This window comes from Lissotriton vulgaris, chromosome 2_1, assembly GCF_964263255.1.
Source record: "Lissotriton vulgaris chromosome 2_1, aLisVul1.2, whole genome shotgun sequence".
NCBI lineage: Eukaryota > Metazoa > Chordata > Amphibia > Caudata > Salamandridae > Lissotriton > Lissotriton vulgaris.
The window spans coordinates 1,361,206,793-1,362,360,225 of NC_141687.1; the positions used below are offsets into that span (position 1 = coordinate 1,361,206,793).

The 1,153,433-nt window shown below is 43.1% G+C and overlaps 1 protein-coding gene across 1 annotated transcript; it reads left to right on the plus strand.

Moving 5' to 3' along the window:
- Positions 1-6,019: 6,019 nt before the first annotated feature.
- On the plus strand, positions 6,020-870,970 carry LOC147732599 (contactin-associated protein-like 5). The gene is made up of 21 exons (XM_086954286.1): positions 6,020-6,065; positions 6,872-7,075; positions 10,194-10,378; positions 51,139-51,282; positions 146,504-146,768; positions 229,046-229,195; positions 230,735-230,906; positions 287,869-287,975; positions 322,062-322,181; positions 417,763-417,963; positions 512,374-512,530; positions 547,742-547,869; positions 547,957-548,127; positions 672,929-673,147; positions 690,446-690,685; positions 724,271-724,495; positions 742,079-742,209; positions 775,243-775,330; positions 809,763-809,981; positions 840,566-840,637; positions 869,601-870,970. The coding sequence occupies exons 1-21, from the start codon at positions 6,020-6,022 to the stop codon at positions 869,801-869,803; spliced, it is 3,447 nt and encodes a 1,148-aa protein (XP_086810412.1). The 3' UTR covers positions 869,804-870,970.
- The last annotated feature ends 282,463 nt before the right edge of the window (positions 870,971-1,153,433 follow it).

Sequence of the window (1,153,433 nt, forward strand, 5' to 3'; positions counted from 1 at the left end):
TTGATTTTGCCAAATGGTCTCTTTTGAGTTTCTCCATGTGGGGAAGAATACAGGCGGTGAGAATGGTTACTTTGCCCCAATATACTTATGTCTTGGGAATGCTCCCAATTATTATACCTTTAGCCACACTTCGTCGCATAGATTCTCGCATTCGATCCTTTGTCTGGGGAAATATGCGACCTCGTGTGTCTGCTGCTAAACTAATAGCGCGCCGCTCCCATGGTGGTCTAAGTCTACCATCGACAGAGCACTACTCTCTAGCTTTACACCTTTCACAGCTGTCTTACTTGCTCCCAGGTGCAACTGACTCTCCTCAATGGGTTACAATAGAACAATCAATACTTGAACGTGAGGATGGTCTTAATTTTTTGTACAATGTTCGTAAACCTAGGACTACTCCTGCACATCCTGTGCTCAATGCCACATATCAAACATGGCAACATGCACATCGTCTACTGCGCATTGTCCATCGTTTACATTCTAAAGCTCCCATCTGGAAGAATGAAAGCATTCGAATTAATGGACAAGCACTTTCTTGGCCTGAATGGAGCTAAAGAGGAATCTTAATCTTAGCTCAACTTATAGTAGGTGGTGAACTGAAATCTTTCGAGATTCTCTGTGAAGAATTTGATCTTCCTTTACATCAGGCTTCGATATATTTACAACTTCAACATTCTCTGAAGAGATGTCTTGGCCTTCCCCCTTGGACACTGCAAACTTTGCCGATTTTGACTTTTCTTTGCACTTGGGGCCGACATAAAGGTGTCATGTCAGGTTTATATAGATCTCTGATTAACCATTTATATTCGCAGCCACTTCTTGCCACTCTATGTGATAAATGGCAGGAACGGCTTCATATCATCGTAGACGAAGATACCTGGCCAGACATATTGGAAGCCCTGGATAAGGGCACTCGTGAAGCATGAATGAAGTTCTGTGTTTTTAAAACTTTACATGATTGGCATTGGACTCCCTTAAAGTTGCAATGAGCTGGATTATCATCGCATTCTAGGTTTTGGAGATGCTCTGAAGCTAATTGTGACCTCCTGCATATAATTTTTGAAAGTCTTTTTATAAAACAATTTTGGCAGCAAATAGGATTTACACTACTAGAAACTATTCCTCTTTCACTCCCTTTCACACCTGCCACTATTTTGCTACATGACTTTAGAAGTTTTCCTCCTATTTCATGACCTCAAAGTCGACTCCTACACACTGCACTTACTGTTGCTAAACTTTCTGTTTTAAGGCTGTGGCAATCACCTAGCCCTCCCTCCAAAGAGGACTGGATGGTTGCGAAGATACAGACAGCATCCTATGAAAAGGTAATTTATAGGATACAAGACCAAAAACCAATATTCCAGCAGGTGTGGACCCCCTTTCTTTGCGATTCCTGAAATTCAAATTCTCTTTTCTTTCCCTCCCTATATATAGCTTTTTCCCTTCTCCTTTTCTCTTTCCCTCCTTTTTTCCTCTTTCTTAATATATTACAGGTGTATATTATTTGTCACATACTGATTTATATTTATTATATTGTTTTGTAACCTATGAAATTGCCTATTTTTGAACTCCAATAAAAGATTATGACATAAAAAAGAAATGCAGGAGGGTTTGCAGAAGCTAATCTGGGGAAAATGATTAGCAAGACATTTCCAACTGTAGTAAATGAGTGGACATTGTACATATAATCTTACAAAATATCTTAGAAAAACATACAATGAAAAAATGATGAAACAAAATTAAAAGAAATAAAATATTGTCAAAAGAAAAAAAAAGAAATTAGAAATCTGTCGACAAATTCACCAGATTAATTTCTTCCAACTTGTAAGAAAGAAATACTGCTGACATATTCTCCTACAGATGTATCACAGATGTATCACTTCACCCACAAGAAAGAAGATAGTTGGTTACCACCAACTGTTACTCAGGCCCTCAGTATGTTTATAGGTTTGATGGAGCAAACTTTGGGATATAGCAATGTATAGGAAATAGTTGCCTTTTTAAACAAAATCACATTTCAAAATAACATTTCTAGCTAGGAAAGAAATGTGGCTCTCTTATATAAACACTGCAGTCTTGCTCAGTCAGTTTACCCCTGAACATTGGTGCTTTCAGAGTGGTTGCAGCTTATAGGGCTTTCTGATGAATTCACAAATATTGAACCTCTGCTCCACGTTGAATAAATTGAGGTTATCTAACTGAATCACTGTCTAAAGCAGCTAGTGTGATTCTGAGATCAACATGCAGTAATGTATCTGGTAATGCAGATTGTACTCTCCAGGTACTGGTGACCTTGTGGATTAAGGCCTGGGACACCTAAGATACTCTTAGAAACGAGGAATTACCAAATGAATCAACAATTCCCATCCCTATTCTCCTTTTTTTCTTTCTCTGCTTTCATCAGAGGGTCACATGAGAGTACACCTCTTTGATTAAAGATACTTTGGAGCTCATAATTACATTGGGGCTGGTAATTCCTGTTATCAGCCCTATCAGAATTAAAAGGTCACTCGGGATAAAGGCCTTAGACTCCTCCTTTGATGATGCCGCAGGTGGTCTGAGTGGTCAGCAGTGGTAAGAAGATGATTTGCAGATGAAGGGGTGGATTTAGAATTTGTCAGATGTAGGAAGTCTGACAAAAAGATGCGGAGGTCTCATCCGCCTTATTTTGAGTGCATTTTTGTCTATAAATAGGGTGGATTGAATAGCTGTCATTGCTTTACGTCAGATGTCCCATATCAGGTCCTAAGTGTTTTTCTTTATTTAACATACTTATAAAGGGCCAAGCACTGAACCATTTCAGGGTACTTTACAAAGGACAGCCGTGATGCAAATGCCATCCAGATTTCAAAAACTAGATAGTGAGTGCAACAATTATAACATTGTTAATAGTTGCAACATAATTAATTATGGTCGAAGGAGAACTAGAGAAGAGGCAGTGATGTAACACATGATCCTGCAGCCCTTGCACCCGGGGGCCGAAAAGCTTGAGGCCCCCACAACACAGTATTCTGGCTGGAGAGCTCCTGATTGAGATTAGAGGGTGCCCCTCCACGCATCTTGCAGGAGGCCCCCTCAAGTTTTGTTACGCCAGTGAGAAGAGGGTTATGAGAACTGAAAGAGGTTCATAATTGGTGAGAGTGGATGGAGGCAAAAGAAGGTGGAGTGGGAAAGACAAGGAAGAGAAGTCGAAAGGGAGGATTAAGGACCAGGCGAAAGGATTACAGCAAGGGAGCGAGCCGATTGTAGAGAGAGAGAGAAGGGGAAGAAGGCATAGTCGAGGTGAGTTATAACAGAATGAGAAAGACAGGATAGACTAAGGAGAGACAAGAGTAGAAAAAAGAGGAGGAAAAAGGAAGTCCAGAGTTTTGATTATACTGGAATAGTAATTGGAGAAATTTCGGTAACTCCTCATTAAGCTTTGACGCGAAATTACTGATAATTAAGCAATTACTGCTACTCACGGAATGAAGGATCATTTGAGGGGAAAATTCCTACCACAAGAGCACATTTAACAAGCAGCCATTTGCCCTTGTTATTTGTGTATTGTTGCCCGTAGGACTATTTCTTAGCACAAAATACATCTTCACAGCTTATGGGACAAGACGGGGCTAAAAAATAGAACTAAACACAGAATTACTCTTCTTGCATATTTCAAACATAAATGTGTGCAATTCTTATGTAATTCCTCATGATTACGGTAAAAGGTATTACACAAGTTACCCCGCCCTTTGTAAGCAATGGCACTGTGAGCAGGAGGCATAGAGGGAAAGCCAGTATGGAGTAGTGGGAGAGAAGTCGAAGAGAAGGAGGGATGGAGGGGCGTGAGAGCACTGGGGAAAACAGTGTAAGGAAGCAAGAACAAAGGTATGGAAAGAAAACAGAGGTATATAGTTGGAATTAGAGAAAGAGAATGTTGAAGGTCTGGTGGAGATGAAGGGGAAATTGGAGTAGAAGAGAGAGGGTAGGATGGTAGTAGGGGTGACAAAAGTAAAGGAGGAAATGCAAATGTGAAATGAGGGTAAGGACAAGAAATGGGGAAGCTGGAACAAAATAAGTGGTACAGAAAGTAAAATTAGTCAGAGTGAATAAAAATAATGGGAACACAGAGTTAATGTGTAAGAGAAATGTAAGGAGGGAAAAGCCAAGTTGGAGAGGACAGTGGAGAGCATGATTGATTGAAGAAGCAGGATAATGAAATGAAATTGTCAGACAGGTACAATTTAAATAAATGTGCTTTCAGGTACTTGCAGAAAGACATAAGCATGGTTGTTATTCTTTAGTCCTCCAGGAGAGAGTTGCCAAGAAGGGAAGCTGCCTCTGAGGAGGACTGATGTTAAGCATGAGCAGTTCTAAAACAGGGTGGCAGATCATAGATCATGCCTTGCTCTCCCTTAGTTGGGAGGTGGTCTCAGGGGGTGAGTTAGTTATCCCTGAGTGCAGGATTTGTCACTTTCACCAGGTGACAGTGAATGGGGTCCCATCCTCTGCTTTGATGGACACTGGAGCTAGCTGGTTCATGGATGTGGAAAGGCTAGTTTCTCCAGAGCAGTACACATGCCAGGTGTGTAAGGTAACTCCAGCCCATGGGCAGACCTTCTTCACCCTATGGCCCTGGTATCCCTTTAGTGGGATTGCTAAATGCCACAGAGGAGGGTCATAGTTAATCTCCAGATGCCCATAGACTGCATTCTGGGGAATGAGTTGCCCACATTGTGAGGAGAACAGGGAGGGGTGGATGCCACTGGTGTTCTAACAGTTTAGTTTACTGGGGAAGACACTCCAAAGTGTATGTTACAATACCTCAGAGGGAGGACCAGAGTGAGGGAGAGCCCACCACTGTCTCCTGTTCACCCTCAGGGTACAGACTCTGGGCTGAGAGACCAGTCTCAGGATACCACCCCTGAACTGGCCGGAGGTGAAGTGGAAAGGGGGGCAAAGAATCTGGGGTTGCTGTACCCAATCTTGAAAAACCACAGAAGTCAGAGAGCCCTGGATGGTCTGGACCCTGGCTCTTTTGGATTTGTGCATTCCGTCTAGACAGTCATACACAAAGGGCGCTGGGTGTGACATATGCATCCTGAGGGCTTTCCTGAGGAAGATTGGGGAGAGAGGAGCTGACACATGCACCTGAATATGGCTGTGCCTGTCCCCACTCAAAGAGCTGCATACCCCCAGTAGTGAATCTGGAGCCAGACCAGGAAAGGCAGGGGCCCTGCGCTCTTCAAAGGCCTCTTTGACATCTCCCCCACTTCAAAGACACAACTGGGTATAAGTATTAGACCCCTGACACCACCAAATCAGATGTTTGCTGGAACCAAGGACAATCTGCCTGGAACAAGTGCTGCTGTGCTGCATGAGGGAGTGTCACTTTGCTAATTGCTTTCCTGTGTTGGCCTGCTGCCTTCTGAATGCTGTGCTGTAGGAGTGACTGCCACTTTGACACCTGATTTTCTCTGTTGGCCTGCTGCTTCTTGCCTGGCAGTGAGAAGGAATGGACCTGCTCACTATGTCCTTGAACCAAAGTTTCTACTATGGTCTGCTGTCTTTTCCCCTGTTCTGGAATTCTCAGGGCCATCAATGACTTCCTTCAACTCTGCTTCAGCCGCTGGACTCATCTGTGAAGTCTCCCTTGCCTGAGTTGCCCCTCCAGCCCTGTGCCTCAGAACTGGGTTCTACAGTGCTCCAGAGTCAATACAGCTTCACCTCTGTGCTGATTGGAACTGACACAGTGCCCTTTAACGCTGACACAGTGCCTATCCAAAGACATCCCTGAGTGCGGGACCCAACTGCAAGGTTCAACAACAATGCAGCACCAATCTGAGGTCCCAACTGCATGGCTTGACAATGATGCAGCACCTGCATTGTAAGGGGTTAGATGAGGACTCGTGACCGGACTTCGAGGCTTGAAATCGACGCATTGAACTGACTGAGTGAATCAGAACTGAAACATCAAGTATTCGATTCAGGTGCTTGCTCCATCCAAGATACTTTTTCAGCATACTCTGTGATCTCCATCATGGTCAACCTGAACTTGGAATTTATCCAGTCTCGTGTGACCTCCAGTAACCTTTTAGCGCTATTGACTTCTGAGCACTGTTTTCGGATTTAATGTTTAAAAATTCATATCTTGAGTTCTACACATTTAATTTTTGTTATTTTGGTCTTGTTTTACTCAGATACCTATTCTATATTTTACTAAACTGGTGTGGAGTCTTTTTGGTGTGTTTTCACTGTGTTACTTTAAGTAAAGTGTGCGCAAATGCTTTTATATGCCTCTGAAGCCAAGACTGACTGCTCTGTGTCGAGCTACCAGAGAGTGAGCATGTGTTACGTTAGGTTGTGTATCCAACTTACCCTTTCTATGATTACGGTCCCTACTTGGACAGGGTGCATACCTCTGACAACGAGAGACCCAATTTCAAACCTACTCCTATAGTTACATATACATATAACTACACTCCTATGTGTCATATTGTCTATCAGCATAGCAAGATCTGCTTTCATGCATTAATGATTTATAAACTCAAGGTCAAGGAAAATGGGCCAGATAACGTATTGTCTTCTTTGTATTTGATGGTGGAATACAGATTCAATCAATACATTAGAAGTTAAATTAAAATCAGTTTTGGTGGCTGGAAAACAATATAAAACACAACTGAATTTATGAATATTAGAAACATGATATATTATTGGCTTTGAGTAGATAGTAGCTTATTGTACAGTTTATGCATGCACCTCAGAAAATGTACAAGGTCCATTCTGAAACTACTGCAGTTGCAAGCATGTAGTGAAACAAAAATGCATTCAGTGTAAAATAATCTTTACATCCCCAGTGATGTTTTAACATTTTCTCCATCTATACACACAGAATCGGATGTTGCTGATTTTGATGGAAGAAGCTACCTCCTATACAGGTTCAACCAGAAACAGATGAGCACCATACGGGATATATTCTCGCTAAAATTCAAGAGTATGGAGGGCAATGGAGTATTGTTTTCTGGAGAGGGACAGCGCGGGGACTTTATATTGCTGCATCTTCAGAAAGGTCGCCTGACACTGGACATAAACTTAGGTAAGATGTTTCTATAAGTTACAATGATTTGTGTCCAGAGATAAGATAACAATTTTCATTGTAGAATGCAGCAATGTAATATTGTAGGGTTATATATGGTTAATTATCACAAATGAGCTTGTTTTCTACTGCAAAGTTCCTAATGACATCAAATAGACAATGAGATCCAAGGCAAATTGTGTATGACATGCACTTGGAACCATCAAGGACATGATTACATCTTATTGATATTTACCCATTTACAATTGTATGTATGTATCACCCCCACAGAACTCTAATGTAAACTGATCCTATGGACCTTCTGTGAATGAGGAGAAAAGTCATGAATGAGCCATCCACAGTACCCTTCATCACCTCCCTCCTACTGCAACAAGGCCCTTTTTAGGGTCTGGCTTGACAGCACAGCTGTCACCAGTCAAATTATGTGAGCATCACTAGAGAGGGGCAATGGCTCCACCCACATGTCAGAAGCCAGGATTACATGTTTTGTTTGGGCAGAGGTTGTGTGCTTGCACACAAGCGCTTGCCCTCCAGGCAGATCTAATAATTTTGATTATAAATCCAGGTGCCTAAGCTTGAACATTCAGGGGCACACACATGACATTGGAATGCTATCGAAGGTTCTTTGATAACTAGATAATTTATGTTGTTTTCTTCTTGCAATAGCAAAGATTGAAGTGCAACTGCCACTTGACTTTTTAACTTACACCAATATTATTTTAGAGTTCTTTGCTTCAACAAATATATATATCTATTTCGATTATAGCTACATGCAATGCTTCATATTACTATACAACATTAGTTTAAAGTCAGATTTCCTGGGATTGCTAATACTTGTTCACTCTACTTACTACTCACAATAACTCCCGCTCACATATAAAAAAATTGCTTGTGTTCTGCACTCCTCTGTGACTCCAATGACAGCACTTGTCTGGCCCTCACCCAAGTAGTAAAACATGAATACACCGACCCAATACCTGACATGGCATATTACCATAAGCTGTAAAAGCATGTTCATACTTTAGGGGTAAAATAATTCACTGTGGCAATGTGTATATAGTTTGCTTGTCACATATTTGTTTTCTTAGAAAGTGCAATTGTCTCATGGCAAAGCTTTCAAAATGTTCGAACTTAAGAGCTATAATTTCATAAACTAAGAATGACAAAAGGCTCAGTTGTCACTGCCTGACTTGAATCTTTTGACTTGTATGCTCCAAATATCTCTGGTCTGCAGGTGAAGTAGCCCCATGAGCTATTATGGAAAGATTAAAACTCCTGTGATGTAGGTCTTTATCTCTCTCACACATGCACATTTAGAAGCTTATCCTGCTGAGCTACGTTACTGTGGTATTATCCTGTGACCTATATTTCACACATACATCTCTGGAGCTGGTACCTTGAACAACCCAGATAATATACACCACTGGGGAGCAGATTTACGAATATTTCACGCAAGGCAACACAGCAAGGCAACACAAATAGAACAAGGAAGTACTGAGGCGAAATAAAGATACTCTTCCTTGTTGCACATCTCTGTGGTAGGCACACCATTTTAGTTCAATCCGAGATTTACTGACTTTAGTAAATATAAAACTACACCGAATTCCATGGGTAGAGGCATGGGGAAGTCAATGCTGCAACTAAGGTTATCCTACCACAAAGAAATGTAACAGAATGTAGCTCAAGCTGCTGTGTTGCATAACATTTCTTTACAAAATCATGCAAGGTTGCTAAAAAAAAAACCTTGAGTGGATTTGTAAATCCTCTTTAAGGATTTGTGTTGCCTTGTGGTTACTTGAGGAACACAGAAACAATGTTATTCCTTAGAATCTTCCCCTTGGTATCTGTCTCTACAGGTTGCATAGCCGTGCCTCTGAAGAATACACTGAACTGTCATCGGTGAATTAAAGCAAGAGGCTCAATATTAGACATTTTCCTGCATTTATAGCTGTAGCACACAATTGTAACTTATAATGCTCAGACCCTGACACTTGATTGCATTGAGACAGATGTCTGCAGGGAGAACATTAACTCCATTGGTTTGCCCACTGCAGAGCATATCATGCAGAGGTCTCTAAATGCTCATAGAACTTTTGCTCACCCTCTCCTCGAGACTTATTGTTTAGCCGCTCCCCCTCCCATGCAAACTGTCTCTCCCTCCTGGCATTCCTTCTTTACTTATAAACCAGCCGGACTTTCCTAGGAATGCTGAAAAACGTTTCATGGCCATTATTTACAGGATTCGTCCAGCCTTTATTTTTTCAATAATAATTGCAACATTGAATTTGTTCTTTGATCTTGACTTTTCCTGTAATGAACATAATTTCAGTAGTAATTAGATGACAGGTGAGGACCAGGGTATATTGAAAGTAGAATATCGGAGGATCACAAAATTGTACCAGAATATAGAAGGACAACATTTCGGAAGATACATTTATACAGATTTTCTATACCTAATTCCACATATATATATACCTCGGTGGAGAAGCGTGGCTCAATGGTTAGAGCAGCAGGCCCTGATGCAGAGGTCTGGCCCGGGACCAGGGTTCAATTCCTGCCTCGGCAGCTCTTGGACTCAATCTTCCTGGACCTGATAATTCTTGCCTCAGTGCCTAGTCTAATCATGGGTCCCACTATGGGCAATAGCTTGCTTAATCTCCACAGCAGCACTTGGATGCCTGGCTTCACTTTGGGAGTGCCCAGGAGTGGACATCTCACAGGAAAGCCAGGAAGGGTTCCACAGCGGTATGAATACAGCACTACGAGACCTCTGGGTAGAAGGTGCTATTTAAATACAAACACATTTACATTTACATATTGATCTATCTATCTTCAATGTATGTAGATGTGGAGTTAAGAATAGTAAACAACGTAATTCCCTCTCTACACATACCTCTTTGATATTTTATCCTTTGGCATTCTGTTCACGATATTGTGACTCTTCAAAATTCTGCCTTCAATAATCCCTAGCCCAATCAGATGATATTATGACACACATATAAAACATTGAATACGATACATTATCAAGTGATATGCAAAATACTAATTTAGTCCTTTTAAATGTGAGATTTTACTTCTGCCCCATAACAATGTCTATTCTATTTCTATATTTCTGCAGGTGAATCAAAGCCGCACTTCAGTAACAGCCACACCTCAGTAACCATTGGAAGTCTGCTGGATGACCAGCACTGGCATTCAGTTCTGATAGAAAGATTCAACAAGCAGGTGAACTTCACTGTGGACAAACAAACACAGCAGTTTCAAACTAAAGGGGAAGCCAATCATTTGAATATTGCATATGAGGTATGTACACATTATTCACTGTACTTTTCAACATTCGTTTTAAACCAGCCTCCTGAAGCAGTGCGCCAACAAACACTGCATTCTTCTGAGAATAAGCATTTCTAATAAGTTGTTACTTAAGGCTCGGCATTTTGCTGACAAATTAGCAGAGACTTCAGCATTGATTCTGAGCTGGCCCGAGAAGTAGGTGCTATTTATATAACCCAATAAAATCTGAATCCTCAAGTTTTTTTAATTATTTAAGAGAGATAAATAGCACCTAGTCCAGGTTTGTAGGGAATACTATGCAGATTTTGGTGCTTACCACTTCACAATTATGGTAAATACAGAATTGGTTTCCCCTGTTAAATTCGGGACAGATAAGACCTGTCTAAATTTGGTGAAGGGTAAGGTATGTAATGGATCCAGTTATCGGGTTAAAAAAATATCACCCAACTCAGAATACAAACCTTTACACAAACAGGGGTTTGCACTGGGGGTTGGGAAACGTCAACCAATCTAGAATCATGGCTTTAAATGCATGGACCTATTTTGGCAAAGCTGTTGAAATGATGATCTTTCAGTGTAGTGTCTCACATAGATGGTTTTACAAACGTATCAGAGATTCATGTCAGTCAGCAATAATCATATTTAAAATCATCCCTGTACTTCAACATTTTCAAAGTTTTGGAATGATTAAAACTCATTTTAGTTGTGCTGTACACCTTAAGATACCATTGATCCGATTATAATAAGATAAAGATATGGCAGCATTGCCTTCAATTTCACACTCGTCTTCAAAATCAATCTCATCATCAATGCACAGGCAGAAAACTCCTCTCAGCCTGTCACAACCATTTGGTATTTGCCTTCTGCTTTGGAAGTGTGTATTTTAAATAACAAACTGATGCTGAGTGAGACAAACAAAGTGGCACCCGGTAAGCCTACATTGGTGACTCCACAGTTGGCTTAGAGATCCACAACAGCCAAAAGGGGATTTTTAAATAGGGTTGGCTGTCTTGCACTGACTTGGTGGGCTGTCTGGACAACTACCAAGATCTACGTGAGGCACTAGCTCTCTTTATATCTTGGACTGTCTTTCTTGCATTAGGATTGAAAAAAAGAGAAAGATAGAAGAGATGGGAAACAAATGTCCTTACCGTATTTTCAAAGTGAGGTCTCTCCACTAGATATCCATCTCTAGATGATACACATCTCCAGAGTGCTGTGCATGTTGCCCATCAACCAATTAGGGAGCATCTTATAATAAATCTGAGGTGGTGCATAACATTGATTCTAGTGGACTGTTCTTGTGGAATTTTTAAATCAAGTAGGTGTAAAAGTCTCCTGGATTGAAGCTCAGCATGTAGAAGCTGAAAGCTGCACCTTTCAATCCGAAGACAAGTCTGAGGAAAATTTGGTGCAGCTTTTAAATCAAGGACAATAAAATTCAAGATCCTAAAGAATATTGCAAAAGACTAAAAAATGAGGAATGAAAAAACACTATCAAAGTGCAAACAAAAATAAAACAATAAGAGTAGCTGGGGTATGGAAGCAGGACATTCAATAATGCATTGTATGTCAGAAATATTGCAAAATTGCTCAGGCGGATGAAACTGAGGAAAGATCGACTCATACATTTCAAAGAGGCCTTACATGGAAGCCACCAAAAGAAAAGTAACCATGCAGGCAATCACAGAATATCAGTGACCACATTATGAAAGAAAATGTTCAGGAAATTAGAATTCCAAAATATGGATAGACAAAAATGCATAGAGATGGTTGGAATTGAAAATGTTCAGACACACACAAAACACCACTTTCTAAACAAGCCCACTCCAGCACAAGACATCTATTTTCCTTTGCCTTTTCATTATAAAAACAATTGTCATTGCAGTTGTATGCCCCTTCCCCAGTCACACTATGCAGGGCACACATGAAATATTCTAGTACTTTCATGGTCTGGTTTTGAGGGAAAGAAAAACCACACCATTCCACTTAAAATAGTCCACATGTCACTAGATCCCTCCAGCTTGAGACAATGTCGCTCCTTTGATTTTTCACTTTAGCAAACAATTGCTATTGCTATCTGACATCTTCTGGCAAGTAAGACGCTATACTATTCCCTAGAATTGCTCCAAAATACTGGCATTTGTTTGCTGCCCCTTCTTTGGGCCTGGGCATGTACAGATCTAGCAATCTTGCTGCAGTCAGAAATATGAATCTACCTAGTGACAAATTCCGCTGTGAACACCAGCAAATTGAGTATTCATGGAAATGGCTATCTTAGGCTTCAACACACTTCACAAAACATGATGCCACAACCCTAAAATGGACTCTGCTTTGGTCGCATAGGCACTTCCATCAATGACTTTCAGTGGACTAAAACACACCATTGGTATAGATGCAAATGAAGGTTCTCCAATGTTAGAGTGGACAGTATTAGTATAGGGTACTCTGCTGATGGGTCTAAGTGGTCATCCTGTTATACCTGTCAGCCGTAGGGTAGCCTACTCCTCCATTTTGTGCTGTTCTCATTTTTGTGAGCATTTTTGTGCACCTTACCACTGATAACCAGGGCTAAGGCGCTCATGCTCTCTCCTTTAAACAGGGTAACATTAGCTTACATAAAATTGGCACATTTAACTTATCTGCAAGTCCTCAGTAAAGTGGTACTACCCAGGGCCTGTAATTTCAATCCTATCAGTGGGCTTTAAGCACTGTTTGTGCCACACGCTTAAGTAGTCCTTTAACTATGTCTCAGGCCTAGCATTGCAGAGTCTGTGTGTACAGTTTACACTTCCTCCAAACTGTGGGGCTGCCATACAGACTTTGGAAAATAAACCCTTTGCTAGGTCCAATCCTTCCCCTTTTCAACATATAAGGCATCCCTAAGGTAGGCACTGGACAACCCAGAGGGCACAGTGCAATGTATTTCAAAGGCAGGCCATAGACATTTAAGTTTTACATGTCCTGGTCGTGAAAAACTCTCCATTTTTTTCCACAACTGGAATTCATATCTATCCCAAAGGAAAACATTGATATGACCTTTTTGCATTTTATAAGTGTAATTTCAAGTTGAGAAGAAATAAACCCTTCAATTCTGGTGTCTCTGGAATCACAATTTAAAATCCAAACATTTTGTGAATTTAGATTTTAAATTGCAATTCTGAAATTAGCACATTTAGGAAAGTGGCATGTTTGTTTGCTTTAGCCATCTGTGGGCTGTAGACTGTCTCTGATCACAAGACATGGGGGTAATTGGTAGTTGGACTTTGTGTATTCCTCCTACACAGCCACACACAATGGTAGCTTAGGTGTGTCTCAATAAACCATCTCTGGCAAGACAGGAGGGAGGAGCTGGTCACAGCCTCACTTACACCTAATAGATGTTCCTTGTCCACAAGCAAAGTATTGAAGACCCCCCTAAAGTGAGTATGGAGCCAGGGCAGGAACGGTGGACATCCGTGCACTTCAAAGGCATGTCTTTGAAGTTTCCCCACTTCAAAGTCACCACTGTTTATAAGTACTGAACCTCGGACACCACCACTTTAGTACTCTTCTTGACCTGTAGATACGCTCCCAGGAAGAAGGACTGCAACTCTGCTGGACTGCTTCTTTGCTGTGCTGACGTGCTGCCTGCTGCCCTCTTGCCTGGGTGAGAAGGACTGGATCTGCATCTTTTGAACTCAGAACCCAGAGTGACTCCAAGGGCTAGTTGGCTGGCCTCCTGATCTGAAGCTCCAGGGACATAACTGGCGTCCAACCTACTTGCATCTGCACCTGGACTCTGCCGTCCTTGAGTCTACTCTGTCAAGTAGTGCCACCCCAATCCTGGACCCTTGGAAGCTGACATAAAGTTCTTGTCAGTTGAACTGATGCATCCTCTCTGCTGAACGGCGCATCTCAAAGTAGGACAGATACATTTCCTTGGCTGAGCAGCGCATCCCCAAGCAGAAGCGACCCATCGCCACTGCAGCATGGATTGAATATGTCACAAAAGACTTGCATCGCCCCTGCAACCCACATCCTAGGGCTGATGAATTGCCTTCAGACCTGCCACTGGGTGATGCTTCCTGACTCTCTCATCAAATGCAACCTCGACAACGACTGCAAAACTAACATCATTATCAGCTTCATCATTATCAAACAACCTTTTTTCGGTTCAGAGAACCATAAACGTACACAATAGCAAAGCATAATAGTAAAAATACAGACAATATGCATGTTGACTAAAAAGGGCACAGTAAAAGTGGGATAAAAATGGGTTAAAGTCGTATTGCAGCTGGATACAATAAAGGACTGGGCAGCTTCATACTAAGACAATTTCAACCAGGACAAATACACAATTAATTGCAAACAACCAATTTAAAATATGTTAAAAACATGTTGCATCTGTTTACTATAGGGCACATTAGAATGTGTAATTGCTATAAGAAATTCCAGAAAGAAACCATTCATCAGAACTGACATATCGCCTCGACTGCGCATCGTATCCCCAACACTAGACTTTGCATCGCAAGTACCATCAACGGAATCGTCGATGCAACAGAACCTTGCTCTGCAACCTCTCGACATCTCAGAAGCAAAGCATCACCTCGGCTGAGTCTTACATCTGCAATGCTGATCCATGCAGTGCTCCGCAACCAGGATTAAAGATCTCCTTAGCTGGTGAGGACACTATCAAGGGAAGAGACTACATCTCCAACGCTGCACTCTTGCTGTTGCCAGGAGAAGGGCCTGCCTGAGCGCATGCAGCATGACTATCCTTAGTACAACATGGGATGTCTTTGCTGGAGAGGACACCTTAGAGGAGGAAGACTACATCTCCCATGCTGCCCTGTTGCTTTTGCCAGGGTGAGGTCCTGCCTGAGGACTCCTGTGCTAGTGAGGACACCTTTGAGGGGGAGACTACATCTCCTATGCTACCCTGTTGCTGTTGGCAGGAGGAGGGGCTGTCTAAGAGCATATAGCATGACTGTCCTTCCTGCAGCACGATATGCATCCGGGTGGTGCCCAGACAAAGACCAGGCCATGATGGGCTCATTTTAGCCCGTCTTAAACAGGAAGAGGCAAGGCAGGGCCACCCCACTAATTCCCCAGGTCTCAAACTCCTCTGGCCGACGGGAAGTGTAGATTAAAGGTAAAACTGAATTAATTAAGAATTGGAGTGCTTTACTGCTATAATGAGGATAAGAAAGGCCCTGGTCGCCCTCAAGGGGTGTTAAAGAACTCCAAGGAAGTGGTTCGTCATGTGGTAGAGATTTTTACTATTGATGACATTGAGGAGGTGGAATCAATGCTGTATAAGGGGAAAATGATGGCTTGTGCTGAGACAGGCCCAAGAGTAGCGGAAATATTTAAAAGGAAAAGGCATAAAACTGTTATGGCGAGTAAGATGCCACAAACACACTTTGCAAGTCAGACTCAGGTTACTGATAATCCCACAGCAGGTGTTGAAAATACAACTACACTGCAGGAGAATGAGACTACGGCTAAGCGTTACATTTACCCCAGCCCTAAGGTGGGGGGAAGCCACTAGGAGAGACTTCCCCAAATATTGTCTGTACGAACCACTGTAGTCCTCTTACTACTTTAGAGGGAATGCTGTTGATGGTCATAGTGATTCTATCAGAAACCACACTGAGAGTGTGTGTCTAAAATCCCTTGCCCCGAGGGTACCAGTATAGAGATGTCAGGAAACGAGGGCACTGCTTCCAACCAATGAATATATATGCTTGAGAAACAGTAGCTCTATATCCACCCGACAAACCATAACTTTTCAGAATAGGCCAGGGAGTCAAGCATCTGGACTTCCTATACCATCTAATCTGAATTATTTTCCCAGATGGAAATCTAGGACATACTCCGAGGTAAGGACCCAGGATCATATTAGAGAACATTGAATGACTCCGCCTGTATGTACACCACAAGTACTACAGGACAAGAGTAGAGGATGACAATGGGATTAAAGGTGTGCTGCCACTGGGAAGACGGCAAGTGACACATTGACACACGTACAAGGGGAGAGGAGCTCTCATGACTAATTGCGGGCCATAAGGGTCATCATATCAAGTTGTACAAGATCACTTTTCCTAGGTTGCTGGACAGAGTAAGTGAGAGTAACAATCCATTAGTAAACAAAGTAATACACTGAATTAGACATTAAAGACACTGCTATTCCTTGATAAGATCTGACCTACTTGCTGTAAATGCTGCCAATACAATGATGAATGTGAATATATAGTTCTGGGACTAGCTAAAGAAGAACTTGGAAGAGGTCTGGAGAATCTAGACCAGCATACTTCCCCCCTAAAGACTTTAAGATTGAGTTTAAGTATAATCCTCCCTGGAGGGAGAGGATTTACAGCAAGTCATTTGTCAGTCACCAACAGAGCAGGAAGGAATTGGAGGAGGAATTGCTGTTATTGTTAGGCCAACAGGGTTGGATTGACAAACAGAGGGATCATCAACCCCAAACCTGAAGCTTAGCCCAGGAAAGACTGACTCTAGTACTACTCCATCAGAATTCTTGGGGGCACAGTCAGACAATGCTCAGTTTTAGGGAGAAGGGAGACCATCTCAATTATTACAAGTGTCTAGAGTTATAGAGGCTCCTTTAAAGTTGAAATCTCTCTCAGTTAATGTAGCGGACTTGAAGAATGTAGCGACATGGAATGGGGAACTTTTATAGATGGTTACCACATCTGTGTCTTTCAGGAAATCTGGGTGTCCCAGTAAGTCCATAGAGTGGGTTTTGTGAATTACAGTATAGAGGCTATCTTCAATAATAAAATCTAGTTTTGGGGTTTTGTTTTTGAAAATAAAAACAACTTAAAAGTTTGATATACGAATTCATCTTGTAGACGAAGACATTCGTCAAACTTTCAATGTATTTCCAGGAACAGCCATAAAAGCGGTTTCTGGAAATGCTAGATATGACCGCTGACCCAACGGACATAACTAAATATGTGCCGAGGAGTACTAAAGAACGATGCCATACCGATGGATAATCTTCAGTCCATCTATATATAAATGTACAGTATATAGAATATTTGCTCATTTCCTGGGCACATAGTTTGGAATTGGTGCCGTAATTTTGCTTGTTCTAAAGCTCAAAATTCCAGGACTATTAGAAAAATCTACCACTTAGAAATATTTTTACAATATTAGAACAGGTGCATTTCTCTATGATACAAAATGTACTATTTATAATAAAACAAATATTTACCAATTTCGAACTCTAACCATGAGCAATAGGCAATCCTATTGAATTTCGCACTGACCGTATCCGGCCTTGTTTATGTATCTCATCTTATTTCTATTGCTGAGTTTCTCTTTCGTTTACCTTCCCTTTAGCACTCTTCCTTCCCTCTGTGCTCTGGCAAGAGCTGCCCCTTGTAGGGCAATATTAAATACCTTTAATTTCTCTACTGGCTTACAAGGAACACCAGACCCTGTAGGCTTGGAAAAGGTGAGCATTCTGCCACTGGAAGTTCCCATATGGGCTGCTTTCACGTCAAGAAGGGCAGCCAAGACCCTATCATACCCATGTGGCCCCAATTTATTTGCTCTCTGCCAACTGTGGAGAAGGTTTGATTATTTTTATCATGGCTCATTTTGTTTTTCATCAGTCCTACCTGCCAAGTAGTTTTCAGTTTGTTTTAATTGCCTATAGCATTGGCCATCCTCTTTAGCGCAGGTGTTTAAAAATTAGAGTTTATGTTTTGACAGATATTACATGCTATAGACATCTCAGATAACTAATATGATCATTTAAATGATAAAAATAGTTACTGCCTTTTTTGCTGTATATGCTGACAGTATTTATGACATGTGCATTACATACCTTCGTGTTTACCTATGTGCCCTGATATTTTTCCTATATCTTCACTCCTCCGCGCTGTTAGTACCCTTTTTCACTGTACACCTATTTGCAAATTGTGTGCTTTCCCTTTGACGTGCTTCATGGCACTCCTTCTAGATTTCCCTTGTCAAGCTGCCCCATTTCTGTTGCATTGCCTACATCTGAGACTTAAATTAATGGAAGTAATTCTGAAGTAGTCCTGCAGAAATACTTATTGAAAAATGTTTTACCAACTGAACCGCAGCTTGAAGTAACACTGATTAGAGCTTTGATATTTTTAAACATAGTTTTTCCAAATGATGTTGTTTAATAATGCTATTTCCAACCGAGATTTTACGTGAAATAATCAAGTGTGACCGAAAGGAAAAGTGCTTTCAGTCTTCCACTGCTAAAACCCAGCTGTGAAAGATAAAACATCAATCTCAGCACGCCCAGTGGAGCAGATTGATAAGGCAATTGTGATATGCAGTTCTTATATAACTAAAATGATTGCATACTATTAAAACTCCATTTTTTCAGGTTACAGGAGGACATTATTTATATGAGACTTTGATTTACTTTTATGGCATCCCATTGCTAGACTTGAAAAACAACAAGAAATGAAAAGCAACAAAATAGTGGGAAAAGTCAGAAACACTTATCCAAAAAAAATGTATAGAAAGTTATAGAGCTATTCTTCACAGATGAATTCTGGAACAAGTAATGAGTCTGAACAAAAAAATATGTTACTCAAGAAGAAAAAATGCAGGATAATTTAAAAACTGGGACGAGTGCTAGCCTGGCAAGTTCTCTCAAACAGGAGAGAGAAAGATGTAAGTATATATAAATAAATAAGGCCATTATCAAGTGAAAAGAATGAAACAATAATATTAAAATGTTGTTATGATGATTAGAAGTTGCAGAGTAAATGGGCAACATGACAGTAAAAATGGGATCATAAGAGCCAGACCTGGTATCCTTGACATGGTTTTACTAACTATTTTTTTGCCTTCAATCCTCCTGTTTGCTGACTTTGTTTTTGCTGGTTTTAGGACTCTGCAATTTTACTACTGCTAAAGGGTTTGTGCTATCTCTTTAAAACATGGTAGAATTGGCTTATACCCAATTGGCATATGCGATCTACTTGTAGGTCCCTAGTAAAGTGGCACTACATATGCCCATGGCCTGTAAATTAAATTCTACTAGTAGGCATGCAGCACTGATTGTGCCACCCACTTAAGTTGCCCTTTAAACATGTCTCAGGTCGGCCATTGCAGCCTGTGTGTGCAGTTTTTAAACTACCATGTCAAAACAAAACAAGGGAGCCAGAGAATATTTTGAGACCTGTAGGAGATGACTCCCATTATATGACTATATTAACCACAACAAGAAACCCCTGGGTCTATAACAAACTGGACAGCAAAGACCTAGTAATGGTGGAGTATCCCTTTTAAAAGATGTTTTTCTCACCCACCAAAGGTGGCATGCTTCATCATATTTTTCATGTTTTGAGAAGAGGTGTAGTATATACCTTAGATGAGCTACGTGTGATGAGCGCTACAGAGCATAATCAAATAGAGAATGTGATAGTTAAAACAAGCTGCAATATCTTTTTTGGTGCGTTCCTGGGACAGGAATAAAACCAAGACACCACAAGAGGGGGTTCAACCTGGCTCTGGGTAAAAATAGTAGGTTACTGATAGGTCGACATGTTTCAGCCTTTTACCTTCAACAGAAGTGTGGTGGCTTTCTTTAGGATCTATAGTTAAAGCTTCTGCATGATATTGTGCTCATATACAAAAACAGTTGAGTAAACTAGGGTGTATACAGAAACAGAGGTCTTGTGGTAGTCCATGTAATCAAGGATACACTGGTAGTTAACCTGAAAAAGAGAAAGTGTAACTTCTTCATGAAAACCACCAATTTTGTGAACAAAACAATACTAGGTCAAACATGCGTGTTCTCATTTAAAATCATATCAGTGAAAATGGATCTCTAATGAGACCTCACATTACGGCAATAGCCCCTTAGCACAAGTAAAATGCCGACCCCATTTACAGTTAGGCATCATCATAGACATGTCTCTGTCCTTTTACTACTACATAGAATAGAGAATATATTTAATACAACACCAGTGTAGAGTTGAGGCATGATGTCCGACATTAGGGTGTAAAGCGTGATGTTTTTGATGCTTATAAATAAATCTCTATGACGATGCCTAGCTCTAAATTTGAAATGAGCACACAAATGTTTGAGCTATATTGTTTTGTTCACTGTGTTTAAAATATGTGCAAACTTGGGAGGAAATATAAGTTGCTTAACACATTAGCGAAGAAGGAAGCATTGGCATATGGCTCTACACACTAATCTAAACTAATCATGCAGGAAAAAGGAACTTCTTTAATTCACCCCTATATGCTATCTCTTACTGCCTTGAGCCTAATTCTGTACTACGCATGATTGGAAATTTTAAAGCAGGAGTGCCCAAATTCGGTCTGTTAGGGATGGAAACATGGCAGATTTTCAGAATATTCGTATAAAATACATTTATGTGCATAGATTGCTGGCATTATGAAGCTATTAATAAATCTTTCCTATGAACGTTGGTCCACTGCTTTCATTTTTTCATCTTCTATCATGTTGTTTTTACCTGCCAGAATTCCCTTCTGGAAAGTATTGAGGATTATTTAAGAGAGAAAAAAAAAGATTGGCCCCGGAGACTACTACTAGTTGTTATTTTTCTATTCTCCAATAAAAAGATAAGAAGTCTATATTGCACTCTAGACAAACAAGCATTGGCATAGCCAATAGGTCTCGCCTTTGGGACCTTATAAGTGTTTAGTTATCCAGCACAATATCCTTGGTGCAATAACATCAAGTGTTGTATGACTAAACACTTCTAAGGTCCCAAAGACGGGACCTATTGGCTATGCCAATGCTTGTTTAATTTTGCTACTGTTTTGCCTTTCCTATATTTTCATTGTTATTTGTCCAATGTATTTTTTATTGTATCTAACTGTCCCATGGCTCTTTGTAAAACACCTCAATGAATGATATAAGTATTCATACAATGTGGGACAGAGCATTACATAATCACTGTTGAACGGTTCACTGAAGGATCACTTGTGACATAGTGTGATCTAGCATTATATGGTTGTTGCTGACATTGCAGAACACTATTATATATCACTGATGAAGGGTTGTTGACAGTGCAGTACACCGTTATGAGATCACTGATGACACTTGGGGAGGGATGTTGTTGACATTGCAGCACATAATTGTATGACCACTGATGGCACTTGGGGAGGGGTACCGACATTTCAGCACACCATTATATGACCACTAATGACACTTGGGGAGGGGTGTTGTCATTGAAGCACACCATTACATGACCAGGGATGACATTTAGGGAGGGGTATTTACATTGCAAAACACAATTATATGATCACTGATGACACTTTAGGAGGGAGTTGACATTGCAGCAGGCCATCATATGTTCAAAGATGGCATTTGGGGAGGGTTGTTGACAGTGCAGTACACCATTATATTATCACTGATGAAACTTGGGGAGGGATGTTGATGACATTGCAGCACATCATTGTATGACCACTGATGGCACTTGGGGAGAGGTGCCGACATTGCCACACCATTGTATGACCACTGATAAAACTTGGGGAGGGGTGTTTACATTGCAGCACACCATCAAATGATCAAAGATGACACTTGGGCAAGGGTGTTGACATTGTAGCATACCATTATATGATCAGTGATGATAAGTGGTGGGCGGGGGTACCGTATCTTCAGCTGCCACACGTCATTATATAAACTAAAGAGGGGCACAACATTACAAAATTAGTATGTACGCTGTGGGACACTGCATGATGTGACATAAGTGTAAGATCCCAAATTGCAGCTGAAATGATCATGCAGCAGCAGGTTCATGAAATAACTTCAGGTTTATTTCAAGGCAGTTAACCCATCCAGGCCCCAGTATCCAGCTCATCCAACAGCTCCAGCTCCTTTGAACAAACACAATCCTATCACCTGGGAGATCAGGACTAAGCTTAGAATCTCTGGTAGCCAGATGCAGCTTAAGATGCCACACACCTTGCCCCATTAACAAAAATAAAACAATAAAAAGAAAAGTAAAGAAACAAGGGAAATTAAAAAGAAAGAAAGATAAAGGAAAGACACAAGAGAATAATTCGTACTCAAAACTGAGAAGAAGCCTTCAAGACACAAGATCCTTAAGATAGATTGGCCTCTTAACCATCCTAGAGGACAAACGTGGAGATGCCACACAAGTATTATTAGCATTCTCACTAACCCACAAACTTTCACCACATCCAGCCTCTTTACAAACTGAGACCCTATTTAAATTCCAAATTCTGTTATCCTGAGTTTCAACAGAATTTTTAAAAACTTTTATAACCCGTATGGGTTTGGAAAATCTAACCTTGGTACCAGGTTGCCTAATAACAACAAAGTCACCTAGCTTGGCCACAGTCTCTTTAGACGATTTCTTAGAGTCAAAATGTATTTCCTAGATAAGCACTTGGCTTCCTCTCTCTTACGCCAGTCAGTTAGAAACAGCCTCTTCTAGATGTCTGACCCAAGGTGACTCAACTAAAGCACAAGGAGACCTACGCATAAAGAGCACAAAAGGTGATCTCCCAGTTGTGCAGTGGGTTGTAAGACTATAATTCTCAACCTTTCTGAGAACCTCTTCTTTCCAGTTGAGACTAGTGCTGTTCGCCAATGAGATGTTCTCCTTCAACACCCTATTAAACCTTTCATCCATTCCATTGGTTTCTGGGTGGTAAAGGGAACACCTCTTGTACTTTATACCTTGATTTTTATGAAAAGCCTCCATTTCTCGTGAAACCAACTGCACCCAATTGTCAGTGAGAATAACTTCAGGGCTACCCTCTTTGGCCATGAGAGTTTCTAAAAATCTGATGACAGAGACAGTCTCAATGCTAGACTTAAAACAAACCTCAGGCCACCTTGAAAACAGATCCATAAGCACCAAAATAAAAATCTGCTGGCCATTAGTATGCACTGGACCCAAAATGTCTAATGCCACTTCTTCCCAGGGACCACAAGGAAGCTCCCAGATGACCATTGGTTGGACACTAGTGAGTTTAGACTTATCACTAAAGGCACAGACCATGCAGTCCCTCACAACTCTCTCCACGTGAAGATCCATACCTGGCCACCAATAAGACGCTTGCAGCCTCTCCTTAGTCTTTGACATGCCTGAATGCAACTTGTGAGCCAGCTCAATCAAAAGTTGATGAGGTTTAAGAGGTGGAACAAGTCTCATTCCACTTAATAGCACACCATCATAAGCAGCTAACACATCCTTAAGGCTCCAAAATGTGCCAGCTTCTTTGGATACCTGCTTTTTTGAATGCCATCCCTTGTGAATGAGAGACAACACTTCTGAGAGAACAGGATCAGCAGATAGCTCAAGGCGCCATTGTTGCTCATCGATGATCCCTTCACCAACCACACAAACACAAAGACCAATGTCCTCATAATCCTCTTCAAACCATCACCATCACCCTCACTTTCTCCAACCAATCTAGAAAGAGTATCAGCAATACCGTTGTCTACTCCTGGAATATACTTGATATCAAAGTCATAATCTTGGAGTGCTATGACCCATTTTGATAGCCTCCCAGAAATTAGCTCAATCCCTTTTTTAGAGAACGTCTCACAGAGAGGCTTGTGGTCAGTTTTTACCAAGAACTTAGTTCCCCACAAACATTTCTTAAACCTTTTAATGGCCCAATACACAGCCAATGCCTCTCGTGCGATAAGGAGACTCTGTGTCTTTGAGTCCCCGAGAAAGAAACTTAATAGTTTCCAAACCCCCTTCACCTTCCTGTTGGTGAAAGGCTGCCAAACCTTTAAGACTTGCATTCGTTGTGACAATGGATGTCCTGGAGGGGTAAAAACATTTAAGCTTTGGGGCATCACTAAGTTTTTTCTTGAGAAAGTCAAATTCCAGATCACATTCTTTAGACCAAATGAAATCTGCACCTTTCCTCAATAGAGCCCTCATGTGATTACTGCTCTCTGCAAAGTTTTTAATAAATGTGTTATAATACTCAATCCTCCCTAATATTTTAAGGAGTTCCTCTCTACAGGAAGGGGCAGACATGTGGGTAATGGTGTCAACTGAATTGGACTTTGGTGCAATCCCCTCACCTGAGATCGTGTGTCCCAAGTAATGAATGGAGGACGTGCCAAACTGAAACTTCTCAGATTTGATGGTGAGATTAGCATCATTCAATCTTCCCAAAACAACATTTAGGCGGTCATTGTGTTCTTTGTGATTTTTCCCAAACACTAAAATGTCATATTGGTAGACACAGACTCCTTTACAACCTTTGAGTACCTTCTCCATGATATGCTGAAAAACGGATGCCGCAGACACAAGGCCAAACGGCATGCCTACAAATCTAAAAGTTCCAAAGGGCATTATGAAAGCTGAGCAGTATGACATCAGAAGAACACTGGCTTCAGATGCAGCTTAAGATGCCACAGTAAGCTCAAAGTGATAGTACTGACATCCATATACCCACCTCTATAAAAATTAAAACATTTATTGCCCCACCGTGACTTTCCAAATTATTTCTCCAGCAAATTAATTTCAATTGCAACTTCAAGCTTGTCGCTGCCAGAGGACCACAGTGTTAAGTATGACGATCAACAAATGTAGTTAAATTATTTATTAATGCTGGAAGCACCAAATACAAAAGGAGACAGACAACTTGAAAGTGTAACCTGTATACCGACGCCACAGCATGCATGTCTCCATGTAATTCTCACTGTGAGAGGTACTATATCCTACCAATGAAGTACGGCCACACTGTACATTCAGCAACCTAATGACTGCCAAATGGAGGTCGACAGAAGGTGGCGCTGCCAGAGCAGAGATGGAAGATACTTCATTGCACACTTCTCCAAAGTATGAAGAAAAACTGTATTGCTGCGGCTGCCATTGAAACCCCATTATCCATGAAAATAAAACATTACAGAAGTAAGGAAAAAGACAGAGATAGCAGTGTTTGGGGAGGCGCATTCTGACGAGAGAGAGGAAGAGAGGGATAGAAAAGAAAGAGTGTAAGAATAGGTGCGCAATAGAGGTGAGAAAGTATGAAGAGTAGGGGTATGAGTGAAGGAGGTACAGAGAAGGGAAGAGAGGGAGGGTGAGAGAAAGAGGAGAAGAAAGAAATGTGAACGTGGGGCAGAGCGCAAGAGAAAATAAAAAGTAGTGGATCGAGAGGGAAGGGTGATGAAGGGAAAGACAGAGAAATGAGCGGTTAGAGAGTTTAAAGCAAGCAGAAACAAGATGCGCGTCCGCAAGACGCGTTCTGTGGTGCATGAGGGGCAGGAGCGTTGAAGCGCACACTTGGGAGAGCAAGCAAGAGGAAATCCAGATGCCGCCTGATCACGCGCTGTAAGGATGCCCTCGAGCAATGCGAAGAATGCACATTACTGTGCGCGTAACTGTGCGCTCTAGGCCACACAAAAAGCTGTGGTCGGCTTTTTAAAGCCCAATCACTAAATGTTTTGCCAGAGGAGCGCATGCGCTGGCTCGGGCGAGATGTAAAAAACATACATGCTTTTCACCTGGAAGGAACACATTCAATAAAAACAACAACAAATTCTATAGCATTAATTTGATTTAACTGAATCAGATTGAGTGTAGTAAACAATTTTAATGGTAATATATTATTAACCCATTGGGTGCTCATGATGTAATGGTTCCGTCATGAGCACCAGTTCTCCTGTGCTCATGACAGAACCATTCTGCTGTGAGTACAGGCAAGGAAAATCCCTCTGCTGCAGACAGCAGAGGGATTTCTGATTTTTGTATACGTAGGGGTGAGGGCAGCCCAGAATGAGCATACCAATGACCCCACCCAAAGTAAAATGGTTCCGTCTTCCTGCCCCCCCACCGGAGGCAGATGGGGCAGTAGCTCCTTTTCTGCCCCCTGGTGGGCAGAAAACCCCTACACACCAGGGATTTTTCTTTTTCCAAAGTACAGGGTGGAGGCTGCCTAGAATGGGCATGCCAATGCCCCGACTCCCACCAAAAAATGCCTCTGTCTTTTTGTCCCCAGAAAGCAGATGAGGGAAGTAGCCCCTGATTTGCCCTCGGGGTGCAGAAAGCCCACAAGGCACCAGGGATTTTTTTTTATATACTTAGAGGTGGGGGCTGCCCAGAATGACTGTGCCAATGACCTCACCCCCAAAAAATCCCCACAGGCTTTCTGCCCCCCTGGGAGGGGTAGAAGTCCCATATCTGCCTCCCGGGGGGGAAAAAGGCCAATGGACATAAGGGAATATATTTCTTTTTTAATTCAGGGTTGTGGGATGCCCAGAATGGGCATGCCAATGCCCCCTCCATGCTCCAAAAAATGCCTAAGTCTTTCTGCCCCCCAGGAGACAGATAGGGGCAGTAGCCCATGATCTGCCCCCCAGGGGGTGTCGGAGAGCCCACTAGGCACCTGCGATTATGCTGACATTTTTATGCGTGGGGTTGGGAGCTGCCCAGAATGGGCAATGCCAATGCTCCACCCCCAAACAAATTGTCACAGTCTTTCTGCCCCCCTTGGGGGCATATCGGGGCAAACCCCCCCAATTCACCCCAGGGCGGCAGTCATCTAGGGAAACCTACGAAACCCACACATTTCTGAGAACTAGAGACCCGGGGGAGTCCAGGGAGGTATGGCTTGCGTGGATCCCCCAACGTTTCCATACCCAGAATCCACTGCAAACCTCTAATTTTGATTAAAAAATTACATGTTACTCAAATTTCTGTGTGGGAAAGTTGTAGGATCACTGGTCTGACACAAATTTCCTACCACCCAGCATTCCCCCAGGTCTCCCGATAAAAAGGGTACCCCACTCATGTGGGTGGGTCAAGCACCTGTGACAGGCACGGGCCCAAAACACATTGTGGAGACATCAAAATTACCTATCACAAAATGATCTGCTTTTGCAAGGGGTCACCTGGGATTTTGGCCCCAGGCTCAGCAGCCATCTTAGGAAACCTGTCAAACCCACACATTCCTGAAAACTAGAGACCCGGGGGAGTCCAGCGAGGTATGGTGTGTCCACGTTGCGTTTTGGGCTGTTTCCTGTCATGGGCACTAGTCCTATCCACACAAGTGAGGTACCAAATTTGAGGAATGCAGGTTGTGTGGAATTTTGGGAATCCACGCAGATTCCAGAAATTTCCACCACAGAAATGTGAGGAAAATGTGTTTCTTTACAAAGTTTGAGGTTTGCAAGGGATTCTAGGTAACAGAACCTGGTGAAAGCCAGACAAGTCACCCCATCCTGGATTTCCCTGGATGTCTAGTTTTCAAAAACGTATAGGTTTGCTAGGTTTCTCTAGGTGCCGGCAGAGCTAGGGTTTAAAATCTACAGTTAGGCACTTTGCAAAAAACGGTCAGTTTCCACTGTAAAAATGAAGTGTGTCCACGTTGCATTTTGAGCAGTTTCCTGTCGCGGGCACTAGGCCTACTCACCCGATTTTTCTCTGGAGACTTAGGGTAACACAGAATTCTAGAGTAACTGCTATTACCTATTGACGTTCAATGCATTTCTGCCTTCCAAATGAAAGACAATGTGTAAAAAAGAAGTAACTTTGAAAAATGTCCTATAATTCTCATGCTAGTATGGGTACTCACAAATTCTGAAATGTGCAAATAGCTACTATTTCTAAACTCTATATTTTGTTCCAATTTCAGAAATACACAGGTGTCTTTCATCCCGATTTTTCACTATATAACAGGTACATAACAAAAAAACATTGCAAGACGATGTTCAGTTATTGGCTCTGGATTTGTCCGGTTCTTGGTAAACCTACAAGTCCTATATATCCTCACAACCATAAAGGTCCAGCAGATGTAACAGTATATTGTTTTCAAACATGTGTCATAATTAGAAGAAGTTACAGGTGAGCTGAACTTAAATCCTCCCTGTGCATCCTAATAATAAAGATTTCACGTTTACAAAGTTCAATGTCCGGTAATTTATTCTGTTTTCTTCATATTCCAAAGGTTCCTCTGTTGGCACAGCACAGATTATTAAATCCAAGTATTAAACAATCAAAAGTTCCTCTGTCTGTAGAGTGCCCTGTATTAAACCTTAAACTGGTTACCTTAAGTCCAATTGTAAGTTATAGGTGAAAGTTTTGGAACAAATGGCTTTTTTTTCAAATCATTTTCAATTGTTCCTATTTTCACCTGTTAGTTTCTATGAAGACACCTTGAAGGATCTACACAAAAGATCCCTTGCTGGATGCAGAATAGTGTCTACTTTTCTAAACTGTATAGCTTTTCAGGATCCATTATTGCTTTCATACCCATTTCTACAATTAACTGGAAGAAGGTTGAAAGCACAAAAAAAAGCCAACATTGGCTATGTCCCAGTAAAATGTCAAAACTGGGTAACATTTTTTGCTTTTCTGACAAAAGTCTGTCAGTCCCTGAAATCTGGGAAAATTGTGATTCCAGACCCACAAACTCTTTGTTGATACTATTTGCAGGGAAAAATTAGATGCTTTCATTTGCAGCACTTTTTTCCCATTTTTCAAAAAACAAATAATATTTTAGCTGTATTTTGGCTAATTTATGGGTCCTTTCCAAGGGAATCCACAAACATGGGTACCTTTAGACACCCCCGTGATGTTGGAAGAAAAGTACGCAAATTTGGCATGGAGACCATATGTGGTCAAAAGGTCACAGCGCAAACTATCCCAAATAGACAAAAATAGGCTAGCACAGGGGGAGGCCTAGCAGCGAAGAGGTTAAAGGGAATAAAATGTTAGACCAAGTCTTCCGATTCCTAAAATGTATACAAGGATCTCTGCATTTGATGATATTATAAGCTTTACTAGAGTCACGCTGCAAATAGATTTAACTTCCGACTTCCACGTCTCCGAGAGAGAGCACTTAGACCCACTGAAAATGTAGGCCTTGTTATTTTGTCATGAAGCTGAGGCCATCCAAGTATCAGCAGTGTGTACAGAAGGTTCAGATAAGCTCAAGCAATGCGCTTAATTTCAAACATTAAGGGACAGATTTACAAGTCACTTGCGCTGCAAGTGCATCACTTTTTGTGATGCACCAGCAGCGCATTTTTCTGCCCCATATTTACAAGGACAGGAAGAGCCAACCTGCGTGGCTGTTCCTGTTCTTGTAAATACAGCCCCTTAACATGCAGTAGTTTGTGTGGCAGGGGCCTCTAAATAAAAACATTTTACGAGTTCCATGTATGCTAATGCAGCGCGCATAGAAGTTGTAAAATGCCATTTTTCAGTGTCTATGTGCAGAAAGGGAACCCTTCCTGCACATAAAGAATTTCCCCATGACGCAGACACTCTTGCAACAAGGTGCAAGGGTGCCTGCATCAGCGCATGGCAGCAGTTTGTGCGCCAGTGCGGGGGGAGGCAGAGAGATGGAACATCCCTGTGCTTCCAAACTAACATAGTGGGGCGAAGCAAAATGACTTGCTGCACCGCGCTGCGTTCGTTTATTGTAAATGCCCCCACGAGAATAGAGAAATTGTGAAATGTACACATTGGTGACCCATCCAGAAAGACAGTCAAATGCCAATGTTGAACAATTGTGAGAGAATTAAAAAGTTGATACTCCTGTTATGGAAACCATTTATAGACGAAGAAATACCCGTCTGAATGCCACTCCACACTCTGGAAATATGTATCCATATGAACATTCTGTACGAGGTATTTCTATATTTAAATAATACGTTGAGTTGTAAACAGCCATTGGTTCCAGGCAATCAGAGTAAATGTCTATATAGACCGAGCGTCTTACTGAAATTATTTACAGTGCAGAAATACAGCCTCAGAAACTTGGCTGCACCTCCAGAAAAACCAGATTTTTTTTTATTTTTATAATAAAAAAAATATAGATTTCTGGGGTCGGAAAGCTTTCTGGGGGTCTATTGTAATAGGAGGTGAGTAGATAACTAAAGAGGTCAGTGTTTAACAGGTGAAGGAAGAAAAGCAATATAAGCAAGCAAAATTAACAAAGTGAGTATGTAGTTACTAGAAAGTTTAAACATCAGAAACAGTAGATTCATTCTCCAAATCAGTTAAGAGATTAAGGGATGATTTAGGGCAAAAAGAACATGCCAAGGAAGACACACATAAGCAACATAGAATGTCAGTAGCGGCCCGTGGTGGGAGTGCTGCCGGGTGTTGACGTGGGGCAGGGGAGGGGCAGGGTGGGGGTAGTAAATTACGGATTACGCCAGATTAGAAGTAAGTGAACATATAAATAAATAATATGAATTTCGTTGCACATGCTGCATCGTGCGATGCAGCACGCACAACTAAATTAGTTTTATTTATTTATATTTTTACTTACCTCTAATCGGCCATAATCCGTAGTTTACTACCCCACCCTGCCCCTCCCCCGCCCCGTGTCGGCGGGCAGCTACTGTACAGTTGATTTATTGCGGTAGTCGTCCTCCCTCAGGAAGACGCTTTTATTCCAGCGGTTTTTCGAATTGCATCCCAGTGTAAATCTTGCTTCCTCATGCCTAACAGCTTTTGCATCGTGGTGCCTGTCATGCATCATTAGCGCTGACCAGACACACCGTGAGCGCACACCGTGGCAGGACTTCAAAGGAGTCCATGAACAGACGAGAATCTACTTACATGCCCTCAGCATGGGTGCAGCTGTGGAGGGCCGTGCGGCGGTGCTTGGGCAGGCAGTGGAGTGTGGCCAAAGAGCTGGGAGGTGTATCCCTGGATGCCTCTGCTAACATTTGGCTTTGGATTCAGATCACCATTTAGGTCTCAAAGCAAGGTCTCCCTGCGGAAATCTATGCCAGGAATATTCTGGGGGGTAGGGTCTGTATTACAGCTGCACGGCTGCACGTATTGACGTGTGTGCATACAGCCACAAAGAAGTTGCCAATTTTAGGTCTCGCCTACGCAACGCACATGCGTTGCTGTAGGAAGAAACCTATTGGAATTGATGAGCTTTTTTGGGCAAAAACGTGCATGCCTTGCATTGCCTTCAATGGCAAAGCGTGCACATTTGGCGTTTTCCTTCCGGGAGCGCGCAGCGCCATTTGGTCGCACGCTCCAGCAAGGGAAACACTGCCTGCTCTCGGCCGCATCGCCCCCTCGATGCGCGCAATGCTTGTTTTTGTAAGCATTGGCCGAGCGCGCACACAACTCCTGCTTCTCCCCCTCCCCACCTCATGCGTGGCCAATGCTTGTTTGAAAGGGCTCCCAGCGTCGGATGCCAAAGTCTACACCCCATCCATCAGCCGGCCGCTGGCGAAAGGAGAAGTCTCTGGTTTAACGGAGGTAGGCGACATTTGTTTTCTTTAATGTGAAAGCCGTCCCGCAGCTGCCCGGGCCTAATGACTGCAGCCCGTGTCTGTGTTTTCATTTATAGTTCCAGTTTCGGCCATGTGGAAGGAGTTATCTTTCCAGCAACTTAGATTATTACCCATGCAGTGCTCAGTCAGGTGGAAACTACAAATGCCTATTTTGTAGCGCGCACAAGAAAGAACCCTGTGTTTGCATGTGGGGCTGGGAAAGAGACTGAAGTGGATGATTTCTTAGGCAATAATTAAAAGAGCAGCTTGCCTTAGGAATCCTGCGGCGCCATGTTGACACGTTTTATTCTGTGTCATTCTGTTAGGTTAATGCATTATGTCGTAGTTGCTCGAAAGAATGCCGGAATCTGGATTATTTACGACAGCTGTTGTTCTCTTCACATGCAAACTGCCCACAGACAACATCTGCCACCCAGAGCACACTGTGCACATGCCCCGCCCACTCTGCGCACACATGGGCCTTTTCTCGACAGCCATTCAGAGAGCATGTCCTGGCCCAGCAACTGGCAACAGACAGCAGGGGTAAACATTGCAAAAAACACAATCGGACGTACTTTTTCAAGAAGATAATTAAGTGCCGATAAATATATGTATCAAGGCCCTGTCATGAGAATAGGTCGCCAATGTACTCGCCACATACATATATCCATCGATTAACTGAATTTTACAAAAAGATCACGCGTGACTGTGCAAATTACTTCGACAAAACAACAGAAAAATGTTTCCAATGCTAACTCAGATATCAAGAATGACGTATGCTTTCAATAGATCAGTCTATTTTGCCCTACGTACACAACACACCGTATAAAAGAACCGGAAGTAGTGTGTTGACATAATTGCAAGGACCATTCCGTACCTGACTTAACATTTGAAGAATGTTATTTATTCCTCAAGGAACAAAACGAGTACCTGCCCCCTCCCGGGGGCCTGGATTTCTGCGCCCTGTCACACTGTGGGGCATTGTTGTTGGGTTGGCAGGAGCATGCCCGCACTGGGGCTGTAGTCACATTGTTCTCCGTCAGCTGGCGCGCTCTCAGAATACTGCAAGCAATTTGCTCTTTTCTACTTAGACAGCTTTGTTCTCTCGAGAAAATTGGAGGACCACCAAAAAAACGAACGACGCAGAAAAAGCCGGAAAGTGTTAAAGTTAATCATATCCTGTCATGTTGGGTCTCGCCCGTGTGCCACAGCGAAAGATTTCATGCCGTGAAGGCTTCCCATACTCTATTAAGTTAGGATGGAGAAGCTATAACAGGGTAATTAGCATAATTTTCGACCAGATTTAGAGAAAAAGTGTAAAAACAGTCATTCTGAAGTAACTATATGAATGGTAAAACAATCGTCATATCGCTTGAGAGAGATTACGGACTGAATAGGTGTTTGGTTATAAAACTGTAGTATCACACTTGTATTTTAAGCAATTTGTAAAAGCAAGCCATGACTTTTAGTATCATTATTTTAAAAGGGGGTGCGTGGCATCCACTTTGCCACTTCACAATTGCACGCAGCTGGAGTCCCCACATGCTTTTTAAAAGGATAATCTTCATGTTATGTGCTTTTAGGTGATCTCGCTGGCTTTTCAGAAAAACTAAGGGGCATTTTTAGCAAAATGTCATTCAGCGCAGCAAGACACCTTGCTACACTGCGTTAGGTAACAATCCGCCATATCTATCTTTAGATTGCGCATTCCTATCCTCTCCTTGCGCTGGCGCACTATGTGCTGCCTAGCACTAACGGATGCGCAACCATTGTGCAAGGATGATTGCATTAAATGTAGGATTGTTTTTCTGCAGGAAAAGGCACCTTCCTGAACAAAAACACTCCTTTTGAACATTTTCCGCTTGCAGCACACGGAGAAAGAGGAACAAACAAGAAATAAACATAATTCTCCTAGTTGCGCCTCTCCTGGGTACGCTAGCATTTTGATGCATTCCCAGGTCTGCGGCTCAATGGTGTGCCAAATCCATGGTGAATGCATGGGATCACCCACGCTCCACCCACAGAACACCTCCCTGGAGTAGAGGAGTGCAAGGCCCCTGCGCCTCTTTGCGTTACTCCAGACTTACCAATCACCACAGGACCATGCAAGGTGGCCTTGCGGTGCTTGGTAAATCTCATCTAGGTTTTGCATCACCATTGCATCACCTTGCATGGCACAACGGTGAAGGAAAACTTTGATGAATATGGGCCAAAGTTTAACATTTGAGAACCTGCAGACGGTTCCTTTAAAAACAAGCATTGGCATAGCCAATAGGTCTCGCTTTTTGGACCTTATAAGTGTTTAGCCATGCAAAAGTTGATGTTGTTGCACCAAGGATACTGTGCTGCATAACTAAATACTTATAAGGTCCCAAAAGCGAGACCTATTGTCTATGCCAATGCTTGTTTGCTGTCTGCTGTGAGGCCTATTTTTTTTACCCAAAATGGTAAATATTGCGTTCACCGTGCTCCTCAGCTGATTTCACAATTATTTGGATAATGGCGAAATGTTGGAAAGTCTGTCTTACAGTTGCACTCACTCACTGACATTCATTCTCTCTCTGTCATTCGTTCTCACTTTCACTCTCTAACACTGCCCGCACTTTTTTTACTCATTTATTGTTATTCGCCTACACATACTCATTTGCAATCGCTCTCACTCCTTCTCTCTCACCCTGATTCGTTTATACGCTCTAACACTGAGTCACTTATCCTCATTCACTGATTCTCAGACACATACATGCTCCCCCAAACAACGGATATCAACTGTTTAACTCTTTATGAAATGTTTAGAAATTGATTTAAAGTATATATATTTTTGTTTGTAATTACAGATGTCCCTGACGAAGGGAATTTTATTTCCCGAAATGCATTGGGCTAGATAATTAAATTATGACATGAAACCCACCTTACGCTTCTGAGCTTGTGTTGAACAGCAATGGTTTACCTGCATTGAGTAAAATGAATTGAACTTACAAAAAACGAGATGAAAAGGAGAAAAAATGAAAAAGTGAAAAGTTGTTTAAAATGAATGAACTTAATTCATTGGATTCAGGCGGCGACGGGGCAGTGCAGCTTGATGGCACCTAAAGGTGGTTCCTTTGTTGTTGAGTTTTGTAGCGTTTACAGCGCAATGAGACGATGCGCGAAGCAAGCTATGCACGCCCAATAAAGTTTGAAACAGTACATTAAGGGGCAGATTTATGAAGGCCTTGCGCCGCCGGTGCGACATTTTTAACATGGGAAAAAGTGACGCACCGGCGGCGCAAGGCCTTCATAAATCTGCCCCTAAAAGTTGACCTATGGATGAATCAGGAGTGCATCTCACCCCCCAACTTCATGTTTCAGTACGATTTCCCCCATACAGTCACACATACACACGTGCTCTCTCACAACACACTCTTGCCTACTCGCATGCACACATCATACTTTTAACAACATTTTTTTACTTACCTTCGCTGCGAGCAAATGTCTCATTGTACCTGTTGGTGCTTCATTTTTCTCACATTAATAGTGAATAATAAACTAATATTCCTTAACAGAGTCATAATTCTGTGCAGAAAATAAGGAGAACGACCTGCCCTTGTTCCTAAAACTGACTTTGCCACCTCTCAAGCCAGGGTAGCAAAGGACGTGCCAGGGATCGTCAAGGGCAAGCCAGAGACCACAACTGCGAACTCTCACCACCCCTAAATAAAATCCACGGAACACGCTGAATAGGACACATTGTGTGGCGATACAATGCTCCGAAATAGGAAGTAAAAACATGTTTCTCAATCAAACAGATTAACCACTAGACAGATCGATATGAAGCCAGCTGCCAGATTAGACTTATTTGCTGAGGAAATGACCAACTAACTGGCAATAGTTTTAGCAGTCCATCACCAAGGCAGAATAAACGCAACTAATATGAGACTCTCGAGATTTTGTTATGGGCCCTGAGGAAGCAACAATTGATTGGAACAGTTGTGAAACACTTGCTAGCCTGGGATGATCTTCAGATACAATATTACACGGAGGCTCTTCCTGCCTTTTAAACTTTTTCTAAATAAAAAGATGTCCTTTTTTTAATAGACCTGGGGCCTCATTTATGAAAAGTGACGCATCGCTGCGTGAAAACAGCGATGCGTCACTTTTCACTGCGCACTCCTTACGACATTCCTGATGCGTCATATTTAATGTATGACGCATCATGTCGCAAGGAGTTACAGATACGTCAGTATTTCTGATGTATCTGTAAGCGCAAAAGTGACGCATTGCTGGAGTGTGTCACAAAAGTGACGCAACTCCAGCAATGCGTCCTTTCACATGGGGAAAGCCCCATGTGAAAGGGCTTGCGTCAGTCTTACGCCTGCTGTGAGGCAGGCGCAAGATTTTGACGCAACAGCGTCCTAAAAGTGACGCAGTGAAATCTCATAGATTTTACTGCGTCACTATTACGAGGCTTTTTGCGGTGGAACGCACCCTCTGCATACATTATACCTGACGCAGGTATAATGTGGCGCAGGGGTTTAAAAAGTGACGCATCTACCTAGATGCGTCACTTTTTAAATATGGCGCAACGAGGCGCATTTTTTACACCGCTGGTGCGTCACAAAAAGTGACGCACCGGCTGCGCAAAACTGACGCAAGGACTTCATAAATAAGGCCCTTGGACTGTAGATGCCTACTTTAGATATTACTCATGACCTCGACAGCCAGTGTTTTTTAAAACAAAAATGAATTCAGTAGGCACATAAAGATGGCAAGACTGGTCATGAGTTAAGAAAGGTGAAACCTTCTGAAAGAGACGATGATTTTCTGTGATATGTGTAACCGACTTTCGGTTGAATCCCATGGACTCCATGATCTAATAACTTTGCAACTTATGATGACAAACATTGAAGAGTATGGGGGAGATTCCATTGACCACCTCAGTTCTGACCACTCCCTTCCCTCCTTTAGGTGAGTTCCGAGTACCAGCTCTTTTTCGCAGGCCTACCTTTTATTCCAGTATACATAGCTATTCCTACCTGAACACCAAGCTCTTTCATAGTTGCCCATGCCAACATTCCCCCATGTCAATTCGGGCTGGACTGTTCCCATGAGGCACAGGGTCAGACTGATTTGCCTATGGCCATGTCTGAACTGGGGTGGCAGAGTGGGTTAAAGAACAGTGATGGATTAAACCCAGATCTGTTGACTGGGTGTGAGTGTTTGATTGATTCATGTGCTCCGTCCATCACCACCCCCTTATGTACCATTTTGTTCGCCATAAGTTGGCAGGGTATGCTCAGACGTGAGTCCCTTGCTCACTTTACCACTGGATTCAAGCAAGCCGGGCTGAAGACGGCTGAAATGCCAGAAACCGGTCCTCGGAAGCTTGTTTCCGGTCCAGGGAAGGCATGGCTTTGCAGTTCGGGCTGGACTGGTCCCATGAGGCACAGGGTCAGACGGATTTGCAAATGGCCATGTCTGAACTGGGTTGGCAGAGTGGGCTAAAGAACGGTGACGGATTAAACCCAGATCTGTTGACTAGGTGTGAGTGTTTGATTGATTCATATGCTCCGTCGATCACCACCCCCTTATGTACCACTTTGTTTGCCATAAGTTGGCAGGGTGTGCTCAGACGTGAGTCCCTTGCTCACTTTGCCACTGGATTCAAGCAAGCCGGGCCGAAGACGGCTGAAATGCCAGAAACCGGTCCTCGGAAGCTTGTTTCCGGTCCAGGGAAGGCATGGCTTGGCAGTTCGGGCTGGACTGTTCCCATGAGGCACAGGGTCAGACTGATTTGCATATGCCCATGTCTGAACTGGGGTGGCAGAGTGGGCTAAAGAACGGTGATGGGTTAAACCTAGATCTGTTGACTGGGTGTGAGTGTTTGATTGATTCATATGCTCCGTCCATCACCACCCCCTTATGTACCACTTTGTTTGCCATAAGTTGGCAGGGTATGCTCAGACGTGAGTCCCTTGCCCACTTTGCCACTGGATTCAAGCAAGCCGGGCTGAAGACGGCTGAAATGCCAGAAACCGATCAGACAGATCGATATGAAGCCAGCTGCCAGATTAGACTTATTTGCTGAAGAAATGTGGCAGAGTGGGCTAAAGAACAGTGATGGGTTAAACCCAGATCTGTTGACTGGGTGTGAGTGTTTGATTGATTCATATGCTCCGTCCATCACCACCCCCTTATGTGCCACTGAGTTTGAAAGTGGCAACTCTCTTGAAAGATCACAGACACTTCAAAAACAGGCTTGCTCAGTTGTGGTTGAATTTTCAGGGGTTGGAAGCAAAGTAAAATCCTGGGAACAAAACACAGTATCTATACAGACCGAATAATAACCTATCATGTACTTGGCTCTCAGAGGCACAAACAGTAACAAATGTTAACATGATCAACTTAACTCAATGTAATTATATATTATCACTGATATCTAGAATACGGCTGAGCTAGGAAAAGCAAAATTAGACTATTTGAGGGGACACAAAGCAATTGTCATCTGTCTCCCAGAAACCTGGTCTGTTATTAAATCTTCAGTTACATCCTTTTATGCATTTCATAGCCTGGCCATTCAGTCCAATCTTGGTCATGAAAAGGGAGCATTGCTATTCTCCTCTTGATTAATATTGATTAGCAGGCTAACATTATCCCATCCTCGGGACTCCGTGTAGAACGAGCATCCAGGTTTGAATGCGGGTGGCATGGTTTGGAGTAAGTGTAACTAGAGCCAGCGCCCTTTCCTACGGTCTCCATGAGGCACCACTACAGCTAGATTCTAATTGTTCCTTTCACAGAAGGATGGAAGGTTGCCACACTGTAAGTACGCCGTGTGGTTCTTGATTGACCAAGAGTAGGGTGCACCTTAGCGTGTGCCTACCGCTCGGGCCATTGTAATAGGTCCTGATGAAATTCTGATAATATCACGCACTGGTTGAAACATGTAGACCACCACGATCACTATTTTAGACATATACACCACAGGTCAATCTAACCTATCTTGGTGTCCCACTTTGTTTTAACCATTGTCTTTTTGCTCCATATTAAACTTTTAGAGAGTTAAATAAAGACAATTTTTAACCCCACCTTTTCACTCACTTACATCACTGTTGTAAATAATCATGCTCCACTGTAAACAGGTGTTGCAGCACACCCGGGTAGTATTCGGCTACTCAGGTGGGACCCAAATGATGAAGCATGTCACCAACTAGGTTGGTGAGTGAGGGGTTTTTTTTAGAAAAGGAACTATTTCCTTTTCTTCCATGTTTACCTCCTCATCGCTATGATATTCTATATCCGCGGGGTTTACTCCTTTATTTGATTTTGGTTCATATCCCAGGGGGACTGGGAGTATCCCTTATTAAAACCATCACTCTCTATTTGTTAGATAACGTTATCCCATATCACAATAATTGTCTTTAATGTTTAAGGACTGGCTTTCCAATGAGTATGTAATCAATAAGCTACGCCTTGCTTTTTTAAAAACAGTTACTTACTACTCGGGCAGCAGAACAATGGTATGCTTTGTAATATATTTGAGTTCATAAAGTTAACAATTGATAGAAGATAAGCCCACCTGATTTATTATCACTGGTGACCTAAATGTGAGGTTTCCAACAAAACCTACACGTTTTGGGAACTCTAATTTGGAAGATAGCTGGAATATCTCAGAGTCTCAGTTCCCAGGTTACTGTACAGCAGGCAAATGTGGGATTCTTCTCTTGGGGGACTGAAGTCATCAGGCGCTATAATCTTAAATGGAAGAATGGCTCCTGATATACCAGAGAAGGCAAATAGGCTCGGCCCCAAGGGTTTCTCAGTTACTGATTTTATGATAATAACCTATTTGATGTATGATGTTGTTACTTAAAGGTCATAAATTCTCTATATAGTGATCAAGTTTTTCTTCGACTGGTAATTCCCTTGCCTGCCAAAAAAAACCAGACTGATCTCTGGCAACAGCTGGGGGCCTAATTGATATCTCTAAGACAAATGCATGCCTTCTTTGGAGCCCTTGGAAAATTACGCTCTTCAATAACTTTAAGGAACCTTTCGATATTGCGATATTGTATCACTTGATTCCTCTTTTGGAGACCCTGTTACTTCACATCAATCATTTACATCTCTACTGCAAAATATGAAAGACACAGTAAAGTAAAATCTCCAACATGTTATGTCATACGGGGCAATGAGGAAGTCAAATTGTCAAAGGAGATAAACAAACTGACACAAAACAGTTTTCTCGTTTTCCACAGTGGATATGTAAACAATAAGATGAATGTGTGTAGCCCAGAAGACAAGAATGTGGGATTTGAATTGTTAACAATCAATAACATGCCACACATAAAAATAATTCTACATCCTTTTTGAGTATTGTAGCCCTAAGCTGCAGCACAAAAATCAAATCCTCTGTAAATCTGATAATTGTGTAAGTCTGGGTAGTTTATATTACAAGTCTATAAAAGAAGAAAGCGGTTATTCATTCACCTGAGTTAAGCAACTAGTTATGTGACTATATTCCCCCTCCAGATTATGATCAAATAGTTGCCCATATAACTAGAGTGAGATCATCCTCCGCCATGGGTTCAGATGAGATTCGGATTGCTGTGTAAAACAAAGTGCTGTATCATGGGCCAAAATATTGAGCCCATTATTTGTGCATTATTACAACATTGGTGTAATTTTGAAATCATGGAATGGGAGTATCATCATCCTGCTTCACAAAAATGTTTGTAAGAGGTTTCTAGGAAACTATAGACATATTGCTCTAATTTATGTGGTGAGGAAAACCTTTCCTCTGGACTTTTGGAACAGGTAAAATTATGGGCTCAGGCAGCGAACATAAATCCTATGGAGCAGTCAGGCTTCAGAGCTAATCATTCTGCACAGGACAATATTGGAGTGTTACAATTTATTTTAGACACATTTGTCGAGGAAAAGCACCAAGCTGTATGTTAGAAATGGGATTTCTGGTTGGTTAGGGCTTGCGCCTAAGCCATGCAGAAACCACCCCTCTAGTCATGTCAAGGGAGTTACACGCTGTAGATAACTCCTGCTAACCCCCTTGGTAGCTTGGCACGAGCAATCAGACTTATTCCAGAGGCAATGTGTAAAGCATTTGCGCAACACACACACACAGCAGCAACACACTAGGCACATTACAAAAGAAACTTCACACGAGGTTATATCAAAAATAGACTTTGTATTATCATTAACACAAAATTCCATCATAATCACATAATCTACACTGTGCCAACTGGCACTAGGCAATATTCACAGGGAACTATATAAAGGACAGGGCCAATCGGGCCACTGTCAGAACCATCACAAAGCACAAGTAGCGAATGTAAAACACAACCAGTAACTATTGGCACAAAAATGACCTCAGCATTATATCTAGGAACATAAACACATTATGTCTGCATCACAGTAGGCATAAAACACACTAGGCCCCAACCTCAATAGCATAAACACAATACACAATAGAAATCATTCTAAAACATCATAGCATGACATTAGGCATCACAAGCATAAACCCATTGTGCAATAAAACACATTAGATCAGACATGAAGACCATAAGCATAATCATTAGGCATGCACCATATTAGGATTTAACCTGTTATGCCTAAACACAGAACTGACACCAGGCCAACTGGCCTTTCACTGGTGCTCAAATGCCCTATGTCCAAAATGTCAGGGCTTCTAGTGGTGCCTCCCAAATGGCCAACTGGCTGCCTCGGCAGCGTAACCAAAGTGCGCAAATGCGCTGGGGCATGGGGTGCAACTCACCCCTTCTTCATCTAAAAAAGAAATGCCCCCCTCATTGCAGCTGCCTGCACTCTCGTAGGGCCAGTAGTGCCAGTCCTCTAGGAGGACTGGCACCACTGTGCCTCCTGGGTCCCCACTGGGACTATACAATAAAATGGCCCCCAACGTTGCAGCTGCCCACTGTCCGGCGGGGCAGCTGTGAAAATGGGCCCTGGCACCACTGTGCCTCTTGAGTCCCCCCACTGGGACTTCTACAAACAATTGGGTCTCTCGGTGCAGCTGCCCTCCAAGAGGCGGTGCAGCTGGAAAAATAAGCACAGACACCACTGTGCTTTCTGAGCCCCCAGACCGGGACTCCACCAAGATTTCCCACAGAGGAAAATAGCCATTCAAGTCTCACTCACCGGGGTCAAGAAGGACTCCCCCCGTCTTCTCCTCCAGTCAGGGGGGAGGACCAAACAAGTGCCTCAGCCTCCGGTCACCGGCGAAGGAGCAGGGCTCTCTCTCTCCTCATGGGAGCCCAGTGCAGGCAAGCTCCGACTTCCCTGGGCCCGCCTATAACCAGGCAGCTTGCCTGGCTTTTTTTTTGCCCACAAGCGATTGGCAGCCCTAGTAGCTTCTTCTCCCGGCCATCTCTGATTGGTGGGCCGTGTATTAGCCCCACCCACAAACAGGCAAAGCGTCTGCCTGTCTTCCGGGCCGCAGCAGTTCCTTTCTTCTTGTGGCGAAGTGCGGGGTGGGCTACCACCGTAACATAAAACACAACAGCGGGGTGGGCTCCTGCTGTACCACACATGAACCAACATGCGGGGTGGGCTCCCACTGAATTCACATAAGCAGGGTAGGCTCCCGCTGTAGGGTCATCAATGTAGTAGAACCTATACGAATATGGGGTGGGCTCTCGTTGCTAGGAGCACACAATGTGGGGTAGGCTCCCGCTGATCAACAGCACAAATGCGGAGTGGGCTCCTGCTCCTTGCAGCAACTCGGGGGAATTCCTTCACCGGGGATTACCTCTTCATAATGTGCAGTTCAGCCCAGTACTCTCCTCTCGTCCTAGAGCAGAAATATAGCGCTCAGGGGGCGCTAAACCCAAAATGCAGAGGGGCAGAGCTGGGCACAGGTAGGCCAGCAAGTAGGGACCCCCAGGAAGCTGCAGCTGGGTCCCACGGCGGTTCCTCCTTGCCCAGCAGTCCTTCAGCCTCCCAAAACAGGTACAAGTAAGCACACCCTTCATGGGGTCACAGCCCCAATACTTATACTGCAAGGGTCCTTGTTCTCCCATTGCACAGGGCTCTGCGCCCAATTCACACCAGTTCTGGAGGCACTCACACCTTCCTCTCTGTCAGTGTAGGCTATGGCCCCAGACATACCACAAGGGGGCGGAGCCAGCATTGTGAAAGGCAGGCTCTGTCCTATTTAGGCCCAAGTGCTACTCCTTCCACCACTCCTAATGCAGATTGGCCTATTCAGCCTAGTGCCGATTCACCCAGCCCCTGTCACTCCAGAGCCAGACATTCAATACACATCAGGCAGGCACAAAGACTCACAGCACACAGAAATGCCCACTTCTAAAAGTGGCATTTCTAAAAGAGTTATAATAAATCTGCACACACCATTGCTTAGCATTTATTATCACTATTCCAACCATACCAAACTTTTCACTGCTCCTTTCATATAAGGGATTACCACTGAAACACTTATCAGGGAATCCCCAATGCATTCCTATGGGAGGGCAGCCTCACAATAGTGAGAAGCCAAAATGGCTGTTTGTAACTACCAGGACATGTCACACACTTAAGGTACATGTCCTACCTTTTACCTACAATTCACCCGGCCCATAGGGCTAGCTAGGGCCCACCTTAGGGGTTACTGACATGTAGTAAAAGGGGTGTCACAGACATGGAACACACTTTAGTTGTCACATCACAGTGGCAGTAACACTACACGCACAGGCCCTGCAATGGCAGAGGCCTGAGACAGGTTTGAAAGACTACTTTAGGTGGGTGGGGCAAAAGCGCAGCAAGCCCACCTGTAGCATTTAATTTACCAGCCCCAGGTATATGAGATACCACTTTACAAGGGACTGACAGGTAAATTAAATAGGCCAAACAGGTGTAGACCACTCTTACCATGTTTATCACAACGAGCACACACACTTTACACTGGACAGCAGTGCTAAAGTGCCCAGAGTCCCAAAACCGTCAACACCATGTCAGAAAAAAGGCTAGGAGAAAGGGAAACAGTTTAGGGATGACCCTGCAAAAGGGCCAAGTCCAACACTGTATATACCCCTTTTATTGACTGTTCAGTTCAGTTTGGCTTCTTGGACAACCTACTTTATTGCTTAAATTGATGTCTAACTTGCTTAGATTAATGTTCATTATTTCTCTCTCGAATATAATTGGGTAATAGGTCAATAACAACTAGAGGTTCTTGATAAACATGTCTATTTAGGCAGATTTTTTTCCATCAACCTTTCTCAAAAGATGCAATTTGCTAACTTAAGGAAATAAGCCTAGGCCCCAACTGGTGCCCTTCAAAACTTTTATAACTCCATTGAGAAAAGGCACTTTATTTATTATTATTACATATTTATAAAACAAGGATACATCCTACACTTATTTGGCTTTGGAATAAGCCTCCATCTCTATCTGGTCCTTATTAGATTTATACAAAGGAAAGAGCTTATAAAAGGTTTTTGGAGACTGAGCTTATTTATATCAGTGCAGATTCTTAGACTGGAGCATGGACTGTCTAGCACTTACATGCAAGCCCTTGCAAATATATTATTTTGGTGGTAACAAGCTCCTCCATGCACCAGCTTAATCCCTGCTCACAAATCTTGAATCAGGATCAGGTGATCAGTAATTTTAAATGCACATTGAGTAGTAGTCAGGACTGTCAAAATTATTGGACTCCAATACAATGATGTAATTTTCTTAAGGTTCAAGTAAATGAGCGAAGTCCTTCCCGAGACATATATTGTGGTAGTCTGAAAACATATGAAAGATGAATTGGTGCCGCTCGAGCTGCGTGTGGAGTGTTGCTCTGTACTCGTGGACGCTTTGGGGGCAAGTACTGCAGCGGAGCCCTCTAATTTGCCTATCCTGCGACCTGGGAGCACATCAGCTCGGTTACCTCGGCAGGGGGAGAGCCTGAACTGCAATCTGCCTTGGGAGCGGGACTGCGAGGTCCAGAAGTGCTAGCGCCGTCCACCGCGCGCACCTGGTTCCTCTTCCCGCCCCCTTCTCCCTCCGACCTGCCTGAAAACCTTTATAACTCCTTGCGGCCCCCGCTGGCGCGGGTGCCGCTCGAGCTGCGTGTGGAGTGTTGCTCTGTACTCGTGGACGCTTTGGGGGCAAGTACTGCAGCGGAGCCCTCTAATTTGCCTATCCTGCGACCTGGGAGCACATCGGCTCGGGCACCTCGGCAGGGGGAGAGCCTGAACTGCAATCTGCCTTGGGAGCGGGACTGCGAGGTCCAGAAGTGCTAGCGCCGTCCACCGTGCGCACCTGGTTCCTCTTCGCGCCCCCTTCTCTCCTCCTCTATTTTAACCACGCCTGGAACGCGTACGCGGGACGCGCGCGGACGAAGAAGCGGGCGAAGACCGGGCGAAGACCGGGCCAAGAGCGGGCCCGTTTGTGCCCGTTCGTGGCCGGTAGTGACCGGACCGGGCTACCCCCCTAAATCTTCCTGCTGCCTGATTTCCCGTGGATCATGGTCGGACGCGAAACCAGGAGCAAATCCCTGTTGGCTGGAGGATCTCAATCTGCCGCAGGAGGTATGGAGAAGTTTCTTACTAGGGCTAATAACATTATTGACAAAGAAATTGTCACACTGGAGAAACGACTGTCCAAGGAACTAATGTCTCTTAAACGTTCTAGTATGGGCCCTTTTGCTAATGCCAAAACTCCTGAAAGACCTACTGACTGCTTGCCTGTGGTGGATGCCCAACTTTTACTTCCCGATTCTGCCCCCCCGCTAAGTGTAGACTCTGTTGTGATATCTAATCCCTCCATCGTCGTTGCTGATTCTAGCCATGTCTCCGATTGTGCAAATGTTTCCTTTACCTCTGTAAATGATGGAAATTCTACCCTCCTTACAACTCGGGGGGAAAAGAAGGGGCTATTAAGAAACGGAAGAGACAATATAACAGTAAGGGTAAAAATACCGGGAGGGCATCTAAAACAGCTAGAATAGATGGAGCATCTGTATTGTTGAATTCCAACGGTGGAGGGAGCTTACCTAGTAACGATATTTCTATGGATAAAATAGCAACCCTACTAAAATCGATTATTTTTCCACTAGAGGCCAAACTAGATAGGCTTGATTTCAGAATGTCTAATATTGAGAAATCAACTGCTATACTTTTAGCTAACTCCTCCAAGCCTAATTGTTCTGGTCTCCCTCCTAGCATGCCTACTCCCCAAATTATTCCTCCAACTACTGTGCCCCAATTCCTGTTTCAACGACCACAAGCATCCAACCTGTTCCCCAAGTTTCTAACTCGGTTAGCCTAGTTGCCTCACAGAATATCCAAGGCCCCCCCCCCAGGTTTGCATATCCCACCCGCACTTATGTCTATCGATACCCAAGGGCCCCCACCCGAAGATCTCAAAACTCCAAGAATTAGACGGCCTGACCTCCCACCGGAGGCCAACCGGTTTATGGTAATTCTGGCAGGAGCACCTCCATTAGATAGGGGTGAAACTGAAACCTTTAACTCCCTTAAAAACCAAGTTATAAAATGGCTTAATTGGAACCGACCCTTACCGGCACACCTGCACAATGAAGTTATCATGGTGAGGAGGGTACCATGGATTGGTAAAACCCCTAAATCCATCAAGGGAGACTGTATCACTGTCAGTTTTAGAGACCCACGTACAGTGTCTTACATATGTGCGGGTGTTAATAGGTCATTAGATTCCACTATCCAGACTCTCCCTGTCTCCTTTTTCTTCCCACCACCTATTAACCCCATGTACTATGATGGAAGCAATGAATGGACTAGGGTTGAACGTAGGGGAAGGCCTTTTCGCCCAAGATACACCAGATTGCCCCCATTTCAGCCCCCGCAGAACACCTTCTGGGATTATAATCGATATAGTTGTCTCGATGGGCTTGAAGGAGTCGACTGACTACCCAGTGTTTCCACCACTGTTCCCCCTCTACCCATCGAGACTAATTCTGTCGATAGCGGGGCTACTGTGGAGTATTATACCTTACCAGTAACGGTTGGCAAAATAACTTCTGATCTACCCGATCTGATCCCCTTAACTCTCGATAAACCAACTGAAGTCCACCTTTCACCACTCGATGAGGCTATTGCTGATAGGGGATGTACAATGATTTCTCCCTTAGAAGAGACATCTACCCCAAGTGATCAAGGGTATTCCATGGTGAGCTGGAATATAGCTGGCTGGCGCCAGAGAGCTTCGGCTCTAGGGTGGAGGGAACTTATTCTTGGGTTTGATATTTTATGTTTACAGGAAACATGGTCCACTATAGACATTCATTTTGATGGTTTTGTTTCTTATAACTGTGTTGCCCAGGAATCTGTTATGGGGAGGGCAAAAGGGGGCCTGCTTGTTCTTATATCAGTTGATCTCCCGATAACTGTAGGTTCATATTCTACTGTTGGCACACATTCACAAATTCTGGAATTACAAGCAAAAAAGGGTAGGAACACTTTACTGATCAATCATTACAATAACACATTTGATCCTACCAGCACCCTGGTTGTGGACGAACTGGAAGCCTTCTTAAATAAAATCTGTAATAAATCCCACACATCCTACGACATCATATGGGGAGGGGACTTCAACATCAGAACGTGCCCGCACTCTCAAACCCCAGTTTGTGGGTTTGATGGGGATTCGGGGGAGTATTTAGCACATTTTCAACACTCCCCATATGGGACTTCCCTTAATGGTCTTCTGTTAAAATTTGATTTAGTTATTCACCAACCAGCTCTTGATAAATTGGGCAATATTGTTCCAACGTTCAAAGGGAGGGATACTGAGTCGGTTATTGACCATTTGTTGATTTCAACCCTTTTGGTGCCATTCTGTACAGTGCCAATAATTAAGGACTATTGTCTGAGCGATCATAATGCCCTAACTATGTCTATTCTTATCTGGGGCCCCAGAATTACGCCTACAGGCAGGGTTGTTGACAATATTGTTCCAAGTAGGCCTAATGGAACCCGGATAAAGTGGTGTACAGAAAATCAGAAAAACTACATAGTACAGTTGTGGTAGGTGGTTCCAGACAGATATTCCGCTGTCTGGAAGTCAATGCCCTCCCTATGGGTATTATAGCGGATTTTGAGGATCTAGGCACTATTATTAATAGAATTTTTACTAACAATAAGATCAATTCTAGACGGGATAAGGTTGGCTGGTTCGACCAAGCCTGTACAACAGCGCTAAAAACCCTTAAGCAAGCACTGTCCAATCTCCCAAGAGACAGGGAAGTGATTAAAACCTTGCGGTCCAATTATAACATAGAACTTAAACGCAGGAAAAACGAACTCCGGGAACAAGCCTGGGACAATCTGGATTGTGCTGCAGCTCTCCGGGACTGTAAATTGTTTTGGAGTACTATTAATGCCCCATTCCTCCAGAAAGAAGATTTCCCAGTACTTACCGCATTAGTAAGCGAAGATAGCTGGGTCCGATATTTTTCAGGAATTTTTGACCCCCCTGAGGAGTCTTATGATAAAATCTGTATGAATCCCCAGCTGACCCCGCAGCCTTTGGGAATCACCATCCGAGAAGTAGTAACGGCAATTAATTCTAGTAAAGGAGGTAAAGCCCCGGGACCTGACGGGGTCCCGATAGATCTATACAAACATGATCTGGCCCTTTGGAGCCCCCTATTGACCCAGGTCTTTAATGCTGCCACTGATTTCTCCACCCCGGCAACCTGGAGTGAATCCGTTATTATCCCGATTTATAAGAAGGGAGATAGAGGGGAGGCCAAAAACTACCGTCCCATCTCCCTTTTAGACTCCTCCCTTAAAATCATGAGCCGGGTACTACTACTACGCCTGGAGGAGTGGGCGACCGATAACAATATCCTGGCACAATCCCAATATGGCTTTAGAAAGGGTTTGGGGACCATTGACCAGTGCATCAACCTCAACCTTTTAATAGGTAAATATACTAAGGTCAAATCAGGCTCCTTATTTCTTTGTTTTGCGGACCTCTCTAGTGCCTTCGACCTGGTGAATCATTCCCTGCTGTGGACAACCCTTCTTGATATGGGAGCACCCTCAGCTATTATCCATTTCTTAGCTAGGTTATATTCCAACCTTACCACACAGATTCGATATTGACCAGCAGGAGAGTGTACGAGAAAGATTATGGTAAAATCAGGCATTAGGCAGGGGTGCGTATTGGCCCCCTTGCTTTTTTCCCTTTTTATTAATTCTATGGAACAAGAATTAAAACAGGTCCAAGCAGATGCACCACAAGCAGGTGGCCTACCAATTCCAGTGTTGTTATATGCGGACGATACGGTTTTATTATCTAGAACCCCAATCGGCCTCCAGCGGCTAATGAACTGTTTTTATGATTTTATTCAGGGCAAGAAACTCAAAATTAACAATTCTAAAACATTCATAATGGTCTGTGGCAAAAAGGTGAATCACCCTAAGTCTTTCTATTTTAAAGATAACAGAATTGAGGTTGTAGATAACTTCTGTTATCTGGGCATTACTTTTAACCGCATCCGTGCGGCGCAGATTCTTCCCCGGTGCTGGACATTCCAGAACAGGGTGCGGTCGTGACGGAACCATTCCGTCATCAGCACAGCTCAACCGTGACTGATGACGGAATGGTTCCGTCACCAGCATCGAAGGGGTTAACAGTCGGGGCTCATGGACACCTGAACAAACTAACATAAAAGCCAGGATGGGGAAGGCTACACTAGGTGTCTTCCGATTTGCCAATAAACTGGGCAGCCGACGGATTCCAGCAATGTTAAATATTTATAGACACAGATGTTCATCAATAGCACTTTATGGTTCAGGGGTATGGGGGTACGGGTCTAACAAAGACTTGCAAATTCTGGAAAATTTGTTTCTGAAACGGCTACTTTGTTTACCCTCATTGGCATCTAACTACCTGGTCCACGAGGAACTAAGGTTGGACCATATAGCCGATTTAATCGAATTGAGACCTCTCCTGGTATGGAGGTCTATTTGGCTGAAGGACGAAACAAGTTTCACAAAGAGCATTATCAAAGATTGTTTGTTTTTGGATAATTTCAAGAATATACCATGGATAAAGTATGTGACCACTACTTTTAAAGAACTTTTTGATTTGGATGTACGCAAAGATCCCGAGATTGTAACTACTTTATCCAAAAAGGAGGTGAAAGAAGAATTTATGAGGGTAAAATTCGTTAAACGGAAAGCAGATACAAGTAACTACTCAACCCATGCTTTCTATTCCTCCAATGTAAACGAGGGTCCTGGTTTGCCTACCTATCTTAAAATAATCTACAGGCAATCTCACCAATTCGTCCTATCCAGATTTAGACTTGGTATTGTCCACAACCTTGTGGCCTTTCCAAAAATGAAAAATTATCCAACATCTGCTTGTCCATGTGATGGACTAACCAAACAAAGTACCCTTCATTTTATGTTAATCTGCCCCCTTTATAAAGCCCTACGTATTGTCTATCTGAAACCGTTATTTAAAAAATATTCTGTGTCTTCTACTTCAAATGCCATGAAATTGTTATTTTCGCTTGCTAGCCCGGCTCTGTGTTTTTTTATCGCAACCTTTATCCTGAAATCTGTTGCTGCAAGAAAAAGTATGGTTTTTTAGCTATTTTTTTGTTTTTTATTGCTTGACTTCTGTATGCCCTGAAAACAACCTATGATGATATGTACTTTCCCTGTGTAATGTTACATGTACGATTTTATCTGTGTACTTTTATGACGTTTTTTTAAACTGTCGAATAAAGTTTATAAACTGAAACTGAATTGGTAACAATAGTTATGAACAAATCCAATCATACCTCTCTTTTAAAAAATTCACAGGGTGAAATGCTTTCATGAACAGGTAATATTCCTCCTAATTAGTTGTTGCAGAGATGGAGCGGTTATCCCTCGGATTATGTAATCTAAAATGTATGTACATTAGGCTCCCAAAATGTATTCCATTCACCTCATCTTTTTTTCTGCTTTGAGAGCTATCAGAAATCACTTTTATTATACTTTAATTGTGAATGTTAATATCCCAAGACATTATGAATTGATGCAATTGACACATTCTCCTAAGGCACAAATCAATTATATGGTGTTTAAATTATTTAGAGGTTTCTTTTCGATATTTTAAAAATGTTATTTTGTAATAATAAAATCATGGTTTATTGCATCTTAACTGTTTGAATTTGTTTACATTTTACACTGATTCTAAATGATCATTAATGTATCATAGTGTTGATCTATGTTGAGGCCTAGGTCCGATATTTCATAACATGTAATGAAATGAAATTAAATAGATATTGCTTCTATTCCTGGTCTTAATATACTGGTGTTATTAAATCCAACCCTAATTCAAAGGTATATTGACCCATTTCATGTGTATCATATATATTTATTTAACATTACCTGTCATGAACCTGACTTTTGAAATCGGCTGTATTTTAAAATATATTTTTAGGCAGCAGCTTATATTTTTGGTAACTATGTAAAGGTTCAGAAATTATCAAACTATTGATGATTTAATTCTAACTCTTAGAAGTGATGTTGTAATTAAGAATTGTCATTTTTCTTTCCTAAAGCTCAGTTTTGGAGGTATTCCAATGCGAGGAAAACCAGGAGCTGTTCAGAAGAACAACTTCCACGGCTGTATTGAAAATCTGTATTACAATGGAATCAATATAATTGACCTAGCGAAGAGAAGGAAGCCACAGATCTACTCAGAGGTAGGAATAGAAGCAAACTTTCAATGAACACATTTGTAATTCATTAAAATATGTTGAGAAGAATGCATTGATTATATCACTTTGTAATTTTAAATATTTATAAAAGCTAACCACACTTCATGATATTAGGCTTTCCATTGAGCACTGGAGCTCTGAAATCTATGCTAAATGACTTTCTACTGGGCACATATTGAAATAACCATTGTCCCTAATTATGGCCTTATAGACTGAACATTGCATGACAATATTCTGTTAGAGGTGCAACCGGGTTGAGTTTCTAACAGAGCCGCCACTCTGTAAAGAACAAAGAAACCAAGTAGCAAACTACTTCAAACCCCCAAAATCAATACAGCACGTTGGGGAGGTAGAAGCTTTGTTATGGGCACAGTGAAACTATGGAAGTCACTCCCGCTAGACATCAAGAACAGCCCTACGTTACCGTCCTTTAGAAAATCACTAAAAACCTGGCTGTTTTAGGCAGAGACAAAATCGTCTTCTTTGAACTTGTTTGAATTTGTATGTTTCCTAAGGAGTAGCTGCTGGCTTTGAACCTATAAATTAGTTCATAACAAATTTGAATTGTAGTGTACATAGATTATTTTTCTCAAGGTGTGCCACTGGTAAGTTGAGGAACTGGGAGTAAACAACTGATGTGATTTAAAAAAATGAAAATTTATATTTTTTGCAAAAGTTTTGAACAGAGCAGATAAGTATACCGATTGTGTCTCTGCAAAGATAGTAACAGTTAAATACTTCACAGTCTTATATTGAGGACTGAATTCTGTTCAAGCTTCTACAGATAATCTTGGAAATAGTCTGAAAGTATTGGTTCCCTTGCTCAACTTTATTTTAGCTTATAAATACTAGACTTTTCAGAAGTGTTAGGTGTAAAAGGAGAAATGAACACATTTATGCTGTTTTCTTCACAGACAAAAACCTCGACTCAAGTAAATTTTGGATGAGCTGGTGGCCCTAAATCCTCTGAAATTAATCACAGTAAAAAAGTGTGGGGTTTTGAATGCTGTGGTGAATATACAGGGTGCAGGCCATGACACAAAAAGGGCGGGTAATGTGTCTGTCTTAGTATGTCTTAGTATGTTGGTAACAAATGAATTTAGTTTATTATTTATGATGAAAGGCAGTAGGAAGAAGGCTGTTATGGCAATGAATGTACTCTAGTCTCTTTAACAGGAATTTTGATATCCTGTGCCTTTTTGTGTTAGAAAGGGTCTGTTTTGCAAACATATCATTACAGTTCTGTAAATCCCAAACTAGGCTATCTATACCCATGTGGAGATTATATTTAAAGGAGAGAATATCTTTGAACTAAGCCTTTGATGACAAAACATGAACTTCAGTGGGGGTGATCCAATGGCCACTATTAAAAAGATACTGATATTGATATGTGACTTGTTGTGTCTCGGATGGCTCTTCTGTTTTTTCTATGTGAGGAGTTAGCACATTTAGTCACCAGATCTGTGAAAAATGGTTAAAAATGTATTTAAAACATCATTGAAAGTGAAATTACATTATTTGCTTTAAAAAAATGTATGTTCAAAAGCTTAATCTTATTTAATCTCATGAAGTAATTGAGTAGTATTTTGAAGTCAACAGTATTTAAATATGCCTGTTTGAATTAAGGGATTTTTATGAACGCTGCGTATTTAATGAGGATACCACTCTTAATGTGAAAGGCAATTGGTCTGGTATCCCTTAGAGTAATAAGAAGTTATGTTTCTTTGCCTGTTCTCAAGAAATGATTGTACACATGTTAGTTGTGTGCCCTTGATTGAATGAGAAAAAAATGCATACTGCCTCCTCTGGTATCTTTTGTTTTAATGCATTATAATGATATTGTGAATAGCTTTATGAATGCTGTCAAGATGGAGGTGTCTCTTTCTGTGAATGAATGTAGTAAGACATTTTTAGAGGTGTGCTCAAATTAATGTTTTCCGTTAATGAATGCTCAAATGCATTTTTCATGATGGCTTTTATAAACTAGAGAAGATGATCATGTTTGAAATGAAGGGGAAGAAATACTATTCACTATAGTATATGATTTTAGTAATAATTAAAAAAAAGAATATCCAGACTACTTTAAATGGGCAATGAATACACTTAAGAAAGTAAAGAAATATGAGTAAGAGAGATACACTCTTCAGTTACGTGCAGGAATACGTGACACAAATAGTTACACATTTTCTTAAATTTGTCTAAGAATGCTTCCCAAATGAACTGAACAATCCATTCAAAATATTGTATAGAGTTTACGACAAATATCTCTAGGCCGGAAGCATCCAGAACACAATCTGGCAAAAAACTGTTTGCTAAATCGTAGTCAGGCAGTAAGAAAGCATGCATGCCCAATTCAAACTTTCAGTCCCTTCCTCCTAAGAAGTTACACTTCACTTCCAGACCTTTTTCTTACCATCTCTGAACTGCAGTCCTCCCCCTACGCCCACTGTCACCCCCCTCGCCCACCTCACGGCTTCTCATCTTCTCAAGCCCCATCTCCTGACTCTAGGATTGTCCTAGCCTTCCCATATGCCCTCCATACATCCTACAACCCGTGCACTCCTCTTCTACCTCTTCCCGAACTGTCTCTAAAACCTCGCACCAGGTCTTCTCCAACCAACAAAGGAGCCTTCCTTCCCCCACCTCTTCCCTAACTGCGCTCTCCCACACTCCTTTAATACATACTCTGTCCAACATTGAACACAATCTCGCAACCTTGATGACTGAACTCACTCGGCTGAGAGAAGATTTCAACTCCCTGTACTCCAAGTACCTATCTAACCGCTCTAACCCTGTTGACCCTGGCTCTCAATGCTTCTCGAATCCTCAGCTGTGGAACTCCACTCCCCTTGGCTGCTGTTCTCATAGGCCCCACCGCACATCAAATCATCTCAACGCTTCCGACCTTCATACCCTCTGCAACTACTACCCTCCTAATTCCTATTTTAAGGTTCCTCCCCCACCTCAATCCAACATCCCCGTTATTGTGGGGTGCAGCAGAATCCCTCCTCTCCTATCTCCCCCAGGCCACCTCTCCAATGCACCACCATCCATAAACGCTCTCCCCCCACAGACTTCCCTAAACCCCTCTCCTGCATTCTCCCTAGCTCCAACATTCCTGTCATTGTAGGGGCCCCAGATCCCCCCCCTCCCATCTCCCCAGACTCCCACCCCAACGTACCACCATCCATTCACGCCCTCCCCCCAAGACTGTAATGAACCCCTCACCTGCATGCTAGTGAACTGCTGTTCGGCTGTCAGGCACGTGACTGAAATTTCAGAAACCATTCTTAGCGAAGACATTGACAGAGCCTTTCTCACGGAAACCTGGCTCAATGACCACTCTACTTCCAGTCTTGACTTACTTTTCCCCCCGGGTTACTCTACCATCAGAAAAGACGGGACAGAGGGAATAGGGTCTGGATTAGTGATTATTTTAAAAAATGAACTCCAACTTTCCCTTGTCAAAAACCCCGGCCGCAATACCTTCGAATACCTTGAAACTAAACTTAATTCTCAAAGTTCTCCCCCAATTGGACTGCATAATATCTGCCACCCACCTGGAGACCCACTTCCCTTCATCGAGGAACTATCCAAACTTCTTTACTAATCTCTCTCTAACACAAAAAATTTCTTCCTTGGAGATTGATTTTAATCTCCACTGGAACGTGACTGATGACTCCTCAGTCAACCGCCTCACCAATCTTCTTGAGATCAAAACAACTCTGCCACTCTCCCACCCACTCCAAAGGAGCGACTCTTGACGCCATCATTACCCGGAACGACTTGGCTCCCCTCTCCAATTTCATCCCCATCGACTGGTCTGACCATCACCTCATTCTGTTCTCTATCGCAAACATGGACCCACCCTCCCTCATCAACAACATAAAAGCGTCAAAATGGACCAGAAATCTTAATTGCATCCCCCCTGGTGAACTTGAATCTAAACTCCAAACACAACTTCTGCTCACCCCTCTATCCCTAAATGCTAATGAACTCACCGAACATTTTAACAAATCTGTCATCGATGTCCAAGACCAAATTGCCCCGTCCAAACTTAAAACCCTAAGAAACATTCCATCTAAATCATGGTTCAATTCCAACCTCAATGACGAAAGGCGTGCTCTTAGACTCGCAGAAAGAACATGGAGACAACACCCTTCCCCGCCCATCTTGCTCTCCTCAGACTTGCCAGAGCCACATATAAGAAACTCATTTTCACTGAAAAGGTCTTTTTCTTCCGTACTCAACTCAATCACGCAAAATATGGACCCAGAGAGCTGTTCAACATAGTTCCAGACCAAACCTCCTCGGCCCTTCCAACCCTGACTACCACAACTTACAGATGCGAAGAAGTTCTTCACTGAAAAAATAGCCATAATAGACCAATCCTTCCTAGCATCTCCCCCTCATCCCATATCTATTGATGACTCTATTTCTCAACCTCCCTCTCTATTAACTCCCCCTTCCTCCCTCCTGCCACTACCCCTTCGGATACCAGATGTTCTAACCCACAGCCTAAAAACAACACCTCCTGCCTCAATTTCCACTCTGTACCGGAACTCGAAGTCTCTAACATCATCTTCAAACTTAAACCGTCCTCACACCAAAGAGCCTCTTCCCACTAACCTTGTTCAGGAGCTCAAGCACATCATTGCACCTTACTGGACCTCTATCATCAATTCCTCCTTTACCTCGGGATGTGTCCCTCCCTCCCTCCAACTTGGACAAATCACTCTCATTCTTAAAAATCCCAATGCTGACCGCAATGATCTGAACAATCTCCACCCCATCTCCAACATCCCCCTCCTTTCAAAAGCCCATGAAAAATGTGCCCTTCTTCAACTGGACAAACACATTGACTCCTTTGACCTACTCGACTCCTTACAATCCGGCTTCCGTAAAGGCTCCAGTACAAAAATTGCCATACTAAGTATTGTTGACAACATCCATCACTCTCTTGACAACTGCAAGACCTGCCTACTCATTCTCCTTGACTTGTCTGCAGCATTTGATACGGTTAACCACCCTGCCTTACTTAATGTGCTCAAAGTTAGACTTGGCCTTAATGGCCTGGTACTTAAATGGTTCTCCTCCTTCCTGTAACACAGAGCACAACAAAATCTACAATTGCCTCTCTAACCCCACACCCTTCTCCCTCGATGTCCCCCAGGGTTCTATTCTACCCCCCTCACTCGTTAACCTCTTTATGGAACCCCTTACCCTCATTCTAAAACAAACTGGAATCAGCTACCACCTCTACGCCGATGACACCCAACCTTACTATAAGATGAAATCCCACTCAGACGTTCTACACCTTAATAACACCCTGTCTTAAATCCAATCCTGGTTTCACTCCAACCATCTCAAACTTAACCCTAAAAAAACTGAAATTATTCTCTTCTCTCCAAAAAACAACCCTCTTCCTATCCAAACATGGGTCTTTGACCTTAATGCCCTCAACTGTCAGCTCACCTTATCAAGCTCAGTAAAATCACTTGGCATCACCATTGACAACAGCCTAACCCTCCAGGACCACATAAAAAACTCGGCCAAAGGAGCGCTCTTCACCCTATGCCATTTCAAGAAAATCAAACCCTTCATCCCAGCTGACGACTTTCAATCGGTCTTCCAATCACTTGTCCTCTCAGGAATTTATTGTGGTATCGCCTTCCTCTCAGGTACCCCAAAAGTTCCCCTAGCCCAACTCAAATCCGTCCATTACCACCCCCTTTTGTACCGCTTTTGGCCGCCATTAGTGTGGCAGGGTATGTTCAGACGTGAGTCCTTGCTCACTTTGCCACTGGATTCAAGCAAGCCAGGCTGAAGACGCCTGGAATGCCAGAAACCGGTCCTCGGAAGCTTGTTTCCAATCCAGGGAAGGCATGGCTTGGCAGTTTGGGCTGGACTGTTTCCATGAGGCACAGGGTCGGACTGATTTGCATATAGCCATGTCTGAACTGGGGTGGCCGAGTGGGCTAAAGAACGGTGATGGATTAAACCCAGATCTTTTGACTGGGTGTGAGTGTTTGATTGGTTCAGATGCTCCGTCCATTACCACCCCCTTTTGTACCGCTTTTGGCCGCCATAAGTGTGGCAGGGTATGCTCAGACGTGAGTCCCTTGCTCACTTTGCCACTGGATTCAAGCAAGCCGGGCTGAAGATGGCTGGAATGCAAGAAACCGGTCCTCAGAAGCTTGTTTACGGTCCAGGGAAGGCATGGCTTGGCAGTTCGGGCTGGACTGTTCCCATGAGGCACAGGGTCAGACTGATTTGCATATAGCCATGCCTGAACTGGGGTGGCAGAGTGGGCTAAAGAACGGTGATGGATTAAACCCAGATCTTTTGACTGGGTGTGAGTGTTTGATTGGTTCAGATGCTCTGTCCATTACCACCCCCTTTTAAACCTAGCGGCCAGGCTGATCAATGACTGCAAACGCTTTGACCACATCTCCGCAGCCCCTAAGGCCCTTAAATGGCTGGCCATTGCAGGCCGATCCACCTACAAGATGGCATGCATTACGCATAAAGACCTTCACCAAAAAGCCCGCTATATCTCACTGATAAACTCAACAAAGCAGGATGCGCCCGACCGTTGAGAAGCACCAACGCCCTCCTCCTCGTCCCACCCCGACAAAAAAGAAAACCACACAATCTTGCTCTTTCTCTGGATATGCCCCCAGCAGATCGAATGCCCTTCCCAAAGACATGCGCTGGTACCCCTCCTACATGAGCTTCAAAAAATACCTCAAACTGCACTTGCTCAAGAAATATTGGGGTCTATAATCCTTAACTTCCCCTACTTTTCCCTCCCCTCCTCCTTTTCCTCTCCTTTTCCCTCCCCACCTTCCCCTTTTTTTCACCTTCTTCATTCAGTACGTACCCCCTTGCCTTAATTACTACCCCCCTCCTTTGTCTATTCTTCTCTACCCCATTCACGCTCCCAATCCCTCCACCCTACTACCTCCTAGCCCTCCTCCATCTCAGGATACTGTATATTACTTGACCACTTGTACCCTTTTATTTATGTTTCTCATCCCTCTCGCTGCGACATATGTTAATTTGTTTTTTGCAGCTTGTTCTCTTCAATCGAACCCATGTGATCTCCATGATTTGAACAATTATAGTATGCCTGTATTATCTTCACTCATGTACAGTGCTCTGATACCCCCAGGTTCAGCCAGCACTATATAAAAACTTTAAAATAATTAAATAAATGAAAATAACCGTACTAACAGTCCATTATCATTACTCTGATATATTGAAAATGATCAATGCAGAACAGAGCAGTGGAACAGGGTCTATACAAGAATACATAAAACAACACACCTCCTTCATTTACTGAAATATGAAAACACCAAAACACAACACACCACTAACCTTTACATAAACATCCACGAAGACCTACATTAAAATTTGGAAGGCAGATACACTCATATACACCCTCAACAGAGGTAAAATATTCAAATGCAGTCCTATTAGGATTCTAAAAGAACAAATAAGAGAGAGAAACACTAAAATTTCACACTGTGAGAAATTGAGTTACTGGTTGACTAGGGTGTGACCCCTGGTTAAGCAGGAAACGCAATCCCTGTGTTGGTAAGCCACATGCAGATCTCAAATTAGCCTGTGCTCAATCCTCTGGTAATTTGGCATAGAGCAATCAGGATTAATTTAGAAGCAATGTGTAAAGTATTTGTGCAACACTTAAAACAATAAAATAGTGAAAGCACCACACCAAGTTACAAAAAAAGCTGGATTTAAGAGATAAATCAAGACCAAAATAACAAAAATCTAATCAGCAGAAACATTGTTATGCATTTGTAAAGAAAAAAAGTATCAAAAAGTGCCTAAAAACACAAAGCAGCAATCACTGCTATCTGGTCGCGCTGGACCAGGTTAAATTCAAAAGTTCATGATGGCAGCAATATAGCGCAGGTCAGATACACACCCAGGATTGTCCCGCTGAAGGTTTACCTTCTAAGGTTTTGTGCCCAGAGTCCTGTTCACGTTGATCTCGGATGTAAGGAGCAAGGAGAACATACTAGGCGGTGGATAGAGTGGTGAAAAAAGCAGCCAGGTGTCATGGATGGGAGGGCCGATGCTTTGTATTGGCGTTTCCAGGTAGATGATCAACGCTTGCTGTGTGAAGAAACGGGATAGCCACGACGCATGCTGATTACTGTTCCAAGTGAAGTAGGCTCTGTCCGAATGGGCCCGTTTACAGTTGTGAAGAGCCAAAAAGCTTGATATATGAGCCTGTGAGCCAAAACCAAGGGTCCACGGCCTGAGAGGCACAACTTGGAGTGCAGGAACTAGTTGCAGCTGGGACCAGAGCTGGTTGGGCAGCCTTTTCTATCCCGAGGCTCAGATCAGGAGGCCCGCAGACTTGCGTTTGGAATCACTCTGGAGTCCTGAGGTCAAGATGAAGTTGCAGATCAGCACAGCAGAGCATAATTTCCTTTAGAGCAGCAGTGCAGCAGAGTGGCAGTCCTCATAGTAGCACAGCAGTTCTTCTTCCTGGCAGAGTACCCACAGGTTCAGAGGAGTAATCAAGAGTTGGCATCTGAGGCCCTCCTTTTAAATACAGTTGTGCTGTTGAATTGGGGAGAAGCTTCTAAAGGCATGCCTTTGAAGTACACAGATGCCCTGCCTTCTTGGCCCTGGTTCCAGATTAATTCCAGGGGCATGCAGCCCTGTGTGTGGAGACAGGACATAACCTCTTTCAATTATTTCTCTCTCGCCTATATTTGGGTAATGGCTCAATACAAAATAGAGGTTGTTGATAATTCTGTCTATTTAGGAAGGTTTTTTTCCAGCAACCTTTCTCAAAAGATGTAATGTCCTAACTTAAAGCCTAGGCCCATACTGGTGCCCTTCAAAACTTTTATAACTCCATGGGGAAAAGGAACTTTACTCATTTATTACATATTTATAAAACAAGGGTACATCCTACACTTATTTATGTTTTGTAATAAACCCCTATCTCCATCTGGTCCTTATTAGACTCATAAGAAGGAAAGAGTTTACAAATGTTTTTGCAGCCTGGGCTCTTCTATATCAGTGCAAATTCTTAGACTGGAACATGGACTGTCTAGCACTTACAAGCAAGCCCTCACAAATACATTGTTTGGGGTCACAAGCTCCTCCATGCACCAGCTTAATCTCGCCTCACAAATCTTGAATCAGGATCAGGTGATCAGGCTTGGCCCAGCTCCTCCCACCCATCTTGCCAGTGATGGCCCATTCAATCACACCAACGCTCCCCTTTGTGTGTGGCTGTCTAGGGGGAATACACGAAGTCTAACTGTCAGCTACCCCCAGTCATGTGAGAGAAAGATTGCCGGCACCAATGGCTAAGTCAAATCAAATCAGCTTTGTTTGATTTTGTGTTGTAAAATCATGAAAGCACAGTATTAAAAACAGTTTAAAAGGAAACAATTTTCCAAATGCTACTACAAACTACAGAGTAATAAAAATGCTATTCATATAACAACAAAAAATACATGATAAAACTCCATATATATACACAAAGAGATACAAGGGCACCAGATGTTCACAGTAACTTCACATGGTGTTCTGGAACCTAATGACAGCCTTTAAAAAGGAAGAAATGACCATGACAGTATGTTCGTTTTCCAACATTTGTAGTCTTAAAAAGGCTATTCTACATTGTTTTAGATCCCAGCTTCTAAGAATAGGCAATAAAAACTTTTTCCTTGGAACAACATAATATTTACAGAATAAAGTGCAGTGCATCGTGATTAATCTAGAGATATCATCACATGGGCATTTGGGATGATGTTTTGTCCAGTCATTGGTATCAGGAAATGTGACCATCCTAAAGAAAGACTCACTACAAAAACGGGCCAAAAGCATATGGGAATAACTACTCTGTCCCTTTGTCAAGTAGAGTTGTAAGCCTGAACAGGTGGACATCAAGTGGTTTGCCATAACCAATTTCTTTTCTCTCTCGATGAGCCAGCGTTTGTTCTCTAGGTGATTCAAACAGTGTGTCTTGAGGGATTTTCTGGAAACAGATTCCCATCTACAAAGTATTCTGGAAGGCCCATGTCATGTGTCATGCTTTTTATATAACTAATCCATGGCAAATTCGCCACCCCATCCAACTTGAGGCAATCCATAAATCCATCCCTATTGAAGCCCGTCTCTATCGACACCCATACCTTTTGCCATAGAAGGAGCAGGATAATCTTTATAGTATCAGAGATATGTGCAAGAGCAAGTTCCTTGTGGCAGCAATACGTGGCAGTCGAAATAGGAACTGCCAACATATAGCGCATAAAGGTGTTTTCACAACGTTGTATTTGGTCAGTGCATTCAATACCCCATATGCCAGCCCCGTATGTCCCTGTTGAGATACATTTAGATTTATAAATGACCAGCAACTCCGGGACGGGTATTCCACCTAGTTTTTTTGAAAAGTTGGTGACAGCTCCTATGGCTCTCGAGAGGGTCAGCTTTCTACAATTCATGGCTGCTTTCCTAAAACCCTTTCTTTCAAAAATTATACATAGATAAGAGAATTCGTCGGTGCTTTCAATTTTTTTGTTGTCAATAAATATGTCACATGTCTTTCTCATTTTAGTCCCACAGCTCATTGTAAATGTCTTGGCAATATTTACCTTTAAGCCCTGCTCTGTCATATAGGCAACAAAGTTTGAGACAGACCTTTGCAAGCCCAGCTGTGTCCGCGACATTATAACAGCGTCATCTGCGTATAATAGTATAGGAACAGGGGTGCCCTAATGGTTGGATAATCGTTTTGATGCTCACTCAAGTACTGCCCTACACTGTTTATTTATAGCGAAAAAAGTAGGGGGCAAGAATGTACCCCTGCCTTACCCCTCTTTTTATGGGGAACTTGGCTGAGCATTCCCGTCCCACAGCTTGGCGTGTTTGACACAGTCAAAGGCGGAACTTAAGTCCACAAAAGTGAGGAAAAGTTTTCCCTTCTTTGCTTTTGAATATTTATCAATAATCAGAGACAAATTGAGTCCCTGTTCAGTGGTACCTAAAGCTGGGTGAAAGCCATATTGAAAGACTGATAAAACACCTGTCTCTTCAGCCCATGTCTCAAGCTTATTTAAAATGACCCGTCCCACTATTTTCATGAAGGTATCCAATAGAGATATCGGGCGATAACAACTAGAGCATCAGCCCAGGTGGGGATTAACCTGTGGCGGATGCGACTAGTTAGTACATTAGTTAAGAGAGGGGTCCATAACCCTATATTAGATTTATAAGCATCCACCAGGACACCATCTCGCCCTGGTGCTTTCCTTTTTAAAGTGAGTATGGGCCTCCATTCATTCTTTGTTGAACCAGCCTGTGAGGGTTGCTGTCCGTGTCGCTTTTCTCTAGTTAATAACTAAAATCTTAAGGAAGGCATTAAATATTTCTTTGTCCTCCCTATACTGCGAGAGGTATATCTCTATTTCCTCTGAGCTGTTATTAATCAGGCCTTGGAGGAATACCACAGGATCCACTTTTGCCCAGTGTAACATTGGTGCTAGCAAGATGGATGCCAAAATTATATTGTGAGTTCCTATCAGGTCTTTTCTCCAGGCCTCTTAAGCAGAGATCTAGGCAAATAGGGTAATGATCACTTATTAAAAAGTCAAGGGTCTTACAAGAAAGTACATTACAGGAGTATCTCTTAGAAATTGGGCAAAATCAATGATCAAGTTACGTCCCCTGCTGTTAAAGGTTGGTTGAAACGAAGTGGGAGACAAACTCAATTAATTTGCTTAGCCAAGATCAAATTGGAAGGCTATGTTATTCAACAGATCTCCTAGAGATGTATGTGAAAAGTGTGAGGGTGTATCTTCGTTGTCATTACCCAAGCTGCAGATACCCTGTTCACTGAATTGGCACAAAGAGCATTAAAATTACCCACCCAAGTGATAAACATGTCTACCATCGATTTTCCTTTAAGATTTTTTAAGGATGTACCTAGGTTGGATAAGACATTCATTGTCTGGGCTTTGGGGATGTTGTTATATACGTTATCCTTGTGCCTGCCTAAGTTCATGGTCAGGTTCTGGTAGAATTCACTTTTCACATAGGAGACCCCTCCCAAATTGGAAACATAGGTACATAGGCCTAATTGTTAACGGCTAAGTCATGAAAATGCCAACGTTGGCAGCAGGAGAGACACCTGACTTGAATGCGTGGCCATGAGGAAGAAAGACTTGGAGCACACTTCTGATGTAACTACATCTACGATGAACATGCACAGAAGCAGGTGGTCCACCATACAGAAGGTACATTCCCAATCCGAATTATAAACCACAATGCACCACTAGTATAAAGGCACTCTGAATATGCAAAAGAAACATCACGAAGCATGACCATGTCCGAACAAAGCATACACCCAGCCTGAGAAAGACCTTTGTGAAAGCAGTAGGCCCAATGTGAATGTCAACACAAATCAGTGTACTATAAAAGTGGTCAGGGGGCACATATTCCCATGAAAAATAAATTTGTTTATGGGATGTAAGACAGTTGCAATACAAAGCCTTTGACCTAAACCCCGACCGCATAGGGCCACATGATACCTACAGGAAACGTTTTTTGAGGGAGCACAATATATCCCCAATTTCCATTTGGACATTTATGTTTATTCGTATTAAGGGGATATACATATTTATATATTTATATGAATAGATTTCCCAAACTTGAAAAGATCCTCATCTTCTGGAACTCTTCGAAAGGAAAACAGACTCCAGTTATTTATTGTGCAGAATATTGCCATGACGGGTTTTGGGCTCTGCAGGCCTTGATCACATGACATGACTATACTGTTTCCTCCCTTTTAAAGTGGCAGTGCAAACAAATGAACAAGAAGACAGACTAGCATCATATATTGCGGTCATAGCAGCATTAAGAGTAGATACTTTGCATATGGTTCAATTTTGCCATTTTGCAACTACATACACTTTGAAATGCAGATGGAAATAAATAAATCATTAAAACTTGAATAATATCTGTATAAATACATCTTGTTTGTGATATTGTTGTGCTTAGCATATTGCTCAACTTCACCATTATGCAACAGCATTTGTTTTAAAGTGCAATTATGAATGTATAAATAATTAAAACATTGATAATATCAGTATAAATACATATTGTTTGTAATGTTTTAACTATAGAATTTACACAATTACAGTATGTCTAGCTCAACTAACTATAACGGCCAAATTTCACTGGTGTTGTACGAGTGAAACATCCAACTAACTATAACGACCCTGAAACCTGTGGTTTTTAATTGAAGAGAAGCATATGGAGCTTCAAAACGCGTCGGGCAGATCCATTACGGAGCGGCATCTACAAGCGGATCCCCGTCCTCACCTACACATAAATCAAGCTGCTGCTCGTGTGCTATTCAAAGGTGGACAACCTTGGAGCGACAATTTATACGCGGCCGTCCAGCCGCGGAGTATGCACCACCCCGTCATCCTTGGGGGTCACGGAAGTGAAACAGCAGACATACACGGGATCGAGGACGGGCCCACTTGCGGGGTCCATACAGGACTTGATTGTGTGCTTTCTGCACCACACTTCCTGTAATACACAGTCTCATTTGAGCCTCCCATTGGTGGGTGTGTCATATGGAAAATGGAGGAGTGGGTTAGCGGTTGCGCACACCGCTTCCGTTAAAGCCCCTGAAGAGAAGCATATGGAGCTTCGAAACACGTCGGACAGATCCATTACGGAGCGGCATCTACAAGCGGATCCCCGTCCTCACCTACACATAAATCAAGCTGCTGCTTGTGTGCTATTCAAAGGCGGGCAACCTTGGAGCGACAATATATATATATAGATATAGATAGATATATAGATATATAGATAGATAGATAGATAGATAGATAGATAGATAGATAGATAGATAGATAGATATAGATATAGATATAGATATAGATATAGATATAGATATAGATATATGTATGTCACAAATGAACAAAAATTATGTCAGGGACTATACAAATCTGAACAATTCATATGTCAAGTACAGTAAATGTCTTTTAAGCCATACAATTCCAAAAAAGTATAATGAAGGAAATCTTGAAAGGTGTTGTATTCAAATGTTTCTTTTATTCGCAAATAGAGTTCATGAATGCATATATCAGCCCAGCCAACACGTTTCATCCCACATGGATTTCCTCAGGGCTGTAAAAACAATTCAAAAGATCTCCAATCAACCTAATCAAGATAGACATGACACAAAACAAAAAGAACATATTTCATCTTATTTTTTTCATTAACGAATCCCTACAGAGACCTGTTTATATTCAGAACTCCCTACCTATATACAATTTATTGATAATGATGGTATATTTCTCAAGCCAATTACAGTCATATTTGACTTTACATAAGGTTTCCCAGTAGATCCACAATACATAGACATTGCATGAAGTTATTGTCCCAGAACCTATGTGGTCCTTTCTAAATTTGAAACGAGGACTTCTGTATCACATAATATCCTGCATACCATAGTTGATGATGGGTTGCATACAGCAAGCAAACACAGATCCATTATTATCTAAAGAGGTGGCGACTAATGACAAGCAAATTATATCAAGTCCTAAATCTATGGTGGCTAGCAATCTTTCCAGGTAGACTGTACCAAAATAACAAATGTATTAATAATGACCAGAAGACTAAACTCAAAAGGAACTCACTCTGGTTTAAATCTGTGTTCATTCATAAAAACAGTCTTCTTTCAAATCCATTAGCGATAGTAGAGCTGTGATGAATTTTTATTGGACCCCCATATGCAACACTGTTACCTTGATTTTTCTCTTGATGAAGTAAATCGAGCTATCACAGCAAGTCTTGGGGGTAAAGCACCTGGCACCTGGCCGGTTGATTTGCTCAAAGCAAATTTACCCTTATTGAGCCCTATAGTCACCCAAGTAAATAATGCATGTTGTTCTGCCCCCTTTGAATCACTGATTGTACCAATTTTTAAAAAGGGTAATCGTCAGGAACTGGGCTGTTACAGGCCCATCTCACTTTTGGACTCTTTTTTCAAAGTGGTGGGGAGAATTACTCTAGAATGATTACAGGCCTGGCAAGTGGAAAATAAAGTCATCTCCGATATCCAATATGGTTTTTGGGAGAGCCTGGGAACAATCGTGCAGAGCCTAAATTTAGCCGTTCTCATAGGAAAATATACACAGGCAAAAGGGGGCAGGCTGTTTTTAGCCTTTGTGTATCTCACTGCTGCTTTTGATTCTGTACAACAAGAAAAGCTGGGGCAGATTTCGGAGGCATTAGGGGTAAAAGCTCAAACGATCATTTTTCTTTGACGTTTATATAATAATGCCAGGGTCAAATTAGATTTGACCTGAGAGGAGAACTTACGGCCCCATTTCCTATAAAGAGGGGGGTTCACAAAAAGTGGTGCTCTGGCCCCCTTTTTAACCTTTACATCAATGTATTCGAACAAGCACTAATCGTGAATAGTCATGATTTCCCTCAGAAAGCTGGGCATTCCATTCCTGCCCTCCTATATCCAGATGATGCGGTTTTAATGTCCCGAATGCAAGTAGGCTTGCAAAGGGTGCTTGATAATTTCACCAACTTTATGAACGGTCTTGGTCTTAGGGTTAATATTACCAACACCTTCGTAATGAGGTGCAGGCGTGGTAGTCAAAGGTGCAAGGATATGTATGTGGATGGACAAAAGATCGAGCCCACAAATAAATTCTTGTATCTCGGAATACTCTTTGATGAAAAAGATGTTTGGACTCAAACTGTTTCAGCAAAAAAACTTGCTTTTGTAAGAACCACTATGGCCCTTGTACAATTCTCAAGGAAACTGGGTAGGAGACCTCCTGTGGAGCTTATTAAGATATATAAAGCTAAATGCGTCTCCACAGCAATGTATGGAGCAGGGATATAGGGCCTTGCCAATCCCTACCCGCTGCAGATAATAGAAAATATGTTCCTGAGATACATTTTGTCTGTCCCGTGTAGCACATCCTGCTTTGTCTTTCATGCGGAAACGGGCCTGTCCCACATATCAGATCTTATTAAACTAGAGCCCATTCTCATGTGGTACAGTGTGTGGACAAAAAACAGAAGCCCAGCTAAATAGAGACATATTGAAGGATAGCCTGAAGCTGGAAGGGCTATAAAGCTACCCTGGGTAAGATATGTCCGTAACTTCACGGAAGATCTCAGACACCCTGAATATTTTTCTGATCCAAGTAGCTACATAAGGTCAGGAGAAAGGACCTAAAAAAAGAGGGTGTCCATCATCTCAAAGCAATCAAACTGTCATCTGAGAGTGTGAAGCCTAGCATTCAGTTAAACCAACAAATTTTAATTATTTTCAACATCCAGCCTTACCCGAAAGTAGTCCCTGGGGGGTATGACCGTTTTTATTGGCCAGATTTAGACTGGGGATCTTCCATAGAATTGCGAGTCTACCAACAATGAATGACTGGACCTGACAATTGCAATTGTGTTCTTGTGATAACTTGTCAGAGAAATCCACTATACATGTGTTGCTGTTTTGCGTATTTTACAGAGAACTGAGAAAGGCATGGATTGTCCCTATTCAAAAATGTTTTGGGATCAGACAATGCAGGCTAGCTTTCATTGCTTTGCAATTCCTAGACAATGTACATATAATTTGGAAGATAGCAACGTTTTTAAAGCATGTTGTTAACAGCCAGAAAAGGATGGTAACTTATGTCTAAAGGTCATTTGATAGCAAAATGGTAGGGAAGGCACCAATGCTGTGCCGTGACAGTCCCTGCCCGCCTCTCTCCACACATGAGGCCCCCTACAGCGTAGGCGGCACACGCGGGGCTCTCCTCAGCGCATGAGAGTCCCGCCTCCCGCAGCACTCTGCCGGTCTTCACTCGGGCCCCCTCCTGGGACCCGGGGCTTCACTCCACGGGCGGAGGCGGGGTAGGCTCCCGTCCTTCGATGTCGGGATGGCTCCGGACTTCTCTGCGCAGCTGCCTCTTGCTGCTTCCCTCGGGCTACGTGCACGTCAGGGGCTCTGGGCAGGCGCAGGGTAGGCTTCCGCCTGGCTCCCTGGTCCAAACGGGCATCCCTCATTGCCATGGGAGCCCCACAACGCCGCCTCCTCTTTCCGGGGTTCCTTACCGGCCAGCCTCCAATCAACGCGCGGCTGGCTGGGGAGCGGCCGCTAAGGCCAATAGCGATGAGGCAAGGAAGGGAGCGCGGCCAAAGCAACGGCCGGTGCCCCGTCAGGTAACCAAGGCAGTTCTGGCTTCCACGGCCGGCTCGGGCCTAGCTTGGCCTTTCCTGAGATCGCGGCGGCCCTCCTTAGGCTCCGAGGGCCGCCTTGGTGATCCTCGGCAGACTAGCGCTTCCTTCAACACAGCGCGGAGTCCCAGGTACGGGGCTGCAGCGTTGATTGCGGGCACAGCACTGGCTCGGCTCCCACCTTAAATTAAATCTGCATAGAGGCACCAAAACGCAGGGTAGACACAGTTCAGGTTAGATATCCAGCGCTTGGATGGCCAGGATGCAGGGCACAGGACAAAAGTCCTGGACCAAGAAAGCGCTTGGCATGTACACAGAGCTTCTTCTAGGCACAGCGCTTCCAGCAGACCCAGCGCTTCTTCTAGGCACAACGCTTTAAGCACACAGCACAAGGGGGACGGGCTGTCCCAGCAGAAAGCCCCAGGGTAACGCTTCTCACCTCCTAGGGAATCCAGTCCAAAGTGCTCCTTCCCTTCCAGGTGCTTTTAGGCGCAGCGCTTGTGTGGCGCCAAGTCCCAGTGGCCTCAGGGACCGAGGCTGGCCCTCCTTACTTCTCCAGTGGCCAGGGGTCAGAGCAGCAGGCACTACTGGGCAAGGTCAGCAGTTAGTGTGGACTCATCAAAACAGGGCGGTAGGTTTTCACCATCCTCCGCTGTAGCCTGGCCCTCCTCCTACACAGCAGCCTGAACTCTTGAAGCGGCCCTGGGGACAGTAGGGGGTCCTAGATGGGTGCAGGGTCGAGCACACAGGCCCAAGTGGCGGTATCCCCTGTCAGCAGGTCCCCTCATGTTCCTGTCCCTGCTCTGTCTCAGCACATGGTGGCACATCCTCCTTATTTATATGCCCCTCACCCCACCTTCCAGGCAGTGCCAGAGCCTTCTAGAATTCTCAGGCGAACTAGTTCTAACTGGCTCAGGGGGAGGAGTAGAGCACCCTGGGTTCCAGGCTTTCCCTCCAAATGCAGGGATGGCTGGGTACCTAACATCTAGACCGCTAACCTACTGTTGTCAGGTGGCACAACACATAGCCATGGCATCCATTTTAAATGCAGCATTTCACCAGGGTACATTTTCTTGATGGGGGACTGATAACTGCTCACACCATTGAATTACATTGCCATAGTAACCAGGGCATCTCATACCTCACATGGCCTATACAACTTTATTTACCATGGGGGAGACAGCCTAAACAGGGGGGTGAAAAGCAAAATATTTTGGGGAAATGGGATCAAGTCCAACAAATAAATTAAATATGCCAATTGTATGTTTGCCAAGCCTACCATGTTTCAGGGAAAGAGCACAAGCACCTTAGCACTGATTAGCAGTGGTAAAGTGCAGAGTCCTAAGGCCAACAAAAATGAATTCAGCAAAACCAGGAGGAGAAAGGCAAAACATCTGGGGATGACTACGCAGAAAGTGCCAGGCCCAACACACACTAAATCAACAGTGCCTCAAATCGTCAAAACAATTTTTTGAAACAACCCAATCAAATTCTCACAACATATACATCTATAACTTTTATTAGAAGAGTTTGTTATAAATTGTGCCTTTCCTTAGTGCATAATTTATTCTACTCTGACACATAATGTATTCAGCTAATATTAAATACTTTGATAGGCCTTGAGTATAGGTCAGGGTATCCATACACCCTGCTGGAACTTATGTAATGTTTTGTAACTGCAGAGTGTTAAGTAAGAGGTAAATCAAACACTCATCTATATAGACTCATAAATGTAGCATTGATAGCCATTCCTTTCTTGCAACTAATCATAGAGAAACCATTTATTTTCATAGTCATCTTAGAGCAGCGCAAACATGTATAATACACCAAACGTGCTTCGAAGTTGTGTTTAGCCTTGAACTAAATATGAAACTTACATAAACCCCCAGTGGTGGGAATGTGACAATGGGTTGTCTAAGTGCAGCGTTGTCACTCTTCAATATATTAGTCAAAGTAATCAGTTATACATAATGTATTAACCCTTGGAGTTGATCAATGTAACCTTATGGACCAGAAATACTTTATTTTTGCATCCTGAAAGGAAATAATTAAGATTGTGTTGGCAGATGCCAGTGTGATCCTAAGGGGAGTTATTCCTCATTAGCATGGTGGCATGGCCCTATGATAATGAAGGAAGCACACTGTGTCTACGCTCATGCTGTTTTTTTATGCAGGCACAGAGGCAAAGAGGAAGTCAGTTGATGTACTGACTGGGTGCCACAAAGAAGTGGCACACAGTCATTGTGCCCCTGAGGGTGCCCCTGCAAGGTGGGAAAGAGGGACCATAGGACCCCGCCGGACATTCCTCAGCAGGTGGGCGCAATCACTTATGACACCAACCTCTAGGGGGATCGCTGCGCCCCTCTGAGAAAGCAGGCCGGTCTGCTGCCTTCATTAAAAAAGGTGGACCAGCAGCTTCAAACACCCCGTCATCCTTTTACTAATACACTGTCTCCAAGTAAAATTGCTCTGATGGCAGTGCATAAGCTGGCTGCAACAGGGCACATTGTCCCTGTTTGCACCTTGTTTACCTAGTTAAAGATGAACCATAGCAAAAACAGGGACAATGCATCCAATGTATAATACTGCCTCTGGTGTATAGGGGCATTTATTGTAATTACACTCATTTGATGGCTGTAAAGCAGCACATCTGGCTTTAGAGTTTTTATTAGCATGTCCACATTCTATTTGACTCAGAGCTTTCTTCCAAACCTTGGTCTGTTTAATACCTAGGCCCTAATTACAAATGGTAACCTCCTCTTTACAGATGGTAAAGCGAAAATAGAGAACAGCTTAGCTAGGTGGAGAAATGATAAACACATTGGACTCCTTCTTACTGAGGGCTACTGTTGTACTGTCTAAGGAAATTGAGCTGACAGAATGCCGTCTTTCGCTGGAGGAGGCAAAACCTGTTTTGGAGCTAAAAGGAGTGTGTATCCCCCAGTTTTGCTAAAGCATAATGCACTGTTTAGTACTCTGGCCTCACTTGATATTCCTAAAGATCCTGAACCTGACCATGAACCTGAAGGCAGTCCAGTGATGAAACCCTGGGGGAAAAGGAAATGAGGAACAGCAAAAAAACAGCTGCATCCGTAGTCACTCACCTGTTTACTCCTCTGATTGCTCCTGCATTGTCCACTGTTGACGTTCCATCCCAAAAAACTGGAATAAATTCTTACAACATTCTTACAACTCCTTTTAATTAGATTTTCCAAAATAGGGGATACTCGGACTCTGCTTTGCAATAGAACCAAAGCTACTGTCACCAATTTGGGAGGGAGCATTAAGTCTGGAGCTTTACAAACTGTCTTACCATCTCCCAGTTCGGACCGCTTGGACTGCCCGACTGCCCCAACACGGTTGCCTCAGGCCTCCATAATAACAAAGCCTCATGGGAATGTGGCAGATTTCGTGACTGAGAGATCATGCCCCACTTTTACATACGAGAGGGCCCGAACAGGCATTGCTCCAACTGTAAAAAATGGATGGGCAGGTGACAGGGGTATTGCTGACTCTGCGCAAGGACAATGGCACCTAAGCCTCGAAGGGGATATGCAATCTATGCAAGGAGAAAGAATAGATCAGCCCCCGGCTGCTTGACGTTTTGTTATTTTCTTATATATATCCCTATACTTAAAACCTGACCAATCAGGAATCTACCGAGCAGTTATTGCATAAAGCCTTATTTTGGCTTTCTAAATTCTCAATGGGCAGGGTCAACTTATACAAACATCTCATTTTGGTGACTTTCGCATTGAAGGTAATAGGAGGAGATTGTACAGTTGTGAATTTTAACAACCGGCAACTAGTAGGTAACCTATTGAGATTACTTCCTAATTTTCCTTCCTTTGACACCGAGATTTGCTCCCTCCCTCCAGGCTTCTTCTCCAAACCCCCCAGGCCATCTATAACCTCACAGCCCAAGGTGAATGCTCTGTGTCATTCTCGCCCTTTACTGAATACTCACTTCTCCCAAATTAGTGTCCCTGTTCCACACTCTAACAGATTTGCTTTACTAGGAGATATGGATGCATGAGATTGACAAGGCAAATTGCCCTCACTTGCACACAAAGAAAAGGATATGATTCCCCTACCCAACTCCCGAGGTAAACTGGGTGTGGAAATTTTTCTGTATCCCTTATGTCAGGTTTCAGTCAAAGTGGCTACTGACCTAGACTTTGTAAAAGTCATTTTGTGGAACATAGCGGGATTTAAACAGAAAAAGAATACCCTGCTTGGCTGGCTTTTGTGGCCCAATGTGATATATTATGTTTTCAGGAAACATGGGAAATGGATCGGATTAACCTAGAAGGCTATTCTCTTTCCAGATACCCGTAGTACGTTCTAGTGCTGGTCGTCAGAGGGGAGGAATATTAACACTAGTGGCTATTACACTGACATTAATGGTAACATTATTATTAAATACAACACCCTATTATCATATTCTTCTCTGTGAGGCATATAAAGACCGAAATTGGATCCTCATTAACTGTTATAAAAATATTTTTTAAGATAATCAGGCAACGGTTTTGGAACCCCTGGAATCAGACACTGCTGATTACTTGAAAATATCTCCTGAAATCTGTGACAATGTCTTGGTGGTCGATTTTAATGCCCATATTTGTAATAGGGGTGGTTCCACTGCATGTGGGCTGATTGACGTTGATGGGGACCCTCTTCCTTATTTTAGCAACAATGATCATGCAAATATTCTTAATAGGATATTAATGGCGAATAGCATTGAGGTAATTAACCCATTTGATATTATATCTAGCCAGCTGGCCCCTACATTTTCTACTCGTTCCTATTAGTCAACCCTTGAGTATATTTTGGTTTCAGAAACCATCAAAGCACATTTTATTAACATTAAGACACACTTTAACACCTTTATTTACCATGCTGCAATCACTTGTCACACGTCAATTGCACAAAGGCGGAAATCATCTGAGAAACCATTATCAAAACATTTCTATAGCAAGGAGAAATGGGGTTTTACTGAAGTGGTAAAGAGTGGATACTATAGAGTTTACTGGCCGAATTGTTCGTAAAATGGACCAGGAGATTCTAACCTGCTTAGAATCAAACACACCCCATAATGACCATCAGGTGGAATTTGAGCGGATCCTACTGGAGATTAAGGATAATTTGTTTTGCTCGGTCTCCAATGATTGTCACAAGAAGGCTTGTTGCTTTGATAATGCGTGTGGAAAGGCACTTAAAAACCTCCATGCCTTAAGGACAGAACCTAGAGATCAGAATTCAGCAAAATCGTTACGCCTGACATATAAAAAAGGGAGACTAGCTAGATTCATCTGTTGAGGGAGGAGGCATTGGAGAATCTTCAAATTGCTGCAGCATTAAACAGTAGAAGAGATTTCTGGACCATTATCAACACTCTTTTTCTAGGAGAGGAAAAGGAGATTTCTCTAGAGACCCATGTAGATGAGGATGCATGGGTTGAAGGACTCTTTGGGAATTCGGGGGAAGTAAGCGTTCCGCTTGCAGCTTTGCCACCCTGTAATACCGGGAATACCTTATCTTTTAGTGTGGATGAAATAAAACATGCTCTTAACCACTCGAAAAGATCTAAGGCCCCTGGACCCGACTAGTTCCCACTTAACTTCTTTTTGGATTACCAGGACCTGTGGGCCTCATTACTTACAAATCTTTTTAACACCATAGCCTGAACAAACATGTTGGCATCCTGGAAAAAGATGGTCATAATTCCTATTTACAAGAAAGGGGATAAGACCGCTCCAACAAATTATAGGCCTATATCTCTATTAGATACCACAGCAAAACTAATGGGAAGGGTACTTTTGGACACAATGGAGGACTGGAGCCATGAAAGGAACATAATAATTCCCAGACAATATGGCTTCAGAAAAGGAAAGGGGACTGTGCCTCAATTTAAGCCTCATATTTGCGAAGTATACGGCAGCTAAGAAAGGCCATTTATATATGGCCTTCATGGACTTATCGGCCACCTCTGATTGTGTGGTTCATTCTAAGTTGTGGGTAATAATAGAGGTCATGGTAATACAGATCAAGATAAATCATTTTATTCGAGAGATGTACCCCAATGCTATGGCTTGTGTTTGTTATGGAAAAAAGGGAGAGCGTACAAGGTATTTTAGAATTACCCGCGGTGTGAGTCAAGGGTGCGTTTTGGCCCCTTTATAACTCGCTTTATATACTAATGCGATGGAGTCAGCATTGGTAGGTTCTACTTCGGATGTCCCACTTATTAAATCTTCTCCTGTCCCAATACTCATATATGCAGATAATGCAAAGCTCTTGGCACAAACGGGTAATGCACTGCTGAGACTCATAGATGAGTATGTAAAATTCATGACTAATCTGGACATGAAGATAAACAAAACTAAGGGGCTCATTATGATAGAGGGAGAACCGCCACCGCCGGCCCGGCGGTGGCGATCCTCCCGCCATCACAATGAGATGTACCCACCGCCAAATTAGGATGGCGGTGGGTATTGCGGTGAACGCAAAGTCCGTCCACCGCTGGCAATCGCACTGATTGCCTGGCAGGGGGAAAAGGGCCACTAACATGGTGGCGGTGCCTAGCAGGCACCGTCCGCCATATTAGGATGTGCCCTGGTAGAGGCCTTTCCATGGTGGCGATGCCACAGTGGAAAGGCTGGCGGGGATTGGGGTTGGGGGCCTGTTGCGGGCCCCCTCTGTGTGGGGGGAGGGTGTAAGTGCACTGGGGGGTACCCATAGTACCCCCTACATTTCCATGCACAAGGTGGCAGCCACCGCCCGTGCCTGCCACGTTGTGCATGGAAATGCACATCATGGCTTTTTAAGAATGCGAACGGTGCTCCAGGCCAGGATGCACCCAACATTCTAATTAGGCTGGTGGGACCCCCGCACATCTGGCAGGCGGTCCCAGCACCGCTATGATGGTGGGCGGACTGATGTCCGCCCGCCATCATGATGAGCCCCTAATTCTTTTCTACTTGTGGCAAGCATAAGCCCAACAAAGTATCCCAGATTGTCTATCGAAGGGCGAAATCTTGAGATTGTGGATTCATTTAATTACCTATATATTATATTTAATAGGAAAAACACATGGCTATATCTGGTGACTAATAGAGGAATTATAATGGAAAAAAATAGGGCTTTTTAGATTTGAAAAAAAAACTCAGTTCAAAGCCACTAAACGTAATAAAAAAGAGCTATGAGGTAAAACACTACTGCCTGCTTTGGGTCAGCTGTCTGGGGTTTCTCTGATATTTTATATCTGCAGTGCATAAAAGATGGGTTTTTGAAAAGATTGATTTGTGTTTCACAATCCTCTACCTCTTACAACTGCCACTCTGAGCTGAGTGCTCCTTGCATAATGGATACAATTTGTATTGCACCAATCCTTTTGTGGCACTCAGTCTGGAGGAAAGAAAAGGAAAGTCTAACGAGGCATATTTTGGAAATATGCTTGACCTTAGATGGTGTACACAAAATAAAATGGCTAAAATATATTGAGAGTAATCTACAGGCAACTGAATTACGTAATTTATATGAGGACCCAAAGTTATGCTTGACAATATCTAAAAAGAAAATTGAAGCTTTGTTCACTAAACTGTCTTGATAGGAAGAATTATGATCTCAGCTGCAATGTGACAACAGTGAGACAATATCATTTAGCCCCTATCATAGGTAATATTTCAACTTCCTACCAGACATATGTCATGAATCTTCAGCAGAGATATATATTACTGATTTCAAATCAATTCAAAGCATTTTTATTCAAAACATCAAAGCGTTATTAAAATACAAAAAAAAAATGTTTTTTTTAATTCCAAATGATAGCTAATACATTAAACGCGTATTGTTTCTAGTATTGATAGTTATCCCCTGATGAAGGGCAATTGGCCCGAAATGCATTGGGTTTTTATTGAATAAACGCTGCCACAGATGAACTTGTGCTTCAGGCACGCTCTTTCAAGAGATCTGGGTGGACACAGGGGAAACATTAGAAAATATGAAAATGGCATTTTCCACTCCATGTGTGGACTCAGAAAGTGGTGAAAGGAAAATTGAGAAGAACAGTGATGAATAAAAATGATGAATTTTAAGGAATAACATGGATTACTATGAAGAAAAATATAACCATCAAGTGGCGTAGTTTAGCTGTGCATTTGGTTGGGGTGAATGACGCCCCACTCTCGGAAGTTGTAAAATTAAATTTGCCACCTTCTTTCAAAAAGATTTAACAAGAGGGCACACCTCATGTTCCTTAAAGTTTTAGCCCAAACTTGAAGACCAGACTCTACCTGTTTCTTTTTTATCTTTACATTTTGTCCAGGAAGTCAGACGTGGCAGTGCATCTTGCGACAACTGTGTTGTGGAGTGAGCTATAAAACAGATATTTAGGAGCAGATTTACCAGAAACTTGCGCATCTGTAGAGATGCGTAAGTTTCCCTGCACCAGTATGCGATACCCTGGCGCCACCATGGATGCGCTGTATTTACAATACAAAAACAACAGTTGGTGGACAGAATGCAGAACAATATCATACATTCACCCAGGTACAGAGATCTGGGCCTGAATCCATCGTTTTTTTGCACACCACACCACCCCAGTTCAGACGTGGCCATATGCAAATCAGCCTTGACCCTGTGCCTCATGGGAACAGTCCAGCCCAAACTGCCAAGCCATGTCTTCCCTGGACCGGAATCAAGCATCCTAAGACCGATTTCTGGCTATCAGCCGATAGCAGCCAGGATAGCTTAACTCCAGTGATGTTGAGAGCACGGGACTCACGTCTGAGCATACCCGTCCCACTCGGGGTGACAAATACAAAAACAACATCATCTTGTGTGTTTTGCTGTTCACCCTATGTAGAAGGGTATGCCCAGTAGTGGGTCCTGTGCTCACTAAGCCACTGGAGTCAAGCTATCCTGACTGAAGACGGCTGATAGCCAGAAACTGGTCCTAGGATGGCAGTTCAGGCTGGACTGTTCCCAAGAGGCACAGGGCCAAGACTGATTTACATATGGCCATGTCTGAACTGGGGTGGCTTGGTGAGCAAAATAACGATGGATTAAACCCAGATCTGTGACTGGGGGTGAATGTTTTGCCATTGTGCAACATTCCGTCCATCATCTTGTGTGTTTTGCTAATCACCCTATGTGGGAAGGGTATGCCCAGACGTGGGTCCTGTGCTCACTAAGCCACTGGAGTCAAGCTATCCTGGCTGAAGACGTCTGATAGCCAGAAACCGGTCCTAGGATGCTTGATTCCGGTCAAGGGAAGACATGGCTTGGCAGTTCGGGCTGGACTGTTCCTATGAGGCACAGAGTCAAGACTGATTTGCATATGGCCATGTCTGAACTGGGGTGGCTTGGTGAGCAAAATAACAATGGATTAAACCCAGATCTGTGACTGGGGGTGAATGTTTTGCCATTGTGCAACATTCCGTCTATCATCTTGTGGGTTTTGCTGTATTTACAATACAGTGCACCATGGCGCAAGGATTGACAGATGCGTCAGAAATTCTAACGTATCTGTTGGCCGAAAGTCACGCATTGCTGGAGTCATGTCACAAGCATGACGCAACTCCAGCAATGCATGGGGAGGCCTATACCTATTGTACTGAGTAACTCCTTATGCCTGCTCCAAGCAAGCGTAAGGTTTTAACGTAGTGGCGTCCAGAAGCAGCGCAGTGAAATCTTGTAGAGTTCACTGCGTCACTTTTACGAGGCTTTCCTGCGTGGGAACACCCACCCTTACTACGTTATACCTGGTGCAGGTATAATGTGACGCAGGGCTTTACAACCTGACGCATCTCCGTAGATGCTTCACGTTGTAAATTGGCCACATGGTTCACGTCGCTGCTGCATTACTTGTGTTACTTTTACGAGGCTTTCCTGCGTGGGAACACCCACCCTGACAACATTATACCTGATGCAGGTATAATGTGACGCAGGGCTTTACAACCTGACGCCTCTCCCTAGATGCGTCATGTTGTGAATTGGCTGCATTGTTTACGTCGCTGCTGCGTCACAACAGTGACGCAACAGCGTTGTAAACGTGTCTGAAGGGGCTTGTAAATCTGCCCCTTAGTCTTCATTCAGTTATCTCCCTTTGGGGGGCGTGAGCTCTGTGATTTCTTTCTCCAGAGAATCTGAACTCAACCTTAAACTCAACATTAAAAGGATGAAATAGAGAGTCAAACTATACTTTTGAAAAGTCTACCTTTAAGACTATACACAGCTATATTTCTCCTATATATTACAACCGAATGTATGTACTACAATGTTGTATGGCTGGATTGCACGTATGTAATAGTTTGCAAACTAAACTTTCACACACCTGAATTTTGCTTCCAGGACGTAAACATAAATGCCCCTTTCAAGAAAAGATACCCTGCATGATTTCTTATATTAAATAGAATAAACTAAGACTAGTTAGTAAGAGTCTAATCATTCGCACCTCAGGAAGTTGTAGTTAATTGCACAGCTGTGACTTACGTAAATTAATGTTTGGCCTAGTAACACCACTCACTGCAGACACCGAACCACTTATAAAACATCAGCTGGTGGCGTTGAGGCTGAGGTAAGAAAAAGAAACAGAAAGGCAAAGCCCAATTAACGATCCATGTAATCCTTTCAATCTCTGACGTAGATGACGGTTCACCTTATGGAATACACTCCACCACATTAAGCAATTATTTCTGCTTCCAGGGACATGGTATTTATTTATAATCCAAAGGTGAGAGAGCGAAGAGCATGACCCTGCTCCGACGTCGTTCCAGCTGCTCTTAGACGCCATTGTAGCACGGGCAATTATCAAAGCTCTGATTGGCTGACAGTAGTCGTGAGATTCTGTGAACCGGTTCAGATCAGGCATGACTAGCAGAGAGAGGTCTTCGAGCATATTTGTTCAGAGTGCCGAGATGATAAAAAACCTGCTTCCAATTAGTTGATGGTGCACTTCGTGTCTATTTTCTAAAGCCAGACATTGATATTTTACTTGAGCGGTGTGTGTGGTTTGATTAATTGCTCTGCAGGCTGTCTTTACATTTTCATAGATTGAGAACCTTCTATACGTATTTCATTTGTTTATGGAAATGCACTCTATCTGTTGTACTTGCTATAGGGTATTTGGAACAAAAGTGCCTCGCTGCAAAGTTAGTCCTTGAAAGTATAGCTTGTATTCCATGATACTTATAAGTTATTATCCTCCTTTCTGTTGAAAGTATGTCTCTATCTTTGAATGTTCAATAGAATGACAAAGCACACCGCACTTATGCCAAGGTTGGGGAATAAAATGTCCTTTCACTTTTTCAAGGCAGTATGTACACCAGTATAAAAACTATTGAACTCCAGCTGTTCCTTGGCTACCTATGTAGTGACCGCAATGGCTCCTAGAAGTTATTAATGTCCCAACAACTTTGACTGCACATGTATGTATAACTGAAAGATTAAATGGTCCCGTAGGCCATCGAAGGCAGAGGCACTTGTTCCACTAGTGTGTGTATTTGCACACAGTACTCTGGAAGCTGGAGCACTGACACCGCCCTGGTTGTTCTGGTTCTAGCACCATCCTCCAATGCTGTTGTTGTGTGGGGTCAACAGCCTTAGGTCCTGAAGAAGAGTAGTTGCATGGGCACACACCGATAGAGACTGCAATCCCACACACCTGGTACAGAAGAAGAGTGGTTGCATGGGCACACACCAGTAGAGACTGCAATCCGACACACTTGGTACAGAAGAAGAGTGGTTGCATGGGAACACACCGATAGAGACTGCAATCCCACACACTTGGTACAGAAGAAGAGTGGTTGCATGGGCACACACCGGTAGAGACTGCAATCCCACACACTTGGTACAGAAGAAGAGTGGTTGCATGGGCACACACCGGTAGAGACTGCAATCCCACACACTTGGTACAGAAGAAGAGTGGTTGCATGGGCACACACCGGTAGAGACTGCAATCCCACACACTTGGTACAGAAGAAGAGTGGTTGCATGAGCACACACCGGTAGAGACTGCAATCCCACACACTTGGTACAGAAGAAGAGTGGTTGCATGGGCACACACCGGTAGAGACTGCAATCCGACACACTTGGTACAGGACTACTTTATTGCTGGATGTTTCTCTGGAGGTAACTCGAACTCCCACGCAAACAAATAAAGTATTGATCCTTTTGAGAGTCTTTGAAGATCCACTGCTTGTTGTGTCCACAAATTCTTTTAGCGCCAGGCCATAACAGGCGTTACTGTTAGTTTTCTTGAATTTGCACCACTTGGTTGAGATTTTGCTTTAAATCAAGCTATCACAGGTATTTTTTTTTTGAGTCTGGCTTCTGTATTCACTTTTCATCACTGCCTGGCCATCTTTTGATCTTGAGCAGGGAAGGTAATGGCAGCCTAAAAGGACTGCATTGGGACGCTCTACAAAGGGACCATGGTTACAAACCTTCATTACACAGATGAGATCCTTTCCTGGGCTACAGCGTATCAATATTAAGTTCTTCCTGCACAGCGCCATGAGGCCCTGCGCTTCCAAGCAGCATTTCCTTCATGCTGGCATACTTCCAGTACTCCTCTCTAGCAATCAGCCGGCTACTTTGTTCCAGGTGGTTTTAAGGCAGGTCCTTCTGTTAGGATGCCGAACTTCAAGGCTACTGTTCCCGAATATGGTAAGTGGAGATTGCACTCTGCAACACAACCCCGAAGTTTAAGGGTCTTTTTAGGTTCCACTGGTGTAGGAGCCTGACACTGGTCAGTGAGAAATCCTGGCACTATGATAGGGTAGTTTATATGTACAGCCAGTTCAAAGACAACAATTGTATATTCTGTGGACCTTGCTGTGTGACCACTATCACTCAGTTTTTGTCCTTTCTTTGCAAACTCGTCGCGCCGCAGTCTTTGTCCCCTATTGTCTGCTGGAAGGATAGGTGGGGCTCGGAGCTCCCTGTCAAGGAAATCCTAAACAAATGTACAAAAGATGGTGAGGCGTCCTCACTCAGTTATTTTTCAAAGTGTTGGGAGATAACACCTCCAGGGATAAATGGATCAGCAAAGGTCAAGGACTGTCCCTACTCTGAAAAGGGGCCATCTGTCTTCTATAATCCACATTATCCTTTTCAAATGACCTCATGAATACTTTGGAAGAGTCCTGCAAGTCACATTACTTTCTGGCATAGCCTGCCAAACTCCACCCTGTGTGCCACTCATACACATGCAATCCAAAAATTGATATCTGGGCTGCAGCAGTTATGTACTGCTCCCGTTCCCCAAGCTAACCCTAAAACACATAGTTTGGTAAACGTACTTACAACAGACATATCCCACAGGAATGGAGCAAATGATTCATTTACAGTAGAATGGAAGACAACTTTAAAAAGGATCAACTATACATTTCACTACCACCACTGTCAGATCTCTGCAGCAGCATGAGCTGACAGTAGTCATGCTCAGAAAGGTAGGTGCAAATGACAGAGAGTCCAGCTTGGAGTTGCATTCCATGTCACAGTCGGCCTTCAGCATAAATGCCCAATTATTTAATGAATTGAGGCTAAAGGAAATAAAATCTAGTTTTGTTATGGTGCATGTCTCAAATCTGTGGATCTAGCTTGCACCAAGGAGCATATCAGTTCACTCTAATTTTGAATGCACTTCAGATGGATTAAACATAAAGCCATCAAATTGACTGCACTGATCAGATATATTTGTGGGAGAAGATAGAGGTCTCATTCAACCTCCATACTGGCCCCACATGACCTAAACATTCTCTCAAACTTTGCCACCAAGTTTGGTTTCCTCTGCACAGGCAATGGTCTGGCGGCTTTCTGTTCTGAGGAAAACTAAGAATCTTGTTAAGGTCCAACATTATTTATGGTATACCATTTGTCTCCTCTGTTTAGCAGATAAAGTAAACATCTCATGAGAAAAGTTTCACATATAGGAACTTTCGTGCTTGAAACGTTTCTTTAAAAATAAACCTCTGAAACACTTCTTTTATTTTATTGTCCTTCATATTATAACAAAGAATTAGTAAGGGGTGTCTGCCCGGTCACCACCATCTATGACTATGTTAATAACGTAATTATATTGTCAAAAATATATATTTTTGAGTGCCACATATGGTATTATTATTATTATTATATTTTTAGTGCTCCATGTGGTATTATTATTATTATTATACTAGTGGTATATACTTTGCATTGCACAACCCTAGTCATTGTACTATCCCCTAAAGCTACTGCTTCACTTTTTGTCACATCATTGGTTTACTTTTTTTATGTTATGCGCTCAGGTGCACGGAACTTCACTAAAAGTAGGTTGACTGCCCACTCAGTGTGCCCCCTCCTAATGCCAGTCTCTGACATGGAAATGTTGCTGCTCAAGCCATGGTGCTTTAGACCTGACCTTGCTTTGTTCCCTTAGCACCCTGTACTTTTAAGAAATTAGTATGCACTAGCCCGCTGCCTATAATCTGTCCCCTCTTATGTGTCCATTTTGGACACAGCACATTTGTATAAAGGTTTGTTCCCTTCCTGAATTCTGACAGGCAATTGGCTTACTGGTGACCTACAGCTCTGGACCTATAGAAGTACCAGTGCACATTTTTCCTAGCCACAAAATAATTTTATCTGGCCCTAAGGGCTCTTTTACGTCGAACCATTCTGCAGTGATATCAGGTATTTCCCCAAGGCCTGCTCAAACTTACGTTGTGCTTTTGTATGTTAAGGGTAACAATTAACCATCATGGGCCAATTCCTAGGTAGGCTAAAGATTTGATGGCCATATTAAGTTCAAATGCCTGGTTTCAGAGGCTTGTACTGTGTCTTACCTACACCCATATGTTAAGGTCACATTTGTGGGGGGCAGCCTCAAGAGACTTCATACGAGAAATCTTCCTACTGTGCCAATACTTTAGAACCTCCGACAGAGAGAATTGTAATTATCCATAAGCATGACCTGGAGTAAGGGTTATTGTGCGATGGAGCGAGCCAATGTAGGAGCAAAGACAAGCTAAAAAACAATGGAGTGGGGCTCCGAGTAATTACAAGAGAATTAAATTAACTGAAGCATTCCTTTTGTCACTATTTGTACGGGTTATGTGGGTCGCCCTAAGAAGGAGAAGTTTGCCTAAATATGGATACCCAGCATTTAGGCCTCACTGATGAGGCCCATTTAGACTGACGCATGTCTGAGGTTGTGTGTGTTTCTCTTGCAGTAGTAGTAATAAATATAGGTTTATTGAGACAGTCAATAAAACATAACAAGATAACAATACAAAGTATAACAAGATAATGTAAATAACAATAAACACCACAAATCCAGCATTAAAAAAGGTTTAACATACATAGAATTGCAATCAAGCAATATAACTATTTGTATTGTTCTTAAAAAGCAGGTAAGGCATACTACAACATCAAAAATAGTGCATATTCACACAAAAAAATCAATTATGTCTTGAATTCACATAGTAGTTAAGTAATACTGACTTTAAAACTTTTTTACATGCAGGTAAGTACAGGGTACAGTAAAGACAAATGTAACGTATAGCATATCTGATTTTTATAAAACATAAACAAACACTGTTTCTTTCCCAAACTCTTATATGACTTGTCTTGAAAAAACTAGATTATATCCAAGACAAAGTTTAATCATTTCTAAGCGTAGTTTACTAATATAAGGAGAAAGGTTGCTGTAATTTATGTTTTAAGGATAAACATAATTGATTGTTTCTCAGGTAGGTTAATCTTATCTAGGGAGATGGACAATTGCAAAATAGAATCCCTCAAGGAATTAATATTTCAGAACAGATCCCAAGTTACTACACTCAAAAGTTGACTCTGCCTTGCTTTAAGATTATTGATCAGCCTGCTTGCTATCAGTGGCTTGGGTTTCTTTCCAGCAAATTTGTGATCGTAAGATGTATTTCTGAAGGAATAGTTTGAACGATTGTTCAATTTGGTAGGTTAAGTCCATGTTTAATCGAAACACTCTCAATGGGCTTCGAAATATTACAGGAATCTAGAAATAAGAGATCTGACCCAAATACGGCCAAGGAGGGACTTTTTCTTGTATTTGCTTTTAAAAGTGGTGTCCGTGATAACCCCCTGTAAGTATGATTAAACTTCACAACAGGCCCTGCGGGTAATAATATTCTGGTCTTTACAGTCTTCATGTTTTCCCTTATTTCAAACTATTGGTAAAAGTTAGGCTTAGATATGAATGACAATGTACTTCATCAATCCTATTACCATTGAGTGACCACTAAAATTTGGGGATTTATTTTTTACTGAAAATCATGATCTTGGTTTTCTCTATATTTGTGCTTATGAAGTTCTAATTACATTACAGTGACAGGGCATCAAGATTTCTTTGAAGTTCATTTGCTGTATAATTCAAAAGTCTCAGGTCATCTGCATTTAGGAGCCCTTTTTTAAGTGAAAAAGAACTGACTGTTTTCAAAGCAGAAGAAAGGCCTGCCACACATAAACTGAACAAGGAGGACACCAGGACACATCCGTGATACAAAATGTTCAATATTCACATTTTTCTGAATAGACGACCAGTAGAAACAAATTCTACCTGTACCCAATTTAATGTATATAATGACAGAAAGAATGATAACAGACCACTTGGTTTATTCCTTGATCTAATTTTTTGAACAAACTGTCTCTCCACTGTATCAAAGACCATGTTGAAATCTATAAAACAACTTCCCAGCCTTTGATTTAATTCTAACGATTTTTTAATAAGCACCCATAGGGCATAACAATTTTCAGTGGATGAATAGCCTTCACAAAAACCTTCCTGTTCAAATGCAAGGTTATTGGCTTAAGCCTACTCCTTGAAGTAAGTTCAGAATCAGAATCAGAAGTACTTTATTTCCAAGAAACGTATTCTTATAGAAATATTATACACATTTCATAAAAAAGCAAAGACAAGAACAGACAACTTTAGTATAATAAAACAACAATTCTTGATTGTATACTTCCGCCACAACTACGTGTAGATTATACAATTTCAACTATATAAACATTACCATTTTCCTTGCCCAGACAAAATACAATCTATGGCTCAAGGTCTCTTATATATTTAAAACATATATTTAAAACCTTTCTCCTTAAAGTAGTACAATTTATCAGTATAAGAACAGGTAATTCAGCCCCAAAAGCATTTTAAAGTGAGAGGTGTATTTAGCCAATAGCAAGCAGTACATTTCACCCAATCAGGATTCTAAAGCGCTATGCATAGCAGCTTTTCACAACCTTCCTATTAGGGGATCCACTAATTTACTTGAGGTCACCTTACTGAGTACAATTACACCGATACAGACCTGGATCTGAAATCCCATGGGTAAGATAATGCCAGCTTGATATTTATGATTTTACACAAATATTGGCCAACTGTTGTAGCTCCATCTCAAATTCTTAGAGTATAAACCAGCTCTAGCCCCATTTCCCTAGTTTGATTCCCATACAGGCCAAAGTATCCTTTTTCTTGCCTCAATGAAGAATACACAATCCAACAATAAATGGCTCATTGAATATTTCCTACCTCTCTTGCAGCTGCACTGGCTATTTTTCTCAGCAACCAACATTTTTAATCCCTTAATATGCAACCTAGGGCCAATTCCCACCCTCAAGCGCAAGAGTTCATTACGCAAGCACTCATCTGGTATATTATATTGGTATGGGAACAAGTCTGTGCTCTCCTGTAATTAAGAAAGGAATGGCTTAGTTCCTAGTTTTAACATAATACGAATCCTGTATCCAACTAGTTTTTGTGGCACTTTGCCTGAGTGTACTCTTTATCTGATTAGATGAAGCCACTTTCCCTATGTCTATAGACCGCTCAGGAAAGCTCAAGCTTATTTACATTATTACCTGGTTCCTTTTCTATGAGAAAGTTGCCATTATCTCTGGTAAGATTTTCTCGTAGAATTTGTTGCATGGAGGCCCATCTTTAAGAGACAAATAGAAGCACAAGGCTCTGGCATCAGCCAGTACACTCTAGGCTAAAGATCGCAATTCCTACCTTAAAGCTTGGATCATAGCATTTTTAGGAAGATCGAGAAGCAATTTTAGGGAATTACCTGCTAGCCCTTCCCAAATGACTCATCTGTCCAAAGTCAACACCTGTGCTCCATACTTGACCTGTGAAATTAGATTACCCTGAATAATTTTACTTAGTGGCTCAAAGGTGTGGCTCCCAAATTTATTGTCAGACCTTTTCACCTCAATCACTACTGTAGACAGAGCAAGCCTCCGAGTAGGGATTTGTTGGTCCCATTGCAAATCATCTGAAGAGGTTAGCCCAAAATATTTATACTCTCTAATCTACTCTAATCTTACATTACAAAGTAAATTTCCTTTTCCTCCTAGCGAAAAACATTGTTTTTATCGTATTAACATTTATTCTAAATTTATTTTCAAGTCTCCACTGGAAATTTCTTATTTTGAGTCCCAAGCCCGCCAAGATCAATCTGAACCCAATAACCACTATGGAGCTTCATCATCAGGCCCAAAAAGGCCCCCGATACCTTCCACTTCTGTCATTTGTGCCACAGCCTATCTCTATCCATCCTATTCTTTTACAAGCCACTCTGGAGTCAATGAAGCAGCATCAAAGGCCACCTACCAACTCTATTGATGTCCTTGCGACTCCCCACAATGTGAGACAGTGATCCATTCTAGAATGCTTTGGCCTAAAGCCTCCTTGCTCCATTGGAATGAAACCAGTATCCAAAGACCAGACCTCTAAGTGCTTTAACAAAGTTTTGGCATATAATTTGGACGAGATATCTAAGAGCGAATTCCGATGGTAGATAGCCGGCTGCTCCATATTGCCCTTTTTATGAATGGGCTTCACTATAGACCCCTTCCAAGACTCTGGAAGGGAGCCTATGAGCAATACCCATTGGAAAAATAAATCTGGTCAAGATGGACCCCCTTTTTCTTGAACCTTTTTTTAATATCACCGATGGAAGACCACCTGGGCATCCTACCCTAGAGGCTTTCAGATTAGAGAATATCTCTGGCAGTGCATTAGCTATCATTTCAATTCCAACTTCAGAGCTAGCCTGCCTCACTATCCTATTCTCTGTGTTTCCACCTTTGTATAAAGAGGAGATATATGTAACCAGTCTTCTTCACTTATTTGAGCCTCTAATCATTGCCTCCCAGTTTAACCTACAGAACTCCCTCTTTTTAGGAGCACATACATTCTGATAGGCCCATAGGGGTCGAAATCCAGAAGGGGTCAGCTGCAAAGGGTCAGCTACACTGAAGGTCCGCCGTGCTCCTCTGGCGTCCTGGCGCTGCAAGTTCGTTTCCAAACAGGTCCCACAGGCAAAAGGTGAGGTTTGCTTTTACCTCCGTTGGCGGGGGGGCGTGGCCAGCGGGGAGAGCAGCCCAGGTGATGGTGATTGGGCGCGCAGGGGCTCCTGGACACTGGAGTCCCCTGCCTATGCTCACAGCCCCGCTGGTTACTCGCCTGTCCCCGCGCTCCTCCTGATGACTTTGGTACTGCCTCCTGGCAGGCGACGCGCTGCGGGACCCGCGAAGCGGGTCCGGCGAGTCGTGGAGGGGGTCGAAATCCAGAAGGGGTCAGCTGCAAAGGGTCAGCTACACTGAAGGTCCGCCGTGCTCCTCTGGCGTCCTGGCGCTGCAAGTTCGTTTCCAAACAGGTCCCACAGGCAAAAGGTGAGGTTTGCTTTTACCTCCGTTGGCGGGGGGGCGTGGCCAGCGGGGAGAGCAGCCCAGGTGATGGTGATTGGGCACGCAGGGGCTCCTGGACACTGGAGTCCCCTGCCTATGCTCGCAGCCCCGCTGGTTACTCGCCTGTCCCCGCGCACCTCCTGATGACTTTGGTACTGCCTCCTGGCAGGCGACGCGCTGCGGGACCCGCGAAGCGGGTCCGGCGAGTCGTGGAGGGGGTCGAAATCCAGAAGGGGTCAGCTGCAAAGGGTCAGCTACACTGAAGGTCCGCCGTGCTCCTCTGGCGTCCTGGCGCTGCAAGTTCGTTTCCAAACAGGTCCCACAGGCAAAAGGTGAGGTTTGCTTTTACCTCCGTTGGCGGGGGGGAATGGCCAGCGGGGAGAGCAGCCCAGGTGATGGTGATTGGGCGCGCAGGGGCTCCTGGACACTGGAGTCCCCTGCCTATGCTCGCAGCCCCGCTGGTTACTCGCCTGTCCCCGCGCTCCTCCTGATGACTTTGGTACTGCCTCCTGGCAGGCGACGCGCTGCGGGACCCGCGAAGCGGGTCCGGCGAGTCGTGGAGGGGGTCGAAATCCAGAAGGGGTCAGCTGCAAAGGGTCAGCTACACTGAAGGTCCGCCGTGCTCCTCTGGCGTCCTGGCGCTGCAAGTTCGTTTCCAAACAGGTCCCACAGGCAAAAGGTGAGGTTTGCTTTTACCTCCGTTGGCGGGGGGGCGTGGCCAGCGGGGAGAGCAGCCCAGGTGATGGTGATTGGGCGCGCAGGGGCTCCTGGACACTGGAGTCCCCTGCCTATGCTCGCAGCCCCGCTGGTTACTCGCCTGTCCCCGCGCTCCTCCAGATGACTTTGGTACTGCCTCCTGGCAGGCGACGCGCTGCGGGACCCGCGAAGCGGGTCCGGCGAGTCGTGGAGGGGGTCGAAATCCAGAAGGGGTCAGCTGCAAAGGGTCAGCTACACTGAAGGTCCGCCGTGCTCCTCTGGCGTCCTGGCGCTGCAAGTTCGTTTCCAAACAGGTCCCACAGGCAAAAGGTGAGGTTTGCTTTTACCTCCGTTGGCGGGGGGGCGTGGCCAGCGGGGAGAGCAGCCCAGGTGATGGTGGTTGGGCGCGCAGGGGCTCCTGGACACTGGAGTCCCCTGCCTATGCTCGCAGCCCCGCTGGTTACTTGCCTGTCCCCGCGCTCCTCCTGATGACTTTGGTACTGCCTCCTGGCAGGCGACGCGCTGCGGGACCCGCGAAGCGGTTCCGGCGAGTCGTGGAGGGGGTCGAAATCCAGAAGGGGTCAGCTGCAAAGGGTCAGCTACACTGAAGGTCCGCCGTGCTCCTCTGGCGTCCTGGCGCTGCAAGTTCGTTTCCAAACAGGTCCCACAGGCAAAAGGTGAGGTTTGCTTTTACCTCCGTTGGCGGGGGGGCGTGGCCAGCGGGGAGAGCAGCCCAGGTGATGGTGATTGGGCGCGCAGGGGCTCCTGGACACTGGAGTCCCCTGCCTATGCTCGCAGCCCCGCTGGTTACTTGCCTGTCCCCGCGCTCCTCCTGATGACTTTGGTACTGCCTCCTGGCAGGCGACGCGCTGCGGGACCCGCGAAGCGGGTCCGGCGAGTCGTGGAGGGGGTCGAAATCCAGAAGGGGTCAGCTGCAAAGGGTCAGCTACACTGAAGGTCCGCCGTGCTCCTCTGGCGTCCTGGCGCTGCAAGTTCGTTTCCAAACAGGTCCTCCCAGAATAGGCAGCTTTCGAGGCAATCCTTTCTGTTCTTAAATTATCACCATTTGAATTTGAGGTCAAGTGGTGGTGACTCATATTTACCACTCCTCTGCCCTCCTGACATTCATTGTCAAACCAATAATTCCCCTTATCCCTTTGCCTGTTACCTGGCATGAATACCCGTTAACAAGCCTAAATTGAGCTAATAATTTCTTCATTACCCTGCAGTACCACTTCAATGGATCTTGGCCTACTTCTAAGGAAAAAGTTTCGAAATCCACTGTAGAAATGGCTTGCACTGCATCTCCGGTAATCTGGACTTTGATTCTCTTGTTGTAAATTAACCTCAAATGGGTTATAGCATATGGATGTGGTGAAAATACCTCTTTAAACTCCATGCAAAGGGCAAGATGATCGCTGGGCCCCATATCTGCAACTCTAAAGTTTTTCACCCGATGGAACTGGTGGACTGGACCATCACATAGTCAATGGGCCGGTCAATATTACCATACTTAAATGACTTCCAAGCTGGAATATCATCTTGACACCTACCATTTACACTTATCAAATTCAATTCCGCTAAAGAATGCAAAACCTTCACCTCACCTTCCCTGGGGAAGAAAGAATATGCTCTGGAATATTTAATACTAACTGTAGTTCTTTCGTATCCTCATTGAGATCTTTAAAAACTGATTTTTCAATATAATCCCATCTTTACCACTATTAGGGCATCATGATACCCCCCACTTCTATCCATCGCTCTAAAGCTGTCAGGTGAGAAAAGCGAGTAAATGATACCCACTCTAGATGAGGTCTCTTAATTCAGCATTCTGTCCATCTATTTCTCCATCCTTTAACCCTGTCATGCATCCATTCATCTATCCATCTTTTCATGTTTCCACCCATGCATCCATCCTTTCACCATTCTATTAATCCATCCTCTCATCATGATAGTCTTGCATCGTCCTTCTACTTACACTTCTAATTATTCCTCCATACTTTTACCCATTCATTCACCCATTTGTTTTCATCCATCCAACAATTCATCCTCCTTTTATCAATCCATCAATCCATCCTTTTACCATTTGTGTATTCATTCATCCACCCATACATCCATCCTTTCAAAATTACAGACACTTTCTTTCACCTACCCATGCAAATCTTGTTTTCCTCTGCCATCCATCAGTTCTTTTATCCTTGCATTCTTCCACAGTTCCTTCCTTATGTGTGTATGTCCTTCCTTTTGCTCTTCCTTCCAAACCTCTCTCTCACTCTCTCTTTCACCCCCTCTCTTTTTCTCTTAAGTTCTTTGCTGTGATTAACTCCGGATCACTGTGTTGTTTATCGTTTTACTTCACTTAATAGCTTTTGTTTGCAGAGCTGCAGCCAGGATAGGGTCAAAAATACATATAATTGTCAACACCATCACCACTTAAGCTATGAAAGCGGGGGTTCACAACTCCACTGTTTGCTTAAACCCCTTCGTATTAGCATACAGGTCGATTAAACAAGCAAGAACCCATGAGCAAGTAATTTGGAGTTTTGTTACCTTTCACCCACAGCAAAATGAAACCAAGGTGCGTAAGTAATCCACGCAGTGATCTTCCTCTTGACAAGACCCTAGCCTGGAGTAACTTAGTAAAAGTTTAGAAAAAACATTTTCAGAGGCATACAACAAACTGATTATTCTATAATTTGTTGGGATACTTTAATCACCTTTTTTAGGATGGGCTTCACCAAAATCCGTCTATTAATCTGGAATTAAACCTTATTTTAGCTGTCAATTGGATTAACTCCCTAAATTTTTTTGCCCAGCAATCAATATCTGTCTTGAAAATGATTTCTGGGATATTATCTGGGCCTGCTGCTCTACTTAACTTCAAGGCTACAATTGTATTTTTAAATTACTTCAATGAGAATAACGAATTATTTCATCATTAATGAAGTGAGGCTGGAAATCAACGTGCATTGCTGGCGGACGTATAGGTACCTTTAATGGAGAATCCACATATTGTCCTCAATCATGCACTCAATAGCACCTGGATAGCAGTTTAATTCACTATTTACAAATGTCTAGAATGTATTTGGTTGCCTGTCTGCATAAACTCAATCGTTTCCCCACCAAAAGTTGATAAAAAAAACACTGGACTTTTTATGTTTAATATGTTGTTTGTAGTTATTCTTCGACCTAGCAAATACAGCTTTGGTGATATATGGAGATCCTTGCTGTATTTTATTTGCTTTTCGAAATTTACACTTCATTTGTTGACATGTACAATCATACCAGGCCTAAAAAGACACACCTGATTTCAAGTTAGTCTTGTGTGGATAATTTTTCATAGTGAATTGAACGCAGACTAGCACATTGTCCATCAAAAAAGTATGGTATAGAATGTTATTCTCGTAGGTTAGAGAATCCATTACTAAAGAATCTGTGCTTGATACTCTGAAAGCTGTTGGAAATGCAGGGGGTGAAACTGAGTGGTAAATCATGTAAGATAAAAATGTACTGCGTGGAAGAGAACTCTGGCTGGTGTGGAGGACTCTTCGAGGAATAAATTCACCTGGATTGCCCAATGATCATTCTTTTTGAGGGCCACCACCTTAAAGTCTTTAAAATGTCAAACTGTCATGCTAACACGTGAATGCGTTTAAATGCAGAGTATTGGTGGTCTTGCAGTTTGGACTAGTTTGCCCTTTTCAGATGCTGCCAAATCTGATTTGTTTAGGGTAGGTGCCTCCCTGTAGTGGCATGGGCGAGCTAAAATCTGTCAAATTGGATGAATGCAAGAGTGACCAGCAGTGCCTGAGAATAAACCAAACGTTCCACCAATCACTTTGGTGCTATCTAATTGTGTCGCAATTGTGTGGCTGGAGGATGCCCAGATGCTAGCCCTGAGCTTGCTGTGCCATAGGATTCACGCTGTATCTCACTGATGAGGCTCAAAAAGCAAAAACCCATCTGTGTGTCATGCTTTAATGTTTGTGAGGGTGGTGGCCTACCATTGCTTGTTGAAATCTATCTTTTGGGATGCAGCGAAGAATGATTTACATAAACAAGATAAAAACAATAGAATGCAATGCACCCACAGGAAAAGTCAGAGGTTGAGATTAATGAAAAAGTTTCGCCTGTCTTTGTGTGTTGGCAAAGATACCAAGAACTAAAAATCCATCAAATACAATTTAAAATACCTTTCCATAGAGCAAACAACCTGATCTCTACATTGCTTTTCAGCAAAGTTAGCTATTGTTCCTAGATATCAGTACCCCCTTTTACACAAGCTAGGAGTTTCCCTAGAGCCTATGAGATTTCTACTCTAGGCATAGGCATTATGATAGATTAGACACTGGCACATTTCTCTGTGTTTCTACTCATGCAGACTATTGTGTTGTTCAATTCATATGTTCATACTCAAAAGGGATGGCTTAAGTAATAGTCAGTGTTCCTGCTGCAGATCAAGGTTTGAACATCTAGCTCAGTTACTCGTGTGTGAAGCCCCTTAGCTGATCACACTGCTGATGCTGTGTGGCACTGATAGGCGCTCTCTTAGGGGCACTTTCAGTGGTGATGCTACTGACACAACTTCATTCAGCAGCTTCCCTCGGAGCAGGTGAGCAGCACCGCAGGCTTGCTCTGCAGGCTGGGGACGATAGTAACCTCAGGGTTGGGATCACACACGTCTAGCAGGTGCAGCCTCCAAGTTGTGTACAGGCTTCCATTTTGGTAGCCATGTAACAGCTCCTCCACTGGATTTGCTTGGAGTCAGGGAACAGCAGCAACAAGCCTATGGGTGTTAAAGAGGCGCCAGACAGCACATGGTTACATCTCAGACTTAATTACTGTAGTTGATCCACTGAGGGATACACGATCAGAGACTGTGTGACCCCTCATGACATGGTTCCGCTCTGACTTTATTGCTAAGGCAGTCAGCAACTTCTGGGTGCTATGCATGCCAGCAACCTAACTGGCATCTCCTCTTGGATGGCCTCTCCTTCTGCAGAGACAGAAACTCCCCGTTCCTCTCTGAGTAGGCAGACCGGTTTGTGGAGTGAGGCAGACTTTCAGCTTCACCAGCAATTTGTGCAAACTTCAGGTGACGTCCCCTCTTCTCTGGGAGACTGGCATGTAGACACCATTCTTGGTCGCATAGCAGTCCTTCAAGTATTATGCTCTGCACACCATTTCTTGGTCAAGAAGAACTTGGAGCCGGACCAATGTGAGGTGGTAAAGATTCTACTTTTATATACATTTTTCTGAGGATCTAGTAGCTAAGAGTTCAGAACAGGTATGGGTGGTTCTTTTTCAAATTTCATTTATGACTGCTCATCAGACGCAGTTGTTACCCAAGGTGAAGGATCTCACATGAGATAGAAATGGGGGTGAATCCAAACAGAAGCTCCCAAGAACAATGACAGATTGACACAGTGAAGTGTGAAATCTCTGCACCTGGCTGTCATCGGTCTTCCCGAAGCAGTACCTAGGCCAGTAATTATGGCCATACAAAGGCCAAGTCTTAATCACAATGATCAATGGGAACCGTAGCCCGATCCCCCACCCCTATCATCTATCAAAAGGCAGTGCAGTATTTTGCTTAGAGGTTTCTCGTTACATTGTTAAAAGCAGTCCTGTATACATCTTCCCTCACTTCGATGTCTGCACGGAACCTCCTAAAGGCTCATACTATTAAAAAGCACACATTTTCAATGGTTGCCTAGTCCTGTCCCTAGAAGTAACTCTGTGGCTGCTAAATGCCACTGGACCCTCTCTACCCTTGTCATCAAGTTAAGCCAGTACTACTTCTCTCCCTTATCTGAAGTATCACGCTGTAAAATGAAGTGCTGGCCATAGTTAGTAGCATCCAGACAGATGCGGTGCATAGTTCTGCCTTTAGGTCCTTCAAGTCCACCTAAAGCTGTCCAATTAATTTTCATTAGGCTGCATCTAGGATATCATGTGTCCTAAGGGCATAACTATGGTGCCACAGTTGGCCAAAAGGTTACAGTAATTTTCAGTGAGTCCTAAAAAGTCTGAATAGCAGCGTCCAGTGGTGCAAATATATGTGTGTCCCAACTAATGCACAAGATAGACTACAGAGCTCTGTCTCATCTGGCACTTGGTTGCCTTGGTGGCATATTTTGGTTCCTGTATCCAGAACAGCATCAGCTCTAGGTGCCTCATGTGATTGTCTCACAAAATGCTAAAGATGACAATGTCATCAAGAGTAGACCATGCAGAACTCTTCCAGTCCTGGGAGAACATTGTTCATCAGGCACTGAAAAGTGGAGAGGCGTTTTTAAGCCGAAAATTCATAACCCTAAGCTGGTATAAACCTACTAGCATAAAGGATGCCGCCTTCTCCTTGGCACAAGGTACTAATATGATCTTGCAATAGCCGCTGGTTAGATCAAAGGTACTCGAGAAGCAACAGCCTTAGTCTGTGGATCCTTGGTTGGGCACTGCTACCTGTAGACTGGCCCAAACATTAAATGCATGCTCAATCTCCTTCACATGTAACACCTTAGTAACCTCTGCCTTGATTCACTCTTGGATTTGATCTAACACCTTGTACATCTTGCTCTTACCTGGCAAGTTATCTCCTACATCTATGTCATACACACAGACAGGTGCCAACCCTGGAGTCAGTGAAAAGAGAGGGGTAAATTGTCCCGGTGCCTCTTTATACTCTCTGATGCTTTGGAGTTAGTTCTGGGGCAAGTTATACTTATTACACATATGCACATTTCTCATTGCCATGCAATAGATCAGGAAGTGGTATACCCTCCGTAGGTAAGACTTCTGCTGGTTGACATGGAAGTTCCTTTTTGGCTCACATGTGGCACATGTGTCCTCCAAGGTGTTCACATTCAGACATCTCTTGCACTATGGCATGTTCATGAGGAGAGGAAGGTTGGTGAAAAGGTAAAGATTGCTTATGATCTATAAACAGAAACAGTCATTCACCTCCTAATTCATTTTTTTTTAAATTGACCATTTCTAATATGCCTTCTGATGATAAAATGTTTGCTGTGTAGTAACAGACTCCCTTACATATTAACTTATTGTGACATAGCTCCACTACTAGGACACACAGGCCTTCATTTGCGACTATTATCTAACACATTCAAGCTGCACTTGACTGATTGATTTACTTAGTACAGTTATATGACACACAGACACGATATCTAGGCACATATAAAGCACATCTGTATATATATGTGTTGATGTGCCATTGAAAATGGATTTCTATGTACTTTACCATCCATTTGAGTAGGCGTTACCCCACCGTGCGTCTGCTTTAATATTAGTGCTATCACAAAATATTTTCAGCTCAATCTTTATTTTGTTACTGAAAAAGATATTCAGTCATAATATGTTCAGGCTCTAGCCTAATGTAAAACAAAAATATACCTAACCGTTTCAAGGGGCATATAGACTTTAGCATAAAGTGCACATGCATATTCATAATTATTGCTTTCGACAATGTACTATTCTATTCAAGCTATAGTTAATTAGCTACTTTTGATATATGTATCCCTTTCCTACAAACTAGGATAGACACTTGATAGAGGGTTGTTAGTGATTGTATGTCTCAAGGGAAGGCTATTCAAATTACTTCATAATTTAACAGCACCTGACATTATTTGCTGCTTTGTGTTTTAGCAGATTGAAAGGGTGCTAATGGGAGCTTCATTGTTTCCTACTGGTAAGAGGGAGTGCATTAGGATAATCGTTACACGACAAGTGACTTAAAAAAAACAGTAATACTGACTACAGTTCTTTATAATTATCTCACCAGCAGTCTTTTGTATGAAATGACCATTATAAACTGAAGTACCTTTTTCCAAAGCTACCATACTGTGTAATGCCGGCCTACATGACCTGACATCTCTCAGCACTACTTAATTTGCAAAATAATTTGTGACAGGGTCCAAAGTGTTGCTCAGAAGCTCAAAGCCAATGCTATTGAATACCCGCATGCCAAATATCAGTGCTTCATAGTCTTGATTCCACCTCATGAGTCTTTTACCCACCACCAGACGCTGCTTGCCTGATTATCTCACTTTTGCGGGTTCCTGATTTTATCCCTTTGTCATGATTTTTTCATCTTTTCTTCCTCCTTCTTTCCCCCTTGTGTGATTTCTCTCATTTTCTTTGAGTGAAAGACTGATGAGGTAAATTGCCTGTTCCCAAAAATGATTGTTGGCGGGGCCCACCTGCAACCACCATCTCAAATTAAGCACTGGTTTTACACTTGAAAGGTTTTTCCAAGAATTCAGAGCTGGTCTGGCCATTCAGTGCTGCAGGCTAGAGGACAGTTTACCAAGCAGAGTGGGGTAACATGTTCCAATCATGCCCTGTTGGCCCAACTCCAGTCGTGGACTTGTGCAGTGTGGAGCTGGTTTGAACATTTTTTCAAATTTTTAGTGAGTAGGGTATTTGATTTACAGTCTTGCCCTGTTTGATTTTTGTTTCAGAAGCAACTATACTCAACAGAAAATGTCCACCTCAAGTCTCCCTATGCTCAGAAAATGTGGGTCAAATATATCAACGTCCACCTTGCATTACACCAATGTCTTTGCACAGTGTAGGCTATCTATCTGTTTTGCTTGTTTCCTTGGATGTTTTTGGTTTTTGTGGCCATGGATACTTTCTAGTTTGGACTTCTAGGCAGTGAGAAACTGTAAAACAGATCCTCGTTGTATTTGTCTTTCTCAATATTAATAGACAAAGGGCCATATGTATCAAGCCTTTTGTGATTCGCAAAGGCCGAAATTCGCAGAATTCCGGCCTTTGCGAATCGCAACCGGCCTTTTTGCATGTTTTGGGATGTATGAAACATTCCCAAAATAAGTAATTGCAAACTTGTGCGATTCCTTATTTTGCCATAGCATTTAATGAATCGCAATTTTGCGATTCCTTAAATGCTATGTATGTAGCATTTTTGGCTAGCGAATTTTGGTTAAGAAATCGCAAATTACCACCAACTTGTAGTTGGTGGTAATTTGCGATTTCTTGTAAATATGCACAATTGTGCATTTGTGAGGGTGGCATATGACGCACATGCATGCCCATTGGGCATGTATGTGCGCCATATGCACACACATGTAATTTACAGGGGTGCAGCAGGGTGTCCTTGAGACACCCCTGCACCCTTGCAAAAATTCTCAAATTGCGATTAGCATTTTGCGAATTCGCAATTTGAGAATTATTTGGAAATCATTCCTATGGGCCTCCTGGCCCATAGGAATGCATTGGAAAATATTCCTTAATTGCGAATTCGCAAAATGCGAATTCGCACTTAAGGAAGCTTAAGGAATCGCAAATTAAATGCGATTTTGTTCATACATACCATTCCTTAAAATTCGCTATTTAGGAAATGCAAAATAGTTTGATGATACAAATGGCCCTTACTCCATTTTCTTTGCAGCGCTAAGTTCACAAAAGCCTGGCAGGCTGCTTAAAAGTCAGATAAAGTATGTGAGCCACAGAAAGACATTTGCTATTCCAATGCCAAAGTCAAAGTTTTTATTAGGATTTGGAACTCAAAGCGGTCCAAACAGAAAAGACACAAACGTATACAAAACCAAATCTCACAATTAATAATGTACAAAATTAAATACATGCCAAGAACGGACAGTACGCAAATCTCATAGATGATTATATACAAAGTAAAACACATGACAGAAGCAATCAATATACAAACTCACTCCACATATATAAAAACCTAGGACTGATAAAGTACAAATGCGCTATTGGATTGTGGAAAAATACAGAACCTGACCAATCTTATAAATAAGTATATACAAAGTAAAGCACATGGCAAAACAATCAGTGTACAAACATGCTCCACGTATATAAAAAGACCTTAGCACCTGTGCTATTTGATTGTGGAGAAATGCCTGAACCTGACCTACTAAATAGGTTTTTTTATCACGTTTTTCAAAATGGGCTTTGGGAGAGGGCTTGTTTCACTTTTGCAAATTACAAATCAATGTAGATCTTTCACATAATTTCTAAAAACAGCACTTCTCTTCTTCAAACTGAAAAATTTCATGTTTTAAGGCAGCCTGTATGGAGCTCGAATCATTCATCAATAAGCTATTTCCCCGCCTTAAGCTTGCTGCCACGGTGAACACATATGTGGAAAGAAGCCCAAATTCAAGCCGGAGTGTCGAAGGAACAGCTGCACAGTTCAAGTTGCATATCTGGTGCCAAATGTGCCCTTCTACCTTCTACCTTCTCAAAGAAGGCCCAGTACTGCTCATCCATTGATTCACAATGAAGGTGTAATTTAAATTTTATAATCTGACAAAACGTGGGCAAAATGTCTTTGCCTTTAAACTTTATATACCCTACAGTTTGAGGAAGCCTGGGATATTGCCTTACTTCAGCACTGGGTAATGTGATCGCTATTACAGCAGATACGGAGAAAACTATACCTAAATACAGATACAAGGGGGCGTGGCCTGAGGCGTCAAGATGGTGGTCACACTCTAAGAGTGCTCTGGACCCCCCATCCGTCATCCGCCTTCCATCCGTCCCTAACAGCTGTCATCGACGAGCATCCCCGGTGTTCCTGGATTTCCCTGGCTGCCCTGCACTCCCCAGTGGCGTGGGGTGCCTCTCCGAGGTCTGGAATTGCCTCCGTCCACTCGCTCCCTCCTGACCGAGAGGTTCGCAACATGGGGGCCCCATTTGACCCCGGGCGGCGCTTCCCGGTTAGCTGACGAGCTCTCCGCCCCCACCAAGCGAGTGGAGCCGCTGCGGTGCCCTGCTCCCCGCTGAGGCCCACCCCACCAGAGACTAAGCCCTCCCCGGGGCCACTGTATCAGACCGGCCCGGGGCCTGCGGCACTTGCGGCGGCCCCCACGAGCTGCTGAGCCGGCTAGAGACTCCCGGTGGGGCTGACCCAGGGTCTGCTCCGGCTTCGGCCGGCCTGCTCCCCCGGCCCCCCGGACCAGGGGTTGCTGAGGGCCCCACGCAGAGAAGAGACACTTGGCCCGGACTGGAGGGCTCCACTTGGCCTCACCCGGATGCTGGATGAGCGGGCTGGGAGGCCTGGGAGCCCCCGAACGCACCACCTGCAACAGCGGCCCCGCGCGGCTGCCTGGCCCGTTGGTGAGCCGTAGGAGCCAGCGCTGCTGAACCGGCACCCGCCGCGACACTGCCGCATAGGGAGATCCTGCCCTGAGACCCGAGGCGACACGGAGCTGCTGCATCTCCACAGAGGTGAGGAGAGGCCTGGGGCGGGAGCTCCCCGGTGGCCTCGCCCGTGTGTTCCCTGAGCGGGTTGGGAGGCCTGGGAGTCCCGGATGCACTCTGGCGGAGACAGCCCCCCCCGCCCGACTACTGAGCGGCCCTCTCCGACCATCCACTGACCGATCCCTGGCTCCTTTCCCCCACGCCTTAGGACCCTAGGGATATCGGGCTGCCTGGCGCGTTGGACCGGCCAGACGCCTCTCTCCTGGACCTGCCTCCCACGAGCCTGGAGGCGCAGGGGCTCCTCGCCTGGCCACATCACTGTTTCTGGACCTTCTCTGCCCATTCATCGAGGTTTTGGTGGTGTAGGGGTCTGTGGTGGGCGCCGGGGCCCGTGGACCGCATTGCTGAGGCCCTGCTCCACTTCACCGGAGACTGTCCGAGCCTGATCCTAACCGACACCTCGCCCTGTATGGTCGCCGGGGGGTCCTTCGGTCGCTCTTTCCCCCGCTGCAGGAGGAGCGACGTCCCCTCTTCCTTCCCCCTGTCTCTTGGCTCTCTGGACCTTCTTGCCCGTGCCGCCCAAGGGACCCTGGAGGCCTGAGATCTACGACGGGCCTACTACTTCATCACCAGACCCCAGAGACTCCAAATTCTCTGGGAAGCTGGGAAGCCTGGCCCGTTGGAGTGCGCTTTCGAGACTGCATCATCACTTGCACACCGACATCCGGCCCACTGCGACCATGGGTAGGGGAAACACCACACAGCATTCGGTTCCCTCGACCCAGATGCGCATGGATCAATTCACCAATCCAGACTGTGAGTCCACTGCCGGCCCCCACCTCTGCCCGGGGCTGAGGGGGGGGACTTGTCCACAATCCTCCAGGCGATCAGCACATCCCAAGCCTCCGTGGAAAACAAGATTGGAGAGGTGAAGGTGGATGTGGCCCCAATCCGACAGGACCTCCGAAACGCCACGGCGCGAATCACTGAAGCGGAATCACGTATCTCCATGATAGAGGATGATCTGACCATCCTGAAGACTCAAGTGGCCCGTCTTCAGACGTTGACGTCGGAGCTCCATCACATGGCGGAAGATGCCAAAAACCGGGCTTGCAGGAACAACTTGCGCCTCCTGGGATTCCCAGAGGAAGTGGAGAAGGGTGCCACCGCTGTCTTCCTCGAAGCCTGGATCCGCTCCTGGAATCCTGCGGAGAAGCTCTCCCCCTGGTTCGCAATAGAACGGGCCCATCGCTCACTTGCACCCAAACCGCCTCCTGGAGCCCCAGCCCAGCCTTTCATTCTTCGTATCTTCAATTTCCGGGACAGGGAAACCATCCTAGGGGCCACCAGATACCTGGGCCCCCTGCTTTTCCAGAACTCTAAAATTATGATTTTCCCAGACTACTCCAGGGAGGTCCAATCCCAGCGAAGGTCCTACGACGAGGTCAAGCAAAAGTTCAGTTCTCTGGGGCTGCGCTATGGTCTCCTCTTCCCGGCTTGCCTTAAGGTCCTTTTTCAAGACAAGACTTTCTTCTTCGACAGCCCACAAGCGGTATGGACATGGCTCACGGAGGAGCGTCCCCTACTGCCAGGGCGGGCCTTATCCCCTGTCCGAAGGCCCACAACCCACTTAAACCATGAGGTGCCCAACCCTCGGCGGCGCCGGAGGGGGGATCCCGGCGGTCCCCATCTCCGCCCACAGATCAGGGTGCCCCCCCCTCTGCTCTGTCCTCCTCCTTGGCCGTCATCGATGGGTCTTCTGAGTCGCGGGCGAGCCTACGGAAGGCAACATCAGACTCTGACTTGTCCGGCAGCCCTGTGATCCGTAGCACCCCAAATGACGCGGAGGCCTGAACCTGTGCCATTCGAGACCTGGTCTTCGTTGGTTGAATCCGACCTGCCGGGCTTCCCTTGACCAGCCGCCTGGGCCATGCTCATCGCCTGGAGAACTGGCTCCCTGGTAGGTTCCCCTTGAGGGAAGGAACCCGAACTAGCTACGCTCTCTTACTTTGTGCTCTTGCTCTGTCCTCTTCTTTCTCCTTGCATCACATCCTTTCTGTCGTTTGTGAGACTTTTGCTGTCATCCTGAAGCACACTCACCTTTGAAGTTCTAGTGTTTAAAGCTGTTGCCACTTATCCGGACATATGGAGGGGGGTCATCCTTAGCAAGCTCTTGACTGGTGCTACTGCTCCCTACTAAAAGCGGGGGTGTTCTTGGTTGGGTAGACTTTGGGGCGACAGATGCTTCCTGTTTTGAAGTGTAGGGTGGGGTAGTTGGGGGGTACCGGGAGGGGGGGAGTCCGTTGGCTCCTATCGGTTTGTGGTTTTCAGCCGCCTACGGGCCGCTTTTTAGTTCAGCTCTGTTTGGCCACTCCTCGGCTATTGTTGGTGCTACCTGCGGGTGGTTGGTTGCAGCTCTTCTTCTTGACAAAATGTGGTGGGTGGGTCCACTCCTGACGCATGCCTCCTGTTGCCCAATACTTTGTTACTTTTGGCCCCCCTCCCCATGCTCCCTGCTTGGACCTCCAGTGCCCCTGCTCCGCTAATCTCCTCCTGTCTCGGCGTGGCGCTGCTAGCCCTCTCTTCCTGGGTGCGCTCCCCGACGGTCCCATGCTCCCCTACATCGTCCCTTCCCCTAAAGGCGTACACGCTGATTGGACCCCTCCACGTTCTCTCCTGGAACGTGAATGGTCTCCTCGACCGTATTAAGCACACGGCCATTCTCCGCGCGGCCCACCGTCACGCTGCGGACGTCCTCCTACTCCAAGAAGCCCACCTCTTAGGCACGCAATGCAATTTCCTGGCTTGATACGGCTTTACGACGGTCTGGCACTGTGGGTTTCAGCGCAGATCCCGGGGGTAGCATTCCTGATTAGGAGAGGCCTTCCCTCTACCCTGACTAAGGCATACGATGACCCACAGGGGCAATATGTGGCAATATCGGGCATAGTGGAGAGCTGCCCTCTAAATGTCCTGAATCTCTACATCCCACCCGCCCTCCTGTCCCCCACGCTTCGGTGCCTTACACATGTTCTTTCCTCCCTCCAACATGGTCTCCCGGTGGTCGGAGGTGACTTCAATGCGGTCATGCAGCCCCAACGAGACGCGACCGATACTATCCGGATCTCCTCCGCAGCTGCTCTATCCAACTGAGCCTCGGCTTTGGGGCTCTGCGACGTGTGGTGAGTCTGGAATCCCTGCATGACACAATACACCCACACATCAGCCACCCATCATACCCATTCCCGCATTGACCTTCTCTTGCTCCCAGCCACTGACTGCCATCGGGTCTCTGGAGCGCTTATTTTGCCCAGGGGACTGTCCGACCACTCCCCCGTCTCCCTCCGACTTGGCTCCGCCTGATGGGCCCGCGAGCGGTCTGGCGTCTCAACTCTTGGGTCCTGCAGGACCACACACTGGTGGACACGCTAGGACAGGAGCTAACCCACTACTTTTCTACCAATGAAGGCTCCGTCCCCTTGCCGGGAACCCTGTGGGAGGCTGGCAAGGCGGTGATCCGTGGGGTGGCGAGAGGGCTTGTACATGCTAAGCGCACGGACCAACTGACCCGGCTCCTAGAGTTGGAGTCCCGGGCTGCCCGACTGGAGGCAGAGCAAACTTTCGCTGGACCCCACCCGGCAGCTGGCGCTGGTTTGGGAAGAAATCCGGTGGATCTCGCTGGACTTGGCCCAAATGTTGTGGCGATCGTCGGTGGCGCGGGTATATGGCTGGGGAAAAAAAATGGCAAACTCCTCCATAACTTGGTCTCCTATCCCAAAATTCACCGCATTATTCTAGAAGTCCGTGCACAGGACGGCACCCTTCAGGTCACCCAGCGGCCATAGCCGGAACATTTGCAGACTTTTATGCGTGCCTTTATGCGGCGCGGCCGGCAGACGCGCCCCTAGCCACCCTCCTGAGTGGTGCTGGTGCCCGGCTCCCCTCTCTTGCCCCTGAATTCGCAGAGGGCCTGGAGAAGCCCTTCACCTTGGGCGAGGTTCTGGAGGCCATCCCCCTTCTCCACCCAGGTAAGATGCCCAGCCCGGACGGATGTCCGCAGAAGTACTACGCTGCCTTCCGGGACATTCTGACTCCCCGACTTCTGGGCCTCTTCCGGCATGTGGCGGAGACTGGCTCCTTCCCCCCGAATCAGACCTGGCCACGATTGTGGTCATCCCTAAGACCCAGCTGCCCTCCACGAGTAGCCCGCTAGAAGCTCAAGCGATGATGGGGAATCTGGGATAGGGAGGAGTGTCCCCCATCTACCGCTCCCTAGTGATCAATGGCCCTGCATCCTTAGATAACCTGCACGCTCGATGGGAGGGGTGGGTGGGCCCCCTAGAAGAGGCGGACTGGAGAGACGCCCTTATGGCTCCATGAACCCTGACCACGTCCTCCAGGCTACTTCTAGTGCAGATATACTACCTACACGCGGCTTACCTCACCCCAGAGCGACTCTTCTGTGCCCACTTGGGACCCTCCCCAGACTGTCCGAAATGTGGCTCATCTCCTGCTAACTTTTACCACATGGTGTGGATCTGCCCGGTGCTGGTAAGGTTCTGGAAGGGGGTGGAGCGGGAACTCACCAAAGCCCTGGGTTGGGAGGTCCCCCACGACCTGCTACGGATGCTGCTGGGGATCTTTGACAGCCTAGACGGCTCCAGGATGGATAAGCGTCTCTTGGGGACGGCGGTGGCCATGGCCAAGAGGGACATAGCGGTGTGCTGGTCGAAAGCCGCTGCACCTACTGTGGGGGGGTGGAGGAGGAGGGTGGATTGGTGCAGCACCCAGGAGGAGGCCCTGTTTGAATCACATGGCTCTCCAGAACTGTTCCACAAAATATGGGGGAAATGGTTTAACATGATCCCGCCATGAGTCTAGTTATTCTGAATGTTTTAGACTTTGCCATTACTGGCATGCAAGGTGAGACGCTGGACTGGAGTGGACTGACCCTGCCTACATGTTTTGTTGACTCAGATCTGCTGCATATGTTGATTTGTGAGATGCAACCAATGAATTCCTTTTTGATGTTTTATATACCCAATAAAGTTGATTATCAAAAAAAATACAGATACAACCTCACCACTTCTAGCTTGTCTTTCCTCAAAAACAAGCATCTCCTAGACCTAAAAATCAAAACTTTGCTCTTTGAAATGTTTATTTTTAGGACATGTTTGTCAGCATAGTTGCCTAACTCAAAAAGACTCCTCTGTAAACCTCTTGGGGTAAAATCAACATAGAGTAGACTTGGTGGAGGCCTCTTACACTGTCCAACTCTACCAGGCAAGTCGTAGCTATAAAGGTAAAAGAGGAGCGATGCTAATAAGCACCCTTGCTTCAACCCATTATGGGTTTGCACTTTTCCCAACAAGCCCTGGGTCCCTCCCATCAGGACCATTGTCCAAGTAGGAGTGCAAAGCAATAGCTAGCCTTAGCAGGTGTGCTGGGATACCCAATGCAGCCAATTTCCTCCTCAGCATCCCACGATCAACCCTGTCGAATGTTGTCAAGAAATCTATAAAAGCAGCATATAAGGCCATATACCCTTACCTACTGGATACTTTTCAACCAAAGTTTGGAGGGCTGTGATATTGTCTAAAGTACCACAATGCTTACGGAATCCAGCCTACTGTGCAGGGACAAGATTATTAGTAGTAGTAGTAGTAGTAATTATCTTTATTCGGATAAAAAAATCCATGAAAGCACAATTCAATCACAGTCAAACAGAAATTTCCACTGTAAACATTGTATAAAAAGACAGTAAAAAATGCCAAATGTCATAGGGTAACTATTTAAAAACAGTTGGACGGACATTTTAAGACATCATAATATAATAAAAGTTCGAAAGTGTAAACAATGTTGACCACATAGTAGGTATAAGGTTAAATATAAATATTAGTATCAGCAGCAGCATCAGATAGAATAAAGTGCAGTATAATTGTAAACAATAACCGCAACATAGTGCTTGATAGTTATTTTACTTGCGCCTCCACACCTAAACGGGGTGGCCTTAATAATCTCAGATGAGGAAATAATAATTGCTAGCTGCACCCAACCATTATTAAGAATGTTTGGCACATTATAGGTCAACCTTGGAGGAACGTGAACGTACTGCCGCAGCTAAAAAGAAGCTTACTCGAAGGATCAGATCCACACTACCCAGTTGTAAAATTTCAAGATAAGCTGTTTTGTGATCTGTAACACGCACTTCCTTCAAATACGGAATCAGATATTGTTTTGTATATTTACCATAATAATTGCAGATCAGTAAGAAGTGTACCACTGTTTGGTTACTTCCGGTGCCACATGGACAAGGCATCTGCCCAAGATTTTTGTTAAAACCCAGAGGGAAGCAAAGTGAATATTTTATTCAACCATCTCTGAGGCAGAAGAGTAAACCCCTCTTCCAGCGCCCAATGCTACTCAAAAGGTATTTAGGAAGCAATGGGTTTTGAGGGACGATTGCCTCGCTGAGGGCCAGGTACCTAACTATTGAGGGTTTGGGGGACTCAATGGCGTGTCTTTCATTATTATATAGTTTGTATAATGCCCCATGAGGGATCTTTTGGTCATGCCCTCATTTTCTAATGGATGTGAAAAAACACGTTCCAAGTTCACACTGATTAAACTTTTTCTGACCGCAGAGAGCCATGGTATAGAGCCACCCTTGTCACACTTAAGGCAGTCAGTAAGGATTTCTCTAGTCAAGGATGCAGGAGGGTTCTGCAAAATTTTTAACCAGAATATGGCTGGGCGCGACCAAATAAAACCTTCGATATAAAACAAGTTAAGTTCTCTGTGACATACATAGGAAGAATGAAGAGATTTGAGCCTCCAAAATTTTTCTGCAGAATCTATGTTCTTCTCTTTGGATCCCGCTGCAATTTATGAATCCCCAAACTTCCGCGCCATAAGCGGCTGTTGGAATACACTGCGATTTGTATATTTTCATTAAAGGCAAAACCACCTCTGCATGTTTCGCTGCCGAAGGCACAAGATGGAGTTAATCGGTTTTGAAAATTTGCTTCTACTATGGGCAGCATGCGCTTGCGAAGATCCTGTTTCTGAAAACACTAGACCCAGTTAAGGGAAAGTGCGTGTGCATGATAGGGATTCAGTGCCAGATGTTATAGTTGATACAATGTTTTTTTGTACACAACTCATTATATACGATTTTTTTAAATTAGTGCGGAGCTCCAGTTGTGCCAATAAGGCCACAAATCCCTTAACTAAAGTGCGGAGTGCATTAGGGGTACGACCCATAGTGACGGCATTGTCCACGTATAAAAGCGCGGGGAGTATATTACCATTAATTTTTGGGACGTCATTGGTCAGTTTTGACAGGGTATTATGTAAGTCATTTATGTAAAGGATAAAAAGTAGACGGGCAAGTACGCATCCCTGTCTGACCCCTCTACCAATTGCAATCTCCCCAGAGGCCTCACCATCATTGCCAATCCTGACCTGTGCCTTCAAATCCCTATGTAAATATGCCAAGAAATAAACCAAGGACTCGTCCAACCCATAATTTAAAAGGACCGACCACAAGCGGTACCTATTGACAAAATCAAATGCTGATGTGAGGTCCATAAAACCCAAATAAATAGATGAGCTTTGTGCAATCGTGTATTTACTAAGGCTTAAATTTAAATTCAGACACTGTTCAACTGCCTAGTTTACTCCTAAAACCCAACTGACATTGGTTTAAAATTTGATCCTTCTCCGCCCAAGACCTAATTTTATTAAACACGACCCTTCCTAAGATTTTCAAGTTGTTATCTATTAAAGAGATAGGACGGTAACAACTAGGGTCGGATCGGTCGCCTTTTTTAAAAATGGGCACTATAATGCTAGTGGTCCAAGTCCCGGGGATAGTTGTTTTGGACACATTATTAAAAACGTTACATAAAAGAGGTGCCCAAAATTCCGGTTCTAGTTTAATAAGGTCAATAGAGAGCCCGTCTGTACCTGGGGTTTTATTCCCTACAATTTGGTGTATGGCATCCTCTACTTCTATGACTGATATAAGTACCTTGGCGGCTGGGGGGCTAATGCTAATGTCCAGGGTCGTTGATGGTGCTGTATAGATCCTAGCGAAATGTGCCTCCCATGATTCACTTGCTATATTACAGCTTATGGGAGTGATGTTTAAACACATCGATCTCATAGCTTTAACAGCTAACCAAAAGCTGTTACCGTCATTCAGTGTAGCAGCACAGGCAAGATTGTCCCAGTGTTCTTTTAAGATTTCATCAGTTCGCACCCTGGGCGCTTTCTTGTAACAAGATCGTAACGATCTGACAAGGGTTACATCCCTGGGTGAAGTCGCAAATACTGCATGCAGTTCCCTATTTGCCCGCGAACAGGTGCCATGAAACCATTTATGGTTTGTACTAGTTTTTAAGGCTGGTTTTGAAATCCTGTATTTAATGCCTGCGCATAAGCTACTGAACCCCTCAATGATCTCTGCATCAGGAACACAGCATGACAGGCAGGTACTAATAGGCAGTGGATAAGATTTTATCATTTTCACAAATAGGGCTTTATTATCTATTTCCCTCCATATGACTCTTAGCTTATGAGTAGATGCCACTATGCTTCCTTTCCAAGAGGATGGTATAGTCCCAATTGCATAACAGTATTGGAACACTGGTAGGAAAAAAGGGCCCATGCAGAATTTCCTTGTTTAGTAAGAGATATCAGAGGATCGTCCGGACCCATCACCCCCCAAAATACCTAGTACCCTCAACAAAACTTTTTATCTCCTCACCGGAAGGAAGGCCATATACATTCAGTAAGGGAGACTCACCAATCGACTCCAACTGAAACCCGTCAGTAGAATTTCATGCATATATCTGTGAAATATATTGGATCCATTCTGCATCAGATATTAAGATGGCTTCTGCCTTAACTCCACAACCACAGCACTTGGCTATTAAGCCCAGTATTTAGGTGAGTGGCCAGAAAGTACAACCTCTCTTAGCTTTATCCATTTCTGATCCTCCTCTCCCCTATGTTCAGACACCTTCAGTCTCATTCTCACCCACTTCAAAAGACTGATTTCCCTTTGCCTCAGTGGGGAGACCGCAAAAAACCACAGCAGACTTTGGACCCTGTCCCTGGCCCAAACGCACACCGCACTTTCTTCCTGGCCCCTGGAGGGGCTTGAAAACTTCGGACGCGGTCCCGCGACGGTGGGAGACCGCAAAAGGCCACAGCAGACATTGGACCCCGGCCCTGGCCCAAACGCACGCCACACTTTGTTCCCACCCCTGGATGGGCTTGAAAACCTCGGACGCAGTCCCGCAGTGCGGGACGTGCGCAGAACATACCCATGCAAAGACCGGGCCAAGGCGGGCTCGTCTTAACCCGTCATAGACCGACAAGAGACTGGACTGGGCCACAGCTTTAAAATTTTCTGTCTAAGGTACTGTGTTTATGAGTCAAGCTAGTTTACTAGAGTTGGGATAGAGTACGCACATAAAGGTATCTGATGACTGTAGCGTAACTGAATATCACGTTACCCACGGCATTAATTTCAATTACGATAATGAATCTTGGTGACGGGGGCGTGGCTTGGACGCCGATGGCGATGGTCGCCTGAGAGCTCGGCTCCGGGACTGAGCCCGCATTGATCCTGCAGATCGGAGTCCATGAGGCACCCTAGTCCCCGCAAACCGACGATCGGACTGATTGGGACCCACTGGGACACTTGGTGAAACTTGAAAACCGGTTGATCCGACGGAAAATCGAAGTTTGGGGACCCGCGGAGTGCGACCCAAGATGGCGCCCGGACCTTCTCGACTCCTTGGCCGGGACCCTTAATCCGGAGGAGCATCGTTGGGCACGGCGCACCCTCCGCCTCCTATCTCCCTATGGTGTGATGGTCTGGGTGTTGCTTTACTCAGACTCTGAGCACGGTGACCGATCCCGGACGGTCTGAGGTCCGGACTATCGTTGACTTTGGAACACGGACGTCTGGCGACCCTGTGTGTGGAACCGACCCCCTGTGCCGCACCCGGCTGCACCCCGCCGAGTGACTGAACTTCATGGGCAGCACGGCGCCTTGGCGCCACAGAGTCTCCGGCGGCGTTGGTGACTCTCGTTCTAGATCCTCATCGGCCAAGCGGGCCTACCCGTCCTGGCGCCGATTGTCCCCGCCTCCTTCTCGGTGCCCTCCGACGACACGGTGGTGGCGCGGCCCGGGGTTGCGGAAGACCAACAGGCCCTGGAGACAGAGATCGACGACCCTCGGCTCCACGACAATTTGCCGGGAGGGGCATAGTCGACGCCCGCGCTCGGTGGTGCCTCTGGCTGATTTTCCACCGTGGGACTCCAGCGCCATGGGAAAACCGAGAGGACCCAAAGGGACCACTCCAGCTGCCTCGGATTCGGAGGCGCCGGACAAAGATGATCGTGGGGACCCGGAGAACTCTGGAGGCCCTCACTTGCAACAACAATTTGACCGGGTCTTGGAAGCGATAGCGACCACGCGCTCGGCCCTCCAGCAGGACATTGCCCAGGTTGCGACGAGCCTGGGCCTCCTTAGAGCGGACCATGGCAAGCTCTCAGATAGAGTCAAGGAAGTGGAAGGCTCGGTGAAGGGCTTGGAGCCCGCGCAGAAGACCCTGGCCGCGACGATGAAGGATGCCCTATCCCGAATTGAGGCCCTGGAGCAGCGAGCGGAGGATGCGGAGGGACGTAATAGGCGAAACAACATTCGAGTGGTGGGCCTGCCGGAAAAGATTGAAGATGGCGATATGGTGGCCTACTTGGAAGCCTGGCTCCGGGACACGGTGGCTCCGGAAGGCCTGTCCTCCTTCTACACCCTGGAGCGAGCACACAGGGTGCCAGCGAGGCCACCGCAGCAGGGCCACGCCCCACGGCCGGTGGTGGCACGTTTGCTGCATTTTAGGGACAGAGACCTCATCCTTAATGCCGCCAGACATAATGGCCCTTACAAGGTGGAGAATAGCCAGGTGAACATTTTTCCGGACTACACGTATGAGACCCAGCGCAGACGGTCCTCTTTCCTGGCGATCAAGCGCGAGCTCCGGAGCGAGGGCATCCAATACTCGCTCCTGTTTCCCGCAAGGCTCCGCATAATCGTTGATGACAAGACTCAGTTCTTCGATTCCCCGGAGGAAGTCTGCAACTGGCTCGAACTCTATAGGGCTGGTAAAGATGGTTTCAGCTCGTCATCTCAGCTGGCAACAGTACCTGGACAGCGACGGCGGTCCAAAAGGCTTCGGAGTCGCCGCGGCCAGACGGGCAGACCTTCGACCCTGGAGACATCGGCGGAACGGAAGGGAGTGTTGGAGATGTTGTCTACGCTGTCTGGTTCGCGAGAAGGCCCCATTATTGAGGAAACGGACCCTGGAGACGAGGGGGCGCCAACGGACTCGGAGGAATCGGTGACCGACAGTGTCCACATGCCGGTGATCACTCCTAACTCGGTTGAGGACCTTTTGGATGGACAGGGGTGATGGGGTGAGCTACTTCCATTTGGGTGGGGGTCTGCAGTGGGGGTGGTAGGGGTAGGCGATTACCCATGAACTCCGATGTGAATAGGGGAGGGGTGCCCTGCTCGTGACATAGCTTTTGTTTTGGGCTCACTTTGGTCTCGGTAGCCCGAGAGTCGAGGGCCCATTACCGGCGCCCAGCCCGCACCTAGCCCTTAAGGCCTTCCTGCGGTGGCGATCGCAGGATTAGTCGGGGATTGTGGGATTGTTAGGGGTATGGTTTGGATGGGAACTAGATGGTACTATTTGGGTCCTGTTCTGGGGAGGGTGGGCAGGGATTTGTTCCGAACGGGGGTTGTTGTTTTTTTGGTTGGGGAAAATGGCCGCCATCAGTGTTGGGTTGATTGTTGCTCTTTCTTTGTTGGGTCCGGGGTGGAGAGACCCGGAACGAACGATATGGGACAATGGCTGATGTTGCTAATGTGAAATGCATTACTTGGAACGTACGAGGGCTTCACACTATGTCTAGACGCCACAAAGTCCACGCTTATTTAGTGCGTAGAGGGGTTCAGATGGCGCTGCTGCAGGAGACCCATCTCAACAAGGCGGAAGGGGCGGCGCTAAGCATGGGCGGAAAATCCGTTTCGCTCGCGGATTTTGCGGATTTTCGGTAAATTCGCAATCCGCGAGATTCGCGAATCTCCCGCAAAATCCGCAAATCCGCGAGCAGCGGATTTTGCTCGCACTGCTCGCACTGTTCGCGTGAGTTCGCGGCTTCCCAGTACAACTTCGCGCCCCGCGAATAAGTGCAAAATTGCAGAAATACGATTTTAGCAAAACTGAAACTACTTACCAGGTTCAAAAGTTCAGGCTCATCATTAGTAGCCATTTCCTGTAGTGCTTCCTGAGGGGCCCCTCCAGAGTTCAGTTGCCAGTTGCAACTATTATGTGACCCTGCTCTGAACCTCAGAATAGTTACACATATGCCACAAAGGTCCTGAATTACAGCTAAGGGAGACAAGCAGGAGCCAGGCTGGAAGTTCAAATCCATTAATCAGCCCCTAATTCATTATTGTCAGTTGGGGCAGGGCAGGTGTTGTAACTAATTTTGCAACAATGAAAGCACTTAGCAAGTACAAAATATCACTAATCAGGAAGCACTAAGGAAGCAGGTGCCAGCTAAAAAAATATTCTGTGACACATTAATCAGCCCCAAATTAATTCAGGTCACTTGAGGCAGGGAAGGTGTGCTTGCGTTGCCACAATAATGTACACTGACTGGACAACCAGAGGGTGCTGTGATGAAACAGAGGGTGGCATGGGTGGGCCAGAGGGTGGCATGAGTAGTCAGAGAGTGGCAGTGGTGACAGAGAGTGGCAGTGATGAAGAAGAGTGTCCCAAACAGGCTGGACACGTAGAACCAACAAGTTCGCGAAACTTGCGACCCGACAGGTAAGTTCGCAATTTGCGAAAGTGTACAAAACCCTCGCGAACTGGCAGAAACCCGCGCAAACACAAAAAAAAAAAAAATCCGCAAATTCGCGAGAATTCGCGGATTTTGCGGATTGCGAGTTCGCAAATCCGCAAAATTCGCGAACGCGAGATTCGCAAAATTCGCCCATGCTTAGGCGGCGCTACAGCGTAGATGGAGGGGGCAGGTCTTCTGTACTTCGTATTCAGCGTATGCCAGGGGGGCGCTGATTTGGATCAGGGCTGGGGTTCCATTCCAGGTTACGAAATCCGTGGTGGACCCGGAGGGTCGCTACGTAGCCATTTCAGGCACACTGGGGGGGAGGGACCTGAACGTTTGCTGTGTTTATGCGCCTAATGTGGACCAACTCGCCTTCCTCTCCAGGTTATCGGGCTCGTTGGCCCACTTCTTCTCTGGGCCCCTCCTGCTCGGAGGGGATTTCAATTCAATAGTGGACGTGGAGGCCGACCGCTCGCACCCCCCCCTCCCTGACTCTCCGGTTCACCGTGTGGCTAAAGGTAGGAGAGAATGGCAGACGCACTGGGGGCTCACGGACATCTGGAGGGCACAGCACCCCGATACTAGAGACTACTCCTACTTCTCGGGCCTGCACGAATTGCACGTCCGATTGGACGGGTTTCTGGGCTCGGTGGAGTTGACTTCAGCAGCGGTCCGGTCTGAATATTTGACCAGGACTATCTCAGACCATAACCCTCTCTTGCTGGACCTTCGCTGGTTTCCCGGGGTTCCCGCTGTGCCCACCTGGAAAATGCGCTCGGAGATCTTGGAGGACATAGTTTTTAAGGCGGACCTAGAAGATAAAATCTCGGAATATTTCACGTCCAATGGGGGTACTGCGGGATCGAGGGCGTTGGAATGGGACGCCTTTAAGGTGGTGGTCAGGGGCTACTGCATTGCTAAAAAGGTGGGCATGCGGCGAGTCATCCTTGATGACATGGCTGCGGCGGATCGGAAGCTCCGTGAATTGGAACTCCGCCGCCCCGGGCGACCGGAACTTCAGGAGCGCACGGCGGCGGCGAAAGAGGCGGTGGCGGCGGAGGTCGAGCGGTTGCGCTGCTTCGACTATAAGGCCTATACTGCTAGGTCGCTTGCGGAGGGGGACAGATCGGGCGCATTGCTGGCGTGGTTAACTAACCCCACACGCCAAACTTCCCTAACGACGTCCATGCGCACGGCGGAAGGGGCCGAAGTGCACACTCAACCTGAGATCTTGAGTTGTTACCTGCGCTACTATGAACGCTTGTACCGCAGCTGCTCAGCCAGGGACCCCTCCCTGATTGAGGACTACCTGCAACCCCTGGAGCTCCCAGCGGTGGAGCCGGACGTAGCGAAAGCTCTGGGCTCCGATATCGAACTGGGTGAAATCCGCAGCGCCATTAAAAAGATGGCGAGGAATAAGACCCCGGGCCTAGACGGCCTTCCGATTGAATTTTATTCCGCCTACGTTGACCTACTGGCGCCGAGGCTGCTGATAGTTTACAGAGAGGCAAAGCGGCTGGGTCGACTCCCCGGCTCGATGTGTGAGGCCTTAGTGGTTCCCCTTCTCAAACCGGGCAGGGATTCATCCGACCCGGCGTCCTACCGTCCTTTATCCATGTTGACGGTCGATTACAAGATACTGAGCAGCATATTGGCGTCGAGGCTGCTCAGTCACATGCGCACTCTGGTGCACGAGGACCAGGCCGGATTCATTCCCAAGCGAAACACGACTATGAACATCCGCAGGCTGTTCCGTTTGCTGGGAGAACCGCTTGTTGACGCCCCGTGCCCGGTGGTCCTTTCGGTGGATTTGGAAAAGGCCTTTGACAGCCTAGAATGGGACTACCTGCGCAGTGTCCTACTGCGGTTCGGCCTCGGTGAGGGCTTCGTCAGGTGGACTACGGTACTGTATGCCTCGGCATCGGCCAGGGTACGCGCAGGCCCGCTGATTTCCTCACAATACCCGGTAGAGAGAGGCACGAGGCAGGGTTGTTCACTGTCCCCGCTTCTCTTCGCGCTAGCGGTGGAGCCACTGGGGCTGGTGTTCCGATCCGGAGCCCACTTTGGCGGTTTGCGGACACCGTCGGGCCCACATTATGTCTCGCTGTACGCTGATGACCTGTTGCTCTTCCTTGAGGACCCGATTAATGCCTTGAATGGGGCTGCATCGGCGCTCACGGCATTTGGGGAGATCTCGGGCCTTCGGGTGAATTGGGCCAAGACCTGTCTGTTCCCGGTTCGCAGGGGCACGCCCAGCCCCGATATCAGTAGGGAGATTAGATGGGAACCTGACTGCTTCAAGTACCTGGGGGTGTACATCTACCACGACCCGACTGGCCTCCTGGACGGGAACATAGCTCGCAGCATTCGCGCACTGCGGGGTAGCATGGATTTCTGGGCTACCCTGCCGCTCTCGGTGGCGGGGCGAATCGCTCTGCTAAAAATGGTGGCGCTCCCTCGGCTGCTGTACTATTTCCGTGCGCTGCCGGTTTGGATCCCGCCGGCCACCTTTCGTCTGCTACGATCAATGGTGGTGGGATTCCTCTGGGGCTCGGGCCGCCGGAGAGTGGCCCTCAAGACCCTGACAAGGCCGAAAGCTGAGGGTGGTCTAGCGGTACCGGACTTTGAGAAATATTACTTGGCAGCGCAGCTACAGACCTTCACTCAGGAAGTCGCCAGGGAATTCCGAGGCCCAGAGACCGAGAGGGGCACAGGGATGGCTAGACATGTTATCTCCTTCATTGCGCTGCGTCAACGTCAGGCCTTGCAGGACCTGACGCTCGAGGAAAAGACCATTCGACTATGCTGGAACCGCGCCCACGCCCGGGGACGGTTGCGGCTGCCGTACGCACCCGAATTACCTCTGGGTATGTTGACGGCCCTGCCTCACGGCGGTGATTGGTCACGACTAGCGGATTGGGAAGACGCGGGTCTGCAGCTGGTGGGTGACCTTTACGAGGATGGGGCGCTACTGCCCTTTCAGGAGCTCATTGACCGCTTCGATGTTCCTCGTGGCGACTTTCTTCTGCACACAGCCCTGGTCCGAGCGATTCAAGCGCACTGGAAGAACGGAGTGGAAGAACCTCCTACATCCCCGGTATGCCAGTATGTCATGATGTCCGCGGGTACGGTCAAGGCGGTCACATGCCTGTATAACAGACTGGTCAACGAGGGGTTAACCCCCCTCACCACCTTAAGAACCCGCTGGGAGGCGGACGTAGGGAAAGAGATACCGGAGACGACCTGGTCACAACTCATGAGGCGGGCCTGGAAGGGCACGCGCCACGCCCGTTTTCAATTGGTCCACTTCTATGTACTCCACAGAGCATATTTGACCCCGGCGAAGATCCAACAATACTTTGCCACGGACTCTGCGGACTGCCCCAGGTGCCGCGCGCCTGGGGCAGACCTCCTCCACATGCTGTGGTCCTGCCCGGGATTGTCCTCCTATTGGCTCGAGGTGGGCGACACCCTGAAGAGGGTGACGGGGAGGTCCTTATCGGTTGATGCGGCGGTGGGACTCCTGCACTGGTTTCCACATACCCCCAAAAATAAAATTTCTAGTAAATTCATCGATCTAGGGCTTCTCCTTGCTAAGCGGGAGGTGACCAGGAACTGGAAGGCAAGAGTTGGCCCTACGTGGGCCCGGTGGCACAGCGAACTTTTGAAGTGGGCGGCAGGGGAAAGCACGCTGCGATACCAGCTAGCTAGGAGGCAACACAACGAGAAGGCGCAGGAGGCAGCGCTAGAATGGGAGACATTAGTGCAGGCCCTCAGGGATTATTGCGCTTCCAGCGACTCTGAAAGTGAGGATGCAGCTCGTCCCGACTCCCGATAGACAGTTATACTTTCTATGTCTGTAGAGTTCCCGGGAGACTCTCCCATGATCCCTTCTACATCTCTTACCATACACTGATGGCGGGGTTGGGGAGGGTTCTGCTTAGTTCATAGAGTTTTGGGGGGGTTTTCCTTTTGCTTCCCTTTTTTGTAGGATGGTTTAGAAAAGCAGATGACGGATTATAGATCATCCGGACCGGCCTTGCCCCCCTAGCGGGCCCTCACTGGTACTCGCCGCCCGACCCTCGGGTTGTGGGCTGAATGGCCGTGTAACGGGATGTCTTACTGAGAGGGGAGGGAATGTGTTCTATTATTTTCGATTGAACTTATAATGCTGGTCTACTTTGTAACTTTTTACTGATTCCTGCAATAAAAATATATTTAAAAAAAAAAATGAATCTTGGTGACACAGTTCAAGGACAAATAGGAGGGTAATAGGGTCTGTGAACACACAAACTATAGAGAAGAGAAAATTTTTTAGTGCACCTAACAGAAAATCACCCCATAGGGGGGTCCAGCCACGTGAGTCCCTGCTTAGCTACCTAACAGAAGCCATGGGCACTATTGAGAGCCAGATTGTAACAGTTGAAGAGGAATTAAAACCAGGACATGTGGGTACAGGGGAGGGCATTGTAACGGAAGCCACTTCTAGTGAGGGGCCTGCCCAAATCACTATAGCCCCTAGAATCACCCGAGGAGGGAATGGTTGCATAATAAATACTTCGGATAATATATCAGGCAGCGAACAAGAATCGGGCACACAACCTCCGATCAAGCGAGCTAGGAATCCGGACCCTGTATCACATACCCAAGGGGAGAGGGGCTCATTGGCCAGGGAGATATCTCCTAGAGTTAAAAAAAAAGACTATCAAAAAGGGTAATTCTCAAGCCAATCACAATTTAGTAAAATAGGGAAACTAACAGATAGCGTCAACTTACGCACACATACTGAGGTGTTAAAATTAAAAACAAAAATGGAAGCTTTAGACACCTTCATTAGGGAAAGCTTAAGCAGTTTGATGCTCAGAATAGGAACAAAGGAGGAAACACTGACTAAATGCTTACTTTATGTACTCCCCCTGGAAATGGGATATCCATAGCACAGCTGGGTAACCAGGGCAAAAAGGTTTACCATAATAACAATCAGAGCTGTCAGCTCATACAGCCTGCCTGTGGCTGTAGTAACAATACACCACTTGTCCTGTGTAATCCTGTTCACCGTATTCCCAATACTAACTCTGTTGTGCTTCCATGTTCTCCCCCTATAGTCCTGCCGAGTTCTAGGTTTAAGTCCCCTGCAGCTATCAATGGCCCTATTCCCGTTGGTCATTGGAAGGATAATTTGATAGAAATAAATTTAACACGTTTGGATTTACCACTAGCAGTAACACCATATGTGGTGGTTTTAACCAACGTTCATACTTTGAATAAGGGGCCAAATGAATTGTGGCAGATACTAAGAAAAAAGTCACTACATTGGCTGGGGGCTAGGACTGGCCTTATTGAGAGGCTGTTCGAAGAATTCAAGATGGCAAGAATGGTGACTTCGGTGGGCAGAGGCAGGAAGAGCTTGCAAGGTGACTGTTTAGTACTGACTTTCAAAACACCTTTTCTGATACAAACGATCTTGGGTGGAGCGGGCAGTCAGTCCACGATAGGGCAAGGCATTAACTTAGTCCCACTAGGATATTTTGATCCGCCTACAACCAATATCCCCCCTATAAACAGGGACCTAGAAACTAGGCATCAGATGCAATGGCATAACCTCCCAACACAAAATCGCTTTGACGCACCAACAAACCTTGAGTCAGTAGATTGGCAAAAAATGGTAGCCCCCGTGATGTGTGTTTCACGCGATACAGGGAAGATTTTCCCTAAGGCAGGAGCTAGACCAACTTTAGCCAGTAATTATAACATTCATTACTTTAACATCATGATTACAAATGAACTGACTAACAACGACACTGTGTCGATTAATAGGACAGTGCCTAGCTAACCCCCCAATCCACAGCCTGGCCAGATATTAATGGTCACTGACGAAGAAAGAGGGTGTATTCAAAGCATAGGAAGGAAAAATAAATGTCAGTTTCTTTTTTGGAACGTGGTGGGACTAAAATCTAAAACAACAAACTCCCTGTGGCACAGCTTTGTGGGAAAGTTTGAAACTCTTTACGTGCAAGAAACATGGGTGGTAGAGCCTACCCATATTACGGGCTCCAAAACCTTTCACACCCCACTAGTTCCATCAACACACGGTAGAGCCAAAGGAGGCTTATGCACATTTGTCTCTAAGAATTTGAAGATAGAAAAAATTGTATTTAATGTGTCAGATCGATACTATCAAATGGTTAGTCTTCACCTTGATAAGGTCTTTTGTATAGTGTTAGTGAACTTCTAAAATAATGCTGTATCTGAAAAGATTGGGAGAATTTTGAGACATTTATGTGGGGAATTGCATAACCTATTATCATGTTCATCTAAAGAGATCTGTGTCATTTGGGGTGGGGATTTCAATTCTCCCATATGTGAGAATGCTGATAAAAGGGCATGTGGCCTAAAGTATGAAAAGGGCTCCAGCCTCTCTCACTTCCCCCATACACCCCTAGGCGACCTTTTGTACAATATCTTGTTTACCTTTGATATAGGCTTTGCTAACAAATTATGTTTCCCCATGGTCCCTTTTGCCCGACCTTTAATGGCCGAGGTACCTTTTCAACGATAGACTTTATATTGATATCAAGTAGATACTCTACTCGTATAAAGGACAATATTACCCACGAGGTCGCATTAAGCGATCATTTCCCAAACAGCATTGATGTTATGGTTCATAACAGTGTTTTTAATGCTAGTGGTTTTAGCACCCATTCTGTGAATAACATTGGCCTGAACAGACAAAATGATTATGCACTCAAAGGGGTTATCGAATTTTTATTTTACAAAAGGTACACCTATTTGTTTATCATACACAATTGTGTCATTTCTGTGGTTCCAGGAAGGACTCAAGCGCCTTGAGTTGTAAATCGATGACCACCGAAAGAATACTATGATCGCTCAAGTTTGTCCGCATTATCTTAAACTGTGTACAAGCACCAAACATTTGGTAGGATACCACAATATAATCAGTTAGTGATTGCTCTTGAGAGGAATGAAAAGTTAAAAACCTGGGGAATCCTCTGGGAATCTCCTGTTTAAATTAAAAAGCTAATTGGTTCCCATATAATCCAGAAAACGTAAACCTCGACTGTCTGATCTAATATAACCAGGCAAAATTGCCTCTGGGATACTCCATACATCTTTCAGCTCTGTGTTACCAAAGGTCAAAGTGGAACAATTAGAGATTTTAGCGCTGAAATCTCCCACAATAATTATATGTGTGCATTCTTCTAAGGTACTAATATTGTGCACGAAAGAGAACATAGACTCAAGTAGAGAGACAGACAAGCTCTCGCGTGGATTGTATGCCTTTTTCAGAAGAAAGTATGAATACAGTCCTTCTCTAACATTACCCAAAGCCACCTTTAATGATATGCAAAAATTTGAGGGATGGACAAAAACTATTGGATTCCAATTCATACTGATGCTAAGTTAAATAGCTAAACCTCCACTGGCATGGCCTTAAACTGTAGGTTTTGTTGCACAAGTAGAAACAAAGTAGGTCTCATATTTAAATTTGGAATAAATCCAGGTTTCCTGTAAGCAAATTATCGTGGGGTGGGATTGCATTAAAAAGTTTAGCTTGAAAATAGTCTCTCCTAAACCAGCATTATTCTAGGAGAGAAGTTTGCGCAGGGGGCGACCTCTGCAGCATAGAGAGTTTTGTATTTTATGTAGAGGCATTCAGTTAACCTGCTATACAACTCCAGGGGGCCAACTCATCTCCCATTCTGGATTCCCTGACCCTTGGGTCCTCATATCCTGAAATATTTATCACCCTTCTCCCTGTGACACTATCAATTGAGATTCTAATTTTCTTCGGATTTACAGCCTCCCTGCTATTAGGTACTGCTCTAGCGGGGTCCTTCATGTACACCCTACGTTTAACACCCTACGTTTATCTAACAAAACATCTACAATCTCCGCAAATGGCAATACATCAATCCTCTTTCTCCGAAAATAGGCAAAATTAGCTAAATGTTACTCTGGAACTTGGAAGCATGTTTCGAGGATCCAGGAACTCCTGAGCAATATTTCTACTTGATACCAGGTTCAAATATTAAATATCTGACAACAGCTGCAGGATAACGCTTCTATTCAGTGGGCCCAGTTCTCTATTAAACAGAGAAACAAAGTTCATGATGTTATATATATCCTAGCCTTAGTCCTTCGACTAGCTTATTGCTCTGCTTTTGCCCAGCCCCCGATTTAAGGATTTGTGCTAGTGGGGAAAAAAGGAGCAGCGTCCCCTTAAGAATTCTCCTATGATTTAGACCAATCCGTACAGGGAAAGAACCCACTGAAGCGAGGATTGTGGGAGATCTGTCCAAGAACCACCGTACCTCTAGGGGAGCTCCCTTAACTTCCACTTCTGTACTTCCCGATTCTATAAAAGCCTACTCCAGCAACATCCTTCACTGTTCCAGTGCCCAACCCATCACAGTTATTATGGTCTGATAACCCAAATCCATTGGCGCCTTCTCCTGCCAAACTCTACCTGAAATTGGAACTTCTGATATAATAGAATAAGAAGGCAAGTTATTTACTTCTTGGGACTCAGTTTCCTGCCCGATAAGAGATCCAGCTTTCATTGACTCATTTACTTTTTGAAGCTGGGAAATGTGATTGATTCTTCAGGAGCACTTGAAAACCTAAGTTTTTTAGGCTTGCGCTTCATAATGTGCCAGATCCTTTTCTTTTCTCCTTTCAGGATTTAATCCTGTTTCAACTCTATGTAGAGAAACCCTTCATGGGAGAGACATCACCTTGTTGTTTAACACTTGAAAGTTAAGAATCTTCTCTAAAGAGTGCAGGATATCAGAGTATGCCCTCCCCCCACCATTCCCATCGATATCCACATTTGAAAAACCCATTGGGGCTGGTGCCGCTGGGCATTTAGAGACTTCAGGTTTCAGGGATTCCAGTGGGCCTAAAAAAGGAACAATTGAGGAAGATGTACTGCAGTATAAAGCTGGTAACGGAGGATGACTTAAAGGACAGTCCGAAGACGGGCTCAAGTCCATGTCTGAGGCATCTGGCGGTATTAAATTAGCCTCCATAACTTGATTTTTCTCCATAGGAATAACAATGTCTGGCAAAGAAAAGTCCTCCAATACATCAGGATTAATGCAACATACATCACCAAATAATTCACTGTGAGTCACTCGAGAGGCCTCTTTAGGCAAAGACATTCCCAGCAAAAGGCTCAACATTTACGGTGCCAGATAAGGCCACATTACTCCTTGGACCAGTCATGAGCACTGACTCAGGGTCCAACTTAATACCAATGGGATTTGTCTCTAAAGCATCCACCATGTACATTTCTTTCACTACTTCCTCTGTGTGACAAGGCTCAGTGAGGTGAGTTTTGGGAATGGGCTGCAATGAGTTATGCATAAGGAGATTGAGCTGATGCGGGACTGAGCCCTGAGAGAGGACTGTAACTATATCCAGGTGTCTTCTTCAATTGCGCCTGTGGACAACCCCAGTTCCTTGTTTCCTACCCCTTTGCCTCTCTGCCCCAGACAATATGGAGGCATGAGACTTCAAGAGGGACCGATGTGCTTGAGTCTTCTTTCACTGAATAGATTATTTAAAGTTTAGATGAGCTGATGTGATTAGCTATAAGATCAGTTGAACCTAAAGGAGAAATGAATCGATAGGAATGCAAGCACCTAGAAGGTATCTTCAAAAACACCCTGTTAGAATCTTTAACCCCTTCCATGCTCATGTCAAGCTCAGCTCGTCATGCAGCACAGTGCTTCTGTGCTCATGACAAACTGAGCTCGTCATGACCACACCCGTTTTTATTGCTGTCCAGCACAACAGCGGAAAATCTCTAGCAGGGATGTTGTTAAGAGGTTGTCCACCGATGACTATAGGTGTCTACTTGACCACAGATCCCACAGATTCCTGATACCGGCTTTCCCTCTTCCCTCCACACTACGACTCTTCCTTTCCCTGTGACTTCGTGAAAAATGCTACCCTCTTCCTGAAGAGTGGAGCAGGGGCTTACAAGAGACACACGAGGGCACCCGGGAGAGAGGAGATGGGCATACGAGTAGAGAATAAGTGTGCATTCAGTGAGCATACCCCCACGTTGAAGCACAAACTTTACCAGCTTAATACTGGCCGCTTCCACACCCCCAGAGGGGGGGGGCTGTGGCCTAGGCCTCCTCAACACGCAGCGCACCAAGACAGAGCCAGGCCCCCCTTATTGCTGGTTTCTGATTGCTGTTGGCAGGTTGCTTTACTACATATGTGCTGCTTATATACTGCTAGGGAGCTCCTCATATACTACTCCTCCTGCTGTTCCTTCTATGCAGCCCCTTAGTCTTGTTTGCTCCAGTTTTCTTTTCTTGCACCAGCCCCCCCAATACTACCCAACTCCCCTGAGTAGTTAGACCTCAAGGGATAACCAGGGAGGGGGGTGCAGACACACCTCTCCGCAGAAAGACAACAAATGATGAAGTAGCACTCGAGCACCGGACCCCAAACTTAAAAAGAAATTTGATGGGTGTGTATTTGCATTTCAGAGTTAGTGTAATCTCAGGTGGATTCCGTAGGAAGAAGATTTTGGAGATAATAGCCATTTCTCTCTCTAATCTGCTTAAAGCATTATATTGCCATCCTGTTTAAATCTAATAGCCACATTTTTAGTGAGCAGCTCAGTGCTTGAGCTTGATATCCCTGCACAGATGTTCAGCCGATTATTATTAATTGATCTTGCATTCAAAAGGATGCCGAAGAGGTGATGAGTAGGTGGCATGTGGTCACGGTCTGTCTTCAGTGTCCTGAGTAGGTGTTTTGCATGGTTTAGAATAGATAGGGGAGAGGAGGAAGAGGAGTAAGGTGGGAATTGTTAGTGATTGCTTAATTCTGGGGAAGTGAGACAGATTAGATAAAGGCAGTGAAGAGTAAACTGTTGAGTGAGTGTGGAGAGGGGAGCATAAGGATAGTAGAGACATGTGAGGTATGAGGAGAATGGAGGTTGGAAAAAGAAGGGATTTAAGGATGCATTGGCATAGGTTTATGGTGCGAGGAGGAGGAATGTAGCTTTTGCTAGATGGAAGGGATGATTTACAGGCATCAATGGAATCAATGTGGGAGGCCTGTGAAGAGATGAGGAAGCAAAGGTGGAAAAAAGAGAAGACATATAGAACACTAAGAATAGTCAATTTCGAGGGAAAAGGCGGAGGTTGGTGTAAAAGCATTGTGGTGTACGATGAGGATAACAGGTCTAAAAATTAAAATGAGAGAGGTAGATCAGTAGAGATGAGTAGAGGGGATTGGGGAGAGGAAGGAAGAAAGTTGATGGATGCGGAGGATATTGGTGAAGGAAAAGTGATAGACATAGGTGGGGTAAGAAAGTTTAAAGGATAGGTTGGACCAGAAGTAGAGCAGATGGCAAAAGTAAAGATAATGGGGGAGAGATAAAGTTGATGACAAATTACTTCTTACTGTTGCACAATAGTAAGCATAAATATTGAGATTCTGAAGATGTTTTGGTATGGATGATAATGTGATTCTTGAGCTTATTGGGTGTGACTCAAATGAAGTTCACTTTCATGTTTACAGGTGTGTTAAACAGAGAATGACTGGGGTAGAATGGATACTACTAAGGAAATTGACCAACAAAATATGCTATGGTAATTAGTACTTGCGAGTCATAACTGTTCAACTGAAGGAGAATTTAAGAAAGAGGTGATTAAAATGAAGGAATTTGACATTCTAGCAGTATATGCAGAGGGAGTAATTAATTCTGCAAGTGAAAGGGCACAGAAGCATACATGAAATTACCTATTAGATAATATATAAGTGAATAAGAAATGAACATTTTAAAAATATGTTAAAGTGGTGTTGAAAGATTTAAAAAGTTAGAGATATCAGCTCCTCTGGACAGCAGATTTTTACATCCCTGGGTTCAAATCTAAAAAATAGACAAATCTAATTGGAGGAGGGAACTCCTTCTCCAGTTATCGATTTCCAGTCTGCCCAACCAAAGCTGGGTCTGTGCATCTGAAGGTCTCTTACTGACTAAGAGAAAAGTATTGGGGCTGATGATAGAACATGAACATGAAAAAACAGCCATACGAGGGCAGGAGGAGTATTCTCTGATGCCCTGGCTAAGCTGGGTGTCCCGAAAAGAATCCTGTCTATTTCAATTTTTTTTAAATCATGTTGCTTTCTCAGAGGGGATTGTGGGGGCTAGAGTTGGGATAACAGACTCCAAAGTATGTGAATCTTTAACATGGGTCTGTGACCCACCCAGGAAAAGGGCCTTGCAATCTTTGCTGGATCTACCATAAAGTTCTTAGACCTAAAGGTGAATCATCTGGAAGTTCCAAAAAGGATCCATGAATTTGCAAGGGTTTGGAAACCAGGTAGTATGGTCAAGGTATCACTGAAAACATAGCAAAGAAAGGTGTACGGCCTGGTCCAAACCTCAGACCTACAACCTGTCATGTGTCGGATTGTGCAAAGAGCTTGTATGTAGGTCATACCCTGTGGCAAACCATTGCAGCATATTGGCGATGGCCACGGAGTGTGGTGTTTAGCTGTTTGCGACTGACTGAGTGCTTGGTCCAGAACTCAACTATTGGATGTGGTATTTAGTAAAACAACCCAGATATGTATTGGAAAAACAAAGTAAAATTGTGGTCTGATTTTATTATATCAATGTAATGCATGTTTAAAAAAGACAATCAAATTTATTAAAAAAATAATGTTACAGTAAAGTTATGGTTAGGAATTAAAACCAAAACTACACTGACATTTTATAGCTATGGTTCCCTCACAGTCTGTATCTTGCATAGCTGCCATACAAATGATAACTGATCATTCTAAGTACAGGTTGTTGAGGGGCAGGGAATGCTATAGAGCCACTATTTACTCAGGATACTGTTCTCAGGTTGAACAGCTCACAGGAGGCAAGGGGAGCATAGAGATACAGACAGTGTGTTGCAGAGTTTTCAGCTTGTAGAATTCTCAGACCTTAACCCCTTCGATGCTCATGACGAGCTGAGCTCGTCATGAGGCACGGTTGAGCTGTGCTGATGACGAGCTGAGCTCGTCATGAACAATGGGAAAGGATGGAAAGCAGCACAGGAGGGGAAAACCATCAGCAGCGATGGTGTTAAAGGTAGACTGTGGAACCAGTCATTCAGACAAGGTTACTCACGGGAATGGAGTACAAAAAGAAACTTATAAATCATGCTACAGAGTTCTGATTTCAGTTGCTCTATTGGTGTACCGATGCTCAAGGCACAGTTAATAAGGTAGACAGATTTCAGCACAATGGAGTTCATAGAAAGTTCTATCATTTTTGTGACAGTGCGCACGTGCCGTACAGAGACACTGGCTGATCAGATCAAGGCACAGTTCGCTAGTTTCAGGGATCTCTGTGCAATGGTGTTCACAGAGCTACCCATCTTGAAGGCTGCATTTCCTGGAGTGAAGAGAATGCTCATTGATATCCTGTGTCCTGGGATAAGCACCAAACGATCACCTCTATATTACCACCAACAAGTTTTGCTGGCCACCAATCCAAGAAATTAGTCCATTTAAAATCCCATCATAACTGAACTATCAATAAGTCATTAATTTGCAAGGGTTTGGAACCAGGTAGCATGGTCAAGGTATCAGTTAAAATTTTAAAAAGAAAGGTGCAAGGCCTGATCAATGCCTCATCCCTACAACCTGTCCTGTGCCGGATTGTGCAAAGAACTTGTACGTAGGTCATACCCGGTGGCCAACCCACTCAAGGAAAGTTTAAAACCAATTTATCTACTCAAACACTAGGATCTCTGATGTGATTGTGCTCGTGATGCCCTGTTAATTCTCCAGTTTGGATAAAACACTTCCATTAGGAAGTGCCATCACTCTGACTGTCATACACGTGGAGCAATCAAAAATAAATCTCTAAAAACCTACTGTTTTGTAAAGGCTCTCAAATTGAGCTGCAGTTCATTTTCCCAGCTATGTGATCTCCTGATTTTTCATCACACAGCATCATGAATTTTATAATGAACTGTGACTGTGAACCTATCTAATTGGTCAGCAGAATCTTGCTCATTGGCATTAAATGGGGCCAATTATATGAGAATATTGCATTACTGACTCAAGTCTAGGAAAGAACTATTTCGTATAAACGTGAATGCCCCAAAAGATGGTACCATAGAAGTCGTAAACATTCTTAACAGCTTACTGTGGCCATGTAGGGATTGAGGTGAAAAATCAACTCCATGAATAAAGAAAATTACACTTTTACATTCTCCAGGAAAGATTTATTAAATGTAAAGTGTCCACATGTGGTGTATTCTGATGAAAATAGGGTTATAACAACCTACCTTCAATCAGGATGTTAGTGTTGGAAGCAGGCAATTAAACACCATTTGCTAATGCATATATTTAGAGACTTGTGCAATAAATTATGTGATCTAGTTTATTTTTTGTGACCATTGAGTACATCTGCTCATACACATTTGCAATATAACATCTTGAATAACTTTTATAGCCATGCAAGTCCCTTCTTAATACCTGAAAAGTTCTGTGGAAGAGCACTGCGAGGTGAAAGATGTGAAAGATGTGCAGTGGAAATCTTGAATAATTCAAACTTTACTCTTTGGACCCAATAATGAGTGCCACTAAGGCAGCTAAATGTTTACTGGACCCAGTAAATGATGATACAGCTGAGTGAGATATTACATGAAATATCTTCTGTTGTACATTTTAACTAAGAAATGGGGCACACTATGCAGGATTCGGTGCTGCTAAAGCAGAGGGGACATGGGCCCTTTTTGACCCTCTGATTCTGATCTTTTTGGGGAGCTTGAGGAATAAAGGAGTTATATTTCCATTAAATCCCACAAATACAGTGCAACCCATTTGCCCACACAGTAAAGGCCCAAGTCAGGAAGTCGGGTTAGACAAAGATTTATTAAAAATTCAAAGCTAGCGTAATTTAGATCAGTCTAATGTTTTCCAAACATACATCAAAGAAGAAGGAATTATGACTATGTTTTGCTAAATAGAGTATTGTTTGAAGGTGGTCTTTAATTGGGTCCATGACACCCTTGAACGGACTGCATGCTGAGCTTTTCCTGTACAATTCCCTGTACATTTGAACCTTGCCGCACCCGCGGGTGCCGCCGCGCTGTTTGGAACAGTGGGAGTAGCTTTCTGCAGTGGCTGGAGGATTTGTGGACACTGCTTCAGGGCTGCGAGCATTGCTGCAGGGACTCCATCTCCCAGGAGTCCCTGCCTGACCAATAGCCAACACCTGGTCCGATCTCCCTGCATGCTCCGGCCACGGGACGTGACCAGCCCTATTTAGTGGGTCGAGATAGTCGCTGCGCGGGAGCGCGTGGGAGCATCCCGGGAGAAGCCCGGGACAAGGGCAGGGCGGTTTTGTGGCCGTTCGGGGGCTGAAGGAGGCTGGGCTGGGGCACCCCCCTTGGCTTTATGTTAGAACAACTGCATTGAGTAAGGACTACTGTTGGGTATTATTACTTATTTTGCGACTGTGGATAGAAGCAACTGGCTATTGTGGTCTTCATTTAGGGGATTGTTTCAATTATATATTGGCTGTTGAAATGCCTGCCCCACCCATTAAGAAGCAGAAACAATCTAAGTCAACTTTACCCACTTTAACAGCGATAGATCGGATGCTTCAAAAGACTATAGGGGTGGTGGTAAATGCCATTGAGCACACTGAGAGACGTCTCTCACTTCCGGTTGGGTCCCGACCCCCTTTGTCAACAGTGGATACATCGGCAATCAACAACATCTCTCAGGACTCATTCCTTGCCCCATCTTTCATATCTCTCCCAGGTATAATCACTATAGATAACGTTACCCAGGAGTCGCAGCCTTTGCTTACTGCATCAGCTTTGACTTCCCCTATGCACTCTAAACACTCTTCCATGGGAATGATTAAACTCGCCAGTAGTCCATTAAAGCTGAGTAAGCGGAGGAATAATGAAGCGACATCAGTATCCCACTCCAGTTAAGGGAACATGAGAAGTCAACTGATCTTAATAAAGATGTATCAAATGTGGACTTGTTACTAGAAATATCAGCTACTGACGAGAAATCCTCTGCTGACCTAGCAGCGGATAACCCTCCAAACATGAAACAGGCCCCGTCAAACCTGCCAAAAAAGAGGAAACGTAAGGGTTGTACTCGCCAAGGTAGAAGTGCTAAATCCCTAAAATTAGTTCATAATCCACCGAGGGTGGAGGGAATGGCTTGTGCCCCAACGAGTAGGAAGGAGATTGAGCACCAACCTACGGACCCTCCGGTTACAAAGGAACTACTAGGAAATATAGAGCATCTAGTTAAGTATCTAATACTCACATTAATACACAGGGTAAAAATTATATCAGAAAAAATGGGGGAGATAGAAACCATGATACAGAGGAACGCTGAACAGACCAGGGAGCTTATAACAAATACTTATAAAAATCATAACTGTAAATCGGTCTTATCATCGCTCCCAATAGGTAATAATAATAGTAAGGAAGTGCAGCCTCTACTAGCGAAGGGAACCAAGACCATTGGTAATACAGCAATGTAACAAGCAAATGCAGGGGGATAAAAAGGGGAAGGACAGGCCCAAAAACCAAGAAACAACCAAAGTAGCACAACACGGTTACAAGAAAATAAGAGTAAATCTTATCATAACCCATCAAGAGTGCCTAAGAGGAACGTAGATCTTCCATCTCAGGCAGCGCCCTTTGTAGTAATAATGACGGGGGTACCTGAACTAGAAGAAGGTAAAAAAGAAGACTTCCAAACCCTGAAGAACAAGGTGATATATTGGCTGGCAAATAATAGGCCATTGCCACCAAACTTAATTGGGGAAATATTGAATATCAGAAGAGTTGGATGGTTGGGCCGTAGACCCAAGGACCAGACAGGGGATGTGATCATTGTAAACTTCAAAGATCATAGAGTCCCGAAATACATCGGGGAATGGTTTGATGGGAGAGGTAGGGAGGGAATTACAACACGAGACCTGACCTACTTTTATCCCCAGTCCCTGTTGGAGAGACCACCCTGTCCACCACCGACACGTGGTTGTAACTTTTACACCCGTAGCTTCAATGTTCCCACTTTTAATCGCTATTCTATGTTGGCAGGGATAGAAGGAATTGACTGACTGTGTGGTTGGGCTCTGGGGGACACTTCGGTTAATACCTACTGTCTTAACACTAAACCTTATACCAACGTAGTGAGGGGTATTCCACCATACGCCCTGGGGCCAGGGAACACAAGAATAGGCCAAATAACAAAGACAAAATTGGTAGTAGATAGTAATACTCGTGAGGTAACTGAGGGCAGATCCCGTAACTTAATTAAAGATAGGGATCTTCTCATAAAAACCTTTGGGACCATAGAAAGGGATGCAGCAGCAATACTGACGCAGGAGAGTGAAGTTAACGCAGAGGTAATTCCCAGGTATGGCCCTAGACCTGGTGTGCCGGATCCTTATGAAAGTAATGACCCTCAAACATCAGGTAAAGAGGCTAGGGCGGTTAATGACGAGGTAACCCTGTCAACTAGGGAGGGAGGTCTTGGGATAGTACCGATAGTCTATAAGCCCCCATTTCCAAACATAGGAGGGAAAGCACCAGATTTAATTAATAATAAGGTTAATCCAAATATAGGAACAATCAGGCTTATTTCTTGGAACATAGCAGGGCTTCCATTAATCCATGAGGAGGAGCGGCGGAGAACGGAGACCATATCAGAGGTACCGTTTCGTACTAACGCGAATACAACCACTATACACGCCGGTTATCTTCCCGAGCGCGCTGACCCCCCTCCGCCTTGCAGTTCCCTTAAGGGGTCCAGGATCAATATACACCTTGACTCTCCAAAGTTGTACATCTCAGCTAACTCGGGGGACTCGAACCACCATTCCATTTGGAATTGAGTGTCAAGCTTTTTCAGGAATACGCTGTGGTCTACTGTGATCATTCTTCTACACCAGCTTCCTAGGAGCAACCTCATCTAGGACTATCGTACCGATCTGACTATTTAGTATATGCCCTGATGAAATTCCCTAGGCACGAATGGGAATGAAACGCGTTGGCTGTGCCGTTGTATGTGAAAGAAAATAAAGAATATATTTAAGAAAAGAACAGAAGATCTACACATTTACTGGACTCTTTATATTACCGACTTCATTGAGTGCGCCTCTCTACTCTTTTATACTTTTGAAAAATATGTCAAAGCCAGAATGGAGTGAATTTATAGATGGGTTTGACATCTGTATGTTTCATGAAACATGGTGTACATCTCCCCAATATTAATGTGGTTACTCCACCTATTTTATTCCAGCTATTAGCACAGGGTGGGGTCGACCTTCTGGGGGCTTACATATTTGGATTAAAATAGCGCTTAACATGGCTATTACCCTTCGCTGATTGTCATCACAAGATATACTGTATATTTCTGCCAAGGGCCACAAGGTTACAAGCTCGTTCGAGCTCTTTAATGTGTATGCACGTGGGACTACCGGAGGCCAAACGTAACCCACCATAGGTCTACTTGAGGGGGCGCTGGCAGGTATTCACCCACTATCTAGTGTTGTCATCGGGGGAGACTTTAATTGTACATGCAGACCTTTGACCACAGATGACATCATGTGTATGAATGAGGGCGATTGTAAAAAGTCAATACCGCTGCTGACTTTAGCACCAATAAAAAAGTGGACCCCAAGAGTAAATAAATTAGTGCCCTTACAGTAGAATACAATCTACGTGCCCTGAATGGGAGAACGATATCTGACCCAAATGGGGCGATGACCTATAATAAACTCAGTTGCCCCGACCGTATCGATTATATCTTGCTCTATACCAGCTCCTGGAGCAGATTAGTGGATATGGAAGTTGTACAGTCACAGGACAGCGACCATAACCCACTGTGCATGGAAATTAAATGGGGGAGGGAGAGGGAATTAGGGGAGATGCCGCTAATGACTACAAAAGAACTAATCCCGTCTGATGGTAATCTTAAGCTTAAGTGGAACAAGATACTGGGTCAAGGAGATAGTTTGCTTTGTATTAGAGGACTGGTGGAATCACAAACCAGGGAACTTGTTTCTGAAATCATGGTCCCTTACAATGAAAATAACAATTTTAGTCTTGTAGATTCTTATAATACTCTAGTGAGAAAAATTGGTTCCTTCTTCATAGCAAAAGGCAGCGGAGGATTAAAAAGGAAGTGCCTTATAAAAGCTAGCACCCCCTGGTATACGGCGCAATGTAGGGAGAAGAGAAGGGAAATAGGAAGTGCCATTAGGAGAAAGGATAGTGCAGCAGTACGGCTGGCTAGAAGGGAATATAACACCTGTATAAAAAATGCTAAGTGGGACTGGGAGGAGGAGTACTGGCAGGAATTAAAGGTGGCTGCCATCTCAAAAAATTTAATATTGTTCTGGAACTTGAATAATAAGCTAGACAGAAGAGGAGTGGACCCGCTTGCCAACCATATAAGTGAACAACAATGGCACACACACTTTACCAAATTGTATTGTTGTGAGGAAGAGGCGGCTCCATCTTGCTGGGGATTAACCGACCCCTGCAACAATGGGACTATATTCATTGAGCCCTTCACAGCCCAGGAAGTAGTTGCAGCTATACGGAATATAACCCCTGCAAAAGCGGCTGGCCCGGATGGGATACCGGGTGACTTGTATATATATGAACCTAAGTTGTGGTCCAACTTCATTGCCACCCTGATGAACTTAATCCTTGGTGGTCACCCTCTTCCCGACTCTTGGAAGGGAGCAGAAGTGGTCACAATTTACAGGAAAGGCGGCAGGGAGGACCCTGCCAACTACAGGCCGATTAGTTTAATCAATGCTATGCAGAAAGTAGCTGGCAGGGTGATTGTGAACAGAATAGATAGATAGCTAGAGGAGGGGAATATACTCTCCCACTTCCAGGCGGGATTTCGCAAAAATGTGGGCACAATGGATCAGGTCTTCAGGTTTTGGGCAATCTATTGGAAAATAGTAACCGTTATGAAGGGGAAACTCTGCCTGGCCTTTGTAGACCTTAAAAGTGCGTTTGACCTGGTACCCCGTGAAAAACTATGGAGGGTCTTACAGGACATGGGGTTCCCACGCTACCTGCTGGAACTGATAGTTAAGCTCCAAGCGGATAGTTACGCTAGGATTAGGTGGGGAGCCAGGGGCAGCTAACAGGGAGGGTGTCCATGAACTGAGGTGTACGACAGGGCTGTGTGATGGCCCCGACACTGTTCTCCCTCTTTGTTAATGGGGTTGTGGACCATCTGAGGGAGGACAGTGCCGATGCCCCGGTCCTGGTCGGGGAGAAAACACCCACCCTTCTCTTCGCGGATGATACCCTGCTGCTGGCCAAAACCCCAACGGGCCTGCAAAAATTACTGAATAAATTCAGCCTGTTTTGCTATGAACGTGGACTCACCATCAACACGACTAAAACAAAGCTGATGGTGCTACCCCCCTCCCAAAAAGGAAAGGAAACTTCAGATTTCCCTTAATGGATCCCCTCTCGAGGTGGTCGAGGAATTCGACTATCTGGGAATTAGGATCAATATTAAAATGAGGTGGGATTCCCATATAGCAAAAATGTTGCTAAACCTCAAGAGAGTTTCGGGTGCCATCTTAAGAAGCCAGCGATTGTCAGTTAGTAGACCCATTGCCCCGGCTCTTGCTGTGTATGAAGGAAGGGCACTTCCTTCTGCGACACACGGGGCAGAACTATGGGGTGGTGAAAATGTCCAAGACTTGGTCAGAGCTGAGAATAAATTTATAAGGGAGTTAGTTGCCTTACCAACTTCAACCCCGCTGAAACCACTGTATTTAGATATGGGCAAACGCTCTATCTCAGATGTAGTACATCTGCACCCGTTGCTGTTCTGGGTGCGCCTAAGGAGGACCCCAGAGCTAGCAATTTTTACCCTGGTGATGGACGAACTGATTGCTTTGAACACCGGGAGTAAAATACAGTGGGTAAACAAACTTAAACAGATGGTTTTGAAGTTGGGTCTGGCTGAATCCTGGACCCGCCAGTCCCCACCCCCAAAGCAAGTAATAAAGAAAATCTATTGGGAGTGGGTGGAGGCAGAAGAACAGAGGAATCCGAGCTGGGGCCCTTTAACCTTGCAGTTTTTAGAACACAAGTCAACTAGGAAGTTGGAACCATTTCTTACACCTAGAGACAGATTGATCTTTTTAAAGATGAGGTACGGGACATTAGCACTCAATAATTTCACCAAAGGTTGGAAAGGCTCAAGGGCCCCAAATGGTGCTTGCCCTTGTTGCCCTTGTTAAACAGAATCCCTCCCACACTTTCTGTTTGACTGTAAAGCTTATAAGAGGGCAAGACATAGATGGCTGAGACTGGTTTGCAGGGAGCTGGGGTTTAGACACTTCCGGGTTGCCCTCCGCATCATTACAACTAATACATCTTCCCTCTTTATTGTTTGTGGTGTAGCAAAATATTTATCAAGTGCTTGGCTCATTCGCATGAGGATGTTTAATGCCACTAAAGCTTAAAACCTTTGGACATGGTCATCAACTCATGAAGTTTTTAATGCCGCCGTACTTTAGTATTGTCATGTAATTATGTTTGAAATGTTTATAGCATTTTTGCAATTTTTAATATGAAATGCACATTTTTTGCTCCAATGTTTATTTTCTATGAATGTATGTACTTTTATGATATGAAAATATCGAATAAAGTATAAAGAAGAATAATTTAGGAGGATCTTTGAGAGTTTAAATTGGCAATATTCCCAGGCTTTGAACACACACTACACTGAGATTACTTTAGGATAGGAAAGGTTTAGAGCTCTATGACTTTATTTTCATTGTATGGCTTTATGCTATGCAATATTTATTTTAGAAACCTTTGCTGAAGTTTCATGCTGACATCTTTCTCTTTATTTTATAGATCAAATTGAAGCTTAGTTTAGAATTTTTAGTGTAGTTTATTCAGGGAATTACAACACTTAGCCATTCGTCTGGGTCTGACTCATGTTCCGTCATAGTCACATAATTAATTTCATTTTTGACCCCAGTAATCACCCCTTCAAGACCCTCCTAAGGCTGAACGAGTGCTCTCTTGAAATCTTGTGAGTCACCAACAGCTTGACTAACCTGTTCCTGTGGTCATTCGACCACTAATGGCTCTTCTGGGACAGGTGCTGTTACCTCGTCGAGGGGACATGGAACCCGGTAAGTGTGGGGAGCATGCACCCAGTTGAGGAGACCTCAGCACTTTATTGCAGTTGTTGTGACCAAATTCACCAGGTTCAAGCCCCGCCAACAAGGCTCCAAACAGATTTCCTTCACATGCCTCTTGACCAGGATCAAGTCACTAGGAGCCAGGTCATGGCCATGCTGCTGATGAGGCAGGCCATATCAGTTTTGACTTGATGAGACACAGGGCGCACAACATCAGCTAATGCTTTACAGTAGTCAAGCACTAAATTGTTAGTGATGTTAATAAGCACATTTGCAGGCAGCCTCATTGCCCTACCCATGATAATCTCATGGGGGGCAATCATGTCCTTCAATCGAGCATGCTCCAAAGACTCATCAACATAAGCGGCAAAGCATCAATTGACCTGATCCACCAGACCCAAAGTCTTAGGCCTGTAACTACAATGCAATCTCTGTTCAACTTGCAAAGCAAGATACAGCATTCTCAAAATGTTATTGTGGAAGTGTGTCCCTAGGTCAGATTCCAACAAATTTGGGAAGCCAAACTTAGGCATCAACTCCCTCAACAATAATTTTGCAACTGTCAAACTGTCATTCCTGCGTGTGGGATAAGCCTCGACCCACCCTGAAAAAATGCACACCACAACCAACACATATCGTAATCCATTATATGCAGGCCTCTCTAAGAAATCTAGCTGCATTCTATTGAATGGGCCACCAGACCTCCCAATCAATGTGACTCAGTGCAACTGCAGTTCTTTTTCCTACGTTGTTCTGTTGAGGCACAACACACCTGTAAAATAATGTTTCAGCCATCAACCTAAATCTGGGATTATACCATGTTTGTCGAAGCAACCTCGTCATCACCTTCCTTCCTACATGAGAGGGAACATGATAGCGTTGTATCATCACTGGTCTCAAATCTGCTGAAAGCCAACCCATATCCTCATCTCTCTTAACACAACCTTCCTTGACCCAACATTGTTGTTCTTCCTTTGACACTTCCTCCTGTAACCTCTTAATCTACTTCCACGTGTCTGCTGTTGTCAAAAATAGGATGTAGTTGGTTTTATCTGTTCCCTCACTGGTATACTCACCATTAAAAGTACAAGCATTGTAAGCACAATATTTTGCCACCTCGTCTACATAGCTATTTCCAAAAGTTACATATTCATTGCCTTTACAATGAGAAGAGCATTTAGCAACAGCAATCTGAGCTGAAATTTGCAATGCCTATAGGAGTTTTCAAACTGGCTCCCTATTTTGGATGGGTCATCCAAAGAGGTTATGAAAACCCTCTGGGAAGATAACTGTCCAAAATCATAAACCACACCAAAGCCATATTAGCTATCCATGTAACTCCTTGTTGATCTGAGAACCAGCATGCCGTAGTAAAAGCAATCAACTCAGCCACTTGTGCTGAATATACATCTTGTAGCAACCAAGCTTCTACTACTCCTGAACCTTTGCAAACCACATAAGCAACTCACACATTTCCTTAAAGACCTTGCCAGCATGAACCATCCACAAAAAAAGCAAAATCAGATTCAGGAAGTGGCTCATCTTGAATATCAGGTCTCAGCTTGGTGCATAATTCAATGGCATTGAAATAGTCATGCTCTGTTTAATTTTCATCAATATCAGGAATAAGTAACAATGTAGCAGGATTTAGAACAGAACACCTCCTTAATGTGACTTGTTCAGTCGCAGGTATGATTTGCTCATACAAGGTCAAGCGACTGTTTATCAAATACTGAGTGTGGGTACGAGTGAGCAGAATTTCCACAGAGTGAGGCACATATACCCTTAAAGGATGACCCATGACAATGACTTCACAACTCTCTATGCTGACACCTGTGGCCACCACTGCTTTAAGGCACACAGCCACTGCTACTGGATCTAAGTTAGCTGAAATATAGTCCAAAGGCCTATGGGCACTCCCATGTGGTTGTTTTAGTACTGATATAGCGCAGTCCTCCCTCTCACTGCATAAAAGCAAAAATGCTGTATTGTAATAAGGCATTCCTAGCACCGGAGTGCAACAAAGACTTTCTATCAACTCCAGGAATGTAATCAACCAGTTATTCTCCCAAGGTACTGGATCCAACCCATCCTTGTGTGTCAACCTCTTTAAAGGCTCGGCCACTAGGGAAAAGTTGGGTATCCACTGGGGACAGTAGCCCACCATTCCCAAAAACATTCTAACCTCTTTCTTAGTTGTTGGCGGCTTTATTTGCAAAATCACTGAGATTCTCTCTTGTGGCACATTTCTGAGTCCTTTTTTGTCATGATGGCCAAGGTACCGAACATCGGTCAGATAGGACTGCAACTTCCCAGGGTACTCTTAAATCCATTCTCAGCTAAGTGGTTCAGCAATTCAATGGTTATAAACTTTGCATGCTACGTGATTCTATGATACAACCAAATAATCATCAATATATTGGACCAGGACAGAATTAGAAGCCATGACCAGACACTCCAGATTCTTGTTAAGGATCTGTTTGATTGATAGAAGGACTCTCTGTATACAAATATGGAAATTGGCTCCATGCCAAAACACAATTCTCAAGCCAGAAGGCAAAAAGGAACTGGCTGTCCTCATGCAAGGGTAGGAGAAAAATTGCCTACCACAAATTGATGATAGAAAACCACTCAGCCTCATATGGCATCTTGAACAATGTGGTACTGCAGGACAACAAGGGACCAGAACGTTATTTATTTGTATGAAGGTTCTGCACAATGCAGTACTTACCACTATGTTTTTGCAAGCAATAAGGGTGAGTTACACAGACTTTCCATAATTTCTTTCACTATACCCTGCTGAATCATGGACTCAATCATTGGTATTATTCCAGCGACCATTTCAGGAGACATATTTTATTGTGGAGTTCAGGTAAATTCTGCACATGACTTTATCTGTATGCAGACAGGTTCAACTCCTTTAATGAGTCCAATATTCTTTCATGAGAAATCCGACACTTCAGCCTTCACTGACTCTAAAAGGTCTAAAGGCAGATCATCACATGCCCTCATTGCACACATGACAACAACTGGAGTGTGATTTACCATTCTAAAAGTCACATCTTCATGGTGTGTCTGAAACTCCACACCTCTCGGTCTACAGTAAATAGTCCAATTTAATTTATACTAACAAGTCACACCCTAACTGGTTTACTGGACTTGAATCACAGACCATGAACTGGTGATTGTCCTCAGAATTCCCTATTACAACAGGAACTTCCTCTGTAATGGGATTTCTCATCTGTTGATTAACAACTCCAACAAATTATATTTTTCTTCCCAAGAGGGGTTGGTTCGGAACTTCCACTGATCTTACAGTAGAACAGGTAGCATCAGTGTCAAACGAGAAAGATACATTGTGGCCATTTACTTCATCATTAGCATAAGGCCCACTCTGGTCTACCTCTAGGACTGCATCAAGTACGCAATCCTCCTTCCCGCTCCTGCATAGTCGAGTTGACTGATAGGCACCAAAATTGTCAACAGTCTCACACATGGGATATTGCTGATACAGACCAGTTCCCTGTCATGAGTTCTGGTTTACGTTTGGAACATGATTTGAAACAAATCTGGGACCAGATATATTTTAGTGTGGCATTAGAGGTTGTGGGACTCAACAATTATGAGAGAGATACCCTCAAAACAAAAAGGGACAGGGTTCTGAATGCAACAACAGAAAGACGATTTCTTTTGTAGGAATACTCGTTGTTGGTCTTTTAATAGTGAAACACTCCTTTACCTCTCAACCATACCATTATCTATACACTGAATCCTTATTAATGCAAAAATGTCTCCTTTTATTATCAGAAAGCAATAAAAAATAAGTTCATAGAAATATATTTTGTGCAACGATACAGAAAGGTCCAGTTTCATTCCTAAAATCTTTTAAAACATTAAAAATACTTAGTATATTGTCATAGTATATCAAAAACAATAGCCTATCTGGACATGTCTGGCTAAAACAGGTTTCTCAGTCTTTATATGTTAATCATATCGTTGTTCATTTCTCATGCATGTAGGAAACATTAGATAATACTAATTCCTCTCCAGTCTTACTCCATAGAACCAGACGCACCTTAAATAACCAGAACATAATCCATCAGAATGTATATCATACACAAATAACACATTATATATCACACAGAAGAGTTGACACAGCCTTTCGGTGTTTTGTGGACAATTTACCACACATTCTTCAGGACAAAGTGCTAAAATCAATCAGATTCTCCAAAAAAATAATAATAGAAAAACATTTCAGAATATGGACCATAAAAAGCATTCACAGTTACATAAAATGTCTCAGTGTATATGTATTTCTATCTCATTCTCACTTCATTCATTCATACTCCCAAGATGTCCCTTGTGTGCAGTTTTTTTTTACCTTAAATCCTGTAGGTATGGATCAATCAACATATCAACCTCACTTTCCCCTCTGACCATTTTTTTAAGACCTGAATTGATTTATTCATCCATACTTTCTCTGTTTTTCTTTTTTAGTTTAGACCGTATATATAGAAAATATTGATTTAATACCCATTCGGTCATTGGAATGTTCTCTTCTTAGCTTACTCAGTTTGCATCTCTCCTGTCTGCTTCAATTGACTTTTCTTTACTCCATGTTCCAAGAGATATATTTTATGGTTAAAAGCTGTCTTTAGGTACAGAGAATAGTTGTGGTAACAGATGGTTGCTTTCTAGAGAAAAGAAAAAAGAAACCTACTGAAACTCTTGAAGTCTCAGTAACAGAAAAGAGTGAATTCGATGACTGAATAAAAATATATTTTAAACATGTGATGTCTAGTATATATTTTTTCTGTATTATTTGGCTGGATTTATTTTAATGTTTTGAAAGACTTTAGAAATTAAACTCTGCAATTTTCTGTTTCATTGCATAAAATATATTTCTATGACCTGAACTTTTATTGCTTTCTGATAATAAAATGAAACATTTTGCATTTATTGGGATTCTGTGTATAGATAATGGCATGGTTGAGCGGTGTATGACTATTTCCTCATAATAAGAGAAACAACGTGTTGGACTAATTAGAGTGTTCTTACAAAAGAGATCGATTTTCTGTTGCTATATGGAAGGTTGTGGAAACTGCATCATTAGGGTTTGAGGCACATTGAGATTTTGGTGTAGGCACATGCTGCATCTGCAAAGGACTGTTACATTGTTGAGGTACAAACCCTATACTTTGTGCTTGATCTACTGGATTAAAACGACATTCTCACTTCCAGTGCCCAACCTATTACATATGCTGAATGGATTAGACATTTGCAATGTAACCAGTTCTAGGGTCAATAGGAACTTCTCTTCCTCTATCTTGAGATGAAAATCTACTTCCACCATGGGTGGCAGGCAATGCCTGCTGTACACTCCCTGCATAGGAAGTGTATTTGCAACTAATGGTGGACCTTGATTTCCTCTCTTTACTGCTTTAATTTGTGTCATCATAAGCTTTTCTCTCAACATTTTCTGCTTCATCTTAATCTCATCATGTCAGTATTTTGCATCCTGCAAAAGTTAATTGACTGCTTTATTCTGCCAGCGTTTCAAATGCTGCTGTATTATCATGCTAATCGCTATTACAAACCTGGACACAAAATGTTCCATATCCATTGATTCCATTGTATCCATCCCACTATACTGCTTGATTGCCTGTACCAATTTCTCATAGTAAGCATGAATTGTTTCCTTGGGTTCGTGAGTCATATGATTAATTTAAACCCAATCAATATCCTCGGGTGAAACCTTAAACATGAACCATATCATTACTTGATTATACTTCCTCATCACAATATCTGATGGACCATTAGTCAGTAGATCTCTCTGTGGCTCTTTCTCAGGCCACTCGTTCACTATTTTGCATTCTGACCACAAATCACCCCGAACTACAATATCAAGCAAAGTTTTCAGATCGGTCCACATAACCTTTGAAATCTTCACAAAATGCTCAACTTGTTTGTACCAATCTACAGGTTTCTCTCTCAACTTGCGAAAATCATTTGCGAATAATGCAAGATTGCTTGGACTCCATGGAACATGAACATAACCTGCACTAGGCACTTCTCGTAAAGGTAAAATCTTAAAACGTGTTCCTCTATCTCGCGGAGGAGGCTGCTTCTCGTAACAGTCTTCCTGGGCTTTTCTTCTTTGACCATCTAACTTCCCATTTCTCCACCATTCCCCAAATTCTAATACTTTGGATTAGCTCCTTAATTTGCATTTTTTTTAAATAGTTTCTTTTTATTGAACAAATACTTAATACACATTGCATCTTGGTTACAATTTAGATTTCTAAAGGCATCTTGACAACGCAAAGCAATGCACATTATACGATACTGCACATATCTATTCCCTGCCCACCATCCCTTCCTAGTATTCCCTTCCAGCCTAATTTACATTTTCATATTTCCCAAGTCCTTATTAGAAAAATTCAGTAGATGATTTTTCTGTGAAAGCTTTAGTTCGCTCTAAATGTACCTCATATTTCTGTGCCAATTTGGACAATATCTCTTTCGAGTAACAAATACTCATTTGGTTGATAATATCAATCCAATTTAACTCCAAAACTCAACTTATCATTTCATACAATTGAAGTTTTACTTTGCATTCATCTACTACATTCACCTTTACAGCTGACTGAATTGTCTCCAGACTTATTGTAGTACTTTGAGCCTCATTCAACGGAAAATTACATTCCCTTAAAGGAGCGTTACATTCCCTTAACCACTCATCTGTCAGTATACATGTCCTCTCATGTGGATTGGACACTATCTTACTCTTTGGTGCGCTTTTGGGTACATTCAAAGGTGTTTCCCATATAAGGGAACCAAGTTCTTGCAAGTCCACAAATGACCTTTAAGGTCCAAATCCTCTCAGACTCATAGATGGATCTGCATTTACAGCACAAGGAGAATCCTCATTTTTGATAACTAAGGGATCAAACTGTACATTAGATCTAGTTGAAGCCTTTTCTGGGTGCCTTGTCTCATTTGGAACAGAAGTATCACATGTAACACTGTCTGTAGTATTAGGGGTATGTATCCTGACAACCGGTCCAATCATGACTGAAACCGTGATGTAATCTGATATATTTGGGGCGGTAGAATTATTCAGAACTATATAGTGACTAAGTACACAAGTTTCTGATTAGCTTGTGGTATATTCTGGCTCCAGTCGTAACAGTATCTTCCACTGCATTATTGCTTGTATTCATAGGTGCTGGAGCAACCTCTGAATTTCTGTTAATCATTAAACTTCCACCTTCCCTTACTCATGTTTCATTGTACGGAGGTGGATGCTCAGACAAGAAAACATTTAAAAGATCATCACCAGATTCACTTACATTAGCCTCAACTCCGTCATCAACTTCCTTTAATCCATCTCCTTTCACTTTCTTTCTGCTTTCCTTTCCACCTTTCCAAACTCTTCACATGTTAATGCTAGATATAATTTAGCTCCTCCTAGCATATCTGTCCTCCACTTTCTCTGTTCTGCATCCATTCTTGCATTCTTCTAAGTGTGTACTGTCCTTCTAGCCCTTCCTTGAAACCTCTCTTTCTCTCTAACATGTACAGCATGTTCCCACGCATTAAGTGCCTTGAACACAGCAGGTTTGGACTGTAATTTCATTTCATACACAATTAATCTCAAGTTTACAATTAATCATATGTTAAAATAAGGAAACGCTAATGGACCTCCTTTTCTGTGATCGTGTGCCATTGTTTAAGCCAAACACAAGTGTGGAGCTCTATATTTATTTTCATATAATGAACCTGCTATATCCTCAGGTGGTGCCTCTTCTCCCTCTCTTACAGGAATAGCAACATCTCCACTAACTATGTCCTGTATCACTTTAAAACATTTCGTTTTTAGTACAATATATAGAAAAACACAATCAATATTATTCAGTTCAACAGAAAAACAACAATTTTCGCACAATTTATTTTCAGAATCAGCAACCAATATCAACGCAGTATAATGTGACATAATTAACCAATAACAGCACAGCTTCACACCAACCTACCAATCTGAGCACTGCCCAGCGTGATGTGAATCTCACTCCTTGAAATATCCACCCTTGTTTGCAATTTTTTACGATGGCACTCTTTCAGCCTCACACATGCAACCAAATTCAATGCAACAGTTGTCTGCTTTGCTAAAGAGACAGAAAGAATTCTGTGATATAAGGAAATCTCACAGATCACACATTCAAGCAAAACCTCGACCCATGGATAATCATCCTAATCAATATCATATTGCCATGCGCAAAGGATACACTGACTAATCATACTCCTCAATCACACAAAAGATATCTTAATTGGGGTGCTGGTAACATCTCATGACAAATCCCACAAATTCTAGCAGACAATGCAATATGGTGTCTTCTACATCTTCCAATACTAACCTTGGATCTTAGGCCATGTCGGACCTGTTAACACCTTTTCCATATTAAACACCACATTCACACAACATACATAACACCTCCACCAGACATCACACAACCATTGCAAAATGGCATGCTAAGCGTAAGCCATACGCACACAACCCTATTGATACTTACTCCTTCCACTGCTATTATGCCACCACCGGACAATGAAACTACACCGATCCTCCAAATTGAATCCTAAACTTCACGGCTGGAACTGACCTAACCTGGGGTATAACTAACTCCCTATTTCAAGACTCAAACAATCCTACTTTTGCTACCATCTGCTGCAGCAGAGGGTATATGGGCCCTTTTTGTCCCCTCTGAATCTTTCTTTTTAGGGAGCTTGAGAAATAAAGGAGTTCGCTTTCTATTCAAATTCACAAATACAGTGCAAACCATGTGGCTACACAGTAAAACTCCAAATCAAGAAGTCAGGTTACATAGATTTACTACAAATTCAAAGCCAGCATAAAATAAATGAATCTCAGAAACTAATACAGAATTTTCACTTGACTTCCAACTCTGCGAACAAAATTTATTCTCAATAGTAAATAACCAATGAGACCCTCAGTAGCGATGGTACATAGTAAAAGGAACATGGCAGAATGAGTAGACTGGAAAGTCTGATCTTTCTGTCTATGATGCATGAAGATTTCCAATTCGTCATTTAAACTACACTAAAAATGCTAAAAAAAAAATTCAATTAGGTCCATAAAAAATATAGAAAAGTGTCGGCGTGGAACTTCAGTAGAAGTTTTTAAAGTAAGTTTTGCATAGCATGAAGTCATAGAATAAAAACAAAACATTGTAAAACATTCCCATTGAAAGTTAGACGTTGTGAAACTCAAGTGCTTAGGGCCTTTGGTCAAGTTAACACATTTCAATAAACGTTATAACTAAATAAATGCTAATACATGAACAGTCATGTTATAAAAGCAAAAATGCATTTTTCATGTATAGCTATTCCATTACATCGCAAAAAAGCAGAATATCATCTTACAAATGCATATAAGCTGCAACTTGTTATTGCTGAAAATAAAGCATTAGCAAACAACACAAATTTATAAATGATGTAATTACATAGCATGTGCACTTTGTATGTGGCTTTAATTGCACTTTTCTTTTGTGGGTTACTTTATATCTCATGAATACACGAGGCCTCAATATACATATGTGGACTAATCAATAAGAATGAGTGTAGAACCAATTTTATGATGTTCCAGTGCCTACCGGACTCATTTCCCCATGCCCAGCAGAAAAATGTCCTCCATTTCAGTTTGGCAGTTTTGCCCTGCGAAGATTAACTTTGATAAAATTACGTGGGTGAAGTGTATATTTTCCACTTTTTTCCGTGTTTCGTATCTACAGTATAGGGGCAGGAGTGGGCAGGTCGTTAAAATATTCCCCCTTTGACCCTCCACTCATTTGTTTTTTATGAAGTGTATATTGTCCACAGTAATTTCTCGAAGCAAAGGCCAAACCCTACAAATATAGGAAGGAATATAACCCTAGGTTCTGCATCACAACCTTTATCTCCCATCCCCTGACCTGAACCATCTTGATGATTCTGCCCACAACACAAAGACAATAGGTGGTTCCTTTTTAGGTTTCTCCTCGCTCTTATTTCAGAGAAGTGCAAAAGAGTGAGTTTGCAAAGTGTGTCATCGCTGCCACGGTACATATATGCTGGTTTGACATCCACTGTGTCGAGAAGTGGCATTGATAGTGGGAGTGGTGGGAGTCAGTTTGAGGAAGAGTGTATCTTGTATGTCAAGGCAAAGTCAGCCTTCAGAAAAAAAGGTTTTTCACCAGAAGTCAATGACAGCAGTTGTAATCGCAATTCAAATACCAAAAATGCCTCTTGCACAGTGTAGTTGTGCAGTTTTATATGTAGATATTTTCAAATATAGAAGCCCAATTCACAACATCCTTTTCATACATAAGTGCACCTTGAATCCTAGAAAGCTGACAACTTTACACCAAAATCCAAATCTTGAGTAACAAGGTTAGAATTTGCAACTATTTATACAAAACGATGCCATGTGTAACTGCAGGAAATGGGCAAGCTGTTTGGATTTGTCTCCCAACTTAAGCGATACTTAGTGGTTAGAACATGGGACCTTTCAGACATTATCGCCAGGGAGTGGGCAATGCAAATGACATGAGCAACATCGCTTTTGAAATTTGTGGAAATTAGTAAATCTTTTGACATGGTTACATTCATCACTATATATTTGTGTGAATAACAGAATTATGTATGCCTGGGATACTAGTAGGGAAAACACATTTATCAAGAGGTGTGTGGGAGTTTAAGTCCTCACATGGAGAATGCATTCCAATGTGATGAGAAGGTGTGAACACATTAACATTTTAGACTTATCCTAATCCTATGCCTTTTGTTTTTCTACAATATGGACACTTTTCAAGTGAGGATTATGGTTTATGGGGAAATGGCAAGAAATCTAGGAAAGTCTTAAGTTCCCCATGATCTTCCTCAGGATTGTGTGAATCTGGAAAAAGTTGTGGATGTCTGCTGTTCCTAAATGCTAGATAACGAATCATGGCTCTATGAACTCCTTTGAATTAGTCCACTAATTGTGAACTCGTGAAAAATCATGTTCATTTGAAGCTGCCATACACACTTAATTTTGACATACTCTACTTAATAGTTGCCTACTTTATCCTACCACTAATGCCTATATTTTAACTCATTTTACAGGGCAATGTGACATTTACATGCTCCAAACAGCACATTGTTCCCATCACATTTATGAGCACCAGCAGCAGCTTCCTGCTTTTACCCGGCACCCCCAAGATTGATGGCCTATCAGTCAGTTTCCAGTTCCGCACCTGGAATCAAGATGGCCTGCTGCTGTCCACGGAGCTATCTGAAGATAGTGGAGTTCTTCTACTCTATCTTCTTGCTGGGAAACTGGTGCTTGTGATCCAGAAAGAGACAGGAAACTCAGTGAAAATTAGTACAGGTACCACATATTTATTGGATATGCTTGCATTGATATTTTGGTATTTCCCAACCAAGGTTTGTTTGAAGGGCACGTATTAACAGCGGAGAAATGGGATTGATGTGCATGATGACAGATTTGATATTCAGTCGTGTTTCCTTTCACCTGAGATATTTCATGATTACTTTAGCCGCCCATTGCAAAGTTCATACACTTGGAGTTTTTCACCTTCCATGAAAACAAAGATGGTTATTTGCTGATTTCTGGAAGAGGTTTGCCACCCTGTCCTGGAAAACAGAGGCCAGGAAAACATTTTGTATAATCCAACTACATGCTAGATTAAATTTGGTTTTACCAAGGTGTTGTGTTTCGTTAACATTGTTATGTTATATGTTATATTTTAATTTATAGAGCGCACGGCTACTTGGGAGTGTCCCGGCACTAGCTTCTGAAAAACAGAAAGATGCCCACACCCCAGAATTAAAAGAGCAAAGTTTTAAGTTTCTTCCTGAATAGCAATGGGTCTTGAATGCTCCTCATAGCAAAAGGCAGCAGATTCCAAGCCTGACCTGCCCTTCGCACAAAGGAGTTGCCTCCCAGGCGGTGACGATTAAACTTCGGCGTCTGCATCAATAATAGCGCAGATGACCGAAGCTGTCTCCCTGGGGAATAGAAAGAGAGTCTCTTCTGCAGGTAGATGGGTCCCATACCATAAAGGGCTCGCTGTGCTATGGTAAGCATTTTGAATTTCAGGCGGGCTTCCACTGGAAGGCAGTGAAGGGCACGCAAATGTGAACCAACCCTGTCCCTAGGAGACAGGCCTGCCAAGAGTCGAACGGCAGAGTTTTGGACCACTTGAAGTTTTTTTTACCAGGGAGCCTGGACCGCCGACCAAAAGAGAGTTGGCGTAATCCAGCTGTGAGAGGATTAAAGCACGGACTACAGTTTCTCTGGAGGTGCTAGGCAAAAGAGGAAGAAACTTCCTCAGGCTCTTGAGCACGCATGTGGCAGGTTCTTAATACCACTATCCAAAAATCACTTGCAAAGATCCATTTATGATAGGACAAAAAACAAACAACATCAGATATAGTGCTTGAATACTTTTTAGCACTGGTAATTACTCTCTTTGCCATTTATTATTTAGTTTGCTTATATGCCTTGCAGGGCAAGGACCAACCAGCAATATTGGCACTGCCGCGAAAGGGACAGACAGTTCAGCGGAAACTTTTAGATCATTTACCACTCGAAAAGGAACACGCAGAAAGCTTTTCACTTGTATTTGGTCTCACTTGCAAGATATAGTTAGGAGTCTGTCTATAATTTCAATGGCGAGGCTAAAAATAATGGATAGGGATAGCATTTGAGTACTTACCAGTAGCACAGATTTCTTCAAACCTTTCCAACTGGAGCAAAAGACAGACAAGTGATAGACAAAATGAGGAACAAATCAAACATTGACCCCAGTCAAGAGATCTGGGTTAAATCCATTGTTCTTTTGCACACTATGCCACCCCAGTTTAGGCCCAGCCATATGCAAATCAGTCCTGACCCTGCTCCTCATGGGAACAGTCCAGTCGGTAGTGCCAAACCTGGTCCTTCATGGACCAGAAACAAGCATCCGGGGTCCAATATTGGGGTATCGCCCCTCATCCGCCAGGCTAGCTTGAATCCAGTGACACAGTGAGACTTAGACCCATGTCTGGGCGAGACAGCAAAGGTCACACAAATGATGGACGGAATGTGGAACAAATCAAACATTCACCCCCCCAGTCAAGAGAGCTGGGTTAAATCCATTGTTCCTTTGTTTATCATGCCACCTCAATTTAGACCCAGCTATATGCAAACCAGTCTTGACCCAGTTCCTCATAGAAGCAGTCCAACCCGAACTGCCAAGCCAGGTTCTCCCTGGGTCAGAAATTAGCATCCTGGTCCAATTTCAGGTATCACCCCAGGTCAGCCAGGCTAGCTCGAATCCAGTGGCAAAGTGAACCCAGGACCCACGTCTGGGCATACCCGGCACACTTTTAGGTGACAAAGCAAAAGACACACAAATAATGGACGAAATGCAAACTTGCAACTCCGCAGCATAACATTGGCTACACCTTTTTATGTTTTGACTATGACATACACAATATATATGTATATATTTATATGGGTATATATATATATATATATATATATATATTCAGTCCAATCCTGCTTCTGAGATCAAAGAAACAGGCTCTGACTCCGTGGGATATGGATCAAAGAAAAGTATTTATTCCATGCAATACAGCCAGACGCGTTTCAACGGATGAGTCCGCCTTGCTCACTACATCTGAAAACACTGCAGTGAATTGACATTTAAATACTGTTCGACTCTTGACACACAGAGGCATTAGGTCCTCATGGCAACTGGTGACAGACATAGAAAAGTTTGTGTTGCATTTTGCCAGTCATGCAGCACGTGTTCAAAAACATTAAAAAAAAATGTGACTGTTTCTATAGCAGTTCCCCATATTGTTCCAACATCATAGTTCTAAGAATAAGCATGTTAAACTAGGAGTTTTGCTAATAAAATAAAGCAATATCTATATATATATATCTATAACCTATTGTTTTTTCAGTGAATATATATATATATATATATATATATATATATATATATATATATATATATATATATATATATATATATATATATTCACTGAAATGACAATAGGTTATAGACCATATATAGTTAGGAATTCGCATTTACAAAACCTTATTTTACTCACACAAAACCACTGAAATTCCATATATAGTTAGTTGCACTAACTATATATCGCGCACCCGCAATCCACTGCTGATGATGTCACATATTACATCATTCATGACACGGTCAGTGACATCACTGATGACATCACTGATGACATCTCAAATGACATCACTGATGACATCTCAAATGACATCACTGATGACATCTCAAATGACATCACTGATGACATCACTGATGACATCTCATTTGACATTACTGATCACATCACTGATGATATCATTCATGTGATAATACGATGAACCTCTTCAGACTCTAATATAACCTTAGATACAATCAGTGTAAACAGACACTCACAGACTGTCACTCATCCATGGAGTTACTCACACACCTAGTCAGTCATGCAAAGAATCAATCACACCTCCATTTCCTCAACTATACAGTTATACAAACTTTACTTATTCAAACATATACTAACACATATTTACTCTCTTATACAATCCCTGATACAAGTTCACAATGATCCATACAGCCACTCACACATTCACTGGCTCTTATGCACAGTTATTTATATATGTCAACTCTCACATGTACTGTGTTTTACATATGTACTTACTTTGACATGTAGCACTGAGATATCCATTCACTCACCAATACACTCATGCACACAGTCAACCGCCCATACAGCTGTTTCCACATGCACTTTTGAAACCATACATCTAGTAAATCAACTGCTCACACATCTATGCACAGAGTCATACACCTCCCAGCCACCCACACACACACTCAGTCTCCCATACAAATACTTGGGCAACCAATCAATAACCCATATAGTTACTCATATAGCTACTTATCAACACATGCAACAGTTTACAGAACAACAGACATAATGATGCACAAATTAAGACAGTTTAGTCACTAACCCATGCACTCAGTGAGACACATTTAATCACTCACTCATACAGTCAGTCATGCACCTACTAAATCCTTCATCCAGACACTTATACATCCACTCATTCTTCAATATGTAAGACATATTTTAACTTTACAGAAACATACAGTCACTGGATGTTGTCATCAGTGATGTCATCAGTGATGTCATTTGAGATGTCATCAGTGATGTCATCAGTGATGCCACTGACCATGTCATGAATGATGTAATATGTGACATCATCAGCAGTGGATTGCGGGTGCGCGATATATAGTTAGTGCAACTAACTATATATGGAATTTCAATGGTTTTGTGTGAGTAAAATAAGGTTTTGTAAATGCGAATTCCTAACTATATATGGTCTATAACTTATGGTTTTTTCAGTGAATTTTCAAGGTTTTGTAAATGCTAATTCCTAACTATATATGGTCTATAACCTATGGTTTTTTCAGTGAATTTTCAAGGTTTTGTAAATGCTAATTCCTAACTATATATGGTCTATAACCTATGGTTTTTTCAGTGAATATATATATATACATACATATATAAACATATATCATCTGTATATCTATATAAATACAAACATAAATGCATGCATACATATACTTATATGCATACAGATGCATGTTATTTACATGAAAGTTGAAAAAACACTAATAAAAGCAAAGCTAAAAAGCCACCTCATTACAAACAGAATGGCTTTAACTTAAACGAGGGCGAGATCTATTGCATTTTCAATGCTTGTTTACTTTGGTTCCATCAAGAAGGCATTCAGATGTGTCACACATTTGCCATAAATTCTGAATGTTAGCACTCTAGTTGCACATTAGATCACTGTAGTAAAGCTACTGCTCACCAGGGACGTCTGCTGCTGGTATTCAAAGTGCATGTTTCAGTCTGCATGTCAGAATTTTTTTAATGAAATAGAAGAGGATTTGAGAAGTCACTCAAAATGATCCCTAATTTTTCTTTCTGAAGCACTAATCATACTTTCTATGGCAAAATTAACCCCCTCATGTTGTTCCTTTTTAAATTGAGTGTTTTCAGACTTACCACTTCATTCCAATCAAGATGGTTTCTGGTGTGCCATACTTTTGTCATAAGTAAGACTGTTAGCGCTCTAGTTGTTCTTTAGAACACTCTGGGACATTCTGTCATTGGGCTATACTTGGGGTACATCTGGGTGATATTTGGGCTACATTTAGGCTCTTTTGTCTCTGGTGGCCATCTTGGGAGACTGTATGTCAGAATTTTTTAATGAAATTGAAGAGGGTTTGAGAAGTCACTCAAAATGTGCCCTAATTTTTCTTTGTGCAGCACTAATCATAATTCATATGGCAAAATATACCCCCTCATTTTGTTCCTTTTTAAATTAAATGTTTTAAGAGTTACCACTTTATTCCAATCAAGATGGCTTCAGGTGTGCCATACCTTTGTAATAAGTAGGACTGTTAGCGCTCTAGTTGTTCTTTAGAACACTCTGGGACATTCTGTCATTGGGCTATACTTGGGCTACATCTGGGTGATATTTGGGCTACATTTGGGCTCTTTTGTCTCTGGTGGCCATTTTGGGAGACTGCATGTCAGAATTTTTTAATGAAATAGAAGAGGATTTGAAAAGTCACTCAAAATGTGCCCTAATTTTTCTTTCTGCAGCACTAATAATACCTTCAATTGCATAATATACCCCCTCATTTTGTTCCTTTTTAAATTAAATGTTTTAAGAGTTACCACTTTATTCCCATCACGATGGCTCCAGGTGTGCTATATCTTTGTAATACGTAGGACTGTTAGCGCTCTAGTTGTTCTTTAGAACACTTTAGGAGGTTGCAGTAGAGCACAAAGGAATCAACTGACAGTCTCTGTCCTTGTTGGATGTACATGTTTTACTGAGAATGTCAGACTTCATTTTCACATGACTGAGAAAGATAATGTGAATTTACAGAAAATATGCTTTCAGTTTAGCTTATAGATCCCCTTCCAAATCACTGTGGGAAAATCATGAGATATTAGTTTTCTTTCAAACAATATTCATGATATCACAGCAGAAGGTTTTTTCACATGGTAAAATCACCTTAGAACCCACCACAATTCCTAAAACGAGTATGGTACCATCAACAAATGATTTATATTGTAACTAAAGTCCTAAAACCCTCTATTAACTACAATGCTTTTTAATGAGGTGCTATCATGTATATTGGTCCCAAGATGGCTGCCAACACTTCTTGGATGAAGTGCTGACAGCCAATCAGATCAGATGTGTGGTTAGGCTCCGCCCAGATATATATCTTTTTTTGAACCTAAATTACTCAAAATCCACTGGAGCACATATATTGAGACCTAGCAAAGGCACATCGGGCTAACAGTCCCTACAATTTTGCCAAGTTTCGTGCAAATCCATTCAGCCGTTCGAGCTAAAAGTGAGGCCAACCGCCCTATGGAAATTAACATGGGAAAAACGCGTTTTGGGACCCCCCTTTTTTCTCAGCCCCCCCTTGATGAAACCCCCCCAAATTGTCAGGGGCTGCTCAGAAACAAAATTTTCCATTTTCCTGAAAATTTCAGCCAATTCCGTCCACAAACTCCAAAGTTATTAGACATAGAATTTTCAAAAATCCCATAGAGAAAAAATCCTAACTATATATACCTACTGGCGACCGCCAGTAGGTAATATATATATATATAAAAAGATATAAAAAGATGAATGGCTAAAAACAACGGGTTTTGTGAAATGCTATGCATGTAAGGTCTGTCAGATTGCAAAACCGACAAAACAAGTGCAAATGTCCAATAAGAAGAACTGGGAAATAAAGGAATTGATCACCTGTAAAACAACACACGTTGTATATGTCGTCGAATGCCCATGTCCCATGAGGTATGTGGGCAGCACAGTGTGCGAACTAAAAAAACGCATTCTAGAGCACGTTCGAGCGACAATTCACAAGGACAAGGCTAATGCAATAGCCAAACACATGGAACTGTACCATCGAAGTGATTGGAGCCAATTAAAATTCTTTGGTCTCGAAAGTGTCCCCAAGAAAGAAAGAGGGGGAGACAGAGAAAGGCTCCTAAGACAAAAAGAATCACGCCATATCCTAAACCTAAGAACCCTAACGCCCTATGGGCTTAACCAGTCGGAAGAGCTATATATACATTTGTGAGATCTTCGCTTCGATATATTGTTTGTTGCCCAATATAACTTTACAATAACAGAATTGAGTGTGAAACAAAAACTGCAAAATTGAGAAAATGGTATTGTTATCAATGGTTGAACAGAGAGTCAGTAGGCGATATTTGCAACCCGGGTAGTCAAAGGAAGTTGGCAAATTCAGCACTTAAATAATGCTGTGCAGCCACAAGAATGGGGTATTCCCACCAGGGATACAACTGTCTAGTTTAAAATGACTAGTGCTACCTGTGGTTCACAAATTTGAAGTGATACGGTTATATTACATATAACATTGTTAGTAATGTCATCCCACTAGAGGGAAAATATTAGAAGATAATATTGTAACTGCTCCTGAATTACCGAAAAAAACTGTTTATTCATCGAGTTATATATAAATTCATTACAGCAGTTATCTTGTCCCACTAGAGGGAACCTCTAAATCACATGTGTTTTGACAATTCTGATCAAACCATAGTCAAATGTAAAATGTTTAATATTGGGCAAAAGGTTGAAAATTAATTTCTGCATTATTTAAAAACTACATGTCCCATAAAGCAATGAGGCACTGGCAAACCCCAAACAGGAAGTGATGTAATGAACACAAAACAAGTATATCAGGGAGGGGGAGCCAAGTGACCGGTTGATCGTGAACAAGGTATTTGTAATACCGAAACGCGTAGGTCTTAACATCTGCCTGAGTTTGTGGAATATGAAAAAATAAAAAAATTGTAAAATTGGCCCGTGGAGTGCGACCCATTTTGTCCCTTTGAGAGGGAACAGTGGCAAATAGATTAGCAGCGTGGTTCAGCTGCAGGGCGCCGCACCCATTCCGAGCGCTGCATGAGTGGGAAAAAGGAACCAGCAATGGAGAATATCTGAAAATACCACGAGCAGTGACCGCTGACGGAAAACGAGGAAATCTGAGAAGCAAGCCACACTCCACTCGTGAGCAGGAGCCCGAGGTAAGCGTGTGTGTGAAGATTGATAACAAGTTTCTTCTGGCTGAATGAAATCGGCATAGTCAGCTTTGTGGACTCCTATATAAACAACGTGTAAAGTTTAAAAACCGCAATAGACTTTCAATGAAGAAATAAGCGGCAACAAAGTACACATTCAGTTTTTAAAGGGAGTACACGGGTCAACAAGGATAATAATTCACAAGACGTAATTGGTAAACTCACACAGGCAGAAACATGGAAAAAAGAGAAGCGAAGCGCAATGATTTATTACAACAAATGTTTGAAAAGGGCTCAGTGGAAAAGGAAGTCGGCGGAGCAAATGTGCAGGCTAAAACGGACACAAAATCAAAATTAAAAAACTGGGAGAAACTGAGCAGAAAAGAAATAAATAAATCTTGGGAATTAATTACTCTAAAGGAATACCTAGATGCAAAACGAGTCCCTAGAGGACTGAGAATCATGCTGATGCCCAGTCACCAAGACAGCTCTAATGAACTATTGCAAGAATGGGGAGAGTTTATTTTACAATCATCCCTAGGATTAATAACAATCCTGGTGAAACATATCGAAATCAGCTTACAGAAAGTTAAAGAACAACTGCACGAAATGGAAAAGGAGCTTGCTACACTCAAGCTCAATGCAGAAATGACAAAGTTTAAGGAAGAACTTGAATTACAAATTGAAAAACATGAAGACACTGTAAGAGAACGGAAGCACCAAAAATTTATCAGGGATGCAACAGACTATGCAGAAGGACGAATCTTTTCATTTTCAAAAAAATTCGACCAAATGAGACAACAGGTGTTGAGCACAAGCTCCATAAGTCTATCCAGCAGTGCATCTTCCTTAATATCGGAAAACAATGAAGGAGAACCTGGAACATCGTCAAGCATGGGACAGCTACCTTTTTTAGGGGACATGCGTCTGGTCCTGCAGCAAAAACAGTGGGAGCAGTACCAACCCCCTCGCCAACAACAAAGGGGGAGAGGGAGAGGACGCAGATGGTCCCCAAAAAACAACAAAAAAGGAGAGGAAAAAGGAGCAAAAAGTACCGAAGGAACAAAAGTGGGGACAGAAACGCGCAGCATGCGCAGGAAGATGAACCCATAGAAGACGAACTCCAGGTGGTGAATCTATCCAAAAGGGATATATCTAAGACAGAAGAAGGATTACTGAAAAAGGGTATCAACTTCTGCCCAATGAGAAAAATGGACTTAGCACAAGTCCGGATAGATTTCTACTTATACATCAGGAAGATAAAACTAGCCAAATATTTTGCGGAAAAACAGAAACAAGGAAAGACTAATAAAATACCCACACAAGACAGTGGCACAGCATTGTCAGTGAAAGATTCGGAGGCCCTGCTGACCCTGATAAACCTGAATGATGATGAAAATCAAGAAATCCCCTTGGAAGAGGCCTGTAAACAAACAGGTGCGGGTGTGAGTGGCATGAAGCCCAAATCAAAGTTTTACCCTCAACTAGCCCCAGGAAATAAAATTGACCTGTTTCAGGAGGCGGTAACCCAAGACTTATACAAATTGAAAAATGCAAAATACAAAGACAACTTAACGGAAATGGAGAGGCAGGCACTCTTAGAACTTTCAACAAATAATCAAATAGAAATAAAAATGGCTGACAAGGGGGGAAACGTGGTGATAATGGAGAAAACAGCATACATCACCGAAGCGCATCGACAATTAAGGGATACCAAGTATTATGACAAACTGAAAAGGAACCCCACCTGTGAAATAAAGGAAATGGTGGATGCAAGACTGTCAGAATGGACGAGAAATGGCTTAATTGATGAGGATGAAAGAAAATACCTCACTGTTGCGCATCCAGTAACAGCCACTATATATTTCCTCCCAAAGCTGCACAAACATCAAAAACTGCCTCCAGGACGCCCAATCCTATCTGCTAAAGGCTCACTCCTAGAACCTATTGCCAACTACATCGATCACTTTTTGAATCCGTTTGTGTTATGCCTAGACTCATACATACAAGATACAAGTGATCTACTCAGAAAACTTGAGAACACCCCCTGGCAGGACACATACCATTTGGTATCTATGGACGTCATTTCCCTTTATACCAACATAGGGAATGACATGGGACTGACAGCATGCAATTACTTTCTCAATGAAAGAAAAATAGAATTTGCAAACCACAACCAAATGATATTGGATATGATCAAGATCTGTCTGACTAGAAACATCTTCATGTTTGGGGATGAAATATATTGCCAAAACAGCGGGACGGCGATGGGATTTTCCTTCAGTCCCAGCTATGCCTGTTTAGCGATGGGATGGTGGGAAAAGGAAATCGCATGGAGTAACAGCAATGAAACATCACTTAACAAAGTGATAAGCTGGACGCGATATATTGATGATTTACTCATCATTTGGGACGGCAGCAAAGAAGATTTCCAGAAATACTTTGATATCATGAACAACAGTATACCGAACCTCAAGTTTAGCTATGTGATAAGCAATGAGAGAATCGTATTTCTGGATACAGAGATCTACATACGAGAAAATCAAATACATACAACATTGCATCGTAAATGTACTGCCACCAACGCTACACTAGAAGCAACCAGCTTCCACCAGCAATCCCTGATTACCAGTATCCCCTACGGGGAATTTTTGAGAATCCGGAGAATTTGCAGCGAAAAAGATGAATGGGAAAAACATAGTGCTGCAACCTCGGAGAGATTCAAAAAACGCAAATATAACAAGGGCATAATCAAAAGTTGCTGGGAAAGAACAGATCAAAAAAGCAGAGAGGAATGTCTCCAAAGAAAATCCAAAAAATCAACAGAAGAATCGGAACCAATACGTATGATCATGAACTTCTCGAACGAGAGTAAAAGGATTGCCAACATTCTAAGACGCAACTGGAAAATCTTACAATTGGACGAGACAGTGAAAGATATTGTGGGATCACACCCGACAATCACATATAGAAGGGCAAAGAACCTTAAAGATCACCTCATTCACAGCCACTTTAGAAAAACAACAAAAAAAGATGAATGGCTAAAAACAACGGGTTTTGTGAAATGCTATGCATGTAAGGTCTGTCAGATTGCAAAACCGACAAAACAAGTGCAAATGTCCAATAAGAAGAACTGGGAAATAAAGGAATTGATCACCTGTAAAACAACACACGTTGTATATGTCGTCGAATGCCCATGTCCCATGAGGTATGTGGGCAGCACAGTGTGCGAACTAAAAAAACGCATTCTAGAGCACGTTCGAGCGACAATTCACAAGGACAAGGCTAATGCAATAGCCAAACACATGGAACTGTACCATCGAAGTGATTGGAGCCAATTAAAATTCTTTGGTCTCGAAAGTGTCCCCAAGAAAGAAAGAGGGGGAGACAGAGAAAGGCTCCTAAGACAAAAAGAATCACGCCATATCCTAAACCTAAGAACCCTAACGCCCTATGGGCTTAACCAGTCGGAAGAGCTATATATACATTTGTGAGATCTTCGCTTCGATATATTGTTTGTTGCCCAATATAACTTTACAATAACAGAATTGAGTGTGAAACAAAAACTGCAAAATTGAGAAAATGGTATTGTTATCAATGGTTGAACAGAGAGTCAGTAGGCGATATTTGCAACCCGGGTAGTCAAAGGAAGTTGGCAAATTCAGCACTTAAATAATGCTGTGCAGCCACAAGAATGGGGTATTCCCACCAGGGATACAACTGTCTAGTTTAAAATGACTAGTGCTACCTGTGGTTCACAAATTTGAAGTGATACGGTTATATTACATATAACATTGTTAGTAATGTCATCCCACTAGAGGGAAAATATTAGAAGATAATATTGTAACTGCTCCTGAATTACCGAAAAAAACTGTTTATTCATCGAGTTATATATAAATTCATTACAGCAGTTATCTTGTCCCACTAGAGGGAACCTCTAAATCACATGTGTTTTGACAATTCTGATCAAACCATAGTCAAATGTAAAATGTTTAATATTGGGCAAAAGGTTGAAAATTAATTTCTGCATTATTTAAAAACTACATGTCCCATAAAGCAATGAGGCACTGGCAAACCCCAAACAGGAAGTGATGTAATGAACACAAAACAAGTATATCAGGGAGGGGGAGCCAAGTGACCGGTTGATCGTGAACAAGGTATTTGTAATACCGAAACGCGTAGGTCTTAACATCTGCCTGAGTTTGTGGAATATGAAAAAATAAAAAAATTGTAAAATTGGCCCGTGGAGTGCGACCCATTTTGTCCCTTTGAGAGGGAACAGTGGCAAATATATATATATATATATATAAACACATGGTTTCATGTATTTGTTTGATGTAATATCATCAACGTATCTTAGTGCATTTGAACAGATACAGAAAGTACATTTATTGTATAATCCCAACATTTAAATGAGTGTGCATACTAATGGTTTTCTAACTGTGCCATGAGATTGCAGTTCCCATATATATCTGCACCTGTGTTGTCTGAATAATATTGTTAATCTGTACATAATCGCATACTCATTTGAATACTATTTTGCATTTATTTCATAACTGTATATGTCTCTATAACCATGCATTTAAATGTGGACTGAGATGCTTGCCACATTCACTTGACCAGAGTCCTTAGCATTTGAATTTTATGTTTAAGTTTGCTTGGGTTGCAACGTGTTTCTCTCCTCTGCAGGTTCATTTGTATGATATCGTTGTTAGAAAAAGACACATTTTGTATGAGAGATAGTGAGGCTGGGAGGAGTACTTTTGGCGAGGACAAGAGGCACTAACAAACAAAGGGAGGATTCAGGTCAATGCTATATCGGGAGAAAGGAGGAATCCAAGGATGTTCTGATGTGCGGACCAAAAGAAAGGAGTTTCAAGTGTACTCACCAAGTTTTACTGTGTGAAAGTGGAAAGTAATGAGACACGTGAAATGGGATTCTCAAATGTTCTTTTGTGGGTTCAATTGGTGATCACACTTTAGCTTTAGTCAGATTCCCTTTAGACTCAGAGGGGTACAGACCACTTTGCTTTTCTCTGTTGTGTGGCTTTATGCTAAGCAATATCACTGATTTTGGAGAACTTCTACAGAAGTCTCTGAAATGCTGACACCTTCCTGCTTTACTGGATCTAATTATGGTTTCCACAATTAGTGCTACTTAAAGTTGGCATAGTTTAGGTAATTTAAATATACTCATGCCTAGTCAAGAGGAACGTAGCTCATATTCTGATCATCAAATGCTGTTCCTCATTTTCTGCATTGCCATAACTTAATTTCTTGTATGTTTAATTTTGTTGAGACTTGACTTTGTTAGACGATTTGGTCCTCATGTAAAGCGCTCTGATACCTCCGGGTCTAGTCAGAGCTATAAACAACTTTGCAAATAAAATAAATATTTTGGTCTGCCAGTAGTGATTCTGTATTTTTACAATGTATATTTGAGATTAGTGCACATCATCTTGGTTTTAAATTTGTGATAAATCTATACGTAATCCCATTTACTGACTTTTGGTTTCTCACTATGTGACTAAATTGGTTACACTGTTAATTGGACTTGTGGATGGAGTTAACTCCCTTTTATTCCTTAGGCTCCAAACATGATCCATTGGAGGGAAATTTCGACAAAGGGCTCAGTGCGCTAGTAGATGGTAGCAAAACGAGGATGTTTAGGTCCTTGAATAGGGAGGAGTTAGAATGATTGTTAAAGTAGTTCAGACTCAATCCCAATCCTAGAGCCCATGCTTTGGTTTTTAGTTCCAGTGGTTCAAGAAAGAGTTGTAACAGCGGAGCTGAGGGCACTAAAAGGGTTGCACATTCTAATGGTTTGTCCTTAGCCTGCATGTTCATGGAGATTGTGTGATCATTTGCAGAGATGTTTTGAATGTCATGTGAATGTGGTGCTTAACGTGGAAAAGTTGAAGTTGTTATTGAGTCTAAAGTGGCCTAACATCCCAGGATAATATTGAAAAGAGTAAAAGAAACTGTTTTGTTATTATCTACTAACATTTTGTGGTGCCTGTCATGAGATGTTGTCGACAGCACAATTAAGATAGATACACTCATCTTTGTGAGTGAAAGTGAGGTGTGATTAGAGTGGTGGATCTTTTTGGCAGGGGGAAGCTGTAGTAATTGGGGTTAATCCCTGCAGGTCGAGTTCTCATTCAAGCGTGTTTGACTATGTTAAATAGTGTTATCCCGAATCATTTCTTGTGTGATCGAATATTGTTGATTTCTTTAGTGGAGTAGACAAAGGTATTTGTTGCAATTGCTTTGTATTTGTTTGCATGTATATTGTTTAGGAGAGTGCATTTGTGAAAGTTGTAAAGGAGGGTAAACTGCTGCAGTGAATGAGATTGATGTCACAGTATTTCGCATTGAGATTGCTCGTTGGTTTGATGCCGTGCTGTTATTGGTTGTCGATGTCAGAGAGTGCTACACTGGTATTGGTTGTTGATTCTAGAATGAGAATTGTGAGTAAACTATTATTTCCCACTCTCGAACTAAATTGTGACTATTTTTTTGTTGTTAGGTAGTTTTGTCTTAGCACTAAGCAGATCCAGACCGAGAGAAAGGTACCAAAAGTTTAAATAGAGCTCAAACCTGGGCAATCAAGCTGCTTAGGTGGAAACAGCCAAGTCTTAAGCTGCTTTCTAAATAGCTGCAGTGCTGGCTGTGAACATAGAGCCAGAGAAAGGGAGTTCTATAACTTTCCCCCCTCATAGCTAGCGATCTGCCTCCCTCTCTTTACTGTTGATTCTTGCAACCTTGACCATGAAGGCAGAACTGGATCCAAGGCTTCTGCTTGTCTGGTACCATGAGCATCGTTCTTGAAAATAAGACAGGCCTGTCTTGTGAAGAGCCTTGTGCATAAGGCGCATTGCCTTAAAGTAGATCCTCTTCTCCACCGGCAACCAGTGCAATACATGCAGTAAATGAGACACCAGTTTAAAACTTAGGAATTTCTAAAAGTGTGCTGGCTGCCGCGTTCTGAAGAGAATGCAAGTTTTTTTACCAGATATTTGGATGTGCCAAGATAAAGTGCGTTACAATAATCTATTTTGGAAATGATGAGGGCCATCAATACAATAACCCCCCGCGAAGTAATTGCATTGATTTGAGGGGAGAAGCACAATTTAGTGTTGAAAACGACTCCTACGTTTCTTGCCTCCTCCCCAGGCTTTGGAAGGTTGCCCAGTTCTGCCCACCACCAGGATGCATTCCAAAAGGTGGTCTCTTTCCCAAAGAGTAATACCTCCATTTTATCTGAGTTTAACTTAAGGCAGTTATTCTGCATCCAACCTGCCACTGCCATCATATATCTGCAAAAGTTATCAGCATCTTTTTCAACCTGAGGTGAAATGGATACAACAATCTGTGTATTGTTTGCATAGGACAATACAGTCAGACCAAAGCTATGGATTATATTGCACTAAACATGAGGCTACACACTTGTATTTGGCTTAAATAATGCCATAAGATCACATAGAAAGAAGGCGCAGTGTCATTTCCAGCCTGTGGGACATTTAATGTGAGAATTATTGAAAATTTAGGGAGCATATTATATGAGATGAACCCACAGCCTAGACCTACGCAGTTTGAAGCACTCAATGGTTGGGGGAGTGCAGCTCATGTCAGAGAGAAGGAGAAGTATCAGGGAAGAGCTAGAAAGGCAGTGCGTACTTACACTGATGCAAGGTGGGATGCAGAACAGAGGCAGCAGAGAACTGAAATGATAGAGGAAGCTAAGTTCTATCCTGCAATAATGAGTGATGAAATTGAGAAGTGAAGATGGTAGATGGTAGAAAAACAAGTTTATTTAGACAGTTGTCCATAAAACATTCTAAAAACACATTTAGCAATGAAAAGCAATAAATGAGCCCCATCTTGACTACCCAACACCACCCACTACAGTTCGTCATTAAAACTCTGTTTGACAGACCGTAAAAAACAAGCAATTCCAACTGCCACATCTAAATAACGCATTTCTGATAACAGCTCCACAGCTTCCCTCCTATGAACAGTATCATATGTAAAAAACAAGGGGCGAAAAAACGTATTCCGATTGGCGAGACAAAAGACACAGTCCATAAGTATATACAGTAAGGAGCATTTTACAATCATGGGGCAGGGGCAGAGACCATGGTTATCCAGATCTCTGGCCCAAAACAGTCGGGATAAATAAATTGGATTACATTCCACCCTGACCCTTAATATTTCATTTTGCAGCCCTAGATCTGGTAAGTTTAACAGGTAGGGAAAACAGTGTCCCGGCCTAAAGCAGTGTCAGTCAGTCAAAATCACTTTGTTCGGTTAATTAGAACCATAAAAGCATTCTACAGAATGAAAAGGTTTAAAACAGTAATATGAAATAGGCTTACACCAAGAACAGTACTCAAACTTACCAGTGAAAGTGAACAAACGATTCATCATGTACATCTTTAAAATTAAATATAAAAAAATATAATCGCTATATTCTCTCTGTTTTTCCTTATTCTTACTACAGCTGTTAAAAAACTCACAATGTTAAATTTTCCTAGACATTAGTCAGCATCTGTAAATATATAAGCACTGGTTTCACCTGGAAAAATCCTTTACCCTTTAAAATTGGAAAAATAAATTGTTTTCAAAACAAGACAGAGTGCAATGTGTCCTGAATGGAGAAATTGTCACATGTACAAACACCCAAGTCCTCCTCTCTTCTCCATCCCTGAGGTTCATCAGGTAAAACATTTAACTGATTCAGCCTGAATCTTATTAAGAGGAAATGATTATTTGGGTTGGTTACCACATTTAAATAGGGTTCAATTGCAGAGGAGGTTTGTAATAATTGATGGGCATGTACCGTTCTTTTTACCAGTTCCCTGGCCTCTCTTTCCATAGGTGCCATATATTGGTAAGATATCTTGGGTCACAACATATCTCCCTTCATTAGATTCTCTGGGGAGTTAAATAATTCAGTCTGTCCTAATTGCACTGCAAGACTTTTCACATAGCTCAACCAGGGGATACTACTTGCTCGGTCTAAAGTTAAGCAATTGTGCACAATTATGCGATTCATTTCCAGTTCAGGGTTTATCCAAGTTGCTATTCATTTAAGTTGAGGTGCCATTCTAATTAGGACTGCCACAAAACCTACACTAGTCTCCTGATGAAGTATGTATGACATTGTTGATTGTGGCACCGATAGCAAATTTCTTAAGAATTTATTTTCAACTATTTAGATATCCTTAACTTCTTTATATCCCCATATGTCAGAGCCGTAATTCGAGATAGCAATGCATTTAGCTCTGTCTATATATCTAACAGTGCTTGTATTGGTTTTGCCCCTAGCCTACGTGCAAAGCCAAGGGCTGCTGATGTGGATCTGGCCATTACGTTTCTTTTTGCATTTATTTGCCGGGCCACTGTACCCCTATCGTCAAATAGGACGACTAAGTGAGTAAATGTGGTAACCCTGGTGATCTTGTTTCCCTCACAATGAAGTGTTTTAGGCCTTCTGGGCTAGGAGCCAATTATCATTGAATGAGATTTTGAAAAGTTTACACTTAAGTCCAAGGATCTCATAAAAGCGGCAAAGGCGGTTAAAAGACACTGTAAGCCAACCGCAGTTTTAGCTAATAAGGCGGCAGCATCTGCATATAAGAGAGCTGGTATCAGCCATTCCCCCACACGCGGAATATCTTTACTGGCTTCCCCTAAAACTGAGTCCAGGTTGCTGATATATAAGGTAAAAAAAATAGGGGGGCTAAAATGCATCCCTGCCTTACTCCATTTATAATGTGTATTCCCTGGGTACAATTCCCCCTTTGATCAAATCTCACTGTGGCTGTCAGATCCCTATGCAGGTCAGCAAGGAAGTAAACAATGTTCTTGCCCACGCCTAATTCGATTGATATTTCCCATAGCTTGGATCTATTCACACAGTCAAAGGCCGAGGAAAGATCCATGAATGCCAAATACAGTGTCCCCTTCTTGGCGATGGTATACTTCCCAACTGGTAGGTGCAAATTTAAACACTGATCCATGGCCCCCTCCCTTTCCTGAAACCGTATTGCAAATTTGAAAGTGTATTGGTTTAATTGAAATGATCAGTAAGTTTACTGAGAACCACTCAGAGTCAAAAAAACACTTTATTCGATTATTTTAAAATCATAAAAGTATGCTATACAGTCACATTAGATCATAACAAACACAAGTTGTTAAAAAGCAGTTTTAAAAATGATTAAAAACAAACGTTCAATGTATACACATCTTCATTGGTGATCAGGGTAACTATACGTCCAATTAATCACAGTTTACTGAATTTTAAGACCATAGAGTAATGTGCAGATCTTACAAAAAATATAAATTGAGATTTACTACAGTTCTATTTATAAACTTTTTTACAACCATGGAGAAATGTGCAAACCTTGCAAAATTCTTAAATTGATATTTACTGCAGTTCAGGTGTTACAAAACTATTAACCTAAAATTATTTTGGTCATTCATCATTTCCCATGATGTAGAACCAAAGACGGCCGAAGTCTATTTTGCCTGGACTGTATTGAGACTGTCAAGAAGTTAGCTACCCCATACATTACTAGTGGTGATTCCATAAGCTGCAGGTACAATAGAGCCGGTTTTACCTGCTTAAACTCTTTATCCTTTAGTATTGGCTTAATACATTTTTCCCTGCCACTCTTAAAAAAAGGGGCAGAAAAACACAAAATGCAATATGTCCTGATCAGAAAAGTCATCACATTTGCAGGGAACATTCTCGTGAGGTTTACACCACTTAGCATAATCTCTCAGCAGAAAGTGAACTTGGTTAAAGCGGAATTTTGTAAGGAGCCACCGATGAAATGGTTTATTAACTATCGTCAAGTATGATTGTATGGATAACGATGTAATCATCATGTAGTGAGACCTTACAGTCAGCTTCATAATTTCACTAGCCTCTCTTTCTGCTTCCTTTTTCTTTACAAAGTGGATCTTAACCCATTTAATGTCCTCTCTTATCAGGCTCTCAGGGTTTGTATATAGATCACGGCGGCCCAGGTATCCTGCAGTTGTTTTAATATGTGTTAACCTCCCGATCTCAGCCACATTGTCCCGCCCCATACAATCCCTGATGATCTTGTGGTTTAAAGTTAAATCTGGATTGAGCCATGTTCTAATCCATGACAAAAGCGGGGCCAAGGACAGCGTGTCTTCAATATACCCCATCCCCAATTCCATGTGGACTGCAAAGGCTGGAGTAGATTGGGGGAGGCCCATAAGGGTTCGCAGGAATCTGTTTTCCTCTCTCTGTATCTGAGCCAAGTTTTTAAAACCCCATATCGAGGCCCCATACCTAACAATGGCCAGGGTTTTGGCTCTATAGATGGACAATATAGCCTTGGCTGGTTTCCCACCCAGTCGTTTTGCGAAACCCAGGATAGCGGCCGCCGATCTCTTTACTGCCGCTGCTTTGCTAGAAATTTGTGGTGCCCACGACCCTTTCTCATCAAACACCACTCCTAGGTAGGTAAAAACTTTGACTTTGGAGAGCACTGAGCCATTACAGGAGAGGGATTTTATACTATTCTTGCGTTTGCCCACTGCCATTACATGTGATTTCTCTATGTTTACTAATAGATCCAGGTCTCGCATGAAACCCCCAAAAGAATTGAGTAGGTGTTGTAAGCCATTTGGGGTTCTTGACAACAACACCGTGTCGTCGGCATATAATAGAACCAGCATCAAGAAGCCACCCATGCGCGGTACATCAGAAGTTGCCGCTTCCAGAGACTTTCCTAGTGAATTAATATATAGGGAAAAAAGCATGGGGGCCAAAATGCACCCTTGGCGCACCCCCCTTCCAGATTTAAAAAATGCGGTACAGTTTCCCTCTTGAGTCATGCGAATAGTCGCCCTCAGGTCTCTATGGAGTTGCTCCAAAAAGTTCACAAGTGCCCGATCTAGGCCCCTATCCAGGAGTATTGTCCACAGCTTTGACCTATTAACTAGGTCAAAAGCTGTGGACAAGTCCATGAATGCCAGGTACATCATCCCCCTAGACGCTACTGTGTATTTGCTCAGTGTAAGATGTAGATTTAGGCATTGATCCTCTGTACCTCTCCCGGATCGAAAGCCATACTGAGCCTCACACAGAATATCTTTATTAATGGCCCAGGCTGAGATTCTTTCTAGGATGACCTTACCTAGGATTTTAAAAGTGGAATCTAACAGGGATATGGGCCTATAACATCTTGGGTCCCCCCTTTGACCCTTCTTAAATATGGGGATTATAATGGACTGTGACCAGGATGTTGGGGCTCTTGACTTATCTACACTAACTACATTAAAGACATTAGTGAGGACCACTGACCACATGCCTGGGTTTGCTTTAAACATGTCGGCCTGAGAACCACTCTTCCTAGCAGCTTCACTCCTGAATATATAAGTGAGATTGGTCTGTAGCACCTCGGATCCCCTCTGTTACCCTTTTTAAAAACTGGGACAATAATGGACTCAGACCATGATCTAGGCAGGCTAAATTTATAGACCATATTAAAAACATGAGCCAAATGTTTCGACCATAATGTCACGTTATATTTAAAAAGATCGGTCCAGGAGCCATATTGCTTGTCATTTGGTATATAGGCTCTGCAACTTCTGTTAATAAAAAAAACAGGGTATTTACCTCAGCCTCAAACAATGGGCCTGGGGGTCCTTGGTTCTCCTGGTCGCCCTATATATGTTTAAAATGATTAAACCACTCGTGCTCTGGTATATTGCATTATAGAGGGCCACCCTTAGTTTCCTGGAAAAATGGTTTGTTAACAATTTACCAGACATTAGCACTATTTTTAATAACGTCTATGGACAAAACATCATTCCACGCCTCATTTTTAATCTCAGATTTGCGTGTATTTATGGCCAACTTATAGGTTTTCCTAAAGACTGCTATTATACTTTTATCTTGTGGTTTATGTTTTAGGGCCACCAGCAACTTTTGGTGGGCAACTGTACAATTATGGTCAAACCATCTCTCCCCTTTATTCAGAAATTCCTTATACGGGGGTTCAAGGTCACAGGCCACCTGGTTACAGATTTTAGCATAAGCTATAAGGATCTCTTCGTCCCTTATATTATCGTCTAGACAGAGATCAATCTCCAATCCAACAATGTTTAGTAAGTTCTCGTGAAAATCCTCTGGCACTACCTTATGCCACTTAAGTCTACGGGCTTGGTCTTTTGTTTTTAAGTTAGAAATGGGGACACATCTATTTGATTTTAAGTTGTTCTTAATGCCCCCTGCCAGTGTAATATGTATGGTGTTGTGATCTCTAAAATGTGACCATGTAGTGGTATATCCTATCACCAAAGGTGCCAAGGTAGTGTTAACAAAAATATAATCAATAGTGGAATTAATTCCCCTTCCTTTAAAAGTTGGAATGTCATCGCTATCATGCAAGGTATTAGGATCTGATAAACCGAATTTCCACTAAGGTACCCTCTAAGAATCTACCTTGCTGTGAGTGTTCAAAATGTCTCTCCAAATGATTAACTGGGCCTAAACTGTCAATGATGTGACATTTCAATGGGCATCGATGTACATTAAAATCTCCTAAAACAATAACCAATAAGATGTAACTTGTTTTCCATTACAAGACTCAAGGAAATAAATCAGACTGGCCAAATGTTCATTTGCAGCAAGTCTGTCAAATGAGTTATAGAAATTAACAACGAGAATTTTGGGTGCGTTACTGGGCATAATTTGTATAGTTTCATGAACCTGAGTCCAATTTATAGTGGTGCCTATAACCTTTAAAGAGATTAGGGTTATTAATCTGCTCTTTGCACTACCAGCTACAGATGGTCTTGCTGGCTCAAAATAGGTTGTATAATGGCCTATCCAGAAATTATTTTTGTTTCCCAGGACTCTTGAAGCCCAATCAAATCATACTCTTTTAAAAAAACATTACACCTTTTATCGTCAATCTTGTTTTTTAGCCCTGCTATGTTCCAATTTAGTATCTTGGCTTGCTCCCCTGTGTTAACCTCCTGCCCCTGTATGGGTTTGGTAGTAATATCCATATAACTATCTCTAACTTGCCCTTGCATAGGGGGAACGAGGGATCAGTCAATCATTGCTATTCAGCTGGCTCAATGGGGTGAATCTATTTGCTGTTTCAAATCTACTCTCTTTGGCCATTCCTTCTGCTGTAACTGTGGGAGGTGAATAACATTTGAGTCGGTTAATGTGATTTACAAGAAGGGGCTGACCATCATTGTGCTTAATTCTGGCAATACACTTATAGCTCCAATCTTTTGCTCTATGTCTTTGCGGTCCCTTCCGGTCTCTAACCCATTGCGCCATAACTGGAGAATAAAAAACCCTAAGGGCAAGCCTGTAATCCCCCCCGGGCCTCAATTAGAACTCTCCCGATAGAGCCAGCCTGCTACATCTGTCCGATCAAAGTTAATGACTATATAAACACCATCATCTCATTTAGGGCGACATCACACACATCCCACCCGTCTGGCCATTATGACGTGTGAGGAAGCTCTGAACCCCCCTCAGAGATTTTTTTGCACCAGAACTTAACCTTAAGAATAAGTTCCTCTGTTGTCTCTGTGATGTTCTTTTTGAGAGGGGGAACCCCTAATAAAACTGCAACCAGTGGGGTAGCCTCCAGTGGCAAATGCAGCCTTCCTAGTTTAGCCGCCTCTCCTATGGATGTTTTATAAGGCCCTGTCGGACATGGAGTTTTAATCCTCCAATGAATTGCAATCACAGCCCCCTCTCTGGTGCCCTCCCTGATCCCTGAGTTGCCTGGGTTTCATGGATACTGAGAGTGCAGTGTTGAGAGACTTTCCCCCTTCTAATGTGTCTTATGGGTATGTTGGAAATTAGTACCATTATTAGGCATAGTAGATATATTACTCAGTTCATTATTGCCCCGCCTACTGTCCCTGATACTGGTATCCCCCAAATCACCCAATTTGGACTCTATTCTACATAGACTTTCCATCACACAATCTAGCCCAGATCTGATATAATTAAATAAGTCCTCCTTGAGTGACCCAACAAGAGTGTCAATATGCAACAAAATCAGCACACCTGAATGCGTCCCACGCTGCGGAGGTCCTCAGGTGAGTTTATAGCGCCTCAGGCGCTAAAAGATGACCATCGCGGCTATGGCCACATGGGAGGCTGGGACTTGTGGCCCTGTCCCCTCTACCCTCTACCAGCACCACCAGAGAAGCAGACAACAGGGCTTCCCACGCTTGGGGGGCCCGCAGGTGTACTTCTAGTGCCTCCAGGTGCTAGAAGATGACGATCATGGTTGTGGCTGCACAGGACGCTGGGACTTGTGTTCCTGTCCCCTCTACCCTCCAGCAGCACCACAAGAGAACTGGCCAACAGGGATTCCCGGGCTGTGGGGGCCGACAGGTAAGTTCATAGCACCTCCAAGTGCTAGAAGATGACGATTGCTGCTACGGCCTCACGGGAGGCTGGGACTTGTGGTCCTGTCCCCTCTCCCCTCCAGCAGCACCACCAGAGAACCGGTCAACAGTGCTTCCCGCAGGTTAGTTTATAACGCCTCCAGGTGCTAGAAGATATCGATCGTGGCTGCGGCCGCACAGGAGGCTGGGACTTGTGGTCCGGTTTCCTCTCCCCTCCAGCAGCCGGCCAGAGAACCGGTCAACAGGGGCAGTGATTGAGAAACTAATAGATGGTTTCTTGCTCAGTAAGACTATGTCACTAGTATCAGATACCAAAGCTGCAGACTCCTTCAATAAATTCTTGAGTGGGAAGGTGGACCAGGATGTAAGTGTACCACTGCCTAAAGGGAGGTTCTTAAAAACATTAGTCTAGTTCTGATCTCCTTTGCCCACCTTCTTTCACTACCTTCAATCTCTTACCAATACAATTTGGAGACTTTAGACACCTCATCACCCTCTGAGAGAGTATTGAAATATCCTAGGGCCCCAGTAAAGACCAACAAGTTCCAGGAGACCAGATTGAACTCTCTCCTTATCACTTAACCATGGTGCCTTGGGGGAGTGATAAAAGCCTTCTAAGAACGACCCCTCCTAATTGGTCCCATTCATAGGCGGGATCAAGGGACAAAACCTCTCCTCTGTACAAACTCAACGGAGGTATCTTTCCTTCGTAGGCCCTTAGTAGTGGAGTATGGGAAAGACGCCCAAATCTACTATTAAATCTTGATAGACTGCTGGCCTGCAATGCAGCCTTCTGCTTAATGCCATCGCAATGCGTGCCCCAGTTCAGGTTCCTCCTAAAAGTCAAGCCCAGATATTTATATTGGTCGACTTGCTCCACCTCCTGTGTGTCTAAGTACCAGCTAAAATTCTTTACTCTTTTCCACAAAAACCAAAATCATGGTCTTTTCCAAATGAATGTGAAGCTGGTTCTGCTTGCTATAGGTTGCTAGAGCATTTAGTTTCCTCTGCAAACCAATTGGGGTACAATCCTGTAATACCAGATTGTCTGCATAAAGCAGACAATTAATATGCTGGTTCCTGACTTTAAGGGAGAAAGACTTGGATTGTTGAATAAAGGTAGGGAGGTCAGCTAAAAATATGCTAAAAAGCTGGGGTGCTAAGACGCACCCCTGCCGAAGGCCATTCTTGATTGAGATTCTTTGAGATAATCGGCCCGACTTGTCTAACGCCACCTGGGCCCAATTACCAGAATGTAATGTTTGAAGTTTTCTAACGATGTTTGATGGGAGCTCCCAGGCAACAAGTTTTCCCCATGTGGTGTCCCTATCCACAGAATCGAAGGCTGTCCTGAAGTTGACAAAACAACAGCACAGCCCTTATTTTATTTCTAGGGCTTTCCAAATATTGGCCCATAAAGCAAAGCAATGATGTAATGTAATGTAAATATAATTTATAAAGCGCAGCTCATGCCTGGGGGCGTTTTGCTGCTATAAAGTCAGATCTAAGGCAACATAAGCAACCACTACAGGTAAAGCAATGGGGTAAAGGTGCTTTTATCCATCCTGTGTGGAAAGCCAGGTATTTAAGGCCTTTCTTAAAATGAGTAGAGAAGGAGCTGTTTTTAGAGTTATTCCAGAATGTTGCAGTGGTCCTGTAAAAACTCCCACCCCCCCCCCGGTAGACTTTTTTATAGGCGAGACCACCATGTTCCTAGCAGAGCATAAGTGTAGTGCTCTGGCCGGTATGTACTATTTAAGTTTTCTCTTAAACTGGTCTGGCCCGAGTCTGTGAAGAGATTTAAATGCTTTGAACTTGCATCGTTTTTGAGTGGCATCTATCGCTGATTCGTATTTGGAAATTTTAAAGATGAAACAGGCAGCAGCATTCTGCAAAATCTGGAGTCTATTCACAAGGCCTGATGTTAGAGTGAGGTAGAGGCTATTACAGTAGTTAATCCTTGTAAGGACCATAGCTATGGTCACTGTTTTAAAAAGTTCTGAGGTTAGGTATTTTAAAATTTTTCTTATCAACCTTATGGAGCAAAAGGATGCAGATGTAATTTTATTAACTTGCACTTTGAATTTCAGTTCACCGTCTAACATTACTCCTGCATATTTAAGAGAGCAGGAGGAATAGGGCCCGTCTGAGGAACTGGTAGGGGGGGGGTCTTTTTTAGGAGGCAGAGAGCTTGTAGTCCTACCTTAGCGAAGTCCTCCTCTGCCTTAAGCACTAGCTGCACAATACAGGGTGAAATAAAAGAGACTCTAGAAATGTCTCTACCTTGTTCGCCATGTTGAAACCCAACTGAAGTTAGGTCCAATGAGGATATCCCTGAGAGGGAGGGAATTTGATTAAATATATGAAGGATTTTTGAGCGGTTCAAAGATCAAGTTACTTTGTTTTTTCCCCCAACGGGTAATATCCAACAATAGCTCTGAGGACACCAACTCAGAGCTTGGGAAAAATTCAGAGGCAGAAGGGGGTTCTTTATGAAGTTTATTGGGAATGTTAGGCTTAGACACCTTACTGCGAGCTGATGTTAGGCATTTTTTCTTTGAGGTGGGGTAGACATCTATGGGTGAAAGAATGGGATCAGGGCTAATTTTAATACCAGATTTTACTTTTGATTTTACCTTTTCTATTAAGAAACATCTACAAATCTACCACCAGTGGGCCTTGAATATTGGCCTTGGAGACAGGAACAGTTAAAGGCTTTTCGCTTTGTAATCAAGGCCTTTTTTTGCCTGCACGTGGGGCATGAAACCCAAAAAATCTATTACGAGTGCCTGCCCTCTATACACAGTACAATCTTGAGGACAATTGGAAGGATTTAAAAGATGGTGTTTTTTCCTCACAAGCATAAGACATTTAGAAATATAGACAGAGCCTACCGAATTTAATTGACCCTCACTGTTTCCTAAAAGGGCACTATGGCCCCCGAGGCTCTGAGAATACTACTGCAGCAGGTGGCTGGGTGAACATAGTTTCACCAACATTGTTTTCAACATGCTGAAGTTCATGATGAATGTCTTTCAAAAATTCTGATTGTTCCACCTGATTTTACCTTATCAACACCAATACTTCCAAGATGCCATGTAAAGTGGTTTGCATAAGTAGCAGTACATCCAACAGAGATGACAAAGTAGTATACTGCCTTGTTATAGAATTTCCATGGGATCCAAAAGTAGAGTTTGGTTCCCCAACCAAAGGGCAGTCAACAATGATGGCCTACCTCTTATACGCTCTATGGCTACAGGAAATTTTATTTTATTTTATTTAAATCAGACGGGGGTATACGTACACCTTCTGTCTGTGTGAATTGCACTCTGTTACAATCTAGAGCGGCGCTTTGTCGCCTATATATATGAGTGTCTAAGTGGTCCACCACCTATGTACCTATTCCCTCTATCATCCAACTGTGAAAAAAGGGGGAGGGAAGGTTGACAGTGCCTCACAGAAGCAACACCAAGGGGAGGATTCTGACAGGCTGGTACTCGCCTGATTCCTCACTTCTCATCATCAGCTACTGTCAACCCGAAAATAAATTGGGAGAAAAAGATAGTGCAATCAAACCAAACAACCAATATGTGTTACACGTGTTATATAACCCAATGTGATGTTCCCATATCCCTACCAAATGGAATACAAATATATCTCCATTAAAAAGAGCAAAGCAAACTGGCAACCATATCTTTATTCTGTGCTGTTAGCTCACTCTATTAAAAGTCAACCAACATGTTTTATCACTGTATTTTACTTTACCAGTGATTTCTTCAGGGTTTCGGGTCAGCATATGAATTGCACGTTTAGAATTCTTCCCTTATTGTACCTGTGGTCGGACATAGGACAAACAACACACATATATATATCATACATCAGTCATGTCTCAACAGGTAGCACCAATTCTGGTGCAGATTAAAAGTAGTAGGTGTACTTCTGGTTACTTGCGATAGTGAATGATACATTACCAGGTGGCCTCCACTGACGTGCCTACCCGGCCCCCGTGGAAGAATATATCGCTATGGGGAGCCCCTATCTCTGTAGTGGGTCCCGTCGACCACCCGTAGGTCGGTATCTGCGGTAAGACAATAAATGGGTGTGAGTCACATGTTACATTAACCCCCTTTCCTTGCCTTCCCTCATCACAACCATCGATCCTTGCGCAGCAATCGGATTCGATCGTATTTTACCGGTCTCAATCACTGTTTGGCTATTTAGTCATATTACCACTCCTAAATTCCATTGTATTTAGTAGTCTACCGCTTGGGCTCCTTACCGTTAACGTGCACAGGCGTGGTCTCTGCTCACCCCTCGTGTAACATAGCTGCCGCGGTGTACCGTTTACATCCTCATTTTTCCGATCACGTGGTCGGAACGTACTGCGAGGAAGCAAAAGCGGCATGACGCGTCATCACGGCTAAGTGTGTGCGCCATTTTAGATCGGGCGGTTTTTGTTCATACAGTCGGATCCCTGCCGATTTTCCAATGTATTTGATCAATCTGGCACTCGAACTGCCATGGAGTGAATATTACGGCTGGTGATAATTTTATGCTGTTATTCATCAATTATCGGCCGGCATCAGACCCTTACTCATGCAGTTTGTATTTTATGGTACTTATTTGTGTAGTGTTTATAATTTGCTTGTCCAGATAATCACTAGGGCAGACAGAAAATTCTAAGGCTTCAATGTCTAGATCCTGCTCAGAGGGGATTATGAGCTCAATGATTAACCCTCTGGATTGTTGCAAGCAGAGTCAACATTTATTTCCGCGTTGTATTACATCAACATGCAAAGAAGCTCATATGTATAGGTGGAATGCTCTAAGTTGGTATACATATTGGGGGAGGGCCCTACACTGCTGATACTTTATTCCACTCAATAATTTCATTGAGACGAAGCTCGTCCGTGGATTCTTCAAATATCCAGCGGGCCTCCTTCTTGAGCAATCTGTTGCTCATATTGTGCTGATCTCCTTGCACCCTTTCAATGACTACCCAGCCTAGGTCCCTTGGTTTGTGGTTTTGACTGGTAAAATGTTGCACCAGTTTAGTAGAGCGTTTCGCTACTTTGAGTGTACTGAGATGTTCCTGGATTCTGACTTTGATTTTTCTAGTCGTTAATACGATGTAGTACATTCCACAGGGACATGATAACCTATAGATCACATTGCATGTGTTGCAATTGCTGAAACTGTTTAGGTGCCAAGTCTTCCCATTTGCTCTTGTAATTGAACTGGTTTTTGTAGTGAGGGAGCAGATGGTGCACTCTCCACATGGGTAATGGCCCGGTGGGAGATTAGAATGTGGTAACTTCACCTGGGGGGCGTGTGTGGACCAGCCGGTCCTTCAAGCTCGATGATCGCTTGAACGCAAACCGAGGTTGTGGCACTCGCATGGACTTAGTGCTTAAGATGTGCCAATGTTTCCTCAATATTTGGCGGATTTTGGTGGAATGTGGTCCGAAAGTAGTGATTATCGGAACACAATCCTGTTGTTCCTTGTTATGTCGATCAAGCAGAATCTCTCGAGGAGTATTTAGTGCACGTTTTTTGGCTTGTTTCACAGTTTTTTGTGGATAAGCTCTGGCAGCAAGTTTGTCAGCCAGCCCTGCAGTCTGCTCTAAAAAACTGTCAGTTGTGGAGCAGTTCCTCCGGTATCTCATGGATTGCCCCACCGGGAGATTATCTCGCAAGGCCCTGGGGTGAAATGACCTATAATGCAACAGAGAGTTCTTATCTGTTGGTTTCTGGTGGACTGATGTTAATAGCTTCTTGTCTCTGGCGTATATATCTAGGTCTAGGTATGTTGCTTTGTGACGATCCACAGACCATGTGAATCTGAGGCATCTATCGAGACTGTTGAGCCACGATAGGAATTGATCCAGTGTCCCAGGGAAGCCCCTCCAGATGCACAGGATATCATCTATATATCTCTTCCAGAGGACAATGTTCCCCTGGAAGAGATTAGATGCATGGTGGATATAATTTGCCTCAAATTGGCCGACATAGATACATGCCAGGCTGGGGGCAAAAGTTGCCCCCATCGAGGTTCCAGAGGTCTGCAGGTAGAGTTGTTGTTTGTAATCAAAGAAATTACGTGTCAAAGCTAGCTCAATGCACTGCAGTACAAAAGTTTGTGCAGTATCATAGAACCACTCGAGTTCCAGAACTCGAGTGGTTCTATGATATTGGAACTCGAGTGGTCACTTGGAACTTTAGTCAGTGCACACGGTGCCTCTTATAATCTCCTGCCCTCCTGTACTTCTATTTTTATATAACCTGTCTCTGAAGACCTTCCGCACCTCGTGATAGCAGAATGACAGGCCCCCCATTTGCCACTTAGCGAAATTAAATTTTCCATCATTTAAATTGAAATATAAGAGCGACTTATAACATCTTTCATTTAGTGCACACTGTGCCGTTTTTCATCTTTTGCCCTCTTTGCTAGCGGAATTGTATGCCTTCCATCGGCAATCTGGCGAAACTACATCTCCCATTATTCCTTTTTCCATTCCTCCCAGTACGTCATGACGCCCGGGTCGGCCGATCACGTGAGACTTCAGGGAACGCAATGCAGGAAGTGAACAAGCCATTTAAGCTCGAGAACCCTTGCCCGGACGCTTTCTTCACGGTGTTTCGGAAAGTAGGCCGATTTGGCAGGGCAAGCCTACGGAATAGTAAGGAGTGGCAGAGAGAGAGGGGGTAGGGGCATCACAGACAATGAGGCTTGGCACTTAAGGTCATTAATGTGTAGGTCTGTTGCTACCGGCGCGGACTAGACAACCGGTCCGACATTTTGGAAACGGGGGCTCACCGCTATATCCTCCTTCTTTCCTTTTTTCTATCAATGTGATATAGGTTGCGTTCCTGGGATATCCTCCTGCCGGACACCAGTTCAAGTTTATATATCATATAAACTGGGTGAGTACTGATGCGGGCACAGGTGTTTATGCCCGATTTTATAAACGATGCGACTGGGAGATGTGTGGGATTTGGGAGAAACAAGGTGACTTGTGGTGTGTATGGATACATGCAGCGTTTTATGTAAATACTGGCATTACTACTTAACGAGTGTGTTGGACTTCGAGACCCAAGGGATCATTCTCAGACCCGGGATAGAAGGGAAAAAGGGTGCACCTTCACCTCGCTGACCTTATAGGGAACTCAAACAGATGTTTTCAGATGTTTTCTGAAGTATGGGGATGAGAAGAGATTACCTGGGAGTATAGCATGTCTATACTGTCTCTTTTTTGTCTTTACTAGCTAATGTTCTCCCTGACTATTGGGAACATTCTCCACACGTGACAAAAAGAGCTAGGATCTAGGTAGACCGGCTCGTACTATAAGGCACAATAACCGAAATACGGTGGGGCCAGAAGTGGTACCGGAAGCGACATCAGTCCTGAAGAAGACCGGGGTGACCTTTCGAGGCACAGTAAGTCGGTCGAAACATGTTGATCACAGCAGTAACAGGAAGGAAGTGTTGAGAAACCTCATTTTCTCACCAAGACATCACCCATCCTTTTTCTTTTTAATCCTGGTGGGGGAACCTGAGAATAATAAAAAATGTTTTGGTTGGTACCCTTAACCCCTTCGATGCTCATGACGAGCTCAGCTCATCATGCAGTCCACTGGTCGTGTGCTTATGACGAACTGAGCTCGTCATGAACAATGGATTCCAAGGACTTTCAGCACAGAGGGGGAATTGCTGCAGCAGTGATAGTGTTAAACCAGTTTTAAATCACTTCCAATTAACTTCACCCTTTTTTGTCGCACTACTCTTTTGAGCCACTTGGTGATTGGCACTGCTTTTTCACACTACATGTTACGTGTTTTATATTTTGAGTTTCATGGTCGTACGTTGTGTTGTGTGGAATTTATTATTTTTCCCCTCCCTTATGCTCCGCCCTGTGTGTGGCTACGCCAGGGCGTATTGCAAGCAGGCTTTATGATGAAGCATGTCACATACTTCAGTATGTGAGTGAGGGCAGTTTTTTCAAACTGATGATTTTGTCTGCTTTGTTATAGTTGTGTCTTTTGCTCTCCACCCCCTTTTTGTGTCTGTAATTGAAAATCTATGGGGGCTCGGGGTGGTAAAGTGTAATTGTTTGGCCCTCTCCCCTCCTATGTGTTAAGTGAGCGTGGTGCTTTCCCATATGATAGAGTGCTTACTTCAGATTCAACAGTCACTTTCGTCCCTCCTGTTTTCCTTCTTTTACAATCTCTCCCCTGAGATGTACCCTTTAGGGCGCTGAGAAGAGCTCTCTTGCAGCAAAGCACCTGGAGTGAAGTACCAGAGGAGGTATAGATGAAGTCACCGTCAGGGAAAACAAACATTAGACTTAGCTCCTTATTGGGCACGCCTCCAAATTAGATCAACTGCTGCCACCTCATCCACTCATGTGAAAGTCTCTTTGCACTCTTTTGAAGACCTCTTGGACCTCCTTGCTATTCAAGGGGTTGAAGGAGTAGTCATCTTCATCCACAATATAAAAAGATGGACCGAAGTGAGGATGTCTTGGTCTGGAGGAAGAATTATAATTCTGGACCCTGGGCACCTTGGGCTCCTTGAGCCTCCCTGGGCTCTGAATGATAGATTGACATACAATTAGCTGGCTACAACCTAGGAGCTCCCTCTCACCCTGCCACCCCTCCAAACCCCCTGGGGGGATAGGATGCAGCGGGGGAAAGAGCCCCTGGAAGCTGACTAACAACAGCTGCTCCACTGGGAACCACGTTTGACTCTGCAAATGTTTTTAAACAGCACAAGACTGGGACATCACTGTGTTTCCAAGTACACTTGAAGCATCACCAAGCTGGATACAAAAAGTCTTTACTGGCTTGGGTTAACCAAAGGTATGTGTGCGTTGTCCCAACGTTGCATTGCACGGCCGGGTTGAAGAACCCCACGATGTTGGAAGTTGAAGAAGACTGGGCCGGACCAACACTGAAGCAGGAGCAAGAACAGTGGAAGCGGAAACAAGGCTTGGACAGGTGGGGCAGAGCGGCAGCAGTAGGGGTGGGCAAGAAGGAGCGAAGTGAAGGGAAGACAAGAAAAAGAGGGAAAGAGGAGATGAGTTAAAGGAACAAGGGTGAGAGCCAAAAACAGTTACTCTAGTAACAGTCTTCTAAACATTTTATTGTCAGAACACCCACCTCCGTATAATGAGACCCAATCAATGGGAGGTGGGAGCTCTAATTCAAAGGAGAATTTGAGAGTAACTACATCCCCTATAAGTGTGAACCTCAGTACGACGGGAACCACCCCAATAAATGTGAATCAAAACCGGATCGCAGGAAACCTAGGGATTTGTGTCCCTTGTATCTCCACAGCTCCCCGATGCTCTTACCATCCCGGTTACCATTGGTCCTGTGATTCCTATGTATAACCCCAGTTCCAGCCAAACCGATAACCCCAGAGAAGGCAGCTGCAAGCTCAAAGGTGGGAAGATTTGTTCTTTTAGTCCCATTGAATGCGAGATTTAAAGGTACAAATGCACATTCAATGATAAACCAGACAGGGTGTGGACCTTTGAAGTCATTTCCGGGATTGCCAGTTCTGGGTATGTTTATCTGGGAGCCGCCTTTAAAAGCACACAGTAGCACCCCTAGAGAGAGGGCAGTTGCTATAGCCCCTGAAAACATGAAGGGCATGCATCTGTTCCAATTCGTGCAGTTGTGACAATGTGTCGGTTTCGAACAAAACAGCTGCAGAACTGACTTCTGAGGCCCAGAAGACGGAGCGGGCACCTCTGGCAAAGGTAGGACCACAGGAGGTAGAGTCCAGCAGCACCAGCAGAATTGCAGGAAGTCTTTTGTATCCCTGAGAATTAAGTAACCAGGAGGCAAGCCAGTAAGCCCTTGGTGATCACTTGGATGAAAAGCAGTGTCCAACTCTCCTTCAGCAGAATCAAAGAACGGCAAGCAGCAGGGTAACAAACAGAAACACAGTCCTTAAATAAAAGCAGTTCAGTTGAGTCCTTTAAGCAGCACAGCAGTCCTTCTGACAGAGGTACATTTCAAATTCCAAAAGGGTCTGATTTTAGGGGGTCAAAGACCCAGTACTTATACCTATAAGTGCCTTTTATGTAGGGGATGACTGCAAAGCAGGTCTCTGAAGTGCACAAGGATCCCTTTCAACTCTGTCCTGTATGCCAGGCTTTCAGTGGTGGGGTAAATCAGTGATTTGTATGTGAACAGGACACTGCATTGAAATGTATATGTCAGCCCCTCCCAATCCTTCTTCCCAGGAAGATGCATCATAATGCAGATGAATGCAGATGAGTGCTCAGAATGCAGATGAGCCTCACCTTCCTGTGTTTGTGGCTATCTAGAGGGAATACACAAAGTATAGCTGTCATCCAACCCAGACATGTATTTGAGACAAGCTGTAAGGCTCAAAAGCAGTAAGTCCAGAAATGTCCACTTTCTGAAAGTGACATTTCTAAAACAGTGATGTTAAATCCAGCTTCACCAGTAAGGAGGATTTATCAATACCATTCAAAAGATATGAAACATGAAAGAACTGCTCCTCTCTGATCATGAATTACATCTCAAACGTGTACTAAGTCATTCCCAATGCTGACCGAGAGGGGTAGGCCTCACAGTAGTGAAAAACTAAATAGGCAGATTGTAACGACCACGTCATGCTATACATTCATACTAACTAACATGGCACCCTTCCCTTAGGGTTATTTAGGGCCTAACTTATTGGTGACTTTTATGTAATAAAAGGGGAGTTTAAGGATTGGCAAGTAGTTTTAAATGGCAAATCGAAGGGGCTTTAAACTGCACACACACAGGCACTGCAGTGGCAGACTTGAGACAGGTTTAAAAGGCTACGTCTATGGGTGGCACAATCGGTGCTGCTGCCCACTAGTACCATTCGAAGTACAGGCCCTGGGTATATGGTATACCACTTTACAAGAGAGTTACCAGTACAACAAATATGCCAATCAGAAATACACCAATGTCATCATATTTTAGAGGAGAAGCAAATGGACTTTAGCACTGGTTAGCAGTGGGAAAGTGTTCTGAGTCCTCAGGCCAACAAAAAGAAACAGCAAAACGTGGAGCCCAAGAGCAGAAAGTCTTTGGGAAGACCACCCTAAGAATAACAGGTCTAACAAGTATTCATGCATGTTATGAGATATTGTTGCAGGCATTTAAACTGTACAGTGGAATGAAAACATTGGAGCCTAAGAATATGGGACATTTTGTTTCCAGCTTTGTTACAGGATTGAGGCCTAAAATTAGCATGAGGATTCAGCAGCATTTGATCTGTTGGCAGAACAAGTCGGACGATGAGATTTTGAGAAATGCTAAGTACTGTAACTATAAAATAGACATGAGACAGAATAAAATTGAAGGAGAAACTAATGGTGCACAAATTAAGGCTTCTCAGAAGGGAGGTCAAAGTCAGCCTTTTGTAGGTAATATTCCCCCAATGCAGGGAGCTCCTGTGATGCAAGGTGAATGTGGATTTCAGCAACAAGGTAGAGATTGTGACGTTCCTATAGACCCAAGTACAGAGATGGATGTAGCCACTTTGAAAAAGTGCAATCCATGTCATTATTGTAATAGGTTGGAGCATTTGAAGCAGTAATGTTGTCCTAATATCAAAGTCAAGATCAAGGCTTAATACATTCTCAGAATAATAATCCTGTGCAGTCGCAAAATGTGCTGAGACCAAGGTCTCAAAATGTTAATGTGCCACACAACCCCTGTTGCCACAGCAAGCTGCTATTATTTCTAGATTTGTTTTGAATCAGATTCCAAATGTGAACCAGACTTTTTTCTAGAATAGCAGTCCTTTTCAGCAGTAGCACATTTTTTACACAGTTCATAATAATGTCTCCAATCACTCCACCTGATGGTGCCTGAGAGGGGAGGAAGATTCCATGCTTGCCACAGTTTTGGAGGTAGACCAGAGTTGTCCATTTATAGATGGTAAGGTAAATGGCCAACCTGTATCATTCTTGGTTGATACTGGTGCTACCCATTTTATTGTGAGAACCATGGAAGCTCGAAACCTACCCCTCTTGTGATAAAGAATACAAGACATAGGCATTGTAAATAAAGAAATGACAAATTCTATAACTGAGAATGTGCCTATAAAAAAATGGGGGATTTTGACGATATTCACCAATTTGTGGTATGTGATTTGAGTCCTGTAAGTATCAATGGACGCAATTGGTTGGGCAAGCTGAATTGCCCTATTTCCTACACACCAAGGGGTGTAGTGTAGCAATTGAACAGTTCCCTATGATGAGAAGAGTTACCCTTGGATCACAGAAATACAGTGAAGTCCGAAGTGTGGGATTTTTCTGGGAAGGATATTAGACACATCAAAGGAGTTGATACTATCAATATACAGATAAAGCCAAATGCTGTATACCCAGGAACCCAGCAATACAATCTGACCCCTGAAACAGTTGCTGGAATAACTCCGGTAATTGAGGCAATGATGCAACAAGTTATTCTAAAGGTTGTTATGGGGAGTCCATGTAACTGGCGCACTATGGGCTTAAAGAAGCCTAGTAGCAAGTACTACATAGTACAGGATATCTGAAAGATAAATAATATTGTTATTCCTTGTTTTCCCGTGGTACTGAATCCTGCTGTGATTTTAATTCAGATTCCATGTGAGGCTCACTGGTTTTCTGTCTTCAATTTGTGTCAGGCTTTCTTCTTCATACCCTTGCACAATGTTAGCCAGTTACTCTTTGCATTTCAGTTTGGCAGTTGTGTTTTGGCATGGTGCAGAGTCCCGCAAAGGTATACTGAGAGCCTGGCTATTTTTAATCAGATCCTAAAAAGAATCTGGAATCCTTGGTTATACCCTGTTACTCTGTCCTGGTGCAGTATATTGATGAACTGCTGGCTGGATCAAACACTCAGAAAGCTTGCAAGAACGGCACTATTGCAATGCGGAACCACTTGGCTGAGAATGGACATAAGGTGTCCCCCCAAAAAGTTGCAATACTGTTTATAAGAAGTACTGTATCTTGGACATCACATTGAGAAAATAGTCAGGAAGGTATAACATGAAAAAATCTCTGCAATTCTGCAAATGAAATTGGCAAAAACATAGAAAGAAGTCTGAATATTCTCAGGAATGGTGAGCTACTGCTGCCAGTGAATACCCAACTCTAGTGGCCAAGTCTTTACTGAGGCTGACACACAAGGGTATCTTGGATCGGGTACCTTGGGATGATGATTGCTTGGTTAATTAACTAGAGGTGAAAGAAAGTCTTTGTCATGCCCCAGCCCTAGGAATGAGTAATTATAACAAACCGTTTTCCCTTTTCTGCAGTTAGAGGGAGGACTGCGCTCTCTCAGTGCTTACACAAACTCATAGGAGTGTCAGTAGCCCCTTAACTTATTTCTATGCTACCCTTCATCAAGTAGCTGCTGCATTGCCTGGATGTCTTAAATCTGTGGCTGATGCTGGTGTCAGCATAGAAAGATGTGAAGGCATTGTTATAGGTAATCATTTAACTGTGTATGTGACCCACTCTGTAGAGGCACTGCTGACATGTACTCACACTCAACGCTTAATAAACAGTCTCTTGACTTGGTATGAGTATATGGTACTCACAGATGAGAATGTTACCTTGAAAAGATGTGCTGTTTTGAACCCTGCCACATTTTTACCCCTTCCTGAGAATGACAACGATGAGAGTGAAGTGGAACATGACTGTCTCAATGTCACTGTACTGCCCACCAATCCAAGACTAGGTATGCAAAATGAGCCACTGCCTGAATCTAGTTTTGCATTGTTTGTGAATGGCTCATGTTTGCGAGACCATATATGAAATTTTCATGTTGCCTACGCAGTTTGTGCAGTTTCAGGAGTAGTTGAAGCTCTGTGGCTCCAAGGAATGTTTTCTGCACAAGTGGTTGAATTGATTGCTCTTACTAAAGCATGCTGTGTCTCTGGCCAGCCGAGATTGACGATTTTCACTGATAGTCAGTATGGCTTTGGTGTTGTTCATGATTTCGGACCGTTATGGTCCCAAAAGAGGTTTATGACCTTTTCAGGGTCACTTAATTAAAAAGAGGAGCATGTTCAAAAAGCTCCTTTAAGCATTGCAGATGCCTACTCAGATTGCAGTTGTGAAGTGTGCTGCTTATTGTAAGGGTGATAATTATGTGTCCATTGGCAACAGATATGTCAATGAGGTCACGAATAGTCTTTTGCCACAATGGCTAGGTATTATCATGGCCCAACTCATGTAGGGAGGGATGCTATGGTCAGAGTGTTCAGGCAGATCGAAAGTTTAGATTTATTTAAGAAGAGTTGTGATACAGATGTGCTGTGTGTCAACAGAACTATGTAGGGAAAATAACTGCAGTGAATTTACCCCACTTGTGGAGATCTCGCGGTCCCTTTAACAGGATGCACTTGCATTTCATTGAGGTGCCCGTATTCAATGGGCTGAGGTATGTCCTGGTTGTTGTGTGTATCTTCTCACGATGGGTTAAGCATACCAGACTAAGTTCCTTTTGTAGGAGTTAATACCTCAGTTTGGCTTCCTCACTTCTCTGGAATCAGATGGAGGCATGCACTTGAACAATGAAATCTTGAGGATGCTTTGTGCAGCTTCACAATTTGAACAGAGACTGTATTGTAGCTTTAGACCTGAGGTTTCAGGTCTGGTGGAGAAGGTAAATAGGACTTTGAAATCGAGACTTGTCAAAGTGTGTGCTTCAATGTCTTTGAAATGGCCTGATCCTTTGCTGCTTGTGCTGATGAGTCTATGCAGCATACCTGATCTATGCACACAATTGTACCCCCATGAAATCATCTTGGGCAGAGTAATGGGATTGTCAGATATACCAGCAAATGTGCTTGTGAACATTACTGATGATATGATACTTGACTACTGCTGATTTCTGTGTCCCCTTGATGATGTAACAGCACCTCTCCCAGATGTGCCAAAGAGTCTAGTCCTTTGGTTGTGTCTGAACCAGACTTGGACCTTGATGGAGGGCCTAGTGCTGTAGAACCACGATTGGCAGCAGGAGAACATTGGCTGAGAAGTCAGGGGAGAAGATTAGTGGTTCCGCAAGGGAAAGGTGGGCTCCAGGCTATTTCCGAAGATACTCGGGATTCTGATCTGTGTGATGGGGTAGGTGAGGGGACTGTACTCAGAAAATCAAATCAAGCTAATGTGAAGGGACTTACTTTGCTGCAAATGACAAAGAGAGAGAATTCTCGGAATTATGGGATAAGGGTGGGGATTCAACGGAAACTCAAGAAGCATGATCTTCAGTTTGATTTTACTTTTGTACTTCATTTGCTGCTAAGATTAACAGCCTTGAGACATCTTACCTGGGATGTTATCAAATTTCCTTTCCTGAATGCGAGTGAATTCTCTGTGCTAGTAAATGAACTGAGACATTTAATTTTGGAACTGATTGTTAATTAATTTGAACCGTTCCTTCTCAGAGACATTTAAGAGAAATAAGCACTAAGATTTTGTAAATAATCAAGTTACGGCATACTGTGGGGACACTGGTTTTGCCATTTTCACAGGTGAAATAAACAGAGAGGACTTTGCTGCTGCTAAATTAAACCCATTGGACAAGGAACAAGGGAACCCTACTCATATTGAGCCTAGGGTAAGTCAAGAATTAGATTCAGAAACGACAGCTCCTGCGGACACATGACTAATCAATAATAAGAACAGGATGCACAATGGCAATGGTTCAACCCAACAGTTCACTTGTACAGAAGTAATGGAAGCCAAACCTAATGTTAGTAGACATAGACACATAATACAGGCACACTAATAATGGTAGTTTTAGTACAGACATAATGCCGTAGAGACTAAGGGGCCCATTAGGATGTCGGGCGGATTGCCCCCGCCAGGCTGGCAGTGGCTACTGCCAGCCTGGCCGGGGCAATCCGCCCGACATCTGCATTCGAATTCCCCCCCGCCATATTAGTATGGCGGGGGGACCTCGGCGGACGGAAAGACCGTCAGATGAAAATATTAAGAATTACAGAAGTGGATTAAGGAGAAAATAGAGCATTTAGTGGCAAGAAATCAGGCAGCATTGACTGTGGAAACAGAAAGGGAAATTAAGTATGTCTGTGGAGATGTCATAATTTGTGAAGACGTCTTCATGTTTCATTCATTTTGTGGGAAAGTGTGAGTGTGACCACATATTTGAAGTTAGATAGAATGTAAAGGTATTTTTAATGGGTGATGATCCTGTTATTCCTGGAATCTAATATATTTGAGGAGGACACACTTATTTCATGCTGCCTAGAGGCTGATATGGTACTTGCTACCTAGGTGTAGTATTCCCAAAGATTTATCACGTTGAACATCTCAATGATCCTGTGTGGGAACAGAATTCCAGGCCTAAACGCGGTGTTAGTGTTGCGATATTTTTGGTGTGATGATTCTATCTGAGGCTATGATTTTGAACAACATAAAAATTTTAAAGTTATCCACCGTAGTGGATAAGTTGGCTTCTAGTACTGCAGGAGATTTATTTATTATGGATACAGAAACTGTGGCTTTTAGGTCCATCGTTTTGCAAATCTACCTTGTGTTAGACTTCCTGCTCAAAAAAGAGGGCAGAGTCTGTCAGATGTTAAAGGTCCATCAATTCTGCACCCACATTCCTGATAAAAGGATTTGAAGAAGTTTATCAAAATTGTTTCTGACGTGAACAGGGATGTGCAGGAGCTGAAAGGGAAGCCATTTGCAAATTAATTCTCTGCTTTAGGCAAATGTTTTGGAAACCTGGGGAGCTATCTAGAAACCACTTGTGATAATTTCCTTTTTTGTAATCTTGCTAGTTGTGATCTTTAGGGGATATAAGTGCATGAAAGTCAAACGGGGAGTGAAGAGAAAGAGAGCAGATGAAGAGTTAGAGGCGAACCAGAGTATCTACTATGATGACATGAAATGTTTGGAAGAATCTAGAGGAAAAATGTTAAAAACCTCATGGTTTTAGCTGGTCTGTCTGACCAGATCAGATCATAAACTGAGATGGCTTGCTTCACCATCAGAAAGGGTACTGGAGCAGTGTAACTTTGGCTCCACCCTTGAATGTTTTGACAATGCCATATATACACATATATGTACACATAGTCTCAAATATTTATATCATTTAATATAATTAACGTAATGTAGTGCATTTGAACAGATACCGAAAGTACATTTACTGTACAATCACAAATTTATAAGAATGTGCATACCAATGTTTTCTTAAAGTGCCATTATATTACAGTTCCCATATATATCTGCACTTGTGCGATGATTAGTATTGGTAATCATTACAAAATTGCTTACTCTTTTGAATAGTATTCTACATTTATTTTATAACCGTAAATGTATCTATAACCATTCATTTAAACATGTACTGAGATGCTCGCCATGTTAACTTAACCCAAGGCCTTAGCATTTGAAATTTATATTTAACCTCCAGCGTGAAAGTTTGCTCTAGTGCCAATGTTTTCCGCTCCTCTGCAGGTGCATTCATATGATATGATATATGATATAGTTAGGGAAAGGCTCATTGTGAATGAGTGATAGTGAGGCTTGGGAGGAGAACTTCTGGCGAGGACCAGAGGAGCTAATGAACAAAGGGAGGACTCAGGTCCGTACTATATTGGGAGACGGGAGGAATCCAAGGATGTTCTGATGTGCGGTCCAAAAGATAGGCATTTTTAGTGTAGTCACCAAGTTTTACTAAGTGAAGGTGGAAAGTAATGAGTCACTTGAAAAGGGATTCTTGAATGTACATTTGTGGGTTTAATTGGTGATCACACTTTAGCTTTAGTCAGATTCACTTTAGACTCAGAGGAATACAGACCGCTTTGCTTTTCGCTGTTGTGTGGATTTATGCTTTGGGATATTGCTGATTTTGGAGAACGTCTACGGAAGTCTCAGAAATGCTGACACCTTCCTGCTTTACTGGATCTAATTATGGTTTCCCCAATTAGTGGTCCTCAGAGTAGGCTTAGTTTAGACCATTTAACTTTACTCATGCCTAGGCAAGAGGATCATATTCTTATCATCAAATCATGTTCCTCATTTTCTTCATTGCCATTACTGAATTTCTGGTATGTTTCATGTTGTTGAGAAGTATCTTAATTAGAATATTTGGTCTGCCGGTAATGATTATGAATTTTTACAATGTATTGTTGAGATCAGTGTACACCAGCTTGGCTTTGAATTTGTAATAAATCTATACCTTATCTCATTTACTAACTTTTAGATTCTCACTGTATGACCAAAATGGTAACTCTGTAAATTGAACTTGTGGATGATGTTAACTGCCTTTTGTTCCTTAGGCTCCTAAAAAGATCCTTTGCACATGCATTGCTTTTCCTGTGCAGTCAATTGTATATATAATGCCGTTTCCAATCCATATTCACAATTGAACAACATCTTTATCTGAACATTCAGTAAAACAAGATTATATTGAGAACAGCAATGACATATGTTACATCTTTCGGAATATCAAGGCGGGCATTTCAAACAGAATATCAGGAAAAACATACAATGGAGTCTTCATCTAAAAGACAGGGACTGCAAAATAATTGAAATGACTCAGTAAATGATAAGTTCTAAAAAATTAATGTTCCAAAAACATTACCAATAATGCCTCAACGAAGCCAGATTGATACAATCATGGGCATTTCTCCTGACTATTGAAGACGTTTTTAAGCTTTAAGAATAATGTGAAGAAAATGTTCTTTCTAATGTATAGAACTAAAACATACCTTGATGTTTTCGTATAGACTGTGGACTGTAGAAGAACTTAGCTCTTATCGGGAACCTCTCTTAGAATTATGAAAACTTCCCTCGGTCACCTCAATTCCTTGGTTTAGAACTTTTAAGGCGCTACTAGAGAGGCTCGGAATGATGGGTCTCTGGTCAGACCCGGGAAACATGTCCTCTGTACCCAGGTCCACTCTGAAAGCATTTTTCTGGGAAAATTAGATCCGTGCAAGCTACATCCAAGGTGGAGGGCTGTTTGACAACCAATTTCCTCAATTTTAACTGTGCCCTCGCTTTAAGGATACACTGGACAAAGTTGTCCCCCCCCTGGCCCAGAAATTTTTCTTTCAGTTTTGGTATGAAACATTACCCATCAAATCTTGTTGTACAAAATGGACTAAGGGCTTAGCCAACAATGATTTATGTTTGGCCTGCTGTGCAAGCTCAGAATCCATTGTCCATCTGCTATTTTTTTGTCCTAGCTACAAATCACTGAGGTAAAAATAGATTATCCCCCTTTGTAAGATTGTAGGCCCTGGCCGTTATCTGGAGTTGCTTAGAACCTTGAGCACTGATACCATCAGAGTTGTGGTTTTTGGAGTGTCTAGATACTGGCATGCTTTGTGGCTCAAAAGGACCAAATGTATATCTTGATGGACCCTGATTTGTGATGTAATAATTGGTATCTATTGTATTTTTAATGATAATCAACTGTTTTTAACACACCCCTATCTGAAATGTATGTTTATCTCTTTTAAATGGTTACATGTGATATGAATTGTTTCTCTATCCTTGGGTTTTTCTTTGATGATTTTTTTATCTTTTGTTGTGTACTTTTATGAACCCATGGTCGAAATAAAGTATGATGATGATGATGAAAACATACCTTTTGTATTTGAGAACTGCAGACACAAATGTGTTAAACATTTGATTTAACATTATCACGATTAACCAGTAGGCACTCTCCAAAACCTCTTCACTGGGCACTGGCTATGCTTACAATATTCAGAACTTTCTATGCTTTGAGACCTATTTATAAAACTTGAAACAGAATTGAGATAGGGCAAAAATAGAAAAAGATTGATGGACAGAAAGATATATTAGTTCACTAATAGCTCACAGGAAAAGTCAAGTTACAATTTAAGTTTGAAGAGCATAGGTTTTGAAAGCCTTGATGGAGAAATGATTTTGTCATACAGTTTATCCTCATTCCTTTTTTTCAAGCTACTGAAGCATGAATTGCACTGGTGCACTATTATCACAACAAATACATTTTCTCAAAAAGACACGTGTGGCGCTTCCAAGTTGACTTGACCAAGGTCAATGGGAGTATTAATAGGCCCTTTACAACTAATTAATTTTTGTATTGTAACCCACCAAGCCTCATCCAGCACGATACAAACCTAACCACACTGCCAGACTATTGCACCCAATTTTCGTGTCAGCCAGCAACATCACAGTCGAGATAACAGAAACCATGACCTGGGCAGACCAAGTGCTTCTCAGATTTAACATGCCCATCATGCACAGCCACAGACCTACTTCGACCAGAACTGCCTGGAAAAACATCACACAAAAGGGTTGGGATTCTGCCCCCTTTGCACTCTGGTCCGAGCACACCAGTAAAAGTTCTCAAGATCATCAACAGCTGGATCAACTCAGGTTCCAACTCCCTGGCTTCCTTCAAGCACAACCAAACGGCAAGAGCTAGACCTCAGGGCAGTTGGTAGACAGAAGAACTCAGGCTGATGAAACGCCACTGCATGTAACTGGAGCAAGTAACTGGAGCACAAATTGAGAACAAGTCAAGACACCACAGAAAAAGGCACTTTCAAATCAACCCCAAGATGCTAACACCAGCAGATATGTAGCACCAAGCACATCAGTCCTGCAGACTGTATCGATGTCAGCACTAACAACAGGAAGCAAATCTTTGGCAACATCAACGATTTCACTGCACCTTTGCTGACTACAACATCACTCCATCACAAAACATTTGCAAAAAGCTCTCAGAAATCTTCAGTAACAAAATCACCTCCATATATTGCAACTTTAACCCTCAACTGGATCCTGTCAACTCAACCGCAGGACTTCCTCAGAACTGCAACAGGACCAACCGGTGTATGTTACTAACATTTTAACTCCTTCATGATTTCTTGAATACCTCTTTAAATGCACATTTCTTGAAAATATCTGAACAAATTCATACCAAGTAATGAAGACCACGCTTTCTGATTAAAGTTCTAACTTTGCACCACTTTGGTGTAGTTCTGTGTAGCCTTTTCTTCTCTATTGCGTCCCACAATTTCTTAGAAGAATTAACATTGGTTCAATTAACTCATGTTTGAGCCCTACACTCTTTAACATCTACGTGGCCCCCCTGGCAGGAGTGTTGCGCAGATACGGATTTGTCCCCGTATCCTACGCAGATGACACTCAACTCCTGTTTCCCTTCAAATCTCTTTCCGCCGAAGTTAAGAACTCTTTTTCAGCTGGCATGAAAGCAGTGGCACATTGGATGTCCTCCAACTACCTCCAATGCAATGTCAGCAAGACGGAGATCATGCTATTTGGAGAAGCTAAGATACTCTGGACTCCGGATTGGTGGCCTGCTGAGCTGGGGGCTGTCCCTGAACCCAAGAAGATTGTGAAGAACTTGGGCATTCGACTGGACCATGATCTGTCTTTCAAACAGCATACCAGTTACATAGCAGGGATATGCTTCCACACTATCGGCCTGCTTCGCAAAGTCTTCCCTCTTCTACCTAACTCAGTGAGGAAAACCTTGGTGCAAGCACTTGTACTGAGTCGGATAGACTACTGCAACGGTCTGTTAATCTCAGCCAATGAAGGAGTGCTAGACAAACTGCAGGTCATTCAGAACACGGCAGCCCGCCTTGTTCTGAATGCCCCTCCGAGAACTCCCTCCAAACCCCTCCTTGAGCAACTGCACTGGCTCCCAGTCAGACAAAGGGCCAAATTTAAAATTTGTTGCTTAATCCACAAGTGTCTGAACGGACAGGGACCTACTTATCTCGAACGGAGATTTGTTTCTTATGTCCCAGCGCGGTCCCTCAGATCAAGTACCAACCTTTTACTTGTGGTCCCCCATGTCAAAAAGGCCAGGCATGGAGGTAGAGCTCTATCCACTTTAGGCCCAAAGATGTGGAATAAACTGCCTCTGACCTTACGACAATGTAATGAACATTTAACATTTCGTAAGCAATTAAAAACCATTCTATTCAAAAACCAAATCTAAACATCTCTCAGTATATCAATATGTTCGTGGAGTTACCGGTCAAAAGCGCAGAGATACGCCTGATGGAGTGATTCTAGCGCTATACAAAACCACAAATAAAATAAATAAATAAATTGGGAAAACAATGTTTTGGGACAATCACTTTTTTTCTTGGTCGTTGCTTGACAGGTCATGTTATAACTTTCCACAAAGAAGCTAAGGTGGATGAACTTTTTTCTTTAACGTTTTGTGAAGATTCATTGTACAACACTAGAGTTGTTAGAAAAAAAAATTCTAGTTGTTACCTTACTAAAAATTACACAGTGATAAAATATGTTTGTTGGAGTTCTGTAACCATATTAAGAAACACGTCAGACTTACTACTGTCTTTTGTGAATTTGGCCCAGTCTCTTCATCATATGGACTTTACTTGTTTTGCTCAGTCAGTGTGAAGGAAATGATATATCTTTTGAAAAAATATATAAACATGCAGATTATACTAAAAGCACTGCTGCTCTATGGATTCATTCACCCTACATCGAGATGTTTGCAGGATTTCATTGCTCATTCTCCTCATTGCTGGAGAAACGTTCTTTAGATTAGGGTGATCAAAAGTATTACCACTTAAAGCTGGCCAACCAGTTGTTGGTAAATTGTTGAGAGGGAAACCGTGAAATATGAGCGAGCACATCTCATCCATCATGGATTGATGAATACGGCTTAGTTTCTGGGTTTTATTTTTAATAAAATGGATCTAGACCAACCCTGTAACCTCAGAGAGAGCCTGAGCATTTGCAAATAACTAACACAGTGGAGGGTTCAGCATTTAAAAAAACACGTAGCTCCGAGAACAGAAGCCCACAATCATATAAGAACAGAAATCACAATAGACATTACATAAAAAAAAAAACATACAATACAAGACCTCACATAGCCACCCAGTTATGTCCTACTGCACGTCCAATCATGTAATCTGATTTTACAAATTTTAAAATAGGAAAGTCCCCTTGTATGTGGTTTTCAACAATCATCAGGGCAAGATAGTGGTCTCCTGACAAATTAAAAAAATTCAGAATAGAACAATAATTGTTATAAGAGAAAAATAATTAATGTGACACCGCTATTTTCATTCAATTTTTTTTTAACCAATTTATCAATGCTGCTTATACAATCTCAACAAAATGTGTATGCAGGTATTATCATCCATCAATCATGGAGCAAATTGACTTGCAAATCAAAATTCTTTGGGCCTTAGCTTTGCAGCTATCGGTCCACTAACGACATAATATCTCCATTTCAGTCAGTCAATTCCTTTATTTTCGATAAATTAATATCATATAAAGACAAAAACACAGTCATGTAAACATACAAACAGTTACAACAAATTTGAATTAAAAATATACAGTCAATTACAATAAGTATGAATTAGATTAAAAATGTCATAAAAATAGAGCAATGTTTTTCTTAAAATTCATTTCATATCATGTAAAAAAGGAAGGTATACATAAACATGGGGTCTATTTATCACAAATATTCAAGAGCGGTGGAAGTGTGACATTCCTTCTCCTTATTCAATTTGCCGCAATTAAAAAACTGGCAACATGGAACATTATTTTAGGTGAGCCAAGTTGTTTTAAGTACACTAGTGCCGGTCTCACTGGTACGAATCCTGCCTCTCTGAGGATTGGCAATAAGTATTTCCTCCTGCACTCAGTAAAATGTTCACAAAACATCAAGAAATGTAAGGTGTTTTGAGATGAGAAATTGTCGCAAGAGCAAGGGGCTGCTTGTTCTGGGGAGCACCATTTATGATATACACCCAATGTATAGTGAACTAGGTTGAGCCGAAATCTGGTCAAAAGAAACCGATGATAGGGTTTATTTACTGTGACCAGGTATGGTTCCGGTCCTATGCAGGTGACCAATGCATAATTTTCTCTTACCCTGGGTTTTCCCATCTCTATTTCCTCCCGCTCTAAGGAAAAAAGATCCAAGAGGGCTTTCTTTGTTAAGATAATATCTTTATTGGTTATTGTTTCCGGAGAGGTAAATAAACCAATACGCCCTATTTTCTGGAACCCAGCTCTTATGTATGCCAGCCAGGGAATTTTATGTGCATTGTCCAGTATCTGACAATCCTTGATTATTGAATGATTTAGGGGAATCTCATCATTTACCCATATTTTTAGCCAGTAAATCAAGGGTGCAAGTCCCAGTTCTGTATGGGTTGAGAAAGTAGGGGTTGATTGAGGAACTGAGAGTACACTTCTTAAAAACTTGTTCTCTACTAATTGTAGTTTCTCTTCGCTAGTATAACCCCATATTTCGCACCCATAGGTCGCAACCGACAGGCACTTAGATTCATATACTTTCAAGATTGCCTTGATTGGTTTAGCTCCCAGTTTTTTACTAAACCCCATGAGCCCTGAGACTGTTCTCGTGAATGCCACCGAGCGGCTATGATTTTGTGCCCGCCAGGTACCGTTCTGATCGAAAACCACCCCCAGGTAAGGAAATGTGGGGACCCTACAAACCATTTCACTGTTACAGAGGTTTTTGCTTTGTTCTTTGATTTGCTTCTTCCTCTAATGAGTACCTGGGATTCCTTTGCGTTTACTTTTAAGTCCAGGTTCTGCATGAAGGAGCCAAAAGTATTCAGCAGTCTTTGTAGGCCTACCCCGGTTTGCGATAAGAGAACCGCGTCGTCCGCGTATAGTAGAACTGGTAGAACCATTTCCCCCACACGTGGACTGTCTGCGAGTACCTCCCCTAGGGTTTGTTCTAGGGTGTTTATATAGAGTGTAAACAGCAAGGGTGCCATAATGCACCCCTGACTGACGCCCCTGTCTGACCTGAACTGCTTGGTGCATCTTCCATCTGTGTTTACTCTGATTTTAGCCGTAAGGTCTGTATGCAAATCTGCTATGAAGTGCACTAAGGGTGCATCTACCCCCATTTCGAGCAAGATGTTCCAGAGTTTGGATCTGTTTACAAAGTCAAATGCAGAGGAGAGGTCCATGAACCCCATGTACATGGACCCCTCCCTGGCCACAGTATACTTGTTAATTAAAAGGTGTAAATTCAAACATTGATCTATAGTACTATGTTTTGATTTAAAACCATACTGAGTTTTAGACAGGACACCTCTATCCACTAGACTATCGTTCAATCTATGCAGCAGAACCCGACCCAAGATTTTTACAGAGGAGTCGATCAGTGAGATGGGTCTGTAGCATATAGGGTCCTGTCTAGAGCCCTTCTTAAAAATTTGCACAATAATTGATGTGGCCCATGTAGAGGGGATACTATCCTGCCCTATTGAGTTAAAAACATTTGTTAGGACTTTTGCCCACAACTTGGGTGCGGCTCTGAACAGGTCCGCAGGGACCCCATCCGGGCTGGGGGCCTTGTTTTTGGTCATTTCCCCTATAGACCTTTCAATTTCTGCAGTCTCAAACCTTAAGCGATGTACAGCATGATCAGGAGCATGTTTCGTGATGTTATCTCCACTTTGAGGGAGGCTGTATATTTGCTCAAAGTGGGCGATCCAGGCCTCATCAGTGATGTTACAATCTAACACAGTATTAACATTATTTTCAAGCAATGGCTGATTTATTACTTCCCAAAATCTGGAGCTATTTTTCAAGACTTCAGGTGACAACAAATCAGTCCAAGCCTCATCCCGTAATTCCCTTTTTCGGACGAATACAGCTTGTTTGTAGGCAGCTCTATTTTGGGCTAGCAATCCCCTATCCCGTGGGGTTGTCTTCAGGGATTTGAGAAGTGCAGTGTGAGCCAAGGAACACTTTTTGTCAAACCATCTATGCTCCATTTGGGGTTTGCGTTTATCCTTGACTGTCAGCTTTTGGTTTATGTGTGCACAAATAACATCGAATGCGTGTATTATGGTTGGGCCTAGTCCCGTGTCATCTAAACATGTGTTTATCTCAGCCCCTGCATTCGTTAGGATTTCTGATGTAAAAGCCTCAGGAACAACTTTTCCCCATTTTAATTTCCTTCCTTGGTCCGTTGGTATGACCTCTCTTACTAACCTTTTGGGATCAGATCTTAAAGTCAGTGCACCCACTGCTGCTAATTCAATTATCACGGGGTTGTGGTCGCTAAAGGTAGAGACCTCTGTATAATACCTAAAAACTGACCCTAACATAAAAGAAGTAAAAAAAATATAATCAATGACTGTGCCCGTGTCTCCATCCCTCCCTTTAAATGTGGGGATCCTTTGTCCCTCCTCGCTACACCCTGATTCGTATAGGTTCCGGTTTGCTAGAAAATTTTCCAGGTCCTCCCCTTGTTTAGTGTGTTCGAAGTGAGAGTGTGCTGAAAACTGTGGTCCTTCATATGTCTTACTCCCACATTTGTTTTCGCATTCAAGTCATTCTTGTTCAATCTGTTTACCATTGTTCATATGTTTTTTTTGTTTTCTTACCTATTATGTTGGATTGCAGGGTACAGAGCATTTGCTTATTATGCTGTCTTTTCACATGTATATAATGGTCTTTTTGTGTATGTATCAATCAATGAATATGGGTGATGCACCAATAAAGCACAGATGATGCACATTTAGGGGCATATTCACAAGCCCCTATCGCCACCACAACATCACTTTTTCTGAAGTTGTGGTGTGGATAGGTGTTTTGCCTTATTTACAAGTCAATGTTAAGCCACCTAATGTAGCTTAATGTTGCCTTCTAAATAAGTTACCCTTTCCTGAAATACTAAGCGTGAAAGGGGAGGGCTATAGGTGTTGTGGTGGGGGTTCCACCGCAACACCCATTGATATTGATGCTGCCCCATATTTACAAGGATGGTGTAAATATAGTGTAGTGCGAAAATTAAGGCCAGGGAAAACCTCGTCCTCCACTGGCGCAATGAGGAGAAAAGTTTATTTTTTCCTCGTTTTTGCTGTTTTTGCTGTTTTGTGTTTCCATGTGTGCTGCGTTGAGCAGCACACATGGAAACAACAAAAGGCCATTGATTGTTAATTTTCAGGAAGGTATCCCTTCCTGCACATAATCATTTTAAAAAATTACGTTTTGCAACTTTACTACTTCTAAACTGAGAAAATTCTTACTTTAAGACTTTTGGTATTCACAGAAGGCATTTAGGAGTACTAACTTTACTACTCCTAAACTGAGAAAAATCTTAACTTTAAGACTTTCGGTATTCACAGAAGACATTTAGGAGTCCTAAAGTTAGGAGCCCTAACTTCACTACTCCTAAACTAAGAACAATCCTAACTTTAAGACTTACAGTATTCACAGAAAGCATTTAGAAGTCCTAAAGCTAGGACTCCTAACTTCTGTGAATACTGAAATGAGTAAGTGCCTTCTGTTAATACCAAAATGAGTAAGTGCCTTCGGTGAATACCAAAATGGTAGTAAGTTTAGGATTTTGTCTTAAGTTAGTTCTGTGAATCGGGCCCTTTGTTCTAAAATATGATATTTTAGTAAATCTGGTAAACCAAATCCTCCATTGGGTTTAGACAATTTCAATTTTTTGTAACTTATGTGAGGCGATTTATTATTCCAAATACATTTTGACAACAATGTATCTATAAACATTTGAGAGGGAGTTGAATAGGTATCATTGAAGCAGTTTAGGAGCCAAAACCATTTTAACTGCATCCATTCTTCCCCACCAAGATAAACACAAGGAAGACCAGTTTTGAATTTTAACCTTAATATATGCCAAAGTAGAATCAAAATTCAAAGTCAAAGTTTGTTTTACGCTGTTAGCAAATAAAATACCTAAGTATTTAAATTGATATTTTTGCCAAACAATCTCCTTATTAGTTAGCATATTAGGTGAACAGTGAATATTTGACAGAACTAATTCTGTCTTTTTAGTGTTAAGCTTATAACCTGAAAATAGTAGAGTAGACATCAATTAAATTCAACAATGAAGGAAGGGAAGATTCAGGGTTAGCAATATATAAAAGAATATCATAAGCAGAAGTTTTAATAGGAACATTATTCATTTGGAGGCCTTAAATTTCTGTGCAATTTCTAATAACAATTAATTGTGGTTCAATTGCAATACGAAAGAGTAATGGAGATAATGGGCAGCCTTGTCTGGTCCCTATAAAAAGGCAAAACGTTTGTGAATGTCTACCATTGATAAAAAGTTTAGCAGAGGGATTTGAGTAGAGTGCTGAAATCATGCACATAAACAAAGGACCAAAATTGAAAGCATACAGGGTGCGAAAAAGGTATTGGCAATGGACTTTATCAAAAACTTTTTCAGGATCTAATGCTAAAACTCCAGCAGGAAAAGGCAGTATTGCTCCAGTATCAATTGCATGAAATAGTAGTCTAATATTGTTTGACAGATGTCTTTTTTCATAAATCCCAACCGATCCACATGAATAATATCAGACAGTATGCAATCTAACCTGGTCGCAAGAATTTTAGCATACAGTTTATGTCTTGATTTATTAAAGAAATAGGACGGTAATTGGTGACTTGTGAAGGGTCTTTGTCTGGTTTTGGGAGGGAAATATTCAGAGCTTCAGTGAATGATCCTGAAATAGACCCTGTATTGCTAAAGTGTGAAAACAAAGCAAGCAAGTATGGTGAGATATTAGGTGAAAACTCTTTATAAAATTCAGCTGCAATACCATCTGGACCTGGAGCTTTCTTTCATTTTAGTGACGTATGTATGAAAACCCAATTTTGCGATTCCCAAATAGCGATTTATAGCGAATCGCATTTTGAGAATCGCAAATCGGTATGTATACAAAAAATCGCAAATAAATAGCGATTTCTTAAAATTTGCAGATTTACTGCAATTACCCAGTTTGCGATTACTTAACTGCAATTTAGCAGAATTAGCGAACTAGCAATTAAGGAATCACAAAACGGGGAATCTGAAACTCAGGTGCAGCTTGATGACATCACAACCAGGAAGTGTGACTACCCATGCAGCACCTGAGTTACAGAATCAGAGTGAGAGGATGGAAGGTGGGCTGAGGCAGCAGTGCAGTGCAACAGAGAGTGGAGAAATGGCTGCACAGGAGCAGCAGCAGGGTGAAAGCCAGAGAAAGAGGAAACAGAAGTTTTCTGAAAGGGAGCAGGAGGTGCTGGTAAGAAATCCCTCAGAGTGCCAGAGACCCGTAAAAGGAGGATATGGGTGAAGATCCAAGAAAAAGTGAATTCCATAGGCGTCACCCACCGCAGCGTCGAGGAATTGCGAAAACGCTGGTATGATATGCGCCAGCGTTCAAAGGGAAAGGGCTGCTGCCAGGCTGCAGGAGGCAAAACTGACTGGTGGAGGGACATCCACTGCACCCGCTTCCACGCCAATGGAGGAATTGGTGGAGGGTACCTAACAACCGGAGAGTGTGAGCAGCGTGACTGAGCTAGACAGCTCCGACCTACCAGGACCAAGACAAGGTAAGAAGTATGCCATCACACCCCTGATACCAACCTACCCCACCCCCACCCCCATGAGAGACCCAGGCACACATCCCAAATGCCAATCCAGTGCAGGCACCCACACAACCACAGCAATGCAATATGTAAGATGTAGTCACAATCCAGACAACAAGCTGTTCAAAGTCCCACACCTGCCATTTAATCCAGGCGCAGGGCCCGTCCATCCCCAGGTACATCTGCGGCATGAGAGGAGTCAGTGTTTCACGGCCTCGAGGGAAACATGCTTCAGGCACAGCTCCTGCAGGGGAGAGAAATGCGTCAAATCCAAAGACAGCTTAGGGTGGGCTTCAGGGGCATTATGGGTGGCCTGGAGGCACTCTGTCCGGAGATACGGCCGGATGGTGCTGCTAGGCGCCGTAAAACTCAGCTCCTCCACACACGCCTTGAACTCTTCACAAGGGCTGTTAACCGACTGGCCTCAGCCACCTCTATCCAGTCCCAGCGCAGCATTAGCATGCAGCGGGAGGTTGCACACAGCAGTCAGGACATGGCCAGGGGATTACTACAGGTCACATGTGCTGTGGATCAGCTGCGGACAGTTGCCAAAGGTGGGACAGGAGTCCTCAGTTCCCTAGAGGAGGATGCACAGTCAAGGCGCAGCAGCCTCACTCCACCCCCAACAGGACAGACACTGTAGTGAGCGTCATGGCAGGGCTGCAGATGCTACTGATGAGGGAAATGTGCACTCGGGGCGCAGGGCAATGGGACATCAGCACCACCGTTGAAGTGCTAGAACTTACGAATGGCAATGGGTGGATCAACCCAGTGACAATTTATTTTTAATGCACTGTGAATCAAACATGTGCGTGATAATACTATACACATTGTGTGCCACACAGGCTGTGTGATATCATGAATCCTGATTTAAAGGATATTAAACACAGTTTATCCTGAATACATAGCATTGTGTCATCATTTCTCACCTAGAAATAGTTCTGTGTTATGTCATCTCACCTCTGTCGCCCGGCTGCTACTCCAATCACACCTCAGAAAAGGGGGTGGTGATGAACAGAGTGTCTGAATTGAGCAGACCACTCTTACCCAGTCCAAAGATCAGGGCTTGATCCATCACCGTTATTTATCTCACTGCCCCATCCCAGCTCAGAACCTGGCTATATGCAAATCAGTCTGTCCCTGGCCCAGTACATCATGGGAACAGGGCAGACTAAACTACCAAGCCAATTCTTCACCAGAAAGGAGACAAGCTACCGAGGACCGGTTTCTGGCATTTCAGCCGTCTTCGGCCCGGCTTGCTTGAATCCTGATGGAGCAGTGAGAAAGGGACTCATGCCTGAGTATACCCTGCCACACCTGTAGTGGCCAAAAACAATTCAGAAAAGGGGGTGGTGATGAACAGAGTGTCTGAATTGAGCAGACCACTCTTACCCAGTCCAAAGATCAGGGCTTGATCCATCACCGTTATTTATCTCACTGCCCCATCCCAGCTCAGAACCTGGCTATATGCAAATCAGTCTGTCCCTGGCCCAGTACATCATGGGAACAGGGCAGACTAAACTACCAAGCCAATTCTTCACCAGAAAGGAGACAAGCTACCGGGGACCGGTTTCTGGCATTTCAGCCGTCTTCGGACCGGCTTGCTTGAATCCTGATGGAGCAGTGAGAAAGGGACTCATGTCTGAGTATACCCTGCCACACCTGTAGTGGCCAAAAACAATTCAGAAAAGGGGGTGGTGATGAACAGAGTGTCTGAATTGAGCAGACCACTCTTACCCAGTCCAAAGATCAGGGCTTGATCCATCACCGTTATTTATCTCACTGCCCCATCCCAGCTCAGAACCTGGCTATATGCAAATCAGTCTGTCCCTGGCCCAGTGCATCATGGGAACAGGGCAGACTAAACTACCAAGCCAATTCTTCACCAGAAAGGAGACAAGCTACCGGGGACCGGTTTCTGGCATTTCAGCCGTCTTCGGCCCAGCTTGCTTGAATCCTGATGGAGCAGTGAGAAAGGGACTCATGTCTGAGTATACCCTGCCACACCTGTAGTGGCCAAAAACAATTCAGAAAAGGGGGTGGTGATGAACAGAGTGTCTGAATTGAGCAGACCACTCTTACCCAGTCCAAAGATCAGGGCTTGATCCATCACCGTTATTTATCTCACTGCCCCATCCCAGCTCAGAACCTGGCTATATGCAAATCAGTCTGTCCCTGGCTAAGTACATCATGGGAACAGGGCAGACTAAACTACCAAGCCAATTCTTCACCAGAAAGGAGACAAGCTACCGGGGACCGGCTTCTGGCATTTCAGCCGTCTTCGGCCCGGCTTGCTTGAATCCTGATGGAGCAGTGAGAAAGGGACTCATGTCTGAGTATACCCTGCCACACCTGTAGTGGCCAAAAACAATTCAGAAAAGGGGGTGGTGATGAACAGAGTGTCTGAATTGAGCAGACCACTCTTACCCAGTCCAAAGATCAGGGCTTGATCCATCACCGTTATTTATCTCACTGCCCCATCCCAGCTCAGAACCTGGCTATATGCAAATCAGTCTGTCCCTGGCCCAGTACATCATGGGAACAGGGCAGACTAAACTACCAAGCCAATTCTTCACCAGAAAGGAGACAAGCTACCGGGGACTGGTTTCTGGCATTTCAGCCGTCTTCGGCCCGGCTTGCTTGAATCCTGATGGAGCAGTGAGAAAGGGACTCATGTCTGAGTATACCCTGCCACACCTGTAGTGGCCAAAAACAATTCAGAAAAGGGGGTGGTGATGAACAGAGTGTCTGAATTGAGCAGACCACTCTTACCCAGTCCAAAGATCAGGGCTTGATCCATCACCGTTATTTATCTCACTGCCCCATCCCAGCTCAGAACCTGGCTATATGCAAATCAGTCTGTCCCTGGCCCAGTACATCACACCGGCTGGCCTGCGTCCTGGAGCTGGCCCCTCCTCATCTGATGTGTCTGAATCGCTGAGCTCCACTGGGGTGCCTTTCCGGGTGGCAATGTTATGCAGAATGGCACACGCAACCACAATCTTGCAGCAGGTCTCAGGGCTGTATTGCAGTGCTCCTCCACTCTTATGAAGGCATCTGAAATGGCTCTTGAGAATACCAAAGGTCCGGTCAATAGTACTGCGGGTGGCAATGTGGGCACTGTTGTACCTCCGTTCCCTTGCGTTTGCAGGATTCAGGTATGGGGTCAATATGAAGTCCTGGACTGCATACGCACTGACACCTGTGAGGCAAGGGGAAATAGGTTACACACTGTCCTGCCACTGCTGTGCTTTACTGTTGTGTCACTGTTTCCTATGCAATTACCTAGAAGGTAGCCCTCTCCAAACTCCCCATTAGTGAGTTGACGGTGGATCCCACTGTGGCGAAAGATGAACAAGTCGTGGATGCTGCCTGGGTATTTAGCTACAATGTCACTGATAATGTGCTTGGCATCACACAACACTTGTATATTCAGGGAATGGTATGACTTGCGATTCCTGAACACATACTGTTGTAATGTAAGACAACATAGAAAGCAGGAGTTATATTAAAAGGATTTTTTTAGAATAAATCAGGAAAAGTAAACCCACAAGAAAAGGCTATGAAGAGCGATGCTGTCCTGTCCAGGTAACGGAACAGAATGACCACAAATAAATTAAAGGTACAGATACAACACATACTCATTGTGGGATGGGGGGATATGGCAACATGTGTCCCATCTATGCATCCTATGACGTGGGGGAATTGTGCTATTTGATAGAACGCCTGCTTGGTCTGGTCTAGTGCCTGTGGGGTGCAGGGGAAGTGGATGTGGTGGGGCAGCCTCTGTACCATGGCATCGAGGAACGCATGGAAAAAACGTGACAATGCACTCTGTGACACCCCTCCTACTGAGGCTATCACCCCCTAGAAGCTACCTGATGCCAAGAGGTGCAGTGAGCACAGTACCTCAATGTGGGATCGGGATGGTGTGTGTCCTGCATGTGGGGTGTTCACGAATAGGTTTGAGTTCCTCAATTAAGTCTAGGATGCTCTCTTCATCCAGCCTGCAGTGTGTATGGATGTCCTCCTCAGTCCGCTGGAACAGGTTAATGCGTGCACGGAATATCCTCTCCTGGCGTCTCCTCCTCTGTGCAGCAGCTCTGAGTCGCAGACTCCTGGCTATCAAATACAGCCCAGGTGGAAAAATGTGTTGCTTTGTGGGACTCCTTAAACAGTTTTCACCTGGTTATCACCTGCTCATACTTGGTGGTAATTGTGATTCTCTAATTTGCGAATTTCACGAAATCGCTATTTACGATTTTTTCATACATTGCAGAGCGATTTCTTAGTTTGCGATATTCCGTTCGCACAATAAGAAATCGCCAGGGAATTCGCAGAATTCTGGTTCTCGCAACGTAAGGAATCGCTATATTTGCGATTTCTACTTTGGCGATGCGATTATGCCTCATACATAGGAAATTGCGAATTTTTAATCGCAAACGCTGTTTTTTGCAAATCGCAGTGTTTGTGACAAAAAATTTGCTTGATACATATGGCCCTTAGAAGCTGAAAGTATTTCCTCAACTGTAATAGGGCGCTCCAATTTATTTCTATTGGTTTGTGAAATTTTAGGTAACCCACACCCTTTCAGAAAATGTTCAATAAGAGCTGTATCCAAAGAAGTTGGATTATTTTATAAGTCCCAATAATAGTACAAACATTCCTTAATTATATCATCATGAGATAAAGCAATCGAACCATTTGGAGAATGAATAGCATTAATTAGATTTTTATCATTTTTTTAATCCAGAGATAATTCGCTAAAAGCCGACCAAACCTATTGGCACTAAGACTAAATCTAGCTTTATTGTTAGATGTTTGCACTCCAGCTCTATTGCTTAAAATATAATTCAGTTCATAATGAAGTTTCTGTAACTGTTTCTTATATTGAAGGTTGTTAGAAGAGGTAAATAGACATTCATATTTGGCTATTTGTTTACCCAATTTTACAATTTTAGCATTAAATATTTTTTTTTCTTGTGCCACAATGGATATGGCTTCACCTCTAATATATACTTTAAAGGCATCCCATCTGTTAATAATATAAGTGGAGTCTTCAATGTTGAATGAAATAAATTCCTGAATAGCAGATAAAAGTCTGGGTTCATGCTTGTCAATAAGAACAATATTGGTATTCATACGCCAGCAATTATGAATATTCTGACTTGAATCGCTTGAAAAAATGCAAAAGATCAAGGCATAGTCAGAAATATTTATATTCTGAATATCTGGATTGGAGATTTAGGAAATTAGATTACGAGATATTAAAAAATAATCCAGTCTAGAATAAGAGACATGAGGATTAGAACAAAAAAAGTAAACTGTTTATCAGTAGGATTATGTAGACGCCAAATATCTACCAATTTAGTAGAACTCAAAAAAAGATCTGAGAGAGAAAAATGCTTCTGGAGGGCGAAATTTGTGCAGTAGTGGGTCAGATATAAGATTAAAATCTCCACCAATAATTACATGTACATTACCCAATTTTAAAAACTCTGATGTAAATCTTGACCAAAACTCTGGGTCATCTTTAGTAGGCCTATATACATTAATTAGGTGGAAAGCCTTATTGTCAATTTTTTTATATTAGCTATGATAAAATGGCCTTCTGAGTCACAGTGTTTATGCAAAATTTGAACATGTAATTTCTTTGCAAAAATAATTACTACCCCATTTTTCCTATTGAGAGCTGGAGACGAAATACCAGTCCCTACCCATTTTTTATTCATATAGGATAAAACATTGTTATCTACTGAGGTTCCTGAATTAAACAGATATCTGCTTTATATCTAGCTAAATAATCTAAAACCTAAGTGCGCTTAACAGGGCGCCGCAATCCATTAACATTAAACAAATTTAATACAACTTGACATTTTGAAGAAAGAGAAAAGGGAGAATAAAAGATAGATAAAAAAGAAAGAATAGGGAAAGAGTAATAGCTCGAGAGACAAACTATAGAAGACACAAAAGACACCAAGGAACAACAAAAATAATAACTATACAACATAGAAACTTATATAGAACTCCTGAATCACACACATGCATACCAAGAATGACCTACTCAACAGTCCAGCAAAAAATATTGCAAAAAGTACACTAATCAATTAGACATACTGACAATATATCAAGCAACAATGAAATCATGTAGTGTCCTCATTTGTTTCCATAGATGATTGAGACTGCATATCCAGAAATCAGCAAAGAACTTCCTGATGCTAAAACGACTTAGAAGATCCATCTTTCTAAATTTGCATAGTGGATGGACCAAACAAGCCATATTTATAGCCAGCATTTCTCAGACTGGGACGAAGGTTCGCAAGCTCCTTACGAATATTGACTGTGTCTTTAGCAAAGTCTTGATGGATAAAGATTTTATTCCCATTGACCATCAACAAAGGGATATCTCTGGCAGCCTTACATATCAAAATAAGATGGTGATGACATAACACTTTGAAAATCATTTGATGAGGCTTATCCTGTATCGGATTGCGATGAGAGGGAATTCTGTGTGCCATGTCGATCTCAAATTTTTCAGGAAACTGAATACGCAAAAGATCAGGAATTAAATTTTCAAGATAACCCCTACAGTCATGACCTTCCACGTCCTCTGGTAAATTAAAGATACCCAGGTTATATTGTCTATTGCGATTTTCTAAATCCAAAAGTAATTTATTAATTGGTTCAATCTTGGCCGCAATAGGTATAAGACGGTCAATTTTAGTTTTATTGCCTTGAATTTTAAAACCATTGTCAAAAACCTTCATGGAAAGACCAGCGATATCTTTACGTACATTTTTGATCTCTGTTGCAATATTGTCAGTGTTAGACCGTACAGCTTGTAACACATCCAATAAAGTGGATAATAAAGGTTCATTGATAGCCACTGACTTAGATTTGACTGGTGGAGGAGAAATACATATTATGAGACTGCTTGTTTTCCATAAGTAAAAGCAAATAAATAAATGAAAATAACGGTAAAAGAGCAGTCTTAAATAATATTGTGAAAACAATCTTCTATACTAATATAATAAAGAGAGAGCCCAAACCTTTGAGGCGGGTAATCTCAGGAACCACTGCACCAATCACAACACCCAATACAGCGTTGGAAAGGGCAGTTGCAGCAGAAGGACATAGGCTATGCAGACGCCCACCATATACATTTAAAAGGTAAAAGAACCATGCCAGCAAAGTAGTCCCTTGTGGGCGTGTCTGCATTGTGCTGTGGGCGGGTGCTGGGGTTGTGACAAACGCTGGGGGCGTGTGGTACGTTCCCCCCTTCATGCCATGTCTCATATTGTGTGCTAATCCCACCCTGCTCCCTTTAAATACCCCTGCACCCCATAATCATAACCCACCCTTACTCCTTGAAATACCCCAACACCCTTAAACACCAACCAATCTTTACCCTATAAATATACCCTGTACCCCAAAACACAAACCTATCCCTAAACCCTAAAAATACCCCTGTACCCCAAAACCCAAACCTGGCCCTGAACCCTATAAATACCCCTGTACCTCAAAACCCAAAACCTACCCCTGAACCCTAAAATACCCCTGTACCCCAAAACCCAAACCTAGCCCTGAATCCTAAAAAAAACCCTGTATCCCAAAACCCAAACCTTCCCCTGAACCCTAAAATACCCCTGTACCTCAAAACCCAAACCTAGCCCTGAACCCTAAAAATATCCCTTCACCCCAAAACCCAAACCTAGCCCTCAACCCTAAAAATACCCCAAAACCCATATCTATCCCTAAACCCTAAAACTACCCCTGTACCCCATAACTCAAAACTATATCTGAACCCTTAAAATACCCAAACACCCCAAAACATATACCTCAGTACCCCAAAACATATACCCCTATACCCATACTTACCTTATCCAAACATTAAAAAAAACACGCTTTCACCATTTATGCATTTACAATGAATTTCGTTCTAAATGTATGCGTGGTAAAAGCATATAAAATGTAATGCCGTGCGTTATAATGGCATTGCGGAGTCATGGTACTTTCGTAATGAAAGTATGCGGAGTGATGGTATGCGGAAAGAAAGTTGCGGAATATGGGTGTTTACCCTCCCCCGGTAAGTACATTGGTGGCACGGTGGCCCACATCTCCAGCAACATACTCATATTTTTTCGCCACCCATTTGAAAAATGCATAGGTCTCTCTTATTGATGGCCAGCACCGACATACACTTTTAGACACACCTCCCGCCACAAGTTCTAGAATTGCGAACTTTAGAGCTGGCGAGCTACGTTCGAATCTCGGCATCAGCTCATCATCCTGTGATTCCAGGCAAATTGCTTTGTCTCCCCGTGCCTACCACAAATGAATGTGTTCTTCTGTAATGTAAATTGTGCTCATGCCATGTTGTCAAGTTCGTGCTATATAATACTGCAAGGAAAAATAAAGTAGGGAAACTCGAGTTCACACACTACTGAACGCGCACTCTTAAGTGCATCAGCAGTGCACTGTGAATCAGAGTGTTTCACAGGCCTGTCACAGATAAGAAATGCTATCAAAACAAAATCCTACAAAACAATATACTACTGGCCGGCAATAATTCATACCCGGACAACGTCGGGACGGGCTGCTAGTATGCAAATAAAGAAGAAATGCTGCCTGGATAAGCAGGGTGCAGCAGCTATAACTAGCTGTGGGAGCGGCCTAGGCCTCAGTCGGCCCTTTCCTGAGTTTGTTTCCACCCCTCTGACGAGAATTCCAGGATCAGGAGCAGTCTAAACACCGGAGAGCAGCTCACCTCAATTAACTGCTGTCCGACTTGACCAAAGATGCCAAAAAGGTAATATGCATGACCAGTTTCAGTTTCTAAAAGTTGTTGATAAGTTAAAAATGTATATGTTTGTCTTAAAACAACATAAGTATTGTCAAAAGTATGCTAAATCACCGCTGTGATTTAGTGGGAGGCAGCTCGGGCTGGACTGTTCCCATGAGGCACAGGGTCAGACTGATTTGCATATGGCCATGTCTGAACTGGGGTGGCTGAGTGAGCTAAAGAATGGTGATGGATTAAACCCAGATCAGTTGACTGGGGGTGAGTGTTTGATTTGCTCAAACGCTCCGTCCATCATCCCCTTTTGTATCGCTTTGTGATTTAGTGGGAGGCAGCCATCTTGTAAAGCGCACTGGTGCAACTCCCATGGGAATGAAATTCCGAGTCTTCCCAACATAGATTCCAACTTGTGACATGCAGGGTGCGCATAGATATTTCCAGAGCTGTGCAACCCAAATGCTATCCTTTAAGATATTTAAAATAAATTAAAAAATATAATGTATTTGGTAGAGGGTGTGTTATACAAGGACCTGATAAAATTATTCAGAATAGGATTTTTTCAGCTAGTTTCTCTCATTCAAAAATATAGCACTCAGAGGAGTTTTGATAAAAATGTTAGATTCTGCAACATGCTGCACACAATAGCATTTCTTCAGTCATGCTTACTATTCAAATTAATACTCAGAAATCATGAATCTCCTGGCTGGATCCGTAATTTCCACTGCCTTCAATGCATAAATGAAGCCTCTTAAAGGCTGTAGTATGAAATTCAGACATAGTTCAAATGAGTTTCGAAGTGAGAAATAAAGACTTGGAAGGAAATGTTCAGAAAGGAACTAGAATCCCTGCCAGGCATGCTTTGCCCATGCTGCGCTCAGTAATGTTGAGATGGAGAAGGGGGAGCATCATACCTACATTATAGGTAATCACCAACGGAAGCATTAAACAATCTGTCCACATTGCTGTCCTCTGCATATCTTGTACTCATTAGTGAAAGCACTGCCAGACCTGAATCGAGCACCATAATTACACTGTAACAATGTGATTTCTAATGTGTGAGGTGTGAATCGCTGCTGTAGGTAAGGAGCGTCACTAAGCAGATGGCAAGGCTGCAATGTCATTATAAAACTCACAATAAGAAGAGCTGGTTACATTGTAGTGCACAGAAGGGATCGCTGAATTTGATATATATCACTTTAAATCAGGAACCAAAAAAATGCCTAGGTTTAATTGCAGATATGAAGCTGTGTGCCCCTTTTGATCTATAAAGCTACTTGAGAGGTGAACAGTAGTAATTCAGTTTTTATTGTGGGATGCTTTATTGGGCTGTCCAAGTTCTCTTGTGGGGCAGTGGAAGAAGACACTATAATTCTGTGGCCTGTATACTGGGTGTGGGAAGGATATATAAGATTAGAGATGGGTAACAACGAATAACGAGGATGTTTTTTCCCAAGGTTTTTCAGTGACTCCAAATAGAAAACAACAATAAAGCTCAAGTTGCCTCAGATGTCAAAAGGAACACTGTGGTGCAAAACATCCATTATTCACTTTTTAGATTTTTATAATTCTATGTTATATATATCTATCACACGTCATCTTCCACTGCTTTTAATATCTGTACAAGGAAAAAAGGAGCACTAGGAGAGCCATACCAGTGTGGGCTTCTCTACCACTTCACTGAGATAAAAAAAATACCTGGCCTCCTTACACCCATATCCATCATCTTCTATCTCTTCTTGCTGACATTGAAAAAATACTTGGCCTCCTGCAAAGCAAAACCACCCTCTGCATTTACCCTTCCATCTTCGAAACTAGAGGAATAAAATACAACAACATATTTGGCCTGCTGCTTTTCCAATAACCCTCTAAATTTAAGTATGTTAAAAAAATACCTGGTCTCCTGACACTCACCCACATCGCCCACTGTACTATGCCGCAAACTTCCTGCCCTATAACACAATGAAAGCCAGTGTTGTGCTGACAACGGATATGCTGAGAGATGCTGACCAGCACTTCATTTGTTTCTCTTTTTGTGTGGGTCTTCACAGACACTTGCTGATAGGGAAATACAGTGACTGGCAGAAGCAACACACAGGGGCATATTTGTAGCCCTGTTGTGTCATGTTGCACCACACAATGAGATGCAAGGGTGATGCAATTAAAAAATCAGATATGAAGCCCTGTGTGGCTTCTAAAATCTGGCGCTGCGTTGTGCTAATCTGCCCTGGTAAAGCATTCCATGGACATTGCCTGAGTGTCTCCACACAACTCCCATGGTTTTTTATGCATTCCCAGATTTATCAGAACTGGTAAACCTGGGAATGCACCAAAAAGACATACCATCCAGGGGAGAAGCAACTAGAAGATTTTTTTTTTTGTCCTCATTTAGCAATATTTTAGAGTTGGTGGTGTCGGGCCCAGTAACTCTTCTGTTTCATTCATAGGGATATCTCCTGGGTAAGCACATTGTATGCGCAGAGATTTCCTTTTTCCCTTTTACTTTGAGCCCCTTTTTGTCCAATTCTGGCACAAACCGGATCTGGGTGGAGCTAATCATTTTGATTACTCCTGCAAATTTCCACTTAAAGCTTTAATTGCGTTGCCTAATCATTGCACAATACAGTTTTTACCTCTAATTTGTTATAGTCTTCCCAAATATTCCAGAATTTGTACCTTTTACTCTTGATTCCACTCTTATCTAGTTTGTATATTCTGTGTATAGAAGCCAGCCACTCACTATGTGTTGGAGATATATTTTTCACCAATTTAATGCAAATTTCCCATATTGCTAAGAGTATCAGTATAAAGAGAAGGTTTTCTTGATCTTTACTTAACTTTTGTTGACTTATCCCAAAAATAACAAGATCTATACTCAGCTCCACCCATTGTCCCAATACCTTGGCTAAGGTCTTACCCACCTCACTCCAAAACTCCTTGAGTTGGGGGCACTGCCGAAACATGTGGAGATCGTCTGCACCCACTTCTCCGCACTTTGGGCATCTTCTTTCCCTTTGGCCACCGATGTTCGATAGTCTCCTTGCCGTCCAATATGCTCTGTGGGTGGTGAATAGATGATTCTTTCTTAAAGGAACGGATTTTACAGTGCACCAACATGTAGCCTTAGATACTTGCCATTCACGTTGAATATTCAGCTCCGGCAGCACTTTCCCCCAGATCTCGCTTGGTATTTTGTATTCCTCCTCCCCTTCTTGGATTAGGACCCAATTTGTTTTTTGTTTATCTTTTTTGTTTGTATCATTTCCTCTATATTCCCCTCTCCGGCTTGGATATCTTTCTGACTCTTGGCCCAGCTAGTGAGTTTGTAATATTTAAACCTTGCAAGTGAAACCTTTGTTGTCTCATTAGGGTTTCCATTTTATAATTGAATTTTGTTCCATTAACTGACCCCATTTTGTAATGTTGTTTTCTCTCAGGGGACTTGCTAGCTTATCTTTAAATCATTCTGGGGTCCCGGGGAGTCCCAAATTGGAGTGTCTTGACTGTAATACGGAATTTTCAGAATTATTCTCATCTGATACCACAGTTTAGCAGCCGAAGATAGTGTCTTGAGTTTCACCTTCTTGAAATACTTGAGGTGACCACATTTGTACAGGTATTGGCTTCCTTCTTTGTTGACTAACTCCTGCAAATGCTCTGGATACAAATCGAAACTCTTTAGTAGTTTCCGAACCTGCTTAAATTGAAAGGCTCTACAGTACTCCAGAATATCTGGGCTTGAGAGACCTCCTTGTGATTTATTCCTTCTTAACTTCTTCCAAGCAATTCTTAGCCCTCTGGGGACCCAGATAAAACTGCTCAGTTCTCCTTGTAGTTTTTTTATATGGTCAATTTTAAATTCCAGTGGAATAGTACTAAACAGATACGTACATTTTGGGAGAATTACCATTTTAATTATATTGGATCTCCCCATAAAGGTTAGCGGTAACCCCCCCCCCATACTTTCAATAGCTTTCTCACTTCTTTATGGACTCTGTCGAAGTTTAGACTCCCTATTTCCTCTATTTTTCTTGTAAGGTCTAGCCTGAGGTATTTGATTTTACTATTCAATTCCAAGATTTCGGGTTTTTGAATGGTTTACTAAATACCCAGAGACATTTCCATAGTGTTTCACTATCTCTTAAATTTTTGGAAGTGAGGTTTTTAAGTTGTTGGTAAATACCATCAGGTCATCTGCAAATAATGCTACTTTCTTTTCCCATTCCTGGTACTTGAATGGGGTTATTTCCTTCTCCTTCCTTAGCATGCATGCCAAGGGCTCTATGTAAAAATTAAATAGAAGTGGGGATAGAGGGCATCCCTGCCTTGTGACCCGTTTTTATCTTTATTCTTTCCATCAAGAAGTTGTACACTAGAACCATTGCTGAAAACCATTTGTAAATCTGTTTTATTGCGTTCTGAAAGGTGTCTCCAAGATTAAATTTGTCCAGAGTTGCATTTAAAAAGGGCCAGCTCACCCTGTCAAAGGCTTTTGCAGTGTCAAGAGTAATGATTGACAGAGGGGTAGAATAGTGAGTTGCCACATCCATAGCTCTGATAAGCTTGCGCGTAAGTTCGTGGATTCGCCTTCCCGTGATAAAGCCTTTTTGATTTAAGTGAATTAACGCTCCTGCTACTTTTCCTCACCTTTTCGCTAAGATATTCATATAAACCTTGTAGTCCATGTTTTGTAGGATCCTTCCCTGGTTTTAATAAGATGCTAATAATCGCATCATTCCAAGAGGATGGGAGATCTGCAAGGGGTTCGGCCAATACTTCCTGTAAGTTTGTGGACCTGCCGCCTTGCCTTTTTTAAAAATGTTCATTGCTTCTACTACCTCTTCCCTTTAGACTTCCTGATTCAGTTCTCTTCTTTGTTCTTGAGTGGCAGACGGTGTATTTATCACATCCAGTACTGAGTTTATTTGCTCATTTGTAACAATGACATCTTCAGTGAACAGTTTATCAAAGAATTTTACAAACTCCCTTCTTATCTCAGTATCTTCTGTGCTATATTGTTGATCCTCTTTTTGTATTTTATTAACCCTGTTGCGAAGTAAGTCCATTTTCAACTTCCATGCTAGTAATTTTCCGCACCCTTCACCATATTCATGGTGTGAAAGCTTGCTGGCCTCCCATTTATCCCTGACAATTTCTTCAAGGAAATCTGCTAGTTCCTCTTTCTTCAGATACTTGAACTCTCCCGTGTAGTTTCATTTTTTAGTTAACTCTACTTCCAATGATGCAATCTCTTTCTCTATTTCCCTGATGGTATTCTTCCTCTTCTGATTTCTGTATGCTTCAATCCTGATTATTCTTCCTCTAATAAAAGCCTTGTATGCTTCCCAAGTAATCTGTTTTGTGGTCCCATTTTTGTTCAATTGAAAGAAAGCCTCTGTGTCCTTTGCTAGCGAATCTAACTATGCTTTCTCTAAAAAGATACCCCTATCCACTGTCCATCAGCAAGAAACTGTTTGCTTTAAGGTGAGATGTAAGACCACCGCAGAATGGTCAGATAGCTGAGCTGGTATATGCTCTACTTTTTGAGTTTACTTTAAAAGATTTCTATCTATTAAAACATATCTTTACTTCCTCTTTCAATGTGTGCTGCATCCTGCAGCACACATAGAAAGAGGAATATGCCTCTCAGGATTGTTAATATGTAGGAATGTGCCCCTTTCTGCACAAAAACAATCCTTCAACCATGGTGCAAGGGCGCCTGCATAGGCGCTAGGCAGTCAAAATGGCGCCAGTGCAGGGACAAGGACAGGAATGCATTGTATTACACCTAAATATAGCACATTCCTGCCCTTTCCCTGTGACACAGCACTGCTCCACATCCTCATAAATATGCTCCACAGTATTCATTATCTCACCTCCTCCTTGTCTTTGGAGATCCAGGAGAGGCAGTATAAGACCACTTTGATTGGGTCTCCACAATCCTAGGGGAGTTAGTGAAATACAGGAGTGTACGAGCACTTCATCTTGTAATGCCACGACTAGGAGAAATGGCATTTGTTCCCCCCTTTTGATACGTCATAGCAGTAAATAATCTAATTTTGATCCAGTTATTCACAATAATGGCTTTCAGTGAAAGTCTTACATAACCATACCTTTTCCAAGGAAATTATGTGTGGAAGCGATGCACCAAGGAAAAGCTGTAGTTTGGACTTGTAAATGTCCAACTCTATGGGCCTTATTGAGAGCTAACCAGTGCCATCGAGTAGCAAGGCCAGGCTATACTTAAGAAATACCTGGTGTTATAGCAACCACATTACTGGGTCATTTTGAATTTTGGGCCTGCGATAGGATCATGATGGAGAAACCTGGACCCATCAGGATTTTTGCTCCATGTTGTTACAAATATTCAGGGCCGTTTTCTATCACTAATTCCACCTGATTTCAATTCTTTCTGTCAAGTATTAGACTATTTTGTCAATCTAGATAAGGTTGTGTTGGACTCAGGCCACCATCTAAGTTTTACTATCCTGAAATCTTTGTTGGCAGTATAATATCTAACCTCCACATGGGTGGTTGCAGTAGCCACAAACTCCACATGTTTACTTTAGTCAAAGCAGCCTATGATTAACTGGAGCTTTTTTGATGTCATTGAAAATATTATAATTACATTCATACGGGTATTGACTCCAAGTAGATCATTAAGCAACTTTGGATTGTGTTCTTGCTTGGCAGTTGAAGAGACACCAATACATAGGTGTTTTACCACCACTGACCTACATCAGTGAAGTATGTAGTGGTGGCTTTATTTGGCTTATACATATATGACCTGATGAAATCATTCAGGTACATTTGTGGGGTGCAATATTTATCGTATCCACTAATTATCCCATGATTAAAAATTCCAATGCCTGTGCAAACAAGATCTAAGTTTAAGTGCAGTTCAACCTGCTTCTCTATCAATCACTAAAACCGACCAAAGAGACATTCATATTGTTAAAGTAAAGCATTGCGGTCATAGACCTTCAAGCTGCCATTAGTCAGGACGTAGTCTGAGGGGTCAAGGTGATATCCTCCTTTGAACCAGGCTCATGAGACTGTAGACTACTTTAGACTCCCTATTTTAATATATGCGTTCCTGGCAGAGACTGGAAATATGCTATACTTGTACGTTTTAAAGAAAATCCTACACCGATGAGACTGTATAGAGCATTTTCATAGGCCTATCTTGCTGCTCTATTTGTCTACATTTATCTGCACTATTTGAAAATATTTCTCAAGAGTTATAACTCCAACTTGTTTCTAGTGGGAGTATGTGATAAGGCTTTCAAATAGATTTCCTTGTATTTGTTTAATTGTACTCGGGCCATGTTCTTACCACCATACCTGTTCCTCTTCAAATCATTGACCATTGGAGTCCTGCAGGGCTTCTCCATGAGCCTCTCTATTTTTAAGAGGTGTGTCCTCTCAGTGGCACATCTCATTTGCTTCTATGGATATAAGCTCATGTGCTCCACTGAAGATGCCCTTATAATATTAGCATGTTCTTCAAAATTCCTAAATAAATGAAATAATGATACCCAAATTATTATATGCCTGGATATCCTTGGACAAGCATTATAGGGGCACATAGCAGGTTGCTAGTCTGCAGAAATTGGAGTAGGATTACTCCAGAAGCCATGCAGAATGTCCTTTATACAGTGGTATTGCATGTAGTTATCGCCACCAGTCGCTCTGCCGAATATTTTATAAGTTGGGTGGAGGCAGCTTTAGATATAGTAGCCCCCGTAAAAGCAAACAAATCACCAATAGTAATACATTCTCTGCCCCTTGGTTTATGGATAAGCTGAAATATTTCAGGAAGCTGTCCCACAGACAGGAACATAGGTGGTGAATTAATCTGGATCTTGCAGATAGCAATAACCATAAGGCTTTGCTCTTTAATCCATTGCTATGTTGCTTGCCACGTCACCCCAGTTTGGAACCACGCCATAAGCATAGCAGTCTTGACCCTGCTCCCAATGGGAACAGTCCAACCCAAACTGCCAACTGGTCCCAGGATGCCTGTTTCCGGTCCAGGGATGACCTGGACTGACAGTTCAGGCTGGACTGTTTCCATGGGGAATAGGGTCAAAACTGATTTACGTATGGCTAGGTCCAAACTGGAGTGGCATGGTGAGCAAAAAAACAATGGATTAAACCCAGATCTGTGATGGGGGTGAATGTTTTATTCGTTCAGCATTCTGTTTATAATTTGTTCTTGTTGCTTCTGTCACCCTAAGTGGGAAGGGTATGCCCAGACATGGGTCTCATGCTCAGTGTGCCACCGGATTCAAGCAAGCCCTGCTGATAGGGGGTGATATACTGAAACCGGTTCCTGGATGCTTGTTCCCAGTCCAGAGAGGGCCTGGCCTGGCAGTTCGGGCTGGACTGTTCCCATGAGGAGCAGGATGAAGACTGATTTGCATATGGCTGGGTCCATACCGGGGTGCCATGGTGAGCAGAAATCGATTGATTAAACCCAGAGTTTGGACTGGGGTGAATGTTTGATTTGTTCAGCATTCCGTCTATCATTTGTTCTTTTTGCGTCTAGGAGTATGAGCGGATGAATGCCTTTATAACTGGGGCAATACAACAAATGTGCCATTACCACGCATTCCCATACAACGCAACCACCTCCCTCACCCATTTCCCTCCCTGTAAAAACGAATTTTTGTTCTTGGTGTACCATGTGCACAACAGCTACAAATGTGAGATGTTGCAAATACACTAACATACATCGCACATTCTACATTGTACTGTTTACTGGTTACAAAATGCTGATTGCAATTTGCCAGTGTTTACGCAATCAGTAAAGAAATTTAAGAAACAAACTATGCACTGAAAGGTTGAGAGCTAAAATCCGAAGCGTAGTGGGTAGGGATCTGACCTACTTAATGCATAACAATGATGTGGTTTACTCCTCCTACTCACTGTGATTGGGATGGTGGCTGCTGGGTTCAACAACCATCATGTCTGTGATTGCTTTTAATAAAGAAAACTTTATTTTTTAGACACAGCCCGTTCGTGGGACTGCATTTAAAAGATAATTTTGTTTTGAAAGTCTTTTTTTTTACATTCAAAAAGGGAAGGGAAGCCGAGGTGACCCCTTCTATTTTTTAACCAGTTGAAACATCCTATGAAAGGTTGGTAAAAAAACAATGCATTGCCACTGGATTTTGGTGGTATAACATTGATACATTAGATATCGATTTGGTATTTAAAAGTAAATCCTACAACACATCTCTTCCAGACACTGATCAGTAGCCATTCAGAGAGCCATTTTAGGAGTTGGGAAAACGTTTCAATCTCCTAAAATGGGATTAGTAAGTATGAAAAACATTTTAACAGCTGCAAACAATCGAATTGCAGCATTTTGTAAACGTTAAAATACTAGTACATTATGTCCAATGATTCTGGCCCTGTTATACATGTAACTGGAATATTGCAAAGCAGAACATGTGGTTCAGTGGCTCATCTGCAAGTATAACATATTTTGTTTGAATGTTCCCCATTTTCATTGATCATTTTCAAAACACTAGATTGAATAAAGTAATTTAACTTTTACATTTTAGTCAAAGCTACAAAAATAAATATGTATTGAATGCATGCATTCCTTTTAAGACACTAAGGTCTGGGTTTCCTTACAGACCCACAGTAGAAGCTATGCAAGAAGATGGATTGTTGAATTTTTGGAGCTAAGGGAGGTGCTTTGTGCAACACAAGCATAGATGCATCTATTGCCGGCCCATTGACGACTCCAACTGTATCCTAAGAGTTCAACATATACACAGAGCGAAAACATCAAAACCTTTAAGGCTACAGACATCATTGGCATCTGCTCAGAGATATGAGAAGGGGCAGACCCGCCATCAGAGCAAGTAACACTAGAGGGCCATGGAAGTATATCAACACCCCTAGCATTGTGGAGGGTTCTATTTTGACATGTCAGCAGTTCAGACAGTTGAAACATGTGTGGGCCATAGCAAAGCATGCCAAGGGCATAAAACGTGCATTTAAGAAAAGGATTCAAGCAGTTAGAGACTACAAAAGAAATGACCATACACATGGAGACTATGCCGTTTGAATGATGACAATGAAACTTCACCCTCAGTCATCAATGTCTGGATCTATAAGTAGTCCACATCTTGTTGCAATACTATGCCAAATAGCACAACTAGCAGTCATGTTGCATCAGGTCTCAGGTGCCTCCTGCAGAGCTCCACCACAGTTATGAAGGTAATTCTATCTACTCTTCAACAGTATAGATTTACGTTCACCCATGGACCCAGTTTTTGTGATCAGTCTTGTATCTCGACTCCTTTCCTGAAAAGGAACACAGCCATATGGTTAGAATTCATGACCTGATGGCATACACATTGCCTCCTAGGAGGGAAATCATCAAACCTCAACCTCTATGATAAGTTTGGGTGTGGGATATTCACCCGTGTAAAATTGTATAACTTATCTAACAGAAACAAAGCTGTATACTCGCCTCTTGCCAGCCATTCATGCATGGCACACTGTTGGAATCAAAGTAATCATGGTTACTTACAGAATTCTTTTGCCAGCAGGCATGAGATCAGCCACTGAATTATGCCCAAATTGTATGTTAAGTGAGTGGTAAATTTTATGTTAAGTGAGTGGTAAATTTTAAGGTTTGTATACAAGTATTCAGTATCTGATGCTGGACTTCTTACACTGGTACCGTCCACATAACTGATAACTTGTGGGATTTGTAGTGCATGATAACATTTTACCACATTGTCCTACAAATCCTGTTGTGTATTTCAAAATACTACTTGAATGTATTTTCTAAGTAACAGTACATCAATGAATGCTGTAAACACATGTTAAAATGCACTGTGCGGTATTCTACCCTCTGCTGCATCTATGCCTTAGCAACTTCCAGAGGTCAGTAGGTATATGGAACACATGACTGGCATCATGTACAGCAATATTCTGACTACATTTGGTATTTCTAGGCAGATATGGTTTCATTTAGTCAATTAAATTCAACAGCACTTGGCTACATAATGTATACTTCCTCCTCTATTTGTTCAAAGTGGGTTACATGCTGGCTCAATACTCTCTCCTTCCTCCTCATTTTCCTTCATTGTGACACAAAAATTCTCCTTCACCTCTACTTTGCACATGGATCTGCCTTTCTGAAGAAGTGAACTCCAGTCTGGGCTTCCTTGTTTACTCTGCAATTGGTTATTACATGCTCCCACTTGGGGGCCAATTCCGATCTCGCTTGGAAGGTCCCCGAAAGCGATGCGGCGGTAAAAAGTACGAGCTGTACACTGGTTCTCCGCCCGACTTGTAAAGCTGTACGAGTGATCAAGTGTGATGCGACAAACCCTAAATCGCTGACCGAATTGTTTTCGGGTCCGAACCCCTCCGTACGCCTCGTCCGTATGCAAACTGTGCAGTGCAATCGAGGTGAGTTCTGACCGGGCCAGTACGATGCACTTGTCAGACAGCCGGATCGAGCGGAAGTTTCCGGCTCGTGAAATGTCCAGGAAGCTGCCTTTGGGGTCCGCGTCGGACCCCCCATCACCCACAGCCTTACGACTCGGACACTGGGGGAGACCTAAGGGTCTCCCAACACAGGCATGTACCGTGTGGATGCCACCGGCGCCTATCCACTGTAGGGGGCGCCCTTGTGCGAGACATACCCATTCAGTCAATGGGAGCCCATGTACGTGTCGTACGACTGGCTCCCATTGACTTCTATGGGAGTCCGACCGAACCGAGTCCGGCAGCTTGCAGCTGCATAGTACTCGCTCGGTCGGACTGCAGGAGTCCCGCTCGGTGGGAAAACACCCCGGATCCGGCTCGGTCCGAGAGCTTTCCGAACCAGATCGGAATTGGCCCCTTAGTGCTGAATTGCACATGTTCTGTGACTGTTCACTAATTGGAAATCTGTCATATTATTTTTGAATGGCTATTTAAAAACTGCAGCCTGTGATTCGCTAATTTACTTCTGATTCGCCGTGGATTCGGTTCATGGAGTTGAATTACTGAAAGCATGAATGCCTTACTTTTGTACAATGCAAAACACACATTTGGAAATAGCTAATCAGTTTGCAACTGATCAATGAATCACAAAACATTTGTACACTGGACTCCACATTCCTCATTAATTGGATATTTTAATCTACAATTATCAAATAAAACATAATACATAGTTAATGCATTTTTACAAATACATTCTGTGTATGATAATAATAATACATAATAATAATAATACTAATAAAAATAAAAGATGAAATAATTCTATTCCATATATATTACTCTTGTTGTATGATGTTAAATTCTGTTCCTGTGAATCATTTTCCACTGAGGACAGAAAATTGTTGTTGCGTTTTAGGCTTGACCAGCTTGCTCTGATGGATGTGAACAGTGCGTGTACGGGGTACTGAGTAGCTCCAGGCCCTCAAAGTGACAGGAATGTGCAATTTAAAATGTGCATGCTGGATGGACCAAGACATCCATCACAAATGCAGTGTTATGCTTTATTGGGCGCAAGTCTTCTGTTACAGAGCATGGGTTAGTACATTGTCATCAGTCTACTGTTCACCCATGCTTCAAAAAGACAGCCAGGGAATGGCACGGCCCGAACCTCGCAGTTAGTTTGATTTATAGTCTAGGGCCTGAAATACTGTAAATCATCGTGCAGTATTACTTTGTAGTTATTGGCAAAGTTGAAGGCTCTACCTTTTTATGCACATTAGTGTGAGAAAGGAGTCTGTCATGACATGGAGGGAGCGGGAGTGCACAGTCAGCATGCAATGACAATGGTAGAGATCTTAACAAATAAACAGGACCAAGAGCAGTAGTGCCAAGGCCTATGAGAGAGGATGAAACACCCATACAGTGTTGCAGGACTGGGTAGCTGGGGTGTGATATATGAATACATGGGCAACTGTATCTTTGTTTAAGTGCCTATGTTTGTGTACATGCTTAAATATATAATATGTCAGTATGTTTGACATAGGGGCAGCTATGATGTCTTTCGAAAAAGGCTCCGCACAGCGATTCGGAATCTGAGGATCCGAATCAGAACCCATGTTTCTGACCGAATCGGATAGATTTTTGAATGACCGATTACAATGAAAGGAAACCGTTTGGGTTGTCTGGTCCTGTTATGAACGGGATTCGGACATCCCGAGTTGTTCGGAGCCAATTCGTACAGCTCTATAAACACGGTTTCTGACCAAGAGATTATGATGACTCATTCTGAGAGCCAAATCAGTCTGCCTGACACAAAACAGCTGTCAGAATTTGACTTTGGGGATCCCCTCCTACCCAGGGGCCATTGGTTGGGGCCCGTGGGGGTATCCATGGGACCCCTATTTACCACCATGCACAGTGTGGCAGGCACTATAGGGGTGCCCAGCACAGGGTGCATGGTTTTCCCCAACCACCAGTCTCACAAAATTGCCAGGACAGCTTTGGATTCCCAGTCCAGCCCTGCATAATGGCACAGATGTATGGTATAGTGTGGATATTCCACAAATACATAAGTGTAATTATCCTTGGCTTTGAGGTGATTATCTCTGGCTTATTAAGGCATTCTTAGTGTGAATGGATATATTGGCATATAAGACCGAATATCTTCATATTTTAAAATGGTAAATATAGGTTGAAATATGGCACCCCAACATGTATATACTGAAAAGAAAATCTCATATTTAAAGTTACAGTATGTGTTTTTGAGCGGATTTTTTTTTCTCCAAAATAAATATTATATAGCAAAATGTGCACATTTTCAAACATTTTTAAAGCTTTATTTTAGAGCACAAAATTACCCTTTGCAAAATATATTTGAAACTGATATTTGAGTGACAAAAAGAGATTTGGAGTTAGCACATATCAATTATAGATTTTTAGCTCATTAGGTCATAAAATGTCTATAATAGTCAATTGAGATAGCAGGTCCAAAGTTTTCTTTATGGTTGAAAAATGTGTTCTTTATTAATAGAAATGTTCAGTTGTTATGATCCAATGGTCATACAATTCATTTATTATGATATTTGAGTGATAACTGCTATTGACGAGTTTTTGATGCCGCAGTGCAATGACACACTAGTGAGTGTAGCCATGCGCTTTATAAATTTGTTTATTATTATTATCATCATCTTTATCTTATGATTACTTAAAATCCTTACAAACACATTTTGAAATAAAAAAAACACTAAAAACATGCAGGGGCTAAGAAAAAAGCTCCCCATGTAACTCTGGAGCAGTCAAACAGCTGAAGGGCTCAAAGCAATGCCTGCAAAGTTATATTAAAATTAGACCTCACAGAGAGAATAAAAATAAGGAATAAAACTGACAGTTAAAGTGCTTACTACAGTATGACATGCAAAAGCCGGCCCACCTCTTTACACTGGATGCAGATAGCTATGTTCTGTGCGCTAACATAGCTAAGTGCTAACAAACTATTCAGTAAAGTGCTATGTGCTGATGAAAGTACAATAAAGTGTGATGTACTGTTACGTAGGTGCTCTTCCACGTTTTAAAACCAAGTTATGCAACCTATGTATGATAACTTTTGCTGATTTCAGAAAACATATTGGTGAATTTTTCCCCCTTGGTATCATGGAGCACTTGCTGAAGTGGCGGTTAATTCATGACATGTGAGGCAGAATCGTAGAACCAAAACCTTTTGTTTTAGACCACAAAATGTGTTAATGTGATTTTATTTATCCACAAATAATATCATGCTCTACATGGCAAAATGTGTGAATTTATTCGAAACTCATAGGCTGTTGTTTGGAGTCAGAATTATCGTTTTTTCGAAAATATAGGTAAGGGATATATTGGAGCAAATGTAAATGGTATGTAGAAAGCACATTTAAGAGTGCTCATGTGCTTTAAGGATTCGTTATTTACCACCAACTACAAGTTGGTGGCAAATATCAAAAACCTTTACAAAAGCCGATTCTTAAACTTAAATACCGAATCTTACCGATTCTGTAACATTTACCGAATTATTTCCTATATAGCATTTACCAATTCTAAAATACTGAATCAGTAAAATTTGGTATTTTAGAATCAGAAAATGTAGATTACCTACATATGGCCCTTAATCACTTATTCTGCCCGAGGCCTAAAACTGTAGATTTCCTATAACCTTTCTGAATCTGTGAAGTCTTTGTAACCTGGGTGGACTGAACATTGTAAGATCTGCCAAGTCAACATCTAATATCTCTGGCATTAGACAGCAAGCTCTATGTGATTTATCATTTTCCCACGCTGCCACTTCCATGAAGATTTTGACTCGTAATTTTTGACTATGAATCTACATGGAAGAGACTGAATGGGAAACGTTAGTCAAAGTGGTTTGTAGTATTTGAGCAGAGTTTTATTACAGTTTAAAAAATACAATATGTCATACAAGATTGCAGAACAAGATGATTTTTAAATTGTCAGCAATATTAATGCCTTGATTGCTTACCATTAATGTTCGTTACTCCGATTCTTCTTACTCATCCCATTCCTTACTAATGGAGTGAGTGTGCCCATTCACTCCCTTATCTCACCCTTGTAAAGCTGTCTTCTCTTTTTATGAAAAAAAACTTCATCATGTATAAACCCCTCCCCTTCCTCCAATGGCTGCTATAAGGAATGTGGGTGGGAGGGGTGTAAGGAATGGGACTATTAAGGAAGCATCCGAGTAATCAAGGCTATCAGTAAGTAATCTAGGCATTACATCCTCATCTTCCTAACCTCGTCCCATTCCTTACTAATGGAGAAATGCCCAAGCAATACAACTCTCAGGAACAGCTGTAAAATAAAAAAGGCACCAAAACAGCAGAAATAGAAGAAAGAAATTAATTAATATTTTGATCCAGTCTATTTGTAACAATGCTTAGATATAGAAATTGAAAGTATAATTCATGAATAATCATAACTGTAGCACCTTACTTATTCAAAGGAACCTGCAGGATATGAGAGCTGAAAAAAGTACAGACCATTGTGCAATATTGAGGTGCCTATGATGAGAGATAAAGCTTGGAGGGGATGTCCACGTAGCAGCCTTACATATATCTCTAATTGAAATTACAGAACACTTCACCCAAGAAGCCACAATACTTCAGGTACAGTGAGACTTGGTCCACCAGTCATATTTACCCTAGCAGCTGCATGAGCTAACAAATGAACAGACTTGACCCATATTGCCAATATCAGGGAAAACAGTTTCTCACCCCTTTTTGTAGGGCCAAAGTTCAGAAACAGAGATTCAGACTGTTGAAACTCAGCTGAAGAGGTAAGGTAAATCTTAAGGGTCTTCACAACATCAAGGAGAGAGAGCAAAGAATCAGAATCAGAGGCCTCCTGAAGGAGAACTACCAGCAAAACCTCCTGCTTATGATGAAAAGAAGACTTGATTTTGGGGAGAACTTTTGGATCGAGAGATAAAACAACCATATCATCAAAAAGTCTTAAGTATGGAGGACAGCACACCAGAGGGTTTAACTCCCCAAGCTGCCTTTCAGAGATGATGGCCTCCAAAATGAAAACATTGAATGTGATACATTTGAGTTATACCTACTGCAAAGTTTCATTAGGTCCCCCTTGTAGGTGGAAGAGAATCATGGCAAATCCCAGAAAGAAAAAGCTGAATGAACCAAAGGCATCAAAATCTGATTAGTCTTGAACAATTTAGATGCCAGAAGTTCAATAGATGACAAATTTACCCAAAGACATCTAAACATTTTAATGAAGAACTACTGGAGTTTAAGAGTAGAAACACACAGACCCTTGCCACACCTCTCCAGGAGAAACTGAAAAATATCATCAGTGGGAACGTAAATAGGGGGCAAAGACTTCTCCTTACACCCATGGTCAAGACATTTCCAGTAACATTCATTCGCTTTATTGGTGGAAGGTCCCCTAGATAATTGAAGGGAACGAGATACTGATAGAGAGAGACCTTTCTGTAAGAGACGTGCCCTCTCAACTTTCAAACTGAGAGTTTAAACTTGGCCAGGGTCTGTACTGAAAGGATAGTCTGACTGAGAGGAGAAGGGGTCAAAAGGAGAAGCCATTCTCCGGTTAGAGACAGACGTAGAGGGAACCAAGGGTGCCTGACCCAAAGAGGAAGAACCAGAATCACCTCTGCAGGATCTCACAGCAGATGCTCCAAAAACCTGGGAATCGGGGTGACAGGAGGGATGGTATACAGGAAGCCTGGATGCCAAGGACTGGTCAGAGCATTGGTGCCCCCATCCGCTCTTTTCTGAAACCATATAAAATGTAGAGGGACTTTGGTGTTCCGGGAGGAGGCAAAAAGACCCACTACAGAAATGCCCCTGCTTGCTGCAGATCTGGGGAAAAGCTTGAGAATCTAACTTAAAAAAGAAGGAGGGGTCAACCAACACTGGAGTTCCTGATGGACTGAAGTAGACACTGGAATCATGTCATTATGATGCTCTTGTGTGGGATACCAGTTGATCAGAATATGATGAACCACATTGCCTAGATAAAGTAGAGACCATGGAATAATGGCCAAAGTTGCTGCCTGGAAACAGAAAAAAAACACTGCTTATCAAAGGCCACAATCATATCTTTTAACAAACCACAAGAAGACTAAGTGATCACCATATGCCCATGAAGTCGTAGCCAGTCTCTTGATGATGCCTCTGGTTTCTGGACCAAGGTCCGAATGAGAGCTCTCAGTCTGGCACGTCCAGTCTCGGGAAAAAAAATACTTCCATAAGCATGTGTCGAAGAGGGCCCCAATATAATCCACTATTTGGGATTGAACCTGCAGGGATTTCAGGTGCTTGATAAGAAACCTGAATTATTGCAGAGTCTCCACAGTCCTGGTTGTGTCTGAGAGGGCCTTCTGATGAGATGGAGCCTGGAGCAACAAATCATCTAGATATGGGTGTATACTAAAAACCTTGAGAATCACTGGAGCAATGATCTTTGAAAAAACTCCAAGATGATGACTTTAGGCTAAGGGAAGCATTCAAAATTGCAAGTAGTGTAAGCCAAACACAAATCTGCATAATCTCTGTGAAGCACCCGCCACTGGAACAAGCAGGTAAGCATACTGGAGATCTATCTTTGTAGAAAATAAAACTGCGGAGACTACAAGAATCGGCTGCTGCAAAGTATTCATTTTGAAGTGAATGGCTTGATTGTACTTGTTTAGGAAACGGAGATCTATAATCATATAAAAATCACCCATTATTTTCTTGACCAGGAAGACTCGAGAATAACAACCGCACGCACTCTTTAGCTAGGTTCTCAAAACCCTGGAGACACTTGTAGTACATAATGCTGTGACACGACCTGTACTACCAAGAGGTCCTCCATACTTCCTGAAAGGAAAGAAAAGAGGGGGCCGGCCCCTACAGGACTAAGGGAGGGTATAATCTAGTCAGGAGGGCTGCGTAGAACCCCCTTCACAATCGGTTTGTGGGAGGAAACAGAAGCCTGAGACTGCTTGCCTTGAAGCTGAGACCAGCTGTGTTGGAAATCTGTTCTACGTCTCCTGTAGAGATCAGATCTTTTTCTGACAGTATCCCAGTTCTTTTGTTTTGGTCGAAACGGTTGTACATGCTTCTGGCTCATGAAATATGTTTTTGAGAACATATCCTCCAATTCATCACAAAATAGTCTTTTACCATAGAAAGGCATCCTTAATAAGAAGTTTTTTTTAGCCACATCCACCTACCAATTTCCTAAATGCAATTCATCCAGACATGGAAGGTGAATGATGTCTATAACTATCCACTTGAAATCCTTGAAGTAGTCTATCAGAAGAGACATGCTGTGTCTTCTATGAGTTCGTGCCCACGGTGAATCCAGCAAAAATCCCACAAGGAGACAAAGCATGGCACTAACAGGTATCTATACATTCTCCAAGGGCCATGCAAGAAAAAAACTAAATAATTGCCCGAACAAATAAATGTGCCAAAATCAGACAGAGAATAGACTGTTCAGGTAGCGAGAAATAAATTAGAGGAAGGGATTCTGTAATTCCCAGGTCTCCAATTGTGACATACATGAGCAAACAACTGCCCAATATGAGCCTAAAGAACGAGGCAGCCGCGCTCAGGAACATGTGGTTACACAAAAGAAAGTAAGTGTGTGTACTGCATTCCTGCAAACTCCCACATGCATAGCAACAGACACTGGCCCCTGGGGTCCACCTCTGTAGCCAGAGATAGCACTCGCTCCCAAAAATTAAAGCTGATCTCAGTGAGACATGGCAACTCACACGGCATCCAGGGACAACAAAAGACTGCCTCTTGAGCTATGCAGCTCCCAAAATCAATCAGGAGTAGTTACCAATTCAAGTGGCTCCGGGAAAATGGCCAAAATAGTTTTCAGTGCTCCATCACCAAAGGCAAATAAACAATGGTGCCCAGGCAGCCTTAAAACACCCGGTCAAACTGTCCGAACAGAAGTGCTGCCAGCAACTCTCAAGGGTAAGCAAGCAGGCATTATTCAAGCAACCTCTGAAGGAGTACCATGCGTCTGTACAAATAACATGTACAACAAATATGTCTTTCTTTCAGTAGCATGAGTGGCCACCACAAATGCCTCAAGAGCCCTACAAGGGAAAGGTACACAAAAGTAAAAACAGGTAGTTGGAGGAAGAGGAGGGGTTTAAACACAATGAAGCTCTTTTCATAGAGAAGACCGCCTTACAAGGGTGGGATAAAGGAGTGAATGGGCACAGTCACTCCATTATTAAGGAATGGGACGAGTAAGGAGGATGAGGAGGTAATGGCTTTTTAGCTAACCCTTTTAAGGAAGAGTACTTAAAATGGACTGATTTATCATTATTTAGTTAGAGTTCTTTTAGAGAAGGTGATTCCCCCAGTAACATTGGGGAGGTGGGCTTGATTAGGACAGCGTGAAGTAAAGGGCTATTTCTTATTTTATTTATTTATTAAAAGATTTGTGACATGCACAGCTACCCCCAGGGTATTTCAGACCCAAAAGCAGTAAGGTGGAGAATTTAAGAAGTCGCAGATTAAAAAAGCCAGGTCTTCACACCCTTATGAAAAGCAAGCAATGATGTACAAGTTCTCTGGGGTTCTGGAAGGGAACTTGGGGGCATTTAACAAAGCCTGATTCATAGATATTAAAGCTGGAGTTAAGATTTTCACCTTCGTGGATGGAGTCAGCAGGGCCCAAAGAGAGCCCGGCCAATGTTGTGGGCCTCAGAGAGAGGAGCCCTTGCTCAGTATCATTACCTCTGTTTTATCCCCATTGAGAAAGTTTGTGTTCATCCATGAGGAGATGAGACTCAAGCCCATGAGAAGATCAAAGGGTAAATGATTCTGTGCAGAAAACAATGTAAAGATGATCTGCCTGTTAACTGCATAACAAAATAGGGTCAAGTCTCATCTCTCCACTACATCTGCCAGATGGCGGGCGTAGATGTTGAACAGCAGGGGACTCAAAACTGAGCCTTATGGGCTTCTTGCGTCTCATTAAAGCCTATGGCTTCTTTGCAAATCTGTGTTTAGATCTTGGCATAACATGTATAATTTGCTCCAGTTTCTAATATTTCTTGTGTGGAGACAACTCCTATGGGTCCTTATCGAGTACGTCAGGTGTGCACCTTCACTTGTTTGCACTGTGCACGTTTTTGGAGAGTGTTTACACACCATTATTTTCAAAATTCACCAATCCCCATTGAATATTAGGATTCTTTACACCAGTATAATGTATAAGGATAAGCATTTATGCAGAATGGAGTCTAAACAATACTCTTTAACTGTTTTTCATTTTCCATGTGTGCCTGATCATCTGAAAGGTCGCCCCTCTTAGCTAATTGCTCTTAACTATTGTGTTTTCCAGGTGTGGATCTCAATGATGGGTTGTGGCACATGGTTGACATAAATGCCAGAAGACAGCGAATAACCCTTACTCTAGATAATGGAGTCCCATCTCCTGTGGATGCAAACAATCTGCTGCAGATTTACTCGGGAGACAGATACTATTTTGGAGGTGAGTGAACAGACAAACTCCATTTTAGTGTAAAGAGAAGCCTTGCACCAGCCACTGTTTGTAGCCCTCTGCGAGTTATTAGTGAAGTGGCATTTTAAATGTATTCATACACCACGCTATTCAATTAGAAAAGGTGCATGTATAGTTTATGAAGCCACATAATTCATCCCTTCTCTCTTCTCCACTTCATCTCTTCTATCTATAAACCTTTACCATGCTACCTACTCTTTCACTCCAATCTCTTTCTATCACTGTCTCATTTCTTCTTTTGCTCATTCTCTCCTTCCTCTTTACTCTTGAAGGCACTTGAGAAAGGAAAAGTAGAGTTACTTTAGTTGTGTGAATAAGGTTGCAGCTAGAAACCGTGTTTAGTCTGAGTGTACGGAAAAGACTGGAAAGGCTATACTACAAGCCATAAGACGTAGGGTATGAATATTACTGAAAAGGCAAGGTTATGGCCACAGACCACATATGGTTAATAAATAACAATGGGTAGGAAATAGCTAGACTGGATGGGGCTTAGAATCCTCATCTGCTACCATGTTGTTTTTATGGTGCACAATACAGTGCCCCTATAAGATTAGCCTAGCCCTCCACCCCAAACTGATGACCTAAGAGTCAAGGGCCACATTGTCTTTTCCTGTAGGCTCTTCCAAGTCTTGTCTTGCGTGGTCATTTCCTGTGATGTCATGTTCATGTTAAAGTTCATGTGATGTTGTTTCCTGTACCTCTTTTGGTCCTTAAATGTTGGCAAGTAGCATCAAACCGGGCTGTCCATGTTCCACTTCCATGCCAATCCGTGTGCTGTAAGTGGTTCAAGGCTAGGGCAGCTCCAAAACAAAAAAGGATGTTAAAATGTATGGGTGAGTCCTTGCAGATTTTATATTAGTAATTGCATTTCATGTGTCTTCTTTCTTTTACCATTTCTGAAATGAAACGGTCTAATTCAATCAGTAAACAATTGATCACAAATTCGAAGTTACTGGTAAGAGGGGCCCTCTACAACATGTTTGGCCTGGGGCTCCTAAAATCCTTAAGGTGTCCCTGTGTTTTGGTTTTCTGTAACAGCAATAATACTTGTACAGTGCCTTTTGTTCTGTGCGCTTTCGTCAAATTACAGCCTCTGATGCTTTTGTATCAAGTGTGCATTGCATAACAAATGAAAGGTCTCAGCCCGAATACTATAATAGGATACAATTTTGCAAACACATAGAAGCTGACATGTTTGAAGACATTTGTCTCATATTCAATAATACATTGGTGTAAATAGATGCATAGTAAACAATTTCCTCTACTTTACGATTGAAAATGAATGGATTTAGATAATTTTGGTATATTATTAAAGAACTGGCCTGCCTACAGCATCATATTTTGTGTGACATTTCAGACTATCTACTCTTTTGCATCTTGACCTAAAATATAATACAAAAACATTGCAACATTTGAAATGTTAGGCATTTTGAGACCTCTGGGGCTTGGAACAGAAGCTGCTAGAAGATATCATTATCATCAATTTAATGGCCTTCTTTCTTTCCGCAGGGTGTCCGAATAATTCCACTGGTTCTCAATGTTTAAATCCCATCACTGCTTTCCAAGGCTGCATGAGGCTCATCTTTATTGATAACCAGCCCAAGGACCTCATCTTGGTTCAGCAAGGATCCCTGGGGAACTATAGTGATTTACATATCGATCTGTGCGGCATCAGAGATAGGTAATGGCATATTCTTCCATAAAGTATTTTTCCTTTCAATGTTATTTTTCCCTGAGTCTTGTGATGGCAGGAGCCAAACCATGCCTGTGAAATACTGCATAGAAAAAATAAAATAGCTGAGAGATGTTTTAAGTAATATACCTTGACCTCATTATTACAGTCATTATTATTTGGACCGAGGAAAGGGGGCTTTCTCAAAATGCATTTCCCCGTGTTATGTCCTAAAGAGATTTTAGACATGACTACAGCCCGAATCACGGAAAGGAATAACACCAAATTTTGGGAAAAGGTAGCTGTTGGTCTAGAAAGCAACCTTTTTGTGAATTAGTGTAAATCTGTTCAGTAGTTTTGGGAATATTAAGGGAAATTATATAAATATGCTGGTGCAGTCCATGCCGTGCAGGTACTGGTGTGCATGTACACAGGGGGACATGCACATCCATGTGGCATGAGGCACCAGGATTCCTCAATGCCACACTTTTCATGGCGGTTGCACCGCCATGAAAGGTGTGGCAGTGAGAAAACTCGTAATATGCTTGGTGGGCTATAGTAGCCCTGCCAAACATATTGCTGCCTCAGGACAGCTGCGCAATTGCCAGGGAACAGTAATTATTTATTTAAAAATAAGACCCACAGAGGTGGTGGTACCCGGTGCATATTAAGGGAAATTATATAAATATGCTGGTGCAGTCCATGCCGCGCAGGTACTGGTGTGCACTCTTTAACATCGTGAAAGAGCTCTCCAACCCCAGCGCAGGAAACAACGACATCACCCCATCGCAAGACCTCTGCAACTCCCTCGCCTCCTACTTCCACAACAAGATTGTGGACATACACAACAGCTTCAGCAGTCAACCGACGCACGCCACGACCACAGCAACGCCACCCACCACCACCCTCCGCGCCTGGACCCCGGTCAGCACCAAAGACACGGTCCGCATGATGAACTCCGTCCACTCCGGATCTCCGACCGACCCCTGCCCTCACCACGTCTTCAACAAAGCCGACGCTATCATCGCACCCCACCTACGGGACATCATCAACACCTCCTTTGACTCCGCCACCTTCCCTGAGAGCTGGAAGCACGCCGAACTCAGCGCTCTACTCAAGAAACCCACAGCGGACCCCACCGAACTCAAGAACTACCGCCCCATCTCGCTCCTCCCGTTTCCTGCAAAAGTCATCGAGAAGACCGTCAACAAACAGCTGGCCGCCTTCCTCGAGACGAATGGATCCCTCGACCCCTCACAGTCTGGCTTCCGAGCCAACCACAGCACCGAGACCGCCCTCATCGCTGCCACCGACGACATCCGAGCCCTGATGGACAACGGAGACACAGCGGCCCTCATCCTCCTAGACCTCTCCGCGGCATTCGACACGGTCTGCCACCGCACCCTAGTGCATCGCCTCAGCAACGTCGGAATCCAGGAGAAGGCACTGGATTGGATCATCTCCTTCCTCAACGGAAGAACGCAGAGAGTCCGCCTACCACCGTACAAGTCAGAGGCCACCGAAGTCATCTGCGGCGTCCCCCAAGGATCCTCTCTGAGCCCCACCCTCTTCAATGTCTACATGAGCCCCCTCGCGGCCATCGCACGCCAACACAACCTCAACATAATCTCCTACGCCGACGACACCCAGCTGATCCTGTCCCTGACCAACGACCCCGCCGCCGCCAGAGCCAACCTGCACGAAGGGATGAAAGAGGTAGCCGAGTGGATGACGACCAGCCGCCTGAAACTGAACTCAGACAAGACGGAGGTCCTCATCCTGGGCTCCTCGCCCTCCGCCTGGGACGACTCCTGGTGGCCCCCCGCCCTGGGCACCGCACCCAAACCGACAGACCACGCACGCAACCTGGGCTTCATCCTGGACTCCTCGCTCTCCATGACCAGACAAGTCAACGCCGTCTCCTCGTCGTGCTTCAACATCCTGCGCATGCTACGGAAGATCTTCCGGTGGATCCCCACCGAGACCAGGAAGACCGTCACCCAGGCCCTCGTCACCAGCCGTCTGGACTACGGCAACTCCCTCTACGCCGGAACCACCGCCAAGCTCCAGAAGAGACTCCAGCGGATCCAGAACGCCTCAGCCAGACTCATCCTCGACATCCCACGCAACAGCCACATCTCCGGACACCTGAGAGACCTGCACTGGCTCCCCATCAACAAAAGAATCACCTTCCGTCTCCTCACCCACGCACACAAAGCCTTACACGACCAAGGCCCGAGCTACCTCAACAACCGAATCAACTTCTACGCTCCGAAACGCCACCTCCGATCAGCCAGCCACGCCCTCGCCGCCGTCCCCCGCATCCGAAGAGCGACAACAGGAGGAAGGTCCTTCTCCTACCTGGCCGCCAAGACCTGGAACTCCCTCCCGACCGACCTGCGCCTGACCCAAGACCACCTCTCCTTCAGGAAGAAGCTGAAGACCTGGCTATTCGAGCAGTAACGGCACCCCACCCCCCCCCCCCCCCCCAAGCGCCTTGAGACCCTACGGGTAAGTAGTGCGCTCTATAAATGTCTTTGATTGATTGATTGCATGTACACAGGGGGACATGCACATCCATGTGGCATGAGGCACCAGGATTCCTCAATGCCACACTTTTCATGGCGGTTGCACTGCCATGAAAGGTGTGGCAGTGAGAAAACTCGTAATATGCTTGGTGGCCTATAGTGGCCCTGTCAAACATATTGCTGCCTCAGGACAGCTGCGCAATTGCCAGGGAACAGTAATTTATTATTTAAAAATAAGACCCGCAGAGGTGGTGGTACCCGGTGCATTAATGAGCCCTAGAAAGGGGGGTTCCATTCAATGTCCCTGGGACCTGGCCCACCCGGGCTCAATTAGAAATGGAGTGCAGGAGCCCGTTCTTCATTAAAAAAAAACAATTCTGCAGGATCTGCATATCCCGTTGGAAATAAAAACAAATGCCTTTTTGGCACTGCTGGATCCCTCTGGGACACCCCAAGATGCTTAGGAGGTCAGGGCGTTTTTACTCTGCCCCCTTTTCTTTTTTTTTTATAGTTTTTGTACTGTGACTCAGCTTAACTGAGTCACAAGATGGCTGCCAAGACTTCCTGGTTTGAAGTGTTGGCAGCCAATCAGATCTCTGCACAAGATCAGTTGTGGATTCTTCGTTTTCCAATATATATAACTGGAAATCTCTTTATTTAACTTGAAAAGTACTAAACAGATTTGCACCATTTAACAAAAAGGACTCTTTCTGGACCAACAGCTACCTTTCTGTCAAATTTGGTGTAATTCCGTTCAGCAATTCGGGCTGTAGTCATGTCTAAAGTTTCCTGTGGACATTGACATGAGAAAAACGTTTTTTCTGACCCCCCCTATTTCTCAACTCCAGCTTGATGGGTCACCCCAACATTTTCAACACAGCAGCTGAAGTGACTTGCAAATTAGATTAGAACATTTTATGAGGCTCCATCAAACAATGCTAAAATTATTGGAAAATTTAAAAACCGCTCATCCTATGGAAACAAGTTCTTAACTATCTTAGCAGTACACAAAGGAATTTTACAGCACCACAGAGCTATCAGGAATCATAATAACACATATCTGGTAGCCTGACTCTTTGAGGAATATCATAATGGTCTATATACATGTGAGAAGCAGGCATCTGAGATCTACTCATTAATTCAAGATGTGAAAACATTCAATGTGCAAGGGAGCACCATAGCACAACAATAAAAGCAACTGGAATTTTTGGTTCGAAGAGAACTGAATCAACAATTACAGGCGCCAACATTGGTGCAGTACCACAGGGCTAAATGCATTCCACGTTGACTTCGGCTTTCTATAAAACCTATGCTTTTCAGATTTTATCTCAACAAGGAGTTTATAGACAGATTGTATTCCATCTTAAACAAATGTTCACTTGACCTCATCTTACTGTTAGTTGAAGAACTTGCAAAGGCTACCAGTGAAATTTCTAAGGAAATTGAAGAAGTTAAACAGAGTTTCCAGATAAGGATGGAAGATGAAGATTGAAATAAAACCTTTTAGGGAATTAATCTAAGATTGGAAAAATATACTAAAGAACTACAGGAAGGGAAGTTGCGAAAATGCAAAAGTGATACTCTGGACTACAAACTGAATGAAGTTTATACATGGGCAGAAGTCTACACACAACGCAGAGTATAGTAAAAAAAGAACGTCACAACTTCATCTGAGGAAAGTCTTGTAACAGACGGGGATCTCAGTACCAACACGGCTCCGGAGCATACACAAATAAGTAGTGAACAATCACTAAAAGAGCAAAGCAGAGACACGACAGCCCAGATATCAGCTCAAGTATCAGGTTTGAAATCTTTTTTCATCCAAAGGAGTGGAAACTGGCCAACCACGGGACCTCCAAAACCAGGTGAAAACAACCATATACATTTTTTTTTAAAGTTTTATATAACACAAACTAGACCTGAATAAATCAGGTATGGGAGCACTTTACATGAGCACCTGTTTTGTTACAGATGGACACATTAATTTTTGTTAGGCACGGGGAGATTACGTGATTTGCCCAGAATCACAGGATGTACATATATGAACCATCACAAAATACCAACTCCATAAACAGGTCATGGTGTGACCCCGGTACAAGCAAGAGTGGCAGTAGTGACCGTTGAGCAGCAATCCCTGTAACCTGGGCATCAAAATGTTACAAATGATAAGTAGTCACTGACACGTTCTTTTAAACCATATCCATGATATTTACAGTCAACTGCAGCCATGACACATAAGCATTACCCTTTTCAGAGTAAATTGAGCCTTCTTCACACTGCTACTACAGCATGAACATCATTCCCTACTGAGTAGGAGCACTACAAACCCTTGATCCACTTACAGAGTGAGCATTAGGCTCGCCATATACTCTACTTCCTTAATCTATGGTGACTGTGCCATGTTTTGCATTAGACACTCAAAATTGACCTACATTGCTACCCTTAGCCAGCCCTATATATACTCATGTATGTCCGTCAAATTCGTGAGGAGGACACATATTGTGGGGAAATATTTGGTTAAAAATGTCTTGTGAGTGATTTGAGATGGCACAGGACTCAAACTCAAACAAGCACAACAAAGAAATATTATAAAAATTGCATAAACTAGCAGAACTGAGCTATTTTTAGAGTGCTGCATGTGTTCATGCTTTACAATAATATCTTATTTGTTACACTTTTTTTATAGCTGTGTCACTTTTGTACAATTTGCTTAACATTTAGTAGACTTCGTTGTAATTATCATTATATTTCTATAGCCAGATAGTAGCCCGATTTGAGTTGTGTGTATATTTATTGTCTTTAATGCTTTTGCCACACATCACAAAATACAATAATAAAACAGAAATGTCTCCAAAATGTTCTAGATAAAATTAGACCTGGGGTACATTTTAATTCATGAATTCATTAAATAATTATGTGAGAGTAATTTGCACGAATTTAGTGTAAAGCTTATTATGGGAAATACCTGAAATTATGTCATTATGACACTTTACATAATGACATGACATTTATGATACAAAATTTGCAGCAAACTCATCATTTGCATATGAAGACAGGTTGCTTTTGTTCACGGTGCTTTTTTTCCCCAATTTCTGTTAGCTCGAAATGCATTCTTTAGTCCAAAATTTGCTTACGGTCGCATTTTGCACTAAAAGAAAGTTAACTTATGGATTTGCTTTTTTGTGATTACACATAATTGTATGTCATTTTGCCAAAATGACGCAACATAGTCTTTGTCTTTGATCGTAACTGGAATGTCTGTTTGGGGCCAGGGAATAGAATAGTCTTCCGATGTTAAGAATTATGATAATCAAAAAAGAAGAAATGTCTACAAGAGAGTTCAGACTGCCGTAGGGAGGTATATGTAGCTCAGAAGTAACAACATTTTGGAAGGTTTACCCAGCATATCACACAAATTTATAGAAAACAATTGGACATTTTTATTATTTGACCCTTCAAATGATTTCCCAGTGTAATGCGTTGATCTGTACAATGGCGTAATTTGCTGTTTATCAGTCCAGACATCTATCTCAGTGTCTCACAGACAAAATTGTTCTGAATTTGGACAAACAGTAAGTCGAAAGTCTCATCCGAAATGTTCAAGTTTTAAGCCTTTTTGCAGATGCTACAGGAAGAGGTCACTTTTGGATACAGATGGCAACTACACCTGGTACTTCAGACTGAAGCATGAGGACATGGTGTCTGATTTGCCTTCATTTATAAGAAAGTCACCAAGCAGCGGGAGACCAAGCTGTTTCTGGCTAAGGCCAGTTAGAAGTCTAAGGGCTTGATTTAGGTCTCGGCAGATGGGTTATTCCGTCACAATGGTGAAGGATATCCCATCCGCCAAAATATAAATCCCATAGGATTAAATGGGATTGACATTTCGGCAGGTGAGATATCCGTCATCTTTGTGATGGAGCAACCCATCTGCCGAGATGTAACTCAGGCCCTAAAGTGATCTCTTTCTCCCACAGGTTAGTCACTTGTAAGGGAACTTTTCCCACAGGTTAGTCACTTGTCAGGGAACAATCTATATATGGTTCCATAAATAACACAAAATACACCATAGAAAATAACTCCACTCCCGTAAACCATTTGGAATGGTGATGCTGTTCCCCTGTTTCATGCTCTTCCTCATTGTTGGATAAGATCCAAATATTGACAAAAATGAGATTAGTGCACTATGCTGTATCTGTTCAGTACACTTTATGCAGCGCAAAAGACAATCCTTTGCAACCCTAGTGGCTCCAACCATGTTTCCTCCTTTCACCTCCATTATTCCAGCCCTGGTGCCTAAGAATAAGCTAAGCCCTGCCAAGGTGTTTGCTTCCCAGTTTATCATAGCCCTTTTTGGATTCAGCATAGACACCACTGACACAAAAAGTAAGCACCCCTCTTAAAGAGGAAAACATCAGAGGAAGTATCCATGTGGCGAGGGAAACAGTTGAATCAAACTTCAACAATCTTAGTAGAGCACCTCCAAAGGGCTCAGAGATTTGCCTTCATGGAGGAGATTTTCAGGTCCAACTGAGAAGCCCTTATAACGCTTAGTAAAGACTATGGAGTTAGGTAGAATGATAATTTGGAGTAAGATAATCTCCTTTCCTTGTATTATATAGAGATGTATGTTTATATCTGTCTTTTGAAAATGTTACTGGCCTGAACACTTCACCTGAAAGGGGGCATCTCTTATCCATCTCAGCCCGATTGAGAAGAAGTTTCATTAATTCTGAATGTAGTATAAAAAGCTGTTGCAGGCTTGGAATTGACTTTGCCTTCTGTTTTTTTGCAGAATTGTATAGCGCATACTCAACCTAAAGGTATTGGAGCGCTTTGCATGAACACCAGTTACGTTACACAAGGACACGTTCATTTTTTGGTAGCCGCATGGAGACTGAGGGATTTGCTCAGAATCACAGGATGCTGAGCTGACGCCGAGGCTCGAACCAGGTTCCCTAGATCCAAAGAAGGTAGCTCTAGCCGTAAGTGCTAATCACTCGCCTTGAGGCGGAAAGCCGGGGCTCTTAGCGCTCGCTTGCGCTGCTATCTTTCTGTGTTATTTGTAATTGAGAAGAATTGCACAGATACTTTTGCCACTACGAACGCTGCCTTCAGCATCTAAAAATTAGTAAGAACTGATCCATTTTAAAAAATTGTAGATATCTTAAATAGCCCGTTTTTATCTTTGTTCTTACCTGGGGTGAGATTACTTCCCTCCAGGCAGCAGTCAAACAGGACAGCGCAGCTAAGCTGTGAGTGACGCTGGGCACTCCCCCCCACCCACCGGAGCCGCCATCTTGGGAAGGGAAGGGAGACGGTGCAGTCCATCGTCCCTCCCGCCCTCCCATAGTACTTAAGAGACGCCCATCTTACAAAACGGCATTGCTTGTTATTTTGTGCTAATCACTCGCCTTGAGGCGGAAAGCCGGGGCTCTTAGCGCTCGCTTGCGCTGCTATCTTTCTGTGTTATTTGTAATTGAGAAGAATTGCACAGATACTTTTGCCACTACGAACGCTGCCTTCAGCATCTAAAAATTAGTAAGAACTGATCCATTTTAAAAAATTGTAGATATCTTAAATAGCCCGTTTTTATCTTTGTTCTTACCTGGGGTGAGATTACTTCCCTCCAGGCAGCAGTCAAACAGGACAGCGCAGCTCAGCTGTGAGTGACGCTGGGCACTCCCCCCCACCCACCGGAGCCGCCATCTTGGGAAGGGAAGGGAGACGGTGCAGTCCATCGTCCCTCCCACCCACCTCACTTACCAATGGATAAAAACATCCGCTCCGCACGTCCGCGCAGCGGGCGGGCGCAGCGGGCGCGCCGAAGGCGCGCCAAAGGCAAGCCCGTCTGCGCCCGTCCGCGCTGAGGACGCGCTGCAGGACGGGCTGGACCCTCGGTCCCCAGGCATTGACACGCCTTCCTCCCGGGGGGACCTATATGGCACTCTTTTGTCCCTTAGACCCCCTGCACTCTGCTGCCATCATCAGCTCAGACCCGAGGTATTGTGTCGCGCCCACCTGTGTCCCTCGTGTAACGTTCCTTTTGCCGGTCCTACTCAGGCCCGCATTCATTCAATCTCTCCTTTGCCGGCCAGTCATACCTCCCAATCCAAACAGGGATTTTTGATCAATGCGCGCTCATTGATCAAACATGGGATTGAATTTCACGATTTTGTTAGTTCAAGGAATCCTGACTGGATCTTTGTTACAGAAACGTGGGCCACTGAGTCTTCTGGCCATGATCTGCTTCTGGCCATTCCTGAAGGATACACCTTTCTAAGGTTAGACAGAGAACGCTGTAGAGGGGGCGGAATAGCCATTCTTTTTAAATCTACTCTCACATGTACCATAAAACCCTTATCGATCTCTACGGATCCTTTTGAGGCGCTATACTTCTGTATTGTGCATACCCCGGTGAGCTCCTTTTCTGGCATACTACTTTATAGGCCCCCTGGGTCTAGAGCTAATTTTTGCTCAGAACTTTTTAGAATTTTGGAACCTTACTTTGGTAGACCCCATCTCACTATTCTGGGCGACATTAATTTTCACTTAGAGGATTTTACTTCGAAAGAGACCTGCTCTCTACTTAATTCTCTGGAGGCATGTGACTTTGTACAACGAGTTCTCCACCCGACTCATAAGGCGGGGCATATCCTTGACGGGATCTTTTCCAACGACCCCAGATTAGGGGTTGGGACACCGGTCCCGATTACCTGGTCTGACCATTTAGCAGTCCCGCTGTTTCTAGACATTCCCTGCCCCGTTGCCATTGTGGGCTCTGGCAAAAAACAATTCAAAAGGAGTTTCAAAAATTTTACTAAGGAGGCTGTGGCCCCTTTTATTCTCAATGCCCATATTTCAACTCAGCGGAAGGTGGATGAGTCGGCCCAAGAACTCGCTGATGCCATCACCAGAGCCGCTGACGAACTAGCTCCTCCTTCCCTGAAAGCTGCAGCTAGACAGAAGCCAACTGCCCCCTGGTTTTCCGTCGATCTGAGGCTCCTCAGACAAACTTGCAGACAGAAGGAACGTAGGTGGCGTAAATCCTGGGATATCAAGGATAGAGAAGGCTATAAGAGCCTACTACGTGAGTACAAAAAGAGAGTCATTAAGGAAAAACAGGATTATTTTTCCAATTTAACCTGTTCTTTAACATCCTCCAAAGAGCTCTTCAAAATAGTGGACTCTTTGTGCTCTCTCCAGGCCCCCGATCCTGTAGTAGCTTCCCAGGAGCTATGCAATGATATATCAGACTTTTTCTATAAAAAGATAGATGATATCTACATAGCTCTAAAGTCGCAGGGGAACTCGCTTAATGCTGAGGACTTCTCCCAAATTAAACGTCTGGAAGCTTGGACTAAAGAATCCTCTCACTCCCTTGATCACTTCCCTGCCCTCTCGCTAGAGGATCTTAATAGCCTGTTGGATAAAACTAAATCGTCATCTCCACTCGATCCAGTTCCTCTGAAAGTACTAAAGAACTGCAGAGAGATCATTCTTCCTTCAATGATGGAAGTCATGAATGGAGCATTGGAACAGGGCATCTTCCCGTCACTCTGGAAGAAAGCCATCGTGAAGCCGCTGCTGAAAAAGACCACCTTGGACCCTGGAGTACTGAAGAACTTTAGACCCATCTCTCTGCTGCCGGCCCCTGCTAAGATGTTGGAGACCCATTTGAATTTCCATCTTTCAAACTTCCTCGATACCTCTGGTTTCTTGGACGGGTCCCAACATGGCTTTAGAAAGCTGCATAGCACGGAGTCTGCTTTGACGAAAGTCATGGACAACATCCGCAGAAAAGTGGATTTGGGTCTAACCACCGTACTGGTGTTGCTGGATCTTTCAGCAGCATTTGACACCCTGTCTCCCCTTACTTTAACAACTAGGTTAAGGGAGGCAGGGGTAGAAGGACCGGCACTCAGTCTCCTGAGCTCCTTTCTTCAACAACGAGAGCAGCGTGTCATGCTAGGTGAATACCTCTCCCCCGCTAAGTCTTTGCAATGTGGGGTGCCACAGGGGTCGGCATTAAGTCCGACCCTGTTTAACATCTACGTGGCCCCACTTGCAAGACTAGTAAGATCTCAGGGGATGGAGGTAGTGTCGTATGCCGACGACACGCAGATTATGGTATCCCTGACTCACTCTGTGGGTGAAACCGCTTCTAACTTTAGGGCCTGCATGCAACTTGTTGCAGAGTGGATGATTGCCAACTCCCTAAAGTTGAACGGGGACAAGACAGAGGTCCTGGTCTTTGGCAAGGACCAGGGCATATGGTCAGATGATTGGTGGCCTCCTTCTTTAGGTAGCTGCCCAACACCAACACAATCTGCCAGGAACCTAGGCGTCATCTTCGACACCCAGCTCTCCATGGAGCTTCAGGTCAACAGAACGGTGGCTACCTGTTGGGGAGTCATCAAGACCTTGAAAAGAATCGTACACTACTTGTCCCCTCAGGCACGGAAACAGGTGGTGATCGCCCTTGTTGGCTCAAGGCTTGATTACTGCAACTCAGTGTACGCCGGGGCCAACAAGGGCCTGCTTCAGCGTCTGCAGGTCATACAAAACGCGGCAGCGCGGTTTGCTCTCGCTTTGCCCTGGCTGGCCTCGATGACCTTAGCGAGGAAGAACCTCCACTGGCTCCCCATCCCCTCAAGGATCACTTTTAAACTCCTTTGCCTTACATATAAGGCTTTAACTGCAGGCCCAGCTGATGCCCTTGGATCACTTCTCTCTAGATACGTTCCGAGTAGATGTCTCCGATCCAGTGAGCGCAATCAACTGGTAATTCCCAGAGCCAAGAAGGCTAGATGGGGGAGCAAAGCTTTTTCCATACTGGCTCCTCTGATGTGGAATTCACTCCCCCTGGAAATCAAAACACTGCCCTCCCTTGACCTCTTTAGGAAGTCATTGAAAACTTGGCTCTTTATCAATGCTTACCAGTAGGCTCTGTTTCTTTTCGCTCACAGTCGTTATTTGGATTAGGCGCCTTGACGCCCATTGGGCATAGCTGCGCAATATAAATAATGTTTCATTCATTCATTCATTCACATCCTTCTTCTTTGGAGGTGGTCTAACATTTTGACTGAGATCCTCAACCCATCCTCCATACCAGTGGATCTTTTGCTTTCATTCAATTAATTGGTCCTGTCATAGATGCTTGGGAGAACTCCTGTCAACAAATAGATAGCCAGATGCAATAGGCCTGTTCTGGACAATCCCCATATTTTGCTTTTCCATGTGTCACTTGAGAGTGTACTCCAGGAACCAGAAACCAAATATCTTCCTGAAGGAGCTTCCAGAGAATTAAGGAAATGTGACTCTATGGGTTGAAAGGTTTCTGGATCTAACAGCCTGGCCCTCCACACTGCTAATGTCACCTGTCATTTGGGCTGCTTTGCCAATGCCTTGTGGGAAACGGTTAAACTGAACTTCACCAGGTTTCCAGACCACACTAAGAGACCAGACCTGGTCAATTATGGATTGGATTCATCCATACAGATTTTGAGGTGTAGACTGGAATCTGTGGACACTCTAGCTCGATCCATAGGTACAGCTGTCATGCTAGGTTAGCATACTTGGGTGCATTCCACTGTCTTCTCCTGTTGGTGAACTCATAGACATTACAAATCCATCTCCTGCAGGAGCACTTCAAAAACCTCCTTAGCATGACATTTATTCAAACTGTAAAGAAAGATTTGCAGCTACTCCAGAGTGATGCAATCCCATTAAGGACAATCTTCTCAGTCTTTCCAGACACCCCAGCAGTTATATCCCACATTTGGGGCAGGAATGGATCTAGAGGTCAATCATCAAGAGCAGCAGCAGCATTATCTACTGGGTCTGCTGCCTCAAAATCCCTCAGATTCCCCTCTCACATTGTAACCTTTCAGAAGAGGGGGGTCTCCCGTTTTTCACCCGTTAGTAGGTGATCTGCATGAATTACTGGTTCATCTAGCTAACCCTAAAAGGCAATTCCCTACCCATCCTGTCCCTCCCTCAAGACCACCCTTCTTCTACCAGGATGTACTCTCCTTGGCATACCTTAATTTGGGAAATTTAAGTCCTTTGTTTAGTGAATAAGGGGGTCAGAGATTTGATACCCATGGAAGAAAGGCCACATGATTCCATTCCATTTACTTCTTTGTCCCCAAAAAGGACAAAGCAAAGCAACAGGGAATCTTGTCAGTAGTGACTCACCTAACAGCCTCCCTCGATGTTTTCTTGCTTAGGATAGGCAATTCACTTAGGTAGCAGTGACAGGCATCACACAGGTATCAGCTACTGCAGCATAATGTCGATAGGAAAACTGCACCAGACTAGATATTGTGTAATCGGCGAAGGGCCCTTTCGAAACTGTAAAGTCACATGATTGAGAGGTGAACAGATGCAAGACTTGTGCAAACTATGATTTTGTAAAGTCAACTTCCTGTCCAGAGTTAGTTATTTTTGATGACGCATCTGACATCTGGCTGTTGTGTGACCACAAATCAAATACCTCAGCATCACGAGTACTCAGGTGGGTCTTGCAACAGATTTGGATAACACAAAAAACTAAGTGACAACCAACAAAAAGAACCTACCTAGAAGGAATGCATATTCCACGGATGAATAATATTTATAATAGACCTGGAGCTAGCAATTTATTGGGTCGATTTATGTGTCTAAATCTCAGCTAGGAGCAGAGCATAAGAGACCTTGGAGCCAGTCTGAGAAAGTTATTTTGCCATCTGCCACCCCCAACACCATGTGCCCCTGAAACAAAGGTAAACAGTCTAAACAAGAATGGTTAGCAGCCATAACTGCACCTTCAAATATAGGCATATATAGTCCTATCATCACTAGAATACGTGACACTCAGGGCAATTTACTGTAGTGTCATTATGTGAAATTACATCAACATTAGGTCAAATTAGGTGTAATTATGCAAAATGCATCACTATAATTGCCCGACCGGTCTATTCGTGTAAAAATGTAACTCAAAAATGTAATTTTGAGTTGATTTTCGATTGCTCTCATTCAAAACTTGGCTAGCATTTGAATTTGGAGTTTTGTGCCCAAGAATTATCCCACAGATCTGCTCAGGTAAAAAATTCTACTGAAAAGTTTGTTGGAAATGGTCCTCTCATGTAAAAACTCTTCCTGAAATGCCGCTCCCGTTCAAAATCTCTGATTACGAGGTCTACATAAAAATTCCAAGATGTGGCATAATGCCATAGTCTCTGTTGTTTTGCTTACATTTCGTTACACAAAATTGTGAAAATTCTGCCAGTTACTCCGGTATCATGAAAATTCTGTCCAGACCTAGCATCACCTACTTCCTATGAAATAATCTGTTCTTTCATCCAAATGCATCTTTTCCCTGGTGGAGACAGCTGAGCTTCCACCACCCTCTACACTTTCCTGTCGAATTCATTCACAGAGTTTAATGGTATCAAGATGGGTGGCAATGGACATACACCAAAAATTGGTGGAATCCTGGTTCATCCCCCTTTTTTGGATCCCCTGCCTGAATGAGAGGCTGGACAACAACTGAATTTGCAATGTAGGATTCTTAGCCTACTCCACCATAGGAAACTGACTCCCATTGCATCCGCTCCCAGAGGACTATTGGGTCCATAGTTTCAGAAGGCATGCCCTTCATTATGAAGGTTTTTTAAATGTATTTGTACTGCACAAGACTACGGTGCACCTCATCGCGGTTTCTAACAGGAAAAAAACACACTCAGGGAGCCAACTCTGTGCTTCAGGACCCTTTCATTTACATTTTACATAAACAACCCCTCACTGTGTATATTTGCCTTTAAAATATGTAAACAATGTCACTGGTCTATCATTTTGCTTTGGAATTACAGTGTGGTAGCATTGAGAATTTTGGATGTAATCCTCTGGCCATGTAGGGCCAGGCACCTTTGGTATAAATTCCCCTCCTGTTCAACGGGGAAGCTTAGAAGCCTAAATACAGCAGATGGATTGCAGCTAGTAGCAGAAATGGTGCATTAACCACCCAAACCGATTGACAGCTCTCTCTCTAAATGAACCAATAACATATCTTAACTCAGGTTTGATTCACAATGATGTGAAGCTAGAAGCACAAACTACACATATGTTATACTTAATCCTGTAGATAGCATACAACTTTTTAGTTAATCATCAATTTCCCCTGTGTTCACGTCTAAAGTGTGCATGTCATAATTTGTGTATCTATTGTTGATATGTTCATGCTTTTCTGCCCTAGCGATATTAACTTCCACATGTTGGGCTGTTATTTTTGCCTCCTTTACCAAGGGATGTACAGGCTTCAAGTATTATAGGAGGATATGATGGATTACAACTGCAGGGCAGACCTGACCTCTTCAGAAATGCCCACAAATTCATAAAAAACATGATTAGTATTCTGTAGCTGGAAGAGTCAGAAGAGAGGCTGATCACTCTAATATATTGGCAGAGAGTTTACCATTCAGTGAGTGTATGTCTGGCTCTGAATTGTCCAGTTACACACTGATACAATGTGCAACTACACAACTGCTGGTGGAGGCATGCCTATGATAGTGCAGAATGTGCTGTATTGTGTAGTGCATTCAGGGCAGACCTGCTACAGTAATTGGTGGGAGTTCGAGAACTTCCATGGGTGCTCGTTATTTTGGGTGGAATTTCATTTTTTCACATTACCAGGATTATTGCTTTCGTTATGTGAGTGCAAAGTAACAAGTACACAATTTTACGTGCCAACAACTTTGGACACATTTAAAGAAACTGCACACAATTTCTATAACAATTATACATGCTGCTACCTGATCCTAGACATTTTCTTTTAGACGTGCCGGGTAGCACGTGGGGTGGAAATGTTGTATTTCCCAGACATACTCCCACATTCTTATTCAGTGCCTTCCTGAAAATACTCCAGATTTAAACCGGAAGGGAACACTTGGTCGAACGTACCATCTTCTATTAATTTGGTGAACACCCTTGCTTTGGAGAAAAAGTACATATATATATATATATATATATATATATATACATATATATATATATATATATATATATATATTCACTGAAAAAACCATAGGTTTAACACCAGTTATAGTTAGCTGGAAATTTTACTGATATAAAACCATTGAAATTCCCACGTTATAGTTAGATGGACTCACTATAACTTGCGCGTGCAATGCACTGCTGATGACGTCACATATTACATCACTCATGACATGGTCAGTGACATCACTCATGACATCACTGATGACACCATCCAGTGAATGTGTGTCTTTCTGAAAAATAAATATATTTTATATATGTATATGTAAAAGTTGATGGAAGAATAAATGTTTAAATAAGTGTCTAAATGGATGGTTTTAAAAAAAAAATTGATTGGTTAACTGGCTTATTAAGTGTATGTTAGTGAATACATATATTAGTGAGTAATGTTTAAATATTTAAATATATGTATTAGTGTTTCACTTTGTTTATAAGTGGCTGCATGGGTTGGTGAGTAGCTACATGTGTAGGTATATGGGTTATTAGATGTTTTTTTAGTATCAGTATGAGTGTTTGTATGGTTTAGTGGGGGTATTACTTATCACATAGATGCATGAATGGCTGACTCTCTCTTTGTATGTGTTTTGAAGACAGCATATGTGCAGGACTGTATGGGTGGATGAGTGTGTATATGTGTGTGTTACTGCGTGAATGACTGTCTCACTAGTGTCTTTATCAGTAACTACATATGTTTTAATCTAGTATATGTGAATATTGATGTATATAAGTGAGTATATGTGAGAGTAAGAGATTGTAAGAGTTCCTGTTTAAATAAGTATGTGTTTCTATAAGTGATTGTTTAAGAGAGTAAGTATGTGTAAGTTTCCTTAGAAGTAAGGTGGTAGTGTGTGTTTAGATGTATATGCAAATAAATGGATGTTCAATAGTTTACTTGCATGTGTGAGTATGTTTGAGAGTAACTTTTGGATGACTGTTGGTGTGTAACAGGATGTATAGGTGTATCACTACATATGATGAGTGAGTATATGTATGAGTGACTATATAGAACTGTTGGTGAATGAGTGGATGTGTATATAGATGGTGGAATTATTGAATTGGTTGTTGTAACTTTTATGTGTATCTCCATTTTTTTGAAAATGTTAATTTCTATTTTTGAATATGTGTTTCATGGGTTACATTACACTGAAAGGAGGTCTGTCACTCTGTCTCAAGGATGATGTCATCAGTGATGTCATGAGTGATGTCACTGACCATGTCATGAGTGATGTAATATGTGACGTCATCAGCAGTGCATTGCACGCACAAGTTATAGTGAGTCCATCTAACTATAACGTGGGAATTTCAATGGTTTTATATCAGTAAAATTTCCAGCTAACTATAACTGGTGTTAAACCTATGGTTTTTTCAGTGAATTTGATAGGTTTTTTAAATGCTAATTCCTAACTATAACTGGTGTGAAACCTATGGTTTTTTCATTGAATTTCATAGGTTTTTAAAATGCTAATTCCTTTGTATATCGAGTTTCTAACCTTTTTTTTTTTTTTACAATTTGCTGTTTTTTTTAAAGTATTCATTTTTTTTATATAATTTTTTTCTTTTGCGCTCTGGGTGCGCGCTCCGGGAAGCTTTCAGCTAAGCTCTCCAGTAAGCTTTTCCGTGAGCTCATCTGAAAGCGCACCCAGAGCGCTACTGTCGTTCGTGAAAAAAAATATGAATGAAAAGTTAATAATAATGCAAAACATTTCGTACCATACAAATAAAATTAGTTTTTTTTAATAAGGAAAATGATTATGCATTTCTGTAAAAGTTTGATGACGTCACTTCGGCGCGCAACGTAAGTGCCCTCGGAAGCGCCTAGGTTCGCGGCGCGTAAACGCACGCAAAAGCGCCTACGATCGCGCCACGTTTGCGCCCCGGAAGCGCCTACGATCGCGCTGCGTAAACGCACCGGAAGTGCTCCGGAGCGCGCAGCGTAAACGCGTCGGGTCATGTGACCCTAAAATAACACTTTTCATTGGTTGCTAACAGTTTTTTTTTACAATGAATGAAATCCCCACCCATTTCCTTCACTTCTTCTTTCACTTTTGTGACTGAAAGACCTGCCTTTTTGCTCTTGCATATTTCTTGGTTAATCATGGCTGCCAGACCATCCAGCAGTGAAGATGAGCCTGAATTCATCGATGAAGAGCCTCCTCAACCAAAGGTGAAAGAGCATTTCATTTGGAAATTTTTTAAGTTTCCAGCAGACCAGAAAAAGGTGAATGCACCAAAAGTGGAGTGCAGGATCTGCAAACAGGTCCTGTCACGGGGTAACCCCCCAAAAAAGTACTCTTTTGGCAACTTTACCATGATTCAACATGTGGAGGGGAGGCACCCCCAGAATTTTGCCCGGGAAAGTGTCAGGGCTCTGGCACAAGAGGTTCCCAGAGATGGGGCCTCTACATCAACCGGAGGAGCAACTTCTTCTGGGAGAGAGCAATCGCAGGAGCAGGTGCCAAACATACAACCTGCATTTCACCATGGGGTCGTCAAATGCAGATACTGCAATCAACTCCTCACCTATGGGGAGCAAAGTGTCCTGCTCATGGTTCGAGCATTGGAGAACCATCGCTGCCCTTCCCACCCCTAATTTTTTTGTTTTCTTTTTGCTCCTGTTGAGCAGTTTCCATTCCCTGTTTTTGTTCCTGTTCAGTTAAAAGAAGAAAACCAAAAGTTCTTTTCAGAACTACCTCCAATTCTCATCAAAGAGCTATATTCTTAAAAAAATGAAGAGTAAGTGAAATATAGTGCATTGATAATTGAAAGGAGAATGAGTAAGAAAGAACAGAAAGGTATGGGAGGTGAAAGGAAGTGAAGTAGGAGGAATGAAAGAAGGTGAGTGTTAGAAAAGAAAGTTATGACACAGTGAATAAACTGGAGGCCTCATTTCTGAAAAGTGACGCATCGCTACGTGAAAACAGCGATGCGTCACTTTTCTGGACGCACTCCTTATGACATTCCAGATATGTCATATTTAATATATGACTAATCAATTCGCAAGGAGTTACAGATATGTCAGTATTTCTGACGTATCTGTAAACACAAAAGTAACGCATTGCTGGAGTGCGTCACAAAAGTGACGCAACTCCAGTAATGTGTCCTTTCACATGGAAAAAGCACCATGTGAAAGGTTTGCTGTGAAGCAGGCGCAAGATTTTGACGCAACAGCATCCTAAAAGTGACGCACTGCGTCATTATTACCAAGCTTTTTGCAGGGGAACACCCCCTCTGCATGCATTATACCTGACGCTATTTTTAAAAAGTGACGCATCTAGGTACATGGGTCACTTTTTAAAACTCTGCGCCACATTATATCTGCATCAGGTATAATGTATGCAGAGGGGGCAATCCCTCGCAAAAAGCTTGGTAATAACGACGTACTGAAATCTATGAGATTTCTCTGCGTCACTTTTAGGATGCTGTTGCGTCAAAATCTTGCGCCTGCCTCGCGTCACTTTCATGTTTACAGATATGTCAGAAATACTGACGTATCTGTAACTCCTTGCAACATGATTCGTCATACATTAAATATGACACATCTGGAATGTCATAAGGAGTGCGCACAGAAAAGTGACGCATCGCACCAGCAGTGTAATAAAATGTGCCTCGTTGCACTATATTTAAAGGACGCAACAGCATCCTAAAAGTGACGCAGTGAAATCTCAAAGATTTCACTGCGTCGCTATTACAAAGCTTTTTGCGAGGGAACACCCCCTCTGCATGCATTATACCTCACGCAGATATAATGTGGCGCCTGATTTTAAAAAGTGACCCATCTACCTAGATACGTCACTTTTTAAATATAACGCAACGAGGCACATTTTTTTACACCACTGGTGCGATGCGTCACTTTTCTGTGCGCACTCCTTATGACATTCCAAGTAACGCATTGCTGGAGTGCGTCACAAAAGTGACACAACTCCAGTAATGTGTCCTTTCACATGGAAAAAGCACCATGTGAAAGGTCTTGCGTCAGTCTAACACCTGCTGTAAAGCAGGCGCAAGATTTTGATGCAACAGCATCCTAAAAGTGACGCAGTGAAATCTCAAAGATTTCACTGCGTCGCTATTACAAAGCTTTTTGCGGGAGAACACCCCCTCTGCATGCATTATACCTGACGCTATTTTTAAAAAGTGACGCATCTAGGTACATGGGTCACTTTTTAAAACTCTGCGCCACATTATATCTGTGTCAGGTATAATGTATGCAGAGTGGGCATTCCCCCGCAAAAAGCTTGGTAATAACGACGTACTGAAATCTATGAGATTTCTCTGCGTCACTTTTAGGATGCTGTTGCGTCAAAATCTTGCGCCTGCCTCGCGTCACTTTTATGTTTACAGATATGTCAGAAATACTGATGTATCTGTAACTCCTTGCAACATGATTCGTCATACATTAAATATGACACATCTTGAATGTCATAAGGAGTGCGCACAGAAAAGTGACGCATCACACCAGCAGTGTAAAAAAATTTGCCTCGTTGCACTATATTTAAAAAGTGACGCATCTAGATAGATGCGTCACTTTTTAAATATTGCGTAACAATGCGCATTTTTTTACACCGCTGGTGCGTCACAAAAATTGATGCACAGGCGGCGCAAAACTGGCAGCGCAAGGCCTTCATAAATATGGCCCTGGATTTTCCCTGTGCTTCGCCGGTGCGCGTACTATGCGCTTCCCCCGCGCAAAACGAAAAAAAAAATAAAAAATGTAATGCCCCGCAGGACCCTATTTTAGCCCCCACATCAAACCTAGGGGGTCAGAGGGGGTCTACTCTTCCCCCTTATGGTCATTTGCCCCTTTTTTTTTCAAACCCCTTGTGTCTCGATTTTACCGAGACACAAGATGGCGGCCGCTCCAGACTGTTTAGAATGTTTACAGACACCCAAGAGCCAATCAGCTTCCTGCGCGCAAGTCGCGTGTCGCGCCTGGAGCGCACTCCGGTGCGCGCACCGGAGAGCGCCTATAGATATATATATTTTTGGGAACCTAAAATACTCAAAATCCACTGCAGCACATATCTTGAGACATAGCAAAGGCACATCGGGCTACCAGTCCCTTCAATTTTGCCAAGTTTGCTGGAAATCCATTCAGCCGTTCGGGCTAAAAGTGAAATCGACCGCCCTATGGAAATTTACATGGGGAAAACGCGTTTTGGGACCCCCCTTTTATCTCGGCCCCCGCTTGACGTATCCCCCCCAAACTTTCAAGGAAGGACCGGAGCTCGACGAGGCCATTTTCTAGAAATTTTCAGGCAGATTCGTCAACCGGTGCCAAAGTTATTCCAAATAGAATTTTGAGATTTAACATTGAAAAAAATCCTAACTATAACTACCTACTGGCGACCGCCAGTAGGTAATATATATATATATATATATATATGTATATATATATATATATATATATATATATATATATATATATAGATCTATAGCTCTTGAATTTGTGAACAAGTTTGTGAAACAAAATTCAGAATATGATTGGTTGAAAAAAGTGGTTCTTTCTTGACTGTTTGACAGTTTCACAGTTCACTACCCGACCTTTGGTTCACAGATGGAGGCTTCTATTTACAGTTCGGCAGATGGGGTGCTCTGTCCAAACACGGCAGATGTCCCATCCCCTGTATTACAAGTGCAGTATAGCCTGAGGCACTTGTAATATGGTGGATGTGATATCTGTAATGTTTTAATAGAGTAACCTGTCCACCAAACTCTAAATAATGTCCAGAGTATTGGAAACAATTTTCCTATGACAGTTTGTGGGTGGTGGCAAATTACCACACTCGTAGGTGGAATATGGTGGATCCCAAAGTGGTTTTAATTTTGTTTTGCTTGCAAGGATATTCAAATTAATATAATGGTTTGTGAACCTGTCTTCAAGGTCACTTACCACAGTTCCCACCAATATGCACATTTTTTAAAGTACTTTACGCTTTGGATGCCAAAAGTACTATTTGGAGCAATCCAGTCTTTGTATCTATTATCTCCTGGACTGGACTGAAGGCCACACAAAGGGGCATATTAACTAATGTTTTATGAAACCCAGGGCAGAAAGCAAAGTCTACTAAAATATTCTGTTCCCTTCCTGCACAAAAACAATCCTTCCTGTAACACAGGGACACTTACAGCATTGCACAGGGTACCTGCATTGGAGCTAAGAAGCCTCAACTACACCAATTTAAATAGAGAGCTCGGGAGTGCCATACCGTAGTAGATATGGTGTTGTCCAGCCCTCTCCCATTCATGCAATGCAGAGCAGTAACTTTTAGTAAATATGCCCAAAATTTCTCCCTGTTGCACCTCTCTGTTGTAGGCGCACCATTTTGATGCAATTCCAGGTTTGCTACTTTAGTAAACCTGGGATTGTGTCAGTGGATGCACGGGGAGGCCCATGCTTCACCCATGGAATGACTACTCAACAAAATAAAACAAATTTCGTAGCGCGCGCTGCATCGCATTTTGCGATGCACGGCGAGCTACGAAATTCGTAATAATTGATAACATACCTTTTTTTTTTTTTTTTTCTCAAGAAATCATAGTTACATTTACAACACGCATTAGTCTATTAAATGTTTACAATACTGACGTATTTCTTTTCACGCCAAAATTAGAATATAAACATACATACAAATCCAAATAAGGAGTACTAATAATATTTAACTTACAATTCTTTCCAACTATTATCTTTTACTTTATATGCCCTCACAACCTCCTCCCCTTACTATGTTATCGGCCTGTTTTTCCAGTTTTCAACTGGGTTCCAGATCCTCTTACCCAAAGATCTACCTCTTTTCCCTTTTCTATCATAAATTGCTTTTTCTAGGTTGTAAATTGACAATAATCTAGCAATCCACATTTGAAAAGTCGGTGGTGCCCTATCAAGCCATAATGTTGCAACACATATACGATATACCGCGGCTACCATAAACATAAACTCAGTAGAAATATCATCTTCCCCTGTCACCACCCCCAACAATAGTAATTCATCAGTCAGCTTAATTTTATAACCTAGTGAAACATCAATACATTTTTCAATATCATTTTTCAAAGAATACAGTTGCGGGCATTTTGAGAATACGTGAATTATATCTGCGTCAGTAGCATCACACCTGGAACACGTAGTTCCTGTTGTACCCCCCATTGTGCGATCCTTGCTGGGGTGTAATACAACGAATACAAGGTCTTATAGTGCTGCGACTGTAAGGTTGTAGAGCATAGAATTGTTCGACCCAAATTAAGCGATAACTGAAAACCCTCTGGTTGTTAAACAATTTTTTCCGTCCACTTCCTCACATATTTATCCCTATCATCACTTTTGTATTTACCCAATTCTGCATATAGGCATCGAATTGTACAATGAGTGCTATTCTCTATATAATCCATTATACGGCATGAGCCAAAGCCCAGAGATCCACCTTGTTTATTTGAAAGATAGCTTCTAACCTGAAGATATTTAAAAAAGCTATTATTTCCTACCAGAAAAGTATTTTGGATCTCATGAAACTGCATAATTCCACCCTGTTGATCCAATAAGTCCCCAATTCTCTTGATCCCTTTATCATCCCATTCCTTCATCACTGAATCTCTAAATATCTCCCCCGGAAGAGATCTATTAGTATACAACCGTGATAATTGATAACATACCTGATGTTACAATACATATCATGGTACTTTAAGATAAAAGGCTTTACTATCTCTGACAGCAGCCAAATGCCTGCTGAGAGGTTTCCTAGAAAACAGTGGTGCTAGGTTAGCTGACAGGGAAGAAATCTTATCACTCACATGGCATGAAACGTAAGGGCCGCAATGGCCTTGTTCCAGAGAGAACAAAGATTTCATTTCCATTGACAGACAACAGTTTTCCACAAAATAAATTGTCATTGAGGAATAAGATGTCTGTTACGGATGTCCTCACAAAGATTATCTTAGAGGGAAGACTACTGTACTGCAGTTACACTCTGAAATAGCAGATACCCAAGCAAACATTAAATACACCCAAACAGCTGGAGTACCACTGCCAGCAACTAGAAGTAGACTATATATAAAGAATAGAGGCTGAATTTCTTATCTCTGCAGCAGATGTAAACTGGTGAAATCGTGATATTATTGCAATGTCACATGTAATGCCATAAATGATGTAGTTTTGATGTCTTATGTAAACTGCCAAATTTCAATCTGTTTAACGGTTTTACTCCCCAGCATAACTCCAATATACTGTCGCTTTTTCAGGGAATTTCTAACATTTTTTAAAGCATATGCAAATGTGTTTCATTGAATGTATATATAGAAGTGGTTAAGAAACATATAAAAGCAAAGGCATTTTTATATCATTTTCTAGGAATTTAATGTGCTTTGAATGTACCGTCATACCTGTGACGTGGTAAATTACGTGTTCACGGGTCCTTGTGTGGGGCACGAGGTGTGACAATGGCGATAGATTACATTACAAAGTTATATGTTTTTTAACCGGTGTGCGCAGCACCATGGGCACGGTATTGGTTTTAGCTTGATCAGAATATGTGATTGTATGTGTGGTGATCTTCCTTTTGGTCACTTCTCTGTTCAAGTGTCTCTCCGGTCATTAAGCACGTGTGGTGGAAGGGAGGAATTGATCAAAATTAATCATGGGTATCCATTCTGGATCCCCTACGGACGTCGCCCCTCCTAAAATTCTCAGGATTCATTTACACCTCCTGTGGAACCACATAGGTAATTTGGCCACCCTATCTTTTCAAGAAAGCATGGTGCCTGAGGAATGGAAACTTGCCCAGGTCGTTCCTATTAAAAAGAAAGCTAACCAGAGTATTTTCCAACTGGATAACCTCCGCCCCATTGCCCTCTTGCCTTTCTGTGCCAAAGTGGTGGAGAAATTGGTCAATAACCAGTTGGTTAAATTTGTGGAGGATAATCATCTTCTACACTCTTCCCAATCTGGTTTTAGGGCAAAACATTCATCGGAAACTGCCCTTCTCTTCTCCACAGAACTTCTTCGTAAGAAAGTGGATGAAGGACAGACCGATGCTTTGATGTTGCTGGACTTGAGTGCGGCGTTCGATACTGTATCGCACTCTAGACTTCTTGCCCGTCTGAGCGAGATGGGGGTTGCCGGCCCAGCCTATGAATGGATGGGCTCTTTTCTGGCAGATAGGAAATTCCAAATACATTGTCCCCCCTTCAAGTCCACGCCTCGATCTCTTAGACAAGGGATCCCGCAGGGCTCCATATTGAGCCCTATGTTGTTTAATCTGTATATGGAACCCCTGGTTAGGATGGTGGAATCCTATGGGGTGGATATTGTGTCATATGCAGATGACATTCAACTGGTGGTCACTCTATCTCACAACCCAGTTGAGACGGCAGATCATTTTTCTGCTTGTCTTGTGGCACTTGTGGCCTGGATGAAGAGCAATTGCCTCCGCCTTAACAGGAACAAGACTGAACTTCTAGTGATTGGTTCCTCTCCATCAATTTGGACATCGGCCTGGTGGCCCGATGACCTGGGTCCTACACCCACCACCTCTGATATGGTGAAGAACTTGGGTGTTTTCCTGGATACCAATCTTTCATATTCCCAACACATTGGCAATATGGCGGGTAAATGCTATGGCATACTGAAGGTCCTACATAAAATCTTGGATCTCCTACCCATCCCTGTTAGGAAAACATTAGTGCACGCCTTGGTCACTTCCCATCTTGACTATGGGAATTCCCTGCTCTGTGGCCTCAGTAAAAAGGGCCTGAACCAACTTCAATGTGTCCAAAATGTGGCTTCCAGGCTTGTCTTAAACTTGCCGAGGAAGTCGTCTGGGAAACGTGCGCTACAGACCTTACACTGGCTCCCCATGCGGGAACGTATCCAGTTCAAAGCCATGTGCATTACCCACCGTATTGCACAGGACCATGGCCCTGCTTACCTCCAAAAGATGCTGACCATATACCGTCCCAAACGCCTTTTGAGATCTTTGGGCACCATGCAGTTTTTGGTACCCCGTATCTATAAAGCGCCGATGGGTGGGCGTTCTTTTAGGTTTCTAGCCAGCAAACAATGGAACGGAACTCCCCATTGAACTTCGGATGGAACCTTCAGAAACGTGGTTCCGGCTGAAACTTAAGACTTACTTGTTCCCTAAAGACTAGTATTGAGACAGGGCCTTACCTCTCCTGTCCCGTCCCCTCATCGTGGACCGGTTTTTGTTTTACTAGTCTTGTGGAATGCATCCTCAGTGCGGGGACACACTGTTCTTAGTGTAACCAGGCGCTTAATAAATGTTTTTATTATTATTATTATTTTGTCACAATCATCTTAAATTCTATTTTGCTGAACTTGATCTGCCTGGATATATTTATTTCTATTGTTTTTAAGTTTTTGATTGCCACGATTGAGTGGTTTAATTGAAAATTCACGTTTGCCATCTTTGATACTAACACCCATGCTCGCAGTGCCAGGAATGGAATTTGCATGTGCGATAAGGGAGAATAAAATATGTAATGCATCGTGAGCTGCATGGCATTTACTCATGACCATAGTTGCACGGTACCGGCACCAATCAGATGTAAATCCATCACTAGTGAGGCAAGTGAAATTGAACCAGGATGGAGGGAGGCCCGGGTACCACTTTACTTCAGTTATGGCCATGTTTTACTACCCAGCTGGTAGAAGGAGGTATTTTGCCATGCTTGCATTAGGCCCCAGGCACCTTCAATGCACCAATACGAACAGTGGCATAATTGCAATCTAGGCGCAGTTTATCCGTGCTGTGCCAGCCTTTAAATGAGAAGACTATCATTGATATGACACGTTATAAAACATATTAAGACAGGATTTCTGGTAAATGCAGAGGCAGATGTCAATTGCACCCGGATGTATGACGTTACAACGCATGCTTTTACCACGCATGCTGTTACAATGCAGGTTTTACTACGCATACCATTACAACGCATAGCGCTTTGGGGTGCTGGATAGTGAATAGTTTAATTTACTATTCCAACTCCAGTCCCCGTGGACACTAGGGAAGGTGTTGGATAGTAAATTAAATCTATTTCCTGTCCTAGAGCGCCCCCCAGCGCAATGCGTTGTAATGGTTTTTGTTGTAAAACCTGCGTTGTAATAGCACTGCGTGGTAAAAGTTGAGTTGTAAAGGATGTTTCCCATTGCACCCAGTCAGCACCGCATCATTGTAACAATCTCTGTGGGTATTAGATGGTGTCAAAAACAAGAGTAGAAAAAACAGTAGGAAAAGTAAAATACAATAATAACAGCACGAGAACTGCACTTCAATGAAAAGCAAAAAATAATCTGCATCATTCCGAATGGAAATGACAAAAATTAACCCTACAGACCGGATATCACATCCATGATCAGCACTAATCATCTCAGTGTCCCAATATCTAGTATTTCTTTCGGTTGTGCCACTTTCAAAAACACTTGAGCATCACTGTTCTAATGAGTCTTTGCACATGTGTGAAATCCGTGTTCAAAGTCAATAACAAAATAAAGCTTAGTACGGTTGACCTCCTGGCTCATTTAACAGTCTAGGAATTACATTTTCTGGTGTTATTTGTTCTTCGCTCCATAAAATCATCGGCCGTTTACACAAATGTAATAACTGAATAAACAGCTTCGGGGCTTGTTATTTGGTAATCCTGTGTTTGATTGCACATTTGCTGGGTCTGACTGGCGAAGGTTGAAATGGGAAGAGCACTCTGCAATCTTGAATGTAAAGCAGCAGCGCTGGAGGACCCAAGGGTGACTCACCCTGAGCCGCAGACGCTCCAGCCCAGGGGGGGCTCATGCTAGCGGATAGGAAAATGCAGATTGCTGTACTCTGAAAATTCAGAAAAAGACAGAACAGAAAAGAGCGCTTATACAGGGATGGACACAGTGTCATCACGGGATCATTCCAATACAGATCATGTATACAGTAATAGAATCAAACGGACAGGATTGTGTTTCCTATGGTACAACGTCTTCTCATCTTTCATTAATTTAATCTTTCATTTTCTGTCAGGCAAGAAACTGTTCGCAATGGAAATGTAGAATTACAGTATTGTAGTGTCCTGCTGGACACGTTCTAGTGTTTCGGTTTGTATTCCACCCACTCTAATACCCACCCATCACAGGCTTCCCCGGTCAGGTGACCTTGCCAATAAAAGGGCCCGGCGCACGTGCCCAGGGCCAGTTCCAGTACCTTACTGCTCTGTGGCCGTGTCCATTATTATTAGAATGTAGGCCCAGGGCCCACAACACCACAAATATATCTAAAAATGTTGACATCTCTTAGAACTACATAATGACCAGCACCAGCTTTACATGTAGGAGAAGAGATTGGAGGTTTGCTGCTCCAACCGACAAACAGTCCAAAGCAGCCGGCAAACACGTTCTGCCACGAAGCAGGGCCTGACTGGCCGGACTGGTCGTAGCGGGCACCGGCAATCCCCCAGTGCGCCGTACAGTGGGGGGCTTTTTTGAGGCCCCTGGGGGCCGTTTTTGTTACAGGGCCGTAACAAAATCGGCTGAAAACCGGCCCTGGCAAAGAGCTCGGCGGCACCCACAACCCCCGGGGGTTGGGGGAGGGGGTTGGCTGAGCACTTTCCAGGGCCGGTTTTAGTTCCCAGTCCGCTCAGGGTGTCGGCACCAAAAGTTGCAGTGAGTGATGACGGAATTATGCAAACTGAAGGCATTGAGGAAAAGGAGGAACTAAACCTATCTGGAAAACGGAATGGTGCGTGGTCTGGGTTAAAACCGGTCATGAAAGCCCTGAATTGCTTGGCTGTTCGTTTAGGAGTTCTGAGATTTTAATGATTTTGGAGAACGAATTGTACTACAACAAGGTTTACATACATTAGTTACGGATGCTTATTTTGGGGCGGACATATTAATGCCTTGCTGAAATTAGTGCTATATCAGTCTCCATTCCTGTAGTTTATACGTTAAAGTGTAATTAACTAAAATATGTCAACTCCAAAATATTGACTACTGAAATGCAGTGGTTCAAAATATCGGCATTCTATTGGTAAGTACATGATTTTAATTGTCATTAACATTATTTTAATGCAAAATAAAAGTTACATCTTTATTTGATAAACAAATACATTTTAAAAATATAACAAAAAGCAACATATAAATGTGTATTTATTAATGTTAAAAACATTCTTAAAACATATAATTATTTATTTAAGAACAAAAAATAACTTATCAGTTAAATTTAATAAATTTTAACAAAACTATTCCTAAAATTATACTATAATTAATGTATATAAAATAATAAAAAACAGTCTTAACATGTACAGATAAACATTTGTAATTAATTTACATTTATTTAGCAATTCTAATTTTTTTTTTTAAATGTTCAAAATCATTTTTAAAATACTAAAACAGATCAACGAATTGAAAATAATTGTAAAAACAAAACACAAGGGGCCTGATTTCAAGTCTGGCGTTCTCCCGACCGACAGACTCGCGATGGAGGTCTACCGTCCACCGCATTACAACTTTGGAAGTTGTTACAGCAGAAGACGACCAACTGTGCCAGTGAACAGTTGTTCTCTGGCGATGGCGCAGCTGCTCCACAAAGTCAGATGCTCAGTGTGACTGGCGCAGTCCCACTGAGCATATTACAACTTCCGCACTGCCAGCAATTTCATGGCTGGAGCCTCGCCATCAAAAGGTTGGCTGTGGAGGAACAAAGGGGGCTCTACAGGGCCCCTATGGCCCCAATGCCATGGAGAAACATTCGCTGGCACAACATGTGCTCCCCCAGTCTGTATTCCCCCAAAGGTCCAGCACTGCATGGATGTCACCATCCATGCCATGCTGGCACTTTTTTTCTGTTCCCATCTGCAATACAGCTTGCGGTCCTTGCGGAATGTTTGGCGCAGCTGTGCTGATAGAGAGCCTCTGTAACTGCATCAAACTTGTAATCAACCCCAAAGAAACAAGACAACTCAAAAAGTATACATTTATAAACTAAATATGCTCAAAATCATAAAAAAGACTCCTACAATAATGTAACATGTAATAACATAAATCCAAAAGGAAATCATAAAAAAATAAACAAATAAAAGCAATTCAAAAACACTTTTCTAACTACAGACCTACAAGCACTGGGCAACATTCTGACACTATTGGGGCAGGAGGGAGCAGATTTGCTATTCTAACTCCAGTCTAACAAATATTGGAGAAAGGGCCTACATTAGAGGAGTCAGATTTACTTTCTAATTCCAGTAAAACAAACGTTCTGCAAAATCCATACATTTACTACTCCAACTCTGGCCCAACAAATGTTGGAGGAAATTGCATAGATTGGTGGTGAGGTCTGTTTTTACGAGTCTAACTCCAGTAAACAACATTGAGGAAGTACATACACTGTGCGGGGAGGGGTTAGAATTACTATACAAACTCCAATCTAACAAACATGGAGGAAAATGCACACATGGAGGGCAGCTTTCCTAGTGTATCTGCTGTCCAACATGTATTGAAAAAAATTAATATGTTGTGGGTGGTGACAATTTCTATGTTAACTCAAGATCGGCAAGCACTGGGTTAATGAAACATTGAAGAGGCAAATGTACTAAGTTTACTCCAGTCCAACGAATGTTGGCGAGAGGTTTCAGATGTGGTATTGTATTTCTAGTGCAACTAATGGTGGGAAAAGATGAGCATGCATGGGTGGGTGCCAGATTTCCTATTCTATCTTTTGTCTAAAAATTTAGAAAAGTATACAAATTGGGTAGATGGTCACATTCACTATTCTAACTACACTCCAGCAAACATTGGGGTCATTGTATATAAAAGATGCAATATGTGCGAACACACTTTGGGGAATGTACATACATACATTAGGGGACGATCACTTTTACTATTCTAACTCCAGTTCAACAAACACTGGGGAAAGTGCATTCATTGGAGCGGGGGGGGGGGGCAGATTCACTACACACAGCTGATATAAATACCCAAGAAACCTATTTCAGAATTTTCAATAAAGGCTTTATTAAATCTAACATTCCATTAAATGTATTAAGATCAGAAAAAAATAATTAAGATTAGTTTTCAAAATTTACAAATATATCAGAATATATGTTTTTCTAAATAATACATATTTTTTTCTTTCAATAATGATTGTCCCCTAAAAGCATCTTAAAATGCATACAAATATAACAAGAGCAAAAACATATGTTATAATGGAACATTACTTTACAATTCTTAAAGTTTACATATATTTTTTTAAATATGTATTTTCATATTTGATTGTGATTCTATACATTACAACAAGTAACAGGTCAAAACAATGCGCTGTAGACAATCATAATGCTGACACAATGTTCAATTTCCATGGATTTAATATCTCTGACATATTGTTACTAGAACATTGATCTAAACAATACATGACGTCTCAACCTTTAACTAATCACACATGTCTAGTACCTGGGTTGGACATGAGGTTGGAGGTGCAGGAAAGAGTATCCATGCACCGATGCCATGGGGGGAATGGAGGTATCTCCAATTAAGTTTGGTTTGCATGGGCAAACACCTCTTGTCCGACTCTTCCACCCATCTGTTGCCCCAATTCGTTCATGGGTGCGCTCATCCGGAGGGTACTGCACTGCCCTGAGGAGCCCATACCACAGGTCCTGATCTGCAAGCCTGGGTTCCATCTGAACCAACCTCATCCTAGCTTTTTCAGCCATACATCAATCCAATGCGTCCCTCAGCCAGCACTCCATTGTGAGGGCACTATTACTTGACCAGTGAATCACCAGCCTTATTCTGACCAGCCGCAGGGTAAAATCAATAAACCTTTTCTTTGTTTGGTGCCCAGCCAAAGGGACCACAATGGCCAGCAGTAAGAGCTGGGGGTGTCCAGTAGGTCCAAATTGCGCCTGCCTCTATTTACTCATGCTACTTGTCCCCAGTATTGCTGTATTTCTTTACATGCCTACGGCAGATTATGGTTTGTAGCCCCCATCTTGTTCAGACTTTGGGCATTGGTGTGACTTTGTATTGGCCAACTTATGGAGCATAGCTGAGGTTATATTTGTTTTGTGTACAATGTTTAGCTGTATCAGGTGGAATCTGCTGTTGCTATATATCTTTCTAATAAGTGTTAGCACTTCTTGCAATTGTTTATCTTGAAGCTGTCCACCATTGTCCACCTCCTACTTATGTCTGGCATTGGAACTGCATTTTGGGTGTGATTGCTTAGATTGTCTGATAGAGGAGCATTATTACTCCTGTGCCATGATCTTCTTGCAAGATTAATATCATGGAGGGAGATATTTACAATTTTCTCATTGAGGATACATGCAGCCCCCTGCTTGTAGAGTGCTGTTGTGAGCTCCAGCTGCATCTTCGCACCCTGTAATAGAGATCAATCAATGCAGCTCTCCATCTCATACCAGCCTGATGTACATTGTAGTTGAGAGGGCAGATAATATGCGCCCAGGTCTGACAACCAGAGTCCTCACTGTTCAGAGGTACATAGCAGTTTTTCCATTTTTACTGTACATCTCTTCTTCCCCAAACTAAGCTGATCAGTGCCGATTTAAGCTTAATAAGTAGATCTTTAATAATTGGAAACATGCTACACTGCAAACATTTAGCGAACACTTCTATAATTGCTATGGCTGTCCTGCCTGCCATGGACAGTGGCAGGTATGTGCAGTAATCCAACCAGCCCAGTATGTCTGAGTTTAGAAGAGCTCAGTGCTATCCAGAAATTGCAGCAATTGGCTAAAGAATCCTCAGTTATCGAAATCAGTTAACTCCTTGAGTATCTTTACTGGATGAAGCTGTTCTATAGTCATTCCTCTCAGATCACCAATAGGGAATGACGTCGATTTTTACCTGTTGATCTTGATTCCTGACTGCAGCCCGAATGTGTCCAATTCTCTAAGTACGAAGTTCAAGGATATTCTCAAGTTGGTTAGATAATATACTAATTCAAGGTTGGCCTAAAGTGACACTACATGCTGGCCAACCCACGTACTTAGCATCCTGTCACTAAACTCCTCCTGTAACCAGCATTTAAGGGGTTCAATGGCAAGTGCGAACAGCAGAGGTCATAGAGGTGGTAGCCCTGCCGGTTGCCTCTGCCCAGTTCCCACTCCACTGAAAACATTTCATTGGGGCAAACCCGCAGCACTGCATATGTGATCCCATCCACTGGTTCGCGTGGACTGGAATATTCTAGGAATGCATCATTGATTTCCCTTTGTGTATGGACTATGCATCCCACCTTACCTTTCATGGCCGTAAAGGCCGCCACCTTCCTTTCCCTACAGAGGAGCCAGGTCAGCAGTTTGCCTGACGTGTCTCTCTCCCTATTCAGAACCTGTTCATACTGTGTGTGTGTTGCAGCTGTTCTTTCTCCAGTGTATTTCCATGATTAGTGCCCTCAAAGTATATAGCCACTGCAGGGCCTCAAACTATATGGTTGCTGCAGGGCTGCAGTCATTTTGCGTTGGTGCATCTGGCACTCATCTAGTTTTTTTCAGCGTTGGATATTTGCATCTCTAATTCCCTCTTCCTCATGTATGCCCTGGCCAATGCCCTGTCTTGCATCACCACTTTTTATGTCATCCCACTCCACTCCCCTTGTCCCTGCCATATTTGTGTTGTGTTCAAAGTATCCGCTAAACATGTCTCGTACATCTTGCTGGAGCACCATGTCTCGTAATATTGAGAATGATAACCTCCATGTAGGTATTGCTGCTCTACATCTCGAGCACCGATATTTGAAGTACCTGGGTAAGTGGTCTGTGAGTGCCCACTCTTTGTAAGTAATATCTGATGTAAATTGTATGTGAGGGGGAGGTGAAGTAAGACATGGCCAATCTTGGTGTAAGTATTTGTAGTCTGTACATAATAGAAGAATTGAATGTCTGCTGTTGCAGTTGTTTTTCCCATGATCTATTGGTCGTGTCCACTTCCCTCATGGCCTTGTCTAGTGTTTTTCTCATGCTTTGCTAGTAGTTTGGGTTAGGTGGGAGTCCATCTACCTCTCTATCCAACATGTAGTTAAATATCCCCAGCCATAGCATTGAAGCACCCAGATAAGGCAGGGCCAATTGCACTGCCCCCCAGAGAAGGAGTGACTGCTGGGATTGGGGGCTTATCGTCCTACTATAGTCAGGGGGTGGCCATTCAAGCAATGATGTAACAAAACATATCAGCCTTCAGGGTCCATCTGCTCCAGCTGTACGTGGAACTATGTCTTCAGTGTAAGCAAAATCCACACCCCTCTGGCATATGCACTATAATGAATGAATGAATGAAAATGCATTTGTAGAGCGCATGGTTACCCATGGGCATCCCAGCGCTGTCAGTGGCACACTTAAGCTATAAGCAGATCAAGGGAAAAGAAAAGTTTTAAGTTGTTTTCTGAAGTTTAGATAATTAGGTTTGAGCCATATGTGGACTGGCAGGTAATTCCAGAGCTTAGTCGTGTTATATGAAAACAGACGACCTCCAGTTCGGGATCTTCGGGACTAAGATTAAGCCTTTATTGTCAGATCTCAATGCCCTACTTGGTCGGTAGGGCTGAATCATGGAATTGATCATTGCCGAGCCCTTGCCAGTGAGTGCTTCGTGTGCAATGCAGAATGACTTAAATTGAATTCTCTCTTGGATTGGTAGCCAGTGCAGAGTAGCAAGAGCAGGTTTCGATGAGAGGCATCCAGGGATGTTCAATAGAAGGTGAGTTGCACAATTCTGTACAGTTTGCAGTCTTTTGGTTGAGACCTGAGGGGCTCCTAAATAGAGGGCATTGGCATAGTCAAGATGTGATAAAATTAAAGCTTGAACTAGAAGCCGTCTAGCCACAAAAGGGAGCAGGGGAAGGATCCCTCTGATCATTCTTAGGAGGCCATAGCAGCTAGCTGCGAATTTTTGAGCTTGTTGCTTAAACTTAAGATTACAGTCGAGCCAGACACCCAGGCTCTTGATCTTGTTTTTCGGTGAGCCCAGACAGCTTGGCCACAAGAGGTCTATGTTTGATGGGGTTGAGTGGCCCAGGTGCATAAGCTCAGTCTTCGCTCTATTAAGTTTTAAGAATGAGTTATCCATCCATCTGGATACCTTCTCGAGACAAGAAGTCAGGCAGGACCGTAATTGTCCTGCAGATTAAGGGAGACAACTAGCTGGGGGTCATCGGCATACATGACCACCTGTACACCATCTGAACATACGATTCCTGCAAGGAAGCTCATATAGATATTGAACATGGTTGGACTAAGGAAAGATCCTTGGGGGACTCCACATGTCAGGGGCATTTGCTTTGAGGTGACTTCCTCTTCGAAGACTGTGAAAACTCGATTTCTCAGGACTGTAACCATTTCAATGCTATTACGGTTACTCCTGCTTCCCTCAAAATTTGGATCATCAGTTGACGGTTCACTGTATCGAAGGCTGAGCTGAGGTCTAATAAAATCAGGACAGCGCAGCCTCCGTCATTGAGAATTTTTTTCGCTCCTTCTACCACGGCAAGGAGAGTGGTCTCCATGTCCTGTTGGACACTGAACCCTGTCTGCGTGGGATGGAGGCGATTATTGTTTTCCAGGAATATAAAAAGGGCAGAATTCACATGTTTTTCGGCTAATTTACTGATACCAGGTAGCGGAGAGATGGGTCGATAATTTGCCCACTGTTTGGGGTCAAGGTAAATTTTTTTTAGGAGTGCTTTAACCCTGGCTTGTTTCAATAAGGGGGTACGATTCTGAGGCATTTATCACTTCAAGTATGACTGGCGATACGATTTTGGTGATTCGGTTTAAAATGGTGGGGGGAATGGGGTCAGCAGGGGAACCAGATTTTAACTATCTCAGATTTCTTTGGAAGGAAGTTAGGCCCAAAGACAGGAATTCCTCCAGCAAGACTCCTGCGTTTGGGGTTGTGATGTCTGTTGGTGGGCTGGTTTGTGGATCTGTGGGTAGTGGGGGGGGGCTGGAGGGTGTGAGAAGAGATTTGACAATTTTCAAATTTTTATGGGGGGAGTTTGCCGCCAATGTAATTTTTTATTGGTAATAAAAGGCTTGGGCAGCTTTTATTTCAGTTTTGTAAAGTTTTAGCGCTTCTTTGTATTTGGTTTTACTGGTAGTAGAGAAATCCTTCCTCCAACTTCTTTCCTGTCTTTTGCATGTTTGTTTTAACACCCGGGGTTTAGAGGTGTACCAGGGTTTTTTTTGGCTCCTACTTTTTTTTGGGTCACTTTCCTTGGGAGGACCGTGTTAAGAGAAGACTTGAGCCAGTTGTTATAACTATTGTTTGACGTAATGGGGTTGGAATGAGAGATTGGAGTGGTGTTCTTTAAAAAATTCCCCCAAGATTAAGGGGTTACCTGGTGTGATATAATGTGCCTATACACTTTTTATCGAGTTTGTCTGCCTCGCTTTGAATGAGGTGAGTCTCCTGCCTGCAGACTATGTGTATCCCCTCCCTGCACAAATACGCCTTTACCCTTGCCAGCTTAATATCATTTTTTAGCCCGCATGTTCCAAGAAACTATGTCAACAGTGTCAGCCATTCAAGCACTCCCTGAGACCTCCAGACCCACAGCCCCCACACCCCATTCAGTGCCTTGTCCCTCTCTAATGTGCTTGATGAAACAACCTTAACAGTAAACTGTACCTCACCTTGGATCTTCAAATCGAGCCCAAATAGCCTTGATTGATTTGATCCCCCATTGGTACTTTGCAATAAATCACAATTTTGATAGGTAACAATACTTAAACCCTCCAACTATGCACATTGTCCCTTATCTCAGTCAATGCTTGCTTTCGCTGACCCAATGTGTGCAGAGCCCCCTCCCCTCCAGGGTGCTCCCACCAGTGATGTCTGTTTACAGTCTCTCTTTTGGGGTGGGCCGTGCCTTCACTTTTCATATGTTAAGCACCCCACTCCCATCCCACCCTGCCCAGTACCTCTCCCCATCCACTCATCAGTGCGACAGTTCACTCTGGTCATTAGACTTGCCATTCCCTGCATCACTCTCCTCTGTATGCCCCTGCCAGTCATTGCCCTGGTTCTGCCGTACATGTCCTTGGGCCACCAGTGTCTCCAGCCAATTCCATGCCTGTTGTGGCTCCAGGAACAAATATGATTTAGCTCCATGAAGCACTTTGAGCCACTCCAGATAGAACATCATGGATTTCAGATTCAGGTCTCTGGACCTCTTCACTGTCTCAAAGGAACAGCATGGTTTTGGTCCCTGGAGTGTACAGTCAGGGACCCACATTACTTGCTCATCACCAATGTGCAATTCCTTGTGCCTCAGTGCCTCTTGCAGCAAAGCATCTCTCACCCTGTAATTGAGTAGGCAGAATATAATCGTTCAATGTGACAATCCCGGAGGGGTTGGCTGGCCGTCATTCTGTGAGCACTCTAAATAAAAAAGAATTTGGAGAGCCCCGTGGTGGAAAATTCTGTAATCCACTGTTCCAAATACACTTTCAGACATTCTCTTTCCATTCTTTCGGGGAGATCCACTAGATGGACATTGTTCCTGTGGCAGCACCACTGGGCGTCCCCCACCTGAGACCCTAGGACAGCTGTCAATCATAGCAGACTCTCCACATCCCTGTTTCAGCTGCGACCTCTTGAGAGGTGCCCCGTGCCTGTTGCTACACTTGTGTAACCCTCTCTGTGACTTTCCAGAGATCAGCATACACTAGGCCCAGGTCTTTAGCCACCCCATCAACTTTAGCTTTCAGTGAGATCTGCATGTCCTGCATTGCTTTCATGATGTCCTGTCATGGAGCTGTACACCTGGATACTGCTCACCCTCACCCTGAGACACCAGCACCTTAGTGTAGTTTTCCATGTTGGTCTGTGTGGTCATGTGCCTGGGGTGTTACCTTTCACCATGATGGGGGAGGGAAGGTATTTTGCTTAGGCCCTGTCTGTCTCACTGGAGTTCTCACCCCCCGCGAGCTCTGTGGCCCAGGTCCACCCTGTCTTATGCAGGGCATGCAGGTTTGCTTCTCTCACTGTGTCGGGGGCTTATCACCCAGTTGCTGCACTTTGGCTTCCGTGGCCCCCTGCCTCTAATTGACTTCTGCATCATGGCTGTTTCACTTCTGCCAAGCCAAGCATCCCGGTTCACTAGGCCCTCCTATCTCTCAGTCACAGGGGCCAGTTAGCACACCAGTACAAAGGCGGAGCTCCTTTGTATCTGCCACCTGAGATCTCAGGACCTGCAAGGCCTGCCAGCCTCTTTCCACTGCCCCTGCAGCCACTTAACTGCAGATTGTGGCTGGTCCTCCAACTCTGACACATATGCTTCCTGATACCTCCACAGCAACTGGGCCAATCTCCTGCCTGCACCACTTCCCTTCAGGCTCCACTGCACTGACTGCCCACCCTTGCAGGGCCACCCGCCTGCTGTGTGCTCCCATTCTCTCCGTGTCTCCTCCTGTGCCGTATATCCGTCTTGCGTCCACCATTCACCGCACACCAAGGCCCACTCTAGCCGCGTGCTTCGATCAGGCACCATTATGGCCCATCATACTTGCAGGCTGTCTCTAGGCTCAGTTTTGTTTGTCACGCCTCCAACAGGCAGGACCAAGGATTCACTGCTGTTGTGCATCACTGCACCCTGGCTCACTGTGCTACTGGAACCAATCTATAACTGGCTGAAGATCCCTAAGCAGGGCAAAACCAGTAGTAGGTTGCTTGTTTTCCAGTTCAGAAAGGACCTGGCCTGGCAGTTCAGGCTGGAGCAGAGTCTAGGCTGGTTTGCATATGGCTGAATCCAAACTGAGGTGGCATAGTGGGCAAAGAACAATAGATTGTGATGCAGCCCAAATGATTGCGGGTGGCTGAGAAAAATTCAGGCCTTCCATCCATCACCTTGTTATTGCAGTTTGCACTTTTAGAAAGGTGGCATTTTCCTGCCCTAAAATATTTGTTGTCCTTAGCCTATCTTTAGTCTATCCTGGGTCAAATGACTGGCTGTATTTGGCAGTTTGGCTTTTTTATTCATCACAGACAGCCACACAATAGCGGGAATAGGTGTGTCTGAATGGGACGTAAACTGGCAAGTAGGAGAGTGCAGCTGGGCACAGCCCCACTTGCAACTGAATAGGCTGTGCTCTGTCTTCACACAACGGAATTTTCATCCCTTCATTATTTATGCAGCCAGGTCAGAGGTGGTATGAAAATGTAAGCACTTCAAAGGGAATTATCTAATTCTACTTCAAACAGGGCACGTGTATTAAAAGGGGTATCCTCAGACCCACTCTTCAGTTTAGTTTCTGGACCAGAGAAAAGCCTGCTGCTGTGGCCTGCGGCGTGTCCACAAAACAGCTTTGATGCACCTGGAAGGACTACCTTGCTGCCTGGAGACTCCCTTGAAGCCTCAATGGCCTGCCCTGCTGCTTGAAACCTGTTTCTACACTTGAAAACATGACTGAATGATTCCAAGGGTGAGTTGGCTAACATACTGATCAGAGAAGGGACTGAGAAGGCTTCAACCATCTTGAACCTGCACCTAGACCCAGCCTAGTTGAGCCCTAGGCACACGACTGGTGCCTCTCCAGTCCTGGACCAATGGTGGTGTGTCTAAAGATGCCCATATAGACAAAATCCAAAACTTGTGACTATGCAATTTCTGGCTAAAGTCTACTCAAAGAACCAAGACAAGACCAGGACCAACCTCCTCATCTATCTGTCCAAATTACATTGCTAGTCAGCCTAACTTTGTGGCAGCTTCAGCTACATTCTTTTCCAAAGCAGCAAATCGTGTTCAGCTGTCCTTTGGTAAAGGGGTATCCGGGCTCTTGGATCTCTCATTAGCTACAGCCTCCAGCTTCCTCTGGGAGGAGATTTTCAACTTCCAATAAGGAGATCAACAGCTCAATTTATATATTGACGGTATTTCTACTCTGCAACTGTGATGGAGTATACATAGGGCCAATATGAAGGTTCGCCTATCTGATTTAAATGCGGGTGGACCTTCAGTTTGCCCACGGCAGAGACTCCTTTGTCTCTGCCATGGCAAACTTCTCCAATGGCCCCGGGGAGTAAGGGCTGTTGTAGAAATTGCTACATGTTCATCCGCCGAATTTGGAAGGGTGGTCATGTAGTTATTTTTTACTGTTTCTTACCATTAGATTAAACCTGGTAGTAAGGAACAATAAAATCATTTAAATGCTTTCCCCATCATAGATGAAGACTCCCATGGTCTGCGGAGCATTATATTTGTTTGTTTTCAAAAACAAATCCTCTTTTGTGTTTTCTTTTTGAAACTAAAAAAAAGAATGCTGTTTGCTGCAGAGCTGATCCTTCTGCCGCAGCCCTGCAGGAAACAGTAAAATGCATTGTCAAGAACTGCTGTGATTGCAGTTCCTTCCAATCCCTTTATAAATGACCACATGATTGGAAGGCATTTATAAATTAAGTGGGTGGCCTCTCCACCATGGGGACAGAGTCATTTACTCAATTCGCATGGCCACCCAGTTATAAATCTGGGCTTAAGTCTGAATGCAGAAATCTTCACAGTGACTTTGTCCAGTGGCTCCTCAATAACAACACTCTGTCCTTGGACACTGCCTGCAGCCTTGCCTTGCCTCACTGAACTTTACCTTCTCAGGACAGTTTCTTCTAAATTTCTTCTAAGTCCAAAAAATAAGTGCCGACCAGGCCCAATCCACTTTTTGTATCCAACTTACACTCCAACACAGTAGACCAGTTTCTGGACTTTGACCCAGTCTTGCTTGACTAGATTTCTGCAATAGCCACTTTAATCTTTTAGCACTAGTTTCCACCTTAGAGTTTTTAAAAAAACTAGCTATGGTTCTACTGATTGGATTTATGTTGTTTTTCATGACAAATATTTTATTATATTAGATTTTTCTAAATTTGTGTGGGATTTTTCTTGTGTTATGTTTTCCCTTTATAACTGTTTGTGTTCTGCATAAATGCTTCCCACGTTGCCTCTAAGTTAAGCCTGACTGCTTTTGTGCCAAGCTACCAGAGGGTTAAGCATAAGTTAATTTAGTGACTTTTGTGGTTCACTGTGTCAGGGCCTGTGAAGCGCCTTGACCAGGACTAAAACCCAAGTCAACCAATAATCCAATTTCTACCAATATTATTTTATGTATATTAATAAAATCATGCAACTACTCTGTTGGACCTGGCCCTTTTTTCAGGGGTATCCTCAAACTTTTTTTGTGCTTTGTAGTTAAAAGGTCGGACATGTGCTTTCACTGTCTGGCATGTCCTGGTAGTGACAAACCGCCTATTTGGTTTCTCACTGCCATGAGGGCTGCTCCTTTCATAGGCCTGCTTTGGGAATTCCCTGATATGATTTTCAGTGGTCAGTTCTGATCTGAAAGGAGTAGTGTTGCCATGTTTGTTATGTTTGGAACAGAGGTGATAAATCCTGCTTCTTGGTGCAAGTGGAAATTTTATACTATTGTAGAATAACCACTTTTAGCAATGATATATCATATGTGAGTTATAATGAACAACAGGACCAATGCACAATGTACATATTAAAAACACAACGGAAAATATAAGACAAGCTGCCATATATTTCCGAGCACAATATGCCGGAGGATACAAGGAAGCACTGACTGCCCCTTGGAGCAATGTTGTCAAGCAGGCGGTGTCTGCAGTAGAGGAATGACTTTGATTTGCTCCTTACTTCATGTGTCCTTGGTCTAACGAATCCAGGCTCTGAGGTTACCTTGGTTGACCCTGACGGAAAGTGTGCGATCCATTATCAGCATCTCTCCATGAGATATTTTCTCCAACAGGATGCAAAGAAGCACTGACTGCCCCTTGGAGTAATGTTGTCATGCAGGAGGCGTCAGCAGTAGAGGAATGCCTTTGATTGGCTCCTTTCTTGATGTGTCCTTGGTCTAATGAATCCAAGCTCTGAGGTTAGCTTGATTGACTCAGAGAGAGAGTGCGCGATCCATTATCAGTATCTCTCCTTGAGATATTTTCTCCAACGGGCTGTACACCACTGGTTTATATTCCTGACGAAGACCCCATGTTGATGCTGCCTATCTACACACGTATATAGCTGGTCGAAACTTCAACGTTAACTGCACAAGCATTGTTGACCAAAATAGACGCATCTATGTTTGGAATGAAAAATCGCATGTCTACCTAGGGTGATTCAGTGTAAATTAACGCTACAAACAAGTCCTCGTTTCATGTGTTATTTATGTACAATATAATTTTGTTTTTTGTTTTGTTGATATGTGTAATATTTTTCAGTCACTCTTTATGTCATGACCACTATATTTTCTGTTGTTCGGTTTTGAATATGTGAATTGTGTATTAGTCCTCTTCGCTAATATAAATCGCATATGATATATGATTTTCTAATATATCTGACACAATTTTTCAAATTCAATCGAGTTTTTGTCAATGTTTATGGTCAGTTGTGTGTTTCTATGGATCATTAATTGATAGTCCTACCTCAGTGAAGACAAAGTGACACACAAAATGGTCTTCTTCGTGGCAGAACCTCTGTCTATATACCATAACTATCCCTAGGTTCTGCACGTGACTGGGATACCACATTGTTATTATTGAACTTTTAGAAATGGAGCATTTCTATGTGCTTATATTTCTTTACGCTTTGCAGCATAACTCCAATCCACGCCTAGGGTAGAGTAACAGCTGGACTTAATGCATTCTTTCCAGACAGACATGACACAGCAAGGGTTGGGTGTAAAACGGTTGCCTATGCATTCATTTACATACTGAATGGTCTACCTGGGCTGGAAGAGGGGTTGTGCAGAGCATTTACATCTGCAAAGGCTGGGCCCTGCCCTCATACAAAAGGCTTGTTTACCCCTACTGGTGTCCTGAGCCAGAGTTGGGATTGAATGGGGGCTTTGTGCAATTATAAAAGTTCTTTTGAAGTTACCTCCACATGAAACACATTTTGAGTATAAGTACAGGGGCTCGGACCCCATGTTTTTAGACACTGCATTGACTTCTAACCAGACTCCACTGGCTCTACAGAGTGCACCTTCCCTGAAGGAACTATTATGCTGCCAGAAGGAACTGCAATTGGACTCCCTTGTTTGTTGTGCTGACCTGTGGCCTGCTGGGTTAACTGCCAATTTGCTCCAAGGACCCTGCCGTGCTGGCATGCTGCTAGTTCCCTGCTCTTGTGCTCCCCAGTTGTTCTCCACGGAATGGGTGGTGTACCCCCACCCTGTTTTGCATGACTTAACTTAGAAAGGCACCAGCATGTGCGATTTTGGTAAGTGGTGATCACATATCTGCCAAGGAAGGCAGGACGAGTAAAGTAGAGAGGACCCCGTGCCGAGTGTGTCCTTTTTTCCTCGTGTCACCACCCCCTGAGAAACCCTCCAGCGCGGATCTGCCACAAAACTTAAGAGATGCTATCAGGGGGAGAGGACACAACACTGGAGAAAGCGAGCTCCACTTGCCCCGAGGAAGGGGCTGTTCAGGGGACCAGTGGTCCTGTCTAGCTGGGCAGTGCTGATGGTAGCCCGAGCCCAGTGCTCCTCGCTATTGGGGGGGGGGGGCAGAACGGTTGCCTCTTGCTATATGCGGGGGACCCAGGGAAGTCATCCTGCCAAAGGGGACAGTGTGTGTATTTGCCCCTCCCGGACATACCTCAGGGGCACCCGATCTTGCTGTTTTGGTGGCATTTGGGCAACCAAGGGATGATGATATCACAGAAATTACCGTCGTACTGCGAAGAGGTACCCAGGAGCTGCTATGCCCTGCATATGGTGTCTAATTATTGTATATAGCATAGATGGGGCACATGAGTGCTGTGCCCAAGGTTTTAGTCGTAATATGTGGTGATTCCTGTGTTTTCGTTTTTTATCTGTTGCATTACCTGCCCTGAATGTATTGAAAAATGTCGTTTTTGCCTTGTTTTGTCAGGATAATGAATATCAATTTAGGATTTGCATTTGTTTGCGCAGTGTTGATATTTTCATGACGTATAACATGTACATCTTTATCTTATTGCACTAACTGTGATGTTGTGGATAATTGCCTAGTTGGCAAAGTGATTAGTGATTTATGCTATTTTGGTCTATGTGTATAAGCAATACAAAAACATATTTTGATATATTACTGTGTGGAGACTTTTTGTGGTATATTTATTGTGTCACTGGTGTGAATGTGTTGCAAAAACGCTTTACACAGTGCCTCTGGGTTAAGCTTGATGGCTCTGGCCACGCTACCAAGGGGGTGAGCAGGGGTTATCTTATATGTGTGAGTCCCTTACCCTGACTAGAGTATTGGGTTCTGCCTGGCTTAGGTGCAGATCCTAACCAACTAGAAATCCCATTTCTAACCCCCTCAGTACCCAAAATGAACATGTAAACATTTAAATAAAAAAAAAACATATTTACAATATTAATCAAATAACACTGATTAACGATGGAATTTAAAACTACAGTACCCACCCAAATCAAACAAACCCCAACTTGCCACAAATTATACATAACTGCAATATTGTAATTATAATTAAACATATCTTTCACTACAATATAAATTACGCAAAGCCAAATTGTAATACCATACAAACATAATACATTTTTACAGTAAACTATTTGTTAAACTTCAATGTTATTGAGAAAAAACAAAACAAAACATACTTAAGCCTTTTTGTCAACAATATTGTTGTTGTCACCATATTTTAGCCATCATATTATTGTCAGACAATATTTTGAAGTCAATATTTAGCTGGAATTTTCTTCTACAGTACATGATGACCCTCCTGGAGCTGTTGATAGCACTTTCCACAATATCTCAAGATGTCCAGTAAAGCCACACATCCAGTAAAACCTATTGCCACAGTGACCAAAGCATATTTTAGCACACAGACTGTACTTCTGTATGCCTTACAACTATGCTGTACATTTTAAATTGTGATATGCGGTGCTAATCCAGTCAGACTTGGCCTCTGAGGAAAACATTTCTTTTGTTCTGGCCAATTTTAGTGCCACAAATTCATTGCCATGTGTTAGAGATGTACTCAATTGTCACCTGTTCCCTCTCCATCCATGTATGAGTATTGAACTCACTTAACACAACTGGACTTTGATGCTGCAAGTCCGCTGTGAATGCTTTGTTAATAGTTTTGTTCTCATTATCATCTGTTAAAAGAAAACATTTTTTGCTTATTAACACTGAATACTGGGCTCGGTTACAAGTATAGTATAGTATTCTAGGGAGTATAATTCGTTCAATTCCCTATTTGAAATAAACAGAGTTATATGAAAAGAAACAGTGTAGAGAAGGAAGGAGTTTTAAATGATACATTGCAGAGATAGGCTCCAAGGATCGAAGCTGAAAATATTGGCATAGTGTAATAGAGATGTGTTTCTTCAGAAATGCATTGAGAGGAAGCTTACTAAAGACCTCATTTTGAGCGGCCCACTTATTCTGATTGGGTTCAGAATGTTAAGTTTAGCAGGTGCACTGCTCGTTAGTGGTATTAGAGCCACATTTTCACCTGCTGTGAGTAGGAAAATTGTTGCAAATGATGAATCGAAAAAACTCCAGACGTAGCCTTGATGTATAACATAAGTGAGAGGTTTATTTACGCTTAGATGGAAGATGGTAGTTACAAGATGGCAGTCATCAGTTAAGTAGTTAAGGTAGTACAGGCCCCACCAGGAGCAGCATCCTTGCTGCTCAGCCCACAGTCTCCAACTGTCTCTCTGTCCACAAAACCAGACACTCCAACATTCTACTCTTTCATCAGCATTCTAACATTCCACATACCCATCACATTCATACTGGCTCAGCAGCAGGGAAAGGAAATCAAGGTATGCCACATCTCCTTCCCTTGTGAACACAATAAATAAAGATGATTGAACATTGCACAATAAAAGCACAATAAAAGAGAAATATGCAATGTACAAAGGGAGATAACTAATTAAAAATCATACAGATAGAAGTACAGCATGGAGGTGAAGCTAACAAAGGTCAAGTGATAACTGGAAATATAAGAGAACAACGGATAGGAGTAAGAAAGAGAAATATGTAATAAACAAATGAAAAGTACAAATATAAAAGAACAAAGAATAAGAGGATTATCCACGTCCCAACAATATTGACTGAAAATAGAAATTGCACAGTGGTAACAATGTGCAGAACTGGGAGAATGAAGGACACTAGGGAAGTGTAAATCCCTAATCACTCACCCCCTTCTACACACCACAGATTCTAGAAGAAACCATTTGCAGTGGTAATATTGTACAGGGCTGGGAGAATGGGGGACATCAAAGAGATATAAAACCCAAACCACTCACCCCCTTCTACACACATTTTCGTGGTAATGCTGTGAAGGACTTGGAGAGTGGAGGACATCAACAAAAGTGTAAATTCCTCATCACTCAACCTCTTCTGTACACCACACATGCTCAACCATAGGATAATCAAAAGTAAGGGGTGAACGACACCTGAACAAATTCCTAAGTAAGGGGTGAACGACATCTGAACAAATTCCTAGGTGAGACAAAAATATAGAATACACAACCCATTGCACAAAATTCCAGAAAGGCACAAAAGTATAGGGTACATGGCCCATTGCACAATATTCCATAAAGGCACACATGTATAGGGTGCACAACCCATCACACAAAACTCCATAAAGTCACAAAAGTATAGGGTACATGGCCCATTGTACCAAATTCAATAAAGCTCAAAAGTATAGGGTACACAGCCCATCACACATACTTCCATTAAGGCACACATATATGGTGCACAACCCATCGTATAAAATTCCATAAAAGCACAAAAGTATAGGGTACCCGACCATTTGCATACAAAACAAGATGTGCATCATCAAGAAGAAAGAAGAAACAACTTTGTAAAACGCTCTTCCAAACATCACAGAGTGGCTAAGCACAAGATAACACGTAGTATAAGCATCAACACTCAGCCAGGGCAACAAGGCAGTGAGCACGCAGCCAATTAATAATGCTAAGTAACATACTTGGGAAGGCATGAGCATGAAATACACCACTGATGACAGCAGAAAATGTAACAAAGTACAAGCCATAAAGGCAGCAAGTGCGTAAAAAACTGCATGCCACACAGTAATAGTTAGAAGAAAAGCAGGCATTAAAAAAAGAAAATAAGCTGCTCCTAACTGCAAATGCATACATGTGTATAAGCCAAACTCAGCATCAATAGAGACAATATGTCAGGAATAATAAATAAAAAAAATGTTACAAGGTTCCTTGGTTCTAGTCCAGAGATTAACAAATGCTTCACTCCGACACCCACTTGTAATTGACAGCAACAGTGTCCAATTGTTGAAGAAGTAGAAAGGTTGCCCAAAGAATTGGAGCACCAATTCAGCAGGTCCTTAGATTGAGCTGCAGTGCTTAACTTACACATGTCGGGATTAACACCGACTGCCAAATGCTGTCAAATGCGAGGGTGCTGAGATCAAGGATGCCGCCAGGAGAGTACAGCACAAGAGGACAGGAATTCACATCGAAGAGCCACTGATCCTGATAGGGAAACTGACAAAAGCACAGAGCACGCTTGTTTTGTTAGACCTAAGCGCCGCCTTTGACACGGTCTCCCATGATATTCTCCTGCAGCGTCTTGAGGAGATAGGGGTGATCGGCACTGCACACCAGTGGTTTCGTTCGTTTCTCAGGGATCGTTCCTTCTGTGTGGCGTCCCCGCCCTATCAGTCCAAATGTCATCCTCTGTCTCTTGGGGTCCCGCAGGGTTCCTCGCTGAGTCCCACGTTGTTTAACATCTACGTGAGGCCGCTGGCTGAGGTTGTGAAGCTCTGTGGTATGACCATGGTGTCGTACGCAGATGACACCCAGCTAGCGGTCACGATCAGCGGGGACTCTGGGGTGGATGCCCCAAGATTCAGAGAAGGACTTAGGGCGGTGGCTGGTTGGATGACGTCCAACTGTCTCCAACTAAACGCCAAAAAAACGGAGGTGATGGTCTTTGGGAAGCGGACGGACCTATGGGGAGATGCTTGGTGGCCCCCTGAGTTGGGGCCGACCCCCACTCCGGTTGCGGAGATCAAAAATCTTGGTGTTTGGCTGGACCCTTCCCTCAACTTTGTTGGCCACCCCAAAAGGACGGCGGCGTGCTGCTTTGGCATCTTGCGCAATCTGCGACCTGCCCTTAAATATTTTGATGCCGCAACTCGTCAACTGGTGGTACAAGCAACGGTTTTGGCTCGACTGGACTATGCCAGCTCCCTTTTTATAGGGTTAAACCAGGCCGAGCTAACCCGACTTCAAAGAGTGCAGAACGCAGCGGCCAGAGCAATCGTAGGTCTCCCTAGGTTCTGCTCGGCCGGTCCAACTTTGCGTGCCTTGCATTGGTTACCCGTTAGGCAGCGGATCCACTTTAAAGTACTGTGCATTTCTTTCAAGATTCTGAAGGGCCTATCGCCTCCCTTACTGCACCAACTTTTGTGCCCTTATATCCCGGGCCGCACTTTGCGCTCGCTGGACCAAGAATTAGCGGTAGCCCCTCGGTTCAAACTCAGTAGGGCGGGGGGTCGCTCTTTTAGGGTGCGGGCAGCCGCACTTTGGAACGCTCTCCCCTTGAAACTCCGGACCCTTGGCGACTTGCTTTCTTTCCGCAAGGTTGCTAAAACTGATCTATTTTCTGAGCTATGTTAAAACCTCAACTCCCCCATTGTTAATAATATTTTCTGTTTTCCTGTTGTGTTGTGTTCGCCACCTTGTCGGTGCGCCGGGACGCTCCTTCACTGGAGCAGCCGTGCGCAATACAAATAGCACTAACATAACATAACATAACAGAGTACTGTGCTGGAAGTTGCTGGACACGATGGAGTGCACCAAACATAAAATGGCAGCACACACTGGTGACGACTCGCCAGATGGCTCCCGGCACCACTGGGCACAAAATACACCCAACAGCAACAAGCAGGTCTTCCAGACGTGGAAATGTCTTGTAAAGCAGCCGGAGAAAGGTAAGGGTGCGCGAGCTCAGTGCGTGCTCAAGACGTCTTTTGAATCTGTGGAAGCGGTTCAACTGCCAGGAGGGAGGCTCACACAGAGGCATTGCACAAATGCAAAAAATTGAAAAAGTACTCAAAGCAAACGTGTAAAACACCGGTATCCAGGCTACACAAATAAATAAAAGTACCAGATCAAGGGTGTGTTGACTCCTAATGACACTAGGGGGGTGGTGAGTTGAAGCGGCAAACATCCAAGCCCAACAACTCCTTGTGCGTAAATCTTGAATTAGGCTGTAAATGCCATGACAGTCACTGCAGGTCTCTGCTTGAATAAAGGTAAAAGAAATCTCCCAATTTCTGAAGGATGGCAGCAGGCTTCAGGTTGAAACGATTCCAGATTGACCTTAGGCCACACAATCACATTTCTGGAAGCTGTCGAATGTTGAAGCCCTTAGCATAGCACTTTTCTTTTTTATGATTAGAACGTCCATAAATGTAAGGAGTGTAAAATGCCAAGGGCAGGCTGTCCAGATGGTGGAGGACACTGTTGGGGCTAGAGACGGCGTTCTATTCCTTTATTTCCAAGTTCCTTTTGTTCTAGTAGTTTCAAATACAAGTAGTCTTGTTTTCAATTTCAAATATCTTCACCTCAGGTAAACTAGGAGCCAGTACCCGCAGGTTTTTTTTTCCAGATCGTCGCCAATGTTACAAATGATGAATCAAGGAACTCCAGACGTAGCCTTGAGGTATAACATAAGTATGAGGTTTATTTACGCTTAGATGGAAGATGGTAGTTACAAGATGGCAGTTCATCAGTTAAGTAGTTAAGGTAGTACAGGCCCCACCAGGAGCAGCATCCTTGCTGCTCAGCCCACAGTCTCCAACTTTCTCTCTCTGTCTCTCATCAGCATTTTAACATTCCACATACACATCACATTCATACTGGCTGAACAGCAGGGAAAGGAAATCAAGGTATATCAACAATTCTCTAAAAAGTAGGGAACTAAACATGAAGGCATGAACACAGAAAGTCTGATACCCACATATAATTCCCCAAAACTTGTAATTCCAGTAATTATCCCAAAACCAGAATCATCCGACGCCCAAGACTGTAATTATAGGACGGGAGAAAAATAGTAATTACTTATTGGTGACTCAGTCAATCAGTCTGGCTCGTAATAAGGGCCAGAGAAGATAGGGGCTTATTTATGAGAGCCCTGCATCACGTTTGAACTATGCAAAGTGGTACATGCTTACAACAGGGCTCTCATAAAGATGTATGAAGCCACACAAAGCCACCCTGTGTGACTTTGAGTGGACTCACAAATCATGAGTTGCCCCTCTCTGCATCCGGGAGGCTTTTCATGGGTGTAGCAGTGGGTTTTTCCACACAACACACATGGAATTTGACGCTGCCCTAGATTTACAACTTGATCTAAACCTGGGGTAGTGCCAAATCCGTTCACCTCCGGAGGTGAGGCAAAACAAGAGGAAATATGATTATTCCTCATCATTTTAACCTCTTTCCATGTGTGCTGCAGAAAGAAAGAGGGAAATGCCGCGTAGCATTGTTTTTGTGAAGTGCCCCTTCTTGCACAAAAACAATCCTGCCTGCACCAAGTCTGTCTTCTTTGGGGCTAGGCTCCTAAAATGGTGGCAGCGCAGGTAGAAAGGACAGGAATACACCATATTGCCTAAATACAGTGCATTCCTGTCTTCTCACTTTGGTGTAGAGCAGCACAGCTAGGTGTCTTGTTGCGCTACCCTTCGCCAACATGCCATAAATGGGACCCATTGTATTTTGTGTTTTCATGTACTTGTAGGTCTTACACTTCATACTTACAATATTTTACACAATTTTACAATACATGAGAAATATCCAGCGTCAGTATTTCATTATCAGGGTCCAGCAATTCTCTGACTTTGTGGCGTGTATTTGCTGATACTACTAAATAATCCATGTTTACGAACAACTACCACAGTACTGAGCTTTTCGTGAAAAATCTACACATACTACCACCTCAATCTGTCCCAATCTAAAACTGTCATTAAAGAAGTGGATTAAACTTAAATAATTTTGCAACAGGCAAAAGGAAGGCAATTCTCATATGATTATTAAAAAAAAGATGTGCAAACTGGGCATTGCACAATCAAAATATGCTGTCAAAATATGTTGTCAAGTAGCATATGGGAATGTTTTCCTAAATTTACTTTTATTTACTAAATGATTACTTCTACTTGAAGCGATGTTTGACACGTTCAGATTCTATTATTTCACTTTTGGAAAGGCTTCTTTAAACTCACCCTAGAATGCCATCATTAAATCCCTTTTTTACCCTAAGGAAGTGCACTGACATTGCTGTGCCAATAGCTTAAATGCTGGTATGAAACATTTGTCTACAGGGAACAAGCAGACATCTTACTTGTTAAATGCTTATAAGGTATCTTTTGATTTCAGTCTTAATTGAGATATGCAGACTATCAACATTTAGTCAAGACAGAATAATTCCTAAAGGAGAGAAACGAGTACACTCATGCTACAGCCAATGTAATTAATATAGTGCCTTGAAGAAGTAAAGACAGTGGGCCTGATTATGATGTCAGATTGAATGACTGTCCGACTGACGTGGCCATGGTGAGATTCCGACCGACTAATACGCAATGTCTTTACCTGCCCTATTATGATGTATAATACTAAATTCTCCAACTGTGTCAGTTGGAGACAACTCTGACAAAATTGCGTCGATTTGAAATGACTGCGACACACTGTGTTGTTTAGAAAGGCTGTTGTTTAGGGATTCCGATTCAGCAAATGCATCAGTTGTACTACTGATGATGCATCAGATGCTTTGGTGGGTCTAAGGCGGCTTGCAGGCTGCATGGCAAGTGTGAATGTGAGAAATACATTCTCATTATCACAACACCAATCATAATATGCGTTCACAACACTACACAGCTGATGTCAATTGAAAAATAGACACACCTACCAATCCACCTATGAACAAAAATCTTACCAGACCATGATCCTTTGCTATTCCAATGCTGTAGAGTTGGGCTGAGATCATTGCTATTTCCTGTCACACTACAGCCAGTCTTTCACTCACCCATACACTTCAATATCACCATTCACTGCATATATCACAATTTCTTTTATTTCTTGTATAACACTTCATTTTAACACACACTAATTCACTCACACACAAGGCCAAAAAGAAGCAGCCATGATGATGAGTTGACAGTGCTTGTGGATGAAATCATCAGAATTCAGCCACAGTTATTTGGGACACAAATCCAACAAACATCCATCTCCCAGATAAACCTGATGTGTGACAGGATAGTCAACAAGGTGAATGCAGTAGCCAGCACCCTGCGCACAATGGAGGATATCAAATAGGGGTGGTAAGATGTCAAGCGAAGTGTCAAGGCTTGGCCAACAGAAACCACCTGGCCTCAAAATAAGCTGGTAGTGGCTCTCCTGTACCACCAGTACACCTTACTTTTACAACAAAACAAGGGAACCCTGAAGGTATAGCATAGGGACCTTGGGCATTATCATATTCTACAGAACAGTGGTCCCTATATGTGAACGGTAAATACAAAACCAATAATCATACACTTGGTAAGTGATATGTCTTTTGTCCGTCCGGACAAGAATTTTATTTTCCATTAAATTCAATTTCAAGACGTTTGATGAACAATTGGATGTCAAGCGGGCACAGCTGTGACCCTCAACATACAAGACAAAACAGGGGACCAAAAAAGGACAAAGCAAAGAATATGTCTGTGTACTTGTTCTCAGTATAACAGACTTAAATTGTTATAAAACCGCACCATTGCATTTTACTCATTATTACAAAGGTGTTTTGCATATGGGGTTTGTTAAGGTAGACGACGTTTCGATGCCTTTTTACATTAGGGGCATCAACATCAGGACAAGTAATATCAACATTTTTGTCTTGAACAAGAGTTAAATTGTAAGCACTATGCCTCTTTGTTACACTTAGTGCATGGTATCTGTAACTGGATGGATACACGAGGTCCTGAGCTGCGCAATGCTTGGTTGAGCTTGCTGCTGGGCTGAGTACAACAGGAACCGATGGGCAATAACGTGAACTCGATCGTTCAAACAATTAGGTTGTAAGCACAATGGCTTAATTAGATGCAGCAGTACTGTCGCAGGTACAGCCATCCGGTATGCATACCTGTTACATTCTACTGATGATATCGGGGGGAACCAATACAAACAGCATCTGTTGTTGCTGGCCCATGGGTGCTGAGATTGCTGTTTTCGATGCCTGGGGATGCCCTGCTCAGCACCCCAAAATTTGGACTCGGTGGGCGACATATCGAGGAATTGACTTTCCCCATCTGCTGGATATGGATACTTAAATTGTGCCCCTCGATCCCTGCTACTTATTGCCCTCTACTTTCTCTTTATAGAATATTGCTGCCCTGTTTATTTGTGTACGTTGAGACTGGTATGCCGTGTATACTAAAGTGGAGAACGAGAACTGTCTGCATATTGTTTATATTGTTTCACCTGCATGTTTGGCGGGTATTGTTAAATGACCAAAATGTGGTTATTGGAGCAAATAACATCCTCTCCCCCTTACAGGTTTTTGTAGGGCTATTGCCCTTCCTACTACAAAATAACCTAACAAAATGTGTTGTTAAAAAATGTTTTAACAAAACAATGTCATTTACATATATCTACATGTAGGCTGCAAGTGTATACTCATTAAGTCATCATGGCAGTCACAAAAACATCTAAAACATGGCCCATAACTAGAGTAAGTAGTTAACAGATATTTAATGCTAACCACTTCATCAAGTAATCAGATATCCCAAAAGGAAAGGACTACACCAACCATCAGCCACTCGCACTCCCCCGAAGAATAGCCCCCTGTGTCAGCCATCTTTCAACTTAACTTTCTCTCACTGGCAGAGAGCCATTGGTCAAGGGAGGGAAGGAGTGTTTGAAATGACCACAATTACCATCAGGCCTTGTAGTCCTAACCATAGTTACCGGAGTCAGCCATTTTTCTACTTAACATCCACTCACTGGCAGGGACCAATAAAACCAGGTGGGCTGCGGTGCAGGAGGATTCTTTAGGCTGACCACAACCCCCATCAAGCCTTGTACTCTTAACCCATCACCTGTGTCAGCCATGTTTCTACTCAACTTCCACTCACTGGCAGGGACAAATAGGCCCATGTGGGCTGGGTGGGGAGGAGGACTCTTTGCACTGACCACAACTACCATCAGACATTGTACTCCTAACCCCAGTCACCTGTGTCAGCCATGTTTCTACTCAACTTCCAAAAACTGGTAGGGACCAATAGGTCAAGGTGTGCTGAGTTGGAGGAGGAATCTTTGCACTGACTACAACTACCATCAGGCATTGTACCCCTAACCACAGTCACCTGTGTCAGCCAATTTTCTACTCAACTTCCCCTCACTGGCAGCTAGCCATTGGTCGGGGGTTGTTTGAAATGACCACAACTACCATCAGGCCTTCTAACCCAAGCTCACAAAAACAGTTACCTGTAATGTACCTCAAAAAACATTTTTCTCACATCTTACTATGGAGTGTAAGGTTGAATTCACTGAGCTGTGTATACACAATGCCATACACTTACACTTTTGCATACTTAGGCTGATGTACCTCAGACTCTTGAGTAGAAAATAAGAAGCACATCACTGAGACCATGACTAATTTGCACTTAGAAAACCCAAAATTGTTTGGGATAAGGCTGTCACTTCAATGTGCCTGGTGATACATTAATAATACATAGCACACATGAATCACAACAACTAAATTTTACCAATTAATGTTCAATTATGTCCTGCCAAAAATTAAGATTTTGACCTCACTAATCCTAAAGTCACACCTACATAGTGCAAGGTTAAAGTCACTGTCAGTAGCCATGCCACAATAAAATGTGTAACAATGACCATACCAGCACAGAGAGGGATCAAGACCAGAGGAGTTGGCCTAAAGGCTAGGGCGCTCGAACCTGGGGAACCGGGTTTGGGTCTCGGCAATGAGGTGAACATCCTGTGATTCTGGGCAAATCCCTTAATCTCCCTGTCCCTAACAAAAATGAATGTGTCCTCATGTAATGCAACTGGTCCTATGTAAGGCGCTCTGATACCCATACCGGGTCAAGTTTGTGCTTTATAAAACTCCGCAAAAAAAAATCCATATTGTGACAAAGTTACAATGCTTACACCAAATAAATGCTAGCATGATGGTGATAGGTGACAATTCCTCCATCTCAATCTTTCTTTTGTTCCAGCCATTTGATCAATATATGTCTGGTGAGGTACAATGTATAATCACATAATTGTCATATCTGTACCAATGGGGCACTCTGGGAACACCTCCAGGATGAATGACGAAACCAGCCAGCCTCAGACCCCAAATTTGAATGAGCTCCCCGGCGAAGATGACTCTCCTGAACACTTGGACGAAAAGGAGGAATCCGGCTCATCATGTTTGGCTTGGCAGACAGCACCAGTATGCCCAGCAAGGTCCACTGTGACATCTCCCACCTCAGCTACCAACTCACAGCTGACCCCTAGCCCATCAGAAACACAATCTACCTCGGGCCACAACATCAACAGTGCAACACAGTCTCAGACTGCTGGCTATTTTTAACTGCATGGTAGGCAGAGAGTCAGCCAGCAATGCAGCCATTGGACTAAGGTGGAAAATGCGACCGACGTGGACCTGTCCCTTTGACCACCTTTGTAGTCTAGATATAAGTCTTGCGATTGCAATACAAATCAATTGCCTTCAGAAACTGCTTTTTTACAGACCTTCCCATCTCTCTGCTGCTGTTCTTATCCTCTGGGAGCTGCAATGACTTGCTGTACAGGTAGCAGGGCCCCTGCCTACACACCATGGAAAGCCTGGTAGATGCGCTCCTTCCCCTGTACAAGCAGCTGTATGGCATACAAGAGGAGCAGTTGAGTACAATTCTGACAGTAAAATTATTCAAAATGCTAGCTAACCATACACTTAGGGCAGACGGCACATCGTGAATACTTATTGTAATTGGGAAGGCAGGTCCAGGGTCAGGACGTGCTCCAATCGGATCCATTGATCCTTTCCAGTGAGCCGCGCAGTCGTAAGGACTGTGTCAGATGGTGAGCCATGTATTCTAATGCATCATAATCCTGTGGTCAGAGTGACCGCTTTTGATGCTACATTGGGTGGAACAACCAAACCTTGCAAGATCACAGAAGCACTTCCTTGCGACATTTCAATCAGCCCCAATGTATTTAACAAGATACAAAAGCAAGTTAACTGGCACAACCATGAATGAAACAGAACAATATATACCATTTCTGCTATTTAATTTCATAAAGATGCCAAACAACTAATTACAAAACTTCATAAGTAAGTCGTGTTTGTCACTGACATTAAAAAATTGTATTTGAGTTAGAGCCATAGGTGACAGGTGCAATAACCAATTATTCAAGAGCATTTTCAACGTTGTATTCCAGTTCCTAAAATACATGGATTTTCATTTGTTAACGGTATACAAGACATTTCCTTTTCTATAGCTAATTAATTTTTATTTAATTTCATTTATATTCTTTAGAATTCAATTGTGTCGTTTGTGTTCACTCTTCTATGCAACTGCTATCGCGTTTAAATCATAATTTATATGTTTTTGATATGTTTGTTTGCATTTTAATTTTTTTAATTTTAAGATGTTGCATTGACTGGGTGTGCATTTTTCGCACATTTACTGTGTGATTTTTTGTGCAACTAAAAGTGCCTCGATTTGCTGCGGATCCCCACTTTGCATATTCAAAATATGCTTTATTGGCGCACAGTCCTCCACACTACCACTTTATTTTAGTGAGACTAGAATGTTCAATACCACTCAGAATCTGCCACTACTACACAGGTAACAAGAGAGATGAAAGTTTATATGGATGCACTTCAAGTAAGCCTGACACCTTTCAAAATTGATTTTAGCCACAGAGGGTGACGTGGTTTCAAAATGTGTTCCTTCGAATTGGGGGACTTTGGGGAACATTTCATTTTGAACATCTCGTTAAACAGTTTCCTAACTTCACACTACGTTGTTTGCAGGTGAGGTTTTCCACATAAACAATCATTGGGTAACAAAATGTTCTCAAAGACCTTTTCGCTTGGCAATTCTACTGAAAGTGGTCATTTCTGAATAGGCTTTCTGTGGGCAGTTTTATTTTTCAAACACTTCACGAATTCTCAGCTTTCCAGTAAGATTAAGAAGTTTACAAAAATGACAAAAACGTGTAACCTGCTACACTCCTGATTATTTTTTGTCATGAATATGAACAGGTCCTGGTTCCAAGCAGTGATCTTTTGCAAGAAGGGCATGTATGTCTTTGACCCACCTTTTCCTATACACAGACGACGTATGTCTTTCTTTACTTGTCCAATAAAATGCAAAAATAAGTACAAAAATTATATTTTCTCCAAACAGGTGTTTACCAAATTATTGTGAGCATGGTGCTGAATGCTATCAGTCCTGGAGCACCTTTACATGTAACTGCACCGGAACGGGTTACACTGGAGCTACCTGCCATAGTTGTGAGTACACACTAAAAGCTCAATCTGTTACTGTGACACTGAATGGTGCATGTGTTCTAATAAGGAATGATAAGCATAACAAGAAATGACTAAGTAGTTTTCTTGCTTTTAGCCAAATTTTGATCCACATCATAAGAAAAAGGTGAATATTGGTTTCAGCCGCAGGAGATGATTTGTTTATATGATAATACCGTCAGAAGCTCAGGCCTTTACAGGTCAAAGGAAGTTCTTAAGTCAATCATGATTACCCCTTTAAGTTGTTACTTCCACTTGACCACCAGTGCAGAAATAATTGTTCTTCTTGCTACAGTTATGGTATTCAACAAGCTCGTTAAGAGCTCTTATTGAAGAGTGTTTTTCATGATGTTATTCATTTAAGCATATTTACCGTTTTTTTGCTACTCCCTGGTGGCACTTAGAAAATCCTTATTATGAACTTGATGCTTGAAATTGTAACTTTTGGACAGGGAAAACTCCTTTAAAAATGTTCATTAACATTACAAAATGTTCTACTTCAAGAAGGTAGCTATGTTGCCACTATTTGCAATGTGAGTGAATCGTTCAAGACATTTGCTCACCAAAGCTGTCGAGAGAGCAGAAGTGAATATAAGCACATTGCTATTTTTTTTGGTGAACAATGTTAAAATCGTGTCAAAAATGCTGTCAAAAAGAAATATCATCCAAAAAATATCCCAGTGACAAGAATATCGTGATGCAGAATATTGCAGGGAGGTGTATTGTTTTTAAGGTCTTCAAGATCATTTGTTAAAATAACATGTCTATAATATTGATTTTAACATATTTGTTATGTTTTATGATTTTTTGTTTATCAGTTTTTTGATATGTTAATTTTAGTTGTCATTGTTCTGAGTAGTTGATTCATTGTTTGGGTAATATTTTAAAAATAGTACTTTTATTAGTGGAAGGTTTTCTGGGTTAGTAGGTGGGTAGAGTGGGGCAATATTTGAATATATAGTTTCATTTTTTTCTCTTTTTTACAATTTACAATTTGTAAGCTTTTATTGCTTAGTGAGATTATTAATATGCCAATTATTTCTTTGTTACAGTATTTTTCATGTATATTAAAAAAAAATCCGTTGGTTAATTATAATACAATTACAGTTTAAAATAAATTATTTATTTGTTTAAAATATAAACTATTTTGAATAGATAATTGCTTTATTAATTATATAAATTATTTGTGGCGTAGCATTACTGCTCAAAATTGTGGACGCCATAGTGTGCCTGCCAATATATATTTACTGCAGCGACCATGGGTGGAGCTCACCACCTTCGTTTTCCAACATATACGGCCGGTGGAGCTCCCAGTTGGCGAGTTGTTTTTCCTGATAGGGGTACAGCTTCTGAGGAGCAGTCTGGGGTGCCGCTTGGGGCACACAGGCCTGAAGCCCCATGAGGAATGTCTCTGGCAGCTGCATTGACCGCCGCCCATCACACCTCACCTGGGACCGCTGAGTGCCTGGTTGATAATTTGGAATGGGCCACAAGGGCTTCCCTCTGCAGCGGAGAGGTCAAAGGGTTGCTTGTCTAGGTGGGCTGGTGTGCTTCCATCTGAAACTTTGTAATACAGATTGTGACCGCTATAATGGCTTTGAGGTGAGTTTACTTGCTCTGGTCACTCTTCCCTTCTGTCGCCAGTGAGCTGTTTTGCAACCTGATGCTGGCATTCCTCTTGTGAGCAAGCGCTCCAGGGAGAGATGACCTTAAACAGCGTAGATGCCAATGGCATCCACCAGACTTAGTCCAACTTGGCCTGACTCTGTGCTCAGAGCAGTAGCACCCACGTCCTGCTTGTAGCTGCAGCACAATGTAATTATATGAATCAGACATGCAGAATTGAATTACACCTTCTTCTGTTTCTCCTCTCTGTACTTGCTTCTTCGGATATATGTCTGTGGCCTTTTATGCTGATGTGCTTGAGGTTGCAGTACATGATTCACTGAGGGTTGAATTTGGAGGTCACTGTGTGTTCCTTACCCCTCCTTTACCCACATCAAATTCTGATTCCAAGGGAGGTGAGCTCGAGCCAGGGGCCTGCATGATGCTCCTCTGCATCAAGTGCACTGTGAAACCACAAGTGAGACCTCAAGACACCTTCTTCCAGTCATGCAAAGGCAACACACTTTGCCCCTACATCTTGTGAGCACAACATCAATGGATCTTCCCCAGTGTGACTCCTGTTCTTAGACTGCTTTGGCAGTCTAAAACTCCTGGCAGGTCCCTTCTGACCTTGTCAATTGACTGGTAGGGGCACACATCCTCATTATCCCTCCCCTTTGTTGGATACTAAAATTAAGTTGACAGCAACCACCCATTGTTGATGGGTTTTTGGGTCCCCAGCCGGCCCCATTGATTTTTGTGTCACTCAAGTTGAGCAGATCTTTTACGTTTAAGTATCAATCATGAGCTGTATTGTAGTGTGGAAGATGCCAAGGAAAGATCACGGGGAAACAATCCAAGTTTCGTAGGTTTTTTCCAGAATGCACTGAAGGCAGCAACTCAGTGGCATTCCTAGAGAGGTGGCTGAAGACACAACTTTCAGACTACCAACTTTCTTCAATGAGAAGGTCCACTGCACCCTTTCCTCTGTTCCATTCCCCAGTGCTCTACCTTTCACCATGTTTGCCTAATTCGTCAATGTAAGAAAGTCACCATTTTGGCACGCTCACCCCCACTTTTTGTGTGTTGACTGGTACTGATGATCGCTGACTCTGACTGTGCCCTGAGCCCTGCTAGTCAGGCTCAGTGTCAGTGATATCTTAAACAAACACACATGCATTGAGGTGTGCATATACTTGGCATTACCTACCCTATATTAGGGCAAGGGGATGAAAAACTACCTATAAGTCCCTATTATATAATATGGCCTGGCAGTTTAGAGGTCTACAGCCTTTTTTTGCACCTGCATGTGTGCACTGTTGAGAGCCTGAGGTCGTTTAAAAAGCAGCTATGCTTTTAAAAAGTAAATTCACTACAAACTCAACATTGATGGAAGGGGCACTATAAAGGCACTATAAAAGTGATAATCTACATTATGGATGCATATTGGGTACTCCAAGGTCTTTCCTAGGTGTTTCAGGGGAGAGGGGGTCAGGTAACTATAAGCAGGGTCCCTGCAAAATAAGTTTTATATACCCTGGTGATGGAAAACTGCACATTTAATTTTTCCTCAGTGTAGGAAATAACATACAAAGTCAACTTTGGTGCTGTGGGCACTATGAAGTATTAATCTATTTCAATTTTACATATTAAGCAACTCCCAGGTCTCCTCTAGGTGTCCTAATTATGAGCAGGGTCTTTACCAAATATTCGTATAAACCTCGGGAGAGGATTTGCACATTTCATTTTCCCCATTGGAGATACTTGCTCTCATAGGCTAACATGGCAATATTTTATTGCAGCATAACTATTGCTAGGAAAGTATGAAAATATTATTCAAAGACTTAACAGAATGGTACTGATAACTCCAACAGATTGCTCTTGTTGAATTTATCCTAACTTTTACAGAAAATGTCATAACCCTTTCTTATCTGCAAGTCAAACTCCTTCCTACCTACAGACTTCCCTGATTTATCAGTGCTAATAGGCTTAGCAAGCCTGTCTTGATTAGGTGATAAATATCCATCCAGGGGCGAGGCTATCTGCTGGAGAGAGCTCTGCAGCTACGCTGGAATCCAAGGGGAGAGGGGTTGTAAAGCATGAGGCTTCAAAGGAGGATAGAGCAGGCAGGGAATGCCAGGCCTACCAACCCCCAGTCCCCTGTGCCCCAGCCAGCTAGCATGTAATAAGAATACAAGGGAACCCCAATATTTGAATCTGTTGTGATTCCTAATATTGCGGAGAACAATGGATCTTTCAGGGCCAGTTAGGTCCCACAGCGTGAACGATTCATTTTATAGCAGTGTTAATCAATACGGCTGTACCAAAGGTCATTTCAGGTGCAGATGATGCTGGTTGTAAGCATGGGCAAATTTAGCGAATTCGCAGTTCGCGAATTTGCGGATTTGCGAATTCACGATGTGCAAAATTCGCGAATTTGTGGATTTTTTTGGGGCGTGTTCGCGGGGCGATTTGTGTGTTCGCGGGGCGCTTTGCGTGTTTGCGGGGCGCTTTGCCTGTTTGTGGGGGTTTTTTAGCGAGAACGCTCGTTGTTGTGCCCTTCTGCCCTCTGCCCCACTCGTTTTTGTGCCATTCTGCCCTCTGCCCCACGCGTTTTTGTGCCCTTCTGCCCTCTGCCCCACTCGTTTCTGTGCCATTCTGCCCTCTGCCCCACTCGTTTTTGTGCCCTTCTGCCCTCTGCCACACTCGTCTTTGTGCCCTTGTGCCCTCTGCCCCTCTCCTGTTTTATTTTAGAATGGCGCCGGCAAGCTGCCAGCGCCATTCTAAAATAGTTACTAAGTTAGCTTCATCAGGAAGCACTAATAGATAAAATAAAGCAGGTGCTCGAATTCAGTTAACATCGAGCACCTGCTTCTATTAGTGCTTCCTGTTGAAGCTAACTTAGTAACTATTTTAGAATGGCGCTGGCAGCTTGCCGGCGCCATTCTAAAATAGTTACAAGCTTGAAGCTTGAACATTTGCCCCCCGGATCCGTTCCGCTCGCGGATTCGCAGATTTTCGGCAAATTCGTGGGAGTTCGCAGATTGCGAATTTGCCGAAAATCCGCAAAATCCGCGAGCGGAACCGATTTTGCGCCCATGCTTAGCTGGTTGGAGCAAGACAAAGGAAGTTATTCAACTGTACTCAGGGACACAGATGGTTTTATTATACAGTGCAATATTTATTTTATAACCAATAAATAAAATTGCAGCATATTAACTCAGAATATAGTTCAAGTGCTCACAAACAATAAGGGACAGCAAGCGTGATGTTAAGGGTGAATGTGACTTTTAAAATGTATACATTGCATTGAAAACAAAAGATTTAGAGGCCGATTATGATCGCGGACGGACTTGCGTCCGTCCGCGATCATCGAGGAGGAGGGGACGTCGGCATGGGCTGCGGAGTCCCCTCCTGTGCGATTAGGATGTGACCGCCAGGGTGGCGGTCACATCCTCTATTTTTAACATTGCGGCGGGTGCGGCTTCAAGCTGCACCCGCGGCAATATTAAAAATGCACGCATTGCATTTGCATGCAGAAAGAGGCAGGCACTGCGCGGTGCCTGCCGCTTTCTGCATACAAATGCAGGGGGGTACCATAGGTACCCCCATGTGCACCCCCCCCTTCACCTAGGGGGCCCGCAACGGGCCCCCGCAGTGAAGTTACACATGCTTTTCCACGGCGGAAAAGCCGCCGCGGAAAAGCATGTTTGCAGGCACATACTAATCTGGCGGACGGTGTCTGAGAGACACCGTCCCCAGATTAGTGCTTTTCCTCCGCGGTTGTAAGCCAACCATGGAGGAAAAGCTGCGGACGGAAACCAGGACCCACCAGCCATCCTAATGTGGCGGTGGGTCTTTGGTGGGTCCGCTACGGATTTTCCGCATCCTCCGGGTCGGCGGTGGCTTCCGCCGGCCCGGAGGATGCGGAAAATCCGAAATCATGAGCCCCTTAGACTCTTGAGTGTAATTTAAACGTTAAAAGGAGTCTCCTGTTTTATAGGGGTCAATGACGTTTCGATCTCACTCATTTAAGACGATCATCAGGACAATTTAAAACAAGAAAGAGATGCTATATCCAATTATCGGCCGAGGACGAGTTGGTGGAGCAATATCCAAATATCGGGCGAGGGCGTGGAAAAAAGGGGGCCACCGCGTAGTCGGTGTATGCATGAGAAACTTCATGACAGGAAGACCGTGTTTGCTTTTTAAATTTCACGCACTGACTTAAAAGTTCCCACGGCTAGCTACCACTGGTATAGAGGCCATAATTAACACTTGATTCCTTGTTGTATCGGCGGGCAACGGCTTCCTCCGGGTCCTTACCATTCTGCTCCAGGCACCAGCTTCATTCTGGCTGCCTAATTCTTCTTGCTTATCCAGAAGAGCTCTAGAGACCTGACTTCCAGAGTTTGACCGGGTGCTCCCTGAAAATCAAGCTGTTAAATCCTCACAAAATCCGGACTAGTGGAGAGCAGTGAGGGCACTTGGCTGAAAAAGCTTCAGAAAAGTTTCTAAGTGCTAAGATAAAATTTGAACCAGGTCTCCCAAATGGGGTGTCCGAGCAGGGCTGTATTTCAGTCGGCCTCAAGCTTTGACTTTCTCCCAGTCAAGGGTGACCAGATGTCCAGAAATGGTGGTATTGGTTCCCAAGCACTAGAAAGTGTGAGTTCTTTAAAAAATTCATATATCCGATTCCCTAAATTGGATGTTGGTTGTTTGCTGTCATTTTAAAGATACAAATATTTCCTATTTTTCTGAATTGGTGTGGAATTTTCTATAGTGTGGTGTCTTACTTGTTTATTGTATTGGTGTTTTAAATGCTTTACATGCCAGGCTCCTAAGTTTAGCCTTATTGCAAGGGATGAGCAATGGACTAATTTATGGATACCCTATTTAGGACCCAGTACCATGTCAGTGGCCTTGTTTCTAGTGTTTGGGGTCTACCTATCTCTACCAATAAACCACCTTCCAACACTCAACTTCAGGGACAGGGATTCAATCCTGTGAGTAGAAAGAACATTAATAGGAATGCTGTTTGACTAGCAAAATACCTGGTGTTCCCTGGCTACACCATAATAGTCCAACAACAGAAGAGGAATTTTAATCAGGTAAAGCAGAGGATTCGAGCATTGGGACACAGTACATGCATATCTTTCCAGCAAAAGTGAAAGACCTGTTCAACAATAAGACATTTTTCTAGGTTGTGAGTCAGGCATGGTCATGGGTTGAGGAGTGTCTTTCACAGCCTTTTGCTTCATTGGAAGGGAAAGTGGCCTGGGTGCCTCCCGGATGGCCCCAGTGCCCAGGAATCAAAGACCATGCCATCAACTTAGTCAAGTCAAGTCAAAAAAACGTTATTTTGGCTGTGCAGCCATAAAAGCACATAACAATGTAGCAGACATTTTAAAGCACCTTCAAATAGATGATTTAGATAATAAAAACAAAGATAAAACTTTTTTTTAAAAATAATAAAATGCAGTTACATTTACAATGTACTGTGACACATCAACCGGATATATTTCAAAATTAATTGAAATGCATTATTTACTGATTTTTAAGGGCATAAAACATGATTCAATAAATACTAAATAAAAACAATCAAGATATTATTAAAAGTTGAATTTCTACTGTTTGTCCTTTTTTGGGAGAATGTGCAAAATTAGCATAGAAGTTAGTGAATGGAGAAGCAATATACAGTAAGGATTTTCCATCGGGTCAGTAGTCAGATAGAGCTTATTTGTTGACAGGCGCAATTTCCTTTATGATGCTCCTACGTATGCACCACATCATGAATAGAAACCTGGAAGTGGCAAACACAGATAGTGGGTCTGTTTCATACTTTAGTAATCTGAAGGCCTCAGAGTGGTGTCTAATTCCCACATTTCTGCAGAGCTGAACAATCCATTTTGACCTGGGTCTACTATACGCAGGGCAAAAAAGAAGGACGTGGGATTCTGTTTCTTCAGTCACAGGACACCCAGGACATCCTAGTTTGGTGGCTCCCTTCCATTTGTTGGTGAACGCTCTAAGCGGCAGCACGCTATGCCTACATTGTAAGTACAATTTCTTTGCAGTGAAAGGCTGTATACTATCCAGGGCCAGCTCCAGTTTGTACTGCTGCTTGACTTCCAAAAACCTGTGGGTCAAACTGCATGAGTTAGCGCACTGGGATAGTTATGTACATTTGTATTACTTGTAGGCAGAAAACAGGGATTTTTTGGAGATGGAGGGGCAGGTCTCTTCTGGCGTCATTCACATATTCACCCTGCACAATACCTGGCAAGTGTTCTTGATGTGGGACAGCCAGGGTATGTTAACTGCACCCATGATGGTCATAAAGTCCCTAAGTTCCTCCCTGTAATGAACCAACGCGGGTGTACACCAGATGCAACCCCAGATTAAAAGAGGGCGGGAGGCAATTAAATCGGCAACGGGGCCAATACCCAAGTCCATCCGTAGTGGTGTCAACAGAGTACTTTTCGGAAGAGCCAATAGATGCCTTAGAAAGGTATTCTCTGTTACATATAGGATATTAGTTGGGCAGTGTCCCCAGAGTTCTGCTCTGTACAGCGTCGCTCCCCTTGCCTGCACTTTATGAATTTCTGCTGGTGGACCTACCACTTTCTGTGTACATCTTTTATATACTTTCAGGATTTCCCCTATGGACTGAGCAAGCTTCAGGTTAGCTTTCTTTATCTGATTTCCCCAGTCCATCTTGTCATTGAGTGTCAGACCTAGATAGTCAAAAATGGACACCCTCTCTAGGCCCAAGCCTTCCATTTGGGGATGTGGGCAATTGGTGGTGTTTGCATGAAAGACCATATATTTTTTCTTTTGGAGATTTATCTCCAGGTCCCTCTTCCTGCAGAATGAACAAAACTCTTCCAGAACCCGCTGCATACCCATTGGTGACTTGGAGAGTAGCAGGTATCGTCCGCGAACATTAAAGCTGGTATTTTGCGGTTACCTAACCTCAGGGAATGTATATCTTTTACCGCTAGTAATGTTTCAATAAGGCCATTTAGGAACAGGAAGAACAGGGTGGGGGGTAAGACACATCCCTGTCTCACCCCTTTCTCTACCGGGAAGGGGTCCGTAAGTTCCCCTTTTTTGCCATGCCTTATTCTCGCATACGTGTCATGGTGCAGACGCTTGAGCAGGTTACATAAGTATGTCGGTGCTCCCATATCCTGGAGTATGCCCCACGGTTGATCCCGCTGCACCATGTTGAATGCGGATCTAAGGTCCACAAAGGTTAGGTAAAGGTTGCCACCCTCCAGACAGACCGTTTTCAAATAGATCAATTGCAATCTAAAGGTTTGATCTATGGTCGAGGTTTTAGTCCTAAACCCAGCTTGTAAAGGGGTTAATATTTTTTTTCCTCTATCCATGATTTTAATCGATCAAGAACAACCCTAGCAAAGATCTTTTGACCGGCATCTGTAAGACTTATTGGGTGAAAATTTGCCGGGTTGAGCGGGGAACCTTTTTTATAAATGGGAATGATTGCTGCCCCTGCCCAGGTCGGGGGCATGGCCATACCTTGCAAAATAGCGTTGAACAAGGTACATAGATAGGGTGTCCACACTGCTTGCTCATTTTTAAATAGGTCACAAGGGATTCTATCGTGGCCAGGTGCCTTGGCGGGCAGGAGGCTTCCCAAGCCGCAGTAACCTCTTTCAGTGTGCATGGGGTGCATCACTGGTTAGGTTTATTTTGTCTATGCAGCTTCGGTGGGAACCACTTCACCATCAACTATTCACACATATAGGGTTTAAAAATGGGATCCCCACACTTCTTCCTCAAGTTTGGCTCGATTGCAGAGATGCCTTTGGATTTGCCAGTTTTCACTAGATTTCAAAAGCCTCTCATATCCCGGTAATCTAGAGCTTTTTTGATTGCTTCCCATTTATCTAACTCCCAGATTGCTTTTGCTTCGGCTTTGATTTTTTTTGTAGTGTGCCCTGTTCACCTCGGTAGATTGTTTGTCGTTATTTTTGATCCCAAGTACTAGAGCACGCTTAGCATCCTTGCGTGATTTTTTGTACCAGGGGTGTTTAGTTTTGCTATCAACTCTATTACTAGCTTCTTATTTGTAAAAATATTCCGCTGATTTTAAAAACAATTCCTGATGGTTCGTGCTTGGAACAGTCAGGGGTTCTAAACCTTGACTATTGTCAGGTGCTTGAAAAGCTATTTCTATAAAGTGGATGACTTGTTTATAAAGGGTGGCCACTTTCTCTGGAGACTGCACAAACGATCCCCACCGCACTCTTCTAACCCCTTCAGTTGAAATTACATTTGGAACTACTTGTGGGGATATGCTCTGAAGAGCATTAAGCTGGGGGAGAGCTATTTCTAGTGCCAATGAGTTGTGGTCACATTCAAATCTAGGCTTGACTGAAAAGTCGATGGCTTTATGCCATAAATGTGCATCAACCAAGATATAGTCATTTATAGAGGCCTGCCCTATCTTGTTAAAAGTAAAGTCAACTGGGCTGTCAGATTAGTGAGTTCATCTGGAGCACTAACGGAGTCCACCCTCTTACTGGATAGCTATTACAGTCGGGGATTGACCAAGCCGCATCTTCATCACTTGTGATAGCATTATCATGATCATTTGAGGGTTCAAAGTGACAATTGAAGTCCCCTCCAATAATATAACATGTGTAGAAAGGAGTCGAGATAATCAATTGTCAAAGAGGTTTGCCCTGTCCTTACTGGACGTGAGTACGTGTTAATAATTGCTATCTTCAGGAAGTTTGTGAAGGAAAGGAGAATGCACAGGATGTCAGGGGAGGGAGTTTCTACCATTTTAATACTGCATCCTAAGTGTGTGCCAACCCATATGCATAAGCCCCCTGAGGGTCTTCTCCTAAGCCCCTGGACAGCTGGGATGCTATATGTGACATAGCCCACTCTATGCAGGTCTACCCTAGACCAGGTTTCCTGGAAGAGGCATAGTTGGTGGCTATCAATGTACTCTTCCAGTCAGGGAGGTCCATTTTAGCGCTAAGCCCTGCCATATTCCATGATAAAATCTTAGGGTGCCGGGGCTCCTCTGGGCCTGGAATTTCATGATGTAATTGCCTCCCTTCCCTTGGAGTTGGCTGGTGTGGGGGGTTGGCCTGCACAACATCATCTAACTTGGTTGGGATACTTTTGGGGTCTCTGCTTGTCTCAATGGGGCCCCAAGAGTTATTGTCGGTTTTTATGAGTTTATAGGTCTTTCCGGCCAAAACGCCCCTACTCATAATTTTTCCACATTTGTCTAGCTCAGTTACCTGATCAGTAAGCTGTATAGAGCTTTTAGGTGTATTATTTAGTCAATCGACCAAGTTCAGGGTGCTGTATCTATTGCTCACTGGGATATTAAAGGGCATAGTATCCTCGCATCCCTGGCCCATGTTACGGAAGGTGGCACACTGGGCTTTCAATTCCCATTTCCTATAGACCATTCCCATATCATCGACCAGCTGGCTTGGGGGATAGAAATAGTCCAAGGAAAGTGTTTGAATGACTCCCATCTCCTCAGAAGGTCTCCATCCCAAGATGTGCTGTACCACCCTCCTGTCCCTAAAGTTGATCAAAACACCTTGTATTTCCTTACAGCTCTGGCAAAGCCAACTAACCCTACGCACAAATAGAATTTCACTATATGTTGAAGAGGGGAGAGGTCTATATTTGTTTAGCCAAGGTGTAGCTTTATTTTTCAGTTCTGGGTAAGTCTCCCCTCTGCCGTTTTCCAACTCTGGCACTCCAGCTAATATAACAACATAAGGTGCGGATGCAGGGGGCAGGTCTATGCAAGGAAGGGTTGAGCTCTTGTCCCTCGCCCTAGGATTGGATATTTTCCAAATAGCTGCAGTGTTGGTTATTTGTGGCTAGTGTCCTTTTATAAAATCTGAGGTGATTGCCATAGGTCTAAGGTCTTGCCCAGGATCTATTATGTGGGACGGCCTATTTTGGGGGCTAGCTAGGGCCTGATTATTTTGGGCGGCGGGGACAGTCCCTGTACACTCTTGCATATTGACAGTTTTTTCCTGATCCCCTGGGAGGGGAAGTGGCAGAGGGGTGGGTGGATGTTCCATGGTTTGAAGGGGGGCTATGCTAAAGTTTGGTGGATTACTCAGTTCCGTTTTTTGACAGATCGCATCAATTTTGGACCCCCCCAAGACCATCAATGTAGTTAACTTGTCGATGCGTCTCATTGCCACTTCAAACTCAGATTTTATAAGCTGTTGAAGGTGGTCCTTTAGCTCTGTGGCCAGGTGTTGTACCCATGCTGGGGGCTCCAGAGGTTGGGGGCTTCTTTCAACAACATCTTGACCTCCCGTCGCATTGTCTGGGGCCACCACGAGCGTTTTTTTTCACCTGTTTCCCTCTTTTTTGAACAGTTTGCTTACTAAGTCCTCCTCTCTTTCTTTGACCCCCACCCTTGCCCGTCTCATTGTTTGTTTCCCCAACTGGGCGCCCTTGAGCACAAGGTAGTTCTAGCGTAGTGGGAGCCACCAGGGTTTGAAAGGGGTGGGATACCTCTAGGTCCTTGATTGGGGAAGTGGCTAATTTCACCGGAGTCAATGGAAGGCATCTCTCAGTGTGTTTGATTTCACTCGAGACATGCCTGCTGCAACATTTTATTGATGGCAGTTGGTTTGACAATTGGCGTGGGTAGTGCAGCTTTCTGCCTAGTCGTTGGCCTAGAGGGTGGGGAGGTGTTCTTTCCCATGACTGTTCGCTTACTAGACCCCCTGCTGTTAGTTTGTGGCAGTAAAATTAGAGTTCCAATGACACTGGGGACTTCAGCTTTTAACCCAGTGTTAACCCCTGAACAACTTGGGTCTATGTCTTATAGCACATATGTCTTTAAAAGTACCTTTAGTCAGCAGCCAAGGGAGGTGGCCCAGCCCAGCCTCGTACTGTGCCACCCGCACGCGTCCCGCATTGCGGGAGGCTGGTGGCGCTTATGTTGCTGCTCCTCTGGCCCCGGCGGATGACGTCACTACGCTGGCCCAGGATGTAGTTTTTGTGCTGCTAGCCATCCCCCTCACGGCTCTGGCGGTTAGGATACAGCCGTCTCCCACACTGCAAGGCAGGACTGGTGAGGGCGTACCCCTCGCGGCGGAACGGAGCGAGGCAAAGCCATTTCCCTCACAGCAGGTTGGAATGCTTTCTGCGCTGTGGGAGGCTGGCAGCGCTTATGTTGCTGCTCCTTGGGCCCCGGCGGATGGCGTCACTTTAGTAACTGTTCTTAAAGACCTCAAAAGGCTGACACAAAGACAGGCAGGAAGGAACCCGGGCCCACTGGTGGAGACACTTTCAAATCAGACAAGGAAATGGGGAATGTTCCGGGCTGGCCTCAAATCAACACACAATGATGAACTTTGGATTTCACTTTCTGGTTCAGATGTGTAGGCACCAAGATGCCTGTTTATCAACATCTGGTGGGCTGTGCCAAGACTTCTCACAACTTAGTATCTGACTTCTGTTGTAGGCATAATAGTTTTACGGGGTCTGCCCACTCAATGGTTGCTGCTACCCTGATAGGGGAGGGTCTTGGTGGTTTCTTGTGTATGGACTATTTTAGGTGATCTGTTCTTGGAATAGGAAATAGATACAGAATGGTTACAGCTTAGTAGTCACTATCTATGCAAACTTTAGTGGTCATTTATGCCAGTGTTTCATTAGCTTTATGATTTTAAAAGTTGGATTCTTCTTAGTGAGAAGTACAAGGTAGGTGTTGTTTGAGGGTAGGAGTTTTTATTATCTGTTTTGTTTTCCGAGAGTGACATGCAGGAGCATTTCTGATGATATCATACATGCGGTTTTTAATGACAGCCCATAATTCACAAACTGACCCACTAGGGGCTACCGGGTATTATATCGGAATATTAACAGTATTCAACAAAAGAAAAAGTGAGGCAGTCATGACCTATGTCAAACATCACACAAAATCAATTTTAAAGCTCAAGGAAACATATTTGTTGGGCACCAATTGAATATTCCTTCGTCAGCTTGGTGACAGGAGGGTTTATCATTCTTATTTAACTTGGCATTCCTGTGGATTAGCATTCCTTCTGCTTAGGTCCATCCTTAATTTGGTTAGCTGCACTCTCAGTGTAGAATTAATGAAATGGACAATAAGATAGGTGAATTGTTATATTGACTCTCCTGCAGGAAACAAGTATCCAGAAGAGTTTTTGAATAAAAAGGTGAGGGGTGAACATGTACGACAGATATAAGAAATGTATTTTGGGTCTTATTGCTAGTTGTTGAGTTTTGCGGTCCATAGTAATGGTCTGACCACTGCCACACTGTGGGACCACCAACAGTATTTGGATTGTGGCAGTCGGTGTGCAACAAGACCGCTGGCATCACTGGGATCAAGGATCCGGCTGGGTCAGTGGTCCTTCACCGGCAGGAATATGCTGGCAGTGAGCCTGCCAGCACCGCATGCATATTCCGAGTTGCCATTTCATCACCCTTTTCATGGCAGTGAACCCTCCAGGAAAAGTGTGGCAAAATCGCAACAATCATGCTAAAAGGTGCATGATAGGCTCTTCAATGAGCCTAGCAGACCACTGCCATCAGACTGCTGCAGGACCGCCCACCAGACCAGGATTTAACTCCTAATCTGGCAGGTGGTCACGTCACAGCTTTGGCAGTCCTTAATCGGACGGCGCATTGCACCATACACTGTAGGACTTCCATAGCCATAAGAAGGCTCTAAATACTTCAGCAAAACCCCTCCCACAGGAGAACTGCAAAATCCTGTTGCAACAATTTGGTGTCCCATTCCTTAACTTTAAAGGCAGGAAACAAACTAGACATCCTTATTGCGGAAAACGGGAATACAACTGGAAATCACTGCCATGCACTCTGTGAGCTCTCACGGTCCTAATGTTTTCCCATATGAACTATTTAAAAATAGTCATTGTTACTTATTCTACATCTAAGGGAAATGTACAACAAAGCCTACATTATGCATACCCTTACTTATGATGTTTGTGGTGTGGCTATTAAAGTTATAGCTAACCCTAATAAACCCCCAACCTCTGTTACTCTTATCTCCCAACATCACTGAAAATATGGAGTCAAAATGTCTTGCCAACATTTTCACAACCAGATTTGTGGAAAGGCGTGAAGGAGCATTTGATTATTATTTAGAAAATAAAACAGATTATAATAAATGTGCAGAATTAACATGTAGGCTAAATTCAAATAAATATGTTTCAATAAAAAAAATTGTTGTAAGTAACCATATTTACTCTCTATGCATGGAAAGCTGAAACTACATTACTGACATTACCTAAAATGTTTGTTTTTTCGGAACTTTGAATGGACATGTTATTCATATTGAATGTTTTCATATATCTCTGCAAATGTTTTTACTTCAACAAAGATCACTGGTAACAATTGATTAGAAATGAGTCATTTTGTGGGGTAATGAAATAGTTGACATCTGTAGATCTTGCATTAAAAACGTATCTTGACCATTTTAACTGACTTATTTTTTTTCTTTTAAAAGAATGGTGCTGCACAAAATGTTTTCTTTTCATTAGGCAGATGTTTCAACTTCTACATAGACCACTGTTAGCTAATTAATAAGTCTGCCATTTAGAAGGTTAGAAATGTAGTTTAACACATAGGAAAGTAATCTTGAATGGGAGAATGATTCATAGAAATGTTTGGAAATAATAAAACATAGTTGCTGACTTTGAAATTGCTGGCTAAAGACTTGTATTCTTGGTGAGAACATTGGAATTATACTGTTCCCATCAGTGCATCGAAAGCTGATTGGCTGATCAAAGAAGAAGCAGCATCTCTCAAAACCTTCATACTGTGATAACTATAATAGTGTGTGTTCCTAGAGTATTCATTCATTGCTGTTGCTGCTTCTACCACACTTTGTCCATGCTGCTCTGAGAGTCCACGGAGTTTCTTGAACAAACGCTCTCTTTATGGGAAGTTCTGCTATGATTGATAATTGATTATTTGAGCTGATTTTAAATCTGAAGCTTTATGCTTTATGATTTTGCTAGAACCTACAACACTTTATGGGATCCTTACTAACACCTTTTCACTCCATTGCTTAGAATAGAGATTATTTCCTTTATAGAATATGCTTAGTGCATTTTTTTTATGATTTATTGATTACTTATTTCGATTATTGACAAAACTAATGATTGACATTAAGGTCTTTATAGGATGACTATAATAAAGATGACATACTAAAGGATTAGAATAATAAAATCATTTCACTCGCACCAAACTCTAATTATTGCCTAGAATATAGAATATAGAATTGTGTTATCATTTTTGTGATGTGTAGCTTCTGTTTATTCTCAGCCAACAACAAAGATTCATTGGCCTGTTGAGAAGTTAACAGCAGGAATTTACCCTGGTATGAAAACAGTAAAAATGATTCTCATGGTAACCCGATTAATTTAATTGAGATCCCCACTCCGCCAAAGTTGTTGGGAGAGGATGGTTTATTTTTTAAGAAAGAGGAGATGCAATTAATTGCCCTGTTTTAGAGGGATGCCCACATCTCATAGCCCAAAGCCCGAACTTTCAAGATTGACAGAGTGCCGGTTGGAATGTGGTTCCAGAGGTGTAGGTGTGAGTATCAATACGGTTATGTATTGCAATTGTTGTAGCTATTGAGGTTTTTGTTTGCGTATTTGTAATATGTATGTTGAATGAATTGGTGATGTTGATGTGCTCATTGTAAGGAAGTTGAAGAGTTCATTGAGCTTGAGGTAGCCTAACATCCAAGGATTGAAATAGATGAATAAGAATTGATTTGTGGTTTTCTTGTCAAAAAGGTTTCTGGGGCAAGTTGTAAGGTACCGTCGACTGCACAATTGAGATAGGGACTAATTTCGATTTGCTAGGATTTTACTAGTATTGATTGATGTTTATTGGAACGTAATTGCTCAAAGGTGAAGCTGATTTGATTAGTGTGATTTCCCTCTGCTCAAGATTTCATTTGTTTCTATGAAAAATCTTTCTGTATGAATAAGTAGGAGGGTGTAAAAAACTCAATATTTCCTGTTGTTGAATTTTTTTTTTTTTAGAGGAGCAGGCAAAGTTTATTATTTTATGTTCGGTTAAAGTTGTAGAATTGTGTGCATGAGAATAATTTTAAAAAGGAGTTTGAACTGCTGCAATGAGTAAGGAGTTGCTTCATAGTGTGCCGAGCTGTTATTAGTTTGTTGATGTACTGTGACACTGCTATTGGTTAATGAGGAAACCGAGTGTTACACTGGCATTGGTCAATTGTTGTATAAGTGCTGCATTGAGATTAGTTAACAAGTCTTTAAGTATTAAAGCTGTAACTGGACTGGAGAAAGATTTTTGATGTAAACAGAATAGAATCAAAATCTTGAAGATTTTAACTACTTTGTTAATTGTTGAATAATTTGGGATGTGATGTGAAAATTCTGATATGGGAAGGTGAAGAGTCACCTTGACGGAACACCTGCACATTGTATAGCAACCATTCATTTACCAGATCCTCCATAAAATGAAATGTAGGCCTTGGTACATTAAATTTGATGAAACCCTTTACACAGCACCTTCAGCACAAACAAGTCAATGTTGTCCTATAGGCCCTTTTTCATATAGCAAGAGATAAACACCATGGCTGTCCTTTCTTCCAGCTACTTTTTGCCCTTGTGGTATAATCCTTGGCAGAGTGGATCCATGGAGACCCTCTGGGGGACAGCATAACGTAGAGTAATTACTATGAAGATAGAATGTTGCTCTATGTGGAGTACATGCTTTTATATTTTAAACACAAAGTTAAATCCATCGCTTGACTCATTGAGATTTTGTGCATATATGGTGAAGTATCTGGCCTTAATGTAAACAGGAAGAAAGCAGCCTTCTTACCAAATAAGGAAGGCTCCTCACCTGGTAATGCCACCTCTGATCTGCATGTGGCTGGTGATCATTTTCGGTACCTGGGGATGGAAATAGTGCAGTATCCTCACCGTTGCTGGGAACTCAATATAGCTGTTCAAGAGACTAAAGTGCACTTTCAAATCTTGGGCGTCTGAGCCCCTTCTGTAATGAGACGTGGAGCTTTAGTCAAAATGGTCCCCTACCACGCCTTGTATACATCTTGCAAGTTTACCCTTATCTACTACCACCAACTACTTACTTCACAGAACTGCAATCCTTACTCAACAATATACCCAAGGGTGAAATTCCATATGATGGGGGATTAGGAAAGGCATATGTCAAGTTGAAGTTGTAATACTGGCTTCTCAGTCGGCTACCCTTAATGATTGATTGTTCAGAGACAGATTGGACACACCACTTACGGCCCTATTACGATGTCAGATGGACCGGAATCCGTCCAACATCCCTCTCGAAGTGGAATTGAACGACCTCCTGTTGTTAGTCCCAGTCAAGCTATCAGGATGCAACCGAACCCTGTTCAGTTCCAGTCCTATACTTTTCTATGGGAGCATGCTTTCTGAACGGAATGCAAGCTCTCATTGTAAAGAAGAGAGGTGCAGTTCATCCCTACACCCTGTGGCAGGCACCTCAATGGGCCTGCCACAGGGAGCAGGCATCACCATGGGGGCACCTGCCATTCAGCAGCTTTGCACCCATGGGGGCACCCAAAGACAGTTTCCCAATGCCTTTCTGTGTCAGAAAGGCCGGCACAGAAAGGCAGTGGGAAACTACCATTGTCATCCCTCGGCCATAAAGAGCTGGCTGAGGGATTGCTGGAGGCCTTCTAAATGGCAGATGGGCTCTCCAAACCTGTTGTTAGCCATTCAGAACTCCTGTTTGGAATAATTCCAGACCGACTCCATCAAAATGAGTTGGTCATAAATTATTCCAAACAGGAGATTACGATGTGGTAGGAATTCTTATTACATAGTAATCGGGACCTTAGATTGGAATTGGACTTGTTAGGGTTTAATGGACTGCATTCCCAGTTTTATGAGAGAGCAGACCCACATACACTGCCGACAATCACTAGTGTGCCTCTGCCCAGAGACACATCTAATGGCATTCCTCACCAACAGCAGTAAACCCACTGTGGTGTGGTATATGGCTCGAAAGAGGGTTCTGTCAGTGAGATTTGTTTAGTATCTCTTTGGTTGGTGACAACTTCCAATAAAATCATTCTCAATTTTTTTTGATATTTACAACTTAAACACGCTCGAGAAATTTATGGTAAAAAGTTAAGGGCTGTACCCGTGTTTAGAAGGAAAAGTGCCACAGGCGTAATGGGGAAAAAGATATATTGCAACTGTACAAAGAATTGGTAATAAATTCACCAGACTCATTTCTACAGTTCAGATTGGTTTGGGAACTAGACTAAGGAAAACTAAAAGATGAGGACTGGATTGAGTGTGAAAAGGTGCAGTGGGATACAGTCATCTCCCCCAAACTCAACCTCATCTATTTTCAATTTCTTCACAAAAATCACTTTTCCCTTCTAAACTTTGGAAGATGGGGAGGGCTTGCAACCCAAGTTGATCACGCTTTAGGCCCTCTCTAGGTACATACTTCAACATAATGTGGCCTTGACCAGTAGTGATCAGCCGCTGGTGCAAAAAAGGGACATTTGGGTACGGTGGTGGGTAATAAAATGTACTTAACCAGAAGATGATATTATTGAGCATTATAGGACCATTTAACTTTTATCGTTATTGCTTCTTGATCTCCAAGAAAGGCCTGGGTCGGCACTGGCTTGCTGAACCCACACCCTCTCTGAATGAGCGCACTAGAGGTATGAACCTCTCTGCCAAAGTGGAGGAACTGTTGGAGAAAGCAAGAAGGGTGAGAAAGCATTCCAAGACATGTGGTCGATGGTGGGAATACTCACAAACAGTAGCATGATCACAACGATCCCTGGATAAACACTTCCCAGACTGTTCTTCAATTATTATTTCCTGTATATTACTGCATGTTTCTGTGTACCATAATATAATGATGTAACTTGAGGTGCAATGTCTGTATTCATCAGTTCTGAAAAATGTACTAAAAAGAAATATAAACAGATGTAAATTATTTGATTGATTATGTTTATTTATTTTCCTTTTATCATGCTATGTTTATTTTAAAGATGTATTTTTAACTGCTTTTGTTGTGATTCATATACTTTTTCTAGTAGCATTTAATAATTCTTGTGGGATATTGTGATTGCAGGTGAGCATGTGGAAAGTGTTACTGTATTTTTAAGTGTTTTTATTTGTAAATAATGGTTAACTTGGTATTTTTTAATAGGTAACTTTTTACGTTTATTAGGTAATTTAGTTTAATGGTCGGTTGTTTAAATACTGGTTTTTAAAAAAGCTAAAACGTACTTTTTAATTTATTTAGATATGTTACACATATTTTTTATGTGATTTTTAAATATATTTTCTAATAAGTATTCTATATGTTTTCAACACTTATCCCACTGTTGTATTGGTTGCAGTGGGCAGAGTATACCTGACACCCCCTTCACACATTTCAATACTTTCCCTACTTTTCCATAGGTTGGAATTGGAATAGTATATATCACCCCTCCAAATTCTAATGCTTCCCCTACTGTTAATTGGATTGGAGTGGGAATAGTAAATGTAACAACACCAAAGGCCAACATCATCCATACTGTTAATTAGGTTGGTAATAGTAAACCTGAAACTTTAAATGTTCAATACTGTCACTAATTTCAGTTTCCCTTTTTTGGTTAGATTGGAGTGAGAATAGTACATCTGCCTCCCTCAATTACCAAACATTTCCCTACTATTGCTTATCTGGGAGTGGGTTTAGTAAATATGACCCTCTTTCCATACTATTGGTTAGGCTAGAGTGTGAATAGTAAATCTGACACCTTTATATTCCATCACTTTCTCTTCTGTAGCTTAGAATAGAGTGGGAATAGTACATCTTATTGTAAATTGCTATTGTTTCCCTACTGTTTTTTAAGTTGCAGCAGGGATGGTATATTTTATATTTCAAAATGTAACACAGTTTTCTGATGAATTTGGTATGATAATTTTCTATAATTCATGTTTTATATTTAATGTAGGTTTTAATGTGGTACAATTGCATGTTTGATATGTTTAAATGTTTTTGTTTAATTGTTAAAGTGTAGCATTTAAAATGTGTTTTCCCATTTTTGTTCATGAAATATCTATTTTTATTATTTCCCATACATTTTTATATTAGAATTTTCTTTTGTAAATGTTGTGTACATTCCTATTTTAGTTCATTGTTTTTGTTATTTTTCAAATTTATTTTTTGGAGATATTATTTTATAGATTTTCATTTTATTTAGTAATTTTTATTATAAATGTAAATTTTACTGACATGTTTTAAATGGGATTTTAATATTGTGTTAATGATGTAATCTATTTTATTGTGCTTCCAATTTGTATGCTATATGTACATTAAATATCTTTTCCATTTTTGATTTTTGTAGTTATTATTATGAAAATGTTTGTAAAATAAATATGTACTTATATATTATGTATTACATATTTATTTGTTTATTGACATTTCTAGATATTTTTTAATGTATTACTTATATTTTTATATTTCTTACTATTTCAATCGTTTAATTATTTCATTCAAAGGTTTTATATGTCAAAATACTGTTAAATATATGGACTTGCCTGTATAATCTTAATAGTTAATGCTGCAATATTTTGTTGAAGTTTCTTTGTGGTTTACATTGTAAGTATGTAAACCTTATATTTAGTAACACTATATTTTTGCTGCAATATTTGTATGCCACAATATTTTTCTCAATTATTCCATGCCATAGAAGCATTTTTTACATGCTGTAATGATGATGTATCAGATTCTGTTTCTTCTCCCACTTTCTTGTTAATCACCATCAAGTTTCACTTTGTTTTTAGATTTATATAAATGATGAATGAGGAATTATAGAAAGCTTTTTTCACTGACTGTTGAAGGCTCTGGTTGTCCTATGATCGAAACTAGAGTGCATATTAAAATGCAAATTCTGCTATCTCAGGTAGGCACCAGATAAAAAAAGGATTCAGATATTATTGTTAATATTTCTTAAAAGCCCAATTAATTGGTTACGTTGAATTTTAGTAAATATTTATGAAAAGTAACTTTTACAAAGTTACCCCTTGCCTCCTTGAAACTCTTGAAGGCTAATTTGCATTATGTCTCCAGCAGCTTCCCAGCCAGTGCTTGACCTTAATGAGATGTGAAAACTGCTCGTAGAGAAGGGACACTGGCATGCATTTTTCTACCCCTTGGAGGAAGGCCAGTAAGGATTGACCCTAGAACATCATTAATATGCAAAAGGCCTATCTTTTCACAAGTAAATGTAAGATAATACATGGGGAAGGCAACGTTTTATTTCCTCAGCCAGGCTCCCTCCATTGACAATGGAGGACGCTAGCCTCAGAAATGGTTTTCAGTGACTGGTTTTGCTAATTTCTATCGCAACATCTGTGAATGGAAAGGCAGACTCTGCATAAGGAAGGAAGTGTTCTCACATTGTGAGTTATGGGAGTAAGATGCACTATGGGATAGGTTACAGAAGGACAAACAGGAACTGTTTCAAAGTAGGTAGGGTTGTCCCTGGGAACTTTTACCCCACCGGTTAGGGAGGAGCCAGAAGTCACTCCCGCAAACAAGGTAGTGCTAACCATAATCAGGGAGCCTAAAGGCACCCATCTAAGAACTGCACCTGCTATTTGAGACCTTTGAGGAGATCTGATGGGTCGGAAGTGCAAAGAAGTGAATTCCAAGGGTCAGTTGGCAAATTCCATTGTGGCTACATGAGCTCAACAAGCAGCAATAGGCCTTATCCCTCAAGTGCCCACCTGACCAGTTGCTACTGGGCCTGCACTAAACCCTGCTGGTGGCTTTACCTGAGTGAGCCTTTACCCTTAAATCCAGTTGTTAAGATCCTTCCCCCCTTTACTGTGTATATGGACTTCTCCTCCAATCTTTGAAAATCTTTGTGACTTGGAAAAGTTCTCATTTCTTGCCACCAGAGGACCGGGCCAACCACTTGAGCCAATAAAACTAAGGTGTCAAAGAAACTGGATTATCCCACTTAGAGCATCACAACAGCAGCATATTCAGCCTCAATTAATCCATCATTGGATACAGCCTTGCAACCATGCAGCCTTGCCATACTGGTGGTTTCTGAGCTTTGAAAAAGAGACTGACTCTGAATGAAGACATTTTGACAGGAGAAAGCTGCCAAAATACCAGGCCAATGAAAAGACTTCCCTGGGTGAGAAATGTTACTTTTCCCACTTACAGCTTCCTGCGCCCAAACCAGTGGCTTCTGCAGGATCTCTGGGATCTCTTCCAATGGCTATCCAGCTCTGGGAGGACTTCCTTGGATAAAACCTGCAACGTTGCCTTGCTGAAAGTGTTTGTGTTCCATTTCAGAGATTGATGGCATCATTTAGATATTGGCGAACAGGTTACTCCGTTACAAAGAGGATAAATATCCCATCCACCGAAATCTAAATCTCATATTATACTATGTATATGGATATCTGTGACCTTTGTAATGGAGTAACCCAGCTGCTGATATCTAACTCAAGTCCCAAGCAAAACCTTTGGCCCGGATGAGAATGCTCCATTGTAGCTGGCCTAAAATCAAACCTTGGTTCCGGTCTACCACTTCCAAGGACTATAATTGGCACTTAGTGCTTTTTGATGCTATTTTCAAAGACATCTTTTAAAGATAAATATATCTCTGGTTCCTCTAATTGGATTTATTTCATTGTGGTATAATTTTGCCTATTAAGTTTTGCTTCATTTATCTAAATTGGAATGGGATTTTTATTGTGTGATGTGTTGACTTTTTAACTGTTTTGGTAGTTTTAAATTATTTACTCATTTTCTGTAAGTTAAGTCTGTCTACTCTGTGGCATAGCTAACAGGGATTGGGCTCAGGATGACAGGATGGAAACATTTGACTGGGCCTAACAGGCTAGTGGCTTCATTACTTATGGTGGACTCCTATACACCCTGATTAATAATTCACTTACTTACATTCCTCTTTGTTCTATCCAAAACACTCCTCATATGGTTCTTGTCCTCCTTTCTCACTATCTCAAATACATTTCTTTGTGGTTACCTTGTTTCCTCTATTCGTTTATTCTGTGTCTCAATTTTACCCTCTATTATCCTTTATTATCTTTTATTATTGTCTATCTTTCAAAGCAATCCATGCTCTCATCTTTCCCTTTTCCTTTGTTCAGTTATTCGACACCCCTTATTGGATTTGTTTGAGAGTATCAATAACAAAGATATTGTTTGATATAAGCATCACTAACTAAATAGGATTTTCAAAATATTACTTCATTGGATGTGAATTTTTGTTATGAACTCCAATTAGACGATATTTTTGTAAAGCATATTTAGGACATTATATCTTTTAAAGACAATATTTAGGCCACAGTAGGCTGTTACTGTTACCCTTATTTCTTCTTTAATCCTTTCTTTTCCCATCATTTTGGTTTCACCTTTCAATTTCTTCTTGCAGCAGCTAATATTTATGTTTTACCATTTTTAAATGATTTGTGATATGCTGAAAGGAAAGACAGACAAGTACCACCCAGGTGCTCTCAGCAAAGCAGATCACAGTCACACAATTTAAATCAAAAACAGATACTTTACTTAAGCATTTGAACAGACAGCTCTCTCACATGCCATCTTTATAAAATGTTTTGTCTTGTAGTCAAGACTGAAGTATCCGTCAAGGAGACAAGTAGACTGCTCAAGATTTGGTGGTAAGTGAGGATTTATTAAAGAAGCGAGATAGAGACATCAAGAGCCCACGCCAACCGCTGCACTGGAATCACTGGAATACCTAGGCATAGGATTCCACATTCCAGAGCATGCGGCGAGGCGAGCTCAGCAGGAAGCACGAGGATACAACACATCCTCCTTTCTAGAAAAGAAAAGAATTAATCTTAACATTAAATACATACAAGCAAAGTAATAAATGCAATCTCATAACATTGAGGACAATTTGGAAGGAAAAAGGTTATTCACCAACAATGTAATCTTTATGCCAAACAGGAGATTTCCTCTGACGGGAAAAACTTGAATGAGGAGTGTGAACGGGAATGGGCTGAAGAGAACGAGGGAAAACAGGAGGGTGACGTGAATTGGAACTAGAAAGAGAGGTCCCTGAATGGTTGGGAGAAAAGGAACTGCTAAGGAGAGGCGGAACTTTGACAATTTTAGAGAGGCTCCAAACATTGCCGTCTGACAGCTCTACAACCTGCCTACCCACTCTAACAACTAACAACGGGTCAGAAAAACGTGATACACCAGATCTAAGAAAACCAGACTTTCTCACACGTACCCAATCACCAACCTTACAGGGATTGCTGGAATTGGAAGACACCACAGGAGCACGACAACTAGCACGTTTACCATCTACAAGGTCTCGCATCCAGGGTTGGCTCAAATTACATACACCTTTCCTCCCCCGCATTATTTCAAAAGGAGACAGTTCACCATTAGCCTTAGGAGTATTCCGATAACTCCATAAAAGTTTTCTAACAGCCTCGTAACAATTCTCACAGTTGCACACAGCAAGTTGCAGACCCTCCTTGAGCACCCTAATCCACCTTTCAACCATGCCGTTGCCTTGAGGATAATAAACAGAAGAGCGTTTGTGTAGGATGCCATGATTGCAACAAAAAGATTTCATCTCGGAAGAGGTGAACTGTGTGCCGTTATCAGAAAGGATGGAAGAAGGAAAACCTTCTTTTTCAAAAATTGAATTGAGGAAATCGATAACCACTCTAGAAGATACATGAGGGACAAATTTCACCTCAGGCCAACTAGAGAACTGGTCTATCAAGACAATGGCGTACACAGGACACTGACCAAGGGACATCGGACCGGCAATGTCTACAGAAACGCATTCCCATGGTTTTGATGGTCTCGAGATAGAATCGTGGTGATATTTAACAGGCTTTTGCGATTTATCGCTCACACAACATTCGACACAGAACCTTACTTTTTTCTCGATTAATTTGTCGACACCAGGCCACCAAAATTCACTCCTTATTCTTTTTTTCATGCTGGACATGCCTGGGTGGCCCTCATGAGCCATGTCTAATACGGTGTTCCTTAAATTATCCGGAACCACCAACAGTAAACCTCTCAAGAGAGTTTCTCCCTGGATGGAAAGTTCTTGAGCCACTTGAAAATAAGGCAAAACACTAGGGGATAGACTGTTTTTGGAAGGCCAACCATTTTTGACATAAGACACAACATCCAAATAATCACGGTCACTATTACAAGCCAAAATCCAATCATCTTCACGAATGCATCCATTGGACACTTCACAAATTGACACCACTTTGTCAGGGTCATTGTCAGGAGCAACATGATTATCGTCTTCCACGGGAAGTCTGGAAAGGAAGTCAGCAAGGACATTCTTTGCACCGGGAATGTACTCAACAGAGAAATGGAAATCTTGTAACTTGTACTGCCATCTTGCAATTCTAGAAGTGGCTTTTCCACATCCTTTGGTCGTAAACAGATCTACAAGGGGACGTTGGTCCGATCGTACAACAAAGTCTGTACCATATACATACCTGCGAAAGTACTCAATTCCCCACCAGCAAGCCAATGTTTCTTTTTCAAGAGTGGAATATTTTGTTTCAGCACCCCGTAACGGCCTTGATGCAAAAGCAATAGTGACAAAACCGCTGTGTTGCTTTTGCATCAGAACCGCACCAATGCCAACGTTGCTTGCATCTGTGACAATAAATGATTTACAATTAGTGTCAAATGGGGACAAAGCAGGAGCAGAAATTATGCATTTCTTGATGAAACTAAATTGACATTTGCAGTTATCATCCCAAACAAATTCTTGATGGTTTTTCATCAATTTACGTAAGTGAGAAGTTTTATCAGAAAAGGAGGGGATGAACTTGGCATAGTATTCGGCTAAACCGAGAAAGGATCTAAGTTGATCCTTGTTGACAGGTTCAGGTGCATTTTCAATTGCCCTAACTAAGCTTAATTTGGGAGAGATGCCCTGTTTACTGATGGAATGTCCCAAATAATCTACTGAACTTTTTCCAAATTTGCATTTTTCTTTGGTGAGGGTAAGACCGTTGTCTTGTAGGATAGACAGGACTTTAAACAAAACTTCAGAATGTTCACATTCGTCCTTGCCGAAAACCAAAATGTCGTCCTGAAAATATAACACATTAGACACATTCTTAAACATGTTGTGCATTACACGCTGAAACACTGAAGATGCGGACACTAACCCAAAAGGCATCCTTTTATATCTGTATGCACCTTCAGTGGTTATAAATGAAGTCAGATGCTTACTATCATCATGAAGTGCTATCTGATGATATGCGTTAGATAAATCCAGTGTGGTGAAAATAGATGCATCCTTGAGCTTAGCGAACATTTCTCCAATATTGGGTAAAGGATGTCTATCAACCCACACATTTGAATTTAAATCGCGCATATCCACACACAAACGAATTTTCCCATTGGGTTTGTGGGCCACGACTACGGGCGAAAGCCACTCAGAGGATTCAATTTCCTCGATCACGTCTAAGTCGCATAATCTCTGAAGTTCTTTTTTGACAGATTCACGTAAGGCTAAGGGTATGTTGCGTACTTTATGTACTTTGGGAACGGCATTATGTTTGAGAATAATTTTGTGTTTAAAATTTTTGAGTAGACCCAAATTAGGGGAGAAGACTTGTGGAAAAATAGTTTCCCATTTGTTGTCGGAGGACACATCAACAGAATTGATGAAGTCAGAATATCCTAAAACTTGATCAGGGTGATTGGGATCAAGTTTCATCATCAATTCTCTCTGTTGTGGCCAACCCAGTAAGCATGACCCATCCTTAGCAACATAAACTTTAGCATGTATTGACTTGCCCTTAAACGATAAAGTAGAGGGAAAGTATCCAAATACTTCAATGGGTTTTTTACCATATCCCCTTAATTTTATGTCAGAGGGAAATAAAGATATGACATCTGGAAATTCTTTTAACAACACATCATCACCAATTAAAGTGTACTTCGCACCAGAATCCGCCATGACTTTTATAGATTTAGATCCAATTTGGAGCATACAGAAGGGAGAGTCTTTTTTTTCCTCTCCAACTTCATAGACGGTGCAGATATCGTCGTATTCATCGTCATCAATGTCCACCGGTTGAACCTCAGAGAATCTGGGACGTCTAGGATCAGGATTAGAATATTTTGATCTGTTGCGACTTTTGCACATCCTGGCGAATGACCCCTAGATTTACAGTAGTTGCAAAATTGTCCTATAGCGGGACATCTCTTATCCGTTGCTACATGGCCAGAGAAGCCACATTTGAAACAAACTACATCCTTTCTGAAATTTTGATGTGAAGTAGAAGCAAACATAGGTTTGTTGGAAGTAAATTCAGATGGATTTTTTTTGATGTTTTGGACAACAGATATATTGGAATTTTCGGAAGAGGATTCTTTCGGTTTTTTATCGGACAATTCTTTGATGCCAAGCTTCATATCTTCAAATCGGTGTGCGATGTCAAGCGCTTTTGAAAGAGATAAGTCTTTTGCATCAAGCAATTTTTCTTGAAGTTTCACATCAGAAACATTATGCACAAGCTGGTCCCTTAGCATTTGATCCTGGAATTGTTGATAGTTGCACTTGGCAGCCAGGATCCTTAAATCTTTGATAAAAGAATCAATTGGTTCAACGGGAAGTTGTTTTCTGCTAAGAAACTTGTGACGTGCCACCACTTCATTGACTTTTTTAATGAACTGTTTATCGAGCTGCATAATTGCATTTTCATAGACATCAACTTCTTCCTCGGATGAATTATCTAATGTCATTGGAGGTAAATGAGAAAGAATTTGTCTTCCTTCTGCGCCAAGTGAATGCTTAAGTATTGCGAGTTTGCGTTTGTCCGTGTAATTCTCACCACCAATGGCTTCAAGATAAGCCTCAAATCCTTCACGCCATTGTTTCCATTCTAATGGTGGTTCACCGGGACTTGCCAAAAATGGCGGAGGGGCATTGAAACTTTCCATTGAGATGCAGGAGAATGAATGGAAAAGCTGAAAAATGTAATTTTAACAGTGTGCAGAAAATGTCTTAGTAAGGCATTGTGATGTCATAAACAACAGTGGTAAAAAGTTCTTGAGAGGAATTATTCCTTGAAGAATAATACAAGAACTTCCTTGAAGAAGAGCTTTGTGATGTCACAATTGCAGACAGAACGTTGCTTGCGCTTGCTTGTGCTGACGCTGCCTGGTTGCTTGTGCTGACGCTGCCTGGTTGGAATGCAGAGAATGTTGAGCGCATGCGTTTGCTCGCGCTGAAGTTTCCAGGCGCGTGGCAGAGCGCACGCGCCAACTCGCGCAGAGGAAAACAAAGCCGTAAAAAGGAATTAAATGAAGATATTCTCACCGCTTAACGTGGAGAAAGCGGGATTTTCAGCAAAATGACATCGATTCGATCGCGAAGGCTCCGCAGACACAAAAGAGGGAATTCATCATCTCATGATGGCAACGGTAATCTTGGTCCGGAGATACCGGGGCTGCAGGCTCTGAAGTCGCGTAGGTTCGTTCACACCAAGTCGCCAGTGAAGTATCCGTCAAGGAGACAAGTAGACTGCTCAAGATTTGGTGGTAAGTGAGGATTTATTAAAGAAGCGAGATAGAGACATCAAGAGCCCACGCCAACCGCTGCACTGGAATCACTGGAATACCTAGGCATAGGATTCCACATTCCAGAGCATGCGGCGAGGCGAGCTCAGCAGGAAGCACGAGGATACAACAAAGACCCTGCTTTGTTCCAAGTAAAAGACCAGTCCTACAAAATAGTTCAATAGGGATTAAAACATTGGAGTGTTTGGAGTTCCATTGAGAACAATGGAGTGCTCCGGGTTTCTAATGGCTGGTAGAAGTCTGGAGCTCCACCATTCCAATGCTTGACTTTGTTCACAGCTGTTGCTGTTATCAAAAGTCTCTTGTAGCCCATGGAAATTTAAACCCCCTTGGGTTCTGAGAGGCCTTTGTTTTTACTAATCAGTACAATCTGCCCTCCAGGGTGGAATGTTCTAATAGCCTTAGAGACCTCTCTAAATGGTTTTACTGGCTTTAAAGGAATGCTCCCTTGTAAAAAGCCCTCAACTTAGGCTCGGGCTTTAACGCTGGACTGGGCCTTTAATGGCCAGTAGACCATGCTACGGGGGGGTTCTAAGGCTATATTGGTGTTTTCCTAACCCCTGAATAATAAAAAATGCGGGTCCTAGTGCTTTTTAGATGGGGAATACAACACGTACAATCAGAATTAGCATAGTCATTGAAAAAATATATTTTAGTAGACAAGACTAATATTTTCACCATATGCTCTTCTGTCTCTGTTGAAACCTGGAGATAACATTATTTATATTTTCCAATAAGATGGGTATCCTCAGTTGATATCTCGAAAGGCCTTAATCAGTTAAAGTTCATATAGCAACTCGTAGGCCTATTACATCATAAGAATTTAAGAATGTATCAGTTGTTGTAAAGTGGAGTCTGTCATAAAACTGGAAACACTATAGGAAAACAGCAAACATGTACACCTAATTCTTTAGAAAATATTGACCTAAGGATTCCAGTGGTAAACATGCATTTTTACCAACTCAGATTTATTGTGCATACATAGCTTTATGATTCAGATGAAAATGAGGGAGCAGCAAGGTGCAGTAGCTGGAAAGATGAATATAGCCACATTATTGGGAGGTGGAAGAAGAAATTGAGGAGGGCACAGGCCGGGACTAGCAAATACAAAAACATTCCTAGAAAAGGGTAAGTAAGATGAAATTCAGTAAAGTTACAGCCACATCTAACTCTAGTATTACAGCCCAAATCTACTCAATCAAGTCTTGGTGAAAGTCATACACCACCGTGGTCACTCACAGGTACACCAAGGGAATCACATAGACATTATTAGAGGCAGAGAATGGCATTGCCAGCATCAATCAACAATCACAAACCTAAAAAGTAAAGTAAAATTGTCACATACCCTTAGATATTTTACACACCCAAATGCATTCCATTGTACCAGTGCTAACAAATACAATTTAATGAATATTATTGATGTAGGAAATAGTTCTATAAATGTATACATTGCATATATATCAATAAAAACATACTATAACAATAAAAACCTAAACTAAAAAGTAAAATGAATACAGTAAAATATTTACGATTTAACAAATGGTCATATAACATTAGATGCTATGTACAGCTCTATATACCCCATTGTGTAATTATGAAAAAATAAAACAAATTGTACAGAAAATAACATTAATGCAAAATGATCATATTACTGTATAGATTGCAGACTGCTATGCAAATTACATTATAGCAATGCAAACAATAGTGATGCACATACATAGAAAATGACAAATATGTCAATTGTTTATCAGCTTTTCTCACATCTAACACTCCACCTGCACAGATTAATAAACCACAGTCCATGTTCCACACACATACACACACATGAGTACACATGCACACAGTATTTCCCAATACAACTGTTGGTGGTCTCTGTTTCTACAGTGTCTTGCAGTAGAAGTAGTAAAGGACGGAACCCCTAGTTGAACTGTGTTTATGGGTTTCCACTTTTGAAGATTGATAGGTCTGCATTTGTTTTTCTCAGGTGATACCTGACTTCCTATTTCTTTTGGTTTGTAGATCTAAATAGCATGGTGGAGATGTCTAACTAACCTTTGAATATATACTTTTGGCAGTCGTAGTCTTAAAATATGCTTGTAAAATTATTAGTACTAACTTTATTAGGCATATTTTGAGTTTTATGTGTCCTCACACCCCATGTAAACAGGTGGGACACATGCTCCTCACACTTGGTGCAATTCCCCACCCAGAGGTATTGAATTTCATTTGGATGGTGGTAGACCTTGCATCCTTGCTGTGATAGATCTTATATTTTGGTTTCTACTTCCTGTACTTTTGTTGGATTTCGTTTTTGGTGGGTTTTGTACTCTAAGCACTTTACCACTGCTGATAATGTGTAAAAGTGCATGTGCTCCCACTGTAAATTGTGATTGTGATTAGTGATCCAGGATTGGCATATTTTATTTACTAGGAATCATCAGTAACTTGCACTGTGTGTGATATTGCCTGTAAATCAAATGCTATACTGGGCCTGTAGTACTTATTGTGCCACCCACATAAGTAGCCCTACAACCATGTCTCATGCCTGCACTGCAGTGTCTACCAGTGCAGTTTGGAACTGCTATGTTGACCTGGCAAGTGCAACCAGTTGCTAGGCCCAAACTTTCAGTTTTATTACATGTAAAGCACCTCTAAGTTAGGCCCAAGGTAGCCCAGTGGACAGGGTGCAGTGTATCTGAAAGGTAGGACATGTACTGGTTTGTTTTACATCTCCTGATGGGTCTTCATGAGCTACAGTTGTTGGAGGAGTTGTTGTTGACACCTGCCTAGGGCTGTGCCTGGCCTCTCCAATTGCTGTCTCCACCCACCTATAGTGTGTCTGGAGCCAAGTCATGACAAGGCAAGATCTCTTGAACTTCAAAGACTTTCATTTGAAGTATGCCTACTTCAAAGTCTAAAAGGGGTATCAGTATGGGACCTCTGCCCCACATTTGTAGAACTCTGGACTGAGGAGTCTGCCAAGAAGAAGAGCTGAAGAGCTTACAGGAGTAGTACTGCCCCTGTGCTGTGTGTCTTTGCTGTGTTGGCCTGCAGTTGCTGAGTCTGTCTCTGAGCAATGAAAGAACTGCACTTTACATTCTTAAATCCTGCTTTCGGAGTTCTCCAAGTGACTTTGGGTGCTTGCCTCCTGTTGGTAGTCTCAGAGCCATCGAATACTTCATCTGCAGCCCCCTGGAATCCTCTGCTGTGAGTTTTGACCTGCCAAGTGGTTCCAACTCCAGTTCTGGGCCCTTGGAGGCAGATTTGCTGCTTCAAGAGCTGAAAATCCATGCATAGCCCTCCAGCACCTATTGTCCCACAGCAAGCTTGCTGTGCTACGGTTTAAAAAGGAGTGTTTTGCCCTGGTGCGGCCAATAAATAGATGCAGAGCTTGTTTGCGGCTGGTAGTACTGCTGAAGCCCGAGTCCAAAACCCTAGGTCTCTGATTTCTGAGACCCTTGCTCTGACTTCGACACAGGCCATACTGCGTGACTGAAGGAATCAATGCATCACCTGTCCGCAGCTGTGGAAATCAACGCAGTGCCTGGAGCAATGCTGCATAGACCCATTGCGTCTGCATTTGCCTCCATTGCACCTGGGCGCCAAGTTTCCACCTCAGTGCCCCGCAGTATGGAGCCACCTCTGGAAATGTACACATCTCTTCTGCTTGCAGTAAAGTATTGGCGTAACACTCCTAGTGTGTGCAGTAGAATAATGCCCTCATTCCCCTAAGATTCAAGAATGGACGAATTGCGGGTGTTTTCTGATCAACGGATCCATAGAGTTCTATGTATTGACTTACTTGAACCTTTAAAAAGTGATATCTGTTTCATATGTTGTATGTTTGTCATTTTCGTCTTGTTTGGTTTAGAAAACAATTGTTTATTTTTCTAAACTGGTGTGGTGTCCATTTGTAGTGTCTTTGCTGTGTTAATGTTTGTATTTTGTACAAATCATTTACGTCATGCCTCTGAGCTAAGCCTGACTGCTTGTGCAAAACTGGCAAGGGGGTAAGTAGGGGTTTTCTTGGATGTGTAACTCCCTTACCCTGACTAGAAGGAAGGAACCCTCCTTGAATAGGGTGAAGTCTACTGCTAACTAGATACCCCCAGGTGGAGATTTATGCCTAAACGTAAACATAAATTCACAAGTGCAGACATTTCTGCCCATATATTTCTATTTGCGAATTGGGTGATTCATCTCTAAAGGTTGTTGACAGTTGGAAGTATACACAGCCTTTAGTCATGATACGCTGATGCAGTGATACACTTTTTTTGTGGTTCATGAGGGAGGTGACTTTAGATGATTGACAAGGATTGTGCTTGGATTGTCCATGTGTTCCATAAATCTATACCGGGTTTCAAATCACTTGTCCATGTCTACACTTTCTCTTGCATGGTTTTCTGTGTCAAATGCCAGCATGGGGGATCCTTCCCATGTGTTATCACACAAATTTACCAAAAAGACCCTAGATGTTACAGTATCGACAAAATGTTCATAGATGAAACAGGTTTCATCAAATTGCATTGGATTCACAAGCCAAGATGTCAGCAATCATTTATATGAGATGGCTGAGGTATTTCACAAAGTGAATTTTTGACTAGATTAGTGATTTTAAGAGAGCTGCAAGAAATACCCTCTATGGATCACTGGTAGAACAAAATTAGATGGAACACTTGGTGAGCTCTATTATTTAGAATGTAATACACCTTACTATGTAATGACTGGTAATTGCAAGTTCATTCAAGTAACAATGTATATCTGTCAATGTTTCAGCGATTTATGAACAGTCATGCGAAGCTTACAGGCACTTAGGAAACTCTTCAGGTTTCTACTACATCGATACAGATGGAAGTGGACCTTTAGGACCCATGAAGGTTTACTGTAATATCACGGGTAAGTTTTGTGATTTTTCAATTGATACCTCTAGATGACTTTGTATATTTTAAACCAAACACATTTATCTCTTCAAGTCAAATGTATTTCATGCAGTCACTATAAAGTGGATTTTTCAGGCAGCCTCAAAGTTGAAGATTATTGTGATACATGTGAAGTGACAATGTACCTTGATTTTCTGAGAGGTATTTTGTGTACAGTAACGTTTCCAGAGACTAAAGATAAATAGAAAAATAAAAAAGATTAAAGCCATTACAAATTTTCCATACCTTTGTAAAAGAGAAGGATCTGTAGATCCTTTGAAAAATAACAACGGGGAGCTAAAGCCTGGAGCCTTAACTTTCCTGTGAATCATTGTTAGAAATGATTTTCTAGAAATATTTAATGACTAGGTTGTGCCTACAGAATGCTTAAGATGTTTGCACACAGAGCTAGTGTCACCACACAACACACAAAACACAATATACACATATACAGCATGTACATATACATATATACAGATACCGAAGTGAGGTTTTGGACAACCCTTTTCATCTACTGACTACACTGGTTCAGCTTGATTTTGGCATTACATCTACAGATATTTCCCGGTGCTTCCATGCTACCCTCTTAAATTCAGAGTGCTCATTGTTTTCCCTTCTCCTGTCAGACCGCTCATTGTGAATTCGAAGCTCCCACCAAGTTCTTTGACAAGGAGTGGGTACGTTAAGTCCAACTGCTTTGCACAGTGGGAAAGATGTTGAAAAAAGTTCTGTGAAAATGTGCTTACTATGTACTATTTGTGACCCATATCACTCCTTTATGGAGATCCGGAGACTTTCTGACAACATTACAAAGCTGTGAGAGAGTTAACAACTGTGCAACTAGTTGGGTATAATCCGCCATGCCGGCAAGTATGTATGTACTCTTCATTTATGCCCGTGTTAGCCTTGAGCTGTACCCTGCCAAGTTGCCCTCTTCCCGAAACACTTGTCCCATGAGCCATTGCAAGCGTCCAGCACAGCCACAAGGTAGGAAATGTTTGATTTTGTTTTTAGATGAGTGATGCAAATGGAGCAATTTATCAAAATGTATTTTGTTCGCAAATGTAAATTGTGATTCTAGTAATGATGGGCATGTATTTTAAAAATAGAAATGAACGTTACAATATGGCACCCATTGTTGAGATTGGTTTGAGCGACGTTTGCAAGTCTGTTTTCATCAAAGTATTATATACAAGGAAAAGTGAATATCAGCTGGACTAAAGTCCTCGAATGCAGCACCATCCTGTGTGACACTTACATCTAGTCCTGCCTTTTGAGGCAACAAGCGCTTTGCATTCTGTGACTTGTAAGTTTAGGTTTAGAAGGGGAGAAACTGCAATGTCCAGAACACAAAGCAGTGTAAGCTGAAGAACTAGGAGTGAAATGAAGTGCCATATGTTACTTGGCAAATATGCCTTCTGCCCTCTAGAAACTAAGGGTTGTTGTGAAGGAAGATACTTCACTGAGAGGATTAATGTGAATACTCCTTTATTTCAGCCCTGCACAGGAGTATACAGAACCGCCACTGACAACCATTACAGCTGGTATCAACTGTCCCTTGTTCAAACCCCATATTCCAAATTAGATTCCTGACTTGGTCCGTCTCAAGTTTGAACGTTAGACTAGTCGCAAGACAAGAATTTAACAATACAACACATCCCCATCCCTTAAGAATACATAAAATAACATAGAAGTGCTCAAGGGTAACATAACTCCTAAAAAGAAATGCTAATATTCCCATATTTCAGAATATTCTGATAGAAAGGTAAATACCAGAATAATGGTAAAATGAACTACCATCAACACTCACCCCCGCTTGTATGTGAAAAATGCAAACATATACCAATACTAACGCTTAAACATCACTAGACACTTATCCCAGAATATTATGAAAGACAGTTCACTAAAAATCCTAATTATTAATGTAATATACCCATCCAAATATGCAGGTTTCTTTACAATGTGCCCACTTTTGCTCTGTGTTACTTTAGGTTTCCTACCTGCCTCCTCCTGGTCCCTTCCTGGAATTACCTGTCCCCTACTGCATCTCCTCGCCTTGCATCATCACCCTCAGACCCTCCTACCTGGTTTCTTCTTCCTATCTCCTCATCATCCTCTCCTTCTACTTCCCCCAGCCATCCAAACTTCTTTCCCCTCCTTAATTCCTGCATACTTACAGCCCTGTCGCACCTTGCCGTTCTCCTCATGTGCCACACTCTACCATCACTCAAGCGGGTCACTTTATAAAAACTTCTTCAACCTTCCAAGGACCTACACATTTACTGTCTTCCTTCCCCCCTTTACCTGGTTTCTTCACATATACCATAACCCCCACTTGCATACTCACCTCCTTGGCACCTGACTTATTATCATAATACAGATGTGGCACTAGAGGATCTCTAGTGTCATCCCTTAACGGGCACACAAGTATTTGTCTTCCCACACAAAGAAGACTTTCAATCCAATGTTTCAATTGTTCATGAAATTTATTTTATATTTGTAGAAGAATTTATCATCATCATCTTTTATGTTGTTCATTCGATAACATTCTTATATTTGTAAATCAGACATTGTCATAATAAGGCATCCAATGCATTTCGGGCATTATATAGCATGCCCTTCATCAGGGAAATAGACAATGGCTGGGTCTCTAACAATACTTGTAGTTCTTGTTCAAGAATAGGTGCGCGATAGCGTCCTTCTCTCCTCGTACTCCGCGATGGCTCAATGAACAATGTTATCGAATGAACAACATAAAAGATGATGATGATAAATTCTTCTACAAATATAAAATAAATTTCATGAACAATTGAAACATTGGATTGAAAGTCTTCTTTGTGTGGGAAGACAAATACTTGTGTGCCCGTTAAGGGATGACACTAGAGATCCTCTAGTGCCACATCTGTGTTGTGTATCTTGACGTCGCAGGACCCTCGACGCCACCTTACGGTGCACCAAAAAAATGACTAACTGTTGAACTTTGAAAGTTAACAAATCGCTGTGCATTTATCCAATTCTAATATTATTATCATAATACACGTCATACTTATTATGTGCCTCCTTGATATTCTGTCTTACCATCTCGGGTGACCAGTGAACATGTTTAGATTTCTCCATCCTGCCCTGGGTATCCTTGGTAAAAGGTACCCTATCACGCATAATAGTAAAAGCTCTATAACCAGTAACCCCTGCAGTGATGTAATACATCCAAACCTTTTTCTTTACTTTTCCCTTCCAATCTCCCCTTCTGGTACTTGCCATCTGGAGGGCCCCCTTGATAACGCAGTAGAACTTCTCAACTGTGCCATTACCTTCTGGTTGATAAACTGATGTGCACTTATGTTCCACGCCAGTGCATTAAAAAATTATTCCACCACTGCTGCAAGGAATTGTGGACCGTTATCCGTAATCCCCTTTTTGGGAAAACCTTTCCCATGGAACAGTTCTTCTAAACATTCAGGAACCTTTCTGCACTAATCTTGTCCACAAAAGCCACCTCTTGCCATTTAGAGAAATATTCAATAGCCACCGATTCATATCTATAGCTTCCTACTTCATTTACCACAGGGCCCACGATGTTTACACCGATGGTTTCCCAAGCCATCTTGGGACATTCCACCAGAACCAGTGGCGGCCTCAAAGTCATTTTGCACTTATCTGCAGATTTGCACTCCAGACTCTCACTACATGCTCCAGCTCTCTATCCACTTCAGGCCACCAGTATTTCTCCTTCACACCTTTTTGCTTTTAACAATACCTAAATGGCCTTCACGGCACAATTCTACAATTTTATTTCTCAATGCCTGGGGTGGTATAAATTTCTACCCTCTTAATAGATTTTCATTCCACACTGAAAGCTCTTCCAGAATCTCCCAGAATTTGCAGCAATCCTTTTCCAAAAATATCCTCAAATTCCACCCTCCAATCACATATCTCTTTACCTTTTACAATGTGATATCACTGTTCACCTCATCTTCCCATACCTTGGTGGTCAAAGCATATTTTTCATCCTCACCCGTTCAAGCCACTCTCAGTTCTTCCCCACCATCATCACTCCCTTCCACAACTGCTAAGAAAGCATACTGAGACAGTCTGCCACCTTATTCCTTACACCAGGTACAAATTGTACTTTGTAATTGTAATCCATTACCCTTATAGACAACCTGGCAATCCTGATTGTGGCATTCAGCAACCCCTCTGTTGTCAACAATTTTGTGAGAGGCTTATGATCACACCTCAGCAAAACCTTAAGACACCATAATTCATTTCTGAAATGTTCTAAGCCCCACACCACCACCAAAGCCTCAATTTCCAGTACTGAAAAACGTTCTTCAGCAAGATAATGTGCAAGAGAAGTAAAGGCGACAGTGGTTTATTTTCCTTCCTCATCTTTTTGGGAAAACACAGCCCCAATACCTTTGGAGCTTGCGTCTGTAGTATTGATACAAGTCATTTTAGGGTCAAATCCATTCTGGGGGTTTGCTTTCCCTTTATAGAGTCAAATTCCATCTGTAATAGGCGTATACAAGAACAAAATTGACAACCATTGCAGCTGGCATCAAAGGTCCCTTGTTCAAACCCCATCTTCCAATTCAGATTCTGGACTCAGCCCGTCTCAAGCTTCAACACTATACTAGGTTTGAGACAAAAATCTAACAAAACAACAAACGCCTCTCATGTCAGCTGGGAGAAGTTCAGACTATGTGCCAATGTAATACTAAGTCTCCCTGAAGTGGTGGCCATTGCTAGTGCCAGATTATTGTTAATTGTGTTGGTGTGTTAGCCGAAAATGGATAGGAGACGACATTATCAACATTATTTATGGTTGTCTGCCTTATTTTAAGTAAACATCACCCATAGCGTTGTTTTTATAGGTATTTATTGGTGCAAAAGTTGCCTGAGGTGAACTTTGCATGTACAGGAAGATTTTCTAATCAGTTAATGATTCTGAAAGGCAGGTCAGTACTCAGGGAGCAAGATTAGTCACATTTCAGTGGGACGTATCACTGAGCATGCTTGCACCTTCAAAGAATGATTAAAACGCTCAGTGGGAATAATGTCATGCATTCTGGACAATCTCCACTTGCAACAATGAGAGATTCTCTGTACAAATTCAGGATGAGTCCTGGGCCTTGGAGAAAAAGAGAAAAGCAATGAAGACAACGGAGGCTGACCCATGGACAGTGCAACGGGGCCAGGTAAAAAAGCAGGTGTCACAGTTACAGGGGAAGATTAGCCTTCAACAAGTAGACCCATGGGCATATTATCAAGGTCTTATTGCTGAGTTTGATGCACTTTATTGCAACCAAAGTGGTGATAAATGTATCCGCCTATTCACAAGCATGTGCTAACATTCGATATCACCAGTTTTCCTGCCATAGCAGCCGCAAAAAACATCGCCACAGATGACACCGGCAACTAAAGATAATCATATGCAGAGTAGGCGTTCCCGTGAAAAAAGCCGCAACAACACCACTTCGCAACATTCTCAACTACCAGCCAGATCAGCGATAAGATCCAAAAACATGCGATAAGGCATGTTAGCTGCAGGGATTTAACACCTGCTCTTACCTAGTGTAGAGTCAGACGCCAAACTGTACCGTAAAAGGGAGCCCAGCCAAGAGCCACACCCGAAGAACAAAAGATGCCATGGAGCTACTGATCATGCAGCTCAGACACTCAAGAGGGCCACAACACCCACCGCCACCACCTCAGTAACCCCCCCTACATCAACTTTACGAAATCATGAACAAAACAATTCGCCTGATGTTGCACAATTACAACAATCATGAGTGGTCAGAAAAAGGAGAATCATTCATTCATCTTTGAATTTCCAAACAAATCATTTTATTCAAATTAAACACAAAACAACTATTTGGAAGAGTCATGGTGGGTCTTCACTGGACAATTTGTAAGTAACGTCCTTCAAGGCAAAATTCAAGATAAGAAAGTGTGTCATGTGCTCATCAAAGAACAGAGAGAGAGAGAAAGAGAGAGAGGGTGAGAGAGAGCGAAAGAGAGCAAAAGAGAGAGAGAAAGAGAGAGAAAGAGAGAGAGAGAAAGAGGGGCGGAGAAAGAGAGAGAGAGACAACGAGAGAGAAGGAGAGAGAAAGAGAGAGCGAGAAAGAGAGAGAAAGAGAGAGAGAGAGAGAAAATGAAGGAGAGAGAGACAGTGGAAAGAAGAGGGGAAAAGGGAGAGAGAGAGAGAGAGATAGAGAGAGTGAAAGGAAGAGAGGGAGAGGGCGAGAGAGTTCTGACACAGCGGACCCAGGCTTCACTGCTTACCTGCTGGCTCCGATGTGTCTCCAACCATTTGCCGGTAAACACTGCAGTTCACCAGGCCCCTTATCTGAAACAGAGTCCAGAGTTATGAATGGCTGAGTTCATATAATTGCACACCGCATCATCGCTTGCCTGCCCCTGCGCACACAGGCTGCTGCCCCAGCCCCTCCCGCTACCCGGCGGTGATTGCCCGGCCCTGCGCACCCAGGCCTCACTGCTCAACTTCCGCCACTGTCGAGTCTCCAAGAGGGCCCACCATGTGCCAGTGCAAGCTCTGAGCCCGGGGCCCAAAACCTTGGCAGCCTCCACATCATGCGTCCCCGTCGTGGGCCACCAGGTCACACACGTGATTCTGGGTCTTGATTTCGAAATGGTAGAGATCATATCAGTGCACACGGCATCATCACAGGCTGCACACCCGCTCAGCTCTTTAGGTGCCACTAACTCTGTGAACCGCGAGGCAATGCCATGTGGCAGTAGCTGACTCAGGCCTACACTGCGGTCCAGCAGGGCTCACAGAAATCCCTACCAGTCCGGACCGCCAGGATTGCGCATCATCTCAGGCTGCACACCTGCTCAGCACTTAAGGTGCCTCTACTTCAGTGCACCGAAGGTCACCATGCTGTGGCGGTAGGCTCATGCAGGCCGCAGTGTATGCAGTGCCACCAACTCTGTGCAACGCAAGTCATGGATCTTTTATGATTGAATATCATGGTGCGGATGCCATCTTCTCACCTCCAGCAGTGGGAAATGTGATGTGGTAGGGCTCTAGGCCCTCATGCATAAATAATAAGCACACGGATACACCTAGATAGAGAGTGGCAATGGCATTGAGCATGTGCACCCGGCCCATTTTATTGGCCGGGTCACATGTCCTGTGATGCCAGTGCTGAATGGGTGTGGTGTGGGTGTAAACCAACCCTCAGGGAGAGGCTGTGACATGCTGACAACATGTAATTAGCAGATCACTACAGGGAAAACCTGGGACATGTAGCGTTGTCGCCCCCCCCCCCTGTAAGCGTAAGTCGGGTGGGGTGGGGTGGGCTGGCCTGGCGTGTGTCCAGCATAGGGGTGTGAACAATGACCACGAGGTTTTGGGGTGGTACCGTCCTGGGCTGGACAAAGAAGTAACTAATGTGTGTGTCTCTGTTGTAGTGTCGGCGCCACCCGGACCACAATCGGTAATGTTGCACCCTGTGACTCAAGTCCCACAACATTAGCAACATGACACATCTGTGTGAATATGAATGTTTAATGCACATTCAGTGGAGTGTTGTAGCTGGAGCAGTACAGGGCCATGCAAACCCCACTTTTTGTACATTGTTGGCCCATGGAGTCCTTTAGGGAATGACAAGTTCATCAGAAGAGGAAGAGTTCAGTCCACAGTCTGATTGCTGTTTCATTGGTAACCAAACAGAATTTGGCAGTCCATGTCAAGGTCCAAGGTGAGTGTCGCAGAGTGTATCGGGGGACAGTGGAAGGTGATGATGCAGAGGGCAGAACCAAGCAGAAACAGGCCATATAGCGGAGATAAATGCTACTGCTTCCTTCTTACCAGTCAGCACCTGTTAAGCCATCTTCTCCTGGCACCCCAACACACGGCGTTGGAAGGCCATGTGTTGTTCTTGGGGGCCCTGGGAGGCAGCCGTGGTGGTGGGTGCTACCTGCTGTTTGGTATGTGCAGGGGTGGGGTCTCCTTATTGCAGCTGGGCTGCCCTGCTCCAGGAGGTGGGTTGAAGTAGCTGTCAATGAACTCTTGGAGGGAGTCGGTGTCAAAGGTGTGGAGGTCCTTTTCGTCATCAGTGAAGCGGTTCGGTCTGCTCTGCAGGAGGTGTTGGTTTTCCCTCTGCAATGTGAAGGGGAGAGGCAGTTTAACATTGTGTTCACATGTATGTTGACACATTGTACAAGTTTACATACAGAGTGCATGACAATGTACATTGTGACTGGGAGGAGTTGCCCATTTGATGCGGGACAGTGGACATTTCAACAACATCACTGATGTGTATTTGTACTTGTACATTATCAACTCACATTTCCCTGCTATGCCAAATGTGACTGGCCAGTTTCTACACACAAGCAGCATCAGTAGTGTCCTCTGTTCTGTTGTGAACGTGTTGTGGTTTGTACCACATTGTTGTCAATGTTGACGTGCTCTGCATGTTATGTGTGTGTGCTGCATTTTGGGAGTCGCCCCTGCAGCTCTGATTTTGCTGCCCTTATCCCTTTCATGCGGTGTGCCTTTGACATCTGCGCTTATACAGTGCTGAGATGTTGCAGACTTGGGTACATTGGGCTCTTGGTGGGAGTTGGGAGTCTGGGGCATGGTTTGTCTGCAGATGTGTTGTTGACGTCAGGGGTTGTTTGCACACATGGATGTGTCAGAGTGTGACCTGCTCCTTTATGGATGTGGTCCACACTCAGCCACTTCAGTGTTGCGGCGTGCAACATTTCATGAAATGTTGACGCCAGGAATGCTAGTTGTCATGCAGTGTCACTTGCATTGTCAGTGTTGCTCATAGACACGCTGCTTTGCTGGGTTTAACACATGTGCATGGGTTGGTTATGAGATTGGTGGTATGTGCGAAGGGCCCCCTCTGGGCACATACTCGACGGGTGCCTACTTGCTGTTTCTAGGTGTGCTGCAGTTGCCAAGGGGATCAGAGACATGCTCCAGAGTCATTCGGGTGTGCACTGTGCTATACTTAATTGTGCATGTGTGCCATTGTGCCCATCTCCCCCCGTCCACCCAGTCCCTGGTCATTACTCAGCCTGTTGCTGTTGTGTCAGGTCATGTTGAGCAGCATCCGGTCCCCCAACTCCTGCCACCGTCTCTACACTGATGACTGTGGACACCATTTCCTCCATCTCATCTAGCTCCTCCTGTGGCGCTGGGCTCTCACCTCCAGTCTGAATTGCTGCCTTCTGGTTGTTGGTGGGTTTCTGCTTGGTTGTGCACTTCACATCATTCCAGTGCCTCTTGACCTCTTCCATTGTCCTCCTCAGCATTCCGACTGCATTCACCTTGTCCGTGATGGACTGCCATATTCCATTTATTGTTGCGAATGACACAGTGGAGGTGACGAACAGAATTTGATGGTGTTCTATCACCTCCGTTATCAGGATCCTGCTTTCCTTTGGACTGAACCGTGTCTTCCTCGTCTTCTTCTCCTTGCACTTCCCTGACCATGAGGTCCCAGGCTAGTCCTCCGGGGGGCTTTTGGGATTATGGTTTTCCTCTGTACTTGCTCCGGCTACCTATATTGTGCTTTGTAGTTGTTTTCCTTTTGTTTGTATTTTTTTTCAACTTTTATAGTGATTTTTCCCACCTGACTTGTGTGAATTGCAGGCCTGGTGAAGATTATCGCTGACTTTTTTATCGCGGTTGGGCCAATTGCAACTTGTTTCACTTTGGGGTTTACATTTTTATCGCCATACCGGTGACTTTATCGCCGACATTTGCTGCTTTATCGGGAGAATATCGCATGTTATCGCCCTGTTGTGAATAAGACGTTAACACAGAGTTATTTTCCCGCGATAGACGGCGATATGAAACATTGCGTTAACCGATTTTGCAATGACTACCGCACATTCTTGAGAATATCCCCCAAGAAGGCTATTTAATGTGCTGCAAGAGGTTAACAGCATCATCATCTTACAAGAGAACAGCACGGAGGAGCAGCCAGACTCCGAGCACAACAGACCTTTCAGATGCTTGCGCTCAGTGGAATGGAGAAGAAGTAAACAAACACAGTGAACTAGAGACCATGTTGACCTACATCACTCCAAGCAGGGATGCAGAAAAGAGCCGAGGAAGAAATATTGCAATTTATATATTCCTTTATTATTGTTCATGTGTTTCACAGGGTTGGGAGTAACAGACGCCTTGGACTCAGGAGTAGATGTCTTAACACCCATAGGAACAGACACAAAGAACCACATCATATAATTACTGATAACCGGATATAGCAGTACGAAAATGAAATCTCAACATGAAAAAACACTTTATCTGTAGTGACAAAAGTTTAAACACACTGGCAGTACATATGGCTGTATTTGATATCTTATATGATTTGAAGAGAGATTGTGTTTGCTTCAAGAAACACATTCCCATATACGAGTTTGTTTTCACCTAACATCTAGGTGGTTTTCCAGACAATATTTCTCTTTGAACAAAAGAGGGGGTTTAGGAATATTCATTGCCCAGGGCTCCATATGTGAAGTGACAAGGATTATTCCAGATGAAAATGACAGTTCCTTGATTCCACTGCTCAAGATCGCTCATATAAATTTACAGTAACCAAATATTATGCAACACATCCAGGCCAGCAAAGATTCCTTAAAGATGCTGTTGCAGAGGTTTCAGAAGCAGCAGGAAAAATTGTTATAGAATGTAATCCTAATGTTGTTAAGGACTAAGTCAAAGCTAGACCCTCTATGAGATTAGTACATATAATTAGACGTTTAAAAGAATATCAAGAATGGCTAAACAGCATGGATCTGGTGGATGTTTGGTGTCTTAGCACCCCCCGCTCAGTATAAAGTAAACTTTATTTTGCTCAACCAATAGTTCATATTCTAAATTACACTACTTTCTTGTATCCTCAACTGTATTCGCTTATTTACACAATACAAATATCTGCCATATTGCTCGTTCTGACCATGTTGTGGTTACTACAATATTCTCCACCCCAAGTACTCACATAACAATAAAATGTGCAAGGGTGCCTGCATTCGTATTTGGCAACCACTAGTTTGCAAGTTTTAAGAGAGAGCTGAAGGGTGCCTTATCTTAGTAGATATGGCGCTCTTGAGCTCTCTTCTGTTCACACAATGCAGTACAGTAACTATGCTTGCTGCCCCACGTTGGGTGAACGTTTGATAAATATGCCTACAGAGTTTTATGCAATAACTGTGGTCATTGTGGACATTAACATCGTGTCCCCATGTCAGTAATGACTTAAGCTCAGGGCTAGGTACAGTGGAGCAGTGCCTGAACTTGCACCTGACTGTGAGTACATATACTATAGCCATGCGCTCCCCACTGTACCTGGCCTTCATGGATTTATTTTCTGCATTTGATTGTATTAATGCGGCTAAGCTATGGACGATAGTGATTGATTTGGGGGTGGGAGTTTCCCTGGTAAGTTTGTGTACTCCTTACACAGGAAATATTGTCCCAGGGTGAGATATGGTTGGGCAGGATACTCCTCTGATACTTTCTCTTTAGCTAGTGGAATTCCTCTGTGGTGCATTTTGGCACTTCTGCTTAATCTTATATTATTGAAATATTATTGAACTAAGTACCCACTTGTCTATTTCCACCAGAGACATCACAAAAATTGCTCACTTATCCGTCCCAGCATTATACACCGACGATCCAGATTTAATGGCTAGGAGGCCTCGGATCTTGTGTACCCTGGAAGAGTACTTCGTTTCATTTATGGGTTATTTAGATATGTTAACTAACTTTGGGAAATCACACATAATGGCCTGTGGGCCAGGAAGGAAGGTAATTCCCTGAACTCTGTGCAGAATTTCAATTACCTGAGTGTTATCTTCGATTCCTCCAATGCTTGGCAACCCCAGTTTATTGCAGTGCGTATGGAACTAATATTCAGTCTCATTTGGAGGGAATGTAGGAGCCTTATCTCCCCTTACATCAAGATTTTTAATCTGCAGTGCGTTCCCACAGCTACATATGGAGCAGGCAGGGGTATGGTGGTTAATATGCTTCACCCATTCAGGTGAAAGAAAACAGGATCTGCAGGCAGCTTTTGAATCTACCACCAACTAGCTCACACTTTATCTCACACTCTAACCTGAATCTGGACTATGTCTCAGGTGAAGTTAATGTGACCCCGCTTCTGCTGTGGGTTTGTGTACAGTCTAATCCTGAAGCCAGTTGTAATAGAAAAGTTATTATGGTTGAAATATGTCACTGGGCCTTTCATTGATATTGGTCTCTTTGAAATGTTTATCCCCCCAGCCTCTATAGGTAAGTATGATAAGAGGCCGATAAAGTCCCTCCATGAAGAGTTCAGTCTCTCCCAAAGAACGGAGGAGATTTTTAGTAACTCGGTTCGCATCTACTTTATTTCTCTAAATTTTACCTTTCTCTCAAGCTCTCTCAGTGGGAGAGGTCTCTTCTTAGATTTAGGGCAGTTACTGTGTGGTGTCTTTTGTGCTTTTCTGATTGCTCAATGGATTATGACAGTAGCTTACTGACTTGCCTTTTTGATGGGTTGGCTGAGCAATCCTTGTTGCATTTTATGTTTTTTTTTAAATTCTATTGTTGTTTTATTCAATAATGTCTTAAGAATATTTTGAAACTACTAAGGGGCATATTATCAAGGCTTATATCGCTGCTTTTTCGGCACATAGAGCCGAAAAAATTGCGATTTTTTTATCGCTTAATTAACAAGGACACTCTAACAAGCGTTGGCGCGTGTTTTCTTGCTACTTTGCATTTCAGCGATCAATATCGTTAATGACATGCAAAATAGGCTTTCCTCTCCTAATCCTCATTGAATCGCTCACAAACACAACATCCCCCTTTTATCAATGCGGGGCAGGACCCGTGAAGCGATAATAAAAGCTGCGCTAACCGCGGTTATCGCTGGAACTTAACACCTGCTAAAAATGTGACTCAACTATCTCTTCAATGGAAGATGGATTGTTATGTTAAGTCCACACTTGAGTATCGCCAAGCATTACACATATCGCAGGTTTTGTATTGCAGGAATCAACCTGCTATCGCTGGTTTTTCCTGCTATTGCTGGATTTTACTTCGCCTGTGAGCAACACGTTGTTGATATGCCGCTAACAGGGCGAGAAAATCCAGCAATATGCGGCGATAAAAAAAAAATGTGCTAGCCTCGGTTTGCGATAATTATCGCAGTATCTTGATAATATGCCCCCTATTTCAAGAAATTGAGGGATTCCTTAACATATCTCTAGATGTTAGACAGTCCTGATATTTGTTTCAGAGTTTGTTGTTTCCTCAAAACGTATGCAAGAAGTAGTAAATCGATGGAAGGATATGTCAGCTGAAGGAGCTCATCCCTTAGTTAACTCACTTTATTGTAGCAGTTTTTATTGTACTGAAACTATGTTTTTAATCGATCTTGTATTAAGTGTTTTATAGTTTTATGATTTGTTTTATTGTATTTTTGTGATAAAAGCTATCTTGCTCGTTTATGATTTTTATCCAAAGATCGAATAAATATATTGTGACTTGACATGTTCATTCTAATACAATGGCACATGTATAAGCCGAGCGTGATGGGGGCATACCAGCCCCGGGGTCTTCATATGTTACTACAATACACAATTTATTAAACGTTTGGGGGGCCTCAGAGAATTGCAGGGGGGCTTCATTTTACCTTAATAGAAAGACTAACCACAGCTTACTTTCATACGCAATACATCCTGTAAACATTTCCTATAAATATAGTTCAACAGTTCAGCACTTCTGTGCTGTACTAATCTCATAATTGATGGAAACATCAATCATGAAAATAAAATGTTTCCACACAGTGCTTTACATCGTTCATCTGCTTCTAATGGAAATATATTCTTTTGAGCAAGAGTAAACACCCTTTATCATGAGACATCTAAGAAGCGACAACGCTGATGATTGAAACTGAAAGTATGGCTAACATTCCAAAACTCTAACAAAACGGAGGCCCTTACTTAATGCATTTTGTAACTTCAAACCAGTTTTAATAACTCCAAACTTGGAGAATTTTGAAGTATAAGCATTACATCAACTATTTTCATTGTTGACTATCTAGCGTCTAAAGACGTTAGTGAGAAGCACCAATTTACATTATTTACGTTTGTGAAACACATGTTGCCAAACTAACAATATGATAAATATGTTAAATTCGATTCATGTCTTAATGGACTCTTTTCACAAATGCAACATAAAGTTCATCTAAAAATGAAGTTTATATACATGCAATTGATCATTTCAAATTTTTAAAACGCCTCATTTCGTCTTATATAATTAAACTAAGGCACCACCAGGGTAAGTGTAATGCCAACAAATAAAAGGCCTCTTATGCTAGTCTATATATAGATATTCATTGCCAAGCTTGTTAATTCACCTTAGAATCATATTCATCATAGGCTAAGTTTTAAAAAATGTTATGCAATGTACGCCATTTCCTATTACCAGTGGGGTTTAGCCCAAAGATTTGTCCCACAAGTGTCATAAATGTATGCACAGATAATAACAGCTGAGTGAATCAAGATGGCTTTCTTCTAAAATATATAGTTTTGGTTATATATTTGTGATTTTGTTTAGCTTTGAAGGCCTTAGACGTCGATTTAATTCCTACTCTTCTAAATTCTTTGGGTGCCCACTCCTGATTTTCAGCAGGTTCAATGAGTCAGCCTGAGAGTATTATTAATGTGGCAGCGTCCAAAATGCAGAAAGTCCTTGGCCAAAGTCTGAGCTTCGGCCCACTTACTGAAATTGTTACTCATGTCCAAAATGGTGTTTGAGAAGTTACCTAAAGACGGGTTGGTCGAAAGTTTAACCCAGGGCCGGACTGGGAACCAAAACCGGCCCCGGCAAAGTGCTCGGCCGGCCTCGGGGGAGGTTAGGGGTGCGACTGGGCTGTTTGCCGGGGCCGGTTTTCGGATGATTTTGTTACAGGGCCGACTTTGCAGCTATGCTGCATAAACAGCCCTGTAACAAAAACAGCCCCCAGGGGCCCAAAACCGTCCCCCACCCTTGTGGCGCACCGGGGGATTGACCAGTGCCCGCAAGAGCCAGTCCGGCCCTGGTTTAACACTTTTCTGATTCCACTGAGGTTATTTTATAGTGTGCACAGATACTGCAGGGAGTGTTCCGTCGCGAGCCGTGAGGAGTAGGAAGGATTGCACTTAATTAACAAAGACATATAACGTTACATGTGGCTAGAGCTTCAGATAAAACTTGTTTTCTTCTTTATTAACCACCCCAGTTCCAAAATATTACACTCACTTTAAGTATTTGGAACAGGATATACATGGTTTAGCTGAATGGATGGTGCATGCTAATGTGAAAACTATTAATTCTGCATACTAGGACAATTGAGAACTTCTAAATGAGCTGTTAGATGACCATTTTTTTTTGCATTAGTGGTGTTCTAAATAGAATCCTAAGTTGTCTTAATGTGTCACCATTAAATGAACTCTGTGTTAAGACCGCAAGTATTGATCCCCAGCATGGACAGCTATTAAAAGTGGCTTGGTATTCCCATTCGTCGACAGAAATTCCAGTTTGCGGTTGAAATGAGAGTACAATTGGTCCAGTAATGCTGATCACGTATTCACATGCTAAATTCAGATGGAAATATGCCCAAGAAATTGGCTGGCATTTGTGTATTTGTGAAACACAGCCAGAAATTCATGGATTAGTCCAACTTCTGGCATATTTTTACCGCAATCACGATGTAGAAATGTGTAATGATCTTTGTAAAACGGCTTTGAGCTGTGACCTCAAGAGTCCACTTTAAAAAAAAACTGCCATCTGTGGTGGATTATTGAAAGTCTGAACAGTTTGGGTTTCTATGTCAGAATACTGATAGCAGAAAGATTGTCTACATTAATATTATGGCTTAAAGTTCATATTACTATGTTGGGTGTATATTTTCTAGTCTTTAAACTGATGGGAAAAGTTTTCTAAACATTTTTAAGACACAGTATGTTTGTCAGATGATATTAGGGACATCAGTTAGTCAAAAATACTTTTATTTGATCTCGTTAAAAATCATAAAAGAATGGGAAAAGTTTAATTATTCAAAGATGTTAAAAAATGTTATCTTTTGTTTTTAAAAATAAGGATTAAAAAGGTGCAAAAAGATAAAAACACAATGCTGTCATGTCCTGAATCATCATCAATAGATATTACACAAGGTAAACTTTTATAATAACTGCAATTTTGAACAGTGCAAGGTGGTACTGTGAGTATTGACTGAGCCGCTCCAGTTCATTCATGTTTGTTGTCTGCTGTCTAATTCTTTGGCTGCCATTTTCCAAAGCATTATGGCTTTACAAGATAGTTCTATGGAGTGGCCTCCCAGACATTGTATGACTGCGGCCCTGCATGTCCGTAGCTGTTTTTTTATCAGCAGCTCGCGGAGGGCCCTTTTCCGAATTTCTTGAAGTGACGGGCAGATGCATAGGAGATGTAAGAGGCTCTCTTCTCCTTGTACGCATAACCGGCATTCTTTTGTTAACCATACTTTTTCTCATTTTAAAATTAAGTCCTTCGCGGGGAATGACCCCAACCGTAGCATAGTAAGATAATGCTTTTTGTGTTGTGAAAAGTGTTCTAACAAATATGGTTGTGGCTTAAGCCCAAGCGTGATATTTCTTTGAAAATGCAGTTTTTTTGATTAGCTGCGAGATTTGTTTGGTTGCACTGTTTACTGCATTTTTAAAGCCAGAGTAAGAGTTGTTTGTATGCCATGCCCGTTCAAGGTGTAGGTCCTTGAGTGATCCTTTTAGAACCGTGGCGATGGAATTATTTAGCCTTGCTTGCTTTTCGATTTCTTCCCAGCAAGAATGGGCTAGTGTGTTGTCTTCTGCTTGCCTCATCTGCCAATGGAATTTAACAACCCCCCCTTGTCTGGCTGGTTTCTGTTTTTTCAGCCTTTATTCCAGTCGAATCTGGGCTTGAGAGATGTGCTGAGGGATTGAGAACAACTTCTCGAATAAGCTTGATTGAGCTTGGTTTAGGGCGGCTGCGTCTTTTGTGGAAATTAGCTTGGTTTAGGGCGGCTGCGTCTTTTGTGTACATAATTTCCGACCCGTATGATATTGTTGGTATGAATTTTGCTGCGATTACCTTCAGCAAATGCCCTGTTGAGCAGCCTTTTAGTTTCCTGTGTAAAGTTTTGAAGGCGTAAAGAAGTTGTTTTGATTTAATTTTCCCTTGATTCAGCTGTTGTTTAAAGTTGAGGTTTTGATCTAGTTGAAACCCTAGGTATTTATAAGACTCCACCTGGGATATTGGTTTGTCATCTAGGTTCCAGATGAATTTGCCTTTTGACCCTTTTTTATGTTGTTTTGAGAAGCACAGCACCTTAGTTTTCTTGAGATTAATTGTTAATTGGGCTGCGATGGTATAGGATCCTAATTGGTTCATTGATCGATGCAGGCCTATCGGTGTTTGTGACAGAAGGACAATATCATCTGCGTATTGAAGGCTGGTGATTAGTGTTTTGCCCAGTTTTGGGGGGTCAGTTTGGACTTGTTGCAGGTATTTCTCGAGGTCGGCGGTATAGATTATTAGGGACATGATTTTCTGGTACCATACAGCAGTTTTTTGTGAATACATGGCCACACTTGTGTGCAGAAGTATACCATGAGAGGGAATATCTAGTGTCTGAGTCAGCCTGGCATTGATGCATAGGTAGCACCGTGACAGTGGGTGCCCCGATTACATTGTTATGATTTATTTTTCAGACTGGGAGGAATAACACCATTTCTCCATATAAGGTGTAGCAGGTGTACTGTTTTCACTGTACCTTTTATATGCAAAATTGTAATTAAACTCCAGACTTGATATATAATTGAGGGGCAATGCTGCTACCTTTTTTTACTGTTAGGTACACTAGTTAGAGATCAGTTTTGACACATTTGGATTTCTTGACATAATTTTTTATACAGATTATTTTTTTGACCCATCTCTTGATGGCCTTTGTTCTTTGTTTTGATTGGCTGAGTGACTTAATTACAGTACTGCACCAGCTGGCAGATCAGATGCTTCAGAAAACCTTAGTTCTTTTCCAGGTAGATTAAGCATCTTCTTTTGAATGAAGAGAGTAATATTGAAATATAATTAACTATCACCATACCTTTAATTGCTAGTCCAGGAATGTGATGCTCCCAACCATTGGAAATAGGAGGGCTCACACTTCTGTCTCTGCTTCCCTGCAGCGGGTGTCTTTGAGATGCTTTGCTAGGAACAATTAGGGAAGGGTGGAGGGAGATTGGCTCAAAGGAAGATATACCTCAATGTTGCCTATGGTACCATCTGTAACTTTATCAAGAATGCAGAACAAGGGTGGAACAAGCACTGACGTGGCTCTTTAGAGTAACGCTAAGTACAGATAGTGAGCTGATTACTGATAATGACACAAAGAGTTTGAGGAATGATGTTGCACAACAGCATTGGGTGGATGCTCCACGGATCATAGGAAGCACCACCTTTCTTTTTAGGTCCCTGCACAGGCTTGGAAAATTGAGAAGGACCCTGGAAAGTAAAGAAGAAGGGCAACTGTAGATGATGATTGTTTGATCTATAGACCTGTGATGCACCTACTCTGGACTCACAGTCTTGACCAATGAGGGCTCTCTTGAGGGCGGTTCACATAAGTAAATTTTTACCTTCCACTGCCATATAAAGGAAAATTTCGTTGGGACCTAGAGTACTGGCCCTATTTAGGATTGGGCGCTTTAGACTCTTGTTGTTGTTCCCCATTCAAGTGGCAACAAATGCTTTGGAGTACAGACAGGAAGTGCTGAGATGAGCTGCTTGCTGAGAAGGAGTAGCAAGGGTGCAGAAAGTACTCATTAAAATCCCAAAGACAAGAAAGCCCTCAGCTGGTGGCCCTGACAGTTTGGACAGAGTCCATGGAACAATACTCTCCAAATGTTATCTAAATTGGCCTAAAAGGGCACCATAGATTTGAACCTTTTCTGGCAGCACTTGTGCAGTATCTTTCGCTCATCAAATAGTCCCATTAAATGTCACACATACCAGAAACAGGTTACACGTAAGGGGATAGTTGCCCCATGACATTTCTGTAGGCAAGTAATTTGCACCTTGGTTATTCTGATCGGTCCTTTAAAGAGCGGTACCATCTTGTCATTCCATAATCAACCTTGTATTTGTGTTTTCTTGTCTAGCACTTTTTTTTGAGTGCATTAAATTCGTTTTTCTTGCACCTCTTTGTGTCACTATTGGACACAGTCTGTGGTAAGGAGGCCACAAAAAAGTTGAAATAACCCCACTGACTCCATTGGGAACCAGTAACTTCTGATTGCCTTGAAAGGTCTGGAACAGGCTTTTTCACAATGTGGTATTTGACTGTCACATTAAATCTGACACGTCTATGGTGCTCACTAATTTTACTTAACTTCTCACATATCACAATCTATCCGATTCCTGCCTCACTTCTGTAAAAACATGTTTGGGCAGCCGGTGGCAGTGGCTGACTCTATCCGCTAACGCTTGTGTTCATAGCATGCACTGGGAGCGCTGATTCATTAGCGTTTTTTAAATTTGGCGACTACTGCTAATTTTACTTGTCAGTGTATTGCTGTGTTATTTTTAAAACTGCGCCTCACCTGTAGGCTGACATTACTTGTTTGGGTACTTTGACTGTCTAACTCCCGCCCCGGTCCGCCGCGTCCATCTTGGGTGTTTGTTTGCGGAGGGTGGAGGAGGAGCCCAACACATTCGGGCTCAGGGCTGCAAGCTCAGCGCTCTAGTCGCGCTGTACTCTACATTTAATAAATACCCCGCTTTAGCGCACTCGCATTGTGGAGATGAGTCCAGCCGGTGGCAGTGGCTGACTCTATCCGCTAACGCTTGTGTTCATAGCAGGCACTGGGAGCGCTGATTCATTAGCGTTTTTTAAATTTGGCGACTACTGCTAATTTTACTTGTCAGTGTATTGCTGTGTTATTTTTAAAACTGCGCCTCACCTGTAGGCTGACATTACTTGTTTTGGTACTTTGACTATCTAACTCCCGCCCCGGTCCGCCGCGTCCATCTTGGGCGTTTGTTTGCGGAGGGTGGAGGAGGAGCCCAACACATCCGGGCTCAGGGCTGCAAGCTCAGCGCTCTAGTCGCCCCTACCCCTCCCATAAATGTGCAGAGGACCGCGACCGCGCAGCGGACGCGTGCAGCGGGCGCGCCGGAAGCGAGCCGAAGTCGAGCCAAAGTCCAGCCCGTCTGCGCCCGTCCGCGGCCGGACGGGGCGCGGGGCCACGACTCCTGGCCATTTAACATCCCACAAGATACGGTACGATAGACAGGAGCTGTTAGATCTCTGTCCCGTTGTCACCCTATCATGTACTCATACTATGGAGGCGCTGTCTTTGCACAGTTGTCCCATATGCTCTTTCACGCCTGACGAGCCATCCACTAAAGCAGGCTCCAATATGCAGACTAAGGCGGGATTGATAAACTGCCGATCTCTCAGCAAACATAGCATACAAATACATCAGCTACTGGAGGATGAGGGATTTGATATTATGTTTTTTACGGAGACCTGGCTAGGGGAATTCTCAGACCCGGACATCATAGAAGCTATGCCTCCTGGCTACTCCCTGTCCAGATTGGATAGGAAGGATGGCAGGGGAGGAGGAATTGCTATTGCCACTAAAACTCCCATTCAATGCTCCCTATCTCCTCTTACTATTGATCACTGTGAAGCAGGATCTTTTACTATCATCATAAACCCTCAGCTTTCCTTCTCAGGCATTCTTGTGTACAGACCTCCAGGGAGACTGTATGATTTTACATCTAGCCTGTTAGAAACCACTGCTCACCTAGCAGCTTCCTTGTGCTTGGTGATATGAATGTTCATTTTGACGACCCCCTCGACTCCGAGGCTAAGGACATTAGGTCTGTACTCCAGTCCCTTCAGCTGGACCTAATAAATCATGATCCAACTCACAGACTTGGTCACCTCCCTGACCCTATCTTTGGGAACGGTTCCAGAGTGCAAGCTTCTCCTCCAATTCCGGTACCCTGGTCTGATCACTCCATTATTCCATTCTATTTGCAGAGATCTGAGTCTGACCCTAAAAATGACACGGACCACCGGTACCAGCGCCGGAAATGGAAAAGCTTCTCCCATGATACTTTCAACAAACTGCTCGTAACAGGAGGTTCTCTAGAAGGCACTGACTGTGAAACAGCATACTGTCAGCTGCAGAATCGAATTCTAACGGCCCTAGACAAAACTGCTCCTATTCGCAGCATGTACAACTCCAAAAACGCCAGAAAATCCACTCCTTGGTACACTCCCGAACTCCAGGCAATCAAATCCGCTTGCAAAAAATTAGAGCGCGAATGGCGTATCAACTTCTGCCCAGCTATCAAATCACAATACAAAAAAGCGCAAAAGGAATATAATAAAAAAATCCGCACTTCCAAAGCCTTGCATTACAAAACGCGCATTGGGGAGGCAGAGAACTCCTCTAAAGAGCTTTATAAATTTTCATAGAAATTTCAGTGCTCACAAATGATAATGTGTCATGCAACAACTCGGTGGAAACCTGCAATAAAATTGCACATTATTTCTCGGGGAAAATCACCAACATCTATGCCAGCTTCTCTGACAACCTGACATCTGGCCATGATTTTATGGAAAGTGTAGATGTTAGTTCTACTGAGTCCTGCCTACAATGCTACTCGGTTCCCCCTCCTGAAATGCTTATAAACATCTGTAAGAGCGTCAAATCGGGTTCCCCTCGTGACCCGCCCCCCCCGAAAGTACTTAGAGAAAGTTTACAAGTACTAGAACCTTACTTTAGGCACGTTATCCAACTTTCCTTTTCTTCAGCATGCCTACCGCTAGATTGGAAAAAGGCAATTGTACTGCCAATCAAAAGAAACCCAATGTAAGTCAGGATATCTTGGAAAACTTGAGACCGATCTCTCTCCTGCCATACCTTGCAAAAGTGGCTGAAAAAATTGCCAATAAACAACTCATGGCTCACTTAGAAGCTAATAAATCCCTGCACAGCTCCCAGTCTGGTTTCCGGACTAACTTCTCCACTGAGACAGCCCTCCTGAGAGCGACTGAAACTCTACGGGCAGGAGCTGACGAGGGTCATACGATGGCACTCATTATGCTGGACCTCAGTGCTGCGTTTGACACTGTAGCTCACTCCATCTTGCTACAGTGTCTAAACCAGGCTGGGGTCACCAAGGCTGCACTCGGATGGCTCAAAGCCTTCCTCATAGATCGCAGCTTCCAGGTTCAGAGAGGAAATCTCCTCTCAGACAGCATTGCCCTAGAACAGGGGGTGCCTCAGGGCTCTGCCCTGAGGCCCACCCTCTTTATCCTTTATATGGCCCAGCTGGCGGATGTGGTCCAATCGTACGGCATAAAATTAGTATCCTACTCCGACGATACCCAACTCCTCATCTCCCTATCCCAGGCACCCACCTTAGCAGCCGCAAACTTTAAAACTTGCATGCAGGAGCTTGCAGGCTGGATGAACCAACACTGCCTGAAGCTCAATGGCTCTAAAACAGAGGTTCTTGTGATAGGGGGAAACACGGCTAGTTGGACTCAGGACTGGTGGCCTCCTTGTTTAGGCCCTCTACCTTCTCCTTGCAAGGAAGCAAAGAACTTGGGTGTATGGGTCGATCCCAAGCTTTCCTTTGATAGCCACGTCCATAAGCTAGTAGGGAAATGCTTTGGGGTGCTGAAGACCTTAAACCGTACTCTGGACCTTCTTCATTTAGAGGCCAGACGCACGATGACCCAAGCTCTAGTCACCTCCCGTATCGATTACGGTAATGTGCTACTCTTAGGGACTACAGAGAAGAACATCAGAAAGCTGCAGGTTCTCCAGAACACGGCAGCACGGCTAGTCCTCAGACTACCCAAAAGAACTGCCTCTAAGCCCACCTTGGCTGCTCTTCATTGGCTCCCTATAAAAAAGAGGATCCTGTTCAAGCGCTCCTAATATGTTACAGGATAACCTCTCAGAAAGCCCCTGAATACCTGAAGGATCTTGCTATCCCCTACGTACCCAACAGAGCACTTCGCTCCAGGGGAATTGGTCCTCTTAAAGCCCCCCGGATAAACAAGGCCAGAATGGGAGGGCGCTCCTTTCGCGCGCTGGCGGCCAAAAATTGGAACTCTCTCCCACTGAACATCAGACTTGCAGAGACTGAGACAATATTTAGGAAACTCTTAAAAACCCACCTTTATACCCTATAGGTCTCTCACTTTCTCCTGCTGCTCTCTCCACAGCGCGGGGACACGCCGGGATGGCGTCACCAGGCGCTTTATAAATTCCTTTATTATTTATTATTATTATTATTAAAAGAAATTCCTCAACTCAAAACAGTTTCATTCTTCTGTTCAGTCTGGAATCGAAAATCACCACGGAGATGACGAGGGTGCTGCCACTTTGTTGGTTATACCGAACAACTCTATCAGCTATTTATAGTGGACTTTCATATCTTATGAAATTGGCTGGCCAAAATGGCAAGCACATTAGGTAATACTAATGGTTTCTTTGAACCCCTCTTACAGTAATCGACAAGGTTGTCATGAGTAGGTCAATTATATTTTTGATAAATTCAGCCTCAATTACACATTGCCTCAGGACATTTTGTTATTACCCCAATTTTTTAAAATTAATACTTTTTTATGCTCATATGTGACTTTGTCTTTTGCATATATGTTCAACGCACAATGTAATGTCGAGAAGAAAAACTATACCTTTATTCTGTGGTGTATGTCTCATGCAGAGCCATTTTGTTAGCATTAAATATAGGTAGTTGTAAAATGCATTGTCTTAAATGTCAGGATTTGAAATTGGGAGAGAAAAAAGTGTCCAGAGGAAAAGATTGTTCCATTGGCCTTTGTAAAGCTTGCAAAAAAGCTATGCAACGTCTTACAGCTCTTACAAGAGGGATACATTTCTCTATGCAGAGACGATGTATTGAAAATATTTCATTATCGTCTTTTAACACCTTGGCTGCTAGGCGTTTTCCCCCTCCTGTGCTGGGAATTACCATTTTGCTGGTGTCATGACGAGCTCAGCTCGTCATCAGCACACGACACCCGTGGGTGATGACGAGCTGAGCTCGTCATCAGCATCGAAAGGGTTAAGAAATCTCTACAGTCCACTTTAAGCAACTACAGATTTATAAAACCAGCATGCAATGAGTGTTTTACAGGTGTACCTAATCAGTGAGTGAGAGTCAGTCCTTGGAAGTACAAGCTTATTCAAGCCATTGATAATCCATGGACATTCATTGCTCTCTACAAAGAAGAAATCGGGACTTCAAATCAGAATATTATTTTCAGAAGTTACCCCTTTCTAACAGATAATGATGTTTGCACAGCAACATACCTTAACAAAGTTTTCCTTACAACAATCTACAGTCGTTTTCAAACAGTTCACTGACAATGTATCGCAAACCAAAAATATTGTGGTACTTAAATATTGTGTCAAAACTGTTGAGCACAAAAATATCAAATGCTTATAAAGTAAATAACAAAAATATCGAGAAAATAATCATTATGCAGTAATATCGACCACCAAAATATAGTTTCAACATAGTTAAACATAGTAAACATTAAATATATTAACATTAAACGATAATATATTGTAAATTAAATATATTTAAATAATGTAAAATGATACATGAATTTTATACTTATTTAAAACAAACTGATGTGTGTGTTTTTTAAACATATATAGTGAAAAGCTATTATTTAAATAATAATTATAATGTATGTTACAATTTACTGATTTTGTGTAAACTTTAACAAATAAATATATCTATATATATATCTATATATATATATATATGAAGAATTAACAGTACTGGCCCACCTACTGCACAAAGGGGGTCCCTTGCAGGTACGGACCGCAAAACGCCTCCACTCGATCAAGGTTGGTTCGCTATTCTTTTATATTTTAAATATTACTTCCTACTGAAAAAGACAAGTGTTCGCCCTAACACGTTTCGATCCCTCCACAGCGACCGTGATCACATGACACGCCCATGACGAAGCACTACTTAAGTACAAAGTGTGTCCAATCAATTTGAAAAAGACAAGTGTAGCTTTGTGAAAAAGTTAAAAACAGACTATGCAGTATGACTGTTGAACAACAGACTTAAATACATATATCACATTGTAAATTAGCAAAGAAATAAAAATAAATAAATAATGCAGGAATGAATATTGCAAATGGTTTAACACATAAATGAGCTGAACAAGAGAGGAAAAATGGGAAAAATGCTATGAATGAATATCATAAAACAATGGTCAAATCACATAATCTGCAATAAACGTGGTCAACACCACATAAAAGTGAAGTGCTAGTGCAAATAGACGACACAGACATATCTATTATAATCAAACCACCCTCTCTTGAAAATAGCATCAGATAGTCCGTCAATGCAAACATATCTGGATATAAGTTATTGCAAGAAATTTAAATATCACTGTGCAAAACACAAGATTATGATAGGTAATTATATATACTCCATTACAAGTTTGCCTAAAGCAATGGTGTATAAATGTGCAATAAACAACTTAAAACGCCCTGTGTACACTAATATATAAAAAGTGGTGGGGGGTACCTTCTTTCTTCCAGGTAGGATTGCAACCATGATAAGGCCGTACCTGTCACTTCCACCTTTTTGGGACGGTGAACCAAGGTGCGGTGGGTCACTGTGTCAAAGGCTGCACTTAGGTCCAAGAGGATAATGGCCGAAGTTCCTCCGGAATCAAGAATCTTTCTTGATTCCTCCACTACCACAATCAATGCAGTCTCTGTGCCCTGACCAGGGCGAAAGCTAGTCTGTGAGGAGTGGAGCAGTTTAAAAGTTACCAGGTGCGCAGAAAGTATGTGATTGACATATTTTTCTGCGATCTTGCTAATTTAGGGGAGTAACAAAATGGGGCGATAGTTGTCCAGTTCGGCAAGGTCCAAGTGAAGTTTTTTAATAAAGCCTTCACCGTTGCATTTTTCCAATCTCGTGGGACTGTACCCAATGCTAAAGATGCATTGATTAAATTGGTGATGGGAGAGGCGACCATGGGTGCTACCAACTTCAAGATGTTAGGGGGGGCAGAGTGGAGGTGTGACCCGCTTTTTACAGAGTCTAAGATAGGAAAGAGCAATTCCTCGGTAAGTGGAATGTATGATTCTAAGAAGTGAAAGTTATTATGAAGTTCTGGGTTGGAGAGCTTAGGTGTGTGCTCATTATCAGTGTGTGGGAGATGTTGGAGGATATTTAGAATTTTGGTGAAAAAGAATCCTGCTAATTCATCGGCGTCTGGACGGGTCAAGGACTGCAAGAGGGTCTGGGACTTTCAAGAGATTTTTTTGCAATCCAGAAAATTTCTCTGGAGGAATTAAAGGAGGATCAGATTTTCTCCTCGTAGTAAGCGGCCTGGGCTACTTTTATTGCTGTATTTATTATATAATGTGATGGTTGACCTATATTCTGATTTTTTGTCGATTAAAAAATCTTTCCTCCATGCTCTTTCAAATCATTTTCACTGTTGTTTCAATTGGCGAAGTTCAGGAGTGAACCATGGGCATTTATTAGGTCCAATTTTTTTTAATATAGTTTTTCTGGGAAGTACTGTATCGAGCGAGTTCTCAATCAAAGAGGAGAACGTTCTGTTAGCTACCCAAGGATTGGTGTCATGATTGTGTTTGGTTAATTCCAATTTGCGGGTCCAGTCCTCCACGATCAGTTTGGACAAGGGACAAATTTGGGTGTAGATGCTAACGAATGGGAGCCCATGGTGGGTGGATGCCAAGAGAAAGTGACTAAAAAGTGGTCTGACCAAGGAAGGCGGATAGGGTCTTTCCCTTTAAATTCAGCTATACTTAAGAAAATAAGATCAAGGCGATGATCCATAATATGTGTTACTTGCTGTGCCTTTAGGTATAGTTGATAAGCTGCAAGATCATGGGCTAGGTCATTAGCTGGCCTGTCCAAATGGTCGTCAAAATGAAGATTAAAATCTCAGAGAAGGTTAAAATTGGACGAAGCACTAGCAAGGTTTATGACAGTTTCCAGTAAAGAGCAGCAGAATTGTCCTTGTGCTCCTGGGGGGCGGTATACAAGAATGCCAACAAAAGTAAGCGAGGGGGTGAATTCAATAGAGAAATGGGCATTTTCGCAATCTAGAAGAGGGCTGTCCACAATACAACAGGTCAAATGATCTTTATGAATAATTGCGATCCCGCCTCCCTTCCCACTGGTTCTGTCCAAGTGCTGAATGAGGTAACTAGGGGGTAGCGATTGAACAATGTCGGGGCCTGAGCTTGGAGATAACCGGGTCTCTGTGAGAAACAGAACATCCGGTTCTGTGTCCTGAAGTACGACAGAAATTTTGGTGGTGGGTTTTGGCAGAGATCTGCAGTTAAGCAGAGCCATATTGTAGTCAGAGGAGACAATTCATATGAGCAGTGAAGACACCTTCTCTGCAACTCCTCAAGGGAGATAGAATGGATGCATGTTAACTCTGGGGCTTTATTCAGTTCTATTTGTTCTTCCCTTGTATAGCGGAAGAGGGCTGAAGGTGAAGCGGATTGGGTGCAGACGGCCTTGCCTTTGGCGCGCCCTTGGCGTGCCAGCGGCATGGACGCTGCACGCTCGCGTCATCAGGCGTTTTTATGTGCGTCCGAGTTCAGCGAGGTTTGACAACTAGACCTCTGACCTGGCGCACGCGCCATGGCGCCCCCTCCGGTGAGTTTTAACACAGCTCCGCTCGGTGAAAGTATACCATTTTAAAAACGTGTAGCACAGTTAAAACAAATAAAAAAGATTTTAGCAGCAACATAAGTACAATGTTACAACAATAAAGCGATTTCTACACAGGAGACAGGACCCCTCTAGCCATCGTGATGCACTCGCGCCATCAGGCATTTTATGTGTGTCCGAGTTCAGCGAGGTCTGAGAACTAGAACGTTGACCCAGCGCACGCGCACTGGCACCCCCTCCCGTGAGCATTAAATGTGTTGAAACTTATGATGTAAAGGACAATGAAAACACTTGTTCAGAATACAGATGAGAGGAAGAGACAAAGAGACAAAGAGTCAAAACAACAGGCAAGTCGATAAACAATAGTTGAGAACCTACTAGGAACAAATGTTAAAGAAGATTGTGTAGGTCCTCACTCGAATTCAGCCCGTTGGGCATCTTAGTGTCAAGAGTCATGATGAAGTATGACTCAAGTTGTCACAACTCTCTGTTCCCTCATCGTATGTATAAGGGAACTGCCTCATCACTGAACATTTCAATGTATTGACTTTGTTCTGGTGCACTGCTTTGAAGTGCCGGGCTACTAGATAGTTTTGGTCAGAATTAATAATGGCTCGCAAGTGCTGCAAAATTCTATTGAACACAGGGAGCTTTGTACTGCCTATGTACTTGAGCCTGCAAGTACATTCCAACATGTATACCGCGTAATCTGTACAACATTTAAAATGTTCCTTTAAAGGCACAGGAATGGAACTAAAGGCAGTCAAATATTCAGTGATGTTGACCCCAAATTTGCAAACCCGGCAAGACTTGCATTTGAAGAAACCAGATTTTGAAAGCCAAGTTGATTTGGGTGTGAGTTCAGGGCTAGATCTAACTAAAGCATCCCTCATGGGTATATATATACATACATAACCAAACAATTGCAAACTGTAACATATTAATTGGGATTCTTTTTTTAAACCAATTTAATTACACCTAAATTAATAAACAAAATAAAAAACTAAATTTTATTAAAATATATTACATATTACAAACATTAATAAATGAAAAGAATATAATGTTAAATGCACAGAAATATCATAATAGAATACATTTAGACAATATAAACAAAACTACAAAATTGTGGGAATAATGCATATATTATTCCCACTCCAATCTCTGTAACAGTACGGAAATCATTGGACTCAGGTGGGTTAAAATTTACTATTCCTAATCTAGGCTGTGCAAAAGTAGGGAAAGTGTTTGACTCAGGAGGGGAAAATTTACTATTCCCACTCCAGTCTGTGCAACAGTAGAGAAAGTATTGTATTGCCGAGGAATAACATTTACTATTACTTCTCCAGTCTGTGCAAAAGTATCAAACTTGTTGGACTGCGGAAGGGTAGAATTTATTAATTCCACTCCAGTTGGTGCAGCAGTAGGGAAAAGGTTGGACTCAGGAGGGGTAACAATATACTATTCCCAATTCAGTTGGGGCAGCTGTAGGGAAAGTGTTGGATTGCCAACAGGTAACATTTACTATTGCCACCGCAGTCTGTTCAACAGTGGGGAAAGGGTTGGACTCAGGAGGGGAAAAATTGATTATTCCCACTCCAGTCTGCGCAACAGTAGGGAAAGAGATTAACTCAGGGGGAATACAATTTACTGCTTCCTATCTAGTCTGTGCAACAGCTGAAAAGCTGCTGGATGGCAGGGGTGTAAAATTAACCAATCCAGATCCAATTGTTACAATAGTAGGGAGAGCATTAGACCCTGGAGGGGTAACATTTTCTCATGAGGGGTACTGTTTCCACTCGACTATGTGCAACAGTAGGTAAGGTTTCGGATTGCGGAAGTGTAAAATTTACTATGCCCACTCCGGTAAGTGCAACCGTGGGAAAGGGTTGGATAAAGGATGGGTAACACTTTTCTTTTCCCACTTCAGTTGGTGCAACAGTAGGGAAAGTGTTGGATTGTGGAGTGGTAAAATGTACTACTCTCACTCCAGTCTGTGCAACAGTAGAGAAAGTGTTAGATAGTGGAGGGGTAACATTTACTATTCCCACTCCAGTCTGTCCACAACAATAGGGAAAGTGTTGGAGTGAGGAGGGGTAAAATTAATTATTCCCACTCCAATCTTTGCAACGGTAGGGAAAGTGGTGAATTCAGGAGGGGTAAAATTTACTATTCACACTCCAGTCTGTGCAACAGTAGAGAAACTGTTGGATTGCAGAGGTGTAAAATGTACTATTTCAACTCTGGTCGGGCAACAATAGGGATAGGATTGTAATCAGGGGAGTAACATTTACTATTCCCACTCGACTATGTCCAACAGTAGGGAAAGTGCTTGATTCTCCAGTCAGTGCAACAGTGGGAAAGGGTCGGACTCAGGAGGGGTAACATTTACTATTCCTACTCCAGTCTGTGCAACAGTAGAGAAAGCAAATGATATTTTAACACCGATATTAACAACATATATATTTTTAACATTAATGTTACTTACCTTAAAATCGATACTTTTGTCAACGATATCTTTGCACGTGATATTTGTTCATCAAAATGTTTCAAACTCTACATTTCTGCTCCTTGATATTTGTTTTTCAATATCCTGTCTGAATACTATTTTCAAACCATGAAATACTCACACGAATTCTAAATCCCAAGAGGCAGATGATTCTTGTTAATGATAGTGGCTCATATGTTCTTTGTTCAAAATGGAAATTCTACGGATACGTTTCCAAGGCACCCATTAACAATGGATAAAATTATTTAGCACATTCATGAAAGTGATGGTAGTTGTAGGCATCTATCTACCATTCTGCTAACCTCTAAATCGGGCCCGGAATTAACTCGTTATAAACTCCTAAAAAAACAAAACATTTTGAAATTTTTTTTTGCCAGATGTCAGATCTGCGTGTTCTACCAAAAATTACATATACCTTTAAAATCTTATAAAAAGAGCTATAAGGATGAGGAAATATATATTTCTTGGCAATTGCGATAAACATTAATATTTCTAAGAAATGTTACCTACAAAACCAAGACAATGCAATTCTTACTAGAGCTAAGTGAAAGCAAGTTATATTTTTTACACTAATATGAACAAACTCACAAGAAATATTTTTGAAATACAATTTCATATGTATTACCTTCATTCAATTTTTCCTAAAGACTGATTACAACTCTGGGCGTAAAATCCACCATTTACAGAACATAGGCGCAAAATGTTAAATATTGGACTCTTAATTGCAATTGTGCCTTCTTCAGACCCAGATTTTGAAGAAACGATGCAATCTTCATTGTCAGTAGATAATTCAATTTAGATGTGTAACATATGCACAATTTAAATTTTTGACGGCACTTGAGAAGCTCACTGATGCATCTGTGGATGATATTTTCATGGACCTGTCAACGTTCTCCATCACACTCAGGCTATGATGTCATTATAGATCATATTTGCAAGCACCTGCCTAGAATGGCACCACATGGACACTTGCCTCTTTACTCGCAAATGCACTTGCAACTAGTGTTTAAAGCACTTTTCCTACTGAAACTGAACCTGAACCACAAAACACACACCCATGAGTGCCTGCACCCCTGGTTCTTTCCTGTATAGTAACACGCCTGCACCCTATGGCTTTTTGCCTCCTGCATGCAATAGTACCATACTTGCACTCACCTATTTTGCTTGGTGTCTGCAATTGTGTTACACTGACCATCAGCTACAGACAACTCAGCTGCTAGGAACTTAGTTGCTCCTGCTCTATGTGGCACCTATACTGTGCATAAATTCACTGGCACCCATTTTTAGTTGAACCCACTGGCACCTGCTCTAATGTCAACTGGCACAGACATTGAACCTTCTCCTGCTTTCTTATAAACCAGCATGCATTGGCACTTGTTTTATTCCTGCAATCATTGCCACACAGACACTGCAGCTGCACTCCCTAACACCTGCCTCTTACTTTATCCTACCAGCACCTTTTTTATACCAGCCGCTACCTGCATGCACTTTGAGTTGTACTAGCATTCACTCCTACTGCACAGCAAGTTCGCTGTTTGACACTTTCTCCCTGCATGCTCTAAATGGTTCCCTCCTTTTACATGCTCCAACTGGCTAAAACAGACCATTGTCCAAAGCAACAGTCATATCCATGCTGATATCCACATAGGATACCACACTTACACAAGCACTACTACAGGCCAAACTCACATACCAAGGCATTGGGATAAGGACTACAGGCCAAACTCACTTACCAAGGCATTGAGAGAATGACTATAAAGGATCTTTAAAAGCTAGATTATCTGTTCAAATTTCTGGTGCTTTCCCTTCGTTCAGAGAATACCCTGTTGCTTGCCCAAACTCTTCAACAATAGCAACAGCTTTCCTGATTGCATCTGTCGGATTAATGGTTAAAATACCAATATCATTAGCATACGCTAACACCTTGGTCTCAAACCCTTTGCATATAATCAGCTTTATCCCCTGATTTCTTAAGATCTTCTCTATCAGAGGGTTTACATACAAGACAAATAGAATGGGAAAGCAAAGGACATCCCTGTCTATTTCCCCTTGATATTAGTATAGTTCCCGATTCCTTCCCCATCAACTGCAGCCGAGCTTGTGGGTCAGAGTACATGGCTTTAATGGCTGTGATAATTCGGGGGCCATAGCCTTTTACCTCAAGCATTTCCCACAAGAACATCTAGGCCACCTGGTCAAATGCACTCTCGGCATGAAGGAGAATCATAACCATCTGCCCCCGGTTTCTGCTTTTATGTCAAACAGTGTTATAGACCATCTAACATAATCAGTTGTCCCTTTCCCAGGAAATAAAACCATGCTGCCAGGGTGAAACCAGATAACCTATGACCCTCCCTAGCCGACTAGCCAATATTTTAGAATATATCTTAGTATCAGAGTTGATCAGGGATATTGGCCTATATGAAGCTGGGCTATCCAGTGGTTTGTCCTTTCTAGGAAATATAAAAATATCTGTGTCTTTCCAGGACTCTAGTGGAAGACTGCTATGCTGAAATCCCCAAAACAGATCCATTAATATGGGGGCTATCAAAGTTTGTAGTGCCTTGCATAGTTCTATGGGAATCTTGTTGGGGCCGACAGCCTTCCCTGATGGCAAGCCGTGCAGCACTGCTAGACCCTCCCAGAGTGTGAAATCCTCTTCTAGCTCATTCCTAGCCAGATATTCGAGAATAACTGAGAGCTCTGCTTCTGCTACAGCCTGAGGCGCTCCTGGGTCTTCCCTATATAATAGCTGGTAATAATCTTGAAATACCCATAGAATATCAGTGGTCTCTGTATAAGTTTGTCCATCCTTCTTAATTGAGGATATTGAATTCGTAACTGTTTTTTGCCGAGTGCCTAGTGCTAACCTCTTCCCCACTAGTTATCCATACTCATATGACTAATTTAGCTGTGTCTGATATTCTTCAGTCGACTTCTGAGTGAACTAGCTGTTTATTCCAGCTTTAAGATCGATGATCCGGAGCTGAGTTTGTGCCACCTCTCGCCCCTCTGCTATTAATGTTAGATGCTCTTCTTCAGCCTTGGCCAAATCACTTAGTAGTCTCTCATTCTCTATCTGACGCTGCTCCATTGCACAGGTGACAAAGCTAACTGTTTCGCCCCTTAGGCGAGCCTTAAAAGCATCCCAAACTATACCCTTCTGACGCTATATCTGTTAATGTCAAAAAATTCTTCGGCCCAATTCTTAATATATGTTCAATATAAGCATTGTTTGCAAGAAGTTTCCGATCAAAATTCCATTTATTAGGAGGTTGTTGGCCATGAAAACCTTGATTTCCAAAATCAGCAGATTATGATTCGATATCACCTTTGGAAGCTTCCTAATTCGACTGTTGTTAACAAGATCTGTTGTAGCCAAGAAGTGGTCACTCCTAACATGCTTCTTTGGAGGGCTGGAATAGTAGGTATAGCCTGGATTGTTAGGGCTTTTAATACTCCAGATGTCGTCCAAACCGTGGCTACTCATGAGAGAAGTCAGGGTCCTATACACTCTAGGCTTTCTCCCTGGGTATCGCTGACCACAGCAGGTTTTAGCTGATATATTAAAGTCACCACAGATAACCAGCGGGCAAGGCCAAGTTGCTAGCTCCACCTCAAGATCCTCAAAGATCTTCAGATCATCTTGATTCGACCCGTATAGCGCACACACTGTGAGGCCTGCCTCCAACTCCACCAGTGCCCACCGTCCCAGCGTATCTGATAGCTTACATTTAGCAAGCCCCATAGCGAGCTTTGCAAGAATCGCAGCTCCACGGCTATTGGAGCTCTGAGATGTACAAGCCAACATGCTGTTGGCCCCAATACCCATCAACCCCCTTTTCCCCAATTGAATATGTGTCTCTTGCAACGCACAACATCAAGAGCATTCATCCTCACCAACTCAGCCACCCTTAGCCTCTTACCTCTGTCATTCAGCCTGCCCACATTTATAGAGAAAATGTTTATTCTACCAATTTGAACCCGATTTGTACCAGCTTGGTGTGCCTATATAAAATTGTATCCGTACAAGAAGTGGCAGTTTTATTTTATGTTCTGTTTCATCTCTGGGCATGTGTTTCTGTTGGCATTAGCTAAAAGGTAGATACAATAGGTAAGATTCATTTTAATTCCTTGATAAAGACAATATCTACAGACCTCAAACGAATAAATGGATTGCATCTGTCTATTATCGGCCGTGGAAACTTTTTAAAAATGACAATGCTGCCAAAAAATGTATATCTTTTTTGGTCAATTTCGATGGCGTTAGATGTACTAATTTTAAAGACATTAGAATCCATTTTTGCAAACGTTGGTTGGCAATATGGGAAAGTGAGACGATCATTAAAATATTTGACTCTCCCACAAGTACGGGGCGGGCTGTCTATCCTGAATATTACTGTCTATTACTGGGTGGCCCTTCTACATCAGATGTCTATTTTCTTCACCGTAGATACTGATAAAGAGGTTGAGGATGAAAGATGTGACAGAATACCAATGATATATGAGCTTGCCATAGGGAAGGAGGCCGTGGGGTTGCTGCGGCAGGTAGAGCAGAGCTATTATAAGAAAGTTTGATTTAAGATGGTGTATAGTGCTTAGCAAATTTTGAATAAAGTGCGCAAAGCTATGGTGATTCCAAAGCTCTGCCAGTATACCCCTTTGTGCGATCCTCTCTTTTTCCGCCAGTCTTTTATGACACTATTGAAAGGCAGTGGAAACAGCTAGACCTGGTAACTATAGGGGACTTGTTAGATCAGGTATGTCGCTTTACTTTACAGCAGCAAGGTTTTGGAATTCCCAATAAGCAATATTTTAAATATGTGCAAATCCAGGAATTCCTTACTACCCGTAGACAAGCTATATATCTAGATAAAATACCGGTAGTAAAGGTAATCGCTCAGAAGAACAATAGAATAAAGAATATCTATAGCGTGCTGCTCGATAGCTTGCCAGACGATTTAGAGAAAATGTAAACTAATTGGGCTAGGAAGCTGAATAATCCTGATGTTGACATATATATGGCACTGTCATTCACTGCAAAGATACTCATATCAACAAGTTTGAAGGCACAACATTACAAAACTGTATTCAATTTGTATTTTACTCCTGCTAAGCTATTTGAATGGGGCAAGAGAACAGATGATAATTTCCCTAGGTGTGGGGAGGGGCCAGCTACAATAATACATATGTTCTATGACTGTGCCAGACTTCTTCCCCTGCAGACCAGGGTGGTGAGTATTTGGGAAGGCTTGTTTGGTTGCAGGATTAACCTGACCCCCACCCTGATGCTTATGGGATATGATGTATTGTGTATTTGCTGGTACAGCTGTATTCAGGATAATAGTTGCCACTAGATGGAAGGACCCCGAGCCTCCCACCTTTCAGGTATGGCTAGCACGGCTCCTGGGGATATACAACCAAGAGACTGCACTGTATGCTTGCAGGGGCAGGCAGGCTATGAACTTGGGGGTAAAAATCTGTTCCTCAATTGCAAATTGGAGAAAAGATGCCAGATGCCCTGATAGGGCAGGAGGCGGAGGGCTTTGGGAATTATCCTAATACTATAATGTAACTCAGAGGACCAATACAACTAGTCTTTAGCCAGGGAATATATGTATAAGCATCAGCTTTGTGTAAATAATTATGAATTGCTTCCTTCTTTTTAATTGCTTCGTATTTATGGTAATTATGATGGGTTTTTTTTCTAAATACTAATTTATAAGTGGCATGTATTTAAGAAAGTTTTCCATCTCGTTCTAATTGAACTATATGTATGCCTGCTTTATAATAAAGTAATTGGAATTCTCTGGGTTTTTAATTTAAAAAAAGATAAGGACTATACAGGAATATATACACAGAGGCTAGAAGACACAGGCAGAGTAGGGCACTAGGGACACTGAGGCAGAAAAATACAGAGATAAGGAAACACAATCAATCAATCAATCAATCAGGGTTTTTGAAGTACGCTATTCACCCGTGAGGGTCTCAAGGCGCTGGGAGGGTGAGTAGGGGGGGGTACGAGCAGCTCCATATGTCATTCAAAGAGCACAAACAATTTAACAAAGAAATGCAGAACCATAGATGAGGAGAATGAGACAATGGAACAAGGAAATAAAAATACACGGACCGAGTAACACAGATAAACACTTCAGTGAGAAACAGGGACATTTGGAGGCTCAGACTCCAAGGGATATGCAAACTAGGTCTGAGAGACACAGATATTGATGGGAAAAGATAACACCTTGCTAAAAAGACAGAAAATTCAGCCTGCATGAATCCCACAGCAAAGCAGAACCACCGACAGAACGCTACAAGGTAATGTCTATGGTGGACAGGGATGGCTCCTTCCCAAGGACGTCTTGGGCAGGGTCACCCAAACTGGAGGAATGAAGAAGGAAATGGAGGTTGCCAGTCTTCTCCGTTGTCATCGCACTGCCATTGTCTGACAGTGGCATGCCAGCAGAAGTGCAGATACATTTTACACACCGTGCACATAATTAAGGGGCACCTCAAATGTTGTTCATGTACACAATGCTTGTGTTTGAGGGCAGGAGTGAGGCAAGGAGTACTACTAACAATGTTGCCAGTACCTTTGGTGGTAATATAAGTTAATCAAGCATCAACTAGCTCATGCCATCTCCCAGGTCCCTGTCGCTGCTCCCTAATGGCTGACCTAATGGAGGCCCTGGGAAGGAGAGCAAGATGTGGGGAGCAGAGCACAAAATGGCGGCTTTAAAGAGTTATCAGAGCATCTGCTCTTGTCGCTCGTTACTCATGTCCCACTCCAGGTATGTTGCTGCTGTCCCTTCCTTGCTGGTAGGTACCTTGGCATGGCCGTTGCACTGGGAGCTCATTTGCACCTGAGACTGTAAGTTACAGTTAGATGCTCTCAGCCCCCTGTAGTCTGCAGTCAAATTCAGCAATGTGTCGTATGAGTGCTGAGGTCTTCCGCCCTCTCACCCTCCAGCACCACCTGCCTGCTCACCTCTGCACCTGAGCCCTGAACCTCCAGACTTGCTGTGTCAAGTAAGTTGTTAGTCGGCCCAGTAATATATGAGGCTCAGTGCTTTAAAAATATTTCATTTGAAGGCCTTGTGTAAACCAGACATCTGCACCTAACGCAGGAGACCTGTAAACAAATTATGCATTTTGGAAGATGACTATGGTTCTTAAAGCCCATCATACAGGTAAAGAAATATTAGCACTTGCATACTGGGTATAGAAACATGCTGCCTGTAAGAAATGTGCTTGACATGTGTAGACTCCTCCTACCTGCATTGGTGTGATAAGATCTCAATCTAATTTAATTGAAGAAAGCATCTACCTCATGACGTCGGGTGGGTGCTACTAGCATTAATGTGCGACTGAGGCAGGAATTCTGCTACCTCCAATAACATGATGTGTATTGGTGCTCTGTTTTGCCTATGAAAGCTTGTGACTAAGGCCTACTGGTTTATAAATGCAGGGGCAGATTTACTAGCCCCCTGCGCCACCAGTATGGCGCAGGGTGCTACTCCATATTTACAAGGAGAGGAAAAGCCACCCTGCATGACTTTTCTTCTCCTTGTAAATACGACCCCTTCACACTCAGCAATTTGCATTGAAGGATCGTTCCATGGGTGTTGCTGTAGGTGTTCCCACGCAACACCAATGGAACAAGACACATCTCCAGATTTACCAGAAATCGTAAATCTGGAGATGTGTCTGAATGCTACGCCACCCTAGAGGTGGCGTAGCGAGGCGCAACAAGGAGAAATGTTTTCATTTTCCTCGTCTTTTCCTCTTTCAATGCGTGCTGCATTCTACAGCACGTATTGAAAGATGTAAGTGCCTGTAGTGATTGTTTTGTGCAGGAAGGTGCCCCTTCCTGAATAAAAACAATCTCCCCACGATGCAGGCATCCTTGCACCATGGTGCAAGGGTGCCTGCACGAGGCGCATGGCTGAAGTTTGTGAGCCAGCACAGGGGGAATCACAGAGATGCAACATATTCTTGTAAATATGTTGCATCCCTGTGCTTCGGAAGTGCTGCAGCGTGATGCAGCCAAAGGGCTTGTAGTGCCACGCTGCAGCACTTCCTTGTAGATCTGCCCACAAGGTTTGGGGCTGAGATAGATATTTCAGGATAACCCCTAGTAGGCTGCTCTACTTAGCATTATATTATCAGCAGAATGCACCATGTTTTAGTCAGTGGTAAGACATATTTGGTATCATCCAGAAATATTTAAGCAATTCTCATGCAAAATTAGTAGCATCCTCCTGTATGTTACGAACATTTCTGATGGCATGTTATGTCCTGTCCTATACATTTTGAGGGTCGGCTAACTGTCAGGGAAACCATGAATGGCACACTGCATCAGACAGGCAAAGTCACCCAAACTTTTCTATTGTACGGAGGAAATGCATTAAGGCTGTCTGCTAAATCCCTGCCTTTTAAGGTAGATTTTTTAGAAATTCGTGGAATGGACTATTTAGCCCTATTTATCCGACCATTTTCGGTGAGGACAGCCCCCTCGGGGTTATCTTGCTTGGTTCGCTCCTTTGGTGCAATATTGAGTGATATTTTATGCCTCACTTGTTTGAAGGTTCACCCACACCATTGAAAGAGCAGAACTGAAGCATAAGTGTAATACATAAATACAGGAGAAGACAACACAAAAAATAAAGGAAACTCATATCCCAGATGTACAACTCTTTCCAGAGGCACAGCACTGGAAGGCCACATCAGTTGCAGAAGTGCAGCACACAAATACTGGACCCCATGTTAGATTTGAAAAATCCCTTTGCCTTTTCGGCCTGTCCTGTACTATGTTAGGATTAGCATTATAAGTCTAAGTTAGTAGCATCTGCCACATTCACTGTAACCCACTGAACTGTCCCTATAACGTACAGGCTTAAGTTAACATTTGCGTCTCCATTTTGTATTTCGAGAATCTTGTATAGTACGACTGAATAGAGCTTCATTTATCTGTTTTGCTTGCCTCAGCAGAAGACTGTATTCAGCTATTTTTTCTATTGTGTTCAAGGTTGGATTTCGGCTTACTAATGAATACTGTTCTGCCATGCATGCCTATCTTTGTTCATAGCTCTGCTCCCACGATGGAGGAGCCGAGCTCTAGCAAGACAACCTTGAGATAGTGATAGTGTGTACCCATCTCGCAGGTGGTAGCCTATCCTTCTGTGCCTTCTTTGTTCATGTACGGCTCAAGCCGGTAAATTTCCATTGGGGCATGGTTGGGGCTTGAGGAAGAATGATTATGCGCTACCAAGTGTTGGGGATCGGGTCCCCTCGACAGCTATCTCCATGTGCTGGTCAGATTGGGCTCCACTGCAGTCTATTTTACTAATAAATTATTATTTGTATTCTCTACTGTCTGACCGACTCTTCACTTGATTGGAAGGCTATGAGTTGGTCATAAGGTGACCCGGGTGGCCCTAAACGGGTCACTTCCTTCAGTTGGTGCCCGAATAGGGACTCATCCATCTGGTGTCCCATCCTCGCCCGTAAATGGATGTAAGGAGGACAGGGTTAGGTCTGGTTGGATAGGCGGATCAAGGTACCCTGCACGATAAAACTTTGCACTCGCAGCTGCCTGCCTGTCTGATCAGGCGGCTTCTTGTCTAGTGGTCACCCGGGCTTGGGTCCTGAGAAGATGAGACCCTTGGATCTGACCATTTGGCCTGCAGAGTCGTCAGTGGAGAATAACTTTACTTGACTTGTGTGCACCGGGTGAGTTTATCTTGTTTTGTGGATATGGCGCCATTTTGAATTCTTGATGTCTAGTTTGTTCATAAATGGGGGGTCTGCAGATTCTTGAGGTACAGAGTATTTGTGAACGCTCTTCCAGGTCACTTGGAAATTCGGTCTACTTTTGAAAAGGCCTGGGGCGAGAGCCTATCCTCTTGTCTTGGTTCAGTCTTCAGACTGTCTGGTGCAGTCTGCGGACTGCCTGGTATGGTTTTCGGACTGTCTTGATTTGTGTTACTTGGTATGATATCTGTTCAGTGTGGACGGTAAATATGTCTTATATTAAGATGCCTTGTTTGAGGAAATTGGGGTGGTTTGGATGTCAGTGTTGTTCTACCGAGGCTCGATTGGAAGAGAGACAGCCTGCGCCTCCAGAAGATACCCCAAATTTTGACGTGTATGTCAAGTATGCTATTGGCCCAATTATGTTTAGCACGCTGTGGCATAAGTAAACGAGGGACAATGCCGACTTGCAACGGCCATTTACTGGTACATTTGATGAACAAAACTTAAATTTCCTGCAGAACAAATTATGTGCTAAAAGAAGTAGACAGTCGATGTTTGACAATCTTCAGGTGTGGCAGAAGGAAGCAAAACAGTGACTTATGAGGGCAGAGAAGGAGGCCCTGAGGAGCAAGGTGCAGACAGTGATGTAGAAAGCCATGGCTTATGATAAAGAGAAAATAGAGAAGGTTATAGAATGTGCAGATAGGAAGTTTTGTCTACAGAGTGATAAATGTTATGTTGCTCGAGAAGATGGTGATGTTATTGTGGAAGAGCTATTAGATACCCGACCCCCACCTCCTTATGCCCCGCAGAGGGTGTACCCTGTTGTTCCGGCGTCCCAGCCCCCAGACCCTGCTCTTGCTACTGCTGGTCCTCCTGTCTCTGGTTTGACTGCTCTGGCTTAGGTCATCCCTGCTTTCTCTCTGTCTTTGTCAGCTACTGGTGTGGGGGCTGCTAGCTCTCCTATTCGAGCCGAGGCTCATACATCCGTTGTCTCCCCTTCTCTTACCCCTTGCTTGCAATCATTGTTAACATTGATACCCATTTCTCCGTCTGTTAAGTCTCCTTCGAATGTGTTGACTCTGGTGCTGCTGAGTCCTGGAACGTCTGTGCGTGGAGAGGTTGAGGAAAATTGGGCAGCAGCACGAGTCCGAATGGGGAGAGCATTAATGAGATCTGATGTTGGAAATGAGGAGAAAAGAATGGTGGCTGACGAGGCTGCGCAGTGGGCCCGGAACCTGATTTACAGTGTGGAGGATGTGTGGAGTGTGATGAAAGACTATGAGCCGGTTGTGCAGCAGCATGCTCTTAAGCACATGTCGGCTATGCTAATAGGATTGTGGGAACAGTGTTTCAACGGTGTTGTCCTACAGATTATATTTGATATTTGGGATAGCGTGTACGTTACTGATTTGACCCCCGGTGACGTTTTTAGTAATGTTGCGACTTTGGATATCGTGGTAGATTGCATCAGAAGACCCAACTCTGGGTGCACAGTTGCCTATGAGGTAGGTGCATCCTATTTACCATCCTGAGATCCCAGAGCAGCGTAATGCAGCGAATGTTGTAATTCAGCAGGAGATGGAGGCTCATTTTCAGGAATAGTGGGTCTACACTCCTTGGAAGAGTAGTGAGGTACTATCCCTTAAGAGCCAGTTGCCAGACCCTAGGAAAAATCGAACTGTGTACTATAAGGAATTGACAGAGGCGGCTTCCTCCACGTTAATGACGCTAGCTGATATCGAACATTTTTTCGGATGATTGGCACCACTGGTTATCTGGCGACAGATGCATGCGCAAGACCATGCTGTGGAGCATGGGGTGACATGGAATGAGATAGGGGTGTGGTATAAGAGCCAGAAGCCTGTCAATAAGCCGAGGGCAGAAATATTAGATTTGCTGGGTCGTACCATTACTTATATGGATATCCTTATCTGACCGTGACGGGTGGATTGGGATAAATTGACGGCATGTCATCAGAAGAAGGATGAAAGTGTGTCTAATTTTTTCACTAAGTTTGAAGGTGTATTCTTAGATTTTAGTGGCCAAGAATTGTCGATGGAGGGTGGTGTCTGATTGTTTGTTAATAGATTTTTTACGAACCTGCTTCCCAAGATCGTGACTCGGCTACAGGCTTCGGAGAGTACTTGGACTACCTCCTCCCCATCAGTAATATTGAGTATGGCACATGTTAGATCTGGGGATCTCTAGTTGGCAAGGGTATTCACCTTTGGCTTAATAGGGACCCTTACTTCTAAATCAGGATATGGGGATTACACTCCTTAATAACCCCTGCTTACCCCCTTGGTAGCTTGGCACGAGCAGACAGGCTTATCTCAGAGGCAGTGTGTTAAGCATTTGTGAATATACAAAGTAATACAGTGAAAACACTACAGAAGGACACAACACAGGTTTTATAAAAATAGGTATTCTTGATATAGACTTAACACAAGACCACAAATGACAAAAATCCACAATACTATACTTAAGATTGACTTAAAGATAATAAAAGTTGCTTAGTTCAAGTTGATGATAAATGCGACAAAGTTCTCAAAAAAGTACCTGGATGAGTAAACACAAAGTAAACAAAAGGCTTGCAAAAGGGGAGATGCGTTGGTTCCGTGATCTGGGGGAGATGATGCGTCTTGCCTCAATGCTTGCGCAGAGTAGGGGATGCGTCGTGATCCTTACTGGTGCAGTGGTAATGCTTCAATTGTCAGCCTACGGGCCCATTGCGGTGCGCAAGAGGGCACCTTGATGTGATGAGATGATTCGGTTGCGATGCGAGAAGATGGCTCCCTTCATGCGATGATGCGATGATGATGCATAGGCGCCCTGCCAGCCTTGCGACGACTCTGTACTTTGGAGCCGCGACAGGCCCTGCGACACGCTTCTCCGGTGATGCGATGGCGACTCTCTCGATCGCGTCACGCTTCTCCGGTGATGTGACAGCAGGCAACTTCGATGAATACACGCTTCCAGGGAGATGCGGCGAAGGCTCGCTACTCGGGCGATGCAGGGATTTCAGCTGCGGCGGCCACACGCTTCCTCTTGATGCGTTGCGCTTCCAGCTCCGAGCGATACGCAAATGTCTGTAGATAGAATTATCAGCAAGGAAATTCAGAGAGGAGCTGGAGATGAAGTCATACTAAATTCGGATTTCTACCATGTGCCCTGAGTCAGTTAGGATTATAAGAATGTAATAATCGAACTGCCCATTCCAGCCTATGCACAACAGGTAGGCGTGCAATAGTGAAAAACGACAAAGGCTGTAATTCACTATTAGGACATGCTACACACATCAGAGCATGTCCTACCTTATACTTACAATGCACCCTGCCCTTGGGCCTACCTTAGGGGTGTCTAACATGAAGCAAAGGAAAGGTTTAGGGACTGGCAAGTGGGTGCACTTGCCAAGTCGACATGGCAGTACTAGACTGCACACAGGCCTTGCAATGGCAGGCCTGAGACAAACTTTACAAGCTGCTTCTGTGGGTGGCACAACCAGTGCTGCATGCCCACCAGCAGCATTTGATTTACAAGCCCTGGGCGCACATCGTGCACTATACTAGGGGCTGACAGGTAAATCAAGAAACCCAATCATGGAATCACTAATTAATACATTAATTTAACATAGGGAGCACTTGCACTGTGGAACTGATTAGCAGTGGCACAGTGCCCAAAGCATATAACCAGCAAAAACATGTCAAAACAGAGGAGGCATTCTATCAAAAATGGAAGGGAGACTCACGGCAATGATGCCAGGTCTAACACGTGTCCCCCCCATCTGGAATGTGGGGAGAACTACCCTTCCCCTTGGAAGTTCTCTTTACTAAGGCAGAAAAATCTGGACAGACCGTCAGTGTTGGCATGTTCTGTACCAGGGCGGTGTTCCACCATATAGTCCATACCCTGTAGGGAAATGGACCATCTCAACAACTTTGGGTTCTCACCCCTCATCTGCATCAGCCATCTGAGGGGCCTGTTGTCGGTCTGAACCAGCAAGTGAGTCCCTAACAAGTATGGTCTCAACTTCTTCAGTGCCCAGATCATAGCAAATGCCTCACGCTTAATTGCACTCCACCTCTGTTCCAGTGGAAGTAACCTCCTACTGATGAAGGCTAGAGGTTGGTCTAGGCCCTCTTCATTAATCTGTAATAGGACAGCCCCCACACCATGCTCTAAAGCATCTGTCTGAAAAATGAATTCCTTTGAGAAGTTGGGCGCCTGAAGCACAGGTGCTGTGCACATGGCAGTCTTCAGGGCGTATAAAGCCTTCTGACAGGTGTCAGTCCAGTTCACTTGCTTGGGCTGCTTCCTGGAAGTTAGCTCAGTCAAGGGTGCAACAATGTTGCCATACCCCTTGACAAACCTCCTGTAGTACCTCATGAGTCCTAAAAAGGCTCTTACCTGTGTCTGAGTTTTTGGGGGTTCTCATGCCAGGATGGTATCAATCTTGGGTTGTACGGGTGCCAACTGGCCGCTTCCTACTGGGTGACCCAAGTACACCACGGATCCCTGCGTGATCTGGCACTTACTCGCCTTGATCGTGAGGCCTGCCTTGTGCAGTGCCATCAACACTTCCCAAAGGTGGTGCAGGTGTTTTTCCCAACTGGCGCTGAACACTGCAATGTTATCCAGGCAGGCGGCACTGAAATCCTCCAGCCCTGCCAACACCTGGCTGACCAACCTCTGAAAGGTGGCAGGGGCATTCTTCATGTAAGCAAGAAGAGTACGAAGTTCCTTGTGGTGGGTGTGATAGGGGATCACGAGCATGTAGGGGTAGTGTGGTCATAGGCAGGCTGTAATGGTGTGTGGTAAGGATAGGGGATTCTCCTTGTTGGAACTAGTGCTCCCACACACCTAGGAAGCTAGGTGTCATGCTTCATCATTTGAGCCTGCCCCTCGCCAGGTCGGAGCTGCAATACCTGGCAGGCACCCAGAACCGGGGCTCTTTGTCGGGGATCTTTTGTTCCTGCCGGTGGGTGCAGTTGGGGTGAGGGGCCTAGTATGTGTGGATGTAGGGGGAATGAGTGGATTAAAATAGGTCAGTTAGTCCTAACACAAAAATCTTTTATTCAGAGGTAAACTGCCTAGTTAAAAGTTGGAGCGGGCATAGTACTTGTATTACGTGTCTAGTGGTATGTACCCTGCTCTCGAATGATCAACATGTTTCGTGTTGCAATTTGGCTGTTTTCTCAGGATACTTCTTCAGGATCGGTAAACTATTTACACCAAGGTAAGTGAAAACTCCATACCCTGTATGTTCAATGTCAACCTAGAGGATAAAACAAATGGGTAGACGAACATGTTTAAAACCATGTCAGCGTTAGTGTGAATAAATCGTTGATGACCAGTGAACCTAGTCACTACCTTTGCATGCTCAATCACGTCTTGAATCACGGTGTGCAATGCAGATGTAGTGTCCACAACATGCACAACATGCTAAACCAGTGTAACCCTCTATCTAGACGGAGCATACAATGTAAGGTCTCCACTGGAGTGCTCGTGCGCATATCAAATGCTGTGCATGGAGTAAAAAGAGATCAGACTGTATTGGATCCATTATGCTCGCATAAGAAGTAAACTTTATCTTAAAAACAAAATGTTTATATACAAGGACATCATCAGACTCACATAAACTGCCCGCAAAAACTGTTTGCTGCAGTAGTCGTGGTAATTGGACACCATTTGGGTCCTGGTAAGGAAGGAGGAGACAGAAGTGGAGTCGGGGTCGAGCTCCATGTTAGCCTATAGTGTCAACCAATGTCAACAAGTAAATAATGAGGAGGTCAAGGCGCTAATACTAATAGTGATGCCGTCCAAAGTCGGGGCTAGTCCAAAAGCAGGCTAGTACCCGTTGAGGAATTAGTCATGGGCAGCCAACGGAACGACCCCGTGGAAGACCACAGGCCGAGCCACCAACAGGCGCATCTACAGCAAGCTGCAGCACGTCCTATAGGTGGCCCTGACCCAGCACGGCACCGCGTCAACATGACAACTGCCCACCGGCTGGGCCTCAAAGCAGGTAGTCAACAGGAGCCCATCGCTAAGAACACTGACCTAATAGTGGGTTAAAGGATCACGAGTACTCACCGGCATCGCAGCTGCTCGCGTATAGAAGACCTACCCTGCCTCCGACGCCAGGATGGTAAAGGTGTATCGGCGGCGGGTCTCAATGTATTGATACGAAGGGGTCATGTGATGGATCACCTGTAGAATCTGACCCTAGCCATAGAAAAAGTATCAAGGGTGTTCCCCGGGAGGCTTAATGATGGAAGCCATCTTAAGATGTGTTACTGTAGCTCGTCTGTACACCTGATCAAAGGGCAGTGGTGTCTATTTTATATCACGGGACTATGCACTGATATAAAACAAGGTTGAGACAAGGTATTACGGAGAGGTAATAGTAAGGCATCAATGGGTGTGCCGCATGGAGTGTGGTAACACGGTGTTCTCTGATAGATGGGAAACCAAATGAATGAAGTGTAATCATTGTGCCTATTGATCCCATATAGTGAGGATACAAAAGGTAATGGTATGCTGTACCATGGCTGATTGGGGTACGAAATAAAGGGCCCCGAGGTATGTCATCGAATACTGCTAGACCCAGGAGTATGTCGGGATATCAAAGGGATTGCAGGGAAGTATCACAGTGGCGTCCAGCCGCGTGATATGTAGCTGGTCAGTAGTATGCACATCGAATAGTAGGATCTAGGATGTATAATCTATTGCAAGGGGACCATGCTACAGTAATGATCAAGGTAATAATGTTGTGTCAATTATCAGGATATCATTGCGTGGTTAGGTAAATGAAAATCACGACAAGGTAGTGCCAACTAGTAAGTAAAAATAATAAAGGTGCAATACTAGTTATGTCTTAGGTCCCCTCATGTAAAATCTCCAGTGGTCAAAGGTGTTGTGTGCCAGGGCTGTTAAGGGTGCAGTGCAGCGAGCCCCAAGGTATATCATCATAAAGGCCAGTAATGTGTGCTGATAGTCTATGCACCCATCGTTGTTCAACTCTGAACAGTGTTGTTTTACTGATGGTAGGGAAGGATTCCAGTATAGTCCAACCCAGGTTGTCTGAGGTGTGTTGTTGTTGTTTGTAGTGAGTATAGAGTTTAGTCGTAACCCTCTGGCAGCGGATGTTGCTCCGGTGCTCAGCAATCCTCATCTTAATGGGTCGCATAGTCATGCCTATGTACTGCATGCCACACGGGCATGTAAGCATATAGCTGCATTGTTTGCTGTTGCAGATAGTGTGTCTCTTTTGCGTCCATTTGAAATTAGGTTGTAGTGTCAGTTCTTTCGTGGCGGTAGTCAATAGGCAAGCAACACATGAACCACACGGTAATGCCCAGTCACTGCTGGCATATCCAATAGGGTTCTCTGTGTGTCGATATTGGGTTTTATCAGTCTGGTATGCACCAATGAGTCTTTAAGATTGTGAGTCCTTTTGTACGCAAATCTGGGTTTTGAAAGGTTTAAATCCCCTGTGTTAAGGATCTGCCAGTGTTTTAGGATTATTTTCTTGATTCTTGCAGAGTCTGGGGTGAAAGACGTCACACAAGTAAGAGTGTCAGACAGTGGTTTGAAACGGGGTTCCAGTAGTGCTTCCCTGGGGTTGTTCTTAACCCTTTTTAATGAGTTGCTGATTTGTCTCTTAGGGTAACCCCTCGCTAAGAGGTTAGATGCTAGAGTGGTGGCCTCTGTCTTATAGTCAGCGAGTGTGGTGCAATTTTGTCTGATTCTCAAGAACTGACCGAAAGGGAGGTTATCTCGCAGCGCTTTGGGGTGGTGGCTGGAGTACAGGAGTAAGCTATTTAGGTTGGTTGTGTTTTTTGTACAATGATGTGGTTAGACCTCCTTTTGTGCGTGTGATCTTCACATCTAAAAATGGAAGGGGCATTCTTCATCCCAAAGGGCATCATCCGGAATTGGTAGTGGCCATCTGGTGTGGAGAATGCTGACCTCTCCTTAGCCCAATCAGTCAAGGCTATCTGCCAGTACCCACACCACAAATCAAATGTGCTGAGGTACCGTGCAGCCCTTAACTAATCAATGAGCTCATCAGCTCTGGGGATGGGGTGTGCATCAGTCCTGGTGACTGCTTTGAGCCCTCTGTAGTCCACACAGAGCCGGAGTTCAGGTGTGGCAACCGGCGCGGCAGCCTTTGGAACCAATACAACTGGGCTGACCCAAGGACTGTTTGAGGACTCAATTTCCCCTTAATCAACATGTGAGAGATTTCCTCCTTAATTTAAGCCCTGACCTTGTAAGTCACTCTGTAAGCCTTGTGCTTCACAGGAGGACCGTCTCCAGTGTCCATATCAATGATGCACCACTCTGTGACACCAGGAACCAAGGAAAATAGATCAGAGAATTGCCCCAACAGTGGGTGACAATCTTGCTGCTGATCAGGGGTCAGTGTGGCAGAGAGGCTGACACCATCCACTGACCCATCTTGTTCTGTTGAAGACAGGAGGTCAGAAAGAGGTTCTGTCTCCTCCTCCATTCCATCATCTGTCGCTAGGAGCATGCCCACTTCGGACCTATCTAAGTGGGGCTTCTGGCGGTTAACATGCAGGACCCGCAAGGGGTTCCTGGGAGTCTGCAAGTTCACCAGATAGGTGACATCATTCTTGCACTCCACCACCTCATATGGACCGGTCCACCTGTCCTGGAGTGCACAAGGCTCCACAGGGGCCATGACCCAAACTTTCTGTCCAGGCTAAAGCTCAATCAGAGTGGCATTCTGATCGTACCACTGCTTCATTTCCTCCTGGCTGGCTTCCAGATTGGCCTGAGCGAGATCTCTGAATCACAGAGTCTGGTTCCTGAATGCCAGCATGTAACTATATACATCCTGCGGAGGTTTCCTGGGAGATTGCTCCCAACCTTCCTTGACCAGACTCAAAGGTCCTCTTACCGGATGTCCATACAAAACCTCAAAGGGGCTGAACCCTAGGGACTTCTGTGAGACCTCACGGTAGACAAACAGAAGGCATGGCAGGAGGATGTCCCACTTATGCCTCATTGGTTCCTCAAGACCCATGATCATGCCTTTGAGGTTCCGATTGAATCTTTCAACCAGCTCATTACCTTTTGGGTGGTAAGGAATGGTAAACTTGTAGGTAACACCACACTCCTTCCACAGAGACTTCATATAATTAGAAATTAAGTTTGTACCTCATTCAGACACCACCTATCGGAGAACCCCATACAGGAGAAGATCCCCATCAGTGCACGTCCCACCACGGGGACCGTCACTGTCCTGAGCGAAATGGCCTCTGGGTACCGGGTAGCACGGTCCACTATGACCAGGATATACCTGTTGCTCATGGCAGTCTTGGGGTCCAGTGGCCCCACAATATCAATTCCCACCCGTTCAAAGGGGGTACTGAATACAGGGAAAGGTTGGATAGGGGCCTTGTGCCTCCTTCCAATTTTCCCACTTGCCTGGCAAGTTTAACAGGTCCTACAATGAGTATCTGAACTCTTCTGCATCTGGGGCCAATAAAAGTGGGAGACAAACCTTTCAAAGGTCTTGTTCTGCCCCATATGCCCAGCTAAAGGAACATCATGAGCCAAACCCAGTAGGAAGGCTGTGAAGCGCTGGGATACCACCAGCACACAAGTTGACCCAGGCTCAGCAACCTTAGGCTCGCTATACAGGAGACCGTTCTCCGAGTAGATCCAATATGATCCAGACTAATCACCTGCTGCCTGGTTTGTGGCCTGTTGCCTCAAACCCACAAGAGAAGGGCACTTCTGCTGCTCTTCACACAATTCCTCCCTGGAGGGACCCCCTTCTTGCTGCCAATGGGTCAGCTCAGGTAGGTTCCCCAGTTCAGAAACTTGCTCCCCGGTAGGATCCAGGGCATCCCCCTCAAGGTCTGCCTCCTCCTGGACCATGGGAACAATGGGGGCTAGTTTCCCTTGCCCCCTACCTCTCCTCTTTAAGGCAGGTCCCTGGGCCATACTCTCAGGATCCAGGGTCTCTTGGACACCCTTAGCTGCTATAGACCGAGTGGTCACACACGCCCACTCAGGCAGACCCAACATCTCTAAATGCGCCTTCTTATCCACCTTAACCCAAGGGGACCTTTCCAAATCATTGCCTAACAGACAATCAACAGGCATGGCTGGCCTCACAGCTACTTGAAGAGTACCAGAGACACCCCCCCAACTCAAAGGAAACTTGAGCCACTTTACAACAGCTCTCTGTGTTGTCAGCGGCAACAACTGGGAAGAATGCATTGGGGACCATCTGCTCTTCAGACACCAAGTGACACTTGACAGCTGTCACACTGGCTCTGGTCTCTCTCAGAGCCTCCACCACTCTATGGCCATTGATGGTCACCCACTGCCTGTATTTTTTAGTGTTATCAGGCAGCTGAGTTCTAGGGACCATCTCAAAGTCTCCTAATGAGACAAGGGACATTTCTGCGGAACCCCACTCACCTTGGGCACCCATCTCTTCTCCACCCATGGCTACACTGGCAATCTGACGGGGTGGTGCATGGGGTGGCACATACTGACCTTTTTGGGGACACTGGGGATCGTACCAATGGTGTCCCACCTGCTTACACTGAAAGCAGGTAACAGGCCCTCTATGAACAGGTTTACCTGTCGGGGGTCCTGACTTCTTCTCAGGGGGAGGCTGGGAACACATACCTTGGTTCCCTTGGGAATTACTTTGGGGCCCTTTCTGGAACTCCCCCTGTTTACCCTTGTCCCCCCCACTCTTCTGTTGGGGACCCTGCCCACCTTTGGCATAGTATCCCTCAAGACCCTTGTGGACCCTGGTACTGACCGAGAGGTCCGCCTCTTCAGCAAGCTTTCTAGGGTTAGTCAACTTGCTATCAATAAGGTGCTGGCGTAGCTCTGGAAAACAGTTAGCAGACAAGTGCTCCCTAGCAATCAAATCATAGAGCGATTGAAAATTATCAACATTGCTACCCCTCACCCAACCATCCATAGCTCCGCAAAAGAAAGACACATATTCTACCCAAGTGGTTCCCTCCAACTTCTTACAATTCCTAAACCTCTGTCTATAGAGTTCTGGAGTTAAACCATACCTTGTCATCAATGCTTCTTTCATGTGGGCATAAGACATCCTATAATCACGGGGCAGGTCTAACAAAGTATCCCTACCTTCAGTTAAAGGGCCCCACAACCCCCCTCCCCAAACCTTCTCAGGGGCCCGGTAGGCCAACATTGCCATCTCATTGGCTGCAAACCACTGCCCATTATCTTCACTCTTGTGGAAATCTTTGATGTCATCCTTAGGAATATGGACCCTGCCTTCTGAAGGCACAGATGGGTCGCTGCCACAGAGGGATTGATTTCTGAGCCCTTGGCCTTGATTTCTAATTCCCACAACATCCTCTCATGTTCCATTCTCATTCTCTCTCTTTCCAAAGACAACCTGTTATTCTCTGTTTCCCTCTGACTCTCTATCTTAAGCTTAGCCAACTCCAGCTTGAGTGTCATATTTCTCTCCTTGTCTTCCAACTGTCTGGGGACAGGTCTTTGGAATAGATGTTGCTGCCAGGTGGAGAGAGTCCCCCTCCCCTGCCTGAAAACACTGGCCTCTCAATGGGCCCATCTGCATCCCCAACTGGCTCCACCACAAGATCAGGGGCATTTTTTGCTTCTACCTAGGCCCTCAACGCCTTCTGGTAGTCATCCTTTTTAGAAAACCTGGTGTAGCAACTTTCAATTTCCTGCACAGATGTTTGAGCTGTTTCACAGTGTAGGTATCCAACCTCTCTTCCTCAAATTCAAGATCCATAGATGCAACAGATGCTGGTTTACTCATGGTAGTAAGAATTGGGAGTTTTCAGGAAAAACTAACAGTCCAAGGAAAAAGATTCTAAAAAAAAGTATGTGGTCGCGTTTGGTCTGCACTCACTAGTAGTGTACACTAATCACTGTATATGAAACACAAATGCAAAGTCCAAATCCTCACCGCTGACCACCAATGTTAGATCTGGGGTTCTCTAGTTGGCAAGGGTATTCACCTTTGGCCAAACAGGGACCCTTAATTCTAAGTCAGGATAAGGGGATTACACTCCTTAATAACCCCTGCTCATCCCCTTGGTAGCTTGGCACGAGCAGACAGGCTTATCTGAGAGGCAGTGTGTTAAGAATTTGTGAATATACACAGTAATACAGTGAAAACACTACAGATGGACACAGCACAGGTTTTATAAAAACAGGTATTCTTTATATAGACTTAACACAAGACCACAAACGACAAAAATCCACAATACTATACTTAAAATTGACTTAAAGATGATAAAGGTTGCTTAGTTCAAGTTGATGATAAATGCGACAAAGTTCTCAACAAAGTACCTGGATGCATAACGCAAAGTAAACAAAAGGCTTGCAAAAGGGGAGATGCGTCGGTTCCATAATCCGGGGGAGAAAATGCGTCGTGCCTCAATGCTTGCACACAGTAGGGGATGCTTCGGGATCCTTACCGTTGCGGAGGTGATGCGTAGATTCTCGGCCTGTGGGCCTGTTGCGGTGAGCAAGATGGTGCCTTGATGCGATGTGATGATCCGTTGTGATGTGAGAAGATGGCGCCCTTGATAGGACGATGCGATGATGCTGTGAGGATGCATTGGCGCTCTGGCAGCCTTGCGACGACTCTGTACTTTGGAGCCGCGACAGGCCCTGCGACACGCTTCTCTGGTGATGCAATGGTGACTCTCTCGATGGCATCACGCTTCTCCAGTGATGCGACAGCTGGCAGCTTCGATCAACACACGCTTCCAGGGAGATGCGGTGAAGGCTCACTTCTCCGGCGATGCAACAATTTCAGCTGCGGAGTTGACACGCTTCCTCTCGATGTGTCGTGCTTCCAGCTCCCAGCGACATGCAAATGTCTGTAGATTGAATTTCCAGAAAGGAAATTCAGAGGGGAGCTGGAGATGAAGTCTTTTGTCCCTGAGATTTCAGCAGGAGTCAAGCACAGTTCAAGCCCTTGGAGAATATTCTGTAGATGATGAAAGTCCTTAAAAAGTTCCTTCTCCTTTCCTTGACAATAAAGCAACCACTGCAAGCCAACCAAGAAAACAGCACACTGGCAGAGGAGCATTCAAACTCCTGCAGCTTCCTTGCTTCTTCTCCTTGGCAAAATGTTTCTTGTTCCAGAAGTGCTCTAATTTCTTGGGATATTTATACCCCAAAATCCTTTGTTCTCTAAAGGCAGAGAGGCCTCTGCCTAGTCCAAACCAGTTCCTTAGCACTTTGTTTACATGACTCTCTCCTTCCTTTCACTGTGCAGGGCAGAGACATCAGATGCCCCACATGAGGTTGGGCCAGCACAGGGGAGGGAAGGCACAGCTCTGAAGCACTTTGTTGACAAGATTCCTTCTCTCCTTTCACAGTGCAGGGCAGAGACATCGGACAAGCCACAGGAGGTGGAGCCAGCATTGTAGAGGGAAGGCCCAGCCCTATTCAGGTCTCAGGTGCAACTTCTCCCTCCCATCTAGATGCAGATCTCTCTATTCACCACAGGGCTGCCCCAGCCTGTCTCCTGGAATCCCCCAGCCCTGTCACTCACAAACCCAGACAAGGAATAAACAACCTAGCAGAGGCAGGCCTGGACAGTCAGGCAAGAAAATACCTTCTTTCTAAAAGTGTTATTTTCAAACACAGAATATTAAAACCAACTTTCCTAAAAGATGTATTTTATCATTCTGAGTTCAGACATACTAAATTCGGATTTCTATCACGTTCCCTGAGTCAGTTAGGATTATCGGAATGTAATGATCTAACTGCCCATTCTAGCCTATAGAGAACAGCTAGCCTTGCAATAGTGAGAAACGAAAATGGCTGTAATTCACTATTAGGACATTCTATACACATCAGAGCATGTCCTACCTTATACTTACAATGCACCCTGCCCTTGTGCCTACCTTAGGGGTGTCTAACATGAAGCAAAGGGAAGGTTTAGGGACTGGCAAGTGGGTGCACTTGCCAATTCGACATGGCAGTAATAGACTGCATACAGGCCTTGCAATGGCATGCCTGAGATACACTTTACAAGCTGCTTCTGTGGTTGGTACAACCAGTGCTGCAAGCCCACCAGCAGCATTTGATTTACAATCCTTGGGCACACATGGTGCACTGTACTAGGGGCTGACAGGTTAATCAAATAACCCAATCATGGAATCACTAATTAATACATTAATTTAACATAGGGAGCACTTGCACTGTGGCACTGAATAACAGTGGTACAGTGCCCAAACATATAACCAGCAAAAACATGTCAAAACAGAGAAGGCAATCCGTCAAAAATGGAAGGGAGACTCACGCCAATGATGCCATGTCTAACAGCACAGTATTAGGAGCATAGAGAAAATGTGTAGAAGGAGAAGGCAGAGAAAAAGACAAAGGATCTAAAGACGAAGGTGTTGATGCAGCAAGCGACAAGGGGCAATGGCAGGGTGAGAGGTGGTTCGGGTTCGGTCCAGCAGTTGCCTCCAACAAATAGGAATAGCACCGCCTGTACATATGTTGAACCAAATCAATGTGCGTATTGTAGAAAGGAGAGGCATCGGCGGAGTGAGTGTCCGGAGCTGTTACTCAAGGTCGCAGCTCCACGAGGTCGGGGTTATAGAGGACGTGATCATGATGGGGTGGCCGTGATGACACGCAGAGGAGGATTCGACATTTGGTCAACAGAATAAGAACTATTTTGATGATGCTTGAGGAAGACAATATTGCCATGATGATTATGATATGGATGAGGTGGCAGGAATATCTAATTGATACAGGTGCTATGAACAGCTCTGTTTCTCATTCGCTGGTCCCAGGGGCAGCTCTGTCTGGCCAAAATAATGTTTCAGTAGGTTTCTCTGGCGTGCCGGTTTTGAGCCCCATTTCCAAATCCCTTGCTTTGACCATTGGCCCTTTTACATTGATTCCCCATGTTTTATTGACCACAAATTGTGGGGCAAATTTGATGGTATTAGATTTGTGGAAGAAGCTACATGCAACCATATTCTGTTCACCAGATGGTGTTTACATGGCAATTGGCGCAAAGGTAGTTACCACAAAACAGTGTTTTAGTAAAGATACCCCCTCCAGATCGAGTTCAAGGATGTTCCACTTACTTTATGGGCTACAGGGGATACAGATGTGGGTTGTTACGGATCCCACCGGTTTCTATCAAGATGAAAGTGAATGCTGTATTACCTTCTATTCCTCAGTATAAAATACCACCGGCAGGGGAGAAAGCCCTTTTGCAAATAATTAAGGACTTGATACAGACAGGGGTGGTTAAGGAAACAGTAGCAAATGTCCTTAATAGCCCTATTCTTCCCATTCTTAAAAAAGGCACCCTCTTGTGACCCTGAGGCTCACCCTGATGTTTATTGTTTTGTTATTGACCTGCACGCGATAAATAAAATAGTAATACCTCAATATCCTGTGGTTCCCGACATCACCACATTGTTAACGATGATTCCTCCCCCAGCAAAATTCTTTTCTGGGATTGACTTAAAAAATGCTTTCTTTAGCATTCCAATTCACCCTGAGAGTAAACATCTTTATGGGTTTGCAAAAGCCGGCACAAGCTTTCACTTCTGTTGTGCTCCTCAAGGCTATACTGAAAGTCCTAGTATTTATAGTCAAGTTTTGAAAGGACAATTGGATTCATTGATACTCCCCTGTGGCAATCTCTTATTGCAGTATGTCGACGACCTCTCAGTGGACTCTGACACTGAGGACAGCTGCAAGGACGCAACGGTTAAATTATTGCTCCATCTGGCCCATCATGGACATTAAGTGTCTCTTTCTAAATTTCAATATTGTCGACAGGACGTCACCTGTATAGGTCACCTCTTGTCGAAGGAGGGTCGTAGGTTGACACCTAAACGCATTGCTGCTATAACTAATAGGCTGATCCCTAAAACCCAACGTGATGTGCGTGCTTTTCTCGGCATTACTTCGTATTGTTGTCACTGGATCCCTAAATATTCTCTATTAACAAAGACCCTACTCCAGCTAACCACTAAAGATGTGCATAAACCCCTGCCTTGGAAACCTGTATATCAGCAAGCTTTTGATCAATTAAAGGTTGCACTTTGCTCTGCTCCTGTGTTTGGTACGCCTGACTATGAGAAGCCGTTCGTGCTCTATGTACACAAGATGGCTGGCTGTGCGCTATCTGTATTAACAGTGCCCTTTGGTGGTAAGCAGCAGCCTTGCTCTTACTTTTCTGCTATCCTGGATAACATCGCTAGAGCTCTCCCGAGGTGTCTAAGAGTTGCCATGGCGGTGGCAGTTTCTATCCGGCAGTCAGCGGGGCTCGTCCTTGATACTGACCTCACAGTTATGGTACCTCATGCTGTTGATACACTTTTAAACAAAACAAAAACACAGCCCCTTACTAGTGCATGGTTGACTGGTTATGAACTAACATTATTTGCACCGCACATTACTATCAAAAGATGCGCCATTCTGAATCCAGCCATGCTACTACCCCTATCTTCGGCGAGCAGAGAGGTCAATATGCATGATTGTGTGTATCGGACGGGGGAGGAGACAAAGGGATGGGTAGACTTGACTGATGTTCCTCTATCTGACCCACAAGGTTAAATATATTTTGATGGCTCTTGCTTTACTGGATGGCACCACCACTACAGCGTATGTGATAAAAATGCTGCGTACGGTTGTTGAAACTTCATGTGTCCCATATCAGTCGTCCCAGGCTGCAGATCTAATTGCCCCCTTCCGGGCTTGTGAGTTAAGTGAAGGACTGGTTGTCAATATTTATACTGACAGCCAGTACGCTTTCGGGTCACTCATAACTTTGGATGCCTCTGGGCAGAGAGAGGGTTCTTGACTTCACATGGTTTATGAATACAGAATGGCCCACTGATACATAGGGCATCATTAGGATGGGGGTGGACTTTGTGTGCCCTTCCATCCTGATGGAAAATAGGACCGCCCGCCATATATGCGGTGGTCCCGTGGGGGAGATTATGATGTGCCCGCCACACTGGCGGGTGCATCACGCATTTTTAACATTGCAGCGGGCATTGCTTTCAGCAACACCCGCTGCAATGGTAAAAATGCATGTTGTGCATTTGCATGCACAAAGTGGCAGGCACCGTGAGGTGGGTACCATAGGTACCCCCCATGGGCACCCCCACCCCCCAAACTTCCTGGAGGCCTGCAACGGGCCCCCAATTGTGAACTCTGCATGCCTTTCAGTGGCAAAGGCTGCTCTCCGCCTGCATACTAATATGGATGGCAGTGTCTAGCAGACACGGCTACCATACTAAACCCTTTTCCACCCAGTAAACTCGTCGACCAGGCAGAAAATGGGCAGACGGTCTTTCCGTCCATCGGGATCCCCCCACCATACTAATAGGGTGAGGGGGAAATGGGTGGCGGGCGGGGTAGGGTGTAGGGTGGATCACTACCGCTATGCGGGTGGTGGCGATCCGCCCTACATCCTAATGGACCCCCTATACTCTTGTTGACTGTGACACTTCCAAAAAGAGTAGCTATTGTGAAGTATAGTGCACATAAGGTGATTACTGATGATGTTGGGAGAGGAAATACGTTTGCAAACCAGACAGCAAAAGAGACAGCTAGATCAAAGATGAAAAAGATGTTTGTAGCTGGACCGGCTAGATGGGTGCCAGAAAACGGGATGTTCGAGAACATACTAGACAATGTTAAGGAAATACAGTGTGAGGTGACAATGGAGGAATTTGCAATATGGCAGGAGAGTACAGGGTGTCTTGATGAGGATGGGTGATGGACAGATCTCTCAGGAAAACAAAGATGGATGTTGCCAAAGCATATGTGCTACCTGTTGTCACCATGGCTCATGGCCCAGCTCACATTAGTACAAAGGGAATATGTAAGGTGTCAGATCCCGTATGGCAGAACGACAATACTCCCAAGGTAGCCACTCAATTGGTGAACATTCATGGAAAAGGCACCCCTAACCCCAGTGGTAATTTTGCACCACCTTCCTTCCCTTTCAAGGTTCTCCAGATGTATTTCATCAAAATGGAACAAGTGAACAATTTGAAGTATGTATTGATGGGGGTTTGTGCGTTCAGCAAATGGATCGAAGCCTACCCCACTAAAGAGAATGCAGCATTGGCAACAGCAAAGGCACCCTTGAATGTGTTCTTCCAGCAGTTTGATTTGCCTTGTTTGATTTGGAGTGACAACGGAAGTCACTTTAATTCAAAAGTTATCCAACTACTGTGTGATGGTCTACACATTAAACAGAAGTTCCATGCAGCAAATCACCCCCAGTCAGCAGGTTTGGTTGAGAAGTACAATGGTACTCTCAAATTGTAATTAGCAAAAATAAAGGAAAGCACAGGATTGTAGAGGCCAGATGCTCTACCCTTAGCTTTGGTATCCGCTAGAGAGATGGTGCATTCTAGAACAGGGTTGTCCCCATATGAGGTTGTCTAAGGCTGCCCTGCAAATGTATGGGGCGTTCCACGTCCCCGACGTTTCTCTGATATACAATACCCCTTACTTGTAGATTACATTTATGAGTTAACTAAAGACTTACGTTTTATCCATCAATAGGTTCAGGACACACTACGGCCAGTACCAGAGGGGCCTGGGCTTCAGCTGCAGCCTGGCAATTTTGTCCTTGTCCAAAACTTCCTGAGGAAGAGTTTTCTGGAGCCTCGCTGGAAGGGACCCTTCCAGGTCCTCCTCGCAAACACAGAGGGCAGCAAAGGTAGACGGAAGGAGGCACTGGATCCACACCTTGCATACCCGCAGTATCCCCATCCTGCTTCCCTACAACTGTTGGGTGCATGAAAGCATAGGAGACCACGAAACAGAATGCGTTCCCCATTTCGTTCCCTTCTCTGGTGCCCGGGTGAGTCGGGCACAGACGAACGAGGAGAGCAACGCAGTTCTGCAGGAAGCTATACATCCAGAGATCAGACCTTCTCAAGAGCAACCCTCGTCCAGCTCTCCCACTATTAAGTCTCAGTATCCTACTTCCCCTGAGTATCAGGTTCTTTTCCGTGATTACACTGTGCCTGGAGTAGCTTGATATAGTTTGCGTCACTGACAGTGCACCAAAAGGGAAGTCAGAAAAGATGGACTTCATGGATGAAGAATAGGGTGCAGGTACCCTGTCTAAGGTACCGGTGATAGCGATAGGGTCAAAAGAAGAGTGGTGTATTGCCCTAGACGCTGGACAAGATTAGTTGAGGGTGTTTCCCAGGTGGGCATGTGCCCTATCCTGAAAGAAGAGGTCACATTTTTTCAGCAAGTACTGCGATCGCACAGCTCCACTGATGAGTACATATTGTAGATGAACAATAGGAGTCTACCAGTGGGGCTCTAACGGACACTGGGAAACCTTTGGCTTGTTATATTATTGTTGGCTCCAGTATACAGATTTCCTCTGGCAGTTGCGAATTGTTCTTCATTTTAAAATGTGCCCCTTTGGTTGTCTCATCATGGAAGAAGACCAGCCTTAGCGGCCCCTCTGGTGGAGCAAAGTAGTCCTGGTTGGTCTAGTTGGTCTACTAAGAATAGGATAGTAGCAGAAACATTTGTTTTTGTAGTATTAATAACAGTGTTCGGGGTAAGGTGGTACTTGGAAGAAAAATTCTGTGCATGCCTTGCTGGGAACAACTCCTACCCCTCCTGGGCATATCTTTGGTACTTTGGCTCCGCACAAACAGAGGCACAGACAGACATATGTGGATAATGTTTTTCTTCAGATGCTCCATCAAGCACATCAGACGTCCAATGTTACCGATTTCTGGGTGTGTGGGTTACTCCCTTCAGTCATGCATAAAAATGATTTATTGGTGTCCTTACCCATGTCATATTTGAGTAGCTGTGAGTCCTGGTTCCAGTTGCTTTCATTGGTGAATACCCATTATCATGGTGATGCTATGAATATTACCCAATCTGACTATGAGACAGTGTTGGAATATATAGTTGAACACCAAGGATTTACCCAGAGAGAAGGAGGGGAACAAGGTACTCTACACCCTGATGCTTGTATGAACGTTTATGAACATATGAAGAACGCCACTTGGCTCCAAAGCGAGATCTTGGATTGTCAGAGATTCAAAGTCACTGAGTATATCGCATCTTTCCATTCACGTAATATCACTAAAGATAAAGCAATGCCTGTATCAGTGGTAAATATTACAGCTAGTTTCTGTGTTCAGGGTTTTAGAAACCTCCCAGTGGGGAAAAGTAATTGAAATTACACATACCGTTTGAACACAACTAGTAGTCCATCCTTGCTCCTGCCCCATAACATGTATTTTGTCTGTGGGTCTCAAGCATATATATGGCTCCACAGGGCCTGGTCTGGTATATTTTATATCTCCTTCCTGTTGCCACCTGTATATATTGCACCATCCAATTACCACAAAGACCACACGCTACGACGTAGGGATTTACATCTACCCTGGGTGTAAAGAGTCATCAATCCTGATGATATAGATCAAACAGACACTACTCTGCAGAAATTCACTGATGCAATGAAGGGTATTTTGCATTTCAGGGGTCCCATGTATAACAGTCGTAGTATTCGTCGCCTCTACAGAGTAGTGGAAGAGGTTAATAATACCACTGCAGGAATTCTGACCAATATTAGGGCCGAGCTTCAGGCTACCATGCTCGTTGCTCTTCAAAACAGGATGGTGCTTGAAGTCACACTCACTGATAGGGGTGGGGCCTGCCACATCATTGGCAGTAGTTGTTGTGTCTACATCCCAGACCACGCCCTAAATGTTTATGCAGCCATACAGAAATTACACAAGCTAGCTTCTGACATTCACCAAGAAAATGGGACTTGGTCCTTAACAGAGTGGTTCTGCGATTTGACGATTATGTGTGGTTGGAAAATACTTCTTTTCCTAGTAGCTATTGCAGGTGTCATTTTTATGTGCTGCCTATGTATTTTATCAATTGCCTTCCAGTCTGTTGCACCTACTGTGTTAGTAAATGAGCACCTACACCTAAGGTATCAGAACCTGATGCTGAGGCCACTGTCATGATAATGCAAGATGTGCAAGATATCATGAAATCGATCAGGGCATTTTTCAATATTGAGAATGCTTTGCTATAATGTAATGATTCCATTTTCACCTTGAAATGAACATGTTGGTTAATAGTGATTATCCCTTCCATTAGAATTGTAAAGACGCTTACCGGATAGCACCAATAAAGTTAGCTTTATATGCTAAAAGGAGGGTCTGTTAGATTTGAAAAATCCCTTTGCCTTTTCGGCCTGTCCTATGCTATGTTAGGATTAGCATTATAAGGCTAAGTTAGTAGCATCTGCCACATTTACTGTAACCCACTGAGCTGTCCCTATAACGTGCAAGCTTAAGTTAACATTTGTGGCTCCATTTTTTATTTCGAGAGCCATGTTATATTACGACTGAATTGAGCTTCATTTATCTATTTTTCTTGCCTCAGCAGAACTGTATTCAGCTATTTTTTTCTATTGTGTTCAAGGTTGGATTTTGACTTACTAATGAATAGACTGTTCTGCCATGCATGCCTATCTTTGTTCGGATCTCTTCTCCCACGTTGGAGGAGCCGAGCTCTAGCAAGACAACCTTGCGTTAGTGATAGTGTGTACCCATCTCGCAGGTGGTAGCCTATCCTTCTGTGCCTTCTTTGTTTATGTATGGCTCAAGCTGGTAACTTTCCATGGGGGCGCGGTTGGGGCTTGAGAAAGAATGATTATGCCCTACCAAGTGTTGAGTAATCGGCCCCCTCAACAGCCATCTCCGGGTGCTGGTCAGATTGGGCTCCGCTGCAGTGTATTTTACTAATAAATGATTATTTGTAATCTCTACTGTCTGATCAACTCTTCACTTGTTTGGAAGGGTATGAGATGGTCGTAAGGTGATCCGATTGGCCCTAAACGGGTCACTTCATTTACCTACATTCACACAGTGCCACAATTCTGTAGAGATCACAGTAGCACAAAGCCTTGCCCACAGCATTATACAAAGTAACGTAGCATGCACGGCAGAATCTGTTTCAGATTGCTTCAGAGAAACTCAATCATCATAAACCCATCAGCATTTTAACATTCTGTGAAAATACATAATGTCATTGCTACATTTGTTACTGTCGAACCTGAAGCAGGGTGGGCCCCTTCGAATGTTGTGATTAGCTGTGCATCCCTAAACGGAAAAGACTTGAAGACAAAACGCAGAATGCATTGCAAATCTATCCGGAATAAGGAACAAAAGTAATTTGCATCTCACAGCAGACATTTTGTAAATGATAAAACGTCTTACTGCTAGCGAAAAAAGCACACGAGGTTGATGAGAAAGTCGGGTTCCATTTAAGCTACACGTGTTGGAAGAAACATTTCTGTGTAAATCTGTCTCGCAGAATGGAGAGCTCTCACTATCATCCCCCTGAAATTGCTCCATTAAATAAAATGATTCTGTCATAAAGCTGGAGTATTCCCATGAAATTAGGGCATTGTCACCTTAGCTCATGAGAGCAGCTTTACTGCTTCCCAAGAAAAACTGCTTCGTTTCCTCCTTGAAGAGCTGCCTTAACTCTGGGCCAGACAGGGTAATGGATGGGCACTGATAGCACCGCCAGGGCCAGCCCCGTTGAAATCTGCTCAGCTCGGGTAGTAAAATAACCACGCATCTTCCCTTTAATGACGGCAAATGAAATTAAATTGCCAAGGAATACGAGGGGAGAGAGGGGAGCCCAGTTTGCACTGATGAAATATGTGCTATAAATGGTAAGTGACTACTGGAGTGCCATTTCTTCCGCTGCCCGTTAGAGATTACAGACTGAACATGCAGAGCAAGCAAGCAAAAGCCAGAGACGGCCCTGGGATACAGCAAAAACTGCTCCAAACACTGCTTGATCTGGTGCTTGTTTCTTTCTCCACAGCTTCTTTCTCTCATTAGGATGACCAGTCCAAGAGAACATTTGTGGATAATCGGTGTATAGATTACAATAGGGTGCATTGATTTGGTGCTTAAACACTCGCCAATTACATTGGTTGTCATTTTGCTGGGCATGAGTTTAAATCCTGGAAAAGTCATTTCTGTAAGACAAATGCACAATATATGAGTCAGTGTTTCATCTGATTGGCCACAGAGTCAGCAGAGTGATGTCGGCTATGTTTGCTTCAATGCAGGGGTTAGATCTTTTGAAATGAAGGTTCCCAATCAAACTCTTAGGGGCATTTGTTGGACGGGTGCAGTTATGTGGGTGACTAAATAGGGTTGAGGAGAGCATCTCTCATATGAGCCGAGCACCATCCAGCCATGTTTTTTCTTTGCTAGGGCGGCTTTATCTATCATCCAGGATTTTAGTTTTGCTGCACTGTTGGCTACTTTTTTAAATGCCGCAAAGGTGTAATTGGTGTTCCATGCCTCTTGCATGTTTTTGTTGCATTTGTTTGATGGTTTATTATAGTCCAGCAAAAAGCCATCAACGTGTCCTCTTGTGCTGCTCTTAGTTTCCAGCACATTTTCAGTATGGCGGCTCGTCTGACTGTTTGCTGATTTAGTAACCCAAATTCGAGTCGTACTTGCGCTTGGGATGCAAACCTCAGGATCTGAAAGATGTATTTGAACAGCTCTGACTGTTGTAAATTCAGAAAGTTTGCGTCTTTGCCTCTATATAGATCAGAGCCATACGTAGGGGATAGTAGAAACTTTGCCGCAATCACCTTCAGTAGGTGTAAGTTGGGTGGACATTTCAATTTTGTTTTTATTAAGTTTAGAGCGAAACGTAGTTTGTTGGACTGGGCTTTTCTGTGCTGTTGGTGCTCTTTTAGTGACCAGCTTGAATCGACAACTACTCCCAAGTACTTGTAAGAGAGGCTTTGCTTTATGATGTTACCTGCATTATGCCATTTAAATGATTGCCATCCTGGCCGAGATCCGAAGCAGATGATTCTCGCTTTGTTATAATTGAATGACAACCCGTGCACACTGATGTATTCCTGCAGCCTTGTGATGGAACGTTGTAGACCCACGGGGGTCTGGCTGCAAAGTACGATGTCATCTGCGTACTATATACTCCTTATTTTGTGGTGCGCTAGCTTTGGAGGGTCGGTTTGTATCTCCAAAATACACTTGTCAAGGTCCACGGTAAAGATGTTGAAAATGGTTGGGGCCAATACACATCCCTGCTTGAGGTCAACGTGGGTGGGTATTTTTGCTGTTGTTCTAACGCCATTGCCTATTTTTATTTTAACCCAAGTTGATGTATATAGGTTTATGATGGCCCGAAGCAGCTTCGATGGTGTCCCCCAATTGGCCATCGTTTGCCATAGGATCTCCCTTGGTACTGTGTCGAACGCCGCTTTTAGATCGACAAAGCAGGTATACAGTTTTGTTGACTTTACCTTTGCATTGTCAACAAGAAGGTTTAATGCGAGCAGATTGCATGACGTGTTAATTCCGGGCCTGAACCCTGTCTGGTTGATGCTCTTAAAAGATTTGATGCGTATATTTTGGCGTCCACATCAATAAGAGCAATCATCCTGTAGTTGGATGGGTCAGTTCTTGCGCCTGCTTTGAAGATTGGATTCATTCACCTGAGGTTTGTAAATTCGTTATTAATATTAATTAAGATAATACCTGCTGGTGAGAGCGCCTAGAAACAGGAAAAGCACGGATGAAATACGATAAAACAAATTAGTTTTTCTAGTTATACTGTGTTTTACATGACACGTAAGCTAGCACATAGTTTGGTGTTTTGGACATGAAAGCTTGACAGCTAAAGCATCTCTCTGAGTGGTAATATGGTCAAGTGTATGTTGACAGACTTCTATTGTTAATAAATAGATCTCCTACATTGTTGAGGGTGATTATACAAATATCATGTAAAATAAAATTAGATGAATGAGCATGTTTCTCTAGTAGCTTCAAAGCAATTAAAAATCATTCAGTTGTCAAGACAATAAGAAGTGACAAGAAAAAATAAACTTTACAGCCAATCAAGCAAAGGAGGTAAAAGCAAGGTACCACATGACAGTGAATTAAGCTGAAACAAGTAACAAACTGCGCGTTGATGTTATAAAACCACAATCGATAACAGAAGTCAAATCATTTTACTTTTGGATTACAAATGAAATCGCATGAAATTGGACAATATGACTAATTCTCGAATAACATTACTGGGAGACACTTCATGAGAGTGATTACAAGATCCTAAAATAAATATAAATTAGTAGGGTCACAATTAGTTCACAAAGGAAACATTAAAATGATTAGACTCAATTATACTACAGGGGACTTCTTTGTGTGCTTTATGCATCTTCAGAGCAAGGATATTCTGAGCCCCAGCAAAATGAATAGTTGCCATTTTGGGCCTCGGTTTTCCCTCCATCAAAGGCTATTTCGGGTCCATACATGCAATAAAGGGACCCCATGTGGTCCTTTGAGATTAGACCATAAGGCGACTCCCTACAATTGCCTTAATATACATCCAGCACTGCATGGATGATACCACAATGCTGCTGTTTGTATGTGGAAGGGTATCACTCCAAATGTCTGAATGCTGCCTTTAAATGCTTGGGGACTTCTCAAGAAGGCCTCTTGGGTGCTGCATCAGATGGCTGGGATGTTCTCAAAGTGCCTGCGTTCTGCCATTGTGTTACAGGAGTTGTTCAATGTATTTGAATGCTGCCATACCATCCTGGAGGACTTTTCAAGGAATTTGAATGCTGAAATGACATGAATGGTCAACTTTAACAGCAGTCAACCCAGCAGACAAACTGGCCACCAGCTCCGGCCTGACATGTGTGCATGACACTGTACTAAGACAAAAAAAATGAGAATACAGCTTAGAAAACCCTAGCAGGTGGTTTATCAGTTTCCAGCAAGCCAAGAATCACAGCCCAGCTCCTGTTCAACTAATTGGAGATGACAGACTGCAGAATCTTCAACCATCTAATTGGCACTAAAATGAGGAAGTACATCAAAAGAGAAATCTACCTGGCGGGCAGCCTGAGCCCTGCACTCTCCTCTTTACACCACAGTTTAAATAAAAAGGCAATTGTGACACTCTAAATAGAGGTAACATTGTTCATCTAATTGCATTAATCCCAGCTCTAAGGGATATTAAATAATTCAATTTGCTTGCAATAGAATTCGTCAGGCTGGTCTCACACTTAGGAAGAGAAGTCACCAAAGAAACATGGCAGTCCTCTCTCTGAGATAATCAGGTGCTAAGGCAAAGTGAAGCAATCAAGTCTTGGGGATAACTATTTCATCTCATGGTAAAGAAATATACCCCCTTCATCTTCTCAGAAACAGGAACAATAAAAGCAATACAAGCAACATCAGAGGCACCACCAACTCAGTCCTAAGGGGAGCTCGCACTCAGTAGCTGTTGAGGGAACAGAGGAACTCAGCCTATTACATTCATTCCAGGCAACCATGACATCACCAATTGGCATCTCCAATCGACCAACAGATTTACAGAACTTTCAATAGCACTATATATTGACATATAAATTGGCAGAATGGAACAGTCTCCTGTACTGATACCACCTGTCGCCTCTGCTCCTGGAACATCAGCGGCCTTAGTAGCAAAATTATGGACCAGGATTTTTTATCAGTTTATAAGATCTTATGACATAATGCTGTTTCAGGAAACATGGGTATTCAAACCTCACTATCTAGAGGGGTATATAGGGTTTCATACACCAGCAACTAGGAAAGCAAAATATGGGTGGCCCAAAGGTGGGCTAGCAACCTAACCTTCGGCTACAAGATAATTTAATGCCGTGGAAATTCCTTGAACTTCCTCATCAGTCAAGATAATCAAAATCTCACACTGCATTGATGGAAAAAACAAGGAAGCTATTATTTGCAACTCATACATAAACCCAAAATACAAAACCAGAGATACCAAGCACTTGCTGGAACACCTCTTGGCAATGATGAGGGAACAAGATTCTTCCAACTATATTCTCTCAGGGGATTTCAATCTCCACCTTTTGGGCTATCTGGTATCAGAAAAAAACCTTGCTCAGTCATTGGGTTGGAGTATCCCTGACCAAAAGAAGAGCCTACATGGCAGAGCAAGTAAAATCTCCAGGGGATTCTTGGAGGACCTAGAGCACATCAACCTGTGAGTCTTAAATGGCAGGTTTGCAGAAAATTCACCTCCTGCAGCCTCATTTTACACCGAGACTACATCATCTAGTCTTGACTATACACTGGTTTCTCTTCCCTTGTTTCATTACCTGAACTTGTTTACTTTGGGTGATAAGGTCGATAGCGCTCCCCTCTTTTAATCTGTACCAGTGAGATTCAGTTCCGTTTACACAACTAACCTTCAAAGAGTTACCTTTTCATTGGCACATACAGAGGAATTTCTGGAGGTAGCAAAGCTTCTCCTACATGATCAAAAAAATAACCCAGTCCTCAAATGGGAAGACTTCATCACCAAGTTATCAAATGAGTATTCTGCAAAAATTAAGAAGATATCGATAAATTCATTCGATGAGTTCATTAAGGACAACAAAAAAAACAATTAACAAGACCCTCAGATTACTGAGATATAACCCTGAAGGTTCAACTCTAATCCTCTTACTACACCAGCATAGATCAACGCTGAAAAAAAATCAAATGGGACATTAAGAAAGCCTGGGAAGAAGATATTTGGCAAGTGCTTTTGGTCGCTTGCGACCCAAGTAATGCGCCCCTCACGGGGTGGAGTGTCAACATAGATTCCTAAGGAGATAGGGGTACAGTACCTGGAATCTCATTTAAATCTCCCACTAGCCAACCCACGGGTGACCACTCTTCTGGGCCTCACTACAATTAGCAAATAGAAGAATAAAAGACCCCAAAAGACCTCTCATCAGACGGAGGGTGTAAATGCAACCCACTTAGATATAATTAAACAGCAAATATCAAAAGGAAGGAAAGAGGGAGCCCCGGGTCCTAACGAAATTCCACCAGCCCTTTTCAACCAGAATGCAACATTTTGGGCAGATACTTTAGACCTAATCTTTTAATATATCAGGCTAATGAGTCAGCTGCCACCTTTATGGAAGGGCTTCATTATTTCACCAATTTATAAATCAGGTGACAAGGCCAATCGCAAAAATTGCCCTCTTATTGCCTTACTTGATGCAGAAGCTAAATACTTTGCAGGCAGACTACTTGCGGAGCTACAGGAGTGGACTGAAGACCATGGTATTATTCATCATAACCAGACAGGGTTCTGCAAAGTAACCGACACAACCACTAACATCCTTAAAATGTCACTTCTTATTGACCCAGCTAAGACGACAAAACAGGCTTTGCATTTCTGTTTTATAGATTTTAAAACCACTTTTGATAATATTGATTGAGCAAGGCTGTGGAGAAAACAGGCTGGCTGGAACATTTAAACTCTCTCCTCAAAATCATAATACAACTACACCCCGATACCTGGGTGCAGGTTCATTTGGGTAATGATACAGATCTATCGAGGCGTAGCCCTACAGCTAACGGGCTCAAAAAGGGCTGTGTGCTCGCCCAAACTATATATACATTTTGGGCTAGATGTAGGTAGGAAAGATTTACCGATTTTAAATTACCGAATTTTACCGATTCGGTAATTTAAAATCGGTAAATCAATGGGTCCGACATGTAGGTATTCCAGATGTGCTGGAATACCAAATCGGATGAATTCGGTATTTACCGATTCGGTAAATACCGAATCGGTAATGCCCATTCATTCCTATGGGCTTTGAAGTAACCCTGGGCGAAGAACTACGCTCCGTTCGCGGAGTTTGCGGAGTTTCGGCAACTCCGCGCTCCGCGGAGAACGCGAAGTTGTTGAATACTCCGCAAACTGCTGCGTAGCGTAGTTCTCGCGCGCTCAATAGCATTTTCGCGTGCGCGAGGATGCTTGTTGGTAAGATCGAGTTGCCGAACATGCAGAAACTGCAATCTTGCACAGAATAACTCGCGAACACGTTAGTAGTGACCGGAAATAAGGGGACGCGAGCGGGCGGGACAAACCTCATGGGTAACTTCGCGCGCTACACATCCAGAGCATGCAGGCAATCAATCAATCAATCAATCAGGATATTTGTATAGCGCGCTACTCAACCAGAGGGTCTCAAGGCACTTGGGGGAGGGGGGTCCGCTACTGCTCGAACAGCCATGTCTTGAGTTGCTTCCTGAAGCAGAGGTGGTCTTGGGTCAGGCAGAGGTGGATGGGGAGGGAGTTCCAAGTCTTGGCTGCCAGGTAGGAGAAGGATCTTCCTCCCATGGTACATCTTCGGATGCGTGGCACGGCGGCGAGGGCGTGGCTGGTCGGTCGTAGCTGGCGGGTGGGAGTGTAGAAGGTCAGGCGGTTGTTGAGGTACCTGGGGCCCAGGTCGTGGAGGGCCTTGTGTGCGTGGGTGAGGAGTTGGAACGTGATTCTCTTGCTGACAAGGAGCCAGTGAAAGTCTCTCAGGTGTCCGGAGATGTGGCTGTGTCGGGGGATGTCCAAGATGAGTCGTGCGGAGGCGTTCTGGATGTGTTAGAGTCTTTTCTGGAGTTTGGCTGTGGTTCCGGTATAGAGGGTGTTTCCGTAGTCCATTCGGCTGATGAAGAGTGCCGGTGTGACCGTCTTCCTGGTTTCGGTGGCGAGCCATGGGAAGATCTTTCGGAGCATGCGTAGGATGTTGAAGCATGATGATGAGACGGCGTTGACTTGTCTGGTCATCGAGAGGGAGGAGTCCAGGATGAAGCCCAGGTTCAGTGCGTGGTCCGCTGGTTTGGATGCGCTGCCCAGGGCAGGGGGCCACCCGGAGTCGTCCCAGGCGGAGGGTGATGATCCAAGGATGAGGACTTCCGTCTTGTCTGAGTTCAGTTTCAGGCGGCTGTTCCTCATCCACTCGACTACGTCTTTCATCCCTTCGTGTAGGTTGGTTCTGGCAGTTCCTGGGTCGTTGGTGAGGGAGAGGATCAGCTGGGTGTCGTCGGCGTAGGAGATGATGTTGAGGTTGTGTTGGCGTACGATGGCTGCGAGGGGGCTCATGTAGACGTTGAAGAGGGTGGGGCTGAGTGATGATCCTTGTGGTACGCCGCATATGACTTCGGTGGCCTTGGATCTGTACGGGGGGAGGCGGACTCTCTGGGTTCTTCCGGTAAGGAACGAGATGATCCACTCCAGTGCCTTCTCTTGGATTCCGATGTTGCTGAGGCGCTGCACTAGGGTGCGGTGGCAGACCGTATCGAATGCTGCGGAGAGGTCCAGGAGGATGAGGGCCGCTGTTTCCCAGTTGTCGAGCAGGGCTCGGATGTCATCAGTGGCTGCGATGAGGGCGGTCTCGGTGCTGTGGTTGGTGCGGAAGCCGGACTGCGAGTGGTCGAGGCTGGTTGGGCGAGCGCAATTGGTGATCCACTGTGTGAGGTTGTTGGCTGCTTGGTTGGGGTCCGTTGAGCTGGCGGGTGGGTTCTGGCTCAGTGAAGTGGTGAGCTGGTCGGTGGTGATCTTGTTCCAGTTCCTGCGGGGAACCTGTTGCGGGTGGTGGTGAGTCGTGGTCTTTCTGAAGCTGAAGTGGACGAAGCTGTGGTCTGTCCAGTGGAGCCCGGTGGAGTGGCTGAAGGAGATGTACTTGCTGGAGGAGAAGACTGGGTCAAGCGTGTGTCTGGCGTAGTGGGTGGGGGTGTTCACCAGTTGCATGAGTCAGAGGTTGGCGAGGTTGTCCAGGTGGTGGTGTTGGTTGTCGTTGTTGTTCTCCAGGTGGAAGTTGAGGTCCCCTAGGAGGATGTAGTCAACAGAGGCGAGGGCGTGCGGGCTGATGAAGTCTGCGATGTCTTCGCTGAATTGTGCGCGAGGTCCTGGGGGTCTGTAGATGAGGGTGCCTCTGAGTGTGGTCTTGGGGTCGGTGTGTATCTGGAAGTGAAGATGTTAAGCGGCTGTGAGGGTGTCGTCTGAGTTGGTCGTGATGCGGATGGTGTTCTTGTGGACGATGGCGATGCCTCCTCCTGTCTCGTTGACGCGGTCTCTCCGGGTGATCTTGTATCCGTCCGGGATGGTGACGGCGATGTCGGGCGCTGAGGAGGCGTTCATCCATGTTTCCGTGACGAAGGCGACGTCTGGAGATGTGGTGTTGAGCAGGTTCCAGAGTTCCACGGCGCTCCCGAAGACGAAAAATGGCTTGCGAACTGGTCAAGCAAGCTACTACGCATGCTCGCGGAGCTATGCGTAGTTCGCGGAGTGCAAGTGCATCTTCGCGTAGCTCGCGGAGTGCGGCTACGCGAACTACGCCCAGGCTTACTTTGAAGCCCATAGGAATGAATGGGCATTACCGATTCGGTATTTACCGAATCGGTAAATACGGATTTTCTCAAGGGTGCAGGGGGTGTCACTTTGACACCCTCTGGCACCCCCAAAACAGGCACTGGTGCCATGTGGCAGGCATACCTGCCCTAAGGGCAGGTCTGCCTGTCACATGGCATAGGTGTGCATGCACACATGTGCATGCACACCGGAATCGGTATTTTACCATCAAATTGGATTTGATGGTAAAATACCTATTCGTTAACGCTCCTGGGACTCTGAAGAGTCCCAACTACATATGGGTGGCTCCGAATCGGTAAATTTACCGATTTTTATTTTACAGAATCGGCAAAATTACTGAATCGGTAATTTTACCGATTCGGTAAAATAATGCCCCCTACATGCCAAATCTTGTATACCGGTCGGTAACGGCCGAAAATACCAATTTTCGGCCGTTACCGACCGACCTACATCTGGCCCTTTATGTTGCAGATTTGACACAAATTCTAAACTTACCCAATGCTCACATCCCCACGGTGGCAAGACCTTGTCTAGCATTGTATATGCAGATGATGTGGTCCTGATCAGCCACACAATGGTAGGATTGCAGCACCTCCTGAATGCACTAGAGAGCTATGGTATAGAAAACGTATTGGAAGTAAATCTTGACAAAACAAGAACTGTGTCAATAAAATGTTGTGCAAAAGGCTCCCACGTGTGGCACCTGGGCAATGTCGGAATTCAGAATGTTACAAACTATAAATATCTAGGCATAACCATTAAGGATGGTAGGTTATTCTCCAACCAGAAGGAGAGAAGTGGGGCCAGCAATATCGCTGAAACAACTAAAAACTAAGCTGACATGTCCCAGGCTCTCCCCCCTGCTTCAGGTCGCCCAAGCAAACATTCTACCAACCATCTCATGTGGAAGCATTGCTCTGAGAGAGAGGAACTCTTAAGACTCTTGACAGCACTATGATTAGAGCTTATGGGATCCTCTTCAATTTTCCTACTTATACCTCAGCTCAGATCAGACTGGAAGTTGGGCTCACCAATCAACACCTTGGAAGACAAGGGGCTTATCTAACGTGCTGGCACAAAATTAAGGATGCCACTAAGAATACTTTAAATCATCTATTATTTAAGGAGCTGCAGCGCAGCTCACAATGGCTGGCCAGGAATTATTTAAAGAGCAGTCAAGAAACTACAGGGTTTTCCGTGCTTTGGAGACACCAACCTCGCATATACTTTTTATAAAAGCAGTTCAAAAGACAATCATGACCCTTTTGCTAATAGAAGATAAAGCTACCTTTGCAAAACAGAGTCATGCATGGAAGACTATTAATAGCTATAAAACACTCAGCCCACAAACCTACTTCAGCTTGGGGTATGCACGGTGCATAAAAGAAACATTTCTCATACACTGATTAGGGAAGATACCATGTATCCTGCATCTACAACCATGGCAAAGGGGGCAAGGTACAACTAACTGTCGACTATGGATAAAGGGAACAAAGGACATGGCACACTTGATTTACACCTGTGTGCATTTAAAGCAAGAAAGGGTCATATTATTCATACCAGAATATAATGCCTGTGGGATCGGCACATGACAGCAAGCAGTAATAGCGTGCTTTAACTCCAATGATCCGTAACTAAATTGTAAATTAGTGAAGTTTTTAACCATTGTAGATAATAAAATGGAAGAAGCAAAGGTATTGTGACCCTCACTGTCAGCGGGGATGGAGAAACTATGCAACCCAAGGGCAATTTTGAATCACGTATTGACAAAAATGACCGATACCGCGGTTCCCGTGTATTCGGGCCGTGGATGTGCATGAAATAGGTTGAGCAGAGGGTAGTCGCCCGGACGGAAGTAAGTGTGGTGGAAGCGCCTTTCTGTTCTTTCTATTTTCGATTGCTGCATATGTTTGACGTATGCACTTCTAATAAGAATTATGCGTTTAAAGGCAACTAGATATTCAACCCCGGTTTTGATTTTCCAGCTATTCCGGCGTGACGGTTCTCCCCTGGCACGCGTCCATGGGGACTTTTTCCCTATACTGACAAGTAAGCTAATGGCCTCCAGCCTTTTCTTCTGTGACTGAGGGTGTAGTCTAATGAATCAAGCTTTTAACGGGCACTTTTTGACAAACGGCGACACTTCGGGGCTTATATACCATAAGGGGTTATGTTTGCCTGACGAAGGTGTTTATTTGCAGGCTAACGTGCCTTGCGGTACTTTGCAAAAAATTTGACGCATTGTTGACAATTTCAAAATTACAATTGGTATGACATGCCTGAGAGTTAGCGGGTCTGCTTTTTCTCTTGGCATCACTTGGTGGGACAAATTGAATTCAATAATGCCAATGACATTTATTGACTACTGGGTGTGTTTTGCTTCTTTCACATTGTAACAAACCATTCATTCACAGCAACTATATGAGTGGGGATTGTTATATCTGTTCAATTTTCCCTATGTTCATGGCTTTTTTCAGATTCAAAAGCCCTCACGTGCTGGAGGGGTTGCGCGTGGAAGTTCCTGTGCACCGGTTAAATTCAAGTTTGTAATCTTTTCTTTATTTCCCCGCCCCTTTTGTGCTGGTGCCTTAGCGAGCGCTGCCTACGGGCGAGGATTTGTATGGTCCTGATGAATGCTGAGCTGACTATTAGCTCACTCAAAGCAGAAAACATGTCGACCTTTGCACTTTTATGTTTAGGACTCTTTGGTTCAAATTAACCCAATCATCTGTATGTCCGACTTTCACCTTTTTTAATGGAGTTAGAATTTTCCCTTCATTAAATAAACATTTTTCTACTTTGGGGAATAGTCCATACTCCTTTTAATTCACCTCACACTGTTGGGTACTACTTCACGTACTTACAACAAGAACCCAATGAAGACAACTGGCTATCAACTTTCAATTGGTGCCTGAGGGTTCTTTTTCTTCACTGTGTCTGCAAAGCTCACCCTCTGTTCCCTTTCCTTTTTTGATTATACTATTTGGTGGTGGTAAATGAATATCTTTACCCCCCCCCTTTTTTTGTTTTTCGTTTCAGTCACTCTTCTGTTGTTTGATTGTAGTATTTCTAAGGGGTTTAAGAGTGGCTTACCTACCCTTTCTCTCTCGTTGATTATATACACAATTTTGAACAAAACCTTTCTATTAATATCTTACTATTCAAATTCTAATTTTTAACCTTAAAAGTTTTATCTATTTATAAACATTGATCTGTTATGGGCTATTAGGTCGATGGGCTTTGTCGCCGCGGCTGTGGTGCCCTTGCCACTTTTATGCACATTCTTTGGGAATGCCCCGCCATAGCCGCCTACTGGAGACGTGTGCATCTGATTATGGAAGAAGTGACTGGGGTGGTAGCAACTGCGGAAGCTAGGAGATGCCTCCTCAATATTTGGGGACCGACGGACCACAATGTGGCTCAGACGCAGTGGGTGACCCTTGGCAACATGGTGGCCAAACGCGATATCGCACAGAAGTGGGGGGCTTCGGTAGCTCCCATGGTGGTGCAACGGAAAGCCAACATGGATTGGTGTATGTTCAGGGAAAAGACGGTCTATGTTGCCAGGGGTAAGCCCAAAAAGTGGTTGAAGGTGTGGGGGGCCTGGAATGCTTATAGGGGAGATATTCGTGTGCCCCCGGAACCTGTCTCATTGGAGGAGCATCTGTCGCCTTAGCCTGTGACACCAACTGTGACACGCTGTAATATTGTATCCTGTTTTCTTTTCTCCCCCCCCAATCCTGATCTATTCTCCTGTATCCGTGCTTGTGTTCCCACTGTCCCCCTACCCCACTGCCAACGCTTCACTGGTTTCTTCTACCCCATTGCCACTCTTTATGCGCCCTTCTGGCGTCTTTTTCTTTTTCTTTCTCTATGTTCCTTTATGAAACAAAATAATAAAATCAACCTTCATTGTACTGTGGCATTGATTCTTGCACTATTGCTCTCCTGCTTCTATATGCTGCCTTGCCTCCGGGATGTCAGGCTGAATAGCTGTGTGCACTTTTTCAAATAAAGATTTTAAAAATTAAAAAAAAAAAAAACATTGATCTGAGTATGAAATTTGAGCTTTTTATAAAGAATTTGTAAAATGTTTTTAATAATCAAATTCAATTAAAATAACGAACTAAAACGAACATGAAAGGGCACAGGACGTTGCCGTTGGAAAATGGCCCTCCTCTTTTTCTTACCATCTTCTTGTAGGCTTTAGGACTCTGGGCACTTTACCAATGATGACCAGAGCTAAAATACGTGTGCTTTCTCCTCTAAACATGGTATAATTGATTTACAACTGTCTGACATATATGATTTACTCGTAAGACCCTTGTAAACAGGTTTACCATATACCCAGGGCCTGTAAATTAAATTCTACCGGTGGGCCTACAGCACTGAAGTGGCCTTTCAAACCAGTGTCAGACCTGCCACTGCAGGCCTATGTGTGCAGTTTACTGCCAATTCAACTTGGCATTTAAAACTACTTGCAGAGCTTGAAACCCCGCTTTTATTACACATGTCACCCCAAAGGTACGTCTAGGTAGCCCTAAGGTCAGGGTACTGTGTGCATGAAAGGTAGGACATGTACTGGTGTGTTTTGCATGTCCTGGTAGTGAGAACCAGCATATTTTGTTTTTCACTACTGTGAGGCCTACTCATTTCATAGGTAAGGATTGGGAATCCCTTAATACATGTTTAAGCTGTCATTCCTGATCAGAGAAGAGTAGCTTTTTCAGGTTTTCACATGTTTGGAATGGTAATGACAAATCCTCCTTACTGGTAAAGTTGGTTTTGGCATTACTATTTTAGAAATGCCACATTTAGAAAGTGGACATTTCTCTGTGCTTATAACTGTATGTGCTTTGCAGCCTGTCTCCAATACATGTCTGGGCTAGGTGACAGCTACACTTGGTGCATTTCCTCTAGATAGCCACAACACAGGAAGGATAGGTGTGCATGAGTAGCCATCTGCATGCATCTGCATTCTGTTGGCCATGCCTGGGCAGGACTGAAGGGAGGGATAACACTTCACTTGGCTAGGCAGTGTCCTGACCCCACACAAAGGACTGATTATACCCCATGTTTGATTTGGCCCTTTTTGTCTAAAGTTGCCTAAACGTTTTGCTTTACCCCTCGCATTTTTATTCTGACATGCTGTTGCTAACTTAGATGCTTTGGGCACTTTGTCACTGCTGATCAGTGTCAAAGTGCAAGTGCTCCCTGAGTAAAGTTTAATGGTAATTGCTTGTCCATGACTGGTATGTTTGCCTTACTAGTAAAGTCCCTAGTAAAGTGCACTATGTGTGCCAGGGCCGGTAATGCAAATGCAACTAGTGGGCCTGCAGCACTAATTGTGCCACGCACACAAGTGTCTTAAAGAGAGAACTCAGGCCTGCCACTGCAGTGCCTGCACACAGTTTGTTAAACTGCCATGTTGTCCTGAAAAGTGCACCCACTTACCAGGCCTTATCCTTCCCTTTCTATGCACATCAGACACTCCTATGGTAGGTCCAAGGTACCCCCTGGGCAGGGCGCAGTGTATGTGAAAGGTAGGACATGTACTGAGGTGTGTACCATGTCCTGACATTGAAATACTCGTCATTTTTAATGTTTTTCACTGTTGAAAGGCCATCTTGCCCATAGGACAGAATGAGGAGGATGTGTAATATGTTTCCAGCCTGTCTTCCCAAAAGCTTAAGATGGAAAGGTGAAGTTTAGTGTGCCTAAACTCACAATTCAAGAACATCTATTTGTGAAGGTGGTTTTTCCATTGAGTGTTTGGAAACCACTCTTTTGGAAGTGGCTGGGTTTTTGTGCTCTAACATTTCTGTGTGTCTCTGCTAAGTTGTGGCTTGACTATCTGGATCTGAAAATGATAGGATCTGGGGAATGACTTGACCCAGGGGAGGAGGTGAGACAGCAACAGACTGACCTGCATCTGGAGTGTAGAGGCCTGGGTTGCTGTCATAAAATAATGGCTCCATCTCCTGCTGAGTGATTAAGGATCCAGACCCCCACTATCAAAGGACGAAGGTGCCCCTGGCAGGGAGACACCAGAACTGGTATGGAAAGTGGTCAGTGGCTCCTGAACACAAAGACTTCAAAGACTTTGAGGGGCATAACTATGAGAGCTTAAACCCCTGAACATTGGCTTGATCAAGACTGAAAAGGATTGAAACGACTTTGTGGTCTAGAAGAACCTCTGCCAAGGAAGAAACAGCTGAAGAGACTGAAGGAAAGGACTGACCATTGCTGTGTGTTCTGGGGCTGGCCTGCTGTTTGCTGATTTAACCAAGGAAAGGCTATGGGACTTTGCTGTGTGCTGTGTCCCCCTGCTTGAAAGGACTTTGCTGTGTGCTGTGTTCAGAAGTAACTTGTCCCCAAGGGCCAGAGGAGAGCTGACTCCCTGTTGTGGAAACAGAAGTTTCCAGGTGTGTCTCAGCGACACTATGTGAGTTTGCTTTTTGCAGACCCTCGTAAAATTGCCCTGTGATCGTGGGCATCTGGAGTCCAAGCAAGTCTCAGCGACTCTGTGTGCATGTGCTTCGTGCAGCCAGAGCCCTTCATAAGGGTTGTCCTGTGATCGTGTGCACCTGGAGTCCGAGTGAATCTCAGTGACGCTGTGTGATTGTGCTTTGTGCAGCCTGAGACCTTCGTGAGGATTGCCCTGTTATCGTGCACATCCAGAGTTCAAGTGAGTCTTAGTGACGCTGTGTGGTGTGCTTTGTGCAGCCTGAGACCTTCGTAAGGATTGCCCTGTTAGCGTGTGCACCCGGAACTCAAGTGAGTCTCAGCAACGCTGTGTACATGTGCTTTGTGCAGCCTGAGAGCTTTGTGAGAATTGCCCTGTGATCGTGCACACCTGAAGCTCAAGTGAGTCTCAGCAACGCTGTGTACATGTGCCCTGTTGTAGCCTGAGATCTTAGATATCACCAGCGGCCCGGACCGTAATACCCAGAGAAGCTGTGTCACCGACCCGAGCCCGTCGTTGCCAGAGTGGGACTCCGAACCAACCCCATCTGGGTACTGCCCAAGTCCCACTGTCCAGAATCCACAAAGTCGCATCGAAGGTTCAAGTCGTGAGAAGAGGAGAGGAGAGCAAGGTCCCACCCCCCAGGTAACGTGTGTCGCCACCTGGGACGGGGTGCGGGCTCAGAGAGAGATGCTCTCGGCCTCTCCCATTCTTGCAGCGCAAGCCTCTGCTTCAGCTCGTATCGCGGCCCGTACTTGCCAAGGAGTGGCAGTACCAGGGCCGGAGTGAGGAGCTGCACTTTGGTTTACACCATACTCATGTTGGGGGCATCTGTTGGCAGAAGCTGACCACGAGTCAGTACGAGTGGCGGAGAGACTATCTAAAGCATTGTGATCGGTGCTGGAGTGTATTACGCATTGAATTCTTTCTGCAGTACAAACTACCTGATTGTTGCATTACGGATTGCATTAGTTTTGCATTACGAACTACCTGATTGTTGCATTCCGCATTGCATTATTTCTTCATTACCCACTACCTGATTATTGCATTACGCATTGCATTATTTCTGCAGTAAAAACTGCCAGATTGTTGCATTATGCATTGCACTATTTTTGCATAACAAACTACTTGATTGTTGCATATGCTTTGCATTAGTTTGCATAACAAAATGCCAGATTGGTGCGTTACGCATTGTATTATTTTTGCATTATGAACTGCTTGATTGTTGCATAACGTACTGCATTATTTTTACAAGGAGAAGTGCCTGATTCTTACATTACGAACTGCATAGCATTGCATTAGGACTGCAGTGGATCATCTAGAAGTGCTCATTAATATCGCCAGAACCTACAAGGGCTGACTGGCCTAATAATCGGCCAGGAGGAATATTACAAATACGCATATGTTTGATTTATATTGTGTGGTCTCATGGTATATCTTTTTATATAAATACTAGCAGCCCGCCCCAGCGTTGCCTGGGGCAGAAAGGGGCTGGGGGCAGTACACCCGCTCCCGCCCCGACCCCCTCCCGCACCGACTCCCCCCCGCCCCGACGCACTCGCGCCCCCCTCCCGCCCCGACTCACTTGCGTCCCCCTCCCGCCCCGACTCACTCGCGCCCCCCTTCCGGCCAGACTCACTCACGTCCCCCTCCCGCCCCGACATTTTCATTTACTGCTGCCTCCTTCTTTCCTCCCCTTGCATCACAGTCTCACTTTCCCTTTCCTTATCTGTGCCGCCGCTCCTCACTGCACAGCCGCTCGTCACTGCACCACCCTCCTCCTTCGTCATCATGCATGTCGCGTCGAGGCCAGCGCTAGGTCCCGGCCGGCGCTACTTTCAGGGGACTACTTTGTTTACAAACGTAATTTTTTTTATTGACTTTTTTTCAAAAAATTTATATAGCCTATGTCCATCTAAACACCCTGACATTTTCATAGATGTATCGGGTGTGTAGATTGATGCTGTGGTTCCCGAGTTTACCTGGCCAAAAGGTGCAAGTTCTCTCTTTATAATAGTAGTATAGATATGCTTGTTTTTATGAAACTCGTGTGGAGTCCATTTGTGGTGTCATCATTAGGCTACTGAGAGCGTGGTTGCAAATACTTTACACACTTGCCTTGAAGATAAGCCTGGCTGCTCATGCCAAGCTACTGAGGGGTTGGGCAGGGACTATCTGAGAAGGTGTCCTTCTTTTCCCTGACGTGGAAGCAAGGATTCATATTTGGCCTAAGGTACCAATCTCAGCCAACTAGCGACCCCCAGTTCCAAAACCCGACAGATATCATGGCACACAGAATAGGGTTGAAAGTGATACTTGTGCACTTCAGAGAGCTGGTTTGAAGTCACCCGCATATCAAAGGCATTTTGATGTATAAGTACTGAGTCTCTGACCCCATCAAAACATACACTACTGGACTTGTAACTGAAGCTCTGCCAGATGAACTGCTGTGCTACTTAAAGGGCTCAACTGGACTGCTGATCTGAAAGGCAGACCTGCTTTTCTGTTGCCTGCTTGCTTCTGGCTGCTTTCTGACTCTGCTGAAGGAGAGCTGGACTCTGCCTTCACTCCAAGTAATCCTCAAGGGTTTCTTGGCTTGCTGTCTGTTGCTGTTGCTTGAGACTCACAGATATCAAAGTCTCTACCCCTGCTCACTGCAAGTGGACCCAGATACATGCATCAACTGAACTGGCATGAAGCAACCCTATGCCCTGCAAAGCCTCGCCGAACAGGTGACAGATCCTCAGGACTGATACCAAATGACACAAATACTCACGCAGCCTCCCCGCACATCCTCTTGGAACCGACATCTGATGACATGAAGCCTCACAAAGCCTCACCACACAGCTGAAACCTCCTCAGAACTGACACCAGATGACATGAGACCTCGCAAAGCCTTGCCACACAGCCTCTTGCAGGACCGAAAGCCTTGCAAAGTATCATTACGTAGCATCTTGGAATCAACAACAATGACATGAAGCCTTGCTGCACAGATTGTGCCCCAGGATCCAAAGCACTGTGTTCAGCGGGCCCAAGTGGGTCCCTGTAGCTGGTCTGCTCTGCATCGCAGTGGGCCTGAACTTGTGACTTTCTCTGGGTCCGGCAGGACCCCCATTGACGCTTAATAATTTATTTTTCTAAACATGCGTGGAGTCTTTTTGTGGTGTATTCATTGTGTTACGGTGTGTGTGTGTTAAGGGTGGGCGGCCAGCTACGCTCCGTGCACGGAGTGTGCGTAGTGCCGCCTACTCCGCATTTTGCGGAGCGGGCAGAGCCAGGCGGCACTACGCACGCTCCGCAGACGGAGCGTAGCTGGCTGCCACCCGCCTCCCTCCCGCCCTCCCTAAATACTTTCAATGAAAAGAGTAAAATAATTAAAACGCACTTACCTTGCCCGCCGCGTCCCCGGAGCTCGCTATCTGCATTCTTCCGTCTTCTTTACTAATGCGCATGCGCGGGCGGCCGCGCATGCGCATTTCTCACGAGGAAATGCGCATGCGCGGCTGCCCGCGCATGCGCATTAGTAAAGAATACGGAAGAATGAAGATAGCGAGCCCCGGGGACGCGGCGGGCAGCGGCGGGCAAGGTAAGTGCGTTTTAGTTATTTTACTCTTTTCATTTAAAGTATTTAGGGAGGGCGGGAGGGAGGCGGGTGGCGGCCAGTGGTGTTTGCGTAGTGGGGCTACGCGGAGTGCGGAGGTGGGCGTAGTTTCTCGCCCACTTCGCGTAGCTCCGCGAAGCCCCACTACGCCCACTACGCCCAGGGTTAGTGTGTGTATTGCAAAAACTATTTTCACATTGCCTCTTTAGATAGGCCTGACTGCTCTCTGCCAAGCTACCAGAGGGTGAGCACAGGTAATCTTTTAGTATAACCTGGGGTGGCATGGTGAGCAAAAGAAGGATTAATTTAACCCAGATCTCTTGACCGGGGTGAATCTTTGATTTGTTCTGCTTTCTGTCCATCATTTGTGTGTCTTTCACTTTCTAAAGTGGCATTTCTAAAACAGTAATGTTAAATCTAACTTTACCATTAAAGAGGTTTTATCAATACCATTGCAAAGAAATGAAACATGATGCAGCTATTCCTTTCTAATTGGGTATTACAGCTTACAAGTGTGTTAAGAAATTCCCAAAGCTCGTTTATGACACGAGTATGTCTCACAGTAGTGAAAAACTAATTTAGCTGTTTTTTATTACCAGGATATGTAAAACTTTAAAACTTAAAAGTTCATGTCCTACCTTTTAGTTACACAGCACCCTGCTTTTAGTGCTACTAGGGGACTACCTTAGGGGTGAATTATGTGTCATATAAGGCGATTTTAAGGAGTGCTTAATTTGTAGAAAAAATAAGCGACAGGGGTCTCATCAGAAGACCACTACAGCTTGCACCACACATTGCCACAGCCATGATGCCAATGATAGTAACACCGCAACTACTAACCATCACACTCCTATAATGTGAAAATGTGGACTATTCCAGGGCCCCAAAGCTATAAGAATGGCTTGGGCGGCAGGGAATAGTTATTTTAAAAGTATAATGAATTAATAATTGAATATTGTTCTGTCGTCTCTGAATTAGCAAGACAGTGCCACCTTGTGGCAGACTGTCACAAGAGCTGGTGTTGACAACCACCAGATCAAATTAAGCACTGATTTTAACCCCTTGCGTGCTGCCGTCGGCCATTGGCCGACAGGAGCACTACCTTGCGAGTGCTGCCGTCGGCCAACGGTCGACACAGCTCCTCACACCTAATAGAATGCCCACACTGCGGCAGAAAAACCGCCACGGTTAAGGTATTAAGGTTTGGCAAGTGGATTTAAATGCCAAGTTGTAGTGGCATTAAACTGCGCACACTGGCCATGCAAGTTTGAAAGGTGGAGAGTGTGTACTCCATGAGAAATCACGATTGTACTTGTTTGGATTAATATCCGTTCTTTCAAATCTTCATACAAAGGACAGAAGTATTTCAGGTTTCAGTGTGACATCTTTATTATTTTTTAGTGAGACATGGACAGCCGACACGTGTTTCGCCCCCTATTGGCGAGTTGCGCCGGGGCTTTCTCAAGGCTATTTCCACATATACAGCGTATATTATTATTGTTTCCAATTTTGACAAAATCCAAGAGACAAAAGTTTCAATACTCGAGGAGCAAAAGTTCTGTAAGTTTTTAAAGCTGACGGGTGCAGTTTGGTCCCTGCTCCCAGTTCTCAATCTGCGGGTTGGTCTATGGGTTGTATCCCAGGTCCTGGCTGGAAAGCTTTCTCTTGGGACGATCACAACCGTCAAGTTGGGCTCCCATTACTCGATCTCTAGGGAGCTCACTAAGGGGGTCCCTCAGGGCTCATGCCTAAGCCCCACACTTTTTAATGTGTATGTGGCCCCCTTGGCGGATATTGTAAGAGAATATGGGTTCACCCCAGTATCGTATGCTGACGATACCCTGCTTTTGTTTCCCTTCCATACCATGACACCGGCAATTAAACATGCATTTGCCACCGGTATGAGAGCAGTATCTGACTGGATGACCTCCAATTGCTTACAATGTAATGTGAGCAAGACGGAGGCCGTGCTTTTTGGAGAAGCCCCCCTCCTACGGTCGCCTGAGTGGTGGCCCACGGATTTAGAAGCTGCTCCCTGCCCTAAGCAGATAGTGAAAAATCTGGGAGTGCGGCTTGACCAAGCATTATTACTAAAGGAACATGTGAATCTGGTGGCGGGAACCTGCTTCAGGACTATTGGGCTCCTGAGGCGTGTGTTCCCATTCCTGGATGATTGCTATAGGAAAACACTGGTTCAAACATTGGTCGTCAGTAGATTGGACAACTGCAACGGACTGCTCCTCTCAGCCAACGAGGAGCAATTGAGCCGTTTGCAGGTGGTCCAGAATACGGCGGCCAGATTAGTCCTTGACACTCCTAAAAGGTCCCCGTCCAGCCCTCTTCTGTAGAAGCTCCACTGGCTGCCCATCTGCCAGAGAATTGAGTTTAAAGTCTGTTGTGTAATTCACAGATGCCTCTGTGGATCTGGTCCTAAATATTTGGCTGAATTATTTCAGCCTTATATTCCAACCCGCTCCTTACGATCTAGCAATTTATTATTGCTGCAGATTCCACCGATTAAGAAGGCAAAACAAGGAGGTCATGCATTGTCTTATAAGGGCCCCACTCTCTGGAACACTCTGCCCCTAACCTTAAGACAAATCACCAATCTTCATGCCTTCAAGAAATCCTTGAAAACTCATCTGTTTCCGGCTGTGTAAGATCTAGGGCTCCTATGACTATGGTTTGATCTGGCATCTTGGAAGATCTTAAAAGCGCGGAGATACCTCTTGGGGTCGATTCCGACGCTATATAAGAAACAAAATAAATAAATAAATAAGCCTGTTCTTGATGAACAATGGTTTTAAGTACGCTATCTTTGAGATTTTGAAACCAGGACCGAGCTATAATATGTGTATAGGTGTATTTGGTTTATGATGATAACAGTAGCTCTTAGAGATCATGTGTGCTTCGTTAGCTCATGTGTTGACTTTGCTGAACTCCAATCTGAAACAACAGGAGTTCTTCATGTTAAATAGGACTATTGACCATTGTTTTATGTGTCAGGAGAACTCAAACTATCTGAATGAGCTGCCCTCTACAGATTGAGTTTAGGATAGACACTCCCACATATGTATCAAACATCCAAAAGCAAGTTACAGCCAACGGGAATGAAGTAAAGTTGACTACTGTGTATTTGCAACATGCCTTGTCACCAAGCTTCATACATTATGCCAGTATCGTATAGCATGGATTGCTCAACGTGACATACGTGGTGCCACCCCAGTCCTTTGGTTTCTTAGTGTGACTTGCAGTTTGCCATTTTGCGGTTTATTGTCTTGGCACAACTGCCTTAGATGTTGATGGTTAGCTTTAGTCTAGGCACTGTCAAGAATTATTTGGGTTCTTGTAATCATGATACAAAACATTGGATGCTAGTCCTTGTTCGTCATTGTTCAATTGACAACCTCCCACCATTACCTCTTCCTATCCCTATGTATGTCACTGAGATAAACCTTGATTCTTTGAAGGATGAGAAGCTATGGGTGGACTCCCAGGGAGGAGGGGACAGTCAAAGCATTTACTTCCTCGGCTCTGTTTTCTCCTTGCCTCTGAGAAATTTCTTGTGTGGCCAGCAATTATGGCCATGGCTACCAACAGAGCCTCTATTTTGTGACACATTAGCATCTGGAAGAAGAAATTACACCCCTTGTTCAAGCACCTTGGCAGCCAGACAGGGGTTAAGTTGATGGACCTCCAGTGGAGGGAATACAGAGCTGCTAAAAATACCTGGGGGCAGATTTACAATAACTGGCGCATCCCCAGAGATGTACCAGTTATTGTGCGCCATGCCGCCGCCACCATGGATGCACCGCATTTACAATGCGGCGCACCATGGGGCAAAACGGCACAGATGCGTGACGCATCTGTGCTGTAAAGGCGGCGCATTGCTGGAGTTGTGCTGTAAAGGCGACGCAGCTCCAGAAATGCTCTGGGGGGCCCTATTCTCACAATGCTGCGTCAATCCTTACGCCTGCTTCAAGCAGTTGCAGGGTTTTGACGCAGCATGGGACCAAAAGTGACTGGGTGAAATCGTGTAGATTTTACTCAGCCACTTTTAGGAGGCATTCCTGCACCGGAACGCCTCCCGCCCTGCGCAGGAACGCCTCCTTCTGGCGCAGGGCTTTACAACGTGACGCATCTCCCAGATGCGTCACGTTGCAAATACCCTGCACCGTGGCGCATCTTTTGCACCGCCTTTGCGTCACAAAAGTGATGTAACGGCGGCATAAAAGAGGCACAAGGGTGTTGTAAATCTGCCCCCTTGTGTTTTTTGCCACTATCCCTTAGCCTTCCAATATGGATTCCAACCGTTCTTTCTATAACAACTAGTGAAGCTACCCTTTCTATGCTAATCGTTCTTCTGTCATGCAGCTTTCAGTGCCACTATTGATAGCACTCTATTTGCCTCCCTTCCCAGCCCTGTGTTAGAAAACTATTCCTTGTATAGTTTTGCCTCTTTTGTTAGGATTGACTTCAGTCCGCCTTCTACCTCTCCAATCAAACGAGGTATCCCCGATTAAACGACCTAATCTTCTATTCTTTTTAAGTATTGCCATCTAGCTCTCATGTCTCTTCTTCAAAAACATAAAATATCTCATCATTTACCGAAGACACATAAATAGCGCAGCACGAAATTTGTAAAATTTACTTATGCACATTATGTTAAGTTTCTGAAAAATTAAATGATGTGAAACGAAAATGTGTAATTTTGCTTTTTTATTAGCGTGAAATGTGATCTCGTGTTGAACAATTATGTGAGGAGGCAATGCTCGCTAAAAAATATGACAAGAAATCACAGGTTCTGCTTCCAAGAGCCATTTGCGTTCTGTCTATTCATGTTCTGGTGTTCATGCGAGTTCAATTACACCATCTGGCGTAATGACAGTATTTCACACAAGGAGTGTTAAAAGACATTTTGGAAATTAATTAAATTACGCCAGCTTTGTGTCACAGGTCCCATACATGCCCATCAAAATCTTTTTGGAAATCCCTGTCTATTGGACGGTTTGAACTGAATTGCCCACGTTCAAAGTCTTGCTGTTGAACCCCAAACAAAGTCACAGTAACATTCACTGCAAAACACGATGGGACAGCAGTTTTATGTACTGGAAGAGGGTTTATTAGGCATTACTGCAAGTGTGGTCTCTTCCAACCCCTGGATATCACACCATGTCTTGTGGACAGGGTGGCTTCTTCTCTTGACCCCGGGATAGTCAAATGCCTTTCTCTGACCATGTTGCCTTTTCTCTCCTTTTATTTTAGGGTTAAATATGACGAGGCACATGAATCCAGGAAAAACTAATAGGAGAGTTCTGTTCTCCTGACTAACCCTTCTCAGATCACAGTCATTAAGCAGCTCTCCCTTCCTCCTATGTCTCACTTGCCTGAAAAGGACAGGGGAATGCAGCTCTCCCCTGTCTGTCTAGTGTGTTCTTGAGAACTGATAGGATGCAGCAGTATATATATGGAAGTAAGCGAATTAATCTCTCCTTCCTAGCTCTGCTCTTCTATTGCTCATCGCTGAGTAGTGTCCTGCCGTTTTCATAAACGGAATCCCTTACAATCTTCTTCCTGGATAACTAGGGTGTATTAATGATGCCATCACAAGACCCATTGGGATGACTTGATTGAGGAGTGCCGGTAGGAGCTGGTTTGTGACTCGATGTGGAAAAGCAGGCTACAGCCCCTGTCCCTGCTGCTGGGAGATGGGAGTATCTGGACCCATCTTCTCCATTGTCATTTTGTCAGTAAGGAACTGCTTGCCATCATCGTGAATGCTTCTGATGCGTTATTCATTTTCATGGCTGTAGTTTTCACCATACTAGATAATCAGAAATGCATTCACACATTTGAGTCCTGTGTGCTTAATCGAGTAAGCTTCATTTGGAGAAGTAGTACTTTACCAAATGCATGCTAAATCATTGAAAATTCTCCGTTATAACATTTGTCTTCCTAAAGGGTGATCCCCAAGGCTTAAAAAGTCAAGGTAGACTTAACCTCTTCGACGCGTCGGACGGACAGGGGCCATCCGAACCGCGCACACGTCATTTTTTTCAGCACCGCGGCGGAATGTCTGCCGTCGCGAAGAGGTTAAAAGGAACCTCAAGACACATCCTAATCCAGTTCTAAACTGTACCACATCCAGCCAATACCAGTAAATGTTCAACATGATATATAAGTAATAATTTATGACTAATACAGATATATTTTTAACTAGAAACAGCAATAGTTAGTCTGATTTTTTCTTAACATTCAAAGGATTTTTATCATGTAATACATGTTTAAGGCTGGCCTTCGCTAAAACTTTTGATTTAAAAAAATTGCAAATATATATGTGAATTACTGACAAAATATCGACTACCACAATATCAAGGTACAAAAATATCATGGCAAAAATATCGAAGTCAAGAATATCGACATCCAATTTACAACATGGTAAGTACAAAAATATCGAAAAAAAATATTGTCAAAAAATATCGTTGTTAAAAATATTGTGATTTTTAAATGTTAAATAATGTAAAGTAAAGTAAATAATACATATAATTAAAAGAAACATAGTTAAAAATATTTTAAAATGTTTAAAAATCCTAACTAATAAATATAATTTAAAAATAAAATAAACATATAAAATATATATATATATACTTACTTAATAATATTCATAAATAAATATTTTAATAACTTAAAAATGGTTACAAATATTTTATATATTATACATACATATATACACATACAACAATAATATAAATACAAATATAAAATATTTAAAACAAACAAAAAAATTACAAGATTTTTAATCTTTTTAAAATAAATTATACACTACATTAACTAAAACAGTAGTGAACATATTGGATAGCATAGGGAATAAAATTACTATTCCAACTCCAGAGTGCAACAGTAGGGAAAGTGTTGGATAGTGTAGGGGTTAAAATTACTATTCCAACTCCAGAGAGTGCAACAGTAGGGAAAGTGTTGGATAGCGTAGGGGTAAAAATTACTATTCCAACTCCAGAGAGTGCAACAGTAGGGAAAGTGTTGGATAGCGTAAGGGTAAAAATTACTATTCCCACTCCAGAGAGTGCAACAGTAGGGAAAGTGTTGGATAGCGAAAGGGTTACAATTAAGACCCCACTACGGAGAGTGCAACAGTAGGGAAAATGTTGGATAGCGTAAGGGTTAAAATTGCTATTCCAACTCCAGAAGGTGCAAAAGTAGAGAAAGGGTTGGATAGCACAGGGGTAAAAATTACTATTTCAACTCCAGAGAGTGCAACTAGAGGGAAAGGGTTGGAAAGCGTAGGGGTTAAAATTACTATTCTCACTCCAGAGAGTGTAACAGTAGGGAAATTGCTGGATAGCGTAGGGGTAAAAATAACTATTCCCTTTCCACTGACTGAAACAATAGGGAAATTGTTGGATAGTGTAGGGATAAAAATTACTATTCCCACTCCAGAGAGTGCAACAGTAGGGAAAATGCTGGATAGCGTAGGGGTAAAAATTACTATTCCAACTCCAGTGAATGCAACAGTAGGGAAAGTGTTGGATAGTGTAGGGATAAACATTACTAGTCCCACTCCAGAGAGTGCAACTGTAGGGAAAGTATTGGATGGCAAAGAGGTAAAACTTAATAGTCCCACTCCAATCAGTGCACAGTAGGGAAAGTGTTGGATAGCTTTGGGGTTACAATTACTATTCCCACTCCAGAGAGTACAACAGTAGGATAAGTGCTGGATAGCATAGGGGTAATAATTACTATTCCCACTCCAGTGACTGCAACAATAGGGAAAGTGTTGGATAGTGAATTGGTAAAAATTAATATTCCCACTTCAGAGAGTGCAAAAGTAGGGAAATTGTTGGATTGCCTAGGGGTAAAAATTACTTTTCCCACGCCAGAGAGTGCAACAGTAGGGAAACTGTTGGGTACCGTAGGGGTAAACACATACTATACCCAGTCCAGAGAGTATAACTGTAGGGAAAGTGTTGGATAGCAGAGGGTTAAAATTAACATGCTTATCAAATACATATTTTTAAAATTAAATAACGATGTAATAATTAATTAACAATAAAGTAATTATGAATACCAATAAATTGAAATTAATAATTAGTTTAATAACAATAAATTACTTCCCACCCTATTCCCCATAAATCCAAAACCCACTCCTAAAATGATTTATCATAATTAATATAATAAACAATTACTACATTCATAAAATATAATTACCAATTAATAATTAACTATCAGTAAATTAATTATCAATACAAATAATTAAACATTAATTATTACTTAAGTATAATAAATTACTTCCCACCCCATGCCCCTATAAACACACAACGCGCTCCTAAACTAAATTAACACAACTAATATATTTATCAATTAATAATATTAATTATCACTCAATAATTCATAATCAATACATTAATTATCAATACCCAAAAATAAAAATTATTAATTCAATTATTATAAATATTTTACTTCCCACCTTATTACCCTATGAACCCACAAACTGCTCCCCCAAAAAAGTGACACAAGTAATATAATTATCAATTATTCAATTAATAACAATTAATTACAAATTAATAATTAATACACAATACATTAATTATCAATACCAAAAATAAAAATTATTATTTATTTTTTTGTAATGAATTTATTAAGTAATCAATTAATACAAATGTATTGCGAATTGTTTATTGATTAACAATCAATAATTATCAATAGCAATAAGTAACAATAATAATTACTTACTTATAATTAAATTACTACCCACCCTATTCTCCCATAAACCCACAACCAGCTACGGAACTAAAATGCAAATTGTAATTAATAATTTCTAAAAAATATTATTTAATTTACTATAATTAAATTACTTCCCACCATATTACCCTATAAACCCACAACCCGCTACGGTACTAAAACACAAAAATTACTCTAAAAAAATTACTAACTTCTCAACATTTAATACATATGTTTAGAAAAAATACAAAACATAACAAATAATGTTGAACACAAAAATACAAAATACATACTCAAATACATAACACTATTAAAAGCATCGATATTATTAACAACTTTATTTTTGCAAACAATATTACTAACTTTGATATTAACAAGAACGATATTTCTTACCTTCAGGTCGATATTCTGGTCACCGATATTCTTGATGCCGATATTAATCCTTCTAATATTTCAAACTCAATATTTCTGTAGGTTGATAAAAAAACATGATATTATGTGTGTGCGCCCATATATGTAGGAGGTATTAGACCTGCCATCCTTGGTGTAGGTTTTTGCCTCAATCTCCAGTATTGTTGATGTTATGCTGCACATCATTGTTGCTGGTGTATTTACTCTTGGCACTTTAACACTTCTGATCAGTGCTAGAGTGCAAATGCTCCCTGCATATCTTGTAATTCTGATTGGTTTGTCTTGATTGGCATATTTGATTTACTGGTAGGTCCATTGTAAAGCTCACTGTGTGTGCCCATGGCCTGTAAATCAAATGCTACCATTGGGCCGGCAGCACTGATTGTGCCACCCACATGAGTAGCCTTGTAAACTTGTGTCAGACCTGCAACTGCAGTGTCTGTGAGTGCAGTTTTAAACTGCCATGTCGACCTGGCAAGTGCACCCACTTGCTAGGCTCTAACCTTCACTTTTATTACATTTAAGGCACTACTACAGTAGGTAGTTTCACTGTACCCCCATGGGTAGGGTGCAGTGTATGTGAAGCACAGGACATGTACTGGTGTGCTTTACATGCCAAGCTAGTGAAATACTGCCAAGTTTGTTTAGTCACTATTGCAAAGACTAGCTCTCCCATAGGCTATCATTTGAGGTGCATTGTAACATTTTACAAGTGTAACTGTCAATTGGGAACAGCTAAAGATTTGGAGTTTGGGCTCTCTCAGCTCGGGATTTTAGTGAAGATGGTTTTTAAACTATGTGGTTGCAAATGCCATTTTTAGAAAGTGGGTATTATCTTTTTTAAACATTTTGTGCTTCTGCCTGCCTGTGGAATCAATGTCTGTTTCTGACTGACAAGGGCTTGTTTGTGCATTCACTCTATACAGTCACACAAAGGGAGTTGAGGTATGTCCAGCATATCCTGATGACCCATTGCCAGGCAGATGGGCCTTTCTGAGCTACAGTAGTGGAAGGAGCTGTCAACTGCACCTGAATAGGGCTGTGCCTGGCCTTTCACAAAGCTGTCTCCACCCCACTCCCCCACACCCTCCCATAGTGTGTCTGGAGCCAAGATCAGGCGCAACTAGTACTTCTGCACTACAAAGATAACCATTTGAAGAATGACTACTTCAAGGGCCAAAAGGGGTATAAGTATTGGACCTAAAATCCCAGACTGTAAAACACATCTGGATCAAGAGGAACCTCTGCCAAGGAGAACAGCTGAAGAGCTGTGAGGAGGAGTTCTGCCCCACTGCTGTGTGTTGCTATGCTGGGTTGGCTGACAGTTGCTGTTACTGCTTTTGATAGGAAAAAGGACTGGGCTTTGCTTTCTATGCCACTTGTAAAGTTTACCCAAAGGCTTGTGTGTGCTTGCCTCCTGCTAAGAAGTCTCAGGGCCAGCAAAGACTTTACCTGCAGCATTCCTGAACTCCACTGCTGGGTGTTCTGACCTGCCAAGTGGTGCCAATTCCAGTTTGGGCCCTTGGAGTTAGATCCTGCTCCAAAAAAGTGCTTGAAACTATCAAAATTGACATATCTACCGTCCAGCTACCGTTTTTTCGACACAGCACCACCGTGCAGGAGAAATTCCTCTCATCACCACCGCGCGGCCAAAGAAATCGACGCAAAACCTCTCAGCAGCAGAAGAAGCCAGCACAGCCCGAGTTCAGCACACCGTGTCGCCCACGTCCAAAACTCCTGCACTGACTCAGAATCAGGCCCTGCTATGCCGCTGAAAGAATCAATGCATTGTGGGACCGTGGCTGAAGAAATAAACACAGTATCTGTTTGCTGCTGCTGCATCGAGCTCCAGCGCGTCTGGATATCCATGCATCTCACCTGAGTGCCAATTGGAGTACTTCTACTCCTGATAATAAAGGCTTGTAACCTTTTATGCTGACTCGAGTGCAACGCATGTTGGGCTACCTTGTGTTTGAATCTATGGGCGGATTCTCATCTGCCAATTGAAGGTGTGACTGTGGATATAATTTTGGAATTGTTTGCCCACCACTGCACTATCTTTCCCGGCAGCCTCTGAGGAAGAGGAAACTTGAACCGCTTCAGGCTCAAAGGGGAAGCTGTAGTTCTCTTGACCAGTCCCAATCCTTAAGCTCTGGAAAAGCCTGCTCGAGGAGTTTTAGCATGAATAACCTTATGTCCGACCCTTCTGATCCCTCTGGAATTCCCAGGACTCTCAGGTTGTGTCTACGGAGCCTGTTTTCCATCGCCTCGAACTTCCATTGAATGCCAACAACCTGAGAGCTTTGAGCATTAACTTTCGCCACAGGGACCTCGACCTCTGCTTCTGTAGAGACAATCCTGTCCTCCAAATTTGATACTCTATCTCCTGTGCTGGTGCAGGCCTTAGATAGTTTCCTTACAACCACCCTCATTTTTCTCTTAGCTGCCTGCGATTTGTGGCTTTCTTGGCGTGTCTCCTCTCTATGAGCTAGAATCTCTTGATGGATTGTCTCTAATAAAGATATCTGTGTTCTCTCAATGCTCGGGCTGTCCTGTATGATTACAGATGGCGGATGATCCCAGCTAAGTTCACATACGGGGTCTTTCTGGCCCTTAGTTGAGTCTATTAATGTCTTCCTTGCCGTTGCAGGGTGTTCTGATTCGAGATCACTTTCTGAATCCCCCAGGGAGCTGCAATCGCCCTCCTCATCCTCTTCCGACCATTCCAAGCCATCAGAGGCTGAGAAGAAAGCCTTGTTTTGAGCTGCATCGGTACCTGTCACACCAATTTCAAACATCTCTCCCCTATCTGATGACCCCGGCTCCTTATCGCTGACTACCAGGTTGTCTTTATTATTTTGCATCAGTACCTGTAGTTTAGCCTGTTTTATCTCTTGTCTAGGGTGCTCAGATGTAGTCCCGGTGGACACTGCTTGATCCTTGTTGAGGTTGCAGTGATCTTCCCCTTCTTTGAGCCTCTCAGGAGCCACAGCTTCATTAACTAATTTCGATTTAGTGCTCTCACAGCTCATTTTTGGTGGCGTTTCAGAAAGTTCTAAATCAACATCTGTTATTTTTTCGGGTAATTCAGGAGCCCCCCTTGCTGTCTCGAGCCTCTTCTCCTTACCGGCTTTTCTTAGCATTTCAGCTATTGAGACGGCCGCTTGGCGGGTCTGGGTTACTGGTTGCTTCTCCTTTGGGCTCTCCGGTGTTTGGTCTCCATTCACCTTGCCTGTGCCAACTTCCCGGGGGAGATTTTTCTTTTTTTGCGTTCGCTTTTGAACTGGCATTGATTTTAGGAGCCATTCCTGCCTCGTAGACAGCCCTGGACCTCCGTCGTCTAAACAGCCTTTCAGACGCTAACCGCTTCAGGCGTTCCACGCCTCTCTCGGACCTCGGCAGTGTTCTCCGAGTCGGGCTCCGCCCTCCCAGGAAGCCGCGACGTCTAGCATCAAGAGAGCCGAGAGAGAGAGCCAGCAGGGTATCCGCCAGTTCCCGCAGCACATGAATCGACGAGCCGCGACACGACAGCGCGGCTAACATCCCCTCCAAACAACACCTCCAGTTCACCAAATCCATGGGAATCGGCAGGAAAGGTGAGGGGCTGGTCGGGATTTCTCGATTGTCATCTGGGGTCCGTTTCGCTCATTCAGCCGGCAGCTTCATCTAGGCACCACTTCAGCTGCGTCTAGGCAGCCCCCATCTTGAGTCCTGTTTTAATTCCATTGGAGCTGGTAATGGGAATTACTGGTGTCATTGGGATTGCAAGTAATTTAGGAACACCACAACCTATGGTCACTGGGATTGCAAGTATTTTAGGAACACCACAACATATGGTTTGTCACCCAGATACTTCCTATGCTCAAAGCAGGAGAAATGTCTCAGTGATACCTGCAAAAGTAAACAGGAGAAAACGTGGCATAAATCTTTGCAGAAACACTGATTCCAGTTTGTCGTCCTCGTAGTAATTTACCCACCTCCGGAACCCAGGCTATAGCTAACTCTAATGATAGGAAATTATGGACCGAATAAGGGATCACTCTTAGTGCGTCAATAAGTATACCAGCTGCTGGAAAAGTCACTCTTCCAAGAGTCTGTTAAGATGTGATGTGATGTGATAGGGTTCTTGTATAGCGCACTACCACTCCGAGGAGTATCTTGGCGCTGAAACTTCCTGTATCTAGCATATGACCAAACTAGACCGTTCGAGAGGCTGAGAAAGGATCATATTAAGGTTTTACATACTGTGTCTGGCAGTGAGTTCCCATTTCATGAGAAAGCTGAACAGTTTACTGTTCTAGCAGACCTGTATAGAGAGGTCTGTCAGCTCAAATCCTGAGCTGCCCAATAGGGCTTTGGGGGGGTTCTTCCTAATATATGGGGGAAGTGTACGAGATCTGTTTTGGATTATCGAGGGGTAGGTCAAGCGCAATAAAGCATTTAGACAGGTGGAGAGGCAAATTGACGTTTTTGCTAATTGTTTACTGTTTTTGGATTGGGAGAACCAGTTTAGGGGAGGGGGTGGGGGGTTTTGTCAGGAAATTACATATTTAGTGAGGCCTAGTTTTGTACGGGGCAGGCCAAAGGTTTTTCATTGTGTAAGGTGCACCTGCTTCCAATAAAGCGGCCTTTATCACACCAAATTTGGAGTCTCTGGTCGGTGCTGTTGTCTCCCCCCTCCCCCGTTTGGCCCCAACACCTGAATTCCTAACACTGCAGACGAATTTTCACAGGTACTGTGGGTGACTTTCACAAAGAGAATCACTTGCTGGATCAGGGTTTTGTATCAAAAAAGTGTTTGTGTTTACCAAGACTTTAAGATTGCATGTTAAGATAGACATATTTACTTGTGAAGGTAGGACTGTTTTGAAGCACCGCACCCCTTAACTTCAATGATTTTAAACCCGTCTTTCCCTTAGGCAAATACCATTGAAACAGGGCGTGAATATGTCTGCATCTGCACTCCACGGTTCTTACCATCACCTCTCTAATACGAGTACTTTCGCTTTTGCAGAGGATAAAATCTGGACCGTGGTGGGCCACAATAACACAGCGCTCACCAGTGTCCAAGGGTCTACCACCGAGCGCCCGTACTCCACGTCCTTCGACTACGGCAGCAGCAGGCAGCAGCTGGAGGCCATGATCAACAGCGCGGAGTACTGCGAGCAGGAAGTGGCCTATCACTGCCGGAGGTCACGGCTGCTCAACAGCCCCAGTAAGTAAACACTGCCATATTTTCTGGTAAAATTATATTTATTCTTCACCTGGCTTGTTGCCCCACGTGCACCTGGCTTGTAGCTCTAACCAGTGGCATGAAATGAACAGATTAAGTAGATGTCGACTCCCTGAGCTCGGTGGCAAACATACTGTCAGGTGTAATTATGTACTGAATCACATTTCTGACGCATGTTCCATCGTGAATATAAAATACCTGATTGACTTGAATAATACTTGGAAGACGTGCTGTGAAGGGGTAACGATTGGATTCGAGTATATATCAAGTGTCTATTTTCGATGTATTCTTGTGGTTTGTATAAATGCATAGCTAATCAGTGACATCTCTCGATCTGAAATTAAATTGAGGCATAAAGTGGGCCGCCTACACCATTTACACACACACGCACTATTGTGTAAAATGTTTAAATCTGACTTTTTATATGTGCATTTATCTTTCTATGTATATGTAGCTTATATACACCTGCATTCAAAGTCACAGTAAAACGTTTTAAACAAGCAGCACTGTTTTGCTGTGAAGATGCATGCACTAATTGCAATTTAATGTGTGTTGAAAGGTGCTGGCCAAGGTGCTGGCAAGGTGCAGTGTTTTTCTTCGGCTGCCTCCCAGCATTGTGGGTGGCCTTGTCTTGCTTGGTAAATCTGTCTTTAGTATTGCGTTGCTGCTATGAGACGATGCATGACGCAAAGGCAGCGCACTGCTATGCTTAATCTGCATCTAAATGAAATTATATCTAAAGAGGCCTCTGTTGACGCAAATATAAAGGCACAACTTCTTCCGTTCTAACTCAACTGCTCAAGAACAAACAGCCTGATTCATCAACGACCCGTTTTGCGAGTCTTTAATAGCGATTCATAAGGAATCGCTATTACAGGCTCGCAAAATGGGATTCATGTAGTAATCGCAAAAAAAAATGTGATTCCTACATATTCCTTATTTGCGATTAGCAAATTGCTAATCGCAAATAAGGAATAACTCCCCATTCATTCCTATGGGCCAAAATGCCCATAGGAATGAATGGGGAGTATTCCTTCTTTGCGATTAGCAATTTGCTAATCGCAAATAAGATAGCGATTTAAAGGGTGCCAGGGGTGTCCAAAGGACACCCTGTAGCACCCCTTAAATTGAAATTTAAACAGGTGTTGGGCACACACAGGACATGTGTGTGTGCAACATGCAACTTAGAAAAATGCTTTTAAAAGCATTTTTCTAAGTTTTCGCTATTTACCACGAGTTTTGACCTCGCGGTAAATAGCGGGCCGAAATTGCGAATTCGCTATTTAAAAATGGATGATGAATTGCATTTAAGGAATCTCAAGTAGAGATTCCTTAAATGTAATTCCTCGCAAAATAGCGAAATCGCTATTACCGATTTTTGCATTTGGGATGATGAATCCCAAATGCAAAAATCGCACTCGCAAAGGGCCAGATTCTCAGAATCTGGCCCTTTGCGAGCGCAATTCAGCTTGATGTATCAGGCTGAAAGATTCCTCACCTTTTTTTAAAACCTTCCTGTTGAAAAGATGCCAGTAGGTGTTAATTTTATGAAGGAAAACACAATAACAAGTCAGAATGCACACATTTTGAAACAGAAGGGTGTGATACTTGACCGACTCGCCTCACACCTGATACAAATGGAGAGCCAGTAAAAGTTACAAATTGCTGGGTCGCAGTGAAAACTGAGAATTGACATGTAAAATTGAAAAGACTTCAAAACGTTATAGTTTGGAAACCTGCTACATTTAGCTGAGTGAAAAACAACTGCTAAAAATAATTATCGGTCATTAACTCTAAAGTAAATGAGAGGGCACACACTTTGAAAAAGTACGGTGCACTGAATATTAAAACCTTATATTTGGGTTTGGCGTAGTGTGGCTATGACGGTAACAGTAGCAATGAGTGGGTAGGTGAAGAGAAGTATTGGCGAGTGGGAAGGGGAAGTCAGGGAGAAGAGACGAAATAGGGCATTGAGGGTTGGGCAACATAAACGAATGAAATGACTCAAAAGAAGTAGAGAAATACAATTTCACGGCACAGCAGCCAAACATGTCAATAGCTAGCCATTAATCCATTGGATCATTGATAGAGTGATGTACAAATTGAAGTGCTCACTAAGGTTTGGCATGTATGCACATTGACTACTCCATCTGTCTCAAAATTCAACTCAACAGCGAAAGCCTGGAAACATTTGCCTTCAACAATCCATCCTGGTACAGCAACCCTTAGCGTGCCCACTTAGGCTTGCATGATTGTGGCTGGATGGTAAATCCGCATCTGAATATCTTGTTACTGTGTGGAAACACCATGCCATCACTTTGTAATTCTTAGTTAAATTCCATAGAATGGGGAATTACCATTTGGGAGTAGGTTCATAAGTAGTAAATCCACAATGAATTCCCAATTCATGCATTTGCCACCTGGTGTGAGGTGAATCAGACAAGATGCAATGACATGTCAATGTAAGGCAGTGCTTCTTTTTACCAATTCCCTTCTTGTATGGGCATTGGCAGCAACCAACTGGGTAGGACCCGCCATATAGGTTCTTTCAGTCGGATCCTTTGATGGATAGGGGCAATTCAGACTGGCAAGATTTTATACTGCTGTGGATTGAAAGAAACCTAATGAAAGTCTGTTACCACTCTCTCTGTTAATGAGATAGTCCAGGACAAAAGAATTTTGGTGAATCTGTATAGTCCTGTAGCCGAGTTCAGCTGGCTGCTTATCTTGCACGTTTTATAGTGTTTTCAGTAGCACTGCTTCAGAAATACAAGAGTGATTGATGAGGAAATGCCTCAGTTTCCCCTCAATGGAGATCAGGTTTCCGTCCCCCAAACCCCCCAAAAAACTCTTGGAGCAAGGCATGCTTCATCAGAAGGGATGTCTAGCCCCACGTGTTTCATCCAGTAGGGCGACACTCAGTATAATAAAGGTAAATTATTTATATCTGACATATAAAGTATTCAGTAGAAATCCTTATGAAAAGTTTTACCGTTCAAATTTCCAACAGGATGTTGAGGCGAGACGCACAAGGGGGAACTTCGTTCCACTGGGAAAGTTTGGCCCTATACCTTTTCCCTGTAAATCCTAGAAGCATTCTGGAAAATGTGTTCCTATATTTAGATGATGGGCAGGTACGAATGAGCTCCCTGAACGGAAGAATTCATATGTTATAAAAATAGGCTACAACAAATAAAAAACAAGACTCCCAAGGCAACGTTTTTACCACACATTTATGGTGTTGACTCAAAGCAGGTGTGTCAATGTTGAGGAGCAAGCGAAAGAGAGCAAACATGCATTCTTAAACAGTTCCACAGGCTGTGACATACAGTATTAGCAAGTGGAATAGCAGAAAATGACAGTGAATACACAGTGTTTGAAAACAATGTCAAAAATCACCTGCCGGTTTTTCAGGAAGTGGGTATTAAATTAGTTTCATTTATTTTGTTTATTTTGGAACTAGAAGGTACTCCTTAATATTCTGTTTCAATGATAGATGTCAGCCAAAATCCAGCACGAGTTTATTTCGCGTCTTTATAACTTCAGATAGATTAATGTGCATAATCAAATGTTAAAATTACAAGTTTCTCAGAAAAATAACATTATTATTAGATATTCATGCAAATAGCACAACATTCAGATGTGTGCAAACTGCGACACATCTCAAGATATGCCTATTGTAATTTTATCCTACTTACTAACCAGAGCTTTACCGGGGTTTTCCTGCCTTAAACGTGTGAGCAAACAGCAAAGGGTTCGTAATTTGCACTTGTGAAATTCAGGCCAAATGGAATTTCGAATTCGGATGCAAGTGTGGGAAGTAATATCAGAGTCGCATGTTTAAAGTAGGGCGTAATTAAGAAGCATGACCCGCTGCTGAGTAATCAACAAGTAGATGACTAAAGGAGCATTACTGGTACTATAATTAATGAAACAAGTTCGAAATAAATAGGAGTGTCCATGACACACACCTAAAGGAGAGGGTGAGGTGCATGACTTCATAAAGGCAACAGAGGAGAACAAATGCGTACATTTTTCACAAAAATATGCAAGCGAGAAAATATGTATTTTTGCCATTTAGAAATTGAGTGATTGCTAAATTAAAGACAGAATAGGACTTTGAAAAAAACATATAATAATGTAAAAGTAATAGTCTAATATTATTGGCCATGCATATCAAGCATGAGAAAGACATCAACCTCGGTTAGCCTGATGTGACAAAAGTGCAATTGAAGGTTCAAAGGTAAGAGTTAGGGAAGAAAAGAGGAAAGTATAAGGCACGAAAAGTAACAGAAGAAAGTATGTGAACGATTCGTGAGTTGATATATGTTTAGGTAAAACAAAGATTAAATTAAAGATCGATTTTAGAAGACCATCTGGCACAAGGTACTCAATACATATTGGAGAATCACAACATGAAGGAAGTGAAATTGACAACGAATAAAATTATCAGAATAAGAAAGGTAGGGCACCTGTACAGACTAACGAGGATAATTTGCCAGTGTAGGCATGCTACGACCAACCACGGTACCATTAAAATGAGAAGATGGTGGTAAACATGAAAATCCAATCAGTTTATGATTACAGTTAAGCCTCAGAGTCTCTGCCCAAATAAATATTACTAGTGACAAAAAGCAGAATAGAAAATAGGCAATGTTCTCTTCTTTCGATACTTAACGAGCTTGCCCTGCAGATTGGTAAATAATTAAAGTTGCCAACTTAAAAAATATGTTATTGAGAAAGAGAGAGAAGTAAGGTGCAAAACATGGAGCAGGCATGAGCAATATTACTCCAGGAAGGTCTTGGTATTTGGATAACTGCTTATTACGTTAATCCTCTCTATTTAGCAGAATGTAAAAACCCAGAAAATCAGGTGTATGGAGTATCATAATTATATTTATAGCATCCGCATTTTTTATGTATGGAAGGAAAGGCTTTGACTGTACTTTAGAAGACATATAGGAAAAGCCTTGAAGGTGAATCATAAAAATGAAGAGACTACCTGAAAAAAGGGCTAATATTAGTTCATGCATTGGGTTTGATGCTGTGCAAGTGAATAATTTTTTTTGTCTATCTGACAGCTGTGCTCTAACACAATGCTGCATTTTCATTGGCTCTAGCCGATTGAAATCAACCCAGGAGATGTATGGCTTGGACCAGAGACCAGTGCCGTACTGGGAACCACAACCGGCCCCGGCAAAGTGCTCGGCCGGCCCCCCTCCCCACTTGGGGGGGTTGGAGGGGCCGCCGAGCACTTCTCCGGCCGATTTTGGTACAGGGCCGTTTTTGCAGCTATGCTGCAAAAACGGTCCTGTAACAAAAACGGCCCCTAGGGGCCCAAAACCTGCCCCCACCCGTCCGGCGCACCCGGGGATTGCCCGGTGCCCGCATTGGCCAGTCCGGCCCTGCCTGAGACAGCCTTATTACAGTATCAATCCAAATAACACTGTTCCTTCTTCCCCTAACAGCTGCCTGTGAACCTCACAGAGTTCTAAATTAGAACTAGAATGCTCACCTATCCTTCAGGATTTACCTGCGCTTGGAGACATGCTTTTGGAGAAGGCACCTTCAGAAACACTAGCTTTTATCTCTGCAGAAGTCCCAATACATTTCTTATCCCTGCTGCTAACAATTCCTGAATGAAACGAGTCCCCAAAGACATTCCTTTCCACTACTGTGCTATATATGTAGAATGTTTTAAGTCTAAGAAACACTTTGATGCTTATTATATACATTAATTATATATTTAATACACATTTAAGTTAATGTGTTTCAGCATTTTTTTAAATTAATTCTAGGTTTAACATAAATATCTAAAATTATTTTTTCATTAATATTTTATATGAAAACGTGTAATATATTTTTTAAAGAATAATAAACATTACTCATTTGTCCTATTCATTTCCTTTAGGAAATCGACATCACAGTGGGAAAAGTCTTTGCCTACACCTGATAAGTTATGATTAGTAAATTTAGACTTATCCATACTGGTTGAGGATGTGCTACTTTCGGGTGGGAAAATGGGTGGGAAAATGTAATCCTGCATCTAGGCTTAGCTTTATACTCGAAAGGGAGTAGTATAAGAGTGTAAAGTAACTAATAGTTGCAGTAGTAGATTTAACAAGTACACGTAAATATACTTTTGAGAAGAGGGAGCACTCAAGGGCGGATTACGATGTCGGGCGGAAAGCCTGCAACCGTGGTCTGAGGATTTACAACTGACGCGGTTGGTTTGCGGTCCGACAGCCTGATCACGATTTCGGCGGTCGGAACGTAAACCAGCCGGCCATTCTGAATCCATTTTGATCGGTGTTCAGAGTCTTCCGACCAGTCGGAACCGCACCGTAATCCCCTATGGACAGTGTTTCCACCATTGGGATTACGATGTCAGTTTCTCACAGCCATTCTGTGCCAGACTTTCCAACACTGAAAGGCTGTCAGAGTGTGACCTTGGGGTCCCCTAGCAGGGGCCCCTTGTCTCTATGGCCTACAGTTGGTGGACAAGGGGTACCTCGGGAACCCCCCTGTAAAACCCTGCACTGTGTGGTAGGCACCACCCGTCATCAGGTGGTAGAAACTGCCGACCGGAGGTCAGTCGGCCCCAAGAGCTTGACGGGGTCAGTTGGAGGCAACTCTGACTGACAACATAATAATCCCCTCAGTGTCTTTTCACATGCTTAAAGAAGACTCCTTCAGAAAACTTGCTGATATTAAAAACTGACAGCATCATGCTGAACCACTTTGATTACATACAGACTGCCCTACATAGAGATTCTGCTCTTCAAAAGGGTGGTTTTAAAAATGTGACATGTCCTCCCCTTTTACATCACATTGCCTTCAAAATGGTTTTTAAAAATGATATGCAAAGTTTTAAATTTGACCAGTAACTTGCTCCATTGCTTCTTAGAAAAAACCAGCTCCGCAGAAGAATAGTGTGCTTGTGATTATGTAATGGTTTACTGATAGAAATATATTTTTTTCCTCTATCCTAACAATATATCTAAGAAAGTATCACTAAGATTATGAGTGGTACACTAATAAAAGTTAGCAAAGAAAGACTATCAGTGTCAGACATTACCTCCCATCAAACGAAGATCTGGTGATTTTTGTCTAAAGCACGAACTCAGAAAATCCCAATTAAGATTTCCCATAAAACATCAATCATTTTCATTTTATTTCCACACAAAGATATGCTGCAAGGAAACATATTTCAGCAAATCATCTACGATGCTTTCAGTTGCTCATGGTAGTCCAGCATCATGATACTAATATTGTATATCATGAGATAAATATACTGTGTAATCAATATGAACATGAAAACCTACTACCCTAGCAGCCATAATAAAAACATTTTCAGTAGAATTTATACTATGTTTCATGGCTGAAAACAAGATTTTGTGTTTACTGGAATTCCCTGATGCACATCGTGTTTAAATTATCTCTATAAATATACATATGCAGAAGCTGGTGTGTTTGCATTACTGATGTGATTAGTTTATGATGCATATTGATTCAGTACAGCACGTATGTTAAGGCAATCATCTCAATTTCAGGAAATCTTAATCTGTGGGAAAATTAACATTAATTCACATGACTGAAGTGTAGTATTATATGCTTTAAAAAATATTCCACCCGAAAGACATTTACCAATAGTTACATTTACTGACTATCATTTTACCTTCTTTTGCTGAACATTTCCTTGAAAATTACAGTTTCTCTCTCTACTGCAGAAATGCTTCATCTTAAATAGTGTTATATAAATGTTGAACAACCTTCTTTTTTCCTGTAAAGTACTATAGGGCGCTTTCAGTTGAGGTGATTAGGGATATATTATTCTTCCTGTATCATGCATGGCCCATACTCCCCATCCCCCTCATCGATTGAGTCATAAGCGTTTAAGGCCTAGCATCAATGACCACATGCTTTTCTAAGCTACTCTAAAGTTGTTCAAACAATACATTGTGAACGTTCAATCAGTCCTAAGAATATGACAGGGAAAATGTCACAGAAAATGTTAGGAGAATGGACGAAATCATTTTTATTATGTCAGCAAAATCATGCTAAATTCACAAAATTCACAGGTATTAGTTAAGGGGGATGTGTACCCACCACAAACAATAACCACAGTCTTTGTCAGAATAAACCACTAAAGTCATGAAATCAACCTGAGCTCATCCCCCTTTTTAGCTATGGCATAGAGCAGACAGGCTTAACTGAGAGACAGAGTGTAAAGTATGTGTACAGTACTCAAACATCAATCAAAACACAACACAAGAAAATACCAAAGCAATTTAGAAATACAGGAAATATTTCAATTAAAAAAATTACACCAAAATGATAAAAATCTCATAAGTAATCACTGGCGTTATGAAGTTTGGGGTTCAAAATAGCACCCAAAAATATTAAATGCCAAGCACTGTCCTCTTGTTGCACTTCATTGGGGCAAAAGTATGGTTTAATGTTGGCGGCAATGAAACACAGGTCAGATACAAGGACCATGTTTGTCCTAGTGAAAAGTTTTACCTTTGGACTTAGTCTCTGGAATGGCAGAAAAAACTTCTCAGCTAGGCAAGGCAGCAGGCTGTGGATGAAGAGGGCTCCACGTCATTTGTTAGCTGCTGGATGAGCTCTGAACAGGAGTAATTTGAATTTTATTCCCAGAGGAAGTCCCTCACAGGCCGGATACTTTTTGTCCCTCCGTCCAGTAAAGATTTCTACCTTAGGTCACTTTTTTGAAATTCAGATTCTTCCAGCGGGACAAGCTGCCAGACTGTAGCCAAAACGGTCTCCACAGGAAAGAATACCTTCTCCACAATGTCTCACAAATAACGGATTCGCCGCTGCAGAAACAAATCTAGCAGGAGCAACTTGAATGTTTGGTACAGTAGTGATGCAATTCATCAGATTAGCTTGGCAGGTTGCTCCCTGTCATCAGTCGGTTACCAGAGCAAAATGTTTTTGTGACCCAGGTTTCAGAATTTGTTAGTAGGAGTACACTTTAATACCAGCCAGGGGTCCAAAACCTGGGGGTTAATGTTGGCAGACCTGCAGTCATGTTTAAACTGCCACTGTGGCGAATGGCACAATGAGAACTGCAGTCCATTGGTGGCATGTAACTTACAGAAAGTACAACACACAAAAAGATACTTAAGGGTATTAGAGTCAAAGCCTTAGCTATTAATTGATTTATTCTAGAAGTGGGGCATCAAAAGATTTTTGAGAGGTCATCCAACACTCAACTTATCGAGGCATGTTCATCATTTGACGACCTCACACACCTGGGTAAGGATGGTAATGCCCAGGCAGACTCAACCAGGGGAAGCTAGTATATATCTTGGGATTCAGGGCAATTATTTTGGACCAGGACGACCTGGTCTTTATTTTCAGATTTCTATTGCATCCTAAATAACCTGCAGTTCCGTAGCCTAGTGAGTAGAGGAAAGCAACATTCTATAATGTTTCAGATTTCCTCAAAATTGCACATTTTGTGAAATGTTATTCTCATAATCTTGTGTGAAAATTGAATAGGAGGACATACCCGGCTTTCAGAATTCAAGCACAAAGAGGTTAGAAGTCTGGTTCAAAGATTAGATGCCTCTCAACTATTTTTTATTGTTCCCGCAGGGGATGTTTTGCTCAAACTAGTCATCTGTGTTTCAAAGCCATGCAAAGATTTTCACCAGTGACAAACTCCTCAAATTCGCATGACAGAAAATTTGTAAACCACAAATGTATCATTATTTCAACTGTCTGAAAAAAATGTTGTCAGACCTACTAGTTATCATTTTCTCTGACTAGCCCAATGGAAGCAGCTGCCAATAGCACCTTTGAAACATGGAACCATAGGCCCAAATGATTCACTTTAAATATTCTGCTTCGCTCTGTTCTCCAGGGGAGACAAAAATATTGTCAGTGCCTCTTTCAAAATGAGCACCAAAAAGGAGAAATGTCAAACGTAATCAAATTCAAGGCACACTTAGGTCAGCATGCAAGCAATCAAGTTGAGAATGGAAATGAGTATTGCGAACATTATGAAAAGCACAACCTGACTACAAGTTGCTTGTTAAATTCCAAAACCTGCATAAACCCCTTTTTATGTATTGGTCAAAATAACGAGTGTGAAGGAATTTAACACATCCATTGATCATCAGATGCGTTAAGTACCTCAACATTCGTTCAATTTCGGCAGGGGAAACATGCTGAAATGTAACAGGAAAACGCATAGTGCACTTACCGTTCCATGTTTTATTCCCCAGAAACTCACAATAGGTTCTATATATCACACCTGGCAAATAATGAACGCTGTGATATCATTATCACAGCAAAAGGGGCAACACTGGATAAGACTCAGGATTGTTCAAATTAGAGGCTTTGCAATCAAAATCGAATGGAAGACTAGGGTAGGGAAAGGAATTGATGACTTCCTGAGCTACAGAAGGAGTGCACATGGGCAAGTTGTGATCCTTATCGGACAGGGTTCCGCACAGCACATGATGCAACATCTGTGGCACAGACCTGGTCGCAAAATGCTGGTAATTTTATTTCGTAATTACCCACATAAGCAAATCAGGGCTGTTTTCTAGACATTTTCTCAGTTAGAGGAGGATGTGGCTTATTTTTGCTATAATGGCGAATATTGCATATTTACTAGGGTCAGTCATATTTCTGGCTTGTGATTGAGCATACGTATATTTTTGCATTTTACCAGTTTTAAAATTGGACGATTTTTGCTCAGTACTCAATAAAATTCAGGCACCATTTGTTACCCTTCACTATAAAAGCTGAGATTTGTTGCAAATGTGATGGTTGTGCTTGTTTTCTGCGTATTCTAGGTTCCGTCTCAATCCCTTTCTTTATTAGAGCAATACTCCAGCACTTCCATAAAATCAACTTAACGGTTTTAAGACTAATAGGCATTACATGCCTTATATTTGGTCTGGGGAACACCATCTGTGCGGGTGACCTTTTGCTCACTAAAAATAAATGGACCCTTTTTAATAGTATTTGAGGGATGTGACTGTAGTTCACGTAGAATGGGGAAGACGCCAATCTGCAGTTTTCAACATCCACGAATTAGAACATAACCTTTGAAAAAATACAATGGTTTTGGTCCAAGGTGCCTTTGGTGACATATTTCCTTGCATTTTTGAGAACTCGACATTTTCATTACCACATATGAACAAAAGAAAACAATTTATTACCACACAAATGAAAATCCATCACATTTCTACCAGATGGCTGTCAAGTAACATTGCATCACTCTTCTATTAATCAAACATACTTCTCCAATTTTCAGGAGCAAGATAGAAAAATATACTTTCTTAAAGTACTTTACCAAGATTAAAAGTGTAATCTCTATACTGTTTGAGAAATGTGACCCACTGCATGCACACTAGATCAAGTTCATTTTTCCTTCCTATGCATGATAGAATGCTCATGTGGTCACCATAGACATCTTTGGAAAACGTTGGTTCCCTTTCTCAAAGGTCTTTTTACTTTAATTTCTTCTTGTTTTTATTTTAATGAATTGTTGCAAGGTGCATATGCGACCAAAATGAGCTACAGAAAGTAGACTGGAAAAGCAGAGGGGAGGAAGAGATATAAGTCAATTAAATTTATTAGGATGGAAACACTTGGCAGAAGAGGTGGGTCTTCTGATGTTGATTATATAAGACAGAAGCGGTGGCAGTACGTTCTTGAGGAATAATCCTTTTTGCTACCAGGGCCGGACTGGGAACCACAACCAGCCCTGGCAAAGTGCTCGGCCCCCCTCCCCCCTCCCCACTGGGGGAGATGGGGGTGTCGGAGGTGCCGCCGAGCTCTTTGCCGGGGGCGGTTTGCGGACGATTTTGGCACAGGGCCGATTTTGCAGCTATGCTGCAAAAACGGCCCTGTAACAAAAACGGCACCCAGAGGCCCAAAACCGGCCCCCACCCGAGATGCGCAACGGGGGATTGCCCAGTGCCCGCTATGGCCAGTCCGGCCCTGTTTGCTACACAAACCTGCCTGCCATAAAATGTTTTTAATTGTGGCAGGAAGAGATGTTGTTGGGATGCCGAACGTAGGCGTCTGATCGGGGTTTATTTATACTGCCTGCTCTTTCCCTTCACTCATGTACATTCATTATCCGTTTTCTCGGTGCAGCACACCTCATCTCTTGTTTGGTATAAATTTCCGATCGTACCCACACTTTCCTATAGCCCCTGCTGTTTAATGGGCATTGCTGATATGTTCTCTCCTATGGCTTGCAAAGCAGTCATTTTGTTTCTCTTTGTTAGAATATCAATATTATGTTATTGTAAGAAATTGGGTTACTAGTTCAGGGGGAAACCCCCTATTCAAGTTGCAACCACAATCCTTGTCAGGGGGAATCACAACCAAACCCCAAATTAACCAGTGCTCAACCTTCTAGTAGCTTGGCTCAGAGCAGTTTGTTGTTTTGGTCTTGTTTTATTAGTTAAAAACGACTCTATTTTTCTAAACTGGTGTGGAATTATTTTGTGATTTGTTTTCATTGTGCTACTGTTTGCACAAATACTTTACACACTGCCTCTGAATGAAGCCAGACAATGCTGATCAAGCTACCCTAGGGTTGACCACAGCTTAATTTAGGGTTTGCTTGTGATGTCATCCTGAGATGAATTGTGGTTGCTGCTTGGGAAGCCTATTCACCCGCTTAACCAACAACCCACTTTCTTACACTTAGCTAATCTCTAACAGTAGGTCTTCCTACATGCCAAAATACTCTCTTTTGATATGTGATGCTGCTGTGCTTTAGGCTGCATCCTGTCAGGCTACATGTGTAGGCCTAAATACATACTTATACAGTTAACACTTGTAAGCCGAGTAAATGTGCACCTTAGCTCAAATGTGACATGTAATGACAAGCATGCCACTGGCGCATTTCATGAGCCAACACGGTGTGGCCTCAGTTTTTAGTAAAATAAGGACATGGATTTAGACAATTTTCCACTATGTTTAGGGTCATACATATACACTGGGTGCCTGAGCACAGTCTCCAGTGCTCAAAGTGAAAGTTGCCAGCAAATTCAATCAAAATATAATGCAAGAAACCCAGAGAGACTGTACAAAAAGTTTAATATCTTTTATTTCCTATTTCCTAAAAAGAAAGACCGTATGCAACTGTTTATTCTCTGCCCCGTCACTTTGCTCTTTGGGAGTGAAAAGATTTTTGGGAGTGTCCTAAGGATGAGACTTCAAACATACTTGTCAGGCAACAATATATTTAATGACTGGCAAGAAAAGTTTAAAACTTCTGTAGGTACCTTAGAGCAGGAAACAGACTTACAACGTGGACGTTGCCATGCAATACCATTAACCTGCATTCATTACAACGCACATGCCTTTACCACGCATGTCTTTAGCGTGCAAAATTTTGCAACCCAGAACAAAAGAAATCGGGATTCACAATAGGTAATGCCTCACATACTCACATAATGACCAATCTCACAGATGTGTATTATGTGTTTGATGACTAACACCTAATGAGGTTGATCATTGAATATTTTTGTATTAGTCCATTGATGTTGTTTTTCACTAGTGTTATTGGTGGGTGTGGGGGGTACACCCACCTGTTATCAACATTTTCCATTTGGTTGGTTATTTTTGACAGGCTGGCCCACATCCACTGATCAAAGCTTGGTTTTATAATAGAATGCATGTGCCCACTGTGGCTGAACACATCCCTTTGTTGGCTCTTTTGCCTCCCACTTGCTTCCACAGAACAACTGGAAAATCTGAAAACACATACAAATAACTAAATATAAATACCTTGTTTAAAAAAAGGAAAATCACATGTCAATTCATTATAGGAACAACCAATATTTACAAACAGTAGTGAGGATTAAAAAATTAAAAATCATGCAACTCTAATAAAACCTGGTAGTATATTTTCTTATTTTAATGTTTTTTTTTAGATTTTCCATTTGTTCTGTGGAAGCACGCGGGAGGCAAAAGAGCCAAAAATATCTTATATTGCAACAATAAGTCCATCATGTCAATAATATGCATTAAGTACAGTGTGAAAGGCGTTGAATGATCCAATAGATGTTCAGAGCCCACTAGGGCATAATTTGGATTATACAATGATCAAATATTAGAACAAGAAAAGCTTGTCTTAACAGTAAGGATCCACTCAATAGATGTATACGCCCACTGGGGCAGAATTGTATTTTATTTTTTAATTTGGATTTCATTGAAGACCGAATTCTCAATCATTAGAACGAGCGCGCTTGTCTAAACAGTATATACCATCAGTCAAGAGGATCAATTGTACAATTGGCTAACCAGAGCTGATACACACTGCATGAGCTTGAGGTTCTGTTCTTTGACTGCAAAAAGTTTAATTTGATGTTTTAAAACTTTATTGAGACTGAACGGTGATACAATCATAAAATTCACTAAGGTTGTAATTGTATAGTACATGTTGTGACTGAAATAGCAAAATTAAATTTAACAATGTTTCTTTTCTCCCTGCAATTGTTAATAACTTTAAGAACATGCCATAATCCTTACGTTGAAAACGTGTATATGGCTTGCCGAACTTCCTGTGAAAGTCTGTTTTCTAAGTACATTGGATTTGTTGGTCATGTGGTGTGCTATTTAAACAACAGGAAATGTTTTGACAAAATACTCGTGAACAAGGAGCACAGTGCTCCGAAATGCGTAGAGTTGTCCTTGCCACATTAAAACACGCTAGGAATGCAAGATGGGCCGCGGTTGTTTTTGTTCAAAAGAACTTGTTTGCACGTCTTTTATGGATTTATATATACTATATAGTCACTAACAAAAAACGTAGGTTTCAGGGACGTTATAGTTAGTTGGACATTTGACTCATATAACACCAGAGAAATTCGCTAGTTATAGTTAGTTGAGCTAAGTATAACTCGTGCCCCCAATGCACTGCTGATGACATCACATATTACATCACTCATGACATGGTCAGTGACATCTGATGACATCACTGATGACATCTCAAATTACATCACTGATGACATCACTCATGACATCATCCAGTGAATGTGTGTTTCTGTAAAGGTTAAATATGTTTTATATAGTGTGTGGCCCACTGGTTAGAGGCGGCAGACCCGAGATCAGAGGACGGCCCAGGACCAGGGTTCAATTCCCGACGCGGCAGGGTCGTGGACCAGGGTCAGCGGACTTGATAATTCTCATCTCAGTGCCTACTCTAACCAGGGATCACACTCGGCAACTCTGGGCATTAGCTTGCCTCATCTCCACAACGGCCCCCCACATACGCCGGGGATGCCTGGTTTCACCTTGGAGATACCCAGTAGGGACCATCTCACAGGGATAGCCAGGACGGGTTCCCCAGCGGTCTACTGCGCAGAGATACTCCTTCAGGAGTCGATTCTTGCGCATTACAAACCCACAATTAATTAATTAAATTATATATATATATATATATATATATATATATATATATATATATATATATATATATATGCCAAGGTGTATTAAAGAATGAATGCATTTACAAGTGCCTAAAGGAATTATTTCGTATGTGCGTGACTGACTGTCTAAGTGAGTGATTGAACGTGTTTTACTGAATGCATGGGTTAGTGACTAAACTGTGTGAAAGTCTGTATTAGTCTTTCAGTTGGTGTGTAAGCAACTGCATGGGTTGCTGAATAGCTACATAAGGGTCTATGTAGGTTATTGATTTGTTGCGTGAGAATCTGTATGGCTCCCTGAGTGTCTGTGTGGGTAGGTGCATGGGGGGGTATTTGAGTCAGTCCATAGATGTATGAGTGGGTGATTCAGTGGTTGTATGGATTAAAAAGTACATCTGGGAAGGACTGTATGGGTGAGTTAGTGTGTGTATGGGTGTGGTGCTGAGTGAATGAATGTCTCAGTCGTATATCTGTGACTAACTACATATGTTTTAAGGCACTATATGTGAGTGTTGGAGTATATAAATGAGTATACGTGAGACTAAGTTATTTGAAGAGTGCAGGTATAAATACGTGTCTGCTTCTATCAGTGATTGTATAAGACAGTAAATATGTGTTAGTTTCTGTATAAGTAAGTGATGTGGTATGTCTAAAAATAACAACATTGGTGTGTATAACTGTATACATGAGTAAATGGGTATGTGAATGATTCTTTGCTTTACTGACTAGGTGTGTGAATAACTCTATGGATGAGTGGCAGAGTGTGACTGCATGTATAGATGTATGAGTGCATATTATAGTCGTGTATTGATGAGTAACTACAAGTATAAGTGACTGGATGTGTGTGTAGAATGGGTATATCAAAGTTTATATTAGAGCATCAGTATGTGCATCAGATTATCACGTGGATGATGTCATGAGTGATGTTCTTAGTGATGTCATTTGAGATGTCATCAGTGATGTCACTGACCATATCATAAGTGATGTAATATGTGACGTCATCAGCAGTGCATTGCAGGCGCGCGATATATAGTTAGCTCAACTAACTATAACTGGCAAATTTCTCTAGTTTTATATGAGTCAAATGTATAACTAACTATAATGTCCCTGAAACCTAGGTTTTTTTTGTGAATTTCAAAGAATTTTTAAATGCTAATTTCTATCTATAACATTTGTAAAACCTATGCTTTTTACAGTGAATTTCAAAGGTTTTTTAAATGCTAATTTCTAAAAAAAAAATGTTCATTAAGCATATCTTTTTTTCTGTCTTTTTTATTTATCATCCCATTCTCAACCTGGTAAAACTGCAAATATCACCACTCTTCCATCGATACCTTCTGCCAACAAAATCGCCACAAACCAAAGCCAAAACTAACGCTAATGATATACAAACTAGGCTTTCCAGTGCAAAGAAAACATGAAAACACCACTTCCCAATATTTTCAACAACAGGCCAAATCTGCAATATTACCTAAAAACAGGTGAAACCCCACTTACCAGTAACAAATTAACATCAACCTTTAACTAATGTAAGATGGTCAACTATCTACTGCGTGAATTAGACACAACTCACACCCACATCTAAAGCCCAACACGTGATAGAGATTCTAATCAGACAGCTCCGACATCCAACAAAGCCACACCACCCAGCGCCACCACCACCAGAACCTCCCCTCCGGACCATTCCCCCCCACTACCACTGAGTCAGCGCAAAACAGGACAATGGACCTTCCCAAAATACCATACCCCCTCAACCGTACAAGAGCTGAATGTTTGGAGATGAGACAACCAACTATGTGTGAAGGAGGCAACTTGCCCATCAACAATAACTCACACAATCCGAAGTGTACCGGTGATGTGCTGCAGAGAGCTCGCTATACAAACCACAAACCTCTCCATGTGGAGATACAGCATTGATACGTGTAGTGTACTGCACAGTGGACACAACCATATTACCTCAGACATTGGGGAAAATCTCGGTCATGTAGCTGTGTTGCCCCGCCCTTATAGTGGAAGCGGAGTGGACTGGTCCAACGTACAAATACATAGGCCACGCCCTGGACGTGGTTCACTTGTACGAAGACAAAAGAGTCTGCCAGGGCTTCGGCCTTCACCCAGGCACGTGGCTGCCGCCATGACCACGAGCCTCCTCGACACAAGCCCCCTGCAAACCCAGCGCCACAACACCGCAGACTTATGTCTGTATCGACTACTGCCTTCGATCTACACTGTGGACAGCAAGGTTCACAACATGAATTCAGCCTTGATTTATTAATTACACAGAGTACTGCACTCTATGTCCTCAGGTTTTGGGAAGAAGAAGTGACAAAAAGCATTCCTTGATGTCTATGCTAACTACAGCCTTCGATCTGCACTGCGGACAGCAAGGTTTAAAACTTGAATTCAACTTCGGATCTACACTAGATTGCAGATAACGCAGTCCAGTTCCCAAGACTTGTTGCTCCCAGTGCAGCCCGACGGGACCATGCATCATCGCAGGATGCGCACACGCTGTGTGTTTCAGCTGCTACTAACTCACTGCACCATAAATCATCACCACTGGGCCTTATCAAGTCAAGACATTGCTCCCAGTGCGGCCCGCCGGGACCGCGTATCATCCCATGGTGCGCACACGCCAAGTACTCCAGGTGCCACTAACTGTGCAGCTCAACTCAACACCACGTGGCTGTGCACCCATCCTGACCGCTGCCTGTGCCCTACACTGGGGGTTACACAGTTCACAATTCAAGATTAGTAGCGACCCAAATTGTGTAAGAGACTATAATGGGTTAAGAAAACCAAATTATCCCAATCTGTTCCTGGTTCACTTGTGGGAAGACCAACGACTCTGTCAGAGGGGCGGCCCTCAGCCTGCCATGCGCCTGCCTCCATGAACGCGGGCCTCCTGGACACAGGCCCCCTGCGAACCCAGCGGCACAGCACCACAGACTTATGTCTGCATTGACTGCTGCCTTCGATCTACATTGCGTACAGCAGGGTTCACAACTTGAATTTATCCTTGATTTATTAATTACACAGAGAACTGTACTCTATGTTCTCGAATGTTTTGAAGAAGTGACAAAAAGCATTCCTCGATGTCTATGCTAACTACTGCCTTCGATCTGCACTGTGGACAGCAGGGTTCACAACTTGAATTCCGCTTTGGATCTACACTACGGACAGCATTGAATTCAGCCTTGATTTATTAAATGCAGAGAGAAATGTACTCTATGTCCTCATGTTTTGCCAAGAAGAAGTAACAAAAAGCATTGCTTGATGTCTATGCTAACTACTGCCCTCGATCTACACTGCAGACAGTAGGGCTCACAATTCAGATGCAGTGGCAATTGCAGATGACGCAGTCCAGTTCCTAAGAAACGTTGCTCCCAGTGCCGCCCGCCCGTACCATACATCATCGCAGGGTGCCCACACCCTGTGTGCTTCAGGTGCTACTAACTCACTGCACCATAAGTCATCACCACATACCCTTATTAAGGCAGAATTCATTAGACAAAAGACACTGCTCCCAGTGCGACCCATCTGGACAATGCATCATCGCAGACTACACACACACTGTGCGCTTCGGGTGCTACTAACTCACTGCACCATAAGTAATCGCCCGTACCCTTATTAAGGCAGATTTAATTAGACAAAAGACATTGCTCCCAGTGCGGCCCGCTAGGACCATGCATCACTGCAGTGTGTGCACACATTGAATGCTCCAGGTGCTACTAACTGTACAGCTCAACTCAACACCATGTGACTGTGTACCCAGTCGTGGACCAGGGTCAGCGGACTCGATAATTCTCGCCTCGGTGCCTACTCTAACCAGCGATCACACTCGGCAACTCTGGGCATTAGTTTGCCTCATCTCCACAACGGCCCTCCACATACGCCGGGGATGCCTGGTTTTACCTTGGAGATACCCAGTAGGGACCATCTCACAGGGAAAGCCAGGACGGGTTCCCCAGCGGTCTACAGCGCGGAGATACCCCATGTGGGGTGATTCATGCGCTTTACAAGACATCATTACATTACATTTCATTACATTACATCCTGACCGCTGCCTGCGCCCTACATTGGGGTTACACGGTTCACAATTCAAGATTAGTAGTGACGCAAATTGTGTAAGAGACTATAATGGGTTAAGAAGACCAAATGCTCCCAATCTGTGCATCTCAAGTCAGCGTCACCTGCCTGTAGAACTTTGCTGACCGCTGCCTCTGGCCTGCACTGTGGAAGACCGGCGACATGTGGTGCCAACTAACCCTGTTCAACACAAGCCGATCCCATATGTGTAACTGGTGCCTGAGTCCTGAATGACAGTGACCACAACTTCGTGGCAGCAACCACAGCACCAGACTCCCTTCAATCATTGAAGGATATTTCATATGGAAGCCAGCGACACGTGGTGCCACTGAACCTCTACAACACAGGCCGGTGGGGTCACCAACGTATGCACATGCCTATGACCCTTGCTCACCGCTCCCTCTGACCTACACTGTGAAAGACCGTCGACACATAGACCACTAACCGTCTTCAACACAAGACGATCCCACATGTGTAACTGTGTCCTGAATAGCAGTGACCCCAACTCCGTGAGACAACTACAGCAGCGGATTCCCTTCAATCAGTGATGCATATTGCCATATGGAAGGCTGGCGACTGGTGCTGCCACTACCTCTGTTCAAAACAAGCCAATCCCATGTGTAACTGGTTCCTTAATTCTAAATGGCAGCGACCCAAACTTCATGGCACCGATCACACCACCAAACTCTCTTTAATCAGTGAATGATATTTACATTTGGAAAGCCAGCGAAATGTGGTGCCACTAAACCTCTACTACGCAGGCCCGAGGAGCCACCAACGTATGCACGTGGCTGTGGGCCCTTCCTCACCACTACCTCTAACCTACACTGTGGAAGACCGTTGATACATAGACGACTAACCGTTGTCAACACAAGCGTACATGTCCAACTGTGTCCTGAGTACTAAATAGCACCGACCACAACTCCATAAGTCAACTACAGCACCAGACTCCCTTCGATCACTGAGACATATTGCCATATGGAAGGCTGGCAACACGTGCTGCCACTAACTCTAGTCAACACAACCCGACCCCACATGTGTAACTGTGTCCTCTGTCCTGAATGACAGTGACCACAACTTCTTTGCAGCTAGCACAACACCAGACTCCTTTCAATCACAACCAAATTTCCATATGCAAGGCCGGCAATACTTAGTCCCATTAACCCTCTGTAACAGCAGTCGATTCCACATGTGTAAATGAGTCCTAAATAGCAGCAACCCCAACTTCGTGGCAGAGACCACAGCAACTCACTCCCTTCGATTAGTGAGGAGTATTTACAGATTGAAATCTGCCGGCAAGTGGTGCCACTTAATCTGCACTACGCAGGCCGGTGACCTCACTAACGTATGCACAAGGCTGTAGGCCCTTCCTCGTCGCTACGTCTGACCTACACTACGGTCAGCAGTCCTATCAATTCAGATAGAGTCTCAATTACACATGACGCAGTACAGTACACAAGACACATTGCTTCCAGTGCGAGCAGTCCACATCAAACATCATCACAGGCTCCTACACGCTCAATGCTTCTTGTACCACTAACCCTATTGAACACAAATAAATCCCACATGTCTAACTGTGTCCAGAGTCCTGAACAGTAGTGACCCCAACTTTGTGTCAGTGACCACAGCACCTCAGTCCCTACGATTAGTGAGGAGTATTTACAGATTGAAGTCTGCCGACAAGTGGTGCCACTGAACATGCACAACGCAGGACGGTGACCACACTAACGTATGCACAAGGCTGTAGACCCTTCCTCATCGCTACCTCTGACCTACACTACGGCTAGCAGTCCTTACAATTCAGATACAGTCCTGTTTCCACATGACACAGTACAGTATGCAAGATACATTGCTTCCAGTGCGACCAGTCCACATCAAACATCATCACAGGCTCCTACACTCTCAATGCTTCTGGTACCACTAACCCTATTTAACACAAACAAATCCCACATGTAAAACTGTGTCCTGAGTCCTGAACAACAGTGACCCCAACTTTGTGTCAATGACCACAGCACCTCACCCCCTTCGATTAGTGAGGAGTATTTTCAGATTCAAGTCTGCCGACAAGTGGTGCCTTTGAATCTGCACTACGCAGGCTGGTGACGCCACCAACGTATGCACAAGGCTGTAGACCCTTCCTCATTGCTACCTCTGACCTACACTACGGTCAGCAGTCCTCACAATTCAAATACAGTCCCGATTCCACATGACTCACTCCAGTACGCAAGACACATTGCTCCCAGTGCGACCTGTCCACATCAAACATCATCACAACTCCTACACTATCAATGCTTCTGGTACCACTAACCCTATTTAACACAAAAAAATCCCACATATCTAACTGTGTCCTGAGTCCTGAACAGCAGTGACACCAACTTTGTGGCAGTGACCACAGCACAAATAAGACTGAAGGGAGTCTCCCTTCAGTCTTATTTGTTCTTATTTTCTTTAAATATTCAAAACGCTTCCGGGTGCGCTAACGCGGCGCATCATAAGACGCATTACCCGGCAACGCGATACGTTGCGCTTACGCGACGCGTCACGATGTTGTTTTCGAATGCGGCAGTTGCGCTAACGGAACGTTTCCCGGTGCGCGGATCGGGTCGCGGCACAAAATTGAGCTAATGGGAAGCTACCCGGTGCGCGGACCGGTAGCGAAAAAAAAAAAAATTATATACATAAAAAAAATATGTTAAATACATAAAAAATATATTTTTCCTTTAAAAGAAGAATACATTTTACAGCTTTTGATATTTGCAATTAAAAAACCATTGAAATTCACTGAAAAAACCATAGGTTATAGACCATATATAGTTAGGAATTAGCATTTACAAAACCTTATTTTACTCACACAAAACCATTGAAATTCGCATATATAGTTAGTTGCACTAACTATATATCGCGCACCCGCAATCCACTGCTGATTATGTCACATATTACATCATTCATGACATGGTCAGTGACATCACTGATGACATCACTGATGACATCTCAAATGACATCACTGATGACATCACTGATGACATCTCAAATGACATCACTGATAAAATCACTGATAACATCTCATTTGACATTACTCATCACATCACTGATGATATCATTCATGTGATAATACCATGAACCTCTTCAGACTCTAATATAACCTTAGATACAATCAGTGTAAACAGACAGTCACAGACTGTCACTCATCCATGGAGTTACTCACACACCTAGTCAGTCATGCAAACAATCAATCACACTTCCATTTCCTCAACTATACAGTTATACACACCTTACTTATTCAAACATATACTAACACATATTTACTCTCTTATTCAATCCCTGATACAAGTTCACAATGATCCATACAGCCACTCACACATTCACTGGCTCTTATGCACAGTTATTTATATATGCCAACTCTCACATGTACTGTGTTTTACATATGTTCTTACTTTGACATGTAGCACTGAGATAACCATTCACTCACCAATACACTCATGCACACAGTCAACCACCCATACAGCTGATTCCACATGCACTTTTGAACCCATACATCTAGTGAATCAACTGTTCATACATCTATGCACAGAGTCACACACCTCCCAGCCACCCACACACACACACTCAGTCTCCCATACAAATATTGGGCAACCAATCAATAACCCATATAGTTACTCATATAGCTACTGATCAACACATGCAGCAGTTTACAGAACAAAAGACATAATGATGCACAAATTAAGACAGTTCAGTCACTAACCCATGCACTCGGTGAGACACATTTAATCACTCACTCATGCAGTCAGTCATGCACCTAGTAAATCCTTCATCCAGACACTTATACATCCACTCATTCTTCAATATGTAAGACATATTTTAACTTTACAGAAACATACAGTCACTGAATGTTGTCATCAGTGATGTCATTTGAGATGTCATCAGTGATGTCATCAGTGATGTCACTGACCATGTTATGAATGATGTAATATGTGATATCATCAGCAGTGGATTGCGGGTGCGCGATATATAGTTAGTGCAACTAACTATATATGCGAATTTCAATGGTTTTGTGCGAGTAAAATAAGGTTTTGTAAATGCTAATCCCTAACTATATATGGTCTATAACCTATGGTTTTTTTCAGTGAATTTTTAAGGTTTTGTAAATGCTAATTCCTAAATATATATGGTGTATAACCTATGGTTTTTTCATTGAATTCCAATGGTTTTTTAATAGCAAATATCAAAAGCTGTAAAATGTATTCTTCTTTTAATGCAAAAATATATTTTATATGTTTGTAATATTATTTTTTATTTATATATTTTTTTTATTATTTTTTTTTGTTTCGCTACCGGTCCGCGCACCGGATAGCTTCCCGTTAGCTCAATTTGGTTCCGCGAACTGGTCCGCGAACCGGTAAATGTTCTGTTAGCGCAACTACCGCGTTAGAAAACAACATCGTGACGCGTCGCGTAAGCGCGACGTATCCCGTTGCCGCGTAATGCGTCTTATGACGCGCCGCGTTAGCGCACCCGGAAGCGCTCCGGAGCGCGAACCGAGGCGCAGCACCCCGGAAGCGCTCCGGGTGCGTAGCGGGACGCGTAACGTAAACATAACAGGTCATGTGACTTGTTCATAAAACTTTTCATTGGTTCATTTTACTTTTGGTTTCCTAATGATGTAAGACTTGGTCATATGACCTAAAAATAACACTTTTCATTGGTTTAGAACATTTTTATTTCCCAAATGATGAAAGCCCCACCTTTTTTCCTCACTCTGACTTTCATTTTTATGAGAGAAAGACCTACTTTGATTGCTTAGAAATGGCTTCATTGATTGCTGCAGCTGGTGCACCCCCACCACCACCACCACGTCCTAGGAAGAGAGGACCACCTCCTCAGATTATCCTTCAGGAAGAGGAGGAAGAAGAGGAAGAAGAGGAAGAGGAGCAAGTGACCAAAAGGTTTTTACCTGAACAGCCAAGGAGGTCCCATGTCAAAGAAAGTTATATATGGCAATTTTTTACATTTCCCCAGGGACAAAAGAAGGTAAATGCCCGGTATGTTACCTGCCTGATCTGCCAAAATGAACTGTCCAGAGGGACAGAAAAGAAATATAGCTATGGGAATTATACCATGCATAGGCATATGGAAAGGTGGCACCCTATAAACTATAGTGCTGCACAAGTACGTGACCTACAGAATAACCCCCCACCTGTGGCCAGTACATCCAATGAAGAGGCTGTGACGGGACCAGAGGCAAGGGAGACGTCCCAAATATACAGATGAACTTTGGGAACATGAAATTTACATGTATTTTTTGCGGCAAATTAATTACCTATGGAGAGAGGAGTATAACTCTAATCAATACAGCTTTTGAAAATCATCAATGTACAAAACGCCCCAGAAAATAAATTATCTTTTTTTTTGTTGGTCCTGTTGAGCCCTATATAATGAATCATATTCGTTTCCCCCCCAAAAAAAACAAAAAATATATAAAACCGTTCAAAAAATACAAAAAAACTAAAAAAAATTCAGAAAAATAATAAAAAAAATATAAAACAAAAATAATAAAAAAAAAGTTATTTTCAGAACTACCTCCCCTTTATAAGAAATTGCTAGAATGTTTAGCACTCTGGCAACCTCTATTTCTTTTGATTCGCTTCCCGGTTCGCGCGCCGGTACGCGAACCGGGAAGCGAACTAAAAAAATATTTAAAAAAAAAAAGAAGAGTAAGTAAACAGAGAGTAATGTTAAAAGAAAGACAAATAGAGGGAGTAACACAGAGATACTGTTTAAAGAGGGACTGAGAAAAGGAGTGGAAAGAGTAGTGTAAGTAAGTAATAGAAAAAGAAATGAGGGAAGTAGCAAAGGCAGGAAACTGAGGGTTAAAGAAATGAAGCAGTGGAACTAATAAAAGTTAAATGTGATAGAGATGTAACGTAAAGAGTACTAAACACTTACCTTATAATTGTCGTTAACTTAGTCACTTGTTATTTTTATACTTTTAATCTGTGTAAGAAAGAACAAAAAATGTAAAATTAATAGAAGGTAGTAAAAGATGAGTGAGCATGAGACAAGATGAATACATATTAAAAATCCCAATTCAAAGTACAAAATTAATTATACATATTTAATGGTTTATTTTTGCTGTTCTCAGAATATATCATATTTCACTGAAAACAGTGAGTTGAAGGTATTCATCATATACCAGCGGGGAAAAAAAAACACAATCAAAATTTTGTGTTTAAAAAACCCATATAATATAATCAATCAGAAATCAGAACTCCTCAAAAGTAACTAACTTTCTATGACTTCAAAGGATGTCCTATGAACAGCTTATACTCTGTTGTGCTGTTATTATTTTCTGCCCACCACTTTCTGAAAGATAAGCTCCATCATTTTAAGAAAAATGAGACATACAAAGCAATTTAAAACAGCACACTAAATTACAACAACACCTAGAATCATTATAGTCCAGTTACCTACCCTAAATTCTCACTTCTGAAAACAAGTCAAAAGGCAACATTGCTTCATACTCAAATGGTAATCATTGCCAAAAGACCAGCCTTTTTTATATTTCAAATAAGCTGTGTAATATCCTGATGTTGTCAAAGCACCATCATAACATATAATAGCTGCAGTTACAAATGTTCTTCCTGAAATCGATGACTGTGTAGCCAAAACATTTTTAATTAGACTTGACAACTTATTTTCATCCAGTTTATGTAGTTGAAATTGTAAAATGACATTTCACCCATAAGTTTCTATAAAAAATGTGGACAGCATTGCAGACTTACATTTCCTCTACTCCTTGTTTTGATCTGCTGCTTGAATTAGCTTATAAACACAAACAGTTTTCGCTCTGTACTACACTTATCCACAAGGCCATATAGAGTAGGAGCCATTAGAACCTCTTGAAATTCCTCTGAACAAATCCCGAGATTCCTTCCCTAAAATTTTGGTTGTAAGAACACCAGGTAAGAATTTTGAAGGTGGAAAGGCAATCTTTTTTTGAAAGTTAAAACAGAATCATTGCAGAATGACCAGCCGTTTCCAGATTTTAAATAAGCTGTGTAATGTCCTGAAGTTGTTGAAAGACCGTCATGATATATAATTGCTGTAGTTACAAAAGTCCTTCCTGATATTGACAACTGCGAAGCCACAAAATTTTTAATTAAAGTTGGCAATTTAGTTCCATCAGACCTACATCGTTGGAACATTAAAATGACATACTGGCCATAACTTCGTATAATTAACGTGGACAGCATTGCAGACTTACATTGGCTACACTCCATGTTTTGGTCGGCTGCTTTTACTAGCCTTTTAAAGGATACTGATTTACTGTCAGGCAAAGTTAAATATATAAATCTTTCTGAGTCTACACTAGTAGTACTTGATAGCCTACAGTTCTCGCAATCATTCTGCCATTGATAAGAAAGGCCAAACAGATAATCTACATCTACACCTTCATCTTGCAATACATCAAGCATATACATTAAAAACTCCTGACAATCCTGCTGAATATTTTGAGAGAATTGCGTTTGACCTGAACATTTATCTAACAGATTACGAATTTCAGACACACTTTCTACTCTTGTTCTATCAGCGCTACATTTCTCTAACACAGAATTCAACAAACAGCATAAACGTTGTTCCGAAATTGATCACAATCTGTTCTTTTAAAGTTTCTAGTGAAAAGACAACATTAACCACTACATTAGCATAGCAGTTGACACCAGAACTATTTTCAAATTGAAAACCAACAACATCTTCAACAGAATTCATTTTCTTTCTGCTTACAATTTTCGGTTCATCGACTTTTGATCTTTTTGCTACAACCTCCCTACTTTTACTGATATCTCTTCGTTTCCGGCCTACCACACGTTTCTCAAACAAAGGATATTGAGGCAAATGTGGCGCATACTCTCTTCTTAACCTATTGTATTCCTTAACACAATCTAGATCCGCACAAATGTTTGTGACATCACAGTCATCAAGTACAATCCCGATAAAGTTCTGACTCGTGACAATGCTACATAAGCCATACCCTCTTTGAACACAGAACTGCCAATATTCACTAAAGCAGTGTCTACACTTAAACCTTGCGATTTATGGATTGTCACCGCATATGCCAAGCAAACAGGAAACTGCTTACAGTGAACATATAAGTCTTTTACAAGTAAAAACCTAGCTGTGCAACGACCAATTAGCTGTACTTCCTCAATGCCATCAAATTTAATTTTTAAAAATTCAATTCCATCTCTATTTCTGTATTTCTCAAAATCAACAACATTACCCATTGATCCATATACCAGACCTCTTTCAACATGTAAATTCCTTCTCAAAATGATACGGCAATTTAAGCACACATTCAGAGTCTTTTCAAAACCAGCAGTTTTAGATATAGTCTTCTCTAATGAATCCAATTTAGATTTCAAATTCTCAGACAAAATAATTGTTGCTCCCATATGCTCTATTCTGTCAATAGCTTCCAGTTTCACAATCTCTTGGTTTTCTAAATTCAACATTTTGTTGTTGAAGATGGAACATTCTGCAAGAGTTGGCATCAAACATATTCCAGATTTCTTCTCAGTAATTTTCTGAAAAATATCCTCTGGCAGAACGTCTTCTTCTGGATACAAATTTGACAGTAATCCTGCATGTAAAGCTTCTTTCCCACGCTCGGTCACTTTCCCGATTCTAACATCTTGTAGAATATTCTTGTAATCTTCGTCCTTCGCCTGACGCATATTTTCACGCAGCTCAGCATAATTGAAGTTTAACCATATGTTAACGTTGCCAATGCTCCCTAGGCACTTCCTGGTATCTTCATGCATAAGCAGTTTAAACACTGGTTGTCCTTTCACTGGTGTCAGCTGCAGAAGATCACCGAAAACAATGATGTGTTTGCCACCAAATAACACATCATACTCTGTTTTAAGAACTTCCTGCATTCTCAAATGCACAAAGGCAAGCATGACATTGGAAACCATGCTTACTTTGTCAATGATAAGAAGTTTCATATTCTTCAAGACTCTAGATACTTCACAACAAGCATCTCCAGATAACTTGTGGTATTGTGATTTGTTATCATGCTCCACTGGCAGCATCAGTAGCTGATGCAAAGTAATACCTTTAATGTTATGTGCTGCCAGTCCAGTTGGAGCGGTGATAACACAAGACAGCGATGACTCAGTCCTTTTCTGCAGATAACATGAAATTGTTTTAATGAGGAAACTTTTTCCAGTTCCTGCTTCTCCACTCACGTACAGTCTGACAGGCTTCAACGACGTACATGAGCACTCTTTCTTCTCATGACTTAATCTATGATCAATTTGTTTGGTAACTTCGTCATATATTTTCCTCTGCTCAATGTTGAGTTGTCTTTCCAAATCTTCTAAGTTAACCGCATCCTCCTGAGCATGTGCCATGGCTCTTTCCACTTCAATCATGGCAGTGGCAGCTTCATTTTCGATAACTGGTTCTCCTAGTGGATCCTGACTCAATGAAACAGAACTCTGACTGTCCTGCGAACTGTCTCTAGCAATCTCAGCTGCAATTGTTGCTTCCTGCTCAATTTCTGCATTCAACATTTCTAGATATTTTGGAAAAACAGGACATTCTATGGATTCCTTGGCTGCATTGAAAGAGTCTTCGTAACAGAGGAAATCTCCAAGCAGTTCCTCTTCTGCACGCCAAGGCTTGAAAAGTTGCAAAAGAGCTAAATAGAAAAACTCTTTTCTTTCTGGAGATTCGCAATTCAATTTTCGATGATTTACCAATTTACATTTTCTTTGCTTGACCAGACATCCCTCATTTCCAATTACAGCATACACTCCTTTATCAATATCTTCTTTGATGTTCCTCTTGAAAATGTAATTTTGTAGAACCTCATACAGACAAACATTCTCCAGGTGATTCTTCTATTTGGATAATATGTATCCAACATGTTGGTCTTCAAAATATCTGTACTGCTTGGCTCCTTCTCCGCCAAAAACTCAATTTCCCGTACAGGTTTCAGAACTCGATTACGCGTTGCAGCAAGACCAAGACTCGCCCAAATGATACTCCTAGATTTGGCATAGAGACTTGCTGAAGATAACCGGTCAGAACATTCGTAAGCTCCGATTTCTCGATGCGACAACATCTTCAGACTGAAACTGTACAACTTCTTACTGAGGCTCTTTTCATGGGAAATATTCTCCCACATATCCTTCAGTTCTGTCTTTTCTTTTTTTGCGACGTAGGACGTCACATACCGAGCCACAGCCATACAGTTGTCAGCCACAAACTGTATATCCATGTTAGTATTCCACATGGACAAAATCACTGGGTTGTAGTCGTTAATGTACTTGGACTCTTCGTTTCTTTTCAAATTGTATGTGTTTTTGGGTGATTTCCTCGTCACATTTAGTCGCAGCGAAGACATCAAATTGTTCACTCTTCCTTTAGATATCACCAATCGTGGAAATGCAAAACGACATTTGGTGTAGTACTTGTCCTTGTTTCTGAATTTACGATGACAGTACTTTCCACAACGATGGCTTTGAAACCGTAAAACTTGTTCTCTCAGACTTTTATCTTCCTTTGTCTTTGGAACAGCACATGTAGAATACTGTTCTATGAAACTCATCACTAAGTCATCCGGATCTGTTCCAAATTTGGGTGCATCTTTGATCCATAGCAGCATATGTATATGAGGAGCACCTCTTGCTTGATACTCCTTTCCCCAGAAGAAATCCAACACCTCTCCAAGAGGTGGATTTTTCTTGTTCATGATGAAAGACATCATAGCTTCACATCTATGATTGAAGTACCTGCATACATTCACTGGATCCAAAGAGCACAGTTCTCCAGGTGTCTTGAATTCAATATTTTCAATGTTTCCATTTGCCTCTCGTAGAAACTCAAGTAAGTCTTTCCAGCCATACTCAGCACAGCTGAGAGTGAGGAAACAAGTAGGAGTTCCTAAGTTCCTCAGCATACATTTTAAGTCACCACGACGACGATACCAATACTCATTAGTACCACGCTGACATGCCATGAGATTAATCAGGTGAGAATCCAAAATACTGTCTTGCACATTGACTTTATCCATAAAGTCCCTTGCCGAGATATTTCGCAGTTGTACACCACTTTTCAAGATGTGGTTCACTGCATAAGACAGTCCAGACAGATCACTTTCAAACAGTAGATGAAATAAATAGGGAATGCATTGACGAAACCTAGGATCTTCTGCATACAATCGTAAAGTCCGGTATTCTGAAGCAGGATTTTGATCAGGTCGCTCATCATATCGTCCTCCTCGACCTGTGGGAAATAACTGTGGGAAATACCGAGCTTCCAAACTTTCCTCCCAAACACTAATGGGACTCCCTTTGGCTTGTTTCATTTGAAACAACTCAATAGCATTCCCCATGACTTCCTTGGAATGCAAAGAATGAACACTATAATGTTCATATAGTTCTTCATTTTTAGAGGCTTCTACTTTCTCAATTTGTCCAGCATACAATTCGCTGTCCTCTTCTTCACTTACTTCCTCTTCTGCAGCACATACATTCTTGTAGTACTCATTATTTTTTATCAAATACAATGTTGCCTTTTTGACTTTCCTAACATCCACTAAATCTTGCCAGATTTTCTTACTCTTTGTCGGAACCCCATTAACTAGGATAACCAGAGGTTCCTCTTCCACTTTCTCTACTCCAATTGTATTAATGTTTTTCTTGAAATCTAAAGGCAAATAAACAACTCTTCCCTTTAATCCTCTCTGTAAATCTGATGGAGGCTATTTCCCTGTCTTTGGCTCCATTCGTACAATAGCCTGAAAGGGATGGACACTTTGAATCAAAATAGATTCATAAGTATTTAAATCCTTCAATTCAGTAGGAATGTCAACCAATTCCAGATTATTATGAACCGCTCTAGCAGGCATCCGGTTTTGGTTTAATTTGTTAAAACAATAAGTACACATACATTGCTCCGATCCCAAATCAAAACAATTTTCTACCATCAAGTATGTGGCAAAATCCTTCCATTCACTATTGTTTTCCATTTCACTTTTTGCATATAAATCCACTAACTTAGTCTGATTCTTATAATAAGTCCGTCGACAACACACACAAGTGAAATTAGGCCTCTCACTTGATTTCACCTGAAAGTTGAAAATGTCCTCACTTTATTATGATGCACTGCTAGCATCCTGAAATGATAGAAAACACTCTGGCATACTCTCCTGGAAAGACAAGCCAGTGAATGACCATGCAAACCTGTCACTTCTCTCACTCTGCAAGGATCTAATTCTTGCAACAATTTTATTTTCTGTTTTAAACTTTTCTTATTAAATAACCGTACAAAATCACAAAGCAAATTGATGGAATCCTGTCGCATACTGTAAATAGAACTACACTTCCAGGTGTACACTGGTCCCTTAGGACGTCTCCCTAAAACTTCATTACCTAACACCTCTTCTGCCTCTGTTGACACAAGTTTTTCTTTTTCAACCGGACAACCATCTTTCACCTCATAAGCTCGACCACTGGTGTCAACTGCATGCACCAAATCATTGTCCTGGAAATAACTCTCCTCATTAAAAAATGCCTCACAACTTGAACTATGCATCCATTCTCCTGAGAAAACTTCACTAAAATTTCTACGATTAACTACTCTCTTCCACCTACTATGTGATTTGAAATCATAAATTACCTTGTTTAGTTTCCTAATTCTATTGATTACCAAAATAAATAACTTTCGCTTAATTTCAAAAGCCTGATCAATAATTTTCTCTACATTTTTCTTTCTCTTATAAAAAGCCACTTTCTGTTGAACTTTCTTACATTTTTTTAACAAATTGCCAATTATCCTGTTGCGGAACATTCGTCTACGAATGTCTCTAAACAGATTTTTCCTTCTACTACCATGCACAGAGTTATCTCCTGCTCTAGCAGTTACATTTTTGAGGGGCCTTTCCTTCCCGTTTAAATTGGCTCTCTTCTTCTGAACTAAAACATGTTCTCTAGTGATACTTTTTCCTCTGCAAATGTTTCTTAAAAAAGATATTGTTGTCTTATCGGGAATTTTTTTGGTGACTTGACAACTTTTAATTCTAGGGGACTGCTGCAAAGGTCCATTATCTCCATTTTTACCAAGGTGGGGTGTAAGTCGCTTTGCTTCTTTTTTTTTCTTTGCCTTGAGGGCATGTTTGAATTTTTAAGAAAATCTTGAGTTGAATCTGTGGAAAATGGATTAAAAAAATGTTATTAAATACTATTACCAAACAGTAAATCAATAACAGTAAGCAAACAATTGAATGGAAGGATTTTGCAACATACTTGATGGTAGAAAATAGCAATGGAATGGAATGCTTCGACATATGACCTGTGCTCTTTTATATGTTAATCTCAACTAATTTCGAGACTCCATTTCAATTTAGAGATTGTTCCACAACAGACATTGTTGATGTTATTGTTATTGACTTAAAATTGCCAAGCACAAATGAGGGCATATTTACAAGGCCCTTGCACCAGGGGAAAGTGACTTAAAATTGCCAAGCACACATGGGGGCGTATTTACAAGGCCCTTGCACCAGGGGGAAGTGACTTGAAATGGCCAAGCACACATGGGGGTGTATTTACAAGGCTCTTGCACCTGGGGGAAGTGACTTAAAATTGCCAAGCACACATGGGGACGTATTTACAAGGCCCTTGCACCAGGGGGAAGTTACTTGAAATGGCCAAGCACACATGGGGGCGTATTTACAAGGCCCTTGCACCAGGGGAAAGTGACTTGAAATGGTCAAGCACACATGACGGCGTATTTACAAGGAACTTGCACAAGGGGGAAGTAACTTAAAATTGCCAAGCACACATGGAGGCGTATTTAGAAGGCCCTTGCACCACTTATGCATCGCTTTTAACATACACAGTGTGGAGCACCATGGGGCAAAAACAGCAAAGATGCATCATGCATCTATTCCGCAAAAGCGACGCATTGCAGGAGTCACATCGCAAGTAAATACATTCTTATAAATTTAAAAAGCATTCCTTTTCCTTAAAAACGATTTTCTGGTCATAATTTGAAAACACAGCACAGCTCCTATGTACAAGCACACCTTGTCAGTACTAATACTTCACATTATCTACAATTACAATTTGTAAAAGAAGCAAAATCTTCTTGGAAAACATAATGCAAACACTTGACACAAAACAACATTTTAAATGCACAGATAGCTTCCTTATTTTCTCCAAAAAGCATACTAGTCTCTACCAAATTAGTCTCCCAGATTAATGGGAGAAGTGACTTAAAATTGTCTAGCACACATAGGGGCGTATTTACAAGGCACATGCACCAGGGGAAAATGACGGCCAAGCACACATGAGGGCGTATTTACAAGGCCCTTGCAGCAGGGGGAAATGACTTGAAATAGCCAAGCACACATAGGGGCGTATTTACAAGGCCCTTGCACCAGGGGGAAGTGATTTGAAATGCTCAAGCACACATGACGGCGTATTTACAAGGAACTTGCACCAGGGGTAAGTGATTTAAAATTGCCAAGCACACATGAGGGCATATTTAGAAGGCCCTTGCACCAGGGGTAAGTGACTTAAAATGGCCATGCACACATAGGGGTGTATTTACAAGGCCCTTGCACCACTTATACATCGCTTTTAACATTTACAATGTGGAGCACCATGGGGCAAAAACAGCACAGATGCATAATGCATCTATTCCACAAAAGCGACGCATTGCAGGAGTCACATCGCAAGTAAATAAATTCTTATAAATTTAAAAAGCATTCCTTTTCCTTAAAAACGATTTTCTGATCATAATTTGAAAACACAGCACAGCTCCTATGTACACACAGCTGGCTTCCTTATTTTCTCCAAAAAGCATACTAGTCTCTTTCTAAAATAAAGGAACCATATCTCACCTTAGCAAATGCTTTTTGAATTTCAAAACAGTCTCAGAGGCCCTTGCACCAGGGGGAAGTGACTTGAAATGGCCAAGCACACATGGGGGCGTATTTACAAGGCCCTTGCACCAGGGGGAAGTGATTTGAAATGTGCAAGCACACATGACGGCGTATTTACAAGGAACTTGCACCAGGGGTAAGTGATTTAAAATTGCCAAGCACACATGAGGGCATATTTAGAAAGCCCTTGCACCAGGGGTAAGTGACTTAAAATGGCCATGCACACATAGGGGTGTATTTACAAGGCCCTTGCACCACTTATGCATCGCTTTGCATTGCAGGAGTCACATTGCAAGTAAATACATTCTTATTTATTTAAAAAGCATTCCTTTTCCTTAAAAACGATTTTCTGATCATAATTTGAAAACACAGCACAGCTCCTATGTAGAAGCACACCTTGTCAGTACTAATACTTCACATTATCTACAATTACAATTTGTAAAAGAATGCAAAATCTTCTTGGAAAACATAATGCAAACACTTGACACAAAACATCATTTTAAATGCACAGCTGGCTTCCTTATTTTCTCCAAAAAGCATACTAGTCTCTTTCTAAAATAAAGGAACCATATCTCACCTTAGCAAATGCTTTTTGAATTTCAAAACAGTCTCAGAAACACACCAATTTTTCTTTAGCAGAGTAAAAGGTATGCACTCCAGAGGCTGCAACCAAGAAAGGCACAGAAATGCTGATATTCATCACACATATCTCTCATGTCACCCAATCAAAACTCTTCCATCACTTTTTTCAAATCAACACCCTTCCCCCTCTGCACTTTCTGCCCTTTTTCAATAGCAACTACCTCCTGACAGACCTCTCATGTTTACAAGTTCACACAACAATGTTTCAAATGAACTCTGAACTCTCAGTACACCTGCAAATCCACTGCAATCTTTCTTAAAATCATTTTTTCTTAACCATTCAAATTACATCTTTCAAAGAACACATCCATGCACCCTAACATTCTGTTTTCAGCAATGGAAATCCACCAATCACTGCTAATGAATCATTAGCACTCAAACTCCACATTTTTTTTCTTTACAAACTCCTACTGTTTTAACTGCCATTTCATTCCCACACTTCATCTGACTGCAGCAGAACCTCCTCTCACCATGTTTTCTGTCTGGATTCTTGGACATAGCTACATCCACTGGGCTCACAGGTATGCTGATAACAGAAATTTACACAACCTCAATTTACAAAATGTGGAAATTAAATGGATTGGGCAAAGAGGATTGAGATGTCACCAATTGATACCATTGGTGAAAATCTTTTTGCATTTGCCAAACCCTAACCTCATAATAGTGCACTGTGGAGGAAATGATTTGGGCACTTTGACTGGGGTAGGTCTGGAAATGCTCTTAAAGGACACCTTTGAGAAATTAATGGCACTTTTTCCCCAAACTGCCTTGGTATATTCCAATATATGCCAAAGACAAAAATGGAGGTGGTCCAATCAATTTTGTCCACAAATTGAGAAAGCGAGGAAGCATGTAAATAAGTCTGTTTCAGCTTATATGAGAGACCATGGAATTGGCGCCATCTACAACAATAACTTGCGTTACTACATGCAAGATATCTACAGAGGAGATGGTGTGCACTTCTCAGATGAGGGAAACAGAGTTTTCATACAAAATTTAAGACTGTGTATTGGTACCTACTTATAAGTACCTAGAACTTACACAGAACACAAAAGATCTTTTCAGAGCTACCTTATCTATAATTACTCTTTCAAAATTTCGAATGTACCTTTTTTCACTAATTTTCACTTATGTTCGCTTCCCGGTTCGCTACCCGGTTCGTGTACCGGCAGTTAACCGCGCGAAAAATTCAATTTTTTTTTATTCCAACTTATATGAGCCTCCTCAGCCACCCTCAGAAAACCTAGGGGGTCAGGATACATCTCCCGTGCCCCCTTATACCCATTTCCCACATTGTTTTTCCTCCATCTTGTGATTAAATTCGACCGAAACACAAAATGCCGAACTCCCGTTACGCTACCGGTGAGCGACCCGGTTCGCGTACCGGGAAGCGCTTCTACCGCGAAAAATCAAATTTTTTTTATTTGCCCCATGGGACCCTTTAATAACCCCAACATCATTCCTAGGGAGTCAGGAGGAGTCTACCTTGCCCCCTTTCATTAAATTCCCCCTTCGTTTTTCTCCTCCTCTTGTCTCTCGATCCTACCGAGAGACAAGATGGCGGCCGCTCCGGACTGTTTAGAATGTTGACAGACACCGGAGAGCCAATCAGCTTCTCCTCGCGAAGTTCCGTTACGCGTCAGGTACGCGAACCGGGGCGCTAACCGGAGCGCTGTCACAGATATATCTGTTTTTAAAACGTTAATTTCTCAAAATCCACTGAAGCACATATATTGAGACATAGCAAAGGCACGTCGGGCAAACCATATCTACAATTTTGCCAAGTTTCGTGTAAATCCATTCAGCCGTTCGAGCTAAAAGTGAGTCCAACCGCCCTATGGAAAACTCAATGTTAAAAACACGTTTTTGGGACCCCCCTTTTTTCTCAGCCCCCCTTGACGAAACCCCCCAAAATTTCAGAGCTGCTCAGAAACAAAATGTGCCATTTTCCTGAAAATTTCAGCCAATTCCGTCCACAAACGCCAAAGTTATTAGGCAAAAAATAAATCCTAACATATATACCTAGCGCCAGTAGGTAATATATATATATATATATATTATCTATTGGTAAAAAAGGCTATAGAGTTAAATGGAGAGATTGATAATTATTTCCTCTACTGCGCAGTATAAAATTTTGTATTAACAATGCATTTATTGCTGCAGTTATAAAAATGTATGAGGAGTAATCTTATGGAAAACCGTTAATGAGATTTTTTCCTAGGAAAACAATGATTATTTTATACTACAATTATATGAATTTTATATGATTTTACCATATTTATTCATCTTAAATTTATTCAAATGTGGCATTTGTACCGAACATGTAAATTTGCACAACTATTGGATAGTAGTATTTTTTCTATGTTGTCCGGATGACACTCTGTATTCCCTATGCACTGTCACTTTAAATATTGGTCTCTGCCTACCGCAATTTGCCATGTGATCAAGCTTCGTTGGAAGCGAAACGCGTAATGGCGGCTGGCTGGCTGGAAAAATAAAACCACCTTGAATTAGCACAGAATTCGGGTCTGCTTTCGTCATTTGTGCGAAGAACTTCGGCGGCTGCCTGGTTTGAGTGACGAGTTACGTTGATATTGAAATACCGAAAATAACTTCCTAGGTATAAGCAGAACCCCTCCTTGCTTGGGCAACGCGGCAGGAAATACAGCCTTTTCTGTCCACCTGGAAGAGGAAAACTACAAGCTTCGGTGAGGAGCAAGCTGCAAGAGCCCCCGTATACCGTTGGATGGTTTTGTTGGACTGCTGATACCTTAATTGATTGTGTCTGCTGTCAGGCTCTAGGACGGGTAAATCAGCTGCAGTGAAACGTAAAAGCGGAATATCCGGTAAGGAGTGTGCGGGCAGTCTGACGGGGGAGATTTGCTACTTGTCAGAAGCCAATTCAAGGTGTTGAGCAAGTGGTGCTCACAGCCGTAGTGCCGTAATGTCCGCAAACATGTTGCGGGAACGTGAGGAGGCGGCAGAAAATATGTTCTTGGATTCCCCGGCTGGGGGATCCGGTTCGGTGGAACATACAACACAGGCGACAACTGGGAACCCCACCACTAGGCATATGTTCAAGATGCTGGAAAAGCTTATGCGCTCTGAACAATCCAAGTGGTGGGAGCACCGGTCTCTTTCCCGGTATTTACAAGTCGGGAGAGTGCCGCGTGGACTCCGCATCACCTTGGCTCCCAGTTATGACAAACCTGACCCAGAAATGTTGAGGGAAGGGGCGGAACTAAATATGGAGTCATCAAGCAAACTAATAAGGCTTTTGGTCAGATACGCTGAGAGTGATAGAGTAAAATTGCAGGGAGAAATTGAAAAACTAGAAATTGAAATTGCTGCTTTGGGGAATGACGATCAAATAACGAAATTGCGAGATGAGATGTTGGCCAGACTAAAGAAGGAAGAAGAGGTGATAAAGAAAAGAAAAGCTTACAAATTCGAAAGGGACCGGCTGGACTACCTCAACTGGCAGATTTTCACCTTTGCCCACAGATATGATGGGGCCAAAGCAAAAGTTAAAAATTTGCAGAACAAAGGTGCAAGGGATTTAAGAAAAATATTGGTCTCTGCATCAGAGCTCAGTTCAGCTGCGGAAAGCGAACCAGAAGGTGAGCCCACAAGTATGCAGTCTTTGGGGTTTACCAATCTGACACTGGCCGAAGAAGTGGATTGTCTCTGCACAGATCGAACGGACACTCTGCGCTCCCGTGCACCACCTGGAGGCCAAATCAAAGGCGTGATTTCAAGCGTGCTCAACGCCGCAAAAGAATCAAGTGATGGGAGCAACAAAACAAGGGGAACTGCGAGAGGAAGAAGGAAAGCGCAATCAGAGTCGCCCCAAAACTCAGGCAGTAACTCCAACTCTAAAATCAATTTAACCTCAGTTGTTCTTTCCAAAAATGATGAGGACGTGTTGAAATTGGGGTTATCGTATTGTCTACCTTGCAATTTTAATTATGCAGACACACGCATGGACACCTTCAGGTTCATTCGGAAGTTGAAGCTAAGTAAGTTTCACAGTATGACACCCAAGACAAAGAAAACAACAGAAGCAAGCAAAAGTCCCTCTTTACTAACAGTAGGAGACAAGGAGGCCTTTGATGAAATTTGGGCACTGCAACAAGAAATGGATGGGAGCGCTAATTCTGTGTCCAATACAGCACCAGAGGCTATCAGGAAATGCCTAACCCCATTCAAGCCCAAAACCACTTTCCAACCAATCATGGTTCATGACAACATCGATGCTTACCATGATTTGGTGGTCCAGGATCTTAAAAATTTTTATATTGCCACAAACAGCAAACGACATGCCATTAACAACCAAAATCGTTGCTATGCCCAATTAATCAAAAAGTTGGATGCGAATAACATGGTCATTGTAAGGCAAGCCGACAAGGGCGGCAACGTGGTACTGTGGCCTCGAAGTTTGTACATGGTGGAAGCTGAAACACAATTGGGGGATACCTTGTGCTATAAAAAGAGTAATTTACCTATGGTTAAAGCTGCATGCGTTGATCAGTCTAAGAAACTCCAGGCTTGGAGAAGTGGTGGAGTGATCACTGAAGAAGAATTTTGATTCATGAAAAAAGAACACCCGGTGATTACCACCTTTTACCTAATCCCCTAGAGACATAAAAACTGTTAAAATCCCCCAGGACGTCCTATTATTTCAGCGATAAATAGCTCCCTGGAGAATGTTTCAAAATATATTGATTTCTTTTTACAAGATTGGGTTAAGGGACTGAGGTCCTATGTTCAGGATTCATCAGACTTTATCCGTAAAATTGAAGGTGTTCAGTGGTGTCCAGATATGCTTCTAATGACTCTAGATGTGTCCTCCCTTTCTACCTCTATTGGTCAACTTGATTGTTTGAAGGCTGTGGAATATTTTTTGAACAAACGCCCGATGCATTGTGCAGTTCAAAACAGAATGCTGCTTTCTATGATAAAAATGTGTTTGGAGCAAAATTATTTTGTTTTTAACAATCAGATTTATCAACAGACCAGGGGGGTCGCGATGGGGGCCTGTTTCTCCCCCAGTTACGCATGTTTACACATGGGACTTTGGGAGGAACAGGTCCTGCCGGGACAACTCCAAGATATCATGGCACAGAACATTGTGGTGTAACTCCGCTACATTGATGATTTGTTTTTTGTATGGCGGGGTACGGAGGAAGCAGCTAATGAGTTTGTCAACAAATTGAATTCCAACGCCTTCAACGTTAGATTTACATCTCACATTCACGCAATTTCCATCGGCTTTCTGGATATGCAGATTTATGTGCATAATAACACTTTAGCAACTAAGCTTTACAGAAAGCCAACAGCTGGCAACACCATTTTACACGCTACAAGCTATCATCCTATGGGGAAATGCTGCGGATCAAACGCTTATGTAGCAAGGAACAGGAATGTGTGATTGCCCAAGAGGCTAGAAGGCAAAGATTCCTAAAAAGGGGTTATTCGAAGAAGGTTGTTGAGTCAGCAGTAAGAAGAACTCAACAGATGTCCCGTGATGAGGCTTTAATTCCTAAACCACGGGTTGTAGCTAATGCCTCACAAGATGACACAATACATTCACGCATGATTGTGGCGTACAGCAGGCAACACTCTGATAAAAGAAAGATCTTATATCAAAATTGGAACCTCATCAAAGGAGATCCAGTGATAGGTCACAGAGTGTTGAACATGCCTTTGCTTACATTTAGGAGATGTACCTCAATGGCTAAATCTTTGGTCAAAAACACATTGGAACCACAGATGTCAAACACTTGGGGAGCTCTGGGTAAAGGCTTTAGAAGATGTATTCAATGTAAGGCTTGCAAGTATGGTTGCAATAAGAGTAATTACATTAGCCCATTTGCACAACGTCCGCGAGAGATTACAAAACGTCTAACATGCAAAACAGATTTCGCAGTATAAGTGCTGGAGTGTTTGTGTGGGCTGCGGTACGTGGGAAGTACCAAATTGCTGGTCCACAAAAGAATACTCCAGCACGTAAGGGCTATCATCGGGAAAGATCAGGCCTATCCGGTAGCGAGGCACTTTGAAGAAGTACATGAGTCAAATCCATCTGAGCTCCAGTATTATGTCATTGATTCAGTATGGCCTCTGAAAAGAGGGGGTGACAGGGAAGCGAGGCTTCGACTTCTCGAAACCAGATATATTCTGGAGCTGGATAGTAAACAACCAAACGGTTTGAATGCCACAGAAGACCTGCATACCTGTTTACATTAACTAGGCCTTGAGAGAAGGAATACATTTATAGGCCCCGGGCTTCTCAAATTATTGGGTCAGTTTACTGTTATATATATATTTTTATTGTTCTAGGGATCACCTGTGTTATACAAGAATGCTTTCCTGAATCAGAATGTTAATGATAAATAGTGCGCCTCAATTATTTGAGTTTTTAAATGGTGGGGGGTCAAACCGGGATGGTTCCGGAAAATCAAATCTTTTTTGCACTAGCACGAGCACTTGTTCTGATTAATTGCACTGAATATGACTCTTATGACCAAGTAGAACATTCATGTGATTTGGGGGCAGAGTTGGACAACTAAATGGATTAATGCCCACTTGGGCAATATTATCTATTGATACAAAAGGCTATAGAGTTGAATGGAGGGATTGATAAATATTTCCTCTACTGCGCAGAATCACATTTTGTATTAAAAATGCATTCATTGCTGCAGTTATAAAAATGTATGAGGAGTAATCTTATGGAAAACCATTAATGAGATTTTTTCCTAAGAAAACAATAATTATTTTATACTACAATTATATGAATTTTATATGATTTTACCATATTTATTCATCTTAAATTTATTCAAATGTGGCATTTGTACTGAACATGTAAATTTGCACAATTATTGGATAATAGTATTTTTTCTATGTTGTCCGGATGACACTCTGTATTCCCTATGCACTGTCACTTTAAATATTGGTCTCTGCCTACCGCAATTTGCCATGTGGTCAAGCTTCGTTGGAAGTGAAACGCGTAATGGCGGCTGGCTGGCTGGAAAAATAAAACCACCTTGAATTAGCACAGAATTCGGGCCTGCTTTCGTCATTTGTGCGAAGAACTTCGGCGGCTGCCTGGTTTGAGTGACGAATTACGTTGATATATATATATATATATATATATATATATATATATATATATATATATATATATATATATATATGTTTCAAAGTCTGCTCAAGAAACGCTGACGGCGGCCCCTCGGGAAGTGGCACCAATGGCGGCCGAGCACGCCGGTACTGTAAATATTCCAAAGTTCCAAAGTAACAGGTGCTCTCAGTCCGCAAAATAACACAACACCGCTAAAGTCTCCAAGGGTGTTAATTTAAACTAACTTTGGAATATATATATATATATATATATATATATATATATATATATATATATATATATATATATATATATATATATATATATATTACCTACTGGCGGTCGCCAGTAGGTAGTTATAGTTAGGATTTTTTTCAATGTTAAATCTGAAAATTCTATTTGGAATAACTTTGGCGCCGGTTGACGAATCTGCCTGAAAATTTCCTCAAAATGGCCTCGCGGCGTTCCGGTCCTTCCCTGAAAGTTTGGGGGGGATTCGTCAAGCGGGGGCCGAGATAAAAGGGGGGTCCCAAAACGCGTTTTCCCCATGTTAATTTCCATAGGGCGGTCGATTTCACTTTTAGCCCGAACGGCTGAATGGATTTCCACCAAACTTGGCAAAATTGTAGGGACTGGTAGCCCGATGTGCCTTTGCTATGTCTCAAGATATGTGCTCCAGTGGATTTTGAGTAATTAAGGTTCAAAAAAATATATATATCTATAGCCGCGCTCCGGTACGCGCACCGGTACGCGCACCGGGCGCTTACCGCGACTTGCGCGCAGAAAGCTGATTGGCTCTGGGGTGTCTGTAAACATTCTAAACAGTCCGGAGCGGCCGCCATCTTGTGTCTCGGTAGGATCGAGACACGAGAGGTGGCCAAAACAAAGAGGGAAATGACCATAAGGGGGCAGAGTAGACCCCCCTTGACCCCCTAGGTTTGATGTGGGGGCCATAAAAGGGCCCCGCGGAGCAAAAAAAAAATTTAAAAAAATTTTGATTTTCGCGGGGTGAGCGCCCAGTACGCGCACCGGTACGCGCACCGGTAAGCGTACCGGGGAGCGTACCATGGGGAAAAAGAATGACAGTTTTAAAAGTAGCTGTTTAAAAAAAAAATGTTTTGTTGTTTTTTTTTATACATACACATACATATATATATAAATGCATATGCATATATATATATGCATATATGTGTATATGTGTGCGTGTAGAGAGAGGTAGAGAGGTAGAGGTGTAGAGGTAGAGAGGTAGAGAGGTAGCGGTAGAGAGGTAGAGATTAGTAGAGAGAGAAGAAGAGAGAGGTAGAGAGGTAGAGAGTAGAGAGTGAGTAATAGAGAGTAGAGAGTGAGTAGTAGAGAGTAGTAGAGAGCAGTAGAGAGAGTAGCAGAGAGTGAGTAGTAGAGAGTAGTACAGTGAATAGTAGAGTGAGTAGTAGAGAGTAGTAGAGAGTGAGTAGTAGAGAGTGAGTAGTAGACAGTAGTAGAGAGTAAGTAGTAGAGTGAGTAGTAGAGAGCAGTAGAAAGTGAGTAGTAGAGAGTAGTAAAGAGTGAGTAGTAGAGAGTGAGTAGTAGAGAGTGAGTAGTAGAGAGTAGTAGAGAATGAGTAGCAGAGAGAATAGTAGTGAGTAGTAGAGAGTGAGTAGTAGAGTGAGTAGTAGAGACTAGTAGAGAGAGAGTAGTAGAGAGTGAGTAGTAGACAGTAGTAGAGAGTGAGAAGTAGAGAGTGAGTAGTAGAGAGTAGTAGTGAGTAGTAAAGAGTGAGTAGTAGAGAGAGAGTAGTAGAGAGTGAGTAGTAGAGAGTAGTAGATAGTGAGTAGTAGGGAGTAGTGAGTAGCGAGTAGTAGGGAGTGAGTAGTAGAGAGAGAGTAGTAGAGAGTAGTAGAGTAGTAGAGAATGAGTAGTAGACAGTGAGTATTTGAGAGTAGTGGAGTAGGAGAGAGTAAGTAGTAGAGAGTAGTGGAGAATATTCCAAAGTTTGGCACAGCACCACTTTCACAATGAGTCCAATCAAATCATATCACTTAGAGTCCTTATTGAAGCGCTGAATCTTGGTGTATATTCAAATGCTTTTATTTTCCTTAAGTTTATGTACCACAGCCAGCCGAAAGGTTTCGTTCTGTACAACAGAACTTCTTCAGGGCGTTCTTATTTCCTTCAAGTTATGTCGGTATCCAGTTGTCATATAACTAGATATTTCTTCCAAATGTTAGACGAGACATAAGTATATTCTTATTCAAAGTGACTAGTTATCAATTTTACCCACACAATTCGGGCAGACTTGAGTAATTTATAGCATCCTCAAAGTCAGTCTTTCAAAAATTCCAAAGTATAGGACATGATAATCCAAATCCAAATGTTTCTCAAGAAAAGTAATTTACAATCGTTCGGAATATCGGTGTTTGGGCAGATATGATCCAGGGACCCCCAGTATGCAAGGGGAATTAGTCCCCCCTCTACAAACGCGCCAGTGGCCTGCATTGCAGAGAGGTGTAACAAGGGTGTGGCCTCATTACACTTCTCTGCAATGCAGCTCCCTCGCGCATACTGGAGGCTCCTGGTGGACCAGTTGACCCCAGGGACCCCCAGTATGCAAGGGGAATTAGTTCCCCCTCTGCAAAAGCGGCAGTGGGCTGCGTTGCAGAGAGGTGTAACAAGGGGCATAGTCTCATTACACCTCTGCAATGCAGCCCCTGGCGCATACTGGAGGTTCCAGGTGGGCTAATTGGCCCCCAGGGGCCCCCAGTATGCAAGGGGAATTAGTTCCCCCTCTTCAAACATGCACGGGGGCTGCGTTGCAGAGAGGTGTAAAAAGGGTTGTGGCTTCATTACACCTCTCTGCAATGCAGTCCCCTGGCGCATACTGGAGATTCCTGGTGGGCTTTCAGGTCTTATATAGTTAGGAATTAGCATTAAAAAAAACCTTTGAAATTCACTGAAAAAACCATAGGTTTCACACCAGTTATAGTTAGGAATTAGCATTTAAAAAACCTTTGCAAATTCACTGAAAAAACCATAGGTTTCACACCAGTTATAGTTAGGAATTAGCATTTAAAAAACCTATTAAATTCACTGACAAAACCATAGATTTCACTCCATTTATAGTTAGCTGGAAATTTTACTGACATAAAACCATTGAAATTCCCACGTTATAGTTAGTTGGACTCACTATAACTTGCGCGCCTGTAATGCACTGCTGATGACGTCACATATTACATCACTCATGACATGGTCAGTGACATCACTCATGACATCACTGATGACACCATCCTTGTGACAGAGTGACAGACCTAATTTCAGTGTAATGTAACGCTTGAAACACATATTCAAAAATAGAAACACACATTTTCAAAAAAATGGAGATACCCAAACCAGTAACAACAACCAATTCAGTAATTCCACCATCTATATACACATCCACTCATTCACCAACAGTTCTATATAGTCACTCATATATATGCTCACTCATCATATGTAGTGATACACCTATACATCCTGTTACACATCAGCAGTCATCCAAAAGTTACTCACACACATACTCACACATGCAAATAAACTATTGAACATCCATTTATTTGCATATACATTTATACACACACTACCACCTTACTTCTAAGGAAACTTACCCATACTTACTCTCTTAAACAATCACTTATAGAAACACATACTTATTTAAACAGGAACTCCTACAATCTCTCACTATATATACTATACTCACTTATATACATCAATACTCACATATACTAGATTAAAACATATGTCGTTACTAATGAAGACACTAGTGAGACAGTCATTCACTCACTAACACACACATATACACACTCATCCACCCATACAGTCCTGCACATATGCTGTCTTCAAAACACATACAAACAGTGAGTCAGTCACCAACCCCTGCAGCCACTTATACACAAAGAGAAACACTGATACAAACATTTAAATATTTAAACAATACTCGCTAATATATGTATTCACTAAGATACACGTAATAAGCCAGTTACCCAACCAATTTTTTTTTTTAAAAACATCCATTTACACACTTATTTAAACATTTATTCTTCCATCGACCTTTACAAATACATATATAAAACAAATTTATTTTTCAGAAAGACACACATTCACTGGATGGTGTCATCAGTGATGTCATGAGTGATGTCACTGACCATGTCATGAGTGATGTAATATGTGACGTCATCAGCAGTGCATTACAGGCGCGCAAGTTATAGTGAGTCCAACTAACTATAACGTGGGAATTTCAATGGTTTTATGTCAGTAAAATTTCCAGCTAACTATAAATGGAGTGAAATCTATGGTTTTGTCAGTGAATTTAATAGGTTTTTTAAATGCTAATTCCTAACTATAACTGGTGTGAAACCTATGGTTTTTTCAGTGAATATATATATATATATATATTCATTCACTGAAAAAACAAAGGTTGCAGGAATGTGATAGTTAGCCTCCCATTGCACTCGTACAAAACCAGCGAAATTAAGTAGATATATTTACCAGAGCTAACTGTAGCTTACGCCCCACACTGCACTGCATATGAACTTACATATTACATCACATGGTCAAATGACATCACCAATAAAATTACTGATTACATCATCCACAGAACCATTCACATCCCATACAACGTCTTGTAGGCCCACTCAGGCGTCCACACAACCACTCACATACCCAGTCACAGTACTTATACACCCATTCACTCCTACATAGAGCCACTCATACACCCACTCACTCATTCATACAGCCACTCATCCAACCATTCACTCACTCATACAGCTATTGATACAACCAGTCAATTATCCATACAGCCACTCACACAGCCAAACACTCAGCCATAGAGCTACTCACATACCCACTTATTTACCTACATTGTCATTCACACACACACTGACCCATACAACCTCTTAACACAGCCACTCCTTCACCCATACACGCACTCACACACCACACAACCACTTACACACCCATTCACACATCCATACAAACACTCACACATCCACTCACTCACCCATACATCCATTCACATAGACACTTACTCTATAATACATCTACTCACACACCTACTCACTTACCTAAACAGTCACTCAATCAGCCACTCACTCACCCATATAGTCAGTTACACAGCCAGTCACTCACTCATACAGCCATTCAGACACCATCTCACTCAACCACGCAGTCTCGTACACACCCACTCACTCCTATAACATCCAACATAAAAGAAAAGGTTACAGGGATGTTATAGTTAGGAAACAGAATTTCCTATTAAACTTAGAAATTCACTGAAAAAAGCAAAGATTACAGGGACGTTCTAGCTAGGCTGACATTTCACACGTACAAAACCTGAGAAATTCAGCAGTTATAGTTAGCTGAGCTAACTATAACTTGTGCCCACTATGCACTGCTTATGACCTCACATATTATATCACTCATCACATGGTCATTGACATCACTCATGACATTACGGATGACATCTCAATGACATCACTGATGACATCACTGATGACATCATCCAGTCACTGTGATTGTTTTTAACATGCTTATAAGTGTTAAATATATATACCAAGGTGTATTGATGAATCAGTGGGTGTATGAGTGCCTGGATCAATGATTCAGTAGGTGCATGACTGACTGTATAATAAAGTGATTAGGTGTCTCAGTGAATGTATAGATCACTGACTAGGCTGTCTGAATGTATCAGTTTGTCAGATGGTATCCAAGTTGCTGTATGGGTTGGTCAGTGGGTACATGAGTGGATTTATGGTTGATTGATTGGTTGTCTGAGTATCTGTTTGGGTGTATGAGTGTATGTGTGTATGGGTGAGAGAGTGGGTGAGTGCCTGCATGGATGTGTGAGTGAGTAAGCCAGTAGCTGTATGGATTAGTAAGTGCCTAAGTAAAAAGCTATATAGGTGACTGAGTGTGTGTATGGCTGTATCTGTGACTGAATGGATATCAGTGGTATATGAGTGAGTAAATGGGTATGTGAAAAGCAGTATAGCTGAGCATTGACATATATGATTGATTATATGTGTGAGTGACAGATTGTGATAGTGGCTGTATGGGTTAATATGTGCTTGTGCGAGTGACTGTATGGGTGAGTGAGTATGTGTTAATATCTGCATTATTATGTGAGTGTGCTTGTGTATAACTATATAGCTGAGTAAATGGCTGTGTGATTGACTCTATAGGTGAGTGAGTAGGTGTGTGAGTAGCTCTATGAGTGACTGACAGTGGAGGTCAGCAGTAGTTAGTCATCGTTACAACCTAATTCCCATAGACTAATCGCTTTTTGGTTTGCTAATAACTTTCGTGCCAATTAATGAATTACCACAAAATTTTCCTAAAAAAGTGGCCTACTTTATCTAGTTCTGCATGGAAAGTTTTAGGGTGAGCTGTCAACCAGGGGACAAGAAAAAGGGGGGGGGGTCAAAAAATGTGTGTTTCCCATGCAATTTCCCATAGAGATTTTAGACACTACTACAGCCCACACCGCTGAACAGAATTACACTACATTTGGCAAAAAGCCAGCTCAAAGTCCTTTTTGTGATTTTCTGTAAATCCATTGAGTAGTTTTGGATTTAAACTACAAAAAAAAATTATAGATATCTAGTGACATGGATCCTGTGGGAAAAGCAAAGCCCTGATTGGCTGGCCGCAATCTGAAAGGAACCAGTGGATCATTAGCACATTGGGAAAAGAAAACCTCACACACCATACCCCTCACACCACCAAAGGCTGTGTGCAGCATGCATTTAGATGCTTGCAGGGAGTCAGCCGCATATGATAAAAAAATAGAAATCTGCTGACACAATCAAGGATTAAAAATTATGTTAAACTTAGGTTTACATTTTACCCACACAAAACCATAGGAATTCAGCAGTTATAGTTCCACTTAAGTTATCCTTATCTGAAGAAAATAGAACTCGTGCCATTAAGTAACTTTAAGCCAAAGTTCAGTATTCGTAACATAAGTATAAGTATTACTATAACTTAAAGTTGTTAAAACATCCTTGCAGCACCGAGATATCTGACACAGTTAATGTAGCTCCTCAAAATAGTATAAAGACAAGTCAGACACTTGTTGGCTAGTAAAGGCAATGCTGTCAAACTCATACAGGTGCTTTAACAACTCAAGTAATAAAGCCAATATTCCAGATTACCACAAGCAATTTACGCCTGCCACTGTTGCATAGCACTACTCATCAAACATTCACACCAAAAGTATGGATGCCTCTTTTGTAGAGAGCGTTGTACCGATTGGCAAACTTTAACTCATAATACAGATGAGTTTTAATTGTTTATGGTGAAGTCAGACAAAAAGAATCCCCCAGGGGTATTGGACAATCTAGAAAACACCTTACTCAAAAAAATAAAGAGGGATATTCAAATCTCAAGCAAAAATTTGGTGTTCAGGTCACAGGTGTACAGACTCTAGCTTTTAAATATAAGTTGCAAAAAAAATAAGGACTAAAAGAGGCATGAAAGGTGCTGGCATGAGAGAGGATATTAGGAGATGCTCCTGGAAAGGGGAAATAGCTTCAAGCATAATGTTTCAGTTTCTCAATGTCCCACCATAATTGTCTTTGTGTAATCTGACAAACAGTGATTTGAATTCAAGCAGGACTGATTCAGCTTGGCATTGTCCTACTGTTGAGGCAGACGTGGTTGAAATAACTAGTACATTTCAGAACTCTTTTGTGACTTGTTTGTTCACAAAATTATATATTTCTGTCTGATACAGCACCCAGCTACCCGGTCGGTTTTTAGAGCTATACACACTTGTAGTTGATGCTGTTTTATGTGGGTAAAATCAGTTTTAGTGTTCTAAAAAAGCTCATTGAAAGCGGGCACAGAATATATGTTAATGGTTTGAGTAATAAACATAGGTACTAATGATAATGATAGTGAGTAATCATTGAAGGAACATGTCGTGGGATAGAAAGAGTCAGGGGGGGTGCTCATGAGGCGGACTGTTTGAGGAACTGACTAATGGGAAATTACTGGCACTCTCCAAGGAACAAATGAATGAAACTCACCAGACACAGCAGGTTTGCTCAGACAGAGAGTGAAATGTATTTAATTGGTACCAAATGCATGCATAAATGCCAATTATCAAGGAAGAAGTCAGGTCTCCTGCCTTAGGGGCTCTCAGACTGCTTCTTTACAGAGTGACTGGTTTCTTGGTGCTATATATATTTAGTAATGCCATGTCAGCAGAACTAGAATAAGGCACCAAGCCAAATATGGCTAACAGGGATGTGCAGGATCTGCACCATGCCAATTATGAACAGCTAGATATGGGCAGGACCAGAAAGGCTGGCTTGGCACTGAATAAGGAACTTGCACAACCGGATAAGGAACTATCATGAAATCAGGACAAGCATAGTGACCTCTAAGGGGGTTCAGAATAGCTGTTGAAGCTTGTCCAGTCAAGGTCAGATAGGAAGCCCTTTGGAGCTCTAGGCATCATGTTAATGTGATGTATCTAAGCATGATATCTTTGAAGTGCATACACATGAATTTATATGGACATGTATATATTTTTCAACACTGACAGACTTTACAATTAAAGCTGGTATCAGCCTCAGTGATGGCCTAGCCCCTATATTAATATTTTTGTGGATGGCACTGCCATACATTTGAGGTAAGCCTTGCTGCTGTGTGATAAAGGGATCAGTCTTCTCTTCTAGTGCTGTTTATTGACAGTGCTGTTGAGGAGAGTCTCAATAAGTGAGCACTCAAAGTCAAAGACAGCTTTATTCAAATGCTATTTCATATAATCATAAAAGCAGATATATAAAAAGTTACATGTTGATTATAGGGAGTGATTATAAAAGTACATATTATAGATAGATCACCATTCAATTGGTTATTAATACAATGATAAAATCACTAAAAACAGACAGATTATTGTACAAAATAACAATAAAAGCATACTGGATATGAATGATAAATTCAATGTTAATGCAGGTATGCCCTTTGCGTCTATGGGACCTTTAGACTTAAATTACAATACTTTTCCTGTGGTTGAATACTTTCTTTAAAAATATTCTTATTTTCCACATGCTATGTACATTGTTCAAAAATTGTAATGCGATGAGCTCTGGACAGCATTGTTGAATCCCCAGAGATTTTAGGATTGGAACAATCCACACATTCCTCAATTCACAATAACATTTTTTGGACTTGGCCCTTTATGGCTAAAGTTCCCTAAACATTTTGCTTTCCCCCATGACCTTTTTTCTGACTTGCTGTTGCCAACTTAGATGCTTTGGGCACTTTGCCACTGCTGGTCAGTGTAAAGTGCAAGTGCTCCCTGTATAATCAATCAATTAATCAATCAAGACATTTGTAAATTGAGCTTCTCACCCGAGAGGGTCTCAAGGCGCTGGGGGGGGGTGGCAGCTGCTACTGCTCGAACAGTCAGGTCCTGAGTAGCCTCCTGAAGCTAAGTAGGTAAGTAGGTGTTCGGTCTGCCGTAGTGTAATGGTAATTGGTCGTCCATGATTGGTATATTTGCCTTACTAGTAAAGTGCACTATATTTGCCAGGGCTGGTAATGCAAATGGTTTTGGTGGGCCTGCAGCACTAATTGTGCCACCCACACAAGTAACCTTAAAGAGAGAACTCAGGCCTGCCACTGCAGTGCCTGCGTGCAGTTTGTTAAACTGCCATGTTGTCCTGACAATTGCACCCGCTTGCCAAGCCTTACCCTTCCCTTTCTATGTACATGCGACACCCCTATGGTAGGTCCAGGGTATCTCCTGGGCAGGGTGCAGTGCTTGTGAAAGGTAGGACATTTACTAAGGTGTGTACCATGTCCTGACAGGGAAATATTCTCCATTTCATTTTTCACTGTTGAAAGGCCATCTTGCCCATAGGACAGAATGGGGAGGCTGTGTAATATGTTTTCCAGCCTATCTTCCCAAAGGCTTAAGATGGAGAGGTGAAGTTTAGTATGCCTGAACTCACAATGCAATAACATCTTTTTATGAAGGTGGTTTTTGTATTGCATGTTTAGAAACCACTCTTTTAGAAGTGGTTGGGTTTTTGTGCTCTAACATTTCTGTGTGTGTGTCTGCCTGGTTGTGGATTGACTGTCTGTATTTGAAGGTGATAGGATCTGGGGAATGTCTTGACCCAGGGGAGAGGTGAGACAGCAACAGGCTGACCTGCATCTGGAGTTTAGGGGGGAGGAGTAGCCCCTGGAGGTGAAGATGCCTGTGTTGCTGCCATAATACAATGGTCCCATTTCCTGCTGAGTGATTGAGATTCCAGACCCCCACTCATCAAAGGACGAAGGTGTCACTGGCAGGGAGGCACGCAGAACTGGTTTGCACACGAGTCAGTGCCCCACTGAACACAAAGACTTCAAAGACATTTAGGGGTATAACTATAGGAGCTGAAGCCCCTGAATGTTGGAATGGAACTGATCAAGACTGAAAAGGTTTGAAGCTACTTTGTGGTAAAGAGGAACCTCTGCCAAGGAAGAAACAGCTGAAGAGACTGAAGGAAAGGACTGACCGTTGCTGTGTTTTCTGTGGCTGGCCTGCAGTTTGTTGTTTTAATCAAGGAGAGACTAAAGGGACTTTGCTGTATGCTGTGTCCCCCTGCTTGAAAGGACGTTGCTGTGTGCTGTGTCCTGAATTAACTTATCCCCAAGGGCCTGAGGAGAGCTAGCTCCCTGTTGCAGAAACTCATTAACACAAAATTTTCCAGGAGAGTCTCAGCGACGCTGTGTGCGTGTGCTTTTTGCAGCCTGAGACCTTTGTGAGGATTGCCCTGGTATCATGCACCTGGACCTCAAGTGAGTCTCAGCGACACTGTGTGCATGTGCTTTGTACAGCCTGATACCTTCAAGAGGAGTGCCCGGTGATCGTGAACCCCCAAAGCCCAAGTGAATCTCAGTGAAGCTGTGTGTGTGTGTGCCCTGTTGCATCCTGAGATCTTCGTATCGCCGGTGCACAGCACGGCAGCCCCAGAGGAGTTGAGCCACCAGCCCGAACCCGCCGTTGCCAGAGCAGGACCTCGAGCTAACCCCGTCGGGAGAGGACGCGAGTCCCACTGCCCGGAATCCACAAAGTTGCATCGGAAGCCCAAATCGCATGAAGAGGAGAGGAGGGCAAGGTCGCACCCCCCAGGTAATGTGTGTCGCCACCTGGGGCGGGGTGCAGGCTTGGATAGGCACGCTCTCAGCCTCTCCCATTTTTGCAGTCAGAGCCTCTGCTTCGGCTCATATTGCGCCCCGTACTTGCCAAGAAGTGGCAGTACTGAGGCTGGAGAGCAGAGCTGCACCTTGGTTGACATCATACCCGTGTTGGGGGCATCTGTTGGTGGAAGCTGACTGCGAGTCAGTACGAGTGGCGGAGAGACCGCCTATGGCACTGTGATGGGTGCAGGAGTCTATTACGCATTGCATTAGTTCTGCAATACAAAGTACCTGATTGTCGTACTACGCATTGCATTATTTCTGCATTATGAACTGCCTGATTACTGTATTACGCATTGCATTAGTTCTGCATTACGAACTACCCGATTGTCGTACTACACATTGCATTATTTCTGCATTACGAACTACCTGATTAGTTTATAACGCATTGCATTAGTTTTGCATTACAAACTACCTGATTGTTGCATTATGCATTGCATTATCTTGCATTAAGAACTGCTTGATTGTTGCATAATGAACTGCATTATTTTTCTACATTGCAAAGTGCCTGATTCTTGCATTACGAACTGCATAGCATTGCATTAGGACTGCAGTGGATCATTTAGAATTGCTCATTAATATCACCAGAGCGTATTATCCCTATTTGGCCTAAGGTACCTACCTTTGCCAACTAGCAACCCCCAGGTCTAACAAAATGCAAAAAATAAAAACACATGTATGGTGGATTGAACTGAATGATTGTCGCATGGACACAATTGCATTTCTCGAGCCCAGTAGTTCATTTTTGGAAAGCTAACAAGTCTGTGAAAGACCCTTAACCTAAATCTTGTCAATAAAAACCTTTCATGACCACCAGAGACATTAAAATCATGGACATAACTTACCCAGGGAATCTTTGACACCACTTTCAATTTTAAACTGTCAGTTAAGATGTCTCTGTTTAGCTGGGTCTCTATTTTTGTCCAGATTCTATGCCAAAAAAGGATGGACTCTATTTTTATCAGATCAGAAATGTATGGCAAGCCCAACTCAGCATGACAGACATACGAGGTTGTACTGGTCAACACCGACAGAATGTATCTCAAGAATATGTTTTCTACTGTTTGCAACGGATATAAACCATCAAAACCCCAGACTCCTGCTCCAAACATAGCTGTGGAAACACTTTGGGCTTTGTAAATCTTAATTAGTTCCACAGTGCGGTGGTAGTCCTTGAAAACGCTAGTTTTTTTGCTGATACAGCTTGAGCCCATACGTCATTTTGGTCAAAGAGTATTCCAAGATATGAGATTATCTTTGTGGACCCAATCTTTGGTACGTCCACGAACATGTCCCTACATCTTTGGCTTTCATGGCCACACCTCATTATAAAGGTCTTTGAGATATTCACCCTGAGTCCAAGACTACTTATAAAATTAGAGAAACTATCTAATACCCTCTGCAAACCTACTTGTGTATGTGACATTGAAACTGCACCGTCCCCATAAAGGAGAGCGGGTATGGGATGTACAGCTATTTGAGGGTAATTGTATCTATCCTTAACCAGCACTTCTTCCAAACCATTAATATAAAGGTTAAAAAGGAAGAGGGCCAGGACACATCCTTGCCTGACCCCCCTCTTTATAGGGAATGGAATGGTGCAATCACCACTCAGACTAAATCGTACTCACCCATGAGCGTCGCTATATAAGCGCCTAAGAAAGAGGATTATTTGAACTTCTACCCCCATCTCCTCAAGGATCTCCCATAGCTTATCGTGCAGCACAGAATCAAAAGCTGCGGTGAGATCCACAAAAGCTAAAAATAACCGGCCCCCCCTTCACCTATGTATATTTACAGACAGAATGGCTAAGTTTAAGCTCTGTTCTATTGTGCCCAGACCCTCCCAAAAAGCATATTGAATATCAGAGAGGACTTTATGGTCCTCTGCCCAGACGTGTAAACATTCTAAAATTATTCGACCCACTACTCTAGTCAAAGAATCCAATAATTAAATGGGCCTATAACATCTAGGGTCCTGACGGTTCCCCTTTTTAAAAATTGGCACGATAATAGATTCAGTCCAGGTTTTTAGAAAGGGGGCAGAACAGCTATCATTAATTACCTGGGTGATAATTTGCCCCCATTAGGGCATATTTGACTTAAACAGATCCCAGGAGCTCTTCCAGCCCGGGAGCCTTACCACGTAGACTTGCAGAGATAGTCCGGTAAACTTCGTCCAGTGTAAACTGGAGGTCAGAGTATTGGGTTGTATGATCCGAGGAAATTTCCTCGTAATTTACCCTTGCAAAGTGCTCAATCCATTGGTCCTAATTTATAACAATTTACTTTGTCCTACCGCCTCTGGAGGTCAGGAAGGGTACTTTAACAGCTTTCCAAAAAGCCAAGCTATCTCTCATTAAAGAAGCTTTATGCAAGGATTCCCAGGCTTCATTTTGCAGAGCAATTTTTATTTTCTTAAGTGCTAACCTATAGTCCGCTCTTGCCTGCCTCACACCATTTGAATTTCTAGGGGTCTCGTTTAATACATTTTTTAAATTAGTGTAGGCTTCTGTACCATTTGAATCAAACCATCCCTGGTTTTTTCCTTTTTTTGTGTTCTTGACAAATAGTGCCTCCCTTATAGCAGCTGAAATACATTGAAAGGAGGTCAGAATACTATCCGGGACAGCTGTATCACTCAGGCAGGTCTCAAAAGCCAATTTACAGTTCCTTATCACTTTTTTTGTAATCAGTAAAGCAGGGGTCTCCAAACCGGTCCTGGAGGGCCGGATCCATGCCAGATTTTTAAAATTACTACATGTATCTCAATGGGGATATCCCAAAAATCTGGCATGGATCCGGTCCTCCAGGACCGGTTTGGAGACCCCTGCAGTAAAGGGTCCACCAATTACCCGCATAAAGTATATACATTTGTCTTGTCAATTGTAATATTAGCGAAGGCCTGGTCCACTTTATCATGACTGTCAGACTTACTTATTGGCAATGATATAGAGTAGCATAATGGTAAATGGATGCATAGCTATTTTGACAAAAGTACATCATCCATGGTGGTACATAGACCTCTTCCATTGAAAGTGTTACATATGGGAGCAGATAGATCACATACCTCATTCGCAAAGCCTAAATCAAGACTAAAAACCATTTCATTATACAGGTCCCCCAATACAGAATGATGAAAATGGGTGTTACTAGTCCCCTCTTCATGTATAAAACCACACAATTTTCCATCAACGTTTGGGCACAAAGCACAATTAAATTCCCCTCCTACAATTACTGTTGTGTCTTTAGTACTTTTACTACAAACAGTTTTCAGGTCATTACTCAGTTTTGTCACTACAGACCCCACTTTTGCAGGGGGGTGTTATTATAAAAGTTTGCCACTACAATACGTTGTTTGCTATCAACATCGATTATGAGTAGCTGGTAATATATTTCCTCCAAGTACAACTCTATCTTTTTTACGTTCAACATATTTGAAATATAGGCACAAAGCTCTCCCTTTGCCCTTCCGTTTAATCTCTCAAAGTCCGGGGTATGAAATGTTTTGTACCCATTAATGTGAGTTACTTCTTTAGTCAGCGTTTCCTGGAGGCATAATACATCATTAGTTTTTAAAAAAATCACACCAGATGGGATTAGTTAGCTTAGAATGCAAACCTGCGATATTCCATAAAACAAGATTACAAATTGTTTTATCCCTCCTACCAGGTGGAATAAATAGCGCTACTGTACGAGGCCACCATCATTAGAGGATACATGGGCTTAGATTGTATGTTCAATGTCCTTATGAGACACACCCAAAGTAGTATTGCTAAAGCCCCTATAATCTTCCCCTTGCCCAATAAGAGCCTGTGATAATAATTGAATGCCTGTAGTTGGTTGAAACTGGTCAGGGATAGATCCTTATTTATAAGGATTATAATCTCGGTGCCCATTTGACTCAAGCTTCAAAGAAGGGTCTCCTGGATAAGCCAGTCAATCTACACCTTCAAGCAAGTTAAAAATGTAATAACGATTACTAAGTGGAATCACATTGCAAAACTGCCTATTCCCTGGGAATAGTTCGCCCACGTATTATCAATATCCAAGTTACTTGCAGGACCATCAGTCACTTTTCCCATTTTCCTCGTAGGTAATAATATACCAGTGCCCCTACTTGTGCATACATCCAGATGGGATGTGAGAATGTTAATAATAGGCTTCTCTAGCTTAGCAAGTTTAACTTCAATTTGGGATAGTTTCTGAGACAAGGGGTCTAACAGAGCTGAAATCATTGACTCTAACCTTTTCCAAGACTCCTCCTCATTGGGCCCTGAAAAGATCCCATTATTTGCAGTGGTCATTGCCATTGTGCTATGTCCCTGTCTACATGCACAATCAATGGTGTTAGTTTTTCGCTTAATTACCTCTGGTGATTGCTGATTGTGTTTCAGTGGGCCTCCACCCTTCCTTTTCTTAGGCGGTGGTTCATGACTATGACCCTGGCTTATTTTTGCCATCTGACCCCTACATTTGGCCCACTTAGTCTTCTTACTGACTCCGAGGACATAGTTGGTTCCGGGTCCAGACCTATAGACTGTGTCTGATTACTTTGAGTAACGGTATCTTCGACAATATTCTGCTGGAGAAGCACTGCCTGTACATTAGAATTCTGGGAATACTGTTCTAACGGCAGCCTACGCTCTGTGAACTCTATCTCGTGGATAAGTGATGATTATGCCCTCAACAGGAAAGCATCAAGTGTCCCACATCCCAGTGCCCTGCACCAGTCTTACGCTTGCTCATTTTGGTGATTCCAAGTGATGTTAGCAATATTAAACTATCACACATTACCTTCCACGATCAATGTTCATCCAGCTGTGTTCAAGATATCAATAATGTGGCCTAGCCCAGCCTCCTTCGGGCTCGGACGGGCACAGACGAGCCTGCCCTCTGCCCCTGCTTTGGTCCGCACGTCCGTGCGTGTCCCAAGCAGCGAGAGCCCGTTGTTGAATTTAACTTGCCTTCTGGCTCAGAGTACAGGCATCGGTGGTGGCATCAAAGGCCACAAGGGAGTCTGAGGTTTGAAGTCGTGTCTCCACTCCGCTCCCCCTCCTCAATTTGGGCATAGTGGCGGCACAGTGGCAGCAGTAACAGGCGTCCCATGCTTCGGGAGCCCGAGCCTGCTGTTGAATTTGACGAGCCTCCTGTCACAGAGTACAGGCGTCGGTAGTGGCGTCAAAGGCCACAAGGGAGTCTGGGGCTTGAAGTCCTGCCTCCACTCCGCTCCCCCTCCTCAATTTGGGCACAGTGGTGGCACAGTGGCAGCAGTAACGGGTGTCCCGCGCTGCAGGAGCCCGCTGTTGAATTTAACACGCCTCCTGGCGCAGAGTACAGGCATCGGTGGTGGCATCAAAGGCCACGAGGGAGTCTGGGGCTTGAAGTCCTGGCTCTGCCCCCCCCCTCCTCAATTTCGACACAGTGGCGGCACAGTGGCAGCAGTAACGGGCATCCAAACTTGTTGTAGGTTGAAAAAGTTCCTTACCATAAACAGCACATAATTAGAACTGGCCATATTTTTTATTCAGTGAGAGTGGTCTTCAATAGACCCCAATTTCTGTCCTACCAATGGCTCATTTATTTTTCTATTTTTCTTCTGCTTACTGTGTAGATTTCGCTCAAGGGAAATTAGTTCAAGTATAAATGTCTCTCATGGTTTTCAAAACCAGGTGTGCGCCAGTGGCAACCGTAACCATTTGACTTTTTGTAACTGGAAAGCGGACCTTTATAAAAATGCGCACATTTTCCTACCCACTAATAAATTCGCTAACCTTGGAAACACAACTAAATAATGGTAAAATAACCCATGCCTATAACATCCGAGAAGTTAGATTAGTGACAGTAAATTTGAAGATAATATAATTAGAGAATTAACTGGAGCATACCGATTTTTTTTTCTTTTATCAGTTTGGCTTTATGAAACAGTCCAAGTAAACCAGCTAAGCAGTAACCAGTGGAGCTCAGTCAACTTAGTGGCCAGTCAGTGATGCCAAAGACTTGCAGCCAGATTCATCAGGCAAAATTGCGATCGCAATAGCTGCGAATTAGCTATTGCGATCGCAATTTAATGAAAAGCAATTCATGAAAGGAAAATGTTAAAAATTGCAAAATCGCTAAAAAATAATTGCGATTTCGCTGAATAATTCGCAGAATCTAGGAGGAACCCCTATAGCGAATCGGATATAGGGAGAATCCATGGATTCTGCTAAATATTTTGCAAACTCGCAAAATAATCGCAAACGCAATTCATGAAAACTCGCAAAGTGCGAAAATTCAGAAAATCGCATTTTGTGAGGCGCAATTTAAGGAGAACCCAAACCAGGTGGTAACCATGAAGAAGAAAAAATAGAGAAAAAAAATCAACGAGCCACAGGTGCAGGCATCTTCAAACGCACTTAAGGAGACATAGTAGGAGCATGAGGACTCTCATAATGCCTGGACTATACATGGTGGTCAGACTGCGAAGGCTCTAGGCTGCAGCAAGGAACAGACACAGGATCCAGGAGCGAATATTCAACCAGCGGATCACCCTTCTGGGCCAAACTGAGGAGCAAATCTACTCCAAGTACGGCCTGAATGGGGCAATGATCACTAAGCTGATCCGGGACCTAGACTCCCTGCTGCAGCACCCAAAGAGGAGGACCAATGCCGTGCCCACCCATGTCCAGGTCTTGTGCAGCCTGCACCTCCTGGCATCCGGAAGCTTCCAGGGGAAAGTCGCTGTTGCAGGGGGGATCTCCCAGAGCACCATGTCGCGCTGCCTAAGGAGTTTCCTGGAGGCTATGCTGACCCGGCTACACCATTACATCACATTCCCGACCACCCAACAGGACTTGAATCAAACCAAGCTTAAATTCTACAACATTGCACAATTCCCACATGTAATAGGATGCATTGACTGTACCCACATCCACATCTGCCCACCTGCACAAACCCAATACATGTACCGGACCCGCAAGTCCTACCACTCCCTGAATATACAGATGGTGTGCAACGCTAAGACAATCATCACTGACATAGTGGCACAATACCCGGGGAGCACACATGACTCCTTCATATTCCGGCACTGCGGCATGCACACACGACTGGCCAGGGGAGACTTTGGCGAAGGACACCTACTTGGTAAGTACACATGCCACCAAAATCTACACTGTGACCATGTAGCTGCGCATAACAGGCAGTCACCCTCTGCTCCTTACATTCAGGTGACAGCGCCTACGGTCTCCGTGAGTACCTCCTCACCCCATTCCTCAACCCTGCAACACCACAGCAACGGCGTTACAATGCTGCACACATACGCACAAGAAATTGCATTGAGAGGACATTTGGCCTTTTGAAGAGCCGATTCCGCATACTTCACAAGACTGGTGGGGCCCTCAAATACGAGACTGAGGTCTGTTGCCGTATCGTGGCCGTGTGTGCAATACTCCACAACATTGCTACCAAGCGCAGGATACCTGTAGAGATCTCTGGCAGTGAGTCGGAAGGGGACAACCGCCCACCTGCACATGTGCGTCATGCACGCGGGGAGAATCCTGCAGAAGGACACAGGCACCGCAACCAAATCACTATTAAATGTTTCTAGTGCACCCACTCCCCTCACCCAACACTTCACTCATGCATGACAATTCAAATAATGACATGAGTCGGATTAACTGGTGCTGAATATTTGTTATTGCTTTGTTCACAATAAATTTTGAATTTCTCACTCTGTAACATGAGAGCTATATTGAGTCATATGTTCCCATGTATTTGAGGAGGGCATGCTTGTCTCAGCAGCATGGCACTTCATGGTACTTGAGAAATGGTCAATGGCTCCTCCGGGCGGACGCTCCCAGTCGTCTTCCCAGCTCTTCCTCAGGTTTTGCCCGTGAGGCAGCAGTGGGCCTGGTGCTGCGGTGGGGTACTATCACCAGTGGCACAGATTGGCTGCTGTGGCTTGAGTTTGCCTCACTAGTGTCATCCCGCCCACCCGCCTGGCCATGGCCAGTTGCCTGCAGACCCTGCACTGCAGTGGTAACTTGCTCCAGTGCCCTTGCAACATCCTGGCAGCACTGGACCATTTGCACTTGCATGGCCAACGAGCGTCATGAGAGTTGGGAGGTGGCATTCTCTATTAAGTAGTTTGACCCCTTGTACGCAGACAGGCGGGTCAGCAGCTGGTGGTGGCGGTGCCGGTTGATGGCCCGCTGGGTCAACATGGCCTGGGTGTTGGCCTCCACTGCAGCGGTCATCCTCTCCATCCTGTTTGACAGCTGTCCCACATTGCTAGCGGTCTTGTGCAGCTGTAGGTAAATTGCTGCGAGATGACAGGCTTGTTTTTGGTGTATGCGGAGCATACGGCGCTCAATGGAGAGCACAGGTGCCCACACATTCCCCCCCTGTCAGCGCGTGGTGTTGTGGTGCACGCCTCCCTCAACAGTCTGCTGACTGGCTTCTCACAGCGGCAGTGCGCCGGGTTTGTTTACGTGCCGCAGCTGGTGTTGTCAGTCCCACTGGCATGTGTGTCACACGCTGCGGTTGTGGCGCGCCTGTTGGTGCTGAGGTGGCACTGTCCACAGGGGCAGGTGGTGGTACTACTGCTGGTGCTGCAGCTTGGCCTGAGGGTCCTGGTTGAGGGGATGGATGGTCGTCTCCCTCGGTGTCCTCAGGATCATCAGCTATTTGCAGTGCCTCGCTGTCAGTGCTGGGTTCTGCAGCGCCATCTGTGATGTAAAGTGGACGGTAAAAAATGACTTGTATCTTGCACATAGAAGGTTGCTACATGAATGCAGGCAAACATTCCCTGACTGGCTGTAGGGTTGACTCTCACTGGACAGGACTGGCTGTATGGGGCTAGATGGAAAATGTGGTCAGACTACATGTCCCACAATGCAATAGGGCTTTTCTGGTGTGCATGGTCTGCATGACTGGGGTTGCTGATGGGTTGCTCTGGGCCATGGCCATTGTCAGGGGACTGGGTCGCAGTCGCATGGCACTTACCTTGTGAATCTTGGGTGGGTCGGGAGGAGTCCAGCTGGGTTACCCCCACGCATGCCTGGGGGTTCAGGGTGTCTTCCAAGAGATCCTCAAGTGGGGTGTTGGGTGGGACAGTGGCCTCTTCTCCTCCTGTTGCGACACGCTCCCCCAGCCTCTCTGCGATCCTTTTCTTGGCACCCCCCCTGAGGTTGTACCACCTCTTCTGTAAATCTTCTATGGAGCGCTGGGTCACTCCCATGGAATTTACTTTGGTGCGGATGCACATCCATATCCTTCTTTTGTCCGCCTCAGGCACCCTCCTTGAGTCCTTCCCAAAGAGACGGTTGTGGTCTTTGCTCACTCCCTCTTTGAGGTATTCCAGTTCTTGTTCGGAAAACTTTATTTTCCTTTTCCTTTCTGGAGGTACTGCCCCCTGCTGCTTCCTGGGACATTTTCTGCACTGGGGTGTCTCCTGATTTTGAGCTGGAGGTGGTCTGGAGTGGAGCTCTGGACAGTGCTGCTTCCACTTCAGGCTCAGTATGCAGAATGAGGGTGTGAACTGCCTGCTTCCTAGTTGTGATGTCATCACTGTGCTCGAAATGCGACTTCCTGTTTTTGCGATCTCGCAATTAGCGAGATCGCAATTTGCGATTTCGGTAATTGCGAGATCTCAATTTCAACAGGGAAAACGGCCGATTCTGCGATTTTTATGCGATATTGGGAAAATCACAATCAGCAATTGCTGCCGATTGCGATTCGCTTTTTTTATCGCAAATTTTCATGCATATCATTCTGCAATTTCTAAATTGCGAATCAGTATTTCTCGCAATTTAGAAATCGCAGAATTCGGGTTTGATGAATCTGGGGGTTGGTGAATTAAATATCCTGCTGTTCAATTATCCTGAAACTTCACCTCTTCAAGGCCACACATCATTTGTGGTTGTTAGCGGAAAGATAATTAGTGATTTTAGTAGCGCTCTGTTATCGGTTTCCTTTTCCTGAGGCTTTTTGAATCCATTTTACATTGTCATGCTCATCTGATAATAATGACAGGTTCAAAGTTTCAACCAAATAGATAGCAGTACACTCAATCAAGTCAAGTCAAGCAAGCTTTATTCGACAAATGTCATAGAAGCATAAAATACATAGAATTCATCTCAAAAATAAAAATGCATAAAATTCATAATACCTAAGATACAGGTACACTCAATCATTAACGCAGACAAGCCACTATTTGATGAAGCCCTGCATTAGCGCGAGGTTGGTCTGTCTTTCTCACTAGGGCGCCATTCATACACTCCATCTCTGTAAGAATAATCATGAGGTGTTATTAAAAAACATAGATATACTGTCAAAAGCACTAGCAAAATTACAGCTCCACTTGTAAAAGTGAGTGGTCTGTACCTTAGAGTGATTATGGAATACATTAATACTGGGAGGTGCACAGGTAAGTCATTGAATTAATGGGGCTTTTGTTTGCCATTTATTAATAAAACACATTTTTTGCTCCCATGACCCCAAAAAGTTTTTATGTTCGAAAATGAAATTTTCTGTCATCCAATACCGTAAATCAATCTGTTTTGTACGAATTTCTTGAACTCTTTCACTCAACATGAACCTGTTTTCAACACTATGGGGCCGATTAGGATGGAGGATTTTCCGCCTCCTCCGGGCCGGCGGAAGCCACCTCCGGCCCGGAGGAGGCGGAAAATCCATTGCGGGCTCACCAAAGACCCACCGCCACATTACGATGGCTGGTGGGTCTTGGTTTCTGTCCGCTGCTTTTCCGCCGCGGTCGGATTACAACCGCGGCGGAAAAGCTCTCATTTGGCTGGCAGTGTCTATCAGACACTGCCGGCCAAATTAGGAAGCATTTGAAAACATGCTTTTCCGCGGCGGTTTTTCCGCCGTGGAAAAGCATGTGTACTTTTGATTTTGGGGGCCCGTTGCGGGCCCCCAGGGTGTTGGTGGGTGGGGGGTGCACATGGGGGGTACCTATGGTACCCCCCAGCATTTACATGCACAATGCGGCAGGCACCGCGCGGTGCCTGCCGCTTTGTGCATGTAAATGTTACACATGCACTTTTAACATTGCGGCGGGTGCTGCTTCAAGCAGCACCCGCCGCAATGTTAAATATCCAGGATGTGACCGCCAGGGTGGCGGTCACATCCTAATCGCACATGAGGGAACGCCGCAGCCCATGCGGACGTTCCCTCATACTCTGGGGTCGCGGACGGACTCAAGTCCGTCCGCGATCCTAATCGACCCCTATATTTGAATGTTGATTGAGGTGGGGAATTAGGCAGCGGTACGCAGGGAATGTGGGTGGGCTGCTGTTAGGGTCTGGTGACGTCATATGGGGTGGAGTGAGATGGCTTCTTCTGCACAGGAAATTGTTTGGCTTCAGTGGGCATTTTCAAGAAGACGTAATGCTGCACACCATGAATGTCCTCAAGTAGATAATTAATTAAATACATACATAATTACCGGAGTGGGAAATAATGAAGGTTTTTATCTCAGTGAATTTGAGGGGTTTTGTAATGATATACTATGTGAGTATTTAAGAAAAGTTACACATGAAATAGTCTTATGCAGTTGTACTGATTAAGTACACACATCAGTGCCTCCTGCCAAATTCCATCCGGGGTGTGCCGCTCATATAAATATACATATTTTGCAACCTATAACTGTGGAAGTATCTGCTGCCTCTAAATTGTACAAGCAGTGCACAGCCTGCAGCTGTGTGCTCTTTGTACTATACATGGAATTTAAAAATATTGCCTCCAGTCCACAGCATCAGATCATTTCTGGTACATCGTGTGTGTGTGCGGGGGGTGGGGGGGTGTTGTCTGCACTGTTGGTCGAGCTTGATTTTCCACTGCACTCATGGGATCCTTTACTGTGAAAATTCAGCAATTAACAAAACTGTAGCCGCACAGTTCCCTTCATCGGCGCCTCTTCCTTATATTTAGTGTAAACATGTCAGATGATGGCGGTAACCGCCAGGATAAAGGTATCCAACCAATATATTTGCAGAACAGTCGGAATTGTGAAGATGTTTTGGCAATTAACATTTTAAGTATTTTTCTATTTGAAAATGATTACCATTGAACATTATTAGAGCAACATTTCAGTCCAATTTTATGGCATTCATCGAGACATCTACTCGCAATCCATTAACCTGGTGCGCTAATTAGATAGACATTTAATTGACTTGATCCATTGACTGATGTCCTTTGGGGACTGCTTCTGTTAGCAAGGTATAATAATTAGAGACTGGGGACATGTATCTAAAGCGCAGGAGTTTATGCTTTAATCTCCCGTGTTGTATTTACAGCACTGCACATCAACAATAAGGGCAATAATAGAATCCATGAAAGTTCCACAGCAAAATCATAGGTACTGCATTGGAACTTACTATAGCATGAAGACACACTCTGCGTTTATTGTATGCAAATAACAGCCATGGCTCCTGTTTCAGTGTTAGTCATTATTCCTCCTTTAATTATTTTGTACTGTTTTGTAGAAATATACTTAGGTGAATACTATTCAACAATAACGTATAATGATATTGAGGCTCTCTTGTTAGTTCCTGTAAGGAGTTGCGCATTGGTTGAGGGATTAATACTTACCTACCTAAAATATTAATCACAATCATTGTTATGGTGAATCACTAAAGTACTAAATTAACTTGAGACCACAGACCTGCCTTAACTTAGAGGCAATGTTAGAAGTATTTGTGCAGTGTCAAGATACATGATGCATAAAGTCCCAAAACAATTCAGAAAAATAGGATATATTTTAATAAATAAAATTACACCAAAATGACAAAAATCCAATAGGAGAAAGAATAATACATTTTTACAGTTTAAATGTGAAAATACTACTAAAAAGTGTTAAGTGCCAATAAGGGTCATTTGTTGTGCTTGACCAGCACTGAGGTACAAGTTAAGTGTGACCATGAGGGAGCTTGGGTCAGATACAGAAACCAGGTTCAACGCAGTTGGAAATTATACCTTCAGACTTAGGGCCCTATTACGATGTTGTTAGGAAACTGTTTGGAACTAATCGGTCTTGGACTAATTTCTGAACTAATCGGGTCCTGTGAGTTTGGACCACTGATTACAATGCTTCCAACCATTGTTCGGTCAGACTTGGATTGGCTTCAATGGGAGTCTGTTTTCCGAACAAGAACACAGGCTATCATTGAAAAAAGGGGTGGTTTTGGGAAAACGTTGCACCATGTGGCGGGCACCTCATGGTGCCTGCCACATTGTGCATGGCTGGGAAGAGGGGTCCCTTGGGTACCCCCACAGGCCCCAACCGTACTCCTCTGGATTAAGGGGGTCCAGCAACGGGCCCCCAAAACAGATTCTGAACTTGTTCGGGTGTTGGTTTCTTCCTATGTATATAGGAAAGCTGCCAATGGTGATAAAGTGAGCAAATTGGTGAAAACCTGCCAATTACTCCTTGGTGGTTACTTACGTGATACGCTTCCTATTCCACTTTTATGTATGATTTTTCAAATCTTGTATTTGTCTTTGCTTGGTCACTGTCACTGGACCTGTTTCTTTAAAAACCTCACACAGACACTAGGTGTTCCTAGATTAAATAGTAAAACCAGTTTCTCCCTGCATATAGAATAGTAAGACCCCAATTTGTAGAAAGTATATTGTTCATGTGTGTCATACCATGAGCTTTTGTTTTGTTTGATGCTACATTTATGCCTGGAACTCGCTTGTGAGCAGAGGTGACTGCTGTTCCCTCCCTAACCAATGGGGTAAAATATTTTTGCAGTAAACCTACCAACATTTACAACAGCTCCTATCTGCTCTACTGCAAACCACCTCACAGTTCCCCTCTCTCCATAAAACCAAAATGGTGAAACCCTTCTCCCTTGATGCAGTCCCTGTGTGTTGACCTGGAAGTGTGGACATGGTAGTGAGCAACACCTCCTATATGGGTCATGCCAGCACCTCTCCCACTGGGATGGTGCTGGCCCAGGTGTCATCTGATAGTTACTTGTGACAGTTGTAGTTCCTTTGAAGTAAATTAAGTTTTCAATCACAGGCCAAATGGCCATGATACTAGGGGAACAGAACACCTTTTTAACCCATGTTTTTGTCTTAGCTCTGAGCAGTTTTCACACCTCATTCAGGGCTATTTACTATCTGGATGACAGTTGGAAGGCTCATTAGCTTTCAGGAGCTTCAGGCAGTGGCAATGTAACTTTATAAAAGTTTGGTTTCCCTACTATTTATTCAAAACCTGACTTTATCAATGAGTTGTGCTTTTAATAAATATTAACAAAAAGATGTTGAATTATATTTCTAGCTGTTCGCTAACTGAAGATTAGAATAACAATATTTAATATTGGTCCCTGTTGGGTTCAGGATGTATCCAGACAGAAGTCCAATAACTCAGGAGTGACGCTGCTGCCTCAACTTTCCCTAGGAGTACCGCCACCACTGTGTTCTAAGAACTAAGCAGGGTGAACAGGTAACCCCAGAAAAAGAAGAGACCAAGTCAGAGGAGTGGGCGGCTATAGCTGCAGTGAAGACAAAAAAAGAAAACAGCACAAAGCTACTCTACAATGTACCCCCATACAAATGACAAGGTCTGTGTGATGTCCCACACTTACCCGTGATATATACAAATCAGGATCACAACAGCGGTGGCTCAATATATGCAACTTGGTCCCCAAATTAAAGAAAACAGGTTCCAGTAATTCCAAAGGTAATGAAATATCTCCACACTAAATCTTGTGTAAGAGAACAACGAAAATGAACCAATCCAATAAGGTTAATCCGCAGGACCACGAAAGTTGGAAAGGTTTGTAAACAAAGTTTTGGTTTTAAAATGTCAAAATGCTCGAAACTGGCGTCAGATAACGAACACAGAAGAAGTAGCTTCTACCTTGTGCTGCACGAGTAAGTCAGCGTACTGAGAGGGAACAGCGTCTCTCACACGCTGTTCGGGGAGCTGGTTTGTACGAGTCAATAAAGTTGCCAAACTCTTCTCAACCGAGAATGAACACAAACAGGATCGCTTCAACCCGTTGCCGTCACGGGGAAACGAAACAAAGTCACAGGCGGGAGATGCACGAAACGTAACAGATCAGGGATTAACACCCGACTCGCAACAGCCGAGCGGAGTGCATCCATTTAGCAGAAACCCGTAGAAGAATCTGCTATCACAGGGGGCCTTAGCAGGCAAACACGAAGTACTCACGAACAGTGCACGGAAGGCACACCAGTCTTCAATCATGAAAGGTCGGGTAGAGCGGGTTTCTCCCAAACCGAGGGGAAAGGCAGGAACATCCAAAAAGGAGAGCTTGACACGAAAGGAATCCAAGAGGCAAGCGGGAACCGAAGGGAAAGCCAAGCGCCGCCATTACTGCTCTGGGTGGTTAAGTTCCTCCCTCCATGGTCATGTGACCTGTTGCAGGGCAGTATGGGACAACACACCGCTCCTCCCCGTGTAAGGCATTATGGGACTTGAGGTTCAGTCTGTGATTCCCTCCTAGAAGAGCTAACAGTCCCAATTTTTCTCTATGGACCAGTCAGCCTTCTAACAGTAAAAATATCTTTTGTGTCTGCACCACTGTAAGAACATTTTAACAATAAATTCCAACATGTCCTACCTTTAAATACCAAGCACCCTGCTTTCTCAAGTCATAGCTTTTGATTCTTGTTGAATACGGAATTTAAATAAAAACATCATAATGACATAACTTGTTAAATCGATAATTTTGAAAATCGATCAAGGAATTTGATTAAGAAGTGAAGCAAACATCATTATTTACCTGTTAGCCTATAAATATACAAGAAACAAGTCCAATGAAGTTATGTAACTTTAAAAAAAGTTCTGATAAAATCTATCATAAAATATGACACCAATTTCAATGCTTTCTTCAAAAAGCAAAAATTCACATTTTTGAAAAATCTATCCACTTCTAATTCTGGAGGACTGAACTGAAATGACAGTTCATTGTACAGCTTTGAAGACCATCATGGTGTCTCCTGTGGTTTGAGAGACCCCCCAAAACATGTATCACTTTCTTAATGACTTGGATATACTTCACTATAACTTTCTATTGCACTCTTTAATATAGATAAAACACATTTATTGTCCTAAAAGCTTCCAAAGGCTGTTATGAGATATTGTGGATTGCAAGGGGGTGCACTCAAAACCTGGTAATGTCTGCTGAATAATAGATACTGCATTGATTAGACATTACCTAATAATTATTGCTCAGTTCATCAGTCCCAAAAGGAGAAAGCTTTGTTGAATACAGTTCAGTGATGCAATTCCAAAATTTGAATACATTTACATCAGAAACTGTCTACAAACATGCCACATGGTGATGCTGCATAGTCCAGAAGAGAATAGCGAATTGTAAAATATGCTAGAAACATTTAACTCTTTAGAGTTTTATTTGTTATAAATGGGATGAGCACATTCCGAAGAAGGGCACATCTCTAGCACCTGAGGTTATGCAATATGACTAAACAAGCAGATGATTAGAAGGAATTTCAGGAATGTCCTCTGTCCTGAGAACACAGAGGAACTTTGAGGACTTGAGTGGTTACAGACTGGGGAGATAGAAATTAAAACTGTAAGAGAAAAGGAATTTGTTGCTACTTTTGTTTATGAAAGTTGCCTAGAAAAGACAGCACAGTTGCTATAATGTAAAATAGTATGTGAAAGAGCCAGCTGTACTTGAAGTGCACAAGTTTGAATGCAGACATGAATGACTCAGACTTTCTATATCTGTGCAAAAAGTGCTCAAGGTGCCAAATTGTTTCGCAAAAATATTGTGTTTTTTCAATGGCTAGTCAAAGTCAGGTTTTTTCTAAAGAAGTACATTTTATCTCGGTCTGACGGCCAGTTTCAAATCCCATAGCCGCCCTCGTAATAAGGATGTTGGATTTAAAACCAGTGATTACATTGTGATAGGGTCCCTAGTGCTTACATTAGAATTTTCCCCAAGAAAAATTTAGAGAGGATTAAAGGGCAAGGTTTTACTGAAAAAGTTTAGTACGATCACTTTTTTCATTTTGTTGCAAACTTCAGTAAGAAATTTGGGCAAAATCTGAAGGTTGGTTGCAAAAACATCAGCATACAACTGCCAAAGAAGTAATTCCTCTTAGATGGGTGAAAGATCTTTCAGTTTGCATAGCTGATTAAACAAGCTGTTCTTAAGGACATGTTTTATGTCGTGTCAGTAAATGTTGAGTTCAAGGTAGCAGCAACATACCAATGAGTAAAGTAGTTATTCAAGGTTGGCCCAGTGCTCACTAAAAATACTACTAAATATTACCAAAGGGAGGAACAAAGAGCCTGCTGGGATGGTAATACATGAGGTCATGGAATAAACAGATTAGCAGGAGGAAAACCCCTACAATAAATGGAAAATTGGTAGATTTTCTAAAGTTTCGATTTTATTCCTTGACACTTACTATGATTGTCTGCCTAATTCTGATGTACCCCATTAGAATTATGAGTTCTGCCAGAAAACTAAGGTAAAAATCTTGGGCAAAATGACCAACCAGCAGGGAAATCAATACCAGAATTAATGATTCTCTACAATTCATCTTTCCTTAGTGAATTCTAAAGTTCCAATTCGTAATGAGTGATGAAATTACCAGTACCAATCAATCATTCAATCAATCAATCAATCAAAAAGAGCTTTATTCAATTTAAAACATAAATCATAAAAGCACAATTTATTACATAAAATTACATACAGTTACACACAATTAACCATATGCGAAAAACACAGTAAAAAATTGTTACAAACATAGTAAAAAGCCAGGATTCTTCTTCAACATTGTTTTCCTTGCATTATTAACACATTTCAAGTAAGTGACTACTGAGGGTGTAAACATCTAATCTTCTAGGGATGGTAAAACCAGAAATGCTACGCAACATTGTCTTAACCCCAAAGTTTTTAAAATCAGCACTTTCAATGTTTTTCTTAAAAGAGAATAAAACTTGCAGAATAAAACGATATGCATCGTGGATTGTTCTGATACATCATTCCATGGGCAGGGAACCAAATCTGAATCTGCAGACCAATCATTTGGAACTGGTAAACTTATGAGTCCATGAAAAGACCCTAAGCGGAAACGCGTCAAGAAAATCCTATAATAATTACCGGCTACATGCACAAGGTAGCGCTGGATACCATGACAAACCATCAGCTTCTGGTTATCCAGAACCACTGGTTTAACAATTTCTTGTGAGAGTTTTATTGACTGCAGGTGAATTAAACAGTCTACTTTCAATGTTTTCCTCGGGATTAAGACAATACTATCTGGTCTGGCAAAATATTGAGGGTGTCCAATGTCACTCATAACATTTTTAATATAATTTAACCAGGGGGTAGAAGATGCTCCAAGAAGCCTTAGACAGTCGTTGATAATATCCTGATTAAACCAGTATGTGTTGTCACCCATAGCTTATGCCATAACAGAACTGGTTCAATTTTAATCAGGTCCGAAAGATATGAAATCCCCAATTAAGATGGGTAAATAAACTTTCCAGCACTATTGCGAACTGCCAATAAATATCTTGCGAATGCATTCTTGACTGATTGTAACTGCTGTACACCTGAATGTCCCCACATCCCCACTCCGTATATTGCTGTACTAAGGCACTTAGTTTTATAAATTTTATTAATTCCGGGATTGGTCTTCTGCCAAGTCTTATCGCAAAGTTGACCAGCGCACCGGTTGCTCTAGAGAACAAAAACTTCCTGGCCAACAACACTGAAGACCAAGTCACTCTATAATCAAAGTGGATGCCCAAATACAGAAATCTATTGGTTAATTCGACCTTGGTATTGTTGATAAGGATATCACGACTTTTAATGCTGTTCTTAACGCATTTCATTATATAAGTCTTCATGATGTTTACTTCCAAGCCCCTAGATTGCATAAATGTGGCGAAACTGGTTCCAACTCTTTGCAGCCCCATTTGAGTGCGGGCCATCAAAACCCCATCATCTGCATATAGTAATACGGGAATAGAGAGCTTATTGATAAAAGAAGGTCCTGACATTGATCAGTTAAATCTTGTCTGAGTCCATTTATATATAGAGTAAAACGAAAGGGAGCGAGCACACAACCTTGTCTCACTCCCTTTCTGATCGGGAATTTAGCTGTGCATTCACCCCGCTTTCTGAATCGGACCCTAGCACCTGCACCTCTATAAAGCTGCCTCATGAATATTATAAGGGGTAGCTCCACACACATATCCGCAAGTATGCCCCAAAATCTATTATGTCTCACACAGTCAAACGCGGAGCTAAGGTCCACGAAGGCTAAAAGTAGCCTGCCTTGTTTGGCCTGAGGTATTATCCGATCACAAGTCTTACATTTAACCCCTGTTCTATTGTCCCTAGACCTTGATGGTACCCATTTTGTCGATTAGAGATAACTCCTCTATCTTCTGCCCAGGTCTGTAATCTAATAAATATAACACACCCTGTCACTTTCAAAAGGAGTCCAAAAGGGAAATCGGACGGTAACATGTAGGTTTGTTACGGTCACCCTTTTTAAATATCGGTACCAGGATTGAATCAGACCAAGATGAAATAAAACTCTGGTGACAACAAGTGTTTAAAATGAGAGTTACTAAAAGTACTCGTAACTCCAGGAGTGGGACATGGCGATTCATTTGCTGGGCTGCTTGTAATTGCAGCTGTGGCACATTTTTTATCTAATTTTTCTGTCAAAAAGAGAATAAATACATGTGATAGTTCATGTTTTTCTCTCAGAAAACTGATTGATGGCTCAGAGTTGTAAGGTAAACCCTTGAAGTCCTGTGGGGATTTGGTGTATGTGTCTTGTTTACATGATTTGTAAAGTTTAAACAGTGTTTTTCAGGGACTGTTGCAATCAGGATTGGGATTAAAAAGAGACAGCACTGCATAATCCTTGGATTGTAATTCATTTTGATCTTTGAAGTAGGTTTCATGCTGATGTAGGTTTGCTGTAACTACCAAAATGTTAATTCCAATAAAGTACTTTTCTTTAAGAAGGCATTAGCTTCATTTGAAAATTATAACAAAGAAAATGATATGTGTTGAAATTGTTCACTTTCTATGTATTCATTCATTTATTACTTTTGATGTATTATCTATAATTGTTGCTAAGTAGGGTTCAGATCCATTCCTGCTCGAGTATTGTACAATTGTTATATTTAATTCATCATAGCAGTGGTTCCCAAACTTTTTTGACCCGCTTCTCACTAGACCTATTGGCCGCGGCTCCCTATTATATTACTTATTTTGGATGGGGGATGTAAGCCTGGCCTTGAAAGTACTTTTTTCTCCCTGAAAATAATTGGAATGAAGTCAATGCAGGTATTAGAATCATAGATGTAATCTTATCCTTTCCGCTGAAGAATCTCATGCAGTCTCAATGATTGATTGGAGGGACAGAGGGATCTTGGAGATGTGAACCGTTACTACATTGTGAGTTGTGACATTAGATTATTTCCAAGCAGAGTTTGTGAGGCCCTGATAGATACAGGATTGTTGTTTCAGATCCTAGGTGAATTTATGAGAAGGTCTGAGTCAGCCATTTTTATTTTTTTTGTTTGCACATTATTGACTCCAATTTGATGGTACCAGGCCATCCTTGTTTCCTTAGCAGTGTGGTCCTTGAGACTGAGGTTGATGTCGTGTGTGAATCCAAGTAACCTGGTGTTGTATGAAAGGCGGTGTCTAAATTGGTCCTGGTTCATGCCACTGACTCAGATTTGGACTCCTTATGGCTTTTTTTCTTGCCAAATAATAGCCCCTTCTGGGGCTGAGCTTCATATTGATGCTGAAAATCCAGTTCTGAATGAGGGGCAGCCACTGCAAATGCTGTAGTGAGCCTGGCCCAGAGGACATCTTCAAATAATATGACCTTTAACCAGCAGTGCCCTGTGAGTGCTAAGACTGTAGCAATGACATCTCCCTGTGGTGTACCCCAGGAATGTTAACTTCCTCAAGCAGCATGTGTTTGATACAGGACTCTGTTCAGTGACAATGTATCTACACTGAAAATATCGTCCTACAAAAATATTGTGTCAGAAATATCACTGTAAAAAATATCTCCGTCCTATCTTGACAATGTAAATGAGAAAAATATTGGTTTAAAAATATTGGTGTCACTAATATCATTGTCAAAAATATTGCTTTTTAACTAAACATTAAACATATTAAAATAATACAAACTAACTGTATTTAAAAACTTTTCAAATAAATATAACTATTATACTTATTTACAAAAGCAAAAAACACACATATGTATAGATATATTTTTATATATATCTAATTAAGCATATTATTAAACTAATATTTTCAATTTATATTATAATTATATATATATATATATATATATACACACATGAGGTATGTAGAGATCCCAAAGTAAACCAATGCAGCGAATTCAGCCACTCAGGAAAACAGGAACCAGCAAGACCCAAAGATGGTGCAAATTTTCTTTTATTGAATGTTAGCCCAGCACCAGTCCGCCATGACGCGTTTCGGCTAGAGATAGCCTTGATCACATGACATCGTCATGAGGGCTGACCACCCATTTAAAGTGCATATATATATATATGTGTGTACATATATATATATATATATATATATATATATATTCACTGAAAAAACCATAGGTTTCACGCCAGTTATAGTTAGCAGGAAGTTTTACTCGGATAAAACCATTGAAATTCCCACGTTATAGTTAGTTGGACTCACTATAAATTGCGCATGCAATGCACTGCTGATGACGTCACATATTACATCACTCATGACATGGTCAGTGACATCACTCATGACATCACTGATGAAGTAGGAATCTTCTCGCCTCCCAGTTCCCTCCTGGTGGAAGTCACGGCACAACAGCAGGTAGGTTCTTTTTATGAAGGTTTTATTCTATACACACCATGTGTAAAACGTGCAATAATACCCAATAACATCAAACATTTTAAAAACCTGCCAATTTAATTACAAATGGAGAAGTAAACAACATTAAAAAATTACATTTTTCAAAAAATATATTACAAATTAAAAACATTATTAATTGTGTTTATCATTTTAAATACATAAAAACATAATTATATACATTTAGACAATAGAAACTAAAATATAACAGTCTACACGTATTACATATACTATATCCACTCCAATTTATATAACAGTAGAGTGTTGGACTCAAAAAGGGTAACATTTACTATTCCCACTTCATGCAGTGCAACAGGAGGGATATTTTTTAGATTGAGGAGGGGCAACATTTACAATTCCCACTCCAGTCAGTGCAACAGTAGGGAAAGTGTTGGATTGCGGAGAGGTAACATTTACTATTTCCACTCTAGTCAGCGTAACAGTGGGGTAAGTTTTGTATTGAGGAGGGGTAACATTTATATTCCCACTCCAGTCAGGGTAACTGTAGGAAGAGTGTTGGAATGTGGGGAGGTAAAATTTACTATTTCCACTCCAGTCTATGCAATTGTAGGGAAAGTGTTGGATTGTGGCGGGATAAAATGTTATATTACCACTTCAGCAGTAGGCAGAGTGTTGGATTGCGGAGTGGTAACATTTACTATTCCCATTTCAGTCCGTGCAAATGTAGTGAGTGTTGAAATGCAGAGAGGTAAACCTTACTATTCCAACTCCAGTTAATGCATCAGTAGGGAAAGTGTTGGCTTGTGGAGGGGTAACATTTATTACTCCCACTGCACTCTGTGCAACAATAGAAACAGACTAATACACTTCAAGAAAATATAATAGTGTCAACACTATACTAAATATAAAAAATATTGAATATATTACAATGTTTAATACATATCATAAATTAATAAAAATATTATTTAAGTATTTACTATTAAAACACACAACACAATTAACACATACAATAATGAATTACATAATTTAAAAAAAAACAATAACCGCAAGAGATCAAAAGCTACTGTTAGTTCAAATGTAAATAGAATAGCCTTGGCCACAGTTTCTTTTATTTGTACCAGCCCACAATCCTTCCTGCGAAGAGTATCCCATACAGATACAGATGCAATTACACCCAGGCTAGTGTACAGCCAATGACTATTCATTGAGGTTTTATGCTACAGCACATACTCCATAATAGTAAATGCATCAGAGAAGTAGGTACTCAAATACTTGAGTGAGGAACTCTTCCATGCAAAAGAGGGACACCACTTTCATTTTGTGCTCCACTTTCTGCCTTGTCGAAGTGTGTTTCTACAGTGCAATAGCATGAAGAATAGGGGACTTTGGAATTGCATAGACATAGACTCTGTTGATCTGTGACTCATGGTCCAATGGGACTAGCCTCCTCTAGTACAGGGGTGTATTTGTGGATAGACCTTGTAGGAGAGGGTTCTTCTGTAACTTCTGCTTACTGGTCCTCTGGGGACAAATTTCAAAGGGGACACCCATGACACCTGTACTGAAAACACAGTCCCCTTGCAGGTGGCCAGGTGGCCATGTGGGCTTGGGAGTACAAGCAAGGAGGGCAATCTGTCATGAGCTCCACTGGGGTGCTGCTGTTGAAGACCTAAGCCCAGGTGTAGTGCCCTGAACCTAGAAAGAGAAGCAGGTCCTTTGGGGAGCTCATGGACAAGAGGGCATGACTTAATGTTTCCCTCATCAGAGGGAGAGCAATTTAAAATAAAAATTCTGGAAGGGATAACGTTTTAGAGGTTAGAAGGCCAAAAACAAACATTCCTGATGGCTGGAGCAATTGAACTCAGTGGTGTCATGTATCATGTTGTAGGCGGGTCAAAGGGGGCACACATTACGATTCAAGCAGTAATTATAATAGTGATGTAATAAGTGATATGATCAATTCAAATCTATATTTCGGCTAGATATCCATAAAAGCACATGTAAAACATCACATCCATGCATAAGATAAAATAAATATACAATAACTACATAGGGATAAGTACCATAAAATGCATCTATAAGTAATTCAATTTCATTAAAAACAAGTATAAAATTAAACAAGGTTTATGGCAGACCAGTCAGAATCTTAAAATTATGTCCTTGCTTATTAAGGTGTTGGAATTGATGGCAGTAGTATAAATGGGGTACAATATTAATTATGAATCACTACCATATTTTGCTAAAGTGATACTGTCTGACCTTCTACATCCAAATCAGAAACCGAGAAACTACAAAGACAATGAATTGTCTTGTGTCTAATTTCATGATTCTTAGTACCTCTTTATACTCACTAACACCCAATTTGCGACATAATGGTCCTATCTATTTCTTTTTCCTTACAGAAGTTAAAAAAGCCTGTACGATAGCGAGGCTGGTATTTCTAGGCACCATAATATTAGCAGTGCCAACATTAGAATTTGCTGGTAGCATTTAATTAGATGTTTCACATTGGGTTTACTGTCCCCCCTGAGGGAATTAAACTAGGGTCATTCTTGAGCATGGTTGGCAAAAGGTTAATGCTAGAAGTCCCGAGTTTGGTTGATCCTTGGCTGGTAGCAACTTCCCACCCAGTCTGATAACAATTAATAGCGTCCTACCATATTCTTTGGTCACAGTAGACAAAGGTAGTCTGCTGCCCCCTCTCATAACCCCTTTGATGTGATCAATGTTGTCACATGATGTTAGTTTTGGGGGTCTCTAGTTGGCACAGTAGGTACTTGTGACAAATAGGGAACCTTGGCTCTAGTCAGGGTAAGGGGGTACATTCCTAAAACAATATCTGCTCACCCCCTTAGTAGCTTGGCATGAGCAGACAGGCTTATTTCAGAGGCAGTGTGTTAAGCATTTGTGAACACTTACAGTAATCAAGTGACAACACTACAGATGGACACCACACAGTTTTAATATCAAAAATAATTATTCTTTATATAGACTTATCACAAGACCACAAATGACAAAAATCCACAATACTGTACTTAAAATGGTAGTTTTAGCTTAGTTCTCTTTAGTTCTTAAACTGCAACACTTTGAGCCAATGTACCTTAAGATATAACACGCAGGGCAACGAAAGTGATGCAATAGTCCCTTACATGCAAGGACGCTGATGTGTTGACGATCTGGTGCAAAAAAACAAAGATGATGCTTTCTTCTTGATGCAACATGCATCCCAGTGATGCGGCGGCGTCTGCTGCAACGTCGATCCTCTTCTCCGGCGATGCGAGATGCTTTACACGATGCGAGCCATGACAGGCCCTGTGAAACGCTTTCCAGTGATGCGGCGGTGTCTGCTGCAACGTCGATCTTCTCTCTCCTGGCGATGCGAGTTGCTTCCACAACGATGCGAACCGTGACACGCCCCACAACACTCTTCCTGGTGATGCAATGGGGTCTGCTGCGACGTCAATCCTCTTCTCCGGCGATGAGCTGCGACAGACCCTGCAACATGCTTTTCGAGATGCGGCAGCGTCTGATGCGACGTTGATCCTCTTCTCCTGTGACATGCTTCCTGGTGATTCAGCAGCATCTGCTACGACGTTGATCCTCTTCTCCGGCGATACGAGGCAATTTGTGTTGTGAAGCGGCAGTTCGGCGACACTCTTCCTGTTCTTGAGTCGCGCTTCCAGCTACTTGCGACACGCAAGTCTTCAAAAAGTCCAGCACAACTACAGGCCCTTCAGGAAGACCCTTGGTGAGCTGGTGGATGAAATTTGTTGTCCCTGAAACTTCAGCAGGAGGCAACCTCTGTTCCAAGCCCTTGGAGATCCTTACAAGTTGATGAATAGTACACAAAGTTCCTCTTTCCTTTCTTTGGCAGTCAGTCAACCACTGCAGGCCAATCCCCCGAGCAGCACTTCAGCTTAGGGATAGTCTCTCCTCAGTCTCTCTGTTTCCACTCCTCAGCAAAGGTTTCTTCTTGTTGTCCAAAAGTGATCTAACTCTCTGGGGTTTGGGTCCCCTCTTTTATACTATTTTTCTCTTTGTTCTCTGAAGGCAGAGAGGCCTTTGCCTAGTCCAAACTAGCTCTGCTCAGTCCTGGAGCCCTCTGTTGACATGACTCCTTCCTTCCTTTCACAGTGCAAGGCAGAACCATCAGATGCACCACAGGGGGTGGAGCCAGCACTGTGTGGGCAGGCACAGTCCTATTTGGATCCCAGGTGCAACTCCTCCCTCCCATCTAGATGCAGATCTCTCTATTCACCACCTGGCTGACTCACTCTGTCTCTTGGAATCCCCCAGTCCTGTCACCCAAACTCCAGACAAGGAATACACAACTTAGCAGAGACAGGCTTGGATAGTTAGACAAGAAAATACCTACTTTCTTAAAGTGTTATTTTCAAACACAGAATGTTAAAATCAACGTCACTAAAAGATGTATTTTATCATTCTGAGTTCAGGCATACTAAATTCGAATTTCTACCATGTTCCCTGAGTTAGTTAGGATTATAAGAGGTAATAATCGAACTGCCCATTCTGGCCTATGGAGAACAGGTAGCCTTGCAATAGTGTAAAACCAAAAATGGCTATAATTCACTATTAGGACATGCCACACACACCAGGGCATGTCCTACCTTATACTTACAATGCACCCTGCCCTTGGGCCTACCATAGGGGTGTCTGATATGAAGAAAAGGGAAGGTTTAGAAACTGGCAAGTGGGTGCACTTGCCCAGTCAGCATGGCAGTACCAGACTGCACACATGCTCTGGAATGGCAGGCCTTAGACACACTTTTACAGGCTGCTTCTGTGGGCGGCACAATCAGTGCTGCAAGCCCACTAGCAGTATTTGGATTTACAAGCCCTGGGCAAACTCAGTGCACTACGCTAGGGTCTGTCAAGTAAACCAAATCAGCCAATCATGGAGTCACTAATCTATATATCAATGTACAATAGGGAGAGCATATGCACTTTAGCACTGATCAGCAGTAGTATAGTGCCCAGAGAAATAAAACCAACAAAAACAGGTCAGACAAAATACAGGAGGAAGGCAAAAAGTTCAGGGATGACCCTGCAAAAAGGGCCAAGTCCAACACATGGTATCATCAATTCTGTTTTGTGTGTGGCAACATAAGCAACACAAGGTGGATGTGATAGTTATAGTTTGTATAGAAAAAAAATTACTGGTGATTGTTTTTTATTTCTGATAACATACTTTTCAAAATCAACAATAAATTGAATTTTCTTAACTTTCCCCAAACCTAAGGGACCACCCCACTTGAAGAGGTAGGAATCACTCTGGCTGGGCCCAGTTGCAGATTCAATATAGTGAGAGACTGTTATGTCCTTATGGCTCTTAACAGTAGTCATTCTGGTATTCCTGAGTTCAAGTGATAAAACAGGGGTCAAACAGTGAGGCAGACCTCTGAGGGTTCAAAGCATGATCCAGACAGCAAATCATTCCTTTCAGTTGCAGCAAAGGAGTCCTGTGAAGTACACAACAGGACACAGCAGCAGGCTGTCCTTTGACAGTCCTTATTCAGGTCAAGAAAGTGAACTGAAGAGTGGGTCCGAGGGTCCCTTTTAGAAATCTGGTGCCTTCTTTGAAGTAGGAGAAGTTTCTGCAAGTTTTCCTTCGAAGATCTAGGAATTCCGAGACTCCTCTACCTTGACTCCAAGCTGGCTTGCAGGGACAATGCTGTGGTGACCAGTGAAGGCAGAGCACAGCCTATTATGTTGCAAGTGCGGTTGTGCCCAGCCCTATGCCTACCCCCATCATGGCAGTTGATGGCACATTCAGGTACACCTAATCCCTCAATTGTGCGACTGTCTAGGAAAAATTAACAAAGTCCAACTGTCAATTACACCCAGACATGTGACCAAGGACAGCCATTCATTTACGAAATAGCAAATGGCAGGAAAATGCCAACTTTCTAAAGGTATTCTGTTAGAAGCAAAATGCACACCTTTAATTTTGTGTCAATAGATGCGTGCATACAGCAGCCGTGAACTATCCCAGTCACTTTCTAAAAGTAGCATTTTCAAAATTGTAGTTTATAATCCGACTTTACCATCAAAGAGGATTTGTAAGTACAATTTTATAGATGTCAATTCCTCCGGTCCCCACGCTTTTTAAAATTTACTGTTGTGTGCTGCTAATACATTTTTAAACTTGCCTTTTAAACTTTTAATTAATGCTGCTATAGCTTACCTGATTACTATGAAGCCTTAGGTGTGCCGCGCACCCCAGTCCACCGCAGTTTCTACTGTTTGTGTGGAGGGTGCTTTGGTGGCGCCATTTGCTCCTCGGCTGGCTGGTCAAGGGACAGAGTCTGGGGCCGGGGATGCTGCCCCTCTGCAACCAGAGCCTGGATCCAAACTAAGGTACTCAAGGGGAGATCTGCTGGACATTGGGAAGAGAAATATGCCGCTCTGTGCACACATCTTGAAAGCAGAAACGCTGTTCAAGAAAGGACCCTTTTCACGTAGTGGGTGTGGCCTTTGCCTTAAGGGGAGAAGGGACCATCCCCTCCTCTTTGCCTACTAGAGCTTATCATACGCAAAGGCAGAGGCTTCTGCTGGGTTTCCTCCTTAACTCTAGGTCCCTGTTCAAGAACAATATTGCCTTTAAAGATTTTCTTCTCCAACATGCCCCTGAATGGGTTTTCCTCACTGAAACATGGGCTAATGACTCTTCTGGTCCTGAGCTGGTAGAGGCTATTCCGTTGGGGTATTGCCTCACTAGATTGGACAGGGAGGGCCAACGTCCCCCTTAGGTATCCTGGTTAGGGATACTTTCACCTGTCAGTCAGAACCACTGACCTCAGCTCTTGACCCCTATCAGGCATTATATTTTTCTATAAATCCACTCCCACTGAATGTTTCTCTGGGATTCTGTGCTACAGGCAACCTGGCCCAAGGGCCTCGTTTAACCATGATCTAAGCAACCATTTAGAGCCTTATCTCGAGCGTACAAATTTCACGCTCTTCAGGGATTTCAACTTCCATTTAGAAAATATTATGAACTATGACACCCAAACTTTACTAGAATGTATGAATGGTTGCAGCCTTCCAGAATTAGTGAATACCCCCACTCACATTGAGGGCCACACCCTGATGGGATTTTTTCGAATGATTATCGAATCTGGTGGGCGCGCCTCTTCCGCTTTCATGGTCAGACCACTTTGCAGTTCCTTTTGAATTAGGGGCTACTACTTTAGGTAGCTCTCAAAGGGCTGTTCTGAAAGCGGTTGAAAAATGAAATCTCACTCTGATTACAAATAAAGCGGTTGTCACTGCACTCGCTAACTTCCAGCATTCGGACCTTCATAACGTAGATACGGCTGTGGGAAATCTTTCCCAAAAAATTACTGCTATGATGGACTCTCTTGCCCCCAAAAAACTGTGTTATTCGGGCAGGAAAATGCAGTCCGCTCCTTGGTTCTTTGATCGACTACGAAATATGAGACAAGAGTGCAGAAGGAAGGAAAGATACTGGCGGAAAAGATTTGGCTCCCTCTGGCAGGGAGTCACATAAACAATGTCTGAAGGCATATAAAGCAGCTATAATTGAGGAAAAGGAAAGATATTACTCCAAGATCACAGGGGTTATCACCACTCCTAAGGAGCTCTTTAACATCTTTAACTTCCTTGCTGCTCCTACAGTCTCTGATAAAGTGGAGCCTTCACTGGAGCTCTGCGACAGCCTATCTTACTTTTTTTGCTCTAAGATCTCCAATATTTATGATCAGTTGGAGATTCTAAATGCGAGTCACACCTGAGGCCTCCTCTGAAACTCTACCGAACAGCTGTTTTAGTAAAATGACTTCTGCAAGTTTTTGTGCTTTTCTGATGTTATCACCCGAAACTGTAGACCTCTTGCTTGAAGATATGAAATCCAGGTCACCTTTGGATCCCTGTCCCCTTAAAGTCGTGAAAATGGCCAAGGTGGCTTTGACCCCGCATCTTACAACTGTTCTGATTTTAGACATATCTTCGGGCCAATATCCTCTGATCTGGAAGACTGCGGTGGTTAGACCCATCCTTAAAAAGCCTTTCTTAGATCCTCTAAATTTAAAAAACTTCCGTCCCATTTCCCTTATGCCACTCCCTGCTAAAATCCTTGAATCCCATCTGAACTCACACCTGAGTGCTTACCTGAGGGACCACCAGATCCTGGATGGCTCCCAACATGGGTTCAGACGGGCTCATAGTACGGAGACTGCTCTCACCACGGTGTTGGATAATATTCGAGTTCAGGTGGATGCAGGGCACACCACTCTCCTTATCTTACTCAACCATACCTCCGCATGCGACACCCTGGCTCCCTTGAGACTGGTGGAGCGTCTCAAGGAGATTGGGATTGGGGGCCGAGCCCTGGACCTTCTTGCTTCATTCCTTAGTCATCGGTCTCAAACCGTTAAAACTGGCAATTTTTAATATGAGTCCTCCCCCCTTGTCTGCGGAGTGCCTCAGGGCTCCTCCTTGAGCCCCACCCTCTTTAATATCTACGTGGCCCTGCTGGCAAGGGTGGTGAAATCATTTGGGCTGGAGGTGTTATCTTATGCGGACGACACTCATATCATAGTCTCTATTACACAAAAGATCAGGGACTCCGCACAAACCTTTAAAGACTGTATGACAGCTGTCTCATCATGGATGGTTCAAAACTACCTCAAATTAGATGGCGAGAAGACTGATGTCCTGAGTTTTGGGGACAACTCTGACATCTGGTCGAGCGAGTGGTGGCCCAATTCCCTGGATACCTGTCCCACTTCTGTCTCCCATGGGAAAAATCTTGGACTGGTGGTTGATGACTGCCTTTCCATGACTCGTCAGGTCTCCAGAACAGTGGCCACTTGTTTTGGACTTATTAGAGTTTCCCAGTTTTTGTCACTTGAAGCTCATAAAAAGGTGTCCGTGGCCTTAATATTGGCCAGACTGGACTACTGCAACGCCCTTTATCTGGGAATTAACAAGGGTCAGCTGCGCTGCCTTCAGCTGGTGCAAAATGCCGCTGCAAGGCTGGTGCTGAATCTTCCCAAGCGTCATTCGGCCTCATCTTCTCTCTGTTCACTGCACTGGCTCCTGGTGGACCGTAGAGTCTTGTTTAAGACCCTATGTCTCACCCATAATGCATAATATAGGCTTGGCCCGGTGGGCATAAAGAAAATCTTCCATAGGTACGCTCCTTCTAGGAACCTCAGGTCAGCTAATAAAAATCTGCTTGTGGTTCCTAGATTTAAAAAGATGAGATGGGGTGGCAGAGCCTTTTCACTGGCTGCTGCCAAGGCTTGGAACTCTCTCTCTGTTTCCCTCTCGGACAACAAGTTCACTCAATCTTCCTTAAGACCCTTAAGACCTGGTTGTTTCCTGCGAGATGGGGTTGAGTATGAATGCTGGTTTTGTCTGTAGGCTTGTCTGTACACAGCACCTTGATGCCCTTGGGATTAGTCCGCACTTAACATATTGCCCATTCATTCATTCATTCAAATGCCTACCTGTGCCAAATGTTCGTACTAATTACATATAAAAAGGCAACCTGTATGAGACAGGTAAGACTCACAGTAGTGAAAACAGAATTTAAAGTTTTTCACAACCAGGACATGTAAAACTTAAAAGTACATTTCCAACCTTTCTAACCTGTGGTCTACTTAGGGTCTACATTAGGGGTGATATATATGCCACAAAAAGCAGACTTTAAGGCATTGCAAGGGGAGTTATGTTGCTAAGTCGAATTGGCAGTTAAAAGCTGCATTCAGGTTGCAATGGCAGGCCCGGGATATGTTGTAAGTGGGTGGCACAATGAATTATGCATGCCCACTAGTAGCAACTAATTTACAGGCCCTGGGCATATGCTATACATCATTAAAAGGGAACAATCACGTGTAAGCAATTGAGCTATGTTTCTAGGAGGTAGCACCAGCATTTAGCACTGTTTAGCATTGGTAAAGTGCATAGAGTAATAAGACAAACAATAACATTTTTCAGCAACACAAATGGAGTTAAGAAGGTAACACTTTTTGGGAAGACCACCCTAAAGCTGAGAGGTCTAACACATGTCCCCCCAGCTAAAAGGAGGTATAACTACCCAACCTCCTGGGAATTCTTATCACAAAGGCAGAAGAACCTGGATATACCATCAGATTTTTTAAGGTATGACCCAGAACGGTGTTCCTCCATAAAGTCCATTCCATGAGAGAGATGGACCACCTCAACAGTTTGGGATTCTCATCCCTCGTTTGCACGAGCCATCTGAGGTGCCTGTGGTCTCTCCGAACCTGGAAATGAGTTCCAAACAAGTATGGTCTCAGCTTCTCCAGTGCCAAGATGACAAGAAAGGCTTCTCTACCAATAATTTAAATCTGCATTCAGGCTGCAATTGAAGGCCTGAGACATGTTTTAGGGGGTACATAAATGGGTGGCACAATAATTGCTGCAGGGCAGCATTTAATTTACAAGCCCGGGTATATGGCATACCGGGGCATATTATCAAGGGGGTTTATCTCCGCTTTTTTGGCTTTAAAAGCCAAGAAAGCGGAGATAAAATGATCTCCCTATTACCTAGCTGTCGCTAACACCCGTTAGCGACAGCTAGTAGGAGACATCGACCATCTTGGGCCCCACTTTGCATGTCAGTGATATTTATCACTAATGACATGCAAAGTGGGCGTGCCAAGATGTTAGCGACTGGAAACAGTCGCTAACATCGCTATCTCCTATTACCAACTTTTGGAGATATTCGCGCTAAGCGCGAATATCTCCAAAAGCTAACACCTGCCCTGAGCAGTTCTAAGCCATGTTATCCAATGGGAGGTGGATAACATGGCTAAGAGCATTAGCTCGGTAATGCATGAATATCGCTGACTTTTCAGCGATATTCATGCATTGCGGCCGATTTTTATCGCATTTGCGATAAACCTTGGTAATACCAAGGTTTATTTGCGATAAAAATCGCCGCAGCTTAGCGGTAAATTTTTGTCTCTAACAAAGCAATAGCGATAATTATCGCTATTGCTTGGTAATATGCCCCACCATTCCTTATGGGACAAATAAACAAGTAAAGTATGCCAATTAGGTGAAACCAGTTTTACCATGATTAGAGGAGTGAGCTCAAGCACTTTAGCACTGGTTAGCAGTGTTAAAGTGTGCAGAACTCCAAGGCCAACAAAAAAGAAATTTCAGCAACAATGGAGGGAAAAGGGCAAAAGGTTTGGCGAGAACCATCCCAAGGCTGACAGATCTATGAGATATTCCCGCCTCATTCCAGTTATGCTGACACTGGAGCACTTGCCGAACCCCCTCATTGTGACCCTGAGTGCTGATGTGGGCAATTGTGATGGCTGTGTAAACCTGAACCTGTGTTGGACCATCTCCGCTGCACTCTACTTTTGTGGCCATTACAGTGTTCTGCCAAATGGTCAATATTAGCCCTGAATGCTAAGCTGGGCGAGTGAGGGTGTATTAGTATACCTAGAACAGTGCTGTCCCCCCATCTCACTTTTTGCAGCCTTCTTTAAAGTGCTGATTGTGGCCCTATGTGTTTTCAGGCAATCACATTTTATAAAAATATTCAAAATCTGATCCACAGCAAGTTTTAAAGAATTTATACAAAGGTAATAACAATTTAAATCCCAATTAGCATCTTTTTAAATGCAAAGGTCTCAAAAAATACTGTCCAGATACCCCAAATCATAAAAAGCATGCTTTCTAATTAAAACTTTCAGTTTGCGATTAGTTTGCAGTATATTCGTTTAACCGTTTTTTCTCTATCATTCGGCAAACTTTCCTGTAGCAGGTAAAATGGGAAATTATACACTTTTTCATGCCCTTGACTTAGCGTCCCGTGAATGGATCCTAATGAAACTTACTGTGCTGAAACGTACCTGAGTGAATTGATAGAATAGAAGTATAGTGTAAATTCATCCTCAGTGTCCAAAAATTATACACAAATGTAATACTGTTTATTTCAACAAAAGTGCTGCTGAGCCATAACTGCAGATGGTGACTGTCACTGTGTTATATACTGACTACTGTGTAAGGGCTTCAGATGCCATGGTATGTACATCCTCTCTCATGCCAGTCAGAATGGCTTTTATCTCTTTGCTCTTGCTCAGATGGGCCTGTGTGGGGAGAAGACCCCTTTCGCTCTTTCATGTTCATTTCTTGTACCTCTTTCAAAATGCATATTCTCTAATTATATACAGTTCCTTATCTCAGTCTTTTAAAAATGTGATCATCAAATCAGGGTGTGGCTAAAGAAACTTCAAGTACTTCCTCAGTTTAGACAGCATATTCACCCCTGTTGTTTACTGTTGCAGTGTGGTTCACATAGAGGTTGTTAGTGAATCAGCTATGATAGAACACAATACTGTAACTGCAGTAGTAACGTAAACATTCTCAAGTTAAGAGGTCTAAATAGTGAACCATTTTTAATATGAAGGAATGAATGCATGAAATATTTTTATATAGCGCACAATTACCCTAAAGTGTCTTTAGTGCTAAAGGGAGTACAAAAAAACTAGTCGGTGGTTTCAGAACGCTACTAAAATCTAGCAGGAGCTTATTCCACAGCTGTGGTAAACAGCCAAGTCTCAAACACAGATGGCCGGCATGCCTCGCAGGTGGTGGGGTGGGTGCGGGGGATGGCGCAGGGAATGGGGTTGCAAGGGGGATACATTATATATGTATTTTTCTTTAACGTACCGTGCCGCCAGCTGGGTCCCGCGTCTCTGCTCCTGCTCTCCTTGAGCACATCGAGGAACAGGAAGCAGACCCCACTACCCAATTACAATGCTGCAGTGTAGCGGTGTAATTGGTGAGCACCCAGGCTCCCCTGACCAATCACAACACTGCAGCAGCGTTGTGATTGGTTTTGAGCATCCTTGTTTGACGCTCAACCAGGGAATGGGGGCCTGGGCTTGGACTAGTTTGGGTGGCAAGAGAGGGCTGACCAAACAGTCATTGAACACTTAAGTGGGCAAACCACTCTGCCACTGCCCTGCTCAAAGAGCAGGGCAGCCCCGCCCACTCACTCACCCGGGTAGCAGCAGGAAGCAGAATTAAAATGATAATAATGCATGGGTATTATCAATTTAGGTTTCTACTTCCTACTGCCTAAAAAAAAGCAATGGGGCGACGCTCCTCTGCCATAGCGGAAAAGCCGCCCCTGGTCTCAACTGCTTCCTAAATTGCATCAAGGATGGTTGATAATACAGGATAGAATGCAAAGAGTTCCACCATTTTCCACCACAGATGTAAAAAGCTCTGCCTCCCCATCTAGCTTTGATTGATCTCGGAATATTTATGGTTTGTGAGGAGCTAGATCTGAGGTTCCTGCTCAGGCGACCACCAGGAGAACCGGTCCTGAAAATATTTTGGACCGGTCCGCTAAAGGTCCTTATGGACCAGACATATAGCCTTAAAGACAATCCTTCTTCTCACTGGAAGCCAGTAGAGACCCTGCAATGATTGGGATACAGATGTAAAACTGGGGATTTTCAACAGCAGTCTAGCCGCTGCATTTTGCAAAGACTGCAGTTTTTCAACCACATATTTATGAGCGGCTAAATACAGGGCATTACCGTAGTCCAGCTTTGAGAAAATAAAAGCTGATAACACTTTTTTTTGAAGGTCAAAGGGGATAAATGGAAAGATTTTCTTCAAAACCTTCAACACAAAGAAACCTGAAGCTGAGAATGCATTTATTTGCTTAGAAGAAATGCATTTATTTGCTCAGAAAAGGATACATTTGTATCAAAAATGACTCCTAGATTTCTTGCTTTCTGGACCGGGACTGGTAAAGTGCCTAAGGTCGATGGCCACCACGACTCATTCTGGAATTTGGCCTCTTTACCAAAAAACACCAGCACCTTGTTTTTTTCAGAATTAAATTTCTGACAATCATTATGCATCCAAATTGCAACTTGAGTTATACAGTTGCAAGAATTTGTGCCTCCTTATTTACATCAGATTAAATAGACACTACTATCGGAATCTCATTGGCGTAAGAGAATACTGCTAAACCAAAGCTGTGAATGAGGTTAATAAGGGGCTAACATAGATATTAAACAGCATGGGGCTGAGGGAAGACCCCTTTGGGAACACCACAGGGAAGGGAGGAAGATGACGAACTCCTGTCCCCCATCTTTACCTGCGGCTCAAGAATGAGCTCAACAAGGTTAGTGCTGTGTTTCTAAAGCCTAACAGCTAGAGGTGCCTAATCATTAAAGTGAATGGTGAACCGTATCAGAAGCTGCAGATAGATCCAATAAAATCAATGCAGCTTTGCCACCCTTGTTGATTACCATTCTTAGTTCCTCTGAGGCTGCTACAAAGGACGATTCTGTGCAATAATTAGCTCTAAAGCCGTACTGCGATGAATCAAGCAACAAGTTTGCATCCAGAAAAGCTAAAATGTCCTCGTTCATTGCGTTCTCTAATATTTTAGCAGATAGAGGTAGGCAGGATATGGGTCTATAGCTTTCCACCTTCATTGGATCCATTGAGGGTTTTTTCACCAATGGAAGAATGGATACCTCTTTCCATATATTTGGAAATCGCCCTGAGGTCAATATAGCATTCAATAAATCCCCGAGCAGGCCGGCAACAGCACATGCTACTTGATTAAGAACCTGAGGTGGGCAAGGATCCGATGGAGCCCTAGCTTTAATGAGATTGATAAAACAAATTATTTTTTCTTTAGTGAAAGGAGAAAAACTTCCAAATTGTGGCTTAGCTAGGGGACTAGAGGTTTGCTGTAGCTCCAACTCCTTAGCATAGATTGAAGCATCGCCTGTACTTAACATATTTTGAGAAGGTGAAACAGTTTGAAAAATTAAGTTGATTTTGGACTGAAAGAAGTCTAAGTCTGCTAGCTTATTACAAAAAGATTCCTCTTGACTAAAAGCACTATGGTTATTCCATTTTGATAATAATCTAACTATTTTAAAAACGTTCCCTATTTATGTTTTTTGCTGAGCTAATGTTTTAGGTGAACTTTTTTTGTGTTCGCTGATATGATTAGACCTGTATACTGTGCAAGTAATTCTTTATATTTGGCCTGTTCATTTGGACAGTATTCCTTCCTTCACAAATGTTCTTGATGCTTGCATTTAACTTGAGGAGCTTTTATTTCTAGTAAAAACCATGGACCTGATGGATTTTTCCCGTAGCTATTTACTATTCTTTCAGGCACCAGCCTCGGTGTTGCTGAGCTTAACCAGTCAGTGTAATTAATTGCAGCGTTATTAACTTTTTTATCTAGAGCTGGATATGTGTTGGAAAGAATGTCCCTCAGTTCTTCAACATTAAGATTTTTCCAGGGCCGGTATTTAAAAATTCTAGGTTTATAATTATCCATATCATTATTTGAGGGAAATGTGACTGTAAAAGAGATACCCTTATGCTCAGACCATACTGCTGACAACACCTTCTCTACTTTTATCTCTTGCTTATTAGTAAATAATCCATCCAGAGTATGGTTAGCGAGATGGGTCGGTTCTCCCATTAAATGATGTAGGTTGAAAATCCTAAGAGTATCAACCAGGTGGTTTGTATTTGAGTTATTTAAAAGCTCCAGGTGGAAGTTAAAATCGCCTACTAACGTAAAGCTAGAGTGATTTACACATGATTCCATAAAGTCTTGAATTTTATTAATAAAATAGGCCTTTGGGCCTGGTGGGTGATAAACAATAGTCCCTGAAAAATGAACATTATTCAGTTTCAGGCTAAAACCCAGTGCTTCACAGTCCAGATGTAATATGGGCTGAAATGTAGCTTTAATTGGGCTGCAAAATACATTTGCGACCCCCTCCCCCACTCCTTTCTTATCTTTTCTGCCCAGTCTTTCAATGTTATATTTGGTTGGAATAGCAATGTTAATGTCCCGGTCTGATAAACTTTCTGCCCATTTCTCAGTAAGAAAGGCAATATCTGGATTGTGTTGAATTATAAAGTCTGCAAATTCATATTTATTTTTAATAAGGGACCTTCCATTGAGTAGTATACATGATAACTTCCTCCCTAAGGGTTGCCTCTCTGTTGTCCCAGTGGGGGCTTCTAGAAACCTAATGAGGCCCTGCTGATCTGTATACATGTCCTTTAAATCATAGCTGCAGGCTCGACAATTGTACCCCTCTAAATTGGGGGATAGGTTATGGGGTTGACAAAGGCTCAAATTAGCAGCATTCTGAATTACCTGCAATTCTTCTCTTGTATATTTGATCAGTTGGGCAGGGGTCCTGGTGTCATCCAGGCAAGAACGGGCGCAGACGGACTTGCCTTTGGTATGCCAGCTGTGCGCGTCCGCTACGCACCCTGATATCTATTGTAACATATCCCTAATCAACCGGAGGCTCAGAAAAGCTGAACGGCAAACTCCTAAATATGGTGGCCAGCTAAGGGAACAGAGATGAAATGAAATACCACTGTAGAACTTTCTCATACTGGATGAACACTCGCGGTGGACTGGAGAGTCAAGGGACAGCTAGTAGGTAAGATTCCCAATCTTAAAAGAGAAGTGAAAAAAGCCTTTATTTAAAAGAGCAAAGTACAGAATAAAATCAGTAAAAAAGACCAATAATCTCAGCCGTAAGCCTACGAAGTGCTGACCCAATAGCCAGTTTCAACATTAATATCTAAAATGGAGAAAAATATAGCAGCGCCTTTCTGACACAAATGAATAAACGGGAATCAAAAAAAGACAACTACTGGAACATACCTATTTTATTGAAAGTATGGGTTTGTTTTAAAAGTCTTGTTTTTTGACGGTTTACAATTTAGTGCTTTGGAAATTAACCTCCTCTCTAAATTTAGCAGAAACATTCACTAATTTCACTCCGGTATGATTATATGAGTAACTACTAACATTTTCAAGTACCACTTATATTGTATGGGGAAATGAGCACTTGCTGATAGCCTTTTTAAGTGCACTGAAGAGTTGCAGTACTTCAAAGTGTGTGATTTATGAAGTGCTCCTTCAAAATAATAATAACCAAGTGCTCCTTCTCAGATTTTCTTCAGATTCTACTTTTAGTGGCAGATTGTGCTTATTTAAAAAGAAATGCTTGCATGTGTGTTTTCTCAAAGCATTTTTACTCCCATATTATCTTGTCTCTGTGGGATCCATGTTTTATGGAGCACTGTTCTGCAGAGCTACCACATTACAACACAAGCATTTGTTAACAAGCTGTGCTATATTTTTTGTTGTGCTCTGCTTTCAATTGTTTACTGAACAGTAACATGTGTAACGCCAAACTTGTGGCAGCCAGCGCCAGATCTATTAACTTTGTCAATTATTGTTTTTGGTTTGGTACCGGAATATCGTTATCAGAGTATAGACAGATATAGATATCATGTTCAAAATATTGCTAACGAAAATATTGACCATTGGTGTTATTAGAGACTCTACAAAACAATGGGATGATGTGTTTGTTAATGATATTCAGGAGACACTATGGGTCATATTTTCAACAAACTAACACAATGTGGCACCGCAAGCCAGGTTTATGCACCACGCTACGCCATAAGGAAAGAGCAGGGGTGCGTCAGATATATAAAACAATATGGCGCTTCCCTACCCTTTCCTTTGTGCTGTCACATAATTGACTGCCTAGTACCAATGCAGGCACCCTTACACAATGGTGATTGCATTGTAGGAATGATTGTTTTGTGCAGGAACGGACACCTTCCTGCACAAAAAAAATGGAGGCATTTTCCCCTATGTGTGCTGCAGAACGCAGGAAACATGGAAAGCTGAGAAAACTAGAAGAAATAAAGATATTTCTCCTGGGGAGACATAGGATTTTGATGCATTCCCAGGTTTACAAGTCCTTATAAATCTAGGAATGTGTTAAAATCAATGGGGGTTGCGTGGTAACTCCCACCGCAATGCCCATGGAATGCCTCTTTGATGCAGAGTAAGGCAATGCAGTGACTTGGACTGCTTTGCCTTACTCCATATCTACGAGGCTATGAAAGCCATGTAAAGTGGCTTTGTGTGGCCTCGTAAATATGGGTCTGCACTGACGCAGTGGCTATGCAGGCTCCTTGTAAACATGTCCCTATGTATATCTACACATTCTGACATACATTCAGTTTTCTCATCTTGACTTCTTCCTAAAGCATGAATGTGCCAGCTTTAGGTCATACCTAAGTCTAGCCAATTAGTTTCAACCACAGAGTTGCTAGGCAGATGAATCTGCGTAAAGATTTACTTTCGAATATATCAAAGCCCATACTCCCATTTAGAAACAATATTTCGCAAGCATATGAGTGGAGTTACTTTCCCACCGCATATTGCGTCAATCTATGAGATAATCCCCAAAACCTGACAGTTCTGGGGAAATCTCTATAAATTTGCATAACTGCACAACTTCCTTCTTGAAAGCAACTGAAAAAGCTAGCATTTTTCTCCAAAGACCATTTCTCCTATTTTGTTAGTATTTATGGCAATTTATTAGTGTCACAAGAGGTCTGTAGGGAAACTATCATTTGGTTAAGGCCTATTATGGTGTAATCCATCAAGAACATACCGTCTTCATTTACCCTCATTACAAGTTCATGACGACATTCAGATCCCCAGGCAAACACTAGTTTGCACAGGGATTATAATTATATTGTGGGTGGTAATTTTTCACATCCTTGTTGTTTTCCCTTGATAGAGGAGGTCAAACCTAGTGTGGGATGAAAAGGCTTGTAAAAAATGCTAAATATGCAAGATTATGTCTACTACGTACCCATTCTGCATGTTAATCCTCATTTGCAAGTTGAAAACTCATAGCAGGGGGTATTTTCCAGAAAAGGTAGATACCTCACTCCAAGTTAATGGTATTTACCTTGGAAGGTGAATACTGCACCCTATTTTGCCATAGAGTAAACTCCCATAAATGCGACCATAAATGAATTATCAGTGAAGAATAAGCTGAAAACGTCAAAAGTAGTACACAAATGTATGTCTAGTATTTTGAAAATTAAATCACAAATTGACTCATGTCTCCAAATACCAAACATTTCCATTTTCCTATCTTCTTAGGTGCATAAGTATTCAATTTTTCAATATGTTTTGTTCCCCTGCAGGTGGGACTCCGTTTACATGGTGGGTTAGCCGGTCTGGAGAAAAACAAACTTACTGGGGTGGATCACTTCCTGGAATCAAACAATGCTCTTGTGGACTGGAGGAAAGTTGTTTGGACCTGAGGCACTTTTGCAACTGTGATTCAGACAAAAATGAATGGTAATGAAAAGCTATACATTTAAGAAACAACATGTGTGTAATTGCTTACTCTATTAATGTGGGTATATGAATTCAAGTGCTGCTGGAAACATATCAGTTGCTACAAAAAAGAAGAAACTATTCCAAGTGATGAGAGAATACATTCATGATTTATAATCACCCTAATTTTCGACTAGTTTTTAAAAACATTGCTTGGAAATTGAAATGCAACTAAAACTCCATTATGCATGTTACAATTTGGGGCCCAGAGTTGGACAGGATAAAAAGAAGGAAAATGAAAATACAGAAAAAAGACAGAGAAAGGAAAGTGGTAACCTAGGAGAAAAATAAATAGTAGTCGAAAAAGCAGTTGCAGTTCCTGTGCTACGGCGGAGGAGCATTGTCCCCTCTACCAGCCTCAATAATTTAAAAATTAAAAACGAGAATAAAAGTGTTTATTATCGTTAGATTTATCTTTCAATAGCCAAGTCTTGGGGGCGGGGCCTAATTGGGGGCCATCGTGGAGGGGGAGTGGTGAGCATGGCACTGTTGTCAGTGCGCATGTGGGTTTGGCTGGACGTCTCAGGACGGCCAAACTGACTTGCACACTGAAGCTATCTCCAACCCGAGCTGCATTGCTGTATTGGAGACAGCAAGCACAAGCTCCCAGTCTTACTGGGAGCGCACATCATTGACGCTCTGGCCAATCCTGTTTCTGATTTGAAGCTGCCACCAGCATGCCAGTAGCATGAAAGCATCATCAGGATTGGATGCAGGGCATTCTGGCGGCCTGTGCAGGTGAGGACGGGGCAGAAGATCAGAGATGCGGTGATGCAGCCGGTATATTTTATCCTTTTTTGTTTGTCATCCATCGCCCCCCTGCCCTTTTCTATCCCGCCGCTCTGGCAGAACACAAGCCGCAATTGCAAACCAGGTACAGAGGTCAGGTTTTAAGGAACTAAGTTATGTCAGCAATAGAGTCATAATTTTCCCAGGTTTGATGATGTCTTGAAAGACTTTTGATTCTTGAAGTCATACTGTGTTTGAGGGCATTGCATTTAAAAAAAATGCGTCCACCATTTCTGGAAAGACAGGAGACCTCTACGCTGATATTTCTTGTGCATTCATAAGTCTAGTAATACTAAATGCAAGAAATATCAGGTCCTCAGAGAATGAGGGAGAGGAGCCAAGGTTTAGGTTTTGAGGCACAGGAGTAACAACATTTTACCAAGAGTCCTCAACCAAATGGGCATCACAAACATGTACAAATGATTGGCTTCCTGCAGGGCACATCTTCGACAACCTGAAGTCCCATGTAACAATTGTATCCTGGCTGTAATAAAATCTTAAGATTAATTTATATGGCTGAATCACATGCTTTTAAGCTGAGGCGAGGGAATGAAGGTCTGCAATGAACAGACTAATCAGAGGGGTATTCATGAACGAAACCACCATAACAACTTACTTGCCCATTCCTGTGTGTTATCAACAACCTGCCCAAGAAGAAGTATTAGCAAAACTGGAAGGTCTGGCTTTAAAGTGCTAATGCATGCAAACATGGGCATGCACAAATGTGCATTGACTGTGTCATACCTCTGTGCAACATGCAGACCTGTGGCTTTGCCAATGCTTGTTGTCTTTGTGCTTGCAGTATCTTGATTGCTGATGATAAATTATAAAGATAACAGTTGTTTGTATGTTGTGAAATTAGAGTCGTGTATCACTTTCCACTGCAGAAATGTCTGTTAATTTCAGGAAAGTATGACTAAAGCCAGAACCATTATCAAACACATTTGTAGCATAACAGGCACCTTATGATCTTACTAGTGAACACTAGATGCACTATTTCTTACATATAAAGCTGAAACCCAAGTATTTCCTGTACTTTAAAACTTTCAGTAAAAGCGACAGCTGAGATAGGCTTTCGTTTCTTTTCTGATAATTATTTATAGACGTCTGTATGTCTGCATGACATTTGGGCGATATCACTCTGGGTCACTTGTCATGAAGTTCTAAGTTGTTTGTATATTCTCGTTTTCCAAATTGCTAAATTATTTTACTGAATATGGTGTGATATACTTTTTTATTTATTATCTCATTATCTATTTTTAAAAACACTTTGATTAGGGCATTTTCTAGTCATCCCATATAGATACAGGTGCTGTATGTTTAGACCAGGAGGGTGTTGAGTATACATATTGAATAAGTGTAGATAATAAAAGCATGCGTCTCTCATATCTAAGAACTGATAATTGTATATCTCCATTCTACTTGAGACTAAGGGGCTGATCACGATGCCGGTCAGAAAGCCTCCGTGACTTACATTAAACTGATTTTATATGTTTTTGTAACAAAGTGTTGTAGAAAATCCACATTTATGCATGGTCAACACAGATTTTTTAAATCTTCTTCTAGACTAAGCATGGGTGAATTTTGCGAATCTCGCGTTCGCGAATTTTGCGGATTTGCGAACTCGCAATCCGCAAAATCCGCGAATTCTCGCGAATTTGCGGATTTTTTTTTTTTTGTGTTTGCGCGGGTTTCTGCCAGTTCGCGAGGGTTTTTTACAATGTCGCAAATTGCGAACTTACCTGTCGGGTCGCAAGTTTCGCGAACTTGTTGTTTCTACGTGTCCAGCCTGTTTGGGACACTCTTCTTCATCACTGCCACTCTCTGTCACCACTGCCACTCTCTGACTACTCATGCCACCCTCTGGCCCACCCATGCCACCCTCTGTTTCATCACAGCACCCTCTGGTTGTCCAGTCAGTGTACATTATTGTGGCAACGCAAGCACACCTTCCCTGCCTCAAGTGACCTGAATTAATTTGGGGCTGATTAATGTGTCACAGAATATTTTTTTAGCTGGCACCTGCTTCCTTAGTGCTTCTTGATTAGTGATCTTTTGCACTTGCTAAGTGCTTTCATTGTTGCAAAATTAGTTACAACACCTGCCCTGCCCCAACTGACAATAATGCATTAGGGGCTGATTAATGGATTTGAACTTCCAGCCTGGCTCCTGCTTGTCTCCCTTAGCTGTAATTCAGGACCTTTGTGGCATATGTGTAACTATTCTGAGGTTCAGAGCAGGGTCACATAATAGTTTCAACTGGCAACTGAACTCTGGAGGGGCCCCTCAGGAAGCACTACAGGAAATGGCTACTAATGATGAGCCTGAACTTTTGAACCTGGTAAGTAGTTACTTTCAGTTTTGCTAAGATCGTATTTCTGCAATTTTGCACTTATTCGCGGGGCGCGAACTCACGCGAACAGTGCGAACAGTGCGAGCAAAATCTGCTGCTCGCGGATTTGCGGATTTTGCGGGAGATTCGCGAATCTCGCGGATTGCGAATTTACCGAAAATCCGCAAAATCCGCGAGCGAAACGGATTTTCCGCCCATGCTTATTCTAGACCCTACATTGCTGGGTTTCGGACTCTATTATTATACTGCTGCTAAACAGTAATAATTCGGACTCCCTGTTTGATCTATTAAACTTCCTATCCGTCCAATTTAAATCGCGCATAAAGTGCACCTCTGGCACTTAAAGTTAAATGCCTTATGTGGGCTGCAGTGTATATTTACACCAGCCACATATATGACAAAAAATTATGTCTGCTGAGAGCAGCTCTGTGCTCTGAATGAGCTGAAGTTTAAACAGACCACAGTGGCACATGAAATATAAAATTTCTTTGCATGTGGGAAAGGTATTTTTCAATATGTTTACTCCCCCCTAAAGTGTGCCTAGTAAGCCACAGGACAGGGTTCTAATTTATAAAAATAGGGTACACTATATATTGGAATCATTGTGCTCCCACATTGAAAGTAAAGCCAACGGGTATTTCACTTTGTAGGTCTTGCAGGCTTTTCTATACATTTGGAATTTTCAAAATCTGATTTAATGGTCAACTCAGATTTTAGGCAATTTAAGCAGAAAAGTAACTTTAGGCTGCATGAGCAATACCTTATTTAAAGCGATTTCTGCTGCTCATCGCATCTTCGGAATTGCACATCCAATGCTGGGAGAGTTAATGGCCATGCATCGGAGGACAATCATATGCAGCTGAGCCAAGAAAGGGTCAATGGGTGCTTTTAACAGGGATTAGCTGTCCAGTTGATAGAACAAAGGGAATCATTAGCACTAACTCTTTTGACTTGCAAAAGCAAAAGAAATCTACTCCTATTCATTGGTAGGATTCTCCCATGCAGCGAGGCTCCAGCTACAGTAGGAGGGAAAAACCGTTTAACCCCATCAGATGAGAAGAGTTCTCATCTAAATAGTGGAGTAGCTTACGTGCTGAACGCAGGACCGTCTGATTGACGCTTAGTTTCATTATCTTGAAACAGGACCGCAGGGTAATTTTTCAGAAAAGCAAAGAGGAAGTGCTGCAAAAGGAAGAGAAGGCTGCAAGAAAACAGTATTTAGTGGTAGGATTTGTTCAGTCACATACTAGTGCACACAATAAATCTTGAACTTTCACTACCACTGCCTCAGAACATGCCTGGACCTAGGAAGCCTCCACTGAAGAAGAAGGCCCTGCTGGAAGAATACTTCTGCTGGAGGAAGAGGAATAACACAAGGATTCAAGAACTCTTAATTCTTGCTGGCACTTGTGGAAGTGCTCTCCAAGACTCAAGGAGTTGACCTCTTTTTTCCTTCTTCAGGGACACTAAAACACAATTACTCCTGGTCCCAAGGATTATCAGCTGACCACTGAGGACTGGACCGTAAATGAGATCAGGCTAGATGGAGATCTGATGTCTAGAAACCTGCCCTGGGGAGGTGGCAGCTGCATGCAGAAGTGACCATGAGGAACTTTCCTAAACTTTAAAAAATATGGGACATGGAGAATGTGCTAAAGTTCCTACCAAAGCAGTCAAGAAAATCAGATTTAACCCCCTGAAAAGTGGTGCAGCAGGAATTTGGGGTGGAGCCATCCTACTAGTGGAGCCCTGTCTGGTTAAAGTTTCCAGACCTGCTGTTGTTGGAGGATTTTGACTTCCAAAACTTAGTAGCTTATCCATTATAAGAGCCATAGGCTATAATGCACTTCTTACATGGCGGACAGGACAGATTTATATCAGCCAAACTCTAAATAAGGACATAAGTCTGAAGGTAAGAAATGCGGAGAAGGCTTAAGCAGCAAATCTATCCAACCTATGAAGTGATCTCAGGGCTTTGAACTCCAGGTTTACCAAATGTGGAACTTTTGATTCAAAAACCAATTTAGTCAGAGCTCAACAATGAAGTATCTGGTTTCAATGGTCACTTGCTGGCCATAGCATTGGACCTTGCTCTGTTGAAAGATGTTGACTTCTGTATAAAATTCAACATTCAATTGGATGTGGTCTGACTGAAAGTGCACGTGGGTCCTGATCAATTGCCTAAAGTGACTCTTGGTTGGTGCTTCATTTTTTCGAATTGCTTTCTGGCCAAAGGATTTAAAAATTCATATCAAAGGTTTCTCTAATCCTATTTTGTTGATGTTCAAACTGAGCACCGACCTTAACTGCCAAGCCAGGTCTTCACCGAAACACAACACGAGCAACCTAGGACCTGCTTCACCCTGATAAGGGCTCATCAGCCAAGCATAGCTTGATTGCAGTAGCACAGTTAGCAAGGGACCCACATCTAGGCATACCCTTGCTACTTACGGCAGTACACACAGAAATGGTGATGAGATGAAAGCATGCATTTTGTCTATCCTCTACAATTGCTCGGGGTTAAATCCCAGCCCATTTGTTCTTTTGCTTTCTCTGCCACCTCAGTTTTGAACTAGTCATATGCAAATTAGCCTGGCTTGGTAGTTCAGGCTGGACTGCTCCCATGAGGAGCAGGGTCAAGGCTGATTTTCATATGGTTTGATCCAAACAGGGGTAGAATGGTGAGCAAAGGAGCAATGGGTTGTAGTGCTACCTGGAGCTATTGCCAGTGGTTAGACATTTCAAGCAGTCTCCCATCACATTTTATGTGTTTCATTTACCCCCCTAAGTGGAGTGGGTATGCCCAAATGGGTTCCATGCTCTCTGTGTCACTGGAACCATGCTGATGAGCCCATAACTAGAACAAACCCAGTCCTGGTGTGCCTGTGTTCTGATTGAGAGACTACTTGGCTTAATAGTACCAGCTAGACTGTTCCTTTGAGGAGCAAGGTCAAGACTGATTTACATATGGCTGGGTCCAAACTGAGGAGGCCTGGGGAGCAAAAGAATGATGGGTCGGAGTGCTACCCCAAGCTATTGCCAATGGTTAGACTTATTGAAAGTAGTGTCCAGTCACCTTTTCGGTGTTTCATGTGCTGCCGTAGCCTTTTGGGCTGGACTGTTCCTATGAGGACCATGGACAAGGCTGATTTGCACATGGCTGCGTCCAAACTGAGAGGGCATAGTGAACAAAAATAGAATGGGCTGGAGTGCTTCCCATGCTATTGTCAGAGGTTAGATTTATTGCAAGCAGAACACCCATCACCTTTCGTGTGTTTTGACAAATGTGCACAAACATACAATTTTACTGATCAAGCTATATGCTGGACAAACAAACATTTGTGGATATTTATCATTTGTGCATCACACAAGCATCTTGAATTCTACTAAAATCTTTGTTTCCATCACACCTCAGAATTACACAATTTTGACTTTCATAACTGCTGGTGTATGTTGAAATAACTGTGTAGTTTATTTATTTGAAATGTCATTGTGAATTAAAATAAATTACTTACTATAGTCTTTCCTTTCACACTCACCCTACCCCAGCAAGAAAATTCCCATTACAAAATTCTCTTACCATTATGTCAAAGACAGGAAAGTCTGACGGCACCATTTGAAGGTCCGCCCTCACTACAATGGTGGTGGTGCCTGCCAGGCACCGCCATAGGGATTACAATGTCCCTTCCCGCCAGACATTTCATGGTGGTTTACCCCCATGAGAAGGCATGTGGAAAGGTCACATTGGTGGCCTGTAGAAGCCCCCTGTTCCCCTTGGCCCTCCGACATGGGTCCTGGGGGGCACCTATGGTGCCAGAGACTTCCTCAATCAACTGGGTGACAAGGTAGGGATGCTGCTCTATCCAGTGCTTTTCCCAATTGCCCTAAACTACTACCAGCAGCAGTTAAACAATCAGAAATCATTAAAAACAAAGATTGGCACATCCAGAATCCTGCTGTATAATAGTATTATCAACACTGGTTTCTTCTGCATGTTGGCAGGGGCTATCTGAGAGCCACTGGCGGCCGCGGCCTGACTTGTCCCCACAGAGGCAGTGAGGAAACCTTCCTGCTAGCAGTGGGGGCTTATCAAGGTACCTGCTAGCGTAGACGAGAGAGCTGATCATCTGCTATGAGGGCTTTGCATGCTTGCAGGCACTTGGTGGACCCTGGAGAGGCACTGCAGCCGCCATCAGCCAGGAGCTTCCCACAGCCCGGTCCCGAGGAGTGAGCGGGTGGCTCGCAGAAGGTACGCGGGACAGAGTGGTTTAGGGGACTGTGCAGAGACCCCATGACCCCGGACTGAGCCATTTTCAGGATCCATGGACCGGCCTCAGCCTAGAGCCGCGTGACATTGGCTAGGAGTGGCGCTCGGGGGGAACACATAATCGTGGCGGCTGAAAGATTGCGAGCCTCCCGGGAAGACTTAACCTGGTGTTATGGGCAGGGGCTGCCGGGGTGAGACAGTCTTGCTGCCTGGCGGAGACCCTGACACGGGCATGACCCGGGATCAGTAAGGGGCCCACAGACATCAGCCTATGCCAGTCTTTGGAGGGGGCTGCGGGCAGTGGCATTGGCCGCCTAGGACATGATCCCTGAGGGGAGCCCGTGAGTGTGACTGAGGACTTGCTTGGGTGCTGGCTGCCGAGCTGAAAAGGAGTGCCTTAGCGGCAAGGAAGCTGGCGACCACGGCGAAAGCACAAGCATAGCAGCGCCTAGTAGTGACCCACAGCACATGTAGGGTATTACTGGCTTGAGACCTGAAGACACAAGTTCCCATAGTAGGAGGCGCAGATAGCGGCTCGAGTGAAACTCCAGTGCCCTCAGTGGAGACAGTATCTGTGGAGCAGGGCTGGCAGATCTAGTATTGAGCGTACAACTCTCATAGGCGGCCCTGGTGAATGGGGATTTGGGAAGTAAGAGAAGAGCATGGGCATCTCAGTTGTGGACTGGCCTGCACTGAAGACACAGAGCGCCTGAGGCCGGGCCCCTGGAGCACATTGCTGGACTGCATCGCTCCTGAGCAGGGAGCGTGGTCTGAGTAGTAACTGCAGAGCACTTCTCATCGGATAAGAGGCAAAGCGGAGAGGTGCGAGGAAAGTCTCTAACACCATGGGCAAGTCCAGGGGTCACCAGACTGGAGTCCCCCAGGTGCAGGAGGAAGATGCACTGGATCAGACGCGGACTGCCCAGCAAGACCCGCTGCAACAGCAACTACAACAAATACTGGCAGCAATAGCCAGCACGAAGGCGACCCTCCATCAGGATATTAATACTGTTGCAGTAGGGCTTGGCCTGCTACGAGATGATCCCAAGGGCCATTGGCCGTTACATGGTGGAGCTGTCCTATGCAGCTATAGAGGAGTCTGGTCATGGTTCACCATCTCAGCCGTCACCTACCCAGCTGGGCATTGGACATTGTTGTTAACGGTGCTTCACGGTCTTGTCTATCTTTCACTTTGACTGCTTGTTTCCTCTAAAGTCCATTCCCCCATCTGGTCTGCATGATGCTACCTGCATTCCTTTTCCCCTGTTTATCTTTCCTCATCTACCTTACATTCCACATAAGATGTTTCGGTCTTTGCTAAGCAACTAGAAAATAACCTATGTTATTGTGTAATCTCATGTTTTTCTACTGTCTGTTCTCACCGCGGAGTCCGAACAGCCTTGGCTGATGCCCAGTGGAGCTGTCCTATGCAGCTATAGAGGAGTCTGGCTAGGGTCACCCGCTCGGCCGTCACCTACCTAGCCGGACATCGGACACTGTTCTTAAAGGTGCTTCATGGTCTTGTCTATCTTTCACTTTGACTGCTTGTTTCCCCTGGAGTCCCTTCCCCCTCTGGTCTGCCTGACGCTATCTGCATTCCTTTTTCCCCTGTTTAGCGTTCCCCCCTCTAACTTCCATTCCACATAAGACATTTTATCTTTGCTACGTAACACGAAAATAACATATGTTATCGTATAATAGCATGTTTTTCGTCTGTCTGTTCTCACCGCGGAGTCAGAACAACCTTGGCCGATGCCCGGTGGAGCTGTCCTATGCAGCTATAGAGGAGTTTGGCTATGGTTCACCCCCTCGGTCGTCACCTACCCAGCCGGACATCTGACATTGTTTTCCTTGCCTCCCCGTTAGGTTTCCTCCCCTCTATCTTTCTCTTATGTGTATACTTGGAATCTGTAACTGTTGTCATTATGTAATCTTTAACTTGCTGATCCTCATGTAAAGTGCTCTGATACCTACGGGTCTAGCCAGCGCTATATAAAACGTTGCAAATAAACTTTGCAAATATTGACTGCTCATTACTGAATCTTAAGAATATCAGTAATTTGTCATCCACGTCTCATTTTTGGATTAAAGAGGACAAAAGTGAACTTTTTCTAATATCTAAAAGAGTAGACCAGCACATTACACAAACAAATGGCTTCTTAAGGAAACTGTCACACAACTTAAATACCTTAGGGTGTTAGTCACTCACAGTTTAGAACATATATAAAAAGCCAATTTAGAACCACTGACTGACAAGACAGATATTGACTTTGCCAGATGGTCCTGTCTACAATTATCACTGTGGGGGTGTTCAAATTGTTAAAATGGTGGTACCACCACTATACAATTACACACTAGATATGCTACTGGTTGCAATTCCTACTGAATTATGAATAGGCATTACCTCCAAAATATGGAATTTTGTGTGGTCAGATAAGAAAGCCCATCTTCAACATTTAAAGCACTATGCAGCCACAATATTAGGAGGTTTGCGACTTTCAGATGCAGATCAAATGTTATGATTTCAAGACATGGATTTAATTTTTAACACATTTTAGCTTTTTAATTTATTTATTTACATGTATTATATTTTTTTGAATGTTTATTTATGTCTGTCTTTTGTATTTTAACCCAGAATGAATACATTTGCCCCAATTGTTGTTGGAGTTGAGTTACAACATCACACCAGTACCTGCAATATATGAATCAATAGTAAATCAGAGCCCCCTCCTCCAATATGTGTACTCTCTGAAAATGTTTATTGCACATGAGTTTGAATAACAAATCTGATGCTTCCAATGTATAAAATTCATCCTATTTTTGTTAGATTGGAGTTAAAATAGTAAATCTGCCGCCTTTCCCCAATGCGTCTACTTTTCCCAATATTTGTTAGCTAGGTGTTAGAATAGTACACTTTACCTCTTCTTCCCTAAGTATACTTTTTCTAAATTTTGTAGGTATTTAGTATTTTTCATTTGTTTATTTCATTTTTTTAAGATTTTGGATTAGAGTTAGGTATTATATATTACTTTTTGGGGGATTTTGAGAGCATTTTTTAAAAGGTTGAATATATTTAGAATTTTTTTTATATTTTTTAAATGAATACTTACTTTATGTGGTATTTTATTCTTTATTATCTTTTATTATCCTTTACATGTACTATAAATTTAATTTAAGTATTAGCTTCATGTGTCTGATAAATATCAGTCATTTATTTATTTTTAATTTATTATAAATTGTTACTGCTTTAATACATATGTTTTTATTTTTAAGATAATTAATGATTATTTGTTATCTTTAGTTCACATTTGTGTTATTAAAATATATTCATTTTATGAACAATAATTTAAATTCTACATAAAATTATAGTTGTAGGATATTGGGTGTTTGTGATGGTGAATACCCTTCTCAAGCAACAGCCATAATCCTTGTCAGGGTGAACCAACAAGTCACAAACTTAACGTGTGGTTAACCTTCTGGTAGCTTGCCACAAAAGCAGTCAGGCTTAACTTAGAGGCATTAATTTAACAATTTATGCAGAATACAACCTGTAATACAGTGAAAATACAAAACAAGAGAAGTCCCACAGCAATTTGGAAACATATAGTACAGTTCAGTAAATAAAGTGGTACCAGAAAGGCAAAAATCCAATCAGTAGAACCAGAGATGTGCAATTTCATAGTTTTCGGTAAGCATAGCGCCTAAAAGCACAAAGTGCTGCTCGATGTCATCAGGTCATGCTAACCAGGGAAAAGTCACAAGTTCAGGCCGATTATGATGGAAAACAGGCCCGATACATGGACCAGATTAGTCTTACTGAATAAGTTACCTTCTCAAAGTCTGTCGAGAAGAGTCCAGTTTGCGATCAAGGCACCAGCGAGAAATAAGGAGAGTGTTGCAGATGGTCACTGTTGTAGCACGAAGAGCACACCTGGCATTGTGGGTGGTTGCCAGTGTAGCGAAAAGTGCATATCTCGCATTGCAGTTTGTTGGTGGTGATCGATGTAGCACAAGGAGTCAGGTTCATTGGAGCTTTGTGGTAGCGGTTAATTTAAGTGGCAGAGTATCAGCACGAACAAGCCTGTTCAAAGCCAGAAAAAACCCAAAAGTTCGGGATTTCTCCTTTTTGCACTCTTGATGCAGCCAAGTGTCCAGGACTTGGGGAGGCACCTCTTGGGAATCAGTGATTCACTCTGGCAGAAGCCAGCTGGGCTCAGGCAGGTCTAGCTTCAGGTCCAGGCTTATGCAGTTGCAGCAGGTCAGCTTGGCAACTTGTTGTGTCCCTGCACCTCAGAACAGTAGGTCAGCCAACTGACCCTTAGAATCACTCAGGGTATCTTGGGATGAAGGGAGCAGGTCCAGTCTTCCTTCAAAGGGATCCTGGCAGGATTCAAGCAGCAGGGAAGTCCTATGGGGAGCAAGGCAGGACTCAAGCAGTAAGACGGTCCTCCGGGAAATAAGGCTAGCCTTAAGCAGCAGGGCAGCCTTCTCATAGTGGCTGGGCATATCTCTGAGAAACAAGGCAGGCTCAAGCAGCACAGCAGTCCTTTGGAAAACAGGCAGGCCTCAAGCAGCGGGGCAGTCCATTGGGGAACAAGCCAGCCCTTCTTCTGTATGAACCACAGGTCCAGAAGTGTACTGAAGAGTTGGTCTGAGCCTGTACTATTTATACCCAGTACCCTCTTTTGAGTAGGAGAAACTTTAAGGCTATCCCCCCATTAGGCTGGTATCAAATTTATTTGTGAGTATGCTGGAGGCAGCCCTTTAAAATATAAGTGAGAGAGGCAACAGCTCCACCCCACGTATGCTGGTAGGATGGCCCATCCTGTCAACTTCCAATCACCATTAGTCTTATTGTCTAAGAGGAATAGGTAAAGGCAAACTGCCAACTATTCACAATTGTGTGACCCAGGACTTAGGCTGCAGGCACCAAATGGTTAGGACAAGAAAACTGCAACTTTCGATGTGGGGCACAATATGGACGACGATTTCAGGTACCAATGTGGACGACGTTGTCAGAAAATATCCAAGGAGAATCTACCACTCAGGGAATATAATTGAGATGTTACCTAACAAGTCCAATGATTAAGGCATATCTAAACTATGCTGGAGAATGGTCAGGCCGTGTATATCTCCAGCTATATAGTTGAAAAAAGGCCATACGGATCTCTTGGAAGGAGCTTTCTGGTTTGTCTACCCTAGGGAGATTGCGCATAGCTTCAGCTCTTGGGCCAATGTCATATATGAGGACAGAAAAAAAAAGAAAAAAGAAAATCCAACTTTATTATTAAAGAGGATTTATTTACAATTACATTTCTTTTGAGACCAAACATTATATTTCTACATGTAATGCCATAAGGTAACCCAATGTTATCCAATGGGAGAGTTAGGCCTTAAAGTAGTGAAAAACAAGAATTGGGTTTTTCACTGCCGGGACATGTACAATTTAAAATCGCATGTCCTGCCTTTTAAATTCAATGGACCCTACCATGTGGGCTGTTTAGGGCATATCTTATGGGTGTGTTAAAAAGGAAACGAAGGTGTAGGCCTGGCAAAGGGGTTACTTTGCTAGGTCGAATTGGCAATTTAAACTTGCACTGCAGGCTGCACTGAAAGACCTGAGACATGTTTTAAAGGGTTACTTTAGTGTGTGGCACACTGGTTGCAGACCGACTATTAGCATGTAATTTTCAGGTCCTGGGTACCTGTAGTACCACTTTACTAGGGACATATAGTGATTTAAATGTGCCAATTGGCTGTTACCTAATTATACCATGTTTAAAGGAGAGAGCACAAGCACTTTAGCATTGGTTAGCAGTGAGAAGCACTAATGCCAGCAAAAGCAAAATCAGAAAACAGGTAGGGTGAAGGCAAAAAGTTTGACAGTGATCCTGCAGGGAGGGCAAAGTTCAAAAATAGTGAAGTCAATTATGAATAAATATATATACTTACCATTATATTATCAATATCTTGGCCAAAAATATTTTTAACAACAATATTTTAGCGTTTTAAATCATAAATACGTTAAGTTGTTATGTTTGTGTTCATTGGATTCATTATGATAATTGTGTACCTCAATATATTTGTGATTGACATTTTGTCACACAACCCATGTCAATGTGTGCATTCCAAGAGGAGAATGGAAGAGTGAGATTATGGTTCTGGGACCAGCTTCATTAGATGGGTTGGATGGTGGCATGAAAATTTGGGGGCATATTTACAAGCCCCTATTGACACCACAATGTCACTTTTTCTTAGCATGAAAGGGGTGGGCAAAGGGTGTTGCACTCATTGATTTTGATGCTGCCTCCTATTTAGAAGGGTGCTGTAAATAGGAGGCAGCACCAAAATTAGGACAAGGGAAAATCTGGTCTTACACTGGTACAATGAGGAGAAATGTTTAATTTCTCCTTGTTTTTGGTGTTCCTGTGTGTGCTGTGTTGTGCAGCACACATAGAAACAGCAAAACTCCATTGATTGTTTATGTGTAGGAAGGCGTCCCTTCCTGCACGTAAACAATCATTAAAAAATTAACATTTTGCAACTTCTATGTGTGCTGCAGTAAGCAGCAGACACAGAAGTTACAAAACTCCATTTCAGATTGTTTATATGCAGCAAGGGACACCTTCCTTCACAAGAACAATCTTCCCATGCAATGCATGCACCCTTACACTATGGTGCAAGGGTGCCTGCATTGTCATTAGGTGGCTAAATTAGCACCAGCACAGGGGGAATTGCAGGGCTGCACTGTATTCTTGTAAATAAGCCAAGGAGGTTAGCATCACACTTGCCACATAAACATGCTTCGTGTGGGGATTGTGTGCTGTAGAAAATAAGTAAAGGCTCAAAAGAGGTTTGCATTTTTACGGTTTCTTGTTATTCAAAACGGTTGTAGGTTACAGTAGTACACACCATGAACATAAAAATGAATAGGTTAAATAACACTAGGAAAAGTGGAACATCCCAACACTTAAAGATACCCAAACAGAGATAAGAATGTGGCTCAAAACCCATGAAACCAAAGACATGTTGGAATCGTTGAAATAGAAATCAAATATACTGGTGAAAAAAATAATCATTATTTTTGTGTGCAACTACTGCACATAGAGGAACACCAATTTTATTCTACAATTTGAAAGATTGACAGCTAGTGAAATGTGATACTATTGAGAGGGGAAATGGATAATAGTGCATGTGTGTATACAAAGTACACCTATGAGACTTGTTTCATATTACCACTCTATCATGGATGATCCAGAGGCTTTGATACAGCTGAAAACAACACTCACAATATACTTGTTTAACATAATTATTGGAGGAGGTGAATGTAATGTAGTCTTGTCTCTATTGGATTCATGCATTTGAGTGACCCAAAATACCTGTGAGATTGTTTGACAAGCATTTCTTTAAGTTATTGCAATAGTACAATTTAAGAGATAAATGTAGATACTCCCATGGAGTATCTCAAAAATAATAACTCCCTACATCCCACCCAGAATGGATTTAGGTGCAAGCAGGGCACAAAAACTGCCCTCATTGCAGTAATAGAGGAAACTAGGAAGATTGTGGACAGAGGAAGCTGCGCAGCCATATTGCTTTTAGACCTCAGTGCAGCCTTTGATACGGTTAATAACTCCATCTTGATTCAAAGGCTGAGTAATTTGGGCATTACCGGGACCGCACTGAGGTGGCTCCACTCCTTCCTCTCTGATCGCACTTTCGTCATGTTTGAGGATGATGTTTCATCTCCCCAGATGCATCTACAGTGTGGCGTTCCCCAGGGTTCGTCCCTCAGTCCGACCTTATTTAACATATATATGAGGCCATTGGCTGAGGTGGTGCTTCCCTGGGGGGTGCAACTGGTGACCTATGCTGATGACACTCAGCTAGTCATCACCCTGTCCGGGCAGGAGTCGACTTACGACAATCTTTCCTCCTGACTCAGCAGAGTCCGTGAGTGGATGGATGAGTCCTTCCTAAAACTCAATGGAGCGAAAACGGAGGTCATGATGCTGGGACATAACGCACCCTCCTCGGTGGAAGGATGGTGGCCGAGTAGTCTTGGCCAGCCCCCCCCCCCCCCCAAAAGAGCAAATCAAGAGTCTCGGAGTCTGGTTGGACCCCGCTCTTAATTTCATGGTGCAAGCCCGGAAGGTAGCAGCTACTTGCTATGCCCTAATTAGATCACTTAGGAAGATTATTGGGCTCCTTCCTTTTGAGGCGAGGTGGATTTTAGTACAGGCCCTGATTCTATCTCGCCTGGACTACTCAAACACAGTTTACTTAGGGGCCCCACAGGGGACAATCAAGGTCCTACAGACTGCTCAAAATTGTGTGGCCAGGATGTTACCTGACATTCCGCGAAGGACTTCTGCCAAACCCGCGCTGCGACAACTTCACTGGTTGCCAGTGCAAAAAAGAATTGAGTTCAAGGCCATGACCATTGTTCATAAAGCCTTGGCTAAGGTTGGACCAGTTTTAATCCAACCTATGTTCCATCTCTATCAAACCGGTCAGACCCTAAGATCTAGTAATAGGAATCTACTGGCGATTTCAAGGATTAAGAGAATTTGCATGGGTGGCAGGTGTTTTTCCCTACAGGCTGCAAAACTCTGGAACAACCTCCATGACACCATCCGTTTGGAAGAGAACCATCTTAGGTTTAGGAAGATGCTACAAACTTTCCTGTTCCTCTGAGCCATCGGGAATGAATGGGTCTTGAAGTGCTGGGATGCCTCCGGGTAGCCATGCGCTATACAAATGCGTAGTCATTCATTCATTCATTCATTCATGGTGCATTGCCTCTTTACAGTCTCTTTGATTGGCTGACTTCTATGCTTCTACTGCTATCTTTAAGAGAACTACTTTTTTGTTTTTTGTTTAAGCACTCCATGAGAATATATGTGTGTTTTTCGACTGTCACCATTGTGTGCTTTTTTCTCCCTCCTCACTGCTCTCTCATGCCTATGTGCATCTGTCCCACACCACACTTGTGCTGCTCTCTCTTGCCTTTGCACTTCCCCACCACTCTCAACATTGCACTCTTTCACCTTTGTGTTTCTCCTGTTGTCCATGGTCTCTTCCTCATATTGCTTTTCCCCCACATACCAAGATACTTCACCCCACCTGCTTCCTTAACAGCTCGTCTGTTTATTTTTATTTTTTCATTTTTAAACACTTTCACACAATTTTCTTTTACTTACTGATCCATAGCAACTTGGTAAATAAGAAGAGAGGAAACAGGGAGTCATTTTGTAGGCACTTGCATGCACATTAAATGCATGTGCATGCATACCAAAAGACGAGGAGGCCATATCATTGAGCCTTTTTGATTATATCTTTTTTAACCATGCTGCACAGCAGGCACTTTGCTGTACAGCTTGGCTAAAACATTGGCAAATTAAATAGGTCTCATTGATGAGACCTATCATCTTCACCAATGCGTGTTCCACTTACTCCTTTACTCTTATTTGCTGGAATTAAGAGTTCTCCATAAATTAATGGTATAATTGGGCTTTCAGGCCAATTGAAAGGGATTGTATATGTTAATAATATTTTTCCTTAGAGAAGGTCATTTTTGTATGTTTCCTGATATAAAATGTATGATAACCAAGGGGATGACTAGTATAGTCTAGTGAAAACAGTGCTTCCCTTGTTCCAGGTCTATTTGTTCTCTAAATAAAGTATGTTATGGTGCTTATGGAGGGGGTCATCATCCACAACCCCATCAATCAGATCTCAGCATGACATATTATACAATTCTTACAATATCCTAGCACACATAGTCAGATTTCATCATGCAAATCACAAATTATATAATAAAGAAACAATTGTTCTTCTTAATCGTTTCAGTCTTTACTCCAGTTGATCCCACCAACACGTGTTTCATCGCTTATTGGGTTGGTCACCTGCGACTTCATCAGGGCTGTCTCACTTGCGTGAGAAGCATCTAGCCTTCCAGCCGGTTCTACTTCTGTCCCGTCCAATGTAGCGGCCTGGGTGGAGAAAATTCTGATGCCCTATTCTGTCAAAATTCAGTAACCTTGGAGTTTTAAATAGAGTATCCAATGTTTAAATCTTGGCACATATGTCCAAAACCGTTCAACACCGTCTCCTATATGGAGATCCAGCAGCAGTAGCTGCGTCAACTTTCCTAGTATGCGTGCTGATAATACACCTCCGGTTCTTTTTTCGAATCCCGCGGCTGTCAGTATAACCGAATGCTAGGATATTGTAAAAACCCTGATATAAAATGTACCGGTGGAAATGTGAAACACTACCCATATCCTTTATAACCATGTGAGTCAGCTTGGGTAAATATGACAAGAAATGTGTGTCTAGTGGTTTGAAATATCTTGGGGTTGTAGTAAGTTTTGTTTATTTTTTAAATGTGTGCAATATTGTAATTTAGATGTAAACTTAGCTGATGACTTAGCATTTGAAATAATGTTGCTATGAACTGGCAACATGTCTTTCCTTGGCTTATGCTAACTAGGCTTCAGTTAAGCTTTATTGCCAACTTGTTCAAAATGGATGTCTCACCCTGCACATTCACTGTTTATTAGTTCTGTTGCAAGCAGTCAAGAAAAGTTGTGTTTGTTAATTTCCTTATTACATTCTTACAGGAAGAATGTTTTCTAACATGGGCTCTTTATTTAATGTTACTCAAGGTTTCTTACACCTACTTGCTGTATTGCATTCATTCACAATAGTTCACTGTTTTGCAAGTAGTTTGGTCTGACATCTTATTATTGTAGTGGGATGGTGCTTAGGTAATAGATAGTATGGGTCTCTAATTTTCTGTGTGCTGATTTGCTGAAACTGTAGTCTTTTACACTATGATGATTCTGAAAATGTCATTTTATTTTAGCAGATGATTTCCTATATAACTGCACAAATTTGAGGGTGAGCTAGATGACTATCCAGTGCTACTAAGGATGCTGTTCGATATCTTACTAATTTTGCTGCTCATTAGGGACTTTTTTGATTTTTCTTATTATTCTGTATTGTTTCAGTGCTGAATACCTTCATCTCAATGCCTCTATGTATCGTCACTGTGCAATTTCTGTATTGTACCTTTAGAACTATTGTAATATTTGTTTCAAAATGTTCTAATTTGGCCTTAGAATTCATTTACTGAGTCTGTCCTTAATTGATTGTACTTTTGGTATGTTGTGTTATCTTGGGACACATACCTTAAGAAATTGAGCTTTAATACTGTCCATGATCCACCCGCCCATTAGCGTGCAACTGACGTGTCTTTTGGGGGTTAGGAATTTAGGGGTTCCCCACACCCATAGGTCTTTCTTTACTAGAGGTCTTAAGGGTACGGCAAAAGATAAACTACAGCCATTGATAGTTAAATAAAAAATGACATTCCCTTATGATCGTATCTCAACCTCTCTACATTGAGTACAGTTCAGGTAGTAAAGATGGTATTACATCCAGATAAAATTACATTTTTGTATTTTTGGAATAATTTAGTGACAATCTCCAGAGCAATACTTTATAATTTATTGTTAATATCAAACTGTTCATCTAGGGTAGGACATGACCAATAAAACACACCTTTAAATTAGAGGCCAACACCATGGTTGGAGGTATGTTCACAGCACTTTTATACTTTACTCATTATTTCATAGAACAAACTCTTAAAATAAAAGCGGTACACAAAACAATAACAAATATTTTTTTCACTGTACTTATAGTTCACTGTAGTAATATTTGAAAAACAAATAGTCTCATGCTCAGAATTAAACCACAGTCCTGTAACATACGAGATAAGTAAAATAATTGTTTTATGGAGAAATACATTTGCCATTGTTGAATTTAATAAAGAGTATAAGATCCCCAAACTCCCACCCTAAATTAACCTTGACTCTTACTCTATGAAGAGTATTTCTAATTGATGGGTTTGGGAAAAGCACCATATATGTTGTAATGTTTGATGAGCTGAAGTAATCCTTTTTTAATGCTTCAAAAGATTTCTCATTCAAATAAGCTTGGTCAATTCTCAAACTTGTAAAAGCGACTAACCCTTTTTATAAAACATTTGTGGTAGTGTTCTTCACTGGGGAAAATGTAGCTGATCAAAAAGAAGAAATTTTTTAATATGCTCGGTCAAAGTCCCTGTAAAAACCCTGGAGTATGTCCAGTAGACATACAGGTTGTTGCTCATAATCTGGTTTAACAAAGCATACAGTATGCAAGATTCCATTAGGGGAGCTCACTGCACATAAGAGGATTACATACCAGAGGCCAAAAGTGCAAAAATGTTGGATTTGTTATCTATTATACACTATTTTCCTAATAATGTGGAAGAAAAATGGAAAAAAGAAGTCATGCTAGACCCAATGTTCATTTGTTCATTATTCAAGTTCATTTGGACCTGAATTTCAGATGTGATCCCAATTATATTTTTTTGTTACTACCAAACTTCTGTGGATCTTTTCGTGAATTAGTGTGAGCTCTCAGTCTCACCAAACCACCATGAATTGTTTTGAAGTTACCAAGTAATTTCACAGTGTCCTTTGTAGAACATGGTAATTACACTTGTTCAATACCGAACTATTTGCAGGAGGGAATCTTACTAAATCTAAACCAAACTCATTGAGTCGTCCAGTATACTGCCCATAAACACTTCCCAGGATATAGAAAAGGAATGGTTCTAGATTGAATCAATCGCGGACTGTAGCAGAGAGAGGTAGAGGCTTGATTTGATCTTTGACTGAGCTCTCACGTTAGCATAAAAGATTATAACTGTTTCCCTTAAAGTTCCCTTGACTGATTTAGTGTTATTTTAGCCTGAGCAGCAGGAGAAACCTTCAGAGATGTATGCTTGAGATATTTAGTGTAAAAACACAATATACAGTAAACAACAATTTTGTCAAACGAAAAATACCTCATAATAGTATAAAGAATGCAACATTGATAGACCTGTCAGCCTTAGGGTGGTCTTCTCCAAACTCTTTGCCTTTTTTCCAAATTCCATTTTTAATTAACCCCTTCCGTGCTCATGACGAGCTCAGCTCGTCATGAGGTAGCCTGGAGCTGTGCTCATGACGAGCTGAGCTCGTCATGACACCAGCAAAATGGCAATTCCCAGCACAGGAGGGGAATTGCCTTAGCAGCCATAGTGTTAAATTCATTTTTGTTGGTTTTTGGACTCTGTGCACCTTACCACTGCTAACCAGTGCTAAAGGACTTGTACTTACTCCTCTAAAATTGGTTAAGACCCGATTGTCATACTTAATTTACTTATAGCTCCTTGTAGAGTGATGTACCATATATCCAACACTTTTAAAATAAATGCTACTAATGGCCCTGCAGCACTTATTGTGCCACCCACTTAAGTAGCCCCTTAAAACATGTCCCAGACGCGCCATAGCAGCATGTATGCAGTTTTAAACTGCCAATTCAGCTTGGCAATATAACCCTTATGCTAAGCCTTACACTCCCCTTTTATTGCATTTAAGTTACCCCTAAGGTAAGGCCTAAGTAGCCTATTGGGGCATGGCGCAGTGTAACTTAAAGGTTGGACATATAGTTTTAAAGTTTTTTCATCCTCATAGTGAAAAACACATACATTTGTTTTTCGCTATTGTGAGGCCTATCTGTCCAATAGAATAACATTGGGTTGGTTGCTGTATTACATTTAATAAGTATTAACTTTTGATTATGAGCATTTAGGTGTTCTATATTTTGTATCTATAAATTTTTTATTATAAATCCTTTGTAATGGTAATGTCAGATTTTAAATTAGAGATTTGAATTTCCTGCCCTTTGCTATTTTGATCATGCAGCCTCCCCAGGTCACATGAATGGGTGTAGTTGGCAGTTGAGACTTTGTGAATTTCTCTCAGACACCCACACAATAGAGAGATTAGGTGTGCCCGAATGGGCTATCTGCTGGGAGGATGGGGAGAGTAGCTGGGATTAGCCCCACTTGCAACTGAATAGGCAATGTTGTGCCTTTCACACAAAGGGCTTCTCAACATTGAATTGTATCTACATCCAGCTTGGAGCCAGGGCAAAGGAGTCATGAAATTCCAAGCGCTTCAAAGAGAACCCTCTTGAATTGTATCATGTATACAAATAGGGCCCTCAGACCCACTCTTAAGTTCACTTTCTGGAGCTCAGAAAGGACACTCTCAGACGACTGCTGTGGTCTGCTGTGAACTCCACAAGACTGTTTTACTCCGCCTGCTTTGTTTGCTTCCTGGAGCCTGCCTTGAATCCTCAGAGGTCTGCCCTGCTGTTTGAGCCATGCTTCTCTACCTGACCCCAAAGACTAACAGAGTGACTCAAAAGGCTAGTTTGTGGGCCTACTGTGCAGAGCCAAAGGGACATAACAGTCTCCCACTAGCTTGAACCCACACCTGGACCCAGCTTGAGTGATTACTAGCCCTCCAAGTGGAGCCACCTATTCCCGAACCTTTGGCAGCAGTGCTAAATGTGTCCAGATAGCCAAAATTTGAATGTGGCTAAAAACTGCTCTGAGAACTGAGAAAAGAAAGGGAAGAACCAACTTGTCTACTAAGCCAATGTGCTTTAAAAGCCAAAGAAGCGGAGATAAAAATATTGCCCTATCAACAACAGGGTGCTAAGATGCAAAAGCACATGTCAGCACCCTTTTTCACTACGCTTCCCTTTGCATCTCTGATGAGATGCAAAGTGGGCATTCCAGTGCAAAATATTAGGAGAAATGTCGCTAAGCGACATTTCTCCTATTATCAAGCTTCACGCTAACCCTGTTAGAGACAAAAAAAAAAGCAGCGCTAACCATGGTTAATGCTGCTTTATTACATCTGCTAATTTTCAGACTTAGGGCCAGATGTAGGTAGGCAAATACCGGTCGGTAACGGCCGAAATTCGTTAATTTCGGCCGTTACCGACCGGTATTTGGAAAATGAGATGTAGGTGGGCATTTTACTGATTTGGTAATTTACTGAATCGGTATTTTAAGGAATCTGTAAATTACGGATTCCTTAAAATACCGAATCGGTAAATTACCAATTTTGCTATGTAGGGAGCCCTCACATGAGTGCTTTTTCCCTTTTAGGATTTGTTATTACCACCAACTACAAGTTGGTGGTAAATAATGAAAACCTTGGAAAAAGCATTTTTTTTGCTTTTCCAACAGTGCCATAGTGCAGACATACATGCCCTAAGGGCATGTATGTCTGCAACATGTGCACCCATACACAATTGAGGGGTGCACCAGGGGTCTCAAAGTGACACCCTGCCACCCTTCAATGGGCCTCCAGGCCCATAGGAGTGAATGGCAATTACCGAATCGGTATTTACCGATTCGGTAATTACCGAAACTTACCAATTCAGTAATTTTTTCGGTAAAATTACCTACATCCCATTTGCCTGTTATTAAATACTGAATCAGTATGATTCGTTATTTAAGTATCGGTAATCTGGGATTACCTTCATCGGGCCCTTAGCCATGTAATCCAATGAGAGGTGGATTACATAGCTAAATCCACCATGGGCTATCAACAAGGATATCCCTATCCTTGTAGTTTTATCGCTGCATTACCAGCGATAACCTCCCATAATGCCGCTATCGCTGGATTTTTTATCGCCTAGGAGGTTAGCTTTGTTAATAACGCAATAACCAGGCGCTATTATCCAGAGATAGCGGGCGTTAAAAAAATTAACGCTAAGCGCCCTTAGCGTTAATTTTCCCCGTTCCTTATTAATATGCCCCTCAGTTCTTAGTAGTAATGAAAGTATGTATCTGACTCTTTCTTGATGCAACACCAGACAGAGTGAGATCAAATCATTGGAAATCTCAGTGCCAGCACTGCAAAGTCGACCAAAATAGGATTTTGAATCCACAATCAGCCAGCATCATTTGCAATGAAAAAAAGGAGACGTTCATATTTGCTCAACATGTGCATTCACCTCAGGTCCCATTTGCCTTCACAAGGCTAACCAATGAAGCTCCAAGGAAACTAAATAGGTTGTCTTCTTCTCCTTGTATATCCTGTCAGTTAAAAGCAATTGTGGTTTAATTTTCTTTTTTTGCCATGTTTTTGAAACAATTTCTTGGCAAGAAGCATATTCACTCCAACTAGACAAAGGTCATTCCAATATGTAGTGTGAGAGATCGTGCTAATTCTTTGACAATGAATATCATACAGGTCCCAAGAAAAGTAGAAGGTGCATGCAAGATATAGTATAAAAAGATTATTAACAACTGTCGAGTCTTGGCATAAACTAAACACCAATCCTAATCTATTGGCCTACAACTGTAGTGCCGGTCTGAGAAATAATATTTTTCTCAGTAAATGGTTTTCAATGCTATCTTACTCAGTTTATAGGACTTGCCACTAAATTGCCACTGTAACAACCCCCTTCAGGAGCCTATGGTGCAAGCAGTGGTTACTGGTCAAAACGTGGGGGTTGTGGCCTTCTACTCCTGTTGTCCTCTGCCACAAACTACTATTGGTCCTGAGCAATTGAGCAAGTACTACCTTTCAGAACTTGAATCTCCGTGGTAGTAGGGGTGGAGCAGTTCAAGGCTCTTCAGTAGAGGTTGTTATTAGGTGTACACAGATGTTATATTCAAACCACACACAGTGACCACATTAACTGATTTTGACTTAACACAGCAAACGTGATGGCCCTAACTTCACTGGAGTGCTGCTGACATCCTTGGGTCACCGATTCTAGAAATCAAGGGTGATGGCCAGCCCTAAATTTATGGTGGCCCCCACCTAGCATCCAGGGATTACCGACTTTACAAGAGAAGGGTTGCACAGTGCACACTCTCATAATAATCTGACTACACTGGATCGGACATCTCACACTTTGCTTACTGAGATCCGCTTCACAGAATCCATGCTGGGCCTCGCTCTCTCCACGTCCTCTCCTCCTCACAGTGTCTGGTAATCTTAATAGGCAAGCCGATGGCTGGTGCTCCAGGCTAATGTCAAGCGGTCTTGGCTACCTGGTTGATGGCACCTCACCCAGAAGGGAATCTAGCAGACTTTGATCCCTAGTCCTTGTTACAGCAGCTTGAAATATTGGTTCACATCTCTGTTCAGACTCTTGTGGGACTTGTGCTTCCACTTTTGAAGTCCATGCTCAGACACAAATACAGATATGATTTAGTATGTTGCCCTTTGTAATTCATATTGTGTGTATCAACGCCAATTTACCTCTTGCATTCTATGGACACGTTGCAGCTGTCCTATGCACCAATGCTGATCTACTTATGATGGCTCCAGCAGATCGTGGCACTCAAGGCAGGAAATCCCTCTGGTGCAATCATCAGATGAATTTCCATTTGACCAGCATGGGAAGAGCTTACCCAGCACCCAAGGCTCTTATTTTTCTTCTGAAATGATCGGTGCGCATGCTATGCAGACATCATTTCATAGCGAGCGAAAGTGAAATAAGCCGATCAACGCATTTCACTCTCACTGCATCAGTCCTGGGGTGCTTTTCTTCCCTTTTTAATGGTCCCTTTCCCTGATGGATCTCTGTTTGAGGATCATAACAGAAGGGCAATCCCGAAGCAGGAATCCAGAACCTAGACACCAGGACTTTTTTTGAGGGGGGACCTGCCCCTCACAATCAGCTAGTGCTCCCTCGGCCCACAGGTTTTTCTGCTCCCCTGGAGGCATATTGGAGGTTCTTACCTCCACCAGGGAGGCAGAAAGGCCACTAGACACCAAGGATTGGGGGCAGTCTGCCTAAGTATTAGGCCTTACCAACCCCTAATATGACCAGAAACAGTCTTTTCAGTTTTGTTGCACCCGCTGGGGGCAGATAAGAGGTCTTTAATGGCAACCGGACCAGCAACAGTCTTTCCACCCTTCTTGGGATTAATTTAAAGCATCCCTATCTTTTTGGCAAGTGGGGAAATATTTATTTTGGATTTTTTTTTATATATGCATGGGTAGCAGAGTTGGGATAAATCCCACTATTGTCCTACTTCAATGCTGAATGGCTTCACTTTTCAGACTCAGGTCTGCTTTCACCTGAGGAAGCCTACCAAATCCAGGCAAATCTGAAAACTAAACACCAGGGGCAGCCGAAGATGGTGTAGATTCAATGACATTTTCTTACACAATGCCCTGAAAATCTTAAATTGTGACTAAAATTGCACATTTTACTTACATTTATGTGACATAAACCTCCAGAATCCCCAGGGATTGACAACATTCCTACCACACTACTTTCCTCCATTTGGCCCAAAATGTTACCCCTTATGTGTGGCTGGTGCTAACGTCCATGATGCAAAAGGCCTAAAAACACAATGTAGTGAAATCACCAATAGGGGTAGCTCCATTGTTTGGACCCAGGCTCTGCAGCCACACAGGGAAGGCTACCAAACCCAGACATTTCTGAAAACTAGACATCTAGGCAAGTCTTGTGCGATGTGCCTCAGGTAGATCTCACACGATTTTCTCACAACAGTTTCTCACTCACAACGCCCTTTAAACCGCAAACATTACCTAAAATCACATATTTTTCTTTCATTGCTGTGTTGTTCCCCACTTTTCAAAATAAAAATGTTTTCCCGCGTGTGTAACTTGGCCTAGTGCCCCCATAAGCACAAATCAAACCAGCATCAATCAAAAGTCGCTCCATGAGGCTCCCAATGACCTTGGGTTGATTCTTGCCTATCACATGCACTAGGGCCAGCCGCAAAAGTGAGGTAGCATTTTTTTTGGGACAAGTGGGATAATGATGGGTGGTAGGAATTTTGTAGATTCCTGCTGATTCCAGATGTTTACGTCACAGAAATGGAAGGGAAATGTGACATTTTAGGCCAAGTTTGAGATTTGCAGGGACTTATGGGTAAGAATATTTGTGGGATCCAAGCAAGGCATACCACTCTGGGAAACCCTGGGAATCCAGTTTTTATAAATCTATGAGTTTGGTAGTTTCCTAAAGGGAAAACACCTAGCAGTGAAAAGTTTCATTTCCCTCTCCTCTGTCCTTTTCGTTGTCAAAAGGACAGACTGCCACAGCAGGAGCATATGCAGTTCTACTTAACCCATGACACATGCCAAGGGAGTAGCTGCACAAAGAATGCTCTGATCCTCTTCCTCTAGTGTGCGTGTTTCTATCCTAACCCTCTGGAATATTAGCAATCCACATCTGTCGGAGGGTTGCAGTCCTCCTCTCCAACTAGCCTTCCAGTCTTTTAGCTTCCAAAATTAAACCTATTGGCCTCCATATTAAGTACCATGCAAAGGCACACATACATTCCAGTACTCAAATGCAAGCAACACACACAGAATATATTTATCATGTAGACCAAAGGAGGATGACTTGCACATCCTTTTCTTCTGCCCAGCCTATGTGCAGGCAAGAAGAAAATGGATTAAACCACTGTTTAATCTCTTAGGAATAAGATCTTGTATGATTGCATTCCGAATGATCAAAATGGATATAACACAAGACATTGTATTTAGTGTCAGTAGATTCTTATACTCCGTTTATTTTGTTCGCAGGAAAAAAGATTTAAAATTGTAAAGCTAGGAGGGGCGCACTTTTGTATTTACAAATATCATGTTTTAACCTGTATAATAAATTCGACTTGATGGGCATGCAGTCGTGTTTTTTAATATGTTTTTAAATTGCATTCACAATTTAGATGCAAATTTTCTTAATGTATGTCTTGTTATGCAAATCTTTTATGGCAAATTCAATGCCGAAATAAAGAAATAAATGAATGAATATATTTATCATGTAGACCAAAAGTGAGTTAAGTACACAGCTGTGAAAATTTACATGAGTGGACTGGTAGGCATCACTAAGGTGAGGTAGGTGGCAAGACCTGTACACTCTACTGATTACTATACTATAAAAGAAAAAACAGGTATGCTGTCACCTTCTGATCACTCCCCTTAACTACTGGCAAGGGCTGTAGTCCTCTACCACTACAAGGGTGCCCTTCCCAATCTAACAATAACACATTCCCATGAGACAGGCCTAGGTACTGGGATAATCTGTGTGTGTCCATTTTCAAAAATGTGTATCAAGTGTCCAGGTATCAATGCAGCTGGGCCACATCCATCAATATGTAGGGGACTTTTCTGTCCACACAGGTACATGGATTATGATTGAAGGATTGTTTTTCACAGTATATTCCTTGACCAGGTAAAAGAGTGAACAAAGGTCTGTAATACTCGCCGAACCTAAACAATGCCATTCTAGCATTTCTCTGTTTTATCACACTCATCAGTTTCCAGTTTAGGTTTCGATCCTTAAAGAAGATGATTTAAGGATATTTTGTATTACTTTTTTGTATTAATCTTTCAACTACCAGAGCCCAATCAGTAGCTCACTATTTCATTATTTATGTCTTATTTACCCTTTGATGATTTCCATTCCTACATGTTTTCAGCCCTTGTGGCTGCCATGTTCCAATTTTTGTCCACATTTGCCTCTGAAAAGTAAGGGTTGTTGCCACATTCTGCATCACTTACCACAAAGAACTAGACCATCAACCAAAGTCCCTGTCAAGCAAGATTGAACTTTGATAACTACCATCATGTGACAACCTAGTGGGAAGGGAAATAGATGATCCCGTTTCCACTATATGCTTGAGACTCTACCAGTATTTGTCAAGGATGTAGCTAATTCATTTCTGCCACATTCAAGCCAAGACATGTACATTGAAGGCCTCTCTGCCTCCGGACCTGCCCAGGGACACAACCTCCCAGCCTGCACTGTGGCCAATGCTGCCGTATCACTTCCTCGTGCCCGGAGGCGCCAACAAAAGATCCGGAGGGCTCCCGCAGCGCGGGACACGCTCGGGAGGTGCCCGGGAAAGGGCGGACCCTTCTGCACCCGTCCGCGACAGGACTTGGCAAGGATGGGCCACCCCCCTAACATCTTGGCGCTGATCACACCGACTACAAGTGATGTCACTATATCAAGTTTAGGCGGAGAGGTTATTACCCATTCAAAAAGGGCCTCCAGACCTGTTAGCACCACAAATTTCTTAGATAGAATTGAGCCGCCAACAAAGCAAACCAGGGGTGGGGTGTCTCCTAAATTAAAATAAAAACAGAAACAAAAGCCCAGACCAGAGACCCATGTAACTAGGCCCCTTGATACAGCAGGTTTTGTAAATAATGAAATGTCCTATAATGGTGAAGGTGCTTGTGCGGGGCTGGGGGCTGATCTTGAGTGCTGGAAAGAGTGGAAACATTGCTAACTGCTCTTTTTGGGCCCTTACTAGGCAAACTAAGGTCAATAGAGGAAAAAGTGTCATTATTCATGGCCCAGATTAGTGCACCTGTAAGTGAAGCTAGCCGGCGTGTATCTAGCCCTTGTGGGGAATTGGAAGTTCCCAAAGTACCAGTCGCACCTGCCATAGCAGCGGGTAAGGGGGGAGAAAACGGGTTTAATGAACAGCCCACGGGCACACAGGATGGTGGGAGTAGAGTGCCATACCCAGTTTCCTCGGGAGAAAATAGAAATAGCACAAACATCCCCCCAAGGGGACATAGGGACCTGAGGGCAGGGACTGCAGGCAATTTCTCAGTACAACAAACAGCCCCCAGTCAAATAGGGGTTAGAGCCACTACACATCAACACTCTAGGGAGTTGTCAACTCAAAGTGCCCAGGGTACCATAGATCTGCCGGTTTTAGATCTATTCCGCCTCATGTCCATATACAGTGGTCTTGAAGGGCGTCCCGGCCTGTACGAGTGATGGAGAAGAATCCACCTAAAAGTTGAACAACAAGGCAGCACACTGTATGTGTAGGAATGTAGGGTTCAATATCATCGACCATAGGCACATCCTGATGGCTAGAAGGGTGTCTTGGATTGGCAGTTCCAGGAAAGTTTTCCCAGGGGACTGCATGATTTTGTATTTAAAGTACCCTGAGCTTGCGCGCAAGTTGCTCACTCAGAGTAAGGGGCTTTATCAAGATGTGGCAGCTCAAGTATCAAAATGCTCCCGCTGGGCTTCTTTTACAGATACATGATGAACCTGAATAACCAGCATGAACACTGGGGAACTTGGTGGGAGCGTGTGGGGAGGCCTCATAGTCCCGACACATAATTTGTATGCCCCCCTCAGTAATGCTAGAGATTTAAACAATATCTATTGACTGGGTTTGCCTGGGACAGTTAAGGGTGTTCATGCCCATGGAAACAAAGTCACCGCTATAGATTCGGGAGGGTCAGATGTGTCGAGCACAAATGGGGAAGCTGTAAGTCCAACTACCTCAGATTATCTAGTAGCCCGAACACAAGAGCTTAAAGACCCAAATATGGAACACCACGGGCCCCAAAGCCACCTGACATTGGCTAGCTTAGATAGACAAAATGAGAGAGATTTTAAAATAGTTTCCTGGAACATAGCAGGCTTATCTGCCAAATTCAAGAATGAAGATTGGTTATTTTATATAAGAAAATTTCAAATTATCTGTTTACAGGCAACATGGGAAGTAGAGAATAGCACCTTCCATTTAGAGGGTTATAAAACCTACCAGTATGCAAGGCAATATCAGGGAGAGCAAGGGGAGGGTTGGCCATATATGTTGGTCTCAGGATAAAGGGCAGATGGATTGACTAGGATTGGGACTCATATATTATGCAGGGGCTTAGGTTTTATAATAAGGGTCACAAGCTAATGTTTATTAATTTTTATAATGCAACGTCACCAAGTGTGGATGAGCTTGATAGTAGGCTCACTCACATACATGAGCAAGGGGCGTTGGTGCCCCATCTGGTTTTAGCTGGGGACTTTAATTGCCACCCGTGTCCAAATTTGAAAGTTAATTGTGGGGATTGGTCATCGTGTACACTGGAAGAGGACCCTCATATGGAACACACAAATGAGGGAAGGGTACTATGCAAGTTGTTAAATACGCATGCCCTCACACATACCATGGATCTGGTTGAAGTTGGAAAGGATAAAACGATCCACCCCACATTCAAAGGCAGAGGATGGGTTCCATTTATTGATTCCATTTTTGTTTCTGTAGCACTAAAACACTGGGTCTCGGGTTTTAGAATTTGTTTAAGTGTTTTCAGTGACCATAATCCGAATGTCTTGTCCCTTGTGGAGTTAAACCTTTGTAAGAAACCATCTAGTGCGGGGGTGGTATGTGCCACAGATCAAGGTAGGAGGCTGAGATAGTCTCAGGCTAATGGTGAAGCCTTTTACAGAGCAATATTAAAAGACTGTGAACAGGTCTATACGAACTGTTTAGACCCGAATGTGGAGGGGTTGAACTAGATAGGGCCTTTGAGGGTGTCGCTCAACTAATTGACGGTCTGCTAAGAACTACATCACACAGAGCTAGATCGGACGACCCAAGGTGGTTTGACCAACAGTGTTCTCGTGCCTTAAGAGAGCTGAAAGTCGCTCTAAAATCTTCCCTAAGAGATGAGGGTAGGATAACCCTTTGTAGGATAAACTATAATTTGGCCGTTAAAGGCCGTAAAACTAAATTACAACAGCAAGCTTGGGAGGTTCTGAGGGAGGCGATGGAGTTAAAGGATACAACTGCCTTTTGGAAAGTTATAAACAATCCTTGTTTCCAAGAGGCAAATAAACCCTGGCTAGTTAACAAGGTCTTGCCGGAGCAATGGCAAAAGCATTTTTATGGGCTTTATATTCACTGTTAGGTTGAGGCTCAGTCGGAGGAGGATAGGGAGGAACGGAATATCACCCCGATAAGTTTCTCTGTCAGTGAGATTAAGGTAGGGATTGAAGGTTTGACCCAAAACAAGGCCCGGGTCCCGATGGGGTTCCACCCGACCTTTTTTTTTAATAAGGTAGATCACTGGGTGCCCATTCTGACCAGAGTCATTAATGCAGCAGTAGATACAGTTATGCTGCCATCCTGTTCCACAGCCCCTATTATTCCCATTTTTAAAAAGGTAACAAGGGTAGCCCACTTTGTTATCAACCAATTTCCCTAATTGATGTGTCAGCAAATGTTTTAGGGCGGGTTATCCTCAGCCGGCTAATGGACTGGGCTGAGGATCAGCATATCATAACTGACACCTAATTTGGAGCTAGGCCAGGGAAGTCAACCACCGACCAATGTCTTAACATATATATACTTGTAGCCAAGTACACCATTGTCAGCCAAGGGTCTGTGTACCTGGCATTTATGGACTTGACGGCGGCTTTTGACCGAGTTAACCAAGGGAAATTATGGGCAATCCTGGGCGACCTTGGAGTGGACCCTGGACTTATTAATATTCTAAAATCTTTGCACCAGAATACCACCTCCACGGTCAGATATAATCAGGAGGGAAGTACCACAGAACACTTTTTATGCTCAAGTGGGGTCAGACAGGGCTGCATTCTGGCCCCATTTTTGTTTACATTGTACATAAAAAGTCTGGATCAAGCACCTAGCACGTTAAAAGGCTGACACACCAAGAATTGGCTCTCGAGGGGGATCCCTGTCCTGCTTTATGTGGATGACGCGGTTCTCCTTGCCCGCACTTCCAAAGCGCTGCAGATTCTGATAGACAGCTTCCTTTCTTTTCTGAAGAACTTAGATTTGTCCCCCGATTTGTCCAAGTCATATATTATGGAAGTGGGCAAAAACAAAAAAGTAAAAAGTACGATTATATGGTCGGTTCTGATCGCCTGGAAAAGGTGCACTCCTTTTCGTATCTGGAGATTTTATTCAATAGATGTCTACATTTTAAAAATTTACTTGAGGAGAAATGTCGCACTCTAGCTAGTTGCTCTGTGTCGATCATGAATTTTGCACAAAGGCTAGGTCGATGGTCACCTGAGCAAATTTTGAGATTATACAGCTCCATGTGTTGTAGCAAACTCCTCTACGGATCGAGGTATGGGGTTTTATTGACGTGCAGCTTTTACAAATAGAGGAAAATAAGTATCTTTTGCTTGCTCAAAGTGTCTCAGAGTACATCATCCCACATTGCCCACAAAGAACTTGGTGTTTGTTACATTAGGAACAGGTTGGGAGTCAAACCCCTAGTCTGCTGGACTAAAATTTGAGCAAACACGGAGGCCACATTCAGTAGGCAGGTCATAGCAGACTGCCTCACCCGCGACCGGGGTCTTAAAATCCCATTGCTAAAGTATGTGAAGGAGGCCCACGAAGGAATAGGATGTGCAGACCTTTTTACTGACCCTTCTAAACTATCTGTGCAGGATAAGGCCTTGGTTAAGGACTGTTTTTTTAAGCATGTTGCAACACTTAGGGAAGATAGGGAGCTGATTAAATCGTCAGTGAGAGAACATCTTCTAATCAAAACATCAGTCGGCATTGCACCCTATTTGTCTTACTTTCATAATGCCCATGATAGATTTTTAATGACACGGTTCAGGTTAAATCTTCTGCACCACATACGAGCTGACCCAGCAGGGTATACATTGTCTATTGAGATGAAGGGACCGTGTGGCTGCGACCAACAGTCTCCACAGGATAACCTTCACTTTGTTTTACTATGTCCCTTTTATTCACAACATTGGTGCCTCTTTTTAAAGAGAATTTTAAAGAAAGCTAGATTTAAACATGCAAGGGTGACCCTGTTATTTTTCAAATTGTCCTCAGATGCTTTGACTCTGTTTTGCACTGACATTTTTTTAAGGGCAGTGGTCAGGCTTAGAGCAATAAGGGGCATTGGGTGAACATAGGTCGCCCGTGATGTCATTCTTTCTATGGCCTCATGAAGGAACCTGCTGAGGGGAGAGGTTCTTAATTATTGATGAACTGAATATGTATCATGTAGAATTTTAGATTGTTGAATTTTTTGATTTTTTTCACTATGATGTATTTTACTTGTACTTTTATGGTATTTTTTCTATACCAAATAAAGTATTGTGATTGATTGATTGATTGATTTGATTATTAAAAAAAATCATAAAATAGTAGCATAAAACACTAAAAGTAAATAAATAAATAAGGAAAATCACATTAAAAAGCATTGGTTACCCAAGCTGATTGTAGATTTTACGAAGCATTCCACAGGGTAGCAAAGTTCTAATTGTTTAACATTTGGATAAAACAAAGTGCTGGTCTGCATTCACTAAATCAGTAGTTCTCTACAACAGGAAATTGAAAGTGGTGCATGAGGAGTTAATAAAATATGCAGAAAACCACAAAGTGCAGCAATGTCTACAGTAAGGATTTATCACAGGGACAAATAGGAACTGATGTCTAATTGTATTGTTCTGATAAAAAATTGAGAAGACTATGCGTGCTTTCCAGTCTTGGTGATTCAAGAAGCACCAGCTCCTCATCTTTAGCCTCTTGATTCATAGTTCATTATAAAAGTACTGTTTGAAGATGCCTCACAGCAAGTGGTAAGTTATGTTTGTCAGATAATTAAGTAAATGGCCAATGGCAGTGCATGATGTGGTTTCACTGTCGTTTTAGTCCCACTATTTTGAAATGATTTGAATTGTCACGGTTCTGCTAAAGGGCAATCAATATATTGTGTTTGACACCCTTTACAATCCAAAAAAGCAGATTTAAAATATGAACACAACGCTGGGTACACGTACTGAAGTACACGTATGTGAATGAACAGGAAATAGTTTGCTGCATGAAATGTTGAGAAGAAACATTATTGAGTATTTAAATCGTGTCCGATAAATAAACCTACATAAAGTAAATGCGTCTGGTAAATGGTTTGCAGGTTCCAACTGTGTACTTAGGTCATTAACGAAAAGGAAACAGTCTGATTTATGTAGAGATTGAATGTAACTGCAACACACTATTGCAGAACTTACTTAAGATCTAAACAAAGATGAAAGGCATCTTATAATTTACAATGGGATCACTGATCCCATTGTAAAATATAATCTGTAATAGATTTCAGAGCAAGACATGATTACCAACTGCGTGCTACATGAAGCTTGCTGCGATAAAGGTCCTGTGATGAGCGTTCCACAGTAAGGGCTCACCACAGATGAAATCCATGTTCCAATGGTACACCCCAGAAAGGATCTGAGATCTAATCCCCGACAAAACTGATCTCTCCAAGATATCGCAGGGCCAGATGGGGCGGTCGCTCCTTTTTGGTAGCGGACGCCAAACTCTGGAACTCCTTTCATCTTCCATTCCCAACGCAGAATCTCTCTCTGTTTTCAGAAATTTGCTGATAAGATTACTCTTCTCATCATAGATGGCTGATTCGTGCCTCCTTCCTCACCTCCGTCTGCTCAGCGCCTTGACACCCTGGGGTATAAGTGCGCTTTATAAATGTTATCCTGTCCTATCCTTCCACAAACAGTAGTGACTAACCAGGGTAGCCTGCAGTTCCTGCTGTATTTGCTCTGAATATTTTTTTTGTGCATTTTAGTGAGAATTGCTCCAGTCAAATAACATGATGGTCATGGCGATGATAATAATTATGATAATGTCAATAACAGCAACACCAACAAAAGAACAATGATAACAACAACATTATCATTCATAATAAGAATAAGAATGAGAATGAGAATTATTATTATTATAACTAGTACTACTTCTACTTCTAGTAACACTAATAACATTTGTTATTTATTAGTAGCATTAGCAATCGTGGTGTGGTGGTAGTAGTAATATCATTAATGGGAGTAGTAGTATTGGTTCTCCTATTATTAGTAGTGGTTTTGATAATAAAAGCATGAATTACTAATATTTGCATCAGTAATTAGATTAGCACTGGTAGTACTACTAGGAGTACTGCCGCTGCTTCTATCACTAATAATAATAGTTTGTTCTTAAGTATTATTGATACATAACTGCCAAATACATGCCTAATACCGAAGCTGGTTGTTTTCTTCACAGGACCAGTGATACGGGCCTTCTAACCTTCAAGGACCATTTACCAGTTACTGGAATAGTAATCACAGACACAAACAGATCCAACTCAGAGGCAGCCTGGAGAATTGGCCCCTTGCGTTGCTACGGTGACAGTAAGTAGAGCAAACCGTGCACACGTGTTTTCCTTCACGGAGTCACGCTGCGCTCAAGTCGTTGACGAGAATGCCTTTGATTTGCAGGAAGCTTCTGGAACGCGGCCTCCTTTCACATTGAGGCGGCTTACCTGCAATTCCCCACTTTTTCTGCCGAGCTCAGCGCAGACATTTCATTTTTCTTCAAAACTACAGCCGTGCCTGGTATATTCTTGGAAGCGTATGGGGTAACAGATTTCATACGCGTAGGACTGAACTGTAAGTAATTTGTTAATTTTGCTTCAGTCAGTGGTAAAAATAAATATGAATGTTCTGTTGGTTTTCATGTGTTTATATCCGGGCTGTCTAACATGAGCAAAGCAAAACTGTTTGTAAAATGTCTATACTTTAAACAAATTGTTTGAGCATTTAATCTATTTCAATTGAAAAATTGTTTTCTTGTGTCGAGCAGAAGTCGCATGTTAAAGTGGGTCAGCCACGATTTAGAGTATTTGTATTCCCTCAAGTTACGTGTGCACATTGTGTTTGTAATTAAGGTTTACAATAGAGAACGGTCTCCACGAAACTGAAGATACACCCACCCAGTGGCGGCTGGCATGTGGGGGCGGACGTGTGCGCAAATAAAATAAAAAAAATATATACCCTTAACGAACACAACCTCCGCTCCGGACCTCTTTCGTCAAATGCAGGCACCAGACCCTTTACCAATCCTGACGCTGCTCATATGCTGTTAACCAGCATGAGAACAGCCTCCTTGTTGGAGGGAGTGGCCTCTCAGGCCTCTTTCGGCGCTCCCCAGTGCATTGGAGGCCTGGCCCTGCTCTCAACTCAGCTGTCGAAGACAACTGGGTTGAGAGATTTACAGTGCACATTTCTGGCTGGCCGACCCAAGATGGCTAGACAACCCCCGATGGACAGCCAAAGAGACGATGACTTTAAACGGTGCACAGGCAGCCCTCTGCCACCCACTCCTCCTTGCTGCCACTCAGCAGGCGTCGCCCTGTCCTGACACTCGGTTCAGGACGGGATGATGAAAAACAAAATGTCATCTCTGGGGCTTTGGAGGGCATTTATGTGGGGCATTGCTCCTCCCCTCCAAAGGAGGAGCCGCCCTACACCCACCTGCTTTACAGTCGGGCTGAACTCGGGTATCTCAGCGACTACTCTGGCTCCATCACTGACATACTCATCATCGGAGGTTTGGTATTCAACATGCTTCCCAATTTAGAGTGGGCGGTTGAATGGCCAGGTTTTACTATTCATATTATCACAGGGACAACCCCTTCTATGACCATAGGAACCAGGGTCAATGCTCATTTTATGCAGAATCCACTGTGGGACTCTTTTATTTTTTTAGGCAAATAAGAAAACTATTCACATCTGTTCGGGGAAGCTGTCATTCAATGTATTACTCATAAGCACCATGTGGTAAATATGCACTTTGGTAGTATTTCATAAACACATTGGTAAAATAATTGATCATAACTTGTTAACAGTGGTTTCTGTGGTAATTTTCTGTATTATTTTTCAAGAAAGATGCTGACAATAATATAACTACTAACATAAGTGCAGATGAAGCAGTGCTCCAGTATGTGAACAGTTACAAATTATACACAAAAACACATAATGCAAAGGTTCGCTCGTTATCAGTATTTACAAAGATGAACACATGTGTGTTTAACATTGCAACATGTGGAACAATTTTTGATAAAAAACCAAGTGAAACAATGTTGACGTTTTGAACCCTAAAGGATCTTGGGATCTTCCAAGGACAATAGCAGTCCGACTTACTACCTGTAAAGTAGGTGAAAACAGAACCCAAGACCAATTGTGGGTCTATATCCACTTAATGTCCAAGGTTTATGTTCCGGTTATGTTGTCAGGCTGCCATAAGTTACCATGCAAGGAATCAACTGTGCACTGACCAGTCTGCGATTGTCAAGGAAATGAGATGAGTATCTGGCATGAATCCTCTGTGGAAAAATACCACTCGTAGGCAGCAATAACAATATCACCACAAATTCCACATGGCATGTGTAAATCTGCCAATGTGTGGTTCTGAAAGAATTACACAATGTATGTATCACTGTATGTACTATTAAGTCCAGCTTCCACTTGTAACATACAGTCCATGCACAGTGTTTCGTGCCTGTCATGCAACCCTGTGGCCGTTTATAAAGGGTGCATATAATGCGCCAGCCATCTGTATGTTGCTTGCCATGGCTGCTGTCAATCAAAGAAAACATCCTTATCGTATCTATGGGAGGGTCACCCATAGAGCCAATTTCAAAATCCATCATGTTTAAAACATCAAAAGCATATGGAATTGTATCCCATAGTGCCTAGTGTGGGTTATACACTGTGTCCTCTACTCAATCCGACCTTGTTGTAATAGATTAAGCACAAGTCAGATGATATCTACCCAACAGTGCCATCTTTAACATGCTTAACCTGAATGTATCCACTAGTGTCCGTGGATCAAGCCACTCAACAAGCGGTGTCCGACATGAACAACCCTATACGGTGCCTGCCTGTGGATCAAGTAACTAGAAACAAGGCTCCCATCATAAACAAATGTGGATGGGGTGTATTGTATTGGTAACTCCAAACTTGTGCCTTGCCTTACCATCGAAGTTCAGCTACAATGGTCTTTTATTTGCCTACTAAAAGTTGTCGAGGGGAAGAAACACATTAAAATTATACTTACATTGCAGTCATGATGTAAAGACCACAAACTCAGAATTCCATTTATGGATTTTTATTATAAGGCCAAAAATAATTGTACATAGACACACCTCAAAATCAATGAATATAGGTACAGGAAAATGAATAAAGAGCGAAATCTGTGCATATAATCGATTAGGCAAAAAAAACCACAAAACTATAAACTCCAGCATTAATACACAACCCAAGATGGATGCGGAGTCCAAATCCCTTTTCAATAGGAAAAAAAACATGAAATATCTTTCCCTACACAACTCTCATGAAGGATGCTTCTAGTTGGCTCCCCTATCTCTGTTCCCAAAGGTGTCTGCACGTTTAGACTTCCTTAAAAGTACTCACGTCAAATGGGTCAAATAGCTTAAAGCTATTGAGCTCGTTCTCAAGGTGCTCTCTTTTCTCCGAAAATCTAGAAGTCCGCCGTTCTGTCCCTGGACACAATAAAAAAGAATACATTCAGCCCCCTCCTCAACGTATCACATGCCCAATCATTTCACTTCTTTAATACACTGGTAGGTTTCCATGATTTCTTCATTGAAATCTTCTTCGCTTCTTTGACCTTTGAGTGTAGATAGGCCAGGCACAGACAATATCCTCCCTGCTCGCTTCTCAGACTGTTCAAAGGCATTCCAGTTATCTCCTTAAACTAAAATAATGAGGATGCATTCCTTCTACCTTCAATGGGATGAAAATATACTGTTCTAGCACGAACAAAGATACATTTAATTAATTCCACAGTAGCTGATAAGCTAATCTGTAAATACTCTGCAGCTCGAGGCCTAGAGTGCAGGCAACTTTAATGCACAAGTATATGAATATGAATATAATGTCTCCCTACACCTGTAGTTATAAAATAATGGTGTCTTCTAATATATGCAAAGTCTGTGTAAACGGCACATTACATTTCTTGGTTAACATGTAGAGTAAATGCATTTAAAACATACTACAGGATGATACTAAAAATATGCAGGTACGTTTAAATCATGATTATGAGGCACCCCTACAATTAGAGTGCTGTATGCGCTCTATCAGTTACCCCCTCTTATGACTTGTGTCTTAACACCAAAAATTCACATTCTTGTTATTTGTCTTTGCGGGAGAGAGCGATTTACAAAGAAGGTGTAGCTTGCTGTCCTTGTCGGAATCTCTCTAACCCCTTAAGATGCAGATAATGACTGTCCTGCAGTCGTTCTAACTGCTGCTCTCGTTTCCTCGTGCCTTTTGCAATTTGTAAGCCTTAATGATACCCAATAATATAATGATAAAAACAACAGTTATTATGAGTGGTTCCAAGATATTCCCATATGCCTTGTCCCAGGCTTCCAAACCAATGTCCAATCTTCCCAAAACCTTTGCCAATTAGCTCCCATAGGCCATCTGTAGCCAAATCACGCAAATCTTGATGGATTTCTGATATGTTATTGATATATTTACGAATTTCCCCACTATTGTCTGGGACATGCGTGCAGCACTGCTGCACTTTTAATAATTTACAGACTCCTCCAGCCTTTGCTAGAAGAACGTCTAGAGCAAGTTGATTTTGAAGAACCATAGCCGTTATCGAAACCATCTCCCCATCCACAAGTAGTAAGATTTGGGCCGTATTCACAGAGAATTTATCTACTATAGTTGCCAGTTTTCTGAACTTCACATCATTCAAAATCACACCCACACTTGGTATCATGGCTCCAAATATATCACCAACAACTTCTCCAGCACTTACACCACGTTTTCCTCTGTGAATAATTTTTCCCTCTAGAGGCCATAGGTCCTGTACATGAAAGACTTTGGGAAATGCTACTGCTAAATAGCAAGTGCCATACCAGTTCTTGGGCAATTTCATGTAAGAACTTTGTCCATACACAAAATACACATTGGGCACTATGGTCAATTTATCTAATAGTGCCTTCCTTATTGCTTCTTCAATCAGGAACATATGTTCACAATCACTCTCACCTACAAAAATCTTATCATAATAAGTTGATAGGTGTCTAATGCATAATTTTCCCTTTTGCTTAAAGTCTGAAGCTATGGGACCAGAACTTCCCTTTGCCTTATTGTCTAATTCTTCTTGTGTCCATGGATTGACCTTATGCTTTGGATCTGGTTGAAAAAGTGTTTGTCTATGACTATCCTCTATCTGATCTATGAATTTCTTTTCAATATCAGTTCAATATCAGTCGGCATGCAAGTTAAATTATGCCTATGAGCATATGAGGTGTCTAATGTAATAATGGGCACAAAATACGTAGACATCCTCTCTACCTCCTTATAATAACCATATTTATTCATATACTTGAGAAATGGGACTTCTGAGAGTACCACATCATAATTGGAGAAGTAATACTCAAAATGGGCCTTACTATAAAACATGCTCAGCAACACACTACATGTGATGCAATAAGTCAAAGGTAAGTGGTGATATCGAATGCCCTCTTCTACTGATGTGGGTAATTGCATGCACACATAGCAATCTTTCGCTTCCATTGTGTCAACGTACTCATACAGCAATCGAGCACATGCATTTAGGGTGAAATATCCTTTTGATAAATCTACATGTAACATCCGGCTGGTTTCCCTAATTATGTCCTATGATGCACCCTCACCTAAATCTGTAGTAGATGAGGTAGGTGTTACGTAATTCTTTTCCAAATCCTGAGACCCCACCAGTGATGTAACAATCACCACAGCTATGACAATAATCACCACAAAAATAAGGCTAACCAATTAGGCACTTCTTTTTTCATCCTGACTTTTCGGATCCCATCTTGCTTTTTGTCTTGATTAGACTTCGTTTCCTTCAATAAAGTCTTGGATTATTTTGCTTGTTTAATCTGACTGTTTACAATGTCTTTAATGTCTTTTTTCATTTGATTATTTTCTCAATTTTCTGTTCAATAACACTAAACCTACTGAAGAGATGTAGTCAACCTTACTCTCAATTCTTCTCTGTAGTAAGTCTTCTTCCTCTTGGGGCTAGGTTATCTTCATTCTAAGGCTAATAAATGTCTCTTTAAAGTACACTCTTCATCATTTATGATGTTTGATCCAAGCATAGTAAGAACAAGTTGCAATAATTCAGCACACATTTCTCCCAATTCTTGTGCAGTTGGTTGTCGACCAAAAGTAGGTTAATAAACTTGGTTGAGAATCAAAAAGCGCAATCTACTCAGCCTTGTTGGATCAGGAACTTTTAAGGTAAGTATTCCAAATGCGTCGATTCCAGGGACTATTAACTGAAGATTGATTGTCAGGGTGCTCCCTTCGTGACTCACTGTGCCTGTTCCCAGTCTCCCGGTTTCTGCATCTGTAGCCAGGTACGTCCACTCTGGAGATGCGTACTTTCGAGACGGCACTCTTTCCCTTCTGGATCGTCTCACACCGTCCGGTCTTTCTTCGGTTTCACTTTGATCAGATTCAGACGTTTTAGGAATCGGCGCAAGATCTTTCTCAGCTGTTAGTCTTAGATTCAGCCTTTCTTTATTTGTTGGCCACTTTGCTGTTACAGCATCTACTCTCCTCCGTTCTACCTTTTGATCTGATCCTTCTGCACCCAACAGTTCACTCTGCTCGGGCTTAAAGTTCACTTCCATAATATCATCTATGTCAGAGTCTGCATTCGCTTCAGAAGTTGATTGATTTATTCGGACTTGCTCGACTGATTGTTCTGCTTCATTGAGAGTCCTCATAATCTGACTTGTCCTTTCTGTTTCTGTTGCTCTCTCGATTGCACTTCTCGGAACAAGAGGCGTTGTCTCGTCTACAGGTTCTGGGACTCTGCGAGTATGGGAGGCGTGGATACAGTTTTGCAATCCTCTACACATTTCACCGCTGTACTTGTGACTAGAAGCACCTGGTATGGCCCACGTCAATATACATCAAGGCAGCTTTTCCTCACATGCTTTCAGACCACAACCCAATCACCAGGGCTTGGATCATGCAGCAGGTCACTCTAGGTGGATGCAGTCCCAGCCTCGACCTGGTGGGACACAAAATTAACCACATCTGCCAGTCTTTTACAATAATCCTTTATCAAATCATCTGTGATGTTTATCAATGATGTCGCTGGCACCATAGGCAGTCGCATAGCTCTTCCCATCAATATCTCATGGGGAGAGAGCCCTGTTCTCCTATCAGGTGTACTACACAGACTCATTAGCACAAGAGGGAGAGCATCAGGCCATTTCAATGAAGTTGACAAACACACTTTTGACATCCTCATTTTAATTGTGCCATTTACTTGTTCCACTAGACCAGAAGCCTTGGGCCTGTACCTACAATGCAATCTCTGATCAATTTTCAAAGCTGCGCATAAAAATTTCATGAGTTTGTTGTGGAAGTGTGTTCCTCTATCTGTTTCCTCCGAGGTCGAGATTCCGAACCGCTGTATCAGTTCCCTTAAAAACAACTTTTCCACAGTGGGACTGTCACATTGCCTCGTTGGATACGCCTCCACCCATCGTGAAAAGATACAAACCACCACCAGGACATATCTCAACCTATTGCATCTTGGCATCTCAATAAAGTCTAACTATTCTGTTGAAAGGACCTCCTGATCTTCCAATGTGACTCATTGCCATCACAGTTCTCTTTCCCACATTCTTTTGTTGACACGTAACACACCTGTGACAAACTGCTTCAGCTTGCACACAGAATCGGGGGTTAAACCGTGTCTGTCTAAACACTTGCACCATGGCATCTCTTCCAAGATGAACTGCTCTGTGAATCTGCCTTGCCATTGGGCTCAGTAAACAGTTTGGTAACACTGCCCTTCTATCCGTTGATACCCAGTGCCATCATATCCCTTTTAACAGCCTGCTCTAACCCATTACGCTGCTTCCTCCTCTGAAACCTCATCTTGCAGTCGCTTCACCTCATCCCATGAATCGGCTAAAGCTAACATCATGCTGAGCTTGGTCTCTTCTGCACTTTCTCCTACGTATCCTCCATTAAAAATACAAACATGTAATGCACAAAAGCGAGTTACTTCAACAACATAGTTTTTTCCCTTGGTGACAAAATCTTCTCTTCTCCCATGGGCCACATATTTTAGTACTGCAATGGCTTTTGGTTTCTGTAAGGCTTCTAGTAAATGACGATCATATTCACCATTATGAATAGGGAAGCCTGATGACATTAAATATCCCTCTGAGACCATAACTGTCCAAAATCATGAACCACTCCAAACCCATATTGGCTATCGTTATAAATGGTCCCTCGCACTCCATCTGTGACGACACACGCATGGGTTGAGGCAACAATTTTGGCCACCTGAGCAGAATATACTCTTGTTAAACAGGCAGCTTTGACCACTCCCAAAATAGTACAGACTGCAAAAGCATCTCTCAGGTACCCTTCATTGTCTCTTAAACATGAACCATCAACAAAAAGGATCAGATCAGATCATCTACAATGCCTGGTCTGGGTTTGGTAGATAGTTCAGTAACATCCAGACAGTCATGCTCTTCACAATCTTATCCCTCTTCTTGTGGAAGAGGCAACAATGTAGCAGGGTTCAAGGTAGGACAACGCTTTAGAGTAACATTTTCAGCAGGTAATATGACTTGTTCATATTTTGTAAGCCTATTATTGCTGAGGTGCTGCGTTTTCGTCCTTGTCATTAGTAATTCCACTTAATGTGGCACATACACCACATGTGGATGACCCATTACTATGCTTTCACATCTCTCAATGCTGACACCTGTTGCAGCAATGGATTTGAGACATCCAGGCAACGCAGAAGCTACAGGATCTAGCGTAGCTGAAAAGTAAGCCACTGGTCTACAAGCACCTCAATGTGTCTGTACGAGGACCGCTAATGCACATCCTTCTTTCTCACAGCAAAAGAGCAAAAACGCTTTATTGGAATAAGGCATTCCTAGGGCTGGAGCACACATAAGCTCTCTCTCAGCCCGTGGAAGGCACTTAAGCTGTCATCATCCCATGGTACTGGATCACTAATATCTTTTCGAGTCAATCTCAGAAGTGGATTTGCTTGTAAGGAAAAGCTTGGAACCCATTGTCGACAATAGCCAACCATTCCCAAAAACATGCAGACTTCTTTCTGTGTTTCAGAGTTCCCATTTGGGGAATCGTCCTTATGCGATCCGGTGACATCCTTCGTTTTCCTTCCTTTCTCAATTCGATGTCCCAGATACTGCACTTCTGTCTGACAATATTGGATCTTATTTGGGGACACCTTTTGTCCATTCCCTGCTAAATGGTTAAGAAAAGCCACTGTATCAATCCTGCAAATGTCTGATGCGACCAATAGGCCATCAATATATTGAACCAGAACTGAGTTTTGGGGCATTACCAATCCTTCAAGATTCTTTTTCAACCATTAGCTAAAGATAGAGGGGCTTTCTAAGTACTCCTGAGGGATAATACACCATGTTAACACATGATCGTCTATCCTAAATGCAAAAATATATTGGCTATTTTCGTGCAATGGTATAGAGAAGAAGGCATGGCACAAATCGATGACTGAAATATTCGGCTTCACATGGTATCTGAAATAGTATGACAGCTGGATTCGGTCCACAGGACCACACAGAATCACAATTTCATTAACCCTACGTAAGTCCTACACTATTCTGTACTTGGCTCTAGACTTTTGTAGTCCCATTATAGGTGAATTACAGGCACTTCCTCTTATCTCCTTTAGAATGCCTTGCACTATCATGGACTCAATCACAGGTCGTATTCCAGCCATAGTTTCTGAAGTCAATTTATACTGTGGAATTCGTGGAAACTCAGCATTAGGTTTGAACTGAATTTTCACAGGTTCAACACATTTGATCAATCCAATGTCTTTGTCAAGGATCCCCCTCGGTAGAGGAGGCTGTTCGTCCACAGGAGCAAAGATGAATGTCCCCCACACTTCCAGACAACAACTACCCAAGCGAGAAGGTATAACTTCGCTACAAGGCAACTGCTACCAAAAAGTGTGGGGGGAATTTTCCCAGGGAGTATACCACTCTCCCCCAGCAAGGTGAAGTAGCTGCAGTCTTGATGGCAGGAGACTGGAAAATAAATGTACAACAATACTAACCTCACCAGTACTTTACAGGGCTGATATACAAGTGTTCAACATAACATTCCACTTACCTCACAGGTGAGTGTCAGGGCGTTAAGGCTAGAAGTCCAGGCGAGAACCAGGAGGTACAGAAGATAACCTGGGGGACAACTAGCAAGGATATTGCCAAGGTAGAATGCACCCAAATCCAGTCCTACTCATAAACTGAAGACAGAGCAGGACTGGGGCCACAAACGCAGCTGATGACACTAGTATCACTTATAAAGCTAAAGACAAAGTGATACAGAAAGTCCCACTTCCAGCGCATAAACTTAAGACATCGTGGAGTGAGTAACACACATATACCACAGACAATCCCCACTTCCGGCTCATAAGCTAAAGACAAAGCGGAGTGAGGGAACAAACAACATTAAACACGGACAATACACACACCCCGTCTGACTTGTAACAGTAGAGCAGAACGGAGTGGACGTACATATAACAAGACGCGATAGACCAGCCGTGCTCCACTCGTAAACTCAAGACGGAGTGGAGTGCAAACAACAAACATACACAAAACCCCTCCGATCACACGAGTGACCGCGGAGAAAATACACAGAGCGGAATCGCCAGCAAGGAACTGACAACAAAGAGGAGAGAAGGGCAGACGGGGAATAAGGCGGAAGGGGAAGCTAGGTACAGGGGAAGGGCGTGCCGAGAATTGGAAAGGTAGCGGAGCAGGGCGGGAGGAAAAAACAACAGGCTGGACCCAGATCAGGAACAGGAAATACCGTGACCCAAGAGCAGAAATCTCAGGAGCAGGAAAAGAGCACAAACGGGATCGATAGAGCAAAGCAGGATCTCGGAACACTACGGGAACCTCAAGGAGCACAACGCTGAGTAGAGGGGGCGTGGTCACTAACAAAACAGTAAGCCAAGCAATGATTCGCGGGTGAGCTTCCCTTTTCAGCTACTTAGGGAGCGTCTCAAAATATCATGACATTACCCAGTAATAGGTTTCGGGAAAGTCACAAAAGTCTCACAGGGGCACAAGAAGGTTTGCCGAAATGAGCATTTCACGCAGCCCTGAGGAAGCTATATTGAACACTTATGAATGGGGTCAAATCCGACCACCCCTAACAGTCTTCACCTGTAAAGTCCCATACCTTCGGTGAAACGGAATCTCTCAAATCATGAGGTAAATCTTCTATTGTGAGAACCACAAACAACTCTGCACATAGACTCATGTTTGCCATTTTAAAATCAGCACCGTCATTATATGTCTGCAACTCCAAACCTCTTGGAGTGCAAGATACATGCAATTTAATTTACATAAAAGGTCCCATACCAATAGACTTTAAGTGATAATGACTGATGAAAATAATATGTGTCATCATGCACTGTACCTGTTCTATTTGTCCAAGATCTGTCAGATAACATGAAGCACAAGGCGAACAATCTCCTGAACTCAACCATACAGGATTTCAGATGATCCTCGATGAGTTTGTGAAAGCTGCTCCCATTGGTAATTATTGAACTGCTCGGCCACCCTTCCTCATGGAGGGGCTGTATGCTGGCGACTCTACGACCCCCTGGAGATCTCCCTAAGGTCACCAATAATGTTTGTTGTTTTCTCAGTTGAGGTGGGTAGAGGGGTGGGAAATGTACACAACCTGATTGGGGGGTTGGTGTGGGTGGGGGATAGCAGGGTAATTAAATTGTTATGTTAAAATTTTGCAGAAGCACACGAACAGCAATTCTCTTTATGAAATAGAGATTCACACTGCATCGCACACCGTGCAGACACACATCAGAAATTGAAACATGGTATTCATTATACAGGCACTCTTGAAATTCCTCTAACCACTATGGATATTTCTAGATTCACATGTCATCCACTTTTCACATGCTGCTAGTTAACACAAGGGCTCAATATACTTTTTTTTTACTTAGAATGTCTGTGGTCTTAACAATCATAGAAAAGGACGGCTTGTACATACCTACTTAGGCAACAAGTATATATATGTTTCTTACAGGAAATCCATCTTCAAGCAACAGACACGAATACATTCCAAAATAAGCGATGGGGCGAATGCCATTATCCGCGTATTCCAGTTATTCGAGAGGAGTGGCCATCCTTATACATAGCAGCATAGATTCGACACTGACACATTCGCACATCGACACAGAAGGGAGAAATGTCATATTAAAGGGTTCTTTAGGTGGCACACAAGTGATCATGTCCGCAATTTATGGGCCGAACGATGATAATCCAGATTTTTTTTTGCAATGTGTGTGCTCAAATTGTGACTATGGGCTGTGATGCTGTCATGTGGGGACACAATTTCAATGCTATTTTATGTGATGAACTAAACAGACTGGGCTCATCCCAAACACTGCACCCCCGATCAAGTCACACACTTAATTCCATTATCACAGACTGTCATTTAGTGGATATATGGATGCACTTGAATTCCCATAAGCGAGAGGGTATGTATGTTTCAACGCTGTATAACTCCTGGTCTAGACTGGACTAATGGCTGCTCTCTGGGGACGTGGCAACATGGACAATAGTCGCGCAAATCCTACCTAGAACATTATCTGATCACTCCTCTTGTAATTGTAGAATAGCATTCCCTAATTCCATTAAGCATGAATTCACATTGAGGCTACCGCCTCATGCCTTGCTTGACTGGGCGTTTCACACAGAAATCAGAAGCGATATTGTCGAATACTTTTGGTTGAATTTGGGATCCGTCTCTCCATCTGTGCTTTGGAAAGCGTTTAAAGTGGTTATAAGGGGGAAGTGTATAGCTCGCCAATCAGGAGTCTTGAAATCCATTAGAGGTACATTACATAAGCTAGAAAATGACCTCAAAGCTCTCGAAATTCAATATTTTGAAAACAACAATCCCTCATTGTTAGCCCTTATCTGCCAGAAACTCCCCAAATGTAATGAAGAAGCCAATAGTAAGTTAACATTTCTTGGGAAACATGTCACTGCCAGATGTTATGTGGAAGGAGACCACCCTGGGAAAATGTTTGCAGATCTTCTCAAACCTTCCCATAGCTCCCCCTACATCACATGACTCCTAGAGGATGACGGACCATGCAATAAGGTCCCCAGAGAAATTCATGAACACCTAAATCAAATATACTCCTCATTATACACATCCACAATACCACAATTAGATTCTGAACTCACCAAATATTTAGATTCATTAGAACTTTTATAGCTCAGTAATTCCCACAGATAATATTTAGATGTACCTTTCACAGTGTATGACATAGAACACGTCATTATAATTCTCCCCTTGGATAAAGCATCTGGACTTGACTGTCTGACTACGGCATTCTACAAAACATACGTTTCAATATTAGTGCCACATCTTGCAGAAATGTACTCAGAATCCATACAAAATGGTACTCTTCCCCCAACAACCAGGGAGGCTGTCATCTCTACATTACTTAAGCCTGGAAAACCCCCTAACAAATGCGATTCACAGGCCCCTTTCCCTTATAAGTATTGATAATAAAGTGTAAGCAAAACTACTTGCCAATAGATTACAACCCCTATTACCTTTAATCGCTAGGCCGGACCACTCAGGATGCATACCCGGGCGATCCACATCACACAACATAGGGACCTTTTTTTCCATCTTGCATCAAATAGACCCGCATACACCTGCTCTTGCATCTTTTCTCGATGACACTAAGGCCTTTGACTTCCTCGATAGGCCATACCTAGTTACTATCCTGGCTAGGCTTGGCTTAATATCTCTATTCATTAAACATCCAACTATTATACTCTAAACCACTTGCCAGACTACGTACAAATGGCTTGATATCTGCCCCATTTGACATCACGCAAGGCACTAGACAAGGTGCCCTTTATTACCCCTTTTGTTCGCCATTGCAATGGAACCCCTGGCAGCAAGACTCAGACAGCACCACAAGGCACGCGGCCTAGACTTACCCACGAGAAAAGTTCTCACTCAATCAGCAATACTAGGAAGAGATGGCAGCCCTAAGCAAGTACTACTTTTTAACGACGACGGCCAAGGAGAACACACTTAAGGCAACACTGAATTGTATCTTCAGAGAATCGGGGAATCCTTGGTCGGCCACTCTCAAGGCGGCGAAGGACCAACTCAATCTTGCCTTTGAGTCTTGGAATCCCGAACATGTCATTTACAGTGCCATCAAAAACTCCATCAAAAAACAAGTACTGGCACGGTCAATAGAATTGGACCTGGAGTCGCTGGCAAAAAAGAACCTACACGGGTCCTTGGTCCTACCACATATCCTGCATAATCCCAAACATCACCTCAAGCAGGCCGTGGGCCGCGCAGCCCTTCATAAGATCTTAGCCTACAGATTACACCCGCTGCCTCTCAAAGAACTTTATGCCTTCGCCACGGCCTGCTCAGGATTTCGGGAATGCAGGCTCTGCAGGTACAAACGTGAGTCACTGGCCCACTTACTATTTTGTTGCCCGGCCCTGCCCGTGGCCCGCAATCTCTATCTTAGGCCAATTCTAAGACAATCAGGACTCCGCACGGCAAAGGAGGCGACCACCTACCTCTACACCTTGACAACGGTAAAGCACATGGCCTCCTTCGGAAAGTTCATTTATCAGACACAAACTCTGCTAATGGCACGGGAGGGCCTCCCCCCATAGAGACTTAGAAGACCCATGCCTTAATATGACCCTCCCTCATCGCCATCCCGACCCATCGGAGGCACAAACTTGTTTGGTTTTAACTTTTGTAATTTTATACTCTTGTATTTTGTTTTAATGTAATGGTTTTGAGTAACCAAACAATAAAAAGAATTCATTCATTCATTCATAATTTGGCAATAGGCGGATGATATCACTCTGTATATTTGGGGCCCTTAGGATAATTTGAACCCTGTCTTGTGGGAACTTACAAGATTTGGTGGCATCTCGGGTGTACATAGTAATTAGACCAAGTCCACCCTACTACTATTCACTTCTAATCTCACTGCCTTCAAACCTGATTATCCCATCCAGAGGGCGTCTGCTCCCGTCCGCTGCTTGGGGATATGGCTGCGCAATAACATTCCGGAACTTTGGGACTTGCACTTCGGTCGCACATTGACATGGTTGGAGGAGAAAATCACAGTATGGTCTAAACTGCCTATTTCTTTAGCTAGTAGGATTGCTATAGCTAACATGAAAGTGCTTCCCAAGCTTCTCTATTTATTTACTAACATTCCATTGCAACTTACTCAATTGTTCTTTAAAACTTTATGATCCACATTGATATCCTTGGTCTGGGCCGGGAAACAGCCAAGCATGGCATGGGAAATACTCACACTTCCCTTGACACAAGGTGGACTAGGCGCTCCTGATCTAGCGTTATATGCATTCTGCTTGCAGGCGCAATTCCTACATTATTGGATTTTCCCAACTTCCTTCCAATCCCATGGTGCAGTCGAAGCTGACAGCGTTGCAACTCTACGGCTGACAGTAGTCTATACCAGCCTCACAAACGCCGCCATTCCGATATAAATACATCTGATACACTCAGGTGGGCTTGGGATAAACTTCACATTTGAGCTGGACACTCAGTACTATACCTGCCTTCTATTGCACTTGCACATAACTCGCTAATGCCCATACTAGAAGATAAAGGCAACTCTACATGTGTGCACAAGCTGGGATGAGACAATTTCGCTGACCTTTACCCCAACAACACCTTTTTATCCCCCCACATCCCTACTGAATGACCCGTCCAAATTTTCTAATTTATTACTATATTATTCTTTTAGAGCAAGCTACATGACACATTTCCATCCCCGCCACCATTTCACACTGCCCTAGAATCAATGCTTACCAACCCATCCTCAAACAAGCTTATTAAAAGACTGTACAGTAGTATGCAGCAATCTGCCCCGATTACACACCCGAAAGCCTTACCTGGCTGGAATGAAGAACTAGAGAACCCAATATCTGAGACCCAATGGCAATTTTGTTGAGGACAGCTGAAGATGATCTCCCCTAATTATTAAACCACATCTTATACATTTTAAATACTTACACCGCATCTACAGAACACCTTTACAGCTTAAACGCATGGGTCTCTATCCCGGAGCGTACTGCTGTAGATGAGCTTCTCGAGATGTTTCTTTTGTACACATGGCCTGGAACTGTCCAGGCATCAAATGCTTCTGGAACGAGTTGCTCATATCAATCAATGAGATCCTAATGTCTCACCTGATCCCTTCTCCCAAACTGTGCCTGCTAGAATATGTTAAAGAGGCTCCCTTGGGATACCGCAGACTACTTACCATGCTCCTACTGCTGGCTAATCTCCAGATCATGATGCACTGGGGCAAACGCAAACTACCTGCCATTAAAACCTGGATCCTAGACACCACGTTCAGCCAAGAACAGTTAAACATATATTGGGAACTGCTGCCACAGGCATCCAGACCAAAAGATAGTTGGGGTCCTTTTCTGACTTGGCTGGCAGCGCGTAGTTGGGATGCTACACAGGATCCTGAGGCCTCCACAGAATCCCATCCAGAGATGGTTGATGATCATGCATCGACTTCATGAATCACTGTGTGTCCGCTGCACTTGTTGTTTTTCATGCAATCTCATCCTTATGATCTCTGATGTGTGACTCATGTCCGGTGAATGATGCTCTGACTGCGAATTCATGATGATGTATTTTACACATGCCTTTGATCAAATGTGTTGCTTCTCCTTTGGTTGTAATTTTCATTTGTTCTGTTTTGAAAAACACCTCATATCTGTATTATCTAAAACTACATACTTTACTACTGAATGTTTGTTTACGGTAAAATGCCAATAAACATATTTTTAAAAAATGGATAACTTTATGTCATTGGTGTCCAAAGTTTTAGTGTTTGAAGTGAATGCACATGCTACACATCCACCACATCTGTGATGACCAACCAATGCTGGAAGTCCCCATTGTATCCTGATGTAGTCATTTCTTGTGGGTCTCTGTGTGCTCTAACTACATGACCCAGATGTTTCTGTTCTGTTTAAATGCAAAGAGTGGTGATTCTTTACATGTTTGATTCACTAATTGCCAGCTCTTGCAAATCATTTTTTGAATCTAGTTGATGTTTGTTCTTCTATTACTATGTGCTCATTTTCGTCTCTTACCTTCAGAGTGAGGGTTTTTTCTCTAGGGCATAACCAGACCCATTTCATGGCTCTTTTGACAATCCCTTCTCTAGTTGTTTACTCATAAAGGTCAAAGCCTCTATAGAGACATCCTCTTTCAATTTACAAGTTCTCCATAGGTGTAAAAACATTTCTTAGGGAATATTGTCCCTAAATGCCCAGGGGTGATGACTTTTATATCTGAGTAATGTATTGATGTCAGTTGGTTTCTTATACAGGGTTGTATGAGTATGAGTATGAGTATGAAAAAGGCTTTATTTTGATAAAAACATATCTTAAAAGCACAAGCATAAAATCAACATTTAGGAGTAACAGCTCCTTAAATCAAGATTAAAACACAAATGTCAGCTTATTTTATATTCACATTTTTTGTAAAAAATATACACTTCTGCAACAGAGACAGTCGCATTTCAGAAAAATAAGATTAAAAGTATTTGCACCAGTGAGTAAAACATAGAATTAAACAATTTCTCTCAGCTTTTTTGATCTGATGGACCAGGCCCATCTCAGGAATTTTGCAAGTCCAATGCATACAACAAACTAGTATCAGATTTAAGAATACGCAGCACCACAGAGTGATCTCTAGTGCCCAGTTCTCTGCACAATGGCTTGAGCCAGTGGCTCCTAGGTGCTTTGTATGCCGGGCATGCAAACAAAAAGTGCGCCATTGACTCCACTCCTGAATCGCAATTGGGGCAAGAAAGACATGTTTGGAAGGGGACTTTCCAACGGGCAGTGAATTCCCGCATTGGTAATGTACCAATCCTGAACCTGAAATACAGTGCCTGTCGTTGGATTTGGAGATGGTGTCGAGATAAGGCTCAATGTGCATTACGTCCTTGATCCTCAAAAAGTCTTCCGATATTTTCCCCAGTTTGGGATCAGAGTTACGCTTGTTTACTGCCCAGGTCCAGTAAAGTTTCTTTAATACTGCTTTCGATGGGGCGTATTTGTTCTCCCATGCCTCACGAAGACCCAGATCACATAAAAGAGATTTAACATCTTTAAGCCACTTGATTCTATCCAATCCCAACATAGATATCACTTCTGACAAACCTTCCACGTACTTTGCTAGCTCCGATGCTCGCCATAGCCGAGCCCATAATAGAAGTGGTCGGAGCTTTGCCAGATCATTTAATGGATGGTAACCCAGGTCCAGTAACAAAGGAACTAAAGGAGTACTCTGGGGGAGTGCCATTAGATCTTTGAAGAAGCTGTTTTCAGATTTACACAACAGCTCCATGTTGCTGGAACCCCAGAGTTCAGCTTCATATAATGCTGAATTTACAGCTCTGGCCTTGTAAATTTCAATTTCTGGACCAATTGGTCTGGTTGATGCTGAGCGCTGTTCTTTGAAAATTGCCCCCACTACCCTTTTATGTCCTAAGAGCATTTTTTGTATGTGAGGGTTCCATTTCATGGAATCCGAGATACGTATTCCAAGATAGTCAAACTCCATAACTCTTTCCAATATTACAGAGTTCAGAACTGGGGCCCTGCCAGGTTTTTTCGGGGGGTTCAATATCAAATACTTGGTCTTTTCTGTATTTATCACGACCCGCCTCAGGGTACATAAAGACTGGAAACTATCCAAAAGGCTCTGGAGACCCGCTGGGGATTTAGAAATGAGGAGAGTGTCGTCGGCTAACAGGAGAGTTGGAATACGCTCGCCCGCCAGGGATGGAGCATCAGATGGACATTTTAGAAGATGCTCCAGCACACCATTCACATAAAGTGAGAACAGTGTGGGGGCAAGAACAGACCCCTGGTGGACACCCCTGTTCACCGGAATTCTACTAGTCTTCTGGCCCTGAGAGCACCACCTCTCTTGAGCAAAGTTTCCATCATGGAGCCTCACTAGTAATGACACAATGTTTGATGGAATCCCCATTTCAGTCAGTACCCCCCACAAGCGTTCATGAGGCACCAGATCAAAGGCAGTCCTTAGATCAATAAATGCGAGGTAAAGACTGCCTTTGCCTATGAGAACTGTTTTCCAGTAAATCAATAACAGCCTAAAGGCCTGCTCTATTGTCCCTGTTCCAGAACGAAAACCTGCTTGATAGACCGAGAGAATTTTATTTTCCTCTGCCTATTGTAAAATTCTCTCGAGTATCACTTTCCCTACAACCTTCTGGGTGGAGTCGATAAGGCTTATTGGGCGATAATTGGCAGGGTTTCCCCTATCTCCCTTTTTGAAGATCGGGACAACCTCTGCCCCCTTTCCCGACTCAGGGATAGAAGCCCCATTTGCGATGGCATTTAAAAGAGTGGAAATAAATGTTTGCCCATTTTTGCGGGGCAAAGCGAAGGAGGTCACCAGGAATGCCATCAGGCCCTGATGCTTTTTGCGGGACAATACACTTAATTGCGTATTCAACTTCTTTATCTGAAAATGGGAAGCTATCTGTATCTCCCTGGATTTGCAAAAATATATTAGGATTATACTCATTTTGGCCACCCTGTACACAAGAGTAAAGTTTAAAAAAGTGGTCAAACCATGTTTGGCCTGTTATGTTACAGGTTATCAGGTCATCCATAGGTCTATTCTTTGTCCTTCTTATACTCCAAAAACGACCAGCATCTCTCCCGAGGTTAGCCTCTTTAAGAGATTGCCAGTACTGGTCTTCCCACTCTTTCTTTGCCTCTATAACAGCCCGCTTGTAATACTTCCCTGCCATCCGAATAGGCCCTGGACATTTGCTCTTTACTGCCTTTATTAGTGCAGATTTTAAGTGGCGGCATTTGGTTGTATACCACCCTTCTTTCCCCTTATGTGAGTCGGGCACTCTCTGCATAGGACCTCGGCTTTGGACAAGGAATAGGCTACCTAATACTTCAATGGTCTTCTGGAAGATATCCGAGACCCTCAATAGGCCCGATTGGTCTAAGGAGTTTTCCCTCAGCTTAGCCGGTCAGTTTGAAGAATAGTCTCAATATTTTCAACTTTCCTATTGTCCAAAGCAACTTTACACCATTTTAAGCGCCTACCACAATTTGAGGGGCACACCTCTTTAGTCAGCATGGGTGCAGGTAGTGGTGTAATTCCATGGGCCTGCGGCCACAGAGTGCGAATGCGCAGGGAAAGAGGATTGTGATCAAAGTCAGTGGTCGGACGAACTTCCATATCCTCCATAAAACTCCAAAGCTTGAAGTCAAGGAGAATATAGTCGATCCTTGTGGAGTGGTTTACCCTATTATAAGTATGTGCCCCAAGAGGAATAGCACGAGTTCTACCATTTACAGCCCTCATACCAAATTCCATTGTGAGCATGTTCAGCTGTATAGCTTGTTGAGACCATCTCGGTATCGGTTGGATAGCGAGTATGGGTATGCCCCTCCTCGTATCGTCCTCAGCAGTATCCAAAATGTCCTTAGCTGCCAGGGGCTCGAATGTACAATTGAAGTCCCTGGCAACGAGGACATGGGCACTCTGATGGCATCGCCTGAGTTTGACTTCCAGGAGGGCAACAGTGGGGGATGGAGTGCCCCCTTGCTTACCGCGTTTAAACAAGACAGGAGTATAACCCATAGACCAAGTCAGGACTGGGTAGGTAAGGTGCAATTAGATTACAATGTCCTGAAAGGTAAAAGTCAATAGACAATTATTCATAGCATGCACATAGCATTACTTGAGTGGACAAGAAGGAGATAACTCATAATTTTTGACAAAAGGTACTTATTCAGCTTTATGTGGTAACATTCATTTCAAGGTCGGATATACACAGTTAGAAAACAGCACTGCATAGAATGTATTGACAACCACATGGGACTTGGTGCAACAAACGTGAATAAATAGTGCAGGTGGCGACGCAAGTGAAAGAAAACAGCGTAGTCGGCGCACTGTGCATGAAGTGCAAACTATTTACAGTGGGTGGCTAGAACGGCGCATGTGACATTGTGATATCACAGTGGGCACAGTTAATGTTGGTTCAGGTCTAAAGCCACTAAGGAAAAGTGCGCCTATTAGTCAGACTGTTGGGCCGACGGAGTTTCGATTCAGAGAAATTAGGATCATCATCAGGACTGGTTGTCTGAATTAGGAAGTGCTGTGGAGAAAGGGAGCATATGTTAAGGGGGGGAATTGGAGGGAAGGGGTGTGTCCAAATTAAGGAACTGGAGCACTGTTTACCTTCGAAGGATCCCAGAGATTATGAGTCCTTAATCTGGTAGAATAGGGTATTTGGAGGTAACTTTGGTATATGGCAGCTTGGTGAGTCACCGATATATTGGTGTCATCGCTACTGGGCCATGAGGTAATTTGTATCTTTTGCTGGTGGGCCGTGCTGAGAACAAAACGAGGGGAAACAATGAATGGGAAGTCAGGGTAAAGTAAAAACGCTTCGTTGGAGTATTAAATAGGGTCCCATAGGGTGAGGACATTTACATACCTCGCTGCCGCAGAAACAGTGTTTTTGGCCCTGTGGGTTGGCCTTGTTTCGGTGAATGACTGGTGGCAGGGTTAGCGTTGCAGCCGGCCAAGTTAATTGACCGCGCTGTGGGTCGGCGCTGAGGGATGAAAGGGGACAAAGGTGAGTAACCAATAGCCAGAGTATTGGTTTTGGAGGCAGAGTGAAGGGGATTATGTGGGGTCGAGGCCCAAAGTTACCTTAATGAATCAGCGCGACCGTCCGTATACCAGTGGAGACAGGTTTTAGACGAGCACTGCACGGCGTGTAAGATACTTCCGTGCTTGGCGGGGATTGACTCAGGGAACGGGGGCAGGGGAATGACGACATCCATGATGTAGTCACCAGTGATTGGATGTGGAGGTGGGGCGGGGGTGATGACGTTTCAAGTACTATGGAAACGCGTCCTCTCACGGGAGAGTGGGCGTGTTGACCAAACTCGATAGCGATAGGTGGAATGAGTTTGTGAAAGCATGTAAACATTAAGCAGTCTGAATCAAGCAATCATATAGTTGAAACACACGTATTATTGTGAACCTAATCAGAATTAAAGGTCGTCTGTTCATGATTCAAGGCGATCTATGACAAGTAAAATGAACTGACAAAGCAAAAAGAAAAAACTTCGTACAAGGTAACAGTTGATTGCTATACCTTGTTTGGAGGAAATTATCCAAGTGAAAGCACTGTCTGTTCACATATGATGGGAGCCCCCAGTGATTGCATGTGGAGGTGGGGCGGGGATGACAACGTATCCAGTACTATGGAGACGCGTACTGTCACGGGAGAGTGGGCGTATGAGCAAACTCTATAGCCGTCAGAGGAACGAGTTTTTGCCAGCATGTAAACATTGGGTAGTCTGAATCAAGCAACCGTAAAGTTGAAACACACGTATATTTATGAACCAAATCAGAATTAAAGGTCATCCGTTCATGATTCACGGCGATCTATGACAATTAAATTGAACTGGAAAAGCATACAGAAAAAAACTTCGTACGAGGGAACAGCTGATTGCTATACCTCGTTAGGAGGAACATATCCAAGTGAAAATACAGTCTGTTCACATATGATGGGAGGGGGGAAGAGGGGGGGCTTGGGGAAAAGGGGAAGTGCAACAGGGTGTGCTGGACTGAGGTGGAAGATATAAGGCAATGAATGGGTAGGGCTGTGTTGTTGGGTATGAGGATCAGTGGAGGGGGAAGGGATGAATGGAAGGCGCAGCTCTAAGGAAGTTCAGGACACAGAAGTAGACAGATTTAAGTGGTGACTGTGCTATTCCATTTGTCAATGGTGTTTAGTCCTTTGTTGATGGAATCACAAATCGTCATCCATTTGCACTCAGCCTTATTGAGGAGAATTCTGATATCTTCCCCTCGAATGGGCAACGTAGGTTTTTCAATTACTTGCCACTGCATGTCTGTATCGAGATGGTCATGTTGAAGGTAATGTGATACCAATGGAGCTGACACGGTTTTACAGTTGATGCGGCTCTTGTGCTGGATGATGCGTTGTTTGATCATTTGTGTTGTCGGTCCGATGTAGATCAAGTTGCACGGACATTTTATGGCATAGATCACATTTTGTGATCTACAGTTGGTATGTTTTTTCAGTCTGTATGTGCAGCCATTGTTAACAAATTATTTTGTGTTGATGGTGAGCACGCATACGCTACAGTTCTGGCATTTGTAGTCCAAGTTTATTTTATTTGATTCGGAACTCCGAAGAGATCCACAAAAATAAAACAATGAATGCAACATACAAAACCAATTTTTACAGAAAAAAGAACAAAGCACATTACAAAGTTACAATTTCTGTACAAAAGGCCAATACGGGTTACAAGAATCAATAATGCATACTATTCTAAGAGAAGAAGCCCCTCAATAAATATCTAAAAAGCATTTAAAAAAGTTAAAAACATTAAAACAAAACATCTCATTAGGAGGGTTATTTAAAGCATGTACAAAAGCATTAGCTGTAAGAATACTCAATTTCAAGCAAATGTGGCGTAACCATTTGCGACGGAAAGGGAGCAGGGGAGGACATATAAATATAACGTGACTCAGATCTTTTTTGGGTCAGTTGCAAAAGTTGCAAGCTGCGGAAGTACCATACCACTTGGACAGAAGTATATTTAAGGGCAGGAGATCTTGTCTTAACAGAAACCAAAATCGACGGACACCATGGGATAAATTCCAGGATATGTAGGGTTGCCTATATTTGATTACACAAGATGAGATAAATGGAGTGGCTCCCTTCCTAGTTACAATATACTCCCTATCTAATCTGAAACTAAGTGCCCATGAGGCCCGTTTCAAAACTAGTTTTAATTGGCCCTGGGAGAGGGAGAAAAGGGAGGTCTCATCTAATTTCAGAAGTGTCACTGCCCTTCTGAAATTTTTTACAAGAAGGGAGAATTCATTGAAAGACCCCAATAATTCGTCTTTCATTAAGCGTCTTAGTGTCCCCACTTCCCCCTTCGCCAAACAGGCAACCCAGCGCACCAACCCCGCTAGGCCCTGGGCCCAACTACTACGGGCTCCAAACTCCAGTCTAAAAGCTGCAGCTGTACATGAATTATTAGTAGAGGTTAGATTCCGAAAAATCTTTCCCTCTGCCAACTGCAAAAAACCCCATTGCCCCAAATCCACTATTTCAAGTCCATATAGCAAAGTGGACGGAATCTTGGCACGAAATACTTCTAACAGGAAGGAGAAATGGCGCCTCCCTGTGGCTGAATAAAGGGCTTGTAAACTTTTCCCTTGGGCCGCTGCTTTCCGCATGTTATTATCGATATGGGGTTTCTCACTGGAGTTCTAAGTTATTACTTTCCCCAAGAAAACATAGCTATTCACAACTTCCAACTTAAGTCCCCCAACTGTCCATCCAAATTTCACAGATTTAGATTTTTTATTGCCAGCGATACACATTATTTTGCTTTTGGAAATATTTATTTTGAGAAAGTGAGTTTCAGCAAATAAATGAAGGGCATGCAGGCGGTTGTTTAAGCCTTTAGGCGTTAAATCCAACAATAAAATATCATCGGCGTAGAGTAAACTAGAAATCCCGACACCTCCCAGCATGGGCGCTATTCCATCACAGGCAGCCAGAGTCATAGGGAGATTCGAGATATATAAAGAAAAAAGAATAGGGGCTAACAAACAACCCTGCTTGAGGCCATTAACAGAGTAAATGACCTTGGATAGCCCTCTTTCTCCCCCCAAAAGGACCTTACACCAAGTATCTGTGTGAAGTGCGCGCACCAGCTCTAACAAAATAAGAGGCTGTTATGGTGTTCCTATCCTGTTTAGTTTGTGACCAGGTAATAGCGTGTACCAGATGGTTAGCAAGATTATTGCCGCGTTGATAAGAAAAAAGAGGTTCTTCCTTGAATTGTTCATTTGAACGCAAAAGGGGCCAATTTTTCCGGATGATTTTATTTATTTTGTTACTGTGAGGGCTGAATTTTGAAACAAAGTGGATCCTTGACATCGTTTTTTTGGGTTGAGTGGTGCGGAGATGTTCCCTGTGGCAATACCACGCTCTCTTATTTGCTCTGGTGACTAGCCGTTTAGGGTATATCCCGATGTATGAGTTTCTTGGTGAGGACATCTGCTTCCCTGAAGTAATCCTTTTTCCACTTGCAATTACGTCAGATTCTGAGGAATTGCCCATAAGGTAGGCCATCTCGCAGTCCGCGTGGGTGGTAGCTGGAGTAAAGCAAGAGTCTATTTTTTTCGGTTGGCTTACGGTACAGGCTGGTGCCCAGACGTCCTTCTTCAGCGTGGATGGTGACGTCTAGGAATGGCAGATCATTTTGTTTGCAGTCACTGGTGAATTTAAGGTGTTCTTGGCTGTGGTTGAGCCATTCAATAAAGAGTCGCAGTGTATCAGCCGTGCCGGACCACAATAATAGAACGTCGGCTATATATCTGCGCCATAGATTGATATTGTCATAGAATGGATTCATCTGTGTCAGAATTAATGTCTTTTCGAGATGATGGACAAACAGTATGGCAAAATTTGGGGTGAAACATGCGCCCATGGAGACTCCTTTTACTTGTAGAAAGAATGTATCTTGGTAGAGGAAATAATTGTTTCTCAATGCAATCCGCAGGAGATCCATGACGAATTCTGTGGGTATGCGTGTGGGTTGTGGTCTTGAGACGAGTAAGTTATGGATAACTTGTAAGCCTTCATCGTGGGGGATGTTGGTGTAAAGGGATTCAATGTCTTACCCTGCCATCACTTGTAAATCTGTGTTGAAGGGTAGGTCCTCGATGGTATTTATAAGGTCCATTGTGTCCCTGATGTAGGTGTCAGTTTCAGGGACAAAGGGTTTGATGACAGAGTCTATGTATTTCCCAAGTGGTTCCAAAATTGAACCGCACCCAGAAACAATTGGTCTGCCAGGGGGGTTTTGACTGTCTTTATGTATTTTGGGCAGAACGTAAAGTACTGGGGTGCGGGGGTTAGCATTGTTGAGGAACTCAAATTCTTTTTTGGAAATTATATCTTTATCTTTAGCGTCAGTGGTGACGGATGGTATTTTGTTCCGGATATCTTCCAGGGGATCTTTAGGAAGGGGTCGGTAGTGTTCCTGATTTGCCAGTTGTCTTTTGATTTCTAGGTCGTATTTAGTAGTGCTCATGATAACAATCCCTCCGCCCTTGTCGGCCGGTTTTATAATGATGTCGTTGTTTTCTTTCAATGTTTTTAGGGCTAGTTTCTCAGTGATCGGGAGATTGTACGGAATGAATTGTGGCTGGTTTTTTAGATCCATCACATCTTTTAGTACAAGTCACTCAAAAGCCAAGATTTCAGGTGGCATACCATGAGAAGGAGGGTTGAAGGTAGATGGGGGTCTGAAGGGGGAAGGATTTAAGGGTGCAGATTCCATTTTGTCTGCGAAATAGTGTCTTAATCGGATCCGTCTGAAAAATTTCAGGAGACTAGATTGAAGATCTAAGAAATCTTTTCGTTCAGTTGGAACAAATGTTAATCCTTGGGAAAGAAGGTTGGTTTCATCACTGCTGAATACATGATCCGATAAATTGAAGATGGGTATTTGGAGATCAATGGATTCTGGTGGATCTTCATTGTTTATTGTTGTTGTCCCCATTGGTAGAAGCGGTTGCGAGTTTGACGTTCTCCCGGGAGTTGTGGTTGGTATTGGCGATTTCTGTTGGGGCAATTTTGAGGTGGTGGTTGTCCGCGTCCCCGGCCTCTCCCTAAAAAACCATCCGGAATCAGAGGGGGAGGTCTGTTGGTTGTTGTGGAGGTGCCTGGGCGGTTATCTGCGTCCGATTCTTCCACAGAGGTGTTGGATGAGTCCGAGAATGTCACGTGTTGGTTATTTCTGAATCTGCCCCAATTGCGTGTTTTAGGTGGAATGTATTGGGTGTTGTAAAAGGCTTCGTCTAAGTGGAGAAGTGTGGCTCACTGGTTAGAGCAGGCAGACCCTGAAGCAGAGGTCAGACCCGGGACCAGGGTTCAATTCCCGACGCGGCAGGGTCTTGAGCTCAAATGTCCATGGACTCGATAATTCTCGCTTCGGTGCCTAACCTAATCATGGGTTCACACTCTGCAACTCTGGGCATTAAGCTTGCTTAATCTCCACAACGGCCCCCCGCTGCGGGATGCCTGGCTTTCACCTTGGGGATACCCTGTAGGGGCTATCTCACAGGGAAAAGCCAGGACGGGTTCCCAAGGCAAGCACGGAGATACCCTTTCGGGGGTTGATTCTGGCGCTATATAAGAAACATAATAATAATAATAATAGGGGTAGGTATTTTCTACCTTGTAGTTCTTGATATCTTTTTGGATTTTGTTGGTTTTTTTGTTCACTTCAAAAGTGTTGAAAGTGTCGATTGTGGTGTTAATTTTGTCTAAGAGACTTTTCGCATCCGAGAGAGATGAGTCTTCCAAAATTTGTTTCTCAAGTTCTGCTATTTCCAGAAGCTCCAATCGGCTGTGTTCAATCGCTGTGTCTATGCCAAGGACCATCCAGTGTCTGGAGAAGATTGTAGACAAATGGCTGAATTTGGTCCGGAACAGGGGATCGGCTGTGAAGATGGCTGGGGTGTTGCGTATTTGTAAGCCCACAGGAATGGTGCCTGATCTGAGCTAGTCCATGAGCATACGTGCGTGAAGGTCCGTTCGAATTTGTTTTTTCTTAAGTTTTTCTAATTTCTCAAGAAGGGTTTTGGAGGTGGTGGAGAGGTGGAAGATGTGGCAGAGTGGGGGCATGGGTGAGAAGGGAGGGTCCGACCATAAGAGAGTTAATGTAGTCCTCTGTGTAAGAGAGAGACTCCTTCGACATCGTATGTGTCCTGTGAATTGACAGTATGATGAGACTTCAATAAATATAGTCAGGGAATGTGAGTACCCGAGGGTACGGACTCTCGCAGCCAGCTGGCTGCTCACAATCTTTTAAACAAGACAGGAGTATAACCCATAGACCAAGTTAGGACTGGGTAGGTAAGGTGCAATTAGAATACAATGTCCTGAAAGGTAAAAGTCAATAGACAATTATTCATAGCATGCACATAGCATTACTTGAGTGGACAAGAAGGAGATAACTCATCATTTTTGACAAAAGGTACTTATTCAGCTTTATGTGGTAACATTCATTTCAAGGTAGGATATACACAGTTAGAAAACAGCACTGCATAGAATGTATTGACAACCACATGGGACTTGGTGCAACAAACGTGAATAAATAGTGCAGGTGGCGACGAAAGTGAAAGAAAACAGCGTAGTCGGCGCACTGTGCATGAAGTGCAAACTATTTACAGTGGGTGGTTAGAACGGCGCATGTGACATTGTGATATCACAGTGGGCACAGTTAATTTTGGTTCAGGTCTAAAGCCACTAAAGAAAAGTGCGCCTATTAGTCAGGCTTTTGGGACGACGGCGTTTTGATCCAGAGAAATTAGGATCATCAGGACTGGTTGTCTGAATTAGGAAGTGCTGTGGAGAAAGGGAGCATATGTTAAGGGGGGGATTAGAGGGAAGGGGTGTGTCCAAATTAAGGAACTGGAGCACTGTTTGCCTTCAAAGGATCCCAGAGATTATGAGTCCATAAGATCTGGTAGAATAGGGTGGTTGGAGGTAACTTTGGTATATGGCAGCTTGGTGAGTCACCGGTAAATTGGTGTCATCGCTACTGGGCCTTGAGGTAATTTGTATCTTTTGCTGGTGGGCCGTGCTGAGAACAAAACGAGGGGAAACAATGAATGGGAAGTCGGGGTAAAGTAAAAACGCTTAGTTCCTATGGGACCCTATTTAATACTCCAACGAAGCGCTTTTACTGATTCATTAAGGTAACTTTGGGCCTCGACCCCACATAATCCCCTTCACTCTGCCTCCAAAACCAATACTCTGGCTATTGGTTACTCACCTTTGTCCCCTTTCATCCCTCAGCGCCGACCCACAGCGCGGTCAATTAACTCGGCCGGCTGCAACGCTGACCCTGCCACCAGTCATTCACCGGAACAAGGCCAACCCACAGGGCCAAAAACACTGTTTCTGCGGCAGCGAGGTATGTAAATGTCCTCACCCTATGGGACCCTATTTAATACTCCAACTAAGCGTTTTTACTTTACCCCGACTTCCCATTCATTGTTTCCCCTCATTTTTTCTGTATGCTTTGCCAGTTCAATTTAATTGTCATAGATCGCTGTGAATCATGAACGGATGACCTTTAATTCTGATTTGGTTCATAAATATACGTGTGTTTCAACTTTACAGTTGCTTGATTCAGACTACCCAATGTTTACATGCTGGCAAAAACTCGTTCCTCTGACGGCTATCGAGTTTGCTCATACGCCCACTCTCCCGTGACAGTACGCGTCTCCATAGTACTTGATACGTTGTCATCCCCGCCCCACCTCCACATCCAATCACTGGGGGCTCCCATCATATGTGAACAGACAGTGCTTTCACTTGGATATGTTCCTCCAAACAAGGTATAGCAATCAACTGTTACCTCGTACGAAGTTTTTTCTTTTTGCTTTGTCAGTTCATTTTACTTGTCATAGATCGCCTTGAATCATGAACAGACGACCTTTAATTCTGATTAGGTTCACAATAATAGGTGTGTTTCAACTATATGATTGCTTGATTCAGACTGCTTAATGTTTACATGCTTGCACAAACTCATTCCACCTATCGCTATCGAGTTTGGTCAACACGCCCACTCTCCCGTGAGAGGACGTGTTTCCATAGTACTTGAAACGTCGTCACCCCGCCCCACCTCCACATCTAATCACTGGTGACTACATCATGGATGTCGTCATTCCCCCGCCCCCCTTCCCTGATTTAATCCCCGCCCAGCACGAAAGTATCTTACACGCCGTGAAGTGCTCGTCTAGAACCTGTCTCCACTGGTATACGGACGGTCGCGCTGATTCATTAAGGTAACTTTGGGCCTCGACCCCACATAATCCCCTTCACTCTGCCTCCAAAACCAATACTCTGGCTATTGGTTACTCACCTTTGTCCCCTTTCATCCCTCAGCGCCGACCCACAGCGCGGTCAATTAACTCGGCCGGCTGCAACGCTAACCCTGCCACCAGTCATTCACCGGAACAAGGCCAACCCACAGGGCCAAAAACACTGTTTCTGCGGCAGCGAGGTATGTAAATGTCCTCACCCTATGGGACCCTATTTAATACTCCAACGAAGCGTTTTTACTTTACCCCGAGTTCCCATTCATTGTTTCCCCTCGTTTTGCTCTCAGCACGGCCCACCAGCAAAAGATACAAATTACCTCATGGCCCAGTAGCGATGACACCAATTTACCGGTGACTCACCAAGCTGCCATATACCAAAGTTACCTCCAACCACCCTATTCTACCAGATCTTAAGGACTCATAATCTCTGGGATCATTCGAAGGTAAACAGTGCTCCAGTTCCCTAATTTGGACACACCCCTTCCCTCCAATTCCCCCCCCCCTAACATATGCTCCCTTTCTCCACAGCACTTCCTTATTCAGACAACCAGTCCTGATGATGATCCTAATTTCTCTGGATCGAAACTCCGTCGACCCAACAGCCTGACTAATAGGCGCACTTTTCCTTAGTGGCTTTAGACCTGAACCAAAATTAACTGTGCCCACTGTGATATCACAATGTCACATGCGCCGTTCTAGCCACCCACTGTAAATAGTTTGCACTTCATGCACAGTGCGCCGACTACGCTGTTTTCTTTCACTTGCGTCGCCACCTGCACTATTTATTCACGTTTGTTGCACCAAGTCCCATGTGGTTGTCAATACATTCTATGCAGTGCTGTTCTAGCCACCCACTGTAAATAGTTTGCACTTCAGGCACAGTGCGCCAACTACGCTGTTTTCTTTCACTTGCGTCGCCACCTGCACTATTTATTCACGTTTGTTGCACCAAGTCCCATGTGGTTGTCAATACATTCTATGCAGTGCTGTTTTCTAACTGTGTATATCCGACCTTGAAATGAATGTTACCACATAAAGCTGAATAAGTACCTTTTGTCAAAAATGATGAGTTATCTGCTTCTTGTCCACTCAAGTAATGCTATGTGCATGCTATGAATAATTGTCTATTGACTTTTACCTTTCAGGACATTGTATTCTAATTGCCCCTTGCTTACCGCGGGCATATACATTGAATATCTCCATAGCTTTCCCTTTCCGTATACCGCCTGCTGAGATTCTCAGAATGTCTGGCGAATTGCAGTGAATTTGTTTGAAGCTGCATCCCAATGTGATGCTCACCCAGACTAAGAGTCTACCTGAAGTTTGGCCTCTCCCTGTACGGGAGGGGAGCGCTGGTAAGAAGAAAGTAGTATAACCTACTTTATAATGAGGCACAAGGCTCCATGTCTCCTGAAAGATACAAATTGAATGGGACTCAACCAAGGCATTCCAATCTGGGAGATCTAATTTTCTGGCAATACCCGCTACATTCCAGGACAGAATCTTTATAGGAGGGTCAGCCATAACTATGTTCCCAGATATGTTGGGTGGCGCTATAGAAGGCCCGACTCCTGTCCTACTAGGATCAACTGCCTTGTACAACAGGTTGGCTGCCTGTGGGCTTGGAAAGCTCCCCACCCCAATAGATTTGTCTAACGGGATCGCATTCCTTTCATGTTCTTCAACACCTGGGCCGTGGATGCCCCTGGGTTCGATCCTAATAAAAGTCCCCCATGATTTACTCCCTCTCCCGCAACTGCTGCTTGTAGTCCTAAATTCTGTAGATAATCCTAGAATACAAAAATCACTATTCCTGCGAAGAACACTTTTGTTGATGCCTGGAATCCAATGTTTGCCCCCAAGCGACCTAGTGCCAATTGGTGAATCCATAGCAACTTCATTTTGGGACAGAACAAGTGGGCAATTATCCACATGTCAATATCCACGGTCAATCCCATAAGGCAAGAAGCTTCTATTTTGACCTGATGCTGGATATAGGGGATAGTTAGTAAAAGAGAAACCACCATAGCCCCCCCCAGATGGACAATAGGGGTGCTGCTCGGGATGTGGATCGGCAAGTTGCCGATGAAAATGGCTCAAATTATAAGTGCCGATCCCGCTACAGTTATAATAAGCCTGTTGATTGCAAAGAAACCTAGCAACGCGAGCGTCCCTAAAATTTACAATAATGCAATCCCCAGGGGTGTCCTTGATCTTACTACCCACCCAATTCACCCTTCTAACAAGGAGGACCTGGCCGTCAAGCTGATATGGAAGTGGTCTATTCTTGTTCAGCCAGTGGGTGGTTTTGTTTTTTAATTCATGGTAAGATTCGAGTTTCCCAGATTAAGCTGAGGCACTCCAGTTAGCACCACTACATATGGCTGGCACTCAGGTGGTAAGCTAATGTGGTTTAAGTCCTGCCTATCTGGGGGTTGCAACCCAGGCTTTTTGGTTTAACGGATGCTGTTCGCTATGCCGCCCAACTATTTTTTTTGGGCTACTCTCTTTACCCCGGGCATGTCCAGATACAAAGCCAATTTCCCCCCCTTCCAAGATTTCTTGCCTACTAGATTATGTTTTTTTAATTTGAATTTTTTAGAGGTTGGTGGCCACACCCCCTTTCGGCCACTAGCTACTCTTTTCCTTTTATAAGTGGCTGATCCGGTCCCTTCGCTGTGGGCGGGCCCCGGGTGTACTACTATAGCAGGGAATAACTGGATATTAGTGGCAGGTGACATGTGGCACGAATTGGGAGAGACAATCTGCGCGGTGTTTTCTTGTGAGATGGGCATATCTAAGTTTGCCCCTGTGCTCCCTGAACTAGATGATGCAATTCCCAGCTGGGCGCCTTCTATGCGCTCCTGGATGTTCGCCGGAGAGAGAGCCCGTGATAATGGCCCCAGCAAAGAGCGCTTGTGATTTAAAGCTTCAATGGATAGGCGCTGCTCAGTGATTGCAATTTCTTTGTCCAGGACTGAGTATGCACAGGTTATAAACTCATTAAGTGTGCCACACACACATAGCCCCCCCTTGACCCTTCCTGAACGTGTCGACATTGGCATGCGTTACAGAATCAAACAGCGATAATTTCCGAGACACCATCCAACATCAAATAATTACATGACCGTGCGCGTTGTATTGTACCTCATGGAGTTCGGTTCAATGGAGGGAAGTTAGGGGGGTGGCCCTGCCCGGTCTCTATCGGCCTCGGATGTAGACGGCCCGCCCTTTGCCCGGGCTTAGCCCGGCGTGTCCCGTGCGCGTTCCCGCGATGCGGGGAGTGCGCGCTATTTGAAGCGCCTCCGGGCGCGGGAGATGACAAGGGCAGCTTCTGCTGTTGTGCACCCTGGGAGGCGTAGTCCTCCTCTCGGCGGCCTCTGATGTTAGAAATGCGGCGGCGGGAGGACTGAAAGCAGCAGCAGTTCAAATGGCCCAGAAGCACCTTGAAGATGGAACCAGGTAGGATACAGAATGCCCCAAGTGAAAAAGCAGTAACACCTGCCCCACCAGGAGTACGTGCTATTTATAGCGCCTCCGGGCGCGGGAGATGACAAAGGCGGCTTCTGCCGCTGTGGACCCTGAGTGGCGAAGTCCTCCTCTCGCAGCCGCTGATGTTAGAAATGCGGCGGCGGGGGGACTGAAGGCAGCAGCAGTTCAAATGGCCCAGCAGCGTCTTGAAGATGGAACCAGGAAGGATACAGAATACCCCAAGTGAATAAGCAGTAACACCCGCTCCACCGGGAGTACGCGCTATTTGAAGCACCTCCGGGCGCGGGAGATGACAAGGGCGGCTTCTGCCGCTGTGCACGCTGGGAGGCGTAGTCCTCCTCTCTGCGGCCGCTGATGTTAGAAATGCGGCGGTGGGAGGATTTAAAGCAGCAGCAGTTCAAATGGCCCAGCAGCATCTTGAAGATGGAACCAGGTAGGATACAGAATGCCCCAAGTGAAAAAGCAGTAACACCCGCTCCACCTGGAATACGCGCTATTTGAAGCGCCTCCGGGCGCGGGAGATGACCAGGGCGGCTTCTGCCGCTGTGCACCCTGGGAGGCGTAGTCCTCCTCTCGGCGGCCGCTGATTTTAGAAATGCGGCGGCGGGGGTACTGAAAGCAGCAGCAGTTCAAAAGGCCCAGCAGCGTCTTGAAGATGGAACCAGGTAGGATACAGAATGCCCCAAGTGAAAAAGCAGTAACACACGCTCCACCGGGAGTATGCGCTATTTGAAGTGCCTCCGGGCGCGGGAGATGACAAGGGCGGCTTCTGCCGCTGTGCACTCTGGGAGCCGTAGTCCTCCTCTCGGCGGCCGCTGTTGTTAGAAATGCGGCGGCGGGAGGACTAAAAGCAGCTGCAGTTCAAATGGCCCTGCAGCTTCTTGATGGAACTAGGTAGGATACAGAGTGCCCCAAGTGAAAAAGCAGTAACATATATATATATATATATATATATATATATAAGGCACCTCTGTTGCGCCTGACAAGATGGTCTAAGTAGCTCACTTCTATTTGACTATAATTAGCCGTGAATTTCAAATCCTCACTTTGCAAGTTCATTCATTGTATGAATTTATAGAGGTCATCCTCATCGCCATGTACTATCAAAAAAATATCATTGATATATCCCCTCCATTCCCTAATCTTTTCTCTGAATAGATTACTCAGTAGTTTATAGTGTCTTCCTAAAATTTGCCCACAAAGAGATTTGCTACATTCGGCGAAAAGTAAGCACCCATGGCTACTCCCTTCTTTTGGAGAAAGAACACATTTCTGAACATATAATAGTTCTGTTTAAGTGCTACATCCTTGAGTGTGGTAATACGTTTGCATGTGCATTAATCTTTGTCTGTTGAGTCCAGAAGCTGGCTTATCACCTTAACAGCTTTGGTATTTGGACTATTTGTATAAAGTGACTCCACATCTAGAGTCACTAGAATGTCATGATCACTTCCAAAGGGGATGTCCTGAATGTCATTAATAAATTGCATGCTATCCTTTACATATGTTCTGAGTTTGGGATCTTTGTCTTTTCTATTAGTGTCAATGAATCTACACACTGGTTCAAGTATGTACTCACAGCCGGAGACTATGGGTTGTCCAGGAGGCTTCTCAAGCCTGTTGGGTAGGGTATATACCCTTGGGTAGGGTATATACCACAGGATTACATGGATGTGTTTTGTTAGGATATTGATGTTCTTGGACATTCAAAATCCCCTCATCCATCGCAGTCTCTGTGATCTGATGTATCTCTTTCTGAATCCAGTTATTTTCTACCTATGATCTGTGAGCTGTGTCGTGATTTCTTCATTGTAATCAGTGGTATTTTGTTTTACCATCACACAGCCTTTGTTAGCAGGTTTAATAGTAATATCCTTGATTATAGCTAAGGAATCCAGGGACTGTCGCTTGCTAAATGAAATCTTATATGGTATATAACTTCTATGTGAATAAAGTGCCTTGAACTGTCTCAAGACTGTGTTCTCAAAGGCTAGGATTTCTGGGCTCATCATGTGACTAGGGGGTCAGACTGTGAAGCAGTCTGCAGCCTGGCCCGTTCAGTCGGAGGTATTGGAGGTTTATCCATGAAAAAATGTGACAGTCAAATTGTTTGTAAAAACAATACAGTTCACTCTTAATCTTGAAAAAATCAGTTTTTTCAGTGATCACAAACCCAAGTCCTTTACTCAACACACTATACTCATCATGTTAAATGACATATATTACACAGTTTAAGGATTAGGGGATTTAATGTTATCAAGATTAGATGGAGCGTATGTAGCCATAATCGTGTTTACAAACTGTAATATTGGTTCCTTGTTTGTCTGTCTCCAGTCTGGTGGTTGTTGCTTCCTCTCTGTCCTTGGCCTCACCTAATGCCTCTCCCTCTCTGTGTGCCATGTCTCTGATCCTGTTCTAAAAAATGAGGGATGTTGTTAGAGGTACATGTTGCTAGTGCTGGGTCCTGCACTTGCCTGCTCAACCGAACTGACTGACGATTCGAAGAACCACACTTACAATCAATACAGAGTACGCAGGGTCACATTCTCTGAATTATCAGTCAGTTCAGATGAGCAGGCAAGTGCAGGACTCTAGGGGAGGAATTCATGAAAAATCCCCTAATGGAGAAGTTTGATCTGACCCCAAAAGAGCACATAAAAACATAGAGGGATACCCACAAAATAAACAGCAGTCCTGAGTGGACTTTGAAGATGTCTCAGGAAAGGGCAAGGAAGCAAAAACATATGATGGGTTTTACAATTTAATTGTCAAGGTGCAAATTTTCAGAGATTGTTCCTGAATGAAGTTACATCAGCATTCAGTGGATTCAAAGTTGTTTCGCCCCAAAGTGCTTGGTAAAGTAGATGATAAATGGATGCACACCTTTATGTCTATGAAATCCCAGGCGTTGATTCTGAGATAGGGAAGCTGACCTCCCCCCAGGAAAAAGATGGTTGCAACAAGGATAAAAAGGAAGTTCCCTAAATGACCACAAAAGACTATCCAAGAGAAGGAGCCCTGTGACCTGTCCAAGTCCAAGGGAAGAACGTTCCAGGTTTAGCATTTTGACCCCCCTCAAGACTTGTGTGTGCTATGACTGTTATCACCATGGGCATAAAAAAGGGAGATTCCAGAATGTGTTCTAAGAAGACCCCCAATGGTGAGCAGTCTCAAGCGATTGATAGTGTAGGGATTGGGTGGAAGTTTGCAAAGGAGAAATCAAGGGGTACACTTAAGTCTCAGTATACGTGAATGGGGTGGATATTGAAAACCTGGCTGCCTTACCAGCCAGCATGGTGAAGGACAGGTTGTGGCCAAAGATCAGTGATAACACGGTAGAGACTCAGAGAGATACAGGAGCCAGCATGACTACTGTAGTGGAAAAATTAGTTTCCCCAGAGCATATCAACCCAGATTTCCTGCACAAGGCTGTCAATGCAGACAATGAGATAAAGTTCCATACTATGGTAATGGTCACCTTTGAATGGGGAAGGGTCCTTAGACCAAAGAAGGTAGCTGTGTCCTCTGTCATTCCAGTGGGGTATTTCCTGGGAAATTACCTTAAAACCTCTGCGTGGTCTAAGGTAGATAGGAGGTCCCATTCAGAGATGCTGGGTCTACCTGAGCGGGTGTGTTTGGGCACTGGGTCCCAAACAGCACTCCGGTCCCAAAAAGTGTAAGATCAAAAAGTCTGGGAAACCATACTCCTAATTCACAAGACACATAAGAATTTTAACCATGAGGAGAGCACCTGGGACCTCAAGTAAAATTCGACCCCTAAGGAGACCTTCCAGAGCTTGCTAAGCTGTAAGTGAGAGGAGGACCCTCCAAGGAGGTGTTTGGCCATGGGCATGGGACCTGCCCTTCTCTTGAAAGCCTTTAGCATCAGGCTAAAGTCCAGGAAAATGGGGATTCCAAAGGGCAATACGGGGTCTTGTGTGAGGACACTGTCCTGTATATTAAAAAACACAGTTGATGAACAGAATGCAGAACAATGTCTTACATTCACCCCCGTACAAAGATCTGGGCATAAATCCATCGTTTTTTTGCACTCCACACCACCCTAGGTCAGACAATGGCTATATGCAAATCAGCCTTGACCCTGTGCCTCATGGGAACAGTCCAGCCCGAACTACCAAGCCATGTCTTTCCTAGACCGGAATCAAGCATCCAAGGACCGGTTTCTGGCTATCAGCCTTCTTCAGCCTGGATAGCTTGACTCCAGTGATGTGGAGAGCCTGGGACTCACGTCTGAGCATACCCAGCCCACTAGGGGTGAAAATTGCAAAAAACACAGTTGATGGACAGAATGCAGAACAATGTCTTACATTCACCCCAGTACAAAGATATGGGCCTAAATCCATCGTTTTTTTGCACTCCACACCACCCTAGGTCAGACAATGGCTATATGCAAATCAGCCTTGACCCTGTGCCTCATGGGTGTGAGTGTTTGATTGATTCAGATGCTCCGTCCATCACCACCCCCTTTTGTACTGCTTTTGGCCGCCATAAGTATGGCAGGGTATTCTCAGACGTGAGTCCCTTGCTCACTTTGCCACTGGAGCAAGCCGGGCTGAAGACGGCTGGAATGCCAGAAACCGGTCCTCGGGAGCTTGTTTCCGGTCCAGGGAAGAGATGGCTTGGCAGTTCGGGCTGGACTGTTCCCATCAGGCACAGGGTCAGACTGATTTGAATATAGCCATGTCTGAACTGGGGTGGCAGAGTGGGCTAAAGAACGGTGATGGATTAAACCCAGATCTTTTGACTGGGTGTGAGTGTTTGATTGATTCAGATGCTCCGTCGATCACCACCCCCTTTTGTACCGCTTTTGGCCGCCATAAGTGTGGCAGGGTATGCTCAGACGTGAGTCCCTTGCTCACTTTGCCACTGGATTCAAGGAAGCCGGGCTGAAGACGGCTGGAATGCCAGAAACCGGTCCTCGGAAGCTTGTTTCCGGTCCAGGGAAGACATGGCTTGGCAGTTCGGGCTCGACTGTTTCCATGAGGCACAGGGTCAGACTGATTTGCATATAGCCATGTCTGAACTAGGGTGGCAGAGTGGGCTAAAGAACGGTGAGGGATTAAACCCAGATCTTTTGACTGGGTGTGAGTGTTTGATTGATTCAGATGCTCCGTCCATCACCACCCCCTTTTGTACCGCATTTGGCCGCCATAAGTGTGGCAGGGTATGCGCAGACGTGAGTCCCTTGCTCACTTTGCCACTGGATTCAAGCAAGCCGGGCTGAAGATGGCTGCAATGCCAGAAACCGGTCCTCGGAAGCTTGTTTCCGGTCCCGGGAAGACATGGCTTGGCAGTTCAGGCTGGACTGTTCCCATGAGGCACAGGGTCAGACTGATTTGCATATAGCCATGTCTGAACCGGGGTGGCAGAGTGGGCTAAAGAACGGTGATGGATTAAACCCAGATGTTTTGACTGGGTGTGAGTGTTTGATTGATTCAGATGCTCTGTCCATCACCACCCCCTTTTGTACCGCTTTTGGCCACCATAAGTGTGTCAGGGTATGCTCAGACGTGAGTCCCTTGCTCCCTTTGCCACTGGATTCAAGCAAGCCGGGCTGAAGACGGCTGGAATGCCAGAAAACGGTCCTCGGAAGCTTGTTTTCCGGTCCAGGGAAGACATGGCTTGGCAGTTTGGGCTGGACTGTTCCCATGAGGCACAGAGTCAGACTGATTTGCATATAGCCATTTCTGAACTGGGGTGGCAGAGTGGGCTAAAGAACGGTGATGGATTAAACCTAGATCTTTTGACTGGATGTGAGTGTTTGATTGATTCAGATGCTCCGTCCGTCACCACCCCCTTTTGTTTTGGTCCTGTATATTAAGACAAGGGACCCAAACCCTGAAGCATTAAGGATAAATGTGTTCCCCCAACAATACAGGACCTTTCTCTTGAATTTGGACCTTCATATCCCCTTGGCAGGGAATCTTGGGCAGGGTGAGGCATGGGTAGGATGGTCAGCCACATTTACTGGCCCAAGTGTCAGAGAAGGTGAATAGGTTTTGTCACCACCTGTCAAGCCAGTGTGCAAGATTGTAAACCAGAGGCTCCTGTAGTTTTATTGTCTGTAGTTGGGACTTTCTTTGAAAGGGTAGGGATTGACATTGTTGAACTCCTAGACCCTCCAAATACTTTAGGGAATAGATTCATCTAAATGGTGGTGGATCATTCCACAAGGTATCCTGAATCCACACCCCTAAGGACTGTGACTGCACCCTCAGTGGCCAGAGTTCTACTTGGTGTTTTTACCAGATTTCAGTTTTCAAAGGATGTTATATCTGACAGGGGCACAAACATCATATCTGAGCACTTGAAGGCAATGTGATATGAGTGCAGGGTGTCTTATAAGTTCACAACCCTTTATCAACCCCCAAACCAACACTAGTTAAAAGGTTCAATGAGTCCTTGAAAGGCATGATCATGGGTTCCTCTGACAAACTCAGGAGGAAGTGGAATGTCCTACTTCCATGCCTTCTGTTTGTCCACAGGGTGGTACCACAGAAGGAAGTGAGCTTCATCCTCTTTGAGCTTCTGTATGGGCACCCTGTGAGAGGTCCTTTAAACCTGGCCCAAGAGGTGTAGGAGAAATCTCTGAAAGAAACCAGAAGAACATTATGGACTATGTGATAGGCCTAAGTTCTCACATCACAGAGTAAATGAAGCAGGCAAACCAGAATAATTTTCAGGCCAGCCAGAAGCTTGATGTGCCCAAAATTCTATCCTGGCTAATACTGGTAAAGAAGGGTAAGGTCAGCTATATGGTGGACCTAGGGCCCCTAAAAACCCTCACAGGGTGATTGATAGGTAACAGCTAAAAGCATGGCTGACATGACCATGCTCACGGTGACTGATGAGGAGGAGGAAGAGAAAAGTGAACCCCTCCCATTCCTCTTGTCACACAATGCCAAGGATGGTTTACTGGATGGGATAGTGTTCTCAGCTACACCTCCAGAACAACAGCAGAGGGACTGTCACTGATTGATGGTACAGTTTGCTGTCTTTTTTCATTGAAACATGATCAGACTCAGTGATGTCAGTGATGTAGTTATGATATCAATCATACTTCTAATATTTTAGTACTGCATTGTATAGGAGTTGGTGTAACTGTATTAGTACTGCTTGTACTAAAGCAATCTTACTTCTAGTACATCAATGTCTTTTTCTACTATCATTACTACTACTACTAATATTACTAAAGGTAAATCTATTAATATAAGTGTTGAGACTACTAATACTACTACCAATGGAGTAATATAGGATCACAAACCTTTTGTGTGTTAGGTTAGTGTTTGAAGAATTTAACCTGCTTTACCCATGTTTTCTCCACATTTGAGTAGCACAATTCCTAGAGGGAAAGCAGACAGAGATCCTTAAGCACCTGTAGTTCATTGTTTGATATGTTTTGGATGATGCTGAAGGGATAAACTGTGGTAGAAGTAATGTGGGATATAAGACACTCCACAAGACAGTCCAATACAATCAATTCAAGAATGAAAGATAGCAATTGTTGGATGTTGGACATAGCCCTCTCTGCATGGTCACCCTCAGACATTTTGCTTTTACCCTCCACTTTTTTGCTGACTTATTTTTGCTGGCCTTAGGTCTCTGTGGCCTGTACCATTGTTAACCAGTGCTACAGTGCTTGTGATATCATCCTTAAAACACAATAGAATTAACATATTAACATATACTCAACTGGCCTATTTAATTTACGTGTATTTCCCTTTTAAAGTGGTGCTACATGTATCCTGGGCCTATAAATCAAATGCTGCTAGTGGGACTGCAAGCCCTGATTGTGTTACCCACTGAAGTAGCCCTTTAAAAATGTTTCGGTTCTGCCATTGCAGCCTGTGTGTGCAGTTTTATACTGCCATTTGAACCCGGAAAAATAAGCCTTTTGCCAGGCCAAAACCTTTTATTCTAATACATATATACCACCCCTAGGTTAGCCCCTTGACAGTCCAGAGGGCAGGGTGCATTGTATTTAAAATGCTGGACATGAACTTTTTAGTTTAAATACTCTGGTATTGAAAAACTTTAAATTCATTTTTTCACGACTGCAAGGCCTATCTCTCTGATATGATAACATTAATTTCACCTTAAACACTTTAATAAGCTGCATCTTCCAAATGGGAACAGGTAACTAGTTAATGTTTGGGTTTTGTCTGTTAAACCTGTCATCCTTAGGGAGATCTCCCCCTCACATTTTGCCTACTTACCTCCACTTTTTACTGTATCTTTTTATGGGCCTCAGGGCATTTTACACTGCTAACCTGTACTAAAGTGTATTTGTTTCTCTCCTAAACATGGTGACACTGGTGTATATCTGATTGGCATATTTACTTTACTTTAGTTTGTAAAGTGGTATACCATATATCCAGGGCCTGTAATCTTGTAATCAAACGCTACTAGTGGGTCTGCAGCACTAGTTGTCCCACTCACATAAGTAGCATTTTAAGCCTGTCTCAGGCCTGCCATTGCATGGCCTGTGTGTGCAGTTTACTGATCCTTTTACTTGCCATTTAAATCTGCTTGCCAAGCTTTAAACTTCCCTTTTATTACACATAAGTCACTGCTAAGGTAGGCCCTAGGTAGCCAAGGACAAGGTGCTGTATAACTAAAAGGTAGGGCATGTGTGTTGCCGTTTTACATGTCCTGGTAGTGAAAAACAGCTACATTTGATTTGTTACTACTGTGAGACCATAATGTTTCATATCATTGGAATAGTAATGATACATTCTCTTTAGTAGCAAAGATGGATTTAAGTTTACTCTTTTAGAAATACAACTTTTAGAAAGTGTACATATCTCTGCTCTTATTGCTCTGTGTGCCTTGCAACCTGTCTACAATACAAAACTGGGGTGGGTGACAGCTACACTTTATGCATTCCCTCTAGAAGGCCACAAGCACAGGAATAGTGGGGGTGACAGAGAACTCATCTACATTCATCCACATTCTGGTAACTTTTCCTGGGCAGGAAGAGTGAGGGGGAGCTGGGGCTTACACCTGAATAGGCAGTGTCCTGTGTACCACAGACAGGGCTGGGATTAAAAGGGGGACCTGTGCACTTCAAGGGCTTGCTTTGAAGTCACACTTACTTAAAAGGCACATTTCGATTTAATTACAGGGGATCTGATCCTACCATAACAGTACACTACTTGACCTGTGAAGATTCCTGCTAGGAATAAAGACTGCATTGCCACAAGGATTACCACTTTGCCTGACTGCTGCTCTGAATGAACTTCTTTCTGCTTTGCTGAGCTGCGTTACTGCCTACCGATCTCTGCCCTGCTCATGACAAGGTCTGGACCCATTTCACTTGAATCCAGAGTGACTCCTAGGGCGTCCTGGCTTGCCCTGTGTTCTGAAGTCTCCAGGCCATCAACGACTTCCTGTAGCTCTGCAACATCACCTGGACTCTGCCATCTGTGAGTTCTGTCCTGCCAAGTGGTGTCAAACGTGTCCTTGGCCCTTGAAAGGTGATTTTTGCTGTTCAGAACAATCAAAATCAACACAGTGATGTCTTTGTGCTGATTGGACGGACTCCGCATCTCGATGATGACGGACAGCGTTGGTTTGTGATGATGCAGCACCTCTATGATTAAGGGGTTTGACGCTGAAGTCTTCATCGACTGTGGGGATTGGCGCCTATACTTTGTCTCCATCCACGCAATCGGTGTGGCGAATCTTTGAATCTTCACATCGAGTCTTCGACTTAAATGCGTGCTCCATCCAAGGTACTTTCTCAGCAGGACCTGCATGGGTTCTATAGCCAGCCTGCCCTCCATCGTTGTGAACTGGAACTTTGGATTTGCCCCAAAGCAGTGTGACGTCATGTAATCCATTAGCGCTATTGACTTCTAAGCACTGCTTTTTGATTTATTCATTAAAAATAGATCATTCTGGTTCAACCTATTTGATATTTATCATTTTCATCTTGTTTTATTCATAAGATTATTCTCTGATTGTCTAAACCTGTGTGAAGTATGTTTGTGGTATTTTCATTGTGTTACTGAGTGTGTGTGTGTGTTGCACAAATACTTTACACAGTGCCTCTTTAGATAAGCCATTCTGTTGTGTGCCAAGATACCAGAGGGTGAGCACAGGTTATCTTTAAGTGTGTATCTAGTTTTCCCTGTCAAGGATTGTAGTCCCTACTTGGACAGGATGTATATCTTTGCCAACTAGAGACCCAATTTCTAATGTTGGTGTTCAGCGGTGAGAAAAGGACTTGTGTTTGTACAATACCATATAGTAGCTCATTGTTCACTACAACTCTATACTAAGACTGATTCAAGCTGCTTTCAATTCTCCCTAATTGGCTTTTAGATGTTTCTGCTTAAACCATGTCTCACTCTGGAGAAGCGGCACATACAGTAATTGATTTTGAGCTTGCCCGGGTAGAGTCTTATGCTCTGCAGAAGCTGATGAATTTCTGTAAGGACATTCAAGTATGTTCAAGGGGTTTCACCAGGTAGGTTGAGCTAGAAAAGTCTTTGAGAGCCAGGGTGGAGAGCCGAGTAGCAGAGAATGACCATCCAGGGAAGAAGAAGCAGGAAATCCCTGAAGAGGAGGATGACCTGATTCTGTATTCCAATGTGGATATGGGACTGCGTGTAGTTTGCCAGGAACAGTAGTGTTTCCCAGACCAGGGAACAGAGTCTCTTCCAGGAACCTGTCTCCTGAGTTGCTTGTAAACAGGAGCGAGAAAAGAAATCTCAAATTACAGCTTGCCGTGCTGGAGCAGGCAGAGAAACGTGCTTTGGCTGTGAAAAAGCAAGCTCTAGATGAAAGGAGACTAGCCATGGAGGAGAGGGAAATATCCCAGGATCTCTGTCTCAGAGAGCTGGACATAGGAGCCCTACAAGTGGATGCCAGTAACAACAATGGTGGTAGCATACCTGCGGTGTCCACTGGTGAGTCCAGAGTCAGGATACCCAGGATGAGAGTCAAAAAGGGCTGGAGCCTGGAAAAATGGCCCAGCCAGCTGCTAAAGTGGGAAAAGGCAGAGGGGGTGGGGAAACCAGCTCCTGAGGGTCTTCCCAGTAACATGGATTGGGCACCGGTGGTGGCTTCCCCAGAGCCCACTGTGGAGGGCACTGCTTCCTTTGGTGACCTGCCTACACTTGCTGGATGGCATGTAGTAGGAGGGCCCACCAATGAGGAGTTCTGTAAGGTACAAAAGGATTAGCCAACCCTTATGGGCAAACAGGCTGAAGCCCTAGCATCAGGGGTTGTCTCAGAGAATTCTAACATTTACTGGGAGGACAACCTCCTTTACAGTGAGCATATGCTGTACAAGTGATAAGTACCCTACTGATACCCCAATGCTATAGGGCTTTCCTCCTGGAGATGGCTCATGAGATTCCCCTGACACAACAACTGGGCTAAGATAAGAACTTTGCAAGACTTGTCCCACACTTTTATTTGTCTGGGATCAAGAATCCCTCAGATACATTCTGCAGGACTTGTGTAACCTGTGAGGCCAGTGGAAAGGTAGGGCAGAGACTACTTGATCACCTTAACCCATTGCCTGTCACTGCAATACCCTTTCATTGGGTAGGCATCAACAGAGTTGAGCATATGGATCCCGAGATTGCACTAGGCAATGGGTTTATCCTGATTCCGGTGGATGATGCCACTAGATACCCAGAGACAATCCCTCTGAGGACCATGAATGCACCTGCAGTTGCAAAGAACCTGCTGGGGATTTGTTTACCCAAGTGGGTTTCCACAAGGAAGTTGTGTCTGAGCGGGGAACAAATGTCTTGTCTGTTTACGTGCAGTCAGTGTGGAAGAAGTGTTTGTTAACCTACAGGTTCTCCATTCCTTGCCACCCTGATATATCAAGGCTTGTTGAGAGATTCAGCAAGACCGTGAAGGCATGATTAGAGGCCTGCCTGGGGAATTAGTGGGACATCCTCTTGCCATATCTGTTGTTTGCCGACAGGGAGGTACCACAGAAGGGAGTGAGCTTTACCTTCTGTATGGGCACACTGTCAGAGGTCCTCAGAGTTTGGTCAAGGAAGGGTGGGAGCAATATCCCAGGAAGATTCACCAGGATGTAGTGAGCTACATGCCGGCCTTCAGAGGACAATGTAGAAGCTGCCAGGCTGAATGAAAGTGTGGTATGACCAAAGTTCCACCACTGTGGAATTGTAGCTTGGGAAGAAAGTATGGGTTATGAAACCTGTAGAATCCAGGGCCCTTCCGGACTGTGCGCTATGAGGTGTGTGAGAAGAAGGGTAAGGCCACCTATCTAGTGGACTTAAGACCCCTGGCAACCCACAGAGCGCTTCATTTTAATCACTTTGAGAGGTCTGAAGTCATCATGCTGTTGGAAGAGGAGAAGAGTGAACCTCTCCCTGACCTCTTGGACTCCAAGGAGAAAGATGGACCTGTGGAGGGAGTCATCCTTTACCCCACTCTAACTCCTGAACAGCAGTGAGACTCCCACCAAGTGTTGGGACAGTACTCCTCTATGTTCTCCCTTATGTAGATGCAGAGGACAACCTCCCTGTTAAGAATACATCTTACAAGTCATTGGATAAGGTGGGGGCCAGCATTAAGAGTGAAGTCTCTAAAATACCGGAGTTGGGGCTGATAGAGCCCCCCAGAAGCCCCTGGCCCAGTGCTTTGGTTCTGGTACCAAAAGCTGCCCCACCAAGAACCTCACCTGAACTGAGGTTCTGTGTGGACTGTCGAAGGCCAAACTCTGTGACAAAGACAGATGCTCATCCAACCTCCAGGCTGATGAGCTCACAGATAGGTTAGGGACTGCCCAGTACTTAAGTTTCTTACATCAGGGTACTGGCAGATCGCCCTCACAAAAGGTAACAAATAGAGGTCAGCCTTCTCCACTCGATGGCCACTACCAATTTTGTGTGATCTCTTTGGACTCAAAAATGCCCCTGCTTCCTTCCAGGCGTTGGGGAAGCAGGTCCTTGCTGGTATGGATGTCGTCTCAGCTACCAATCTGGATGACATAGTTGTCTTCCTTAGCAGATGGAAGGATCACCTTTTTCACCTTCAGGAAGTGCTTCAGGCTGTGCTACAACAGGCCTGACTATTGAGGCCAGTAAGTGCCAGATAGGGCAGAGGTTCTGTGGTGTACCTGGGACACCTGGTGGACAGGGGTAAGGTGCAGCCTCTCCGGGCCAAGATAGACTAGTATGGCTTGGAGGCCCATCATAACCAAGACTTAAGCCTAGAAATGTGATTTGGACAGAAGCACGCCAAACTGTATTCGAATCCCTGAAGCAGACAATGCACACAACCCCGGTGCTCATGGTCCCTGACTTCTCATAGGTATATATCATTCAAACAGATGCCTCTTAACATGGCATAGTGGCAGTGCTATCACAGGTAAATTAAGAGGGCCTGTACCAATCCGTAGCCTTCATCTCCAGGAGGTTACTCTCCAGGGAACAGAGGTGTGGTACTATAGAGAAAGAAGCTTTGGGCAGTGGGCACTGAAGAAGTTGAGGCGTACCTGTTTGGCACTCACTTCCTGATTCTGGCTGACCATAGGCAATTCTGGTGGCTTATGCAAATGAGGGATGAGAATTGTTGAAATGGTCCTTTCCCTAGAGGGTATGGTATGTTATGTTAATTTATATTTGTAAAGCGCTTAGTCACCAACGGACTCTTGGACTTCAGGGTGGTACACAGACCTAGGGTAGACCACGCCAATGCTTATGGTCTATCTAGGTTCTTCTGCCTTAGTGCCTTAGTGATAAGAGCTCCCTAGAGGTTGGGAAGATCTCCCCACTTTCATCTGGGGGGGCATGTGTCAGTCAAGTTTAGGGTGGTCTCCCTCCAACTTGTTGCCTCCTTGCCTCTTCTTTTTGCTGTATCTTTTTGTTGGCCGCACTTTACCACTGCTAACCAGTGTTAACATACATATGATTCTCCCCTAAATATGTTGACATTGGTGTATACTGGATTGGCATATTTAGTTCACTTATAAGTCCCTTGTAAAGTGGTATAGCATACACCCAGGGCCTATAATCTGAATGCTACTACTGGGCCTGCAACACTGCTTATACCACCCATACAAGTAGCCTTTCAACCCTGTCTCTGAAGTTTACTACCACTACCACTCAAGCCTTAAACTCCCCTTTTATTACAAATAAGTCCCCCCTAAGGTAGACCCTAGGTAGCCCTAAAGACATAGGGCTGTGTAACTAAAAGTTAAGGCATGTACTTTTAAGGTTTACATGTGCTGGTGGTGGGAGACAGCTAAAATTATGTTTCACTACTGTTAGGCCTACTGTTCTCGAAGGGTAGCATTGGAATTTCCTTAAAACAATTTAAAGCTGTAATTCCTGATTAGAAAGGAGTAGCTGCACCATGATTCCTATCTTTGGAATGTTAATGATATATCCTCTCTTGTGGTAAGGATGGGTTTAATATTACCTTTTTTGAAATGCAACTTATAGAAAGTGCAAAAATCACAGTTGATGGACAGAATGCAGAACAATGTCTTACATTCACCCCCGTACAAAGATCTGGGCCTAAATCCATCGTTTTCTTGCACTCCATACCACCCTAGGTCAGACACTGGCTATATGCAGATCAGCCTTGACCCTGTTACTCATGGAAACAGTCCAGCCCGAACTACCAAGCCATGTCTTTCCTAGACCGGAATCAAGCATCCAAGGACGGGTTTCTGGCTATCAGCCTTCTTCAGCCTGGATAGCTTGACTCCATTGATGTGGAGAGCCTGGGATTCACGTCTGAGCATACCCAGCCCACTCGGGGTGAAAATTGCAAAAATCACAGTTGATGGACAGAATGCAGAACAATGTCTTACATTCACCCCAGTACAAAGATCTGGGCCTAAATCCATCAAATTTTTGCACTCCACACCACACTAGGTCAGACACTGGCTATATGCAGATCAGCCTTGACCCTGTGCCTCATGGGAACAGTCCAGCCCGAACTACCAAGCCATGTCTTTCCTAGACCGGAATCAAGCATCCAAGGACCGGTTTCTGGCTATCAGCCTTCTTCAGCCTGGATAGCTTGACTCCAGTGATGTGGAGAGCCTGGGATTCACGTCTGAGCATACCCAGCCCACTCGGGGTGAAAATTGCAAAAATCACAGTTGATGGACAGAATGCAGAACAATGTCTTACATTCACCCCAGTACAAAGATCTGGGCCTAAATCCATCATTTTTTTGCACTCCACACCACCCTAGGTCAGACACTGGCTATATGCAGATCAGCCTTGACCCTGTGCCTCATGGGAACAGTGCAGCCCGAACTACCAAGCCATGTCTTTCCTAGACCGGAATCAAGCATCCAAGGACCGGGTTCTGGCTATCAGCCTTCTTCAGCCAGGATAGCTTGACTCCAGTGATGTGGAGAGCCTGGGACTCACGTCTGAGCATACCCAGCCCACTCGGGGTGAAAATTGCAAAAATCACAGTTGATGGACAGAATGCAGAACATTTTTGTACCGCTTTTGGCCGCCATAAGTGTGGCAAGGTATGCTCAGACGTGAGTCCCTTGCTCACTTTGCCACTGGATTCAAGCAAGCCGGGCTGGAATGCCAGAAACCGGTCCTCTGAAGCTTCTTTCCGGTCCAGGGATGACATGGCTTGGCAGTTCGGGCTGGACTGTTCCCATGAGGCACAGGGTCAGACTGATTTGCATATAGCCATGTCTGAACTGGGGTGGCAGAGTGGGCTAAAGAACGGTGATGGATGAAACCCAGATCTTTTGACTGGTTGTGAGTGTTTGATTGATTCAGATGCTCCGTCCATCACCACCCCCTTTTGTACCGCTTTTGGCCACCATAAGTGTGGCAGGGTATGCTCAGACGTGAGTCCCTTGCTCACTTTGCCACTGGATTCAAGCAAGCCGGGCTGAAGACGGCTGGAATGCCCGAAACCGGTCCTCGGAAGCTAGTTTCCGGTCCAGGGATGACATGGCTTGGCAGTTCGGGCTGGACTGTTTCCATGAGGCACAGAGTCAGACTGATTTGCATATAGCCGTGTCTGAACTGGGGTGGCAGAGTGGGCTAAAGAACGGTGAGGGATTAAACCCAGATCTTTTGACTGGGCGTGAGTGTTTGATGGATTCAGATGCTCCGTCCATCACTACCCCCTTTTGTACTACTCATAGAAAGTGGACATTTCTCAGACTTACTGCTCTGTGTGCCTTGCAGCCTGTATCAAATACATGTTTGGGGTAGGTGCCCGCTGCACTTTTACCTTCCCTCTAGACAGCCACAAACACAGGAATAGTAGGTGTGATAGAGTACTCATCTGCATTCATCTACATTATGAAAGCTGTTCCTGGGAAGGAAGAGTGAGGGGGAGCTGACACTTACGCCTGAATAGGCAGTGTCCTGTGTCCCACACAAAGGACTCATTATCCCCATACATAGTCTGGCAGAAAGGGGTAGGATGAAAGTGGGACCTGTGCACTTCAAGGGCTTGCTTTGAAGTCACCCCCACTTAAAAAAAAACCAGGGTGGGCAACTCTACTCCGCCAGCAGAGTTTGCGGAGATTTGCCTACTCCACGCTCTGTTGCGAATGAGGAGGTAGGCAAAACTCCAACTCCATGGTGGATTGGAGTTAGCCTGCCCCTCCCTGCTCCCAAATTCTTTAAAAATTAAAAAAGAAGGCACTTACCTGTGTGTCTGCTGCCTCCCCTGCATGCGCAAGAGTTTTTTCATTGAAGAAGGACGCAAGGAGCTAGAAGGAGAGGGGACAGTCAGGGGGTGCAGCAGACACGCAGGTAAGAGACTTCTTTTTAAATGTTTAAATCATTTGGGAGGTGGGAGGGTGCTGAGCGGAGCTCCACTGAGGTTTTATCAAACTCCGTTGAGCTCTGCCCACCCTTAATTCAAAGGCACATTTGGATAGAAGTACTAGTGCTCTGACCCTATCAAGACAGCACTATACTGGACCAGTAAAGAAGCCTAGCAGGATTAAAGAATGTTCTTCCACAAGGATTTCCTCTTTGCCTGACTGCTGCTCTAAAGGAACTGCTTTCTGATTACTGAGCTGCCCTGCTGCCTGCTGATCTCAGCCCTTCTGAGGACAAGGACTGGACCCATCTCACTTGAACACAAAGTCATTCCAAGGGCTTTCTGTCTTGCACCATGTTCTGAAATCTCAGGGTCATCAAAGACTTCCTGCAACTCTGCAACATCACCTGAGCGATCTGTGAGTCCTGTCCTGCCAAGTGGAGGGAATTCAGTCCTGGGCCTTTGACAGGTGATATCTGCTGTGCAAAACCATAAAAATCGACACAGTGATGACTTTGCACTGATCAGAACTGATGGATTGCTCTTCGATGCCGGTCAATGACATCACCTCAACGGACTGCGTGGCTCGCCGACAGCAGACAGTGCAGCTCGATAATGACACAGAGCCTGCATCATCTCGAAGCCAAAGCTTTCATCGACTGAGCGGATCGGCATTGACACCCTGGCTCTGTCCACTGGAGTCTTTGAAATCGAAGCTTTCTCCATCCAACGTGCTTTCTCAGTTGGACCTGCATGTGCCTGTAGCAGGCCTGCCCGCCATCGGGGTCAGCCTGAACTTTACATTTGCCCTTGTCCAGGGTGACCTCAAGTAACAATTTAGCGCCAATTACTTCTAAGCACTACTTTTTAATTTAATATTTAAAAAGTCATAACTCTAGTTCTACTTATTGGATTGCCATTGTTTTGATTTGATTTTATTCATTAAAATAATTCTCTATTTTTATAAACCTGTGTGAAGTATTTTTGTGGTGTTTTCATTATGTTACTGTTTGGTGTGTGTTGCACAAATACTTTGCACATTGCCTCTTTAGATAAGCCTGACTGCTCGTGCCAAGCTACCAGAGGGTGAGCATAGGTTATCTTTTAGTGTATATATAGCTTACTGTGACTGGTATTGTGGTGCCTACTTGGACAAAGCAACCAATTTCTACCAATGTCTTTGGAATTGCAATAAATAATCCCGTCTTATGGTACAGTCAGTTTTTAAGTTACAATTTTGAAAATATCACCTTTAGAATGTTGGCATTTTCCTGCCTTAGCCATTGAGGGCTAGATGTAGGTAATACATTTTACCGATTCTAAAATACCAAATTTTACTGATTCTGTATTTCTAAATCGGTAAATGGGATGTAGATATTAATTCGGAAAATGTTACCGAATCGGTAATATTCGGTATCTCCGATTCGCTTTTTACTGATTTGGTATTTACCGAATCAGTATTTACCGATTCGGTAATTCCCGTTCATTCCTATGGTCCTCCAGGCCCATAGGAATGAATGGGAATGATCGAATCATTAAATACTGATTCGGTAAATACCGAATCGGTAAATACCGAATCGGAGATTCAAAATACAAGCATTTGAGGATTCAACCAATCATGTGCATCCACCCCACCCCACAACCAGGAAGTGGCCACACCCATGCAGGTGCATACTATCTGAACATTCTGGAGAGCTGTGAGCAACTGAGCTACTGGCTGTTATGAGCTGAGCAGAATTGCAGGATGGAATCCCAGGAAAGACAGTGGGAAGGAGCAGACTGAAAAAGAAAGTTAAAGTTCAGCACTGGTGAACTGCAGGTGCTCGTGGAGGAGGTGATCAAACACCACACCCAGCTTTTTGGTAAACAGTCTCTGCAGGTAGCAGAGGCTGTGAAAAGGAAGACCTGGCTGGGAATCCAGGCGAAGGTGAACGCCATAGGGGTGAGCCCACGAGAGATCGATGACTTGAAGAAACGCTGGTATGATCTCAGGATCATTACAAAGAAAAAGCTCGCTGCACAGAAGAAAAAGGCCAGTGTCACAGGGGGAGGAAGGAGCAGGGCACCTGCCCTCACTGACCTGGAGCAGCTGGTGGAGTCGACCCTGGAGCCCGAGAGTGTGTTTTGGATCGGGGATGCAGACAGCTCAGCCAGAGCTGCAACATAACAAGGTAAGGAGCATGCCCAGCAATCCTCCCCCCGGCCTTCATTGTCCCCCTACCCCAATGTGGCTGTGTGACTCACACTCCAGTACAGGTTTTGGGATACACCAGCAATGCATCATGGGAGGGGTAGTTATTGATTCACCCATTATGACAGTCGTCACACAAAACAACAAGGCATGCCACACACAACATTCAGAAGCAGTTGAGGACATTGACATAGTGTGATAGGATTGTAATTTAATACTGAAATACAGGGTTGCAGCACCACTGAGCCAATGTCCATATCTGTCCACAGGAGAGTCATAGCGCAGGAGAAGGAGAGAAGGGCACCCCATAAGGGAATTACTGAGGATGCAAGCAGGAGTGCAGGCCACAGCACTGAACCACCACCCGCACCTACACCACAGGCAGCTTCACCTCCACAGCCAGCCACAACAGCAGAGCCAGCATCGCCACTGCTGGATGTATCACCACAGAAGGACCCAAAAGCACAGTCAGCCTCACCAGCTTCAAATTCATCAGAAATGGTAAGGCCCAGGAGGCATGATGTACCCCCTCTCTATGTCATGGAGACGTCCTCTGACAAAGAAAGGGAGGTTGACACGCAAACTGCTCCACTGGAGGCAACCACTGCTGGGCTGCAGTCCACCTCCGAGGGTGTGCACATAGGTGCAAGACGCCGTAGGGTCCGGGAGAGCAGCACCACTTGGCATGGTGATGGGGTCTTCTGCGGGCTGGAGGCCACCATGGTCAAAGAGCAGGGCCTGCAGGGAAAGGCCATACTATCAGTGCAGAGACAGATGCGGCACTTGATTCACAACATGGGCAATATAGACCGGGGCATCAGCTCCATGGCAGAGAGCATGAGGGAAATGGCAGAGGGAATGCGGGACATGTCCCAGTCCATGATGGCACTCTGTGACAAAATTGATGAGGACCGGGCAAGAAGGCGCAGGGAGAGGCAGTACATGCAGCAGCACACCAAGGCGGTGAACGTCTGGCAACTGCCACTTCCCTGCTCTGCAGGCGCTCTGTGGCAGGGGCTTGAACACTGCTGCACAGATGTCTCCAGAAGGATGGGGAGGGTGACATCTGCAATGGAACTGCTGCTGACCAACCAGGCAGCCAACGCTGGTGCTCTAGGTGTGGGGGAGAGTGAAGACACCACCAGCAAGAGCAGCAATAGCACACCCGTACAAGACACACGGAGGAGCAGTAGGTTCCCTTCTGCAGGCCCTGGCTCAACAGCCAGTGTGGAAACCCAGCCTCAAGCATCCTGCACAGTTGTGCGTGGGTGCAGACATTAATGCTGGCCACACTCATAAGAACATTTTAGGGTGAAGTAACCCATGACCACCTAGTAAGGTTGTCACCATTTGGGCTGCCACAGTGTGCCATTTGTCAATTGCCTTAGTGCCCATTAAACTACGTCATGCACATGCAACGCCTAGCTGTGTCTCCTTACTTACTTAAAAATAGCTGCGTGTGATCTCTGCCCATCTCAGTCTTCCATCTATTGCAGGCTCTACTCCTGCTGCGTAGGGCTCTGGCTGTTCAAGTCCATCATCAATGTCCTCATGATAAGTTATTTCAACTTCTGTGCCTTTCTTGGTGGCAAGGTTGTGCAGCAAAGCACAGGTTGCAATGATTTTACAGCACATGATGGGTGTGTACTGACGTGCACCTCCGCTCTTGTGGAGGCAGCGGAACCTGCTGTTCAAGAGTCCAAATGTGCGCTCCACAACATTGCATGTGGATTTATGTGCCACATTGTAACGTCTGTCACTCCGGGTTGATGGGTTCAGGAAGGGAGTGAGGGCAAAGGACCGCAGAGCATAAGCGCTATCGCCTAGAAGGGAAAGAGAGTGCCATTAGTTACATACCATTTAAACATTCAACTGCAGTATCTGTCAGGGTGTGTCACAGTGATTTACCTAGCAGGTATCCTTCGCCAAATTCCCCCGCTGCCAGGCGTGTGTAGATCCCACTGTTCTGAAAGATGTAGGAGTTGTGGGTGCTTCCCGGTAATTTGGCCACAATGTCTGTGATAATGTTGTTAGCATCACAGATTACCTGTGCATTGATGGAGTGGGTTGACTTCCTGTTTCTGTAACTGTACCCTGTGGCAGCATGTGGGCAGATTGGGATGTGGGTGCCATCAATACAGCCGATGATGTGTGGGAACTGCGCCAGTTGATAGAATTCAATCTAGGTTATTAACAGTTACGCATGTGTGTCAAGGAAGCTGATGTAATGATGCATCCTCTGCATCATGGCCTCTAGGAACTTCCGGAAGGAACAGGATAGGCAGATCTGGGTCACCTCACCTACCGCAGCAATCACCCCGTGGTAACTCCCGGATGCAAGCAGGTGTAGGCTACAAAGCACCTGCACATGTGGTGGGATGGCATGTGCCCTTGGTGTTGGGTGCTCCAGGAGTGGGTGCAAGTCCCTAATCAAGTCCAGGATGGTGTGGGGGTGTAGCCTGTACCTCTGCAAGATCTCTGCCTCAGTGATTTGGAAGAGCGTTATCCGCTGTCTGTAGACTTTCTCCTCCCGTCTCCAGATCCTCTCTCCTGCTGCCTGTAGCCGTAGCCGCCTTGCTATCACGTAGAATTCTGCCATTCTGGTCACACTGTTGCATTTTGGGCCCTTTTTTATAGCCTGCACCTGGTTACCATCTGCTTTCAATCCATGGTAATTACTGACTCTTAAATACCGAATTTCATGAAATTCGGTATTTTAGAAGTTAACTCCATCTTGATTCTCATTTTTTACCATTTCTTATTTACCGAATCGGTAAATAAGAATTCGGTAAATTCCAATTCGGTAAATTACCGATTCGTATTTACTGAATCAGTCTTTTTTGGGCTTCTACATCTCAAATGCCCAATACTGGTCGGCTACCTACATCTGACCCTTAGTGATTGCAGTCTGTTTCTGGGTCACAATACTGGGTGTAGCTGATATTGTGGCTTTGAGTATTCCTCCTAGACAACCACACACAATAGAGAGCTTAGGTGTGCCTGCATGAGCCATCACGGGCTAGATGGGAGGGTAGAGCTGGGCACAGCCTTACTCACACTTGAATAGGCTGTGTCCTGCATCCACACACATTTCTGCATCCTCCCTGTAGTTAATCTGTTGCCAGGGCAGCGGAGGCAGAAACTTGTGCACTAGAAGGGCAAAACTCTAGAATGTTCTCCCACTTTAAAGAAGGTACCTGGTATAAATATTGGACCTCATACCCCTGCTCTTAAGTGCACTTCTGGAATTGAGGAGACTCTTATCAGGATGAAGGACTGCTGTGCTGCTGAAAGGACTGCCACTTTTCTGGACTGCTACCATGCTGGACTAGTGCCTTACTTGACAGCTGCAATGCTGACCTGCCCTGCTGACCTGCTGCCATCCTGCCTGTGTGAGAGGGATTGGATCTGCAGCTGAATCCCGGATTCCCAGAGTGACTCCATGGGCTACTCTGCTGTCCTCCTGTTCAGAACCACAGCCACATAATAGGTTCCCAACCTCTTGAAACAGCACCAAGATCCAGCTGGAGCAAACCCCTGGGCCCCCTAAGTGGTGCTCCTCAAGCCCTTGACTCCAGGTATCCTTTTAGTGAAGGTGAATGGAAGTTGTTGGGCTCTTTGAGACCTGCCCTCTGCAAACAGGCTTATTGGTGCCAAAATCTTGTAGCTCCCACTACCCTCCAATGCGAAGTTCTTCCAACCCAACCCTTTGCACTACAGCATCGACTGCTCGCATAAAACATCACTGCGATACTCCAGGCCAACCGGTCTTGATGACAACAGGTTCTTTGCGCAGCCACGACAGCCATCCCTGATGCCAAGCCTGCTCCTCACGGCCCCTCCAACATGGGACACTTTGCCATGGACTTTTAAGGTAACTTTTCAGCAGTACTAACCTGGTACCTGTAGCTGATCCTAGCTCCATTGTGGTCCACCTGAACTTGTGACTTTCTTCCAGTCTCACACAACGAGAAAGCTGCAAATGGCACTTTGGATTTTTGGAGCTAATATAACTTAAATATTTAAAATTGCACTTCTCCAGGTATATTTATTGGGTTTTTGTCATTTTTTGGATTTATCTAATACATTTTGCTCGATTATTCTAACTTGGTGTGTGATCTTTTCTGTGTTGTGTTTTTACTTTATTACTGTTTGAAAAACTGCCTCTAGGTTTTGCCTGACTGCTCTGTGCCAAGGTACCAGGGGGCTGAGCACAGGTTAATTTGGGGTTTGCTTGTGTCTCACCCTAGCAAGGATTTCAGTTGCTGATTTAGTAGGGTTTCAGTAATATACAAGGAAATGAAAATATAAAAATAATAAAATAAATATTTTATCACTGAAAAATACATTATCACAACCACAAACATGTTTAATGATTTAATTGAACCAATAGGAATTCAAGTATAAGCTTTAATTCAATAGTTTAGTCTAAGCATCTGTTCAGGTAATTTTGGTTAGTGGAAAATATGAACAAACACATAAACCAAGGATGTATCCATGTAGTGGGTCGGATATCTGGGATTGAGATGAGTTTGGGAAATGTGAAGGTAGCAGCATAGCTTTCTTTTCTCCAAAATCATGTGTATTTAATTTCTTTTTCTATTGATTCTACCTTAGGAATGTGTTGTCTGCCTCTTTCTCTTCTTAGTGTTTAGATGTGACATTGGTACAAGCCAGTTTAAATTGGTAGAGGATTTGAACAGTGCCTTAATCTCAATCTCATTGTGGCAAAATACAAATACGCCAAGGGAGTCTCCACCCACTTGGCGTTTATGGATCTGTCAAGCGACTTTGATTATGTCTCCCGTTCAAAGCTGTGGGCAATATTAGAGAGCATGGGTGTTGATGTGGGGCTGGTTACATATTTAAGGCACCTTCACCATGACCTCCCAGCTTCAGTCAGGTTTGGGAGCGCTGGCCAATGTTCAGAGCCGTTTAGCATTAAGCGTGGGGTGCGCCAAGGTTGCGTCCTTCCCCAATCCTTTTTCTTCTCTATATGATTGACTTGAAGAAAGTATTGATATCTGTTGGGGTGGCTGTCCAGTCTGTGGAGAAAAAGGCCATGCCCGCACTATTATATGCTTACAACGCGGTCATCTTGCCAAGAACAGCCAATGGCTTTAATGAACTTATCGTTAGTTATGTCAGCTTCATGAAAGACCTGGGCCTGGAGCCACATTTTAAGAAAACTTTTACAATGATATGTGGCCCAAGAAATGCTAAAACCTGTACCCTAAATATTGATGGCAAACCCCTAGATAGGGTTAGTTTATTTTCTTATTTAGGCCTGGAGTTTGTTGAAGGATGTATCTGGCTTATCTGTATTAAAAATAGAATATCCTGATACACTCAAGCTGGAGGCACTACTTCCTCGCTTGCTATGTCTATTGGTAAAAAGCCCATTGCTCCTATACTAGAGATATACAATTGGAAATGCCTGCTGATTTTAACGTATGGGATGGGTATCTGGGGTTGTAGGGATGCACATGCGATGCAGATAGAGGAAAATAGATTCTACCGCTGGTTATTAGTCATTCCTCCCTCATCCCCATATTTCTCCATACACTTGGAGCTAGGTATGGAGTATGTCCAAGATACCATCAATGCTGCCCCCGGTGCTCAATTTGGTCCAACAAAGTAGCCGAATTCAATCAGGTTGTCATTAGAGACTGTCTAACCTGTGCCAGTGCCTTAGTCATTCCATGGTTGCAATATATTAAAAATTGCTTCTCAGGACTTGGCTGTGCCTCTCTGTTTGAGCACCTCGAGTTCATCAAAAAAGGGCAAAAAGTGGGTCCGGGATAGTTTTTCCAAGCACAAACAAATTACTGGGAAACTAATGGAATTGGCCAAACCCTCAGTCAGAGATTTTGTATTATCCAAATGACCTCAACAATTGCCCCGTATTTACTATACGTGACCAACATTTATGAATTAACACTGTTGGCAAAATTTAGGCTGAGTTCCTTTTGCTGGTCGATATATTTTCCCATAGGACTATACTCCTCTTACTCTGTTGCCATTTGTCCATGTGATGAGCGATCTAGTCAAACTATTTTACATTTTGTCTTCTACTGTCAATTGTACCTGCTGTTTACTAGGAAGTTTTCATTTCTATTACTGCGCAGACACAAATTCTCTAAGTGCAAAGCGACCCTCTTCTATTTACTGAAACGAATATGACTCTTAACAATGAATGTGTGAAGAACGCATTCCATTACAACGCGGTTGTTACAACGACCTTGTTGTTACCACACGAACCATTACATGGCAAGTTGTTTCAACGACTTGCTGTAGGGGGCGTGTTGTATTTAGGAAAAGTATTATTTACTATTCCTACTCCAGTTTGTACAACAGCAGGGAAGGTGTTGGATTGTAAAGCCCCCTACAGCAAGTCGTTGAAACGGCTTTCGATGCAATGGTGCACGTGGTAACAACGCGGTCATTGTAACAACCGAGTTGTAAAGGAACTGTGTTGTCGAGACAGCATTGTAAATGCTGTTTCCCACTGCAACTTAAAGATTGTAATGTCAGCCATCCAATTGCTGTTTTTTAAAGTGCACTTTAGCTAAAAGAAGGAGTTTGCTCTTTTGATAAAAAAGGTTTTTCCTTCTCATTTAAAAATAATAATTGACCTTGCATTCCTTTAGGTGTATGTTACTGCTTTCAATTGTTATTCATTAGGCACCCTGTTAATGCGCCTGGAATCAGAACTCTTGCACTGTCAATTTATTCAATGTAAAACAACACAATGAGTTTTTCGTGTAAAAATGTGGTTGTATGTAATCTACATGATATGATACACTTGGAACTCCATTTCTTGGACTGTTATCCTAATATCTATACTTGTGCAAGGAACTGTTTCATTTTTAAATATGTGGTAGTTATTTTTGAACATGGTTTTTTTACTATGTAATTTGTTTTTATCGTGTTTATCTTTTATGATCTACCTTTGGAAGTTCGAATAAAGACAATTTGATTTGATTCTATTTTAGTAGAGGTTTTGAAACTAGAGGAAGAAGTGGTACATCTGGTTTGGAAGTGGACTCGGTGAGGATCTGTCCTTATCCTTGCTAAAGCTTTAACTGTTTTGCTGATGCACATTTTACTAGAGCCTCCATAATGGTATCTTGCTCTCTGTTTTGAAGAGGTTCTATTCCTTGGAGAAAAGCAAAGGGGATTTGTATTCTGCTCAACACGCATATGTTAAAGTCGAGTGACACAAGGATAAGTTGGAAAGACATGATAAGGGCTCCCTGAACTATTTGTATAGTGTGTCAAAAGCCTTAAAATATCTGGGGAGATAAAGTAAACTTATGATGTCATTTAGGGGCCAATAACGTCTCTTCAGTGTGCTGAGAGTGTCAGGGGCGTAGCTAGAGCTTGTGGCGCCCGGGGCTATCCCGCCGAGTGTCGCCCCTTTGGGGGTGTCAGGGGTAGTACTGCCGCTAATAGTTACCTCGATCATTCAAGTTACATGCACATACATGACCAGGGCTGCACTGTTGTGAATACACCGGTGACCGGCAGTACAAAGGAGAACACACAGACTGCCACCCTGCAGGATTTCAGGAAGGGCCTAAAAACATGGTTATTCGATTAAGGTCCCTCATCAGCAGCACCGCCCCCACCCCCCAGATACCCTCACAGGTGATAAGTAGCGCTATGCAAATCCTGTGTGTCAGAGGCATAATAGGGAGTGGGTAGGGTGGCAGGCCCACTGAGAGCAGGCACCGCCCAGCAGGTGTCACTCATGTCTCGATCTGGTGACGTCAGGCCTGGGCATTACTCTGATTGACTGGTGGCCCATTGCGGAGGCCTTTATAATTTATCTGGGGACTGGGGACACTGAATGAAACTACTGTAAAGTGTCAGACAGTGAGTGTCCCCAAATAACTTATAAAGGCCGCTGCAACAGGCCACTAGTGCTGCGAAGCCGCCGCCCACAAAATAGTGCCGCCCCCGTAGCTACGCCACTGCATATAGTGATTGAAATAGAACACGTTCCAGTTGCTCTTTCTAATTTCGGCCGGTGCTAAGACCCGAGCCACTTAAATCCTTGTTTGACACTCTCTCTTTCCCCACTCATCTTTTAATGTCCAGTCAATATTAAACTTACTCTCAGCCTTGCAGTACCACATTCACTCTCTCTCTTGTTCTCTTTCACTCTCTTTGTCTATCTCTCTCTCACTCTCTATCCCCCCTCTTTCTCTCTCTCGCTCTCTCACTCCATCTCCCTCTCTCTTTCTTGCCCCCTCTCTCTCTTTTTTCTCCCTCTCCCTTTCTCTCTCTTTCCATCTCTCTTGCTCTCTTTCTCTCTCTCCCTCTCTCTCTCCTTTGCTCTCCGACCCACTCGTCCCCACTCAGAACTTTAAAATGTAGATGTGGTAGAAGCGCACCTGGTTGTAGGTATGATGTTACTTGTTGTATCACATTTCTGGTTGCAATGACAGAAACAGCAAAATACAAAGGTGGCACACTATGCTAAACACAGATTTTTAGTGTATGTTTTTTAAAGCCACGCCCTTAATTCAATCGGCCACCCCCCTTTGAGAGACCCCCAGTTTTTTCATCCCACTTAAAGCCCTGTTGACAGCAATGCTGCCACTCTCTAAATATCCCTTCTGAAAACTCTCCAGTGACAGTCTTACCTCACTTGTCGTGACTCGCTCCAGGGTCTCTGTGGCAGGCATGGGTGGTTGTTTCAGCAGCCAGACCAATCTCCAGAGAGCAGCACTGCCACTGACTGCCCCAACAGCAACAGGCCAGAATGAGCGCGAGAGAGTGTAGCGGTGACGCGTGTGACGCGACACTGCTATGTCGTTCTCATCGCAGGGGCAGGGCTGGCCCGACCAAAATAAAGCATTTAATGCCGCCCAGCAGCCAGGGCCGTCATTGGTAGCGCTCGTGCGCTACAAGGTTGATTGACGGCCCTGAAGGCTGGGACGGACGAATTGTTGAGCTGGGAATAAAAGCAGCCAGAGGCCATGTGCGTGCAGCGCGCAGCGCGCAGCGCACACTTTCAAACTGCGCGGCTGCCTTCAAAATTGTGCCACCTGGGATCTAATTTTGGAAATGTTTTAATTACAAGTCTTCCTATATCAGTTGGAAGTTCAATGAAGAATGAGCTCACAGGTCAGACTAGAATACTCACTCCTACATTTGGAAAGATATATAAAGGGTTACAATTGTCTTATCGATCTGCTTATCGATCTGCCAGCCAGTAATAAAAAATGAACAACAAAACATTACGAATCACACACATCATTTCGAAATATTTTGGTCAACAACTGCTCCAACTTCTCAATTTCTTTCTCTGCTCTTTAATTTACAAATTATTCTTAATTTAATGTTGGATAAGAAGTGTTTGGCAATTGAGGACTTTAACCAGAAAGCATAGACTGTGACTGGAGACTGTGTACTATACATTTGTGAAAGCACTCTCTTTATGTTATGTGGTGCTTTATTACACAGAGCGGTGCAACACTTAATCAATTTTCTGATATAAAATATGTTTTTTCATTGAAAGGCCCAATCACATAAAACTGCATGACTTGGCTTTGCGTAAGATTCTGCTTCCAGCAAAACTAGGTGAAAACAAACGGCAAGTAGAAATTCGTGGGAAATGTTTCTCCAGAATTACCGTTTTGTTTTTTTACTTACCCATAGATGATTGCCCTAATGAACGTTGTACACTATACGTACTTAGTGCATAAAACAATCTCATGCTAGATAGCACAGAATTCTCATTGCACTGTAGCACAATGCTTAGCCTTTTTCAGAAAAACTGGCATCGCCATAACAAGCATGATTGCGCAAAATGTAAAGCACATGTTACATATTTTGCTGGTTGCATTCAGCAAGTACTTAATTCTAGGAAACAAACGTTTAAAATTGATTCAGATCATCTTGTACCAGCTTGTGCTGCCTCCTAGATTTCTCCATCACAGGATCTCTGTGATAATCTTTTTGAATTCTTGTGCAAAAAAATTACTGTAATGTACTCTACATCTCTAGTCATATCTGTTCCATGGGCTTGGCAGGTGCAAAGTTATGAAGGATTCAATAGTAACATTAACCGAATCTGACTTGGCACTGATTAAACTGCACACCTCTAAACTGTGACTGATTACTTTTTGTACTTGTACTTCTTGTTCTCGTCTACATCCCTGTCCTGCAAAAGTTTAAAACATAAAGCTGATCATTTCAGTGAACATGTTACCCCCATTTGCAATGTGTAGCTGTCACTTGAAAGGGATTATTTATTCTGGGTGAAATCCATTGTAACTCCATTTTGAGGAACCGCTGGGCTATTTCGCTTCTTCCATTAGAATCACAAATGACAGAATTGTCAGCTAATTTTCATAATGCCACTTTTGTTTCTAGCACGTCATATATATTGGACTCACAGTAATCACATTTCCATCAATGTTTTGAATCAATATTTGTCACCAACCTGGATAACCTGCGCGTTTCATTAGATGCTAGCAGCAGTAGCGGTTGGTGGTGGGAGTAGCTGCCGGGCGGTGACGTGGGGAGGGGAAGGGGCAGGGTGGGGGGTAGTAATCTATAGATTACGGAGGATTACAGATAAGTAAACATATAAATGAATAAAACGAATTTCGTTGCCCGCACTGCATTCCCAAATGCGTTGCAGTGCACGCAACGACTGGCTAGCAGGTTGGGGATTTTGATCTTATTTGACTTGTTCGTTGCCTTTGACAGTGTCTTCCAACCCATTCTCCTACAGTGCCTATCTGGGATGGGAGTGAAAAATAATGCCCATGCATGCCTCTCTTCATTCCTCGCACATATAGAGAAAGCAGTACAGATGTCTGCATTTCGTTCAGCTTTTCCCCCTCTAACTAGATGATTTCCACAGGGCACAGTCTAAGTCCCACGTTATTCAAAATATCTTGTTCTCCCATCTAATTAAGGAACATTGTTTTACCTTTTACGCTTGTTGAGAAGATACACAGTAATCAATATTAAACATCCACAAGTAGGCATTCCTCTTATTCACAATACTGGTAAAACCTGCCCGCATGAGTTTGCTTCTTGGATACATTCCAATAACTTAAATCTGAATGACAAGAGGGAGGCCAAGATTTACACACACTTTACATTGGGTTTGTGCTACATTTTAGTGCAAACCCAGGATTAAGTGTTTTGTTGGTATTTACAATTCAACGTAGATCACAATTGGCATTGCATTTTAACAAAAGGTAATTCAAAGCTGTGCAGTGCACTGCTTTGTGTTATTTTGTGTCAAGGGGGCATTTCACAGGTTGTGCATGGGCATTCCCATATGACTTTGTTATCAATAGGAGGGAAGAGGAATGGCTGTCCTATCGGTTCCCCGAAACAAGGTACAGTTTATCAGAAGGAGATAGGACACTTGTGACCACTTATTCCAAGAGATTTGAAAAAGCCCTCATAAACGCTGCGTATCTCGAGAAGCGGTATATCTTATTCTCCGCCCCACGCGAGCGTTATGGCAACAGTCATCGGGCTTATTCAGTCAGTATCTTGCCAGCCTCACCCGAGGCAATCTCTGGTTTTTTCGTGGCAGTATCCAGAGAAACGGGAGTTACCCCACTGAAGCTGAGTGATAGATAAAAAAGTGTGCAGGTGATTATAGAACTCTTGGAATAAGTGGTCACAAGTGTCCTATCTCCTTCTGATAAACCATTCCCATATGACCCCTCATGGGTTTTAACTCAAGTCACTCAAGTTACTCTCAACAAAGAATTGTGGGAAAGGATGAGTGCCAAAATCCTGTGCTTACTTGAGGCAGGCGTAACAAGGAGAAATGTTTTATTTTCCATTTTTTTTCTCGGTGTGCTGCAATGTAAAGCACACATTGAAAGAGGATGGTGTTTTAAAGCATAGTTTTTGTACAGGAAAGTACCCCTTTCTGTAAAAAAAACTATGCTTACCACAACAGAGATACCCTTGCCCTATGGCTTTAGAGTGTCTGCATTGGCTCATGTGTCAGTTCAGCGCCTGATCATAACATATCAAACTCTTAGTAGATATGGCATTCATCCACAGAACTCAGCCCAGAAACTTTACTTGCTGCCCTGGGTTGTGTGAATTCCTAGTAAATATGGGCCTGAGTGTCTAATCTTTTACCATTAGGCCCTAACCCTTATTGGTCCGACTCCTAATTGCCTCCCTCTTTTGGAACTATGCCTCCTCAGTAAAAAAGAACTAAAATATAGGTATAATCCTTGACAGAAATGTATTTGTCTTGTTTCAGTTCAACAAGATGTTCAAATCATGTTTTCTGACATTCGGAAATTTGCACAACATTCGACCGCTTATGCCTATCTGAAAACAAAAGCATAGTGGAGTTTTTATGTAATTGTTCTTTTCCATGAGCATTGGAAGTAGACATTCAAGGGGGTCTTATCCCTTCATAATTCTCTGTTACACTGTGATTGATGGTTAATGATGGATGCCTCAGGGACCTCTATAAAAGTCACAGGTAGTGCAGCCAGGCCTATCAAAGACTTTTCTCTCACTCAACAGAGAAATCTTGCAGTACTAGTTTTTTTTAACCCGATCGGTCCTCGCACCCAAGCAAGAAATCTCTCTGAGGTTATCACCAGAGGTAGTTCCTTTTTTCATTTCAGCCTTGGGCGTTTTGGAAGAGTTTTCCTAGTGGCCCAAGGCATTTTCTTTTTGAAAATGTAATGACGATCGGTGCTGATGGTGCGCTGACCACGTTACATTGAAAGTAAAATTAGTTGATCGGCTTATTTCATATTTCCTGCATTGATACTTGGGTGGCTCAGCTGGGGGAGGTGTCATTTGGAAAGGGGAGAATCTCCCTTTTCCAATGGTACCATTACCCAGTGGATCCTGCTTGGGGATCTCTGCAGGAGGGCGATCTACAAGCAAGAATTTACCCACTAGACCTCAGGGACTATTTTTTGAGGGAGGGGTGGCTGCATCGCAGTGGCCTAAACCTCTCCCCTCCCCCAGGACCAAAGTCTTTCTGCCCCCCACCCCCGGAGCATATTGAAGGTTGCTACCTTCAATTTTCTCCAGCCCACTAGACACCAGGGATTTTGTTTTAGCAGAATGGGTGGATTTGGTCCTTAAAGGTATTTGTGCCTAGCCCCCACCCACCCAAATGACCACCAGCAGTCATTCTGACTGACCCCCATTGGTGGGCAGATAGGAGGGGTTTCCCTTCAATCTGCCCCCCCAGCAGGGGTCTGAAAGCTAAGTAGTCCACCGGGGATTATATTTGGTGGGGAAACAACCCATTGCATTGAGCTAATGCTCCACCCCCACCTGGCACAGAGGCCTTTCTGCCCTCCTGGAGGCAGATTCGAAGTTATTACCTCTAAACTGCCCTCAGAGCGGCAGTAAGGTCACTAGAAACTAGGAATTTTTTTTGTGGAGAAACGGGGGCGGGCAGCCTACCTAGACATTGGGCCTAACCCCACCAATCTAATGACCCGCAAAAGTCTTTCTGCCCCACCCAGGGGGGAGATAAGAGGTCTTTAAATCCATTCCATCCCGGTGGGAGGGGCTAAAAGCCCAGTAGACACCAGAGAATGTTATTATTGCTATAAGGTGTAGGGGTGAGCTGCCCACCCGCCGACATATCGGGCCTAGCATTGACCTCTAATATCATCCCAACATTTGTTCTGTCCCCCTGGGAAGTAAAACATCCCTGTCTTTTTGGAAATAAGGGACATTTTTATTTTGAAATGGGTATCAGAGGTGGTACAAGTCCCAATATCATCCTACTTCTATGCTGAACGGCTGTACTTTTCAGGCTCTGGTTGGCGAAACCTACCTAACCCAGATATTTCTGAAATCTAGACATCCAGGGAGTCAAGGTTGATATTCGTCATGTTGCTCTCACAAAGTTTCTTACCCACAATGCGCTGCAAACCACAAATTTTGCTGAAATTGCTAATTTACCTTGCATTTCGGTGATGTAAACTTCCGGAATCAGCAGCAGTCCACTCTATTCCTACCACCTAGCATTTCCCCACTTATCCTGATAAAAATGCTACCCCACTGTTGGGCCTAGGCCTAGTGCCCTCAAAAGGCACATGTTAAACCAAGGTCCATGAGACTCGATCATTGAGACTCCCCTTGACATTGGTTAGATGCTTTCCTGTCCATGCACCAGTTCCAGGCTCACAAGCGAGGTAGCATTTTTATTGGGACAGTTGTGAGAACCCTGGGTGGTAAGACGTTTGTGGATTCCTGCTGATTCCGGAAATGCAAGGAAAATTTGCAATTTTAGGCAAAGTTTAAGGTTTGCAGGGCATTGTGGGTAAGAAACCTTTGTGGGATTCCAATGGAGGCATATTACCCTGGACTCCCCTGGGTCTCTATTTTTAAGGAAATGTCTGGGTTGTGCAGGTTTCCCTGGGTGGCCGTTGTTACCTGGCCGAGTAAATGCTGGCACCCTAATTCCCAAATCAGATAATTTTCGTGGCAGGAATAGTTGATCTCTCCACATTGTATGTTGGGGCCTTTGCTGTTGTGGGCACTAGGCATACCCACACAAGTGTGGACCACTTTTCTCAGAGGATTTAGGGGAATGCTGGGTGGAAGGAATTTTGTGGCTCCCCTTAGATTTCAGAACTTTTCATCACAGAAATGGGAGAAAAATTGTTTTTTTTAGTCAAAAATTGAGGGTTGCAAGGGATTATGAGTAATAAATCATAGTGAGAGCCACGCAAATAACTCCAAACTGGCTTCCCCTTAGTGACTGGTTTTAAAAAATGTTCAGGTTTGCAAGGTTTTCTAAGGTGCTGGCTGAGCTAGGACCCAAAATCCACAGCTACCCACTGTGCTAAAAAAAGAGTAATTTTTGAGTGGAAAAAAGTGAAGTATCCTTGCTGCTTTTTGGACAATTTCCTGTTGCAGGCACTAGGACTGCCTGCACATGTGTGGTACCATTTTTACCAGAAGACATGTGGGAGCATAGAACAGTAGGATATTTAATATTACCAATTGAATTTTGATGCATTTGTGCCTTCCGAATGTAAGCCCGCGTGTAAGAACTTAGACATTTTGAAGAAAAAACTTTATATCATATAGTTATACAGGTACCCACAAATTCTGAGATGTGCAAATAACCATGGCTCATAAACTCCATATCTTGTGCCCATTTCAGAAACACATAGGTTACCTTGATACCCATTTTTCACTTTAAATATTTCACCATATGAATTGGTCATTACTCAGTACACAATGAAAACCATTATAAGGTGCAGCTCAGTTGTTGGCTCTGGGTACTTCTGATTCTTGGAGAACCTATAAACCCTATACATCCCCACAATAAAAAGGGTCCATTGAACGTAATGATACTTTGCTTTTGTAAATCTGCCCTCGGGACAAAAAGTTAAAGATTAAAACTTTTTCACAAATGGTTGTTTTTTACTACTCGTTACCGAGATTTTTTAATTTCAACAGTTAGATTCTTGGGAAAACCTTGAGGAATCTACACATATGACCCCTTTCTAAATTTGGAATTTTGTCTACATTTTCGAAGGATATATTTTTTTTAAATCTCCTATGGGGTTCCCACTGGTTTGCACCACACTCTGGAAGTAGGTTCAAAGCACAAAAAAATAGGAAAAATAGGCTACTTCCTTGAAAATTGCAAAAGCTCTGCATGTTCCTGAAATCTGGGAAGATCATGACTTTAGCACATCAAACCATTCATTGATGTAATTTTATGAACAAAATAACAGACACTTTAATACAAAGCACTATTTACCTTTTTTCCCAAAACACTGAAGGTTTGGCTCTGTTATCGCCCCCCCCCCCCCTCCCCCACCGGTGAATCCACAAACCGTGGGATTTTTTAGAAACCCCAGAATTTTAGAAAAAAAAGCCTACTTTCTTGAAGATAGCTTATGTGGACAACATGTTATGGATACCTAAACGCAAACTACCCCAAATAGCCAAAAAAAAGGCTTAGCACTTCGGGGAAAAGACCTAGTAGAGAAAGGGTTGAAGAATCCTCAAAGACTTAAGATGACTTAGGGGCATCCACTGATAGTTTTCTTTGGAAAGGAACCACTGGCAATATCAATATGTCTACCTTTTATGTGCTAATGCAAGCAAACACAGACATGCAGAAAATGCTAAGGCACGCAAGCGTAAGCACATACTCATGTTATTTGCACACATTGGCACATTAGAGACAGATTTATTGGTATTTTCAATGTTTATTTTTGTGTGTGAAGTTTGGCTGGTATAATAATCTGAGACTTTTTTTTTGAGTTCATTTTTCTGATATAAAAATGTCACCTGTCAGCTCTGACCGGTCTTGGAAACCTGTAAAGATGATGAAAAACATTCATTACTTCTGACTGAAAGACTTGTGAAATAGATGCCATTATCTTCAAATCCACATGCCAAAGTGAGGAATGATTTCCAAGGCTTTTTGACAAGACATGATAAAAAAGTAAAGATAATGTTTCAGTTTGAAGAGAATTCTCACATGCATTAAAGAATATGGCAGCGCTATTGAATATTTATTCAAAACTATCTATTTTATTCTTCTCTGTTCTGGAGAATTTGTATAGCACATATCTACCCAATGGGCCTCTCAGAGAACAACACATCTGCCACAATACTCAGTGCACGTCCAGAATGCTAAAAAAGGAAGGTGTCCAAATGTTTCCTTAAACTAAGTTTGTTCTAAAATCCACTGGAAGGTCGGGTTAATGATTTCAAAATACAAATGTGCATTTCCTAAGAGGGTGAATTCCTAATATGGCAAATTAGTTAAAACACTTCTGCATAGTGTGAGAAATTGGGTTGTTGTTTGAGGGTGGGGGTAGGCCCTTTCCAAGCAACAACTCAAACCTTATCAGGGTGAACCACCACAGTCAATAAATTAGCCTGCGCTTAACCATCTGGTAGCTTGGCACAAAAGCAGTCAGGCTTAACTTAGTGGCAATGTGCAAAGTATTTATGCAGCACATAAACAGCATTAATTTAAAACACCACAATAGAAACATCCCACACCAATTTAGAAAGAGAGGGTACATTGTTTTGAATTATTTGACACCAAACCAACAAAGATACAATCAGTAGGTCCAGTGATGTGTAATTACAAAGTTTCAAGGTTAGTATAATGCCTAAAAGTACAAAGTGCTAATTGTGCATATCTGGTCACGCCAGACTAGGACAAAGTTCAGGCCAACCATAATGGAGTACGGTCCGGGTAGAGGGACCAGGTTAGATCACCTGAGAATTGTAGCTTATGTCCTTGATGTGGAGTACTGCGCTGCACTCTGTTGGTTTTGTTGAGGAGCGGTGAAGATGGCAATGTGAAATCCTGCATCAGGGTGCATCACTCTGTCTGTTCTGATGAGAAGCTGTGATGTGAAATTCTGCATCACGTTGCATCAATTTGGGTTGCCCTGCGTCGGTTCTGGGGACCCACAGATGGTCCAGGAGTACATTCGGATGACAGCCAAGGGTCTAGGACCTGGGGATGCACCTCCTGGAGAATTAGGACTCACTCCAGCAGTGGCCATCAGCAGGGAACAGGCAGGTCCAGTTGAGTCTGGGCAGCTGGGCAGATGCAGGGCAGGGCTCTGGATCTTGTTATGTACCCATAGCTCAGAACATTGGGTAAAGCAAAGCCATGCATCTGGCTCAAGAGGCATATCTTGTAAAGGCTTGAGAAAAACTGCATCTTTGTAAAACTTCCATCAAACACTTGTTTACTACTCAATTGGGACATTTATTTCAGGTAGTTCAACTTTGACAAAACATCTAGGAAGATGTGCATAGATCAACGTCTCCCCAGTACACCTTGCATTGTTAATTTTACCTTCTTTGCTCATTAGTTAAGCTTCTAGATCTGGTTCCCCCCCATAAACAAGCACTTTTTTGATAAAGGACTAGAACTGATAACTATATAGAGCTAAGGTATTTTATAAGCACCAGGCACTTGTATTGTTAAGTAATGTGATTGTGTCCTCAAATGCTTCTTCCAGAAAATTCAGGAGATACACTCTGAGCCACAATAATGCCTATCACAGTCATAACCTGCCTCCGGCATATTTATTTAGCCCAAAGAAAGCAAGCAAAAATCATTTGTCTAACAAAGTGAAACTGTAATTGTATTTTTTGAAGGTATGCTGTCTCAGTAATCTTTATGTCTGTCTTGCTGACAACAAAAGCATAGTGGAGTTTTTATGACATTGTTCTTTTCCAGGTGCAATGGAAGTAGACTTTCAAGGGGTCTTCGTCCTTCATAAATCTCTGTTACACTGTACTTGAAGGTTAATGGGGGATGCCTCAGTGAACTCTTTAAAAGTCACAGGTAGTGTCGCCAGGCAAATCAAAGACTTATTTCTCCCTCAAAAGAGAAATCTAGTAACAGCTTGCAGTACTAGTCTTTTTTAACCCGATCTGTGTGGAGGACAACTACATGCCGTCCTCCGCACCAGTCCTCGTGTGCTGTCGATAGCTCCGCCCGTCCTCTCACCCAAGGCAAGAAATCCTTCTGGTGTTATCACCAGAGAGATGTTCTTTTTTGTATTTCAGCCTTGGAAGTTGGGGTAGAGTATTCCTAGTGGCCTGAGGCATTTATTTCCAAAATGTACTGACGATTGGTGCTCATGGTGCCCTGACCTCATTACATTGAAGGTGAAAGTGATATTAGCCGATCAGCTCATTTCATATTTCCTGCAATGATATTTGGGGGGCTCAGATGGGGACGTGTCATTGGAAAGGGGAGAATCTTCCTTTTCCCAAAATACTATTCCCCAGTGGATCCTGCTTGGGGATCACCTCAGGAGGGTAATCTACAAGCAAGAATTTACCCACCAGACCTAAGGGACTATTTTTGAGGGAGGGAGCTTCTGTCCTGTAATGGCCTAATCATATCCCTTCCCCCACGAAAGAAGTCTTTCTGTCCCCCTGCCCCCCACCGAGAGCAGATGGGAGGTTGCTACTTCCAGTTTTTCCCAGGGGGGGCAGGAAGCCCACTAGACACTAGGGATTTTTTTTAAGACTAGGTGAAGGTGACCCTCCCAGGCATTGTGTCTAATCCCCACCCACCCTAAATGACCACCAACAGTCATTCCAACCCCCATTGGTGTGCAGATAGGAGGAGTTTCCCTTCAATCTGCCCTGTGTGGTCAGAAAGCTAACTAGTACTCCAGGGATTATAATTCATGGGAAAACAACCCCCTTGCAAAGGGCTAATGCTCCCCTTCCAAGGGCCAAACCCTTTATGCCCACCTGGGGGCAGATTGGAAGTTATTACCTCTAAGCTGCCCCCCTGGGTGACAGTAAGCGCACTAGACACTACCGATTTACTTTAGTGGAGAAATGGGTGGGGGCAGCCTGCCTAGGCATTAGGCCTAACCCCACCCCTCTAATGACCTGCAACTGTCTTTCTGCCCCACCCAGGGGGCAGATAAGAGGTCCTTAACTTCATTCTGCCCCAGTGGGAAGGGCCAAAATCCCACTGGACACCAGGGAGTTTTATTATTGCTACAAGGTGTGGGGGTGGTCTGCCCACCCGCCCACATATTGGGCCTAGCCCCGACCTCCAATATCATCCCATTATTTTTTCTGCCCCCCTGGGAATTAAGGTACCCCCATCTTTTTGCAAAGAAGGTCAATTTTGATTTTGGATGCTTTTTTTCATATAATTGGATATCAGAGTTGGTACAAGTCCCAATATCAACCTACGTCTGTGCTGAATGGCTGCTCTATTCGGGCTCTGGTTGAGGAAACCTACCAAACCCAGATATTTCTGAAAACTAGACATCCCGGGAGTCAAGGTTGGTATTCCTCTTGTTGCTCTCACAAAGTTTTATTACCCACAATGACCTGCAAACCACACATTTTGCCAAAAATAGCAAATGTTCCTTGCATTTCTGGAATCAGTAGGAATCCACAGTATTCCTTCCACTCAGCATTCCCGTCTTTTCCTGAAAAACCTTTTACCCCACTGGTGGGCCTTGACCTAGTGCCCTCAAAAGGTCAATGAGACTTGCTCCTCAAGGCTGCCATGGACTTTGGTTTTAGGCTTGCCTGTCTATGCCCTAGTTCCAGCCCCACAAGCGAGGTAGTATTTTTATTAGGACAGTTGGGAGAACACTGGGTAGTAAGACGTTTGGGGATTCCTGCTGATTCCTGATGTTAAACAGCACAGAAATGCAAAGAAAATAGCAATTTTAGGCAAAGTTTGAGGTCTGACGGGCATTGTGGGTAAGAAACCTTTGTGGGATTCATGGTAGGCATACCACCCTGGACTCTCCTGAGGCTCTAGGTTTCAGAAATGTCTGGTTTATGCAGGTGGCCCGGGGTGGCCGTCGTTACCTGGCCCAAAAAGTGCCAGCACAATAATTGCCAAATCAGATCATTTTTGTGATAGGAAATGTTGATCTCTCCACATTTTTATTTTGGGGCCTTTCCTATTTTGGGCACTAGGCATACCCACACAAGTGTGGTACCACTTTTATCAGAGGACTTAGGGGAATGCTGAGTGGAAGGAATTTCATGGCTCCCCACAGATTCCAGAACTTTTCATGTCAAACGTGAGAAAAATAGTTTTTTTAGTCAAAGGCTGAGGGTTGCAAGGGATTCTGGGTAAAACAACCTAGTGAGAGCCCCGCAAATCTCTCCATCCTGGAGACCCTTAGTGACTGTTTTTTAAAAATGTACAGGTTTGCTAGGTTTTGCAAGCTGCTGGCTGAGCTAGCGCCCAAAATACACAGCTACCCACTTTGCTAAAAAAAGGATAATTTTTAAGTGGAAAAAAGTGATGTATCCATGCTGTGTTTTAGACTGTTTCCTGTCGCAGGCACTAGGACTACCTGCACAAGTGAGGTATCATTTTTACCAAAAGACATGTGGGAGCATAGAACAGTAGAATATTTATTATTACCAATTGAATTTTGCTAAATATGTGCCTTCCAAATGTAAGCCCGCAGGTAAGTTAGAAATTTTGAAAAATACCCTTTAAATCATATGGTCGTACTGGTAGCCACACATTCTGAGATGTACAATAACCATGGCTCATAAACTTCATATTGTGCCCATTTCCGGAATACATCGGTTACCTTAATACCCATTTTTCACTCTACATATTTCACCATATGAATTGGTTGATACTCAGTACACAATGAAAAATCCTGATATGGTGCAGCTCAGTTGTTGGGTATGGGTACTCCAGGTTCTTGCAGAACCTACACACCCTGTACTTCCCCACAACGAAAAGGGTTTAGTGGATGTAATGGTACTTTGCTTTTTTAAATCAGCCCTGGTTGTTTTTTTCCTACTTGTTTTCAATATTTCTTTATTTCAACAGTTAGTTTATTCGGGAAAACCTTGAGGAACCTATACATATGACCCCTTTCTAAATTTAGAATGTGGTTTACATTTTAGAAATATATAGCTTTTGTGAATCTCCTGTGAGTTTCAGACTGGTTTGAAACACAATCTGGAAGTAGGTTCAAAGCCCAAAAAATAGGAAAATGTGCTACCTCTTTGAAAATTGCCATATCTCTGTATGTTCCTGAAATCTGGGAAGATGCTGACTTTAGCACATTACACCGATCATTGATATAATTTTCATGAACACATTAAGAGACACTTTCATAAAGAGCACTTTTAACCTATTTTATCAGCCCCCATCCCCTGGGAATCCACAAACCATGGAAATCTTTAGAATCCCCAGAATGTTGGACAAAAGGACCAACTTTCGAGAGGATAACTTATGTGGATAAAATGTTATACTCCATAATGCAAACTACCCCAAATAGCCAAAAAAAGTCTTAGCAATTGGGGGGGAAAGGTCTAGCAGTGAAAGGGTTAAATAATCATCAAAGACTTGTGACGAGTTAAGAGGGGCATCTAGAGATAGTTTTCTTTGGAAAGGAACCACCAGCAAGATCAATATGTCTGCCTTTTATGAGCTAATGCAAGCAAACACAGACATGCATAATATGCTACAGCATGCAAGAGTAAGTACGCACACATGTTGTTTGCTCACGTTACACGTTAGTGAAAGATTTGTTGGTATGTTCATTGTTGATTTTTGCTGTGAAGTTTTGCTGGTATAATAGTCTGAGATTTTTGTTTTCAGAGTTCATTTTTCTGATATAAATATGTCACCTGTCAGGTCTCACCTGTCTTGGAAACCTGTATAGATGATGAAAACCATTTATTACTTCTGATTGAAAGACTTGTGAAATAGATGATATTATCTTCAAATCCAAATTCCAATGTGAGGAATGATTTCCAAGTCTCATTAACAAGACATGATAAAAAAAGCTGCAGTTTGACGAGAATTCTCACATGCATTAACGATTATGGCAATGCCAGTGAATATTTATTCAATACAATCTATTTTATTCCACTCTATTCTGAAGAATTTGTATAGCACATAGCTACCCAGTGGGCCTCTCATAGAACAACATGTCTGCCACAAGACTCAGTGCATGTCAGGAAAACTAAAAAAGGAAGGTGTTGAAATGTTTCCTTAAACTAAGGTCATTCTAAGATCCACTAAAACGGCAGGTTATTGATTTCAATCTACTAATGTTCATATCCAAAGAGGGAGAATTCCTATCATGGCAAATTAGTCAAATCACTTCTGCATAGTGTGAAAAATTGGGTTTTTGTTTGAGGGTGGTTGTAAGCCCTTTCCAGGCAACAACTCAAACTTTGTCAGGGTGAACCACCAACAGTCAAACAATTAGTATGTGCTTAACCATCGGGTAGCTTGGCACAAAAACAGTCAGGCAATGTGTAAAAGTATTTATGCAGCACACAAACAGCATTACTTTAAAACACCACAAAAGAAAAGATCCCACACCAATTAAAAAAAATAGAGTTAATATTATTGAATTATTTGACACCAAACCAACGAAGATACAATCAGTAGGACCCGTGAAATTTAATTTCAAATTTTTAAGGTTAGTATAGTGCCTAAAAGTACAAAGTGCTAATTGTGCAGATCTGGTAACACCAGACGAGAACAAAGTTACAAGTTCAGGCCAACCACAATGGAGTAATGGCTAGGTAGAGGGACCAGGCTAGTCCAACTGAGCGTTGTCGCTTATTTCCTTGATGCGAAGTGTTGCACGGCACTCCATTGGTTCCAAGGGGAGCAGTGAAGATGGAAAATGAGGTTCTGCATCAAGTTTCATCACTCTATATGTTCTGGTGAGAAGCTACGAAGGCTGAGGTGTGAATTCCTGCATCATGCTGCGTGAATTTGCGTTGTGCAGCGTCGGTTCTGAGGATACCCACAGTTGATTGAGGAGTACTTTTTGATGCCAGCAAAGGGTTTAGGACCTATGGTGGTCCATTTGGGGAATTCGAACTCACTCCAGCAGTGGCCATCAGCAGGGCACAGGCAGGTCTAGTTGAGTCCGGGAAGCTGGGCAGATGCTGGGCAGGTCTCTGGAGCTTGCTATGTACCAATAGCTCAGAACAGGAGGCCAGTCAGTTAGTCCTTGGAGTGACTCAGTTGGTTCTGAGTTCAAGGAGCATGTCTAGCCTTCCTTCTTCTGTGAAAAGGGCATTCCCTCTTGCATCAATTTAGCAGGGTAATCCATCCAGCAGCAGAGCAGTACTTCTGAGTATTCCGCAAGTTCAGAAGTGATCTGAAGAGTGGGTCTGGGGGTCCAACTTTTATACCTGGTACAGGTTTTGAAATGGGAGAAGCTCTCCACAGAGGTGTTTGGAATTTCTTGCTTCACTGTTCTGGCCCCAGTCTGTCACAATCAGGGCCATCTTAAGAATTTTGGGGGCCTTGGGCCAAATGTAATTTGGGGATGCCGCTGTTCGGAGCTGCTTTGAATTTATGATTCAGTTTCAGCTCTTTCATGCCCCCTTTGGCCAGGACTGTGTTTACATCTAATATTCAAGGATAGTGATGTGTGTTTCAATATTGTACCACAGCAGCAGCTCACAGACATCACTGCAAATAACCTCCATGATGCCCTCCCATTTCTCATATATGAGGTCCTACTGTGATATAAAAAAACTTTATGGAAGTTGAGTGAAACATTCGCACAACATTGTTCTACAAAATGTCTGCAATAGTATCTTATATATCACCCACATTAAAAATAAATTGATGGAAAACTGTATTTAAAAAACACTCTTTTTTTAGAATTATTCAAGGTCATTAGGGCAAAACTCTCTGCAGAGAGAGCTGGTACTATCAGGGAAACCCCCTGAAATTCTGGGGCCCGGGCCAGAGCCCACTTTGCCCATGCCTTAAACCTTCCTGGTTACACCAGACTAGTGTGAAGTTATTTTTGTGTGAGATGAGGCAGTGTCTCATCAGGTCTAGATGGCCCATCCTGCTAACACCCTGGCCCTCTATTGTGATGCTGTCTGGGAAGAATACACAATGGTAAACTGTCAACCACCCGAGTCACATGATCTGGGTCCAGATTGCAGGCACCAATTGGTTAGGACAAGAAAGTGCAATTTTTAGAATTGTGACTTAAAATCGGACTTTACCATTAAAGAGGGTTTCACATTATGATTCATTAGAATGTAAATATGCTATTTCGTACAGTTTCCAACCAAAAGGTATCACTTATTAAGGGTACTGAGGACCTAATGTTATCCTATGGGAGAGATAGGTCTCAAAATAGTGAAAAATGAATTTGGGAGTTTTTCTCTACTCTACCAGGACATGTAAAACCTAAAAAAAAACATACGCAGTTATTTTAAATTCACTATGGGCTGTTTAGGACCTGCCCTGGGGGGACAGCTAGGTATTAGAAAGGGAGTTTTAGGCCTGTTTATTTTGATAGGTCGAAGTGACAGTTTAAAAGTACACATTCAAGGCTGCAATGGCAATCCTGAGGCATGTTTTAAAAGGCTACTTAACTGGGTGGCACAAGTAGCAGATAATATACAGACCCTGGGTACATGTGGTACAACTTTACAGGGACTTAACAAGTACATTTAATGTGTCAGTTGGATGCAAGCCAATCTCAGTACGAGGTAGCAGTGGTAAAGTGCACAAAGTCCTAAAAGCCAATAAAAATATGTGCAGAAACCAGCAGGGGTGAAGGCACAACTTTGTGGGACTGCCACCCTATGGTGTCAGGTCTAACACAATGCATTTAATAAAATTAAGACCTTGGGTTTGTTTCTTGAAACGAATAGTGGCACAATTCATGTTGCATTTTCGCAAATTGACAGGATTTATTTAACCTTATTTTACTTTGAGATTCTCTTCAGCCGCGCCTTGCTCTGCTTGCAGTCGATGGAGACTACGGCTGAAAGGTTTGCAGCTACGTAGATCAGGCCAGAGGCTTGGATAACAAGTGACTGTTTTACAGATGCAGTGTCTCAAATCAGATCTTGCCTATACTGCTGAGACCAGTGCACAGCTGCCAGATGTGGTCTGAAGCCTGCACAGTAGAAAATTAATTTGGAATTAGGCACCAAATTCTAATGTAACATAATCTGCTATAGCTGCTCTGAAACATTTGCATTCAAAAGATGTTGTATTTTATGTAAATCATTTCCTAGAAACGTCTTAATGTTGACTCTATTTTCTGCACATACTGCGATGTGCCATATCCAATGGTAAAATTTGTGTCATTTAGCAAAATAGACTGCAGAAATACTTTCAGTACTTTCGTAGTACATCTCAAAACCTATTTATTCACCATATCTCCTTATATCGAGGCAAAATATACTTTTCTTAAAGGCATGGATTTTATATCATATTTGGTGTTTAAAGTTGCACAGACACATGTTTAATCCTTTCTATTCAGAATTGATTTCAATCGAAAAGGTTAACCACGTGAAAGAGAAAGGACTACAATCTAAAATGTGGTCTTTTTGCAGCAGTATTTCAAGCTCAGGTTGCAGGTGGAGCTTTTCATTCGTCCAAATGAACTGAGTTGGCTACCAAAGTCATTCAGAGGACAGTAGCATGTGCCCAGGACCATGATGCCCTTGACTAATTACACAACAGCCCTTGCAATCCTCAAGTTCAGCTGAGCTCTGTTCCCTACGGATTCGCCATCTAACAATAGGTGCTCATGCCTTTTGTGGGGTGCCCCAAAGATTTCAAATGTCCTTCCTAGAAGTTAGGAAAGCCAAGCATGTCTAGTGAATTCACTCTTAATGCAACATTCCACATTTCTCCTTTTATTGTTATTTTCATGGGTTTTAGAAGGGTATTGTGCGTATTTTCGTTATGAAAAATCAAATTTACTGATGGCATTTATGAGACTTAGGGCCATATGTAGGTAGCTAAACACTGGTCGTTAACGGCCGAAATTTGGTAAATTCGCCGTTAACGACTGGTATTTAGGCATTTAAGAAGTAGGAGGCCAAAAATAAAGATTTGGTAATTAGGAATCGGTATTTCCAAATTACCTACATATGGCCCTAAGGGCCTGCTTTAGCGCTCGGCGGACAGAGATAAACCAAACGAATTTCGCTGAATTTGGCCAGGCCGTCCTGGACAGGTGATATTGTGGCTGGTTGTTCTTTTCTCCAATTTTTTTTTGTACACATATTTTATTGGCATTTTGTTCATATACAATTCCGTTACCTTTATGTCAAGACAATTACATACCCATAGGGTTTATGCTATTGTTCTCGTCCTCTCTTCTGCTCGTTGCCAGTTCGTAAGAAAGAAACCATTGCATTATACTCTTCTCTAACTCCCCTCCCTCTTCCTTGCCCCAACAACCCCTCCAACCGACCCCCCCTGCACTGCTGTCTCTCAGGTAGATCCTCCGCATCTCAAGCGCCTTACTCCCTTGCTCCAGCCTGAGCAAATTAGCCTGTCTGTGACTGCCTCCCAACCTGCCTCAACTTCCCAAAAGGCATGAGTGTGGCCTATCCCTCTCTTTGTTCGTAACTCTCTCTTACCCCCTCATTGTCTTACCCGGTTAAGGTGGTCCTGTTGCGATAGTTGCTCGGGTGTGGAAGCACCCATAGCCCTATCATCGCTCTGCATGCCCCCACCATCCCCTCCCAGGCTCTAGCCCTCTCTTCCCTTCCTATTCCTCACTTTGCATTCAGCATCTGGACCCTGCTTTCACACCCGGCCCACACCACCAGCTCCCGTTTCCATCCACTCACGCTGGGACCATTCGCCTTTTTCCAGTTACAAGTTATTTCTAATTTCGAAAGTACAAAGGCGAGGTCCTGAAACCTGTCAGTAGTCTTAGTCTTAGCTGTGTGCATGAACATTCCCAGTAGGGCATGCTCTGGCGTGCAAGGCTTTACCCTCCCAGTGATTCTAGCCGTTACCTGTGTTACCTCCTGCCAGTACTGTGTTAAAGGAGTGCAGCTCCTCAGCATGTGGAGGTAAGTTGCTCCTACTGTTGCACATCTAGGGCATCGGGCTTCCGCTCCCTCAAAGTACCTGTTAATGCGTTCCGGGGTTAGGTATGCATGGTGGAATGTGTAAAAGCTAATCAGGTTGAAGCATGCGTTCCTGGAGACCTTGGCTGCCCGTTCCAGAACATGCTCCCATTCCTTGTCCTCCTCCCACCGGTTTCTCAATTTGTCTAGTGGCTGTATAGAATCTCGCTCCATGGCCCTGTTCAGACATGCCACCGCCTTAATAACACCCCCGCAAGGCTTATATATTCACAGGTTGCATGTCGGGGTCATTCCATCGCACCTGTACCCCAATGTCGCCTCACAGCCCCCGTGACTGCTCTATGGAGTAGGAAGTGCCCTTGTAGGATACCCCAGTCCGTGCTAAAGTCCTCGAAGGAGAGCAACTCCCCGTCGTGGTAGAGATCTCCTATCTTAGTGGCACCTGCCTGTACCCATTCCTCTAACCCATGCCATTGAACCCCATGTGGAAGAGCTCCCAGCAACCTCTTCACCATTTGCATTGTGTATGGGCGTCTTGTTTTGGTCTTCTAGAGGCATTTGCTCCAGCACTTTCGGATCACTCTGTGTTCTGCACTAGTGACCTGGTGTGGCCCAACTGTCCCCAACAGTGTGCGGAACACCGCCATTTTGTTTTTTGTGAAAGGCGGTATATACCTCTCCAGATCTAGACCACCGGCCACCCACTAGAAAATCCCTGCAGCTGTCCTGCCAAATAGTATGTTTCCATATCCAGCATTGCCAGGCCTCCCTCCGCCCAAGGTCGTTTGACTGTACTGAAGGCTACTCATCTCTGGCTCGCTCCCCATATGAAGGACGACCGGCAGGAGTCCAGCTCCGTAAACCATGTCGCCGAGATCCACACCGGTAGTGTTGTGAAATAATATAGTAACTGGGGAAGGGCCACCATCTTAAGTAGAGAAACTCGGACCATCATAGAGAGTGGAAGCTTCCCCCAGAAAGCCATGTTGCCTTTGAGTGACCCCCGCGCTCTCTCAATGTTCCCCCCCTTCACATCCGTCATATCGTGAAATATGCGTACCCCCAGGTAACGGAAGTGCAGAGATTCTCATCTGAGGTCCCCAAGCTCCTCCAGTGGAGGCACATCTGCCATCAAAGGGAACAGGTTGAATTTTTGCCAATTTACTCTAAGGCCAGAAAGGCAACCAAACTCATCCATCATCCTCCGTACCCCCTGCAGCTCCTTACCCGCACGCCACAAGGATAGCAGAATATCGTCCACGTACAATGATATGGTGTGTCTCTACTCAGGGTAAGTCTGCGGTAAGCCTCCTCCGACCTGGCCACACAAGCCAAAGGCTCCACCGCCAAGGCAAAGAGCAGGGGGGCTAATAATTCACTATTCTATATTAGGATTTTAATTTATAATCTACCAGTAACAAAAGGATGTCTCTTAGAAAAGCAGTAACCCACTGACATATTTACATTATATGCACTTTATCTGCATTGTACACGTTCTTTTCAGCACGCCCATTAATTCTCTGTGCTATTTTATGATCAGTCTAAACCGCAACTCGACAACACTCCCATCTCTCTCCAGGAAGAACATTAATCACTGGAGTTATTGTGGCATTTTTATTGTTGCCTGGAAATTGCTGAAGGCAAGAAACACAGCAGCAGGTGCTTTTAAAACAAAAATAAACTTGAAAACACGGCGCCCCTTAAAGTCCGCATCTGGTGCAGTGGCACTGGTCGCACCGCTCTAGAGCTGGCTCAGCTTCACGGTGTTGGGCGATTTTAAAATCCAGATGGACAACATGGATGACCGACTGTCCAATCGCTTTTTAGAAACATTAGCTATCTTTAATCTTTCAGTGTTTCACACGGGCTCAACCCATAGTGCTGGGCATGCTAAAGATTGGATAATGTCCAACATACCAGTTCAGTTAGGCAATCCGAGATGAGTAGTTTGGCCAGGTCATTTTCTACTTCCTTTCTCCTGGCCTCTACCATTACCTAAGGAGAGCAGAGTAGAATCCCAAGGATTGGGAGGGAGATCATGGAAAAAAGCAATAATTTCATCTCTCCATGGCATTTTAAGTTCATTTAAACCAGGGTTCACAGGCAAAGTAGCGGTGGATAATATTGCCATTAATAAATGGCTCACTGAAGCAGCAGATGCAGTGGTGCCTATCATGATTTCTCGGAAAGCTGTACAAGCACACTCTGCTCACCGGTTTTCAGAGGATCTTGTTCTAGAAAGAGCAGCATGCAAAAAACTGGAAAGAGCAAGGCGGCACCACAATAAGGAGGCTGATAAGATGTTACATATTCAGACTTTTAATATTGATCACATGAATATGTAGCTGGTTCATTGTGTTTTTTCCTCTCAGTGCATTAAGGTGGTCGATAGCAACACTAAAGACATTTTCAAGATAGTATTGACTTCACTAATCCAAAGGCTACAGCTCCTCCTTATGAGATCATTCAAGACTTTTACATGAAATTAAGTGATTTTTTTTATTATACAACTCTAGGAAGTGTCAGAAAACACAGTAGGGCCTACAGCTAAGAGGAAGTTGGTACATCTTCAGTCCCCAAGGAAGAGGAGTTGAAGGATCAGCTTATGTTATGTAAGTCTGGGTCTCCCTCAGATCTGTTCCCTCTGCATGTCCTGAAACAAATTGATGAGTCAATTGCTCCAGCATACCTGGGGTAGTTCCAAATTCATCTACGAAGGCAAGTGTTCTTTCCCTTTTAAAGAAAGATAATGCTGACCCTAAACGCGTCTCTAACTTTAGACTGGTCTCTCTGCTACCTACGGTCGCTACTTTTGAAAACACTTTGAACGCCCAGTCCTCAGTTTTTCTGATGGCCAGCAGCCTTTTGCTTCCATCTCAATCTGGGTTCCAGGCTCTGCATAGCACTGGGACTGCACTATAGGAGATTTCAGAATCCATTAAGAGAAGCTTTAGTTTAGGGCTCAATGTGGCCTTAGTTCTGTTAGATCTGTCAGCAGTTTTAAACACAGTGCATTATGAAATCCGTTTACAAAGGTTGGAGATCATGGAGGAGGTTGGAGCAGCATTGAGTTCACTCAGCTCTTTCTTGGAGCACAGAGAGCAAATGGTTTGGCTGAAGCTGTGCTTCCCTTGGGTGAAACCATTAAAATGGGGGGTACCACAGGGTAACTAGACATAATATCGAGTCAAAATATCGATTGGACATAATATCGAGTTTTAAATATAGATTGGACAAAATATCGAATGGACAGAATATAGATATCAAGAATATCGTTTTTAAGGTAAGTAATGTAATATCAAATGTTAAAAATATAGAAAGTTAAAATATCAAAGTATATAATATAGATTGTTAAAAATATCGATCTTTAATAATATCGAATTTTGTATAGTGTTTTTTATGTTATAATATGTGTGAAAAGTGTGTATTTATTTTATAATTATTTTTGTAATGATTTTTGTATTTTTCTTTTTTGCGTAATTTAATTCTGTAGCGGATTGTAGGTTTATAGGGGAGTAGGGTGGGAAGTAATTTAATTATAATTCATTAAATATGTAAATTTATTTATTGGTATTAATTTATATTTGGTAATGAATTATATTTTAATTGGTAATTAATTTCAATAAATTGATTAATTGATAATTATGTTAATTTTACACATTTATTTTCTGTAGCGGGTTGTTGGTTTATAGGGGAATAGGGTGGGAAGTAATTTATTTATAATTAATTAAATAATTAAATTAATTTAATTGTATTTAATTCTAATTGATTGTTAATTAATTTTTAATAATTAAATATTTAATAGTTAATTAGTAATTCATTTGTATTAAAAGGTAAGTAATTGTAATAATTAATGTTAATTAGTAATTTTAATTGAATAATTATTATATTATATTAAATTGGTAATTACTTTTAAATAATTTTTTTATAGATATTAATTTAAATTTTTTACAATAATATATGAAGTATTTGCTTTCCCTAATGTTGCATTCTCTGGAGTGGGAATATTAATTTTTACTCCTACGCTATCCAACGCTTTCCCTACTGTTGCACTCACTGGAGTGGGAATAGTAATTTTTACCCCTACACTATTTAACGCTTTCCCTACTGTTGCACTCTTTGGAGTGGCAATAGTAATTTTGACCCCTACGCTATCCAACGCTTTCCCTACTGTTGCAATCTTTGGAGTGGGAATAGTAATTTTTACCTCTACGCTATACAACGCTTTCCCTACTGTTGCACTCTTTGGAGTGGGAATAGTAATTTTTACCCCTACGCTATCCAACGCTTTCCCTACTGTTGCAGTCACTGGAGTGGGAATAGTAATTTTAACCCCTACGCTATCCAACGATTTCCCTACTGTTGCACCCACTGGAGTGGGAATAGTAATTTTAACCCCTATGCTATCCAACGTTTTTCCTACTGTTGCACCCACTGGAGTGGGAATAGTAAATTTTACCTCTACGCTATCCAACACTTTCCCTACTGTTGCACTCTTTGGAGTGGGAATAGTAAATTTTACCTCTACGCTATCCAATGCTTTCCCTACTGTTGCACCCACTGGAGTGGGAATAGTAATTTTAACCCCTACGCTATCCAACGCTTTCCCTACTGTTGCACCCACTGGAGTGGCAATAGTACATTTTACTTCTACGCTATCCAACGCTTTCCCTACTGTTGCACCCACTGGAGTGGGAATAGTAATTTTAACTTCTACGCTATCCAACGCTTTCCCTACTGTTGCACTCTTTGGAGTGCGAATAGTAATTTTTACCCTTACGTTATCCAACGCTTTCCCTACTGTTGCACTCCTTGGAGTTGGAATAGTAATTTTTACCCCTATGCTATCCAACGCTTTCCCTACAGTTGCACCCACTGGAGTGGGAATAGTAATTTTTACCCCTACGCTATCCAAGGCTTTCCCTACTGTTGCACCCACTGGAGTGGGAATAGTAATTTTAACCCCTACGCTATCCAACACTTTACCTACGATTGCACTCTTTGGAGTGGGAATAGTAATTTTAACACTTCTGCTATTGTACGGTAATAATATTGGATATTATTTAATTATTTTATGTTACTATATATATATATGTTTTAACAAATGTGATTTAATTTTTTTTTAACTTTTATTAATTATTAAATTACAACTTTTATTATTTATGAAATTACTATAAGTTAATTTAAGTATTTTTAAGTATATTTTAGTAATTAATTTTTTTATAATAATTTAATTTAACATTGTTTTTAATAAAGTCGATATTTTTATAAACTATATTTTAGTAAATGATATTTTAAACTCAATATTTTTGTACTTACCTGTTTGTAGATACAAACTCGATATTATGTCTGTCGATATTTTTTACACAATATTTTTGATAGTCGATATTCTGTCCCTCGATTTTATGTCAGTGATCCGTGCCACAGGGCTCATCTCTGAGCCCTCTGGGCCCCACTCTTTTTAATGCCTATATGACCCCGCTAGCAATCTTAGTTGTGTCATTTAGCATTAAGATTATATCATGTGCTGATGAAACGCAGCTACTGCTTACGTATGAAGGGGATTCAGCTTTGGCAAGAGCAAATGTTTACACTCTCTATGGATGGATTGGCTCCCAATGAATCACTTACAATGCAATCCAGACAAAACCGAAATTCTGTAGTTTGGTTCCGACCCCTTGCCTGTTTAGATGGGATCCTGGCATTCCAGGAACACCCTGCCACCCCCTCTGACAGAGGTGGCAAAAAATGTGGGTATATGGCTAGATACTCAGCTCTCCTTCAAAGCCCAGATTGTGGCAGTGGTGAAATCCTGCTTCTGGATTTTAAGAATGCTCAAGAAATGACTGGACTTTCTTCCGGGTGATGCACAAACAACAGTGGTGAGGGGGCTTAATCTTTCTAGGCTGGATTATGTCAGTGTATTGTACCTGGGATTTCCGGACTGTTTAGTACATTGCCTGCAAGTGATACAAAAACGGCTATCCACCTTCTGTTCAAGTTGCCTAAACGTTCTTCGGTGTCCCAAATTTAGGAGCAGCTACATTGGCTGTCAGTCTGTAAGAGAATCATGTTTAATTCCTTGCGTGCGGTGCAGATTTCCGCGGTGCGCTGAATATTGGAAAAACCTGCGGTTCATGACGATCTAAGCTCGTCATGACTGTACGAGAGGTGTACCTCATGACGAGCTGAGCTCATCATGAGCGTCGAAGGGGTTAAGGCGTTAATGATAGCTCACCTAGCCTTTCCCAATACAGGGCCCAGATATTTTAATGAGGACTCTGGAGTACCGTCCTGAAAGGGCGCTCTTTTCGAGTAATGCACAGCTGACATCTATCCCCCATTTTAGAAGAAAACGACGGGGTGCCTCCTTTGTGGTTCTTGCAAAGAAGAGCTGAAGTCAGATGCCACTTCAACTAAGATCTTTACAAATGATGCAGTTTAAAAAAAAAATCAAACCCTATTTATTTAAGCTATAATTCCCCGCTCCCTGTCCGTTCTCTACATCTGATCTCTTATACCCAGCCCTGTGACCCTCATTGAGTAGCAGTGAGATATGTATAACCAACCACTCATTAGTTCATTCATTCAATATTAACACAAAAGTCTAATTTAAAAATGTTAAATTATTTTATAAAAACTAAACCTTTTGCTGCGTTTTAAGTAGAGAACTTAACTAAGTCATATGTTTTATTTTGCAGGAGATAGTGTTCTGGGGTAATTGACTCCCACATTGTTGCAGAAGTTCATGCCAGATGTAAATGCAAGTGTTCTGTATTGGATTTGAAGGGGGGTATAGAAAAGCCACTCATCCTTGCTCGTTGGGTAGCTGCTCAAAGAACGAGAATATTTTCAGTCAATCAATCAATCAGAGTACTTGTAGAGCGCGCTACATACCTGTGAAGGTCTCAAGGCGCTGTACGAACAGACTGAAACAGTTTTGCATTCATTTTCATAAGTGCCATCAGTAATAACATTGAAACCCTTTATGAATGCAAACACGCTGTGGGGTTAACACATTCAACAGCAGCATTTCTGTTTCGGAAATATATCTTTCAATAGAGCTAAATGATGTCGAATGGTGTCCATTTCGTGAATAAATTGATTCGACTAATTAGCAAATTTCTGTCTTTCAGCAAAATTAAGTTAGAGCATATATTTTCTTTTTAACCTTTTGAAGAATCAGCAAATGTTTGATCTATTCGTGGATTTCCTTTTTGATTGCACTACGGAATATGGGTGAATGACCTACATTGCTGTTAAATCAAATCCGCGGACATAATGAATGTATGATTAAAGTCCCTACCTAAGTGGCAATCGGAAATCATAGAAAATCATAGATTCATCATGTAATACTTTGAAAGGCAATCCATGCCAAATGGGCTACTTTTTTACTTGCAAGGAATTGTTTCATAGTCTAATATACTCCAGCTTTTAATATCCTAAAACATATTTGAATGTACTAAAGCAACTGCATGAGTAGTTGCAGCTTGCAGGAAGGATAGGGAAACTAGTGGCACATTTAATGATTAACTTCCACTAACCTCGTTAGGCTACACATCTCCCCAAACCATTTACCCTTGATCTTCTTTGATGATTTTGTCCCCATTTTCCGTTTTTTGTATTATGTCACTGAATATTTCTACCCATAGGTCGTACATTTTTAGGTCTCGCATAGCGTTGCAGTGCAAATCACTGTTCGCTTTGCGAGGCATGCAGTATACCGTATAGTGAGGGAAGCTCCGTCCACTTTCCGTCCAAGTTTTTCATTGGCTTAAATTGGAAATGCTGCATTCTGATTTGTTTTCAGCTTGTTTGTCCCTTCTCCTCACGGCCATGTTGTCATTTTTCTACTTCCATTGCTATTGGCCCCTTTACTTCACAAACTCTTTTGTTCCTCTGCCCCCCTTCCATCCCGCAGTCCTTAACTTCTCTGCTCTCCACCCCTCCTCTCCCCCCCACTCCCAATCACGCCTTCTTGGACGCCCGCAGGTTTGTTTATATATGCAATAGGTCTCTCGTAATATACGTCCTCTTGTATTTATAAATGCTTGTTATTAACGTATTCGTTCACAACAGGCCTTTTGGCCAGAAGTGTAAATTAAAACTGAAAGTCCTTATTCTATAACCTCTGTCACTTCGGGCCCTATATTACCTCGTCTCACTCCTTCCTATGTTAGAGGTGCATTTGCATATTGGAGACAGGAATTTGGCTAGGCTGCGAAACCACAAGCTATATAGTTATTCACAAATCACCCCGTCTTCACCAAGTGCCTTATCACGATTACGGCGGTGGCAGCCCACGCTACTGCTGTCCGCCTGCTGTATTAAGAGTGCAGTGGTTGACCACCACCAGCAGCCCGCTACCACACTGCCAGCCAGGTGTTGGAAATGAGGAGAAATAGAGGTTATGCCTATCCATATTATGACTCGCCCTTCTGCAATCCTTTTCATGGTGGTGTCCTGCCATGAAAATGCTGGCTGAAGGGCAAGGGAGGGCACCAATCATGGCCTCTGGTCAAATCTGCCTATGGGAGTGGGTGTAGAGGGCACATGATATGCCCACCCACATGCTATATAGTTATTCACAAATCACCCCGTCTTCACCAAGTGCCTTATCACGATTACGGCGGTGGCAGCCAACGCTACTGCTGTCCGCCTGCTGTATTAAGAGTGCAGTGGTTGTACCACCACCAGCAGCCCGCTACAACACTGCCAGCCAGGTGTTGGAAATGAGGAGAAATAGAGGTTATGCCTATCCATATTACGACTCGCCCTTCTGCAATCCTTTTCATGGTGGTGTCCTGCCATGAAAATGCTGGCTGAAGGGCAAGGGAGGGCACCAATCATGGCCTCTGGTCAAATCTGCCTATGGGAGTGGGTGTAGAGGGCACATGATATGCCCACCCACATGTGCATGGTTGTGCGTGCTCTATGTGGCATGTGCAATATGGTGCATGCTACACCGTACATGTAAGAGCATTCAGTGCTGTCACCGCAGCCCGCCCACCCACCCAGCGAATATTGTACTCAAAATCTGGCAGGCCGGCTCACCACAGCCTTGATGGTCTTTCTGGGTCCCAGCCGAAGACCACCAAATTTGTAATAAGACCCAAAGTCCCTCCCAAGGACCCTGATAAGACTGCAGTACCCCGCTTACGTTGTTAGTTTGACTACAAATCAGTATGCCAAGATCTCAATGTTAGCTTTGCAGGCAGGTAATATCTGCAAGGATTAAGGCAAAGAAAATTAAGACAATGATTTACGATGATCCTAAATTAATAACCAAGGCATTACCATAGGTCACCAATTTTTGACCCTGAGTTCATAAAAAATTAAAGTAGTATGACTTGCAAGTCCAGATATATATGCATCCCAGTGACTTTAGGTGTGATAAAAAATATTCTTCTGAGACACAGTATGTTGAAAGTAAAAATCAAATGTGGTGTCTCCTGAGAATTTAACAAACAAGCCTATAGCTAGTACTGAATGTAAATCAAGATTCCCCTGTAGCAGCCTGTCAAATGTCTGCCTTTGTTGCTGAGACATCCTTGTGGGCTTTGCTTGGGTGGCCGCATATCACAAGATGGGCAGTTTGTGCCTGTAGCTTAGATTCAGACCTAAAGGCTTCCTTCTTACTAATTTTTTTGTGGCTTTTAGCTCACAAAGAAATGACCCGTTGCTCAAATTGACTTGGGTGTACCTTGCTGAGTGCTCTTACAAGTATGCACATGCTTCATCCTGTGCATGGCTTCAGGCTAACACTGTGATTGAACCTTCCGTACAGTCTTCCGAATGTGTTGGGAATGCTAAGCATTTTCCTTCTGTTTTCACAAATGAGGGTCTGACTCTGAGGGAATTGTGGGATACCCACTTAAAAGGACAGGGCTGCATTAGGAATGAGGTAAAGACTGCACAACACCTCACCTTCTATGGCTGGCTGCTCAGGAGGGGTAAGTAAAGTTTCTCACAGATAGCAAACACATGATCCTAGAAATGAACGCATTGAGAGTGCCAGACAATAATATCAGTAAACAGCAGGATATCTCTAACAAGATAGAGAAAATGTTTTATGGTAGGCTGGGTGTGGCAATGTCGCAAAAAATATTTATTTCTCCCAGTATTTGTTTTGCATGTATCGCTTAGATCAATTCATTGCAATACTGTTTATTATTGTGATTTACTATTGACTCTTTTTGGGTGACTTTTATAATGCATGCTTTTAATTAAATGAAAATATGTAATGTCCCTCAATATCTAATGTGCTGTTGTTTTCCTCTTCATTCAACATCAAAGTGACAATAAAGTGTACATTGTGAAAAGACGTGCAGTAACACTGTAACTGTGCTGCAACATAGATTGGTAAACGAAAACCTAGTCTCAGATTCAAAATATGCATGCTGTGCTTAAATTGAAAACAATTCCTATTACAGAAATGGTTGATTGGTGTTCAGTGCTATCTGCAGTGCTGAAACATGACTTCCTTTAGAGTGGATTGGTAGATAGAGCTCTCAGTGCATCACTGACATGGCCATTTTCAATGGCTATGTCCTCTGTAGTGATGCAGATACATTTACTTGCAGTCACACTCAAAAACTTCACCACACTGACCTGAACTTGAGTTAACGCAAAAGATAATTTGGAGCAACATAAGCTGCAGGGTTTTAATTTACATAAGAAACTTGAGTTAGAGAATATGGTAATGCCAATAGGAGTACACGTGCACAACCGTTGTTGACACTGAACACGATTATTTTGAGTAGATCAATATCACTTACACTGAATTCATTTGCATCTGGGTTAAAGTGTCTGGTTTTCTTCATATAAATGCTTCCAGACCATTTAACACTACCGCACACCTACTGTCATATCCTCATTCTATTTTGATAGTTTGATATACATTCTGACTATATATACACTGCGAATCCTGTGCTTAAAAACTTTGCTGAAAAAACAGAAATTTGATGTGAGCAGATTCAGAGTGTAGTGTAAACTTGGGAACTACCCAAAATACTCTGCTGCCTTTTTTGCATATATATACACACACACACACACACACACACACGCACACACGCACACCCATACACACGTATATTCACTGAAAAAAAAACGAAAGGTTACAGGGACGTCTTAGTTAGGCTCAGTTTTTACATGCACAAAATCATAGAAATGGAGCAGGTACAGTTACCCGAGCTAACTATAGCTAACACCGGCAATGCACTGCTTATGACATCACATATTGCATCACTCTTGACATGGTCAGTGACATCACTGATGACATCTCAAATAACATCACTGATGACATCATCCAGTGACTGTGAGTGTTCAATAATAGTTTGAGTGTTATACATATATATTAAGGTTCAGCAAAAGTGAAAGTATTATACTTTGCGTACTACTAAAGATTAATATTATGTTTAACATATATAATGTGAGTGACTGTGTGTATCCTTGTGTGAGTGGGTATGTGAGTGGCTGTATGGGTATGTGAGTGACTGTATGGGTGAATATGTTTGTCTGTGAGTAGCTGTATCAGTGAATATGTGGGTGTGTTAGTAGTTGTATGGGTGAGTGGCTGTGTTACTGGCTGTATTTGCGAGTGACTGGGTGTGTGAGTGGTTGTATGGGTGACTGAGTGGCTGTGTGCGTGTCTGTATGGGTGAGTGACTGGGTGTGTAAATGGTTGGATGGGTGAGTGGGTCGCTGTTTGAATGGGTGTTTGGTTAACTGAGTGGCTGTGTGAGTGGTTGCACTGGAGAGTTAGTGTGTGAGTGGCTGTATGGGTGGGTGTGTGGACTTGTGAGTGCATGTATGGATGTGTGAAGGTGAATCCAAGTGGTTGTGTTGGGTATGCGAGTGGGTGTGTGTGTGGTGGTAAGGGTGAGTGACTGTCTCTGTGGAGAAGCTGTATGGGTGGGATAGTGGTTGTATGAGTGGCTGTATGGGTGAAAAAGTGGGTTTGTGAGTAGCTGTATGGTTGAATGTGAGAAAGTCATCCTTTTTCATGATCACCCCCATTTTTTGACTGATACTGGTGGTAACTGACTCTGACTGTATCCTGGGCTCTGCTAGCCTGGCTCAGGGACAGTGGCATGATTAAAAATGTATATTGTAGTTAGGTGTAATTGCAATTGGCACTGACAACCTACATGTAAGTTCCTAGTATTTGGTAGGGCTTGTAGGTTTAGAGGCCCAGCAGCTTTGAGGCACTTACATACAAATTTGCCTTTGGATTTAAAGGTACGTCCAAAGTATCCAGCTACCATATGTTTTACATATAAGTCATCCTTAAGGTCTACCCTAGGTGCTCCAATGGTATGGTGCCAATGAAAAAGAAGCAAGGACTTTTTAAAAGATGTTTAATATACCCTGGTGAGGGAAACACTACCAATATTGTTTTCCCCCATTGTAGCCTTTGATCTCCATTGGTTAACCTGGGAATACTGTAATGCAGTGTATCTATTGACAGGAGTTTAAGGACTTAAAAGATTGGTATTGATAAATTCAACAACGTCGCCACTGCTGAATTTATCATAACTAATGCAAAAAAGAAGTTATAGAACTGTCTTTTCTGTGAGCCAATTTCCAGTCTTCTAGCAGCCTCTCCTGATTGGCAACCCTTAACAGGCTGAGCCAAACTGCTTTAATGAGGTGATACATGGCCTGCACACAGACAGAGGTTATATGATGGGGGAGCTCTGCAGCTGCTGTGACCAGATGCGTACAGGGGCTGGGTTAATCAAACTGGGCTATAAATTTAGCAGGACATTAAGGAATGCCAGCCAGGCCTACCCAATTTCCTTGTACTCCCAAGCCAGATGGCAGCTCTGAGAATGGAATTTGCATGAGGATTGTAAAGGGGGTGTTAAGGGAAATGAGTGTAACTAGTAGATTGGCTTAGCCAACTCTTATTCCCAATGAGATGTATTCTCAATCTTGAAATTTAAAGTTCCATGCTTTTTATGGCAAGAATACGCTACACTTTGAAGGATGCTGTCATGCTTTTCAGTGGCACTTTAAACCCCATTAGTTAGGGGTGCCCCCTGCTTTTCACCCCAGAACATTGGATACATTGTGAGAGCTGGAACACTGATCTGCACCCAAAAGGCTTCACTCTGAAGAACTGTACCTGCTGCACACTAGAAACTACAGCCTTGAGGACTTTGCCTTCCTTTAAAAAGGATTAAGGAGTGGACTCCCTGAAAGTAAAAAGTTAACAGAGCTTCGCTGCATCATCTCCCCCAAGTACTCCTGAGGCTGGAGTGCATCAGTGAAGTTTTAAGGATTTGGACAGGGGCCTTGTGGGAACAGCAGTCCCATCTTCCGAGGAACAACTCAGACACTCTGGTACCTTGGATTCAGGAAGAAGTACCAAAGGTACCCTTGGTCCTCCGCTTTTTGGCCCCCTATTCTTGGCCCCCCTCCCACCCCCGTTCCCTCCGTTAAAACGTTGGGCATTAAGGTCAGCCAGGACCTGTCTATGCATGGCCAGGTCAGTGCTGTAGTATCTTCCTGCTTTCTTTCCCTTCGGTTGATCCGAAAAATTTCCCGTTTCTTTTCCCTTGACTCTCTTAAAATGATCATTTCTGCCCTCATCACTTCCCGCCTTGATTATGGAAATAGCTTGTTCGTGGGTATTCCTGCCTACGAAACTCGCCGCCTTCAAGCAATCCAAAATCAGGCTGCCCGTCTCATCTTTCATCTGCCCAAAACTCACCACATCACTCCTGTTCTCAAATCTCTCCACTGGTTACCTATCCTGCAGAGATCCCTGTTCAAACTAGGGTGCCTTGTATATCGGGCTCTCGATCGCTCTGCACCGGCGTTCATCAACTCTCTGATTTCTACGCACACCCCTGTTCGCACTCTCCGATCATCCTCCTCTGCCTTCCTCACTGTTCCCCGTTTCCGCAAAACTCGCACTGGTGGAACCAGATTCTCTGTCCTTGCGCCCCGGTTTTGGAACTCCCTTCCTCTTTCTATGTGTTCTATCCCTATCTTCTCACACTTCCGTAAAGCGCTCAAAACATTCCTGTTTGCCCAGGCCTACCCCCGCTAACCTCCTCGGCCCTGTCTGTTCTGTTCTCTAGAGCTCTCAGCGCCAGGAAGCCGTTTGGCCATCGTGCGCTCTATAAATACTTTCATTCATTCATTCATTCAAAGGTTTGGAGAAATTTAGAGCAACTTTTGGAAAAAGCTCCATTAGGTGACCGACCCAACGTCGAGATTCAAGCCGACAATCGCACACTGCGACCTGGCCTGGATTTCAGGGCTATCCTGCTGAAAGCTCCAGAGGCCAAGACTTCCAGGAGTTGACTGGATGCTGCCACTGAACCAAGCTTATGAAGCTGCTGCAAATATGTCTTGTTGGAGAGGCCCGCTTGAGGTCAAGAGAAAATAGTGCGAAGATAACATTTTGACTGATGCCTTCTGCTTTAGTGTATCTGACCAGGGCTCCATCGCTCTTAGCCTCAAACCTTGACATCCCAAGTTGGCAATATATCTTTTAAGCACTAGAAAGTCTTTATTTGTTTAAAATTCATATCTCCAGTTTCCTATATTTGATTTTTGCTACTTTATCGTCATTTTAATCATAAAAATATTTCCTATTTTTATAAATTGTTTGTGTATTGTTATTGTGTGTGTCCCACTGATTGTATTGCTGTTTTTAAATGCTTCACACATCTGGCTCCTAAGTTAAGCCTGCCTGCTCATTGCCAGCTACCAAGGATTGAGCAAGGGAATAATTTACTGAGACCTTGTCCGGAGCTTTTATGGTGTTGGTGGCCTTATTTCTTATTGATAGGTACCTTACTTAATCCTACTTATAATCCACCTTCCAACAGTGAGTTAGTGGCTCTGTAAGGGACGGTATGGTTGATTGAATGGCTATGTGAGTAGGTCTATGAGTGAGTGGGTGTGTGAGTGGCTATATGGATGAATGTTTGGGTGTGTGAGTGGGTCTCTGGATGATGTCATGAGTGATGTCATTTGAGATATAATCAGTGATGTCACTGACCATGTTATGAGTGATGTAATATGTTAGGTCATAAGCAGTGGATTGCAGGGCGTAAGTTATAGTTAGCTCAGGTAAATATAGCTGATGAATTTCTATGATTTTGTGTGTGTACAATCTGAGCCTAACTATAACATTCACATAACCTTTGCTTTTTTCAATGAATTTCAAAGGTTTTTCAAATTCCATTTCTAAAGTGTTTTCTCCCTCTAATGTTTAGTTTTATTTGTTAATTTTTAGGGTTCATCTTTAATACTAAGTGTATTACAATTTATTTAGATTTTTAGTTTAGGTACCTTTACCAGTAGACTTTTTTTGTATAATTATAGTTTATATAAAAATATACAAATTACATATATACTTATTGTAAAGTTGATGAAGTTATTTTGATGTAATTAAACAATTTTTGTAAAATATTTTTTTAGCTACCATGTTACTTTTCCGGGTCCGTGAATGTAGACGGACTAAAACTCTATGGTTATTAATTCCAATCACGTAATCAGGATGAATCCGCAAGTCTGAATCTGCAGATTCACTGAAATGTAAAAAAAATATTACAGGTATATACACCCCACCATTTTCAATAATGAGTGTTAACATATGTACAGGAATATATAAACCACTTTATGTCTTTTTTTCACAAAATTAACAATTTTTTTACCTTAGCAAATCCGCATTTCTATGCGCCGAATTTGCGTATTCACACAAAATCACACCCCGTCCTTGTGTTTTGATTGGATATATATGGTCCCCATCTATGCACATAAAACACCACACCGAAAAATTCTCCAGTTAAGTCTCTATTAGGAGTATTGAGAGTACTGGTGCTCTGCTTTTACACAATGACTGATGCTACATTTTCCAACCAGGATGAACTTCCATTACCTTTTGAGAATGAGTAGAAAGACACACCACCTCACATAAAAAAGTGATGTCTGGAAGCACTTTACTATACCTTCTGAGGGAATGAAGATAACAGCAAAATATGTGTTCAATATTTGCAGCAAGGAGTTATCCAGAGCCACTGAAAAGAAGTATTCATATGGGACAAGTTCCATGTTGAAGCACCTAAAAACAATCCCTTAAAGGGTAGTAAACACCGGAATATGGATGATTGGAGGTAAGTAAATAAAACAAATTTTGTAGCGCATGCTGCATCGCACTTTTGCGATGCAGGGGGCATAACAAAATTTCTTTTATTTATTTAATTGTTTACTTACCTGCAAACATCCATATTACGGTGTTTACTACCCCCACCCTGTCCCTCCCCGCCCTGCCTTTCCGTCCCACGGAACTCCCTCCACAGGCCACAACTGACCTGACCACTCCTTACCTTAGAGGCAGGCGCCAAGTCTCTGGAAATATGGGCTCTTTCTTTTGCATTGGACACAGTCGTTTTTCTCCTACCATTTTTTCTAGCTGTAACAAATATTTGGACTTCAAGACCACCTCCTTGATAGTCACTTCATGAGCCAACTAGACCCTTTTTCCTCCAAGGCTCTCTTCGCCTCAGCTTTCCTCTCCTCTGCAGCTATCTGGGTCAGCTGCACTCTCAGGTCCCTCTCAGCCTGTCTGAACTTGAGCTCCTCAGGGGACTGTGTTGGGAGGAGACACTTCTTCCTGCATTAAATCCAGTAGAGAACTCACTGTGAGGGGTCCCGCCTCTCCTCTGGAAACGTTGCTCAGTCACTTCTTTACTTCATCACCTCCTTCTCAGAGCCAGTACCATTAGTTGCCCTGATTCTGAGGTCAACTACAATTAGTAGTCTCCCTTCTCAATAGTGCTGAAGTAGTCCTCTTATAACTTTTCCTGTGGTGCAGGTTGCATTCTGTGTTTGTGCTCCCAGACTGTAGGGGCAAACTAGTACTCACACTTGGATGTGGATGTACAGGTGAGTAAATGGGTGTGTGAATGCTTTTCTGGGTGTATGAGGAAGTGTGGCAGTCACTCTCATGCTGTATGAGTGAAGGGTACATAAGATATTTTCTGGGAGAGTAACTGAGTCTACAAGTGTCTGCCTTCATATGCACATTACATACTAGTAGGTTACATACTATAACGATAGAGTCGGCCGTGCGTCTGAGAGATTTCTTGGTGTGAGCTCTGCTACGTGATTGTTTTTACCCTCTGTTTTTAAAAGTAAGCACGATTGCCGCTTTGCACATACCTTAATGTACTGCCTCTTGCATTGTTAGCACTATGATCCCCGGTCCACCACGGTCTTTAGGGCCACTTGTGTGGAGGGACGTAGCTCCTCCTTCTGGTCGCCTCACTTCCGGGGGAGATACTGTTTAACTCTGAAGGGCTGCTGGCCGAACTGAGGGAGCCGGCCGTGCACCTGACAGATTGATTGGTGGGAGCTTTGCTACGTGATTGTTTTTAACCTCAGTTTTTAAAACTAAGCACAATTGCCGCTTTGCCCATACCTTGATGTACTGCTTTTTTCACTGTTAGTGCTATGATCCCCGTTCCACCACGGTCTTTAGGGCCGCTTGTGTGGAGGGACGTAGCTCCTCCTCCTGGTCGCATCAGTTCTGGGGGAGATAGCATTTAACTCTGAAGGGCTGCTGGCCGCACTGAGAAAGTCAGCCGTGCCCCTGAGAGATTGCTTGGTTTGAGCTTTGCTACATGATTATTTATAACCTCTGTTTTTAAAACTAAGCACGATTGCCGCTTTGCACATACCTTAATGCACTGCTTCTTGCACTGTTAGCGCTACGATCCCTGGTCCACCAAGGTCTTTTGGGCGGCTTGTGTGGAGGGACGTAGCTCCTCCTCCTGGTCACCTCCCTTCCGGGGGGACAGCTATGACCCTTTTGGGCTGCCGGCCGCGCAGTGGACGCTTGCAGCAGGCGCGCAGCTCGCTCACCAAAGGCAAGCCCGTCTGCGCCCGTCCGCTCCCCGTCAGCCGCCAGGGACAGTCATGCTGCACGTTGCGCCACAAAAACTAGGATTCGCCAGAGAAGAGCTCCTGTCATTGAATAGTAAGACATGCTCAGGGAGACCGGCCACCAACTGTAGCACAGACACAAACCCCACCCCTTGCACGAATTGCCTATGGAGCCCCGAAACCACGATTGAGTACACGGTCAACAGTAGTAGGGCACATCTCATATTGGAAGGCAGCAAACATGCAGCCACTTTTAAAGCATGCCTTATCAACTGTCGATCGCTGGTCAAGCATGCAACAAACATACGGATTCTACTGGAAGAGGGCACCTGGGATGCCATGTTTTTGACTGACATTACAAGAGAAAGGGTTTTACCCAAGCAGTCACGGGGACCTGGGCGGTATCAAGTACATGTAAAGGGGGTCCCCGTAAGGGAAGTAAGTTGTGTTATAAAACCAACAAGTGATAATTCAAACACTTTAAAAAGGAAAACTAAGAAACATTCCTAACTTTTTAGAAGTGTGTATTGTAATTTATTAACAATACCTTGCAGTAATGCTTCAGAGGAAATGTATACAATTGTTGCAAAATGTGCCCCGACAGAGAAGGGGAGAAGTGAAGAGGAGTGCTCGGGGGAGGGGTTAGTGAGATGAATGAACACAGTTGTGGGTGATAAGTACAAACAATGCCGACAAAATCAAAAACACTAACAAATGCATGAGCCAATTAGTGTATAAAGGCATAAAATAATTAAACATTTATCACAAAAAACTTTCAACGGACACCAAGTCAGTACTCTACTGTAGAGGGCAAGTGCCGGAAGTTAAGTAAAAGACACCGTCGACGTTTCGACCCCTATGTTGTAGGCTCAGTTCAGTCCTTAATTCGGGTCTTCATCAGGACGAAAAAAGTGGGGGGAGTGTGGGGCAGTCCTGTTGGATAAATTGATAACAGTAAATTAATTGGTAATACAGCATAGTCAGTACATCTCAGACTATGATGAGAATAGGAACGCTGATAAGGGAGGGTTACCATGGAATCGTGGCCTACATTGGCTCGCTATGAGGAACAGCAAAGGACTGTGGGTTAGTCACAGGTCGCTCGCCGAGAGAGTGAATCTCAACACAAACTACAGAGGAGAGAAGGAAAGGAAAACCAGTCAATTAGGACTTAGTCCTATACTTCTATCAAGCAATTGTGAAAGGACCCAACTCAAATAGGATCCACTGATAATTTTGGGAAGGGTCATATCTTAGGGAGGCTCCACTGTGGGAGTATTAGAGTGGGAGCCTCATACACACAACGGGTTGGAGATGGGCACAAGCCCTTGAAATTAGACTCAGTTTGTTGGAGCACTGGGGGTGGATAGATCGGTGATAGATCACATGTGGCTGTGAGGGTTGCCAGGCCCAAACGTGAAGTCTCAGAAAAAAACATCAGACACTTTCTAGGGAAATAACAACATACCTGGGCGCCGTGAAAAGGGGCAGATGAGTAATAGCCCACAATTACGAACATTGGTCGTCAGCAGCTCAATACGCTGTGTTTTCGATCGAGGTTCGATAAGTAACCCGGATCATGAGTCTTAAGAGGGAGAAAAATAGAAAATCGTTGTGGGCGCGTCTGGTGCGTTTAGATGGGGCTTACACAGTGAGACAATGTGACCGCTATGAAAACACGTAACATATCGGCTACGTCACATACCTAGTTTGTGGAAGGCGAGACAATTCCGTTTAAGGCACACGGCACACACGTTCTATTTAAGACGCCTGTTATGCTCGTTGGCTGATTTGGCGGACTCGATCAGAGTTCTGCAAAAGATATAAGTTCACGAAACCTGGTCAGGGACTGGAAGGGGCGATTAGATAACGCAATTACATTAAAGGGTTGCCGCGTTGTGGTCACGTACCATTTCGCTGCTGTCAGGTCCAAAACTCCGCACGTACTGCTTCGTGGAGTTTGGGTGGGCGGGGCCTCACTACATAGCGTCAGCCGGATCATGGAAACGGGAGAGTTACTTCAAGACAGGATTTTAGAATAGAGCCGATCAAGATTCGGATATTAAGTTGCAAATGCAATATAGATGGTTAATGAATAAATGCAAAACCATGGGCATCTTAGTAAAAAGGGGTTTAAATTGATGTAAAGAAAGGTGCATAAATCTATTAATACATTCCGCGCAACTCTCCCATACGAGGTTGAAAGCGGATCACTAGGCAAGTGAAATATCAGCATAGGTCCTACAAAATAGGCTTACCGCGCAACTCTCATCCACGAGGTTGAAGGCGGGTCTATTAATGTATTAGACTGATAAACACACATTTGATTTTGGATGAAAAATCACATTACAATTATGCATATATACTGAAAACAGAGGAAGGCTCTTTTGATACAGTCAATAATAGCCCTGCAACTCTCAGGCATGAGGTTGAAGAGGGAGTGGTATTGAAAAGCGCTCTACAAATGCACAATTCGAATAACCCCAAACCATTTCCAAAATGAGACAATAATGTGGTATTAATCAAGTCATTCTCAGTCAGTTAGGTTAACCCAGGGCTGCTAACTGTGCTAGACTACTATCTTGCTCATTTAAGCCATGTTTAATTGAATCTAAGAGGGACATCGATTTGGATTCACGGGTGTTGAGTACTGACAGTAGATTACCTCCTCTTCTTCCCAAGGAGACCTTTTCTATTACAAACCATCTCAGATCGGAGACAGCATGTCCTTTCTTTTGCCAATGTTCAACTAAGGGGGCACCAACCACATTGCAGCGTAGCCTACTGCAATGGGAGGAGATGCGTGACTTGATCTTCGGTTGTGTTTGGCCCACGTATACTTGTCTGCAAGGGCAAAGGATGATGTAAATCACACAACTCGAATTGCAGTTGGTGTGATGTTTTAGTTTGTAGGACCGTTCACCATAGTCAAAGGTTTTCAGCTGGATGGTGGTTTCACATGCGGTACAGTTACCACATCTGTGGTGTCCCAGAAGTGGTGGTAAATTCCAAAGGCTTGTTAGAGTAGGCTGGGTTACTGGTTCCAGGTATGAGTGGACCACCATGTCTCTTAAGTTTTTCGCTCTCTTAAAGGAATGAAGAGGGGGCTGGGTCTGCATGATCTCTTCTGATACAATCGGCCAATTTTTGTTGATAATGCGTTTGATTTCATTGCTCCGTGTGGAGAAGGTGGTGACACAAATGATCCGATCTGCTTTGGATTGATCCATCTCGTCTGGTTGTAATAGAGATTCGCGTGGATTGTACCAGGCCCTCTTCCTGGCCCGTCTGACCATTCTAGATGGGTATCCACGTGAGATGAGACGCTCACTTAGAATTTCAGATTCTTTTTGGTAATTCTCACGTGTGGAACAATTCCTTCTAATCCTGAGGAATTGGCCTACAGGAAGGTTATCTTTGAGACCTCGAGGATGGTGACTCCCATATTGCAACAAGGAGTTACGTTCCGTGGGTTTCCTAAATAGGGTGGTCAAAAGGCGATCCTGCTCCACATAGATAGAGATATCTAAGAATGGAATCTTGTCGTTACTGGAGTCCATCGTAAATTGTATATGAGAATTTTTGGAGTTCAACCATGTGTGGAAGTCAAAAAGGAGTGTCTTACTTCCTTTCCAAATGCAAAGAACATCGTCTATGTATCTGACCCATAGTGTCAGATTGTCATGGAAAGGGTTGGTCATAGAAAAGATGTGTTGCTGTTCAAAATTGTCCATATAAATGATCGCCAGATTCGGAGCAAAAGTTGCCCCCATAGCTACCCCTTTAGTCTGCAGGTAGAACTTGTCTTGGAAAATGAAAAAATTCTGTCTCATGGCAATGCTGAGTAATTCAATTATGAAATCTGTCGGAACCTGAACAGGTGCTGGTCGTTTCTCCAACGCTTGTCTCATCACTTCCAAGGCATCAAGTTGTGGAATGCTAGTATAAAGCGAGACAATGTCGCATGTCACCAAAAGTTCACTTGCTGGATTGAATGGTCTGTTGTCAATAAGGTTTATGGTTTGTGTTGTATCACGAAGGTATGTTTGAGTACTCAAGGCAATTGGTTTGAGAAAGAAATCGACGTATTGACACAGGGGCTCTAACATGGAACCACAGCCGGACACGATGGGGCGGCCAGGGGGACTTGCTAAGTTCTTATGTACCTTAGGTAAGGTGTATATAGTGGCAAGTCTGGGAAATTTTTGATTAAGGAATTTGAATTCTTGCTCGCTGAGAAAGCCCGCGTCTAGTCCTTTCTGGGTGGCTTCCAAGATAGTAATGGCAAGTTCACGTGAAGGGTCGGTGGTTAGTAACTGATAGCTAGCTTCATCCGACAGTTGTCTGTAAATTTCTTCTTCGTATTTGCAAAGATCTTGGATGACGATAGCCCCGCCTTTGTCGGCGGGCTTGATGACAACTTCTTTGTTTTGGCACAAGTTTGTGAGGGCTTTTTTCTCTGTTTTAGGCAAATTTAATCTAACAAATTTGCGTTGGTCCAAAACCTGATCGACTGCAGAAGTCACTATTTCTTCAAAAGCCAGAATCCTGTGGCTCATGGCGTACGTTGGTGGGAAGAAGGTTGAAGGTTCTTTAAGACCTGTGGTGGAACTGCGTGGTCTAGTGATTTGATTCCGGAAGAAATACTTGAGTCTGATTTTCCGAAAGAAACGGTATAGTTCAGTTTTTAGAAGAAATTTATTGGGTGGAGCAGTAGGGACATAAGAGAGGCCTCTGCTCAGAACGTTGACCTCCTCAGCAGATAAAGTATGTTGAGAGATGTTAATCACTGGATTAGGAGGTGGGATGCTCAAGTCAGGTGGCCTAATCTGCTCTTGTGTGAAAGGGTGGTTTACCACCTGTAAGTGTTTCTCCTGGTCGAGATTTCTCCATGAGGTTCGGTGCGGAATGTCACTTGTTTCTGTGGTTTGCCTCTGTTCCCTTGCCAACTGCCCGGTTGTTGTTGCCCTCTTACTTGGCCTCTCGCCCACTGATTGCCACGTCCTCTGGGGGGCCGCCATTGCCCACAGCCTTGGTCTAAAAAAGGCTGCTGGAATTGAGGAGGAAACTGCTGGTATCCGAATTCTTGAGGTGGATAATTGTAAGAGGTACTGGGACCTGCTTCCGCGTCGCTTCCCGAACTATAAGAGGAATCTGAAAAGGTCGTAAAGTTGCGACGTCCTCTGTAGCCTCCGCGAGTGCGGTTAGTGAAACGTCCCTGATTATCTTGCTAGTAGTAATCAGGTTGCAAGTATGGATACACAGTTTTTTTTATCAAAGAGTCTTAGGTCTCTGGCTAGCTTTTCCAACTTTTTGTTTTGGGTTGTGGTGTCAAATTCTTTAATGGTAGCTTCTAAGTTGTCTACAGCTTCCTTGGCTTTGGTGAGTGTGTTGTCACCCAAAATCTCTGCTTTCAAATCGGCGATTTCCTTGCTCAGAGAGACCACTTGTTCCGCGGCAGTCTCAACCCCCAGCACCATCCAGTGCCGGGAGCAATTATTTGCCACGTAACTGAACCCCTCTTTGAACTTGGGCACATCCACAAAAACCGCTGGTTCGATCTTGATTTGTAACCCTACTGGTATTATATTTTCTTGTAGGTATCTTGTAAACAGGTGCCCATGTAGTCGTGTTCTGATTAATTTTTTCTCTAATCTCTCCAGGCGAGATATTTTGTCATTCAATGAAAGGTCGATTAAAGGGACAGATGTGGATAAAAAAGTGCTTGATAAATCTTTGGTTAACTGGTTAATATACTCCTCTGTATAGGACAATAATTCCGATTCCACCATGGTCTATCTAAACTAAATTTGAAAAAGAAAAACCTCGCAGGTCAGCACCTGCTCAGAGGACATTACAAGAGAAAGGGTTTTACCCAAGCAGTCACGGGGACCTGGGCGGTATCTAGTACATGTAAAGGGGGTCCCCGTAAGGGAAGTAAGTTGTGTTATAAAACCAACAAGTGATAATTCAAACACTTTAAAAAGGAAAACTAAGAAACATTCATAACTTTTTAGAAGTGTATATTGTAATTTATTAACAATACCTTGCAGTAATGCTTCAGAGGAAATTTATACAATTGTTGCAAAATGTGCCCCGACAGAGAAGGGGAGAAGTGAAGAGGAGTGCTCGGGGGAGGGGTTAGTGAGATGAATGAACACAGTTGTGGGTGATAAGTACAAACAATGCCGACAAAATCAAAAACACTTACAAATGCATGAGCCAATTAGTGTATAAAGGCATAAAATAATTAAACATTTATCACAAAAAACTTTCAACGGACACCAAGTCAGTACTCTACTGTAGAGGGCAAGTGCCGGAAGTTAAGTAAAAGACACCGTCGACGTTTAGACCCCTATGTTGTAGGCTCAGTTCAGTCCTTAATTGGGGTCTTCATCAGGACGAAAAAAGTGGGGGGAGTGTGGGGCAGTCCTGTTGGATAAATTGATAACAGTAAATTAATTGGTAATACAGCATAGTCAGTACATCTCAGACTATGATGAGAATAGGAACGCTGATAAGGGAGGGTTACCATGGAATCGTGGCCTACATTAGCTCGTGATGAGGAACAGCAAAGGACTGTGGGTTAGTCACAGGTCGCTCGCCGAGAGAGTGAATCTCAACACAAACTACAGAGGAGAGAAGGAAAGGAAAACCAGTCAATTAGGACTTAGTCCTATACTTCTATCAAGCAATTGTGAAAGGACCCAACTCAAATAGGATCCACTGATAATTTTTGGAAGGGTCATATCTTAGGGAGGCTCCACTGTGGTCCAACAAACTGAGTCTAATTTCAAGGGCTTGTGCCCATCTCCAACCCGTTGTGTGTATGAGGCTCCCACTCTAATACTCCCACAGTGGAGCCTCCCTAAGATATGACCCTTCCCAAAATTATCAGTGGATCCTATTTGAGTTGGGTCCTTTCACAATTGCTTGATACAAGTATAGGACTAAGTCCTAATTGACTGGTTTTCCTTTCCTTCTCTCCTCTGTAGTTTGTGTTGAGATTCACTCTCTCGGCGAGCGACCTGTGACTAACCCACAGTCCTTTGCTGTTCCCCATCGCGAGCCAATGTAGGCCACGATTCCTTGGTAACCCTCCCTTATCAGCGTTTCCTATTCTCATCATAGTCTGAGATGTACTGACTATGCTGTATTACCAATTAATTTACTGTTATCAATTTATCCAACAGGACTTCCCCACACATTCCCCCCACTTTTTTCATCCTGATGAAGACCCCAATTAAGGACTGAACTGAGCCTACAACATAGGGGTCGAAACGTCGACGGTGTCTTTTACTTAACTTCCGGCACTTGCCCTCTACAGTAGAGTACTGACTTGGTGTCCGTTGAAAGTTTTTTGTGATAAATGTTTAATTATTTTATGCCTTTATACACTAATTGGCTCATGCATTTGTAAGTGTTTTTGATTTTGTCGGCATTGTTTGTACTTATCACCCACAACTGTGTTCATTCATCTCACTAACCCCTCCCCCGAGCACTCCTCTTCACTTCTCCCCTTCTCTGTCGGGGCACATTTTGCAACAATTGTATAAATTTCCTCTGAAGCATTACTGCAAGGTATTGTTAATAAATTACAATACACACTTCTAAAAAGTTATGAATGTTTCTTAGTTTTCCTTTTTAAAGTGTTTGAATTATCACTTGTTGGTTTTATAACACAACTTACTTCCCTTACGGGGACCCCCTTTACATGTACTATGTTTTTGAATGAGACATGGCTTAAGGAGGATAATATACCAGCTATTGCTTTGGCCATCCGTCCGGGGTTTAAAATTTGCTTTGCACATAGGGACGGTTCAAAAAGAGGTGACGGTAGCGATTATATTCACAGATTCATGGGAAGCTGAGTCTTCAGTAATACCTAAAATAGGCACCCTGGAAGGTCTAAACTTCTGCCTAAAGATAGGCCCTTCCACTTCACTCTCAGGACTCCTGATTTACAGACCCTCCAACTGCTCAGCCGGTGCCATTTTAGATGTTTGTGATTACATAGCACAGAAATCCTCAACCTATGCTAACTACATGGTTCTGGGAGATTTTAACCTCCATAGGAATAATCCTAACTGTACCCAGGCCACTCAGCTAGAAGCCTCTCTTGCTGGAATCAATCTGGTTCAGATGGTAAAGTTACTGACTCACAAGGCAAGGCATACCCTAGACCTTGTGTACACTAATCTTTCATCCATGTCCATAGACGCTCCTAGTCAGTTCGCATGGTCAGATCATTATTCGATCCCTTTTTCGGTCGGTCTGGTCAAAGAAAGACAGCAGGCCGGATCACGTATGGTTGGAAAAAGGAGCTGGAAAAAACTCACAGCTGAAAGTTTGGGACCAGTACTTCAGGGGAACCCTCCTCCTTGCACTTCCGACCCTAATGTGGACGCCTTGGCTTTCCACACGTGGATCTCTACGGCAATAGATACAGTGGCACCGCCTAGACTTACTAAAGTGCGGAGGCATCTGCCATTGGCCCCTCAGTTCTCTGATGCCCTTAAACTGGCTAAGAGCAGATGCAAACACCTTGAACGCCAGTGGAGGGCTGATTATGATGAGAGCACAAAAGCAGCATACAAGAAAGCCCTTAAAGAACTACGCAAAAGCATAAAATCAGCTAGAAGAGAGTTTATAGCTAACTGTATTAAGTCAACAGAGAACTCAAGTAAGGAACTATTTAAGGCTGTGGATGCTTTTCTCAAGCCTCAAGCATTACAAATTGAAGTTCAAGCTTCCCCCTTACTATGTGAGAAAATCTGCACTATTTTTAATACTTTCAGGGAAAATATTGCAACAACTAAATCTGACAGGTCCGAGGGCAATGATCAACAAGCCATGTTTTGCGAATTGAACCCGGTCACTTTGCAAGACTGGTTGTCCCTGATTCTAAGCTGCAGTTCTGGCTCCCCAGAGGACCCTTGCCCCCGAAACTCCGGAATATAGTGGCCCAGTCTATAGCTAAGTGGTTGACACATATTTGGAACACCTCCCTAATTACTAACATCTTCCCTGAGTTGTGGAAACACGCTATGGTGCTACCCCTTAGGAAAAAACTCAATGGAGTGCCTGGGGATCTGAGTAATTATCGCCCTATTTCCCTTCTTCCAGCCCCTGCAAAAATGCTGGAGAAGTGGGTGCAAAGACAGCTGTCCTCATTAGTGGAGGATTTTGGCATCCTGCATGACATCCAATCAGGGTTTAGACCGGGCTTTAGCACCAAAACCGCCCTCCTGGAGTTTTCAGAATCTATAAAAACAACAGTGGACGCAGGGTCATCAGCAATGCTGGTGCTCCTGGATTTGTCCGCCGTGTTTGACACAGTGGACCATGCAATACTGCTGTCAAGACTCATAGATATCGGCGTGGGGGGATCGGTGTTAAAATGGCCGAACTCGGTTCTTTACAACCCGACACAGCAGACCACCTTACAAGCACATAAATCCAAACACAAGCAGATCTGGTGCAGAGTCCCTCAGGGCTCAGCACTCAGCCTGCTCCTCTTAAATATCTACCTGGCCCCACTGTTCACACTTATTGCCAACTGGGGAGTGAAGGCGATATCTTACGCCGACGACACCCAGCTGGTGTTCTCTTTTAAAGAATAAGCGGACAAAGCTCTCAAGAGCTTTAAGGGCTGCCTGACAGATATATCCCTATGGATGAACAACAACATGCTGAAGTTTAATGCCAATAAAATGGAAGTATTATATTTTGGAAACATCTGCCCACCGCCTGCGGAAATCTGGTGGCCGCAGGAAATGGCCTTCCACCTACTCCAGCAGCATCAGCAAAAAACCTAGGGGTTAAATGGGAGACTGGCCTCTCCCTCTCAGCTCAGATTACGCCGGTGTCTTTGGCCTGTTTTGGAAACTGAAATGTCTACGTAAATTCATCCACTTACTACCTGAGGACTGCTGCTGAGTGGTCATACACGCTACAGTGACGGCAAGATTGGACTATGCAAATAGTCTATATGTAGACTTACCTGCTTACTTAATCAAAATGCTGCAAATGGTTCAAAATGCGGTGGCAAGAATGATTAGGAGAGTACCTTACCATCACCATATCACGCCACACATCAGGAAACTCCATTGGCTGCCCGTAGCTAGAAGAATAGAATTTAAGTTCTTGACATTTGCTTTCTGTTCTGTCCACGGTAAATGCCCGAGCTATCTGAAACAGCACTTATGCAGCTACAAACAAAATACTAGCTACTTAGATCAGGCGCCTTGAACCTATTGTGCATCCTGAGGTTCAAGAAAGCACGTATTGGAGGTAGATTCTTTGTGGCCGTGGCTACAAAGCTATGGAACGATTTTCCCTACTTCCTGAGACAGATCAAATCTGAGCCTATCTTTAGGAAAGCCTTGAAAACTCTGGTCTTTTGCCTCGATATATAGGGACAGGATAGCGTTTGTCGATCTAGCGGTTAGCACTTCTGTCGCGCTATTAGCGCAGGGACACCTCTGTTTGAGGTAGCTGTTCGCACTCTTATAAATTTTATGAGCACCCACACCTAATTTCAAACACATTCATTTATACTGCCATAATACAATTATTATTCATTCAGTATACCAATTTCTCCGGTATACTGTCTAGAAGCCACACATTTTCTTTCAGCTTACATGCACTCACAAGTATTTTTCTAAATATACTTTTATATTTTAAAACCTAAGTAACAAACCTGTAAAAGCTCTTTGCTGTTCTCCCAGTTTTATTTCTATTTCTGGTAACATTTGTTTTCATTTAAAATCTCCAGTCTGAACTTCTGAAAACCACCTCCTCTCTCAGTAGAACAGCAGGAAAAACGGGCAACCCTCACCATGTGCTCTTACTTATGCTGCTCTTGTTAAAAAATCTGAGCTTTACTTTAATTTTTTTTGTTGTACCAAAAAGGTCAGTATTCATTTGACCCTTTCCGCGTTTCCTGCAGAGAAGCCCAATTTGGTTATTTTTTTCCACGAATCCTCTGCAGTAGTCAGCATGGCCCGTGTACTTTCTGTTGGAGCAGCAAATCTATGTGGGAGTCCAATAAACCATTGAACATGATACTACTATAGGTTGGCATCTACATTCAACTTTATAAGATAGTACTGATTCAGAACATAACTCCTCCATAATAAGGAATGTGCCTACACCACTCTACTTTTGTGTTTGAAAGTACAATCTCTTCAGAACCCTTCCACCACACTGCTTTAGCTCAGTTTCCATAGCAACTATGAGTGTCACAGTGAGGGTGGGAGTGTCTATCTGTGTGTGTCGGTGGTTATGAGAGAGTTTGTAGAGTTTGTATGGACATCGGAGTGGGTGTGAGAGTGTCTCTCTGGGTGTGTGAGTAGGTGTGAGAGTGTCTGTGAGTGTTTGGTGAGTGGGTGTGGGAGTGTCTGTATGGGTGTCACAATGTGTGTGAGACGGTCTGTGTGTGTGAATGTGAGTTTTTCTGGATGGGCATCAGAATTGCTGGGAGAGTTTTGCTATGGGTGTCAGAGTAGATGTGAGATTGTCTGGGTGTGTGAGTAGGTGTGCGAATGTCAGTATGGATATTAGAGTGGATGCAGGAGTGTCTGCCTGGGTGTCACAGTGGGTGTAAGAGCATCTGTCTGGGTGTATCACTGGGTGTGAGCGTGTCTTTTTGGTCGTCACAGTGGGTATGAAATTGCCTGAATGGGTGTCAGAGTGGGTGTGTGGATATATATATATATATATATATATATATATATATATATATATATATATATATATATATATATTCCACACACCTCCTCGATTGAAGAAATGAGTACGCACTCACAAAGTTCTTTCTTTTCCCAAAGTTTAATTCGCAGTTGTTTCCACCATATAAGCAAGTAAACACTTATAGCATATATATATATCCAAGGAACTCCGGTTTCCTGATGAAAATAATATAACACCAGTTATAGTTAGCTGGAAATTTTACTGACATAAAACCATTGAAATTCCCACATTATAGTTAGTTGGACTCACTATAACTTGCGCGCCTGCAATGCACTGCTGATGACGTCACATATTACATCACTCATGACATGGTCAGTGACATCACTCATGTTATCACTGATGACACCATCCAGTGAATGTGTGTCTTTCTGTAAAATAAATATGTTTTACAAATGTATTTGTAAAGGTCGATGGAAGAATACATTTTTAAATAAGTGTCTAAATGGATGTTTTTTAAAAAAAACAAATTGATTGGTTAACTGGCTTATTAAGTGTATCTTAGTGAATACATATATTAGCGAGTAATTTTTAAATATTTAAATATAAGTATCAGTGTTTCACTTTGTATATAACTGGCTGCATGGGTTGGTGACTGACTCACTGTTTGTATGTGTTTTGAAGACAGCATATGTGCAGGACTGTATGGTGGATGAGTGTGTATATGTGCGTGTTAGTGAGTGAATGCCTGCCTCATTGATTTCTTTATGAGTAACTACATATGTTTTAATCTAGTATATGTGAGTATTGATGTATATAAGTGAGTATATGTGAGAGTGAGAGATTGAAAGAGTTCCTGTTTAAATAAGTATGTGTTTCTATAAGTGATTGTTTAAGAGAGTAAGTGTGTGTAAGTTTCCTTAGAAGTAATGTGCTAGTGTGTGTATAGTTGTATATGCAAATAAATGGATGTTCAATAGTTTATTTGCATGTGTGAGTATGTGTGTGAGTAACTTTTGGATGACTGTCGGTGTGTAACAGGATGTATAGGTGTATCACTACATATGATGATTGAGTATATGTATGAGTGACTATATAGAACTGTTGCTGAATGAGTGGATGTGTATATAGATGGTGGAATTACTGAATTGGTTGTTGTAACTGGTATGGGTATCTCCATTTTTTTGAAAATGTTAGTTTCTATTTTTGAATATGTGTTTCAAGGGTTACATTACACTGAAAGGAGGTCTGTCAGTCTGTCACAAGGATGGTGTCATCAGTGATGTCATGAGTGATGTCACTGACCATGTCATGAGTGATGTAATATGTGATGTCATCAGCAGTGCATTGCACGCGTGCAAGTTATAGTGAGTCCAACTAACTATAACGTGGGAATTTCAATGGTTTTATGTCAGTAAAATTTCCAGCTAACTATAACTGGTGTGAAACCTATGGTTTTTTCAGTGAATTTCATAGGTTTTTTAAATGCTAATTCCTAACTATATATAGGGCCTCAAACCTATGTTTTTTTCAGTGAATTTCAAAGGTTTTTTAATAGCAAATTTCTATAGGTATGAAATGTAATATTTTTTATAATGAATCCTATATTGTATATTTATGTAATACTATTTTTTTTATGTATATTGTTCATGTTTTTTTTTTTTGCCCTGGAGCGCTCCCTGTGCGCGTACCTGTGAGCGTCTCGTTAGCACTATTGCCGCGAACGAAAACATCATTGTGACGCATCGCGTAGCCGCGTCCGCGTGATATGCACAGTGTAAGCACACCCGGAAGCACTTGATCGCGCTACGTAACCATCCGGACGCGCCCCGGGCTATTACTAATTTGTACTCAGAAATGGCTTCAGTAGCAGCAGCAGCAGGAGCATCTCAGCCACCACCACCATCACCACCAAGAGGACCACCACAACACCACAGTGGTGGAGATGAAGAAGAGGAGGAGGAGGAGGAGAGGAGGAGGTTCCTGCCAGAAGATAATACCCCATATAGGCCAAAGCAGCACATTATCTGGGAGTTTTTTTCAATCCCAAAGGACCTCAAAAAAGTAAATGCGCTAAGGGTTACTTGCCTAATCTGTGGCACTGAACTTTCAAGGGGGAACCCTAACAAAAAGTACTCTTTTGGCAACAACTCCATGATTCGCCACATGCAACGCCGGCACCCTAGCAAATATGCTGCGGCAGAGGTCAGATAACTGGCCAGAAACCCTCCCCAATCTTCACCCAGCACCTCCAAAAGTAAGCAACCCACTCCATCGGGTCCAGAGACAAGGAAGATGGTCCCAAACATACAACCCCAGTTTGGACAATACAAAATCAGTTGTATATTATGTGGTAAAACAATTACCTATGGTGAGCAAAGCATAAAAGTCATCAACCGTGCTGGTGACAATTTTTTTTGCTCCAGTTGAGCCGTTTACAATTCCCTGTTTTTTGTTTCTCCCCATAAAAATAACAAAAAATATATAAAATTGTTCATAAAAGCCAAAAAAAGTACAAAATGTTCAAAAAACTATAAAAAAATATAAAACAACAAAAAGAAGAAAAAAAACTGTTCTTTTTAGAACTACCTCCAATTTATAAAAAAAGTCTACATTTTTTAAAAACCCTGTCTTTTTTCCCTATGGTACACTCCCCGGTACGCTCCCTGGTGCGTGTACCGGGCGCTCCCCCCGCGCAAATCGAAAAATGTTTTACATTTTTTTTTTGCCCTGCGGGGCCCTTTTATGGCCCCCACATCAAACCTAGGTGGTCAGGGGGGATCTACTCTGCCCCCTTTTGGTCATTTCCCCCTTTGTTTTTGCCACCTCTTGTGTCTCGATCCTACCGAGACACAAGATGGTGGCCGCTCCGGACTGTTTGGAATGTTGACAGACACCCGAGAGCCAATCAGCTTTCCGCACGCGAACTCGCGTAGCGCGCTGTTACGCGCCCCGGTGCGCGTACCAGGGCGCGCTTATGGCTATATATATTTTTTTTAACCTAAATTACTAAAAATCCACTGGAGCACATATCTTGAGACATAGCAAAGGCACATCGGGCTACCAGTCCCTACAATTTTGCCAAGTTTGGTGGAAATCCATTCAGCCGTTCGGGCTAAAAGTGAGTTCAACCGCCCTGTGGAAATTAACATGGGGAAAACACGTTTTGGGACCCCCCTTTTATCTCGGCCCCCGCTTGACGAATCCCCCCCAAACTTTCAGGGAAGGAGCGGAGCGCCGCGAGGCAAATTTGAGGAAACTTTCAGGCAGATTCCTCAACCGGCGCCAAAGTTATTCCCAATAGAATGTTGCGAATTCCCTATACAAAATATTCCTAACTATAACTACCTACTGGCGACCGCCAGTAGGTAATATATATATATTACACGGCCTCTGAAGAGAAGCAACACCGCTTTGAAACGCGTCAGGCCAGGAACTGAAATGAGGGAAGAGAAATTGTATGCCTCGCAATTAAAAAGGTTTTGTGAACCAACTTGGTGTGGAGTGCGGTCCTAAATCTGGGGGAACTTTTGTGGCAAATACAATCGCGGCGCCACCGGCCGCGGGGACGACGCACCTCCTGTGAGCAACGAAGGTCCCGGGGACGTGTAATGCCACATCCTGAAGGGCGTGCCAGGTTTGAAAATGGGCATACAAGGTTTGTTCCCAAAGCCCACTGGAGGGCGAGAAATAGTGTTCTTAAATGAAGTGCGGCGGACAAACCCATTGGAGGGTGTGATTGACAAAAAGAAAACTACATATCCCAGCGCGCATGAAAAGCAAGGATTACCATTGTGGCAGGCACACCGGAGGCCAATTAACTAATGTGAATGCGCAGGGGATATATGGTGAACTTTGTAAACGGTCCGCCAGACACGGCCTCTGAAGAGAAGCAACACCGCTTTGAAACACGTCAGGCCAGGAACTGAAATGAGGGAAGAGAAATTGTATGCCTCGCAATTAAAAAGGTTTTGTTAACCAACTTGGTGTGGAGTGCGGTCCTAAATCTGGAGGAACTTTTGTGGCAAATACAATCGCGGCGCCACCGGCCGCGGGGACGACGCACCTCCTGTGAGCAACGAAGGTCCCGGGGATGTGTAATGCCACATCCTGAAGGGCGTGCCAGGTTTGAAAATGGGCATACAAGGTTTGTTCCCAAAGCCCACTGGAGGGCGAGAAATAGTGTTCTTAAATGAAGTGCGGCGGACAAACCCATTGGAGGGTGTGATTGACAAAAAGAAAACTACATATCCCAGCGCGCATGAAAAGCAAGGATTACCATTGTGGCAGGCACACCGGAGGCCAATTAACTAATGTGAATGCGCAGGGGATATATGGTGAACTTTGTAAACGGTCCGCCAGACACGGCCTCTGAAGAGAAGCAACACCGCTTTGAAACGCGTCAGGCCAGGAACTGAAATGAGGGAAGAGAAATTGTATGCCTCGCAATTAAAAAGGTTTTGTGAACCAACTTGGTGTGGAGTGCGGTCCTAAATCTGGGGGAAATTTTGTGGCAAATACAATCGCGGCACCACCGGCCGCGGGGACGACGCACCTCCCGTGAGCAACGAAGGTCCCGGGGACGTGTAATGCCACATCCTGAAGGGCGTGCCAGGTTTGAAAATGGGCATACAAGGTTTGTTCCCAAAGCCCACTGGAGGGCGAGAAATAGTGTTCTTAAATGAAGTGCGGCGGACAAACCCATTGGAGGGTGTGATTGACAAAAAGAAAACTACATATCCCAGCGCGCATGAAAAGCAAGGATTACCATTGTGGCAGGCACACCGGAGGCCAATTAACTAATGTGAATGTGCAGGGGATATATGGTGAACTTTGTAAACGGTCCGCCAGACACGGCCTCTGAAGAGAAGCAACACCGCTTTGAAACGCGTCAGGCCAGGAACTGAAATGAGGGAAGAGAAATTGTATGCCTCGCAATTAAAAAGGTTTTGTGAACCAACTTGGTGTGGAGTGCGGTCCTAAATCTGGGGGAACTTTTGTGGCATATATATATATATATATATATATTGTCAGAAGCAGTACCTGAATTGTCCAGATTTCCGTGGGAGCGAGTGGCCAAGTCTTCTACGATGCTAATTTCCAAATTCCCAAACATCCCTGCACCTGGATTGCTCCAAGCCCAGGAATGGAAGGGAAAGGGGAAGTGGATAACAAACAACAAAGAGAGGCTTCCACACTGGTGTCTTCATCACTACCTCTGGATGAGTAGCTGGGGAACACCTGCAACAGTTAACAGAACATTACTAACGTTCTAACCCTTTTGGGAAAACCACTCTCACACACTCACTCTACTCTCTCTTCTCTCATACCTGGTTTGTGTGTGGAAATTGCCGCTTTCTTTCTGAGTCCGATAATGTTCATATGGAAGGTTGAGGACTCTTAGTTGCTTGTGTTGTGTGCCGAAAGTAGTGATGTGAAGAATAGAGGTGGTAGACAACAGTATTACCATATGCATATAATATATACTCTCATTTACTTGTTGAATCACGGGAGCGGACTGAAACTCTCAAAAGTCTTTACTGTAGCTCTGAATATGTCATCGACATTTACAGTTCTTATCGGAAACCAGGCTTCGCTTCAGACAAGGAAACTCTGACGCTGAAGAAAACCAAATGGAACAGGAACAAGGATAAGGCTACCAAGGTCTTAGAGAATTGAATATTCTTACCGCGTAATTCTGAGGAAATGCGGAAGAATTACTTGCCCACTGGGATGGTACTCTGGAATAGACCGCTGACAAGGACAAAGTCGGCACCGCAGAACACTGGCACGCAGCGACTCGGCTTTTGCTCCGAAGTGCAGGAATCCAACAGGAATGGAACGAAAACACGCTCCCAAAGTTCCGAAATAAAGTCTCTGTGGATACTGACTGAGAAAAGGGCAAAACTTGGACAATACGCGGTGATTTGACGGGAGCCAAAATCAGGGCGTCAAACTGCTTGAAAAGAACAGTTGAAGTGCGCCACATAGAACGCGCGGGATAAGGAAATGGCTGACTGATAGGAAAGACTAGAACGCTAACCTTATCAAATGGTGGCACAATCTAGAGGCGTACTAAGCCTCAATCTGACAGTGGTCATGGACTAATTTCTGAATGGAGCCCCAGAGTGGAAATGGTTGCCAAGAAGGAAATCTTCTCTTAGCCGCAGGGACAGACAGAGGTCTCTTAATGGAGCCCGGCATGGTCCTGACAGTACCCCCCACCAAAGCCCCCTCCCTGGGTTTTAGAGGATGAATCTTATGGAATTCAGTGACCAGTCTTGGAGCATGAACGTTACTGCTAGGTTCCCACGACCTTTCCTCTGGGCCATAACCCTTCCAGTCCACTAAGTAAAAGATTTTCCCTCTTTTAAGCTTGGAATCTAAGATTCTTTTGACCTCAAATTCTTCAGAACTCTGAACTTGAATTGGGGCTGGTGGTTGGACACGCCTGAAGTTTGGTGGGCTTCTTTTAATCAGCGAAACATGAAACGTTGGGTGGATCTTCAAGGACTTTGGGAGAACTACCCTGACACTCACCGGATTCACCATTCGAACCACAGGGTAGGGACCCACAAACCTAGGTTGGAACTTCCGATTCCCTCTCAACCGCATGTGTCGAGTGGAAATCCACACCTTTTCTCCAGACTCATACATGGGACTCGCTCTTCTCTTCTTATCTGCCTGCACCTTGTAAGCATCCTTTGCCTTCTTGAGGTTGGAAGAGGCTACCTGATAGGAGTTCTGTAACTCTTGTATCACCTCCCCCGCTGCAGGAACCTCAACATCCACCCGACCCACTAGCATATTGGGATGCCGACCTGAGTTCAAGAAGAATGGAGAAAACCCAGTAGAAGAATGGACTGCATTGTTGTATGTGAACTCTGCTGTGCTCAATAAAGAGGGCCATTCCCCCTCCTGATCCATCAAATATAGCCGGAGATATTGTTCTAAGTCCTGGTTCACTCGTTCCGTCTGTCCATCCGTTTCTGGGTGGAAACTGGTGGACAAACGAGAGTCGACTCCCAGACCCTTAAGAAAGGACTTCCAAAATCGAGAAACAAATTGAGGTCCCCGATCTGAAATAACCACTTTAGTAACCCCATGCAGTTTGACAATGTGTTCTACGAATAGTGTAGCTAACTGAGATGCTGTGGGGAGTGCCTTCAAAGGGACGAAATGACTCATTTTTGTAAACTGATCCACCACCACCCAAATGACTGAATAACCCTGGCTAGTAGGCAGGTCAACAATGAAATCCATGGAGACTGTGTGCCAGGGGGATGGAGCTACTGGTAAAGGCATTAAAAGGCCTTGCGGGGATTGTCTCAAACTCTTGCCCTTAACACACGGCTCACAAGTGGCGATGTACTGCCTCACCTGAGCGTCCATGCCTGGCCAGAGGAAGATTCTCTTGATTAACTCCAAAGTCTTCTTGGCTCCTCTATGACCTGCTAGTGGGTGGTCATGAAAATGCTGAATGACTTCATTTTGCAACTCCTCACTGGGAACAAACATCTTTTCTTGCCAAAATGGTTTCTCATTTCTCACACTGCGATCTGGACCTTCCGATTCCCAATTAGAAAATTCAGTTTTAGCAAATTCTTCCTTAATTCGAGTCTCCATTTTATCTTCAACTGCAATGGCTACAATTTTTTCCTCTGGAATGATAAATCCTTCCACTTTGGTTTTGGCTTCTTCTCCCATGCTCAAACGTGAAAGGGCGTCAGCTTTTCCATTTGAAGATCCGGGCTTGTAAGTTAAAACGAAATCATAGTCTGCAAAAAAGAGTGACCAGCGCAGTTGCCTGTGGGTTAGCGTGCGAGCTGATTTGAGAAATTGCAAATTTTGATGATCAGTGAAGACTGTGACCACATGTTTCGCTCCCAACAAGTAGTGTCTCCATACTTTGAATGCCTCCTTCACTGCCAAAAGCTCTTTATCAGCGATGGAGTAGTTGATCTCTGCAGGAGTAAGTTTTCGAGAATGGTATGCCACCGGGTGAAGTTGACCAGTGTCCTTCTGGCGTTGAGACAGGATTCCTCCTATTGCAAAATTGGATGCGTCAGCTTCGATGAAGAAGGGTTCATTCAAGTTAGGATGTTGCAGCACTGGTGCTGTCACAAATGCTTCCTTTAACTGCTGAAAGGCCTCCTCCGATTCACGTTCCCAGATGAATTTTACATTCTTTTTTAGAAGACGGGTAATTGGGCTCACCTTCTCCGAGAAATTCAGAATGAAACGCCTATAAAAATTGGCGAATCCCAAAAAGCTTTGAATCTCCTTCACTGACTTTGGCGCAAGCCATGACTTGATTGCCTGCAACTTCGAGTCATCCATGGATACTCCTTCCGGGGACAAAACAAAACCCAAGAATTCCTCCCTGGAGGAATGAAAGACACACTTCTCTAGCTTGACGAACAGATGGTTCTCCAGCAGTCGTTCCAAGATAGCTCGTACATGACGAACGTGTTCCTCTAGACTGTTGGAATAAATAAGGATGTCGTCGATGTAAACCACCGCAAAACGGTCCAAACACACTCTCGAAGCACGTCATTCACAAAATGCTGGAAAGCAGCTGGGGCGTTACAAAGCCCAAAGGGCATCACTTGGTATTCATACAAACCAAACCTGGTTCGGAAGGCAGTTTTCCACTCCTCTCCTTCGGCCATGCGCACCAAATAATGATATGCCCCTCGTAAGTCCAATTTAGTATACACACAGGCATCCTTAACCTGATCAAGAAGTTCCGAAATGAGGGGCAATGGATAACGATTCTTTTTGGTGGCCAAGTTCAAAGCTCGATAATCAATGCAGGTTCTCAAGGTCCCATCCTTCTTAGGGATGAAGAAGAGGGGCGAAGACACTGGAGACTGTGAGGGGCGGATAAAACCATTGGCTAAGTTTTGTTCTATATAGTCCTTCAAATGGAGGTTCTCGGGTTCCGACAGAGCATAGATTCGGCTGCAGGGTAAAGAAACCCCAGGCTCCAATTCTATCCGGCAGTCATATTCTCGATGAGGTGGCAATTTCCGAGCTTCTTTCTCATTGAATACCTCTTTCAGATCCTGATATTCTTCTGGAATCTCTGGAGCCTCCAAAGCGCACACCATTTGAACTTGATTGGCCAAATTTTGTGACAACGTGGAGTTGGTATTCACTGGTGTGGACTGGAAACAATGCTCTAGACAAAAGCTTGAGTTCATTTCAACTGAACGTCGAGACCAATCAATCCTGGGGTTATGCTCGGTGAGCCAAGGCAAACCCAGTATTAGTTGGAACTGAGGAGCATCAATGAGATTGAATCGAATGAAACTCCGATGCTCTCCTGGTCCCACTACGGTCATCAGTTCGGTATCATAAGCTATTGGCCCCGAAGACAAATTGGTGCCATCCACTGCTCGCACAGGTTCTGGTCTTAACTTCTTTTCAAATTGTATTCCTAAAGATTTGGCAATCTGGATGTCGCAGAAATTCCCAGTAGCCCCCGAATCTACCATCACGAAAACTTCCTCCATCTGAGTCTTTCCAAACACAATTCTACATGGCAAATTCAGATGCGGGGCTGCTGATTGCAGGGTATTAGCTAAAAGTTGTGGCTTGGGAGTTGGCTCTTCACTCGTTCCCACCAGTGCAACTCCGTCTACTGGTGGAGCCGATCTTTTACCCACATGCTGGCCTTTGATCTCTTCGGACATTCCTTGACAAAATGGCCGGACTGACCACAATACATGCACAACCGACCTTGACGTCTCTTTTCTCTTTCCTCCTGGGTAAGAGGACCTCGAATCGTTCCCACCTGCATAGGTTCTTCCTGACTTTGGCCTTCATGGTTCTTAGCTACCTCCGGCCTAGACCGATCAAATCGTGGTGGGAGAGTACGGACATCCTTTCGACGTTCACTTCGTCTTTCCGCCAGCCGCTGATCTATCTGCAATACTAAATCTATGAGTTCTGATACATCTGTAGGTCTTTTGGGAATTTGGGCCAGACCGTCCTTCAGCTCATCTTTTAAACCTCGGTAGAAAATGGCCGCCCTCTTAGACTCGGGCCAACTAGTTTCAACAATCAATTTATTAAATTGTGCCAAATAGGCCACCAAGTCTCGATTCCCTTGCTTCAACTCTAGTAGTTCATTGTCTGTGGTCTGTGAGACATTTCTTCGGTCAAAGATTCGAAAGAACTCGGCCTTGAATTCTTCAAATTTATACAACACTGGATCGTTGCTAGCCACCAGGGGCAAAGACCACGCTGCAGCATCTCCGCTCAGGTAGGACAGCACAAACGCCACTTTAGACTGATCCTCCTAAAACAAAATGGGCTTACAAAGGAAGTGTAATGAACACTGAGTCAGGAAAATTTGGGCCTTGTGGGGGTCTCCTTGAAATCTCTCGGGAGGGGCCAATGGAATTGTAGGGGACATTGCGTGCACTACCTGTGTGGTAAACTCCGAAGAGGAGGAGGAAGAAGGCGTGGAACCAAAGGCAGATGACTTAATACTCCCAAAGTTGGGGCGCGGACTCTCCGCAAGCTCATCTAATCTCTGACGCAAATAACTAGCCTCCTGATTAGATTTCCTAACTTCCTCCCTGGTCTCACTCAACTGTTTCTGTAATCCCTCTAACACTGAAGCCAAGGCTTTGACATCCAATCCTTCTGCCATCTCGCCCAGACGGAAGATAATAGAGGCACTTCAATCTGTCAGAAGCAGTACCTGAATTGTCCAGATTTCCGTGGGAGCGAGTGGCCAAGTCTTCTACGATGCTAATTTCCAAATTCTCAAACACCCCTGCACCCGAATTGCTCCAAGCCCAGGAATGGAAGGGAAAGGGGAAGTGGATAACAAACAACAAAGAGAGGCTTCCACACTGGTGTCTTCGTCACTACCTCTGGATGAGTAGCTGGGGAACACCTGCAACAGTTAACAGAACATTACTAACGTTCTAACCCTTTTGGGAAAACCACTCTCACTCACTCACTCTACTCTCTCTTCTCTCATACCTGGTTTGTGTGTGGAAATTGCTGCTCTCTTTCTGAGTCCGATAATGTTCATATGGAAGGTTGAGGACTCTTAGTTGCTTGTGTTGTGTGCCGAAAGTAGTGATGTGAAGAATAGAGGTGGTAGACAACAGTATTACCATATGCATATAATATATACTCTCATTTACTTGTTGAATCACGGGAGCGGACTGAAACTCTCAAAAGTCTTTACAGTAGCTCTGAATATGTCATCGACATTTACAGTTCTTATCGGAAACCAGGCTTCGCTTCAGACAAGGAAACTCTGACGCTGAAGAAAACCAAATGGAACAGGAACAAGGATAGCGCCACCAAGGTCTTAGAGAATTGAATATTCTTACCGCGTAATTCTGAGGAAATGCGGAAGAATTACTTGCCCACTGGGATGGTACTCTGGAATAGACCGCTGACAAGGACAAAGTCGGCACCACAGAACACTGGCACGCGGCGACTCGGCTTTTGCTCCGAAGTGCAGGAATCCAACAGGAATGGAACGAAAACACGCTCCCAAAGTTCCGAAATAAAGTCTCTGTGGATACTGACTGAGAAAAGGGCAAAACTTAGACAATACGCGGTGATTTGACGGGAGCCAAAATCAGGGCGTCGAACTTCTTGAAAAGAACAGTTGAAGTGCGCCACATAGAACGCGCGGGATAAGGAAATGGCAGACTGATAGGAAAGACTAGAACGCTAACCTTATCAAATGGTGGCACAATCTAGAGGCGTACTAAGCCTCAATCTGACAGTGGTCATGGACTAATTTCTGAATGGAGCCCCAGAGTGGAAATGGTTGCCAAGCAGGAAATCTTCTCTTAGCCGCAGGGACAGACAGAGGTCTCTTAATGGAGCCCGGCATGGTCCTGACATATATATATATATATATATATATATATATATATATATATATATATATATATATATATATATATATCTCCATTACTGGTTCCATTTGCCGTTGATGTAGCGCTCAGATCGGGTGCGGCGCCCTGCAGCTGAACCACGCTGCTGACACTTCACTCACTATTCCTCCGAACGGAGAAACAAACCGGGTCGCACTCCATAGGTCAATTTTGCAATTTTTTTTATTTTCTTTACATTTCTCAACAAAGGCAGCTGTTTCGATCTACGCGTTTCGGTATTTCAAATACCTTGCTCACGATCAACCAACCACTTAGCTCCCCCTACTTGATATAATTATTCACATGCAACATAATTTCCTGTGTTGGGGTTACCAGCCCCTCAATGCTTTCTGGGAGATGTAGTTTTTATATTACTCATGCAATACAAATCATATCATTTTGCTCATTCTAATGCTTTTTAACTGTGTATTACTGCGCCCTGAGTTATTGTGAAATTAGTGGCCATTGCATTCCATACTGATAGGTTCCCTCAAGTGGGATTACATTGCTTTTTTATACGTTTTAAGACATCATTAGTCAATAGTTATAACTCTGTAAAGACCCCCCAATGGGTTAACCATGTTTAGTCGTATATCATCCTAATATTCACCACTAAGTACTGCCAGCAGATAATCTCCTGGTTTCTCACACAATATCTAAAAAATACTTAAAGTTTGTAACTTAATATCATACCCACTGTGGGTGCTTTAAGCAGTTAAGCATTAATTTTGGCAACAAACATTTCCAAAGCGAAGTCATTATAGGTGTATGTATAACTCTTCTGACTGATTTAACCCATGCGGGGTTAGGGTTCTTAGGTTTAGGATGTGGCGTGACTCTGTCTCAAAAGTCTTTCTCTGTCTCCCCTCTTTCTTTTTTGGGGACACTTTCAATTCCAAAGAATTTCAATTGATTCCAGTCACTGTGGTGATATTGCTCCATGTGCTTGGCTATTGCATTTGCCCTGTCCTTGGGAATGGTCGCTCGAACGTGCTCCAAAATGCGTTTTTTTAGTTCACACACCGTACTACCCACATACCTCATGGGGCACGGGCATTCCACTACATATACAACATGTGTTGTTTTACAGGTGATGAGTTCTCTGATCTCCCATGTTTTTTTATTTGCCATTTGCACTTTCTTGTGGGTTTTGCTATTTGACACGCCTTGCATGCATAACATTTCACAAATCCTGTTTATTTCAACCATTTGTCTTTTTTTGTTATCTTCCTGAAATGGCTATGGATCAAATGATCTTTCAAGTTTTTAGCCCTCCTGTACGTAATTGTGGGTGTTGTCCCACAATGTTCTTAACTGTTTCATCCAGTTGTAAAATTTTCCAATTACGTTTCAAAATGTTTGCAATTTTCTTGCTTTCATTTGAGAAGTTCATTTTCATTTGTATTGGTTCTGATTCACCTGTGGGTTCCTTCTGTTTTTTTATTAGACATTCCTCTCTAGTTTTGTTATCTGTTTTCTCCCAGCACTTTTTGATTACGCCCTTGTCATATCTCCGCCGTTTGAACCTCTCAGTGGTTGCAGCGCTATGTTTCAGCCATTCATCATTTTCACTGCAAATTCGGCGAATTCTCAAAAATTCCCCATAGGGGATGCTTGTGATAAGGGATTGCTGATGGAAACTAGTGGCTTCTAAAGTGGCATTAGTGGCAGTACATTTGTGATGTAGCGTAGTGTGTATTTGATTTTCTCGTATATAAATCTCTGTATCCAGAAATACAATTCGATCATTACTTATTTCATAGCTTAATTTTAAGTTTGGTATACTGCTATTCATGATTTCAAAGTATTTCCGAAATTCCTCTTTGCTCCCATCCCAAATGATTAGTAAATTATCAATATACCGTGTCCAACTAATGACTTTGTTTAGTGATTCCTCATTGCTGTTACTCCACGCCACTTCCTTCTCCCACCATCCCTTCGCTAAACAGGTGTAGCTGGGACTAAAGGAAAATCCCATCGCTGTCCAGCTATTTTGACAGTATATTTCTTCCCCAAACATGAAGACATTTCTGGTCAGACATATCGTGATCATATCCAATAACATCTGATTATGATTTCCAAATTCTATTTTTCCTTCCTTTAAGAAAGAGTTGCATGCATTGAGTCCCATGTCATTCCCTATGTTGGTATAAAGGGATATGACGTCCATCAATACCAAATGGTATGAGTCTTGCCAGGGAGTATTTTCTAGTTTTATTAATAGGTCACTTGTATCCTGTATGTAGGAATCTAGGCACGTTACATTATATATATATATATATTTATCCATGGCACATGCTGCGGATCCATCAAGGATTTACAGGGAAGCCGCGTTGAGCCCCATAACAAATCTTTGGGTCTCAGGCATGGCAAAAAAACATTTTGGGGCATTTTGCTGCAAATTGTACATGCTTTACCTACCTCTATACCACACACATGGGATCAGGAAAGCTATAACCTGAACCCTTTATTTTTTTTACAGCCCCAGGGACCATTTCTCAGTATATAGAATGACAGCCGTAACTTTTTTGTCAAGTTGCAACCAGCCAATCAGGACCTTGCTTTGGTGTGTGAATTCACAGAGCCATCGTGTATGGACCCGTTGAGGGTTCACTTCCTTTGATATAAAATTTTGTTTTCTTTAATATCTCAGAAACGTACTAAACAGATTTACACCAAATAACAAAAAGCACGCTTTCTGAACCAAAAGATAACCTAGTCTTTGACACTCAGTCTCCACTGACAATGTCACATGGATCTATTAATCGCAACTTATGCGTAAGGGTGAATCAATTATATGATTTCCAATGACCATGTGCCTATTCCACGCCTTTAATTAGGTGTAATGCGTCAGACATATCCCCCACAATAGCGTTGAATGCCGGACACCGGTAACCCACAACACAAGGATAAGCTTTAAAGAAAGCTAAGTTTTTCACTACAAAGCCCATAATGCATCATAACAAGCCATATGGAGTCTTTTGTATAAATAGTTGACTCAAAGGATGGACAAATGTTTGTTAACCGTGACCAGGGACCGTGCAGGTCCGAAACGCGTAGGTGGGGAAACCTACAGGAAAATAAAGAACTGAATTAATCATCTTGAAGTGGTGTGCGGCGTCTTCTTCATAAAAGGATTATTGCTAAAACATTATTTGCGAGGCTGTCCCAAACCTCGCCGCCAGCAACAGCTAATTAGCTGCTCCCCCCGCTTGGGACATTTGTTTGTGTGTATGTATATATATATATATATATATATATACATATATATATATATATATATTTATATATATATATATATAAATATATATATGTGTGTGTTTGTTTGTGTGTGTGTGTGTGTGTGTGTGCTTGAAAATAATCACCCCAACTTTTGGTGGATTTACTGTTTTTAATTTGTGTTCTGTACAGTATTATTGCATCACTTTCATTGTTTAGTTTTAAGATGTTTTTGATTTTTTTTGTGAAGTGTATATACTCTGGTAATTTTTGTTTAATTTAGTGTTTGTTATTACATTGATAAACTGATAACAGTTTTAATATGTTCTTCAGAGCATTATCCTCAAGATTTTTTTCAGAAGTTATTACTACAAAAATATTGCTAACATTGTTAGTTTGTCCTTTTGAAATATTTGTTAGTTATAGCTGGTATGTTTATAATTCATAATGTTTATAATTGTGTATATGGATGGGGGAACTATTGTCTTCAATGTCAAACTAGTTTTTTTGTGTGAGCTGTGGTTTATTTAACACTGTTTAGCCACTGCTTTATTTTCGTATGTTATTGTTTCGAGCATGAACAAGAAACTGATTTTACTAGCCTGAAATAACAGTAAAAAAAATTATAGTTATGATGATCATATGAATAATAACAATATTACACAGATTGCACATATAAGCCCACAGTTACTTGTCTTGTTTTAATATGCTACATATCTTTATTTTGCAGCTCCTTCAGTGGTTATGTTCTCTTTTGATGTTGGAAATGGCCCTAGAAATATATCTGTGCAGTCACCTACGCCACTGAATGACAATCAGTGGCATTACGTTAAAGTTGTTTGGAATATAATCGAATCATTTCTTCAAGTGGGCACTCTACCAAGAATGTTTTTGCAGGCATCCGCTGAGGGACACTACAGACTACAGTTAAGCAGTCAGTTGTTTGTGGGTATGTACAATAGATTTGTTTATGTTTTTTTAAGCTGAAGAATAGCTGTAGAATATGGAAATTCCTCTGAAAGTGCTCTGACAATTTACAAGCCAGTTTTGTATTCAAATTTGATTTTACAGTTGTAATAGCACAAAATATTAATTTTTCATTTTCCTAAAGCCACACAATGCTTTGTGATTTATTATTGCTTTTATATATTTGTGTTCCTCCCTATAAACCAGTGGATCCCAAACTTTTACGACCTTTGGCTCCCTTGACTTAATTGGCAGTTGCCCGTGGCTCCCCATCATATCACTGGTGGGGGGATGTGAGCCCGACCTCAAGAGTACTTCCCGTTTTCTCCCTGAAATTAATTGAGATGAAGCAGATGATGGTATTATAATCATATTTGTGACAAAATAATAAAGTAACAGTTGTTTAATAAGAACTTTAATTGGTTATGTGAAAAACTATACAATATTAATTGCCAAATCTTTTTCCATAACTTAACCTTTTTTAACCACACATGAGAAAGCTTGCATTTTTGCAACCCCTGTTGTATCTGTTTATGGTCAGTTAATGACGCTTTGTGAAACTTTCAATTATGGAAAAGCTAAAGCGCCTTCTATTCCCTCATACTTTTTTGTTTCTCCACCTCTTGTTTATGCCTTTCCTCCTCAGACATTCTTTTTCTCCCCTCTCTCTGCCATTATGTCCTGCTTTATTTCTATTACCCTTTGATTCTTTCACACATTGTTTTATCCCCATGTATTCCTTCCTTCTTCCACCTGCTGCTTTCCCTTGTTTTCTCAGACTGAAAGTCTTGGTGTCACTTTTAGTTTCCTGTATTTCTCTCATCCCTCTGCTGCACTCCTCTCCACAGAAATAAAACACATGTGACCCAGTCTGGGGTGATTTAACTGCCTTTCCGACACCCAGGTTGCTGCAGTCTGAGCTAAACTTGCATATCAGCGCTGTGATGTCTCGTCCTAGGTAGTAAGCCCTATATTCATGCAATTACAATACAATTATAGAGGCCTTATTTAGGCCAAGTGGAAAGTGACAGGCATGTTTGATACTGTTCACCTTTTCAGCTGTGACATAGTGTCTGTACGTAATTATTGTAACAGTAACTTCCTGTACCCTTCTATCAAGCTACTTTCATAAAGCACTCTGATACCTTCGGCCCATGTCTGCGCTGTATAAAATTGCAAATATTAACGCAGAGCCACGGCTTCTACTCAAAACAACTGGGGCGATTTGAGAGCACAATCATAGTTAATAGATTTTAAACAGCTGTGCCCTCAATTTTTGTTGCCGTAAAAGAAGAATGTTTACCTATTAACAATCCAAGCTGGGCTGTTAGTCAGCCGTGCTTCTTCAGTTATTAGCATTGTTCTATCTGAAATATTTGGTATCATTGAATCAAATGTAAACACATGAATTTCAAAAGCGGTTGAAGTTTGTATATCCCGCACACATTTTGTTTTTGTCTGTATTCAGCGGAGAACTGAATAACTTAATAATACATAGGTGAATATGCATCGAGGGGTAAATGTGCTTGAAGAAACGCCTGTTTTTCTCTAGAGATGACCTGCCATTTTTTATATATCTGACTAGAAGCTGCAGGTCCAGGGTTACTCTGGCCATTAGCACCACCTCAGTTATCGGGCATTACGAGGTTTTTGGCCACAATGGAGAATATTCCAGTTTCAGAATCACTAGGATATTTAACTCATGCAATCCTTGAATTCCATGTACTAACTGTTTATATTCCCCACTTGCTTTCAGCAAGTGAAAATTGTTAGCAGAAACACAATTTATTTAATTGTTTTTAACTCGACAATCGTGTAAAGATGGTAATTGCGCCGCAGTAATGAACCAAAAAATAAAGCAGAAATAACCACGCCAGACCACTTAGAATGAGCTCCAAAATCATTATCCCGAGTGTAAGGGAAGCTTTTTGGAATTGGATATTAGTAGAGAAAAATGAAGCTCTTCCATGGGTTTCATAACACTACATTCTTGCGGCTCTAGGTGAAATAAATCTTGGCTGTAAGAAATAGCTTCAGAGGGTAGTACCAGTTTCAGATAAGGTTTTATAATATTTGTTAGAAATGGGAGTCTCTAGTTGGCAAGGGCTTGCACCTTTGTCCAAGTAGGGACCCTTCTTTCTAATCAGGATAAGGACAAGCTAAAACCTCCTACTTTTCTAAGAAGATCTTAGACTCAGCTTCTAAAGCTAAAGATATTTTTTCTATTGTAGAGGAACTCTCGCACCCAGAAAGGATCACTATTAAACCTCTTCCTTCTCGGGTACTTTGTGACTCCCTTAATCAGTTTTTTATTGGAAAAAATGTCAACATCAAAAATAGTATTTCCTCTGTTGCTCCATTTGACCCTGCCATTTCTATTACTAGTCCAGCTATCTCTAATTCCTGGCAAATCACTCAAATACCCCCGATCTCTTAGTTTTGCTGAATAAGGTCACTTCTGGATCCCCCACTGACTGTTGCCTCCCTCATGTTTTGCGTGACGCTTTTACTGCTTGTCCTCTCCCCCCACTGTCACTTTTGAATAATTCACTTATAGCGGCCTGGTCCCCAGCTCTTTTAAAATTGCTGAAGTGGTGCCCATCCTCAAAAAACCTAGTGCTGACCCGTCCCCCCTGAGTAACTTTCGTCCCATTTCCTTACTTCCCTACCTCAGTAAGATACTTGAAGCCCATGTCACCAATGTCTTGAGCTCTTTCATCGAGCGTACGCAGTTCCTCGACTCCGAACAGGCCGGATTCAGACCCGCCCATTCCACTGAGGTGGTTATTCTCTCCGAGATGGAGGAACTGCGGAGGGGAGCGGACCTTAACATCAATCAGGCCTTGGTTCTCCTGGATCTGTCGGCCGCCTTTGACACGGTTGACCATGATATTCTGGTCGACCGTGTCAGGGAGGCCGGCATCCAGGGATCTGCCCTGGACTGGGTTCGCTCTTTCTTGAGCAATCGCTACCAGGCTGTCCGGCTCTCCCAGTTTGCTGCCGACAAAGTTGGGCTAACATGTGGCGTCCCTCAGGGCTCTTCCCTTACCCCCTCCTTTTTAATTTGTACCTTACCCCCCTCATCCGGTCATTACGAGGTAGTAATGTCACTGCATTTAATTATGCAGACGACATTCAGGTGATCTTTGACATCGATCCCTCGGCCCAATCCGTCCACAACTTCCAGTCTACGCTGTGCCATATCAGCGACTGGATGGGGGCAAACCATCTCAAACTTAACCCGACAAGACCGAACTGGTTCTTGTCGGGGTTGCAACCAACCCGTGGAGTTCCAACTTCTGGCCCACCACCCTGGGTCTGCCCCCTCGCGCTGCTGACTCGGCCAAAAGTTTGGGAGTGATCATTTGCAATGCTCTCTCGATGAAGCCTCAGATTAATGCTGTGGTCTCCTCCAGCTTTTTTCATCTCCGGAAAATTCACAAAATTGCCCGCTTCCTCACTACAGAGGCTCTTACCCTGACCCTATTGGCTTTGGTAATTTCCAGAATAGATTACGCCAACTCTCTTTATGTTGGTATCCCTGCCTACCAGCTTAACCGATTGCAGCTGGTCCAAAACCAGGCTGGTGGTTAATATTCTGCCAACCCAGGCACCAGCATGTTCGCCCCCTGTTAAAGACACTTCACTGGCTCCTCGTAGCCGACCGTTGTGATTGTAAATTAGCTTGCACCCTTTTTAAAGCCTTGGCCGGCCTTGGCCCGTTATTCATCTCCTCTTTACTTCACCAGTATGCTCCTCCCCGCGACCTCTGTTCTTCTCATTTGGCCCTACTCAAAACCCCTGATTTTAAACGTAAGAAACATGGAGGGCTCAGATTTTCGTTTCTTGGCCCATCCTTCTGGAACTCCCTCCCCTTAGAATGCAGGCTTACTTCCTCCTATACTCACTTCAGATCTATTCTCAAGACCCATCTGTTCTGTAGAGCACATAACTAGACCCTCCTCTTTTGTCTCTTCCGCCTTAACAGTTTGCTTTTTTGTCTCCATCTGCTCACAGCGCCAAGAAACCGCCAGGTGTTAGTTGCGCTCTATAAGAACCTTTACATAACATAACATAAGGGAGTTACACTCCTAAAATAATCCCTGCTCACCCCCTTGGTAGCTTGGCATGAGCAGTCAGGCTTATCTTAGAGGCAGTGTGTAAAACATTTTCACATTACCGACAGTAATACAGTGTAAGCACTACAAAAGGACATCACACCAGTTTAGAAAAATTGCCAATATTTTTATATGCAAGACCAAAAACTATAAGAATCCACAATACAGCACTTAAAAATCTACAGTTATCAAAATACGCTTTGAAAACAGTTCCTTGATGTCGATAGCTCCAGCCGGGGCTATCACGGAGTAGTGAGCAAACAAATCCAAACAGTTCAGGCTGGTCGCAGCATTACGCGGACCAGCTACAGTGTTGGGAAGACCCGCAGACAGTACCTGTAAGAGATGCAGGGCACTGAGGCCCTTGAAGTCACTCGCGTTGCAGATCAAGCTCCTTTCTTTTGGGATCAGGAGCGCTGGCGTCGGCAGGCGTCGGGTGCTGCGGTGCAAAGTGCAGCGGTGCGGCGTGCAGTGCCCTCAGGTTGCTTTGCGAGCAGTGGCTCGGTGGCGGCGTCAGATGCCGTTGTCGGGTAGACCAGGGTCGCGGTGCGACGTTAAGGCGGTGCTCGTCACTGTGCTGGAAGGTCAAGCAGCGGCGTCATAGTTGTTGAAGCGCTGTCGTCGGCTGACGAACGGGAGTCGATGGTGCTGGCGTTGGTAGGCCAAGGCTGCTGTGCGGGATGAGGGCGGTGCACCATGTAACTTTATGAGTGGTGCCCTCGAACCATGGTGCAAGCAGTGGCGTTGATTTTAGCATGGAGCATCGTTGTCTGGGACGCCAAGGCGTTGTCGTGAAGCGAGGCCCTGCAGAGCCCACAGGTCGCTGTGCGAGCAACGGCTCGGTGGTGGCATCAGCTGGCGGGGCCGGTGAGACCAGGGTCACAGTGCCGCGTTGCAGTGGTGCTATCTTCGGTGCCCAGGCTTCGGCGTGAAGATAGGCGGTGAGGAGTGCGGTGCCCACAGGTCACGGTGCGAGTAGCGGCTCTTTGACAACGTCAGCAGGCGTTGCTGGTGAGACCAGGGTCGCAGTGCAGCATTGCGGCGGTGCCCTCTGCGGTGCCTTAAGGACACGGAGTCAGCAGCGGCATCATTGACGTAGTCGAGCTGCTTTTCTTCTGTTGCAGCAAAAAACACACAGAGGGCAGAAGAGCTGGAAGTTTTTGCTGTTCCTGAGACTTCTTGAACTGGGGGCAAGCCTTTGAAAAACTCACAAAAGTAGATTGCAGAAAGTTCAGTCCAGTCCTTTCACTGTCCAAGACAGAAGCAGCCACTGCAGGCCAACACAGCAAACCACAGAGCTTCTCCAGCTCTTCTTCTTGATCCAAAAGAGTTCTAAAGTTCAGGGGTGAGGGCCCCACTATTTGTATCCAAAAATCCTTTGATCCTCATGGCAGAGGGTGTCTGTGCCCAGCAGAACCAGTTCTGATGTGATTTCCAGGCAGGGGGTGGAGACGGCATTGTCAGAGGCAGGCCATGCCCTTTGAGGTGCCCTTTGAGGTGCAAGGAATTCTCCTCCCTCTTCCCCAATCGCAGCCCAGGTCTATTCAGCCCTTTCCTGACCTACCTAGACTATCTGGAGCTGCAATTGCTTCCTAGCCATCTGTCGTCCAAAACCCAGACAGGCAATCCACATTCCAGCAGAGGCACACCGGATGACTGGAAAATGAAAATACCTACATCCTAAAAGTGGTATTTTCAAACACAGAATGTAAAAATCACCTTTACTAAAAGATGCATCGTTAGATCCTGAGTTCAGGCATACTAAATTGTATTTTCCCCCCTAGTTCCCAGGGCCAGTTTATAAGATGTTATAAACAAACTTCCCATTCTGTCCTATGGAGAACAGGTAGCCTTGCAATAGTGAAAAATGAAATGGGCTGTAAAAACTGCGCGCAGACTCTGCAAAGGCAGGTCTGGGGTACCTTTTCTGGGCTACACACGTGGGCGGCACAATCCGTGCTGCAGGCCCACACATAGCATTTGATTCCCAGGCTCTGGCATACTCAGTGCACTTTAATAGGGGCTGACTAGAAAACCAAACAGTCAATAAGGGAAACACCAATCCATAACATACTTTACCACAGAAGCACATGCACTTTACCACTGATCAGCAGTGTGAAAAGTGTGCAGAAACACTACGCCAGCAAAAACAGTCAAAACCGGGAGGGCAGAAAGCAAAAACTCAGGGTAAACATGCCAAAAGATGGCAAGTCTAACAATACTCATTTAATTTGGGAGGCCTTACTCTTGTCGCTAACATGGAGAAATATACGGGGGGAAGAACAAGGAACTGCTTTCACTGAGGCTTAGAAGGAAACCGTTTTTTACATACTTCCTGCCTGGCCTTGGCTCGGGGTCAGACTGGGGCCGGGAAACAAATCCTGGCTGCAATGCAGCCTATTTCCACAGTGAGTTTGCACATTGGGATTTCTGGCTTGTAAAATCCGGTGTGGTGTTTCTTCACATGAACAGCAGCCACCATATAAATAAGACAAAGGCTTTGGGGTTCACAAGTTTGTCATGTTCCCTTTCTTTGCAGTTAAACTTAAAGCAAGGAGTATTCTAGTGTGCAGCAAACCTGTTACCTATTTATAATGTAACATGTGAAGGGGGTCGACAGTCATTGCTGCGTATAGTGGCCGTATGAGGAGGCTACATGAAAGCACATGGGCACGTATGGCGGTCTTGCGCTCTAGGACCAAGCTATGATTCCGATTATACAGGTGGTATTTGTAACTCACATGTGTGTGATATGTGAGGTGGCAAGATGGCAGCTGTGTGATCGCATCCGCTCGGAGCCCTCCTGTCTGATTCATACTGTGACCTAGGTTGGATGAGGAGGAGGGATCTCTGTCTAGGGAAGGATGAGAGCAAGATCCTGATGGAGGGTTGTGTCACGCAGCCTGCAGAGGTAGGGGAGCAATTTCCTCCCAGGGCTGGAAGTCCAATCTGGAGCATGTAGCTGTGTGTCCTCAAAGAGCCTGTCCCCAGAGGAGCTGGTAGATAGATGTGAGGAGAAAAAGCTGACAGTAGAGCTCGCACAGATTGACAGGAAGCCAGCCCTTTCCAAGATTGAAAAGGAACAGGCCTTTTCCAAACTGGAGAAGGAGAAGGCCCTTGCATATTTGGAGAAAGAGCAAGGTGTAGGAGAGAAGAGGATGGCCATGGAGGAAAGGAAGATAGCTCATGAGCTTAGCCTTAGAGAGCAGGATATTAGAGTCCTCCGAGTGAGGTCTGGCAACCAATATATTGGTGCAGCAAACCTGCAGTGTCTTCACGTGAGTCTAGATTTTATACTTCAAAATATATGGTGCACAGTTATAATGTGGGGGATACATAGATAAAGGTTGACAGTCTAAAGGTCCCCAAAAAATCACAGGGAAAAGGGGGGTCTAGTTCACATTCCCCACCGGGCCACCGTGACTAAGGTAGGGCCTCTGCGGCTCTGTGGTAGATGTGCAGGGGCAGAGGTCGGTGGGGACCCCGAGGGGATGCCTTTCATGGCCGCGACAATGTCCATGGACTTGATTAGTGTCCAGTTGGATATGGTGGGCTGGCTAACATCTTGAGGAGGTGAGGGGCAGGCTGAGGTGTCTTGTCGGTGGTCAGTGAAGTTGTCATAGAGTGTTCTGATCTTGAGGTGGAAGAAGGTCCTGAGCTTGTCACAGAGGTCTTGGGACGGGGTGATGTCTGCGGCTTCGCTGCATGGGGTGGTGAATTCCTGGATGATGTTGAAGAGTTCCTTGGAGTTGGTGGAGTTGGTGAGTATTTTGTTGTGGATGAAGTTCCTTTTGGTCGTTCTGATTTGGTCATGGTAGTCCATCATGGCATCCTTGAAAGTGGAGTAGCTGTCAGTTGTCTTAGTATTCCTCCAGTTCTTTTCAAGGCGTCTGCAGGTGCACCTGGTGTCTTGGAGGTCAGCGGTTTACAGGCGGCTTTTCTGGGAGTTGTTTGCCGGGGTTGCGTAGCAGGCGAGCTTGTCTGTGCAGTTGGAGATCCACGTGTGGAGTTCTATGGATGTGGTATTTGCGTTGGATGCCCATGTATGGTTGTCTCGGGAGAGGTTGGAGTTCAGTTGCTCGTCGGTGACCTTGCTCCAGTTCCTTCGAGGCGGGCATGGGGCTGGTTTAGGTGCTTTGAGTTTCTCGACGGTGAAGTGGGCAAAGTGGTGGTCGGTCCAAGGTGGTTGTGTTCTGTGGCTGAAGTGGACGCTATTTGCTGCAGTGAAGAAGGGGTTAAGGGTGTGCCCTGCCCAGTGTGTCGGTGTGTTGATGAGTTGGTTGAGTCCGATGTTGGCGAGGTTGTCATGAAGGATGGTGGAGTTGGGGTCCCTGGGGTTGTCGAGGTTTAAGTTGAGGTCGCCGATGAGTATGTAGTTTGTTGATAAGATGGCGTGGGGGGCGATGAAGTCGGTGATGGCGATGGTGAATGGTGTCCGGGGCTGGGGGTTCTGTAGATGAGTGTCCCACGGAGTGTGGTCTTAGGGCTGGTCTTGATCTGGAAATGCAGGTGTTCGGCAGAGGGGAAGGTTTCACTGGAGGTGGAGAGGTGGAGGGTGTTTTTGTGGACTATGGCTAGGCCTCCTCCCGGGGGTTTGGGGCAGTGTTGATGTCAGGGGAGGAGGCGGCATTGGTCCAGGTCTCTGTGAAGAAGGGAACATCGGGCGAGAGAGAGTCGAGTAGGTTCCAGATTTCCATGGCGTGTTTGTGTACGGAGCGGAGCGCACGTTGAGGAGGATGCAGCTGAGGGGGCCGTCGGTGCTGGTGTTGGTGGTGTTGAGGGTCGGGTAGTGGTGAAGGTCCGAAGGCAGCGGAGGCAGGAGAACTGGCCGTGGGTCATGTTTGGTGAGGCCTGTTGCAGTCTGTGTGTCTTCCGGAGTTGAGTGGGAGGAGGGTGTTGTTGTTGTAGCAATGGATGTTTGGAGATCCAGGGTTCCTGGCCCTGGTATTGGTCGGGTCGCAGGCAGGCGCAGACGGGCTTGCCATAAGAGCGCCAGCAGTCATTAAGTAGGCGGTGGAGGGATTTGCAGCTAGGAGGCAGAGGAAGTCAGGGGGAGGGGTCACAGTGGCAGCAGTGGTGGCTGAAATGGAAAAGGACCAAAACAACAGAGAGGGTACAATAACAAAGAACACAACAACAATAAAAGTGGGAATGAACTAAAATGCTAATGAGGTGCCGCAACAACAGTGGGGTAGCGCAAACATATTATTATTATTATTATATTCTTATATAGCGCCAGATTCGACCCCCGAAGGGGTATCTCCGCGCTTGCCTTGGGAACCCGTCCAGGCTTTTCCCTGTGAGATAGCCCCTACAGGGCATCCCCAAGGTGAAAGCCAGGCATCCCGCCGTGGGGGGGCCGTTGTGGAGATTAAGCAAGCTTAATGCCAGAGTTGCAGAGTGTGAACCCATGATTAGGTCAGGCACCGAAGCGAGAATTATCGAGTCCCTGGACATTTGAGCTCAAGACCCTGCCGCGTCGGGAATTGCATAGGCAGGAGCGACAAGAATGCACAGAACGGGCACAGGGAGGATCAGCAGTGGAGCACACAACAGTGGAGCTGCTGGGGAGAGAGCGGTCCCAGACTCAGACCCAAATTTGAGGTGCCATTTCCAGGTTTTGGGTCTCAGAAGTGGGCTATGCAGCTGTTTTTCTACAAAACCGATGCATCATCACCTTTGTGCCAAATGGAACTGACGCATTGCCCTTTTATGCTGATACAGAGGCTGTTCGATGACAGTGGTTCTACAGCCTGCAAGGCCCAATGACAGGGCTCTGCGCGGCTCAATGATGACGAATTGACTTAACCTCAGCGAAGGTCGAAAATGATGCATCCTGCCCTCAGCGTCCATGCTTTCCTCCTCCATCACAAGGGCCCCTGCGTTAGTCCTGTAGCCAGCCTGCCATCCATCGTGGTCAGCCTTAACTTTAGATTTGCACCAGACCCTAGTGACCTCAAGTAATCTTTTGACCACTAGTGACTTCTAAGCCTTGTTTTTTGCACTTAATCTTTAAAAATTCATAACTCAACTTCTACATTGCCGTAGCCTCCACATGCTTCAACACCCTCCACATACTCCGCAAGACAATCTAATGGATGCCCCCGAATCCAGAAAGACAGACACCCATGCACACATCACCAGCAGACTGGACTACGGGAACGCCCTCTACACCGGAATCAACAAATCGCTATTCTACAAACTCCAGACCGTGCAGGATTCCACAGCTAGACTCGCCCTCAGCGTCCCAAGACAAGACCACTTCACCTAGCACCACCGAGACCTCCACTGGCTCCCCGTTGAATAAAATGTGACCTTTAAGCTACTCACACACACCTACAAAGCCCTCCACAACACCGGACCCCAATACCTCCTTCTACGTCCCCAAGAGAAACGTCTGCTCCAGTGAGCAGGCCTTGGCCGAAATCCCCGCATCCACTGACCCAGACAGAAGGCAGATACCTCTCCCACATCATGGCCAAGACTTGGAACAAACTCCCCCTCAGCAACAGTTGAAGCCCCGCACTGCAAGCATCCAGGAAGAGCCTTAAGACCTGGTTTTACGTGAGTAGTACGCTCTATAAATCTCTGACTTATTGAGTGACTGATTGGATTTTTGTAGTTATGGTCTTGTTTTACTCAGATAAATATTCTCTATATTTCTTAACCTGTGTGGAGTCTTTTTGTAGTGTATTCATTGTGTCACTGTGTGTGTGTGTTGCAAATACTTTACATAATGCATCTTTAGATAAGCTTGAATTCTCTGTGCCAACCTACTGGAGGGTGAGCACAGGTTATCTTATAATGTGTATATAGCTTATCCTGAACAGAATGGTTCCTGTCTGACCTGGGTGCATACCTCAGCCAACTAGTATTCTCAGTTTTAACACATATTATGATTGAGACTCTCCTAAAAAAATATGTGGAACAAAGCACCCCATTATAAGTCTCAAAATCTTGTTGAGTGTTTTGGAAATTTTGAAGTGTGGGTCAAATTCTGGCCTTTAAGATTAAAGCATGGATTAAACAAATCCCATAAAAGCACTATAGACTTGATGGGTCAAGAAATCTGAGATCAAAATACTATTGCTGCCCCCTCATCTTTTTGTTTTATATCCCAGCCATAGTTTAAACTAAATTTAGATATTACAGTATTGGAAGTAAACAAAACAGATGGTCAATTTGCAGCATTTGCAGTCGATATTCCAATTTTCACTAATGAGCGGATTAACACTCTTACAGGTATTAAACATGATGCAATTAGATTTGAAGAAGTGCCATGCTATCTTCTCAATCAAAATAAGATAAAAATCCTTCATTATCACTCTGAGCAAGGGCCTGGTAAATCTAAAGTGCCATCTATTCAGGGGCTAAACTGTCATTAACAATAGAGGTTTCAAAATAAAATGACTCCTTGCTTAAGAGAACTAGAAAAACGAATAGGCTCCAGTTTTGAAGATGCAGTGGAATTAAAATAAATATGCTTTTTAGTTTTTTCACATTTTTGCACTTGTGCATGCATCTATCTTTTTTTAAAAGATCGATTCTACAATGTCTTATTTATATGAGAGTATAAAAAACATTTAGAGTAATTAAAGTTCTTCTGATCCTTCTTTCTAGGGATGAATGGGCTCTTCCTTATTTGAAATACTATTGTTGAGCATTTGTGTCAACGTTTTCATACTTGTTTGGTTTCACCCACAATTAGATATCACTGAGAGCCATTCATAAAAAATGTATAATCCGTTAGTGGTCACCTTGATTCTTCATATTTTAGGAGGATAAGATTAGTTTCATAATGTTATCTGTGTAAGTACTTTTGGGCCTCAATCACACAACATTTACAGAATAAATATATTTGGAATAATCTACTACCAGATGCTTTTGTAGCATCTTGGTCTTGCTCCGAGCTTCAACAAATTGGTCAGATATCTGATGGGTCTATATTTTAATAATGTACCTCTTTTCTGACTCAAAGCTATATCTCCATTAGAGGATTCTTCAAATATTAACAAATGTGTGAATATTTAATGCACACTCCATAGTTTAATTTAGGTCTTGAATTTCCCCCACATATACATCTCATAAGGACCAGAATGAAAAAAGGATGTATTGGTTGGATTTATAAAGGTATTTCATTCCATTTTGGGTAGTAGATGATTGGTGGAAACCAGAGAAAGTAATATGAAGGAATAGATTGTTACCGTTGTCCTCGTCACATTCCTTACCAAGTGTAGAGGACCATCTCCACAACAGAAAAAGAGACCAGGAGAATGATGGGACACCTAAAAGCAACCCCATCCCACTGGGAGTAGATAAGCTGTACCAACCCATGATTCCGCCTAAACTACCAATCCACCAACCAAAAAGCCGGCTGTCTGGGAGAGAGGGAGGGACGTAATGAATGATACGAGGACAATGGGACCAGGAGTAATGAAGATTACCGGTAAGTAATAGGGCATTACCTCCCTGTCTCTCCAGTCCTTGTCCCATTCTTTACAAAGTGTAGAATGCCAGAGCAGAAAAACCCGGCCATCCGAACTCCCATGAACAACAGGGACACCACAACGAAAGCAGCACCCCAAAAGAAGCAAAAGGGAGAACCACAAGAAAAAACACAAACAGGAGCACACAACCACCAACTCCCCAAACCAAACAGCAGGGCCAAAACCCCCAAACCAAGCAGGGGATGACCAAGAAGAGCAAAACACGGAGCCAAACCAAGGAGATGCCACCCAAAGGGCAAACAACCCACAACAAAAAAGGACCAGAGACAGACCTCACCAGAAGGACAGCAACAAGTCCACCCCATGGCAAACTGACACCGTAAGAAGCCAGGGTCACACCAAGAGGAACACACGGCCCGCAGGCAAGGCCAGAAAGGAGGACAAGAACCAAGTGAACCCCAGAGGGGCTTAAGCAACCAATCCCCCAGAACATCCAACCGAAGGGGGCCCAGACAAAACTGAAGCGCCCACAGGACACAAAAAGCCTGAAAGGTCAATCAACCAGCAAGAAGGCCACAAGGACAGGAACACCACCCAGTACCCATAACCTATTAGCAGAAACAACAGAGAGTGACTCCCGCTCAGACAAGGGAATCATGCTACACACCACCAAAAGAACCCACAACGACCCCACCAGAAAGCTGTGGGGAAGGACGGATAGACCCAACAGGCCCCACCCAAATCAAGAGACAAAGGAACGACACAACGAACCACAGAACCTACTGCAACACACCAGGGGAGGCTCCCAGCAGATCAACCGTGACAAAAGGTGGACAGGGCCCACCAAAAGAGCCAAGGCACCGACCCAAGCAAAACAACCAAGTGCAGGCCCAAACAGACCAAACAAGGAAGAGAGGAAGCAGCAACTAAGAGCAAGGCCTCCCAAGCTGACAGCACCGTCAATAGAGAGCCCAGAGGACCCTGCCACAGAAACCCCCAGAGGCAGACCAGGCCATGGGGCAGGAACTCCCAGCATCAACCACCAGCCGAGACACCGAACGACAGTCCAAAACCCGCCAAACCCGGAGAAGGACCCAGGGCAGAAGGACAGGCAACAGGACAGAGGGAACGACTCCGAAAACAGGGGACCTTGGGACACAAACCCAGCACCCCACCCAATGAAGGCAAGGGAGAAGCCAGAAGTGCAACCCCTCCCCCCACTAAAATGAGGCCAACAGCAGAAACCTGCCAAGGGAAAGCAAGGGGAAGACCCCAGCAGATCCCTAACCAGACCAGGGCACAATACCAGGAGTGGAGAGTGGCAAAATCTTCAAGGCCCCCGAGACGAGGGAACCCAAAGAGCAAACAGAGCCAACCGGGAAGAAGCAACCGCAGGCAACTCCCACCAAGGGAGACACCCCCAACCTGAAACCGGGGGGTCAACCACAGGGGAGAAACACAGGACCTGGTAAGTCCAAGCCACAGGACCCCAAACAAAAACCCAGAACAGGGAAGGGGGAAAACCCCCAACCAAATCAACAGCTGACCAAATGGGCAGGATGACAAAGGAGGACACCAAGGAACCACCGCAGGTGAATCCCAAGAGCAGCCGCAGAAGGGCAGAAACAGGGAAGAAAAACAGGGAGTCCTGCAGCGCAACCCCGCAGACGCCCGGACACAATCACCCAAGAAGCCAGCAGACTGAACAACAGACACACCAGCAAAACACGAGGAGACTAACACAGTGCCCCCACAGGCCGGAAGGAGTTGCACTTGGCCCACCGCTCCAACCCCCAACAATTAAGGGCACTGGGAAAGCCACAGGATCCAGCCACATCCAGGCCACACAGGGAACACAAAGCAGCAGGAAGACAGGGAGAGAGCCAAGTAGCCCACACCTGCAAACCAACGCAAAGGCCCGGCCTGCAATAGGCAGGCGCAGAGGAGAGGCTACAGGAAAAGGACACCAGGCATAGGACTGCCAACCACCATGGGGATGAAAGACCCGCACCCAAACAAGGCACAAAGGGACCAGAGAAAGGAAAGTCAGACAAAGACACAAGCAGACACCCAAAGGCAATCCCCAAGTGACCAAGGCCCCCACGGCCAGAGCTGGATCAAACCAAGCAGAGAAGGCACTACCAACCCTCCTGCAGAGGCAAGCAAGGGGCAAAACACAGGGAGAGCAAGACCAAGACCACCAGAGGAAAAGCCAAGGCTCCATCAATAGACTCGAAGATGCGAGGCCACACCACAACCCAAGGATGGATGAGCCCGGAGAACCCAAAGGCGCACAACCCACCGTGGGGAGAGGTATCAGAAGAGGCAAAGGGAAAAACTGAACCCCAGCAGGACCCACAACTGCAGAGCCACCAAACGAACAGGGACCAGAGACACCACAGGCACAAAATGAGCCCCCTTACCAGAGCTCCAATGGACCAAGCCCAAATGACAGGTCCCAAGGGGAAAGCAACCAGACCAATCCAAACCTGCAGGCAACCCACAAACCGGGCCGATGACAGCCAAGCACACCAAGGACAACCCGAACAAAAACCGCTGTGAATCCATGGCCCCCGAGCTGAGGCAAGGCCAGGCAGAGAGAAAAGACACAGCTGGAAACAAGGACCAACAGGGCCGACAAGCAGGAGTGAAATGGAAAGCCGCAACACAGCACACACCCCAGGGCAGGCAGGAACCAGACCACACTGGCCACCCCACCAACACATCCACAAGCCACGTACAGCACCTGGTACTACAATGACGTCTCCCACATAGGCACTAATCAAGCAAGACCCAGCCCAAACACCGAGATCAGAAGAGAACAGGTACCGAGAGGGTGGAATGGCCATAAGCCAGGCAGAAGCAACAGGGGAGAAACCAAGGAACTTCAGAGGCAGAAGCAAAGGAAGACCCATAACATCCAGCCCCCACTGGTAGCAAAGGAACAGGCAGCAGAGAGAAATAGGACCCTCAAAAGCAGCCCAAGCACTCAAGAGGGAACCCAAGAGAGGAGAAGAAAACCGCAACACAGTACCCAAACCCTGCCATCCAGCCCATGCGCAACGCACAACCCAGCACCAGGCAACAAGCAAACACCAATATCAGCAACAAGGCAAATCAGGGGCACCACCAGCACAGCCCCAGAGCCAACAGTCGACCACAGACAGCCACAGGTTACCAGCAAAAGGCAGAAGTTGCACAGCACACCAGCGAACCCCAGCACCAAGGGCCTTGCCCGGCCAGACAGAGGGCACAACACCAAACCCTCCCAGGCAAAAACGTAACCCAAGAAGCAGGGAGGCCGGGAACCCCAAGGGGATGACTCAGGACACAAGAAGCAATCAACCCACAGAGGAGCAAGGAAAACCAAACAAAAACCCACAGGAGGAGGCAGATGCCACACAACACCACCAACCCCCCATCAGACAGCCCAGGAAGAGACCACCAACACAGAGCCAGTTAACAGGTGGAAAACACAAACTCCAGCTCCTGGGAGGCTGGGAACCCCAAAGGCCAGTACCAGAGAGCTGGAACAGGAGAGAAACTGCCATGCAGTACTTACCCCCGTGGCAGGCAGACAGCACAATACACCGGCTGCCCCCACCATCCAGCCCAGGAACCGACAACCAGCGCAGCGCTGGACCGAAGACCAACCAGAAACACCCCAATATAGAGAGAGATAACAGAGACCCAAACACAGACCAAGCAACAGGGTTGCCATGGTCACAAAGGGCCAACAGTCTACAGCACCAGGGACCAACCAGGCCCGACCCTACTCAACGCCAGAGAGCAGGCGTGACCAAGTACAAGCAGGGAGGCAAGGGCGAAGGAAGAGCCAGCCACACATGGAAGGCAACAACCAGACCCAATCAAAGAGCAGACCAGAACACAAAAAGGGTGACACAGCTGCAGGCAGAACCAGGACGGGCAATATAAACCGCTATGCGGTGCTCACCACTGGGGCATGCAGACTCCACCACACACTAATTTCCTTACTGCCTTTGACGTGTGGCAATGTTTGCTGTGGCGCGTTGGGGCCTGCCGGCACAATGTGTGCAGCTGAGTGGGTCGGCCAAGTCGGGCAACAAATTTAAGTACATGTGTATGGGGAAGCTGAAATCAATTATAATGTTATGCCTAATTTCCTTACTGCCTTTGACATGTGGATGTCGCAAAAAGTATGTTGCTGTGGATCATGATATCTATCCAATTAGTACTTTACTCCCGTAATGGTTGTGTAGATTTATATGATTTGATGTGAATAAAAGTCTACGCCTTGAACAACATAACCGATGTTTGGATATTCTTGGGCCCAGTGGGCCCTGAAGGGTGTCAGAAGTGAGGGGGATTGAGTGTTTCAATGTGCTCGTACTATTGTTGTTTAGAGATGAGTAGCTTCCAGAAGAATACTAATCGGGATTATTGGATGGTTGCAAGCATTTGTCATGAACATACTTTGGGATAACTTGACAGTCAGAATTCTTAGAATAATTAATTAAATGTCAGAAATGTATTTCAAACATATTTGAAAGTCTACAGGTGTACATTTCACTTTCTAAATCAGTCACCATCACCGACATTAAATTATTTCTCATATTGCATGACTGTTCATATGTTAACGTGTGCTGGACAACATAGAAAAACAGAGCGGTGACATGTTCACAAAAGGAAAATTCAATGTAACTGGACGTATGTTTATGCTTTTTCTTCTAACAGGGGGCACAGCATCTCGACAGGGAGGATTTTTGGGGTGCATCCGCTCATTACGTGTGAATGGACAGACTCTTGATCTTGAAGAGAGAGCTAGGATGACTTCTGGGGTAAAGCCGGGGTGCCCGGGCCACTGCAGTAGTTACGGCAAGCTCTGCCACAATGGAGGGAAATGTATCGAAAAGTACAACGGCTCGACATGTGACTGCACCACCTCGGCGTACGAAGGAGCATTTTGTAAAAAAGGTAAAATGCTGCATATTACCTATTTCTTTCACTCAAAAATACATTTCTTGACAATTTGTACAAGCACATTTTTTATTTAAGTTAACAGTTGATCTGTTGCCGACGATCTACTGAAAAATATTGGATAAAAGAGGAGCTATGTCTCAATACAGACTTGCTATTACGATTTGAAAATGCTTTAAGTTTATAAAAAAATCATACAATTAATTCTGGTAGCAGGCTGTGCGTTTCCCTTTGTATCATTAAGGAACATTGTCATTTTATTATTTATTGCCCTTCACTTAGCTTGTGAAATTGGTGCTCACAATTCAGTGTATCCAAGAAAGTTCAGAATAACCATATACATATTCATAAATTCTGAAATCTAAAATATCGCTACAGCGACATTTTGTTTTAAAAACTAGATATCTTTTCGACTACTATAAATTGAAGGGCTGTTTTAATTCGTTTTTAATGTTATCGGAATTGTCTGATTTTCAACATGACCTTTTTGTCTCACAATAAATCATAGATTGCTCATCTAATTCATAAAAATAAGATTGAAATTATTTTTACATCACAAAGATATGACAAATGTGTGGTAGCTCTACCTGCTCCAGATTTACAAATGGAGCTAAAACAAGGACAATGGATGCTAATGACAGAAACTTCTTTTATTTTATGCTGTTTGATGAAATATTGAATTTGACAGTCTGGCAGTAACAAACATCACCACACAGGTGCATCTATATTGTAGGCAAAAAGTCATCCAGTGAAACCATATCGTTTTAAGAATAGTGAACAATGTTATTGTTCGATACATAGTTGAATCCAATGAATGCATTCAATTGTTTCTGAACTTTTTTATGTCTGTTCCTGACCATTCGTTATTGCAAATCATTTCATTTATTTTTCTGGAGTAAAGGCACTTCTCTTAAATTATGCTACCCAGCACACATGTAACATCGAATTCTGGAACTTGGTTAACTCTAAGTCGTCCAAAAAGCTGCAAACCGCATGCTGCCGAGTGTGGATAAAAGACATTGTGCACAGAACAGTTCTGACTAGAGCAGGGGCAAGCTCTTCTTGGGTTACAATTATACAATATTTGTGTCCATAAATGGCAACAAAAATTAAAACTCTTAAAATGCAACATTGCGACTTTTGTGAGATTTCACATGCATTACAAAGTTTTTCTGGGGCCCACTTGTCACCGAGCCATGATTTAGTTCTCATTTGGTAGCATGTTTAGGCTGTTCCATCCATTACAGGGAACACATGGCCTGATTTATCATAGTACTGTGTTGCTTTTGCGTCATGCATGGTGTCGCCAGGGCAACGCAATACTAAGGTCAGATGTACCAAGCAAGGCAAGTCCACCTTGCCTGGTCCTGCATTGCTTTGTAATTCTGGAGTAATGCAAGGCAGCGCAAGTCGCTGCCTTGCATTATGCTTCCCTGGGAAGATGTTCCTTTGATGGAGCGTGGGTGATCCCACGCATCCACCCATGGATTTTGGAGCATTGCCATATTTACCAAGACTTCCCATGGGAGGCAAAACAGGGAGAAATGTATGTATTTATTGCATTCTGCAGCACACTTAGAAGGAGACACAAACGTCATTGGGTGTTTTTTGTGCAGGAAGGTGTTCCTTCCTGCACAAATGCAAACCTGCCTGCAGTGCAGGCCCTTTACACCATGATTCATGGGTGCCTGCATTACTGCTAAGCAGCAGATTGTGTGCCAGCACAGTCAGAGTGCCGGAATGTGCCATATATTAGTAAATAGGGCACATTCCTGTTCTTTCCCTTTCATGCAGCTCAGCAAGTTGTCTGTAGTGTCCTGTATCCCGTAGTTGGCCGACCGAGGCAGTCGGCGGAACCCCATCGGAAGACAACGACCGACTTTATAATGGAACCTGAGTGAGCAGTTTTCCGTTGTGACCTTAGGCTGTTTATCTTAGTCGGTGGAATCCAATTTAAAGATCCCGGCTCTGTCCCTTGAAGAACCTCATTTTAACATTACTCGACCTGACTGTCCTGTCCCCGCCTACGGCACCTAAGGCAGCTTATCAGTGCTTGCAGGATTGCCAATAATTGATGCCTTAAAAGACAACAAAGCGATGGACCTACTCCTTACCTGATGACCAATAGGACTCTCCCTTACTGACAATAGAAAAACCAACAGCTAAACATCTCGGAAGAGAATACGACAAACAGCGACAGGCCAACCACATATCACTGGTTACACGGCATATGGGAGCCACATGTTAGAACAAAGCGCCTTTTAAATCCCTCCAGAGGACTACTAGTTGAGACCCAACAGTTTGGTAACAACTGGAATCCATCCCCTCCTGATTTTGTGAAAGCTGTTTTGAACTCTATCGTCGCTTTAGGCATTTTCAATAAAGCAAACAGATTTTATTCCTGCCCCCTGCCCAGCCTACTGCCCCAGCCCTGACGAAGGTGTGGCCACATTGGCCTTTCACCGAAAACGCGCGTCGGCATGTTTTCCCAGGAATACGGCATTCTGTCCTAACTACAATCGGACCCGTATTAATACCACCTGCCTGGATTAACCTCCCGATTTAGGCAACTTATTGACCATCTATTGTTGCCTACGCCAGGACTAGAGGAATGAATGAATGAATGAAAGTTGAATGTTCAAACAATAGATAAGAGTAAACTCTCGTGTGAATGAGTGTGGTTGTATGGTTGAAGTGTGGTCAGTACTGGGTAGATCTTAATTCAGTATAAAATTATGTCTTGTATCTCTGTAGTATAACATTAGTTTCTCCCTTAGAGCACTACTTTGAAATCAATATGCACTATCTAATTTATACATGTTTGTCTTTTGAAAATTACAAATAATATATCTAAAAGGAAAAAATAAAAAATATGTATTTTTCTAATATGGGTTGTAGAGTCTATTTGGATTGACCTTGTGTTTGTTCTGTGCAGCTTCAGCCTCTGGGTTAACCACCCCCCCTTTTTCATAATGTTTGGATCCTCTAGCTAGGACCTTTACAAATCCCAGGCAGGGTGCCTTCTTTCATTCTCTATACAGAGTGCCGGAATGTGCCGGAATGTGCCATATATTAGTAAATAGGGCACATTCCTGTTCTTTCCCTTTCATGCAGCTCAGCAAGTTGTCCTACTGTGAGGCGCTGCATGAAAGATTAATACATCTGGGCAACAGTATCAAACAATTTATGTGTAACACTGTTGAGGTCACTGTTGTAAGCAGCCTAACAAGGTAATTCAAGAAATCCATTATCTACATTTCTTCTCATGGTAGTAAACAAAGGTCATTCATGTCTTACAATTTATGAAACCCTGAAAAACATTGTTTTCTGTGAACATAAAACGAGGTACTTTGTACAAATGCCGAAGTGTACACTTTTTAACAGCTGTCTTAGATGATGTCTTGATTTTGTGGCAAACGGTCGCTTGGGAAGGTGGCACACTGGCCAGGATGGGATTGGCCATTTATTTCCTCAGGCTGAAGGCTTTGGAGGTCGGTTTTGAAGGCCTATTGCTACAGCTGGCATTTTTGTCACATTTTCTAGCTCCCTGGGGTTTATTGCAGAACTCTCAAAGGAGCACAGAGATAGGGAGTGATCCAGCGTTTAAGAAACTTACAATTTTATCATCTGGACCCAAATTCAATACGCTACAGTCCCTTTCATGCTGGGTGAGTTTAAACCAAACTTACCAGTTGGTTCATAATGGTTTATCCATTTCATTTGGCGATGAAATCTTTATAAGTTAATCAGGGGTTGGCAAAATACCATTAGAATTACTAAATCTCCAGAGAATATATATTTTGAATCACTGTATCAATAATACTAATAATGACAAACTTATTTGTGAATTGAAAAAATGCTTTATCTAAAATAATATGATTGCTCATCAAGTACAATACAGCCCTAATCATAGATCACCACACAAGAGAAAATCATTAACAATATAATAGCATTCTTTCAAGATACAGATCTCATACACCAGGACCTGAGGAAGAAAGGGGAAATTAGGTATGAGAACACAAGAGTAATGGTTTTCCCGGACTAATCCAGCGGCGTACAAAACCAGCGGCGAACCTTCAACCCCGTCAAAGCAAAAAATTAGGAGCACTTGGGATTCAGTACATGTTATTGTTTCCAGCTAAACTGAAAGTCATTCTTCAGTGCTCTATGCTCTTTTTCCAGACCCCGGATGAGGCTTGGTCGTGGGTAGAGGAGCCGCCCTTGTTGAGGCGTGGATCTCCCCGAACTCCTGGGCTGAGTACAGAAAAGAGAATTGGTTCCAGTCAAGACAGACCTAAAGGAAAACTGCGGAGACGAGTGTTTAGGCTCCGGAGTTCGGTGGGGAGCAGACCAGGGAGGTCCTTGAGGCCCAGAGAAAATAAGTCGCAACTGTTGGACTTGGACGAAGATACCGTTAAACGGTCTGGGGCGTGGCTACTTCGGAGGTCGAGTGAGACCAGTAATACGGACGTATCGAAGCGAGAAGACTCGGCGGATGTGGACAGGAAATATACACTGCTCGAGAGCCTACAACTCCTGGAAGCGCAAGATCCGACCCTGCCTGAAACAGCCGGGAGCCAACTGCAACCATCTAACAATGGCAGGGCGGACTGAGAAACGGGGGCCAGATGGCCGCTACAAACCATAAAGAATTCCCTGAGGTCTAATAGACACTGCAGAACTTTGGCCTACTGAAGGGAAGTACAATTTGTGTTATTATTATATCATTGTGTAGTTGATTGAAATAGGGGGGAGGGAGGGTTACAGACCTTTTGGTGGACGACCCGTGCCAAAGTTCTCATGTTGACAAATGGTGGGGTGGTGTGGGTACCTGAAGAGCGTAGGGTGGGGCGTTTGTTGGACAATGTCCAGAGTTGTGCGATAAGTTTGTTGTACGAGGGGATAGTTTCTTTAAGTTTGACCACATGGACACAGATTGGGATGGGACCAAGAGATGTGAACACTGATTCAGGGTGGGGGAGGGACCTGTGTGGATTCTTTACCTATAGGACAATGGTTGAAAGCAGATATACAGTAATGATATGGAACGTCAATGAGTTAGGGGACACAATTAAACAAGGGTTAGTATCCACTTACTTTAAAAGACTTAAACCTAATATTACACTATTGCAGGAGACGCATCTGACAGGCTCACACTGTTCTTTCCTGGGGAGAGGGCAGTATCATACCCTGGCACATGCGGGTTTCACTAAGGGTTCGAGGGGATTGGCAATTCTTATTAAAAAAATGCCCCCTTTTCCTGTCACACAGCAATGGGTAGATCCAGGCGGGACTTATGTTGCCATCCAGGGTCTTTGGAATTGTAAGCAGTTCCTTCTTATTTGCGTTTATGCTTCCCCAAGACTCCAACAACGTACACTTGATAAATTGGTGGATCTCCTATTGCACTACGAACCTGACACACAAATTATAGGTGTGTATTTTAATGATGTATTTGACCCCTCCTTGGATCGCACCCACCTGCGGCAGGGAATGCCAAGGCATACACCATTGGCAACATTTCGAGATGTCCTTAAGCTGACAGACATTTGGCATCGCTATCACCTGAACATGCACGCCTGTTCTTATTTCTCGGGGCTCACGAGGTGTTATCGAGACTGGACTATCTCTTTGTTCCAGCAGGTGAGGATTGGGCATGTGGAGAGGGTGGAATACCTGGTTAGAGGCATCTTGGATCATTCCTTGCTCCTACTAACGAAGGGGAGGGAAGACGGGCACCCGGACAGCGAATTGGCGTCTAAGCTCACAGGCCCTGAAAGACAAAAGAGTGGCTAATGAGATCAGGGTAGATTCGGAGCTCTATTTTACAGAAAATGTTGGATCTGTCCAATTGGCAGGTACCTTGAGGGAGGCATTTAAAATGGTGTTCAGGGATAGGGCACACAAAATAATTGCACATAAACGGAGACAAGAACTCCAAGAGGTAGAGGCCCTAGAGTGTAAGCTGCTCAGTCTTGAAAGGGAGAGAACCTCCATGTTGAATACGCACACCCGTCGTCAAATTGAGCTAACAAAGAGGTAGTATCAAGCGCTGGTCACTCATGAAGTGCAGGCCCAACAGCTAGCAGTCCAACATCGGTTATATGAGATGGGGGATAGAGCAGGGAAGCTACTTGCATGGTTGGGCATGATGAAATTAGATTTCAGATGGGTAATGACCATCCAAACACAAGGCCATACTTATACCACGGCCAGGAACATAGCGGGAGCCTTTGCCCGCTACTACACAGAGCTCTATGCAGCTCATCTGCAAATCAGTGAGGCTCACATATTCCAATACCTCAAAAAAATTGAGCTTCCCTCACTTTCCCAAGAGGACAGAGATAACTTGGAGGAAGACTTAACTCTTGTGGGGTGACAGGGGCCATCGGTCGCCAAAAGTCTGGAAAAACCCCGGGCCCCAACAGACTCCCGGGGGAATTGAAAAAATTAAATAGTAGTCTGCTGGCTCGACATTTGCTCCATATGTTCAAGCGGTCAAAAGAGCAAGGAATCCTGATAAGATTTTTCAGACAGGCCACTGTAGTAGTTATCCATAAGGAACGGAAGCTCCCGGAGGAATGTGGGTCCTACAGACCCATATCGCTACTCAACATTGAAACCAAAATTCTGGCCACTATTCTGGTGATGCGCCTCTTGACGGTTATTTCCCCCTGATACATAGGGGTCAATCCAGGTTCATGCCGAAACAAGTGACTCAATTATATTTAAGGTGCTTGGCTAACTGGAGGGACTTGCTCCTTTCCTTAGATGCTGAGAAGGCGTTTGACACCATACATTGGCCCTTTATGAGATGCTCCAGAGGCTGCTGTCAGGGTAAATGGAGTCACCTCACCATACTGCCCCCTCTCTCCTCCCCTGTTCACTATAATACTAGAGCCATTGGCTTGTGTTGTTCATGCCTCCCAGGGATTGGGTGGCTTCATTGATGAGTCCCGATATTTAAAAGAAGAACGCATATCTTCATATGCAGATGATATTTTGCTCTATGTCACGGACCCGACGGGGACACTTCCCAAAATCCTGACTGTTTTTGAAGAATATGGGCGTCATGCCGGATTCAGGATTACCTGGAGTAAATCCACCCTGTATCCACTGGAAGGGGTCTGTGGAGCCCCAGTCCTACTGGAGTTGCCTGCGATACACTACAGAGGGATTTACCTACCTTGGACTTTATATCACCACTGAGGTGGCTACCAGTTTAGAACGTAATATTAGGCGAGTTCTTTCCAATTTCCAAGAAGATGTTAAAGGGTGGAGGAAGCTCCCTCTGACAATCATGGGGAGAGCCGCAATATATAAAATGATTACACTTCCCCAGTTGCTCTATGTCTTGCAAAATAATTACTGTAAAATTCCAGAGACCTTGTTTACAACTCTTAAAAGCCAATGACATCTGCATCTTTGGCACGGGCCCATCCATGAATAGCACTACAAACACTGCAGTGAAACCTGTACAATGGATGTTTGGCCTTACCGGACATCAGAGCATATTACAGAGCAGCCGATCTCATAGTAATTAACAAATGGAATCATGCTCCTAGAGACCACCCCACCTATATGTTGAAAAGACTGCAATTCCAGATACGCACGCAACTGCACTATTTATATGGAGGTAAAGGTAGCAGTCAGCCACTTCCTGTTACCCAAAGAGTAGTAGAGGCTTGGAAGGGTGCCGAGAGGCAAATGAGATGGGACAAAAAGCTTAAAAGGGAAACCTATCTGTGGGATAGGACAGGATTGATTGATTTGGGAAAATTGAGATGCTCCAAGCAGTGCTATCGAATCGGGATTTCTAAAATAGGGGACATCTTGGAAACAGGCACACTGGCTCCATTCACGACACTACAGGCTACCTATCACTTAAATACCTCTCAATACTATGCTTTTCTCAGACTAAAACATGCCTGGCAAACTGAGGGAATTGACACAGAATCACTGCCTGAATATGCTCCATTAGAAGGCCCACTACTACAAGAAGAGATTCTTGCTCAGGCCATCTTATTGACCTATAAAACACTACTTAACAATAGGCCTGATAAACTGGGCCCGCTTAGAGCAAAATGGGAGCTTACCACTGGTCCAATGGGAGATATAGACTGGGAGGCAGCCCTCATGCATTCTTGAAAAGTGGCGATTACATTAAGACTCCGTCTTATTCAATACAAAATCCTCCACAGGACTAATTTGGATAGGGCAAGACTCCACACCATGGGGAGAGCCTGGAGGCCCGATTTCTCTTACTGGGAATCCCCACGGATGTGGATCTGCCATGTCACAAACTCCTGCTAGCTAATTTGGGGCAGGTGGTAGCCAAAAGGGACATCGCATGTTACTGGGGGTGGGCATAAATTCCGTCCACTTAAGGAATGGAGGGCGGGTTTAGACCTCTATATTGTGGCAGAACAAGTGAGGTACAACGCCAGGGGCTACCCCCAGAAATTTAGATAGATATGGGCCCCATGGAAAGCATACTATGTTCTGGAACTGGGGGAGGAGGGGGAAGGAGTTGATCCATTATTGGGAACACAGGAGAGTGTGCCCTTACAGTTGTGAAGTTTGACTCAATGTCAACCAATGTTAACAATCTTGATTGATTATCAACCTATGTTCATCTTTGAGTTTGATGTCTTATCTTTTGCTCTCATTTCATGAGTGTGGTGCTGGATTGTTTATTCTGTACCACATGCCATTGCTCACCCTCCAATTTATACTGTGTGGTCATGATTTTTTTGATTACATGTTTATATTGCAATCAATAAATTAATACATTTATAAATAAAACCAATATAATAGCAATTATACATCTCAAATGTCAGTGCAATGAATGAGTGGATAAGCGTAGAGGCAAAGGATAAAGAATAAGAGATTTGCAAATAAGTTATGCAAATTCAGAATATCATACTAACCAAACGTAGGAGGTTCACAAAATCTGGAAAGCTACCCTCCAACCATGAGAGTAAGCCAAGCCCCTCAAGAAGAGTTAAGGAGCAAAGTCAAAGAGTCAGGATCAGCAGAGCAACAGCCAGCCCATAGAATAGAGGAAACAGTGTCACAGCTCTCTCCTCTCACAAAATAGGAAAACACACTCACAAATTCCACCCCTTAGTACAGTTACTTATACCCCAAATTCACTACAAGTCAAACCCCTATTCTATCCACTCTACATAGAGAAACCATTTTATTGGCTAAAAACAAGGGATGTCTCAATCACACCACTTTCGATGTGCCTAATTCATATTATCTTTATCTTTCTAACATCACACACTGTAATCACTTCCAGCAGAGGAAACTCTAGTATCGAGCTTCCATTTTTGTACGTCTCTCCATCTCACTCATGTAACATTTTATTATAACAAATGTCCTCATGCCCTGCTCGGCAAGGAAGTTCTTTCATTATCGCTTCCTTCTCTGCGCAACTTTGGCCATCATCAGGAACTTGCGAAGGACAGTTCACAATGGTCCATTTTCTTCCTTCTACATTTCTAATATCCCATGTTGACTAAAAAATGTCGCTCAGGCCTTTTCTGCAAGGCAGCAGACCATACTTCTAGAAAGACAAATACATACATTTATTATCACTTTATAAAACTCTATTATTAAATGCACTTTGAATGCTTTGTTATGTTTTTTCTTCTTTACACACTGCACATTTATTTTCTATTTGTTAGTGAAAAATAAACTCTTGACTTTTGACTATTTTTTACATTAGTCATGTGCATTTGCGGCCTACCCTAACACTCCCAGCACAAGCTTTCCCCTTACATTTTTTAGTAGGTTCACACATTTTTGATAAGTATTTAGCACACTGAGGGGTTCAACCTGAGCAGGTTTTATTTTGCAAAAACCCTGTTCCATCAGGAGAGTGAATCAGAAAGTGTGGCAGAGAGGATGGAAAATAGCAGAATAGGGAGGTCATAGAGGCAGAAGATAGAGATGGGGAAGAGACAGAGAATGGATGAGCAGAAAACAAGCAAAGGAAGGGAGTGAAGCTGGATTTGGTATTTTTGCCATGGCAGTTTGTGGCTCCCAGTCCTGTCCTGACACTAGGAGTTTCCCATGGTCAGAGGGAGAAAGAAGTATTATATCAACAGTGTTATTGGTATGGATTTGTGTCAAGTACAGAAAAACCTGTGGTGCACAAGATTCAATATTACACCATTCAGATACATTAAATGCACCCTTTTTTAAATCCACGGTTAACCCTGTTGTGTGTGACTCTGTAATCTAGCAAAGTACATGAAATCAGATCCTCATTGTCTTCTAGCTTCCTCTCAATTCACAGACATACAGAGCAGTGGAAAATACATATAGATCTTGAGTGCATGCCTTTGACTCACTCACCTCTATCCCCTTTGAAGCTTATTGACAAAAATCTAAAAATACTATTCCTGTATTTTTAATTTGTTTGCCTATTTAACATATTTGTGTGAACATCTCCCCTCTCCCCTTTGACACCAATTAAACAATTTCTTTTCTATAATGTAATTTGCACCTCAGAGACTTTACACCTCCATACAAAAAACATAAATATTTATTCTCTTCAAACATTATCAGGGCCTACTGGTAAAACACTTTGCCAGCAAGGTTGAAAATGTGAAGAAGATAGAACAGGGGAAGTGGCAGAATCTACTGAAAGGTAAAAATTACATTTAGGGGACCTAACATTTTCCATGCACAACAATTGATATGTTCTATTAGAGGAAAGAAAATGAACACATTCTTTTACCAATGATGATACTCTTACAATAGTCCAAACAAGAAAGCAAACAGGTGGTGCTATTTCATTGCTTGACTAGTCATAGTTCCGATCTCAGCTGCTTCCATCGAGAGTGTGACCACTGAAAACACCTGTGTGATGATGGCATACTACTGAATCATGCTGCCACCCGGGGATGGTGACTACAAAAACAGCTAATATCTGCTGTCCACATTGACCAAGATACCAGTTGTGACTCCTCCTTGCCCTGTTTTCCCTGTTATTATCAGATTTACAGTTGTTATCATTTGCACAGCATATACGATTGCTCAATATACAGCACATTTCATTTTATATTTATATGGTGTTCTCATTGGCTTAAGATTCTTTGCACGTCATGGCTTCAGTGAACTTTTGGAATTTGACGCCCCCACAAGCTTTTCTATCAGATTCTGGTGAATCAACACCTAAATGGAAGGAGTGGCGAGAGTATTTTATAAATTACATTTCCATCTTTGAAAATGACAATGACTTAACCCCTGAGAAGAAGAAGAAAAAACGTTTTCACTTTCGCGGTCCTGGTGGGGGATGAAAATATATAAACACATAGGAAAAAAACACAGACCTGTTGAACAGGGGGATATATTCTACAATGCTTTGGAACACTTTGCCACTTATTTGAAACCTACAGTATGTGTGGCCAAGGATTGATACTAATTCTTTCATAGAATGCCGGGCAAGGAGGAGACCATAGAAGACTTAGTAGCTGCATTAAATAACTTAGCCATTAACTGTCATTTTGGGTCACTGCATGATGCACTGATTTGCAATCTGATATTCATGCATGTGGCTAGCCCATCCATTCAGGACAATTTGTGGAACATTGTGAAAAGAGCGATGTTACCAGTAAGATGTGTGAAAGTTATACTATCTGATGAGAAGAAGAAAAACGAGGACACTATGGGGCATATTCACAAGGAGCCATCGCGGACTTAACTGCAATTTATCGCAGCCAAAGTTGTGTTAAAGTTATCCCACCATTCACAAGCTGATGCTAGCAGCCCATAGTACCACTTTTCCAGCGATAGCATCTGCAAAAAACATCGCCACAGAGGACTCCCGCTTCTATTACTAATGAGATGCAGAGTAGGCGTTCCCGTGACAAAAGCCACGGCAACACCACACCTCATCATTCACAATGACCAGACAGATCGGCGATAAGAACACAAAACACGCGATAAAGGTGCGTTAGCAGTAGGAATTTTACACCTGCTCTGACCTGGTGAAAAGGCAGACGGCAGCCTGCACCACAATAGGGAGCCCTTCCCAGGGCATCATCGGAAGGGCAACAGATGTCATGGAGCAACTGAACATGCAGCACGGACACAAAAGAGGGCCACAACACCCACCCGGCACCCCCCGGAACACCACAGGGGCAGCACAGACAATCACAGAGGCCCGCCAGAAAAAGCACCTGCCTCACTGGCACAACATCTGACAATGTCATTGTCAACTACGGACTGAAAGGGACAACCATCTCACGCATCCTGGCCATCATCGCCTAACAGGCCGCGGCACCAACACAGCAGACAACTAACATCCCACCCCACACCAAGCTTCTGGCCCCTGGCAAACCCCAAACAACACCCGCCAGAGTCGGCAGAGTCTCACAGCCAGCCACATCCAAGACCCCCACGCCAGTCCTAGACATCACCATCATCCTGGCACCCCTGTCCCCGTACGGCAAACACAATGAGCAGGAACCGCTGGAGACCAAGCAAGGACCACACACCATAGCTGTATGCATGCACGTGTAGGGGGAAATCCACTGCACACATGTCTCACCTGTGCCCCCTGGTGACACAGCACACAAACAGGATGCACAAGTCACACATCAATGTGCAGGCAACATCCGAACACAGTGGGACCTTCACCAATGCCACCTCCAAATATACAGCCAGTGTGGATGATCCCTTCCCCCTCCGACAGTCCAACAGCAACCAGCCTTCCCAGGATGGCACCAAGGGAAATGCACATCCCCTTGGCAACTCCCTAATTACCACCCACTCACCTCAACTCCACAACCATGAACTCTACAACTCTGGCAATGCACACGTCACAAGTCCACAACCAAGATGCACAACAACATGCCCACCCGCCAGACACGATAGAACAACTCACAATGGTAACCTGGGCAAGTAGTGAACATGACCAACCTACGGAATGGCACCTCAGCCACACCATAGATGAATGTTGGGAGAGTTGGCAACCAGGCCTTTGTGAAGGATGCAGTAGATCCATGATTGGGAATGTACACAATGCCAAGAGTGGCGGCGAAGTGCAGAACAAACCACAGTATGCAGACCACACCCATATCCACGGCGACATACACCTCTGGTGAATGGAGTGTAGTGGACAGTGGACGCAACCATGTCACCCCAGCCAGTGGGGGTCCTTGGGGAAAAGTTGCCTATTACGCCCCACCTGTAAGTGTGAGCAGAGTGGGATGGGCCGGCGTACGCCAGGCCAGAATAGGGGTGTGAATAAAAAGCACATAGCCCTGGGCGCAGTTCTCTTCCGGAAAGCCCAACGTCTCTGCCAGGGAGGCACCTCCCACCCCACCACGAAGCCAATGACGTCCTCATTAGCGTTGCCTGAGAGCCTGTGCGCCTGCCACACCCCAGCCGCTGGACCACAAACCGGTCAGGGTCAACCCTACCTTGCCAGGCCACACTGATCAGCATACGACACCGGCGTGTGTCATAGAGGGCCCACCACGAGCCAGTGTAAGCTCCAAGCCCGGGCCCGAGAGCCGGGCAGCCTGTCAGACCACCGCTGTCCCCCGACGCTGGCCCACATTACTCCTTTCTCGTTAACCTATTCTACCTGCGACCTCTGCGGCCCAGTGGGTCCCATATGTGAGACTGTGTCCTGGTTCCTGAATGGCAGTGATCCCAAATCAAGGACAGCGGCCACAGCACCAGATTCCCTTCGATCCGTGAGGCATACTTTCATATTGCAGCACATCCTGCCACAAACCCTGTCCAACGCCATCTGGCGAACCATGGATGAGAGACTAGGACAACCTTGCGGACCAGTAGGTCTCACATCCAGCCCCTAGTCGCGAATCGCGAATGTCTGAGTCCACACCAGTGGACGCACGGAGAGGAGTAAGAAGAAGATGCGGCTCAGTCCAGATGAAAGCCAGGTCACAGTCACGAAGGTGACCAAACACGTGGTGCCACTGAACCTGAACTACGCAGGCCGGTGGGGCCACCAACCTATGCCGGTGACACTCGGTGAACAGGACGTACTGTCCTCTGCCTCCGGCCTACACTGCTCTCAGCCTAGGTTGTGCTTGAGTAGGCCACAGATTTGGAACTGAACATTGATTATGCAAAGGCAGAGGCCACATCATTGCACATAAGGAGAGGCCTAAGAGAATGTTGCCTTGCTACTTGGGGGAGGGAAAAGGATCATCATTACGGAGGTGTTCGTACACTACCCAAAACTGCCCTGGTGTCACTAGCGCTGTGCATCACGAGCCGAAGACACATGGCTGTGGGCCACTGTGGGCGCTGCCTATGGCCTACACTGCGGTCCAGTAGGTCACAGAGTCATGATTTTGCAATGGCAGAGTCCATATCAGTGTACTGGCATCATCGCAGTCTGCATCCCCACTCAGCCCCGGTGCCACTAAGTCTGTTCCCCGACATTCATGGACACTCTCTGGTTGGACAGTGGTGGCATCTGAGCCTATGGACTAGGGGCATTTTTCACCCCCATGTAGATGATACAGACTTGGTGGTGGCAATGGGCTGGCACATTCCACTCCTCCATTTGCTGCTTACTGAAAAAATAAAACATTTTGGGGTCTTGCCCTGGAGGACACCTTCCACTGTCCCGCGAAACACTCCAAAACATACATCTCAGACAATGTTGGTTACCCGCCCAGGATGCACGGCCCATCTGACTGTACTGCAAGTCACCGTCCCATAGTTGGGTGCCTGTGCCGGCCAGAATGCATCCAGGGCCACTAATCTAGTGCTGGTCAAGTCCGGGACCCATTCTCCGGGGCCATAGTCTGGACCCTGAGGCGTGGGCCTTGGGCTCATCAATGCCATGACTCTGTGGCCTTGTGCTGTACACAGCCTCCGGGCCCATATGCGTCGCACCAGGGCTCATTCACCAAAGTGAGTTGGACGACATATCCCTGCAGGAGGCACAAGCCACCACCGCAAGGACCACCTCCAAACGCCATCTGCCAGAGTTGAAGCGGTGGTCCAGACTGACTTTGTGGTTGCTCAGGCCTGTCGTGGATGCCATCATCAGCCTGTTACCCTGCTCAGCACTCCAGATGCTAGTGACTCAGTGCACCACAGGTCATTGTCCGTAGCTGATTGTGTTCTGTGCTGTGGAGCGGTTGCACAGGTATGTCACCTCAGACAGTGTGGGAGCCCTAAGACGTTGATGGTGAAGATGATGCAGGTCTGACACACCCCACTGCATCTGCATGAGGAATATATTGAAGGTATATAAACCGAGACTGTTTCTGCACATGATCGCGCTCATCTCTAGTGTCCACAGCCCAGTGCACTGCGATTAACGGACACTTCTGTTTGCATGTTGCTGTCCTCTGGACTTTATTCCAGCTCACCCCATGTTGCTCATCAGTTGACTCTGTATTGCATGTGTTTTCTGTTTGCGTTGCACTGGTGTCCAATGTCCAAGTGGTTGCCAACACCAGACATTCTGTGCGTGTTGGCTTACACTCAACCCACACACATCCAGCACAGGTGTCACTGTACATGTGGCCCTGCCAATAAAGGAGCTGGGGCATGTGCCCGTAGCCAGTTCAACATGGTCTCTGCGTTTATCCCTGTGGTCTTGTTGTATGCATGTGGTCCCTGGGTCCTACGACTTTACATTGTGCGGTGTACCACGGATGCAGTCATGTCACCAGAGGCAGCGGGTTGGGGCTTGGACATGTAGCTTTGTCGTCACCCACTCCATTTATGAGAGGAGTGTCCAGGGCCGTCGTATGCACAGCCAACATGGGTGTTTGACAGCTAATCGCGCACACCTGGGAGTGTTTCTGTGCTGTGCATGTGCATCTGCATGTGTCTCTATGGCAGCGTGGGTCTCTTTAGTGGGGTGTGGGTGGGCCCAGTAGGGTGATAGACCCCTACGTATGTGTCCTGGTTCACATTCCATGGGTTCAGCCCCCACCCATACTGGTTGAGCCTTCTTCTTTTGGCGTGCTGAAACATACCATTGGGGTACCATGTGTGTGTGTGGGTGAAGTGTTGTGAGCCAGCTGTCTCTGCGGGTGCTTGCTGTTGTGTGGTCTGTTGCAGGCTTGGTGAGGTCCTCTGAGTTGCTTGGCTGTCTAGGTCCTGGGGGGGTTGTGTGGGATATCCATGGGCTGTTGTGGGCGTTGGTGTCAATGGTGTGGTGGCTCTCTCCGGCATAACTGATGCGTTGTGTTATGTGCTCTGCTGCCTGTGTTGTGTGCCCCTCTGCGATGTGAAGGGGAGGTGCGTGTTACGTTTGAGTTGGCATATATGTTGGCACATTGTGCTAGTTTGCACGCAGACTGTATGGTGGTGTACATTGTGTCTGTTTGGGGGGTGCTGAATTCCTCTGCTTGTGGGTCAGTTGCTGGTAGTGTTCTGTCACCTCTGTGATGAAGGTCTTGTTTTCCTGCGTTCTGCACCCCGTCTTTCTCTCCCTCCTCTCCTTGGCCTTCCCTGACCCTCGTTGTTCCTTGCTGGTAATCTGTGGGGGCTGTGGGGTTTGAGTTGGGCTCTGCACTGGGTCCGGGTGTATCCATGTTGCTACGTGCTTTGGCTTGTCTCTGGTGTATTTTTACTGGGGTTTTTATAGCGCATTGTCCCGCCAGATGCGTGGGATTTGCAGGCCTTTGGCCGGTTTTAGCTACTTTTTGAACCGCAGTTGGCCGCAGTTGGCCTCATCGCACGATTTTTTGCGTTCGCGTATCGCATTTTCGTGCGTGGCGTTGATTTTCACGTCGACATTTGCTGCGTTGTCTGGTATCTGTCATATCCTACCAACTTGTTGTGAATTCCACGTTGACAAAGGGTTAGTTTCCTGTGATGGGCTGCGATGTTGAAAGTTGTGTTACGCTACTGTTGAGGTAGTTATCACACGTTCTTGTGTATATACCCCTTTGACTATTGCTAGGGTGAAAAGTGAAAAACTTCCTTAAAGATCATTAGATAGGATAAAAGGAAAGCCAGATGGAGAAAGGAAATGGGACACATGTAAGACATCAAAAAAGTGTTACTGATGTGGGAGTAACACAAATTTAGAGAATGATAGAAAGTGTTCTGCCCGAAAACAGAAATGTTCAAACTGGGGTATAATAGGATATTTTCACAAAGTGTGTCTTAGAAAAAAGGATACAAATGCCTCAGTGTTGGATTCTGATAGTGAGAGACATTTGGAGAAGTCATACGATGATGATATGAATATGCGTCGTATTGAACATTGATGAAAATGTTCCCAGTGTGGATGATAAGCATAAAAAAGAAACATGTGACATGACTATCGGTGGAGCGCTCATATCTATAATAGCAGACGCTGGATTGCCAGGTACAATAGTCAATAAGAGTGTATGGTGTAATCAGTTTGCTCCTGTGGGGATCTGGAGACACCTGGTATATTTCCTAAAACATTTGTGGGAGAACCCACAGACATGGTGGGATACAGGGAATGCCAATTCAAGTTCAAAAACAGAGATGCTTTAGGTAAATTATATGACCCATACACTGGTTTGTCAGTGCTCAAATGGATGGGTAAGGGCAAACTCTGAATCACTTTGACTCCTAATAGCCCTGAACCTGTTCCATTGCTACAACCTGATGAAGAGTATGGGAGTGACATATGTGCTTCAGGTGCACAAGGCCAGGAATAATTCTATTAGTTTGAGGGAAAATGTGGATAAAGAATTAGAACATTTTCAGTCTGCTGGGGTGATAGAGCAAGTGGAGTCAGCAGAAGGGGTAGCACCTTTAGTGGTAGCCAAACGTCAAACTGAGGTTATGTGTGGACCCCAGGGACCTTAACAGAAACATGTTGGTGGACCAGTTCCAATTGCAGAGAATCATTGAAATGTTATCTCACACAAAGGGGGTAAAATGGTTCACTAGAAAAGATTTGACCACCACTTACCACCTGGTTCTTCTACATCCTCAGTGTAGGCATTTGACAACTTTTGTAACCTTTTTTGGCTGCTTCAAATTTAAAAGTATTCAGTTTGGTCTGGCCTCTGTGGTGGCCATTTTCCAAAGACTGATGTCTGAACTATTTGAAGAAATTAGGGAATTATTGTGTTTTCAAGACTACATATTAATTACTAGCAAGTATAAGGAGTAACCTGATCGTAAACTTATACAAGAAATACAAATTCTGGAGTACAGAAAGTGCAATGGGGACACTTCAGACAATATGTTTGGGGAGTGAGAGCAACTTTACGTAGTTATCATAAACCACTCACACAAGTGTTGACTATGAATAGCTTGTGTAATGCCTCTCCCAGATTAGCCCACTTTTCTGTTGAGTTAATGGATTACAATTACAACGTGCAGTACGTGCCTGGGGTGAAAATCGTGGTAGCTGATTTTCTAGGTAGAAGGCTTCTCTCTTTGAAAGTTGTGTAGGAGAAATATTATGAACAAAGGATTATTGCTAATATCATAAATGGCACTCCAGGAATCAATTGTGATCAGTGAGGAGTTGCACAGAGTGGTTATAAATCACTTATGGAAGTAAGTAAAATGATAAAGGAAGGGTGACTGGAGAAAAGACTTTTAAGAAAGTATTTGTTAAAATTTTGGGAAGTGAGACAAGAATTATCTCTGGAAGAGGGTTTAATCATTAGGAATGACAAGGCTAAACCTTTGCTCGCTCTGCGACTAGGAAGCTACATTGGACTTTGGAAAGCAGCAGCTAGCGGGGCACACGACCCGGGGGTGAAACACGCACCCTCCCACGGACTTCAGAGTAACATCTCGCGTTTCCCGCTACGCAGGAAACGCTCGCATCTGTGAGCAGTCCGCTCATATACAGTGGGAGACTACATCGCCCAGAGGTCAGTGGGGCACGGCTACACTCTCACAGACATGCCCAGAGCAGGTGCTTTAAATTACCTAGGGACACGCGCATCGCGTGACGCGCATCACGTGACGCGCGCGGGCGGCGCCGGGCGAAGCCCGGGCCAAGGGTCGGCCTGTTGTAGCCCGTTTGAGACTGAGCGAGACTGGTCTGGGCCCCCCCTCTAACTCCTGACATTTCGTGCATGGCCAATCTTTGGACCTCTGAAATTACTGTAAGTGTGCTTAGATTGTATTTCTGTCCATAGCAATGCCTGCCCGGGAGAAAAGAAATAATACTGTCGATGGGCTTTTGTTATTAGGCACCCTAGATAGTTTTATCACTAAAACGAATGCTGTCATAGACCAGGGGATAATTCTGATGGATAGGAGGGTGTCACAGGATCTGGCGTTTGCAAAAAGGTCTTCTATGGGTCACCTGGCAAATGCACTTACGCCGGAACCCACTAAAAGGGCAAATACCACGGAAATCGAGGTTCTCATGCACAGTCCTCCTAGCTCGCAGGGTTCTTTTTGCTCCATGCCCGCTCCCAATTCACACACAATAGTGGAGCCGCCAATAGATTTAGAAGTTGTGAAAGTGGTAGCAGGGGCAGCAGTGGACCGTCCCCAAAACTTAGAAAACACCAGACAACTATGAGGAAAAAAGGAAGGGGCATTACCAAAAAGGAAAGCTCCAGCGCCTGTTGCTGCAAGCAGCAAAAAATCTAAATCCATTAAGGCTTTGGATCAAATTGCAACTCCAGCCGCTGCAAAATTAGTGGTTGTGTCTAATTAGCAACATCCCAGTATGAAGGGAGGCGAGCTTATAGGTATAACCCAGGACAAGACACAAGGGATTAGTACAGCCAATTACACAAATAATATCCAGGGTAGATTAGGCCCTGAAGAATTTGTTGAGGACTTATCTCTAAACAACTTGGCGTCCTTATTAAAATCCTTACTTGCTGCCTTGGAAGAGAGACTTATCGGCATAGAAAAACAGCTAATTAAATTGGAGCTAGAGGTAAAGAGTTATAAGGGGGGGAGTCCAAAAACTTCTCAACAGGCACTCCACAAACAATCGCGGTACCCATTGGGCAGCCTACACAGAATCACACGCAATTAGTGGCACAACCCAGCGCGTCCCTCCCAAAGGCAATAAAAGGTCCCACAACCTCTCAACATACCCCTAGTCTTATGGGCAAAGAAGCTACGCCACTTTTATAACAACCTAAAGCTGTGGTGAGGAATACCTTTGAAGAAATCCCTAGGCGGCCGAAACCGGCATTATTGCCTCCACAATCGAACCCTTATGTTATAGTTTTAACGGGAGTGCCTGAATTGAAAAACTCTAGTCACGAGCCATTTATGTGTCTAAAAAACAAAGTAGTACACTGGCTCAATGTTAACAGACCTCTCCCCCCCCCCCCCCATACGCGAAATAACATCTTGATGGTGCGCAGGGTTCCCTGGGTGGGGCACACACCGAAAACAATCGCGGGAGACTGTTTTTTGGTTAATTTTAAAGATCCCCGCGCGGTGGAGTATATTTGCTCGTGGGAGCAGAACAACTTCAACCCTAAACAAGGGACAACGATAGAAGTTAGACCGCTATCTTTCTTTTTCCTACCACCCATTCACGCGGAGACAGCAGGAGGATGGTCATACGTGGGGCATGGACAGGGACAGGGTAGGGTGGTTGGATACAGACAGGGGCCACCATACTTAGAGAACTACCTACCATTACACAAAAGAAAATGAGCATATATCCTGAGCTAGAAATTCATCAATGTCAGAGTCCAAGCATTAAATCCAAAAATTCACAGTATCTTCGTTTTATCTTCATTTATTATCCATTCTTAGGTAAATCCAATCTTCACCAAGAAAGCATACAATAGCTGCTGCCAACAAGTGTTTCGTTTTGGTCTGGTGACCAAATGACTTCGTCAAGGCTGTGAATATTATAATAAATGTAATCACTATTCCATTAAACTTCAATCCTACCATTTGATAACATATATAAAAAAGTCCATATCAAAACAAAGTGGTCTTAAGACAGTTTTCAATACTGTTAGACATTCATATAGAGGTTTACACACGAGACCGATAATAGAGGTCCCCTAGGATTACAATAAAACTATTTTATCCGAGAATAACATGGTTTAAAAATTGCAAATAGTACATCAATTATTATGTATATACTTTCCTTCAAAAGTTACAGTTATTGACAATGTACTATATAATACTCAAAAAGGGGAAAAGAAGAAGAAGATAGCGTGCTCCTAGTAAGAGGTTGTTTTAATTCCAAGAAAAATTCAATTCAAACGAAACAGTACTAAAAAAGGTTTAAACTTTTGTCTACTGGCTTTTGTAATGTGACTGATGTAAAAATTGATGTATATAAATTCATCAGACAATTGAAAATTAAAAAGTTTTTTGCAGCAAATGGCTTGGAAAAAAATCAATCAGCGAAAAAAATATGGGGGGATGTTACCATTCATGATGTGGAAGCAACAAGACTACTTCTTTCTATTACTGAAAATGAAAATTATCCTGTCACACTTCAGCATGTGTTGCAAGAACTTGATTACTGTACCAACTATAGTGAAGACAGTGGTTTAAAAAATAAATCAAAATGGACCCCTCAACTATCTAAAAATAACAACATTGATGCCTTTCATAAAATCATCATGCAAGAACTGGACATATTAGAGAAAAAGATCTTCAAATCCAAAAAATCTCCCCATACAAATAATTTGACTATACGTGAGAGATCTGCTCTTAAAACTGTAGCGGAGGATCCTTCCCTTATAGTTAAAGAAGCTGACAAGGGAGGAAACGTTGTTTTAATGGATGAATCAAAATTTGATCAAGAGATTTTTAACCAACTAAACAATCAAGCTTGGTATGCTGAATTACCTTCCAACACCATCTTTTCAATTGTCACAAAAATCAATGATTATTTGAAACACTGTCATCATGAGACTATTTTATGGGATGATGAATATAGATATCTAATGGTTGATCACCCCCGTTACCCATATCTATACACCTTACCTAAGGTGCATAAGGATACTACCTCCCCACCCGGGAGGCCTATAGTATCAGGCATAGGGGGCCTACCGAAAAGCTGTCAGAGTTTGTAGATATCTTTTTACGCCCTTATGTTACCAGTTTAGCCTCTTACATCAGAGACACGAAGGATGTACTTAATGTATTCAATGATTTCACTTGGGAGCCTGAATTGTTGATGGTTACTATAGATGTCTCACAATTGTACACTAACATTGAACATGAAATGGGAAAATTGGGATTGGAATATTACCTTTACAAAAGACCTGTCAAACTATTAGATCACACCAACATGTTATTGATGTTGTATCCTTGACAACAATGTCTTTCTCTTCAATGATAAATGGTACCGCCAAAAATGTGGAGTTGCCATGGGTTCCTGGTTTGCGCCGTCCTTCGCCTGCCTCTATATGGGGTGGATGGAGACGGTGCATATCTGGGGCCCGGGTGGCGCCATTTGGCATGGATACATCAATTATTATGGAAGATATATTGATGATCTTCTTTTCATCTGGACAGGCAGTGAGACACAACTTTTGAACTTTTTTGCCTATATGAATGACAACTCATATAATATGACTTTCACTTTGAACTACAGTCGCTCCAAGATAGTTTTTTTGGATCTGAAACTTTATGTACACAATGGCAAACTCTGCAGTAAATTATATAGGAAGGAAACCTAATGTAATGCTGTTTTACATGGTAGTAGTTCACATCCTAAATCTCAGATTAATTCAATTCCTTATGGCGAGTTTTATAGAGCCCGTCGCAATTGCAGTGAGGACACTGAATATGAAATTTGTGCCAATGACATTGAAAATAGATTTCTGTATAGAGGATACAAACAGGATGAGGTTAGAAGAGCTAGAAGTAGAGCCCTTAAGCTCAAAAGAACAGAAACTTTAAAAATTCAATCTAAACCTGTCGAAATTAAGAATCCGGTTAGATTTGTTACGGGATACAATGTTTGGTCGACACAAATCTATCGAATTTTTAAAAAATATTGGTTCATGCTGACATCCGACCCCTCTCTAAAAGAACATATACTGGCCCACCCATCCATCACATACCGTAGAGACATTACTATTAGAAATATGATTAGCCCCAGTTATCCTAAAAACAGTCAGAAAGTATCATGGCTACACACCCTGAATAAAGGTTCTTTTCGATGTGGGAACTGTAGCATGTGCAGAATGTCTTTGCATGGTATTAAATCTTTTAACTACAACGACTCCGGCACCTTTCACATCAAAACTCATATTGACTGTAACCCGACTTTTGTCATATATGCCATTCTTTGTAAATGTAAGAAGGTATATATAGGGAGTACGATTAGTAAACTGAAAGATAGGGTAAGTGAACATTTTAGAGCCCTCAAAAACAGAGATGACAGAGTTCCAATAGCAGCACATGCAATCAAACGTTCAGCGCAATCGGAACATCTGACAATGTCCTTTCATGGTATAGAAAGGATATCAACGGATGCAAGGGGTGGAATTCGTGAACTTAAACTGAGACAACAGGAAGCACGCTGGATTATGAGAATACATGCTGTGGAGAGGGGGTTGAATTTCGACGAGGAGTTACAATATTTTCTGTGCTAAACTGTAAAGGACTGATGTTACCATCTGCTCTCCTCCCTTTCTAATCTCCTTGTGAACCAATGACTATGATTACAATATGACTCTGAGTATCTGTACCTGATTTCTTTGTTTCAGTATTGAACAACTACAAGAAATTGAATTTTTTGTGCAGACTGCAACATGAATCTATATTATTGGTATACTGCTCCTTTGGTTTATAATTAAACCAACTCCTATGAATTGAATTTTATATATATATTTCTCTTTCAGACTGTACTTTTCTAATATTTGGATGTGAGTTACTGCTATGTATCTCAGTTTTATGTACTTACAAATATGTGGTCTACTCTTGGGTTTTGTATCTTTGGCTTTCTGTCTATTCCACTAACCAATCAAGGTTCTCTCTATTGCTACCAATTATTATTAGTATAGGACCGACGTTCACTCTTGTCCTGCTTTCCTCTTAAATATATTCTGTTCTATTTACTTTGCCCCCTTAAATTTTATTTCTGGTTACATACCTAATTAACTGCTGACCAAACGCGTTGTTTGGGATGATTATCCCATAAGTTACTTGACAATATGAAGATATTCACGAACTAGGCACCCTGTATTGTGAACATACAAACGGAACTTAATAACGAGTACGTGTCACCTCGTTTTATTATTTGGTCAGGGCGCACTTGTTATAGTACGGCCGCTTACGATTTTAATTAAATTTGAATTACGGGCAAAGAGACCATATTTTATTAGTAGAATTTCAATATAAAAAGCTTGCAAACTTATCTGCTTGATGAACATTACCCACTATAAGATGGAGGCTTATATTTTGCTGAAATACTATGATGGCATTTTGAGCCTTAGTCCGTTTTTGGTGTCATGATTGGGGAACTGTTAATAACGGAAGCGAAACAAGATGGCACTGTTGTTGTACACCGCCTGCATTGGCAAACTTTGTGGGCACTGCTCTGTACTCGGAGGTATGTGGACATAGGGTATTTTCAAGACCTTTTCGTCCGATTGTTTACTAATCAAGCGTTGTACGTTTTTGAGGGACACGTCTACCGTTATGTGTGTTTTTATTTGGGACTTTTTCCCTTGAAGAGAAATAGCTTTTTACATCGAAACGAACGATGGGATATACATGTCCGGTTTCCACTAGTTACAAGATTGGGGCTAAATAGTTGTATATAGGGACTTACTCAGTGATGCAGTTTATGTACTTACTGTAATTAACATTGAAATGGGTATTATATCTGATATGGAGACTGCTCTCATTTTTAGGACACGAGTGAGCCACAAATACCTTTCGGGACTATAATACGGTTTAGTCCTACACTCTTTCCATAAACCCTAAAGGATTGAAGTTATGGATTTCGTTACTTACTGATACTTTTGGAGAATATTTTGGATATCGTGGAATATCTTGGAAATAAGTGAGTGTGATACTATCATCTATGCACATTGAAACACCGACCCTTTGTTTCCCAGTTTCTTGGATTATTTCCAGTAACTGTGACCTTTACCTTCTAGGAGGGTTAACTTTATGTGCTGAAGGCACACCTCATAGAACTTCATTACATACTATTCTAGCCATATGGTGAGTGAGCCCAATTAATGCTTATACTCACTTTCCCCTTCTTTATTTTGCCTATTTATTTATCTACTAATTCACAACGGGTTTCCTATCATACTTTCTCTGTTTGGATTCCACACTTTCTGATGTATATTCTTTTATTTACGATTATGGTGAATGTCGGGAGTATAGGATCATTACACTTTTGTATTTCTTCTTTTCACGTTCTCTATGGGATCTCAAGGTTTCGTTTGAATTTAATTTTTCTTGGAATTAAAACAACCTCCTACTAGGTGCATGCTATCTTCTTCTTCTTTCCCCCTTTTTGTGTATTATATAGTACATTGTCAATAACTGTAACTTTTGAAGGAAAGTATATACATAATAATTGATGTACTATTTGCAATTTTTAAACTATGTTATTCTCTGATAAAATAGTTTTATCGTAATCCTAGGGGACCCCTATTATCGGTCTCGTGTGTAAACCTCTATATGAATGTCTAACAGTATTGAAAACTGTCTTAAGACCACTTTGTTTTGATATGGACTTTTTTATATATGTTATCAAATGGTAGGATTGAAGTTTAACGGAATAGTGATTACATTTATTATAATATTCACAGCCCTGACGAAGTCATTTGGTCACCAGACCAAGACGAAACACGTGTTGGCAGCGGCTATTGTTTGCTTTCTTGGTGAAGATTGGATTTACCTAAGAATGGATAATAAATAAAGATAAAACGAAGATACTGTGAATTTTTGGATTTAATACTTGGACTCTGACAATGATGAATTTCTAGCTCAGGATATATGCTCATTTTCTCAAGTTTACATTTGTGACCTGTTTCCTTGTCACATTGTTTGGTTCTGGGTGGGTGACCAGGACCTTATCGTTAGAGCTAATCAGATTTGGTTACTAACTTTTCTTCCCAGCGCAATTAACTCTTATTCACCTGTTGTTCTGTTCTATACCATTACACAATAGGTTTAGTCCGCTGGAAATGGTTGACTGACTGACCAAGTCTAAAATGTGCATCAAGTCTCCAAAAGGGGGGGGGATGGAGCAATATTCCGTGCTTCCTAAGCAAGAGCACCAAATTAATATGGACTGTTACCCCAATGGAATTATTACACTGAAGTTAAATGCCAGTAACAATCCTACATTTAACTCGACTGATATAGTGAATAGTGGCAGAGCTCTAATTTCTTTGACTAGTGCAGGGGACAATTTGAGAATTGAGTCTGCTCCAAGTCTTACAGTAAACAGGGAGCCCAAAAGTCGCGAAGACCTAACCATGAGCTCTACAGGGTAAAACGGGGTCATGGTTTTTGCCGGAAATGACGCATTGTTACCAGGGACACACAATCTTAAAGAATCAAGACCTACGGTTGCTGACAACAAGTTGGCTATCCTGTCATGGAACATTGCTGGGTTAAGATTAAAAAGGGGGGATACGAACTGGGAGGCTTTTCTTTCAGCACATCATATTATCTCGCTGCAGGAAACATGGGAAGCCAGAGATAGTTACCCTCTTGAGGGTTATCAGTCATTTATTAAACTTGCAGCACCTTCCATGATGGGGAGACCCAGGGGTGGCCTTCTGTTGTTATTTAGCCTGAAACTCCAATACAAAGCTGCGTTAGTAGCGACAAGCTCCCTAAATATTTTGGCAGTAAGATTGGAAGGGGACAACCTGCCGACAATCTTAGTGGTACACTTTTTATAATTCTTTTACCAGGGAGGACGAATTAGAGCATTTAAAAGCACTATCAGTCTTTTTGGATGATTATGATGAACACAACAGTAGTTTTTATTATTTGTTAGTGCTTGGTGATTTTAATATTCATTTTTGTCCGATGAAATGTTTGCAGAGTATGGACTTTGAAAATAACCAACTCGGGAATACTCATTTTCAGCACACGAGGTGTGGGTTTTTTTCTGGAGAGTCTTTTATCAATGTATCATTTGTTTGTCCAAGTGCAAGGGGAAACTCAGTGCCCTGCCCCAACTTTTAATGACCAAGGCAACGGGTCTATTATTGACTACATTTTTGTGTCATGTCTTCTGAAGGATAAAACAGGTCCTTTAAGAGTCGAGCAGAGAGGTTTTAGTGACCACAATCCGCTCATGTTGACTATCGATATGAGGGCTTTTAAAAGTGAACCGGTCGCTTCTAATATCTTAAATTTTAATATAGCCGTTAAATGTCAAGGACGCAGACAAAGGTGGGAGGTGATCACTCCTATTGAATTCCTGGAAAATCTTTACAGGAGCAAAGCTGATGATCTGTCTATATGTCTAGGTGATAACTCAGACCCAAGGGATATTCTGGATGCTTTTAATCACATTACAGATCAGGTAGCTGCTGATTTGACTAGGAAAAGTAATATAAGGCCTAAGAAAATGAAAAATTGGTTTAATCGAGCCTGTAGTGACACCCACACAGTACTTTTAGAAGACCTAAAAGAGCCTGGTAAGGACGTGCATAAGATAGCGGAGGCGAGAAGGGCCTATAAAAAGGCTATTAAATGGAGGATGATTGAGCTTAAGGACATGGCTTGGGAGGAATTGACCAAAGTGAGTGTTCTGAAAAGTAGCACTCAGTTTTGGAATATGATTAATAGTCCCGTGTTTAATGAGACAGAAAATACTAATCAGGACTGTTTCATTCCTCCAGAAAAGTGGGTGGAGCACTATAGAGGTATTTGCGCGGAAATAAATGATTCACCTCCTCCGTCTCAGGGCTAGTTTATACAGACAGGAAAGGTCATTTTTAGCATAGAAGAAGTTCTGGAGGCTATTAAGACCACAGCCCATGGGAAAGCGCCAGGCCCGGATGGGGTCCCGGCAGACCTGTATAGAGCAGATCCCCAGTATTGGGCAAAGATTTTAACCTCAGTTTTTAATACAGTCATGATAGTGGGTCCCCCAGTGTCCTGGGGCAAAGCAGTCATCGTCCCAATATTTGAGAAGGGCTGAAGAGAGGATCCGGCGTGTTATCGGCAGATCTGTCTCTTGGATTCGGCTGTCAAGATTATGGGAAAAGCCGTCCTGGCGCGGCTGACTAATTGTTCGGACGAGAAATCAGTTATTTCAGACCAGCAGTTCGGGTTCAGGAAGGGAAGAGGACAATGCCTCAACTTACATCTTGTCATAGGGAAGTACACGGTCGCTAAGCAGGGGGACATTAATTTAGCTTTTATGGATTAGTCCACTGCTTTCGACCTTGTAAATCGTCAGAAATTGTGGACTTCCCTGTTTGACACAGGTCTGGATCCTGCTCTGATATCCTTTTTAGCAGTCATCCATAGTGACAGTAGTGCAGCTGTCCGCTATAGTGAAAATGGGAACCTGACGGATTCTTGGCCTGTAAAGCGAGGGGTCAGGCAAGGGTGCATTCTTGCACCCTTGCTGTTTACACTCTATATAATATATAAATAACTTGGGTGATGCCTTAATTTCATCATGTATGGACATCCCTAGAGTTGGCTAAAAAAAGATTCCTGCATTACTATATGCGGATGATACTGTGCTGATCACCAGAACGGCAAGAGGACTGCAATCACTTCTAGACTGTTTTAACAATTTTATGGACTCTTTGGATTTGAAAAACAATTCTAAAAAATCACAGGTCATTCTGCTAGGTGGTGGGCGGGCGAAAAGGGCACCTTTTTTCTGTAAAGGGCAGGATCTCATGAAAGTATCTACCTTCCCTTACTTGGGTATTGTATTTGATGATAAAAGATCGTGGGTAATGCAACGCGCCCTGAAAAACAACAAATTGGCAAGGGTGATAGGGGCCCTGCTAGGTTTTGCAAAACGTTTAGGATGCAAGCCATTACCGGCTATCATGAAAATTTATAATGCCAAATGTTTGCCAATGGTGTTATATGGGACTGAGGTGTGGGGCTATACTGACTCAAGTGAGATCCAAAGGTCAGAAAATGTCTTTTTCAGAAAAGTTTTATCGTTACCACAATCTGCAGCAACTTTTAATGTGCACGAAGACCTGGGGGCAGGTTATATTTCTGATCAAATAGCGGTAGCGATGATCTTAGGGTGGTTAAGAATTTGGGCGCAGGAAGCCCCGAATTTAAATCAAGTAATTATCCAGGATTGTTTGACCCTAGACAAGGCCTTGGCTATACCATGGATCCATTATATTAAAACCCAAATGGACATAATGGGTAGCCTTGATCTGTTTACAAATCCCAGGGCCTTAAGTAAAACCGCAATAAAGAATGTAAAACATCAATTTTTAAACAGACGGATGGCCCAGAGGGCAGAGGTGGAAATGGCGAAACCATCTGTTAGACATTTTGTTACGTTAGGCACGGGGAAAGAGATTCAACCATACCTTACATTTATAAGCAAGCCTTTCCATCTGTTTGTCTTGCTAAGGTTTAAACATAACATGTTACCATGGTTGTTGTCTTTCCCCAGGGGGTTCGCCATAAGTGGGACTTTGGGCCCGTGTCTATGTGATAATAAATCGGAGCAAAACGTTCTTCACATGATCCTCTTCTGTAAGTTGTATGAATTACAGCGAAATAAATTTATCCTGCCGTTGCTTAGAGGCTGTAATTTTGAGCAGGCAAGGCTTGGGTCTGCCGTGGTATGCTATGGGGTGGCAAGCTATATTATAGGGGCTGTGAGATGTCGTAAGAGAATACTGCTACCATAACCATCTTTCTTTGCCCCTTTTTTGCCCGAAGTACAGTAGAAAGTGTTTACCAGTGACATCCACTAGATGAATTTCGGAACTTTACCGAATTGAGTAACAAACGTTTTATATTGTATACGTCTTTGTTAATTGTAAAGCACTTTTTATATTGTAAACAGTTGTGTTAATTGTGATAAGAATTCTGATAATCTATGATGAACTACTGTATGTGCTTTGATAGTTATAACATTTTTAACCGAATAAAGCCAACTTTGAACTTGAACTTGACAAGGCTATTCCTCCAGGGAATTTGCGAACACAGTGGTTAGATTTGTGCCATGAAGGACACTTAGGGATTGGCGAAAATAAGTGCAGGATGACAAACATTTATTGGTGCCCTGGGCTGGACAAGGAAACAGAAAGGAAGGTGAGAAATTCTATTCAGTGTACACTAAGAACACCTTTGCATACTATTAGTAGTCCTAACATGCCATTGGAAATAATAGTGTGAAGAAATTGAACACCTGCCATGTTTAGGTGCAATGCAAGGGAGTTTAATGAAGTACGGCAGTATACAGGAAACATCCCATCCACCACATCAGCCAGCTGCTAACTAACTGCGATAGACATTTCAAAGCACTTCCAAATTCTCCCAAGTATACATTCTAAGATTCTCTTATGCAGTACATTCTGTATGTTAATTAGATTGCAATCCTTCACATCACCAATACTAAGATAAAACACATCTCCCCCATTGCTTTTCCTAAATATAAATAAGCAATTTATAGATTAATAAAACACACTTAAAAGAAAATAAATAAAGAGAGAAGTATTGCAGGACTAAAATAAATTTACAGTTTTCCAAGACTTATGCAAAACAAGAGAATACATAGTGCACATAAAAGAACAACAATGGCATATTGACATATCATAAATAATCTTCTATTTTATGCATAGTCCTCCATGAACTAGGGAGGGACAACTAAGCATTTACTGCTTCTCAGTTCAAACTCATCACCCGAGTTTGTACCATCAGAACTTGCACAAATTAAAGAATTGGAGCCATCAGCAGCAACTCTACGCAAGTTCTAGATACTGTTATCATCTAACTTCACAGAGTTGTGAAACAAGTTGACAACTCTAAATGGAGTACAAAAGTTTTTAGATGCTCCACACCTCTGAGGGTACTTTACTCTCACCATCTCACCGACCTTTACTTCAGTTTTTGAAGTGGCAGGTCGAAGATCAAAGTTTTGCTTCCTTTTCCAAATCTTTTCCTTCTACGCCTCCTTCCACCTCTCATTGTCTGACAGACTTCCCACAAATAGGTATTGATACCAGAAAAAGCTATTGATGTTACTGGACCCATTTGGGAGAATAGTGAACAGTGGTATGTAATTGGAATTATTGATCCCTTTTCTAAATGGCCGGAAGTGGAATTCATACAAAAGACAGATGTCAGTAAGATCGTTAGTGTTCTTGATAAGCTGCTTCTGAAGAAAGGATTGCCTGGAATGGCCTTAAGTGGCAATGGACCACAGTTTACGTCAGAAATTTGTAAATCCTTTTTTGAAAAAAATTGTATAAAGCACAAGTCAACCATGGCATATCATTCAGCAGGAAATAGTACCGTTGATAGGTGTTAAAGGGATTATCAAACTGACAAGTAACAATAAGTTAAACTAGAGAAAGGAACTGTTCTGCACAGTATGGGCCATTTTCTAAGCACAATGTAGGCTGAATAGGAGCATCAAAGAAGGTGGAGTTGTCGCCTAGAATGGTTAAGTAAAAATTGACCAAAGCCCAAGTCACATATAAAAAATATCATGAAAAAAAAACATGGATGCCAACCATGTCACATTGAAATTTGTGATTGGGTGAGAGTGAAAAAAGTGGTATAGTGAGAAAGATCAAAGTAAATACTCAGAGCCTTTGATGATTCAAAGAATGTTCTGCAACTCTGCACTATTATGTGATGAAAAAGTGTGGCATCTAAATTCAATATCATTGCGTAAAGGGAATGGAAATAGGGTGGCAGTAAGAGGAAAATCAAATTTGAGGAAGGAGTTAGAATGGATGGAAGATGTGAGGGTGAATGTGCATGGCCAACACCAATCGGTTACTGAACATCAGGTACACCAAGAATCCAGGAGAAAGTAACCAATGCAATCACCTGGCCCTTTGGTACACCAAAATACAGGTGATAGTAGAGAAAGTGAACCTGGACCATCTAATGTCATTGTTCCTGGCCTTTGTGTAGTAGGTACAAATATTATACAGAGTTGAATTGTCGATAAACCCAGGAAATTGGTAGATTATATCTTTGAGTGTGATAGTCATCTATGTATTTATCCAGCTTTATTTATATGTATGTGTTTCATTTATATCTCTATTGGATTATTTAGGATGCTTTCATTTTTTTGTTATTGCATACATTGTTGCTAATTTAAACTTAGATCTCACTAAATTGAAAACAAATGTTTCTTGTTTTATGGGGGAGGATGTGTTGCAATGTAATGAAAATGTAACAAAGGTTTGTACGGTCTGTCGGAGACACCGTACATTCCTTAATGTAATGGAACATTAGGCATGCCTTCTGGAACGGAATGAGAGAAGATACAACTGGAAGTGGAGGACTATTTCCTTTCAGTTCATGTGCCAGGGTGTGTATTTGTACTAATGAAGATTTTAAGACAACATATGCGGGGACACGTCATTATCTGGTACTTCGTCATGCTGCCACCAAAGGATGGTGACTTCAAAAACAGCTAATATCTGCTATACTTATTGGCCAAGATTCCAGTTATGACTTCATCTAAAAAATACTTGCTTCATGTAATAAAATAAAAAAAACACAAATGTTCGTTTAAACATATGAACTAGTGAGCTATTTTTGGTGTGTCTTGTATGTGTTTGGTGCACAGGTGTGACTTACTGTATACAATGAGAATGTGTATTCATTTAGCGGGTGTTGAACATGACAAATGATGCACATCCACAAGTTTCTACTTTTCCTATTGATTCGTTTTGGGTCAGTGTCTGTTCGAAAGAATGGCTTTTGTTCTGAAACTATTTTGTGACTATTTACTTGAGTGTAAGGGTTCGTATTTTAGCGTGTCTATCTTATAGACTGTTGCAACATTTTTTTGTTTATTCTCTCTCAGTAGAAAAATGGACTGCGTATTGCTTTTAGATCCTCTCACATACTTCACTCCTGTCAATATGTGCATTCTGCACTGAATTTCATATTCAGATGGTGGCTTGACGTTCTTTATTTTTGCAAGAGTCTGTGTATATCCAGTTCTCTGAATATCAGCTATTTGTTCAATTTTTACTATAAACAATATGATGACTGTTCTGTTCCATAGAAACGGGCCAAACATAAATGTGCATACATTCGAGGTAACTGTGAGTGAAGACCTTGTTTGAATTATTTTAGATGATTTCCAACACCGTGGAAACACAACTAGGATTAGAAAGGGGTACATGTCAAACTTGGTGAGCTATATTATGGACAATTTAGAGTTGATTCTCTTGGTGTACGTTCTGTCAAGTAGAATCCATGTAGATGTGTTCACACCACAACCTCAAAATGACGTCTCTTAAACATATAAAATATGGCCCAATGATTTGCATGCTCAATGAAACATAAACTGCAGGAGGACTTTCAAAATTTGATGGACGTTGTTAGTTTGATTCTCCTTAAAAAATGTCTTGAATTTGTACAGCTTCGGCAGGAGAGCACTCAATGAATTCGAAGCATGCTGTTTGTGTAATAATAAAATGAAGCATAAGTTAAACGTTAATTGAAGCAGTATCTGATACAGATGTTTTTTTAAATTTATTTTAGAAGTCTCCGCGCTGTTTGCTGCAGGCACATCAGTTACCTATGCTTTCCAGGAGCCCTATCCCGTGACCCGCATTGGCAGCGACCCCCCTTCATCTATTTATGCAGATACAAGCCTGCCAAAGGAATCCATTTCATTTACATTCCTGACCGCACAGGCTCCTAGCACCTTATTTGTCTTAAGGTACTATTTCCAGAATTCCATGGCCGTGATTCTCTCCCAGAACGGTAAGGCACAGTCATTTTAGTGTATGCATAATATCTATAATGTTTCATTGTTTGGATAGCTTTTGAAGTCCACTATTTTCAGTTTCATGCATACGAACCATCATTTATGTGGTGTCTTGGCATTATACCTTGCAAAATGTATGCTAGACTCTTTCTTGTCTGTTTTGCAAAAGCTGAGTTATTGAAGCATCACGAGGCACTGCGTACAGATCTTCATAATGCCTCACAATAATTTAAAACGCTATGTAGCAAAACATAGAGATGTTAAGAGTGAGTGAATTAAAACGGTCTAGGTTTTACCTTTAATTACCTGCTTTGAAAACTCTCCATGTCACCAAACACATGGAAGAAGGAAGTCCAGCCGAGGTTTGACTCTAATGGATTGTGATATGTTGGATTTTTCTAATAGTTAAGGTCCCAATTAACATTTTTTTTCATGTCATGAACTAGAGGTACCCCATTAAAATGTTATTAAGGTGTATATCTGAACGGGTTATACATACCCAAACAAGGTCACGTTGTGAAAGTATACATAGCGCTATATCCTTCATCTGCAAATTGTATGCGACGAACAACACATAATGCTCATAGATGGAAATGTAATTGACACGTTCCACTTCTGTTATTTTGATGCTTCGCTCATCCTTTGAATCAGAAGTCACATAGGAGAGTTGAGCTCACCAGCAAAAATTTGTGTAAAGAGCAGGGCTTTAAGTGAGCCGGGTCCTGCTGGTGCTCCAGCAGTTCTAAAAAGCATCTGCTGAGACGGGTCCCTATGGGTCTCTCCATTTTTACAAAAAACAATTTGATGTACAGAATGTAGATCAATGTCTTACATTCACCCCAGTACAAGGATCTGGGCCTAAATCCATCGTTTTTTGCACTCCACACCACCCTGGGTCAGATAATGGCTTTATGCAAATCAGCTCTGACCCTGTGCCCCATGAGAACAGTCCAGTCCGAACTACAACAGCCATATCTTTCCCAGACCGGAATCAAGCATCCGAGGACCGGACCGGTTTCGAGGTAACACCTCTCATCAGCCCGGCTAGCTTGACTCCAGTGGTGTGGAGGCTCTGGGACCCACGTCTGAGCTACCCCTCTCCATTTTTGCCATTACCCTCAGGGTGAAAAAACACTTAACTCAGCAGCGGTGCCACTCTTCACTGCCTTTGGTGTAATGGCATAGAAACTCGGCCTATGCACCTCACATGCCCAATGCCATGCACAGTAAAGTGGTTGGCAGCCCTCAAGGGGATGGCACAGTGATGTCATTAATGATGTAATTCAACATGTCATAAGTGATGTAACAATGAGGTCATAACCTCATATAACAAATGTATTTCATTATATTGCGCTGTATATCGACAAAGGCGATCACCCCATAAATCAGCATTTCACATCCAGCATGATTTCTATAAATTAGTTATATGAATTGGAATGTAATTTGGATTTCCATTATGCTTGTAGAGGAGTTTTTATGAATATCGAGCACATATACGATCTTTAAAGTATTTGCATGTGAAACCATTCCAAAATGGTGCGCTCCTACAGCAGCAAGAATTTGTCTTTTTTCGTTGTTGTTGCTTATTGAAATTGTTTTTAAATGGCTGCTTCTGGTGTGATGAGTAACACTGAGAAAGGCGCAAGCCGAAACGCGTCTGTTGTTTGCTGTTGGTTGCTAATAAATCAAAAGCAACTGCCCCCGTGAGTGCTGATTTCTTTTATAAACTCAAGAAAAAGAGCTATATATATATATATATATATATATATATATATATATATATATATATATATATATATATATATATATATATATATATATATATATATATATATATATATATATATATATATATAATGAATGTATGTCATCTACAGCATCAAGTGAGGGTTTTGTATATTGAAGAAAACAAAGAGAATCTATCAGGGTTGCTCATAGTTTGAAAAATGCTCACATAAGCTTAATTATTTTTGGAGATAAAATTGTTTATTTGTGTGGCAATTTAAACAATTGGTTTGTAAATCTCGTCAGACAGGTTATTTATGAACTAGCCAACTGAATTAATTTGGACAAAATAGGAATCGATTTATTGGTATATTTATTATTATCTTGTAAATAAGCATGTATATAGTATATATATAAATGTACTGAATTTATATATTTTTTTAGAGATATAATATTTATGTGTATACTTTTATATAGATACTAAGATCTAATTGATTTTTTAGACACCATGTCTTTTATATATTGTCCATATGTCACATTTCATGTAAGGATTCTTTTATTAACCATTTTGAATATATAATGAGCAGCCTGTTCGCTCACTTTTTTGCACTATAAATGCCCTCCTTGATGTCTTTGACACGTCATGTGATCAAGCCTCTTGGTGGAGGCGAAACGCATCATGGTGGATTGCTGGCTGATTATTTTGCACAAATAAAGCACTAATGAATGCACCAGTACCAGGGTCCACTCTTCGTTGTTTTTTCCGTGAAGGAAAGTGTTGAATGGCGAGTTCGGCTATTTAATAGTACCAAGGAGCTTTTTTGGTACGAGTGGAACCCCTCTTCAAGTTTGGGCAAAACAGCAGGAAGCTGTGATTCCGTGACCCGTAATCGGAAATACGAAACTCCGGTAGGAGGAAGCAGCGATAGCCCCTGCGAGCAGTGTATACGGACCTACCAGGACGGAAGGAGCCAGCATCGACTGAGCAATACTGAGGGGAATGCAGGCAGCCTAGACCAGGTAGGACAGCCATCGATATCGCAGTGAAGAGTGCGCCCAAAAATAGAGCGGAGATATTAAGTTAAAACGCAGAATTTTTGGTGCAGTGCTTAAAAACACCTTTGAAAGCAGTAAAATGTCCGCGGAGGTGTTAAGGCATAGAGAGGAAGCAGCTGAGTCTGTGTTTATTGATTCCCCGGCTGGTTAAGGAGCCGCTTCCTGACATGTTGACAAAGGAAATGGCAACCCCACTATAAGAGAGACATTTCGTAAATTGGAAAACTTGATGAAAAAGGAACAGGCAAAATGGTGGGAGAACAAATCACTATCCCGATATTTACAGGTGGGAAGAGTTCCGAGAGGCCTCCGAATCACATTAGCACCGGGTTATGACAATACGGATCCTGCCATGCTGGCTGAATGGGCTGAGGTAAATATAGAATCCTCGGGTAAATTATTGGCCATTCTAGTGAAGTATGCGGAGAGCGACCGGATGAAATTGCAGCTGGAGATAGACAGTGTGGAGACAGAGTTTGGCAAAATGGAAACAAATGAAAATACCAAAAAAATTAGGGAGGAAATGATGGCCAGACTGGTAAAAGAGGAGGATGTGATAAAGAAGAGAAAAGCGTTTAAGTTTGAACGCGATCAATTGGATTATTTAAATGGGCAAATCTTCATGTTCGCCTGCAGATATGACAACATTAAAGCGCAGGTAGGGAAATCTGGGCAAAAACCATGAGGTGAGGTATCGGTGTCAACCTCATCCACCGAACTGAGCTCAGCAGCAGAGAGCGACACAGAAGAAGACCCCTCGAAGACACAACGGGTGGGGTTTACCAAATTATCCCTGGCGCAAGAGGTAAGTTGCCTCTGCGAGAATCGCCTGGATACGCTCAGGCCCAGGATGCAATTAGGCAACAAACAAAACAACAAAGGGCCAACTACAAGCGGCTCCAGCGATGGAAATGCCACAAGAAGTTGAGAAAAGAAGGCAACTCAGGGAAAATGGAACAGGTTTCAAAACCGAACGCAGCCACCAGCACCAACTCAATAATAAATTTAACTGATATAAAATTGACACAAAAAGATGAGGCGATCTTAGGTCTCGGACTGACATACTGTCCACCTTGTGATTTTAATTATGCCAACACACGAATGGATGCATTCAGGTTCGTGAGGAAACTGAAGTTAAATAAGTTTCATCGCTTACAGCCATATAAAAGGAGTAAAACAGCAAAAAGCCTCTCTTTACTGATGGCAGCAGAGCGCCCGGTATTTAATGAAATTTGGGCACTTCAGCAAGAGAGCACCAGTACCTCTGCAACATTAGAAGGGCAAGCTTCTAGGTGATGGTATAAAGGGAACAGCTTCCTCCAGAAAAGCTCTTTCATTTTAGTAAAACAACCCTCTATGAGCAGATCGCTATCGCTGTAATCAGTTTGTGTACTAGCCTTTGCCAGGTTAGTCCAAGTACCCCACTTTAATCGCTTACTTTTAACTGTCTTTACAGGGCTACTTGAGCGGCCTGTGTTAGACTTCCAGTTTGTTTTGTAGCCAACTCCAGGGAATTTGTATCGGTACCAGAAGGTGACTTAGCCAAAGATGATGGTATTGGTTCAACTGCAGAGAATATGCCTGAGCTGTGTCAGAACTCAAAGAGAGTTTGAGTGCTATTTCCATGCTAATAACACCTTCAGTCCTTTCTAACATTCTGTCAATAGAGGTACTTTTGGCTGCAAAAATAGGAGTAGGTGATGCACAAATGATCTTCTTTTTCCCCATTTTGCTTTATAGTCAATACAGAAAATCAAGTGACTCCCCTTGTTTCCAAGGCTACCCACAACACTATTACCTCCTATTACCTTGGATGGCAAGCGTAGAATGGTTGCCTTCCAGGAAGCAAATCAAAGAGAAGCTGCCCGGCCTCTTCCAGGCTCTGATGGGTGCCGAATGGCCCACTCTTGGCCCTGGCATGCAATCGAGCCCATCCCGCCTGCATCACATGGGTCTCCTGTGATAGTTATAACCCAGGCCAGCCCCTCCTCCTTGGCTCACAGTGGGATTGTAAGAGATGTGGTCCCCAAACAAGTCTCCTCACAATAAGACTCCTCTCAGCAGTGACCCATGCCTACGGGTCTCCCACGATGGCTATTGTCCAGATAGCCATACCTCCTGTGCTCACAGCAGGATTTTAGGGGATGTGGACCTAAACAAGCCTCCTCACAACAAGGCTCCTCTCAGCAGTGACCAGAGCCCGTGGGTCTCCCACGATGGTTATAATCCAGATACCCTCTCCTTTTGGGCTAAAAGCAGGATAGTAGGGGATGTGGTACTCAAACATGCCTTCTCACAAAAGGCTCCACTCAGCAGTGTTTCTCTCTTTGTGTGCAATTCCCCACCAATGTTTATTTGCATAATCCAGGACTTGGGGCAAAGTGAGGTGAAAGCTGTCTCGGAAAACATTGCATGGAGAAAATCTCATCCAGATGCAAAAGGTAACATTGTCCTAATTTGTTACCTAGTGCGAGCAACACAACTGATACATTATGTTTCATTTACAATGATCACTTATTATAAATGTGATTGTTCTTTTCACAATGGAAATTGCACTAATTATGCCTGTGTAATCGACTGCTTAATCACGCTCTCCCACTCTAAGAAATTCATGGGAGTATTATTGAGATATATATATATAGCTGAACCTTACTCTCTTTCAGGAGAAATGGACGGGCTTCCACTATTGAGTACATTTATTTGTTTCCAGAGATCTTCCCTGGTTCTCTCAGAGTACCATAAAAGACACTCGGTGGGAGATCACAATGCACTGACATTTTCCAGTTTGTAAGGATAATCCTGTGGTAGCGGCCATAGAGATTTCCCAACACACTGGAGACAGCTTAAGATTGATATGGTTCCTTAAGGAATCTATGGTTACCCTATGTTTGCTAGTGAAGACGTTTCTGCTATTCGTTCTGGGTTGTTTAGCCCATTATAGCTCTTTATGCACAGGCATTAGGATAATTCCATGAAACATATCAGACGTGTTTCTAAATTTTCTCAATGGTCTAATAGATCCTGTTTAGCTTGAGAAGGACTCCTGCAACTAACACAAGGGACAGCATGGAAATCATTGAGGCAAGGAAAAGTTACAAACTCAGTCGGAAGGACTACTTGATAAATACAATATTGGATAACAATGTGTTTTGGGATACTATTAGCAAGATCCAATTGAGGGATGCTCGCCAAACCCAATTTAAGTTTGTTGTATAAAAGGCCCTGTTTGGTTTACACACTTTAGTTTCATCTATCAAGTAGTGGAAGATACTTCTCCCTTGCAGTTTACTATGTGTCAGGTCAAGGATGCGATACAGCAAAGTCCAGGAGGGAAAGCTATGAGAATGGATTTGGTACCTAGCGACCTTTTTAAAACTAACAGTGATCTCTGGGGCCCTTTGCTCAATAATTCATTTAATAGCTGTTTTAGTTCTAAGATACTAGGTCCTGGGCCGTATTGATTATCGTTCCTATCCTCAAGAAATGTGATTAGAATTTGCCTAAATGTTATCACCCAATCTCCCTCATAGACAGCACACTTAAGATTTTTGGCAGGGTAATTTTCAAACGGATAAGAGCTTGATCATGACAGAATGACATATTATCCCAATACAGTTTTTGCCCTGGGCTGGGTACGGTGGAGCGTGTCTAAATTGACAACTGATCCTGGGTAAATACACGATTGTAAGACAAGGTGCGATGTACTTAGCATTTATAGATATGTCCACAGCTTTTGATTTTGTCAACAGGACTAAGCTAGGGTAGAGCTCTTGGATGTATGCATTTATGTCACCATTGTATATTTCTTACAATTTTTGAACAAATATTTGGCTACCAATGAGTGTTATAGTCGTGCCGTGGAACCCTCAAATGTTTTTACTTTAGCCTGTGTGTTGCAATAGGGTTGCATCCTGGCTTCTCTTTTGTCTATTTTACATGTTAAGTCCTCGGAAAATCTACTGTGATATTAAAACAAATGCAAATATATCAGCACCCCTGTTATTGTACGCTGATGATGATATTTTGATGGGTAGAACCCCGATAGCCATGCACTGCTTAGTGGAATCCTTTGCCTCCTTTATGTGTAGTCTGGATTAAGCTACAAACTTTGGGAATTCCCATATTATGGTGTGAGGCCCAGGGAAGAAAATAATTGATAGTTAGGGAAGGGTCTATGAGCTATGTGAGTAAGTTTTGTTATCTTGGGATTATCTTCAATTCAGGTGGTTCCTGGGAACCATATCTTTTCATTTAATTTATAACATTATGTTTGGCTGCCGGGTCTTTTTAAATCTCACACATACAATCTTTAAGGACTAAGGGCCCGATGTAGGTAGGCCGTTACCGATCGGTAACGGCCGAAAATACCGATTTCTGGCCCTTACCGATCGGTAAACAGCCATCGAGATGTAGGGAACCAAAAAAATAAATAATCGGAGTGAAAACCGAATCGGAATGTGTACCGAATGGGAAAGAATCCGATACGTACATACCAAAAATCGGATATGTAACGAATCGGTAACACACCGATTCGGATGCAAACACCGAATCGGTCCATGTACCGAATCGGTAGTGACACCGAATCGGAAAATAACCGAATCGGTCCATGTACCGAATTGGTAGTGACACCGAATCGGAAAATAACCGAATCGGTCCATGTACCGAATCGGTAGTGACACCGAATCGGAAAATAACCGATTCGGTCCATGTACCGATTCGGTAGTGACACCGATTCGGAGAATAACCGAATCGGTCCATGTACCGATTCGGTAGATAGACCGATTCGGACATGAGCCGAATCGGAAAACATACCGATTCGTAAGAATCGCCGATCGGGAAATTCCCCGATTCCGACAGATGGGGAGATGTAGGGAGGCACAGAAACACCGAAATCGGCTCAGAATCGGTAGAATTCACTCGGTATTTACCATGGATTCCAATCAGGTGGTAACCAACTCCAACCCATATAAACAGTCCCAAAATGCATTGCAAGTTGCAGGATGGCAGCTTTTTATGTCATTGCGAGGCGGCTACGGCTACAGCAGGAAGGACAGAGGGAATGGCTACGAAATGAACAGGTCTACAGACAGAGGATAACCCTGTTCATGCTAACAGAGGCAGAGATCCTACAGAGATACAGGCTGGACTCTGACACCATACTTGAGCTCATCAGGGATCTCAAACCATTCTTGGACCACCACACCCCAAGGGCACACGCCATCCCTGCGCACATCCAGGTGCTATGCAGCCTACACCTGCTAGCGTCTGGCAGCTATCAAAGTGGAGTTGCAGCGGCAGGAGGGGTGAGCCAGAGCAGCCTGTCAAGGTTCTTCCACACATTCCTTGACGCCATGATACACAGGATGGACCAATACATCTCTTTCCCTGCAACCCACGCAGAACTGCTACAAACTAAAGCTGACTTCTACCAGATGGCACAATTTCCCCAAATCATTGGTTGCATAGATGGCACGCACATTCCGATTTGCCCACCAGCGGACACCGAATACATATACCGCAATCGGAAATCTACACACACCATCAACGTGCAGGTGATCTGCAATGCAAAGTGCACCATCACAGACCTGGTAGCAAAATTTCCAGGGAGTACCCATGACTCCTATATTTTCCAACAGAGCGGCATCTATGCACGGCTGATGGCTGGCGAATTTGGTGAAGGATACCTCCTAGGTGAGACACATCATCAGACCCCCATAACACATAGTAGCTAGGTGGAATACATGTATGCATGTGTGTAATGTAACCCCTTTCTCTTCCAGGCGACAGTGCATATGCCCTCCGCTCATTCATACTCACCCCCTACCTCAACCCCTCCACACCCAGCCAAAGGAGGTATAACCGGGCCCACATACGCACAAAGAATGTTGTCGAACGGACCTTTGGCATCTGGAAAAGTAGATTCAGATGCCTGCACAAGAGTGGAGGTGCAAGGCAGTATACCCCCATCACCTGCTGCAAGATCATAGCTGTATGTGCAATGTTACACAACCTTGCGGTGAAGAAGGGCACTGAGGTGGAGTTGTCTGACTACGAGGACCATGACGACGACGAAGCTGTGCCACTGACACAGCCAGCTGGGGCGTGTACGCCAAGTGATGGCAGATACAGACGTGAGGAGATTACTGAAAACTATTTCTGAGTGAGTACAGATGCAAAGACAGCTAAATGGTTGTTTGGAAAAAACAAATTTTAATACTGTTGCAACACAGTTACTGCACTGATGTGCAACAAAAAAATGGTGTAATGGAAAAGAAAACAAAAGTCCAAGGTCCAGGTTGCCTCACCCGCCCTTGCAAGTCTATTTCTTTGCCCGCTTGCCAGCCCCACTGGGGTGTCCCTCAGCCCCCTCTGAATGACCAGCAGCATCTGCGGAGCGCCTGGTGCTCCTACGTGGCTCAGACGCTGCGCTGGCCGGGCTGCTGCGGCTGCTGCTGTCCCCAGCATCCCCCAGGTCCAGGGCAGGATTTGTGGCTGTGTTCGAAATTATCATGGCCTCCATAGCAGTGGTGATCCGGGCCATTCCCCTTGTGAGCTCAGCCGTATTCTGACTCAGGCTAGATTCCATGTTTGCGCTGCGCTGGCACAGTTGTGCCATTGCCGCAGCAAGGCGACTCATGCAGCGGTTCAGCACCCGGGCATCCCGCCTGCGCACCAGCTCATGCTCCTCCTGTCTGCTACATGATTGGGTTATGGCAGTGGTTAGCCTGCCTAAACCTGCTGCCACCTCCTTGTTTGATTCCACGAAGGCCTGAAATCCCTTTACCATTTCTCCCATCTGCAGATTATGCCGCAGGAGCTGGCGTTGGCAGGCCATCGTGGATTTTGCCTGCTGCCTCTGTATCTTGACCATCTTTCCCTCGAGGCCCAGGAAGACACTGCCCTCCCGTGCTGGTGCAGCAGTGGTGGTGATGGCACGGCGCCGGGCACTGCTGCTGCCGGCCTGCTGAGTGGGCTGGGGTGCCACTGGTGGTGGTGTGGTGCTGGCCGGTCCCTGAGCCCCTGCTCCCAGGACAGGTTGTACTGGTGGCAAAGCCATGGTTGTGGCAGGAGCTGGTGTAGGTGGTAGGGTGTCCCTTGTCGGGGAGTTCTCAGGGGAGAACTGCAAGGGGGGTGTGCTGGCCATTTGTGGGGAGTGCAGTGCTTCGAAGTCTATCACCAGGTCTCCCTCCGTACCAAGCCCTAGGGTGTCTCCGTCCTCCTTCTCCTCGGCAGCCTGGCTGGTGCTCGGCCCTGCGAGTGCAGTGTCAGATGGTGCTGCTGCCTCTGATGACAATGGTTGTCCGCCTGATGGTGCCCCTAGGTACAAAGAGGCATTTGTAAATTGAGTGCCGATGTATTACAGTCAGTACAATTAAAGCATTCCACATGTCCTTGCATCTCCTTAGACTGTGTCACACTGTTTCCTGTCTTGTGATTCTGCACTGGCATATTTTGCTAACTTCTGCTGACTACATGTACCATGATGCTTGTCTCTTGTATGTTGGTTACAGTACTGTGCTGGTGTTTGCCTATGCATTGTGTCTAATGGGGAGGTGTCTGGTAGGGTGTGTCATGATGCGCATGCTTCTTACCTGTAGCTATAGCTCTGGCAGAGCTGTCCAGGGTCCCAATTCCAGTGACACTCTCCTTCTCAATGGTGGAGGAGACCATTTCCTCGAGGTCTGTGAGGGGTGGCGCCGGGTTCCTGCCTCCACCAGTGCCTCCAGCCTGCCTCTGGATCTCTGCCATCTTCCTTTTTGTGAGGCTGCGGATGTCGTAGAATCTCTTCTTGAGATCATCCACGGACCTGGGGGTGACACCCACAGCATTCACCTTTTGGGCGATTTCGCTCCAGATCCTCCTCTTGGTGCTGTCTGGCACATTGAGGGACAGCTTTCCAAACAGCTGGCGGTGCACCCTCACCACCTCCTCGACCAACACCTGAAGCTCGGTGGCGCTGAACTTGGGCTTCCTCTTCTGGGAGGACTTCTGGCTCTCGCTCTGGTTTGCCATGTTCTTCACTACAGTTCACACCCTCCTACTCCCACTGCTGCTAACTGTGAGTGTTGAGCTCAGGCTGGCTCTCCAGAAACTTCTTAATTAGCTGCACCTGCCAGGGTTGCCACTCCCAGTTTGGGTGGGGGAGGGGGAGCCACCTCATTGGCTGAATCGGCTTTGCCGAATCGGCATTTTCCGATTCGGATATTACCGAATCGGTAAAATCCGATTCGGTATTATCCGAATCGTATTTTACCGATTCGGTTTCTTCAATGCATTCCTATGGGCTTTTTCGCCATGGATTTGTTTTCGTAGCTACGAATCTTTGATTGCCGAATCGGATTTTACCGATTCGGCTATTTCCGATTCGGTGTTAGCCGATTCGGAAATATCCGATTCGGTGTTAGCCGATTCGGTACTTACCGATTCGGTCCGTGTCGAATCGGAACGTACCGAATCACATTACCGATGCCGACCGATTCGGTATTAATTCGCATTTTTTTAGCTACATCTCGTTTTCCGATTTCAGGATACCGATTCGGACCGCCTCGGTATTTTGAAATCGGAAAATCGCTTTTACCTACATCGGGCCCTAAGTTTCACTATTTTAAAAAATATATAACCAACAATGTGTCCCAAAAGCCATGTATGGTGCCAGGATCGGGGTTGTCAAAATCCATCTGTTCTGCAGGTCCAAGAAAAATGTATCTGCAGTTGACTTTTTGATCTCCACCCTCAAGCTCACTTTTTATTTTACAAGTGGAGTTGAATTTACAGTGTTTTGGGTTAGAATTTGGAACAACACTAAGGCTACTTTTAATAGGGAGGTAATCATAGACTGCCTAAAACTAGAAAGGGGTCTCTTTATTCCCTGGTTCAATTGTGTAATAGGGAGGTAATCGTAGATTGCCTAAAACTTGAAGGAGGTCTCTCTATTCCCTGGCTGAATTATGTATTCAAGTCTTTAAATGAATTAGGCTTGTCTATTATTTTTGTGAGCCAATCACTTTAGTTCAATCAGATAAAAAGGCTGGTGAAGAACAGCTTTAGGGTCCTTTATATAAACCATTGTTCGGATCGGGAATACACTAAAAAGTTCTGTGAAGGATTATTTTTAATTTTAGCATTAATAGATTTAGCGTTGTATTTCCCCTTGCAGCTGAACAGATGCGAAAGATTGCTTGTTTTTCATTGTAGGGCAGGTGCATTGTGAAGATTATCATGTGTTTAGGAGGATGTTCATCAATGGATATCCACTTTGCCTGCCTGCCCTTGTGGTGGAATTCCCCCCAGTCATTGCTGCACTTCCTGTTTTTTTCTTTTTTGTATAGGATTTATTTTATTCAATTTCTTAAACCAATTTTAAACTATTCAACTATTGAGAAATGTAATGAAACTATACAGTACCTGCAGCTTTTAGGAAGCAAAGACGTGTGTTTTAGTGTGTGCTCCTTTCATACATCAGCAGGAAAGAGCAGGAAAACAATGGAGAGCAGGAAAACAATGGAGGGTTGTTAACCTGGTTATATAGATGGAGAAACTTTAAAAATGATGGCTTGAGCAATTACCCCTCCAGCGCGAGGGGTAGGTGCGAGCAACGCAGCTCAGGGACTCCCAACCATGCGGTGGAAGATCTAACCTGAAGCTTTAACCGTTATCTGATTGTTACAAATTGTAGGTTTTGACAGCTTATCACAGGTTTCAATAGGAACAAGGGTAATATAGGATTGTTCTCCCTTCATCCATAATTGTTGTTGTACCCACACTAGCGTACACACACCACACATTAGGGAATTAGAGTAGACAGTTCACGTTTAGATACTTGCTAAATAGTCACATAGGTCCTGAAGAATCGTTTGTTAAGTTTACGCTAGCGAGAAACATGTTGACTGGATAATAATAAGATCTGGAGGATCTCTGAAAACATAATATTCCAGCACTCTCCTCTAGAAACCCGTTTTAATTAAAGCAGCGAACCTTCTGAAAAAATCATTCCCGGTACCACTAGCTTTATTTTAACTCACTCCTCAACGTCTACCTTCTATTCTGGCCCCATACCCGCACTTCATCCATACCGCTGTTGGAAAAAGATCTCCGCCAAAGAGCCCCTCTATGAGGTGTTGCCCGTTGGGTATTGCACCGCCGAACCAACGAGGAGCCGGGCCAAATGATGAAGCATGACACATGAAAGGGTGTGTGAGGGCATTAAATCCAACAAAATGGATCCCCAGGGTTAACCTCAAGTCACCCTTCCATTTCATTCGCATCACTGTATCAATCTCCTCTTTCTCTTAGGAACAGCACGGCAATCTTTGCATATACAGTTTTAAATTGGGCCTGTATGCACTTTGTTTGGGAATATTAAGATGCTGCCTTTTATGAAGAAGGGCTTTAAATGTTTGGTTTCAAAATGATCTTATCATTTTATCAATTCCATAGTTGTTTTATTGTGTACATTTGTTTTATCTTGTGTGGTTTGTTGTAAACCGAATAAAGATTGTTTCGATTTGGTTTGACTATCTTACCTTCTGCATCTGGATGAGTTTTTCTCAATGTAATGCTTTCCAAGACAGCTTTTGACTCCCTTTCCCCATGCCCTAGATTATGCATTTAAAAATGTGTGGTGTATTGCACATTAAAAGAGAAATCCTCTGATTGAGCTTTCTTGCAGGGGAAGGGGTCCCATTGACCCCAGACATCCCTTTGCAGATGGGTGCAGTCACTGACTGCACCCACCAGCAAGGGGATCTCTAATTTGCTTCAAAACTGCAGGTGGGTTGCCCCCTGCACTGTGAAAACACCTAGCAGCTTTAAAGCAGCTGCTCCTTTTTTCACATGAATGTGCTGCCCTGAGGGCAGATGAGTTCACGTCTGCCCCGAGGGCAGCCAATTCACCATAATGTGGTGCATTTTCCTGGTTTGCACTGGGCACACCTTTTGAAAAGTGCACCCAACGTAATCCAGGAAAATGTGCTGCATCCTACAAATGGCCCCAGGTAATGAAGGTGTGGCATTGTGGAAAATGATTCTCAGGGACATTACAATTCTTGCAATAATTTCACTGAGATGTGAGGCTGACACAGACAATGAATGGCATAGTTTCAATAACATAGGACCAGCTAGAAATGAGAACCTACTTAAATAAAAAGCTGTACAATATGGAAAACAGCTCAATGGTAGGAGTTTCCTGCACAGGATAAATCAAGATATTTGTCATTGGGATCCTTATGGTTAAGTTCTTCTGTTTTCATGCTGTCAGAACGGGAGTATGTTCTGTTTGGAGTGAAGCCACAGCGTGGTGTGATCTACTTCAGTTAGTTTGTGTGTAAGTGATACCATAGAGTAAGCAGGGTGCTACAGAGGCTTTGTCTTGAAGATTAATGGCCCTGTATTGAGAGCAATGAGCTATTCTCAGTTACACACAGAAGACTTTTGAAAAAGTGTTGACTTTTGCTGAAAGGGCTATGCTGTAATTCTGCCTTTGTTAACAGCCCTTGTCCACAGACATTATGCTTAATGCAATATTTGAATTCTTAATTTGTTCTGGAGGCAATTTTCCTGAGATTAGATTAACTCTTCCATGGGTCTGAACAAGAAAGACTTTGGATTGAGTTCACAACTTCCCTCTTCACTCTCAAAATAAGGGTCTGGGCATCATAGGTATCAAGCATTGCTTTACTGGGTTTATGTGCCTGTGGACCTACAACAGTATACTACAGGGAACCTTCTTATGCAAGATGTCCTATTGACTAGTGAGAGGATCGCTTGGTCAACAGTCTGGATCTCTATGAAACTTAGGAAGCATAAGTATGCTCCAATGCAGTAAAACAAATGAATATGTCATCTTGATGGCAGTCATCTGCACTATTTGGAGCCAGCAATGACAGATGGTTCTTATCAAATCTGTTCCCTGAGGCATCAGGAAGTTTTGTGAGAAGATATATGTCAGTGTCGACTCACCTCCAACTACCAGCATAGGAACTGGATCGTGGGATGCCTCTAATCTGTTACTCATCACACTAACCACTACATTTGTTCTGTTTGGTAATTGAGCTTCAGCTTAGCTGCACCTAGTACCACTTCCTTGAAAGAAAGTGGTAGTTTGCAAAGAATCACTTTGTGTCTTTGCCAACTCCACATTGAGTGTATACATTGTGGATTATTCAGTTTCCAAGAAAAAAGGTATCAGCAACTATACTGAATGGTTGCAAAATAAAATAGGAATGTTTTAGAAACAGTACCATCTTGCACATAGCAGACAGAGTTTTTTTCCCCAAAGCAATACCTCACCTCCGATGAATGATAATTTTTTTGAGGAGTTGATGCCCATCAAGTTGGCATCCATTTAGAATACATGGACACCCAAGTACTTTATTTTCTTTTGTTCCCATGCCAGTCCCAAACACATCTAATGGCTTCAGGAACATAGACAAGCCTTGCACATTTTATTTTTCTGCCTGTATACTGTCTCAATTCTTTCAAGGTTCTCAGTGATTTGTTTCAGGTCTTTCACCTCATTATTGAGGAATATTAACACATCACCCACACATTAGACATAATGCGAATATGTTTACCCACCTGTACCATTTCTCCTATTGTCTCCATCACCAGGTTAAAAAGAAGTGGCTCTGATGATACCTTGAGGATTTTAAAATTAATAGAAATACAGGAAAGCATATACCAAAAGCAAGAAACAATGAATAATGAATTGGCAATGCTTATTGAATACTGCATCATGTCACAATATGTTTTTACAAAAAACATGTGTATTTCTTTGTATATAAGTATTACTTATGGATAAAAGAAAATAGGATAAAAAATAAAACAATTATATCTTATACATAACTAAAATGTGAATGCCGCAGCCTGTAAATGATATTACCCACATGTACATATGGCTTTTAATAATGTAAAATGAACTTCAATAGTAAATAAAAAACGAATAAGTACCATATTTATACAGTATATTTATGCTAGGGAGTCTAACTATGTATACTTGTATACAATTTGCCTATATATTATTATGCTGGATAAGTATCTAAATACTTACATATTACTAAAGTATTACATTTAAAAAATTTTTAAGTAGGTCGATATATAGATAAGATATAATTTGATGAGTGGTATGCTTATGGGTTTGTTTTCCATGGTAAAACATATCTGTTACAATGTGTAAATCTATTTAACAAATGTGTGTATATCTTCTTCACTATTGAAATATTGGGGGGACGGAACCCCTTACAACACTAGTAAGTAAGTAAGTAAGTAAGTAAAAGTTTATGAAGCGCTCAAATGCCAAGGCGTCTTGGCACTGGAGAGAGCAAAGGAGAAATGTGAAGTCTGGAAGTCAGATGCTTACTGAGTGGGCAAATGTCAGGTATTCAGTTGGCCCAGGAACTTCGACCGAACTGGCTCGGATCTGATGTGAAGGGGGGGCAGCTTGTTCCAGAGTTTGGGCGCTAAATAAGAGAGGCATCTACCTCCTCATTTCGCCTTCTTAATTTTTAGGGACAGTTACCAGCCCCTGATTGGCTGATCTTAGAGAGCATCTAGGCGTGAACCATTGGAATAATTTATGGTATTCTTTTGGACTGCCTCCATACAAAACTTTATGAATCAGACACAGAGCCTTGAATTTAATGCGCTCTTTAACCGGAAGCCAGTGAAGGTTACTTATACCTCGACTCTTTGACTCATCCTAAAATTCTTTCAAACTATGCTCCACTCTCCACTCTCTGACTAATCCCAAATCTATTCTACTACTATGGACTACAAAATAACCCTTTCCAAACTTTTCCCTCTTGTATTCCTTCTTTATCTTATTAATCCAACCAACAGGTGCACATGTCCACCACTCTCAATACACATGTACATTGCCCTCTAGTAATCCACTAAAAAACCCAACCCATCCCTCTTAACCTGTACACTTAAGGCATTACATCTCAATGATTACTTAGTTAACACAATTTCCATCACTAATCCCCATGAAGAAGAAATAAACCCTTTTAGTAATCTTACTTAAAAATTCAACCTTGGTTTTGCAGTGGTGTGCTACTTTCAATGCCTCGTCAGGGGTAGTAAATGCTATATCAATGCAATTAACATTTACAATTACATATCTGTAGTGGGACAATTTGTACAGTTGCAACGATAGATGGCTGTCTTTGAAATTAGAGCATTAATTGGTTGTACATAAATAATACAGCAATGGATGGTGTGTGCAAGCTGCCTAGACCATGCCAAAGTTCCCCTTGAAGATCCTAAGTATAAAATTACCTTGAGGCTAATTCCTCGACAGGCACTATCTAACAAAGGAATGGATACTCCAGGTTGTGTTCTAAAATGGGGAAGAGATGAGTGGTCATGAGTTTTTGTTCCTTCAAATGAGCTATCTTTTTACCTTGCATTACAAGATACGATGCTCTTGAATGGAAAAATGATACACATTACCAGAACTTGCCCTGTCACAAATTCTTTCGACTGTTACCGCAAATATATACACACTTATCCTGAGATTCTGTTAATTAGCAAAGTTTTGCATGATCCGTGTACATGGACAGGAATGGGGAATAAAAATCAATAGCGTTACCCTGCATTGTAGTGTAGCCTTCTCAGTACCTCCCTGAACCACGTAGTCAACTGTAACAAATGTTTTGGAAGATCCCTAAAACACCAAATAATTCTGGTGATTTGGGGTAGATACATTCTAATTCTACTTGTAATTGTATATTGTTTCATAATGTTTTGTTTGGTAACTATTTTATAACTTTACAAAGTATATATTTTTTTATCTTTCTAAGGAAGTTTGCAAGTACGATACCAAATGAACCAAGAAGGTCCCACTGTGCTAACTGTAGATTCAGCAAACTTTGCCAAGCGACATCTACACCACGTTTTGATACACAGAGAAGGGAAAGAGCTTTCAATTCAGGTAAGACACTGAGACATGCTTTATATTTTTGGAATCACATTGCTATTTAAATTGAGGAAACATATGCACAGCTCCTGCGCATAAATTATGTTTACAAAATGAATTATTGTTCCTGGCACAGGGTACTTGTAGAGGAATGTTACAACTTGTTACAACTTGTCTCTTAGTCATTAGATCGTGGTCAATGATATGATCCCATATCCGGCTCAGGGCTCTGTTCTGTGTTCAGGGCACCTGTTACTCTGAAGCTTTTCCTGTCGTAACGGTTGCATGTTTTCTCCTCTGTCCAGGGTATGCTGTTGCGTGTGGGTGTTATTGTTGGCGCCCTTGGGCCTGGAGGTGTGCTGAGGCTCCAGGCCTTGGCATGGACAGTGGCTTTACACTGTCATGTTACGAAACTGAAACCTCGCTTCTCCTTCTGTGTTTCACTCCGGCTGATTTTATACTCAACAGCAAACGCACCTCTGAATCCATGCAACATCTCATGCCACTGTCTTGCCTCTGATTCCCGATGCCAATGACTAAGTACATAACTTACCCGCTTCTGTGCTTTTGGTGTTGGTCGTGTTGGCGGGCAGTACCTATGGAGCCAGTGGACTTCAGCTTCCAGCAGTCTTAGCTGCAGGAACAGCCGTCATCACTCTAACATGCCTGGAGGCGCTTTAAAAATCGGTGTGGGCTCCCGCAGCGTGGGACCCGCTTCTGTGCTTTTGGTGTTGGTGGTGTTGGGGAACAGTACCCATGGTGCCAGTGGACTTTAGCTTCCAGCAGTCTTAGCGGCAGGAGCCGTCGTTATCACTCGTGCCTGGAGGCACTTTAAAAATCGGTGCAGGCTTCCGCAGCGCGGGACTTGCTTCAGTGCTTTTGGTGTTGGTGGAGTTGGCGGGCTGTACCTACGGTGCCAGTGGACTTCAGTTTCAAGCAGTCTTAGCGGCATGAGCCACAGTCATCACTCTAACGCACTTGGATGCACTTTAAAAATCCTCCCAGGCTCCAATGGGCCGCACCCGGGCAAGGCCCGGGCCAAGGACGGGCCCATCTGCACCCGTCAGAGGCCGAAAGAGGCCAGGCAGGGCCACACCACTTTTATCCTTTGCCCCGGACTTTCATGGACCTTAAACTGATCATTAGGACTAAGGTACGAGGGTATAATATTGCTGCTACAACAAATATCAATAGAGAAAAATGGCACAGAAAACATTGAATAAACGGAAACCATTAACAGGCCAAGGAGCGATGGGGACTTTGGATGCATTTCTGTTGAGGGCAGAATCAGCCCTTATTCATGAAATTGCACTTACAGAGCGAAGACTATCATTAGAGCCACTACTCTCCTTAAGTCAGCCTGCACTGTCTGGCCCTGTAGACCTTACTAACTCCCAACATAGTTCCTCTTTGACTAATGCATTGCTCAATCAGGTACCCAAATCTAATGATGCCCCAAAGACAAGCAACATATCAACTCGACCTAAAGTAATTACCCGAGGCCAAAAAAGTAAAATTAATCAGGGGAGTAGTCCCCTAATCCAGTCCAAAAAAAGAAAAGGGCAGGGCTCTAATAAGCAATCTTATTCTCTACAAAAAGAGGGTGCAAAAGTTAATATATGGAGGAGGAGGAGAAGGGGAATTGTCCAGCTACTAGCACTGCTAATAAGGAGCCTACCCCAACAACTCTATCCCCTCTGAAGATCACTGATATCGGGGAGTTCTGGGCTAAAATGGGGGAGGTTGTCTCAGTTTTATTGAACCCTCTGATACAAAAGTTATCTAGACTGGAAGCAGGCATAGATAAATTAGAAAAGCTTGCAGGTAGTATTTACACAAATCAGCCCAGCCAGATGAGTACTTTGCCTTTTCAGCCACACCTGACTAATACATGTGAATGTAGAATTAAGCCCGCCCTGCCTAACAGGATCAGCGCCTCTTGACTATACAGTCTGGAACTTTTGGCCCCAGCTTAGTGGAAGCACCTCAAATTGCTCCATCGGATCCCCCACTTAACTGCCGTAACACGGCAGCCTTGGGAAGACCACATGACACAGCACTGGTCCCAAGCACCATTCAAGAATGGCTGTTGAACATTCAAAAGAAACCCCCCCTAATAGGTTTAATTACGCAAGTAGAGAGGAAGCCCAGTCGCAAAGCATTCAAAGACAACAGAACCATTCATTGAGAGAATCGCCGGTCTAAACACATTACATCTCCCTCTAGAAACAACACCCTACACTATCGTGTTGGCCAACGTCCCTCCGATGCCACACGGAGCCAGGGAACATTGGTCTGCGCTGAAAAATTAAATTTTGCATGCGATAAATGCAAGGACTGGATTACCAAACTCACTCTTTTTAGAGTTTAAGATGGCCAGACGGATCGGCTGGTTAGGAAGATCTAAAAAGTCACTAGAGGGTGACTGTGTAGTATGAACATTTGGGTCACCGGATCTAGTTCAAACAATGCTAGGTAGGGCGGGTAACTGATCAATAGAATAAACGGCGATCAACATTCTACCACTGGGTTATTTCTACAAGCCTCATGGTCCTACACAGTTCTTACCAGGGCAGGACAGAGGCAGGGGGCGGAGAAAACATAGATATGCCATTCCAGTGAATAACTACTATGATGTCCTCAACACCTTAGATGCTAATGACTGACGGAAGTCATTAAATGGGGGTTTGGTTGCTGATCCGGGTACCTCAAGGGGTAACACGATCGCAGTAACACCTATTGAACGTACAGTAGCACAAGAGACCATAGATCTTATGTCACCTCATATGATAAACGTGAGGGAACCCCCTGAGTGATGTTCAGGAGTAGCTCTCCAGTCAACCGACGAGATCTAAGTGAACCATCTACCCCTGCCCAAGCACCAGCCTATACTGGTAGCCCTGCCTCTCTGAGACTGTCTATTCCGAGAAGTACTCCCTGCGGTGATTGTTTTCCCTGCAAGATAATTTCCTGGAACATTGCAGGGCTGCGTAGTAAGATACACATGGTGTAATTTTATCTCTGACCAGGACATATTATGTTTCCAGGAAACCTGGGTCAGAAAACCAATTCATATTATTTGAGTTACAACCACCAGAAAACTCACTGCAGCTTCGCCAGGCCAACGGGCTGAGCCGTGAGGGAAACGGCGGTAGCGGGAAACCGGAGACACCGCGGACCACACTTCCCAGCAGCCCCTGGGGCGGCAGTGCACCAGTGACGCGCCAGAAGCGCCCGGAGGCGCCAGTAAAACGCTGACCCCCGCGAGACCAGGGGGAACACCAGAAAACTCACTGCAGCTTCGCCAGGCCAACGGGCTGAGCCGTGAGGGAAACGGCGGTAGCGGGAAACCGGAGACACCGCGGACCACACTTCCCAGCAGCCCCTGGGGCGGCAGTGCACCCGTGACGCGCCAGAAGCGCCCGGAGGCGCCAGTAAAATGCTGACCCCCGCAAGACCAGGGGGAACACCAGAAAACTCACTGCAGCTTCGCCAGGCCAACAGGCTGAGCCGTGAGGGAAACGGCGGTAGCGGGAAACCAGAGACACCGCGGACCACACTTCCCAGCAGCCCCTGGGGCGGCAGCGCGCCCGTGACGCGCCAGAAGTGTCCGGAGGCGCCAGTAAAACGCTGACACCCCCCTCGCCCCGCGAGTCGCGCGTGGGAGCGACCGGGAGAAGCCCGGGACAAGGGCGGGGCCGTCTGTGGCCGTCAGGGGCCAGAAGAGGCCGGGACGGGCCACCCCCCTTGGCTCTGCAAATGGGTAAGCGCAAATACTTGGGTCCTGAGGGACAGGGGGCTAAAGAAGCTAAAGTGCCACGCAAGGCGGACACTATTATCTCTTATCTCATATCGGCGGTAGGAGCAATAAATCAGAAAATCGCCAACGCCGAGAAAGAATTAGAACTGGGTAAAGCTTCAAACTCGACTGTCACTGACAATGAGCACTCCCAACACCCCACAGTGGTGAGCCCGCAGGAGGTGGATTTGCCACCCAACAACCCAAACACAATAGACTTAGTAGAGCACAAAACTGATAATGGGGAGATGGGTCGGCCGTTGACTCCTAACAGTCCCAGAAAGAAAGTTAGAAAAACTGGAAAGAAAGGCGCCCCTATTTCAAACCACCAGGATTTTGTTAAAGACATCTGTTTAATACTGGGGGACAAATTGGAGGATATGGTCACTGCTCGCCTTGAGCCAATACTAGAAGAAATTGGGAAAGACATTGTGGACTGCCTAAACAGCTGTCTGGCAGGACTGCTAAAAAGGTGCGAGAGAATTGACACATTTATAAATGACTTTAGGGCTAAAGAGCAGGTGTCAAATGATATTATTAAGGCCACATCCAATACTCCTAATACTGTTGAATGAATGGACTGTACTACTACTAAAATTAGTCCATCTAATACACAATCTCAACACACCATGGACCAACCACCATCTGCTTTGCTAGCTACAGATACTGTGCCAAGTGGTGGTGTTACCCCTCAGACTACCACACAGGGAAACTCCCTAACAAGCCATAATAGTTTATACAACCACACCTCAACCAACACCGCCAGACTGCACCTTCCTCCTCCAGCAGACCCGTATGTAGCAGTTATATGCGGAGTTCCACCATTGCCTCACAAGGAGAGAGAGTCTAATACAGATCTCTTAGATAAATCTAAAGGATGGTGCAAGCAATACTCAAGCGGTGAATTAGATATTACTCCTTATATCATTATGGCCAGAAGGGTGGGGTGGGTTGGACATGGTAATAAGAGTATCAAAGGAGATTGTATTGTTGTCAACTTCTCAGACAAAGGAGTGGCTGATAAACTATTCTGGGATGGTTCACCCACAATTAACAATGACATTAGACCATTACCTCTGGGTTACTTTTATCCACCGAGGGGGGCCCAGAAAACCAATGTTTCCAAACATAAGTTATCTGGGGGGAAACATAGCTCAACCCTAGGACCTTGTGACTTTGCAATGCAACCTAAGGCTAGACCTTTAGTACCTATTAACCAGCAGGTCATCCGATTCACCGAAATGAAATCACAATTGATTAATGCACATAGAGAAAGTGTCCCCTCCCCTTGTCTAACCGTTTTTCGCCTCTGTCGACAACGGAAGACCTGGTTTGACTAGAGAAGTCAAATGTCACCAATCAGACACTTAGGGGGTCATTATGATGGCGGATTCCCCGCATACTCCGGGCCGGCGGAAGCCACCGCCGGCCCGGAGTATGCGGGGAATCCGCCGTGGAGGCCTGAAAGACCCACCGCCAAATTAGGATGGCTGGTGGGTCTCACGATCTGTCCTCCACTTTTCCGCCGTGGTCGGAAGGCGACCATGGCGGAAAAGCACTAACATGGCTGGCGGTGTCTATCAGACACCGCCAGCCATATTAGGATGTAGGGAAAGTAATGCTTTTCTGCGGCGGCTTTTCCGCCGTGGAAAAGCATACGGACATTCACTTTGGGGGCCCGTTGTGGGCCCCCTGGGTGAAGGTTGCGTGGGGGGTGCACATGGGGGGTACCTATGGTACCCCCCTGCCTTTGCGTGCACGAAGCGGCAGGCACCACGCGGTGCCTGCCGCTTTGTGCATGCAAATGCACTGCTTTCATTTTTTACATTGCGGCGGGTGCTGCTTCAAACAGCACCCGCCGCAATGTAAAACATACAGGATGTGACCGCCAGGGTGGCGGTTACATCGTAATTGCCATGGAGGGACAGCCACTGCCCATGCGGACGGTCCCTCCTACTCAGGGGTGGCGGACGGACGCCATCCTAATCGACCCCTAAGTGTGTTTAACGGGAAGACCTGTAAGATCCTTAGCTGGAACATTGCAGGATTAAGATCGAAGGCTGAGGATGAAAACTGGCTAAATTTTATCTCATCTTTTGATATCATCACCTTACAAGAAACATGGGACATTGATAACAAATTTGAGGTAGATGGATTTATGCATTTTAATATCTTAGCTACACCGAGCACTTCAGGTAGAGCAAAAGGTGGCCTATCCACTTTCATTTCACTTAATTTGAAAGGGAAAGCCAAACAGTTATTGCATTGCTCCCCGCATTTCTTGGTTGTAGAGTTAACAATGTCAAATTCACTTATTATTCTGTTGATTAATTTTTATAATTCTCCTGAATTTGTTCATAATAACCAAGTTTTGATGCTACTTGATGAATTTCTGGAAAACTATAAATTAAGCAAACATGGTTATGGGATTATATTGTCAGGAGATTTTAATATTCATCCCTGTAGTATGAATTGTAAGGTCATTGACGAGGATGGCCCACCCAATGCTCTCTCAGCACACTTTGAACACACAAAAGGAGGGGAGGGCTTGGAAAATCTTTTGGCCACTCATAACTTATATGAGTCTAGTTGTTGTCCGCCAGGGCCGAGACCACCGACATACAAAGGGAATGACACAGGCTCAATCATAGATTTTATTTGTATTTCATCCTTTATTTTGAACTATATCCTAAGCTATAGAGTCGTGGACTCTATTTTTAGCGATCACAACCCTGTGGCATTAGAGGTGACGCAAGCAGGATTCATTGATTTTAAAGATTCTAACGAACCAGGGATACAATCGGTGACAAATTTAACATCAACATGTAAAGGGAGAAGGCTGAAATGGTCTAATGTGACACCAATTGCTTTCTTACAGGAAGTTCTAACTAAAGCTGAAAGGGAAGTCGATGTTTGCTTAGACCCCCTATCAACTAATAGCAACATCGTACAGGCTTTTGATATACTATGCCAAAAAATTAACAAGGATTTAACCCTTAAACCAAAAAGGGGGAGACCGATTATTAAACGTTGGTTTGACTCTAACTGTTCAAGGGCCCATACTAACTTATTATATGCCCTCAAAGAGACACCAAGAAACAAGGCTAAAGTTATCCAACTAAGGAAAGAGTACAAACAGGCCTATGGAAAAGGAAGAAGGACATCAAAGAGCAGGCCTGGTTGGACCTTCAATCCCCGGAGGTCCTCCGGGATAGCTCCAAATTCTGGGAAGTTATTAATCATTTATACTTCTCGGAAGGAGATAGCCACTCAGTAGAGTGTGTCATTCCTGACGATCAGTGGCTATCCCATTTTGGTAATATCTATAAACATACCGAATCCAGTCCATCACAGGATAGGCTTGACCACTCTAACACTGACCCAATTGAAGCTTTCCTAATAGAAGAGATAGAGGATGCAATAAACAAGACATCCATAAACAAGGCCCCGGGACCTGACGGGGTCCCGGCCGATTTGTACAAAGCAGCACCCACATTTTGGTCAAAGGTTTTTAAAAATGTGTTTAATGCAGCTAGAACAGGCGTGATCCCACAGTCTTGGGCTACCTCTATCATCATACCCATTTTTAAAAAAGACCTCAAGAGTGACCCTGCCTGTTACAGGCCTATCTCCCTAATTGACTCTGCTGTTAAAATCTTGGGCAGAGTCATTTTGGGGAGATTAACATCTTGGCTGGAGGGCAGGGGAATTCTTTCGAACGCCCAATATAGCTTCAAGGCCAAAAGAAGCACATTGGATCAGTGTTTAAACTTGTACCTGATAACTTCCAAATACACCTTAGTCAAAAAAGGAGTGCTATATATGGCCTTTATGGATCTCTCCTCAGCCTTTGACCTGGTTAACAGGTCAAGGCTGTGGGGGGTCCTTCTGGAGATAGGTATTGATAAATCCTTAGTGGGCTTTTTGGCTGACTTACATCAGGGGCTGGAGGCCACAGTTAGAGTGACTAGGGACGGTAGGTGCACAAAACCTTTTAGCTCCGAGAGAGGAGTGAGGCAGGGATGTATCCTTGCCCCTCTCCTCTTCACTTTGTACATAAACACCCTGGAGCCGGTTCTCTCTCCCTTGGGCGCCGACGTCCCGCGTGCAGGAGAGACTAACATTCCAGTACTCCTGTACGCGGATGGCGCGGTCCTCCTGGCAAGAACTGGTGTTGCCCTGAACAAACTTTTGGCCTCCTTTGGGGAATTCATGACCTCATTAGACCTAAAAGTGAATACACAAAAATCCCACGTCATGATCATGGGACTAAGAGGGATAAGGAGGAAACCAATAACCATCGTCTGCACAGGAAAGGAGGTTCAGAGAGTTCCCTCTTTCACCTACCTGGGCGTCCTATTTGATGATAAAGGTACGTGGGGTCCCCAACTTAAGGCCAAATCCAACGCACTAAGCAGATTGACAGGAGCCATCCTGAATTTTGCAAGAAAACTGGGTTCAAGACCGATGAGCGCGATCCTCAAAGTATATAATGCCAAGAACATCGCAATCGCCAATTACGGGGCTTCAATCTGGGGATACATAGAGCCTGTCCCTATTCAAAGGGCAGAAAACAGGTTTTTAAGATCATTGCTTTCTGTTCCCCAGTCCACCCCCACTTTTTCCACTCAATCAGAACTGGGGGTTGGGTACGTTTCTGACGTGATAAAATCTGCCCCGGTTATAACTTGGTTAAAAACCTGGTTAAATGAAGAGATTTCTTTAAATCATAAAATTCGAGAAGATTGCTTAAATTTGGATGGAGTTCTCAAGATCCCGTGGATGTTGTATGTAAAAAATATGTTAGCAAAGGTGGGACGCATCGACCTTTTTAATTCACCTATGAGTATAACGAAAGAGGATGTTAAAATAATTAAGGACTCACTGATGAACCTTTTTATCTTAGAGCGAGAGGAAACTGAACTTAAGAAATTTACTGTGAGAAGGAATTTCACACTGAAAACCGTCCCAGGCCCAGAACCCTACCTGGTATTTGTAAATAACTCATTCCACCGCTTTCTTTTAATTAGATTTCGTTTGAATTTAATTCACTTTTTATTGGGCTCATACTATAGATGGGAGACCCCTGAAAATAACAAACCTTGTGATTGTGATAACTTTTCACCCCAGGACACCTTACATTTTATTATGTTCTGTGATCACTATGATAAAATCAGAAGGAAATATCTTGTCCCCATCCTTAGAGAGGCCCGCTTCCTACAAGCGAGGCCAGCCCTCTTATTCCTGCAACTTTTGCACAATGCACACGTCACTTTTCATGTTGCAAATTTTCTAGTAGCAGGAGTACGCATCAATAAGAAGCGCAAAAAAAGTAATAATGGATTGATTATAAACGATATCTTTTAAACGCAACTGTTCTAAAAAATCTAACCCTCATAAGAAAATAGATATTGTGATGTTTTAAATATTTTAAGGTACCTTTTGATTCTTTTTTATTGTATATACGAATTGCTTGCGCTCATGTCACTTTACATTCTGATGTTATGAATTATGAATCATTATGTATATATTGTGTAAATATTTTCCCTGTGCTATTTAATTTTTCTGTACGTGTAACTTTTGAAATTTATCCTGTGTCTTTTTATGATTTTTTAAAAATCGAATAAAAGTGATTGACTGACTGACTGACTGACTGAGTCAAAACCCTCCACACACCAGCGGTGAAAGATCGAGGGGGAAGAGCAAAGGGTGGGCTTTGTGTGTATATTTCGAATAAACTTACTTTGGGAAAAATAGATCAAATTCTAGGGAACAGATACTATCAGCTAGTAAAAATACATCAAAATCTGACCCTATGTATTATCTTGATTAACTTTTATAATAACATCCCCCCAGATAATTTTAGTAATGTTGTTCAAAACTGGGTAGTGAACTTACCTTATTTGTTAATGCTAGCAAAAAAGAAACCATGATAATTTGTGGGGGCGACTTTAATTGTGCATTATGTCCTCATGATGGTAATAGGAACTGCGGTAATATTGATGAGGAGAGCAGATGTAGTACACACTTTTGTCATACAGTGATGGGGGAGCTGTTTATTGAGTTGACTGTGAGCATGGAGCTTGGCTTCATGAATGACCTAGTGGCTAGACCTTTTCCTATGCCCTCAACATTTAATGGAAGAGGACAGTCCTCCACTATAGATTATATTTTGGTCTCACTTAACCACGCACACAGGCTTCATTTTTTCAAGGTGGGAGATAACCCCATGAGTGACCACTTTCCAGTAAGCCTGGAGGTCAACTTGCCATCACATAGGCTTGCCAGGGCAGATAATGTTGCAGTATTGGGGGGGAAAGTAACATTCAATAAAACTAATGGATACACCTTGCGGTGGTCAAACGTCGACCCTGAAGTGGTCACAAAATAACTGGTAACAAAATGCAAAATAGCCATTGAAAATTACTGGAGCGAGTTAGCCCCCAAAGATAGCATTCTATTTTCTTTTCAGCGAATTGCTTTGAGGGTGAGTGATTTATTATTTGTGCAAATGAGCAATAAGGGTAAAAAATAGGTATGGTTTACCACAAAATGTACACGCGCACACACTAATCTAAAATTGGAACTGCATGAGCAACCTAGAAACCTCGTCAAGGTCAGACAGGCAAGACAAGAGTATAGATGGGCTCTCAATGAAAAAAGACGTGCCCAAAAAAGGGAAGTATGAGAATCCCTTTGTAGCACAGCACAATTGAAAGACAGTGCTGCATTCTGGCGCGCTGTAAAAAACCCTTTTCTACAATCTACGGGTGGCCCCACAATAGAAATTGCCATTTCATAAAATCAATTGATTAACCACTTCTCTAAAGTATATAATGGGCAATTGAATCCCCACCCCCAAGTTACTGATACGCCAGGGGAGCCAACTAACTACGCAGATTTACAGTTTACACCAGAGGAAGTGGAAAGAGCTCTGTCAGCGTGTCAAAGTGGTAAGGCGCCTGACCCTGATGGTGTACCCGTGGATCGCTTTAAGTCAAATACCTTACTCTGGGGCCCCATTATAACTCAGGTGATTAATGCCAGCTGCATGGCCCTATTACGTAAAACTTGGTCGGAATCCATCATAGTTCCAATTATAAAAAAAGGGGACCGAGATGAACCCGGATGCTACAGGCCAATCTCTTTAATAGACTCGATGGTTAAGGTTGCAGGGCGGGATATTATGGAACATCCGCAAGCCTGGGCAGAAGAAAACTCTTCCTTTGAGACATTCAATACAGTTTTACAGAAGGCCTGTGGACCATCGAGCAGAGCCTAAATCTGTCCTTAATGGTTGGTAATTATATGCAAGTCAAGAAAGGCCGCTTTTATTTGACGTTTATTGACCTTACCACTGCCTTCGAGTCAGTAAGACATGATAGGCTCTGGGAGGTCCTTGGAGCAGTCAGGGTTGATCCTAACATTATTTTCTTTTTAAGGTGCCTGTATAAAGATGCATCAGCGATTTCTGATTTCCCTGTTAAGAAAGGGGTGCAGCAAGGTTGTGTCCTGGCCCCCTTCCTTTTTAATTTGTACACTAATGGTATAATTAGGAATAATCAAGATGTGCCTACCGTGAATGGACATCCCATACTTTCGCTCCTTTATGCTGAAGACGCAGTTTTAATGTCTAGAACCCAAATAGTACGTCAGAAGGTTCTAGATAGTTTTAATGTTTTTTATAAAAGACCTGGGGCTTAGCACTAATATTTCTAAGACCTTTACTATGAGTTGTGGCCGGGGGTACAAAGAATTAAAACTGTTGATGGATGGTCAAAAATTAGCTCAGACAAAAAGTTTTTCCTACCTAGGTATTTTATTTACCCAAGGGGATTTGTGGGTACAAGCTTTTATCGCAAAAAAACTGTCATTCATCAAGACTACAGCTGCAGTGGTGTCAATCTCAAGAAAGCTAGGGTGGGAACCCCCAGGCGAGCCTATTCAAATCTATAAGGCCAAGTGCACCGCTAATGCAATGTATGGGGCGGGAGTATGGGTTTTGCTTATACCCTCCCCATACAAATTTTTGAAAATAATTTTGTAAGATATTTACTATTGATGCCACCTAGTACACCTTCTTTTGCCTGCCTCAAAGAATTAGGTCTTCCTTACTCCTCAGACCTTATTAAATTAGAACTAGACCTCTTATGGCATAGGATCTGGTCAAAGGATCAGCCAAAGCTAAATAGGAAAATCATCCAAGACTGCCTTCAGCTGAAAGGGGTCTTAAAGATCCCCTGGATAAAGTATGTCTGCGATTTTATGAAGGATATTGGGCACCCAGAATACTCTACTGATACTACTGATATACTGGCGATTTCTAGAAATGTCGTAAAAAAGGACTGTCTTGAATCATTGGGCATAGTGGAACAGCCCCCCTCCTTCACGCAAGAAGACTGCAATAAATTTCAGTCATTCTTCACCACCAAGATATCTGCCCTTCTGACAGAAATTGAGTCCACCCCTAGACTGGAATGCCCAGAAATTAATCCAATACCTATCCCTACTGTCGTACAGCCCCTAACTTCACTACCATGAATCACTAAAGAAACCTTGGAAAGAGTGATGAATCAAGTCAAATCTGGATCGCCGGCAGACCCTTGCCCTCCAAGGATCTTCAAACAAGCATGGCCAGGACTGGAGGAAGACATATTATCGCTTCTAAACAGCTCCCTCACTTCCGGACAGGTTCCTTTGAACCTCAAGGAAGCCCGATTAATACCGCTCTTAAAAAAGGCAGGGGCTGACACCAAGATCTTAAAAAACTACAGGCCCATTTCCCAACTGCCTTTCCTAGCTAAAATACTTGAGCAACATGTACTGCCCAGCCTCTCCCACCATCTTGAGTTCAACTCCTTGCTGGAACCCAACCAAGCCGGATTCATGGCCCACAATAGCACAGACCTGCGACTTAAAGCAGACAGGAAAGACCCCTGTGCCTTGATGCTGCTTGACCTCTCCGCAGCATTTGATACGGTCAATCATGACCTACTATTGTCGCGGATGTGGGACTTCGGCATCCAGGGCTCGGCCCATGCCTGGCTGACTTCTTTTCTTACTGAACGAGTTCAGAGAGTACAACTAGATGACCTGGTATCAGAGGCAGCAGGGATCACTTGCGGAGTCCCACAGGGCTCGGCTCTATCACCCTTGCTGTTCTATGCATACTTGCAGCCCCTCATTTCATCTCTGAACCAGATGGACTGCAATATATACAATTACGCTGATGATACCCAGATCATCATTCAAATCAGTAACACTCCAACAGCAGATCATAAATTACAAAACATCCTAAAATTTACCGTCAATTGGATGACGGCAAACTCCCTAAAAATCAGTCCTGATAAGACGGAGGTACTTGCAATTACGACATCTTCTAGCACTTGGAGTGACCTCCTGTGGCCTCCTGAATTAGGAAGTCCCCCAGTACCGGCAGAATCAGTAAAAAGTCTTGGCATAGTTGTAGATGCTAACCTCACTATGTCAGCCCAGGTCTCAGCTGTAGTGGGCACCTATGTGGGCTTAATGAGACAATTGCGCAAACTGTCGCCCATTCTGACGGTGGACACTCTCAGGAGAGCAGTATCAGCATTAATACTAGCTCGGCTGGACTATGGCAACGCCATGTATGTCGGTACCCCAAAAAAACGAATGAACAGACTCCATATCGTAATGAATGACGCAGCCAGACTCATTTTTAACAAACCAAGAAGGACTCACGCTACCCCCCTTCTTCGCAAACTTCATTGGCTGCCAATAAATCAGCGGGCCAAGTTCAAGGGCTTATGCATCACGCATAAAGCCATATACGGGCAAGCTCCTAAATACATCAAGGAACGTCTTGTCCCGTATGCCCCTAGCAGGAACCTTTGTTCATCAGAAGCCGCATTACTGATCTGCCCACAGTTCAAACTATCCTCCATAGGAGGTCGCACGTTCTCCTACACAATCCCTAGTGCCTGAAACAAACTGCCTGAGAACCTGCGCAAAGAAACAAGTTTGCTGCCTTGTAGGAAAAAGCTAAAAACACTGCTATTTCAGGAGGCATGGGGTACCATCTAGCATCTTACCTTACAAACAGTGCCCACTTGTATTTACACCCCGCTAAGCGCTTCGAGACCCCTGGGTGATAAGGCGCTCTACAAATCAAAAATACAAATACAAATAGTAAGAATGTCAGGAGAAATGTTAAAACCCAGTGTAAGGCAACATCAGCTAACTGTAACTGCCACCCATAGGGAACCTTACCTCATATTTGTATCGGGTAGCTTTGAAAGACGGTTATTGACCTGGTTTAGATTGAATATTGTCCATAGACTTGTTACCCTTCTACAAATTAATGACTTGTCATGGTAGCTGCCTCTTTGTCCGTGTGACAATCTTTCTACCCAGTCCACAATTCATTTAGTTTATTTTGTAAATGTTATATTATGTTGAGGAAAGCATGGATTTTACCGTTTTGAAAATCACAGGAATTGAGGCATTGCCTCCCTGCATTAATTGGACTTCAGATGTTGGAGAACGAACAAATTGCCTGGTACATAGCTATGTTTTTTAAAAAGGTACTCCTCCAAAGGAAGTCGAATTTAACAAAGGATGTCTAACCTAAAGAGCCTTTTTGATGTTTTTATGATTCTATGACTGTTGCTTTAATAACATTTGATATTTTAATGTTTCTACAAGATCATGGTTTTTAAAATTGTTTAATATTGTGATAGCATGTCTTATTGTCTTTCCTTTTTTATGTGCTTTTATGACTGTTAAAAAATCATTTGAATAAAGCTTTCTTTGACTTGACTTGACTTCATATGATTGAAAGGTATTTTATTTCTTTCTTCAAACATCATTCCTACATCAAATGCGTGAAATGTATATCTCCACTGCACATAGTGGTGGGGTTGCTTGAAAACACCTCCCAAAGGGAATAATAATCGAAATCATACTTGAGTTATTTCTAATTATGATTGCAGCTTGGTAGGTTATCACACAAATGTTGATCATTAATTGATGCAGAATCAAAAACGTAAATGGTTGAAAGAGATCAAAGCAAATTTTAGAAGGATTAAAAGTCACACACACAGATTAAGTCAGTTTAATTTGTGCAGGTGGCACGACCTGGCACTCATTTTTGGGGATCATCAGACATTGACTAGAAGCATGGTAGAGAAAGCTAAAAACAACGGAGAAAGAGACAGGAAGAAAAAGAAAAGAAAAGATTGATAAAAAAAATGAAAAGATCTGAAAATGAACTTGTACGAGAAAGATAAGGAGGCAGTGAATGCAGGGTGGTTGAGAAAAGAGGCATGAGGTGTAATAAGGACTAGGCTTTCCTTGTATTCAGCAACCCAAGCATTGTGTAGCAATGGATTTCAGAAGAAAACATCTGAACCCCAGTGTTTATTTTTTAAAGAAGCTATGCACTTGAAAAAGGGCTAACATCATTCATTGATCAACAAATTAGGAGAGATTCTGTCTTATTGTTTGTTAGAAACTGGGTTTCTGGTTGACTGTGGTGTGAGCCCTGGTCAAGCAGCAACCACAATCATGGTCAGGAAAAAGCAAAAGCAAATCTTAAATTAACCCCTGCTCATGCCCTGGTAACTTGGCACATAGCAGTCAAACTTAATTTAGAGGCAATGTATAAAATATTTGTGCAACACTTCAAACAGTAAAACAATGCAAACAGTACACAAAAATCATCCCACATCAGGTTAGAAAAAAGGAGCTTAGTTTAATTTAAAAATAAGACAAAAAACAACAAAAAAGAAATTAGTAGAAATGGAGATATTTAATTCCAAAATTTCTACTGAAAATAGCGGCAAGAAGCACTAAGTGCTATTGGGGATATCTGGTTGCACCGGACCGAGACAAAGTCACAAGTTCAGGTGGACTGCGATATAGCGCAGTCTGACTACAGAGACCCAGTTAGGCCAGCAGAACAAAGTACCTTAAATCCTGGTTGTGGAATGTTGCGTGGATCTGGGTCGAAGATGCGTCATTCAGCCAAACAATGCATCAGTTCCAGGATGTGGTGAGCCTGCAGTATGAGGTCTTGTTGTGTTGTCGCTGAGGATCCCACTGACAGGGCTTGCAATGTGAAGTCTGTTGTCGGGGATTCAGTGTGCAGCTGGCAATGCTTTAATTCCAAGTAGCTGCAAGGCTGCAATGCGGAGTCCGCTGTCATTGTCAGGGCTGCCTTCGGCGAGAGATGCAATAACCTGGGCTGTAAATGCACCGCCCGCCTGGTTTACATGTTGGTTCAGAGAACTGCGGTGGGCAATGCAGGTCTTTGCGATGGGCCCATTCCACACAGCAGTGAATATTTGTCAGTTCTGCTTGGGATGCATTGCTCAGCAGAGAAGATGCATTGGCTCTGCTGGCAAGCACCTTAGGCCCACTTCCGAGTGTACAGGAGTGGAGTGGCACCCTGTGGCAGGGTAGATTCACAGATTGCAAAGTCCAGGTGCAGGTACAAGGTTGTTGGAATCCTGTATGTTCCTGAGGCTTCAGATCAGGAGGCCAGCCAACTAACCCTTGGAGTAACTGTGGTTTCAAGAGATGCAGGTTCAGTCCTCTTCCCCAAGGCAAGAGGGCAGCAAACAGCAAACCATCAGGGTTGCATTTCTTCATCAGCACAGCAGTCCGTCTTCCTGGCATAGTATCCACAGGTCCAGAAGTGTACTGAAGAGGTGGTGGCTGAGGTCCTACTTTTGTACACAGTTATGCCTTTGAAGTAGGAAGAAGCATCTAGAGGCATGCCTTTGAAATGCACAGATGCCCTGTCTTATCTGCCCTGGCTCCAGACTAACTACAGGGGGTAGGCATAGTTTTGTGTGGAGACAGGACATAGCCTGTTCAGTTGTGAGTGAGACTGGGCCCAACTACTGCCTCCCATCTGTCAGCGAAGACCCACTCAGTTACACCTAATCTCCCATTGTATGTGGCTGTCTAGGAAGAATACACAATGCCCAACTACCAACTACACCCAGTCAGTCATGTGACTAGAAGCAGGCTCCAGGCACTAAATGGCGAAGGGCCTCATTATGAGTCTGGTGGTCCACGAACCACCCAGCTCCTGACCACCCTATTGCAACTAGAGTGGTCCTGCCACCCTAGGAACACCACACGCTCCAGGGAACAACTGTTGCCTGGCGTTTACATGGTGGTCATGAGGCCACAATATGCTTGACGGTGCCACTACGACTCCACCATTCATATTACGAGTTTCCTCGCCGCCACACTTTTCATGGTGGTGCGACCCCAACGAAAAGTGCAGCATTGAGGAAACAAAGGGGACCCTAGTGCCTCACACAATGTGGATGCACACAAGTGGGCACAACATGTATCTCCCTGTGCGCATGCACACCAGTACATATTTTGGTAGGTCAATGCAAAATTCAAACCATCAAATATGAATAGTAAACATAATTAGTTTAACGGAAGAGCTTCAGTCTCAGAAAAGTAAAAGTTACGCTGATTTCCAGAGACAGAGGAATAAAATCCTGTAAGAAATTGGTTTTCTGGCTGGGTGGGGGGGGGTGAAATACTGCTCAAGCAGAAACCACAATCCTTGTCTGGGCGAAGTCACAAACAAACCCTAAATTCACCTGTGCTCAACTCTTGGGGAGCTTGGCACAGAGCAATCAAGGTTCAGAGGTAATGTGCTAAGTGTTTGTGCATAAATTAGGAACACTAAACAAAAAGTATCCCACCCTAAATTAGAAAAAGGGAGGAAGTTTGTAGTGGTCTCTCTCCCTGTCTTTGTCTTTGCTTGGAAAAAGTTCTAATACATAAAGCAATACCCAAATGACAAAATTCAATCAGTAGATCCGGAGACATGATAATTTAAAGATTTCAGTGAGAATAGTGCCAGAAAGCCCAAAGCCCTTTTGCGGCTATCTGGTTGTGTGAGACCAGGAGAAATGATGGAGTGCAGTTCAGAAACAGGGACCAGGTTAGTCCCACTGAAAAGTCACCTTCTCAGTCCAGTGCAAAGAGTTCAGTTTTCAGTGTGGTGTAGCACAAAGAGCAGTCCTGGCATCATGGATGTGAGTCACAGTAGCGCAAAGATCTTGCTGGAATGGACTGGTGCTTTGAACTGGGGCTCCCCAAAACTAATTGATACTGTAGTGCAAAGGTGTCATGCTGACAGAACTTTGCATTGGCGGGCTGGGCGAGTGGCATGGTTTTGGCCCCAAAGGGCCCATTCTGGGGTCCTAACACCCCTAAACTTAAAATCATTCACTCTGAGGCCACACCAATGTCCCAGGACCTGAGAGACATTACTTGCAGTTCAGGGGCAGGCTACTGCTGGATCTGGGTGTTGGCTCAGGTGGTTGAGAGGTGTTATGTCCCTGTGGCCCTGAACAGGAGGCCAGTAGACTAGTCACTATGTGAGCCCTGGGTTCAGGTGGAGGTCCATATCCCTCTGACTCTGGCAAGAGAGCATCAGGGCAGCTGGGTAGCAATCCAGCAAGCCAGCAGTCTAGCAAGGCATTAGTCCAGCAGGGCACCAGTCTAGCAGATTGGAAGCCATTTCAGCAGCACAGCAGTCCTTTTTAGTGGCAGAGTCTCCACAGGTCCAGAAGTGTACTGAAGAGCTGTTGTCTGAGGCCCAATATTTATATCACATTCTTTCTTTGAAGTGGGAGAACATTGCACAGGTTTTCCTTTGAAATCCTCGGGCTTTCTGCCTTCCCTGCCCTGGCTCCAGACTAACTGCAGAGCTTTACAGTCCTTTGCGTGAAAGCAGGTCACACTCTAGTCAAGTGTAAGTGTGGCTGTGCCCAACTTTGCTGTTCCATCCTGCCAGTGATGATCCATTCAGTAACACCTGAGTTGTCTATTATGTATGGCTGTGTAGGAGGAATACACAAACCCCAACTTTCATCTGTATTCAGCTATGTGGCTCTCAGACCACCTGTAGGAACTAAATGGCTGAGGCAGAAAAATGTCAACATTCTAACAGTGGTGTTTCCAAAATTGTAACTAAAAAACTGATTTTACTATAAGAGAGGATTTTTTATTACAATTCCGAAGACACCAAACATGAACTGATGACCTGCTCCCATTTGGAAATTTCAGCTTATTAATGTAATAATGCAACTCCAATATTATCCTATGGGAGAGATGGACCTTGCAGTAGCAAAAAAGGAGTTTTTCACTACCAGGAAATGTAAAACCTAAAAGTACATGTCAAACTTTTTAAATACACTGTACCCTTCCTTCTGAGCTGTTCAGAGCCCTACACTAGTGATGACTTATGAGCATTAAAATAGACAGTTTGGACCAGGCAAAAGGTTTACTTTGCTCAGTTTACATGACAGTTTAAAATTGCACACATAGGCTGTGATGACAGTCCTCGGACATGCTTAAAGGGCTTATTGAATGGGTGGCACAATTAGTGATGCAGGTCCACTAGTGCATATCGTGATGGGGAGCAATCTTGTTGAAGTCACAGGGCATGGGATCCTATATTGATAGTATGAAAAATGATACCCCCTGCATCATAAATGTATGAAATGCTTCTATAGGTCACAAAATTAATCCTTGCTTACTCTAACCACCTTCCTTTGGAGTATGGTTTAGAGACATCTCTATGTGTATCCTCATACATTTATACCTGCAATACTTACATAACATTGACATCAAGACATAACTGCACACTTGTAATGTGCAATGATTGTAAACAATAAAAAAATTACTTTTCTACACAAGGTGCTTTTTGTGTGATTTATTTTAATGTGTCCCCACTGTTGATGGGAGCAGCAGCACACAGGATGCCTCACAGGGCAGGGCTCCTGCTGGACACAGGTCCACCTTGAGAGATACTGTAGGTTGAACCCCACATTTACATGTAGGAAAGTGTTGCATGCAACTAGCACCTCCATCTGCAGTGGGTATTTTTAGAGCATTTCTCACTCTAATCCACAGGGAATCCAATTCCAACGCCTCAACCATTGATAGATAAAAATGTCCTACATGGACGAGGACACAGCCCCCACAGTATAAGTAAGACCCTGTACTTTATTTGTTTGGACACGTTGGGCGCTGAGTCATTTGGGTAACTTGGACCCTTACATCTTGTTCTCTTTCCCACTTGAGATGTTTTTTTACCATAAAAATGGGAGAGAAACCTCCCATTGATGACTGCTACCTTACCCGCATCATAAACTGGCGGGTCCCTACAAAATAGAGCAACAGTATGTGTTAAGTTTGGGTGTCGGTCCCAGCAATAATCAACATGATCTTGGTACACGGATGTTTGTATACATGACATTAAGTAATCACAGTACCTTGTATGTCTTTCGTCGTGTCTCCAAAGGCACTCAGCCTTGAGAAAGACCTTCACTGAATTAACAAGTCCTCTCGAAGGTTGAAACACCTCAGAGTAGGTGACCGGTGCCAGAGGGCACACACACTTGAACAAAGTGAGAAAAACACCTTTCAAAACAGTTGAGGGATCTATACCACATATTGTCCAGAACACTTGAGGAGTATATGTGCCTCAACTGCACAGGGCCCCATGATATCTGAAAAATCATACACTTGGAGAAAAATCATATATCCCCAGTGACTGAAAATCAATACGCTTAATCTTTTGGTGAGCACTGTGTATATGGGCCACTTTTGTTCGTGGGACTCTTTTCTATATTTATCCTAAAGTCAGAATGATAATTGTTAAACACTTATGATTGTCAAGAACAGTAGCACTATCGAATAAATGCATATGTACTTGTAAATGTTTCTGTAGTTGCAAGTTATGTCATTCATCTGAGTATTTTCAATGTTTTCGTTAAGAATATTAGTTATAAGATGATGGTTTGTATTGTCTGATACATTCATATTTGTGGACACACTAGAAAATGAAAATGATCAGTCAAAAGGGTCTTTTGTACACACAAGTCATTTTTCATTGTTTAAAATCATTGTACATTACATGTGTACCAGTATGTCTTGATGTCAATGTTATGTAGGCATCATTTGTATAAAAGTGTTAGGATACACATAAAGAAGGCTTTAACTAATGCTCCAAATGAAAGTTGTTAAAGTGGCCACAGAATAACTATGTTACCTATAGAATCATTTAACAAATTTATGGTGTAGGAGGTACACATTTGCAGATCCACTAGTAGCATTCAATTAACATTCCCTGGGTACACGTAGTACAACTTCACTAAGGACTTATAGGTGAAATATGACCATTGGGAATACGCCATGCACTTTATCACTGGTTAGCAGTGGTAAAGTGTGCAGATTCCTATGGCTAGTGAACATGGAATCAGCAAAAATTGAGGAGGAAGCCAAGAGGTTTGGGGCAAGGCCAGCCTAATGCTGATAGGTCTGACAAATACCATCTAAAAAGGGTGCTAGAGGTTTTACAGGATTTAACATGTAAATGAGAATGTTATGAGCGTATCCAAAACTTTTACTTCAAAGTCTTTATATGTAATACTTTCAATAAAGGATTACATCTTACTGAATATAGAAAGTGTTCCAGGCAAGGCATATTGAAGACGAAAGTAGATAAGTCATTATCTATAAAATAAATACTTGTGCTAGCATTAGAATATACTAGTATCATGACAAATTTTAAAACATAACTGGCAAATCCAAACCAATGAAGAGTTTCAATTGTATACTGACAAGAATTTGAGCATTTAATTAGATTGCTGCTATGGCCAAATTGAATGAGAGTGCTTTAAGAAACATATTACAAAACATGCAAGCATTATCTGATGGTAATCTTCCCAATCTGGATTCATCAGTTTTAATAAGATTTGCAATAAGGGGCTTTAACCGAGTAGCTATGACTTTGGTCTATATCTTACAGTCACTTAATTAAGGGCATAGGTTTGTAATGTTCACAAAAACTTTTATCCTTAACTTGTTTCGGAATGAAAGCAATAAGGACATTTAGAAAGGTACCACCAGCCTGGGAATTATGGGGAAATATGCTGGATCATTCCACTACTGTGGATGCAAAAAGGAAGAAGAATGGGGAAAAATGTCAATGGTAAGACCTCCCATTCATATACTTTAGATGGTTCTATGAAGGAATAACAAGTATAATTTCGACTAAGGAAATATCATGCTATAACACCTTCCGTGCTCATGACGGCTCCCGGCCGTCATAAGTCACAGTAGACGTGTGCTCATGACGGCCGGGAGCCGTTAGAACGTTGCCGCTCCGCCCATGCGTGATTAATTCTCCGCCTGTGTGGGAGAATTAATCAGTAGGCAGAGTTCTGACGGCTCTCGGCAGTCATGAGCACACGCCTACTGTGATTTATGATGGCCGGGAACTGTCATATAGTACCTGAGCGACACTCCCAACCCCGCCCCCCTCGCACTGCAGTGAAATTGGCCCTGCGGCGAAGGGGTTAATTGATCCAATATTTCTTAAGGGTTAGTCTTTGGAATACTGGAGAAAAATGTTTCAATGTATGGGATTAGTATCATCAGAATAGAGGATTTTAGAAATCCTCCAAATATATTAGAGCTATGGAAGTTAAACCATAGCAGAATCATCATTCTTTTCAATAATGTTTGCATTCCGTTTCCACTTTTACATAATTGTCCAGCATTTTTCAGTCTTTTTTCTGCCAGTATAAAAGTTTGATTTAATACATAGATGACTATTGCAAGAAGATGTAGCTCATTTGGTTAATTTAATTTTAGCTTTGCTAATGTCATCTAATGCATCAGACAATTTGGATGGGAAGTAGGAATGTGCAAAATTTTAATGCATTTGAGTACAGAAGCATTTTGAGCTTTGGATTACTTCTTGTTGTCAGCAAATAAAACAGAAAGAGCTCTAAATGCCCCTATAAAATAATCTTGATTATTAACAATGTGAGTATTAATAGGATTATTACATTGAAAGCAAAACACTTACAAAGTAATAATAGACATTGACAAAAGACTAAGGGGCTCATTGCGAAGGCAGAAGGCCCGCCACCGATGGCTGGTTGGTAGCTGGCCTTCCACCATCGTACTGCTGTTTTTCCCTCGCCATATTAAGATTGTGGTGGAATCATTGGGTAAGCTTGGTGGTCGTAAAGACCGTCAGCCACAGTTCTGACAGGCGGTCCTTTTCCGTCCACCTGTTGGAACAGAAACATAGCCCAACATGTAGGGATTATGATATCCCTTTCCTCCATTCGTTTTGGGGCAGGCAAACTACTGCAAAATGAATTGCGGGAATCAATTTGGGGGCCCATAGTGGGCCCCAGTTAATCCCTGCGGCAGGGAGATGTACCCGGAGAACCCTTCAGAAACGGCATCAATAATGCCACCATGAGATGATATTGGCAGGGATGTGTGTGCAATTACAGCTGCGTTGCAATGCTAGAAATTGCTGAAACCCACCGGAGTGTGCCGAGACCAGATCAGCGGCAGGAAATTGCCACCACGCCTCCAGAAGCCTCGTAGCGGCATCAACCTTGCTGGGAACCCCTTGCAAACCTGCAATACTCCGTCGTACTTTAGGACACTGGCGACTGACGGGGGTTGTGTTTTATGCCCTGACTGGCAGCGGCCTGTGCCTTCAGGTGTGGGCCCAGCCGATTGCGGGGTCAGCTGTTTCGGATAGAGGGAGGCTAAGGTAGGCCTCCGCCATCTTGTCCGCTTCCCCACATTGCACTGTGGAGTAGTGGTTCTGGCTGTGCTGGGGCTCACCAGGTCTCTCCCTCCGATCCAGCTACTAGCACAGAACCCCCCCTTCCTGCCTTAGTGTTATAGGAATCCTGCCTCCTGCTCCCCCTCTGAGGCCTGCCTCACATACTCAAGAACACGAGGCGTGACGCACCACCACCAACAACCTGGACATCGTGTGCAGAGGGGTCAAGGCATAAAATATGTTGCTGGGGACTGAAGACCGTCTCAGACCCTGATAGACTGGCTGTCTTGGGGGTCACTACTGGATTGATTCACGGCCACAACTCATTGCCTACTGCCCTGTGTGGGACAAACTCTAGTTACCTTTGATTCACTTGCCTGGTCCGGAGTTGTGATTTCAGCTGCACTGCGGACAATCAGCTCTCTATCTCCAGGTCAGGGGTAGAAGGGGGGCCCCCGTAATCCAGTCCTGTTGCTATAGGGGTCCTGGCTCCACCTCCCCCCTCTGAGTTGCGCAGTGCTCTTTTGGACTTGAAAGCACGAGAGGGGATGCACCATCGCTTTGCCTCCAGTAGCCTAGGCACTAGGGGTATTTGGTTCACAGACTCACCCGCAAGGCTGGCGACTGCAGACTGCGCTTACTCTGATAGCCTGTCACGAACTGGGAACTCAGCTGAATCGACTCACGGTCACAATACAAGGCAAGCTACCACGGGTAAGACTGACCCTAAGCAACCGAAAATCCCCATCGAAAGTAAACGTCAGACACGTACAACAGAGGTGAATACGGAACCGGAAATTGTACAAGGCCCCATAAAAATGGCAGAACAACAGGAGGAATACATACAGTCCATCCTGCTGGATGTGCGCTCCAGTCTCAAAACAATAGACAACAGAAACGGTGCACTCACCTCAAGCCTCGATACTGTTAAAACCAAGCAACAACAAGGGTTTTGGCTAAAGCTCAGTAAGGCTGCACTAGTAAATGAGTTAACAAGAAGGTTGCCAGTACTGTACGATGAATCAATATTTAAAGGGCCCCGAGCTGCAAATCGCTCATTGCCACAGACCACTCTTTCAGTCAAAATGTATTAAACAAAGTTCAATGATTTTATTTATTATTTCTCTTTTTAAGGAAAGGGTTTTTTCAAATGTATATAAAACGTTTTATTTTTTTGTATACAACAGAATGTATGGGTTTGGCTTCAGTCTAATACATTCATTGTAAACAATCTAGGAGGAAAAATGGCAAAGCATTTTTTGGGGGAGTGGAACGAGTTTTAGAAAATGGGGCAAAAATGCCAGGGAATGAGGAAAAAAGATTTAACACATTTCACACTTGGACATTGTTTGACGACAGACAACACAAATGGGTGGTGAAACAAGGGAAGGTTATTTCAACCAGGGATTGATTTTGTATTATAGGCCCTGCATAGGTACTATTTATATTGGCAGGTAAAACCTACGCCACTCAATGGAAGGATACACTTTTACAAATATTCACAAAATACACCATCAATCATTATTATATTTACAGAAACATACTTGAAAAACGATTGGTCTACACAAGCAAAGAATATGACAAAAAGGTCGACACGTTTTGAATCCCTAAATATCAAGGGATTCTCTTCAGGACCAAACAACACAATCTGAAAGACACAAGTTGAAGAACATACTGTCAGTCATCAATTTGGGCACTCTCAACTTACATACGGGTCTGCATATACTCAGATCATACCTGGACTTCTATGTATTGTCTTCACATCCGTGAAGCTAAAAAAGAGAAAATAGAGCATTGTCTAACGTTGTTTCGAATGAGACTTCTCATGAGGCGAGCATTTGATCATTGTACTTACTTGAAGGTCGGTCGAGTGAATCCTACTTCATCTACTGGGTTTTTTAAGATTCCGAATCCATCGTATCTTTTTGTTTTGTATTCAATTGTTTATGTCTCTAAAAAAAATTAAGAAAAAGGATGGTTTCTTGTGAAATCTAAAGTTGAAAAATGAACTGGATTGTTGCAAGTGGTGACTATAATTCTCTATGCGCTGTGCTCCTCTTTTTTCTCATAAGGGGTAACCATATCGAGATATCAGAAACGTGTTGTCTCATATCTGATTCGCGGGGTTCGTACAAAATTGCAAGTTGTAATCCACTTTGTTTATCAAGCATTCACTTAGCGATTTGTTTTTAAGCTTATTTCGGCAGCGTTATATTGCATACAACATTTGTATCAATAACACTAATGGCAGTGCTGGTAGGTATTCCCATTTGACGGTTCTCGCATGAGAGGTTATCAGAATTGACGCATGAATACCCATTTTTGTCGACAGTTAGCGATACGCGATTAAAAAGTTCTTAACGGGTCTCTTTCGCTTGCATCATTTATGAGGTAACTTAGCAAAGATGTATGGTGGGTGGTTGAGGCTAAGTATTGCAAGTTTACCTTCAGTCTTTTTGGTATCCTCCTTAACGCATCTCCGCCATCAATGCAGAAGCGATGGACTGGTTCCGGATCGTCTTGTTCAAAAGGAAGTCTGGCTTCCGGGTTAACGTAGGCGCGTTGACGGGATTTGTAGTTCAATCAAGTTGTATGTACCGGCAATTCAAGTCTATTTATTGAAAATGAATGTGTCCATCAGAAAGTTGACTAATGCTTTAAATGGTGTTCTCTCTCTTAGTTGAATTGAAGGCTCTTTTGCATGAAAACTTCGCGCATTCGGTAAATAATTCTAGGGGTAACTCAGTTAGATAGTATGCCACATTATCAAACTTAGACATTGCGAATTCATCGCACATTGTGTTAATTGTTTTGTGGAGACTTTTGTGAAAAAACAAAACTTGGTCATTGCGAATTCGTCGCGCAATGTGTTATTTGTTTTGTGGAAACTTTTGTAAAAAACGAAAATGCTTCTAGATTATTGTATCAAGCAGGGGTACCCCATCTATATTGTCTAATTGTTCTGTGGTAAAAAGCAGAGGAAAGGGTAGGTCCCTAATTGGTGATTGCTATAATGTTTGAAGAAAATATCAGAAGTTCTTTTCAGATTCCAGTTGGATTCACTAACTATATTACGACATGCTTCAAGGACGGCTCATTCGAAAAGGTTTAAAGGTTATACAGTTCAGACATCTCATTTAGGCCTTGAATGGTGGTGTTAAATTTAAGAATAAGCACTGCTTCTCACTGTCTCAGTTTGGCCTCTACATCACAAACCTCTTGGGTCTGGTCCGACCTTAGATATTACTGTCCATCTTAAAACGTTTTCCCCATGGGATTCGTCAATCCAATGTTGGACCAGAGGAGCTGTGAGTGTCTTATTTTTTATCCGGGATTTGTGCGGTGACATCTTTTGTCTGGCTTCCTGATTCTTTTTCCCAATATAAAGCTTATTGCATGGGCAGATTATACCGTAAACCAGGTTCTTCGTTTTACAGTTTGTAAATTGGTCATGTCGATACTGTTAAAAAGCGGGTAGACGCACATGAAACTCACCTGGATGTCCTGAAGAATAGATTGTCAGACATTCAAGACTCTCAGGCCTAATCCAGAACGCAAATACTAAGCATGGAGAAAGTCCGTGCCTTAATCAAAGCTAAGAATGAAGATTTAGAGGCGCATTCTAGACACCCCAACCTAAGAGTTCTTGGCTTTCCATAATCGAATGCAATCCCCAAAATAGAACCATTCATTGAAAATATGTTGCGAGAACAGTTTGGCCAGGTGCTCTCATAAGTCATGATTGTGGAGTGTGCTCATCAACCCCTTGGCCCCCGGCCACCGCCGGGTGCACTGCCATGTATATTCATTGCATGTCTCTGGAACTATGGGGACAGGGACGCAGTCCTCAGAGAAGCCAGAGCTAAAAGCCCCATAACACATCATGGAAACCAACTATCCTTCTTCCCTGACTACACTCCTGCTGTACAGGCGGCGCGCAGAGAATTCATGCCAGTGAAATGGATTCTACAGAACGCCTCCATCCTGTATGCCATGCTGTATCCAGTGAAGTTAAAAATCACACATGATGGTCAAGCTCACTTTTTTAGAGACGCTAAGTCGGCTTTAAAATACACTAAAGATATTTGCCCACGGAAATTGCCTCCTCGCTCTTCGCAACACTCCGTCCCTGAATTGAGCCTGAGTGATAATGACTGACTTATGTCAATTCCTCTACTCTTTGACACACATCAGTTCTGAACAGCTTCTGATTGATTGTACTGTTACTGTTATTCAATAGCTGCGATTTTAGCTTTGCTCATGTTATAATATTGTACTAGCCCTACTACTGGCCAAAGAGACAAACACTGCTAGATTCATGGTTCAATTCATTCCTTACCTTCTTATCTGGCAGATTCTGTCTCTCATGACAAAGCCTGCCCACCCTGCCCTATGGCAGGTTAACAGCTGGTGTCCCAGGATCCCAAAGGGAGATATCCCATGTTTCTATGTTCTCATTTGGTTATTGGGGCGCTTCAAGGGGGGGGGTGGGTGGTTTCCAGTCACAACCTAATTGGGAGGTTGTTGTGGGTAGGGGGGCAGGAAAGGGAATGTAAAGCATTTACAGACACAAGATCACTGACCGCACTGCACTTGAATAAGTTGAATAGCACTCTTGATTCTGACTTTGAAGGGATACCATCAGTTTTATGTAAAATACTGAAGGCAAAAAGGACAACTCCTCACTCCATTATTGACGCAACACTGTATATCCTTCCTAAGCCTAAATCGCGTCACTCAATTTTTGCTGATTAACCATGACTGAAACTAGATTCCTCACATGAAATGTGAGAGGGTGCAATGATTTTCGAAAGGCAAGGATGATACATACATATTTACGCAGGCACCATATTGACGTATGCTACCTCCAAGAGACCCACTTGAAGCATGCTACTGACCCCAAACTGAAACATGGGTATTCATACATTCGGCTTCATACTCCAATTTCACCAGGGAAGTATCAATATTGATTAGAAGAGTGCTTGGCTGGTCTACTACGCACACGCAAATAGACCTGAAGGGCGCTATGTCATTCTAACGGGCTCCCTCATGACGACACAGGTAAACCTTGGTGGCCATCTACGGTCCTAATGTGGATGACCCACAACTTTTCCTCATTGTATGGGACAAGATTATGGATATAGGAGGAGATACAGTTATTTGGGGTGCTGATTTTGGTAATGACTGGGATAGGGTAGGTACCCCTCGCAATCCACATCTAAAGACAACACTACAGCTAAATAACATCATACTTGAACACAGGCTCATTGATATCTGGGGCAGCAGGCACCCGAATGCGAGGGAGTGCACCTGCATCACTTCCTATTACAGTGCCTGGTCCAGACTGGACTAATGGCTTGTAACGTGACACGACCTGGACCGTTGACGTGCTACAGCTATCACGCACACTTTCTGATCATGCCCCTGCTGTTCTCCAGTGGGGGATTCTACACACATCCCCTCGCTCGTTCAGCTGGCGACTTCGCCCACATGCCCTTTTAGATGGAGCATTTAAAAAGGAAATCAGAAATGACATCACACATTTGTTTTCTTTCTACTAATTAGGGATTGTTGGACTCTCCTTCTATGCTATGGGAAGCCTTCAAGGCGGTAAACAGAGGGGCTTGTATCTCTAAGGAATCAGGGGTACTTAGATCTATTCACACTACTCTCACAAAGCTGGAGAAGGATATAAAATCTCTTGAGCTGATGTACTTTAACTCCGGCGACCAATTGCTTCTATTCAGAGCAAAATCGTAGAATTTGAGCCTGAGGTGGAAAGGGACACCAGGTTCCTTGGGAAAAATGCTAGAGCACGGGGCTATAGGGAGAGTGACTGGCCAGATAAGACCCTGGCCAATGTGCTTAAACAACACACATCCCCCAACTTTATAGCTGAGCTGATCAACAAAAACTCCTTCCCCTATTAGAGGACAAGTGGCCACTCATGAATACCTGATATGGGGAATGCCTAGAATCAATTGAGCTGCTCTGGCTCAGTGCAAACCACAGAGACTATTTAGACAAACCTTTTACAGTTGAAGATATCACACAGTTGATTAGAGGCTTACCAAGTGAAAAGGCACCTGGGTTGGATGGGCTGATTACACAATTTTATAAAAGGGAATGCAGAAGAACTTGTACCACCGACCTTGCATGAGGCAGTAATTATTTCCTATTGAAACCCGGTAAAGGAATGAATCTCTGTGACTCCTACAGGCCCCGCTCACTAACTAATGTTGATGCAAAAATTCTGGCTAAACTGATTGCCAACAGTCTACGCCGCTCTTGCCACTATTCCAATGCCTGATCAATCTGGTTTTATTCCAGGCAGGTCAACAGCCCACAACCTGCGTACATTCTTTTCCACAATCCACCAAATTGACCCCCAAATTCCGGCCATCGTAGCATTTCTGGATGCAACCAAAGCGTTTGATTCTCTGGAGTGGCCCTTCTTGTTCACTATCTTGCCTAGACTGGGCTTCAGCCCCAATGTTTTCAAATTAATTAGCTTGTTATATACACAACCTACAGCATGACTCAAAGCGAATGGTTTAATTTCAGAACCCTTTCTCATCAGCAGTGGAACCAGGAAGGGCTGCCCACTGTCACCGCTATATTTTGCTGTAGCAATGGAGCCACTAGCTGCTCGAATTCGCCAGCACCACTCTGACTGAGGTTTAGTTTTTACAGATAGGAACCTTATCATCTCAATGTATGCTGACAATATTATACTATACATTTGGAAACCAGACTATAATTTAAACCCTGTATTAAGAAAAGTCCCCAGTTATGGCGGTATGTCTGACATAAAAATCAACTGGTCGAAAACCTCCATCCTGCCGCTCACAGATGCCACACTAGATATCACATTGAAATTTCCACTCACATGGGCGGATGACACAGTGAAATACCTTGGCGTGTGGCTAAGCAAACCCTACAACAAATCTGGTGCTTGAATTTAGGTAAGCTTCTAGACTGGCTTGAGGGCAAGTCGAAATTCTGGTCCGCTTTACCTCGGTCACTTGCAGGTAGAATTGCCATACTTAAAATGATCGTCCTCCCTAAATATTATATCTTTTTGTTAATATACCAATACCCTTAACTCAGCCCTTTTTTAATTCCCTGCGGTCCATCACTATTGGTATGGCCTGGGCTGGCGGCCAACCCAGGGTGAGCTGGAAATTGCTGACTCGCCCACTATCAAAGGGAGGACTAGGTGCTCCAGACCTTAAACTTTATGCGTTAAGTGGGCAAGCACAGTTCCTTCACTTTTGGGTGCATCCCATCCGGTTTCAGCCCCAGTGGCCACTGAGAGGGACATAGCTGACCCCACTCCACTTTATGTGGCTGTATATGAACCCTATTGTAGAAATTACAACAAAATAAACACAGTCAAAACCCTACGTTGGGCTTGGGATGGTCTTAGGAGGCGGACGGATACCCCACTGCTATATGCACCCTCCACTCTGCTTAAATTCCACCCACACTTCCCCTTCCTACATGACAAGTGCCCCATAGATCGCACCCGTAAAATTGGCATATCTACGCTAGGTGATCTCTACCCACAAGGCACATTCTTGGAACCGCCAACAGGTCAGGACAACAAACAGACGCCTATTCTAGAATTACTCCTATAATATCAATTCAGGGTCACCTGCAAAACAATGCACCCTACTTTTCCAACATCCCTCACTATTATGAAACTATTAGAACATTTACTGATCCCACCTTCCTCTTGTGAACTGATCTCCAGGTTCTATACATTCACACAGACAAATACCACTTAGGCCTTCTCAAAAGCTCTTGAGCAGTGGAGGACCGAGCTAGTCGACCTGCCCACAGATTTACAATGAGCACTTTGCTGCTCACAACTAAGATATATATCCTCAAACTACAAACTGGGACTTATACATTTTACATGTCTACATGAATATTATTGTACCCCCTTACAGTTATATAAAATTAAGCTGCGACCGGATTCGCACTGCTGGAAGTGCAAACATGAAGCTGCCTCCTTCCTACACATCGCAAGGGAGTACCCAGTTATCTTTAAATTCTGGGGGAAGGTATATGACACCATACAAGCCATCACTGGACTGGCGCTGGTATGTTCTCCATTAGTTGCGTTGCTTGGCTACGTGGAGGAGATCCCGCCTGAGTTATGCTGCCTCACAGCTATGCTGCTACTGCTAGCCAAGCGTAGACTGGCTATACATTGGGGAGACCCCAGGTACCCTCGAGTCCCTGAGTGGATCTGAGACATAGCCTATTGTCAAGGGCAGCTTGCAACATTTTGGGACCTCATGCCAATGGCATCTCGCCCAAAAGATATTTGGGAACCCTTCACAACTTGGCCCAGGGAAGGTGATGCACACTCCCCTGTTAAATGTTAAATGTCGTATACTTGTAAAGCGCACAGCTGCCCCAGCAAAGGGGCGTCCCGGCGCTGTATACCGCTGGGGAACCCATCCTGGCTTTCCCTGTGAGATGGTCCCTCCTGGGCATCTCCAAGGAGAAGACAAGCATCCCCAGCGCTGATGGGGCCGTTAGTAGAGATTAAGCAAGCTATTGCCCAGAGTTGCTCGGTGGGACCCAAGGTTGGAGTAGGCACTGAGGCGAGGATTATCAAGTCCGCTGACCATGGTCCAAGACCCTTCTGCATCGGGAATCAAACCCTGGTCCCGGGCCGACCTCTGCTTCCGGGTCTGCCACCTCTAACCAGTGAGCCACACCACTCTATCTAGTTGACACTAGACCATTGATAGCTGATGGCTCGAGGGAAACACCCCAATAGTTGTCTTAAAACCTAGAACATAATGCACACCACCCTTCCATTTGAGATAATGACACCCCTTGTAGGCGCATTGTGTTGGAGGGCTGGCGATACCTCTCTCCTTGACTCAGGCATCATAGCACCCCCTGGCCCACTCTGCTTACATATGTCGCTATCAAACCTCAACACTAACTACACTGTTGATGACTCTAATGCCGTCACATTCTATACCTGCAATATACATCAGTGTACTGTGTTTGAACTGTGTAGCTTACTGTTGCTGGCTCCCCCTTGCAAGATGTTAGAATTGTAATTTAATGTGCAATACATGTCTTTGTATCTGCTTGTTATATATCTGTCTGAATAAATTAAACAAACATTTAAAAGAAACATACAGAGAGCCAATTTGTATTAAAATGAAATAATATCCAAATTGTACTTGTGCTGGCAAAATTCTTTCCCATTTAGCCTATGAGTTTAAAATGCATTTTCAGTCTTCGTCCAATTCTTTTTAAGTTTCTTGCTTGAGTTCACGAGTTAACATGATAGTAAAGCTTACCTGTATAATTCTCAGATGAAGCTGTAAGACGTTTAAGTGATTGTGGGATGCTTCACAATAAAATATATGCTTTCCAGTTCAGTTAATCAAAGCAATACAATTTGGCTGCAGACAGAAGAGTAAGAATGGGAAAAGGAAATGTGAATTAATTGTTACTAGTTTGTTTCAATGTTTCTTTGAGTTGAAAAAATTGATATTTTAATTCCAACCTCCTTGCAAAGTAGTTCTTGAAAACACAAACTAGTTAAAGAATATGCAACATAGATAAATGTTCTATTAATATCCTTCAGGTTGACCAACTTTCCAAACTAAAGTATAAATTTGCTGCAGACATTGAGTTCAAAGGAGTGAAACTACTCACATTGGGCACTATTTCGGGTAAGTTTGAATGCATCTTATAATTTACAAAATGATTTTAGTGGGCAATCATATGATATATTAAAATGTAACTTCACAGGTGACTTCTCCTTTGATATGATATAATAAATGTGACTACTCTGGATGGATATTGCATATATTATAATTTATGTGTCACCTACTTTATTAAAAAACATATTACACTTTGCACATCTGCATATATGGTTTATAACTTGGTATTTTTTGATTTATATTTGTTTTAAAATAAGGTATTCACCTAGCACTCGGATATACTTAAATTCTTACAATTAGATAAAGTATCATTGAGGTGAGATGTGACCCTGAGCAAGGTCATTGTGACATTCAAACTGATAGGCAGTAAACTGTTATTTGCTCATCTGTTTTAAGCTGTACTTTGAAATTAAATTGAAATTTGACCTTTGCATTCTTTTATTAAATGTGTAAATGTGTGTTGATTAGCACAGTAGCTCTGCATATTATGTTTTATAGTTAAGCCACACTTACCATTAAAAAAAGCATTTTTTGACTTGAGTAATCCATTGGCTTTATTGACAGATTGGGTTGAAATTTGAACATAGCTTTCTGTAGTCTGGCAACTCCAACATCTCAAATTTCTTACAGGTCCTTGCACGAAAAAGACGGGTTAAAAAAATGTTTTTTCTCATTTTGCTTTCATAGGAATATTTGCTTGTGCCCACAGTCCTAGAAGCTGAATAAATGCACACAAATTATTAAAAGAAGCTGGACTTTTTTCTCAGAAAGCATGCGTTTGTTGATTTGGTGTTAATTAGTTCAGTAGTTTTTGAGGTATAAGCATTTTACAAAGTTGCAAATTGGGCTTTAAAGAATTAATGTTTGCCTTTATAGAGGTGTAGAGGTGTGGAGAGGTGAGGTGTGGTGCAGAGGCCAGAGCGGCTGCCTCTAGAGACCAGGGGGCATATGTATGAAACGATGTTTTACTCGCAAATGCTGCGATTCGCAAAAATACAGCGTATGCAAGTAACAAATCATAAAACGCAATGTATCGCATTTTTAATGAATTGGTAATTTTGCAATTCTCAATTTTGCTATGTAACAAGCACCCAAGATGTGCGATTTCTACTTAAGAAATACTGTCAACCTCTACTGCTCTTAGGGCATGTTTGTGCGCCATATGCTCATTTCAGGGGTGCATCAGGGTGTCCTTATGACACCCTAGCACCCTTGAAATTATTCTCAATTTGAGATTCTAAAATTGCGAATCGCAAATTGAGAATGACTACCCATTCATTCCGACACACGGAACATGGTGAACTGGGAGACTGGACGTTTCAGAAATCGTCGCTTCTTAAATACTCGAGCATCTGGGTTATCCGCTCCAATCAGTGCGTTGGGTCTTCCGGTTTCTTCTAGACAAGCTTTTGATTTGTGAGAAACTCTACTGCCTTGGAATGATTGTGGAATTATCTATTCCTGGGGTGTCCACTTCTTACAACAGACCTGATGGTGCACACACATCGGTCTTCGTAAGAACGCCTCTACACGTGCTTGATCGACTTGATACGGTCACGGGCCCCGCCGGGTCGGAAATATCACTGGTGGTGCGACCTGACTTGACTTACACTACATAGGCAAGCCCTGAGGAGTCGCAAACACTTTGTTCCTAACGTGACGAAACACGTGTCGGCTAGTTGCGGAACGAATAAACCTTGAAATTCATGAACTCTGAGTATTAAGGAATCCAATTTATTATTTTTACTGTCTTTGTTTTAACAACAGTGCTTTTGACATATACTACTACATATGTATAAGACCCTCGTAAATGTATGCATAGGCAGTTTTTTGCAGTAGTTGTATGTGTTTGTTTTCAGACACACTGTTTAGCGGTCTGAGGGTTTTCCCGCTCGCCAGTTGCACCATATAATATTTATAGTATTGCAGATCCTTTATTGCGTATACTGTAGGCAGAGCGCCTTGCTTCTTTCTCTGATATACTAACTAACCCTTGCTGTCGAATTCATTCATTCTTATGGGCTTCCAGGCCAATAGGAATGAATGGGAAGGTATTCCTTAATTGCGATTTCGCAATTTGCTATTCGCAATTAAGGAATACCAAGAGATCGCAAATAATTTGCGATTTTTTAAATACATCCCGTTTCGCAATTCTCAAATATCGATTCCCAAAAAATCGCTATTTGAGGATCGCAAAAACAGATTTGATACACATTCCCCCAGGGCTCACTGTTCGATCTCTGGTGGCAGCTCAGCACAGCACCATGTGACTCTGTGCAATACCTCACTTAATTTCCCCATTGGCCCCAAGTGCCTTAAAACTTTAAGGTGTGATATGTTCGTAGTTTAAAAATATTAATTATTATTTTTAATATTTTTATTATTATTATATCTTGGCAATTTGAAATCTGTGGATTCTCCTCAGGATGATACATTTAAAACATGATGAAATTTCATTGGAAATCCTCCGTCATCCTTTTATTATAAGCAGTTCCATAGTTAGTACTGGAGATCCAAACATTCAGATTTAAGATGACAAGAGAGAAGATTCTCTGACCCTGCATTCTAAACAAAATTAATATAAGGGGTTAAGTGGAAAAGTGTCCTTACCCCTCTATATCCTTACCCACACCTAAACACCCAAAACACCCTTACCATCCAATACCTCTAAGTACCTCTAAACCCTAAAAATACCCTTACACCTTTATACCCTTACCCATACCTAAACCCTGAAAGCACCATTACAAAGTTATATCCCTAGCCATCACTTAACCCTAACAATGCCTTTACTACCCTATAACCTTACCTAAACTCTAAAAACTCCCTTTCTACCCAATACCCCTACCTACCCCAAATCCCTGAAAAAACACTTGCCACCAACACCTTTACCCACCACTAAACCCTAAAAAATGCCCTTACGCTTAAGCTGGAGAACTCCAAACTATCAGCTTTGACACAGGTCACGCCCCCTCCCCCCCAGCGCACTTCTAAATCCATCAGCTTTCTTAGTTAGGAAGAGATCAGCACTCCAACAGCTCCTTCAGTAAGGTTTATTTGGCAAAAGATATGATCAACGCCATTCAGCTTGCCCAGGCTTTGCTCACGAAAAACAGTGTAATCATTCTTCTGCATTTAAATACACAGTTACTTCAATTTTACTAGACCTAGATGTAGAACATTCAATTTGGATGCCAAAATGTTGCCCATATTTGTATAGGCATACATATATACAAGTATTATACAAAAAATGTTAATTTGATATTTCAGTGAACTCAATTATGCTGATTTCAACACAGAAGTTTGTGACACAATAATTCAACAAAATTTACAGTGCAAAGACATATTAGCATTGTGAAAAACATAACACTCTACATTCATATGTCGCATTACATCAAGAAGAGTGGGGTATTAGTTTGCTACATAAATCCACCATCTTCGGTGGTTACAACTAGTCCTCTTAGTCCCAAAAATGATAAAGCTGCACCACTGATAATGACATCGAAGGAGGTTGAGGGCATCATTAAAAAATCTGGGGCGGATTGCACCCCTGCACAGTTTAAGCACTTTATACCACACTGGGCTGGTTCCTGGCAACAATGTTCAATTACATCATGGAAAATTACATAATCCCTGAAAGTTGGAGGGGTTCAATACTTCATCCTATTTTTACAAAGGGTCAGACAAGTTCACCCAGTAATTACCAACTAATTGCACTGATGAAAGTTGAACTGAAATTCTTAACGCTACTATTACATGACTTGGAATCTTGGTCTACCCTTAAATCAAACTGGCTTCTTAAGTGGTCATGGCACTATTACCAACCTCATGGCTCAAGCCTATTCACAGATAGAGAAAAGGCTACAGGGACATCTCTCTACATGTGTTTTGTAGATTTTAAGGCTGCTTTTGATTGTGGGCCACGGAAAAAGCTCTGTATAAATCTTCCGCGATGGGCCATTCCTCCCAACGATATTCCGCTTTCTTCTGGTTTACATTTGGATCTGTTGAGCTCTTTTTATCAATTTTTTGGGGGATTGTACTTCCTGGATCTTTATTTTACTAACCAGGATTTTATTTTATTCATGTTACTGGGAGGAGTTTAGTTTTTATAATGTTATTCCTTCTAAAGTTTTCTGTATATATATATATATATATCGCCAGTAGGTAGTTATAGTTAGGATCTATTATCCATAGGAAAACCGCAACATTCTATTGCCAATAACTTTGGCGTCGATTGATTCTGAAAATGTTCCAAACTTTTGGCCAGCTCAGTTCCGTTTGGGGGTGATTGGTGAAGCGGGGGCCGAGAAAAAAGGGGCATCCATAAACGTGTTTTCCCCATGTAATTTCTCATAGGACCTTTAGCCACGGCTACAGCTCGAACGGCTGAATGGAATTACACCAAATTTGACAGAGAGGTAGTCCTCTGTTCTGACTTGTGCTTTTCGCATATCTGGTGTCAATCTGTTCTGTAGTTTCTTTGAAAATTACGGTTAAAGTCATTTATATATCTATAGGCATGGAGGATCTGCGGATTGTGCGAGGATTGGCCTCGTAGGATAAGCGCACTGTTCCGATCACGCGCTGAATTCTAATTGGCTGTCAAGCGGTTGTAAACATTAGAAACCAGGAACTGATGTCAGCCATTTTGTGCCTCTGAAGAAGCGAGGGTGAAGAAGTCTGTGAAATATGTTGGCAAAACGTGAACGGGGCAGGTTAGACACACCCTGACCCCCTAGGCCAGCTTAGGGGGTGACATAGGGACCGATAGGGCAAAAAAAGTAAGGATTTTTGTTTTACAAAAAAAGCCGCGAGATGCGTGTAGGATCTGCGCATTTGGTCGCTGAAAAAAACAAAGCATGTATTTTTGAGATATATATTAAGCTTATGTGTATAGATGTTGTGTGGTTCTACAAAGAGCCCTGTGTTTATTGAGAGATTTTAGTAATTACAAGTAAGTACCGATGCAGAGTCTAAAGATCATGAGGAAGACTCGGTTTCCTTCATCTGTAAAATGTACACTATCTCTTTAATAGATGCCATGCATATTGAAACGCAGATTGTTGTGGTATATGGACAATATTCTATAGTCTTGTAGAAAAGTAGAAAGATTTATTCACATGTTTATTCACTTATCTGCGCAGATCAGGTGTTCCAGTCTTCCCCTATCTCGACGACTGGTTGTTGAAGGCGGGCTCGCCTCAGACAGTCGTCTTCCACCTCCAGACTATGGTTGTCCTCTTGCACCTGCTGGGGTTGTCCATAAACGCGCCAAAGTCACACATGTGCCCCTCTCAGAAGCTCCTCTTCATCGGAGCAGTTCTGCACTCAGCGCAGTTTGGGGTTTTTCACTCCGAACAGCAGGTTCGGGTGATTCTGATCTTTCAGCTTTTTTCCCGGGTCTCGTTCAGGTGGACCCTGCGACCAAAGGTGGCATGTGAATAAATATAAATATAGGCCACACAGTTTGCCTCCCATAATACACAAATTTCAGGGGGTGGTGGTTACCGGGGCATCAGGGGGGTCATTAAAGCCGACATACTTGTAATGTTGTGGGCGCGAAAGTGGTGGAAGGGGGTTGTAAATCTGGTACACAGTGTTTTGTTTTACTTTGCTTTCTTTTCTGTGATGTAGAAGATCCTGGGTAAATATAACGTTTTTTGTACAGTCAGTAACTTTTAACCCTACCCGAAAGGGCTTTCTGCCTTTTACCATAGTAACAGTTCATGGAACACTTACGTGAGCACAGAGGTTAAAAGTTCACCACACTATGTTGCTAATGATTTAGCCTCAGAATCATACTTCAAATTATAAATATCATTGCTATTGATGACTGATATCCCCACAAAAAAAAAACAGACGTATGTACTTTTTTAATTAACTTTTATTAAAACAATAACTGGAACTATAACTGAAAGATAACAATACAATAAATGAGTAGAACTATAACTAACAAAAAAATATAGTAAACAACATATAATATGGACTTCAAAAGAAGTATTGTAGTTAATCTTCAAAACAAAAAAGAAAATTAGTGTTTAAAATTAGATTGATGTGACTAAAAAACACAATATTTATATATTTTTTTAATGTTTGCAGTGTGCCTGAAACGCTTCCACTGGCATTGTACATGCAGATTTTGGTCCACCCTTTTTATCAATTTTTGCAGTTTGAGACATACCGTCCTACCTCTGTTATTCATCTCCTACTTTCTCCTTTCAAATTCTCTTGTAAAGACCTTAAAAACAATTAAAGAGAACAATTTATGCATACTTTTAATAAAGCACTTTACACAATGCATAGTGACCCCGTATATATTGAATGTTTTGAAATTAATTTTCACAAGTCTTAAAAAAGGTGAATGCAAGAAAAGTTACTTGCTGCATATGCAAGACTGCTTTCTAGAGAAGAAGACCCCAATAAAGAGGACTGGTGTAGAACTGCAAGTATACGGAAGCACTTGCAGACTAAGAATCTGGTCAACTTTGCAAGGGAAGAGTTAGGGAGATTGAGAGAGGCTCCTCCTGCTTCATGAGGAGGCCCAAGTACCAGCAACACTGTCAACCTCTACTGCACAGCCTAAAAAAAGTAAGAAGGTTGGGAGCTCTGTATGCCATCCTAATACCTAATCTTCCCTTAGTTATACAGATATCTACCCTGTATCAGACCTATCCATACAAGTGTGAATTTGAGATTATCTGCCACCGAAAACCCCTCAAGTACTTAAATCCGTTACTTTTTAACTTCGATGAGTAGTCCTATTGTGAGTATTTACCTTAAAGTTGTCTGTTAAAAATTTGTGAATCTCTCTGGCTTCATACAACTAGTTCATGCCATATTTGAGACATCGGTGAAATGAACTTGAACAGAAGGATATACTTTCTTCAATGTTGGTAACTTGCTGCTGACTTATGTAACATTGTGGTAACTGAAAAAAGAGTTAAAAATGTATATGTAGTTCATATGTCCAAGCTTAATTTTAATGTTCATAAAAACAATGGTTCTCAATAGGATTGGGGATGAAAAGCAATCATCAGAGGTTATATTTGGACAGAAAAATAGGAAATAGTATTGCATTATACAAATGTTAGGTCGAGATTGGCCACTCACTTCATTCACAAACTCCTGGGCTTGATCTGACAGAACCCTTTTTGGACTTCCATGATCTAGAAATTCAGAAATAAATAGCAGGGAAAATTAAAAGACAAGTTTTCCAAAAAACAAAATTTTTACTTTGTATCTGAAGTACAGGCTGAAAACGTGTAACGAGCATTTAAATAAGAAATTGGTTTCAAAAAGAAACGTCTATAAGACTACCGCAATGCAGATTTATATTTTATAAAATTATTTATAAAAGCATGAAAAATTATAACTCATACATTGTTCAATTTTAAATCACATATTTGGGCAATAAAATCCGGAGGACATGCTTTTTTTATGTTTGGTTGATGTCAGGATGCCTAAGAATTCTAGTAAAACATGACAATAACACAGTTATCCCTCTGCAAACACATGAAAAACACAAATGCTTATCTCAAAATGGTTTTCGATCATAAAATGTTGAAGACAATCCTGATAACTCCATTAGGTCCATTGCAATTTTCGACTCATAACATATGGAGAGCAGTCAGTGGATCTGGTGTGCCGAGTTGTTCACCACCACGTGGTATAGTGAATGGGCAGGCTAGCTTGTGGCAACCAGTACGTCTCATGGTTGAGATATCTGTTTAATGAGATAGAACAGGGGGCAAATTAAATTTAAGGTTATTAAAAAACAGGGGGAGCGTGCTAAAATTCAACATTGATCAATCAATTACATGTGCAGTGCATGGGAAGGAAGCAGCACGTGACGCACTACTTAAAAAATTATATGCGGCAGGATTAAGTGATTTGCCCAGAAACATCGCCTACCAAGGCAAAATATTTAAGTTATAAGAGCTGAAAACCGTGCTAAAATACAATTTTGCCGAAAACATTACTTTTGCAATGCATGGGGCACTTGATGCACTACTTACACAAGAAAAACAACATCGCATTCACTTGAACAGCAAGTAGCACACTGCTGTAGGAGCGGCCACGTGGCGCTTGGCAAATTAAACTAAAACACCAGGATTAAGTGATTTGCACAGAAACAAAAGTTACAAAGTCAACTCTAACGATATAAAAAAGCATGAAAGCGTGCTTAAAAACAGCATTGCCAAATCGAACATGAATTTGCATTGACATGGTATTTAAAGATTGTTCAAATTAATTAATTTAATTACTCTTAAAAAAAGTGCTCACCTACGAAGAAGTGGATACGATCACTTTCAATGGCTGTGACTGCAGAATAGGAAAAGTTCAAGAAGGTTGGCAGCTTATAAATGCCTTGCAGAAGGATGATTGGATGAGCATGATGTCACTGGGTGTGAGAGCTGTGATTGGGCATGTTGTAATTGAGCATGCGCAAATAAAATGAAATACGTTAGGGGTACATAGCCAGATGGTGGGACGTTTTGTGCGCATGCGTAACATTAACACGCATGCACTACGGCAAACATGCATGCGCAAAGTGAAAGCAACTCCTACGGGGTACATACATAGATGGAGTTCGGATGTCCCCGTGGTCTTGAAGTGGCTTCAGGAGGGGGGATTTGTAGCCCTCCTCCATAAAATAATAATATATAATTAGCCATGCCCCCGGGGCTGGGGACCCAGTGCCCGGAATTGAGTACGGGAGGGCGGCAATGCAGCCCACTTCTCATAAAAAAATTGAATATGTATACTCCGCTTATTGTCATCGTACCATAAGCACACCCTTCCGATCACACACTGAAGGCTAATTGGCTGTCAAATGGTTGTCAACATTCGAAACTAGAAACTGTTGGCAGCCATTTTATGTCTCGGTACAAGGGAGGCTGAAGAAGCGTGTGAAATGTGTGTTTAAAACGTGAAAAGGTGGAGGGTAGACACACCCTATTCCTCTAGGTCTCTTCAGGGTGTCCCACAAGGTCTTCAAGGGCCCCTATTTTTTTTTCTTTCTTGGGGAAAATTGCAGAGTGTGCGTATGATCCGCGCATTCTAGCGATTTTTAAAATTTTAAAAAAGAAGTGGGCTTCCGCGCGTCTTTGGTTATTTGCATTCTTTCAACTGTTTGGAGGAGATGCAGCAGTGTTGTATCCAGGATCCACCACTGAGTAAGAAAAGGTTACGATAACACTATTTACCTGCTAAGTGAATTTCTACCCATAGGATAACAGTGATGTACTTTTTAGCAAAGTTAAAGAAAATTATTAAAATAATAACCTCAGATATATTTTAACCCCAGATATATAATAACCTCAGGGTGTTATAGTTAGCTCTACATTTCACTCGTATAAAACCATTGAAATTCCCCCGTTATAGTTGGTTGCACTAACTATAACTCGCAAGCCAGAAATCCACTGCTGATGATGTCGCATGATTCATGACATGGTCAGTGACATCACTGATGACATCACTGATGACATCTCAAATTACATCACTGATGACATCATCCAGTGGAAGTGGTTTGGTTCATTATTTAAATATGTATTATATATGTAGCAATCTGCCTTAAAGACTGGGTGGATGTATAAGTGTGTGAATGGAGGATTTAGTACCAATGTGATTGACTGTCTAAGTGAGGAATTTTGAGTGTCTCACTAAATATATTGGATAGTGATTAAACTGTATGAATACCTGTTTCATTCTGTCTCTTGTTGTGTAAACTACTACATAAGTTGGTTACTACCTATGTGAAAGTCTACATTAGTTATTAATTAGTTAAATGAGTATTTGTATGGGCTAGTGAGTGAATGTGTGTGTGGTTGAGTGGGACATGTGTGACTGTGGAAAGATGTGTAAATAGTTGATTTAGTAAGTATATGAGGTTAAGACTGTATATGGAAACAGTTGTTTGGGTGAGTGAATCTCATTATTTATTTATGAATTTTTTATAGCGCGGAAATACCTGGAAGGTGTCTCGGTGCTGAAAGATAAAAGAACATAAGGTTGAGAGGAGTGCTTACTGGTTGAACAGCCATGTTTTTACCAACTTCCTGAATGTCAGGAGGGATGGGCTGGCCTTGATGTGTAGAGGGAGGGTATTCTACAATTTAGCGGTAGCAACTATGAATGATCTGTCTCCCCATGATGATTCTTTGTGCGTGGAATGGTTAAGCAGCGCGCAGAAGAAGAGCGGAGGGTTCTGGTGGGTATATACAGGCAGAGTGCTTTTTTCAAGAACTCTGCTCTAGAGTTGTTGATTGCTTTATAAGTTATACATAAAGCCTTGAATTTGGTTCGACTTCTGATTGGTAGCCAGTGTAGTTGGCGATTGACTGGGGAGATTGATTTAAATTTAGGCGTGCCGGAAAGCATTCTTGCTGCTGAATTCTGAACTAATTGCAGCTTCAAAACTCTCTCCTGAGCGTTCAGAAAGAGGCCATTACAATAGTCGACCTTCTCCATAACCAGCGTACACATGAGAGTCTTTCCTGCACTAGGGGGAAGGAATTGGAGAAGCTTCCTTATCATTCTAAGAATATTGAAGGATGAGGATACAACCGCATTCGCGTGGTGAAAGAACGAGAGCTTGTCGTCGAACATAACCCCAAGATTCCTGACCTTAGTGACTGGTTGAGGCGGAGGTCCCAGATCGGTTGGCCACCACACAGAGGACCAACCAGGGGTTAAACTGCCAAAAGTCATTACCTCCGTTTTATCAGAGTTTAACTTTAGGCAGTTACTTGCCATCCAGGAGCTGAAGGGTAGCATTCCCTACTGAAAGCTGGCCGCCACTTGTATTCCATCGTTATGTACCGCCAACACCAATTGGGTGTCGTCGGCATATGAGGTTATTCGCATCCCTAGATCTTTAATGATCCTGGCCAGGTCCGACACGTAGATATTAAATAAGGTCGGACTGATGGAGGATCCTTGTGGCACCCCACAGGGGAGAGAAAACATTAGAGAATAGGATTCGCCAAGTTTGACTGATTGAGTGCGATTGGCAAGAAAGGAGGTTAATAGCATTTTGGCCTTATGTCCAATGCCCATGGCCGAGACACGGTTGATTAGAATGGAATGATCGACCGCGTCGAATGCCGCGGACAAATCCAGTAGAATGAGGACCGCTGCACCACCTTGATCTAATATCATCCTAATCTCATCAGAGGCCTTGATGAGGGCTGTCTCCGTCCCATGACCCTTCCTAAACTCAAATTGAGTGGCATCCAAAAGATTATTGTGATCAATGAATTGAGATAATTGGATATTCATTATTTTTTCAATAATCTTTGATGGGAAAGGCAGGCATGCAATAGGCATATAGTTTTTGGGTTCTGTTGGATCCAAGTTGACTTTTTTTAGTAGGGGTTTAATGATGGTCTTCTTCCAAATCGAAGGATATGAGCCTGTGTGGAACATTGAATTAACAATGTTGGTAAGAGTAGGGACTATGTACTCCGGAATGAGTTTTAACATTGAAGGAGGACATGGATCAAGAGGGGATCCAGATTTAATGGAGAGAATAAGCTCTCTTACTTGTTCAGATGAGACCTGACTAAATTCTGCAAACCCCGTAACGGGGGTATTGGCCAAGCTATCTATAGTAGGGGTATCTGACTTCACTGGCATAGCAAAGTTTGAATAAATCTGAAGAACTTTGTCATCAAAGAAATCAGCAAGAGAGTAGCAAAGAGCAGGTGACACGCCTGTAACTGTACTTGTAGGTGTATTAGAGAGGTTGGGTGTGGTGATGAGTAAATATATTTCTCAATGATACATGTCCAACAAACTAAAAATATGAAAGGCAGTGTATGTGACAGTTATTGTATATAAATACGTTTACATAATACTCAGTGATTGTATGATTGATGTATGGATAACTGTATACTTGTAATACTGATTTTATAACACACCAAGTATGAGTTACTATCTATATGAATACATAAAGTGGTGTTTGTGTAAGTGAGTAGCTTAGTAAATATAAGTATGATCAATTGTTTCTATAAGTGAGTAGGATGTCTACATAAATGAATAGGATATGTGCTGGTGTGTAATGTTGATGTAGGTATATAAGTATATTTAATAGTGTTCTATTGATCTTTGTTAGCATGTATGAGTGAATCTATAGGTAAGTGTTTAGATGTGTGTGTAGATGTAGGAATCACTGAGTGGGATTTTAGAAACTTGTAATGGTGTGTCAATGTTTCAAATATGGTACTTCATATTTTATAATGTGTGTTAAAAGATGCTACTGTATTATCAGGTGCATCAGCTTGTCACATGGATGATGTCATCAGTGATGCCATTTGAGATGTTATCAGTGATGTCATCAGTGATGTCATCAGTGATGTCACTGACCATGTCATGAATGAGGTAATATGCTACATCATTAGGAGTGGATTGCGGGCGCTCGAGTTATAGTTAGTACAACTAACTATAACGGGGGAATTTCAATGGTTTTATATGAGTGAAATGTGTAGCTAACTAAAACACCCCTAAAACCTACGTTTTTTTCAGTGAATATATATGTTTATATATATGATTTTTTATGATATTAGTATATATTTATAGGTGGCAGAAAAGTGTTTAGGTAAAATACTGTACTGTTGGTTATTTTGTATTGTATATTTATATATTTGTAAATATTGATAATAGTAAATGTCTAGTATCAATCTGAAAATTTCCCTCATGAATTATTTGTTCCATACATCAACATTTTGAGTTTTCTTTAATTATATATATACAAATACACTTTAGTATAGTATGAGTGTTTGTGTTTTGGCCGTATTAAATGTTGTTGTTAAGTGGGTTCTTTTTAAGTAGGGTTCTTGCTATAGAGTTTAGATATATATGTTGTTAGAAAGGAGTCTTTCTTTGAATGCTTTCAGTTTCTGCACTTGATTTGTTTGTGTGGAGAGTTTTAGTTTGAGATGGTTTAGGGATTCTTAAATGTTGAAGCAAGTGGGGGTGCGCCAGGTAATGAAGTCCAAACACTTTTTTGGTTTCAAAATCTTTATTCCAATGTTTTTTTTCTGTAGCACACACAGCTCAGGCTGATCTGTATGTGGTATTTATAAAAAGAAAAGAATATATTGAAATAAAGATTTTGAAACTACAATAGTGTTTGGACTTCATTACCTGGGGCACCCCCACTTACTTCGACATTTAAGGATCTGGAACACAGAAGCGCCACATAATGGCTGGTGCTGGAGAGTTAGTGTGCAGGGCTTTATGCATACGAAACAAGCATGAGATGCAGACCTACAAATCCGCCATTGGGTTTCCCTTTGTAGATTTGGTTTAGGATTGTTCTATTTTTCACTCCTGGTAGCCTTTTTATTTTTTAGGTATTTCCAGGAATTGGCAGCATGTAAGGTGACATCTTCCAAGGGTTCCTTGGAAGGAATTTTGCCATCCTTCCAGTTGGTTATTTGTCGTTGCTTTTTGGGACATGGTGAGTTATAGATGTGTTTATCCTTGAATGTAATGCTTGCGTTTGCATCTGCGCCCTGATCACTGCAACTAACCTACACAAGAATCCGCAAAAAATCCATCATTAGAGATAGTTTTGTTTCATGTTGATTATAGAGGGATTCAATTATCATATCATAATGTTTAGTGACTTCTGTTCGGCAGATGTATGGTAAGGCTATTAGTGTTTTATTTTGTGTGCAAATTTTAAGTTAGTAGCATACTCTACAGACTACTCAGGGAGGTGCCTGCATATGCTATGGTTAAAGTGATAGTAGTACCCCTGAATAGCAGTGTGTGGTAGATTTATAGTTTGGTCAAAATCATTGCCTGTTCAAAAACTATGGAGACTTTTGTGGATTACAGTTGTTAGTATGTGTTTTTTATGTGTTAGCATGTCACTGGAAGATGTACTTTATTTGTTCTATAACACTGCGTACACTAGTGGGACGTTTGTATTTTGATATTGGCAATGTATTGTGTTTAATTGCCTGAATGGTGGAGGGCACAACTTACAAGTTCATCATCCAAGGGTTACACTGATTCAATGTTGGTATAATGTATTGATAGTGTAAAGGACTTTTTTCATTATTGTGGTTGTCATGTAGTCTTTTTTATGTCTGATTAACGAAGTGTGGGGTATATCTATATCGTCATATTTGTTTGGGCTCTACTGATGTTTTCATGTCAGTTCTATGTATTATGGTATTTAGTAATTTTAGATTTGGCATGCAAGGGAGTTTGCCTGTTTTTTTGTTCAAGAATGTTTGGTATCATATTTTTAGGTATTGTTCCAGATGGGTCTTCTGAGCTCATACTGATCTCATCTATGTCCTATAAAATATTTCTGACTTCTATTTCAGTAATATTAGGGAATGGTTCCTTAGCACTTGCAACTATTTAATTTTAGTGGTGGCCCTGTCATGCATGACATGCATTTGAAAAATATTTGGGGCAGTGTGCTTTGTCACTGGTGGTGATCTACTTACTATACATATATCTTCTTTAATTAAATAATAGCTTCCCTTTTGTGGATTTGATGTATTTTTCTGTTTCAGACTATTTATCAGTAAGTTTTAGAACATTAAAAACAAACATTACTTTTATTGAAAAACAAATATGCCATGGTATGTTGATTTTAGGATTTGGCAGGAAGCTGGATCTTTAACAGGAAAGCGCTGCTTTTTTGTCACTCTGTTTAGTAATTTTTGAGAAATTAAGGTTTAAAATGTGTGTAAATAGAGATGCAGAGCATCCACAGATTTGATTGCCTGCTGGCACATCAACAAAGATGTAGCAGCATCCATTTTAGGACTGGGGACTCAGTTCGCTGTCCTTTTAAAAAGTTTTCAAAACATATAGGGTGGCAGGGTAGGGATACGCTCACCTCCTAGGTCTGGCAGGGGTCACATAGGGACCCCCATCCCAAACATCATCATTTGTTTTAGTGGTTCCATGGATCTACTAAAAAAAGTAGACTCCTGCCTTTTAAAAGGTGAGCCCCTCCATGTGGGTCAGAGCCTAGGGGTCACCAGCATTTTTTCGGGTAGTGAGGTTTGCGTCCCCCCTCCATGACCCTCTGTAAGATTTAAGACCCCGATTACCCCATCCCCCAGTGTTGATTCATGAATTATGGGGAGGGGCCCTCCTTCTCCCTTCCCCCAGCCTCTGGTAGACCCAGGGAACCCATCCCCTGGGGTCAGTGTTTCTTCTGGGGCGGATGTTGGGCTCCCCTCCCAGAGCCATAAACTGGTCCAGGGGACCCTCTCCCCTGGGACACTGCAGTTTCCTGCCCAGGAGAGTGCAGGGAGGCAATACAGATATAATTCCCTGCATGCACTCTACTGGGCAGGGAAAATAACGTTGTTCCTCCTGGCAGGTGAGGAGAAGAGAGCTGCTCACTCCCAGACACCAGCAAACCAATGGAGCTGGCTCCCTGTGGGACCCAGGATGAGTACTGGCTTGGGAGCCGGCAGTGGCTGCTGGCGCTTTGGAGCTCTACTGCAGCTCCGAGCATTTGGGTATGTTGTGAATAACCTGAGTGGGCACCTGGTTAGCCATAACAAATTTAGTAAATAAAATAATAATACATGTTATTGTTCACTGCTCAAGCAAGGAACACCATATAATGCCTGTGAGCGCTTTCTAATATATAGTTAGATCATGGTGGTGAGGGCTTTCTAGTTATAAATTTAGATCATGGTAGTGCCCCCTAAAAGGGCCAGAAGCAACATCAACTATTTTGTTTGTGTTGGAGGGCTGCAGGGTGTGCAGTAGCTCCCCAACAGAATTACAGAAAAATACACAATAGTCTCTTGGGTCATTTAATCTGTGACCCCAGAAGACCTTACCATATTTTTAAAGAACTGGAGCTTTATGCTCTTCAGCTGGAGTGCACCTACTCCAAGTGGTTGGTTCTATGGCTGCAGTGACTGACCTAAAAAATGTTTCAAAAGACATGTTTTATATATTTTTTGATGCTTTATTGAAAATAGTTTTGATAATCACTATTATTAAGCATTGCAATTTGTGAATTTATAAAACATACATTTAGCTTATAGTGATTGGTGACCTTTGTGAATGAATAAAATATATGTTCATGTGTTGCCCCTTGCTAAAGGCAATAGGCCAACCGCTCTTAATATTTTGGTGTTCTGACCCTTTGAAAAAGACAGTAGGTCTGCCGTACCTAAAATGACACCTTTTATTGCTATGTGACATGTCAGCAGTGCTTGTCAACACGTGGTTGGGCATAGTCCCTGGCTCTGCGGTCAACATTATGCCGCGCACTGTGATGGACAACTTACTTATGGTAAAAATTCATAAAAATTCCCCAAAGAAGACAAAGGTTTAAGTGATGTTATATTTAGCAACTGTAATATTATCTAACTTTACATAAAGAAAATCTTAGAAGTTATTATTATTATTATTATTATTATTATTATTATTAAGTTATTATTGTTGACTGGGTACGAGTGTTCTGTTTAATTCAGATACTCTGTCCATCACCACCCCTTTTTCTGAATCGTTTTGTCCACCACAAGCGTGAAAGGGTATGCTCAGACATGAGTCCCTTGCTCACTGCACCATCAGGATTCAAGCAAGCCGGGCCGAAGGCAGCTGTAATGCCAGAAACCGGTCCCCGGAAGCTTGTTTCCTTTCCAGTAAAAGAATTGGCTTGGTAGTTTGGTCTGCCCTGTTCCCATGATGCACTGGGCCAGGGACAGACTATTTTGCATGTAGCCAGGTTCTGAGCGGGGATGGTGCAGTGAGCTAAAAAACAGTGATGGATCAAGCCCTGATCTGTTGAATGGGTACGAGTTATCTGTTTAATTCAGATACTCTGTCCATCACCACCCCCTTTTCTGAATCGTTTTGTCCACCATAAGCGTGGAAGGGTATACTCAGATGTGAGTCCCTTGATCACTGCACCATCAGGATTCAAGCAAGCCGGGCCGAAGACTGCTGTAATGCCAGAAACCGGTCCCCGGAAGCTTGTTTCCTTTCCAGTAAAAGATTTGGCTTGGTAGTTTGGTCTGCCCTGTTCCCATGATGCACTGGGCCAGGGACAGACTAATTTGCATGTAGCCAGGTTCTGAACTGGGATGGTGCAGTGAGCTAAAAAACGATGATGGATCAAGCCCTGATCTGTTGACTGGGTACGAGTGTTCTGTTTAATTCAGATACTCTGTCCATCACCACCCCCTTTTCTGAATCACTTGCTGAGAGAGCCCCTCTGGATTGATTTGAGCACTAACAAATGTATAAATCAAATCAAATCAAATTTATGAATCAAAAAACAGTTGCAAGCGATATATGACCATGATACACAATTGAGGAGTCAATTGTGATCATGTTGAGATGTCATCAATAATTTAGTTGACCAGGTCATAAGTGAGTTAAGAACGAAATAGGTGATGCATTTAAGATTTCCAGAGCTATTGTGAGAAATACTGCAGTTTAGTTTATATACAAGCTTGAGGTTTGTAATGTTGCAATATTGTGGGGGATGGTGGAATCTTACCATTGCCTAGGATGAATTATTATTAGTATTACGAATATTATTATCATCAATATTATTATCATTATTATTATTAATATTAATATTAATATTGGTATTATTATTATTATCATCAGTATCATTATTAATAATAATATTGATATTATTATTACAATTATTATTATTGTTGTTATTGTTAGTATTATTAGTATGATTATTAATATTACTATCACTATTAATAATAATATTATTAATAATATTACTTTTAATAATTTTATTAATATCACCATTGTTAGATTGTTAGTATTATCATTATTATCTGTATTATCATTATTATTACTGATATAATTATTATAATAACAATAATAATAATAATAATAATTATTATTATTATTATTATTATTATTATTATTATCATCATTATTATTGTTGTTGTCATTATTATAATAATATTAATATCATTATTATTATTTTATTGTTAATACTGCATTGATCATAAGCACAAAATGTTAGTATAGTTTCAATATATCATTTGACTTTTTGTATTACTGTGATACTTTTGTAACTTTAGGTATATGTGATAACTGTACACGCAAATGCTGTCTATTTATTAATATCATCCTCATGTTTAGTAATTATTGTCCTTCAAATATTCTTATGCTTTTATTATAATTTCCTATTTGTGTGTTGTACTCCTGTTATTTTTTTATTATATGATATTTAGTTATGAATACATATGAAATATTAAAATATAAGTAAAAGGACTAATAATTTTGTGACCACGGCTAGAAATTAGCATGATTTTTTTTTAGAAATTACCATGATCTCCATCTTTCTGAGGATATACATGACTCAGAATGTCTCCAGGGTTTTAACTGTGCTTGTATTTAACTTGTAATCAACACTGATGAATGGTAATCTGTTACCATTGTGATTCATTTTGAAAACACTTTTACAGACTGCTCTGTTTGAGCTTGATGTACTAGGACACAGCTTGCAAAGGTAATTACAAGTTGTGTGGCAACTATTTGTGACCTATCTCTGATTTTGCAATGTAACCTATGTACTAATAGGTTGAGTCACAAAATCTCAAGTCACTGGGGTATCAGCAGCCTGTGTTCCTTAAAAAATATTTACGTTTGGGAATACCTCGAAAGAGCAGATAGAGATCCCAGCTTTTACCCCACAAATCCCCTCATGGTTTCACTAGATAAAATTCAGAAAATGAAAAGGTGTCCCAAGAGATACCTGTCCTTGACAATTCATTTACCAGTTCCTTTGAGATGTCAGTAAAATATCAATGGTTGGCTGCAAGCAAGTGATGCAATTGTGATTTGCAATTAGGAAGAATTCCCTTTTCCTGAAACCACACGATGGGAAACATTTGCAAATAATTTCACAATACATCTGAGTAACCTACCCACTGATGAGTAGACCAGAGAGTCAGAGTTCTCACCGTCAGCTGCATTGCTGGATGCCTGTCAGTTGTCCAGAACACCCACTGAAGCGAAATATAATGAGAATTCATAAATACTTCTAAAGGTATTTCCCACACTTTTCATTGCAGAATATAGAATATGCAGATTGTAAATGATCCTAAACTCTATGTACAAAAAAGCATGATGTAAAAACTAATCTTAAGTGAGAAGAAAAGTTATCTAAGTAAATTCCCAATAAGCTTAAGTTTCAAAACCCTAGATGAGTTTTCTATAAGCTTGGTAAAGCACCTTATATTGGAAAGGTTAGGAACACAGATACAAATGAATAAGGGACTGAATTAGATCTTGGCGGTTCTGGTCTCACCGTTAGTTTTCTGGCGGTTTCACCACCGTCTACTCTGTGGTCTGCCCACTCTATTTAGATGTTGCTGGCTCTATGGATGAAAGACCATCCAAGTACCGCCGACTCCACCAGGATTTTTCATCTGCATTTGAAGGAATTATAGGCAGATGTGGCTGTGGTGGGAGACCAGCCAAGATTCCCGCTGGACTTTTCACTAGTTGGGGTGGTAACAATTTAGCAAAGGGGACAGAGTTCCTTTTGGACTCCTGAGTCTTTCAGAATTGGGGTAGCAAATTTGAGGGTAGGCTGTTTGCAGGGGACCACAGCCTCCTGTCACTAGAGTTTTTCCAAAACTGGAAACTTATTTTTGAAGCAGCCCACGTTCCTTGCAGAATGCTATGCCTATGATTGTAGTCAATCAAAGGGGGCCACAAATTGCGACTTGTATAATTAATATTAATTAGGCAGGTCGTTCTACCACCCCCTGTAAACTATTTGGAGATAGGTCGGTTCATAAAGAACTGCATTCATAAAATGGTGTTGAATTTGCGACTGCTGTTAGTGAAGGGGATTTTATTACTTTAGTCAATTAGGTGTGAACCTGATTCTAACTTGGGAAGCATTACCTTTTTGTTTAGGTGTCACTTGTAGCCATCCTGAAAGGTGATTCAGGAGAATTGGTATATAAATTCACTCAGGTGTACCTTTGTGGCAGTTACAAATGGTAAGTTAATTTCCCACATTCATCTGCCCAACCACAAGGCCTACATCGCAGATCCTGATGTAACCCTTGAAGAATCTTTGGGAAGGAATACTGTTTAACCATTTATGTAAATAGGGGAATAAAGGAAAAACTGACAGGTTTGGAAAGAATAGTGTGGGAAAGGATTTTGGAAGTCAATTTAGAAAAGTGTCAAAATTCTACTTCTAAAGTGTGATCTGATACTTGTACTCACAAAATATGATATGCATACTTTGGTCTATGTAAACTTTTGTTCCACGTCTGTTTTCTGTGAATTCTAAATACTTATTCTGCTCCCAAAAACAGTTGTGATTTATGTTTTTTTTTGTAATGGAAGGCAAGTAAATACCAACAGGTGCAAATTAAGAACACACATAAGACTATGCATAGTCTCAATATTTAAAACTAATGTCAGTTTTAATTCACAAACGTAATGATATTTTTCGCCCAATTTGAAAGTGCACAGGCAGTTTCAAAGGACCAAATCTATATTGTTTCAGAGACAAAGTTCATGCACACTTAATCTATTTCACATTAGAGTAGTTGATTAGCAATGAGATGTTTATTTAGATGTATTGTGAAGGGTGAGAGCAAACCTATCTACTGCAAATAAACTATGCACCAGGTACTGGAGGGAGTTATTCCCCTCCCTTTAGTGATCTGGGCAAGTATTGGGCGATAATACCCGCAAATAGTACTAGAATCTATCTATCTTTCACATATTATCACCTTCTCTGTGTTCACATACACAAGAAGCTATAGTAAACTGATTTTCAAATGTATTTTGGACAGCCTGTGCTTAATGGCTGTGCAATACACAGATTGGCTAGGCAGTGCTATACAGAAGCTGGTACCAGAAAAAACTATATCCAGAAATAGGTCTACTCCATCCGCCCCGTGGTTTTCGGAAAAATTACAAACGCAGAAAAAAATATGCAGGAACAGGGAGAGGACTTGGCGCAGACTCTATGACACCGAAGATAAATCTCGTTATAAGGAGTCTTTGGCAATCTATAAAAAAATGATTATTGAGGCTAAAAAGTTGTACTTTAGTACTCAAATTGATAATGCAAAAAACTCGAACAAACATCTATATGAGGTAGTTAAACAATTGAATCCCCCACCCTCCCAAGCATTCTGTGATGCGTTGGCTAAATTCTTTTATTCCAAAGTCAACGACATTTACACAGCTTTCGCCGCCAAAGATAATTCGTCTACACTCCCCACTCTTGACACATCCCCTGAAATTTCCTTTCCTTATTTTAAGGCAATCACTGAGCAACAAACCTGGAATCTAATTAATAACATGAAAACAGGATCGGCTCTAGATCCTTGTCCTCCAAAAATTCTTCAGTCGGTTTCGGACTTAATTGTACCTATAGTTAAGCAATTATGCAATCTCATGTTCACATCGGGGTTATACCCTAATGCCCTGAAGCGCACTCTCCTAAAACCTCTCCTAAAGAAACAGCATCTGGCCATGACTGATCCGAAAAACTTCAGACCAATCGCCAGTCTTCCTTTTTTGGCCAAGGTGGTAGAAAAAGCCATGAACCAGCAGCTGTCTGAGTATTTAGAGGCTCATCAACTGTTGGACAGTACTCAGTTTGGTTTCTGTAAATTCCACGGTACGGAAACCGCCTTCATAAAAGCCGCCGATGACATTAGGCTCATCAAAGATCAAGGGGGCACAGCAGTGCTCATACTGCTGGACCTCTCTGCAGCTTTCGACACCGTCGATCACTCCATCTTGATCGACCGTGTCGGACGGATGGGCGTACAACAGAGAGCAAAAAATCTTCTAGCCTCTTTTCTGTCTGACAGAACTCAGACAGTTACTTTGGCCCATTTCAATCAGCAGAGCTTTCTCTACCTTGCGGGGTTCCTCAAGGCTCATCCCTGAGGCCGACACTTTTTAACATCTGTGTGTCGGACCTTGCCAGAGTCATCAAGGAATACAGGATGGGCCTTACCTCCTATGCAGATGACACCCAGCTAGTCCTCGCCATTAATAATAACGGAGAAGAGGTGGCAAAGAAATTCCAAGAGGGCATGCAAGCAATTGGAGACTGGATGTCCTCAAGCTGCCTTAAGCTAAACTCTGAGAAGACCGAGGTGGTCATCTTTGGAAAAATTTCACCACTTTGGTCATCTATCTGGTGGCCACCTTCATTTGGAACCGTGCCCAAGCCTGTTGCAAAGGTTAGAAATTTGGGAGTAGTGTTTGATGACCATCTTAATTTTGCCGCACACGCTAATCAGACAGCAGCATCAGCTTTTTTCAAACTAAAACTGATAAAAAAAATTCTTCCATTTTTACCTGATACGACAGGCAAAACTCTGGTCAGTACGCTTGTACTGTCTTCTCTTGATTATTGCAACGGCATTCTGGCCAATGCCCAAGCTCGGGTCATTAATAAAATGCAATTAGTGCAAAATGCCACGGCCAGATTATTATCAAAAAACCCCAAATATAAACCTATTGCTCACACCATCCGCAAATACCACTGGCTACCAATAAAAAAACGGATAGAATTCAAAACGCTCTGTCTGGTATTTAAAGCACTACATCACTGTGGTCCTCAATTTCTGAGAAACCAGCTTATACCATACTTTCCAGCCAGGCAACTAAGATCAGCGACTCTGCACCAATTAACAGTACCCCGCACTAAGACTCTTTCATGGGGTGACAGACGTTTTTCAGTTACAGCTGCCAGAATGTGGAATGCACTTCAGCTTCCAACGTTCGCGCTTTATAAGTCTCAAAAGTAAATAAATAAATAAATAAATGCCCAATTGTCATGCAAAAAGTAATGCAACTAATGTTCAGGGCCTCTTTGCACTATTGCCAGGGTCTAAGGGCAATATGTATGAAATATCAGAATAGTAATGACCTTAATTGCGAATTTCTACAATTTGCAAACCGGTAATCGTTATTTTAAATGTAGGCAAATATTTGTTGTTGCATTAGCGATTCTATATTTATTCAGATTATTATTTAGGGGAATCACATATAGTGAATACCTAAATAGTGATCTGCTCACAAATAGCGAATGATACATATGCTTCACTTGGATGACATCACATCCAGGAGGTAGTTCATCAATGAATATTGGACAGGAGTGCTGTGGGAGTGTGATGTGAGAATACAATCTCAATCTCCCTGGAGGTTTAATAGCCACCCCTAAATACCATGAAAATGTCACAAAAGGACACATAAGAGGCTGGTGAATTGTTTGGAAAACATCCCTTGAGTGCCAGATTCACAAAAGAAAATATATGGTAGGCAATTCAGCATGAGGAAATTGCAGTGGGAGTCACACACAGGTTCATCGAGGAAAATATGTTATGACCCTAGATCCAGGGTAAGGAGAAGGCAGCAATCTGGCTACCTAAAGCCAGAGCAACTGGAGGAGGTCCACCCACAGCTCCCCCATTGCACTTGAGAAACTCATGGAAACAACTTTGGAACCAGAGCCAGTGGAAGGCACAATTGACACATCTGAGATTCCTGAGGTACTTATCAATGCAAGGGTACTAAAAGATTCTAACAAACACACCAAAATGCCTATTATTTATTACATAAACACAACATATAGCAACTGACTTTGTGAATGTGTGTATATGAAACCCTAAAATCATATAGAATATAGGCCACACGGAAATGCCAGTGTGAGTAAATTAACCTTGTGCATGAGCAATGCAACATGAGAGATATAGTGCATTCACAATAGGCTGCTGTGACTTTTGAAAAGGTTAATATGTCTACACAATAAAATGATACCCATATTACACAGCCATAGCACAGTAACAATTTCCAAGCTCATGACGGCTCCACGCTGTCATGAGCCACGGCGGCGTGTGCTCATGATGGCATGGAGCCGTCATCAACTGCTGCACCGCCCGCGCTCCACCTGTACGGCACTAAATCCCCACCTGTGCGGCCCAATTAGTGAGTGGGCGGGGTCATGACGGCTCTACGCCGTCATGAGCACACGCCGCCTGTGACTCATGACGGCATGGAGTCGTCATGAGTATCGGAGCGCCAAGCCCACCCCCTAGCCCCGCCCACACCACAGCCAAATTCGGGCCGCGTCAAAGAGGGTAAATATTAATGATTCCATTTTCACATATATGTCCATGCCCATCCGGAGTGATGTTTTCGAACCTGAGGGCCATGAGGATATCCCAGTGCAACAGGATGAGACTTTTGTTGATGAGAGCCACGACACAACTCTACAATTTTCACCAATGAGACCCACAGCACAAGTACAGTCACAGTCATCCAATGTATTGGTTGCAGGAAAGCACTCAGAGTCTGAGCCAGGAACCTGTAGTCAGGCCAAGAGACCGTGGGGCAGATGTAGGTGTCACACTGACCATGTGTTTACTAATCCATTCCCTTCAAAGATGAGGGAGCTGTTTAGTGGCTTGGAGGCATCAATACTCTTATTTCAGAACCTGCAACAGAGGGAAATAAAGCTGATTTTTGATAAATAAACTAATAATGAAAATGCTATAGAACAAGATTAGACAGCATTTCTACAAACCCAGCTGATAATTAACAGCACATTAATGCTAAGATTGATGCTATTACAGAAAATAAAAAGACCCTATGTATAGATATCAGTTTTGACCATGCACAATAGAGATGTAGAGAACGCCAACAGTCTACTCACATTGATGGATTGACAAGAGCAATAAGCAGGCTTTCACATACAACATCTGTATTGTCAAGGCATACTGTCAACCTCCATGTTGAAATGAGGCACTACAGCTGGGATGTGGCTCATGGACTGTTACAGTTCGCAGCTGCTGTAGAGACATTACAAACCACTCAGATAGCAGGTGTCAGTCATATAGCACATCCAGAGAGTGAGGACTGCTCTAGTGTAAATAGCATATTTGTCACTGACACCATGAGTGTGGGTGGAACTAGGCGTTGCATTGCTGGAGATATAAATCTGGGTGCCACCACTTCTGGTAGTACGAAATGCAAGTCATCGTCTGATATCCTCGTACTGATGTTGATTAGCCTGTTTTTCTGTACAGACATGTTAAATTGTGTTTCAAACTACTTGTGACATGATGTAATGCCATTTTCCATGCTTACATTCCTAGCAAAACATAGAAATAAAGGTTTATTTATGCTTACCTGCAGAAAAATGTCTTTGAGTTTCATTAAGTAATATTTTGTCAATAGTTCAGTCACCCTTAAACAGAATTATCGGTTAAGGTAGCATAGTGCCTCCGACCCTCTGCTGTTCCCAATGCATCATTTTGCAGACGTTGTGGCAGCTGTTCTTCTTCCTCATCAGTTTCACAGTTAGATAAAGTAACAGTTAAACTTCTTCGAATTGCTACATTATGGAGAACTGCACATATTACTACAATCTTGCAACAGATTTCCAGAGAGTACTGTAGGGCAACACCACTCTTGTGTAGGCACCTGAGTCTCCTTTAGGTAAACCAAATGTGCACTCAATCACATCTCTGGTTTTCCTACGTGCCACATTTCACCTATTCTCAGTACGTGTAGATGGATTCTTAGTTAAAGTAAATATCCATGGGCATATGGCATATGCTGTTACACCTGAAAATAGTAATGTATAATTTTACACATCACATTTACAATTGCTGTGCTGTTAGATGTCAAAAGATAGCAGAGACCTATTACCCAAAATAAATGCATCATAAAATGTTCCACTTTGTAGCCTGGCATAGATGCTACTGTTTCAGAATATGAATGAATCGTGGGTGCTCCCCGGGAAATGCGCAACTATGTCTGTAATCATGTTTTGCATCACATGCCACATGTAAATACGTAGAATGAGTATTTTTCCTGTTGAGGAATAGAAACCCAGTGGTGTAGGGAGGACAGATTGGCACATGTGTACCATCTACACATCAAATTACGTTTGGAAAGTTGGATAACCAGTAAAATTGGAGTTTATATGAGGTTTATATGAATTTCTAGGATTATATATGTAGGTATTGATTTGTATTTACAAACATTCAAGGAATGCACAAAAAATTCAAGACAGTGAATTCTGGGACACACTATCAGCTGCTGTAATCACAATCGAAATAGCAACCAGACGCAAATAGAGGCAAACTACATAGTACCTGCACTTGGGTGGTGATGGCCTTACTGCATAAGGTGTGTCTCTCAAGCTGAGGGTTCACTTTAGTAATTAGATCTCGGATTGCTACATTACTTTGACTGTACTTGGTGTACATCTTCTCTATTTGTTGAAAAGGTGTGACCCTCAGACGGAAGATACTCTCCTTTCTTCTCCGCTTCCTCTGCAAACCAGCTAAAATCCTCATTCTCCATGACATGACATACAGAGCAGCCATTTTGAAAAATGTGGATGTATTCTAGCGCTCTTCATATACTTTTCACCTGATTACCTCCTGGGTCGAGGTGGTGGTAATTTGCATGTGCTATTTACTGTTTTTGCAACTGTTTGCTATTTTCGAATTTATTGAACATATGAATAGCCATGCACAAATTCATGATAATGATAAGCATCACAAAGTAAGATTTTGCCACTGAGTTAATGAATTTGAACTGTCATGCTTTTCCAGGACAGTTTTCTGAAAACATGTTGATATTTTTTAGAAAATATTATATATATATGTATGTATATATATATATATTTTAAAATCATTCCACACTCGATTAATGGCTGTGTTTTCTGTGATTAAAACTGGATTTCCGGTGTTTAATTTACACTTATGAGAGACTATTAAATTAAATGCCAGCATTTGTAAAGCGCACAGCTACCTCCAACGGAAGTGTCCAGGCGCTGTCCATATACCGCTTAGGAACCCTTCCTGGTTTTCCCTGTGAAATGTCCACTCCTGGGCACCCCCAAGGTGAAGCCAGGCATCCCATCGCTGTTGGGGCGATTAAACAAGCTATTGCCCAGAGTTGCAGAGTGGGACCCATGATTAGAATAGGCATCGAGGCGAGAATTATCAGGTGCAAGGAAATTGAGCCCAAGACGCGCCAAGGCAGGTATTGAACCCTGGTCCCTGGCCAGACCTCTGCATCAGGGTCTGCTGCTCTAACCATTGAGCCACACTTCTCCACAAGTTTATTAAGTGGATTTATGTATTCTACTGAGAGAGGGCATCCGCACACATGGACAGTACCTCAAATTCGAGACAGCCTTTTAACCAATCAATTTGACTTAAGTTTGCATCACTGTGCTTGGATATATAATGCACTGTGGCTTGATGCACTGTAAACATGTCAAAGTTCAACATTGTTGTGATTCAGGCAAACTTGGTGTTGACTTGAGGAGTGTGCATCAAGAACTAATATAGAATTTATTGGGGGAGATTTCTAGTGGGTGCCGAAGGGCCTACTTTCCTTTGAATGTTTGCACGAGACCCACACACCAGGGGCTCTATGACATATAGGGCACACTTTCTCTTTTTGTGCCACAACGTACCGTCAAACAAGTATGCCATGTGCAAATAGGGTTAGTGTACTCCCAAGGTTTATGGAGGTGGACGTGCTTTTAAATGAACCAAGAACCCCAGAATATAACGAGAAACTGGGTAGCATACACCAGGAATTAGTGAGGGATTTGGCGGAGGTATTTCACCCGGTGGTGCCAACCCGAAAGAAAAAGACCCAAGTTCCCACCTGGTACACCTCCTCTTGCAGGGCAGCCAAATCTGAGCTTATTGCCGCAATAAAAGAGGGGTCAAATAAGGCCAAGGTACGTGACCTTAGGAAGCAGTATAAATCAGTGATGGCAAATGCTAGGACCGAGTGGGACTGGAACCACTGGCAGGACCTTCATGATGCCCTAAAAGCCAGGGACTCCCGGAAATTCTGGGCCCTTGTAAATAATGGGATGGGGGAACTTAAGAAAGCAATTGAACCCAACATTGCCCCCGCGGTTTTGGAGGCTCACTTTGGGGCACTCTATCAAGACACTAATACCTGCCCTGATATAACCCTGTCAGTGCCCTTAGGCTCCCAGGACTCTGCCATGGAACTATCCCTAGGGGAGGTGGAGGCTGCTCTGGAGCACTTATCGTTGGGGAAGGCGCCGGGTTTGGATAAGTTACCCGGGGATCTTTTCAGGCATCACCCGGACATCTGGGGTCCGTACCTCCTTATTCTTTTCAATGCCATTCTAGGAGGTATGGCAATCCCCAGGTCTTGGCTGGGGGCAGAGATTGTACCGATTCACAAGAAGGGATCTACTCTGCTCCCGGCCAACTACAGGCCTATTAGCCTAATAGATGTACCCCAAAAGCTCTTTGCGTGCCTTTTCCTTAACCATCTGCTGGATTGGGTGGAGGACAATGACATCATGAGCCCCCTCCAGGCTGGCTTCAGAAAGAACACGTCGACCATGGGCCAGATCTTCCGCCTCCTCCTCCTTTATTGGAAGACGGTGACGTTAGAGGGGGGAAGACTGTACATGGTCTTTGTGGATCTGAGGTCAGCCTTCGATCTAGTCCCTCGAAGGAAATTATGGGAGGTTTTGCAAAAGCTAGGAGTACCCCCTCAGCTACTCAGCATTATCATCAGGTTGCATGAGAACAACTATGCACAAGTGAGGTGTGGGAGGGATGGCAAGCTCTCGTCCAGATTTCCGGTCCATCGAGGAGTCAGACAGGGCTGTGTCTTGGCGCCGACCCTGTTCTGTCTTTTCATTAATAGCGTCATACAACATCTTGATAACGTTAAGGACAATGATGCCCCGCTCCTGGCAGGCAGGAGGGTCCCGGCAATAATGTTTGCTGACGATACCCTCCTGCTTTCCAAATCCCCCATGGGGATTCAGAGGATCGTGAACGGTTTTGGCCTTTTCTGTCGCCAACATGGGCTGGAGGTGAACACGGAAAAGACTAAGTTCATGATCTTCAATCCCCCCACCAAAACCAGACCCAATCCTACACTGGGGAAAGTTAGTCTTGAGAGGGTCTCGACCTTTATATATTTGGGGGTAACACTCCAGGAAAACCTCTCTTGGGACTGCCAGATAGCGAGATCCAGGCTAAAACTGTCCCAGTTGTCGGGTGCAATGCTGAAGGTGGCTAACAAGTCCACCTTTAAGCCTGTAAGCCCGGCCCTGAAAACATACAGGTCCCAAGCCAAGGCAGCAGCCATGTATGGCAGCGAGTTATGGGGACACAAAGCAGGGAAGGCTTTGGCAGGAGTGGAAAATAGTTTTCTAAGACGCCTACTTGGTCTCCCGCAAGGCACGCCACTTCTGCCCCTAAGACTAGATTTGGGTCTTCCCTCCATCGCTGAAGATCTTTTGTCAAAACTCGTGAAGTTTTGGCACCGGATATGGACTACTGAGGAACTGCACCATTACAGACAGGACCTTATTCATGTAATGAGGCTGAATGGCAACAACAAAATTCCCTGGCTGGCTTTTATCAAGATGGAATTGTTTAGTATGAACTTGCCAGACTTATGGGATGATCCAGCTCAGGGCTGCCAAAGGATTACACGTAAAACTCTTGCCCAGCTGTATAAGAATAAAAACTTGTCTCACATGGAAAATGCTCATAATAGTGGCACCCTGACGGCACGTTTTATGGTATCCAAAAATTCTTATGTTTTCGAACCTTTTATGGATTTTATCTTTCCTGTCCTGGCGAGGAAATTGTTTGTGCAATGGAGGTTCGGTACACTCCCCACCAAAGTATTTACCTGCAAATGGTCCATAGGGGGTGACAAACTTTGCCCATGCTGTAAAGCCCAGGATGAAGATGTCCTACATATAATGTTTGTATGCCATGCTTACCAGAGACCCAGGAAGCGCTGGATAGCACCGCTCTGCCAGAACCTGGGGTTCAGGAAGTACTTACAGGCCTACAGGGTCATGAAAACTAATACTCTGGGCCACATTGTCTTTGCTGTTTCAAAATTCTTAATGGCAGCGTGGATAATAAGGAAGAAAATGTCCCCCTGAACTGGTACTACCTTGCACCCTCTATCCCCCGCTGGTCCAGTAGAGTCTTTTTATATGTATAAATACTGTGTTTTAAATGTATGTATTGTATTTTACTGCATCTTTTATGGCCTATATGGCCGAAATAAAGAATTTTTGGAATTGGAATTCGTTAGTGTATCCTATTATGTTGAATGTGCTGCCCTCAGGACAGCCACAAACCTGTGCTGCCCATTCAATTGAAATACCGAGTGGCTGGTTCAAGGCTGCTCTGTGTTTCACTGTGTAGGATGCAACCCAACTGCCCTTTTAAGAGGGGAGATAGATCCCCTCACAGGCGGGTGCAGTGAGTGACTGCACCTGCCTGCAAGGGGATATCTGTTGGGCCCTTAGGACTCCCTTGACCCCCCTCTAGAGGTCTGCCATCACTCAGTGCATGGATGATGCACAATCTTTTTGTGGCTTTTCTTGACAGCTTCTTTGCCTTCGTGTCCACCTACATAATACGGCACAGGTGCAAAGGTAAAGAGATACCGTCATTTGCATATGGCTGTGCACCCATGCAAATGGAGGAACACCCTATTAGTATAGCATTGGAGCTGCATGTGCGCTGGTACTATTTGTATTACAATAGAAGCCACATAAGCATCTGCAACCCCTTCTATAATATCAAAGTGCCCAGTAGGTGCACAAATTGAGCACACATTCCAGTTGTGCCCCCTGGACAGTTTCTATATTATGACCCCAGATGGTATTCCTGTTGCACATCATTCTATCAATACTCCTCATAAAATTTCAGCATGTCCACAGGCCTCCCCAAATTGAGTTGACAAGACCACAGCCCTGAAAGATTCCACTGTGTTATACTCAAAGAGTTTATAACTGAAGAGCAGAAGGGCCAATATCATGTACTACCAGAACTATCATTTATATATGGTCTTTGTTAACCTGAAGTCAGCATTCGAACCGGTCCCCGCTCCAAACTATGGGAGGTCCTAAAAGAAATTGAGGGTCCACTAGACCTTTTGGACATTATAAGGAGCGTGTTTAACAACACCTATGTGCAGGTTTGCTAGGACACTAAGGGTGAACTAACGGATGTATGGCATGGGTGCATCCTTGCTCCCACCCTGTTTTCATTATATCTTATCAACATGATTTCCTATTTTGAAGATTGCATGAGTGATGTATCCAGGTTGTTGGGCAGGAAGATCCCCTACTATTCGTGGACAATACTCTTGTAATTTCCAAAAGCCAAAGAGGCCTCCAAATACTGCTTAACACATTCAGAGAGTTCTGTATGAAAAAAGGGCTTGTGATCACCCACACCAAAACAAAGTTTATGAGCATTAGATAGCACAAGTTCTTTATGGGCTCAATTGTTCTTGACGGCTCACCATTAAACAAGGTCTCAGACTTCACTTACCCATGGAATCATGATAACTAAGAACATGTTTTGGCTCTCTCCAGTGGAGAGAAGTGCCCTAAATATTACCCATCATGCCACAGCAATCTTCCGTACTATTAAAGACTCCAAGCTTAAGCGTGTCTCACCTGCCCTAAACGTCTAAAAGGCCAATGCCGACCCTAGTATTCTCTCTGGGGTTGTTCAAACATCTCAGAACTAACCATAGCGAAAAATAACTTTTTGAGAGGTTTAGTAAATCTCCCTTAAAATACCCTTTTATTACCTTTCCTAAATGACATCAGCTCGAACCGCTTTCTTGAAAGATACAGCTCCGACCTTTACTTCTGGCCACAGACTAAAATATACCCCTGCCCTTTCTGAATACTACTTTGCTTTCACTGATGTTATGTCAGACAAATCAAGTAGAATTAAATGGCTATACTACGTGAAAGAAATTCTGGCCAATCTGAATCTAAGTGACTATTGGCCCAAGGGGGCCCAAGGAGCTTCTTAAGGATGCATTCTGGAATCGAAATTGGGGGGAAAAAATGCAAGAGGTGGCCCAGGGTTCCCTTACCGATGACTTGACGATCTGGCAGCCCCGGGGTTAAAAACCCGTTTCTGAAATTTAAATACAGGACTCTCCCAATGTTAACATTTATTTCGAAGCGACATGCCAATGAGGCTGGAAATAATAGGCCCGATTCACAAAGGTAAACTGAGACGAAAGTCTAATTTTAAAACTCTCGATTTTTGATATTCACAAAGAGCATTTACGGTTAGTAAAGTTAGACCTTTGTCGCAGTTTAACTTTTTGGTCTTAAGTTTAACTAAGACTAGACGTTTAGGGGCAGATGTATCATCCGTTTTTTTTGTCGCAAACGCTGCGATTCGGAAAATAGCAGCGTTTGCGACAAAAAAAACAGGATTTGGAATGTATCATTCAAAAAGCCTCGCAATATTAAGGAATCGCTAATTTAGTGATTCCTTAACATTGCGAGGCTTTTAAGAAATGGCAAATTGCGATTTAATATTTGAAATGTATCAAGCATTTCAGTGTTGCGATTTTTGACTAAGAATTCGCAAATTACCATTAACTTGTAGTTGGTGGTAACTTGCGAATTCTTTTCAAAAAGCACTTTTTTTAAATTCTAAAGGTTTCATATGACGCTCATACATGCCCTTAGGGCATGTATGTGCGCCATATGCGTACACATATCAAATTCAGGGGTGCAGCAGGGTGTCCTTAAGGCACCCTTGCACCCTTGTAATTATTCTCAATTTGCGATTAGCTAATTGCTAATCGCAAATTGAGTATAATTTTACATTCATTCCTATGGGCCTCCTGGCCCATAGAAATGAATGGGAAATTATTCCTTAATTGCGATTAGCAATTTGCTAATCGCAATTAAGGAATTCTAAGGAATCGCTAATAAATAGCGAAATTCTACATACATACCATTTTGCACTTCTCAAATAGCGATTCCTTAACAATCGCTATTTGAGAAGTGCAAAATGGTATCTTGATACATCTGCCCCCAAGTCTCAGTTAAACATAAGACAAAAATGTAAGTTAAACTGAGACAAAGGTATAACTTTGCTTTTCGTAAATGCCCTTTATGAATACCAAAAATCGTAAAGTTAGACTTCAGTCTCAGTTTACCTTTCTGAATCGGGCCCAATGTGTGACTGGTATGTTCTCAGGCAGAACAGTCTCTGTTGCTCCTTATTTTCTTTCGGCCATGCTTTGTATTTTATGTGGGGGGTTTTGTACTTCAATGGGGATTTTTACAACCGAATAAAGCAATATTTGATATGTAAGTGCACTTCTCACTGGGACTGGTTTTTTCACACCTGCTTTAAGTCAACTAAACTGATGACAAATGTCATAAAGGGTTCCAAAAGCCTAAAAACGAATATTTACATTTTCTATTTCATTGCTATCAGGCTTGAGTTCATCATTGGTCTGTATGACTAAGAAATGGAGGTGTGTTTTTGCAGTAGTTAGTTTCCGTAAATCATACTATATTTTAATTCACATATATTAACATTTACCTACTGAAGAACAGTGCCTATCACTAAACCAACAGAACCTGTGTTCTTGTAAGCCACATATTTAGCAAATTTTGTGCTGATCTGTTTAGAAAAAGTTATGATTTTTGTTTGAGCACTTAAACCTCACAAATGTCCCATGGACATTTTGTTAAACATCCTCAGAACTTTCCGACATTCATCCAGCATCCCTGACTATCTGTGTATTGTTGAAAGGAGGGTGATGCGCCAGGACTCTAATCAAGTAAAACATTTAGGACCTAGTTTAGAGTTTTACAGACAGGTTTCTTTGTGGCAAGCGTGACAGATCTCCAGTCTGCAGTACATCCTTCATTCTATCCCATGCCACTTGTAGTAAGGTGGACAGGATATCTGTCACATTTGTGACAGAAGGTGTCTTACTGCATTTCTTTTATAACTCAGGCTTCCGTGCCACACACTGTACCGATATTGAAAATGCCCATTATCTCAAAGTAAATTCAACCAAAGCTCTGCACTGTTTTATTAAACATGGAAATTGTGACTGCGCAGCAAAGAAAAATTGAAATTGATGGAAAATTCACATATGTTAATAGATTGATGTCCGATTTTTTAAGCTTAAAGTATCTTGGTTATAAGACAACTCAGTGTTGTATTAGGAAAAGGGGGTTTCAAGGGACACAAATACACACTACCTACATCTACTTGTGTTTAAATATGAAATTCCAGCATAAAAAGCAATATACCACTGCATATGAGAGTAGAGGCAGTGGAACGTCCGGGGTTTAGAGTTTGGAGGATGCAAGACAACCAACATATATAGACAGATGCTCTGCCTGCCCTTTTAAGAATGTATAGCAATGTATACGCTCTAAATAAGGGAGATAGGACATTTGCCTGTTTTTGGCGGTGGAAGGCCTCCATGAAGAAAAACCTTAAAATGTCGTTGGCGAATATTTGAAGGGTCTGTCGTCAATAATCTGTGAGAATTAAAATACATGTTTAAAACTAACTGGCTTTTATGTTTACCTTTTAAAAAGTAAGGTATGACTTTTATTTGGCAGATGTCTCCGGATTGGATTCCGAAGTCTTGAAAGCAAATAGATATGGTTTTGTGGGATGCTTATCATCTTTCCTGTACAACCACCATGCTCCACTGAAAGCAGCTTTAAGGCACCCTGGCATCACCCCGGTAACCGTGAAAGGAAGCCTCTCTGAAGCTAGCTGTGGATCCATAGCTGAGATGAGTTTTGACATAGCTAACATCACCTATTCATCACAAGGTATGTAAAATAGCCATGATCTTCTTACCAAGAAGAGTCAAGGATAAATAACGAATCAAGCACCCCATTTCCCATGTCCTGTGCTTCTCTCTTAATGCGTTTCAATCCCCTTTCTTCCCCTCACCCTAGAAACCTGTGCAGTTGGAATATGGAATGGGCATTTCGTAAATTGAAACTTAGTGTGATCACATGGAAAAGCTGGTGTAACATTCTTCTCACATTAGTAGTTGTGGTATTTATTTATCTGAAACTAATAAACTGTTTACTTACATTAAAAATATGTAAAATTTTATTAAGCAGATTGGAAATCATGAAATGCAAACATGGAGTTTTGGGCGAGATAATGTAGCCCTACGGCTAGAGTGGTTGACCTCGAAGCCTGGGAACCAGGTTTGAGTATCGGCAGCGACGCTCAGCATCCTGTGATTCTAGACAAATCACTTCAATTCAATTCAATTCATGAAGCTGTATTCGGTACATATAAAATGACCATAAAAGCACAAAAAAAGAATCATACGTAAGATGAAAATGCAACAGGTTTCAGGGCAAAGAACAACCAGAACGTTACAGACATGGTTCTTAAAAACACATACTTTTCCTAACCTTAATGCACTGGGTTAAAAACGTTGCAGTATAATAACAGATATCAATAGATTGCAAATTAAAAATTAAACTCATTGCCTGGTTAACTGTACGTACGCCATATTTGACAAACATAGTTTTCAGATAGGCAGTACGGAAATTCATATACAGTTTACAAAACAGTAAAAAGTGCAAAGTGCTCTGTTTAGATACGCCATCACACATACATGGCTCTAGCGGGTATCTCTTGAGATTCGGCAGAAGCACTAAGTGATGTGGTACTCCAAACCTTAGTCTGGTCATCACAAACTTGTGGGATGGCCTTGTCACCCAAACCAAATAATTGGGGAAACCTCCAGTGGTGAGATAACTATTATAAAACATAACAGTAGATAAAGATCCATAGGCTAAGGCCCGCTTCCTTGTTGTAAAAGCCAATAATTTGGTTTTCAGCTCTATTTTGGGTATCTGGGATGCTGCACTGGGATCAGTCAAAAAATTTAGATTAAATATCTCTGAAAAACCCCCTGTGACTAACAAAATGAATGTGTCCGTATGTAACGAAACTGGTGCTCATGAAAAGCGCTCTGATACCCAATTTCTCAAGTCTAGTTCACGCTATATAAAACAAAAAAAAATAAAGGCAATAACGTTTTTAAGCGATATACAAACTTACAGCAAAATCGATTAATGATGGGTCAACAAAATGTATGCATGTTTAACTCCATAGAATATGAGAGAATGTGAACAGGGAGACCATTTTGAGATCTTGCTGAATTCGAAAATGCTTGTGGAGTATGCAATGCTGAAATCTTGAAAGGAATAGGTTTCTGTCATCCTAACTTCAGGCGAGTCTATCTCCATCGGATTCATGCAATAATCTGATATGTACACACATCACTACCCAAAAACAAGTGGGGGAAAACTGTTTCTTCAGCCCAGTGGGAACATGGTTTGGGCAGGACAGCTTAAGAGGTTTGTCCTGATCCTTCAGAGATCATTAGGTCCAAAAAGTTTCTAAGTCCCAGGTTTTCATAGATGTGAGGAGTTGTTCAGTTAGAACAGCAAAGGGATCCAAGACCTCAGGAACAACACTTGGAAACACAGCTCACTCCTCCACAGGCCAACAGGAGGATCCAGGGCAGGTCCCATTGGAACTGGTCAGCTGGGTTCTTCAGGAAATAAGCCTCTTGCTGCTTGTTGTGGCACTGAGCTTACACAGGAGGTCAGCCAACTGATCCTTTGAGTCCACTTCTTTGTCCTGAGTGCAAGAGGGAAAAGATATGATCCCTCAGATTTCCTCACAGGTTTTAAACAGCACGTGCGGTCCTTACTCTGATCTTCCACAGGTCCAGAAATGTTCTGAAAAAAAGTGTTGTGAGATGCCCCATTTATGCCTGCTACTTGCTTGTGGATGTGGGTGACTCCAGGGTAAATGTTCCGAGAGCAACCCTAATCCCTTTTTCAGTAATGTTCAGAGAACAACCCTAATCCCTTTTTCAGTAGTTCACATGTACCTTACTGCACACAACCCCACAGTGAACCTCATTACTTAATTTAAGATGAAGAAACTCTCCTCATCCTGTGCACAGAGTATTTGCTGACCCAGAAGGTGAGGTTAGATTAATGAGCAGTAACCTTCTCCGTGTTCACTCCAAACTATTTTTTAGGCCGGTTTTCACCTTATTGGGTTTGGTGCCTGCCTTACTGGTACGAAAAAAGTGAGGGACTGTTCAGATGTGAGCTAAATGTATGTGTGAGCAAAGGTGGTCACTTTGAAGTGAATAAAGCTCCTGGGCACTGTATCACTGGTCTTCCTGCCAGAGGTACAAAACACCTCACCACACGCAAACCATTTTCTTTGCTTTGTGAGCAGTTGTCAGAGCTCATCAGGGCCATTTAACAGAAGGATGAGAATTGGAGGGTAATGGTAACTTTCCATAAGTCACTTTTCCCTAATATTGAGATGCACTTTCAATAAATATTAAAACAATCCTTGCATTATTTTACTATCTGGTCCCTAGCCTGATATAGCAGAATTGTTCTTTTTATTGCTCACCATTCTTACTCTATGGACTAACCAAACTTTCAACAATGAATCTATATTTTGAGATCTAGTCATGGGAAGGACACTCACTGGCCCCTTCCAATTACTCATCCTTAAAAAATACCTCAGCTCCTCCCTCTTGGGGACTTCTAGCCAATACCATGGACCTTGCAGTCTGGGTGTGAGAAGGGAATCCAATGATGAAGCATGTCACCTTTGGGTGAGTGAGGGTTTTTGTCCTAAAAGGATCTCTTTCTTGGCAGCTCTATCACACATACACGGGAAATATATATATATATATATATATATATATATATATATATATATATATATATATATATATATATATATATATAGAGAGAGAGAGAGAGAGAGAGAGAGAGAGAGAGAGAGAGAGAGAGAGATATTATATAGTAGTTATAGTTCGTACCTAGTGTCCATAGGAAAAGCATTTTTTTATTTGCTTATAGCTTTGGCGTCATTTGACGAATCTTCGTGAAATTCTCTAAGAAAGTTTGGGGGTGATTTGTCAAGCGGGGGCCAAGAAAAAACAGGGGTCCCAAAAAGTGTTTTCTCCATGTTAATTTCCATAGGAAATTTAGCCAAGGCTACAGCCCAAACTGCTGAACAGAATTATATCAAATTTAGCAAAATGTTAGCGCTTAGTTCAGAAAGTGATGGTGTAAATCCGTTCAGTAGCTGCTGAGAAATTCGAAAACTAAAAGTTAAAAAATCAATTTCTCATAGGAAACTTCAGCCAAGGCTACAGCCTGTACTGCTGAATGGAATTACACAAAAATTGGCATAAAGGGAGTACTTGGTTCAGACAGCGACCTTTTGTAAATTGGTGCAAATCCGTTCTGTAGTTGCTGAGAAAATAAAAAATATAAATATTGATATCTAGGGGCGCAGTAGATTGGCGAACGCTCCCGACCTCACGCTTCATTCTAATTGTCTGCCACAACCACGATCTTCATTCTAATTGGCTGCCATCTTGTGATTCGGTTCAAAACAGTAAAAGAAAGCGAAAAATGAAAAAAAGGGTGCAGGGTAGAAACACCCTGACGCCCTAGGCCTGGTCAGGGGGTCCCACAAAGTCCGAATTTGCACTGGGTGTGTGAATCTGGATACAAAAAATGTTAAAAAAATTAAGTGGGGGCTGCCCGACTTCATTTAAATGAACCCCCAGGTGGGCCAGCTCCTGGGGCAATCGTATAATCACACCGCCACCTCCTCTGGCCTATTTAAATTAGGTGTGGGAGGGCACACGGCCCTTCGGCAGCCCTGGGGACCGCCAACACCCCGGGGCTTTGAAAATAGAGGAAGGGGGGCCGCGCGGTCTACTCCTGGAGCGCTTGAATGCCCTGGGGACCGTCACCACCCAGGGCTGGGTCCTGCAATGTTCTGGGGTGTCCACCCCCTGGACATTGCTGTTTGCTATGACAGGGCGGGAGCATTGCTTCCACCCTGTGATAGCAAATCCTGGTTTGCTTTGTGGAAGCGAGAGGAGGAAAACCTCCTCTTGCTTCAATAAAGGAAAGGAGAATTGCTTTTGGACAAGGGAAGCTGCATGTTAGCAGCTCCTGTTGCCCAAAAGGAATGCTGGCTCCCACAGGAGGCGGGGAGCCGGCGGGACCGTGGGACCATTGGGGCAACCCCAACGGTCCACAACAGAGAGGCCAGGCCACAAGGAGGAGATCCCCGGGGCCAGTAGTGGCCTGGGAAAGGGGCCACACTGCCCCCCTCCCCTTTGAAAAGAAAAATATATGTAGATGTGAGTATGCCTCGGGGGATGGGATCCAGAGGCGAATGTAAATTAATGAAAGAAAACGCTTTTCATTTTTCAGAAAAGTTTGGAGTTGCGATCCTAGAGCGGCCCCCTAGTGTGAACACGAAGGGCGCACAGCTCTCATCGCTGCCCCCTGGTGTGAATAGGAAGGGTGCGCGGCTCTCAGCGTGGCCCCCTAGTGTGACCGTGCTGGGTGCGCTGCTCTAAGCGAGGCACTCGAGTACTTCCCAGGTCTTTAAAACACCGAAGGGCATTTTCTCAAGGACACATCGCCGAGTTAACTGCACTTTATCACAGCCAAATGGTGATATATTTAACGCACCATTCACAGCTGGTGCAAATAGCCCATATCACCAGTTTACCAGCAATGGCAGCCTCAAAAAGCATCGTCACGGATGAATGTGGCAAATATCGCTAATGAGATGCAGAGTAGGCGTACCAGTGCAAAAAGCAGCAAACACACCACTTCGCAACTTTTTCAAGATCGGCAAAGAGAAAACAGGCGATAAGGTGTGTTAACACCAGGAAGTTTACACCTGCTGTGGACTGGTGTAAAGTCGGACTACAACCTGCAACATGAAAGGGATCCCAGCCCACAGCCACACCTGAACAACAACAGATACAATGGAGCCAATGATCATGCTGCTCGGACACCCAAAAGGGCCCCAAAACCCCCCGCTACCAGCCCCGACAAACAAATGTGACAGAAACCATCCGAAATTTGGAACGTACAAATCGGCTGATGTTGCACAATTATAATTAAAAAAATGCATGTGAGGTTGGACAAATGAGAATCACAATCATCTATGGATTTACATATAAAACATTTTATTTACACAAAACGACAAAATGAAAGTAGGTACAGCCATGGCGTGTCATCCCTCGACAATCTGTGATTCACAGCCTGCAAGACAAAAATCAAGATAAGATTGTGCGTCATGCGCCCATCAAAGGAGAGAGAGAGATAAAAAGAGTGAGAGAGAAAGGAAGAGAGAGAGACAAAGAGAGAAAGAGTGAGAGAGAGCAGAAGACAGAGAAAGAGAAAAAGAGTGAGAGAGAGGAAGAGAGAGAGAAAAAAAAATGAGAGAGAGAGGAAGAGAGAGAAAGAGTGAGAGAGAGAGGAAGAGAGAGAGAAACAGTGTGAGAGAGAGGTAGAGAGAGAAAGAGTGTGAGAGAGAGAAAGGAAGAGATGGAGAGGGAGAGTGGGTGCCGACACTGCAGACAAAACCCTCAAAGCTCACCTTTCCACCACCGTTATGTCTCCAACCATGTACTGGGACATAGTGCAGCCCTCAAGCTCACTTATTTAAAAAATAGTACCGAATCAGTAATAGTAGAGTACATACAACTGCACATGCCTAAATCTCTGTCCCGCCCCTGCGCACCCGGGCTGCTGCACCCCATCCACTCCAGCCACCCAGAGGTGTCTGCCCGATCCTGTGCACCCAGACTGCTGCACCTAATCCACACCCAGACGCCCAGAAGTATCTGCCTGCTCCTGCGCCCCCAGGCTGGTGCACACCATCCACTCTCACCACCCAGAGGTGACTGCCTGCCGCTGCATAAACAAGCCTCTCTGCTCACCTTCCGTCACCGGCTTGTGTCCAAGAGGGCCCACACGTGCAGAAGAATCCTCCTCAGCCTTCGCAGGATTCTGTGGCACAGGCCCCAAGGGCATCCTGCTGCACAGCGTCGATGTGTCATGTCAGTACAGCCAGCTGCCTTTGGCGTACACGCGGTCCAGCCGAGCTCACAATTAAAATCGGATCTTGATTGCCAGGATGGTATATGGAGGCCACGCATCGTCGCAGGCTGCACACCCGCTCAACTCTGGTGGCACTTACTCAGTGGAACTCAAGACATCGCCACGTGGCGGAGGCCCATGTCAGGGGGTCGAGAATCTGTGAACCTCAGCCTGCAAGACAAAAAACAAGATAAGATTGTGCATCATGAGCCCATAAAAGTAGAGAGAGAGTGAGAGAGAAAGAGTGAGAGAGAGAAAGAAAGAAAGAAAGAATGAGTAAGCGAAAGAAAGAAAGAAAGAAAGAAAGAGAGGAAGACAGAGAGAAAGAGTGTGAGAGAGAGGAAGAGAGAGAGAAAGAGTGTGAGAGAGAGAGAGAGAGAGAGAGAGAGAGAGAGAGAGAGAGAGAGAGAGAGAAAGGAAGAGATGGAGAGGGAGAGTGAGTGACTGCGGAAAAAACCCTCACAGCTCACCTTTCCACCACCGGTGTGTCTCCAACCACGTACTGGGACATAGTGCAGCCCTCAAGCTCACTTATCGGAAACACAGTATAGAATCAGTAATGGCAGAGTACAAACAACTGCACACGCCTAAATCTTTGTTCCACCCCTGTGCACCCAGGCTGCTGCACCCCATCCACTCCTGCTGCCCAGAGGTGTCTGTCCACCACTGCGCACCCAGGCTGCTGCACCCCATCCACTCCCACCACCCGGGCTGTCTGCCCACCCATCATCGCAGGCTGCACACCCGCTCAGGTCTGGTGGCACTAACTCAGTGGAACTCAAGTCATCGTCACGTGGCGGGAGGGGCGTGTCGGGCAAAGCGACTCAGTTGCCACCAACTCGGTGTACTTCAAGTCATGGGAGAGAATGGAAATGGCCTCAGAACGTGCACCTGGCCCTTTTATTGGCAGTGTCACATGTTCTGTCATGCCTGTGCTTCATATGTGTGGTGTGGGTGTAAACCAGCCAGGAGGGAGTGGCTGTAGCATGCTGAGAACTAGACCTGTGATCAGCCGATCACTACAGGGAACACCTGGGACATGTAGCATTGTTGTTCCTCCGTGTTAGCGTAAGTGGAGTGGGCTGGCCTGGTGAATGCCAGTCTTGCATGAGGCTGTGAACAATGACTCCAGGGCTCTGGGTGTGGTTCTGTCCTGGGCTGTGTGAGGTATTAACTGATGCGGGTGTCTCTGTTTTAGTATTGCCACCACACGGGCCACAAACACCAATGTGTCCCCTGTGACCCAAGTCCCACAACATGGCCAAAATGGAAGGTAGGAGTAATCACTGACCCTACATTCATCCATACTTCCACACATGAAAGATTGTGGATATGACATATCTGTGTGGATATGATTGTTTATTGCACATTCAGTGGAGTGTTGCAGCTGTAGCAATACAGGGCCATGCACAGCCCAAATTTCAGTTTTTGGCACATGGAGGGAAGTCAATTAGAGCCAAGCTCATACTCGGGGGTTAGGTTCCACCAACATATGTACTTATCCAATCACTCTGCCAATCCCCAAGAACTTTTAAATTCACTATACACTCTCCTTGCAGTACTCTAATGATCCAGTTGGTGTACTTATACAATGACCCAGACAAAGTTATATAACCAAATTTTCCCCACTGCCAGAGTTAACATGGTTGTGTGCGCTGTCCACAGCACAATGTAATGTGGTAGGGCACAGGGGCAGCATCATGCATACATAATGAACACACGGACACAGTTAGATGTCTACTCAACTCTGAAATAAATTAATCAATACTGGTTTGAATTGTGAGCCGTGCTGACCACAGTGTAGGCTGGAGGCAGCGGTCAGCAAAAAGCCACAGCCACATGGCGTTGATTTGAGCTGCACAGATTGGGAGCATTTGGTCTTCTTAACCGATTATAGTCTCTTACACAATTTGCATCGGTACTAATCTTGACTTGTGAGCCCTGCTGACCGCAGTGTAGGCCATAGGCAATGGTCAAGAAGGGCCCACAGCTACATGGCGTTGACTTGAGCTGCACAGAGTTAGTGCCACCTGAAGCACTCAGCGTGTGCACAGCTAGTGATGATGCGTGGTCAGGGTGGGCTGCACTGGTAGCAATGTCTGTTGCCTACTGGACTGCATCATCTGCAATTGCAACTCTATCTGAATTGTCAGCCCTGCTGACTGCAGTGTAGGCCAGAGGCAGCATTCAGCAAGGGCCAACAGTCACGTGCCGTTCACTTGAGCTTTACAGAGTTAGTGGCTCCTGTAGCACTCAGCTTGTGCGCGGGCAGCGACTCTGCAATTAATTAATCAAAACTGAATTTTAATTGTGAGCCCTGCAGACCGCAGTGTAGGCGTATGGAGCAAAAGATGAAATAAATCTGGAATACATTGTCGAAATATTCGATCCTCTGAGTACAATCTTGTTGTACGATATTCTGATGCTGGAATCTGTACTTGTCGTTTGTCATATCGTCCAACTTTTCCAGTGGGGAAGAGCTGTGGAAAAGAACGAGCTTTCAAACTTCTTTCCCATGAGCGTTCCCTTGGCTTTCTTCATTTGAAATAATTCAATAGTATTTACAATCACTTCCTTTGAATGTAAAGGATGTACACTATAATGTTCATAAACTTCTTCACTTTTGGAGATGTCCACTTTTTCAATTTGGCCACTTGAAATTTTGCTATCAGCAACTCAATCGATTTCTTTTTCTTCCACATACACATTTTTTTCGTAAACATTGTTTTTTGTGAGATATAACGTAGCCTTTTGCACTTTGCTGACGTGCTAATTCTTGACATATTTTTCGACTCTTCGTCTTTAACTAGCATAAATACAGGCTGTTTCCTCTTTCTCCAAAGCAATAGTTTCAAGATTTTTTTTACATCCTAAAGGTAAATACACAACTCTTTCTTTTAAGCCTCTTTGTAAATATGATGGAGGCAGCTTACCTGCCTCAATAAGGCCACTTGGCGGTGGCTTGTGGTGCACTGAGTTAGTGGAACCTGAAGCACTCAGTGTGTGTGCAGTCAGCGATGATGCATGGTCTGAGCGGGCTGCACTGGGAGCATTGTATTTTGTCTCCTGGACTGTGTCATTTGAAATCGTGACTTGATCTGAATTGTGAACCCTGCTGACCACAGTGTAGGCCGGAGGCAGTGGTCAGCAAGGGCTCACAGCCACGTGGCATTGACTTGAGCAGCACAGAGTTAGTGGCTCCTAAAGGACTCAGCGTGTGCGCCGCCAGCGATGATGCGTCATGCGAGCAGGCCGCAGTGGAGGCAATGTCTCACCTACTGGACTCTGTAATTAATGAGTCAAGAACCAATTTAAATTGTGAGCCCTGATGACCACAGTGTAGGCTGGAGGCAGTGGTCATCAAGGATGCACAGCCACGTGGCGTTGACTTGAGCTACACAGTTAATGGCATCAGAGGCATTCAGCGGGTGCACAGTCAGCGATGATGAGTGGTGCGGGTTGGCCTCGCTGGAAGCAATGTCTGTTGCCTACTGGACTGTGTCATCTACAATCGTGATTCGATCTGACTTGTGAGCCCTGCTGTCCGCAGTGTACATCGAAGGCAGTAGGCAGCAAAGATATCGAGGAATGCTTCTTGTCACTTCCTCGTGACAATATCTGAGGACATAGAGTACAATTCTCTCTGCAATTAATAAATCAAGACTGAATTTGAATTGTGAGCCCTGCTGACCGCAGTGTAGGTGTAGGGAACAAAAGATAAAATATGTATGGAATACATTGTTGAAATACGTAGGTTTTAGGGACGTTATAGTTAGTTGCCTATTGGACTCTGAAATTAATGAATCAAGACTGAATTTGCATTCTGAGCACTACTGACCGCAGTGTAGACCGGAGGCAGTGGTCAGCAAGGGCACACAGGCAAGTGGCATTGAGTTGAGTTGCACAGAGTTAGTGGCACCTGAAGCACTCAGCATGTGCACAGCCATCGATGATGCTTCGTCGAGGGCAGCACTAGGTGCAATGTCTGTTGCTTACTGGACGGCGTCATCTGCAATCGCGACTCTATCTGAATTGTCAGCCCTGCTGACTGCAGTGTAGGCCGGAGGCAGCAGTCAGCAAGGGCCAACAGCCTATATCCGGCCTTCGAGATGATGTACTTGACGCTCATGAAGTGCTGGGACCAGCTCCCTGGTCACCTTGTTGCATATTTTATTGTGCACGTCGCATCTGCTCCCGTGCAAAATGTCTGGGGTGGATTGTCTGGAGTTGCTTGTACATGCTTGACATGCCACAAGAGTATTTTTTGTCACTACTTCTAGACAAAATCCATAGACAGAGAGTACAACTGACCTTCCTTGTGTTGACTCTCTTTTCACCATCTGGGATAGTGAAACATTTCCACACAATGGATTCTGGTCTCTTTTTGGGAGGTGGATCTTCTATCTCTTCTTCATCAGACGTATGTTCTTGCTGAGGATTGGAAGAAGCCATTTCCATAGCTTTCCAAAAAACACCCTATAAAGTTTACAGACTAGCTGCAACAACACAGTTGGTGTCTTTCCTGTGAAGCTGCAGAGAGAATGACTAAAATGAGTGGGGTCCTTCAACTGTTAGAATGGGAAACCTTTGAACCAATCAAATGCTCTCTTTTAAAGTCAGATGGGAGTCAGACCTGCTGACCGAAGTGTAGGCCGTAGGCAGCAGTCAATAAGGGCCCACAGCCACTTGGCGTTCACTTGAGCTGCACAGTTTGTGGCACCAGAAGCATTCAGCGTGTGTGGAGCCTGCGATGATGCGTGGTCCGGGCTGATCGCGCTGGTTGCATTGTCTTTTGTCTAATGAGCTGTGCCTTAATAAGGCTACGTGGTGATGACTTGTGGTGCGCTGTGTTAGTGGCACCTGAAGCACTTAGCGTGTGCGCACCCTGCGATGATGCGTGGTCTCTCATTTGTGGTGATTATTTTTGCGGAAGCTATCGCTAGAAAACTGGCGGTGTCAATAGTTTTGACTGGGTTGAGAATGGGATGATAATTTAAAATCACTGTAAAAAAACATAGGTTTAATGAACTTTATAATTAGAAATTAGCATTTAAAAAACCTTTGATTTTCACACAAAAAACATAGGTTTCAGGGACGTTATAGTTAGAAATTGGCATTTAAAAAACCCTTAGTAATTCACTGAAAAAAACATAGGTTTCAGGGACGTTATAGTTAGTTGGACATTTCACTTGTACAAAACCTGAGAAATTCGGCCGTTATAGTTATTAGAGCTAGCTATAACTTGCGCCCCCGCAATGCACTGCTGATGACGTCACATAGTTCATCATTCATGACATGGTCAGTGACATCACTGATGATATCACTGATGTCATCTCAAATGACATCACAGATGCCATCACTGATTACATCATTCATATGATAATTGTATGCACCTCCTCACACCCTAATATAAGCTTTGATACACCCACTCAAAAATACAGACTACCATTTTTGAAACCGTAGACAAACCAATAGCACTTACTACATACCCACTGACTGATTGCTAAGTATACACACAGATCCATTCATTCACCCATACAGTCACTCATACATGCAGTGACTCATTAATACAGCATTATCATGTGCACTCATACACCTATACAGACATTCACACACTGCCACTCATCCATAGTTACATCCACTCACACATAAGCAGAAAGTCACCCACCCACACAAACACTCAGGCACTCATACAGATACTCATGCAACCAATAAATAACCCATATAGACACTCATGTAGGTACTCACCAAGCCATGCAGCAGCTTGCACAACAACAGACAGACCGATACAGACATTCATACAGTTTAGTCACTAACCCATGCATTCAGTAATACACAATTGATCACTCACTTATACAGTCAGTCACACACCTATTAAATCCTCCACCCAGACACTCATACACTTACTCATTCTCCAATACACATTGGCATTAGAATACATAAAACATACTTAAACTTTACAGAAACACACATTTACTGGATGATGTCATCAGTGATTTCATCGATGATTTCACTGACCATGTCATGAGTGATGTAATATCTGACATCAATAGCAGTGCATTGTGGGGCACAAGTTATAGCTAGCTCTATTAACTATAACGGCTGAATTCCTCTGGTTTTGTACGAGTGAAATGTTCAATAACTATAACGTTCCTGAAACCTATAGTTTTTTCAGTGAATTTCTAAGGTTTTTTAAATGCTAATTTCTAACTATAACGTTCCTTAAACCTATGTTTTTTCAGTGAATATATACTGCCCGGCTACAACTGGTGGACTACGACTTCGTGGGAGAGGTGCTGCTTGCTTAGGCAACACACTCTGGTTCGTGTTGGGAGCTCAGGTGGCAGAGTGAGGGACACGCCAAGCTGCAATTCCACCCTGCTGAAAGAACTTGGTGAGTACTGGTGTGACAGGAGCAGGCACCGCCCACATGGGACAGTACTGACGCCCAGGTGTCTGCTCCGCGAGAATCCACTTTCCTGGGTTTTCGCCTTCTCGTGCCCTGTCCCTTTGTAGCAAGGCAACCAGCATGAAAAGGAGGGTGGGAGAACCATCAGTGCTGAATCCTGGCAGCATTTGAGAACGTTTTTTATAAATGAAACACGTCATGCAAAATGCCGAAATAAAAGGATGTTGTGCAGCTTTTCCGGAGTCCCGTGGTGTTCCTCTTCTTGAGAGTTCGAGGAGACTCGTGCTGAAATATATATATATATATATATATATATATATATATATATATATATATATATATACTGTGAACTACAATAGTATTTCTACTATGTTCACTATTAGCCAGGTGACAGCCCATCACATGACCATCACAATGGACTTTCACATAGTTACTAACCAACGTATTCAGTAGTTTACACAACAAGAGACAGAGTGATGCAGATATTCACACAGTTTAATCACTATCCCATAGATTTAGTGAAACACTTTAAAATAGTCACTTAAACAGTCAATCACACTGCTAGTAAATCCTTCATCCAGACACTTATACTTACACTTATACTTCCACTCATTCTTCAATGCAGATTACTATATATATAATACATATTTAAATATTGAGGCACAAGATGGCTGCCAACACTTCCTGATTTGGAGTGTTGACAGCCAGTTGGAATACAAACGAGATCGGACGGTAGGAACCTGGAAGCTCTGGGGGTTTTTCTTTCTTCCTGAATACGACAATGTTGGCTTCATCCCAAGATTGTGGTGCCCCCCAGTTTGTTAGTGAAGTAGTGTGGCTCACTGGTTAGAGGCGGCAGACCCGAGAGCAGAGGACGGCCCGGGACCAGGGTTCGATTCCCGGCGCGGCAGGTTTCGGGACCAGGGTCAGCGGACTCGATAATTCTCTCGCCTCGGTGCCCACTCTGATCAGCGTTCACACTCGGCAACTCTGGGCATTAGCTTGCCTCATCTTCACTAACGGCCCCACCAGACCGCCGGGGATGCCTGGTCTCACCCTGGAGATACCCATTAAGGGACCATCTCTCAGGGAAGCCAGGAAGGGTTTCGCAGCGGTCGAAGCGCCTTGGGACCCTCCGGGTAAGTAGTGCGCTATATAAATGCCTATACATTTACATTTACATAAGTTGAACATCTCGAAAACTCAGATCCTGTGTACAAATAACATTATGGCTAATGACTCTAGAGTGGTTAGGGAAGCTGCTTATCTAGGAATTAAGATCCAGGCTTGTTTGAAAGAGCTGGTCGAGGTCAATTGGGGGTCTATTATCTGTAGTGTTGAACAATCTCTAGAGAGATGGGAGTGTTTACATCTCTCGTTGGTTGGCAGAGTTAACATCCTCAAAATTAATATACTCCCAGGGTTTTGTGATTATTTATGTCAGTTCCTCTGGAAGTATTGCACGGTCAATTACAACACTTAGAGGCATTGTGTGCTAAATTTCTTTGGGCTCCGGGAAAACCATGGAGATCCTTGTGTTTTATGACTCTTCCAAGAAAGAGGGGTGGGTGGTCTGTCCACGATTTCACATTTTACTATTACGCCTGCCTTCTATCTAATAAGCAGATATTATTGACAGGAGAAGAGGTGAGAAATTTGGCAGAGGCCCCTTAATATATTAGATGGTACTGGGAGCAGAGGTTAAGAACTGTTTGTTTAAAAAACTAGATGGTAGTTACTATCAAAGAAAGTGTTTCAAAATCTTAGGGGCAGTTTTTAAGGTGTGGAAAAAAATGTAAACATTTTTTTACTGGAGGGGTTAACTTTTTACACACCTACCAATGCCGCAGGGATAATCCTGTTGATTTTTTGGGACGATGTGGCAGCTAGCTGGAGAAGTAAAGGTATCTTACAAGTTGGGGACTTATATGAGGCAGGGAGCTATACTCTTCCTTCACGGACTTAGGGACTAAATATCATTTACCAAAGAATGTGTTTTTTAAATTCTTACAGATTCTGGACTTCCTGAGTAAACAGAACACTGTGCTGACACTGCACAAATTCATAGATGCTATTAAACTTCAGGAAAAAATAGGGGTTCTATAATAAAGCCTTGTAACCTCTAGGACAGATGATCTGGAGAAGCCTAATCTTAAATAGGCTAATGGTTTAAAACTATGTTCAATCTCTACCACACCCCAGCGAAGATGTTGAAAGGTGGGGGCAGGAATGACGGTAAATGTTTTCGGTGTGGTGTGGATAATGCCGATAGTCGCCATATTTTTTAATTTTTGTGCTAAACTGGCTCCATATATCGACCATATTGCAAAGTTTTTGACAGAGGTTACTAGTGTGGCCATTAAAACTTCGGCCTCTATGATGTTACTTGGGATCGGTGAAGATGTAGAGCAAGGGAGGCTCATGTTTAAGTATCAGTATTTGCTCTTTATGGCTGCAGCTGTAGCTTGTGTTGCTTCCTCATGGTTGCAGCCTGAAGCACCAACTTTTGAAATGTGGCGTGCCCGGATTTATAGTATATTTAATTTGGAGTTTAGTTTGTATTCAGTTAAAGGACCCAGGAAACGCAAATTGGGTATTCATGTTTGAAGGGCGATCTTTGATCATATGCACATGTGAATATGACTTTTGTTTAGTCATGTATATTTATCTGTTCATAGTGTGTGATATTTAAAGCATTTGTATATAGTGATGTTTTTGTTATTTTTGTTTTCCGATACTGTGGATTAGCATTAAAGAAATTAAAAAAATTGAAAAAGCCAGAGTAAACATAATAGGTTTTTAGAGAACATATAAGGAGTCTGGTCTTATACCAAAATGATAGGTACAGGGCTGGTTAATGTAAAGACTGTTATAAAAAACATATCTTAAAAACCAAGATGAAGGAAAGAAATGTTTGAAACATTTTTAAATACCTTGTGGGGAATATAGGTGTGCCCCATTTGAATCAGGGTGTAGATCGGTCTATTACAATCTAAATGAGGAGAAGGGGTCTTTTTAAAACAGAGCGGATGTGAGCATTTCAAGGGGCAGCACCGGTCTTTCCTTCTTGTTGAGAAGGCTTGTCTTACTTGAATCTACCTCTGAAAATAGGCCAAATGTTCCATCCTGAAAAAATATGAGGTGATGGGGAGAGGTGTTAATGGGTATATGGAAATAAAGAACAGCTGTGTTGACCATACCAAATCTTAAAAAGGTGTAATATGCATTTTAAATTTAGTCATGCCTGCCTAATTATTTTTTTTAAGTATTTTTACAAGATGTAATCATAGAATTAAAATGGGGCCTGTGCTGCCTAATAATGTGGGCAGTCTTTTGGGGAGCAAGAAATTGTTCTTCTCAAGAAAGGATTTATAGGGGTTTTATTTGGAACAGGTCAACCTCTACTCAACATATCTGACACAATATTACCTGGTCCTGCTTCATGAACAGTCTTATTTGGATTTCTGCGTACCTTTAGCTCCCACAGTTTTGTGTGCTATACTGGCAGCTATTCATATTCTGTCTATCGCCACGAATCCCTGTCCTATTTTCTTGTTCCATTCCCTGTATGTGCAACCCAGTGTGTATTGCAACTTAAATTCGAAGGAATGGAAAGAAATTGAAAAAATTGTGAACAAGTATGGGGTGCTTCACGGAAGTAACACCATGGGAGTCCACTGGTAGGTTCTCAGCAGTGGCCTAAGGTTCTCATCATCAGCACAACCATACCATAACAAAAAAATTGTGCTTAAGTTGTGAAAGAACAATAAAGCCAGTGGTGAAAATACTGGTGATGTGAGCGCTAGAATGTGTCTCCCTAGAGCTTGTAGGATCTGACCCCTAAATTAAAAACGAGCTAAACCTTCACTGGCTATTCCCCTTTTATTCTATGCCGTGGGCTTGCTCACATTAAAAGACACTCTGTTTCCTTCTGTCTCCATGGAGGGCCAACATGTTTCTTTGCCATATATATTTTTTAGCAATTTCTTCAGGGCGAGGGTCAGTTTTCACCACACTGCAATTTTTTCATGTGTAAGTGGTTACCGCTTTAATGCCCCACTTGGGCATACCGGTGACCCCCTTTCCTTTTTCACTCCAGCGGTATGATCCCAATGCTGCTTTACATCAGCCAGGTCTGTGGGAGTGCTGTCGTATCTCCCCAGCTCAAGAAAGTGTTGACAGCTCCCTTCTACATTTAAATCAAAGCCTGTCTGTCGGTTGTGTGGAGATGACATGGCCATTAACAATTGACTTGCTAATGTTGATGGCAATAATGCATACAAAAACCAATGAAAAGTTGTTTAACTCCGCCTATTCTCAAAAAGGTTTTTTGAGTGTCTGCCAGAAACGCAATCCTGAAAGAGTAGTTTAACAGTATTAAATGTTCTTGAAACACACCTTAGTAGGGGTGGGTTGCCTGGGAGGTGCGTTAATTGGCATACAAGGTAGTTATGGTTCCCCTTCCAGTATTCTAAGGTGGACAATCCACATGGACATTAGGAGGTAACATGTGTAAAAGTAGAGGAGATTGATTCCAGTCTGATAACTAGGATGGGAGTGACAAAGGGCTATTGATGTTCCTCAAAAAGTGTCTCTGTTGACTGAACTCACTAACCCGGTCTTAACCAGTTTGTTGTCTGGAATGACTAAGGTAGAGGATCAGTGATGTAAAGAATATCTGTGGACTTGACGTATTAGCCTAGTGCTGACCAGGGAATGTAATTCTTCTGACCTCTCAGAGGCTCTCAGAGGTTCTCAGGCGATAAATCCAGGATTGTTCCTTTTCAAAAAGGATGTGTTCTGCATTGGTGCTGGTATCATTCAGTGTCTCAAGGACCACCCATTTTATGTATGGTGTGATGTGATTTAATGATTACTAATTCGGATGGTGATATTTTTACATCTAATGTTACTCTGATGCTCTCCAATGCGTGTTTTGACTTTTCTACATATCATTCCTATGTATTGAAGTTTACAAGGACACATGATCACATATATGACATGGCTTGTATTGAAGTTTGTATGGCGTTTCATGGTCCAGTTGAAGTTTTCACTAAGTTCCAGGTTTTTTGTCACATTGATGTATGGGCAGACTGCATGAACCACAAGGACAGTGACCTATTATTGGTTGGACACCCCAAGTGGAACCACAGTAGTTTTTTGCTTGTAAGTGGTAGGAGGGAGAGTGTGGATCAGAAGATCCCGAATGTTTATGCATGTTTTGTGAATTAACCTGGGTATATCCATTTTAAGGAGTCCCATCTAAGAGAGACTGAAAATGTTGATATAGTGGGCAGGTCCACCAAAGAATCTAGTTTGTTTTTTGTTTTTATATATGTATAATCACTTCTTCTCTTGTCACATTGCACACGCACTTATCACATATGGAGCACCTGATTGTTTGATCATATGATGTATTGCTACTCAATGACTAGGAAATATATGAAATTCATCCAAAAACCGTGTTTCTTGGGCCAACAAGTTTGATATGTTTTTCACTTATGAATTAACTTCATGAACCTACTATTAATTGCATCAGATTGAAGATTCTCATTTCCGCGTTGGTGTCACATTTTATGGAGTTTAGACATTGCAAGGATGACTTATGGTGGCAAGTGATGAGCACCGTTTTCACCCCTGAAAGAGGAGGCAACATCGAATCCCTATTAAACAAGAAGAATTTACATTGAATTTTATGTTTGGATACTATACACACAGATCTAAATTGTGAAAAAGATTTGACATCCTTGATCTAAAATTAACTCTCCTCATACAGAAACCAAAGCTATATGGACTCTCAAATCTTGTTGCTCTAGTCTTTTCGGTTCTTTTCACAATGTACACATGTTTTTATTGTACTGTCTCACTTTTTTTTATTGTACTTTCCGAGTATTTTGGTGTAAGTGTACACATGCTGTTTTATTTTAAGTTTGTCAACATTTTTAACCATTCCTAAATGGTGCTTACTACTACTCCCTTTTCTTTCCCTTGTCCCAGATTGTCTTCAGTTTCTTTATTTCAGTTTTTTGTCCTTCCTCTCTTTCTATTGCCTACATTAACCTGCATGCTGCCCTCTAATAGTACCACTTGAGAACTCCTTGCCTCAAAAGGACTACATTCTGCCAGTCAGCGCTACCAGCGCATCTCCATTTTGGGGCTGATTTGAGCCCAGTGAAGGAATTCAGCACTCAACCTTGAGACCGGGACCCCACGTATGCTTCCCTTACGGGCTGATTGGAGTACCCATAGGTATCCAACATATTTCCAGCCCAGGTCAGTGCCTCTCATACTACTGTACACTCTCTCTTTCACCAGTATTACCCATTTTAAGGGTTTTAAGCAGCTCCCCTTTCCATTTCTTTTTGTGTAGGCCATTCTCGGCCATCCTGTTCTCAAGGCTTTTGACCAGGGACACCCTCCTTTAGCAACTGCATTACATTTCTTAATGTAAGTATGGTCTCATGACTATTGCCTATTACTCGTACTGGCTCACCTTTCTTGTTCTCACCATCACTCTGATCACCCTTTTTCTATCATTGTTTCAGCTCTCTCTTGGGCTTGTTGTACCCTCCTAAGTCCTGATGAGAATCCCGCCTTTTCTTGGGATCGAAATGCAGTCAACTTTAAAAACACAGACCCTATATGATTTTTGAGAACTTGCTGTAACTGGCCGGGCTGCTCTTGTGTTTGTTGAGACACTTGTTGATCATGATTTATTACTTGACCTTAAAAGACAGCGCAAAGCATGTTTGTGTTGCACCAATATTCACTGTGCCGCTATGTGTCTTGAAATTAATTTTCATGAACTCCTTTGAATACATTATATTCACTATTTAGTTCTTTGCATCTAAAACACTATTACTAGGGACCAGTGTGCTTTTGTTGAAATAATAAGAATAATTAAGCCATTTCTCTGTCTTATTGCAAGATAACCTCTATTGTTAGTTCACGTTAAATTGAAAATGAATCAGTTATACATAGTAATGTTGCCTGGTGGCTAAATCTGTATGTGCACATAGGCTTAGGAACAGTGAGAAAATGTGTGAGATTGTTAACATGGTTAGTGCTCTCATGCCTTTGGTCATTTACTGTCTTTTTTCTGCCATAGTGGGCCTTGCAAACATGAGTGTTGTCCCCTCATACCCCAAGGAACGAGTGTCATGGAACCTGCTGCACTATTGAGAGCTGCATTCCCTTATTCATCAGACTTCATATTCTGAAAAATAATTTTAACACATTTTAATTGCTCTCTATCTTGTAGCTGGAGATCACGCAGAGGCATGTGTACTCAATGAACATGGACATTGCTGTCATAAACCTTGAGTGCTTCCTGCAAACCCATAAAGGAGAATAATGTGCTCCCAAATCTAGCAATGCCCATGCAGGTAAGAGCGGTGAGGCTGAGGGGATAGGTGGCGGGGTATTTCGACAGACGATGACGAGGTAAAATTAAATATTTATTTAATTTTCCCTCGGGTTCATCTGTCGAATGCCCTTCCCGACCCGGTCCCACTGCCCCACTGCTCTTACCTGCACGGGCTGCGGCTGCCCAAATCAAACTGATCATCTCATATAAACTGTTTGATGTTGCAGTAGGTAGGGATTACATCATTTGGTCCCCTGAATAAGGAAAAGCAAAGTATCCCCTACACCAACGTTTTTACCCATAGACATTTATTAACAGGAAAGTTTGATCATGATTTCTGGTGCTTTTGCTTTAATGGGGGGTGGATTGGATTTATTTCTGACAGGTGATATCCTAGCTCTGGAGAGGTTAATGACTGGCACAAGTTTCTGGTAAGCTTTAATAGGCCATTGGAATTGTACAGAGAGCATTTGCAAAATCTTTAGAGGTTCTGATCTGCAGTAATTTGATGGACTTTGCCACGGCTGTACAATTATATGGGCTCTCCGTGCCAGTGGAATCAAGCTATCCTGGCTGAAGAGGGGTGAAACCCCGAAACCGGTCTTAGAATACTTGTTTCTGGTCCAGGGAGGACCTGGCTTGGCAGTTCGGGCTGGACTGTTCCCATGAGGCACAGGGTCAAGACTGATTTGCATATGGGCAGATCTAAACTGGGGTGGTATGGTGAGCAAAAGAATGATGGATGAAACCCAAATCTCTTGACTGGGGGTGAATGTTTTGATTTGTTCTGCATTCTGTCCTACAATTGTGTGTCTTTTGCTGTACAACTATATTGCATTGACTGGGCCACTCCAGCTACCAATTTCTATCTCATGTCTGAACTTTATTCAAGCATTTTGTAGGGGAAGAAAATAGAACAGCTGAAGTAATGTGCCTATAGAAGCAGAATTTATCTAATCACAAAAACCATAAGATGTGCTATAGAATCGAAGAGTGATTAATTCAACCTAATTTTCTGTCTAATACTGGGGATTAGAAAACATCAAGTTACATGAACAAAATAACAATAAAAGTGGGATGGGGAATTAGAGATGCCGACTCTGCTCTTCAATTGGATATCTGGTTGCTATTCCCTTTTAAGAACACATACAGCTTTGAGAGGAGGATGGGGGAAATAATTAAAAAGCTTCTGGATGGGTTATCAGCATGCATCTCTAAGAAACGCTGGATGTTTCCTAACATAACACAAATAACGTTTGTCGGTTATGAGTGTTACACTTGACAAGAAGGCAGATATCTGCATAAAAGTAACGATTTTCAAGAAACTTTTCATCACAAAATCCAAACTTTCATCATCTCGTTCATGTAGAATTGAATTTGTGCACCTTTTTGTTCTGACGGTCCACTGCTTGATTCCTGTAGATTGCACAGTGAATATTACCAATGTCTCTCACATCCAGTTTCACAGTTGATGCAAAACATTTCTTTTTGAATGAACTCTCCTGCAAGAGAAAGTTAAGTAGTCAGGTAGGCTTAAAGGAAACAGGAAATTATATAAACTGTGATTAGTCCAATAAACTGGATCAACATGAGATTATGCTCATGTAATAAGAATTAGGCGCATGTGTAGGGAAGACAACTGAAGTATGTGACACAGCTGGTCGTATTTCTAGTCACACAATTATCTATCCTAACCTACACTTGAATATAGTTTTTTATTTACTTAATTTTTTCAGCTAACAACCTTATAATATTTTAATAACATGCAATGTAAAAACTCAATAAAAAAATATGCACAGCAATTTATTAACCAATTCATCGAAAACATTAAAATGCAAGAACTGGGAGATGCTAAGAGTATTTCCATCAAAGGCATACAACCTAAAAAACATATATATTCTTCTAATGCAATAAAGTGCGAGTGCAGTGGATCAATAAAAGTGTGCATTACCATCGAAGGCAACATACAAAGAGAGAAAAACGTGAGCGTCACCGTCAGTTAAAAAGCATGGGAACATTTAGGAGTAATCTTCTTTTCAGGTGTAAGCATTCTGCCAACTCACCCAAGGAGAAAAAGTGCATAAACATGGTACAGAGTTGTGCAATTTATGCAAAAGCTAGTAGCGTGTTCCAATATGGGAGGCACATAGGCTCGTGGAGCCTATCTACTTAAGCATATACCTAGTGTAGAAGGCAACTCTCTCAGGCAAGGCCACGTAAACCCTAAATATAACGATACAGAGGTGACCATGTACATTTCATCTGGTTTAGTACATAGCGCATTGCTGGTTTAATATATCTAACTAATCCCACAATATGTAAAAAGGGAGAAGTTCCACCTCCACAGTGCGCCATCTTATTTTTCCGAACCAGAATAAAATGGGTTAAATTGTCCAGACCACCGAAGCTCCAATCACAGCGGTCGTATCTACCATTGAGTATATGTATGCATATCAGAAAATCCCTGGTTGGGAATTTTAGGTACAATGTTCGCTTCAATTCAGGGTACAGCACATCCAAATATTCTCAGCACGGGAGGCCGTAGATGTTGCTGAAATAATTGCTTGTGATAGAAACTGGCTACAATTCCTGGCATTTTTTTATCTGCATGTATTCATGACAACGTTCTTTAATCAAACCTGCAGTAATCTGTCTGATTCTACCAGGTGCTTCCCACAGGGACACCATCCGTAGCCCATTTGAAACAAATTGTACATGGGACAACCATGTATGGGCCTGATAATTGCCACTGGCTGTAACTTTTTCTAGGGTTTCAAGGTAAACTGTGGCCTTAGGATTTCTTACCAGTCTAACCCAGTAGAGAATTCGCCTGAAGGGGATCATTTCTGATAAAGGTGTAAAGTTTAGCTCTGCATACAGCGCAGCTAGAGGGGTGCCTGCACCAATCCCCAATAAAGTTCATAGAAAGTTTTTCTCAGCTATTTGAAGAGGGCAAACATTCACAAACCCCCATAGTTCTGCACCATACAGTGCAGTCGTCATTGAATGCTTTAGCTTAAAACAGGGAGAGGGCATCAATACCATACTCTCTGTTTTGCTACCATTAATGGTCAATGACTTCTTGTCGCAATACTCCACAACGCGTGTTAGTAACCTATGGCCAGCGTTTTCTGTTTGTGCCATCAGTACTGCATCATCACCATATAATAATATTAGCACCCCCTTCCCAGTAGGGATATCTATGGGTTCTGTCATCAAAAAATCAGCTGCATTGTTTAAAAATAAGCTAAATAGAAAGGGATGGGCCCAGACACTTTTTTGTCCAGGAAGTGTACAGTACACTCCCCACCCGGACCATACCGTGCTTTGGCTGTGTTACTAGTTTGTAAGGCCATTACTAACAATGAGTCAGCACCCAGGTCAACCAGGGATCTCCACAGCCTCTCTCCGTTGACTAAATCAAAAGCTGCTTTCAGGTCCACAAATATTAAGTACAGCAATGACTTCCTCACCACCGTAAACCTGTAGGAGATCATATATAACCTGAGACACTAGCCAATGGTCTTGATACAAGGCTTAAATCCAGATTGCATATCCATCATAATATAGTAAGCATCAACCCACCCCTGGAGGCAGTTTCCCTGTGCCAACCAGGAGGGAGATCGGATGGTAATTGAATGGGCCCAGAGCAAATGGTCTTTCAGGCTGGCAGAGGGACTGTAGGGTTAGATCTTTATAGGTTTCTATAGTGGCTAATCCAAACAGATGGCTCAATGTGAGTTTCTATATTGTTCACTCACCCCTTCTCCACCTATGATACCATTTCCCAGAATGTTTTGGAGTTTTTTTCCTGTGCATCCTCCTTCAATTTCTCCCAAACGGTCAATTGGTGCAGAATTTTCCTTGTTCTCAGAAGGCATTTGTATTCACCCCTATACTCTTGGAATAACGATTTGCTTTGTTGGCTATGATGGCATTGTGCTAGGTCAGTTGAAATAACTCCCTTCATTCTAAGACATTCCTCGTCATACCAAGTAACTCATGTGCTCCTCTTCCTACCATCCAACAAAGCAGCTGCGGGACCAGTGGGCTTAGACCAAAAGACCTTCAGCTCCTTTGCCATCTCATTGTAGGCTGCTAGAATTACACCTTTGTCATCGTAAGGGGAGTTGAAAATTGCAGAACCATACTTGATCATTATGCTCTCTAGCAAGGGGAATCTTGTGCATATTTCTCTCTGCTCCACCTTATCCTTTTTCTGCTATCGGATGAAACAAGCACATGCCTGTAACTCCTCCCCACTGAACAATTTACATCAGGTCCCCACCTCAGGCATGAGTCCAAGCAAAGTACCACAGGATCATGATCACTCTCCACTCTCTTGAAAACAGTCATATTCCTCACAAATTTCCAACCCTCTTTTCAATTAGGATATAGCCAATTATTGATGAACTTCTCCCATTATTAAAAGTTGCCCTAGCAGTGCTATCTGAGGGGGTACGACCATTGATAGAGCGCAGATGGTAATTTATCAGAAGCTCAGACACTGCTCCTCTCTTGGTGTATTTAAAACTGTTCATAGATGACTTGAGAATAGCTAAACTACGGTCTTCCAATATGACTTCAGCGTTGATGATAGCATCGGATGGTTGTGTGTTAAAATCTCCACAAATCACTAACATATACTTCGCCCCTTTCCCTCCCCAATTCACTTCCGAATAGCCTTGACCGCCCCAATACTATTGACGCAAGATACAAAATTCCTTAAGATCACCTTTACCTCTAGAGACCACCCGGGTGGAATATAACCTCACAATGTCAATCACCCCACCTTCTGGGCCTGTAAGTTAACTTCTCACATGTGGGACATTAAAGGACAGTTTAGCTGCCCCAAATTGTTTTATCCTGAATTCCAGCTTAAACAACACCGAAACAGTAAGCCTCCCCCCCACCCTCCCCAAGGTGTCTACCCTGACTGCTGCTTTCTAGAATCCCATTGACGCTAATTCCCCCAAGGGCCCATGTTTCTTGTGCGCAGCATATGTCATATTGTGCAACAGACTTCAGCCAGTCCTCATCCTTTATTTTTCTACCAAAGCCTGCTATGTTCCATGATGAAACGTACAAATAGTCATTGCTAAACTTGTTCATAATACTGTCCCTGAATGGTGGGGTACGACGCAAAGTAGCAGACTCAGGGATAGCTCTTCCACACTCAATCAGAGTCATATTTAGTGTAATTTCTAGATTTAGTTGTCATCTCCCGCGCTATCCGTGTCTAATCGGTGTGGTCAGTCTTGGTTATTTGTTCCCAGGATTTAAGAGCCTAATTGACCTCAAATTGTTACTATGTTCGGTGGTTCACTCTTCCATACCCTTGCAGATGGTTTATAATTTGAGGGGCACTTGGTGCCGGGGAAAGGAATTTGGGGCCAAAGTTGATCTGATGGGTAGATGACTTTTCTGTATAAGCTTGGGCAGTGCAAGAGATCCAGCCCCATGATGCAAAAATCATCTATATGGCTAAAAACCAATATAGCAATAATGTGAAGTGCAATTTTGACCCTGGAGGAGTAGCCACCATACCCACTTAGACGTGGCTCGGGTAGCTGATTAATCAATTTCATTTACCTAATGTCACTAGACAGGACCACTCTTAGTTCTGGAATAGCGTAGAAGAGGGCTAGCAATCTTGCTCTATTTAGGAATTTTGTTTAGCTGATGTCTGGGAAAAAGTCATTAAATTCAAGGCAACATTCATTCATTTCTCTGTTGGCTTTAATGGCTCAGGCTGTCAAAGAAACATTTTTCCCATCAGTTGGACCTCCATCGTTTACTCCTGGCCTTGCAAAAATCTTGGCCAGGGGATTATAGCTGGACATTGGCCTTGCATCCCCAGTGCAACCAACTCCTGGACTCCCCGGCTGATCAATAGCCAAGCTTTGCACTGGGGGTGCTGGGGTTCCAGGGCTAATGACCCTACCCTGTTGGGGCCCCTCAACAGCTCCTTTTGGAGACCGATAGCTCCATTTAAATTTCTGTACCCACTTGGGTAGTGCAGGGTGCTTTTTTGCTTGCAATATAATGGTTGGTCCTTGGTCACCTTCATTCTGTGTTTGCTTGTCTGCTCCCAGGTTAGTAATAATAATGCATTACTTGCATCATTTGCTCCTCCAAAGGGACAGGCAGAAATTGGTTCTTGGATAGGTGCACTCCCCGTAGTTTCTCTTCCTACCAGGCTGTCGCTTGAGGCCTGAACTATCTTACGCCCCTTAGTATTGGAGAAAAGCCACTTTAGTGAGTAGACAGGGAAGGCAAGATCAGTCCTTTTCTTTCTTTTGGATTTACCCTCTGCCCCTATTTGCTGGTTTCGTTGGGAGGCTAGGGCTTGTATCAATCAAAATTTGTGGATCGGGACTCTCTGGGGTTCATTGCACTTGGCCGAGCTTCCCACTGCAGTTCCTCCTGGCACAGTCGCTCTATCCTCCACAACAAGAGCGAAGGTGGATTCTCTTCTTTGGCTCCTCTGGGCATTAATGGGGCCATTAGGGGTAGTATTAATTTTTGGTTCCTCTTTTGATTTACCTATCAAAAGGACATGCTGCTTGGTTATGTCTTTACATGCTGGGCTACTTTCAGCCATTCTTCCAGGTTGAGTCTTGGAGATTTCCTTTTGGTCTATCAAATTTCCAGTCAGACTTGGGAAATCCATCTGTGATGCTTCGTCATGGATCTTAGCCAACCTTTAGGTTATCAAATGTTCTATCACACTTGGAAAGCCCACCTGCGAGGCGTTGTCATTTTTCCTACCCACAGGAATGAGGGCATGTAGAATCAGGGTAAATAGTGATTCCTTTATGGTCAGACCCCACTAGGGTCTTCTCTAAGAGTGAGGCGATTGAAGATAAAACCCTATTGAGGGCATTAATTTCTTCAGAGATTATAAAGCCTTGTGCATCCTCCAGGTTGATCAAGATACTTCCAGAACCCTGGTTTACAAGGATGCTCTGAAAGATTGAATCATCAACATGGGACCCCCTGTAGAGGCTCTGCTGCTTTCCTCTGGGTGGACCCCCATCTCCGCCTCTGCCTCCATAGTATTGTATAAGATGATAATTGGACATAAATGTTTTCTGACCCCCCACAAGTTTGCGTTGTCTCACACACATTGGCTTTTGTTGGCACATTGGGCAGAGTGTGTTCCAGAAACATCAAAGAGCTGGTACTCAGGGACTCGCTACCAGAAGGTTTGTCTTCCAGCGGGTCTATTAGAACTGCAGATCTTTGGGTTGCTACCTCCCGTGCAAGGTATTTTAATAGCCCAATGGATGGGGGTTCATATCTTCCCTGAACTTTTCTGACAATACCTGAGATTTGATCAGTGGTGGCGGAGCCCCTGGGCTTTGCATACTGTTCGGTGTTCCTTTCCTTGCATCACCTGGGTTGTATTTAGTGTGCTCCTGCCCCAATGACCGAGCATTAAGCCTGCTTAGGGCAGCTTTCCCATTCTCAGATTTAGACTCAGGGGGACCCCCTTTAACAGTCTAATTTTCATTGTCAGGTTTTTCAGCACTAGTAAGAGCCTGCTCAATTTTAAGAGGGGTTCCCCCAGCACTATCAATGTATCCCGCTGGTTGTCCTTTGCCGTCTCCTGGCTCACCTCTGTTCTGGCAACATACATAATTTCAGTTTGTTTATTGATCTTATGGTAGAAGCTTTTAATAAGCATTATGGTGTGTCTGCCCCAGGTTCTATCCATATTTGAGGGGGAGATAGATTGTGATTGTATCTCAGCAGGACTTACCTAAAGGATCACAGTTGTGGGGGCCAATGCACTAGCGATCCCCCTTCATATGCTATCCTTCCCCTTTGGGGAAATTGAGAGTACATTGTTGAAAACTCTTAGTGAGCACTCCAGAACCAACTATTTGGGGCGTCTGTTATGCCCAGATCATGATGCTATAAATCAACATGCACAAAGTTCTTTTTACTATGGTTGGCTTTCACTGTCAGATGCAGTGGCTCTGTTGGAGGGGACATAATAAAGAGGCGAGGGGCACTGTGTTCTGTTCCTCTCACCCTTACCAGCATTCCAGCTACCAGCATTCCAGCTACATTTCCACTAGTAATTGACACTAATGAAGGATAAAAAATATGTTATTGCTTTCAAGAAACTGCTGCCACTGCTTTACCAAGCTGGAGCTGGACTATGTGTATTTCAGCATTTAATTAGCGAGTCTGCACCATTGCCTGGTCAGTTTTACACTTTCATTTGTGCTACCTGAGGCACCACAAAATATGTTAAGTCAATTCAAAGGTTGTTCCGGTACTGATCAATTAGTGCAAATTAAATTTAGCATTTTGTCACTCAGTGAAAATGGAATAAAAAACTACTCGGTCACCAGTGCGCTTGTGCTATGTTCCCTGTTGCAGTGCACATCCTATCTGGCTCCAGAAAATCCTTCTTATGTTCTTTAAAATATAAGATGGTCATCACTGTCTATGGCACAATTTTTGGTTGTGCACAGAAAAGTCAATTATGTCACCATCAGAAATTTAAAAAATTAAATATGGGGAGTTGCATGTCTGACAGAAACCCAGAATCACACCAAATTCGACAGAAAGCTAGGTCTTGATTGAGACAGTGTTTTTTTTGTGTAAATCCATTCAGTAGTTTTTGAGAAGTTAAATTTAAAAATGTATGCATATTTCAGGCTGCAGACCCAACAAATCAAAAAAATGAATCTTATTGATTGCAGACATTTTCTTTTTTTTTAAAGGACAGGCCTTTACACTTTTCAATTTGAAGCCCCCCAAGGATCGACCAAGGGCAGGGGGTTTGCTCAATGTCTATTTTTTGGGAGAGGGGTGTGATGCCCCTGTTCTCCAAGCCGGTCCTCAAAGCCCACCCTCAAGCCTGATATCTTTTTCTATTCAGAGGGAGGCATGTGGCTGAGACTGGTGTCTGTTTTATGGGGAAGAGAACCTCTGACCAACTTGAAGGCCCCTGGTACCCTCCTCTTCCAGGGCTGATGTATTTTTATGGGAAGGGGTCATGCAGCTCCCATCCTCAAGCCTTTTGAAGGCCCTGGGGACCCCATCCCCAAGGGCTGATGCCTTTTGACTAGAGAGGGTGTGTTGGGGCCTCCCTTCTAATCCTTTTAAGGCCCTGAGGATCCCATCTCCCATGAACCAGATTCCAGTGTCTCAGAGACCTAATTCCCCTGTGACACTGCAGATTGCTATCACCTGGCTGGAGCGAGAAGAAAAGCTTCTCCCAGCCAGGCTGGTGCAAAATAATGGAGCCGACTCCCACCAACACCCAGGTTAGGTGCTGGCAGGGGAGCAAGTGGGGCTGTGGAGGCCACATAAGCCTTTGGCCTCCTGTCACAGCCCCCAATGACCAGCAGAGTTGTGGGAGGCCTGGATCTGACTGGCCACCCATATAAATAAGGAAAAAAGGAAAGCATTTAACAGCTCCTGCCCGTACACCAAGATGGGTTCAGTCTGTGGAGCTGGCAGGGCTGTGAGTCCTTAGGGTTTCCTCCACAGCCCCCAATAAACTTGTAACCTGTGGGTGTCCCAGGTGGGACACCTCAAACAAAATGTACAAAATATGGAAAGTAATAATAAATAAGCATCCGGAGCCCCTCATTTATTCTTCACTGCCCCAAGGCAAAGAGCGCCCCTTAATTCCCTGCAAGGGATTTTTATTGATTTATTTTATCCTGCTGGTGTCCCTAAAAGGGGCAGTGGCGCACCAACTAGTTTTTAAAATACTGGCAGGAGCTGCAGGAAGCACAGCAGCCCCTCAAGTAATATTTTTAAAAAATTGCAGTAAGTCTCTTGGGTCATTGAATCCTTGATCTTGGCAGAGCTTACCAATATTTTGAATGCACTCCATGTTGGAGCTGTTATGCTCTTTAGCGGGAGAGCAGGGACAACTTCCGGCTGGCTGTATGCCTGCATTATGTGGCCTGAAACATGTAAAAACAAAATGTATTATTATTATTATTATTGTTATTATTATTATTATTATTATTAATAATAATAATAATATTAATAACTTACAAGGCGCTTAGCTACCTCAATACATGTTATGGTTGCTTTAAAAATGCTTTATTAAAAATATGCTGTGACTATCAATATTATTAAACACTGCAATGTGTGTATTAATAAAATATAAATTTGATTATAGTTATTGGTGAGTTTTTTACAAAGTCAATCAATCGGCTTTATATATGTTGATGTGCTCACCTCCTAATTAAGTTATTAGGTCATACTTTTATATTTTGGTGTTCTGACCCTTGGACAAAGGCAGTAGGTCTGCCTTATGTAAAATAACATCCCTTTATATTGTTACATACATTTACAAAAAGCTGAAATTCACAGAAAAAAAGGTTAAAGTGACATTATAGGTGAAACATAAAATTTTAAACCACTCATATTCACAACTTAACTGAAGTAACTATAACTCACACCCTTTCCATGCACTTCTTATGAACTCACATATTTCATCACTAATGGCATGTTCTGTGACATAATTGATAACATCAATGATGGCTTCTGAAATTACATCATTTATGACAACACTGTACGTAAATTATTTTTATTTCATTAAAGTGTTTTGCAAACATGAGACTGAATAATTTGGCCAACTAAATTGTATTCTTTTGTGGTTTGCAGATCCCTTTGGGAATCCAGATGAACATGAACAACTCACAAATGTAGTAAGGAATGACTCGGCTGTCATTGGAGGTAATTGCATGTCCTAAAATAGTAATATCCCATTGGATTCATTATTGATTTGTTTTAGCTTCATTGGGCAGAAACACAGAGGTGAATACAGAAGTAAGAGCTTCTATAATGGATTATTTTGAAATTAAGCACAATTACAAATGCTGATCATAATAATAGCCTAATCGTAGCTGCGTCTATTCATAATAAAAAATAAATTGGTTCTTTATAAGAAGTTTAGTAGTTTTGCTCTTCACAAGCACTGTAATTAACACACAGTAGGGGCATATTTCCAAGCCCCTATCACCACCTTTGTGATGGCGATAGGGGCCTGACCTTATTTACAAGGCAGCGTTAATCCACTTAACGTGACTTAACGCTGCCTTGTAAATAAGGCACACTTTCATGCTATGTTTAGCATGAAAGGGGAGGGCAATGGGTGTTGAAGTGGGTGGTCCACCGCAACACCCATTGATTTCAATGCTGCCCCCCCTATTTACCAGGGCAGAATAAAAAGGTGGCTGCACCAAAAATAAAACAAGGGAAAACCTGGTTTTAATCAGGCGAACCGAGGACACATGCTGTATTTCTTTTTGTTTTTGCTGTTTCCATGTGTTTTGCCTTGTGCAGCACACATGGAAACAGCAACTTGCCTATGATTGTTTATGTGTAGGAAGGGGGAACTTCCTACACATAAACAATCTTCCCCTCAACACAGGCACCCTTGCACTATGGTGCAAGGCTGCCTGCATTGGTGCTAGGCAGCTAAGGTTAGCGCCAGCACAGGAGGACACGCAGGGCTGCACCATCTTCTAGTAAATATGGTGCAGCCCTGCGTTTCTAAAGTGACAAAGCCTTCTTGGCTTAACGACATTCTTCACCACTTTATTGTAAATATGCCCCTTCAGTGTTACACAATAATCCTCTTTATTTCATCCCAGACACATGACATACTGAGTTGACTCTGCCAGAGGGGAAATTATGCCTTGTAGGTCACACCAGATTTCAGTGCCAAATGCTTAACTCACTGAGTCACCATTGAATTGCCTATGCTTTCTCTCATTATTGCTGATACCTCTCTGGAACATTAGATGAGAAAAATGTTCTACTGTTCCTTTGTAATCACTGTTAAAATGATATGATATTAAGCCTACTGTGCACATAGAAACAATGATGAAGAGGCTAGCAAGTTTTTTCCCAATTGAAAGAAAACAGAGGAACTCACATAGTATTCTTAATAACCCTTGGGATTACAAATCTATTTGGTAAACAAAACATTAATACAGTTCATTGGCCATTTGTGTCTCCTCTTTGGAGTGGTTTAGAGCTGAGGGTATATGGGGGTGATTTGGTGATCCATGCTAGAAGGTTTATGCAGTTTATTTAGTTGTCCAGAAGAGATGGAATGTGCAGGTGACTGGGATGATTGAGGCGAGAAGATATACAGAGGTCACTGAGTGTTAAAGGTGCAACAGTATATAGAGGTGATCATACGGTTGAAAAGAGGGGATATATAAGTAGACCATTGAGTGATACTAGCGAGAGGTTAAATGGAAATGAGTGAATGGTACAGGAGAGAGGGTAGAAGGAGTCTATTGATTGGTTCCGGAAAGAGGTTAAATGGAGGAGATTTGAGTGGTCAAAGAGAGAGGTTTAAATGAAGGTGATTGAGTGGCCCAGAGAAATGGTTTATGAAGGTGATTGATGAGTGTGGAGTTGAGCAGAGAATGGGGTCTGATGACTTCCAGGTGTCCATAGAGATGGGGTTTGCCATCAAGGGTGAATAAGTTTGATTTCATCTCTTACACAGTTAGCATTGCAAGAAGTTAAATTCCAGATCTATACTTTGATGCTTCATTTCATATAATTGAACAACGTTTTTTAGAAAAAAATACTATATATATTTATATATATATGTCTATATACGAGTTTATATAGGTATATTATCTACTGGCGGTCACCAGTAGATAGTTATAGTTAGGACCTATTATCCATAGGAAAATCACAACATTCTATTGCCAATATCTTTGGCGTCGATTGATGAATCTTCTTAAAATGTTCCAAACTTTTGGCCAGCTTAGTTCCGCTCCTTACCTGAAAGTTTGGGGGTGATGGGTGAAGCGGGGGCTGAGAAAAAAGGGGGGGGTCCCAAAACGTGTTTTCCCCATGCAATTTCCCATAGGACCTTTAGCCACGGCTACAGCTTGAACGGCTGAACGGAATTACACCAAATTTGGCAGAGAGGTAGTCCTAAGTTCCGACTTGTGCCTTTGTCATATCTGGTGTCAATCTGTTCAGTAGTTTCTTCGAAAATTACGGTTAAAGTCATTTATATGTCTATGGGCGTGGAGGATCCGCGGATTGTGCGAGGATTGGCCTCGTAGGATAAGCACACCGTCCCGATCACACGGTCAATTTTAATTGGCTGTCAAGCGGTTGTAAACATACAAAATCAGGAACTGTTGACAGCAATTTTGTGCCTTCCGAAGAAGCGAGGCTGAGGAAGTCATTGAAATATGTGTGCAACGTGTAAAAAGGGGGCAGGGTAGACACACCCTGACCCCCTAGGTCTGCACAGGGGGTCGCAGAAGGACCTCTAGGGCAAAAAAAAAGATTTTTTTTTTTAAATCACGGGGTGCGTGTAGGATCCGCGTCAATTGATGAATCTTCTTGAAATTTTCCAAACTTTTGGTTATCTCAGTTCTGCTCCTTCACTGAAAGTTTGGAGGTGAATGATGAAGCGGGGGCCGAGAAAAAAGGGGGTCCCAAAACGTGTTTTCCCTATGCAATTTCTCATTGGACCTTTAGCCATGGCTACAGCTCGAACGGCTGAATGGAATCATCAGGGAACAGGGATGAGCCTCACTTCCTACGCAGATGATACTCAATTGGTCCTCGCCGTTAAGAATGACGGGCCCAAAATAGCCAGAAATTTCAATCAGGGCATGTTGGCAATTGGGAGCTGGATGGCTTCTAATTGCCTGAAATTAAACTCCGATAAATCGGAAGTTGTAATTTTTGGCAACTTATCCCCGGAGTGGTCCCCCCTTTGGTGGCCATCATCTATGGGCCAGCCCCCGGACCCGATCAGCAAGGTGAGGAACTTAGGAGTCTTGTTTGACGATCGCTTGAACTTTCTACCACACGCAAATCAGATTTCCTCCTCAGCCTTCCACAAACTACGGCTCATCAAGAAAATACTGCCTTTCCTACCTGAGAGTGCCGGCAAACCTTTGGTGAGCTCCCTAGTTTTGTCTACACTAGACTATTGTAATGCCCTGTTTTTAGGTGCCCAGGAGAGAGTGCTACAGAAAATGCAGTCTATTCAGAATGCAGCCGCCAGGCTCCTAGGGCGCATTCCCAAACACCAACCAGTGTCACCCATCATAAGACCGCTTCACTGGTTACCGGTCAGAAAGAGAATCAAATTCAAGTCTCTTTGCCTGGTATACAAGGCTCTACATAATGTTGGACCTGCATTTTTCACCCAAAACCTTATTCCCTACTGTCCCTCCAGAACGTTACGCTCATCCAGCTCACATGAACTGGTGGTACCCCGCACCAAATCTGTCACATGGGGAGACAGAAGATTCCTTGTAGCTGCACCGAAACTCTGGAACACCCTGCCACACTCAATCAAAACCAGCTCCTCCCTTTGGTCTTTCCGTAAGCAACTTAAGACCTGGCTTTTTAATCAATGAACTCCAGCCCTCCTTGTTGGTTAAACACTGCAGTAACTTCAGCGCCGAGATGCCCAAGGGCCTTCGTTTGCGCTTTATAAGTGTTTTTATAAATAAATAAATATAAATAAATAAATTACACCAAATTTGGCAGAGAGGTAGTCCTCAGTTTCGACTCAGTTCTGACTTGTGTCTTTGGCATATCTGGTTGTTTCAATCTGTTCAGTAGTTTCTTTGAAAATTACTGTTAAAGTTATTTATATATCTATGGACACAGAGGATCGCGGATTGTGCGAGGATTGGCCTCGTAGGATCAGCTTACAGTCCTGATCATGCGCTCAATTCTAATTGTCCGTCAAGCTGTTGTAAACATTCAAAATCAGGAACTGTTGGCAGCCATTTTGTTCCTCGGCAGAAGCGAGGCTGAGGAAGCCATTGAAATATGTGTGCAACGTGTGAAAAGGTGGCAGGCTAGACACACCCTGACCCCCTAGGTTTGCTATGTGGGTTGCAGAAGGCCCTCTAGGGCAAAAAAAATATTTATTTATTTTCTAAAGAAATCGCGGAGTGCGTGTAGGATCCGCGCATTTCGCCGCAGAAAAATAAAACAAACAAAGCGTGGGCTCTAAGGGTTTAAAGGTTACTAGTCCCTGGGATGGGCAAATTCCGGGGGCATTTTTAAAATAAATAGTGTGGGGGTCCCAATCTCCCACATACTGCCCCGGGGACCGCCACCCCTCTGGGATCTCAGTTAATATATCCGGGGAGGCTCACTGCCCTCCCACCAGCAGCCCCAGGGACCGCCACCCCAGGGCTTTTTTAATGTGTGGGAGGGGGGTCACAGATGGCCCTGGGTACTGCCATCCCCCAGGGCCAGGTTTGTAGTGTCCCGGGGTGTCCACCCCAGGACACTGCTGTTTGCAATGGCGGGGCATGAGTCTTCTGGCTCCCAGCCTGCCATTGCAAACTGCTTTCCAATTTGGAAGAGAGAGCAGGAAACCTGCTTTCTCTTCCAAATAGGAAATATATATATAAACCTAGGTATATATAGTTAGGACCTAGTTTCCATAGGAAATCCCCAACATTCTATTTTATATAAGGCCTGAAACCTATGGTTTTTCCAGTGAATTTTCAAGGTTTTTTAAATGCTAATTCCTAACTATATAAGGCCTAAAACCTATGGTTTTTTTCAGTGAATATATATATATATACATATATATATATATATATATATATATATATATATATATATATATATATATATATATATATATATATATATATATATATATATATATATATATATATATATATATATTCACTAAAAAAAACATAGGTTTCACATCAGTTATAGTTAGCTGGAAATTTTACTGACATAAAACCAATGAAATTCCACGTTATAGTTAGTTGGACTCACTATAACTTGCGCGCCTGCAATGCACTGCTGATGACGTCACATATTACATCACTCATGACATGGTCAGTGACATCACTCATGACATTTCCAGCTAACTATAACTGATGTGAAACCTATGTTTTTTTTAGTGAATTTAATAGGTTTTTTGAATGCTAATTCCTAACTATAACTGGTGTGAAACCTATGGTTTTTTCAGTGAATTTCATTGGTTTTTTAAATGCTAATTCCTAACTATAACTGGTCTGAAACCTATGGTTTTTTCAGTGAATTTCAAAGGTTTTTTAAATGCTAATTCCTAACTATAAGTCTCACTTTATAAATAAGACTGTTAGCGCTCTAGTTGTTCTTTAGAACACTCTGGTACATTCTGTCATTGGGCTACAGTTGGGCTACATCTAGCTGATATTTGGGCTACATTTGTATTTTTTTGTCTCTGGTGGCCATCTTTTGGCTACATTGGGCTACATTTGGGCTACATTTTGGCTCTAACATATATAAAGCCCAATGTAGCACAATACATATTTTTCCAAAGTTAATTTTCGTAAAAAACACTTCAGAATAGGGCTACCTGTCCCTACAATTATCCCATTTTTTAATTTATTTTTTTATTTTTGGAGCGCTCCCGGTGCGCGCCCCGGAAAGCGTACTTCTATAAAGCGCCCCGGGGTGCGCTCCGGGGAGCGTCCCGTGAGCGCCAATATCGCGAACAAAAACATGATCGTGGCGTATCGCGTAGCCGCGTCCGCGTGATACGCACGGCGTAAGCGCACCCGGAAGTACTCGAGCGAATACGATCGCGCAACGTAAACATCCGACGCGCTTACGCTACGCGACCCGGAGCGCGCCCCTGGGCGCGCCCCGGGGCACATAGCGTAAGCGTGTCGGGTCATGTGACCTGAAAATAACACTTTTCATTGGTTCATAACAAGTTTGGTTTCATAATGATGAAGCCCCTGGTCTTGTGACCTGAAAATAACACTTCTCATTGGTTCAGGACAGTTTTTTTTCCAAATGATGAAAGACCCCACCTTTTTTCCTTATTCTGACTTTGTCCTTTGACTGAGGAAGACCTGTTTGTACATCTCTGTACCTTTTTGATCTTTATAATGGCTTCAGTAGCAGCAGCAGCTGGTGCATCTGCCCCACCACCACCACCACCACCACCAAGATGACCAGCTCAAGATTATATTGGTGGTCAAGAAGAGGAGGAGGAGGAAGAGGAAGAGGAGGAGGGGAGGAGAAGATGGCTGCCTGAAGAAAATACCCCATACAAGCCCAAGCCACACATTGTATGGGAGTTTTTTTCACTTCCAGAGGGCAAGAAAAAAGTGAATGCGGCCAAGGTAACTTGCCTAATCTGCAATGAAGAACTCTCAAGGGGCAACCCAAACAAAAAATATTCCTTTGGTAACTATACCATGATTCGACATATGACCCGTAAGCACCCTAACAACTATTCTCGTGCAGAGCTCAGGGAACTGGCCAGTAACCTCCCCCAGTCTTCAAGGACCACCTCCCAAAGAAACGAACCCACTTCATCGGGACCAGAAACATCAGAGAGGATGCCTTGTATTCAGCCAAGATTTGCTGATTTTAAAATCACTTGTACTGCATGTGGCAAGCTTATCGCCTATGGTGAACAGAGCATAAAGCTCATCGTCCTTGCAGGTGACAATCACAAGTGCCCCAAATAGAACTAATTTTTTGTTTTTTTGTTTTTTTGCTCCAGTTGAGCCAGTTTCAATTCCTTTTTTTTTGTTTCTCCCCCTAAAAAAATATAAAAAAAATATAAAACTGTTTTGAAAAGCCAAAAAAAGTACAAAATGTTCAAAAAACACAAAAAAAATATAAAACAACAAAAAGAAAGGAAAAAAAAGTTATTTTTAGAACTACCTCCAATTTCTAAAAAAAGGCTTCCTTTTTTAAAAACTCTGTCATTCTTTTTTCCTCATAGTACGCTCCCCGGTACGCGCACCGGGGAGCGCACCGAACGCTCCCCCCGCGCAAAACAAAAAAAAATATATATTTTAAATGCCCCGCTGGTCCCTTTTATTGCCCCCACATCAAACCTAGGGGGTCAGAGGGGGTCTATCCCTGACGCCTTATGGTCATTTCCCCCTTTGTTTTAGCCACCTCTTGTGTCTCGATTTTACCGAGACACAAGATGGCGGCCGCTCCGGACTGTTTTGAATGTTTACAGACACCCGAGAACCAATCAGCTTTCCGTGCGCACCTCACATGGCGCGCCCGGAGCGCTCCCCGGGACGCTCCCCGGGACGCTCCCCGGGGCGCGCCTATAGATATATATATTTTTTTGAACCTCAATTACTCAAAATCTACTGGAGCACATATCTCGAGACATAGCAAAGGCACATCGGGCTACCAGTCCCTACAATTTTGCCAAATTTGGTGGAAATCCATTCAGCCGTTCGGGCTAAAAGTGAAATTGACCGCCCTATGGAAATTAACATGGAGAAAACGCGTTTTGGGACCCCCTTTTATCTCGGCCCCGCTTTACGAATCCCCCCAAACTTTCAGGGAAGGACCGGGGCGCCGCGAGGCCATTTTGAGGAAATTTTCAGGCAGATTCGTCAACTGAAGCCAAAGTTATTCCAAATAGAATTTTGAGATTTAACATTGAAAAAAAATCCTAACTATAACTACCTACTGGCGACCGCCAGTAGGTATTATATATATATATATATATATATATATATATATATATATATATATATATATATATATATATATATATATATATATATATATATATATATATATTCACTGAAAAAACATAGGTTTTACAGACATTATAGTTCGGAATTAGCATTTAAAAAACCTTTGAAATTCACTAAAAAAAATAGGTTTCAGGGACGTTATAGTTAGTTCGACATTTGACTCATATAAAACCAGATAAATTCCAAATAGAAGTTATTCCAAATAGAATTTTGAGATTTAACATTGAAAAAAAATCCTAACTATAACTACCTACTGGCGACCGCCAGTAGGTATTATATATATATATATATATATATATATATATATATATATATATATATATATATATATATATATATATATATTCACTGAAAAAACATAGGTTTTACAGACATTATAGTTCGGAATTAGCATTTAAAAAACCTTTGAAATTCACTAAAAAAAATAGGTTTCAGGGACGTTATAGTTAGTTCGACATTTGACTCATATAAAACCAGATAAATTCGCCTGTTATAGTTAGTTGAGCTAACTATAACTCGCTCGCCCGCAAAGCACTGGTGATGACATTGCATATTACATCACTCATGAAATGGTCAGGGACCTCACTCATGATATCCTTCATGACATCTCAAATGATATCACTGATGACATCACTCATGACATCGTCCAGTGAATGTGTGTTTCTGTAAAGGTTAATATATAGTGCCCTGGAGAATATATGGGAGTCAGGACTCCCATTCAAGACCGTAAAAGACCTGGTGAATAAGCCAACAAAGCTCGTCTCCACCGCAAATGATAAAGAATGTCTAAATAAGAGCTCCCATAGCTGGTTCGTGATACAAAGCTATCCAAAATGCTCACCACAACCGTACTTCGGTACCAGCTGTTCTGGGCCTTTAAAAGAAGGCTTCTTGGCCCTGAGGATGGGCATCCTTCCTGTCAAACCATATTTTCCCCCCTGGAAACGTATATTCACATCCACACAATGCAGACTATGTGGCGAAACTAAAGAAGATATGCTGCATCTCCTATGCATATGTAAGTTCCTAGACCGGGAGAGAAGAGAACTGCTAAAACCGCATATAAATGAAATGCATATCCGGACAGGCAGTGAAGGCGTGCTTCAGCGGGGCCAACGTTAAACTAACCTGCAGCTTCGTCCGCTACATGAAAACTGCCCAAATAAAGCTTCTCGCCGCAGCCTGAGCACAGTTGCGCGCACCCAAGCTCTTTTATACGGCAACTCTCTTTGACTCCCACTACGTTCTGACCCTGAGGCAGTCGTCCACGACCACACAATAGACTATTAGAACTACGGACACTGGCGTCACCCCCAGATGGGGACTCACCCATCACGTTGTTTTTTTAAGACAATATGAAATTATGTCACATATATGTCTCCTTTTATACATTTTTTACTGATGTGTGTACTGCTAAGATTTTAATTAATCAAGCAATAAACTTACTACTATTAATATATTTTATGTATCTATGCCAAGGTGTATTAAAGAATGAATGCATTTACAAGTGCCTAAAGAAATTATTTCATATGTGCGTGACTGACTGTATAAGTGAGTGATTGAACGTGTCTTACTAAATGCATGAGTTATTGAGTAAACTGTGTGAAAGTCTATATTAATCTCTCCGTTGGTGTGTAAGCAACTGTATGGGTTGCTGAATAGCTACATGAGTGTCTATATAGGTTATTGATTTGTTGCGTGAGTATCTGTATGGCTCCCTGAGTGTCTGTGTGGATGGGTGCATGGGGGGTGTACGAGTCTGTGCATGGATGTCTGAGTGGGTGATTCAGTGATTGTATGGATTAAAAAGTACATCTGGGAATGGCTGTATGGGTGAGATAGTGTGTGTATGGATGTGTTGCTGAGTGAATGAATGTCTCAGTGGTATATCTGTAACTAACTACATATGTTTTAAGGCACTATATGTGAGTGTTGGAGTATATAAATGAGTATACGTGAGACTAAGGTATTTGAAGAGTGTGTGTATAAATAAGTGTCTGCTTCTATCAGTGATTATATAAGACAGTAAATATGTGTTAGTTTCTGTATAAATAAGTGATGTGGTATGTCTAGAAATAACGAAGTTGGTGTGTATAACTGTATACTTGAGTAAATGTGTATGTGATTGATTCTTTGCTTTACTGACAAGGTGTGTGAGTAATTCTATGGATGAGTGGCAGAGTATGACTGCATGTATAGATGTATGAGTGCATATTATAGTCTTGTATTAATGAGTAACTACAAGTATAAGTGACTGGATGTGAGTATAGACCTAAGAACTAGTGAGTGGTATGTAGTGTATGGCATTCTTGTCTGTATGGTTTCAAAAATAGTTGTCTGCATTTTGGAATGTGTGTGTCAAAGTTTATATAGAGCATCAGTATGTGCATCAGATTATCACATGGATGATGTCATGAGTGATGTCATTTGAGATGTCATCATGATCTAATCAGTGATGTCACTGACCATGTCATGAGTGATGTAATATGTGACGTCATCACCAGTGCATTGCGGGCACGCGAGTTATAGTTAGCTCAACTAACTATAACAGGCGAATTTCTCTGGTTTTGTATGAGTCAAATATCCTACTGACTATAACGTCTCTGAAACCTATTTTTCTTTTAGTGAATTTCAAAGGTTTTTTACATGCTAATTCCTAACTATAACGTCTATAAATCCTATGGTTTTTTCAGTGAATTTCAAAGGTTTTTTAAATGCTAATTTCTAATAATAATGTTCAATCGGCATATCGTTTTTTCTGTTTTTTTTTAATTATCATCCCATTCTCAACCTGGTAAAAACTGCAAATATCACCACTCTTCTATCGATACCTTTCTCCAACAAAATCGCCACAAACCAGAACCACAACTAACGCTAATGATATACAAACTAGGCGTTCCTGTGCAATAAATCCACAAAAACACCACTTCCCCACATTTTCAACAACCCACCAAATCTGCAATGCCACCTGAAAACAGGCGATAGCCCCACTTACCAGTAACAAATTAACACCAACCTTTAACTGGTGTAAGAAGGTCGACTATCTACAGCGTGAATTAGACCCAACTCACACCCATATCTAACGACCAACACATGCTAGAGGTACCAATCATGCAGCTCTAACACCCAACATAGCCACAACACCCAACGCCACCACCACCAGAACCTCCCCCCCGATTCAGTCCCCCCTACTACCACTGAGGAAGCGCAAAACAGGACAACGTACCTTCCCAAAATAACATATCCCCTCAACCGCACAATAGCTGAATGTTTGGAGATGTGGCAACCAACTAAGTGTGAAGGAGGCAACTCACCCATCAACAATAATTCACACAATCCAAAGTGTACCTGTGATGTGCTGCAGAGAACTCACTATACAAACCACAAACCTCTCCATGTGGAGATATAGTATTGATACGTGTAGTGTACTGCACAGTGGAAGCAACCATATTATCTCAGACACTGGGGAAGATCTTGTCATGTAGCTTTGTTGTCCCCCCCTTTCAAGCGGAGGCAGAGTGGGCTTGTCCAATGTACGCAACTCCAGCATAAGAGTATAAATACATAGGCTACGCCCTGGCCGTGGTTCACTTGTGCGAAGACAAAAGAGTCTGCCAGAGCCGCAGCCCTCACCCTGGCACGTGGCTGCCGCCATGACCGTGGGCCTCCTCGACACAAGCCCTCTGCAAACCCAACACCACAACACAGCAGATTTATGTCTGTACCGACTACTGCCTTCGATCTACACTGTGTACAGCAGGGTTCACAATTGAATTCACCCTTGATTTAATAATTACACATAGAACTGTACTCTATGTCCTTGAATTTTGTGAAGAAGAAGTGACAAAAAGCATTCCTTGATGTCTATGCTAACTATTGCCTTCGATCTGCACTGCAGGCAGCAGGGTTCACAACTTGAATTCAGCTTTGGATCTACACTACGGACGACATTGAATTCATCCATGATTTATTAAATGCAGAGAGAATTGTAGTCTATGTCCTCGGATTTTATCAAGAAGAAGTAACAAAAAGCATTGCTCGATGTCTATGCTTACTTCTGCCCTCGATCTAAACTGCGGACAGCAGGGCTCACAATTCAGATGCAGTGGCGATTGCAGATGACGCAGTCCAGTTTGCAGGACATGTTGCTCCCACTACAGCCCACTGAGATCACCACTCATCGCAGGATGTGCACACACTGTGTGCTTCAGGTGCTACTAACTCACTGCACCATAAGTCATCTCCATGTGGTCTTATCAAGTCAAGACATTGCTCCAAGTGCGGACCTCCGAGCCCACGTATCATTGCAGTGTGTGCACACACTGAGTACTCCAGGTGCCACTAACTGTGCAGCTCAACTCAACGCCACATGGCTGTGCTCCCATCTTGACCGCTGCCTGCGCCCTACACTGGGGTTACACGGTTCACAAGTCAAGATTAGTAGCAAACCAAACTGTGTAAGAGACTATAATTGGTTAAGAAGACCAAATGATCCCAATATGTGCCTGGTTCATTTGTTGGAGGACCAAGAACTCTGCCAGAGCGGCAGCCCTCACCCTGGCACATGCCTACCGCCTTGAACACGGGCCTCTTTGACACAGGCCTCCTGCGAACCCAGCGGCACAGCACCGCAGACTTATGTCTGTACCAACTACTGCCCTGGATCTACACTGCAGACAGCAGGGCTCACAATTTAGATGCAGTGGCGATTGCAGATGACACAGTCCAGTTTGCAAGATACGTTGCTCCCACTGCGGCTCACCGAGACCATCACTCATCTCAGGATGCGCACGGTGCCACTAACTCACTGCACCATAAGTCATCTCCATGTGGACTTATCAAGTCAAGACATTGCTCCCAGTGCAGACCTCCAAGACAACACCCAGACTACATACCCGCTTCCCGCGATCCTTGACCCTGTCCTGAGGCGGAAGCCGGGAGCTGGAGGTACTCCAAAAATTGCATATTTGTTCGCATTTTTAAAACTTTTGTGTGGTGTCACTTACCTGTTAACTTGCTGCTTTTAAAAGCAAATACTGCTAACTGCACGCAGCCGATATAAACGCTGTCGCGCATTTGATCACCCTTCAGCCGCCGCCATCAGCCCAGGCATGTGCGCTAAACCACGCCCACCTGTTAGGCCACGCCCATCTGACCGCCTACATATACGCTGACAACAAGCGTCCTTTCATTGATCCATGACCCAGTCCTGAGGCGGAAGCCGGGAGCTGGAGGTACTCCAAAAATTGCATATTTGTTCGCATTTTTAAAACTTTTGTGTGGTGTCACTTACCTGTTAACTTGCTGCTTTTAAAAGCAAATACTGCTAACTGCACGCAGCCGATATAAACGCTGTCGCGCATTTGATCACCCTTCAGCCGCCGCCATCAGCCCAGGCGTGCGCGCTAAACCACGCCCACCTGTTAGGCCACGCCCTTTCCTCCTCTCCTAGAAATGTGCATGTACAGGAAGCGCAGCGGACGAGCGCAGCGGGAGCGCCTAAGGCAAGCCCGTCTGCACCCGTCCGCGCCAAGACCGCGACAGGCGCAGGAAACTCTGCGCATTCTTCCTCCCACATCAGTTACCTATCCAGTGACCTCTACCGACTACAGGGCACCAATCACTGTCCCTGCAAACTAGACCCAGCTAAACTAGCTGGCACAGTCAGCTGCAAAATCTGCCGCTGGAACACTATCCAACACCCAGACTACATACCCGCTTCCCTATCACCCCCCAAGGCTTCCCAGCCTCTCTTCAAAGGAGGTCTGATTAATGCACGCTCCATGTGCAAGCACAATCAAGATATACACGACCTCATCTGTGACTCCAATCTTGACTGCCTAATGATTACCGAAACATGGCTAACGGAAGACAGCAATCCTGATATTGCCGTCTCCCTACCCCAGGGCTTTTCATTTTTCAGACAAGACAGAGTGAAGGGCAGAGGCGGAGGTGTCGCCATTATACTTAAGAACACCTTCCCTTGCCATACTTTCAATCTAGAGCCCTTAAAAAATACAGAAGGCCTAGGTTTCTCAATTTAATTGAATGAACATACCTCCTTTTCAGGTGGTCTTATCTATCGCCCGCCTGGCAATGCCACCGAGTTTCTTGACTCACTGTGCGATTCCTTGGGACACTTCTTACTAAGATACCCACACTTCACCTTACTCGGGGATTTCAACTTACATCTTGAATCCAAATCCGATGCACAAACCATCAACTTCTCCCAAACCCTCGAAAATGTTCAACATCCAGCAACACGTCACTCTACCTACGCATTCGCTAGGCCATACCCTCGATGGTGTGTGCACCAACCTCTCCTCCCTAACCACCCTGCCCCCTCTTCCACAGATCTGGACTGATCATAGCCTGATCCCATTCCACATCAAGAATGTGCATCCACCTCCCTGCAATAAAACTAATTCTCACCTTACCAACTCCATCAACTGGAAAAAGGTTCAAGAAAACATTATCCTTAAACCCCTCCTTCAATCTCAAGCCCCCACCCTATCCGGGAACGTCGAAATTGACGCCGACCTTTTTCATAACTGGATCTCACATGAAATGAAATCTAGAAACCCTCTCAAACGTCTCTGTACCTCTCTGAAAAAAACCAAAACCAATGCCCCCTGGTTCACACCCGACCTAGCCACTGCTCATCTACTATGTAAGAAGGCAGAACGTAAATGGCGCAAGACATACGACAAGGACAACCGTCTTTCCTATATTCAAATAAGGAAAACTTATCTTTCAAAAATCAAATCAGCCAAAAAAACTTTTCTACGTTAACCCCATCAAAGATTCCAGTCAAAAACAAAAGATGCTGTTTGCAATAGTAAAATCGTTCACTCAGCCCAAAGCACTCCTACCAGAAATACCCCCATCTCAAGGTCTGTGCGACAAAATCTCTGATTACTTCGAAGACAAAATTACCTCCATCCAAAGCAACTTCCCCACTCCAGATACTTCTCTCGTTCCCCCCCCCCCGGACTCTCGAGTCGGCAAACTTAGAAGCTTCTCTCCGGTCACTTTGGCGCAAACCAGAGAAGTCATCTTGGCCTGCAAATCGGGCTTCCCGTCTGACCCCTGTCCTCCCAAAATACTTCACCAACTAATCGAGGTGTTGAATCCTACTATCAACGACATAGTTAACTCATTGCTCCTCACAGGATCTGTCCCCCGCCGATGGAAGAAGGGAATTGTCAAACCTCTCATGAAAAAGGCCAACAAATCCCCGACAGATCTGACCAATCTTCGCCCGATCTCACTACTCCCAGCTCTGGGAAAAATAACTGAACAACTAGTCTTTAGAGAACTCAAACGCTACCTGGAAGATAACAACATTCTCCATCCACAACAATCGGGTTTCCGTCCTAAACACTCGACCGAAACAGCGCTGATAGAACTGTCTGACACCATTAAACTACTACAAGATCAGAGGAAAAACTCAATTCTCATTCTTCTCGACCTAACTGCGGCGTTTGACACTATTTCCCACTCCATCCTAATCAGCAGACTAATGGACATAGGCATCTCGGATTCCGCTTTATCTTGGATAAAGTCATTTCTCACCGACCGATCACAAACTGTCGCTCTTGGCCCCTTCCATTCCAAAGAGAAGACGGTCTCCTCAGGTGTACCGCAGGGGTCCATCCTGAGTCCCCTCCTTTTCAATATCTACCTCATCCCACTCCTGTCCCTGATCGAATCATTCGGCATACCTGTTACCTCGTATGCCGATGATACACAACTCATCGTGCCACTAGAGGACAACTCCACTGAAGCTGAGCTCAACCTCAAGCATTGCCTAACTGAGGTCTTCCGCTGGATGGACAGCAACCCTTTAAAATGCAACTCTAGTAAAACAGAGATCCTCCAGATTGGAAAAAACACCTCCTTCTGCCCGGCCCTTTGGTGGCCAGACGATTCAGTCGCTCCCCCTCAGACAGTCACAACTTCCAGGAATCTTGGCGTCATCTTCGACTCAGACCTCTCCTTCGATCAACATGCCAGGACTGTAGCCGGCAAATGTTTCGGAATAATCAAATCACTTAGAAAGTTTTTTGACTTCCTTCCAATCGACGCCAGAAAAACTGTGACAGTAGCACTTATAATTTCACGCTTAGACTACTGCAACGGCCTTCTTGCAGGGGCAAAAATGAACACGCTATCGAAACTCCAAAGTGTGCTTCATACAGCCGCGCGACTGGTCCTCAAATTACCCCGCAGAGCCTCTATCTCCGCAGCCCTACGATCCTTACACTGGCTACCCCTTCACAAAAGAATTCTTTTTAAAATATTGATCATCGCCTTCCGCGCCTTCAACAAATCCGGCCCAAAATACCTCTCCAAACGCTTTCCTCACTACACCCCCAGTCGTTCCCTTTGCTCGTCCCATGACAACCTCATCCTCCCTGCTAAGCACAACCTGAAGACGAAGGGCGGAAAAACCTTAAGCTTTCTTGCCACGAAAGCATGGAACAGCTTGCCCAAAAAACTTAGACAACAGACCCTTGAAAAACCCTACAGAAAGCTCTTAAAGACCTGGATATTCAACCTCTCCGATGACTACTCCAAGGCAGCCATCTAACCCCCCTCCATCTCTAGGACTGGTCATCCAGGATTTTTAGCACCAAGATTCTCCCTCCGGAGCGAACGTAGCGCTCTAGAAATACCCCCACAAATATCACAAAAATATCACATATCATCACAGTGTGCGCACACGCCGAGTACTCCAGGTGCACCTAACTGTGCAGCTCAACTCCACGCCACGTGACTCTCCGATCCCGACCACTGCCTGCGCCCTACACGGGGGTTACACGGTTCAAAATTCAAGATTACTAGCGAACCAAATTGTGTAAGAGACTATAATGGGTTAAGAAGACCAAATGATCCCAATCTGTGCCTGGTTCACTTGTGGGAAGACCAACGACTCTGCCAGAGCCGTGGCCCTCACCATGGCAGTACATGCCACCATGAACACGGGCCTCTTTGACACAGGCCTCCTGCGAACCCAGCGGTACAGCACAACAGACTTATGTCTGTACCGACTACTGTGTTCGTTCTACACTGTGGACAGCAGGGTTCACAACATGAATTCAGCCTTGATTTATTAATTACACAGAGAACTGTACTCTATGTCCTCAAATTTTGTGAAGAAGTGACAAAAAGCATTCCTCAATGTCTATGCTAACTTCTGCCTTCGATCTGCACTGTGGACAGCAGGGTTCACAACTTGAATTCAGCTTTGGATCTACACTACGGACAGCATTGAATTCATCCTTGATTTCTTAAATGCAAAGAGAATTGTACTCTATGTCCTCGGATTTTATCAAGAAGAAGTAACAAAAAGCATTTTAATGTCTATGCTAACTATTGCTCTCTATCTACACTGCAGCCTGCAGGGCTCACAATTTAGATGCAGTGGCAATTGCAGATGATGCAGTCCAGTTTGCAAGACACGTTGCTCCCACTGCGGCTCACTGAGACCACCACTCATCTCAGTATGCGCACGGTGCTACTAACTCACTGCACCATAAGTCATCTCCAGGTGGCCTTATCAAGTCAAGACATTGCTCCCAGTGTGGACCTCCAAGACCATGTATCATTACAGTGTGTGCAAACGCTGAGTACTCCAGGTGCCACTAACTGTGCAGCTCAACTCAATGCCATGTGCTGTGCGCCCATCCTGACCGCTGCCTGCGCCCTACACTGGAGTTACACGGTTCACAATTCAAGATTAGTAGCGACCCAAATTGTGTAAGAGACTATAATGGGTTAAGAAGACCAAATGATCCCAACCTGTGCCCGGTTCGCTTGTGGGAAGACTAACGACTCTGCCAGAGCAGCGGCCCACACCCCGTCACGTGCCTGCCTCCATGATCGCGGGCCTCCATGACACAGGCCACCTGCGAACCCAGAGGCACAGCACTGCAGACTTTTGTCTGTATGGACTACTGCCTTCGATCTACACTGTGGACAGCGGGGCTCGCAATTCAGATGCCGTGGCGATTGCAGATGTCGCAGTCCAGTTCGCAAGACACGTTGCTCCCAGTGCGACCAATCCATATCAAACATCATCACAGGCTCCTACACTCTCAATGCTTCTGGTACTACTAACCCTATTTAACACAAACAAATCTCACATGTGTAACCGTGTCCTGAGCCCTGAACAGCAGTGACCACAACTTTGTGTCAATGACCACAGCACCTCACTCCCTTCGATTAGTAAGGAGTATGTTCAGATTCAAGTCTGCCGACAAGTGGTGCGACTGAACCTGCACTACGTAGGCTGGTAATTCCACCAACGTATGCACAAGGCTGTGGACCCTTCCTCATCGCTACCTCTGACCTACTCTACGGTCAGCAGTCCTCACAATTCAAATACAGTCCCAATTCCACATGCTGCACTCAACTACGCAAGACACATTGCTCCCAGTGCGACCCGTCCACATCAAACATCATCACAAGCTCCTACACTCTCAATGCTTCTGGTACCACTAACCCTATTTAACGCAAACATAACCCACATATCTAACTGTGTCCTGAACAGCAGTGACCCCAACTTCGTGGGAGCGACCACAGCACCAGACTCCCTTCAGTCTTCTTTGTTTTTCTTTTCTTTATATACATTTTTTTATATGTAAATCTATACAAGACTAAGATTCTTCTTTGTTCAACCGCACAGAGCTTCTTATGGGACCAAAAAGGTTGTTGGGGGTATGTTGATAATGTGAAAAAAGGGTACCTTACCTCCTAATGTGGGAGAGGAAGCGTGCAAAGGGTTATCACTCACAAAAAGAACACCAATATGTTTTCACAAATGCCTCAGACAGATGCCAGCTGACGGACTGAATCACAAAATAGTTTTTTAATACTTATGTAGTGTGAGCTATGAACAGTTTGGACCCAGGATCGCACACCGACAGCTGCGTCCCATCCCCTCGACTCACAGTTGCAGTAATACCAGCCGTCTGCTTCATTGTGTCTATCCCTGCCCTGTTCCGTCGTCTGCCACGCCCCTCGAATTACGTTCCAATGTTGGCCTCGCTGTTGTTGTGCAGGTCAGTGGTCTAGTTCTCAACATCTCACTGCCACTCCCTGAGGACAGGTTTGCACACACACCACACTAATCCAGCAAAAGTAGCACAGGCCATGAGACCACGCAAATATAATAGATTGAAAACGTCACATCCTTCATTGCCAGTGCTCACTAGCTGGCGAACGGTCCATGGGTCTCAACCATAAAGACACCACGAAAACTTGCATGTAATGTTAGTTGCACCCTCAACTAAATGGCCATCAGCAGCCTACCCTCCCCTTGGCTCGGACAACACATGCATAGAGTTACTGCCACCCCAAACTCATATGTACATCAGGAGCCTACCACCACATGCCACTAATTTGAGTACCACAAGCTGAGTTGCACCAAACCCTAAGGTGCTCTCCGCTAATGACATCTCATGACTCAGCGACATCCGTGAGATATGCCAGACCGCACAGAAGTTCAAGTGGTCTCCACCATTCAAGACTCAACGACATCTGTAATATGCCCGCACAATGTGATGTGGTGTCCGCAATTCAGGACTCAGGACTCTGCAACATATCTGAGATCGGCGGTGTTTTGACAGGAACGTGCAGTCCGCTCACTGCTGCACACTCCGATAGCACCACGTAATTATTTTCTAATTGCTGCGCAGAGGCGACAATCTCTCTCTCTCTCTCTATTCATTCCTTTCCTTCTATCTCTCTCTCCCTTCTCCCTTTCTCACTTCCTTTAGTTGCATTAAAGTGCTAATAATTAAATGCAGATTAGCCGTTCCCGTGCAAAAAAACATGAGGTGCACCTTTGCGATTTATTCTAAATACTAAAATCCTATACTGAATTGCACTGAGGTAGTTCCTGCACTTACAGTGGACACACAAAACCATTGTATTTTTTATTTATTACAAATAGTGCATTAGATGCTGGATACACTACCCAGTCCGTATATTGTTGTGCACACGAACAAATGACATCACAACTTTCACAACTACAATGCAAAATTAATTACGGCGATAACTCACGCTACCACCAATAATTTCACACATGCTTTATACTAGTGTTAAACAGGACGACTACCTGCAGCATGAAGAGACACACCAGAACACCCACAGGTGCCATAGAGTCAATGAGCACGATACAGGGATACCCATGAGGGCCACAAGACTCATTGCAACAAACCCCGGACCACAAATGCCCACCAAACCCGCATCTGAGCAAGTGTGTCTGTGTGCTCATTGTGTTAGCAAGTAAATGCCCTAAAACATCACAGTGTGCTGTCTTCAGCAGACGCTCCCATGTCACCTCAACGTTAGCAGTGACCCTGGACATGTAGCTACCCACTCGTCCTCCTGCAAGCACAACACACATGTGCTGGTCCGGCCTACACAAGTCAGCGCAGGGGTGTGCCTATCCTGCAAGGGAAAGGGGGTGTCTCCCACATGTCTGTGTGCAGGAAGAATGGTAAGTGTGTCTCTGTGTTCTGATGTAGCCTGCCACAAGGGCCGCAGCTGGCAATGTTGTAAAGTGGCATGCACTACCTCCAAACCGCAGTGTCACTATATACCGAAATATGCATTGCAATGCTGTGCACGGGATACAACAGCGCACCATTCAAAAGTATGGAGGCTCAAGGGAAGGAGGAGCAGCTGTTTGGCAACGTAACACACAATGAACTCACCCATGTGCTGGACATCTCATCCATGATGACCACATTCGCACACATCCAACAACACCCAAGACCACCCTTTGTACACATCCCATATTAATGCAGTGTGGTTTTCACTTCTATGCTCGTTCAGGGCTGTGATGTTGCAGAGTTCTGTGACTTATGCTCCTTGTTGATGTGTCTCCTCACATGTTGGTCCCTAGATGTAAGGGGATCTAATGGACAGGAATGTTGGGCACTGGAATAGACTGTGTAATTATGCTCTATGGGGGCTCTACTTCTGTTTTACCTCTTATATTTATGTAGTGCGGGGCCTCGTAGACCTGAGCAAGGTCCAGGTGAGGTGAGGTCCATTTCCCTACCATGAAGGGTGAGCATAAATACAATATTTTCTTTGAAACTGTTTTTGGTGAAACACATTGTATAGGTGATTGACATAGTAAGTTTATAATGACTATGCATTTTCCTCCATAGAATTCGTATTTCCTATCTGACATGGAGGGTTAATGTCATTGGTTGGTGCAGGTTGTATCGTAGTCAACCCTTTTACATCCTACTTTTTCACTTTGGTGATGGTGGTGTTTCTTTTGTTTCATCACTACTTAGTGCAACTATTGTAAGAACAGAGGCCCTGACGAATGCCATGGGATAAAATACCCGCTAGGCAGAAACATGTTGGCCCGTTATTAGACAGATATTTGTTGACTGTCCTTTTTTGCACTGTTCTATGTTTTTAATTAGGAGGTGTGGTTTGTCTGTAGAATAAAGTTAGAAATAGGAGGACACTCCATCCTATTTTAAAGTCACTATTGTTTCTGTTGCCCGGTTTCTCACTTTACCATCAAAGATCAGCCATCATTGTTGGTCTGTTTGTATGGGTGGACCAAATCCTTGAACAGCAACTAATGGTGCGGCGCTTAAAGTCCCAATGATCAGGGGACTAGCCTGATTTGCACCGGGGTTTGGCCATATGATAGGACTGATCATTGAGTCAATTTGATGGTAACCCTTTGCTAATTGTTTTGGATTTGTCAACCATGTATGAATGATCTGTACCGTGTTGGTCTTTCCTATACATATAGTGTTCACCTTGTTTTGAAATAAGCTGTCCGGATGTGACTTATCCACCCCGAGATTCTGTTAACTCGGATTGACAGTGCAGCCACATATCTAAGCTGGTAGACCCTCCTGTTTTTTGTGTTATACAAATGTGGGAGCCTGCCTCCACCTGGTCCGAAAAGCACCAGTGCATATCGAATTCCAGACTGCTCCATTCATCCATGGAATGTAATTGAGAGCCCTGATAGTAACATGTCACCATGGGTACTGCAAGCCCTCCCTCACATGTTGGGAAGTGGAGAGGTACCTGTGCAGACATAACTTTGTCCCTTTCCCAGATAAAATAGTTGATTCCTAGTTGCAGGGACTGAAGTGTATGTTTTATTGGAGTCAGTGGCGGGCCTGGAACTTGTAGAGGGTCTAGGGTAGGACCATCATCTTAATGGCCGCTAACCTGTACAGCCAAGACAGCTGTAGGCAACACCAGTTGGCTAGATTGGACAGGACCTGAGAGGTGAGGGTTGCATAGTTTAGTGTTGCTGACTCAGCCACAGACCGAGTTAGCTTAATGCCAAGGTAAGGCATTTACTCCTCTTCCCAGATGAAGGGGAGCAAGGAGGGGGGTAGTCCTCCTGATGTTGCAACAGTCAAAGGCTCAAGATTTGGGATGTCTGTAGATTTACCTTGAACCCGGAAACCTCCCCAAAGGAATGGAGCTCTGCCATAAGAGCAGGGACGGATGTCACCGGGTCAGTGAGGGTGAGAATCCCATCATCCCCACCTAAGCTAACAGGTTGATGGTTGCCACCAAAAGGAATGTCCACGATACCCGGATTGTCTCAAATTCTGTGTGCAAAAGGCTTCATGTAAAGGGCAAATAAGAGCGGTGCGAGAGGACAACCATATTGAGTACCTCTCTGAACAGGAAAGGGTCTGGACAGTATGCCGTTGACTCTCACAGAGAATATATCACCCAGGCAGTGGTGTTTCAAGGTTTTCAAAGAGATAGGGCCAGTGAACCTTATCAAATGCCTTCACGGCATCAAAAGTAAGAAGAACGGCTTCTCTTCACGAACAGCTGATTTTGTCCATCAAATGGAGAATATGCTGGATATTAACCCCCCCACAGGCAGTTGGGTATTCAATAGCGGTGTCCTCTCTCCCCTCTCTTGATTGCAATCAATCAGGCTAGGCATGAGGGGATTTAGGTTGTGGGCAAGGATACTGCTGAAGGGGTTGGCATCAATATTCAGGAGAGATATTAGTCTATAAGACTTACATAGAGCAGAGTCCTTGCCGGGGTTTGGAATGACTGAGATATAGGCTTCAAGCATTGAGTCAGTTATGAACCCAGTGTCTGCAAATGAATTAGGAATGCGGGTGAGAATTGGAGCTAGATTTGGGCAGAAAACTTTATAGACCTGTGGTGAATAGGCATCAGACCCGGGAACTTCATTTGCTTCAAACGGGCAATGGCCAAGATTTTCTCCTTGATCCAGATGGGCCTCTCCAGGTTCTCAGGGTCAAGTAGTGACATTGGGGACACCAGCGCCTTCCCAAAGTATCTGGAAAGTTAAGAAGGTGGAGTGACAGAAGCCTTATATAGTGTGCTATGGAAGTCCTGGAATGGTGCACCAATATGGGTGTCTCTGTGAACTGCAGTGCCCTTGTTACTGCATATGCCTTTATTGGTTTATCTCTGGGTTTTAGCCCGAAGTTGATGGGCTAGCATAAGGCTTCAGCAATTGCTCCCGAGTTAAAATCTATGTTTTAGTTGTGCCATTGCATACTTCACCCTATCTAGGCCCTGGCGCTTGAGGGCCAGGCATGCTTTTCTAGCCCCCTCCATCCTTCGGAGGCTCCTGTGTGTTTATGTATGGCCGCCAGCTCCAACACTTTCTGCTGCAGACTCATTCTTTTCTCCTTCCAATGGTGGTTTTCTGCATCTGAAATAACAATTAGTTCCACTCTGACCACCAGTGTCAAAGTCTCCCAAATAGAAGCCAATGGAGTCTCTCGGATGTCATTGTTCTGGAGCTAGTCAGCAATCACCTTTCGCAGCATCTCTATTGTGGATTTGGGCTGGAGGAGATTATCTCTAAGCCTACAGTGAGAGGGGCCGACACTGACACAAATCCACCAGTTAGGGAAACAGGAGCAGTATAAACCTCTTGGACAAGGGCCTGTATGGCAAAGGATTCCAGAAAGTGGTTGATGCGTGTGTAGGTATTATGTCCTGTGGAATAGCATGTGTAGACCTATACATTAGTGTGGTAAATACACCAGATGTCCCCCAAGCCACAATCATCTAGCCACTGAAGACCATGTGTCGAAAAGACATCAGACTGGCAAAAACATTGGCCAGAACAGTCCATATCGATATTCATAACTAGGTTAAGGTCCCCTCCCACCAAGACAGAAGCCTCTGGAAAATCCAACATTGATGAGAGAATCCCTGTGATAAAAGTCTCCTAATGCTCATTGGGAGTGTAGATGGAAAGTAGTGTGAAGTCAAAGGTGTCCGATTGGATCTGGTAGGCAAGGAGTTGCCCCTTGATCTCAGCTGCCTTAGTCAGAAGCCCCTTCAAATAACTAGAGAGTGGGACTGCTCCCCCCCCTTTCTTTGCAGAGTCTGATTATCAGTACAGGTGCAGGAAACAGCAGGATTTCATCCTATTTACATCCTTGGGGAGAAGATGGGTGTCTTGGAGGCAGTACATGTCGCTGGAGTGACAGGACTGTGGCACATTTTGTTGGCAAAGCAGCGCGTGAGCGGGCTGCTGCCGGAGCCGATAGAGAAAAAGCAGTAGGTTTTGTGGTGGGAAGGGGTAAGAACCAGAGGAAAGAAATTCCCAACAACATTGATATTCAAACATGAACAGTAATAAGTCCATTGCCAATGAATAGTCGCAAGATGGACATGAGCCAGTCAATCGGGTAAGGTATGCTCCTCATTAGGAGTAGTTGTCCATTGATCACACTGCGGTCCGAGAACTTACAGTTGAGGCAGGCACAGATGGTGAATATAGTTCAGATTCATGTATTCGACTTGCCAGTACCTGACACCAGACTGTCCAGCACCACTTGAATTTAGTGATCCTTTTAAAGTAATGCATCAAAGTTTCTACAGCAGCTTGCTCACCTGAAAGGTGAGGTTTACCGCAGAGAGGGAAGAGGCTTTGCCGTTGGAACCACAGTTTCCCCCATCTCTATATTAGGCCAGGCAACAGATGTGGATGTCGGGGCATGGACATGTTGTGCCAGATGCCCTGTACATCAATGTGAAAAAGTGGATTATTAGGTGAAGTGAGTAGTAGTCCTCTTAAAGTAATAGTGGCACTATTTCTTACTAGGTCCAGTTAGGTCTCAATAAATTAAACCTTTGCTCAAGCGTTGGTAGCTGTAGCACAGAGCAGACTGGCTTAACGTAGCACAAATGTATCTAGCATTTATCAGTATTAGGCTAGTTAAAAAGTAGAAAACACATCACGAGTTATAGAAATAGAGTAAAATGGAATGAGCAAATGGACACCAAAATTACAACGATCAGATGTTGGGAACCAGAGATGTGATTTTTCAAACCTTTAGATGTTTCTAGCTCCAAATAGTGCAAAGCGACAACCACAGGTATCTGATCACTGTAGACCAGGTCAAAATCAAAGGTTAAAGCTGACCTCGATCAAACACAGGTTGGATACAGGAACCAGGGTCATCCTGGTGAAAAGTTTATCTTCTGGCTTTGTCTTTTTTTTGCAGAATCTTTGTCAATGGGGTCATTGGTGGATCAGACTGCGATACAATTCTAAGACCATCCCGGCATCAGTGATCAGATAGAGTCCTAGCCCTTGATTGGAACTTTATATTGGACTGAAATGCAGACCAGTCGTTGTTGATGCAAGAAGCTAGCCGCTGATCTGAAATTTGAGTTGGTGGGAAACCAGAGGTGGTCGTTGTGGATGTGAAGAGTAATTGTGGGTAAAGTCTGGGGTGTGTTTCCGAGACGATATCCCCAACAGAAGGATGCAGTTTCCATGTTGGCCTCGATCAAGTCTGTTCACCTTCATGAGGAGACTGGGGACAGTTGTTGTCAAGACGGAGAACTTTGTATGGTCATGGAACCAGGTGAATCTGACCACCGATTTGTCAATAGCAGCTGTGGCTTCAGTGGCACCCTGGTATGTGCCTTTAGTTTTTATTTAGGGAAAGCCTGGAACCAAGTTCTTAGAGTCCAGTCATTGAAATTTTTGGGTGGGGCAGAAGCGCACTCCAACAGCAGCCAAGGGACCAGGGACTTTTGGCACCACTTGGGGGTTAGGACTCACTCTCCCAGAAGGCACATTCAGGGTCCAGAGCAAATCCAGTTGGAACTTTCAGCTGGACTTAATAGATTCCTGTGCTTCTTAAAGCTTTTGTGTTTCAGGAGCTTAACAAGAGGCTAGCTGACTAGTCCTTGAAGACCACTCTTCAGTCCTGGGTGCAAGTGGAAGCAGGTGCAGCCCTTGGTGTCTCTCTCCACAGGTTCGAGTAGGTGCATTCCTCTTTATGAAGTCAGGGTTCAGAAAATGCAGCCCTTCTTCTGTCTTCCATAGTTCCAGAGGTGATCTATTAACTTTCCTACTTGCCACTAGCTTGTGGTTAGGGATGGCTTTCTAACCAATAAGAAAAAAGGTTCACTGGGGCAACCCTTCCTGCTTTGTAATCATTTCCATCTTGTGCCTATCTTGTGATTTATAAGTATTACAAAATAAGGCTTAGACCTGACTAAAGGTTTATTTTGCCATGTATAATTTGTTGTTTCAAACCTGCCCACTCAGGCTGTGGGAACAGGCCTAAAGTCATGCTTTGTGCTGTAACTTTACTGGTGGCAAAATAGATGCAGCAGTCCACTAGATGTTATGTTATATTAAAAACAATTTATAAAGCGCACGTTCAGCAAACGGTTTCTTCGCGCTAAGCGGGGTCGATCGGTTGCTGAGACAATAAACCGGGATTTCAATTTAGGCTTGAACAAATAACCAGGTTTTGAGAGACCTCCTAAAATGAGTATAGGAAGTGGCAGACGCAGTGCGGGGGGAAGAGAATTCCAGAATTGTGGTTCCACAGTCGAGAATTTTAGACCCCCGTGATTCTTACGTTTGAATAGACAAGGGATCAATAGATTCTTGTTTGCAGAACGTAAATCGCGGGAGAGGACCTAGTGCTGTACTTTAGATGAAATGAAGGCCGGACCACGAACCTAGAGGGCTTTTTAGATCATGCAGCCTAATTTAAAAAGGCAGTGTTGGGTCACGGGAAGTCAATGTAAGTTTTTCAACAAAGGTTTCATATGGTGGGATTTAGGTTGGCCGTAAACAAGCCTAGCGGCTTGGTTCTGCACCAATTCTAGCCGACGTCGTTGGTAGGCTGGTATGCCGGTATACAGGGAGTTAGCGTAGTCAAAACGTGACATAACCAGGGCAAGTATAACTTGAATCCGAGCCTCGGTGGTCAAATTTCTGCTTATTTTGCTTACTCTCCGGAGGTAAAAGAAACAAGAGGAGACCACAGCACTTATCTGTGCCTTCATCGTGAGATCGTTCCTAATCACTATTCCCAGGCTTTTGACCGAGATGACAGAAGACCGAGTCACCCCAGTGAGTATGGCCAAAAGTTGGAGTTGGAGGCCACGGGTGAGAAATCAGCTTGGTTTTATCGGGATTTAGCTTTAGATGATTAGCGTTCATCCAGGTACTAATTAATATCATAGTAGACTAGAAGCTTTCCATGGATGAAGGGGAAGAGTCAATGTTGAATACCAACTGGAGATCATCAGCGTAGTTAAATATAACCACCTCTCTCTTTTGAATGGCCGAAATTAAGGACAAATATACAAGTTAAAAAGGAGGGGAGAAAGTGATGAGCCCTGTGGGACTCCACAGGTCAGTCTCCTTTTTTTGGCAAGAAAGCTGGCGAGACGGATTTCTTGAAAGCGGTCACTGAGAAAAGAAGATATCCATTTCAGTGGAAGACCCCGGATCCCCGCACTCTCGACCCGGTCGACCAGCAAACGGTGGTCGACCGTATCGAAAGCTGCTGAGAGATCCAGGATCACCAGAGCTCCACGAGCCCCCTTCATAATTCATCAAGGACTGCTAAAATGACAGAACTCAGTAGAATGTTCGGGTATAAAACCGGCTTGGTGTGGGTCCAAATAGTGTGACTGCTCAACAAAAGTGCTGAGTCAGTTAGCCACATGGGATTCCAAGATTTTTCCCAAGAAGGACAGTAGTGAAATAGGATGGAAGTTGCTGGGAATTGAGGAGTTAGACCCTGTTTTTTTTTTAATTGGTAGTACTTCTGCACTTTTAAAAAGAGTGTAGATGATGCCCTTACTGAGGGAATTATTAAGAAGCGACATAGGGAGCTCGGGACAAAGGAGGAAAACTTCCCGAAGGATGTGAGGAGGGCAGCTGTCCGTGGGGGAGCCGGAACAAACCTTCTTAAGTAAAGAGGCGAAAACCTCTTGGGTAATGAGAGGGAATTGATCTAGGTGGTAATGGTTGGTGTGTGAGCCTCTGGGATCTAATAGTGCCGAGGACTTAGGATACCTTTAACTTACAGACCATGGTACACAGATTACCATATGGAAGGGATTTATATGTAAGTTAATATGTCAATCAGGGATTAGCCAATTTTACATGTGTTTAGCGGTGAATGCACCACAGTAGGCACTGGTCCGCAGTGCCCCAGTGTTGAAAACGTCTATACTCCAGTAGCCTCACTCCGAAAATTGTGGGATAAACATGCATAAAAGGAACCTATCTTTACACTCCCACTTCAACATGAGGCTGTAAAATTCTATCTGCTGAAAATGTCCCTCAACTAGTCTGCCCATGAGTGTCTTTGCATTGTTACCGCTTTTACTTTCCTTTGGTTTGTCCATGTTAGCAGCCTGATAACAATTGTGATGACGTAATCTGATGTTATATTTAACTGTACATAGATTGCTTTCTCGTAAAATAGCAAGACAATATAATGTATCTATTTAATGGTTTTAGATAGTACTCCATCCATCAGATTGGCATTGGGGCACTTTAAAAAGAACAATGAGAGATACATAAATAAGTATAATTTTGCAGCGAAGCACGCGCTTCTTTACTGGCCAATATGAAGAGAAAATGTAGACAAAAGACATTATAGGAACGATAATGTTTGATTAACCGTTCTGGAAAATTTCGCGAAACATTGTCAGTGAGTTTGCTGGTCATGCGAAAACCATTGGTTGATGTGTGCATCACAAAAAAGCTTTGGCATAGCTGTACATGTTCAGTTTATTAAAGGCAGCACAAGCTGTACTCAATATAAAGTAACTTTTTGTATATTCATTTTTCTTACCAGGTATTATTGCTGTGGTCATCTTCCTCATCTTTTGCATTGTTGCAGTCATGGCCAAGTTCCTTTACCAGCATAAAGCGGCACGTCGAAAAATTGAGACAAAGGAAAAAGAGTACCCCGAACGCCTGGACCACCCGTTCAGGAACCAAATGGACCTACACCATGCAGTGAGTGAGTGCAAAAAAGAGAAGGAATACTTTATCTGACGCACTCTCCTTCGAAGACTATCTCTTGGGAAATAAAATCGTCAAACATCCCCGCTGGAAAGGGCAAGTGTTTTACAATGCCCCTCTTTTTCAGTATCTCCAGGACAGCTCATCACTTCCAGAGCCACGCCGTATCTCGAAGGTGAACTCAAACACGTGCACTTACATGGCTGCATAGTTGTGTTCAAGGAGCCAACCCAAAGCACATTTGTAAGTAGTGATGAGGAAATGTCACAAGCAGCGGCCTCTTCTGACTGCACAACTAATGAAATGCAACATGCACTTTTCTTATTGATCTACACTTCTCTGCCATACCTATTTTGTCAGTAATATAAATTAATGCAAATTGACAGTTTTGCGACTGTTTTATATCATATATGGAAAATACTAGCAGGCTAAAAGCCAATAAAATCTCTGAGTTGAAAAATAACTCTGAAACCTAGACGAAGAGCAGACATCTGTTGAGTGTGGAGGGAAATGTATAAGTGTGTGTGTTTATTTGCATACACACTGTATCCGCATATATGTATGTTGAGGCCTAAATGCAAAGGGGTCTGAACCTAATTTTCATTCAATTCAAAATCTAAAAAGCTTTGACCACTGCTTAGAAAACTTTCTAAACCATAGGTTACAGCCAATTGTGTTTGTCATGTGACATTGCGACAAAATTGTTGGAAGATTTCATTTTTATGAGGTGTGCAAAAATCAGTTAAAAATTAAACATCCTAATAATTTTTTATTATAGATTGTTTTTTAATTGGCTGCACCAACTTTCACTAGATATTTTAATCTAAATCATATTTTGAAAAATTACAATGTAATTGGAGTAAAAAAACAATATGTTTAATATGATAATGCCTGACATCAACATTGTCATCACAGTGTACTCCGATTTTCTGCCTGTCTTCTAAATATGGCAGAAATGGCTGCATTCTGTGTATAGTATTAAAATGCATTTTGAGATGCACTGATGTCCATTTCTCCTTGGGTCATTTTAATGTGACATTGTGTAGCAGAATACAGGGCAGTAGATTAGCCTTTCCCTGCAAATCTCCATCTCTGCACTTCAGCTCGTCTCAATCATTTACACAAAAAGTTCTCATATGTTTTTAATGAAGACGAATTTGTATTAATATTTGTAAGTGATATATTTGCATTATTTTTCACTAGTACAGGCAGCCCAAGAATGTTTGCTGACCTAAGAGAAAATGGTCGGTTTTGTCACATCACACCTCCAGCCTCCTAACAAGGGCACACACGGTCATGCACACACACAAGAAAGATGTTCAAATGCAAAACGGACTTCACAAATTATAAGACACTGGTATCTCTTTCACGCTTCAAAGAACAGTTGAGCTTAAACGTATTCAAAGTGAAAACACATTAAGACATTTAACAATATACATTTGTCAATGCATTTAACATGTCCACTTTTCTTTATCACTGAGTTAATATAATGTGCTGTTTTTTTTTTTTTTAAAGAAAATGATTTTTGTTTATTAAGGTGCACTGCACATTTTATTTACCCAGATTCAGCATGCTAAAAGCTGGTAATAAGAGGCACAAGTGTGTATTTTAGAACCCTTCAGCTTTCTGTTCTCTTGACCTAATATACAATTAAAAAAAAAAAAGTACAAAGTGCTTCTGCAACTTCAATGCGCAGTTCTAGTGTCACTGTTTCTGAATTTGCGGTCTCTAACCATGCCGTTTGCAAAATATTAGGGTTTGAGAGTGCAAAAGGAGTTTTCTTAGTAAATGAAAGCCCTTTTATGAGTCAGGAGTTTCTTTCTGCCTCCTAAAAAAGGCTTTTGCAATCCTTACCGAATGGCAAGGAGGAGGGCGCATGAAAGAGGCATTTCCCATCCTATTTGTGATTTGTGAAAGGAATTTATCAATGGTTTGAGTTGTATAACTGTGATTGCAAACCCAAACTAAATTAAGCTGGTAAATGGTTTTCAAAGGGCAGAGTGTCCTCTTGGGGACAATCCCCATCCTGGCTGAAGTCAGTGGCTTCAAGAGGAGCAGGCAGCCATCCAGAGGACCAGGGCGGCTCCCACAATGGCTTTCCAAATGGGCAACTTTTTTTGTTTAAAGGAGCACCTGTGCATTTAATCAGTACAGTCTGCTTTTCAAAAAGGTTTTCTGTGTGAGAAAGCAAATGCAGGGAGAGAGGTCTGCTGTCCCTTGCTGGCCTCCATTCCTGCATTTGCAGAGAATAGCAAATTGCGATCTGCCTAAATAATACTCATTGGGCATGTCATTTTGCATCCCCCTTGCAAATAGATATTTAATGATGTGATATATTAGAACATAAGTCTCATAGAAAATTGCATTTCCAATTGCAAAGTAGTCAGTTTAAAATTGCCCATTCCTGCTCTGCAAATGGAAATCATACATCGGGTCCTTAATGAGAAATTGTTCCACCGAATGACATATTTAATGTCGATGCTTAAACAGCACTGCATTTCCATAACATTCAAGTGCACCTTATTGAAGAGCCTGGTCATCATTTTCCAGATTTAGGGACTGATTTAGATCTTGGTAGACGGGTTACTCCCTCACAATGGTGACAAACATGCTGTCTGCCGAAACATAAATCCCATTTATCCTTCGGGATTTGTATTCCAGCGGATGCAATGTTGGTCACCGTTTTGACAGAGTAACCTATCTGCCAGGACCTAAATCAGGCCATTAGTAACAAACTGCCAAATGTCCTGATCCAATCAACACAATTTGTTCGATTGTGCCATTTCTGTTGCTCGTTGTGCCAACACATTAATTGACCCTTATTAAAGCTCCTGAAAAATAGAGAAACAAGCATGTCGCCTGCACTAGCTTAAGAAGAGCCACAAAACAAAAAATCAAAATTACAATAGGTTAAGGAAGACCCCAAGACCAGCCGCGGTCGATAGTGGGATGACCTGCAGGGCGGTGACGTGAGGAGGGGGAGGGGCAGGCTGGGAGGTAGTAATGTATGGATTATGGAGTTTTACAGGTAAGTAAACATATAAATAAATAAAACTAATTTTGTTGCGCATACAGCATCGCATTTGGTGATACAGTGCGCGCAACGAAATTCGTTTTATTTATTTATATGTTTACTTACCTGTAAAACTCCACAATCCATAAATTACTACCCCCCACCCAGCCCCTCCCCCTCCCCACGTCACCGCCCTGCAGGTCATCCCACTACCGAACGCGGCTGCCCAGGACCACAAGGGTTGCCTGCAGCACAGTAGCGGCCAGTGGTGGGAGTGGTGCAGGGTGGTGGGGCAGGGCGGGGGAGGAGCATGGTGTGGGGTAGTAAACTACGGCATACGGCCGTAGAGAGGTAAGTAAACAAATAAATACATTTTTTAAATTCATAGCGCGCTCTGCATTGCCAAATGCGATGCAGCATGCGCAACGAAATTCGTTTTATGTATATATTTGTTTACTTACCTCCGTTGGGCCGTATTCCATGGTTTACTGCCCCCCACCCTGCTCCAGCCCCACCCCGCCTCACCGCTTCACAGAACTCCCATCACCGGCCGCTACTGCTGTAGCATTATCACTCTGGCAAGCCATTGACGTATCTGTGGACTGATGTGTACACAATGTAAAATGAACTACAATATTGATAATCCTCAGGTGCCCTTCTTTTGAGTTTAGAATAAAAAATAAAAAATCCATGGGTGTCTACATTATTCTGCATCAGGATGAAGTTTGGGAGAATCACAATAAAGGTTCCCTTCCCTTCCCTGTGTCCTTCCCTTAAGCTCAGAGAGTGGATACTCACAGACAGTCCAACATTTGAACAATGGAACCATGTGAACCTCAAAGAAGGAGGTTAGGTTAACATCTGGCAGAGAAAGCGGGTTCATCGGAAAACTACAAACTAAGCTTTTTAGAGATGCAAAATTAGCACCAACTGATGCAGATAAAATGGATCTCACCTGTTTGTTTGGATGTTTGTCACACATTCCACCTATTGACATTTCTCTTGCAACAGGGAAAGCCTTCAGGTACTATTTAAATATCTCAACCTCCCTAGCCCTAAGAAGAAGCCAAATCCATTAAAAAAGGTCCCGGCTGAGCAGCAGCTGCATTTTAAGTGAAGAAAAGAAAATCTGGCAAAAAAGTAACCATGCATGGTTGACATCGTTTCCTTAGATGAAAAGATTTTGTCGCCCCCTCTCTCCTTCTGCCCGCCTCCCCGCAAATGCATGAATTAGCCAGGCTGTAGAGTTGGCCCTGTTTATAAGTACATCCATCACAATGCAAAGACTTGGTCTCAGTGTAGACAGAGGCGCAGTGTTGAGCAGTACCGCGACCAATAGTAGAGGCCACAAGAATTATGCAAATATGCATCTGCAGCGCGTTGTGCATATTACTGGATTTATGCCCTTGCACGTACTCGCCCATTTGTTGCATAGTTTGAAGATTTCTGAAAAAGAATGTTTCTAGCCCAAGGACATCAAAACGTACTAGAAAGAATATGCTACTTGTAAGGGAGCGCAAAGGCAGATGCCATCAAAGGATAAGTGATCACCTTCTAGTTGATGGCTACTTTATTTACTTGTTAAACTGGTGCTAGGGAGGTGAGATTTTGTCAAACAGTGTTATTGTTCCTAAATGACAGAATGAGGGGGGGGGGGGGGGCTTTTCTCAGCGGAACTAAAAAACTAGCACTTTCAAGTTCCCTTTAAATGGGGTAAAAATAATGACTCCTTTTTCAAGAAAATACTTTGCTTCCTTGCTTTATTCATACAAATTATTGCTACATCACAGAGACAGAACAGTTGTTTCTAGTGGGGATTCGTTCAAAGTACAGAAGCATTGCAAACATGTTTTCCTCTTTTTAGGATCTCTATCTCACAGCATGTCTTAATAACATACTTCAGTTATACATATCTGATCAAAATTACTGCTCTGTAGGGCTAAAGGGAAAAGTATATTTCTGTACGCCGATAATGTATTTTACATAGCATTGGGATGCTTTTTGTATTATTTTCTGCTGAAATGATAAAACACTTGAAATAAGACTTACTTCTGGATAAATTCCATTTACTTGCTGCACAATTTAGTCAACCTGTCGGGTAAACTGGTCCCCCATTGCACATTATTTCAGATACCCTACCACAAGTACTTCTGGTCCATGAACTCAATCGTATATCTGGCATCCCAAGTTTCATGATACTTCTTCAGTAAAAGAAGACATAAAGCATAGATGAACATAAGGACCATGGCTTTAACTCCTTAAGAACCTAGGCTGGAAATCGTAGTTGAACTAAATGCCTTCTTAACCTAGGACAGGGGCAAGATATTTTTCAACCCCTCAACAATTTAAGCATATCTAATTTGGGAAAATATGTGGGCATGATTTACAAAGAACACCATAAAACTTTCCTGTCTTGTGTGGGTGTAAATTTACAACATGTAGTATTCACAAAACTTTCCCAGCTTACACTCGGAAAATTGCAGCTTTGCTGGTGTGCTTGCGGAAATGTGATGTGATTTCCTGGCAACATTATGTACACTTATGCCTGCTCAAATTCCAGCACCTTTTTGCAATGCCAATATATTTTTTCCACAACAAAACAATTTTCCTAATGAGAAACCACTTCTACCATACCCCAAAGAGTTTGGGGTTGGTCAGTTATTCTGACCCAAAAAAGGGATTTACTCCTGCCCTTGACAGGAGTAGATCTCCAATCATTTTAGCGAAAAGCACATTGGGAAATATTCACAACCTGCTTCTTGTGTGGAATAAACTCTTGTGCAATATATTACACCATTGTAGAGTAAAAATAGTGTGAGCAATTGGGATTCCCGTAACACGTTCTGTGACTACCTGTAAGCAAAACATATGATTTAACCAACCTGCATTAATGGCTTTGGGAATCCAGCAGATTGTGTTTGCCAGTCATCACAGTCATTGAGGAGTAAGAAATAGCAACCCGAAATGTATTAACTAAATTACTCAAAATTCAAAAAGCATCTATTGTGGTTTACTTTAACAGGCCTTCTTCTTCCATGCAGAATTCTATCCCTATTGATTAGACTACATGAAAGATTCGCTGAGGCCCCTCAGCGGAAACCACCAGAATTTTTCTGCTGTCAAGAGTGGTCAGACAACTTTTCATTTTAGCTCCAATATTATTCAACTGACATGTCAATGGAGTTATAGGGTTTGTCAATTCCTGTATAAGCTATGTCCCAGTTCTTGTTGGCAATAAGGAGGCAACGCTTTTGTTTACCAACCATACTATGCTGGTCTCAAAGATCCCTATCTAACTTCAAAATCTATTAAACCAATTTGCAGACTTCTGCTCTTCTAAGTGTGTCTTAATTAACATAGGAAAAAATAAGCTGCTTATATTTTGCCCCCACAAGGGAATGACAGATAAAATCACCTTAAACTCTTCTTCTGTTGAACTAATGACTTCCCTGACTTGAGTATTACCTTCTCACGTGCTGTGACGTGGAAGCAGCATTGGAACCATTCAAGAAATTTGATGGTATAGTGATCAGGGTGTAAATTCATTTGATGGTATAGTGATCTGGGTGTACATTCCATACAAGTTGTAATACTGGTATCATATGGATCATCCAGCCTGGCAGTTATACAAAGGTCAAGCCCTTAGTACAGCCCAGTATCGTGCTGAGCTGTGGGTATTCTCTGTTGCCTCTGTCCTTTCACGCTGCAAATCTAAGTTCTTCAGATTACTAATGAAACTGCTGCTAACCACACCAACAACACCAATGCTTCTGAAAATTATTAGAATGGATATTGGATCAATAGCAAAGCTGAGACCATTACTATAATTGGTGAGACTGTGGCAAACACCAGAGCTGAAGATATATAGGGAGTCTCTGCACAAGGTACTGTCTGTGGCCGCCTACGGATCCTTGAGTTGGCTTAGACACATCAGGTGGAAGTTGCCCATGCTGGGCCTGTTCGGACTCTGGCATTCTCCCAGCTCCATCACAGCAGAAGTCATTAACATGATCAAATGCAGCTTAAAGAATCATTTTGGGGATCCCTAGTTGTAAAGCTTACAAATAGCTTGCTAAGTTGAAAGTTTACTCAAAGGAAATACACGACATACAAATAATGTTTAGACTCAATTGTACCAATATCATCCATATCTCTCAACATTAAGATACAGCATTCCACCTTTGAACGATTTGAGTTACCAATCGGGCCTAGCTGCTACTAAATAGTGACATATTTGTACTTATACTACCGAAGATTAAGCTAATTTTTATTTCTTTTTTTGCTCTATGTCCAAATGCTTTAAACCCTAACTCTAAACATCGTGGGTATGGGGACAATGAGGTTAGCATTAGCATTAAAAAAAATTGACACCCCACAGCCAATAGTGTACGCGCTAAGCCGATTTTGCACATCGCCTGGAACTGTAGGTCTCATCTGGCTTTTGAAGGCAATTAGTCAAGACTATGAGTGCTCCTGATTTTAATTGTTTTAATTCTTCCCAGTTCTTATATGATTATCTTTGCATGTAGATCTTTGATTGTTAACAAATATTGAGGGTATTACTTTGCAGTGCGAATGGTTTTTTGGGTTTCCACCTGAATATTCTATTTCTGCACTATTATCCATATAATGTACTGCAGGGGGTACTTTATCCCATACATAGCAATGCTATCATCATGTCTGCATCGTCCTCTCAGCTGCCAGAAGTTGATGAAAATGCAATGTATTCAAGATGAACCTTGGCTCCACATCACGTGGCCTCGCAAACTTGACCACTCATCTCTGCTAATGTGCTCTTCACGGGGCCTGCAGCTCTCACTGCACGGAAGCCAAACATCTCCCCTATTTTATATTCCGCTTTGTACAAAATCAATTCAGAAAGGGGCACATTTGGGCGCTAGGAGATGGGGAAAGAGTAATGAGATGGAAAGCACGTCAAGGTTTTGCGTAATAAAGCAGCTTCCTTTCATTTTTCAAGCCTCGCAGGCGAGCTGAAAGTTTTCTGCTGACCGGGCGCAGGCCGCATAAATGAAAGGCTGTGAGGGACAGGGAAGAATAATGTGATTTATTCATGACAAACAGAGTGCTTAAGCCTAGCGGAGATTTATAGGGCTTTGGCAATTGGGATGCATTTAACTTCAAATTATGGACAATATTCTACTCTTGAAATATTTTGCAGGGTTAGTGTGCCTGTTTTAAACACGCCTAAAACGTGATCTCTGGTCGTCAGCAAGACATGCTTACAGCCACCCTAACCAGCCTAAAATCGCTCCTTCTGCGTGGAGACGGCGGATTTTCATTAAGCTGTTTATCCTCTAATAAAGTAGTCAGGTTTTTCCTCCCGAAGCTGCCCTTCAGCATTTACACAGATAATTCCACGACTCCTGGGAGTCTGCGACAGCTGTAACTTCCTCTGAGCTGGTGTGAAATTTGATGTGAATTTCATGTTACTCGCATGAGTTACCATATGTAATGCGCGCACTGTACATTCAGGCATGCATACCGGCAACTCTATAGTGTAATTGCACATTAAGCCTTTTGCTTTTATGTACTGCGAAATAGTTTTTCCTGCGGGTAGCAAGCAAGCCTTCCTCTTACCCGGGACAATTTTGAAGGAGTCACCGCCAGTTCCCAAACAAGAGACAGATATTCCCCTTTCCTGCACAGGAGTAGTATCCAGGGAGACAATGTGGATTGCTAAAATCTGAATCAATCAGGGCAGTGTACTCACCCACGAGGGTCTCAATGGCGATGGGGGAGAGGGAGGGGGGAGGGAATGGGGGGTGCTGTGGTCCGCAGCTAAAATCTGAAAAGAGCAAACCTAGAAGGGTTACTCTCAACCAGGGTGAGCAGATTGGCTCATACATGAAATTACAACATAGTAGTGTGGTGTCATGGGAGAGTAGCTGGCATCGTGATTTGTGAAGACAGCACACATATTTACACTTCAAACTCAAGCAGTTTATTTATTTTTCAAGAAAACCATGTGGCAAACAACGTATTCTGTTGCATTTACCACACTCACAACATTATGCAAAGTTATGTTGACATAAAATCTTTTGAAATGCGCTCGTGTAACAGGCTAGACTCGTAAAGTATGGTTATGGACGTCATCTGCAGCAAACTGGGTTTAATTGTATTTCTAATTGTATTTAAATAGCGCTTACTACTCCTGACGAGGCTTTGACTAAGTAGAGTTCCTGTGAAAAAAACATGCAAGGTATATTGTTTCCAGTATATAGGCTTGTCAGTTCTAAATACATTCTAGAGCTAGGCAAATTGTATTTAATGCTGGTAAAATCTAAGAAAACGTGCGAATTTCACGAAATTGGTCAAATCTCACAAGATTTTACCACCATATGAAATCTATAAGGGGTTTAGGGCCAGATGTAGGTGGCCGTTTGAGGCTATTTACCGAGCGGTAACGCCCGATTTTGGCCGTTACCGATCGGTAAATGGGTGACAGGTATGTAGGGGGCAATATTTTACCGAATCAGTCAAATTACCGATTCGGTAAAATAAAAAATCGGTAATTTTACCGATTCTGAGGCACCCTGATGTAGGTGGGACTCTTCAGAGTCCCAGAGGCCTTACTGAATCGGTATTTTACCATCAAATCCAATTTGATGGTAAAATACCGATTCCGGTGTGCATGCACATGTGTGCATCCACACTTATGCCATGTGACAGGCAGACCTGCTCTTAGGGCATGTATGCCTGCCACATGGCACCGAGCCTGTTTTGGGGGTGCCAGAGGGTGTCAAAGTGACACCCCCTGCACCCTTGTGAAAATCGGTATTTACCGATTCGGTAAATACCGAATCGGTAAAGCCCATTCATTCCTATGGGCTTCAAAGCCCATAGGAATGAATGGGCATTACCGATTCGGTATTTACCGAAACGGTAAATACCGAATTCTTCCGATTCGGTATTCCAGCACATCTGGAATACCTACATATCCACCCCTTAGATTTACCGATTTTTAATTACCGAATCGGTAAAATTCAGTAATTTAAAATCGGTAAATCTATTTTACCTACATCTGGCCCTTAATGCCTACTGCTAACTTGTGGCCTCTCTTTTAACTATCACCCACGAACCTGGTGCAGAAGTATTTATAAAATAAATTAAACCTTATTCGGAAGCACTTCCAAACGTGCATGAAGCTAGTACGCAAACAAATTTGTAAATGTCCAAACAATCTGAAAATCCTCATTGAATTGTAGACACTGAGTTGAGTAATGCAGATCAAGTTATAGGCGGATAATGCATAAACAAGTGTGTCCTCTCTTCAGCTCAGAGAGTCGAGCCAGTGGAATATTCTTTTATTACCTCCAGAATATTCAAGGTCGCCAAATCATCCTGAAGTGCCTGATATTTTCCCAAGCTTTCTGAATAGCTGTTATGCTATTATTTGTCCCTACGCCTGAAATCACAGGGTTTGTATTAATTCACTGCTTGTAACATATATGGAGGTGCACCAGAAAAAGAGTCAATTTCCAGAATAATTTCAAATTATCTCCTTTATTATTATACTACAGTGAAAACACACAAGTTGGATAGTGAACCAAAAACAACCAATAGGCACTAATCACAAAAAGTCACCATTTATAATCAAACGATATGAAATGATCCTCTGTGCAATTCTCCAAACGTGCCCCTTGTCTAAGAGCACTCCCCTGCTAGGAGGGGAAACGAAATGAAAAAAATGTATCAGAGCTGCACCACTTTTCCAAAAAGTCCAAATTCCTTATAATCATATTTGTTCAACGTAGCCAAGAAGTAGTTGTATAAAGAATTGATTTTTCTCTTCTTTATTATTTCGTTCTTTAAAGAAAGACAGCTAACGTGTTTCATCCTAAAACACAGGACTTCTTCAGGGCATTGGAGATTGTATATGAACAAATGAATATAAATCGATGTGGCAGTAATCTTGAACATATATATGGTAAGCAAAGGTGGCAGTTGCACCGATGTGTAAAGCTCATCTGTTATATGAACAGATCATCCAAGTTAATGAGAAGAGCAGGAAAATCCAAAATTTCATCCAATTCGTTGTAAATATGGCAGATAGGCAGCAGTTAATATAATGCACTTGGTATGATAGCCAGAAGGATGTGCTGTAGATTCGTAATTAACGCTCACATGGACTTATCCCAAGCTAAACAAAAGTACTTGATAAAGCGAATATCCACACCGCATATTGTTTTCTCTTTTCGTGCCATTTCTCTTTATTCAATGTAAAATATGCAAAGATGCCAAATCACCTACAAACCACTCTGTCTTTTCCCTCAATTTCTCGAAGGCAGAGCTATGACTTGTAGTAAAATGAGGACTTTTGCTTGAAGAATTGTATTAAATATGCCCTTCTGCGAAGATGCATGTCACAAAAGCAGCACTCATTTTTCAATAGAAGGAATGCTGGTGCACAAAGCTCTGCTCCGGTTCTGCTATTAAACATTGGTGCGCTGTATGACAAGACTACATAGACATACGTTCACGTCCGGCCACTTTAATCCACTAACAGACTCTTCTGCCCCTTTATCTGCCCGTTGTGTGTCTTTTTTCTGTCTTGCTCCTGGTCAATATCTAATGAGGAAAAACATGTGCCGGCCACCAAAAATGAGTGCCAGTGGGCCCCACCGACAACCACTGGCTCAAATTAAGCACTCCACCAAAGTAAGCCTTCATGGGAAGTACCTACAAATAAGCATGTAGCAGACACAGCTGTACTTCTGCAAGTGATCAGGTGATCTAAGTGTGCAATTTGTGAAATGTTCACCATTTTACATGGCTGGGACTTGCCGTTTTCGCACATTTTTTACTGTGTATAATAAATGTTGGTGTTAATTTGCTATTCAAGTGAAATCATAAAAGATTACAGGAGAAAAAAATGCTGTAGAAAAATAAGAAACTATTTCCAGGAGATATAGAAACACTTCATTAAATTAAAAAGAAGCTCCCCTTAAAACCCTCATTGTGATAGGGCCATAATTCCCAATGGGGATGGTAACCATATTTGTGGTACCATTGGATAATTCGCAAACGTCCTAGGAAAAACACAGAGAAGAAACATAAATTTCCATTTGGCACTTGTGGACGTAATATGTCTCTCGGTATCACCCATTAACTGGGGCACTCATACTGAATGAATGGAATACCCTGCTTTATTAACTGAAAGTTTTTCATATTTTTTTGTGAACCTTCACACCATTTTTCTGAAATATTTTCACATTTTTGCCCTTTCCTAACAAAAACCAAGGGCCTCATTTATGGGGTTCTAAAGTAAAGCTGCGCAGCTGTGCTGCCCTACATCAAAGTGAAAGGACAGGAATACACTGTATTTATTCAACACAGTGTATTCCTGACTTTCACTCTGCACTGGCACCATTTCAGCAGCTTAGTGACACAAAATAAAATTAAATGAAAAGGCCCCTAGTTATACACGCTGGAAATCCACACTCCATAACTGTGAACATAGAAACACTGCTGAAAACGAGGAAGCACTACATAATTCAATCAATCAATCAATCAATCAATCAATCAGAACATTTGTAAAGCGCACTACTCACCTGTGAGTGTCTCAAGGCGCTGGGAGGGAGAAGCTACTGCTCGAATAGCCAGGTCTTGAGGAGTCTTCTGAAGGCTAGCAGTTCCTGGGTCTGCCATAGGAGGATGGGGAGGGTGTTCCAGGTCTTGGCGGCGAGGTGGGATAACGATCTGCCGCCGAAGGTCGCTCTACGAATGCGGGGGACAGTGGGGAGGTCAACGGAGCAGAGCTGCCATTCGGGGTATGGAAGGTGAGCCGTCTGTTGAGGTATGCTGGTCCGGTGTTGTGGAGTGCCTTGTGTGCTTGGGTGAGGAGCTTGAAGGTGATCCTCTTGTTGATGGGGAGCCAGTGCAGGTCTCTCAGGTGGGGTGTGATGTGGCTGCAGTGAGGGATGTCGAGGATCAGGCATACAGTGGCGTTCTGAATACGTTGTAGTCGTTTCAGGAGTTTGGCCGAGGTTCCTGCGTAGAGGGCATATCCGTATTCCAACCTGCTGCTTACGAGGGCCTGGGTGACCGTTCTTCTTGTCACAGTGGGGATCCACCTGTAGATCAGAGGGTATGATCTGCTTTGTCATGGAGACAGTAGAGTCGAGGATGAACCCCAGATTGCGTGCATGGTCGGTGGGTGTTGGGGCTGTTCCCAGTGCGGTCAGCCACCAGGAGTCATCCCAGGCTTAGGGGTTGGAGCAGAGGATCAGGACCTCTGTCTTGTCTGAGTTCAGCTTCAGACGGCTGTTCTTCATCCACTCGGTGACGGCTTTCATTCCTTCATGGAGGTTGGTTTTGGAGGTGAGGCGGTCTTTGGTGAGGGATAGGATCAGCTGGGTGTCGTCGGCAGGAGATGATGTTGAGGTCATGTAGTCGGGCGATGTGGGCAAGCGGTTCGATGTGGATGTTGAACAGCATCGGGCTGAGAGATGAGCCCTAGGATACGCTGCAGATGATCTTGGTGGCTTTGGAGCGGAAAGGGGGAGGCAGACGCTCTGGGTTCTTCCAGAGAGGAAGGAGGTGGTCCAGTCCAGAGCCTTGTCACACATCCCAGCGTCAAGTAGGAGGCTGACAGGTCCAGGAGGATGAGGGCTGCGGTTTCACCGTTGTCCAGCAGGGCCCTGATGTCATCGGTGGCAGCGATGAGGGCAGTTTCGGTGCTGTGGTTGCTGCTGAACGTGGACTGGGACGGGTCCAGGATGCTGTTCTCCTCGAGGTCGCAGGTCAGTTATCGGTTGATGGTCTTCTCGATTACCTTCGTCGGGAACGGGAGCAGGGAGATGGGCTGGAAGATCCTGAAGTCCTTGGGATCTGCCTTGGGTTTTTGAGTAGGGCATTGATCTCATCATGCTTCAAGCTCTCCAGAAAGGTCGCTGTTTCAAAGGAGATGTTGATGGCTTTCCGGAGATGGGGTGCGATGGTGGCACTGGGTGTGTTGAAGATGTGGTGTGGGCATGGGTCTGATGGAGATCCAGAGTGGATGGTGTACATGATTTTGATGGTGTCGTAGTCGCTAATGTTGGTCCAGGAGAGCAGGGGATCGGTGCAGATGGTGGTCATGGGGATGAAGGTCTCAGTGGTTGTCGGGGTGGTTGTGATGTTGAGGCTGTCGTGGATGTCTGCGAACCTGCGATGGAAGAAGGTGGCAAAGGAGTCGCACAGGTCTTGCGAAGGTGGGATGTTGTTGGTGTTGGAGCTGCGGTTGGAGAGTTCCTTTACGATGTTGAAGAGCTCTTTGCTGTTGTGTGCGTTGTCATCTAGTCGGTCTTTGAAGGAGGCCCTTTTGGTGGATCTGATGAGTTGATGGTGGCTGTGAGTGGTGTTCGTGTGGGCTGCGTAGTTGTCCGGTGTCGGTTCGTGGTGCCATTTCTTCTCTAGTTTTCTGCATGTTTTCTTGGAGGTCTGGAGGTCCTCGTTGAGCCAGCTAGCTTTCTTGCTGGTGTGTCTGTTGGAGGGTTTCTTGATCGGGGCAAGGGTGTTGGCGCAGTCATCAATCCATTGCCTGAGGTTGCGGGCGGCGGTGTCGGGGTCGGTTGGGTCAGTGGGTGGGCTCCGGGTGAGGGTGGTGGTTAGTTGGTCCTTCGTGACTTTGCTCCAGCAACAACAGGAGATCTGTTGGGTGAGGTGGTGAGTAGTGGGCTTCTGGAAGGTGAAGTGAATGCAGCAATGGTCTGTCCAGTGGAGTTCAGTGGTGTGGCTGAAGGAGACGTGAGAGCTTAGTGAGAAGATGGGGTCGAGTGTGTGGCCTGCGCAGTGCGTGGGTGTTGTGATGAACTGCCTGAGTCCGAGGTTGGTGAGGGTGTCGATCAGGGTGGTGGAGTTGTTGTCGTTGTTGTTCTCGAGGTGGAAGTTCAGGTCCCCGAGGAGGATGTAGTCTGTGGAGGCGAGGGCGTGTGAGCTGACGAAATCAGCGATGGAGTCACTGAACTGTGGCCGAGGTCCTGGGGGTCTGTAGACGAGTGTACCTCCGAGGGTGGTGTTGGGATCAGTGTGGATCTGGAAGTGCAGGTGTTCGGCGATGCTGAGGGTGTCGTTGGTGTCGGTCGAGACTCTGGGAGTGTTCCTGTGGCCGATGGCGATTCGTCCTCCTGTTCCGTTGGTGCGGTCCCTGCGGGTTATCTTGTAGCCATCTGGGATGGCTATGGCGATGTTGGGTGCCGACGAGGGGTTCAGCCAAGTTTCCGTCAGGAAGGCGACCTCTGGGGAGGTTGAGTTGAGTAGGTCCCAGAGTTCAACGGCATATTTGCTGGCGGAGCGGGTATTGAGAAGAATTCATCTGTAGTGATTGCGTTCTTTCCCTGTGGGAGTGTTGGCGGGACGGATGCTGGTAAAGCAGCAGTTCCGGCAGGAGAAGGGTCTTTGGGTGTTCTTTGGGGTGGCCAGGAAGCAGGTGTGTGATTGTCTGGTGTTGAGTGCATGGAGGGTGCTGGCATCGTAGCAGAGACGGGCGTCGTGGCGTTTGCGGGGGCCATGGGGTCTGGCACTGGGAGCGGTCCAGCCACGGACAGGCACAGAGGGGCTTGCCTTAGGCACGCCAACGGCACGTCCGCTGGGCGACCGAGCAGCGGTCGCCATTTGAAAGGAAGAGGGGAGGGACAATCAACTGGGAGGCGGGTGCAGGCCGGGAGGGGAGGGGTCAGGGAAGTGGCGATAACGGCGGGAAAATACGAGGGGGAGCAGAAGGGAAACCAGAAAAAGGAAAGAAAAGTACAGTACAGTGGCAGATAGGGGGTTAGAATAAAAGAATAAAATAACCAGAACAGAAGCAAATAGCAAGAACAGAGGGCAGACAGGCTTGAACCCTGCACAGGAGGGCTGGCTGGGCGCGAGGCGGCTCAGAGCACCGCTGAGCTGCTGGGAAGCTGATGGGGCCGTGAGATCCTTGGACCAAGGTCTGAGGACTCACATGCACTTCCCCGCAGCGGATGTCTTTTGAAGGTCAGGGGGGAGGGACGATCAGCTGGGAGGCGGGAGCGGGCGGGAAGGGAGGGGTCAGGGAAGCGGCAATAACATTGGGAAAATACGAGGGGAGCAGAAGGGAAACCAGAAAAAGAAACGAAAATTACAGTGGCAGATAGGGGGTTAGAATAAAAGAATAAAATAACTAAAACAGAAGCAAATAGCAAGAACAGAGGGCAGGAAAGGGTCCAACCCTGCACAGGAGGGCTGGCTGGGCGTGATGTGGCACTGAGCACTGATGAAGCTGCTGGGAAGCTAATGGGGGAGTGAGGTCCTTGGAGTACATTTACAATGATGATGGAATGGATCAAACAATGATGGCAAACATGCATTTTTTTACTTTTACTAGTTGGTTGTGAGCAGCTTCTTTTGTATGGCTTGCAGACCCACTGATCACAAATGCAAAAAACGGGCTTAACAAATGAGAACACAGTGGCAATCAAATACAGTGTGCTCTTAAGCGGCAAAGTATTTAAGATTTTGTTAAAGTGGCTGTAGTGTCCCGGGGCATAAGCCTATCTCTCAGCTTGGAGCAAGATGGTGTTGATCACATAAACTGGAGATAGCTCTTGATTGGCACGCTACATTCTGTAGGTGTCTGACTCCTCTCTCACAGGGTACCTGTGAGAGAGGAATGCAGTCTGTTCCTTTGTGAGTCCACGTGCAGAAAGTTCTCACACTAGGCTTTTCAGGTGGCGCCAGAAGGTATTTTCACTGCTCAAATGAACTTCCCAATGCAGAATAAATATTTAAAGCAGCTCTTCTTCACTCGTTTGTGGAAACGGAGTAATTTGTCAAGGTTCCTTCTTTTGACTCCTTGGGCCGGCTGCGGTATTTCATACTGGCTGGATGGGCCACAGCTACCTGGCATTCTGCCAGGGTTTCAGCAGGGCCTTCAGGAATATTTTTTTTAAAAAAGCAAAGGGGCAGTACTCAGCACCACCTCTAACAGCACCAACAGTACCACAATCTATTCCTTTCTTTGTGGTGCTGATTAACCCAGAGGGAATCTCTGCCCAATATTTCAATGCGTGCTCAATTCACCAGCAGCCAACTGCAGAAATGTTTTTGCTCCTGCAAGGCCCTCTTTCCCAGAATGTGTGATGAAAGACAATGACCACAAGCAGCATGCCAGGGAAAACCTCCATTGTCCAGTATTTGGAGAAAACCTGGGTAAAATAACGGGAAAGGAAGGTGAAAAGGGGGATTAGACTGGAGATGATGTTGTTCTTGCTTCCTCTGGGAGCAGCATCCACCCACCACTTTGAAACTGCCATGGTTGCTGACATACAAGGCCTTTGAACCAGGGGTGTAGCACAGGCCCCCGCAGCCCCCACGGTGCGGAGGCCCCCTAAGCACAGCACAGTGGCTGTAGATCTCCTTATTGAGCCTGGAGGGGGCCTCTCCACGTGCCTTGCAGTGAGGCCCCCTCGAGTTTTGTTTTGCCAGTGCTTTGAACACTGGGACAGAGGGTGGCAATGGAGGATGTCCCCATCCAAGAGGACCAAACGGAGTGCTCCTGAGGAGCACCAATTTTAAAGTTTAAGTAATACCTGAATTTAAGGAGCACCACAGACGTTTACTAAAGCAAAGAAAAAGCATGACGGGAACTTGCAGCAAAAAAATACAATGGTGGTCCTGGGACACCTACACAGGAGGAATGACCTGTCTCTCCAACATTATGGTAACAGGAGGAAAGCTCATCATGCTACACAACCTTCGGCAAAGGATGATAGAGAGGCCACGCGACCAATATAAAATATCTTATATCAATATAAAAATAAATAGTTCTGCATCCATTTACTAAACTCAATATTTCTTCTTTTCATGCTAATTCCCATACGCCTTATAAGTTTCCTTTCAAAATCAATTTGTACCTTCCCTTATACATGGGTATTGCTTAATAAGAATGCAGTATTCTACCCTACATGGAACAGACTCTGTAATGTGGGAATGGGCTATTCATCTCTGGAATGCCATGCCAATACCCAGATGCACCTGGACAAGTTGGCCCACATTCCACTGGTGCCTTACAATAATCTTGATATTTATATTTTGATAGGTATTAATGACAGCCTGAAGTCCTAACACAAAGTTAGGCTAGCCCCAAAATACCAATGACAGCAATGAGACTAAAAAGGCACATCAGTTTAACAGACCACATGCGGTCGATGCTTGTTTCACCAGAAACAATAGTCAGCAACAGTCACTGTCACAGTGAGATCGGCCCTGGACCAGGGTTCAATTCCCCACCCCGACGGGGGTTGGGCTCAATAATTCCACGGACTCGATAATTCTCACTCCGGTGCCTACTCGACTCACGGGTTCACACTCTGCGACTCTGGGCAATAGCTTGCTTAATCTCCACAACGGCCCCTCGCGGCGGGATGCCTGGCTTTCACCTTGTGGAGACCCTGCCGGGGTATCTCACAGGGGAATACCAGGACGGGTTCCCTAAGCAAGCGCATAGATGCCTGCGATGTGGGCGATTTGCGCTATACAAATACATGTACATTTACATTTACATTTACTAGTTTAAAGTTAAAAACACAAATAGATCAATAACATATTAGGCATATTGTTCCCAGGAAATGTAATTGCATACGATTTAGTCATAGACAAATTCCACGTGTACGGATTCATAACTTTGCAATGACCTTTAAGCTGTGAATGTTTTTAGCTCAGTGAGCTAAACATTCACCTGCTGCATTTTGCAAGCAATGCAGACAAAGACACGTGTGCCTTCCATCTTTCCAAGGTTAATAAACTGAGTACCATTATATTGATTATTGAACTGTGTAAGTTTAATACCTGGGTTCATGGATTGTTACGACACATCAATCTGAAGTGTGCTGCCAAACACTATAAAACAATGTTAGTATTGGTAGTTATTCTAAACATCGACATTTTAAAGATATAGTAAGATTTTTTGAGGTTTAAGAAAAGTAGAGTTCTCTTAAATTCAAAAGCCTGCCCTTAACTTGATTTAGTTAAGAAGTTTGGCGTAGCACAGCATCACTAAATGAATTGTTTCTAAGAATTTTACCTTTTTTGAGACAGTGACATGTACAAAATATTGGGTGCATCTGAAGAATATTCATTTTCAACATAAGTGTTGGGACATACTGCAAAAAAATCTCTCTAAAATGTATTGGTATCGAAATAAGAAAATACAATCTTATTTAGTCTTCAACTCATTTACAGAAAGCAACACTTTCGCCCATGTCTTGGGAATGTCCTCGCTGACCGGCAACACAAACCAGTTATGCTGTACGGGCCCCTGGGGGGTGGGGGTGGGGGGGGGGGGGTGAGGGAAGAAGGGGTGTTGCGTGGAAAACACAGCAGCAGCTGATTTTGTTACAGGGGGTGATATTGCAGCCATGATGCAAAACCGACCCTGGTAACAAAAAAGGCCCCCCTGGGGGTCAAAAATCGGTCCCCACCCTGGCACCCCGCCAAGGAATCACCCAGTGCCCGCTATGGCCAATCCGACCTTGCCCTAATTACGATATATATCTGCTACTTTAGTGAAGACAGCTGGAAACGAAATCCGGGATACATTCTTCAACATGGCTATTCTAATTATTGACCACATTTCAACGAAAAATGGTTTTATTGTATGGGAGGTTGTTTTTCAGCATTGCGTAATACTGTTCATCCCAGTACTGACCTGCATTTAGAAAGCCACTTATTCCAAACCTCTGCTTTCATCACAGAGGTCTAATAACAGAGCAGTGAAGACAGTATACATATAAAAATATTCTGAGAAGTAGTCTAAATGCCTATGTTCTTTATCTGCAGCTCACAGGAATAAATATTGCTGTGTAGTATAGAGCCATCTGACAGTATTATATTTTTGTCTGATTATTGTGCTCTTTTATGCAGCGTCAATTACATTTATACTACATCAACAAAAGACCCTTAACAGATTTAAATGTTTATGGTGAGGTACATTCTTCTAGACAGTACAATATAGTTTATTTTGAGAATTTGGATATTTCATAATCAAACAGCGACTATGTGTAGATTTTTAAGTAATATAGGGCCATATTATCAAGCAAGGGCGATACATTATCACCGCTATTATCGGCAGGAAACCGCCGCTAAAGGGGTGATAATGGGCTTGATAATATGCCCTCGTGAATTCCCATAGAAGCCCAGGTTCTGGTGTTAACCTGGGCTTCTATGGGAATTCACAAGGGCATATTATCAAGCCCAATATCACCCCTTTAGTGGCACTTTCCTGCCGATAAAAGCGGTTATAATGTATCGCCCTTGCTCGATAATGTGGCCCATATTCAGGCCGGACTGGCCGTAGCGGGTACCGGGCAATCCCCTGGTGCGTCGCATGGGTGGGTCCAATTTTGGGCCCCTGGGAGCCGATTTTGTTACAGGGCCGTTTATGGGGGAGGCGGCCGTTTTGGTTCCCAGTCCGGCCATGCCCATATTACTTTAATAAAGCTAACCTTCCAAGCAGGATTGTCTTACTGCTTAGGCAAAGCAGCAAGACTGAGCCCTGGTCACCTATTAGAAACAGGTTTTCCTCTGTGAATTCTTCAGTGTGGGCAGTGCCGGTGCTACCTCACTGCATTATTATTCAGTGCTGAACATCTCCACTAACGCATCACGTCTTAAGTGGGTTAATGCTGTTGATCAAAAAAATACTTAATATTGGGTACGCATCAATTGAATCTGTTTCTCCTTTCTGATTTCTTCTGAAGATTCACTATCAATAATTTATATAGTCCATTTTGGGTGTAGTACTTTTCTTCAGCAAACCAATTCATTTTCTTTCTTTCTCCAAAAATGTAAGGTTCTTTCAAAATCACTGCATGGAGTGAGTGAATCCTCAGTTTGTACCAATACATTCCACAAACTCACTGTTCTGGCCCACCAACTCCATGCGCGCTAGCGGAATTCCGCTCCTGTGCTGAGTTTTCGTAAATCGCATGTAACGTGACGAGCTGGGCTCGTCATCAGCGTGCTCGTCATCAGCGTGCGAGGAGCCTACGCCATGACGAGCCCAGCTCGTCATCAGCGTCGAAGTGGTTAATTGATAGTTGGATTTTTACATCATTTGGAACCTTTCAAATGTCAAAATTCTTGTTTTTCAAAATGCAGCTAAACGGTTTTACCAGTGCATTAACATTAATTTTAACAACAGAGTTACTAGAACGCAATTTAAGCCACTTTACTAACATGGTGCAATCATATGTGAAAGTGAACCATGACACTTCATGTGCAAAGACAAGAACAAGTAAATTACTTTAAAACACTTTCTCGTATTTGAATGGCATTCAACTATAGGTCTTAATCCCAAAACAATATCACAGTGGATAGACAGATTAATGAGCATGCAAAAGCATCAATGGTGACCCGAAGAGATAAACATGCTGTCTCAAATAGGTTTTCATGTTCCTTTCTTCTAAACACTACATTAAGCAACAGACAATTTCCTAATCAGTGTCAATCTGCTCAATGACATGCTAAGAGTAGAACACCAGCTAAGAATATTATTTGAACATTTGGTTATTTTACAGCAAGCCAAATCCCAACAGTACACGTTGAAACCTAGTCATTACTGGTCTCTCAATAGGAAGAAGCTGTTGGGCAGCACATTTTATGTGCCTCATCTAATTTGTTTTGTCTGAATAAATAAAGATCAGAAGAAACCAGAATGGTTTACATTTGTCATAAGGTATGTATTGAAAGGAATTCAAGCAATCAACTGCATTTAAGAAATGAGCGTAAAAGAAAATTAGGAAATTGTAGATTTAATAGGCAATTACAAGGCTAGTTTTCTAGTTCACGACAGATGTTAAAGTCAGAATTAACTACACATTTGGACAGATTTATTATAAGGCAGACATTAATGTGTGGATGCTACATAGACAAAGTGTCTTGGGAAAGCAGAAGCAGCAGCAGCTTCAGAAAAGAAGGAATTGGAGGAGGAGACAAGTTATATGGAGTTGACAATGTATCGTTGATCCCAGCAATGAAGCATGCCGAAGCACAAGGTTCGGAAAGGTTGCAATAAGATATCACATAACCCTTATTAGCACTTTAATCCAGTTATGTTTTTGATGCTTAACACAATTACGTTAAATAGAAAAACTCCAAAGTTAAACTAAGTTGGAAATGTATTCTTGATCCTGTATCCCTAGAAAGATCAGAAATGTCAATGGGGAAGTGGTTGTTCAAGGAGGGCAGTTTTATGACCTAAATTGTAACGAAATCGGTTTAGGGAAGAGATTGTAAACTGTGAAAATCAAATTTTCCAAAGTCCTTTTCTGGATGCCCAGAAAGTTGTACAGGAAAAAATAAGTTGAAATCCATCATGAAATTAAGATGCATTTGCTTCATGCAGCCAGTGACTCCCCTTTGTCAGTGGTTAAATTGTAAAACTATAAGTGCCAGGGTCTTGCCAGGACAACACTGTAGCTTGCACCACCCATTGCCCCTCCCAGTGATGCCAATGACAGTATCAAAATAACTACTAACCATCACACTCCTCCTACAAGTGTGATTTCAGACTATTCCAGGCCCCCCAAGTATTAGGAATGGCTTGGATGGCTGATATTAGTCATTGATATATATTTTGAATTAATAAACAATTGTTGTGTTCATATCTAAATCAGATAAACAGCACTACCATGTGGCAGACTGCCATTGGTGCTGTTGTTGATAACTGAGTGCAGATAACCAGCACTGGAAGCCACCGGATCAAATTAAGCACTGCCCTTTTAATTTAAATGTAACAACTGGTTTATTGGGGTGTGAATCCTCCAGGGTTATAGGCTCAATATTTCAGCAAGAGCTTCGTAAAGAGAACTTGGCAGGACTGTGAAGAGTTCCAGGAGAGCTGTTAGTAATTAAGTGGGCTGGTGGACCTACCACATTGGTATGTTGGACTTGGTTCAGTTTGTCCCAGGAAGTGAACTAGAAACAACAACTAATGGGAAGATAATGACACTTCCGTCCCTAAACAACCTATTTTATAAAGAGAATGAGGATTTCAATCCATTGTGGTATGGCTCACCCTCAAAACCTTAGTTACGACAAGTCAAAATAAAGGAAATGAAACACTAGCCCACTAAAATGCCAATAACATATCACAAAAAAGTGTCTTTGATCACGTATCAGCCATCACTTGCTTCCACCTAGCTACAATCATTTCCATAAAACCGTCTAAACACCCCTCATCAAACCACTCATTCACCAATGTTTATTGAAATACTAATGCCAAATAAAGATCCATGGACTACACAAGCACCTTCAGTAATTCACACCAACCACCAAACATGAATAGGGTATACCCCCACTGGATCAGACAATGTCAGCTTGATTTTGGGTCAATAATGACAGTCTACCCAAAGGTATCACCCACAAAAGTATTCATAATCCACCCCTCAACAGTTGCCATCAATCACACACCATCGGCAAGCACTAGATATCAATCTTCTGCTAACAACAGCCATTGCTGCCTAGACTTTTACAGTTATGGCACATCTCTAAACAATATATACCCATCTGAAGGATCATATTTAGTCTATTTGGAACACTACTGCTGGTCCCCTGCAAAGGTTATTGCTACTATTCACTCCCGGCCATGACAACAAACACCACAGATCTATAACAAACAAAACCTGACTTTACCATTTCTATGACAAAGTCCATGCTAGAAGCAACTATTCCAATGTTAATTGTGTCATGTTGTGACCCAATGTTATCATAGAACCATCCTCAACAGCTGCTGCGGTTTACAAACTATGACTTCATATGCCTGCCACCACTGAAAAACACACCAAAGGAATCTGCTTTCAACCACACCGAACATTTAAATAGGAAGTGCCTGAAATCCCATTATATTCAAGTAATCGACCACCAGTCACCCATGAACAAACACTAGTAGTACCTTATGTCATTCTCATCTTAAGACTTCTGAAGCAGCTGTCACACTACATTATAGGTGTGAGAAGTTGGCAAATTTCACTCCAGCCATCTTTAAGATTTGTTTTAAGTTAACATTACCTTCTTCTGGAACTTCGCAATGACGGAAGGTTTTTATGAAGAAAAGGTTGGTAAATATTCTGTTAAAAGTAGTTTCTAATGTAAAAAAAAAACAGCAAACACAAACCTTTGCAAAAGTAATCTCCTCATGAAGAGAGAAAAATCATACACGTTATTTTTTGTGGGATATTTCACCTGGAACTGTCTTTACATAAACTTGACATATTCCATTTTTCTCAATTCCTCTGTCAGAAGTGTAATACTCGTCAACCGTGTAACATGCCCAAAAGCTGTCATTCCTTCTGCGAACTGCCTCCAGTGAATGTCAAACTGAGTCTGAATTAAGGTAGAAAAGAAAGTAAATGGAAGAAATGTTTTTCCCGAAACAGAGATACATGAGAATTATATAGTTTCAGCTTCGAGTTCAAATGTTTATTATGTGGGACAATAGATCAAATTACACTCCAATTAATTTGTAGGAAGGATATCAAAATATTGAAAACAAAAATAGCAAACTGTTCTACTTCACTCTTCATGGAAACCGAATAGCAAGGTTAATCACAAAAAAAATGTCAACTTTGTAGAGCATTGGTTCTTAACCTTTGGTTTGATGACCCCTGGAGTCCACAAAACCTACTCAGGAGCTCCATGGCTGCATGGCAAATGTTGTATTATTTGCTGATAAATAAAGTGTACATAAATTAAGAAGCAAAATGAAAAAATGAACATTTTAAAATGTGCTGTAAATATTAAGGAATTTGAAATTGGTGGCTAAAAATCAAGTTAGCATCCTCAGATTTATTTGTGAGAGCCGTACAAGTGCATCAAACAAAATATAATATGCTCAATTAGTGGCCTTAATTGGATTTAGCCAAACTCCAACCTTAAAATTAAAATATATTTTTAAATTGTTTGTGAATTACATAAAATATTTCATCATTTGTGTATTTGTATGATGAATGCTTGTTTCTGTATTTTTTTGTGCTTTCAATCTCGAAGATTCTTAGGCCATGCCCATCATCTACGCAGTGGGGGCCTCCGGCTTCCAATAATGATTCAGTTGGGGTCCCCGGGTTGCAGTAATGATTAATTGGGGTCCACAGATATAAAAAGGTTAAGGACCACTGTTCTGGAGCCTATACATCTGGGAGCCTCCAATATGCCTATGCACAGATTCCTTCATTGTGAAAGCATTTTATCCGCCCCAGTCTTGGAGCCATCAAGTCCCTTTTGAGTTTATATTTTGCAAATGGTGTCCTAGCTGAACTCTGTGCTTTACCTATTTATAAAGATGTAAAGATCATTTTAACAGTCACTGATTAACTATTGTGCTCCCCATAATATCTGGGCTAAAATACAACCTACCATACATTACATAGATATTGGAAGTCGCCAAGCAGTTCCATGGCCATATGGAGGAACGAGGCTGATAGGCTGGGTATCTTTTTTAGGGCATGGAACTCCAAGGTGACTTGCAATATCCTTATTATTTACAACAGGGGTACTTTATTCCTTGTAATACATGCTCACACTGCCACACTTCTCACAATCTACTTAAATCCATGATGTGGTGCTGAAAAAGATTGCATATTTTCACACATGAAGAATTTTAGCTAAAGTCTGTAGTGCAAAATTAAACACAGCAAATGCATTTCGATATGAGAATCCGTTTAATACAACTCGGGTATTAAAAAACGCTATCCATTTTTTTTTCCTATAAATTTGTAAGGTCAATAAAGACACATATTGCCATAAATATTATCCTTCTGCTTACCACTGATCAGGTAGAAACTGAAAACCAATAAGGGAAACAGCATTTTGTTTTTGATCCTGCAGCTTTATTAATCCTTTGTGACCTGCCTTTTCCCTGGCTGCTAGCTCTGGCAAGGCATTGTGACATCAGAACTCAACTGTAATAATCTATTGCAGTCGAGTGACTACATCATTTATTTAATACATGTGAAAAAGTATGTCACAAGATCGGCTTTTCTACAGGGATTGCAGGGTCCTATGTATTATATTTGTATGTGGTTCTTCGATTCCTTTTAACTGATGGAGGCATGTTCCAAATACCAATGTAATATCTAATCAGAATAGTGCGAATTGAATGGAAAGGAAACTGCTTCCATCTCAAGCAAATACACTGTACATCTCTGTCATACCTACTGTTTGGTTATAGAAAAATGCCAATCAGTGATTTTTGGTGATTATCTGCTTTGCATACTCTTGTAGCACCTCTAATTCAGAACAACTCACTCAGAACTGGCGTCTGACCCTAAATTCAGAGGCATATGATATAGCTTCCAACTGACGAGCTGATGAACTCCTTCCTTAATTCCCGAAGACGGTTATTCTATTATATCTACACATAATACATGTTCTATCTTCTGCAACACAATATATAGCCCGTGAAGTTGTCACTAGACATAATGGAAAAACTATCTTTATCAATGCTGACAATGGTATTTCTTTTGTGTCTGAAGTGCTAGAAAGACAATCAAAAGATCAGCTACTGCATTCCATGCAGCTATATAAGTAAATGCTACTGAAGGATCTCACCTGGGTGTAAAATCAGAATCATGTAACAACATCTGAATCATAAAACACATAATGAGAATTATATCAATAAGGTTGGAACCACTGGGGTGACATGGAAACTGCCTGTATTTAAGGCAGGTTTGTTCCATCTGTCCACACATACATAAAGACAATGGCCCTAATGTACTGACGCATTTTCCAGCAGACACAGAATAATCTTGCGCTGATGACAATACATCTTGCACCCCTGACAAGAATCATCTTGTGCAATGGTCCTAGTGATTACCTGATGCCTTCCAGAATTAAATATTTTGTTCCGTTAGTTAAAGATGTAATTATTCCATTGATTTTAATTCTGATTTTTTAAAAAAGGACATGGATACTTACCCACACTCTGTGAGATGCTTCAACATCTGGATCCAAATCACCTGAAACTGTTGCTGTTGGGCTCCCCATGCGCTATTTTAAGAATTCATTGCGTAAATCCCCTCAATACTACTGAGTTGTGGAAACTACCTACTATGAGGGTGTGCTCTTGTCACCTTTTTGAGTCTTAAGTAAAATTGCATGGAGGTAGAGAGAACTAGTTTTACTGATAATCCAACATATGTCAGATTAAAAACTCAAAGATATTGAGGTTTTGAAGAGAACTTTCTCATTGTCGAGTGGATCAACTTGTTTCTACTCTTTATTGTCACATCAAGTTAATTGGGGGGCATTCAACAGGAACAAAATGATCCCAATGGATAGTACATTTTTTAATTATGTCTTATTGAGAGTGTGTTACTTGTGCATGGTGCCAGGAAAAAGAAGAAAATAATGCATGAATAAAAACAGTTTGGCAATGAAACGTAGGATGTGTTCGAACCCATATGGTTTTTCGATCATTTAAAGGGTGACACAGAGTGCATTTAGCATAAACAGTTGGTATCCAACAAGGTGGAACCATGCTGTAGCACCTTAATTAACCTTTCATGTGTGGGGGGATGCTGATAACACACACCACACACTCTACCATGTGTGTTCACACATACAATATGCTTAGTTAAGTGGTCATATTAAAAATACATTCTTCCTGAAGTCTTTTTCTCACTCACCAATATCGTAATTTGTTCGATTTAGACTGGGAGTAATAGCATATGAATTTCTTTGATGGATTAATCCTCGCAGCTATTCTAAAAAATGATAACATTTCTTAAGTCTCAGTTCAGAAGGTAGAGTTACACGAAAAGCAATCAATGCCATCTGTATTGTCTATAAATTAGAAATCAACAATTATATTTGATATTTGATTTAAAACAACAAGCAACCACACATCACCAGCCTTGTCTAATTCAGGAGACCATATGAATTTGCAGATATATTTCCTCAATTTAAAATTATTTTCACGTATACATGATTTCCAAGTGTTTTGTTCAGCAGCACGCTTTTTTTATAAGGAAGAAGCCCACTGGGATAAAAGTATTACAATTCGCATTGTTTTCTTTTGTCATATGTCTGTAGAATAATACAACAGTTCACATATGATTTAAATACCCGCTCTTTAGGCGGTGTCTGGTTCGGGACAAAGAATTAACTGAAGAAGATGTGAGTTTATCTGACGTAGTAACACGCAGTAGGCACAAAAGCAAAACGGCTGGGACGCATTTCTTTGCACAGAAACATATGTAACTAATTTGGGGAAAATAAGATGTATGCCCTTGCGTACAAAAGTCATATGAGAGACCTGCTCATAGTATTTCTCAGTTTTAAAAACGCATGTGAAGGATATTTTAGCAATAAATGAAGCACACATGCAGTATTACAATTCTTACAAGACATTTTGTGGTCCAGCGCATACTCTACATATGAAAATTACATGATAAAGCAGAAAAAACATGTTGTGAAGAAACCAAAATCAAATTAACAGGTTTTATGCTAGTTTATGGTTGCAATATGAAAACACTATAAAAAAATTAAAAATATCTGTAACACAGTGCAATATCTGAGGACAGCCGTTGAAAACTGTGTATCCGAGGAAAAAATAAAATAACTTTTATGCCGCAGAGAGAAGCCTGGAGTATGCTTTCACAGAACATATCGTAGCCCACTGATGACTCCCCGGGTGCAGTGATCCTCTCTGAACCCACCGAGCTTGGCATTAATAATTATGACAAGCAGATCATTGTTTGCAGCAGCCCACTCTGTTTTACCCTAGATTCTGTCACTGTAAAATGAACTTTATATGACCCCAGCATCACTCCTTCCTTTAAATCACTATAGGTGGCTTACACTATTAAGAATCTCTGTTGTCACATGGTGTGTAGCATGAGGACACTCAGCTCTGCTCACGCTTGAAGGAAGGGACCAGAGATCACGAAAGATCAGTCTTGCATGAACACTGTGCATTTCTTTTCACGTTTTCTTCAGATCAAGTGAACTACGTTCCCATCTCCAACATTGCAGGTTACCAGAAAGTGACGGGTTTGCAATTCATTGAAAGCTATAAACAGAGCTTTCTATTACTCCAGAGACCAATTAGTGAGATAATTCTGAAGTATGTATTTCATTTTCCTCAAATCAGTTGAAAGAGAAATCACTGTCCAAGCTGCAGGGCGCCACAATCTTCTCTTCAGCTATTATTATTCAGTGCAGATATGTAGAACCTGTTTCAGGAAATAAAGTGTACATCTTCTATTATAGATTTCCTCTTACTTTGGGCAAAGATTTATGTGTTTTTAATTCATAAAGCATTCCAGGAGTTTTTTTCTGTGAAGCTCCCACTGTCAATATTATCATAGCACTACTCCTGTAATGCTTTTGTGAATTCCAGTTTCATACTTGAAATATTGTGATGTACATTTGCTCATATGAAAATCTTATAGGAAGCAAACATGAAATCGCATTCTTTAGCATTTTTCTTCTTTTCTTCTCCATGGGATTAATTTTCTCAAGTATCGCCCCTAATTGTGGGAGTGCTCCTCGACAATTCCCAACTGGAAGGGATGTTGTCCTTCTATTGATAGGATAGAACTACCCCCCATTCCCAGGATGGGAATGGATATGCAAATGATTCCGAATAGCCACAGACAAGTGGATGTGCACCAATGTTTCGGATATTCCAGCTCTCATAAAAAATAATGAGAGGAGAGGAGAACAGTTATGTGGAAAGTGCTTCAGTTTCCCCAAACTGATATACATCAACCAAAAACTGAGGGTGTCACTCAAAACTTGCAGTCACTATGCCCTGCTCCTTAGTGCTCACCAGGCGCAGTAAATGTGTTCTTATAGAACCCTCACCCACATGCTAATCTTGTGGCATGCTTCATCTTTGGATATTCACCACCAGGTGGGTACAACCTCGCAGTGGGAGGGAGCACTTTGATATTCTCTATGTTCTTAGTGCGATCTTAGGGCAGACAATGTTAATAATATCTCTAGGGAACCCCAATCCAAATCTTTAATAGGAGAGGCCCTGTGATATGGTTAAAACATAACAGGACACAAGTAGGCATTTTCTGAGCCAATGTGTCTATTTTAGGTTGACATCTTTCATCTGCTTTGCAAGATATGGCTATTGTATCAGGACCTCTAAGACCATTGTACTCCTAACCTAAACTGAGCAGAAGTTATGCATCTGCATGCAGTTCATGCAAGAACAAGAGATAGTTACCTTACCCTTCTATACAGGGTGAAATGTTTGAAAAGTGGAGATAAACCACTTCAAGAATTGTGGCAATGAAGATTATCCAGGCCTCATGGGAACAAATGAGGGGGCTTGCTGTTTGTAGAGGTCACGCATGCACCAATGCTCAGCAGGGACATCCCATCCTTGCTCCGTGGACCCCATGTTTCCTATACATGTGTGGTAGATAGATTGTTTTACACATTCTAAGCTTCATTTAAAGAGCACCCAACATTTTCACATTACTGAGATATTAGCAGATACCTTCTGATCATTGCAGAAAGGCATAAGTAATTAATGCCATCACTTACGTCCTTCAAGAACAGATCATTAAATAGAACCTGGCAAAATGTGCCATTGAGCCCCTTAATTATTACAATACCTGTGGTTAAACTTGGAGGCCCTCCTCAAGGCATTCCTACTAAACATAAAAAATTTATACTTTCAGATTATTATTTAAGATGTCTATCCTTTATAACATAGGCCTTTTTAATATTTCATTCTTAGGGAATAAAACACAAAAGAAGAAATCCTAAAGCTTCTCACTTGCTGATTTTACAGTAGTTTCTAAAGTAAAGTTACAATGAGTTAAATGAGATTCTAATATCCAAATGTTTCTAAAACAAAGTTACTGTAAAAAGTCTACGATAATATTTATTAGCTTCAGCAAAACTTAATTTGTACACATTAAGCTGATGAAGCTAAAATAGATGCTTTTGTCAGGCTCATTGATTTGACTAAATTGGTTTAATTTTGAAGCCAAAAATCACTAGGCTACCCAAATAGCACCAATTGGTGTTATATTGAAAGCATATTGCCCAGTGGGAAGCTTTAGTCTTAACAATTTCCATGAGAACCCCTCAACCCATCTCCCCTCCACAACCTGAGATGCAATGGTCATTTAAATTTTCCACAATTGTGTTTGTTTCCATGGTTTATTTACATTTTATTTTAATGTTTCTATAGATTGCTAATATATCACAAGATTTTACCACACTGGGCAGTTAGTAAAAAGTTAAGAAGCCTTATCCATTACGAGAACCAATGAACAAACAACAACTCTAATAAAGCAGGTTAATAGTTGGTGTGGATGTGAGTGCACCACAAAGAGTAAGGTCACAAACTCCTCTGGGCAAAACAAAGTTTCAAGAATTTAAACTTATGCTCAACCCCATGGTAGCTGACAGGCTTAACGTGGGAAAATGTGTAAACTATAAGTTGTTTAACAGTAACAAAACAGTTAAAACTCTAAACACAATACAAAAAAACTTTGACAGTCAACTTCTAAAACAGAGAATATCTAATGGGAAAAATTACACCAAAATCACAAAAATCCATGAAGGTGCACTGGAAAAACAAATTTCAAAAGTGTCAAGAAAAATTAAAGCCCCAAACAACAGTTATGTTTCACACCTAGGTGTGATTTCAAGTTGAGCGCAATAGAGCACAACGTGGTTACCCCAGTTGGATTAATTCTGGTCAATTGTTAGGCTCCCAGTAACTGAGGGACAGCACATATGGGCCAGCATTCACTCCAGCAAAAGCCACCCACATGATTCCGTCCAGGTCCAGTTGCAATTAGTCAACTGGGCACTTCAGGACAAATGCCTCTTTGAGATTGTTGTGTCCTTGTAGACAGAAAAAAGGTCAGCCAATTAACTATTGGAGTCCACTTCTCAGTCCTGGGTACAAATGGATAGCAGATTCATTACTTCAGGTCTCCACACAGGTCACAGGCAGCAGGTCCAGTCCTCTTCTGTTCTTCATTGCTTCCAGATGTTTTCTGATGAGCTGGGTGTAAGATGACCCTTTTTAGGGATTCACAAGACAGTGGGTGGCGGTGACTCCTGGATACTCTCTAAGCAACAAGGAAAAAGTTCCAAAGGGCACTCCATCCCATTTTTGCAGCACATCCGGTTTGCCTTACTATAAACTATCCCACAAGACACTAGCCTAAGTAGAATCCAAGCTAGCACAACCTTTCTGCCTTTGGAGCCAGCTGGTATAATAGCCAGGGTTATATTTAGGGAAATGAGTAATCCCCTCCTCATCAGCATTTCTAATCTGCGATTTAAAACATGGGCGCGACCTAGTCCGCGGTGGAGAACAGCGTTTTTGGGCGTATATGGCTCGTGGACGAGGTATTTGTGAAGCTTGTCCATAGAATTGGATGTGATAAGATTAAACACTCATCAAGCAATATTTGCAACAAACAGATTTTCTTGTTGAAGAAGTTATTCATACTTCAAGGTATTTGTGAACTTTGTTCGGAGAATTGGTTGTGCTAAGATTAAACAATCCCCAAACGATATTTGCAACAAACGGATTGTCTTTTTGAAGAAATTATTCATACTTACGGACCCAGAAGTTCTAACATCGCTTATTTTAGCCTTTTCGGAAGAAATATTTTGCATCATAGTGTGACAATACTGATTCGCTTTAGAGGATCAATGAATGCCCTGAAGACGTTCTGACTTGCAGAACGAAACGCGTCGGCTGTGGCTTAAAAATTCAAAGAAAAATAAAAGCATTTGAGAAAAGAAATACAATCACCTCTTCGATATGGACTTACTATGATATGACTTGACTACATATGTTTTGTAAGTGGTGCAGCACCGATTTAAGAGATAGCTATTCTAATCTGGTTAATAAAGTTCCTGATTCCTGTTCAGAAGTTGTTCCTGAGGGTCTTCCTGCCACATAGCCTAAGCGATTGTTTCTGCTCCGGGAGCAGTTTTTACACTTCATTATCAGGATGCAGTGACAAGGGACAGCAGCTGGCAGGCTAATGCTAATTAAGCTACTAGATGTTTGGGGAGACAAATTCTAACTTTTTCAAACATTAAATATAACGGTTAAATTATTCTAGAAGCTTATCTGAAACCAAAGAAAGCAAAGAAGGATTTTATTTTGAACTTTAGTTTATCTCATAGGACAGTTACAGCCCTTCACAATGAAAAAAGCTATTGGGTGCAGGTCACTGTGCCTTCATGCTAAACTAAATTCACGCATATACCACTTTTAAATACTAGGCACCTTACCTTGTAAACTACCAGGACTGCCTAAGGACGAGGTATTTAATATTTACAACTAGAGTTATTTCCTGTCAAAAGGGTTATTTTGGCAAGTTTGGATTCAAGTTTAAAAGCTGCAGCCATAATGCCACACATGTAGGTCTTGAGCCATGTTGGCCTTGTCACTCAAGTGGATAACACAATAGATGCTGCAGTCCGCAGATGCAAAAGAAACAATTGATGGACGGACTGCTGGACAATGCAAGCATTCACCCCCAGTCACAAGGATCTGGGTTAAATCCATCATTCTTTTGCTCACCAGACCACCCCAGTTTGGACCCAGCCCTATGCAAATCACTCTTGACCCTGTTCCTTGTGGGAAGAGTCCAGCCAGAAATGCCAAGCCAGATCCTCCCTGGACCGGAAACAAGCATCCTTGGACCAGGCTCAGGGCATCACTCCTCATAAGCCAGGCTAGCTTGAATCCAGTGGTGTAGTGAGCACGGAACCCACATCTGGGCATACCGTTCCCACTTATGGCGACATATGCCAAAGAAACAATTGATGGTCCACAGGTGGCATTTAACTTTCCATGCTTAACTTTCCATGCCATCTGTGTATTTTCCTAATACATGTATTATGGGCTTACTGTAAAGTTAAATATATCAATCAGGGATCTGCCAGTTTTACCATATTGGAGAGCCCTGAGCACATACATTGGGGCCTGAACCACAGGGTCTCAGTGTGCCAAGTTAACAACAGCAGTGCCAGTCAATAAAACATGGGGTAACTATGCAAAAAGAGATATTTCTCACAACAACAATATACATATGAATTCAATCATCCTACTAGCATATCAGATATCAAAAGAGCGTCACATTCTGTTAATAAAAGATAGAATACAAAGGAAGGAAGGCTGTAGAGCTGTGATTAGAGAGGATGAACTCTGTCACAAGAGAAAGTATAGGTAAGTACCATACCACTGGTGATGGTAAATTTGTGTTTGAGGGACAAGTGAGAAAGCAATGTATTGCCACCTTTGACGATTCAAGCACAAGCAGAAATGGGTTTCCTGACAACTACCTCATCATATTAATGATTAAATCTTCCACCTTACACTGTAATGTGAACACACCTCTATTATATGGACAGCACAAGGCATGCAACCAATAGAGGGAAATGACTTTGATTTAATACTCATATTGAAGATAAAGGGAAAAGAGTTTGATTTAAGACCCATGTTGAAGATTAAATACAGTCCTGAAAGTTGGTGGAAAATAAATTAATGTAGTTTCTTAATGTGGGTAGCGGATATTGATGAAAACCAGTCACCCCAGTCGGGTAAGGTGTTTGGTTTGTCACACAAATACATGGTGACTCTTACAAAATGCTCCAGACTTCCTATATTTAATAGAATTGTACAAGTGTACAAGCACATCATGTTAAATTTCACCCTCTAGTTATTGTTCTATATGAATTTATAATAATATTCTCCATTTATGCTATTACTCTGGAAGACTGTGAACTGGTCGTTAGGTATTTTGATTGGAGAATGATGCTGCCTAGCTTCTAATTTGTGCTTTTGAAACTAGTAGAACTGAATTTCACTCCTTGTTACCTAACATTTTGTAAAGTCACAAGCACTGACATTTTTTCATGTGAATATGTAACCTTTTCTGCTAAATATTTTAAGAACAGTTTACAGAATACCGATTTATTTTAAAAATGTGGCAATTCAAATCTTTTGCTTGTTTCCAGGGGTGTCTGTAAATTTTCCTCAGAATGACCCATCCATTCCTATTGTCAAATATGAAAATATTGTTTCAATTGAAACCTCCCATTCAAATGTACAAGATATTTGGTGGCATGATGGGTCATTGATGGCTAATCATACACTAGAACTTAATTCAGGCAGCCCACCCTCTTAGGACTTCAGGTGAACTTTACTCTGCAACCAATAGGAGGGAGAATATCAGACCTCCATCTCCTCTCAGTAAGTCACAGGGTGAGACACTTCCTAAGCATTGCTAAAGCTGACGTTTGTTTCCTGATAACTAAGGGACATATTATCAAGAATGGCATTACAATTATCGCCGGTTTAGCTGCAGAAAACCTCCACTAAAGTGGTGATAATGGGCTTGATAATATGCCCTGGAGACTCCCAATAGAAGCCCATGTTCACACCAGAACATGGACTTCTATTGGAATTCGCAAGAGCATATTATTAAGGTCATTATCGGCGCTTAAGCTGCAGTTTTCAGCTGCTAAACCGGCGATAATTTTTAACACCACTCTTGATAATATGCCCCTGAATAAGGAATTGCCCTGATTTTACTCACAGGACAATCCTGGATGGAGACAACCGACATCCAGCCCTTTGTCTAACTGGCCAATAGGTAAAAGAATGGAAGTTCTGTTGGTATAAATCCAGGGTGTCCCCTGACACTAAATAGAACAGGGACCTTCGAGTTTGGCTTGGTGGCTACATTGCTGACTTATTACTTTGGTCCATGAAATGACCCCTTTGTAAGAAGTAGCATTGAGAAAAAACATGACCACCCTCTTCCCAGGGACAGCACATTCTAGAGGAAAAGGGGTGGACCATGTTAGTTTTGGGAGATTGATATTATTTTTGTTATCAAAACATGCATAGAACAGTTACCCCAAAAAAGTAAAGTATTCATTACAGCACAGGTGATCACTTATGCTTTGTATGGGAAATAGCTGAAGTAAAACTGATATTTCATAATTGGTGAACAAGACTAGGTGTCCTGCTCTCAAAACAATTGAATGTACAATTATTTCATGAATAGTCACAATTGCCTCTTAAAAAACATACAATGCCCAAGGTTTTGAAGGCATTAACACTGGTACTTCAGGACGTATAGGGATGAATTTGTTTTGACATCCACTTTGAACCTGCTGCTCCTAACTCTACAGTTTGTCATCTTAAAATCACGGTCAACTACAGGTGTTATAGTTACATAATCTAAAAGGAATAAAATATTCAATTTTAGAAAGCTGAACAGTTTTGATAGTGTTTTTTTTCAAATGACCTACATGTCTGATGCATTTTTACTATAAGTATGCTCTTACTCATGAAACACATGCCACGTGTTATCATACCATTCATCATCATTCTTAATTAACAGATATGCCCACCTTTGTCAAAAAGGCTTTTCAAGATTCTGTAAAAAAAAACACACAAAAACACTCCAAATGCTGGCATCACTATTGTCTTCATCCTTATGAGTGCCCTGAATTTCTCTCTGTTCAATCTGCTGCCGTCAATACCTGGGTTATCATTTCACGCCGTGGAATCAACATGGCTTTCAAGTTGAGCCCTCAGAAATTAGGAATTGCTTTGGGAATCAGAAATAGTGTGTCTGACTCCCTTTGTAATTCCTCACTTTCCCCTGGAATTTTACCCACATATTTTAGGTTTTGTAACAGGATTTAACCGCCTCTGTGCAATTACTACAAAACTTGTATCGGGTCCCTCCCCAAGAGGGCAGATATGAATATAAGAGAGTATGAATTTAAAATCCAACACTCGGTTTTGACTATGCACGTGGACAGTATAACCTTGATTAAAATTGGCCTAGAACATACGAATACATTGCAAAATTCAAAACTTCACAAAGTTTGTCATCTTTTTGGAATTTTTTGCACAAAAAGAAGAATTCTCAGTTGAAAGGTTTTTGGACGACATTCTCTCACTTAAATGTGTTTTGAGGGTATTGTTTCCTGGGGAAAAAAACGATTTTTTCCCTTGCAATTCATTTTTATACACTTAACATGTAATGTTTGTGAACCTCATGAAGCTGGTGGTGTTTTAAAAATGACTTTATGAAGTTTGTGGATGAAAACCTTCTAACTTCTTAAATCCCTAACTGACATCCTTCTCTAGATAACTTGAAAGGTTTCGGTTAGTACTCATCCGAGTTCTTCAGCCATTCAAAAGCAGCACATCATTGGGTTAAATAGTTTCTTATGATGCAAACCTTAGCTTCTGTCCAGATATCTACTTGCAGCACGTTTCCCCAGCTCAGAGTCTAAGCAAGTTTTATTATAAAACCATATTTCACAGTCTATTTTGTGCAACCTATCATCACTACAACCAACCTATGGGCAAATTAAGGCCCCTTGATCCAAGCCTAAGGTGTAAAAAGTATTGATTAAGAATTTAGCATCAATATGAGTTTTATATTTTTTCATGTGGAACTTTGAAACCTGCTAAATGTCCTTTTTTGTTTTTCATGGAAAAATGGCCAATACACATGTTTGCTGTATATCTATTGTGTTAAAAGTCAGGAACAAAATGTATTTTTTTATTCTGAGCAGCAATTGCATTTGTACAAAAATATTGTGTTTCCTATGAATAAAAGTGGCTGCTCTGTTTAGGTCAATTCGAAATCTGTAGTCTTCATCTTACCTAGAAAACTACTTGAACTTGTTTAAAAAGTTCTGAAACTTGCCCTCTTGCTTTAACATAAATAAAAAGTAACGTGCATATTGTAGGCAAAGATGTACAGTGGCATATTTCATCGCAAGTGTGTTCAAAGAAAGCACACGCATTGTATTACTTAGGAGCTGCTCTTCATAGATTAGCATCGTCTAAATAGATATATAATCAATCAGGCGTAAACATGTTAAAGAGCAGTTAAATATGTACATGGATCCCCATCTCTTCTGTGCAGGAGAATCAGTATTACGCTCGCCAGGGTTCTTTACCAATGCTTGTATTTTATCCTGAATAATAAAATATGTCGCCTCAGTACAGGTCACTTTTGTAGCCCTTGTCACGTGTTGCACTGTTTTGGGGGTACGTCTTGATATCTTTTCAATGATACAGTTGTACAGTAGACATTATTGTAAATAATGTACATTTAATAAAATAAAGCTTTTGTATGATTTTGTGTTGAAGACAAATCTGTGTCCTTGTGTCTTCTTGCACTAAAGTAGATATCAGCTGCAGACTGCAATATCCCCATTTTCAGAACGTTTTACTTCATTAAAGTGTGTAAAGAAATTGTGTTCATTGCACACGATATGCAAGTTCTATCCCTCTGTATGTGCATTTGTGAATTTTTAAAGTGACCCTAGGCCTACAAGTGTCACAGAATGTTGGTCAACTGTGCAGCCAGACTGAGTTAATAGTTTCCCGCAGACTTGCAACACCCGTGATTGAGGTATTCCAACATACAAACGTGCACTCAGCTTCAGTGGGCTTTAGAAAGGAATTTCAGTGAACTCTAGAAATTCATTGATTAATTTTTTACTTGGGATTTCAAACAGGGGGTCCTGTGAGGGGGATACTGTCAGCCTTGGGACAGTCCCTCTCTGCGCTAGAAGTCCCAGTACAAGTAGTGAAGCGGTGACCTGTGGGAGAGGAACACTGCATTGGTTGTACAGTTCTCAGTTTAAAAACCATTGGTTCCTGAGGAGTACAAGGGAAGCAGTTAGTTTCAACTACTATTACAAAATTGAAAAAAGGTTGCCTTCCACTGAAAAAATAAAATAGATCTACAAAAAGTAGTCAGGTTCTATGACAGTAACGAAGAAAGCAGTGAATCACACATTCTTGGTCCAATGACTTCGACTTGTGCTCAGTGCAGACATATAGCCAATTTAGTCACAAATGTGGAGTTGTTAACAGTTGCTGAAAAACTTTACGAGGCATATTAACAAGGGCTTTATCTCCTCTTTTTTGGCGTTAAAAGTCAAAGAGGCGGAGATAAAAATATCGCCCTATCAACAACAGGGTGCTAACATGCAAAATCGCATGTTAGCACCCTTTTTCACTACGCTTCCCTTTGCATCTCTAATGAGATGCAAAGTGGGCGTTCCAGTGCAAAATATTAGGAGAAATGTTGCTAAGCGACATTTCTCCTATTATCAAGCTTCACAGTAACCCTGTTAGAGACAAAAAAACAGCGCTAACCACTGTTAACGCTGCTGTTTTACGTTTGCTAATTTTCAGATTTGGCCATGTAATCCAATGAGAGGTGGATTACATGGCTAAATCCACCATGGGCTATCAACAAGGATATCCCTATCCTTATAGTTGTATCACTGCATTACCAGCGATAACCTCTCAAAATGCCGCTATTGCTGGATTTTTTATCGCCTAGGCGGTTAGCGTTGTTAATAATGCGATAACCAGGCAGTATTATCCAGTGATAGCGGGCGTTAAAAAAATTAACGTAAAGCGCCCTCATAATAACAGAAGGTATTTAGTTTAAACTGCAAAAAAATTATTTCATCATTCTAATCTATTTTTTTGAATAATACACCCGGAGGGATATGTGCAGGGAAGTGGCGGGGTGCGGCGTTAGTCTGCTTGGTTTAACACAGTGCTCCGCCACTTCTGAAATACAAGGCTGCACCATATTTACGAGAATGTGGTGCAGCCTTGCTTTTCCCACTGCGATAGCTCTAAGTTTAGCAACTTAGCACCAACACAGGCACCCTTGCACCGTAGTGCAGGGGTATCTGCATGCAGGGGAGGATTGTTTATGTACAGGAAGGGACACCTTCCTGTGAAAAACAAACCATAGAATTTTGCTTTTTCCATGTGTGCAGTATGGGTAGCAAACAGGGAAAAGGCAAAAATGATGAGAATTAATGCATTTCTCCTCGTTTCGCCAACTTAAGACCAGATTTTCCCTGGTCTTAATTTTGGTACTGCCTCCTATGTATGCCACCCTTGTACATAGGGGGCAGCATCAAAATGAATGGGTGTTGCGGCGTAATGCCCACCACAACACCCACTGCCCACCCCTTTCATGCTAACCATAACATGAAAAGGGGCCTTATGTACAAGGCAGCATTAAGCCATGTTAAGTGGCTTAATGCTGCCCGTAAGGCGCAGCCCCTATCGCCACCCCAACGTCGGTAAAAGTGATGTTATTGGAGTTGTACATATGCTTCCCGGAGTTTTAATTCCCTGCAGCGTGTAAGAAGATTGCTTTAGCATGTTTTACATTATCGATGTCAATTCACCAAAATGGCAAGGGTAGCACAAGTTACATCATCTACTTTTTGTCTCTCTGATGACATCATACGAAGTGACAATATATGACCCAGATGCCCTTACAGGAAGAAACCTTTTAAGAAGTATTTAGTTAGGGTCCTTCAATGTACATTTCTTGCAGATTATTAAAGATTCAAAGTGACAGATTTGCTAGGGATTTTGGTGAGTGGACTGATTTGAATTACTATTACGTACGTGGGATCGTTATATCCTAATATCGCTGGTAAATTAGCGCCTACAAAGCAGATGAAGTGTAAAAGAATGCCTTCTTTGGAACTGGTAGGGAAAGAGGCATACCCATGCTTCTACTGAAAGTTGGTGCACACCATCCATGACTATAAGAATTCCGTGCAAAGGTGCAGTAGGACCTCACTTTGTTTAGGAAAACATACTGCATTTGTTTTATGAGAGACTAAGTCCAATTAAAACCAGCTAGAGGTCTGAGACTTTCAGGTGATAATGCAGGTGATCATTAAGTACTTCAATGCCAAGGTGCCTTGTAAAAAATGCAAGTAAAATCATTTATTTGTGAACTAAAAACTGCATAGCATAAAGCTAACATAATAAAACAGGTAGCATGCTACAGTTGCCAGAAAATAATAGTTTTGTGCCTTATAATGTGACACTTACAGATGTGCCAATTTCACTCAGTATTCTATCCTTAGTGCCTCTATCTTCAGTAAGGTCAATTCCCCATCTCATTGTTATCTCCAATGGAGGAGCACCATCTGGACATGCCCCACCTTGATTTGTCTTCCTTTTCGCAGTTCACCCTTGCTTCTCAGAATTCTTCATCCTCACACTCTATTAAGCAGCCTCTTCTGTACCAAAATGCCTCTCATTTTCTCCTGAAAATAACCTAGTCATGCACCTCTCAGAATCCCATCACACTTTGTTGGAATCCCTCTTCCTGAATTTCCTTTCTTGACTTCCCCAAATCCAGATCCCCTGCGGCTCTCCCTTTTCCTCATGCTACCAAGTTTGCATATCTTTTCGCTGAACATGAGCTTTGCCAACCTAATTGTGCCTATTCGACTCCTCTCTGTTACTTTTTATTATAATCCTCAAAGCTCTTTCTTTTACTTTAAACATTTCTATTAAGCATTTGCATAAACACCAGAACATAATGGGAGAAACAATATCTCCATGTGCCATGGCTCTTACACATTGCAGATATCAGCGACACAACAGAGATCCTGGCATTGCATGGCTTCATAATATCGGATGTCGACCCTCCCCCACACCAACCTTCTCAATGCCCTCGGCCTTGGGCTTTCCATCGTCCAAACCATGCGCTCATGGGCACTAAGTTTATTCGTGGATACCCCTTCTCATGTGTCTTTGTCCTAGCCTGTCCACAGTCCCCAATTTATTTTTAACTTTTCAGGACGGGCCCTGGCTTGATGTATGGCCTCCTTGGTCTACATATACCACTCCAAGTGACCTGCCTCATCCCTCGCCGGTCGGGCATCAGGGTGGGCTCCCTTAGGTCATCAAAGGACCAGTCATTGGCCACCAGCAATCGGGTAACCCAATAGCACAGTCATAGGTCCAGAAATGCAATACTACTGTACACTGGTTGTCTAGTCAGAGTAGCGATGGCTGTCTTTGGCATTTCCCCCTTCATAAAACATGTATCTAACCTTAGCCTCCACCACCCTGCAAAAGATATAAAGAAACTCAAACTACAAATTCGGTCGGGCATAAAGGATTTTGTGCAGGTAAATCATTTTGTTTAGGGCAGCCCTCCCAAATAGCGAGAGGGGGAGTCTCTGCCAATGTCCAATGTCACACTGGAAGTTCACCAAGATGCACCCTTGGTTCCTATTATAGGACGATTTACTATCTTTGGTCACATATGTATCCAAATAGGTGAATTTAGTTTCCTCCCAGATCACTGGCTTCTGCAACCCACCTGTCGGTCTCCAGTTCGTGAGCGGTTATGGGTCAGACTTCTTCCAGTCAATATTAATGCCCAAGAAGAGTCTGAAGAATAAGAGGATCTCAAGGATCCTTAGGAGGGAGTGGTCAGGATTTTGTGAGGTATAACAAAACGTTGTCAGCGTACAATGAAATTATATCTGCCCAGTCACCATCCCAAAGCAGGCCTCTTAAGAGTGCATCCTCCTGTATCCAATTCACCACCGGTTCCATTGCAACTGCGAACAGCAGCAGAGACAGCAGAAATCCCTGGCATGTGTCCCTACCGAGTTCAAATTCCTCCAAAAGCATTCTGTTCACTCAGATACTTCAGAAAGGAAGGACCAAAGCTGATCTACGCTAGCAGAGCCATGAGATAGAGCCATTCCAGTGATTCAAAGACGACCTCTGCATCCATTGCCAAGAGCATACCTGGTTTCCCCCACTCTACGTGCCAGGCACATGAAGTGCTGCCACAGATTGTGTGTAGTGGATCTGTAAGGCATGAAGCCTGACTGGTTTGGGAAAATTATATTGTTTATGATCTACATTGAGCAAAGTGCTATAACCTTGGCTAGTACTTTTGTTTCAATGTTGAGGAGGGAAATCGGCCTATGTGAGGCACTGTCCTATGGCGCCTTACCCGGGTTTGGGTATGAGTATGCTAGTTGCCTGTTGGAGATCCCTAGGTAGCTCACCCCTCTCCCTAGATAAATGGAGCATGTCGAGGAGTGGCTGAACGACCCTGATTTTTACACATTTAAAATACTTTAACAGAAGGAGGTTCAGTACCTGGGACTTCCTGTTCTTGATTTGAGTTAAGGCCTCTTTAATGTCATATGCTGTGATTTCTGTGTCCGGGGTCTCTTTTCAAATCATATAGCTGGGAGGCCCTTTGAGGGTAGCCAGGTGCTTTACTAACCTAAAAAAAAAAATCCAGCACACTGGAGGCCCGGTGGCAGGTACCAGCAAGCCACCATCAGGCAGTCTCTATTCAAGGTGTCCCCCACAGCGACCCAGTACCCTGGGGGGGGGAGGGAGCATGCCTTTGTGATTTGAATGGTAGAAATCATTGGATCAGGATTTTGGTCGCCCTTGACCCTGAGGAGTAGCCCGCATGTACTAGCGTCTCGTAGCATCCTCTGCCAAGAAATCTGCATTTATTACCAATCAAGTTCAACAGGAGCGAGTCTGAAGATGGCATGCCAAATAAGTAATCACCACCCCTCTCTTCAGTTTGCTAGGGAGTCCATTGACATTCAAGGACAGAATAGTAAGGGAGAGGCCTTTCAGTACCCAGTGTGATGTAGTTTAAGCCATTCTGAGAGAATGTTTGTTATTCTCCCACAAGCCCACTCATGCCGTTGTGTTAGTGTAGCCATCCGCTATGCCACAACCACCCCTTGCCCATTACACCACTCCCATAACCCTCTCCCTATTACCTTATACTGCCAGTGTAGAACTACCCACCCCCAATGCTTGAGATGTCTTTTACTAACCCCTAGGTAATGAATGCATTCCCAAGCCTAACCAAGTGCCTTGAATGTTGTCAGATTAGGACCTGGCTCAGTCAGCAAAGTCCCTAGTCTTGGCAACTTGGCAAGATGTATGTTGCAGTTCCCTGCCTCATCAGATGCCAGTTGGCTCACCCACATGGGTGTAAAACATCAGGGGAGCTTGTCCGCCATCATGGGGGAAATCACCCGTAGGTTACAGTCAATGGCCTCGTCTCTAAAGGTGGCCGTAATCTCTCCTGATTTTCCTGAGTCTTTGTCCAGGGCCAGCCAATGATTTTGGAAGAGCCATAGGTAGCCCAACTAAAGCTCTACCACAACTCTGGCCCTCTCCTTCTCCACCTCATCTTTGGTAGGGGGTCTCTCTGTACCATCTGCATGGGCATCATACTGATCTCTGTTCTTACCAGCTGGTGGCATATCCCTAAACTCAGTCATTAGCATCTGATGACTCTGTTTCTCTAGCCAGTCCAATAACTCCATAGCCGATGTAAAGAAGTGCACCTTTGTCCCTGTCATGATTCAGGGGCAGGCTGGATAGAGTCGGATGTATTGAAGGTCGAGTTATCTCGGGGGTTTCTTATCTGCAAGAAATGTTTCTCATTGGTGCTGGAGTGCATTGGTGTATTCCGGGTATAAACTCACTGGGCTTCCCTCAATTTGCTGGGGTGGGCAGGATGTTTTCCCGGTCTCTAAAATGAAGAAATCATGTCACAAGCTGTGTTCTTGGCACAGGCAGGGGGCATCCCGTTACCCTGTGTGCCAGTTTCACCACGAAGAGGGCTGAGACTGTTCCCCCAGAAATGTCAATGTCTATGACAACCATTGTTCCACAAAAAGTTTGGTGCAAGACCCCTAGGCCTTTTCTAAGATTCATACTAGGCGCACATTGGTCAACCAAGAACGCACTTCAGCGTCCTCCTGTTTGACAGAGAAAGTCCATCTCTTTCCATAGTTTGTAGAGTTTGGCGTCATGGTCTGTGACTGGGGGCTGGAGTTGCACCACCTTCAAAGTTTAATATGTTTATTAGTCAATTAAAACCATAAACAAGATCATTTAATTCATATAATTTAAAAATGCATGCAAAAGTTTTTTTTTTTAAATGATCATACATCTATTTCGACCACAGAACATCTTGTCACTAGACCTTCACTTTCCTTGGCTTTCTTTACTAAGTATGTAAGTAAAGGTATCAGATTAATAATATAAATGGACAGAAATGGTTGATCGGGGACTGGGCATATCCCTAATGTGCAAAGAGCAAAATTGCAATATGAGCGACATACATAAGTCGCTATAAATAATTAAGAGCATTGTGCGGGACTGGGGCAGGTTTTTATGCGGTACTAGATGGGCTATGGTTTTTCCACCTGTAAAAGTGCAGATGTGCAAAACTATCATTGAGGTGCTAGGTTTAAACAAAGTAATTATCTTAGCAAAGCGGGATAGAGAACCACTAATTACAGCAGTCTCTAGCAGCCCACCCATTCATAAAAATTACCTATTCATGCTAGGTTTACCTTAAAGACTACACATTTATCAGTTCTATAGTTAGAGTTGGGAACCCCTGCTAAATTGCCCATCATCCACCCTATATGCTGATCTTTTAAATAAAAAAAATTCAACGGCTGGTTTAGTCAAATGTTCAGCATTGTATTGCACGGGTCCATGGACTCCACCAGTTCCGACAAGATCTAATTCCCAGGTCGAGGAACTCCTGTCTTAATAGCTATCTTCGTTGGGCCATCAGCATAGAACAAGTGCATACAATATGGAGCAAATTCTTGCTCCCCCGGTGGCATAGGTGTCAGGACCGATCTTCATTAAGGACACCCATCCTCCATTTTGACATAAGGTCCAGGGTGGGTAACTCTCCAAATCTTAAGGCAAGAAATTACTGTTTGAACTTTTGGTGGAAGGGGGCAGCCAGTAAGAGAGAAACTCCTATAATAGAATATGATTTCAGAACCAGCCACCCATGTCGACGTCTAGAAAGGTTTTCCTTAATGGCAGTGGAGCTTTGCAATCTGGTTGATTTGTTTACCGGTTTCTTGAAGGTTTAGTCATAGATTTTAGAAGACCACAAATCTCCCATTTCTTGCATCCTAATGCTATTTTCTAGATGTTTCATGTGACAGCCATTTCCCTGTTGTAAATTAATTTCAATCCAGTCTAAATTAGCCAGTGCGTTTTCAGCTGCTGCACTGAGATCATGACAAAGCTTTATGAATGCCACCGGCCTAGCGAGTGTCTATTTTGTAAGTAGAAATTCTAGCCGAAGCTGTGCAGGCGAGGCCAACCTAGGGAGCCTAAAGGTTTGTTTTATAGGCTCTTATCAACAGTTTATCTAGCAAAGGCCCCTCATCACCTAGCATTATCTCTGATGCATATGCTAGGGTTAGCAAGAATTTTGTTTTCATGACTGTTCCCATGGGTTTAAAATCGTGGCATCGAATGGATCTGGACAGTGACCAGAAGCTATAAATAATGGCCTGTGCTTTCACCCTTTTCGGCTTCTTTTGAGAAACAAAGGAGCCGTTGCATCTATTTTCACTCCTAAGTATACATGCAGTTTAACCTCCTCATTTCTATTTCCCTTGATAAGCCATTTTTGTTTTTTCTTGGTGGGACAATTACATACCATCAGACTTGTTTATTTCCAAGCAATTCTTTTGAATGTAGGTTCCAAGGGAAGTGAGCAGCCTTTGAAGGCCTATTCGAGTATTGCTAAACAGTACCAGATCATCAGCATAGATGATGAACAACGTTTTTTATCCTCTCATGATCGGAGCATGGGCCATCTGCTCATCAAGCTCTGTGGAGAGATCTGCCAGAAATAAATTAAAAAGAAGGGGGGCTAGGACAAAGCCCTGTTTTACACCAGTTGTTGTTTGCACCTTCTTAGTTATGTACGAGCTGTCTCCAATTTTTATCTTGACCCATGTGTCGGAATATACCAGTCTACTTGCTCGTAAAATATTGGGTGGAATATCCCATCGCATAAGTTTGTTCTAAATTTTGTTCCTGGGGACACAATCAAAAGCCGCCTTAAAGTTGCACCACCTTCAACTCTGTGTTCACCATCCTGTCCGACAATTTCTAGTGGTTGGCGCAGAGTAGCCCCAAATCAAACATCACTGCCTCTACCTTCTGCTCCAGAATGTCTTTTGTATCACAGCCACCTCAAGACCTACAGGTCAACACCACCACTGGAGGTCATCCCAGAAGAGTGGGGGCATCAGTGTGCAGTGTGATGGTTCCTCCTTTGCACAACCTGGCAGGATGGAGTCACTCCAAGGGGCTCCAGGGATAATGGGTGGCCCTCTATCAAGCCTGGCATTAGGGTGACAGCATGGACTCTTCCCAGGTCACCCATATGGGAGTCGTCTGTGGCCACGCAGCCAATTCCACACTGCCGCAGCCTCTCCATGTGTGTATCTGCTTTCCTGGTGCCCCAAGGCCGCCAAACCTGGCATGACGGAGCTACTCCCTTTTCTGTCTGTCTGTGGTCAAACATGACACTAAACTGAACTTGTGGATACCCTAATCCACCACAATTTGGAAGTGATAATGCTGGCAAAACCTTAGTTTAATGAAACCTTCCAAACTCATTTGGACCCTCTCCTTCTGTCTCACAACTCAATTTTAAGACAAGACAGAGTAGGTGAAAGTGGTGGTGAAGTTGACCTTAATCCGTAAAATTTCCATAATGTGTCACACTGTGGACTCTAGCTCACACTCCACTTTTCAAGAACCTGCACTTCAAATTAAGTCCATTGCCCCTAACAATATTAGAATTCACAGAATGTACCTCCATCTGATGTAAATTAGGTCATTATTGAAAACTTAATTGAGCCTGTGACCTCTCAATGTTTTCTGTCCAACAAGGATCACAAGGGCATTGGTGACTTAAACAACCTCTGAGGCAATACCAAAGTGAGTGCTTATGCATTCGTGGAGACCTTTCTGATAGAAAATGGTGTAATTGCTGTCTGAATTGCAGTCACATCAAAGGGGCTACCTAGAACTTTAATATTTATAAAGGTGATTCCACTTCCACAAATAGTGCCATTGCAATGGACTTGTCTGTTTACCATCAGATGTCTTTCCTTTTTTCCTTTCATATGTCCACCACTGTAGATTCACAAAAGTATCAGAAAAGACTGATAAGAGATCTGAGTAAACATGATACTGTATACCTTGTCTTCCGATTCTCCATTTTCTTTCCTCCTTCCAAACTGATCATGATGTGACTAAAGCTATCAAAATCTTCAATGCACAATCTCTGAAATTGGTTATGGGGCCCAGTAAACTAAAGACTTACATGATGAGAATAAAGCTGAGATTAAATGTGCAATCCTGGCATGCTAACCCCTCCTTAGACAACTGTGAACTATTTTGTTTCTAAATCAACATCCTAAAATAATGTTTTTCAAGCCAAAACCTCTTTATTACAACTCAAATTGGATTGGCTGAAAATCAACTTAGAAAACTCTTTGATAGTGGCAAGTCCTTCACTAACCTACGGTCCTTAGAAGCTCTCAATATCCCTGGTAACAAATATGAAGAATTCAGTCTATTCTTTATTACAGGTATCAGAGTGATTGAAGAAACCCTTCCACTGCTTCCAGAAGGCCCTCCTCTTGACATTTGCAGAAGGTTCTCTAACACTTGGTCTGTTTTCAAACTGTTCTCTGAATCTGCACTCCTACGAATCATCTCCAACTTGAAATCTTCGAATTATTTCTATTAACTCATATCTGCTCACTAAAGACATGTGTTTCACCCTAACCTCCTATTGAGCTAATCTGATTAATCTCTCTTTCTTAACATGGTTGTTTCCTGATTGCCTAAGACATGACCAAAGTCAGTGCTCTAAAAAAAAAAAAAAGATTGTGTACCTTTCTGACCAGAACAATTTCCAGCCTCGCTCTGGGCTTCATTATTTTGACAAAATCTTGGAAAGTTGTGTACGCAAGAAATAAACCAATTTGCTTCAGAGGAAATCAATTTTTTCGAATGATTTTCAGTCTGGTTTTAGGGAAGTGTGGTGTACCAACATTGACCTTTCACAAATCATTGATGATTCTCTGTGCAGTCACAAAGCTGATTCTTGACTCTTAATCCTACTAAGCCTTTCTGCAGCATTTGGCACTGTACGTCACTGAATATCCTCATTCTTACCTTGAAAGAACCCATTAGATTTAATGATATAGTTCTGTACTGGTTCACATGATACCTAAAAAAATGATGACAAGTGTCAAAACAGGCAATTGTTTCTCCCACTGAAGGCATAGGCCTCATTGTGTTTCTTAGGGGTCTGTGTTAGCCTATGCACAAGACCTATACCTGGAACCACTGGGGGAAATCATCAATGAATCTAGGGTCTCTTGCCCCCAACACGCTGATGACCCCCCAGCTCTACATGAAAGTCACGCAGCAACTACAGCAGTTAATAGTATTCAAACCTGGATGATGATCATCTTCTCAAATGTAACCCTAATTAAATTGAGCTTCACCATACTTTCTCCGAACCCCACCAACCCCAGGTTCAAGGATGGATTAACGCTATGAACTTTCTTATTTACTTTTCATCCATTATTGACAATATCAATATCTTTTAGACTCTCTTCTTACTTGAACCAAACATGTCCACACCATTGCTACAGGACAAAGAATCAGCTAAGATTGATCTGTGGAAATAAACAATTCTTGTCTGAGCTTGAGGTCAACATTTTTACTCCTGCTTAAATTTACTCTCAGCTTGAGTAGGGCAATGTCATTCTTCCTTGCGTTCCCAAAACTCACATAGCCCTTTTGAAAACCTCATTGCGCAGAGCAGCTTGATTCATTTCTGCATTGTTTGTGCCTAACAAATTGTCCCCATCATATGATCCCTACACTGGCTTCTAGTGGGAAGGAAGGCAACGTATAATTTTTCTTGCATGATACATAAACGAATACACTCTGATCATTGCCACTATCTGGCTCGGAAATTGAATCTAAGGGGCAAACATGTACTCCGCACCTCTGAAATACTCTTCCTTCTAATTTCTGCTTTCCACAAGAAACCTACTCTGAATTAGTTATTCTCTGGCTGCATCCGTGTTTTGGAATGCTATACAACTGAAGGTATAAGTACTTTATAATCTTTTTAATCTTACAAAATAGAAACTAAACACCTTCTCCTGGCTCAGTACTCCCCACCCAAATACATTTTTATATCCTGCTTGCTTCCGATGTTTACTTTCTAGCAGACAATGTAGGACTATCAAGTAACATTATCTTATCATTACAGAAACACATACATATTACTTTTCCCACTATAGTCCTGGCTTATATATAGTTTGGCATAACATGTTTTTTTACTTGCTCTCTTAATCATCAAGATGTTATTTCTGCTATACAAATATAGCTATGCTATATTTGTTGGTTTACTACATGCTGTTGTTTTCCACGCTGCTATGTGAAGCGCTCTGATGCCCTTGGAATGTTCTCATGCAACACAAAATGCTAAATAAATAAAATAGTAATTACAAAAATAAATATATTTCTTCCAAAATGTTTACTTGATGCCAAGAACTCACTAACAAGACAAATATAGCAGAACAAGAAGAGGTTGGCTGGAAACTAACCAGCTAACCATGCTTCAATAACCTCCAAACTCAGGCATTTACAGATATGCACAGGGTTATACATTCTAAGGTGCCGCTGGCTCTTGTTTCGGATGCTTGAGCAAACTTAAAATTTGAGCTTATAAACTAAAGATCATAAAAGGGTCTCATAAAATAGCAAATAGAAATTAGCATAACATTTCTAAAGTTTCAGAGATCAACATATAAGGCAGTGGGACATAATTACCCAACAGTACACATTTATTTCCAATGGTGCCTCGGACCATATTTGTATAAAAATATTTCATGGAACTTCTTTCTTATTATTAGTAATTCATTAGCCCCAATGAGACACATATTATATAATGGGAGGCTATCAAAGAAATGGAAGTACTCAATAGAAGCATATGAGCAAGATCCACTGAAGTCGACCTTCTGGGCAATTGCTTTGATGATAGTCTTCAAATACCAAGGTATTTCAACAGGAGCATATGAGCAAGGTCTTGAAATCAGTGAATTCGACCTTCTAGACAATTGTTCTGATGGTAGTCTTCAAACACCATTGTGGTTGGTGCACTCTTTCAGTATAGCTCTCAAAATGTCTTGAAGCGTTAACATAGGACTTCTTGTAACTAAAAACACTCCAAAATTTGGCAATGCAAATGCCATTCCTGCTTTCCTAGTGTGCATGATGCTCCAAATCAGTGCGTAATTTGTAAAAAACATAAGGGGCAAATTCCTTGTCAGGTCACCATCACAATTTGCACCATTAATTGCCCCTGCAAGCACTGCCAATAACAGTAACTTCACAACTACTAACGATCACACTACTATAAGTGTGACAAATTATACTGCTTGAAGCCCATACAGCTATAGAAATGACTTGGTTGGCAGGTATAAGTTGTTTTTAATTGATATTTAATAATAAACAATTGGTATTCTGCTCATTTCTAAATCACACAAACAGCTCCATCATGTGGCACATGTCGAAAGTGATGGTGTTGAAAATTAAGTGCCAGTGCCGAGCACCTGAAACCACTAGCTCAAATTAAGCGCTGCACCAAAGCTTAGCTCGCACCCCATATCAGATGAACGACATGACTTTGTATGTGCTTTCAACTAGACAACAGAGATTAAATTTGCTCCTGAACCCGCAAATAAGAAACAAAACAAGTTTCCCCCAATGTGGTGTTATGCAGAGAAATAGGACTTTGATTTTTCATTTTTGGAGAAAAAATGCATTGCTTATTCATTTAAGTTTTTTTATATACAATTACAGATAAAACAAGAGCAAGAAAATCATTGGATAAATGTTACAGTTAAAGTTCAGAGTCTCATAAATGTAATTTGGTTACACAAACTATTTTAGTAACGTTTTTCCATATGAGTAATTTAAGCCAGAACTACTGATTATGCTGCACTATTGGTTGAATGAGAGATGTCAAATTCAGGCACATAGAAAGATTAATATACTTTCTATTTCTCTGAAGTCAAAACTAATAATTGATGAGAGGCACAAACCCTCGTTCATATGAGCTGGCAAGAAAAGCTTGCATGAAATTGGTGTTTGGGTTCATTTATGTTCATAAAATTGTTTTGAAAAAAAGGTGTTTTTTTAGGTCTCATTTACGGGCAGCACTAGCTGCCCTTAGGAGAGGCAGCATGAGCTGCCGGCTCCCAACAGACATATAGGGGCAGATTTACAAGCCCCTTGTGCCACCGGTTTGTCACTTTTTGTGACGCACCAGCAGCGCATTTGCTGGCCCATATTTACAAGGCAGTAAAAGCCACCCTGCGTGACTTTTCCTGCCCTTTCAAATACAGCCCCTTTACAAGCAGCACTTTGAGTGAAAGGTGTGTTCCATGGGTGTTGTAGTGGGTGTTCCCACGCAACACCCATGGAAGACACATTTCCAGATTTACGAGAAATTGTAAATATGGAAATGCGTCTGAATATTCACCTCCTCAGGGGAGGCACAGGGAGGCATTCTGCAGCACACATAGAAAGAGGAACCCACCTCTGGAGGGTTGTTTATGTACAGGAAGGTGTCCCTTTCTGCACATAAACAATCATTTAAACAATGATGTTTTGCAAGTTCTATGTGTGATAATGCAGCACACATAGAAGGTGTAAAATGCCATTTCTGATTGTTTATGTGCAGGAAGGGAAGCCTTTCTGCACATAAACAATCTCCGCACAACCTGCGTCGCCGCATGGCAGCTGTTTGTGCGCCAGTGCAGGGAGAAGCACAGAGATGCAACATATTGTTGTAAATATGTTGCATCCCTGTGCTTCCAAACTAACGCAGGGCGGCTCAGCAAAATTACTTGCTGCACCGTGCTTCATTAGTTTATTACCTTCAGTGTCCAATATTGAATGAGAGTCGACTTTGGGTCCACCCATTTATCCTGATTCTTTGGCCTTCTTCTCTAACCCAATCCCCTCAGATCCATGCACCTGATTCTATGGCTTTTCTCTCTGGGGCATTTTACCAAGCAATAGCGATAATTATCGCTATTGCTTGGTTAGAGACAAAAATGTATAGCCGACCTGCGGCGATTTTTATCGCAGATAAACCTTGGTATTACCAAGGTTTATTGCAAATGCGATAAAAATCGGCCGCAATGCATGAATATTGCTGAAAAGTCCGCGATATTCAGGCATTACCGAGCTAATGCTCTTAGCCATGTTATCCACCTACCATTGGATAACATGGCTAAGAACTGCTCAGGGCAGGTGTTAGCTTTTGGAGATATTTGCGCTTAGCGCGAATATCTCCAAAAGTTGGTAATAGGAGATAGCGATGTTAGCGACTGTTTCCAGTCGCTAACATCTTGGCACGCCCACTTTGCATGTCATTAGTGATAAATATCACTGACATTCAAAGCGGGCCCCAAGATGGTCGCTATCTCCTACTAGCTGCGCTAACTGGTGTTAGCGACAGCTAGGTAATAGGGAGATAATTTTAATATCTTAAACCCCCTTGATAATATGCCCCTCTGTTCTTTTATTTGACCCGGCCAATGGACATTTTCACCTCAGCATGTTTTGATTTGATGAGATGTATTCCTTTACTGCTAACATCAGGTTTAGGTTTAGGTTTAGGGGATTTATAAAGCGCATGATTACCCTTGGGCATTTCAGCGCTGAGGTGATACAAATAGAAGCAGTAAGCACTTGGGCTTAGGTTTAGGGGATTTATAAAGCGCATGGACTTTCATTACATTGGAATGGCTACTATTACTTCTATTTCCTTTCCAATTCTTTCCCAGCGTGTTCTTCCTTCCCCTCCACCCCGCATTTCTTTGCCTAAAACAGAAAGAGATCTTGGAATACTTTTCCCAATCCTTAATAAAAATGAATCCTAAAATGGTTGTTGTGCGCGCTCATGTATTTTAGCCACCTGATGGAAAAATGCATTGGAAAAGCCAAAAAGTATTTGACTTAGTATCATAGGCAAGGCCGATTGGACTTTGCCAATGCCCCCTCACACAGAAGCATATCACTGGGAAAAGCAATCTCATATGCTAATTTCTTTGGGTCTCCAGAGTGTACAGATCGTATGCTTGTGTAGATTTGTAATACATTTAGGATCGCAACAGTTGTCTATTCTGATACTGCATGGATATTTGCATTCAGAAAGAAGCCAAGCCAAAATCATGCTTCACGCTTCTGTATTCAGGTGGTAGATATCAACCTCTAAATAATAAGGAAGACTATCTACATTATTCAAATACTCTTTGGTGGAGACCAAGTTTCACAAGAGCAGATCACCGAACGCCTTGCAACATAATACTTCCATGTTTAAAGCAAACTGATTAATTCACGCATCCATTGTTCCACAGGGGTGGTATTGGATTTCAACATCTCCCTATTACGAGCAACTTTTCAACCACCATGTGCAACTGATTAGCTTATGTATCCATTAAGCTGGTGGTGGATTTAAACAATCCCCTGCTAAATCAACCTTGGCACCATTATGCAGTTTCATAAAGATAGACCATTTTGATGAAGATTCTCGATACGTGGATCGTTTCCAAAGATGAAAATGGTATTAATGGTTAGAAAGACATCTGTCTAATTTCCTTTATGTTTCCAAATCTAGGGAAGACTATATTGTTGAACTAAATCTTAGATAGCTAAAGTGACTATCGAGCATTCTCAATGGGATATATCAGATGACATAATAGAATGACATAGTTACAAGTGATGGTTAAGATTATTTAGTGCTGTGTTCATTAGGCTAGAGGGCTTTGCAAAATCCCTCATGTGATTTTATTCTTGTGGTTATGTGGCCATTCTGCTCCTATCACAGCCACAAAGTTCCTAGTTGGCATGAATATATGTGCAACTCAACTTGCATTTCAGAATGCCATAATGCATGTACATGTCCTCAAATCTAACATGACTTGATTGAAATATTTGCCTACAGTAGCACATAGCATTATTTCACCAGATGTCATATAGCAAGGGAGTGGACATTAGAGCACTACAAAACACCAGGGAGCTGTAATTGCTGTACTGTTTAGTTCTTGACAGCTTTGAACCCAGACATGAATCTTCACCACTCCGGTTTTGCTGAATTTGTTTTTATTGGCTTTAGGTCTCTGTGCACTTTACCACTGCTAACCACTGCTAAAATACACATGCACTCTCCCTAAAACATGATAACATTGTCCTACACCTAATTGGCACCTTTAATCCACATGTAAGGCCCTAGTAAATCGTAATACAAGAACCCAAGGCCTGAAAGTTAAATGGTACTAGTGGACTGTAACACTCTTTGTGCCACCTACTGAACAAGTTTGTTAAAACATGCCTCAGGCCTGCCACTACAGTCTGTAGTGCAGTTTTAAACTGCCATTTCAATTGGAAAAAATAATCCTTTTGCTAGGCCTAAATCTTAATTTTTAACAGGTATAAGTCACCCTAATGTAGGTCCTAGAGGCTCGCAGGACAAAGCGCATTGCATTTGAAAATTAGAACATGTGGGTTTAAGTTTTATATGTAATGGTAGTGAACAACTCCAGAATTTATTTTTCATACAGAAAGCATTTGGTTGTCTTATTACACTTATTAAGTGATAACTTACGCTTAGGAGTAGATAGGAAAATTTCATTCACAGTCCAACGATTTGTGATTTTAAATCCTCTTTAATGGTAAAGTCAAATTTTAAGTCACAATTTGAAATATTTCACTCTTAGAAAGTTGCCATTTTCTTGTCCTAACCATTTGTGCCTTCTGTCATTATCTTGGGTCACATAACAGTAAATAGCTATGATGTTGGACCTTGTGTATTTCTCCAAGGCAATGAGACTATGGGGCTCATTACGTTGTGGACGGTAAGCTTCCACCCGACACCGACTCAGAATTGGGACCAACTGACTCGTTGTCAGCGGTTCCGCCTGCTGCATTACGATGCGACCGAATACTGTTCTGTCAGGTTCCATTGTTTCCAATGGGAGCTCGTATTCCGCCCAACAAACGGCTGTAACACAGGCCCATATATGGGGAAATGAGGTGTATGTGTAAAATCCTGCACCCAGTCATGGGCACCCCACGAGGCATGCCACACAGTGCAGGGTTTTACAAGGGGGTCCTTTAGGTACCCCCCCGGCCTCCCAGCTGGAAGCCACAGAATGAAGGGGCCCCTTCTTTGAACCCCCAAAGACACTTTCCAACAGCCTTTCTGTGTCGGACAGGCCAAAGCAGAAAGGCTGTTAAAAATCAACATCTTAATCCTGAGGACGGAAACGCTGTCAATAGGAGTGTACGATGCAGTTCCAACCAACATGAGTACTCCAAGAGCCGGTTGGCACTGATTCGCAATGACCGTGCGGTTTACCTTCGAACCGCCAACTTTGTAATCGGGGGTGGATTGTAAACCGACCAAGTCAGTCAGAAGGGCTCTGACATTGTCGAGGAGATTCTGATTGTCAGGTTGAGGCTTTCCGCCCGACATCGTAATCGGCCTCATACTGAGAGTAGGTATTGGCAGGATGTGTCATCTTGCCAGGATGGTTGGGGCAGAGTGTTCCCTGCCCCACATACACCTCAAAGGGCTCAGCCTTGAGGACTGCATTGAAACACAGAGGGCTGCTATGCTGCCTAAGGCCTGCTCTGCTCTTTCAGAAAGAAGACTAGACATGCTTCCTTCACCCTAGGCTAAAATGAGTTACCCCAAGAGTCAGTTGGCTGGCCTCCTGCTTTGAGCTACATGGACATAACAAGCTCCATAGGCCATCATGCAACTGGCCAGCCGACCGGCTGCAACTGGACCTGTCTGGAAATACAAATGGACCTGCCCAAGCACTGCTGGCCATAGCTAGAGTGAGTCCCTGATCCTCAAGAAGTGCCTCCCCAATTCCCAGACCCTTGGATGGCATCAGAGTGTACTCCTCTACAATGAAAGTTAAAATCCTGAAGCTCTGTGTTCTTTGCAAACCACGAAAGGGTCTGTTTGCTTTAACCCTCTGCTGAAGATTCAAGGCCTAATATCGTGCCAGTGATTTGTCTACTCCACTTGAAAGTCTGACTGTCACTGTGATGAGACAAAAGCTAAAGGTTATCTTCTGCAGGAGGCCCCTTGTTTCTAGAAAATACAGGCTTACTGTTTAGGTAGTATGGATTTCTAACCAATCAGATAGCTCCTTTAATTTTGTTTACGTCTAAAAGGATCTGTGGATCCTCTATGACTCCCATAGAAACAATGCAGTGTTTTGCAGTAGTCTCATGAAAGTGGAAAGCAGGACTTCTTTTCGAGGTTCCATGACTTCAAAACTGGTGTTGGAGCTCGAGTTTGCTTGACAAAGCTGAGTTTTATATGAAAATAAAAAACATTTTATTATTTGATGCCACATGTTTGCTAAGAGGAAATCAAAACTCATGACTTTAGGGTACATGTTAAAATGTTCACATTTTAATCCTTTTTGTATTTGCAGTCCCTGTCAGGAGACTTGCTGGGTGAGATAGGGACAAGATTAGTTAACTGGGTTTGTGTGTGGTCTCTGATGGGAAATGGATTTTCTGACATGGTGATTAATATAAACCAAAAAGGACCTGAAGGTTGAAAGGGAAGCAGGTTGGGACAGACAGTGAATAGGGAACTGGAAGTCACCAGCGGAAACTATCAGCCAGATTCATCATTGAAAATTGCGCTCGCAAAGGGCCAGATTCTGAGAATCTGGCCCTTTGCCAGCGCAATTTTTGCATTTGGGATTCCTCATCCCAAATGCAAAAATTGCTAATCGGGAGGAATTGCATTTAAGGAATCTCTATTTGAGATTCCTTAAATCCAATTCATTAACCATTTTTTATTTGCGAATTCGCAATTTTTGGCCGCTATTTACCGCGAAGTCTGACTTCGTGGTAAATAGCGAAAACTTAGAAAAATGCACATTAGTGCATTTTTCTAAGTTGTATGTTACACACACACATGTCCTTTGGACATGTGTGTGCGCAACATCAGTCTACATTTACATTTCAGGGGTGCTACAGGGTGTCCTTTGGACACCACTGGCACCCTTGAAATCGCATCCTTATTTGCGAATAGCAAATTGCTAATCGCAAATAAGGAATAACTCCCCATTTATTCCTATGGGCCTTTAGGCCAATAGGAATGAATGGGGAGTTATTCCTTATTTGCGATTAGCAATTTGCTAATAGCAAATAAGGAAGCTGTAGGAATCGCAATTTATTTTGCGATTCCTACATGAATCCCGTTTTGCAAGTCCTTAATAGCGATTCCTTAATAATCGCTATTAAGGACTCGCAAAACGGGACAATGATGAATCTGGCTGTATTTCTATAACACAAGTGAAGACAACAGGAACATAAAGCAGGAAATTGGTAGACATGCTAACATCAATTGTAGTTTGTCTGTTCCTTGGAAATGATCTCTCTTTGAAGTGAGAAAGGTCTTACAAGACGGCAAAGAGCAGATTCATCTCACAGTATTCTGGCAGACAACCAGCAGCTCTTGTAGTAAAAATCACTGAATGGATTTCTATATCAGAGGCACAAGGCCTCAAAAACACACTGGTAGCATGGGGCGGGCCAAGATGGCGGACGGGTAGGACGTGTCTGCTTACTGCTCGGTCCTACCACCCGGGCCCAGCCAACTCAGCCTTGTGAAGCTGGCCAGGAAAGACACCAAAGTTTAAGAAATTACCCCCAGCAACTCTGGTGATGGTCCGAAGTTCCTGCGCTCATAGCGCGAGACCAAAACAGCCAAGAACCGGCCCCTGTCCAGCCGGAGCCGAGACCAGCGTGGTATCAGACCTGCAAACGGCAGGGAGAGGGAGCTGCGACCTTTGGCCTTGGTGCCCTGGGGGTGGCCGTATACTGCCCCAGTCTCCCAGAGGACGAAGAGAGGCATCAGTGGCAGCTTGGAGCCCGCCTTGCAAAGAAGGATCCTCGGAGGCTGCAGTCAGAGGAAGAGAGGTAGGGGCCCCACGCGTGGCCAACCAGGTGGACCAGGGGGCACCCATGGTGAAGTGTACACCAGGAGCGGTGGTACCCCCGGGATCTACATTGGGCAGAGAAGAGCCCGTGCCGCGTTCCTTCCACTGAGAGGGGTCAGGTGACGCCCTCCCGTCTACAACAGCCCTAGCGGCCACCTGATGAGATATAGGCTCTGCGGCCCGCAGCCGACCTGAAAGGCCCATCGGACGTAGGTTTTAACTAAGAGAAAAGCTCCCGGTGGGGGCAGGAGCAATTGGCTCCTGGGTCAGGGGGATAGACCTGGATTGTCACCTACACCTATACAGCAGCAAGTACAAGGAGAGAGAAGGGCTTGGGGCTGCAGATGCGGGTGATTCCCCGGGAGCAGGACACACTTCAGGGGTAGTGGAATCTCCGTTAGTGGGACTGGAGAGCTGCAACATCCCTGAGATGCCCTGTGTGCATCTCTGAGCATACATGTGTGGGCCCCTCTCACAGGCCTCGCCCTTGCACACGCCCGATTCCTGAGGGCCTGCTGCCAGAAGCCCACATAAGAACCCAGCAGGAGGATTGTACTATAGTAGATTGGAAGGGCACAGTTCACCGTGTGGCCATTTGAGTCCTGTGTCACAGGGAGCCCAACGAGGGTCTTGGGAGCTAATTAGAGACAGCCGGATAGACCAAGACCTAGGCATCAAAGCTGCCCGGACACTCCCATAGCTGACCACTGGTACTCTACCTTGCATAATCAAACGGATCTACCAGGATCTTGTGAGTGCCCCTGGAGAGTGATCAGGGTGTCTGTCCACACCCGAAAGCTCATGCACTAAGCAGGTGAGTGAGACCGCCTAATTGGACCCCATCTCTGGTGTCAGCATATTACAGGAAACTTTGAGAACGGGGGTCTCAAACAGCACCACCATGCAGGAAATCGGGGTCCCTCTAAGAGAAGGTGGTTATCTCCCTACTAACCTTAGCCACTCTTGAACCTCCCTCCAAAATGGGTACAGGGAAAAACAAGAATGAACGCTCCGTAAAAGACCTAGTTCTCAAGCCCAGGTCAGGTCACATGCACTCAGCATCTTCCCAGCCTGGGGGCACTGCGGGCCCGGATGGGGGAAAACCGGAAGCTCCGGTAATGCGTGCTTTTCTAGAAGCACTGTTTACCTCCCTGAAGGAAGATCTCCACTCAGTTTAAAAAGGAATTGACACAAGAAATCAGACTTATTCGGAAAGATCTAGAATCAGTGGGGGGACAGAGTGGACACTTTAGAAATGGAATTCTCAGCTAGAGACGACGAAATCGACAACTCCAGCAAGAAGCTATCCACATGCATGACCAGCATCTTGATCTCCAGGCACATGCGTAGGACTTGGAAAATCGCTCCTGCCGGAATAATATCAGAATCTGGGCAGTCCCCCGGGAGCGGAGGGATCCGACATTGAATCGTATGTGGTGGATCTTTTTCGCTCCATCATGGGTGATCCGCTAGACTATCAAATCAAATTGGATCGCACACATAGGGTAGGTCCAGCAGGAGCAGCACCGGCCCGCCTCCAGATATCCTCACCTGCGTCCACGACTTTCAACTCAATTAACGCATTCTCCAGGAGGCAACAACTAATCGAGTTCCGGACAGCGCGCTCTCTTCTATATCAAGACCTGGGGGCCTCCACATTACAAAAGAGAAGAGAGTTTACGCCTGTTACTACCCACCTGCAAGCTAACAAAATTCCTTGCTTCTAGGGTCACCCGTTCTGACAGATTTTTCAATGGGAAGGTAAAATGCACCACATTAGATCACCGGGCCTTGTTGCTCAAACAGATCCTGTCTACAAACGTCCGAAAGCAAGGAAATGGCAGAGAGTGTCTCGGAACCCCCTACGGGCCCCGAAACCATTGTGAAAGAAAGCAAAGCAGTTATTGCTACCCTTGAAGAAGACACTCTCACAGCTAACTGATAATGGCCACTCAGTCCCTTTCCCTACTAGAACACTCGCAGAGCGACGTCTGTCTGCTGCAGGAAACACATACTATAGCGCGGGACACCCATAGAATGTAATCCAAGAAATTACCCCCAACACATATGGCCGTCTGGATGGGGAAGAGAGGTGGGGTAGAGGTTCATCTCCCTTACCGCTTTCGGGGTAGAGCCCTAGAGACTTGCTTTGAAATTAAGGGACGTGCGCTGGCTTTACAGGTACAGATGGGGTCACTTCAATTCACTGTGGCCTCCCTCTATGGCCCTAATGAACACCAAGAAGCTTTTATAACAGAGGCAATAGCTGGGGCGCTCCATTTCTCTGACCGGGCCTCCTTTGGGGGTGGGGACCTTAACCTGGTTATGGATGGGTTAATGGACTGTTCAGCACAAAGGATAGGCCACATAGGGGCGCTCACAGCAGAGTGTTTGAATTGGCTGACAAATTGTGGCTTACATGATGTGTGGCATCTTCAACACCCGAATGCACAAGACTGCACATTATTCTCGGCAGCCCATAAGACCTACGACCTGCTAGACCACTTCCTAGCTTCGCCTAGGGCTTGGGAACTCACTGCAGACTCTTCCATTAAACCCCGCTCCCTCTCTGACCATTCTGCCATCCTGCTTACTTTCACGATCTTCGTAGACACCCCTCAATGCCCTCCCTAGCATGTTTACAAGACCTTTTTGATTCCTCTGATATAGTAGTTACAATTACGTGTGATTAAAGACTACCTGGCTGTAAACAACACTGAGGGGGTCCAGCTCCCTTCAGTACGGGAAGCCCTTAACCCCTTGCGTGCTGATGACAGAACGGTTCCGTCATCAGCTACGGGTGAGCTGTGCTGATGACGGAACCATTCCGTCATGACTCCGCCCGCGCAAGGCGGAGTCAGCACAGGAGGAAAATACGCCCCGCACGCAAGGGGTTAAACTTGTCACCAGAGGTGCACAATCACCACATAAACATAAACTCAGAAGGGAAAAGAGGGACGATTTGGGGAAAACTGTACTAGAGCCTGAGTCTATTCACAAGCGCATAGGCGCTCCTTGGGTAACTTAAACGCCTCAAACTTGATTGGGCAGAATATACCATGCACCATCTTAAACACAAATCTCACTTGGGCTCTAACAAGGGGGGTCGGATGCTAGCCCACTGTCTACGTAGTACCCAACAAGCCAACACCATCAAGACTCTCTGATCAAGCTCAGGCTTGTTGGCACAGAGTGACACGAAAATATCTATATGCGAAGGATCTCACGGCAGACCCCAACCTGCTCTCCTAACTCCAGGCGGCCCCGATAAACCCACTGCCCACACAGAATTCCAAAACTCTTGACCAACCCATTAGGATCCAGGAGGTAATTTCTGCCATTGCCAGACTGAAACATATGAAGGCTCTGGGTCCGAATGGTTTCAGTGCCAGATTTTACAAAATATTCAGTGTGTAACTCATCCCCTTTTTAACCCGCCTTTTTAATTTGTGCTGAAACTAGGGCACTAACTGAATCCATGCTGCAGGCGTCCATTTTGGTGATCCTGAAGCCAGGGAAGGATTTCAAGCTCTGCAGCTCCTATCACCCAATCTCGCTACTTAATATTGATGCAAAGTTGTTTACGGGCATTCTGGCTCACCGCCTCAACCCTCTAATGCCGGGCTTAATCTACCTCGATCGAGCAGGTTGTATCCCTTCACGTCAATGTGGAGATAACACCAAATGCCTATGCCACCTCATTGACTAAGTCAACCAGTTCAGGGAAGAAGCCCTCTTGCTGCCGGTGGGTGCAGAGAAGGCGTTCAACAGGGTGCACTGGCCTTATCTGTTTACCACCCTTAAGCACTTTGGGCTGGGAGACCGGTTCCTGAACTGGACGAGTAATATATACAATGCGCCAAATGCCTCGGTGAGGGTGAACAGGGTGAATTTGCAGAGATTGCGGGTTGAGCGGGGTGCCCAGCAGGGTTGTCCGCTCTCCCCACTTTCATTTGCCATATACATGGAACCCTTTGCCCAGAGGTTAAGGGACAATCACGGAGTAGTGGGCATCACATTTGGGGCTGATCGTCATCTCAAAAACCTTTAGGGGGATAATATAATTGTTCCCATTGCTTAGCCACTAACCACACTTGAGATGATCAACTCTGAACTGGATTCATTTAGGTCAGTGTCAGGCTTCAGGATGAACCTGTCCAAATCACAAATACTGAACCTCACAGTCCGGACAGATACTGAATCCACCCTCCGTGCAAAATTTTAGTTCCAATGGGTCAATTCAGCGCTCCCATACCTGGGTATCACGCTAGACAGAAACCTTCCTAAAGTAGCGAAAGCCAATTTCTCCAATTTAGGAGCCACAATCCGTAAAGATCTGGATCGTTGGCGATGACTGCCATTGTCCTGGCTTGGCAGAATAGCAACAGTTAAAATTAATATATTCTCACGGGCCCTATATGTTATCCAGGCACTTCCCCTCTCTCCTCCGCCTGGGGAACTGCGTCAGCTCCAACTATGCATAGACCATTTCATCTGGAAAGGGACAAAACCTAGACTTCAAAAAACAACTATTGCAATTCTCAAAACTAGAAGAAGGCTTAGCAGTCCTAATATAACACAGTATTTCCAAGCCGCACATCTTAAATTCCTGGTTCAGTGAAATCGCACTATGACCGAAAAGCACTGGGTCTTTATAGACCAAACAGTTGAGGGCTCACACATTTGGAGGGAAAACTGGCTTCCATGACCCCATAGATCCTAGGGTCAATACTCTTCCCAGGTAACTAACACAACTTTAGAGGTGTGGGACAAAATTGTTCTTGCAGCAGGCCTTTCATTATTCCCCCCCCCCCCACTTACCCCATTGTTTTTCAATCCGGACTTCCCACCTGGATTATCGCCACTGGTAGATAAGAGGTGGTTGGCGGGAGGGTGTAAGAGGCTAGGCTGCCTGTTTGACCAGGATGGCCTCATTCCCTTTGATGACCTTAAGTTCCAATGCTCATTGTCGGAACAGGAGAGGTTCACACACACACACACAGATCATCCAATGGGTCCTTGTCCATAACTCACACCCCAAGGCAAGCAGGCCCATGACCCCTTTAGAAAAATGGCTAATTCTAAAATCACACAATAAGAAACTCATTTCAGAGCTTTACAGCCTCTTAGCGAAAACATCACTCGCTCAGAGGTACACTGGCTATGAGGCGGTGGGAGGCAGAGTTCGGACGCAGTCTCACTGATAAGGAGTGGGGGGACATATTTCATAGGGCTCAGCTGATGATGTTTAATGTAGCCCACATTGAAACTGCATATAAAATCACCTCCTACTGGTATTATACACCTTTACGCCTCCAACAATGGAATACGCTCAGTGCTGGTCTGTGCTGGAGGGGATGTGGAAACCCAGGGTCATTAACACATCCGCTGTGGCACTGCCCCCAAGCTAACGAGATTCTGGGAGCAGGTGCTTGACTACTTGGCGGCACCTTTCATACAGAGTTCCCTCGCTTTCCCGTATATATACTTTTAGGCCTCCCCAATGCTCCTAATTACTCATTATGGTCCATCAGGGGCCGTCAGATAGCTATGGCCCTCAACGCAGCACACAGAATCCTCCTTGCACAGTGGGGCACGGATGGAGTCCTGAATCACTGGCAATGCCTCCACCAGCTGTGGACATTGTTAGGCATGGAACGCTTATCCATGCCAAATGGTGCAGACCCCATAACCTACGTGAAAATATGGGCTCCTTTTGTCTCCATCCTGTCCAGAGAATTCAGAGAACTGACATGCTTGTGTATGCTTAAGCTGGTCCCACCCGCATAGATAATAATCCAGGTCTGAAAGGGGAACATCGTGTAATTTTCCTGCTTTTCACTCACTGACTTACATTCCCATGGACATCATCAGAAGGAGGGAGGGTAGGGGATTTGTTAATTTGTGTCAACAAGTTGTTATTTGTTCGAGCAAGGCTATGCATATGTTACATGCAGTATATTGCTAACCTCTATTCAGATATTCGCCACTGAGCACATAGAACTATGGTTATTTGCTTACCCCAGGGGGGGTTACCTTACATGGCTGGCCCTTGCAGGGTTGTAGGCACACCGCTGTGTATCATTCCCTTACCCACTGACCCCCCAAGCTAATGCCCAAAATTCAGCTCATTTCCGAGTATCAGCCTATACAAACTGGCCCGGTTGGGGTTGTAAGCTACTTGCTGTTGAAACTGCTTGTTCATTATAAATCAATAAAAAGATTTAATCCAAAAACACACTTGATAACAATGATTATTAAGAGAAAACACAAGAAAAGTCTAAAGGGAACAGAATAAAGAACAACAAAACAGGAAGTAGGCACAGAGAAAAGCATGACTTTAACCATGGTCAGGGAATGTGGCTTACACAGAACTGAAATACTGAAAGAAAGACTAGGAAAGATCTACACTTTAACAAGCAAAGATGGAAATATGCAGAGAAACCGGAAAACAAGGAAAATCTGCACATAAATGGCCAGATCAGGAAGAGTGCAGACAGGAGACTATGAATAATGGAGAACACAGGAGCAGAGATGCAGTAAAACAGGAAGCAGTAAATCCCACTTTTTGGGACTTACTGGAGGTAGCAGGGGGGCATATTGGCCCCCAAGGACCCTCAGCAGCCAAGGGGACTTCAGTCCTCGACCTGTAGTGCGCCAGGTGGCACGTTTGCACAGTGGTGATGAAAGGGGGTGGGGCCTACAGTGACTTGAAAGGATGACTTTAAAAAATGGTTTTATTAAAGAAGGGCGGCCCCCCCTCCCAGGGCCAATTTTGGCCCAGTTGACCCCATCTTTGGGACCCAGTTTTTCTTGAAAGATTGAGGAGGCCATGAAGCCCGCCTCCATAGGCCAATTTTGGGCCTGGGGTAAGCATGGGCGGAAAATCCGTTCCGCTCGCAGATTTTGCGGATTTTCGGTAAATTCGCGATCCGCGAACGCTCGCGAATTTACCGAAAATCCGCAAATTCGCACGCAGCGGATTTTTTTTCTTGGTGATACAATTTTGCGGCGTGCGGCGTAAGTTCGCAATTGCGAACATGTAGGTGCGGTGAGCAGCAACAATCTTGCACTCGCGAAATTACAAAATTTGCAATTCTGCACAAGAAATCCACTAGCAAGCAGCATAGACCTTCTGAAAATGATGATTTTTATCAGAATAACTCCTCAGGTTGACATTTGCCTGCCCTTTTTTGGATTTGAGGCCTTTTGACTTTCTTTGGATCACTTTTGGATTAGAAATCAACTTTCACAAGTAAGTTTGTTTCAAGCATTACATTTGCTGTTCTGCAGAAAAACGAGTTTTGCTAAACTGAAAGCACTCAGCAGGTGCAAACGTTCAAATTCATCATTAGTAACCATTCCCTGTAGTGCTTCCTGACTGGGGCCCCTCCAGAGTTCAGTTGCTAGTTGCAACAATTGTATGACCCTGCTCTGACCCTCACAGCCGGATCATAGAATAGCTACAAGTAGGCCACAAAGGTCCTGGAAAAAAAAATTGCACTGCAGCAGAAAGCAAATTACGGATAAGGAAGCAGGTGCCAGACTGGAATTTTAAAACAGTGACACATTAATAAATCAACCCCAAATTAATTCATGTCAGTTGAAGCAGGGCAGGTGTGCTTGCTTTTTCTCCCATAATCTACAGTGATGATGATGAAGAAGAGGGTGGCATTGATGTACCAGAGGTTGGCATGGGTGAAACAGAGGGTGGCAGTGTTGAAACAGAGGGTGCTGTGAACATATGATGATGAACCAGACGTAGAAACAACATAGTCGCGACCGTTGCGTGCCGACAAGTAAGTTCGCAATTGCGAACTGGTACAAATCCTCACGAACTGGCAGAAACCCTTGCGAACACTATAAAAACAAAAAAATCCGTAAATTCGCGAGAATTCGTGGATTTTACGAATTGCAAATTCGCCCATGCTTAGCCTGGGGACCGCATCCCCTGGTGCCCAGCCATGTCGGCTGGGTGCCCCAGGGTACCCATTCTCCACTGGCACTGTGGGGAAATCCAGAAGGCCTCCCGGTCCCTGCCAGCTACAAACTTCCTGCAGGAGCCGGCATTGCTTTTAGTGTGGCTCAATGATTAGAGTGGCAGACCCTGATGCAGAGGTCTAGCCCGGGACCAGGGTTCAATTCCCCGCCTTGGCGGGTCTTGGGCTCAAAATTCCACGGACCTGATAATTCCCGCCTCGTGCCTTATCCAATCATGGAGTCCCACTCTGCAACTCTGGGCAATAGCTTGCTTAATCTCCACAACGGCCCCCACAACGCTAAGGATGCCTGGCCTCCACCTTGGGGGTGCCCAGGAGTGGACGCCTCACAGGGAAAGCCAGGATGGGTTCCACAGCGGTATTCGTACAAGTGCCTTGAGACCCTTGCGGGTGAGTAGTGCGCTATACAAGTATCAATTTTATTTAATTTATACACAGGGTGCTGCTGGAAAAGCAGCTCTCTGTGTAGGAAAGCAAGCAAGCAAGAACATTTTTAGTGGAAGCCGAGCATTTGCTGTGGCTTTGGCTGGACACCCATCTTTTTCATTAGGCCCCTGATTGGCTATAACCTGGGAACATGTTTAATAATAATGTGTTGGTGCCCAAGTGGCTCTCTACACACTCAAGTTAAGTGATGCGAGTTAGGCCCTTATAGCCTCCCTCGCATCCCGCCTGCAACCCAGGGACCCCAGGGCTTTCTTCAAATATATGTGGGGGCACACAGCCCCAGGGACCACCAACTCTCCAGGGCTATAAATATCAATAATGACAGGGGTTCACAAAACCCTTCAGCCCTGGGGACACCCACTTCCCTGGGACTCAAAATATAATATAGGAGGGGGTCCGTTGCAGACCCCCAGCCCCACGGACCACAACCACTCTAGGGCTACATGAAAGAAAGGAGGTGGGCCGAGTGGCCCCCCTTCCTGGAGCCCTGGATGGCCCTGGGGACCACCACAACCCAGGGCCGGCTCCAGCAATGTCTGGGGTTGCCCACCCCCAGACATTGCAATTTAAAGTGCGGAAGTGGTATTAGTTGGCCCAGTTACACATGACCCATTGTAGGTAAGGCCAAGGAACATCATGAGTAAAAGGTTACAACCCAAACAGTTGGACACAGTAGCTTGTGCTTGGTCTGTGGCATTTGAAAGTGGTTTCTGAAAGAAAAATCTGTGAACTTGTGTCAGAATATCATGAGCATCCGTTCAAAGCAAACCTATGAGATAACAATTATAACGTTGCTGCCATATGATGCTCAACTAGGTGATTTAGGAATTGATAACATTGGAAGTGTTGGAAGGAACTTTCCTTCGTGAATGCTGGGATATAAACATTGTAAAACAGACAGGGCCTGATTTACTGCATTTGGATGCAACACTACACAGCAATAGAAGTTGCTGTGCTACGCCAACCCCCACAGACCACGCACGCAACCTGGGAATCATCCTGGACTCCGAGCTCAAAATGGACCGCCAGATCAACTCTGTCTCATCTTCCTGCTTCCACACCCTCCGCCTCCGTCGTAAGACCTTCAAATGGATCCCCCTCGAACACCGAAAGACAGTCACTCACGCCCTGGTCACCAGCAGACTGTTAGGAATTAGTGTGGGTTTAGCTCCCTGGTCTAGTCTTTTTCCTTCTTTCTTTTTTTCCAATGGTGTCCTTCCTTTGTTTCCCTGTTTTCGGTAGCCCCGCCCCCCTTCCCTCCGTGGATGTAGGTCGCCAGCACTAGGGCTCTGTGCTTGGTTTCTGACCTTGTTGGCGTTTTTCTGGAGTTGGGATTCGTTTACTCCTGGATTCATCGTGGGAACCTGTTACTTTGGATTGCTCATCTTGCGTTTCGGCTAACGGAGGCTTTCAGCTGCACGAGGCTTCGTGTCAGCCGCCCGGATGGGTGTTGCTCCGGTCGTCTTCCAGAGCGAGTGAGACTCGGCGGTAAAGTACAAGAAGCGCCCGCTTTCTCGAGCGCGTGAACTCTTTGCTGTTTTTTTTTGTATATTATCGGGACATTGTTATTCGGGTTTCCCTCGCCACGGGATCTTTGGAAGCTTGCCGGGTTCTGAGTGCCCGAGGTTTAGTGAAGTTTTTACTACGCGCTACCTTAGTGGCGTGTTTAGTCTGTGGCCACAGAAAGTGGGTATTTTGTTGGATTGGATTGTGCCAAGAGCGCACTGTTCGTTTTCTCCTTCAGGGTTTTTTTATGTCAGACGTATGACTTTTTTCCCCCTTGCATGTTGAAGGATATTATACTACGCTGGTCTCGACTAGCCAATTGGATTGTTTGCTCCTCTCGGATAACTTCTACTATGTTACACAAGTAAGGAGCGGATTGGGGTGTGTTGGATGTGATTATCGGGTGGGAATAGGGAATCAAAGGAAGGAGCACTGGGGTCTATGTTAACATTCTCTTTTTGTTCTGTGTCTCTTTTCTCTTGTGGCTGCAGGTCAGGATCCCTTTCCCCGTACTACAGAGGAGGGTCTGCTGTGCTGTAACAAAGAGAGAGCATTGGCTTTACTTTTTCTTTGTTTTACATTTTTTTCCTACCTTCTCCCTTTTCTCGGTTCGCGGTCACGCTGTGTTAAAGTGCGTGTGGCGAGCCGAGAGGGGGCAGATGAGTGGGGCCATCTTCGCTTCCGTGGTTGTGGGTTGAGTCGGCGAAAGATCCAACAGAAAACCAAGCCCACGAATTTACAACCACCCGAGCGAGTATGGATGAGGATGGGAATGAGTTGGAGGAAAGGACCCCTACAGTGCAGGAACTGATGGGGGCGGTTAACGCACTTCAGCTTAAAGTGCAAGAATTACAGCAGGAGAACCAAGGGTTACGTCAGGAAATGAGTGCAGGGAAGGTTAAGGCTCCGGTCTGGGGAATGGGTAAATCTCCTATAGTACAACCTGCTACTTTCCAATTCGATAGGGGTGCGAGTACCAGTAATCCCCCTTTAACAGTTAACGTGACTACACCCTCTCCGGTACCTTTGGCAGTTCCTGAAAGATTTACTGGTGATTCCAGTAAATATAGCATCTTTATGAATCAGTGCCATTTGCACTTTATGTGTCGACCTGCGTCGTTTCCTAATGACTCTACCAAGGTGGCTTTTGTTATATCCTATTTAGCCGGCACTGCGGCGTCTTGGGCCGTGCCCCTTGTCGAGAGTGATGACCCTGTTCTGTATAACTATGTGGCTTTTAAGGAACAGATGCGTTGTCTCTTTGCCAAACACGCTTTTATGCAAGCGAGCGACGCCGAATTATTGAAACTCAGACAGGGAAAACAAGACCTAATGACGTATGTGTCCACCTTTAATCGGTTGGTTTCCAAAACCCATTGGCCCGCCGATAAAAGGACTTCCTTATTTTATCAAGGATTGTCTGAGGATCTAAAAGACGTTGTCTCACAGGAGGTGAATCCACCTGAAGACTGTGTGGAATTCATAGATCTTGTGGTGAAGCTGAACCATAGGCTAACTGAACGGAGAGGCGAGAAAAACCGCTTTCAGGTCTCTCGTGTGGTTCCATCTAAGGTAGAGGTAAAGAGTTCAGGGGAGAGTAGGACGATCCCTGAACCCATGGAGATAGGAGGGGTTCGAGGCCCCTTAACAGCTGAAGAGAAAAGCAGAAGGGGAACACAGAATTTGTGTTTGTACTGTGGGCAAGGAGGACACTATGCCAGGGATTGCACAGTTAAACCTTCTTCCTTGTCCTCTAGAAAGGTAGTGGCTTGTGTGCAGCCTTCCGCAGAAGTTGAGATGAGAGATCGACTAAATCCTTCCTACCAGATTTCTGGTATAGTCAAACGAGTCCCCAAACATTTCATGATCACTGTCTGTTTAGTCATTTCCAACAGCCACAGGACTCCGGTGTCTGCCTTGTTGGATTCAGGGGCCACTGGCAATTTTATGGACATCAAGTTAGCGGAACAATTGAAAGTGCCCTGGATTCTAAAGGAGCAACCCGAACCTGTGAGGGCCATAGATGGAACCGAGTTAACCTCAGGTACTATCACTAGACAGACCGAACCCTTATGCATGATTTGTGCTAACGGCCACTCAGAATATCTTGGGTTTGATTTGATTGATGCCCCTTCATTTGGTGTTGTATTGGGGGTTCCTTGGTTGCAATCCCACAATCCCCGCATTGATTGGTTTAGGAGAACTGTGACCCTTGATTCTGTTTTTTGTTTGCAAAATTGTTATAAAGTTGCTACTGATTGGGTTACGCCTCTGTCTTGTGCCGTTGGCGATGGCTTGTGGTGTGACGTGCAGACAATACCGGAAGCTTATGTGGAGTTTGCGGAGGTGTTCGACAAAGGGCGAGCGCGGGATTTGCCTCCCCACCGTTCTTTTGATTGTCGCATAGACTTGATACCAGGGGCGACTTTACCTTGTTGTCGTATCTACGCCTTATCTGGGCCAGAAGAACTCCATTTAAAGGAGTACTTAGACGAGATGTTGGCTAAGGGGTTTATTCGACCTTCCTCTTCTCCTGCCTCTTCGGCTATCTTTTTTATTCCCAAACGGGAAGGTGGTCTACGCGCCTGTGTGGACTATAGGGCGCTCAATAAAGGGACTATTAAGAACAAGTACCCTCTCCCGTTGATCCCGGTATTGCTCGATCAGCTGAGGCATGCGACGGTGTTTACCAAATTAGACCTCCGAGGGGCATACCATCTCATACGAGTCCGTGAAGGCGATGAGTGGAAGACTGCCTTCCGGACTAAATTCGGCCTGTATGAGTACTGTGTAATGCCCTTCGGGTTGTGTAATGCCCCGGCTGCGTTTCAGTTTTTTATCAATGAGATACTGAGGGAGTTTCTGGATGTGAGCGTGATAGTCTACATAGATAATATACTGATCTTCTCAAACACAGATGCGGAACATGTCAAACACGTTCGGCAAGTCCTACAGACGTTGAGAGACCATCAGTTGTTTGTCCGACCTGAGAAATGTACTTTTCATACCGACAGGGTCGAGTTTCTTGGTTTTGTTGTCTCGGTAGAAGGCATTAGGATGGATCCTCGGAAGATCGAGGCAATCACCTCGTGGCCAGCGCCAAAAAATGTGAAAGACGTCCAGGTGTTGTTAGGATTCGCTAACTTCTATAGAAGGTTTATCTCCCATTTTTCTGAGATAGTGGCCCCCATGACGGTATTGTTGCGGAAGGGTGTTCCTTTTGTTTGGTCTTATGTGGCTCAGATGGCTTTGGATCAACTGATAGAAAGGTTTACTTCTGCCCCCGTTCTGGTCCATCCTGACCCGGCTTTGCCCTTTTTTGTTGAAGCCGATGCTTCCTTGGGTGCTGTGGGGGGGGTTTTGTCACAGAGGGATGCGGAGACCGGATTTATGCACCCCATAGCCTTCTTCTCAAAAACCCTGTTGCCTGCCGAAAGAAACTACACGGTGGCGGAGCGGGAATTGCTGGCCATTAAATTGTCCTTTGAAGAGTGGAGACATCATCTGTGGGGGGCCCGACATTCTATTACCATCTTTACAGATCATAAGAATCTTGAGTTCTTTCGATCTGCTCGGGCCCTTACTCCCAGACAGATGAGGTGGGTCTCATTCTTCAATGAGTACGATTTCATTATCACCTACCGGCCTGCAGCTCAGCAACTGAAATCGGATGCTCTATCTCGCATCCATGTGAAACCGAATGAGTGGGGAACCGATAAAGACTCAGGGTGTTTTATTCCATCTGAGAAAATAGTAGGGAGTATCACACTGGATGATTTTGTGGCCTCGGTGAAAGATCAGTTGAGGGGTTTGGATTTAACACCTTCGTTGTCTCTGCCTTCCTGTGCACAGAGGGATGGGTTGCTGTACCACGGTTCGCAATTGTTCATACCTCCCTCTCTACGTGACTCTGTGGTGGAATGGTGTCATTCATCTGCTTTGGTTGGGCATCCGGGAATTCATAAAACCAGGGAATTCTGTTTACGTTGGTTTTGGTGGGAGTCATTGACCCAGGATGTGCAACAGTATGTAGCATCTTGTCCGATTTGTGCAGTGAGTAAACCATCACATTCTTGCCCGTCTGGCCTGTTGAGACCATTACCTGTCCCTCCTGCACCCTGGCATACGATAAGTATGGACTTTGTTACCGACCTACCTTTGAAATCAGGTTGCACGGTGATTCTGGTTGTGGTTGATTCCTTCACCAAGATGAGCCATTTCATCCCCTTGCCTAAATTACCCACAGCCAAAGAAATGGCCTTGATATTTGTGTCATCTATTGTGAGGCTGCATGGGTTACCCTCCTCCATTGTGTCTGACAGGGGTTCCCAGTTTGTGTCTCGGTTTTGGACTGAGTTAGGGGAGGCCCTTCATATGAAAATCTGCCTTTCTTCAGCCTATCATCCCCAGTCTGATGGTCAGACAGAGAGGGTTAACCAAACCATGGAACAGTACTTGAGATGTTTGTTGACTTCCTTAACTTGTGATTGGGTGGTGGCCCTCCCTCTAGCGGAGTTCGCGTATAACAACAGCTACCATTCCGCGTTGGGAATGTCTCCCTTTTACTGTTCTATGGGGTTTCATCCCAGGGCAATCCCCATTCAACCTACTGGTCACGTGCCTGCTGTTGATACATTAGGGATAGCCTTGAGCCGGATATGGGATTTGGCGAGGGAACATCTGGTAAAGGCCAAAGATGACATGAAGCGACAGGCAGACAGACATAGGGTCCCTGCTCCGTCCTATGCCGTAGGGGAGCGAGTGTGGCTGTCTACTAGGAATCTGCACTTGGAGGGCCCTAGGAAACTGCAGCCTAGGTTTGTGGGTCCTTTCCCCATAGCTCAGGTGATCAACCCGGTTGCAATGAGGCTGGAGTTACCGGATGAATATCGTATCCATCCGGTGTTTCACACCTCACTGTTGAAGCCATATGCAGACACTGATCAAACCTTGCCCCCTCCCCCTCCTGTGATGGTTGAGGGTGAGGTGGAGTTCGAGGTTAATGCTATTCTAGATGCAAGGAGGAGACGAGGGAGGTTGATGTACTTGATTGATTGGAAAGGGTATCCCCCAGAAGACCGTTCTTGGGAACCTGCTACCGAAGTGCATGCTCCCAGACTGGTTAGGTTATTCCATCTTCGTCACCCGACCAAACCTCGCCCGGTGGGGAGGCCTTTGAGGGGAGGTACTGTTAGGAATTAGTGTGGGTTTAGCTCCCTGGTCTAGTCTTTTTCCTTCTTTCTTTTTTTCCAATGGTGTCCTTCCTTTGTTTCCCTGTTTTCGGTAGCCCCGCCCCCCTTCCCTCCGTGGATGTAGGTCGCCAGCACTAGGGCTCTGTGCTTGGTTTCTGACCTTGTTGGCGTTTTTCTGGAGTTGGGATTCGTTTACTCCTGGATTCATCGTGGGAACCTGTTACTTTGGATTGCTCATCTTGCGTTTCGGCTAACGGAGGCTTTCAGCTGCACGAGGCTTCGTGTCAGCCGCCCGGATGGGTGTTGCTCCGGTCGTCTTCCAGAGCGAGTGAGACTCGGCGGTAAAGTACAAGAAGCGCCCGCTTTCTCGAGCGCGTGAACTCTTTGCTGTTTTTTTTTGTATATTATCGGGACATTGTTATTCGGGTTTCCCTCGCCACGGGATCTTTGGAAGCTTGCCGGGTTCTGAGTGCCCGAGGTTTAGTGAAGTTTTTACTACGCGCTACCTTAGTGGCGTGTTTAGTCTGTGGCCACAGAAAGTGGGTATTTTGTTGGATTGGATTGTGCCAAGAGCGCACTGTTCGTTTTCTCCTTCAGGGTTTTTTTATGTCAGACGTATGACTTTTTTCCCCCTTGCATGTTGAAGGATATTATACTACGCTGGTCTCGACTAGCCAATTGGATTGTTTGCTCCTCTCGGATAACTTCTACTATGTTACACAAGTAAGGAGGGGATTGGGGTGTGTTGGATGTGATTATCGGGTGGGAATAGGGAATCAAAGGAAGGAGCACTGGGGTCTATGTTAACATTCTCTTTTTGTTCTGTGTCTCTTTTCTCTTGTGGCTGCAGGTCAGGATCCCTTTCCCCGTACTACAGAGGAGGGTCTGCTGTGCTGTAACAAAGAGAGAGCATTGGCTTTACTTTTTCTTTGTTTTACATTTTTTTCCTACCTTCTCCCTTTTCTCGGTTCGCGGTCACGCTGTGTTAAAGTGCGTGTGGCGAGCCGAGAGGGGGCAGATGAGTGGGGCCATCTTCGCTTCCGTGGTTGTGGGTTGAGTCGGCGAAAGATCCAACACAGACTCGACTATGGCAACGCATTCTACGCCGGAATAAACAAAAATCTCATCCGCAAGCTACAGAACATCCAGAAGGCCGCCACAAGACTGTGATTTCAACAAGATTTTATTGAGAGAAATAATGATCCAAATAATAGCAATCAAAATACAAAGAGGTGATACATTCTGATATAAGTAGAACGTATAAACGTGGATAACATTTGAGAAGTAACTAAAATCACTGTAAGTAAAATTGGAAAAAGGCAATCAATATGAAGTTAATGATATGAACCAATAAAGGTTTACAATATGCAGAACACAGAACGTATCATTCTCTAAATTGAGGATAGGGGCAAGGAAGATGGTAAAAGCAAAAAGAAGAAAGAAGGAAAGAAAGGAAAAAAGCAGCAGAAAGAAAGAACGGGATGAAAGGACAGGAAAGAGGGAGAAAGAAAAAAGAAGGAATCCCACAGGAATAACCAATGTAGCACAACTAACAGACAATATTTAAGTAGACAGAACAACAGGAAATTGAAGGACTACACCTTTCGAGGAGAGTTCCATATAATCATCCAAGGTTGCCCAAACCCCATTAGAGATGGAAGGCGAAAGGTGCGCTAGATCTACTGAGGTGTGGGCACTGCGTAAAAAGGAAACCCATGCCCACCACGTATGGTAGGAGACAGACGAAAAAGATTTCCATTCCATAAGGATAATTTTGACCGCTACAGATAAAAGAAGGTCTAGCAGTTGTAATTGCAACGGGTCAAGGGGAAGAGGAGTAGGAGCAGCCCAGGGGCCTAATAAAACTAAAGGAAAGGAAAGGAAAGCTGGAGCTCAATGTCAAAAATAAGAGACAAATGTTGCTGAATAAGGTCCCAGAAAGGTTTAAGTAAGGAACAGTTATAGAACATATGTGGAAAATCACCAGCCTCCAAGCCGCAACTGGAATGGAGACGTACAGGTGTCCAGTGGAGAAGATTGATCGAGAAAAACTTGGATTGCATTAGGGAAGGAGCTATTTTATTACGGAGCGCCAATTTACCAATGGATTGCCAAGCTTCGGATGAGATATGATCCGTGATATTGTGATCAAAATGACGCGACCATTTTTGCTGTGCAACCGTCTGATCAGGAAGCGAAGTAGAGGACAGAAACTTATAGATTTTGGAAGCAACATGACCAGCCTTGAGCCAAATATGAAACAGCGAGATGGTGGAGGTGGAGGGGTGAAGACGAGTTTTTGAAACAGCAACCTTGATTTTAAGAAAGGTATAGAAGTCTAGATATGTTAGAGAGTGTTTGAGCGCCAAGGTAGAGAAAGGCAAGGGCTCACCAGAATCACTATACAAATGTTGGACAAGAGAGACACCCTTCGTAGCCCAGTAAGACATGAGGGTGGGAGTGATATTAAGCTTAATTTTGGAATTACGCCAAATGGAAGACCATCTAGTCTTGTGCAAAGGAATTGCCATCTTTCTGTCCACTTTCTTAATCGCTGTAATTGTATCAATAATTATAGAGCGGGAAAACAGAATATGAAAAGTGGAAGTAGTACAAAAAGAGGCAATTGGTAAAGGTGATGCCAATTCCTGTTCTATGAGTAGCCATAAGGGAATATGACGGGTTGGGGGAGAAAACCAAAAAGCACCTTGAGAGGCCAAGAAAGCAGTCTGGTATTTCTCCCAATCCGGAAAATTACAACCCCCCATATCACAAGGTCTACGTAAATGTTTATATGCTAACCGAGCACGTTTGTCGTTCCATAAAAATTTAGAGGTGATACCATCGATTTCCCGAAAAAAGGAATCAGATAATTTAAGCGGAATCATGGATGAGACAAAATTGATAATCGGCGTGATCATCATTTTAAGGGTTTGTAGGTGACCCCACCATGAGATATGTTTTGGAGACCATGTATCCAGAAGACGACGAACTTTAGTAATAGTTTGAGATTCATTATAGGCAACCGTGGCATGTAGCGTGGAACAGAAATAAATGCCTAGGTATTTGAGATGTGTAGATTGCCACTTAAATCCAGCCGAACCCATATGAGCAGGAAAGCAGTAGGCATTTAAAGGGAACATTTCTGTCTTATCTTTATTTAGAGTATACCCCGATACCTTAGAAAACAAAGAAATTGTGTCAGAAATAGCAGGGATGGCCAACGCGATATCATCTGAGAAAATGAGAACATCGTCAGCGTAAGCTGCAGTTTTAAGACAATGAGAGCCAAAAGAAAACCCTTTAATATCAGGATGTAAATCAATCAGCCGAAGGAGAGGATCAATAGATAATAAAAACAAGAGAGGGGATTAGGGACATCCTTGTCTCGTGCCCTGGCAAAGATTAAAAAAAGAAGATGTAGTACCATTAACTCTAATATTAACTTTAGGTTGGGAGTATAAGGACATTACCATGTTAATAAAAGACTCCCCAAGGTTATGTGCACACAAGACAGCTCGAAGGAAAGGCCAAGAGACCTTATCGAAGGCCTTTTCTGCATCGAGGGCCAAGGCCGCGGCAGGTAATTGGGATCGTTTGGCCGCACCAATAATATGACAGAAAGTGCGAATATTGTCTCTTGCCAGACGACCTTTAACAAAACCAGTTTGGGAGGGATGTACCAGATTGGGAATAAAAGATTCTAAACGTTTAGCCAGGATTTTAGCAAAAATCTTCGCTTCCATATTGAGAAGCGAAATAGGGTGGAAATTCTTAGGGTCCGAATGGTCTTTCCCTTCTTTCGGGATCACAACTATGGTGGCCTCAGCAGCCGTACCAGAAACAGAGCCATTACGAACAAAAGCGTTAAAGACAGATTGTAATTTAGGAACAAGCAACGGGAGAAAGGTTTTATAAAATAATATCGGATATCCATCTGGGCCAGGTGCTTTCCCCGAACGGGTGGCCTTGATAGCAGCAACTATTTCCTCGGGTGAGATAGGTTCATTCAGAGTGGAGCGATCTTCTTCTGATACTGATTGAATCGGAATCGATTTTAAAAAATCTTGGCACTTGTCAAAAGAAGCTTGGTTAGAGGGGGTATATAATTTGTTATAAAAATAACGAAAAACTTCAAGAATTTCCTCAGTTTGGAATTTTTTAGAGCCAGTGTGGTCTTTAATAGAAGAGATCTGTGAGGACTTATAAGAAAAGTCTTGGAATTTTAAGGTAGCAGCCAAAAGTTTTCCAGCCCGATTCTTTAAAAGTAACTTTTTGGACTTTTGTGCTTGGAAACCAATATGAGCTCTTTTAGTGACAATTGTATTATATTTGTATTTTAGGAGCTTAATCTGTTGCAGGGTAGTCGGATCTTTGGTGTGTCTAAAGGAAGCCTCCAGAGTCTTGATTTCAGATGATAAATCAGTAAGTTCTTTTTTAATCGCCGAATTACGTTTGGACATACATTTAATAATTTGGCCCCGGAAAGTACACTTAAAAGAGTCCCATAAAGTTATTGGAGAAGAGACAGAATCCTCATTTTCACGGAAAAAAGTGTCTATATCCATTGAAAATTCCTCCACCTGGGAAGAGTCATGTAACACTTCCGTATTTAGTCTCCAGGAACGACCACGTGATTTCGGAACAAAGGTCGATAGCGTAAAAGTGACCGCAGCATGATCAGAGATGACAATGGGATGTATAAGCGGAGAAGATGAAGCTGAGACAAGAGAAGAATGAACTAGGAGATAATCAATACGAGAGAATGAGGAATGAGGCGAGGAGAAGAAAGAAAAATCACTGCCAGTGGGATTGTGGAGACGCCAGATATCATGTAAATTAGCAATGGAACACATGTTAAGCATCTGCTTGTGTGCTTTAGGCGGACGGAACTGAAATGCAGAATTCCTGTCCAAAAGAGGGTCCATTGGTAAGTTAAAATCGCCACCAACAATGAGATTGCCAGCATGTGGGGTGTCGTGCAATTTTTTAGTAATGGATTTCCAAAACGCTGGGTCATCAACATTCGGAGCGTAAATATTCATAACAAACAAATCATGCTGTCCATCCGACAATTTAGATAAGAGCCAGCGACCCTCAGAATCATGCTCAGAAGAGAGAATTGATAAATCCGAGTTCCTCGAGACCAACGTAACAACTCCATTTCGTTTACCAGAAGCATCCGAACAAGAAACATCCGACACCCATTCTTTCTTTAAGAACAACGCTTCTCTGCTAGTGATCTTAGATTCTTGGAAAAGAACTAAGTCCGCCGAGAGAGACTTACAATAATCTAAGATTTTAGATCGTTTCACCGGATGGTTCAAACCCTTAACATTAAGGGATAGTACATTTAAACCTGGCATGTAACAAAAGGGGAGACAAACGAAAACAACATTGATAACAGAGAAAGGACGAACTTCAAAAATATAAGGGACCAGCCATTAATCAAAATAAATGCTACGGGAGCATCCATGTGGGAGAACCAGGAAAAAAGAAAAGAAAGAAGAGATGAAGAGAGAATAGAAAAGAGAAAGAGAAGAGGCAGAAGGGGAGGTCTAAAAGAGACCCATATCATGCAAGGGAGAACGTGGAAAAGGCGAGTAGGAGACCCGTACTAGGAGCAGAAGTGGGTAAAGAAGAATAGCCCACTATTAAAAAAGAGCAACTGTCAATGAGAAAAACAAGGAAAAACATACTATTAGAAATACATTTTGATAATGAATTACTAAATTGCTATAAAAAGAATATTGCAACTCAGAGTAGACTAACAATATCTCAGTGAGAACAAGATCGTATATTAAGTAACAATAGTAGAAAATGTAATAAAAGCGTAATTATGTACGAAACAGCCTAAATAGCATATGTCATTTAGTGAATACAATATCTAATATGAAATGAAACAATATATTAAATAATAAAGAATACCTGCATATAACTATACTATGAAGTGGAATTGCAGAAGGAAAAAAGAGAGGTGCGTGAAAGAATGAAAAAAAGAAAGAGGACAGCATATAGAGAGGAGGAAGAAACAGAGAAGGAAGATTAAAAGTAGCGTAAAGAATAAGGAGAATTCTACATAGCCATAATATAATGATACCTAGTATAAGGCAAATGAAAGTAGAAATGCTAGTGAAATAAGTAATAATACATTAATTACATACAATAAATCTGCAAACAGTAGCTATAAATAAGGCAGGTACAATGTATGTTTAAACAACAACAATATAAGTGAAACATACCGTAACAATAATAGATAAGAAGAAAAAGGAAAGTAGAGAGATAAGAAAAAAAAAGAGGCCAGGGAAGTCGGATGAAAAAGAAAGAAGAAAAAAGTGAAAGGATCGGAAAAAAGTCTTCTCGAAGGATAAACAACAGAAAAAGACGGTGAGGTTGGATACGAGGAAGAAGGAGAGATTCAAGAGTAGTATGGAAAAGAGAAAAGAGATAGGACGTACAGTAGCAGAGGGGTAGATCGACGTGTAAACTTAGCTGGAAAGAAAGAGGAGGTATCTATCCAGAAAAAAGACACAACCAGAAATAGAGAGAAAACAGATCAGGTTCCTGAGGCACCAGGAGACTGCGAAGTTGCTCTTTGGATTTCCATCTCTATTTCCACCTGGTTGTCCAAGAACGTTGCCAAGTCTGCTGGTTCATCGAAGATTCTGGAACGCCCTTTATGTGTAATGCGAAACTTGGATGGGCCAGAAAAGGAAAAAGGAATGCCCATTTCGGTGAGTCGTTTTCGAAGGTTCAGGAAGCCTTTCCGTCTTATGGCTGTGTCTCTGGCAAAGTCCTGGGAAATGGATATGCGATGACCATCCCAGCTGAGTTGTTTAATCTTGCGCATATGAGACAGAATCAGCTCAGTGTGTTGAGGTCGTAAGGGCTTAAAAATGATTGCTCTTGGCTGGGTTGCTGCCTTAGATCGGAACGTTGGAACACGGTGTGCTCTTTCAATCTCAAAATCTCTGTGGAAAGATAAATGAAGTGTATCCGGAATCCAGTGAGATAAGAACTCTATCATAGAGGAAGATGATTTCTCTGAGTCTTCCGGTAGGCCAAAAATACGCAGATTAGATCTCCAATTACGGTCCTCCTGCTCCGTGAGATCTCTGCGCATCGCCGCCATTGAGCGCTCCAGTTGAGTAAGGGACCTGGATTGCTTTTGCATACCATCCTCTGCAGAACTTATTCGTGTTTCTGTCGCTGATACACGAAGAGAAAGGGCTTTAAAGTCGTTCCTGATAGCAGACACTTCCACTTGTAATAAGTCTGTGTTAGTTTTTGTTGACTGCGCAATATCATGAACTTCATTAAGGCGCGCTAATATTGTGTCCAATGTGGAAGTATTGTCTGACTGAGGAGATTCAGGCGTCGGAGAGACTGACTTAAGTCTTTTCAATGATGTGCCCGGGTCCTTAGAGTCTTTGTTGGTCGAGGACCGATTCATATTGGCAGTGTTGAAGTATAAGCCTACAAGAATACCACTTGAGTAGGCAATAACACCAGAGTTGCGCAAAGTAACCAGATACAGTGAAAAAAAAATAGCAGCTCACGCTCAAAACACGCTAAGCTAATCTAGCGGTTCGAGTATGAGCATAGCAGAGCAGGAAATCACCTTAATGAGGCGGTATGAAAAAAGTCGACACCTCCATGAAGAGAACAGATTGAGAGAAAAATAGTCTGTGAACAGCTTAAAAACCAGCCAAGAAGCAAGAGAGTAACATCAAAAAAGCAAAAATTTTACCAGTTTAGACGTCGTGTGCAGAATTCCTTAGTCGGACACTCGACACTGCAAAATTGTATCCGCGGCGGCGCCTCTGAAGTAAAATGACAGGAACGTCATGAGCGGGAAAATGGCGGCCGCTCGTAAGGAATGCGAGCGCCTGTGAGACGTGAGGCAGAAATCATATAGCCGATGGCTAAAACATCAGGAAAACAGCGTCATTTAGCTCTCCACATGTTCCGCTGCTGAGGTATGCTTTTTCCGGCCAGAAGGGCAAGAAGAGACGGAGAAAATCGCTCGACGGGACAAACTCGCCTCGGAGCTCAAGCGCAACACGCCATGCTGCAGCGGCGCGCAAGCCACGCCCCCAGGCCGCCACAAGTCTGGTCCTCAACCTGTCAAAACACTGCCACATCTCCCAGCACCTGCACACACTCCACTGGCTCCCCGTCGATGCGAGAATCACCTTTAAGATGCTCATCCACGCACACAAGGCCCTCCACGGCACTGGACCAGCATACCTGAACAGCCGACTCAAATTCCACGCACCCCAAAGGACCCTACGATCAGCCCAGCTTTCCTACGCCGTGGTCCCTCGCACCAGAAAGACCAGATCAGGAGGCCGCTCCTTCTCCTTCCTCGTGGCCAAAGCATGGAACGCCCTTCCGCTCCACCTCAGACAGACAACATCACTCCCCATCTTCGCAAGAAACCTCAAAACCTGGCTCTTCGACAGACCCCCTCCTTGATGGAATGGAACCTGCACCCACCCCCCCCCACCCCTAGCGCCTTGAGACCCTTACGGGTGAGTAGTCGCGCTTTAACAAACTCCTGATTGATTGATTGATGTTGAGTCAAATGGAGAGAGCTCAAATATGCCATACCTGCTAAGATAAGGTGCAGATCTGATCTCTAGTAACAAAGCCACACTTCTGGTTTCCTAGCATCAACACAGAAGTCTTGTGCCACAACTCAACGGTACTTGTATTGTAGTGAGATTGCTTTTAGTGCAGGTAACAATACCTGCCTGTACAAAACATATTCTTCGAGATTTTTCCTCTTTGTTTATGTGCTGCATATGGAATCAAATGTGATACATGGAATTTCGCTCTATTTGATAAAACAGTCAAAACAACCCTAACACAACAACCATAGCCCACATTGAAACTGCATATAAAATCACCTCCTACTGGTATTATACACCTTTACGCCTCCAACAATGGAATACGCTCAGTGCTGGTCTGTGCTGGAGGGGATGTGGAAACCCAGGGTCATTAACACATCCGCTGTGGCACTGCCCCCAAGCTAACGAGGTTCTGGGAGCAGGTGCTTGACTACTTGGCGGCACCTTTCATACAGAGTTCCCTCGTTTTCCTGTATATAAACTTTTAGGCCTCCCCAATGCTCCTAATTACCCATTATGGTCCATCAGGGGCCGTCAGATAGCTATGGCCCTCAACGCAGCACACAGAATCCTCCTTGCACAGTGGGGCACGGATGGAGTCCTGAATCACTGGCAATACCTCCACCAGCTGTGGACATTGTTAGGCATGGAACGCTTATCCATGTCAACTGGTGCAGACCCCATAACCTACATGAAAATATGGGCTCCTTTTGTCTCCATCCTGTCCAGAGAATTCAGAGAACTGACATGCTTGCGTATGCTTAAGCTGGTCCCACCCGCATAGATAATAATCCAGGTCTGAAAGGGGAACATCGTGTAATTTTCCTGCTTTTCACTCACTGACTTACATTCCCATGGACATCATCAGAAGGAGGGAGGGTAGGGGATTTGTTAATTTGTGTCAACAAGTTGTTATTTGTTCGAGCAAGGCTATGCATATGTTACATGCAGTATATTGCTAACCTCTATTCAGATATTCGCCACTGAGCACATAGAACTATTGTTATTTGCTTACCCCAGGGGGGTTACCTTACATGGCTGGCCCTTGCAGGGTTGTAGGCACACCGCTGTGTACCATTCCCTTACCCACTGACCCCCAAGCTAATGCCCAAAATTCAGCTCATTTTCGAGTATCAGACTATACAAACTGGCCCGGTTGGGGTTGTAAGCTACTTGCTGTTGAAACTGCTTGTTCATTATAAATCAATAAAAAGATTTAATCCAAAAACACACTTGATAACAATGATTATTAAGAGAAAACACAAGAAAAGTCTAAAGGGAACAGAATATGGAACAACAAAACAGTAAGTAGGCACAGAGAAAAGCATGACTTTAACCATGGTCAGGGAATGTGGCTTACACAGAACTGAAATACTGAAAGAAAGACTAGGAAAGATCTACACTTTAACAAGCAAAGATGGAAATATGCAGAGAAACCGGAAAACAAGGAAAATCTGCACATAAATGGCCAGATCAGGAAGAGTGCAGACAGGAGACTATGAATAATGGAGAACACAGGAGCAGAGATGCAGTAAAACAGGAAGCAGTAAATCCCACTTTTTGGGACTTACTGGAGGTAGCAGGGGGGCATATTGGCCCCCAAGGACCCTCAGCAGCCAAGGGGACTTCAGTCCTCGACCTGTAGTGCGCCAGGTGGCACGTTTGCACAGTGGTGATGAAAGGGGGTGGGGCCTACAGTGACTTGAAAGGATGACTTTAAAAAATGGTTTTATTAAAGAAGGGCGGCCCCCCCTCCCAGGGCCAATTTTGGCCCAGTTGACCCCATCTTTGGGACCCAGTTTTTCTTGAAAGATTGAGGAGGCCATGAAGCCCGCCTCCATAGGCCAATTTTGGGCCTGGGGTAAGCATGGGCGGAAAATCCGTTCCGCTCGCAGATTTTGCGGATTTTCGGTAAATTCGCAAACCGCGAACGCTCGAGAATTTACCGAAAATCCGCAAATTCTCACGCAGCGGATATTTTTTCTTGGTGATACAATTTTGCGGCGTGCGGCGTAAGTTCGCAATTGCGAACATGTAGGTGCGGTGGGCAGCAACAATCTCGCACTCGCGAAATTACAAAATTTGCAATTCTGCACAAGAAATCCACTAGCAAGCAGCATAGACCTTCTGAAAATGATGATTTTTATCAGAATAATTCCTCAGGTTGACATTTGCCTGCCCTTTTTTGGATTTGAGGCCTTTTGACTTTCTTTGGATCACTTTTGGATTAGAAATCAACTTTCACAAGTAAGTTTGTTTCAAGCATTACATTTGCTGTTCTGCAGAAAAACGAGTTTTGCTAAACTGAACGCACTCAGCAGGTGCAAACGTTCAAATTCATCATTAGTAACCATTCCCTGTAGTGCTTCCTGACTGGGGCCCCTCCAGAGTTCAGTTGCTAGTTGCAACAATTGTATGACCCTGCTCTGACCCTCACAGCCGGATCATAGAATAGCTACAAGTAGGCCACAAAGGTCCTGGAAAAAAAAATTGCACTGCAGCAGAAAGCAAATTACGGATAAGGAAGCAGGTGCCAGACTGGAATTTTAAAACAGTGACACATTAATAAATCAACCCCAAATTAATTCATGTCAGTTGAAGCAGGGCAGGTGTGCTTGCTTTTTCTCCCATAATCTACAGTGATGATGATGAAGAAGAGGGTGGCATTGATGTACCAGAGGTTGGCATGGGTGAAACAGAGGGTGGCAGTGTTGAAACAGAGGGTGCTGTGAACATATGATGATGAACCAGACGTAGAAACAACATAGTCGTGACCGTTGCGTGCCGACAAGTAAGTTCGCAATTGCGAACTGGTACAAATCCTAACGAACTGGCAGAAACCCTTGCGAACACTATAAAAACAAAATCCGTAAATTCGCGAGAATTCGCGGATTTTGCGAATTGCAAATTCGCCCATGCTTAGCCTGGGGACCGCATCCCCTGGTGCCCAGCCATGTCGGCTGGGTGCCCCAGGGTACCCATTCTCCACTGGCACTGTGGGGAAATCCAGAAGGCCTCCCGGTCCCTGCCAGCTACAAACTTCCTGCAGGAGCCGGCATTGCTTTTAGTGTGGCTAAATGATTAGAGTGGCGGAGCCTGATGCAGAGGTCTAGCCCGGGACCAGGGTTCAATTCCCCGCCTTGGCGGGTCTTGGGCTCAAAATTCCACGGACCTGATAATTCCCGCCTCGTGCCTATTCCAATCATGGAGTCCCACTCTGCAACTCTGGGCAATAGCTTGCTTAATCTCCACAACGGCCCCCACAACGCTAAGGATGCCTGGCCTCCACCTTGGGGGTGCCCAGGAGTGGACGCCTCACAGGGAAAGCCAGGATGGGTTCCACAGCGGTATTCGTACAAGCGCCTTGAGACCCTTGCGGGTGAGTAGTGCGCTATACAAGTATCAATTTTATTTAATTTACACACAGGGTGCAGCTGGAAAGGCAGCTCTCTGCGTAGGAAAGCAAGCAAGCAAGAACATTTTTAGTGGAAGCCGAGCATTTGCTGTGGCTTTGGCTGGACACCCATCTTTTTCATTAGGCCCCTGATTGGCTATAACCTGGGAACATGTTTAATAATAATGTGTTGGTGCCCAAGTGGCTCTCTACACACTCAAGTTAAGTGATGCGAGTTAGGCCCTTATAGCCTCCCTCGCATCCCGCATGCAACCCAGGGACCCCAGGGCTTTCTTCAAATATATGTGGGGGCACACAGCCCCAGGGACCACCAACTCTCCAGGGCTATAAATATCAATAATGACAGGGGTTCACAAAACCCTTCAGCCCTGGGGACACCCACTTCCCTGGGACTCAAAATATAATATAGGAGGGGGTCCGTTGCAGACCCCCAGCCCCACGGACCACAACCACTCTAGGGCTACATGAAAGAAAGGAGGTGGGCCGAGTGGCCCCCCTTCCTGGAGCCCTGGATGGCCCTGGGGACCACCACAACCCAGGGCCGGCTCCAGCAATGTCTGGGGTTGCCCACCCCCAGACATTGCAATTTAAAGTGCGGAAGTGGTATTAGTTGGCCCAGTTACACATGACCCATTGTAGGTAAGGCCAAGGAACATCATGAGTAAAAGGTTACAACCCAAACAGTTGGACACAGTAGCTTGTGCTTGGTCTGTGGCATTTGAAAGTGGTTTCTGAAAGAAAAATCTGTGAACTTGTGTCAGAATATCATGAGCATCCGTTCAAAGCAAACCTATGAGATAACAATTATAACGTTGCTGCCATATGATGCTCAACTAGGTGATTTAGGAATTGATAACATTGGAAGTGTTGGAAGGAACTTTCCTTCGTGAATTGCTGGGATATAAACATTGTAAAATAGACAGGGCCTGATTTACTGCATTTGGATGCAACACTACACAGCAATAGAAGTTGCTGTGCTAAGCCAACCCCCACAGACCACGCACGCAACCTGGGAATCATCCTGGACTCCGAGCTCAAAATGGACCGCCAGATCAACTCTGTCTCATCTTCCTGCTTCCACACCCTCCGCCTCCTTCGTAAGACCTTCAAATGGATCCCCCTCGAACACCGAAAGACAGTCACTCACGCCCTGGTCACCAGCAGACTCGACTATGGCAACGCATTCTACGCCGGAATAAACAAAAATCTCATCCGCAAGCTACAGAACATCCAGAAGGCCGCCACAAGACTGGTCCTCAACCTGTCAAAACACTGCCACATCTCCCAGCACCTGCACACACTCCACTGGCTCCCCGTCGATGCGAGAATCACCTTTAAGATGCTCATCCACGCACACAAGGCCCTCCACGGCACTGGACCAGCATACCTGAACAGCCGACTCAAATTCCACGCACCCCCAAGGACCCTACGATCAGCCCAGCTTTCCTACGCCGTGGTCCCTCGCACCAGAAAGACCAGATCAGGAGGCCGCTTCTTCTCCTTCCTCGCGGCCAAAGCATGGAACGCCCTTCCGCTCCACCTCAGACAGACAACATCACTCCCCATCTTTGCAAGAAACCTCAAAACCTGGCTCTTCGACAGACCCCCTCCTTGATGGAATGGAACCTTCACCCACCCCCCCACCCCTAGCGCCTTGAGACCCTTACGGGTGAGTAGTCGCGCTTTAACAAACTCCTGATTGATTGATTGATGTTGAGTCAAATGGAGAGAGCTCAAATATGCCATACCTGCTAAGATAAGGTGCAGATCTGATCTCTAGTAACAACGCCACACTTCTGGTTTCCTAGCATCAACACAGAAGTCTTGTGCCACAACTCAACGGTACTTGTATTGTAGTGAGATTGCTTTTAGTGCAGGTAACAATACCTGCCTGTACAAAACATATTCTTCGAGATTATTCCTCTTTGTTTATGTGCTGCATATGGAATCAAATGTGATACATGGAATTTCGCTCTATTTGATAAAACAGTCAAAACAACCCTAACACAACAACCATAGTACAACATAAGATTCTATTGTAGTAACACACCAAAGTCATACAGCAGAACACAAAAAATGACAGAACACATGCCACCACAATAGAATGATCTACAAAAAATATGCACTTTCAATCTTGTAAAACATTACCACCATACAGATACCTGTTTTCATATCTTGATGGTAAAAGGTGTTTGTGCCAATCAGTGCCTTAACTTACCACAGAGGCCATGTAATAGCATCAGTCAAAACAAATTTGTAAAAGGAAATCGGAAGGTGCACTCTTTCTTCGAGTCAATGAAGCAACGTAATGAATTATTCCATAAATGAGTCCTTTTATTCAATTATTTTCTTAAAACTGGCACACAGCCAACGCGTTTCGTTCCCAAAACTTTGCCAGTGGGAACTTCATCAGGACTGTAACATTATAGACAAGACACAACATCAATACAACATAACTTAAAGTTGACAACATGAAAACATGAACACTTATATATATCACACAATAAATATTAGACGGCCCAAAACTCTACCATAACCAAAGATTGGGATAATAAATGACGAGTGACTCACAAATCATATAGCCCAAATAATATAAAAAATTACAAACAGTTCACTTGACACGCCTAATACAAACAGTACACATAACAAACCTCAAGAACAGAAATGTATCTTACTCTAAAAGAAACATATATGACACACAGAATATACATGTAAAAAACATATAAAAACATTTAAAAGCATATACAGATATGCACCAACATATATATAAGCTAACACAGTATGTAAATGTATGGTCCTTTTTGTGCATATACCAAATTAACCTCCCCGTGTTTGCCCGAGCCATATTTGATCTTTTGCTTCAAAATGTACAGCTGCCAGGAAAAGCACTTGGTGTGATGATTATATTTATTCCTGTCTGTACATGCATGACCTTTTCCATAGCTTTTTAGCTCCGTTTTATATCTCTAATTATATATTGTTGTCCAGTGTATGTTAGTATATGTTCCCTTCTTTTTTATGTACTACTCCCGAGTACATTTTGAGTCACTTTGTTTAGAATTATCACATATGCAATGAATTGTTTTTAGTTGTTTTGCTTGTATGATTTGTATTTCTCAAATCGAATAAAAGCTTATGACTTGACTTGACTCACAGAATATACATGTAAAAAACATATAAAAACATTTAAAAGCATATACAGATATGCACCAACATATATAAGCTAACAGTTTAGCGAGTAGATGTTTGACGTTCAATTGCATTATATACTTACTAGCATAATATCAAGAATCTATTAATCTCTAAAACGCTGCCATCAGGGATAATTCCATACTAAAGCAACAGTGCTTATATCAAAAAAGAGAGGGGGAAAAATAAAATAAATCACTTATGTATTAACAAACCTATATCTATTGAAGTAATGTCTCAATAAGGATATGTCTCTCACCTCCTATATTGTGAGTGTCCAATCACAAATCGCGATTATTGGACCTCCAGGATTGGTATGTACAGTTAGATGTTCTAAAAAACATGCAACGGAAGAGAGAAAGGGCATAATCACCATAGGCAACTTAATATAATATAGTGGTTTCTGGAACCTAGTAAGGGCTAGGAATAGGCCTGACAGCACCCCCATAACGTGTAATATTACTGGTCAAACATGGTTCGATCATTTTTCTCTTCTGTATACCTTCCATCTAGATGACAGGCAGGGGCAGTTTATACCATCTCCAATGGGCCCCATTGGGGAGAGTGAGGCTCTTCCCTTTACAGTCAAGGAAGTGGAAAACATGATAAAATCATTAGTGCCGAACAAAGCAGCAGGCCCTGATGGGATACCGGGGGATCTGCTCTGCCTCAATTGCAGTGAATGGGGAGGCTTATTTCATCCTTACTCAATGCTATCCAAAACGGTGCAGTAATTCCAGTCTCATGGAAGGGGCAGAGGTCGTCCCGATCTTCAAAAAGGGTGTCAGGACGACCCCGCCAACTACCGTCCTATAAGCCTAATTGATTCTGCACAGAAGGTTGCAGGAAAAGTGGTTCTTGGGAGAGTGCTGCAGTGGGTTGATGATAATAAAATCCTTTCGGATTACCAAGCAGGATTTAGAAAGGGTACAGGGACCATCGAGCAGGCATTCAAATTCTGCACATATATTGGAAGGTGGTTGTACTAGGCAAAGGCAGTCTTTATCTCACTTTTATTGACCTAAAGACTGCCTTTGACCTGGTGCCCCGGGATAGTCTGTGGGGGGTTTAATCTGAAATGGGGATACCCGCATATATCTTGTCTTTATTGGTGAGCCTCCATACTGAAAACTTTGCTCAGGTGAGGTGGGTTACCCAGGGACAGAAGACAGCTAGAATTCCAGTGAATAGGGGCGTCCGCCAGGGATGCGTCCTTGCCCCCACTCTGTTTTCACTTTATGTGAACGGAGTGGTGGAGCATCTTTTGAAAAATCCAGCTGACACACCCTCCCTGGCGGGCAAGCGATTACCAACTCTCCTATTCGCTGATGATACCCTCCTCATCTCTAAGTCCCCTGTGGGTTTACAAAGCCTTCTGGATAGTGTCCAATCATTCTGCACCTGTAAGGGGCTTATATTTAATACTGACAAAACAAAATATTTGGGGATGAACCCCCCCAAAAAACCTGGATGCCCACCTGCCCTGAATCTTGTGCCTCTGGAAAGAGTTGCGGAATTTGATTATCTAGGTATCCGGTTATCTGACACCATGCAGTGGAACCCTCACCTCCAGAAGAAGCTGTTAAGCCACAAAAGGGTGCTGGGGGTATTACTTAAGGAGCAGTGCTCTTCCTCATTCAAACCTATTGCCCCTGTGTTAGATATATATAAGGCAAGAGGAGTTAGCGCAGCCCTCTATGGGGCAAAACTCTGGGGAACCCTTAAAATTGATCAGCTATCCAGATCCTTCAATACATTTTTGAAGGATTTGATGGCCCTCCCTCAGAGAACCCCAACTCTACTTGATACGGGGTGCCATTCAATCAAAGATCAGGCACAACTCCGCCCGTTACTACTTTGGGCCAGCCTATGGAGAGTCCCCGAACTAGCCAACTATGCGGATGGGTTGTTGGAAGTATTGTCGATGCCTGGATGGTCCAAAATTAGGTGGCTTAAAGAGGTTAAATTCTTCCTTGGCGAATTGGGGCTCTGGGATACTTGGGCATCTAGATCTGCTCCCCCTAAAGCTGTCCTTAAGAACATCTATTGGAGTTGGGTATCCAGTATAAAAAGTTCAGACCCCAAAAAAAGTAGAGCAACCACTGAGTTTCTTAGGATCAAGGACGTGCCTTTGCGGGAACCCTATCTTGATATGTTTTCAAAACCCACAGATCGGGCTATGTATTTTAAGTTTAGGGTAGGCATGCTTCCAGTGGGTGAATTGACTGCACAATGAAAAATTCTGTCTCAAACCTCACCCTTCTGTTTATTTTGTAGGTCTAGGGTAGAGTCTGTTGCCCACCTTTTATTTGAATGCTCGGGATATAAATCCCCGAGAACTAGGTGGTTAAAACTAGTATGTAGGGACCTAGGCACCAAACATCATATTGTCGCATTGCGAATTTTGATGTCCGACTCTCGGCCCTTGTATGTGTGTGGCTTATCAAAATTCTTAAGATGGGCATGGTCGATCAGATCCAAAAGGCTTAATGAAATTGTTTAATTATGGTCATTTTATTTAGACCTTCTTAATGTATTTTTAATGATATATATTTTTTTTTAAACTGATCTGCTGAAGCATTTTATATGTTGTGGTTTTTAAGTTGATGTACTATGTAATGCTTTTAAAGCTCTGTCTTATCGAAATAAAGCTGCACTGACTGACTGACTGACTGAATATAATAGGGAATTAGGTTTGCAAATTAAAACTCATTAAAAAAACACCTCATTATGTTGATGGCTCAATACACTCACCTCAAAATCAATTTAATTCATAATGTGCCTGGTCTAACACTGCAGTAAAACTCCCTCGTAATGTATAGTATGTAGTAGAAAAACAATAATCTGGGAAAGGAGATGAGCAACAGAAAAAATACAAAAGCCGGATTAACTAATGCAAGAAAACTTCCTAATGCCAACAATTTTACTAAGTATAATGCTATGTCCACTCACCTCACAATTCCAATTATAATGGACGTGAGGAAATCCTAAACCGCACCCAGTGTCTCAATGGTTATAAGGTTTCTTCAAACGTAATGCAGTGGCAAACAATTGTCCAAACTGTATAGGAAAATACCTGATATTAGTATAAAGAAAAATAATATGTCATTTGTGTAAACGGTAACTATACCGATGAAGGTAAAGAAGCATCTGAAAGACTGGGAATCCGACTAATGTATCTTCCATTTGCGCCATGGTTTAAGGACCTGATCATGTCCTAACACCGAATGATCATACATAATATATAAAAAAGAGAAGTAGAAGTGTAGCGTCACTACCAGAACCTCTATAAAATGGACCAGTAGGGATTAAAATATTTAACATGAACTGGGCACTTTGTGAATAGGTAAAAATTAAGTGGCCCCAGCCTATCTTAAGCCAAAATGGCAGGTATATAACATTTTAATATCAAAACGGCATAAGATCAACCAGCCTTATTTGAACATCCAAGTATAGCACAACATGCTGATATGGTGATGTAAACTTAATGTATTAGACCTGTGCCAAGTGTAGAAAAACTTTATTAAAGGGGCCATGACCGGAATCAGAAATGTGTGCATAAAACGCAATGTGGCATTAGTAAATCATGGCCCACTCTATACGCCCTAGAAGTCAAAGAAGTGACCCAATCCACCAGGGCAAACTCAAAGAAGATTGATTTGATATTGTTAGTGCACTTGCAAGAGGAAAAAACAGGAACCGGGTGCTTTGTCTATAGGGAATAAGTAAAGTCAGACAAACTTCAAAAAGTACAGAGATTATACATGACGTTAATACAAACAGCAGAACCATAACAAAGGCAAAGCTCTTAATGGAATGGGGAATAGCACATCTTGCATACGGAGAATAAGTGCAGGCAGACTACTATTAGGACCGAAATTTTGAAACTTGCCAATGCAGGCAGCAAACCCTTAATACGGTGTCGGAAAACGAAGCAAAAAACAAAAATAAAGAGAAAAAGCTCTAAGCGCCGGCACCTAGCAGGGAAGGCGGCATCATTCTTACCTTGAGAGGAGTGCAAGTGGCATAATAACTAGCAGCGACGCAGCACAGAGACCATGACGGTCAGAATCATGAGGGCAAAGTATTTGCTGTAACACAGGGAAATAACTGGATCTAAGTAACCTAGCGGCTATGGAAAGAGAGCATCATATATCAATTGAAAAAATACTCCAGGCAACATATTTATCTTAGTCCTAAGAAACATAGTAACCATAACAGTAGTGATTAAAAATCTCTCAGTGAGAGTAGGGGAACCAGTAGGGTGAAAGATGATTACCGCCCAGCTTTAGCATCAAATGCTCCAGGCAACATGTTTTTATTAGTCCTAAGAATAATAGGAACCATAACAGTGGTGGTTAAACCTCCCAGTGAGAATATAGCAACCAGTAGGATGAAAGATAATAACCGCCCAGCTTTAGCCTCACAGTAAAAAACTGGCAATCCAACCTTCCAGTATGAATGCCGGGTCCAGTAGGGTGGGAAAAATATATTCACCCAGCTTGATCCTCATGATTTAAACCAAAAAGTAATGAAGTTCATTGTCAGTATTATGTCACATGGATGTTGCCATTTTCATTAGGATGTTTTTCCTTATAGTGGTTACTGAGAGGGTAGCGGTTGTCATGATTGAGAAGTGCCCTACGAAGTTCCTGAATGCGTGCTTTCAGAGGGCGCACTGTGCTTCCTACATAAATAATACCACAATCACAACCCACTACATAAATTACATGGGTAGTGTTGCAATTTATGAAATGTGTAATATTGTAGGTCACAGAGTTGTTGTAAGTAAAGTTAATGGTCTTGTTTAATCCGAAAGGGCAGATATTACAAGATGAACATGTATAAAAACCTTGTGGTTTAGGTGGTAGCCAAGTTCCCTGGCTTTGTCTGTTAGTTACGTAACTGGGACATAAAGCATCCAGTAACGTTTTTCCTCTACGATAAGTAAGTGTAGGCATATTTGAAATGCTATTTTTTAGACCGGGCACATCAAGCAACAAGTTCCAATTCTTGTTGACAATGTTCTGAACTTTTTTACTATTGGAATTGAATTGCGTGGCAAGGCTAACTGTTCTTCTGTTAGTCATATATTTCTGCTTTTCAGGGATGTCACAAAGTGTATGTTCTCTTGTCAAATGTTTTGCTTTAACAATTGCTTTGTTGACAATGTGACCTTTATATCCCCTCTTGAGGAATCTTTTATCACAGTCCTTTACATTTTTCCAATCTGTTTCCTCCTCACTACAATTTCTATGAATGTGTGTTATCTCTCCGAAGGGGATGTTATTGATGACAGATTGTGCATGGGCACTCCCGGCATGCAGTACACTGTTGCAGGCCGTATCTTTTCTGTACAGCGTACTTTCAATCGCTTGATTTTTTTATATAGAAATGTATGTCCAGAAAGTCAATCTTTGCTTTGTCCCTATTCATGGTAAATCTCACATTGTATTCATTTGCATTCAGATAGCAGAAGTAATCATACAGCTGTTTATTTGAGCCTGCCCAGAGGCAGATAATATCGTCTATGTACCTCCCCCAAAAGACGATTTGTCCTGTCCAGGGGAAGGCACATCGGCCCCAGGCATGCTCCCTCTCAAACCAACCCATAAAGAAACAGGCATGAGAGGGAGCAAACCTGGAACCCATAGCAGTCCCAAGTATTTGCTGAAACCAGCATCTACCATGAAGAAAAAAGTTGTTATCTAAAATTAGATTGATCATCTCCATGATCGTTTCATTGAACTCGTACATGATAGCACTGTCCGTGTCCAGAAATGTTCTTACAGCCAGTGCCCCAAAGTCCTTTAGTATGCACCTATACAAGCCCACCACGTCAAAAGTGACAACAGTAAGTTCATCAGACCATTTGAAATTGTTTAATTTGACAAGTATGTCTTTATTGTCTCTGATGAACGAGGGTAGGCTTGTAACGTGTCTCTGAAGACGGTTAACCACAAATTCCAAAATCTTCTCAGTGGGTGATCCCACCCCCCGAAATGATGGGGCGCCCAGGTGGAAAGGTCCCCCCCTTGTGAACCTTGGGCAGGACATAAATACAAGGGTACGTTGGGCAATGTACTCTAAGATACCCAAATTCTTCATCAGTGAGTAAACCAATCTCTTTCCACTCGCTTAGCTTAAAAATAATTAGCTGTGTGAGATTGTGGATGGGGTTGGATGGTAATTTCCTGTAACATAGCTGATCATTAAGTGGGCAGTCTATTTCTGACATATAATCTGAAAAATTCATAACCACAACATATCACAATGTTGTGGTCTAATTTGAGTCTATTAACGGCTGCCCTTTCGTTGGCGGTAATGCTGTGGCTACTATTAGTGGGTTGCTTTGTTGTCATTCCCATATCATATAGGTCATTGGTGACTTTATCATAGAAGGTATCTATGTTTGGATGGTAATTGTGGGAAGGCACAAATTTGGACCTTGGTTTAAATCCACTACATATATTAGGATCTTTTTCAATTTCAAACCACTTTAATAAGGTGGACATTTCCGGATTCATATCCCCATCTAGACTTAGTAACAATTGAACGTTGCAAATTTCCCCAATTGTTTGATTTGTTTGACTTATACTCTCATTATGTTTGGAAGCATGGTAAGCATGTTGCGAGAAATAATCTCTCAATTTAGGCATTCTAACAAATTTAAACATATCAATGTGTACATTTGTTATGACCCCACTCTGCGTTGGACAAAAATGTAACCCTTTACTAAGAATTGATATTTCATCTTTGCCCAACACTTTATTTGACACATTTATGATCTTTAAGTCAGTTTCATCAAATCCATTAGAACATACAGCACCATTTATCCTCATATTGTCATTGATCATTTGGGTTTTGCTCCCGTATTGCCCTTGTTCACAGATCCGCGTCCTGTCCCTATACCGGCCTTTGGCCGTCCCACCCCTCCTATGGGTTTTGGCTGGTATCTCTTTTGCTGGAGTTGACTGCTTATCCTTGATTTGGCGAGCTCCTTCTTGAATGAAAAAGCTCCATCTGCTAAAGGAATGTCCTGGACTAAATTAGAAGCTACACTACTCACTGTTAATGACGAGGCACTACTTACTGATTGAACCTCTTCATTCTCTTCTCTGTCCTCGCGTGGTCTTTTTTGTTCCTCACTTATTTGGATGTTATCACATTTTTTTGCCAATGTATAAACTCGCCCGTCTTTATAGTCCCTGTCATCCTTCCTCACTTTTTTAAGTTTCTTATCTTTGAGGTACAGTTGGTACTCATCCATCGCTTGTTTTAATTTGGCAAAGTTCTTGTTAATTAATTCCTTTTGTTCCATCACATTCATTTCTTTTTCTATACCCTCTATTTCTTCCTGTAATTTCTCACCTTTGTCCTTCGCATGACGAATCAATATCTGCATCATTACTTCTGATGCATTCTCCAAATTGCTTTCCCAATCTTTGAGAAGGTCCTCACTAAGGTCTCCGAAAGTTGGAAAGATTGGAATTCTTAACCCCCGTGGGAACTTTTTGTTACTCAGATATTGTTGTGAAGTAACCCAGTACCACCAGCGGGATCATTCTTGTTTCTTCAGCCTTTCTAATCTGATGAACAGTGTTTTTAAGCTACTGGAGGTGGGAGTTGTTTGCATAACAGGAGTATTGGTGGAGCTTTTACTAAACAGGTTAAGGGCCATCTCTTCTCCGCCATCCTGGATTTTAGACATCTTTTGATATGTTTAAACAATAACAGTGTAAAAGGAGTGCTAGACAGTCGCAATAACAAATTGTTAGAAAAAGAACAAACGGTAGACCAAGGCCAAGCACATCCAGTCCATAAGTACTACCAATTTAGGTGGTGGTGCAATCTCTTCCCAACACCCGCCGTCCAGGGGTGTCACAATGAATGCCAAATTAAAAAAGGAAATTGGAAGGTGAACTCTTTCTTGGAGTCAATGAAGCAGCGTAATGAAGCATATTATATGACTCACAGAATATACATGTAAAAAACATATAAAAACATTTAAAAGCATATAAAGATATGCACCAACATATATATTAGCTCACAGTTTAGCGAGTAGAAATTTGACGTTCGATTGTATTTATATACTAATTAGCATAATATCAAGAATCTATTAATCTCTAAAACTCTGCCATCAGGGACAGTTCCATACTAAAGCAACAGTGCTTATATCAAAAAAGAGAGGGGGAAAAAGACAATAAATCACATATGTATTAACAAACCTATGTCTTTTGAAGTAATGTCTCAATAAGGATATGTCTCTCACCTCCTATATTGTGAGTGTTCAATCTCAAATGGCGATTATTAGACCTCCAGGATTAGTATGTACAGTTAGACTTTCAAAAAAACATGCAACGGAAGAGAGAGAGGGCATAATCACCATAGGCAACTTAATATAATAAGGGAATTGGGTTTGCCAATTCAAACTCATTCAAAAAACACCTCATTAGGTCGATGGCTCAATACACTCACCTCAAAATCAATTTCCTTCATAATGTGCCTTGTCTAAAACTGCAGTAAAACTCCCTCGTAATGTATAGTGTATAGTAGAAAAACAATAATCCGGGAATGGAGATGAGCGACAGAAAAAATACAAAAGCCGGATTTACTAATGCAAGAAAGCTTCTTAATGCCAACAATTTTACTAAGTATAATGCTAGGTCCACTCACCTCACAATTCCAATTATAATGGACATGAGGAAATCCTAAACCGCACTCAGTGTCTCAATGGTTATAAGGTTTCTTCAAACGTAATGCAGTGGCAAACAATTGTCAAAACTGTATAGGAAAATACCTGATATTAGTATACACAAAAATAATATGTAATTTGTGTAAACGGCCCCAGCTATGTTACAGGAAATTACCATCCAACCCCAGCCTATCTTAAGCAAAAATGGCAGGTATGTAGCATTTTAATATAAAAACGGCATAAGATCAACCAGCCTTAATTGAACATCCAAGTATAGCACAACATGCTGATATGGTGATGTAAACTTAACGTAATAAACTTGTGCCAAGTGTAGAAAAACTATATTAAAGTGGCCATGACCGGAATCAGAAATGTGTGCATAAAACGCAATGTGGCATTAGTAAATCATGGCCCACTCGATATGCCCTAGAATTCAATGAAGTGACCCAATCCACCAGGGCAAACTCAAAGAAGATTGATTTGATATTGTTAGTGCGCTTGCAAGAAAAAAAAAGGAACCAGGCGCTTTGTCTATAGGGAATGGGTGAAGTCAGACAAACTTCAAAAAGAACAGAGATTATACATGACGTTAATACAAACAGCAGAACCATAATAAAGGCAAACCTCTTAAGGGAATGGGAACCAGAAAACCTTGCATACAGAGAATAAGTGCAAGCAGACTACTAATAGGACCGACATTTTGAAACTTGCCAATGCAGGAAGCAAACCCTTAATACGGTGTCGGAAAACGTAGCAAAAAACAAAAATAAAGAGAAAAAGCTCAAAGCGCTGGCGCCTAGCAGGGAAGGTGGCATCATTCTTACCTTGAAAGGAGTGCAAGTGGCATAATAACCGGCAGCGATGTGGCCGTCAGAGATGGGCCATTATTTAAAGCACTCAGACTCATGAGATGTCGTTGCTGGCTTCCCAGTCACATGGTATAACATGTGATTGGTAATAGTATGGGCAACGCTGAGCCAGATCCCAAGTAAGGTTGGCGGGCATCTTAGAGATGTAAAAGAAATAGGATAAATACAAGGATGTAATCACTGAATTCATAGCCTAACGTAAATTAAATCAGACACTGGGCAGCAAGGCATTACCCAAAATATCTGGCTGCAGATTTAAAAATGATAATAGAAAAAGAAAAAATAATGAAGCGAACCAAATTTCACTATACAAAGTTAAATGTTGGGGGTGTTAGGAATATTTAGGAGTAAAAAATCAATACTATCATAACCACAAAATGATCAGTAAAAGTACCAAAGTAAATGAATAAGTGAGAAACTCTAATTAGGGAATAAAAATATGAGATAGCGAATCTCATAGTCGGAAGAGGATGACGGCCATCTTTAAATAGTCTGAAACAAGGAATGTAAAGTAAAAAAGTCCAAAACGCCGGGATTGAAGCTACATAGGGACCTTAGAAATAATGATTACTAAGAGCATTATTGACCATGACGGTCAGAATCATGAGGGAAAAGTATTTTCTGTAATCCAGGGAAATAACTGGATCTAAGTAACCTGGCGGCTATGGAAAGAGAGCATTAAAAAAATCCTCCAGGCAACATATTTGTCTTAGTCCTAAGAAACATATTAACCATAACAGTAATGATTAAAAATCTCTCAGTGAGAGTAGGGGAACCAGTAGGGTGAAAGATGATAACCGCCCAGCTTTAGCATCAAATGCTCCAGGCAACATGTTCTTATTAGTCCTAAGAAAAATAGGAACCATAACAGTAGTGGTTAAACCTCCCAGTGAGAGTAAAGGAACCAGTAGGATGAAAGATAATAACCGCCCAGCTTTAGCCTCACATTAAAAAATTGCATTCCAACCTTCCTGTATGAATGCCGGGTTCAGTAGGATGAGAAACAATGAATGAATGAATGAATTCGGATTTCTAAAGCGCGGGTAGCTGCCCTGAGGCGTCCAAGCTATTCACCCAGCTTGATCCTCATGATTTAAACCAAAAAGTAATGAAGTTCATTGTCAGTATTATGTCCCATGGATGTTGCCCATAGACAACAAATCCATTTTGCTTCTCACTGTCTGGCCATGAGTTCACAGCTCCTCCCTCTGTTTCCTACTGTTTCATGAGCTATGCCATGGAACCAAAAGCCATTTTCATTAGGATGTTTTTCCTTATAGTATTTACTGAGAGGGTAGCGGTTGTCATGATTGAGAAGTGCCCTACGAAGTTCCTGCATGCGTGCTTTCAGAGGGCGCACTGTGCTTCCTACATAAAAAATACCACAATCACAACCCACTACATAAATTACATGGGTAGTGTTGCAATTTATGAAATGTGTAATATTGTAGGTCCCAGAGTTGTTGTAATTAAAGTTAATGTTCTTGTTTCATCTAAAAGGGCAGATATTACAAGATGAACATGTATAAAAAACCTTGTGGTTTAGGTGGTAGCCAAGTTCCCTGGCTTTGTCTGTTAGTTACGTAACTGGGACATAAAGCATCCCGAACGTTTTTCCACTATGATAAGTGAGTGTAGGCATATTTGAAACGCAATTGTTTAGACCGGGCACATCAAGCAACAAGTTCCATTTCTTGTTGACAATGTTCTGTACTTTTATGCTGTTGGAATTGAATTCCGTGACAAGGCTAACGGTTCTTCTGTCAGTCCTATATTTCCGCTTTTCTGGGATGTCACAAAGTGTATGTTTTCTTGTCAAATGTTTTGCTTTAACAATTGCTTTGTTGACAATGTGACCTTTATAACCGCTCTTGAAGAATCTTTTCTCACAGTCCTTTACATTTTTCCAATATGTTTCCTCCTCACTACAATTTCTACGAATGTGTGTTATCTCTCCGAAGGGGATGTTATTGATGACAGATTGTGCATGGGCGCTCCTGGCATGCAGTACACTGTTGCAGGACGTATCTTTTCTGTACAGCGTACTTTCAATCGCTTGATCTTTGATATAGAAATGTATGTCCAGAAAGTCAATCTTTGCTTTATCACTATTCATGGTTAATCTCACATTGTATTCATTTGCATTCAGATAGCAGAAGTAATCATACAGCTGTTTATTTGAGCCTGCCCAGAGGAAGATAATGTCGTCTATGTACCTCCCCCAAAAGATGATTTGCTCCGTCCAGGGGGAGGCACATCGGCCCCAGGCATGCTCCCTCTCAAACCAGCCCATTAAGAGACAGGCATGAGAGGGAGCAAACCTGGAACCCATAGCATTCCCAAGTATTTGCTGAAAAGAGCATTTATCATGAAGAAAAAAGTTGTTATCTAAAATGAGATTGATCATCTCCATGATCATTTCATTGAACTCGTACATGTTGGCACCGTCCGTGTACAGAAATATTCTTGCAGCCAGTGTCCCAAAGTCCTTTAGTATGCACGTATACAAGCTTACCACGTCAAAAGTGACAATGGTAAGTTCATCAGACCATTTGAAATTGTTTAATTTGACAAATATGTCTTTACTGTTTCTGATGAACGAGGGTAGGCTTGTAACGTGTCTCTGAAGACGGTTATCCACAAATTCTGAAATCTTCTCAGTGGGTGATCCCACCCCCAAGATGATGGGGCGCCCAGGTGGAAATGGCCCCCCCTTGTGAACCTTGGGCAGGATATAAATACAAGGGTACGTGGGGCAATGTACTCTAAGATACCCAAATTCTTCATCTGTGAGTAAACCAATCTCTTTTCACTCGCTTAGTTTAAAATTAATTAGCTGTGTGAGATTGTGGATGGGGTTGGATGGTAATTTCCTGTAACATAGCTGATCAATAAGTTGGTAGTCTATTTCTGACATATAATCAGAAAAATTCATAACCACAACATTACCGCCTTTATCTACTTCACTTATCACAATGTTGTGGTCTAATTTGAGTCTATTAAGGGCTGCCCTTTCCTTGGCGGTAATGTTGTGCCTACTGTTAGTGGGGTGCTTTGTTTTCATTACCATATCATATAGGTTTTCGGTGACTTTATCATAGAATGTATCTATGTTTGGATGGTAATTGTGGGAAGGCACAAATTTGGACCTTGGTTTAAATCCACTACATATAATAGGATCTTGTTCAATTTCAAACTCCTTTAATAAGGTGGACATTTCTGGATTCATATCCCTATCTAGACTTAGTAACAATTGAACGTTGCAAATTTCCCCAATTGTTTGATTTGTTTGACTTATACTCTCATTATGTTTGGAAGCATCGGAAGCATGTTGCGAGAAATAATCTCTCAATTTAAGCATTCTAACAAATTCAAACATATCAATGTGTACATTTGTAATGACCCCACTCTATGTTGGACAAAAATGTAACCCTTTACTAAGAATTGATATTTCATCTTTGCCCAACACTTTATTTGACACATTTATGATCTTTAAGTCAGTTTCATCAAATCCATTAGAACATACAGCACGATTGCATCTCATATTGTCATTAATCATTTGGGTTTTGCTCCCGTATTGCCTTTGTTCATAGATCCTCTTCCTGTCCCTATATCGGCCTTTGGCCCTCCTACCCCTCCTATGGGTTTTGGCTGGTCTCTCTTTTGCTGGAGTTGGCTGCTTATCCTTAATTTGGCGGGCTCCTTCTGGAATGAAAAATCTCCTTCTGCTAAAGGTATGTCCTGGACTATATTAGAAGCTACACTACTCACTGATGATAACGAGGTACTACTTACTGATTGAACCTCTTTATTCTCTTCTCTGTCCGCGATGGCGATGTCGGTGGCTGAGGAGGCGTTCATCCATGTTTCAGTCAGGAAGGCGATGTCTGGTGAGGTTGTGTCGAGTAGGTTCCAGAGTTCGACGGCGTGTCTGTGGACAGAGCGGGTGTTGAGCAGGATGCACTTGAGGTCGCTGCTGGAGTTTGGCTTGGCGGGTGCGGTGCCTGTTCGGAGGCAGGTGAACTTGCAGGTTGTGCAGGTGAAGGGTCCGTGGAAGCGTTTAGGGGCAGCCCGGCAGCAGGTGGGCCTCCGGCCGGTATTGAGTGCGTTGAGGGCGGCGGGGTCGTAGGTTTGTCAGGTCGTCTTGCGTCGGTGGGGGCCAGGGGTCCAGGCGCTGGGCGCGGGCCAGGCGCAGACAGGCGCAGACGGGCTTGCCTTTGGCTTGCCTTCAGCGCACAATCAGCGCGCCTGCTGCGCGTGACCGCTGCGCGTGACCGCTGCGCGTACGCGGGGTCGCCATTTATGGCCAAGTGGGAGGGAGGGAGGAGCAGCTGGGAGGCGGGAGCGGGGAGGGCACAAAACGAAAAGGGGGTGTGGCCAATTGCACGGCGGCGGGAAGCGGGGAGCGGGGCAGGCAGGCACAGGGGGACTGAAGTACAATAACAAAAGCTAGAACAACAGCGTACAAGGGGACAGCAGTGACAATAACAGAAGGCAAATAAAACAAATAGGAGACAAAAGAGATTACACAAGGCAAATAAAACTAATAGGAGACAAAAAGGATTATTCAGCACACGCAAATACGGCGGAGGGGCAGGGGTCAGCGAGGCAGGATCAACGAGGCTGCGGGCAGCAGCGAGGCGAGGTTCACAAACGCAGCTGGTGGCCGTGTGGCGCGGGGGTGTCCTGAGAACACTCATCCATCACTTGTTTTTATATGGCAAAGTTCTTGTTAATTAATTCCTTTTGTTCCATCGCATTCATTTCTTTTTCTATACCCTCTATTTCTTCCTGAAATTTTTCACCTTTGTCCCTCGCATGAAAAATTAATACCTGCATCATTACTTCTGATGCATTCTCCAAATTGCTTTCCCAATCTTTGAAAAGGTCCTGACTAAGGTCTTCGAAAGTGGGACAGATTAGAATTCTTAACCCCCGTGGGACCTTTTTGTTACTCAGATATTGTTGTAAAGTAACACCCTCCCACCAGCGGGATCATTCTTGTTTCTTCAGCCTTTCTAATCTGATGAACAGTGTTTTTAAGCTATTGGAGGTGGAAGTTGTTTGCATAACAGGAGTTTTGTTGGAGCTATTACTAAACACGTTAAGGGCCATCTCTTCTCTGCCATCCTGGATTTTAGACATCTTTTGATATGTTTAAACAATAACAGTGAAAAAGGAGAGCTAGACAGTCGCTATAACAAATTGTTAGAAAAAGAACAAACGGCAGACCAAGGCCAAGCACATCCATTCCATAAGTACTACCAATTTAGGTGGTGGTGCAATCTCTTCCCAACACCCGCCGTCCAGGGGTGTCACAATGAATGCCGAATTGAAAAAGGAAATTGGAAGGTGCACTCTTTCTTGGAGTCAATGAAGCAGCGTAATGAATTATTCCATAAATTAGTCCTTTTATTCAATAATTTTCTTAAAACTGGCACACAGCCACCACGTTTCGTTCCCGAACATTTGCCAGGGGTAACTTTATCAGGGCTGTAACATTATAGACAAGACACTACATCAATACAACATAACTTAAAGTTGACAAAATGAAAACATGACACATATATATCACACAATAAATATTAGACGGCCCAAAACTCTACCATAACCGAAGATTGAGACAATAAATGACGAGTGACTCAGAAATCATATAGACCAAATAATAAAAAAAAGTACAAACAGTTCACTTAACATGCCTAATGTCTAATACAAACAGTACACATAACAATCCTCAAGAACAGAAATGTATCTTACTCAAAAAGGAAGCATATTAAGGTAAAAATTCTTTATTGTGTAGTTAATAAAAACCATTACAATATGGGATGCAACATTGATTTAAGATGGATCGGAGAAAGCCCTTTCTTATAGAATATACATGTAAAAAACATATAAAAACATTTAAAAGCATATAAAGATATGCACCAACATATATATTAGCTCACAGTTTAGCGAGTAGATATTTGACGTTCGGTTGTATTTATATACTAATTAGCATAATATCAAGAATCTATTAATCTCTAAAACTCTGCCATCAGGGACAGTTAAAAACTAAAGCAACAGTGTTTATATCAAAAAAGAGAGGGGGAAAAAGAAAATAAATCACATATGTATTAACAAACCTATGTCTTTTGAAGTAACGTCTCAATAAGGATATGTCTCTCACCTCCTATATTGTGAGTGTCCAATCACAAATGGCGATTATTAGACCTCCAGGATTAGTATGTACAGTTAGACTTTCTAAAAAACATGCAACGGAAGAGAGAGAGGGTACAATCACCATAGGCAACTTAATATAATAAGGGAATTGGGTTTGCAAATTCAAACTCATTCAAAAAACACCTCATTAGGTCGATGGCTCAATACACTCACCTCAAAATCAATTTCATTCATAGTGTGCCTTGTCTAACACTGCAGTAAAACTCCCCCGTAATGTATAGTATATAGTAGAAAAACAATAATCTGGGAATGGAGATGAGCGACAGAAAAAATACAAAAGCCGGATTTACTAATGCAAGAAAACTTCTTAATGTCAACAATTTTACTAAGTATAATGCTAGGTCCATTCACCTCACAATTCCAATTATAATGAACGTGAAGAAATCCTAAACCGCACTCAGTGCCTCAATGGTTATTAGGTTTCTTCATACGTAATGCAGTGGCAAACCATTGTCCAATCTGTATAGGAAAATATCTGATATTAGTATAAAGAAAAATAATATGTAATTTTTGTAAACGGTAACTATACCGATCAAGGTAAAGAAGCATCTGAAAGACTGGGAATCCGACTAATGTATGTTCCATTTGCTCCATGGTTTAAGGACCTGATCATATCCTCACACCGAATGATCATACATAATATATAAAAAAGAGGAGTAGAGGTGTAGCGTCATTACCAGAACCTCTAGAAAAGGGACCAGTAGGGATTAATATAATAACATGAACTGCTTGCTTTGTGAATAGGTAAAAATTAAGTGGCCCCAGCCTATCTTAAGACAAAATGGCAGGTATTTAACATTTTTATATAAAAACGGCATAAGATCAACTAGCCTTATATTGAACATCCAGGTATGGCACAACATGCTAATATGGTGATGTAATTTAACGTATTAGACCTGTGCCAAGTGTAAAAAAACTATAGGGCACTTTTCAATCATGACAACCGCTACCCTCCCAGTAACCACTATAAGGAAAAACATCCTAATAAAAATGGCCTTTGGTTCCACGGCATAGATCATGTCACAGTAGGAAACAGAGGGGGAACCGAGAACTCATGGTCAGACCGCAATAAGCAAAATGGATTAGCCATCTACGGGCAACGTCCATGGGACATAATACTGAAAATCAACTTCATTACTTTTTGGTTTAAATCATGAGGATCAAGCTGGGTGGATATTGTTTTTCACCCTGCTGGACCCGGCATTCACACTGGAAGGTTGCATTGCCATTTTTTACTGTGAGGCTAAAGCTAAGCGATTTTTATCTTTCATCCTTCTGGTTCCTTTCTGGTTCGGTTTAACCACTACTGTTATGGTTACTAAGAAAATAATGTTGCCTGGAGGATTTGATGCTAAAGCTGGATGGTTATCATCTTTCACCCTACTGGTTCCCTTACTCTCACTGGGAGATTTCTAATCACTACTGTTATGGTTGCTATGTTTCTTAGGACTAAGAAAAATATGTTGCCTGGAGGATTTTTTTAATTGATATATGATGCTCCTTTTCCATAGCCGCTACGTTACTCAGATCCAGTTATTTCCCTGGATTACAGCAAATACTTTGCCCTCATGATTCTGACCATTATGGTCAATAATGCTATTAGTAATCATTATTTCTAAGGTCCCTATTTAGCTTCAATCCAGGCATTTTGGACTTTTTTACTTTACATTTCTTGTTTCAGACTATTTAAAGATGGCGGTCATCCTCTTCCAACTATGAGATTCTCTATCTCATGTTTTTATTCCCTAATTAGAGTTTCTCACTTTTTCATTTACTTTGGTACTTTTACTGATCATTTTGTGGTTATGATAGCATTCATTTTTTACTCCTAATATTCCTAACATCCCCCAACATTTGACATTGTATAGTGAAATTCGGTTCGCTTAATTATTTTTTCATTTTCCGTTATCATTTTTAAATCTGCAGTCAGGTATTTTGGGTGATGCCTTGCTGCCCAGCATCTGTTTTAATTTATGTTAGGCTATTGATAAAGTGATTACATCCGTGTATTTATCCTATTTATTTTACATCTCTAAGTGGCCGCCAACCTTACTTGGGATCTCGCTCAGTGTTGCCCAAACTATTACTGATCACATGTTATACCATTTGACCAGGAAGCCAGCGTTGAAATCTCATGAGTCGGAGTGCTTTAAATTGCGTCTCTGACTGTTGCGTCGCTGCCGATTATTATGCCACTTGCGCTCCTTTCAAAGTAAGAATGATGCCCCCTACCCTGCTAGGCGTCGAATCTTAGAGCTTTTTCTCTTTATTTTAGTTTTTTGCTTCGTTTTCCGACACCGTCTTATGCGTTTGCTGCCTGCATTGGCAAGTTTCAAAATGTCGGTCCTAATAGTAGTCTGCTTGCACTTATTCTCCGTATGCAAGGTGCGCTGGTCCCTGCTCCCTTCAGTGATTTGCCTTTATTATGGTTCTGCTGTTTGTATTAACGTCATGTATAATCTCTGTTCTTTTTGAAGTTTGTCTGACTTCACTCATTCCCTATAGGCAAAGCGCGCCGGTTCCTCTTTTTCTCTTGCAAGCGCACTAACGATATCAAATCAATCTTCTTTGAGTTTGCCCTGGTGGATTGGGTCACTTCATTGACTTCTAGGGCGTATAGAGTGGGCCATGATTTACTAATGCCACATTGAGTTTTATGCACACATTTCTAATTCCGGTCATGGCCACTTTAATATAGTTTTTCCACACTTGGCACAGGTCTAATATGTTAAGTTTACAACACCATATTAGCATGTTGAGCTATACTTGGATGTTCAATATAAGGCTGGCTGATCTTACGCCGTTTTTATATTAAAATGTTACATACCTGCCATTTTGACTTAAGATAGGCTGGGGCCGCTTCATTTTTACCTATTCACAAAGCGCCCAGTTCATGTCATTATATTAATCCCTACTGGTCCTTTTTTTAGAGGTTCTGGTAATGACGCTACACCTCTACTCCTCTTTTTCATATATTATGTATGATCCTTCGGTGTGAGGATATGATCAGGTCCTTAAACCATGGCGCAAATGGAAGTTACATTAGTCGGTTTCCCAGTCTTTCAGATACTTCTTTACCTTCATCGGTATAGTTACAGTTTACACTAATGACAAATTATTTTTCGTTATACTAATATCAGGTATTTTCCTATACAGTTTGTACAATTGTTTGCCACTCAATTACATTTGAAGAAACCTAATAACTATTGAGACACCAAGTGCTGTTTAAGGATTTCCTCGCGTCCATTATAATTGGAATTGTGAGGTGAGTGGACCTAGCGTTATACTTAGTACAATTTTTGGCATTAAGAAGTTTTTTTGCATTAGTAAATCCGGCTTTCGTATTTTTTATATCTCCCTTCCCAGATTATGGTTTTTTTACTATACAATATAAGGGAGTTTTACTGGAGTGTTAGACAAAGCACATTATGAATGAAATTGATTTTGAGGTGATTGTAATGAGCCATCGACCTAATGTGGTGTTCTTTGAATTAGTTAAAATTTGCATACCAAATTCCCTTATTATATCAATTTGCCTATGGTGATTATGCCCTCTCTCTCTTCCGTTGCTTATTTTTTCGAAAGTATAACTGTACATACCAATACTGGAGGTCTAATAATCGCCATTTGTGATTGGACGCTCTCAATATAGGAGGTGAGAGACATATCCTTATTGAGACATTACTTCAATAGACAAAGGTTTGTTAATACATATATGATTTATTTTCTTTTTCCCTCTCTCTTTTTTGATGTATGCTAATTAGTATATACATACAATCAAACGTCAAATATCTACTTGCTAAACTGTGAGCTAATATATATGTTGGTGCATATATTTATATGCTTTTAAATGTTTTTATAAGTTTTTTACATGTATATTCTGTGAGTCATATAATATGTTGCCTTTTTGAGTAAGATACATTTCCGTTCTTGAGGATTGTTATGTGTACTGTTCGTATTTGGCATTAGGCGTATTAAGTGAACTGTTTGTACTTTTTTATATTATTTGGTTTATATGATTTCTGAGTCACTCGTCATTTATTGTCACAATATTTAGTTGTGGTAGAGTTTTGGGCCGTCTAATATTTATTATGTGATATATATGTGTTCATGTTTTCATTTTGTCAACTTTAAGTTATGTTGTATTGATGTTGTGTCTTGTCTATAATGTTACAGCCATGATGAAGTTCCCACTGGCAAAGTTTCCGGAACAAAACATGTTGTCTGTGTGCCAGTTTTAAGAAAATTATTGAATAAAAGGACTAATTTATGGAATAATTCATTACGCTGCTTCATTGATTCCAAGCAAGAGTGCACCTTCCAATTTCCTTTTTCAATTCAGCATTCATTGTGACACCCCTGGACGGCGGGTGTTGGGAAGAGATTGCACCACCACCTAAATTGGTAGTACTTATGGACTAGATGTGCTTGGCCTTGGTCTGCCGTTTGTTCTTTTTCTAACAAAACAAATTTGTGTTCTGACTGTAGTTTTGCAGATGCTATGGAAAATGAATTGTCACAAAATGTGTCTGTTTTGCTCTGGGAACTAAGAGTAAAACATTGTTTGTCACACCTTAAAGAAAGGAGCAGGCAGAAAGGGGAGGAATTTAATTGCTGGAAATGTGAGACGTTTCATGTGTATGGAATGTGTACATGATGTGTTAAAGAATTTAGCCTAGATTTACTACGCCCTTGTGCCACTGTTCTTCATGCAAGGTGACGTATAGCAACACAAAGGCTTTTGGAATTTAGAAAGCCATGAAAAGCCTGATATTGTGGCCTTGCATGGCTTTGTAAAAAAAAGTTACACAACACAGCTGGTTTCACTGCGTTAAGTTACATTTCAACTTGGGAGAGCAATCCCATATTTACTATACCTAGTAAACCTGGGAATACATCAAAAGGCTACCCTTTCCCTAGTGAAGCATAATGACTAGAAATATTTTCATTTCTCCTCATTATTTCCTCTTTCCACATGTGCTGCATTCTGAACCACATAGGGGAACAAAATATGCCTTTAATTCTTGTTTTTTTAGCAGGGAGATGTCCCTTCCTGCACAAAAACGATCCTGCCTGTAAGACACAAACCCTTGAACTTGGATGCAAGGGTGCCTGCTTTCGTGCTAGGCCGCATACAGTGCGTCAGCACAGGAGAAACCAGAAATGCTCCTCATCTTTGTAAATATAGAGCATTTCTACTTTCTCCCTTTCACACAATGCAGAGCAGCAGCTTTGCTGGTTGCCCTGCTTTCCGTGAAAGAGTGGAAATATCCCCTTTTGTACTCGGCCAACTCTCAAAACAGTTCCGTCTATGCCCTTGAAGCATGGAAGTTCGCAATTGGTTGCTGCTTTGTATCAAGGAGTGAGATTTGTGATGGTAGTCCAAACTAGATAAGAGAAAAGCATAATAGTATGTAATGTTTTTGTGCCAAACTTTGGGGGAGTTTCAACTGTACTTGGTTGATAAGATTGTAGATCAAGTTCTTAAGGAACTTGACTTATCTCCTACCGAGTACTCCACCATATCCACTGCTGCTTGACATAGGTGGGAAGGCGATCGAAACCAAAGCTAGATTGCGCCCCTTTTTATTTTGGAGAATCATCTGGTTCGGCCACTATGATGCTGCCCTGTAGGATGTTATGAAAGCTCATAAATTCAACAAGGTTTACTGGCTGCATTCCACCTCAACACCCATTCATTTTGACGCTGCCCCCTAAGTACAAGAGTGCCGTACATGGGAGGCGGCCAACATTAAGAACAGGTGAATCCTGGTCTTAAGTTGGCAAAATGAGAAGAAATGCATTATTTCTCCTTGTTTTTGCTTTTTCCATGTGTGCCGCCTTGTGCCTTCCTGTACATAAACAAACCGTTTAAAAAATACCATTTTGTCACTTTCATATCTGCTGCATGATGCAGCATGCATGACAGTGACAGAATGGCATTTTAGGATTGTTCATGTGCAGGAAGAGGGACCTTCCTGCACATAAACAATCCTCCCCTGCACGCAGACAACCTTGCCCCATGGTGCAAGGGTGCCTGCGTTGGCGCTGAGTTGCTAAACTTATCGCCTTCGCAGGGGGAAAAGGAAGGCTGCGCCACATTCTTGTAAATATGGTGCAGCCTTGCATTTCAGAAGTGGTGGAGCACAGCGTTAAGCCAAGGAGGCTAACGCCGCGCTCCAAACTTTCCTTGTACATATCTCCCTAAATTCTTTGCCCAGAATCACAGAATGAAGAACGTCGTTGCCGAGACTGGAAAGCAGTTCCCCAGATTTGAGATTAACCACCCTAGACTGTCAGGCCACATCCTCTCCCCTAAGGTTTGTGACTGAATAATATGATGTAAAAATGTACATATTCATCCAGTTTCCTACCGAGCTCATGTTGTCCTCATAAAGGTAATGAGATTTTCGAGATGTCTGTCTTCTACAGGCAACAACAAAGAATGGGCAAGAAGTAAAATAAGGATTGTTTGCAATAATATACTACTAGTCACGACCAACTACTTTATCTCCAGAGGAATGCTTCAAGGCATGCTTTCTTGCCTTTTGAAGTCCCATATTAAATCAAAGCCAGTTGTGCATTCCCCAATGCTAACATCCAGGCCTCGGATTACATTTTAGAATGTTATGTGATAAATCACGAGAACAGACCGAACGAACATTACTGGAGGAAAATAGAAAGTAAAAAAAAAGCAAAGAAGGAGCAATTTCTCTTCCAGATTATACAAGACTTTATTTTGGGGGTGTGAAAGAAAAATGAATGCTCTTTATTTTAGACGTTATATCTTTGGCGGTTTTATTTTCAGCATTAATTTTGTTTGCATGTAAATAGCTAAGCACATTTTAAGAGGAGAAACTTAAAGTTAATGATCTTTAAAAAATGCTCTCCCATATCTCATTTGCATTGAACAGTGTACACTAAAAAGTGGTTGGATCTATGTGTTCCCCGTCAGGCGATAATTCCTTTAGACTGCGAGTTAAAATGAAAACATGAGAGACAATTGTATGCGTGCAAAAAACAAGCATTTGCAATCCAATAGGGCTAGCATTGTCAAAACTTTGACCTATTGGTATTGGAAATGACAATGCCTTTTATTATTGCAGGTTTTTTTTAAAAAAAAAACACATAAATAAACTGCATTGTCATTTACAATGTGAATAGCTCAAAATCTCGCAAGTGGGAGACCTACTGCATTGCAAATGATTGTTTGGTTTGCATTTTCTCCCTCATTAGTTTAACTTGAATTTCTTTCCTACCTCTTTGTTCATGTTGTTTATAACAGAATCCTGCAGCTCCCTGAACAGCGAGAGCAGGCAGCTAGCTATCTACTCATTTAATCTCCATTATGCTGCACCAACATAACCCTTCTTCTAAATTAGCCTTTCATCTTTATCATTCCAAGAGGGCAACTGCATTTTGAAGCATAGTGCTGGCCCATGATCGGCACAATAATAATCTACAATGCATAATACCAGTCGAAGGTGACCTGAGAAGTCATCCTGGAATGGTATTGGGCATAGTGAACCATTATATTAGTTGGCAAACACATTGTTGATAAATGTGGAGATGTTGGAAATTTAAAACAATGATACACTATGCACAATAACATTCCCAAAAGCCAAATTCTGATCAGTGCATTTTTCTTTTCTCCACTTTTAATATTTTACTTTTTCTGGTGTTTGGATGTAGTTTTGGTGTTGATGGGTAAAATGCAAGGTAAAGTCAGTGAGTGACAGGATGAATGGATGTATGGTGCACAAGAATGAGTGACAGAGTGCATGTATGTTGGATGACTTGTTGAATGTCCCAGAATTTGAATACGTAATGGCATTCTGAGCTCTCACCACATTCAAATCTAGTCAACTAAGAGGCCATGGCCAGGTGTGCCCTCACCCAGCTGTTTCAATAATTTTCTTCCAATGGGTTGTTAAAGTAACTATTTCACGCTGTAAATGCTAACATTCATTTAATGTCTTGAGCTACTCCTGTGTTTAAGGACGTATATTAGATTTTAGCAAATCAGAACCAATATCCCTTCTGTCTATACATGTGAACCAGAAGCAATTGCTTATTTTCTTTCGCCAGATAATTTTAAACACAAACGTTTGGGAGGTATATTCTCAATGACTTATCGCCGAATTATCGGCACTTTTGCGCAGCCAAAGTGGCGATGAATCTATCGCACCATTCACAACCTGGTGCTAACAGATGATATCACCATTTTACCTGCGATTGCAGCTGCAAAAAACATTGCCACAGATGAGCCTGGCAACTATCGCTAATAAGATGCAGAGTAGGCGTTCCGGTGCAAAAAGCTGCAACAACACCACTACCCAACATTCTCAACAACCAGCCAGATCGGAGATAAGATCCCAAAACAGGCAATAAGGCACTTTAGCAGCATGAATTTATCACCTGCTCTTATCTGGTGTAAAGTCTGATGACAACCTGCACCAGAAAAGGGAGCCGAGCCCAGGCCACACCTGAAGAACAACAGATGCCATGGTCCACTGATCATGGAGCTCGGACACCCAGGAGGGCCACAACACCCACCGCCACCACCCCAAGAACCCCCCTCCCCCCAGGCCCTACCCCGGGCTGCCCCCACACCCCTGGACATAGATATGTTACATCAACTTCACGAAATCATGAACAAAACAATTTACCTGATGTCGCACAATTACAACATTTTGGGCCAGATGCATCAAGCATCTATTTTGCGATTCCTTATTAGCGAAAAATAAGGAATCGCTAAGAAGGAATAGCAAAATGGAATGCATCAAGCAATCACTATAAAAATAGCGATTCCTTAGAATTCTTTAATTGCGACTCGCAAATTGCGAGTCGCAATTAATGAATACCTCCCCATTAATTCCTATGGGCCTAGAGGCCCATAGGAATGAATGGGAAGACAATCTCAATTTGCAAATCGCAATTAGCGATTCGCAAAATGAGATTGCGAGTTCAAGGGTGCAGGGGTGTCCAAAGGACACCCTGTTACACCCCTGAATGTGATCTGTACACATATGCATAGGGCATGTGTGTGCGCAACATGAAACTTTGAAAAATGCACAAAAGTGCATTTTTCAAAGTTTTTGCAAATTACAATGAAGTTGTACTTCGTGGTAATTTGCGTGCCCTATTAGCGAATTTGCTATTTTTGATACTTTCATGCATTGCATTTGAGGAATCTCAATTTGAGATTCCTTAAATGCAAACAATCGCAATTTAGCGAATTCTCTATTTGCGATTTTTGCATTTGGGATGATGCATCCCAAATGCAAAAATTGCACTCGCAAAGGGCCAGATTCTGAGAATCTGGCCCTTTTGCGAGCGCATTTCGCTTGATGCATCTGGCCCTTAATGTGCATGTGTGGTCAGAAAAAAGAGAATCACTCATTTATCTATTAATTACTAAACAAAAAATGTAATTCAAATAAACTCAAAACAATTATTTTGAAGAGTCATAGCGGGTCTTCTCAGGACAATCTGTATGTCACAGCCTGCAAGACAAAATTCTAGATAAGAAAGTGTGTCATGCGCTCATCAAAGGACACAGAGAGAGAGAGAGCAAAAGAGAGAGAGTGTTAGAGAGATAGAGAAAGAGAGGGCGAGAGAGAGAAAGAGGGAAAGAGAGGGAGAGAGAGAGAGAGACAGTAAAAAGAAGAGAGGGAGAGGGAGAGAGAGTGCTGACACTGCGGATACAGGCCTCATTGCTTACCTGCTGCCACCGGTGTGTCTCCAAAACCCCTTGGCGGAACACTACGCTACGCTCGCGGAGTGTGCGGAGTTTGCGCAACTACGCGGTAAGCAAATTGCACGTAGCACAGTGCAAAAACGCATTGCATAGTGTAACAGGCATTTTCTGCTTGCTCGCAGTCCTCAATGTCGAGTTGGCGACTGCGAGCACGCAAAATCACCGGACTTTTTTCTCGTTCGTGATCAACAACATCAAGTTGCCAATCGCAAGCATGAAGAATAAACCTCCCGGTGAGATTCTCAACGAGGGGAGATCAAGTTTCTTATTGCAAGTGATCACATATGCTCGCGATCGCTCGCAATGAGAAACTACCAGTCCGCGTTGAGATAGCTGCCACTCGAGTACAAATCTACTTGAGCAGCAGAAAACGACAGCTTGCACTGTGCAAGGTGCCATTTGCAATGATTGCACAGTGCGGGCAAGGGTCCGGCACTGTGCAATCAGTGCGAACAGCATTTTCCCTACCACACTACGCAGTTTGTGTAGCTTGCGTAGTGCAAAGTGCACTTTGTGTAGCTACGCGTAGCACTACTAAGTAAACTACGCCCAGGGACAGTCTCCAACCATGTTCCGGTATGCACTGCAGTTCACAGGGTCCCTTATCTGAAACAGAGTCCAGATTTATGAATGGCAGGGTACATACAATTGCGCACGCCATCATGACTTGTCCGCCCCTGCGCACACAGACAGCTTTACCCCATCCCCTCCCACCAACCAGCAGTCACTGCCAGCCCCTGCGCACCCAGGTCTCACTGCTCACCTTCCACCACCAGCGTGTCTCTAAGAGGGCCCACCACGTGCCGGTGCCAGCCCCAAGCCCAGGGCCTGCAAAACATGGTACCCTCTACATCATGCAGCCGCGCTCTGCGGGCCACCAGGTCATACACTTGATTCTGGGTCTTGATTTTGCTATGGCAGAGATCATATCAGTGCACACAGCATCATCACAGGCTGCACATCTGCTCAGCCCTTTAGGTATCACTAACTCTGTTACCCGTGAGGCAACGCCACGTGGCAGTAGGCCAGCACTGCCCGCTGGCTCAGGCCTACATGGTGGTCCAGCAGGGCTCACACAAATCCTTACCAGCCCGGACTTACAGGACGGGGCATCATCGCAGGCTGCACACCCACTCAGCACTTAAGGTGCCCCTACCTCAGTGCACAGAAAGTCACCGTCCCATGGCAGTGTGCCTGTGCCGGCTGCAGTGTATTCTGTGCCACCAAGTCTGTGCCCTGCAAGTCATGGACCCTTTATGATTGAGTCTTGTGGTGCGGATGTCATCATGCCACCTCTGGCACTGGGGAATGTGAAGTGACAGGGCCCTGGGCCCTCATTCATGAATAATAACCACACGGATACACCCAGATCGAGTGTGGAAATGGTGTGGAGCATGTGCGCCCAGCCCTTTTTATTGGCAGGGTCACATGTCCTGTGACGCCTTTGCTGGATGGATGTGGTGTGGGTGTAAACTAGATTTGAGGGAGTGGCTGTGGCATGCTGACAACTAGACATGTCATCAACAGATCTCTACAGGGAAGACCTGGGACATGTAGCGTTGTCATCCCCCTGTAAGTGTAAGCAGTGTGGTCTGGCCTGACGTATGCCAGTCCTGTCTAACGGTGTGAACAATTACCCCGGGGCTCTGGGCATGGTTCCATCTTGGGTTGGACAGTGAAGTAACTAATGCATGTGTCCCTGTTGTAGTGCTGCACCACCACGACCGCAATTGGCGATGTGTCACCCTGTGACCCAAGTCCCACAACATGAGCAACATGGACGTAAGGGGGAATCACTGACCCTACATTCATCCATACTTCCACACTTGAAAGATCATAGACATGACCCATCTGTGCAAATATGAATTTTTAATGCACATTTAGTGGAGTGTTGTAGCTGGAGCAGTACAGTGCCATGCAAACCCCACTTTACATTATTGGCCTGTGGAGGGCCAGCCAGAGTCCTTCAGCGAATGACAAGTCCAACGGAAGAGGAAGAGTTCAGTCAGCAGTCTGAATGCTGTGTCATTGGTAACCAAACAGAATATGGCAGTCCATGTTGAGGTCCAAGATGAATGTCCTAAAGTGTATCGGGACAGTGGAAGGTGATGATGCAGAGGGAAGAACCAAGCAGAAACCAGACATATGGCGAAGATGAATGCTACTGCGTCCTTCTTACCACAAAGGCAGATTCATCCTCATCTTCGTCCTCTGCTGTCTCATGTGCCTCACATGTGGGTGGTGGTGTTCTGTCTCCGGCACTGTGTGGCAGTGATGCCGCAGGGCCCAGAGGTGGAATGTCTGCCGCACAGTGTGGCACTGACACCTCAGGGGGCAGAGATGTGGATGTAGTGGTAGCAGCAGCATTCATCAGTGCCAGGCCTCGCGGCAGCAATGGGGAGAGTCTTTAGGGCATTGAGGAAAACAGCTACCTCACACTGGTGTGCAGCCGTGGTAGCTGCTTTTTCTGCCTGCGTCCGCTCCATGGTCTCCATGATCCTCCGCATGTGTCCCAACTCCCAGGTGACATCGCTAGAGCCACTCTGACTAGACAGTTGTTCTTGTCTCTGAGTCAGGACTCCAGCAATGTCAGCCATGGCTCGTTGGAGAGCATGTAGCAGACTGTTGGTGTCCGTTAGGGACTGTGAGTGGTCCCTGATAGGACTTAGACACCCACGTATGGCATTTAGTTTGGCTGCCATGTGGTTGAACCCTACCCGCACCTGTTCAGCCAGCTTCTCCTGGCATCCCAACACACAGCATTGGAAGGCCATGTGTTGTTTGTAGGGGGTCCTTGGAGGCTGCTGTGGTGGTGGGTGCTGCCTGCTGTGTGTTCTGTGCAGGGGGTGGGGTCGCCTCGTTGCAGCTGGGCTGCCCTGCTCCAGGAGTTGGGGTACAGAGGCTGTCCACGAGCTGTTGGAGGGCATCCGGGTCGAAGGTGTGGTGGTCCTCTTCATCATCAGAGAAGAGAGGTTCGGCCTGCTTTGCAGGAGGTATTGGACTTCCCTCTGCAATGTGAAGCGGAGATGCAGTTTAAAATTGTGTTCACATGTATGTTGACACATTGTACATGTTTACATACAGACTGCATGACAGTGTACATTGTGACTGTTTAGGAGAAGCTGCCTATTTGATGTGGGACAGTGGACATTTTGACAACATCACGGATGTGTGTTTGTACTTGTACATTGTCAACTCACATTTCCCTGCAATGCCAAATGTGATTGGCCAGTTTCTACACACAAGCGGCACCAGTTGTGTCCTTTGTTCTGTTCAGGACGTGTTGCGGTTTGTACCACATCATTGTCAATGTTGATGTGCTCTGCATTTCATGAGTGTGTACTGCATTTTGTGGGAGTCACCCCTGCAGCTCTGATTTTGCTGCCCCTTATCCCTTGCATGAGGTGTGCCTTTGACTTCTGTGCTTATACAGTGCTGAGAAGTTGCATACTTGGGTACATTGGTCTCCTGGTGGGAGTTGGGGGTCTGGGGCATGGTTTGTCTGCAGATTAGCTATGTTTAATTGTGCATGTGTGCCATTGTGCCCATCTCCCCCGTCCCCCCAGTCCCTGGTCATTACTCACCCTGGTGCTGTTGTGTCAAAGGATATTGAGCGGTGTTCGGTCCTCCAACTCCCGCCACCGTCTCCCCACTGATGACTGTGGACACCATTTCCTCCATCTCGTTCAGCTCCTCCTGTGGCGCTGGACTCCCACCTCAAGTCTGCATTGCTGACTTCCGGTTGTTGTTGATTTTCTGCTTGGTTTTGCGCTTCACATCATTCCAGTGCCTCTAGACCTCCTATATTGTCTTCTTCAGCAGTCCAACTGCATTTACCTTGTCCAAAATGGACTGCCATATTCAATGATTTTGTTGCCAATGACAGTGGAGGTAACACACAGTAGTTGATGGTGTTCTACCACCTCCGTTATCAGGATCCGGTTTTCCTGCAGACTGAACCACTTCATCCTACTCTTCTTGTCCTTGCCCTTCCCTGACCCTGAGGTACCATGCTGGTCGTCCGGGGGGCTTGTGGGGTTCTGGTTGTACTCTGTACTTGCTCTGGCAAACTGATAACATTTGAGCAGTTGTACGATTTGTTTGCGCGGGAGCATTTTTCTGGTAACTGTTTTCCAGAGCTCTTGCAGCACGTGATTGATAGCAAGCTGACTAACCCTATGGAGCTTGCTGAGGAGGCAGTCCACTGGGTGAGCACCCAGGTCTGCAAAGGTTTTGCTGGAGACTCTGGGTGCCAGAAGTGGCAGGGTCCCCAGCAGAGAAGTGGGGTGACAAGGATAAGCTGAGGGAGTTCCAGAGAGGCCCCCAAAGTAATTCCCAGGTGATCCAAGCAGTGGTGTCCCAGCCTCCCTCTGAGAAGAAGCCGGAGTCCCTAACAGGTAGGCCTGTTCAGAGGGGGCCATTCACTTGTTTCAAGTGTGGTCAAGTGGGCCACCGGTATTATGATCCCCAGCGTCTCCAGAGGGACCCCAATGCATCTCCTCATGCACCACCAGTGCACCACCCTGCCAGATTGCCAGTGTAGCCAGGGCGGAGGAGGTGGAGGTCCAAGGTGGGTGGGAACCCATAGAGTTAACCCTTGTCTCGCTAGGAGACTTTGAGAAGGTCCCTAACCCCAAACTGCCTAACAACACTAAGAAGTACCGGCAGTGGGTGACCATCAATGGCCATAGGGTGGAGGCTCTAAGGGACACTGGAGCTAGTGTGACTGCTGTCATCTCCAGGTTGTTGTCCAAAGAGCAGGTTGTCCCCATATATTCTGCCCCGTAGTGTCTGCAGGCAACTAAGAGAGCCAGTGTGAGGTGGCTCAGGTTCCCTTCGAGTGGGGGGTCTCAGGAATTCTTCAAGTGGCTGTGAGGCCCACCATGCCTGTAAACTGTCTGTTTGGCAATGATCTAGAGAACACCCCTTGGGCTACGGTGGAGAGAAAGTCTCATTTGCAAATGTTGGGCCTGCCTGAGTGGGCGTGTGTGACCACTCAGTCCATGACAGCTCAGAAGGAAGTTCAGGAGGGCCTGGAGCCTGAAAGTATGGCCCAGGTCCTTCCCTTAAGAGAAGGGGTAGGGGGCACAGGAAACCTGACCCTGAGGGAGATGCCCTAGAACCTACAGGGGAACAAGTGGCTGAACTGGGGTACCTCCCAAAGCTGACCCATTGGCACCAAAAAGAAGGGCCCTCCAGGGAGGAATTTTGTGAGCAACAGAGACCTGCCCTTCTCTTGAGGGGGTGCGGCGACAGACCGTCGCCCCAGCACCAGGTGACCAGACAGGGTCATAGGACCATAAAATCCTGATACGACCCACTTGTATAAATAATCATTATATATTTTTAAACTTCCTAAGATAGACCCCAAAATAAAGGGAAACCAGGGATCTATCTAGGTGATTTTAATTTATCTTATGTTTAGCCCCCTCCTCGAATATATCAGAAGAGCTTACCAACACTGTGGTTGAGCCCACCTCGACTTCTAGGGGTCGGGGTGACCCGATGATGAAGCATGACACCACTACGGTGTGTGAGGGTAATATAAATAAGTAGGTTTATTTCCCTAGCGCACATGGTTGTGTTATACACAACCTCATAGGCTAACCATCTGAGCAGCTCCTACTTCTTTGTCCTAGACCACAGGTTTAGGTTTTAAAACCCCAATCAATTGACCAAGTCGTGGTCTACTGGAGTATTTTTTCATGTTGTACTTCTTTACAGTGAGCCTAAGGTTGCTGAGCCTAGGTCAGCCCATGTGCTGGTGGTACCCCAGTGCTTCTGGACCTTCCTACTGGGGTTGGCTCATGATGTGCCATTGACCGGACATCTGGGACAGACCAAGACCTTTCAGAGGCTGGTCACCCACTATTGGCCCCAGATGCGCAGGAGCTCGGATGCTCACTGCAGGGCGTGTGAGACTTGCCAGGCAAGTGGGAAGAGTGGGGGAAGATTAAGGCCCCACTACAGCCCTTTCCCGTTGTGAGTATCCCATTTAAGAGAGTGGGTGTTGATATTGTGGGGCCTCTGGGTCCCAAGACAGCCATGGGCAACAGGTTCATCCTGGTCTTGGTGGACCATGCCACCAGGTACCCTGAGACCATCCCGCTCAGGACATTGATGGCCCCCGTGGTGGGACGGGCACTAATGGGGATTTTCTTCCTCATGGAATTCCCCAGAGAGGTGGTGACCGATAGGGGAACTAATTTCATCTCCAACTACATGAAGTCTCTGTACGAGGAGTGTGGGGTAACGTATAAGTTCACCACTCCTTACCACCCCCAGGGTAATGGGCTGGTTGAGAGATTCAACTAAAGTCTTAAGGGCATTGTTATGGGCCTAGGTGATCCCATGTGGCATAAGTGGGATGTCCTCTTGCCAGGCCTGTTGTTTGCTTACAGTGAGGTGCCACAGAAGTCCTTAAGGTTCAGTCCCCTGAGTTGCTCTATGGTCACCCGGTAGAGGGCCTCTGAGTCTGGTCAAGGAAGATTGGGAGCAATCTCCCAGGAAACCTCCCCAGGATGTGTTTAGTTACATTCTGGCCTTCAGAAACCAGACTCAGCGTTTCAGGAACCTTGCTGTGGCAAACCTGGAATTCTGCCAGGATGAGATAAAACGCTGGCACAATCAGAATGCCACTCTGATCGGGTTTCAGCCTGGAAAAAAGGTTTGGGCCATGGCCCCAGTGGAGCCCTGTGCGCTCCAGGATAGGTGGACCGGCCCCTTTGAGGTGGTGGTGCGAAAGAGTCCTGTTACCTATGTGGTGGACTTGCAGTCTTCCAGGAATCCCTTGCGGGTCTTGCATGTTAACCACCTGAAGCCCCACTTTGAGAGGTCTGAAGTGGGCATGCTTCTGGCCACAGATGCTGGGATGGAGTAGGGGAACGGGGGAGAGAGCCCCTTCCTGACCTCCTGTGTGCAGGGGAGCGAGATAGGTCAGTAGAGGGTGTGGTCCTCTCCACCACACTGACTCCTGAGCAGCAGGGTGATTGTCGCCAACTGTTGGGAAAATTCAGTGATCTGTTCTCCCCGGTGCCTAGTGTCACTGATGTGTGTGCCCATGACTTGGACACTGCGAAGAGTCCTCCCACTAAGCACAAGGCTTACTGAGTGACTGACCGGGTAAGGGCCTACATTAAGGATGAGGTTACCAAAATGTTTGCCCTTGGGGTGATTGAGTTCTCTAGCAGTCCTTGGTCCAGCCCAGTGGTCCTGGTCCCAAAAGCTGCAGCGCCTAGTGCCACCCCAGAACTTCAGTTCTGTGTGGACTATCGTGGCCATAATTCAGTCATGAAGACTGATGCGCACCCCATCTCCAGAGCTGATGAGCTTGTAGATCGGTTGGGTGCTGCAAAATACCTCGCGTTGAAACAAGAAGGGGACCCAAAGGATACAGCCATGGACCTTGGGAAAGCACTTTATCAACAACAGTGGTCCATTGCAAAAAGTAATTTTGGAGAGAAACAATAAAATATAGACGCAGTCGTAGCTATATTTAGTAAGTAAACTGGCCCAGCCGGGCGAGGGTCTGTGTATTAATAAAGAAAAAGATTTTTGAGACAATTTTACAATATTATCCTTGTAATATTGTAACATAGGCACGATAGGCACTACCAGTTCCTGGTGATGCCCTTTGGAATGAAGAATGCCCCTGCCACTTTAGGTTGGTCAACAGGGTGTTGGTTGGGCTGGAAGACTTCAGTGCCGCCTACCTGGATGACATTGCAATGTTTAGCTCCTCTTGGGAGGACCACCTGCGCCACCACTGAGAAGTACTGATGGCACTGCGGAAGGCAGGCCACACAATCAAGGCCAGTAAGTACCAGATTAGGCAGGGTTCTGTAGTGTATTTTGGGCACCAGGTGGGGAGCGGCCAGGTGGCACCCCTTCAGCCCAAAATTATCCTGGCGTGGGAACCCCCCAAGACTCAGACGCAGGTGAGAGCCTTCTTAGGACTCACAGGGTACTACAGGAGGTTTGTCAAGGGATATGGCAACACTGTTGTACCCTTGACTGAGCTAACTTCTAAGAAGCAGCCAAAGAAGGTAAACTGGACTGACACCTGTCAGAAAGCTTTTGACGCCCTGAAGACTGCCATGTTCATCGCACCCGTACTTCAGGTGCCCAACTTTTCAAAGGAATTTGTTGTCCAGACAGATGCCTCGGAGCATGGTATAGGGGCTGTTCTGCCACAGGTCAATGAGAAGGGACTAGACCAACCAGTAGCCTTCCTAAGCAGGAGGTTACTTCCCCGTGAACAGAGGTGGAGTGCAATTGAGCGTGAGGCATTTGCTGTGGTCTGGGCGCTGAAGAAGCTGAGACCATACCTGTTTGTAACTCACTTCCGGGTTCAGACAGACCACAGGCCCCTTAGATGGTTGATGCAGATGAGGGGTGAGAATCCCTAGTTGTTGAGGTTGTCCATTTCCCTACAGGGTATGGATTTCACGGTGGAACACCGCCCTGGTACAGAACACGCCAATGCTGACGGTCTGTCCAGGTTTTTCTGCCTTAGTGATGAGGACTCCCAAGGAGATGGTTAGTTCTCCCCACCTTTCAGCTGGAGGGGACATGTGTTAGACCTTGCATCATTGGCATTGGTCTCCCTTCCTCTTTTTGCTTCCTATCGTTTATGTTGGCTGGATTTAGATTCCCTGGGTGCTGTGCCACTGCTAATCAGTGCCACAGTGCGAATACTCCCTGTGTGATTGAGGACTGTGCCAACACCCCCACCCTGCTGAAGAAACCCCTCCACAGAGACAACAGCAAGAGGGCCAGCTGGTTCACCCCAGAACTCCTAGCCTCCAAGAAAGTCTGCCGGAAACTAGAGAAGAAATGGCACAGTGAACAAACTCTGGACAGCCACGCAGCACACAAGGACGCCATCGGCAACCACCACCACCTCATCAGGGCGGCCAAGAGGACCTCCATCAAAGACCACCTCGACAACAAGGCACACAATAGCAAGGAGCTCTTCAACATCGTGAAGGAACTTTCCAACCCCAGCTCCAACACAAACAACATCCCGCCATCGCAAGCCCTGTGCGACTCCCTCGCCATCTTCTTCCACCGCAAGACAGCAGATATCCACGACAGCTTCAACACCCAGACAGCCCCAACAGACATCAATACAACAGACCCTCCACACACCATCGACCACGACCCCCTGCTAGCCTGGGCCAGCGTGAGCATCGATGACAACATCAATACCATGCCAACAACCCACTCCGGCTCTCCGTCAGACCCATTCCCGCACCACGTCTTCAACAGAGCAAGTAGCTCCATCGCACCCCACCTGTGCAAAGTCATCAATCTCTCCCTCAAGACCGTGACCTTCACAGAGATCTGGAAACACACCGAGATCAACAACCTACTCAAAAAACCTAAGGCAGACCCAAGAGACCTCAAGAACTTCCGGCCCATCGCTCTGCTCCCCTTCCCGGACAAGGTCATTGAGAAAAACGTCAACAGACAGCTAACCTAATACCTTGAAGAAAACAGAATCCTGGACCCTTCCCAGTCAGGGTTCCTTAGCAACCACAGCACCGAGACTGCCCTCATTGCCGCCACCGATGACATCAGGACCCTGCTGGACAATGGTGAGACTACAGCACTCATCCTCCTAGACCTCTCTGCCGCCTTCAACACCGTCTGCCACTGCACACTATGCGCACTCCTGCACGCCGCAGGGATCTGAGACAAGGCTCTGGATTGGACCACTTCCTTCCTCTCTGGCAGAACCCAGAGCATCCACCTCCCCCCATTCGGTTCCAAAGCCTCCGAGATCATCTGCGGTGTACCCACGGAATCCTCCCTCAGCCTGACGCTGTTCAATATTTACATGGCCCGTCGCACACGTAGCGCAAAAACTCGTCCGCAACATAATCTCCTACACCGACTACACTCAGCTGATCCTCTCCCTCACCAAGGACCCCATTACCACCAAAGCCAACCTCCACGAAGGAATGAAGGCCATCGCCGACTGGATGAAGACCAGCCTTCTGAAGCTGAACTCAGACAAGACAGAGGTCCTCATCCTCGGCTCCAACCCTTCAGCCTGGGACGTCTCCTGGTGGCCGATTGCACTGAGGGCAGTCCAGACACCCACCGACCACGCAAGCAACCTGGGAATCATCCTCGACTCAACGCTCTCAATGACCAAGCAAGTCAACGCCGTCTCCTCCTCCTGCTTCAACACCCTCCACATGCTCCGCAAGATCTACAGATGGATCCCGACAGATACATGAAAGACTGTCAACCAGGCCCTCATCAGCAGCAGACTCGACTGCGGAAACGCTCTCTACACGGGAGCCCCGACCAAGCTCATCAAACAACTACAACACATCCAAAATGCCTCGGCACGAATGATCCTCAACGTACTACTCCACGGCCACATCACCCCCACCTGAGAAACCTGCAAGAGGATATCCTTCAAGCTCCTCACCCACGCACACAAGGCACTCCATAAGACCGGCCCAGCCTACCTCAACAGACAGCTCTCCTTCTACATCCCCACCCTCCAGCTACGCTCCTCCGACCTTTCACTCGCCACTGTCCCGCGCATCTGAAGAACAACCACCGGTGGGAGATCCTTTTCCCACCTCGCCCCCAAGACATGGAACACCCTCCCACTGAGCCTACGACAGACCCAAGACCGCTTGACCTTCAGGATGATACTCAAGACCTGGCTGTTCGATCAGTAGCACCCCCACCCAAGATTTACAAATGATTGATTGATTGATTGTAAAGATAACTGTATGAATTGGGATAACCATAATGCCTAGGTCTAATAGCGATTTACCCTCCATTTCACTATTTACTATTGTGAAGCTCTCCGGAATGGCAGGGTGAGGATTACCGTTCATAATCCTATCAGACCCCAGGAACCTGATAGGAAATTCTAATCTGATATGTGTAAGCTCAGGACAGTGAGACACCTTTTTGTAAGGACCATTTATATATCCAATGTTCAAAAATGCCTTTTCTGGAAACAAGGTATTTTCTTGCCTAAGCTTTCCTGTAGGCTTTGTTAGTATGTGTATTGGCCATTTGGTTTTGGAGCAGCAGGGCCAGCTGGGTCAGACCTGGCCGGAGAGAGATCGGCATGTGGAGCATGGGGAGGGGTGACTCTTTGATCCGAGCAGGGCCATGCCTGGCAAAGTAAATGATGGCTTTACCTCCCACTGGGCGTCTGATATCAGACGGAACTGGTTCTGGTTGAATTCAGTGAATTGTGACTTTAGAGAACAAAGACTTTTAGGTATAAAACGCTGCACTAAAATCTTTTTCAAGTGTGTTCCTTGTGGATGTCAAGACGAAACTCTGTACGAGTGAACAGAAGAAATGACTTTGAAACTTTCACCAAGCTTGCTGAAGAATCTACCCGAGGGCCTGAACCAAGAGCACCTGCTGCTTAAGTCTCAGGGACATTAGACTTCACCCCGTCAGCCGTCAGAGTTCCTGTGCGAGGAATTCTACTTGCAGGTGAGGCCTCCTTTGAGTAATTTGGAGCCTTTAGTTCTACTGTGAGGAACGCGGACTGATAACCCTTTCCTGAATCTGTGTGGGCCACTGCAGCTAAGAGAGAGCTGCCGCCGCTTAGAGCCCGCCTTAATTTGAACTTTCAGAACCTTCGCTGAATCTGTGTTGTCCACTGTAGCTAAGAGAGAGCTGTAGCTGCTGAGTGCCCACTGTTGTGCCAGCCTGGTTGAGATCATCCTTTGTCCTGTGGGCTGCCACAGCTAAGAGAGAGCTGCTGCCGCTGAGTGCCCGCACCTTTGCCAACTTTGCATCATCATGATTTGTCCTGTGGGCCACCGCAGCTAAGACAGTGCTACTGCGACTGAGTGCCTGAACCCTTGCCAAAGTTGCATCATCGTGATTTGTCCTCTGGGCCGCTGCAGCTAAGAGAGAGCTGCTGCCGCTGAGTGCCCGCACTCTTGCCAATGTTACCTCATCATGATTTGTCCTGTTGGCTGCCGCAGCTAGGAGAGAGTTGCTGCCGCTGAGTGCCCCCATCTTGTTCACCACTGTCCAAGATTGTGGCTATCGTCTCGTCGGCAGCCGCAGCTAAGAGAGAGCTGCTGCCGCTTTGAGCCCACCACGGAGCTGAGCGACACGAGTCATTGCCACCACCAACCCGGGCTGCCGCAGCCACGTGCTGCTGCCGCTAAGAGCCCGCCTGTCCCTGAGTGCCCGAATCATTGTGGGTGCACGTTGCAGGCCACTGCAGCCAAGACTTGTGGTCGGTGGGAGTCCGCCTGTCACCGTCTCCGCTTCTTCGAGAAGCTGCCTGCTGTGTTCCCTTCCAACAGCTGGTACCTGGTGCGCAATGGGTTGCATTGGCCCCGGCCTTGAACTCAGTCAGAGCCACGTTCTGGTGAATACGTTAGTGCATTCTTAAGTCCCCAATTATATACGTGCATTGTGGCTTGTTAAAACAATTTGAGAGTCTTGAGTTAAACCTTAGATAAAGATACTATTTTTCTATACCTACTTGAGTTGTGTCCTTTTGTGGTGTTATACCTGCCTTATTGTGCAGGGTAATAAATGCTTCACACACTGCTTCTGAGATAGGCCAAATTGCTCATGCTACGTTACCACAGGGTTGAGTTATCAAAGGGGGTAGCCCTCTTGCCCTCACTTAGGAAGAAGGGTCCCTCATTGGACATTGGCGCCAACCATTACCAACCAGAGACCCCAGTTTTTAACACCTACCCACACAACTGACGTGCCATTTTTATCGGGATACCTGGGGCAATGCTGGGTGGGAGGAAATTTGTGTCAGCCCGGGGTGTCTAGTTTTCAGAAATGTGTGGGTTTGGTAGGTTTCCCTAGATGACTGCCAATCCCGGGACCAAAAACTCATGGGACCCCTCCTTGCAAAACCAGGTCCTTTCAAAATAGGTAATTTTGATGTCTCCACAATACATTTTGGGCCCTTCCCTGCCGTGGGTACTTGTCCCACCCACACAAGTTAGGTACCATTTCTATCAGGATACTTGGCAAAATGCTGGGTGGTAGGAAATGTGTTATTTCTTTCAGACGCGTGAACATTTTGGCACAGTAATGCAAGGAACATTTTTAAATCACATTTTGAGGTTTGCAGGACTTTGTGGGTAAGATGACTTGTTGGGATCCACAAGAGAGACATCACCATGTACTCCCATGAGTGTTTAGTTTACAACAATATCTGCAGTTGGTAGGTTTTTCTTAGATGGAATGTACACCTTGGCAGAAAGACAAAAAAGACAAATATTACTGCACAACCAACTATTCCTCAAACACACACACATACTGGTTGGATTTGGCACGAGGGTGAGTGATGGTTCAGTATATAACATTTTATTAACAAGAGATTTCATAAAAAATAAAATGCACTGTTGATAATTGAAAGCTCAAAAAAGTGAACCAGTGACTTACAGCTCGTGAACCGTACAGCTGCGTCAAGGCCGCAACCGCTTTACAGGCTATGCACACACCTTTCGTACATGATACACACAAGCCTGTTCACACAACCAGGCACCAAACCCACACATTACAACATTCTCAAAAAAGGTACACCCTGCTTGAGAAAGACAGAAAAGACAAATATCACTGTACAACCATCTATTCCTCAAGCACACCTACATACCGGTTGAATATGGCACGAGGGTGAGTGATGGTTCAGTATATACAATTGTATTAACAAAAGTATTCACAAAAATGAAATGCCCTGTTAATAAATGAAAGGATTAGAAACTGAACCACGACAAGGCACCAACCTCTTTACAGGCCATTCATACACCTTTCAAACATGTGACACATACAAAAACATTCACACCGCAGGCAGCGGGCTCATCACATTACAGCAATCACCTCAGTAGACAGCGCCATTCAAGGGCTCATCACTTTCACACGCCCACATGCCTGACACAGCAACCACACCAGCTAACGGATTGTGTGGACTGGCGTTTGACTAGCAGTGTGTGTAGTGACCAGCAGCAAGTCACTACTCACACACCGCCATCCAAGCACCAGTCCACGCACACCACCAGCCAAGCGCCAGTCCATGCACACCTCCAGCCAAACGCCAGTCCACGCACACTGCCAGCCAAGCACCAGCCTACACACACTGGTAGCCAAGTGCCATTCCATTCATACCACTTGCTGAGCGCCAGTCCACGCAGACCACCAGCCAAGCGCCAGTCGACGCACACTGCCAGCCAAGCACCAGTCCATGCACACCGTCAGCCAAGCGCCAGTCCACGCACACCAGCAGCCAAGTGTCAGTCCACGCACACCACCAGCTAAGCACCAGTCCATGCACACCACCAGCCAAGTGCCAGCCTACACACACCGCCACCATATTTAGGGTTTTTTTATACAAAAAAACAACAATAAAATTGTAAATAGATACAAATCTACTAACACAAAATGTGAGACTAAATACATTGCTCAAATGCCAACCTTAAAACTCAACAAAAAATCTAAAACAATACAGACCAGGCAGTTAACTTTACCACTCATGAATGCTCCCAAAAATTCTTATGCATGTGTACATTCCAAAACAAGCAGGCACACAGGGTTAGAAGGACATTCCGACAGTACATTTGAGTCTCCTTCCGCGTACCTCTTCGCCAACAGACTCTACATTTCCTGCTGGGAAAGTCTTTTGAGGGCGTGGGAGGAATGTGATCAGGAAAGTGGTGATCTTTTAATCTAGCAACATCCTCTACCACTCCAACTCTAGGAACACTTGCCTGTTCCACTACAGCAAGGCTGCCTATTACAGACTCCTGAAATTTTCCAAAAGTCAACTTTGACTCAGGACAACAATCCTTAAATACAACAAAAGCCTTAAAGGTTGCCAAGTGGAAAAGATGGATAGCCAACATCTTATACCAAATGTAAGCCTTATGAAGAGCAGTGTAAGAATCCAACTGCGGATTAACTCTACCAACGCCACCCATGTGCCTATTATAGTCTTAAATGCACACATGTTTGCACACTTCAGCAACCTGACCCCAAACAAGTCAGCCTGTAGACATCTCTCTTGTCTGAATACTTCAGAGCTAGAAGTTACTCAATATGCAACACACTGCAGTGTCCCGCACAAGCTTTTAACAAACAAGTTCTTTTGGGAAACCTTTACGATTAGAGCGGATTGTACCACAAGCAACAGTAGCCACTTTGGCCAATTCCCTGAACAACTGCACACCAGTGTAGAAGTTATCTACATATAAATGGTGACCTTTATTAAAAAGTCCTCCACCAAGTTCCCACACAATTTTCTCAGTCACTCCAAAAGTGGACGAACAACCAGGGGGGTCAATCATGGAATCCCTACCGGTGTACACTCTGAAATTAGAGACACATCATGTCCTACTGTCACACAGCATATACATCTTAATTCCGTAGCGTGCCCTCTTACTGGGAATGTATTGTCTAAAAACCAAGCGGCCCTTGAACAAGACCAAAGACTCATCCACTGATATTTCTTTTCCTGGAGCATAGATGATGGGAAAATACTGGCACCCTCTCAGGAGCAAATGAATGAAACTCGCTAGACATAGCAGGTTTGCTCAGAAACAGGGTGAAATGTATTTATTGGTACCAAATACATGCATCATTGCTAATTAGCAAGGAAGAAATCAGGTCTCCAGCATTAGGGTTTCTCAGACGGCTTCTTTCCAGAGTGACAAGTTTCTAGGTGCTATATACAGTTAGAAATGCCATGTCAGCGAAACTAGAATAAGGCACCAAGCCAAATATGTCTAACATGGATATGCAATGTCTGCACCATGCAAATTATAAACAGTCAGATATGGGCAGACCAGAAAGGCTGGCTCGATACTGTGTAAGCAATTTGCACAACCAGATTAGGAAATATCATGTAGTCAGGACAGGCAAAGTGACCTCTAAAGGGTTACCGAATGACTTGTTGACGCTTGTCCAGTCAAGGCCAGATAGGAAGCCTTTTGGAGCTCCAGGCCTCATGTTAATGTGATATATTTAAGTATGATATCTTTTGAAGTGCATACACATGAATTTATATGGATAATCATATATATATTTTGCAACAGTAGATCTCAGAAAATCAATCAACAAAGGGATTAATGACAGGCCGAATCCTAAAAAGACGGTCACAATCAGGGTGATCTCATGGCAATGCTAAACCATTATCGACAAAATGCAGCATCCGAAGCAGAAGCAAATACCTATCGCAACTCATGACTGCCAGAAATATAGCTGCTTGCCAGCAAGGGACTAGCAGATCAATATGAAGACATTAATGGCTTTCTTAGCAAGCCCATTAAAAAAGTTAAACCCAAGAACTTCCTTTAACTCATCCAGATTTGTGGGAGTCCACCGGGTAGCTCTAGAGTGGGGCCTGAGGCTGGCACTGTTGTCTCTCAAATACTGTTCAGCATACAAATTAGTCTGCTCAACAATCTGTGCCAAAAATGCCTCGTCCATAAACAACTGAAAAAAAAATATTGGCAAAATGTTTTCAGTATCCACTGTATATCCTGGAATACCAGTAAAGTCTGGCAATGCCGGCTGCACCATGCCTGGGACTACCCAGAGGTCAGTACTTCCAACGGGAAGCTTTGCAGCCCCAGGCTGCGGTCCAGATGCCTCTTGCTGCATTATCTGCGCTTCAATGTCTTCCTCTAAAACAGGCACTTCATCCACACTACGAGTTGCTTCATCTGCACTGAGACTAGGTTCATCATCCGATGATTCCTTGTGGACAGAAAACTCACTGCCTAAATATTCCACTTCCTCCTCTGCCTCAAATGCAGAGCGAGTCTCTGAACCATGGTTAGAGGAAGACTCCAAAAGCATACAAACATCATTCTGAGCAGTAATCCTGCGGCTAGCTAAAATCCTCACTAAGAAAGGAGACACATGCAACACATGCAACTACACAAACTGCAGAACTACCAGTGACAAAACCGCAACATGGAACATCAGTCTAAAGCCTTGAACTAGAATAAAAAGGAAAAATTAAATGTTACGATTGCAATTCAAAAGAAATAAAACAATTAACATTATAACACGCTATGTCACTACTTAAATGGTCAATCTGCAGGATGGGCCTTCAAATAGGGCCGAGAAAAAGGGGGGTGATCATGTCCAATGGATCTGGTAGGGTTTTCTGCCAGGCCCATCTGTCCCCAGGTGGGCAGAAAACAGGAAGCAGAAATGTGCTTCCTTGCAAAATAAATAGATCCCTGGTGCCTAGTATGGTTTTCTGTCCCCCTCCCACCTTGGGGCAGAAAGGCCAAGAAAACAGGCAGATCTGTCCCCATGGTGGGGCAGAGAATACATAAACATAACTTAAGCCCCTTGGAAGCAATCTGTGGCCAAGTGGTTGCTTCCATTTGCAATTAATAAACAAACCCTGTTGCCTAAAGGAGTTAATGCCTGCCATGGGGGAAGAATAGCCAAAAAATCCTGGTTGATCTGCCCCCCAGGAGGGGAGGGCAGAAAAATCATTCAGTTAATTTTATGCCCTTCGAAGCAACCAGGGATTTAGTTTTTTGATGTATGAAAGCCTTAGGTCCCTTACATACAACAAAAAAACAAAATCCCTGTTGCCTAGTGGTTTTTTTTTGCCCCACCCAGCAGAAAGGCCAAAAAAAAAGACCGATCTGGAGGGGGGGAAGAAAAACATCCAAATTTAAATGCCCCCTTGGAAGTGATACTTGCCAAAGGGGTCACTTTCATTGAATAAACATATAATACCTGGTGCCAAGTGGGGATTGAAAGGCCAAAAAAAGGCCAGAACTGCCCCAGGGGGAGCAGAAAAACATCCAAAATTATATTGGGCCCTTGGAAGCGACCCTTGCCCAAGGGGTCGCTTCCATGCATTAAAAGAAATGATCCCTGGTCCCTGGTGAGTGATTTCAGAAAGGCCAAAAAAATGGGCCATTCTACCCAGCGGGGGGGGGGGGCAGAAAAACATCCAAAATATTTTTGGCGTCTTGGAAGCGACTCTTGCCCAAAGGATGGCTTCCATGCAGTAACAAAATAATCCCTGGTGCCTAGCGGGGATATTGGCAGAAAGGCCAAAAACCGGGCCAATCTGCTCCCTGGTTGTTGGGGACAGAAAAACATCAAAAACAAAAATAGCCACTTGGAAGCGACCCTTGCACAAAGGGTCACTTCCATGAAGTGAAAAGGATATCCCTGGTGCCTGATGGGGGCATTTATGCTGCACGATCGCTACGCTGTGCGTGATCGTGCAGCACAAATGCCCTTCAAAGAGACATCAGGGGAGATGGAAAACGTTCCTCTCCCCCGATGCCTCAATGCATTGTGATTTGCCCCCCCGCCGCCCCACCGGAGCAAGGAAACTTACCTGTTTCCTCAGTGGAACCTTGGAAGCAAATGGCTTCCAGTGCGTCCAGGGCTTCCAGAAAAATATCCAAATTTAAATGCCGCCTTGGAAGTGACCCTTGCCCAAGGGGTCACTTGCATGCAATAAACATAATCCCTGGTGCCTACTGTTAATTGAAAAGCCCAAGAAAGGCCAGATGTGCCCCCAGGGTGAGCAGAAAAACATCAAAAATGACATTGGGCCCTTGGACGCGACCCTTGCCCAAGCGGTTGCTTCCATGCATTAAAAAATAATCCCTGGTCCATAGTGGGCAATTCAGAAAGGCCAAAAAAATGGGCCATTCTACCCAGAGAGGGGGGGGGGGGCAGAAAAACATCCAAAATATGTTTGCCTCCTTGGAAGCGACCCTTGCCCAACGGGTCGCTTCAATGCAGTAACACAATTATCCCTGGTGCCTAGTGGGGATATTGGCAGAAAGGCCATAAACTGGGCCGATCTGCTCCCGGGTGGGGGGGCAGAAAAACATCAAAAACAAAAATAGCCCCTTGGAAGCGACCCTTGCCCATGAAGTGAAAAGGATATCCCTGGTGCCTAGTGGGGGCATTTATGCTGCACGTTCGCTATGCTGTGCGTGATCGTGCAGCGCAAATGCCCTTCATAGAGACATTAGGGGAGAGGGAAAACTCTTTCCTCTCTCCCGATGCCTCGATGCATTGCGATTTGCCCCCCCAACGCCCTACCGGAGCAAGGAAACTTACCTGTTACCTCCGTGGAAGCCTGGAAGCAAATGGCTTCCAGCAAGTCAACGGCTTCCTGATAACGTCGGCACCCACTGTGTGAGCTGACGTCATGGGATTGCCCATAGGAGGTTGGGGTGGCAGTGGAAACTCTTCCGCTGCCATCCCCCTTTGTGGGGGCTAGATGGCCTGCCCATGGGGGGAGCACCAGCGCTTCCCCCATGGGTGGGTGCCAGGACGGAGCAGCTCTATCATGAGCACAGCGCACCGTGGCTCATGGCGAAACCGCTCCAGTGTGACCAGATTACTCACACATTAGATCGAGTGGCCCTGTTGAAAAAAAATAAAAAACAGGAAAAAGCTGCCAGCCCCATGGTACAACGTGGAGCTGAGGATACCTAAGACAAAATGCAAACAGGCAGAAAGAAAATGGAGGAGGAAATATGAGGAGACAGACAAAGCAGCTCTGAAAACACTATAACATTTTCATAAAGAGCTGATGGGTAAGGCCAAAGTTAAATATTATGAGGAAACTTTCCTGCAGGCGCCCAATAAGTCCAAAATCTTATTTAGTATAGTAAGAGACATGTCCGATCCTGACTGTGCAAAGAATAGGATCCCAGCCACGCAAGAGCTTTGCGATGGTTTGGCAGTGTTTTTTGAGGAAAAAATTAATAAAATTATAAGTGGCTCAAATACCACTAAAGAATTAGAGATGGACAGTGAAGATGATATATGCGTATCATTAAGTAGAAGAACTCTATATGAAGAATCTGCTAGAGAAACTAAGACAATCCTGGAGTCTTTCTAAGTTCCTTCACAGGAAGAGTTCAATATAATCGCAGTTGGCATCTCAGGTTCTCCTTTGGACCCACTTGCACATAAGATGTAGAAGGTGTTTGGAATGGAGCTCTTCCCGTACCTTTGCTGAATCTGCTGCCAGTCTCTAACCTAGGCAAAAATAAAAGTTGATGGACAGAATGCAGAACGATGTCATACATTCACCCCAGTACAGAGATCTGGGCCTAAATCAATCGTTTTTTTGTACTCCACACCACCCCAGTTCAGACATGGCCATATGCAAATAAGCCTTGACCCTGTGCCTCATGGGAACAGTCCAGCCCGAACTGCCAAGCCATGTCTTTCCTGGACCGGAATCAAGCATCCTAGGACCGGTTTCTGGCTATCAGCCGTCTTCAGCCAGGATAGCTTGACTCCAGTTGTTTGGAGAGCATGGGACTCACATCTGAGCATACCCATCCCACTCTGGGCGACAAATGCAAAAATAAAAGTTGATGGACAGAATGCAGAACAATGTCATACATTCACCCCAGTACAGTGATCTGGGCCTAAATCCTTCGTTTTTTTGCACTCCACACCACCCCAGTTCAGACATGGCCATATGCAAATCAGCCTTGACCCTGTACCTCATGGGAACAGTCCAGCCCGAACTGCCAAGCCATGTCTTTCCTGGACCTGAATCAAGCATCCTAGGACCAGTTTCTGGCTATCAGCCGTCTTTAGCCAGGATAGCTTGACTCCAGTGGTGTGGGGAGCATGGGACTCACCTCTGAGCATACCCATTCCACTCAGGGTGACAAATGCAAAAATAACAGTTGATGGACAGAATGCAGAACAATGTCATACATTCACCCCAGTCCATAGATCTGGCCCTAAATCCATCGTTTTTTGTGCACACCACACCACCCCAGTTCAGACATGGCCATATGCAAATCAGCCTTGACCCTGTGCCTCATGAGAACAGTCCAGCCCGCACTGCCAAGCCATGTCTTTCCTGGACCGGCATCAAGCATCCTAGGACGGGTTTCTGGCTATAAGCCGTCTTCAGCAAGGATAGCTTGACTCCAGTGGTGTGGAGAGCATGGGACTCACGTCTGAGCATACCCATCTCACTCGGGGTGACAAATGCAAAAAAATAACAGTTGATGGACCTAAGTTTAATTAGTTTGATGTCAGCAGTATACCATGGTGAGGTGACTAGTCATCTTCTTGGTTTCTTTATTTCCTCAGGGGCCAACTCGTTTATCGCCTGGCTAATCCATTCGTTGAATTTATTGGCCCCACTATTGCTGTCTTCTATTGAGGGGGCATTTACAGATAGGATTTTGGTTAACTTGTCAGCTTGAATGTTCTTCCAGGATCGTGTTTTGGCTGGAAGGGAATGATCCCTTCGGCAGGTGATAGGGAGGTTTGTTTTTATATTAAAAAAGATCGCGGCGTGGTCCGAACAAGGAACTGGCAGGACCGATGTTATCCTGATATGGTCATTGTTAGTAAAACTGCTGTTGAGCGTATGGCCTGCTTGATGCTTGGGTTTTGAAACTCATCTGTTCCATCCCAAAGCCCTGGAAATTATCGATAAGGGTGGCTGCGTCCGTGTCAATATTTTCCTCTAGATGGAAGTTAAAGTCGCCTAAGACCGTGAAGGTGACTGTATCGAGGCAGGATTCTAGGAAAGTTTGATGCACTCTAATGAGGGGCTCTGGGTCCCGGGGGCCTGTACACCAGTAATCCTGACAGAATTTCTTGATTTTTGTCCTTGACACTAAAAGTCATGGTCTCAGCTTCCAAGCCTAATTGTGGGAGGACATTTACTTTGAGGTAAGAGTGATATATTAGCGCAATTCCACCCCCACTGCTCCTGTTCTGTCTGCCTGTGCCACTGAATATCCGGTAGGGACAGCGATATTCCAATCTGGTCCTGATGAGTCCGACGCCCAAGTTTCCGTAAGGAAAACCAGGTCGGCCGAGCTATCTGTTATTAAAGTATTATGGTTATCACCTGTGGGCCTGTCGGTTAGTTTTGCATTTACACATGTAGCTGCCAGAGTAGGGGTAGTATTGTTCGTCTTACATCCAGTGATATTTATAAGCTGGGTGCCATCTCTAGGATGTAATGATGGATTCGTAAGCAAGAAGCCACAAGAAGGGCAGCCGCTGGAGTCTATAATACAGTGATCAAGCATGATGGAAGGTTTTTTCACAGTTACCCATATTTAACTCCAACAGTTCCTCACGGGAGGGGCTAATTTTTGAAAAATGAACAGGGGTGGTGGCACTGGGCACGGTCTTGGCGCGGAAGGGCGAAGACGGGCTTGCCTTTGGCGCGCCGGCGGCGCACCCGTTGCGCGCGTCCGCTGCGCGTCCGGCTCAGCATTGGGCTAAGTAGGCTCTCTCCGGAAGTAGCGTCACCTAGAGAGCGTCCCCACCTCTCCCAAGATGGCGGCTGTGCTCTCTCGGAAGACCCAGAGTAACTCTGCTCTCCCTCCGCACAAACAGGACTTCCCGGGATGCGGGTGATAAGGTGCAATAAATTCTAATCGATTTAAAATATGCAGTGCTTTGGGAACACTTTTTAAAAAAATGTAATAATCATGTAACAGTACAAGTATCAACTCGCATCAGTTTTTAGTTTTTAGTTTAGCAGCAATACTCTCATACTCTGAGACTATGGATAAAAAGCGGTAGTCAGCTCAACTAACAGCATTCTGTTGTCGGTCTTTCTTCTAATGTGACGTGAGTCCCATGCTCTCCACACCACTGGGGACAAGCTATCCTGGCTGAAGATGGCTGATAGCCAAAAACCGGTCCTCGGATGCTTGATCCCGGTCCAGGAAAGACATGGCTTGGCAGTTCGGGCTGGACTGTTCCCATGAGGCTCAGGGTCGAGGCTGATTTGCATATGGCCATGTCTGAACTGGGGTGGTGTGGAGTGCAAAAAAACAATGGATTTAGGCCCAGATCTCTTTACTGGAGTGAATGTTTGACATTGTTCTGCATTCTCTCCATCAACTGTTGTTTTTGCATTTGTCACCCCGAGTGGGATGGGTATGCTCAGACGTGAGTCCCATGCTCTCCACACCACTGGAGTCAAGCTATCCTAGCTAAAGATGGCTGATAGCCAGAAACCGGTCCTAGGATGCTTGATTACGGTCGAGGAAAGACATGGCTTGGCAGTTCGGGCTGGACTGATCCCATGAGGCACAGGGTCAAGGCTGATTTGCGTATAGCCATGTCTGAACTGGGGTGGTGTGCGGTGCAAAAAAATGATGGATTTAGGACCAGATCTCTGTACTGGGGTGAATGTATGACATTGTTTTGCATTCTGTCCATCAACTGTTGTTTTTGAATTTGTCACCCCGAGTGGGATGGGTAAGCTCAGACGTGAGTCCCAAGCTCTCCACACCACTGGAGTCGAGCTATCCTGGCTGAAGACGGCTGATAGCCAGAAACCCGTCCTAGGATGATTGATTCCGGTCCAGGAAAGACATGGCTTGGCAGTTCGGGCTGGACTGTTCCCATGAGGCACAGGGTCATAGCTGATTTGCATACGGCCATGTCTGAACTGGGGTGGTGAGGAGTGCAAAAAAATTATGGATTTAGGCCAGGATCTTTGTAATGGGGTGAATGTATGACATTGTTCTGCATTCTGTCCATCAATTGTAGTTTTTGCATTTGTCACCCCAAGTGGGATGGGTATGCTCAGACGTGAGTCCCATGCTATCCACACCACTGGAGTCAAGCTATCCTGGCTGAAGACGGCTGATAGCCAGAAACCCGTCCTAGGATGCTTGATTCTGGTCCAGGAAAGACATGGCTTGGCAGTTCGGGCTGGACTGTTGCCATGAGGCTCAGGGTCAAGGCTGATTTGCATATGGCCATGTCTGAACTGGGGTGGTGTGGAGTGCAAAAAAACAATGGATTTAGGCCCAGATCTCTGTACTGGGGTGAATGTTTGACATTGTTCTGCATTCTCTCCATCAACTGTTGTTTTTGCATTTGTCACCCCGAGTGGGATGGGTATGCTCAGACGTGAGTCCCATGCTCTCCACACCACTGGAGTCAAGCTATCCTAGCTGAAGACGGCTGATAGCCAGAAACCAGTCCTAGGATGCTTGATTACGGTCCAGGAAAGACATGGCTTGGCAGTTCGGGCTGGACTGATCCCATGAGGCACAGGGTCAAGGCTGATTTGCGTATAGCCATGTCTGAACTGGGGTGGTGTGGGGTGCAAAAAAATGATGGATTTAGGCCCAGATCTCTGTACTGGGGTGAATGTATGACATTGTTCTGCATTCTGTCCATCAACTGGTGTTAATGAATTTGTCACCCCGAGTGGGATGGGTAAGCTCAGACGTGAGTCCCATGCTCTCCACAGCAGTGGAGTTGAGCTATCCTGGCTGAAGACGGCTGGTAGCCAGAAACCCGTCCTAGGATGCTTGATTATGGTCCAGGAAAGACATGGCTTGGCAGTTCGGGCTGGACTGTTCCCATGAGGCACAGGGTCATGGCTGATTTGCATACGGCCATGTCTGTAATGGGGTTGTGTGGAGTGCAAAAAAATTATGGATTTAGGCCCAGATCTCTGTACTGGGGTGAATGTATGACATTATTCTGCATTCTGTCCATCAATTGTTGTTTTTGAATTTGTCACCCCGAGTGGGATGGGTATGCTCAGACGTGAGTCCCATGCTCTCCACACCACTGGAGTCAAGCTATCCTGGCTGAAGACGACTGATAGCCAGAAACTGGTCCTAGGATGCTTGATTCCAGTCCAGGAAAGCCATGGCTTGGCAGTTCGGGCTGGACTGTTCCCAAGAGGCACAGGGTTAAGGCTGATTTGCATATGGCCATGTCTGAACTAGGTTGGTGTGCAGTGCAAAAAAACAATGGATTTAGGCCCAGATCTCTATACTGGGGTGAATGTATGACATTGTTCTGCATTCTGTCCATCAACTGTTGTTTTTGAATTAGTCTTTGACCTATGGCACAGTTCCAAACTGCTGGAAAAAGGCAGTTGTGTCTCCTCTATTAAAGAAAGCTACATTAGATCCTCAATGCCCCTCAAACTACAGACCTATCTCCCTGCTACCATATCCGGTAAAGATCCTAGAGAGAGTAGTGAGTAAATTTCTCTCAAAATACGCGGAAGAAAATAATCTTCTAGATGAATGCCAATTTGGGTTCCGCCTGGGACATGGCACCGAAAGCGTTTTGGTGACAGTCCTTGATGACCTCAGAATGCGGGCTGACAACGGCCAAACAGCCATACTAGTGTTACTAGATATGTCATCCGCATTCGACATGGTAAACCACAAGATTTTGATCAAGAGACTCAAGAAGAATGGTATCATGGGCAAGGCATTGGACTGGCTGCTGGCAGGGGCCATGATGCCATTTCTATCCCAAAATAGCCCCTTAAAACATGGGGTTCCACAGGGTTCGGCAATAAGTCCAATCCTTTTTAATTTGTATCTGCACCCACTTATCTCCCTTATACAATCCTTCAGCATTGAAGTCATGAATTATGCAGATGACACCCAACTTGTCTTTTCCTTTGAAGGCAACTATGTAGTCTCCTTGGAAAAATGTCATAGTTGTAATGCGGAAAACAGCAGGCTGGCTCAAAGACAATTCTTTGTGAATCAATGGCGATAAGACAGAAGTATTATGTTGTGCAGCAAATAAAACTCCCTGTCCACTGCCAGTGGATTTTTGGCCCGTCCCTGCAAATAATCCTCCATTGCCTGTTAAGACAGCCTGTAATCTAGGAGTACTACTAGATAGTTACCTACAATTGGACTCCTAAGTGAACAAAACAGTGAGCACTTGCTTATCTCCGCTCCGAGACCTTCGAAAAATACTCCCATTTTTACCAGCTCTAGCTAGACTTCGAGTGGTAAGGAGTATTATCTTGAGCAGATTAGATTATTGTAATGCCCTACGTCTGGGATTCCCAGTTTCCTTGATAAAAAAGCTGCAAAGGATACAAGTAATCACAGCTACGCTAGCTCTAAACAGACAACGCAGAGCCTCTGCTTCGCTTGCTCTAAAAGATCTTCACTGGCTACACATCGAGCAGGGAGTTCAGTTTAAAGCACTCTGTATTGTTTATAGGCCAGTACACAAAATGGGGCCTAAGCCATTACAGAGGAAATTCCTCTTGTATTCCCAGCCAGAAGATTTCATTCTTCTTCAGCCAACTTAATTTGTATTCCACGTTTTAATAAAACTCGACTTGGCAGTAGATCATTCAGCAATGTAGCTTCTAAACTTTAGAATGCACTGCCAATTGAGCTCAGACAAATTGACAATCTGCTGTGATTTAGGAAGGAGCTACAAAGCCAACTTTTCCCTAGAGAATAGTATTACAGTTTCCACCGGTTTGGCTCTCATGAATTACAGTTGCGCATAGTGTCTTTTCCAGGTAATCTCAGCGCCAGGATACCAGTTGGGTGACAGCCGTGCTATAGAAATGTTTCTTACATTACATTACATTATGAGCATATAAAGTGTTAAGAACTGTCTGCTAGACCCAGTTTAGAAATGTAATCCAGTGAAAATATCAGAAATGAACTCATGATGAATCTGAAAAGCTTAGAAAAGTCTATCAACCAGTTTCATAATTCTCTCACACAACACAGCACAGCAACAAAATTTACTGCGGTGCATAATTGAGGAAAAAACCACTAGGCAATCAGCCTGATTCATGAACGGGCCGTTTTGCGAGGCTCAAATAGCGAATCATAAGGAATCGCTATTTGAGACTCGCAAAACGGTATTCATGTAGGAATCGCAATAGTAATTGCGATTCCCACTGATTCCTTATTTGCGATTAGCTAATTGCTAATCGCAAATAAGGAATACCTCCCCATGCATTCCTATGGGCCAAAAGGCCCATAGGAATGCATGGGGAGTCATTCCTCATTTGCGATTAGCAATTAGCTAATCGCAAATGAGATTGCGAGTACAAGGGTGCCAGGGGTGTCCAAAGGACACCCTGTAGCACCCCTGCATGGAAAGTAACACAGGTGTTGCACACACACACGTCCAAAGGACATGTGTGTGTGTAACGTGCAACTCAGAAAAATGCATTTAAATGCATTTTTCTGAGTTTTCGCATTTTACCGCAAGGTTTGACCTCGCGGTAAATTGCGGCCCGAAATTGCGATATTGCAATTGTAAAATCGATGATGAATTACATTTAAGGAATCTCAAATAGAGATTCCTTAAATGTAAACCATCGCTAATTTGCGAAAACGCAATTACCGATTTTTGCATTTGGGATGATGAATCCCAAATGCAAAAATCTCACTCGCAAAGGGCCAGATTCTCAGAATCTGGCCCTTTGCGAGCCGAATCGGGCTTCATGAATTAGGCTGAATGTCTTCTAGAATTGGCCAGCTTCTGTTAAAATCCCCTGCACTTGGACTCCCATGCCTTGCACAATACATAGCCTCCTAATGGTGGAGAAGTGAACGTGTGCTGTCTACAATACAGTGCTTAATTTGTAAACACAAATAAGTGCCAGGGCTCTTGTTAGGAGGCCTTCGCAGCAGCTTGAACCACCCATTGCCACTGCCAGCGTTGCCAATTACAGTACCTTCACAATTACTAACCAGCAAGTGTCACAATTCAGACTATTCCAGGCCCCCAAACCAATAAAAATAGCTTGAGTGACAAGTATTAGTTGTCTTTAATGCATACTGAGTCAATAAACAATTGCTGTTCTGCTCATCTCTAAATTATACAAACAGAGCCACAGTGTGGCAGCTGTCCTAAGTGCCAGTGCTGAGCACCAGAAACCACTGGGTCAAATTAAACACTGCTACAATCGGATTCGTACTGGAAACATACCCTTCCACTAGAACATTCTATGCTTAGTCAAACTCACAAGGATTACATGCATTATCTATGTGTGGGTACCTGAGCATATATAAATATGTTTTTTTTAATTCAACATATCTTTTCCTAATGTCTGCCTCAAGGAGGTGTTATTTCTATTTTTTTTAATGCAATGCCTGCTCTGGCTATGTTAATAGATTAGGCTTTGCAGCAATACCTATGGGTGTTCGGCAAACTCCCCAAAGCATTGCTAAAGTAACAACCCGTGATACCAAGCAGCACAAATCATTTTTGGTGTTCAGAAAAAGAACCTTTCCAAAATACCTTTGCACTGGGCGTATGTGTTCTAACCGGCATCAGTTTAAAAAACGTTGGCTTTTTTCAGCATGCAGGGCACAAGCACCTTCGCAAAAACCCTCTATCTCATCCCCAGTGAACCCATGGTTAAGGCTATGGATCCTGACATTGTTTGTGCGTGAACATTTCTCTCTATTCTTGAGCCTTTCCATCACAGTGAGATGTTCATATTCCAAGGCCTACCCAGGTCTAACAAATTATCTTGTTCATGAGCCTGTTAAGCTTTGCATATATCAGCTTGATCTAGTCTGGATTCAGCTTTCTGCAAGGATTGGTCAGCTTCAAATAATGATTTCCCAATATCTTGACCTTAGGATGTCATTTGTATCTTAAAGTCATGTTTCCTAGGTAAATATTTATTTTTGCACTCTGTGCCTGAGAGTTGACCTGCTCCATCTATTCCTGCATTTCAGGAGTCTCTCACTGATGCTCTGTCACATTTAACTTGTTTGTTTGAACCCACATATCCTTTGTAGACTGAGTTTTTGATTGCTTATTTTTCTGAGATGAAAGTCCACCACAGGGTATCAGATGGTGAGCCAGTTGATCACAGAAATATTCCCAAGAATATTTACTTCATGTGTGTAGGGTAGCAACAGTTCCAGGGAGAAGGATCATCAGGTGGTGACACTGACACACAAAGTATCTGAAGTTTGTAGTAAGCCACATCAAGAAACGGCCCATGAGCATAGTTTTTTTTACATCTACTTTAAATTCTGCCTAATTAAGGTCAGTCAGAATCCTAACATCCTCTGCATGAGATCCTCTGCAACTCAGTGCCACGTCCATGACAGCAGTGTCTCAAGTGGCAACTTTTGTGTCAATCCCTAATGGTCCTACAAGTAGACTTCAGGAATCCCTTCTTGAGCAATCTCTTTTGCTGAATTGACCATAGATCGATTTAAGGTCTTGTGGCCGGCTCTCTTCTGGCCTATACTAGTGTGTGAACACCAGATACTCTGGCAACCTCATTCCCCCGGTTGCAGTGGGTTCTGGTGGCAAAGCCTTATTTCTATTGTTCAATCAACAGGCTGGTCGCCCAGCTCCCTTCTGAGCCTCCTACTTTATCTCTGGTTCTTGCCTCCTGGAGTTGATATGTATATAATGAATGCCCCAAGATAGTTCCGCCATTTTGAAAAACAATGATTCCATCTCTGAATGGCCACTGACCTCCTGGGCAGAATCTCTATCTGTAAGCTGATTTGGGCTTTAAAGCTAGGCCTCAGGCTGCTCTACTCAATTCCCCAACCAGTCTTGAAAATAAGTGTTCACTGTGCCCAATCTGCCTCCTGCACTGGTTGCGACCCAAGACCTAGGCAAAAACTCGGTGAGGACGTGTTGTGTCTTGTCCTCAGCCTGTCACAGCCCCACTTTATGTTCTTTCTTGTTGTGTAAGAAATTTCGTTTTTCTCTCCTTTGGATTATGTTATTCTTTGTTTAGTTCAATTCTAAACTTAATTTTACAGTGAGGTCACTCATATGGTGTTCTTATCTAGGAAAGATCACCAAGTTGTCCATGTACATTCTTGATGTTATCAGCATTTTTTAAGTTCACCAAATTCCTACCTTTCTTGGACTTCTTTATAGGAGTACTGTACATATCACACAGGTTTCTCAATGCAGTCTTCTTAATTGTATTCAAATTCAAAATAGAGAATTAGAATGACTCTTTTTTCTAAACTTCCTTTCACTTTCTCACATTAACCTCTTTTGAAAGGCTTCAATCTATTTGTAATCACCTCTCACAGAGACAATTTTAGCATTCACAATTTGGCCAGGTCATTACTGATGCGTAAGTCCATCAACACTTTATGACACCGCTCTCCATTCCTCTATTATTATTAGTGTAGTTATGCTAGTGGTGTGCTTTTTTAAAATAACCCTCATCTAAATGTAGGACATGCCCTATTGAGGTTGTACATGGCCCTATTCACAAATAGAGTAGTTTGTGATCTCCAAAAGCCATTTCCAAAGGTACAAACCCCAAATTGCAATTTAGTAACCTGTTTCCGAATCACAATTTATGTTTGCAAATTTGAAAGGGGTGGGTTTAGGACGGTCGTCACTTCTAAATACCGATTCACTCTGGTATGTACAAATGTTTTGCAACTGAAATGTGAACGCAAAACATTCACACTTCACAGCTAACTCAAAGTTGATGGTAACCCATTTGCAAATGGGAAGGGGTCCCCAAGGGATACCTTCTCCTTTGAGAATAGTTGAAAAAATATTTTTTAGGAGCAGGCTGCTCCCATTAAGGAAAATGGGCTGCATTGAAAAAAAAACAGCATTATTTAAAAGCAATCACAGACATGGTTGTCTGCTGACCCCAGCAGGCCATTATCCCTGTGATGGCAGTGAATGTTAGTGTGAGCAGGAAGGGTATGAAGTTCCTCTAAGTGGAGAGAGAAGGAATGGAGAGATACTGAAGAGGGTGTGGGATATGACTAGACCTACACTTTAGAAGAAGGGGGATTCCCTTAGTTGGAACTAGGGCTCTCGCACACCTAGCAAGCTAGGTGTCATGCTTCATCATATGAGCCTGCCCCTCGTCAGGTCGGCACTGCAATACCTGACGGGCACCTAGTACGGGGCCCTTTGGCGGGGATCTTTTGTTCCTGCCGATGATCTACTGAGAGTAGGTTTCAGACAGCTGGATACATTGCATCTAGCTCACTGTCACTCTCAGCAAATTTGTATTCAGGCGGTCTACCTTATGAATAAAATATTGTTAGGACTGACTGACCTGTTTTAACTCACCTCCGTCCCCCACACATCTACACACACACCTGGCCTCTTACCCCCACTGCACCCATCGGCAGATCCCTGCCAAAGAACCCCGTACAGGGTGCCGATCAGGTATTGCAGCGCCGACCTGACGAGGGGCAATGCCATTTGCAGCGTAGGACGCAGGCTGCACAACAGGGTCCAGTGAGGTCAGCAGATGGAGCAGGGCATAAGAGGATGCAGGACCCCTCATCACCACTGTAGTGTTGGGGATTAGGCCTCAGACACACACCAAATGACCATGCAAACACCGCAGTTTTGATAGTAGTCTTCTAAACTGAAAACATGCTTGGCTTCCTGGGCTTTCTATTCAATACGTCTGGCTGTAGGCCAGACGTTCTCATTATACTCACGCACCCAGGGTTTACAACTTTTACCCCCTATGCCTACCATGCAGTGTGATGTTGTCCAGCTCCTCTTGACACTACAGGAATCATATTGATCATATTCATTTTATGACTTCTGTTTGATTCCATTCTACTTATAACAGGAGGTATTGGAAAAATCACAATGATAACCCCTTTGTTATTTTTAACCTGAATCACTGGCTAAATAACTTTCACCATAGAAACCTCTGTTACACATTCATATACACCATCAGAATCTATTGATTTTTCATCAGATGTATATGTGAACGTATAGACGTAAAACCTTTGCTCTGAAAGTTAGGTTCCATAACTGTACAATACTAAGGTTTTCTTCCATTTTGTTCCAGCTCAGGGCCTTAAAAAGCATTGAAGCTTACTGTAATGCTGCTATCAATCCTGTCACAATTATATTCCTAATAATATGTACAGTTAATATTTACTGTTCCAATTTCTTTTACTGTTTTGCTTCCTTTTTAATATTCAATTAGTACATACGGTCAAACTTTTTCAACTCAAGTCATTAAAATTGGAGTCGTTTTAACTTTTGTCATTAAAAGAAAAAATACTTGTTATGCATATAAAAATATTGAAGTAAGTTTTTCTCACCAAACTGCAATGCATCTATAACATCATCTAAATTCACAAAAAAGAGAAAGAGAGAAAGAAAAGGGCAGTGCCAATAAAATATTCCTACAATATAATTTTCTAGTTATTCTCCAAAATATAAAGTCAGAATAGCAACGAATGTAATTTGAAAATTCGGGAAATGACTGTTACTTGTGCGATGTAGGTTCTCCTAGAATCTATTGACGATAATTCTTGTAACCACAAAAAAATAACAGTTCTTATTTTTCCAAATAATTATGATATTTTTTTCCTACCATCTGTGCTTCAACTACCCACTCTTTTTCAGATATTTTGCAAATTCAATGAGATCAGATAATCATTTAAAATATTTATTTTCCTAGGTTGCCAAACCTATACAAGCTTAATGTACTCTCAAAAATATATTTCCGAAATTATGCAACTCTAGGGCAAATGAATAATAGATGTGTTCAATCGCACCTCTGAAGGACAGATGTAAGTTGCTGCGCTGGGTTGCACTAGAGGGCAAAACCGCATAAAGCCAAAAATACTGCAATATGGTGCTGCTCTCCTCTTCCCCAGTGAGGGTGCACAAAGAAGATCCGTAGCGCCTCCACAATCCTTCGCACAATAGAGCAAAGATAATTGCATGATGCATAGCTTTTGTACTAGAAGGGTGCCCTTTGTGTACAACATAGAATGTTTTTGCAAGGCGTCTCAAATTCTTTTTGTATTGAGAGCTACTTCTGTTCAAGGAAGGTCACGTTGAACTACTAGCATATTTTTTCACTGTAAAAAAGTGACAACATGTGTTAACATTGCATCATGACCATCCTAAGCAGGATTATCAGTAGTGACTACCCAAGCGGTCCAGATGAGGTTACATCAGACATATTCACACTTGGAGGGCCCGGGGTGGTTAGTAGGTCCAGCATACAAGCCCCAAAGCCTAAGAAGTCAAGCAACAGGTATGCAGTTCCTATGGAGAGGGGCGGGAATGTCAATGGGTAAGGAGGTTCCAAGTAAGGGAAGGATAGCTCCAATAAGGAGCAAGGGCCCTCACACACCCTGAGGGGTGTCATGCTTCATCATAGGGCAGCTCCTCGTTGGGCCAGCGCTGAAATGTCCAACGGGCTCCGCGGGGGCTCTTTCCTGGAGGTTTTCTGTGTTGTTTGCCGACAGGCCCTAGAAGATGGGGTGTTGGATCGAATGTGTGGTGAGTAGAGTGGGAGTGAAATTGTGTCTAAAAATAGCTATGAGTGTCTGAAAATCCTTTATTCGCTGTATACTGATGCAATGATTAAAACTGACTATGAGAGTCATAGCTGTCAAGGAAAATTAAATGTGCTGCAGCTCAAAGTGAAAGGTGAAGTGTGGAAGTGGTCAATTGGTCAACATGCTTCATGCCTTATTTCTCCAAAAAGATGAGTGGAATTTCATCAAATTCTAGGAAGTACCATCCCTCTAATATGAATTCATGTGTAAACCAGGGTGTAGGAGGGGTGTGGATGTAAAGAGTGTCTGCCTTCTGGATAATACCTTGAAGGGGATGTAGAATGGCCCCAATCAGGATTGCTTAATCACTCGCAATTGACCACTTCCACATTCTTGGATGCTGGGATTAGCACGGAAGGGACAAAAACAGCCTCTCACCTCAGCTATCCATAGCTGGGTACTTGGATTGAAGAACTGTGAGGCCCTGTTAGCAGGGGCTAGGAGTCCAGCCCACAAGATGGTGGGAGCCAAGAACAAATCAGGGAATATAACAAAGGGCTGAAGGACAGTACCTACAACCTCAGAAGACTAAACGGGCATACCAAAAAAGTGGCTCCCCTGGGGCAGAGAGTGCTTACACAGAAGCCCATCGGAATCACAAACATCTAATATGGAAACCAAAATGCCTGATGATTAAGAAGGAATAGATCAAGATATTTGACTTGTGCAAACCGAACAAACAGAAGCAATTCTGGGGGTACATAGCCAAGGTGGAAAGCACAAAAATGGACAGGGGGAACTCAGTTACAGCAGTAGCCTGGCTGACCCACAAGGCAGAAATTTCCACGATGAAAAACGGAGGCCAAAGCACCAGGAGGTCCCCTTGACCAGGGGTGGTTGTAGAGGAAGAAGACCTTACTCGCGAGATGGGCTCAGAACAGGACCCTAAAGTGATCATAAAGGTCATAAAAAAGGATAAAAATAGATGGAGAACAAGGTGCCAACGGCCTACCGGGCTGCCTGTTCAAACTGCATTCCGGTGTGGGGGGACCAAGCTGATATCACCTATGTATATGAAATATAGAGCGTTGGTGAACGTATCGGATTTCTGGTGAGGCTCCGATACTACTGCCAATTCATAAGTAGGGGGCAAAAACAGACCCAAAAAGCTATATGCTTATCACCCTGTTAGACATCGAAGCTAAAGTATACGCCAGTCCCTTGCTATAGCAACTGACAGCCTGGATTGAGGACAACATAATACTACCTTTTTATCAAACAAGATTCAGAAATGGCTGTTCAACTATAGACAACATAATGATTCTCTCATTCTTGGCACAACAGGCAAGTTCCTGAAACAACTTGCACATATTTGCGTACTTCGTTGACGATTCAGCAGCCTTCAATGGGGTAAACCATTGCAAGCTATGGCATAAATTGTTCAGCTGGAAGATCTCTGGTAAATTACTAAAGGCAATTATGTTGTTTTACACCAACACCTGGGTGAGAATTAGACTGGCAGGGGACACAGTCACACACAAACTGTCAACAGACCGAGGTCGAAAGCATTGCTGTGTTCTAGCACCAACACTCTTTAATCTTTATCAGACCTAGGGAGAGCCCTACAAGGTGCAAGCTTGGCAACTCCGAAAATCGGACAGCAACGTCCCACACATGCTCCAGTAGGCCGATGACCTGGTGATTCTCGACCATACCAGAGTAGGCCTGCAAAGAGGTTTGAATGCACTAAACATTTACAACCAGGAAAACGAGCTTGTGGCCAATCCCTGCAAAAGAAAGGTTATGGTGTTTGGGAAATATTCGAAATAGGTGTGCTTAAAGTGGAGACTGGGCAGAAATAACAGAGCAACAGAAAGAGCATACCACTATCTAGGAGCGTGGCTAAACGATAAAGGAAAGGGAATCTTGCACCTGGCAAAGACGCAAGTCAAAATACAAGCCACCATTTACGCACTGTGCAAGCTAAAAGGCAAAATACACAGCCCTACCATGGAACCTACAAGGAGAGTGACAAAATCTACACTGCTCCCCGTTGCTGGGTATGCATCACATGCTTTCCCAGGCAAGATGGAAAAAATCATGGAAAAAGCCCAGTGCCAGTGCTACAAAAGACTTTTGGTCTTCCCAAATATACACAAAATGCCTTGACACGTCTAGAGTTTGGTCTGGTACAACAAAAATATGAATGCAGAAGCACCTTGGTAAAATTCTGGTTCAGGACACTAAAAGCCCAGAAGGGATCCTTCTGAGATCTATATTCAAAGGGGGGCCGAACCCATGGAAGAAGTTCTGACTGGAGACAGTGGCAGAGTTGGGTCTATACACAGCATGCTAGTCCCAAGAGGAACTGAACTATTCAGCAATTAAGAAGGTGCTAAATAAAACAAATCGCCCAGAAATCATGGAATGAAGACATAGCCAGATTCAAGGACATTGGAGTGTTGTCTGACCTAACAAAAGCATATGAGTCACACAAAATCCAGCCATACATGAACAACTCTCTTGGAAGGAAGTACTTTAACGAAATTCAATGGGCGCATTTAGTGCCACTGCCAATTAAGGAACTGAATCCAGGCTGGAAATCCCTGGATAACATAACCAGATGCAGCCTATGATACTATAGTGCAGAATCGGTGGTACACCTAATATGTTGCTGCCCTGCCCTACTCCAACACCGTTGTAATTTTTAAAACCAATGTTTTTAAGGCATGGTATTATAAAATACGTTAATGTAGTGGCCTTCCTCCAGTCCTGAACAATGCCCTCGGAACGGGCAACATTTGATAAATTCATGAACATGGCTCGAAGGGACCTAATGGAAAACAAAACAGAAGCAAACTGTGCGGCCGCAACCGCAGTGACTCCTGTCGGCACAGAAGGGGAGGAACAGTGAGGCTCTTTCCCTACAAAAAGTACCACGAGAGGCCCACTCAAACTGTACTGCATCAAGTAGACTCTCTATCCCACAGTCAATGACTATATAAAGGACCTGGACAATTTTAATTGTACTTTTACCCATGTGTTTTTTGGGCAAAGCCCCACTCACCAATGGGGCTGAGACGATCTTAAATGTTAATCTCGATGCACCATTTGATAAATAAATAACAAAGGGGCTAGGCATGTTCTTAAACATTAATTTTGATACTGTATCACAATTTTGCAATGAATTTAAGTAACTATGCAAATAAATTCCTTCATTCATTAATGTATTCATTCACAATGGTCCAGGGAGATTGGCCCAAATAAAGCACACATGGCAGGAGGGGTGCACGCGTTCCCTAAACACCATAGAATCAGATGCAACATTAAGTTAAGAACACAGTCCATCAGGACATATCATACATAGTACACACAGTGTTCAAGTGCTCCTCATGCCGGACATCTGGTCATGTTACTCACTGGCTGCATTGTGTCAACGCAAGGCCGAGGCCCACCTGGATTCCTCATCCAATACATTAGTTTATGGAGTTAACCTAGACTACTTTATTATCGTCAATGTGGAGTAAATACATGCACATCAAAATATTAAAATAATTTTTGGATTGCTACAATAGCCTTTCTCTGTTAATTGAATATAAATAAATATACATACTATTAAAGTAACACTGCAGAATTGTATAAAGACACATTGTAATGAATATGACCAAAAAGTTTAATAAAATATGTCCCAAAAAAATACATTAGTTTAAGGGTCCAAAGACAGAGGTTCACATTCCGTACCAAAAAAGGATTGGTAGAGCTATTTAATTGAATTTAATGAGCTGTAAAAATACCCATGTTCCACGGATTGCAAATTGAGCAGTTCAACAGACACTATGCCTGTCATCCCAGCCGCATTGTTAATTAAACCAACTGTTACTGTTTTACCAAACACCTCTTGTCTCTTTTTTTTTTCAAGGTACTTTATATTCAAGCAGATCCTTAGTAAAGCATATGGCGAATTGGAAAACTAGGGAAAAGCATAAGAAGAATACCTGAGCACCGTGCCACTAACAGAAATCTGACATATTACCGATTTTATATATCCTAGCTGAGTAGTCGCAAGGTGGCCTCGGAGGCGATACAGTGGAAGTCACCTTTTTTAGATAGTCAGCACGCTAGGAAAGATGAATATTTATTGTATTTATTGTAAGTCAGTCTTATTTTTTAGTCTAAAAGGGTTTCTAGGACCACCCGTATATCGATTTTAAGGTAAATAATATTGATGTTTATTTTTTTTTAATGTATATGATGTAAATTTTGTATATACTTATTGTTTATGTTTTTAATAAAGTTGTAAATTTTCTAGTAGTTATTAAATTTAGTTTAATACATTTTTGTGATTCTTAGTACTGCAGCGGGTTTTGAGTTTATACGGGTACAGGATGAGAAGTAATATAATTATAATAAATTCATAATTTGATTTTAATTAATATTAATCATTTTATTGATAATTAAGGATGTTAATTTTGCAATCATTTTTTAATTTAACTTTTAAGTGTGTGTTGTGGAGTTTATAGGGTTACAGGGGAAGCAATTTGCATTGCATTTATTTATAATTAGTTGATAATTAAAATTATGTATTTAATTGATATTTATTTATGTTAATTGTGTAATGATTGTGTTTTAATTTTATGTGAGGTTTGTGGGGTTTATAGGGGTACAGGGTGGGAAGTAAATACATTCTAATGAATTAACAGTTAGTTGTTAAATAATAATAATTATGTTAATTGATAAACAATTATGTTAATTATGTAATTAAATGTTTTTATTTATAAATGTCATTGCAGGTTGTGGGGTTGGTTGAGGTACAGGGTGGGAAGTAAATTAGTTATAAGTAATTCATATTTCATTTTTAATTAATATCAATGCTCTAATTTATCATTATTTACATTAATTGTGCACTTAATTATTTTTCTCAAATTTTAGGTGTAGGATGTGGGTGTTTTTGGGGTATGGGGTGGGGAGTAAATGAATTTTAATTAAGTAATTATACATTTTTATTGATAATAATTATTAAATTGATAATTAATTATGTGGATTGGATAATACATTTTTCGTTAAGTTAAATTTTAGGAGCGGGTTTTGTGTTTTCAGGGGGTATATTGTGGGAATGAAATTCATCATAATTAAGTAATAATTCATTTTTAATTAATGCTCATTGGTTTATCAATATATATATTTATGTTATTTGTTTCAATCCTTTGTTTTTTAAAGTTGCATTTTAGGTGTAGGTTGTCAGTTTCGTAAATGTACATGGTGGGAGATAACTCAAATAAAATTATCAAATACATATTTTTTTTGTTAATGAAGTTAAATGAGAGATATTTTGGTATTGTAATTATAATTGTATTTTTGTGTGATTTATGATAGGTTTTTGTAAATGTAAATGTACAGGAATTTATATAGCGCAAAATCACCGAGCGGTTTCTAAGTGCTTGCTTAGGGAACCCGTCCTGGTATTCCCCTGTGAGATAACCCCGGCAGGGTATCCGCAAGGTGAAAGCCAGGCATCCCGCCGCGAGGGGGCGTTGTGGAGATTAAGAAAGCTATAGCCCAGAGTCGCAGAGTGTGAACCCGTGAATCGAGTAGGCAACGGAGCGAGAATTGTCGAGTTCATGGACATTTTTTTAGGACTCAAGACCCCGCTGAGCTGGGAATTGATCCCTGGTCCCGGGCTGACCTCTGCTTCCAGGTCTGCCTCCTCTAACCAGTGAGCCACACTTCTCCAACATTGTAATATGTATTTATTTTTAATAAGAAATATATTTGTATTTTTGTTTGCATATTTATATTTTTATTTGTTTACTAGGTTTTTAAAATTATTTTATTGTTCTCATGAGACTTTATTTGGTTTCAATGTTGCACTGACTGAAGTGGGAATAGTAAATTGTACCCCTGTTTGATGTAACAGTTTTTCTACTGTTGCACTGACTGGGGTTGGTATAGTACATTTTATTCCTCCCCAACCTGACACTTTCCCATATGTTGTTCAGACTGGAGTGGGCATAGTGAATTTTACCCCTCTGCAATCCAACATTTTCCCTACTGTTGTTCACATTGGAGTTGGAATAGTGACTTTTTCCCCCTATGCAATCCAACACTTTCCCTACTGCTGCACTGACTGGAGTGGGAATAGTAAAGGTTACCCCTCCCCTATCCAACACTTTCCATACTGTTGCACTAATTGGAGAGGGAATTTTACATGTTATCCCTCCGTAATCCAACACTTTTCCTACAGTTCCAATGCCTGGAGTAGGAATTGTACATTTTACCTCTCCATAATCCAACACTTTCCCTACTTTTGAAGTTATTACAGTTGGAACAGTAAATGTTACCCCTCCTCAATCCAATACTTTCCCTACTGTTGCACTGAATGGAGTGGGAATAGTATATTTTACCCCTTTGCAACCCAAAAATTCCCTAATGTTGCACTGACTGGAGCGGGAATAGTAAATTCTACCCCTGTGTGATGTAACAGTTTTCCTACTGTTGCATTGACTGAAGTGGGAATAGTACATTTTATACATCCTTGGTACAGCACTTTGCCTACTTTTGTATGAAGTGGTAATTGAATATGCATTAAGGGGCTCTTTACTATGTTGGGCAGAGAGCCTCCGTCCCACAGTTCGAATCTTCTCAACCATGTCAGAGCCCTTTCAACCGACTCGGTCAATTTACAGTCCGACCGCCCGATTACGATGTTTGCGGTTGGTACATAAACCAGCCTGTCATTCCGACTCAGTTCCCACCGACTCGCGGATTATTCCTGTTGATTGGAACCGCACAGCAAGCCCCTATGGACCGTGTTTCCACCATTGGGATTATGATGTCACTTCCAACAGCCTGTGTGTGTTGGCCTGTCCGGCATGGAAAGGCTGTTGGTAGCCCCCTAGCACCCGCGGCCTACAGTTGGTGGCTGAGGGGGTACCTAAGGTGCCACCCTCTAAAACCCTGCACTCTGTGGTAGGCACCATGCAGGTTCCTGCGACACGGTGTAGGGTTTTCCACATATACCCCATTCCCGTTTCCCCATAGAAGCCTGTGTTACAGCCGGTTCACAGGTGCAACATGAGCTCCAATAGGAAACAATGTGAATCCGACTAAATATTTGTAGTAACTTGTAAGAAATTTATGTTGTCTACATTTTTGTTTTTTATTAAAAAGTAAAAATAAAATATTTCCTGTTATTAGTATATGTAAATACTGGTTTCCAGTAGGTAGTCATAGTTAGGAATTTGCCAAACATGTGTCACGGGTGTACAATTGATTAGGAAAGTTTGGGGGTGACCTGTGCAGTAAGGATAGAGAAATTGGGGTGTGAAATAAGATTGCGTTTGTAATGTTAATTCCCATAGGAAAATTTAGCTACCTTTACAGCCTGAACCGCCGAATGGACTTAAATCAATTTTGGCAGGGAGGTATAAGTCAGTTCAAGGAAGTGCCTTTTGCTTATTTGGTCTAAGTCCATTTAGTCATTTTGAGAAATATAAGTTTAAAATTATAGTGAAATCTCTGGCAATGGATATTTTGCAGTGGTTTTGCGAATAATCGCGAATGCACACGCCAACAGGAATGCTCTGATTGGCTGGACACAACCTGAACAGAAAGCTGCCGCTGCCTTTTTAATGCTCAGGAATGGTTTCAGGGGCAGAAAATCTATGTGAAAGCCCACAAAAGTTGAGAAATGTAGAGGTTAGTGACAGAAGTTATACATCCAATATAAAAAATTTTTTGTGTGCAATATTCTCGATGGCGTCATGACCACCAGCACGGTCCCCATGTACCAATGCGGGGACATCGAGAATATCAACTTTGTTGTGAATATTGGTGAACATATTAAAAATATATATCAATGAATCATTAGAATGCATTGTTATAGAGATATTGATAAATGATTTTATAGAGTTATTTATATAGTGAGTTATCTACTGTGATGGTTACAATTAATTGTATAGTTATAATTTTTTTATATGGAGGTGGCTATTGAATTCCTGCTTTTACTTTCTGCTTTCTCGATGTAGCCCCAGGCCTCACTGCAAAAAAGGAAAATATGTTTTAGAGATGTTTGTTCAAGAAATAGAGTATAAAACATGAGTTTGAAGTATACAGGAATAAACCTCTACTGTGTAGAATACTGTAATGTGTGTGCATATTTGTGTTTTCACTTTATGGGAAAGGCACAATCGTCGTGGTTAACAACGTCAACGCAAATTCACGAATAACTGCGGAAACGGAAAATAGGTCTGAAAAATGGTTTTAAAGAACCTTCGTACAAAAATATGTGTTTAAACATGCTTGAGTTCATGAGCAGAGCCTGAGTGTTTCATTAGTGCACACGTATGCCTCAGTAGTTTAATGACTGCATGGGTTGTAAGTGGGTGTTTAGGTTCTGTGCAAATGTTATAATGATTGCATAATTACAGCCTAGTAAATTTAGTGTTAAATTTTAAAAAGTTTAGAAGAAGGAGAGATGCAGTCAAACAGAAAGAAAATGTTGAGTAGTAGTTGTTAAGGCCTTTGCTTTGAAAAAGAAGCATTTCATTTTGATTCTAAGCAGAACGAAGATTTTTGACAAAATAGTGTTGTGCATGAGGAGACAAAACCAGAAAAAAAGATTAGTTAATAGAAGTAACTGTTGTACAGTTTTTAGTGGAGAATGGATACATTCTTCTTGTACAGAGCCTTTCTTTAATGAGGAAAGCTATCTCCAGGTTAACAAAATAGTTCATGCTGCTGATTAAAGAGGGGGTGATATGAGATTAATAATGGCAGTCCTATAGCAAAAGAGGTGATTGTACCTAGAAATGTAGAAGAAGTTATTGCAGAAGAGGTACAAGGAAGGAGTAGTCAAGGTAGTCCATGCAAACACAAATGTAGGTGTGTTTCTAGTATTAGACATAAATTTATTGATTTATTAGGAAAATTCCTACCTATCTTTCCAAGGTGAAGGTTAAAACACAAAATAAGTTATACCACTCAGCAATGCAAACTTTAGATAGGAGGCTGTATTATGTGAAACCCCTGCTTTATGTTTAGGGGAAATTAATAGAGCACTTTTGCATTGTAGCGTGGCAGAAGTAGAAAAGGTTTGTGGTGATGTGCAGTTTTGGTTCTTTGATCCTGAGCAGGTTTCTAGGGAAAATGAAGAGATGGTAAGAGGAGGAGTTGGAGAACAAGACACATATATTACAGTTGATAGTTTGAAAGAAGTGATAACCAAACTTAAGACAGTGTTGTGTATATGTTGTCAAAGCCCTTACTAGAAGATTCAAACACAGACTGTTCACTTATATTTAAAAGTGAAAAAATTAATCATGATAACTGGCTACCTGTCTATTTATTTGTAAAGGGACAATTTGACTTGTCTGTACGGCAAGATGTACGTATGTAGTGTTACAATAATTTAGAAGATAATAAACTGAACATCATATAGACATTAGATACCCATTTTATAAAATAATAAAATGCCTGATAATGTAGAAAAACTATGAAAGGCCAAAAATAAAATAAAATCAAGATTTAATATTTGTTGCAGCACTGCAAAGGGCCTTCACGGTCCAGCATTCACTACCACTCTTCAATCCATGCTGTATAATGCCATCCAGATAAACTGTGGAGCCAAATCTTCAAGTTGAGATTGAACTTCTGAATGGTCTCTCTGCTTCAATGTTGTTGTGCTGCTATTGAAGTCGAGGGTCCCTCAGCTTTGTATTGCCTTCTTTCTGCTCACTATGAACTCTTCTTATGAAATGTTCAAAAAATATAAAAATGTAAAACACTGCTTATCAGCTGTTATGACAACAGTACAGTCCAAGCGATACGTGGCCATTCTTGAAAACTCTAGAGCCATGTTTGTTGTAGTAGTCTGTACCTCTAAAGGGACTTTCTGGCCAGAATTGTTGCTGCCACTGATGTAGATTGTCTTCCAGCTTCCTTCAGCTTGATCAGCAGTTGGAGATGTTTTCTATGATACGTTTTAAGAAACATGAACGTTATCCCACATGAGTCAAAAACAAGTCTCCCGCCAAAATATACCACCTTCTCACAATAAACTTCTGGAAAAGATTCAAGTAGTAGGAGTGGGTGTATACTTCCTATACATTTAACTGATCAATATATCATCCACTGATATTCCTTACTTTCCCGGTCATGTGATGTTTTCAAATTATGCATTGCACTAGTTTGGCAACAGTTTTCATTCCCCATGAGTTTGGGTAACACATTGGGTGTTTGATAGTTATTTGGTATTTATGAGTTCAGATGTTGAGTTATTTTTCTTTTAATTGTTGTTTTTGTTAAATGTACATGCAAATAAAGTTAAACAATTATGTTACTAAACAGCTAGGCTCAAACTGTGTGTAAAATATTTCTATATTTCTGTTTTTCACTTTGTCCTTTGTATTTGGGACTACTGATGCTGCTGTGAAAAAAGGAAAATGCATTTTTGATTTGGTTATTTCTATAAATTAATACAAAGATAAAAGTTAAGTTAGCATCTCACTAAATAGCTACACTGACACCTTATGTAAAATATGTATATATATATATATATATATTACCTACTGGCGGTCGCCAGTAGGTATATATAGTTAGGATTTTTTTCCTATGGGATTTCTGAAAATTCTATGTCGAATAACTTTGGCGTTTGTGGACGGACGGAAAACATTTTGTTTCTGAGCAGCCCCTGAAAATTTGGGGGGGTTTCGTCAAGGGGGGGGCCGAGAAAAAAGGGGGCCCCAAAACACGTTTTTCCCATTCATTTTTCCATTGGGCGGTTGGATTCACTTTTAGCTCGAACGGCTGAATGGATTTACACGAAACTTGGCAAAATTGTAGATATGGTTTTGCCCGATGTGCCTTTGCTATGTCTCAATATATGTGCTCCAGTGGATTTTGAGAAATTAACGTTTTAAAAAACAGATATATCTGTGACAGCGTCCCGGTTAGCACCCCGGTTCGCGTACCTGACGAGTAACGGAACTTCGCGAGGAGAAGCGGATTGGCTCCCCGGTGACTGTGAACATTCTAAACAGTCCGGAGCGGCCGCCATCTTGTGTCTCGGTAGGATCAAGACACAAGATGTGGCAAAAACAAAGGGGGAAATGAGCATAAGGGGGCAGAGTACATCCTCCCTGCCCCCCTAGGTTTGATGAGGGGGCTTTAAAAGGGCCCCGCGGGGCAAAAAAAAAAAAATTATCGGTTTTTTTTGCAGGGGGAGCGCTCGTTACGCGCACCGGGAAGTGGTCCGGGGGGCGTAATATAGGGAAAATAGAATGAAAGAATGTTCAAATAATGTATGTATATTGATTGTTCTTTTTGTTGTATTTTTTTTTTATTTAACTACCAACAAGTAGGTACCAATGCAGAGTCTAAAAATAAAAATACACCGTTTCCTTTGTAGATATCTTGCATGTTGTTCCAGAAGTTATTGTGGTATATGGAATTCATAGCATAGTATGTGAGGAAAGCAGAAAGAATATGGAGGCAGGAGATGAAAAAGAGATGTTAAATACACATTGGAGATAAAATAGTGGGAGAAAGGAAGTAACTATGAGCAAACTTACTATGTTACACAAAAAAGTTGCACAGTATATTTAAAGTCTGACTTTACATTATAATCAATTTGGTACTAGTTTAAAAAATACATCTAAAAATGAATAATGTCTCAAATAATTTTTGAATTATTAAATATAAATTTATTTCTCAGATTCGTTTTCAAAATTTAAAAGAACTTCTAATATTTGATTGTCAGAAATGTCCTCATTTTCAATCAGGAAATCTACTGATTCTACACATTGAAGAAGTTCATACTCCCGTGATTCATCAAAGAATTCAGAGTCATTGGGTTCAATATCTGTAACTTTGTTGCTTTCCAGAACAATTTCGATGGTATTTTTTTGCTCTCCTTCCATTTTTGTGCTGTTATTTGAATTTTAAAAAAATATATCAGTAGAGATAGGGCACTGTTGGGTTAAGTTCAGACAGGTAGTTTCTTTTTTTTATCAGTGATTTTATCTTTGGGCAGTGTATGGTATCAGACTGGAAGTAGAAATATAAAAAAGTGTATGTGATAAAGCCTAAGTAAATTCATAATTATACAAGACAAGCCTAACTCCATCCATAACTATAACAGAGAAGTCTATCTTATTCTATAACTATTACAGAGGGATAGTATATAACTATCAGAAAATGTTTTCCTAATCAACTTAAAGTGCACAGCATACTTCAGTTTTTAAAATAACATCTTACCTTTCAAAAAGAAGTTTAAGTTCTCAGTTGAAATGTACTTCAGGAAGTAGTAGTCAAAATGGCTGTGTTTCTCTTTCTTTCTTTATATATATTCAGGTACATAACCAATCAAATGTCATGAAATAATAGAAGATAATGAAAGTAGCATTTTAATTGGTTGTCAATTCTAACACTTCATAAGTGTTTTTGTTAGGTAATTTACCTCAGGATATTTAGTCAGGCCTACAGCATAATTTTCTCAATGGAATTCCATCAAATGTGGGTAAATGGTAGGGACTGCTATGTAGTAGGGCCTATTCTATATTTGATGAAAGTGCCTCTAGTGGTTTTTCTGTAAATTACTTTCCCACCTTTTTTTTGCGAGCGCTCACCGGTGCGCGCCCCGGTACGCGAAGCGGCAGCGTTACGGGAGTCCTCCGTTTTGTGTATCAGTAGAATTGAGACACAAGAAGGAGGACAAACAATGTTCGGAATGGGTAGAAGGGGGCACGGTAGACACTTTGTGACCCTCTAGGTTTTCTGAGGGGGGCTTAGGACGGTGATATATGCAAAAATAAAAAATAAAAATTTGAAAAATTTCGTGAGGGGAGCGCCCGGTACGCGCACCGGTAAGCGAACCGGGAAGCGTACTTTGGTGAAAAAAAAAAAAAGTTAGAAAAAGATAAATGTTTTGAATGATCAGGGGTAGGGAAGCAATGAAAAGTGCTATTGGGTTCTGTGGCTAATTAAGGTACTTACAAGTAGGTTCCAATGCACAGTTTTAAATTCAGGAGGAATATTCTATTCCCCTCATCGGAGAAGTGCACACCATCTCCTCTGTAGATGTCTTGCATGTTGTAACACAAGTTATTGTTGTATATTAAACCCATTGTAAATTCTCTCATGTAAGCAGAAACAGATTTATTCACATGTTTCCGTGCTTTCTCAAATTGTGGAAAAAATTGGTTGGACCACTTCCATTTCTGTCATTGGCATATATTGGAATATACCAAGGCAGTTTGGGGAAAAAGTGTCATCAATTGATGAAAGGTGTCCTTTAAAAGCATTTCCAGACCAACCCCAGTCATAGTCCCAAAATCAATTCCACCACAGTGCACTATTAAGAGGTTAGGGTTTGGCAGATGCATAAAAAAATTATATTACAAACATATAAAATATATTTTTCATTTAAAAGAATAATACATTTAACAGTTTTTGATATTTGCAATAAAAAAACATTGAAATTCACTGAAAAACCATAGGTTATAGACCATATATAGTTAGGGATTAGCATTTACAAAACCTTATTTTACTCACACAAAACCATTGAAATTCGCATATATAGTTAGTTGCACTAACTATATATCGCGCACCTGCAATCCACTGCTGATGATGTCACATATTACATCATTCATGACATGGTCAGTGACATCACTGATGACATCACTGATGACAACTCAAATGACATCGCTGATGACATCACTGATGGCATCTCAAATGACATCACTGATGACATCTCATTTGACATTACTCATCACATCACTGATGATATCATTCATGTGATAATACGATGAACCTCTTCAGATTCTAATATAACCTTAGATACAATCAGTGTAAACAGACACTCACAGACTGTCATTCATCCATGGAGTTCCTCACACACCTAGTCAGTCATGCAAAAAATCACTCACACCTCCATTTCCTCAACTATACAGTTATACACACCTTACCTATTCAAACATATACTAACACATAATTACTCTCTTATACAATCCCTGATACAAGTTTACAATGATCCATACAGCCACTCACACATTCACTGGCTCTTATGCACAGTTATTTATATATGTCAACTCTCACATGTACTGTGTTTTACATATGTTCTTACTTTGACATGTAGCACTGAGATATCCATTCACTCACCAATACACTCATGCACACAGTCAACCGCCCATACAGCTGATTCCACATGCACTTTTGAACCCATACATCTAGTGAATCAACTGTTCACATATCTGTGCACAGAGTCACACACCTCCCAGCCACCCACACACACACACTCAGTCTCCCATACAAATACTTGGGCAACTAATCAATAACCCATATAGCTACTCATATAGCTACTGATCAACACATGCAGCAGTTTACAGAACAACAGACATAATGATGCACAAATTAAGACAGTTTAGTCACTAACCCATGCACTCAGTGAGACACATTTAATCACTCTCTCATACAGTCTGTCATGCACCTACTAAATCCTTCATCCAGACACTTATACATCCACTCATTATTCAATATGTAAAACATATTTTAACTTTACAGAAACATACAGTCACTGGATGTTGTCATCAGTGATGTAATTTGAGTTGTCATCAGTGATGTCATCAGTGATGTCACTGACCATGTCATGAATGATGTAATATGTGACATCATCAGCAGTGGATTGCGGGTGCGCAATATATAGTTAGTGCAACTAACTATATATGCGAATTTCAATGGTTTTGTGTGAGTAAAATAAGGTTTTGCAAATGCTAATCCCCAACTATATATGGTCTATAACCTATGGTTTTTCAGTGAATATATATATATATATATATATATATATATATATATATATATATATATATATATATATTACCTACTGGCGGTCGCCAGTAGGTATATATAGTTAGGATTTTTTCCCTATGGGATTTCTGAAAATTCTATGCCTAATAACTTTGGCGTTTGTGGACGGAATTGGCTGAAATTTTCAGGAAAATGGCACATTTTGTTTCTGAGCAGCCCTTGAAAATTTGGGGGGGTTTTGTGGAGGGGGGGCCGAGAAAAAAGGGGGGTCCCAAAACGCGTTTTTTCCATGTTAATTTCCATAGGGCGGTTGGACTCACTTTTAGCCCGAACGGCTGAATGGATTTGCACGAAACTTGGCAAAATTGTAGGGACTGTTAGCCCGATGTGCCTTTGCTAGGTCTCAATATATGTGCTTCAGTGGATTTTGAGAAATTAACGTTTAAATCAAGATATATATCTGTAACAGCGCTCCGGGCAGCGATCCGGTTAGCGAACCTTTCGCGTATCGGAACTTTGCGATGCGAAGCTGATTGGCCCTCCGGTGTCTGTCAACATTCTAAACAGTCCGGAGCGGCCGCCATCTTGTCTCTCGGTAGGATCGAGAGACAAGAGGAGGCCAAAACAAAGGGGGAAATTACCATAAGGGGGCATAGTAGATCCTCGTTGACCCCCTAGGTTTTATGTGGAGGTTTTAAAAGGGCCTAGGAGGGTCCAAAAAAAAAAATTTTTTTTTGCGTGGTAAGCGCCAAGTTCGCGAACCGGATAGCTTTCTGGGCAGCGAACTTTATGGATAAAAGAATGAAAGACTTTTCTAATACTGTATGTTAATTGTTTGTTGTTTTTCTTGTTTTTTTTTGTTTTCTTTTTTTTTAAAGTGTTTTTTTTATTTTGATTCTTTTTCATAATTTATTACACTTTCTAACATTTCAGTGTCTGAAATGTCATTATTTTCTTGAAATATTGTTTGCAATCTGTGAGGTTGCAAAATGTCCTCATTTGCAAGGAGGAGATCTACTGCTTGGACACATTGCAGCAGTTCATTATCCAAGCTTTCATCCATAAATTCCATGTCAATTGGTTCTATTAATTCCTGGCTGCTCTCTTCCAGGTCCATCTCAAATGAAACTTGCTGCTCGCCTTCCATTTTGCCTGAAATTTGGATTAAAAAAATATATATTAGTAGAGATAGGGCACTGTTGGGATTAATTTTAGATAGGCAGTTTTTATCAGTGAATTTATCTTTTGGCAGTGTATAGTATGAGAGTGGAAATAGGACTATAAAAAAGTGTATGTGATTTAACCAAGACAAGCCTTACTCCATTGATAACTATAACAGAGAAGTCTATCTAAATACATTACTACTACAGAGGGATAGTGTATATCTAGCAGAAAAAGTCTACTATATTAAGTCATAGTGCACAATATATTAAATTATAACTTACCTTCACAAAGAAGTTGAAGTTTTTTGAAGCTATTGAAATTGGAGGTACAACAAGAAGTAGTAGTCAAAATGGCTGTGTTTCCTTCTCTCCCTTTATATATATACAGGTATATAACCAATTAAATGTCAGGTAATAAAAGTAGAAAATGAAAGTAACATTTTCATTGGTTGTCAATTCCAACAATTCAGATGTGTTTTGTGAAGTAATTTACCTCACGGTACTTGGAGAGGTCTACAGGCTAAATGGCTAAATGGAATTTCAATGAAATTTGTGAGAATGGAAGGGAATGTTATGTAGTATGAGCTAATCTATATTTGGTGAGAGTGTCTCTAGTCGTTTTTCTGTAAATTACTTTCCCGCCTTTTTTTAGGACCGCTTTCCGGGAAGCTGCCCGGTTAGCGAACCTTAAGCGTCACGGGAGTCCACCATTTTGTGTTTCGTTCGCATTAAGATACAAGATGGAGGGCAAATAATGTTTAGAATGGGTAGAAGGGGTCATGGTAGATTTATCTTGACCCCCTAGGTTTTCTAAGCGTGGCTGAGGAGGCTTATATGTGCGGAAAAAAAAACTTTTTTTTAAAAAATTCCGCGAGGTTAGCTTTCGGTTAGCGAACCGGGTAGCGCTCCGGGGAGCGAATTTTGTGGAAAATTAGTGCAAAAAGTTAGAGAAAAATAATAATTGTGAGTGATCAGATGTAGGGTAGCTCTGAGAAGAGCTTTTGGGTTTATGGTACATTTAGGTACTTATAAGTAGGTACCAATGCACAGTCTTAAATTCAGAATGAAAATTCTGTTGCCCTCATCTGAGAAGTGAACTCCATCTCCTCTGTAGATATCTTGCATGTAGTAACGCAAGTTATTGTTGTAAAGAGAGCCCATTCCATGGTCTCTCATGTAAGCTGAAACAGATTTGTTTACATGCTTCCTCGCTTTCTCAATTTGTGGACAAAATTGGTTGGACCACCTCCATTTCTGTCTTTGGCATATATTGGAATATACCAAGGCAGTTTGAGGAAAAAGTGCCATTAATTGCTCCAAGGTGTCCTTTAAAAGCATTTCCAGACCTACCCCTGTCAAAGTGCCCAAATCATTACCTCCACAGTGCACTATTAACAGGTCAGGTTTTGGCAAATGCATAAAGGTTTTCACCAATGGTATCAATTGGTGACATTTTAATCCTCTTTGGCCCAACCAGTTAATTTCCACATCTTGTAAATTGAGGTTGTGTAAATTTCTGCTCTCAGCATACCTTTGAGCCCAGTGGATGTAACTATGTCCAACAATCCAGACGTTAAACATGGTGGAAGAAGGTTGTTCTGCAGTCAGATGAAGTGTGGTAATGAAAGGGCAGTTGAAACAGTAGGAGTTTCTAAAGAAAAAAAACTGTGGATTTACAATGCTAATGATTCATTAGCAGTGATTGGTGCATTTCCATTTCTGAAAACAGAAAGTTAGGGTGCATGGATGTGTTCTTTGAAAGATGTAATTTGAATGGTCAAGGAAGAAACAATTAATGAAAGATTGCACTGGATACGCAGGTGCACTGAGAGTTCAGAGTTCAATTGAAACATTGTTGTGTGAATTTGCAAACATGAGAGGTCTTCCAGGAGGTGGTTGCTATGGAAACAAGGCAGACAGGGCAGAGGGGGGAAGGGTTTTGATTTGAAAAAAGTGAGGGAAGAGGTATGATTGGCTAATATGAGAGATATGTGAAAAGAATATCTGTATTTCTGTGCTTTCAATAGCTGCAGCCTTTGGAGTGCATCCTTTTTCTTCTGCTGAAGACAATTTGGTGTATTTCTGAGACTGTTTTCAAAACTCAAAAAATATTTGCTAAGGTGAGAAAAGATTTATTTAATTTAGATAGAGAATAGTATGATTTAAGGAGAAAATGATGAAGAAAGCTGTGTTTTTAAAATGTGGTTTTGTCTCTAGTTATATACTAATAGAATTAGTTTCATAGAGAAATTATAATTGCATATTTGGTGTAACATTCTGGCATGCTGTAACACAAGATATTGTAATACATGGAGGCCATTTCATGGTCTGTTATGTAAGCTGAAACAGATATGTTGCTTTTAAAAACGATTTCAGAAATCAATTACATTTCTGGATATTTACTGCTAGAGCTTCATAGGTTGTTTTGGGCCATATTTATAAGGTATTTGAGTGTCTAAGATGTTATGTTCGCCTTTTAAAATGTAAAGTGTTCCTCATGGGGCAAGTGTCTTGTAAATACGCTCCCACTTGTGCTTGGCAAATTTAGATTTTGATTATGGGAGTTACCTAGCCATGTTAATAGTGTCCCAAAAATGGTGCTAGGGCATTCCAGAAAACACTTTCATGTGTCTCAGGGACATTTTTAGTTATTTCTTCATGAATGCAGATATACAATTGATTTATATGCTGTGTTTAAAAACGAATTTTGAAATGAATTAAATTTCAGGATATGTACTGTTAGAGCTTCATAGGTTGTTTGGGGTCCTATTTAGAAGGCATTTTAGTGTCTTTGATGTTATTTTTCCCTTTTTAAATGGAAAGCGTTCCTCATGGGGCCCTGAGCAGTTCTTAGCCATGTTATTTCATAGGAAGTGGATAACATGGCTAAGAGCATTTGCTGGAAAATGCATGAATATCGCTGATTTTTCTGCTATATTCATGGATTGTGGCCGTTTTTTTTCACATTGCTTCATAGGTTGTTTGGGTTCATATTTAGAAGGCATTTTAGTGTCTTTGATGTTATTTTTCCCTTTTTAAATGGAAAGCGTTCCTCATGGGGCCCTGAGCAGTTCTTAGCCATGTTATTTAATAGGAAGTGGATAACATGGCTAAGAGCATTTGCTGGAAAATGCATGAATATCGCTGACTTTTCTGCGATGTTATTTTTCCCTTTTTAAATGGAAAGTGTTCCTCATGGGGCAAGTGTCTTGTAAATACGCTCCCACTTGTGCTTGGCAAATTTAGATTTTGATTATGGGAGTTACCTAGCCATGTTAATAGTGTCCCAAAAATGGTGCTAGGGCATTCCAGAAAACACTTTCATGTGTCTCAAGGACTTTTTTAGTCATTTCTTCATGAATGCAGATATACAATTGATTTATATGCTGTGTTTAAAAACGAATTTTGAAATCAATTAAATTTCAGGATATGTACTGTTAGAGCTTCATAGGTTGTTTGGGGTCCTATTTAGAAGGCATTTTAGTGTCTTTGATGTTATTTTTCCCTTTTTAAATGGAAAGCGTTCCTCATGGGGCCTGAGCAGTTCTTAGCCATGTTATTTCATAGGAAGTGGATAACATGGCTAAGAGCATTTGCTGGAAAATGCATGAATATCGCTGATTTTTCTGCTATATTCATGGATTGTGGCCGTTTTTTTTCACATTGCTTCATAGGTTGTTTGGGTTCATATTTAGAAGGCATTTTAGTGTCTTTGATGTTATTTTTCCCTTTTTAAATGGAAAGCGTTCCTCATGGGGCCCTGAGCAGTTCTTAGCCATGTTATTTAATAGGAAGTGGATAACATGGCTAAGAGCATTTGGTGGAAAATGCATGAATATTGCTGACTTTTCTGCGATGTTATTTTTCCCTTTTTAAATGGAAAGTGTTCCTCATGGGGCAAGTGTCTTGTAAATACGCTCCCACTTGTGCTTGGCAAATTTAGATTTTGATTATGGGAGTTACCTAGCCATGTTAATAGTGTCCCAAAAATGGTGCTAGGGCATTCCAGAAAACACTTTCATGTGTCTCAAGGACATTTTTAGTTATTTCTTCATGAATGCAGATATACAATTGATTTATATGCTGTGTTTAAAAACGAATTTTGAAATCAATTACATTTCAGGATATGTACTGTTAGAGCTTCATAGGTTGTTTGGGGTCATATTTAGAAGGCATTTTAGTGTCTTTGATGTTATTTTTCCCTTTTTAAATGGAAAGCGTTCCTCATGGTGCCCTGAGCAGTTCTTAGCCATGCTATTTAATAGGAAGTGGATAACATGGCTAAGAGCATTTGCTGGAAAATGCATGAATATCGCTGATTTTTCTGCGATATTCATGCATTGCAGGCCTTTTTTTATCACATTTGCAAGCACTTCTTAGCCATGTTATCCAATGGGAGGTGGATAACATGGCTAAGAGCATTTGCTACAAAGGTTGTTTGGGGTTATATACCATTTTTGGGAAATTATTAACATGCCTATCTAACTCCCATAATCAAAATCTAAATTTGCCAACCGCAGGTGGGAGCGTATTTACAATAAATTTGCACCAGGAAGAACGTAAAATAGCATACTAGATACTCAAATGCCTTATAAATATGACCCAAAACATCTTATGAAGCACTAGTAGTGCATATTTCCAGAAATGTATTGGTTTTCATTTAATGATTTACTTCATTGGTAGGCCTTCACATGTTTTTTTACCTTGGTTTTTTTTCAGTGAAAATCTTATCTGCAACCATGTGTTGGCCTCACCTCAAATAAACAAAACAGGTGATGGACTGAATGTGGATCAATGACACACATTCACCCCAGTCAAAAGATCTGGGCCTAAACAAACCTTTAGATAGGCTACATCTTATCGTCATCCTGAATTAATGATTTAAAATATTAGGGAGTGATTTATGAGTGTTGTATGCCTGTTTTGTACCATTGAGTGTCATTTTTGTGATGCAGTGCTGGTGGAAAATATTTGCTATGTTAAATAATTAGTACGGCATTAAGTTTTAGATGACTGTTATTTATTTACTGTTTGGTAATAGTGGTTAATAACATTTTATATTATATTTTTTCACAGATTCAACTGCAGATTCTTTCATAGTTTGGAAAATGCCTTCCAGAAGTCGAATACGAAAGGCTAGAAAACGTCAAAGACAGCAGGATGATGTTTTATTGCAGCAGTCTTCTTCCCCAAATACTTATCAAAACACCAAGAAAGGTCCGGGTAAGAGCACGAAATCATTCTTAAGAAATATATGTAGTAAAAAAAATTTTGCTCAAAAAAATGTGTCTGTTTACAAAAAGAAAAGTAATTTAAATGGAAAGGAGAGACCCATCACAAATGTTACTGGTAGAGGAAGAGATAACTCTGTGCATGATAGTAGAAGGAAACAACAGTTTAGGGACATTCGACAACGAATGTTCCGTAATAGGATATTAGTTAATTTATTGAAAAATATTAAAAAGAAAGGTCAACAGAAAGCGGCATTTTATAGGAAGAAGAAAAATGTAGAGAAAATTATTGATCATGCTTTTGAAATCAAGCGAAAGTTGTTTATTTTGGTAATCAATAGAATTAGGAAACTAAGCAAGGTAATTTCTGATTTCAAAACAAAAAGTAGATGGAAGAGAGTAGTAAATCGTACTAACTTTTGTGAAGTTTTTTCTGGAGAATGGATGCATAGTTCAAGTTCTGAGGCATTTTTTAATGAGGAGACTTATTTTCAGGATAATGATTTGGTGCATGCAGTTGACATCAGTGGTCGAGCTTATGAAGTGAAGGATGGTTGTCCAGTTGAAAAAGAACAACTTGTGACAACAGAGACAGAAGAGGCGCTAAGTGATGAGGTTTTAGGAAGACGTCCTAAGGGTCCTGTGTACATTTGGAAGTGTAGTTCTATTTGCAGTGTGCGACAGGTTTCCATCAATTTGCTTTGTGATTTTATACGGACATTTAATAAGAAAAGTTTGAAGCAGAAAATGAAGTTGTTGCAAGATTTAGATCCTTGCAGAGTGAGACAAATGACAGGTTTGCGTGGTCATTCACTGGCTTGTCTTTCCAGGAGAGTATGCCAGAGTGTTTTTCATCATTTCAGGATGCTAGCAGTGCATCATAATAAAGTGAGAAAATTAGTGAGAATGTTGTATTATGCTAAGAGTCCAGCAATTATGCTTAAACAGTTATGTGCTGCTCTTTTGCATGGTTCTGAAATAGATGTGAAGAATATTTGTGAAGAAATTGAGTTTTGTTACTTTGGTAGTAAAGATGAGAATGTTCAAATTGACCCTGAAGTAGAGGGTAATGTGGAAGATAATGTACAGGTTTCCAGTACAGATAATTTTCAGAAGGAAATTGCCACGTTTCAGATGAAATCAAGTGAGAGGCCTAATTTCACTTGTGTATGTTGTCGACGCACTTATTATAAGAATCAGACTAAGGTAGTGGATTTATATGCAAAAAGTGAAAGGGAAAATAATAGTGAATGGAAGGATTTAGCCACATACTTGATGGTAGAAAATTATTTTGATTTGGGATCGGATCAACGTGTGTGTACTTATTGTTGTAATAAATTAAACCAAAACCAGATGCCTGCTAGGGCAGTTCATAATAATCTGGAATTGGTTGAGATTCCTTCTGAATTGAAGGATTTAAATACTTATGAATCTATTTTGATTCAAAGTATCCATCCCTTTCAGGCTATTGTAAGAATGGAGCCAAAGACAGGGAAGTTGCCTCCAGCAGATTTACAGAGAGGATTAAAGGGAAGAGTTGTTTATTTGCCTCTAGATTTGAACAAAAACATTAACACAATTGGAATAGAAAAAGTGGAAGAGGAACCTCTGGTTATCTTGGTTAATGGGGTTCCGACAAAGAATAAGAAAATATGGCAAGATTTAGTGGATGTTAGGAAAGTCAAAAAGGCAACAGTGTATTTGAAGAAAAATAATAAGTACTATAAGAATGTATATGTTGCAGAAGAGGAAGTAAGTGATGAAGAGGATAGCGATTTGTGTGCTGGCCAAATTGAGAAAGTAAAGGCCTCTAAAAGTGAAGAAATATATGAACATTATAGTGTTCATCCTTTGCATTCCAAGGAAGTCATGGGGAATGCTATTGAGTTGTTTCAAATGAAACAAGCCAAAGGGAGTCCCATTAGTGTTTGGGAGGAAAGTTTGGAAGCTCGGTGTTTCCCACAGCTATTTCCCACAGGTCAAGGAGGAAGATATGATGAGCGACCTCGTGAAATTCCTGCGTCTGAATACCGGACTTTACGATTGTATGCAGAAGATCCTAGGTTTCGGCAATGTATTCCCTATTTGTTTCATCTCCTGTTTGAAAGCGATCTGTCTGGACTTTCATATGCAGTGAACCACATCTTAAAAAGTGGTATACAGATGCGAAACATCTCGGCAAGTGACTTTATGCATAAAGTCAATGTCCAAGACAGTATTTTGGATTCTCACTTAATTAATCTCATGGCGTGTCAGCGTGGTACTAATGAGTACTGGTACCGTCGTCATGGTGATTTAAAATGTATGCTGAGGAACTTAGGAACTCCGACATGGTTCCTCACTCTGAGCTGTGCTGAGTATGGCTGGGATGACTTACTTGAATTTCTACGAGAGGCAAATGGAAATATTGAAAACATTGAATTCAAGACACCTGGAGAACTGTGTTCTTTGGATCCTGTGAATGTATGCAGGTACTGCAATCATAGATTTGAAGCTATGATGTCTTTCATCACAAATAAAAAGAATCCACCTCTTGGAGAGGTGTTGGATTTCTTCTGGAGAAAGGAGTATCAAGCAAGAGGTGCCCCTCATATACATATGTTGCTGTGGATCAAGGATGCACCTAAATTTGGAACAGATCCGGATGACTTAGTGATGAATTTCATCGAACAGTATTCTACGTGTGCTGTTCCAAACGCAACGGAGAAGAAAAGTCTAAGAGAACAAGTTCTACGTTTCCAAAGCCATCGTTGTGGAAAGTACTGTCGTCGTAAATTCAGAAACAAGGACAAGTTCTACACCAAATGTCGTTTCAACTTTCCACGACCGGTGATTTCTAAAGGAAGAGTGAACAGTTTGATGTCTTCGCTGCGACATAATGTGACGAGGAAATCACCCAAGAATACATACAATTTGAAAAGGAATGAAGAGTCCAAGTACATCAATGACTACAACCCAGTGATTTTGTCCATGTGGAATGCCAACATGGATATACAGTTTGTGGCTGACAACTGTATGGCTGTGGCTCGGTATGTGACATCTTACATCACCAAAAAAGAAAAGACCGAACTGAAGGATATGTGGGAGGACATTTCCCATGAAAAGAGCCTCAGCAAGAAGTTGTACAGTTTCAGTCTAAAGATGTTGTCGCATCGAGAAATCGGAGCTTACGAATGTTCTGATCGATTGTCTTCAGCAAGTCTCTATGCCAAATCCAGGAGTCTCGTTTGGGCGAGTCTTGGTCTTGCTGCAACGCGAAATCGAGTTCTAAAACCTGTTCGGGAAATTGAGTATTTGGCAGAAAAGGAACCAAACAGTACCGACATTTTGAAGACCAACATGTTGGATACATATTATCCAAATCGAAGCAGTCACCTTGAGAATGTTTGTCTATATGAGGTTCTCCAAAATTATATATTCAAGAGGAACATCAAAGAAGATATTGAGAAAGGAGTGTATGCTGTAATTGGAAGTGAGGGATGCCTGGTCAAGCAAAGAAAATGCCAATTAGTAAACCATCGAAAATTAAGTGGCGAATCTCCAGAAAAAAAGGAGTTTTTCTATTTAGCACTTTTACAACTTTTCAAGCCTTGGCGTGCAGAAGAAGAACTGCTTGGAGATTTCCTCTGTTACGAAGACTCTTTCAATGCAGCCAAGGAGTCCATAGAATGTCCTGCTTTTTCTAAATATCAAGAAATGCTAACTTTGGAAATTGAGCAGGAAGCAACGATTGCAGCCGAGATTGCCAGAGACAGTTCTCAGGACAGTTAGAGTTCTGTTTCATTGAGTCAAGATCCACTTGGAGGACCTATTATCGAAAATGAAGCTGCCACTGCTATGAATGAAGTAGAAAGAGCCATGGCACATGCTCAGGAGGATTCAGTTAACTTACAAGACTTGGAAAAACAACTCAACGTTGAGCAGAGGAAAATATATGATGAAGTTACCAAGGAAATTGAGCACGGATTAAGTCATGAGAAGAAAGAGTGCTCGTGTACGTCGTTGAAGCCTGTCCGACTGTACGTGAGTGGAGAAGCGGGAACTGGAAAAAGTTTCCTCATTAAAGCAATCTCTTGTTATTTGCAGGAAAGGACTGAGTCATCGCTGTCTTGTGTTGTGACCGCTCCTACTGGACTGGCGGCACATAATATTAAAGGTATTACTTTGCATCGTCTATTGATGCTGCCGGTGGAGCATGACAACAAATTACAATACAACAAGTTATCTGGAGATGCTTGCTGTGAAGTTTCAAGAGTCTTGAGGAAAATGAAACTACTTATCATTGACGAAGTAAGCATGGTTTCCAATGTCATGCTTGCCTTTGTGCATTTGAGAATGCAAGAAGTACTTAAAACTGAATATGATGTCTTATTTGGTGGGAAACACATTATTGTTTTCGGAGATCTTCTACAGCTGACACCAGTAAAAGGTCAACCTGTGTTCAAAATACTCACGCATGAAGATACCAGGAAGTGCCTAGGGAGCATTGGCAACGTCAATATATGGTTAAACTTCAATTATGCAGAACTGCATCAAAATATGCGTCAGGCAAAGGATGAAGATTACAAGAATATTCTACAAGATATTCGAATTGGAAAAGTGACCGAGCATGGGAAAGAAGCTTTAAATGCACGGTTACTGTCAAATTTGTATCCCAAACAAGAGATTGTGCCTGAGAATATTTTTCAGAAAATTACTGAGAAGAAATCCGGGATATGTCTCATGCCAACTCTTGCAGAATGTGCCATCTTCAACAACAAAATGTTGAATTTAGAAAAGCAAGACATTGTGAAACTGGAAGCTATCGACAAATTAGAGCATATGGGATCAACAATTATTTTGTCAGATAATTTGAAATCAAAATTGGATTCATTAGAGAAGACTATATCTAAGACAGCGGGTTTTGAAAAGACTCTGAATGTGTGTTTAAATTGCCGAATCATTTTGAGACGGAATTTACATGTAGAAAGAGGTCTGGTAAATGGATCAATGGGTAATGTTGTTGATTTTGAGAAATACAGAAATAGAGATGGAATAGAATTTTTAAGAATTAAATTTGATGGCATTGAGGAAGTACAGCAAATTGGTCGTTGTTCTGCTAGGTTTTTGCTTGTTAAAGACTTATATGTTCGCCGTAAACAGTTTCCTGTTTGCTTAGCATATGCGGTGACAATCCATAAATCGCAAGGTTTAAGTGTAGACTGTGCATTGGTGAATATTGGCAGTTCAGTGTTCAAGGAGGGTATGGCATATGTGGCATTGTCACGAGTTAGAACTTTATCGGGATTGTACTTGATTGACTGTGATGTCACAAACATTTGTGCGGATCTAGATTGTGTTAAGGAATACAATAGGTTAAGAAGAGAGTATGCGCCACATTTGCCTCAATATCCTTTGTTTGAGAAACGTGTGGTAGGCCGGAAACGTAGAAATAGCAGTAATAGTAGGGAGGTTGTTGCAAAAAGACTAAAAGTGAATGAACCGAAAGTTGTTAGCAGAAAGAAAGTGGATACTGTTGAAGAGATTGTTGGTTTTCAATTTGAAAACAGTTCTGGTGTCAACTGCTATGCAAATGTCGTTGTTAATGTTCTCTTTTCACTAGAGAGTTTAAAAGAACAGATTGTGTTCAATTCAGAACAAAGTTTATGCTGCTTGTTGAATTCTGTGTTAGAGAAATGTAGCACTGATCGTACAAAAGTAGAAAGTGTGTCTGAAGTTCGTTATCTGTTAGATGAATGTTCAGGTCAAACAGACTTCTCTGAAAATAATCAGCAAGATTGTCAGGAGTTTTTAATGTATATGCTTGATATATTGCAAGATGAGGGTGTAGATGTAGATCACCTGTTTGGGCTTTCTTATCAATGGCAGCATGACTGCGAGAACTGTATGGTATCAAGTACTACTAGTGTAGACTCAGAAAGATTTATATATTTAACTTTGCCAGACAGTAAATCAGTGTCCTTTAATAAGCTAGTAAATGCAGCGGATCACAACATGGAGTGTAGCCAATGTAAATGTGATATGATGTCAACATTATTTATACGTAGATATGGCCAGTATGTCATTTTAATGATGCAACGATGTAGGCCTGATGGATCAAAATTGTCAACTTTAATAAAACATTTTGTGGCTTCTCAGCTGTCAATATCAGGGAGGACTTTTGTTACTGTAGCAATTATCTATCACGATGGTCCATCAACAACATCAGGACATTATACAGCTTACTTAAAGTCTGGAAACGGCTGGTCATTCTGTAATGATTCTGTTGTAACTTTCAAAAAAAAATTGCCGTTTGACCTTAAAAATTCTTACCTGGTGTTTTTAAAACCAAAATTTTAAGTAGAGGGAATGTAAGTCTGCAATGCTGTCTCGATTAAAAATCCAACTATATAAACCTGATGGAAGTAAGTCTGCTTCATAGTAAGCAGTATCAGTGTCATAGGAAAAGGAGAACATGAGTGACAAAGAAGAGTAAGATATTAGTAGTCCAGGATTGTGAAAATAATCTCAAATATTTTATTTTTGAAAGTTGCGAAAATAGAAAATGTCGGGATTTGATTGGAAGAATTACAAGACTTGCGAATCGCGGCAACATGATTTGGCCTAGTGGAAACATGTGATATAATGAGAGAAGTTTTTTTTCTATGTAACATATTTCACGTATCGATGGAGGTTTTCTTTCAGAAAGTGGCGGGCTGAAAATATTTAAAGCACAACAGAGTGGATGCTGTTTATAGGAGATCGTTTGACGTCATTGAAAGTAAGTTAATTTTAAGAAGTTTTGAAAACAGATTTCTTAGGTTGTATGGGTTTTTTAAACACAGTCATTTTGATTGTGTTTTTTTTCCCTGCTGTTACATGATGAATACCTTCAAGTCACTGATTTAAGTGAAATTTGATACATTCTGAGAACAGCAAAAATAAACCATTTAACATGTATAATTAATGTTATGCTTTTTGTCCTTATGATATACATTTAGAAATGTGTGGTACATATGGGTAAGCTGAGTTCTGTAAATATCAATTTTAATGCTTAGAGTGCTGTACTTCTGGGTAGTGTTTTTTTTTTTATAAAAAAAAGAGGCCTCACCTCAAAGAAAGCTCTTGAAAGCACACATCTTATTTGCATCCTAAAACAATCATTTACAATGTTAGACACAATTTTATTATGGCTTTACATCTTTTTTGCGCTGCTATTGCATCACTATTGTGAGACATTAGCAGTGCAAGAAAAACATCATGTTCCAAAATAGGCCTCAGTTCAGCAACATCAAGATACAGTTTCTTTTGAATATATATGTTTAGGATTGTGTAGGTGATGTAGAGAAGCAGAGACTTCTGTAAATGTCAAAGTTGTTGAAAAACTGTTTGTTTTTGAACCTTTTCCCTTGTCTTTTCTAATTTTTAAATACATGTTTTAATATTTTTTGAAATGTTTGTTCTTTGTTTTACAGATTGAAAGTATGAAAAAATATTTAAAAAAGGTTACAAGAATTATAAGGTAAATGTTTTCCACTCTTTTTACCCGCAATGCACTGCTGATGATGTCATTGACACTATCTCTCATTTACTCTCTCTAGCTGTCTTTCTTTTTACATTATTCTCTGATTACTTCCCTTATACTAACTCTTCTTTTTTTTAAAAAAATATTTTTTTAGTTCGCTTAAAGTTCGCGAACCGGTCAGCGAACTTGAAGCGAACCAAAAGAAATAGAGCTTGCCAGAGTGATAAACATTCTAGCAATTTTGTTTGAAAGGGGAGGTAGTTCTGAAAAGAACTGTTTTTTTTTGTTTTTGTTGTTTTATATTTTTTTTTATTTTTTGAACATTTTTTGATTTTTTTGTATTTTTAGAACTGTTTTATGTTTTTTTTGTTTTTTTTATGGAGGGGAGACAACAAAAAACAGGCTTTCAAAACGGCTCAACTGGAGCAAAAAAAAGAAAATTACTTTTTGGGTGCATTAGGGCATTTATGATTTTCATATGCAATGTTCATGAGGTTGATACTCATGTTGCCATATGATAGCATTTCACCACAGTAAACACAAGATAACTTTATGTGCTGGAAGTTAGGTTGGATGTTGGGCACAGTCTCTTGTGCCTCTCTTCCCGTCAAAGACAATGTGGATGTAGATCTTGCCACAGGAGTTGCCGTCGGATTGTCTACAAGATCCCTTAATTCAGCCCGGCTGTAGTTATTGGGATGCCACCTGCTCATGTGACGATGCATTGTATAGTTCCCCATACTGTACTTCTTTTCTGTGCCTCTCGACAATCTGTAGTCACAGATGAGGCAGGTGGCATATTTTGCATTTACTTTCTTTGTTCCAGGAGGGATGGTGAAAAACTGCCAGATAAAACTGGATTTTCGTTTAGAAACCCGGGGCAACTCATCAAGAAATTGTTGTTCCTCTCTCTCCTCTTCTTCTTCTTCCTCATCTTCCTCCTCTCTGTTAGTCAGAATTTGACTAGGTGGTCCTGTCTTCTTATGAGGAGGTGGAGGTGGTGGTGGGGGTGCACCAGCTGCAGCAAGAATGGAAGCCATTGTGGATCTTCAAATAAATGGTCTTTCTCTCACCAAGATGAAAGTCAGAGTGAGGAAATAAGGAGGGGTTTACATGATTTGGGGAAAACAAAAGTTCTGAGCCAATGAAAAGTGTTATTTTTAGGTCACATGACCTAGTCATACATCATTTGGAAACCAAAAGTGAAATGAACCAATGAGAAGTTTGATAAACAAGTCACATGACCTGTTCCGCTTACGTTACGCGGCGCGCGCCGCGTCCCAGATCGCTTCCGGTTCGCGGTCCGGAGCACTTCCGGGAGCGCTAACGCGACGCGTCATTAGACGCATTACGCGATAACGTGATATGTCGCGCTTCCGCGACGCGTCACTGTTCCGCTAACGTAACGTTGACCGGTTCGCGGACTAGATCGCGGCATCAAGATGAGCTAACGGAAAGCTTCCCGGTTCGCGAACTAGAAGCGAAGAAAAAAATATTTTAAAAAAATTATCAATAAATATCTATATATATTTTGGGATTTAAAGAATAATACATTTTACAGCTACAGATGTTAGCTTTTAAAAAACCAATGAAATTCACTGAAAAAACCATAGGTTATAGACCATATATAGTTAGAAATTTGCATTTAAAAAACCATTGAAATTCAATGAAAAAACCATAGGTTATAGACCATATATAGTTAGGAATTCGCATTTACAAAACCTTATTTTACTCGCACAAAACCATTGAAATTCCATATATAGTTAGTTGCACTAACTATATATCGCGCACCCGCAATCCACTGCTGATGATGTCACATATTACATCATTCATGACATGGTCAGTGACATCACTGATGACATCACTGATGACATCTCAAATGACATCACTGATGACATCACTGATGACATCTCAAATGACATCACTGATGACATCTCAAATGACATCACTGATGACATCACTGATGACATCTCATTTGACATTACTGATCACATCACTGATGATATCATTCATGTGATAATACGATGAACCTCTTCAGACTCTAATATTACCTTAGATACAATCAGTGTAAACAGACACTCACAGACTGTCACTCATCCATGGAGTTACTCACACACCTAGTCAGTCATGCAAAGAATCAATCACACCTCCATTTCCTCAACTATACAGTTATACAAACTTTACTTATTCAAACATATACTAACACATATTTACTCTCTTATACAATCCCTGATACAAGTTCACAATGATCCATACAGCCACTCACACATTCACTGGCTCTTATGCACAGTTATTTATATATGTCAACTCTCCCATGTACTGTGTTTTACATATGTACTTACTTTGGCATGTAGCACTGAGATATCCATTCACTCACCAATACACTCATGCACACAGTCAACCTCCCATACAGCTGTTTCCACATGCACTTTTGAAACCATACATCTAGTGAATCAACTGCTCACACATCTATGCACAGAGTCATACACCTCCCAGCCACCCACACACAAACTCAGTCTCCCATAGAAATACTTGGGCAATCAATCAATAACCCATATAGTTACTCATATAGCTACTTATCAACACATGCAACAGTTTACAGAACAACAGACATAATGATGCACAAATTAAGACAGTTTAGTCACTAACCCATGCACTCAGTGAGACACATTTAATCACTCACTCATACAGTCAGTCATGCACCTACTAAATCCTTCATCCAGACACTTATACATCCACTCATTCTTCAATATGTAAGACATATTTTAACTTTACAGAAACATACAGTCACTGGATGTTGTCATCAGTGATGTCATCAGTGATGTCATTTGAGATGTCATCAGTGATGTCATCAGTGATGTCACTGACCATGTCATGAATGATGTAATATGTGACATCATCAGCAGTGGATTGCGGGTGCGCGATATATAGTTAGTGCAACTAACTATATATGGAATTTCAATGGTTTTGTGCGAGTAAAATAAGGTTTTGTAAATGCGAATTCCTAACTATATATGGTCTATAACCTATGGTTTTTTCATTGAATATATATATATATATATATATATATATATATATATATATATATATATATATATATATATATATATATATATATATATATATATATATATATATATACATATATATATATATATATATGTTTTACATTCTATTAATTTTAAAAAATGTGCAGTCTGTCCTTGGCAATGGTACCTAAAAACCATACAGGCACTACCTGTGCAATCATCAAGGATGTCCTTTCTGCATCACTCTGCAAATGTGCGTCCTGGCATCGTACGAAATGGGGGATGAAGTCCCTTTGGCTGTTGAGAGTATTTGGGGGCCAAGTATCCCTCTTGATACCTCCAACTTATTGCACACGGTCAATTTGCTAAGAAGTGTTCTGAGGCCATACCCCCTTTCTGCACCACCCTGCAAACATGTTACTCGGCATACTAGTGGTTGGGGGATAAAGTTGGCTTGGATGCTAAAGGGCCTTGGGGACCAAGAAGCCCTCCAGGTACTTTCCATAAGTTTTACTCTGTGGGATTTTTGAGAGCTGGTAAAAGGCTCCTTCCCATTTCCACAGCATTCTGCAAAGACCATTGCTACTTAAAAGACCATGGAAATTCACTGAAAAAAATCACATATTACAGGTAAGTTATAGTTAGGAAGTGGCATTTGAAAAAACATAGATATTCACTGAAGAAAACAAAGGTTACAGGGTTGTTATAGTTAGGCTGATATTTCACTCATACAAACCCAGAGAAATTCAGCAGTTATAGTTAGGTTAGCTAACTATGGGCCACATGTATGACCCTTTTTTGCAGCTACAACGGGAGATCCTTACGTTTGCGACTACATAAAAGGGTAATGGCATGCATAAATGCTATTTTGGGAGTCACTGGCTCGCAAAATAGCATTTGCGACTCTCGCTATTAGGAAGGGGTATCCCTTCCTAATAGCGAGTCACCATGCCATGTACTATTGTTTTGCAACCTCATTTGAGGCTGCAAAACACTCGCAGTTTACCACCTCACGAATGCAACGCAGTTTGCGAGTCGCATATTGGTGGGTCATACAACCCGTGCCCCAAAACTCATGCCCGCAGTGCACTGCTTATGACTTCACATATTATCACTCATGACATGGTCATTGACATCACTGATGACATCACTGATGACATCTCAAAGGACACCCCTGATGACATCATCCACAGAATCTCTTATGCAGCAACTCACACCCCCATGTAACCTTTCATACACCCACTCTAACATTTACACTAGCATTCTCAAAACCATTGACACACCCATACCACTACTTACATACCCTCTCATTGATTCATAGGTCTACAAACAGTCAGGCTCAGTCATCCTTACAGTAGCTTGTAAACAACTCACTCACTGATAAAGCCACTGATATCTCTACTTATACAGCCACACGGACATTCACACACTCTCAGTCACATATAGAGCTACTCACACACCTAGTCACTCACCCATAGAGTCAATCACACAACTGCTTACTCACCTATACAGTTATAAAGATATCAACTCACGTATTCATGCAGATAACAAGACACAAACATACACTCACCCATACAGCCACTGTCGTAATCACTCATTTGCACATACAGTCACTTATATACTCCAACACTCACCTATACTGCCTTTCAAATATGCAGTTACTCACCCATATAGCACTGACACATCCATTCATTCACCTACAGAGCCATACACATACCCTCTCACCCATACAGCCCCTTTCAGATGTATTTACAAACCCATATAGCCACTGATTCACCCACACACTCATCCATGTAGGGAGTCACATGCACGCTCACCCACCCACCCATCCACACAGACACTCATACAGTTACTCAGAAAACAAATGAATAACCCTCTGGGTAGGTCGCTTCCCCACTGCTGCAGCACCACCTGAACCTTGCCTGTGACCTCCTCCTTCCTGCATCCGCCTGCTGCTGCCTCGGCTGACCTGCGCCGACCCCCTGCCTTGCTCCACCCGGGTTCCCTCCTGGGAGACCCTCCCTGCATGACTTCTGCCACCTCTTCGCTTCTGTACCCCCATGTGCCAGTGCCTGCTCCCCTTTTTTTCTGTACCCCGTGTGCCTGTCACCCCTGGTTCCCTTCTCACCCTCACTCCGCTGTTCCCCCATTTTACCGCCGCTGACTCCCATGCAGCCCGCACCCCGTGCCTATTGGCTGTCCTGCCCTCCCGCCTCCCAGCTGACCCCTCCTCCCCCTCCCACATATGGAGACCGCCGCACGGCCAAGCAGCGAACGCGCGCAGTGGATGCGCCGCGGGCGCATCAAAGGCACGCCTAAGGCAAGCCTGTCTGCACCCGTCCGTGCCTGGACTGCGCCCAGCGCCAGGACCCCTGGCCCCCGTCGCTGCCAACCAACCTGCCGGAGCTACGACACCGCCACCCTCCGCGCACTCAACACTGGCTGGACCCCAGCCTGCCACCGAGCCAACCCGAAACGCACCCACGGACCCTTCATCTGCCAAGCCTGCAAATTCACCAGCCTCCGGACCTGCACCGCACCTGCCAGTCCAGGCTCCAGCAACAACTACCTCAATTGCATCCTGCTCAACACCCGCTCCATCCACAGGCACGCCGTCGAACTCTGGAACCTCCTCGACACAACAGCGTCGGAGGTCGCCTTCCTCACTGAAACCTGGATGAACGCCTCCTCAGCCCCGACATTGCCATAGCCATCCCGGATGGCTACAAGATCACCCGGAAGGACCGCGCCAACCAAACCGGAGGAAGCATCGCCATCGTCCACAGAAACACCATCCGCATTACTACCAACTCCGACGACACCCTCACCGCCGCCGAGCACCTTCACTTCCAGATGCACACACTGAACCCAAGACCACCCTCAGAGGCACCCTCATCTTCAGACCCACGGGACCACGCACACAATTCAGCGAAGCCAACACAGACTTCATCAGCCCGCTTGCCCTCACCTCCTCAGACTACATCCTCCTAGGGGACCTCAACTTCCACCTGGAAAAAAACAATGACACAACACCACCACCCTGCTGGACAACCTCGCCAACCTCCAACCTCGGACTCACACAACTGGTGAATACCCCCACCCTCTACGCCGGCCACACACTTGACCCCGTCTTCTCCTCCAGCAAACACATCTCCTTCAGCCACTCCACCGAACTACACTGGACAGATCACACCTGCGTCCCCCACCACCCGCAACAGGCTCCCCGCAGATGCTGGAGCAAGATCACTGACCAGCTCACCACCTCGCTGAGCCAGAACCCTCCCACCACCACCACGGACTCCAACGAAGCAACCCGCAACCTCACACAGTGGCTCACCAACTGTGCCGATGCCTTTGCACCATTGAAGAACCCTCCCAGCAGACCCGGCAGCAAGAAAGCCTCGTGGTTCACCAACGACCTCAAGGACTCCAAGAAATCCTGCTGCACCATCGAGAAAGCCTGGGGCCACGGCCAGTCAACAGAAAACATGACAGCCCTCAAGAACGCCATCCGCAAACACCACCAGCTGATCCACACCACCAAAAGGACAGAATTCAGAGAACGACTGGACAACAACACCAACAACAACACCCACAACAACAAGGAACTCTTCAGCATCGTCAAAGAGCTCTCCAACCCTAGCGCCAGCAACGACATCACGCCCTCGCAAGACCTCTGCGATTCACTCACCTCGTTCTTCCACCACAAGATCGCTGACATACACAACAGCTTCGGCACCCAGTCCATGCAACCAACCCCCAAACCAACACCCCCACCACCATCCTCTACACCTGGACCCCTGTCAGCACTGAAGACACCACCCACTTAATGAACACCATCCACTCCGGCTCCCCAGCCGACCCCTGTCCTCACCCCATCTTTAACAACTCCGGCTCCATCATCTCTCCCCAACTCCGGAACATCATCAACAACTCCTTTGCATCTGCCCCCTTCCCAGAGAGCTGCATGCAGAGATCAGCGTCCTCCTGAAGAAACCCACTTTGGACCCCACGGACCTCAAGACCTTCCGCCCCATCTGGCTCCTCCCTTTCCCCGCTAAAGTCATTGAGAACACCGTCAACAAACAACCGACCGCCTTCCTCAAGACAAACGGCACCCTCGACCCATCGCAGTCCGGCTTCTGAGCTAACCACAGCACAGAGACCGCCCTCATCGCAGCCACCGACGACACCAGGTCCCTGCTCGACAACGGGGAAACTGCTGCCCTCATCCTCCTCGACCTATCGGCCGCATTCGACACAGTCTGCCATCGCACCCTAATAACCTGTCTCCACCATGCCGGGATCCAAGGAAAAGCTCTGGAATGGATCACCTCCTTCCTCTCCGGCAGAACTCAGAGAGTCCGCCTCCCTCCCTTCTGCTCAGCGGCCACCAAGATCATCTGTGTCATTCCCAAAGTCTCCTAACTCAGCCCCGCGCTCTTCAACGCCTACATGAGCCCCTTCGCAGCCATCGCACGCCAAAACAACCTAAACATCATCTCCTATGCTGATGACACCCAGCTGATCCTCTCCCTCACCAACGACCCCGCCACCGCCAGAGCCAGTTCCAGGATGGTATGAGAGATGTCGTAGAATGGATGAAGCTCAGCCGTCTGAAGCTGAACTCGGACAAGACGGAAGTCCTCATCCTTGGTCCATCCCCCTCCACCTGGGATGACTCCTGGTGGCCCCCGGCGCTGGGCACCGCCCCCATTCCCACAGACCATGCATGAAACCTGGGATTCATCCTGGACTCCGCCCTCATAATGATCAAACAAGTCAACGCCGTCTTGTCATCATGTTTTAGAAACCCTGCGCATGCTCCGTAAGAACTTCCCGTGGATCCCCACCGACACCAGAAAAACGGTCACCCAGGCCCTCATCACCAGCCGACTGGACTACGGGAACGCCCTCTATGCTGGAACCACAGCCAAACTACAGAAAAAGACTCCAGCGCATACAGAACGCTTCGGCACTACTCATCCTAGACATCACCCATCACAGCCACATCTCCGCCCACCTGAGAGACCTGCACTGGCTCCCCGTCAGCAAGAGGATCACGTTCAGGCTCCTCACCCACGCACACAAGGCTCTCCAAGACATGGGCCCCAAATACCTCAACAACCACCTCACGCTCTACACACCCACCCGCCGGCTCCGATCCACCAGCCTCACCCTCGCCACCGTATCACGTATTCGCAGAACCACCACCGGAGGAAGATCTTTCTCCTACCTGACGGCCAAGACATGGAACTCCCTCCCCACCCACCTATGGCTGACCCAGGACCCTCTCTCCTTCAGTAAGCAACTCAAGACCTGGCTCTTCGAGCAGTAGCAGCACCCCCCCAGCGCCTTGGGACCCTAGCGGGTGAGTAGCGCGCTTTATAAATGTAATTGATTGATCGATTGATACAGCCACTCATGAACCTACTCACCAACCCATGTAGCCACTTATACACCAACTAACAGACTGATACAGACATTCCTACAAATTAGTCAACCATGAATTAATTGAGACACAAATAAACACTAACTTATACAGTCATACACACACCCACTAAATCATCCATACAGGCACTCATATTCCCACTCATTCTGCAATACACCTTGGTGTGTGTATATATATTTAACACTCATAAAACTTTTAGAAACACTCGCAGTCACTTGATGATGTCATCAGTGATGTCATTTGAGATCTCATCAGTGATGTCACTGACTATGTCATGAGTGATGTAATGTGAGAGGTCCTAAGCAGTGCACTGCGGGGGGCGCTAGTTATAGCTGCTAAATTTCTCTGGTTTTGAATGAGTGAAAAATCAGCCTAACTATAATGTCCTTGTAACCTTTGTTTTTTTCAGTCAATATATAGATATTTGCTGTATTACATTATTTTAAAAAAATCTGAAATTATAATATAAATTACAATTATTAGTTTAATGATAGTTTTTTAAGTAGAACAATGTAAATATATATATTTCTATGGCGGAGTTTTCGCCACAAGGTTCCTGCAATCCCCAATCTCCTGGAAACAAGGGGAACAGACGATAACTGACCCAGTTGAAAGTGCAAGTGAGTGTTTATTGAGATCTCAGCATGCCTGCCATGATGCGTTTTAGCCTACCAGAGGCCTTGTTCACATGAAGCCTTTGGAGTAACAATGCCATATTTAAAGTGCACAGTTCATAGTAACAAACAACATGATTGGTTGCCTGACAGAGATGTAATGGACATTGAAAAATATATATATATATATATATATATATATATATATATATATATATATATATATATATATATATATATATATATATATATATATATATATATATATATATTGCCTTGTCTCTTCTCACCACGATTACCACGGCTGAAGTCACGGCACAGCTACAGGTCAGTTCACAGATATTTTTATTTACACACCATGTGCAAAATAACATGCATCAAAAAACGGACGGCCTACGCGTTTCGGCTACTCCTAGCGTTCCACTGGACCATAGAGTCCTTGGGTCTAGACCTCTTTTTTAAAGTGCTCAGTGTAAGTACCCTCTTCCCTTTCCTTGGTCATCTAGACCAACAACCCTGCACAGTTTTTTGCTGGCTCACTAACGCAGCCATTTTACCATTCAACATTTCAGTAAAGTACTATATTTGTTCAAAACCATTCAAAGCCAAATTATAATATATACATATTAACATTTTTACAATTTTATGCATCCCATTTTTTTGTTACATTTTTGATTTTGTAATAATTCATGAATCCAGTGATTCTCAATTATATTCAGTAAAGTACTCTTTTGGGCAAGATTGTTTTTCAACATTGTTTTTCAGTCAAGTTATATTCCCGCTGGTGTATATGTACACTATTTACATTTTGGTGATTTCTGTGCACAGTCTGTTTAGTGTTCCATAATTATGTACATATTCCTTAGTACCCGATTTATAAGGCTGTATTGATTGGGTGAAAGGAGTGAACACTTGAGATTTCTGTAAAGTACAGGTGTTATATCTACTAAATTCATTTCCTTATCACCCCTTCATTCTATGTTATTCCGTTGTTGTCCATTTCCTTATTATCTAGAGTTCACTCTAACAACGATTCATGATAGACACTGTAAAAAACCTGGGACGCTACAATACTTTGGTTTTGAATTCTGGCTGATATGTTGTGTTTGGTTGTCCAGTTTCCAATTTCATCACATCTATTTACATAATTTTCACATGTTATTTACATAGTTTTTACATTTCTCTGATTTGTGAAACAAGTCTCTCATTTTCTCTACCATTTCCTCCTCTTATATTTATAGGTGTGCAAACAGTTCAGCATCTAAATTATGTCCCTATGGGACCTCAGTTCCCATGCCTAGTATCATTCTGAATTCAAGTTTTCGAAGTTGTAATGTTCGATCTCCACCCGTTTCCGAGATTTTGCTTAATTTGATTCCTGAGTATTTCAGTAAGGCTGGGTTACTCTGATGGTATTTGGCAAAATGTGTGTCCATCGGGTAGCTAGGGTCTTTGTTCTTGATTGCCCTTAGATGTTGTAATATTCTTAATTTCAATTTATTAATCGTGCTCTCGATGTAAGATTTATCACAGGGGCATTGTAGTCTATAAACCACACATTTTGATTCACATGTAATGTGGTCTTTTATGTTCTCTGTTTTGCCATTTTTAAGTTTGTATTCCTTGATGTTCACGCCATGATCACAAGCCTTACACTTATAGCACTTCCAGACCCCATGAGCTGTTAACCAAGTTTGTTTGTCTGGTTCTCTTAACTCAAGATGGCTTTGTGTTAAGATATCTCCTAGAGATTAAGTTTTCCGGTAGGCAATGCTTGGATAGGTTTTAAGTTACTTTTCAAAGTTTCATCCAGCAGCAAGATTTTCCAATGTTTTTGTAATGTCGTTTTCATTTCACTACTTTGGTTGTCAAAGTCAAGGATTAATCTTGTCACTTCATTCTTTTGATCACTTTCATTGTCCATGATGTTTTCAGATCTTTTGTTTTTTGGTACAAGCAAATCCACTCTCTTTTTCATGGCCATCCTTGATTTTGCAGAGGATATTACTTCTTCCGGATATTCCCTCTCCAGAAACCATTGGCTCATTTTATTTATTTCATCCTCTAGAACCATTTGTTCAGAGCAATTTCTTTTTGCTCACAACATTTGGCCATATGGAATACTCCATTTTAATTTCACAGGATGTCCACTATTTGCGTGGAGGATGCTATTGCATGATGTCGGTTTCCTGTGGATCTTGGAGCACAGTTTGCCGTTCTTTACAAATATCTCTACATCTAGAAAGATGAGATTTGTGGAGCTGATAGTTGAAGTGAAATGCAGGTTGTAATCATTTACCTCCAGGGATTCAATAAATAATTGGAGTGAGTTGTTGTCTCCTTCCCATATGATGAACAAGTCATCTATAAAATGACACCAAAGTTTTATTCTGGATCCATTTTCATTTTCTTCTTCTTTTTTCACTACCTCACTTTCCCAGGCCCCCATCAGGAGGTTCGCATAAGTGGGCGCAAATTATGTCCCCATTGCGGTCCCCTGCTTTTGGAGATACATTTTCCCCAGAAACAGGAAGGCATTGTGTGTTAAGCAGTAGTGAAGCATGTCCAATAGCATTGCTTTATGTTCCAAAAGGCTTACTGAGCGTGCTCCTAGCACATTCTTGACAGTTTTCACACCATCCTCATGACGTATTGAGGTGTAAATAGAGGCAACGTCTATGGTTGCCATTAAATAAGTTGGTTTCCATTCACTCTCAGACATCTTTTTTAGGAAATCCATTGTATCCCTCAGGAAAGATGGTAGTGCTGTCACATAGTTCATTAAAAATATATCTATGAATCTTGATGTTGATTCCAATAACGATCCTATGGAACTTACAATTGGTCTTCCTGGAGGTTGTATGAGGGATTTATGAACTTTAGGTAAAAAGTATATTGTGGCAACAATTGGATTTTCTGTTTTCAGATAACAATATTCATCAAAATCAATTAGGCCCCTTTCTTTCCAACCTAACAACAAAGAATGATATTCACTGGTCCATTCTTCCATTGGATTTTTCTTTAGTTGTTCATAATGTTCTTGGTTGTCGAGTTGCCTATTGGCTTCTAGAATGTAGGATGACACGTCCTGTACAACGAGGTTACCACCTTTATCAGATGATTTGATTATTATTGTTGCATCATCTTTTAATTCGGACATGGCTTTGTATTATTTTGGTGAAAGATTTTGTTTCTTCTTCTCGTATTTGACCGATTTATCCGCAATCTTTGTTATTTCTTCTACCATTAGTTCATAGAACAAATCCACCTTGTTGCCCGGTGGAAGTTGTGGACAAAATCTTGAGCTTTTTTTTAAACCACTATCTCCTCCTGTGTTTGTGGTTATTCCCATTGTGTCACAAAACTCAATCGACATTTGTGGTGATATTGTATTATCACTTTGACTTGCTTAAGGAGTTTCTTTAATTGATGTTAAAGTTATGATGGCTGGTAGGTCCTTTTGTATGACAGTGGACATTGTTTCTTTTGCCTTGGGGGCATGTGTTTTCCTAGGGTCTTTTTCAGCAAATAATTTTTTTAATTTGACTTTGCGGCAACATTTATATAAGTCAATGCGTGCGTTTGGTACATTCATATTCTTCGTGGGGCAATATGAAAGGCCTCTGTTCAAAAGTTTTAGTTGTATGTCTGACAACTCTCTGCTTGATAGATTTATAACTATGTTGTCAGATATCGCCATTTTCTTCATTGCTAATTTTGCTTTCCTTTGCCTCTTCTTGGTTTGATTTCTTTTTCCGCCCCTTCTGGTTTTTGGTTTGTTGGGGGTTTCTTCGGTGGTCTTTGTTCCCTTCCCCACGTATTGAGTCTGCCTCTCCCTCTCTGTCGCGTGACCATATGTGTCAACTGTATTTCCCCCCGAAAATCCAGTGGTGTACTGCTAGATTCTCCTTCAATAGAGCTCACTTCAGAGCTATCCACCTCTTCTGTTTGTTCTGTGACTGTGTCGGTATTCTTATCCATTGCCACATGACTCCTCATAGTATCATATTTACGTGCGAATGTGTATATTCGCCCATTGGTGTAATCCAACCAGTCTCTAGTAAATTTGTTGGCCATACGTTTTTCTACCTCCATTTCATGTTTGGCTACCTTCTTCTCCATGTTTTCAATGGTTTCCTTGTTTTCTTCTGATTTGGGGATATCGGCGAGTTTGGTTTCTAGTGCCGTTATTATACTTGTGATCTTCTCCAGTTTTCTTTCGGCATGGATGATCAAGGTTCTCATTAGTTTGAAGGAACATTTGTTTGTGTCAGTTTGCCATAGTTTAATGAGATCCATATCTAGATCATTCAGAGTTGGCATTATAAGGATTCTCAGTCCTCGAGGGATTCTTTTGTATTTGATGTATTTCCAGAGTGGTCTTCTCCCACCATTTATTTACTTCTTGAATACGCTGTTGTTGCAACTCTCTTACTATGGTTAAAACCGTTCTGTCCTTCACTGTTTCTCCCCCATTCCCTTTGGATCTTGTGATTGTAATGGGTGGATTATCATCATTTAATAACTTGCTCGCCCTCATTTGGCGATTTCTGGACTTGTCTGCCATTTTTTACTGTGCAGGGTTGAATTTCAGTAATTCTTATCGATGTTCCGTTTCATTCGCCAGGTGTGTACTTTGTTTTAATTTCAGGATCGTCAGCCCCTTTGTTTGTTGAACTTCCGTATATATATTGTTGCTCCTGTTGCACCTTGCTCACGCACTTTTACACGGGGGCTGTTAATGCGGGAAGTGCTACCTCAATATATCATGCTCCTTGTCCCCTTACTGATACCAAAAGAGACACAGCACTCGCGGGGGGGAAGTCATAGATTTTATTCGACTTTCAAACGCACCAGATGCGTTTCGGCATACGCCTTCCTCTGGTGCGTTTGAAAGTCGAATAAAATCTATGACTTTCCCCCCGCGAGCGCTGTGTCTCTTTTGGTATCAGTAAGGGGACAAGGAGCGTGATATATATATATAAATATATATATATATGTATATATATATATATATATGTTCAACTTTTTTTAAATACGTTTTTTGGTATATTTGTGAAATATATATTACATCTATTTTACTTTATTAAATCAGTGTTACAATTTTTAATATTTGAATTTATAAATAATAAAAAAATATTTAATTCAACTATATTAATGATGATATTTAAGAAAAAATAGTTTTGTACTTTTATTTACAAGTGTAGGATGACGATATTTTTGACAATGATATTTTGGTCACAATATTTTGGTTTTGCAATATTTTCATAGGTGATATTTTGTCAGTGAACTGTACCTTTTGACAAAGTCATCATCTTTTCTCTGTCAGTTTTTTATTTAAGATTGATTGACGGTATATGTGTGATGTTATGGTGTTGTTGATTACTTTACACTGTATTTTGTCTTAATTTTTGTGTTTTTGTCAATGACCCAATGTTTTATATGACGATACTGCTATTTTTTCACAAACTTTATTTGATGCTAGGAGTCAGTAACATTCAGATACTGTTTCAATTGGCAAATTGCACTCTTCATATGTGTTGATTTTTGTGCTTATGGAATATTCATGTTAAATTGTTGATGTATCTTTACATAGTGCTGAGCTCGTAGTTACACCTCATGTATTTTTTCCCCGAGATTAGATCAAAACCAACGATTCCCAAAAAAAAGCTAAGACATCTTGCCCTCTAAAACTACCAAATGTATCACCATTAAAACAGTTGCAAATCAAGTACCCCACACAGGCTACATTTTTTAATGTTTTGCCAAGAATGGCACAACATACAAAGGCACACACATTTCCCTTGTTAAAGGAGGAAATTTTGACATTGATGTAATTGAACACAAGAGAGCACACATGCAAACCAAATAACCAAGCACAAACAAAATATGAGAGAGGCAATTTAGAACTAGGGGCCATTTTCAAGGAAGCCTAGATCAACAGCCCTGCACTATAGATAGCAAACAAGGCATCAGCACCTCCACCAATATATGCAGGTATGGAGGTGCTTTCATCTGCCCTCCCCCATCAGAATACTCCAATATGCCACTAGAAGAAGCCGGTAGGCCCCCTACAAAACAACAAACAGTTAGGCCCCGGTATGAGACTATACTAAAGTGAGGTACAGTATGCACAGAGTCCAGTGGAACCCCAAAGGTAGGCAGAGGTAAAAGTAGATAGCACCTTATTCTCTATTTGTGGTAGTGTGGGCTAGCCGTAAGGCTTTATCAGAGGGTAGTGTTAAGCATTTGTTGTACTCACTCTATCAGCAAATGATTGTCACACACTCAAAGACTGAACTCAGACCAATGTTGATTGTAAAAAAATATTATTTTAGTTATTTTATTTCTTAGAACCAAGCAAGCCTGGCACAGGTAAGTGATTTTTACTTTACAATATTAACACAGTTTGAATTGCAGTTGTATATATGCTTTGGTTTGATTACAGTAGAATTAAAGGTAAGGTATATATACTTTGTATCGGCTTTTCATTAGGATGTCAAGTATATTACTTTACAGATCACTTTTCTTGCACAGTGCAGTATACCTGGATACTGCACTGGAACATTTCCTATAAACAAATAAGTAACAGTGTTTTCATCATTTGGCTACAGTTCTAAAGATTGTTATAGATTTTCAAACTCCACTTAGAAACTGTTTCACAGAAATCATCAATGTTATCCTAAGGGAGAAAGTAGTGTTATCGGTTCAGAGGTAAGTACTTTGATGTGGGAGTTGGGTTTCTGGGGTTAGACTCAGGGGTCTCCCAGGGTCAAGGATGCAGTATTGTTACACCCTATGCAGCAATAGGGCAGACGGGTGCAGAGTGCTGAGGCCCAGTGTTATCCAATGAGAGCTGGGGGCTCCGGTTCACAGATGCTCACGAGCAGGCCACAAGGTTGTGGGTGCAAAGCTCCTTGTCTTAAGCTCAGGGCAAGTGGGGGTTCAAGATAGCACCAAAGGCACACCCTCAGTGGCAACTAGGGCAGCCGGGTGCAGGGTGCTGGTTTGTTGTCGGTGCCCTGCTACTTTAAATGGGCAAAATGTTGAAATGGAAGTCACAGATGGATCTGTTGGTCTTGAGGCACAACCAACTAGCAGGGGCCCTCTTAAAAGAACACCGGCGATCCCAAACCAAACCAATTGCTCCGGTCTAACTATTTACCAAGGAAAGGTTAGAGCTTCAATTATTTATGGAGCTGAATTTTGGGGCTTCAAAAATCTAGTTCCATTAGTCCAAGCTCAGAACAAGTTTCTGAGGGCATTGACCTCAATCGACACCTCTTAGACCATTACTTGCAGACCTGGGTTGTGTTTCTTTTGAGGAGGCTGCAGGTTTTAGACCACTTGCCTATTGGCGAAGACTTTGGACTACCCCGGAGTTAGCTCCTTATGCACGAGCAGTTAAGTATATTAGAGAAGCTGATAAATCCAAAAAAATCTCATGGTTATAAAAGAGTAAGGACACTTTATTGGCTATGGGCCTCATACATTTGTGGGAGGACCCTGAAGGGAATTCTTTCCCTACTAAATTACATTTTAAAGCCATATACAGGGACATGGTTAGTCAAAGGTCTCTGTCTCTGGTGAATGGTGCTTCCCTAACAGGTCTCTTTCTGTATCACAAAATTGAATATAGGCTGGAGGCTTATTGGAATATCATCACGAGCCCTGGTGACAGGAAACTCTATCACCAATTTAGAGTGGGCTCTCTCCCCCTAAAATCCTTTACTAAAAATAGGGGGATCAATCAAGAAACAAAATGTCACCTCTGTCCATGTGAGGAAGAGACCTTACCGCATGTTCTGTTTGTATGCCCTGCATACAAGGGCCCTCGTCATAAATGGCTTAAGCCGGTTTGTGCTATTTTAGGAACCAGATTTTGTCAAACGGCTTTGCGTATCTTAAAAATTGATACTGGTGAAGTCATAGTTATTGCTATGGCTACATTTTGGAGCTGGACGTGGGCCCTTAGAAGGATTAGATTGCAAGGTTCTATGTAACATGAATGTGTTGAGTGTTTTAGTCTTTTCAGATATATTGTGCTCATAAGAAAGAACCGTCTAGCCATAACTTGTGTAATTAGACATACTGTTTATTACTTTAAATTTTTATCTGGTTTTAGGAGAAAAGGATTCACAATCATTTTATTGTTGATATGTGTTTAGAATTTAAATAGAATCCTACCATGATATGTTTAATATATTTTTAAACAAAAGAAAACCTACCATGAATTTTTAACTTTTTTGTATTGTTATATGTGTCTTTTATGATTATTTATGATTGAATAAAGACAAATTTATATTTGAAATTGAAATGGAGAGTCTCCTGTTTGCAACCACACTGCAGGCTCAGGAACAAAGGTCTTCTGGGTTCGGCCACCACTTCCACCACTTGTAAACCCCCTGCAGTGTAATATATCCTCCTCAGCTCTCTGAATTACCTGCCCCCTCTCTTCCTGAGCCTAACAACTTGACATACTGGCCCCAAAAAATTACCCTGACCTCAACATCCCCACTCTGAGCCCTTAAAACTGCCCCCAGCACTAAAAACTGCCCCTTTCCTGCCCACTCTGATCCCTAAAAACTGCCCCCAGGCCTGAAAACTGCCCCTTTTTTTTACCTTTGCCTTGAGCTCTAAAACATATCCCCCTAAAAACTATTCCAACCCTACCCCCACCCCCACCCTGAGCCTAAAACCAGCCCCCACTCCCAAAACCTATCCCCAACTCCCCTGGACAAAGCCAAACTGCCACCTAGGCCTGAAAACGGGCCCTTTACTGCCCTAAACCCTACAACTCAGCCCTCCAAAAACTACTCTGAACCCAGCCCCCACCCCAAGAATCTACCTCCACTTCATCCCGGCCCCAGTTCAACCTACCCAGCCACAGTCCATCCTTCCTGCCACATGCCTTCTGGTTCCTCTCCCATCCGCTGAGACAGCTAGAATGCTGACAGCCTTAACCACACATATGCGTGGTTAAGGCAATCATTGGTTAGCTTGCGGGGAAATGGCCCGCATGCGTACGGTTGTGTTGTTTAGGCCGTTTCCCACAACATAGAAATATTTTGCAGGAAAAGCCTGACAGCAAAGAACAGAACATATCTCAGAGGCAAGGAGGCAACCTAGACGGAATATGGAAGAAAGGCGCAAGCAGAGGAGGGAGAGAAAAAGTGGTTGCACCCAGGAAGCACATTGAGAGAACAGTGAAGCGCGACCCCCACATAAGGAAAGTGGGGGTAGGCACAGGGCATTGATCGGAGAAGAGTCAGAGGTAGAATTAATGAGAGTCTTCTGGCTGGGATCTGAGCGTCACCACATTTTCAACATAAGAGACTAATATAACCTGGTGGTGACCCAACCAAGAAATTCGATAAAGAGGATGACACCTTTGTGCGCGCATGAGAGGAGCAGTGAAAAAGACATACTCTGCTCCACCGAATGCTCAGAATAGATAGACAGACCCCAGGAGAAATAGTGGCCAGAGAAGAAGACAAGGGGCCAGATGTAGGTTTCCAAATACCGGTCGGTAACGGCCGGAAATACCGAATTTCAGCTGTTACCAACCGGTATTTGGATATTGAGATGTAGGGGTAAAAAAAACTTCAGAATCAGTAAATTTACCGATTCGGTAAATAAGAAATGGTAAAAAATTACTTTTGAGATGTAGGTAACCTCTAAAATATCGAATTTGCATGAAATTCGGTATTTAAGAGTTGGTATTTACCATGGATTGAAAGCAGGTGGTAACCAGGTGCAGGTTATAAAAAAGGGCCCAAAATGCAACAGTTTGACCAGAATGGTGGCATTGTACGTGATACAGGCAGAGAAGAGAGGGTCTGGACAAGGGAGGAGCAAGTCTACTGGCAGAAGTTCACCCTATTCCAACTAACTGAGGCAGAGATCCTACAAAGGTACAGGCTATACCCCCAAACCATCCTGGACTTGATCAGGGACCTGCACCCACTTCTGGTGCACCCAAACCCAAGGGTGCACGCCATCCCACCCCATGTGCATGTGCTGTGTAGCCTACACCTGCTTGCCTCTGGAAGTTACCAGAGTGTGATTGCTGCGGTAGGTGGGGTGTCCCAGAGCTGCCTGTCCAGTTTCTTTAGGAAGTTCCTAGAGGTCATGATGCAGAGAATTCATCATTATATCAGCTTAACTGAAATGTACGCAGAACTGCTCAGGACCAAGACAGACTTCTATCAAATAGCACATTTCCCCAACATCATCGGCTGTATTGATGGCACCCACATCCCAATTTGCCCACCTACTGCCACAGAGTACATTTACAGGAACAGGAAGTCGACCCACACAATAAATGTACAGGTAATCTGTGATGCAAACTACATTATCACGGACATAGTGGCCAAGTTCCCAGGAAGTACCCACGACTCCTACATCTTCCAGAATAGTGGTATCTATACACGCCTGACAGCGGGGGAATTTGGCGAAGGATACCTGCTAGGTAAAACACTGTGTGACACTCCAATGATCTCTAATAAAAGAGAGAGGGACCCCTAAACCAAAGGGATAGGGTACCACAATAGACACAAGTCAAAAAGTAAATTCCCTTTGGGCAAGTGAACATCAATACAAAGGTACTTACAAACAATAGACTTACTAATACATAGGCGTAACAAGAAGCAATGAAAAAACGCAAAATTCAAACACGTGAAAACACTATAATAGAATCAAAACTTAGTACAATTTATTAACATACATTATATTGATTAAAATTGGGAAACAAACACAGGACGGAACAATAATAAATAAAAACATTCCAATAAAAAAGGAGCTACAGGAAAAAGGACTAAATTCAAATAACACAATTATTTCGAATTTTCCTTAATTTCTTAATCCACATTCACTCCTTGAGCATCGACGCGTTTCGGCGGTATGAACAAAGTATGACCGCCTTCATCAGGGTATATGTATACCTGTTTCCCAATATTTCTGTAAATTTAAATAAGATTGGTCTAAGTTATAATTGATAGGCACATCAAATCACATTTAAAAATACAATTTAAAAAACACAATGTAAATATCCTACTCTGTCTTTGAACACACATTATAACATTGCTTCCAACATTACACAGTACATTAATAACAAGACATTACAATAAACAGTTGCATATGAATTGATTACATATGAAATAAATAGCGAGCAGGTCCACAAAATAAGCAGTACCTTTCAGTTCCTTACATGTATAATCCTTCATAACATGTCTACCCAAACCAGCTTAGAACATATAGCCAGGGGCACAAAGTTATCAAAAAGATGTACACAGAGGACACATCCTTCAAGCTAAGGTGGCAATAGTGAGAAGCATGATACATCACCTACCTCGGGCATAAAACAAATATATCAGTGCATCATAAGGGGTATATTTCCTCCTTATCCTTTGCTTGAGATATTCGGCCAGCGAAATATCCTTTAATACTCCTAGACATAAGGATGAATAGATATCTAGTTTAGTTGTTGCACAATCCGATACTATACTCAACAAGGCTGCCTGAGAAATAGCATTTAAGCAAAAACCGGACAACGAACATATTTACTATATCCAGTATGGATGTCTGGGCACCTCATTGCCGTAATTTTGCTCTACCTCTATATGTATTAGAGCGAGTACTATACTTCACAGAAGGTACATGTTTCCGTAAACAATTAATCCGGCAGATGCCCCCAGTGAGACTAACATATTTTATCATAGAGTTAGTCCAGATTAAAACAGACCGGGTCACAATATGGAAATAGTTGATAGTCTTAATAAGTGCCGCCTTCCTAATGCACCCGTTAGAACTCATGAAACTAAGGATGGAACAGAGAATAATTGGCTCTGTTGACAGAATAGAACCTAGTCACATGCATAGCTCTATATTATTGCACAGCGTCTATTAGTTTATTTGACCGTGTTCACTTTAGCAATATTTCAACACGGACTACTCCTGGTGTAGTAGGTTCATACTAAGTACAACTTACTAGTTTAAAATAGTTGCTGAGATATAGTCCAACTTTCGTATATCGTAGCACGTCCAGCACTATAGCTGAAGGCTGTAAATAAACAAACAGGAATATCATTAGTTCCTACTCTAAAATGTGGTTATAGGCAGCTGCTCCAACTTAATAAATACCAGGCTATACTTACACAAAGCTTTGATGATATGAACCCGGTACGCGGTATGATACTAATACTTATCAATTTCCATTCTGGTAGGTACAGGACGTGACTCCTTGTATACTTCGATTTCACGAGTCAAAACCAATGTCTGTCCTGAAAATTGAACAGACGAGAGCACCACCGTGTCAAAAGCGTGTAAAGACCGTGTAAAACAATAAAGTTTGCACGTTGCAATAATTCGCAGCAGGGACGAGTTTACCTCCGTGGCTAGATGAATGAACGTCCCGCGTCCACACACACGTTCAAGCGGAATCCACCAACAACCGCGTCGCGTGCTGTCTCTTATATACTGATAAGGGGGGATAGACGTTAACCGCGATGTCAGATGACGAACGCAGAAGTAATAGACCTAAAAGATGGACTCTCCTACGTACCTGTAATGCTCCGTGCAATTAGGCACGCAGTGGGTATAGATAGCGGACTTAAAAAGTACCTGCCGAAAAATATTCATTGGAAACGGGAGACGGACTCCGTTCCTATCCGTAAGCGCTCGTACTATCACGCGAGAATGCGCTCATCAATAAAAGCACCGATTGGTGCTACTAAGACCAAGAGCGAACATACACTTTCAAAACAAGGAGTATTTTCCCACACTATGTAAATATTTCTTTCAGCATCTTGGAAAATAGAAGCAGTTATGCTAAGATCTTGTTCAATATATATATTTTTTTTAAATTGGAAAGTGTTAGTCACTTTATTCACGCCAGACCGAAGTTGTCAGCGAAAAGAAGTTATTTCGGTAAACTCCTTATTAAAATGCAAATAAAGCGCTTCTGTTCGTAAATCCCTCTATTACATGAGACCAGAGTGTTGATAAAAGTCCACACAATCTCCCAAAAAGATGGTATTAGTAGGATAAGATAACAGAGCTCACTACTCCTACCATATTAGAGAGGGTACTATAACCCACGCAACAAGTAAAAATACTTGCTATTATAAAAGGTGCTAATTCAAATTGAAACATACTAAAACTGCACAATGTGATCAAACAGGTTTGTACACATCAAGAGCTATCTCTAAAGCTAAAACCAAAATTGCCCTTAGTGAGATGACTATTCTAATACGGGGACTAAATGAATTATAGTAAAAAGAGACCTATACTCAACAACAGCAATCTAGATAGACTAAAGAGAGCGCACATAAGTTATACTGCTCCGATAATACGCTCCCATTCTTCCCTGGAATTTAATCCCCGTTTGACCGTATCGAGGTAGGAGATGTACCATTGCTCCCTCTCCTTCCTTCTGGAGACAATATTGCCACCTCTTTTGCCTATCCTAATCTTTTCTAGGATGAACCAGCCAAAGTCAGATTCTTTGTGTCCCTTTTCAAGGAAATGGGCGACAATTGGTGCAGTGATTTTCTTGGTCCTCACTGCTGACCTGTGTTCTTGAAGCCCGTTTCTCCAACATAGCAGAGACCGCACGGACATTTAAGTAAATAGACAACATTCTTACTTTTACAATTGTTGTGCGTCTTGCACGTTACTGTCTTGGTGTTACAGGTAATTTCTGATCCCACAATACATTGCGAACAGATGTTACACATGCTACATTTCGTGGTTCCAGTAATTCTAGTGCCATCAATAGTCCTTTGACTTTCAACACATTCCTCTCTGTAAGTATGAACAAGTAAGTCACGTAGATTTTTATTCTTTTTGAATGCAAAGAGGGGTTTCTCTAAGGCTAGCTCTTCCTCATGATTTAGGATGTGCCAGTGCCTGTTGACAACATTCTTTATCTGATTGCTTATATTGTAAAATTTGCTAACAAAGACCACTTTGTTGAGGGGTTCCTTATCTTTAGGTTTACTGTGAACCAAAGCATCACAATCGTAAAACCGCGCTCTTTTCAATGAATGTGAGAGAAGCTTTTTCGGATATCCCCTATCCTTAAATTTTGTACTCAGGTTTTCAGCATGTTTATAGTAATCTTCCAGGTCCAAACAGTTTCTCCGAAGACGGAGAAATTGGCTAAATGGGATACTTTCCCTTTGTGATTTTGGGTGGAAACTAGAGAAGTGAAGTAGTGTATTTTTGGCCATGGGTTTTGTAAACAATTCAACTGCTAAAACTCCATTCCAATTTTTAATACAAATATCAAGAAACTCAACCTTGGAGGTGCTATACGTGGATGTAACCCTAAGATTAGGATCCCCTAGGTCAATCCAGAGAAGGAATTCCTCCAGAAGTTCAACTGTTCCTTTCCAAATAAAAAAAATATCGTCAATGTAGCGGTACCAGCCCGCTACATTTTCGAAAAACGGGGCCATCTCATTATCACTGTGCCTTGCCTCAAAGTTTCCAACATACAGGCAGGCCAGACTGGGGGCACATGTGGCCCCCATGCTGGTCCCCTTGAGTTACAAAAATGAAGCCAATATCTGGGTTCAGGGACCTGTCTTGTGTGTGGGCTATCTACCAGCAGTGTGTAGGTGTAGCCATTATGGCTACACCTACACACTGCTGGTAGATAGCCCACACACAAGACAGGTCCCTGAACCCAGATATTGGCTTCATTTTTGTAATTGTACCTAGGAGGACGACCTGGTCTTTAGTAAACCTCCTTTTCCCTCTACTCTGTTGTGGTCCCCTTGAGTTGCCTGAAATATTCATTCTTAAAAAGGAACACATTGTTGGTGAGAATAAGTTTGACACAGTCAACGATAAATTCCTTATTGGCACCACCAAGGTCCTGGCCAGATAGGAGTTCATCTATTACTTCAACAGTATCCATCTGGGGGATATTAGTGTATAAAGACTCAATGTCTAAAGTTACTAGACATTGAGTCTCCTCACAAAAGGGAATACCTTCCACCAAAGAGATAATGTGTGCCGAATCACGTACATATGATTTAAGGTTGCAGACAAGAGGTCTTAAGTAGTGGTCAACATATTTACTGACCGGTTCTAATAGTGAGTCAATGCTGCTCACTATGGGTCGCATAGGCGGGTTCAATCTATCCTTATGCATTTTGGGTAAGCCATAAATGGCTGGTGTTCTAGGTTCCAAATCGTTGAGGAAGTTGAATTCATCTTCACAGATGAATCCGGCCTCTTTTGCCTCTGTTAACAGTAATAAGCAGTCTCTTGCCACTTGTTTCAGACTTGCCTCAGTAGTACGGGCATAATGTTCACCGACATTAAGTAAACTAAGCATTCTTTGCTCATAATCACTTGTGTCAAATATCACCACCCCGCCCCCTTGTCTGCTGGTTTGATGGTTAGGGATCCATCTCCCCTGAGTCCATTGAGTGCCTCTCTTTCCCTGCGAGAGATGTTATGATTATGGTGTAGTTTATCTTTTTCAAGTAGTTTATATACACCACTCTCCACAGCAGTTTCAAAAGCCTCTATATTTTTATTGACCATACTTAAGGTAGGTGTAAATTTCGACTTTGGTTTAAGTCCGGAGATATTAACTCGCTCTCTGCTCTCCCTGTTTTCAAAGAATCTTTTGAGTCTTATTTGTCTAAAAAAGGAACGCAAGTCCTACTCTAGCTGAAATTTATCAAGGTAAGTTGAAGGGACAAAACTGAAACCTTTGCTGAGGATCCCTATCTCTGTGTCACTAAGGGTTTTACTGGATAAATTGATTACTGGTAATTTATCAGTTTCCAGTATCTCTTGCTCCGGGTACTCAGATAGTCCTGCTGAGGAGTTCCCTGGTTGTAATTCTGCTGGGGCGGTCCCTGGTGGTAGTTTTGTTGAGGGGGTCCCTGGTTGTAGTTCTGCTGAGGGTGTCCCTGATTGTGATGTTGTTGTCTCCCTCGACTGAAGTGACCCTGTCCTCGGTTCCCATTGTAGTTTTGTCCTCTCCTCGGGCGTGGTTCTAAAATAAAACCCCTGATCACAGCCATTTGCACCAGCCTCACTACATCCTTCTTCCTCCACACTGGAGCATGACGAATTGGAGAAGGTGGCCTGTTTATTTCCTCCTCTAGAGTATATCTGCCTATTAAGTGGTCGTTCCCAATTTCCGTTGTATTTATTTTGGAAGTAATATTCTTTTAGAAACGGGTAGGTTCTCTCTTCTGCATATTGTCAATGTCTATGCGACCCATAGTGAGCAGCATTGACTTACTATTAGAACCGGTCAGTAAATATGTTGACCACTTCTTAAGACCTCTTGTCTGCAACCTTAAATCATATGTACGTGATTCGGCACACATTATCTCTTTGGTGGAAGGTATTCCCTTTTGTGAGGAGACTCAATGTCTAGTAACTTTAGACATTGAGTCTTTATACACTAATATCCCCCAGATGGATACTGTTGAAGTAATAGATGAACTCCTATCTGGCCAGGACCTTGGTGGTGCCAATAAGGAATTTATCGTTGACTGTGTCAAACGTATTCTCACCAACAATGTGTTCCTTTTGAAGAATGAATATTTCAGGCAACTCAAGGGGACCAGCATTGGGGCCACATGTGCCCCCAGTCTGGCCTGCCTGTATGTTGGAAACTTTGAGGCAAGGCACATCTATAATGAGATGGCCCCGTTTTTCGAAAATGTAGCGGGCTCGTACCGCTACATTGACAATATTTTCTTTATTTGGAAAGGATCAGTTGAACTTCTGGAGGAATTCCTTCTCTGGATTAACCTAGGGGATCCTAATCTCAGGTTTACATCCACGTATAGCACCTCCAAGGTTGAGTTTCTTGATATTTGTATTAAAAATTGGAATGGAGTTTTAGCAGTTGAATTGTTTACAAAACCCATGGCCAAAAATACACTGCTTCACTTCTCTAGTTTCCACCCAAAATCAGAAAGGGAAAGTATCCCATTTAGCCAATTTCTTCGTCTTCAGAGAAACTGTTCGGACCTGGAAGATTACTACAAACATGCTGAAAACCTGAGTACAAAATTTAAGGATAGGGGATATCCGAAAAAGCTTCTCTCACATTCATTGAAAAGAGCGCGGTTTTACGACCGTAATGCTTTGGTTCACAGTAAACCTAAAGATAAGGAACCCCTCAACAAAGTGGTCTTTGTTAGCAAATTTTCCAATATAAGCAATCCGATAAAGAATGTTGTCAACAGGCACTGGCACATCCTAAATCATGAGGAAGAGCTAGCCTTAGAGAAACCCCTCTTTGCATTCAAAAAGAATAAAAATCTACGTGACTTACTTGTTCATACTTACAGAAAGGAATGTGTTGAAAGTCAAAGGACTATTGATCGCACTAGAATTACTGGAACCACGAAATGTAGCATGTGTAACATCTGTTCGCAATGTATTGTGGGATCAGAAATTACCTGTAACACCAAGACAGTAACGTGCAAGACGCACAACAATTGTAAAAGTAAGAATGTTGTATATTTACTTAAATGTCCGTGCGGTCTCTGCTATGTTGGAGAAACGGGCAGAGAGGTACGCACGCGGCTTCAAGAACACAGGTCAGCAGTGAGGACCAAGAAAATCACTGCACCAATTGTCGCCCATTTCCTTGAAAAGGGACACAAAGAATCTGACTTTGGCTGGTTCATCCTAGAAAAGATTAGGATAGGCAAAAGAGGTGGCAATATTGTCTCCAGAAGGAAGGAGAGGGAGCAATGGTATATCTCCTACCTCGATACGGTCAAACGGGGATTAAATTCTAGGGAAGAATGGGAGTGTATTATCGGAGTAGTATAACTTATGTGCGCTCTCTTTAGTCTATCTAGATTGCTGTTGTTGAGTATAGGTCTCTTTTTACTATAATTCATTTAGTCCCCGTATTAGAATAGTCATCTCACTAAGGGCAATTTAGGTTTTAGCTTTAGAGATATCTCTTTATGTGTACAAACCTGTTTGATCACATTGTGCAGTTTTAGTATGTTTCAATTTGAATTAGCACCTTTTATAATAGCAAGTATTTTTACTTGTTGCATGGGTTATAGTACCCTCTCTAATATGGTAGGAGTAGTGAGCTGTGTTATCTTATCCTACTAATACCATCTTTTTGGGAGATTGTGTGGACTTTTATCAACACTCTGGTCTCATGTAATAGAGGGATTTACGAACAGAAGCGCTTTATTTGCATTTTAATAAGGAGTTTACCGAAATAACTTCTTTTCGCTGACAACTTCGGTCTGGCGTGAATAAAGTGACTAACACTTTCCAATTTAAAAAAAATATATATATTGAACAAGATCTTAGCATAACTGCTTCTATTTTCCAAGATGCTGAAAGAAATATTTACATAGTGTGGGAAAATATTCCTTTTTTTGAAAGTGTATGTTCGCTCTTGGTCTTAGTAGCACCAATTGGTGCTTTTATTGATGAGCGCATTCTTGCGTGATAGTACGAGCGATTACGGATAGGAACGGAGTCCGTCTCCCGTTTCCAATGAATATTTTTCGGCAGGTACTTTTTAAGTCCGCTCTCTATACCCACTGCGTGCCTAATTGCACGGAGCATTACAGGTACGTAGGAGAGTCCATCTTTTAGGTCTATTACTTCCGCGTTCGTCATCTGACATCGCGGTTAACGTCTATCCCCCCTTATCAGTATATAAGAGACAGCACGCAACGCGGTTGTTGGTGGATTCCGCTTGAACGTGTGTGTGGACGCGGGACGTTTATTAATCTAGACACGGAGGTAAGGACTCGTCCCTGCTGCGAATTATTGTAACGTGCAAACTTTATTGTTTTACACGGTCTTTACACGCTTTTGACACGGTGGTGCTCTCGTCTGTTCAATTTTCAGGACAGACATTGGTTTTGACTCGTGAAATCGAAGTATACAAGGAGTCACGTCCTGTACCTACCAGAATGGAAATTGATATGTATTAGTATCGTACCGCGTACCCGGTTCATATTATCAAAGCTTTGTGTAAGTATACCCTGGTATTTGATAAGTTGGAGCAGCTGCCTATAACCACATTTTAGAGTAGGAACTAATGATATTCCTGTTTGTTTATTTACAGCCTTCAGCTATAGTGCTGGACGTGCTACGATATACGAAAGTTGGACTATATCTCAGCAACTATTTTAAACTAGTAAGTTGTACTTAGTATGAACCTACTACACCAGGAGTAGTCCGTGTTGAAATATTGCTAAAGTGAACACGGTCAAATAAACTAATAGACGCTGTGCAATAATATAGAGCTATGCATGTGACTAGGTTCTATTCTGTCAACAGAGCCGATTATTCTCTGTTCCATCCTTAGTTTCATGAGTTCTAACGGGTGCATTAGGAAGGCGGCACTTATTAAGACTATCAACTATTTCCATAATGTGACCCGGTCTGTTTTAATCTGGACTAACTCTATGATAAAATATGTTAGTCTCACTGGGGGCATCTGCCGGATTAATTGTTTACGGAAACATGTACCTTCTGTGAAGTATAGTACTCGCTCTAATACAAATAGAGGTAGAGCAAAATTACGGCAATGAGGTGCCCAGACATCCATACTGGATATAGTAAATATGTTCATTGTCCGGTTTTTGCTTAAATGCTATTACTCAGGCAGCCTTGTTGAGTATAGTATCGGATTATGTAACAACTAAACTAGATATCTATTCATCCTTATGTCTAGGAGTATTAAAGGATATTTCGCTGGCCGAATATCTCAAGCAAAGGATAAGGAGGAAATATACCCCCTATGATGCACTGATATATTTGTTTTATGCCCGAGGTAGGTGATGTATCATGCTTCTCACTATTGCCACCTTAGCTTGAAGGATGTGTCCTCTGTGTACTTCTTTTTGATAACTTTGTGCCCCTGGCTATATGTTCTAAGCTGGTTTGGGTAGACTTGTTATGAAGGATTATACATGTAAGAAACTGAAAGGTACTGCTTATTTTGTGGACCTGCTCGCTATTTATTTCATATGTAATCAATTCATATGCAACTGTTTATTGTAATGTCTTGTTATTAATGTACTGTGTAATGTTGGAAGCAATGTTATAATGTGTGTTCAAAGACAGAGTAGGATATTTACATTGTGTTTTTTAAATTGTATTTTTAAATGTGATTTGATGTGCCTATCAATTATAACTTAGACCAATTTTATTTAAATTTACAGAAATATTGGGAAACAGGTATACATATACCCTGATGAAGGCGGTCATACTTTGTTCATACCGCCGAAACGCGTCGATGCTCAAGGGGTGAATGTGGATTAAGAAATTAAGGAAAATTCGAAATAATTGTGTTATTTGAATTTAGTCCTTTTTCCTGTAGCTCCTTTTTTATTGGAATGTTTTTATTTATTATTGTTCCGTCCTGTGTTTGTTTCCCAATTTTTAATCAATATAATGTATGTTAATAAATTGTACTAAGTTTTGATTCTATTATAGTGTTTTCACATGTTTGAATTTTGCGTTTTTTCATTGCTTCCTTGTTACGCCGATGTATTAGTAAGTCTATTGTTTGTAAGTACCTTTGCATTGATGTTCACTTGCCCAAAGGGAATTTACTTTTTGACTTGTGACACTCCAATGATACATATTGCAGATGTATGTGTATGTGTGCATGTGAGTAATGTCTTTTTAATTTTCAAATAGGGGATAGTGCATATGCCGTCCGCTCCTTTATCCTGACACCCTACCTGAACCTTTCAACCCCCAGCCAGAGGCGATACAACAGGACACACAAATCAACCAGGAACATTGTGGAGCGCACCTTTGGGCTGTTGAAAAGCAGGTTCCGCTGCCTCCACAAAAGTGGAGGGGCATGCCAGTATACACCAATAACCTGCTGTAAGATGATTGCAACTTGTGCAATGTTGCACAACCTGGCGACTAAGAAGGGCACTGAGGTCGAATTGAGTGACTATGAGGACCATGATGATGACCATGCACTGCCTGAACCCAACACAGCTGGAGTTTCTACACCAACAGATGGCAGACACAGATGGGCAGAGATCACACGCAACTACTTTTAAGTAAGTAAAGAGACACAGACAGGTGGAGTATGCACCCAACGTAGTTTAATATTAGGCACTACGCAGGTATGCAAAAGCACAAATGTGCAACACAAATGTCATCCATGTAATAATGGTAGTCCTGGGTCACTTCCCCATTAACTGAAAAAGTCAATTCCGCCCACGCTTACCAGTGCCAGATGTAAGTGGCTGGCTTTCTTCACTGTGCGTTTGGGCTGTTGGCTCACCATGGCGCCTGCTGCTCCTCCGTGTCCCCACAACAAGGGGGCTTGTCATGCTGCTCCTACTGGTGCTTTCCTCACTTTATGGGACTTCCAGGGCAGCAGTTTGTGCTGTATGTGCATTCGTCGTCAGCTCTTCAGCACTGGTCAAACTAGCAATGCCCCTAGACACCTCATTGCTGTTGTGTGTGAGTCCCTCTTGCATGTTAATGCATCGTCTGCATAGCAGGGAAGTGGCTGTGGCCAGGCGGTTAATTGCTTAACTTTGCTGCTGCACACGCTGCCTCTCCTTGCGCCTAGCTAACATGTCATGGTCCAGTATGCTACACAGATGCTGCACTGATTGTGTCATGTCCCGCATCCCTGCAGCCATCTCCTTGTTAACATCGACCAGTTCTCTAATGCCCTTCCCTATATCTTCCACATTTGTGTTCAGGTTCCTCATCTGGCGTTGCACAGACAGGATGGCCTTCCCCTGCATCCTTTGGATTTTCACCATGCTACCCTCAAGCACTTGGAAGACACTGGGACCCTCCACATGAGCTGCTACAATGCTTTCGTCTGTGCCTGCAGCGTCTGCTACCTGTACGGACAAACTCTGCACTGGACTGCTGTGTGGCAGGGCTACCTTCTCCAGGCAAGGTTGGTGTGGCATCCCCCTCCATGTCACCTGCTGATGACTCCATTTGGACAAGTGGGACAACTACATGCCTCCTGTTCTTTTGTGATGCAGGAGTTGTCAGAGGCAATGATGCAGGCAGTTCAGGTGAGGACAGTAGCAGAGGGGAAACTGAACGTTCTGGGGACGCCTGCACATGTGGAGACATTTCTGTGTCTTGGGATGGTGGCTGTGTAATTGGTACACCTGTGTCCTCTGTGACATTCTCTGCACTTGGCCCTGGCTCATGGTTGTCATCCCTCTCTGGTGCCATGCCTTCCTTCTCCCTGGTACGCCTGCGAGATGTCTCGCCTGTGGACATATACATATACATTAGCTTGGTACAACTGCCTCACAGCCACTACAATTAAATCATTTTCACTTGTACAATGTACATGTTGCCTGCGCTTCACTATGTCTGAAATGATTTGCCTAACTTGTTTCTTGTTGTCCTGTATGACATGGTCCTTCATTTACTGACTAAATGTCCCATAATGCATTGCTCCTGTATAGTGCTACCTCTACTGGACTGTGGTTAACTTTGCCACTTAGGGTAAAGGGAAGACTGATGGGGTGGGGGTGATTGCTGTGCATGCGTCTTACCTTTTCTGGTGGCAGCTCTGGCTGAGCTGTCTGCATCTCCCAGTCCACAGACGCTCTCTGGTTCAATGGTGGACCCCACAAGCTCCTCCAGGTCAGTCAGGGGTGGTGCACGGTTCTTCCCTCTTCCAGTTTTCTTAGCCTGTTTGTGGTGCTCAGAAATGTTCTTCTTTGTCAGGCTCCTGAGGTCATACCACCTCTTTTTAAGGTCGTCTATGTCCCTTGGAGTTACTTCTACAGCATTCACCTTTGCTTGAATGTCCAGCCAAATCTTCCTTTTGACAGATTCAACCACAGTCAGGGACAGCTTGCCAAACAATTTCTTGTGTTCCTTCACCACCTCCTCCACAAGGACCTGCAGCTCCATGTTGCTAAATTGTATTTTCCTCTTCCTCTCTGGCTGTTCCTTTTCACTGCTGCTTGCCATTTTCACAGTTTAAATGTGCAAAACTTTTTCTGTGGCTCAGGGACTCAGCTCCAACTGCCTCTCCAGAAGCTTCTAATTACTTGCAGCTGCCTGTGTAGCCACTTCCTGGTAGGGGGGAGGGTGGTAGCACCTGATTGGCTGCCTGATTCAGTTTCACTTTTATTTGCTTTCCGATTCGGTGTTTACTGAATCGGTATTTACCGAATCAGTATTTCCCATTCATTCCTATGGGGCAAAAGCCCATTGGAATGAATGGTAAATACCGATTCGGTAAATACCGATTCGGTATTTACTGAATGGCAGATTCTGAATTTTTCCGATTCGCTAAAAAATACAAAATATTTACCTACATTTCATTTACCGATTCTAAAATACTGAATTGGTAAAATTCGGTATTTTAGAATCGGTAAAAATGATTTACCTACATCTGGCCCTAGATCTTTGCGCAGGCATTCTGCCACCTGCTAGCCCACTGGACCAGGGCTGAAGACAAGTACGATAGACCTTGCCCGAAGAAGGAATCCTTCGAACCGGAGGACATGGCCATAGTGGAAGACTGCATGGAGGAGTGGAACTTCCCCAACATGCAGAAATGCCTATGAAGTTGGGAACGCCATGTTTGGGAGAAACCAGTAGAGTTACCCAAATTAAAAATGTCCCAGCTGCTACAAAAGGTCACATCAGGGACCATATATGTGCTGTGGGCTTAAATTGAAAAGGAAGGGCTAAGGACAAAGTTGCCACCAGTGCTCGATGGAGCTGGGAAATGGATCTCATGTTTTGAGATGTGCACCCCAGGAATAAACCTTTTGATAGGTGATATCAAAGGTCTGCTAAGTAGTCTTATCAGAGAGAAAACTAACATGGTGTTTGCCCAGGCTTGCTTCTCAGCAATTACACTGACACACACAGAGACTGATAGGGCTGCATTCAGTTCATACAGGCATCAAATATGGACGGCCCTAAGGGAGGTGTTCCCTGATCGCTGTAGGAGGTTTAATGGTGGAGACTACAAAGCCAGGGGAGAAAATAACTGATTTTCTGGATAGGATGAGGGACTGGGGGTCAAAAGACAGGACAGCCGTGGACTGATGCAGGCCCACAAGTCGCATTCTTTTACAATATCCTCAAAATGGGGATACTCACTGAGGAACAAAGCAGATTGGACAGCCTGCTTCGGTTAGACACCAAGTTCTGGCAAGAGATGCCTGACCATATATTGCATTACCACAAAAAGAAACAAGAGAAAAACAGGAGCAAGCCAAAGAGACACTGTTAAATTGGTGCAACACAATCGAAAATGACTACCCTTTGAGGGGGCCGGGTCGGCCGTTAGCGTTGAAATGGCACAATAATTAAAGGGAGCTCCATTGCAAAACCCCACAGGGTTTTAACCTAGCAATAGCCGCAGAGACTAGGGAGGTTGACATCACCCAGACCTTAGGGAATGTTACTATTACTACAAAATGGGCCACCTGGCAAACAGATGCCATTTAAAAGCACACCATAAACCGAGATTGATGGCCAGGGTCAGCCACCACCAAATCCTCATCCACAAAACTAAGTCCAGGGAAACCCGAACACAAATTACATTCAGCTGCAGGGAGGCCAGTCCGCCACTGCACCACCACACAAAATCAATAGGGGTCAGGTAGTTGAACAAACCCATGGCAATGGCGACCACAGACTTGGAATCCAGCCCAACAGGGACCAGGGCCTTAGCCTCAGAAGGGAGGAATTAACTGTCTGGGGAGGTAAAACCTAGACACAAACACAGAGTCCAAATGCCCAGAGTAAAATATCACCTGTTTACCTACATCTCAAAATTAACTGTACCAAAGCCAAAAGAAGGACCAATGAGACAATATTGGGAATGCAAACATTTACTAGCATCTGGGGATGTAGGGCTGCTGCATGTGTTCTGTCGATCGGGTATCCTAAATAAAGTTTACCCTTAAGGGTGCATACAGGAGCCAATGAATCTGCAGGGTGGGGTTGGCTGGCCACCCCCCAGTGGGAGGACAGTCTTACAAGGGGGTGGGGTGGCTCCCAGACCAAGGGCCTTATTTATGAAAACTGTTGCATCGCTGCATGAAAACAGTGATGCAACAGTTTTCACCACACCCTCCTTGCAACTTGACGTACCTGTCTGTGCAAAATGGACACATTGCTGGAGTTGTGTCGGAAACGTGATGCAACTCTAGCAGTGCAGGGGGAGGCCTATGAATATAGCACTGCGTCAGTATTACGCCTGCTGGGAGGCAGGCATAAGATATTGACGCAATGGTGTCCTAGAAGTGGTGCCCTGAACTCTCATAGATTTCAATGTGCCACTCCTATGAGGATTTTTGTGGAGGAACGGCTATCCTGCATACATTATACCTGGCGCAGGTATAATGTGGCACAGGTGTTTCCAAAGTGACATATCGTCATTTTGTAAATAGGGCACAACATGGTGCATTTTTTACGCCACAGGTTTGTTACAAAAAGCGATGCACCAGCAGCACAAAAGTGTTGCAAGGCCTCATAAATAAGGCCCCAAGTAATTAAAAAGCAGGCACCCAGGTTCCCGCATCCAAAATCAATGGTATGGGTATGGGTTCCCATTTCCAAATCGAACGCCTCTCTTTCTTGGGCATTTGGCCCGGAACCCATGTTTCCTTCATGGCGTGAAGTTCCAACAGCGTCTCAAAAAAAAAGAAACTTAACGATGAAATTAAGCTCCCCCCCTTCAGTTCTGAAACAAAACTGTCCTCAAGTTATGGGTTCCAGGATTCCTGTATGCCCGGGGTAGTGGGGATCACATAACCTCCGCAGCAAACGCACAAGAGCCAATAAGTTGCGAGGCGCCTGCATGGTGCAGAGGCAGTCAAAAAGGCAGGTTAGCCAGACATCCCAGAGTTGCTAGGCAGGCTCGGACCAGTAATTGTCCCTAATCAAAGTTCAGCAATGGTTCTTGACCTTCGCCCCAGGCTCCCTATTCTCTTATGATCTCTGTAATGTTTTTTGTTTCCTTTCCTTCTGGCTTTTCAAATCTCCAAAGTCTTGTCACCATGCCAAACCCCTCCAAAATAGCAACGGGAGCATAACCCCTTGGTAGACGTCTTCTGCCACAAGACAGGAACAGAAGAGCTAAAAAAAACTGAAAAGATTTGGTCAAGGAAGAAGGGGGTGCCTGGGAGAGGGGAGGCCACAAAGTTTTTCACAGCTCCAGGTGAGAGTACAACACAGTATGTGCTCACCCCCCTGTCAGGTCTACCAAATAACCAATGCACAAGGCCTCATGTACACCATTAAGAGATTGCAGTAAACCTCAGCCTAGTACACAACAAGACAGCATGATCAGGGGTACACAGGGGCCATGGAACAACTTTCCAACTCACTCCGCCTCATGATAAGTGAAATAGCACCTCAAGCAAGATCTTGGGAAGCATCGAAAACCCAACAAAAGTAGCCCAGAGATGGTCCAAACAGAAGTCTCTAGAGAAAGGGGGAGACAGTATATCTGGTGCCACAAGACAGTGGCACGTTGCATGCTGTATGTCAAGAACAGAGAAGAGTATCCACATGTGCATCTACCAACGACACTTAGCAGTGGCTTCCCCCCTCCTTGCACAGTCCAGCACACATGTAGGTTGAAAGCAGTCCACACTGACTGCAACTCCTTGCACACACCAGGTGAGACAGGGTTTCGTAAATGTGCAAATCAAACATACGAACTGCACTGAGATTTATTTTTTGGATTGAACTGTTGAATGAAAATGCTTGATAACCAGAGGACCCCAGATATTTCTCCTGGATCAAAGACCAACAATGTTCAATTACAAAATATGTATTTTTGCACTGCTATGCACCCTTTATCTAGTACGGTTGCTGCTGCACCAATTCGATGCTAAAGAACCACCTGGCCAAATAGAGTCTGTTCAGAAACTATTACAGCGCTTGCATAGGGATCTCTTCATGTCACTTATAAAATACACCAACCCAAGCACTAGCATTTCACATGCACTACACAGCGTCCTTTTACCCAAAACATGGTATCAGCACATTATCTCTTTGAGCTCTAACACATCAGTCAGGTTGTGTTATGTCTGTTCGCTGATACTGCATGCAATATGCACAAACAGACTTTACTTGTCCAAGAGGTAGCCCCTGAGAAAGCAAAATGCCGTCTCCACTTATACCTTTTCATACCCAGGGCCAAAATCCAACCCAGCAAGGTAGAACCCCATGGAGTAGTAGTGAATCTGACCCATTACAAACCAACGCAACGGCTCTATAGCTTTTCACCGAGTCTAGTGACCAAATCCCATCCTCAATAGTAAACCCCTGGAACGTGTCAAAACTTTTGTCTATCTTGGTACTACTTTGACGGAAGATTTTGACTGGGGCTTCCAAATTTCTAAGTCAGCTCTCAGGCTAACACAAATAGCAGGGGGTATTAGCAAGCTCCACAGAAAATCAGACTTCAAACCAGCAGCTCCGGTGCTTGAAATATATCGACTCCAAGCGAGAACAGCCTCAACATACGGTGCTGAACTCTGGGGCCATAAGAATACATCTAATCTTTTGAGGGTGGAACAGTGTTTTATGAGGAATTTGGTAGGTTTACCACAACGTACACCACTCATACCTTTGCGATTTGATTTGGGCCTGGAGTCAATAGAGGAGTTGGTAGCTGCACGGCCTTTGCTCTATTGGAGGAGACTCTGTTCGGTCCCTGAGCTGGCCCCCTATAGAGTGGAATTTTTGGAGGTTTGGGGTCATTTAAAAAGCACAAATATCCAGTGGTTGCTCCACATTAAGTTTCTTAGTGCCCGGATAGGGTTGCCTGAGCTCTGGGAGACCCCCGAGTTGAGCTGCCCGAGGATATCCAGATCGGAACTCTAAAATCCGCTGAAGCGGCAAAATTATTTAGCCCTACAGAGATCTGCTACCCTGGGGAGGTTGTCTGTAGAATTCCTCTTAGTAAAATCGGAACCATGACTAGAGGAATTCCTAGATGCAATCCAACCACCTCTTGTGAGGAAGTTATACACTCAACTAAGGCATGGCCGCCTTCCAGTTAGGGCATTTACTTCTAAATGGGCTAAATCAGAGAATGGAGCCTGCCCGGCATGCAATTATAAACGAGAAGATGTCCCTCATGTCATGTTTTTCTGTCCAGCGTATGTAACAATAAAGAAATGCTGGCTGATCCCATTATGTAGGAACCTAGGGTTTAGACATTGTACACAGGCCTGCAGGGTTCTAATGTATGATACTTCTTCTCCCATAGTATTTGCTGTATCTCGTTTACTACTTGGTATGTGGCGTAGAAGGAAAAGTTTTGTTTAATCTCTGTGATCAATTATGACTTTTACATTTCTTGATCATTTGATAACTGCTGAGTTTAATCTATTTTTATCTCTAATATGGATTGGTTCACTATTTATTGTTTTAAAAAGAACTGAGGCTTGTATGTATTTTATCTTTACTTTTATGGTCTTTCCGACCAAAATAAAGTTATCATTGATTGATATTCATACTGAGCTAGACAGGATACATAGAAAGGGCACCACAAGGAAGATACTGTTTGGCCCCAAGACTTCCAGAGAAGAGATTTTTGGAGGTAGCAAAACCCCAAACCCAATGTCCAAACACATCCACCCCTGCCTCCATTTGTGGTCCAAGTGTGGCCCTTAACATATCTGGGGCAGTCTACTTTGACAGCAAGTGGACCTCCGACATAGCGTTCCTATGTAGGGCCAATCAGCTCAATGATACGAAGGGAAAGGGATCTTGTGGAGGAGGGTTGAACGAAAGCAATGACACCCTAGGTCAGGAAATCTGGGATACCAAGGTGGGTGGATACACTCGGCTAGAAGGGAAGAGGAAACTCCTAATTGTATGGAAACATACACTGTATTTCTTATTTTTCAGAGGTAAAGGAATGCTTCAACTGAACATGAATAAAAGCTGCAGAACAATTCTGCACATTTTAAATATTCAATGGGGTACCTCCACACTTATAGATATTTACTGGCAGCACAGCGACTTTGCCTACACTTAGCTCCTCCCTGGAAGGCGAGGACTCTCTTCTCTGTAACCATAAACATCCCTACCCTAATAATCGGGCCTGTACCACCACCTGCTAAGGAATAAGACAATCATAACAAAACAGGAGCCAAGAGGGAAAAAGGGATACAGGTTACCCTCCACTCACAATTTTCTCATCAATGATACCTGTCCCAACTGTCATAGGCTCACTCAAAAACATCACCTGCCTCCTAATTAGTGAGGGTATGTCTTGTATGCACTATATTTGCGTTACTTAACAGGGTGTGCCTATCTCGCTATTAAAATCCTCTTTGTGTCTGTGTCTACACTTATTCCACCCACCCCCTCAATTGTAAGGTGTGCTAAACAAGTGTGTGAAAGGTGGGAAGGGGCCTCACGGAAGCAACCACAGAGGAACTGCTGACAGGTACTCGTCAGTGTGTTCCACTTATCATCATCGGCTCCTTTCCACCACAAAATAAATGACTGTGAATAAACGTGTAAGTGTAGTGTAAGAACTCAACTGTGAACCTAACTACTCATACCTACAGTTACCCGACCCCCTGGGTTAGAGCACCTCCAATCACTGTTCTAACCCGCTAAAACTGAGCTAGATACCACTAGCTATAAAATCCACTTTATTCACTGCTGGGTATCTGCTCACATTAAAACCAACAAGTTACAGTTGAACTTCGTTTTAATACATATGAAGCCAACATGTTTTGTTGCCTGTCTTTCTTGGTCGGCAACTTCTTCAGGGCTAGGGGTCAGTGCCACACACTGCTGTTACTTTACAGCACTCAAACCTGTTTGGAAGAAACACACTGACACAACATATAAAAACACACAGATTGAGATTAGCTGGGCTGCCTTGTTTATTACGCACAGACTATCTAGGAATCACTTGGCTTGGTTTCACAACTGAAAGTTCCTTTGTGTCTGTTGGCAGGCTACCAGTTGCTCTCAAGCTACTCATTGGAGACCTCTGGTTTAGACTAACTTTAAAGCTGTACACATGTATGTGTACTGTACAGTGCTGCACACATGCAATGGGGAAACAGCCATTACAACGCAACTAAAACAACGCACTACCATTACAATGAAACTTTTACAACGCATGATCCATTACAACGCATGATCCATTACAACCCATGCCATTACAACACATGCCATTACAACGCAGCTGCTATTACAACGCATGCCATTCCAACGTAAGTATGGGTAAGTATTTAATTCAATTTTAACCCCTACACCATCCAACACTTACCCTACTATTATGCCCCCCTGGAGTTAGAATAGTAATTTTAACCCCTACACTATCCAACACTTACCCTACTATTACACCCCCCTGGAGTTAGAATAGTAATTTTAACCCCTACACTATCAAACACTTACACTACTATTACATTCCCATTAATTAAAAAAATAAAAAATACTTACCCATACTTAGTTGTAATGGCATGTGCTGTAACAGCAGCTACGTTGTAATGGCATGCGTTGTAATGGATCCTGCGTTGTAAAAGTTTTGTTGTAATGGTATGCATTGTGAATGTATGAATTGTAACGTCATACATCCCATGCAATGTGTCAAAAATTAGGAGAAATAAAAATATTTCTCTTTGAGGTGAAATTTTTTGGTGCAAAGCCATGACTACCAATTTATTGGTAAGGACGTTGCTTCAAAAACCATGAGTGGTAGTCTTGGAATGAGCATAGGACAATCCCTAGACATTTGGGGCCTGATTACAATCTCTATCATAAAGATCAGCCCTTAGGTCGGAGGCCTTACAACCGAGATCAGCAGTTTCAATTCCGACCGGCTGAATACAATACAGCTGGTTGAGATTGGAACCAGTCAAAAATTCCGGCTGGCTTCAGACAGGCTCAAAGAGCCCATCTGACAGATGGAGAGCAGCCCGTAATCCAAATGGAAAATGTTTCTGCCTTCTCGATTATGGTGCATGGTTTCCGCCCGTGTTTCCATGACAGCATTCCTGACATGGAAACCCTGTCTGGAAGCTTTTTTGGGAGCCCCTAGCAGGACCCCCACAATAGTTGCCCCCTTGTTGATCCCTGCACCTTGTGGGTGTCTGCCACGGGGTGCAGGGATCAACACAGACTCGTTTTCCTCTAAAGGAGCTTGTGTTATGGCCAGTTTATGGCCATATCACAGGCTCCCATATAGGAATGGTACGGTCGCATCATGATTAGGCTGTCAGGAACACCGGCCAGAGGTTGGTCGGTCCCGTTTCTGCAATGGTGTCATCTGCCTACCATCAAAATAAGTTCCAAGGTAGTGCAAAGGCTACCTTCCAGCATACATAACATTTTATGCTGGAAGTTAAATACTTTATCAACACTTTGTACAGCTTAGCATAACTATGTAACTTTGCTGGAGTATTGATAAATATGCCCTTGAATGTTACACTTCCAAATCAATTATTACCTTGCAGGGGAAATTTATACAGCTTCAAGTGAGAGAAAAATTATCTGCAGAGGATTCTAAATTGTTTCAGTCTCGGGTGAATGTACAGGCAAGGTGTGTTCACTTCTGAACTTATCTCCTTACGAATATGTGCCCAGTAGGCAATCTGATATTTTTTACTTAAATTCTGAGAGTTGCTTAGAACATTCTATATTTTTCAAATATCAGTGACTGAAAGGGGTTGACAATTTTTTTTTTATGTAGAAAACATCAACAGAGTGAGTGATCAATTTAGTCTGCTGTTTCCAAAGCTTCTGCTAATTTTTAGGCTTCCTGGAGACAAAATCTCAGTAGAAAATACAATGCTGGACTTAATTAATTAAAGGAGCACTTATACATTTCCAACCCAACTTGCTTTATAAAGGCAAGTCCTACTTCGTGAAATTCATACTAAGTATACTTAAGCTATCATTGTTCTATTTTTTTAACACGCTGACTCAGTGTACCACCTTTTATCCAAAATGACTGCTTAAGCCTTAACCTGACAAAATCAAAAACTCTAATGGCAGAAATGTATTTCAGATTTTATCTTTATTAGGTCTTTCACCACTTGCAAAATTTGTTTGAGTTGTTACTGGCTATGAATGTCCAAGATCAACTACCAGTTTTGCATTTTTCAAAAATCTCTTTCTTTTGAAGATAAAGATGCTAATCAGCTTTCACCGTGCCTTCATTTTCATGGATTCCATGGATTTTTATAGAATTCTCATAAGTATGACAGAAGGTTTAGAATTCTTCCTTCAATCCTGACACTATCCCTTCCACATTCTTTGTCTTCTCCTGTTTTAGAGGTTGAGAAATCACAGGATTTACACCGGCAGAGTCTGAGCTAGACTCACTAGTGAAACCCCTTGGCCTAGTGACACATCAGCAACTAGGCTGCTGGGTAATAGTGACCACTGCACCACCCCAATTAGGGCAGTATGACAATCATTAGATTTCTGTGCCAGAAAAGGAACTCAATCAATGACATGATACACAGGAACAAAACTCCAGGTGTGTAAGATCCATTTTTCCAAAAAAACTTCTGCTTTGGAGTTTGCTTTTGAAATACACAAAGAAATGCCAAGTGAAACAAAAACATACTGGTACCTGCTCATCATTGCTCTCAGCCTACAGAACACCTGCAACACCGATTGTATTGTATTGTATTGTATTGTATTTTGGATTTATAGAGCGCCTTATCACCCAGGGGTCTCTAAGCGCTTGTCAGAGGGTGCACACCGTACCAGTTGGAGGGCCAGTTAGGCATTGCCCCATGCCTCCTGATCAGCAAAGTTTTCAATTTTTTTCTAAAGGGTAGTAGACTCGTTTCTCTGCGCAAGCTCTCTGGAAGATTATTCCATGCGATGGGGATTGTGTAGGAGAATGCGCGCCCTCCTAGAGAGGATAGTTCGAACCGAGGGCAGACCAGCAGTACGGCATCTGCAGAGCGTAAATTCCTGCTGGGAACGTACGGAACTAGACGTTCTCTGATGTATTTTGGGGCTTGCCCATACAAGGATTTATGCGTAATGCACAGGCTCTTGAACTTAGCCCGCTGTCTTACCGGCAGCCAATGGAGCTTGTGAAGGAGAGGGGTGGCATGAGTCCTTCTTGGTTTGTTAAAAATTAGTTTGGCAGCGTTGTTCATTACTATTTGCAGTCTGGCCAGCAGTTGTTGAGAGATACCGGCATACAGGACGTTGCCATAGTCCAGCCGTGCCAGGATCAGAGCTGATACTGCTCTTCTGAGTGTGTCCATCATCGGAATGGGGGAGAGCTTACGCAGTAGTGGAGTCACCGATGACTCCACTAAAGTCATGAAGAGCCCTACTGGGCAGGTGTGGATCTCCAAAGGAACCTGATGCTCTGCTGCAGGAAGCAGTAATCATAGCCTTCTGCTTCCCGGACCTGTCAGGCCAGTTAGTTGACTCCCTAAAACATTCAGAAAGTAATCCTTTGTGGAGTATGAGCTGTAAGACTTTAAAACCACCACATCCACCTCACAAATTAACTGCACTATACAAAGACCAAAACTTCATTAAGAATTGACATGGGCAGAACTCTAAAAGAATAAAACATTTTGCAGGATATGTGCTATGAGACAAACTACAAATTGCAAGTATAGTGTTGCTCCAATATGTAATGTATTTAACGTGAAAAAAGGCAAGAGGTGTTTGGCAAAACAGGAACAAGTTTGTTTAATTAAATGAGGCAGCCTGGAGAGCATCAACAGTGTCATGTGTGAAAAATGTCTCGATGTACAGAGGTTTTGGCCGGCATTATATACAGTTCTTGAAGTACATTAAACCAATAACACATTCTTGTAGAGCACTTAAATCAGAGCCTAGTCATGAACCAAAAATTCAACCATCTGATAAGGGGACCTGTGGGGATTGAGTGATCATTGCATGTAGTGTGCATGCTGTGTCCTGATTGGACGAGTGTTTCTAACAACATGTGGCATCGTACACTATGGTAATTTGGGAACCATCTAGATTTACCCTGTTCGCGCGTTTCTCTTTGGGCTAAAAATATCCCAACCTGTGACCCATCAATCTGTAGACTTGGTTTTGGGTTGCTGGGCCATTCTGGCCATGTATTTCTGACTTGGGGTTGATGGGGAAGCCATGTTGGGTGGATTCGATAGAAATGATACAAACTTGTTATTAAGTGTACTTATAACATGGGGATCACTGATATTTCATTTACAGACATTTTCATTATTATGCGTTTATTTGTCATGGCCTACTTCAACATCATATTTACTGATATTGTATTGCTATGTATACATATTTTATAACGTATATTGACATCACTTTCACCAATTTTAACATTTCCTCCTCTAGTTGATCTTTCAAATACATAATTTTTCTCATCTGTCATGACAGTCACATTACTCAAGGCTGGTTGTGATTCTGTTTTGTCTGCTATCCTTTCTCTACCTACTTGCATACTACCTAATTTGAGGACTGCGTTTTTACAGTAGGAAACCCCCACTTGTAAGAAACCACAGAATAGATGTACAAACCAGTCCAGCTCAGGAGCACCACCCTGCTTCTTCATGTCAGCTTGTAGACAATGCAGTGTTTGGATGACAAAAGGGGGAGTTCAGTTTTTAGATAATTTCCAGGGATAAAAATGCAACAGTAAGCATCATTCTCGGCAGACACCTCACCCTCCATGGCGGCCATCAAATCCAACACATAGCAATGTTTCATCACCATGAACTAGATACCTTTTAGTTCTCTCCTGATAGCATGTAGGCCAAGCTCAGTGTTGTTAATCATCTTCAGTAGTTTCCACCTGGTTAACTGTAACCAATTGGGCATTTGCTTTGTTTGTACAGTGAAGAAAGATATGTATCATCGTGCATTCACCTGAGTGTCAAAAAATAGTCTGAATTCTTCCGGAATGTTCTTGTACTGAGATCAGCCTGAACAGTCAACAGCTCTTCTTCTCCGAGCCTTATGCAACAGAGTTGTTTTCTTCTGTAGCAGATGTTGGAACAACAGATCCTCTCAAGGTATGACCAGGGTTGGTGTATGTATGGTCACGAGGGTGCAGAGAAACTACCATCCGAGGAGGAGCTGTGCATAGGGAAATTCTCTGCATTGCCAGTACTAATCTATCAAGGTGGTGATGCCCCATTATAGGTCTGGTATGTGCAGTTTTGTTCCATAGATATCATTGGTTTTAAGCTGTATTGTACCTTTGCCTCTGAAACACAAAGAATACAGTGTACGTTTTGGTACTATTAGAGGTTGTCCCTGCCAACCATGTGTACCCATTTATCTCAGGATGCCAGATTTCCTGGCATGGAGTATCTGTGCTAGTGTTTGACCTGCTCCCATGGGACTCATGAGACTCCTTTTTCCTAGAGTCATTGCGGGGAATGGCCCCATACTGGAATTCCATATCAGAGGTCTATTTGTCAATAAGAATGGCTGCCCAAAAAATGTTAAGGGCCTTCCTGGGACCACAGATGGAGGCAGGAGTGGACGTGTTTATGCACTGGTGTGGTGGTTTTGCTACCTTTTAGAACTTCTTTTTTACGAAGTCTTGGGCCAAACATTGTCTTCCACTATAGTGCTCCTTTTGCACATTCTGTCTAGCTTGGTTTGAAAGTCACTAGGTTCAGTAAAAACGTATAATGCATTGGGGTTGGTCTCATACATGGTCATGTTTACTAATGCTCTATAAGTGTTCAACTTTCTTGGGTTGTGCCTTGGCCCTATTCTTGCAGAGGCACTGGTGAGTGAGCCATTTCGCTTTTTCGGGAGCTATATTTTAGGATAAGTAAAGCCTGTCTGCACCTTCAGCTTGGGGTTTCAGCTAACATATGTAGCAAAGGCTGTTCACGGTTTGGGTGTCCATGTTGTCCAGGTGCTGATACTATGTGTTGTGTAGGAGTGCGCTTGTAATGTGATAGGATTGCAAGCATTTGGTTGAGGGTAAGTGTAAGTGAGGTAGGAGAGGTCACTATGCAAGCGCTGCAAGAATGTCAATAAGGTTGCTGAGCAGACTTTTGACATCACCTATAGCTAAGTTAATTTCTGTAATTTTTTTCTCAAAGCATGATATCCACTTTCCTGTCCTGTCCATCAATGGGGGCAGTTTGTTCCTGAGCTCTTTTTTGTCTATCTGTGCCCATGGCACATAAATAGTCCCAGACACACCCTTCTGTACAGTGGACATATTTTGGCGTGGAGAGGCTCCATTGGTTTCTCCCAGATATAGCGCTTCCATCTTCTCAGACATTTCTGCATGTAGGGGAAGTTCCACCGTGGATCTCCGCTCCATGCTGGATGCACTCTTCCATGATGATCATGTCTCCTAGTTCAAAGGATCCCTCCTCTGGCCAAAGTTTATCAGACTGGCACTCCCTTTCATTCAATGGTTGCACTAAGTTTTGTATTCTTTTCTGGACATTATCTCTCTAGGGGTCAAATTATCTGACTGGTGCATTCGAGGGAAGTGGGGAACATCCTTGTTATCACTCTCCTCGTGCATGTGCAAAGGTGCCATTCCGCTTCTCCTGTGTCTTAATTGTGTTTCAGTTAGGCTACCCTTTCTTATTTCTTGGTCGGCACATCTCCTATGCCGATGACCAGGAGGAGTTTGGATTTCTGTTATGGGCCTCTCTTTCTCGGGTTCATCCTCATGTGGATCCCGGGGTCAAAGAAAAAAAGTTTTTGACCCTATGTCACACCCAGGGCCTATGCGTATCATCTGTGTAACTAACAGCAGTCCCATCAGACTAAACTATAAACTATTTTCACCTTCCCTAGCGTGTTTACAAGGGAAAATGATTTACATGCTTGTCCTAGTTTGCCACATGCAGGGACTAAGGATCAGTTGTATTGTATTGTATTGTAATTGCATTTATTTAATGCTTACTACCCCTGATGAGGCATTGAAGCGTTTTACGCCAGTCAGAAGACAGCTCTGGGACAAAAGATTGATGGTTAGTTCAGTGTTATTGGTTACTGTTTGTTATTTATTGTGATTGTCTTGTGCACTCAAAGTAAACCATTCCATGCAGTCATTTCAGTTTTTTTTATAGTGGACTACCGGATTAGCGGTTGGTTGCCATCATAAATTGAAGGAATGAACTCAAACACATGGCGGGATTAATACAGGAGTTAATGGAGATTAGATATTTTTAGGTTTCATAGGTATAACTTTCAGCAGAGGGAGGAGAGATTGTGATCTTGTAAATGTGTTACGGAAAATTTGCTAAAATAAAGGAAAGCCAATGGTGCATTTGTCAGAGTACATTGTGCTCAGACAGCGGAGGCATGCAGAGGATGGAAGGTAAGGAGAGGAACATTTGAAAGAGAGAAGAAAAAACTACAGGCTATAAACCAAAGGTTTAATTAAATTGCATTTTTTTAATACCAGGTCCCGCTTTGCTGGTAGTGCCGCATTAAGGAGGCAGCAGTTCCCGCTCCAGGAGGAGCATTGTGAAACCCGCAGCAACTCCGCACGGGACTCCACTGACCAGGAGCCCGTGCGTGAACACCAGTGCACGGAGGCACGCCCACCCGCCCACCGGCCTTCAAAACAGCTTGCTGGACCCGCAGGAGCGGGTCCCGCTTTGCCGGTAGTGCCGCATTAAGGAGGCAGCAGTTCCCGCTCCAGGAGGAGCATTGTGAAACCCGCAGCAACTCCGCACGGGACTCCACTGACCAGGAGCCCGTGCGTGAACACCAGTGCACGGAGGCACGCCCACCCGCCCACCGGCCTTCAAAACAGCTTGCTGGACCCGCAGGAGCGGGTCCCACTTTGCCGGTAGTGCCGCATTAAGGAGGCAGCAGTTCCCGCTCCAGGAGGAGCATTGTGAAACCCGCAGCAACTCCGCACGGGACTCCACTGACCAGGAGCCCGTGCGTGAACACCAGTGCACGGAGGCACGCCCACCCGCCCACCGGCCTTCAAAACAACATCAGTTTGACGCAGCGCGGGACGCAGCGCGGGACCAACGCCGGACGAAGACCGGACAAAGGGCGGACAGTCTGTGACAGTCCGGGACAGGAAGGTACTGGGCTGGGCCAAGTCCCTTGGATATACAACTAAGGTACTGTGTGATTTGCCTGTAACTAACAGCGTGGGGTAGTGATCCGGAGTTATGGGGAAACGGAAACTGATAGAAGACTCTGGCGAATCAGTAGGCGGGGCACTAAAGGATGGGAAAAAAGCAAAAAAATGTAAAGTTAAATCTAAGCGAACGCCTAACGCAGGAGCCAATTGTGTCATGGATCGAATAGATGATCTGATACAAGACTGTGGGGATATATTGACCCAAGCACCTAAAATTGCTGAGAAACCTGATGACGGGACTATAAAAATAGGGTCTGATCCGCACAATAGGCAGGAAAAGGGTGTGGTGAAAATTCCAGACATGTTTTTGGGGAAATCTATAGTGGGGACAGGGGTTAACATTGTACCTAATGTTGAGAATGAGTCACGTGTTGAAAAACCGAATCCACCTGTAGAATCTGATGCTAGTATTCTGGACTTGGAACCCTTATTCAGTTGCAACAGGTTCTCTGTTTTGTCACAGATAGGGAATGAGGACTCAGTAGGAGTCCCGTTGACTCCTACCATTATTGAAAATTCCACATCTGTGCCTGGCCATACTGATGCTTCAGTGCCCCCCGAGCATACAACCAGTTCTCTCTGGGTAATCATCAAACAACTGTGTGGTATGGTGGAGACGTTGCAAGTCAAAATTGATCTCCTGACTGTCACAGTTAATGCCCAAAAAGATTCATCAGGTCAAGGTACAACCAACCAAATAAAACCTCGAATGACAGGCCCAGTGATTAACAGCGCGGCTGGAGGAAAGATCTGTGCTCCGCCTGCTTCCTTGCCAGCTACTCCACTTATATCCAGCTTGTTGTCAAGGAAAGAAAGGGGGAATACCCACTCAATAGACTATCCGCATGTAAGGGGGAATAGTTTGTTAAAGTCGCCCAAAAGTGTGTCCACAAAACATAATATCTCACAAGTGGACAGGAATAGAAAGGGTGAGAACAAAAAGGAAAATTGGCAGCAAGAGCTAAGGTTGAGTTCCCTTAAGCCATTTAGTCTCCATCGAAATGATCACAGTAATCACACACAGGCGGTTTATATGGTGAACGTTCCTAAAATACCTATGGGACGGGACCATGAGACTCCGGATTCCTTAACTAATAAGACAATCCATTGGATTAGGCATATCAGGGGGTGTAGGTCTGTTATCAGGGAGGACATCTTAAAAACCTCTAGAATTACATCTTCTGGCATCACCTATGATTGCATTGAGGTAGTCCTAAAAAACCCGAAGATAGCAGAGGGCTTGCTAGCCCTGGAATATAGAACTTGTTCCCCAGACAACTCCCGGATACAAATGAGATCACAACCCTATCAGAGTAGGATATTGGCAAGAGAATCGATCGAGAGGAGTTTAGACATGCCTAATTCTGGTTTGGACAGTAACGATTGACTCCAGACCCAGAATGGTGAAGCATCATTAAGGGAGACAAGTAATGACGAGGTCCCAAACTATGCACTAACGGTAATGAACCCAACCTTCCCCAACACAGAACCCCCACTCTTAGGGTTGCTAAATGCACAGAATAAAGTATCAGACACCATTGAGGATAACAATATATTTATAAATCCCCCTGTTCCTACCGGGACACTTCTTTCCTGGAACATTGCCGGACTGAGAACGAAAATGGACTCCCCAGAGTGGGCTTCTTTTATCAGCCGGCATGAAATATGTTTATTCCAGGAAACCTGGGCTCTAGAGCAATTGCATTTCCCGGGATATTTAAATTATGGAGTCCTAGCAGAAAAAAAAGGTAAAGGTCGCCCGTTTGGCGGCCTGGCGATCTGGATCAAACAAGACCTCGCTGTAATGGTTAAGGTAATTCCTTCCAAGCACAGGGATCTCCAGGTCCTTTTGCTGGAGTTTGCGAAACGAGACCCTATTTACATATATAATGTTTATGCAAGAAGTACCGGGGGAAAGAACTCGGAAATTTTAACACTTCTAGAGGAACATCTAGAAAGTAATTCTCTCCACCCTACCAATATTATTATAGGGGGAGATTTTAACGTAACTTTCGAACTTCTCCTGAACGACAATTGGGACCTTTTAGACGAAGAAGATAGAGAATGGGGGGTCCCCAAACTGGATTTAGCACCCATTAAAAGATGGACCCAAATTACTATTCAACTTAACTCTCTCTGCCTAAACAAAGGACTCAGATCTGCCAACGGTAGAACACCGAGTGATAAAGGGGGAGCTAGTACATTTAAGACTGGCCCCCGGCAGAGTAGAATAGACTATATTCTTGTCAGCCTGAGTCTGTGGAGGCATCTGCAGGATATGCAAATTATAGACAGAGTAGAGAGTGATCATAATCCCCTATCAGTTAAAATATCTTATTGGGAATCACCAGCTGCGTCAGAAAGGGTGTCTGATGCCGCTACCCAGGCGGACGTCGTTATCACTAACGATATGCGTCACGTCCGCTGGACCAAAGTCGTAGTCAATCAGGAGAACGTAGAATTTATAGCTGATAAGCTTATTCAGGCAACAAATGATTTGAAGGGGGCAGTGAGTGAGGAGCGTCCCACTATTGGAAACTATAGTGTAACCAGGATACATGAGGCTTTTTTTAAGGACCTACGAACAGTGTTTGTCAAGCCTTCCCCAAAAAGTGGTTCTTGTAAACAATTCTCCCCACGCTGGTATTCAGTGGATTGCAGGCAGGCTCGCCTGGAGCTAGGTAGAGCCCTTAAAAATGGCTCGAGTATAGATGTTCGTGTAGCGAGGGCAGCATATAAATCGGCCATTTATAAATCCAAGCGTTTGTGGGATGAGCAGAGGTGGGCAGACCTGCAGGAAGCAGGACAACATAAAGACCCTCGAAAGTTCTGGAACATCTATAGGAATGGTATGGATAGTAACATTGATAAACCACAGAACTGGGTTCCGCAGGACAAATGGGTATCCCATTTTAAACCTCAGTTTGCGATGGCAGCAGGGCAAGATTCCTCTGCAAAGGTGTCTTCTACACCTTTTTTTGAGGATCCTTTTACCCTGGGGGATGTTCAGCTGGCTCTAGATAACGTTGTTCCTGGTAGAGCGCCAGGAATAGACGGCATCCCAGCTGATTTATTTCTACAGGATAGGGATTCTTGGGGGCCATATATATTACTATTGGCAAATGCAGTGGCAAGGGGAGCATCGGTCCCCTTCTCATGGAAAGGGGCCGAAATAATTCCAGTCTACAAGAAGGGGGACAAATCCCAGCCTGGAAATTATCGACCAATTAGTTTGATCGACACTACCCAGAAGATCATTGGTAGGCTTATTTTAAATAAGGTTCAGGACTGGGAAAGGGAGCATAGCATTTTGTCTCACTTGCAGGCTGGTTTTCGAACTTGCGTTAGCACGGTCGACCAAGTTATGCATTTTACTATGCTATACTGGAAGACCGTCCTAATTGGCAAAGGCAGCCTTTATGCTGCCTTTATAGATTTAAGGGCAGCGTTTGATCTGGTCCCTCGCCATACACTATGGAAAGTTCTTAATGAAATGGGAATGCCAGGGGAACTTTTGTCTTTAATAAGTAAGCTCCACCAGGAGAACTTTGCCCAGATTAGGTGGGGTGGTCCCGGTAATGTTACACCACAGTTCCCGGTAGAAACAGGTGTCCGCCAAGGTTGCGTCCTGGCACCAACATTATTTTCTTTATATATAAATGATGTTGCAAAAATTTTAATTGATTCTAATGTTGATGCTCCTATTCTCGCTGGGGGTAAAATCCCCATATTAATGTTTGCAGACGATTGTCTTATAGTTTCTAAAACCCCGAGCGGGTTACAGAAGGCCCTGATAATTTTCGAGGATTTCTGTGTCGCCCGTGGTTTGGAAGTTAATGTTCTCAAATCTAAGTACATGTCTTTTAATGCTCCTAAAGCCAATAGGGGAACTGTCCATATGAGTAGCGGCCCACTCGAGAAGGTACAGGCATTTAGTTATTTGGGTATTTGTATTCAACAGGACCTCTCCTGGAGGCAACAGATTGATTTGGCTACCCTGAAGCACCGCCAACTTTCAGGAGCTTTGACTATAGAGCATTCTAGGTCCTTGACCAAACCAATAAGTCCGGTGTTAGCGGTTTACAATGGCAAGGTAGTTAGTTCTACTCTTTATGGTGTGGAAATGTGGGGAAATGAAAGGCTAAAGGGGATGACTGTTTCCGAAAACTCATTTCTCAGGAAACTAATAAGGTTACCACAAAGTACCCCTTTGAATCCCCTGTTTTATGATATGGGTATATCACCAATAGCCCTAATCGCATCTTTGCGCCCTATATTATATTGGCGGCGTATTTGGACTACACCTGAACTGGAAACATACACCAGTGGGCTGCTGGACGTGATAAATAGCGACGGTTCCCGGAAAGTTAAATGGCTGGGACACATTCAAAATCTTTTGATTGAGCTAGGACTAGGCGAACTGTGGAAGGACCCATTGCACGCCAGGTTCCCACCGAAGAAGACGCTAAAGACTTTGTATTGGAACTTGGTGGCTACAAAGATTTTTAGTACTGCTCCTTCACAGTCTCTTACAGGTCTATTCTTAGAAATCAAAGATTGTCCCAAGCTCGAGGACTTCTGGGATGTCATTACGAAACCTCTTGACCGAAAACTCTACTTTCAGTTAAGAGTGGGAAGTCTCCCTATAAGGGCTTTCTCAAATAGATGGTCCTGTGGGGGCAAGGTGGCTTGTCCAGCTTGCACAGATGTTACTGAAACGGTTGGCCATCTTTTGTTCGAGTGCCCATTGTATGCAGCGCCGAGACGGAAGTGGCTAAAACCGATGTGTAGGTCATTGGGAACAAGGAAAGGAATGTTTGCAGTTAGACTTATCCGGACCAGTCCTAATATGTCTGTGTATATAGCCGTGGCGAAATTCTTAGGATGGGCATGGTCGATTAGAGCCCGACTTTTGAATGAATAACACATTACATAAAGTCGCAGGCTAAGTACCCCTGTTGAGAGTAATATTTTGTACATTTGTACAGTTTTTGTAATGATTTTACCTATTTATTTATGATATTTATAGTTTGATTTTATAATGGTTTTATATTGGTTTTAATACTAAAGGTTTACACATGTACTTTTATTATTGAACTTGCTTTTATGACAATTGTCGAATAAAGCTGACTTGACTTGACTTGAATACCAGATTTAAGAAATTTAGTGAACATTTTTGAGACAGCATACAGTTTAAAGATGCAAAATATAGAAACATTATTTACTTGTGAAGATTATGCATAGTTGGAATTGTTAATAGGTACTAGAAACATGTAAAACATCTCTCTATTGCAAGAGTACTGCTAGACCACTGATCCAGCCAGGTCAGTTGTTTAGCTCAAGGGCTGAAAGAGAAAAATAATGGCTAGACGCATATTTCGAGAAAATACATGGGAAATAATTAAGGCTCCTGGTTTTCCGTTTAAACTGAATTTTACATATAAATACAGACGGAAAACTATTTTCCGCTGTCTGTATTTATAAGTTAAAAACGGGAAAATACTAATAAACTGTGCACCGCAGCCCCACTCCTGCCCAGGTTGACCTCGGCAAGCGCCTCTTAGTAATCTACACCACTACGGCCCATTTAAGAGAACTGTTAAGTCACACAAGGCAGCAGATGGCAGTAGGTGTGACACATTAAGGTTTTAAACAACACTGTGTCCATCATAGGATGCCTAATTGGCAAGGACGAGGTGTTAATTTGTGCATTAGCAGGCCGGCGCACTGATAGAAAGCTTTATTCCTCATCTGACGGGGCCTTCTGGGGTCAGTGCCAATAAGATAGCCTGTGAATGGCAATCATTGGCGCAAGGCAGAGACCTGTTAGATGGTAGTGGCGTGCTTTGTTGCAGGTGGCAGGCATTGAGGAATTTTTAAAAAATGACATACCTCTAGTGTACAAGCATGATTGTGATCCTATTTCAAGAAAACATGAAATTCTTTCTTCCTTCCTTTATATTTTTTGTTAACTGTTTCCATGTGTAATGCCAGCTGTTTCTGTGCAACTAGCCCTTCTCAGCGAGCTGTGTGGATCGCAGTCTCCTTCCTTTAATGTTGCCTTTGCAGAAGTCATTTGCCATTTGCTTTCATGACTTTCTTTATTCCTATTCTAATCTTCCTCAATAATGCTGCGCTTGCTCTTTGCATCATGAAGAGTTAGAACGGGTTGCAGCAGGTAACTTCCAAGAGAGATTTTGTAACACAGTTTGATGCCAGTCCAATAACAAAAATTTCAAACATTGCCAAATGAGAGGCTGCCTCCCCATCCCTCCCTCTTCCAACACGGTACGTTACTTGCTTAAAGTTCCCTGGAATTCTGTCATTAAATGCACACTTTTTGTTTGAAATAGAATTTTCTAACTTTCAGTGTTTTCAGTTTGATTTGGTAACTTTCTAAGTGCATGACGTTCTTATAATCTCTCCCTACCCCCTCTCTCGCATAAATAAGAAAAAGGTAATAGCTGCAGCATCTTCTTTTACCTGTGACAAAAATAAATGTGGATAAATACAGATAAAATGACAAAATAATAGATATGGATAAATACAGACGGAAATGGTAAAAAAATAAATACCATAAACCCGGGAGCCCAAGAAATAATGTATACATAGAGAGAGAGCTTTTGGGGTTCATCCTCAGGTTTGACCCAGAGCATTAAATATGCAGCACAGTGGGATATATTTAAATGCCTCTGGTATTCATTGGCACCAGATGGAAGAAGAGGACCACTTCCCAGTAGGTGGAAGAGTATTACCTGCTTTCCAGTGGCTGGAGGGCAGAGGATGCAAATACTGGTGACGTGTGAGTGTGGGGTTGGTGAAAGGTGACGTGTGAGTGTGGGGTTGCTGAAAGGGCTCCCTTTTCATATTCAGTGAACACTTTGTAAGCAAGAAGCTTCCTGAAGCAGTGCCTTTGTTTTTTTGTTTTTGTTTTTGATACTTTTTATTAACAAACATCAGCATTGCAATCACATTACAGAGGAAGTATGAATCCGGCACCACAATTACAATAGGCAATAGGAACCATTGAAGAATATAGCCTGGAAAGTCAAGGTGAAGGGGGATCTTTGTTGCATGTAGCAAGGGGAGGTTGACCTATGTCTCCCCGATAGGCATTCCACAAACCCCATATTTGAGTCCACTACTTAGGGCACCCTCAGGACACATACACTGTATTCTCCGGAACATTGACCAGTCCAAGTCTTTCTCCCAGTCTCACAATGTAGGCGGCAGTAGCGCCCCCCGCTGAGCCATATTTCTCTTGGCAATCATAAGCCCCAAAGTAGCCTACTGTGTTGTGTAGGTATTAAGGTCTTACGGCTCCCATATATATATATATATGTTTTTAAACTTTATTTATCATTTTCCAAATAATAAGACAATGATGAATCTTATGTTGCACATTATAGCCTGTAAACAGTGTCAGAGGAGGAGAGTTAGCTCACATAACACATAATAAAAGACAATGTGGTGTTCAGGCACTGAAAATCAATAATTTTTTACCATTGGAGTTACATTTGTGCTATATAATATTCCATGGGAAGATGGAAAAACAAAAGCATTAGTGGAATGATCTATATAGTCACATTGACATGACATCAAGCACCTGTTAACAAAACAGTTAGTGAGGCCCATGGATCAACGGAGAAGTCTATCAGCATATAAAAATACAGATGTGTTGTTATAGACATGCACAACACCACAGCCCACTCCCTCCAGGACTATGTGGCTCTGTAACTGAGACTGATGATCAGCAGTGATCTTAGCGATGTAGGAGTGCTATGGCTCCAAATATCAATAGGACGGGACGGACTGGGGACCTGCGTCGAGTATTCCACGCAATTAACATTGCACAAAGCCATACTCCTAAGCAAGGACTTCAATCTCGGAGGCAGTCTATCACACTAGAGTAACGCAACTTCCCTCTTTGCCAGAAGGAATCCTAATGATGCAAGTTTATGATCAGGGCGTGGGAAGTCGGACACATATCCCAGCAACGCTATTTCTGGGGTGGGGATCAAGTTCAGACATAACATGTCGCTGAAAGTATGGTGCATCTGAGATCAATAATCATGTAAAAGGGGACAGGTCCAAGAGAGGTGTGCAAAGTCAGCGTAGGGGGCCTTGCAGTTGGGGCAATGGTGGGGATGACTAGGATCTATTTTGTGTCAAAGTACTGGAGTGTGATAAAGCCTGCAGAGGAATTTAAAATGGATAAGTTTGTGTCTGCTGTTTAGGGAAACTTCCTTCGTAGCTCTGCAGCACTGTACCCGTTGATCGTCAGATATGCGTTCTCCCAAATTCCCCTCCCACGCAGCGCGTACCTTGGTGTCTAGAATTGGAATTGAGGCACTGCACATTCTATATAATTTAGAAACTAGGTGCGTTCCCAGTTGGTGTTGGATGATGAGTGTGAGCAGGGGGGCAGCCTCGGGATCTGGAAATGTGGGAAATACAGCCCGCTTCATGGATCGTAATGTAGTCAAGACAAAGGAGTCCATGAACGAGCGGTCAGTGAAACGTTGGTCTTCAGACGTAGAAAAAGCATGTCCCTCAGGGAAGAGGTCGCCAATGGTGTGGATGTGGAATTTGGTCAATGTGTGTTTGACTACTGTTTCCCGGGTGATTGGTAGCCAAGAAGCATTGGGCAAAGGAAGGGCCGGAGAATACAATTGGTCCAGGCCAAGAAGTCTGCGCACTCTATCCCAGGCCCAACAGGTTGACGAGACGGTCTGTATATCCTGCGGGTCCCGTGGGAAGCCCCCAGGAAGAACAGTGGAGAGAAGTCCAGGCAGGACCAAATCCACTTCAGGTTTCAAATACAGAATACGGGCATCAAGGTGAAACCAAGAATATGCATATGAGCACTATGCAACTAAAAAATACAGATAAAAATCAGGAACGCCAAAGCCGCCTCTTTCATATGGGAGAGTTAAAACCCACCAGGAGACACGCATATTTTTGTCACCCCAAACTAATCGCAGTTACTAGGAGTGCAGTTGGGAGAACAAAACCTTGGTGAGAGGAACTGGGATGTTATTAAAAAGATATAAAAAGTGAGGCAGTACAATCATTTTGATTATGGCAATCCTACCGGCCATAGATAGAGGGAGGCGGATCCATCTCTCAATCTGGCTCTCTAATAAATTCATCGCACTACCATAGTTTAGTCTAATGATGGCTACAGTGTCCAAATGGATATGAACCCCCAAATATTTGACTGAGTCATGACTCCTTTTGAGAGGGAAAGAGCAATTCCACGCTGTGGTGCTCGGGGTGAGCGGAAAGATGACTGACTTGTGCCAATTGATGCGGGGACCAGAAAATTTGCCGAAGCGAGTTATTTCCAGAATAAGTGGTTCCGGATTGATGTGAGGCATTCTGACATATAAAATCGTGTCATCCACATACAAAGACATCAAAAGAGGATCAGTGCGGAACTGAAGCCCCCGGTGTAGATGTTTTTCTTGAAAATGGCAGACCAAAGGGTCCATCGCCAAGATAAAGAGCAGCGGGGATAGGGGACATCCCTGCCGTGTGCCGCGTGACAAGGAGAACTGCTCAGTTATGGTGCCATTAAGGCACAGTCTGGCCATAGGTGCAGTATATAATAGTGCTACTGTGGAGACAAAGCAGTCCGGCATACCCATGCGTCTAATTATGGACAGGAAGAAGGGCCAATCCAAGGAGTCAAATGCTTTCTCAGCATCAAGAAGGATTGCGGCAGCCGGTGTAGATGGGTCTATTCGATGCAAAACAGAAAACTGGGTACTCAGATTCAAAGAAGTGGAGCGATGTGGGACAAATCCAGACTGTGCTGGGGATATAATAGACTCCATCAGCAATGAAAGCCGAATGGCGATAACCTTAGCCAAGATCTTGTATTTGAGATTTAATGAAGAAAGAGGTGTGTATGAGCTGCATAACGTGGTGTCCCTGCCTGGTTTGGGAAGGATAAAGATGACCGCCTCTCTGAACGTGGGAGGCAAACATCCCGTCTCAAGTGCCTCAGCGTATACTTCCACCAATCGCAGGACTAAGGCCTCTTTGTAGGCCTTGTAGAACTCTGCAGAAAAGCCATCTAGGCCTGGCACTGAGGAAGCCCTCAGCATCTCAATGGCTTCAACTATGCTGTCCTGAGTGATGGGTGCAGTTAAAAATTCCTGCATGTGTTTTTCAAGGTAGACCATAGCGATCTCGTTTAGGTAGTCGCCCCAGTCCCCCAGGTCCCCTGTTAGTGTAGATGTGGCAGCAACGCCACGCCGGTCAGGCATACCCGTATGTCAGAACGTGAATAAACCAAGAATGCACATAATCATTCAACACAAGAAGAGCAAAAGGATATGCAATAATGGGTCTTCAGCCAGTCCCATGGTCTGTGAAGAGTTCTACGCTGTTCTGTGAATCGCCATGAAAAGGAGAAAATGAACCAGAAGCAGAAGCCGTGCTCGACCCCTGCTTTTTGTATTTCTGGCAAAACTCCTGTGCCTCCGCGGGGGTGTCAAAAATGCGGAATCTGATGGCAGCCTCCACTTTTAGTCATTCAGGATATAGCATACCATACTTAAGGCCCAGGTTCCGGAGGGTAGCCTTGACTCCATTGTACTTACGTCGTGCCTCCTGGACCATAAAGGTGAATTTAGGAAAAAGAGGCAAAGTGCTGCCCTGCCACTGGATCTCACCCTTCTCACGTGCAGCTTGAAGAGCAGCATCGCAGTCACAGAAATTCATGAGTCTAGCAATGATCGGGCGTGGAGGCAGGCCAGGGCGAGGACGGGGTCCCAAAGATCTATGGGCGCGCTCCACCACAAACCCCTGCGTGAACACCTCTCTGCCAAACAAGTTGATGAGCAGCTTTTCCACGAAGACATCCATTCGTCCAGTTGACGTCATCTCTGCCATGCCAAGGATGCGGATATTGTTGCTTCGGCTACGTGCCTCAAGGTCCTCGTTCTTGATGGTCACTTCTTTGAGAATTTTTTCAGCCCGTTCCAGCCATTTCAGCGATTTCGATGCGTTGTCTTCTATGTCCGAGACTCTGGACTCCGCAACATCCAGCCGTCGGTCGTGGGCCTGAACTTTAGACCCCATGTCAGCCAATTTTTGTTCGAGACTGTCGAATCGGCCGTCCAATGACTTGAAACCCGCCCTCATTTCACTCATCATAGCGGTGACCAAAGAAGTCACGTCTTCTCGTTTCGTCGACTCCATAGCGCCCGTGGAGGAGCCCGGAGGGGCATCAGTGGTGAGGAGGGAGGCTTTATCGAAACTGAGTTTACGTTGGTTTGGATCCCTTTTTCCCATGGTGTAAGCTGAGGGGTGAAAGGCAGCGTTGAGGCAGTAATGTGGCAAAAACGACGACCCAGGACAGCAATGGGGGATCAAATACCAGCGAGGGAGCACTCACTATCACACTCGAGTGACCGGCAGAGGCAGCGGTAGGCGTGCAGTCGGCCAATATATTATCGTTGGAGCACCTGTGTTAAGGCAGATGAGATCAGCACCTGGGACCATGGTCCATACTGCGACTGGTCAGGAGATGTTCATAGCACAGTGTCCCAATGTTGGAGACCAAGTGGCAGCAGCAAAAAACTGTGTTTGACCCTGCGGCAATTGAGTCAAGGCGCCAAAATGGCACCGCAGCGAGGGCCAGCAGACTCGCCTCAACACGACCTCAGGATAATCACTGAGGTCTCCCCAGGTCTGGGTTCTCATAAGTGGTGGTAACCGTCTGGTCAAGTCCAGGGAGATCAACAACCAAAGTCGTGTTCCATGGCCGATAGACCACCGGGACCTGGCAGCCCCCTCATTGCAGGAGGGCAGATGCAAAAAAGAGCGTTGTGGCTGGGGAAGAAGGCAGCAAGCGTTAGGCGGGGCCGCCACAAAGCAGGGGGGCCACCAACAACCGCGGCGCGCGGCGCACGTCGCCGCCACCACGCCCCGCCGCAGCCCACAGAGCGCCCAGCCCTGACCCCCCGATCCACCGGGCAGGACCGCAACTCGAGGCCCCGGTCCTGGACTGGGCCGAAGGCCCAAGAGCCGCGAGCGCATCCCCGGAGTCCGGAGCAGCACGGCCTGACCCAGAAAGGGAACAGGGAGGGAGAGAGGGCGAGCTGCGCGGCGCGAGCGGGCGCAGGGGAACAACAGGCGCGGCACTCACCGTCTGGCTGGGCGCAGACAGGGATTCCACAGGAGAGGGCACGAAGGCCCTCAATCCCCTCCACCCTTCTCACTCCTCACGCTGACACCAGACACCGTGCGGGCGCAGGAAGGTGACAGACTGGTACCGCTGCAGGATGGATGAGTGTTGTAGGCTCAGAAATGGATAATCACATTATTAAATGTTTATTCGGGAGCCCGGACGGTGGAGCTCCAAGCAGAGGCAGCCATCTTGGATGCCTCTGTGGCAACGCCCCTGGCTCCCATATATTTAATAAGCATCTACGGGCTTCTAGGCGAAGATGTGTGGATAAGACTGTATTAATGGTGTTGTGTATGAGGTGCTAGTAAGATTGTATAAATTTGCATTCCCAAATTATATACATAAAGGTGCCCTTCTAACCACCCCCCATCCAATCTCCCCATCCGTACCAGCTGAGGTCCAGTCACATACACCCTATGGTGGATTTTAAGCTGGAACAAACAGTTATTGCCTGCGCACACCCTTTCAAATGCCTAGTACTCTATTAATGAAAACAGTTGAAACTGTGTGTGTGTGCTGTTTGGTTGGAAGGCAGCCAGCCCAATTCAATGATCAACCTCTGGTGGAAACTCCACTAGTATACCAAACGCACAACATTTGTAAAGTATAACAGTGATAAAATATTAATCTGTTACTGATTAAGCTACCAAGTAATCACTCAGAGAATCACTTTACAAAAAATATTTTTGTATTATTTAAATCTATACATTTTCATTGCAATTTCAAAAAACACTCAAAAACAAGTTCATACGTGATGATAAATAAATCAAGAAACAAAAACATTGTCATGTAACTGTTATAAAAACATTGTCATGCAAGTATCGTACAAAATTAATTGTGGATAAAGAATCAGCAATCATAAAATTATGAAACACAACTTAGAGAAGGCCCAATGCATTTCGGGAGGATCCCTTCTTCAGGGGGAACTGAAAAAAAAGAAACATTGTATCAACAATCTGTAACAGTATATTCTTGTTTGTAATCAATGCTACAAGTTAAACTCACTCATTAACAATATTTAATGGCAGTTCTAAATGATGGAAACACTGGAAGAAACAACTACACCTGGTTGTAATTGATGAGCTTATTTTTGGGTCAAAAGTACCAAGAGAGTGTGAAACATAAGACAAACAAATAGAGGGTAGAACAAACACCACCATGGATGTGAATTGAGAAAGTTGAAAAAGACTCAAGTGCTAAATACCAAGGTCTGACTGACACCACTGTGTAGATAAAAAAGATTAGAAAGAACTATTGAGCTCTGGGTAAAACAGTACTCACTTCCGGCTAAAGATGTGCAAATACGTGACAGGCGTAATGTGAAAAAGAAAACAGGGCGTAGCAGCTCTGCTGGTAAAAACAAACACAGAAACCATACTGGTCATTAGAAAAAATGGGAATAGCACATAAAAATAAACTTAGTCATTATGCTGAGGAGTGTACCGATTCACTTACTATGATTAACTAAACTGCTCAGAATGACAACTGTACGATTTAAAATGGAATATGTCCGCTGTCTCACAATGTGATACCGTCAATTCTATGGCTGAAAATGGACGAGATACTGGGGGCGTATCCTTTTGGATCTTCTAAGTTCAATTGTGCTCAAAACAATATGGGAACTAGGCGTAAACACAACCTGCGATAAATGAGCAAGGACACTATTAGTATATGTATAATCAAAACATACATAGAATCAAAGAACAGGACATATAAAAACTGGGGCAAATACATCATTTTAAAAAGGGCTGCCTTTCCCAGTAGGGAAAAGGTAAGTGACTTCCAGTGAAGTATGTCTTTTAGCAGCCTAATCATAGGTTCTGTGTATAATGAAGTGAACGATCCAGGGAAAGAAAGCAGGTACTTGAAGCCGTCAGTGCGTATCTGTATTGGACGCACCTGAGGTGGTACCGGCGGCTCCCCCGCTACCACAAAAGCAGGGACTTACTCCAGTTATTAGAGCAACCGGAAGTGCCTTTGCTTTTTCTGCTATGAGTGGAAAAGGTGGAACTGTAGGTTGAAAAGGCCCTTTAGGTGTCTGCCTTAATGACACTTCAGTGCAGAGCCCTCGTACCCCTTTGTGCCTCTGTTGTGGGTGCTCCAGGCTGGAGGCAGTAGCTGTGGGGAGGGAGCAGGCAGCACTTGGAAGTTTGATGCTCCGTTAGAGATGGTAGGCTGCGTAGCTGAAAGACAAGCGTCTACAGTGTTCTCCCTGGAAGTGCCCTGCACATAGTGGGGCCTGTAATGACTATGCTGGGGTAACATAGCGACCAGGACGTGACCAGCCTGATAGAACAGTACATGCGCTACTTGGGGGAGCAGGTGACCTTTAACACAAACTTCCAAATACCATCATAATAAAATATCAAAAATAAATCACTAAATAAAAAAGCATTTAAAATAAATGCGGGATTATAGTGCACCATGAATATTTAAAAGCTAAGTGACTATATATATATATAATTACAACGACTACTATCTCAATGGAAGAGAGAAGGTCTGATTTCTACCGAGGAATACAAATACATGAACACAGAATTTCCTAGAATGCCATCTCTGTATTTGATCCCAAAGGTGCACAAAGGAGTCACACCTGTGCCTGGCAGGCCAATTGTTTCTGCCATTAAAAGCATGGGTGAAAACGTTGGCCAGTACATAGACTTCTTTCTCCAGGACTTAGTGAAAAATCTTGATAGTTATGTTCGTGACACCAGTGATTTCTTGGACAAAATTGCCTGTATTGATTGGGAAGAGAACATGTGGCTGATATCGTTGGACGTTGAATCGTTATACACGAGTATCAACCACAAACAAGGCATAAATGCAATCAAGTATTTCTTGGACAAGAAACCCATGGCTTTTTATGAGCATAATAAGGTCATTTTGGGGTTAATCAACTGGTGTCTACATAATAATTATTTCACATTTGGCAAAGACATTTATAGGCAAATGAGAGGGGTAGCGATGGGGGCCTGTTTTTCCCCCAGCTATGCGTGTTTACACGTAGGCTGGTGGGAGGAGCAGGTCCTCACCGCCTCACACTCCATCACCATGAGGGAAAACGTTGTTTGTTATCTGAGGTATATAGATGACATATTCATGGTATGGAAAGGGTCTAAACATGAGGCTTTGTCTTTTATAGATGACATGAATAATAATTCCATGAATCTCAAGTTTTCTGTTAATATCAGCCAAACTAGAATGCAATTTCTAGACGTAGAGATTTATGTGTCTGATGCCAAGCTTATGACCACACTCCATAGGAAGGCTACGGCTGGCAATATGACCCTACACGCCGCCAGTATGCACCCTAAACACACCATCGTGGGGATACCCTATGGAGAGATTCTGAGATTAAAGAGAATCTGCAGTTGCCCTACTGACTTTGAACAATGCTTAGATGAATTGCTGGCACGATTAAAAGCCAGGGGCTATTCTGATAAGATTCTCAGGGAAGCGGTAGAGAAATCTAAACTTAGATCTAGAGAAAGTTTATTCCCTTCCCTTCAGTCTGAGGCAGAAAGTGGCATTATTCCTGACACTCTACAACAGGGCCCTAGAATGATTACAGCTTTTAGCAGCGAAGACAGGAAATTGAAAGCAATTTTTAAAAAGAATTGGCCTATAGTGTTAAGTGACCACATTTTAAATACCAGGTTACCAGCCACTCCTATCATCACCTTCAGACGGGCTAAAACCATGGGGTCCGCATTGGACAAACCTGCTCCTGAATTGAAAGCTAAAACCCCTTGGTTGAAACCTTCTAGGGGTTTTTTCAAATGCTCCAGCTGCCGCGCTTGTAGATTTGGTGAGAATACTGCACAAAACATGACTCCTTTTTCTACAGAACCAAAAAAGATCATGGGCAATTTTAATTTCAAAACAGATTTTGCTGTGTATGTCCTGACTTGCACCTGCGGCTTAAAATATGTGGGTAGTACCAAGCTGCAGGTGCATGTCAGGATTTTACAGCATTTGCGCGCAATTTTGCACAGTGACCCTGCCTACCCGGTGGCACGCCACTTTAAAAGAGTACACAATAAAGATCTTTCGTGTTTAAAGTACTTTGTGATCGGGGCCGTGCCACCTTTGAAAAGAGGAGGAGACAGGGAATCACTTTTAAGACAGCTGGAGACTAGGATGATATTAGAGCTAGATACACGTTGGCCAAATGGATTGAACAATATAGATGAGATGCATCATTTTTTGTAGAAAGTATTATTGTCTGTCCACTTATATTTCCTGTCCACTACCTCGGACCCATGTCTATTAGTAATCTTGATCTCCCTCTTAGTTAGGTTCCCTATTTCGAGGTTCAGAGTGGGTCTGAACATATTGCTTGCCAGAGTTGTAAATAACCATGTATAGTTTTTCCTAATTTTGTAATCATGAATATGTAGATACTCTGAGGGATATATGTGTGTATATAGATTGAATGTGTATACATATATATATATTTTTTTTCTACTTTTCTATGTTTCTACTTTTCTACTTTTCTACTTTTTTACATTGCTGAGTATTTGATAAGATGACAAATATTTTGGTTATGAACACAAACGAAAGTATACATAAATTGTTGTGGGTTGTAAATATGTAATATAGATGTATATATATGCCAGTTAAACTGATGTGTGTGTATATATCATCAATTGATTATCACAAATCCGGGTGTATTTTTGATGTTCAAGGAGTTTTTAACTATTTATTATTATTAAAGTACGAAACATGCACATGAAATGTTGAGGTAATCAGAACCCATATAAGATTCAAATGTGATCAGATATATTCTAATCGTACTAGATATAATGATTGGTATTGCACTTTATTACGTACAGCTTTCTCTTCTTACGCACTTTTTTTAGAACCTTGCACTTTACCTTTTAATCTTCACTTAGCACTTTATTACACTACCATGGTTACGCAAACAGAAACACTAATTGTACTAATTTTGGATGTGAGAATTTCCTGTCATTTACAGCTATTTAACATGTACTCAATGAAATTGAGATAAGATTGCTAGTAAAGAATTGATAGGTCTCTTAAAGTACATCTATATTTATGGATTTAACCGGTGATGTATTATGGTCTATTAGTGTTAATATCTGGATTTAACCAGTGATGTTTCTTCTTGTTGGTATTCACCACTAGATGTACTCGCACCCACTGTGGTAGTATGTTTTCTATATCTATTAAGTCACATGACTCACTATGTCACTGTGAAGGGGTGGTCACTGTGTGTATATTGCATTTAAAAAGCATTTAGTCTGATGTACTTGTTGCAGCGTGAACAAGGGCATACCTTGCCAGAAACGCGTAGCTGCTTTCTGTTGTACCGAATAAATAACATTGATATGCTGATGTGACGTGGTCCGTCTCCTTCTTGTTTGCTGGTGTGCTGCATGTGCGCGAGAAACACCGAGAGATCCAGAGGAGTCACGTGGCATATATATATATATATATATATATATATATATATATATATATATATATATATATATATATATATATATATATATATATTGATTACCAATCCGATTCCCTCTGATCAAAGGAAGGTACTGACTCCGTGACTTTAACTCAAGAAAAGTTTTTAATCCGACATGCTGCACAGACGCGTTTCGGCGGAAGCCTCCGCCTTGCTCACTTAACTCTGCTGCGAATGGCATACGTATTTATAACACTTTACATGCTGACACATCACGACCAGACCTTACAACATGATAGGCTATTCGTAGTCATGGCAACCAGTGAGTCATGGTCGAACACACTAATGCATAGACACAGACGATTCTGTAGTTTTTAAGAGACAAAATGTCCATGATTCATATTATGACGTAAACGGCACTTGACACATTGCAAATGTAACTGTTATTATCTCAATTATGTTAACACAATATAAAAACATATGAGATCTTGCGTAATATATTGCTTCATTATGGTTGACGTTTCTTACCAAAGTTAACATGACTGCGAGCTGATGCTAAACAATTAAGTTTCATTGTGCATTGCGTAAACTGTTGCAGTTCATGTTGGCTCACTATGGTATATATATATATATACGCACACGCATGTAGAAGGAAGTGTTTGCTTTTCATAACAAATGCACAGTAGATCTGCATGGTGTCTAGACAATCATAAAATCAAGAAAAAGTCCCAAGCAGCAAAAAAAGGGAACAGAGAGGCTAAACCATGGTCAGTGATACACACATGGTTAATCTCTTACCCTGTCAGGACGGTCTTCAGATGGACCTTCACCCAGCAGATTCAGCAGAGCTTTTAATCAATTATGGCATCTGTTCTCTGGTCTTGTTGTGCAGATGTGAATCTGTTCGGCAGTGATCCATGTCCTTTGGCAGAAGTCAGGCTTGATAAACCGATGTCTCCTATCTGTCTCACCAAAATGTTGCTCAAATATGAATTTACCTTGAATAAATGAAATGACAAGAGGCATGTGGCAAAATAGGAATGAGTTGCTTTAATTAAACACCGTGGCCGGTAGAGCAGCAACAAAGTCATGGCTGAAGACTGTTTCGATGTACAGACACTTTGGATAGCATTGTTCACAGTTCTTGAAGTACAATAAACGGATTACACATTCTTATAGACCACGTAAATCCGGGCCTTGTCAGGAACCATGAATTCAACCATCTGATAAGTGGGCTCACTGTTTCTTGACTTTGTTGCGACCCAATGTGGACCAATGTGTATGTGTTCAGATGTCCAGCATGGTGGAGCACATGATCAATGTGTGTAGAGTGCATGCTGTGTTCTGGTTGCCTTAATGTTCCTAACTACATGTGGCATCTGACTTAGTGGTATTTTCGTAATATGCGCCGTTTTGCCAAATCTCTTTTATTGGGGCCAATCCCCTCCGACCTTTTGTATTGTAGCTGCCTATCTGTGGGATTGATCTGCGTTTCCCCTGTTCAATCATTTTTCTTTGGGCTCAGTGTAATCCCACCTGTGACCTATCAATTGGTAGGCTTGAGTTTCGGTTGCAGGGCTTGCCTGATCACGTATCTCTGACTCCGATCTTATGGGGAGGTCATCTCAGGTTGATTCAACAGCAATGATTCGAGTTTGTTATTACTTGTACATATAACAACGCGGCCATTGATACCACATTTACCGATATTCTTGTTATTATGCCTACATTTGTCATGGCGTATTTACTGGAATTGACATTGACATGTGTTCATATATTATGGCATACATTTGACATTGCATCCACCAATATTAACAATAGCATGTACAACTTGTTGCTCAATTTTATTTTGTAACTGCATACAACACTGGCAAGACCACATGGGTGTCACAGCACTTTACGTGAGGAAAGATTATTATTGTGTACAAGCAGGCTATGTAGAACAGGCATCATTAATGGGACTGCATGATACAATCCATATCTGTAAAGTATGTTTTCACGATTTACATGTTCCCCCTTCATGTTCTTCTTCTTTTGGGTATCTGGGTGGCAGGGTTCCCCTCCACCCCATATAGCCATCAAAGACTTACAGTGTTACATCAGAAATCATAACCTCACAGAGATCAGTCTAGTTTATTCAGTTTAACTTTAGGCGGTGAAGGCTGCCTCTTTTGTGCTATGTTGGGTGATTATAGCCTTTGTTCAGATCAACGTAGGCCTCTGATATGTCAAGCTTCTTGTATAAGTATAGCTTCCTGATATGACGTTGTTAGTTTAGTACATAAAGACAGATTGACTGTCCCCCTCATGAGCTGTTCTGCCCATCTCTGACGCCTTGAAAAACCTACTCCACCGACGGGACAGTTTATTTCTTAGTACTCAGCACGGAATAACTGGAACAAGGCAAAGAGGAGTCCTATTCCTCATCCTCCAGTGTGTCATTCAGGATTGGCAGTGGCCGGATGTTGCGTGCTTTCCTTGAGTGAAGGAGATGAGGGATCTCACGGCAAGGGTGATTTGGTGTTGCCACCCCCAGTCAAAGTTCTAACTGTAAAGCAGTCAGTATGTATAACAGAATATGGATGCCTCCCTAGGGGAACTGGGAGAGGAGTTGGTGATGATTCTTATTACCGCTTGGCTGAGGGATGGGGTGTGCACCAGGGCTGGACTAGGAATAGCCACCAGCCCTGGCAGATTGCTGCTCAGACCAGCCCCGAGTGCAGTGGGGGATTAGGGGGGGGGGGGTGCTGCTAGTGAAAAGCACTTCTCCTGCTTTTGTTACAGGGTTCTATATTGCATAACACCGGACCCCAGTAACAAAACCGACCCCCACGGGTACAAAACTAGCCCCACCCCTCCCTGCCCACTGAGGAGACGCATGGTGCCCGCTACGGCCAGTCTGGCCCTGGTGTGCACATGAGAGCACTAGCAGTAATGAGCCAATACCAGGTATATACTGGAGCTCCTTCACCAATCATTAACAATGTGTTGTATGGGGAATGTACATTACTGAAAATAAACTGTACTGCAGAAGGTAAATGGAACTAATAGAAGAAACACGACAGTAATTTCAAAACATACTGGACACCATGATTCAGCAGTTTAAGAAAGCCTTTCAGTAGGTACATTATGTTCAAGTGTTAATTAAAAACATAAGAAGGGGAGACTAAAGTCAAATGTATATCAGCTAACCTAAATATTTCAATTGTATGTGATTTCAAAATTCCTCATTGTTGGTAAACAAACAAAACACTTTCGTCGGTGTCACTGTATTATTTTTTTTTTGCCATATTGGCAAATTAATGCAGAATTTAAAGAACTATCTTTAGATTTGGACTCCATATAGATGTGTCTTTTGGCCACGGTTCATGAGTTAACTTTGCACCGCCATCCACAGAAATGTACATAAGGGTATATAATTGTGTTAAGTTTTCTGTCTCACAGAAGAAGCAGCATTGAATCTGAGAAGTCGGGAGCAGTTAAAGGGGTCATTGATACCCCAATACCTCATCAAAGGCTTATCTGACGCTTTAGTAACAATTTCTATTAATTGCTCAAAATGTTCTCGCTAATCTGAGCTGGTAATGGGAATTTGGCAACGATAAATACAATCTGGTCTGCAGCTGGAGGTCATGTGGAATGTTCTCTATGTTCTACATGCAGAAACATATGTCATATGTTAGAGCTGGCGTGCCACGTGTCTGCTCATGCAGAAAAGAAAAATGTAGTAGTATATTCAATGTAGACGTGTCATTTGGTATCTGCAATTTTTATTTTCTTCTGAGCAGTGGATAAAATAGAAATAACTTCTTCAGACGTAAAAAAACATTACGTTTAAAATATTTAACTTAGTTCTTTAAATGTAAACAAAGGGATAAAGTATCTATTCAAGGGGAAAATGAGTCTCATCAGATGTCCTTCTTTCAGATAAAGAAATGATACAGAAAATATAAACGTCTTTCCTTGGCAACACTATGAATCCATTATCTTTATGTACCGCAGAGACCCAGCCTTGCACTACGACGCATATTAGTGTGCACAGTAAAAAACAATAACTGAGACTTCTTTTCACAGGTATAATTACTGAGAAGACAATGCTCTCCGCTTTGTATATGCATTTTTATTTCTGTACAGTCTAGAGCCTTGGACTTCGACGGAGCCCTGGGATCTACTACAAACTGTGACTCACAATGTTGTTTTGATAAGGTTGTTCTTCACTGCTTAATGATGGGTTTGAAGTTTCTATTCACATGACTATAAGAAAGCTTTCACTACAATTTTTACATGTAATTCATTTTTGGGGTGGGATTTCGGATGAGGAATGAATTTATATAATTTCATATTTTATTGAAAAGTGTTACCTTAGCTCTCGTCTGTATGCAAAGTTCTGTTCTCGTTTCTACAAGCATTGACAAAGGTCGTAGGCTTGATATGCCTATAGTGCTTGCCAACGGACGCACACATCAACAATAATAACTTTTTTTTTATAGAAGAGGCTGTAGCTTCCCTTCACGGAAACGGCCCCATCGACCCCCAGTTTCCATTTGAAAGACATGTTTGAGGCTGTTTCAGACCTCGCTAGTTGCCCGGAAACCTCTTTGTGGGCAGGCAGGTGGGCGGGGCTGCTCTGCTCAGAAGCAGGGCAGGGGAGGAGTGGTTTGCCCACTTCAAGGTGCGCAATGACTGTTTGGTCAGTCCTCTCGGACTGCCCAAACCAGTCATGCACACTTTCCCCATTCTCCATGCAGGCTGCATTACAGCCTCCATAAAGAATATGCCCAGGCCCCTATTCCCTGGCTGGGCATCAAACCAGGACGCTCAGACTAATCACAATACTGCACTGCAGCGTTGTGATTGGGAAAGGAGCCTGGGTGCTTACCAATCATGACGCTGCATTGCATCGTTGTGATTGGTCATTGGGGCCTGCTTCCTATTGCTCGAGTTCCAGGAGAGCAAGAGCAGTGACACGAGACCCGGCAGCATTTTTACTATGCACACTCCCTCCCCCATCTGACCCCCTCCCCCGCGCGTCCCCTTGCGCCCACCCAAAAGGCATGTCGGCTGCACCTGTGTATAAACTGAGGTTCACAGGGTGGAAAACGCTAGGAAGGTCGACTCGTGCCATTTATCATCCAGGCAACGATGCAAGAACTGGCAATTGTGATTCAATGAACAATAAAAATCGTGACTCTCCTGAAATACATTTTGAATTAGAAGCAGGGATACACTGCACGGTGCAATTACCCTGTAAATACTAACATTCTAAGTTCTGAAAGAACATCCTCCAATTTGAGCTAAGCACTATCATCTGCACTTTATTTTGTAATTATCGTTAGCTTTTCTTATCTTCCTATGGCAGTGACCGCTCCATGTATCTGTACTACACAGCGCGTGATGCTTCTAGAAGGCTGTTGGCAAATTAGAAGGTTCAGCATTATAGATGCTTCATAATTGCTTGATATCCGCTAGTTAGCTTAATAGTTACATGCGCAAGTTTAAGAGGCTCACTTCACCTTGAGTGGAAGTCAGAAAGAGAGAACTTTTCATTTGCTGCTTCATCCTTCGAAAATAATTTCCTCTCACTGTAGTCGATGAAGTAATATACTGTTTCCAAACTCGGTGTCTATTTTACTTCACACCCTTGTTTTGAACAAACAAAAGGTGCATTTTCATGTTCCTGGTTCATCTACCGCACAGAACCCAATACAACAGTTTCTGGTGCAGTAACTCGCCTCAGGGAAGAGAGCTCACCTTGCGTCAGACTATGTTGTAATTTCACACGTGCACTGGTGTAGGGAGCAGAAATGTTATTAGTTCTGACTGGTAGGAGGAACATCGTGCTATGGAGGGAAGAGCTTGGTTATGAGCTGATTGCTCTGCACTTTCTCAGGAAGTTGGCTAGGAGTACAACGCTTCTCCACCTGTATTCCATCTTCCTTATGTGTTGTGTCATTCACATCTTCCCTGGTGGACCCTTCAACCTAAGTTTCCTGGTTCTCATTGTTAATAGGGCACAAAAAACAGAATGAATTCTGCGAGCTTCTCACAAGGTCTGTCAGTAGGTCAAAAAGGTGTTCAGAATACAAGGCCATCTATTCACTGGCCTCTCTGAGAGTACACAGGTCACTTGTCACGTATTTCAGTTGTGATTGTGGTTCTATGGGTGCGACGGGGAGTCCATCGTGGGGATACAGTTTTATAAATTATGACAAGGGGAAAGTAAACAAAAATGCAGTGGCTGCTCGCTACTTAAAACTCATCCCTAATATTTTTATCCCCACCATTTTCAAATGTCACCAGCCACCATTGGAGGAATCCCAAGCTGGCATAGCTCATGCATGTGGTTTCAGCGGCATGCCCCACTCAGTTGCCTCGGGTACAAATTCCAAGGTCTCTAGGTTCCCCTTCTGTACTGGAAGCAGGAAAGGAATTCATTGGGTTAACAGCATTCCTTCTGAATACCTGGCCTTGTGAAATCCCTGATTTTCCCTTGCCACTGATGTGCTTGTGTACCACCTCAAGAAGTGAATCCCTGGCTACTCAGACCGGACACTGATGCCAGGATGCCAGAGAGAACCCAGGACAATAGCATGGTCATGATAGGACCATCATGATGATATTCATCAACAATTCACTATCCTACAAAATGATCCTTCTCACTCTGAGTCTCATTTAGATTTTGGAGGACGGGGTACTCTGTCACAACGGTGATGGATTTCCTTCCCACCTAAATATAAATCCCATAATATCCTATGGGATTTATATTTCAGCGGATGAATATCCGTCACCGCTATGAAAGAGTCGAAATCCAAATCAGGCCCTCTGTAAACCTTACTGTCAGTGGGCATAGTGGGGGGTGGTGAAGTGGTGGCAGTATTCAGTCCTGGGCAGATTGAGTGGCTTCCGAGGACTAACTTTGAACCTTAATACAATATTACTTCAATTTCAAATCACTGTAACTAAGATATCTAACTTTTACACATTTAATTTTTTAAGTTGCACATTTTCAGAAGGGTGGAACTATAAGTGTGCCATGCTGAAATTTGAACTTGTGAAAAGCACATTACTGCAAATGACTGTGCTTACTGTTTATCTCACTGAGCCAACTCGATGGCATGATGCATGCATTCAAAAATATACAAGTAGAACACAACATATATGCACGCCTCCACATGCACACGTGGATTGACTCATCTACAGAGACCCAAATACAAATGCTAGTGGATTCACTGGCACCCACACAGACAAACCTGAAGGCACCTATGCACAATAAAACCTATCATTATTTACTACTATCCGAAAGTGCTAGATGTGACAGTAGAAATTAAAGGCATAAGGTATGAGCAACAGAGAGGAAATGAGAAACAAGTCTTGTAAATTCAGTGATTTTCCCCATAATAGAGCCATGGTGGCCAGAAAACACGAATAACCTTGTGTCAAGAAGAAAGCAGTAGTAGAAAATAGGCTGCAAAAAAGGATGGAGGTATTACTTAGGAATGGGGGTATAACGGTTTGAGTGATCAACGGCGAAAGAAAAATAAGAAATATTGTGGAATGTAAGGTCTAGCCATGATGAGCTGGTCACCCATGTTCACAAACCACCATAAGGAGATGACATACACAAATCCCATCCTCCACTGGGCCACCACAGTAAAGTGATCGCATTTAGGGGCCTATCACCAACAGCCGGCGATAATTATTGCTAAGCGCACTTAGCGCTAGGATAATTATCGCCGGCTATCGCTTGTTTTTATCGTGGAGATAGCGCGCTATCAGTGACGCTTATCTCCAGAGCGATAAAAACAACTGAGTTAGCTGCCAAATGTGCAATTATCTCTGGGATTCCAGGGATAATCGCACAACGTTTGGCGCTACGTTGGTGATAGGACAGGGCATACTTAGCCATGATGTCCACCTTACATTGGATATCATGGCTAAGTCAGATTAGATGCAGGCGTAAGGAAAGTAGTGATAACCGAGTTTAGTGCTACTTTTCTAATCGCTCTGCAGGTTAGCGTGAGGCTTGATAATAGGAGAAATGTCGCTTAGCTGCATTTCTCCTGTTATTCTGGGGAGGAACGCACACTTTGCATCTCATTAGAGATGCAAAGCTGGGCATTAAGGGAAAGGGCGCTGAGTCAAGGATTCACCCAATAGCGTGACCTTGCTAATAGGGCGATACAATTATCGCAGCTTTCCGGCAGAAAATGGGTGCTAAAGGGGCGATAATTGTCTTGCTGATATGCCCCTTAGATTTCTCTGGTACAAAAGGGGGAGATGATGGATGGAGCATCTGAACCAATCAAACACTCACACCCAGTCAACAGATCTGGGTTTAATCCATCACCATTCTTTAGCCCACTCTGCCACCCAAGTTCATACATGGCCATATGCAAATCAGTCCGACACTGTGCCTCATGGGAACAGTCCAGCCCGAACTGCCAAGCCATGCCTTCCCTGGACCGGATTCAAGCTTCCTAGGAACGGTTTCTGGCATTACAGCCGTCTTCAGCCAGGCTTGCTTGAATCAAGTGGCAAAGTGAGCAAGGGACTCACGTCTGAGCATACCCTGCCAACTTATGGCGAACAAAGCGGTACAAAAGGGGGTGGTGATGGACGGAGTATCTGAACCAATCAAACACTCACACCCAGTCAACAGATCTGGGTTTAATCATCCATCACCGTTCTTTAGCCCACTCTGCCACCCCAGTTCATACATGGCCATATGCAAATCAGTCTGACCCTGTGCCTCATGGGAACAGTCCAGCCGGAACTGCCAAGCCATGCCTTCCCTGGACCAGATTCAGGCTTCCTAGGACTAGTTTCTGGCATTACAGCCGTCTTCAGCCAGGCTGGCTTGAATCCAGTGACAAAGTAAGCAAGGGACTCACGTCTGAGCATACCCTGACAACTTATGGCGAACAAAGCGGTACAAAAGGGGGTGGTGATGGACGGAGCCAGTGAAGCCCGCCGCGATCCCTACTGGTGACTCCTCCCGTGCTGGACACTCCATCCGGAAGTGCGAGGAGGAAGTTGTGCGGATTACTGGCCAGCGCTGGGATACACCGTGGCCCTGAGAAGAGGCTCCCGCCGTGACCGAGGTGAGCCCAGAGTTTGCAGCTCCCAGCAGCTTGCATTGCTGAGTAGGCCTGAAGCCCACACACTAAAAACGGAGATGAGGCCCAGCTGGCCCGCCGCTTACCTTCAGCCGGCGCGTACTGCATGCACCCGCGGGGCCCTTCCTCCCAGTCCCGAAGATAGCTGCGTTGGATGAGGCGGGCTGTGTGGGCTGTGTCGGACCAGACTGGCCTTCGGACACCCGAGCACTAGAGCGAAGGCGAGAGGGGAGCCTATGCTGGTGTCAGCATAAGCACTACGGGGATATTGAGATGAGCTTGGCCCATGGGGGACTGTGAGCGGTAATCTCCCCAGACTGCTGCCTGCCCGCCTTTTTGACACGGTGACCCACCTCGAGCGGCGGCCATTTTACCTGCTGGGAAGCCACTCCTCAGTTTAGGGGGCACGTAATTAGGGGGCACGACTATCCCTCCTTCACCTGCCTAGCTCAGCCTCTGTGAATACAACGCTTTTTGGTCCTCATTGGGGGGGTGCTCGGACACGAGAGCGGGGGGATTTTCTGAGATCACGTGTGGACCCCTCCTCGAGTGCCTGACCTAAGCAGTGGGGGCAGCAAGGGGCACATATTGGAACCTGGCTGGAACACCTGGCTGTTTATCGCGTGAGACCATGGGCAATACGGAAAAGAATCAGCCGAAGCTCACGTTTGAACTGCGCAAAGGAGGCAAGGCACAACAGAGTGCAGCCTCAGACTATGAAGTAGAATCTGCTTCCCAGGCCCCTTCTTCCTTGGAGAAGACTCTCACCGCCATACAGGCCAGCTTGCAATCTACTGATGGGAAGATAGAGGCGCTGAGCGGCCGCATGGACCACATGTCCGCAAAACTGGACAAACCGGGAGCAAGGATTGGCGAGGCTGAGCAATGCATTTCGGATGCAGAAGACGGCCTACAACAGGTTGCGGCCAAAACCAATGATATTACACAATTGCTAGGGGTCATACAGGCCAAGAATGACGACATTGAAGTGCGTTCGAGACGCAATAATGTGCGCATCTTAGGCCTGTCAGAATTGACAAATGTGGGTCGCCTAGAGGATTTTGTGGCGACGCTGCTCAAAGAAATTTGTGGGGCTGAATGCTTATCCCCCATGTTTGCAGTTAAACCTGCACATAGATCTCTGGCGCCCCGCCCAAAGCCTGGAGCTCCACCCCGGCCCATTATTGCGAGACTGTTGAACTTTAGAGATCGGGACACGGTCTTGCGAGCCACTCGACAGGAAGGCGCCATTACTCATCAGGGCAACACACTGTCCATTTTTCCAGATTTTACGGCTACAGTCCAGGAAGCTCAGAAAGAATTCCATGGAGTCAAACTACTTATTAAGGACCAAGTGCCGTATGCCATGTTGTATCCTGCCTGGTTGCGTATTGAAGCGGACCGCTACACCAAAATCTTCACGAATCCGAAACTCTCCATGGACCATGCCAAACAACTTCACAGAAGGAAGTGCGCATCGGAGCGTACATCTGATGTGGACGAAGAATTAGGAAACTGTCTGCTTCTGCACTGTTACTGTATATCCTTTGCCTGCTTTGGTTGTTGCCTATGTGCCACTGACTAGGGGGGTGGGCTCGTTCTATGCTATTGCCCTCCTTGTGTATGGCTGCCTGACATGGCGACTGGGTCCTTGTTGATTGTTATATAACCACGTTCTACTATGATCTGGCGAGGCCATAGTTCAGTTGCCTGCTGGTCCTTATGTTTGGTGCCAGCTACAGACGCAAAGGGCTCATATGGCCTTGCAACCTGGGACCCCACAGTACATGTCGTTAGTCTAGGACCAGAGGTTCGGAATCAGAGCCCAGGAACTTTATACTGCATGAATGCCTAATGTGTGTGTCTCATTGCTTCAATGTGATGATATGTTGGGTGAGTATGCGGGGCTGATGGATCACCTATGGCGGCCCCTCCCTTGGCATGCCACAGGGAGTGTAGAGCGCCACTGCGTCCCATCACTTGGGTATTCCCCACTATCACTTTTTTGCTCTTTAGTTCTGAGATGTTAAAGGGACTTGTCTTCGGAAAGATTGGGTTGCTGGTGTTTGCGGGGGTGAGGGCTGGGGGTGGGCTGTAGAGTATGACAGAGGGTATGGCAGATGGCAGAAGGCACAGTTGATTATGTTGCTGACATATTGGGAGTGTTGCAGACTGCGAGATTACTCTATACTAGCTTGTTGCATGTTAGATAATGGGTGAGGAATATCAATGCATGACATGGAATGTCCGTGGCCTCAACACACCAAAGAAGATTAGACAGATGTTGTCCTATTTGGACAGACAGAAGGTGCAAATTGCAATATTGCAGGAGACTCACTTAACCAGGTACACTGACTCCAAGGTCGCGAGCAGATGGTCGGGGTTTAGACTGGCTTCATCTTACTCGTCCTATGCGCGGGGAGTGCTCATCCTGATCAAGAAGGGTATCGCCTTCCGCCCTATGCGTACACATATAGATACTGAGGGGGGCTTTGCGATGGTACAGGGTACACTGGGGATGACAGATCTCACCATCATCAACACGCATGGCCCGATAGTGGATGACCCCACCCCTTTTGCACAGATGCTAACTGTCCTGCGCTTCTGGCCGGAAACAGCAGTGGTATGGGGGGGGGACCTGAACACACACTTGGACCCATTAGTAGACAAATTGAACCCAGCGGTAGCACGCACACTGAAGGTCGCACTATGTATACGCGAGGCTATGTTGGAATTGGGGCTTGTTGATGTCTGGAGACTGCTTAATGAGCATGTCCTAGAGGGTACACATGTGACCCCTGCCCACAACAGCTGGTCCAGATTGGACTTTTGGCTGCTAGATGAAAGTGCAAACAACTTGGTCACGGGCTCACATACACTGCCCCGCACTCTGTCGGATCACAGTCCTGTAGTAGTACGACTGCAAATTCCTGCTAACCCTCGTCGTCCATTCACATGGCGTTTCCGAGCTGAGTCACTGCTAGACCCCGTCTTTAAGGACACGATAAGGACTGCCATTGTGCTTTACTTCGCTGAGAACACCGGTATGGTTGATAGTCAGGATTCACTTTGGGAGGCATTTAAAGTGAAGATAAGGGGGCCTGTATTGTCACTTCAGCAGGCATACTGAAGGACATCAGGGGGCAACATGTCAAGAAGGAAACCGAATTAGAGAAACTTGAAAAAGAATATTGTGCAGCGCCCTCTTTCACTCTCCTGGCCAGTATCAGGGGAGTGCTTAAAGAGTATGATGAGTTAGCGGGAACGGAGGTTCGCTACAGAGGAAGGAGACATGTGGCCAGGGCTTTTGGGGAGGGTGGTAGACCAGGGAGAGTCCTTGCTGCCAAACTCCTGTTTTGGGAGAGCATCAGCACATAGAAAAAATTGTGGATAGTGACGGCTCAGAACACTTCTCCCCACAGGCTATGACAGAACAGTTCAGGCGTTATTACGAGACGCTATACGCCACCCAGGAGGTGCAGAAGAGGCTGTTTTGGCAGAATACCTGTTGGATGTTGCTTGTGCGTGGCTATCAGACGTGCACAGAAAATACTTCTCTCTTCCCATAGAGAAATCTGATGTTAAGAACGCCATCCTGTCTCTCCATTTTTGAAAAGGCACCGGGACCGGATGGTCTGACGGCGGAATTTTACAAGGCATAAGCGGATCTTCTGGCGTCCCGTCTTTTAGAAATGTACACGGAAGCACTTGACAATGGGTGCCTCCCACCCCCCAGCGACAGGCCATGATTATCACGCTACTGAAAAAAGACAAGCCTCCCGCCTCAGTCGACTCGTACCGCTCATTATCACTAATTAATCTATATGCCAAGATATTGGCTAAAATACTAGCCACCAAGATACAGCCTTTGATGGCTCTTCTTGTACTCCCAGATCAGTCGGGATTCATACCTGACAGATCCACCTCCCACAGCCTGCGCACCATCTTCTCTATGTTTCATGTCCTTAATCCAGACTTGCCTGCCGCCGCTGTTCTACTGGTCACGGCTAAGGCTTTCGACTCCATAGAATGGGGATATATGTTTCACGTGCTTAGGATGATAGGGTTTCCAAGTGTTATTTTGCAATGGATCAAGATTTTGTATACAGATACAACTGATAGGGGGTGAGTCGGAGGGCACACTTCTGAGCCGCTCCAGGTCCAGAGGGGCACTCGACAGGGCTGTCCCCTCTCCCCCCTTCTTTTTGCCATTGTCCTTGAACCGCTAACATGTAAAATTTGTCAGACCCAACGTGCAGCTGCCCTTAACTTTAACCACCGACCGGTCGGCATATCAATGTACGCCAACGACATGGTCCTCTTTGTCAGAAAACCCCAGCAGTACTTGTCCCCTATCCTTCACGAATATCTAAAATGTGGCTTATTCTCCGGTTTCACGATCAATGGGACAAATCGGTTATTATACCACTAACTACGATCACATCCCAGCTGTCCTTGGATTGCCCGCTAGAATGGACAACTGAGCCGGTTAAATATCTGGGTGTGTGGGTGCATCGTGACCCTGAGATTGTGGTCAAGGAAAACTTTGGCCGCGCACATGATGTATTAGGTGGACAGGTGGGCGCGCCTGCCTTTCTCCCTGGCAGATCGAATTGCCGTGATTAAGATGGTGGTACTCCCCGGCTTTCTCTACTTCTTCGCTAATATACCCATTAAAATGACTCAACAATGCTTTAAATCATTACAAACCTTGCTGCTAAGGCTGATCTGGGGCACAGTACAGCCTAGAGTTAACTGGCAAATGCTGACATTGCCATACGACAAGGGTGGCTTCACAGCGCCAGATTTTTATGTCTACTACCTTTGTGCCCAAGCGCAGTATGCATACTACTGGGTACGGCCGCACGCCTTTACACCTCGTGTAGCCGTAGAAGACGGGGATGCATGTCCTACCCCACCAGGGAGCGTACTTACACATGTGAACAGACATACTCCCAAAACAGAAATCAACACGATAGTCACCACTATAGCAGCGTGGCAAGCGATCGGTAAGCGGACTAACAAACTACCGCTATATGCCCCTGCGCTCCCCCTGGCACACCACGCAGCACTGTCCGTAACACAAGAGAAGGCTCCTTTGCGGTCTCTCCGGGAGGTTGGCATCGTCCAGATGGGGGACTTATATCCTGAAGGGCACTACATAACAGACAGTGACTTAGGCTATATACACAACCCCTCTCCCCTCTTTCACTATACCTGCTTTCGCCTAAAGCGGGCTATACGGGATAACTACCCAAACTTCCCCGTGGAACCACCAACACTACAGGCCCTGCAGTTGCTCCTAGTCTTACCCACAAGAAAGAAATTAATTACCAAACTTTACAAGGCGGTGCAGGAGGAAACAGGCAGGGGGCCAGACAAAAGCTTACACAAATGGAATACCGTATTGGATCCTCCTATATCTGAGGAGGAGTGGGAGAAAGTGTGCCAACTGACCGCCTCACCCCCAATGGCAACTTGCGGATCATTCATTTCAAATTTGTACATCAGGCCTACCACACCCTGTTAAGCTCCATAGAAAAGGTCTCAGGGAAAATGATAGCTGCAAGCGCTGTAAACAATCCGGAGCAGACTGCATACATTTGTACTGGGGCTGTAATCCTGTTCATCACTACTGGGAGGAAGTATTGAGATATTTGCACACCATGACGGGTTTGCAGTTGCCGTGCACGCCTTTGGTTTGTCTACTTCATCATACTCCGCCCATTAAGGGAACGGTGGGCAGGATTGTCAGAATTGCCCTCCTACTGGCAAAACACTGCATTTTATTTACATGGGATAGTAGGGGCAAGCCAGGTATAGCGGGCTGGGTGAAAGACTTGGCTTACTGTAAAGAAACCCTGGCAACATACGCTGAAGAACTGCCGATAACGTCTAGACCCAAGGACATCGGGGGTCCACTAGACAGTTTTCTTCCTCGTCCATCACCTGAAAGTGACAACGAACATTCTCCCATGAGTGAGTAGTTTAGTTTCCATTGTCAATTGGGAACTGTGATTGATGCGACACCTATGTTAGAATGCCAGAAATATTATAAGGTATAAACTGTTTCTTTTTGTGCATGCCTGTGCTGTATTATCCACTGACATCTCTTGTATTTTATGAATGTACTGCCGTAGATTGCAGTATTACTGTGCTATGTTGCAAACAATGAAAAGAATAATAAAAAAATAAAAAATAAAGCATGCAAAGCACAAAAAAATATATCTGGAAGCAAAATGGAGCAGGCTGGACCCATTGCAGCAGGAGATACCAACCCCCCCCCCTAACATCCAGGATGACAAGCCAGAGTCCCAGGGGAAGAGGAAAACAATAATCAGTCAGGTGGAAAATGTGCTCCTGATTGCTGAGGTGATGGAAAATGAACACCAGCTCTTTTTCAGTTCCTAGGTGTCTATTGTGAATAAAGATGCTATTTAGCGGTCCTTTTTGACCAAGGTGAATGCAGTAGCAGAAGTCAAGTAGTACTGGCATGTTGCTAAGCGAAAACTGTCCAACAATTGGCAGGCAGCACTGCAGACTGGAGGTGGGAGTCCAGCACCACAGGAGGAGCTTGATGCCTTGGAGGAACAGGTCTCCACAGTCATCTATGAGGAGTCAGTGATTGGAGTCGAGGGACAGGATAGTGCTGAATATGACCAGCTATATCAGCAACGGGGTAAGTGAGAACCAGGGGCATTCAAGCTTCCTAGGAACGGTTTCTGGCATTACAGCCGTCTTCAGCCAGGCTTGCTTGAATCAAGTGGCAAAGTGAGCAAGGGACTCACGTCTGAGCATACCCTGCCAACTTATGGCGAACAAAGCGGTACAAAAGGGGGTGGTGATGGACAGAGCATCTGAACCAATCAAACACTCACACCCAGTCAACAGATCTTGGTTTAATCATCCATCACCGTTCTTTAGCCCACTCTGCCACCCCAGTTCATACATGGCCATATGCAAATCAGTCTGACCCTGTGCCTCATGGGAACAGTCCAGCCGGAACTGCCAAGCCATGCCTTCCCTGGACCAGATTCAGGCTTCCTAGGACTAGTTTCTGGCATTACAGCCGTCTTCAGCCAGGCTGGCTTGAATCCAGTGACAAAGTGAGCAAGGGACTCACGTCTGAGCATACCCTGACAACTTATGGCGAACAAAGCGGTACAAAAGGGGGTGGTGATGGACGGAGCCAGTGAAGCCCGCTGCGATCCCTACTGGTGACTCCTCCCGCGCTGGACACTCCATCCGGAAGCGCGAGGTGGAAGTTGTGCGGATTACTGGCCAGCGCTGGGATACACTGTGGCCCTGAGAAGTGTCTCCCGCCGTGACCGAGGTGAGACCAGAGTTTGCAGCTCCCAGCAGCTTGCATTGTTGAGTAGACCTGAAGCCCACACACTAAAAACGGAGATGAGGCCCAGCTGGCCCGCCGCTTTCCTTCAGCCGACGCGTACTGCATGCGCCCGCGGGGCCCTTCCTCCCAGTCCCGAAGATAGCTGCGTTGGATGAGGCGGCCTGTGTGGGCTGTGTCGGACCAGACCGGTCTTCGGTCACCCGAGCAATAGAGCGAAGGCGAGAGGGGAGCCTACGCTGGTGTCAGCATAAGCACTACGGGGATATTGAGATGAGCTTGGCCCATGGGGGACTGTGAGCGTTAATCTCCCCAGACTGCTGCCTGCCCGCCTTTTTGACACGGTGACCCCCTCATGCAGCGGCCATTTTACCTGCTGGGAAGCCACTCCTCAGTTTAGGGGGCACGTAATTAGGGGGCACGACTATCCCTCCTTCACCTGCCTAGCTCAGCCTCTGCGAATACAACGCTTTTTGGTCCTCATTGGGGGGGTGCTCGGACACGAGAGCAGGGGGATTTTCTGAGATCACGTGTGGACCCCTCCTCTGAGTGCCTGACCTAAGCAGTGGGGGCAGCAAGGGGCACATAGTGGAACCTGGCTGGAACACCTGGCTGTTTATCGCGTGAGACCATGGGCTATCCGGAAAAGAATCAGACGAAGCTCACGTTTAAACTGCGCAAAGGAGGCAAGGCACAACAGAGTGCAGCCTCAGACTATGAAGTAGAATCTGCTTCCCAGGCCCCTTCTTACTTGGAGAAGACTCTCACCACCATACAGGCCAGCTTGCAATCTACTGATGGGAAGATAGAGGCGCCGAGCGGCCGCATGGACCACATGTCCCCAAAACTGGACAAACCGGGAGCAAGGATTGGCGAGGCTGAGCAACACATTTCGGATGCTGAAGACGGCCTACAACAGGTTGCGGCCAAAACCAATGATATTACACAATTGCTAGGGGTCATACAGGCCAAGAATGACGACATTGAAGCGCGTTCGAGACACAATATTGTGCGCATCTTAAGCCTGCCAGAATTGACAAATGTGGGTCGCCTAGAGGATTTTGTGGAGACGCTGCTCAAAGAAATTTGTGGGGCTGAATGCTTATCTCCCATGTTTGCAGTTAAACGTGCACATAGATCTCTGGCGCCCCGCCCGAAGCCTGGAGCTCCACCCCGGCCCATTATTGCGAGACTGTTGAACTTTAGAGATCGGGACACGGTCTTGCGAGTCACTCGACAGAAAGGCGCCATTACTCATCAGGGCAACACACTGTCCTTTTTTCCAGATTTTACGGCTACAGTCCAGGAAGCTCGGAAGGAATTCCATGGAGTCAAACAACTACTTATTAAGGACCAAGTGCCGTATGCCATGTTGTATCCTGCCCGGTTGCGTATTGAAGCGGACCGCTACACCAAAATCTTCACGAATCCGAAACTCTCCATGGACCATGCCAAACAACTTCACAGAAGGAAGCGCGCATCGGAGCGTACATCTGATGTGGACGAAGAATTAGGAAACTGTCTGCTTCTGCACTGTTACTGTATATCCTTTGCCTGCTTTGGTTGTTGCCTATGTGCCACTGACTAGGGGGGTGGGCTTGTTCTATGCTATTGCCCTCCTTGTGTATGGCTGCCTGACATGGCGACTGGGTCCTTGTTGATTGTTATGTAACCACGTTCTACTAAGATCTGGAGAGGCCATAGTTCAGTTGCCTGCTGGTCCTTATGTTTGGTGCCAGCTACAGACGCAAAGGGCTCATATGGCCTTGCAACCTGGGACCCCACAGTACATGTCGTTAGTCTAGGACCAGAGGTTCGGAATCAGAGCCCAGGAACTTTATACTGCATGAATGCCTAATGTTTATGTCTCATTGCTTCAATGTGATGATCTGTTGGGTGGGTATGCGGGGCTGATGGATCACCTAAGGCGGCCCCTCCCTTGGCATGCCACAGGGAGTGTAGAGCGCCACTGCGTCCCCCACTTTGGTATTCCCCACTATCACTTTTTTGCTCTTTCGTTCTGAGATGTTAAAGGGACTTGTCTTCGGCAAGATTGGGTTGCTGGTGTTTGTGGGGGTGAGGGCAGGGGGTGGGCTGTAGAGTACGTCAGAGGGTATGGCAGATGGCAGAAGGCCCAGTTGATTATGTTGCTGACATATTGGGAGTGTTGCAGACTGCAAGATTACTCTATACTAGCTTGTTGCATGTTAGATAATGGGTGAGGAATATCAATGCATGACATGGACGTCCGTGGCCTCAACACACCAAAGAAGATTAGACAGATGTTATCCTATTTGGACAGACAGAAGGTGCAAATTGCATTATTGCAGGAGACTCACTTAACCAGGTACACTGACTCCAAGGTCGTGAGCAGATGGTCGGGGTTTAGACTGGCTTCATCTTACTCGTCCTATGCCCGTGGAGTGCTCATCCTGATCAAGAAGGGTATCGCCTTCCTCCCTATGCGTACACATATAGATACTGAGGGGGGCTGTGCGATGGTACAGGGTACACTGGGGGTGACAGATCTCACCATCGTCAACACGCATGGCCCGATAGTGGATGACCCCACCCCTTTTGCACAAATGCTAACTGTCCTGCGCTTCTGGCCGGAAACAGCAGTGGTATGGGGGGGGACCTGAACACACACTTGGACCCATTGGTAGACAAATTGATCCCAGCGGGAGCATGCACACTGAAGGTCGCACTATGTATACGCGAGGCTATGTCGGAATTGGGGCTTGTTGATGTCTGGAGACTGCATAATGAGCATGTCCTAGAGGGTACACATGTCACACATGCCCACAACAGCTGGTTCAGATTGGACATTTGGCTGCTAGATGAAAGGGCAAACAACTGGGTCACTGGCACACATACACTGCCCCGCACTCTGTCGGATCACAGTCCTGTAGTAGTACGACTGCAGATTCCTGCTAACCCTCGTCGTCCATTCACATGGCGTTTCTGAGCTGAGTCACTTCTAGACCCCGTCTTTAAGGACACGATAAGGACTGCCATTGTGCATTACTTCGCTGAGAACACTGGTACGGTTGATAGTCAGGCTTCACTTTGGGAGGCATTTAAAGTGAAGATAAGGGGCGGCCTGTATTGTCACTTCAGCAGGCTTACTGAAGGACATCAGGGGGCAACATGTCAAGAAGGAAACCGAATTAGAGAAACTTGAAAAAGAATATTGTGCAGGGCCCTCTTTCACGTTCCTGGCCAGTATCAGGGGAGTGCTTAAAGAGTATGATGAGTTAGCGGAAACGGAGGTTCGCTGCAGAGGAAGGAGACATGTGGCCAGAGCTTTTTGGGAGGGTGGTAGACCAGGGAGAGTCCTTGCTGCCAAACTCCTGTTTCGGGAGAGCATCAGCACATAGAAAAAATTGTGGATAGTGACGGCTCAGAACACTTCTCCCCACAGGCTATGACAGAACATTTCAGGCGTTATTACGAGACGCTATACGCCACCCGGGAGGCGCAGAAGAGGCTGTTTTGGCAGAATACCTGGTGGATGTTGCTTGTGCGTGGCTATCCGACGTGCACAGAAAATACTTCTAGTTAAAAAGGGGGTAATGAGTGTGTTTAGCACCAATTCTTGATGTCCTTAGGCTGAATCGTTGTTCATATAGTCAGAGTCAGAAGTCCATATTGTGTAGAAAAATTGCTCTTTATTAATTTAGATAAAAACATGAACAGCTGTTTCATTACAAAAACTATGTGAAAACTGATATGGACTTGGACTTTCCTGTGGACCACTTTCTTTCTACAGAAAATACTTCTCTCTTCCCATAGACAAATCTGATGTTAAGAACGACATCCTGTCTCTCCCTAATTGAAAAGGCACCGGGACCGGATGGTCTGACGGCGGAATTTTACAAGGCATACGCGGATCTTCTGGCGCCCCGCCTTTTAGAAATGTACGCGGAAGCACTTGACAATGGGTGCCCCCCCCCGCGACAGGCCATGATTATCACGCTACTGAAAAAAGACAAGCCTCCCGCCTCAGTCAACTCGTACCGCTCATTATCACTAATTAATCTATATGCCAAGATATTGGCGAAAATACTAGCCACCAAGATACAGCCTTTGATGCCTCTTCTTGTACTCTTCTTGTACTCCCAGATCAGTCGGGATTCATACCCGACAGATCCACCTCCCACAGCCTGCGCACCATCTTCTCTATGTTTCATGCCTTAAACCTGACTTGCCTGCCGCTGCTGTTCTACTGGTCATGGCTAAGGCTTTCGACTCCATAGAATGGGGATATATGTTTCACGTGCTTAGGATGATGGGGTTTCCAAGTGTTATTTTGCAATGGATCAAGATTTTGTATACAGATACAACTGATAGGGTGTGAGTCGGAGGGCATACTTCTGAGCCACTCCAGGTCCAGAGGGGCACTCGACAGGGATGTGCCCTCTCCCCCCTTCTTTTTGCCATTGTCCTTGAACCGCTAACATGTAAAATTTGTCAGACCCAACGTGCATTTGCCCTTAACTTTAACCACCGACCGGTCGGCATATCAATGTACGCCAACGACATGGTCCTCTTTGTCAGGGAACCCCAGCAGTACTTGTCCCCTATCCTTCACGAATATCTAAAATGTGGCTTATTCTCCGGTCTCACGATCAATGGGACAAATCGGTTATTATACCACTAACTACGATCACATCCCAGCTGTCCTTGGATTACCCCGCTAGAATGGACAACTGAGCCGGTTAAATATCTGGGTGTGTGGGTGCATCGTGACCCTGAGATTGTGGTCAAGGAAACCTTTGGCCGCGCACATGATGTATTAGAGAAACAGGTGGACAGGTGGGCGCGCCTGCCTTTCTCCCTGGCAGATCGCATTGCAGTGATTAAGATGGTGGTACTCCCTGGTTTTCCCTACTTGTTCGCTAATATACCCATTAAATTGACTCAACAATACTTTAAATCATTACAAACCTTGCTGCTAAGGCTGATCTGGGGCACAGTACAGCCGAGAGTTAACTGGCAAACGCTGACATTGCCATACGATAAGGGTGGCTTCACAGCGCCAGATTTTTATGTCTACTACCTTTGTGCCCAAGCGCAGTATGCATACTACTGGGTACGGCCGCACGCCTTTACACCTCATGTAGCCGTAGAAGACGGGGATGCATGTCCTACCCCACCAGGGAGCGTACTTACACATGTGAACAGACATACTCCCAAAACAGAAATCAACACGATAGTCACCACTATAGCAGCGTGGCAAGCGATCGGTAAGCGGACTAACAAACTACCGCTATATGCCCCTGCACTCCCCCTGGCACACCACGCAGCACTGTCCGTAACACAAGAGAAGGGTCCTTTGCGGCCTCTCCCGGAGGTGGGCATTGTCCAGATGGGGGACTTATATCCTGAAGGGCACTACATAACAGACAGTGACTTAGGCTATATAGTTTGAGTTTGAGTTTAAAAATACTTCTAGAGCGCGCGTACACCAGGCGGTTTCTTGGCGCTATGTGATACTACTACTCAAGGGGCAGAAAACTGAGGGACAAGGAGAGGTTAAGAAGGGAAGGCTTGGGAAAAAAGAAAGGTTTTGAGGTCTTTGCGAAAGAGGGGGTACTGGGAACAGGATCCCAGGTGAAACGGGAGAGAGTTCCAAAAGGCAGGGGCCGTGGTGGAGAATTTGGAGCCTCCCCATTTTTTTCATTTGAAGCGAGGGACAGTGAGAAGTTGATGAGTATTAGAGCGCAATTCTCTAGACGGGGTGTAGTCGTGAATAGCCGTGCTAATGAAAGATGGGGCAACGCCGGACCGGGCTTTGAAGATGATACAGCCCAGCTTGAATAGGGCACGTTGGCGAACAGGGAGCCAGCGTAGAGATTTGAGAAGGGGTGTGACATGTTGTGATTTGGGAAGAATAAATACCAGACGAGCCGCCTGGTTTTGGACCAGTTGGAGGCGCCTCATGAGGTACGCTGGCATGCCATGATAGAGGGCATTGCCGTAGTCCAGGCGAGACATCACCATGGCCAAAAGTATTAATTTGAGGGTGGATGGAGAGAAAAACAGGGAGACTTTGCAGATTGTCCGGAGGGAGAGGAAGGCTTAGGAGACGACAGCACTAACTTGAGAGTGGAGGGAAAGTTGATTATTGAGTTTGAACCCAAGGGTCTTGACAGAGGGAACGGGGATGGGTGGGGAACCTAAAGAAAGGGGCCAGAAAGAAGAGGACCAAGGACTGGAGCAACCACCCGTCAACACCAATTCCGTTTTGTCGGGATTGAGTTTCAGGTGGTTGAAGTTGGTACACAACCTCTCTCCCCTCTTTCACTATACCTGCTTTTGCCTAAAGCGGGCTATACCGGATCACTACCCAAACTTTCCCGTGGAACCACCAACACTACAGGCCCTGCAATTGCTCCTAGTCTTACCCACAAGAAAGAAATGAATTACCAAACTTTACAAGGCGGTGCAGGAGGAGACAGGCAGGGGGCCAGACAAAAGCTTACACAAATGGAATACCGTATTGGATCCTCCTATATCTGAGGAGGAGTGGGAGAAAGTGTGCCAACTGACCGCCTCACCCCCAATGGCAACTTGCGGATCATTCATTTCAAATTTGTACATCAGACCTACCACACCCCGTTAAGCTCCATAGAATAGGTCTCAGGGAAAATGATAGCTGCAAGCGCTGTAAACAATCCGGAGCAGACTGCATACATTTGTCCTGGGGCTGTAATCCTGTTCATCACTACTGGGAGGAAGTATTGAGATATTTGCACACCATGACGGGTTTGCAGTTGCCGTACACGCCTTTGGTTTGTCTACTTCATCATACTCCGCCCATTAAGGGAATGGTGGGCAGGTTTGTCAGAATTGCCCTCCTACTGGCAAAACACTGCATTTTATTTACATGGGATAGTAGGGGCAAGCCAGGTATAGAGGGCTGGGTGAAAGACTTGGCTTACTGTAAAGAAACCCTGGCAACATACGCTGAAGAACTGCCGATAACGTCTAGACCCAAGGACATCTGGGGTCCACTAGACAGGTTCCTTCCTCGTCCATCACCTGAAAGTGACAACGAACATTCTCCCATGAGTGAGTAGTTTCCATTGTCAATTGGGAACTGTGATTGATGCGACACCTATGTTAGAATGCCTAGAAATAATATAAGGTATAAACTGTTTATTTTTGTGCATGCCTGTGCTGTATTATCCACTGACATCTCTTGTATTTTATGAATGTACTGTCGTAGATTGCAGTATTACTGTGTTATGTTGCGAACAATGAACAATGAAAAGAATAATAAAAAAATAAAAAAATAAAGCATGCAAAGCACAAAAAAAATATCTGGAAGCAAAATGGAGCAGGCTGGACCCATTGCAGCAGGAGATACCACCCCCCCGACATTATTCAGTCAGGTGGAAAATGTGCTCCTGATTGCTGAGGTGACGGAAAATGAACACCAGCTCTTTTTGAGTACCTAGGTCTCTATTGTGAACAAAAATGCTATTTAGCAGTCCTTTTTGACCAAGGTGAATGCAGTAGCAGAAGTCAAGTAGTACTGGCATGTTGCTAAGCGAAAACTGTCCAACAATTGGCAGGCAGCACTGCAGACTGGAGGTGGGAGTCCAGCACCACAGGAGGAGATTGATGCCTTGGAGGAACAGGTCTCCACAGTCATCTATGAGGAGTCAGTGATTGGAGTCGAGGGACAGGATAGTGCTGAATATGACCAGCTATATCAGCAACGGGGTAAGTGAGAACCAGGGGCATTGGGGTGAGGGGATAATGTTGTTTCTATTCATCTTAATGTGTTTTAGTGCCCACCCACACTGTGTGTAGACCAAACTCCAGATGAATAGGTACTTGGGAATATATTCACATGCTACTTTAGCTTTTGAATACATATAGAGACACTGTTGGTGTAAGTGACTTGTAATCCAGCACACACATATATATATATATATATATATATATATATATATATATATATATATATATATATATATATATATATATATATATATATATATATATATATATATATATATATATAAATAAAAATATATAGACAACTGACCACAAACTTGTCTCCTAACTCTGGGCTACATCAAGAAGCAAAGGGGCATATAGACAAGAAATGGCGGAACATTGCAATAGCCTCCTTGGCTCAACAGCACACTCTGCCAATTCGGTAACACAAGGCTGAACCTCATTGACAACAATATGATGCAGCCCTGCTTTTCAGTTAGCAGCCTATCACCAATGCAGGCACCCTCGCACCTCAGCGCAAGGGTGTCTGTGTTGAGGGGAAAAATGTTTATGTGCACGAAGGTCTCTCACTCCTGCACAAAAACAATAATTGGCCTTCAGCTGTTTCTCTGTGTGCTGTACAACGCAGCACACATGGAAACATCAAAAACAAGGAGAAATCACATGTCTCCCCTAATTTTGCATGTTGAAGACCAGGTTTTACCTGGTATTAAGTTTAGTGCTGCTGCTTAATCATGCAGTGCTTGTAAATAGGGGGCAACATGCAAATCAATGGGTGTTACGGTGGAACACTCATTGCCCTCCACCTTCAAAGAAAGTACAGCGTGGAAAAGTGCATCATTTATCCGGCAGTGTTAAGCCACGTTAAGTGCATTGATGCTGCATTGTAAATAAGGCAAATATTGCCACAGGAAAGTCAATGTGATGTACCTGTGGTTTCAGGTGATTGTAAATATTCCACAAAGTCACTGAGCGCGGGTCAGCCCACTTGGCTCAAAGCAACCCTCTACCACTTTCGAAACAAAGTACTGCATTGTACATACAACAATATGACTCAGTCCTGTGGCACAAAATTAATTGTTGATCCATGTAGTTGACTAGTGCAAAAGCAGGCACTCATGCACAATAGTGAAAGAGTGTCTCCTTAGGGACTAGCCAGCAACATTAACTGCATGTGCATGCCAACTTGTCATGCAACAACGTAATGTAGAAAATATGTCTGAGCCCCGCTTCACAGAAGTTGCTACGCACGGTGTAAAGCCAAGAAGAATAACTCTGTGTTACTTTACAGGTTTGTACATAGGACCACAGGCACATAATGAAAGTATGCCTCCTCTACAAGATATTTTCAATCCACATTAAGTGTGTCAACAGTGCCAGGTAAATATTGTGAAGTATGCATGCCCTCACTAAACAAAATCTTGATGATAGTCCGGTTCAAAAGTGTTTTGAAAAATTTCTAAAGCAAATGTAATGGTGTAACTGCTGCATTTATGTGTGCAGGTGAAAGAAGCACACACAAATACATCCAAAACTGGTGGAGAGCCCTCCCTCACAGTGAACCCACCCATGCTGCCCACATCCAAAGCTGTACTGCCATTGCAAACACCTTGTATTAATTATGTGCACATTCCATATTTACAAAAATAAAAATACTGGAGGGCCAAGGTGCTGCTCACCTTTGAGTAAAAGGGATATGTATTTAATAGTACAGCGTAAGGCCTCGGCATTGTAGGGTTGTGTTCCCCAAAATCACAACATATCTGTTCTGTTTACCATGCTCCCAGAACCACACATTCACTGTCATGTGCATGTTAAGTGAAGTGGGGCACATTCACAATGTGGCACAATGTATTTCATTTTTCTACACAACGCCTCGACCTAAATCATCAAAATGCAGTCATCCACAATAAAGTATCTACTTGTGATGTTCAGTAAGCAGCATGTCAGTGTCATCAGGGTCCTGATTTTGGATGTCCAAGACACATTGACATGCATAAAAACTGGCCCTTAGGTAAAGTCAGCAGTGGCAGTGGATATATGAACATCTATTGATGTCTGTAAACAACCTTCCAGTAACAAAGGCATCCGATTACCCTGAGAAGAACAGCATGTAACATCCATGTTCCCATCCCTTTGAGGTTCAAAAAAGGTCCACTGTGCAGAAGCCAGCCTCAAAGTCGTATGTCCTCCTGCTTGCATCATATTACCATTGCCAATGCACCAAAGTGCAAGGTTGACTGGAGAAAGGAAATGACTGTCAATAAACAAGAAGGTGCCCCTCCCTGCACATCAACATCCATCAATGGGATAGACCTGTGTCAATGTGATTTAGCCACCTTCAAACACAGACAATTGCCAGAGTATGGGAAATCAAGCAAATGTACTTGCTATCATATTGTGAACATCATTGTATCCCTGATCTCAAGTGCATGAGGGCCCTCCTCATGCCAACTACAAAATAGGTGGCAGTGCCAAAATCAGGGGGGGGTGCAGTCTAATCTACACCTTCACACCTAGTGACTAAAACCAACATGTAAACTTGATTGAGTAAGGGGGACTCATCCATAACGCAGTATAAAGACACATTAATCAGAATAATTCTGCATTGTCAATAGTATGAATCAACCAGTACCACAGTCAGTTATGAACAGATGATGTAACAGATGTAGCAGGGGCATAGAAAAGTGCCCCTCACTGCTGGCACACACTGAAAATGTCCAAAAATATGATCAACCTAAATTTTCATTTGATAACTTTATTTCGGTCCTTGACCATAAAAGTGCAGATAAAATACATACAAGCACAATAATAAAATCCATAAGTACGAGCAGTTAAAAAGTTATTAAACAGCAAGTTATCAAAAAAGAAAAAAGGGGAATTACCCCAGTTAGATCCTTGTCAGAAAGGTGGTCCTTCTGCGCCACATACCATGTAGGAAGCAGGAAACTGAGAAAACAATTGGAGGGGAGGCATCATATGTTAAAACTCTACAAGCCTGTGCGCATTGTCTGAGTCCCAAGTTTCTGCACAGTGGAGTCAACCAGCATTTCCGTATTTTGCTATACGCCGGGCAGAAGAACAGAACATGCACAATATCTTCTATGCTATTATTGCAGGCTGGGCAGGTTCCCTCATTTGATTTAGTCCATTTATAAGTCAGCACCCTAATGGGCAAGCAGCCATGTGTCAATTGGGTATACAGTTTTCTCGCAAGAGGAGGCTGCACTAGATCTAGAAATTCCTCCATCTTGGGTGCAATTTTCACCTGCAAAAATTCAGTTGATAGCCTACCCAAAGTTGTCGAGCAGTGTAACTTGTTAAGGCTATGGTTTCTCAAAATGGCCAACAGGTCTGACCTCTGTAACCTTGGGAAGCTCTCCCCTGGGGACTCCCACAATTGAGGCAAGCCAATTTGGTAGAAGAGAACCTTGATGTGGGATAGCTAGGGTTTATTTTTGTTCTTGACCTGCCCCCAGACTGCAGAGAATTCCGCTCTGTAATCAACAAGCTCCGGTACAGTCCAGAACCTTCTCCAATAGAGCAGGGGTTGTGCGGCTATCAGCTCTTTAATGGACTCAAGGCCCATATCTAGCCGCAACGGTGTGAGAGGGGTGCTTTGGGGTAGGCCTTCCAAATTTCTCATAAAAGCCTGCTTGACCTTTAGAAGACTCAGTGAGTTTGTGTGTTCTTGTGTCCCCAGAGTTCTGCACCGTACATAGCTGCTGACCTGGTCTGAGTTCTATAGGTTTCAAGAACTGGGGCAACTGGTTTAAATTGTGATGTTCTGTGAAATTTCCCAATACCCCCTGTAATCTGTGAAAGTCTCAAGGCGGATCTAAACAACTGGTGACCCCAATCAAAATCTTCGGTTAGCGTGACACCGAGGTAAACAAAGGTTTTCACCCGCTCAAGCGGGGTGCCATTCAAAGCAGGGTTCGGGCGGGTGTGCCTTGGGGGATTGAAAACCATAAACTTGGTTTTATCCAAGTTTACCTCCAATAAATTTTACATCAGTGATGTTGTACAATGATTCTCAAAGCTGTGTGTAATAGGTGTAGCATGTGAGAATAGAGAATGGAAAATGTCATGCACTCTGATTGTCAGCTACTTAAATGCCTGACCAAAGTGGACAATCAGATACAACAGTATCTGCCCTTTACATTGCAGAGGAAGAAACATCACCTCCTGCTCAGCAGCATGTCCCACTCTTCAATGCGGAAGAGGAGGAAGAGCTCTCAACCATCGACCAGGACACCCTCCAAGAGGTGCTCGACTCCAATGGCAGCCCATCTCCAGAAATGGCAAGATCCTGTAGCATGGTGGCCTCTGCACCTGCAGCGCAAAACATACAGCAGGCGCCACCTAGCACCACTGCTGTCCCAGGGACTCTGAGGACCAATGTTCCCTCTAATTTATTTCCTCTCTGCGCGGCTGTGTAGGGTCTCTGTGTACTGCAGCCATGGCTATGTGCGGCAGGAATCTGGCCGTGCATGTGTTCAGCTCCAAATATCACTCCAGAAATGTGTTAAAAAAAGTGAAAAGATGGTGCATTTCCACACATACAGCACCGCGTTAAGGGTCTTAAGGCAGGTTTGCAATTTGGATACACACGCCATGACATGAATTGGTTACACAGGCAAGTACACTTTAGGTTTAGAAAGTCACACAACTCCAACAGTGGTACCATAATAAGATTTTACTAAAGATTCTTAACTGGAGCACTGCTCATTACAAGGGGAAATGTTGAGAGCCTATACAAGATCACATATACACAATAAGTTACAAAATTACATAAAATGTTTACAATTTGATGTGCAGGCTACTGAGTAATGTTGGGCTATCGCATCAGAGATAGTTTGTGAAATGTGTTACATCCAGGCAATCATGGACAAGTCAAGTGCCTTGACTAGATGGGTGACATGGTTGATTATCACGTCGATCCTTGCCATTTTTCCAGTGCTGATAAACTCTATCGAGGTCAACTTTCCCATTAAGAGGTAGGCCTTTGTCCTCATCAGCATATCCAAATGCTTCTGCTGCAGTCTATTTCTCGATTTACCCTTGATAGTGTTTATGAGGCTAAATATTCATTTACAATCTGCACTAGATGCTTGAAATGTTGCATACACATCTACAAGCTGAGACACCACACTATACTGAGCAGCATTGTATGCAGTGAAATTCACCATGTATTGAAAGGTGGAAAAATAACCCACCCTTTACATGTTCTGCCACCACATATTTATATTCTTTGTACTGTTGAACAACATCTTCTGGTGTTTCACAATCCCCCAGGACCAATACATTTTTATAATTTTCAACAAGTTTTTGTAAATTCTCAGTCCCAAAATCAAAATGAGATTGTGTTGCTATTGCCTGGAATTAAAAACTTGACCAGTACTTCAGTTCATCTTCAGGGAACCTTTTTTGCATTTGCTCACAAAGAATGGAAATAAAAGACAAAATAGTCCCACTGTCAAACTCTTGCCTTTCCTTGTACAACACCTTTTTTGCATTTGCTCACAAAGAATGGAAACAAAAGACAAAATAGGCCCACTGTCAAACTCTTGCCTTTCCTTGTACAACACCATCAGATCTCTTACAGTGCTACACCAAAATACAGTGTCCCCCAAATACTGCTCCTTACTTTGGCCAATCTTTGCTCTTGTAAACTGTACAGCATTAAACAGTAGGCAAATAACTTTTTTGGAACAGTTTGCACAAGGACCCAGAATGTCATTAAGTACTGCAAGGGAAATATGGTAGTTTGAGTCCGATAGCTTTTTGTAACAATAGTTAGCAACAGCCTCGTAATTTCGAATGAGTGCACCAACGGCACAATGTCTTGAAAGCCACCTGGCTTCATTCAGTGGTTGGAAAGAGACCACTTCACATTCAGTAACCAATGCGATTTCATCCAGCTTGGACTTCCTTGCAGGAGATCTGGAAAACACAGTGTAGACAGTCCTCAATGATGTCTCTGTCTCTTTAATCATTGGAACCCTCTTCCAGGCATCATCAACTCCCTAATATTCTCAATGGGTGACTCAATGCTGCTCAACTAGATGAGAAATGGATTGTTTAAGGCGAATAGCAACACCATTATTCTTACCCAGCATCACGTACACACCGTCGGATCTGAACATGACCATTTTCATAAGGTCCAGTTAATTGGCAGCGTAGAATTCTTTCACAGCAGTAGTGATAGCCTCAGCATTATAACTAGCCAGCCTCACTATGCCCACAGACAGTGTTTTGTGCTCTGTTGATGTTAAAGGTCGGAACTTGAATTACAGAATGAGCATTTTTGTAACAGAAATATCTGTGCTTTCATCAATTATCTGGAGAACACAGTGTAGACATTCCTCAATGATGTCTCCGTCTCTTTAATCATTGGAACCTCTTCCAGGCATCATCAACTCCCTATTCTTCTCAATGGGTGACACAATGCTGGTCAACTAGATGAAGAATGGATTGTTTGAGGCGCGTAGCAACACCATTATTCTTACCCAGCATCACAGACACACCGTCGGATGTGAACATGGCTGGAATTTGAATTACAGAATGAGCATTTTTGTAACAGAAATATCTTTGCTTTCATCAACTATCAATGTGTGATACAAAGCGTTACGAAGTTCTGCCATGGATTGATGGCCTTAAGGAACTCAAAGGCATAGTTCTTGCTCCTTCAGCCGTCTGGTATCTTGCTATACTACAATGTACAAGAAGCACCAGTTTAATTCTACCAAACAATTACCTATTTGTTCTGCCTATACTCACGTCTGCCTGTGCAATTGTATTAGTAGTACGGTCTCACAAACCTGCAAAAGAAAGAGGTGCAGAATGTGAATCTATTTAACCTGCAACCCCCAATCCAACAAAGACCGTAAACAGAATTGCCTAGTCTTTGTGGGTACTCACGACTGACCATTCAAATCCAAATACTTTACAGACTGCAAACCTGCAATTGAAGACAAGATTGTTAGCTAAGACTCTAAGAGTTACAAACTATGAATGAGACTGGCCTAGAGATGCACACACAAAAAGCAGCTACCCCGAATACATTTCTGATTTCACGAAAACTGAAACGCGCTAGGCACTAGTTAGTTGAGTACTGGGAAACAAACAATGAGAAGGACTTTCCTCACACACCACCCTGAATACATTTCTGATTTACGGCGTCCCAATGGTGTATGCCTGGGGGCCGCATCTCAGGATTGCGAGGTTTGGGCGAATGTGTCTCATGAATCTGACTCGTGTGTCCCAGGGTTGCTATGATATATGCATGTTGTGGGATTTTTTTCTGATTCTCCAAATATATCTAGGCATTCCCCTTCAATACAATCTTATATTTGTTTTACCTGTTTCAAGAAACCCCAACTTTGAAGTAGAGGATGACACAGAATATCCTACATAGTGGTCGTATCTAAACCAGAAGTGGTTAGAAAGGAGCCCTACTTCCTTCGTCCTGATGAATGCAACGGACCCTTTGGGCCAATAAGGAGGAAACATGTTGACGACACTGTTGATGATGGGGTTCTAGTTCCCTATATGCCCACATTGATTTTTAATATCAAGTAAACACCTAATAAATGAATGTATTTTCGTTATCACATTGGTTTTTAATCTATCACTTTATCACAGGCCCCAAATTAGATTTTAGAAGTGCCTCCCTGTCTCCAGGTGTAAGCCCACTCTCGACCAAATGCAGTTTCTAGAGAGCGAGAACTGCCAATGGTGAAGCATGACACCTGGCGGTGTGTGAAGGCAGCCCTTCACATTTTTTTAGATGCCCAGAACCCCACTAATTAGTGCCTAGAGCTTGCCAGTGTTTGTGAAAACAGAAATGTATTCTGGGTAGCTTCTTTTTGTGTGTGCATTTTAGGTTTGGAGGCTAGATCAACCTGAACACCCTGTAGCCTCTAGTTCTCTCCCCTGAAAATCTCTAGGGGTTTGTGTGTAGATTTACTGGTACAGAGACTCCAATAGAAAAAATGACCAAATAGTCACCTGGGACTCTAGTTTAGGCCAAACAGGCAATTGCCATGTGCTTCTTTATTAGCTTCCATTATGCTAAACTAGTCTATAAATATGCAATGTATGTTACACCTTCTGTGATGCAGCTTTTCCCTGGCATTCAAACTTTGCAATGGTTGTTGAGCAAAGTAGGAAATTCACAAGGAGGGCTGAGCAGCACACAAGCCATCAAAAGATCCCAAATGAAGACGATGCATCAAGTGGCATGCTAAACTTATGATAAAGACTTTCTAATAAATCTATTTTCTTGTATCACATTCACTACACCAACCCCCAGCACAATCCGCACACTCATCTGCATTTTCTTGTCATGTCCATGTCAATGTTTTAACAGCTATGTGTCTCATTCACACATATTAGCATGTAATCACATTTACAATAGACCATGAGCACTCACAAATATTTTCCAAGAGGGCAAAAAAATTTGGTTGTGGTGTGACAGAGGGCCGTATTGATGCCTGCAGGGTAATGGTCAGGGATTTGGGAGGTGTTAAGGTGGGCTTAGAGAAGCATGTACCTTTAGTGGCTGAAATAAATTGCACAATGTGCCACCAGAAAACTTGAGATCAATACTGGCTTCTCCTCTTGACTTTGGCTGGCTGCATATTGCTGCTGGGAGAAATGCAGTTGAAGCCGGCCACATCAAGTGACTTTGACGTCATGTGAATGTGTCCATTTGCCACCAGGAATTCACTAATGAGGCACAGTGGCAATTATGTTTATTTGCCACCACTACCTGCCCTCATGCATGACTATTGGGAGAGCAGAAGAGGTTGCGGTCATCTCTACAGAGAGAGGCAGGATATCAAAAGATGTGACTGGCTCCAACGCCGTGCTGAAAGGAAAAGCTTACTAGTTGAGACGGTTGCTCAGGTCATGTAGATTATGAGTTTTTTTCAACAAGGAGTTGAAGAGGGAAAGTGTATGCCAGATCACGCTTCAATCATCAAATATTCAAACACAAAAGATCTGGCGCTGTTGGGCAACACTCATGTATTCTAATAAAACCAGTGTAGGGGGTTTCTACCTCAACCCAACCACTGCTGCTCAGGTATACAGTCTGATCCAGTCCTCCATGCCCTCCTCTCTAATATTTTTATAAAAAAGGGGGAAAAGATGTAGGCCAGATCACTCGTAAAACAACCTACCCTCTACAATTAAGTGCATGCGTACCACAAAGAAAAATGTGTGGAAAAATGAGTTAGTACCTCAGGTGCACACCACCAGAGGAGCTACTGGCAGGTTCCCACTCGCTTGCCCACATTTTTTATCATCAGCAGTGACTTTCACATATACAAAATACATTTTGTGTCCCTGTACGAAAGGTGTCAAGAAGTGCACAGTGTGATAAACATATCACTAAAGGAAACAGAAAAAGCAAATGAAGACCCACTGAAAAACAAGAGACAGAATGTCTCAACTAACAATAAAATTGAGCTCAACTCACGTATATGGTTATACCCTTTTTAAACCTAAGTTCAAGGAAGGCCAACATGTTTCATTGCCTGTATGTCTTTGCAGCAAGTTTGTCAGGGCTTTCGAGGTCAGCAATAAACTCTCTGAGCATCTGACATTGAGTAACAAGTGACTGACAAACAAACAAATAACATTGGTTAAAATCATCCCCATTCGCAGCTTACTTCAGCGCAGTATCTGTTTATCAGAACAGAGACTGAGACGTGGCCCCAAGACCTGTCCTTTACAAATCATTATATTTACCTAGTGAGAGCCACAGCCCCGCGTACCAGCTCCCACAAAGTCAAGAGGTTGTGTATCTCTTATACTTTAATCCCTCTGAAACAGCACAGCCGTTGCTCACAGATGCATCTGTGGAAAAATACACATCTCAATGTTTATGTCTAAAAAATCATCCCTCGATGCACCACAACATTGTTATTTTTAATTCCATAAGTGGGACCTCACATTGATATAATAATTCGGTACATAAGTATATGCCTTTACATATCGGTATGGATTTGATTTCCAAAACACACACATGGCAATCCAAACTCAAGCTATACAGAGTACTGTCACCAGCTGTATACTTAACCACACCTTGGCCACTATACTGGGGCTGGCCGAAGTACCCAAACCAAATTGCACATTTTTCAAACACTAAAAACTGTCCCATCCATATTCCAATAGCGCTTTCCAGTCGTGCACATCTGTTAGCAAACACCCTGCTGCACACACACTCGTACCGCTACCCTATGGTTGTTGGGTGAACTAGGAAATTCACAAGGAGTGTTGAGCAGCACACAAGCCATCACAAGATCCCAAATGAAGATGATGCATCAAGTGATGTGCAAAACATATAAAAAAGACTTTCTAATACGTCTATTTTCTTGTATCACCTTTACTACACCAACCCCCCCACACAATCCACCCACTCACCTGCATTTTCTTGTCATGTCCATGTCAATGTTTTAACAGCTATGTGTCTCAATCACACACATTAGCATGTAATCACAATTACAAAAGACCATGAGCACTCACGATTATTTTCGCAGGGGGGCAAAAATATTTGGTTGTGGTGTGACAGAGGGCCGTATTGATACCTGCAGGGTAGTGGTAAGGGATGTGGGAGGTGTTAAGGTGGGCTTAGAGAAGCATGTACATTTAGTGGCTGAATTAAATTGCACAACGTGCCACCAGAAAATTTGAGATCAATACTGGCTTTTCCTCTTGACTTTGGCTGGCTGCATATTGCTGCTGAGTGAAATGCAGTGAGAGCCGGCCACATCAAATGACCTTAGCGTCATGTAAATGTGTCCATTTGTCACCAGGAACTCACTAATGAGGCACAGTGGCAAGTATGTTTATTTGAACACCACTGCATGTCCTCGTGCATGACTATTGGGAGAGCAGAAGAGGTTGTAGTTATTTCTACAGAGAGAGGCAGGATATCAAAAGATGGGACAGGCTCCAACTCGGTGCTGAAAGGAAAAGCTTACTAGTTGAGGCGGCTGCTCAGATATGGTAGCTTATTAGTTTTTTTATCAACAATGAGCTGAAGAGGAAAAGTGTACTCCAGATCACCCTTCAATCATCAAATATTCAAACACAAAAGATCCGGCGTTGTCAGGCAACACCCATGTATTCTAAGTAAAACTGGTGTAGGGGGTTTCTACCTCAACCCATCCACTGCTGCTCAGTTATACAGTCTGATCCAGTCTCTGTGCCCATCTCTCTAATATTTTTATAAAAAAGGGGAATGGATGTAGGTCATATCTTTCGTAAAAAAGCATACCTTTTACAATTAATTGTATGTGTACCACAACAAAAAATGTGTGGAAAAATTCGAAAGCACCTCACATGCGCACCACCAGAGGAGCTGCTGGCAGGTTCTCACCAGCTTGCCCTAATTTTTATCATCATCGGTGACTTTCTCGTATAGAAAAGGAATTTTGTGTCCAGTAAGAAAGGTGTCAAGAGGTGTACAGTGTGATCAACATATCAATAAAGGAAACAGATAAAGCAAATGAAGACCCAGTGAAAAACAAGAGACAGAATGTCTCGAATAACAATAAAAGTAAGCTTAACTCACAAATATAGTTATATCTGTTTTAATCCGAAGTGTGAATTTGCTCAACATTACAAATACAGCATGTTGTAAACCACTTCAAGGAAGGCCAACATATTTCATTCCCTATATGTCTTTGCAGCAAATTCGTCAGGGCTTTCGAGGTCAGCAATCACCTCCCTGGACATCTGACATTGAGTCACGAGTGACTGACAAACAAACAAATAATATTGGTTAAAATCACCCCCCATTCGCAGCTTACTTCAGCGCAGGAACTGTTTAGTCAGAACACAGACTGAAACATGGCCCCAAGTCCGGACCTATAAAAATCATTATATTTACCTAGTGGGAGCCACGGCCCGCGTACCAGCTCCCACAAAGTCAAGAGGGTGTGTATCTCTTATACTTTAATCCCTCTGAAACAGCACAGCCGTTGCTTAAAGATTAATCTCTGGAAACATACACATCTCAATGTTTATGTCTAAAAAATCGTCCCTCGATGCACCACAACATCGTTATTTTTAATTCCATAATCTGGACATCACATTCATATAATCATTTGGTACATAAGTATATGCCTTCACATATTGATTTGATTTCCAAAACACACACATGGCATCTAAAACTTAAGCCATATGGCGTACTGTCACCAGCTGTATACTTAACCAGGGCTTTAAGTGGGCCGGGTCTCAAGGGGTCTGAGCACCGGCAGTTTTTTTCTGGGGGCCTCGAAACGGGTCTCTATCGGGCTCTGTTTTGAGCCCTGACACAGGCAGTCCGTTTTTTTCCAGATTGCAGTGACCACAGTTTGCTGTCACTGCAGTCTGGAAAAAAGTGCCATGGCGCAAAAGAAAGCCTGATAGAGACGCGTTTCGAGACAGCACCAGGCACATGGATGTGCGCTGCTCACACTGCTCACTTCTCAGTAGTAGAGAAGTTACAGCATGACGTCATGCCAGGGGAGCGTTGTGGGGGAAGGGAAATCCTTTAAGAGTCATTTTCTTTCTGGATTTCCCTTCTCTTTCTGAAACTCAGGAGCAGCAACATTGTGGTAGGGTCACCAGGGATTTAATTGGAAGCTTTGTCAATATTATATACAAGTCATAGTTGCAGCTTATTTATCTTCTGTAACTAATAACCATTGACAAAGCCAATATTCCTTACTCATTGTATGATGTTACTTGTTGTATCAAATATCTGGATGCAATGACAGAAACAGCAAAATACCAGTCGGGCGGCACACTATGCTAAGCACACATTTTTTGCATAAGCGATTTAAAGCCACGCCCCTAATTACACTGGCCACGCCCCTTTGAGGGACCCCCCCCCCAGTTTTTTCATCCCACTTAAAGCCCTGTACTTAACCACACCTTGGCTACTATACTGGGACCAGCCGAAGTACCCAAACAAAATGGCACATTTTTTAAACACTAAAAATTCTCTCATCCATGTTCCAATAGCGCTTTCCAGTCGCGCACATCTGTTAGCAAACACCCTGCTGCACACACACTCTTACCGCTACCCGATGACCGTCACGTGGTATCTCAACCTGGCATTTGGGTGTGGAAGAAATTTCACTAGTTAAAGTCCTGTGGCCAATCTGTGCTGCGTTACGTAATCCACGTCCTTTATGTGATGTCCAATGTAGAAATTACTATGGGTGCCATCTTGAACTCCCCAATACTCAACTTACAGGTACCACTAAGCCGAACGGATTTGCCATAAATCATGCAATAAACAATGTAATTCTGATAAAATTTTGGCAATAATAACGCCAATAATCATTACGTTTTCACAAAATTGTTGAAAGATTTTGGTGTTTCAAACAGCTCTAATCGACCGCGTTACGTAATTCATGCCCCTTGCGTGAGTTTTGACAAGTTAATTTACAACATTAATAGTTCTTGGCAAGAAAGGACGCTACGCCCTGCATTTTATCAGGGTTTCTACTTGGTGAATGGCATTGGTGATTGAGCAGGTCTTGGAAAGGCCAACACCTCTCTAAAACAGTTGCAGATGAAATAAAAGTAAGCTTTTCCAACAAAACTATGTTTAAATCTTTAACTCATGCTGAAGAAAACATTCTCGCAGCAGTACATTTAAAATAAATTGCTATGCCTCTATTAAGCATTGGTGACATTCCAAATTGCATGTGTAATGACAAACTTTTCTGTGTTTTAAAAGAGTGCCACATGAATTCCAAAGGAGGAGGGATGGGTGTTATTTCTGATATTTATATGTTTACCTCATCTTCACTGCTTGCGAAAAAGTGTCACTCAGTTGTTCAAATGCAGGGCCAGCTCTAGGGCCGTGTGATTGGTGCCACCGCACTGGCCGATGACTTTGGAAGGGCACTGTGTTTCCAAGTACAATACAGTTTTAAAAGCACGTGCTGCTGTGTTTCTTGCCTTCAGCAATTTTCAGACAACCATAAAAATGCCACGATAACTCTGGAAATTGATAGACCTGCTGGAGAGAGATATGAGTTTTGACTAGTGCAAGTTTTGACTCATCATGTAGTGAAGTAGTGTGGCTCACTGGTTAGAGGCGGCAGACCCGAGAGCAGAGGACGGCCCGGGACCAGGGTTCGATTCCCGGCTCGGCAGGTTTCTGGACCAGGGTCAGCGGACTCGATAATTCTCTCGCCTCGGTGCCCACTCTGATCAGCGATCACACTCGGCAACTCTGGGCATTAGCTTGCCTCATCTTCACTAACGGCCCCACCAGACCGCTGGGGATGCCTGGTCTCACCCTGGAGATACCCATTAAGGGACCATCTCTCAGGGAAGCCAGGAAGGGTTTTGCAGCGGTCGAAGCGCCTTGGGACCCTCCGGGTAAGTAGTGTGCTATATAAATGTCTATACATTTACATTTACATCATAAAGTAGCGGAGGAGGTTAAAGTGCCTGATGCAAAGCAGGTGAACCATGCAGATCACAAAAAGCATGCAATGTAAATAGATCAGCCTCTATTGTTTCAGACATAATATTTTTTCTTCAAATGGTTTAATTGAGTTTTGTAAATCTCTGCTTGATGAATTTGCTTGTTATAGCCTGTATACATTATTATAAAAGTTTTTTAAAACTGTTTTAATGTCTGAATAGTATAACTGTTTTACTACCTAATAATCATGTATTTGTTGACCTCAGACGAGGTCTAAATCAAATGTAATCCATTCTTTAAAAATACATGCTTAAATAGATCAGTGCGTTATTGCTTCTGTCAGAGAGACCCTCTTGTTACTTGCAGTTTATAAGTTTAAATCACAATATAGAACAGTGAGCTATTAACTATCAAAGAGCTGCATGCAAACTGCAAGGTATAGATTAGAGCATTTTGAATCCTCCCAATCTTTCATTATCCTAATGTTGCAAAAAGGTTTCACTTGGGTACAAACCAGTTCTTATAAAGTAAGCCATGGTGTTACATTTTAAATTATCAGTGTGTGCTTCTTCAGACCAAGAACCTTTAAATGATACTGTCTACCAGTATGAATAACTTGTGCCTCCTACAACTTGTAGTCCTCTGTCTGATATAACATTTCCTATATATTGATTGACACACTATGATTCAGTGTCTCTGTGTAATGTGTATGCAACATAAAGTGTGGTGAGGTAGATTGGGGTGGAGTGCAGAAGTTTTGTGTGGAGTGGAATGGGGTAGATTGGGTGTATTGAGAGGGGTACATTGGATTAGAGTAAAATGAAGTAGAGTAGAGTAGTGGAGTTGAGATTGGAGTGGAGTGAGATAGATAAGGAAAGAGTAGAGTCGGGTTGGTTGGATTGGAATGGGATAGATTAGGGTGGAGTGGGGAGGTTGGATTTGAGTGGGGTAGATTAGGGTGGAGTGGAGTGGGGTAGATTGGAGTTGTGTAGATTGAAGAGGGATGTTTGGAGTGGGGTAGTTTGGGGTAGGTGGGGTAGAGTAGATTATAGTGAAGTAGGTTAATGAAGTTGGGTAGGGTAGGTTAGACTGTACAGGGGTGGGGAAGAGTGCAGCGACATTTTGGGAGAGAAGGACAGATCTTCTTGCGGTGTGTGTCAAATATCAATGGCTAAGGTCTTTCTCCTATTCCTTATGTCATATCCCAATTGCAATAAAATGAAATGTAGATTTTAGGACTGAGGACTTGGCACTGGCAATTACCAAATGAGCTGTAGCAATCAACCCATGCCCCAACACTGTATAAGCAGAAATTGGACTTGCAGAAGTGGGTACAAGCTGAAGATACCTCGATTTTTTGTTTCCGCCAAGTGAGGCCGATGGTACTGACCGATTGGGACAACACCAATTTACTCTAAGTCGATTCCAAATCAGAAGATAGGCTGTCTTGAATTCCGAGGCCCTATATTCTATGTTCCCTAACTAGAATTTAAGATTGCTGCTTGATCTTAACATATACTTTATGATTGATTGTTCTTTACAATCTAATATCTTTTCTGTTCTCTAATTCCCCACTGTACTTGTTGTGTGTAACAGACAACAATTGTATCTACACCCAAATGATCATAACCGATTATTAATTATTCCCACTCGAAACTTGACCGTATTTGTACCAAGCTGTTTGTAATGGGTTTTTAATGTGAACTTCTTCCTCGTTTTTGTTTTGAAAAGCAACACAAATTCAATAAAAAAAATTTGAGATAAGATTCACATTTGGTATTCTCAAAATGTGAATTTACACTCATAAACGGATTTACCCCTGCATAAAATTACATGAGTACAGTGTCATTTTATGTGACCTAAACAAAATGGCAAGCTGTGGTGTGTGCACCGCATGGCATAAAGGCCTTGTAATGTAGTGTTAACACCAACAAGTTGATAAGTTTGTAGGTACATTAAAACAATGGACTTTCCCATCATAGGTATGGTCGCAGATTTACTATTATTAAAGGCATAAGTAAATCTGTATATTGGGGAAATCACATGATATTTCCTCACAAAAGTTTGCTACATTCCATGAAAATGTAATGAAATTATACATATTTTGCAAAATGTGCTGTGGCAGTATGTCATGTACAGAGAACTGTAGCATGTCTACAAACACAGCATGGGCTTTCAGGTTAATCTGAAACCTCATGCCATGTTTGCAGACTTGCTATATTCTTGAGTTACTAAAGCACAGCTGCGGGCAGATTGTGTATTGTTTAAGTATTCATGTTAATGGCAGCCCCCTTCTCGAGCTGTTCAGATTGACCTGAAAGCACACGCCATGGTTGGCGACTTGCTGTACAGAGACCTCAAGTCATCAAAAACAAATTAAGAAAAAAATGGGATGAGAAAGTCAAAAGGTTTGAGGATGGCCCTGCTGAAAGGGCCAGGTCCACAGTACTTTTCTTGGGGTTTGTTCAACCATTTAACTGATAAATAGGAATACACTTTATTTCAATCAAGATTGACTCAAAATGGACCCCCAACTTTATCCAAGCAATTCCAATTCTGTACGCCACGGTTTCAACAGTTGCAAAAGTGCCAAATAGTAAAATTCCCTTTTATCAGGAGTATCACAACTCAGTTGTCTGTGATTAATCAAATTTCCTTTCCTTTGTTTCATCAAACATCCTTTTGAACCAATCACTGCATATTTTCCATAATTTATGTTTTCTGTAGTATTTCGTTTAAAAGTGCAATATTGCAGCACTTCATAGAGACATGTGTTCTCAAGATGATGACTTCTATTTGTATAATATGTGTCCAAGATGTTTGTTTTGACAATATCTGTACTTTCCGGATCTTTTTCTGCTAAATTATCAATTTCTTGTATAGATTTAAGTACTCGATTTTGCTGTGCAGCAAGACCTAGACTCACCCAAATGATTCTTCTAGATTTTGAGTATAAACTTGCAGATGATAACCGATCTGAACATTCATACCCTCCAATTTCTCGATGGGATAACATCTTCAAACTGAAACTGTATAATTTCTTACTAAGACTCTTCTCATGAGAAATTTCTTCCCAAATTTTTTTCAATTCTGTCTTTTCTGATTTTGTAATATCGGATGTCACATACCGGGCAACAGCAATGGAATTATCCGCAACATACTGAATATCCATATTAGCATTCCACATTGAGAGAATCACTGGATTATAATCATGTATGTATTTTGATTCTTCACTTCTTCTCAAATGGTATGTATTTTTTGGAGATTTTCTAGTGATGGTATGTCTCACAGCTGAAATAAATCTGTTTACTTTTCCTTTGGGTATTACATGACGTGGAAATACAAAACAACACTTCGTATAAAAAATTTCCTTACACTTGTACTTTAGTCGACAGTATTTTTCACATCAATGACTTTGGAATCTTAAAACCTGTTGCCTTATGTTGTTTTCTTCTGTTCTTTTTGGTATAGCACATGTGGCATATTCTTCAATAAAAGACAAAACAGTATCATCCGAATCAGTTCCTGAATTTGGGTGCATCCTTGATCCATTTCAACATATGTATATGAGGAGCACCTCTAGCTTGATACTCCTTTCTCCAAAAGAAATCCACAACTTCTCCAAGAGGAGGATTCTTTTTATTGCAGATAAAAGACATCATAGCTTCAAACCTATGATTGAAATATCTGTACACATTAACAGGATCCAAAGAGCACAATTCTCCAGGTGTCTTGTATTCAATATTTTTGTATTAGAATTTGCCTCTCGAA

What these genes read in the sequence shown, in the direction of transcription:
- LOC147732599 (XM_086954286.1), top strand. Translation starts at nt 6,020, where the DNA reads ATGGTCAACCTGAACTTGGAATTTATCCAGTCTCGTGTGACCTCCA. An exon ending in CTGTGCGGCATCAGAGATAG is followed by an intron (nt 230,907 to 287,868) that starts GTAATGGCATAT and finishes TTCTCCAAACAG; the next exon opens with GTGTTTACCAAATTATTGTG. An exon ending in TGGAGCTACCTGCCATAGTT is followed by an intron (nt 287,976 to 322,061) that starts GTGAGTACACAC and finishes TCAATGTTTCAG; the next exon opens with CGATTTATGAACAGTCATGC.